Source organism: Homo sapiens, chromosome 13, assembly GCF_000001405.40.
Source record: "Homo sapiens chromosome 13, GRCh38.p14 Primary Assembly".
NCBI classification, from domain to species: domain Eukaryota; kingdom Metazoa; phylum Chordata; class Mammalia; order Primates; family Hominidae; genus Homo; species Homo sapiens.
This window is the reverse complement of record NC_000013.11, coordinates 108411681-109565113: the sequence shown is the minus strand read 5'-3', so window position 1 is coordinate 109565113 and position 1153433 is coordinate 108411681. Positions and strand designations below refer to the sequence as shown.

General features: G+C 39.1%; 1 protein-coding gene, 11 long non-coding RNA genes and 1 pseudogene across 25 annotated transcripts in view, besides 30 other annotated features; 7 read left to right on the top strand and 6 right to left on the bottom strand.

Annotated features, from left to right (window-relative positions):
* Positions 1–11191, top strand: part of LOC107984602 (uncharacterized) — a 17482-nt gene extending 6291 nt beyond the window's left edge. Inside the window, exons 3-4 of one of the 2 annotated variants that reach the window (XR_001750018.1) lie at positions 4624–4713; positions 10668–11191. This is a non-coding gene — a long non-coding RNA (uncharacterized LOC107984602). Of the gene's footprint in view, positions 1–4623; positions 5382–10667 lie in introns of those variants that run through there. The other variant, XR_007063871.1, reaches the window with a different exon arrangement.
* Positions 50464–51663: an enhancer, noted in NCBI's record as "CDK7 strongly-dependent group 2 enhancer chr13:110165798-110166997 (GRCh37/hg19 assembly coordinates)". NCBI's record gives its function as "activates an origin of replication core promoter dependent on BRD2, BRD4, P300/CBP, MED14 and CDK7 cofactors, with strong dependence on CDK7, by STARR-seq in HCT116 cells {active_cell/tissue: HCT116}" and the evidence as "EXISTENCE:reporter gene assay evidence [ECO:0000049][PMID:35650434]".
* Positions 75772–75887: a silencer, noted in NCBI's record as "fragment chr13:110141574-110141689 (GRCh37/hg19 assembly coordinates)". NCBI's record gives its function as "represses an EF-1alpha promoter that drives an FKBP-Casp9 reporter gene in an ReSE screen in K562 erythroleukemia cells {active_cell/tissue: K562}" and the evidence as "EXISTENCE:reporter gene assay evidence [ECO:0000049][PMID:32094911]".
* Positions 110186–110461: an enhancer, noted in NCBI's record as "heart enhancer 14". NCBI's record gives its function as "activates a minimal c-fos promoter by transgenic reporter assays in zebrafish embryonic heart {active_cell/tissue: heart(embryonic)}" and the evidence as "EXISTENCE:transgenic organism evidence [ECO:0001131][PMID:20075146]".
* Positions 140624–141147: an enhancer, noted in NCBI's record as "OCT4-NANOG hESC enhancer chr13:110076314-110076837 (GRCh37/hg19 assembly coordinates)". NCBI's record gives its function as "activates a minimal SCP1, AML or CMV promoter by ChIP-STARR-seq in primed H9 embryonic stem cells {active_cell/tissue: H9 hESC(primed)}" and the evidence as "EXISTENCE:reporter gene assay evidence [ECO:0000049][PMID:30033119]".
* On the top strand, positions 160810–166681 carry LOC105370359 (uncharacterized). Its single transcript, XR_001750017.3, has 3 exons — positions 160810–162163; positions 162573–163083; positions 164225–166681. It is a non-coding gene; the product is annotated as an uncharacterized LOC105370359 (long non-coding RNA).
* On the bottom strand, positions 163473–164418 carry LINC00399 (long intergenic non-protein coding RNA 399). The gene is made up of 2 exons (NR_126361.1): positions 164306–164418; positions 163473–163773 (listed from the first exon to the last, which is right to left on the bottom strand). It is a non-coding gene; the product is annotated as a long intergenic non-protein coding RNA 399 (long non-coding RNA).
* Positions 194715–195712: an enhancer, noted in NCBI's record as "H3K27ac-H3K4me1 hESC enhancer chr13:110021749-110022746 (GRCh37/hg19 assembly coordinates)". NCBI's record gives its function as "activates a minimal SCP1, AML or CMV promoter by ChIP-STARR-seq in naive H9 embryonic stem cells {active_cell/tissue: H9 hESC(naive)}" and the evidence as "EXISTENCE:reporter gene assay evidence [ECO:0000049][PMID:30033119]".
* Positions 215132–216331: an enhancer, noted in NCBI's record as "BRD4-independent group 4 enhancer chr13:110001130-110002329 (GRCh37/hg19 assembly coordinates)". NCBI's record gives its function as "activates an origin of replication core promoter dependent on BRD2, P300/CBP, MED14 and CDK7 cofactors, and independent of BRD4, by STARR-seq in HCT116 cells {active_cell/tissue: HCT116}" and the evidence as "EXISTENCE:reporter gene assay evidence [ECO:0000049][PMID:35650434]".
* Positions 231490–231991: an enhancer, noted in NCBI's record as "H3K4me1 hESC enhancer chr13:109985471-109985971 (GRCh37/hg19 assembly coordinates)". NCBI's record gives its function as "activates a minimal SCP1, AML or CMV promoter by ChIP-STARR-seq in naive H9 embryonic stem cells {active_cell/tissue: H9 hESC(naive)}" and the evidence as "EXISTENCE:reporter gene assay evidence [ECO:0000049][PMID:30033119]".
* LINC00370 (long intergenic non-protein coding RNA 370) lies at positions 267427–283141 on the bottom strand. Of its 3 annotated transcripts, NR_170228.1 has the most exons (5): positions 282837–283141; positions 278697–278757; positions 277599–277773; positions 277316–277411; positions 267427–267936 (listed from the first exon to the last, which is right to left on the bottom strand). It is a non-coding gene; the product is annotated as a long intergenic non-protein coding RNA 370 (long non-coding RNA). The 3 variants fall into 3 exon arrangements; NR_170229.1 differs by lacking the exon at positions 278697–278757; NR_170230.1 differs by lacking the exons at positions 277316–277411; positions 278697–278757.
* A 3460-nt stretch (positions 283142–286601) lies between these two features.
* Positions 286602–292911, bottom strand: LOC130494219 (uncharacterized). The gene is made up of 2 exons (NR_185888.1): positions 292695–292911; positions 286602–287483 (listed from the first exon to the last, which is right to left on the bottom strand). It is a non-coding gene; the product is annotated as an uncharacterized LOC130494219 (long non-coding RNA).
* Positions 293639–294367: an enhancer, noted in NCBI's record as "NANOG-H3K27ac hESC enhancer chr13:109923095-109923823 (GRCh37/hg19 assembly coordinates)". NCBI's record gives its function as "activates a minimal SCP1, AML or CMV promoter by ChIP-STARR-seq in naive H9 embryonic stem cells {active_cell/tissue: H9 hESC(naive)}" and the evidence as "EXISTENCE:reporter gene assay evidence [ECO:0000049][PMID:30033119]".
* On the bottom strand, positions 294039–299627 carry LINC03061 (long intergenic non-protein coding RNA 3061). The gene is made up of 2 exons (NR_185883.1): positions 299447–299627; positions 294039–297503 (listed from the first exon to the last, which is right to left on the bottom strand). It is a non-coding gene; the product is annotated as a long intergenic non-protein coding RNA 3061 (long non-coding RNA).
* Positions 296885–297843: an enhancer, noted in NCBI's record as "H3K27ac-H3K4me1 hESC enhancer chr13:109919619-109920577 (GRCh37/hg19 assembly coordinates)". NCBI's record gives its function as "activates a minimal SCP1, AML or CMV promoter by ChIP-STARR-seq in primed H9 embryonic stem cells {active_cell/tissue: H9 hESC(primed)}" and the evidence as "EXISTENCE:reporter gene assay evidence [ECO:0000049][PMID:30033119]".
* Positions 352798–353997: an enhancer, noted in NCBI's record as "MED14-independent group 3 enhancer chr13:109863465-109864664 (GRCh37/hg19 assembly coordinates)". NCBI's record gives its function as "activates an origin of replication core promoter dependent on BRD2, BRD4, P300/CBP and CDK7 cofactors, and independent of MED14, by STARR-seq in HCT116 cells {active_cell/tissue: HCT116}" and the evidence as "EXISTENCE:reporter gene assay evidence [ECO:0000049][PMID:35650434]".
* Positions 357109–1069398, bottom strand: MYO16 (myosin XVI). Of its 7 annotated transcripts, none has more exons than XM_011521062.2 (35): positions 1069190–1069398; positions 898965–899228; positions 852383–852453; positions 837531–837674; positions 779371–779479; positions 771474–771598; positions 758310–758435; positions 744702–744777; positions 741836–741989; positions 720621–720771; positions 709561–709671; positions 698872–698937; positions 681928–682055; positions 676637–676742; positions 666981–667098; positions 654964–655111; positions 607315–607426; positions 603458–603575; positions 602619–602690; positions 600212–600353; positions 572666–572738; positions 556065–556217; positions 545203–545403; positions 518123–518198; positions 512639–512814; positions 509988–510068; positions 509519–509724; positions 464227–464329; positions 444648–444744; positions 439756–440002; positions 437564–437832; positions 423738–424850; positions 400055–400213; positions 385481–385572; positions 357109–358505 (listed from the first exon to the last, which is right to left on the bottom strand). In XM_011521062.2, the coding sequence occupies exons 2-35, from the start codon at positions 899188–899190 to the stop codon at positions 358278–358280; spliced, it is 5577 nt and encodes a 1858-aa protein (XP_011519364.1). In that variant the 5' UTR covers positions 899191–899228; positions 1069190–1069398; the 3' UTR covers positions 357109–358277. The 7 variants fall into 7 exon arrangements, with proteins under 7 accessions (XP_011519364.1, XP_047286139.1, NP_055826.1 ...); XM_047430183.1 differs by having other exon boundaries at positions 720621–720768; NM_015011.3 differs by lacking the exon at positions 1069190–1069398 and adding an exon at positions 968875–969209.
* LOC124903207 (uncharacterized) lies at positions 358494–383325 on the top strand. The gene is made up of 2 exons (XR_007063864.1): positions 358494–363700; positions 375619–383325. It is a non-coding gene; the product is annotated as an uncharacterized LOC124903207 (long non-coding RNA).
* Positions 375682–376181: an enhancer, noted in NCBI's record as "H3K27ac hESC enhancer chr13:109841281-109841780 (GRCh37/hg19 assembly coordinates)". NCBI's record gives its function as "activates a minimal SCP1, AML or CMV promoter by ChIP-STARR-seq in primed H9 embryonic stem cells {active_cell/tissue: H9 hESC(primed)}" and the evidence as "EXISTENCE:reporter gene assay evidence [ECO:0000049][PMID:30033119]".
* Positions 397811–401209, top strand: MYO16-AS1 (MYO16 antisense RNA 1). Its single transcript, NR_047700.1, has 3 exons — positions 397811–398095; positions 398404–398478; positions 401023–401209. It is a non-coding gene; the product is annotated as an MYO16 antisense RNA 1 (long non-coding RNA).
* Positions 402791–402850: a silencer, noted in NCBI's record as "silent region_5497". NCBI's record gives its function as "represses an Ori minimal core promoter by ATAC-STARR-seq in GM12878 lymphoblastoid cells {active_cell/tissue: GM12878}" and the evidence as "EXISTENCE:reporter gene assay evidence [ECO:0000049][PMID:35858748]".
* Positions 404754–405259: an enhancer, noted in NCBI's record as "H3K4me1 hESC enhancer chr13:109812203-109812708 (GRCh37/hg19 assembly coordinates)". NCBI's record gives its function as "activates a minimal SCP1, AML or CMV promoter by ChIP-STARR-seq in primed H9 embryonic stem cells {active_cell/tissue: H9 hESC(primed)}" and the evidence as "EXISTENCE:reporter gene assay evidence [ECO:0000049][PMID:30033119]".
* Positions 405260–405765: an enhancer, noted in NCBI's record as "H3K4me1 hESC enhancer chr13:109811697-109812202 (GRCh37/hg19 assembly coordinates)". NCBI's record gives its function as "activates a minimal SCP1, AML or CMV promoter by ChIP-STARR-seq in primed H9 embryonic stem cells {active_cell/tissue: H9 hESC(primed)}" and the evidence as "EXISTENCE:reporter gene assay evidence [ECO:0000049][PMID:30033119]".
* On the top strand, positions 405326–418157 carry LOC105370356 (uncharacterized). 5 transcript variants are annotated; one of them, XR_001750008.2, is made up of 6 exons: positions 405326–405422; positions 413032–413260; positions 415195–415346; positions 415969–416066; positions 416353–416532; positions 417945–418157. It is a non-coding gene; the product is annotated as an uncharacterized LOC105370356 (long non-coding RNA). The 5 variants fall into 5 exon arrangements; XR_001750006.2 differs by having other exon boundaries at positions 413032–414013; XR_001750007.2 differs by having other exon boundaries at positions 413032–415332.
* Positions 407756–408305: an enhancer, noted in NCBI's record as "H3K4me1 hESC enhancer chr13:109809157-109809706 (GRCh37/hg19 assembly coordinates)". NCBI's record gives its function as "activates a minimal SCP1, AML or CMV promoter by ChIP-STARR-seq in naive H9 embryonic stem cells {active_cell/tissue: H9 hESC(naive)}" and the evidence as "EXISTENCE:reporter gene assay evidence [ECO:0000049][PMID:30033119]".
* Positions 407756–409463: a biological region, named in NCBI's record as "P300/CBP strongly-dependent group 1 enhancer GRCh37_chr13:109807999-109809198".
* Positions 408264–409463: an enhancer, noted in NCBI's record as "P300/CBP strongly-dependent group 1 enhancer chr13:109807999-109809198 (GRCh37/hg19 assembly coordinates)". NCBI's record gives its function as "activates an origin of replication core promoter dependent on BRD2, BRD4, P300/CBP, MED14 and CDK7 cofactors, with strong dependence on P300/CBP, by STARR-seq in HCT116 cells {active_cell/tissue: HCT116}" and the evidence as "EXISTENCE:reporter gene assay evidence [ECO:0000049][PMID:35650434]".
* Positions 408306–408856: an enhancer, noted in NCBI's record as "H3K4me1 hESC enhancer chr13:109808606-109809156 (GRCh37/hg19 assembly coordinates)". NCBI's record gives its function as "activates a minimal SCP1, AML or CMV promoter by ChIP-STARR-seq in naive H9 embryonic stem cells {active_cell/tissue: H9 hESC(naive)}" and the evidence as "EXISTENCE:reporter gene assay evidence [ECO:0000049][PMID:30033119]".
* Positions 424766–425557, top strand: LOC124903208 (uncharacterized). Its single transcript, XR_007063865.1, has 2 exons — positions 424766–424870; positions 424995–425557. It is a non-coding gene; the product is annotated as an uncharacterized LOC124903208 (long non-coding RNA).
* On the top strand, positions 463156–464559 carry MYO16-AS2 (MYO16 antisense RNA 2). The gene is made up of 3 exons (NR_046538.1): positions 463156–463571; positions 463757–463916; positions 464305–464559. It is a non-coding gene; the product is annotated as an MYO16 antisense RNA 2 (long non-coding RNA).
* Positions 463465–464664: an enhancer, noted in NCBI's record as "MED14-independent group 3 enhancer chr13:109752798-109753997 (GRCh37/hg19 assembly coordinates)". NCBI's record gives its function as "activates an origin of replication core promoter dependent on BRD2, BRD4, P300/CBP and CDK7 cofactors, and independent of MED14, by STARR-seq in HCT116 cells {active_cell/tissue: HCT116}" and the evidence as "EXISTENCE:reporter gene assay evidence [ECO:0000049][PMID:35650434]".
* Positions 553605–554256: an enhancer, noted in NCBI's record as "NANOG-H3K27ac hESC enhancer chr13:109663206-109663857 (GRCh37/hg19 assembly coordinates)". NCBI's record gives its function as "activates a minimal SCP1, AML or CMV promoter by ChIP-STARR-seq in naive H9 embryonic stem cells {active_cell/tissue: H9 hESC(naive)}" and the evidence as "EXISTENCE:reporter gene assay evidence [ECO:0000049][PMID:30033119]".
* Positions 572998–574197: an enhancer, noted in NCBI's record as "BRD4-independent group 4 enhancer chr13:109643265-109644464 (GRCh37/hg19 assembly coordinates)". NCBI's record gives its function as "activates an origin of replication core promoter dependent on BRD2, P300/CBP, MED14 and CDK7 cofactors, and independent of BRD4, by STARR-seq in HCT116 cells {active_cell/tissue: HCT116}" and the evidence as "EXISTENCE:reporter gene assay evidence [ECO:0000049][PMID:35650434]".
* Positions 645791–645960: an enhancer, noted in NCBI's record as "experimental_32390 CRE fragment used in MPRA reporter constructs". NCBI's record gives its function as "activates a minimal promoter by MPRAs in K562 erythroleukemia cells, with activity observed for both the introgressed and non-introgressed 13:109571587 variant alleles {active_cell/tissue: K562}" and the evidence as "EXISTENCE:reporter gene assay evidence [ECO:0000049][PMID:34662402]".
* Positions 649179–649308: an enhancer, noted in NCBI's record as "active region_7989". NCBI's record gives its function as "activates an Ori minimal core promoter by ATAC-STARR-seq in GM12878 lymphoblastoid cells {active_cell/tissue: GM12878}" and the evidence as "EXISTENCE:reporter gene assay evidence [ECO:0000049][PMID:35858748]".
* Positions 729590–730121: an enhancer, noted in NCBI's record as "OCT4-NANOG hESC enhancer chr13:109487341-109487872 (GRCh37/hg19 assembly coordinates)". NCBI's record gives its function as "activates a minimal SCP1, AML or CMV promoter by ChIP-STARR-seq in primed H9 embryonic stem cells {active_cell/tissue: H9 hESC(primed)}" and the evidence as "EXISTENCE:reporter gene assay evidence [ECO:0000049][PMID:30033119]".
* Positions 777586–777755: an enhancer, noted in NCBI's record as "experimental_32357 CRE fragment used in MPRA reporter constructs". NCBI's record gives its function as "activates a minimal promoter by MPRAs in K562 erythroleukemia cells, with activity observed for the introgressed 13:109439792 variant allele {active_cell/tissue: K562}" and the evidence as "EXISTENCE:reporter gene assay evidence [ECO:0000049][PMID:34662402]".
* Positions 912915–913108: a silencer, noted in NCBI's record as "fragment chr13:109304354-109304547 (GRCh37/hg19 assembly coordinates)". NCBI's record gives its function as "represses an EF-1alpha promoter that drives an FKBP-Casp9 reporter gene in an ReSE screen in K562 erythroleukemia cells {active_cell/tissue: K562}" and the evidence as "EXISTENCE:reporter gene assay evidence [ECO:0000049][PMID:32094911]".
* Positions 946494–946995: an enhancer, noted in NCBI's record as "NANOG hESC enhancer chr13:109270467-109270968 (GRCh37/hg19 assembly coordinates)". NCBI's record gives its function as "activates a minimal SCP1, AML or CMV promoter by ChIP-STARR-seq in naive H9 embryonic stem cells {active_cell/tissue: H9 hESC(naive)}" and the evidence as "EXISTENCE:reporter gene assay evidence [ECO:0000049][PMID:30033119]".
* Positions 971454–971623: an enhancer, noted in NCBI's record as "experimental_32298 CRE fragment used in MPRA reporter constructs". NCBI's record gives its function as "activates a minimal promoter by MPRAs in K562 erythroleukemia cells, with activity observed for both the introgressed and non-introgressed 13:109245924 variant alleles {active_cell/tissue: K562}" and the evidence as "EXISTENCE:reporter gene assay evidence [ECO:0000049][PMID:34662402]".
* Positions 1003421–1003590: an enhancer, noted in NCBI's record as "experimental_32288 CRE fragment used in MPRA reporter constructs". NCBI's record gives its function as "activates a minimal promoter by MPRAs in K562 erythroleukemia cells, with activity observed for both the introgressed and non-introgressed 13:109213957 variant alleles {active_cell/tissue: K562}" and the evidence as "EXISTENCE:reporter gene assay evidence [ECO:0000049][PMID:34662402]".
* Positions 1038899–1039193: a silencer, noted in NCBI's record as "tiled region #13714; HepG2 Repressive non-DNase unmatched - State 24:Quies". NCBI's record gives its function as "represses a minimal TATA promoter and a strong SV40 promoter by Sharpr-MPRA in HepG2 cells {active_cell/tissue: HepG2}" and the evidence as "EXISTENCE:reporter gene assay evidence [ECO:0000049][PMID:27701403]".
* On the bottom strand, positions 1083338–1084852 carry HCFC2P1 (host cell factor C2 pseudogene 1; annotated as a pseudogene).

Sequence of the window (1153433 nt, the reverse complement as noted above, 5' to 3'; positions counted from 1 at the left end):
CTGAGCTTAGATTGTACCACTGCACTCCAGCCTGGGTGATAGAGTGAGACCCTATCTCAAAAAAAAAAAAAAAAAAAAAGGAGTTGCCATTGCCCTCATTGTGTGTGACCTCAGCTGTCATTCTAGGTCATGTTGGGGCAATGGGAACCCCTCAGCATTTCAGGCAACAAAACACTTAAGGAATTAAAAACTAAGATGTTTCATTATAAGAAGGGGGTTAGCTTATGCACCTAATGGAGCTTATAAATACATGGAACAAGGACTGAGAACTGATAGAGATGCAAAGAGAATAGAAAACTCCACAAATTCAGAGATTTCAATGCCTGTCTCTTAATAATTGATAGAAAAAATAGATAGAAAATTGTTAAGAATATAGAAGATCTGAACAGCATCACCCACCAATTTGACCTAGTTGACTTTTATAGACCAATCAAAGCACACAGTGTTTCAAATGCACACAGAAAGACTATATATTTGGCCATAAAATAAAAGAAATAAAGACACATGTCCACACAAGTACATATATAAAAGTGTTTATTGTATGTTACTCTGTAATATTCAAAACCTGGAAACAACCCAAAATGCCATCAAAGGTGAGTGGATAAACATACTGTGATACAGCCACACAATGGAACACTACACAGCAAAGAATTAAATAAGCCGTTGATAAACATGAAAACATGGGTGAATCCCAAAATAACTGTGTGTCGTGAAAGAAGTCAGACCCAAAAAGAAATTTGTACAATGGTATAAAATTAAATAACATTTTGGTAAATGAAAATTGTTCGAGAGAGACAAATCAGAGAAGTATTTGCCTTTGAACAAGAGTGTAGGTTGAAAGGAAGGATGTCAGGGAGGAATTACAAAAGGGCATGAGAGAACATTTGGATTGGGAGGTGGTGGACAGATTCCCTTCTTAGATTGTGGTGCTAGCTTCACAGGTATGCCCATATGTAAAACGTATCAAAGCTTTTAAGATATGCAGTTTATCATGTGTCAATCATGCCTCATAAAGATATTAAACCTCTCAATAAGTACAAATTAGAAATTTGAAATGAGAAGAACATTTTATAGCATTGTTTATTTGGCAGTGCTTTTCTTCCTTCGTGGCACATAGAACAATAGCTCACCCTATGATGAATGGCCGGGGTGTTCAATCTTTTGGCTTCCCTGGGCCACATTGGAAGAAGAATTGTCTTGGGCCACACATAAAATACAACACTAATGATAGCTGATGAGGGTAAAAAAATCACACACAAAAAAGTCTCATAAAGTTTTAAGAAAGTTTATGAATTTTTTTGGGCCACATTCAAAGCCATCCTGGGCCACATGTGGTCCGTGGGCCATGGGCTGGACAAGCTTAATTAATGGTGTCTGGGATTCACTACACCACAGGTGTACTTTGATGCCCTTATAGATCCTCAGGAATCAGTGTCTAAGGAGACAAGGAACATCACACTAATTGATCATGGAACTCATTTTTAAGTAATTGTTGGCAGTTTCTATGTGCACAGAAAGAAGAATCTAGACAATCCTGATTACAAAATAGAACTTTCTTTTAAAGACACACAGGTATTAACTCATCCTAACTTCTGCTCGTTCATCTTCCTTGAGGACAGTAACTCTCTGAATGGAATACCAAGGCCTTGATGTGTCCAATATTTACTCAGGAGCTTCACTACAGTAGCAGAGAGGTTATTTGATTTTCCTAAGCTCTGGAACTTGAAGAGATTCTGCAGCTGGAAGTTTAGATTGAGACCCACCAGCATACAGAGGCAGTTAGAGCCACAGGAGGGAATAAGCCCACCGATGTAGAAAGGTAGAGATTAGAAGAGAGACAAGGTCAGAACTCCAAGGTGGACTATTTTTCACAAAACAATCAGGCTAGTTTCCTTCATTAGATGCAAGAAAATGATAGAAGAGAGTAAAGAGAAAACAATGACCTTGTCTTGGTGGATCAACCTCCTACATGATGAGGGTTGGGTGGCCAAGCCTGCACTCATATGCACATGGATTGTTTGCAATTAGCAGCAATGACTATTATCACTAGTAGAGCATATTAACAATATATGATGAAGTAGCCCTCAATGATTTTGCATTTATTATAATAACACTTCAACTTTTAAAGAATGTACATCTTTCCTTTTTCCAAAAGGGAGGAGTTAAGTCATCATATAAAGAACAATAACAAAAAAGATAAAACAAAAAGAATACCTCACCAAATGAAAAATTCAGATAAATTGGAACCAAGCAGGATGAAGAAGCTAAGTGCACATTAGACACCCAGCTTTAAGCTTTGTGGCAGCCACAGGAAAGCAGTAGATACAGCACTATACAAACTCCATTGTAAAAGCTTGGGCACACACAGCAACCCTCAAGAGAGAACTTTCCTCTTCCCATTCCCCTGACTGACCTGGCAGACTCAGATGGCTAAGATGCGCACTCTTACCCCAACCATTTCACGGCAAACATAGAAATAGTATTCATCCGCGTACAGCTCTAAGCAACCTTTCATGAAAGTCAGATATGATATGGAGGTATTATTTTATTAAAATGTTAATTTCATCTAGTCTTTGATTTGGTCCAAAGATGGAACTTAGACTCTTTAGATTGTAGCATCCTTTAGATTATCTTGCTCAAGTGTTGTTTGATGGAAATCAACCTTTGGCAAGCCGCTGAATGGCAGGAGATAACAATTATATTAATTCGTTGGAATACGGATTGCTTTAATTGCTGATTAGGGACAGAACATAGACCTTGGCAACCAGATAAGCAGGGGTAGAGTCATTCTTTCCTTTAAAAAATCAGGGAACCCAATAGGAAGTCTACCCTATGGAACACAGAGGTGGGGTGGAGGGGTAGCTAAAGGCAAAGCCAGAATTGTTCTCCAAAAGCAGGGTGGGGTCTGTTGTAGAATATGAACATATATTAATTCTGCTAAGGACTCAGAGCTTGCCACCACAGAGCAGTGCTTCTCTGTGTTGTCCCCTGACCATCTCTACCCTATTTTCTGCAGTACTTGTGAGTAATGCAGGCTCCTGGGTCCTACCCCAGACCTGCTGAGTAGGAATATTGACAGGGAGATGACTGAAGGATTCAGGAATACGTAGTTTAATGTGTTCCCCAGTTATTCTTAGACATTTTGAAATTTGGTAACTAACTGCACAAAAAGGGTTTCACTTGGAAAAAAAAAATCTCAGAGCTGGTGTTGCCAGTTACACTGGGAAGAATTATTCCTTCCTTCGATTCCTTATTTCTCTTCCTGTCCTCTTTTCCTCATTTCTTCCTTTCTTCCTTGTGCATTTATTGAGTGGCTACTATATTGAGGGCCCCATGTAAAGTACTGAGGCTACAGAAATGCATAAGGTAGTCATCTGCCCCAAGCCACATGACTTCCAATATGACTGATGAGAAGAATTAACTACAATAGAGATCTTTTAAAATGAATTGAAATAGCCTGCTCTGCAGGATTATTTGATGTTTATCATTTTGCTATTGCAGAAAATCCACAATGCATATCTCTGCTTGATTGGTGAATGTTCAGCCCATCTTTTTGGTATTAGATATAAACGAGGCTCACTTGTTTCTTGTAATCATTCCTAGTACCTGACAGGTGGGAGTGTAAATTAGTTCGACCATTGTGGAAGACAGTGTGGTGATTTTTCAAGGATGTAGAAGCAGAATACCATTTGACCCAGCAATCCCATTACTGGGTATATACCCAAAGGATTATAAATCATTCTACTATAAAGACACATACACATGTATGTTTACTGCAGCACTATTCACAATAGCAAAGACTTGGAACCAACCCAAATGCCCATCAGTGATAGACTGAATAAATGTGGCACATATGCACTATGGAATACTATGCAGCCATAAAAAATGATGAGTTCATGTCCTTTGTAGGGACATGGATGAAGCTGGAAACCATGATTCACAGCAAACTAACATAGGAAAAGAAAACCAAACACCACATGTTCTCACTCATAATTGGGAGTTGAACAATGAGAACACATGGACACAGGGAGGGGAACATCACAAAATGGGGCCTGTTGGGGTTGGGGGGCTAGGGGAGGGATAGCATTAGGAGAAATACCTAATGTAGATGATGGGTTGATGGGTGTAGCAAACCACCAAGGCACGTGTATACATAGGTAACAAACCTGCACGTTCTGTACATGTATCCCAGATACATGTACAGATACATGTATCCCAGATACATGTACAGATACATGTATCCCAGATACATGTACAGATACATGTATCCTAGATACATGTACAGATACATGTACATCAGGATATATATATATATCCTGAACTGATTCAAGTTCCTGTTTAAAGACCCTCACTTAATATACATTGCATCAAAACTTAAAATTCAAATGCTTTCTTCTTAAACTGTAGTATAGAATCAGTGCTTGGGAAAGATAAATCTCACTAAATGAGTCTTTCTGAAACTACCCCCATTTGGCACAAAAAGAGGAGGGGGGTTACATAACTTAAGCGCCAAGGTGAGGTGTTTGTCATGAGAGTTTAATGCTGAATTCTTGTAATATGCCACTTATAGACTGCAGAGATTCAGTCAACAGCGGCATTTTTCGCACGCCCATTATTTTCCAGACACAATGTGAACCCTGGGAATTCAAGGCTGAATAGTACGAAGTCCTTTCCTCACAGAGTTCAGGACCCAGGAGTGGAGGCCAGATAAGGGTAAGCTGAACAGGTGCATCCATTGCTCCTCCAGAATTTCTCTGTAGGTTGTGATCACATTTTAGAGTTTATTTTCTGTTTTTCCATATCAAGTTCTTTTTCTTTCAGTTTTTTTTAGAGGGTCAGGTGAAACTTAACATTTGTCTTTTTCCAGTCTTACTCTTTTTCTTTATTAAAAATTGTATGTGCTTATAGTGTACAACATGTTGTTTTAATATATGTATACATTGTGGAATGGCGAAATCAAGCTATTTACATACGCATTACATCACACACACTTTTTTTATAGTGAGAATACTTAAAATCTGTCATAGCATTTTTCAGATATACAATATGTTGTTTTTAACTGTAGTCACCGTGTTATACAATAGAGATCTGGAATTTATTCCTTCTGTCTACCTGAAATTTTGTATCCTTTGACAAACATCTCCTCAATTGCTCCACTCCTCAGCTTCTGGTAACAAGCATTTTACTGTTTCTATGAGTTTGACTTTTTTTTAGATTTCACATATAAGCGAGATCATGTGGTCTTTGTCTTTCTGTGACAGGCTTACTTCATCTAACACATTGTCTTCCAGGTTTATCTGTGTTGTCACAAACGACAGAATTTCCTTCTTTTTGAAAAACCAAATAGTATTACATTGTCTCTATAAAAAAATACAAAAAATTGCCAGGCACATGGTGGTGCATGTCTGTAGTCCCAGCCCCTCAGGAGGCTGAGGTGGGAAGGTTGCTTGAGCCTGGGAGGTTGAGGCTGCAGTGAGCCATGATCACACCACTGCACTCTAGCCTGGGCAACAGAGCAAGACCGTGTCTCAAAAGAAAAAAAAAGATAAAGATTATAGTACTTTATCGTGTATACATACCACATTTTCTTTATCCCTTCACCTACTGATGACCAATTAGGTTGCTTCCATATCTTGGCTATTGTAAATAGTGATAAACTAAACATGGGAGTGCTGATATCAATTCCTTTGGATACATGCCCAGAAGTGAAATTGTTGGATCATGTGGGAATTCTGTCTTTAGTTTTTTGAGGTGTCACCAAACTATTTTCCAAAATGGCTATACTAATTTACATTCCCATCAACAGTACACAAGAGTTCCCTGTTCTCCACATTTTTACCAATACTTATCATTCATCTTTTTGATAATAGCCATTCTAACAGGTGTCAGATGTTATCTCATTGTTTTAATTAGCATTTCCCTGATGATTAGAGACACTGACTTTTTAAATACATCTGTTGGCTATTCATATCTCTTCTTTTGAGAAATATCCCTTAAGATTCTTTTCCCATTTTTAAGTTGGGTGTTTTTTTGTCATTGAGTTGTTTGAGTTCCTTATATATTTTGGATATTAGCCCCTTATCTGATGTATGGTTTACAAATATTCTCTCTTATTTCATGGGCTATCTCTTCACTCTCTTCATTGTTTACTTTGCGCACAGAAGCTTCTTATTTTCATGTAATCCCATTTGTCCATTGTTGTTTTCATTGTTGTACTTTTGGAGTCCGATCCAAGAAATAATTGCCCAGACCAATGTCATGTTTTCCTTATGTTTTCTTCTAGCATAGCAGCTTTACAGTGTCAGGTCTTATATTTAAGTTGTTTATCTGTTTTGAGTTGACTTTTCTATATGGTATGAAATAAACATCCAATTTCATGCTTCTACATGTAGATACTCAGTTTTCCTAATACCGTTTATTGAAGGGACAACTCTTTCCCCATCATGTATCCTTGGAACCTTTGTTGAAATTAATCGACTATACAGGTGGAGATTTATTTTTGTGTTCTCTATTCTGTTTCACTGGTCTGTATGCCTGTTTTTACACCAATACCATGCTCTTTTGATTATGATAGCTTTATCATATATTTGGAAGTCAGGTGGTGTGATACCTCTGGCTTTGTTCTTTTTGCTCAATTGGTTTTGCTATTGAAAGTCTGTTGAGGCACCATACAGATTTTATGATTTTTTCCTATTTCTGTGAAAAATGTCATTGTTATTTTGATAGAGATTGCATTAAATCTGTAAATTGCTCACATTTTGTTAAAATGTGAACATTTTAACAAAATAATCCTTCTGGTTCATGAACACAGGATATCTTTCATTTTATTTTTGTCTTCAGTTTCTTTCATCAGCATTTTATAGTTGCAGTGTACAAGTCTTTTACCTCTTTGGCTACATTTATTCCTCTTTGTTTGTTTGCTGCTATTATGAATGGGATATTTTCTTAATCTTTTTTCTGAATAGTTTGTTGTTAGGGTATAGAATCCACTACTAAAAAAATAGAATGCTACTAATTTTTGTATATTGATTTTGTATCCTGCAACTACACTGAATTTGTTTATTACTTTTATCAGTTTTTTTGGTAGAGTCCTTAGAGTTTTCCACATATAAGGTCATGTCATATGAAAACAGAAACTTTAACTTATTCTTTTCCAATTTTGATGCTTTTTAATTCTTGTTCTTGCTTAGTCGCTCTGGCTAGGACTTCCAGTACTATGTTGAAGCAAAATGGCAAGAGTGGAAATTCTTTTTTTGTTCCTGATCTCATGGGAAAAGATTTCAACTTTTTACTGTTGAGCATGATATTAGTTATTGGGTTGGTATATATGGCCTTTATTGTGTTGAAGTACATTTTTTTTTCTGTTTCTAATTTGTTGAGAGTTTGTGTCATAATAGGAGGTTGAATTTTGTTGGATGACTTTTCTGCATCTGTTGAAGTGATCATGTGATTTTTGTCCTTCATTCTGTTAATGAGGTGCATTGCATTTATTGATTTGCATATCTTGAGCCACCCTTGCATCCTAGGAACAAATTTCACGTGGACATGGTGAATGATTCTTCATGTGCATTGAATTAGGTTTGCTAGTATTTTGTTGTGGATTTTTGCATGTAAGTTCTTCATGGTTATTGGTCTGTAATTTTCTTTTCTTCTGGTTTTCTTGTCATTGATTGGTATAATTGTAATGCTGGCCTTGTAAAATGAGTTTGGAGGTATTCCCTTTTATTTATTTTTTTGGGAGAGTGTGAGAAGGATTGGTACTAGTTTTTCTTTCAGTGTTTGGTAGAATTCAGCAACCAAGCCATCAGGTTCTGAACTTTTCTTTGATGGGATATTTTATTATAGATTTAATTTTTTATGTGTTATTAGTCTGTTCAGATTGTTGATTGCTTCATGATTCAATCTTGGTAGGTTAGATGGGTCTAGGAAATTATCTGTTTCTTCTAGGTTATCCAACACATTGATGAATAACTGTTCATAGTAGTTTCTTATGGTCCCTTGCATTTCTGTGTATCAACTGTAGTGTCTTCTCTTTTGGTTCTAATTTTATTTATTTCAGTCTTCTCTCTTTTTTTTCTTGGTTAGTCTAGATAATGGTTTGTCAATTTTGTTCATCTTTTCAAGAAACCAACACTTAGTTTTGTTCATCTTTACTGTTGTTTATCTAGTCTCTGTTTAATTTATTTGTGCTCTGAGCATTATTGTTTTTCTTTCTTTATTCACTTTGGGCTTAGTTTGTTCATCTTTTTCTAGTTCCTTGAGGTGAACTTTAGGTTTTTTATTTGAGATATTTTTTTCTTTTTTGATGTAGATGTTTATTGCTATAAACTTCCCTCTTAGATCTGCTTTTGCTGCATTTCATAAGTTTGGTATGTTGTATTACCATTTTCTTTTATGTCAAGATATTTTAAATTTTGTCTTTAAATTTCTTATTTGATCTTTTGTATAGAAACATGTTTAATTTCCACATATTAGTGAATTTTCCAAAATTCTTGTTATTGATTTCTAATTTCATATTCTTGTCATCAGAAAAGATATGTGCTATGATTTCAGTCTTTTAAAGTGTGTTATGATGTTTTTTGTGGCCTAACATATGACCTATCTTGGAGAATATTCTGTGTGCATTTGAAGATAATTTGTATTTTGGTGCAGTTGGATGGAATGTTCTGTGTATGTCTATTAGGTCCATTTGGTCAAAGGCTCAGTTGAAGTCCAGTGTTTCGTTACTGATTTTCTGTCTGGATCATTGTCCATGGTAGAAAGTGGGTATATTTAAGTCCCTTATTATTATTGCATTGCAGTCTCTCTCTAATTGCTTTGTATTTTTAGGTGCTCCTATATTGGGTGCATATGTATTAATTGTTATTATAGCTTCTTGATTCATTGATACATTTATTGTTATTTAAGGACTTTCTCTGTCTATTTTTATAGTTTTTGACTGAAAATCTGTTTTATCTGATATAGGTGTAGCTATTCCTGCTTTTTGTTCCATTTGTTTGGAATATCTTTTTCTATCCCATCACTTTTTAGTCCATCTGTATCCTTCAAAATAAGATGGGTCTCTTGTAATATGGTTGGGTCTTCATTTTTTATCCATTCACCCACTCTATGATTCTTAATAAAATATTTAATCTATTTGCATTCAAGGTAATTATTCATAGGGAAAGACTATTCCCATTTTGTTAATTATTTTGTTGTTTTGTAAATGTTTTTGTTCTTCCCCTTTTGCTGCCTTTTTCTGTGATTAGATTATTTTCTCTAGTGGTATGCTTTAATTCCTTACTTTTAATTTTCTGTGTATCTAATATAGTTTTTTGCTTTGTGGTTACTATAAGGCTTATCTAAAACTTCTAACAGCCTATTTTAAGCTGATAACAACTTAAATTTGATTGTACTAAATAGTTATACTTTTACCACCCTCAGTCTCACACTTTATGCTTTTGATGTCACAATTTACATAATTTTCTGTTGAAAATACCCTAATTTATTAGGGCTACATATTTTAATAGTTTTCCTTTAACCTTGATACTAAAGATATAAGGGATTTACATACCACCAACACATTATTAGAGTATTCTGAATTTGACGCTGTACTTGCTCTTACCAATGGGTTTTACATTTTTATTTGTTTTTGTGTTACTAATTAGTGTTCTTGTATTCCAGCTTGAAGAACTTTCCTTAGCATTTATTGTAAGATAGGTCTAGTGATGGTGAACTCCTTCAGTGTTTCTATGTCTGGGAAGGTCTTTATCCTTCTTTCACTTTTCCCCTGAAGGCCAACTTTGCTGTGTACACTATCCTTGGCAGTTTTTTCCCTCAACGCTTTGAATATATCCTCCCAGTCTCTCATGACCTGTAAGTTCTCTGCCAAGAAACATGCTACTAGCCTTATTGGAACTCCTTTATATGTTTTTTGCTTATTTTCTCTTGTTGCTTTCAGAATCCTCTCTGTCTTTGATTTTTGTAGTATGATTATAATATATCTTGTGTAGGTTTCTTTGGATTGAATCTTATTCCAACCTCTGACTTTCTATAACTGGGTATTTATATTTTCCCCATATTTGAAATGTTTCTGTTATTATTTTTAAAAATAATCATTGCACTCTTTTGTTTGTCTCTTCTCCTCCTTTAACTCCTGCAACTCACACATTTGCTCTTTTGATTTTATTTCACAAATCTCATAAAATTTCTTCATTCATCCTCATTCTTTCTCCTTTGACTGTACATTTTCAAATAAGCTGTCTTCAGGTTTATAAATTATTTCTTCTGCTTGATCATTTCTACTCTTGACACTTTCTATTGCATTTTTTTCTTTCTTTCATTATATGTTTAAGTTCCAGGAATTTTGTTTGATTTTTTTTATGATTTAAATCAGTTAAATTTCTTGTTTTGGTCATTTATTATTTTTCTAATTTTGTTGAATTGTTTCTGCTGAGCTTCCTTAAACCAATTATTTTGAATTCTTTGTCACACAGTTTGCATATCTCCATTTCTTTGGAGTCAGCTACTGAAAGATTATTGTGGGGTTTTTTGGTGATGTTATGTCTCTTTATTATTTTTTTTAATGTTTCTTGTTGCCTTACATTGATTTCTGCACATTTGGTGAAGAGATCACCTCTTGCAGACTTTATGGGCTAATTTTGCTGTGTAAATTTATTTTCCTATAGGTTTGAGAGTGTTTGCTGTGGTGTGCAAGAGTTCTGCCACTGATGAGGGCACAGCTGTGTATTCTCTGAGCAGTTCTGTCAGCTGAGGTCAGTGTTGATGAAGGTTACAGGGATTCTCAGGGACTAATGTTGTGGGTGGTCATAGTGGTGGTGAGAGTTGATGAGATCTTCAGTGGCAATGGCTGCTAATGTCCTCCAGATCTCTTTTTCTCTCACTAATGAAGTTGTGGCTGAGGGGATCCCTGTTGGTACTGGGTCTGGCTTGTGGGCTTCCCTGTGGTAGTGGTGGCATGAGTGTCTGATGAGTGCCACCTCTGTAGCGGCCATGGAGCTGAGGCCTGAAGCATGGGTGTACATGGAAGGACTCTGGCTTCGGGGGGCAGTAATGTTATTGGTGCTCAGGGTGCAGGCAGCTCTTCTGCTACTGCGTTGGTAATGTTTGTGAGAGATGAATGTCTGTGAAACAGCTGGGAAACTGAGAATAAGAGCACAGGTATATGCAAAGTTACGGTGGCTCTGGGATTGGGATGAGGCCTAGTTATCTATGGCAGCTGAGCCAGGTCTTGGAGTATAGGTATAAGCATCAAGGGCTTGGCTCTAGGGCCAGAGTGCCAGCTAGCTCACTGTGGTGATACCTGTGGTGTCTGACACATGGGCAGGCCCACCACTGCCACAGAGCTTGGGTCTGGAATATGGGCACTTGTGGGAAAGTGAGGCTCCAGTACTAGGGCATGGGAGAACTTGGGAAAGGTCGTGGCTCCTTTCTTGAAGCAGCTCATCATCAGCTGCTTCTTGGCGGAGGAGGGATATGCAGGCACACCTTCCTTTCTGGGGTTCCTTGGTGGAAATGGCTACTGGTTACTTTAGTGGCAAAAGATGTTGGTGTCCTCTGTGGAGCAGGACACTGGGGACCATTGTGATTTCCGCTGTGTCTGATGCCAATAGCCTCTGCCTTTCTTCTTTGCTCTTCACCATCTCCTGGTATCTCAGGGATGCTGATCTCACCAATGATCTTTTCTATTTGAGTATTCTTTCTTTTTTGTTTTTCCTTCATGGTGTTGCTGAAGATTCTTTAATGGTCCCTTGAACCCTGTCTGGGCTGGTTTGGTTTGTGAATAGCTATCTAGTTTTGCTTGTTTGTGGGGAGATGAAGGCTGGTATTTTCATACTCTGCCATCTTGGTCTTTCTTACTCTCAATTTAGTTTCTTGAGCTTATTTTTCCTTCTGTTCTATGGCCCCACCTCTCCCCCTTCAAAGTTATGGTATAAGTGCAGAGGCATTGGCTGCATTTGCAGCCTAGAATGGGCTCCAGGCTCAAGGCAATTGGCTTGTTCTGGGGTATTATGACTAGAATGATGCTTGCTTGATTTCAGCTGGGCTTGGAAATACCAAAAGGACAGACCTGGCTGTATTCTGATATTTCTGTTTGGGTTGCAAGGAAGTATTGGGGTTTCAGAAGTAAAACTTCAAACTGTTAACCAAACACTTAAAAGTTGACAATTGTCCTAATCATACAGTGTGTATATATATATATATATATATAGAGAGAGAGAGAGAGAGAGGGAGAGAGAGAGTGATAGGAGGCCAGGGGTGAGCTTGGGACTGCTCAGGTTTGTATATCTCTGTATTAAAACACACCTGATGATCAGGTCTGTAGAGGAAAATTCTTCTTTGGCAGTAATGATACTGCCAAATGATACTTATTCCTTTCTACTTATACCCAATTTCAATATACTTCCTTCAAACTGTAACATAATTATTGATACACCTGGGTGTTTTCATGATGGACACAACATCCTCTTTTCATTTATTCTGTCTTCATTCGTTTTTTATTAATTTATTTAATAAATATTGTGGTTGCCTTGTAGGTGCCAGGCAAATGCATTATTCCACTGGCACATGATTGTACGGTTGTACTAGTTGTAAAATAGCCCCTACTTTGAGTTTTCCAGGTCCACCTTCTGCTCAGCTTCTATGGAGGTTGTTAGCACTTTCCAATGCAACCCATAACTCCAAATATCTCACCATAATAGCACCACATAGATTCCCAGAAATACATTTCCCACATCTACTGCTGTGTCCTTGACATAAAGGAAACTAAATGCATGAAGGTTTGGGGTTGTGCTGCTGCCAACACCAAAGATAGATGCTGCTTTTCAGGGCAGAGGGGATATGAGGCAGAAACACTTAGATAAAAGAAACGACAAATTAATTAGCTTGTCAAATTCTTCTTTTCAGAGAGCACAGATGCAATAGACTCTTGCATAATGAAGTATCATTCCTCAGCAACACTGAGCACCTAGGTTCCTCCTTCTCTTCATATACTAAATTTTGTTCAGAAGGTATTTGTGAATTAGCACACATTTCACAACAGTTGTATGAGATGGCCTGAGAAACATTTTCTAACATTAAATACGTCAAATTGCTCTTAAATTTTTATATATACATATGTATTTCCAAATATTTAATTTTGAAGCACGTAACCAATTTTTTTTTACATGGGAACTCGATGGATATTGAACACAAAATTGTGAATTTTGAGAATAAAAGTATTTAATAAGAGTTCTATTAAATTTTCAAAAGGGCATTGTAGCTTGCTTACATATTTTTGTGTAAAATTTTGTTACTCATTATCATGATTTGAATTTTGCATGACTATAATAAAGAAGATTCATATGCAAATGATCTTCAAATGGATTTCTATATAGACTGTTCTGACCATGAACAACATACTTCTATTTTTGGTTTAATTTAAAATTCTCTTGCAGTGAAAAATTTGAAAGAAGAATTTTAAAAATACTTTGTGAATCTAGTTACTCATTTAGCCAAAAACTGCTTTGTAAATTGTAGTCATTTATATGATAAAATTAAAATGTTTTCACATTTTCTACAATGACAATGATTCATCCTATACAACCTTATTACAATGTTTGAATGCTAGATGTAAAGCTCACGGCTTATTTTCAAATCTACAAATTACTTTGTGAATTTTATTAATAATACCAGTGTCTATTGCTTCAGCAGTGTGATGTTATTCCAATCTAAAATAACAAAAAACTTCCTGCAAAAATTTAAAAGCTATGGTGATCCCCCAAAATTGCTTACTTTGTGTCAGTAGAACACAAATTATGCAGAAGAATCTTTATTATAGCCCCCTAATTAGTGAATTTTCTAAAATAATGATAAGAAAAAATTGTATGAGATATAACTTATGAATTTTGTATGTAATTATTTTGTTACTTATCTAAACCTCTCCAGACTAGGGAGACATTTAGGTCTATGCACATTCAATTAATTTTATAATTATAAGGATATATTTATCCAGTTAGAAGGCAGGTGATATTTTATTCAGTAGTTTGCTAGTTTGGTTTGCACCTTTTAAATGTGGAAACGCAGGCCTCGATTAGTACTCTCGTACCTGTCTCTGTGGTATTACACAGTGGTGGAATGAACACGCAGCCTACCTTAGCATTGACGTTTGTCTCAGGTTCTTTGACTTGTTTGAGGGAATTGTTGGGGAGAATATTTGAAGAATCAGTTGTCTGTTGAGCTTTCCAGTGAAAATAATTCTGCTGTTGAAAGGACCACGAGGCCTCCCACAATTTTTCTTGTAGCTTTTTGGTTCAGTTGCCAGCTTTTTGGTTCAGTTGGTTCAGTTGCCAGTTTGGTTCAGTAGCTTTTTGGTTCAGGCTACCGGTGTTTGAATAGATAAGGAAGCCAAGATAGAGTTAATCTAGAGAGATAATAATCCACCCAGAAGTGGTGTCAACATTCCAAGCATCCTCTTTTATTTCCCATTTTCATAGAAAGAAAACAGATTGTCAAAGGCAAAAAACAAAACAAAACAAAAAACAACAAACACACTAATTAGGACTCAGAAATTTGACATTGGGAAATAAGGTGGAGGGAGAAATCAATTTCCTCTGTCAGTGAGGCACCCTTCAGAGGTACCAGTACTATCAGAGAGCACAGTACCTGACACGTAATAGGTGTTCAGTGAATGTACTCATTAATCAACGAGTAACAGAACGAGTGAAATGTAATTCTTATGCATGTGAATAACCACATGGAATAACTAAAATAATTAAATCCTGAAAAGGGCCTGAAATTATCTTGATGCTAAAGATGAAGCGAGAAACTGTGTAGCTCAGGCAATTTGGCATCTGTCAAGGTAACCAGCTCTATGTGACAAGTGTTTTATTAGGACCAGGGTTGAAGAATACAACCTTTGGTTCTCAGTGGTCACTGCTCCTGGGAGACTCCTAAACTCCTAAAATAGGGGAGAAGGTAGGTAATGTATCGAAACATATTTTCTTTCCTTTTTCTGCATCTTCTTATTTAGTTGTCATTACTATGTATTTGGCCACTTTTACATACTGCCTTGATTTAATAAGCAGCATCTTCCAGAATTCAAAGGCACAAACTTGAGGGAGCCCCATCTTCCTATCTGATCCTCTTCATTTGAGAGCAGTGAATACAGAGAAAAATGAGATTTTCCAGTTACTATGATGTTTCCAGGGCTGAGGAATGCTCTCTAGAAAGCCTCCTTTATCAGGTTTCAGAACATAGTGGTTTTACTTACCACCCTAGCTTGTAAGTTACACCATAATTACAAACTTAACTCACAAATCATCAGTAGACTGGGAATAAGACGAATTCCAATTTTATTTTTAAAAATCGCCAAAATAGGCATGCTTATACGACTAGTGCCGTTAATGTTTAAAAAAAAAGGAGCAAGTTGATAAACTTTAAAAAGGCTGAGGTCAGTTGAGCCATGTGGGGCTGCCTATGTGACCATGGCCCATGATTTTAAAAATCAAAAGCAGCCTTAGGTCACACTGGATTCTATGAGTGGGCAGCTCTTCTGGCTTCATCATGTGCCCATGGAGCATGGCCCTGCCTGAACTCTGGTTTCCTTATGCTGGTGGTTCCTTTGCCTAACTCATCGAAAGTTCTAGAGCAATTTTGGCAAGTCCCTCCATTTAAGAAGATCATGGGCCGGACGCGGCGGCTCACATCTGTAATCCCAGCACTTTGGGAGGCCGAGGCAGGCGGATCATGAGGTCAGGAGATGGAGACCATCCTGGCTAACACGGTGAAACCCCGACTCTACTGAAAATACAAAAATTTAACCGGGCGTGGTGGCGGGCGCCTGTAGTCCCAGCTACTCAGGAGGCTGAGGCAGGAGAATGGCGTGAACCCGGGAGGCGGAGCTTGCAGTGAGCCGAGATCGCGCCACTGCACTCCAGCCTGGGCGACAGAGCGAGACTCCGTCTCAAAAAAACGGTCATAGTGTGGCATTTCCAAATCATATGAAAAAAGTTCCAGAATAAAAAATATATCAATAAAAAGACTGGAAATCCAGGAAATCTTATGAGAGTATCAGCAACCAGATTCCAAGTGCTTTTATGAGTTCCAAGCAGTCTTGCATTTCATTTTGTGTGCACTCATTTACTACTGAATCTTCCCTAATTCTTTAACATAAAACTAGTGCACCGCCAGGTCTAAAGCCACCATGAACATTTACTAATGCGTCTATATCCCAAAAAGTAGATTTAAAAATTTAATCTTGACTGACTTTTAAATGTAACCCATCCTAAAAAGAGCCACTATTAGAAAAATCTAAAGCATTATGTAGTCTTGGTAGAGGCAGAGAAAGTGCTGATTCCATATGCAATTATGAGCTCCCATTCCCTCCTCTTTGGAGAATTAACATATTATGTAAATTATTTTACAAATATGGTGCAGTTGTCATTAATAAAACATGAAAGTGGGATCTGTGATGCCAATTAGCATTTTCATTGTATTTCCTGTCCAGTCACAGCTTACAGCGTATGCTGCTCTGTGAAAAACTGTTACTGTCATCAGAAACCTCTGTTTAGTAGTTACAGCATGAAGAGTGTCTGTGCTGACGTTGGTTGGGGAGGTCTGATGGAGGGTCAGGAGGAGGACAGAGGGTGGTTGGTTGGGTTAACGTCAGTGTCACCACAGCCTATCCTAGTGCCACATACCAATTCCACTTTGTTTTTTGAGTGATGACATTATGAGCTTGTTTATGGATGCTTGCTAAGCAGAAGGTCAAATTTAGATATGGTACAGTTTACGTTCTTCTATGAGGTTGAAATATTGTTAGGTTATGGGATTCAGAATTGTCACTGCAGCATAGTTTGACCTTGAGGCATTCATTCTTTGGTGTTTGTTTTTGAGGAGCAGGTGCAAGTTTTCTCAGTTCTAGCCGGGAGGTTTCTTGTAGGCCGTTGTAGAATACTCCTGAGTTGCTCTTATTGTGGACATTTAAAATGAAAGCTATTTACTTCAAAGTAACCACATCTCTCAGTCCATATGCAAATACTGTTTCAAAGAAAAAGAAGTTCGTCTGTTTTTAGCATCAGTAGTGTAGTAATTGTTGTCAACCTTAACAAATTCTCACGCTGATAGATGAGCAACGTTGATAAATTGCAATGGAAACCCTTGGATGAATATTACCCTGAAAGTTATGTCCCAAGCATGCATCATAAAATTAATTTCTCAGTCTAGTAGAAACAATACTCCTAATAATTAAAAGGCGTCTGCTATCAAGGGGCCAAACGAGAGAGGAATGTAAGTCTCTTGGCTCAGATCAACTCAGATAAAATTATGTAGATTATTCAGCAGAGAAGGGCCCCTGCTGTTGCCTCACTTAACCAGATTACTGGGGGTAATGTGATGGTGACCAGGGATGGGGGTGAGTGAACAAAGGCCAGAGGGTGGTCTGGTAACTCAGCCAGATTGTCCGTGCTGACTATGGCCAATGACTGTTAGCTCTCCCTTTCTCTGAGCCCAGTGGACCTAGGTAGCCAATCAGTGCACACCTCCTCTTATGTTTTGAGGTTCTCATTTTTGTGGTAACCCTTTGTAATGTCATTAGCAGCTCAGAGGTGACAAGGTGCATGCAGAAAGCTCAATTGTCCAGCAGGTAATATCCAAGAGAAGAAAGTGACTAGCCCAGGGCCAGCAGGCGTGCCAGTTACCATGTTTGACAAAACGCTAGCAAGAGGCAGCACCCTCAGAGCTGGGGCATGGCTGTGCCCTCTCTGAGGTTTGAGCTGGTATTTAGTTTTCAAATATTTAACTTTAACCCATTTAATATTTAGTAAGGCTAAAGGAATAAAAGATGAATTATTGAGGATATTAATGTTTTAAAAAACCAAAAAAAAAGTCACAGCCATGCAGCTTTGTATCAAAAACTCATTTCACAGGCATTAATTTTTTAATAACATGCTGATTGTATGGTGAAGTACAATGTTTGCTAATAAGCTCCAGTATTCAGCGGGAAGGCTTTATTATTTTGGGGGCACTAAATAAAATATTTGTTGAATGCTTTCTCATGTCAGTTTCAGAAACTGTTGAAAGAAATTTGAATAGTTAAACTCTGATTTTTTTCTTCTGATTTGTAACCTGAGTGGACTTTGGAAACCCTCTGCCATTGGAAACCTTCCCCATGAGGGGAGAACCTGCTTTTTCAGGACATAACTCAGCAGACAAAGGGATCACTATTAGAAATCATGTTTTCTGGGGGCGAAAGAAGAGGGAGGGGAGCTTGGGTGGGTGAATTAAAGCAGAATCAATAGGTGGGGCTTTGTTAATCAAGAAACCCAGTGCAGGAGTCAGTACAGATGGCAGAGTTGGGGAGGGGCAGGTATCTGGGAGAAGGAAGAGAAAGGCCTGTGGTTAATCCCCTCTTTTTTGTCATAGATGTAATCTGCAATATCATCTTGTATTTATCTTTTATATCTGCATTTGAGAAAAGGGAGGATCTGTCCTTCTATCATTACAACCCCCAGAACCTCTGTAATGCTTCCTCGACAGATATTTGCAATGGTATATGGAAGTGATAATGCTAGAAAACCCTCAGTGGCATATTGTTTTAAAATGAATATGGTAGATAAGATGTAAAAAGAATGTAGGTGAATGAGCTGCAATTTGGAGAACATTGACAGGATGTAGACTAGCAAACATTGTCACTGGGAGAAAATTTTAAGGTTATAAAATCAAATTGAAAAAGAGAGAGAGAATCTTGGCTTTCTGAAACAAAAAGCTTAAATTGTTTTAAGGGGAAAAAGAGAAAAGAGTTAGTTCTTGAGGCAAGCGCTGTGCGATTTACTTTTTGCATAGCGTCAGTGTATGGGGATTTATGCTTGCCCCTCTGCAGGGATGCGATTCTAATGCATATTTATAAGTCTTCCTGAAGCCTCTGCAGCCAAGAAGTGTGGCATGTGAGGACCCTGATCAGGAAGTGAATCCTGTGCCCTGGGCTGAGAGAGACTCCAATTATCACAGACGAGAGACCCTCTGTTCTCTTGGGAGAGACCAAAGCTTGTGTCACTTTTAAAGATCTTTGAGACTCTCCAAGAGCCATGTGGCCTGTTCCAAAAGATGGCATGGGGTTGCAGGCAGGGAACATTGCATTGGTGACAGAGAAAAAAAGAGAGCTCCAAACTAAATGGGAAACGACTCTCTAGAGATTCTCTTTCAACAAGCTGGATGCATTCCTTTTGTGTTTATTCTTTTGAGGGAATGGAAATTAGGTCCTGAGGTGAAGGGCAGTTGTAGTTGTGACAGAAACACACACTCCTGTACTTAGCTTTTCATTGGAGAAAATGCAAGAGAGTGAAAACACCTTTTTAAAAAACATCATTACCTTCCATTTATGGAGCTCGTAAAAATGGTTTGAAGTCGAAAGCAATAATGGTCAATGCTTTAAAACTCTACACATGCAAAATAAACTTACAAAGATCTTTTAAACATGAGGTCACAGGCCCAGAAATGTACATCTAAGTCAACCATCTCAATTTTGTTTTGTACCCATGGAGGGAGGTATTTAAAATGACCCTGGAAAGCAATTTTTATGGCCAACTCTCACAGCCTGGTTTGACCTAACCTACATGTTTGCTTAAGAGATTTCTAGAGAATTCTCAGATGATTTCTTTGGTAGCTTGTGTATTTTTCTGAGATACAACTCGTATTTCAGAGAAAGAAAAGTCTCTCAGGGTAGGCATTAGAGTCATGAAAAACCTTTCATTGCAAATGTTTGTGCCTGGATGGATTTAGAATTGCAGAAAGGTTTTTAATCAGTATCATTTTATTTGAAAATTATCAAAATTTTCAATGAAATAAATCTTTTCCCTTGGGCCTTTTTTTTTTTTTTTGGAGGGGGTGGATGGGAAGCTTGAGGGGTTATCTTACAAAGCCCTGTTACAATACACACACACACATGCACACACGCACACACACACATGCACATACACGCAACTTTGTATAAAATAGTTTATTTTTTAGATCTTTGGGAAGTCTTGGTGTGCACGATGAGGTTTGTCTGACTGGATTGTGTAAATTTGCTTCACACACACACTGCGTCAAGGACCGAGACTCATGAGGCAGAGCCCTGAGCATCTGAGGACTCCCTATCGGTGTCCTCACAAGAGGACACACCAAATGTTTCCCCATTCCTCAGGTTCTCCACCCAAGCCCCAATAACTCTCAACAGATGGCCTTCTCTACAAGCTAAGTAAGGTCAAGATGTCAGGTTACCCGATCTCTCTTTTCCTCCCGCTGATTATGGCCTTTCGTGTTTCATCTCCCATTCTACTTCTTCCCTCATTCTTTCTTTCCCAGATAGGAATATACTCTCTGCAGCAGTGTTCCTCCCCTTGCCATCATCCAGGCTATTCCAGACCTCCCCTTCAAGGCCAAGTGTGTGCAAAAGCAACTCTCCCTTCATCACCACTCCCAATCATTGACTATGTGCAGCTGGCCCTCTAGCCCTCCCACGTGATTGAAACTATTTGTGAAAATCATTCATACACTTAAAATCCTCTGGGGCATTCTTCCCCTTTCCTCCCTCTCTTCTTTCATCCTCCCGTCTGACTCTCCATTTTACTTTCCACAATCCACCACATCCAACTTGCCAATCCACTGTTGCATTGAAACTTTTCATGGAAGTGGATCCTATAGACTCTTCCCAACCCGAAGTTTCCGGACCTGGAGGTGGGTGAGCAAGCATCTGCTAATCCTGCTTGAGACAGTCCCTAATGCTGACACCATGTCCTCCCTCTGTCTACATGACTCGAATGCCTTTTTTCCTATCTGTCTCTTGGACAATGTTCTCCATTTATTTTGCTCAGTCTTCTTTTCCTACCTGAACACACATGTTAGCACTCCTGAGGTTACATCTTCATTCTTCAAGCTGCAAGTTCTCATCCAGCCTTTCCCTCTGGAATTAATCATGGCAGCTACAGGGCACCTGCGCATGGTCTTGGAGTTGTTTCTGCACATGTTATGACGTCTCTGCCTCCGAGAGACAGATAGACAAGAAAAACAAGAAAATTGTCATTTACACTGCAGTGAGATATAAATGTTAGAGAAGGGGCACACAGAGCATCACGGGAACACATCAGAGGAAGCTGGGCAGAGAAATGCTGACAGGAAGAGGAAGGAAAGGGTAATTTCTTGTCTCTTACAAAGAGACAAAAAAGAGCACTATCTTCCAAAATCTGCAGGTAGCTCAGCATGGCTGGAAAACAGTAAAAAAGGAAGATTAAAGTGGTACTAGGCAGGAGATGGGGATGTGAACAGGATTATGATGCATTTTACAAACCATTTTAAAGGAGTTGGTGCTTTAGCATGAGTCACTTAAATATTTCCAGCAAAATAATAAATATAGTCAGCTCTTTTGTGAGTTCCACATCTACGGATTCAACCAACCGGATAGAAAATATTCAGAAAAAAATTGCAACTGTACTGAACATGTACAGACTTTTTCTTGTTATTATTTCCTAAGCAATACAGTATGACAGCTATTCACATAGCATTTATGTTGTATTAGGATTATAAGTAATCTAGAAGTGATTTAAAGTGTATGGAAGGATGTTCATTGGCCATATACCAATACTATGAGATTTTATATCAGGGACGTGAGTATCCTCAGATTTTGGTATCCAAGGGAGATCCTGGAATCAATCTTCTGAAAATACTGATGGATGACTATGATCATCTTTGTACTTTAGAAGCTAGACTCTGACAGCTGAGTAGAAAACAGACCAGAGCAAGCATACATGAGGAAGCAGAAAAATCAATTACGGGTCCAAGAGACAAGGTGAAAACAGTTGAGTAAAGTAGGCAGAGAGAATAGTTGCATGAATTAGCATCATGGCAGCTAGGATGGGCAGATAAAGAGCTTCTTGGCAGGTGGGAAGCCAAGAATTCTTAACTCACTGCTAGTTTAGTATTGCCTGTAAAGTTGGTCAGTGTTTACTGACAGCTTTGGTAGGAAAGTCCTTGGTCAGGCGGTCAGGCTTTGATTGGCCACATCGGTTCTGTGGTGTGGAATGGCGTGGGGTTCTTTGACTAAACAGCCAAGGTTGGCTGGCCTGGGCTGAGGGGCAACACAGCGACCCTATCACAGGAAGAGTATTCCTGGTGAGAAGAAGAAAGGGAGGGTAAGAAATGTAAAACAAAGTATTTCTGTGGCATATAGCTCAGCATTTTTTTTCCTCCAATTTAAAGCACCTCTCCTGCATTTCTGGCTGCATTAGGAAATAAATGTAAATAAAGGAATCTATTTTAAAAAATGAAATTACAGGCTGGGCATGGTGGCTCATGCCTATAATCCCAGTATTTGGGGAGGCCAAGGCGGGTGGATCACTTGAGGCCAGGAGTTTGAGACCAGCCTGGCAACATAGCAAAACCCCATCTCTAATTTAAAAAAAGAAAAAAATTATCTGGGCGTGGTGGTGCATGCCAGCTCTTGGGAGGTACTAGGGAGCTGGGTGGTAATCCCAGCTCTTGGGAGGCTGAGGCACAAGAATTGCTTGAACTTGGGAGGCAGAGGTTGCAGTGAGTGGAGATTGTGCCACTACACTCCAGCCTGGGCGTTTATCACATAGCTAAATAATTAAATGCGCCCACGTTAGATTTGAATGTGTCCCCTCTCAAATTCAGGTGTTGCCAATGTGATGGTATTAAAACGTGGCGCCTTTAGGTTGTGATTAGGCTATGAGGGCTCCTCCTTGTGACAGGGATTAGGTACCCTGATAGAGGGCTTCACTGAGGGAGCTCTTCTCCTTCTGCCCTCTTGCCTTCTCCCTGCGAGGACACGATGTTGAAGGCCGGAATGAGAAGCAGAGAGCAGCCCTCACCACACAGCCGAACCTCACTGTGCCTGACTCTTAGACTCCCAGCCTCCAGAACTATGAGAAAGAGATGCCTGTTGCTTATCAATCTCCCCATCTGTCATATTTTGTTACAGCAGCATGGACAGACTAAGACACTGCATTGCAGCACACAGCTCAGTAATCGTGTGCACAGCTCTGTCTTCAAATAGAAAAGATAAGATGCTTTTATTGTTCAGAGCAGAACGTTTCTAACTCATGAGCACTTTCCAGAAGCAAAGCCACCCTTGTCTGCAGAACCCCTCTGTCCCTGGAATCACATCTGTCACCATCAGTGCTCATCCATCCCCTTCTGTTTTGTGCTTTGCTCGGTGAATTTCCAAAGTTGCATGTGGGATAGCATCAGAAAGGAAGGAGGAAGAGTGAAAGGAAGGAAGAAGAGAATCGGTCTTCAATAGTCAGCATTATCAGATAGTGCACAGTTTATATAATATGGTGGTCACAGCAGGGAGCATGAGGTTTATCTTTGTTCTGCCAATAATATGTGTGCCCCTCGTCTGTCGCAGAGCTCTGCTAGGGCTACAAATGCAGAAATGAGTCAAATCATCTTCGGTCGTGAAATTCACTTCTAGGAAGATGACTCTGCAATCCCAGCTACGGTGCAATAGAGTGAGTGCTGTAATAGAGCACCAAGAGAAAAAGTCTATGCAAAAGGTTTCTAATCCCAAGCATCTGTTTATTAAAAAATAAAAGAAGTTATACAAAATAAAAATAATTTCAAGATATCTTATGTTACATGATTTGCAAATTACATTAAAGCCGAAGGATCTCATTTAGGAGGTGCATGTGTGGATACGGACAGCCTCAGTGGCCCTCACTCCCTGTACTTCTGACAGAGAGACAGATGCTGGGATTGTGGAAATGCACCATCAGAGAGAGAAAGACCCACTCACCCAATCCCAGTGTGGTGTGTGGTTCAGAAGCCTTAACAGGATGTGCAGATGTGTGTGTCCCATCAAGGGACAAGCCTTTGCTCACAGTCATGGAGAGATCATTGTAGTGGAATCTGACCTTCAAGCATTGGCGAGTGTTTATCAGTCAAACATTCTGTCCTTCCTCAAGTGGGAGGAAACACAAGGCAAAACCAGAAAACAAAGCAGAAGCTCCCTTTAAAAGGAACTCAGTGGGTGAGGAGTCTCTGGAGATGAATAGCTCTAAATGCGTTTGTTGAAAGTGTGCTATTTATTATTATTATTACTGCAAAAAATGCATCACATGAGACCCACCCTCTGAACACGTTTTTGAGTGTGCAGCACAGCAGCATTGACTCCAGGGACAGTGCTGTGCAGCAGATTTCCAGAACTTTCCATCTTGTGAGACGGAAACTCCGTTCCTGTGGACCTCTGCATCGCTGCTCTTTCTACCTTCCCCAGACCCCAGCAGCCACCGTTCTATTTAGAGAATGTGCTATTTTTTGATATTCCTTATTTTAGGACAGATCTTCTTATGAATAATATTTATGAGATATAAGATTGCAGTGATTTGGGGTGGGTTTTGGGATCGGAATTCCTCCTTGTTCCTTCTGTTCTCTGAAGATCCCTGCTGAGCTTGCCATGCACACAAATGTCTACAGCTGAGAGTGAAGCGGAATGCGACTTTCCAGACAGTGGGGCCAGCCCCTGATGCTCCCTGATATCTGGTGAATGCTGAATTCAACAATTTGGGTTAATGATTCAGCAAAGTTAAGAGCTGGTACGCAAGGCTTTTTGCTTCTTAGTCTTTCCCTGAAGTCAGACTCCATTTAGCCATGTAACTGCAGAGGGTATCAAGGTAGGCTAGGGATGAGGGGCCACACTCCGCCCACTTACTGTGGATCTCATCTGCAAAATGCCAACAGATCTGGCCACTTACCAAAGTAACCTCATCGAAGAGTGTTTTTTTTCCATGAGGCAGCAATCCTACCCACTACTAATGCCTGGCCCAAGAGTCTACCTCATAGAATTAGAATTTCCTCCAATGTGGCATAGGGTAGGTGGCTCAGCAGAAGGTGTATGTGTGTATCACGCTCATAGCTCCAGAGAAATGGAGAGAAACAGAGAGAGAACTTTGAGCCCAAATCCCTTCTTTCTTTGGGCAGACCTAGAGCAAGAAGAGAAGTGAGTCCCTGCCTTAAATCTCATTAGGCATGAGGATGAAGGGGATGAAGAGGATACACGTAAGAGCCAGATTTCTCTGACTACATTATTCTGCCCTCAGGGAGCTTAGAGTCTAGACAACAGTGACACTGATTAAACAAAGTGATAATTGATCATGCAAATTAGCCTTATACATGAGTAATGTTACACAAGTTCAAGAGCGAGGATGCTAATATGGTGTAGTCAGGGAAGGTCTCGTATTGGAGGCAGGATTTTAATTAAACTTTGAGTGATGAATTTCATTTCAATAAAAAAGAGAGAGAAAGTTATTTTAGATGGGTCAACCTAAAGCAATATTAACTCTTATGTTTCTTATCTGGTCTTTTAAGAAGCCCTCAGATATTAGGGTTTGGAAGTTGTGACAATGACCAAGTAGCCTCACAATTTCATATAAACATTTCCATTTGTTTTTTAGAAAGAAATGTAGTTTTTGTAGAAGCAATCAAGAAACAGGCCTTCACCAAATGTCACCCCTCTTCCATTTAATGGCTATTCATTATACAGTCCATGGCACAGGACTTCACCAAATGTCACCCCTCTTCCATTTAGTGGCTATTCATTATACAGTCCATGGCAGTAGTGTAAGCAATTGCCCAGATAATTAATAGTTTTCTTGTCATTAACCACTTTAGTGATGGTAAAGCTAGAACTGGAAATGTTAAAATAAAGATTCCCCAAGCATTAGAGGAATTGAAGTGGAAAACGTTTGCTATTTGAAGTTGTATCTCCTCGCTCTATGTCCAGACGAGGATGCGGTTGGTGCCTTCGAGCCTTGGTGTATTGGGTTGTATGGCCAGAGTGTTGCTACAGCCACACCCCCGGGCAGGAAGTCTGTCATAAGCATTCCAGTCATGGCTTTGGGCGTATGGGCTTTGGGCATTGCCCTAATCTGAGATAAAGGTGCGTGGAATTAAGGAAGCTGGCCTTCCTCAAGGTTCTCCAGCATCCCACCGTGCATCACTGTTAGTATTTTCATTTTTCAGATGATGAGAAACCTAAGGCTTCTTGGAGATTCACCTGGATAGAAGCTGGGTGCATTCTTCACACTCCATCTTTCCAAGTCCAGCTCCCAGTGCCAGGACTCAGGATGTGGCACCTGAAGGCAAAGTCAGTCTCATTTCACTCTCACCACACATGCCTTATAAACTGCATCTCCCTCCAGACTCAGGAACCCAGATATTTTAGACCAAGACATTTACATCGGCATGGAAAGTTGGAAAGATCACCTTTTCAGAATCCAGTTGTTAATTAAACAACCTTCCAGAAATGACTAGAGGTCTCTCAGCCTCAGTTTCTCCCTCTGTAAACATCAGGAATGATGATCTTGATCCCACATAGAATTATGATAATGTGTAGGTAATTTTATTATATGAATTTTTAAATTAAATGCATTTGTTTATTAATCAAACCCTATTTGTCAAGCGCCTAATATGGGCCATGAATGATGCTAGCCAAGGTGTAAGAGAGGTGAATACAGCGGATTCACTTCCTCTCTCATGGAGCTTACAAGTACATAGAAGAGGCAGGTAGTACATTTAAATACATAAACAAATGTGTATAAATAGGTGCTTTGAGGGAGGTTAGCATGAGAGTCCAGTTGGCTTTTCAGAACCAGGGTAACTGTCTTTGAGAAAGTTACATTGAAGCTGACATCTGAGGAATGGTTGGGTAAATCCAGCAGAGAAGAAGACAGCACATTCCAGACGGATGGGAGCAGCGTGGGGAGAGTCCTGGAGTGAGAATGACCGTGGTGAGGGTGTGAATGGAGGCCATTGTGCCGGGCTCGGTGGCTCACACCTGTAATCCCAGTACGTTGGGAGGCTGAGGCGGGTGGATCACCTGAGGTCAGGAGTTTAAGACCAGCTTGGCCAACATGGCAAAAAAACGTCTCTACTAAAAATACAAAAATTAGTCACGCGTGGTGGTGCATGCCTGTAATCTCAGCTTCTCGGGAGGCTGAGGAAGGAGAATCACTTGAACCTGGGAGGTGGAGGTTGCAGTGAGCTGAGATGGCACCACTGCACTCCAGCCTGTGCAACAGGAGTGAGACTCCATCTCAAAAAAAAAAAAAAAAAAAAAAAAAAAGAAAGGAGGCCACTGTGGTTCAAGCACACCGCACCAAGCAGGTGAGAGGTGCCCAAGGCGTCTGGAGACGTGGCACGTTTCACGCCCTGGAGGTCCCACAGAGAACGGGGCTACGATCAAAGCAAGGGAAGCCCCTCAGTGCCTCTGCCGTCCACACCTTGTCCCTCCCACTGGATGATAAACTCCGTGAAGCTGGAAACCAAATGAACGTGCTCTTGCCTCTCCCATAGCAGCAGATACGCTGATTTGTTTGCTAAATATTTGCTAACTAGCATGTCCCAAGTTACATACATAGGAACAGTACTTTATGAAGTATTTTTCTCAGGCTTTACCTCAGCGTAAAAGGACCTTGAACTGCATGAAGAATGGAATGTTAATTTTGTTCCATTAAACTAGGTACGTTGTAAAATTAGAGGCAAATACTTCACCTAGTGTAGTGTATATGTATATTTGAGTAACGACGAATAGCTCCACATATTACATTTCCTTCCTTTTGAAGTGTTTCAGATTTGTTATTCCTAGTTCCCTTTGGGTTTTCTAGGATATTACAATGATGCTGGTGAATGTTTCACGTAGCTCTTGGCTGTCATTTCACAGAAAGGAAAACAAATAGAAAGATCTCAGGGTAATTGTCTATATGTTCTGGACAGGGATCAGTAGCCATTCTGTAAGCTTGTATTCCTTGTCTAGCAGACATCAAACCCAGCAGTGGATGTTTTATTTTATTGCTTATAATGTGAACAATGGGGGCTTCCTCTCTGTGGACTTCATAATAGTCCTATTATCATTCCTTCTGCTACCTTTATTTATTGCTCTTAACACTAGAGAATGATAATTTGATACCTCCCTCCGCAAAAGGTTTTGAAGAAATAGAAAAGCTCAAATTCTAATTATGTTTTATATGTGTTCTCAAGGTATTTCTTGATGAATACATCCTTTTGTAAATTTATCATTAAAACAATTAGGCATAAAAATGGATTTGATGCAAATTCTCTAAGTGGTTGATCACACAGTTGGATCCCTTTTTCTCTATTTTGAGTAAAAAAATGCTGAGGGATTTGCTTTGCTTTCACTTAAGCCATCATTGCCATGTGAAAAATATTTTATTATAAAACTTTTTTAGTGTTATCATTTGAGGAAAGTGAGTGTTTGAGGGAAGGATAAATGGTAGGGTGGTACAAAAGGAAAGTAAACTTTGTATATACTGAGAATTCAGTGGTTACATAAAGCTTTTTGTGTTATGAAGTTGAAAATATTAAATTAATAAATATGAATTGAATGGCAATGAAGATATAGTAGTGACCAAACAATGTCACTTCCTTTTCTTTTTTTTTTTTTAGATGGAGTTTTGCTCTTGTTACCCAGGCTGGAGTGCGATGGTGCAATCTCAGCTCACTGCAACCTCCACCTTCCGGGTTCAAGCAATTCTCCTGCCTCAACCTCCCGAGTAGCTGGGATTACGGGCATGTGCCACCACACCCGGCTAATTTGGTATTTTTAGTAGACACAGGGTTTCTCTATGTTGATCAGGCTGGTCTCAAACTCCCAACCTCAGGTGATCCGCCCGCCTCGGCCTCCCAAAGTGCTGGGATTACAGGTGTGAGCCACCGCACCCGGCCAACCTTTTCAATTCTCAAGAGCAGCGGTCTTGACCCTCTTCTCTTCTGGATCACTGCTTATTCTCCTGGTAATTTTTGTCCAGTCCCTGGGATGTAAAAGACATCAGTGTCCTGAAGCCCCCACAGGCCTCTTTCCCAAGCCCCAGTGCTGTTTAACCAGCTGGCATCTCAGCATCTCCCTTTGACTGTCTCACGGACACCAGGAACTCAGCACGTCCAAGACTGACTTCTGATCTGTCCCATGTAAGTTGCCCCGTCTGCAGCCCTCCCCTCTCTAAGCGAGGCAGCAAGTTTTCCTATTGCTCAGGCCACCAAACCATCTATTGGAAAATCCTTTTGGTTTTGCCCTCCAAATACTCTGCATTTAAAACCAAACACTTTTCACTCCTCCACTGTGGCCCCTCTGCTCCAAGCCCTCAAACACTCTTGCCTGGACTGCTCCAATCACCTCCTCATTGGTCTGCCTTCTTTTACTCTTCCTTGCTTCTTTTCTATTTTGACACGATAACTAGAGTGAACCCTTTAATCAGAACCCCGCAGAGGCTCACCTTTTCAACTGGAATAACTGCCAGAGTTTTTAAAAGGACTACAAGGCCCTATCTGGTCTGACCTTGTTGGTGGCAACACTCTCCCTCTCTCACCCACTCTGCTTCAGCCACCCTCGCTTCCTCCCTGTTCTTTAAACAAATGAAGAATGTGCTGGCCTCAGGGCCTTTGCACTACCTGGCTCCTCTGCCAGAACACTCTTTCCCCAGACAGCCTTCAGGTCATTGTCCAAGTCTTCTCACTGAAGTATATCCAGGCAACCCTGTTTAAAACGATGACCTTCCGCTGTCACTTCCGGCTCTCTTTAGTCTGATATAACTTCTGTTTTTCTGTATCACGTAGCATTTTCTAACATGTTCTGTAATTAATTGTCTATTATGCCCAGTATTTATTATCTACCCTCCTTCTGATAGAATGACAACCTATGAAGGAAGGCAGTTGGGTCTATTTTGTTCAGTTGTGTTTATCCAAGAACTTAGAACAGTGCCTGGCACACAGAAGATAAACCAGTCATTGGCATTAGAATGCCCACTGAAGAAAAGATAAATGTTCAAATGTTGAAATAGAGGGGTTTCTACTCACATCAGCATTATGATGGCATGCAGATAACCGTGATAAAAAATTGAGGAAAACTATTCTTCGATGGTGGTGGAGAAGAAACGCCTTGGAAGGAGGTTTTGGGGCTCAGCAATTTAAGTTAAGGAGATAAACTGAGGGGTTCAGAACCGAGAAGTGACAAGTAGCCCTTGGGCAAGAAGAAGGCGCTGCAACTCTTGAGAGTTTAAGAGCGAAACTGAAGCCAGAGGTGAAGGTGGGCTTGATAGAGGCTGGTGCATGTTCTGGAAACTGATAGATGTAAATCAGGCATTAGTTTCTAGGATGAGTGAATTTGTCCTTCTCTACCTAATTTTCCCAATTTGTGGAGTGGGAATGATCTTGCTTTCTCAGTGCTTTCAAGTGATATCAAGTGCAAAAGAGAAGGGCAGGGAGCAGCCCAGTAGATCAGTATTCCCCAGGATAAAGAGCTCTATAAATATAAGGTTTAGCTGTGATGGTTCAGCAAGTCTACAGAGGCACAGCTGGTTCATACCTGCGTTGCAGGCCTACTTTCAATATGACCTACCAAAACATGTGATTGTCAGCAAAACATTTTCTATCGCCTTGCTTTTGCTGATTTGCATCGTATAATATTTATGGTCCCTCTGACAACAAAACTGCCCAGTGATTAGAAAGGTTAATATGAAAAAATGACTGATGCAGTGAAGACTGGCTTTAGTTCAGAAAGCTCCTGAGAATTTTATATTCCAGAAGAATCTTGAGGATAAAACTGAATAAAGTATGTTTCTTCCTATTAGGAAGAAAGGGCAGATATTTCCTTAGCTTTTTAGTATTGATACTTTAGGAACTATGTCAAATTACATAAAATGCTACCCCACTTCAGAAGGATTGCATATTTGTAAATCTCTAAGTACTATACCTTTTCAGTTTTAAAAAAATTTTTGCCACCTGATTGTCAATAGTTATCTATTGAAGTTTTTATCCTCCAATTAGATGTAAAAGTGCCAGCAGAAAATTCTCTTTAGCACAGAGTTTTATATACTGTTAGAGAGATATAAAATTATTCCTCAATGTTTGTCTCCTGTGTTAATTCCACAAATTGTTATGATTAAAAATCTATGGGCAAAGTATTTCCTTAATGTCTGGGTCAATTGGACAAGTACAAGTCAGTACCTCTAATCTTGGAGGATTTAATTCAATTGCTGAAACCACATTGGGGAAAATTAGAGAAAGGGCATAGGCTACTGGACAGAAAGAACACCTCACAGATGAGGGAGACAGCCATTGAATTTTAGATCTGAAGAATGTCAGTCCAAACGTGTCCCCTCAAGTATGAAAAAATGGAAGTAGGGAGAAGTTAAAGGATTTATGTAGAATGCAGGTTGAGTGAAAATGGAATAGCATCCTTAGCTGACCAGCAAATATGTCAGTGCTTCTTTAATGACACTGGAAACTAGAGATGGAGAACATTGATAGGTACAAATAAAAGGACTGGAGACATAATCACCAGCCAACAGTCTGAGTTAGGTTACCAAAGACCCAATGGTCAGGTCAGGTGCCTGGTCTGAAGTGGGTGGAGGCTGGGTCTCACAGAGCCAGCTCACAAGAGCGGAGGGTTTGAGCTGGTGTCACGGCAATAGGATGGCACTGCCTCACCTTCCAGCACAGACGGGAGGCCTCACTGTCTTGTTCTTCCCATTGGTTCTTGCCACCGTCGTCCTCTGGGCCCTTTGGATTTTCCTTCACTCCATCATTCCCATCCCGCCCCTGATGGTTCTGCTCACTCTCGCAGCTCCTAACCAGGCCCCTTGGGCGCTCTGTAGGCTGAATGCAGCCAGCCTTCCTCGCATGCGTGTAAGTGTTGATGGGATTACGTTGGTTAGTGTTTTGCTCTTTCTGAGTATTTTTTCCCTAATTGACTTGAAATTGTTTGATAATTCCTTTGTTTTATATCCACCATTCTCAACTTTATCAAATTGCTATTACCAAACATAGTTTTAATCAGGACATTCTCCAGCTCAACAAACAGCAATAACAACAACAACACACACACACACAAACACACACAGCTCTAAAGATTTATAATGTCAGCAATAAATTTCAACTCTCTTTGCTAGTCGTTCAAGAGCCCTACAATTTAGTATCAAATACCATTTCTTCCTTATCTAGTCATCTTCCTGGTGTGATTTTCTTTTCTGTGGAGGGTGAAAAGATGAGTCTTGGCTGATTATTTTAGGCAACCTTCTATTTGTGCTTTTGCTCCAGCCATTTGCCTACCTGGATTACCTTTTCTCTTACTGATTTCTGTCAACATTGTTCCATGCTTTCAACCCCCACAAGTGCACCAGTTTTTTTTATGGAATCTCTCTGAATCCCTGTCCTCCTGAACCACTATACATGATACTCATACCCATATTCTACTTAAATCAGTAGCCATAATCTTCCTTGTGTTGGAATTACTTAAGCATTCATACAGGAAAGTGTCTGTCTATGAATCACGTCAAAGTGTAAAACCTTACTGATATGGTTTGGCTCTGTGTCCCCACCCAAATCTCATCTTGAATTACAATTCCTACATATTGAGGGAGGGACCTGGTGGGAAATGATTGGCTCATGGGGGTGGTTTCCCCTGTGATTTTCTCATAATAGTGAGTGAGCTCCCAGGAGATCTCATGGTTTAAAAGTTCTTGGCACTTCCCTCCTCACTCTCTCTCTCTCCTGCCGCCTTGTGAAGAAGGTGCCCGCTTCCCCTTCACCTTCCACCCTGATTGTAAGTTTCCTGAGACCTCCCCAGCCATGCAGAACTGTGATTCAATTAAACCTCTTCTCTTTATAAATTACCTAGTCCCAGGTAGTTCTTTATAGCAGTGTGAAAATGGACTAATACACTTACATGCTGGATGTAGCCAAACAAAAAATAAAAAGTTTTCAAGGCTGACTGACTAAATGAATTTTTAAAATTCCCCTTGTATGATCCCTGTCACAGTTCCCTGCACATGGGTTAAGCATCATTTCCACTGGGATATGATCATCTAAGAGTCATTCTGTATTGCTGTCTTGCATGCATTTAGATGTATAATTTTTGAGTAGATTTCAATGATGTCGTAATAGATTATTTTTTTTTAAATTTTTTAAAAATGTATATCCAGATGGATAAAAACCCTTTTAACTGACTTTTTAAAAGACAATCTTTCTAAAGACTGTGTCAAGAGGTTAAATTATAGTATGGAGAAACAGCATTAAAAGAACTCTTGGTAACCTAAGTTAATACTCCTGGTTTTCAGGCCCACCATTTGAAAGCTGGTTTCAGCAATTTTCTTGCTCTTATAACTTGATGGTAAATAACACTAGAAAACATACTGAAAAGGAACCAAATGTTCAGTCACTGAAATAACCTTTACCATGAAAAAATAAAATAAAAGCTTAAGGGTAAATTTATTTCTCATCTCAGGATTCAGAAATCCAGCTTCAAATATATACAATAGTTTCAAGCTTTACTGAGCCAGAGCTATGCCATTAGTTATGGATGACATTATGTTTTAAACAAACACAAATTGTATTGCCCTCACCTTTAGAAGCTCCTGAAGCAAATGTTTTATTCGCAGTGAGAATCATTTTGCATAGCTTATATCCTTCAATTACCAGAAGAGCCATGGTAGTATCATACCACCCCAAAATACAATGTTGTCTTGTGGATACCCGATTTTCCTTTGTAATATGTTCTGTAATTTAATGGATAGGAAGAATATAGTTCTCTATCCAGTTCCACAGATAACTCCATAGATGGGATGGTGAGGGGAGACTTCATCTCCAGGACAAGGATTGCTCATATTCGGACATTTCCCCCTCTCCTGGGCTCAAAGTAACTATCACTGATGGGTGAATGCTTTTCCTCTCAGTGCAGACGCAGCTTAAGAATTTGCTAAGATGGGCTGGGTGCGGTGGCTCATGCCTGTAATCCCAGTGCTTTGAGAGGCCGAGGCAGGTGGATCACTTGAGGCCAGGAGTTCGAGACCAGCCTGGCCAACATGGTGAAACCCTGTCTCTACTAAAAATACAAAAATTAGCCAGGCTTGGTGGTGGTGCACACCTGTAGTCCTAGCTACTCGAGAGGCTGAGGCAGGAGAATGACTTGAACTCAAGAAGTGGAGGTTGCAGTGAGCCGAGATTTTACCACGGCACTTCAGCCTGGGTGTTGCCGCGAGTGTCCGTCTCAAAAAATAATAATAATAATAATAATAATAATAATAATAATAATAATAATAAAGAATTTGCTAAGATGTAGTACTCCAGTGAGACACTAGCAATGATGGAAGAGGCTCACCTAGTATCTCAGTGATTGCTGAGATCACAATTAGTAAGTCTTTCTTTGGGGTTACCTTGGACTTGAGTGGGTTGGTCTGGGTTATTTTATTCTACTCTTTTCCATTCTATTTTATTCTCCCCTGAAAGTTCAAAGTGCTTTGAAAATTCATTCAACCCTTCCTTTGCTGGACTTGTGAGTGGTGTTTGGACAGCAAGGCCATGAGCCCTGCCCTTTCCTACAGCCCAGCAGTCACTTTTCCAGTGGGCTGATTGTCCATTTCACCTTTGCAGTCCAGCCTCCCAGATGGTGCGTGGTGAGAAGGAAGGGGCTTCTCTGCAGGAATGAACCACCTCAGTCATTGTTCACACGAGAAGTCAAAACACCGACAGGAAAGCTCACTTTGGATGCAGGGTTTGGTCATCTATCGACGGCCTGTCCTGACATCAGCTGCCATGGTATCCAGTTCACAGCTTCAGGTCTTCTCCACGTGGCTCACAAATCTCTCAACCACCTGCCAACAGAGATGGTAGTTTAATTAAAAGGGATACTGGATCTGGAGTCAAAAGGGCTACATTCAGACCCAGTGTTTTATCATTTATCTTTTTGACAAACATCTGTTGAGAACTTATTATGTTTTGGATACTTTTGCATTTGTTGTCTCACTTAACTTCACAACGGCCTTTAAGCAGGTTCACTTGTTATCCACATTTGCTGTTATGGAAATTAAGGCAGAGATGCTAAGTAGAATGGTACACAGGGAACATGCAGAAGCTGCCATCTGAACCCGCCTCCAGCCAGCCCCAGAGAGGATGCTCTCCATGAAGATGCTGAGTCGCCCCCTTGCCAGCTGCACAACTTTGGGCAAATGACACAGCATCCACCCTTAGACTCCCATCAGAGTTTCAGTTTTCTTGTGTGAAAAATTGAGGATGAAGGCAATAACTCCCTCGGGGGATTTTAGTGTTTGTTAAAAGAGATGTGAACATTCTTTACAAGCATTACGGGTTTATAAAAAATGAAGGAAGAAAGAGAGCACAGTTAGGAAGAGGGGAACTGGTGAGAGGTAACCAGGCCATGAGTGCACTGTACCTGTCCTCAGAACGTCCATGCTTCCTGCATATGAGAGGCAGCAGAGCTCACATTTTCTCTCTAGTCCTGGGCTTTATGAATATCAGACCGCTGACAGAATAGCAATGGTACATAAAATTGGTTGGGCATGGAGGCTCATGCCTGTAATCTCAGCACTTTGGGAGGCCAAGGCAGATAGATCACTTGAGGTCAGGGGTTTGAAACCAGCCTGGGAAACATCATGAAACCCCATCTCTACTAAAAATACAAAAGTTAGCTGGGTGTGGTGGTGGGCACCTGTAATCCCTGCTACTCGGGAGGCTGAGCCACAAGAATCACTTGAGCCTGGGAGGTGGAGGTTGCAGTGAGCTGAGATCGCACCACTACACTCCAACCTGGGTGACAGAGCAAGGCTCTGTCTTTAAAAAACAAACAAACCTATAAAATTGATATTAGGGCCGAGCACAGTGGCTCATGCCTGTAATCCCAGTGCTTTGGGGAGCTGAGGTGGGAGCATGACTTTAGCCCAGGAGTTTGAGACCAGCCTAGATAGCATAAAGAGACCTCATCTCTAAAAATTAAAAACAAAATTAGCTGGGTACAGTGGCACATGCCTGTGATCCCAGCTACTCAGGAGGCTGGCAGGAGGATCAGGAGGTCGAGGTCGCAGTGAGCTGTAATTGCACCACTGCACTTCAGCCTTAGTGACAGAGCCAGACCCCGTCTCAAAAAAATTGATATTAAAACAGAAGCATTTATATCACATATAAATAAATTCATGGAAAATAGAGAAATAGAAAATGAAAGAAAGGAAGAAACGTTCTCCGTTCCATTAAGTAAAAGATTATAATCATAATGGTAATAGGTTTTTTGAGTATCAAGACTTCAAGGAAAATTTTTATCAGCTCCTTATTGACTGTGATGATTGGGAACAGCAGTGAAAATCTAGGCTTCAAAAATTTATCTTTTGCTTTTTTTTTTTTTTTTTGCTGTCAGTCCCTGGGGTAGAAAAACTATTTCATCTATTTTAAAAAAGGAAGGTTTACAAAATACTTATAAGACAAAAAAGATAAAATCAATAGGTAAGGCGATCTGGGCAAGAAGAAAATATAACAAGTCAGGCAGGACCCAGGATGACCCCTGTGGCCAAACAGGTGGAGGGGCAGGCAACACCTTTTTCTCCAGGTCTTTCTGGCAATCAAGTCAAAGATGGATACATGATTTCCAGTATGATAAGATTAAACAGACAGCAAACGAGCAGCCAGGCAGGAAGAGCACGTCTTCTTCTAATACTTACATACAAGTGGGGTTTTTCCCATGGGTCCTCAAATACTGAACATGTGAAATCATGGGGACTTCCATATTAAATAACTTTAATACATTTCAGGAGGATGGTTCTTAAAATGTCCTTCAATGCAGTTCTGTGAAAAGGCGAAGCAATGTGATCCAGGTATAGAGTCTTCTGATGGTCTAACCTGGTCCTGGTGGAAAATAAACCTACAGTTTTCCTAACATTTCAGAGAAGCCAGTCAAGGGGATCATTGTTCCTTTCCACCTGGTGGATGAGAAATCGGGAAACAGAGAGTAAGCGCAGACTACCAGACTTAGAGCCAGGAGGCACAGGGCTCAGAGTCACTGACAGAGCTCATACCCTGACCCACAAGTTGCAAAAATGATCCACTGACTGATGTGGTGCCACTTTGCTGGATTACACTCACTCCGTAGAGGCCAGCGTGAGATGGATGTGAAAATTGAGAGCTGATTTCAGGCACAAAGGAAGCTGAAGCTCAACAAAGATCAAGTTCCTTCAGCAAAGGCTGCCAGCCATTCCTACAGTCTTCAACAGTCTGTGGGCTAATTAGACTCTCTAAGTAATCAACTACTCATGGAACTATTCCATGAATTTTTATTATGTCTACTTTATCCTAGGAACCATGCTAAGCACTTGTGTATGAGATCATTCCTGACTTCATGGAGCTTATCCTTATACCCAGAAAATTGACACAGTGCATAGTCCTCTAAGATAAGGAAGTCAGGGATGTCATGGGAGCAGAGGGCTGAGGAAGGGTCTCTCAGGGCAAAATCATTCAACGTGAGAATCAAGGATGAATAAGAACTAGCCAAGTGAAGGCAGTGACAATAGACAGATGAGGTATGTGCCAGACAGGCAGCTGGAAGGACTGGGCCACATTTGTGGAAGGGAAAGAATTCGACTATGCCTGCAAGGTGCAGGTGTTAGAAAAATGGTGAACAGCACAAAGAAAGTCAGGAATGAACAGGAAGAAAGAAGAGTATAAGAAAGGAAACAGAAAACAAAATGTTTGACACATTGGTGTTAGTCCTTTTTTAAAAAAATTCATTGGGAGTGGCTTAAAATATTAAAAGATAACACTCTCAGACTAGATATCCAAAAATGCAAAAGCCAACCATATGTCACTAAATTTAAAAATACATGAAGAAGATGTACCTGAAAAAATGCAGCGAAGAAGGCAGGACAGCAGGAAGAAAGGCAGGAAGAGAGGGAAAAAAGAAGGAAAAGGGAAAACCGAAGTGGGTATAAATATAATCAGGGAAGGTATAATTCATGACCCTGATTAAAAAGAAAACGTAGATTTGAAAAATGCAAATGTAACATGGAAATAAAATGTCATTGAATTTTCAAATATGAGGAACATTTGCTTTTTTCCTCTAGTCCTGCCAGGCAAGATAGAGTATGGGTTGTAGCAAGCAACTCCAGCACCATTTGAAAATCAGATATGCTTTTAGCTCTGGTGTTGGTGTGCTGCTGTTCCGACTGCCTGTAATTGTGGTCATTACAACTTGGTGTATTTCTGTGCAAGGTGGGTCCACTTTCACACAGGGAAGATAATCCTTGGCAGAGATGAGTGAAGATGCTTTTAAAGAGTGTAATTAAGTCAAAGGCCCCCTTTGTCTCATTCCAACAACAGAAGTTTGAAACGTTTAGGTGAAATGTTTGGGGGACTAAAATGAGGGGCAGTGCAAATTGGTTTTAGGGGCACCATATCTTTCTGCAGGAGTTCTCTTGGGGATTCTTTCATCATTGCAGATTTAGTCAATAAACTGACAGCCAATGCAACAACTTTGAAATCCCATGGACGCAGGGTGGAAAGTTTCTAACAGAAAGATGGATGTTTGAGTCAAGTTGAGATGATTGACAGTGGGAGAACAGAGATGACCCTGTGCCAGGGGAAAAGTGACGTGGCTCAGTAGCAAAGGGTGAAAGGTAGACACAGTGTGGGTGGGACTGGTTTTTCACTCACACTCCAGCCCATGGTGTTCCAGCCAGACACGTTTGCACACACAGCACCCAAGGATGATTCCTGCCTTGCTGACATGAAGTAGAGCTCAGGACAGTCAAGGCATTGCATTGATTTTCCCTACAGAAAGAGGTTGTCTGGTGGAATAGACAGTGAATAACTAAGTTAAGCAATTAAATTAAGGTGGATTAATTTCATTCCTCCAAGCATAAACCTGGAATGTAAGGTAGTGGTAGGAAGAAGTAGTAGGCAAACGTCCAGACTTGGCTTCGTATCCAGCATCTGGCACTACGTTGCGGTGACCCTGGTCTCGGATTCTCTATGTGTCTGTGGGGGTGTGACAGATGGTCCTGTAGTCTAGCTTTAACTCCATGCTACACTGCAACTGCAGATACGGGGCAAGGTGTCCACTCTGGTCCTTTTGTGAGTAAGGTAGGAGATTATGCTCCTACCATCAAATGGTAGTTATTTGCCATTTAAGGATTTCTGGCCAGGAGATAGAAGGGGTAAAATGCTGGACTGGAGTGCGTTTACAGAGGGCACAGGAAGGGGACATACAAACTGACAATCTTGGCAGTGGGTATTAATAGTTAGTGCCACAATGAATCATACCATTGCATGCCATCTTTTATCATTTCACATGGACACAAGCTAACATCCTAACTAGGTTCTTAAAGTGAATATGCACATTTGTTACACTATGGGTCATCCTTGTGCACCTGTTTTATCTACCATTTCAGCAGCCGTGTGCTTCTCCCAGAAAAGACAATTCGTGTGTGTGTGTGTGTGTGTGTGTGTGTGTGTGATTTTTGTATCTAATTATGTTGTGCATAGATACTTGATAGTACACATACTTGATATTACATATACACATAAATACATACATATAATTTACATATATGTAAACAATTTATACTACATAAAGCAAATAAAAATTTTGTTGTGGTGATTTCCAGACCAAATGACAGAAGGTGAGAGAACCAGATGCATTACCACAGACACCTGTTGGGAGAGGACGCTTGAGACTGTTTTGACAAGAAGCAAAAACTCAGAGAACTCTGTGAAGTCTCTAAGAAAAGGCCAGGAGAGCACCAGCAAGGGGTTGGTGGCAGCTTTAAAGATGCCCCTATGTGACTGCCAGGACCCTCTTTCCGGGATGCCACACGAGGCTTTGAAGACAGGTCTAATTCTATCCTGACAGTATCACCCTAGTCATTCCAACATCCCTTTTAGTTCTAACGCCTTAAGAAATCCAGCAACCCCCTTTGCAGTCCCCAAGCTGAGGCCTTCTAAAATGCCCCTGAGGCTGGTGGCTGAGGACTCAGGGCTCAGCGGAGGATGGGGTCTGGGTGTCCCCCTGGACAAGTTTCCCACTAGCTGAGATGCAGGCTGAAGCACAAGAAAAGGGGAAGAACAGAGGAGTTCTGAGCTGGCCTGGGGCATAAAGCACTTGGAGGTATAAAACAATGACTTCTTCTTGGTGCTGCTTGCTGCGTCCTTCTTGAGTGTAATGAGCCCTGAGTATTCCTGGTCACCTTTCCTGGTGCTGTGGTGAGTGCTCATTCCTCCGGCATGGAGGGTGCCAGGGACTTGGGCTGCCTGTGCCATGCTATCGATTTTCTTCCCTAACCCCCACACTTATGCTGATCATTCTGTTAGTACTCCACACAAGGCTGTGAGGTGTTGGTTGTTGCTGTTGTGTTATTTCTTTAGAACTCTGAAAGGACATGCTCACTCCAATGTCCCCACGGGTCTGAGCTGAAGGACCCTGCAGTGTCCTGCTCCATCAAACATCACTGAGTTCATCTCCTTGGAAGAGGAAGCTGCCACTTCCAAGTCAGACCTGACCGTCACAGCCTCTGTAATCACCTGTGGTAGGCAGAAATCTGACCCCCGCCCCCCGCAACCCCCCGCCAATTGTACAAGCCCGAATCCCCAGAACCTGGGACTCTGTCACCTTACATGACAAAAGAGACCATGCAAATGTGAATAGTCAAGAATTTAAAATAGGGACATGATCCTGCGTTATCTGGACAAACCGAAGGTAATCACAAGGTTCTCAGAAATGAAGAGGAGAGGTAGGAGACTCCACATAAACATGTCCTCCAAAATCAGAACACTTGTCTCACCTTTGCAGGCTTTGAAAAGGGGGAACGCACCTCCAGCCTCACAACGCAGGTGCCTCTGGAAGCTGGAAAAGGCAAGGGAACGATTCTCCCCTGGGTCTCCAGGAGGAATGAGGCTCTGCAGGCAGCTCCATCTTAACATGCTGAACCTTATTTTGGACTTCCAACCTTCACAACTGCAAGATAATACATTTTTGTTGTTTTAAGCCACTAAGTTTGTGGTCATTTGTGACAGCAGCAACACAAAACCAATGCATTGCTTCATCTTCAAATGCTACATTTCTAGTGGCATTTTAAAAGGTTTATAAAGTGTACAGATATATGATACAGATATAATGATATAATTTATCATGCAAATAAGGACCCATTCTTGGGAGTGAAAGAGGTGTCATTAATAATTACACAGAAACAGGCACAGTGGCTCAACCTGTAATCCCAGCACTTCGGAAGGCCAAGACAGGTGGATCACTTGATGCCAGGTGTTCCAGACCAGCCTGGCCAACTTGGCTAAACCCCATCTCTACAAAAAATACAAAAAGTAGTTGGAAGTGGTGGTGTGCACCTATAATCCCAGGTACTCGGGAGGCTGAGGCATGAGAATCACTTGAACCCGGAAGGTGGAGGTTGCAGTGAGCCGAGACTGCACTCCAGACTGGGTGATGGAGTGAGACCCTGTCTCAAAAAAAAAAACAGAAAAACCCACAAAATTCCATGGAAACAATAGGCATGACTGAGAGTATCTGGCTCCAACTGTGAAGTACCATCACCCTATGGAACATGACAGACACGTCTCCAGTTCTGTTGTTTCTGGCGCAGCTGTGCATGTTTGCGTTTTGCTTATGTGGAGCACCGTGGGTGAGAGGAGCAGTCAGGTAAGAAGCAGGTGCAAGTGAGGTTTTTTTTCTTCATTTCCCAGCCATCTTTCTTCAATATGATGGACTAGGGTCATGTCTGCTCCTAAGATGAGACTTCCCCTTCCTCTCCACTTGTTTTTCGTCTGCCACCCTCATTCCTGAATACTTTTACTCAGATGCTCAAGGTGCCAGTATATATGTTTGGTGGGAGGAGGAGGATGTTTCTTCACAGGTCCAACACTGCAATATCTTATCCCTCATCATCTTTGAGTGCCATCATGCTAGAATTCCACATTTTCTCTTTCCTGTTACTCCTATCAATAATTTAAACAGGAAAATAAAGCATCAATAGACTCCTCAGAGGATAAGATGGGTGACTAACTTTGGACTCTGGTGGTTTTGTCTCTGAATTTATCCCAGGCCATAGCAAAAAAGTAAGAAAGTTGATGGAAATCTAAACAGAAAGCTGTGACTATTTTCTAGGGAATCAGAGCTCTTTGAGCTCTCATTGAATATGTGCTCACAGAAAAGAACAGCCACAAGCCATCTATCCAGTACCACCCCATAAAAGAAAGACCACATGCTGAGAAACTTTTAGCAGGGGGAGTATAATTACTGGAAAATACAGAAATCAATTTAAATGAACAATAATTGCTAGTATTTATTATGTTTCAAGCACTGTTCTAAGCAACTTACCTACTTTGTTTCTTTTGCTCTTTTCAGTAGCTCTATGACATAGGCACTTATTTCTGTTTCGCAGATGAATAAACTCAAGCAAGGAGGAGCTAAGAATCTTTCTAAAACTTACACAGCTAATAAGAGACAGAATTTCAGTTAGGACCAGGAAGTCTAGGCACAGGGCCCGCAGACTGGAACTCAAAGAGACCCTAACAGAACATATGGGAAATATGAGCTAGGATCAGGCTGTCACCAGGTAAAGGAAATGAAAATATTTTTTATGAAAAATACAATTGCTTAGACAAAAAACACAAGGGCTAAATATTAAGTTGGTGTAAAGGTAATGGCGTTTTTTTTGCCGTTACTTCTAATTGCAAAAACTGCCATTACTTTTACACCACCCTAATAGCAAAATGACTGTAGTCACAGTAGGCAGAAGTGAGCTGGAAAAATCAGGAGAGGAGGTCTCCAAATAATTCCATTAGTGATAAATGGATGGAAAAATTTAAAAAGAAAGTTAAGAGGAATGGAAGAAAGAAGTTGAAGTATTGAAAGTCCTAATATGAGTGACTAAGTAGAAAAAAAAACCAGATGATATATTTTGTTAAATAATGACAGAGAGCCTTCCAGTATTAAAGAAAGTCGGAAGGCCTAGGATGGAAAAGTGTAGAGTGCCAAGCAGAAGAGATGGGGAGACCCGCATTTGGCTATGTTGCGGTGGCTCGCGCCTGTAATCCCAGCACTTTGGGAGACCGAGGCTGGCGGATCACGAGGTCAAGAGATCGAGACCATCCTGGCCAACACAGTGAAACCCTGTCTCTACTAAAAATACAGGTGCGTGCCTGTAATCCCAGCTACTCGGGAGGCTGAGGCAGGAGAATCGCTTGAACCCGGGAGGCGGAGTTTGCAGTGAGCTGAGATCGCTCCACTGCACTTCAGCTTGGGCAACAGAGTGAGACTCCGTCTCAAAAAAGAATGTCAGACACAAAGAAAACTGTGAGGTGCTCCGGGGCCCTGCGAAGCGAAGACTCCCGCAGCAAAGGGAGGAGGAACCCAAAGCGCCAAGGGAGCGGCGGCCGCGGAGCCCACGCCGGGGCCCGAGATCCGAGCGCACCACGAGGATGGCAGAAAGGAATTCCCTAGTACAAAGGACCACAGAATGTTGACCACAAGATTCCTCTTCCAAAAGATACTTGAGAGATGCCATCCTATGAGGAGATACAAACTGAGGAGCACACGGGGATACATGGAAAGCAAGGTTCAGTAAATAAACGGGCGCGTTTGATTGTATTCTCAGTAAGCAGTGACTAAAACCAAAATCACATCAACAAAACAAAGAGAAGCACAGGAATCCAGAACCCAAACTCCAGTGACAAGGCCCCGTTGGAGTGCAGAGCCCGACGGCAGCAGAGGCGGAGGCGTGGCTGACAGAATATCAGAATATGAGACCATGAGAAGCAGGTGAATATTGTATCTTGTTTCCAGGAAAGATGGAAATTAGGAGGAAAAGTTAAATTATAGGTCTTTATAAAATAAAGACAAGTCTAAGAAAATTAAAATTAAATAGCTTTTTAAAGCAGTAGAAGAAAATATACCTAATTATAAATAACAAGAAAAGAAAAAGAAATAAAATGAAGTTTAGTAAATAAAGCACAATATGAGGTATCAGAAATATCAGTAACTGCAAAGAAGCTAAACTTCCCAAAGGACAGATCTCAGATTTGCTTGATGAAGAAAATGAACAAATCCAGCAGTTAGTTGTCATGAAAAGACACACTGAAAACAATATGTACTGACTTTTTTTTTATAAAGGATTTAAGAAAGATATGCTACCAAATACAAGCCAATAATAAAGTTAAGATGGTGAGTTTGTTACCAGGCAACACAGGATTTAGAGCAAAATAGTCCTAAAGAACACAGAGGGGACACTACTGATAATATGACACATTCAACAAAGTGGATAACGGTGACAATAGGCACACATGTTCCCCATCAGTGGAAAATGCACTTTGTTGAAGACACAGGAAGCCGTCATGAGCATCTTCTGTGTTAGAGTATCAAGAAAACCTCAGTAAATTCTAAATCACAAACTAGCTCTGAACAATATTATCTGACCACAATCCAATAAAACCATAAGCAAAAGAATTATTTTAAAATTTCATATAGGAGGAAAGAAACAAATCTATATTAAATGTGTTAAAAATGGGAAATACTTAGAACTGAATAATAGTGAAAGCACTACACGTTAAACTTTGTTGGAAACTGCTAAAGTTGTACTTCAGAAAGAAATTTGTAACTGTGACAATACTAATTAAAAATAAGAAAAATAAAAAAGCAAAAGAACTCAGCATGCAACCCTGAAAGTGAGGGGAAAAAAAGAGTAAACACAAAGAAATGGAAGGGAACAAAATACGTTTTTTAAAAAATCAGCAAAATTCAGGAAAAAACCCTGATAAATAATAAAATCTGCTTCTCTGAAATGTTAGTAAGAAAAACAATCTCTGGCGAAGAAAATTTAAAAACTATTGAAAGGAAACGGAAAAATAACTGCAGATTTAACTGATTTTAAAAGAAAAAAGAGTATTAGAAACAATGACAATACATTCTAAAACCAATTGATAGGGCAAATTTCTGGGGAAAAAAATAAAATACCAAAGAGGGTCAGAAAAAGTCACAGAAAAAATAAACAGATGACCATTAAAAAATTAATAGAAAGAGAAGACTTCTATGAGCAAAAAGGGCCCATGCTTTTTTACAAGTGAAAAAATTAATAGGAAGAGAAGACCTCTATGAGCAAAAAAGGCCCATGCTTTTTTACAAGCAGATTCTATTAAAATCTGAAGACCAGCTATATTGTCCAGAGGACAAGGTCAAGAGACCTGAGAGAGAGACTGGCCCCACCACGAGAAGAGTCTAGGATGGTACTTACACACTCTCCCCTGGTCCTATCCCTCTCCTTACTGCACCATGAGAAGAGTCTAGGATGATATTCACACTCCACTGGCCCTGTCTCTCACCTTACTACACAAAGTCACCTTCAAGGTCAACAATCCAGCTTTGTCATTACCAACAAATACCATTGCACCTCGAATTCAGACGCGTGAATCTTGCACTCTGGCTACCACCTCCCATCTTTCCAGCTCCCTTCCCCTGTTTCCCTGACTCTCAACCATCCTTTGGTTCCACCTCGAGCCACAATCCATGGATCACCTCAAGCTTTCGTTGTCGCTCTGTCCACGGAAGTCCTCTCTTCTCACCACCCATTGTGACTGCCACGGCCATTCATCATGATGCCCTTGAACACACACAGCTCCCTTCCCCGCTGTTGCTTCCTGATCCTCACCCATGGAAACCACAGCTTGGCTGTCGCTCTCCATCTAATCCCTGTGTGCATCAATTCAGCCTGAATTTCGCTGGAGAAAAGCCGAGCACTATACGGGTCTCACGTTAACTTAACAACCATGAACCTCAATGGGGCTTTGGTGCTGCTGGTATTTACACTACTCGTCCCTGCTCCAATTGTTTCTTCCCTCATCTACATGAGTATCTTCCACTTGCCCCTCTCTCCTGAAGCCCCCAACAAATCTCCCCTCCTCACTCACAGGCTTGGAGTCATCCAATGAGCTCGTTCACTTAATTCCCTTCATTGCTTCTACCCACATCTAAACATCAGGAATGGAACGCTGTGCCTTCCCCCCACTAGCAGAGGGGAACTGTTTGTACCACCATGTAAGGCGAGCCTCTCCATATTTGCAGGCCTCAAGCCCTCTTGCCTACTCCACGATACTGAACTAGCAATTCTTTCTTCCCTCTGATGCCATCAGTTTTCCCTGTTCTGAATCACTTCCATTATGACATCTTTACATTATAAGATTTCCTATCTTAAAAAAATCCCAAACTGCGATCTGTCTCTGTCTTGCTACTGCCCCCATATAATTCTCTGCTTCCCTTTAAAAGCAAAACTATTCAAAAATGTTGTCTGTGTTCACTCTTTCTTCGTCAAACCCAATCCAAAATAGATGCTTACCACACCTCTCCAATTCCCTTCCCCAACTCACTGATAGTGTTTTCCTCAAGAATTCTGGCTTTTAATTATCATTCTTGTACTTGACCTTCCAAATGTATTTGGCAAAGCATATCCCTCTTCACTCATTGATACAGCTTCTTCTTTTGCCTTCTGGGACTATGCGCTCCACTGGTTTTCCTTCTGTCTCATTGGTTGCTCCTTGTAGACTATCCCCCCCTTGTCTCCAGCCTCACCAAGTTGGAATAGACAAGGGCTTAGGATTTGTCCCTCTTTTCTTCCCTGGCTGCATGCTTTTCCTATGGGATTTCACCCAGCATTGTGGTTCTAAACGCCATCTGTATGCAACTGATTGTTGAATTGCTGTCTCTAGCACAGGTATCTCTCATGAAGTTCGGACTGTATATCCTATTGCCTATTCCATATTTCCTTGTGGATCTCTAATTAAACACCCAAACTCAACATATCCAAGACAACTCCTGACCTTTTCTTCTCACTCCCAAAAGCTGGACCTTGGGCAGCCCTCATCTCAGTTGATGAGAATTCCAGTTACTAAGTGCCAGGTACTTGGTGTTTCCTTCACTCCTTTCTTTGTCTCATATCCCATATTGATTTCACCAGAAAATCTTTTGGAACCTACTTTCAAAATATACCCATAATCTTTTTCTCACCACTCCTACTGCTGCTACTTGGTCCAACCTTAGACCATCTTGGTTCAAATAGCTGTGAAATTGAAAAGGGCACCCTTATTCCTTGTGGGAAGAGGAATCAGACACAGTCACCCTGCAGAGAATTCTGTGGCATTTATTAAAGGCAAGCATGCATCTATTCAGGGAATCAGAGAGACTTATCTGGTTCATAAGAGATATGCACAGCACTGTTTGTGGGAGGAGAGAGTTAGAAGAAACCTAGGTGTCCATCGCTAGGTGAACATGTAGGTACCATGTAGTGAAAACACATTGTTGAATTCCATACCACAGTGAGAAACACAATTTAGCAACATGGAGAGATCTCGAAAACAGCACTGAGTGGGAAAACAGGATCTGTAACACAAAAGTGTGTGGCTTAAGATCACATATATATGGTATATCTTTCAAGGATACATTTGTATCCAAGGACATTTAATAAACACAATTGAGTTGATGCTTTGGTAAGGGAAGGATTGGGTCATTGATGGACAATGAAGGGAAAAATAATGAAATGAAATAAGAGAGTCCTTGACAGACCAGTAATAGCACTGTGCTACATGACTCATCCAACTCTCTTCACTGGTGAGAAAGAAAGAGAGCATACTAAAGCTAAAAGAAGTCTTAGCAATTATTTTAACCCAATCTCTGCCTTAAAACACACACATTCTATTATATCTAGCACCAACTCTGCTTCAGTCATTTTATAGAAGAACATCAGCTATACATTTAAGGAAATCCAATAGTCAAAAAACCCCTTTTATAGAAGAACAGAGCTTTTCTAGGAAATCTGCTGATGGAAGAGGGGTAGATCAGGTTTTCTAAAATGGCATCATGGTGGATAAGTTATTTTAAAGTGTCTGTTGCTCAACACACACACACACACACACACACACAATCACACACACCAGAACTCTTTAAAAGCTGGAAAAAAAATGTGAATAAAATAAAACCAGAGCTGGGTGAAGGCAATCATAGAAGCCAGTGTGCCAAAATTTGCATACAAAAGTCAAAACTGGCAACATAGTTTTGGGAATTATTGTGGCCACTTAGGGGAATGAGAGATTGGGCTCTGAATCTGCTTGCCAATTTGCATAGTTGAATTAAAACCTCCTACACAAAGGCAGGACAATTGGAGGAACTCTAGCTTCAGAGAAATGGTGGGTGAAAAAAAAAATCTGACTGCCTGCAAGAGAACCAAGGAAGAACATCTTGAGCTCTGTCCTTTTTCCAAATGGAAAAAATATCGTCTCCCTGAGAATATAGGAGCAAAGCTTGGTCTTGTGCACCTGGAGTCCAAATGTGCACCCCCACACCATGCTCAAGGAGCCCCAGGCTGAGGCATTAAACATTTCCAGGCAGGCAGCACCCATTATATTTTCAGGTAAATCTCTGGAGAAAATCATCCTGAATCTTGGTTCCTGGGGATTCTCACATATTATATTTGGCTAAATATTAGTGCCTGCACATGTGCGCGCACACACACACACACACACACACAACCATGCAATGAAAAAAGTCACTGAGTGAGAATAAGTGGAAGCCACAAGTAATCTATTTCCATTCTCAAAGACTTCAGTCACTGTAAAGATTAAATACCAAATAAAAATAGCCAAGAAAATTGAAAGAATATAAGTGAGAGAACAAGGAAGATATAACTGATAAGTTTTCAGAACTGATGAAAATAAAGGAAACCAAAGAGACACACCAGGAGAAAGTGGAATGGTATCTTTAAAAAAACTAGAAAAACAAATGCAATCCAAATTGCTGTACATGATCAAGTGATCTCCCAAGGTCAAGAGTGGGATAATAATATTTTTCAGAAAAGCAAAAACTGAAAGCACTTACAACGAGAGTCGTACCTAGAGAAACTTTGGCAGGATCAACCTCAGAAAGAATGCAAAGCATCCCAAGAGAAGACGTGATAATTGAGGGAACTGAGAGCAAGCGGGAAAGTCTAAACCAACATTGGCTTATAGAACACCAATGGAAATGTCTAATTTCTGGGGCTAAAGTTAAAAATATGAAATTATATGTACAATGATAGCAGATTAGTCAGATGGAGGATGATAAAAAAAATCCTAAGGTCTTTGTTCTATTCACGAAAAGGGTAGATATGTTAAATTCACTTTAGATTTATTATTTTAATTGGATATATACAGGGAGAGCCAATACAGTAAGTAAATGCAAGAAATAAGAAAAAAGCATGATACAGGAAACAGAAAAATAGAAAGCACAAAAATGAGATGGTGGAAATAAACCCAAATGCACTAGTCATCACAAGGAATGGATTAGGTAAAAAGACAAAGATTTCCAGATGAGAATTAAAAAATTAAGTTATATGCTTTTTGCAAGAGATATGCCTAAAGCCTAAGAATATAGGAATAGAATACTTAGGTAATTAATTGAAAAATGTATGCCAGGCAGATAACAACTCAAAGAAATCTGGCATAGTACTATTAATATCAGAGGAAAAGCCTAAAAGGCAAAAACCATTATTACAGATGAAGAGGGTCATTATATTTTTATTTAAGTTTAAGTTGCCCATGAGGTTATAAAGATCTAAATATTTATGGATGTAATAAAATGCCACAAAATATAAGAAAAATTGACAGAATTACATGGAGATATAGGCAAATTCATTAATACCCTTGAATATATTCATATAACTTAGTTAGAAAGTGATAGGCCAGGCTGAAAATATTTAGTACCGATAGAAATATTTGAACCAGACAATTAACAAGCTGGATTTAGTGGGCATATAATGAAAACTGCTTAACAATTTGAGAGCCATTATTTTCATTACTACAGAGAAAATCTACACAAATATCATGTGCCCTGTCACAAAAGAAGTCTAAATGAATTTCAAAGATTATATTAAAGCAGGCCACATTCTCTGATTAGACAGCAATCAAGTTGTAAATCAGTAAGAGACAGACAACATTAAAAATGCACATATTCTGACATTTTATAGCTTTCTAATTCCAATGTCAACCATCAATTTAAAAAATTCAAAATGCAAACGAAAAGAAGGCACCTCAACAACAATAAAAATTCCACATCAAAATATGTGAGGGACAGTTCAAGTAAGGCCTAAAAGGAAGTGTAGAAGATTATGTGAGGAGAGAAAATTAGTAAAGCATTAACAGGTTAATCTTTCTATTTCAGAAGTTAGAAAAAGCATAACAGTGGAAGCCTAGAAAGTAGAAAAAAGGAGATAATAACAAACAGAGATTCAACAGGGAGGGCCAACGATGTCAAAACTGGTTCTTTGAAAAGATTAAAAATAAACCTCTGACCAAGAAATGTAGGGAGGAGTCACAAATACTCAATATTTGACCTGCAGAGGAGATCATAGGTAGATTTCAAAGGTTGTTAAGAATTTTAAAATTTTAAACAAATTCCTAGAAGTATACCAAAACTAGCTTCAAAAAATCTGAGATTAGCTGTATTTAAATTAGAAAGCCTGAATAATCTCATAAGTATTAAACAAACTGAATGAATATTTTAAAATCCTTCCACAAAGAGAACACCAGACTCATACAGTTTTACAGGTGAATTCTGCCAAATCTTTAAGGAAAAAACAGTTTTAAAGTGATACAAACTTGTCTCAAAAATAGAAAAAGAGAGAGAAAACTCCCCCGGCCATTCTTTGAGTCTTGTATAACCTTGATATTAAAATCAAACAAAGTATAGACAACTGAAAATCATGAGCTGATCTCATTCAGGAACAGATAGATGTAAGATGCTTAGACCTGTGATAATAATAAGAACAATAACAGTAGCAGTAACTATTGGCTAAACCAATTTACGCGTGGCTTCTTGGTTGCAGCGAGTTGGCCTTCATACCTGTGCTTCCTGGTCCCTGGTCGTCACCTTTTTCCCCGAACACCTGTGAGGTGTGTTGAAGAGTGAAGGGAGAAGATCTAGCCGACTTAGGAGGGCTCCCTGTGAGCCGACTTAGGGCCTCCCGGTGAGGTGGAGGGATGTGAGGAAGGCAGACAGGCGGGGCCGGTCCACAGGGATTCAGTTGGCCACGGGCATAGGCTCGGTGCTGTGGGTCCCTGCCTTTGTCTTCCGGGCTGTGAGTCTTTGCTCAGCACCAGCCAGCGCAGGCTTGGTTTGCAACGATCATGATTCAGGGCAGAAGGTCTTGGTCCCTGTCCTTGAGAAGCTTCCAGTCTCCTGAGAAAGATACACATTCATCCAAAAATTAAACAAATAAATGCAAATGTGCAACCTGTGATAAGAAGGAAGGACATGAAGTTCTGTGGAGCTCTGAGAGACTGTAATGGGGATGCAGGCTTTTCTGATGATGAGAAGGCTGCTCTGAGGAAACACCATTTGATCTGAGTTTAAAGACACATGAAGAGTGAGCCGGTCAAAGAAAGAAAGAGAAGACAGATCTGGGCAGGGGCGACAGCAAGTAAGTCCACTGGCCCCGCGTGGGAGGGAACCCCTCCTACTGAGGAACTGGTGCCCAGTGAGGATGCAGGGAGAAGCTCAGAGGGAGGTTAGAAGTCACCCAGGCCCTGAGCCCACAGGAGGAGTGGACTTGAACGGAGAATCAGTCACCCAGGCCCTGAGCCCACAGGAGGAGTGGACTTGAACGGAGAATCAGTCACCCAGGCCCTGAGCCCACAGGAGGAGTGGACTTGAATGGAGAATCAGTCACCCAGGCCCTGAGCCCACAGGTGGAGTGGACTTGAATGGAGAATCAGTCACCCAGGCCCTGAGCCCACAGGAGGAGTGGAGTTGAATGGAGAAGGCCATTGAATGGCTTTAAAAAAGGAACGATGCAGCCAAGATAGTCATTATCTAAAACTCTTTCTGACTGTGGTGTAAAGAATAGAACAGAGCAGGAGACCTTTGCATCAGTCCAGGTGAGAGATGACTGTAGCTTAGACAAGGGCGGTGGTGGAGTTGGAGATATATGGGGGAGTGTTGGTGAGACTTATGAAGAAAAAGGACAGAGCTTGATGATTAAATATGAGATGTAAGGGAAACAAATCAAAGATGGGCTATCAGACAGATGGAGAGGCCATTCACAAATAGGAACTAGTGGAGAAAGGCCAAATTAGGGGTGAAGTGAAGAGAAGATAAAACTCTATTCAACATTATCTGCCTCTGAGACAATCAGATGGAGATCTTTTTAAAAATACAACATTTATTTCTTACAGTTCTAGAAGCTGAGAAGTCCAGATCAAATTGCCAGCAGATTTATTGTTGTCTGCTGAGGGCCTGCTTCTTCATTTGCAGGAGGTTGCCTTCTTTCTATATCCTCATGTAGTGAAGAGAATGATATGTCATGTCTCTTCTTTTTACAAGGGCATAAATAACATCATAAGAGCCTAACCCGGATGGAGATTTTGAGTGGGAAACACAAATCTGGAGCTCAGAGATGAGTTCCATGTTCAAGATACAAATTTAGAAGTCCTCTGTGCATAGCTGAAAATGTCTTTCTTTTCTTTTTTTTCCTTAGGCAGAGTCTCACTCTGTTGCCCAGGCTGAGTGCAGTGGCACGATCTTGGCTCACTGCAACCTCTACCTCCCCGGTTCAAGAGATCTCGTGCCTCAGCCTCCCAAGTAGCTGGGATTACAAGCATGCACCACCATGCCCAGCTAACTTTTGTTTTTTTTAGTAGAGACAGGGTTTCGCCATGTTGGCCAGGCTGGTCTCAAACTCCTGGCCTCATGTGATCTGCCCACCTCGGCCTCCCAAAGTGCTGGGATTATAGGCATGAGCCACCACGCCTGGCCTCATAGCTGAAAATTTTAATCACATCAATTGTAGATGTTGACAAATAGGAAGAGACTACAGAGAAAGCAGAGAAAAGAGTTTAAGATTAACCTTTGAGGAACTCCAACACTTGGAATTTGGATGGAAGACTGTAGAAATAGAAGGAAAACCAGAAGAAGGTGGTGTCATGGAGAACAAAGGGAAGAACGTGCTTCAAGAAGGAAGCTGTGGTCACCGGGGTTAGATGCTATTATTGGGTGAAGTAATTAGAGAACTGAAGCATTCCCGCTGCACCTAGTGCTCCGTGTGACAGTGATGTTAACTGGGTCTATTCTGGAGCCAGGTTGGAGTGGGGCAGGAAAACGTAGATTGAGGGAAATTGGAGAGTCCTTTGGCCAACCCTGATATTGGTGCCATTGAGGCCACATGCCACTTCCCACTGCATGTGCCAATGCATTTACCCTTCCAGGCAAGAGAATTGGTCCCCTGGACAAAAAGGGAACCACTCATTTCTTGCCTCTTTTGCACATAGTTTCTTTGCTTTCAGTTGAGAAGGAAATTAAGGGTTGAAGACAAACCTGTACCACTGAATGCATGGTGCCAGCCACCATGCTACAGAAAATCTATAATGAGCTAGTCAAGTGAATAAATCATTGGGGTTTTATCCACTTTGGTTTTAAAACAAGAAAGCTTTATACCATCACTACACTACTTGCCTCCAGTGATCAGAGATGGGTTCTCAGACATAGTATCATCTTCTGTGCTGGCATTGTCATTGTTTCAATTTAGTCTCATAAACATTATACCCTAGCTTTTTTTATGCTGTAGTTTTCCTGTGGTATAATTAATATTCAGTCACTTGTTCAGTGAGCATCAGAATTATTAAAAATGTGTTAAAATGCACTTTCCCAGTTCGTAAGCCTTTAAATTCTCATTTATTGGTTGTTTGGTCTAACTCTGAACCATTTCTCCAAGCTTTGCCAATGTAGCTGGTCCAGGGATCACACTTTGAAAAAACACTGCTCTATATGTGATACTATAATATTTGAGGGTCAGAATAATTAAGGTCATTATATGAATATTCGGCATTAAGCAAGAAACTCAATCATATTCATCTTTTTTTTTTTTTTTTTTTTTGCTTATTACAATAGTGCACATTTTAGAGAGATTTTCACCAAAGGCTGAGAAAAAAAGATATATCTTGCTAGGTTTCAGCTGGCCAGTAAACAAATGTGACTGCATCTCTCTGTGTACTGAAGAGTTCACTGCCTCTCTGGAGGCTGTTCCCACCTGGGGTTAGGGATATCCTTTGGGAAGCAGGGGGTCCTTGCCCCTCTTTTCAGAGCGGCCCCAGCAGAAGGTTGTCACTTCTTTCTCCTAGGTAACCCTGCAAGGGCTGCCCTTTAAGAGTAATCACAAGTAATAGCCATAAACCAAGGGCCCAGAATTGAGTTTATATTCTTAAGGGGTCAAAGAAGAAAGAGATAAAGAACCAAGATGCTTTGTAATTTAGATTTTTTGTTTCCTCAGATCTTTGAGATTCCGGGCCAAATGATAGTTGAGAAAAATGAAAAGGGAAAAAAGGGGCGTGCATGCTCAAAATTCTATATTTAAGTTGTTCATAATGTGATTACTTTTGCTGGTTCTATTAATCTTCAGAAGAGTAGCTAAATGCAAATGTAAGCATTTTAAGGCATTAAAATTATGCAGAAAAATCTGAGTAGAATTCTAAGAATATGTATGTATATGTAATATTTAAATTATAATTTAAGAACCTTTCCAAGAACATTTGCTTAATAAATAGAAATGAGAACAGAAAATTTTGCAATGCTAATTATTATACTACTATCTCTCTCCAGATCTTACAAGATGCTAGGAGATATGTTACAGGTGTTCATTTGAAAAAGAAATAGTTTTAACTTCTCTTTTATGAGAATAATGGAAGATTAAAGAAAGCCAAAGTGAGTGGTTCAGAAAGGGTGTTCCAGAATATTGTAATTATTAACGAGTGCTTGTGTATTGATGGAAAGAAAACATCTTTACTCAAAAGCAATAAAGATCTTCATAGTCCAAGTCCAGGCAATGAGGCGGAATAAGCCCATGCATCAGTTTAAAAATAGAAGATAGAGAGGCATGGTTTCAACCAGGATTGCCTAAACTACCTTTTCATTAGGGAAGAGTTTATGATAATAGAAGCGCAGGTTTACTAAGTTATCTCTAAAGTATTTACACTAATAGACTAATAAAGTTCTCAAGTGATATTCTGGCATGCACTGGCCTCAGGTCAGCTCCTCAGCATGTACAGAGGTCAGGTAGGAGCTCAGGAATGCAAGCGACAGTCTCACTCCCTCCAAATCTGCACAGTCTGTACCATCCCAGAGTCCCTTCAATTACTGTCTTCAATCCTCTTCTTTCTCCAGGCAAAGGCAGGTTTCAGCCACTTCCATAGCCAACGGTCAAAACCTTGGAAAACAATCATCAATGGTTCAGAACCAGAAATAAAAACCAAACTTCCTGAATGATGCTGGGTGTTGCTAGGGAAAAGTGGATAAATGTCTCTCCTAGATAAAAATATTTACTATTTACCCTCAATTTGTTCCTCTTTCTTGTTGCCATTCTTTTGTGCTGGACTTGGAGTTTCATGGTGTTGAACACATAGATGTACCCAGTCAATTCTAAGTAACTGGAATATGAGCTATGAAAACTCCAAACATGGGCCCAGTGTTACCGTCTAGCAAGGATGCTGTTTGCCCTGAAAATCCTGTGTAGGTAGAAAGGACTGGTTTTTCCACATTGCATACTGGGACACGATGTACCTAGCAACATTGCATACTGGGACACGATGTACCTAGCAACTGAATTGCTTATTTGAACCTGCCCCAAGAAGCAGCTATCACTCAAGAGTGTTGTCCTGGGATATGGCTGCAATGATACAGGGTACCCATTGCATAAAACTTGCGCAAAGTTCAGCTCTGTGAAGCAAAGGTATCACAAACACAAGCAAATCCTGACTCCAGTCTTATAAGTCTTGTTTTCCTTCAAAGGTAGTAGACTATACCAAGCTTTATTTAAATGGGAAATGAAATGAAAAATGATTATTTAGGCACATACCCTAATCATCCTAGTGAAGATGAAGAACTACTCTATGAGTCACAGCTGGGAAGCAGCCCTAATGTCTGTGGTCAGATTCTGAGACACCATCACAGATTCACAGATGTTTTACTGGGGGAAGAGTACTCAGCTTTGGTTTAACAAGGATAAAAATGCTTCAGGCTTTCCTGAAGGTGCTGCATCTCTTTTTGTTTGAAACTATGGATATGGGTTTACAATCACCAGTGGTTGTGCATTTAGTAGGGAGTGTGCATTCATCAGTGCCATTAAAGTGGCCTAAATTGAAGCTGAATCAAAAAGTAGCCAATTTATTTTTTATTTTTCTTTCTTCTATGTTGCTTTTCCCTCCTCTTTCTTTCCTTCCTTTTCTCCTTGGGCCACTTGAGGCCTCCCCACAACCTGAGAACAATCAGAGATTACTGGGGTAATGTCAGAAAGATGCAAGTCAACTTGAATAAATTCCCCTTGGCCAATGGTCAATATGAACATCAACAATAATAACTGCACTGAAATACGTAAGATCCATTTAAATCCATTGGTGCATGATGACATTGAAAAACAAAAGGATACCTCATTTGCCTTCTTGTTCTTTGGGAAGATGTGAGAGAAACAACTAATTATTTGTAACTGGTAAAGAAAGGAAAAGAAGCCGGGCACAGTGACTCACGCCTATTATCACAGCTCATTGGGAGGCCAAGGTGGGCAGATCACCTGAGGTCAGGAGTTTGAGACCAGCCTGCCCAAGATGGTGAAACCCCATCTCTACTAAAAATACAAAAAATTAGCTGGGCTTTATGGTGGGTGCCTGTAATTCCAGCTACTCAGGAGGCTGAGGCAGGACAATTGCTTGAACCTGGGAGGTAGAGGTTGCAGTGAGCCAAGATCACGCCATTGCACTCCAGCCTGGGTGACAAGAGTGAAACTGTCTCAAAAAAACAAAAACAAAAACAAAAACAAAAAAAAACAGTGGGGGGATTCTGTTCCAAGATGGCTGAATAGGAACAGCTCCAGTCTGCAGCTCCCAGCATGATCGACACAGAAGATGGGTGATTTCTGCATTTCCAGCTGAGGTACCTGGTTCATCTCATTGGGACTGGTTGGACACTGGGTGCAGCCCATGGAGGGTGAGCCAAAGCAGGGCGGGGGGCATTGCATCACCCAGGAAGCGCAAGGGGTCGGGGGATTTCCCTTTCCTAGCCAAGGGAAGCCATGACAGATGGTACCTGGAAAAACGGGACACTCCCACCCAAATACTGTGCTTTTCAAAGGGTCTTAGCAAACGGCCCACCAGGAGACCACATCCTGTGCCTGGCTCGGTGGGTCACACACCCACAGAGCCTTGCTCACTGCTAGCGCATCAGTCTGAGATTGACCTGCAAGACAGCAGCCTGGCTTGGGGAGGGGTATCTGCCATTGCTGAGGCTTGAGTAGGTAAACAAAGCAGCCGGGAAGCTCAAACTGGGTGGAGTCCACTGCAGCTCAGCAAGGCCTGCTGCCTCTGTAAACTCCACCTCTGGGGGCAGGGCATAGCTGAACAAAAGGCACCAGAAACTTCTGCAGACTTAAACGTCCCTGTCTGACAGCTCTGAAGAGAGCAGTGGTTCTCCCAGCGTGGTGTTTGAGCTCTGAGAATGGACAGACTGCCTCCTCAAGTGGGTCCCTGACCCTCATGTAGCATAACTGGGAGACACCTCACAGTAGGGGCCGACTGACACTTCATACAGGCGGGTGCCCCTCCGGGATGAAGCTTCCAGAGGAAGGATCAGGCAGCAATATTTGCCGTTCTGCAATACTTGCTATTCTGCAGCCTCCGCTGGTGATACCCAGGAAAACAGGGTCTGGAGTGGACCTTCAGCAAACTCCAACAGACCTGCAGCTGGGGGCCTGACTGTTAAAAGGAAAACTAACAAGCAGAAAAGAATAGCATCGACATCAACAAAAAGGACATCCACACCAAAACCCCATCTGTAAGTCACCAATGTCAAAGACCAAAGCCAGATAAAACCACAAAGATGGGGAGAAACCAGAGCAGAAAAGCTGAAAATTCTAAAAACCAGAGCGCCTCTTCTCCCCCAAAGGATTGCCACTCCTCACCAGCAATGGAACAAAGCTGGACAGAGAATGACTTTGATGAGCTGACAGAAGTAGCCTTCAGAAGGTCAGTAATAACAAACTTCTCTGAGCTAAAGGAGGATGTTTGAACCCATTGCAAGGAAGCTAAAAACCTTGAAAAAAGATTAGATGAATGGCTAACTAGAAAGAACAGTGTAGAGAAGACCTTAAACGACCTGATGGAGCTGAAAACCATGGCATGAGAACTACGTGACACATGCACAAGCTTCAATAGCCAATTCAATCAAGTGGAAGAAAGAGTATCAGTGATTGAAGATCAAATTAATGAAATAAAATGAGAAGAGAAGTTTAGAGAAAAAAGAGTAAAAAGAAATGAACAAAGCCTCCAAGAAATATGGGACTATGTGAAAAGACCAAATCTACGTTTGATTGATGTGCCTGAAAGTAACGAGGAGAATGGAACCAAGTTGGAAAACACTCTTCGGGATATTATCCAGGAGAAACTTCCCCAATCTAGCAAGGCAGGCCAACATTCAAATTCAGGAAATACAGAGAACACCACAAAGATAGTCCTCGAGAAGACCAACCCCAAGACACATAATTCTCAGATTCACCAAGGTTGAAATGAAGGAAAAAATGTTAAGGGCAGCCAGAGAGAAAGCTCGAGTTACCCACAAAGGGAAGCCCATTAGACGAATAGCAGATCTCTCGGCAGAAACTCTGCAAGCTAGAAGAGAGTGGGGGCCGATATTCAACATTCTTAAAGAAAAGAATTTTCAACCCAGAATTTCATATCCAGCCAAACTAAGCTTCATAAGTGAAGGAGAAATAAAATACTTTACAGACAAGCAAATGCTGAGAGATTTGGTCATGACCAGGCCTGCCTTACAAGAGCTCCTGAAGGAAGCACTAAACATGGAAAGGAACAACTGGTACCAGCCACTGCACAAACATGCCAAATTGTAAAGACCATTGATGCTAGGAAGAAACTGCATCAACTAACGGGCAAAATAACCAGCTAACATCATAATGACAGGATCAAATTCACACATAACAATATTAACCTTAAATGTAAATGGGCTAAATGCTCCAATTAAAAGACACAGGCTGGCAAATTTGATAAAGAGTCAAGACCCATTAGTGTGCTGTATTCAGGAGACCCATCTCATGTGCAGAGACACACATAGGCTCAAAATAAAGGGATGGAGGAAGAGCTACCAAGCAAATGGAAAGGAAAAAAAGCAGGGGTTGCAATCCTAGTCTCTGATAAAACAGACTTTCAACCAAAAAAGATCAAAAGAGACAAAGAAGGCCATTACATAATGGTAAAGGGATCAATTCAACAAGAAGAGCTAACTATCCTAAATATATATGCACCCAATTCAGGTGCACCCAGACTCATAAAGCAAGTCTTTAGAGACTTACAAAGAGACTTAGACTCCACACAATAATAACGTGAGACTTTAACACCCCACTGTCAATATTAGGCAGATCAACGAGACAGAAGGTTAACAAGGATATCCAGGACTTGAACTCAGCTCTGCACCAAGCAGACCTAATAGACATCTACAGAGCTCTCCACCCTAAATCAACAGAATATACATTCTTCTCAGCAACACATCACACTTATTCCAAAATTGACCACAGAGTTGGAAGTAAAGCACTCCTCAGCAAATGTAAAATAACAGAAATCACAGCAAACTGTCTCTCAGACCACACTGCAATCAAATTAGAACTCAGGATTAAGAAACTCAGTCAGAAACCACACAACTACATGGAAACTGAACAACCTGCTCTGAAATGACTACTGGGTAAATAATAAAATGAACTCAGAAATAAAGATGTTCTTTGAAACCAATGAGAACAAAGACACAACATACCAGAATCTCTGGGACACATTTAAAGCAGTGTGTAGAGGAAAATTTGTAGGACTAAATGTCCACAAGAGAAAGCAGGAAAGATCTAAAAATCGACATCCTAACATCACAATTAAAAGAACTAGAAAAGCAAGAGCAAACAAATTCAAAAGCTAGCAGAAGGGAAGAAATAACTAATATCAGAGCAGAACTCAAGGAGATAGAGATGCAAAAAACCCTTCCAAATATCAGTGAATCTAGGAGCTGGTTTTTTGAAAAGATCAACAAAATTGATAGACTTGCTAGCAAGACTAATAAAGAAGAAAACAGAAAAGAATCAAATACATACAATAAAAAGTGATAAAGGGGATATCACCACCGATCCCACAGAAATACAAACCACCATCAGAGAATACTATAAACACTGCTAAGCAAATCAGCTAGACAATTTAGAAGAAATGGATAAATTCCTGGACACATGCACTCTCCCAAGACTAAACCAGGAAGAAGTTGAATCTCTAAATAGACCAATAACATGCTCTGAAATTGAGGCAATAATTAATAGCCTATCAACCAAAAAAAGTCCAGGACCAGATGGATTTACAGCCAAATTCTACCAGAGGTACAAAGAGGAGCTGGTACCATTCCTTCTGAAACTATTCCAATCAATAGAAAAAGAGGGAATCCTCCCTAACTCATTTTATGAGGCCAGCATCATCCTGATACCAAAGCCTGGCAGAGACACAACAAAAAAAGAGAATTTTAGACCAATATCCCTGATGAACATTGATGCAAAAATCCTCAATAAAATACTGGCAAACTGAATCCAGCAGCACATCAAAAAGCTTATCCAGCACGATCAATTCAGCTTCATCCCTGGGATGCAAGGCTGGTTCAACATATGCAAATCAATAAACATAATCCATCACATAAACAGAACCACCAACAAAAATCACATGATTATCTCAATAGATGCAGAAAAGGCTTTGACAAAATTCAACAGCCCTTCATGCTAAAAACTCTCAATAAACTAGGTATTGATGGGAAGTATCTCAAAATAATAACAGCTATTTATGACAAACCCACAGCCAATATCATACTGAATGGACAAAAACTGGAAGCATTCCCTTTGAAAACTGACACAAGACAGGGATGCCATCTCTTACCACTCCTGTTCAACATAGGGTTGGAAGTTCTGGCCAGGGCAATCAGGCAAGAGAAAGAAATCAAGGGTAGTCAATTAGGAAAAGAGGAAGTCAAATTGTCCCTGTTTGCAGATGACATGATTGTATATTTAGAAAACCCCATCATCTCAGCCCAAAGTCTCCTTAAGCTGATAAGCAACTTCAGCAAAGTCTCAGGATACAAAATCAATGTGCAAAAATCACAAGCATTCCTATGCACGAAGAACAGACAACAGAGAGCCAAATCATGAGTGAACTCTGATTCACAATTGCTACCAAGAGAATAAAATGCCTAGGAATCCAACTTAGAAGGGATGTGAAGGACCTCTTCAAGGAGAACTACAAACCACTGCTCAACAAAACAAAAGAGGACACAAACAAATGGAAGAACATTACATGCTCATGGATAGGAAGAATCAATATTGTGAAAATGGCCATACTGCCCAAGGTAATTTATAGATTCAATGCCATCCCCATCAAGCTACCAATGACTTTCTTCACAGAATTGGAAGAGCCCACATTGCCAAGTCAATCCTAAGCAAAAAGAACAAAGCTGGAGGCATCGTGCTACCTGACTTCAAACTATACTACAAGGCTATCGTAACCAAAACAGCATGGTACTGGTACCAAAACAGAGATATAGACCAGTGGAACAGGGAAGAAGCTGCAGAAATGACACCACACATCTATAACCATCTGATCTTTGACAAACCTGACAAAAACAAGAAATGGGGAAAGAATTCCCTAATTAATAAATGGTGCTGGGAAAACTGGCTAGCCAAATGTAGAAGGCTGAAACTGGATCCCTTCCTTACACCTTATACAAAAATTAATTCAAGATGGATTAAAGACTTAAATGTTAGACCTAAAACCATGAAAACCCTAGAAGAAAACCTAGGCAATACCATTCAGGATGTAGGCATGGGCAAGGACTTCATGACTAAAACACCAAAAGCAATGGCAACAAAAGCCAAAATAGACAAATGGGATCTAATTAAACTAAAGAGCTTCTGCACAGCAAAAGAAACTACCATCAGAGTGAACAGGCAACCTACAGAATGGGAGAAAATTTTTACAATCTACCCATCTGACAAAGGGCTAATATCCAGAATCTACAAAGAAACTTAAACAAATTTACAAGAAAAAAACAAATGACCCCATCAAAAAGTGGGCAAAGGATATGAACAGACATTTCTCACAAGAAGACATTTATGCAGCCAACAGGCACATGAACAAATGCTCATCATCACTAGTCATCAGAGAAATGCAAATCAAAACCACAATGAGATACTATCTCACACCAGTTAGAATGGCAATCATTAAAAAGTCAGGAAACAACAGGTGCTGGAGAGGATGTGGAGAAAGAGGAACACTTTTACACTGTTGGTGGGACTGTAAACTAGTTCAACCATTGTGGAAGTCAGTGTGGCGATTCCTCAAGGATCTAGAGCTAGAAATACCATTTGACCCAGCAATCCCTGTTACTGGGTATATACCCAAAGGATTATAAGTCATGCTACTATAAAGCCACATATACACGTATGCTTATTGTGGTACTATTCACAATAGCAAAGACTTGGAACCAACCCAAATGTCTATCAATGATAGACTGGATTAAGAAAATGTGGTACATATATACCATGGAATACTATGCAGCCATAAAAAAGGATGAGTTCATGTCCTTTGAAGGGACATGAAGGAAGCTGGAAACCATCATTCTGAGCAAACTATCGCAAGGATGGAAAACCAAACACCACATGTTCTCACTCGTAGGTGGGAAGTGAACTATGAGAACACTTAGACACAGGGTAGGGTACATCACACACCGGGGCCTGTGGTAGGGTTGCGGCCTGGGGGAGGGATAGCATTAGGAGAAATACCTAACGTAAATGATGAGTTAATGGGGGCAGCAAACCAACATGGCACATGTATAGCTATGTAACAAACCTGCACGTTGTTCACATGTTCCCTAAAACTTAAAGTATAATAATTAAAAAATAAGGGAAAGACTCAAAGACTCAAGCATTTATTTTGCCTTTCCTAAAGGGACACAATGTAATCAGAGTTGATGAGGTGAAGTTTCATTTTATAAAAGTTTTCTGGCTTAGCAATGAAAAAAATAATGATAGAATTAGAATATCACCATTTTATCACCCATAATGAAATAATGGATTAGTTAACATCACAGTTAACATCAGCTTTTAGCAAATGTAAGTGTCAGAAAAACATGTTAAACATTACCATAGAAATGCAATCAGCAAAATTCTTCCAACAATAAATAGCAGAAAAGGGGGGAGGCAGATCATCTAAAATTTAAAAGAGCCTTAGAAGATATAATCAAACATCGCAATATCTGTTTTATTTTAAATTCTGATTTAAGAGAACCAACATAGATAGATAGACAGTAGGTAGGTAGGTAGGTAGGTAGGTAGGTAGATATAGATAGACAGATAGATAGATAGATAGATAGATAGATAGATAGATAGATAGATAGATAATTAAGGACATTTAAGCATTGACTGATATTTAATAAAATAAGAAATTACTATTTTGATTTTTTGGACTGTGATAATTAAATTGTGATGATTTGATTTTTAAGAGCCATTATCTTTTAGTCATTTTAATAAAACAGTTACAAATGAAGTGATATGAATACTTCCAAATAATTTCCTGATGGCAGTGGGGGTGGGCGAGCATAGACCGGGATATAAATGGAGTAAGATTGGCCATGAGTTGATATTTATTAAAGCTGAGTAAATGGCTGCATTTGAGTTCATTATACTATTATGTTCACTTGGCATATATTACAAATTTTTTGTAATAAAACTTTTTTAAACATTTGGGACATATTTTCTTTTTCTATTCATAAATATATGCATGTAGGTATACTCTACATAACATAACAGACATCTCATTCTTTTATTATTTATATTTTTCTTTTTAATCTACATTTTTCTGTGTTATTAAACACAACATGACATAATGACAGTTTGTGAAGATGTCATAATTCTTGGACATTTAAATTATTTCCAGTTTTTCAGTGTTATAAAGAGGACTGCTCCAATTACCATGGTAGATAAATCTTTGTGCAGATCCCTGTTTATTTTATTAAGAAAATTTTCTAGAAATATGATTGCTGGATATGATATGCACCAATTTCTAGTATTTTAATACTGACTGCCAAAATACCCTTCACAAAGTCTCTACATTGTTAACAGCTATTTCAAAGTGGACCCTCACCAATATAGGTTGCATAGTTTTTCATTTTGCCATTTTGATAGACAGACATTGATATCTCATTTTTACTCATACATATTTCCTGTGGCTTCTGGTCACAGGCCTATATGGAGAACAATCAGGACTCCAAACCTGGAATCTTCAAAAACAATTTAGGACTGAATGCATAGTTTTAAAGAAAAGGTCCAGTCTCATGATATAAGGTATTTTGTCACTTTCATATCTGTAAGAATATATGTCTTTGTATATAATATCCCTGTTAATGGTCTGTATCCAAGTAAAATAATTGATGTAATTTCTGAAATCCTGTTTTTTAAAAAATGACAAAACTAAAAGGATAAACGCATGGAAAAGAAACACAATTCATTAATTTATCTCATTGACTCCTCCATACATTTATTGCACATACATGTTATGTATCCTTCTTAATAGTAATATGTTTGAAAATATCAATAGCAGTAGTCTCCTCCTTTCTGGTGATGCATGCCCTCCAGTGACGAAGCTGTTTACTTTCGTTTGATCCTGACATATCCATAAACCTTCTTTTTCTAAAAGCAAAGACTCTGATGTTCCCCCAACACAAGTCCAGGTCAAATCTTCTTTGTCAGGCAGTTCCTGGGGATAATCAGGGCAAGTCCAGTCTTCCCTGCCTTGCAGCTGTCTCTGCTTCTGTCTCACAGCTCACAGTTCACAACTCACAGCTCACACTCCCACTCCCCTGCCCCTGGTGGCTGCTTGCCTAGAACGATGGAGAGTTATCTGCCTGGTGCTGCCTGGCTTCGTGGCTGTCCTTCCTCCTATCCCCATCCTGCTTCTGTCCACAAACTGTGCTGCTGTGTGCGGACACTGACTTGACCTGGTGAATCAGTCTTGAGAGCACCACCCCTAGGGTCTCTATGTTTCTTACAACTGCCTTCTTTAATGCTTATGTAAAAAGTCCTGCAGAAGCAAAGTGTGCTTGTGAGGCCTTGGGAAGACACCTGGACTTTTCCTCTTATTTGGGATAAGCAATTGATCACACTGTGAATAAGAAAACCCCAATGGATTATTTTAGATGACTTGATTAAGAAAGTTTGAATGATTCCCCTTTAATCCTTTCAGTCACTGAAGTTCTGAACATTATTACCTTATTCCACCTTGTAAATGTTACTGATTTCCATAACAGCAATCTGAATCCAACAGAGGGGACTTCCTTTCCCAAATGCACCATCCTCCTGCTTTCCTGCTCTTTGAGATCTGTTTTGAGAAATTCTATCTGCAGGGATTTAAGAACTCAAATTCAAGATGATCCTAAATGCAGATTGTAGAGTAAGCAAAAAACAATAATTAAAAAGTAAAATATGACCTTTCTCATTCTTCCAAAGTACACAGCACCTTACCAGCTGTTAACCTCCATGCCAGAAGTTTATGTTTTCTTCACTCAAGGCCTTTGCAGCTTCTGTTGATTTTCCCTAGCCTAGAGCCACCCTTCTTCAATATATTAATTTCTTTTCCACTTTAAGTCCATTTCAGAGAAGTCGTTCCAGACTCTACTTCCAGCCGACCCACTGTGTTCTGGACTTTCAGTGTCCTGCCTTACCTAATTTATGATTGTTAATAGACAAGCTGAACCTGTGTCAATTGAAAGCTCCCTGCAGGCAGGATTGGGGTCATCTTGTTCACAGTTCTATGTCCAGCACCTGCCCCTCCTGCCCATGTATAGCAGAGGTTCGTGCCGTTTTGCTGAAGCGAATCGAGTTAAATTCTCCATCCCAAATACCCATCAAATCTTCTCTGCATCCTTGTTTCCCAGCCATCAAGGTACCTGAACAGGGAGGTCCTGCCTTCCTACCACACTTCTTGGAGCCAGCAGCACCTGGCCTCAGTGGGCGTTTCTCCCTGACCTCTCCAAACATCACATACTGAGCAGAGGCAGGATACTCTGAAGCTGTGGGTCTGGACAGGTCACACCTCGCTTTCCAGAACCCCCTCATGGGCACGCACTGCCCTCCTGCACAGGATGGATGGGACGGGAGGGCACTCCTGGGGCATGAGGCCAGCCCTTTGCTGTTGCTGCCATGGCTGTCTCTGTGCTGACGTCTCAGAACCACCAGCTCTGACCCACCTAGTCTTGAGGCCACTCTTTTGAGAAGCGCATATGAGTCCCAAATCTGATATTAAATATGGTATATAGAGTCATGGAATCCTAGATTCTAACCTAAAGGAGGGTAGAGATTTTATCTTCTCCTTCTCTGTTACCTCTCATAGCACCTCCCGAATGACTACAAGTACTGTCGTTGTTTAATTAATATTTGAAGAATAATGGACAAAGTGATCCAAAACTTTTGTGCCTTTTGCCATTTGTGACGAAACATGTTACTGAAATCAGGCAAATCTTGCGGAAACTACTTTTTTTAATGGTTTCAATTTGTTTCCTTCACCAATACACAGATTAACTAATAACTAGGGACATTGAGTGTGATTCCATCACCCCACAAGACTTCCTAGTAACTTAGGTGGAAACAACCTCTTTCAACGCTGTGTGGCCATTCCCAGGCGTTTATGAACTCTGCCCATTAGAGCATATGGGTTGAGTGTTACATACAGTTGATTCTCATTACTCGTGGATTCTGTATTTGTGAATTTGCCTACTCACCAAAGTTTATTTGTAAACACCCAAATGAATACTCTTGGTGCTTTTGTAGTTCTTCATGGCGAAAAAGAAAGTAGCCCACACTTGGAGACCCCCAGCCTGCACATTCCCAGCTGTAGTACACAGGGGCTCAGCTTTCTTGTTTCAGCCCGTACTGTGAACCGACGTCCTTGCCATGGTCTACTGGGTGCCTTGTGTTTCACATTTGCATGCTTTTTGTTGGTGATTTTGCTGTTTAAAATGGCCTCTGTGCACTGTGCTGAATTGCTACTGAATGTTCAGAAGAGCAAGGAGGCTGCAACGCATCTGACAGAGAGAATCGGCCTGTGAGACGAACTGTGCCAGGGCGTGAGTGACGGTGCTGTTTGGCGTGATCCAGTGCTAATGAGCCAACAACATATACTAAGTGAGGTGTCTTTAAACAGGCACACACAGAAAACCAGGTTATGTATTGATCAGTTGATAAAAACGTGACCAGAGGCTCACAGAAACCTAACCCTGTACTTACTCAGGAGCAAAGCTTCGGTGTCCACTAACTCTGCCTTTGCCTGACTCTGTAGAATGTGGCTACTGTGAAAAACAAGAATGGATTGGGCCTTATGTTTGACTCTCCCATTCCCACGACTGCTTTATAATAGTTGTATTTGTGTTCCTAGATTCAAATGGCTTTAATGGGACAACCAAGATAAATTCATAGCAGCTGTTATCCAACCTGGAGGGGCAAGACCCTGAGCCTGAACTGCCCCAATGTAGAGACAGAGAAGAAGCTGTCACTGACTCGGTGGCACTCTCCACCAAGCCCTGTGTTCAGGAACCACATGTGCAATACTCCCTACGTGCTCACAAAGACCTTATATGGTGGAAACCTCTCTCCTGCTGATTTGTGTTTGTAGACACCAAAGCTTTGCAGGATAAACTAACTTGTCCAGGTTGACACAGTGAGGAAGAATCAAAGTTGGGTTTTAAACCTTGATCTGTGTGACTTCAAAGCCTGCACCCTAAACCACTCATACTCCTCTCCAAGAGCTAAAGAATTAGAACAGTTTTTCTCTTGGGAATATTAACACCACCATGCCACCAGCTCCAACTTGAAAAACTAGAAACATTTCATATAGTTATTATTTCAACCATTTTCAGCTTGCTTAATGGCTTGAAGCCTGTTAATAAGGTTGTGTGTGTGTGTGTGTGTGTGTGTGTGTGTGTGTGAGAGAGAGAGAGAGAGAGAGAGACACAGAGACAGAGGCAGAAAACGAGATGTTTTCTCCTTTCCCTCTCACCTTCTCTGCTTTCATTTTTATCCTCATTTATTTTAAAAATGTATACAAATTATCCACATTTATTTTCTGTCAGATTTTGGGTACCGAATAAGCCAAGAGGGCATACTGCTTACTGTGCCACCTCACATCCAGACTCAGGTTGATAGGAATTCATGTGACACACTCTCCACAGGTCCCTAGACAGGTGGTTCTTTAATAAGTCAGCCCTAGGTGGACCACTCTTGGGTTTTTCTCTTTCTGAACATCTTCCTGCCTCCAGTGGAGCTCTCTTTACTTCAATCCAAAAGCATGGAATAAATACCCACCAAGGTTTAATTACTAAAGCAGGAACAATAAAATCGAGACTTTTCCCTGAAACACTGAAGACATAATTGAAACCAACTGTGCCCTAGAAGCTTAGGTAACTTTCACAATGCATTCCTTATATGATGTGTAGAAAGAAAACTTTTTGTCTTTTATCTTTTTTCAAAGGCAGAGACAGAACAAAGATATTATGCTCACAAAATCAACTTCTGTGAGTGGGGTACTTCATGTTTTTATCGTGGATCTAGTGTTACCATTTAGAAAGTTCAAATGGTAGAGGACAAGCCTGCAGTTGTAAACGTGTGCTTCCAAGAAACCCACCAGGATGCGGTCAGGAGAGGAAGAGCGTTTTTGTGAAGCACATTCTAAAAGCTTATAGCCAGTCCAAGCCATGACACCCTTTGCCATGTGAGCATGGCCACATCAGTGTTACGCTGTATTGTCCTCTTCCGAGTCCTCGCCGCTCTTTGAATTTACCCTGGGGATTATTCACTCATTTATTTTTTGGAGAGGCAACACCCTTCCTTTCATGGCCAAGTGGAATGTAAGCTCTAGGAGAACTTGATTCTTACTACATTTCTGCTTCTCTCTAATGTTTGGGACATAATAGATGCTCCTTAAGTAAATGCTGAATGAATGATGAGCAGAAACAATTTGAGTGCTGGGGTCCTTTAGAGCACACACTAGAACAAATAACAAAGTCCAGCTTGCCAATCAGCTTGCTATTAAACCACCACGAGTCCATTAATTTCTGTAAGCTGCAGACCGTCTGAACATAAAATAACTCATTTCATAATTTAGCCCCAAATACCTCAAAAGAGAAGTATGAGAAAAATGTAATTGGTCTGGAAACTTACCTGCGGGAAATTCAGTTCATTTATTGCAATGGCTGGGGTGAGAAATTCTGGAAAATTGGTGCATAATTTTAAACCAATTCACCCATGTTTAATTCAAACTCACATAATCTCATGAAGAAATATGAGGGAAAATAGATTAAACTATCATCAGCCAATGAATTGGCTTAATTATATTATTATATATTAATCATATTAGTTATTATAGTATATATGGAGAATAATTAATGAGAAGCAGTGACTTCTTTAGAGGGAACAACGCTCCATAATCCATTGTGTACTTTGTTATTGCCCTGGTTAGATACTCTTTTAAAATAAATCATACATATTAAATTATTTTATAAGGCCAGCATTAAAATGAGAAGCATTTATTACATTCAAACATTGGTAACATTATTCTGCTTTGCAATGTGTGCTACATTATTTGCCTCCTCTCCCCACACAGCATGAGTAAAGACAAGTGGAAGGACAAAGATAAAATCACCTCAGATTCTATGCTGTCCCCTTTACCCCACAGGAAAAGTCTAAGTTCTCAAAATGAATGTTTCTCCAATAAAATAACATTTTTTGCAAGGTGAGCAGACATCGCTAATGCACTATGAACACCCCATTGGCAATATATTAGTTTTATGCTAGCTTTTAATGTTTGTGGCTAAAATCAAGTTGATATTTCTTCACAAATACAGCACTTTATATCCTCAGCTTTATGAGCTAACTGACGTCAATCTACTGTGATTAATAGCCGGAGATTAAAAATAAATTGTTTTTGAATAGTGTGCCATTATAGCATCTAAAATATCCCCAGAAATCATAAACAGGGGCGGCCAGGGCCAGTCTCTGTCTGCATCTGCGATGAGACATCCCTTTGTCACCCTTTCCGGTCTGTAAAGCCTTCTAGAAAACACAACTTCTGTGAAATCTAGGTTGTCAGCATGAAAAGCAAATTGGCAGAACACAGGGTTCTGTTGCTAAGCGATCCCTGGCAAATACGATACGTGTACATTATAGCACTTGATGACACCATCAGGAGAGAAGAGAGGTCTCCAGCTTGATGGAAATGTACAGTTTCCGAGAGATGAGGGGCAGCAGGGAGAGCGGGGTGGGAGGGTCAGCCCCGCTTGCCTGAGAGGCCAGGTCTGGGGCTGCTGTGGTTCTATTTTGTGAGTGGTCACCTTAATTGGGAAATAGGTGGACATTGTATTTAATCTTCAGGGTGTCAGTATTCTCTGCTTGTGTCTAGGCTTGCCTCATTTTTGAAAGGAAGAGAGTGATGATTCTGCTGTTTCCATTCATTAGTGCGTCAGAGGGGCGATTTAGTCATAGCCATGTGCCCAGGTGAGCAGCAGTTTACAGGGATTCTTGAGAGCAAAAGAAAAGGGGAAACATGTATTTAATAATACTGCATGTGCTGGAGGAAGCATCTGGTAAAATGCCGGGGATGTGGTGAATTTCAATCCCAAATTCTATCCAATTAAAGAGCTGCAAGAGGCTCTGAGATCAGCTGGCCCAATCTCCTCAATTTGCAGGTGGGGAAACCAAGGGGCAGAGAGGTTAAATGGTGGCCCAAGGTCACACAGATGACCCATGGTCCACTGCCACCCTAGTCCAGCCTTATTTATTTATTTATTTATTTATTTATTTATTTTTGAGATGGAGTCTCGCTCTGTCGCCCAGGCTGGAGTGCAGCAAGGCGATCTCGGCTCGCTGTAAGCTCCGCCTCTTGGGTTCACGCCATTCTCCTGCCTCAGCCTCCCGAGTAGCTGGGACCACAGGCGCCCGCCACCATGCCCGGCTAATTTTTTTGTAATTTTTTGTATTTTTTAGTAGAGACGGGGTTTCACCGTGTTAGCCAGGATGGTCTCGATCTCCTGACCTCGTGATGCGCCCGCCTCGGCCTCCCAAAGTGCTGGGATTACAGGCGTGAGCCACCGCGCCAGGCCAAGTCCAGGCTTTAAGTCTTTCCAGGGCATCCTGGGTGACGCGGTGATGTCTCTGTGAATAAGCTACACAATAGAATAGACACAGTGACCTTCAAGAATTGTAGAACCTTCATTTATCATCTCTTTAATGTCAAGTAAGGTTACCCTTAGTGATACAGCACAGACACAAATTAAGAGAAATTAAGACAAAATCAAATGAAAGATTTGACTGCAGTATTGCCAGCTGTGATTAGGTGGAGTTGTCTCAACCCTTTCGTGTGCTCTCTTCTCTCCACTGGCTTGGTTGTGGATATTATCCCTTGCTTTTAACTAAATCAGTCATATTTTCTGGGCCATAATTCCAAATTAGAATGCACACCTTCATCCAGGTATTGCAATGCTTCAACCTGACAGGTATGCCCATTATGGCAGTAGGTCTCTTTCTCCATTTTTACTTATTAACTTTACATTCTTAGTTATGTCTGCCTCTGTGTAACTGTCGAATGATCATGCCATGAGAAGTTCCCCAGGATGGTCAGTAGTTAGGAAATTTGACAAGAATAATCAGAAACTTACAATACTGATGGAGAAAACATTTCAGAACAATATATTATTCTGAAATCGAGACATTCTGTAGTATAACAACAGGGGCCTGACAGTTAAAAAGTGTGTCCAACATCCATATCATTTCAATGAGGAATACTTCACCAGATTTAAAAAAAACCCCAGCATGTTAGAAAGCCTCATATAGTTCTTAATACTCCATAATTGACACTTAAAATTGTCTTGTGAAATGACTTACTATGTTTAAAGTGCTTAGTAAAATAAATATTTCTTATTTCTTCATCTGTAAAATTAGGATAATAAGAATAACTACCTCCAAGGGTAGTTGTGATAATGAAATGAAATCTGTAGGTAAAGTGAATATGCACAGTAATTATTAGCTAATATGATGCTGATGCTCATAATGGCCTTTCATTTAGTGAACTAAGAGGGATTTTGGAGTCTATATTAATATCAGATAAATCATCAATCACCCTATCCTCACTAGTTTCCTGTTATCCAGATTATCCCTTTTATTAAAAAAAGAGAAGATTTCTGGAAGAAAAGTGTGCCTAACTTGCAGATATATATTCAGCAGACTCCAGCCTGGGGCCTTCTGTTCCTTCCTGAGTACCTCAGACCTGTTTCTTCATCAGTCACATTTGACCTAAATCTCTGTGACCATATCACATAGTTATACATTTTATGTCAATAAAAAAGTTTGTCATAGCCTAATAGCATTTTCTATCTCCTATGGGCAGGTAAATAGGAACCATTGCACACTTTAGTTTTCAAGTCAAATAGTTTATGCCAGCAATGGAAAACTGTAATGGGATCAATGAATTTGCCACTATTTTCAATTTACCTATAATGTGCATTATCAAATCTCATAAAGACTGTTTGGCTGTAATCACAGTCTTCAACTGAAAAAACTAGCTTCTACCATCACAAAAATCACTGGCTTGGTGTTTCTGTGCACAGGAGCCAGTTACAAGTTTAAGCCTCAGTTATCACTGCTGATTTAAAATTTCATGGCTAAGATTTGAAAAACCATCAGAATTTAGCGGAGTTAATATTTGTAAATAATAATTATTATTTTCTTTACTTTGTACAAAGACCTCATAAAAAGGAGTTTCTCTGCTTGAAAGTGCTATTGGTTTAGGATAATTGTATAAATGTTTACTCACAAGGTGTGAGGAAGACAGACAAGATGAGAGCAAGAGGGAGGTGCGGCCTTAGGAGAGGAAGTCACGTTTAGCCATTAACTTTTTCAGAACTGTCGAGTGACAGATTTTCTTTGTTGCCCTTGTCACAAGGGAATTAAGTCTGAAATTAATTTTAAAGATAGAAAACAAACAAAACCATGACTGCATATAATTACCTGTATTTATCAGAAAACAAACAAAACCAAAACAAAAATCTCAACCCTAGGATAAAATCAAAACCAAAATGTTATAATATATGGAAAATAGCGATACTAGGAGACTCTACATCAGAATCTGTGCCACACAGCAAAAACAACACGCAAAGGGTGATTAGTAGCCTTAAGTATTTACATAAGTAAGAGTAAAAACCAAGGTAGTAAACACACAAATAAATTGAAAAAGAACAAGAAATATCACCTAACACAGCAATAGAAGGTACTAATAAAAAGAGAAATATGTGAATCAGAAAAGAAAAAAATTCTATATGTGATTTTTAAGAAACAAGAATCTTAACAGAAACAGAAAGACAAAAAATGGATGAATTATATGAGATTATTTTGCTTAACCCTGTGCACATAAATTTGAGAATCAGGATAAATAAGTGGTTTGGTAACATTAACAAAATTGATCCCAGACGAGAATAAACAAAGCAGACAAATTATTGGAGCAAGAAATAACAAAAGTTGACTAAGTGCTAATTCCCACAATGCAGCAGGCTTAAAGAGGTTCATAGGGAGGCCGAGGCAAGTGGATCATGAGGTCAGGAGATCGAGACCATCCTGGCTAACACGGTGAAACCCCGTCTCTACTAAAAATACAAAAAAATTAGCCGGGCACGGTGGCGGGCACCTGTAGTCCCAGCTACTTGGGAGGCTGAGGCAGGAGAATGGTGTGAACCCGGGAGGCGGAGCTTGCAGTGAGCCGAGATAGCACCACTGCACTCCGGCCTGGGTGAAAGAGCGAGACTCTGTCTCAAAAAAAAAAAAAAAAAAAAAAAAGAGGTTCATAGGTGAAGCCCAGCAATCTTACAATATTCAGGTAACTTCATTGCTATCTAAACTGCTTGAAAGTGCAGAAAAAGAATTGCAAATTCTGTTTTTAATTCTTGCATAGACAGTTAAAAGGAAAAGAAATCAAAGTTACAGATCAATCTTATTTATGAATAATGGTGCAAAAATGCTAAATAAAATATTATTTTATGAAATCCAAACTTCTATTATAATAAACACCCTATGAAGAAGTAGGGTGGTCTACTTTTAGAATACAAAGATGACTCAATATTAGAAAATTCTTTAATTTTTATATGAAAATAGTAAAAGAAATCACAAGCTTGTCTCTATTGAAGCTGAAAACTTAGCATCTGTTTATTTAAATTAAGCATCTATTTCCAATTTAACAAAATAATTACCAAAATAGGAATTAGTAGATAGTAGCAAAATACAAATATTTCTATGTATCAACTCAAAATCCAATATTATATCATGCTTAAAAGGCAAACATGAGGAAGTTTTCCTGGTAAGATCAGCCACAGGCAATGGTGTTTACTATCATCACCATATGTGATGTTTCAGAGAGGCTATCCGCACTGTTAGGTAAGAGGAAAGGAATAGGGATGCAAATTTAGAAAATAAGAGAAAAAATAAATAATTCAGGAACATAATTATCGCATACAAGAGTTCTGTATGTGATAAAGATGGCATTTATAAGTATTTGAGAAAAATGGTTTGATTATTTAATAAATCATGTTGGAACAATTGCAAATGACTGTCATCTGCAGAAAAAAAATAATGAAGTGAGATTCCCTTCCTCTTGGCCAACACCAAAATAACTTCAGCTGAATTAAACACTTAAATGTTAAAAAGAACAACAAAAATAACCCCGACAAACATACAGATAATGCAGGTTTTCATGAGGACTTGTTTCTTGATAACTTAGATGGGAGAAAGCTTTTCTAATAATGCTCAAAAATCAGAAAACTTAAAAGGACTGATGTATTTATCACATTATACTTATTCAAACCATTAATAAAAACACCAAAAAAAAAAATGACAGATTCGGAAAAAAAAATATTTAAAACACAAATTCCAGTGCTGTAAATGGAAAACATTAGTCTAGTTAACCTTTAAAATTCCTACAGGCTCTAAATTTCCATTAACTTAATGTATTTAATAATTCACATTTATTGAGCCATACACACTAGACTTACCCTAAGCGAACATAAAACAGAAGATTTGTGTTAAATTCCTCACTCCTAAAAGAATCCAGGATGTGGCTCAGGCAGCGAGATAAATCTATGAGCTAATTAGAAGATTTTGAAAAATGAGCACCAGGAGTTCTAAAAGGATGGTGTTGGTGGTGCCAGCATAGTTTTGGACGTTCCTGAATCCCTCTATAAAAACAGCCATTAGATTTTTCTCTCCCTCCAAAAAAAGTCAATCAACAACATCAACATTTTCAATAAAATAAAACAGTAAGATATCCCCTGAAAGATCACTTACAAGTCTCTGGAGCAAGCCAGCAATGCCCACCAGGTCATGTGTTGCCAGCACCTATATGGAGAGGAATGTCAGAGAGCACTAGGTATGTAGACACAAGGACCCCCGGGGATGTAGACATGACACAAGGACCCCCAGGGAGGTGGACACAAGGGTCCCCAAAGAGCCAATAGACAGAGAAAGGGAGATGTGCCAATTTGGAGGTAGCAACTCAAACAGGATTTTTCTGAGTCTGCATGCAAGGGGTCTGTGGTAAGTCCAGAGAGGCTGGGTCTGGACCTTATTAACTCCTGAAACTAGTCTTCCAGGGCATCCTTCCAGGGTAGAGTGCTGAACTGAGGAAAATTGCTTAGAGCAGCAGTCCCCAAACTTTTTGGCATCAGGGGCCAGTTTCGTGGAGGGGATGGTTTCAGGATGAAGCTATTCCACCTCAGATCATCAGGCCTTAGATTCTCATAAGGAGCAGAAAACCTCGAATGCACAGTTTACAACAGGGTTCCTGCTTCTATAAGAATTGAATGCCCACTGATCTGACAGGAGGCGGAGCTCAGGCGGTCATGCTGTCTGGGATCTGACAGGAGGCGGAGCTCAGGCGGTCATGCTGTCTGGGATCTGACAGGAGGCGGAGCTCAGGCGGTCATGCTGTCTGGGATCTGACAGGAGGCGGAGCTCAGGCGGTCATGCTGTCTGGGATCTGACAGGAGGCGGAGCTCAGGCGGTCATGCTGTCTGGGATCTGACAGGAGGCGGAGCTCAGGCGGTCATGCTGTCTGGGATCTGACAGGAGGCGGAGCTCAGGCGGTCATGCTCTCTGGGATCTGACAGGAGGCGGAGCTCAGGCGGTCATGCTGTCTGGGATCTGACAGGAGGCGGAGCTCAGGCGGTCATGCTCTCTGGCCCGACGCTCACCTCCTGCTGTGTGCCCAGTTCCTAGCAGGACACAGACCATACCAGTCCGCCGCCTGGGGATCGGGGACCCCAGCTTAGAGGATTATAACTGAGCGAGAAAATGACCATGGAAAAGAAAGAAAGAGAAAGTGGAGGAGAGGAATAGGGACATGACATGTCAAAAAGCAAGCTGCTGTATTTTTAAAAATGATACAAAACAACATAAAAGGGAGTTCTTTACAAGATAATAAAAAAGCTATTTGAAACAAGCCTCTTTCTAAAAATCCAGGAAAATTAAATTTACGTAAAAGCAACAGGAAAGCATGGAGGTCAAATTCCATACAAAGTTACTTTAAGAAAAAAGAGAATAAGAAGTAGAATAACATCTTGGTAAACAACGAAAACAAGATAAAAAGACATCCTGAGAAAACAGCAAAATTGTAAAGTATAATTTCAGAATAAGATAAGAGGTTTAAAAAAAGATATGAGACATAAAAGAACATAAATCATAATTGCCAACATTTCAGCAATGAGGTGAAAATTTTAAGAAATAATATAAATACAAAATGAAAATTTTAGAAATACAGACTTAAAAAAAAGGTTGAATGGACACAACTTATATTGCCTTAGGAGAAGCAGAAGTTAAAAAAGGAAAAAAATTAAAAAGACAATGAAGATAAGTGAAAGCATGAAAGTGACAAACACTTAAAACAGATAAAGACAACTGAATAGGAGATTGATGTGTGCAGTCAAAACAACAGATAATGACAAATACTAAAATTTGTGATCAATAACTTTCAATTAAGAAATAGATTTGAAACAATAAATCAAAATAACTCATTATAAACCAGGGAATATCAAGTGAAACAACTAAACTAAGACATATACTAGTAAAATTACTAAATTTTACAGAAAAAGAACAATAATAATTTGATGACTATCTAGGCAAAATAAGACATGGCTTATATAGAAAAGAAAATTAGATTATCATCAGCTTTTTTTTTTTTTTTAAGACACCAATGTTTTATGCCAGAAGAAAATGGAGTAACATGTTTAAAATACCCACGGTAAAGAAAAATGTGAGCCAAGGATTTTATAACTAGCAAAACTGGCCTTCGAGTACACAAACCCCAGACAAACAATTGTCAACGTTTAATAATCTAGGGAATTTTCTTTCCTGACTTCTTCCTACAGAATCACCTAGAGAGTAAACTTCAGAAAGCCAAAATGACTGCAGATAAATTGACATTATTCTAAGTAGAGAGAAATAAGTGTATACTTACTGGTGGAACTAATACTAAATGGATAAAAGAGACAGCATAGTATGAAATGGTTACAAGACATGACAATGTAGAAAAGTACAAGATAAAAATTGGAGAGACAATGAGCATACATACTTATATTTAAACTATTTTTAATAATCAAACTCAGTGGTAGTAGCCTAGTACTGTTATTCTGAGGCTTATTTGTGCAATGTGGGAAAGCAGTGAACCCTTTGGGGATATTGTAAATTAACCTCTGTGTCTTTGAGAGCCAGGATTCTTGGTATTAAAGAATGAAGTTAGATATTTAATTAGAAGAGGAGAAATATGAATGCTTTGACTTGAAGTTTAAATCAAAAACATTGGTAGGTCCTCAAGAAGTATTTTATCTTTAAATAGATAATTAAGTTACATATCTACCTGTCTATTATTCCTAGCTTTTTCTATTGAAAAGGCCTAACAATAATGACTAACCAGACAGCAATGAATGTCCTTAATGCCAAGACTGTGGCCTTGAATTGTCATTTTCCATTAAAAGAACAGAGTCGGAACATCTTGACATACCAGATAATAAGGAAGCTATCAAAGATTTGTAGACTCACTTCAAAGACTCAGGAGTTTATTTTAAAAGGCCCCTTTGACCAAATATGGGACAATTTGAGCTTCGAAAGGGATAAAAATTTTAATGAACTGAAACCCAACAGATAGGTTTAAATTCATAAGTTCTTAATGATATTAAAAATTAACAACTAGTCGCATTTTGAAGATGACAGGGAAAAATTCATTGTCTTGAAAACTAGGTAAATGCAAGAAAAGAATCAGGCACTTGTACTTGCTTTTAAAATGCTAAATGTAGCATTAGATAATAAAAAAAAGAGAAGAAATTTTTTTTAAAAATCATTCCAGATAGTTTTAAAAAAGATAGAATTAGGATATCATTCTTTTGCAACCCTTGTGAAAGAATAGGTGTAGGCTTTGACCATAAACAGCACTACCACCAAAAATGAATGAAATGTCAATATTTTTTGCTTTCTGATGAAACAATAGAGTGGCACCCATACTCTTGCCGAAGAGATCAAACCTGAGTCTCATCAAGTCTCTGGATACTGCTGTCAATCTGCAGGAAAAACAAAAGGTAGAGAGGTGAATTGAGTTGCACAAGGAACGTACAATCAGCAAAAAACAGGCTGAAGGAGATGGTACTGTCAGATACTATGTCCAGAATTCTCAGCAGATAAATTATAAGGCAAATAAAGGGCTGTGGAAGGTAACGTGAAAGAGACTTAAAGGACAAGTCTAGTGTATTAGTTCATTCTCACATTGCTATAAAGAGCAAACTGAAACTGGGTAATTTATGAAGAAAAGAGATTTAATTGACTCACAGTTCTGAAGTCTGTACAAGAAGCATGGCTGGAAGGCCTCAGGAAACTTACAATCATGGCAGAAGGCGAAGGAGAAGAGGGTATGTCCTACATGGCTGGAGCAGGAGGAATAGAAAGCAGGGGGAGGTGCTAGACACTTCTAGACAATCAGATCTCGTGAGAACTCACTCACTATCACAGGAACAGCAAGGGGGAAGTCTGTCCCCATGATCCAGTCATCTCCCAGCCGCTCCCTCCTCCGACATTGCACATTACCATTCAACATGAGGTTTGGGTGGGTACACAGAGCCAAATCATATCATCTAGTTTTTAAAAACATTTTTAGTGAGCAATCTTAAACAGTAGCTTGTAGGGGTCCATGCTTGGGTGATTAAACCATAAAGAAATGCAAGGAAGTGACTACCACAAAAATGAGGATGCAGAAGAGGTCTTTGGGAAGTTTCAAAAGGCCCCATGGCAGCGCTTCTGAGGGCTCTACCAAAGTTCTGTCTCCACACCCTGATGGGGAATATCCCCCTTGCGATGTTTCACTCAGCCATACCTTTGTGCTGGGTGTTGTTCTGTATGTATGTTTTATGTTACCATAAAAATCTATAATGTAAACAATAAAAAAGGTTATTATCAAAAATAATTTATGTTAATCTGTGTGTGTATTTGGCAAATATATACTGAGCAGTTAGGATGTGCTGGGCCCTGGCTCTATGCCAGGCAGAGCTGGACTCTGCCCACCTGATAGAATGTCAGAGGGAGCCAGAAGGTGAAGAAGGAGATAAGTGTTCGGGAAATTTCAGGGACCTGGGATCTCGTCCAGTTAAAGAATTTTCTGAACCTTGTTCATTATTCCAACCAATTTGAAAATGAGAGAAGATGCTCAAAAGTGTTTATCTCTGAAGCAAAGACCTGAGTGTAAGTGTTGCTATTGCAAGGGTAACGAAACACATCCTGAGCGCGCTCCATCACCTGTGAGGCAGAGAACGGGGCAGGGGCGGCGGGCGGGGGGCACTCTGTTGTCTCACGTGGCATAGGTTTTTGGCCAGTCAAAGCTCAAGTCAAAATTTAAAAACGAAAAGATGGAAACTGGCTGAAAGTTTAGCTAGGACGTTTCCTAACAGCAATGGCAAAAAAGAAAACTTTATAAGAGAGCCTTGAATCAAATCTAGATGCTTCAAACTTGTATCATAAATTAGAAAGCAAAATGGCTTGCAGTGTTTTTAAGGCAAATAACAAAAGTAAAATCTCTGCATGGTTATAGCTTGCATCCATGACATAAGACAAAAGATTATCTTTCAGAACAGATTTTAAAGGACATGTAACCGTTGGCAAAGGATTTGGGCATTGGGAAGATATCTTTAGTTAGCAGCACTTGATCTCTTTGTTTGAAGCTATTTTATATTGCATTTGTGTGTGAGGAAGGAAAGTTTCTAAGTGACTGTATTATGTGCCGACTGTCTAATCCCAGTAAAATCAGAGTGTTTTTTTTCCTTCAGAAAAAGGACACATAGCTATTTCTTATAAACGGAATCATTTAAGTGTATGTTGCCTGGTTATCACACTGTTTTGAAATTGATAATATTTTTGACATCAAAGTTTCCAGGTGAGAGCAAAAATAAAGACAAACAGAGTAACAGACAGAGACTAGATAGTTTTCTCCTTGCCCGCAAAGAAAATGCCTCCAGCTTATTCCCATTTAATCTTTAACATTGCTGACAAATAGAAAAATCAGGCGGGTTTTCTGCTTCACTCAACACTCTGCTTGATGGTGGTAAACTTATCGAGCTTATGGTCTCCAGTGGCAATGACTGACTTGGACCTGTGCAACCCGTGTCTCCAGCAGAGAAGAGGTTTTCTTAAAACAAGCAGTACAGCCAATGTCTGTCATTTTCCCTACATTCCTTAATGAACAAAGCAATATTCTTAAGCCTTTCACTGAAGCTGGCTTTACCCTTTGGCTTGGGGAGTTAATTTAGATTATTGTTTGTGTGTTTTCCTATGTTCTGTACCTGAAGGATAGTGTCTAGTTGTTTTTGATATAACAGTATTTAATTCATTATATTATGCTTATAAAGCAACATTCTGGGACAATAATTATAGGACCAATACTCAACAGTGGCTCTTTTCGTAGCTCCTTAGAGCTCCTTAAATGCTGACAGGATGTATTTTGTAGCTAAGCAAGCGGGCTGGCAGCCACGTGGGATTCACATCTCGAACCTGCCACTCGCTGCTTGTGTTTATGGGCAAGGTTGTTAGCCTCTTTGTCTCTTCATTTTTTTCCTTACAAAATGGAGCTAATAGCATCTATCTCAAATTGTGACGCAAATTTATGGGAAATTCTGTGCTTAGCACAACAGCTTTGCCACAAAATAGATATTTATATCAAATCAATAGTGTGCTGAGGGTTTTATTTCTAGAGTTCCCTTACTTTTATATACGCAAAGGCTAGCGAATTCAAGCATGTCTAATCTCTATTTCGGAATCAGTCTTTAATCTTATCAAAGTATTTTTTGGGGTCATCTACTTTGAGAAAAATTTAGAGAATAAAAAATCTTAGGCCCCTACTTCTTTTTTTGTGGGTGACTTGATTATATTTTTTGTGGCCAGTGATACGGAAAAATTAGTTTGTATTTGGTATGGACAAAAACGATCTCTACTTTGCATCTGCACGCAGTGGAGAGAGAGCAGCTCTGTCCTGAGCAGAGCAGGAAGTGAGGGGAACTTTGCTTTTTGTCAACATCCTTTCCCAGGCTGGCCCTGCGTCACTTCACTCTTCTCTCAACAGCACCTTCTCCACCAGGAGGGGAAGTAGCCAAGGAGATACCAGGACAGAATACTAAATAGAAAACGGCCAAGGGATTCAACTCTGGGTTCACTGCCAGGTCAGCTGGAAGTGGGGACAGAGAAAAAGAATCCAAGAGAATAATGAAGCTGGAAAATGTGGGACCCAGAGCACAGATAGCCCTTCCATGGCCATGTGCCAGAGCCTCGTGTGCCCTTGTGCATGTGTGAGCTCCCAGGAGAAGGGCTGAGAGTAGAGTTCTCACTGCCGTCGAGTGCCCCCTGCAGAACGCATGGCTGTGAAGCTCCCCCTGGGATGCTGTCCTTCATCTTCACGTACGTCAGTGTTTTGAACTTTGGCAGAGCAACATGTAGTCTTGGGGAGACCGAAGGAAAGGCCTCCTTTAGTACCTATTATGCACCCATGAAATGCACAGTGCAGGTGTTGCACATCTTCTCCTTGGACAGAGGAGGAGCGGGGAAGGGGATGGGAGTGAGCAGGAAGGAGACATGCGTCTGACCTAGAAAAGGAGGGGAAGAAGCTCCAAGGCCCAACCCCATCCTTCACTTGCTCTAGCTCAGTCTTGAGTCCTGAGAGGAGCGGAGTGACCTAACCCTCCTTGGAGAACCCTGGAGTATTGCCATGTCTTCCGCCTTTGCCTGGAGCACAAGGGAAAGCACAGCAGAGCAAGGTCTGCAAAGTTCATGAGGGCAGAGCGAAGGCGAGAGAAATGTAGGGAAGGAGAGAAAGCATGTCCTGCCTGCTCAGCCACTCGGCCCCAGGGCGGCCCTCTTGCCTGCCCCCTCCACCAGAATCACTCCATCCTTGGGTGGTCCTGCCCTTGGCGTCAGTTAATACCGATGGACTGAAGTGGAAGCTCTCGCAGGAAGAGAATCTTGGGTTTGGGGATTCCTATTGACCGTGTCCTCTCAGCTGCAGAATTGGAACCTGGAATCCCTTGTGGGGTCCAGGTCTTCCCACTGACCCGGCCCCCTGCTTCCCTCTCCCTCTTCCCCTTTTCTTCCCTCACCAATACCCTGAGTTCCTGGATCTGAAATCCCCTCTGGGGCCGCCTCTGCTCCTGAGGACTGAGGCCCCCCACACCCAGTTCCTCTCCAGTAAAGGCCCAGGGCTGGAAGGGCTTGCAAGCTCCAGGCACCGTATCGGCTGCATGTGTGTTCAGCACTGCTTGAAACCCAGTGTGTGGTTGTGGAATCGCTTCAGTTGGTCATCACCATTAGGTTTTTAATCGAATTAAATAGAACAGAAAAGAGATGTTGATCACATTTGGTAAATACAGGTGTTCCTTAATGAAATTTTGTTCCAGTGGGGTGTGTGCGTTTGTGTATGTGTGTGCCCACATATGATTTTGTAGTGGAAAATGCATCTCTTATAAGAGATCATTGTCCAAAATGTAGGAAATTACAGAGATAGAGTAGATGCTCCATGAGGCCAGGGGCTGCCTGTGTGGGACTCCTCCCGTGGACCCGTGACTTGGACAGATGAGAGATTGAATGGTTTAAACAACACAATATAACTTTGCCCACCACTCTCCTTAAATAAGTCACCAATGGCTTCAGATACAGCAAATTCAGTGCCCTTTCTTCAATTCTCATTTTATTTTGTTCAATACTTGATAAACTCCTTATTTCTGATTCTTTTCTCTTGGCTTCCCTACTTGGTATGGGCCATTCCTTGTGTCCTTTGGTTGTTGTTGCCGATCCCATCAACTGAATCATTTTCCAGGTGAAGGCCCTTGGGGAGCCCTTTCTCTCATAGCAATCCGGAACGTGATTACACATGGGATCAGACTCACTGTGAGATGTTTTGTTTGTTTATAGTGCTACATTTTGATTATGTTGTTATAGTCTTCTCTTATTTAGTATGGCCTGCTGGCAATATAACTAGTGGACACATTGTATGTGGCTATGTAGTATATATAACGTATCTGTGTACTACATACAGAGAGAGTATGTATGTGTCAGAGACGGAGAGAGAGAGGGGCGGAGAGAGAGAGGGGCAGAGAGAGAGAGGTGGGGGGTGCAGTTCCTGATGTTCTTATCAGTTTTAAAAAAATTGTATTGTAAACCACTTTGCATATACACAGTTATGTGCTGATGCACTATTCGTGATTATCTATAATAACAGTGAAGTTACAGCAGCAATAATGGTTGGCCTTCAGTACAGAGTCCCATCTCCAGTCAGGGAAAGCTCTGAACCAGTGGAAATTGCTGGAATGGGTGGTGAGTCAGCCTGAAGCTCTGCCCCAGTGGGCTGATGCTCTCTGCAAGGGGACTTCCGAATGCATCGATGTAGTCTTATGCAACGGCCGTGGAGGTCAATGAAAACATCTCCATGCTGCGTGCCCTGTTTTCAAAATGATCCATAACATGACGTCCTCTCTAAGTCAGCCCTTCCTGTAGATTTCATTCAGTAATTTTCTATGCAGCTTGTTGTTCCTAATCCCATAGCTAAATTGATCTTCAGCATCACATTTGAAAGAGAGAAATGAAGCTTTTAAACTTGCTGCCAATTCAGAGAGCTCCTCTCCTGGGTGTTGTCTATGGTCTCAGCAATTATATTTTTTTATCGAAGACATTTTTATGTGAATAAAATAATCTCAATTTCTTAAATGAGACAATTAAACTCCATTTTACCTGGCTTCCCCAGGGCTGTGAGGTCTTTAAACTGAAAGAACATCTTTGTTCAATCCTCTGACAGAATGGCTTTCATTCTTTTATTGACTGACATCTGTGTTCTGAATTTCTCACACTTGTGTTACACGGACAGGACAAGGTGGGGTTGAGCTGCCACCCTGGGGATGCCAGTCGGAATCACTTAGACTTGCATGCTATTTGCCCATCAGAAACTGAGGGTCTCACTCCATTTTTACATGGTGATAAGGTCTTTGGTGTCAGTAGCTCTTTTACTCCAGCCTGTACCCTGCTGGGGACAGCAATAACTTAGCTGCTCCAGTGGCAATTCTTGTAATCCAGGACACACTCTAACATTTCCTTCTATGTGCAAGGCCACATCGTTTGCAACTCTGCTTATCACTGCAAGGCCCCAAGGCTGAGTAGTTAAAGTCACATGTGAAGTCTGTTGCAATGGGGAAATTCCTTACTCCTCATGGTAGATTTTATTATTGCTTTAGATTCTTATCCTCCTTCCCTAGAGGATATCAGTCTTGGCCATGGGGCTGCAATATCCTTCCCGATGGGAGAATTAGGAGGTCCCCCTAAGCCGAGCACCCACTTTGCTGAGTGGCATGCCACTTGTGTGTCCAGCGTAATATGAGAAGGAATAACCTGCGTCATCTTTGAGCAGAAGTGTCAATAGCTGGCTCATGAGTCCCCTTATCTTGCCTTGCTTTGAAGACTGGCAGTGTCCCAGATAGTGACTCCATCAGACTTGCTCATAAATTGAACAGAATGTTGAGCAGAACCAAACCCCAGACAGACCTGTAACACGAGGGAGACGGAAATGTGTGCCGCCATAGCCTCTGCAATTTGATGGATGTTTGTTAGTGAACAGTGTACTCTTGACTGCCTGGCTGATATTTTCTCACCTCTGAGTGTTTCCTAATGTGTCACCATTAATTGGCACCTGGAGCTTCTCTAGCTCTTTTGTCCCTCAAATTATAGGATCTTGGTTCTATTTCTCCTTCTTAGGAAATGCTGTGCTGTATACATTTTTGTTACAAAAGTTGCACAGTGGGCTCTTCAAGAAAGGCCTCTGGTCCAGGGATGTTGCCCCAGGTGATGGAGGACACATGACGGAGGAGGGTGGCAGGGATAACCTGGAGGAGGTGCAAGACTGAGAAGGGCCTGGCCTACCCTGGGCGAAGGCTGCACACTGTAGGCACAGGTGCTATGTTAGTTCAGAGCACCAGCAGAGGCATTGTGGGATCCTCAAACATGAAAGCCACAAAGAGCTTGCCCCTGTACATCCTTCCACAAGCTTATATCCCATGTGCTACTATGGCCTGTACACATTTATATCAAATCTTAAAAGATAGGGAATGGTAAAGGAAATTCACCTGTACCATTATACTGGTATGATATGGCTTTCACAGGTCCTGTGCAACAGTGCCAGAGATGGATGGTGAGAAAGTTGGATGGGTGAATTTCAATCATTTAAGAACTTATCCCTACTTGAAATTCATGGGTAGATGAGGTGTATCTATGTGTTTTTATAGTGGAGTATGTTCATTTTGACAGGTTCATTGAGCACAGACATATTAGAAAATAACAAAGGAAAGAGGATACTTTTTGGCGGTGGTATTGTCTAAAACATGAGAACACTTCAAGACCAAGACCAAGATGGGGGTGTCTGGCTTATGGTCTTCAGAGAAGGAGAAAGTCGTGTGCGTGCAGAGGCTGAGGGCCACACAGCAAGCTGTGATTTCATAGCAGTACAGAGTTGTGTTTGTTCCAGACTGCGCTGGCCTTGAGGAAAAGACAAGGATGTGTCCAATAATTATGATGAGACTGAATATCTAACAAAGCTAGTAGGGGTTTATTTTAATGTCCTTCCTTAAGGTTCCTGTAGCTTCTGTTTTGTTCTGAGTAGCTTTTGAAGTTTCTCTGCTCTGTGACAGTCCCATCTCTAAATCCATCTCTAAACCCAACGTAACTGACCTGGGTCCGCTCCCAGCTCTGGAAAATTACATTTTCTTGGACAATTCACTTAATTTCTTTCTTACATTGTTAAAAAAAATCTATGCGGTGAGGGTTTTGAAAGTACGTACTTCAAAGAATTATTTAGAGTAATAAGTAAAATAATTCATATGCTTAGAATACTGCCAGGTACTCTGAAGCCATTAATAAATATTAGCCACTCTTCTGGTTGTTTTATGTTATTTAATTTGTCATTATTGGATGCGGTTTGTGACCAATTCTCTGCTCCATCTAGCTTCACTTCTCCTTGCACTTACCTAAGGGTCTTTAATAAGTTTAGAAAAGTAGATCTTGGTTATTTCTTCTTCTTACCAATATAAAGTTACAGTGAATGGATTTCCCTCCTACCTGAAACAGCTAAAGACACAGTCAGAACGTGAAACAGGGGTTTTCTGACACTGGGCATCAGCCAGTACAGGACAATGACCGTCGGAGGTGGGAAACAGCATCAGCTCTGGAAGCACCGCTACCTCCTGCCGGGAGAGCGTGTTCAGGCTGCTGTGCAGCGGGGGTTCCCCAGGAGGACCTGGCTCATCCTTGTACTGAGGAGGTGGGGCTGAGAACCCGTAGAGGCCAAGTGGATAGAGCATCCCAGGAGGGTACCCAGGAGGAGAGAGCTGCACAGAGAGAGGGAGCTCTGAAACTCGCAGAGGCCTCCCTCAAGCCTTTAGCTGAACTACATCATGGGAGCACCAGGAAACTACCCTAGGCTGGGGAAAGAACCACTCAAAAAAACCTGGAGGAATAGCCCTGGAGCTCACACAAGGCCATGAACATCATGTATTCCCACCAACCAGGGAGAAAAGTGCTTGTAATTCATGGGACATCATCAGGGCACACAGAAGGGTATTGCCTCAGCAGGAGGCACATGCAGCCCTAAACTAAGGCTGTTTCGGCCCCACCTAACAAACAAAAAATCAATCTATCTGTCTGTCTGTCTGTCTGTCTATCTGTCTATCTATCTATCTATCTATCTATCTATCTATCTATCTATCTATCTATCTATCTATTTTAAAAAGAAGGAGATAAACAGATCTCCCAAGACAGATCTAAATATATAGACATAGATGATAGAATTAGTAAATAAGGACATTATAATGGGAATTGTAGCTGTATTCCATATGATCAAAAAACTGCAGAAAGAAAATGAGCCTGTTATCAGCAGAGACTTAGAAAATATAAAGATAAATCAAACATCTAGTGTTGAAAGTGACAGTGGCAAAGGTGAAAAATATAAGTGAGGTCATTAGCAGATTAGACCTTGCAGAGGAAAAGATTAGTGAACTTGTAAACATAGAAAGCTATCCAAAATGAAACACACAGAGAACAAAAGACAAGAAATGAACAGTGTGGTGATTTGTGGCACAAGTGCAAGTGGCCTCATGTATGTATAATTAGAGTTTCTAAAGGAGAGAAGAAAGGAGAAGCAGAAGAGATATATTTGAAAACTGATGTCCCCAAATGTCTCAAATTAATGAAAAATATACACTTGCTGATCCCAGCAGCTCAACCACTCCAAGCATGTGCATGCACATGCACACACCACCACACACACACACACACACACACGCTAAGACAAAGATGTTGAGGCATGTCATAATCAAGTTGCACAAAGAAGCCCTCTTCGCCTAACTTTCAAAAGTTTGGCATGGAAGCAGGTGTTTTAATTTTGCTCCCAAAAGGCACCTGGCTCTCTTTGTTTGTTCCAGCCCACTGAGAGGACTGTGGGGCAGACGGCCAGGACTTGGTCTGGAGGGTCACCATATGACACCACCTTGCATGGCTTATTGCCCTTGCTCCTCTTTGGGCTGAACACAAACTGCTGCCCGCAACTTGTCTCCAGGCACTTCAGGTCTCTGCCCACTTTATCTGGAGCTCTGGGTCTCCCTAGGCCACACCATCTTCTTTATCTTCTTTGGCTTTCCTCCCCCTGCCTGGACACCCTCGTTATGGTCTCAGTTTGGATGCCCACTACAAACAGAATCTCTAAGGACCTGCTTTAATATTCTATGTGCTTGTGCTGGGCAAAGTGTACACACCAACCCTTCCTGTCTGCCCCCGTAGAAATTTAATTGTTGCTTTCACTTTACTGTTCCTGACTGACACCTAATTCTCATGGCCATTCATGGACATAATCATTGTTAAACCTGTAGTCTGTAGCCAACTTAACTGTACTCCACGTAGGGGCTGTAGAGATCACGATTATCCCCGTGGACATGATATGTTTTATTTCATGAGAAGACTTTGCACTTGCTTTTCCCTCACCTGGAAACATTTCCCTTTGCACTTCACCAGGCTTCGGGCTTTCCACTCCGCATGTCTCAGTCCAAATGCTCTCACAATATCACATAGATTTCACTGCTGTTTCCTAGTGCAGCACCATTTCTTTCCATTGAAAACTTGATCACATCTCATAGTGGAGCTCATTTTGATACAGTGCTCTCTTTCTCTTTCTCTCTGATTCATAAAAATGGTAGGGGCATCAGGAAGATAGGGAAGAAGATACTTTAGTCATGAACCCAGAATGCTGCGTCTCAGTGCACGGATTCACGCTGTCCACCAACATTGCCCCACTGGCCCTGCGAGGGAAAGCTGAAAAAACTGCCTTCCTCACACCTTCTGAAGCATAAAATGGAAACCTCCAGTTGATTACACAGCTCACTGTCAAACCTCTACCTCATATTTTACCCTAGACACAAACTTGGTTAATATTTTATGTATTGCTCATCAGTATGCACAGCAATAAGGGCTGTGGCAGAAGGCTGAGGCTGTCGCTTGTGCCCTTTTGAGGATTTTATAAGTAAATAAAGTTGCTTGAAAAATAAAAAAAGCATAATTGCTTGCAGGGTATGCCATATATAGAATGAACGCGTTTGTGAGTGAAATGGAAGAGACATAATATTCTTGGATAAGAATGGGGTGTGTTTAAGAAAGGAGAATATACCCTTGTCACGGTGTCATAAATAAATTAAGTTTTGGCCTGACTGATAAAGATACATAAATTTTAGTCTTGCTGAACATACAGAAAAAATATGAGAATTGGTAAACTTACAAAAATACTGTCAGTGAAAGACATTTTCGTATACTTATGATTTTAAAATACAATAAAGAATGATTTGGTTATGAGATGCAAGTAATTTGGAAGTTATAGAACGTGTTAGGTGGGTGATTTATTTTGCATTAATTAGAAGTTAGGGATAATAAAAAGATTATTATAAACAAAGTATTATTTAAAATAGCTCAGTCGTATAATTTAGTACTTAACTACAGTTTAGGAAGTATTTTCACTGCACTTATGTGTTCCTGTACACAGATAGCGGATATATTTTTGGCTTCATGAATTTTATTGGAATATTTTGTTCATCAATTCTGTTTTTCTTCAACATATACAAATACATTGAAGACTCTTTATATATTCAAACAGTCTGCTATTAGACGTTACATCTTCTGTGAGGAACATTTAAATGTGTTTTCTCTCCTTCCTTCCTTCAATTTCTCTCTCAAGCAAATTTGCCCTCCTCTGTATTGAAGTAATATGAAATACTTAGATAATTTAAAAAACATACAAACACTGTATTTTGGAAGGGGGCATATGAAAACACCATCTTCCCTATGCTGAGGAATTCTTTGGAATAGAAAATACAATTCCAAGAGTGAAAGGGGATCTTTATAACAACAAATTTAATCAAGAATAAAGATCCATGGTGGTGAATATAATAAAGGACAAAGAACTTGTTGGTTACAATTTACAAAACTACAACAGATGAAGCATATTAATAAGTCTGCTAGAAAAATAACACTGAAAAACCATGAAAGAGACTTTCAAATCCTTTGAAATCCCTAATTGGTTAATCCCTGGGAGTTTAGGGTTATTTTCCCCATTTATATAGATGAGGAAATTGAGGGATTCTATGGCTTAAGACCATGAAATGAGCAAATAAAAGAGTAAGGCTGGAAATCAACAGCTCTGCGTTCATGCCACAGAGAAGAGACAGCTCCCAGTTTACAGAAAACAAAATGAAGTGGATCCATTCCTGTTTACTGAATAACGGGTTCCGTTGACGTATATACGGATTTGCAACAGACAAAATCTGTTTTTTCTCACTCTAGTTTCCCCTACACAAAGCACAGTGCTTGGTACAATAAACCTTTGTTAAATAAATGGATGTTAAAAAAAAAAAAGCAGATAGACAGGCTTCTGAGACAATGCCCACGGTGTGTCATATAATCTCTGTTATCAAATGTTCTACCACTATGTTTCCAAAGTGAACCTGATCACGCAGGCAACATTGATGAGCACCATGGCCCATTCAAATGGCCACTTTTGACACTAGCCCAGAAGTGGCCAGGGATTACTTTGGAAAGGCAGCGTGCCTGTGAAGCCATGAGCAAAGGGTTGACTCTGGGCTTCTCAGTCTCGTCCCACCCTAGTTACTAAAAGGTCATTTTATTTGTGTTTTTGGACTGGACAACATACTGTTTCAGAGCTAACATTTCCCATGTACGTCTTCTTTTCAACTTCTTGAAATGGTACTGGCAGCAGTTACTCACTGCTTGGACCTCTGGGTTTTTAATTGAAATTGTGATCCATGAAAATGTATGTGAACAGCAAAAGCTTAATCATTGAATGTGCTGCTCCCCTGTCCCCTTTGCCTGACCTTCCTGTTGACTACGTAACGTGGCCAACTACCCTGACTGCTAGCATTTCATACAAAATTATTTTGTCAACTTAACAATGGATTCAGAAGGGACAGTGCCTAGGTCCCCACATCTCTGTCTTCATATACTATGGTAAATCTGACCAACTCCATCTTGTGTTCGTTCTTCAAGTAGAATTAGCTGCTGAATTAGAATTGAATAAAGCCAGATGAAATGCGACCGAACAGAGGTGTGCCAGATGTAACAACTGACAGAATGGTTTAGCCTCAGAGGAGTGAGGCCAAGCAATTGCTGGAAGAGCATTTTCCCCTTCAGCATCTCAGCATGAAATACTTTGGATAAGGAGGCCCGTCTGGTTGGTTCCAAGTTAGAAAATATATACAGACATTAACAGAAAAGCAAATAGCAGGCCATAGAAATTATGAAACAGTGTCAGAAAGCTGCCAAAAATGGATATCCACCAGTAAGACCAGAAAACCTCCCGTGCCAGGGTTGTCTTCTGGAAAGACGGACAAAGAGAAACACACTTCAGTCAAGGTAATGCTTTTATTGACAGTTACCAGAGGCTGGGAGGAGTGAAGAGAGGTTGGTTAATGGGTAGAAACATAGAATTAGATGGAAAAAATAAGTTCCAGTGTTTGATAACACAGTAGGGCGACTATAGTCAACAATAATTTATCATATATTTCAAAATAGAGGAAAATATTTTAAATGTTCCCAGCACAAAGAAATGATAAATGTTTTAGGTGATTGTTTAGGTGATAATTACCCTGATTTGGTCATTACACATTGTATGTGAACATCCAGATATCACACTTTCCCCATCAACAGGTTCAGTTATGTATCAATACAAATTTTAAAATAAGTACAAAGCTACTGATGAGTGTTTAGCTTTATTTACAAAATTTTTCAAATGTGGGTAAAGATTTTTCAGCCTACCAGCTAAATTCTTTTTATATTTATTCACAGCAGCATTAAATTGGTACATTAGTGATTTCCATTCTTGCTTTGTGACAGAAAAGTACATTTGTAATTATATTTATATAAACATTTCAATCTATTATCAACAAAATGTATTTTAATGCACTTTAATTTAAAAAACAAATCCACTCAGCCATGGTGAAAAAGGTTTATGCAAGGAAGGGAGAATGCTGCAGAGCTAAACACTTGAGAATGAAACACAACTCCAAAAGGCAAGACAATTACAGCCCGGAATCCTCCTCCTGAAGCTTCCTTCAGTCTTTTTCCTTCACTCATTGGCCCCTGTCCTCAGAAACATGCCATCAGCAATGACAAGAACAGCTTAAAAACTTGTTTAGATTTTCAGCCTCCCTCCAAGTTATCCCAGCATTTCTCCTTTATGACTCCATATACAAGACCGGGCTCCCGTTTCTTGAGTTCATTTGGTGAACTGAGCCAGCTCCAGCACAGCACAAGGCTGCCTGTCAGGGCTTAACAAGCATTTGGTCTCACTACACCTCCTTTAGATGGAGCTAAGCATGGTAGCCTCCATTTCATGTCGGGTGTCACATTTGGCAAACACGGGTTTGAGTTTTGATTCTCAGTTCTTTCCTAGCTTCAGACAAATTCCATCTACTACTAGTGATCATTGGGCGTACCTCAGCCCACTGTCTTCCGGTCCCTCGCTTTTCCAGGCAGGGGGTGTCTGAAGCTTCTGTCTTTCTGCGTCTCTGAACAGGCACTGGCTGTCTTCATCCCCTGCTTGTCAGGCACATTGCCGAGGACTGTGTCCTATTTCTGATCATACCCCTCATATTAGAGAGTGTCATGGGCAAATGGAAGTCTAACAAGGTGCTCCTTTCCCCTTCTTCTTCTTCTTTTTTTTCTTCTGTCCTGACCACCTAAGCATGAAATTGGATTCAGGTCTGACTTTCTGCCTTGGATCTGTGCCTTAGAGATTTGTGGCCCTCCTTGGATCCACAGAGGGAAAGGCTACCATTCCTACCAGGGACTCCCTGAAGGCCAGCGGTCCTCCCCTTCCCTGGTCTTGCCCTTGTGGGAATCCATCATGACTCTAGATGTGTGGTTTTTGAGCAAAGTATTCACAAGTGTAAAAAATATAATCTCAATGGTGGCTGCAATAATTGAATTTGGATAACACGTGTGAATAGGCCTAGGACAGGCCTGGTAAACACACAACAATGGTTTTCTTATTTTCTTTCTGAGGATAAATTGTTTAATCTTTAAAATACTTAAATGCTAGACATGACAGCGTTTGGCTTGTAGATACTAGATTATCAAAGGTGATTTTTTTTTTTAAAGAATGCTTGTCTCAGCCTAAACCATGACTTGAAGGACCAGAAGTACAATATATTTTCTCCCTTTTATAGAAATATAGAGGGCACCATGTGTCAAGAGCCTCAGCCACAGCCCAGCTTAACTGGATCGTAAACATTACAAAGTTTTCTGTAAACAGCCATGGTCTCAGGATATCTTTAACCTGGTTTCAGTTGTATGCACTATTAAAATTCTTTCAAAACCAGGCTGAAAGGAAAGGAAATAAGAGATACTAGTATACCCTGGGCTACAGAAACAGAACATTGGATGGATATATAAGACAGATCCCATCTGGGTATTCAACGCATAGGCTCAGGAATTTCTGTCTGTTTTGTTTGATGCTGTAATGCCAACATCTATCATGGTAACTAGCATAATAGATAAAGATGCGCCGAGTGACTGATTTGCATTTGAGAAGGGGGCAACTAAAACTTGAAGGACATTTTTTAAAAGCAGGATTCAATATTGCCTGAGTTTGATATTCCAGTTACAATGCATTCGTTATTCAAAAACATTCTTAAATCTTAAATACAAGCAAACAGAAACTGATATTTCAATTTTCTTTTTACAGTTTTTATTTTCATTTTCCATTTTAGCTTTTGTAACATTATTTGAATGAAGTCACCATCATATTTAAAGTACAAGGTCAGCTGAGCCGAGAAAATAGAACAAAGAAAACAGAACAATTTTTTTTAGAAGGAAATGGCGGTATTCATATTCATAAAAGCAAATTTTAATCCAACAGCGAAAAAGGGAGTTAGAAATACAATGGATATATGTTGGGCAGTGAAGAATTCTTATTGCCATTCTTTGCTGAAAAAATTCATGGATGCATTCATCATTTTCTTCTCTCAAAAATGAAAGCAGTAAAACAAATGAGAGACCTAATTTTTAGTTCAAATAAATGAAAAGAAATGGGCCAAGATCCACTTCATTCCCTGAGAAAAAGAAAGAATACAAATGAGGTTTATTATGAGGCATTTGGAAACTAATGATCTCAAGTCAGCTGCAGGAATGCGCTTTTTGACAGCACATGGTTTATCAGTGTCGTTAGCAGAAAGCTCAGACTTGTGTTGAAGCTCAACTTCATCTAAAAGGATGTACTTTTGGTGCATGAAGTTTCAGCTACATGTGGCCTAACCTGGCCCCCATTCGCGTCTGTTTCTAAAGCATAACTTTGCAAACAGCTCTGAGCCACCATTTTGGTGCAGTCAGCTCAGCCGTGAATGAAGTTCGACATTCCCTTGGGTCAGGCGTGTGTACTTCCGTAAGCACAGACTACACCCTGGGTATCATTCACCTTATTTTAAATACATGCATGTCCTCACAGGGTCATGTGTGTAAGAGTCTGGGCAGGGTGTGTAAGAATCTAGGAAGGGTACCAGCAAATATAAATAAATTAACAAATGATACGACTTAAGAATGTCAGACTACTGTTGTCATCTTTGACTTCCATCTAGAGTCCAGATGAGAAGTGAGATGTGTGTTTTCATGCTTACAATTTCACTTCTCTCTAGCCTCCCCTCTGTATGACCAGACGGAGATTTATCTAACAGTGGCTGTGGGGAAATCTTGCTGTTAAACATTAGATTCCTTCCTAGATACGATTTTGTAGAATGATCATGTTGTGTACAAGGAGAAACTGTCCCAGATTCCTGTGTCATTCATATGGAGACAATGTTTATTTGAAGGACATCATACAAAAAGGGACCCTAGAGGCCCACAGGTAGCCGCAAATACAACATAATCCACGAGAAGACTGTGCGCTCACCTTGCTAGATTCCCAGGTATCACTTGACAGGGGCTGATCTCACTGTGCCCCCGTCCTGTTCATGATACTATTTTACACACACAACACCTCAGTACTTTGGATGAGCTATAATAATTCTGAATTAGAAGGAGCTGGACTAAAGTTTATCCTTAACTAGATATGTTTAAAATGTTATTATGTAGCAAAGAGGAATGGAGAGAAAATTATTTAAATCCATAGTATATATCATATGTCAAAAGAAAATTTGGCTAAAAACTAAAAAAAAAAAAAAACCCTAAAAATTCTTGAAAAACAAGGAACAACATTTTAAAAAGGATTTCTCACAATGTTGGGAGAAGTATGCCAAACACGTAATGAAATTACGGAAAAAAATTTCTCAGTCAGTTCAGCCTACTGTAACAAATTGCTACAGACTGGGTTGCTTCAACAACAAACACTTATTGCTCACAGTTCTGGAGGCTGGAAAGTCCAAGATCCAGGCCCCAGCAAATCTGGTGTCTGGCTTCCTGGTATACAGATGGCCACCTTCTCATTGTGTCCTCATGTGGCAGAAAGCAGAGGGATAAAGCTCTCACGTCTCTCCTTATAAAGCCACTAATCCCATTCAGAGGGCTGCACCCTCAGGACCTAATCATCTCCCAAAGGCTTCACCTCCTAACACCATCACCCTATGGATTAGGATTTCTGCACATGAATTTTGGGAAACACACTTAGTCCGTAACACAAATGGTTGACAGATCTTTTACCATAAAATGTTAACCATATAGAATGTGAAAAACAATAGAAATGAAATGAGTAAGAAAACAATAATAAAGAAGACATTTGCATCCCATATATGAGATAGAGGATTAATACCTATTATAAATAAATGTATTTGCAGATGTGAGAACATTACTAAGATCACAATAAATGAAAGAGCTCAGGAAATGAATGGAAAATTCACAATGGGATATAAATAGTAAAGAGAAATGTCTACCTTCCTAGCTACCAAAGAAATGCAAATTAAAGCAAGACCAGAAACCACTTTATTCCTGGTAAAATGTTTTAAAAAGGATAAAATTCCATACTGTTGAATATTATATGGAACATATAGTATTTCATAATAATTGGTAGAATAAACTGATAATGTTCTTTCTCAGTTAAAGCAATTGGATAATGTTTCAATGCCAACAGTTTTCATTCAACCTCTCTTCCATTCAAGAATTATTTGTTGAGCATCTACAACTTGTCAATGACTCTACCCTATGCTGGGAATTCAATGATGAACAAGATAAACATAGTGCCTTCATGATTCTTACTGTTGCTCTAAGGAAACATATATTAACAAATAAGATAATACATATTTTAAATAGTTGAGATGATATCTATGAGGCACAAATACTATTTTAAATATTTGGGATAATTCCTGTAAAGCACAAATACAGAATATATTATTATGAGGCTTCTGGAAACTGAAGTGGATTATATATTCTGTGCCTACATTTTGCACCTCCAAGTGGGTTACAGGTTGGGACCAGAAGCCTTAGTTTAGCAAAGAAGGGGCAGTAAGCAGACTACTGGTGGACACCTGGACAGCCCAGACAAACCAGGACACATGGTCACCTTTGTTATAGAAGATTTACTCTCTCTGATTTGGGAAAGTTTCCCAAGAAAGTAAAATTCTAGCTGATGTGCTGAAGTTTGATTAGAGCACAGCTGAGTGAAGGGAATGGAAAGAGGGGAGGTCATTCCAGAAGGAGGGCAGTGAGAGGGAGGTGCTGGGAAGAAGGGAAAGAGCTGCAGTCCATGACGCCCCGCCCTGGTGAGTGCAGGAGGCTGCAGAGCCCAGAGCGCTGGACCATGCAAGGCCCGTGCATCCTGCTGGGAAGCAGCTTCTGTCTCCTAAGATCCCTGGGAAGTCGCCTTGAGAAAATTATCAAAGAGGCATGATTTCAGTTTATAAAAGGTCACTGGCCACAGTAACCATAACATTGGAGCTAAAGAGGTGGCATGGAAAAGTGCACACCAGAATTCCAGTAAGGATAAAGCCATGATATTCTAAGTGTGAATGGATGATGAGCGGGGGGAGTCTTAAGCTGAAGTAGAAATACCCTTGCAGGTACATAGGGCTTGCCTGTGGTATTGGGGGAAATGGGTGGCTTTAAGAAAATTTATTTCAAGATCCTTGAATTCCTTAAGTAATCCTTCTTAAAATGGACCAGACTGAAGACAAACCTATGGTAACCTGGTTCCCCTTTATTACCACCCACTCAGCCAATACCATTTCTGAGAAGAACTTGGCTGGGAAAACTCCTGGCAGGTGGGGAAATGAGTGCCTCCATCTTGAAGGGAGAGCCTGAGGACACGCTGCACCCACTGCAGTCTCCTCCCTGCACCACTCAGATCTGCTTTCTTAGTCTTAACTCATTTACCCTACTGGGAACAGCTCCTCCAAGATGCTGTTTGGTCTTTGCCCTGGGAATCCATTGAGTGTAAAGTCAGTGTTACAAAATACAGAACAAAATACAGAACACAACAGCTGGTCATAGGGCTTCAAATGGTGCGTATCATCTCCTTTTTCTACTGCCCATTCTAGATGCCTCCTAATCTTGGCTAGCATCTCTGCCAATCTGTGTAGCTTACTGGTGCACCCAGACCATCATCCCTAAGGGACTCAAGCTTCTGATCATTGTTCCTTTTACAGGCTGTGCATTTGTTTAGTCATCATGAAAATCAGATAGGGGTGTATAAATGGATGCCCTAGTGGATCACCTGGGTGTCAAATACGTTTTTTTTACCAGTTCCCATTTGTGATAAGATCCCTGGTTTCTCTTCATGATCATGGTTAATTCACTTAGCTAGGATGGGTAGCTCTTCTCCTTGCTGCTGCTCTCTTGGCACAAGGAGCTTGAAGTGACTGAACGAGAGGCATAATTGAAAGTTAATGGGACTCTTGCTGTGTATCATTGTGGATATATTTTGCCTATAGATCCACAGAGTCTCAAATTTTAGCTACAAGAAAAATACATTTTCCAGGTGAATCACTGGGGGATTGGCAGAGCCACTCCAGTTTCCACACCATTATTCATGGCCCCAAGCATTCTACCTATTGAGGGCACAGCAAACAGCTCTGAGCCACCATTTTGGTGCAGTCAGCTCAGCGATGAATGAAGTTTGACCTTCCTGCCTAGTGGTGTTTGATTTGGGGTACATAACATATAGTGGAGGATGGCATCCATTGTCACATGGTATCACAAGCTTGCACCTTAGGTCTGCCTTCAAAGGGCCACCCTGTTGCTCTGTCAGGCCAGCAGCCTTGTGGGAGCTGTGGTATGTGAGAGAGCCCATGAATCCCACAGTCACATGGTCGCTGCCTCTGCAGCTATGCTGTAATGTGGGTCATTTGGTTCAACACAATGTACATGAAGAAATGCCAGGTGAGATAACTCAACTTCTGTAAGTCCTTTGAGAATGGTGTGGGCTAACATTTTACAAGATAGGAGAGGTAACCTGATGGCCAGAATATATGTCAATTCTAGGCAAGACAAATTACTGTTACTTCCAAGAAACCGACTTCCCACCACGTAGCTAGCTGACCCCCTCAAAGGTTGGTGCCATTTTGGGGAGCTCACCCTTGGTCCTCATTGCTCGCAGGTCAAATATTCTGCAGTAGCAGTACTCAAACAGCCATGGAAAAGGGAAGACCTTGCTTTTGGGGCTCCAGACACTCTTGATTCTTGACAGGATGGTAACTCTTCTGAGGTGCTCATTGTGCCAGAGCTAGGGTAGCCAGTGAAGAGGCTGGCTGGTGTCACCTGGCCAAGCCTTTCTGTCTACATGGTATCTCTGTATTTCCTCCACGGTAAATAATATCTGATGGACATTAATGTGCAATAAGAAGATTTGCTTACTAGTGACTGTCCCCATAGATATATCTTTGCGTCTTCCCTGGACATTTTATATGTAATATACAGTAGCCAAGCCATTGGCCACTACCAATGAGTCACTTTAAATTCTTACCTTGCCACTTTTTTTCTACACAATGTGGATAAACAGGTGAAAACTCTGAAACTCTGCCCACTGGGAAAGTTTCTCCTCACCATTGATTCCAGTGGCATCCTGATGGAGCTACAGTACAGTAGCAGTTCATTTGCAGCTTAGACCCACATATAGAGTTGGCCCATTTTCCTCCCAAAGAAGTGATATAATACATGCTTTCAATATTTACTTATTAAAGGTACTTTGTTGGCCAATTCCTTGTTACTTTAATTATGGTGTGTTTATTGGACTATGATAAAATTTCATTTCTTGAAAATTCTATAATTCATATTTTGAACATAAGTTAGTTTTTATTATTCATCAGAGACCTTGCATTCTATTCAGATGTGATGTCTTTTGATGAACTTATGGGAAGCAAAGCGAGTTCCCACAGATCTGTCTATATGCAGATTCCAAGACAGGATTAGACGAGAGATTGATTGGGGTGGGTGCAGAACCCAGTGCAGAGTTCATTCAGACCATGACACAGGCCTATACCTATGAAACGAGAGAAGAAAGGAAAATGGATTCAATAGCGAGAGTCTCACACTACAGCACAGTTTTAAGTGAGGCTTAGCCAGTCCAGTGAAGGGTCCTTGGATGAAAGTGACTCAGCAGAGTCTTACATCTTTATAGGAACTACCTGTCATGTTTAGTTGTTGGCTGGGAACAGCTTGTGAGGAGCATCACTGCTGAGTAATTGTGATGGTGGGTCCAGAGTGGCAGTGCCTACAGCATCAGCTATTTATGATCCCTGCAGAAGGATAGCTGAGTGATGCAATTCATGGCAACCACACCCACCTTCTTGCGCTTTTCTGCAGCATGCACATGGAGAAACAGCTGTACTGAAGTCAGGAATCAAAATCAGATAAGCCAAGGCTTCGTAACTGACAGTAATACTCTCTTCTTCTCACCAAAACATTGAACAAAGTGCTGTAAAATTTTACTTTAATCAATTTAAGACTCCAGGAACAATTTTTGCAAAATCGTGTGATAAGAACATGGTACCATACATTCTAGGTAATTATAGGCAACATCAGCATAAACTTTTAATTTATGGCAGAATTCCAGCTTTCATGCATTATTTGTGTAAACCCACATCTGCTGTAAATAAATAAAGAATTTGCTGGCCTTTGCAATGTCCAGTCCCAGATTCTCTTTCTGACAGCTGATCAAAGCATCCTAGGATTGGAGGAAGTGGATGTTCTGCTTGTTGTTGACTGCGATAGGGTACGATTTTACTCTAATCACTGTGATGTCTGTTAAAGGTTCACTGTAAGAAAACATTCATAAATTTACCTATGTGTAAAAGTTGCCATTTTTAGCCTAAACTGAGTTTATATTATTTTCTCCTCTTTTTCGTTTTCTTTTCTTTATTCCTTCTTTCCTTCCTTCCCTCTTTCCTTCCTTTATTCTTTCTTTCTGTCTCTCTCTTTCTCTTTCTTTCCTTTTTTGGGAATATAAACTTTTCCACTCTGCTACACACATTTTAAGCATAAAAATGATTTTGTAATCAATTATTTATTTAGAAAAGGGCAGGATTTCTCATGGACTTATTTGGGTCATTTGAAGCTTCATATGTTTTGCTTTAAGGCATCTGTTTTGTGCTTATAAAGTCTGCTATTGCTTTGCTCACAGTCTTTTAGTTGATGTTAATGGGAAGTCTTCCTATATTTGAAGTGGAGACTAAGTGCTTCCTCTGAATGATAATCACAGTGTAGATTGGAAGGAAGAATTTATACTCACAATAAAACAGTAATAAGCCACAGGAACTATTTGCCGTTGCTCTTTTCAAGCTATTTTTTTTTTTGTATCAAATACCTAGAGACAAGGGTACACATTTTAAGCTTGAATTACAAATAATAATAAAACTACAGTTTTATAAAAGTATTTAGGAAAATCAGCATAAATTCAAACATATTTAGAAAAGTCAGCAAAAATTCAAATCCAAGAATAAGCAGAACACAAAAATGAACAGATAAACTAGCCCCAAACTGAGGTTTCCTTATTCAAAGTTTTAACATCTAGCTGAAATAGTACATTTGGTAAATGCTAAAAAAAATTAGCTGTGGAATGAAAATCCTGGCACTTTTCTAATTTTTCTTAGGAATTGTAACCAACACTTAAAATAGTAATACATTCTCATAGAGAATCACAGGTAGACTAAATAGTGAAGGTCTTATTCTTGTCAGAGAATACATATAAAAGCCAGAAAAGATGGCTTTCTCTTGCAAATGTGCAAACATAAATGCAAGAAAATAAGGATTACAAAGACTTGGGAAATTATGACATTTCCGGAAAAAAAAAAAAAAAAAAAAAAAACACAGCTCCAACAATGGGCCCTAAAAAAGAAAGATCTATGAATGACAGAAAAACAAATTCAGAAAAATTATCTTATAAAAGTTCAGTAAACTTTAACCTACTTGTTTAAATAAATAATTTAATAAAATTTGGGAAACAATGCACAAACAAAATAAGAAATTTGACAAAGAAATAAAAACAGTAAAAAAATAAAAGTAAATCCTAGAGATAAAGAGTACAATGACTGAACTAAAAAATGCAGCAGAAAACATCAATAGCAGGCTTTATTAACCTGAAGAAAGACTCAATGAGCTTGAATACAGAACATTTAAAATTAACCAATTAGGGAAGCAACAAGAAAAAAATAATTAAAAAATAAAGACAGTCTGCAGTAATCATGAACACTATTAAGAGACCTAACCTACACATAATGGGAATTCAAGGAGAAGAAAGAGAAAAAAGGCCAGAAAATCCTTAGAAAACAATCGCTGGAAACTTTCTAATCTGAGCAAACAAGCCAGTATCTAGGTACAGGAAGCACAGATGTCTCAAATTAAATTCAACCCAAAGAAGAGTTTGCCATGATACATAATAATAAAACTATCAAAATTCAAAGACAGAAAAAATTCTGAGAACAGTAAGAGATAAGAAATATGTCACAAAACAAAAAGTCCCAATATAAGTATCAGCATATTTCTCAGAAGAAACTCTGAAGGTCAGCCAAAAGTGGGATGATATATTAAAAATGCTGAAGAGCAAAGAACCCTGATAATTAAGAATAATTTATCAGCAAACCTGTATTTCAGAAATGGGAGAAAAGTAAAATCTTCCTCAGACAAACAAAAGCTAAGGAAGTACATTACCACTAGGCCTGCTTTACAGGAACTGGTAAAGAAGCAATTTAAACTAAAACTAAAGGCTGATAATCAATAACATAAAACTTAGAAACCACAAAATGTGTAAGTAATAGGTAAGTAATACAGAGCAATATATAGAATACTCTAGGAGTATAATGGTGGTGTGTAAAGTTATTTTATTCCTAGTATGAGGGTGAAAGGATGGAATTATTAATAGCAGCTATAGCTAAATAAGCTGTGAAGGGATACATATTACAAAATGAGGTAAGTTCAGACATCAGAAACACACACAGTGTGGGGGAAATAAAGTTGTAGAGTTGTATGCAATCAAAGTTAAGTTTTTATCAGCTGTTATAAGAGTGAGATATTTAATGTGATCTTTATTAATCATAAGCAAAAATCTATAGGAGACACACACACACACACACACACACAAAGGTTTGAAACATACCGCACTATGAAAAACTACGTTAGGCCACAAAACAAGTCATAACTTATTTTAAAAGACTGATATTACATCAAGTATCTTTTCCAACCACAAAGAGAGTAGCAATCAATAATAAGAATTTTGAAACATTCACAAATATGTGGAAATTAAACATGTTTCTGCATAAACAAAGGATATAGGAAGAAATTAAAAGACAGATTTTAAAATGTCTTGAAATAAATAAAAATGGTAATACAATATACCAAACTTATAAAATGCACCAAAAGCAGGTCTAAGAGGGAAGTTTATAGCAATAAATACCTACATCAAACAAGAAGAAAGATCCCAAATAAACAACCTATGTTACACCTTAAGGAACTAGCAAAAGGAGAACAAACTAAGTAAAAGAAAGAAAACAATAAAGATCAGAGCACAAATAAATGTAGCAGAGCCAAGCTAAGCAGTAGAAAAGATGAACAAAACTAAGAGTTTGTTTTTTGGAAAGATAAACAAAATTGACTATTATGTAGACTAAGAAAAAAATGAGAGAAGATTCAGATTAATAAAATCAGAACTGAAAGAGGAGATACTATAACTGATATTACAGAAATGTGAGTAATCATGAGACTACTATGTACAATTATTCATCAACAAGTTGAATAACCTAGATGAAATGGGTAAATTCCTAAATCCATACAATCTACCAAAATTAAATCATGAAGAAATAGAAAACCTGAACATATTAATAAGGCATAAAGAAATTAAATCCATAATAAAATATCTCTCATCAAAGAAAAGCTCAGGACCTGATGGCTTAGCTACTGAATTCTACCAAACACTGAAAGAAGAACTATTAATAATACCAGTTCTCAATTAACTTTTCCAAAAAGTCAAAGATGAGGGGATACTTTCAAACTCCTTCAATAAGCCCAGCATTCCGCTAATATGAAAGCCTTAGTAGGACATCAAAAAGAAAAGAAAACTATCGGCTATTATGCTTGATGACCATAGATGAAAAAATTCTCAAAAAAATTGTAGCAGAATAAATTTGACAACACATGAAAAGGATTACTCACTATGATCAAGTGGGATTTATCACTGCGATGCAAGGATGGTTCAACATTTGAAAATCAGTAAATGTGATATACAGTTAATACATTAACAGAATGAAAGACAAAAATCATATCATCTCATTAGATACAGAAGAAATATTTGACAAAATGTAACATTATTTTGTCATGAAACATTCAACAGATCAGGTATACAAGTAAGGAAGTTCTACACAATAAAGGTAATAAAGGCCATATATAATAAGCCCACTGTAAATATTACACTCAATAGTAAAAGAATTGGAACCCTTTAAAAAGGGCCCCTTGTAAGAGCTGGAACAATACAAGGATGCCTACTCTCATCACTTTAATTCAGTATAGTATTGGAAGTGCTTGCTAGACCAATAAGGCAAGAGAAAGAAATAAAGGCATCCAAGTGTGACAGAAAGAAGTGAAACTGTTACTGTGTGTGGATGATATGACATTATATATAGAAAACCATAAAGATTTGACCAAAAAACTGTAAAACTGATAAATTTAATAAAATTGCAGGATACAAAATTAAAACAAAAAATCAGTAATGTTTCATTACACTAACAACAGGCCATCTGATAAATAAATTAAAATAATCCCATTCATAATTGCTACAGAAAATATACTTAGGAAAAAAATAACCAAAAGATGAGAGACCCTACACTTAAAACTGTAAAATATTAATGAAAGAAGACACAAATAAATAGACAGGTATGCTGTTTTCATAGACTGGAATAAATAATATTATTAAAATGTATATGCTACCCAAAGTGATCTACAGGTTCCATGCAATTTCTATCAAAATTTTAATGTCATATTTCATTAATATAGAAAAATTTCCTAAAATTTATATGGACCTATAAAAAATCCTGAATAACCAAAGCAATCATGATCAAAAAGAACAAAGCTAGAGACATTACACTACCTGATTTTAAACTATACTACAAAGTGATAGTAATTAAAATGGCATAGTACTGACATAAAAATAGACACAGAAGGATAAGGACAGTGTCTTCAGTAAGTGGTACTGGAAAACCTGAATATTTATATGCAAAAGAATGAAATTAGACCCATATCTCACACCATATAAGAAAATCCATTCAAAATGGATTAAGACTTACATGTAAGACATGAAATTGTAAAACTACTGGAAAAAGATATATGAAAAAAACTGCATCACATCAGTCTATGCAATGATGTTTTTAGATTTGACCCCAAAAGCATAGGTGTCAAAAGCAAAAATAGACAAATGAGATTAAATCAAAATAAAACCCTCTGCATAACAAAAGAAGCAATTAACACAGTGAAGAGACACTGTGTGTGGACTGGGAGAAAATATTTGCAAGCCTTATATCTGATAAAGGATAAATATCCAAAATATATGAGGAACTGAAACAACTCTACAGAAAGAAAAATAATCTGATTAAGAAATTGGCGAGAGACTTGAATAGATATCTCAAAAAAATGACATGTGAATGGCTAACAGGTACATTTAAAAATGCTCAACATCACTAATCACTGGGGAGATGCAAAGTAAAACTCCAATGAGTTAACACCTCATACTTCTTAGAACAAGACTGTTATCAAAAAGACAAAAGATAACAACTATTGGCAAAGATGTGGAGAAAAGAGAATTCTTGTGCACTGTAAGAATGTAAATTAGCACAACCATTGTGGAAAATAGTTTGGAGCTTCCTCAAAAAACTAAAAATAGAATTATCGTATGATCCAGCAATTCCATCCCTGGGTAATTACCTGGAGGGCTTGATATCAGTACATGGAAGAGATGTTTGCACTCCCACGTTTACTGCAGCACTATTCACAATAGCCAAGTGAAGGAATCAACTTAAATGTCCATCAATGGATGAATTGATAAGGAAAATGTGGTGTATGTACACAATAGAATCCTATTCAGCCTTTAAAAAGGGAGATACTCTGTCATTTTTAGCAAATGGATGAAATTTGTAATTATGCTAAGTGAAAAATCCAGGCACAGAAAGACAAAAACTGCTTGTTCTCAGTTATGTGTGGAATCTAAAACAATTGCTTTCATAGCATCAGAGAGTTGAATGGTGGTTACCAGAGGTTGCTGTGAGAAGGGGTAGAGGAAAGACAAAGGGCACAAAACCCCAATTAGATAAAAGGAATAACTGTTTTTTTGTTTGTTTGTTTGTTTTCGAGATCTATTGCACAACATGGTGAAAATAGCTAATAATTGAATACTGTGCACTTTAAATTTGCTAAGAGAGTACATTTCAAATGTTCTTATCACAAAAATATTAAATATTTGAGGTGATGAGTATGTTAATTAGCTTAATTTAATTATTCCGTATTGTATTTAAAAATTATGTCATCACTTGTATCCCATAAATACATATAACTGTAGTTTGACAATATATAATAAAAATGTTTAAAAGCCCTAAATTCTTTTTTTTTAACTTTAAGTTCTGGGATACATGTGCAGAACATGCAGGTTTGTTACATAGGTATACATGTGGCATGGTGGTTTGCTGCACCTATTGACCTGTCCTCTAATTTCTCTCCCCTCGCCCCTCATCCCCCAACAGGCCATGGTGTGTGTTATTCCCCTCCCTGTGTCCATGTGTTCTCATTGTTCAGCTCCCACTTATGAGTGAGAATGTGCTGTGTTTGGTTTGGTGATAGTTTGCTGAGGATGATGGCTTCCAGCTTCATCCATGTCCCTGTAAAGGATTTGATCTCATCAAAAAGTGGGCCAAGGGTATGAACAGACACTTCTCAACAGAAGACATTTACGTGGCCAACAAACATATGAAAAAAAGCTCAACATCACTTATCATTAGAGAAATGCCAATCAAAATCACAATGAGATACCATCTCATGCCAGTCAGAATGGCGATTATTAAAAAGTCAAGAAACAATAGATGCTGGCAAGGCTGTGGAGAAATAGGAACACTTTTACACTGTTGGTGGGAATGTGAATTAGTTCAACCATTGTGGAAAACAGCATGGCAATTCCTCAAGGATCTAGAACCAGAAATACCATTTGACCCAGCAATCCCATTACTGGGTATATACCCAAAGGCATATAATTCATTCTACTATAAAGACACATGCACATGTATGTTTATTGCAGCACTGTTTACAATAGCAAAGTCATGGAACCAACCCAAATGCCCATCAGTAATAGACTGGATAAAGAAAATGTATATATACACTATGGAACAGTATGCAGGCATAAAAATGAATAACCCTAAATTCTGGTGGATGTTGTGCCATTCAAGTACAAAGGAGGCCACCTTTAATCATCTAGACAGAGAAGTTGGTGTGATGAAAGGATCAACTCATCTTTTTCTAAGGGGCTAAAGTATTCTTTCAGTTGTTTCTTATCTATATTATAACTTATGAAATCCTTTGTGCCAGAAACTGTGGGTTGCCTGCCTTTTAGCCACAGCCAGTTCTACAAAGAAAGTAAAAGTTCTCTTTCATGTAGCCACAGCTTTAGGGCAACCAGGGTCCAGCTGCAGTTGTTGGGTGAGCCTGCCTTAGCTTAAGTCCATCCTGGAGGCTGATTCTCCTCTTTAGAATTGGGTTTAGGTAAAGGCACATGGTCCAATTGTTACTAGTTACCTGTTACAGAACAGGTTTGCTGGGAGATTTGGGAAATATTTCTTTGCTCTTACAAAAATCCCTAAAGGAAGTCAAAGATAATGATTGTCATGCCTGTGATGCTTGAAATCATGTCAGTTACCTGGTACTATGAGGTATAGTGAAAAGTGCAAGAAAGAAATGCAACAGTAGGGATAGGACCTGGGTTCTTCTTGACCTTGAAGAACTTATTAGACTGTTGAGCTATGGCTTTCATAGCAGGAATGAGAACCAACAGTATAGACCAATGAGCTGGATTTGAATCATTCCCACTTCAGAAGACTCCAGAAGACCCCACAGATCACTCCCCCGGTGGGGAGGCACCACTAAATCCTGATGGTAGAACATACTGAGGGGAACCCCAAGATCCTGTTAGGGATTTTGAGAGTTCAGAACTACTTCCATAATAATATTGAGGCGTCATTTGCCTTTTCACTTTCTTTGTCTCATGAGAGCACAGATGGAGCTTCCCAAGACTGTATGACTTGTGATAGCAAAACACATGAAATATAGAATCAGGTCTAAGAATTCAGCTTTCTTCTATTCAGCCAGACATCTAAGCGATTTTGGAAGTTGCCCGATATCTGGCTGAATTTCCCTCGCTATCAGACAATGCCATTCTGTTGTAAATGTTTTTGGTTTTGAGTTATTTCTTAATAAATATGTTATTTGTGTTACCATGTGATGGGTTTGTTATCAACTGTAAATAAGTTAATAACTATTTAAAATTTTTTTCTAAGCCCTAATTTCTAATACAATAAATGTCAGTAGATATAGCCTACATGAACAAAAGCTTTGTGGAGTCCTCAATAATTTTTTAAGAAGGTAAAGGGATCCTGAGATCAAATTACTTGAGAACTGCAGACAAAGACATATACTTTTTAAATGAAAAAAAAATCTTAGAGGTGATTGATAACAGCTCAAAACCTTCATTTAACAAAAAATTCAGCACCACAATGAAGGCATTGGTACAAGTTCCCATGGCCACTACTGCTGTGTGGGATCCCAGCTGTCTGCTGCAAATTTCCATTCTCTCTTCCTCCATGTCCCCTTCCTGTTTGTTGCAAAGGCATTGGCTTTTGTAGTCTGCTGTAGTCTGGGGTGGCACTGGCAGAATTTTGTCGAATATTCTGAGCATTTCTGGAATCTGCTATGTCTTTGCCCTGACATGTAAGGATCATTGCTGTTTCTAATGACCTTGAAATCTACAGGGATGCTGATAATTGACTTGATTTCCCTTGCATTCTCAGAATTTGATGATGATGGTCTTTTCACTAAACTTTAGCTTCTAGATCTGACCCAGTTCTATTTCAAACATTTGAGGATGCTTCAAAGATGACAGCTTTGAAAAGAAAGGAAGGCATGTAATTGCTAGTCATGGCTTCTTTCTGGAACTAAAATTGACCTGCAACTAGCATCATTACAAAATTTGTATTAATTTGTTTCTAGTACATTGAGCTGTAATTTGGATAATGAGTTGCCTGCTATTAACTAAACTAATTAATGTGATTATTATATTTAGTCAAAAATACCTTTTAATTTCATAACACTGTGATTTCCTATAGATTTGGAAGAAAAGAAAGAAGAAAATGAGTAACACATAGAAAAAGCATTAGAAGGGAAAATGCTAGGCCCCAAACACCAGTCCTTTGATTCCTTTACTAGACTTATGCATAGATACCCTGGTAACCCTCCATTCTCCTTCTAATCATCTGTTCAGCACTGTATCAAGAATATAGTAGATATTCAAGAAATATTTTTGAGAGAATAAACAAATGCTTGTGGCAGGCAGAATAATGGTCCCCCTCTCCAAAGAGGTCCACATCCTGATCTCCAGAACTTGTGTATGTTCTACCTTAGTGGCAAATGGATTTTACTGATGTGATTAAGTTAAAAGCTAAAGATCTTGAGATGGAGAGAGTATCCTCGGTTATCCAGGTGGAACCAAGGTCACCACAAGGGTCATCATCGGAGGGAGAAGAAGGCAGGAGGTGAGAGTCTGGGGGAGACTTGGGATGGAAGAGGTCACGGTGATGTGATCACAGAATGTGAATTAAGCAATGTGAGGAGGACTCCATTTGCTGTTGCTGGCTTTCAAGATGGAGAAAGGGACCATAGCCATTCTCAAATTTCATGTTTCAGAGTATGGACAAGAGATAGGATTTGATTCAAGATTCAGAAAGAAGAAAATGTTTCAATTATGAGACCATTGCATGCAAGTCTAAGAAACATTATACATCAACTTCTTTGAAGTATCTCCTGGAACAGTGTTTGGAAAAGACAAAATACTAGACAGGACATAAAAATTATTGTATTTCCATTGCTCTAATTTTTTTTGAACTGTCATTTCTGCAGCACACTAAAATGTGATTTAGACACCATTTAGTAGCTTTTCTTTTTTGTAATGTATTCCTTCAGAATCTTCACTCCTCTTTCTTGGATTGTAACTCTTTGACTAGGTAAACTTGTGCTTCCGAGAGTTCTTTATGAAGGGCCAGGGACAGTGGCTCAGTCCTGTAATTCCAGCACTTTGGGAGGCCAAGATGGGAGGATCGCTTGAGACCAGGAGTTCAAGACTAACCTTGCCAACACAGCAAGACCCTATCATGTCTATTAAAAAAAATAAGAAAGAGTTCTTTATGAAACATAATGATTTCCTTTAATAAGAAATACTTTGTAAAGTAGAAGGCATAAAAGTCTTCCCAATTTATGTGTTTAAAAAATTATTAAAGGACACTATATCTTTTTATTTCCAAGATAATTTGTATAGATCAAATTCTATACATGATTTTGGAGACTCCATTTAATTGTGAAATCTGTATTATTGTAAATGCTCCCTTTAAATTGCCAAGGACAGTATATTACTAAAACCCCCCTTTTTTTCCTTATAGTCATATAGATGTGCTGCTCTATAACTAGATTTGGAAAAATGTTACAATTCTTCCTCTTCTGGAAAAAAAGTATTTTCCTTTATTATCCTTTAGTGTCTAAAAATAGGCTGGAATTAAATGTCATGTACCTTTGGAATTCATTTTATAAATACACTTGGTAACTAGGAAACTCACATTGTCATTATTTATAATCTAGGAATTCTTTCCATGGTAACTGTTAGAAGGTCACAATTATTGAGTCACAACAGTGGCTAAGAGGCTATTTAAGAATTCACCAAAATAAGGCGATTGACAGGAGGAGGTAATGTCTGCTTTTCTGATCACCCAAATTAACGAGGTGAGGTCTTACGTTGAAGCAGTGGCTGCATCTTCAGTTCAGTTACATCTTTCCTGCCATGGCCCTTCTTTCAGCCAAGCAATCATGCCAGCATTACCAACCTTTTCTCTCACAGCCCTTGGAGACTCAGTGCCATGAACTTGGATACCATTTATAGTGTTTTCTCTGTCTTGTGACATCATGTGTAGGTTGATTATATTGGCACACAATAGGGTTTCCAAAGCCCAGGATTCAGCTGAGAAGTGGGAGGCAGCCTCTGTCTGGGACTGAGTCTCACACAAGCTCACAGAAAGCTCTCACCGTGTCCCAGAGCCATGCTTGGGGGAGCCTGGGAACAGGCTTGCAGGAGCAGGTCCTTGGTAGCCACCTCTTACTAAGTCTCACAGCAGTGGAGGTTGGCTCTTAAGCAGCCACATAAATATACTTGAAACACCTTCATTTGTTCATTATAATAAACAAGACCTCCTGTCACTAAGCCGGACATCTTATTAATACGTACAGTGCCAGCCTCTGCCCTAACACCTCCAAGACATTGAGAGAATGTTGAATGGACTATGTGGTAATAGAGACAGCAGCTTAATGGAGGCCAGATACCCAAACATGAGCTAAGAGTTTGGCTTTACTCATTATCAGATCTGTGAAACAGGATGTGACCCCAGATTTTAAAGAGTATTTTGCAGTAGTATGCAGAAACATTGGTGTAATCAAACATACACACATATGTAATGTGAATTAAGCATTTTGAGAGTAAAAGTCGTTAAACCTGTAATCAATGCCAAAAAAACCCGTACAACTTCAGAAACATTTCTTGGGGTGAATTACATGGCCCATGAGCTTCTTGCTTAGATTAACTCACCATAATTCAATAGCATCAGCAGTAGCTACCAGGCCCAGCTTGACCCCACTACAGTTTATTATTTAAAGGATACGAATAAGCAGTTCAAACATACACCAATATGAAGAAAAAGAAAGAAGCATAATCTCATGCATAATTAAATCACAAATCGAAATGAGATGCTATTTTTTAAAACCTATCAGATTGGCAAAGATTGGAAAGTTGATCTTTCACACTGTGCACAGGATGTGGGCCAACAGATGGTCTCATTTGCTGTTGGTGTGAGTGTAAGTTGGTGGAATCTCTTTGGAGAGCATTTTTCCAATGTCTGTCAAAATGCAATGCATATTTACTTTGGTCTTCCAATTTTACTTTGGGAAATTTACCTTACAGGTATATTACTATGTCTACATGAAGGCCTGCACCGAATTTTCCTTGTAGCATTATTTAAAATACTGAAAGAAACTGAAAACAGCATAAATGTCCATCAATAGGTGTACTAATCTGTTTTCATGCTGCTGACAAAGACATGCCCAAGAGTGGGAAGAACAATAGGTGTAATGGACTTACAGTTCCACGTGGCTGGGGAGGTCTCACAATCATGGCAGAAGGTAAAAGGCACTTCTTACATGGTGGCGGCAAGAAAGAATGAGAGCTTGTGCAGGGAAACTCCCGTTTTTAAAACCATCAGATCTTGTGAGACTTATTCACTATCATGAGAACAGTTGGGAAAGACCTGACCCCATGATTCAATTACCTCATGCTGGGTCCCTCCCACAACAAATGGGAATTCAATATGAGATTTCAGTGGGGACACAACCAAACCATATCAATGGGAAACTTATTAATTAAATTATGGTGCATGTAGAAAGAATAATTTATAGGTTTTTTTAAAATGTGATAGCTACATTTGTGCTAATATAAAAATTTATTCAGTATATTTTGTTACTTTTTAAAAATTGCACAAGAATGCAAAAATATATTTCCATTTGTATGAAAAAAAAGCAGAAAAACTGCACATTTGAATGTTTAGAACTAGAAAATTTTGAAACATACAGAAGAAAACTATTAATTTTTTTTCTTTCTAAAGATGATGAGTATTGATCCAGAAGAAAAATTTCTGTTTCATTATAGTTCTGCTTTACTCCTTGGGAAAAAATGTACAGTTTACATGTATTTATTTTCATTATAATTAGAAAGTAATTATTAAAAATTGCCTATTTACTGTTGAAGCAAGCCAGGGTATAACTGAAAGACTAGCACAAATAGGAGACAAATTTCAAAAACTGTACATCTTGACTCAGCATTATTACTTTCAATAGATAAAGAAAATTATTTGAGGTGTCTGTAGAGATACAGCTATAGAGCTATATGTATGTCCACTGAAGATTTACTTTTTATGACAAATTCATTTTACAAAAAAACAAGAAGATAACTTTTGAATGTGATAAAGTAACTGGTACCAGACTAGCCCCCTTGGTGTAAGTAACTACAAAACTACACAAAATATAGGAAGCAACTATTTTCAGGTGTCAGACAAGAAGCAGAGGATTGTGTTCCTGGAGAGAAGAGAAATGCACACAGTTTGCCCCATAATCCTCCCGGTGTTCTGCTATAGGCCCTTTGTGGACCAAGAGGCAGGAATGTGGAGCCCAAGTGAGGCAGGATTGGAGGCTTCTGGAGTGGCTGGAATTCTAGTGCAGCACGCTGGAGAGGAGAAAGCTGTGCAGTGAAGAGACAAAAAAAAAAATGTGCAGGGTTTTCTCAAGTCTTTAGCCAAGTGCTAAGCTGTGCATGTGTAGGTAGGGTGGAATCCCTGGGGCCTGGAAAAGCACAGCTCTGGGAAGTTGTAAGCTGCAGGGGATGCTGGCACCACAGGGTGCTGGAAGACGGAAATTCCAGCCAGCCAGAGAGAAGATACCTCCCAGAATATCCAGGGCATTTAATCACAACCCAAGAGAGACCACATTTTAGGAGATGGGCTACTCTAGTTCTACCCAAACAAATTTCAGAGCAAAGAGTAAAAGGACAAAGGCACTAGGAAATATCAAAAATTAGGGATTTGGCTGCACCAGTTATGGTTATTCATATAACATATTACTAGAAAAACATTAAAAAATTATACTAAATAAATGTGTGTGTGTGTGGAGAGAGAAAGATCTAGAAAGATATAATCTGAAATGCTAATAATATTTATATACATATTTTCTATACAATCACATATAAGAAATTTCAAAAAACACTCCTTTTTTGCTTTAGGGTCTTCAAAAATGTTATTATTTCTTCTTGGAATGTTGTGTCCTCATTAGTTATTAGCAAATGCACATTCAAACCATAATGAGATACAACTCCACAACCACTAAAGTAGCTAAAGTTGAAAAGACCATTAACAGTGAATGACTGTGAGACTGTTGATTCCCCCAAATGCTCATGCACGCCTGGCAAGAGCATCAAAGGGTATAGCCACTGTGGAAAGTGGTTTGGTAGCTGCTTAACAGGTCGAACACACACCTACTCTGTGATCCAACCATTGCACTCCCAAAAGCAATGAAATACATGGTCACAACGAGATATATGAAAAGATGTTTGTAGAAGCTTGACTCAGTAGCACAAACGTAGAAACAATGCAAATATCCAATGATAAGAGAATGGATAACAAATGGCTGTATACTCAAATAATAAGACATCGCTTATCATTAAATAAAAGTATGTTAATTAGATGACACAGATGAATCCCACAGGAAAACCCAACATTGTACTGAATAAAGCCGGACCAAAAAAAAATTACATTCTCTGTGTTTCCGTATATTTGACATGCTAGAACAGGTAAAACTAATCTGTGGTGAAAGAAATCAGAATAGTGACAATTTTTGGGAAATGAGTAGGAACTTTCTGGGATGATGAAAATGGTCTGTGTCTTGACAAGAGTGTGGGTTCCATGTGTGTGAAATTTGTAAAACTCCATGAACAGGAACCCTCAGATCTGAGTATTTCATTGTATGTAAAATATATCTAAATAAAAATATTTAAAAGGCAAAACAGGAACACCTTAAATATTCAATAATAAGAGATGGGCTAAATGAATGATGGTACAGCTATGGAAATGGAATACTCTGTCCCCATTAAAAACAAATTGATAAATCCGTATGGGCTGATATAAAAAGGTCATTAGGTAAAAATATGAAGATATATATTGATTTCTAAAATATCTGATTTATGTAAAAAAATGCACACACATGCACATGTTTGTGTACACATAAAACATTTATGGAGAAACATACCAGAAATTGCCTCCAGGAGGGAGACACTGAGCCTGGGAGTGCTGGGGGCAGAAGGCAAGAAGGAAACTTACCTTTTTTGAGCTATTAGAATTATTTACTACATGCACATACTTAATTTGAAATTATTCAACTAAATAGAAGTTTTGGTCGGGCGTGGTGATTAACGCTTGTCATCCCAGCACTTTGGGAGGCTGAGGTGGGTGGATCACTCGAGGTTAGGAGTTTGAGACCAGCCTGGCCAACATGGTGAAACAGTCTGTACCAAAAGTACAAAATTTATCCAGTTGTGGTGGCGGGCACCTGTGGTCTCAGCTACTTGGGAGGCTGAGGCATGAGAATCACTCAAGCCTGGGGAGGTGGAGGTTCAGTAAGCCAAGATCATGCCACTGCACTTGAGTGTGGGCAACAGAGCAAGACTCTGTCTCACATATATATACATATTTTTATATATATATATATTTCTGTCTCAAATATATATATAAATATATATAATATATAAATATATATAAATATATATAATATATAAATATATATAAATATATATAAATATATATAATATATAAATATATAAAAATATATATATATAAATATATATAAATATATATAATATATATCATATATAAATATATATAAATATATATAATATATATACATATATAAATATATAAAAATATATATAATATATATAAATATATAAAAATATATAATATATATAAATATATAAATATATAAATATAAATATATATAAAAATATAAATATATAAATATAAATATATATAAATATATAAATATATATAAATATATATAAATATATAAATATATATATAAATACATAAATATATATTATATAAATATATATTATATATACACTATATATTATATATAATATATACACTATTATATATAATATATACACTATTATATATAATATATACACCATATATTATATATAATATATACACTATATATAAATATATAATATATAAATATATACACTATATATAAATATATAATATATAAATATATACACTATATATAAATATATAATATATAAATATATATTATATATATAAATATATATACATATATAATATATAAATGTATAAATATATATACAAATATATATTTATATATATCCCACAATATCACAATATGATGAAACATGCCAGCGTTCAAGTAGGAGGAATTTTACAATTTTATATTAAATACTAGGTTTCAAAGCCAATGTTGGATTCTCCTTGCATCAGCCAATTCACGTTTAGAAATTTATTTGAAGGAAATGAGAATGTTCTGTAGGGAGCTATTTATAATAGCAAAAGAGTAGAGGTGATTTAAATATCCAAAAATAGGAGTTTGTATCAATCATAGCATATTCATACAAGTATTGCCACAGCCATTAACATAATGTAGAAGAAAATGTAACAACACAAAACAGTATCCACCGAATAATTTTAAACAAAATGTGTGCGTGTGGAGCGAGGGAGGGGGCCTGGAAGATTATATCATGAAATGCTAATAATGTCTACGTTTTCATCTTCTGTAAGAAAATGTAAGAATTTTCCAAAAAGCCTCCCTCGTGTCTGCCTTAGTGTGTTCTCCTTGGAGAGCTGTATGTTTATCACTCTTCCCAGAACGGGCTCCTCTGCATTCTCCAAGTCGCAGCCTCCTTCCTCCGCAGCCAGATCTTTTCTGGAATGGTCCCACCCTGCACTGTCCCCAACATTATCCTCAGTCTCAGCACTGTGACTTTTACGCACACTACTTCTCTCCATTTCTAATTCTGCAATTGGTGATTTAATGTTATATTTCCTCCACACTCTCTGTAGACTGACAGTAGTGATGGTGTCTATTTTGATCACCACTCGTATATCCAAGTGGACACGTAATTAAAATATAGCATGTACTTGTCCACGGTGAATGAAGATACAAAAAGCTGTGTTGGCTCATTTCTGTAATCCCAGCAATTTGGGAGGCTGAGACAGGAGGATCACTTGAGCCCAGAAGTTTGAGACCAGCCTGGGCAACATAGAGAGATCCCATCTCTAATATATATACATAACTTTTTTTTAAAGTGGAGTTAGGGGTGGGTGGTCACACAGTTACCCACACTGACACTCAAATATGTAAAAAAAACAACAAAAAAGCAAAACCTCATTATTTTATTTGTAGACAATCTGTCTTTCTCATACGTTCTTAAAATTTTGGATAGAAGGAGAGATAATTGCAATCAGATTTGTCATCCTCAGTGTGATCTTACCATTTGAACAGCGTCTTTAGGTTGCCCAGGGTAGGCACCTAAAATGGTGCCTAACACACTCAGTGAATGTTTGTTGAAGAACTGAAATTCATCTGCTTTGAGGTTTCCTCCTCTTGCCCTTGTTAAATTCCCAGACGATGATGTGGTGAGTGAGGTGGTGGCTATGAGGCTGGCAGTGTTTGGTGATGGGTGGGGGGCATAGGTCTTGGCACTATCTCCTGTCTACAGTGGCGTCCCTTGTCCCCATGGGTGATGGGCATCCACTGAAACCTGTGACTGGCAGTTCCTGATTCAGCCTCTGGCAGTGCTGGAGCCAGGCCTTGCATGATGATGTATCCCATAGTGACCCTTGCTAGGTCCCCAGCCTCCTTGAGGACCTATAATGTCCTGCGTGGAGTTGCAGGCTGGGAAACCTTATGGCTTCAGGCTTATCTCCCTTCAGGGAAGCAGGGAAGCCCATTGAGTCTGCCCATCATTTCCAACATCGCCTGGGAGTAACTCGGGAGTTCTGGTCCCTTCCTTTCTTGGGATTGCTTGTCCAGTCTCAGTCTCTGGCAACCACATTAGCACAGGGGTACCCAGCAGCCTCATCTTCTCATTGTGTGCCATGCCTCTGCCCAGTGGCCTTTCCCCAGTCCCCAGATGTATAACTGGGATTGATGTGTTTACTAGTTTGCAGAATCCCACCTTGGGTCCTTGTCCTGCAGGATGAGGACTATCACAGTTGGGACAATCCCGTACAAGCCTCTGAAAATGTCTCCCTGGCCAGTGATACCACCACCAGGCAGGCTACGGGAGAACTTAAGGATAAGGATCCACTGTATCCACATTCAATTTGCCAGACTGACTCCCCAAAAAAATCCCACATGGATCCTGAAGGATGTCAGTGAACTCAATCATGTCTTAGCCACAGCTGCAGCTGCTATTTCAGACAAGGTAGCCTGGCCTCAGGTGCATGGCCTGCAGGGTGTCAGGCAGCACACATAGTGCATGATCACCAGCTTAGCCTGATATGGTTTGGATTTGTGTCCCTACCCGAATCTCATGTCGAATTATAATCCCCAATGTTGAAGGAGGGGCATGGTGGGAGGTGAGTGCATCATGGGGTGGACTTCCCCTTTGCTGTTCTCATTAGAGTGAGTGAGTTCTCCTGAGATCTGTCCGTTTAAAAGTGTGTAGCACCTCCCCTGTCTTTCCTCCTGCTCTTGCCATGTAAGATATGCCTGCTTCCCATTTGCCTTACGTCATGATTGTAAGTTTCCTGATTCCTCCACAGCCATGCTTCCTGTAAAGCCTGCAGACCTGTGAGTCAATTAAGCCTCTTTTCTTTATAAATTACCCAGTTTTAGGTAGTTCTTTATAACAATGTGAGAACAGACTAACACAGCCTCCACACCACATCTGTCAGATGAGGGGTACTGTACAGAGGCCCACTGTGGCAACCATGGGATTCACTGGTCGTGCCACGTAAGGCTCCACCTGGAATTCACCAGCTGAATGGAGGGTTGGAACACCCTGTGTAAGGTACAGTCAGAGCTCCGGCTTGGGGGAGATGCTATCCGAGAATGCAGCACTATCGTCCGAGGCACTGTGCACATCCAACCAAGCACCTTTGGAGGGTACTGCATCTCACACAGGAAGAATACCTGGGCCTGGGAAAGGAAGGTTGTGTGTGATCTCAATTGTCATGCTTCTGAACAAACAACTGAGAGGATTTATGGTGCTGGTCACCCTAATCCTGGGCTCAGCAAAGTTAAAGTCCCAAGTCCCCAGAGGAGGCTCCCTTCAATCAGGGGACCCAGCAAGGGTTCTATCGCATTACATGCTCTGGCTGCTGCTGGGACACTTTGGACTCCTTGTGTTCAAAGACAAACAGGTAAGAAGACAACTCCCCATCTTGGCAGAGGGAATTGCATCTGCTCCTTAGGAGGGGTAGGGCTGGTGTTAGACAGCATGGACAGGGAGGAACACAGACCCCCACTGGCATGCTCCTACACAATGTTTTCAGCCAGTGGGAGAGTGCACACTTTCTGGAGAAGGGAATCATGACCAGGGGGTCAGAGCCTTCAAGGATGAGGATGCAGCTCATGCCACTGGGCAAACCACAATGCCCAGCAGGGGTGGAGGCTGAGGTAAGGGGAGTCTAGAACAGACAATGGAAAAGGAGGACGATTCATACCAGCTGTGGCCTTGAGGCCAGCTGTGGGGATGAGGCCTGTAGTTTTTCCTTCCAACCTTCTTCCGCACATTTCCCTAAAGAAAAAGGGCTCTCCCAACTCCAAGACACACAATTGTCAGATTCACCAAAGATGAAATGAAGGAAAAAATGTTAAGGGCAGCCAGACAGAAAGCTCGGGTTACCCACAAAGGGAAGCCCATCAGACTAACAGCGGATCTCTCAGCAGAAACTCTACAAGCCAGAAGACAGTGGGGACCAATATTCAACATTCTTAAAGAAAACAATTTTCAACCCAGAATTTCATATCCAGCCAAACTAAACTTCATAAGTGAAGGAGAAATAAAATCCATTACAGACAAACAAATGCTGAGAGATTTTGTCACCACCAATCCTGCCTTACAATAGCTCCTGAAGGAGGCACTAAACATGGAAAGGAACAACCGGTACCAGTCACTGCAAAAACATGCCAAATTGTAAAGACCATCAATGCTAGGAAGAAACTGCATCAACTAATGAGCAAAATAACCAGATAACATCATAATGACAGACCAGATTCACACATAACAATATTAACCTTAAATGTAAATGGGCTAAATGCTCCAATTAAAAGACACAGACTGGCAAATTGGATAAAGAGTCAAGACCCATTAGTGTGCTGTATTCAGGAGAGCGATCTCACATGCAGAGACACATATAGGCTCAAAATAAAGGGATGGAGGAAGATCTGCCAAGAAATGGCAAGCAAAAAAAGTAGGGGTTGTAATCCTAGTCTCTGATAAAACAGACTTTCAACCAAAAAAGATCAAAAGAGACAAAAAAGGCCATTACATAATGGTAGAGGGATCAATTCAACAAGAAGAGCTAACCTAAATATATATGCACCCAATACAAGGGCACCCAGTTTCATAAAGCAAGTCCTTAGAGACCTACAAAGAGACTTAGACTCCCACACAATAATAATGGCAGACTTTAACACCCCATTGTCAACATTAGAGAGATCAACGAGACAAAAAGTTAACAAGGATATCCAGGAATTGAACTCAGCTCTGCACCAAGTGGACCTAATAGACATCTACAGAACTCTCCACCCTAAATCAACAGAATATACATTCTTCTCAGCACCATATCACACTTATTCCAAAACTGACCACATAGTTAGAAGTAAAGCACTCCTCAGCAAATGTAAAATAACAGAAATTATAACAAACTGTCTCTCAGACCACAGTGCAATCAAATTAGAACTCAGGATTAAGAAACTCACTCAAAACCGCTCAATGACATGGAAACTAGACAAACTGCTCCTCAATGACTACTGGGTAAATAACAAAATGAAGGCAGAAATAAAGATGTTCTTTGAAACCTATGAGAACAAAGACACAACATACCAGAATCTCTGGAACACATTTAAAGCAGTGTGTAGAGGGAAATTTATAGCACTAAATAAAGCAGGAAAGATCTAAAATTGACACCCTAACATCACAATTAAAAGAACTAGAGAAGCAAGAGCAAATACATTCAAAAGCTATCAGAAGGCAAGAAATAATTAAGATCAGAGCAGAACTGAAGGAGATAGAGACATAAAAAACCCTTCAAAAAAATCAATGAATCTAGGAGCTGGTTTTTTGAAAAGATCAACAAAATTGATAGACCGCTACCAAGACTGATAAGAAGAGAGAAGAATCAAATGGACACAATAAAAAATGATAAAGGGGATATCACCACTGATCCCACAGAAATACAAACTACCATCAGAGAATACTATAAACACCTCTACGCAAATAAACTAGAAAATCTAGAAGAAATGGATAAATTCCTGGACACATGCACTCTCCCAAGACTAAACCAGGAAGAATTTGAATCCCTGAATAGAACAGTAACAGGTTCTGAAATTGAGGCAATAATTAATAGCCTACCAACCAAAAAAAGTCCAGGACCACATGGATTCACAGCCGAATTCTACCAGAGATACAAAGAGGAGCTGGTACCATTCCTTCTGAACTGTTCCAATCAATAGAAAAAGAGAAAATCCTCCCTAATTCATTTTATGAGGCCAACATCATCCTGATACCAAAGCCCTGCAGAGACACAATAAAAAAAGAGAATTTTAGACCAATATCCCTGATGAACATTGATGCAAAAATCCTCAATAAAATACTGGCAAACCGAATCCAGCAGCACATCAAAAAGCTTATCCACCATGATCGAGTTGGCTTCATCCCTGGGATGCAAGGCTGGTTCAACATACGCAAATCAATAAACGTAATCCATCATATAAACAGAATCAAAGACAAAAACCACATGATTATCTCAATAGATGCAGAAAAGGTCCTCGACAAAATTCAACAGCGCTTCGTGCTAAAAACTCTCAATAAACTAGGTACTGATGGGAAGTATCTCAAAATAATAACAGCTATTTATGACAAACCCACAGCCAATATCATACTGAATCAAAAACTGGAAGCATTCCCTTTGAAAACTGGCATAAAACAGGGATGCCCTCTCTCACCACTCTTATTCAACATAGTGTTGGAAGTTCTGGCCAGGGCAATCAGGCAAGAGAAAGAAATAAACGGTATTCAATTAGGAAAGAGGAAGTCACATTGTCCCTGTTTGCAGGTGACATGATTGTATATCTAGAAAACCCCATCGTCTCAGCCCAAAATCTCCTTAAGCTGATAAGCAACTTTAGCAAGGTCTCAGGATACAAAATCAATGTGCAAAAATCGCAAGCATTCCTATACACTAATAACAGACAAACAGAGAGCCAAATCATGAGTGAACTCCCATTCACAATTGCTTCAAAGAGAATAAAATACCTAGGAATCGAACGTACAAGGGATGTGAAGGACCTCTTCAAGAACTACAAACCACTGCTCAATGAAATAAAAGAGGACACAAACAAATGGAAGAACATTCCATGCTCATGGATAGGAAGAATCAATATTGTGAAAATGGCCATACTGCCCAAGGTAATTTATAGATTCAATGCCATCCCCATCAACCTACCAATGACTTTCTTCACAGAATTGGAAAAAACTACCTTAAAGTTCATATGGAACCATAAAAGAGCCTGCATTGCCAAGACAATCCTAAGCCAAAAGAACAAAGCTGGAGGCATCACGCTACCTGACTTCAAACTATATTATAAGGCTACAGTAACCAAAACAGCAAGGTACTGGTACCAAAACAGAGATATAGACCAATGGAACAGAATAGAGCCCTCGGAAATAATACCACACATCTACAACCATCTGGTCTTTGACAAACCTGCCAAAAACAGGAAATGGGGAAAGGATTCCCTGTTTAATAAATGGTGCTGGGAAAACTGGCTAGCCATATGTAGAAAGCTGAAACTGGATCCCTTCCTTACACTTTATACAAAAATTAATTCAAAATGGATTAAAGACTTAAATGTTAGACCTAAAACCATGAAAACCCTAGAAGAAAACCTAGGCATTACCATTCAGGACATAGGCATGGGCAAGGACTTGATGACTAAAGCACCAAAATCAATGGCAACAAAAGCCAAAATAGACAAGTGGGATCTAACTAAACTAAAGAGCTTCTGCACAGCAAAAGAAACTACCATCAGAGTGAACAGGCAGCCTACAGAATGGGAGAAAATTTTTGCAATCTACCCATCTGAAAAAGGGCTAATATCCAGAATCTACAAAGAACTTAAACAAATTTACAAGAAAAAATCAAACAACCCCATCAAAAATGGGCAAAGGATATGAACAGACACTTCTCAAAAGAAGACATTTATGCAGCCAGCAGACACATTGAAAAAATGCTCGTCATCACTGGCCATCAGAGAAATGCAAATCAAAACCACAATGAGATACCATCTCACACCAGTTAGAATGGCAATCATTAAAAAGGAAACAACAGGTGCTGGAGAGGACATGGAGAAATAGGAATGCTTTTACACTGTTGGTGGGACTGTAAACTAGTTCAACCATTGTGGAAGACAGTGTGGCAATTCCTCAAGGATCTAGAACTAGGAATACCATTTGACCCAGCCATCCCATTACTGGGCATTTACCCAAAGGATTATAAATCATGCTGCTATAAAGACACATACACATGTACGTTTATTGCAGCACTATTCACAATAGCAAAGACTTGGAACCAACCCGAATGTCCATCAGTGGTAGACTGGATTAGGAAAATGTGGCACGTATACACCATGGAATACTATGCAGCCATAAAAAAGGATGAGTTCATGTCCTTTGTAGGGACATGGATGAAGCTGGAAACCATCATTCTGAGCAAACTATCACAAGGACAGAAAACCAAACACTGCATGTTCTCACTCATAGGTGGGAATTGAACAATGAGAACACTTGGACACAGGAAGGGGAACGTCACACACTGGGGCCTGTTCTGGGGTGGGGGGAGAGGGGAGGGATAGCATTAGGAGACATACGTAAAGTAAACGATGAGTTAACTGGTGCAGCACACCAACATGGCACATGTATACATATGTAACAAACCTGCATGTTGTGCACATGTACCCTACAACTTAAAGTATAATAGTAAAGAAAAAAGAAAAAAAGGAAAAGGGCTCTCCAGGATCCTGGAGTCACTGCTTAACAAACTTACAGGGAAAAGAGGACCCAAGGGACACAGGGGTAGACTGTGGGGAATGCAGCAGGGACCTTTCTAGTTCCCCATTCAAGGAAGAACTTGTTGCCACAGCAGCTGGGAATGTGGTCAGCAGACAATCCTAGCTCCCAGTTGTCAGCCCCTGCCCAGTGTGCCTCAGCTCCAGAGCTGCCACACCTAAGAGCCCACCTCTCTTAGGACAATGGACATCCATTGGTTGAGTGCAGCAGGGGAATAACTGCCTGGCTAGTTTGGCTCAATCCCGGAAGATGCCAACATGCCATCTACATCTCGGTTCCCTGTGAGGTTGGCTGATGCCTTGCTGGTCCTGTTCTGAAGTTCAACATCTCTCTGTCCAGTTCTGCTTCTCCTTGACTCTTCCACAGTTGTTGATCTCTAATAAATATCTTGCATCCCAAATTCCATCTCAGCATCTGCTTCTAGAGAACCCAAATTATAAACCTCAGTCAGGAAGTAAGGAAAATGGCATCTGCTTCCAACTTCCTTTGCCCCATCCCCTCTATCCTGAGGCTCCAGAGAGGTTGGGACACCAGCGTCTTGTCACCTACTTTCCTTATCTGTTGACTCCTTTCTTCCTTCATCCCCTGGGAATCTTTCAGAGATCAGTTCCCCTCGCTCTGCCTGTGCCTCTGATACATCCTCTGGGCCATATCTTCCCTCTTTCTGAAGCGACATTAGCCACCTTCTCCTTCCTCTGATGCTGTCCCATGCCTCTGCCCAGTGGCCTTTCCCTGGTCCCCAGTGGAAATACCGTCAGGAAAAAAGTGATTTAGAAAGAATGATTATTCACTAAATATTTTGAAAATGTGATGCCTGTTATACAAAAGATTAGAAGGGAATGAAGAATGCCCCTATGACAGACTGTTCTTTGTGAGCCTCTCATTCTTCTGTGCATTGTATGACAGAGCCACTCGTAGCTCTGTTCTGAACTCTCTTCACGGATGTTTCCATAGCAAAAAGCCTTCGAAGAGAGAGATGTTATTTCCTTGCAGAGAAAAGAGGAGGTTTGCTAACAGCCTTGCAAAACAGTGAGAATGTCTCTTTGGAGCAGAGTGCAGAGTGGCTTAATGTCCATAAAATAGATGTGGATTTTTCTCCTGTAAGGCAACCTGCTGCATGTGCCCATCTGTGTTGCCCTGTGGGACTTGATGGCCAAGGACATTGATGCAAATAGGCGAATGCTTAGCTGCTTGCTGCGCTATGAATAATAAAGTCTTGTTTTTGTTTTTTTGAGACAGGGTCTGTCGCTGTCATCCAGGCTGGGGTGCACTCATGTAATCTGGACTCGATGCAACCTCCGCCTCCTGGGCTCAAGTGACCCTCCCACCCCAACCTCCCAAGTAGCTGAAATCACAGACATGTGCCATCACACCCAGCTAATTTTTGTATTTTTGTGCAGAGGCGGGGTTTCGCCATGGTGTCCAGTCTGGTCTTGAACTCCTGGGCTCTCAAGTGATCCACAGGCCTCGGCCTCCCAAAATGCTGGGATTACAGGTGTGAGCCTCTGCATCTAGCTAATAAAGTCTTTGGTTTCTGTCCCAGGAATCTTGTGTCTTCTGCTACCATCCATGCAACTGTGACAGTTTAACTTGTCAGCTTGGATGTAGGGTAGGATCTTAGAGCCCTCACAGTTCTGGACAACCCTGATGGATGCCCAGATTCTCAGAATTTTTGGACATAAGCACTGAGCACCTGCTTCACTAAGTGTGGACACACTGTTCTTCTCAATTTCTTCAGTCTTGCACTTCATTCTATTGATTATGCTTCTACTTAACCCTTCACTTGACTGTGCAGTCATCATTTTATGGCATCTGGTACTGAATGTTGGTCTCTATTTTCTCTCTCTTAGCTCAAGGAGTCTTCATATTTGTTAGGGGCAAACTCCCATTCCAGGATGGACATCACTTGTGCCTGACTCTTGCAGGCAGCACTCCACCTGAGGGCTTCAGCCAAATAGTAGCATTTCAGAGGAGGATTATGCTGAGGGGAAACAATGGCAGCTCTGTCAGCTCCTTGATCCAGTAATAAATCCAACAGTGTTTTCAGGACTCTGCCAGCGTTGGTCAAAAGGAGAATATCTCAAAAGGATGTAGAGTCTAGGAGGATTTGTCTGAATCTCATGATTAGAACATGCTCACTAAGAAGTTACTGAATTAATAAATGTACCAAAGCCAAGTATTGGTCTTTAGAAATAAAACAATTATAGTCTCAACAATTTCCTAGTGTATGAACGGAAAAGAATAAAGGCAGTTCTAAAGGAAAATCAAACTTCAGTCTAAAGGAGTGTGTAAATTGACAAATGATCAATGAACTCTAGGATAACTGTAAGGGAAAATAAAGATACAACTAATCTGTGGTGTCTCATAAAGCACTAAAAAGTTATAACAACACCTGGGCTGCCATTGGTTTCTGCTTCTTTATTCCCTTGTATTTCTTTAATCATATTGAAAATTGTATCATTTTTATTTTATGTTAACACTAGTAGTTTGACTTTTAATGACATGTCTTTTAAATAATCAAAAATGATCATAAATTAATGGATTATATGGATGTTTCTGAATATTTTTGTAGTGAGAAGTTTTTATTAAGTTGTGGGATCAGACTGGCTAGTGAAAGAACTGTGTATAGAAATCAGCTTTAAAAAATAAATACAATGAAGGAAGAATAGGAATGGTTATTATATTTTACTTAAAAATGAACTATTATATAAACTTTCTAGCATGAAGTGTATTGTTAATGATACAATTGGGACCTAATTACCTTATCTGTGACTGAATAGTTTTCTCTTGTAAACCTTTCCTGCTTAACAGCTTTTCCAAAGGCTGTTTCTCTGAGAACACTCCTTAGACAGAGGGTGTGTTTTTCCCAGTCCCTGGCTAAAGGTTTATAGTGTTTTAGAAGATAAAATCCCCCACAGTAATCCATATTCAACGTAGAAAGGAGAAGAGATGCAATAGATGCATTGTACGAAGGAGAAACAGATGTTAGAACATTTACTTTACTTTTTCATTAAGTTATGTGTTCAAACACAGGTTAGAAGTCACACGTGCAGTACCAATTCTCATGGCATGAGAGCTAGGATAGGTCAAGTCTTTATCTCCAGGCACCTCTGCGTAGCTTAGTTTCCCTTGGATAAACTGAGTGGAAGAAGAGCTGAACTGTGTGTGTGAGTCTATGAGAGTGCTGTGGTGTGGAGGGATCTTCCCCACAGTTACGAAACCAGAGGAAGGACTCTTTCATATGATCATTTTTTAAAGCATTCTTCTGTGAAGAAATGAAGGGGCACATCTTTCAAAATCACCAGAGTACAAAATACCAAACAGCAGAAAAATGAAAGTTATCCAACAGGCAAGCCACTATTGTCAAAAAGTAAAATAGTAATAATAATAATAACAATAATAAAAGGTCAAAAAAGATCAATTAGCATGGATCTCACAAATGAACCCAAATTCTAATTACATTTAAGAATTTAACATATAATAGGTCAAAATTCTTGAAAAATTAAAGTAGGTATGGTGCTGCCATTCAGAGGTGCGTGGCTGCTTTATTTAATCAAGTTATCAAATGAAAGTGAAGAACTATGGAACACAGAGGTGATGGAAGCCCTGGTGGTCAGCCAAGCAAGGAGACCTTCCCATGTGCTCTTGGGCATGAAGTCCAGCTCCCTCCCACATGGTCCAAGCAGCCTGATTTCCCACAGCCACGTCTGCTTGCTGGGCTGAATAAGTTAGACAGGGAGGATGTGTATGCAAGGCCAGAACAAAAGTAAAAGATAGTAGTGTTTCTTATGTTGTCTCTTCTATACTTTCATTGGTAGCTTATCTCTCTCTCCCCCACCTCTCAATAGGTAAACATGCACACACATGCATATGTGTGTATGTATGTATATAGGTATGCACACAGATTTATAGTAATGTAGTATCTATACTATATATAAATATTGTATACCTGGGCTTTTCAGTTACAAAATATTTTCACATGCTTAAAAACTATATTTCTGCAGATACTTGATTGGGAAAATAATTCAGATCCTAGTTTATTTGCTATTTATAATTTGCCTGCTAATAAGAGCAAAAAACACACGAGCATGTTACACAGCATAAAATACTTTGCAGTAAGTCTGAAAATAATAAGACGGAATGAAAGGAAGAGGAAAATTTGTATCAGATAAACAGGACTGGGGATGTGAAAAGGACTGAGTACAAAATTTAATTGCCAAGTATTCTAAGGTTTTAAAATTCTCAGTGCCTAATGAAAGGAAATCATAGGAAATAATTGGTTTTGATTTCCAGACAGAGAACTGAGACACAGGATGATTAAGAGATATTTTAAGATCACATGACCAGAAGGTATGTGACTCAACTCAAATGTGGGTCTCCAGATTGCTAAATTTGTGCCTTTTCCACCATAGCTCGGTAAGACAGTACTCAATGCTAAACAACTAACTACTAGTTTAGATGAGTCTAGTCCACTAAAAAGAGCAACCAGCTCAGTTTAGCACAATCATTCCAGTAAATTAGAATACCTTCTAGCTCAAAGACAATCTTTATACAATCAAGTCGGCCAGAGTAATTGGTATTGATTATAACAGTGGCCAAAATAGTGATTGGGTTGGCACAGCCACATTCTGATACGGGATTGATGAATAAACAAAGACAATATGTCTACACTGAGGAACATTTAAATGTTGTTTAATGTCAAGAAATGCTTCACCTCTCAGCTTTGCAGATGACCAGGCATCTACTGAAACATTCATTAGCAGGAAAGGCCAGCAAACTACACCCACCTGCCTAGTAAACAGATGATTGTCTCCCAAGAGCGCCACTAAATATGGTTAGCACAGGATAGATGCACTGGCGTACCCATGCATAGAGAACACCTCTATTGTGGCATGCAAGTCCATTTTGCTGAGATTGTTAAACTATGAGTGATAGGCACCTGCCGGTGCCAAAAACATCAGGATGCCACTTGGGCATGGCCTGACATGCTTTGGCTTGGAAAACCAAAGCACAGGAGACTTAACTCATTTGCCCAACGGCCAAAAACATTTTTTCTGAGATGAACAACACAAAGGTAGGCTTCAGGCTCATTCTCCTCTACTCCAGTCACTGCATAAACCACACACTCTCTCCATAGCTCGTGACAGCTTTCCATCAGGGATGATTTATCACTGACAACACTCATTCTCCAGTTGTCAAAGTACTTCCCAAAGCTTGTAACAGACAACCAACTTCCTATTCGTACTCGTAACTCAACTATCTTTCTGTGTCTCTCCATATCTTTCAGTTAACTCTAGCTGCACTCCTCCCAGAGGAACTGACTTAAACTGATGGGGGAGAGAACCATTTTTTACCTTAAAGTACGTGTTTATTCCCAGCTCACTAGAAGTCAATTCTTATTTGGTTTATTATTTTGTTTAGCACAGACTGGAAGGAGTCCTTGCATGTATGAAACCAATTTCTCCTGGACGTGGAAACCATCCTTTTTAAGTGGCGGCTAGCATAAAGAGTTTCAGCCGCCATCATTATTCTGACTGGGAGTTCAGTTTGTTTTAAAATATACTTCTTTTCATCTTTTCGGAATTTCACGATTTTTATAATCTACAGGAATACTTTGACTCATTCATTGTGCCCTTTTTTATTGATGTTATTTATAATACGGAAAGTCAAATTCTATTCCTCTTTTATCTTAAAAATAATTCATATTTATTTTTTCAGTATATATAAAATACTGAAAAATGTTTATTTTAATACATGAAGGGTTTACTTCAATATGCTATTTATATTTTAAAATAGTAATAGTTTATTTAATCTTGTGTTAACTTTATTAAAAAATAAACTCCATGTCCCTGCAAAGGACATGAATTCATCCTTTTTTATGTCTGCATTCTATTCCATGGTGTATATGTGCCACATTTTCTTTATCCAGACTATCATTGATGGGCATTTGGGTTGGCGCCAAGTCTTTGCTATTGTGAATAGTGCTGCAATAAACATATGTGTGCAAATGTCTTTATAGTATAATGGTTTATAATCCTTTGGGTATATATCCAGTAATGGGATAGCTGGGTCAAATGGTATTTCTGGTTCTAGATCCTTGAGGAATCGCCACACTGTCTTCCACAATGGTTGAACTAATTTATACTCCCACCAACAATGTAAAAGCATTCCTATTTCTTTACATCTCCAGAATCTATTGTTTCCTGACTTTTTAATGATCACCATTGTAACTGGCATGAGATGGTATCTCACTGTGGTTTTGATTTGCATTTCTGTAATGACCAGTGATGATGAGCTTTTTTTCATATGTTTGTTGGCACATAAGTGTCTTCTTTTGAGAAGTGTCTGTTCATATTGTTCGCCTACTTTCTGATGGGGTTGCTTTTTTTTTTTCTTGTAAATTTGTTTAAGTTCCTTGTAGATGCTGGATATTAGCCCTTTGTCAGATGGATAGATTGCAAACATTTTCTCCATGGATGAAGCTGGAAACCATCATTCCCAGCAAACTAACACAGAAACAGAAAACCAAACACCACATGTTCTCACTCATAAGTGGAAGTTGAACAACGAGAATACATGGACACAGAGAGCAGAACATCACACAATGGGGCCTGTCAGGGGGTGGGGGGCTAGGGGAGGGATAACATTAGGAGAAATACCTAATGTAGATGACGGGTTGATGGGTGCAACAAACCACCATGGCACATGTATACCTATGTAACAAGCCTGCATGTTCTGCACATGTATTCCAGAACTTAAAGTATAATAATAAAAAAATTCTATTGTTAAAGTATTTATACCTATTTACCCAATAGTTCCTTCTCTCTCTTTCTCTCTCAATATGCCTTTACTTCTCTCTCCTAATCTGTCTCTCTCAATCCCTCTCTTCCTGTCTCTTCCAATCTCTCTCTGCCTGTCTTTCCCTCTCTCTTCCTGCCTCAGTCTCTCTCTCTTTCTCTCTCAATACATCTTTGTCTCTCTTAATGTATCCTCAATCTTTCTATCTCTTTCGGTATTTCTCTCTCTGTATTTCTCTCTCCTCTCTCTGTCTCCCTGTTCTCTATTTCCAGAGCAATATTGAGTTTCCAGCACAGAGAAGCACGTTTGCAAGTTCTCTCTTGTCAGGTCTAGAGGTTGTAGTTGTGGGCATTGTTCCTGGAAGTTTTGGCTCCAAGCTTCATCTTAAAGCTATTTCAGTGATTCTGAAAACTCCGTAATACTATTTTAATAAATGTATTTATTTTGCAGAAGTCAGCCAGAATCAGCATCTATTGCTTGCCAATAAGGACTCTAACCAGTAATTCCTTCTTTAGGGAAGAGGTTTCTAAACTCTCTGACCCTTAGTGCCTCAGCTGTTTTTTTTTCCTCTAGCATGCCCAGGCCAAAACAACTACCTAACAGTATATGTTTATTAAATACTTATTTATACTTAATACTTGATGTAGTTTGACTGTGTATCACTCAAATCTCATCTTGAATTGTAGCCCCCATAATTCCCATGTGTTGTGGGAGGGACCTGGTGGGAGGTAATTGAATTGTGGGGATGGGTCTTTCCTGTTCTGTTCTCATGATAGTGAATAAGTCTCACAAGATCTGATGGTTTTATAAAGGAAAGTTCCCCTACACATGCCCTCTTGCCTGCTGCCAGATAAGATGTGCCTTTGCTCTTCCTTTGTCTTTTGACATGATTGTGAGACCTCACCAGTCATGTGGAGCTGTGAGTCCATTAAAACGCTTTCCTTTATAAATTACCCAGTCTTGGGTATGTCTTTATTAGCAGCATGAGAACGGACTAATACAGTAAATTGCTACCAGATGGTGGGATACTGCTATAAAGATACCTGAAAATGTGGAAGCAACTTTGAAACTGGGTAACAGACAGTGGTTGGAACAGTTTGGAGGGCTCAGAAGAAGACAGGAAAATGTGGGAAAGTTTGGAACTTCCTAGAGACTTGTTGAATGGCTTTGATCAAAATGGTGATAGTGATATGGACAATAAGATCCAGGCTGAGGTGGTCTGAGATGGAGAAGAGAAACTTGTTGGGAACTGGAGTGAAGGTCACTCTTGCTATGGAAAGAGACTGGTGGCATTTTGCCCCTGCCCTAGACATCTGTGGAACTTTGAACTTGAGAGAGATAATTTAAGGTATCTAGGGGAAGAAATTTCTAAGCAGCGAGGCATTCAAGAAGAAGCAGAGCATAAAAGTTTGGAAAATTTTCAGCCTAATGATGTAATATAAAAGAAAAACCCACTTCTGGAGAAAAATTTAAGCTGGCTGCAGAAATTTGCATAAGTAACAAGGAGCTGAATGTTAATCACCAAGATAATGGGGAGAATATTTCCAGGGCATGTAAGAGACCTTCACAGCATCCCTTCCCATCATGGGCCTAGAGGTCCAAGATGAAAAAATGATATCCTAGGCTGGGCTCAGGGCCCCCTTGCAATGTGCAGCCTAAGGACTTCCAGCCCTGTGTCCCACCTGCTCCAGCCATGGCTAAAAAGGGCAAAGGTACAGCTCGGGCTATGGCTTCAGAGGGTGCAAGCTCCAAGCCTTGGCAGCTTCCATGTGCTGTTGAGCTTGTGGGTGCACAGAAGTCAAGAAATGAGGTTTGGGAACCTCCACCTAGATTGCAGAGGAGGTATGGAAACACCTGGATGTCCAGGCAGAGGTATGCTGCAGGAGTGGAGCCCTCATGAAAAACCTCTGCTAGGACATGCAGAAGGAAAATGTGGGGTCAGAGCCCCCGTATGGAGTCCCTACTGAGGCACTGCTTAGTGAAGCTGTGAGAAGAGGGCTACCGTCCTCCAGACCCCAAAATGGTAGATCCACTGACAGCTTGTACCATGTGTCTGGAAAAGCCACAGACCACACCAGCCTATGAAAGCATCCAGGAGGAGGGCTGTACTCTGCAAAGCCACAGGGGCGGAGCTGCCCAAGGCCATGGAAGCCCACCTCTTGCATCAGCATGACTTGGATGTGAGACATGGAGTCAAAGGGAATCATTCTGGACCCTTAGGATTTGACTGCCCCATTGGATTTTGGGCTTTCACGGGGCCTGTAGCCCCTTCATTTTGGCCAATTTCTTTCATTTGGAATGGGTGTATTTACCCAATGCCTGTATCCCCATTGTATCTAAGAAGTAACTAACTTGCTTTTGTTTTTACAAGCTCATAGGCAGAAGGGACTTGCCTTGTCTCAAATGAGACTTTGGACTGTGAACTTTGAAGTTAATACTGAAATGAGTTAAGACTTTGTTGGACTGTTAGGAAGTCATGATTGGTTTTGAAATGTGGGCACATGAGATTTGGGAGGGGCCAGCGTGGAATGATATGGTTTGGCTCTGACCCCACCCAAATCTCATCATGAATTGTAGCTCCCATAATTTTTACATAATTCTCACGTGTCATGGGAGGGACCCAATGGGAAGTAATTTAATCATGGGGGTGGGTCTTTCCCATGCTGTTCTCATGATAGTGAATAAATCTCACGAGATCTGATGATTTTATAAAGGGGAGTTTCCCTACACATGCCCTCTTGCCTGCCACTATGTAAGACATCCCTTTACCCTTCCTTCATCTTCTGCCTTGATTGCGAGGCCCCCCAGCCATCTAGAACTGTGAGTCCATTAAGCCTCTTTCCTTTATAAATTACTCAGTCCTAGATATGTCTTTATTAGCAGCATGAGAACTGGCTAATACAATACTTACTAAGCAGTTAGGTTTAAACATCTTAATAAGTGCTTATATCCTAAAATGTGGTAGTCATTTAAAAAATAATATAGATATATTGAATGAAAAAATATTTATTTCACTTTTAAATAATTAGTAAGATCATATGTATATCTGTTGGGAACTTCATAATCGGACAAATCTTGGATCAGATTGAACACAACACCTTTAATTCCTATTCACACTGTCGTTCATGTGGGACTTGCTTTTCATCACAGTAATAGTAAAAAATCCAGTTTTTTACCAAGATATGATGTCATCAAATGAAGTGTCACATGACCTAATATTGAGACTGTGGATTACCTGGAACTGGTTCATGGGATGGCCAACAGATGTTGAATGTGGTTGTATTTCCCTTAAGTATACAAAATATTCCATGGTCCCCTGCATGTCCTCTGTGACCCCTTGGGGCACTTCATCACACAGTTTGATAACAATAGCTTTAGGGTAATACAAGGTTTCATGGACATCCATGAAACAAGACAATATACAAAGTAAGGTTCATTTGGGTATTTGGCAGGCACTTATGAGTTCTGCTCCATGCTCAGTGCTGTACTGGTAGCCCAGGATGTAAAGGTACATTGTTCTGAAAACAAACTTGTAAAGAACCTAAGATGCAGTCCATTTTCCTCATGGAATTAAATATGTATGTTTATGGAGGTAGGAACAATGTATAGAAGCATGGAAAAGGAGAACCAAGCTCTATGTGAGAATCAGGAAAGGATTTATCCAACAGTTAACACCTGAGGTGATCCATGAAGGATGCAGTTATTTACCTGGTGGAAAGATGTAGCGAGAGCATTTAGGACAGACAGAAAAGACGCACACAAGCCAGAAGTCACTGGAAGCTGATCTGACTGTATCCTGGATCATAGCATGAGTTGGAGGAGGGAGAGACAGAAGCAGAGGCTGAATGGCTGAGCAAGGGCCCCAGCTGGTCACGTGAGCGGTTTCAGAACATTATCCATTGTTGACAGGTGCAATGGGAAACTGTGGGTAGGATGATGCTATCATGATTTCATGATTCAGTGATGATTAGAGATGTTTTGATATCTGGGAGTTAGACTGGGGAAAAAGGAACATAGGGAGCTGATACCAAAGCCAAGACACTACTAAGAAGGCATGAGGTGGACAAATAACAAAAAAGATGGAGATGGAGCTCACTCTTATTAATGTGGAAGGAGAGACAGACACTAAGCCAATTAAAGAGGCAAAATACATCAGGTGGTGATAATGTTAGGGATCTAAATAAAGGTGATCAATGAGAAGGAGTGGCCAGATGGAGGTAGAGCAGAGGTGTGGTACGAACTGTAATCTTAATAAGACGGCCAAGTGTGGCCCTACCAATTCAGGGACATTTGAGCAAAGACCAGAGGCAGGTGAGTGAACAAAACATGCATGAATTTCATGAAGAGCTTTGCAGTTGTTCTTATATGGGGATGTTTTACCTCCTAGGGGACTTTTGGCAGTATCTGGGGCACTGCAGTGGTTCTTAACTGGGGATATTTTACCTCCTAGGGGACTTTGGCAGTATCTGGAGACATTTTTGGCTGTCACAGTGGGGGAGGCAGTTGCTGCTGCTATCTAGTAGATAGATCTTAGGGATGTTGCTAAACATTCTACAATGCACAGGGCACTTTCCACAAAACAAAGAATTATCCATCCCCACATGTCAACAATGCCAAGGTTGAGGAACTCTACAGGGTGAATCCGAAACTGACCCAATTATCTCATAGAACTGATGTTTATGGTTTCTTTGAATAAACATAGAAACTGATCCTCCCATCTTAAAACTTGAGAAGGATACATTTTTCTTATCTGAGTTCTTTTCTCAAAAAACAACCATCAGGGCTCCCAGGTAGTATCAGGAGCTGAAACTCACCAGATCACCACATCTGGACAATGAGATTCCAGACCCCTCATCATCACGATCATAATAGCCAAACTGATTGCCTGCCACCTGTTGACCAACTCCTCTTCCTCACTCCTCCCTACTTCCTGTTTTACTACACAAGGTTACATTTCTTCTCTTCTATATAAACCCCTAATTTTAGTCAGTCAGGGAAAGGGATTTGAGACTGATCTCCCATCTTCTTGGCTGCAGCACCCAATTAAAGCCTTCTTCTCTGGCAGTACTCATCATCTCAGTGATTGGCTTTCTGTGCAGCAAGCAGCAGGACCAAGACTGAACCCCTAGTGTTTCAGCAGCAAAATGAGTTTCAATTCCTGAGTCATGGCAATGATTGAGAGAGGACACATGTCTGAATTGAAAACATGACAATAGAGATAAAGAGTAATGGCTGAATTTTCAAAAATGTTTAAGGGGTGGACTCTACAGAATTTGGAACCTATTAGGCATGAGCTACAGAGCAAACGTTTCTGAAAAGACCAACTGGGTGAATGGTGGCACCTCTTTGGGGGCCCCAGACCCCATTACTCTCATGTGCTGGCTCTCCTTCCTTGGTTGTGCTGCCTCTCGGCCTGATACTTCCTGCTCATCACCTGCAGGAGCTCCTCTCAGAGGTTCCTGAGCCCCTGTTGCAGTTTCCCATATTGTCATAGCACCTGGCATGCAGTAGGTGCACAAAAAGGAATTGCTAAACTGAAAGTAGTGGTGGGCAGAGAACCCACATTCGTTTAGGAATGACTCAGAGGGAAGGAATTTGAGAAAGCAAAAGTGAACTCTTCTTTCTGAAAGTGTGATTATTTAAGAAAATAAAAATGTAAAGATACCAATTTTCCAAAATATGTTACTATACAGTGCATACTTTGTCATCTGTTCCTCAGAGGTAAGTGTATTAGTCCATTCTCACGCTGCCATGAAGAAGGACCCAAGACTGGGTCATTTATAAAGAAAAGAGGTTTAATTGACTCACAGTTCCACATGGCTGGGAAGGCCTCAGCAAACTTACAATCACAGCAGAAGGCACTTCTTCACAGGGTGGAAGGAGAGAGAATGAGTGCCAGCAGGGAAAATGCCAGACACTTATAAAACCATCAGATCTTGTGACAACTCACTCACTATCACGGGAACAGCATGGGAGAAACTAACCCCATGATTCAATTACCTCCACCTGGTCCCTCCCTTGACAAGTGGGGATTATTACAATTCAAGGTGAGATTTGGATGGAGACACAGAGCCAAACCATATCAATAAGTATCCAGAAATCTTATAAAAGTGGCTTACTCAATTCCAGATATTATCATAGCAGCAATCAAGCTAATACTCACTAAGCACTTTCCATGTGCCAAAACATAAGCTCCATAGCATGACCTAATTCAGTCCTCACCACAGCCTTGAGTTGGCACCCTCATTACATGCGTGGAAGAAGACATTGCTGGATTTGTGTACTGTTGTAATCTCAGCATCCGGTGGAGGGCCTGGCACGTAGTAGATGCTTAGTATTTCTTGAAAGAAAAAATAAATAACTTTTACAAATGAAACAACTGTGGCTTTAGAGAGATCAAATAATTGCCAAAGATCATGCAGCTGGTAAGTCAAAGAGCATCTCAACCTTCCCTCTGCATAGCTGCTGGTAAAAACATCTTTGACTTAGCTTCTCCGTGTTGGTTGTGGGCCACCCACTTGACTTATTCCAAGCTTTCAAGGTCACAGCTTCCATTTTTAGGGCTGACTACCCCTTTTATGAGGTGTTTTAGGATTTCACCTACAGTCTCGCCCCCACCTCCATGTATTGTAGAAGATCGTGCACTCTCCCTGTAAGTGACATTAGGGCAATTGATCCAGAACCAAAAGTGTATTTGAACCTGCTGAGTCAAGTGCTGCCATCTTCAGGAAGAGAGGCCAAACCCACCTGTCTCCCCTCTTCCTCTTTTGTTCTTTGTTAAGAATTCTGGGAACAATAATTCAAGGAAATCATTTCTTATTTTTTACTGATTTTAGCCTTTTCACAGATAACAGATTATTTCCTTGGACTATCGATTGCAAGATTCTTGAAAAAAGAGCAAATATTCACATGTACCTGAGAGTGCCGTTGGGTAATATTTGTGAAATGACTGTGTTGAGGGACGTTTCATGTGTACTTGAAAACATAAACACGTGGACAACCCTGCTTTCCGTACATGTCTTGCAAACATTAACTCCTTGTTAAAATGTTCACTGCTAAGATTAAAGATTCCTTATTATTTAAAAGAATTACAGCCCCGTTCCACCCAGATAATGAAAGCACATCATCTCATAAGCCTGTTAAAAATGATATAGACAAAGTATTGAAAATGCTTTGCAGGGAACGGCCTTATGCTGGCCCCTTTAGGGATGATTGAGATGAACTAATAGGTTTCTTTTATGTCTAATTTATATGATTCTAATTATGGCCTCCTTTTCATTCCTGTGGTTGTTCTCATCTGCCCACACAAATGTGCTGCACTTGTGACCCAGCATCTCTTCCTTCACTCCACCATAGCAACTTTCTCTTGGGACTTTTCTCAGTGTTTGATGTCAACCCTTTCAGGAAACTACTTGTAAACTGCAGACTTCTCTGAAGCACCATTGTACATTTAACAGAGAAGGAAGAAATCCCAGGTAGAACTCATTTTCTGTGATGTACATTTAAACCCTTATTATGGGTAAATAGAGGGAAATGATACAGAACCTAGGGCCAAAGGAATGTGTTGATTTCTCCATGGAATCCATGATTCTCTTCATTGGTCCTGACTGGATGTGGTATATCACATTCACGTGAATGTTTATGAAATCATCTATTGTTATTGCAGCAAGGATGGAATATATTCTGGACCTAAGACATTTGGTGGCCTTTGCCTCCTATTGAAATTCAAGAAACTTCAAAATGATTTGAATAATGGTGCCAGAAAGAACCATGCAAACCACAGTGTTCTCTGGCTTGTGCTTGGATTGGGGTGAGTGTGTGGGGAAATCATGTGCAAATTTGAAATTCTCTTAGAGTAGATAAGCTTAGCCCAAGATACCACACTTGGAAGAGAACTTCTCAAGCATGGGCACTTATTTCTTCACTTCTCTGTAATCAAACAGCAAGAAGAGAACAGAGCGGACAGATAAAATAGCTGACATCAGGTTGCAGACTCCCCAGGTGTGCAGTGTCCTAGAGACCAGATCCCTGGAAATGTGTTTCTCTGCGCTCTCCAGGGCCTTGTGGGAAAGCCATGATGTGGGGGGAAGGAAGGAAGGAAGGAAGGAAGGAAGGAAGGAAGGAAGCAAGGAAGGAAGGAAGGAAGGAAGGAAGGAAGGAAGGAAGGAAGGAAGGAGGAGGGAGGGAGGGAGGGAAGGAAGGAAGGAAGGAAGGAAGGGGCAGGGGCTGAGTGAGGTGGTGGACATTCTAGCAGTGGGTTCACCTTGTCATTGTCCCATGTTTAACTCAGTGGAGTTTTAAAATCCATTGTTAAGTTGACTACGTGTATCTTTTACCTGCACTGTCTTTGTTTTTATTTATCCTGTATAGTTCTGTTTCCTTTATTTTCTCCTCAGATATTCCATCGTGTCTTACTGCATTTGATTTTCTCCAAAGATTTGAGTAGTGAGGGTGGAGGTGGTGGGCTGGCAGTAATAAGTATACAGCCTTGAAAATCCACACTAATCAAACAATTTTCCTATGTTGTTTGCCTTTTTTGGTTAATAGCAGATGAAATTGACTCAGGAAATACATCTTTACATACACTATTTCATCACTGAAGATTTTTAAAATACTCTCCTGAATGGTGTACACTTTATTACATAAGAACGCTACATCCAAATGGATATTTTTGTGTAAAGCATACCCTGACTTACTGAAACAAGAAAGGAAACAAAACACTCCTGCAAAATATTAAGTGTGTTTTAAGTGTGGCCTGGTTCCTTTGCCCATTAAAGCAGTCTGTCTCAGCAACAAAAGATGGAATCAACACAGAATAGAATTGGAATTATGCATGTCATTTATAATGAACCTCATTATACAAGGAGGTTTAATTCTATTATGAAGTGCTGCAGTTTGCAATCTTATTGCTATTCAGCTTTGAACAATGACAAAGAAAAAAAATCCCCACCCCATGTCAGAGCTAATCTTTTTTAATGCCCACCATTTTGTATTGTTTATATATTTTCCTTAAAGAGAATTTTCCTGCCATGTTCATTCCAGTCAGCAGTGTGCCCCCTTCACCTTACCCATGTGTAGAGTCTCATTTTCAGCTTTCTTAAGAAAAACTAAAGGATTCCATACATGGTTTTGCTTCTGAGAAGTAATGACACGATGGCTACCACCACAGTTTAATCTGACATTATATTTATAAACAAGAAGGTACATTTACCATCCAGTATAAGCCTCTAATTCCATCAGGGGTGTTTATGTGTCCCTTCTTGACAGAATTACAGCTCAATGGGCATTATTTGGCCCAATGCTCCATCGTAGCTGTGTGCATGGCTCCTAGGTTTAATAAGACTATTTACCATCAAATCCTTTTTCTACACATTTTTATTACTCAACAATAAATACAGAGGTGAGGTTCTGTTTGGTGTGTGCATATTTTGAGGCATTTTGGGGCCATTATTTTTAAGCACCAACTCATAAATTCCAGAATATTGTTTTAAATGCTTGAGCATTTCACCCTGGTGTGGCTGTCATTTCCAATATAACACCCTGGAGACTACACATGTCTACTCGGAATGGTTTACCTTGGGTGTTTGTCAACATCATTTATTTATCTGCACCAAGAAGAGTGTTATATTAGGGCTTGTGAAGACATTGAAGAGAAATAGAAAAAATAACCTTTGCTATAGAAGCTAAATTTGTCGGTTGTGTGCTTAAGGAGACAAAGTACTTGCATGTAAATCTAATGCAAGAAGACTTAAAAAACCACAGTTACCTGGAGGTTAATACATGAACAGTGGACCAGATTTCTCCTGTTCTTTCTCTCACCTTTTCTTCCCTTCTCGCCTTCTCCCTTTTTTTCTTCCTCCTGCAAAGTCTGTGAGATACGGGTTGAGATTCCAGCTCCATCATTTACTAGCTGTGTTTGACTTTGGGCAAGGTATTTAAAATCTCTAAGCTTCATTTTCTTCAGCTGTGGAATAAAGACAGTAATAGTTCCTACTCCCTGTGTATGTTGTTACAATTTCATTTATATGAGTTGTGTATATAAATCACAGTGCTTGGTGCATAGTAACCACTCAATAAATGTTAGCTATTATTTACATTACCTCTTTTTCAACCTATTTTCATTTTAATGAAGTAAATAAAAGTATTGAATTGAATCCTGTGTTTCTGGTAAACAAAAAAAGGGAAACAATGTGTTAGAGAGTTTGTATCTGAACCATTTTGCAACAGTCAACAGAGACCTGAGTTGTAAAAAACTCCAGTTGATACAAAATAAACTACGAAAGTGGCTTTAACATATCTGAACACACAATAGCTAAGACCCAAACTGGGATTAGATACCCCACTATGCTTAGCCCTAAACCTCAACAGTTAAATCAACAAAACTGCTCGCCAGAACACTACGAGCCACAGCTTAAAACTCAAAGGACCTGGCGGTGCTTCATATCCCTCTAGAGGAGCCTGTTCTGTAATCGATAAACCCCGATCAACCTCAAATTAGAGACCAATTTGGAGGCTAGCCAGCAATAGCTGATCTGCTGTAACCTTTGCAACCACCTCCCCACTGAAAAATTTATAACAGCACTGGAGTATATCAGGTAATAAAATGGAATGAATTACGAACACATGCCACAACATGTGTGAACCTTGAACACATTATGTTGAGCGAAAGAAGCCAGTCACAAAAGGTCACATATTGTATGATCTCATTTATGTGAAATGCCTAGAATAGGCAAATCCACAGGCAGAAAGTAGATTCTTGGTTGCCAAGGGATGAGGGAGAGGGGATTTGCAGAGTGACCGGTAGGGGTACGGATTTTATTGATGTGGTGATGAAAATTAGACAGTTGTGATGGTTACATGACTCTGAATATACTAGGAATCACAAATTGTGCACTTAAAAAGTGGATTTTGTGGCATGTGAATTATATCTCAATAAAGTTGTTATAGAAAATATATATCAGACAGAACAGGGTCAAGTTCAGAATTCTGAGGCTCTCACTAGAGATTTTACCATGGTTGGATAACTAATGAATTATTTAATGCTATTTTGTCAGATTTATTCAACAGAAATAAATCCAAATAAGCATCCAACACAAACACACATGCATGCACAAAGACTCACAAGGATATGTGATGTGGTGATATTTCTGAAAATGCAGAATGTATCTGATGACCCAAGGCTGATGTCACTGGAGTAGAGCAGTGAACTCAGCTGAGGAGTGGCGAATGATTCCTGCTCACCCTTCTCTCAGAAACTACCTTTCACCTGCGTTTGCTAGTGAAAAGCTCCCTGTAAAGCAAGTCATCTAAATATAATTACAATCATGATGGTTTAGTGCATTTTGAGATGTAAATTATCATGGGAAAGTGCTGAGGATGGTGGCAAATGAGAAGAAGAAGCAAAGGTACCTATGAGCCCCACTTCTGAAAAACGTACTGGTTAGCACCATAGGAAAAAAGGAAATTAAGGTCAAATAAAATTGGAAAGAAAAGAGCAACATTGGCCAGGCACGGGGGCTCACGCCTGTAATACCAGCACTTTGGGAGGCCAAGGCGGGCAGATCACTTGAAGTCAGGAGTTCGAGACCAGCCTAGTCAACATGGTGAAACCCCGACTCTACTAAAAACGCAAAAATTAGCTGGGCGTAGTGGTGCATGCCTGTAATCCCAGCTACTCGGGAGGCTGAGGCAGAAGAATCTCTTGAACCCAGGAGGTAGAGGTTGCAGTGAGCTGAGATTGTGCCACTGCACTGTAGCCTGGGTGATAGAGTGAGACTCCAAAAAAAAAAAAAAAACAACATTATCATGATTGACAAATGATATGAATATCTACACAGAAAATCCTTAATAAATATAAAAGCTTTTCAGATTCATGAGAGAGTCTACAAGTTTCCCAGGTATAATTTCAAAATACAGCAACACCAAAATTCTACAAAATGAAATTTAAAAGGATGTTTTAAATTACACCCAGAATATAAATTATTTAGTCATGGGCTGAATGGTGTCCCTAGAAAAATTCCCATATGGAAGACCTAAATCCAGTATCTCAGCATGTGACTTTATTTAGAGATAAGGTCTTTAGAGAGGTCATTCAGTTAGAGTGAAGGTTATTAGCATGGCCCCTAATGCAATACAACTGGTGTCCTTACAAGAAGAGGAAATTGTAGCACACCCAGACAGAGGGAAGAGGACGTGAAGACACAGAGAAAACAGAGTCACCCGCAAGCCAAGGGGAGAGGCCCGAAACAGATCCTTCCCTCAGCCTCAGAAGGAACCAGTTCTGCTGACACCTTGATCTTTCAGCCTCCAGCACTGTGAGATGATCAGTGTCTGTGGTTGAGGCCTCCTGGTCTATGTGGTTTTGTTATGGCAGCTCTAGCAAACGAATACATTAAGAAAAAAACTTAAATGTGCAAGTCCTTTTTGCAGAAAATAATATTTTCTTAAAACATGTAAGAATATACCATGATCATAGAGAGGACTTTTAAAGATATTGAGACACTGATACTAAAATGTACAGTTCATTAAAAGGTTGAAAACTAGCAAGAATGCAGGAAGGGCTCACAGGTGGGGTGTTTTCATCTATAAAAACACTTTAAAAACCCAGGAAGAATTGGTGACAATATTTAAATAATTGTAAACATTCCTTTTAAATATAATGAACATAAATATTCTAGATTGCAAAAAAAATTTTAAAAGACATTTATTTAATAATGAAATGTTATCACAAACATCTGCTGATAGTGTATAAAAACCTGAACAGCCCAGGACGTCTTTTGATGGCACAAGAATCAACATAAATAATTTGCATTTGTTAAGGAAAAGCAATGACTGTTTTCAACAACAAAATAATGTGGTATAAATATTGAATGCAAATGTTGTTCACAACTTTTATCATTAAAAGTGGGACATGCCAAATTTTTATTTATTTCTTCATAACAGTCACATACAATTTATTTTTATGGTTCAAATAAAGAAAACTTACTATAATCAATAAGGTGAAAATTAAGATAACATTATGAATCATTTAGTTCTTATAAAGCATTTGAAAAACAAAAACTCTTGAAAACCAAAAAGGGTGCTGATAAAGCAAAAGAAAATACTTAGAATGTGCCACCATAATTGTAAACACTATTCAACATTTAGAAAATATTGAGCATTTTATAACGGACAGTGGGAGCAATGAGGCGGGCCAGGGGGCTGAGGGTTGGGAAATTTCATATTGGATACAGTGTTCAATATTTGAGTGATGGGTACACCGGAGACCAGTCCCTACCATCATGCAAAATACCTGTGCAACAAATATGCAAAGGTACCCCTGAATCTACAATACAAATAAATAAATAAACAAGAAAATATTGAGCATTTTGGACACTAAATATTAAATAGAACTTTAAAAAGATTAACATCAGAATAGATATTATTTTGAAAATTAGATTTTTGAGTATTTATCACAAGAATTTTATCCAAATAAAATAGTAACTTTTTGAAAAAACTTAAAAATCAGGGCACTAAAATTTCAATTGCTATTTTTGATAAGTATTTCACATCAAGCTGTTTTAACAATTTACTGAAAAGGTAAAATGCCATTTTTCTGAAGTTAGTAATGTATTTTGATGATCTCAGGGAGCTGAAAGGAATGTCATCTAAAAAACATTAGACCTTATTTTTGGTACATGAGAAAAATATTTTATTTTATTTTTTATTCTATTTTAAACTTGGGGGATTATATAGTAGGTGAATATATTTAGAGAAAAATATTTTAAAGAGATTCACAATAAAATCTGATTAGATTTTGTACAGATTACATTAGGATATATCTATGGAGAAAGTCTGAAGTTTTAGTCAAAATGTAGAAACATTTGTACATATTTAAACGTGGCAACATCTAAGTCATGATACCCATCTATGGGTGTGCTATAAACAATATAAATTGAATAAATCACTTTACCACTAGTTTCGATAAATCTCATGTTTTAACTACATGCCAAATAAATACTAAAGAAAATTAAACCATATGTCTGAAGTGATAGAGTTGAAATAAGAAAAACCAGAGGAATATGGAAGTGTCGATAGTGGCATAGTAGTATAGGACAAGAGTGCCAGGGCAGCAAGAAAAGTTTAAAAATTATATCAAAATGTACAATAGTAATTCAGTGGGGAAACAGGCATGAGAAAATAATTCTTTTGGAAATTTTATTTTAATGAAACTCATTCTGAGAAAAAACAATAGAGACCTGTTTTCTGTGATTCAGGTTGGTCCCATTCTTGCAAATCTCCTTGGATTCAAAATGACCTAATGAATAAAGCTAAGTCAACAGAGGAATCGAACATGCCAATAAGCAACATTTGTGACTTTGATAACAGAGATATTTAGTATATATGAATCTCAGATTGTATACTGAGGCTAGCAAATATTTTGAGTATAATATCTTTGTGCAAAAGAACGTGAGAGAGCAATCAGCAGCATGATGGATGACATCGATGACACACCTTTTCTGCTTAAACTACAAGTTATCTCATGTCCACCCATTCAATGAGTCGTCTTGGGAAGACTTTGATGCAGTTCCCTCAGTCAAATCATTACACTCACTGCATTTAGCTGGTGAGAGTAGTGACAAACAAATGACAAAAACAGTTTTTCATTTATAAACAAATAATTTGGAATTGATGATTTTAGAGAAAATGGTGCTAAATGTATCACATGGTAAGCACTTAAATATATATATATAGTTTAATTCAGTCAGTTAATGGATAAAGGAGGGTATATTTTACTTTCGAGGCATATATTTAATTAATTTGTATGAAAATATATTAATATAGTTTATTATCATACCAGTTGTCAAAAATTTTAGTGTCACAAAACTACCGTTTTTCCCAAAAGGACATCAAGAAAACTTAAATAAAGGAAAGCTGAAAATACAGCAAATCGATTATTACAAGGATCTTATTTCCTTTCAAACTTAGCCAATACTGTAGGCTTAGTGCAATTTCAATCAAAATGCTCGGGAAATTTGGAAGGTGGAGGTTATTGGCACAGGAATTCCACCAAAGTTTGCCAGGAAGATCAATCATATGAAATTAAAGGGCAACATTTTGAGAAAGAAGAGAAACAAGGGCCATTTTTGTCCAGACATAAAACTTCAATGGGCAGATCACTTTGGGTCTGGTGAATGGATCGATGTATTAAATAAATGAATTAGAAACACACTATCATACTTTGGAAACAATAAATGATAAGAGCAGTGTCACAAAATTGTGAAAACAGAAGGATTACGAGTTACATTTTTTTTTCCTGAAACAACGTATTATCCTTTGAGAAAAAAAAAAGAACATTACATATGGTGGAAAATTCAGAGGGAATATTTTTCTCTTCTCAAGAATGTTGAAAAATTATATAGTCACAGAAATAATGGAAGAGAGAATAATGGAAACAATCAGTGCAGTCAACTACATAGAAAGCTTCTTTATTTCTTAAGTCGGCATAAGGAATATTAAAAGGGAAAAAACCACCTAGGGAAAACTGCAACAAACATGACAAAAAATAGATGAATGTACTTCATGCATAAAAACAGAGTATAAGTCAGTTGGTGAAACCGTGAAAGACCTAAGAGAAATGTTTGCAAAGAATGATAAGGGACAATTTATTAAAAAAAGAAAAAAACATGTAACTAGCATATATGGTAAATATATCTTTCTCTCTTTTCAAATTAAACAACTTTTTTATCATGCTAATGGCTTCTCCCCACTGAGGATGCTTATAAAATATATCATGGTGTTTGCTAAGTTTTTTGCTGTAAAGTTACTATTTCCCCTTTGTAATTAATACATATCATGTAGAGAGATACTTTGAGGTTGTACATGCCTTGTTTCTCACATTTCGGGTGCTACTTTAAGCATCCAGTGATGATTTTTGCTTGAAACAATAATTACTGTGGAGTTTGCCAAATTGTATTTTCTATTTTTTATCATTCTTTCTATGTTTATTAGTTGGAATTCTACTGAAGATTCAGACTTCTCTCTTGATGGGGATGACCTGCAGACACCACCACCTATGGTGTCTACCAAATGATTTTCTATTTCTATCATTCCTTCTCCACATTTTAATTAGAATTACATTGTAAAGGCAGATTTCCTGACCATTAGAAAAACAAGCCAAAAACTACATTAATCAAATGATCTAAAAAGTTAACATCACCAGTGCAATGTGTCAAGAATACATCTCTTTTGTCACCAATATAATACTGAAATTCAGTCATGAGGAAATGTGAGGCAAGCTGAAATAGGGAACATTATATAAAATAACTGGCCAGCAGTCCTCAAAAGCATAAAGTCTTGAAAGACAGACTGAGGAAATACCCAGATTAAAGATTATTGTGAAGTGGAAACTACATGCAATCAACATGTGATTTTGCATTATATCCTGGACCAAAAAAATGCACATTAATGGAACAACTGGTGAGACTGACATGAAGTGTGTGGATTAGATAACAGTATTGTACCAATGTTATTTTTTTCTAATGCTTCTATCTTTACTGTGGCTATTTAAGTTGTTATCACTGGGAGAATTGAGGTGAAGGTGAAGATTCTTTGTACTATTTTTGCAACTTTTTAAAAGTCAGTAATTACTTTAAAATTAAAAATTAAACACAAAAATTTAGAGTGGAAAAAAGTGTGCATTGTGAGTGTGGTGGGACTCTACAATCATATGCTCCTTTTGGAGACAGCTTATTGATATACCCCCAAGAAACTTAACAGTGTTCACCATTTTTTCTATGTCACACTTCTGGATGATGAAAGAAATAATCAGAGTTGTATGCAAAAATATATATTATAAAAATTTTCAGAACAGCATTTTAATTTACGTATAAGTGCAGTATATTTATATAAAGCCTGCAGTACAAGCAACAAAAAAATTGTATATTTATTATATATTATTTGATGATATGATATTGAAAAGCCAGCTTGGGCTTTATATACAGGACAAGCCCAAACTAGACCAAAAGCCCAAAAAGGACAATAAGTTTAAAGTGCTTAAATATACGTTGTTATTAAGTATGTTACTGTTAAGTTGATGTGTTTGATGAGTCTTGTAACTTTAATAGGTATCACACACCTAGAAAAGAGAAAAGACAGTTGATCCAACCTCATAGCATCTATTTGGAGCTTTCAGAACATTGGGGGCTTCTCTGAATTTTCTAAGAATTGTTTTTTGTTTTTAGAGCTCTCTATCCCCCGCTTCTAAGCAAAGTAATTGTGTATGCTAATAAGGCTGTGAGCTTGGTCATCACTATGCTGTTCAACAAATTAAAACTGAGCTAGTTCACAGCCATTATACAAGAAAAAGTTTCATAACTTGTGGTGAAAAAATAGAAATCAAAGTTTTATAGCAATATGGTTACAATATACACGATACTTAAATATTTTGTGTTGATGGAGAGAAAGATAAAGTATAGATAATTAGACAGAGGATGGATCGATAGATGATGGAAGGATAGACAGAGGATAGCTAGATAATAGATATGTAGATGATAAATAGAAAGGTAGATAGAAAATAGATATGATAGACAAGAGATGGATAGGTAATAGATAGATAGATAGATAGATAGATAGATAGATAATAGATGGAGAGATCGATTGACAGATGAACAGATGATAGGTGGAGAGAAAGAGATAGACATGATAGATGGATAGATGATAGCTGGAAAGATGAACAGATTATGGCTAGATGAGTGATAAAAAGAGACATGATGGAGAGATAAACAGATGATAGATGGATAGATGAGACATAGACAGATGATGGATAGATGATAGATGGATAGCTAATAGATGGAGGGATAGAAGACAGATGGATAGATGTCAATGGAGAGATAAACAAATTAACAGATGGATAGATAGATAGACAGACAGACAGATGACAGATGGAGAGACGGACAGACAGACAGAGCCACACCACACTGCCCTGGGAGTTGAGGAGCCAGGAGAGCTGAGAGTGAAAGTTGATTCCCTGGTGGCCTGAGTCCAGTCCTTTGATTTCTTCACTAGGTCAAGTTGACTTTGCACACAGATTTCTCCCAAAAGGTTCACTCAGGAAGGTGGACTAGTGTCTTCTTTCTGCCTTTGGTGTCCCCTCACTTTTCTATTCCACTGCCCTGTCTTAGGGGTTTGCATTTTGTAGGGGAAATTGGGACTTGCATGTCACTCTGTGTCAGCCAAGATCGCCCCCAGAAAACAAACGGCTTACTCACAAACTACCGAAATGTGGAAAGTGGGTCTGGGGCTAGCAATTGCAGAATGCCTCCGTGGACCCTGGATGGGCGGGTGAAGAGGAGGGGGTGGCTTCCAGCACCTGAGGAGGGCAACTCTCTAGAGCCTGAGAGGAGCCCAGGTCTGCAGTAAAGGCCAACTCTAAGTGGCAGGCGAGGAGCCAGGAACACCTCCTCCAGCCTCGCTCCGCCCTCGGTCTCCTGATCCTCATTGGCTGATTCAATGGACAAGGACATTTTGACCTGTGAAAGGAAGAGATGGTGGAATTTACAAAACCCTTTCCCAGCTCAAAACAATTACGAAAATGTTCCGTGAACCGAGAAGTGTGAATGACTGACACTTCTGAGCCTGAGATCCAAACAAACCAAATCCTTGTCTTTTGCAGCAGTGTCTTCTGGGGGAAAAATGCCCATTTTGAATGTCAGAAGCGGAATATTTCTCTGGGTATCTCTGAGATAAAATCTTAATTTCCTCTAGACAGTTGTGTATTTGAGATGACTACGGAGGCCATCTCATAAATGAAAATGAAAGAAACGCAACACATCTGTATTCATGTATTTTTCAATATATTTCTCCTATTTCCCTTGCAGAGGAAAAAACGGAGCTAGAAATAAATAAGACAAATTAACATCAGTTTCATCCAGGTAATGGTGTTGTGGGGAGTTCTTAGTTTTGTCTTTCATATTTTTTTTTCTTTCTAAAATGTTCACAATAGTTATTATTTGCTTTTATAATAAGGAAAAAAAAAATACCCTTTTCCCGAAGTTATTATAGTCATATGGGGTGAAAGAAAACTAGAGTTGGAGAAGTTATACTTGGGAAAAATGAGGTAAGCCTAAGAGGCACGTTACCCATCACTACCCTAGATACTCGGAGTTTTTTTCCTTGATACATTTTTATCTTCAGACGCACATAATTATATTAGATTAGCTTTTTGCAGAATCACATTTTTAAAATTCCGTTATAGCCTTACCTTTTATTGAATGTTGTTACTCTTAGACAATTTATGAGACTTCACATGCGTATGTTAAAAGATACCTTATAAAATAAAATTGTTCTTTTCTTAGAACATCTGTCTCCCTTATGTGGCAGTTATTGGGCAATTTCCTGGGAAATTTTTTATTAAAACAGGGGGAAGAAAAGAAATCTCAAGATAAACTATGGAAATTATGGTGTATAAGGCATGATTAAGAGATAGTGTCCCCTTTAACACGGAGATTCTGAAATGACTTTTTCTTTAAGTTTCCATGCCTTTATGCAAATAACTAGAGCCCACTTTTTGCCTCAGTTTCTCGGGATGTGAGATTAAGTTGAGTACAACATGTTCTAAGACAGTCATGAGCATGAGCTAATATTTGGAAATTTTAAAACATTATGATATCCACTTTCCTTCAAAAACTGTCAGTTAAATTGATATTTTCTTCAAGACAGCATAAGAGGTGCCAAATTGAAAGTCAGTTTCTGCAAGGAACGGCTCTGGATCCTCCAGCTTTCATGTTATTTGACGGGAATTAACGCAGAGACCCAGAAGCTCAGCATTTGGGAGAACTGAGTGGCCTGGGCTGCAGTTGTGGTTAAATATTCTTTCTTTTTCTCATTTTTCCCCCAGCATCCTACTTTTTTTTTTTTTTAACTTTTATTTTAAGTTCAGGGATACAAGTACAGGTTTGTTACACAGAAAAACTCGTGTCATGGGGGTTTGTTGTACAGATTATTGCATCACCCAGCTATTAAGCCCAGTACCCATTAGTTATTTTTCCTGATTCTCTCCCTCCTCCCACCCCAGCAGACACATAGACCAATGGAACAGAATAGACAACCCAGAAATAAGACTGCACACCTACAACCATCTGATCTTCAATAAACCTGACAAAAACAAGCAATGGGGAAAGGATTCCCTATTTAATAAATGGTGCTGGGAGAACTGGCTAGCCACATGCAGAAGGCTGAAACTGGAACCCTTCCTTACACTATATACAAAATTAACTCAAGATGGATTAAAGGCTGAAATGTAAAACCCAAAACTATAAAAACCCTGGAAGACAACCTAGGGCAATACCATTCAGGACATAGACACAGGCAAATATTTCATCACAAAGATGCCAAGAGCAATTGCAACAAAAGCAAAAATTGACAAATGGGATCTAATTAAACTGAAGAGTTTGTTCTCATTCTTTTTGTCTTTTTTTCTCTTCCTCTTGCTTTATTTTTTATTTATTATTACAATTTAATGACATCAAAGTGCAAAATAATTATAGTACTTAATATGCCTATTTTTCCGATTTGTTAGAAACAAAGATGCTTAATAAGTTTAGGGTATGAACAAAGCAAAATTTTTTCCTTTTTATTCCTAACATGCTACATGATCTTGAGTACTAGCCATATCTTCTCCGTAGTAATATTATTAGTAGGAGGAGTGGGAGGAGGAGGAGTATTTTAATCAGTCAGACAGAAGCCAAAAAATCAGATGACTTCACTTTAATGTCTGTAAGGATCAAATATTTAATAAACCTAGAATATTTTATCAAACCTCTGGTGACTCAATGTATGTGCAGGGGACAAGCTGAGATGAGAAAACTGGCAGGATCAGCAGCAGGAGGACTTCCTACTACTGAGAAGCGCGTGGGGTATTAAAACATATCCGCATGAACCCCGAACGGGGTTAGTATCAGTCTGAATTTTCCAAATTAGTTTTGCAAATGTAGAAGAGAAATTCAATGCACTAGAACAGACTGCACCCAGCTTTTTCTATTTTCCTGACATAAAACGATATTGTTGCCTTCTTTTTCTTAAATATAAGACGATTCTTTAAGATGTATTTTTTGAGAAAAGAAATGAGTTCTATGCGTCGGGGTTTTAGTTCAGTACGAGCTATAGTAAGACTCGTTTACAAACAAACGCAAAATATCTCTTCAAAGCATACCTTTTGGGGAATAGTAGTTCTATGACAAAGAAACTTAGGACAAGTTCAAAGTGAACAGGCTACTTCTTCCTTTTACTGATAGGTCCTTTAAAATGTCTCAGAAATGGAGTTCTGGATTTTTGTCTGAGTACAATGAAAAACAAAATAAAACCCCTTTCACTAGGTACAATCAAAAGTGCAAAAGTTATTTGTCCCATGGTGTCTGATCTGTAAAATCTGTTAGCCACGGGGCATTTTAGTTCTTTGAAGATTTCATTATGGCAAGTAGAATAACACATAATGTAAAGAATGCATGTACAATATGGAAAACATGCAGCATATAAACTTTTATTGAACTAATTCCCTTCATTAAATATAAGGAGTACCTTTGAACTACTGGGCTAACACCTGCATAGTAATAAGCTTTGTGTGGATTATGATATTTCTATTTGATGTTTAATATTTCTTGGAATCGCCCTGCACATCTAAGCTTTTGCCTTTGGAGGTTAAAGCCTGTGCATTTACAGCCAGCCTAATTGGGAGCTGTGAACTGCTGAGCTCCTCTAAACCAGCAGCGTTTTAAACCCAGCTCTGCCTGTCTGCGTGGCCAGGCTCACTCCCCTTCCCAACCAGGCAGAATTGTGTTCATCGTTTGCAAGCAAGACGGCCCTCGTGCACAGATAACTGCAGCGGCTGCAGCCACTCGCCACGGGGGAGGGCAGACTGTTCTGCAGAATCAAGGAAGAGACGCAATGCTGTTGAATCAGGGTTTGACCTTCCAGGGTTTCTGCAACAAGCGCTTCTGGAATTAAAAATTTTTTAAAAGGAGTCTCAGCAAAGGGTTGTAGAGAGGTGCTTTTGGTGTTGATAATAACAACCAAAACATATGGTCCCTCCCTGTCTAGACAGAATGGTACTGTCCCAGACAGAAAGGTCTCCACAGGCCAGACAGTCCATGTAGCACACCACGCTGCTGAGGGCTCCAAGACACCCCAGTGTGAGGGAGGGGAAGAGGGAAAAACTGCAAGGGTCAGGGATAATTAACAGGACGGATGAGCCAGTAGTGTCTGCTGTGTGTGTGTGTATGTGTGTGTGCGTGTGCACCCTTGAGCATGCATGTATTTGTGTGCACACAAGTGTGCAGTTCTCTGTATGAGACGAATGAGGCTTAGGTTCTTGACCTCAAATTTAAACGCAAGTTCAATACAACAACATGCCACCTAGATTTTTTAATGACACAACTGCAAATAGTAAATTATTTTGAGTCTGACATTGCTTGTCATGGAAGGCAAAATTCTGTTTTGATATTTTATTTTAAAATCAGTTTTCAACCTCAGAATTCAAAAATGCAAAAACTCAGAATTTAAACAATTATGTAGGCCACACCTAAGTTTCCATGGATTTTGTGTTCCAAAGAAAGCATATAAAATGTTATCAGGAGGGTGCAGGTTTTTAAAACTTGACTTGGTAAATTTGACACTTTTAAAACATTTCTCTTCATTTTTCAACCTGAGTTCACAGCTACAAAAGATGGTGATGTGGCTTCCCTGCTCAGGGTGCCTGGCTCTCCTTCTACCTTGTCTGACAGGAGAACACATTTGTTGTTCTAAATAGCTGTTGGTTGTTATTGGTTGCAAAACTACAGCCTGTGTTAATTTTGGGTGCAAGAATCCTAATTTGCTCCTGGATACATCCCTTGTTGAAGACTGCAGGGAAGGTAATATTGTGCCTTTTCTGGTATGATTTATTCTGCACCAAGTGACATAGCAAAATGTACCTGGCTAAGAACAACTTGTACCATGTGCTGATTTGCACATGGAGAAAAAAAAGGCTTCATGTATCTCAGGGTTCATTCCAGTTGGTGCCTATTAAAGAATGAAAATTGTTTCCTCTGCTTACAGACTAGTGCAATTAATTGCCTTTGTCTAGAGATGACACAGATTTGAGAAACACTGTCTGAGATACGGCTATGGAATTTAGCCAGAATCTTGAAGATGTTCACTGCTTCACTCAAAACATTGCAGCATTTTAAAATATGAGAATGTGGCTATTTCTGCCACGGTCATTTCAAGGTGCAATTAAAAAACTTAACGGGTACGGGAGTTTTCTGAAAGATACCGCATAGGAAATTTTTCAGAACTTGTCCGTACTTAAAAGTTATACCGCTGGCGAAGAAGGTGTGAGCAGCAGTAGAGGTGGGCATTATGCCATTCTGCTGCCCAGTTCTTCAGTCTACGGAAACAAGACAGAGTCATGTTCTGTGGGCAGGTGATCTCCACCCTCTCGACAGTCTTGGAGTCTGCCGATGAACTCGTCTTCAGACACATGGAGGCAACGCGGCACTAAACACGGAGGAGCTGGCAGGAGTTGGAAAGTCAAGTTGGGCCTACCTTTATCTTTGGTCCTGGTCCTGCTCCCCTGTCCTTATAGAGCCCGGCCAAGGAAAAGTCAAAGGTTTGCTCGCACGCAGCCAAACACACCAAAGGTTGCCCGAGCTGCAGATGGCCATGCACAGCACACCTATTTTAGTCTATTTTTGTAGACTCTGGACATATGGGCCAGTACTTGGTTTTATGCCTGACATATTACCTAAAATTGTCTTTAATCAGAAGCCTAGAGATAAGTCACTAGAATGGAGAAAATGTGAAAACAAAATATTCAAAACATTGAAAGACCCCAAATAATAGGTACTTTGCACAAAGCACAGGAAAAAACAATTGTACTGAAATGGGTCCTTCAAATACTGGTGAGAGTGGTATAAACCTTCTGAGTTAAAAAAGCTAAAAAATTGTTTCCTTTGGATTTTGGACTAGAATAATTTTAAACTACATTTTTCGGTGTTTATATATTTAAGAATTTAAAACATATTTATAGAAATCCATCATAAAAACTATTTCCCTACAGAAAGAAAATAAAATTCATTTACCACGTAGTCCCATGGAAAAGTTTATTGCTCCTTTATCTTCAACATCAGAATAATCAGTGAATTTTTCTCAAAAAGCTAAAAGTGGATATCATTGTACATAAAAGTACAAAAGTCAACTGCAGAAAAACTAAAAAAGCAATTATTTCTCAACTTTGATCTTCTAGTATTTTTTTCAAGGTACTAAGGTAAAAGCAGTATAAAGGCATATAATTGAAAGACGTGTGAAAAGTGGTTATTTTGCAGGGATAGAATTATGGAAAAATTATATTTTCTTATGAGGTTTTCCATTGTCTAGGTTTTAACCAATAAACCCACACTAATTTTTAAATAATGAAAATACCAGCCGGGCGCAGTGGCTTACACCTGTAATCCCAGCACTTTTGGAGGCTGAGACAGTTGGATCACCTGAGGCCAGGAGTTCAAGACCAGCCTGGCCAACATGGCGAAACACCATCTCTACTAAAAAATACAAAAATTAGCCAGGCGTGGTTGCGGGCGCCTGTAATCCCAGCTACTCCTGAGGCTGAGGCAGGAGAATCGCTTGAACCCAGGAGGCAGAGGTTGCAGTGAGCCAAGATTGCACCACTGCACTCCAGTCTGACGGAGTGACAGAATGAGACTCCGTCTCAACAACAACAACAACAAAATACGGTAAGTAAACGGGGAGATGATGTGCTGATGGGCTGGAGAGACACGGCCCCCCTGCCTGGCTCATTCCCTTGGTTTCTGGGGCTAGAGCTGCTCCAATCCTCCCTGGAGCTCCTTCTCAAATTCCCTCTCAGGCTCTGTTTTCTTGCTGCTCAGGTGTTTCCAGTTCTCTGAGTCCATTTGGGGGCTCTTCGCTTTGTGGCTGTCCCCCGCATACGCTGGCACATGTGGCTTGCTGTCTACACTCTCCTGACCGCCACAATTGAGTCCTCAGCCTGGCCTCCTGCACAGTCAGCCTGTTTGTGGAATCACCTGAGGCATTTCACACAAGCACCTTAAACATAACTTCCCAAGCTGAATCCATCTACCCACCAACCTTCTTTTTCTCCTGGATTCCCAGTCTTCCCACACTGAGGTTTCAATCTGTTAAAAGAAAAACTTCAGCCAAATTAAATGTAAGGGCATTTAATTGAGCAAAGAATGATTGGCAAATTGGGCAGTCTTCTGGCAGCACAGCCACTGGGTGGAAGAAGATTTATGGACAGAACTCGGAAGTGAGGTGCAGAAACGGCCAGATGGCTACAGCTCCGCGTTCCCTTTATTTGAAAAGATTTGAAAAGTTGGCCACCTTTGATAGGCCAACACTTGGTGATTGGCACAAGAGTAGGCTACAGTCTGTTTACAGCTCTATTTAGGTTATAGTTCACGACGTACCAAGAAACCTTTTGGCCGAATGTCACACATGGAAGGAGGCAGCTTGAGGCTAACCTTGCTTTAACACACCCAGTGGAGACTTCAACAAGAAACTCGTGACTTTCCGTGATTCCACCTCTGCCCTCACCCTGTGTCATCAGGCATCAGCCACGGCTGGTCTGCTGGTTCCAGCCTGTACAATGTCTGCGCCGTGCCTCTCACTTTGCCATGGCTGAGAACCTCGTGACTGGTTTCCCTGGACCTCATTCTTATCCTCATTCCCTTCCCATTTATCTCCTTTCAAAGCAGCCAGAGTAATTTATTTTAAAAAGCCAAATGTGAGTATGTTATTCCTCTGCTTCAGACCTGTCAGTGGCTCCCTATTACCCTGAGTTAAATTGAACTTCATAGCTTGGCCAGCAAATTTCACAATCTGCAATCTTTCCCAATCTTCTAATACTACACCTCTGAACTGCTGGACTGAAAAAAGACTGATTTCTTTAGTGAGTCCCACGTTTTCAAGCCTTTCTGAGGTCAACATCCAGTCCTTGCTTCCCAGACTACCCAGACAAAACTCCTACCTGTCACATAAAACTCAGATCTGTGTTCACCTGCCCCCCAAAAAACTCCCTTGAGCACCCCCAACTGAGTTATGAGCCAATCCAGGGTGAATGCCATTTCCTTTAGCCACTGCTTTCTGCTCTACTTCTTGAACTCTCATAGGCAGGCATGATTTTCACCCATTCTGGTATTCCCAGTGCTCTGCATGGCACCTGGCACGTAGTAGATGCTTAAAAAATGTTTGTTAAGAGAATGAATGGATAGGGGCCCCTCCATTAAAGTTTATGACTGTGTATAAACAGATTTTTGAACCATTGAGGTACCAAAAATAATTCCTCCTTGTGACATTTAGGATATGCTATATTTTTTGTAATGTTTTGCTTTCTAAGAAGGTGTACCCTATTTAAAGAGGCTCAGGCCTAAGAAAATAAATGATTTAAAAAATGCAAATAAATTTAGATGGAATTGTTGGACAGGGAAGTCCTCCCATGAATGGGAATGAGCAGGTCTTGAGAGTGACACAGCCTGGACCCAAGTTACAGCCTTGACTGACTCAATGACGTCAATCAGATCATTCTCTCAGCCTCAATTTCTTTATCCAAGACACGTGCTTGTAAGGTTTATCTATCAAAAGCCTACCTTAGCCGGGCATGGTGGCTCACACCTGTAATCCCAGCACTTTGGGAGGCCAAGGCAGGTGGATCACCTGAGGTCAGGAGTTCCAGACCAGCCTGGCCAACATGGCAAAACACTGACTATTGAAAATACAAAAATTAGCCAGGCGTGGTGGCCAGCACCTGTAATCCCAGCTACTCAGGATGCTGATGTAGGAAAATCGCTGGAACCTGGGAGGCGGAGGTTGCAGTGAGCCGAGATCTGTCACTGCACTCCAGCCTGGGCGACACAGCAAGCCTCCATCTCAAAAAAAAAAAAAAAAAAAGTCTACCTTATATGGCCATCTCTTTGGGTGGGGGTGTGGGGTGCTTTAAAGAAGTCAGCATCTGATTGTAGCTATTCTCAGCATTGAAATTTCTCCTTTTGAACCAGTATTAATTCTTTGGGTCTCGACTTCCTTTCCAGATTCTCAATTTCACCAAACATGTTTTGTTGGGTGTTATTGTTCGAACAGCAAAGCACATTTTCGTCGTCTTACCTTTTCTCAGTTACTAAATCTGGCATAGTTTTAGATTGTTACAGTATTTCATTTTGTTCACTTAATATTAATGATCTGTGGTGCCTAAATAAACATTGTGAAACTAAATCAGCGTTTAGAGCAGTAACCAAGAATATTGAACCAGTGTCCATCTCTTCGCATCTTACTATTCACTGAAATGGTCACAATATATATGCAAGGTCTCGATCTACTATATATAGATTTAATTACCAGTAAGTGCCCACCAGGTATACTATTATAACAAATAAATATCAATAATTAGTAATTGTGTAAGACAGTTTAACTTTTTTCTTTGCAGAGATTTATTTCTAATTGTTTCTCTAGTGTGTAGCGGTTGAAATATTAGATAATGGATTTTTATTGATTTTTAGCTGAACATTGAAGATGTAAAAAATACATTTCCATAACTTTGATGGTCATGAGTTTCAGAATGTATTGATTGGATTGGTGTATACCTTTGTTTTTTTAGAATATTAACGTCATGAGAGGAGCAAATGTATTCCAGCAGGTAGATGTGAGGTGCTGAAGAACTGCCTGAGCTCTAATGCCAGCTATCAGCCTGATTTCCAGTGTGGTTCAAGGAAACACTCATGCCCTGTACCATGTGCCATGAGCCTCTTTGCACCCAGCTTGCCTCGTGCAATGCTGAGCTGCCCCAGCTTTCTTCCCTCTTAAATGCGTTAGACCATAAAGTAGCAATTGCCTCCTAATGTGTTTGTGGAAAGAGGGCATAGAAAAACACAAGATAAAGCTTTCATTTTCACAACAATTAGGCAAGTGATGCTTTTTCATCAGGGTCACTTTCAGAGAAATTATTCTTTGCAGTGTGTTGCAAAAGGGGTCCCAGAGGCTGGGTTATGTATGGGATCTTCTTTTCTTGCGGAGATGTCTGAGAAGTTCATTCAAATGCAAATGGTGTTAGTGACAAATGCAGTGTTAATTTATTTATCAGAGAGACATTTCAGGCTAGATAATCCATTCCTAGGGACTGTCTTTATATCTGAAATAACTGGACCACAGCAGAATCAATCCAGTTACTGTAGCCATTTTAGGAAATAGATTGGATATATTCCATCCATTCAGTTGCCTGCCTATTGATCTGGAGGATTGGAAGCACAAAATTAATGGTGCCCGGCCAGTGGGACTGCAAGTGATAGTCTTAGAGAAAGTAGGTTTGGAACTGAATCCTAGTGAATAATCATTACCTGTTTTCCTTGCTACGTGCGTGTGGAATAGTGAAAGGACATTGCTGTTGGAGTGAGATAAGATGGGAATTTGAATCCTGTCTCTGCCATTTACAAACTGTATGACCATGGGCAAATTGCTTTATTTCTGTTATTATCATTTTATTATTTTCATCTATAAAATGGGAATACAAAGACACAGCTCACAGGATATATAAGTACATACATATCTATATCTATATAGAAAGATGTATGTGAAAACATATATGACTGCTGTCCAATACCTGATGGCTTCTGCCTCCTTCTTTCCTAATCAGGGACTCTTCTTTGGTTTGCTATTATACACTATTTTTTCAGGAAGGGCCATTGTCTTTTGAGGGGGGGAGTGCTGTATAGAATTTAAAAATTATTTTTAGGTAATTAATTTGGAAGACTTGAAAAGTGAACAAACATATCATGACCCATACATCACATTATAGATAAATATCAATTCCTGATGGATAATATATCATAATGTAAAAGGTGAAACAAAGCACTTTTTAGAGTAAAACAGAATATCTTTATGACTTTGAGTAGAAAACTATTTATTAAATAGGATCCCCAAAACATGAATCTTTTACAAAAATGATAAATTGGACTGCATTAAAATGAATAAATTCAGTTCATCAAAATAGACCAGTAAGAGGGTGAAATGGCAATCAACAGAGCAGAACAAGATATTTGCAATTACCCATATTATACAAAAGACTTGTATCTGGAAGATATAAACAAGATCTACAAATCAGTAAGACATAGACAATTAAGTCAATGGAAAGATTGGTTTTAAAAAAAAACCATCAAGTCACATTACAAAAGATAATATCCACATAGCCATTAACCATATTGTTATGGGATGTTTGGGGTGTCGATTTTTCTGGCCAGAAACCTCTGTGGCCACAGCACCTTTACCCAAGCTCTTGTCCTGTGTCCAGGAAGAAGGAGTTATGCAGACAAGTGAAGGGTGCACAAGATGAAGATGAACTTTATTGAGTGTTAGAATAGCTCAGAGGAGACTTGCAGTGGGTAGCTCCTCTCTGCAGGCAGGCCATCTGTTGAGTGTTCAGTTCTCAGCAGAGAGGAGGCCCTGGAGAGGGTAGCTCCTCTCAACTAGTCCTCCAGATGTCTGCAGCTCTCAGCGGAGAGGAGGCCCTGGAGAGGGTGGCTTATCTCTGCCCACAGCAGTTCTCATCAGAGATGGTAGCTGCTCTCTGCAACTGGTTGTCACATCATCTCCAACTATCAGCAGAGAGGGTACTCCTCTCTGCAGCTGGTTGTCTCCTCTTCTTTCTGCCCTCTTGGTCCTCTGGCCATCCTCTGCCCTGCTCTGGCTGAGCCCAGGGCTTTTATGGACCTCAGAGGGGTGGAAATGCGTGCTGATTGGTCCATGGGCAGCCATGGGTGGGGCTGGAAGAGGCACCATGAGTCCCCACTCCAGCCTTCAGGCCCTCCCTAGCCTGAAGGGGGGCCTTCATGGGGACCTGCCCATTTCCATTCAGGAATCAATCTGCCTCCCACTGCCATTCATGGCCCTTGGGGCTTGGCCCCAATCCCTACTCTGAGATGGGAGCAGGCTCGTGGCACAAAGAGAGGCCAGGCAGTGGGGGAAGATACTCCTGAGACTGCAGGGACATGGGGGGTTCCTTCCTGAGGACCCCATGGGTACAGGCTGCAGAGATGCCTGGGTCCTGTGCCTGGGCTGCACCCAGGAGCTCCCTACCCCCACTGACTCTAAAGGGGCAGGGTTCCTGCTTGTTCCCAGCTCCTGCCTACTCTGTAGAGCAGGAGGCCTGGGTCTGCAGCTGCAGTTTGGGTGGCTGCAACAGCACCCAGGGAGTTCCCGCCCCAACTCAGAAGGGGCAGGGTCCACTGGCCCCATGGAGTGTGCAGCCCTAGCTGCGCCTCCCTGCTGCAACTGCTGTGATGGCCGCTGCCATCAATATGAAAAGGTGCATAACTTCATTTGTCATGAAGAAATTGCAAATTGAAATCACACTACAATCCCATTAGATACCCACCAGAAAGAGCAAAATGAACACAGGTGTCTGTAAAAATGTGGAGCAACTAGTACTCACCTGCATGGTTAGCAAGGGTGTAATGTGGTAGAATCATTTTGGAAAACTCTGAAAATCTTATTAAAGTGGAGCACTTGCATTAACTGGGCCCAGCTAGTCATGGCGGGAACAATCTCAATGCAGCATGTTCATACAGTGGAGCATGATGTAGCAAAGAGAAGGAAACATGATTGCCGCTTGCAGGAACACAGGAGAATCCTCATAAGCACAGTGTTGATGTAAATCAGCTACATGCCAAAGGGTACACACTGCACTGCACTCCACTTATATAAACTTCAGAAACAGGCAAACTATTTGTGGCATCAGAATTTATCTTTGCAGAGCCTGAAGCTTCTGGAAAGGGTGGTAATATTCTCCTCCTAGGTAGACCTGGGCACCGGCTACATCATGGGCTGACTCTGGGGCCTTGTCAAGCTGTAAAATTTTCATTTGTGCACTTTTTAAATGCATATTTCAATAAAAAGGCTTTTTCTTAAGTTTCTGGTGACAACTTCTTGGAGAAAAAATATTCCTGAATATACAAAACAGTGCGTGTTTATCATAAAAAAATGTGGAAAATAGAAGAAAGCTAAAATCATGTATAAGTCTGCCACTCTGTATTTTGATATAATCTTTTCCTGTGTTTTTCTATTTATACATTGGGTGTGTACATGTGAAACACAATGTCCACTATACAGCATATCAATTTTATAGCCTTCTTTAAAAACCACACAATGTGTCCAAAGCACTCTCTCTTGCCATTAACTATTCTTCAACACACTTCAAAAGGCTGTCTTCTCCAGACACAGCCCACTGCTGCATTTAGCTCACGGCCTCGGCCATATGTACTTTCATCTTACACCGCCTCAACGACACATCTGCTGAAGCCTGGAGCTGAAACTGAGCCATTAAAAAACAGATCAATTTAGACCTAACAGGATCTTACCAACGTATTTTGCAATGGGTGGCCCTGAACCCAGTGTTACTTAATGTTTTCATTGTTGGCCTGGGTTAGGAAACCCTACCAGCATCACCCACACAGAGAAGCAGCAGCCTTGCTTACATGCAGATGAGGGGCCATGCCCTGGTCTCAGTCTACCTGCCCGCTGGCAGTGTAGCATGACGGCAGTTGTGTGCACAAGACTCCAGGCTCAGGGGACCCAAGTCAAGGCACCAGCTCTGCAGCTGCCACATGTGTGGCTCTGGGCAAGGGCCCAAGAGGTAGGGACTCAGTTTCTCAGCAGTAAAATGAGAATAATAAGCCCCAGTGTGCAGCTCAATGTATGGGAAGTATTTACAATAGTACTGGGCAGAGTAGTCACCCTGTAATGATAGAGACCTTTGCAGAAGTAAATGGTAGGTGACTTCCTTGCTCACAAACCTTAGAGTGATCTCCTGCACATGGCTGGGGAGGAGTCTCCATGCCTGTGTGTCTAGCCCCATCTCTTACTGGTCTATAACTTCATACCTGTGCCCCGTCCACACACAACAGTTTGTAGATTCTTGAGGACAAAATGGCTCACACCTGTTTTCTACCTGGAAGCCACTTCTTCCTCATTGCGTAGCCCTGGTCTCTCATCCTCATTCATTTACCTGACTAATTTACACTCTTCTGTGTGCTTTCATCCAGATACGCTGTCTCTTCATAGAAACTTTCTCCAGTGCTCGCCTGCCCACAGACCTGGTTAGAGGCCCCGCTTTTTATGGCCCCCCGGACTTAACCACGTCACAGAAATCATCACATTGTGTTGAGCCTCCTGGGTTTCTTTGGACTGGAAGCTCCCTGAGGGCAGGGTTATCTTGTTCGTCCTTTCATCCCCAGGGCCTGGCATAAGACCTGGCGAAGAGCTGCTGCATGCTAAAGCTTTGCTAATTGAATGACTGTGTGTTATTTCTTAAATTCAATGAGAAATCACTCTACAAAGTCCAGGAGAATGAAAGTCTCAATAACCGAGCTTTCTCTCCCCTGAGCACCTACACAGGAAACTCAATTACAGTTGCAAGAGGCCTCGAAGACCTGCAGGATTTAGAAGAATCCAGGCATCTCCGGGCCCCTGGCTGGGGCTTCTGCATCTGACAATAGAGATGGCTTTGCTCAGGGGAAGAATACTTTGGGCTCTGACTCACTCCATGAGCACTGGGTAAGCAACGTCCACCTTGGTGGCTCTTGCTATAATTTGTCTGTGTGTTCAGACCCAGTCCTTCCCTCCCAAACTGCTGACAGCGGTTTTCTTCGGTTATGCTAATATCCCCCACTATGTTCAAGTTGAGTTTTGTAGACATGCCAGCTGCTCTGTTTCTTTACGTTGATTTTCTCGCTCTGCCCTAATATGTGCTCATTTCATAGGTGGACTCTCTACAATCAATCTTTTAATTTTTTAAATGTTCAAGTTATTGAGGGACACCTTCCTGAGAGGCGTCCATTGTAAACGACAGCTTATCACTGATATTATCATATGAAAGCTATTGTTGTAGGACTTTCTCTTTAGGGCCCATGTCACATGGCCATGAGAGATTAGGGTCACAGAGATTTTGAAGGGTGAGAAAAATGGAATTTATCGGGCCAAAAGGAAAAAAAGGGAAACAGGGACTCTCAGCAAAGCAACAGTCCTGCTAGCGGGTTTTCCCGCCTCAGCGATTGAATCTCAGGTACTATCCAGGATCAGGAGAGGCCAGGCTCCTCCCCTCTGCAAAGCGCGTGAACTTCCGTGGCTCCACCCCATTCTCCCAGGGCGCAGGCCGGTTGGGGTTTCCCCAGGGACCCTTTATACTTGGCTGTTCATTGTGGTGATATGGTTCCAAGCCTGAAGAACTTGCAATCTGATTAAGATCTGAATGCATGAATTAAAAAAAAAAAATTATGGTAATTTAACATAAGAAATAGTCTTGAAGCAAGGGGTTATCACAAGGGTGCTTATGACAGCGTTAGTTGTATTAGTAAAATATAGAAATAACCAATACTAGAATTTTTAAATTACAGTGAATTCTTTTGCTGCTACTGAAATTATGCTTTCAAAGATAATTAATGTTTCTAAGGATAGTTCATTTAGAGGGGAAAGTACAGAGCTCAAATTCCAAATAAAAGGTCATGATTTGAAATTACCGTGGGAGAAAATGATATAGATATGGGAAAAGAAAGTGTTTTCAAGGCAGCAAAGCTTTGTTTAAAGCTAATCACAGATAACTTCTACTTTTATTATCCTTATCAGGATTTATCTTGTATCATGAATAGTGAGCATTTGCCTCGCCTATTATATCTAATTCTGAGTTCTGTGGCTTAAGGTAGCGTCAAGCATTTGGAATGGATTCAGATAAGGGCCAGCCCGGCTGGTGCCAGAGCAGGGCACAGAGCCTGTTTCCTACCGATCCTGGATCCTGACAGTGCGACTCCGCGTGCGGCTTCTCCCTGCCATGGTCTTAGATTTCAACCTGTCTCAGTGTATGAAGAGCGAGAAGGATTCATTCCAGGTCTGTTTGTGAATCTTTTCTAAGAAGTGTTTCCTAGGCAACTTCTAGAAGGCATTAAACAATAATGGGTTTTAGTTTTTCAAGAAACCTTGGAGATCTAGGACATCCTGTCTTTACCAACGGAGACACCAAGGCACAGAGATTCCAGGGGATGTGACGGCAGAACCATTTCCTTGTTCTTGTCGGCTCGCCTTCTGCTGGCTGTGGCTTCCTTTGTGTCTAGCATGTAACCCTGCATGCCTATTCAGGATTAAGGGAGGCCAAGTTCTGCCTCCTGGCTGGTGAATGCCGGGAGGCCCAGGAGGAAGCAGTAGCTGGTGAGGGAAACGCGCAGCAGATTGACAGCTGGGCGGAGCAGGGCAGGCCTCCCGGAGCACATTTCTGCACAGAGAACTAGGAAGCAATAAAACAAACTTCACGGAAAGTGGATCTTATCCTAAAAATAGCAGGTTTAATGCTGACATGCCTACCTTTTGATGACTTACGTTTGTTTTTGCATAATTATGATTACTAATTTGAAAGCAGCTAGGAAATAATCTAATAAGGATGAAAATAATAAAAATACATTTAGAAACGTAAATTGACATAATATTATCATGTTTTAGTCAATTCAAATGAATATTTCCAAGGAATTCAGTTTATAATTACATTTAGGAAATAATAGTGCCCTAAACTTTTTTTTTTCTTTTCTTTTCTTTTTTTTTTTTTTTGAGACTGGGTCTCACTTTGTCACCCAGGCTGGGATGGAATGACATAATCATAGCTCACTGCAGCCTCGAATTCTGGGCCTCAAGAGAAACCCTCACCTCAGTCCCCTACCCCCAGTCCCCTACCCTCACTCCCCTACCTCCAGTCCCCTACCCCCAAGTAGCCAGACTACAGGCGCAGGCCATCACACCCTTCAATTTTTTTTTTTTTTTTTTTTTGAGACAGCGTTTTGCCATGTTCCCAGGCTGGTCTAAAACTCCTGAGATCAAGCAATTTGCCAGCCTCAGCCTCCCAAAATGCTGGAATTACAGGAGTGAGCTACCATATCTGGTACCCTAAACGTTTTTGATTGGCTAGGGGAGATAATACTGAGAGGTGAAGCCAGCTGGACTTCCTGGGTCGAGTAGGGGCTTGGAGAACTTTTCTGTCTAGCTAAAGGATTGTTAACACACCAATCAGCACTCTGTAAAATGGACCAATCAGCAGGACGTGGGTAGGGCCAAATAAGGGAATAAAAGCTGGCCACCAGAGCCACCAATGACCACCCGCGGGGGTCCCCTTCCACGCTGTGGAAGCTTTGTTCTTTCGCTCTTCACAATAAATCTTGCTGCTCTTTGGCTCTGCACCACCCTTAAGAGCTTTAACACTCACTGCGAAGGTCTGTGGCTTCACTCCTGAAGTCAGCAAGACCACGAACCCACCAGAAGGAAGAAACTCTGGACACATTTGAACATCTAAAGGAACAAACTCCAGACACACCATCTTTAAGAACTGTAACACTCACCACGAGGGTCTGCGGCTTCATTCTTGAAGTCAGCGAGACCAAGAACCCACTGGAAGGAACCAATTCAGGACACAATATGATGAATGGTTTTTAGTTGTTGTTGTTGTTGTTTAGTGATTTTTAAAATTATTATTGTAGTTTAAATTCTGGTATATATGTGCAGAACGTGCAGGTTTGATACATAGGTATACACATGCCATGGTGGTTTGCTGCACCTATCAACCTGTCATCTACATTAGGTATTTCTCCTAATGCTATTCTTCCCCTCAACAGGCCCAGGTGTGTGATGTCCCCCTCCCTGTTTCTATGTGTTCTCATTGTTCAACTCCCATTTATGAGTGAGAACATGCAGTGTTTGGTTTTCTGTTCCTGTGTTAGTTTGCTGAGAATGATGGTTTCCAGCTTCATCCATGTCCCTGCAAAAGACATAAACTCATCCGTTTTTATGGCTGCATAGTATTCCATGGTGTTAAAGACTTAAACATAAGACCTCAAACCACCATAAAAAGCCTAGAAGAAAACCTAGGCAATATCTTTCAGGACATAGGCATGGGCAAAGACTTCATGATTAAAACACCAAAAGTAATGGCAACAAAAGCCAAAATTGACAAGTGGGATCTAATTAAACTAAAGAGCTTCTGCACAGCAAAAAGAACTATTGTCAGAGTGAACAGGCAACCTACAGAATGGGAGAAAATTTGTGCAATCTATCCATCTAACAAACGGCTAATATCCAGAATCTACAAGGAACTTAAACAAATTTACAAGAAAAAAAAAAACAACCCCATCAAAAAGTGGACAAAGGATATGAACAGACACTTCTCTAAAGAAGACATTTATGTGGCCAACAAACATGAAAAAAAGCTCTTCATCACTGGTCGTTAGAGAAATGCAAATCAAAACCACAATGAGATACCGTCTCACCAGTTAGAATGGCGCAAGTTAGAATGGCGATCATTAAAAAGTCAGGAAACAACAGATGCTGGAAAGGATGTGGAGAAATAGGAACGTGTTGATGCTGTTGGTGGGAATGTAAATTAGTTCAACCATTGTGGAAGACAGTATGATGATTGTTAAGACAATTCTACTAAAGGAAAACTATCTCTGCTTTGCATTAAATATCTTGCATTTGCTGTTTTTCCTTAAGATTTCTTAAATCAAATTGTACATCATAAAACAGGTCTAATAATCGGCTGGGCGGGGTGGCTCACACTGTAATCCCAGCAGCACTTTGGGAGGCCAAGGTGGGCTGATCAGCTGAGGTCAGACCAGCTTAGCCAACATGGTGAAACCGCACCTCTACTAAAAACACAAAAAAATTAGCCAGTGTGGTGGTGCATGCCTGTAATCCCAGCTACTCAGGAGACTGAGGCAGGAGAATAGCTTGAACCCAGGAGGCAGAGGTTGCAGTGAGCTGAGATTGCACCATTGCACTCCAGCCTGGGCAACAGACTGAGACTCAGTCTAAAAAACAAAACAGAACAAAACAAAAAAACCAGGCATAATAGTACTCTCCCACATTCCCCGTATTCTTTGACTGCTGACAAAATAAAACACACTGTCAGTTCTCTGACCTTCAAAAGTCAGGTGTGGATATTGGGTGAAATTGAATGTCACGTTACTTGTGGGAGAAAATTGCTATTTTCTTAAAGGAAACTTGGCCAGGGCCTCTGTCCTGTCCTTCCCTGACTCAGCTGATTGCAGCTTGCAGGACTCCTCCCCGCAGTGCTTCTACCAGGACAATGACACCAGGTACCTTGTTGCTCACTTCCCTTTCTCCACACTTGTTTTTGAGGAGTTCAGGTGACCAATATTTCCCAGGGCTCCAAGAAAGCAATACAGGTGTAACTTCACCTTTGCCATTGCCGTGAAAGGACTATGTGCTCACCTGCATATCAAGTGGAATGGGCCCATATGGATTTAGCTTAGCCCATCCAGATTTTTAAAAATACCTGTTAAGTGTTTGCCTTTCTTCTATTTTCATATTTAAGGAGCCGAAGAATCAATAGAGCTGAGGGCAGCAAGATGGAATTATAACTCATCCACCCCCCTTTACTGTACTCAAGATATAATATTCCTTGACCCCTCTACATCTGCTTTGCAATTTTCTATCCTTGATCATCAATGCCTTCTTTAGGTGGCTTCCCCTCCTGTCACTCTATGATCCTTATCTTTGTAAACTGTCTGTTGTTTTATAACTGAGTTGACTTTAGTGAATAATCAGAAAACAAGTTGCCGGTTAATATATTCTTAGGATAAACTGAAGATTATGCCTGGAGAGGCTTGTCCATGGTGCAGCTGAGACGTCTCCTATCTTCTTTTCTGTCTTTTTTTTTTTTTTTTTTTTTTTTGAGACAGAGTCTCGCTGTGTCACCCAGGCTGGAGTGCAGTGGTGCGATCTTGGCTCACTGCAAGCTCTGCCTCCCAGGTTCACGCCATTCTCCTGCCTCAGCCTGCCGAATAGCTGGGACTATAGGCACCTGCCACCACGCCCGGCTAATTTTTTGTATTTTTTTTTAGTAGAGACGGGGTTTCACCGTGTTAGCCAGGATGGTCTCGATCTCCTGACCTCATGATACACCCGCCTCGGCCTCCCAAAGTGCTGGGATTACATACAGGCCTGAGCCACCGCGCCTGGCCGTCTCCTATCTTCTTGTCTGTGTATATGTGTGAATCCTTCACGCCGAGACAGAGTTGTATGAATGAATCATTCTGAACCTGATGTTCTTTCTACAATGTGGATACATGCAATTGTTTGTTTGCCCTCCTGCCCTGTGGTCACAGCAGTGGCCTATTTACAGGGATGTTTACTGTTCTAGAGACTGGCTGTTTCCTACGCTTATGTTTTTACTCCATCTTTTTCAGTGAGCTTAAGTTTGTTTACTACATACTAGTATGTTCCTCTACTAGTCATTGTGACAGTGTTTCAAAATGTTTCAGCATATCCTTGTGTCTTTCTTTTCTCTGTTCATCTTGTTTCTAATTTCCTTTCCAGAACTTTCCATGGTGTCCAGGACAATCCTGGTTTTCTATCTGTTGTCCTGTTGTCATTATCAATAGTAGCCAATTTCACCCTGAAAGTAACTGTGTTGAAATGAAAATTATATTTGCCTATTTACCCATAAAGTAATCACTGCTCTAAGATTTTATACCCACTTTCTGAGAAACTTTATTCCAGGAAAAGACTAATTAGATAGGTCAATTAATGTAGATCAACTTGCTCCTGTCATGTTTGAAATCATAAAACAAGGCCTAAGTCCATTTGGGTGCTATAACAAAATCCCATAAGCTGGGTCGTTTCTAACAACAGAAATTGGTTCCTCACAGCTCTGGAGTTTGGGAAATCCAGGAGAAAATCACCGACAGACTCGGTGTCTGGTGAGAGCCCGCTTCCTGGTTCCTAGAGGGCCGTCTTCTCACTGTGTCTTTACATGGTGGAAGAGGCAAGTGAGCTCTGTTGGGCCTCTTTCATAAGCTCATGAACCCCATTCATGAGACCTCCTCCCTCATGGCCTAATCACTTTCCACAGGTGCCACCTCCAAGTAACATCACCTGGAGGATGGCATTTCAACATAGGAGATTTCATGACGTGTTTGCTTCTGCAGCACGTGTTCTAAAATTGGAATGAGATTTCATTAGCCCTCCTCCCTCATGACCTAATCACCCCCCACAGGCTCCACCTCCATATAACATCACCTTGGGGATGGGGTTTGGGGCAGGGGAACATGAGCATTGAGCCCATTGCAGGGACAGACCCTAAGCATAACACCAACCAGTAAGTGAGTCCTAACAGGATGAATCTAAATGACAGATAGGGTGGGAGAGACATTTAAAAGTCCTCTAAACTTTTCTGGTCATTGGTATTTACTCAGAATCTGTGGCTAATTCTGCACTTGCCAGCAATGATCACTGTCCTTGTTATTGTCCTCATTTGTCCAGCACATATTGCACACGTTTGCACATGCTGCGTACCAAGCACGGTGCTGTGTGCAAGGCTGCTCAGCGAGCACATCAGATAAACTCCTGCCACATTAGTGCTTACCCTGGGGAGGTGGGGGGAGGCAGACTCACAAAAGGGAAAATTAAATAAACAAAAAACCAGATAATGTCGAGTCTTGTTGAAAGAAAAGTGGTGTGACAAAACCTGAGTTTTTACAAAGTAACTTAGAATGAAAGACCAGGAACATCCTCTCAAAGGAGGAGACATTTGTGAAAAGAAGTAAATGATAAAGTCAGTCCCAGTCATGCAGGATGTATGGAAAAGACATCTCAGGTAGAGGAACGATGAAAGCAAGCATCCTAAGGAGAAGGAAACATGGCACGTTCGAGGCACGGAAAGAAGGGAAGTGAGTATGGTTGTCATGGGAAAGAGGACAAGTCAATATGCAAAGTTCAGAGAGATGGACAGGGCCAGGTCATCAGGAGTGGTGGACAGGGCCAAGGGTTCAGACAGGCCTGTAAGTGGGGTGTGCGGCACGGGATACTGACATGCAGTGATGTACATTAAAAAATATCCTCGCTATGATGTGCAGAAAACAGCAAGAAAGGCAAATAAAAAAGCAAAAAGCAGAGCCCACTTAGATGTCTCTTACACGTGCCAAGAGTAAAATGGTAGAGGCTGTGGCTGGGTAGATACAGCAGAGAGGGAGAAGGGAAAGTCTCTGGGATGTCTTTTGGATGTAGTCATTATGACTTGCCAATGAACTGGGTGGAGAAGGTCAGTAAAGACACTGAATTGAGGATCTGTCTGAAGAACTGGCTGGAACACTTGGGGAGACTGTAGGGTCAACTAACAGGCAGATAATGTTGGGGGAGAAATGAAAAGTTTTGTGTTGTCAGGTTAAGTTTAGAAGCCCATTAGATTTCCAAGGGGAAATGACAAATGAAGAGCTGCATGTTTGGTGTACAAGCCAGGAATTCAGGGTAGAGGTCACAGCTAGAGATATGAACAAGAGGGTCATTGGTATATAGACTGTGTTTAAAGCCGCTGGATAAAAATGGACAATCTAGAACATATAGCAGAGGAATCCCATCCAGACTCACCATTTAGGGTTCAGTAAAGGAGACTGTGAGGTAGAAAAAGCATGAGCGTGAGGTCCATGGAAGCTGAGAGAAAACGTGTCCTGGGAGGTGGTGTGTATCCACGCATGCTAAGAGCTACTGGGAGGACTGGAGAGGCCAGAGGGAGGTGAGATCTGGGTCTGGTAGCCACTTTCCAAGTGAGGTGGAAAAGAACGGCTTTGGCTTCTGGGGAATGAAGTGGAAAGAGCCTGGTGAGAGACAGTGAGAGACATAGCAAGAGGGGAGAATGCAGAGGCTGTGGCTTCAGATGCTTTCAAGAACTTCTGTCATCCAGAGGAACAAAGAAACAAGGCATTTATTGCATAGAAATAGGAAATCAAGGCTGGGCATGGTGGCTCACCCCTGTAACCCTAGCACTTTGGGAGGCTGAGGAGGGTGGATTGCCTGAGCTCAGGAGTTCCAGACCAGCCTGGGCAACATGGTGAAACCCCGTCTCTACTAAAAATACAAAAATTAGCTGGGCGTGGCGGCATGCGCCTGTAGTCCCAGCTACTCAGGAGGTTGAGGCAGGAGAATTGCTTGAACCCGGGAGGCGGAGGTTGCAGTGAGCTGAGGTTGCATCGCTGCACTCCAGCCTGGGTGATAGAGGCAGGAGAATTGCTTAAACCCAGGAGGCAGAGGTTGCAGTGAGCTGAGATCATGCCACTGCACTCCAGCCTGGGTGACAGCGCAAGACTCCATCTCCAGAAAAAAAAAAAAAAGAAAAAGAAAAGAAAAGAAAAAAAGAAATAGGAAATCAAAACAGCAACATTTTTTAAGAAAACAAAAGTGTACTCCAGAGCATGTTTGTATGCAGATAGAAATGGCCCAGTAGAGGGAGAGGGTGGTGTGGAAGACAGGGGTAATGACTGAGGAGAGAGGTGATAGGAGCAGAGCAGAAATGCTTGGTTGACCTTTGATAGGACAAAGGACATGCCATCCTCTGAAACCTCAGGCAAAGCCGAGATCTAGGAAAGCCCCACAGCTGTTAGGCTGGTAGAGCTGGTGGCAGTAAGATGAGTTCCTCTCTCTTTCTTTCTGTTTTCTTAACCTGGGATGAGGCAGGATGAACAGATGCAATGGTTAGGAGGTGCTGTGTGGTAACGTGGTGGACCCTCCACAGGGACTATTTTGATCTGGCTGTGATCTGCACATCCTAAGATGTCTATATTCCAGGACTGATGGGACAACTGGCCCTGCGTGCTGTGCTCTCATCATCAGAACCCCTGATGGTCACTGAGCTTAGTGGTGCTTTGCCCAGATGTTGGTGTGCTCACTAAATTATGCTCTGCAGTTTCGGCCCCATCTACAATTCTGACATTGTCTCATATTTCTCCACTTTGCCCTTCCTTCCTTCCTTCCCTTCTCTCCTTCCTTCCTTCCTTCTCTTCTCTCCTTCCTTCCTTCCCTTCTCTCCTTCCTTCCTTCCCTTCTCTTCCTTCCTTCCCTTCTCTTCCTTCCTTCCCTTCTCTCCTTCCTTCCTTCCTTCCTTCCTTCCCTTCTCTCCTTCCTTCCTTCCTTCATTCCTTTCTCTCTCTCTCTCTTTCTCTCTTTCTTGACACGGTCTCGCTCTGTCACCCAGGCTGGAGTACAGTGGTGTGATCTCAGCTTACTGCAACCTCTGCCTCCTGGATTCAAAAGACTCTCCTGCCTCAGCCTCCCAAGTTGCTGGGATTACAGGTGTGCATCACCACACTCAGCTAGTTTTTGTATTTTTAGTAGAGACGGGGTTTCACCATGTTAGCCAAGTTGGTCTCAAACTCCTGACCTCAAGTGATCTGCCTGCTCCCGTCTGACAAAGTGTTGGGATTACAGGCGTGAGCCACAGCGCCTGGCCCGCCATGGCTTTCTTCCTGCTCTCCAGTCTTCTCTGGAGCTTCACTCTTTCTGGGCCAGTGCTCACAACATTTTCCTGGCAGGAATATTCACATCCCACTTCCACAAGGGAAATAAGCCAATTTTTTTCACCCAGTTCAAATTATACCTTTAAAATGACACATTTCTGATGACCTCCTTCACCTCCCTCCATTCGGAATGTTCTCTCTAGGGATACCCATGAAACATTGATTCATTCATTCATCCACTTGGTTATTCAACAGGTGTTTATAAATTATCTACAATGTGCTGGGAGTAGGCATGTAGTTTCCAGGAATACAGTGGTGAGCAAATTGACGTGGGCCTTGCCTACAAGCAGTCACCACCTAGAAAAAGCACTGTGGCAGAGACAGTACTTCCAGTAGTAACTCCAGTCTCTTCATCCCACTATTTTTAGCTGGACAATGACCACCTATCATAGACGACATTTTTCGACTTTTTTTGCAGCTAGATGTGGCATGTGATTAAGTTTTAACCAACAGCTCGTGAGTTGAAATGTCGTGTACAGCTTATGAGATGTAGTCTTGAAGTGAGGAGAAATGCCTTAAAATTTTTTTTTTTCAATTTCCTTATCCTGCCATTTGGAATGTAGCTTTCACTGCTGGATGGAGCTGAATTAGTCATTGGGGACAGTGCAGTGGAAGCCAAATTTAAGTCTGATTCAAGTGAGATCCTAGAAGGACCCTGGGTTCCTGGCACCTTCCGAGCCCATGTGGCTCTACTCAGCCCTGCTCTTTTTAAATAAGAAAGTAGAGCCTTGTTGTTTTAAGCCACTGGTATTTCAAGTATCCTGTTATGCACGTTTGGTCTAACTAAAATAAAGGCTACCAATCGAAAAATGTAGGGGTCTCTAAGAACATGCAATACGATTCAGTCAAGGGACTTAGAGGAGGTTTTCCAGAGTAGCAGACTTCAAGTTTAGATCATAGAGAAGGTTTGGAGTTCAATAAAGTGATAGAAGGAGGGAACAGTAAAGTGCAGGTGGAGGGAACGGTATTTCAAAGACCCTAAAACAGGAGAATGTGGCACTTCAAAGGTCCCAAGACTGTGGCTTCAGCAGAGTAAAGTAGGAAAAGAGTGGCCCAGCATACGTCTAGAGATGCAGGCAGGGGCCAGATTACCTATGACACTGTAGACCAGGGTGGGAATGTTGTTCTTTATTCTACAAAAAACTAGAGGTGGATACAGTAGCTCACACCTGTAATCCCAACAGTTTGGGAGGCTGAGATGGGCAGATCCTTGAGGTTGGGAGTTCGAGACAAGCCTGGCTAACATGGTGAAAGCCTGTTTCTATCAAAAATACAAAAATTAGCTGCGTGTAGTGGCAGGCGCCTGTAGTCCCAGCTACTCAGGAGGTTGAGGCAGGAGAATTGCTTGAACCTGGGAGGTGGAGGTTGCAGTGAGCTAAGATCGTGCCACTGCACTCCAGCCTGGGTGACAGAGTGAAATTCTGTCTCAAAAAAAAGTAACAATAATAATATAAAAATAAAAATAAATGGAAAGCGATTGAAGAGTTTTATGCAGGTATTTCAGTGATCAGGTCTGGACTTTTAAAACATCTTGCTTATTGCAGTAGGGAGAACTTACTGCAGGTGGACAAGAGTAGATACAGGAAGGCTATCAAGGAGGTTAGCCAAGGTTAGCCCAGTGCCATTTGCTCCAGCAGGGAGGAGGAATGTCAAGAAGTAGGCAAGCTTGAAATCTACCTGGGAGGTGAAGCCTGCCTTTCCTGCTTTGAGTTCTGCATGGAGGATAAGGGAGGGTGGGGCTTCTGGTTTCATTTAGATTTGCTTAGAAGTAATTTACCTTCTCCTATATTTTTTATATACTTGCATCCATAATTTACCTTCTGTACTACAGTTAAACGCCAAAGCAGTAGGACTGTGTTTTACTCATCATTGTGTCTTCTTCCCCACCCAACACAGCACCTTGCTCACAGTTGGTGCTCGATACATATTCATTGATTTGGTTAACGGGGTAGATGGATAAACAACAGTTGCATAATTCTTCCCAAAGGAATCCAGTGATGCTAGCAGAACTTGCTGGAAGGCTCCTTTGAGAATTGTTTATTTGCTGACTTCGTTGATATTTGTAGCGATGGCAGCGTAGGCCGGAAGGGTAGGTCTGATTTTGCAAATTCATTTGCCTATGAAAACAGCCCATATTATGGAGTTACAAGTATGAGCAACAGGAATGGTGCAATCTATGTTCTCTGGCAAATATAGTGTCTGAAAAAAAAATTACGACTTTCACCCACTTGCTCTTTTGCAATCGTGTAGCAATAACTGTCAAAGGGTAGTGGGTTTTTCTCCTGTGTCATAATGCAGGTTTGAGTAACATGTTTTGAGTAACAAATGATTTCACTTTGTTTGGTTAATTATTGTGGGTGGTTTATCAATTGATTTAGTGCTCTTTATAAGTATCAGGAAATGAATATAGACACAGAAAAACAACTCCATTACAAATTATGGGAATGGATAGTGGCTAGTCAAATCAGATGTTTTATGCTTAACTAAGTAATAACTGAGGAGTGGACTCAATTCCAGGTGACACATTCCATGGTGGTTCGGAAGCCCCGGGGAAGAGAGGTCTATAGTCAGAAAACCACATGGCTCCACTGTCTGCAAGGCCTGTGTGACAAACGAAATAAAAATGCATTCAGGCCACCATAAATGGGCTGCTGGGAACAGTGTTCCCTAAAGAATTCATAATTTATTCCTGATTTCAAGTGCTCATTCAGCATTTTGAATAGTGACATTCTCAGGAACAAAAGCCACCTTCATCAAGCGATGAAGAAGGCCCACAAGCTCGCTACAGGTCTACAGTGAACATGAAATTATGAATCAGTTGTAGTACGCAGAGTCAGTGGACTTTAAAGATACAGGAGGTGGTCTCCTGAGAGGTGTGGAAGGATGCCATTTTATTCCAGTAGGTCGCTTTATTTTTCACTTACATATGACTGTTGATAGCCCATCACAAATCAATTTGCCTTAAAAGTTTCCTGGAACATGGTAAAATACATGATTTTAAAAACACATAAATGTATGCATTCTCCCTCTCTCTCCCCTCTCCCCAACCCTACCCTTTCAACAGATGAATTTTGGAAAGCCAAAACTCTTTTGCCATTAAGTTCCTGTTTACTAATCAGCAAATTTAAGTAACTCAACAATTATCAGAATAACTGTGTCATTCAATAAAATGAGTAACAACTACTTCTGTGAAAAATAGGTCGATTTAGAGGTGATATTATATTCCACCTCCCCACATGATTACTTTATTTTTCCATCTCATTTTGTGGATGCCAGGATTAACTATTTGCTATTTTAAGAAAAGTTGTGACAATTTTTTTTTTTTTTTTGACATGGAGTTTCACTCTTATTGCCCAGACTGGAGTGCAATGGCACAATCTCAGCTCACTGCAACCTCCGCCTCCAGGGTTCAAGCAATTCTCCTGCCTCAGCCTCCCGAGTAGCTTGGATTACAGGCATGTGCCACCACGCCCAACTAATTTTGTATTTTTAGTAGAGACAGGGTTTCACCATGTTGGTCAGGCTGGTCCCAAACTCCTGACCTCAGATGATCCGCCCACCCCGGCCTCCCAAAGTGCTGGGATTACAGGAGTGCGCCACTGCGCCTGGCCTAAGTTGTGACTATTCAGATATCAGTTTCCCTCCTATCTGTAAATAAGTTTGTTTCAATTAATAATGCATCCTAAACTCACTGCAGAAAATTTAGAATATGCATAAGGATATGCAAATAAATTTACCCGAAATACTATATGAAAATTTTGTTTCATATTCTGGATTTTTTCTTATGCACAGATGTATATTATTTGAAATAATAGCACTGACTGAACACCCTGTACTGGCACTGTGGTATATACTGAAATTTCATTATCTGATTTGTACATTTAATTCTCATGACAACTTTACATTAACTATGCAATTTTTTATTGTTATCCTTTAGCATCTTACTGTATGTTCTTCTCCATATCATTAAAATTCTTAGTAAATGTTAATGCCTGCATATTTTGTGGGAGGGATGTAGCATTTCAGGTTTATGTAACTCATAAACAATTGGATGTTTCCAATTTTTCATTAGTACAAATAATGTAAATATTTTCACTTTGTCTTACAAATACTGTTATAATTACGAAATTATAAACAGCTACATCTTTTATATGAATCCTTATATGTGTTTTTGGTTGTAGAGTTAAAATACATTCTCAGAAGTGAAATGTAGGGATAAAGCCTAGGAACATTTTATGTAGACAGTATTTTCTGAAGAATTTTCATAGCAAAAGATATTTTACTTAGACCAGATTTGCCTTTCTTTAACTTGCATTCATGGACATGCAAGTTAAGAACTAAAATTAGTTCATTATATAGACTTCTCCCCAAACAGGCAAGCTGAGTGATGTGGAGCCCTTAGTCAATTGGATATTTGCCTCTAGTCAAATTTAAGTTCCTTCTGGAAAGTGGAAAAGACTACCGAGAGGGTGCATCATTCTGGCCATCTCTGATACCCAAGGCTGACCAAGGCTGTCTCTTGCCCTGTGGAGTGGGAAGGCAGTGGGCTGAGTCTTCCTCGGTCAGTGACCGTTTTGGTGGTGCCAATGCCGCAGCAAGTTTCATCAGATCCCTGCAGAGAGGAAGCTGTGCACAAACCCTGCATGGGTGTCTGGAAGCCATGCTGGGGCTGCTGAGTGCCTGAAAACGCTGCACTCACCACCCAGGAGGACAGTTTTCCCAGGCCAATTCCCATTAGAGCGACCAACACTGGCAGCGTTCAGTCAACATCTGAGAGAATCTCTCTGACTCGAGAGTGCCTTCAACATAAGGAGAGCTGGTTTGGGGGCCACATATAAAGTCCCTGACTTAGTAGGTTGCTAACAACATTGTCTTCCTTCTCTTTCTTGAAGGTAGGCACCTGAGTGTTTAATATAGGAAGGTGTTATAAACTTAACTACATGCTATAACGAAGCCTTCATTTGAGAAACCAAAAAGAAGGAAATTAGACTTCATGAGAAAACTTAGAAAACAGTCTTTATCATTTTATCCCAGTTCATACTTATGAGAAGTACCTAAAATATTGAGTAAACTTGAGGATATATCACTGAATCCTGAATTAAGCATTTGCAACATCAGTGAAGAAAAACTGGTTCAATGACGTGAACCCATGAAAGGGCACAAGGAGAAGTAGGAGAAAATTCACTCTGATCTGAAAGTGAAGTGGTAGGAAAAAATCTTGGCAAGATTTTAGGTTTGGTAAACTATTTTTAAACCGTTTCATCGAGGTTTGATTGACATGGAAAGCTGTATATATTTAATATATACAACTCTCTGAGTTTGGGGATAACTAACCATCTGTGAGGCTAATTTGGCAAAATATTTTGAATATTTGGAGAAATATTCAAACCATGAGTGTATGTCGACACCCAACCCACTCTATGAGAAGAAAAATATAGATTTACTCTTTAACAGGTTGATTGAAATATGAATCACGTATAATAAATGGCACATAACTAGGGTGTGCAAGTGGATAAGCTTTGGCATATGTGCACACCAATAGGCCCTTCTGCACTGAAGGAAATGCATAACCCAGTCCCCCAGCTGTTCCTCTCACCCCTTTGTAATCTCTCCTGCCCTGCCTCTGCTCAACCCCTTCCCCAGGCAACTACTGTTCAGCTTTCTGTCACCACTGATTACTTTGCATGTTCTGGAATTATATATAAATGGAGTAATGTCATGCATGGTCGTTTTTGCCTGGCTGCTTTTTCCCCACAGAATTATTTTAAGATCCATTCATGTTTTGGTGGCAAACATTCATTCCCTGTCATTGCTGAGTAGTATTCCACCAAAGCGATTAATTTTTAAACAGATATTGTGTCTCTTAAATTCATATTTATTAAGGCTCCATAAGAGAAAAAAAATGATTCCTGTAACAGTATGAGCTCTTTTCTCCCTCCACCAAGTCAATGAATTTTTCTGTGACATCGTTGCTTCTTATGATTTGAAGAAGCGCTGTTTACCGCATGTCTTACTCTTAACGCTGAGATGCTACGAGGAAGGCAAAACACAAGCACTAATCCACCTTTAGCTGGCCTTTAATTTACGCTACTTTCCACGATGTACACAGTTTATCCCAGGCTGAGCCTCTGTCTCTTCCCTTGCGGGGCCAGCAAGAAATGCGTTAACACTATGGGTGAGGCGCTGGCATCATTATAACCACAGGAGGATGTGAAACGTGTCTTAGCCAGAATTAATAGCAGCAACAGCCAATTCAAATATGGAAGAATGTTTATGGCTAGGAAATGGTAAGATAATAAGAGTTGGTCTTTATTAAACCGTATGTGTCTGGTATTACGCTATCTAATTTGTTTGCAGTCATTATTTTTCACTCAATTCTCCCAACACTGTACATACAACTTCCAAGTTTACATCAGGGTTATTTCCCTTAACATAGAGTGTGCGCATTTTCAGTGTCACTAACAAATTCTTAGTAATCATTATTTATAATAGAGACAACACTTATAGCCAGGAAAAAGAAAAGGACAAATTAATAGAATTTTGGTTTCTATAAAATCCCCTGTGACATACCTTATAAAGCCAAGTAAAAACCAAGCAACCATTCTGGGGAGATCTGACCCAGGGAAGCTGAGCCAGGGAACGCAGAAGGCCACATACATTAGAGGAGCCCACTCTGGTCCTTGACCGAGGCGGTGCGTGTGATCTGTGTATTTGCAACAGTTACAGGGTCCAGAGCAGTAAAGAGAGTACAGGAGCTGCCAACCACCATTATACCCTGTGTGGTTCCCCAGCATCCTGGGAACTTGGCCAACTCATAGCAATTGCTCACCCCGAATGAGACCATGAGGCCCCCACTTCCCCTGGCCTGAATAGTTCAGGCTGCCTTGGGTTTGTGGGCGTCCGCATCAGGAAGATATCTGGTCCTCCTGTATTGTGTCATTAAACACTCCCAGGAACTGAAGGAATGCTATTGATTTGGATCATCTATTCCCCGCAGGAGTTTTAAAACTTCCTATGAGGCCACAAAGGAATCCATATAAAAGTTTATTTTGTGAGAAGAGAGACAGTGTCTTTTCATTCTGCCTTGAGGATGTGCATGGTGCTAGCACAGCAGAGGCATTGCAGACTTGTTAGAAAACTTCAAAAGCTGGGTGTGGTGGCTCACGCTTGTAATTCCAGCACTTTAGGAGGCCGAGGTGGGCGGATCACCTGAGGTCAGGAGTTCAAGACCAGCCTGGCCAACATGGTGAAACCCCCTCTCTAGTAAAAATAAACCTGGCACCTGGTACCTTTAGTCCCAGCTACTTAGGAGGCTGAGGCAGGAGAATCACTTGAACCTGGGAGGCAGAGGTTGCAGTGAGCCGAGATTGCAACATTGCATTCCAGCCTGAGTGAGAGAGTGAAACTCTGTCTCAAAGAAAAAAAAAAAAAAAAAACAGAACAGAAAAGAAAACTTCAGACAAGTTAAATTTGATAGAGTTTAATTGAGAAAAAAAAAAAAGAAATGATTCACGAATCAGGCAGCCTCCAGAATCACAACAGATGTGGAGAGACTCCAGCAGTGCCTTGTGGTCAGAACAAATTCATAGACAAAAAAAGTAAAGTGACGTACAGGAATTGGCAGTGAGGTACAGAAACTGTGAGTTTGGTTGCACCTTGGCATTTGCCTTATTTGAAGACAGTTTGAACACTCAGCAGTCTGTGAGTGGTTGAAGTATAGCCGCTGGGATTGGCCAACACTCAGCTATTGTTACAGGTGCATACTATTATGTTTGGTTTTCAATCTTGTCTGCCTATTAAGCTAGGTTACTGTTCCGTCATGAGGACTCAAATATAGAGGTAGGAGTCCTTCTCAGGCCATCTTCAGTTTGCTTTAACAAGACAAATCCTCACATGGACTGGAGTCTGCAAATGGCAGCAGGCACCTCCGAGGCCCAGGTCAGGCTTCCATCAAAAGGGAAAAAGTCTCAGGTCTACTCTATGCCGATATGTGCTACAAGGAAATAATAATACTCCAAGCTGTATCCAAGGCTTCAATTGCCTCTACCTCTTCCTTGCAAATTATTTAAACTGCTTATCTTAATCCCTGAATGGTGAATTTACTAGCTCTGATAACAGATCGCTTACACATTTAGAGAGTTGAGTTTAGCCCCCAAGGTCCTTGCTGTAGTTGTACTTATTTGTTTGTTTTTGTTTTGTTTTATCTCTAGCTAGAATCTACCTGCCTAGAATTGACACCCATTGGTCTAGGTTTCATGCCTTTGGGTTGTATAAAATGTGTGTGGTCTAACTTCTTGCTTCATTATTAGGCTATGCATTCTGGGTCTCATTTCCCACTGCCACAGTTCTGTTTCCTTTCAGTATATGAGTCACTTCTCCCTGAAATCGCCTGGGGTTTTCTAACATATCTTTGGAATGTGATGTCCTGCATTGTATGCTCCAGCAGGGAGGGCTGCCCCCCTGTTACTGCCCAGGTGAGAAATGGGTGCATTCCAGGGTCTGCAGTAAGACTCATCCTATGAGACAGGTACTTCCCACCATCATCTACCCAGTCCTCCCAACCATCCTATGAGATAGGTACTTCCCACCATCATCTACCCAATCCTCCCAACCATCCTATGAGACAGGTACTTCCCACCATCATCTACCCAATCCTCCCAACCATCCTATGAGACAGGTACTTCCCACCATCATCTACCCAATCCTCCCAACCATCCTATGAGACAGGTACTTCCCACCATCTACCCAATCCTCCCAACCATCCTATGAGACAGGTACTTCCCACCATCATCTACCCAATCCTCCCAACCATCCTATGAGATAGGTACTTCCCACCATCATCTACCCAATCCTCCCAACCATCCTATGAGATAGGTACTTCCCACCATCATCTACCCAATCCTCCCAACCATCCTATGAGATAGGTACTTCCCACCATCATCTACCCAATCCTCCCAACCATCCTATGAGATAGGTACTTCCCACCATCATCTACCCAATCCTCCCAACCATCCTATGAGATAGGTACTTCCCACCATCATCTACCCAATCCTCCCAACCATCCTATGAGATAGGTACTGTCATTTTTTCTTTAGCAACAGTGATGCTGAGGCCACGTGACTTAAGTGGAACAGTGTTGAGCCTGGCTTTCTGATTCTTCAACCTCTCTTACAATTCTTCTCTTCCTTAATATCCTTTTTCTTGTATTTTCTCCTTTCTAATGGATTCTTTGCTCAGCTCTCCACTTTTAGTCACGTTTTGTTAACAATCATCTTCTCCACTCTTTTTTCTTTCTGGTCTCACAGAAATATGAAAAGATGTTCATTTTTCACAGCTCTACTCCACAGTCCATGGTGATAACCCACCATATATATATATATATATATATATATATGTGTGTGTGTGTGTGTGTGTGTGTGTGTGTGTGTGTATATATATGTGTATATATATATGTGTATATATATATGTGTGTATATATATATGTGTATATATATATGTGTATATATATATGTGTATATATATATGTGTATATATATATGTGTATGTGTGTGTGTGTGTATATATATATATATATATATATATATATATATATTTAGAGTCTCACTCTGTCACCAGGCTGGAGTGCAGTGGCGCAATCTTGGCTGACTGCAACCTCCGCCTCTTGGGTCCAAGTGATTCTTCTGCCTCAGCCTCCTAAGTAGCTGAGACTACAGGTGTGCACCACCACACCCAGGTAATTTTTGTATTTTTAGTAGAGATGGGGTTTCACCATATTGGCCAGGATGGTCTCGATCTCTTGACCTCGTTATCCACCCGCCTCGGCCTCGCAAAATGCTGGGATTACAGGTGTGAGCCACCAGCCTATACTTTTTAGCAGTGAACGGAACCTTTAGCTGACTCAGGCACCGCCCTGTTTGTCTCAGCAAACTTACAGGAGTTTGCATTGGGGTTGCTTAGGCCAAGGGATGGGGAAGAGCTGCAGGGAGTGAAGAGCAGAGTCAGATGTTATGGGCTTTTGGGGGCAGAAAAAAGGATATTATGTACCTAAAGAGGGGTGCCTTTTCCTGGGACAGGGAGCGGTTTTTGATTTACAGAGGGAAATGTTGAACAAAGACTGCATTCTTCTGGTTGCATAGGAATACTTTAAAGCCCACATTCAGTTCTTACCACAGCCACCCAAGCAATCTGGAATCTCACACAAACGTGCCTTCTAGACAGGAAGTTTTTATGAACATTTTAGAGAAGACAACAAAAACAAGAACAAAAACGAGAACGGCTGGCTGAGTCAGAATCTCAAAAATCTCAAGATTCTCATGCATTTTGAGAACTTGTTAAACAATATGAATATTCTCCTTGGTAAGTCAGTTAGAAAAACTCACTCTTTTGAACAATAATGCTCTGTTTTTCTCCAGTTGGGGAACTGAAATAATGGAGAAAGTCTCTGCTCTTAATTTCTCTAACCAGATGGAATTTAAAAAGCATGTGGTTCGAGTCATCATTGGGAAAACATGACAAAGATTATGGAACACACATGAATTCCAACTTGCTGGGCACCCACACATTTTCCTTCATTCTTTGAAGAATTGCTAAAATCAGCCATCAAGAACAGTAAACACCAATACTTTGCCTTGAGAGGAATTAGGGGTTTGAGCTAAAATATCTAAAAGACTTGAAATCTGTAATTAAACATAGACTTGGTTTTAAGTTTCCTAATCCTCTCTTTATCATCAACATTCTGCAATAAATTCTTTCTAAACTTCCCCACCTCAGTTTACTAGTTTAGCTCTCTGATGCAATAATCTCCACAAACAATCGTTTTTGCTCAGTTACTTTTCATTAATTTATGGTTTTTCCAGTTTTAGTCTTAACTGGAATAAATGAACATATGACTTTAATTTAACCTATATTTCCTTGCACTTAGAAACAAAAGTGAATAATATTATGTATGCATGTATGTATGCATTTATTTATTCTCAATCCCAAAGACCTCACCAATTTGATGAGGGAGGTTAAGCAAAATGAAACAAAAACATTCTCACCCTTTTACTGTACCTAAACTCAATAGTCCAACAAAATAAAATGAAGAAATGATATTTTAGATAGTATTGTCTTTACTGAAAAGCCAGTTGTAGTCATATTTTGCAGAAAGAGAGTTTAAAATATATAAAAGTAGACGGAGTTGACAATATATACATAATTGATCAAAAGTTTTATAGTATAAATGATTCTTATTATTAGGCGTAGTTATGTTTTATAAAGGCAACACAAACCCAGAATTAGCAAATACTGAAGCATTTCTTCTAGGGGAAAGCCAGAGTTCGTTTCCTTCAAGACTCTGGTCACAATATTTTTGTCAGCTGATCAACATGTAGACTTGTTTTATGTGTGTTTCTGTTTAAAGACACCTTGTTTAATATATATTGTTATTCATCAACGCTGAAGTCACAGGCAGTAGCATTCTAACTGGTGCCTGAATGAAGCCTCTCTAACAGGTGTATTTTCTGTCTCGGACACATCACAGCCTTCCTGCATTTAGACACATTCGACAACACTTTTGCACTAGCTTGGGAGCCATTTTAAATAGCAAGATCATCAATAAAAATCACAGAAGTGGACAATGTGCCCCTAAATGGACCAAAAGAAGGACACTTGTTTACATTATGAGAGCTGAAACAAGAAGGCAAAATGTCGCCTTGTTCAGCCTCAGCTGCTGACTCGAATTTTGGCCACTCTGCACATGTCCGTGAATGACCTTGAAAGCACGATGAGTATTGACTTGGGGGCTACAAATACATTTTAATGAGGAGGCAAGTTTGCAGATACAGGATCTGTGAATAATAAAGATTGATTGCACTTCTGAAAGGATCATTGAAAGCATTTCTATCCTGTACTAAAATATTATTTTGCCAATACCGATACTGTCACTTCTGAATATTCTCAGTCTTGCTTATGTAACTTTCTCTTTTTAGAAAAATCCTTTGAAATGTATAAAAGTTTTTCTTGGTTGATACTCTTTGTACTCACCCTTGAATTCACAAAGGATCACATGCGTTGCTGCTGTTAACATGTAAATTAAGCAATGGAAAAGAAGCTGTAGCAGACACTATCTGTACCCTGCCCACCTTCGCCCAACCCACCCTCAATAGAACTTGCAGACATGCTTGAAGCTTTCTTTGTTTTTTGGCCTGAAAACATTCTCTGTTCAAAAGAATATGCTAGACACACCAGGGCAGACAAGAAGCGAGCCCAACTTAATGCATGAAGAGTAATTGAGTACTCCAGCTCATACCCCACAGTGGGAAATTCTGAAGCAGGTTCCGTGTAGTCTCCTAGAAGACCCAGTAGGATTGTACCTTATTGCCCACAACAGGCGTCTGCTCAGTCCTGCTCCACTATTGATTACCAACTTTCCTGCCTCAAAACCCTACTCTACAGATTGCCTCTCACATGCACTCTTTTTATTCAAATCATTGAATCAAGCTCTGCTTTTTTGTTCTTTACTTTAAGTTCCAGGATACATGTACAGTTCTGCACATGTATCCTGGACCTTAAAGTAAAATAAACATGTGCAGATTTGTTACATAGGTATACAGGTGCCATGGTGGTTTGCTGAACCTATCAATCCATCATCTAGGTTTTAAGCCCCGCATGCATTAGGTATTTGTCCTAATGCTCTCCCTCTCCTTGTCCCCCAACCCCCAACAGGCCCCAGAGTGTAATGTTCCCTTCCCTGTGTCCATGTGTTCTCATTGTTCACCTCCCACTTACGAGTGAGAACATGCGGTGTTTGGTTTTCTGTTCCTGTGTTAGTTTGCTGGGAATGATGGCTTCCAGCTTCATCCATGTCCCTGCAAAGGACATGATTTTTTTCTGGCTAAGATGGATTAAAGACTTAATGTAAATGTAAATGTAAAACCCCAAACCATAAAAACCCTAGAAGAAAACCTAGGCAATATCTTTCAGGACATAGGCATGGGCAAGGACTTCATGACTAAAGCACCAAAAGCAATTGCAACAAAAGCCAAAATTGACAAATGGGATCTAATTAAACTAAAGAGCTTCTGCACAGCAAAAGAAACTATCATGAGAGTGAACAGGCAACCTACAGAATGGAAGAAAATTTTTGCAATCTATCCATCTGACAACGGGCTGGCTAATATCCAGAATCTACAGGAAAAAAACAAACAATCCCATCAAAAAGTGGGCGAAGGATATAAACAGACACTTCTCAAATTCTGCTTTTATGGTAACTCAAACTAAAGTGGAAATAATTTTCTCTGGGAATCCTACTGCAACAACTTGGAATTCTAGAGACTTGTTTGAGCTTCCAGCTTAGAGACACAATAGGGTGGACTGAAAAGGAGTCCCCCACTGGATTCCAGCCTCTGTTCTGCCATCACTTGATTCCTAGGTGCCTGTCTTAGTTCCCTTTGGATGTTAGAACAAATTACTGCAACTGAGTTGCTTAAAACAATGAAAATTTATTCTTTCACAGTTCCGAAGGCAGAGGTCTGAAATTCAGGTGAGAGCAGAGCGGTGCTCTCTCTGAAGGCTCTGAGAGAGATTTTGTTCTTAGCCTCTGGCGTGGCCACCATGCCTTGGTATTCCTGGGCTTGTAGATGCGCCACTCTAATCTCTGTCTCTGACATTACCTGGCACTCTTCCTGTGTGTCAGCACCTTTGGAGCTGAGTGCCTTTTTGCCTCCACCTTTTTTTTTTTTTGAGACGGAGTCTTGCTCTGATGCCCATGCTGGAGTGCAGTGGCACAATCTCGGCTCACTGCAAGCTCCGCCTGCTGGGTTCACACCATTCTCCTGCCTCAGCCTCCCGAGTAGCTGGGACTACAGGTGCCTGCCACCATGCCCAGCTGATTTTTCGTATTTTTAGTAGAGACGGGGGTTTAGTAGAGATCGAGATCAGGATGGTCTCGATCTCCTGACCTCGTGATCTGCCCACCACAGCCTCCCAAAGTGCTGGGATTGCAGGCCTGAGCCACTACGCCCGGCTTGCCTCCACTTTTAAAGACAACAGTTGTTGGATTCGGGCCGACCCTATGACCTCATCTTACCTCAATAACAAATTCGAAGACTCTACTTCCTATATAGGAACATCACATACACAGGGAGTTAGGACTTGAATGTATCATTTTGGGGACAGGATTCAACCAATAATGGTGCCTTATGTCCTTGTCTACAAAATGTTAATGTTTGACAAAGAAGATGATCTCTGAGGCCCCTTTTAGCTCTGTGGTTCTATAATTCAGACTTTAAAGATGAGTGTTACTTTCATTGCTGTTCTTTTCCTTCTTACTCTTATCTTCCTATTATCACCACAGAATAAATCCAATTATGGTTTGTCTAAAGGGAAATACACATAGCACTGCATGTTAAAACATAGAGAAAATAAACATGAATGAAATTGATGTCTCTTAAAATAATTATATTTTCAACCCTAAGCATTTAACTTTCCAATCCAAAATAACATACTCATTCGGCATGTATAAGATATTTTTAAATCACTGAGTAAAAGTAATAATTACCAAAGACATGAATTTCCTGGAGGACAATCATGTTGCTGAAGACACATTGCTCAGGTACAATCAAAGAAAATGTTAATGTAAGATTTTATCTGCCCAAGATTCTTCATGGGTTTTCAAAGTTCAGGGTACCTTCCGCATGGTTTAATTTGTGTTCCCTACCAGGGAACGTGTATGGATGGGGCTGATGGTATTTTATTTTTCTTTAAGCTATAATGTATTCTGCATCATTACAATACTGTTGACTGGAAATGAAAACAACGGATATAAATAATGTCACTCACTCTGAGGATCAAGGCTTTAGAAAGACTGCTTTCCTTCAAGGCTGTCTTCTTTCTGATTGTTTATTTTGTAAGAGTTTTATTTATTAAAAAATATTCCATGTATGCTCCAACAGCCAATGGAAATAAAGCAAGTGACCCTGAGAAAGAGGTAAACAAGTTGTTTACAGTGCTGGGCAGCAGGACTCCGGGTGTGTCTGCTGAGGCAAGAGGGACCTGGCTTCTAAGTTGCTGAGGGCAATGGGGCTGGCCCGGCTGAGCCCTGGCCCCTGCAAAGCCTCTGGGCTTCAGTCGCAGGAAGTCGCCTACATGTGGTGTCGTTTTCAGCTGCGGATTGAGACAGATGCACCCAGATCAATATCCCTGTCTAGTATCAAAGACGTATTGTTATCTCACCGGGCATTTTCCACCAGGGCGAGAGCAAAACTCTTTTCTTCCATCAGTACATGGAGGAGCCTCTAGAGTCCTTCCTCTTTTCCTGATCAAAGGGGTAAGATGAAGGCTTAGCAGGTGATTGGGATTTTATATTTGGAAACTTCCTTCAGCTAAAAGATTATATATTATATTATATTATATTATATTATATTATATTATATTATATTATATTATATTATGGCTATTTGGATCTGATTCTATTGCTGGTACTTATTGGTTTCAGTGGAGAGGCTATTAATGAGCTAATGACAGCAATAACTCTCCTGACCTTTTCTGCCTTTAAAGAAGAGTGAAATTGTTGATCTGTTTTAAGTACTGTTAGGGAAGCCTATCAGCTTCCTACCTGTAGCATTCGTGTGCAATTTCAAAATGTCCATTATGCTTTTTCTGAGGATGGACAGCTAAGTATTACTGCTCTCCGAGCTGGGAATAAGGAAATTCACCCAGGCACGGTCAAGTTGAGAGTTAAGGTGAACCACTCTAAAAGGAAAATTTTGGGGAAAATTTTAGGAAAATTAAGAGAAAATATTTTTCCCCTTTTGCATTAACAAGATAAAAGGCCTTATTTTCCAATGCACTCTGTGGGAAAATACACAGTTAGACACCTTTCACAGGAAACCTGTCCTTGGCTTTAGTATTTTTCACTGGGCACATTCACCAACTGGCCGTATGGCATCTTTAAACAATCCAACAGGGGTGTAAGAGCCTTTCTGGTGCCTCGGATTTCATTTCCTACAGGCATTTCAGCAGGTGGTTGGAAAAGGTCTTATTGCTACATGCTTGGAAAGTGAAAAAGTAGCAAAAAAAAAAAAATCTTAAAATCTAGAGATTAGGTTAGGCTTGCTGGCCCACACATATAATCCCAGCACTTTGGGAGGCCAAGGAGGGAGGATCAACTGACTTCAGGAGTTTAAAAGATTAGCCTGGGCAACATAGTAAGACCCTGTATCTACTAAAAAAAAAAATAATAATAATAATAAAATACCTGAGCATGGTAGTGTGTGTCTGTAGTCCTAGCTACTCAGGAGGGAAGCTAAGGCAGGAGGATCACTTGAGCCTGGGAGGTTGAGGCTGCAGTGAGCCCTGATAGCACATTTGCAATCCAGCCAAGGTAACGCAGAATGAGACCCTGTCTCTAAATAAATAAATAAATAAATGCTGGAAATGAAATGAGGTTGCTGGGGTTATCCAAGGGGAAAAGAGTGGAGAGTATTTGCTCAGTCCCGAGTTCACACTGCAAACCAAAAAGTTAGTGTCATGACTCAACTAAATGCAGACAGAGGGCAGCTCGCTCCTGGAGTAACTGGCTCCCAGAATAAAAAAGAGACAAGTTTTTTTCCTTATGCAATTGAAAACTTCTCAGTCACTCACATTAAGTTCCTTAATATATATCTTTTCATTACCCACACTGTTGGCTTGTTTTAGTGAGAACAAATTCAGAAGGGTGAAAATAGGCGGGAAACACTCCGAGAATCATCCTCTGTGTGCTGTGATAATGGCTGTTAGTGCCTTTCTCCTCGTACTGTCACTAAGCACAGAGGGCTCATTATCATAAAGTTTTCATTTTCTTATAAGAAGACCTTTTCGTAAGAGAAAACAGGCCAACAACTTATGTAATTAGTGATAAAAATACGTTCTTAAGGACTTAGTTTGAGTAGTTCAAGGTTTCCAACTTAAACTATAAATCGGGCACCTGCTTGTAATATTCCCAAAATCTAAAGCTCTACTGAACAGATATGCGCAGGACATACATTTGGGTGCCCATTAAAATATTTTAATTTCCCCAAATCTGGAGTTTAATCATTTACACATTCTGGTATCACATCGTCTGCCCAGTGATTTCTTCTTCAGAGAGTCTTTTAAATGTTAATTAATTAGATAATGTGATCACGCTGTACCTTTAAGTCCAATTCACAATTGGAGCTGGCATATGGTGCCGAAGGAATCTGTCCCAAGACGCTGCTGAAAGGCACAGAGCACCTCGGAAGAAGCCTTCCCACGTGGTCCGATTCCCTGCAGCAAATCAGTAGAAACGCACAACGGGAAACTATCCACAAACGATAGATGCTGAAAGTGGCTCTAAGCTCAGGAGAGATTTTACAAGAGGAGAACACATGTTTTTCGTCTTTCATCATTAGCCTTTGTAAATATGGAAGGTGTTGTATTTTGCTTGAAAATCATGTTGTTAAATTGGTTCATTCACTTACTCTTAAAACAAACATAAATTGAATTGAACCAGGGCCAAGGATTTTGCTGGCAGCTGAGGGGGTTGTGGTAAGTAAGACCTGACCTCTGCCTTCCAGGAGCACAGAGTTCACTGAGAAAGACAGAAAAAGGGGTCCTGTAAATAGAACAGGGGTTTATTTTAGGATAGCTTATATGACTAGATGTAGAAGAGATGGCCACCGTGGTATGCAGCCCAAATCCCCTCTCCAGGACAGGAGCTCATTTCCCCGCTCCCCAGAGCACTGGCTGTTGCAGCATTACCGCAGAGTCCCTCTCTGGGACCTGCCTGAGCTGAAGGGAGCTGCCATGGGCAAGACTTTATCCCTCCTCACGGTAGCCCCATCCGGTGACTGGTTGATGTAGGCACATAAAAACCGAGCCCTTGCCTTAATTCCAGCTCCATGCTCCCAGTGAAATCAGCGGAAGCCTCTGACTTACCGGCATTACAGTTCAACAGCTTCTGTGTAGTCCTGCTTCCTGACTCCCAAGAGGTGCTGTTCCAGCTACGGTCCCCAGTGTCCTTTCTGTATGCAGATGTACATCTCACAGTCTGCTTCCTGTGGAACTTGACCTAAAAGACCTACTGCCAAGGCAGCCGGCAGAAGCAGCCAGTGGTCTAGCTGTGAGAACCATCACTCATGCTACTCAGAGAATAGATGGCCTCTGGAATGCCATAGTGTTGCAACTGTCAAAACTTCCAGGTGACCTGGGCTGAGAGGGGAGTGGAAGGGAACCCACAGGCACAGGCATTATCTGGGTGTTGCCAGTGTTGCTTTCTAAAGGCTGTTGATGCAATAGAGCAATGGTTCTCATCAAAGGTGCATTGTGCTCCTCGGGATATATGGCAATGTCTGGGGACATTTTGGTTATGACAGTTGAGAGGGGAGTTGCTACTGGCATCTGGTGGGTAGAGAGCAGGGATTCTGCTAAACACCTTACAGTGCACAGGACAGCCCCTCAAACAAAGAATGTTCAGGCTCCAATACCCATAGTGCCATAATTGAGAAACCTTGCACTGGGGAGAGAAAATGAAAGCTGAGAGTGTTTAATTTCAGGCAAATTGGGACCTCTATTAGGGACTGAATGTTTGTGTCCTCACCCCGCACCCCTCCACACACAATTTATATGTTGAAGCCCTGACCCTCAATATGATGGTATTGGGAGGAGGGGCCTTTGGGAGGCGACTAGGTTTAGATGAGGTCATGAAGGTAGAGACTGTGTGATGGGCAGTGCCCTGATAAAGAAGAGGAGGAAACACCAGAGCGTTCTCTCTCTCTCTCTCTCTCTCTCTCTGTCTCTCTCTCTTTCAACAGTGTAAGAACACAGCAGGAAGGTGGCTGCCCCCCACCCCCAACCAAGAAGATGGCCGTCACCAGGAAACAAACTGGCTTCCACCTTGATCCTGGACTTCATCTGTTGTTGAAGCCGCCCAGCTTACAGCAATGTGTTACGGTGGCCTGAGCTGACTAAGACACCCTACTTGGCAAAATCTCAGGATTATTCTCTACTTTGACTGGAGGACAGAAGAAGCTGAGAAGTGGAGGTACTACTTTCTTGTCAGGGTCGTGGGGCCCCAGAGAAGACTGAATTCATAACCTCAGCAAATCTGCCATGGCAAGCTCAGGTCTCTGAACACCAGGGCCAGGATACCGGGGCCAGTGAACATGGAAATCTTGACTCCCTAGATGCCTCCAACCCTCTGAGCCTACAGGAGTGGCCTGTGTGTCCCATTAAGGGCTAACATTTGCATTGCTTGAGACCTTGCAAGGTATGCCCTCCACGTACACGCAGAATCCATCCCCCAACTCCTCCAGGTCATAACAGGCCTCAATTACGAAAGGACAGCATCTGCAAAGGGAGGCAGAGACTTTACACTGAGGGAGAGACAGGACTAGCCAATCTTCGCAGCAGGAGCCAGGAGGCTGGAGGTGGGGTTGGATTCCAAGGGTGTTCAAATATATGGGGGCCAGACACTGGGTAAGAGAGGGAAGTCCACTGATATGGGAGGCTCCTGTTGTACAAAGTTAATGCCTTAGCAAGGACCCCGGGAAACGGTGCTGAGGCTGTCAGGGCTTGTGGATGCCTAGAGAAGATGAGGGGTCTCACTCAGTGAACTGAAAATGCTGGAACTGCCATGGCAGAGGAAAAGAGAAGAACAAAGCTTCAGAAGAGTGATGTGCTGTGGAGAGCCAGCCAATGATGATCTGGGAACCAAGTGTCAGAAGTAGGAGTGGCCCCTCATCACCCTCTTCACTGACCTGGGGAGCTACGTTCCAGTCCTGTGGCTTGGGCTCTGGAGGTCCGGAGACTCTAGGCTCAGAGGGCTGTTTCCACCGGAAGAGGCTCTCGCTCCTTCTGAAGTCATGGATTTCCCCCCCCAGTGCCTCATGCCAAGATTCCAGGAGGAAAGGAATCGTGACCCCGCGGGGGACCTGGCCCCAGTGTTTAGCTACAGAGGCCCTGACAGAGAGGCGTGCTGGGCAACTGCCACCAGAGAGGGGTCACTCCAGACTGGAGACTGGGGGTCCTGGGGTGGGGTGGCCACCTGGACAAGGCAATGCAGGTGTAAAATCATTCCATTGTTTAAAAGCATGCGGGCCTTTTGGTGGGGACAGAGGCACAGGTTACACAGCAAGTGAAAATTGGCAAATACTTGAAAAGATATTTAAGTTTATATGTCAAATAAATGAAGATAAACAATGAAGGGCTATTTTTTCCACTTTTCAAATATCCAAATTTTAAAAATAATAATACTTAACACAGACGAGAGTTCTGTGAAATAGGCCTCCCTCCCATTCATGGGAGCCTGGGTTGGTATAATCTTTTAGGTGGCAATTTAGTAGCACCATTCTTTGATTTATTATTACTTTTCTGGAAATGCATCCTAATGTAATGTATCTAAATATGAAGAAAAAAGCCTGATGAAGAAATACGTTGAACAAAATTATTTACAAAAGGAAAAAGAAAAGTAGTAGAGGGACTATTATAGCCACATTTGTCTATTTATTCAGCAGAATACCAAGCTAGCTGTTTAATGATTGTGGAAACTTTGTAATTATATGGAAATATTCGTAGAAAATACTATTGAAATAATATGGTAAATGCTTTAAATACAATGTCAAATATAAAACTTAATACAACGTGGAGAGAATGAGTACAAGCTTGTAAAATGTTTGCTTAAAAATGGAAGGCTGTGTCAATCAATGTAGACACAGCTCTTCTGTTACACTAGAAGCTGGAACTGTTTTAAGTGCCGCATAGTTTAATATTTCCCTGTGTACAATTGGCTCCATCAAACATGGTTTCTGAAATATTTTTCTGAATAAAGTATGAGTGTAAATTACTAAGTGTGCTACACCCTTACTATGATATATATGATATATATATCACAGTCATGTGCCCTGCACAAACACTTCCAGGCTGAGATGTCTTTAGGGCTCAAATCCAGCGCCGAGGGACAGCCCTGTTTCCATTTCCTCCTGCCCAGAGGGGTGAATTTTCCAAAGGGCAGATGGGCACAGCTTCCCTGGGGAGGAGTGCAGGGGTTTCAGCGGGTTGTGCACTGCAGGGGCCGCCGGTGTTAATTTGTTTTACAGAAGTATTTCACAGAAGAAGTGACATGAACCCGACCCACAGAGGGCTTGAGAGTCAGACAGGTCGGCCTCTCCTGGAGCTGCAGCCTCCGGTAGCTTAACTTCTGAGTTAGCGCAGGGCTGAGGGCGCTTTTCCCCGCAAGCCCTTTCCCCACTAAAGGCACTTCTGGTGGGTCCTCTCTGTGGCTCCTTGTCCCCGGTATCAGCAAGTGTCCTGCTTTTCACGTCCAGTTCATGGGTGAATGTGAACAAGCTCTGGGTGAAAATGCTGGGGGCAGGTGCTGGGAGGCTGGCAGCATGGATTCAGCAAGCATGACCCCAGAGGACAGGACAGGAAGATGACAAAGGAAAGGAGAGTGCGATGCGTGGCGTGAGAGTGCATCAGCCTGCTGGGGTTGGAAGGAGAGGGTGTGCCGGAGCTGGTCTGACCATATTTGCAGTTAGTGAGGACTGGCTTGAACACAGCCAGTGCTCTGGAAGGCCTTTGTGAGGCACAGCTGTGATGCGGTCACAGAACACCCTGTCCCTGAGTCATGGTGAAGATTGGAGAAAGGCACACGTGGCCGGTGACAGGTGCCTGGCACCTTGCAGGTGTGCGACCTGTGTGAGTTTCCTTCCCCGCCACCCTTCCTATGAGATGAAGGTGGAGAGGAATGAGGGGAACGTGGGTGGGCTACTGCTGGATCGGGAGACTGAGGGGGTGTGGAATCGAGGCAGTGTTCCCTTGGCCTCCCATCATCCTGGGAAGTGATTTTTGGAAAACAGTGGGGTGAGCACAGGAGAAAAGTGTGCACATTGCAATAGCAGCACCAGGAACTGGGAAACGCTTCTGGCTGAGGACAAGCTAAGTACAGCGGGAGACACTGTCCCTTCCCTCCGGTGACTTCCTGGATTTCCCCCAGTGTTGGGGGCACACGAATAACACCACTTGGAGCAGCGTGTTGGTTTCTGTCTGTGCATTGCACTCGTAGCTGCTTCTCCACTGCTCTACAGGAGCTTTCTCCCTCATGAGATGACGAAGGGAGTCCTGGGCCTCCTCAGGAAACTCAGATTTCTGTGCCTTTGGCCTGCAAGCTGAGGCATCACTTCAGCAGAGGGTGGCATGGTGAGGACCGAGTGCCATTCACGCTCAGGACACTGCTGGAGGCTCACGGGCTTGCAAAGTCAAGCAGGGAGAGCACAAAAAAGGGAGAACTTTTCCCTCTGGATTTTCAAAGGGCTGGGAATCCCCAGGAAGCTCTTTTCTGGGCCAGCAAGTGATGCGCGTCATGGGCTCCTCTCCCTCTTGGGTGCAGGTGCCTGGCAGAGATAGGAGCCCTCGTGCCTGATAAGGCGGCACACTCATTACCCTGCTTAGATCCCCAGGGCCCTGGGAAGTCTGCAGAATGAACAAGCAGGGAAAGAGTGAGTGAGCTTCCATCAGGATGGTGGCAAGGCACAGTGGCCGAACCAAGGGGAACCCACTGGGCACAGGTGCCCAGCTTCCCACTCGGGAGGTGGAGGGCGGGGAGGGTGTGGAGCTTTGTTGAATCCCTCCTTTCTGCCTGCTCCCATTTGGGAATTCTGAGACTGGTGACCCACATGCTTTGAATGGATTTTTCTATTTTTGCCACTGCCTCTGCTGCCGCCGACAGATTCTGGCATTTTCTACTCTTTACAGCGCTTGCTGCCTGGATGGAGACAAAAACAACACACACTGGGCCAAGGCTGTGAAAAATCAGGGCACCAGAGAAACTGGAACAAAGGAGAGACACAGTATCCCTCTGCAGCGTGCTATCTGCTCTCTGCCAGCCCGTGGCTCTTTGTCATGCCACTGGCAGGGGCTTCTTTACTATAAATTAGCATTCTGGTAACTTATTGCTATAACAAAGATCTTAAAAAATCAGCCTGCTCTTGCCCTAAAACTTCAGTTGCAGAAGTTTTACAAAAGGGACAAGTATATGAGGACAGACACACACATGCAAACACACACAGAGGCCTTTTTATTTATTTGTTTTAATTGACAAATCAAATTGTATATCCTGTATTTATGGTATACAACATGATGTCTGGAAATATGTGCCCATGAGGAAATGGCTAAATCAAGCTAATTAACATATGTATCATCTCACATAGGTTTTGTGGTGAAAACACTCAAAATCTGCCTTGGTAGCAATTTTCAAATATGCAACACATTGTTATTAACTATAGTCTTTTTTGATGGCAACTTTTAATAGGCACTAAAATTGATTTAAGAAGTTAGGGTGATGATAGATGTTGATGCTTTATAGCAAAGCTTAAAGCACACCGGGGAGTAGAAAACTGAGAAATGTCCGATGAGTTTAAGCAAGGTAGATGATGAGTGAAGGTAATTTTTCAGTAGGCGAGGTACTGGTTTTGCTGGAATTATCTGTCATGAGGTCTGGGCTCCACTTCCTTCAGCGAATGCAGGTCGGCTCCCAGCATCCAAGCAACCCTGGATCCCTGAAGGAGACCCAGCGTCTTCTTGGTGTCCCAGGGCAGCTGCTCTGGAGCAGAAGCCTTTACAAATTAAATGATTGAAGAGGCAAAAGACAAATCAGAAATACTCAACTGAGAATATTCCAATTTTCTTCCTATCTTCAATACCTAGTACAATATCTGGTCAAAAATTTTTGCTAAAACTATGCTTATACAGTGAGTGAATCAATCAATCAATACATTTCTTTGTTTTTTCTTATCTTTTTCTTGCTTTTTTTTTTTAAGAGAAGTCTTCTTTGTTTCAGTCTGTTATGACATCATTGCAAACATTTGCATGAGGTTTTCTTTTTCTCATTTAATCTTTATTTCACTTAGGGCATGTTTAGAAGGACTTCGCGTTAGTATAAATTCCTTCATGTGGGGTCATCCTAACACTAAACGGCAGCCTAAGTAAGAACCTGCAAGCAATATTAGACAAGCGTGAAGGAAAAAAAAAAAAGAGGCCCATTCAAAGGCCAAATCCTTGAAGATTTACTCTCCTTAATTCTAGGAATGAAACCACATAATGAAATGGAGGCCTACAGCAGGGTTCTGCAGATGGGGTCTGTGAGGGATTTAATAAAAAAGGGAGGAGTCAAAGGGCTAAAGAGATTGTCCCAAAGTAACTGCAGCCCTCAATTCCAGAGTCACGCCCAGTGGCTGAAAGCAGAGGTGCTGATGCTCCCTGGGCTGCTGCAGGCAAAGTGCTACCTGAGGGGCCTGAGCCATGGAAGCGATTGCCTCCCAGCTCCAGGGGGCAAAAGTCCAAGAGCAAGGGGCTACAGGAAGCATCCGTTCCGCTCCCCTCCCCAGCCTCTGGGGGTCTGCCGGCCATCTGTGGGCTCCTTGGCTCAGGGAAGCATCACCCTGAGCTGCACCTCTGTCTCCACATGCCATTCTCCCTGTGTGCATTTAGGTTCAAATTGCTCCTTCTAGATACTCTAGTCACGAGGCGTTAGAGCCCATCCTCATGGCCTCATCTGTACTTGATCCCCTCTGCAAAGACTATTTCCAAATAAGGCCACATTCTGAGGTCGTGGGGGTTAGGACTCCAGCATGCATTTGGCGGACACAAGCTACCCCACAACAGGTATTGAAGAAAGCTCTGCTCTGCCAAATCAGGCTTTACCTGGGTGACATGTTCTGTGGAACTTGTTTATTGTCAGGGGCTCCTAAGACCCCTGGACACAGCTTCCTGTGTAATCAGAGAAAGCTCACAAACAGCATTAAAATTAAATGTTTATCCTGATCTTTCATAACCCTACTTACACGAGGGACAGTTATTGTGATGCTAGTAGCTTTACCAGCATATAGTTCTTGGCAATAAAAGATGTTGTAGATAGAAAAGAACAATTCTGGTAAATATTAGATATTTCATAACAAATGTTTAATAACTCAAACTAACTACATAGCGTTCTTGGCCACAGAATCTACAACCCTGGGCTCAGAGTGTGCCTCTGTTAGAAAGGACACTCTGGGCAAGCGTGTGCCTGTCACTTTAATCTTAAACGGAGCAAGCCGACCTCTGGCCCTTTGCAGCTAAGCCTGCAGGGAACCCCCTACCCCCTAAGAGGCTCCTTTCTAAGCATCCCTACAGCCTGCTGCTGGAGCTTGCTCACACACACCCGAAAGGAGGAATGACGCACTTGCCACTTCAAACAGGTGGCAGGTGTGAGTGCTGCCGGTGCAGACCTAATCATGATTCCCAGCTTCACTCAGGGCTCCTGAGATGGGGGCAATGTGTTCTGTCAAAAGTCTAATCTCTCAGAAACATTCTCTAAGAAAGTACCTTGTACATGTTTACCTGCGACACAAATGGAACTGTCATGCCAACATCATCATCATCACCTGTTTCAACACTGCAAGCAGGGCCTCCTTGTTTTGTGTGTAGTCTCATCCCCAGGCCAGGAGGGGCCAATGTTTGTGGTGGGTGGCATTCCACAGTGAGTCCCAGGGATTCCCATCTCTGGCTTTCATGGTCTTACATAATCCTCTTCCCACCAGTGTGGGCTGGAGCTAGTGACTTGCTTCTGAGGAATAGAGTATGTGCGGCAGGAGGGATGGATTCACTTCTGAGATCATGTCACAGAGGACTGGGACTTCTGTGTTGCTAGCTTGCCTGCCCCCTGCCTCTCTTCTCTCTTTCTGTTTCTCTATCTCAGTCCTCCCCTCCACTTATCTCTTCCGAAATGCTTGCCTTGACAGATGCAGCTAGAAAGCTCACATGACAAAAGGCTGAGGGCAGCCTCCAGCCAGTCCCCAACTAAGACCCTCAGCTCAATGCCCTCAAGAAAGTGAAGCCTGACGAAGCTACATTAGTGAGCCCAGAGGTGGCCCTCTCCAGTGGAGCACTGAGGTGACACCAGCCTGGATGACAACCTGGTCCCAGCCTGGGAAAGGCTCTGAGCCCAAGGACCACCTAAGTCATGGCCAGATTTCTGATCCATGAGAACTGGGGTAATATGTGTTGTTCGAGCCACTTTACACACTGAATTGTGTCCCCCCTGAATTCCTATGTGAAAGACCTACCCCTCAATGGGACTGTATTTGAGATAGTGTGTTTAAGGAGGTAGTTAAGGTTAAATGCAGTCATGAGGGTGGAGCCCTGATGCAGTGGAGCTGGTGTCTTTATAAGAAGAAGGGATTACGGTACGGATCTGTACACAGAGCCCATGTGAGGACACAGCCAGAAGGCAGCTGTCTGTAAGCCAAGGAGAGAGTCCTCAGGAGAAGCCAAACCTGCTAACCCCTTATCTTGGACTTTCAGCCTCAAAAACTGCCAGAAAATTAATTCCTATTGTTTAAGCCACATAATCAGTGGTATTTTGTTGTGGTAGCTCTATCAGACTAATACAAGTCTTAGTCTGCTAAGTTTTGGGATAATTTGTTACACAGCTATAGATAGCTGATACAGTCATCAACATGCATCAATTTTCCATTTACCCTGAGCTGGGGACAAGACAAAGTCTCTGGTCTTTAAGAATCTTACACTCAGCAGAGCATGATGGCTGACACCTGTAATCATAGCACTTTGGGAGGCTGAGACAGGTGGATCACTTCAGGCCACAAGTTTGAGACCAGCCTAGGCCACATGGCAAAACCCCATCTCTACAAAAAAGGACACAAAAATTTGTTGGTCCTGGTGGCGTGCATCTGTAGTTCCAGATACTCGGGAGGCTGAGGTGGGAGGATCCCTTGAGCCTTGGAGGTCAAGGCTGTAGTCAGCCAAGATCACACCACTGCATTCCAGCCTGGGCAACAGAGCAAGACTCTATATCAGAAGAAAGAATATTACAGTCTATGGAAGAAAATCACCAAATATAATAAAGTAATGGAACTCAAAAACAATAAAATAATCATGTTACTAGAGAGATGGACAAAATGCCATTGAAGACTTGGGGAGAGGGCAGTTCACTCAGTTCTATGGTGGGAGAAAGAGGAAGCTAGCCCCATTTCTCTGAGGAACAGTGACTGAGGGGACGTTTAAAGATGAGTTGAAGTTCTACAAGCTGAACAGAGAGGAGACGGCAGTCCAAATACCACCTGTACCCCAATAACTTACGGAATTTTTTTTTTCCAAAAGAAGAGCTGCTCTTTCAAAGGCACAAATGCAAGTGATAGCTGCACGCTACCTCCTTGCTGTCCATGTGCTGTGTGATGTGCTAAGCAGTGTGCAGACATTGCCTTATTTGATCCTCATAACAGTCCACTGAAGCTGATGCCATAATCGTCTCCATTTTGTCATTGAATACATAGAGGCTGAAGGAGGGAAAGCGAGTTCCCCAAGGTCATACAGCTCATAGGTTGCCAGGATTTCACTCCCAGGCCAGCAAGTTGAAAAGAGAAAATGTCCTTAGAAGACACAGGCTTCTAAGAAGTCAAACACAAAGGCCTAGGAGAGAAACTGAGAAGGATCAGTGTGAGAGATAAGAGGAAAATTAATGTGATCCCAGATCAAAAGGAAGCATCTTGCTGGGTGAGAATGGTGTTGGCTGCCAAAGGCAGTAGAGCATCTGGTAGACGATGGACTTTTGGGAGATCTCCAGCGAGGAGCTCCCATGGTTTAACAAGAACAGAAACAAGATTCCCGCCAAGTGAGTGAGGGTAGTGACAATCAAGAAATAGGTTCATAAAATGAAACTGAGAATGGGACAATGGCTAGGTCATCTTGTGGTAAGCTTGATGTGTAGAATCCTTCCTTACTTCAGCCCTTCCCTGTTTGATGCTAGAAGTTTCTTCAAGTCAATTGGGTTTTAACGGTGCACACATCTGCATACTGCTGTGATTGAGCCTTCACCTTCTCTTCCTTTTTAATGGGCCTAGAGTATTCTGGTGAAGCACGCCACCATGCTTCAGACTTTGACCGGCCTACGGGTGGGAGAAGTGGAGAACGAATGCTTTCCTTTTTGGCTAAGGCTCAGCAGGGGACATTGGGAGGCCCGATGTCAGTGGACTTGCATGTAGAGGACAAACTTCAAGGCAAAGGAGCCCACTAGTAAGGTCCTCCCAGCACCACCCAACCCTGGAATGTGGGGTAATTGAACTCATGTGCCAAGGAGAAGGTTGAATTGGAAAACACAGATGAAAATTTCTTGCCATTTTGATTTCTACAAAGCCCTGTCAAGGCCTGTCTCTGAGTCAGTCCTGGCCCAGGAGACTGCTTACTTTCCATGCTGTGGAGAACACCCATGAACGTGGCACACTTTCCTAGGGATCTTTGAGCTAACATTGTCTTTGTTTTTAACTGACCTTAGCTTGACACCCCAGAGGGTCGTGTTTAGAAGGGGCAATGCTTTCTGGAAAGTTTTGTGCCCACAGACACACACACACACACACAGAACATACCAGACAGTGAAGGGTTGACTCTGTCTCTGAGAGTGGAGCAATCACAGAGGCAGGGTCTTGGATTATAGGTCCTGTTTCATGTCCCTTCTGTAAAGGACATGCAGGTTTAGGGCATGTTGAGTTCAGATGTTAATTTTCAGTCATGTAACACGAAAACCCAGCAACATCCCACGTGGAGTCCACACCTCCCACGATAGAATGTGCTTGGTGGAACTGGGTGGAGCACAAGCGCAGCACAGCCGTGGGCGGGTCCTGTGGGCTGTGGAGAGGGGGTCACAGTGGAACTCTGAGCAATAGGATATGTGGAATTTTGTAACTAAAGGTATGTGGGATCTGCAATTTGTAAATTGTGACAATGCAAAACTAGCAAATGGGCCAGAGAAACTTAAAGAGAGGCTGTGTGTACCATCCAGTGTGGAAAGCTGCAAACCTCAACCAAATCAGTCATGCTGGGATGCCCACGCTATAGCAGCTGCCAGACTGACCGCATTGTATGAGGTTAGTCTTTTCTCTACATAGTACTTAACATGGACTTATACTTCTCTTGTTAATTTGCGTTGTTATTTATTGTCTGATGGACTGATCACTTGCTTTGCTTCTCTCCATCCTCCACAAAATAGAACCTCCATGACATTAGGACCAGCATCCTCTCACTCACTGTTGTCTCTGCCACAATTGCAACAGTGCCTGGTGTTTTGGAAGCGGCTGCTCCCATGCAGAAATGCATGAGAGTATCCACCCTCTCCTGCCCTCCTTCCTTTTCTTCAAATATTTTTTCTGCTGTGCCTGTAAGGGGAGTGGGAATACTGAAGTGCAAGATCACAATCATGTCATTAAATTTCCTGGTTCTTTTAGGTAAGTGCTATGGGTTGAATTGTGTCTTTCCCAAAGAGATAGGCTGAGGTCCTAACCACCCCCCACCCCATGCCTCAGAAAGTGACCATATTTGGAATTGGGTTGTTGCAGATGTCATTAGTTAAGATGAGGTCATACTGGAGCAGGATGGGTCCCTAATGCAGGATAACTGGAGTCCTTTGAAGAAGACAGCCATGTGATGACAGACAGCCACAGGGAAAGCACCAAGGGATGCTGAGAGCACAGGTCAGAGGGATGCAGAGATTGGCATCAAGCCAAGGAATGCCTGGGCCTCCCGGAAGGTGGACAAGGTGAAGAAGGATTTTCCTACGGATTTTAGTGGGAATATGCCCTGTAGACACCTTGATTTCAGACTTCCAGCCTCTGGAACTGTGAGAGAATAGGTTTCTGTAGTTTTAAGCCACCCAGCTTGCAGGACTTTGTTATGGCAGCGCGAGAACTGATATACTGCAGTTCTTGTGAGTTCTCCAAGCCCTAGATCCTCATCTAAAAATGAGAATAATCGGTCCTACTTAAAAACCTTTAACAAAAGTTAAAAGCAAACCCTCCTTAAATTAATATGTATTCTGCCCTATGTTTCCTCTTCTAAGCACAGGCAATTTGTTTAGTAAAACAGCAATAGATTGGTGTTTGTGTCCATTTTGCAACTAACTTGTTCCTACTTTTCTCTTTATTAAAACTAGCACAGGGGCACTCACTGACTGTACTCACCTCCATTCACCCACTAAAAGCCAACAGTTCTTACATATCTCATTTATTTTTGATTGATATCCCATCTACATTCAGCATGGATTTGAGGCAGCTTAACATCAACACATGGATGCAAGTTTTATGCATTCCGCATATGATAGCACTGCAAAGACAAGACAGTAAAATACATGATAATATACGGTTATGTGGTGTGCTGCAAGCTGAAAGGGCAATCAATTTTTGTGACTGCATGTATGAAGATGTATCTTTCTAATACTGTGTGACTCGGGTTATTTCATTTATTTATTTCATCAATTTTGTTCTTTTGTTTTCCTAGAGATTTCTAGGAATGACAAACTGATCATGGTTTAATACAAACTGTGAATCTTGTCCTCTCCTGTGTGTGACTTACGGGGTAATGAATGGCGGGGGTGGGGTAATATTTTGCAGACACTCTCCGGCTTTCTGTCTTCAGGCAGTGTTCTGTTTGATGGATCAGCTGCAGGTCACACATCCATTTCCGTTTAGTGGTGCAGACGGCCTGCGTAGTTCCGTGTCTGTGGGTCTACTCTCTGGCACTGCTCTGTTAAGTAACACAGAAAAAGGCCCGTAATTGAAAGTTGGCCAAAAGGGTTAGGGTTTCCCTCTTTTTATTTCCCTTTTTTTTCCTACCAATTCCTTCAAGGCCAAGTTCTAGTCAAATCTCACTTATGATTCCCCCTTTTTTTTTTTTGGCTTTGCTGATCAATATTAACAAGTGTTATATTCTATTAGTGGAATAGTTTATAGATTATAAATTACTTGGTTTAAATGTAATTATCTTTCTTGTGGTTGATTATTTCAGCTACCTGGTGAGAAAGGTAGAACTGGAATCATGATTTTAACTTTCTAAGAAGTTTTAAGGAGACCTCTGGCCTTTCCCAGGCTGCTCTTGCAAGAGGTACTTTTCCAGGATATGAGGTACCTGCAGGCAGATCCTAAGGGCCCATCATAATGCTCACTCCAGCAGACACTCAGTGCACACGTGTTTGCTCCTCTAATCAGGGTTGTGGATAGTGTGGGGGCAAGAATGCAAAATGGAGATCTGGGCTATGCTGATTGCTCATTAGCTCCAGAGGACAACTCTGTTGATATCCCTAAAGTGGAAAACTGCACCACAACGAGCCATAATTTCATCAGTAAGATGTTAGAAACATCACAAATGCTTTCTAAGAAGAGGCAACAGAAGGAAACCCCAGAAAGCTTTCTAAGAAGAGACAACAGAAGGAAACCCCAGAAAGCAGAGTGTTTGTCATGGAGAAAGACTGCCATGTGAGGAACTTTGGTGGCATAAGGGGAGACAATCACCTGTTGCAGAGGACAAGAACAAGACCATGTAAGTGCTGGCTGACATTCTTCACTTGGATGGAAGTTACAAGACACGTGATTTGATCATTCCTTCCCTTTTTTCCCAAAATCAACAGAGATTTCAGCTTGTTTGCTCTCAGTTGATGCTACTAAGTGGAATGCATAGATTAAAAGTTTAAAAAGGCAAGGGATGCTGTGGCCTGCCTTCACGTTGCAACACCTTTGATTTCTCCTTTCTGCCTTGAACTCCCTACCAACCGGTGGATATCTTAGCGGATAGTTTCTTGGTCTCTTGAAGGAAGTGCTAGGCATGCATTCCCATTTCAGGCTGTGAGTGGCATTAATCTTGCTGCCACAGGCCTTGGGTCTGTGCTTGGGGTAAACATGGATGCTGACGTGTCCTTGTAGCATGAGTCCCATCCTTACCACTTTGTGTGAAATATTGACTTAATGGGTCTGAGCAGAAATAGGAGTCCAGGGCCAGGTGAGCAAAAAATTGAAACAGGGATCAGGGACAAGGCCACAGGGAAATTAGACTTAATAAGTATGTGACAATATAGCAGATATTTTATGATAAATCCAAAACTTAAATTCCATCTATCATTACAGCACATCAAAATTTTTTTTTTTTCTGTGAGTATGTCTATATGTCATCTGGAAGTACAGAGGGCTACCCCCAATGGCTGGGATAACTGCATTAGCTCTAATTTGCTTTTCATATGTTCATTAAACTAGTTCTTTTCAACTGGGTAAGTGCCTGGCACCTGGAATATGAGGATCTGAACACTATGAAGTCTGTACCTTAAGTAATAACTTGCCTGCTGGGCATGGCTTTAGTTATTTCTTACAGTAGTTCAGGTTAGAGCTACAAATACAGGGAAAGATTCTGATGGATCTGGGTCATGTTGATTATGTAGAAAGCAGAGTCTAAAGCTTCTGTTTGAAAGTGTTAGAATTTTGCAGCCAAGTATGTAGCCTGCATTGGAGTATTATGAGCAGGCAATGGCAAGACAGTCAATAATGAAAACTGAATTAAAGAACCGGTGGCCTCTTGTAATGATGAAGAATTATGTAAAGTAGAAATGTAAGAAGGATTATGGAAGTAATTGAATTTCTCTTTTTTAGTTTTTTTTGACATATCTGTATTATATGGTCATTGCACTGTTCCCCATTTATCTACCTATGAGTAGACAGAGAGATCTGGATATACCTAAATACAGTAGCAGTATAGATATATTAACAACCTATCCATTGGCAGCTAGTGAGTGAGCCATATTTCACAGCTCTAATGCAATCAGAGGCTACGAAATTTAATCAAGGGCTACAATATTTCATGCCTGTGAGGCTGTTACCGTGAAAGATTGTTTTTTTTCTTTTCTTTTTTTTTTTTTTAACACAAGGAAGGACGAGTACTTACATTGGATTTTAAACCAGTACTATTGAAATATTCAAAAGAACTTAGATGAATCTTAAAATATTAGGCTCGTGTGATTGGAAATCTTCATCTTAAACCTGAAAGTATTTTTCGTGTGGCAAATGAAGAGCAAAGTTGTCAACTGTTTATTTTCTCTACTTTCTCAAATAGATCACTAGTGAACAACAAAGACATAGGGCAGTGCCAAGTACAAAGAGAGAGAACTATGATAATGATAATTTTATGTTTTGAACACTTTTTTTTCTGAATTGTTTTTAAAGCCAACATATTGAATTCTAGATTTAGTATGAGTACTGAAGGATGGCGATAGGGTGCAACACCCTTGTATCCAGTTCAGTTTGCAGCCGTCTTCCAACTTAAGGCCTAAAGACTTCTTGTCTTTATGTGAGACTATACGAAGGGGTTCCATGATGAAATAATTTGGGAAAATACTACGTAGTATGTCTTATTTGCTTGTTGGAAAGTTAAAAACTGATAATTCCTATAGTAAAGAGACATTTAAAATGGAATCAGTGTAATTGAATACCATCATATAAAAGACCAAAACTATCCAGCTATTGATCTATGTATCTATCTATGGATCTATCTGTCTATGTCTTTGTTCTGAAACTTGAACTGGTACACAAACTATTGAACCTCATTATAAAAGGAAAGAAACTATCGTAAGAGCTTTCGGAAAATGATACCTATGTTCTCATATAGAGTAGAACTAAGTAATTTGTACATATTGAAAACAATCTTTGAAACAGCTTCATCACAACGTTTAAGTCTCAGAAATGACCTGAAATTGCTTTTCAAACTATTTCTCTGGTTTGTCATAAAAAACAGAATTCCTAGGTATCCCATTTCCATGGAATATGGTTTGGCACCCTTCAAATTGGCTTAATTTTCTTTGTTGTGATAGAGATGAAAAAGCAGCACCCTTTAAACACGTGGATACCAATGCACCAATTATCTTTTCTTCCTGACTCATCAGAGACCCCAGTGAGCACAGAATGAAAGCAGGTTAGACCAATGCCTCACGTCAGGCCGAGGCTGCTCTCCGTTCATGACACTCTCAAGGGGAGTGAAGGAGAAGGTGGTGTGTAGAGAAGACACCTACACACATTTTATGTTCCTTGGCTTCATAAATAGTAGCAGCCTTGTGGGTCTCATCGTGTCCCCCAAAAATGTCTGCTCACTCCTAAGCTGTGAATACATCCTTCTTTCTAAGTACGAGGTCATTGCCGATGTAATCAAGATGAGGTCATCAGGCAGGGCTTAATCCAATATTACCAATGTCCTTACAGAAGAGGAAAGTGCCCTGTGAAAGTATGGACACGTGGTGATCACCAAATGGTGACGGAGGCGGAGAGTGGAGTGACGCAACCACAAGCCCCAAACAACAAGGTCTCTGGTGAGCACCAGGAGCGCGGAGACAGCCTGAGCCTGCAGCACCTTGACTTTGGACTTGTGGCTTCAGGAACTGAGAGGGAGTAAATTCCTGTTTTTCAAGCCATCCGGTTTGTGGTCCTTTGTTTTGGCAGCGCTAGGAAACTGATACAAATAGCTGGTGGTTATTCACTTATTTATTTTATCTGGCACTGTGCTGGAGGCTTTACATACCTTATTCCTGACAACCACTCTACCAGGAGGGATAGGTTCTCCCATTTTACGAAAGACAGAGTTTCCATTGTCCCACGCCAGCGGCATTAGCATCAACTGGGAAATTTCCAGAAATTCGAATTCTCAGACCCTCCCCAGACCTAGTGAATCAGAAACTCTGCAGGTGGGCCCAACGATTGTAGTGTAACAAGCCCTCCTGGAGGGGCTAACACAGCATGAAGTGTGATCTCTGAGGATCTAGACAGACCTAGTGGGGATGGAGTTATGATGTGGATTCATATCCCTCTGAATCAAAAGCTGGGTACACGCACATACTCACACACAAACAGACTCACATCTGAACACGTGTTTTTTTAATAAAAGAAAGGAAGGAAGCATTTTGAGATAGGCAAGGGGCAGCTTTGGGCACTGTTGCTCTCCTCATCCAAAAGCAGAAGGCCCAGGGAAGCCCTGCGAGGATCTATTACCCTCTGCAGAGCCAGGCCTTCTTTCATTGCTTTGGAAGAATTTGCAGTAATAACCATTGTCTCTCCTTCCATAGATGTCAAGGCCAAATGCAAAATGACAAAGGCCAAGTCCCTTCTTCATTCAGAAAGAATATGAATACATGTGTTTATAATCATGTGTTTGTCTTCCTCTGCTAAGTTCAAGGATCTTTATTCATATGTGGACTTTATTTTGCCTAATACAGGCTTTCTTTCAGAATATTTTCACCTGTGACCATATGGAGTATTTCATGATCCTGATTCTGACCTGCGAAATTTAAAGCATTTTCAATACAAACAGGTCTCATTTTCTAAAGATTTAGTATCGAGGCCAAGCAATCTATTTCAGTTGCTGATCTGGAAATGGAATTGCAAGGTGGAGCACAATTTGTGACTCATATGAGCTCCCTCTCTCTCTCTCTTTTCTTTTTTTCTGTGCTGGGCATTAGCTAAGAGTTTCAACTTATATATTAAAGGTTTTGATATACAGAATATTGATAATATAATAATTACATCTAAAAAGCCGGTTTTCTATGTTGCAAAAAGTCCTGAGTGTACCAACTCTGGGATTTTCATACCATGAGATTATTGAGAGCAACCAGGGACCCAGGGCAGCCCCAAATTTCTCTGATTTACAGGATTTTACGTCATCTCTGCTTAGAGTTATTTATTGTCAGAAGTGAAACATTTTAATAACTCCTCTGTTATATGTTTCAGTCTTTAATGTTTTATAATCTGTTCCCTCAATCAGGAGATTTTGAATACTGGGAGTTACACTTTCCTGGCTTTTAGCCTTGCCAAAATCTTACCCAGCCAATCCCCTACTGAAGAACTCAATTTATTTGCTTAATTTATTAGGGAGGATTCAGAAGAATTTTTTATGGGAAATGTTTTTTTGTAGAGACTGTCTTTGACACCTACATTGACCCACCTAAAGCATAAAAAAAAAAAAAACTTTTGATGCTGAAGTTGAATCAAAACTACGCCTGTCCCCTCCACCTCGGGGCTGTCTTCTGCAGAGACTGACGTGGTTTCCAGCAGCAGGTCCGTGTAAGTGCAGAGAACAACTGCCTTTAGCTGCTGATCTTCGTATCATTAATTTCCTGCTCTGAAAACCGAAATGCCTTGTAATTATCCAGCTGTAGGAACACATAAGACAGTACTAAATTTTGCTTAAGTACAGCCTATTGCCAAAACGGAAGCCAAAATATATAATTAGGTAGGCATTAACATTCGAGAGCCGTGCGGTTTCGGAGCAGCACAATGGCAGGGACACGCGTGAAGGGCAGGCTTCCTGGGTAATGTAGCAGAAACCCTTCTCTAGTACCGTGCCCTCCCGTGCGCTCTCCCGTGCCCCGCCATGGTGCCAGCATGCCCGTCCTGTTACTGGTCTGTGGATACGGAAGGGTTCCACCTTGCGAGGTCCCTGCCAAAAGATTCAGCTTCTCCTGCCTCAGAAGCAAATGTCTGCATTTTTAAAGCAAGCAAAGAGTAATTAGATTGCAGTGTTCCAGGCTGAACCTAGTGCAAGAAAACAGTCCGTCTTGTCCATTTACATTCATACACATCCCACCATTTTTACGCAGCATTGTTCCCAGGGCAGGGGTCATGATGTTCCATAATGAATTCCAAGAGAGCTCCTCAGACAAGCAAAGAGAAGTGCCTGCTTTGACCTATCACCTGCCTGTGACCGTGATGAAAAGTCACTGGTGATTTTGTGACAAGTATGCTTTTCCATTCCCAGTCATGACTTTAGACAACCTGCAATATGCCCATGTCTGGCCAATGTGGACACTCGGGCAAGAAGAAAATCAACACTTTCTGAGTAAAAGTTGCTTAAATATATGACATAGTTTTAAGAAACAAAATGATGTTGCCAGTTCTTAGGGACTATAGAGCATTTAAGCTCTTTTGACCTATAAAAGGGAAGGGATCGACCGTGGTAGCTTGGGAGAAAAGAAAAATTCTAATTACTATTAATGAGATTCATTATAATATAGGGTCTCCCAGCAATGAATTTTAAATGTCCCCTGTCAGTTTTCTATCAACATGGCACAGAAGGAAACATCTGCTCTGGAGTGCCCATGGAGGCGCATTCTTATGAGCTGATCTGTTTCCTCTATTAACTATCACTCTTGTTGTGTTGGTGGACAAGGGATCAATCTTTCCCCGAAATCAGTTTTTCTGCCCAAAGCTGAAAGCCTTGGTGTTTGTGGGTATGTTTTAAAAATCATATATTAAAAGTAATTTAAAGGTTAAACCCTAATTACTTTTTTCCTTCTTTTTCTATTTTTTTTTTCCTGTTCGAACTAATATAAATCATTCTTGTTTCTTGTTATGAGATGGAGGGAAACCTTGCGCTAGTACATTTCAGCAAAAATCGAGTTCTTTTGTGACCAACGTAATTCTAACATTTTGTTGGGGGATTAATGAAATCGTCCTAGAAGTTCCTGCCTTGAGCAGCATTGTGCAGGACAAACAGAAGGTGAGACGGACATGTAATTTTAAGTTTTCTAATAGCTACATTTTTAAAAGTAAAGATAAATTAGTTCTAATAATATGTTTCAAGCCAGATGCGGTGGCTCAAGCCTGAAATCCCAGCACTTTGGGAGGCCGAGGCGGGAGGTCAGGAGTTCGAGACCAGCCTGACCCACCTGGTGAAACCCTGTCTCTACTAAAAATACAAAAGAATTAGCCGGGCGTGGTGGTGGGTGCCTGTAATCCCAGCTACTCAGGAGGCTGAGGCAGGAGAATCGCTTGAACCTGAGAGGCAGAGGTTGCAGCGAGCTGAGATCACACTACTGCACTCCAGCCTAGGTGACAGAGCAAGATTCCATCTCAAATATTTATGTATGTTTCAGTTAAACCAGTATATCCAAATAATACTCTATGAACATATAATCAACATAAATATTATTAATGACCTATTTTACTTTCTCCTTTTGTGTTTTCCACTTGCAACTCTTCACTACCCACATTTCAAGGACTCAGTGGACTGATGGGCTCTCGGCTTCCACCCTGGATGGCGCTGAACGTGGGGAAGTTCTTTACTTCCATTCTCACGTGAGAAACTGTAAGGCAATGATTTAAAAAAATGCAATTCTGCTTCTTTAGGTAAACTGTTGTTTACCATTATACTTCTCTAAAATAGGTTAAATATTTTACTGCTTTTGAGCCTTGATTTTCTAAAGTTTGAATTAGTTGTCAGTGCTAAAATATAAACTTTTTTTTAAAAAAAGAATAAGATGTATCTGAATGCATTAGGGATGAATTTCACTGATGAAAAGGATTTCAGCACAATAGAAATACCTATATCTAGCCGAAGGTTTCCACAGATGTAAGACAATTTAGATTTTCCATATGGAAGGATAAAGTATTTTTCACTATTTATTTCTGTTGCTTATGGAAATTAAGCAACCTAGAGCAGTAAAATGAAGTTTTATTCACAGTACCTTTAATTAGTCAAACATCTGGAAATATTTTTTGTATGTAATATGACTAAATTATAAAAGATATAATTTGTTTTTACTACTCTGTGTTTCCATCTAAATCTAATATAATTTTTTAGTATTACATGAGTACGCTGCCCAGAAACCTCCTTTCTCCTGGTTTACCTGGCAATTTCACTATACCTAGTTCCTGTCGGTGACTGCCAAAGGAAATCTTTTCAATCAGTATTAAAACATTGGCTACTTTGTATATGCTGCCTGCTTCACCTAGCTCTGTGGAGTCAAGAGTATGTCCTACATAAAGAAATACAAGACCATCAACCTGGAGATATGAGAAATATGAAAAGTTGCTTTTGATGGCAGAGGCACACAATTAGTGCTGCCTTATTTTAGAGAAGAGCGCCGTCTTTTCCTACCAAGATCATTGAAAAAGATGTTTTGGAGGAAATGGGATTCTATGATGGTTAGGATTTGGCAACTTGGAGAGGAAGACAACATTCCAAGAAAGACAGCTATCTGAGAAAAACACCTGCAAAATCAAATGAAGATAAAATAGTGATTGGCATATAATTCTAATAAAAAGACAAACAGTATGAAAAGAGGGTACATTTATTAAGATACAGATTCATGAAAAAATTCTATGTAGTTATTTAAGCAGCTATTTAAGCTACTGGTTTCAGGATATAGTAGGGTGCTCTTTGGAAGGATGATGTGGCATAGAAAGAGTGATAAAGAGAGAGAAAGAGAAAAGGAGTTGCAAAACCTGAAAATCCTTCTTCAGGCTATTTCTTTAAAACGGGTCTTTTACTTGGCATTTATCTGTGAACTCTCGAAGTTCAAGACAAATATTCAATAACTCCTAGGCATTATTTTTAATCGTCAACATCACCACTATTTTTATTTTTTATCATTATTTTTGTTTGTTTCTTCTGTTTTTGAGACAGGGTTTGCTCTGTTGCCCAGCCTGGAGTGCAGTGGTGTGATCAGAGCTCAATGCAGCCTTGACTTCTCAGGTTCAAGCCTCCTGAATAGCTGTGACCACGGGTGCACACCACCATGCCCAGCAATTTTTTAAATTTTTTTGTAGAGATGAGGTCTCATTATGTTGCCCAGATTGGTCTTGAACTCCTGGGCTCAAGCGATCCTCCTCCCTCAGCCTCCCAAAGTGCCGGGGTTACAAGTGTGAACCACTGCCCTCAGCCTATCTCCATTACTTTTAAAACAAACACATAAGGAAAGGGTATAGTGATATAGATATTTTTAGATTGGTGTATTAGTCTGTTCTCATGCTGCTAGTAAAGACATATCCAACACTGGGTAATTTATAAAGAAAAGTTTAATTGACTCACAGTTCCACATGGCTGAGGAAGCCTCACAATCATGGTAGAAGGCGAAGGAGGAGCAAAGCCACATCTTACATGGGGGCAGGCAAGAGGGTGTGTGCGAGGGAACTATCTTTTATAAAATCATCAGATATCGTGAGGCTTACTCACTATCACGAGAACAGTATGGGAAAGACCCACCCCCATGATTTAATTACTTCCCACCAGCTCCCTCCCATGACACATGGGAATTACAGGAGCTACAATTCAAGATGAGATTTGGGTGGGGACACAGCCAAACCATATCAATGGGAATAGATGTCTTTTCTTACTTTATACAGACCAGTGTGAGCTCTGCAGCTGGCTGTGCCAGTTTGAATCTTAACTTTACCAAGTGCTTGTTGTGTGAACCCAGGGAAGATGCTGGGCATTCCCCTGCCTCATTTTACTCATCTGTAAAATGGAGATGGTGAGAGTAACTTCTTATGATGTGTTTTGGTTTTAAATTGACTTTATTTTTTTTAGAGCAGCTTTATGTTCTCAGCAAAACTGAGCAAAAGGTACAGAGATTTCCATACACCTCCCCACCCTCTCACCTCCACACACACACACTGCCTCCCTCATCATTATCCCCATCCCTTGCCAGGGGGTACATTTGTTACAATCAATTAACCTAAATTGACTCATCATCATCACCCAAATGTCACAGTTTACATTAGAGTTCACTCCTGGTGTTGCCCATTCGATGGGTTTTGGTAAATGTATACAGGTTTGTTTTTAAGGTGAAAAGAAAATACTCAAAAAGCTTAGAAGAGTATATGGCATAGATGAAAAACTCAAAATGTTACCTACTATCATTGATATTATTATTGATTATAGTGGTATGTTTTAAAATAATCTTTTGAAACACTTTTTCTTTTCTTTAAATTATAGTGGCATGTCCGTAACTTACATATGTGATATATGTTGTATATTTATGTAATTTGTAATAATTATATACTACCATGTATAGTAGTATATATTACATATACTATATAATATGGTATGTATACTATGTAATATATACTTATTCTTTATTATACATAACACAATATATTACATATATATACTATATATGAAGACATACATATATAGTGTATATACTAAATTATTAGGTTGGTGCAAAAGTAATTGCAGTGTTTGCCATTACCTTCAACAGTAAAAACCGCAATAACTTTTGCACCAACCTATAATACATGTCTTCAAAAACTGATGAGCAGAATCTCTGAACTCAGCCAAACACAGAAGGATCCTAGGGTATGGGTGATTGTTGAAATACATGCTGCAAAATATTCCTCTTAAAAGCCTCACTCTGTAATCTGAAACTTCTAATATTCTGGCTGTCTTTGAGTGTGGTAAGCTCATATTTTGAGGTCAATAATTCGTATTCCCTTTAAATAACACCAGTTGTTTGCCTCTGGACAATGATAATCTTTAACGTGGGAAGATTTAATCCTAATTGCAAGAGGTCTTACAGACAGAAGTGACTTCCAAAAACACAGACCAATATTTCCTGGAATAAAATTCCAGATATTAACAGGCTTTATTATGGCGGCCTACATCAGTGTGTCAATGCATAAGAACATAAGCTGAAAAAAAAAATTGGCTCAGATCATAAAAATAAAGCTTAACAGTTGGATTCAACATCTCTTATCATCTACCACTCCCCACAGACATCTCATCTCTGAATCCCGATCCGTTATTCTTGAGCTAGGTACACACATTCAATACTCTGTAGCCCAAGGCAATGCCTACAATCTAAGTTCTAGGGCAGAGACTACCATATTCAGTTTTTTTATTGTTTCTCCAAGTCAATTATTTCTTAGAAATGTATTAAATTTTCTCATGCCAGATTTTATGTGATTTAATTATGGAACACTAGAGAAAATCAGGGATTTAAAAGAATTTTTCATGCCTCTCAGCCATGATCCAAGGTGACTGGTTGTACGTGGTAAAGGATAGCATCTACTCAGTCCCCGCGATTTGAAGACATATGTAACCAGCACTTGCCACCTTATCATTATACTCTAGAAGGCCATCAACCAAGACTTCATTCCGGATGTCCTAGCTCTCAGAGAACATCCCTTTCGACCCAATTGTATTGTCTGTTCATACTCTATTATTACAGTAAATGTGAGTGAACAGCAGTGTATTGACTTTTAATTATGTATAGTATATTTTTAAAATTTGTAATTACTATTCCTTTATACGTCTCTAAAAATCTTGTAATTATGATGCTAAACACTATCACACCATTGGAAATGGCAGAACTGTTCAGATTTGCCAATATCTGGGTGATTACTCTTGCTTGCAAAGGTTTTTAGAGAAGTAATAATTATGTGCTTAGCATTTAAGCTATTTCTCCAAGTTTACAATTATTATTCTTTCTTTCTGCAGAGAGCACTGTGACTTACAAAGAGTAAGAAAACTAGAAACTTTTGTTTGGTTTGCCAATGTATTGGCAGCATGATTGGGACAGAATCCAGGTCGTGCCCCAGGAGAAAGCTATTCGTGACACCATCTCTTCGCACCCTGAAAACATATTTATTAATTCAGTGTTTGACGTGTGTTTGTAATTACTGATGTGTATTTATGGGTTTCAGGTGATTTTTTTAAATCTTAGAATCTCTGCCCCTTATTGAGGGTGGTCTTAAGGTAATAGGACATTTACTGAAACAACCTTCTGTACCAAACATGATGCCTTCTTTTACCTCCGTGGCTTCCAGCTTCAACCTGTACTCCATGTTCCTTCCAGACTCTGTGCTCCATCCACAGCAAACATTGCAGCTTGCTAAGCAGCCTGTGCTGTTGCTTCTGGGCCTTTGCATCGGATGTGGTCCCTGCTTAACAGACCTTCCCTAGCTCTTTGCCTGCACACAATATTCAGCTCACCCTTCAATTCAACGCAGCTAACTCACCTTTTCTTCTCTAACAGCCTCATCCCCTCCCCTAGAGACTTATCCACTTCTCTTTGTGCTACACTGGTATACTAGGCATTTCTGTCATTTTTTTTCCTGTATAACATCCTCTGAATGTAGCATCTATTTAGTAATTATCCTATTTGAGGATGGAACTGTCTTTAAAAGAATCTTCAAGATATATACAACCAAAAATGGCAAACAGAGTAACACCTACACAAGTTTGGTACAGTGCCAGAAACACATGCTTTATTTTTCTGGACAAATTAAAGAAATTCACCTTTGGTCACGTCCACTTCTATATTTGGACATTTTCATGTGGTTTCTGGGTACTTCTCTCTTCTTCATTCCTCTTGTTTTTTTTCCTGGCTTATTTTTACATTAGTAGTTCAATTTTTAAAGTTCCTGAAACAAATGCAAAAAGTTGGTATGGTATTATTCAAAGTATAAGATCAATTTGTAGATCTTAGGAAATTCTAATTCTATGAGTCACTTTACTTCTTCTGTATGGGTCTCCTTTTATTCACTTAAACTGTTAATGTAACAAGAATTTATCTACTGAGTGATTGCACCAAGCACCCTGTCCTTATTCCTTGCAGGGAAATAGTAGGAGTGAAGAATCTCCTTAGTCATTATTTTAAAGTATTTTTTTCAAGTCAGTGAAACTACAACAGTAATGACAAAGTTAAAAGCATTTAGATTACAACTTCAAACAGTGATTATATCTCAAACATGTGCTATTAAAAAATCTTCGGGAGTTAGAATGTGATAAGATTTGTCATTCATTTTCACAGATATTTGGAAGATATTTCAAATAATAAATTTTGCTACTAAGTGGTAATTTAATTGTGCATTTAGACTCAAATTTCTCTGGACAAACATCCTACTTAAATTTTTCTTACCCATAGTAGATTTTATTCGAACGAGAGTAAACACTTTAAAAGCTTTGATGGAAGAATTAGTAAGTACCAATGACTCATAGTTCATCTAGCATTTTTCTTCCCTCATGCATTTTGATGACCATTTAATGGGTTACACCACCAAAACAGCTCCATTAAAAATTTTCAAGCCAGAATAAGAAGGTAAAATTAACCCACAGTTTTTCAGGTAGATCCATGAATTAAGACAACTACAGGAAACATCAATGGGTAAAAAAAAATGTATTCTCTTTTTATAAGTTTATAATAATTATTTATTAGGATCACTGTCCTTCAAAGTTCTAAATTTAATTGAAGAAAACTTGTTAATGCTTATAGAAGAGTCACTTTGTTAAATTTATCATGTTTGTATATTAATTGCTGATACGTGAGATAAATCTAAACATGATATAATCAGTCATAATATTTGATTTTTAAATTGGCAATTACATTTCTTGATTATTGATTTAGAAGAATTTTCTTTTTTTCTTTCTTTCTTTCTTCTTTCTTTCTTTCTTTTTCTTTCCTTCCTTCCTTCCTTCTTTCTTTCTTTCTTTTTCTTTCTTTCTCTTTCTTTCTTTCTCTTTCTTTCTTTCTTTCTTTCTTTCTTTCTTTCTTTCTTTCTTTCTTTCTTTCCCTTCCTTCCTTCCTTCCTTCTTTCTTTTCTTTTCTTTTCTTTTCTTTTCTTTTCTTTTCTTTTCTTTTCTTTTCTTTTCTTTTCTTTTCTTTTCTTTCTTTTCGGATCTCACTCTGTTGCCCAAGCTGGAATGCAGTGGCACAGTCATGGCTCATTGCAGCCTTGACCTCTCAGACTAAACTGGCCCTCCCACCTCAACCTCCCAAGTAGCTGAGACTACAGGCATGAGCCACCAGGCCCAGCTATTTTTTTAATTATTATTATTTGTAGGAGTGAGGTCTCACTATGTTGCCCAGGCTGGTCTTGAACTTTTGGGTTCAAGCAATCCGCCCGCTGCAGTCTCCCAAAGAGCTGAGATTATAGGCATGAGCCACCATGCCTGACCTAGAAAAATTTTCAATATGTTACAGAATGTTTATCAATCTGGTAGTGCTATTAAAATAGGGTCTTGGAAATACCCTTCTGGCAGCAGAGAGCAGATCTGGTGGCAGGGAATATGACCAACTCACAGAAAGGGCACAAGCAAGGAAACAGTGTGAGGTGGTAGCAAGAGTGATGAAGAGAACAAGGCAGATTCAACAAGTGCATGGAAGTAAAATCAGCAGAACTTGATAGATCTGTTAGCTATGCAGAAGAAGAGAAAAGAAAGAAAGTGAAAGATGGCTTGGTCAATTCTATCCCAGGTCTTTCCAGAAAGGAATTCAGGGAGGACCTGGTTTGGGAAAGGCCAAAGGTGGGAGCAATGATGAAACGGGTGTAATCCATGGTCAGAGACTCTGAAAGAGGGCATCACTTTAAAACACATAAGTAATTTTTAAAAATCCTAATTATTATATCACCAGTGAACTTGGTGAAAAAAAGAATTGGGAAGGCTGATAATAAAATGCTTTTTCTAAAGGGATCTCTCTGAAGAATTCAGTTTTATTATTTCAATAGGTTTTGGTGAAACAGGTGGTGTTTGGTTACATGAATAAGTTCTTTAGTGTTGATTTCTGAAATTTTGGTGCACCCATCACCCTAGCAGTGTACACTGTACCCAATGTGTAGTCTTTTATCCCTCATCCCCCTCCAACCCTTTCCCCTGAGTCCCCAAAGTCCATTGTAAAATTCTTATGCCTTTGCATCTTTATAGCTTAGCTCCCACTTATGAGTGGGAACATATGATGTTTAGTTTTCCATTCCTGAGTTACTTCACTTAGAATAATGGTCTCCAATTCCACCCAGGTTGCTGCGAATGCCATTATCTCATTCCTTTTCAAGGCTGAGTAGTATTCCATGTGTCTATGTGTATGTGTATATATATATATATACACACACATATAGATATAGATATATATACATGTGATATATAGGTATATATCAGATTTTCTTTATCCACTCATTGATTAGTGGGCATCTGGCTGGTTGTATATTTTTGCAATTTCAAATTGTGCTGCTATAAACTTGCACGTGCAGGTATCTTTTTCACACAATGACTTCTTTTCCTCCGGGTAGATACACAAGAGTATGGGATTGCTGGATCAAATGATAGATCTACTTTTAGTTCTTTAAGGAATCTCCACACTGTTTTCCATAGTTGTTGTATTATGTTGGTGCAAAAGTAATTGCAGCTTTTGCCATTAAAAGTAATGAGTAATGAGCCTACCCTTTAATCTGCCATGGAGAATGATGATCACAATAAGAGACTTAATATTTATTCTGTGCTTCCCAGGTGTCAGGCATTATATGCTGTTCTATGTCTTATCTCAGCCATTGAGAAGTCCTATCAGGCAGGGCTGATTGTCCCCACTTACAAAAGGGTGAGATCTAGCTCCGAGAGGATTCATGATATGCCACAGGACTGACAGCCAGGAGTAACTTTCAGGACTGCTCTGAACAGGCAACCCTAGGGAGAACTGCATGAGCCCACAATCTGGGATCAATGAGCAGATAAGAGAGATGAGAGAGGACAAAGCTGCTCCTCTGCTCCTTTTTCCCCCCAACTTTCTCCTTTAAGATCCATCTTTAGGGGCAGCAGGGAGAACAAATGGGTGCAATGGGAAGTGGGGTCCCGGAGCTCAGAGGCAATAAGAGCAGCTGACGTGCATGGGGCTGAGGTTCCAGGTAGAGCTGGATTTTACTCCAAAGTGTGCAGAACCCAATTTCAACTATCTTTGAAGAATCACAAAGAAAGTGAAAGGGCAAAGCCACGAGTCCTGGAAACCTCAAATAGTCATACTTGATGGTATTTTCTGGTAAACCTGTGGAATGGACTATTGTGCTACAGACTTATAAGCCCTTTAGAAAAAGCAGTCATGATTTTCAGGAGTCAGCATGGCTTCACTAACAGCGAGTCACACCTCATTTGCTTTCTGACATTTGACTGGACTGGCAGCTTGGAAGATGACATAGATGTGGGGTAGCTGGGTTCCATCAAAGCATGTGACAGAGTTCTGTTTAATATGTTCACGGAAGCACAGCAGGATGACATGAATGGACTGATAGCAAAATCGGATGCAACGTAAAGCAGTGAATAACTATTTTTTTAAAAAGTGGTGATTAATGTACTGATATCAGCCTGAAAGGAAGTCATTAGCAGTAAGCCAAAAGGTTCTGATACGATTAAATCCAGTCAAATGCTTTTATCATTCACTTACTTGAAGGCATGGAAAACATGCTTCTCAAATAAGTGGGTAATCTAATGATTGTGGGAATGTCTACTACAGCAAATGACTGTATCAAGATTTAAATAATCTAGGGATGCCAGTATGAAGCACAAAAGAAGGTGTTGGAAATTTCTTTCTGAGAAATCCTTTGAAACAAGATAGATCCCTCATCAAGCCAGAGCTGGTAAGAATTTCTGCTTTTGACTTGTATTTAATTTTGAATTGAATTTGGTGAATAAAATTTGGCTTCTTTTCCTCCTCCTGTAGAAACTAACTCCAAAATAAGAAGCAAAACAAACAAATGAACTTCATCTTTAATTTTTAAAAAAGAAAAATAAAAATGAAGGAAAGAAAGAATAAAACAGAAGCCTAGCCTCTCAAAAGCAGTGACAATCAAACATGGAAACCCTCGAGGGTGGACACCTATGGTCCCAGACCTCAGAAAAGGCCATCAAAGTCCACTTGTTCAAGGTAGATGGCAGCCATGCAGGTTAGATCTAAACTCGGGTCACAGGATGGGGATGAGTTCTGCCCGGCCCTGAGAGCGTCCCCAGAGTTCGTCTGGCTCTGAGAGAAAGTTGAGGAAAAGTGGCTGAGAGAGCACCGTGCCAAAGTGTCTTCAGAAGGTTGTCCTTGGTGACAACATGAGGCAGGTGGTGAGGCAAGGAGAAGTTCCACTGGGAGTCCCCCGAATGTTGATCCTGCTTGGATGAAAGGAAATGAGAGTCCAGAAGCTCATCTGCACTCCATAGTCCTGAGTCATTCTGAGAATTCCTAACATCCTGAAGCACACGCTGCCCCAGGTCCCACATGGACTTCCTACAGATAGTCAATATGTGGAGAGCTTGTCTTGTTCAAACATGAGAAATATTCGAGAAATAATTTAAAAGGAATAAGCAAAATATACAAAGATTGTACAATTCTACAAATGGGAAGAAAGAACAGAGAAATTAATTTCTAATGCAGACAAAAACCTGCATTAGAAAAACGCTACCACAAAGAGAGATTATGATCCAACCTATCTTCACAAATTACCAACAAAATGAAACCATCATCTGTATAAACAAAACACGCAGCAGAAACACATTAGTTCATGGGTGATATATTGGGACCTCAGAAGAATGTGCTATGTGAGCTGGTGTAGCTCAGGAAAAAATGTGAAAAATATAAATGCACAGGAAAAAATGATAGCTAAATGGGAAGCAGCACTAAGGAGAAATACTATGAAAATACAGCTCTGCACATAATGGACTGTACTGAGAAAAACACTCAAAATATAAAGAAAATGAGCAAAGAGTTAATGGGATTACAGTGAAAAACAGTAGTTATGGAACAAGGCAAGTAAAATCTAGAAAGTGTGATGGATTTACCTAAGTAGGGTGTATTAGTCAGGGTTCTCTAGAAGGACAGAACTAATAGGATATATATATATACACACACACTATATATATACACATACACATATATATGTGTGTATATACATATATACATATAAATACATATACATATACACACATATATAGTATAGGATATATATATATAGTGTGTATATATATATATACTTATAGGATATATATATATAGTGTGTATATATATATACTAATAGGATATATATATACACTAATAGGATATATATATACACTAATGGGATACATAATATATATACTAATAGGATATATACTATATATATACTAATAGGATATATACTATATATATACTAATAGGATATATATAATATATATACTAATAGGATATATATTATATATATACTAATAGGATATATATTATATATATACTAATAGGATATATATTATATATATACTAATAGGATATATACTATATACTAATAGGATATATACTATATATATACTAATAGGATATATACTATATATATACTAATAGGATATATACTATATGCTAATAGGATATATACTATATATATACTAATAGGATATATACTATATATATACTAATAGGATATATACTATATATATACTAATAGGATATATATTATATATATACTATTAGGATATATATATATATACTAATAGGATATATATATACTAATAGGATATATATATATATTAATAGGATATATATTATATATATACTAATAGGATATATATTATATATATACTAATAGGATATATATATATACTGATAGGATATATATATATACTATTAGGAGATATCTATATCTATATCTATATCTATATATATATGTAGTGGAGTTTATTAAGTATTAACTCACATGATCACAAGGTCTCACAATAGGCCGTCTACAAGCTGAGGAGCAAGGAAGCCCAGTCTGAGTCCCCAAACTGAAGAACTTGAGAGTTCTGTGTTAGAGGGCAGGAAGCATCCAGCACAGCAGAAAGATGTAGGCTGGGAGCCTAGGCCAGGAGCCTAGGCCAATCTAGCCTTTTTGCATTTTTCTGACTGCTTAATATCCTGCCCATGCTGGCAGCTGATTAGATGGTGCCCACCCAGATTAAGGGTGGGTCTGACTTTCCCAGCCCATTGACTCAAATGTTCATTTCTTTTTTTTTTTTTTTTATTTTTTTTTTTGAGACGGAGTCTCGCTCTGTCGCCCAGGCTGGAGTGCAGTGGCGGGATCTCGGCTCACTGCAAGCTGCGCCTCCCGGGTTCACGCCATTCTCCTGCCTCAGCCTCCCAAGTAGCTGGGACTACAGGCGCCCGCCACTACGCCCGGCTAATTTTTTGTATTTTTAGTAGAGACGGGGTTTCACCGTTTTAGCCGGGATGGTCTCGATCTCCTGACCTCGTGATCCGCCCGCCTCGGCCTCCCAAAGTGCTGGGATTACAGGCGTGAGCCACCGCGCCCGGCCTCAAATGTTCATTTCTTTTGGCAACATCCTCACAGACACACCCAGGATCAATACTTTGCATCCTTCAGTCCATTCAAATTGACACTCAGTATTAACCATCACATAGGGTATCAAAATAACAAAAGAGTAAAATATTCAAAAAACATTATTTTAAAAAACTTCAAAAAACAAATATTTACATTTCCAGTTTGAGAGGGTATCTTATGTCCCGAGGAAAATCCATGTAGAAAAGACAACCATAAGACATAGCTAGTAAACTTTCTGAACCTTAAAGGACCCTGAGGTTAGAAGATGTATTTGTTTGCCATTGCTACTGTAGAAAAATACACAAACTTAGTAACTGAAAATACTGCAAATTTATGATCTCACAGTTCTGGAGATTGGCAGTCCAATTAGTCTTCTGGGGCTGAAATCAGGGTGCTGACACACTTGCATTCCTCCTGCAGGCTCTAGAGGGGATCCACCTCCTCACCTTGCCCAGCACCTATACTTCCTTCCTCACGGCTCCTCCCTCCACCTTTAAAACCAGCCTCATGGCATCTGCAAATCTGTCTGACCTCTGCTTCTGTCCTCACAGCTCTTTTTCTGCCTCTAGTGCTCCTGCCTTTTTCTTACCAAGGCCCTTAAACACACCCGGATAATTCATAATCATCTTCCCACTCCAATATCAGTAAATTAATCCCATCTGTAGAGTCCCTTGCTACCATTTTAAGGTAGCATATCCACAGTTTTCAGGGATTAGGTGAAGCACATCTTGGAGAGAGGGTGGCATTATTCTGCCAACCATAAAAGGCAAATGAAAAGTTCGTCTAGAAGGTAGAAGGAAAGAAAAACTAAACTTCTGTAGATTTTTCCACAGTGGCAGGGAAATAATGGAAAATATTTGTATTCATTATTTGTTGCTGCCTAACAAATTACTCAAAAACTTAGTGTCAACAACACACCAAAAACGACATATTATCCATATCTTTTCTGCAGATGAAGAATTTGGGAGCAGTTTAAGGGCAGTTCTGGCTCAGGGTGCCTAGTGAGGTTGCCATCAGAATGGCAGCTGGGACTCCAGGCATCTGAGGCTGCCTGGGCCAGAGGGTCTGTGTCCAAGGTGCCTTCTCACAGGATGGAAGGCAGTGCCGGCATCGGTGAGGCTGCTTGGGCGTCTTCTACAGTCGCAGTACGGCAATTGGCTTCCTCCAGAATGAGACCCAAGAGAACAAGAGGCAGGCCTTGAAACTCATGTCATCATTTCTGTCCTGCCCTGTTTGTTAGAAGTGAGGCTCAATGGACCTCACACTGCATTTGTATCAAATGCCCACAAGAGGCAAATCTATAGATGCAGAAAGTAGATTTGTGGGTAGCTTAAGGCTGGAGAGGGGACTGGCAGGGCTGAGAGATGACAGAAGGTGTGGGTTTCTTTGGGGATAATGAAAATGTTCTGAGTGTGGTCATGGTGGTACATTTCTGTAAATATATAAATTTGAAAAACAGTGAATGTGCACTGTAAATTTTATGGTATATGTAGTGTATATGAACTCTATCTCAATAAGGCTGTTACCAAAAATACATACGTATTTAATGAAGTATACTATATAAAGTTACAGGTAAAGTTAGTCTGAAAACTAAAAAAAAAATTCAGATCAACAGAAAAAATAAATAGAAGACATGTAGTGAAATATTATGTAGTGTAAGATTTATAATAGCAAAAAATATACATAAAACGCTAGAACACAAAGAAAGCTTTCCATGTAAAAGTGATCAATATATCTGACATCCTCTTAACTAGTAAAGGAAAAAGACTCAGCTTGATTGGGAGAATCACTTCAGGATGTGTACACGTATCAAGTCATCATGTTGTGCACCTTAAATATATGCCATGTTTATTTGTCAATCACGCCCCAATAAAACTGGGAAAAAAACAAAGCAAGAAATCGGCACATATATATTTAAGAGACAAACTAAAAAGTTGTAATTCAGAAATATTTAAGTTAACATGATGAGAATGGCATACTATGAAAATGCCAAGAATGTAAAGGGTCAGAATCTTAATATCAGATAGGGTTGCATTCTGGAAAATAAACAAACAAACAAAAAACACCAAAAAAAAAAAGACAAAGGCATTTTATATGTTAATTGTTGCTATCCACAGTGAAGACTGAAGGCATGAAATTTTATGCATAAAATAACATTATTAACATAGGAAAGCAAATCTTCTAGATAAAAATGAAATCATGAGAATTATAGACAAAAACAAGTATAGAATTCTTTCAGCCTATGATAGGTTTTCGAAATAACTAATTATATAGAATATCTCCATAGACCAATATTAGAAATTAAATTTCATTTTAGTAAGTGATACATAATTAATAAATAGCAAAGACATAAATGCTTAAAACCATACTGAGATTCCGGTCTGGCAATTCTTATCACATTTTATAACACAATGTATTAACAAGGGTATCATGAAGCAGATGTTTTCAGGCTTTTCTTGGGGGAGAGTAGATGTGAATAACTTTTAAGGTGAGCAATCTGATCATTTATCAAAATTTAAAATGTATATAATCTTTGATTCAATAATTCCACTTCCAGAAATTTATTCTACTAATATACATACATGTTGACAAGATGATATGAGAAACAAAATACTTAAAGTGTTGTCAGATTATAACCCAAATTTAAAATACATACCAATTTTTCTATGCTGATACAAATGACTGACTGGATAAAGAAATAGAGAGAATAGACAAATCTCCCATGCAGAAGAACTCCAAATAATGTATGCAGATGCTTCACTCTCAAGGAGAGGGAGCATAACTCCCCACTCGCTAAGTGTAGTATGCAAACAGTGACGTCCTTCTGATTGTACAGGACCAGAGGAAAGGAGCAAATTTATGGTGGAGAAACCTGACCAAGACTCCCTTAACCAGGTGATCAAGGTCACCATCTGCAGAAAGAAGTAATGTTGACAGTATGCACCCGGGATATAATGTGATAGAAATGACACTTTATCTTTGTGATTTTCATTCTGAAAAGCCATAAGCCCACTCTAATCATGAGCAGTTCCATAGAGAGGCCTTCTCCGAAAGACCTGAGCAGTTGTCCTCAAAACTGTCCAGAGTCATCAAAAACAAGGACTGAGAAACTCCAAAAGCCAAGAGGAGACTAAGGAGACATGGTGACTAAATGTAACATGGGATCCTGGATGGGATCCTAGAACAGAAAAATACATGAGGTAAAATAAGACAATTTGAAGAACTATGGGCATAGTTAATAATGATGAATCAACATTGGATCATCATTGTAACAAGTGCACCACACACAATATTACAGGTGTTGATAAAGGAACTTGTTGTGTGGTGTATGGGAACTCTCTCTAGTATCTTTTCAATATTCATGTATTTCTAGCACTGTTCCAAAAATAAAATTTACTAAAATTAAGGGGATGGGAAAAAATGAAAATCACAACATACCAAAACCCCTGGGATGCAGCTGAAGCAATGCTTAGGAGGAAATTTTTTAGCTTTAAATGATTACATAAGAAGGGAAGGAAGATTCAAAAGCAGTTATCTAAACTTCCATCCTAAGAAGATAAAAAGAAGATCAAATCAAAACCAAAATAGGAGAAATGGTAGCAATAAGGAATTAAGAGAGAATGGAAATTAATAAAATACAGAATGAACTAACAAATGATTTTTTCTCATTGTGTATTTTATTTTCATTTATTAAAATTAATATTTTATTTTAGTAAAATACAAAATGAGAAAAAATTATTGAAAGAAAAGCTAGCTTTTTGAAAAGATAAAATTTGGCAAGCCTCTAGCAAGAGAGAGAGGGAGATCTGAGAGGTCTGTTCATGTCTTTTTCATACTTACCTATAATATTTTGCCTTTGTCTCTGAATTTTAATATGTTTTTCTATATTTGAGATATCAGCCACTTTTCCGAGGTATTTGTTGAGAATATTTTCTCTTAGTTTTCAATTGCCTTTTGATTTTGCTATGAGGAGATTTTATCATGTAAAATTTGAAGAGGTATATTTTTTATTTAGTAAAATGTATTAATCTTTTGTTTTATTGCCTACGAAGTTTGAGTCATAGTTAGAAAGCTTTTCTCTACACCAATGTTAGGGAGAATTTATACATTTTCTTCTACTAATTGTTTGATTTCTTTAATATATTTATTTCTAATCAATTTAGAGTATATTCTTAGATACAAGACATGAATCTAATTTTACCTGTTTCCAAATGGCTATTCATTTGTCCTAGCCAAACTTATTAAAACGTCCACCATTATTTCAGTGATTTGAGATGCCATCTTTGTAATATACTACATTTCCTTATGTACTTGGGTCTAATTTTAGACTTTACACAGTTTTTCTTCCACTTGTCTACTTGTCTATTCATGTTTCAGCCTCACGCTGTTTTAATTATACAGGACATATTACATGTTTTAATACCTGTAAAAGCAACTCCCCCTTCTTCGATTTTTTGGGTTTTAGTGTTTTTCCAAGTATATTTGCATGCTAGTTTTTCCATATGAACTTTATAATCAAGTTGTCTAATACTATAAAGTAGCTCATTGGCATTTTTATTGGGATTGCATTGATTTTGTAAATCAACCTGGGGGAAGATACATCTTTAAAATGCTGAGTCTTCCTGACCCCAAAACTAGACTGACTTTCCATTTATTTGGTCATGTCTACTTTTACAATTTTCACAAGTTCCAAATTTTCCTTATAGAAGTTTTGCACATTTTCTGTCACATTTATTTCTAAGTAGTATTTCTTATGCTATTGTAAGTGAAAATTTCTCTAACTGCTTATTGTTTTTATGTATGAACTCTGTTGATATTTATGTGTTAGTTTTATATCTTATTACATCACTGCATTCTTTCATTGAATTAATTTTATCATTCATTCTCTGGAGATTTACAAGTATACTATCATATTATCTACAAGTAGAGGAACTTTTAAAATCCATTCTCATGTCTCTAGCTGATTTTTCTTATACAATTGCATTAGCTAGTACCTCTGTTAGAATATGCACAGGTTGCACAGACAGTGAGAATCTTTGCCTTTTTCCTATCTTACTGGAAATGTCTTTAGTATCTGTAATGTTTCTCTATGGAATAACATGGTAAATTTAGGGATATATATATGTATGTGTGTATACGCATATATATGTATACGCATATATATAGATAGATAGATACGCGTATACACACATAGATAGATAGACACATCTATTTATGTGTGTGGTAAGCACATCCTTGCTAAGAAAACAACTCTCAGTTACTATTCCCTTGAGTGGTTTTAATCATGAATGGATGTTGAATTTTGTTAAAGGCTTTTTTAGCGTCTATGGAGACTGCAAAGAAAAATGAGTTAAAATTCTAAACAACTTTTTAAACTAAAGGTATTTCACATATTTTAATTGAAAAAGAATCATTAAGACAATATAACAAATGGTCTTTCCTCATTTAAGAAATTTTTTTTCAAAAGTGATCTTCCAGAACTTGTGTTCCAATGGACACACTTTAAGAAACAATGAGCCTGTTGACTCCACTCTTCCTCCTGTATTTTATATGTGAATAGAGGTATTTCTGCAAAGGTTAACACAAATGTTTGTTTGGGTTACAGTCAGAAAGAAAGCCTGTACTTCATGGCCCTTGTTCACGGCCAGCTACCTCTCAAAGTCATTTCAGGAATTTTATGATGAGATTCCCTTAACAGAGTTCTCACATAACAAGCCAAGCTCATTACTCAACTGGAGACTTAAAAAAAAATGGTAAAGATATCTTCAAAATCTAACTATTTGGAGAAGTCAGTCAATCATTATGGAGATACTGGGCATGAGCAAATGCTCACATGAAAGAAAGATTTGGCAATAAAGAGTACTGAGATTTTGTCAAATTATCTTGCGTGTGTTTTCTTTATTTCTTGTGAATTACCAAGGTTTACAGAAATTAGAATATATTTGACAGATAAACTATATGGTTTGTTTTTCTTTATTTTTCTTTTCTCCATTAGTAAAGGAGGCAGTATGGAGGATGAAAAGTTCCTTTTCATGAATTGAATTCTAATAACAGAATCACTGCAACTGAAATTGATAAAACCAGAGTGAGCACAGACAAAGCAAGTGGCTCATGTTAATACTTTCACCTGGTTCTTAGCCCATGGTTGGCTCGTCTTCAAGGCTAACTTTGCACAGGCTTAAATTCAACCGGTGCATTAAACCTGCAAGCACCATGACTTGCTTTTTCACTGTGAGGATTTGATTATATTGCCTTCACTCTTCAAATAGGCATAGACATTTTTATTCATGAAACCAAAATCCAGTTTTTCTCATTATCTAGTAATATGTCTCAGCTTTTACCAATTGTCTAAGAAAACACCAATAAAAAGTGCCAGACAAGGTATGCAGTAACAGGCAATCCAGAAAGAAGGCAAGGCATCCCAAATGTGATATTTTTGTTTTCTTCCTGTGTCATTGACCTTGTATTTTTATGAACATACAAATAAATGTAGTCCAAATTTGATTTTCATCTATTCACAATAGCACCAGGATTTTAATAATAATAATGAACAAGTATGCACAAGACCATGTTTTACACAGGCATAAAGAAAACACATGTACCCTGTTATGGCACAGAAATTGTGCCATAACTGTGTTATTGTGGGATTTGTTACTTTTTATTTTTTATTGTGGGCTTTGTTTTATATATTTTATGTATTTTATGTTGTGGGCTTTGTTACTTTTTATTGCAGAAAAATTAAGCATTTTGTTAAGTGTCTACCTCTGTCTTCAAGGTGCAGCTCCTTACCACCTCTTTTTGGACCCATGGACAACTGCCTGTGGTCACAGAGCATTTTGCAATTGACTTAAGGTCCCACATTTCCCCCAGAAGCCTTGGACCTCGAGCTCCAATGTAGTCTCGCAGTCCTGACACACTTCATCTTTTCAGTCCCTTTGGGTTGACTTTGACTCTTCTGTCTGCTGGCAGATTTGTTTTAACCTTTAGGTTTAAATGCATTTTCTCAGAAAAAATAAGCCATAACATTGCATTAATGAAGCTTATTCATTTAGGTTGTGCAGGGATCTTTTCCTTTGATGTGCATATTTAGTTCCCATTAATGGTAATAAGAGTGAATTATGTGGACATATTGACATAAGAATAGATCCCTTGGGCTCTATGTGTAGAGTACATTTTGTTAATTGGGAAGTACTTTAAAAGAAACCAAACAAATATACCCAGGAAATCAGAAAAATAAAATAAAATTACTTTGAAAAAAGAGAGGAAAAATATTTTGCTGACCTAGGGAAGGATCTGGTTTGAGAGGATGCCAAACTATAGTTCCCAAGTATGATGGAATGCTTCTCCCAGTGAGAGACATTCGGAAAGAGTCCTGTCATTAGCTTTCCTTGCCATAGTCTCGCCATCTAAAGTCGTTCTCTTTGTAGCTGCACTGCCTGTGATGGAAAGGAGAGTGTCATGTACTGGCTATACAGTACCCTCCTAGGGACACAAATGTGACTAGCTATGGTCTCATGTCCACGGAGTCTCTTCAGTCAGAAGACTTCCCTTTGTGGCCTTGAATTGACTCTGGAGACTTTTCCAAGTGTCTTGACTAATTGAAGATGCCCTTCTTCAGTGGTTCCTAAAATTTATTAGATCTCAGCAGATCAAGCCTCCAGACTTCCTCTGGACAGCTTATTATCCCGCCCCGTTCTGTCTCCTATGACGAACTTGAACTTGTGAATGATAATTTCATAATTTCACATAGCACCATCTACAGAACACAGCATCAGTTTCTGACCAGCATCCACTTGGGCTCATCCCGTTCCTTGTATGGCACATTATGTCACCTTGCACTTCACTTGCATTTCATGAACTCTTAGGTTTGACTAAAACACACGAGCAGCTTCCTTCATAAAGTGGATAAGCACCGCGGAAGAACCAGCTTGCTTTCAGAATGTGCTCTTGTCCCGGAGTCTTCCTCAGATTAGACAACCTGAACAGATGGTGTTGGCAGCTGGGGGAACCAGGTGTGGACTTGGACCGGCGTCAGCAGAGGTCTACCATATTGTCCTGCTGCTACACTCCCTCTCCAGAGAGGGGCAGGGGAAGAAGGAGGAATGCAGGAGTGCCAGCCGTGCCTCTGGTCTGCTGTGTCGGCACATCCTGTTGTGACCTTCATGTCACCTACACAAAAGACTGGCTCGGTGAGCGTCTCTTCCAGCCACGAGGTGTCACAGGAGCTGTGCAAAAGTTAAATGCTCATCAGAAGCACATGAAATAGTAAGCAAGCTCTCTCCTCCCCACTCTCTGCCCCAGATTCAATTAGAGATGTAAATATATTCAAATGTTCTGCCTGATACCACCCTAGGGTGCTGCTGGGATTTTTCTGCTCTAGGCAAGATGGGGAAAAGAAGCCACAATCCCCCACTGCCCCCTCACAGCTTACAGACCCTCCCATAATAGTGTCACTAAAACATTTTACTGCCCTAGGCAACCACCTGCTCTTTCTGCCTGTAAAATCTGTCCCTGGCACAACTTAATTCATCTCTGCTGGGTGAATCCATATCACAAGTAGACAATCTAAGGTCAGGGTGGAAAAACGGTTCAAATGAATTCTAATATAAAACAGAACATTTTTACCACCCCTCCCTCCCAAACTATACCACCTTTATGTTCTGGTTCAACCATGGATATTTAGTTCTTTGCATTGCTGTCATGTTTTCTGTGGCATTACCAATTGTAGATAACTCATTAGGAAGAAGGAAAGAGGGATGCTTAAATGGGATATTTTTTACCCGGAGCAAATTTTTGTTATTTTTACCTCCATTCTGAGTTCTTTCCAGATTTTCTTATTATTGTGGGTGTCGTGTGTCCATTCAGAGGTTACCTGGTCAATCACTATAAAAATCCTTTTGAATTTTCAATAAGCAAATTGAAGGGTTTCATATGTGATAGTCCCTTGATGTTCATGTGCATCCTATGTTATATACGATGCATGTATTATATGTGTAAAGTCTGCCCCTGACACTTGCAAAGGCTTATTGAACAACACAAATGGAGCCTTCGTAACATCTGTAGAAATATTATAAAGTAATTATCCAGCCAGAAAACGGTTAAACATGATATATTCTGTCTACCTACCTTGACACACATATCCAGATACTGACCTAAAAGGCCAGATTGGAATGGACAATTCTCAGACTCTTCCAATTTCCAAGCTAGAATGTGGAGAGGCAAGGAGTGTTGACTCTGCTTGCCTGGCCCGCCTTCCCACGCTGGGCCCTGGGTGTGTGCAGGTGTGTCCTGGCCCTTGAATCTGGTTTCTATTCACTCCCCGACAAACCTCCACCCCTTGGCTACCTAGGACTCTGGAGTCCTCCTCAGCAAGGTAGATGGGGAATGCGCGCCTGCAGGCATCGGATGTAAACTGGAGACTGTTTCCTTGGGACGTCCAGGTTCCGGGCCTGCAGCCAGGGGACTGGAAAAGGAAGCATGAGCTCTAGGGGGCAATGTCCCCTTGATCGTTAAAAGTGCAAGGCCAGAGGAGGACCGGAAATGGGGGCCTCTATAGCATATAGGCCAGGACAGGACCCTCCCTGACCTAGGGCAAGGAGTGAGCCCCACGTGGCCAGCTCTCTCGTGGGAGGATCGTGTAGCTCTAAGAACAACCCTGGCTGCAAGTTTGCACCTTCATCTTTCTCTTCTCGTTTCCTCCTTACAAACCCTGCAAGGTGGGTGTCATTCCGAGCAAAGAAAGAGACTTGGAGGAGATAAGCAGTGTGTCCCCGCTGGTGCGGTGAGTAAGTGGCAGAGCGAGGGTTCCCAGCAGCCGCACGTGAGAACAGCCCACTCCCTCCTGCTCTCTGCTACACCCGGCAGGTCCGGTGGACTTAGTAAAAATGAAGCGAAAGCGGAAGGGGTGTGACTGGAAGCCTGCTGTTGATTCTGCCAACAGTCTACAAAGGAAGGTACAGTATGGGAGAGTCAGGATTCCCGGCGGGCATCTTCTTAGAACAGTTAAGCCACCTTGGCCAGAATGAAAATGGTGCTCAGGCTTCCCTTTTAGGTGCTGTTCTGCAAGACCACCAAGCTCTTCTCAAAGGGCTGCTGCATCAGCAAAGGGTGGGGGCTCCGCTTCACCAGACCTGTTTGCTGTTTCCAAACTCCTCTGGCCTAGGCTATCAAGAGGTTTTGAAAGTAGAGGTCAGACACCTGTTTTTACAAATTATGACTGATACAGAAAATGTTTTTCATGGCCTCTGTAATGAGCTGATTTATGCAAGAGGTTTCGAGTCCTATCTGGAAACGTAACACCCTGCAGCTCCATGCTTTCTGAAAAGCTAAATGTCTTGTATTGTGATAGGTCAGTTTAGAGTCGTATTCCAAACCCTGAACGTCAGGGGCTGCAAAGACAACATTTCCCGGTCCACAAGCCTCCTCCCCTACGTTGGTTTGGTTAGCGTTGCTATAGTAACCTCTAGCCTGTTTTATGACATGCTGGTGATTACCGAGCCCATGATAGTGAAGAAAATATCAGGTTACAAGGGCAGATGCCACTGTAAAACATCCTGTGTGACGAACATCCAATTTCCCAGCAGAGAGTGTGGTTTCTGCCACTCGGGAAGGTGGGGTGGAGAAACATCACGTCACAAACAACACCGGTTTGCAAATATTGATCTCAAACATCATCAAACAATTGTGTTGGAATTGTGCTTTTGTCTCCCCGAGGTGTGGAATCAATTCCATATTCTCCACAACTATCATCCTTAATGGTAGATGTTGGAAATAAAAAAAGTACAATCTGTGAAATTATTCTTTTGTATATAAATGGAAAAATAGATATCGTGGTTGAAAACCACCGCCTTCATTTTCCATCTGCTTCTTTGCATGGCAGTTTCTAGCATACAGCCTGAAGCAGCTAAAGTCGCATCAGTTGTCCAGCTGCTGGCATGGCTTGCAATTCCAGGGAGGTGCAGGGAGGAAAAGTCAACCGGAGAAAGGGGTGCTGAGCTGCATCGATGGTCTCCACATGGCACTTTAATGGCCACACTGATATTTAGATCAAAGCAAAAGTTATGCACTACTTCTTTGAAAATTAAATTGACTCAGAAATTAAGAGCATTACACTTATGGTTGAGCCATCCAGTATAAAAATAGATCCAGTCTTTTACTCTAAAGGATCATACGTATCCTGTCCTTGATACATAATATGTATTCTTGTTGATTTGTAAGATAAAAGGAGGAAAGCATCCTAATTAAATTTAACAAGAAAATGATGACCTGTTGGTCCATTGCTTACATCAATATTACGTCAAAGGTTTTTTCATCTTGCAAGGTGAACCATTTTTCTATGTATATTTTTAAACATCTAAGATCATTGTGAAAGCGAAGAGATTGTGAATTCAGAGTTGAAGCAATAACAGAGATGCCTGCTTGTGACTCATCCAGGTCAAAAACAGATTATGAATCTTGAAACTATGCATTGATTATTTGATTTTGTGTGATAATGCAGCACATGGGGTTCCACCAATGCCACACAGACAGTTCACTGTGCTTGAGTGCATGCTGACTGGCTTTGGGTTTTGGGCCACTCAGCCTCCCAGGGCCTCCTTGTGCACATCAGTGAAATGATGGGTTTAACATCAGTGATTTTCAACCTCCACTGTACATTAGAACCACCTGGCAAGTATTTTTTAAAACATGATGCTGGGGTCCCATCTCAAACAAATTGAATTATTAGTTTGGTGCAAAAGTTATGGTGGTTTTTGCCATTAAAAGTAACAGAACTTCTGGGAGTGAGCCCCAAGCATCTGTGCATTTTAATAAATGTGCCAGGGCTGGGTGTGGTGACCCACATCTGTAATCCCAGTACTTTGGGGGGCCAAGGCAAGAGGATGGCTTGAGGCCAGGATTTCAAGACCAGCCAAGGCAATTTAAAAAAAAAATTACCTGGGCATGGTGGTGTGCCTCTGTAGCCTCGATTACTTTGAAGATTGAGGCAGGAGGATCCCTTGAGCCCATGAGTATGAGGCTGCAGTGAGCTATGATCACACCACTGTGCTCCAGCCTGGGCGACAGAGCAAGAGCATGTCTCTAAAAATGTTTTTAAAATAAAAATAATAAATGCTCCAGATGTTTCTAATTGCACCCAGGATTGATAATTACTGCACTGGATGACCTCTTAAGATTTCCTTTAATCCTAAAATAGCGTGTTCTAGGGCAGTGGTTATCACACTTGAGCGTGCATGGGAATCACCTGGAGTACTTGTTGAACCACAGATTGCTCAGCTCCGGCCTTTCAGAGTTTCTGATTCTGTAGGCCTGGGTCTGGACCTGAATACCTGCATTCCTAACAAGTTCTTGAGTTGTGCTAATGCTGCTATCCAGGGACTAGACGTTGAGAACCACTTCACTATGGTAGGTTTGTACAAAAATACACATCTTAATGTAAAACACAAATCAATTATATAATTTAATAACATGAGAGTTTGGTATTGCAATTTTACAACCCAGTGAATTTCCACTACAGACCCCCAAATCAAATGATTGCATGTCTGTAATTGGCTGATGGTGACACAGCCCAGTTGGTAATAAGGTGTTGTGAGTTCTCTCTGGAGGTATCTGGAGGGTAGCCCTTAAGCCTCACTGTTCTACCTTTAATTTCTGGTCAACTCTGAAACATACCCATTGAGTAGTAATGTTATTCCATCTATGCTTGGAATAGTTTGAGCCATACTGAGATGATTTAGACGCTGTAAATAAACCATTGTTAGCACTGTTTCATTGTTCTGAGTTTGTGTCCAAGGCTGAAATGATGGATTCAGGGCACTGGAATCATTTTCTCTCCCCTAGTGCTATTTAGCTGACAGCATCACCGGAAAGAGGAATTATCCACAATTGCAGAATCTGTGGATCTTTTCTACAATGCCCATGACCTGTCCACTGAGGCCCTGAGTTATCACTGCCCACGTCATAGCAAGAACTGGCAGAGACATTTGGTTTTCTTGCCATGGTTCCCACTCTTGTCCCTGGTTCATCTTTTAGCCTACAGCACCAGCTTTGAGGCTAGGAGAAACATTCTAAAGGAAAATGATACAGCCTCATCTGTGCTGTTTGCTGAATCTTCCTATTCTCCCCACATCTGAGTACCTGGAAGGATCACAATTCCTGATTCCCATCATGGAGCAGTGCCATGCGACCAGCTCTAGCCAGTGAGATATGGCCCACATGTCCTTATCGGATTGAATATTCCACTGATGTTAGGAAACTCCCCCCAGAACACACCTCTGTTCTGCACCTTCGTAAGCCACTGTCTTGCTCTCTGTGTTTCCATCATGGACGGGGATGATCTGTGAGTGCAGAGCCCCAGATGGTTGGTGATGCAAGGTCAGTGGAGCCAGAAAGAAACCCTGATGCTTTTAAGGCTCAGAGGCTTTGGGGGTGTTTGTTACTGCAGCATAACTGAGTATACACTGCCTGATGCAGATTCTATGGTGGTCTTAGAGTATATACCAGCCAACTATCAACTATTCCAGTCTTACAAAAGTCTAGTGCATTATCAATATCTCTGCTCTCATTTCTATTTTTGGCGTGAATTTCTGCACTTTTTAACTAAGAGTTTGATATATGCTACTCTAAAAAGCTAAATACAAATTGGAGTTTTTTTAATTTTAAGAGTATTTGATGCCAACAAAAACAAAACAAAACAAAACAAAAAACAAAAACAAAAAAATGTGGAGTCCATGTACTGGTTTCTTAGTTTTCACCAGTAATTTTTCTGCAAGAAAGTGTCACATAATAATAAATGCAGAAGAGACCTTAAGATGATTGGTGGCCTTTGATGTTAAAGGTCTGCAAAAGTTTCAGTGGATTTTCAGGTCCCAATTAACCCACAATCAGTACAACTCATGCTTCCTGGCATGTGGATGTGAGTATTCCCTTGCTATTCTCTCACCTGCAGTTCCTTTCTATAAGGCCGCATTCCCTACTGCAGCTGCTTCTCTGAGGAACTAGATTGGGAGGAAGAAGTGTTTTTGTCAATGCATCAAGTAGAAAACATGTACATTTTATAATGAGTTTATCCAAATATACTGATGTAATCAGAGTTAACATTCTCCGAGTGTCTCCTATGTGGTGGGCACTGAATGGAGAGCTTCCCATGAGCTATGGAACCCTCACAATAGGCTGTGAGGCAGGAGTCAGTATCGATCTCATTTCACAGATGAGGAAACTGGGCCTCAGCGGGGCCAGCAAGTTGCCCAGGGTTCTACTGCAGGCAAATAGGAGTGGTGGGTTTGGAATCCAGATCCACTTGAACACAATCAGTTCCTGTTCTAAGGACCCATGTAGGAACCTGACACTTCACAGATGTGGGAAGGGGAGCTCCATCTGGAAGTCCCAACCTTCCCAAGAGTTTCTGTAGTTACCCAAAGTTACTACTAGTATCCTTCTCTCCAAGCTTTGTTACCGGAGAATTTAATTCAGCAATAATGGCAGAAGGACGTGACTGAGTGGGAAGGAGAAAGTTTATCCAATTGCTTTTGTATTCAAAATGGTTTATTATATTAATAGACAATTGGTTATGGGAGTGTGCTGAATAGACCAACTACTCTATGAGGCAGACAGAATTGGTTCCTTTAAAGCATAGATGCTGAACCAAAACCTACACCATTCTTCTCTGTTTCTGAATTTGAAGGTGCACATGCATAGCTGATATTCAAGCCACATTCTTATTTTTTTCTTTCACCAAGAGTGTCGTGTTTTACAGTGTTCCCCATGAATTTACAAATAAATGGAGAATTCTTATCAAGTGATAAAATCTAATTTTTGCAAGAGGTTATATATGTGCAAAATATGGTTCTGGGCATAGGAACTTCATGTTCTTTCCAAAAGCTGGAATAATTTTAGACTCACCGGACGCCATTCTCAAAAATGATAGCCCATATGACTATACTTGTTAGTGACCATCAGTGGCATATTATTTTCTCTGAAGTCATTCTGTCTAATTCACTTGAGGCATCAGTAATGGGCACTTTCAACCTGTAGCCCAAATGGCAGTGGTGTTCCTCTAAGCCAAGCGGTAGCCGGAACAGAACAGAGCAGCTGCCTGAAGCACAACAGCGATCTCAGCCCCTCCCTGATCCAAGGCTGATTTTCAGGGTCACGTGTCTATTTTCATTGTCTCCTGAGATAATCTCATAAGAATAAATGTCTACACTGGAGGAAAATTCTACAGTGGAGGGTGCGGAGGCCTCCAGCCCCCATCAGCTCTTGGCCCAGCTGTGCCCTGAGGATTGCTATGGAGTCGAACGCTCCATATCCGGGCTCTGCTCTCCTGAGCCCCCAATTCCTACAAAGGGGAGAATGAAGCCTGAACACTCTCTACCTCACCCCCATGCTAAATAGAGGATGCCCAGCCAATTACCAGCTGCCGTGGGACTAATTCATTAGAGAAACAGAATGAATACGAACTATACTTGTGAAATTTGGGAGGCAGTTTTGTTAGGTCTATGAGGACTTGCTCATCAATATAGTTTATTGAGGGAAGGGAGTCATTTTTCAAGCTTGTGCTCCATCTCACAGTCTTCAGTGAGAGAACAACATTCATTTGTGTGCCACCAATGGTAACAATTGGCATTCAGTGCTTTGAAAGAGAGAAAACTGATCACTTTACTGAGTCTCTCCTTGACTAACCAGAGGTTACGTTGAGGATATACCATATTTTTCTCACGAAAATATGTTTCAATTGAAAATTATGTTTAGTGATGCAGAAGTGGGACTCAAATCAGTCTGAGCCCGGCGGCTCATGGATGAAGCATGGGGAGCCGAACACACTTCTAGGGGCCACGTGTCAGGTTGTCACGCATGGCTATTTCTGCTAAATGCTATATTCTTTTTGACTGACTACCTCACCCAAGCAGAGTGATAGAAACTAAGCTGCCTTGCATCAAGCTCAGCGAGGGAGATGACGTTTATGAATGATAATTTAGGTCACTTTAGACACCTAAACAGCTTAGAACCAGCTTCTACCCAACACATACTTTTTGCTCTATTTTTCAAAACGATGATAGTCTCCAAATTTCAGAAAGAGGAGTTCTCTACCTTCTACTAACAGAATATGCAATGTAGATGTACCTCAATTTTACACATTTTGCCCTCCCCTAGGTAAAGTATGTGACGACTAAGTGTATCACAATTTTCCTTTGCTTTCAAATATTTCAAAGCCAGTATTTTCTCCTATCTCGACGTAACATAAAGAATAAGATACACACCTATCAATAACGACCTCTTGCCATTTCCTCATCTCTCACTGGAAAACACATACAGCTATCTCCAGCTTATCAGAATCTGGGTGGGGTAAAGGGGCAGAGTTTAAGAATATTTTAGATGATTTTGACATTCCATCCTCCTCTACCGTAGATAATGCCTAATTTCCTAAGAACTGGTTTCTACAAGAATAGCTCCCTGCTACATGAAACATCACCTGATTAAATGTTCAATGTTTCTCCCTGTCTCTCTCTTCATGTTGGTAATGAATGAGGCACTTCTGGGGACCAGGCAGTGCACCAGGTTAATCTGCATGACAGCAAACACATTTTTGGCATCTCTGTATAGACAAACAATGGTGTTCTGACATAGAATGCATTGGTGTCTTTTGATTTCACCCAAAATTCCACCTTGTTTTCTGAACATTGGCTTCTACCAAATAGAAAAGTTTTGGTGTTTTTAATTGTCTTTATTAGCCATTGTTGTATAGCACAGGTATAATTTTTTTTATCATCTTGATTACCTCTGTCTGGTCATCCCAGAGGCCTTCCTCAGTTACAGATAGATATGAAGAGCACCTAAGAACACTGGCTGTGTCTACAAAAGCTGGAAACAATGAAACGTGTCTTCACTCTGGTGGCCGCTTGACTCAACGTGACTCTAAACAACTGATGTGATCTATTATTGTCCCACATTTACTAGATTTCTTCCTAAATTAGACAAAAGGTTTTAGTATTCCACAGAGAACCTATTCACTGTATGACCGAGAAATTAATATCCTTAATTAATTAATACTTATTAATTAATGTGCTCCCTTTTACTCAAGAAGCATAGGCAACTTATTAGTCATTCTGAACTTTTAAAATCACAGAATAGCTATTTGACTAACTCTCTGGAAATGACATTAAATTTAGTTGTAGTCTGAATTCAATCTGTTGACAAGATGGCTATTATATTTAAGGGGCCACAGCATAATATTAAGTAGAATTTATTTAATACTAAGACATTATTTTCCTCTCTTTATTAGTCAAGGTTTTCCAGAGAAACCAAACCAAAAGAATGTGTGTGTGTGTGAGTGTGTGTGCGTAGGCACACATATATTTGTGGGGAGAGAGAGAAAAAGAGAGGAGAGATATAAAGAGAGAGGATATTTAGAGGAGGATATATCAGAACCAGCAGGCAGGTAGAGTCCCTGTGAACAGATGGGAGGAGAATTAGCATCGTCTAGAATCCACCAAGCACCTCTGTCTATCCTTCACTTACAGAGCAACATCTGTGGCTTCACTTTGCCTCCCAATCTTGCCAAGTCCACTTATGGCCAACTCTAGTGCAGGGCCATGCGAGGAAAGGGATTCTGAGGGCCAAAGTTCCCAGCTTGACAAAGCTGATGATAAATAACCCAGATAGTGCAAGCCTTGTCCACTTGTCCACATCCACCTACGTGAATATTGGATATTTGTCCGAACAAAGATACTTTAAAAACTGTCAGACTGATGTGATGCAACTGTGTATCACACAGCCAAAAGCATGCTAGTCTTCTCCCCAAAGTCGGATTCAAAAACCTCATTTTTTAATTTAAAATTTTTTGTTGTCTTCATTTCTTTTCTTGCTGTCATACTCCTCTATTGATATTTTATAAAATAAACACTAAGATAATAGCTTAACTTCTAATATCACATCTTATGTTAGATAGTATGGGAATGGGAAAAGGGAAAGAAGAAAACTGGTATAGAGATTGTTCTAAATATAGATACACACAAATATATTTATATAAAGTTAAGGAGAAAATGCTCGCAAGGATGACAATCCTCTTTCTGCATCTAGACACAGAGTCAAAACTTGTATTTATACATTGGTTTCCCCAATACCCAGTTCATATTTCTTTAATCTCAGCAAGAACTTCAGCTCATCATGGTTCCTTGTCTGGTGGGGTAACCTGGACATTCATTTCTAAAGGGCTTGGGACATTAACAGCCCTATGTGTATGAGATGGTTGTAGCTTTCCATTAACTTTCCTGACAGGACATAGGAGAATTAAGAGATATCCAAGTCACCCTCTTCCCTGCCCTTATTGTGGAGTAGAAGCCCGATTTCTCCTTAATAATCAGAATTGATTGCCCCAGTCAGTAGAGTCACCCCATTCTTTGCCTATTGACCCACTGGTATGAGAAGCAGAGGTGTTCACTCTCACCTTCCCATTTAATGGAACCAGTAAATGTGGGCTTGGATGAAAGCATTCCTCCCTTGGGAACAAAAACCTATCAATCAACAGAGTCCAAAATTGCAAGAACAAGAAGATAAACTTGTATCTCTAGGGTATTAGTGAGAGGAAGGGAATTAGGGAATGAATTCCACCTGGATTCTCAGGTCTGAAGCTGGGTTAAACGAGAAGCATCACTACATCTTCATTGCCATCTCAGAGAGCATCATAGCCCGTAAGACGTGAGCCCAGTACCATAATGTGTTGTCTCCATGGTTGCACTGTAACTATCCATTCACAAGCTGTGTATCTGTCTTATCAGTTCAGCTGCTTCAAGATGATGAGGTACATGCTAAGATGAATACATCCATGAGCAAGAGATAATTGCTGTGCTTCATTCATAGCAAAACGTATTTCCTAATCAGAAGCAATGACGGATGTTATACCACAATAGTGAATGATGCGTTTGATAAACTCACAGACAGTGACTTTGGCAAAGCATTTCAGGTAATGAGAACAAAGTGACTTCCTTTCATGAAGGAAGCTTCTTATTTTAATCAACTTTCCAGAAAGTGGATTGTGCCATATTGGAGACTCAGGATTGGAGTGCTGGCAGGGCGGGCACTCAGCAGTGGTTGGAATCAGATTAACATTCCTGTGTGAAAGCTCATGTACTGAGCACGTGCATAGCCTCAACCCCTGCCATAAGTTCTTTAGTGGTAGCCTGTGAGATTTTGGTGCACCCATCACTCAAGCAGTATACATTGCACCCTATTTGTAGTCTTTTATCCCTCATCCCCCTCCCCTTCTTCCCCCAAGTCCCCAAAGTCCATTGTATCATTCTATGCATTTGCATCCTCATAGCTTAGCTCCCACATATCATTGAGAATATATGATGTTTGGTTTTCCATTCCTGAGTTATTTCACTTACAGTAATAGTCTCCAATCTCATCCAGGTCGCTGCAAATGAAGTTAATTCATTCCTTTTTTTTTTTTTTTTTTTTTTTTTTTTGAGACGGAGTTTCACTCTTGTCGCCCAGGATGGAGTGCAATGGTGTGATCTCGGCTCACCACAACCTCCGCCTCCCCAGTTCAAGCAATTCTCCTGCCTCAGCCTCCCGAGTAGCTGGGATTACAGGCATGCATCACCATGCCCGGCTAATTTTGTATTTTTAGAAGAGACAGGGTTTCTCTATGTTAGTCAGGCTGGTCTCAAACCCCTCACCTCAGGTGATCCGCCTGCGTCTGCCTCCCAAAGTTCTAGGATTACAGGTGTGAGCCACCTCGCCTGGCAATTCATTCCTTTTTATGGCTGAGTAGTATTCTAGTATTCCATATATATCTCACAGTTTCTTTATCCACTTGTTGATTGATGGGCATTTGGGTGGTTTCACCATTTTGCAATTGTGAATTGTGCTGCTATAAACATGCACGTGCTTGTATCCTTTTCATATAATGACTTCTTTTGCTCTGGGTAGAGACCCAGTAGTGGGATTGCTGGGTCAAATGGTAGTTCTACTTTTAGTTCTTTAAGGAATCTCCACACTGTTTTCCACAGTGGCTATACTAGTTTCCATTCCCACCAGAAGTGAAGAAGTGTTCCCTGAGAACAACATCCATGCCAACATCTACTATTTCTTGATTTTTTTATTATGGCCATTCTTGCAGGAGTGAGTTGGTATTGCATTGCAGTTTTGATTTGCATTTCCCTGACCATTAGTGATGTTGAGCATTTTTTCATATGTTTGTTGGCCATTTGTGTATCTTCTTTTGAGAATTGTCTGTTCATGTCCTTAGCCCACTTTTTGATGGGATTTTTTTTTCCTACTGATTTGTTTGAGTTTGTTGTAGATTCTGAATATTAGTCCTTTGTCTGATGTATATAGATTGTGAAGATTGTCTCCCATTCTGTGGGTTGTCTGTTTACTCTGCTGACTGTTCCTTTTGCTGTGCAAAAGCTCTTTAGTTTAATTAAGTCCCAACTAGTTATATTTGTTTTTATTGCATTTGCTTTGGGGTTATTGGTCATGAAATCCTTGCCTAGGCCAATGTCTAGAAGGGGTTGTCCAATGTTATCTTCTAGAATTTTTGTAGTTTCACCTCTTAGATTTAAGTCCTTAATCCATCTGGAGTTGATTTTTGTATGAGGTGAGAGACGAGGATTCAGTTTCATTCTCCTACATGTAGCTAGCCAATTATCCCAGTACCATTTGCTGAAAAGGGTGTCCTTTTCCCACTTTATGTTTTTGTTTGCTTTGTCAAAGATCAGTTAGCTGTAAGTATTTGGGTTTATTTCTGGGTTTTCTATTCTGTTCCATTGGTCTATATGCCTATTTTTATACCAGCACCATGGTGTCTTGATGACTATGGCCTTATAGTATAGTTTGAAATCATGTAGTGTGATGTCTCCAGATTTGTTCATTTTGCTTCGTCTTGCTTTGGCTATGCAGGCTCTTTTTTGGTTCCACATGAATTTTAGAATTGTTTTTTCACTAATTCTGTGAAGAATTATGGTGGTATTTTGATGAAGATTGCATTGAATTTGTAGATTGCTTTTGGCATTATGTTCATTTGCACAATGTTGATTCTACCCATCCGTGAGTATGGGATGTGTTTCCATTTGTTTGTGTCGCCTGAGATTTCTTTCAGCAGTGTTTTGTAGGTTTCTTTGTAGAGGTCTTTTGCTTCCTTGGTTAGGTATATTCCTAAGTAGTTTAATTTATTTACTTATTTATTTATTTTGCAACTATTGTAAAAAGGATTGAGTTCTTGATTTGATTCTCTGCTTGGTTGCTGTTGGTGTCTAGAAGAACTACTGATTTGTGTAACTTAATCTTGTATCCAGAAACTTTGCTGAATTATGTCATCAGTTCTAGGAGCTTTCCGGAGAAGTCTTTAGGGTCTTTTAGGTAAACAACCATATTGTCAGCAAACAGTGATAGTTTGACTTCCTCTTTACCGACTTGGAGGCCCTTTATTTCTTTCTCTGGTCTGATTGTTCTGGCTAGGAATTCCAGTACTATGTTGAAGAGGAGTGCTGAGAGTGTGCATCATTGTCTTGTTCCAGTTCCCAGAGAGAATGCTTTAAACTTTTCCCCATTCAGAATTGTGTTGGCTGTGGGTTTGTCATAGATGGCTTTCATTACATTAAGGTATGTCCCTTGTACGCCAATTTTGCTGAGAGTTTTAATCATAAAGCAATGCTGGATTTTGTCGAATGCTTTTTTTGCATTTATTGGGATGATGATGCAATTTTTGTTTTTAATTCTGCTTATGTGGTGTATCACATTTATTGACTTGTGTATGTTAAACCATCCCTGCATCCCTGGTATGAAACCCACTTGATTATGGTGGATAATCTTTTTGATATGTTGTTGGATTCAGTTAGATAGTATTTTGGTAAGGATTCTAGTATCTATGTTCATCAAGAATATTGGTCTGTAGTTTTCTTTTTTTGTAATGTTCTTTCCTGGTTTTGGTATAAGGGTGATGCTGGCTTCATAGAATGAATTAGGGAGGGTTTCCTCTTTCCCTATCTTGTGGAATAGTATCAAAAAGATTGGTACCAATTCTCCTTTGAATATCTGGTAGAATTCTGCTGTAAATCCATCTGGTCCTGAACTTTTTTTGTTGGTAATTTTTAAATTACCATTTCAATCTCGCTGCTTCAGGAAAACCAATTAATCTTAGGTTTGGTTGTTTACATAATCCCAGATTTATTGGCGGCTTTGTTCATATTTTCTTATTCTTTTTTTCTTCGTCTTTGTTGGATTGAGTTATTTCAAAGACCTTGTCTTTGAGCTCTGAATTTCTTTCTTCTACTTGTTCAATTATAATTGCTGAGACTTTCCAGATCATTTTGCATTTCTATAAGTGTATCCAATGTTTCCTGAAGTTTTGATTTTTTTTCCTTTATGATCTCTGTTTCCTTGATTATTTCTCTCTTTACTTCTTGTATCATTTTTTGGATTTCCTTGCATTTAGCTTTGCCTTTCTCTGGTGCCTCCCTGATTAGCTTAATAGCTAACCTCCTGAATTCTTTTTCAGGTAAACCAGAGATCTCTTCTTGGTTTGGATCCATTGCTGGTGAGCTAGTGTGACTTTTTTGAGGTGTTAAAGAGCCTTGTCTTGCCATATTACCAGAGTTGTTTTTCTGGTTCCTTCTCATTTGGGTAGGCTCTGTCAGAGGGGAAGTCTAGGGCTGAAGGCTTTTATTCAGATTATTTTGTCCCACAGAGTGTTCCATTGTTATAATACTCTCCCCCTTTTCCTATGGATGTGGCTTCCTGTAAGCCGAGCTCAATGATTGCTATCTATCTTCTGGGTATAGCCACCCAGCAAGTCTACCCTGCTCCGGGCTGGTACTGGGGGTTATCTGCACAGAGTCCTGTGATGTGAACGGTCTGTGGGTCTCTCAGTCATGGATACCAGCACCTGTTCTGGTGGAAGTGGCAGGATGGTGAAATGGACTCTGTAAGTGTTCTTAGATTTGGTGGTTTAATGTTCTATTTTATGCTGGCTGGCCTCCTGCTGGGAGGTGACGCTGAGAGGTGACAATGTGCTAGCAGCCCTTGCTCACTCTCAGTGCCTCCTCAGCCTCAGTGTCCACTCTGGCCATGCTTGAGGAGCCTTTCAGCCTGCCTCTGCACTGTGGGTCCCCTTCTCTGGGCTGGCCGAGGCCGGAGCCAGCTCCCTCTGCTTGCAGGGAAGTGTGGAGGGAGAGGCGTGGGTGGGAACCAGGGCTGCGCACGGCGCTTGCAGGCCAGCACGAGAGAGTTCCAGGAGGGCGTGGGCTCAGCAGGCCCCACACTCGGAGCGGCCTGCCAGCGGGCTGGCCACAGGCAGTGAAGGGCTTGGCACCTGGGCCAGCAGCTGCGGAGGGTGTGCTGGGTCCCCCAGCACTGCTGGCCCATCCGCACTGCACTCAAATTCTCGCAGGGACTCAGCCGCCTCCCCATGGGACAAAGCTCGGCACCTGCAGCCTGCTATGCCCAATCACCCACCTCCCCCTCCCCAATGGGCTCCCTCGTGGCCCAAGCCTCCCCGAGGGAGACCGCCCCATGTCCCACAGCGCTCAGTCCCATCGACTGCCCAAGAGCTGAGGAGTGCAGGTGGTGGCATGGGACTGGCAGGCAGCTTCCCCCACGGCCCCAGCATGGGATCTATTAGGCGAAGCCAGCTGGGCTCCTGAGTCAGGTGGGGACTTGCAGAACTTTTATGTCTAGCTGGAGGATTGTAAATGCACCAATCAGCACTCTGTGTCTAGCTTGGGGTTTGTGGCTGCACCAATCAGCACTCTGTATCTAGCTAATCTGGTGGGGACTTGGAGAACTGTTATGTCTAGCTAGAGGATTGTAACTGCACCAATCAGCACTCTGTGTTTAACTCGGGGATTGTAAACTCACCAATCAGCACCTGTCAAAATGGACCAATCAGCTCTCTGTAAAATGGACCAATCAGCTCTCTGTAAAATGGGCCAATCAGCTCTCTGTAAAATGGACCAATCAACAGGATATGGGTGGGGCCAGATAATGGTATAAAAGCAGGCTGCCCGAGCCAGCAGCAGCAACTGGCTCGGGTCTCTTTCCACTTTGCAGAAGCTTTGATCTTTCGCTCTTCCGCTCTTCAAAATAAATCTTACTGTTGCTCGCTCTTTGGGTCCATGCTGCCTTTATGAGCTGTAACACTCACTGTGAAGGTTTGCAGCTTCATTCCTGAAGCCAGCAAGACCACGAACCCACTGGAAGGAACGAACAACTCCAGACGTGCCACCTTAAGAGCTGTAACACTGACCGCGAGGGTCTGCAGCTTCACTCCTGAAGTCAGCGAGACCACGAACCCACCGGAAGGAAGAAACTCTGGACACATCTGAACCTCTGAAGGAATAAACTTTGGACACACCATCTTTAAGAACTGTAACACTCACTGCGAGGGTCTGTGGCTTCATTCTTGAAGTCAGCGAGACCAAGAATCCACCAATTCTGGACACAGTGCTTTCCAGAATGCATCAGCTGTGGTTGTGTGGAGAGGAACCGGTGGTGGGCAGAGTGCTAGAACTCCCAAAATATATGACCTTTGTCTTCAGCTACCAGGGTGGATAGGGAAGGCTCATGGGGGTGGGGGGGTGGGGTGGGCCGGGGGGTGAGGGGGTGGGTCAGGGTGGGGGTAGGGCTAGGCATGTCTAAGCTCAGACTCTCCTGGGGTGGGTCTTGCTGTGGCTGCTGTGGAGGACGAAGGTGATATTCCCAGGTCAATGGAATTGTGTACCTAGGAGGATTATGGCTGCCTCTGCTGAGTTATGCAGGTTGTCAGGGAAGTGGGGGAAAGCTGGAAGTCACAGGACTTATCCAGCTCCTACATAATCCAAAGGGCCGATCTCACTCCCACTGTGCACCCCCAACAACCCTGAATCTCTTTCCAGGCAGTGGGTGAGCAGGGCTTGAGAACTTGCCTCAGGCTCCCCCCGCCCAGCAGCAAAAGAAAAGGGCTTGGTTTTTCACCCACCTGTGGAGTCTGCACACTGGATTAGCACCCTCTCCTGAGTTCTAGTCAGGAGAATTCTTGCCCAATTCATATTCTTACAAAGTTCAGTTGGAGACTTCCTTCTCCCTGTGGTGATTTCCCCTGTGCTTCTAGCCACCCTCCAGATGGATCCCTGTGGTGCCAGGCAGGAATGGTCTGCTTGGGGACCTAGAGAGCTCCCAGGGCCTTTCCAGCTCCTTCCTCTACCCCTGTATTTCCCTCAGCTCTCTAAACTGACACAGCTCCAGGTAAGGCTGGAAACTTCTCCCGCAAACTAGACCTTCAGTTTCCCCAGTGGGGGTGTGTGTTTGGGAGTGGAGGGTCTCCCTTTCCCACTTCCGCAGTTGGGGCACTCATAGTATTTGGGGTGTCTCCCAGGTCCTGCAGGAGCAGTCCACTGCCTTGAGAGGGTCTGTGGGTCCTCTTGGGATTCCTGCTTTGTTCTTGCAATAATTCTGGAACTAAAATTCACTGTGTGAGCTTCTGCATGCTGCTTTGTCCTTCCAAGTCAGAGCTGCAATCTATTCTTTCCCCCTGTCCACCATGATCATCTGTTCTGTTGGCCGCATTTTGGATAGTTAAATAAATGGGCTGGAGTAAGATGAAGGTTAATTTTATGTGTCAACTTGATTGGGCTAAGGGATGCACAATTGCTCATAAAACATTTCTGGCTGTCCCTGTGAAAGTGTTTCCAGGAGAGTGTAGCATTTGACTGTGTAGACGGAGTAAACATGTGGCCCTCCCCAGTGTGGGTGGGCATCATCTGATCCACTGAGAGCCTGGATGGAACAGGAAGGTGCAGAAAGGTCAAATTTGCTCTCCCTTTTAGAGCTGGGACACCCATCTTCTCCTATCCTTGAACATTGGAGCCCCAGATTCTTAGGTCTTAGGACCCTGAGACTTAAACCAGGGCCCCTCTGGTTCTCAGGACTTCCGACTCAGGCTGAATTATAGTACCAGTTTCTTTGGTTTTTCAGCTTGTAGATGGAATGCTGTGGGGCTTCTTGGCCTCTGATATGGTTTGGCTGTGTCCCTACCCCAATCTCATCTTGAATTTTAGTTCCCACAATCCCCACATGTCATGGGAAGGACCAGGTGAAGATAATTGAATCATAGGTGTGGTTTTCCCCATCCTATTCTCATGATAGTGAGTTAGTTCTCACAAAATCACATGGTTTTATAAGGGGCTTCCCCGTTCACTGGGCACTCATTCTTCCCTCTCCCATTGCCATGTGAAGGAGGATGTATTTGCTTCACCTTCCATCATTATTGTAAGTTTCCTGAGGACTCCGCAACCCTGCAGAACTGTGAGTCAATTAAATCTCTTTTCTTTATAAATTACTCAGTCTTGGGTATGACTTTATTAGCAGCATGAGAATGGACTAATACAGCTTTCATAACTGAGTGAGCCAATTCACATTATAAAGCTTCTCTTACACATCTCTGTATATCCTATTGGTTCTGTTTCTCTGGAGAACCTTGACTAACACAAGCACTATGTCCAAATTAGGTATATGATACCTCAAAATTCCAAAGAGAGTTACTAGGCATTGCTTCATTCTCTTAGTGGTAAAAAGGGGTCAGGCACATCCACTCGTCCTTCACCTTGGAAGGGAAGGAGACTTCATCTAGATGGCCCTGGAGATTTCATCTAGATGGCAGGTCCCTAAATTTCTCAGGCTGTCTCACCCAGACATCTAGGAGAATGGCTTTTCCTCCTCACCAGTCAGTATCGTGAGTGTCCACTGTGAAATCCTGGGGAGTGGAGAAGTGAACAAGGACCCTGATGACCAGAATATGATGGATCCTGAGGGATGACAGGGAGGGCTGATTGCCACCACTGCCTCCTGAAAACAAGCAGCCTCTGTGGTCCTTATCTACAGGTCTAGAGAGGAAAAGTGCACTTACATGAATAGCTATATACTGAGTGCGGGGCAGTGGGGAGGGGAGTGCTGACATGCTTCAAAAATTAAAGCATATCTGCAACAGCAGTCAGTCACCAGGGGAGTCCCTGTTTCACTAAGTCTGTGTTGCTCTCCCATCATTTACCGAGACGTGCACAGACCAAAGAGCAAGTTGAATAAGGATGTGGAGGGAGCTGCCACACTTGCAACCCTTACGTTCTGGATCATGGCACCAACTCTGACACTGCTCCAGAAATGTGACATCACACTGTCTCCTAGTTTATTTAGTAGACGAAGAGATCTTGTAGATGAAGAGATCTACTAAAGAGATTTAGTAGATGAAGAGGTCACCATATTGAAATTTGTCTTCCAGGGTTTAAAGTGTGGCTGCTTGAAAGGTCCATTTTTAGGAATATTGGTTTCCTTCATAAAATATTTCTTTTTTGGCATTTTTCAGTTTTTCAACAAAATGTTCATCTCTCCTCAAGTCTGGAAGCGTTTTCTATGATTATTCCCTCAAATATTTCTTCCCCCCAGTATTCTCTACATCTGCTTTTGCAAAGTAGATTTTCCCTGCTTATGTCCTTTTGTCTCCCCTCTGTTTGTACAACCTGAACTGTATCTTCTCAAAAATTCTCAGCCAGGCCAGGCATGGTGGCTCATGCCCATAATCCCAGCACTCTGGGAGGCTGAGGATTTGGGTGGATCACCTGATGTCACGAGTTTGAGACCAGCCTGGCCAACATGGTGAAACCCCACCTCCACTAAAAATACAAAAATTAGCTGGGCATGGTGGCAGGCATCTGTAATCCCAGCTACCAAGGAGGCTGAGGCAGGAGAATCACTTTGAACCCAGGAGGCGGAGGTTGCAGTGAGCCAAGATCACACCACTGCACTCCAGCCTGGGCAACAAAGTGACTCCATATCAATTAAAAAAAAAAAAAATCGGGCTGGGCGCGGTGGCTCACGCCTGTAATCCCAGCACTTTGGGAGACCAAGGCGGGCGGATCACAAGGTCAGGAGATGGAGACCATTCTGACTAACATGGTGAAACCCCATCTCTACTAAAAATACAAAAAATTAGCTGGGCATGGTGGTGGGAGCCTGTAGTCCCAGGTACTCAGGAGGCTGAGGCAGGAGAATGGCGTGAACCCGGGAGGCAGAGCTTGTAGTGAGCCAAGAGTGCGCCACTGCACTCCAGCGGGGCGACAGAGCGAGACTCCGTCTCAAAAAAAAAAAAAAAAAAGAAAATTCTCAGCCAAATTCCAGGTTTTCCACACTACCTGCAATGCCACCTACTTCTCATTCTTTCACAGCCACTGCCTATTTTCCTCTAAAGCATAAACCATATCACGTTTCTATCTGCAGTATCAGGTGACTAAGGCTATGTCAGCCCCAGTTCACCCTCCCAGAAGACATTCCCGCCATGGCTTCCCACAGAATGCTTGTTTCTGCTCCTGGTGCTGCTTGGCCCTAATTCTCACATGGCCTTGAAGCCTCAGCAACCCGTGCTCAGGCCCAGGCTGCTTCCCACGAGCCCCATCGCTGCAGGGCCTGCACTCCACTCTCTCTTTCTGATGCTGGGAGATTTTGCTCTTGTTTTAAAGCAGAGATATCTATATATTGTATATTTCCTTTATTCTTATATTTGAAGAGAAACTGGGTAAATGACCAAAAGTGTCATTTTCTGTCCAGTTTTTACTTATTTTGAATCAAATTGATGCCAAACCAAATAAAGTGAATGATATAGGCAACTGACTCTAGGTGACTTTTACTCCAGAGGGTGAGGTCAATTAATTAATTTATTTATTTATCTGGCTTTTTTTTTTTTTTTTTTTTTTTTTTTAGTATCCTTAGTGATCCAGACACTTCCTAGGCTTTGGGTAGCAACATTTTAAAATACTGTAATCAAAAACCACAAGTCAAACTAACTTGAGCAAAAATGGAAATATTCTATTTACATTACTAAAAAGTTACATTGGTAAAGTGTTCTAGAACAGGTGAATCCAGAAGCTCAACTAAAGGCACCCAGTCTCTGGGTCTCGGGTTTTCAAGTTGGCTTTATTCTTGGTAGACATTCTCAACATAGCAGAAAAATGTCCTGGGAATTCTAGAATCACACGGCTTTCTTGTTTCTATCTCAGCAAAAGAAGAGATAGTCCCTCTCCCATAACAGTCACTGTCTTCAGGGGTGTGCAGTGCTCAAGCATCTGCTTAGACTAGGGCATGCTGATGGGGGAAATTGTCCCTCCCATGATTAAGATTCTTGTATCATGTGTCAGGTGGAACAAAACCCTTCATTATTATACTCCATTGATGTCACTCTCTTCTTTGTTCTTCTTAACAATGACCTTTCCTTTAAAATACATTTCTGCAACTCCTTTCACACAGACAGACAGACAGACAGATAGACAAATGGATGGATGGATGGATGGATGGATGGATTTGCCTAGTTTATTGTACTATGCATATTTTTTAAATGTATATTTGAACCTCTTTTCAAATATGTATTTTATTTTGTTTCCAGTTTTTTTCTGTGTTCCAAAATGTACACTTGAATAACTTATAAAGTGCATATTATCATGTTGGTTTACTTTTGAGTATAAGCGTCTTCCTTTCCTATGAACCCACAGTAATTCCTGGAAATGTGAGAGCCGGTGGAGGGCTAGTGGTAGGGTCTTAGGCTGTATTTAAGCATATAAAGAACTTGGAAACCCAATGTGTAAAGAAGATGTGAGAATCTCCTATCTGGGCTGGTGGTCAGTCCCCCTCACTTTTCCCTGCATGCAGGTAAATAAACAACAAAAGCCACAATTCCACATTTCTGAGCTGGGGGTCTTATCTTTACAATTATGAAACAATCACATGATGCATAGATCTTTACAGAACATGGCCTATATCTATATCTGTCTGCCATCTGTCTATCTGTCTGTCTGTCTGTATATCTATCTGCATATCTATCTATCTGTCTATATATCTGCTATCTATCTATATATCTTTCTGTCATTTATCTATCATCTGTCAGTCTATTTATATGTCTGTCAGTCTGTCTATTTATCTGTCATCTGTCAGTTTGTCTATCTGCATATCTGTCATCTATCTATGTATCTATCTGTCTGTCTATCCATCTATCTGTCACCCTGTCAATCTATCTATTTATCTGTCTAACTATCTATCAATCAATCAATCATCTATCTCTCTGCCTATCTGCATGTCTATTATCTATATATCTATATGCCTATCTGTCCATCTATATATATCTACCTATCTGTCTATCTATCTATCTATCTATCTATCTATGATCTATGTAATCTATGGCAATTCTTTTTCTTTTTTCTTTTTTTTTTTAGTATTTATTGATCATTCTTGGGTGTTTCTCAGAGAGGGGGATTTGGCAGGGTCATAGGACAATAGTGGAGGGAAGGTCAGCAGATAAACATGTGAACAAGGGTCTCTGGTTTTCCTAGGCAGAGGGCCCTGCTGCCTTCCGCAGCGTTTGTGTCCCTGGGTACTTGAGATTAGGGAGTGATGATGACTCTTAAGGAGCATGCTGCCTTCAAGCATCTGTTTAACAAAGCACATCTTGCACCGCCCTTAATCCATTTAACCCTGAGTGGACACAGCACATGTTTCAGAGAGCATGGGGTTGGGGGTAAGGTTATAGATTAACAGCATCCCAAGGCAGAAGAATTTTTCTTAGTACAGAACAAAATGGAGTCTCCTATGTCTACTTCTTTCTACACAGACACAGTAACAATCTGATCTCTCTTTCTTTTCCCCACATTTCCCCCTTTTCTATTTGACAAAACCGCCATCGTCGTCATGGCCCGTTCTCAATGAGCTGTTGGGTACACCTCCCAGACGGGGTGGCGGTAGGGCAGAGGGGCTCCTCACTTCCCAGACGGGGCGGCCGGGCGGGGGCTGCCCCCCACCTCCCTCCCGGATGGGGCAGCTGGCCGGGCGAGGGCTGCCCCCCACCTCCTGGACGGGGCGGCTGCCGGGCGGAGACGCTCCTCACTTCCCAGACGATGGGTGACCAGGCAGAGACGCTCCTCACTTCCCAGACGGGGTGGCTGCTGGGCGGAGGGGCTCCTCACTTCTGGGACAGGGTGGCCGGGCAGAGACACTCCTCACCTCCCAGACGGGGTGGCAGTTGGGCAGAGGCACTCCTCACATCCCAGACGGGGCGGCCGGGCAGAGGCACTCCTCACATCCCAGACGGGGTGGCGGGGCAGAGGTGCTCCCCACATCTCAGACGATGGGCAGCCGGGCAGAGACGCTCCTCACTTCCTAGACGGGATGGCGGCCGGGAAGAGGTGCTCCTCACTTCCCAGACTGGGCGGCCGGGCAGAGGGGCTCCTCACGTCCCAGACGATGGGCGGCCAGGCAGAGACGCTCCTCACTTCCCAGACGGGATGGCGGCCGGGCAGAGGCTGCAATCTGGGCACTTTGGGAGGCCAAGGCAGGCGGCTGGGAGGTGGAGGTTTTAGCGAGCCGAGATCACGCCACTGCACTCCAGCCTGGGCAACATTGAGCACTGAGTGAGCGAGACTCCGTCTGCAATCCCGGCACCTCGGGAGGCCCAGGCGGGCAGATCACTTGCGGTCAGGAGCTGGAGACCAGCCCGACCAACATGGGGAAACCCCGTCTCCACCAAAAAAATACAAAAACCAGTCAGGCGTGGCGGCGTGTGCCTGCAATCCCAGGCACTCGGCAGGCTGAGGCAGGAGAATCAGGCAGGGAGGTTGCAGTGAGCCGAGATGGCGGCAGTACAGTCCAGCCTCAGCTGGGCATCAGAGGGAGACCGTGGAAAGTGGGAGACGAGGGAGAGGGCGGGGGAGAGGGAGGGGGAGGGGGCAATTCTTGAAGGAGAGTCTCCAGGCAGACTTAAAAAGTAACATCTGACTCTCAAAAAGATGCAATCATCTGTCTCCTGGAGTTTGAATTATAATGATGAAAGACAAATAATTACAGTTCAGGGTAGAAGTATGGTCACAGATGCATTCAGTGCATGAGGAGGGTGACAGGGCCATGAAATGTCCCAAGAGGGGCAGCCTGTCTGATCCATGGAACATCCCAGGAGACTTCTTGGTGCAGGAGGCATTTGACCTGTTACATATTCTCTCAGGACTTTTATGTTTGTGATTGTTTTGAGAAGTAAAATGTAAGCTATTTGTAAAGGGCAGGACAGGCCTTGCAGACTGTATGTCCTCAAATAATGGTTGTCATTATTAATTAAATATTCTTTAAACCGTTGGGGACACTTTTGGTACTAAGGTGAAAAATTTCCCACACTTCATCCTGAATATGATCCAGGGCTTTACTGTAACATGGAATCAGGCCTATTTGTACTTAGTTTGCTCTCAGCAGCCTTGTGTTGTGAGGAGGGGAGGTTTGCTTAATGAGAGAGGTGTGTACAGTTTGGGCTGGCGGTTAAACATACCCTGCAGTGGTGCTCATTCCAAAGTTAACAATTATCTTAACACAATATTTACCTTATCAGAGGAAGTTGCGCTGTTTGCCTGTTCCTTCAGTGAGATCTCCTACTGAGCTGAATTCAAAACAGTTAAGATAAACGTTAGCTCTTTAGAGCACACCGCTAGGGCTGGAAAATGATGGGAACCAAGGTCGTCTCGTGCAGCGTTTTGGATCTGTACAATGACGTCATCTCACCAAGGTCCTTCAGCTGTGAGTCTGATTGATCGTTCTGCATAGGTTGCTAACTACACCTGCACACTTTCTTCCAAATTATGCTAGGCAATATGGCAAAGCCAATTATTTTCTTCCGCTAAGAACAAATTAAATTTTCTGACAATATTACCAAGTAGTGACTGTATTAAGTATAGTTATTGATCATATTGTGCAAGTATTTGCCCAACTGCTGCTTAATTTAGCACAATGTAAACACAGCTCTACAACATGGGGCATGTGGTAGATAATAACACAGGTTTGACACTACCAGAAAAAGTGATTGACCAAAACACAGACAGCCACAGTTGTGTCTTTAATGTTGTCCGGATAAGCAGGGTTTTATAGCTGTCATACTAAAGCAACTAGGACCTCTAGCTTTTCACCTAAAACTTATAAATTATTTTAAAACGAAGGAGGCCAATCATCAAATTGCTGCCATCTTTTCCTAAAATGGTGTCTTTTTCTAAAATGAGATACTTTATTTGGATGCAATATGCTGAATTACAGACTGGAAATCTTAGGTAGATCTACAACCTGTCAGACTCCTCACTGGCCCCCAGGAAAGAGGGTGCCCCCCTCCCTCAGTGAGGGCCTGGTCATGGAGAACTCAAGAAAAATATGATGGCGTCATGCTTCTCTAATAGAACTTATAACCTGAACAAGAAGATTTGTGGGCAAGAAGTAATTAGAGAATAATACAATTTAGTAGTCAAGTACTTAACTGAGTATAAATATGACCAGATTTATGAAAGGAGGAGTTTAATGAGTGTTGAATAAAATAATAGCCTTTTTGAAAAAAAACCATAAAAATTGAATTGGATTTGAAATACTTTTATTCTGTATCTATATGGGTAGCTCTGCCAAAATTATTTATGTACAAAATGCAACTGAATATAACATATAAAACAGTATCATGCAAGGTATTCCATTATAGACGCACATAAATACACACACACACACACACCACCACCACCACGTGCTTCACTACTAAACTATTTTAGTTCTCAAAAAATGCTCTGTTGCTTCAGAGTTTTGTTATACCGATCCTCAACCTTGACAACACAGACAAATCATTGAGAGCTTTAACAATTACCAACGTGGGCAGGTGCAGTGGCTCACACCTCTAATCCAAGCACTTTGGGAGGCTGAGGTGGGCGGACCATGAGGTCAGGAGATCAAGACCATCCTGGCTAACATGGTGAAACCCCATCTCTACTAAAAATACATAAAAAGTTAGCTGGTGTGGTGGCACATTCCTGTAGTCCCAGCTACTTGGGAGACTGAAGGAGGAGAATCACTTGAACCCAGGAGGCAGAGGTTGCAGTGAACTGAGATCACGCCACTGCTCTCCAGCTTGGACAACAGAGTGAGACTCTGTCTCAAAGAAAAAAAAATTACCAATGTGTAAAGTAATCAGTCTTAGATTTTGATGGCAGGGCTCAGGGTCTACATTTTTAGGGCTTCCCATGTGATCCTAAGGTGCAGTCAGGCTTGAAACCGATCATTTTGGATAAGCACATGCTCTGCTCTGTCCCTGAAATTCCGTCCCCACAATTTTTGTCTTTTATAGCCCCGGTTAATCCTACAAAACCCAACACAGGGTTAACCTTTGCAATAAAGGCTCTGCTCCCCCCGCCTCCCAAGCTGCTGGTGAAGGGGGTCACTCTTCCCCCTGCATCTTGAGCTGGAGAAGGCAATACAGCATTCAGCTGCCACACCATTACCTCCCAACCAGAATAGGTGACATCCTGAAGAACTTTCTGTGCAAGACCTGGGAAAACCCAGAGGCATAGTTTGTCCTCCCAAGTCTCCCAAAGGAAGCAACCTTCGGCATCACTCCCCTGCCTGCCTGCCTTCCCATCTCTGTCCTGTTCTCTCCCTGCCTCACAAGACCCCATGGAAACATGCCCTTAATAAATCAAGTGCATCCAAATCATAGACTCAGGGTCCACCCTGCAAAATCCTGCCCTGCGACATGCAATCATGATAAATACTAGTTATTTCAGGGTATGCTGGAGACAGCTTTGACCAGCTCACAAAAGCTAGTTGTGCACATCATGTCTTAACCCTCTTCAGTGAGGGGTATCATCTTGGTAGCTGGAAAACAGCCATGATGTGATCAGTTACACCATAGAAATTGGCGACTGCTGCTAATCAGGGCTTCTTTATTTTCCTGGACAGCTGTTTGCCAAACATTTATCAACACACCACGGGTTATTGCTATGAATTTATTACCAAGGAATAACCAAATAAATAAAGCACATTTGAACTTGGCTTCCCCAACTTTTTCTTGCCCTTTTCTCTTTTTGATAAATAACCATCTTGCTGTACATCAAATTCTTGAAGCGTTCCTGCTTTCCAAGCTTGTTCGTTTCACTTTCCTTGTAGATTCTATTTCTCCATCTCCTGCACATCCATTAACGTCTCTGGGCTCTGGAATCTAGCCTCTGTTCATCCACGTTGCTCCTCAGGAAAGAAAAACAGTATTAGTTTAACACTCCAGAGTATCTAGAACTAAGTTATGCTTTGAGGAGGTCTGAGCAGTTGATGAGCAGTTCAGGCTGTGAAGGAGCTTGCAGGTGTTCCCAGGGCCGCTTGGGCAGTGCCTCCCACACTGCCCATGGGAGTCTGTAGAGCACCAGAGGACAATGAGGGAGTCCTGAAAGGCCCCACTCCCCGCCGGCCCAGTGCAAACATTTCAACCAGCACGACAGCAACCCAGCCGTAAGGAGGCCAGTCAGCTCCTCCTCAGATTTGCTACATCTGTGAGCTAACGACTGGGTCCCTAAGAGGTGAGTGTGCTCCTTTGAGTGTAGGATTGTGGTGGACTGTGCATGACAGAGGGTGGATGAAAATGCTGTGAATGTGTCTGAAAAGTCAGCTGCATTCAAAAAGCAAAGGGTTGAGGGCCTCAGACCTTGGGAAGACCTGACAGGAGGGAGTGGCATATTTGTGTCTAGATAATAGTCATATGCAGTCTCCTGCTGGTAAAACTTTCCAGCACCCGCAACACATCCTAGGTTAGAGAGCTTCCAGACCATGGGTTGTGAATGGTTGTGTGAATGGTGCAGAGAGAGTGAAGGGTCTACAGAAATAATAGGAGAAGTAGCCATGGGAGTAGGTATTTGGTCAACAAATTTTATGAATAATTTTAAGATAATTTAGTATCAGTGAAATAAGGGGTTTGGTCCCACTTCTGGCTATAGAGGCAGGAGTAGAAATGCTCTCTGAGAACTCAGAAAATTAACTGGTGATCCCACTTTTGAGATTGAAGGCCTAGCACAGAAGATCAAGACCAGAGCTGGAGAGAACTTGCATTGCAGGGAGACTCAGACTTTTCAAGATGCTTAAGGGCTTAGTCAAAGGTGGCAAGTGACCTATTAAGGGTAAAACCCAGTTCATCCCATAGGACCTTCCTATGGCTAATTAGAAGTTTGTTCTTCTCCATCGTCCGCTCTCGTTCTCCGCGGAATCATTCTTATCACCATCTAAATGTGCAGTTATTTTCTGCATCCCATTGCTCCGACTGCTTGCTCATTTCTCTTCTCCCTCGACGGCAAAGCTCCCTACACTTTCTCTTCTGTTATCTCCCATTCCCCTCCATCCTGTCTCACACTTTCTTCCGCTCTCACTCTCCCTTCTGCTGAAGCCACTCTGGACCGGTGCTGATGGCTTCCATGTTGCTGCTCACAATGAGCAATTCGAAGCCTTCCTCTCTTTGAGTTTTCAGCAGTGCCTCACATATTTAATTTGTAAATCCATGAAAAACCAAAAAGACTTTCTGTGTTTTCTTCTGCTTCTCAGTTGCTGCATCTTGGTCTCCTTCGATGATTCCTCCACATCACTACCAACTTCCCAGCACTGGAGCATGCCAGGATTCTGGGCCTGGTTCCCTTCTTTATCCTCATGAATTCCCCTGGTGACTTCAGGCACTCCTTTAAATAACACCCCTATTCTGAGGACTCCCAAATGCCTATCTTCAGTTCAAAACTCCCCCTAAACCACAGATGCATATTTCCTTCAATATTTACACTTGAACGTCTAAGAAGTACCTCCAGTGCAGCATGTGCAAAACAGAACCACTGCCTCTTAACATGAGCACACACACACACACACACACACAGGCACAGGCACACAAATGCACACATGTCCTTTCCTTGCTTTGGTGTTTTCTATCATCTTTCTAGTTTCTCTAACAATAATTCTTGGAGTCATCTATGACTTTTTTTTTTGTCACATCATCTTTCTAATCCACCAGGAAGTTGTTGTGGCTCTGTCTTCAAAACGTATTCAGAATCTGACTTTACCAATTCCATTGGCTGGTCTCGGCCACCATCAGGGCACACAGAGATTATTGCACTCGCCTTCTAACTGGCTCCCAGCATTAATTCTCATGTTCCTACAGTACCTTTTCAACACAGTGATCCCTCTAAATACTTGTCCGCACACTTTCACCATTTCTTTGCTCAAAACCCTTCAATGAGTCTTCATTCGTCTCTGAAACCAAAATTCCTACAAAGGTCTTCAAAGCTTTCCTGATCTGAGCTCAGCTACTTCTCTGATATCTTCTGTCTCCTCTTGTCCTAAACTTCCTGGCTGCCTTGCAGTGCTTCAAGCCCAGCAGAAGTCTCCCTCTCCTAAATGATTGCACCTGCTTCTCTCTCTGCTTGGAACTCCTCCCTAGTATCACCTTTTCACTGTGGCCATGCACACTATTTACAGCTGCAGCTCTCCCCTCCCTGCCATGACTATCACTATCACCCCCTGCCACATCGTTTCACTTTTCTCTATGGCATTTATCACCATCTGAAAACCATCTGAAAAACCGTGAGTTTCCTTCACATCTCAGTTCTATTTGATTCCTGAGTTGGGATACCGAGTTTGAGTAGAAGGCGATAATACATTATCCGAATTTGCTTGGTGCTGGAATTTTGGACAGCAAGTAACAAGAATTTGGATAACAAGAGATTTATTCAAACGTGTACGTGTATGTGTTTAGTTCCCAAGTTTGAAGAGCTGGAGATACTTTAAAAACTTTGCGTATTTTTTAAAATTTCTCTCCCCAGATCTGAAAAACACATGCATGGATGATGCCTCTTTTACTTCCTGCAATGTCCTTTAGAACAGGCTTGCAGAAAGTAATCATTCAATAGGTATTTATTGGTGGACCAAAGGAAGAAAGAGAAAAAATAAGAGAGATAAACTGAACATCGATGGAAGCAGAGGCTGGAGGTGAAGAGGAATCATATTCAGAATAAATAATATCTTCTATCCTTTACAACCCTGAAGTGCTGAGATGCAATCATTCCAGCTCTATTATTTCCGAAAGCAAATCGATCAGATTTCTTTTGTTTCCGCTGTGTGGCCCCCAGATCAGTAGAAAGCACCACTGTCTGTGGCCGCAAGTCATCCTTTGAACAGCACCACACTCAGATAGGCTCTTGTATCACGAATCCTGTCTCCAGAAGGTACACGAGTTCTTCTGCTGTCCCCTTGAAGCCGTGGTGTCTACATGCCCTCGGTCCTCCATAAGAGATAACTGCTCTTGGTTTTGCAATACTCAAAGAAAGCGTGAAGCCTCTGCAGGGGTCTCTCCTTCTCTGGGTGATGATAGAGGCTGCAGTCCCAGCTACCAGATGTGCTGGCATTGGCAGCAGCTGCAGAAATGGAGTTTCTGTGATGTGGCTCACAGCATCATTGGAAGAAGCTTAGCCGCTGTCCTCTTAAGGCAGCCCTAGTGATGATCTCTTGAGCTACCTAATTTTCTTTAATAAAGTTTTTTTTTTTTTTTGTATAAAATAGCCAGAGGAGATTTCGGTCTTACTTTCCTACTTGCAGTTTAATATCCTATCTTGAAGGGAGAATTTTTGTCCCTGGGTTGCTTCTTCTTTCCTCTGGTGGAAAGAAAGAGGGACAGCGTTCCTGGAAGTTAGGTATTTCCATTCTGCTTTGAAACTTTCAAAGTTGAAATGCTTTAATTCCTTTGTGAATTATTGAACTGCAAAACAAGTAATCTAAATGAGGCTTTCTCCACCTCGGTGTTATTGACATCTTAGGCAAATGATTCCTTGTGGTGGGCTGCGCTGTGCCTAGCAGGTGTTGGGCAGCATCCCTGGACTCTACCTGCTGGATGCGATGAGCACCCTCCCCATCTATGACAACCAAAAATGTCCCCAGATGCTCCCAAACCCCCCCCAGTGGACAACATCACTCCTAGTTGAGAAACACTGATCTAGAGATGGTTGAACGTGTTCTACTGGGCATTTTATTGTCAGGACAGCAACTCAGAGTAAAGAGACTGTACCAAGTGGTTTGTTCCTTAAATATGAAATTCCCAAAGCATACTCCAACACATTATTTTTGCCATATTAAAAGTAAAACAAAATACTTGCTTTGAATCATAAGAATCCTAAATTTTTTCATTGTTTAGTTAGTCACCCCTCTGTTAAAAGGGATGCCCCACTTTAAGATTATACGTCATTTCTCGAAATGACTTAGTAGGTTGTCTAAAGCTAAAATCTGTAGTAATATATTTGGAAAATAAATAACTGGAATAGGCAGTTATAGTTTAGTTTTCCCACCTTCCCCAAATTAAATTCAATTATGTGGCTTTCTATCAACATATTCTTACTGGGGCCATAACACTCTGCTATTTTCACGTTTATGTTGTGCTTCTTGATATTGATCCCTCCACATTTCACATTCACTACAAGTTTTACTAAAGCCATTTATTTTTAATAACAAGGTAGATGAGCTATTTATAGCAGTCTTATTTTTGAGAATACAATACACACATATTACAAATATAGTAGACCATAACCAGAATTTTGATTCATGGAAAACCTGTCATTAACAGAATAGAATTACTAATTTACGACGTGGCTGATGAGACAGGCGATGGCCACCAGCAATTTTTGAAGGTAAAAAACTTAATAAAACTATTGTTAATATTATAAATAATTGATTATCATTTATTACAAAATAATTATCTTTAAACAATGATCACTGTTAACAAGTGATTGCTTTAGGATTATTGCTTAATTAGTATTAAACAGCATAGTACATATGGCATATGATATTCATTGTCTATTATTATTTTTACAAGCACAGATGGCTTAGTACAATCAGGAAGAATAATGGAGAGTAATCTTTTTTTAATGTAATTACCACATGAATATGTTGAATGATTGTTTTGTTTTGCTAACATTATAATATTATTTTAATTAAGATGCCAAGGACTGTAATTTTTCCCACCTAACTAGACCAAAAGGAAAAGAAACAGATATATTCAAGATGTCTTTAAAGCTTTATTATAAAAATATTTCTGTTTTATAAATATTTGTCACAGTAGTATATCTAACCTTGCTTAAATCTTAGCTCTACAAATGCATTTAAAAACTCTTACTATTCAATGACAGTTCAGTGTCTCATAAAACTTTAATGGTTTGTAGCAAAATGATAAAACTATGTATTCTAGATGTGTGTATAGTTTTGGAAGTAATGGTTCTATGAAAGAGGGTAGCTGTGATGACTGACTATGTAGAAGATAATTTAGATTTCTGTAGGTCTTTATTAAACTAATATTGATTACTCACAAAGATAACATGATTCCACATTGTCTTTACAAATACAGCACTTATAATGTAGAAATACAGTTGTTTTATTTTTTTACAGGAGAATTTCTTTACCATTGATACCTCCCTTTCATATCCCCTGAAACCCATCTTTGATTTTCAGTGCTAAAGCCCAATATGAGCTTTGTCTAGATCCAAGCAAAAACACATGTGAGCAGACAATAAACCTGTGCAGGCTTGGAGTCTGGGACTCTTAGGAGAAATCAAGACTCCCAGGAGAGCTGACTCAAAGCCAAGCCCCTGCTGAGGCCAGGGGGACTGAGGGACTTACTTCAACAATCCAGGGTAGATCAGTGCCATCTTTCACTCAAAGTGGCCTTATGCAAAACACAAATGGTCGGCAGACTTCCTGAGGTTGGTAGGAGGGTTCATTTGATCAAAACAGAGTAGCTGGCTGGAAGTCTGGCCCTTACGTCTGGTCAGAATTATATTGTTTTTGGCCACAGATGGTTGCAAGATGGTGGCACATATGGTGATTTCCGAGTCTAGCACCACGAGTATTGTCATCTCCTAATAGGAGGCTCAGATCGCAAGCAAGCCTTTCATGGCTCCCAGAGCAGGTTCTGAACAGATGCCAGGAGCTCTCCTGGGGGAGGCACATGATACCAATCCCAGTCACACAGGAGAGGGGCTGCTCAGCAGGAGCCTGCAGTCCCAAGACAGCTGCTGCTGGAACCCAGAGTCTGATTTCCAGTGCACAGTTGCATTCTTAACACAGATTTTGGAGCTTTTTTACCCTATGTGTGCACATGCACTTACTAAGGCAAAGCCCAGTTGCCAATGACCCATATTCTCTGGAGGAATCTCTCATTCTCTATTAGAGGCAAGTACATATGTCACCTTCAAAAGAGGGGAGAACGCAGGGTTGTGGTGATCCTCGTGGCCTGTTACCAGCATGTTAACACCTGCACAACTCACTGCCAGTTCCCTGGAGCTAGCCACCAGCTCACCATCAATCCAGCTCCCCAGAGGCGGGGGGCCAGAGATCCTACAAGAATCACGTCTCTCTCACCTGAGCTGAGATGGTCAAGGCTCAGCTTTTAAAACAAGGTGGAGCTCACTTCTTTTCCAAATTATAGCTTCTTCTGTCCAGATTTATTTAAATTATCTCATGACTTTAGTTCAGTTTCTTGACAATAACTATAGACAAGCCACCAGAATTCACCTGCTCCTGTTCCTTCGTCTGCACTACCATGAGAATAAACTTTCAAAAGTACACCTCAAAAGGCATCATGATCTTGCCCACAGTTCTCTAGTGGATCTCTATCCTATTCCACAGTGACTCTCAATCCTGGCTGCACATTCAAATCATCCAGGGGCCTTTGAAAAACTACCTACATGCGGATCACATGCACATTCTCACATATGTAAGGAGAGGACGACTTTCATTCTGTCCAGCATTAAGCCCTACAACATATTCAGAAGATCCCACTAAATAAATAAAACTTTGTAAATCTACAACTGTCTATCAGAGAAATGAAGAAGTAACCCATTTTCTTTTTCTGATTCAAGAAATCAAAAATAAAGAAGGAAGGAGGGAATCAAGAAAGAAAAAAGGAAGAAGAAAAAGCAAGACAGAAGGAAAGAAAAAAGCAGGAAAGAAAGAACAAAGAAAAGAAAGAAAAAGAACGAAAGAAAAAAAGAAAGGAAGGAAGGAAGGGAGAGAAAGAAAAGAAAAGAAAAAAGAAAAAAAAAAGAAAAGAAAAAAAAGAAAGGAAAAAGTAAGCCTACTGATGACTATAGTGTTTGTTAGACTAGTCTGCCAGGGTTCATTCATTTCAATTAAGAAACTTTACTATATTCCAAAAGAAAATTACAAATTCTTAATTTCAATAATGCAAAAAGGCCTTCAAATGACTGTCTTTTTGGTTATGAGAAAAGATTATTCCCATATATCAGACCTCACCAGGCTTTGACTTTAAAATGAGAGTATATATTCTTTTCTATCCAAGTTTTTTTCTTTATTTTTTTTTTATGTCTCGCTCTGCCGCCCAGGCTGGAGTGCAGTGGCGCAATCTCGGCTCACTGCAAGCTCCGCCTCCCCGGGTTCACGCCATTCTCCTGCCTCAGCCTCCCGAGTAGCTGGGACTACAGGCGCCTGCCACCATGCCTGGCTAATTTTTGTATTTTTAGTAGAGATGGGGTTTCACTGTGTTAGCCAGGATGGTCTCGATCTCCTGACCTCGTGATCTGCCCACCTCGGCCTCCCAAAGTGCTGGGATTACAGGCGTGAGCCACCGCACCCGGCTTTTTTTTTTTTTTTTTTAATTTTAAGAGTTGAGGTCTCACTCTATCACCTTCCCAGTCTGGTGTGATTACAGCTTATTGCTCACTGCTCACTCCTGGGCTCAGGTGATCCCCTACCTCAGCCTCCCAAGTAGCTGGGACTGCATGTGGTCACAGCATCTGGCAGTTACATCCAAGTTTTTGTAGTATGCAATATAAGCTATTCACTTGATAGATATTAGCTTGCCTCAAACTGTTTCCCAGGTACTTTTGCAAGTTTTTGAGAAGTTGTTGTCATCCAGAAAGCATTCTGCATGTTCTTCCCTTCCAGGCTTTCCTCTTGTCAGTAGCTGCTGCCTCAACAGCTGGTGACTCTCTGAGATTGCTGGTCTGCTGTGTGTGGCTGCATGGGCTGGGAACCAGTGTTGTCCCGCTGGACCACATAAAGGGTATACTACTAATTTTGGTGACCAATGTGCATCCTTATTGCCAATATTGATTGCAGTAATACATTTCCAACTCAGATGTGTCCAATTAAGGCCAAAAGTCTCCACAAGTGTTGTCTTGGATATTGGCTGTCGTAGAAGATGCTGAGTTCACAGAACTGCCTTTAGAGGCTGGAGCTAGTGTCAATCACAATGGCACTGGATTTAGCACTTGCTCCTGGTCTGAATTCACAAGTTCAGGGCAAAACACACTCTCATTGTTGGAATCACTCGATGCTGCTCTATATTGTACGGTCTGGGCCCAAATCATAGGTCCCAATGAGAAGAGGAATTTCCTTTATTCTCATTCAACAACCTCCCTCATTACCTACCAAAAAATCATCAAATTTCTAGAGCCATTAAGCCAGATTTATCAACTCCAAACAATTACAGTATATCATTTGTTTGAAAAGCATTAACTTATATGTTTTCCAAAGTGTACTGAGCATTACTGGGTAGACTTGCCTGTGATAATGGGAATATCCAATATCTGTAGTTGCAACTAGCCCCAGCTGGCTGTTCAGCACTTGAAATGTGGCTATTCTGCTGGAGGACCCTTTTTTATCTTTTTAAATTTTAGTTTATTTGAATTTCAGTAGCCTCATTGACTAGTGACTATTGTATTGACAGCATAGGTCTAAGTTATTTATCTTTTGCAAAATCAGAACTATCAAATCAACCTATTATCCAAACATGTGCCATAACTATCTTTCTAAAACATGGATCTGATTATCATCCACCCATCCTAACAGTCGTTCTCAAAGTACTCCCCGGCCCTCATCTGTGAAGTTCAATTTCATCAGCTACACGTCAAGTGTCATGGTGGGCCCAACCCCACCTCACCCACCTCACTTCCAAGGATTCATCAAATCAACATAATCAGCTTGAGCACAATATGACCCTAACTTAAATTACTTATTAGCTGAATTGACCCTGAAATAACAAAATAAAGTACTTTTTCACCCATTTATTGAGAGTAAAATAATATTTATTGCACTATTTCTTCATGCCAGACATTGTATTGGCAATTTTACATATTTTACCTTGTAATTGCCATTGTAACTCTATAAATAACGTACTAGTACACCCTACTACTGAGGAAATAGGTTTTCTGAGAAATACCTTTCCTGTAGTTTCTAATATTAGTTGATAGGACTGTTGGAATGTAAGGTCTCTGAGAGTGGAGGGTCCTGCCTTGTGCACTCTTTGATCCTCATCACCTAGACTGGTACCTAGCACAGAGTGGACATTTCCATAATATTCATTCATTGAACACACAGACCAGGTTTTATATCCAGGTCCATCTACCTCTAGAGAACACACATGTTCTTGGGGACACTGCTGCAAAGTCAAATTTTAAATAATCATTTGGAATCTAGGCAGAAACTTCTGTCTAGGGCAGGGATTGACAAAATGTTTCTGTCAAGGGCTCTGTAGTAAATATGTTAAGCCGGTTTCTGTGGCAACTACTCAATTCTGCCATTGTGGTGTGAAAGCAGTTATAAACAATAGGTAAATGAATGAGGATAACTGCATTTCAGCAAAAACAATGGCTAGAAACACCGACTGCAGTTTGCTGAGCCTTGCCAAAGATCAGTAACTGTTAAACTTCCAGGGTTTATTCAACATAAAGCTGGTCGCATCCTTTGCAAAATCACATCCAATAACCTCACATGGCAACCTCAGCCTAAACTTTCTCTCCTTTTTGTCATCAAAATGTCAGTATTATTTTGCATTATTTCTTTTTCATTCAGATTGCTAGAGTAAGATCTTCTGTTTTCCTGAGCAATTTCCATGCAATCCTGTTAGTCATAAAACCCCCAAAGGCCTGGTTGAAAAGTCACATCCACTAATAAGGGCAATCATGTCTAATAGGAGCTCTGATTCATTTCCCAGATGCAAGAACACAAACCACAGTTCTGCTTATTCCAGATCTCAGATGCAAACACTCAATAGCTGAGATGTGTTTTGCCACTGGGTGGAATAAAACATTTCCAGACTTTAGAAATGCAGAGAATCCAAAGATGACTTTAATGTTCGTTGGAAAACGAATAACAACCAAGACTTCACACTGGATACACAAGGAAACCTATTTATCAGTATCATTCAGTGTTGAGATTCTGTCAGCTGGGCCTAAATACGTAGTGCAGTCATTTCGTTTTGTTTGTTCTTTTTTTCATTTTCTTTCCATTACTGGATTCATTTTGTTGAGGTTAACCTTGAACTGATGAGAACTGAGTTCAGTCTTGAAAATAAATTCCATTGTTTACCTAGTATTGTTTTAGCTCAATGAACTCTATTGAGGCCAGTCTACATCTCTGAGTATAGGTACAGACATTGTCTACATGTGTGAATCATAAACTCCCAGGAGTTGTAGAATTCCCATTGGAAGGATCTCAGGTTTGGAGATAATGCTATTCCCGTCACTTATGATGGTAAGCTCCAATGTTCATTCCTGTCACTTATGATGGTAAGCTCCAACGTTCTTGCCAGGGTAGAGAATAGAAATGAAAGATTGAACCTGTTGTTTGATGAACAGCAATGAAAGAATGGTGAGAAACAGCAATGGTCTTAGTGTCTGGAAAAAGGAAGCAGTGGAGTCTGTGACAAATGGCAGGCCCCTTCTTCAGACAGAGTCAGTTGAGACTCAGCTTTGCCTATCATTGCTCTGAAGAAATGCCAGGGTTTTCAGATCATCTAATGTTCTAGTGTTGTTGTGAACTTTTCCAATTTGTAAATATCAGTAACTTCGACTTGTTTTTCCCTCCATAAAAAAAGGGCCAGACTTCATACATATGACAGCTGCATCTGGTCTAATGGTCATCTGCTCTGTTTAGCTCTATGAGGGCTATGTTTGAGAGCTCTTCTTTCAATTATAAAGAAAATAATCTTAGGGGGAAATAAAGACATATCAACAACTATCTTAATGTAAGAGCAAGTTGAAAGGTTCTAGCAGCAAACACTGCAAACAGAGAAGTGGGAATGCTCTGCTTATAAAAGTCACCATCATCACAGATGGGCCTTGCAGATACAGGGCAAAAGTAGCAGTGAGGGCCCACATATTGTACATTTAATAATTTCAGGTTATGTACCAAAATTTCATTGAGTAAAAAATATTCTATATCCCATTCCCTCACAAATATATTTTCATAATTACAAAGTAAACAGCATATGCAAATCTATAATATTAATGATGTCAGCAAGCTACTGAAGACAAAGTAATTTCTTTAGCACTGTGAGCGTCTGGTTGTTTGATATGCTTTGGCTGTGTCCCCCGCCGTCAAAATGTCATCTTGAATTGTAGCTCTCATAATTCCTATGTGTTGTGGGAAGGACCCAGTGGGAGGTAATTGAATCAAGGGGACAGGTCTTTCCCATGCTGTTCTCGTGTTAGTGAATAAGTCTCACGAGATCTGATGGTTTTTTAAGTAGGAGTTCCCCTACACAAGCTATCTTGCCTGCTGCCATGTAAGACATGCCTTTGCTCCTCCTTTGCCTTCCACCATGATTGTGAGTCCTCCCCAGCCATGTGGAATTGTGAGTCCATTAAACCTCTTTCCTTTATAAATTACCCAGTCTTGGGTGTGTCTTTATTAACAGCATGAGAACAAACTAATACAGTGTTCTCTTCATGGACAGCAATATTTAGATGACTAAAAATTAAAAATGCATAGCATATAAATTGAATAGTAACATGAATTTTTTTAGTATTGCAAACTATTTTTCCTCTGCAGCTGTCCTCTGCAGCTGCTGGGAAGACTGGGCAAGGGTTTGAGGTCCTTTAGACCCACAAAATGGAGCAGCAGGAAGAAAGTCAGCACTCTTGGAGAAGAAGACTCCACTATGCAGGTCTGCAGCAACCTTGCAGCAGCCAGGTGTGGCTGGCTAATTTGTCATTTCTCTCATTCAAGGGCCACTTAAATCATGCTGCACATCTAAGCAAGACCCGTGTCTGACATGACAGGGACACAACACAAATTTTTTCTTCATCTGGACATGATCTCTTCTTGTTTAGAGGGCATTAGGGAAAGAGATGTGGGCAAGAGTTGAATTTTGTCTGTGCAGCCTTTGTCATGAGAATGGATGTGGAAGGTCACAGGCAGCACTGCCCCAGCACAGAATGTTGGGTTTTCAGGGGCAGGGGTGCTCATGTTCTCAGGTATAACTTTGTGTGAATGTGTTTGTGTGTAGGGGTGTGCCTGTAGGGTTGTGTGTGTGTAGGGTTGTGGGGCGGGGGCTGTGCATTTGTGTAGGTGATAGGGTTTGGGCATGTCCCCACCCAAATCTCATCTTCAATTCCCTTGTGTTGTGACAGGGACCTGGTGGGAGGCAATTGAATCATGGGGGCAGGTCTTTCCCATGCTATTCTTGTGGTAGTGAATAAGTCTCACAAGATTTGATGGTTTTATAAGGGGGAATTTCCCTGCACAAGCCCTCTCTCTTTGCCTGCTGCCAACCATGTAAGACATGATTTGCTCCTCCTGGGGGCAGGTCTTTCCTGTGCTGTTCTCATGATAGTGAATAAGTCTCATGAGATCTGATGGTTTTATAAAGAGGAGTTTCCCTGCACAAGCTCTCTCTCTGCCTGCTGCCATCCATGTAAGACGTGACTTAACTCCTCCTTGCCTTCCACCATGATTGTGGGGCCTCCCCAGCCACATGAAACTGTAAGATCATTAAACCTATCTTTCTTTTTTAAATTGCCCAGTCTCAGGTATGCCTTTATCAGCAGCGTGAAAACAGACTGATACAGTAGGTGTGTATGTATGTAGACGTGCTTGCGTAGGTATGTGTGTGTAGATGTGTATGTGTGTAGATGAGTATGTATTAGGGATGTATGTGTGTATGGTTGTGTATTGGGGTGTGTGTGTAGGGGGTTGTGCTTGTATGGGTGTGTGTATAGGGTTGTGTGTGCAGGTGGGTATGTGTGTAGGAGTGTGTATGTATGTAAATGTATGTAGGTAGGTGTGTGTAAGGGTGTGTGTATGTATGTAGATATGTGTGTAGGGGTGTGTGTAAAGTTGTGTGAGTAGGGGAGTGTGTAGGTGTGTATGTATGTAGATATGTTTGTGTAGGGGTGTGTATAGGTGTCTGTGTGTAGGGAGGTGTGTTAGGGAAGTTGTGTAGGTGTGTGTATAGGTGTGTGTGTTGGGGTGTGTGTTGGGGTGTGTGCATAGGGTATGTGTTAGGGAAGTGTGTGTAGGGGTGTGTATGTGTGGTGTGTGTGTACAGGTGTGTGTAAGGGGACAGTGTCTGTAGGGCTATGTGTGTGTGTAAGTGTGTGTATGAGCATGTGTGAGTGTAGGGGTGTGTGTGCATAGGGTATTTGTTAGGGAAGTGTGTGTGTAGGGTTGTGTGTGTGTGTAGGGTGTGTGTTAGGGGAGTGTGTGTGTAGGGGTGTATGTGTAGAGGTGTTTGTGTGGTGTGTGTTAGAGTGTGAGTGTAGGGCTATGTGTGTGTGTAGGTGTGTGTATAGGCATGTGTGCATAGGGTGTGTGTTAGGGGAGTGTGTGTGTTGGTGTGTGTGTAGGGTGTGTGTTAGGGTGTGTGTATAGGGGTGTGTGTGTAGGTGTGTGTGTGTAGGTGTGTGTATGGGTGTGTGTGTAGGTGTGTGTATGGGTGTGTGTGTGTAGGGGTGTGTGGGCATAGGGTGTATGTTAGGGGACTGTGTTGGTATGTGTGTAGGGTGTGCGTTAGGGTATATGTGTAGGGGATTGTGTGTGTAGGTGTGTGTGTGTAGGGGTGTGTGTAGCGGTGTGTGTGTAGGATGTGTGTTAGGGGAGTGTGTATGTGTAGGGGTATCTGTGTGTGTGTAGATGTGTGTATAGGGGTGTGGGTGTGTGTGTAGGGGTGTGTGGGTAGGGCATGTGGTTAGGGAGTGTGTGTAGGGGTGTGTGTGTGGATAGGTGTATGTATAGGTGTGTGTGTTGGGGTGTGCGTGCATAGGGTGTGTGTTAGGAGTGTGTGTGTAGGGTGTGTGTAGATGTGTGTATGTAGAATGTGTGTGTGTGAGGTTGTGTGTGTGTAGGTATGTGTATAGGGGTGTGGGTGTGTGCATAGAGGTGTGCGTGTAGGGTGTGTGGTTAGGGAGTGTGTGTAGGGGTGTGTGTGTGTATAGATGTATGTATAGGTGTATGTGTTTGGGTGTGTGTGCATAGGGTGTGTGTTAGGAGAGTGTGTGTAGGGTTGTGTAGATGTGTGTGTGTAGGGTGTGTGTGTAAGGGTATGTGTGTGTGTAGGTATGTTCATGGGGTGTGGGTGTGTGTGTAGGGGTGTGTGTGTAGGTTATGTGGTTAGGGAGTGTGTGTAGGGGTGTGTGTGTGTTGGGGTGTGTGTGCATCGGGTGTGTGTTAGGGGAGTGTGTGTAGGGTGTGTGTAGATGTGTGTGTGTAGGGTGTGTGTTAGGGTGCGTGTGTAGGTGTGTGTATAGGGGTGTGCATGTGTGTGATATGAGTCACTCTACAGTGCAGAACCCCAGACAGACCTCCCCTTGCTTGCCTGAAAGAGGGGCGCTGCTGCAGGAGAATTCTAAGGGCATTTCTTGACTCAGTGAACATTTGTCCTAGGGCCCCTGGAGTATCTCACCCCATTCCCAGGGATAGGGGAATGTAAGGACCCAGCACACCCTGTGTCCTTGGCTTAGGGTATGAAGTTCTTCCAACAGAGATGCCAGGAGATGTGGCACCAGCGCTTCACTGCTAATGGGAACTTGCAGGCAATGTCCACCCTGGGTTGTGTAGGGGTGGGATGCCGTCTTAACAAGCTCCTTCTAATCATAAACACTGTTAGTTAAAGGTGGGTTTGCAACAATATTCTAAATACAGCAGTTCATATTCTCATACAAAATAGTTTAATCTTTAAAACTTTTTTTTTCCAAATTAATTGTTGATGAGACAACAGGAAATACTAAGGAGAAAACTCTAGAACTACCTTTTCTGAATTAAATTGTTTCACAGGAGTTAATAAATTTTTACTCTGACTTAACCAAAATAGGAAGAAACAGACCATTTATAATTTGTCATCTGTGTGTTAATGCAAGAAATATTATGGCAAGGTCCAGCTAGTGCAACCATTAGTGAAAACTTCAATGTAAATGAATATACATTTATATGTTTTAATGAGTCTGAACAAAATAAGATATGTACAAATCATTTGTGTAATTATCTGCAGTGATTTTTTTTTCCTAAGATGGAGTTTCGCTCTTGTTGCCCAAGCTGGAGTGCAATGGCAAGATCTCGGCTCACTGCAACCTCTGCCTCCCGGGTTCAAGTTCTTCTCCTGCCTCAGCCTCCCGAGTAGCTGGGATTACAGGGGCTACAGGCGTGTGCCACCACGCCCGGCTAATTTTTTGTATTTTTAGTAGAAATGGAGTTTTACCATGTTAGCCAGGCTGGTCTCGAACTCCTGACCTCAGGCGATCCGCCCTCCTCGGCCTCCCAAAGTACCGGGATCACAGGCGTGAGCCACCGCGCCCGGCCGACAGTAAGATTTTTATTGATCGCCTTTAATATGCATAGCGAGCATGAAATAAGAGAAAGTTTAACTAGTTGGCGTCAGATGTTGAAGGGCATGAACGTCACGTACCTATAGAAAACCACATTCTTTCCCCGAACGAGGCTTGGGTGCAACGGGTCTGTGTTTGCCTTTTCACTTTGCTTTAACTACTCTCTACTTCTTTCTCTTTTTAAAAGACACATTGTTTCTTTAATAAGCTAATTCCTTCAGTTCAGGTTTGCTGTGGTCAGGGAGACCTTCCATTATCCTAAAGTAATTTTGCCTTAATTCTGCTCTGATCTATTAAGTTGGCTTCTGGATTTACTCTCAAAAGGCAATCTCGACCTCACTCCTGTATTGGATTCTTAGAGATGATACCTCAGCATAACTTTTTTGTGTATCCCAGGTTTCAATGCATGCAGTGATATGTAGCGCATCAGGAAATCAATGTAAAGATATTCTCTAGATTGACTTTCCTGTATATTTGACCTCTTTTTCTAGCCATTTTTAAAAATTAATATGACAACCATCTTAATCTTTAAAGCCACTATTATGTAAGTTTTCATCCCTAACCAGAGATCTTGGAAGACTTAGGGGTCTTGGAAGACTCAGGCACGTCGTGTGATGCTGTACGTTAAAACAAGAAAATGAAAAGAAAAGAAGTAGAACTGGCCGGGCACGGTGGCTCACACCTGTAATCTCAGCATTTTGGGATATTGAGGTGCACGGATCACCTGAGGTCAGGAGATCAAGACCAGTCTGGCCAACATGGTGAAACCCCATCTCTACAAAAATACAAAAATTAGCTGGGCATGATGACGGGTACCTATAATCCCAGCTACATGGGAGGCTGAGGCAGGAGAATTGCTCAAACCCGGGAGGTGGAGGTTACAGTGAGCCGAGATCACGTCACTGCACACCAGCTTGGGTGACAGGGCGAGACTCCACCTCAAAAAAAAAAAAAAAAAAAAAAAAAAAAGAAGAAGAAGAAAAAGAAAAAAAAAAAGGAAAGAAAAGAAACAGAACTGCAGCAACGAAACAACTCTCTTGTTCTCATCAAGAGAGTTGTTTCATTGCTGAACATATAAAGAGGTCTCATTGCGTGGAAACTCTTCTGTGTTGTCCGGGGCGAATCCGATGGGAAGTCAGAGCCCAGGTGCAAAGCCAATGCTTCCACTTCGTGTCAGTTTTACTTGAGTGAGTTTCATCTGATCTCTGTGAAAATTGACATTTTGACCCGTAAAACAGAAAAATCATTAGGAAATTTCCCTGCAGGATTATTGTACATGTTTATAAAGCATGCAAAGGTTTTAGTGTATGAGGGACGTGTCACACAGCAAACCATCAATAACTGTTTCCTATTAGCACTGCCATCATTGTTAAGACTCTATTTACTATCACTACTATTAGATTGGGGTGAACAAGTAATTGCTGTTTTGCCAAAACCGCTAGAGTGCAGTGGCACCATCTCAGCTCACTGCAACCTCCGCCTTCTGGATTCAAGAGATTCTCCTGCCGCAGCCTCCCGAGTAGCTGGGATTACAAACGCATGCCACCATGCCTGGGTAATTTTCTTATTTTTGGTAGAGATGGGTTTTCACCATGTTGACCAGGCCGGTCTCAGACTCCTGACCTCAAGTGATCTGCCCGCCTCGGCCTCCCAAAGTTCTGGGATTACAGACCCATGAATTTTAACACTGGATTTTACCTCAGTCTTGTGCTTTCGGGAAAACAGCACCAGTGAGAACTTCCACCACTTCTGTGTGCCGGGAAATGGCTCACCATATATTCCAAATGTCCCCCTCCTGTACCTCTCCTCAGTGACAGGTCCCTGGTCCATTCTTCCTCCAGATTCCCACAGGACTCACGTCTACCTGCTTGTGTGGGATCTCAGGCTCCTTTCTTTCCTTTGAGCTATTTCTGAGTCATTCTCCTGATTTCAATCACCAGAATAAAATCACCACCTTTCTCGTGTGGAGCATGTGTCTTTCACATCTGTCTATGAATTTCCACATCTGTAGAAGGTACTGCTACTAGGACTATGACCTTCTTTATGGGTTTGTTGTGGATTTTAGACGCACTTCAAGTGCTTAGCAAAATTCTTGACACTCAGTAAGGACTCGTTGGAGACATCTAGCAGCAACGCATGTGCATAGTGATTAATGCTGCATGAGACAATGCTGGAGCTCACTTTAGTTTAATCACTGCAACAATTATTCTTGAGACAGGGATTACTTATTCCCATTTTGCAGATTGGAAAACTGAGAAAGATACTCTGGCCTGCTCAAAGCACTCATCTAGCCGGGTAAAGCTGAAATTTGAACCCGGACAGTTCTCATCCATGCTGTAGCTTAGAGATAGCTCATCTAGCTGTAGTGATGGCTCTGAGCAGCAGGGAGTGTGAGCTTTGGGGAGAAGATAGGATCTGATACTGGTTTCCCATCTTCCCTCTCCCACAGCATCTTAATATGGGTTTGTCCTCCCAGGAGGGGACTGTGGGAGCTGGTCATTCCACCTCGGACAACAGAATAATCTTAAAGTATCACAACAGCTGAGTTGAGGCATAATCTTTCTAGGCCAATGGAACTAGCCCTCCAAGCGTTCTCCTAATTGATATGCCCAGAGCGAATCCGATTGGAACAGGAAATCGGCCTGCCTGTGCAAAACTGACCCATCCAATCCTGGCATGTTGACGGCCACTTACTCCAGCCTTAGAAATATGCCTGGCATGTAGATTTAGTGACAGAAATAATTAGCTATCAGAATGGATCAAAAACTTCTTTTTATGAAACTAATTCATTTAAAGTGCTTATTTATAAGCGTGTCTATATTAGCATTCTTTTAAACCATGATATCAATTTTAGTCTATTGTTAACCTAATGAGCACTAAAGAATCTGCTGAATTCAGCAGACATTTATTGACTATTTTACTCCCTGCCAGGCACTGTGCTAGGTGCCGCATAGAATGACGTGATGCATTTTCTTTTTATTTATTTATTTTTGAGATGGAGTCTCACTCTGTCACCCAGGCTGGAGTGCAATGGTGTGGTCTCGGCTCACTGCATCCTCCACCTCCTGGGTTCAAGCGATTCTCCTGCCTCAGCCTCCCCAGTAGCTGGGACTACAGGCACCCACCACCACACCCGGCTACTTTGTATTTTTAGTGGAGATGGGGTTTCGCTATGTTGGCCAGGCTGATCTCAAACTCCTGACCTCGTGATCTGCCTGCCTCGGCCTCCCAAAGTGTTGGGATTACAGGCGTGAGCCACTGCACCCAGCCAACGTGATGCATTTTCAGAAAGCAAGCAATCTAGTGTGGATGGCGGAGGAAATATAATTGGATAAATACACAAATCCTTTCCTTCTCCCCTTCCTCTTTTCTTCCTTTCCTCCTTCCTCCCTCCCTTCCTCCTTCCTTTCCTCTTTCCTTCAACTCTTGTTTAGTATTTACTCTGTGGCAGACACTGAGTCTATATTGGAGAATATATCAGCCATATTTTCTGTTTTCTAGAATTTATAATCTGATGGAGAAGAAAAACAATAAAAAGTGAGAAACGCTTTGAAGTGCAATTTCAGAGTATTTTACTTAAGGAGGAGAGTGAGTGCCCGCAGAATGGTTGTTCTATCCAGAATCGTTCTGCGTGGCCACGGCGGGAAGTCACTTCATGTCTCCTTCACCTTTGTGAAGCAGCCTCAGATTCCTTTGCAGCCTGAGGCTTTGGCCAGGCACAAGGGTTCATTGATATGGTTTAGTTGGCACTTACTCTTACACATTCTGTTGCTTCAAACAGAAACACTAGTATCTTTCTCACCCCTTTCAGAGAGAGTTTTTTTTTTTTTTCTTTTCATCTAACCTTCCAAAGAATTCTATTCTGTGCAGATGTTGGTGGCAGGATGTTAGAAAATTCCCTGGCAAAAGACTGAGTCTGTCTTTCTGACAAAAATAAACAAACAGCCAAATGTGTAGGAAGGACAGAGTTGAAATAGCTGGAGATAGTAGGCTATTTAGTTTTTCATAGAATCCTGGCCTTTCTGTCAAGGTGGAGTTGTCATTTTTCCATGCTGGGATATAGGTAGAAAGTGGGTTTTCTTTCAGCTGTCATAGATTTGGGGGAAGAACAACTTTTTTTTTTAGAACACCCTGTCTTCAGGGCCTCTCAGTTGCCTATCAGCAGTATGAGACAGAAATGGGCAAAATCTGAGAAAAAAAAAACCATCCTACATTTTAGATTCTACAAGGCTTTTCTTTTGGGACTTTTTTCTCCAAGTGATAATAACAACCCTACAAAACACAGGAACACAGAAACCAATCCAGAATAGATTTTGCAAACTGTTTAAAACAAGTCTGCCAGAAATCAATCACCCCTTTCCACTTAAACAAGAAAGAGTGACACTCACAGTCTTACCTTCAGAAAATTGTACTGACTAATGAGATTCTAAGTTGTATTGGGAATGATCTGTATCTTAAATTATATAAATTGAGGAAACCATCTGTCCATCACCTGTAATCACACATGAAAAGAACAATAATCATATCTGGTACTCATCAACTACAGTATATTTGTCAATGTTTTCATATATAGTATTTTATAATATGCTTTGAGACAATAGTTTCACATGTCAAGTTGGTGATATATATCAACAATTTGAATTCACATCATTTAACAAGAAAAGTGGGCTGAATCTTACCAGACAATAGTTTCCTTTTCTTGGGGACAATTTTCTCCCTCCCTCTCTTCCTTTCTCATCCTCCTTTCCTTGCTCTTTCTAACAATGGGGTGACCAGCGTGAGTGAAATAATACTGTTGAACCAGGCAAGGCTTAGGGGCCTGAGACTGATGCAGCCTCTCTGGACCACATAAAACTGGGAGATAAGTAAAGAGAAAACACAGTGAAGACAGACTTTACACTTTCCCAAATTAAAATAGTTTAGTTTATTATAAAAGTGATAATATGACCATTTAAAAAAAGCAGACAATACTGTGAATTATAAAGAAGAAAAAAATCACTTAGTAATCTCTTAGAGACCAACTCCGCTACATTTTGAAATCTGTTTCCAGAATTTACTCCATGTTTACATATTTGTGTATATAATTCTGAAAAGGACAATCTGTAATAATTCAAAACAAAAAATATCTTAACATTAAAAAAATTTATACCAATATAGACCTGTTTTATCATTTTTTATTTTATTTTGAAATTTTATTTATTTATTTAATGTTTGAGATGGAGTCTCTGTTGCCCAGGTTGGAGTGCAGTGGCATCATCTCGGCTCACTGCAACCTTCACCTCTCAGTTCAAATGATTTTCCTATCTCAGCCTTCACAGTAGCTGGGACTACAAGCATGTGCCACCACACCTAGCTAATTTTTGTATTTTTAGTAGAGACACGGTTTCACTATGTACGCCAGGCTGGTCTCGAACTCCTGACCTCAAGAGATCCACCCACCTGGGCCTCCCAAAGTGCTGGGATCACAAGCATGCGCCAACCACCATGCCTGGCCTTTTTTCATTGTTTTAAAATGACACATAATGGTCTTTGCATAAATCTACAATAATTTAATAACACCCCTATCAGTGGTTAATTCAGCTTTTGATATCTTTTATTCAGCAGCGATGCTATGGAAAGTTGAACTCAGAAGTAGAGAGTAGAATGGTGGTTAGGAGGGGCTGGGATAGGGGTGGGGATTGGGGAGAGTTTGGTAGAAGGATATAAAATGTCAGTCAAGTGGCTAAGTACAAGAGATCTATTGTACAACATGGCGACTAGAGATAATAACAACGTACCGTATTCTTGAAACTTGCCAAGAGAGTAGATTTTAGGTGTTCTCACCACAAAAAAAGATGTCTGTGGAGTAATGCATGTGTTAATTAGCTCAGTTGAGCCATTTCACAATCTATACATATTTCAAAACAACCTGTTGTACATGATAAATATATACAATTTTAATTTGTTAATTGAAATAAATAAGTAAATAATGTTAAAAAAAATAAAAGCAATGCTCTGAACATTCTTACATACACACTCCTGCACTTGTCTTTTTCTTTCTTTAAATCAGTTTCTGCCTGTGCAGTTGCTGGATCAAAAGTTGTCGACATTTGAATTTTGATTCATTTTGCCAGATGGCCATCTAGAGAGGTTGAAAAATTTGTAGTTCCATAAAGAAGAGCGTGCCTGATGTTAATCCCAGGCAGATGGGAGAAGAGAGCATTTAAAATTTTATACATGGTGGGGATCTTGAGCCTCTTGAGTGTGCTTTGGATGCACTGACCCTTCTGAGCTCTCAAGAATATCTCTGCCTTTTCCAGAGGTTTCACCCATGGAGGAAGTATGCAATAAGTGCACCTAACTTTCTCCAGATTTCATCCTTATCAGGAGGAGGAAGCCATGAGGGCAGAAGCCTGGGAGACTGGGTAGTTTTGCCACTGGCCAGGTGAGATTTTGTCCTGGTTTTGTGTGACATTGCTCGTGACAGCTTAAACATCTTGCACAATCACTGTTTTACTCAGTGCATACTACTTGCTTGTAAAAGTATCGCAAAAATAGTTTGGGAAGATTCATACTAAATAAACAATGATTTTGGAGGGTGACATTGGAAGGGCAAAGGTAATTTTGTGTTTAATTTTTTAAAGTGCTATTTAAGTATTTTAAAGTGTATTTGGGATGTTGTGATTTTTATATATTAAATGAAGTATTTGTTGATTGAATGGACTGGATTTTTGATGGTGGAGTTATTGTAGGTTGATGGTAGGGAAACTTCTTGTTGGAAAAACAGAAATACAAACAAGAGAATCTCTTATTGAAAAATCAGGAATAAAAATTAGTCACACGGGTAGGGATGATCATACTGTATTCATTTTCCCTCATAAACTCCACACTAAACAAATATATAGGCCGGGTGCGGTGGCTCACGCCTGTAATCCCAGCACTTTGGGAGGTCGAGGTGGGCGGATCATGAGGTCAGGAGATCGAGACCATCCTGGCTAACACGGTGAAAACCCATCTCTACTAAAAATACAAGAGATTAGCCGGGTGTGGTGGTGGGCGCCTGTCATCCCAGCTACTCGGGAGGCTGAGGCAGCAGAATGGCGTGAACCCGGGAAGCGGAGCTTGCAGTGAGCCAAGATTGAGCCACTGCACTCCAGCCTGGGCAACAGAGCAAGACTCTGTCTCAAAAAAAGTAAGGATAGGACAGACATCTAAGAACTAGGGATACAGGAGAATAAAATAGATGCAGTTCTTGCATGGTCTATTGAGAAAGATCAGATATTGTTCAATTCATTTCATGTCCCTGAATACTACAAAAGGCAATAATTATAATTAACATTTAGTGAGCAATTGCTGCATGCCAGACATTATTGTTTAAGGTACTTTATGTATAACATATTTCTTTAATTACCATAACTACCCTGAGATCTGGGTATTACCAGATTGTACAATTTAGTAAGAACTTAGGCAGTGAAAGATTAAGTAATTTGCCTAAGGTTACATGATATAATCAATCAAATCTGAGCTATTATCAACTATAAGATATATGTACTATTAAAATGCTGCCTATTAGCAATATAAAATGCCTCTTACTGAAAGACTAACTTCAGAGATATTAGCATGTAAAAAAAGTCCATATTTTGTTCAGTGAAATATGGTAGTTAGCAAGTGTTTACACCTGTAATGTGAACACTATGTCTGTCTCTCCCAAAAATACACTTCTGAAACTATGCGGTTATGTTATTGACCATTAATCAACATTGTATGCGTGATGCTTGCTTCTATTGGAGTCCCTAGCTAATGTTATTCTACAGAAACTTCAAGGAAAACTGGGAATTGTGGACCAAGTTAGCTAAGCACTTTTACAGAGATTCATCATTAATCTAAAACCCAAAGAGTTAATAAAAGTAAGCCAAGAAGATAAATTAACAGCATTCTCTGTATGCACAAGAATACCATGTATTAGAAGAAGCAGAAAGAATCCTGACTGACGGATGTTGGGAAGTGGGGTGGAAGAGGGGTGAATATGAGAATGATGAGGTCGGGGACTCAGGGGGCCCAAGGAAGATACGTTTTTTAATGAGAGAGACTTGGAGATACTTAAATGAAGATAGAAAGAATCCAGGAGTAAGGAAAATGTTGACTACACAAGACAGAGAACAGACACTCATACTCTATGATGACTGAGCAGGTGAGAAGACCTGAGATGGAAGCACACAGGAAAGCGGTGGCTTTCAATTCAGTAGAATATTTCTTCCAGGCAACAAGAGCAAAGGAAGAGAGCACATGAAGTGCTGGGAACAGTCCACATAGACTAACAATAAATTATGAATATTTCTGAGGGTGCACCAGCGCTGGATGGCATCAATGTCACCCACACGGTTCTGCACAGATGGGAGGTTATGCATCATTTTAAGCTTTAGGTGATAAAGGCCTGGACCCAGTGACGATGGCGCAGACAGAGAAGAAGAATGGATGGTTTTTTAAAAAATTAGCTTTATGCCCTAGTTTCTTCAGTTTCATTCCCTCCTAAAAATCAACCAAAATACAACATTCATTGCTTTGTCTTTTCACTACGACTTCTGAGCATCAGCCTTGCCCTATTTTTGTAGGTCCTGAGTCCTTCCAGTTTCAGCTCAGATGCTATATGCCTTCTCTGTTTCTTCTCTGCTACCCTTGGAAGTAAACATGCCCTCCTGTGAGGTCCCTCACATTAGTAAGAATGTTTTATGTTACTTCTTTTGTGTCCTCTTATTTCCTATCTCAGTTGATAATGATTCATGTTCCAGTTATCTCCTTCATGACTTTACAAAACCGTGATCTCTGGGGCCATCTTTCTTCCTCCATCTTTGCACCTGCCCCATCATAGCTGGATGTGGTACTGCTAGGTTAGCACTTGTTCAACCAACTGGACATGGGCACAAGAAGGAGAGAGATTATCAGTGATGATTATTAGGTTTTGATGCCTCCTTTGGAAGCATCTTCTTTGATTCTTCCTTTGGAAGACTAGAAGGCAGATGATTGTCACTGGCAACAGCAGAAGAATTTGGAATAATGGTTTATGGAGGGAAGGTATACATTTATTTTTGGCTTATGGTTGCATTTGGGAAGACTTTGACACTAAGATGGGAACTGGATTTCTGATACTACATTGGAAGACTGCAGGCAAGGGGACCTGTGCCTCTGCAGACAGAGCATCTGGTACAGTCACACAGCTCACCTGCACACCCAGGAGAGGCCAGGCTAATCCCTCAACCTCTCCCAGTCTGATCTCCCTCACTCTTCCAATGGAGGTGATGAGGATGTTAAGAAAAAAAAAACAAAAGCCCACCTTATCTCAGAAGTAGTAATAAAGAGGAAAGAAGGTGAGTTCGTAAAAACACCTTTAAAAGCTTTATAAGACTTAATATGTCAATAGTTATTACTATGAAATGTCCAAAAAATGATTTCCCTTGAGGAACAGAGTGAGCTTTGAAGCCAGATGCCATGGTAGTCCCTACCTCCAGAAGTAAGTATGTTAGTAAGTGTGAATTCCTCAAGACAGTATCTGGAAGTGGATGAGCACTCAATAAATAAGAATAAAACACTTCCTACTATGCTCATTGTTATTTATATATGGATCTGCAAATTGGATGAGAGTATAGTAGGAGCATCATTGTATAAAGTCTTGCTGATTAAAAGAGACAAGAAACAAGATCTAATTGGGGAAATTTCCTCAATTGGGTTATGTGAGAAGAAGCAGCTCTCACGCACATGGTGTGTTTTCTTAGAGCCAGCTCTAATTAGAGCTCAAAATCACCCACTTTCCTCATATGGCTCGGGGAAATATGGCCCTGTTTTCTCCCTCTGGAGGCTAAGGGAGATGTTTTTCTCAATCTACAGAAGAGACAAATAAACACAACCTGGGTGTGGCAGAAGCACCCCCTGCTTGGGCTTACCTTCCTCAGTCCCCATCCAGGACAGAACTCAGAGGACAGGGCCTTGCTTTCTGATTTCTCATTCTGTTCTCCAGAGTTGCTTCCTTTTACACTAGGCAGGTTTCTAGGGAACTGGGCAGCAGGTGTAGGTGGATGACTAGAGGGAAGCTGTGGGAAACAGGCAGGCGAAGCCAGCAGTGGGACCGGCCGCGCTTCTCTGACTCTCGACCCAGGGTGGGTGGCATATCACCCATAGGAAGGACCTCCGAGGCCCAGCGAGGTTTCCCCAGATGCTGTCAGCATGGAACCTCTTGTCATGAAGCAGTAAATGAAGACCCGCTGGGAGCTTGCTGTCCCCGTGAGCTCTCACCTTCAAACAGGGAAGCTGGCTGACAATTGTTCTGCTAAATTTAGCCGTAGACTGGGAGTCCAGGCAAGTGCCTATGTGGCCAAATGAGTAAGCGTTGGCCATACGACTTGTTTTGTCTACAGTGATCTAGAGACACTTCGAATTCTGCTTGGCTTCAGCAAGCTAAGCCCTTTCAAATTCACTATTTCTCTCACAGCCATTCTGTTGTGAGCAGGAGATAAAACAAATAGTAACCTTCACTTCCTTTCATCCAAGGATCAATGTTTTAAAAAAGGAAAAAAAGCAAAGCAAAACAAAGCATCTCTAGGCAACCGGTTCAAAAAAGAAAAAAGGTTCCCGTTAGCAAGGCATATGCCCAGAGCACTTGTGCTGTTGCAGTATATGTGTTTGCTGTTTTGCTTTATGATTTAACACGTCCTTCTGTGATGAGATTCCCGTGAATATGTTGTTAATTGCTTCAAATTCACCAGATTAGGGAAGCCAGCTGTCTTCCCTAATGTGTTAGTTATTTTTATGTGTCAACTTGGCTAGGCCACAGTACCCAGATAGTTGGTCAAATGATGTTTCTGTGAAGGTATTTTTAAAATTTAAGTTCCATTAAATTACATTTTAATTTTAAAATTTAAATCAGCAGACTTTGAGTAAAGCAGAATACCCTGTATGGTGTGGGTGGGCCTCATCCAATCAGTAGAAGGCCTGAATAGAAAAAGCCTGAATGCCATGAGAAGCGGGAATTCTGCCAGCTGACTGCCTTTGACTGTGAGCTGCAACGTCAACAATTCCCTGGTCTTCAGCCTGCCGGTACACTCTGAAAATTTTGGACTTAACAGTCCCCATAATTGCATGAGCCAATCCTTCAAATAAATCTCTCTCTCTCTCTCCCCCCACTCTTGTTTTTTGTTTTTCTCTCTCTCTCTCTGTCTTTCTCTCTCGCTACACACACACACGTGCATGCACACACAGTGTATTCACCCTGTTTATTCTGTTTCTCTAAAGAACCCTAATACACCTGCCACCTTATAATCTGCCATTTCTTGCTTTTCTTTTTAGAGACTCCAGGTAGACATCTTGGATAGAGTGGTCATACCAGATTTAGCAAATACAAATACAGGATGCCGAGTTAAGTTTGAATTTCAGATATACAAGAAATACTTTAGTATAAGTAAATCACATGCAGTATTTGGGATATACTTATACTGAAAAAAATATTCATTGTTTATCTGAAATTCAAACTGAACTGAGCATCCTGTATTTTATTTGGCAATCCTAATGCCAGTATCACTATGGAAGGAGAGGTTAGTTTTGTTCTTCTCTGTGATTCAGACAATACCTAAACTCAGCTCTTTTCTCCAATCTTTGGTCTTCTTCTTCTTTAGGTTCCAGCCCTGGCTAGCATGAAGCCATGACCCTTACTGTTGTTATACCTTCAACACCCTGTCCCATGTTCTCTCATCACCTCAGAAGAAAGATACTCTGAAACTGTTCATTATCTATTCTATAGATTCTGTCCTTTGCAAGATTAGGACCACTTACCTTCTGACGTGATTGTGGATACATTGTCACCATAGCCCTAAATTTGGGGAATCCCTTTCTGATTTCAATAGCCCTCAGTTGTTATCATCTTGCCTTTGTTTCTTTCCCTTTTTTTATATATTTTATTTTGAGATGAAGTCTTGCTCCGTCAGCCAGGCTAGACTGCAATGGCATGATCTCGGCTCACTGCAACCTCCACCTCCCGGGTTCAAGTGATTCTCCTGTCTCAGCCTCCCAAGTAGCTGGATTATAGGTGTATGCCACCATGCCCATCTATTTTTATTTTTTTAAGTAGAGATGGGGTTTCACCATGTTGGCCTGACCTCAAGTGATCCACCCACCTCAGCCTCCCAAAGTGTTGGGATTACAGGTGTGAGCCACTGCGCCCAGCCCGCCTTTTGTTTCTGAATGCCTCAGTTCTGGCCCCTGTGACTGACGGCTCCTTTTCCTAACTCCTAGGAATGTCAATGGTGTTCCCCTGGGTTTCAAAACACTGTAGTATCAAAATCACGATAAAGGAGGAATTAGGATTAAGATCTACCACTGTAGGTCATCCCTTCTCATCCTAGCCACTCAATAACTATTTGTGGAATAACATACAAATGGCATTATTTAATATTGTAGATAAAAATCTTCATACAACCTTAGGGTTAAACAATCCTAGAAAGTCTGTATTATGGCCACTTGTCTCATGTTCAGAACTCTCCCTTCCTCCCATCCAAGTAGGATGTGAGTCGTGGATGATATTTAATAATGATGATAGTTAATGTCTCTTCGTCCTTACTGTGTTTGAGGCACATAGACTTTAGGAAGGAGATACCAGTGTCATCATAATTGTACAGGTGACCAAACTGAGGTGCACATGGCTAAAGGCTTTTTCAAGGTCATTTGGCAAGATAATGGCATTGGGACCCAGGCCCCTTTAAATCCAAGTTACCATCAGGCTTCTACAGGTCATGTGCCTGAGCACTTCTTGATAAGAGACTTACATATTAACAGGCATCATTTTTGTTTTTAAAGTTCTTCCTGCAAAGCAATTCCCAAGTGTTCCTTGATGTATGGAGCAGAGATTGAAGAGCTGGTGAAGAGTTTTCTTAGTCGTGTGCACGTAGTCATGTGCACAGATACAGGGTCTGTGGTATTGGCTAGTCCTGGGGCACTGAATTTACTAAGGGTCATGTTACCTGCTTAGATCTGAGATGGGGGTGGGATTAGAAAGTGCATGCCTGCTTCCATGCCATAAAGAACCTACATTTGATAGAAAATGATTTTTACTATTCTGACCATTCAAAGTAATTATTGAGTATGCATGATGTAGCATCCATCAGCTAAACTCTCGAGCTCTGGACCCAACTCTCTTGCACTTGAGTCTTGGCTCGGCCACATACTAGCAGTGTGCATAAGGGTTTTATGCGCACCCTCTGTTATTCAGTTCTCTCATCTGTCAATGGGGTAATAATTATACTTACTTCAGCCAGGTGTGGTGGCTCACGCCTATAATCCCAGCACTCTGGGATGCCAAGGTGGGCAGATCACCTGAGGTCAGGAGTTTGAGACTAGCCTGGCGAACATGGTGAAACCCTGTCTCTACTAAAAATACAAAAAAATTAGCCAGATGTGGTGGTGCACCCCTGTAGTCCCAGCTACTTGGGAGGCTGAGGCAGGAAAATCACTTCAACCAGGGAGGGGGAGATTGCAGTGAGCCAAGATCATGCCACTGCACTCCAGCCTGGGGGACAAGAGTGAGACTTTGTCTCAAAAAAAAAAAAAAAAAAAGGAAAGAAAGAATTATACTCACCTCATCAGATTATTGTGGGGATTAAATTAATAAAATAAAGAAAGCTTTTAGAATGGTGTGCTCCAACATAGGTGCCATGCAAACATTTGTGGTTAATTGTGTTCTTGTTTTCCATGCAGATATAGACAATGGGGACACATTTTGTTTACAATATAAACAAAGTACAGGCCGTCATGGGATATATCTATCACTAGGATCATGAGAAAATTACTAAATAACTATGTAAGTTAATTTAAGTTAATGATAAATGCTATGAAGACAAATTAAGCAAGGTGGAGGTTGAAAGGGTGATGGGCAGGGTCTTCTTTAAAAAAGGTGATGAGCAAACACAGTGACTTAACATGAAGCCCTGGAGTCAAAAATACAAATGGCCAAGAAATTCCATGCTGAGGGAGTTCCCTGGGTCATGGCAATGTCAGTGAAGGTCTTTGGGGAAGGATTTCAGTAGGGAGACAGGACGGGTCTGATCCCTTGGGAAATGCAAGCCACTCGCTGGGCGACATTCAGGCAGGTGCATCAGGGCGTGATCATGGGGAAGACGATGCACTGCCAAGCCCAAGTGGCCCCAGTGGGTTTGGGGAAATATTGGGAAATGCTTACGAATAGGCAGGGCAGAGCTATGTTATGAGAAATCTGGAAAGCCAAGTACATATGTTGTAGGTTTGTTGTGGTAGGACATAGTCAAAGTGTTGGAGGATTTTGCATGACACAGTGATGCTGTTCTTTAGAGAAGACAAGACTGGGCTGCAGTTACAGGGCCAGCCAGTGGACACTGCTGGGGAGCCCAGAGCTTCCCATGGAGAGACTGGAGCCGAGAGAGGGCAGGGTTCCTTCTGAAGAACAGGCTTCGTGCTGCCTTGGGTGTGTGGGAGCTGGCTTCCCTTTCCATTGTGTTTGTGATGATAAATCCTGCACTTGGGATCTTTCCCCAGGTTACTCCCCTTAGACAACCAAGGCTCCTGCAAGGCTGGAAGAGAAAGGCCCCCCTTACTTTAAAGAAAAATGGTTGCCCCTTACCCTGCCCCTAACAACTGGCAGGGTTTGTCAGCCCAAGCCACAGAAATTCCAAGACCAGAGAGAAAGCAACCTTAAACCCCAGCTCAGTGTTCTTAATGTCAGAGATAGTAATCTTGAAAAATGAGTCTTTTCTCTCTGGAGGGCACTTAGGTCTAGATACAGAATATCCATGTTGTGCAGAGCATAGTGTCAGGCCCACCGTCGGCTTTTCCAGACATTAATCCATTTCAAGACCATACTGTGTGTCTTCAAGCCATGAGAATTAAGTGGAAATAATGGATGCCCATCTAGAAGGTAGCTACTGCCCTGTGACTAGAACTCGACACTTCAATAAGTATTCCAATACTTTGTGCAAGCCAGTGGAATGGGCAGAAAGGGGGCCTAGAGGAGAAAAGATTACGCTTTTCAGCCATGGAGGTGCCTGGCTGAGACTCACTATATCAGAAGACAGATGCACAAGAAGAAAGCACATACATGTATTCAATGTAAGTTTTATGTAACATGGGAGCCTTCAGAAATGAAGACCCAAGGAAACAGGGAAATCTATGGATGTTTAGGTTTGATGAAGACTTGGACAGTCATGCAGAAATATGATTGGACAAAGTGGGTGTGACCTAATGGTTATAAAATGAGGGGAACTTAGCAAGGCCTTTGTTCAGATTCGTCTTGGTGTTTTTTTGTCTTCATTCCTTTCCCCCCAATATAAGGAACAGTCTTCTGTAATGAGAGTCTTATGACTTATTTTAGAGAAAGGCCAGAGAATTCTTTCATGGCCTGCTTCAGGGGAGAATGGTGGAAGAAGGTCAGAGAGACCTTCCTGCTTCTGCTGTCTCCTTAAATGCCAGCATGTCATATTCTAGGGTAGCGTGTTCTGGTCCCTGTTACTCATCTTGTATTGTCCTTCAAGCGGCATCTTCCTGCTTCATTTCTTAGTCCTGCTTTATTTACGGCTTGCTCTTATCTTTCTCCCTCTTTCCTTTCTTCTTTACAAAGTAGATTCTCCTGGCAAGGTAGAATTGCAGTGCTCTTTCAAGGACTGAATGGCTGTTGCAATACGTGTGGCTTTTCATGCCTGTCATCTATATAGAGCCATATTCAAATAGGACGACCGGGGCTGGTTAGAGATGTCAGGATTTTAGTGCACCTACTGAAATGCACACTCTGGCCTCCACCAAGAGAGGGACATGGAAACAGGCCTAGGGAATGTAGTACTTTTGATCTTTATCCATACTCCTCCCTCCCTCTTACAACTCTCACAAAATTTGCCCTCAAAAGACACCTTTCATAAAAAGTCAAACATCTCACTTCCTTCTATAACTTCCCTGACTGGTTTGTATTCATTTGAGCTTCTCTTGCAAAGCTGAGCCTCGCTTTGAAAACTCTGGGATCTATTTCATTCTATATGCTGTGCACTTCACATGAGTTCCTTCTGTGCAAGCTGGAGACTCCTCTGGGCTCCTTCCCTGAGTGTTACGCTGGCTTCTTCCTAGACTTCTCATTCAGCTCGGTGTGTGTGTGTGCGTGTGTGTGTGTGTGTGCACGCATGTGAGCATTCACCCCCTAGCTGCAGGTGTAAGGGATGCAGGGATGGAACTCTTCCATCAGAGGATCACTAAAGGCATACTAATTAACTTGTTCTCTTTTTTTTCTCTGAAATAATTTTTCTCTTGGACATATTGAGAAGTAAAAGATTTCATTTTTCACTGAAAAATAAAATGTTCATGCTACCAACAGCCTGCTTTGGATTTCTGAAAGATATCTGCAAGGCCAGGAAGCACACTGCAGCTAGGCTTAATGCTGAAGGGCCCAATCCTCCTTTGAACAAAGGAGCCCTCGATTTACGCCTCTATGGCCCATTTTAGCAAGTTCAATCTTTCCATTAACCCCTGGTAACCATAATGACTTCCTAATACCAGTAAATTAACAAATACCGGGGTGCCACCAAATGCATCCCTGAAGTGCCTTTGGTGTGGTCCCCGGCCTGCTGAAACGAAGCGTGGGCCCCGCCTTTGTTCTTCCCCAGGACTTTTCTTGTGGGCTCACAGCACTTTGAATCTCAAATGAGCTGCCTAATTAATCTCCACAACTATCCTGTGAGACTTGTCCATTATCTTCACTTTGCAGATAGTAACAATTTATAGGACTTGGCTGAGGTCACAGGAAAATTAGCATCAGAGCCAGAATAAAATTCTGAGTTCCTAAACCCCTTTCCTCTTATCCTGTTCCCTAGACAACATCATTTCATCCTCTTGGTATAAAATTAGTAAGTGTGGCGGGGCCGTATTGCATCGTAATGAACTACTGTTTGGTACATGTGACCTAGAGGCTAAGGGCTTTTTTTTTTTTTAAATGCACAGTCTGAAAAGGTACTAAAACAATTATTTTTGGAATATGTCTTACAGAATGGCTTTTAGACGCCATGTGCCCATTCGTCTCCATGAAAGGAATGTCATTTACACAACCCACTGAACATCTCCGTGGTTCAGGTAGTCCTGTGCCAGGACCTGGAGAAGACGCTGACCCTCAGGTGTTTTCTTTTTTGCTGATAAAGTGTGGGTGAAATGTGTTGGACTTGGTGCATGCTGCAATAATTGCAAATGAGATGATCTGCACATGAATTTTCTTGGTGTGATTTTGTTTGATCTTTCTCGGTGTGGTTCTGTAATGGCAAGAGACATCTTCCTCTGCATCAGAGTATGAAACATCTTAAAAGGCATTGCATGGCTGAAGTGCAGGTCTGTATTTTTTAGAACTAGCTATTTGACAGGAAAGGGTGTAAATCCACATTGTGTTCATTCAATTCCACAAGCATTCATTGAACACCATCTCATGACAAGCCAGTGCCAGGGGCCGTGAATGGGGCTGGAGGCAGACACATTCCCAGGGTGACTTTAGAGTGGCCTCTCCTGTGTGCTCATTTGGAAAATCAGAAGGAAGATGACGCAGGCTTGATTCTGTCCGGCTCAGATGTTCAAGAACATTGTGATCACTTCAGATAATGTTTATCTTATTTATGATGTTGCACAGATGTTCAAGAACATTGTGATCACTTCAGATAATGTTTATCTTATTTATGATGTTGCACTGACACAGACTGTCAAGGCTGAATTCCTACCCTGCCTGTCAACAAGTAAACAAGTCCTTAAGCGGATTATGGGAACTAACTAAGGAGTAATTAGAAGCATTTTGTCAAGTCACTAGAATGGAATCCCAGGGTGGACCCTTTAGGAGAGGGAGAGTTCTTTGATAATGCAAACACATTCTTTAGATTCCAGGTTCCAGTGTGGCTTCTGGGTGGCAAAGTGAGAGGAGCTTGCTTTGGAGAAGTGGAGCTGGCCTTAGGAAGGCGTGTTTGACTCTGTTGACAATTATCAGTCAGGAGCTAGATCTGGGTAGGACAGTTAGAAACACTGACATAATTCTTACTTTGTTTTGTTGGCCTTAAGAATAAAAATTTTAAAATACAGATGATTATTCTATACTTTCAGGTTTATTATCAACCTGTAGCACTCAAAAGCTTTCAATTATTGTTAATATATTTGAGTTAAATATCAAAGTAATAGGCATTACTTACTTTTAGAAAATTGCAACCAATAAGAGGCATTTCATTTGTCGTGCATTTAACTTTTGAGACATAATGAATAGTTTCCTAAAACTTTTCAAAGCTGAATGTTATGGAAGAAACATTCTCACCATAACTCTTAAAAATTGCATATCCTTACAAGTGAATACCATATCAAAATATGAAAATCATTTCAGATATTTATTAACTACTTAAAACTGACAAATGGTAAACAGAAATGTCATTTCTTTCATTAGTACAGAGAAAGCTCCCTCACTCCTCCCAAATATCTATTGTGATGAATTGGTTGATTATTTTAAACAATGTAGTTGCACAAATAGACATTAATGTGAATGATGATAGCATGTCACTTCTGAGGAATTGCATTTAGGAGGTACGTGTATGACAGCTTATGTGTAATCTTCAGGCTTGTATTTATGCCACAAGAAAATAGACTTTCTTCAATGATTCACTTCATCACAGGTGGCCTACCTACCTGAAAGACATCTTCATGCCAAAGTTGGCTGACTTTCTCATGCACAACGAACCCATATTCCCGTAGGAATTGAAGGATATGACTAATCAGTTGAAAACAGTTCTTTCATTTGTTTAACATGTCAAACTCAGGAACAAGCCCCAAGGTTCAAGTTTTACTGAAAGACTTTTACCATAGTGCTTTTTTGACATAGAAAAGAAAAACAGAACAATAAAAAAAAGAAAGTCAACAATTTTTTCAGTGAAGAGACTCACAGAGATTGAAGGTTCTCCGAAAACATTCAGGCCAATGCATCATTTTACATATGAGAAAACTGAAGTCCAGAGGTGACAAAATTTGACAAATCTACATAGCTAAAATGAAACCAAACAGACTCGTAATCCTACTTGGTGCTGGAGGGAGGCTGCAATCTGGGGAACTTGTTATCCAGACATCCCAGCTGGTAGAGTGTGCTACTACATAGATAAAGTCACTGTGGTTAGTGTCTAGCCTCAGCTTTAAAGTTCTGGAAAATCAAATTTGTCAATATTCCCATGGTTATTTAGAGTTAGGGGAACTAATATAAATTCCAAAATATAAATTTATAAAAGAAAATATTGTGACTTTTCTTGTTCTCTATGTAGAACATGCCCATAATCTTCCATAATCATCCTTATGACATGCAGCATCCTTACAATGACTGAGAAGTGGTAAATTTGGAAGCTTCTTAGGTGAGTGTCGAGAGGGCCGAGGAACAGAATAGTCTCGGGACATCTAGTCATCCCAATTTTACAATTGAGCTATAGGCTGATAATACCACTGTCTCTGTTCTCTAAATAAGCATGGCAAAATTGTGGTTTTCTGAATGTCGTTCATCAATAATCCAAGCTGGCTTTTTCACAGTTAGTGTCTAGATAAGGTTCAACAACATACATGTGGTTTCTCATGGTTGTATTTTATTTACATTCTATTCCCCCTTTCAGACCAATCAATCACCTTGATTGAAGTTCTGACTGTGGTCTTGCTAAGAATTCTTCTGGAATATGATCCCTTTTGCTTGTCTCTTCAGCTTGCTTGGCAACTTTCTACCCACTTTCCTCAAAATTCCGAGACATCAGACTCACCTCCAGTTCATCTCCAGTTCATGTGACAGCTGCTGTCCCTGCTGGTGAAGTGGCTGTGCTGTCTGGGGTATACACCCTGGGGTTCATCGTCACACACCAAGAATTCAGGACACAATCACATGTGGGTGGGTTAGGGAGTGGAAAATTTAATAGATAGAAGAAAGGAGAGAGGAGAGCAGCTCTTAGAGAGAGAGAGAGAGAGAGACATCTGAAAAGTGGGGAGGCAGTGGACCAAAACAGATATAATAAGTTGGAGAAGGCGGTGTCTGATTTACATAGGGCTCACAGACTGGTTCCATCAGGTATGACGTCTACATAGTGTGCGGGGGAAGGCTGGTTGCCCCACCCTAATCTAATTATGCAAATAGGCTTTCCAGTTGATCAGAGCCATCTTCTCTGCTCCTTACAATACACTTGGCTGGCAGGGAAGGGAAGATGGAGCCACCAGTTTGAAAATGTCTAGTCCTTAGTTCCTGCTGGCATTCACCTATGCAAGCTCCCAGCTTGCAGGCTGCTCTTTGTTAGAAAATGACTTGGGGCTGCTTTTCATTAAAAAGAAAAGCCTTACCCAGGACTCCCATGCCCTTGCTATCTGCCTAAGCAATTCCTTCTTAACTCCTATATCCCTGGGGAGATGGTAGGAGTGCTGCCCCTGTCTCCTTGCTTGAGAGGGGAACTGCCCCAGGGAACCACCGCCATCTTTCTCTATTGCCTGTGTGACTGCAGCATGGTGAGGTTCTAAGTCCCTGTACCCCTTTTGACTAAGGATGTTTTCCTTCTTCCCCATGATTTTGCTGGAGAATGAGAGGCAGAATTAAAACGTGCTGCATTTGTATTCAGATGTAAAGTTTGTGTCTCTGCAGAAAGCATTGCTTGTGTAGAGAAGGAAAGCATATTGTTTTAGTCCACAGGGGAGCTAGAAATGTGATCAGTCATCAGAATAAGGCAGATGTGTGCTAAATATTTCAGTCACTTATTAGCAGATAATTTATTGGCTTATTATCAAATGTAGCAAATATTTGCCATGTCTGCTTTGGGTTACTTTTTTTGGGAAGCCTTAGGCCGATTTTTGGCAACAGGGATTGAAAACATTTTACCACTTCCCTTACTGAAAAGGCCTTGTTGCCTGGGTGGGTGCCCAAGTCGTTGGTCTCACAGCTGAGGAAATCGACGATGCAGACACACCAAGGACGAGGTCAGAGCAGAAGCAGAAGTTTAACAGGTGAAAGAAAGAGAACAGTTCTCTGCTGCAGAGAGGGGTCCCAGAAAGGGTTGCCGTCCCACAGTAAAATGAAAGGGTTTTTTTCATGCGCGTCCGTGTGAAGAGACACCAAACAGGCTTTGTGTGAGCAACATGGCTGTTTATTTCACCTGGGGGCAGGCGGGCTGAGTCCGAAAAGAGAGTCAGCGAAGGGAGATAGGGGTGGGGCCGTTTTATAGGATTTGGGAAGGTAATGGAAAATTACAGTCAAAGGGGGTTGTTCTCTGGTGGGCAGGGGCGGGGGTCACAAGGTGCTCAGTGGGGGAGCTTCTGAGCCAGGAGAAGGAAATTCACAGGGTTAATCACTCAGTTAAGGTGGGGCAAGAACAAATCACCATGGTGGAATGTCATCAGTTAAGGCGGGGCAGGGCCTTTTCAGTTCTTTTGTGATTCTTCAGTTACTTCAGGCCATCTGGGCGTATACGTGCAAGTCACAGGGGATGCGATGGCTTGGCTTGGGCTCAGAGGCCTGACATTCCTGCCTTCTTATATTAATAAGAAAAATAAAACAAAATTGTGTTGAAGTGTTGGGGCGGTGAAAATTTTTGGGGGGTGGTATGGAGAGAGAATGGGCGATGTTTCTCAGGGCTGCTTCAAGCGGGATTAGGGGCGGCGTGGGAACCTAGAGTGGGAGAGATTAAGCTGAAGGGAGGTCTTGTGGTAAGGGGTGACATTGAGGGGGTTGTTAGAAGAAACATTTGTCATACAGAAAGATTGGTGATGGCCTGGATACGGTTTTGTATGAACTGAAAAACTAAATGGAATAAGAGAAGGAGAAAAACAGGTATAAAAGGACTAAGAATTGGGAGGATCTAGGACATCTAATTAGAGAATGCCTAAGGAGGTTCAGCATAGTCCTTCCAGCGAAGATTATTTATTTACTTCAAGAGTTAAGAGTGGCAGTTTGGGGATAGCATGAGGAGATATCAGCCATGATGGCTTGGAGAAACAGTGTAAACTGGCAGTGTAAACAAGAGCAGGGCATGTATGAGTAGTTGAGAACGGAGAATAGGAGTATGACTAGACGGAAAATAGTAGGGATGACAAGTTTTTTTGGGGGCACAGTCTAAGTTGGTCTGGTGTCTGGGATGAGACTGGGGCCTAATAAAAAGGAGCTTAAATGGACTGTACCTTGTAGCATTCTGAGGACAGGTCTGACTTCTGAGAAGGGAAAGTGGTAAAAGTATTGTCCAGTTCTTTTTAAGTTGGTGGCTGAGCTTGGTGAGGTGTGTTTTTAAAAGACCTTTAGTCCGTTCTACTTTTCTTGAAGACAGAGGACTATAAGGGATATAAACTGAAAAACTGCTTGGCTAATTTGACTAATAAAGCCTGGTCTGTTATCAGACTGTATAGAGGTGGGAAGGCTAAACTGAGGAATTATGTCTGACAGAAGGGAAGAAATGACTGCGGTGGCCTTCTCAGACCCTGTAGGAAAGGCCTCTACCTATCTAGTGAAAATGTCTACTTAGACTAAGAGGTATTTTAGTTTTTGTGACTCGGGGCATGTGGAGTAAAGCTAATTTGCCAGTCCTGGGCGGGGGCAAATCCTCGAGCTTGATGTGTAGGGAAGGGAGGGGCCTGAATGATCCTTGAGGAGTAGCAGAATAGCAGATAGAATAGCAGATGGAACACTGAGAAGTTATTTCCTTGAGGATAGATTTCTACAATGGAAAGGAAATGAGAGGTTCTAAGAGATGGGCTAGTGGCTTGTAATATGGGGAAATGGGGTGAATGTCAGGTGGATCAGAGAGATGCAGTCATGGGGATCAGGTGTGGTATCAGGAATAATGTGGGAGGCCAGATTGAAGTCTGGGCCAGGAACAATGGTAATTGTGGGACTTAACAAAGAATGAGTACAGCTGAAGGAGCCGGGGAGCAGAAAGTATATGCGTCAGGTATGAGGAAGAAAATAGATTTTGGAAGTTATGAGAAATGTAGAGAGTGAGTTGAACATAGTTTGTGATTTTTAGGGCCTCTAAAATTATTAAAGCAGCGGCAGCTGCTGCATGCAGACATGAGGGCTAGGCTAAAACAGTAAGGTCAAGTTGTTTGGACAGAAAGGCTACAGGGTGGGGTCCTGGCTCTTGTGTAAGAATTCTGACCGCACTAACCATGCCTAGGAAGGAAAGGAGTTGTTGTTTTGTAAGGGATTGAGGTTTGGGAGATTAATCAGACACCATCAGCAGGGAGAGCACCTGTGTTTTTGTGAAGAATTATGCCGAGGTAGGTAACGGATGGAGAAGAAATTTGAGCTTTGGAGGGGGATACCCGATATCCTTTGGAGAATAAATGCTGAAGGAGCAGAAGTATGTCTTGTTGAGAAGATTCAAAGGAGGGGCTACAAAGAAGAAGGTCATCAATATATTGAATAAGGTGAGAAGTGGAGGGGTGGAAAGAAAGTAGATCATGAGAAAGAGCTTGGCTGAAGTAATGAGGGCTGTCCCTGGAACCTTGCGGCAGCACAGCCCAGGTAAGCTGCTGAGCCTAATGGGTGTCAGGGTCAGTCTAAGTGAAGGCAAAGAGAGGCTGAGATGAAGAGTGCAAAGGAATAGTAAAGAAAGCATGTTTGAGATCCAGAACAGAATAATGGGTAGTAGAGGGAGGTATTGAGGATAGGAGAGTATATGGGTTTGGCACCACGGGGTGGATAGGCAAAACAATTTGGTTGATAAGGCACAGATTCTGAACTAAGTTGTAAGCCTTGTCTGGTTTTAGGACAGGTAAAACGGGGGAATTGTAAGGAGAGTTTATAGGCTTTAAAAGGCCATGCTGTAGCAGGTGAGTGATAACAGGCTTTAATCCTTTCAAAGCATGCTGTGGGATGGGATATTGGCATTGAGTCGGGTAAGCGTGATTAGGTTTTAATGAGATGGTAAGGGGTGCATGATCGGTCGCCAAGGAGGGAGTAGAGGTATCTTATACTTGTGGGTTAAGGTGGGGGAATACAAGAGGAGGACGCAAAGGAGGCTTTGGATTGGGAAGAAGGGCAGCAATGAGATGCAGCTGTAGTCCAGGAATAGTCAGGGAAGCAGATAATTTGGTTAAAATATCTCGGCCTGATAAGGGAACTGGGCAGGTGGAGATAACTAAAAAAGAGTGCATAAAAGAGTGTTGTTCAAGTTGGCACCAGAGTTGGGGAGTTTTAAGAGGTTTAGAAGCCTGGCTGTCAATACCCACAACAGTTATGGAGGCAAGGGAAACAGGCCCTTGAAAAGAAGGTAATGTGGAGTGGGTAGCCTCCATATTGATTAAGAAGGGGACAGACTTACCCTCCACTGTGAGAGTTACCTAAAGCTCGGTGTCCATGGTGGTCTACAGGGCTTCTGAGGCGATCAGGCAGCGTCAGTCTTCAGCCACTAAGCCAAGAAGGAGTCAGTCAGAGAGCCTTGGGCCAGAGTTCCAGGGGCGCTGGGAGTGGCTGCCAGGTGAGTTGAACAGTCCGATTTCCAGTGGGGTCCCGCACAGATGGGACATGGCTTAGGAGGAATCCCTGGGCTGCAGGCATTCCTTGCCCTGGTGGTCAGATTTCTGGCACTTGCAGCAAGCTCCTGGGGGAGGAGGTTCTGGAGGAATGTCTGGCCACTGCGGTTCAGGCATTTGGAAGTTGTTGTGTGCTGGAGATGTGGCTGGGGTTTGTCTCACAGTGGAGGCAAGGAATTGCAACTTCCTTTTTTTTATTATTGTACACCTTGAAGGTGAGGTTAATTAAGTCCTGTTGTGGGGTTTGAGGGCCAGATTCTAATTTTTGGAGTTTTATTTAATGTCGGGAGCAGATTGGGTAATAAAATGTGTATTGAGAATAAGATGGCCTTTTGACCTTTTAGGGTCTAGGGCTGTAAAGCATCTCAGGGTTGCTGCCGAACGAGACATGAACTGGGCTGGGTTTTTATATTTGATGAAAAAGAGCCTAAACGCTTCTGATTTGGGATAAAGAAAAAGGAGCATTAACCTTGACTATGCCTTTGGCTCCAGCCACCTTTTTAAGAGTAAATTGCTGGGCAGGTGGGGGAGGGCTAGTCACAGAACGAAACTGTAAGCCAGACCAGGTGTGAGGAGGGGAGGCGATAAAAAGATTACAGGGTGGAGGAGCGGAGGCTGAGGAAGAATTGGGACCTAGCTTGGCCTGGCAAGGAGGGGAGAGGTCAGATGGGTCTGTAGAAAAGGAAGATTAGAAAGACTCAGTGACGCTTGGGGTTGGGACTGAGGGGACAGGCGGGAGGGAAAGAAGGAAGATTCAGAATGAGTTGCACTGGGCACAGAGACTAGGAAGGGACTGATGTGTAAAAGAATGCCTGGATGTCAGGCACCTCAGACCATTTGCCCATTTTATGACAAGAATTATTTAGATCTTGTAGGATGGAAAAATTGAAAGTGCCGTTTTCCGGCTATTTGGAACTACTGTAGAGTTTGTATTGGGGTCAAGAGGCATTGCAGAAGAAAATGAGACACTTAGATTTTAGGTCAGGTGAGAGTTGAAGAGGTTTTAAGTTCTTAAGAATACAGGCTAAGGGAGAAGAAGGAGGAATGGAAGGTGGAAGCTTGCCCATAGTGAAGGAGGCAAGCCCAGAGAAAAGAGTAGAGACACGGAGAAGGGGTGGGGGTTTCTTGCCCTCCAGAAAAGCAGAGAAAGGGTTGGGGCACAGAAATAAGGGATTGGGGCACAGAGATAAGAGGTCAGGGTGTGGAAATAAGGGATTGGGGGTTCTTGCCCCCTAGAAAAGTGGGAAGGGGGGTTGGGGCATGGAAATAAGGGATTGGGGCACAGAGATAAGAGGTTGGGGTGTGGAAATAAGGGATTGGGTCACAGAAATAAGAGGTCGGGGTGTGGAAATAAGGGATTGGGGGTTCTTGCCCCCTAGAAAAGCGGGACTTGCCACTAAGGGTGAAGGAGAAGGGGTTGAGGGGTACTTTCCCCTCCCCCAGAAAAGTGGGACTTGCCACTAAGGGTGAAGGAGAAGGGGTTGAGGGGTTCTTGCCCCTGCCCCAGAAAATCAGAGAAGGGGTAGAGACAAGAAGAGAAGGGGTTGGGGTACTTGCCCCTTCCCCAGAAAAGCAGGGAAGGGGTAGAGACACAGAGAGAAGGGGTTGGGGTACTTGCCCCTTCCCCAGAAAAGCAGAGAACGGGTAGAGACACAGAGAGAAGGGGTTGGGGTACTTTCCCCTTCCCCAGAAAAGCGGGACTTGCCGCTAAGGGTGAAGGACCAAGGCAGGCATCCCTGCATGGTCTGACACCCTTGAAACGTGGGTGAATAATCAGAGAGGTGTCCCTGCAATGATTAAACAGCAAGGGAAGGCTGCCTTCCCAGTCCGTGACCAGCGCTGGAGTTTTGGGTCCACAGATAAAACGTGTCTCCTTTGTCTCTACCAGAAAATGAAAGGAATTGAAACTAAGAGAAGGGAGAGATTGAAGTGTGGCGCCAAGATTGAAAGGAGAAAGAGGTTGAGGGATAGTGAGGGAGGTTGGAGAAGAGAGTAAAAAGAGGCGGCTTACTGGATTTAAAATTGGTGAGATGTTTCTTGGGCTGGTTGGTCTGAGGACCTAAGGTCGTAGGTGGATCTTTCTCATGGAGCAAAGAGCAGGAGGACGGGGGATTGATCTCCTAAGGGAGGTCCCCCGATCCGAGCCACGGCATCAAAGTTCACTCGAGTCCATGTGAAGAGACACCAAACAGGCTTTGTGTGAGCAACATGGCTGTTTATTTCACCTGGGGGCAGGCGGGCTGAGTCCGAAAAGAGAGTCAGCGAAGGGAGATGGGGTGGGGCCGTTTTATAGGATTTGGGAAGGTAATGGAAAATTACAGTCAAAGGGGGTTGTTCTCTGGTGGGCAGGGGCGGGGGTCACAAGGTGCTCAGTGGGGGAGCTGCTGAGCCAGGAGAAGGAAATTCACAGGGTTAATCACTCAGTTAAGGTGGGGCAAGAACAAATCACCATGGTGGAATGTCATCAGTTAAGGCGGGGCAGGGCCTTTTCAGTTCTTTTGTGATTCTTCAGTTACTTCAGGCCATCTGGGCGTATACGTGCAAGTCACAGGGGATGCGATGGCTTGGCTTGGGCTCAGAGGCCTGACAGTTTTTATAAGTGACCTAGTGGGGAGGCAGTATTTTACCTACATAGGGTGTGAAAAAACAGTTAAGACCAGGTGTACCATCAGCATAGAGTGCGAATCTCTGGCAGCCCCCATCCCAGCCTTTTATTATGGAGGCGGGTCCTTTGCCTGAGCTACTCCATGTTGCTTTCCTACTGTGCAGGTGCAAAAAAAAGAAAAAGAAAAAAAAAAGTGGGAGGCGGAGCCCTCATGGTGCACATGACTGGCCCCAGGTACCCCTTTCTAGTGCGGCAGCTCCCAGCTGCAAGCTTCCAGCTTCCTTATCTATGTTTGCAGCACAATCTTCCAGGCTGCTCTTTGTTAGGAGACACGTGTTTTCTTGGGCTGCTTTTTGTGAGAAAGGAAGTTCTACTGAGGAATTTTGACCTAGCTATCTGCCTAGCTATTCTCTTTTTACTTCCTCGCTCACTATGGGGTCCAGCCAAATCCAGTGGCATTGGGAATGGAAAGGAAGCAAGAATGGCAGATTATGTGGGAAGGTTTCCAATCAGCTAATTGGACTTAAGGGACAAGGGAGAAGTCAAAATAATGATGGAAATGATGGCCAAGGGAAGGGTCTTATTGTTAAAGAAAGCTCTGGGAAGGGAGATAATAGGTGTTTATAGCTATTTCCTGAGCAATCTCTGTTAGCAGGAAAATTCTCTGAAGCCATGTGAAGGGAGGCAGTTGCCAGTGAGGGGAGTTGGTGAGAAATGCCAAAGCCCCCTGGATTAGATGAAGAAATTGTATTCTCCACAAGTTATCTTTGAAAGATGACTTAGTGTACATGATTGGGAATTATATCTTGATAAGCCCCTTGGTTGGTTCTGGGAGTGATTCCTTCAAGGGGAACGCTTGGGAAATAATATATAATAGTTAAATATTCTGGTAACTTCATGGGCTTTATTCAGCTGAGTGGGCATATGAGTGTGGGGATATCAAGGGTTTAGGACAATAAGGTGATCAAAGCACTGACTCGGTGGTCTTTTAATTCCTCCATTCTGTTCTTCCCTGTTCAGTGCTTAGCTTCTCTTAATATACATTTCACAAATATATTTATTCTGAGGAACTAAATTATTAGCCTGACTAGGTGTTCAAATGTTTCCATATAGGCCTTTCTGTTCCTTTATCTGGGATTACAGGCATGAGCCACAACACACAGCTTAACCCCTGTGTGACTATCTAGTCCATAGAACTTCAGAAAGTACAACCAAATAGGGTGAAAGTTCAAGTCTTGCGTCCTCTATAATCCTATCTTGCACCCTGTCCCTCACCAAATATTTTGAAGCAAATCCCAGACATCATATCATTTCCTCCATAAATATTTCAATATACATCTCTGAAAGTTTAGACCTCTTTCAAAAGGTTAATTTCCATATGATTATCATACTTAAAAATTAAAAATTATTCCTTAGGCAGGGCACAGTGGCTCATGCCTGTAATCCCAGCACTTTGGGAGGCCAAGGCAGGTGGATCATGAGGTCAGGCATTTGAGACCAGCCTGGCCAACATAATGATACCCCACTCTACTAAAAATACAAAAAATTAGCCAGGTGTGGTGGTGGGTGCCTGTAATTCCCGTTACTAGGGAGGCTGAGGCAAGAGAATCGCTTGGACCAGGAAGGCAGAGGTTGCAGTGAGCTGAGATCTTGCCACTGCATGACAGTCTGGGCGACAGTGCAAGACTCTGTCTCAAAAAAAAAAAAAAAATTATTACTTAATACTATTTTTTTTTAAAGTTGAAGTCTTGCTTTGTTGCCCAAGTTAGAGTGCAGTGGGGGCACTCTTGGCTCACTGCAACCTCTGCTTCCCAGGTTCAAGTGATTCTCCTGTCTCAGCCTCCCAAGTAGATAGGATTATAGGTGTGCACCACACGGTTGGCTAATTTTTGTATTTTTGGTAGAAATGGGGTTTCACTATGTTGCTCAGGCTGGTTTTGAACTCCTGACCTCAAGTGATCCGCCTGCCTTGGCCTCCCAAAATGCTGCGATTACAGGCATGAACCACTAAGCCCAGCCCCTTAATACTATTACATATCTACTAAGTGTTCTAATTTTCCTGATTCTCTTTTCTTCTTTTACAATTTGCCTGACTCAGAAGTCCCAAAGAGATCTATACCTTGCAGTTGATTGATTTATCTTTTAAACCTCTTTTTTTTTTTTTTTTTTGAGATGGAGTCTCGCTCTGTTGCCCAGGCTGGAGTGCAGTGGCGCGATCTTGGCTCACTGCAAGCTCCACCTCCCGGGTTCACACCATTCTCCTGCCTCAGCCTCCCAAGTAGCTGGGACTACAGGTGCCTGCCACCACACCTGGCTAATTTTTTGTATTTTTAGTAGAGATGAGTTTTCACCATGTTAGCCAGGATGGTCTCGATCTCCTGAACTTGTGATCCACCTGCCTCTGCCTCCCAAAGTGCTGTGATTACAGGCATGAGCCACCGTGCCTGGCCTAAACCTCTTTTAAGATATAGAACTTGTTGGCTTTTTCCTTGCATTTTATTGGTCGAAGAAACAGGTTGTTTGTCCTAAAGAAATTTTTACAGTCCAGATTGTGTTGTGTAATTCCTTTGAAACCTGAATTTCTTATAAACTAGTAAACCTAAACTTTTAGTAGGATTTGGGTTTTATTTACTGTATTTTACTCTGTATTCAAAAATACTTGTAGGCAGAATTATATTTGTTATTAGGAGGTGTACATTGTCTAGCCATCTCTTTTCTTTGTAAAGGTAGATGACTAATCTGACTAAATACATAAAAAAAAGAGAGTTACAAAATGGTGATGTCTTAATGTGATCATTTCTTTTAAATTTATTGTCTGTAGTGTATCTACAAACAATGCCTTTCCATTGTATATTATATGTTTACTTTGAGGTAGAATTATTATAGGAAAAGCAATGTAAGTTCTTGGTTATATCCTCTTATCCACTAGTTTTCAAAACAATAAATTGTTTTCCTTTCACTCTCTGAAGATGATCACTGAAATTTGACTTAAGTATTTGATATGGTTTGGCTCTGTGTCACCAACCAAATCTTATCTTGAATTATAATAATCCCCACACATTGTGGGAGTGACCTTGTGGGAGTTAATTGAATCTTGGGGGCAAGTTTTTCCCATGCTCTTCTAGTGATAGTAAGTCTCATGACATCTGATGGTTTTATAAAGGGGAGTTCCCCTGCACATGCCCTCTTGCCTGCCACCAGGTAAGACGTGCCTTTGCTTCTCCTTTGCCTTCTGCCATGATTGTGAGGCCTTCTCAGCCATGTGCAACTGTGAGTCCATTAAACCTCTCTTCTTTATAAATAACCTCATCTTGGGTATGTCTTTATTAGGAGCATGAGAACAGACTATTACAGTATTATTATAAACACATGAATTTACATGCTTAATGTAATTTATTTCATTTGTTAATCTTATTTGTGGCCAAATTTGCCCTCCATTGGCTAATGAAAAACTCTTGAATGTGGCTGTTGAATTATTTGCTCACGATTTCAATAGACTTTGTTAGCTTCTTACTGTCTGGGAAGAACAGACATTTCAGACTCATCTTTAACATTTTCTTTCTCAAGCTGAAAGCAATTATTTCACCAAGGAATTCTGGTTCCTTGCAGTGGGAAATCATATTTAGAGACCATGATCTTTGTGCTAGAGGTGCTAATTGCTACCGAGTTAGTCACTGTTTCTAGACTTTTCTAGAGGACAAAGCTAAGAAACACACACGCACATGCCCACACACAATGTATTCATAAAGATGATATACAATGTGAATTCATATTGATTACTAATTTTAAATACAATTTAAGACTACAGGTTATTATTCATCTCATCAACCTTACATCCGTATCTCATTCCTTTCATGGTGAAAACGCCAATCCTCAATGATAATAGTTCATTTGATTTATCTCACGATAATTACTCATTACATACAGAAAATAATGACATATTCTCAGAATAGTTATATCACTTCTGTCACAAATAATGTGATTATTGAAAAGAGTTGAAGATTGTTCTTCAGGTCTTTAGTATCTAACCCAATAGGGGGTATAGTAAATCAATATTCTTTAAAGTTACTTGAAATTTTTGTCTTTTTGTGAATATGCTACTAACCTGATAAACAGGTTCATTATTTTTTATTTGCTTTTGATTTTAAGAATGGCCTTTGTAATTTTAATTTTATTTAATATAATGTTAAGCATTTACATGAGTTATTTGTCAAATGTACAAAACAATGTATACTCAGGGAAGACTTGCTTCTATTCCTTTCTCTTGTATGTATTTAACCCTCTGTAGGTACAAATTTTTTAAGTTATTAAAATAAAACATGTTTTCTGTAGATATATATGTATATATACACACATACTCTTCTTAGTTAAATATTCTACACATTGAAGCTTCTAGAAGTATTCATCTTTTATTTGTACAGCTCTATAGTACTCTGTTGTGAGGACATAGCATAGTTTATTGAAATATTGGAAAACATTGTTCTTGCACCCTTTCTATTAGTCATAATGCTGCAAGGAATATAGTTGCACACCTCTATTTTTCATATTTTTGCCATGTACTTTTAGGATAGATCTCTGGAAATGAGATTGCTGGGTCAAAGATAAATGCTTAAGTCATCCTGTTACACATTTCCAAATTCCCTTTTTATAAGATAAGGTCATTTTGTATTTCTATCAATGTATGAGATTGTCTGTTTTTCTCCAGCTATTTTGCTTTAGTTTCCTCTTATTTTGCTAGTGTAGAGGAGGAATATGGCATCACAAAATTAGGGAGAATAAGTATCACAATATGTTGAATTGAGAAAACTTCTCATTCTAACAGAACCTATAAATCCTCAATTGTCTCTTGAGAAGAAGACAATACGTGCAGAAAGCATCACTAAAGATTTTAACTTTTTCATCGTCAGACTCTGAAAGTCACTCGTTAGAAGTCTGATCTAGCAATATCTCACGTGATTAATTAGTAATCTGGTATCAGCCAGTAAAGGCAAAAGCTACTTGCCTTCACTTACAAAATATGTCTTGCAGGTAAAAACATTTTAGTTATTTTGTATGCTAAGTCTGAATTCATTTTTTCTCATGTATGTTGTTAAGATGCCTGGAACAGTCATTTGTTGAGGTTATGTTTGGCCAGGTAGAGCTATTCATTTATTTTAAGATGTGTTTCTGAAGTATGGCTGTCATCTGATTGGTGTACCTACTCAAATTTCTCATAATGCAAACTGTTCCTTCCTGGTTGGCATTCCTCAAAGTTCACAAAATGACAACCAATTTCGCAAAAGGGTCATGTTCTAGATTCAAGTAGGACACATTCCACTAGAAAACAAAGTAAATTGTTTTTAAAGGAGGCTTGATAAAGAAATAAAATTTCCAGGTAATATGACATACAAGTGTTATATTCACATAACATTACACTTTTAAGCATTTGGAAAATGGAGACTGGTTCTTCCAGTCATTCATTCATTTATTTGTTATTTATTTATTTATTCAGCAAGTATTTTTTTAAGTATTTTTAAGTCCCAGTTATGGGCCAGTGTTATGGGAATTGTGTTAACTGAAGATACAAGACTAACCAAAGTAGACACAGTTATTAGCCACATAGAGTCAAACATTAAGAAATACTATTGAGATTAAGTCATAAATAACAAAATAGCAATAATTTGGATGAAGATCTCTGCACAAGTCACTGTTCAGTCTACCTCTGTCCCTTTGTTGAAGAGTTGCTTATATGTGCTGGCTCATTACTTTCTTTCATTTATGCCTAAATCCACTCAAAATTCTTTTCCTAAGATCTCCAGTGGGCTTCTGGTTCTGGCTAAAATGTAGTAACTGGTACTGAACTAGTCCTCCGGACATAAAGAGCTAGAGAAACTGAAAAAGAAATGGTTTTTAGACATTAAACAAAAGGCAGCATAGGAATATAATCCATGGCAGGAAAAAACTAATGTGGTGGGCCCTGGATGCCTTGGCTTTCTGCCTGGATAGTGCTTCTGGACCAAGGCCCCTGAAGAGGCAGCCTAAGCAGAACTTGGAGTCTCACTGAGATGAGGTGATAGAGATCAAAGTTCAGAAAGACTGAGAATAAAGGTACTTGCACAGGAAATGCACAGTTGAAATTTTTGGGGCAGGGTACTAGAGAGGAAGGGCCAAGCAGAGAAGGAGCTTCAGAATCTACTCAGAGTTTTCCCTGAGTCTTTGTCTGAATAGTAACCTGAACTTGTGTAGGGTACAGAACAACTATCAAGAAAAGATAACTGTCATGGAACTACAAACACAAACCACTGGAGCTCATGTAGAGCTGGGAGACATTTGGGCTCCAGCTAGCCTGAATGGAAAGACCAGGGCATTCAGTAGAGGCTCCACAAAGGCCACATCTTAAGTGCAGGGCTCACCTAGCCCCAGAGCAAAAGCTATTCTAAACCTTCTCTAACAAAGCTTAAAAACATCCTAAGAAAGACTGTAAAGGTCAAACATCCTCAAAGAGATTAATCTCCTTCCAGAACAAAGTACAGAGTATTTTAAAGGAAGACAGGAATCCAGACATTGAACAACAGTGGTGATGTCAAATATCCAATTAAAATTACTAGACATGTGGGGAAGCAAGCAAATGTGACCCTACCAAGAAAAAAAATCAGTTGATAGAAACAGAGCAGTGACTTTCTAGTTACCAAAGCTAATGATTTTAATTTAGTTGTGATCATCCTATTTGATCCATTTGGGAGGTACTTTGCTGATGATTACTCTTCCCCTCTCTTGGCATCTGTAACACAGAACATCCCTAGTTCCCTGACATTTCTACAAACCCACCTTCTCACTTCTTTATTGGCTCTTGTGTCTGCCTTATTTCTTTTTTTCTTTTTTTGAGATGAAGTCTCATTCTGTCACCCAGGCTGGAGTGCGGTGGTGTGATCTCGGCTCACTGCAAGCTCCACCTCCTGGGTTCACACCATTCTCCTGCCTCAGCTTCCTGAGTAGCCAGGACTACAGGTGCCTGCCACCACGCCTGGCTAATTTTTTGTATTTTTAGTAGAGATGGGGTTTCACTGTGTTAGCCAGGTTGGTCTCGATCTCCTGAACCTCATGATCCACCCACCTCGGCCTCCCAAAGTGCTGGGGTTACAGGTGTGACCCACTGCGCCCGGCCGTCTGCCTTATTTCTAAGTATTAGTGTTCCTCATGGCTTTTCTTTTCTTTTACTTCTTTCTGACTTATATTACAAGTTCTCTGAAGAGTCTCATTTATTCCCATGACTTGAATTAAACATTTTCTTTTTATAAGTTTTTGCTTGTATAATAAAAATATTTTAGTAATTATTATGGTTATTGTGTCCATATGCATTACACTTTATCAAATATTGTTATAGACTTTCTTTTGATTCCTGTGCAACCTGTGTGTGATGAAAAATTCAGGAACTCTTACTACTATTTTTAACAAAAAAGAAAAAAAAAGTTTAGCAAGATGAAGGTACTTGTCCAAGGTCACCTGTCTGGGAAGTGGTTTGGCATGGTCTAGAATCTGGGATTTCTGACTCTTAGTGCCAATGCTGTCACCAAATCTGCAGTTTTCTACAATGTGTCCTTTGTAATCCACAAGGATTGAATACACTGTGGATTATCACATATTCAATAATCATGATAACTGCTGTGAAAAAATTGTCTGAGGTTCTTATTTAATTTTGAAATAGAAACGTCTCCTTGTTGGGCAGTGATGTGTAGATGAGTTTCTTTGAATAATGTCTTTAAATGGACCGAGGCAAATTCTGTCAGGTGATTCATGCCTCACATTGACATTCCAAAGAGTCAGATTGCACAATGTGCTTTTGACTTTCTCCCTCTGAGCAATTTGAACTATTTGTGCTCACATGTCCTATCATGGAGCTAGCTGCCAGTGTGGATGTTCAGTTTCATCATGACTAGGATTCCTATCTGTGTGGACACAGGCAGGAAAGTCCAGGATAACTTCAGTATAGGGCTGTGGGTGGCTTACATTCTGAATTCATGGGTATTGTCTTCCTTTACAGGGAGGCTAGTGCCTAACATAACAAATATTTGTCAATGGTGATGATAGCTTTCCTTATATAGTTCATACTCCATCACTCTAGTTAGGAATGTTACACACTTTTTTCTCCTTAACCCAGGAATCCCTACTATGCCCTTTGATGTAATCCCATAGTTTTTGTTTTGGTATGTGACTTGAGAAGTCAAACGGTTGGACACAATTTTGAATTTTCTCAGTTTGCCTTAGCACATTCAAATAAAAGTCAGAAAATGCAGAGGTCCTCAGGAAACAAATATCCCCAGCCTCACCCCCAAACACACAACAACAACTGAAACAAAAGCAAACACATGAATTAACAAACAAACAACACCTTGAAAAACCTAAACTTTTATTAATGGTCTTTTCTGTACATATCTGTTTTCTCATTTACAATTTAAAAGTATTAAGGAAAGCTTATTTTAAAGTAATTGAATAGCGATATTTTGAATTACAGCCTCTGTTATGTTTGGGACTGCACCAGGCATCTTTATTTAAACTATTATTTTAAGTTCAGGGGTACAAGTGCAGGTTTGTTACATAAGTAAATTTGTGTCATAGGGTTTTGTTTTACAGATTATTTAATCATCCAGGTATTAAGCCTAGTAGCCATTAATTATTTTCTGGATCCTCTCCTTCCTCCCAGTCTCCCCTCTGATAGGCCCCTGTGTGTGTTGTTCCCCTCTAGTGTCCATGTGTTCTCATCATTTGGCTCCCACTTATAAGTGAGAATATGTGGTATTTGGTTTTCTGTTCCTGTGTTAGTTTGCTAAGAATAATGACCTCCAGCTCCATCCATGTCCCTGCAGAGAACATGATTTTGTTCTTTTTTATGGCTGCATAGTATTCCATGGTGTATATGTACCACATTTTGCTTTATCCAGTTGACCATTGATGGGCATTTAGGTTGATTCCATGTCTTTGCTATTGCGAATAGTAGCACTTATCATTTACACTCTTCAGAGTAGCGCTCATAATTGCTCGTTAAAATTCTGCTTAATAACATGATTAAACCTGTGTTGTTTTCAAAGGAAAAACAAATTTCATTTGCATATGCAAATTTCATATTCATATGCTGTAACCTGTGTGTATCATTGCCCTTTATATATACTATTGATTTTAGTAGGGGTGAAATAATCTTTTATAACTGTGTTTTTCTTTCTATGTAAAAAATGTATGCTTGTTACTAGAAGGTGAAAGTAAGGGTTAAATGACTTAGAGTAAGAAAAAGAGTAAGTTTGTTGTGTCATTTCTGAATTCCTTTTGCCCTTGTGCCAATTTCATACCAATGTTTCACTGCAATGAGAGTGTTCATTTTTCCTGGTGTTTGAGTTCTGTGTTTCCTTTCTCTCACACTTCATCATACCAGGGTGTGTTTAGTGCTACACAATTTTAAATGGTTCTGTTTTCACAGCGAACAACCACATACCACATCAATAGAATGTTCATGATGACAGGCTGTATTGCCTTTTGCAAATAGCCTAAACAAATAAAGTTCTATATGTTTCTTGCCACCTTGAAGCAATTAGGGTTTAAAATGGAGTCTTAGAGGTAGTTGTGGCAATTAGGTTGGCATGAAAGCAAGATATGATTTTGTAGACTTGTGTTCCTTAAAAATATACAGTGTTGATTTCACTAGAAAACATATTTATGTCAGTGGTATACTAAATAGGTTACTGTGGGTTTGTTTGCCAGGATGCTCAAAATTGAAAGTTGAAACTTGTAATAAATTTAGCAACGACATGTGTCCCCAAATCTTAAATTGAGATTTTCCAAGATCTTTGGTAACACAAGGCACACACATATGCCTCACTGAGTGCAAGCTCCACTGCCTTATGGTGCCTCCCTGATGCCGAGGACTTGGTAACCGTGGCACTAATTCTGTGTGGGGGTATTATTTTCCCCATTTTACAAATGAGGAATCTGAGGTTCATACAGTGTAAGCAATTTTTCCAAGGTTAGAACAATAGCGATAAGATTAGAACAAAACTTTCAAAACCCATTCTCTCCATTTTAATAATCTGCCTCTCACTAGGTCATTCTACATTTTTTTAAAAAGGTGGTTTTGGCCAGGTGCAGTGGCTCACGTCTGTAATCCCAGCGCTTTAGTAGGCTGAGGCAGGCATTCAAGACCATCCTGGCTAACATGGTGAAACCCTGTCTCTACTAAAAATACAAAAATTAGCTGGGCGTGATGGCGCATGCCTATAGTCCCAGCTACTCAGGAGGCTGAGGCAGGAGAATCGTTTGAACCTGTGAGGCAGAGGTTGCAGTCGAGATTGCACCACTTCACTTCAGCCTGGGCAACAGGGTAAGACTGTGCCTCAAAAAAAAAAAAAAAAAAATGTGGTTTCTTATGTCTGTCAGTGAAAAGAGTATTTATTCCAAGTCCCAAGAATCTTCCAGTCAGGTTTGTAATAAGTCAGTTTATTTAGCATATGTAAGTTGTATTAAAGTGAGGCTCCATTAAAGGGACAGGAAAAGGGTTCAGAAGCAGGAGTCAGGAAACTGGATCTAGCTGCCTGTGTCTATCACGGCCTGACTGCATTCTGTCCTTGGATAAGCCCCTTAGGCTTTCTGTGGCATAGGTTCTTTGTCTGTGTAATAAAGGAATTAGGTCACATGATCTCTATGACTTCCCATGCTAAACTCCTGTGAACCTATGCTGTTTCATTTGGATAAAATGCTTATTATCTTTTCATCTCTATTGCCTGTCTACTTGACCATCAACAAGATAGGATAAGAACAGGTTTGGTTAAATAACATAGTGGGATTTATGGAGATTGACCTGTGGTGGGCATAAGAATGGACTTTTAAGGAGTGGCCCAGAGGGCACTCCTGGTGTCTCAGAAAATCCCTTCAGGTGACAGAGAGGCCCTGGGTTATATGGGCATGGACTCAAAATTCTACCACCATCAATGACTCCTACACTTTTTCTTTCTGGCTTTTTGAAAGAACTTCCGTTGAAAAGTAGGTTCTGGCTGTCTTTTTCAAAGTAGTAGATTATTTGGCCAAAAACTCCTCTCAATGCTGAAAAATAATTGCGTTCAAATGAAACATTTAGCTAAGATGTTTTCCTCTATGCTGAGCTGATATTAAACTGAAGGACTGGTCGCTCCTACTTCCAGTATCCATTTTATTCCCTTTCAATATATTGACGTCAAATAAGCATTTAGATTTTAAAGTAAATGTGATGAAAATATTTAAGTATTTTACTATGTTTAAAAAACAAAATAAATTTAAAAAAACCAACTCTATAGCCTATATATGTATTGTCTATTTTCAATCTCTGTTTTGGCTCATTTAAGTCCAAATGAGACTTACATGGAGAGTCTTACTCAAATAGAAGTTTGGAAGTGTTCTCAACCAGACTGGAAATGATGCAGTCTCTATTTCAGTCTAACAGTCTTAGTATTGGTTGAGATAGATGAGGCTGGACTATGCTGTGGTAACAATCCCCAGACTCAACTACTGCAGCACAGAGCTTTACATCTCACTCCTGTTCCAGTCTGATGTGGGTCAGGCAGCTGCCTTCCTAGTGTGTATTAAAGACACTGATCTTACTGTCTTAACCATGTGGGAGCCAGACTGCTGGCAAATGTGCAGAGGCTTTTATAGCCAGGCTAGGACATGGCTTCTGCCCACACCCAGTGGCCAGGAGCTGGTCATATGGCATCACGTTAGAATGGAGGCTAGATATTGTAGACCTTGTGTGCCCATGGAGGGAAAAATGGGATGGAGTTTCATGAAAACATAGCATTGTGTCTGCCACAATACCTTATTTAAATTTAGCATGATACTCCGTGGCAGTAACTCTCAAGAGATAATTGACAACTATATGATTTTCTTCATGGGTCACAAAATTGACCAAAAACAAAATAATTGAGATGATCTAACAAGATAGCAGGAATGTTGTAAAAATAATTATTCAATGACAAATAAAATTTCTCTTAATACCATTAGTGAACTCAAAATCGAGCGGGCACCTAAAATTCAACAGTGGGCATTGATATGACTTCTTGGATGTACTACTTTAAAAAAATGTCATGTTTCAGACCAAGAAAACTTTAGGAGGTACACAACTTGGTTCCTTCAAAATATAATTTACAAGAAAAAACTAATGGAGGGAAGAGACCTACTACATTATAAAACGTTTAATTGACTTATCAACTAATTGTAATTGTTGATCTTATTTAGATTCTCACTTAAACTTAAAACATATGACATTTATGAGACATTTGGAAATTTGAACAGTAATTTAGTATTTGATGATATAAGGAATTACCAACTTTTAGATGTGACAATTATATTATGGTCATTTCTTTTTCATAAGCTTTTACTCATTTAAGAAATACTGAAATATTTACAACTGAAATGATATGCTGACTAGGATTTTCTTCAAAATAGTAAAGGAAAGTAGTGGGTGGGGTGGGAACAAAACCAGACTCACCTTGAGTTGGTAATTTTTGAAGCTAGGGTATAGGTGTATGAGGCTTTGTTTTACTATCCTCTTATTTATATTTGTCATTTTGCGTAATAAAAAATTTAAAACAAAAATGTATGCTATCTTATTATCATGGAATTATTTTTATTTTTACTCTGAATTCATTGTCTCCTTTTTAATACCTATATTTTGTTTCCTGCTTATTTTACTTTCTTATAAAAAGTTTCAGCTTTTCACATCAGATACTGTTTCATCAAACTTATCCTCAATAATTTTGGTACAGATCAAAGATGTTGTGTCAAAACGAGTGTATGCAGCAGAACATAGAGGTTTTACCCATGTTGGAGCCCACCAATGTAAAGAATCACTAATGTCCTGAGAATCTTGGGATGTGAAATTGACGTTCAATGGATTGCCAGAACAGAAAGTGGTTCACTAAACAAACATCCCCATTCATCACTTCTGGAATTCCTTCCTGGAATTTTCATGCTTCTTCAAAAAACATAAAGTTCCCTAATAACAAACAGCCATTTCCTGGAAAAAGTATTAAATGATTTAGCTTAGCAAACTTAACAGAACCTCCATATGTAAGAAAAATTTCTTTTAACCCTAACTTAGAAAATTGTGCTAATCCAATTATGGGTGATATTCTTCTCACAGCATTTTGAGTCTTGTTGCCAGTTCTGAAGCTCTTGAGACTTAGCCACAAAAGATTATCTAGAAAATTCTCGGTGCAGACATTGTGATCTCCTTGACAGTAAGCTCCGTAGTCCCAATTAGAAGCTATTGACTTTCTGAAGAAAAAAACGTTGCTATTTTTGTCTTCAGAAATCTTTATCAAAGGAATACAGCTTTGTTTTTGGCACTTTGGGTAAAGGAGAAAAAAGATTTATAAAGTTACAGTTCATAGTTTTAATCAGACCAAAAGCTACCAGTTTTCCTTTCCAAACTGAATTTGTCTCTCCCATCCCCCACCTTTTAAAATTTGATCAGTTTCCTAATAAGCAGCACTTGGTCATTGCATCATATTTCAGGCCCTCTAACTGAAAAGCATATTATGCATTTAATATGAGAAAAACTATTTTGAATATGTTTCAGTAGAGGGAATACATATTTCAATATACTGTGATTCTTTCCAACTGGATATTCATTGTATCATGAATATGATTTAAAAAAAAAACTAATGTTAGAGAAGAAAATACAATGTCATCTGGTCATTCTGACTTTTCAGGTGTTTCTTGTTACATCTCTTCACTCATTTAAATGACCTCTCATGTGTTGCACTTACCCTATGTCTTGTAATGAGCTCATAAAATGCCCTTGTGAAGTATTAAAACTGGAATTTTAGTTGAAAAATAATAGCAGCATTAATTCAAGGAGCTTAGAAGAAACCAATTAGCTTCCTCAAATCAACCTATTTTCAAGTGGTATTCCACGGATTCTTGACATTGAACACTTAGCAATATTGATCCAGAAAACTCCCAATATTACTTTGAATGAATCTCATTGGCTTCACAGATAGGGGAGTCAAACTAAATTTGGCAACTGCTCAAACAGTAATAGGAAATAAGGCTGCTCTGTAGACCCAATACACTCTTTAGAGCCTTTAGTCAATCAGTCAGACGAAAAGTGTCTATTGGGCTTTCACTCTTTAAATAAATATCCCAAACAAAAGGCAGGTTTTGGGCCCACAGAACTATAAGCATTACTGTGTAGCATATAAAAATTACAAACTCATACTGTGCCTGGACGCTTATATGCTAAAGGAGCCTTAGAACTAAACTTCGAGAGAGTGGAAAATAATGATTGATAAGAAAAGCAGTTGAGTAAAAGATCAATGTTGGATAATAATGAGATAGACAAGGTGCTAACTAAATGAATGCATTTTTTTTTTTTTTGAGATGGGGTCTCACTCACTGTGTCACCCAGGCTGGAGTGCAGTGGTGCGATATTTGCTCAATCTCTGCCTCCCGGGTTCAAGTGATTCTCCTGCCTAAGCCTCCTGAGTAGCTGGGACTACAGGTGCCCGCCACCACGCTAATTTTTGTATTTTTAGTAGAGATGGAATTTCACCATATTGGCCGGGCTGGTCTCGAACTCCTGACTTTGTGATCAGCCCACCTCAGCCTCCCAAGGTGCTGGGATTAAAGGCATGAGCCACCACGCCCAGCCAATGAACACATTTTTTAAAACTTTACAAGTGAAACAAGGAATGTGTGATTAAGACCATTGTCATTACCTTTCTTTTCTTCTCCATGACAAAGGAATTACTTTCTCCTGAAAGACATCTCTATCATTCAGGGTGGAGGATTAGGGGCAGTGAGAAATTGGAGGTTTTTGTGGAGTCCACTCATCCTGGGTGTTTCCTGTTGGTCTTGTCTTCCCCACTCCACCTATGTTTTCCTTTCTCGACTGTCTACCTGCTGACTTCAACCTGCAGCACCAGAAATCTGAGAAATGGTCTCTTAATAAACATTTAACCACCCCTACAGTTACCCAAGATTAAATACCTAAATCAAATTCTTTTTCATAGGGAGGGGTTCATTATATTCTAGTGGCTCTGCTTCTTTGATATAAAGCTGACTCATTCAATCTCTAGGTCTCTTCTACAACCCTGCATTCACTTTCTGTCTGGTGTTATCTCAGGACCTTGGATACCACCCAGAGATTAAGCATTGGTTTCTTTGGTCAACCAGTCAGTTAGAAGAATTAATGGAACAATTATCATGTGACAAAATGGATAGTCTAACATTTGTTTATTGTTTGACTTTTGATGGACATTTAAACAGTTTTCAGTTTTAGGCAGGTACAAATAAAGCCACTCTGAACTCTGCTAGGCCCAGAGATACAAAGATGAATGTTTTGGAAGCTTTACTAACAAGATAGACATATATGTAAACAGAAATGTTTATTATTAAGCTTCTAAAATTTAAGTTCTATGCCTTGTCACCTGCAATAGCTCTTTCCTGAGCCCTGTAATTAATCTTTCCCTTTCTTTTTCCAAGAGCATTAATTAAATATAATTGACATGTAATAAAGTGCATATATTTAAAGTATATCATTTGATATGTTTTGACATGTGTACATGCCTATAAAACTACCAAAACAATCAAAGGAGAAAGCACATTCATCAGCCCCCAAGTTTCCTCAGGTCCCATTGTAATTCAATCCACCCCTTCCCTGTCCTCAGGCTACCACTGTTCCAATGTATGTCGTTATAGATTAGTTTGCAATTTCTAAAAATGAATATAAATGGAATAATAGAGTCTGTACTGTTTCAGGTCTATTTTTCTTCCCACAGCCTCGTTATTTTGAGAGTCACCACGTGGTAGTGTGTATCAATGGTTCATTCATTTTTATTGCTGAGTAGCTCTCCATTATATGGATGGACAGCCATTTGTTTATTCATTTACCTTTTGATGGACATTTAAATTGTTTTCAGTTTTGGGCTATTACCAAAAAAAGCCACTATTAACATTCACTTACAACTCTTTGTATAGACATCTGCTTTCATTTTTCTTGGGTAAATATGAAGGAGAGGGATGGTTGGATCACTTGACAGATGTATGTTTACATTTTTCAGAAATTTCTAAATTGTTTTCCAAAGTAATTTATCATTTCACACAGCTAACACCAGTGTATGAACATTTAAGTTCTTCACATTCTCACCAATAATTGATATTAACAATCTGTAATTTTACTCATTCAAATGGATGTATAGTGGCATCAGATTGGGGTTCTAATTTTTCTTTTCCTAAGGGCTATTGATGAGTATCTTTTTGTGTGTTTATTTGCAACTTACATATCTTCTGCGGTGAAGTATCTGCTCAAATCTTTTTTCCAGTTTTTTAATTGGGCTGTTTGATTTCTTATTACTGAGTTTGAGTTCCACACATATTCTGGATGCATGTCCTTGTTAAATTAAATTTAGCCTGAAGTTGCCTCCTTACATATTTTAACTTTGGCACCAAAGCTTGCACGTAGTAAGCTGCAACCTAACTGGATGTGTAAACAGACTGTAACCTACTCTTGTACAATCGCAGAGTTTCAGCCACTCACAGGCAGCCAGCTGTTCAAACCATATTCAAACAAGCAAATGTTAGGAGCTGTAACCAATCCAGTTGTTTCTGGACTGTCCTTCTGTTTTCTGTACATCACTTTTCTTTTGTCTGTAAATATTATCTGACTATGTGGCTACCCTGGAGTTGCTCTGAACCTATTCTGGTTTGGGTAGTGCCCAATCGTGAACTGTTCTTTGCTCACTTAGACTGTTAATTTGTCTAAAGTTTTCCTTTTAACACCTTTGTCAGTATGTAATTTGTAGCTTTGTATATTTATAATCTCTATTGCTATGTGCATAAAGTTTTATGAATATTATTTATTCTTAATGAATTGAGCCTTTGATTAAATGACTTTCTTTATCCTTGATATTCTTTGCTCTGAAATCTACATTATCTGATACTAATGCCATCACTCCAGTTTTATTTTTATTGGTTATAGTATAATGTATATTTTATACTTTACTTTTAAACTTTTTAGTGTCTATGTTTAATGTGTGTTTGTTTTATGCAGCATAGAGTTGGGTCTTGGTTTTTTGCCTAATCTGATCATTTCCATCTTTTAATTGGGATATTTAGAGCATTTACATTTAGTGTGATTATTGGCATGGTTAGGTTTAAACTAACCATCTTGCTACTTGTTTCTACTTGTCCCATCTGTTCTTTTTTAATTTTCATTTTTCTCCTGCCTTCTTTTAGATTGAGCATTTTTTTATAATTCTACTTTATCTGGTATGTTACATAGATATAATAATGTTATATATATAATGGCATGCGATAATATGTGTAATGTTATATAAATATAACATTTTATTTATTTTACTGGTATATTTAGGGTGTATGGTATGCATTTTAATGTATCACAGTCTAACATCCATGATATGATGGCACTTTACACATACCAAGAGAATCTTACCATAGTATATTTCCATTTTTCCTCTCCAGGCCTGTGCTATTATTTTCATACATTATACTTACACAGGTGTTATAAATCCCACAATACCACAGCATTTTAAAAAATTCAATTTTCTTTTAAAGATATTTTTGAAATAAAAATATCTTCTAGATTTTTCCATGTAGTTATTTCCAGTGATCTTCATCTAGTTGTGTAGATTCACATAGCAATTTTGTATTATTTATCTTCTGCCTGAAGGACTTCCTTTAACATTCTGCTAGTGACAAATTCTTTCACATTCTGTATGTCTGGAAAAGTATTTCTGCTTCCTTTTGAAAGGTATTTTGCTGGTTACAGAATTCTAAATTGACTTTTTTTTCAGTACTTTGAAGATGTTTCCCAGCTCTTTTGTCACTTGCATTGCTTCTTATGAGAAATCTGCAATCATCTTTATCTCTGTTCCTCTACATGGAATCTTTTTCCTTTGGTTGCTATTAATTTTTTTTCTTTATCACTGTTTTTGCACAATTTGATTCTGATTTGCCTTAGTACAGTTTTCATCATGATTCTTATGCTTTGAGTATGTCGAGTGTCTTGTACCTGCAAGTTTCTCATTTTCATCAAATGTAGAGAATTTTCAGGTATTCTATCTTCCAGTATGTCCCCCTTCCTCCCTTTTAGGGGGTTAAATTTCATGTGTTTTAAGCTGCTTGAAGTTTTCTCAGAGCTCATTGGTACTCTTTAACATACTTAAAAAAAATTATATTCTATATTTCATATTGAATGGTTTGTATTCCTATTTCTTAAAACTCACTAACTTTTCTTCTAAATACATAACTGCTATTAATTTCATTCAGTGTATTTTTCATCCTACATATTGCAGCTTTCATTTGTAGAATTAGGAACTGGTTCTTTTTTTTATGTCTCCCATATATCTGCTTAACTTTTTGAATGTATAGTTATAATAACTGTATTAATATTCTTGCCTGCTAATTCTTACATCTGTGTCATTTCTGGATCAGTATCAGTTGACTGATTTTTCTATTCTTTAATGATTATATTTTCTGCATGGTAATTTTTGATTGATTGTCAGACATTATGAATTATATCTTTTTGGGTGCTATAAACTTGTGTATTTATATAAATATTCTTCATTTTGGTTCTAGTATACAGTTAATTATCTAGGAAACTGATTCTTCCTGTTAAGAATTGTTGGGAGGGGTTGGAGTAGTCCTCAGTTTAGGCTAATTATCCCCCTTCACTCAGACAAGACACTTCTATGCACTCTACCCAGTGCCCTGAGAATCAGGACATTGTCAAGTCTAGCTCAAGGGAAGAGGCATTGTTCTCTGACCTTTGTGAGTGTCAGATAATGTTACCACTAATCCTTTGGGTGATTATTTCCCAGCCTTGGGTGGCTTTCTCACATGCAGAAACATGTCCTTAATCATCTGAGGACCCCAGGGTGCCCTCTGCAACCCTGAAGAGCCCCCTCCTTGCAGCCCTCTCCTGTGAACTGTAGTCACTGTGGTCTTCCAGCTCCTCCTACTCAACTCAGAGGGACCACCAGTACACACCTCAGCTCCCCTTTCCTGATCTGTGGTTTGTAAAATTCTCAAGGCCGGAACCTGGACAAGTCTTTGGAGCTTATTTCATTTGTTTTCTCTCTCGCAAGGACAGATGCCTCATATCCTGTGTCTTGAAAACCTTTGTTGTATATATTTTGTCATTTTTTTAAATTCATGCAAGAGGATAAATCCAGTCTTTCTACTCCATCTTGGAGAGAAGCAGAAATCTCTGTCATATATCAAATTTTGCATTAACAATTTTGTATTCCTTTTCTTAAAAATGCCCCTCCATCTTGATTGTATAATCCAGTGTTACAACACCTCCACTCACCAAAATACAAAACAAATGAATAGATTGTAATCTCACATGCTAAGTGCAATAATTGATACATATTGATGTACCTCACATGGTCTAGAGGTGGGGAAAAGATATGTGTTGGAAAATCACCAGAGAAGGAGACAGTCAAATTGTTTTTAAATAGTAAACAAAATCAAATATAGGTGAGGAAGAGGTGGTAAGAAGCAAAGTGCAAAACTAGGGAGAACCTGATACCACCCTCCAATAGATGGTTTTCTAAGAGAGAAAAGAATTTATTTAAAATCCATGAACATAAGAAAATAAAGAGAGTCACACATGGCCTTATATTATTGTCAGGTAAAAAGGATGATAGGAGACATAGTTCACATTAATTCAAAGTGACATTTCCTATTTGAAATAAGAAAGATCATTTTGAATTAATGATATTATGCAGCAGACGATGGCTACTTGTATGGGCAGTTAGGAAGAAGAAGAAAGGGAAGGGAACGGAGGAAGAGAAGTGGGAGAAAGATGAAGAAAGAAAATGAGAAGGGGGAGGCAGTAAACTCAGCTCAATTTCAATCAGAACAATGAAACTATTTCATAATTATAAGAACTGTTTTCCATGAGAGTGAACTTTCCCACAGACCCTTCTCCAATCCATGTGGCGACATTGAGTTTGCTCTCCGTAGCCTTGCCCGTCTACAGACTCATTCCCCAAATACCACCTGCCATGTGTTAGGCTGTCAGGTAAGTGTTACCTACTCACTCCATCATGCTTCTGCTTCTTTAAGACTTTGCAGATTTTCCCTTAGCACAGAGCTGGACCCTCTGCAATAAAATAAGTTCCCATTTATTGCCAACATTCTTCTCCTTACTCACTTTGCTATAACCATTCGTAACCGTAACAGATTTTCTCTTTCTTCTTGACAGATGAATTCTTTTTGCTTTTCTGATGTTGGTTTATATGACGGTTGTTGTGTGCTTACTCCTTTTATAGAAGCGGGAACAGAAGGGAGCAGGGGAAAGCGTTGTAGGAAAGAAACCCCCAAGAGTGCATAATAACCCGCCAACCTTCCCTTTCTCTCCCTCCTCTTTTAATGGTCCTGGTCTCCTGGCATCTACAGCCCAGAGAAAATGCAAACACATGACACTGGGCCTTACTGACTTACAAAAAATCCCAGGGAGTCGCAGTGCAATAATAGGTCTTATTATTCCTTAACATTTAATAAAGCCTGCAGTGATAGATGCTGAAAATAAAATAAGCTGGTGTGGTATCTGCTTTTTGAAAAGCTGAAATTCAAAAGACAGACCAGTGTAGGCAAATCATACAGATGGACAAAGAATTGAAGAAAATAGGAAGGAAGGGGATAGAGACAGATGGCTGACTCCATGGATTTTTTTTTTCCCCTCCAAGATAATTCTCCTGGCTAAGGACCCCAGGACACTCCAGAAAGATTTTTTTCTTTTCATTTTTCTTTTCTTTTTTGTTTCATTTGCTTGTTTGTATTTAATCAAGGTTTGCTGTAAACAGTGAAGCCAAGCTTCTCTTAATCACGCTTGCCATTAAGGGCTTTAAATACAAAACTCCTACTTAAAATTACAATTATACTTTGATGAAAAAATTTCCCAGCCCACTCCATTTTACATTTTTCCCATTGGTTTTCTAAAATAGGACTGGAAAGTGCTAATAGAGTGTTTTGGAACTCAGAGTTCTTTGTGGTTTCATAGTCTCAAAAAAACCGGTCCTCCTTATTGCCTTATCACCACTAATCAGGGCTTATGTGTGACTTGAAAATTAGAACTTTCACACATGGCAGGCAGGAGACACAGAGGCACAGTCTCATGAAGAGATACCTAAGCATTGATGTGACTGCTAAGGACAGCATATTCCCCTGAACCCGTGTGGTTCTGGAAGCCCTCCAAGTTATTAATAGCGACAGTGACAGGGCTGTACATTCTATTGTTTCCTCATCGACGAGAACGGAATGTTAGGTGGTGGGGATTGTGGCATGGAAAGTATGTGAGCTGGCTGTGTTGCATTTCATTTTCTCCTTTCGAGGGCTTTCTGTCCTTTGTGCTTTTTACTGCTGCTCGTGGCAAACGCCTTAGTGGATGATGAACAAGAAATGACCTCATGGAAACAGTGTGGTGGTGACCCACAGCTGATTTAAAATAAGGTGGACAGATTTTGATCACCCTCCCAATGTATACAGCAGGAAAGAGAGACCTGGTTTCACTAGAGTTGGGTTGATCCAGTCCTCCTATGCTGAGTCATTGGATTAAAATGCATGTCATGTCCTAGGCTAGCCTCGGATTTCCATCTGGTCAAAAAGAAAGCATTTTTGTTGCTACTGGGTTTGGGATTAGTGCAAAAAGGGGAGTTCAGATCTGGATGAACCAGGCCCACTTGTCCTCTCAGATAAAGCCAGGGGAGGAGCACAGAAACACACTTGGTACCCTGAGATGAGATTAAATGCGGAGGTGGATGAAAACCACCAAAGGTAGCTTAAAAAACATCTGAGCTCGCACAAAATAATTCACTCCTTCATTAGTTGTTAATGCATTTCTCTAATTGCTTATTCAAAAGGACATTATTTCTTCTTTGGTGTCCCGCATACACAGTTTTAAAATGCTTGCAGACGTTTTACCTGGCTCTTTGCATTAAATTATCTCATCAGTCGTAATTGATCTTCACTTCTCCGAAGTTTTCATGGCACATGGCAAACTGGGATGTACCCTTCCTCCTCCTCTGTGTTCTATCAGTTATTTAATCTCATCTCCAAGCAACATGTTCTCGTAATGGCTAGATTTTGGTCTAGAACAATAGCCTTACTGCTATTATTCTTTTACTCAACAGTCCAGATTGTTACGTACCCATGATCTGGAGCTCTGGACTTCTTGGTTTTGTGAACCGCAGGACTCTTGCAAGTCTACTGTGTTAGTCCGTTTTCACACTGTATTATAAATAAATACCTGAGACTGGGTAATTTATAAAGAAAAGAGGTTTAATTGACTCAGAATTTCACACTGTTGGAGAAGCCTCAGGAAACTTACAATTGCGGAGGAAGGTGAGAGAGGAGCAAAGGCACGTCTTACATGGTAGCAGGTGAGAGAGAGAGACAGCAAATGAGTAAAGGGAGAAGAGCTGCTTATAAGACCATCAGATCTCATGAGAACTCACTCAGTATCATGAAAATAGCATGGGGGAACTGCCCCCATGATCCAATCACCACCTGCCCACCAGGTCTCTCCCTCAACACATGGGGATTATGGGGATTACAATTTGAGATGATGTTTGGGTGGGGACACAGAGCCAAACTATATAATCTACCATGTCATAAGTGCTCAAAATATGGATTAATTGATTGCAACAAGAAGCCACGTTTTTCCTTTGCAATTTATCAGTTAGCAACTCATTCACTTTGAATATTTTTTTTTCTTTTCTCAGAATAATCAGAGGGAAAAGGTCATTATAGATGAAACAAGTACATAACAAATAAACTTGAAAAAAGTGACACTATCTGTCTAATTAGAATGGCTTTAATGGCAGTCTGTATTTAAAATGTGCAATGCAGCAGCATCTAAGGGCCTTTTTAATTGATTTGATTTCATGATTTTCCTAGATTTTATAAAGACTCATAAACCAATGTCTTAAATTTCATTTTACAGTTATTGCCTTAATTTTAGATTTCAAAGTATCTTTTGACACCTTCACTGGTGTGCTCTATCCTGGAAGAAATATGCATTCACAGATTCCATACCTCCCCCTTAATTCCCCACTTGGTCAGATTAGATGTTCATTTCTATTATATCATCTTTTAAGCCTTACTTACATTTTTAAGAAGATACTATTTTGACTTTGATAAATTCTGGCACTCTGAATTCATTGTGTTTCTTTGTCTTTTTCCTTAGGCTTGCCCTAGGCAAGGTCTAACACTGTCAAATCATTAGAGGGAGGGCTTTATTCCCAATTTCAAATCATTTTTATTGTCATCATTCAAAAAGAAATGGCTGTCTAGGGGATAAGTGTCAGTGCGTACTTTGAAGATGATGGGCATATGTTTCTATCTCAGCTGATTCTTGAAGTCACTTTTCTGGTATTTTTTTCTGTAAACTTATGTATATATTCATAAAATTTACTATTTTACTTTGAGTAAGTTTCATTCTTCCCTCTGATTAGAGACTTGTCTTCTCTATCTTTTATACTTTCTGATTGGGACAAAACAATCTTTTGGCTATTCTATCTCATTTTTTCAAAAGCATCAATTATCCTCTTATGATCCCCTTATGATAAGATCATAACATTTTAAAGCTATTGTTTAGAAATGTACTACACAGCCTTTCACCTCCTTGTCCCCAACTGTCTCTCTTACTCTTTCTCTCTTTCCAAAAATAGCAAGCTAACTACTAAGCCAAAAGCCACATCCAGATTCCTATGGCTCCTGTCCACGTTCACTATGGATGAATGCGTATCAGACTTCTTTGCTCATCATGATGACTGGCCTATTAATTTTATCTTTTCCTGAAGTAAAATAGGAGAGCAAATGGGATGCATATTTATTCTTTTGTCTTCTTTACCTCAGGGCTGTCTTAAATCACTTAAGAAAAGCAAAAGTTAAGTATTTTGCTATTAGAGAGCCATAAATAGTTAAGTAACAAAGTAGTAGTAACTCTAGATAGAATAATGATAATTAATGTTTGCACAGTTTGCTACTTTCACCTGTACCATTTCATTTACTATGCATTTTTACTTCCTATGGCAGATATAAATATTACCCTTCATTTATTGTTGGGCATACTGAGGGTCATGTCAGTGCAATAAATATTTCATGCGCAAACACTCAGCATATGGGAAGGAAATTATACCATGTTCTGACGTAAAATTCTATTTCAGATGTTTGTTTTCTCCTTTCCCTTTTCTTCCTTCTTTTTAAAATACAATTTAAGTTTCACCACCTTTTCATAAGTGAGTATCTACTCACATTTACTATGATTTCTTGTGTGTTCGAAGAATTCTGGTATCCTCCCTTTTAATCAACATTGCTCCTAAATTGCCTACTCATGTTTTAATTCCTGCCTCTTTGTTATTTAGTTGGATTAGATTTTCAGTTTTTAATTTTTTTCTCTACTTGCTTGAAATGTAAACTGTCAATATCAGTTATTTTGTGTTCCTCATAAAAATTTAATATGAAGAGTCCTCGGTTTGGCCAATGGGAGCCGTTTCAAGCCAGCTCCTGTTTTCTGATGTCATGACTACTTCCTTGCTTTCTGATTCAACAAGCTATTCCAGGCTTACCACATATTCTTTCTGCTCCAGAGGTGAAATCCACCATTTAGCAACCTAGCTCTGTGTGCGAGGTGCATGCACTGCTGCTGGGGTTTGTGATTTCCAGGTGCGTTCAGAGGCTAGAGCAAGGGATGTTTTTATGCCTTATTCTGAAACCTTCAAATCAAATCTGAAACCACGGGCTTCTTCCTCATCTTTCCTCATTCTATATTTGTATCTCCCTTCTCCTACAGTGAGAATGGAGATACCTAACATCAACATAGAAACTCATTTGTTCAACCCTGAAATAGATACAAAATAGCTTCAGAATAATTTTAATAATACCATGGTGTCAACAGAGTGGCTAAGTTCAAGATTTCTTTAAACTATATTCTAGTAAAGATGTATAGTTAGAATACTTGTTCAAAAGCTACTTGAATTAATTTTTTTATTATATGTGATATGGTTAGTAATTTGATTTAAATCTTGGTTCACTTCCATCAGTTTTTATTTAGTTTTAGAGTTTACTTATTATTTTGATTAACTTGTACTTTTTAATATATAAGGCATTTAGATGCATCAAAAGTCAAAAATTATGTAAGAAAAGATACTCAGATTTCTTATTCCCAATTCTATTACTTCCACCCCATTTTCACTGATCGTCTATAATATTTCATGAGGTTTGAATATATAGTCTTTTTAGTTTTCCTTTTTTCTGACATAAAGTATAGCATATGTCATATATTCTTTTCCAATTTCCTTTTTTTCAATAAACAATGGATGTTTGAAATCACTCCCTATCAAGCTGTAGGATCTTCCTTTCTTCTTTTTAAACAGATGCATGTAGTACAACACTGTGTGGAGATATCATAGTTTATTCCATCAGTTTCCTATTATTGAATATTGTCACCAATATTTTGCTGTTGCAGATAATGCTGCAATGGTTGACCATGTGCATATGTTGTTTTAGATTTGAAAAGGTGCCCTTCAACATAAATGAGTAGAAATGAGATTGCAGGGTCAAGGGCACATGTAATTTTGTTAGATGTGACGAAATTGCCTTACATAGTATTTGTAGCATTTTGTGTTGGCCATCAGAACATGTTAGTGAACTTTTGAATGTTTATAAATCTGAAAGGTAAGAAATTGGTGTCTTTTATATTCTTAAATTTGAAGCAACGGTAGTAACAACAGCACGTTCCTGTCTAGAGACCAATTCTCTCTTTCTTCAGAAAGTAGACCCAGCATTTCATGAGCCTTGTAGTGTACCTGCAGATGGCTTTTATTCTTCTTCCATTTAAATCACAACATGATTCAATATCCTACAACCTATGAATTTGATTGTAAATATTACTGACACTTAGACTTACTATACATCTACATAAAAGGAGTACAGGAAAGAAAATAGAAAAAATAAGGAAAACTGTAGTTTTCCAATTTGTGTTCCAGTATTTATTCATCTATCTACTAGTCATCATCTATCTTTCAGTCCTCTATTTTATCCTCCTATATGTTTTGCTCTGTATTCCTCCTTATGTGCATATATGTACACACAAATAGTAAAACAAGCAAACTATATGGATAGCAGCTTCCGTTCTTGTTTTGAGCTAATGTGGCACTTCTGCACTGGTGTTTATGACTTGCTTTTTCCATGATCTCTTCCATGTTCCTTTGCTCTGGGCAAAGAGGATTCTTCCCTTGTGAAGCACCCCAACCTAAATTATTGCAGACCTACTGTACTCTGTTATTTAATTTACACTACAGGACATGTGTTTAGTAGGATATAAACTATAGAATCCCTTTAATTCAAGCCATATGTATTCCTCCTACATTGCATTTTCCCTTGACCATAAAGACAAATGACTCTTTACACAGAATCCACTGTTGGTCTAGGGTTATGGGGGACCCACCATGAACATGTGACCTGGGTGTCAATGGAAGGACTTCTTCCTTGGATCTCAAGCCATTATATTCGTAGAGTCCAATGTTGAAATCACATAGATTGTGTGAGCATGCTACTCAGTGTGAGAATGAGCTGTTCTTCTCATTTCCCGTCCTTGGATCCCTTACCCATCTGTGCTGGCTATGGAAGAATCAGTACCATATATTGTCTCTGTTTGAGGAAGTAAACTTCAATTTATTGGACAACACACCTTCTTTACACGGTGTTGAATACCAGCTGGTGCTATAACTAGGTCTTCAGTGGGCCATGTCATCATTTTTCAAGGCCAAAATGCTCCTGAGTAATGAAAGCCAGTGGATACCATGAGCATCAGACATCAGCATACTTACTTCTCTATAAAATGAGGCTTTAGGTCAGAAGAATTTTATGTGATACTAAGATGGTTGTAAGGCATTCTGTGACTTTATGGATGGTATTGCTGGAAAAAGCTTGGCAAGAAGAGATGACAAATTCACCACCAGAATGTATCACTACAAGCAAGGATTCATCTTCTCCTCCATGATTGCAGAGGTTCATTTTCATTAACCCATCATGGTCAATTAAACATTATAGGCTGGTGCCTATGGGTTATAACAGGTATAACCCTGAGGTCATAACAGGTATTCATTATTGGTCTCATCTTTTGGAAGATTGGGCATTTAGAAGTTTCAGCAACCTCATAAGACCTTCTGAGCAGCAGTATGTATGTTAAGCCATGCTTGATCTTCATCACCTTTGCTATGGCCACTTTGTTCAAGTCTTTTTGAGAATGTCTTTGGGGTAGCTAAAAAATGAGGCTGACTGACATCCACAGAGTGGGCTTGGTTTGCACAACATCCTCCAAAATGAGTTCTTTTGGAGAATATTCACGTGACTCAATTTTGAAAGCTCCAGTCTCATAATTATTTCACAAACATCTTCCTTTCACCAGTCTTCCGATTTTGTTTTTTCCAAGTCTCAGACTATCTAGACAAAGCATTAGCCTTTGTTTGTGAATTCACCTACCTCCCTACTTCTATCTTACATAGGAGAGTAAACAAAATTTGTTTGCTCACTAGGATGGATTCGGCAACCCCAGTAGAATATATCTTATATTCTACCATAGAAACATAGAAGATGTACTAGAAAAGCAAGCACAAAAATATATGTCAGATGGCTATAAATGTCACAGAGAAAACAATGCACAGAAGGTAAATAGGCAGTGTGGAAAAATTGTAATTATGCTTAGTTTGGCCCAAGAAGGCTATTAAGGGAAGGTAGTAAGAAATAGCAGTTGGTAGAGGATGACGTAGGATCCACTGAACCCCCTCACAACAAGGATTCTCAATTTTGGCTGCATCTTGTAATTACCTGTGGAACTATACAAATGCTGATGTCTGGGTTTCACATTCAGAGATTCTAACTTGATTAGTCTGAGATGTAGTTTGGGCACTAGAATTTTTGAAAGATCCCAGGTGATTTTAATCTGCTGCCAAGGCCAAGCAGCTCTGCAGTCCTGGGAAATTCACTGAGATGAGTTAATTCTATGGTCTTTAGATAAGGCAGGAATAGGACCACGAGAAAAGAAAGAAAGAGCATCTCTCGGTGGCTGGAGAAGTTCAAGGTTTTGGAGATCTTTAGGTATTCAGAGTAATTAAATTTGCCCACTAGTCCCTGCCCCAGTTCTTTGGGCTCCAAATTTTTGCAACAAATGTGTTTTTTTTTTTTTTTTTTTAAGTTTTGCTCTTGTTGCCCAGGCTGGAGTGCAGTAGAGCAATCTCAGCTCACTGCAAGCTCCACCTCCCGGGTTCAAGTGATTCTCCTGCCTCAGCCTCATGAGTATCTGGGATTACAGGCACCCGCCACCATGCCTGGCTAATTTTTGTATATTTAGTAGAGAGGGGGTTCCACCATGTTGACCAGGCTGGTCTTGAACTTCTCACCTCAGGGTGACCCACCTGCCTTGGCCTCCCAAAGTGCTGGGGTTACAGGCATGAGCCACCACGCCCAGCCCTTTGGCAACCAATGTCTTAATCTTAAAAGCCCTGTGAGTCTGCAAACTCCACACTTAGAATCAGATGCTGATTTTTTTTATTTTTATTTTTATGCTTGCCTCATAGCTATGAGAGATAAGATAGCCTTAAAGCCACAAATGTTACCTGGTCCACTGACTACGTCATAAGCTGAGAATGAAAAGTCCTGAGTGTTTCATTTTCTGACTTTAAGATTTTGAACACAGTTGAATACAGCCAGACATACTCCATAGTCATTGTGCTTCTCATTTTTGCCATACTTGCCCTCGACAGTAGACATGTAGCCTGCCAAAGCCTTCCTTCAATGGGCACTTTATTTCCCACAAGCACAGGGTATAATTTAAGTATCTCTTTCACCACCAGATACTGTGGACTGCCAGTGTCTCATCCTTCAATGCTGGCAGAAACTTTACTGCCTTCAAATCTAACCAGTTCAGACGCGTTTCAGATTCCCGTTTCCCTGACAGTCTATTGTCTCCAGCTACCTCAGGTACCAATTACTGTATCGAGGGAAGTCCAGGTGAAGAAACAGTCAACTGTAGCTAGTTTAGCCACTTTTTTTTTACAGGATATTCAATGACTTACAGAGTCTTTAAGTGGGGCTGAAGAACAGTCTCCAGACTGAGCGTGATGGAAAGATCCCTGTACTACAAGCCCAGACTGCCACAAGAGATGTTGAATTGGACAAAATCAGGAAGGTGCCTGCAGAACAAGGAAGCCAGCTCCAGGGCCAGCTCCTCCCCTGCCAAACTGGAAAGCTGTCATCAAAATTAGTGACCACATGCTGTGTCAACAGTGTTCTGCTGCTCTAATGATGATGTTCTTTGGGCAGAATTTCATGCTTGTGTTGAAGTTATTGTCTTTTTTTTTTTTTTTCCCTCCAGTACCTGGTGACCCTTGCTGGTGCTTTCATGTTTTGTGCCGAGGCAATTAGACTTTGTGCTGAATTTGTTTGTGCTGCCACCTCAGGGAAGGGGTGGAATGTGCAGCGTGGTTTCCATTTGACATTGTTTTCCCTGAGAGATGGGAGGGCTGAACGTTACCTCTTGACAAGTCTTAGTGGACAGAGGGGCCCGGATACCCAAGCGCCTTAGTTCTTAGGGCTGGGTATTAGTTCATTTTCACACTGCTGATAAAGACATACTCGATACTGGGAAGAAAAAGAGGTTTAATTGGACTCCCACATGGCTGGGGAGGTCTCAGAATCACTGCAGGAGGTAAAAGGCACTTCTTACATGGCGGCAGCAAGAGAAAATGAGAAAGATGCAAAAGCGGAAACCCCTGATAAAGCCAACAGATATTGTGAGACTTATTCAGTACGACGAGAACAGTATCGGAAACCCCTGATAAAGCCAACAGATATGGTGAGACTTATTCACTACCACAAGAACAGTATGGGGGAAACCGCCCCCATGATTCAAATTATCTCCCACCAGGTCCCTCCCACAACACATGGGAATTATGGGAGTGCAACTGAAGATGAGATTTGGGTGAGGACACAGAGCCAAACCATATCAGGCTGCTATAACAAAATACCATAGACTGGGCAATTTATAAGCCACACAAATGTATTGCTCAGCTCTAGAGGCTGAGAAGTCCCAGATCAAGGCACCAGCAGGTTTGGTGTCTTATGAGAGCTCTCTGCTTTGAAGACGGTGCATTCTCACTGCATCCTCAAGTGTCAGGAAGGGCAAGGGACCTCACGCACACCCCCTTTTTAAGGGCACTAATCTCATTCATGAGGGTGGAGCCCTCATGACTTACTCAGTTCCCAAAGGTCCCATGTTTTAATATGATATTAGGTTTCAACATATGGTTTTCGTGGGACACCAACATTCAGAACATAGCACTGGGGTCCTGCCATTCTCTCTGACTGAGCCTTTTGACATGTGCTAAGCCTATATATTCTGCTTGGCTAATAGTGGAAAAGGGGAGATGTCTGTGTTGCACACCTGGCTTCTCCTATGAGGGTATCCCAGCTAAGTATCTTCAGGGAGTCCTGGTGCCCCTTTGTGTCCATGGAGTGCTGTGGGATCTGCCCCCCATTGGCCATGGCCCTCCTGCATGCATGTTATGCTGTGATTTCCTTTGCAATTCTATTGCCACTACATTCCACATTTAAGGGATTTTCCCCCACATTTTCTGATCCATCAAAAGTCCTGTGTAATGATTTACATGTTAAACCAATATTTGTTACATTGTTTTTAGAAATTTGGGATGATGCGGATATCATAAGTGATACCATAAGTGTCACAGCCTGATATCTTGAAAACTCTTTAACCGGTTCTCATTCATTCATTTATGCACCCTTTAGTTTATTCATCCATTAATAGTATATTGCTGTTCTCTGTGTGCCAAGGACTGTTCTGGAATCTGAGACATACGAAGATTTCTTACATCCCCACAGTTGAGTGAGAATGACAGAAATCATGACACCAGCTGGCAGGTGCTGCAGTGAAGGTGTATGCAGAGGAGTTTTGAGAACTTAGAAGGGAAGAGTCATTTAGTAGAAGAGAGTACATCTGAGCTTCCCATTTCTGGGACTCTCTATGTCCAGCATGGTAATGGAGTCTTACATTCATCTCCTTTTTCACCTGCCAGTTTTCACTGATTCTTATGTCTCAGTATAAATTCCACTTTGGAAAATACTTTCATGACTCCTTTAAGCAAACCTGATTTATTCTTTAAATTTTTATTATGCCTTGTACTTTTGCCTTCATAGTGCTTGACAACACCACTTTTCAAATGGTTATATGTGGAATTATTCTGTTTTTCTGCCTACTGTAACATCAATACGTATTCCATGCCAAATGTGCAGAGGAGGAGTTTCAGAAATCTATGTTTAAATGTGAATAAATGAACTTGCTCTAGGTGATCCATACATAAAGGATAAGGATATGCACAGAGAAAATTTCAGTGGGATTCTCTGTGAATTTCATACCAAAGTATCAGACCTATTTCTCAGTTGAAAATGCAAGGAGAATGCATGCACTAACTTAGTCTCATTCTCACACAAATGACTAATCCACGGTGAGAGTGAAACTGCATTTCTTTTCGCTGCTCTCTCTTTGCCCTCTTCATCTGGCTGAAGAGAGGAACAAGTAGTCCCGGCCACATCCCAGCTCCACCAGCTTCTGGCAGGCCCACCACAGATAGCCATTCAACAAGGGGGTAGGGACCCTTTCGTTCAACAGCTACCCAGTGCTGGGGTGTCATTTCTCATCCAATGAATGATCCGGGTCACAGTTCTGAGTGAGCAAACATTTTTCGATGTGTGAACAGTCCTCTTGTAACTGCCATAAAAAGGAGAGGATATAAAGAGGCCGTGAATAGAGGTAAAGTAAAAAACAAAAAAAAACAAAAAACCCCAAAAAAACCCAACAACTACAACAACAAAAACACCCAACAATAAACCACAGGAAGCAAGAAAGCATCCAAAAAGTAAACGTGGGTCTGATAGCTGAAAGCAAAGTACTACATTTTGGAATATTCTTTTCTTTGATTTATTTTCCAGTGGTATGCTTCTCAAGGTAATATATCACCATATGTTTTCTTATTTAGAGATTACAGTGAAAGCATGGGCCACATGTCAACTGAATTCATTGGTAGCACATTTTTTTTTACTTCATTTCACCTGGCATTAATGGCTTGACAGGAGCTGTGGGAAGGTTTATTCTTGATTAAGGCATGGAAATTCAAACCAAGTCAACATTAGGTATAACATAAAAACTTCTAAACAAATTTTAGATTGAAATTTTGAACCAGGAATAGTTACATATGAAAATATCAGTATGACTTGAGACTAACATAGAACAAACTATTACTGAAATTCCGCAAGTTGTGCAGAAAACAAAAAAAAAGACATGAATTTTATCTGCACAATTTCTAACCTGTATTAGTGTCACAACCCCCAAAATTAGAGTGAAAATGCAAGCCCAGGGAGAAGAGAAATCAATGACCTTTAGAATTCACAGCATTTTTTCTAGTGTCGTTTTTAACTTATTTTCCCAAATGGATTCTCAACAAAATAAGGCAAAAGTAAAACAAATGAATAACCCTTATCCCATTTATCCCTTTGAGATGGATGAGAACTTGTTTTGTTTCATTTTGCTTTTTTACCTTTGTCCTTAGGTGAGACCACTCCAAGTTATTTCAAGCAAGTGGGATTTGGTATCATGTTAAGGGACATGGGGGAATTTTCACACCAGTCTTTGTAACCTGTTCCAATGTGCATATGCTCTGCAGTCTACAAAAGATGAGTTGCCTCTCAGAAGGGAGCCATGGGAGGCCACACTCAGGATGCTTTTGGAGTCTCATTCCATGGCTGGTTATTCCTACCTTCTAGAATGCCGAAATCCTGTGAACAGTTGATTCCTTCTAGAGGTTGTCTCAACTGTCTTTTCTCCATTAGCATGATTCACCAAATAGTAATTTCTTTAGGAAACATAGAAATCATATAGATGTGCTATTTTCAGAGAGGCTGCCAAACCTCCATGCACAGATAGTGCTGTGAGTGCTGCCTGTGGGGCAGAGGTTTGGCAGCTGGTCTTTATACAGAGAAGTGGAAAGTTTGGAAACAGAGAGCCCTAGATCAAACTTCATGCTGGGTGACCTCTGCCTTGTCCTTTCTTAGCCTCAATTTGCTCAACTATAGAAGAAGGATTAACGCATTATGTTTGAGGGGAATAAATGAGATAAATTCAATAAAAAAAACAATTTTCCTGCTTTTGGCCAGACAAAAGCATATTAGGGTGCAAGTGTAGGGTGGTTGGATGCAAAGCAGTGCCCCATGCACACTAAGCCTCAGATCTGCTGCATCCAGTGACCCTCCAAACTACCCTTATGTGCATCCCACTGAGTTTATCATTTAGAAGGACATGCATGTTCATTTACTCCATCTTACAGATTTTGATAAGAAAGTTAATATGGAGAAAGTTTAAAAAACTTTGCTTGTTGGTTAGAATACTTAAAGCTGAAAGAAATGTTGAGGTAGTAAAACTGTTCATTTTATTAAGGCAGCAGAAAGGTGCAGTGACTTGTCTAAGGTCAGAAGGCTTATTGGTGACACACATGCACATGGAACTCGGCCTCCTCACTTTAAGGTTTACAGTGTTTGCTTTACTATGTTAACATTGTTCTGTGTGTGTTTCAGGCACATTAATGGAACCTGCATCTGCTGGCTGTTGTATTGCTACCCTTTCTTCTGCAAAAATCTTCCTTTACATGCTCAATTGCAAGACTATCTTTTTTGCTCCTTCAAGTCATGATGTAAACGTTTATTAACTAAATGATTAGAAAAATGGCTTTTTAGGGCCGGGCACAGTGGCTCACGCTTGTAATCCCAGCACTTTGGGAGGCTGAGGTGGGCAGATCACGAGATCAGTAGTTCAAGACCAGCCTCACCAACATGGTGACACCCCATCTCTACTAAAAATACAAAAATTAGCCTGGCATGGTGGTGCATGCCTATAATCCCAGCTACACAGGAGGCTGAGCCAGGAGAATCACTTGGACCTGGCAGGAGGAGGTTGCAGTGAGCTGAGATTGCGCCATTGGACTCCAGCCTGGGCAACAGAGCAAGACTCTGTCAAAAAACAAACAAACAAAAAAACAAAAAAAAAGAGGCCCAAAAGTATTTTTACATACACTGCATTGGTTTTATCAGAAAAATAAAATGGGAAGAGTCACATCTCCCTCAGCTAAGAAGATAGATTACTTGTCTGGTCCCCCTTTCAAAAGACTTGAAGGTACTAAGATTTCCTAGGTCCTTCACCTTATGACTGTGTGCCAATTTGCAGGCACTAGTTGGGACCTCTGTTCATGAGTCAGCTTCATGGGGATGGTTTTCTAGCTTGTTCCTTCACCACATTTGCAGGTTGGATCCCATTTCCCTCTCTTCAGCCTTGTCTTGGAGACACAGTTCTGTATGACTGATGCACATCAGACCCTGCCTTCATTTCTGTTTTGCTTCCATCCTGCTCATATTTCCAATCCCCTCTTCCATCCCATCCAAGTCTCCATCACTTACCATATCTTCCTTCAGGACACAGGAGTCAATAGGCCACACCTGGAAACCATCTGATGCTCAGGACTCATTTGTGCTTGCCCAAAATATACTACCCTCTGTTGCATGTTGCTGCTTCTGTTTTATTTTCTCCCTGAAACCTTGCTAGCTTTTCTAATTTGGCCATCTAGTTACCTCAGTTTGAGTCTCCATTCCTTCACTCCACTCAATTCAAGAGTATCCCATCTGATATGGTTTGGCTCCGTGTCCTCACCAAATTTCATGTTGAATTGTAATTCTCGATGGTGGAGACAGGGCCTGGTGGAAGGTGGTTGGATCATGGGGGTGGTTTCAAATGATTTAGCACCATTCCCCTAGTGCTCTCTCATGATACAGTTTTCATGAGATCTGGTTGTTTCAAAGTGTGTGGCACCTCCCCCAACCCCCACTCTCCTGCTGGCCATGTGAAGATGTACTTGCTTTCCCTTCGCCTTCCACGACAATTGTAAGTTTCCTGAAGCCTTCCCAGAAGCAGAAGCCTGTACAGCCCGCAGAACCATGAGCTGATTAAACCCCTCTTCTTTATAGATTACCCAGTCTCGGGTGTGTCTTTATAGCAGTGCAAGAATGGACGAATACATAAAGTTGGTACCAGAGAGGTGGAGCATTGCTATAAAATACCTGAAAATGTAGAAGCAACTTTGGAACTGGGTAACAGACAGAGGTTGGAACAGTTTGGAGGGCTCAGAACATGAAAGGAAGATGAAGGAAAGTTTGGAACTTTGTAGAGACTTGTTAAATTGTTGTGACCAAAATGCTGATAGTGATATGGATAATGAAGTCCAGGCTGAGGCAGTCTCAGCTGGAGATGAGGAATGTATTGGGAGCTTGAGCAAAGGTCACTCTTGCTATGCTTTAGCAAAGAGACTGGCAGCATTCTGCCCCACTCTAGGGACCTGTGGAAATTTGCACTTGACAGAGATGATTTAGGGTATTTGGTGGAAGAAATTTCTAAGCAACAAAGCATTCAAGATGTACCCTGGCTGCTTTTAAAAGCCAACGCTCATCTGCACAAACAAAGAGATGATCTAAAACTGGAACTTTATTGAAAAAGAAAGCAGAGCATAAAAGTTTGGAAAATTTGCAGCCTAGTGATGTGGTAGAAAAGAAAAACCTATTTTCTGGGGAGGGATTCAAGCTGGCTGCAGAAATTTGCGTAAGTAAAGAGGAGCCAAATATTAATAGCCAAGACAATGAGGAAAATGCCCCCAAGGCATGTCAGAGCTCTTCGTGGTAGCCCCTCCCTTCACAGACCCAGGGGCCTAGGAGAAAAGAATGTTTTCATGGGCCTTACCCAGGGCCCCACTGCCCTGCACAACCTCCAGAAAAGGCACCCTGCATCAGGGCCACTCCAGCTCCAGCTCCAGCCACGGCTAAAAGGGGCCAAAGAACAGCTCAGGATGTTGTTTCAGAAGGTGCAAGCCCCAAGCCTTGGTGGCTTCCATGTGGTGTTAAGCCTGTGGATGTGCAGAGGGCAAGAATTGAGGCTTAGTAGCCTCCGCTTAGATTTCAGCGGAAGTATAGAAACACCTGGATGTACAGGCAGAAGTCTGGTGCAGGGGCAGAAACCTCACAGATTACCTCTACTAGAGTAGGGTGGAGGGGAAATGTGGTGTTAAGAGTCCCCAAGTAGAGACCTACCTCACTGGGGAACTGTCTAGTGGAGCTGTGAGAACAGGGCCACCGTCCTCCAAACCCCACAATGGTAGTTCTACCAACAGCTTACACCATGTGCCAAAGCCACAGGCACTCAATCCCAGCCCATGAAAGCAGCAGTGGGGGCTGTTCCCTGAAAAGCAACATGGGTGGAGCTTCCCAAGGCCTTGGAAGCTCACCCCTTCCATCACTGTAGCCTGGATGTGATACATGGGGTCAAAGGATATTCTTTCGAAGCTTTAAAATTTAATGACTGCCCTGCTGGGTTTCAGATTTGCATGGGGCCTGTAACCCCTTTGTTTCAGCTGATTTCTCCCACTTGGAATGAATGCATTTACTCAATGCCTATACCCCTATAGTATCCTGGAAGTAACTAACTTTCGATTTTACAGGCTCATAGGCCAAAGGGAATTGACTTTCTCAGATGAGACTTTGGACTTGGACTTTTGAGTTAATGCTGGAATGAGTTAAGACTTTGAGGGACTGTTGGAAAGGCATAATTGTGTTTTGAAATGTGCAATAGACATGAGATTTGGGAGGGGCCAGGGGCAGAATGATATGGTTTGGCTCTGTCCCCACCCAAATCGCATGTTGAATTGTAATTCCCCATGTTGGAGGTGAGGCCTGGTGGGAGGTGACTGGATCATGGGGGTGGTCTCTAATGACTTAGCACCATCCCCATAGTGCTGTCCAATGATAGAGTTCTCATGAGATCTGGTTGTTTGAAAGTGTGTGGCACCTCCTCACCTACTCCTGCTGGCCGTGTGAAGACAGTGCCTGCTTCTCCTTATCCTTCTGCTATGATTGTAAGTTTCCTAAGGCCTCCCCAGAGGCAGAAGCCTGTACAGTCTGCAGAACAATGAACTGATTAAACCTCTCTTCTTTATAAATTACCCAGTCTTAGGTATGTCTTTATAGCAGTGTGAGAACAGACTAATACACCATCTCTGCACTGGCAAGCACCGTCAGTAGACAGAAACAGAAATGGAATTTCTGCATCCTCTCTGACATTCAACTGAGAAAACTTCAATGGATTTATGAGCTCACTGAAACAGAAGTCACTCCAGGGTGTGGGAATTGGAGTTAGCTGCTGCAAGGACTTTCTATTTATAGCGGTTGCTTTACCACGACCCCACTAGGGCCTCAGATGGTTCCCAATAATTACTACCTCTTCATCCAGGACCTGTGTCTCCTCTCCTTGAATGTGGGGTGGAACTGGTTACTTGTTTCTGACAAATATAACATGGCAGTATTAATAGAATGCCCTTCACTATCCTGCTCTGTGGTGCTTCTCACTCGCTCCCTTAGAGGGAAGCCAGTGGCCATGTTGCAAGCTGCCCTGTGGAGAAGCCCGTGTGGAGAGAACTGAGGGTGCTTCCAGCCAGCAGCCAACAAGGAATTGAGGCCCCCAAAATCCAACAACCCAAAAGGAATGCAATCCTGCCAGCAGCTGCATGAGTGAGCCTGGAAGTAGATCTCCCCAAGCCTGACCTTGAAATGACTGCTTCTCCTTCTCCTTCTGCCATGATTGTAAGTTTCCTGAATGACATCTTGCTTGCAACCTTGGGAGAGATCTGGAACCAGAGACCCTAGCAAAGCCACTCCCACAATCTTGACCCATAGAAAGTATGAGATACTACCTGCTTCTTCAAGCAGTTAAGTGTTGGAATAAGTTGTTACACAGCAATAGATAACCAGTACATCTCACTTCATCATCTACTTAACATCTGGAAGAAGGGGCATCATACTGGTCTTTTGAACAGAACAATTATTTTTAGATAACATAATTGGTAAAAGTATTTTTTTCCCTGAATATTTCACTAAATCATTTTCTAGAAAAAAAGTGCTTGCAGAAGTTCCCAAAGTCTTCTAATTATCTGTGGCTCCTGGTTTTCAAAATGCATGTGAGCAACTTCAAAAGTTTAGATGTAGGGATGCCTATCTGCTGACCACAGCAAGTTATGAGAAATAAGAGGTTTGGCTTTATTCTGGTGATTTCGCTGCCACTGCTTAATGATATCCAGCAGAGTTGTTAAAACTCTGGTACTGCTGCCAAGGAAGGTTGAGTTATCCTTGGCTGAATGTCTCTATCTACAGCTTGGACCTCTTTCTAGAATACAAGATCCATATTTTCAACAACCTTTAGATAGTTTCACTCAGTACCTCTCAATACTTCAACATCATTTTCCAAAGGGAAATCATTCATTTGAGGTATTTTCCTCTTTCTGTATTCTCCTGGTTCAAGACTGATTTTTCACCAGCTGCCAGGTCTAGACCTCCACAAAACAATGCTGCCAAACTCTCCCGTCTCAGCCTACAATCATGATAGGGGTAGAATTCCATTTGTTTCCTAATGTTGTGACAGAGAATGGCTCCCTTTAGCCAATGCCATTTTCTTTTTTCCTGGGCTGTCTTGTCTGACCCATTTTTCTCAGTCTCCCTTCCTGTTATTCGTGGTCCCGGGACTTAGCTGTCACCAATGAAATGACAAACTTACTGCCCACTGTTTGCAGGTCTGGCCCATAAAAACCTCCCATATGTGCTTCCCAGGGCTCCTCACATTCCTCTGACTGGGAAGTGAAAGTCATGCTGGCATGGGGGCCTTGTGCCCAAGGAGCCTGATCTCTGTATGGGGGCTGTGTGCCCAAGGAGCCTGAGTTCTGTATGGGGGCCATGTGTCGAAGGGGCCTGCACTCCATTAGGCTGGACCCCTCTGAGTGACTGCCTGGAATGCTTTCATGCTGTCAAATTATAACTGTTCAGCGATAATCTTACTTAAGCAGGAATTTTACATTACTAGTATTCTATTGGTTCCACTCCTCTGGGGAACCCTAAAACACTGGTGTAAAGCAATGGTCATTTATTACCATCACCCCCCCGCCCTCTGAGTTCTAGGGGAGGCTGGCCTCAGCTAGACAGTTTGTGTTCATGGCCTCTTATGCAGTTGCATTCAGATGGTGACCAAGGCTGGTGTCACAGCAAAGCTTCCTCACATGCCTGGCTGGCAGTTGATGTAGGATATTAACTAGGACTTCAGTGGGGACTGTTGACAGAAGCACCTCCATGTATCCTCTCCATGTGGCTAGGAGTTCTTTCCACCATAGTATCTGGATTCCAGAGATGAGCATCTCAAGAGGGCCGAATGGAAGCAGTGTCACCTTTTATGACCCAACCTCAGAAGTCAGGCAGCATCAATATGTTATTAGCAAGTCACTAAGATAAGGCTATATTCAAAAGAAGCAGACTGTACTCCATCTCTCAACAGAAAGTATGTTAAGGCCAGGTGTGGTGGTTCACACCTGTAATCCTGCATTTTGGGAGGCTAAGGAGGGCATGTCACCTGAGGTCAGGATTTTGAGACCAGCCTAGCCAACATGGAGAAACTCTGTGTGATGGTTAATACTGAGTGTCAACTTGATTGGAATGAAGGATACAAAGCATTGATACTGGGTGTGTCTGTAAGGATGTTGCCAAAGGGGATTAACATTTGGTCAGTAAGCTGGGAAAGGCAGACCTACCCTTAAGCTGAATGGGCACAATCTAATCAGCTGCCAATGCAGCTAGAATATAGGCAGGCAGAAAAACATGAAAAGAGAGACTGACTTAGCCTCCCAGCCTACATCTTTCTCCAGTTCTGAATGCTTCTGGACCTCAAACATTGGACTCCAAGTTCTTCAGTTTTGGAACTTGGACTGGTTCTCTTTGCTCCTCAGCCTGCAGACAGCTTATTATGGGGCCTTGTGATCATGTGAGTTAATACTTTAAAATCTCCCCTATACATATATATATATATATATATATATATATATATATATATATATATATATATTAGTTCTGTCCCTCTAGAGAACCCTGACTAATACAGATTTTGGTACCAGGAGTTGTTCTAGAGGAAGAGAATATTAAGGATGGGGTTCTTTTGTTGGTTTTGGGTTTTCTGGAGTTGGCTTCTTAATATGATTAGACCCAAAAATGCTAGGGACTCTACTTCTAATAGTATGGAGAACACTGATAGTCCTTGGCATGAATTGCTCAGAGAGTTATGCAAAATAAATGCATTTTACACTTCCGATTCATTGCTCATAAGGGGCAATGAGTTTAGTGACTCTATACATAATACCTTTGACCATATATGGAGAACCAAGGAATATAATGAAGCTGGTTGGTTGCTCCTAAGTTCAATGGACAAAGTGATTAAAGAAAATTATGAATTCAGTGATTCTGTCTCCTGGCTTCAGAAGCAGATACTGAGCTTCAACTCTGTTAAGACTGCCCTGAGTGAGAGTCTTATCTCTTGCAGAGAAAGAGCTGAAATTGTGGAAAAACAGACATAAACTCTTATCATGTGAGTGGCTGACCTGCAACAAAAGGTGCATGCACAGCCTTGCCAGGTGTCTACTGATAAAATGAGGGCATTGATTGGAAAAGAATGGGACGCTGCAACTTGGAATGGGAATGTATGGGAGGACCATGATGAAGCTGGGGACACTGAGTTTGTAAACTCTGATGAACCCTTTTTGCCAGAAGAAACAGCTTCCCTATCGTCAGTAGTGGCAACATTCCCCCCTCACCCGACTCATGCTGCCATCAGCTTCTCCACCTTTGTCTGAGGAGATAAACCCTGCGCTGCCTGAGGCAACAGTGATGGCCTCCCCTGAGGCAGCTGTCAGGCAAGATAATGAATCTCCTCAGGAGCCACCCCCAATACCCTTTTTGCTTCTAGACCTATAACTAGTCTAAAGTCCCAGTGGGCTCCAAGAGGTGAGGTTGAGAGTGTGACCCATGAGGGAGGTGTGCTATACTCAAAAAGAACTGCTTGAGTTTTCTAATTTATATAAACAGAAATCTGGAGAACAGGTATGGGAGTGGATATTAAGGGTGTGGGATAGTGGTGGAAAAAACAGAGTTGGATGAGGCTGAATTTATTGATTTGTGCCCACTATGTAGGAACTCTACATTTAATGCTGCAGCTTGGGGAGTTAGAAAAGGTTCTAATAGTTTATTTGCTTGGTTAGCTGAAATATGCATTATAATATGGCCCACTGTGAGTGAGATGGAAATGTCTGATCTCCCTTGGTTTAATGTTGAGGAAGGGGTCCAAAGGCTTAGGGGCATTGGGATGGTGGATTGGATTAGTCACTTTAGATCTACTCACACCAGCTGAGAGGGTCCAGAAGATATACTCTTGACCAATGTCTTCTGAAATAGATTTGTGAGGGCAGCACCTACATCTTTGAAAAGCCCTGTAATTGCTCTTTTCTGTATGTTAGATCTAACAGTGGGAACTACAGTCACTCAACTACAAAATTTAAATACAATGGGAATAATTGGATCCCGAGGGGCAGGGGCCAAGTAGCGGCACTTAACCATCAAAGGTAAGGTGGGCATAGCTACCATAAGAGACAGCAGAAGCAAAGCAGCAATCAGAATAGTCTGATCCATGTAGAGCTCTGGCATTGGCTAATCAATCACGGTGTTCCTAGAAGTGAAATTTATAAGAAGCCTACTGCATTCCTATTTAATTTATATAAGCAGAAACCTTCTAGGTCGAAAGGACAAAAGATTAATTTGAATTATAAAGACAGAAAATCACAGCCCCTCAATCAATTTCCAGACTTGAGCCAGTTTACAGACCAAGAACCCCTTGAATGAAGGGGAAGCTGGGTCCCCTTGAGGAAAGACCCCACTACGTTTCTGACAATTTATGCAGTGAATGTTTCTCCCATCCTTCCCCAAGGAAACCTCTGGCCTTTTAAGGACAGGGTAACTGTGGATTAGGGAAAGGGAAATGATCAGACCTTTTGGGGACTGCTGGACACTGGCTCTGAGCTGATGGTGATTCCAGGTGACCCAAAACATCATTATGGTCCTCCAGTTAAAGTAGGGACTTATGGAGGTCAAGTTATTAATGGAGTTTTAGCTCAGGTCTGACTTAAGTGGGTCCAGTGGGCCCCCAGATTCATCCTATGGTCATTTGCCCAGTGCCAGAAAGTATAACTGGCATAGACATAATTAGCAGCTGGCAGAACCCCCACCTTGGCTCCCTGACTGGTAGGGTGAGGGCTACTATGGTAGGAAAGGCCAAATGGAAGCCATTAGAGCTGCCTCTACCTAGAAAAAATAGTAAATAAAAAACAATATCACATCCCCGGTGGGATTGTGGAGATTAGTGCCACCATAAATGATTTGAAAGATGCAGGGGTGGTGATTCCCACCATATCCCATTCAACTCTCCCATTTGGCCTGGGCAGAAGACAGACAGATCTTGGAGAATGACAGTGGATTATTGTAAGCTTAACCAAGTGGTGACTCCAATTGCAGCTGCTGTACCAGATGTGGTTTCATTGCTTGACCAAATTAACACATCTCCTGGTACTGTTATGCAGCCATTGACCTAGCAAATGCCTTTTTCTTCATTCCTGTCCATAAGGCCCAGCAGAAGCAATTTGCCTTCAGCTGGCAAAGCCAGCAATATACCTTTACTGTCCTACCTTAAAGGTATATCAACTTTCCAGATTTGTGTCATAATCTTATTCAGAGGATCTTGATCACTTTTCACTTCTGCAAGATATCACACTGGTCCATTACATTGATGACATTATGCTGATTGGATTCAGTAAGCAAGAGGTAGCAAACACACTGGACTTATTGGTGAGACATTCGCATGCCAGAGGATGTGAAATAAATCCAACTAAAATTTGGGGAACTTCTACTTCAGTAAAATTTCTAGAGGTCCAGTGGTGTGGAGCCTGTCGAGATAGTCCTTCTAAGGTGAAGAATAAGTTGCTGCATTTGGCCCCTGCTACAACCAAGAAAGAGGTACGATGCCTATTGGGCTGATTTGGATTTTGGAGGCAACACAGTCCTCATTTAGGTGTGTTTCTCTGGCCCATTTATCAAGTGACCCAAAAGACTGTCAGTTTTGAGTGGGGTCCAGAACAGGAGAAGGTTCTGCAACGGGTCCAGGCTGCTGTGCAATCTGCTCTGCCACTTGGGCCATATAACCCAGCAGATCCAAAGATGCTTGAGGTATCAGTGGCAGATAGGGATGCTGTTTGGAGCCTTTGGCAGGCCCCCATAGGTGAATCACAGCGGAGGCCTCTAGGATTTTGGGGCAAGGCCCTGCCATCTTCTGCAGATAACGACTCTCCTTTGGAGAGACAGCTCTTGACCTATTACTGGGCTTTAGTGGAAACTGAATGTTTGACTATGGGTCATCAAGTCACCATGTGACCTGAACAGCTTATCATGAACTGGGTGCTTTCTGACCCATCTAGCCATAAAGTGGGTCATGCACAGCAGCTTCCCATCATCAAATGGAAGTGATGTATATGTGATGAGGCTCAAGCAGGTCCTGAAGGCACAAGTAAGTTGTATGAAGAAGTGGCTCAAATGCCCATGGTCTCCACTTGTGCCACCCTGCCTTCTCTCCCCCAGCCTGTACCAATGGCCTCTTGAGGAGTTCCCTATGATCAGTTGACAGAGGAGGAGAAGACTTGGACCTGGTTCACAGATGGTTCTGCACAATATGCAGGCACCACCCAAAAGTGGAGGGCTGCAGCACTACAGCCCCTTTCTAGGACATGCCTGAAGGACAGAGGTGAAGGGAAATCTTTCCAGTGGGCAGAACTTCCAGGAGTGCACCCTGTTGTGTACCTTGCATGGCAGGAGAAATGGCCAGATGTGCAATGATATACTGATTCATGGGCTGCAGCCAGTGGTTTGGCTGGATGGTCAGGGACTTGGAATAAGCATGACTGGAAAAAGAAATTTGGGGAAGAAGTATGTGGATGGACCTCTCTGAGTGGTCAAAAACTGAAGATATTTGTATCCCATGTGAGTGCTTGCCAATGGGTGATCTCAGCTGAGGAGGATTTTAATAATCAAGTGGATAGGATGACCCATTCTATGGACACCACTCAGCCTCTTTCCCCAGCTACCCCTATGATCGCCCAATGGGCCCATGAACAAAGTGGCTATGGTGGCAAGGATGGAGGTTATGCATGGGCTCAGAAATATGGGCTTCCACTCACCAAGGCTGACGTGGCTGTGGCCACTGCTGAGTGTCCAATTTGCCAGTAGCAGAGAACAATACTGAACCCTCGATATGGCACCATTCTTCAGGGTGATCAGCCAGCTACCTGGTAGCTGGCTGATTATATTGGACCACTTCCATCATGGAAAGGACAGAAGTTTGTCCTCACTGGAATAGACACTTAATCTGGATATGGGTTTGCGTATCCTGCATGCAATGCGTCTGCCAAGACTACCATCTTTGGACTCACAGAATGCCTTATCCACCATCATGGTATTACCCACAGCATTGCCTCTGACTAAGGCACTCACTTGATGTCTAAAGCAGTGCATCAGTGGGCTCGTGCTCATGGAATTCACTGGTCTCACCATGTTCCCCATCAGCCTGAAGCAGTGGATTGATAGAATGATGGAATGGCCTTTTGAAGTCACAATTCCAAGGCCAACTAAGTGACAATACTTTGCAAGCCTGGGGCAGAGTTCTTCAGAAGGCCATGTGTTCTCTCAGTCGGTGTCCAATGTATGGTACTGTTTCTCCCAAAGCTAAGATTCATGGGTCCAGAAATCAAGGGATGGAAGTGGAAGTGGCACCAGTCACCATCACCCATAGTGATCCACTAGCAAAATTTTTGCTTCTTGTTCCCACAACACTATGTTCTGCTGGTCTAGAGGTCTTAGTTCCAGAGGGAGGAATGCTGCCACCAGGAGTCACAGCAATGGTTCCATTAAACTAGAAGTTAAAATTGCCATGTGGACTCTTCGGGCTTCTACTACTTTTAAGTCAACTAAGAAGGGAGTTACGGTGTTGACTGGGGTGACTGACCCGGACTATCAAGGTGAAATCAGTCTGCTACTCCACAATGGAGGTAATGAAGAGTATCCATGGAGTACAGGAGCTCCATTAGGGTGTCTCTTAGTATTACCATGACCTGTGATTAAGGTCACTAGGAAACTACAACAGCCCAATCTAAGAGGGACTACAAATGACCCAGACCCTTCAGGAATAAAGGTTTGGGGTCACTCCACCACGAAAAAATAAAAAACGTGACCTGCTGAGGGGCTTGCTGGAGGCAAGGGGAATACAGAATGGGTAGTAGAAGACGGTAGTCATCAATACCAGCTACCACCACATGACCAGCTGCAGAAACAAGGACTGTAATTGTCATGAGTATTTCCTCCTTCTTTTGTTAAAAACATGTTTGTGCATGTATACACTTTTACTAAGAAAATATCTTCAATTTATTTCCTTTCTCCTTTATCATGTGACATAAGATTTATTGACTTCACATCAGCATTTAAGTATTGTTAACTTTATGTGGTAGTATTTGGGTTGGGGATTGGTGTGTTTCTGGTTGTAAGAAGGATACTTGTATTATGTTAGGCATAATTATTACCTTATTACTGGCTTTATTTGAAGATTATGTATGATCTCAGGAGATGTGTATGGGTTCAAGTTGACAAGGAGTGGACTTTTAATACTCAGTGTCAATTTGATTGGATTGAAGGATGCAAAGAATTGATCCTGGGTGTGTCTGTAAGGGTGTTGCCAAAGGAGATTAACATTTGAGTCAGTAGGCTGGGAAAGGCAGACCCACCCTTAAGGTGGGTGGGCAAAATCTAATCAGCTGCCAGTGCAGCTAGAATATAAGCAGGCAGAAAAATATGAAAAGAGAGACTAACTTAGCCTCCCAGCTTACATCTTTCTACCTCGCTGGAAGCTTCCTGCCCTCGAACATTGGACTCCAAGTTCTTCAGTTTTGGAACTCAGACTGGCTCTCCTTGCTCCTCAGCCTGCAGACAGACTATTGTGGGACCTTGTGATTGTGTAGGTTAATACTTAATAAACTGCCCTTTATGTATATTATATATATACAATATATATATAAAGTTACATATATAATATATATTATATATTCATAGATATATAATATATATGTTAATTATTATGTTATTAGTATATATTATATTAATTAATATATATTATATATAATATATATGTTATAATAGTATATATTATATATAATATATATAATATATATTTTTATATATATTATATATAATTATATATTACATAATATATATATTATATTATAGAATATCTATAATTATATATAATATAAAAATATTAAATATATAATTAAATATATATAAATATTTAATTATATATAATTAAATATATAACTATGTATAATTAATATATATTATATATTATATATTATACATATTATATATAATATATCATATATAATATATATAATATACATATATAATATATAATATATAATATAATATATATTATATAATATATATAATATACATATTATATATGATATATCATATATCGTATATAATATAATATATATTATATATCATATATATGATATATGATATATTATATATCATATATAATGTATAATATATAGTACATATAATATATAATTATATATAATTATATATTTAATATTTTTATATTATTTAAAATTATATATATTCTATAATATAATATATATTATATTATGCAATATATATAATTATATATTATTATATATAAAAATATATATTATGATATAAATAATACATAATTATATATATAATAATATATAATATATAATTATATATAATATATAGTAATATATTATAATATATAATATATAGTAATATATTATAATATATAATATATCTATCATAAATATATATAAGATTATATACTATATATTAATATATATAAAAATATAATTAATAATTAATAAATATATAATATATAATTATATATTATATATGTAATTATATAATATATAATTATAATTATATATAATATATAATTATAATTATATATTATATATAATTATATATTATATATTACATATTATATATATTATATATTACATATTATATATATTACATATTATATATTACATATAATACATATTATATATATTACATATTATATATTATATATATAATATATCTAAATATATATAATACATAATACATGTATAACTTAATATATATAATATATATATACACATAAAGGGCAGTTTATTAAGTATTAACCTACACGATCACAAGGTCCCACAATAGTCCATCTGCAGGCTGAGGAGCAAGGAGAGCCAGTCTGAGTTCCAAAACTGAAGAACTTGGAGTCCAATATTTGAGGGCAGGAAGCTTCCAGCGAGGTAGAAAGATGTAAGGTGAGAGGCTAAGTCAGTCTCTTTTTTCATATTTTTCTGCCTGCTTATATTCTAGCTGCACTGGCAGCTGATTAGATTTTGCCCACCCAGCTTAATATATATATATATATATATATATGAAAAAATATATATGTAATTATATATAATATATATTATATATTTATAATAGATATATATTATGTATATAATATATATTTTATTATATATCATCATTATATATAATTATATAATATATATTATTATATATAATTATATATAATATATATTATATAATTATATATAATATATATTATTATATATCATTATTATATATAATTATATATAATATATATTTTATATATCATTATATATAATTATATATAATATATATTTTATTATATGTATCATTATTATATATAATTATATATAATATATATATTATATCTGTTATATTACATATTATATATACTATATATCTATTATATATTATATATACTATATATCTATTATATATTATATATCTGTTATATATTATATATTATATGTAATATATAAATATAATATATATTATATATAATATATAAATATAATATATATTATATATAATATATAAATATAATATATATTATATATAATAAATAAATAAATATATATTATATTTATTTATTATATAAAAATATAAAATATATAATTATATATATGAAAATATATATAAATATATAATATATAAAATATAATATATATAATATATATTATGTACATTAAGTTAATACTTGATAAACTGCCCTTTATATATATATATAATTGAGTATATGTATTCAATTAGTTTGCCCTTTATTCAATTAGTTTGCCCTTTGTATATATATATATAGTATATATATATAATTGAATATATAAGTATTCAATTAGTTCTGTCCCTCTAGAGAACCCTGAGTAATACACTCATCTCTACTAAAAATAAAAAAATTACCCAGGCATGGTGGTGCCGCCTGTAGTCCCAGCTACTCGGGAGGCTGAGGCAGGAGAATCCCTTGAACCTGGGAGGCAGAGGCTGCAGTTAACTGAGATCACCCCATTGCACTCCAGCCTGGGTGACAGAGAGAGACTATCTCCAAAAAAAAAAAAGTATTAACTGTTAAGAGACTTGCAGACATATTCTCAAGCCATCACTTACAGCCACAATAATAGAACATATTTCATACATTTCCTTTAAGATTGAATGAGTTAAATGCAGACCATGTAAATATGTGAGGAGCTCCTAGCAAAATTCTTCGCACATGGTAAGCACTGAGTAAATTTTAGCTATCATATTCACCAATATTATCATCTTTCTTGCCGGGGCAACACTGGCGTCAGCAGTAATAATTGCATAGAAAAGAACCTGTGTCTTTAGGAAATTGTTTTCATCTTTGAGATCCCATGGCTGACATTGGTCCTCTGTAGAAACGTTTCCAGGCTCTTTTTAGCCAGAAAACTAAGGTGAAGAGTGGCAAGAACCTTTGACTTCATCAGATACTGCATCTGCCTAGAGGAGCAATCTATCCGATTCACAGGTTTGTGATGATATTCAGGAAAGTATGGTTTCTCTGCCACACACTGCAACACGGTAGGTCTTCATGTAATACTCAACTCAACAAATAGTTGATTTGTATATTGACATATGTTTCTGTCATTGGAACTTAACTATGTCTTTTTTCAGTGTATTGGCAGCAAAATGAAAATAGAAATCTACACGTTGTATTTTAATAAATATCAATAATTAATTAAATAGAATCACATACACATGCTTAGCTAAGCAGAAGAACACATGTCATTTCCATGGTGGCTACTCTGGAGGCACATCCTGAGACTCTGGGAGGGAGGAGACCTAGAATCACAGCAGAGGAGCTGCTATTTTCCTCTAAGCCCAACCGCATCGTAGAGCCCTCTTCTCCCCTAAAAGGAAGGCAGTGAGTCAGAAATCTAATTTCTCATTCTTTGATATGGAAAGAAAGAAGGTCTCATGTCTCTCAGAGATCACAAACTGCCCCTGTGAGCAGGAGGAGGGTGCAGGGAGCCTGAGACTGCCCTGTACTGCCTGCTGGGGCTTAGCTGGGATAAGCCAGTCCTGAGACCCTTTAGCTTATGTCCTGCCCCTCTCATCTTCCTATCATTACCTCACCTTCCTTCTCAGGGAGGATGCCAACACCTCATTCTGCTTAGCCCTTTGTAGATTCCCAAGAGTTTTCCCACACTTAATTTTATTTTGATATTTCTAACAACCCAATGAGAGTGGTGACACCATGGGTGACATGATTGCATCTTATCTACAAGGAGACAGACTAACTGAAATTATTCATGAGGACAGCTCAATGGGTGCAATGTTTAAGCTAAACCCCGTCTACAGGTTTTCCAGCCTTTGCTCCCCAATCCCAAGTCACTACAAGGAGTTGAAACAAAAGGAGGAACTGCCCTGAATGAAAGCTCTCTGGTCTCTAATTAGAGTGGTGCTGGCTGGCATCTAGAGTATCAAATGTGACCATGTCCCTTGATTGCATGGTAGTCGATTCTTAATTTCTGATATGATTGGAATTTGTGCCCCCACCCAAATCTCATGTCAAATTGCAATCCCCAGCATTGGAGGAGAGGCCTGCTGGGAGCTGACTGGATCACGGAGGCCGGCTTCCCCCTTGTTCTCACGATACTAAGTTCTCAGGAGATCTGGGTGTTGAAAAGTGTGTGGCACCTCCCGCCTCTCTCTTCCTCCTGCTCTGGCCATGTGAGAAATCCCCCCTTCCTCTTCACCTTCCACCATGATTGTAAGTTTCCTGAGGCTCCCCCAGCCATGTTTCCTATACGACCTACAGAACCATAAGCCAATTAAACCTCTTTTTAAAAAAATAAATTACCCAGTCTCACATAGTTCTTTATAGCAGTGTTTGAACAGACTAATACAATTTCTCAACCTTTTCTCTGGAAGTTCTCTGTCGGGCACAACGTCATCAACATTTTTTGCCCAAGCTATTTGTCTAGCACTAGGAATGGACTCAGAGAAATCCTCTCATCAGTAAGTTTTCATCTTAGTAGTAACATTCTGCCAGCAAAGTGTAGAAGATGGATTCAAACCTGAGTCATGCTTTCTTTAGCTGCAGAGTGATAAAAGCAGAAAATCCTTAAAGAGGCATGTTCACTGCCATTGACAGCAACTTTTTTTCAAGCTGTGTTATTAGAGTAAGGCCTGTGTGAATTAGTGAAGAATTATGGGACTTTGAAATAAATTTCATAGTTTATATACTTTCCAGGATATAGTTATAACAGGATATCAGATTGAGACTCTTTTTGCCTCAATTTCCACTGATTTCTAAATGATGGTGATTGGGATACCAAGGGAGTATCAGACAGGTGGCCCTGCATATGTCAGATGCATACTTTACAAGGGAGAGGAAGGAAACCTGCTCCTATCTCTTGGGCCTTTCAGCAGGATTAAAGGTACAAAAAGTAGTCAGAGAGAGGACTGGGAAAAATTGATGAAAATATTTATTTGGTCAACTGTAAGTTCCATCCTGCCCTTTCAGGAGGGGTTTGGAGAGTGCATTTGCTCTTAGTGCTGAGCCTAATGAGGGTGCTCCCCCAAAGCCCCCAGGGAGCACTGGAAAATGTGCTTACTGCACTGGGGAGATCCCAAGAACTAGTACCTGGCCCATGACGAAGACTGCTGACTCGCTTTGGAGGCGGGGCTGAGTGCTCCTGCTCCTGCTCCGGCTCAGCCTGCTCTGCTGGGTAAGCGCTGCTTGAGGGTGCTCCCAACAACTGCATGTGAGCTGCTTGGTGGGTGCCACTTGGGGACCTCCAGAGCAGGGTTTCTCAAATGTCCATGTGCACATGGCTCACCTGCAGATTCTAACTTTGCAGGTCTAGGATTGGGATGATGAGTTTCCCAGGCAATACCATTGCTGCTGGCCACTGGACCACGCTTTGAAGGGCACAGAGTACTGTGTGTGGGAGAGACTGAAGAGACTTCAGAGAAGGAGGACAAAGATTCCTCCTGATGTCCACGAATTCAGGAAAGAGCCTCAGGAGCTCTAGGAACAGAGAGATGTCTGTCTGCCTAGGGCTTGTGTGAGAGAGGACCCAATAGATAGTCTGCAGAGCCCACTGCATCTTCCCAGAGAAGAGTCAGCTTGCTCCTCCACGAGGCCCTCCCAGTGCTCCCTGCTTGAACTGCTGCCAGGCCTGGAGAGGGGAAGCTTTCCAGGGAAGTGAGGGACTCCCTATATCCCCCCTCTCCTCCCACTCATCCTTACCTCGTTACCCTCCAGCACTGGGTACAGGAAGACTTACAAGGGCCCATTGGGAAGGTGGGCTGGCGGCTGCTGATGTAGGGAATTTTCTGCATCTCATGGTTGGCAGAAGGCTAGTGGCTCTGTGCACCTTCTGAGCCCAGAAGGAAATATAAAATTGCTTTTAGGTAGTTATAGTTAGGACTTCCCTGCCTCACATAGTGTGGTATATACAGGCGGATCATCAACCAAGTCGCATCCCTTTCCCCCTAGTCAAAGAGTAGGTCTACATGTCCCAGGCCCCTCCTGCCAGGTGCAGCTCCATGACTGAGTTCTGGCCCATGGAATGTGGAGGCACGTTAAGCCATTTTTAGGCAGGCCATGAATTCCTCCTGGGTCTGTTCCCTGTGCTCTAATCCTCATCTACTGGCTAAGCAAGGAGCACCCGCAAAGGCCTAGAGGAGGCTGAGCCATGAGACGGACGGACCCTTGATCTTTGAATGACTGTGTCAACTGTGACTTAAGAGAGAATACTAAAATAGAAGGACAGCTTTATTGTGTGAAACCACTAGAGCCTGTGGTTGTTAAAACAACCAACTTGAGTAACAAACATAGATAGGGGTGGGAAGTCAAGACAAATAAGAAAACTGCCCACAAGTGCCACCTACCAACTGTCAGGAGCAAAACTGGGAGGTAGAGTGACTTGTACCTTTAATGAATTTTTCTCATTGAGTCTTTGTGGGCAAACTTTTGGCTTCTGAAGACTGTGGGCAGCAAGTATTATGTCTTTGTAGGGTTTGCCTTTCCTTCTGAGGCTGAAAAATAAGAGTTCTTGGTACGGGATAAAAACACGTCAGTAATGAGACAGTGTCACCTCTGATTTCCTAATTCCTTACCATTGACACCCTGAGCATCCGAGGCCATGACTCGGTGGATTTCTTGTGGCCTCTTTTTCTCTTTTGCTGGGAAAATTTTCTTGCTTTTAAAAATATAGACGGTCATCCTTTTATGTAACAGTTTCTAAGCCCAAGGGAATGACAATAGTTCTCCAACCACAAAATGCAGTTATAATTGTCTGAAGAACTAGTTCCCCTACAAAACAGGTGTATATAGATGACCTATTTGTATTAAAAAGTGTCCAAAACACTAGCTTTGTGATATTAAATGTAATTATCTTATTCAACAATAATATTGATGAAGAATAATAGGGAGTGGTCGGGTGGCTATGCTCTTCTTATTGCCACACAAAAGTCTAATGCAATTTATCATAAACATTAAGTTCGGAAAGAAAACCTCTCTTCAAATATGACAGAATGTATACATTTTTCAATTAATTGTTTTAGATCATGGCCCTCCAACCCTTTTGTTTGTTGAAATCTTAAAAGATCAAAAACTCAAATTGAATTTGGTTTTATTCCATTTTTCTTTAGAGCTTTGATCCCCCCCTCCCTTGGAATTTATCAATAGTTTCATTCTCTTTCATTTTCTTTAGACTTCAGAAGCCAAATGGTGACATCAGGAAAATGTCATCTGAGCAGGCTCGCTGGCCTTCCTTTGAAGCAGCGCTTGTTCCCTGGGGCTACAGGGAAAGGCAAGCTGGCAGATATGCAGGGTGTCTGTCCCATGACTAATTCAAAGGAAAGAAAAGACACATTTGATACATTCCTATTATAAAACAACAATAGAAATGAATGCATAGATTTATTCACCTTTAATTATTTTCTTATGAGAGGACATCAACATTTTCTTCTGCCATTATAATGATCCGGTAAACTACATAAAATTCAGATTATATTATGCTGATGTTGAAGCACACAAGAATGATATTTAAAGTATAAGCACATTTCAAAAAGCCTGGAAAATGATCTGAGAAATTAGAACAGGTGATAGAGATGAATTATAGGCACCTATTAAGACATACCCTTTGAAAAATAACATCTTTAAAGTTTATAAAGCATCCTGGATTTTAGAGAAACTTACTGAAACCACAATAATAGAACATCGCAGGGGTTTGGAGTATTTAGGTAAAGTGAAAAAAACTACAAAGATTATTCTTCCCAGTCTGTAACTCAGCATGCTACAACCTTTTGCTATCTAATGGGTATCTTTGTAACTCACGTGGACGCCTTGCAGCACAGAACATCGTTGGTAGTAGAATTTGTTTTATGAAGTCATTGCTTATGAATAAGATGTAAAGGAAGAAAAATGGGGGTGGAGATGATATTTTTAGTTTTTTGAAAGCAGTGCTACTGTTTTGGGATCCCATGAGTATCACACAGAACTCACTATTCCACAGTAAATAGAAATTTAATTGCTTTCGTCTTCATTATATGGATTTTTATGTGCAGCTAAAAACAATTTGAAAAATGTAATAAAATTACACTAAATGTTTACTTGGAACAGAGTTTTTTTTTCCTCCAGCTAATTTAAGAATCTTTTTTATTGAAACTTTCCTGATGAGAAATAGAAATCAATTCCATTCATTTCTCATCAAAAACTACATTTAAATGATTAGGAAAAAATGAGCAGTTCCAAGTGACGGTCAATGGGTGAAACGTGTCCTATTGAAGAACGTTATTATTTAATACCCTCATGCCCTTTATTGTGATACGAGTTGAGTTTGATGTCTGGCTGGAAACTGACAGCAATAGAATTTTGACAAAAGTTCATCCATCCTTTCAGACTCTGGAATTCATAATATACCTTTTGTCCAAGTTGTGTAATGTTTATTTGTGAAGTCCATTCATAAATCTTAGATTTTAATTGGTTGTTGCTTTTATTGAGCAGATTTATATAAGCATAATTCTAACTAAATTAGATACCACTATTTAAGAATAGTGATGATATATTTTTCCATCCTGGGAAATACATTTTAAATCATTTTAACTCATTGTAAACATTTGGATAGTGGTTTTTAGAGAGCTCTCATAAATAATTTTTTTAAAAAAGCAATAGAAGTGGGCAGTGTTTGAACATAGGGTAATAATTCATACCAATTATATTGCTGAACATAAGTTTGAAGCCTCAATAATACATCCTAATTCATACCTTATGGTCTGATGGCAATTAAAATACCACCATTAAATATTTTGCAAACACACATAAAAGCTGAAATCTTGCTTATGTAGAATAATATTCAGTACTTTATTACCCAGAATATTACCTCTTTATTTTCTTGACAAAGTATAATCATTAGAGAGCCATTCTGAGAGTAACTTTAATCCACACGAAGGCTTGGACTTCGTATTATTGTGACTGTTAATACTGTTACTACTGTCATGGCTATTGATGCTTTTGAGCCTCTGCTGATTTTCATATCATGTAATTAGAACAGGCACAATCAGATGGTCCTAATGTAGTGATTAACACACACCTGCAATCTCTTTCCACAGCGGAGAATCCAAACAACTAAACACAAAAGGGCTTACTTACTGATTAAGGAGATTGTGTTTAAAGGGTCTGTCCACATTGATTTAGAAGATTGTGTTTAAACAATCTATCTACAAGCGGGTTGGCTTCTAGTGTCTGAAGGTCAACAAACCTTAAATGAGGCAGAGGGACTACTGAGAGGTTAAATATTTCATGTTCATGATGCTCATAGTACCCTAATAGGTGACTGTAATGTTTACCTAGTGATGACACAGGCCCCAGTGCTTCAACTTGGGTTAATAGGGAGTTGTGTGGTTTGGACACACATGTGGCTTGTGACTTCCTTACTTCACGTAAGGTCTCCCTACAATGGTCATGCATCATCATTTCAGGTGTCTTTTCATAAAGTAAGTTGGCAATTTCTGTATATCAAATTAAAATGGCATGGACATTGGAATCATAAAGATGAGAGTTTATATCTGATGGGCTGCTTAAAGCTATAAGCTTCAATTTCAGTATCAATACAAAAATGATAAAAATTACCTTGTAGGCATATGTCAGTGCTGTGGACTGAACTATGTCCTCCCAGAATTCCTATGCTGAAACGCTGATCCCCAGTATGATGAAATTTGGAGGCAGGGTCTTTGGGATATGATTAGGTCATGAGGGCAGAGGCCTCGTGATGGAATTCATGCCCTTATAAGAAGAGACACCGGAGAGGGTGCTTCCTCCCCTTCTTCTCTGAACATGCGAGGGTACGATGAGAAGATGGCCATCTGCAATCCAGGAAGCAGGCCCTCACCAGACACGGGATCTGTGGAAATTTTCATCTTGGACTTCCTAGGCTTCAGAACTGTGGGAATACATGCTTGTTGTTGAAGCCACCCTGCTGATGGCCATTTGTTACAGCAGCCCTAACCAAAATAGCCAGTTTAGGAATCACATGGGCTGAGCACCTCGCACAGTCAGCACAATGCTCAGTGAACATTTGAAGCAAGTTCTTGCAATGTGCAATGCTTAAACAGTTTATTTTTCACCCTGGCCTAAATATATTGTGGGGAGGAGAATGCAATTCAAAGTTTTAATTCAACTAAGATCATTAAGTGCCTATTATGTCCATAGCATGGCCCAAGAAGCCATGTATCAAGGGAAAGTTGGCTTCTTCCATTGCTTCTTCGCGGGGGTGGAAGTCAGAAGGGAAAAACATGAGAGAAATAGGCAGGGAATGGGACTCGGCTGTCGTCAGGCTGGAGGTCAGGCAGAACACTTCCTTGTGGTTGCTGGGTGGCTGCAGTAACATTGCAGTAACTACATATTGACCATGTGCTTTTATTTGCTGTGTTCTGATGCTTTGGCATCTGGGGCCCTGCTGACCTTGGAGGAATTGCCATTTCCAGGGTTAGCCACGTCCAAAAGATAATGATGACTCACCCCAGAACATGATTTTCAAAGACAAGTCAACCAATCTAGAGCCCACATCCCTAGTAAGTCTCCCCTGTGGGCTCTCATAGGGCTGTCATTCCAGGCCACTCTCCACCCACCCTAATCACCTCAAGGCTAGGTCCCAGACAGGTAGGGATGGCTCCGCTAACCCAGAACCCACCGATATTTCTCAAAGCAGTCAGTTCTATGCCTGCTGATCCTGCCTTGTCCTTTCCTAGTGTTGTGCAAACTAAAATAAAAGGCTCCCCCTATGCCCTCTGCTTCCTGGCTGACCTTGGTGTGGCCCTCTGATGGCACTATGTGTCCTCTTCTCTGAGCTTTCTGAGGATGACAAGCCGTCTTTTCAATGGGACTCCCTTCCAGACCTGTTGGTCTCACCATACTGGAATCATCATAAAGCCTGTATTGTAAAACATCATTGGTGTCTAAAGTTTGCACAATGCTATGGCCCCCACATTAAGGGAGTCTGGGTGAGATCACTTCATTGTCCCTACTTCTCTGACCAGAAAACACAAGAGTTCATGGGAGACAATAATAACAACAACAAAAACAATAGAAGAACACAGTTGTACCTCTTTATTGGCACAGTAACTTTTCAAAGGCTGGTATGAATAAAAAGTTCCAAGTAGCAAGACAAGGTGGTCTGGAGCCACTGCTCAGAACTTTCCGACAGCCGACGAAAGCACATCAATGAACAAGGCCTTGCATTATGGGAGGGTTGAGGATATACAGTGAGGGAATCATGCAGTGTAAGTCCCGGGGGACGAGCGCTGTGCGATGCAGCCCCTACTGCTCAAACCAGTACATGGCAGCGTGCTCATTTGTACTGTGTAGGCCTTTGAATGAATATGATCATTTTACACCACCGGCTATGGATTTGAAGCCATACGTGTTTAACCGTGTGCCATGTGATTTCCTGTGATCTATGCTGAAGTCGGGAGGTGAAATTTAACTAAAGGGTACACAATCCACTTATCCAGAAATACAGGGCATAGGAAAGAACAGCCTCCTCATCCATGAGTAACACCTAAAACATGGGGCTCAATTCATAGTTTTGCAAGGGGTGACACTGGCGAAGCTAAAACAACAATGTAGTTTCAAGATTTAGGTGCGTTAGGTGAAAAAAAAGGACTGTGGAGGAAAAAAATAATCTAGAAATGATTTTTTAAAATCTGTATTTTGAAGAAAGGAAGCACCACCAATTGCATAAATTTATAAAATTACAGTAATAAACATGTAAATAATTATCAGGTTTATAATACCAATAAAACACAAGTAGCTACAAAGAAATAAAATATATGTCCCGTATACTGTATTATAATAAAACCATTGGAAGTACAATAAACAGACTGTTGAACCGTAGAAAAACAACTGTACAGAGTGTGCATGGATTGCTCCTTTCCTCCGCTACTCTCTCGCTCTGGCCACGTCCACACTTTTCCCAGCCTCTCTCTTGCTACCTAGGGGTAGCACAGAGCCGTAAATGAGGAGCTTGAAAATCAGAGTGTATCACCACGAGATGGATAAGAAAGAACCCACACACACACACACAAACACACACACACACACACGGGATCTCATATATTTAGTGTCTGTGTCCTGTGCTTTTTTTGTCTAAATGCGTGGAGAGAAGCCCCAGCGCATGTCAGAAGGCAGCCTTCTGTTGTTGCAGCCCGGAATCAGTAGGCAGTTCTATTTTGTAAGTCTGCAGTTCAGGCCACATCAAATGGTGGTGTCCCAGAGCTCAGACGGCAGCCTGTTGCAGGAGGCCCCTTCCGGCTTCTTCAGAAGGCTGGGCTTCTTGCAAGGTGGTGGGGGAGGCACCCTGGGCTCAGCGTGGTGCAGGATCTGCTGCCAGTCTTGTCCTTCCTCACAGAGCTTTCTCCTCCAGTCCAAGAGTTCCTGCAGGGCCACACTTTCATTCTCTGAGAGCCTCAGCTGATGGATTACCTGTGGGAGGAAGAGGGGCAGAAAAAACAGGTAGCACCAAATATTGTGAATGAGTATGAAGTGTGATAGCAACACCTGGATACAAAGGGGCAGGACTGGTGCTGAAAGAGGCAGCCTCTTTCCTCAATCTCCATGCACTGCTGCCTCTGGAAACAGCACTGGGCTAGAGAGGCTGTGAATTGCTGAGTTAAGGCAATGACTGCAACAAAACATTGGGAACTAGGTAGAGTGTTAAGGTGTGCTGCACCTCCAGAGGCTACAAGAAAGAATCAAATGTCTGCTTGACCTATGCCCTCGATTACTGTGTACATTCTTATGGCATCTTGTACTTTCTCTTCATTTAATTTCTATCCATAATAGATGTTCTCCTATTAACAGAGCTTCCTCAAGCGTCACTCCATCCTCGGAGCTGCTCCTCCATCTGTCCACATAGTTAATAGTCAAACATGACTATTAGGGTTACATGACCTCACTTCCGACCATAAGGCATGGACCCAAAGATGGACCCCTACTCATGAGGGTCCGTTCATAGACAATACACAATCACACCACACTCATGTAGAAAATGTTTTCAAGCATTAGGTGTTCCAAAAGGCAGTCACTAAAATATCCAATGAGCTCATTCAAGGCGGGCTAGCTGTGCTTGAGAATATTTGAAGCCTCTTTGGTGTATCTACCTGCCTGCTCTATTTGGTGGCAGTGAGACAAAGCAATGAGCTAAATTAGCAACTGTGTACTCTCAGACGCTGAGCCCTCAAAGATGGGAACATTATGGGCCTTTGCAGGAAAGCATCAAAACATGTAACTGTATTGGCTACATCATCTTGTGTCACTATGGCCCCTGAAGAGAGACACCCTGCAGACCAAGCTTACCCCCTGACTTCAGCTAGGGCACAAGACAAGCTGGCTATGTAGCTGGGGTCACCCTTCTTCTGCCAGCCGCCAGAAGTCTGTAGTAGCTGGACATTGCAGATATCAATTTTTCTGGCAATTCTAAGGAAGTATACTGGTTTAAAAAAAAAATGAGATTCTGGAAATCCGAATAGGAATACTGGGGAGAATTCAGAGGAAATGAGATGACTCATCCTACCTCCAAAGCACTAACTACTTTGTTCCAGCACTTCTTCTATCTCATCACAACCCTCTCCATTAAAATGAGAGAAAATAAAACAAAACAGAACACAAGTGGTTATGCACTTATGTAGAAAACAGTCACTTGAAAGCAGCAAAGGGAGTGAGTGTTCCATCCAGGCCCAATTCTAACACCAACACCTGAGCCTACTGTTTCCCCCAGAAAGAGGATTTTAAAGGCTGGGATCAAGGAGATGATGTTTACAGCATGAAGGTCAAACCCATATTCAGAGTCTGTAACTAGAGTTCTGGAGCTGGTTATTAGTAAAAGGAGCCTCCCCAGTTGAATTTACAGACAACCAGAGGAAAGAAGAGCTTAAGGGTAGAAAAGAGGACTATGGTTACTCAGTCCCTAAAGCAATTTCTAGACATAACAGAGAGTGAGCTGCAGAGCAGAGTGGGCCTCTTAAAAGGGTATTTTTTTTTTATTCTTTAGGGCTGCATCAGAATGGCCTGGAAATGAGAAATTCTGTTGGGCAGATGCTTGTGGAAGCCAGATTGCTTCTACTCTCAGCAGAGTGAGCCAAGAAAGCAGGGTGGTGGGAGCTTGCATGAAATCAGGTTATTTAGTGAACACTTTGGCTACACGTGTGCTAGGTGCTTTCGTAAGCACCTTCCAGGCATTAACTCGTCAGCTCTTAAGAGCCCTGTAAAGTGGGTACTTCTATGTTGCAGATCAGGAAACAGGAACAGGGCAGTCAGGTAATCTGGCCAAAGCCACATGGAAAATGACAGATCCTGGCAGCCTGGCCCAAGAGTCCATGGGATGTGTTTCCATTTGTTCGCATCATCTATAATTTCTTTCAAAGTGGGCTAAGGACATGAGTAGACAATTCTCAAAAGAAGATATGCTTTTAGCTGTGAGTCTACTGTGCTTAACCCAACTATTGTGGTCTAGGATCTGATACAGGCTAAGGATCAGAGTCCCCTGTACCATGTTCCTCTTCCCTTCTTTTTCTGAATGGGACCACAGTCATCTATGTTTGTCCAGGAGTGTGTGCCAGCTCCTCCGTCATCCTCCACCAGTGTGTGCTGTGCTGGTTACATTCCCTTCAGTCTCATTAGTGTGGACATGGAACATTCATATTTATGTTCCTTGGCACACACTCAGCATACAGTAGTGATCTCTGAAAACAATGTCACCAGATCAGGAAACAACATTTAACTGATGGAAGAATATCGCTACCATGTCAACTGATTATTTTCCCCAAGTTTTCTTAAGACACCATGTTTCCTAAATGACACAACTTCATATTCATTTATTTAGAAAACAAACTGAGGAACGTTCACTTCTGGAGAGCTATAGCATGTTATTGTTCCTGTTGTAAAAATTTCAAAAAAGAGTCATTTTTCTAAAACATCAGGAAATTCTGACAAATGGAGAGAATTCCAGATGGAGTGAAGCTTTTTGAGGTGAACAGATAATTACCAGCTGCTTTTTTCCTCCCGGGGACATTTGCCAATTCTGAGCATTTCCCCAGATCCAGAGAGTTTTTTCTGGAAGGAAGATAAACCACATGATATTTTGGAGTTTCATGGGACTAAAGAAACAAATTGGAAACTTATAGGTCCTCAAATGCACAGCCATCGTCCACAGGGGACACTCATTTAGCTGTTCACCTGCATGGGTGATGGGCGCCCTAGGCCAAAGTTTATAGAAAGCAGAATGAAACCTCCTACAGTGACAGAGGTGCTTCAGAAGTAAAACCCTGGCAGGGGTGATGATGGCCTCTAGCATGTGACCAGTCTCATCTTAAAACATTTTCTGGATTTTGAAAGTGTGTGGGGCACAAGGCTGCAGAGTCAGGCTGGGAGCTCTGAAACACAGGGCTAGATTTGCTGTCATCTTTCAGGGCTGAGGAACAAAGACCTCGCAATGAAAGGCAAAGGCGGATCAAGCCTGAGGATTAGGAGAGAACCAGGGGTAGACTGGTTCTCCAGCACAGCCCAGCGAGGAACTACAGTAAGAGTGAAAGCTGATGTCTTCATGGAAACACTGGAAGCCAGAAGCCAACATGTTCCTGGTTAAATTACTGAGAGAAAAAAAAAAAAAGTCAACATAAAATTCTACACTGAATAAAAAATACCCCTCGAAAATGAAAGTGATAAGATTGTTTGGCTTTTTTCTTGCTAATTTGTTTGAGCTCCTTGTAGATTCTGAATATTTGTCCTTTGTCAGATGTATAGATTGTGAAGATTTTCTCCCACACTGTGGGTTGTCTGTTTATGCTGCTGACTATTCCTTTTGCCATACAAAAGTTCTTCAGTTTAATTAAGTCCCACCTGTTTGTGTTTGTTTTTGTTGTATTTGTTCTTGGGTTCTTGGTCATAAAGTCTTTGCCTAAGCTAATGTCTAGAACAGTTTTTCTGATGTGATCTTTTAGAATTTTTATAATTTCAGGTCTTAGATTTAAGTCCTTGATCTATCTGGAGTTGATTTTTGAATAAGGTGAGAGGTGAGGATCCAGTTTCATTCTCCTATATGTGGCTTGCCAGTTATCCAAGCACCATTTGTTGAATAGGGTGTCTTTCCCCACTTTATGTTTTTGTTTGCTTTGTTGAAAATCAGTTGGCTGTAAGTATTTGGGTGTATTTCTGGGTTCTTTATTCTGTTCCATTAGTCTATCTGCCTGTTTTATACTAGCACCATGTTGTTTGACTATGGCCTTATAGTATAGTTTGAAATCAGATAATGTGATGTCTCCAGATTTTTTCTTGCTGCTTAGTCTTGCTTTGGCTATGTGGGCTTTTTGGTTCCATATGAGTTTTAGGATTGCTTTTTCTAGTTCTGTGAAGAATGATAGTGGTATTTTGATGGGAATTACATTGAATTTGTAGATTGCTTTTGGCAGTATGGTCATTTTCACAATGTTGATTCTACCCATCAAAGAGCATGGGATGTGTTTCCATTTGTTCGCATCATCTATAATTTCTTTCGAAGTGGGCTAAGGACTTGAGTAGACACTTCTCGAAAGAAGATACACAAATGCCCAACAAACATATGAAAAAATGCTCAACATCACTACTGGTGAGGGAAATGCTAATCAAAACCAGAATGTGATACCACCTTTCTCCCACAAGAATAGCCATTATCAAAAAATCAGAAAATAATAAATGTTGGCATAGATGCAGTGAAAAGGGAGCACTTCTACACTGCTGGTGGGAATGTAAACTAGTAAAACCACTATGGAAAACAGCATGGAGATTCCATAAGGAACTAAAAGTAGAATTACCATTTGACTCAGCAATCCCACTACTGAGTATCTACCCAGAGGAAAGTAAGTCATTATACAAAAAAAATACGTGCACATGCATGTTTATAGCAGCACAATTCGCAATTGCAAAAATGTGGAACCAGCCCAAATGCCCATCAATCAATGAGTGGATAAAGAAGCTGTGGTATATGATGATGTATGTGATATATATATACCCCATATATGATCATATGTATGATCATATATATGATATGTATGATGTATAGATATATGATGTGTGTGTGTGTGTACATATATATATATATGATGGAATACTACTCTGGCATAAAAAGTAATTAATGGCATTTGCAGCAACCTGGATGGGATTGGAGACTATTGTTCCAAGTGAACTAACTCAGGAATGGGAAACCAGACATTGTATGTTCTCACTTATAAGTGGGAGCTAAGCTATGAGGATGCAAAGGCATAAGAATGACAGAATGGACTTTGGGACTGGAAGGAAAGGGTGGGAGGGCATGATGGATAAAAGACTACAAATTGGGTTCAGTGTACACTGCTTGGGTGATGGGTGCATCAAAATCTCACAAATCACCACTAAAGAACTTACTCATGTAACCAAATACCACCTGCTCACCAAAAACCTATGGAAATAAAAGAAATTTAAAAAGAAAGTGAAATAAAGACGTTCTTGGACAAACAAAAATGAGGGAATTTGTCATCAAACCTCTTACATTAATAGAAAGAATAAGATTTTTTTTTTTTTTTTTTTTTGTAGAAGACGATGATTCCAGATGGAAAAAATGGAAATGTAAGAGGGAATTAACAACACTGGAATTAGTAAACCCATGGGTAACTATAAATTATATGCTTGAAATGTTTATAGACTTTAAATTACATGAATAACACAAGTGCATGCCATCAATAGCTGCAAAACCTTGTTATTGGGATTAAGTAGAGTTTCGAGGTCTTAAGGTTCTAGCAGTATTAGAAAGTGGTCAAAGTGATCAAATCTGTTAGGAAGCAATGAGTAAAGGATGCATGTTGTCTTCTCTTGTGAAATTACTAAAAGAATAATATAATATTTAATCAAAGTTAATGTAACAGTGAAATAATAAATATCCAATTAATCTAAAAGAACGCAAGAACTGTAGAGAAAAGGATATGAAAATAGAGACCAATTCCTAACAAGACAAAGTAAAGCATAAAAACTAGACAAACAAACAGAATCCAAATCTCTACCCAGCAGTTGGTGTTACTCTTCCATCTCCTTATGGCATATGCTGTATTTATCTCAATGCTAGTGTTTGATAGACCATACAACTCTGTGCTTACACCAAGCACAAAATACATCCACTCCAGATTTCCTCTAAATCCTAAACTCTTTTCAGCAGTGTTTCATAGTGACCAAAATATACTAGATGTGACCCTCTGCTTAACCTTCATAACAGGAACAGACTTAAAGATTTGAGTCACTCTATAGAAGCATAGCAGCAGTGCCAATCTGCTGAGAGTGACTTTCAGTGGCTGCTCATCTGAATTAGGCTTGTCGGGAAGGATTTTGACAAAAAAAAAAAAAAAAGTCCCAGATCCCCTGAGTCATTGCTTCTCTTTTTGGAAAAAAATGCTGTCTTACCCTTTCAAAGCTTCTCAGTGTTTACTAAAAATATCTGAATTCCCAAGTACCTTATAAAAGGTGAAACTTACACACATAAACCCTTTGAAAGCCCTTTCTTAATGAGGGTATTGATGTATTGAATAATGTAGTGAGTACAGGACACCATATTTGAATCAACAAACAAGAACTTTGCATAGTTCTTTGATAAGCAAAAATTTGACTGATGTTTGCAATAACCAATTAACATTCAGAATAAACCCCTTTATTGAGGGATTTCATGGAAATTTTCTTCTTTTCTATTACAGACATTAATAGCTATTGAGTAAAATCTACTAGGTATATAAGAATTGCCAGAATGGCTGAAATAAGATGCTAACATCTTATTTTATTGATCTTGATTTAAAATAAAACCAAAGAATTTTCATAGGTTACGTTATAATGAAGGTTATAATTCTATGTAAGACTATGATAGGCCACTACCTTCAACCTACCTGAGAGGGCATTTTAAAATCATCATCTGTGAGCCAAGAAATAGAAGATCAGAAGAGGAGGCCAGTACTCCTTAACAATATTTAATCTGCTTTATTTCCATCTATTTATTAGATTCTGAAACACAAGAATTACTCTTCTCATAGAGAAAAAGCTTTAAAATTTTAGAATAGCAAACAAATACAATCATGAATGCTATCTAAATGGCAGTCCAGTACTATATAAACAATACAAAGCATTTAAAATAGTCAGTGCTGTAAAATCATGTAAATCAGTGTTTATCCATTCTTTAAACTTTATGTACTACTGGTAACAACAAAAACACTCATGGCTTCCTTTACCATTATTTGATATTCACAGTAAATTAAATATTATCATTAAAAAAGCAATAGTGATTTTGTAACAAAAAGCTTTAGTTTTGATACCATTTCTTTTTGGAAAGAGAAAAACTGCCTCTGGGGATTAAGGATGCTGCTGGCAGCGTGAGTTTGGAGTCAGCTGGCTTCACACTGAGTATAATTTATCCTGATTTGTTTGTACAATATAAAGGATGCCATAGTGGTATCTTTTAACTTAAAGCTCATTTTCCATTGCTTTAAAAGATTTATTATCTTCACCCCATATCACCACTTCAGATAATGAGTCACTTATTTATTTTCTTTTCTGGAACTTTTTATAATAGTCTTTGTACACAGAATCATTATCTTTTAGAACCAGAAGGCAAGTGTTATGACTGGGAAAGTACAAAGGACTCCACATCTGCAAACCTTCACGCTTGCATCGTATGCCTCTGCTCTAGGAGCTCCCTGCTTCATGAATGGGACAACTGAGCTGCTTTTCAAGGAGCTTTTAGACAAACAAAACACGTGTCTTAAAGTGTTACCCAGGGCACAGAGATGGAGCGAGGCAAAATGACGGTATATATATATATATATATATATATATATATATATATATATATATATACCTTTTTTATTAAACCATTTACTTGAGAAAGGAAGCTTTATGGAGGAAAGTCTGAGGAGGCTTCACAAGTTAATTAACCTTTGATCTGAATATTGAGAAGTGAGATGGGCACCTAACCAGTTAGAACAGGGGAGAAGAACATGCGAGGAGAAGGGTTTCCACAGGATTTGACGTAGACAAGTGACAGGAATGACATTAAACTTCATTTTCTATGATGAAATGACAAACCCATGTGGAATTGGAGGATGGTTTTGAGCACAGTCAGTGTGGCTGAAAAACCTGGCCTCTGGAGCCGGAATGCCTGGGATGGAACCCAACTATGCAAGCTACTTGTGCAATGCTGAACAAGCATTCGCTGGCTTCATCACCTGTAAAGTGGGACCACAAGAAATTACCTACCTTGTAACAACTTGATGTGGATTATATGAGTCACATATGCAGGTGTCTTAAAAGAAAGCCTCACAAAAGTAGTGAGTGCTGTTTAAATATGAGCTGTTACAGTTGTACCATGGTTAGCTCCTTGACTTGAACAAAATCCTTAAACACTGCTGAATTATGATTATCCTGATGACTCAGTTAAGTAATGCTAAATAGGTGCACTTCTCACGATTTATGGCCTTTTATAAATATAACATAATATATTCTTTTATTACTAAAAAGCAACCCAGAAAATACTGAGCAACACATTAGATTTAAAACATAACTATGATTTATATATGACTCAAAACTAAATAAAGTTCTACAGGAAGAAAATTAGAAAACTCTTACAGCTTTTTTGAATTTTAGGGGTAAGATAACAAAGAGTATGAAGAGATTTTAGTGACCTATTTAAACAGTTGTTAAATGCAATGCTTCTGAAGTTAGGGTTTGTATTTTCAGGAGTCCTCAAATTCCTTCAACAATTTAAAATTTATTTGCGTTTATATATTCATGATATCTTTTTAAAGTAATTGTACTTTGTATCATCTTGAATATCTATATTTCAAGCTAGTACTCAATGAGATTTTTTTATGTCTTTGTATTTTATTTATGAGTAGGATGACAGAAGTAATATTATTTATACTGTTGTAGGTTAATGAGAAAAGAGCAGATGGATTTAATATGTAATAGATTTTCTTTTTCCTGCAAGAAAAGCTATGTGATATTGCAAAGCAGGGTAAGTTCAAAAGCTGGCTGTCATTTCAAATAGAAATAGTGGTAGGGGCTTGGTTAGCCAGTGGCATAAAGTGGGAAAAACACACAAAGCTTGACGGAACTTGATGAATAGAATAGTCAGCGCACGTTTCCAACAGTCATGTCATTTCAGCTAAACAAAATCTCATGCCTAACATCAATGTTGTGAATTTTACCTTTATTTTGCTTTTGTAGACTTTTATTCTACTCAAGTGGTCAATTTGCCTTGGTTTTATAGCTGAAATGAAAGCTCAAAGAGTAAAGAGATTATTTGTAACACTGTATGTCTATACATTTAATTAACATTGTAAAATAATTTAAGAAACTTTAAGGGTCAAGGGGATGTTTTTCTTTCATTTAAAAAGTATCATGTATATTACAAGAGTTGGAGTAATGTTGATCTATTGCATGTGGGTAGAATTAGTTACTGCCTCACAAGACTATGGTGTCCTTGGAGCCTAAAATGAGTAAATTAATCTCTACCCAGCACAAAGTATCCAGTGTACTTGCTTAGAGAGTTTAAAGGGAGTAAGCGTATGAATGCATGGCCCACGTTTGAGAGAAGGGAGAAACATTATCACACAGTATTAAATGTGTGGGTCCATTTAAAAAAAAACCTTGGGGGTAAATGGGCAACTCAGCTCCATCAAGTCCAGGAAATAGAACAGAAGAGAGTGCCTTCAAGCAACGCCAGGCTTCCCCTGAACGCATTCTTACACGTGAGTTGTATTTCACATTCACAGATTCAGCGAAGGGTTTTTCAAACACTAGAAAGCTCTGGGAACTTATTAAAAATGCTCGGCTGCTCTGAAATCACATGGGGTGTGGGTGGTCCCATGCTCGTTTCTTGCTGTGAATTCAACATGCCTAAATAGATCTGAATGGCTAGTGGGCGGAGCCGCTGAAGGAGAGGGGGACAGTCACCACAGACTCCTGGTGGCCAAAGAATGCAGTGCCTTAGGGTTAAGGGATCAAATAAACTTACATGTCCAAAATTATTATTTTGGGATGGCACGGAAAAAATTGTACTGTTCTATAATAGGTACAAAATCCAGGCATTTAGAAAAGTGCACAGGCTCTCTGACAGTTTAATGTCTTTAAAAACAAAATTGTTTGGTGAATAAGCTAATAAGACACTTGCTAGTTATTCTGTAATTTTTATTTTTAAAGTTGACATTCAAAAGAGAGCTGAAAGCTTCAAAGTTTGGGGGCCACTTGCAGTTCTGTAATGAGAGAGCAAAGTCACGGTTTATACGGAGCTAGGAAAACCTGACGTCCAAAGAAATTGACAAAGGGATCCATTCCACAAACATTTGTGGCCAAGGCAGTATTACTGGAGCCCTTAGGGTGGGGCCAGCATTTCTCATAAACAAGCTCCTGTCAGTTTGGACCACCTAAAATGTGGCCTGGGTTAAACCTCTAACACCCCTATGTTCTTTCTGCTCTTAAGACAGGATTATGTAAGGTAAAAGCTAAGTCATTTACATTCAATGAATGTCTGTGCCTCTGAACACCAGAAAAGCATTTCAAGCTCCTAGGATATGCAAACAGATATATAAATGATCATGGTCCAGACCCATTTCCCTATGGGTTGGGATACTCACCCTCAAACAAATTCCCTTCTATTTATTAGGTTTTCAACAAGAAGATTCCTTCATAGAAATGGTAATTCTTAGAAAATTACAATGCTACTTAAGATACTGGTGATTACTAACTCGACAACTCAGTACGGGGATTTAAAAAATGATTTTATTCTGTTATTGAGAAAACCTTGGTGATTTGAAATTTAGACATTCAAGACATGAATCTACTTTCCATTTCTGTACTTTACTGTAAAGAATCTTGTGTCTCTCAACATCTAGGAGACATCAATTAGATAAGAAGATGGAGTTTGATAAAGTGATGTAAAAACGGAGGTGATGCCAGTGTTTTCTCTAAAGTGAGACACTTGTAATTAGTTCACTTATTTTCAGGCATTACAAAACACTAAATCTCTCACAACCTGGGTGAAAATACAACGTGATCTAAAGGCTTAATGAGGTTTATTGATTATTTATATATTTACTAATTTTCAATAATTTCCTATTGGACAATTATGAGGTCTAGGGCATGAACCAATTAAACATAAGATATAAAATTTCTTCAATTTCTATGGATATGCATTCCTGTGGATCATATTAATAAATGTAAATTAATAATTTGCTACCGATTTTTAACTTAAGTCTTTCCCTTCAAGGATAAAAATAGTCTTTGTTAAATAATTCATATGTAAAATCATGTTGCTGTTCATTTGTCACAGAATTGATTTTTCTATTGACTATTCACCCAAAGGTGAAAAGAGGCATTTACTGACATTTATGGAAATTAAAAGAAGGAAATGTCTTGGCTGACTGAATAGTGAATATTAGTGTTTCAAATGCAAATCGCATTTCTACTTGGAGCTAACAAGATGTTGAAGAATAAAAAATGTTGAAAAATGAAATTTGAAAAAACAGAGTCTATAAAACCGAAGTCTACTTAAATAAATCCTAAAGATATAGCATAAAGTGTGATTTTTAAAAAGTCTTTGATTAAAAGCTTACATATATCTACACTTCTAAAGAACCAAGAAAAATATCTGAAAGTCAAAATAGCACTTGTGGTGTTTTAAAAGAGTTGGTCCTTCCTAATTCAGAAATATTCATTTATATAGCAATACAATTAAATTCATTCTTGGGATTTTGTTTCTTTGTTGCTTAAGGTTTAAACAAAGGGGAAAATATCCTTTAAAAGGCACGTTAAAAGTTTTATTGGAAACAAGAGGAGCTATATCTGGACAATAGTGAGGGAAGGAAGCAAGAGAGAGGATTTGCATTTTTTACCTTATCTGGATGCTTTAATTTCTTAAAAAAAATCAACAACTATTCTTTACTTTTATAATAAGTAACATTATACTGGAACACACTTAGTATAATTTAAGTACCTTTTTTTTTTGCATTTGGCAGCTGATTTTAACCTCTCCACACATAGTTATGAGTAAAAATGGACTCTGATGAGTGAATGTATATGTTATACATTATACATTTATAACTGAAAGTTATAAAATAGAAACTTAAAAATTTTACTACAAATCATGCAATATAGTTAATTTGTGACATTTAGGATAAGGATCTTGTATGAACTCTGTTCTCTTGCCACTTTCTTTAGAGAGAAAAAAATCTGTCTATATAATTTGCTTGCTCAAAAATCTTTAATGCCACTGCCTTCCCCTAGCCTAAAGAAAGAATCAAGCCCATATGCTTTGAGAAAGTTCTGTATTTTCTGGCCACACTGAATTATTCTAGCCTCGTCATCATCCATTCTGACACAGTCTCTATATTTCAACCCAACCAGATATATGTGGAACACACCCTGGAATTCTACTTTTCTTCCCTACAGTCATCCTGGTTTGTACGTCCGAATTAAAATTCCCTGCCTGATAGATGCCCCCTCAAGGTTTCTAAAGCCCATTTCTAGTATCATCTTCATGATATCATTTATATCCTTAAAACATTTTCACGTTAGTACTCTAGTCGACACTCACAACCGTGTGAAATATGCAGGTTCAATATCATTATCTTCATTTCACAGATGCAGAAAGTCACCTTTCAAGCCTAAAGTCACTTGGCTAGAAAGTGGTAGAGTCAAAATGCCATTTCAGGTACAATTGAGTTTAGTCAGTTTTTATATGTATTAATTACATTGCCTTCCAAAAAAGTTTTCCGTGTCAATCAATTAATAAATGTGCTTCATATGTTTATGAAAATGCAAGGAACTGTGGTGGGTTCTATAGGACTAAGCCAGATGCACACAATCTGACCACCTCCATCGAGGGGCTTTCATTCAAATTGGGTAACAAGACATAAGTGCATAAAAATTATATGAATAAAGATGCTTAGACAAGACACAAGTACAAAAATTTCACGAGGCAGGATAGCATTAATTGATTAATAACTTATGCATGTCATTACTGCTGTTGGAATACAGAAGAGAAACAACACATTTAAAGGCAGTATGGCCACTGGGATATGTGATTTGATCTGGATTGAAAGGATGACTAGGACACAACAAGAAGAAAGGCTAATTGAGTTGAGTGGTATAACAAATGGTATTCATATTTTGCTTACATGTATATAATTATTATAAAACCAAGAGAGAGAAAAGCTCTGTGAGATACGGGTATAGGATTTGACAGTTGGCTTTGGAGTAACAATAGAGTCGTGAATAACTAGGAAAGGAGGTAAGGCCTAGGAATAAAGGTGAGGAAAACAAGCGTCAAAATCATGGTAGCATGGCACACATAGCCTTCAGAGGAGAGAGGACTCAAGTAGAAGGATACTTTCCCCAACCTGTTACATTAGCCAGTGTCTTAATTTACATTGTTTTGCAGGACACAGTTTAACTATTAATTTAGTAATTTCTCAAATTTTTTTTTCCAGAAATAATCATGTTATTTAATCGTGTGTAACAGTATTAAATAGAATCAAATATGAATGAAGAAAATAATTTTAAGAAGCTGGATTGTAACAGAACCCAATCCAACTAGATTTTAAAACATCAGCTATAATTGGAAAGGGGCACAGATTAGCAAATCAATGGGATCCATTAGCAACTCCAAAATGCAGTGACCTGTTAGAGTCACCCACTTGAGAACTGGAGGTAAGAGAGGCACTTCTGTATCATTAATAAATGCACTCAGAAAATGCTGAACCTATTAAAATATTTCTATTTCTCAGGGTGCCCAATTTATTACAGGGAATTGACTTTTCCTTCAGCAAAATTAAGTTCATTTATTTTTAAAGAATTTTTAGGAGTTACAAACTTTATATACACTATTCTCTATACACTGTGTGTGTGTGAGAGAGAGAGAGAAAGAGAGAGGGAGAGAGAGAGAGAGAGTATGTATGAAGTGTGGCTTGGTGGAGCACCAACTGATCATTATTTTGTACTATAGCTTCTTATTAGCAATATTCCTACAATTCTGTCATTGGAAGACATGAAGAGGCATGATTTTGGCTATCTTAAAGAATAAAGATTATTGAATAATGGAAGCTAAACTTAGGTGCTATAAATGTTAATGCCTAACAGCAACAATAAAATATTAAGCAAATAAATGATGAAGAGGTCCCAGTTAGGTTACCCAGGATGTCATAACAGATAAATCATAAATATCAGTGGCTTTGCACAAAAGAAGGATATTTCTTGCTCATATTGAGGCCAGAATCTGATGAGTGGATGACCTTTCATGTCACCATAAGTAAACCTGAGTCTTGGAGGATTCTGAGTCTTGGAGGATTCTGTATCCAGCTTTGGGTTGAGAAAGGTCATAGAAGATAGTCAAGGTTGGGTTGCATGGGCTATGCTTGTAAGTGGTGCCCCTCACAATGGTTCTCATTCCATTGGCTAGTTTCAGTCAGATGACTACCCCTAACCACAAGGGATACTGGGACACATAGTTTAGCTTTGTGATTAAGAAAAAGAAGGCATGAATTTGGCAGGCACAGCATCTGCCACTGTGACTCTGGGCTCAATTACAGTGCCCTTAAGATAATGTCAGAACAAATAATGTGGGTACAAATGCTAGAGAAAAGAAAAACAGATGTCAGGAAGGATTAGGAGGGAAAAGAGGCAAGACCCTGCTAAAGTAGGCAAAATATAAAAGCAAATATTTTAAATTAATAGTCCTTTCCAGAAACAGATAGTAAAAATCACCTGCAAGTGTATAAAATTAATTTAAATCCACTTGGGCTTCAAAACCTAGGCTTTTTATATCATTGACTGCATGACACTTCTTTCCAATATCACAGCTCATCTGTTTTAGAAACAGAGTCAGAAATACAAAATGACAGTTTCAAATAATAATGCAATCATAAAAATCAGAGAAAAATCAGGTCTACTAGGTCTGCTGAGGACATAAAATACATACCTTCATCAGTGTTAGCTGACTCTATTTCAGCATAATGGAAATCCTTCTATTATTTTAGCCTGAATTTCGCTTTCAAAATTATCAGAAATATGGGGTCCAGATTCCCTGGAGTCTCTCTCCAACTCTCTGATATCTTGAGCAGAAACAGAACTATATGTCTAATATTTTCCACTTACAAAAAAAGGCAAACATTTAACCTTTACTTATACTCTGAACAGATTAAAGTTTCCAAACCGAGTAAAATGATTTTAAAGAAGGTTGTAATATGATATAGTCATAATTGGTATTTTATATTTAGCCTCTTGCCGTAGTTCATAACTGGAAAGTATCCCTTTCCTAGAATTAACACTTATAGTAATTTCAACCCCACTTGAACATCTAGTGACAAGTAGAGTAATCTCACTGCAGCCACACCAGCCTTTTTGCAATGCAGGCATGCTCCTACCTCAGGGCCTTGGCTGCTCCCTTTGCCTAGAACACTCTGCCCTGACGTCAGCACTGGTCTCTCCCTGACTTCCATATCTTTGCTCAGGAGGCTTTTTTTGATCCCTGATTTACAATTGCAACTCAGCCCAACCTTCTTCCTCACCACTCTCCAGTCTGACCCTCCCAACCCTGCTTACCCTGTTGAACGTTTTCTTTTTTCCATATGATTTTTTCCTTTTAGTGTATTACATATTTTACTTAAATATTGCCTATTTTTCCATGCTAGAATTTAACTTCTATGAGGGCAAGCAAGTTTGCTTTGTAGACAAAGTATCCCACGTGCCTAGACTTGTGCCTAGTACAAGCAGAACCTCAATAAACATCTTTTGATCAATGAATGAGCCTTTGAAAATTCAATTTTTTTTTTTTCGAGACAGAGTTTCGCTCTTGTCCCCCAGGCTGGAGTGCAGTGGCGCGATCTTGGCTCACCGCAACCTCTGCCTCTGGGGTTCAAGTGATTCTCCTGCCTCAGCCTCCCGTGTAGCTGGGATTACAAGCGCCTGCCACGATGCCCGGCTAATTTTTGTATTTTTAGTAGAGGCAGGGTTTCTCCATTTTGGCTAGGCTTGTCTCGAACTCTTGACCACAGATGATCCGCCCGCCTCAGCCTCCCAAAGTGCTGGGATTACAGACATGAGCCACTGCACCCAGCCTGAAAATTCAATTTTATGCAATCCACTCACTCGGAACTCAAAATGCTAAATATATATTATTATATGCTTTAAGTTGCTTTATGCATTGCTTATACATGGATGCATATAATTGAATGGAGTTACAAACCTTGCATATTATTCTTGATAGGTAATGTAAGGATGTTCCAGAGTGGTTTTCATCATATGTCACTTTCAAATTACATAATTTTAGAAGCCAATCACTGAATAAAATGTGACTTCACTTTAATTTCCTCCAACCAGTGAAACAACTGCCTGTGATCCTAATTAACAAGTTTATTGATACATTTTTAACATGGGATTAAATTTAAAATATCTAATAAAGTTAGGGAATAATATATCAGTCAGCTTCTCTTAATTCTTCTGGGGCTGCTACTGGTTAACAATTACACTGAGCTGACAAATTATTGTGCTTTGTGTTTGGAATTCAAAAGTGATTAAGATGCATTTAATGCACTCTCTATAAGCTCACAGGTCTATCAAGGTGCACATACACACACACACAAATGATTATATTACACTGACTGATTATATGTCACTGAGGTGACATACTCAGTGTTAGGAGGAAGCAGAAGCATGGCCTATGTTGCAAAAAGTGTGGAACAATTGTTATCCGTACAGAAAAAATGTAAAATTACATTGCTAACTCACACCATTCTCAAAAACAAAGTCCAGGTAGCTTAAATCCCTAAATGTAAAAAACAAACCTAAACTTTACAAAAATATAATAGGATAATATCTTTATGGCAGATAGCAGTAAAATAATTTTTTTTTCCTTAAAAATGTAGAAAGATTTTCTTAAACAGAACAACAAAAGTACAAACCCTAAAGGTAAGGATTAATCAATTTGACTATAATAACATTAAAACTTTACGTGGGATAAACACATAAACGGGTAAGCCTACTATAGTCTAATTCTCTCACTGATTACAACTAAAACTTTGTATAAAATACAAAACATCTATCTGAGGAATTGGGAAAGTTGAAAAAAAAACAACAACAAAACACAAATCGTGGTAGGGAATCAAAACGTAGAGAATGAAGGCAGAATAATGGCATGCTCAGGTAAAGAAAACTAAGATTTCTTGGGCCTACTCTAAATGAAATGCTAAATGGAGATCTTTAAGCTGACGTAAAATGATACCAGAAGGAAACTCAGAACTTCAGAAATGAAGGAGAGCAACAGAAATTGTAAATATTGAGTTAGCATAAAAGACGATTTTTTTTCCCCACTATTTTTTCCCTGTATGACTGTTGAAAGAAGAAGTTACAACATGGCCTGGGGGGTTTCAATGTACACAGATGTAGCACATGGTTCAACTGCTAAGTAAAGATGGGTGATAGAGGGTGAAGGGACCAAGACGGTTGACCAGGGTAGACTGAAATTAGATGTTCATATATTACAATTTTAATTTACCAATAGGTAATGTAAAATGGAATTTTAAAAATATCCAAATAATCTGAAAGAAGTCATCATAAGGAAACAGAAGAATGAAAACAGCAGGGACAATCAGAAAAACACGTAATAAAACTAATATACCTTGTAATGGTGAATATTGAGTGTCAACTTGGTTGGATTGAAGGATGCAAAGTATTGTTCCTGGGTGTGTCTGTGAGGGTGTTGCCAAAAGAGATTAACATTTGAGTCAGTGGACTGGGAGAGGCAGACCCACCCTTGATCTGGGTGGGCACCATCTAATCAGCTGCCAGCACTGCTAGAATAAAGCAGAGGGAAGAACATGGAAGGACTTGACTTGCTGAATCTTTTGGCCTTCATCTTTCTTCTATGCTGGATGTGTCCTTCTTTTTTTTTTTCATTTTTTTTAGACAGAATTTTGCTCTTGTTGCCCAGGCTGAAGTACAATTACACTGTCTCTGCTCACTGCAACCTTCGCCTCCCTGGTTCAAGCAATTCTCCTGCCTCAGCCTCCCGAGTAGCTGGGGTTACAGGCATGCACCACCACGCCCAGCTAACTTTTGTATTTTTAGTAGAGACAGGTTTTCTCCAGGTTGGCCAGGGTGGTCTCGAACTCCTGACCTCAGGTGATCCACCCAAGTCGGCCTCCCAAAGTGCTGGGATTACAGGCATGAGCCACTGCGCCTGGCCCTGCTTCCTTCTCTTGAACATTGGATTCCAACTTCTTCAGCTTTTGGACTCTTGGACTTACATCAGTGGTTTGCCAGGGGCTCTTGGGCCTTTGGTCACGGATTAAAGACTGCACTGTTGGCTTCCCTGCTTTTGAGGTTTTGGGACTCGGACTGGCTTCTTTGCTCCTCAGCTTGCAGATGGACTATTGTGGGACTTCACTTTGTGATGGTGTTGAGTCAATTCTCCCTAACAAACTCCCCTTTATATATTCATCTATCGTGTTAGTTCTGTCGCTCTAGAGAATCTATCTAATACATACCTAAATCTAACCATATCAATAATTACATTAATAGAAATGGTCTCATGAAAGGTTGTCAGATTGGATAAAAATAAATAAGACTCATCTGTTATGTTGCCTACAGAAATCTCATGTCAAATATAGAAAGATGAATACATTAAAGTGAAGGGGTGAATTTTTTGTGGGGAGGAGGCAAAAAGTTCTAAAATTACATTGTAGAGATAGTTGCACAACATTAAGAAGTTACGAAGAAACACTGAATTTTCATAACTTAAAGGCACGGGTTGTGTGGTATGTGAATTATATCTTGATAAAGCTATTTTTAAAAAGTAAAGGATGAAAAAATATACCTTGCAGACAATGAACAAAATAATGGAGTGGCTATATTAATTTCAGACAAAGTAGACTTAAGACAAAGAAATACAAATAAAAAATGAAATTGTATAATGATGAATAGATCTTCACCAAAAAAGATGCAATAATTTTAAAAGTCTTTGTATCTCAAATATAGCTTCCAAATGCATGAGGCAAAAACTGATGAAACCGAAAGGTGTGGACAAAGCCACAGTATAGTTGGAGACTTCTGTGCTCTTCTCTCAGGAATAGATGAAAAATGAACACAGAAAGCCAGCAGAGACATGGATGTGGACACAAGTAACCAACCAGACCTAATCCACACTTCCAGAAGACTCCACCCAATGGAAGCAGAATACATATTTTTGTTGAAGTGCCCAAGGAAATTTCAGCCAGACAGGTCATATCCTGGGCCATAAAAACATTTTAGTACATTTAAGAGAACTGAAATCATACAAGGCATACCCTCAGATCATAGGGGAATTAAACTAGAATTCAGCAGCAGAAAGGTACCTGGAAAACCCCAAATACTTGGAAAGCATCAGTATTAGCCAAAGAGAAAGTCCCATGGGAAATTAGAAAATATTTTGAACTGAATGAAAATGGAAACAAAACAAATTAAGATTTGTGGGATGCAGCTATTACAGTGTTGAGATGGAAATTTACAACTCTATTAAATGCTTTTATTAGGAAGAAAAGAAACACTTCAAGTCAGTGATCTATGCTACCTATTTAAGAAAGCAGAAATAGAGAAAATTAAGCCCAAAGCAAGCAAAAGAAAAGAAAATAAAAAACAACAGGAATCAATAAAACAGTAAAACAATAGAGAAAATCAATGAAATCAAAAGCTACTTTAAAAAAATCAATAGAATTGATAGACTTCTAGCTAAACCGACCAAGAAAACACAATAAGCAAAATGTTTGCCATGCATGAAACTGGCAAGGAATATTATCCAGAATATGTGGAAAATTCCTAACATCATCAAGAAAATCATGCAAACAAGTTGGGAAATAAGAAAAGGATGTATTTGGATTAACAAGTCTGAGAATATGTGAAAATACTGCTTGGCAACCAGGAAATAAAATAAAACCACAATAAGATCCATTTTACATTTATCATATTGGCAAAAATTAAATGAATAATTAAACCAAGTGTTTACCAGGAGAGATGGAAAACTTTACTCCCTTTTAGAAGTACATACATTGGTTTAACCTTTTAGGGGAGTAATTTGGTAATAACCACTACAGTTGAAAATGTCCATGAGCAGAAACTTAGCACTTCCATTTCTAGGGGAATCTTGGGCAATTTTTTTGTTTCCCCCAGTTGTAAGTTAGAGGCATTTTCAGTGATGTTAATTGTAGCATGGCTTGTAACATTGATAACTTGGAAATGATTTTGATGTAAGTTTTCCACTCACTTTGGTCAAACTGTAAACATGTTCTTAAGAAATGCCATGACCACATTTATATGGAACTTGTTTCTCAGAAAAGTTTCCAATGAAGGAGGCATGTTTGCACCTAAAAAGCAATATGATTGTGTGTGTTTGTGTGTGTGTGTGTGTGTGTGTTGAAAAGCTTATAGAGGCACTGGCCAGAATGTATGCTCACTTCCTTGGGTGCTGTAACTTCTAGCCCTCTAGTGAAGTTGTAAACTACAATATGACCTGCATATTGGCACTGAGCACAGAGCATCATCGATCTCCCTGCACCTTTCATGGAGATCACTGAATTAGGTTTTCTGTGGACCACAACACAACAGACCAGAGGAAAACACCATCTGCCTTGTGCTCATCTGTCCCCCTGAGGCACCACAGCACCCTAGGGCCAGCAGCAGCAGGTCGTGTGACACCTGCCCTTCAGTCCCTAATGCTTTCCTCTCCTCCTGAGCTTGCTCCCTGCCATGCTTGTTGAAGGAATATGAGTATAATTTTGCACTAAGTATGTGTCGGTCATCAATAGTTTCTTATTGTATCGATACCTCAGCCCTAAAGTTGTTTTTTAATTTAATTTTTTTTTGAGACACGGTCTCTGTTGCTTAGGCTGGAATGCAATGGTGTGAAGACAGCTCACTGCAGCCTCAGTCTCCTGAGCTCAAGTGATCCTCTTGCCTCAGCCTCCCAAGTAGCGGGGACTACAGTTGTTAACCCTAAAGTCTGTACATTTCACCTGGAGCTAATTCTTAGAATAAAATAACAAGTGGGAGATGCATGTATCAAAATGGAAAAAAAAGTCCCACCACAGCAAAAACAAGAAGCTGTTTGCAGAATAATCTGTAGAAAGTGAGATTTTTTTTTACACTTTGAAAGCATGAATAGCATTGGTTATTACTTGTGAATATTATATGATTTATGAGTACACCTATGCTCAGTAAAGGTGCAAACATGGATGAAGGGCTACGTGCAAACTTCATTGTGATGATTCACTTCTGGTGTGGTAGGCAGGGATGAGATTGAGAGCTAGGATACATGTTTTTCCAAAAATGTAGCTCTAAAGTAAATAATGCAAAATGTTAAGACTTATTAAAGGTGATGTTTCATTAATCACTGTTTTTTAAGTTTATACTATTCCATAATAAATCATATTTTAAAAATCACACATATAATAGATTTGACCAAAATCCCAGAAAAATATTGGGTTCTCTTGATCCAATCTAATCTCCTCCATATTTTGGATAGCATCTACAATGTTAAAATCAGAACTGGTTTTCAGAATATTGACCCTGCAAAGAAAGGAATACCATAATAACAAGAGCAAGTAAGCTTTTAGCTTTTTTTTTTTTAAGCACCTACAGTATTCCAGGCAGCATCATGCTAGGCATGTTACATATATTTTCTCTAATTGACCCCCAAAATTACTTTTTTGTGCACTTACATGATGAATGATGAATCTGGGATTCTTATCTAGTTCTTTTCTTATTTTCTTCACTTTAAAAACCAATTAAATTAATATTGAAATTGTTGTTACCTAGAATTTATAGTTAGCCAAATGTTTCTAATTACTTTGTTACTCCTCCACTATACAATAATATTGCTAACTGCAGGTTTCCCATCTAGAAGGTGAGCTTGCAGAAATATCACAAGACTTTTTCCTCTTTAAAAATGTAGTCACAGCCAGGTGCGGTGGCTCACTCCTGTAATAACACTTTGGGAGGGAGGGGGGCAAATCATTTGAGGTCAGGAGTTTGAGACCAGCCTGACCAACATGGTGAAACCCCGTCTCTACTGAAAAAAGTATATAAAAAATTAGCCGAGCATGATGGCATGTGCCTGTAGCCCCAGCTACTCAGGAGGCTGAGGCAGGAGAATCGCTTGAACCTGGGAGGTGCAGGTTGCAGTGAGCTGAGATTGTGCCACTGCACTCCAGCCCGGGCAACAGAGTGAGGCTCCATCCATTTCAAAAAAAAAAAGAAAAAAATTAGCCAAGTGTGGTGGCACGCGCCTGTAATCCCAACTACTTGGGAGGCTGAGGCAGAAGAATCACTTGAACCTGGGAGGTGGAGGTTGCAGTGAGCCGAGATTGCGCCACTGAACTCCAGCCTGGGACAGAGGGAGACTATCTCAAACACACACACAAACAAAAAAAAACATAGTCACTACTCTGACTTCTTATTTTCTCAAAATTTATGGCAATTAAATCCTCCTCACTGATAATAAATAGTGTCTTAATCAGAAAAAACTGTGCATTTATATACACTTATGTTGCATTAATAAATACAGTGCAATTTTATGATGGAAAAATACAAAATATAGGATATGTTTTTGTTTTTTATTTTCTAAATTTCTATTTATCTCTACTGGACATGACCTTTCCCTGTTGAAAATGCTGCCATTTCACACATCAACTTAATTTACTACCTTCATTTTTTGCACATAATCTGTAAGTCACGAGTGGTGAGTACGGATTCCCTGAACCTTGGCTGTGTGAAAGAGCTTTGTGTGCTAGATCTCCTTCTCTTTGTAGCTCATATATGGTTATATAAAATATATATTTATATATGTTTCCTTTTGAAAGGGTTATCTTACTTACGTTCCCTGACATATCTTTAGAATTATCGTTTAATGATTAAACTAAATATTTCCACATTTCATTATTTTATCTAACACACAATTTGTTTTAATTCCATGCTATAATATATTTCAGTCTATATAACAAATACAATGAATATAGAAAGAAGGCATTGGATTTATTTAGTGCTCTGCAACTCTTAACTTTGTTTTTATATGACATTACAAAAAGGTTTATTTGATCATTCAGTAAAGCAAACCACATAACAATTTGCTTTTTGATGTGAATCAATTGCATATTGATCTTATTATGGCTTTCATCGGCAGCTATGGCAGGAGTGAGCTGGATATTTATTAAGATCTTGGGTCCCAGATTGCCATTAGTTTATCAAAGACCATGAATGGTTTCTTACGATGAATACCTGAATATGATCAATATGCATAATAACTTTTTATGTTCTTTACAAAAACAAAAGAATATTTTTAAAAACTTGGCAAGAAATATGATAAATGCCCATAATGAAAATAAAAGAACATAAAGCACATGATATTACTGTGGAGAGCAGACTGCTGAGAAGAAGAATAAGGCATGAAGAAAAGGTGGTAGAGTTAAAATAGTAACATAAATAGAGATAGCCTATGCTTAATGAAACAATTAAACAGCTCATTTCTCAATGTCAAGTGTGGACCCCTAAACAGATGTGTAACTAGAAATTTTTATGCCAAGGGCAAGTACCAAGCATTTTTGTTTCTGCGTCCCCTTCTGCCATCATTCTGCCTTCAGGCCATCCTCCCACCTCCCTGTGACTTTCATGCTTTTGCTCTATTTATAAATCGTGGGCTTCCTGTGTCAGGTTACCTGGCCCTCTGAGTCGGCAGAGGATTGCCATCATGGCAAAAAATGCGAAGAAGTCATTCTTGGCTGGCTGATGCTGTCAGCATTCCCCCCCACCGCCGCTTAGCTTCTCACCACCGAGTTACTTCTAAAGGATTGCATCACGCCAAATAGCATAAACTTTTAAAAAAAGTAAAATCTCATAAAATGGTAAGTAGATAAATGTCATATTCTTTTCATAAATGCTGTTTAATTCCAAAGCTACTATAAAATACTATAACCTACGAAATTCTAGATTTGAGTCCTGGGAACTGCCACAAAGCTCCCTCAAGGGCCAGTGTGTGGAATTCCATGATGTCGTATCTCACAGCCAGTTTTATTCATGCCCAGTGCTTGGGAAGTGCAAAGGAACACAGCCCCATGCACAGCGCAGCAAATGTCCCAGCTTTTGCTAGTTTCAAACATTTTATGTAAAATTAATTTTCACTACTTTTATATAAAGCCATTATAGTTTTCAAATTAATAAAGTTATAATGCAGTACAACATCAACTATATTTTCTATATTTTTTTTACATAAACAACCACCGTATATTAAGGCTCCAGCCCTATCAGAAAATGTTTTGCATCTATTTTGAGAACAAATGAAGAGTTTGTACACTTAGTGAAAAAAATACTTGTTTGGATGTAAAACTTTATAGATAGTAACAATAAAATTAAATGTGTATATTAGTCAAAATTCTGATTTCTAAGCAAAGAAAACTAACCTTGGACATCTCAGGCAGGTAGAGGCTTCATTGGAAGGCTAAGGAAGGACATGAACTTCGACAAAAAGGTCTGGCGAGTGGGTGAGGTGGATTCAGGGGCTGATGGCTGGCGTGCTCTGAGCAAAGTTCTTCTCCGACTAATATTCTTCTGCTGGTGCTGCATGGAGCCACTACTGCCCAATGTCACCCCATGGAGCCAGGTCAATTGTTGTCCCTTCCATTATATGTCCCTCACTCTGCATCCATCGTAGGTAGGTTAACTGAGCCCATCTTACATGTGTTTGTCCAGCTGTCAAAGCAGGGGAGGAAGAGGGAGTCCCTTCCCTTGTATTTTCATCGTGGTAGGTGCGAAACTGAAATGTGAGACTGGCAGGAAAAAGCCAAATCACAAATGTCCATTATGGCTACTGAAGACTTTTATTTTTGAACCAAAAATTCTTTATGTTTTATGAAACAGGCCAGGTGCAGTGGCTCCCGCCTGTAATCCCAGCACTTTGGGAGGCCGAGGCGGACGGATCACTGAGGTCAGGAGTTTGAGACCAGCCTGACCAACATGATGAAACTCCATCTCTACTAAAAATACAAAATTAGCTGGGTGTGGTGGTGCACACCTGTAATCCCAGCTACTTGGGAGGCTGAGATAGGAGAATCACTTGAACCGGGAGGTGGAGGTTGCAGTGAGCTGAGATCATCCCATTGCACTCCAGCCTGGGCAACAAGAGTTAAACTCTGTCTCAAAAAAAAAAATAAAATAAAATAAATAAATAAATAAATTTTATGAAACAGTTGAATGACTCCTGCATTTCTTTTAATGGGTTATGATAAGTTCATTCTCAGAAACGGAACATATGATCTTGATTTCCATTCAAACTGTGGACTCAGTGAATTTTCCATATGATCTTTGGCAAATCACTGACTCTATTTTCTCTTTTCTTTATCTACCATAACGCCCAGACATTTTATCTTCCTTGAAGGGAGTTTATTAAAACTGCTGATGAGGCTAATGAAAATATAGACATCCTTAAAGAGAAATTTCATTTTTGGTCACCATTTAATTTTACTGCTACGTGCCCAATCTGTCCAGGACTGGATTTTATAGAATTTCTATTTAATTGCATTAGTAGAAAAGCTAAAAAGCTGGTTCCCTGCATGTGTCCATACTTCTTGTATAAATGTCACATGAGCAATAAATTCTGAAAGCCATTCAACACATAGTTTCACATAACTCTTACAGCTTCTCACCAGTAAGGAATCTGTCTCATCACGTGAGTGCCCACAATTTGCATGGAAGAAAATAAGCATGGTTTTCAGTTTCCTTGAGAAAAAGAATGTGCCCCAAGATGACTGGCAGTTCCTGCCTCATCAGGGATGTCTGCATTTGAAAACAAGGCCTCTTTGAAATCTGAGAATGGAAAATGATTCCCGATGACCTTTCTCATCTCTCTTTGATTCTTAGCCAAACACAGAGGAAAAGTCACAAAGCACCCTACTATATACACCGTCTTTCAAATGACTCCCTTTGTCTAAGAACCACATTGCAGGGGCAGGCCTGGAAAGGATGTCAGATGGCCTAGCATTGTGTTGTAATGTACAGGGGGCAGGCCTGGAAAGGATGTCAGATGGCCCAGCGTTGTGTTGTAATGTACAGGAGTCAGGCCTCCAATACAAAAATCAAACCAGTGTTCATGACCAGGAGGTTCCCCTGTGCATGATCTCAGAGGAAGCATCTGTGATGCTTACAAGGTAAAGTAGATGCATCTCTAAGGAATAGAGGGAAGATTAGGACAATCTATTATTGCAACCAATCAGCATTTTCTTTCTATTTCAGTGCCTGGATATCAGTGCAAGTGATTTCAGAAGATTGCCTACTGTAAGATTTATTCTTAAGATTCAAACTATTGATTTTTCTCACTACCTCATCAGTGTTATTTAGAAAAATCTCAGCTGATAATATGGCCATGCCTCTATAATGCTAAATATTCCAAGGAAAGCTGATCATTAGCTGTATAGTTGATTTCGTGGAAACATCTGGATACTTGGCTGAGGTTATTTTAGACTTTTATGTAGATGTTTGACATAAAAATTGTGCTGTAACTTTAGATAAAATGAGAATCCTGTTGCTAAAGCAATAGTCTGTTAATATATTGATAACAAAGTCTCTCTAATGGGTGGTTTGTGCATCACCTTGAATGCAACATTATATATTTTAAAGACAATTATTTAAAGTATATTTTAAAATTCAACATAAAAGGAAAATAAAACAGTACATTCTATAATATAAATTCTTTCACTTTCTAGAAGCACAAATGGGTTCTTTTTTTCTTCTTCTTGAAGTGATAATCTTGTTTATTTTGGTGAAATTGTTAGGAAGAGACACATAAAACATTTACATGCAATCAGTAATGCACCTCCAAACAGTTTTGTGGACTGCAATCTCATTTTGATTTTACCATGTTCTCATCATATGTCATATTTTAAATGAATGTGAATTACATGGAAATGAATGTCATAACTGAGATAAGATGCATGCCATGAAACCACAGGTGGTTCAAGCATTTTATTCCCAGGTGTGGTCACTAAGAGTCATCCTATTTTAGCCAAGGTCAAATGCATAGCAACTTCATTCAGCAGATTTAATATCATCTTCACCCGAGAATAATTTTAAAGTACCACAATATAAATTAAATCTACAATATTTCATTTAAAACTATTATGTTTTAGTTGTTTTGGACATTATTCCTTATTTTGGAAACAAGCAGAAAATTGCAGTCAGCTGAGGTGGAGAGAGAAGACCATTCAGCTGAAGGAGTGCAGGGCAGAGGTGAGAACAGCTGAGCCCTCCAGTCCACACAGAGCATCTATTGGTAACAAGTTAATGAATGCCTTGTCATAACTTAATTCCATTTGTCACTGCACATGTGAACAGACAGACATCATTACCTGAGTGGTGTGACTGTCCCTGTGTCTTTGAAATGTCGAAGTCCCTGTGCCACTTATAGACAACCGTGAGTATCCATCTTCTTCAGGTAAACCTATTGAGGTCAACACAAATCGGGAGTTAAGCAGTGTCTCCTTGTTCCAAATAAAGTAAGTCATGCACTCATTACAATAAACTAGAATTGTTATCTTTTATGAATTGAAATGATGATCCTTAAACACAAACTAAATACTAAATTTTGCAATGAAACATGGGCATGCACAGTATTGTGGCAGCTTCATTTAGGAAAAGAGGGCATATCCTGCCAAAGGAGATACAATGATAATAAGGAGATATGTGATAATAGCACAAAAGTGAGCAGATAAGTATTGGAGGGGAGAAGGGAAACTTCTAGAGACTGAAAAGGTTTGAAGAAGCATACGGGGTCAGTGACGGGCCCACTGAGTCACTAGGGTGACTGCAGACAGCAGAATGTGGCTGCCATTCATAGGATTGCAGGGAGACGAGGAAGGGATTGAAAATCAGAGCATAACTAAGCCTGTGTGTCTGATGAATTCCACTGGCTGTAGTTCATTTTGTGCACAAGGAAGCAAAGAGATTGGCTGAATTTCCATGAGGAAAAGGTGGGGAGAGCTGCCGATTCACAACACACCAATTCATGAGCAACCATGCAGAGTAACTTGTAGGTTTATGAAACTTTACATGTCCCTCAACAACGCGAAGTTACTATGAGGCACCAAATGATTTGATTAATTATCCTTTATGATCAAAGCAGTTTCCCAGCCTCTGCACTATTGGAATTTTGGCCTGTATAATTCTTTGCAGTGGGGTCTGCCCCATGCATCCCTGACCTCCACCCACTAGATGCCAGCAGCACCCCCATTTGTGGCACCCAGAAATGTTCCCAGACATTGCCAAAAGTTCCTTGGAGGGCAAAGTCATCCCCTCCTACACGGGCTGAGAATCACTGTGATACAGGCGCAATGCATCACCGCAAGTGACTTCGATTAATAAACATGAATAGACAAAAAGAGAAATAAGAACCCAACAAAATGAATTCAACTCAGAGAACTTTAAATACTGAAGTGATTACTACTCTCCTCTGAAAGCATAATTAACTAGCACAGGTAATTGATTAAACATATACATAATTCCTAAATTAAAAATCATTAGACAATCAGTGCACGCTTTTCCAATTATAGGAGAGAGTTCCTCAGGGAAGTCGACACAATCCTGTCAACACACAACAAGGCCTTCCAGGTGATCTTGTTACATGTCCAGATACCTTGGTATGGAAAAGCTAACTTCATGAAGACTGGGCGGACAATGGCTAGTGGGTGGGGGGGGTCTCTTGCTGGAGAACAGATCTCGGCCACAGGCAGCAGCAGTAGCCTCAGGTGCTACGTGGCAATAGTGTCCTTAGACACTGTGGTGGCAGGACACAGGAAAGGCTCCAATCACAGTGAGTGTCAGAGCAGCCTGAAATTCACACAGGCGGAAGGGAGTGTGTCAATCCAAGATCAGGCACAATATGAAATTTCAGGAAACTAGATAAAGCAGATAGTTGGAAAAAAAATGTGTTTCCGGGTAGTAGGGCACAACAAAGGGCTTGGGATTCATGTGAAGGACCACCTCTTAGAGGGGAATAAAGGATGGGGTGCTGGGAGGAAGGGGCTGATTGATAAGCAAGATAAACCTTCACTTCTATAGGAACCATAAAGAAACCAGTTCACCAGATGTCTTACTAAGACAGGGGATCTGTGGCAGGAGAAGACAAATGTGATCCATTTTTCAAACCTAAATTATAAATTAGAAGTCGGGGCTGGGTGCACTGGCTCACGCCTGTAATCCCAGTACTTTGGGAGGCTAAGGTGGCGGATCACCTGAGGTCAGGAGATCGAGACCAGCCCAGCCAACACGGTGAAATCCCATCTCTACTAAAAATACAAAATTACCCGGGCACGGTGGTGCACACCTGTAGTCTCAGCTACTCAGGAGGCTGAGGCAGGAGAATCGCTTGAACCTGGGAGGGAGAGTTGCAGTGAGCCAAGGTTGCTCCATTGCACCCCAGCCTGGGTGACAGAGTGAGACTCCATCTCAACATAAATAAATAAATAATAAATAAATAAATAAATACATAAAATTAGAAGTTGGATCTCAGAATCAAAACAGAAACTCAGTTGAAAGGGTATAAGCTCAGAGCGGAATCGATAGCCTGCTGAGCACTGCATAGAGTCAATTAAATTAAGGTTAAAAACATTTATGAGCAACCGCTGCATAAGGCGCTGAGAAATACAAGGAAGAACGAAGAAAAGTCCCCACCCTTGAGAAAGTCAATTCAGTGAGAATGGCACTGAGGCCAAACACACAGCAGCATGATTTCAGGATTAAGAGGAGTACAGGTCACGTTGAACAGGGTCTTGGAGAAGGTAAGGATGCATTCTGATGGAACGGACTAGAGTAAACTTCATGGTGGTGTTGCTAAAGGACCTGGGCCTTCGAGGAGGAGGAGAATTGTGGAGGGCGAACAAAGTCGAGAAGGACATGCCTGGCTGAGAGCACAAATGTGATAAGGCAACAAAACACAAGGACGCTTCGCGGAAATGTGACCACACTTTGGAGACGATAGGTAGCACTGCAGACTTCCCAGAAGAGAAGTGACACCATTTTATCTAAGTAATGAGTTCAAAGGTATTTCATTCATAACTGTTGACTAAAGAAAGAATGGGTCCCAGAACCTGTGTCAGGGCTCCACAGACAGGGACATATGGCAGCTTGGGCAGGTGGTCGCATGCAGGTGGAGGGCCAGGTGAGGACAGCGGGGAGGGAGGCAGGTGAGTGGGTGCTGGGGGAGACGGGCATGTGGAGGAGGGGGTGGGACAAGCGACTGGGCCCGAGAAGTCAGAGGGAAGGGGATTTTTTGAAGGTTGTAGCAAACAGGCCAAGGGTCCTCATCACGGCCAACGCAGTAACATTTTGAGAACTGGAAGGGACAAAGTGACGGCCAGGAAGCGCCAAAGGTGCAAAGGAGGTCTTTTTTTTTTTTTTTTTTTTTTTTACCAGCACAATATTTTATTTAGCTGCCGTATTAGAAGCAGTACCTTTTTAAGGCAAATTATTTTAAAATGACACCAAACGCACAAACCATGAATAAAAAAAAAGAAAACGGATTCATGTCTCTCTATAAACATTAAAAATAAACATATTGACAATGCCCTAAAAATAAAATGTGTATTTTAAAAGAACAATGTAGAACATTGAAATATATTAAATAAGAGGCTTTTTTAATTCTTCAAACATCCTACAGATCCCAGATATTAAAAAATGGACAAAGAATAAAAGTTTAGAAAATAAAGGAGAAAAAATATGAAAATATGAATGGCTAATAAGTAATACACATATTCAATTTCATTAAGAATTCCAAGTAATGGATATGAGACTACGTAACATTCATTCTATCTATCAAAATAACACAGTTTTAAAACTTTTTATTACAAACATTTCAGACATAAAGAGAATATGCAGTGAAACTCCATGCACCCATTCCAAGCCTTGGGGCTGTCAATTTTATCCATTTTTATCCATTTTTTATTCATTTTTCACTTAAATCCCAGAAATCATGTCATTTCAGCTGTAAATGTTTGTACATGTGTCCTTAACTGACAAGAACTTTTTTTTTTTTAACATAGCAAGGATTTTCTCACGCAGCTAAAGGGAACATTGCTAAGCAAAGGCCTCCAGAAAAGTCCCACAGTCCTGCGTGGGTAGAGAATCCCACGGCGCATTTTAACCAGGGTGAAGACTCCAATCGTGTTGGAGGAACATTTAAAGTGAAGATGGAGCTCTTTATCTGTGCCTTCATTAAAAGGTGGAATTCTGTCTGAGAAGGAGCTTCTGCACATTCTGAGAAGCCCCCACTGCTCCTCTTACTGTAGCAGCCTTCTCCCCAGACCAGGCTTGGAGTTAACAATTCCCAGCTTAGAGATTCATGTGTCCCTTGCTGAACACATTCTTTCCAGGGCAATAGTGTGCTTCAAAAAGTTGAGCTTTTGGTCCATTATGATACCAAACTATTTCAAAAAGCCATTCTTGCCCAAATGACAGCAAATCAAGGTCTTCTGAAACTGCGTCCACCCTACTCTACCCTCCAGATAGCCAGCTCTTCTGCTCAAAGAAAACATGCAGATGTTCAGGGGAAGGAATTCCCCAAAGCTGATCTCCATGGCATAATGGATATGCTGTGGACACTCCATAGAACCTGCTGCTGCTCCTTCAAACTTGGGTGGGCAAAAGTCGAAAAGGCTTTGGCCTTGATTGAAGGTTTAGCAGGAAGAAGCAGCCTCTGTTCTCCCTCTCCTCCTGAATTGGAGGCTGCTCAGAGCACTGAAAGTTAAACCTTCCTGCAGGACACAAAGAGGAATGGCTTTTAGGACATCCTCCTCATCACTGTGGTGTAGACCTGGTCCCTGGAGTTCTGTGTGATTTTTAAAGAAGTAATTTTGAAAAGTGGCAGACTCTGGGGCCATGAGGTCTACATGCAGAGCGTAGTGGGTTCATGTAAATTCTTATAAAAAGAAAAGAATGAGGGCTGGGTGCAGTGGCTCACGCCTGTAATACCAGCACTTTGAGAGGCTGAGGCGGGCAGATCACGAGGTCAGCAGATCAAGACCATTCTGGCTAACACGGTGAAACCCTGCCTCTACTAAAAAAAATACAAAAAAAAAAATGTGGTGGCATGCGCCTGTAGTCCCAGCTACTCGGGAGGCTGAGGCTGAAGAATCACTTGAACCTGGGAGGCGGAGTTTGCAGTGAGTTGAGATTGTGCCACTGCACTCCAGCCTGGGCGACAGAGCAAGACTCCATCTCAAAAAAAAAAAAAAAAAAAAAGACAAGACAAGAATGAGAAAGAGACTTTCAAGGGGGGTATGGCACTGAATTTTACATGGCTGACCGGTTAGAATCTATTAGTCAAATCTGTCATTTTGTAGGGACCCAAACTTGTTTAGTCAATGGCAAGAGGGTTTGAATTCTCTTTTTACATCTGTCCAGCTTTCCAAGTATTCCATCACCTTTAAATCCACTACCCTCTTGATTTCCATGAAATTGGACATCTGTCTTCTATCTCTTGAGCACCTATTGTATGTCTCCATTTCCCCCCTTCTCAATGTAAATTTCTCAAACTTTGGCATTCTGAGTGGTTTAGTGGTCATATTTCTTTTCTTATTTCTCTTTATGATTGTTCCTCTGATGCTATAAATAACCACCATGTCTCCAGCTTCTTTAAAAATTCTGGCTTTTCTCTTTCTATCCTGGAACCCTGGCCTAAACTCCAAACCTGTCATCATCATTTATGGAAAAATCATCCATAATCAGAAGTCCTTTTCTCTTGAGCTCCAAATCCGCTTATAGAATTAACCTCCTTTGGGAATTGCCCTTCCCTTCTTAAGAGTGCTGTATTCTCCCATCATTTGCCTCAAATTCTTGGAGTCGTTCTTGACACCTTCCTCTTCTTGACTCCTACACCAATACAGTCTTTAATACTCTTGCTTCATGTACAAAACCTGCCAAGGCTTAAGTAGTGAATGAATTCAAAACTGGCACCCCCAAACTCAGTTTCCAATTCTATTGTTCACCCTGGATAGTACAATCAGGTACACTTTTCCAAAACAGCAGAGAGTACCCCCCCCCATCAAAACAAGGACAACCCTTTCAGAGATACTCTTTTTTTTTTTTTTTTTTTTTTTTTTTGAGATGGAGTCTCGCTCTGTCACCCAGGCTGGAGCGCAGTGGCGCGATCTCGGCTCACTGCAAGCTCTGCCTCCCAGGTTCACTCCTGCCTCAGCCTCCCAAGTAGCTGGGACTACAGGCGCCCACCACCACGCCCGGCTAATTTTTTGCATTTTTAGTAGAGACGGGGTTTCACCGTGTTAGCCAGGATGGTCTCGATCGCCTGACCTTGTAATCCGCCTGCCTCAGCCTCCCAAAGTGCTGGGGTTACAGGCGTGAGCCACCGCGCCCGGCCGAGACACTCTTTAAATTGGCATTCATGGCTCTGTAGACTCCTACATAATTGTTTCTTTCCTCTGTTATTTACTCACCTATTCTATCAGAGAAGCTGATTCACATTTCTGCCACAATACATTGTGCAGCAAATTCATGGAAATGTGCTCCTTTCTTTTCTGAATTAAACTCAATTTGAAAATCCCAACCTTCTCTATGAAGCATCCTTAGCAATCCCAGCCCACCAGACTCATCTCTTTTATCTATGTGGAAAGTAACAGAGTAATCATTATTTATGGGATTCATTTGACATTATTGCTGACTGCCTTATTTTGCAGTCTCCTTGGTATGTATTTTCAATGTGCTCCGTATTTTCACTGTTCACACACAGAGGTCATCTTGTGTTGCTTAGGTAGTAGCATAGGGCTCCCATGCATAACACAATGCCTACATGTGACAGGTGCACTTGGTAAGTGTTTTGATTGACTAATGTGCACCTCTCTCTTCACTGGGTTTCCTCTTGCCATCCTGCCCTTCATATTATTTTGAATCCTCCAACCTAGATATTAAATAGACCCTTCCCCTGAACTCCACCCAGATATTCCTGCTTCTATTCATCCCAGAGATTCCAAATTGTAATGTCTGTCTTTGCCCTGAATACCAGCACAAGCCATCAAAGTAATATTGTGTATTTGGCTGTACACGTGGGCATTTGTGTCTAAGAAAATATCATAAAGCACTGATCTACTATTACAGCCTCCATGGTTTCAGAGAAACGAATTCACTGCCTTGCACCTCCATCTACCTCATTCATGTAATTGTTGTTTCTGTTGGATAAACCCTCATGACTCTTCTAGCTCTAAAACACATAATATTTTATGAATAACTGTGTATAGGTAATATTTCTTGAGTATTAACTTTCTGCTAAATTTCATCATATAAAATACAGCAGTCCATGAAGTAGGTGCTCTTATTATTCCCATTTTTAAGATTAGAAAATTGAAAAAGAGAGGTTAAGTAACTTGCCCATGGTCGGGGAGTTAATAAGCATCAGAGGTGAGCTTCAAACCCAGGCAGAATGATGCCTTAAGCACTGGGAACACTATTCCACTGCAAGGAAATACCAGACTGAGCATTTCAATCTATTCCTTTTCAATACTGACTTCTCAACTGCAGTGGAGAAAATGTAATTAAATAATATCCAAATTAGAAATTATTTAATGTGACTTTAAAATGCTTTTAACTAGAAGGATGAGTGGGGCAGGGCTTACTCGATGCCCCAGGAGTTTTCTTTCTTTGCAAAGGTAACTTCTGTTGCTTAAAATAGATGATTGCAACATATTCCAGATTGTCAAGTGAGGCTTGCTTCCTTTTCTCTGGCTGTTAGGCTTTCAGTCAGACAAGGGTATGCGTTCCAAAGAAGGTGTACAATCTCCATAAAGAAAGTGATGTTGTAAAATACATATTAAAGATATTTATGGGTTCCAACCAAAGGCTCCTTGGCTGGTGGTTTGGATTGATTTCGAGGTGCGGCTGATGGAAGCCCTTCTTAGATGTTCCCAGAACTGGTGTGGTTTGGCGCCCTAATGGCCTAAGTTCAACAAGGCACCGGAGTCAGAGCACAGAATGCAGATTTCCTGGTCCTGCAAATGATGGCCCCCAACCTTTTGCCTTAGGAAGCCTTTATTCAACACAAATAACCCTTATTGTGCATTGAGGATGAACATAATGCAAATTAAAAATAGACAACGTATACAGAATGATAAATGTAAATGCAAACGCAATGTCTGTATTCTTTAATTGCAATTTTTCCTGATACCCAGCCATATTATGTGTATTCACTGAATAGCAAGAAAGAAAATAATACTGAACATAAAATGCCCTAGTTGGAATTTTTTATATCTGTGTGTCCCCACAAAATAAACATCTTTATGTTCACAATATTTTGTTTGATAAAGCTAAAATGTTCTAACACTAAAAACTGCTCTCTAATCTAATGATAAATAACCACAAGTCCAGGGAATAATTAAATATACAAAAAAAAGATCCAAGTCTGCGCTCGCATCAGTAAAAGGATGGCAATTAAAGTAAGTGATAGCTATAATTACGCACACATAACTATATTTCAACAAATGAACAAACAGATAATTATTTCTGGGAAGCAGAGGTAGCATGCAGATACTGGCATTCAAAAGAGAAATGTTTCCTAGAAAATAACACTGTTTCTGATTCAATTAGAACTTTAAGTTATTTTAAACATTTATTTTCATCTTGTGCCCTTATTTAGAAAGTGCATTGGCTGCACTTTGTAAGTTATGAACCTGTACTAATAATTGCTTTAAGAGTTATCATGCTCATGTATACATCACATTCTGCACATGTGTAATGTTTGTTCAATTTCTATAATACTGACGAGGCAGTTTTTCTGACTCTGCCCTCTGTATGGGATTTACTGGTTCCTCCGTAACAAACAACATTGTTTCAATCAGCAAATGCTTACTCAGGGCCTAAGTATAAAGGGTATTGTGCTGGATGTTTTAAAAATCATGGGGAAAGTTCCAGGCCCCCAGAAATTCATGGCGCTCACAAGAGTAGATCAGCATAAATGTGTCAAGTTGCTTTGAAAGATTGAATTTCCAATTGAAATAATTTTCCTTTTGCACGCATAACTCTTGAGATTTTCAAGTGGTTTTTACTTAATGACAGCATAGAACCAACTTTATTTTAAAAATTGTAAGTGTGTTAAGGGAGAACACAGAAATCTGTGTTGCAGGCTTTGGCCGTACACACTATGTGTTACATGCTGAAGTTTAGAACCCTGATACTCCTAAAGAATTTATATTATTAATTTCATGGATCCTATTTCACAAACATCTCCATTTTGGTCTAGAGGGTTTCTGCTTGTTTCCTTGGTTTTTGGTTATGTTTTGATATTTAGAGTATGACTTGCCGTTTTTATTATTATTATTATTAAGTTTTTTAGGATCATTTCCGAAGCTGTAGTTTTTGCCTTTTGCCTCAAAACACAGAAAACTTAAATATTTTGGTGAAGAGAAGTTCCCTTTCTCCATCTCTTTCTTCCTCCTTTTTTTTTTAAATTGCAGAATTGTAACAACCACACAAATAAAATAAAGAAATAGAACACTGGCAGCTCTGCGGAAGCTCCTGTAGTCATCTCTCCAAATCGCTACTGGCCTTCCCCTCCAAATGAAATTGCCATCCTCACTTTGTGGCAGTCCGTTCTCCGAGCACCTCTTCCTTTTCAGGCGGGTCTGTAATTCTAGAGTGTGTGTAGTAGTATTGCCCTGGAGTCTTCAGTTACATTTCTCTAGTTACTAATGAGGTTGGACTCCATTAAAATTGTTTTTCTAAGTGGTATTCACATATTCTGTCCAATTTTCTTTTCAGCTGTCTTTTGTTTTTAATTTAAATAAACGTTGAATATTAGCCTTTGTTGGGTAAATGTGTTAAAAATATTTTCTCCCTATTTATGTTTTTTTTTTTCTTTTTTCTTTATGGTTAAAACTTTTGTGTCTTGCTTAACAAGCCCTTCTTTCCTTTTATGAAGTAAGAAAGATACTCTCCTATTGTTTCTTCTATCCATTTTATGATTTGACATTTGACATACAGATCTATAATCTATCAGGAATTGTTGTGTGTATAGCATTAGGCAGAGTCGAGTTTCACTGTTTGCTCCACATGGATAGCAATCAATTATTCTTCCCCAGTGCTCTCACATGCCAATTTTGTCATAAATTAAGTGGCTAATTATGCAAGCTGGAGTAATATTATTTTCTTTCTCCTTCCTTCCTATTCTCTGAAAGCGTGTACGTGACATTGGAGTTATTTAATCCTTAGAATTTTGGAAACATTTAGTGGAGAAACCATCTGATTCTGGAATTTTCCTTGTAGGAAGGCATTCAATTACAAATTCCATTAATTTAACATTTACGGTGTTATTTAGCTTTCCTACTTCTTTTGTCCATTTTCGTTAGTTCTTTTTTTTTTAAGAATGTATTTGTTTATGTAAATTTGTAAATTTATCTTGGTGTAAAACTGTTTGTAATATTCTCTTACTATTTTTAATTTCAGCCAGATCTGTATTGATGTCCCCTTTTCAATCTAAAATCTGTTATTTGTGCCAATTTTCTCTATTTCTCTATCCCCTTGCAAGAAAATTTTCAATCTTATTGTTTTCAAAGATAATTTTTTAAAAGATAAACAACTTTCTCTTTCCTTCCTTTCTATCCCTTCACATTATTTTATTTGTTTTATATTTCAATAACTTATGTTCTTATTATCACTATCATATCTTTCCTTCCATTTTCATAGTATTTAGTTTTTGTTCTGTTTCTAATTTCTAGACCCTTTTAACACTCATCGTATTTGTTCTCTTGTGATGCAAAGGTTTGAAGCCATACATTTCCATTTCTTAAGAGATCTTTTGCAGTAACATGGATGGAACTGGAGGCCATTATCTTAGGTGAAATAACTAAGACACAGAAAGAAAAATGCTACATGTTCTCACTTATAAGTGGGAGCTAAATAACGTGTACACTTGGGCACAGAGTGTGGAATAATAGACACTGGAGACTCAGAAGGGTGGCAAGGTGGGAGGATGGGATGGAATGAAGCATATGAAACGACTTAATCAGGACAATATATACTATTCAGTTGATGTGGACACTAAAAGCCCAGCCATGGCCACGATGCCATACAGCCACATATTGACCATACCGACACTGTACCCGAGCCCCTTCCACTCATACACAAAAGACATTAGACATGTCCTAAAAGTTCTGTTGTCATATTTGCATTGTCATTAGTTAAAATATTTTGCTTTTTAATTTATTTTGTGATTTCTTCTTGAATACATTGATTACTTAGAGATTTTATTTTATCTTATTTTTTTAGACAAAGTCTGGCTCTGTCACCCAGGCTGGAGTGCAGTGGCGCGATCAGGGCTCACTGCAAACTCCGCCTCCTGGGTTCAAGCAATTCTCCTACCTCAGCTTTCCGAGTCGCCGGGATTAAAGGCATATACCACCAAGCCCAGCTGATTTTTGTATTTTTAGTAGAGATGGGGGTTTCACCATGTTGGCCAGGCTGGTCTCGAACTCCTGACCTCAGGTGATCTGCCTGCCTCGGCCTCCCAAAGTGCTGGGATTGCAGGCGTGAGCCACCGCGCCTGGCCTAGAGATGTAATTTTTGACGTTCAAATATATGAGCACTGTTTTTGCTGCTTTTTAATATTTGCACATTGTATCTTTTTCTTTTCTATCCCTTTACATTTACTCTTTCAGAATCCTTATGTTTTACTGTTTTCAGAAAACTTAGTTTTTAAAATATTCTGCTAATCATTTTTCATATAAGTTTACATTAAATAAGCCTTTTAAAGTTTATTATAATTAAATAAAGTTTATTTTCACATGTGTTTTCATATCTACTGTCTCAGAACTTTCTCCTTGCCCTATTTTTCCTATTTTATCCCCTTTTTGCATCTTTTGAGTTGACTTTTTATGATTTTATTTTTCTCTCTTTACTAGTTTGGATATTATCTACCCCACTAATATTCTTTCAGGGGTTACCTTTGAGGTTACAACTGGCAAGGTAGGTTTATCAGTGTATAATATTAAATATTATTTTACCCCTCCAAATTTTACTGCCTTTTTAGTTATTCTTTATTCTTTCCTTTATCTCTAAGCATTCTGAGTCTGTCAGTGTTTAATTCCTTTCATTTTTATTTTTTTTCCTAAAAATATCCTTAACTCCCTTTCATTATTACAGGAATTTTTGGGGGGCAGTTATTTTATTTGAGCATGTTAACTATGTTATTTCATTGTCTTTGGACTTCAGTTGCTACTTTTCGAAGATAGTACATATTTTTACCTCTAACTGCTTTTAAAATTAATTCTCGGTCTTTATTTTATAGGTGTTTTACTATGATACACCTAGGAAAGTTTTATGTATCCTACTTAGGCTTTGCAAAGGTTTCTGTTTCATTTTTACAAACGTTGGATTGATTATGGTGTAATTTAGAGACAGTGAGATTCACCTTTTTTAGACATACACATCTGTGCATCTGCAGACATGAGCACTCCAGGTTGTCTATAACACCACATGTCCTTCTGAACTTCATCTCCTGCCATTACGCCCAGCCTCCAGCAACCACTCAGCTGTTTTCTGTCTCCAGCTTTGCTTTTCCCCAAATGTTACATAAGCAGGATCACACTTAGTCTTTTGATTTTTTTTTTTTAACCTCAACACAATGCTTTAGCCATCCCTTTTTTTTATGATGCTCATTATAGTTGATCACTCTTATTTATTGCAGGCTTCATCCATGTGCTAGTTCAGCCTGTGAGATGCTGGTGAGCCCACCTCCAGGCACTCACGGACTCCCCACCCATTGAGTGTGGCCTGGATTTAGTGACTCAATCAAACGTGACAGAGTGCTGGGGTGTCATTTTCAAGACTGGGTTATGTGAAGACTGCAGCCTCCATCTGGGGTGCTCTCTCTTGGATTGCTTGCTCAGGGATGTGGGGAGAGCTGCTGTGCTGGGAGGCTGCCCATGTGAGTTGACTTGGATGTGAACCTTCTGTGGCCTGCCAATAGCCACGTGAGTGACCTTGAAAATGGATCAGCCTTCACTCAAGTCTCAAGATGACTGTGGTCTTGGCTGACAGCTTGATTGCTGTCTCATGGGGGACCTTAAACCAAAGGCACCCTGCTAAGCCACACACAGCTTCCTGGCCCACAGAAACTATGAAATAATAACCATTTCTTATATAAGCCTCCAAGTTTTGGGAGTAATATTTTGCACAGTGATGGATCACTAATACAAGCCAGTCATCAGTTGAAAGACACTGAATTTATTTCCAGTTTTATGTGATTATGAATAATGTCACCATATGCATTTGCATACAGGTGTTTGTGTGGACACTGCTGTCATTTCTCTTGGGAAGATACTGAGGAGTCAGATTGCTGGATCCCGTGAAGAATGTATGTTGAATGTTATAAAAATCTGCCAACTTAAATCTGTTTCCTGGTGCTCTTTCGTCAGCATTGGGAGATGCTCTAACATTTCTCACCAAGTCTTTCTTCTGCTCATGCGCTCCCTCTTCTTTCCCTAAGACTTCAATCATCCTCCTCATTGCCCTTTATATCTCTAAACCATTGTCTGGAGTTTCCATTCTTCCCTTTTGCTTCAATCTGTTTCATTCTGGGGATTTTCTGAGTTATCTTCCACTTCTCCAGTTATTTTTTATTTGTTTTGTTTTTAAACAACTATATCTAATTAAATTTAACTTTATCCTCTGTTGTACTCAATTTTATTACTGCATTTTCCAATTTCAGAATTTCCATTTGACGATTTCCTTATAGTTTCCTATTTCTGCTGAAATTCTCGTTGTTTTATTTCGTGGGGGGCTGAGTAAACATACTTATTTTAAGGCATGTGTCTTTGAATTCCAACCTTTTGAATCCCTGTGGACATATTGCAATTGGCTGCCGTCTCTGCTTTTAATTTTTTATCTTATTTTGTGTGCTCCTATGCCTGGTTATTTCTAACTGTGTTGGACTTTGCATTTGAAAAATGGTTTCTATGAATGTTTTGAAGCCTAGGATGCTATTACTGCCCTTTGGGGAAAATGTACACGTGTTTCTCCCAGGTACCTGTAGGCCTGGTTACATCTGGGCAACTCAACATGGTTCTTGGTTCTGGTTCACTCTGACTCTTGGGAAGAACACTTGAAGGCCCCACCCCAAGGCCTTGGTGGGGCCACGACTCAGTTTCTTGCCCTGTAATTTGAGAAGGCAGTCAGAAGCACAACTTGACTTCTTAGCTGCCTTCTCTGAACAATGTGGGTACCCTTATGTCCCCATGAGCCAAGCTTCAAGTGTGGGCTTCCTTGCTTCGGCTCACCTTGCACCCCACTCCCAGGTCTTCAACTGCTTCCCAGCATTTCAGCATCATGATGGTTCTCCCACGCCTCTAATTAGACTAAACAAACATGCTTTTCCCAGCCCTGCGGGAGGCCCTCAGGAATAGTTGGTCTGAGTCTTCCCATCAGTTATTCCCAGACGCCTTTGTCTTCTTTTATTTGTGAGAGAAAATACTTGCGTGATCCTCAGCTTTTGTACCTGCAATCAAGCCACTTTCTAAATGTGGCACTCATTGATGTACTTAAAATACCTGAAGCCAGTCTGGCACTTATCATTTCTTTAATATTATTTTCCTTCACATTTCTTAGTTTCCAGAATAATTTTTTAATTAAAAATATTGGTAGAGAATCTATTGCCTTCTTCTGCTCAGTATAAGACTAATTTTGGACCAGTTCTTTTAGATTAACACTCCATAAAATTTCGGAAAAGTCAACAAGGAGTGAATAGAATTCCAATTCTTTAACTGAAGCAATCATATGCTGACAATAATACTTGCAGGGGAGTTTCATGGTTTATATTCTATTTTCCAGTTCTTAACCCTACTTCATTTTCATATTTTAAATCCATTCCTCCCAGAAAGTTGATACAGCCTAAAACTTTTGTACATTTACTTCTGAGTTTAAAAAGTGCTTACCATTTGAGATGGAATTTCCATTTTCAGCAGTTATAGCACTAGATAGTGAATTAGATAACTGAATTCCATGGTTATTTGCATTTCTGTCTTGAGTCTCGGAAGTAATTTCTGACGTACTAGGGTCATCTCGGCTACTTATGTTCATGTTAGTTTCAAAACCTAAAATAAATTTTAGAAAACATAATTATTTTCTGATAACATGTACTGAATATACTGAATAAAACATTTGGAGAAAATAATAAAACATCAAATCAAACATTCATGACATTTAAAATAATAATAATCTTTAATAAAATTTGTAGCCTATATAATATTCACCAAATTTTGCCACAACAATGTCAAACAAAAAGGAAAATGTCAAGTGGTAACAATAATTTGTTGCATTCAAACATATTTATAAAGAATTTTTGATGTCATAGATCAAATAACTTGTCATTATAGTATTGCCTGTCATGAGAAAGCAATGAGTTCATGTTTCAGGAGTTTTCTGAATGATTACATTTAAATAAATTAAGGCAATCTTACAGCTTTGGAAAAAATAAGAAACACTTGAGTGATAAGAAACACTATAGTGATATTTTCAACATCACTATAAACACTTTTAGTGTCCATGTTGGAATACTGAACTTCAATACTCGACTTCCGCATTCTGCACACTAAGATAATTACTTAAATATGTAATGCTTGTCCTATGTTAAGTGTTTTGAGAGGTACGAACACGAAAGCCACTGTCCAAATTCCACTGAAGGGCCTGATGAAGACTTTTTAAAGTGATGTAATATTAATAAAGTGAAACACAGCAAATGCTTCTATTTGGAAAAATGTCCAATGGAGGTAGGTTTCCCCATGGTCACTGCATTACCCTTAGGCACAAAATCAGACTTTGCAAATCAGGCACAACTGCCATCAAGGGGCCAGACATCCCCCCATCACCACCTCTGCCAAGTTCCCTTTCTCTGACTTCACAGGTGCACCTGGGATTGGCTCTTGCTTCCTAAGGAACCTCAAAAAAGCTGCAACCTATTGGAGACTTTTGATTCAGCATCAAGGATATGCGTGAGACTTTGGTTCTTTTCTGTTGGGACACAGTTGATTCTGACTGTCTTAAAGTTAGGCTTTTCTAAAGATTTAGACTAATAAATTATTTGAATGGGACAACACACATCATTTGCTTTATTATACTTTAAATATGGCAGAACGGTGTATTACCACCCCAATCCCAATCACCGGTACCTCCATAGGCAGAGATGTTATCCTTATTTTGCTGAAGAAGGAATTAGGGTTACTCAGAGTCATGCAGTTGGAAAGAGATAGAATGGAACTTTAACCTGTATGTTCTGATTATTATTCAGTCTTTATTTTTCATTAAAAGACAAATTGGATTATGTCATTTCCATGCTGAAAAGTTTTGGATAAACTGCTGTTGGTTGCAATCTACAGAAAGAAGGTAGGAAGGAGACAGGGAGGGAAGGAGGGAGGAAGACAGGAAAACAATGAAAGAAAGCAAAAAAGGAAAGAAAGGGAGGGAGGGAAGGAGGGAGGTGGGAGGGAGGGAGGGAAGGAGGGAGTGGGGAGGGATGGAGGGAAGGAAGGAAGGAAGGAAGGGAAGGTTCCATCTCCCCAGAGCTTATCTCTCAAGGCTGGTCTTGACTTGGTCCCTCTTAACTCCTACCTTGACATTATCTCCTCTTGCCTCTCGAGACATACCCTCAAATAGCACTACAAGCAATGCATGTTTATCCAAATTCTCCATATTGACTCCTGTTTTCTTGCTTTGGTGCACTCAAGCCCTCTCCCGCATCAACCCCAAGTCTTCCTACCCACCAGTCAGGACCTTGGTCAGATCACCCGCAGGGACCTCTCCTTTACAGCACAGAGCACAGCCTGTTCTGCCCAGAAAGGAAAGCAGGTCAAGATTTATGAGCAGGAAACGCTGGATAGATGGAATAAAGGCAAAACTATCGGCATTTTGAAAACTAGGCAGAAGAGTTTAAATTTAAATGATCCAGCGAGCCACTGTGGCTCCTGACTCCATTATACATAAAAAACAAAGACCTTCAGTCAAGTTAGCATGTACAAGAATGGCAACAAAAGTGAAAGTCAGGTGATCTTAACTGTTTTAGCTCTTGACAATGAGCAATTATTGAATGGGCTGAAACTGAAAGAATACTTATTCAATGTGGTCAACTCTAGTTTGGCTTTTTTTTATTTCTGTTAAGCTTCCGAATGCCAGTAAAACAGGTTCTGTTTTAAAACTGGCTCAAGATGTACTCACCTGCTTTTATGTTGCTTTCACCTATTTTATTTTTGCACTCTTTAATTCAGTTATTTATTGGGTGCCTACTATGTGCCAGATACTCACTGAGTGCGGGAGATACATAATGAATACCACTGCCTGGTACCTGGGAGCTTCTCTCCCAAAAAGGTGATTGGCAATAAACAAGCAGATACACAAGCAGATAATTAAACGTGGTGGACTCACAGCTACGTGGAAAACCTAGTAAGTGGAAAACACTGGTGGGCAGCCAGGCAAGGTGGGTGAGGTCCATGAGGTTGCATTTCAGCTCGTGATTTTAGAAAGGCAACCTCCACACCATGTGTAAATACCCCAAAGCAGGAAAGAGCTCACCATGTTCAAGAAACCAGGTACTAATGAGTCAGGGCCTGGGAAACCACCAAAGAGGAACTGAGAGGTTTTATTCTCAGCGCAGTGAGGGCTTCCCCAAGGCTTTGAATGAGCACAGTCCTCTTACACCTGGTGGCAATAAACGAATCCTCTAAGGCACTTGCTGACTCTCAGTCTGAGTACTTCAGGCTGGCCTCCCTCACAACTGATTTCTATCTCATCAACTGATGTATTTAAATTGCAGCCAAAATTCTCATTTTTGCAATTAAAGTTTAAACGTATTTCTATTTTTCAATTGGCAGGTTAAACTATAGCCAAGACATGTTTTTTGGGCTTTGTTTTGTTTTTTGAGGCAGAGTCTCTCACTCTGTTGCCCAGGCTGGAGGGCAGTGGCACGATCTCAGCTCCCTGCAACCTCTGCCTCCTGGGAGATTCTCCTGCCTCAGCCTCCAGAGTAGCTGTGATTACAGGTGCATGCCACCATGCCCGGCTAATTTTTGTATTTTTTAGGAGAGTGAGGGTTTCATCATGTTGGTCAGGTTGGTCTCAAACTTCAAGTGATCTGCCTTCCTTGGCCTCCCATAGTGCTGGGATTTCAGACATGAGCCACTGTGCTCGGCCACCATGACATGCTTTTAAACGGTCACACAGGTTAGGCTGAAATCCTTAAATTATCTGCTAAATTTTAGTTTTTTAAATCTTAATTTATAATTAAATTTTAATTTTTTAAATCTTAAAAACATTTATCTACTTAAGCCTGGCTCTGGATGGGAATAAGGGAAAAGGCCCTTCTTAACGTAAGGCATAAGAACTAATGGTCAGCATGATACTTCCTCACATTGCTCTTACAATAGTTACCATCACCCAGGTGTATATTAGGTGCCAATTCCCTGCTAGATGTGGTGCTTGGTTTAGCTCTGTTCTCATGACAATTCTGGAGAGTTGTCACTATTACACCTATTTTCGAGATGAGATCATTGAGGCTTGGGGAAGTTAATCTCTGTGTAAACATTTCACAACTCATGGCAAGGCAGCCAGATTCAGACTGAGGCCCAGAGGGCTCAGCAGTCCCCACACAGTCATTCTTTTACTCTTGGCTCCTCTATGTAAAGTTTTCCTTCACTGTTTCATTTGTTGATGTAAAGGATAGGATATGGGAGCTTCTTTCCTGTGACGAGTTTACCACCCAGGCCTCAGTGGTAATGAACTGAAAACTGTAGGTTGCAAAGCTGCACTCTGGCAGCTGCAATAGTGCTGCGGCTTCAGTATCGACATCCCCACTTTGGGGTTCTCCTCTGCTTGTAGTAGCCGCGGCATTCTACTGAATTATGCATCAGCCTCCGCTCATAAACACCCTTCTCCCAGTTAGATCCAAACACGTGAAAGCAGCCGTGCCCTGACTTGTTAATTTCTAGATTCAACACACTGAGGATTGAATGCAGAAACTCTGGATGGTTGGGTTCTCCCGTAAAGTGGTAGCTTAGCACACAACATTCCTTGTCAAAAGCATTCCCACTACCCAGCACTTCAGCAGTGAGGGAATTACAACAATCAGAAATCAAGAGGACAATGGCATTAAGTCTGAAGAGGTCTTTGTTAAAAGTGCATATACATGATGCATGCTTTCAGGAGAATTTTAGAAATAATACAGTGCAAACAAAGTCATCAAGACTTTTCATGCCTTCAAGCAGTGGCCAGCAGGGTTCTGAGAATGAAGAAAAGTCACATCAAAAGAAAATATTTGAAACTCTCAGTGAATTTAGTTAAACAACTAAGGAAGTGAATACTGTACATCCTGTATAATATTTAAAGGTGTGTCTGAGACATTTTTGTGCCTCTGTATCTAGTGAAGTAAGGGGTTGTGTAGTTCAGTGGCATCCTGTGGTTGGGTCCATGGAAACACGGGTTGGTTTGGACACCTGCAGTGTTTTCTTTTGGCCTATTAACAAGATTTCTCTGTGACCTCGGGCTCGGTGCTATTTTTACAGGTACGAGAGAATTGAATCACATCAGGATCTGACTCAAAAATAAAGTCTTGGCCTTTGCATTAAGATATGATTATTAATTACAAGTTTGCAGTGTAGGTACATTTAAGGTGAATTTTAATCTAGCGAGAGCAAATCTCTAAATGTTGATACAAAAAATTCGGTTGTCTTGTGCTAGTTTTTATATAACTGAAATATCACTCCCAGTCAATGTGATTCTGTTTTAAATCATGGCTCTTGATAGGAGGTGCTTTCTGACCCCCAGGGGACATTCAGCAATGTCTGGAGACATTTTTAGTTGTCACAACCGGGCGATGGGGTGTGCTACTGACGTCTGGTGAGCAGAGGCCAGAAATGCTGCAAAACATCCTATAACACACAGGACGGTCCCCCAACCTAGAATTATAGTATCCAGCTCAGAATGTCCATTGTACTGAGGCCGAGAAACCTCGCTTTAAAACATAAGTCGGATCATGTCATTCCCGACTCCAGCCTCTCTGCTGCTTTCTGAGTTGATTCACATTAAGATCCAAAGGCTTCCTGAGGCTGAGAGGACCTTGCATGCCCTGACTCCTGCTGGCCTTGGGCCCCAGCCCCCCTTACACGCCTTAGGCCTTGGCCTCGGTCTTGCCTTCCCGGCCCTGTCAGCCTCCCAGCCTCTCTCTCCTTCTCCAGCGTCCAGCAGGGCATGGCAGCTGCACTGTGTTCAGGCCTTCTGGATGACCTTCTGAAAAACAGCACCTGTCTTCCTCGCCAGGTCAGTTCCTGTCCCCACTCCTTGCTTTAGTTTTCTACACAGTCCTTCTCACTGCATGGCACAGAACAGCCCAATTGTTTGTTTTGTGTCTCCTTCCTCTGGAATGTGGGCAAATACAATGTGCGTTGTATTTTCAGTGCCTAGAATAGAGCCCGGCTCACAGATGGCACTCAATTAATATTTGTTGAAAAAGAAAAAAGATGAATGAACAATAAATTAGTTTTAATAATGTTGCTATAGAAATTCTCTTTCTGAAAGGAGCTACACTTTCCATACCTGTAAAATAGCTTGCACATTTACTAAATGAAAATTTTATGCAAATAAGTACAGTAAAGCCACGCACCACAATGATCATTTTTCCCCATTCACACAAGATTGACAACTTACGGAAGCACTTTCAGTGTTAATCCACCTTTGAGTGCTGATCTTTACTTATTTAAAATTATAAGATAAGGAAAATATCTCATTGCATGAGGTGAATATTTTCTTTTATGCAATGGAGTGGAGCTGTTTGTTTTCTACCTAAGCTTGTTAACTTATGAGAGAAAGGACCTATGGTTGTTTGAAACTGATTCCTGACCCATGGTTTGAGAATTCAAAGACACAAGGTCCATACATAGTTTTTTAAAATTGTACTTTACATTGCTTTACAATCTGTAATATCAGGAGATAAAAATCAATTTGATGAATGTTGGCATGCTTTGGCTGTGCTGAGTGTGACTCTGGAATCCTGGTGACTGGAGTGGGCACAGTGGGTTGACCCGTAGTTACGTGAAGGGGCTTCCATGCACCCCTATCTTCCCCAGGCCTCTTCCAAGGCCGAGGGAGGGACTCAAGCAATGTACAAACAGTTAACATTTGTAATACTTTGTAAACGTATACTTTGATTTATTTTCTCATTTTGAATAAATGTCCACTTAACTCTCTAAATGTTCATTTTTCATCTTTATTATTATTTTTTTAAAAAAGCTCACCTTTCCCCAATTGCATATGCTTCAATCTCTGGACAAAAACCAAAATGGGTCTCAGGCATAGAGCCTCTAGCCATAATCTACATGATGAAATCTTTACCTTTGAGTAATTCACAGGCGGGAGGAGAAATAGGTGTGAGGTCACTGGATGAGACTACAAAGGCAACGTCACCTCCGGCTCACCTTGGAAATGTTTTATGGGAAAAGTCCAACTCCTCAGACAGTAACAAGACTGTTTTATAAGTTTGCCATGACAGGAGAGGTATGAATAAGTTAACATCAGGGATGTGTCTGGGAGAGGAGACACAGGAAGGATTTTGTGGAGGGAGGGGGAGGTAGGATGGAAGGCGAGAAGAGGAACTTCTCTTAAGGAAGAATGCAAAAACTCTGCAAGAGTGGAGAGACGTTTCTTAGTGGGGAGAGAGAAATGTCCTTGAATAATTCTGGGAGAGCTGGAGAAAGACAGGGAGCATAATGGGAGTTAAGATGAGTCCTTGCTCCAAACCAAGAGTGACAAGAAACCTGGCAGAACGGACAGCACGTGGTTCAGCCCTGGGAAGGCAAAGAGATGCCCTGGAGCGCAGTGGCCACTCTGGGGAACATGAGAGCTGAATGAAGAAGAAAGGAAGAGGGGTGGACCATGAGCAAACTATATTCCTCCCCCAAGCTAGGGAGCTCTCCACTGATTCAACAGGTATTCACGTCCTACAAGGTCCAAACCTGGTGCTAAGATTTACTTTAGAACTTAAAGAAATATTCGTCCGAAAGAAACAATCCATTGAGTGCTCACATTTTAGAGGGGTTATGGAGCACGGCAGATGACAAGAATTTATGACGACCGGGTAAGTGCAAGAAGAAAAGGGACTACATCTATCCTGAGGGGTATAGAAGAATGAAGAATCTGACGCATCACTGTGGGACTCGCATCCTGCTCAGCTGAGCTAATTTTGACGGTTTTATTCACTTGTTAAAGCCTTTGACACTTATAATGCCAACCCATGTGACAGGGACATCCAGGGTGCATTCTAAGGGGTGCTTTTCCCCAGGCTTCTCTGTGGTGACTCAGCTCTAAGGGGGACTGTCTTCAAGGTGCCTTCAAGGCATGTGTTAAGGTTGCAAAGGGCCAGGGGGCTGGGATGGGAGCTCTGCAAAATGCTCTAGGAATTCTTAGGAGAGGTCAGAGTGGGCTGGAGCAGCCAGGTGAGCCTTTGTTGTGTAGGCAGGAGGAAGAAGCAGTGGATTTTGAGTTGAGGACGGAATGTGGAGAGGGGGAGGGAAAAGGAAGGGAATGCCGCAGAGGCAGAGCTGACTGCACTCGTGAGGGAGGGGAGGCTGGCTCTGCCCACACCTCCGCACCGGGAAGTGGGAGCAGAGAGCTTTGGAGTCTATGAGCATCACAGGACTGGGTTCCAGCAAGTATTTTGAGCAAGGGCATGCTGTGAAGAATAAGGTTTTTTTTTTTTTTTTTTTTTTTTTTTGTAAATACTAATCTAGCAAAGAAAGTATACAGCTGAATGGACCTTGAGGAGAGATTAGAAGTAGAAAGAGAGTCAGGGGAGAGGCTGGGGAAGCAGAAGGAGGAGTGGAAAGGCAGGAGGAAGCTGAGTTCAATCCCACTGAGCGGGAGAACTGGGACCTGATGGGGACCACAGCTGGGGCGTGGTTCAGAGCAGCAGCTCCCACCTGAAGAGCAGGGTGCATCTGGGGTTGTACTTGTTGACTTTGAAGTGACAGCCGCAGGCCTGAGGATTAAATTGAGTGGCAATTTTTTGAAGAAGAGAATTTATTAGGACTGGAAAGGAAACAGCTAGGAGAGACTTAAAAATCTCTCAGGAAGGAGAAATTTTCAAGGAAGAGACACTCTCGAGTGTGAGGAGGTAGCAGGAGGGGACGCCCAGGTGACTGCCGTGCAGGAGGGCAGATGTGGGCGTGCAGGAGGGCAGATGTGGGCTTGCAGGAGGGGCTGCAGGCCAGGAGCCTTGGCAGAGGGCAGGACTGTGTGGCACGCAGGGCGGCTGACAGCGTCAGTGCTGGGGAAAGGCCAGGAAGCAGGGGAGAGAAAGGAGCCATGGAATGTTTCCCCAACAAGATGCTGAAAACACCACTTTTCTCTTAGGTACCTGCGCTAGAGATCAGATTAGAGTGTATTTTAGAATCCTATGAGATGGGATCCGGGTTTCAGTAACGCAGGAGAAAAACAAACTATAGCTGTTTGGCTGACTTAATACTGAGAGTGCTATGTAAGGCATAAAAAATGTGAAAATACATTTTAAACTCATTACTCATACTGGCTATAACTCATTCTGAAACTCTATAGGAAAATTCCTCTTCAGAAAGGCTATTGCATGAAGGGAATGTGCTTGTTTTTTCCTACTTGGCATTAAGGAAAAGTACAAATGCAGAGAGAGGTGCCTGGCAGGCTCCCACCACTTCTCAAGTTCTCGTTTGTAAAATTTAGAAGTCGCAGCTCGACAGCGCTTGCAGATACACATAGATGGTGCGTAATTAAATTTGGATACAAGCACTTCGACCTGAAATTGGCGTCTAGCTTGTGTTAAACCAAATCTAGTTTGTGTTACACAGGGCAACTCCTTTTAAATCTCTAAAATATAGATTTCTCTGAAACCCTGTATTACTGCACATGAGGAAGAAATGCAAACAGGGCTTTGACACCCCTCTCAAGTCGACCTGCATCCTACTTTATAAGCTTCTAGGAAGTGATTTGTTTTCTTTTACATAATATGTTTTTTCTTTTACATGATAGAATTTTCTTTCCTTTCCATGATAGCATAATCCAAATATTTGTGTTATTGCCTCTCAGAAAGACGAATTTCAGATGTAAAGAACCACAGAGGCTAATCTGAAACTCAAGAAGAGAGAGTTCAGTGGAGATGGGTGGATGTGAGGAGAGTGGAGACTGCTACAGGGGAAATGTGTTAAACTCATGGAGGTGACACACTGCAATTATGCATGTTTTGAACAGCACAATTCTAATTGCCTTTTGAAAACGTGCAACAGATTTTATCATCCCTTTGTGAATGCTTGCAGAAATATATCAAGAGAGGGCGTCTGAGTCTAGTGGTGATGGAGATCTGGGAAGAGAACTGGGTTCCCAGGCAGTTACTCTTGTGACACAGCTGTTACCCACACTATGTGGACAGGTCATATTTCTATAAGCATTGATTACTTAAGAAACAGAAAAATACATCACTGCAGACCTTGGAAAGGTTGCGTGTGCTGAGAAACTGGATTTGCCCGGCCCTCTACTGACTTTAAATGTCTCGGGCTGGGCTCCCGACATTCCTTCCTACTTGTTAATAACCCCTTATGAAATCACCACCCTGGAGTAGATCGAAATTCCTCTTGAACTTATGTTTTAAGCATTCTTCTCTGGTAGCGAGTGCCGCAGATACTTATCCTCCAGGTTAAGCGGGGAGGAATGGAAATGTCTGCTCCTCCTTCACTCCTAACTCTTGTCACCCACCCCCCCGCCAAGTCGAAGGAGATGGTTTGTGCTAGAAAACACCAACTGAAGTAGGAAACAGAGCGATGTCTTCAACAACATATGTGCTGAGCAAGGGAAGAATGCATTGATAGTAAAGCTAAAAAATGACTGTCAGTATAAATAAGGTTTTCAGTACCCAAAAATGCACAGAAAATTAAGTTGTGCCAATTTCCTTTTAAATTTAACTAACTGAATCCTTTTTTGCCCATTTATTCTGTCCCTGCCATAAAGGGGAAAAAATCACTTCAATCCCTTTCCTTTTCTTGTACTTGGGTAGCTTTTTTTTTTTTTTTTTTTTTTTTTTCATAATTAGCCGAGTATGCAATACCTAAACAACATGCCTGCTTGGCCCAGAGCCCCATTCCTCATGCATACTTTTATAGGTCATGAGGTTATTTATATTGCTGTTATTTTTACATTTCCTCAATGCCAGGTGGTAACGTAAATCCAGGAGTCCTGAGCCACGATGTGTGGCCAAGTACGCGGTCGGTGTCAGCAACATATGTTTTCCTGGAGGGAAATGGTTCCTCCTCACTTTCCCCAGAAGGCAAAGGTGAGAAGATAACGTCCCTGCTCTTCTGTTGGGAGTGTTTCGTGTTGGTGACACCTACAGCCTGGATGGTAAGCTAGTGGTGCCTGTCCTCTGCTAAAAAAGAAACAGCAAAAATTAAAGAAAACAGAAAGAAAGAAAAAGAAAAATTACAGCAGTGGTGGATGTGAGGTCTTTTCAAATCCCTTGCTCAGAACTCATTACCAATTTACCCATCTAAAGTACTTAATAACAAAAAAAGACACAGACCAGGGCCCATCGGAACGAGCATGAGTCATCGACCTTGAGCATTTTGCTGTGTCAACATTTCACCAAGGAGAAACGTGGCAGGCCCGGGCCAGGCCACCCAAGGCGGTGGGATGGACGTGGGGACCTTGAGAGCTCAGGGCAGCAGCCCTGCACCAGCTGGCATCAAGACATTTCCATATTTTAATAAGAGTGTGGCAGCACCTGTGGACACCAGCTGAAGCATAGCCCACCTGCCCACACTCACTGGCTCCCAGCCAGGAGCTCGGAGGCCTTGAAAAATAAATTTAAAATATCTATGGAGATTCAAATTCTTCTCGAAATTCTGGAAGAGCTACATGGACCGTGTCTTTGATAGCCGTAGCGGTTGCATCTCTTTCTGGTGGTAGATTGGCTGGAGTGACTAATTCTTTACGTGCTCACGTGACCCAATTTCCCCTGATGGGCCACAGGGCAGGTGCCAGTCACTCAGGAAGGACAAATGACTGGGACGCAGTAGAGAAAGGCTGAGCCTAAGCTTCCAGTGGATTCACACTTCACCAGGGACCACAGGAAGACACCATGAGGTGGCCAGGCAGGTCGGTGGTGGGGTTTCCCTTCTCCTAGCCTAGCTGTTAATTTCTTAAGTAATTAATCAGCCCAGATTAATCACTTTTTTTTTGAGACAGAGTCTCGCCCTGTCGCCCAGGCTGGAGTGCAGTGCTGCAGTCTCGGCTCACTGCAACCTCCACCTCCAGGGTTCAAGTGATTCTCCTGCCTTAGCCTCCCAAGTAGCTGGGACTACAGGCCCACACCACCATGCCCGGCTACTTTTTGTGCTTTTAGTAGAGATGGGGTTTGACCATGTCGGCCAGGCTGATCACAAACTCCTGACCTCAGGTGATCGGACGGTCTTGGCTTCCCAAAGTGTTGAGATGAGCCACCTCGCCCAGCCAGATTAATCATTTCTAAAGTACGTAGGTTCACATGTAAATGAACATAGAAATAGCAAGAAAAAAATCTATCCTTTCTATATCTATATATCTATAGCTATTCTGATACAGTTACTCCAAAACATAATTTGATCACGCCCTTTGAAAAATCCTTTTACTGTGCAGGATAAGGCACACAGTGGCTTCTAGCACACAAGAGGACAACCTCCTCTTGTTCTGATGCTTTCTCTTTGGAGATTTTGTTTCCTATTTGCCCGTATAAATCCTCCCCTGTAGACCAGTGTTTCAGAGGACATATTTGTGAGCTGAGAAATCAATTTAGTGGGTCATGACACGCACTTTAAAATGAAAGAGAACAGAATACCATGAGTAAAAATGCAGTGTTGAACGAGCGTCATGGATACGTCGTGTTTTGTGAATCCCGAGTAGTATCTCTATGTAAAATGTGAGTCTCGTCCCCTGGATGCGTCGGAGTTTTCAAGTTTCCTTGCCATGGTCTGCTTAAGAGAGAGCCCACATTTCATTTTAAAAATCCATACAATTCCATGCAATGTCTGGCACCAAATAGATTCCTTGGAATAAATGAATGAAGTGTGCCCTTCGTATTTAGTGATTTTTCCGAAACCTTTTTGAAATTTTGAAGCAAACTGCAGATAGTAATAGGAAATACTACTGCTAGTTTTATCATTTTGCCTGAAGTTAACCTCTGATATTTTGTAGCCTAGGAAGAACTACATATCCGGAGGCATGCCATAGGGTAGTTTTCTCACCTGATAAAAGGAACGTTTGTTTCTAAAGCTATTGCAGAGGGTTCCGAAGACATGCTCAATCCCCGCAGAAATGGAAATGTATTCCGATTAGCAGCTGTGCCACATCACCGGGTGTTTTAATGATCATCAGATTAAAAAGACGTTTTTATGATCCCACATCTCCAGATATAAAGCACAGAGCCTCTTTCCTGTGTCACTGTCCCTAACCTCTAAATTAGAGATAACTTCAAGCCTGGGTAAGTGAATGGTGGCGACCCCCTACTAAGCTGCAACTACATCAGTGAAATTAATGTTCACGATTAGAGTTTTACTGTCTGGAATGACATGTAAGTGATTCAACCAGATCTCTAGTTGTGCTAATGTTTATGTGGTGCAAATAGGGTGTGATTAGAAGGAACTAGAACAACACCAAGAGTGTGCTCCTATCTCCGAAATCAAGGTCCCGTAGCTTCTCTTTCCTTAAAGACTGAAATAGTTACTCGAAAGGCAATTTAGCAATTAAAAATCTAAGGGGACTTTGTTACTAAGGGGGCTTTATTACTGGTAATATATACAAAGGTAGTTAAATACCAAGAGACAGAGTCAATCAAATTCTCATAAAAAATTTTAAAAATGTATGCTATTTTGCCTTATAGGATCTGCTGCTGGGCACTGGTTATTTACTTAAGAAAGGATCTGTGAACTGGCAGAAGTACGATGGAGGCCACCTACTTTAAGTTGGTTGTTTGCACTCCTGTATGTCCCCTCCATCCTGCTGTTAAAGCCAGTCTGACCCCCTCCAGCACGTCATCTCGCCTGAGAGCTGAAGTTAAGGGAATGTAACGTCACCAAACGGATGTGGCCTCAGCAAGTAACTTCATAGCTGTGAGCTTTGGTTTGCTTTTTAGTGACATGGAAAGGCCTGTATGGTGAAAGTTTTCACTCATTGCTTTGCCTAAGTCTTCTCATTTTCACTTACTTCTTCCCAGTTTATCCAGCTTTTCACATAAAAGGAAAATAATAAAGCCAAAATCCAAAACATACATATTTTTCAGGGACACACCCTCATGTACCAATTGTGCATATATCACTTCTTCCTGCTTAAAAATGGAGATTTCTTTTGAAGGGTTATGTTTGATTTTGAGCCAGAGTTTTCAGTATGAAGAAGCTCTTTTTGGGCTTTTAGGACTTCAGGTAATGCACAAATTCTCAGGTGTCTCTCGCAGTCAGTGTTCTGCTGTAAATCAGTGCAAGTCTCGGATCTAGTTCATGTCTGACCTTGTTTGGGCTCTGCATAGTTTAGAACTTAGTCATTTGCGTGGAGGAGAGAAATGAATCATATTGTTTATTGTCATAATTAACATGTGTTATTAAATTTGCAAATGGCCACTAATTGCCCATGTACAGGGTCTAAGTATGAAAACTGAAGATTTCAAGGAGAAACCAGGATGGAGTCAGTAAAGGCCTGAGAAGCTCTGCACAGAGTACATGGTGGACGGCTGTGTTGATTCATGGAATGAAGCACTGGGTGAAGTGATATTGAATATAGCTCACTCTCGATGGCGTGAAATTTTGTAGGCTAATCTGGGGATTAATCATAAAAATGACTGAAGTCAGGCATAAGGAGCCTAAACACTGGTAGGTAATTGGGAAATAGGTTTTTCTCTTCCAATACTCTTCAGGAGAGAAAGAGCATGGCACCTGCCCAGTCTCTCTTTAGGACAATATTCCATGCACCATGTTGCTTCTAAGCATTTCTTCACAAAAGGAAGAAAACCCCAGGATATTGTATTATGTGGCAATAATGAGATGCAGATAGTCAGGAAGGTCTTTATTAACTTGCTTAAGGAGAGCTGCTGAGTGGCTTAGAGGATAAAGGGCTGGATTTCTCTTTAGAGCCCCCAGTGGGAGTTTAATTTGCAATCCAGTGTAGAGACACAATATACAATAGCTGCTTGCTTTAGTGGGTTGATAGTATGAAAAATATTTACTGGTTATGAAAGAGAATCCACTTCTGAGAAGTCTGCCTTATTTTCAGAATTTCAGGTGCAATAGATCCTTTCCCCACTGACGGTGCATTATAGAGCATCCCGGTTGTAAAGGCTTCTTTGTTGCATTTGGTTAATCTAAAAAATGATAACCTCTTTACGCTAGATACGTATCTCTGGTCTGACTGACATGCTAGCTGCCGCAGATTTACAGCTAATATGTTAAGGTAATTTCTCAGGACAGTTCATGCAATTCATAGGGTACCTTTTTGATCAGATTGATCTAAATATTTAATAGTCATAACCTTCTGCTTGGTTTTGCTCCTCGGTTTCAAAGAATAATGAAGTGGCATGACCTAGCGGGAACAGCATAGTCACGAGAGCAATGAGCTTTATATTTTCCCAACAAATATTTATTGAGGGGCTGTGAGTATAGCCCTGGCTTTATTTAGTCATGTTTCTCACTTTGCTGTTACCGATGTCGGTTTCTACGTACACATAATTGAGAAAGGAATGGATTTTTGCCTGTTTAAAGAAAGTTGCTGTAGAGACAAACGATGAAGACTTTTTGATTGTCTGTCTTTCCCCTGTTCCAATCATGGTCGCTATTGAGAATCACTGCTGATCATCTGTCTGTACAGTTCTTAGCATGGTTCCTGGTGCTAGGTGAGGGCCCACCACCCATTTAATTTCTGGTGGGTCTGGGGCAGGCATCTGACACCCCACTTATGAGGTTGAAGTCCACATCCCCAGCAAGTCATATGTGTCCTACAAAAAATATGCTGGGCTACTCTGCAAGTGAGTACAATTTCAGTGTGAATTTCTTTTCAGTAATTAGGAACTCAGTCCCAAGTAAAACTTTAAAGAGGCCAAGAAAAAGAGAAACGGAAAGTGAGGAGACACGAGTTTTGGATGTGAGGAATAATCCTAGTCTATCACGTGTGCTGTGCATCCCTGGTACTGCAGAAGGTATTTTATGGCAGGTGGGTAGAAAGGATTTTCCAGGAAAGGGGAGAAAAAGAGGAGGAGAAGGCAGGGGGCACACGAAGAACATGCTCTGTTTCAAAAGTGATGTCTGGTGGGACATTGACAATGGGCAAAACAGTTTTATCTGTCCGCCTCCCACATGTTTTCCTGGCAATGAGTTTGTGTTTAACTTCAGAGGGGAATTCCTTTCTCAAACAGAGACCTTGTATCATTATTTTAATTTTATTGTTTTCAGAGACTATGAAGGGCATAATAGAAAGAATCCAGGGTTTGGAGAAAGGAGATGTGTTTGATTCCTGACTTTGAGACTGATTAGTTTTTGTGATTATGGGAAAATCACTTAATCCCTCAAAGTCTCAGATTGCTCATTAATAAATAGGGATGGTAACACCTGCTTTACCCGCCTCACTGAGACGCAAGGGTCCAGGGGGAGAAAGGAGACGTCAATGTGCTTGGTCAACAGGAGAGAGCCACTTACAAATAGCTGTTTATATTATGACCAGGATGCCATTAACACGTCACAGTGTATATCTGAGTATTTCCCATTATACGTATGCACCTAGAAGCGCTGCTATGGTTTTTGTTCATTTTCTTCCTCTGGCTCTTTGCACTTTGTAGGAAAGATCCTAAGAGTTAATGCTGAATTCCTATGTGACAGAAGAGAAACAATGGAGATAATTCAGAGCCTTGTCATCAAGCTAACAAGGAGCTTCCAGGTACAAAGCCTATCAGGCTCTGATTCCATGCAAGGAAAGTCATTTTCTCCTCCTTCTTCCTCAAAAATGCATGGCTATATTCTAAAGGAACCACACACCCTGAAGTTTCATGTCTCAACCTATATTCATCCATTGGCCTGCAGTGTCTATTACCCTGACTTCTGCACCTAGAGAGCTCCATCCACCCATCATCCGCCTCTAACATTCCTCTTGCCCTTCTGCCAGCTCTGGTTGCAAGGCCCTCAGATTCTCTCAGGCATTTACCTCTTTCTTCTTCTGGCTGCAGAAAATGCCGTGTGTGCACATCTCCTGCAGCGGCTCCTCACTTTTCCCACGTCACTGACATTTTGGGAGGATCCGATAAAGCTTATGAAGCCTCTGCCCAAACAAGTGGCATGTATACCATGGGGGCTCATGGGCCACTTGGAGCTCAACTACGAATCCACGAGTGGTTTATGGCCCTCAGGTTAGAAATTCTCTCCTCTTTGGAATTTCTTTCACTGAAAGTGGATGCACCTTCTGTCTCTTATATGGTCTGTGAGAGGGCAGAGGCAATGCCAGATTTGTTTATCAGTGTTTTGGATTTCCAGTAGCAATCCCTGTGCTTACATTAAGTACATGCTTATTGGATGACTGTAAGGGAATTAGCTCCACAAGTTAGTGCAAGTCTGGTTTATAGGCCTCCTGCTTGCACAATTTCCCTGTATGAATTATTGGGCATTTATATAGAGAAAGCGCTACAAGTTGTGAGAAAAATGTCACAAACATTCACAACAAATCCTTAGGCATTAAAAATATATATTTCTAATTAATATAGGGAACAAAGAGCTTTGTGCTCTTAACATAGATAAATTTGGTTACTGATACATTTATTAACATTGAAAGTTCATTTCGAAGTGTAGATGAACACAGTATTATTTCTACTAGACATTTAGGGGATTAAAAACAATGAAATATATAGCTGCAAGTCTCAGGCACAAGCACTCTTGGCTACTACAGAGAGGCAAAGAAATTAGAAAAAAAATCCTTTTCTTCCAAAGAGACATATTCTCTTCTTGTCAAGCCCAGGTCTATTAACATGGCAAAGGAAGAAACTTCACACAGCTCCTGCTTGCTTAATGTCCACTTAGTGATAAATGGAGACCCCCCTTCTCTGGGGGTGTTAATCTAGTTTCCCCAAAGGACTTACTCGTTTGGAAAATGAGGAAAATTATGCATTGATTTAAAATGGTTCTGGAATGCAGAGGAGCGCCCCACTTTGTATGAGACAAGAATTCAGACAGTCACAGATCATCAGCAGAAGAGCACCTCAGTAAATTATCTTCCACACTTTTTCTAATTTTCATGAGCACTCCCACCCCCAACTCCCCACACACAAATAAATCACTGTGGGGAGAAATCATCAAGGGGAGTGAAAAAGATTTAACTGCTTCAGACAGGATAAAACACTACAAGACCCGCACATAGGCAAGAAGCCTGGGGGATGCTAAGCTCTGCATCCCATTATGGGATGTCAAGATTTGCATAAGGCAGACTAATGTCTCATACTTCAGTCTCGTTTCGATGTGTCAGAGAATAAATGACGATAATGTTGGAACTTCTGTTTCAAACATCAGGAGCAGAGAATAGCAATTTGCACACACCGTCCTGGAGCACATCCCAGGTTTCCATGAGTAATTCAGGGGCATTTGAGTCATTGTAAAGCATCCTGCATCTTGTCGCTAAACAATGAATGGGTAACTGCACTTGATTTGGCATAGAAACATCTGAAACCCATATGATATTGACTTAGGATGCAATTGCGTGTCTTTGAATTTTGATCTTTCATAGTTAGTTCTACCTGATATAATATTTAGAATCTTTTTTTTTTTTCTGTAGTAGAAGGGGCTGTCTGCAAGTGTTCCCTTGGAGAAATTTGCAGAGTCACATTGCTTGGTGGAATGCTAGCCCAAGAATTATTTTGTTTGTGTCGTGAAAAATGACGCCCTGGCTTCGAGAATCAGGCTTTTGTCATGAATAGCAGCTTCATGCTCGTGAAGACTGAAATGGATTGATTGGTTTGAGTACTTATTAAAATGCCTTAAGAATAAATGTTTTTTTCTTCTTAAAGAACATCTATGATAAAATATTTATAAATATTTAAATATATATTATTTAAATGGTTTGACATTGGTTTTCTTTTTTCTCTTTCTTTTTTTCTTTCTCTTTTTCTCTTTCTCTCTTTCTTTCTTTCTCTCTTCTTTCTTTCTTTCTGGGCAGTGTATTGCTCTGTGGTCTAACCTGGAGTGTAGTGGAGCAACCACGGCCACTGTAGCCTCCACTTCCCAGGCTCAAGCGATCTGCCCACCTCAGCCTCTCAAGTAGCTGGGACCGCAGGCACATGCCACCATGCCTGGCTATTTTATTATCATTATTGTTTTTTTTGTAGAGACAAGGCCTGGTTAGCTACTTTGCCAGGGCTAGTCCTGAACACCTGGGCTCAAGCGATCCTTCCACCTCAACCTCCCAAAGGGCTTGGATTATAGGCATGAACCACCATGCCTGGCTGATTTGACATTGGGATGCACTTAAAAATGATCCAGTGCCAGAGGAGGGAAATGGGCAGGAGTAGAGATGAAATAGGATGGGCCACAGAGAAGGTTCATTAATCTATTCTTTATACTTTTGTCTATGTTTGAAATTTTCCATAAGGAAAACTTGAAAAACAATTATTTTGTAAACAAATGGCCCTATGGAATAAAAGTATATTGTAAAAAAATTGTTTATAAAATACTCTCACTCCAAACTCATAATGTTCTTATTCAGAATATTTATGTAATCAAATAAAATATTTGAAATTAATAGTGACTTCCATTTAGCTTATGTGATCCTTATTAAGTAAAAATGCCACAAGAGCTAGTTCTATCAAATAGATTTGTATGTCAAACTGCTCTTTTATAGGTAAATTTTACCTCAAACAACTATTTAATAGCCACCTACTATATGCAAAGAAATACTGTACATTACAGCTTTTTTGTTGACATCATTTTTAGTACCTGTTTATAACTTATAAGCTAAGGATGCACTGTATCAGAATGTAATAAAACTGAATTTTTAAAAAATATTTTGAGTCTGATTTTCGTTAATTCGGCCTGGCTGTCTTCCACTTTCTTCTCCAGATTTCTGAGATGTACTGCATTTTTTGTCAAGACCCTGTCTTCCTGATCTTTTTCAGTGAGTAGAGAATAACATGCTCATGTGATTTCACTTTATTCTGGATAAACTCAACCAGACGCTGAGATGCCATTCAGAGCAATGGAGCACCCTAGTGGCCTAAAGGAGCCAAGGACTCTCATTCACCATTTGAATCGGGTCTCATAGTTTTTGAAACCAAGCAACTAGAAATAATTAGCATAATAATATTAGCCACATCATCACATGAGATGGAAAAAAATGTTGTGAATTAATGGGATCTTTATGTCTAGAATGGAACAGACAATTAAACATTTAGTCAATATTAATTTTAAGGGCCAAGTAGCCTAGACACTGTATCCCAGAATTATACATACCCATCATCAGTATAAAGTTCATTTGGCATTCTTGAGTTTATGGGAAAATTCTCTTCAACTAAACTCTTATGACTATTACTCGTTGCCCCTCAGTGAACAAATATTAATTTTAAAAGACTTTTTTTTTTTCTGTCTCTTTTTCTCTTGCTGTCTGAGCAGCATTGCATAGGTAGCTAGGGGAAGAGACTCTAGAGACAGAGTTACTGCACTCAAGTCATTCTCTGTCCCGCACGAGCACAGCAGCTTTGAGCAAGTAGATTAATCTCCCTGTGCCCCAGTTTTTCCACCTGTAAAATGGAGATAAGTGGAGAAGATGCCTTATAGTGTTGTGAGAATTAGATGACTCAGACAATGCCTGGCACAGTAAGCACTACAATTCCTTGCTGCAAATATTTCTTCTCAGACTGCAGTCACATCCATCATCTGCACAATCATATCTTTCTTATATGTGTGTCCACCACTCTTAGAATCTGCATGGTTTTGTATACTTCAAATTGCATATCCAAGAATCTATAGAAAATGAACTGGTTTGGGCAACATAGAATTTGTGAAATCCTACATATAAGGCTATGGAATAGTAATGGAGTAGAATTACGCAAGAAACAACCTTGCTTCCTATACACAACTCACTGTACATTATAGCACATTATATTTCAACCAGAAATAACTAAAGCAGTGAATTACTGAGCAGTTTAATCTCCTCGATGTCATTGTTCCAAACAGCCAAGGAGAACATTTTGAACCTTTCTGCAAAATTTGTGCAATAATTTTCTCCTATGAAAATTGAACAAAAAATGAACTTTAGTTAATTTAAGGACCCTGAAGGGTAAATTAGCCACACACTGTATTATTTGGTAAGAAAGCTATTTCACGGTGAAAATAAAAATGTCTTTAAGCATAAAGAAGGTAAAGTAAAAGATTTAAAACTTGAAAGAAATTCCATAAAAGTCATTGAATTCATTCAGAAGAAAATGGATTACTAACCTCAGGATCAAACTGTGTAAACTTTAATAGTCATATAACCAGCCCCAGTGCTGAGCACCAGCACTGAATGCTTTTCCTTCCATAGCTTATGTTTAACCTCTCCTACATTCTAAAAGAATGGCCTGAACTATCCATGAGAACATGATATCCGAACTTGTAAACTTATTTCCCTCATCACAGCCCATAAAGAATTATACATTTGGCCGGGCATGGTGGTTCACGTCTGTAATCCCAGCACTTTGGGAGGCTGAGGCGGGCAGATCACCTGAGGTCAGGAGTTCAAGACCAGCCTGGCTAACATGGTGAAACCCCATCCCTACTAAAAATACAAAAATTAGCCAGGCATGGTAGTGGGCGCTTGTAATTCCAGGTACTCGAGAGGCTGAGGCAGAACAATTGCTTGAACTTGGAAGGCAGAGGCTGCAGTCAGCCAAGATTGTGCCATTGCCCTCCAACAAGAGCAAAACTCCGTCAAAAAAAAAAAAAAAAGAATTATTATACACTTCTCAACTGTATAGTTAGGACTCCCATAATCTAACTACAGGGAGTTAGATTATGTACAGGGATGACCTGGTCTGGTATTGCTAAGTTTTCTATTACTACAGCAACTATGCCAAAGGCCAAAGTTGTCAATTCATGTATTTTTGAGAAAGTCATAAGTGGCTCAATCCAATCTTTTCAAATGATTGGATTTCAGAAAAGCCCACAATAAGAAAATAGAGTCTTATAATTATAGTTGAACTATGTTGTACTTGAGATTTTGATGTGTGTTCCCAAATACTGGTTAATACCACCACAGGGAAATAAAATTAGCAAATTTACACACTATGCCTGGAGGGCTCACTATAATTCTCACTATCCTCTAAGGAGTAGACTTTGGGATTTCCAAATGATGAGGTCTGTCTAGAAATTCATTAACTTCACTTCCTTGAATAGAGTCAAGAAGAACTCACCTTGTTCCTTTCTCTAGTAAAATGAGGTTCATGAGGTTTTAATAAACTTTTAGTTCTAAAAGCAAATATTAATTTGTTCATTTAATGATTTTCTCTTATCCATTTTGTTCCTTGGAATGAAACACGGTGTGTGAAATTCAAACATTCTGCTATTTAGAAGTACAATTTCATTTATTAATGGCCTATAATTAAGAAGAATCTGTTAGCTAAACAAACAATTAGCTTATTTGTCTGAAGAATAAATAGGGAGAAGGTTATTCATTCATTTTTAAAGTTTCTTAGCCTTGACCTACTTTTCACTTGTTCAGATTGCTTTCTAGATGTTCTAGTTTTTGTACCTAAAGTAATTTCGCTAATCAAATGATGAATGCTTACACATTTATGTATTTTCTTTTGGTGAAGGAGCAGGTTAATGCATGCATAAAGTGTTACTACACTGTAGGTCAAAGTTTACTTCCAATCCTACCACTTAACCCTAAGGAAGATATTTAACCTCTCCACCGTGAAGTTTTCCAAGTATGAAATGAGAATGCCCACAGTTGCCATCTACCCTGTGTTACCAGTAGAGGGTCTTGACTACAAGTTGTCCAGGTTCTTGGCGTTTTGAACAAAGAATCGGAAAAAACACCCAGCAAAGTAAAGAAAGAATGAAGCAACGAAAGAATGAAAGCAGGGATTTAACGACAACAAAAGTACACTCCACAGTGTGGGATTGGGCTGGGCAGCAGCTCAGGGGCGCAGATACAGAATCTTCTCGGGTCCAAATACCCCCTAGAGGTTTCCCATTGGCCACTTCATGCTCACCTCATGTAAATAAAGTGGTGGCCTCCAATCAGAGGCTGAAGTGAAGTTAAAAGATCACACTCCTGTGCAAACATCTGATTGGTTGCAAAAAGCAATGGAACAGAGGCTAAGGTGAAGTTATAGAGTTGCATTTGTACACAAAGGAAGACTCTGCCTGCAGTAAGTCTGACTGGTTGCGGACAGCCAATTTCCCATCTGTGGTGCAGAAAAGGTGGGGGTTTGCAGAGGGAGTAGCCTTGGGTCCTTTTGTTACTTAGGCATGGAAAATTATGATTTTCCTTTCAATTTAGTTCTAGGGAGTCGACATGAAAGGGCCTTAGGTTCCCTGCCTCCAGACCCTATCCTCCTGCCTCACCTGGAGGCGAGTGGGGGATCCAGTGCCATCATGATGGAAGAGACTGGTTATAATTTTCCTTAAGGAGAAGATCCTTTTCATCAATGAACTTCTTCCCCAAAATACACACCATTGAGAAAACATTTTGGTTTTGTATACAAACCTTAACATGTCTTTTGGAAGAGGAAGACATTCTTTGTGATTAAAGGAATCTGTGCAAAAGCAGTGCCTTTGGCACTGAGGTCGTGTCATCTGAAGGAAGAGCCATGTGGTTAGCCAGTTACAAAAGACTGGCAAAAAACGTCGTCATGAAAATCTTATTTTGCCAGGTACATTCTTCTACAGGGACACAAAATAAATGTTTTTGAATGCAGGCAACAGCCTGTCATGGAGCTCACTTGAGTGGACTGATTTCCACCTGCAAACCCCACTGTGGGCTGAGTCGCTGGATGAGAAAACACAGATAACGGGGCTGCGTTAGAGTGCTCCTTGGATGGCATACGACCAGAAGAAAAGCAGTTCATCCCAAACAGCCCACAGCCGAGTGGCATTAAGCGCAGGGTAGTAACTGGCTAGGTCAACATCCCAGACACCGCCAGGCAAAGCTAGATGGATGGCAAACCGCACGCTCGGGGATTAGCTGTGAACTGTACATCAAACGGAAATCGGCGATAGAAACATACACAAAATACCACTTTCACGTTATAAGGAAAAAATATTTTTTTAAAAAAAGAAATTAGTAGCTAACATTTAACCTTGCTCTGTCGAACATTTATCAAGTTATAATTTATTAAATCCAGTTGCGGTCTGCGTCTTTCTATATCACGAGCCTTTCCTATCATATTCTGCAATATGGAAATATTAATTCCTACCTATTTGGTCACAGTGGGTGTATACGATTTTTTTTTAAAGCTGATATCTGCTCTGAACGACCACGGCCATCACCTGAAACTTTACTATTTCACATCTGCGCAGACACGGATGTACACAGGTGCACGCAAGCACAGCGTCCATGCAAAAGGAGTGGGGGGATGTCTGCTCCGCTTACCTTCTGCTTCCCTGATTTTTCTTCCCGCCGCGGATTTCCGAAGCACACTCCTCCCCGAGTTGAAGAGGCTGGCGAGCTCGTCCAGGGGGCTGCTGAGAGGCCTGGAGCTGGGAGGGCTGTAGGGCGCGGGGGGCGAGGCACTGGAGCCGGCCTTCCTGGCGTCCGCCCTGGTGGCCTTCACGGGGGAATATGGGATCTTGGGGAAGGAGCTGCAGGGCCCGGCCACGGGGGCAGAGTTTGGCTTTGGGTGAACCTTGGGCGCCTCTGCGCTCGGCCCCGCTTTCCCCGCGTTCACCGGGGCGGGCTCCGGCGGGAAGGCCAAGTGCGCGCAGGGCCTGTAGGGCGCGGGGGGCGGCCCGGGCGGGGGCGGGGGCGGGGGCGGCGTGGACGGCGGGGAGGCTCGGCCGGACCCGTTGAACAGCGCCAGGCCGGGGGACGCGGGCCTGTCGCCGTCGCCCTTCTGGCTCTTGGAGTACTGCGGGGACAGCGGGCTCGACCCCTCCGGCTGCACGGGGTACTTGAGGTTGGTCTCCAGGACTGGCAGCTTCTTCACCTCCAGGGGTGTCAGGGGCGACTCGTCGGAGGCGGGGGAGCAGGTGACGGGGGTCGGGGGGAACACCAGCAGGGGCGGCCGGTGCGGCAGCAGGTTGGGGAAGGGCGGCGGGATGTCGCACGCGTCCCCTGGGGGCCCCGCCGCCTCGTCCTCCGGCGCGCGGTGGAGCAGGGGCGGCGATGCGCCGTGGAGCAGGAAGGAGCCCGCGCCCGGGCCGCCGTCGTCGGGCAGGCAACACTTCATCTCCTCGTACACGGACTCCCCGGGGTCCGGGCTATCGGGCCTGGCCGCGTGCCCCAGCATCTCGATGTACACAGGCTCGCTGTCGTCCTCGTCACCCGGAGGCGCCGCCGGGGGCAGCGCGCACTGCGGAGTCCCGGGGGTCAGAACGCGCGCTGCTGCCCCCGGGGCGCCCGCGGGCCTCGCGTCCCCGGGCCGGGACCCCGATATCTCCTCGTAGGAGCCGCTGAGCTTGGTGTTGGGGCTGCGCTTGGGCTTTCGAGGAGGAATCTTCTTCATGGTGCTGTAGTCGTCGCTGTGCGGTCTGGGCCGGGCCAGAGCTGCGGCAGGAAAGGACGCGGTCAGTGGGTGCCAGGCCAGGCCCACGGGTGCCCACCAAGCCCGGGGCTCGACTCGGAGGGAGCCACGGCCCCGTGCCCCGAGAATCCCAAGGGACCGGGCCTGCATGTTCCTCCACCCACTAGGCTCCCTGGCTGAACCCGAACTCCTGAGACCACCCCCAAGAAAAGAGAGTTTTGATCTTGGAGATGGAAGAAGACTCCCACCCTCTGAGGAGGTTGTCCAGTGGAACGTCAAGGGGTTCCAGTGAGGAAGGAGACCACCACTTCTGCTGCTACCCACCCACCCCCCTTGCCTAGTTTATAAGACAGGAGAAAAAGGAGAAAGCAAAAAGTTAAAAAGAAACAAAAGTAAAATAAATAGCCAGACGACCTTGGTGCCACCACCCGGCTCTGGTGGTTAAAATAATAATAATAATAATATCAACCCCCGACCTAAACTACTTGTGTTATCTGTAAATTCCAGACTTTGTATGAAGAAGCATTGTAAAATTTTCTGTTCTGTTAGCTGATGCATGTAACCCCAGTCACGTTCCCCACCCTTGCTCTATCTATTACGACCCTTTCACGTAGACCCCTTAAACTTGTAAGCCCTTAAAAGGGCCAAGAATTTCTTTTTCGGAGAGCTCAGCTCTTAAGACGCAAGTCTGCAGAAGCTCCCGGCCGAATAAAGCCACTTCCTTCTTTAACCTGGTGTCTGAGGAGTTTTGTCTGTGGCTGGTCCTGCTACACCAGGATGTCAGCCACCCATGGAGGCTGCGGAGGTGCGGTCCCTGGAGATGCAGTGGGGAAGTGACACTCAGGGATCAGGTGGTGGAACACACTTAGGTGTGGATTCTTAGGACCTAACAGGTGTGACATAAGGTATGGGTTGAACTGGTCCTTATGATTTGAAACCCAGGAGACCTGGCCAATTAACTATTAATAGTTAGTGGCATATGAAAGCTTACTGTCGGAAATGGGTAAGCGTGATTATTTAAATGATGTGAAATGGGCTGGGTGCAGTGGCTCACACCTGTAATCCCAGCTCTTTGGGAAGCCGAGGTAGTCGGATCATGAGGTCAAAAGATAGAGACCATCCTGGCCAACATGGTGAAACCCTGTCTCCACCAAAAATACAAAAATTAGCCGGGAGTGGTGGCGGGCACTTGTAGTCCCAGCACTTTGGGAGGCTGAGGTGGGCAGATCACTTGAGGTCAGGAGTTTGAGACCAGCCTGGCTAACATGGTGAAACCCAATTTCTACTAAAAATACAAAAAATTAGCTGGGCGAGGTGGCACGCGCCTGTAGTCCCAGCTACTCGGGAGGCTGAGGTTAGGAGAATTGCTTGAACCCAGGAGGCAGAGGATGCAGTGAACTGAGATTGCACCACTGCACTCCAGCCTGGCGACAGAGTGAGACTTGGTCTCAAATTAAATAAATAAATAAATAAATTAAATTAAATTAAATAAATGATGTAAAATGGACAAAACAAAAACACTTGTGTGGATGGAGAGACTTTAAAAAAGGACTTTGTTCAAATGTCAGGGAGGACAGGTTTTACAATCAGTACATTTCAATCCTTAACAAAAACACATACTCAACAGGGAAACCAAGAGAATAACATTTCCCTAAGAACTTTTCAAGGGGAAACTTCTGACGTTGAAAAAAGAAGCCATACTCAGAAAAACAAATGAGCATAATATTATTACAAGAGTGAATTTCAAAAGAGATGGAACAAAACTACTTAAATATAAGTTTAAAACAATTGAAAATTAAGTCAAAAAAGAAATTCCACAAGACTTCTTTTTCTAATGCTTTTACTGTAAATTATAATAATGTTTTATTAAATAAATATAATTTCACTGATAACAGAGATGTTAATTTTAGAAAAATTACCTCCAGTCTTAGAAATACCCAAACTCCCAAATCTTCAATTATTTTACTAAGTTGGTATTTTCTGTATCTGCAGGAATTCTTGATAGGGGCACATCTGCCTTTGTTGAGTTCTTGAGTTATTTAACTGAGGCAGCTGTATTCTTCCCTCTCTATGACTGCACATTTTGACATCAGTCTCTGTACCCAGTTTCTGGGAGACAATGAAGTCTAATGGTTAAAATTAAAGCTTTGGAATCAGAGGGATCTGGGCTCAAATCTCAGCATGACCTTTTATTCATTCATTCAGTCATATGCATTCAACCAGTATTTACTGAGATAAATTCATGAATAAAGAGAAGTTCCCTGCCCTCCTCTACCCTAGTGGGAACAGTCATACAACAACAAAAAAGGAAATACACCAAATGAGTGAGTTCTACAGTATGTTAGAATGTGATGCAGGCCTTGAAGATGAGAACCAACAGGCCAGGGTGAGGGTCACAGAACTGTGTGTGTTTGTGCTGGGCTTGGTAGGGCAGGGTTGTAATTTGAGAAGAGCTCCTGGGCAAAGCTCTCTGAGCCTTAGGGTTTTCATGCACAAAATGGTGATATGAGTATGTATCTCGAAGGAATAAAATAGATATTGTAGGGAAAGTGCTTCGCTCAGTTCTCAACACACTGTAACCAGAAAACAATGGGAATCATTCAAATGGGAATGGAAAAGAACAAAGGTAATTTTTGAACTCAATGGACATCTTTCTAAGTCAGTACTATACAGGGTTCCCCAAAGCAGCCAACTTTTAAGAATAGAAAGTACCCAAAGTGTGCAGTTCTCTAATTAATAAGCATTATTCCAGTTACTTTCAATGGGCTAAAACATAGCAGCCCCTGAGCTTCTAGAAAGTGAATGAAGCAACCCAATTTTTAACATTAAGATTACAGAGTTGCTCTGAAGATATGAATAATTTAAAGGATTTGTAAGAGATTGTATTTTCCAAAGCTGGCTTCAATAATATTTTCAGCGCCACATGCTCTTCCAGAATCTGGAATCGGGGAGGGTCTCTGTCTCTGCCCCAGTGAATACAATGATTAGAAGATGATGTTGCCTGCTTTCTAGGGCTGGGACAATGACAATACAGCCTCTGCCTGGCCCCCTCCTTCCCTTGGGACACATGTCTAGGTAGCCCTGACTTCCATGTACAGGCCTGTACACCCTGAAGCAGCCATGCTGTGGGCACTGTAGAGAGGCTACGTGGAGGTGAGGGAGAGCCAGAGGACTCCTATCTGCTCCAGCCCTCAGCTGTCTGGTTTCCCATCCCAGACACCAGAGATGTAATTGACTATGACTTCCAGTGATCACTATCTGACTGCAGTGATGAGAGAGGCTCCTTGAGAACTGCTCAGCAGAGCCCAGCGAAATACTAGAACCATGAGAGATATAATAACCTTTTCTTTGGTGTCTTAAGCTACTAAGTTGGAGAGGTTTGTTACATAACAATAGACAAGTCATAAAAACATTGGTACCTGGAAGTGGACTGCTGCTGTACAAACAAAAACAAAAACAAAAAAACCTTAAACTCTTTGAAGTTGCTTTGGGACATGGGAGGAGCTTTGAAGGGACCATCAGGGAAGCGTGGTGGCCTCAAGAAAGCTCTTGATGAGGCCTAAAGAACAGTGAGGAAGATGCTGGAAGCTGAAGGGAACACAACACTTCAGCCACAGTACAAAGTTTAGCAATAGTATCTCACCTACAGTCATGTGGAAAATAGAAAACAGAAAATGAACAGGGTGACATAGCTAAGGAGATTTCCAGGCAGTGTTAAAGTTGCCTCCTGGATTCTTCTAGCTGCCTAGAGTAAATCATGAGGATACAGAGATAAAGTAAAGAAAGAACTATTCACTATAAAGGAACAAGAACCTTCTGAGTTTAAAAATAAAATGGTCCTCACTGCCAGGCTCTTCAGATGGCAAATAATTTGAATGTTAAGAAATGACTTCCAGGCAGGCACAGTGACTCATGCCTGCAATCCCATCACTTTGGGAGGCCGAGGCGGGCAGATCACAAGGTCAGGAGTTCAAGACCAGCCTTTCAACAATATGTTGAAAACTGTCTCTACTAAAAATACACAAATTAGCCAGGTATGGTGGCACGTGCTTGTGGTCTCAGCTACTTGGGAGGCTGAGGCAGGAGAATCACTTGATCCTGGGAGGTGGAGGTTGCGGAGAACCAAGATTGCGCCACTGCATTCCAGCCTGGGCAACAGAGTGAGACTCCATCTCAAAAACAAAAAAAGGAAGGAAGGAAGGAAGGAAAGAAGGAAGGAAGGAAGGAAGGAGAAAGAAAGAAAAGAAATGACTTCCAAGCAGAAATAAAATTCAGGGAATTTTCAGAAAAACATGATCTAAAGATGAAGTCAAGCACACACTTATGAGACCCTTCATGAAGTACACAGAAAAAATCAAGGAGGGGCTTCATAGGTCTTTTCAAGGAAGCAAAACCACAGGTCTTCTAAGAATATCAAGGGCACTGACCCACGGAAGTACTCAGTGAGCTTCCAGATAGAGAAGAGATTATCTCAGAAAGATTTGTGGGTGTGGCTTTTGACTAATCAGGTGGATTATGAATTGATTCACAAGAAAGTCACAAAGCTTTTAAATGAATGTTATCAGTTTACACTGAAAGGAGCAGCCTGAACACAAAAATGAAGAAACTTTGGTCTCTCAAAATTTTGGCGAGGTGCAATGTGAGCCTGCAGTCCCAATTGCTCCAGAAGCTGAACAAGAGAATCACTTCAGGCTAGGAGCTCAAGGCTGCAGTGCGTTATGCTCATACCTGTGAATAGCCACTGCACTCCAGCTTGGACAACATAGCAAGACCTCACCTCTAAACAACAGCAACAACACAACCCTGATAAGGAAGAAGCAGGCTGAAAAAACTACTAGCCCCAAACATAAGTCACCTCTTGTGGATTGGGAATTATTAGTCAAAAAGTGGGGAACCAAGATTCCAGAACATAGACCTAAGAGCTACGGAAAATTATTTCCAGCCTGGGAACTGGACTAAATCCTCATGAAGGCATAAGCAACATGCATCCAGCTCTTGTTCATCCTCATGAAGGCATAAGCAACATGCATCCAGCTCTTGTTCACAACTGCTACCCACCAATGACCACTGTGTGTCGCCTGATCTCCCTCCTGTGTCTGAGCAGAAGCATGCATCAGTTATTCTCTACCTGTCCCTCTGATGCATTTTGCTTGTGTGGGGGGATCAGGCAACTTGTCTTTTTAGGCCACAAGTCTTCAGTTAGAAGAGGACACACTTGAGGCGCTGTCTCTCTCAGGAATCGTACCGGAGGCACCGGCACATGTGGATCTGGTTTAGACGATGCGATCTGGCCCTTGAACCTGAGCCAGATGAGATGATGAAGGAGGCTTTGGGGAGTCTGGGGTAGGGGTGAGTATAGTTTGTATGACAGAGGGATACAAATTGTTTTGTCCAGAGGGTGGACTGATACAGATGGTACTTTCCAACACCTTGGCCACCACAGTATATCCTTTCCAGAGGTAGAATCTGTTTCTCCTTTCCTAAACCTGGTTTGGTGTTTGGGACTGAGGTGATGGAAGGAACGTGGCAGAAGGGAGTTTGCTCACCTCCCAAAACTGGCTCCCTGAAAGCGATGCTGCATCTACTGCTTTCTCTCTCCCAAAGCACATGCCCCTGAAGCACTGACTCTCCCTGTAAGAAGTTGGATACCCTGAAGCTGTCATGCTGCCCAGGCAATGCAGAGAGACCACACAGACAGAGAGAGACACCCAAGGAGTCACAGTCCTCAGATGGCTGAGGCACCAGACATGCCCGTGACCAGCTTTCAGATGATTCCAGCCACCTTGCTGCATGAAGGACCGAGAGTGACAACTGCTCCAGTGATCTCTGTTGACACCCAGAGCCTGAGAGGGATAGTAAAACAATCACTACTTTATGTAAACCTGTAAGTTCTGGGTGGGTTGTTATGCAAAAACACATAACTGGTACAGTATTCCCTCAAAGTTTGATTCAGATGCGGTGAAGAGCCTTTTTGCATTAAACAATTATAAATAAAAGTAGCATGTTTGTTGGGAGGCTGTTGAGAACCTGACTCAAGGGTCCAAACTTGCCTATGTGACACAGGACAAGTTACACCATTGATCAGTGACTTAATGCCCTTCTCTACATAGGGTCATGATGACAGTCCTACTAGGTAGGGCTATTCTACAGATGAAAGATACTTAGCTTAATGCCTGCACATGATAAACATCACTAAGTATCCATCATGATCGACATTATCACCGCTACACAACCAGAAACTTACTGTGAGAGATAGAACTGTTCCTTAAAGTGTGGTCTGGGGTTCAGTAACATCAGATGACTAGAGTGCATTATCCTGTTCTACTCCATAACAATTAAAATGGAACCTCTGGGGGTCAGAACTGGAAATATTCATTCTTTATAAACTGAAATTAGAAAACCACAGTTAACAAATTAAAGTCTAATTTGGTTTGTGGCTACTTCCGGGTGTGTGTGCATGTGTACACGTGCTAAAAGTTCATTTGCAAATACTGGTTAGAGGGTTATTAAAAATGAATTTACATCAAGAGTTTTCTTATTTTTTTGTTCTAATATTGATGCATAAAATGTTTGCAACTACTTGATAAAGTCAATGAGATGAAGTAGGGAAGACAGTCCATGATCACAGAATACTTTTAGGGCAGGTTCTGGGATCCTAACAGTAGCTTAGGAGTTAGACTACATTCTGAAGCCATCTCATTACATCATAAAGTTGCCTCTTATCTGAACTGCTGCAGAATGATACGGACATGTGTGTCACGTTAGGAGATCAACATTTTCTCCTACAAAGTATTTTCCATTTGGTATTTTTGCTAAGGCATGTCGGTGACTTTTAAGTCATCTTCTGTGCATAAGTTATTTGGTCCCATTCTCACAAGAACAAAATACCTGCATAGTTAATCTATGAGAAAAAGGAGGAATGAGATGCTTGTTCATCCAAAATAAACAGTGTCTGCGTGTGTAACTCTCCTCCATTTTCCAACACTTCTAGTGTGGTTGTGCTAGTTTCAGAGCGAAAGCAAACATAGCACAGAGCACAGGACCTAGGACAAAAAAGATGCTTAATTAAGTGCCTGCTAGCTGACTGCTGAGGCTGCGTACATGAGTGGATGTAGGATAGATTTACAACCAGCTGCAAAATGGACAGAAAGGACTTCTACTGAGCTGTCATATGTCGCAACTTTGTTATAACTTTTCTTTCCTGGTGGGAGGAGCGGTTCAGGCAATACCATTGCCTTCCATGCCCCCATCTTTTACCCTCTTGACTGCACTACTGCACTCGATGCTGTTGGCATGCCCTTCCTGAGCCTTTCGCAGTTTCCACGGAGGGCAAGGCACTCTGTGGCCCAGTGTGCACCCATCACGTCCTCACTGCTGTGGTTGTGCTTCCCCTATAATTTGTTTGACCACTTATCTCTCCTACTGGTCTGTCAGATCCTCGGGGAGAATCCAGGCTCATGGAAGACACTTAATTACTATTTGTTGGATGTACAACTGCGTCATAGGTGGTGAACTGTGCAATTGTGTTCTGTTATTCCCAGTAACACATTTCTCAGAAGAGCAACACAGAAGACCTAATTTCTGTCCATTTAAAATTTTTTTAAAGGGCTTCTGTTAAAAATATGCAGACAAATCTAGCCTTGACACATTTCAAGGGTACTTCTCGAACCTTGCCAAATTGTGCTCCCTCTCATATACCGATAGGAAGCAAATTCTCTTTTAATGAAGAGAGTGTAGAGAAATAGATTTCTGTAACATGTATTCACTTGGTAAGTATTTGATGAGTGCTTACTATGTGACACATGTTGTTCTAGAATGAAGACAGAAACAAGAGAGTAAAGAAAAGACATATTATTTCCAAATTAAGCCACAGAGCTGAGCCATGATTGTGTCTACACATGTAAACTGTGTTTTGTGGAGAATGCAGTTGTACAGCAATTTTGGAAAAAACAATTATGGTTTCATTAAGGTATGATCCCCAAGGAGGGGACAGCTGGAGTCTGAAGGGAGGGTGAGTGTGGAAGCATCAACATAGAACGGTGAACAGTGAGGACTAGAGCTGCCTGAGAAAAGCTTGCTTCTGCAATTTCACCTTGAGCAACCGTCACTCCAAGCCAGGCACAGCACCACTGACATCATGACTTAATTGCAAGTCCCACATCTTAGGATTTAGTATCCATTTCACAGATGAGGAAACTGACTGTCAGAGGCTTCATTAACAACAAAGTTATATGCATGTAACTTTGCTGTGCGCTTGCTACGTCCTGGGCAATGAGGCTTTACAGTCCTTTGCTTCTTAACTCCCCAGAAATAGCCCTTGCCATGTCTCGGCTGTTGCTGCTACTTGACATACATGGGCTTGGAAAGACTGAGTCACTTCTTCAAAGTCACACGCATGAAATGCAGGCTTATATTTAACTTCAGTCAGGAGACAATTCGAGAGAATGTTAACCGTCTTTGGGAGAAAGGCTGCACCCGGTGTGTGAGGAATGAACTCTGCAGAACAGCACTCCAGCTGGGAGGCCCCAGCCAAGAGGAAGTGAAAACGAGGCCCTATCTTTCCTTTCCTAGCCACTATTTGCAAAGAGCAACTGCAGGCTTTTATTCAATGGCAAAAACCACAATTCCTTTTGCACTGACCTAACAAAAACATAGTACTTTTAAAAAGTTGTCTCAGCAACATGGCACATGCATACATATGTAACAAACCTGCACGTTGTGCACATGTACCCTAAAACTTAAAGTATAATAAAAAAAAAAGTTGTCTCTAGCTTGCTGGTAGTTTGCAAAGAAGTGTTAACATTTATTGGCCTGCAAAATTGTTTCACGCTTTTGAGGCACAAAGGAAATGAGAAAAAATTGCTCTCTGTACTGTTTTCCTTCACCACAACCATTTTTATTGGGTGAAGACCTACCAGGAAAGACATATGCTAGTAAGAACAAGAATAAATACAAAGACAACTTTGAAGTGACCGTGGTGCTGGTCACCCTACAATCCTTGGCCCTTGGTCTCCGATCAGATCTCCTTTCACTCTGTAACCATCTGAATTGATTCGCAGCTTTATTTGTAAAGGAAAAGAACTTGAACTTGATTTTTTAACATGCCAAAAAGGATGGCTCAGGTACAAAACCAACTTCAGCCGTAGTCCTTGATCCTGCGAAACCAAGGTTCACCAAACATTTTAGAATAGTGATCAAATGGTCTTCCTATCTTTTGACAGAAAGGAGAATAATTTTGTGACACGTTACTAGATGCAAAAAATTCAGTATCACCGCTTGGTAGACACACAAAGCATTTAGAATCAGGGTTGTCTAAGAGAAGCTTCGGTGATGATGGAAAAATTCTACCCCTGTGGCTACTGAGTACTTGGAAAGTGACTGATGATGGAGGAATGAAATTTAAAATTGTATTTAATTTTATTTACTCTAAACTTAATTGGCTACGTGTGCCTAGTGGCTACTGCATTGAACAACAAAGACTTAGATTATACTCGGATTGTGTTGGACTGAGGGAGATGTCTAACATGCTAGGATCAATTTCATCACTGTCCTAACTCAACCACCTTCAGCTCCTGACATAATGGCACAGAAGGGACCAGAACCCTGTCTGACAGCTGGCTTATCACGTGTGGGTGGAGCTACCTTTGCGATCATGGATTACAAACCCAGACCACTGACAGACTGAGTGGCTAAGCTCCTGCGCTTGCCCTCTCTGACTCCCTAATGCTGTAAAAACTAATCAGCAAGCATGCTCAAGCAGCTTAAGCTGGTTAATTGTCTTATTCTTAAAAATATACAGTATTGAGAGCACATGCCAGAATGCAGAAATACATCTCTAGTTGCAGGAGATCAAAGACTTTCTTTTTGTGGTGGTGGTTGTAAAGTAACCAGCATGAAGAATTATGTACTGTAAGAAAGAACAGATAATGTAGATGGTAAAAAGGAAACAATGCATACACTTGCCCTTTGACAAGCTTCTGAAAGGTCTGCTCACCAGGGTGCGACACAGTGGACCAAACGCATCTCTAAGTACCTTATAGTCACATATGAGACAAAATTAGGATCCAAGAAACTAAATTTTACATAAATATCTTGCATGCCTAATGCTATCACATGATGTATTTTGATAGCATGTAATAAGGAATTTAAGAGTTATGATAGCTGTCTTCTTTATTAATCTTTTTTGGGGTCACTTTGCTTTCATATTATGTGTGTGTATAGATATATACATATGTGTGTGTGTGTGTGTATATATATCTCCTATGGTTCCTAACTTTTATTTTAATTGACTTTTTTTTTTTTTTTGCTGCCCATAGGAGAGAGCTCTCTGAGGTCAGCTTCTTCCTATTTGATCCCCCTTCATAACATGTGACAAAGTGGTCCCCTCATTACTCCAGGGCAGTGGTGTTTTAAGGTGCACACAAACCTTTAGCTTTTTCTAGATGTTACAAGGTATTCTGAAGCCTATTTATGCAACTTTCTAGAGCCTGTTTGCAGGGTTCAAGCTCGGATGGGGCTCCATTCTGTACTTGCTGCAATTTTCAATCACATTTCATTACTGTTTTTTCAATGTCTGGTACTATCTGGAGTCTTAATTTCGTACCCTCTCCATCTTATCGGTCTTAGCATTTTAGATACCATCTTCCTCACGCAAGCTGCCAAAAATCTTTCTTGTTATTCTAATCACACCTTTTTGAGATATGGGCCGCAAATCTAACATGGAGGCCTGAAAGTAGGAACAGTGGCAACGGGACACTCCCCGCTTTCTCAGGGAGGGTGCTGGTGGCTCCCTCAGATCCTGGGCTTCTCCTGGTATATGTGGCACCGGGGGAGAATGCCTCATATCTTTGGAGGTCCTGTTCTAATTTATATCTAAGCCCACGTCAATGTCCACTTTGAAGACTTTCCTATGGACGATCTCATCTAATGTCGTTTTACAGATTTTCTTGTTGTCCTTATCACCAGGACTCTAAAGACAAACATTTGGACTCTCCTCCCCATAGTCTTAGGAATTTCTCCTCTGCTTTGATCTAAGCATTGTTGAAACATGGCTGATATACTAAGACAGTAACTTTTTGTAAGTGAAAAATATCCTAAAGGTCTATTCTTTCTTAATGCCACTAATAAAAAGCACTTTGAAGAGTGTACAGCATGGTGACAATAGTTAATGACAATATATTGTATTCTTAAAAAATGCTAAAAAAAAAAAAAAAAAGGCCTGGCGCAGTGGCTCATGCCTGTAATCTCAGCACTTTGGGAGGCCAAGGCAGGCAGATCACTTGAGGTCAGGAGTTCAAGACCAGCCTGGCCAACATGGTGAGACCCTGTCTCTACTAAAAATACAAAAATTAGCTGGGCGTGGTGGCAGGCACCTGTAGTCCCAGGTACTCCGGAGGCTGAGGCAGGAGAATCACTTGAACCCCAGAGGCGGAGGTTGCAGTGAGCTGAGATTGTGCCATTGCACTCCAGCCTAAGCAACAAGAGTGAAAGTCCGTCTCAAAAAAAAAAAAAAAAAAAACTAAAAAAGTGGACACTAAGTGCTCTCAGCACAGAAATGATAGCTGTGTGAGGCATGGATTTGTTAATTTGCTAGATTTAACCATTCCACAATGTACATATACTTCAAAACAACATGTTGTTCATGACAAAAACATACAATTTTATGTCAATTAAAAATAAATTTGAAAAAAAAAAAGAAGTTGGCTAGGATGGACTTACTGCTTCAGTCCTCTGCCCCATGTCTTCCTATTATCTTCTTGGTGTCAGTCATCCCAACGTTTGAGCTTATGGATTTGCTGTGTTTTTGTATTTGGGGTCATTTATTTACTGAAGGAACTGTGTTTCATCTTATGTTCTCAGATATTATTTTCTAGCGAGTTCTACCCAGCCGTTTCATTTAGAATCTCAACCTCTCTTCCATCCTGTACTACTACCCTGGGTCTATGTATTTCTCTCAGCAGCAACAATCCAGTTCTAAAGTATTTACTGTTGTATTATGTTTACCATCTGTTTTGCCGCACTAGAATGTAAACTCCATGAAGAAAGAGACAGACATGCCTAGAATAGAGCCTGATGCATAGCGGGTGATCAATAGAATCTGTTAAATTCTAAGTGTTCCGCTAAGAAGCACTTCCTTTATTTTTCACCATTCTTAAAATTAATATTTAAACAGTAATTGTCTCATTACTGATCTATGAGATCTGGCTGAGAAGAAACTGCTATGTTCCCTTTTGAGCATCCCTGTTTCTAGACAATGGATGCAGAAACTTTTATAATCTAGTCTCAAAAGTTTTCCTAACAGAAGTTTCCTGCACGATGACTCTCCTATGGGTAAATAATTTCACTTATCATATGATGAAGCAGTCTTAATTTTTTATTAGATTGTGATAACTGGAATGCCTGAAGCAGTTTTTTTTTTTTTTTTTTTACTTTCTCATTGGTGAACCTTTACATGGAATAGCTGCCGACTTTCTGAATTGATTTGATACTGCTCTTTGGAGGCAGGGTGGGGATGGGAGTTAAGGAAATGCCATGTAAGTAGCTTTTCCCTAAGAGGCTTAGAGATTTGAATAAATATTATTTATATTTAATGATTAAGAGCTGCTGGCAAGCCAACAATTGGATTTATTTCTATTAAGAATACATTAGGGCGACAGTACTGCCATGGGCGCCCCAAGGCGAAGTCAGAGCATGCGCGAGCCCGGAACACGAGGCTGGGTCCCTCCCCAGGGCTGACCTTCGTTGGCCGCTTCCCTGGCCGCGGAGAGGCAGGCGCTCACAGCCTCATAGGAAGCACTCAGCCGGGTGTTGGGGTCCCTCTTTGGCTTGGGCGGGGGCTGTTTCCGTGGAGACGGGAGGCTGCTGCTGTCATCCATGCTGAACACCGAGTGCAGCGAAGGAGACCAGATGGACGGGCCAACGAGGCACTGGCCCAGGCCATCCACGGCCGCGCAGACTGACATGGAGCTGGGGTGGAAATGCCTGGGTCCACTCTTGTCATCGGTTCTTAGGGGGAAACAAAACACAAACAGCACCACGCCAGAGAGGCCCAGATGCATTATTCCGGTAACAAGGAACCTGCTCAAGCAGACATAATGACGGCTTTTTGGCAAGCAGCCCTTCCTGCTGTGGCTGGAGGACGTGTGCAGCCCTCTGGTGACCAGTTGGTCCAGAGAAGGCCACCCGTCCTCTGGCTCCGGCTTTGTGATGAAAAGCACATGAGCCCGCGGGATATCCATCATGATTACTTTTTAAACATTCTCACACAAACGCAACACTACTTAAGGGCCTTCGCATTTTCCATCAGGCACTCACTGAATGAATTCTTCACACTCTGATTATTAAGCAAATCAAAAAACCAGAATTTCAATCTGAATGATAATTTCTGGCAAATCCATCTTAATAGAGAGTTACTGATGCATCAAATGCTGGGAGTTCATCACCATTTCCCCTCGCAAGAGGATAGACTCTACTTAAAACTCTCAGAAATTTACATTTCAGTGTTCTCCTTCTCCCCATTACTCTCTTTCTTGCCTCTTAAATTCTACCAGAAATTATTTAATTATGTGCAGAGCTATTATTTCTCCTCCTTGACTCCATATGGTTGTCCAGTGCCAAGTAAACTGCTGGTATTCAGTAAATAAACAGACAAATACTTCTTCACTTAATTTTGTATCAGGAAAATACATACATAATCAAATTGAGAAATTGGGGTGGCCGTTTAGTTCCAGCAGAGAAAATAATAAATATTATTTTGGAAGTCATATAAAATTAATAGTTATCTTGCTTAAAAAAACTTCTTCTGGCTTCGCATGTCAACGTAATCATGTGCTAGCAAGATGCCAATGCATTCATTCTACAAGGAGTTTCCAAGCGTTTGTTTTTATAATTATATCTTTCTGTGGCAGAACACCAACAGGGCTAGAATCTACCACAAGGCAGAGCCAGCCGCCCATGTAGAAAATGAAATAGCTGAAGATGAAAGCATGGCACTCAGTGGATAATTTGTTTTTCCTGTAATGTTTAATTACAGTCTTTTTTTCTGTACAAAGGGGATTTTTTTCAGTATTTAATCACTGAGATATTTGAAGCTAATTAACAAGATACACATTGCCATTTCCACTTTAATAAAAAAAAATTGACATCGGCAGAAATGGGAAAGGAGAGTCATTTTCAGTGAGAAACAACAAGATATTACCAAGTTTCTATAGCAAAACAAACATCTCCCTGACGATGAATTAAGGTCCAAAGGAAGCAGCTCCTTGCCCTCCCTCTTAGGGGTGTTGTGATTCACGGGTGTCTTCATCATTCACAGAGAGAGGAGAGTGATCAAATGGAGAGGGACCAGGTGATCGTCACATTTCTGTTTTAAGCTAAGCCTCTAAAGTGAACTTTTAAATACAAAGCTTTCCCCAAAGCTTGCTTTATTGGTAAAGAGAGACGTGACAGTTTACACAGGGATATATAATACACTTACAATCTATCTATTGAGTTCACTTCTTCCATGTTTTCAGAGTGGTATCTCCATTTTTTGGGTCAGATTTCCAGAAGTTTCTATAAGCCAGCCTTATATCCGTAACGCTTGTGTAAAAATGTCAACAGCCAAGCTATATATTTTTGCTAATACAGAAACAGTAAATGCTTTAGAACTAGAGTGTGCTTGAGGTAGTTAAGTGACACAAGCATGGCAGGAGAGGCAGTCATCATCACATATGAATGAAGGAACACAGAAAGCCTTGAACTCGTGAGAAGACAGCACAGGAAAGCATCTTTTTAGACTGCTGCCATTTCGAATAACAAACCACGCATGCCTGTTCCTGCAACTCCTGTCATATTTGATTGAACTCTGCATTAAGGGCTATTTGAATTTTCATGACTCCACTGAACCAATCACAAAGGTAATTAAAATTGCATGCTCTCTGCCTTTACCTTTTGCTTCCTTCCTCTTGCATGTTCCTGACCTCTAACTTCTCTTTATGGTAGGGAGCGTTCATTTCACTACGGAGCCGGTCATTTTCCCGGGCAATGTCTGAAGCATTCTGAATGACCAGGGCATCGTAGGTTTTCAGCCCCATGTCCTCTGTGTTCTGCAGAAAGCTATTGATAGAAGTCACCTCTTGTTGTCTGATGCTTATTCTCTGAAGCAGGTGCTGGCGTGCTAAAAATCCTCTGATAACTTTTATAGAAGGATCATGGGTTAGTAAATGGAGGAAAAGTGAAAAACTCAGACATGCACAAACAAAAATCATAATATACTTATCTCTGAGCAGTTGTAGAATAAGGTACATTTAACCCAGAATAAGACTTTATCTAAATCAGCAGTGATAACACTAAAGGCAAAGCTCTTTGACTTGAATGAGATCTTGCAGGCAATATATTGATGATAAAGGCCTCCACATTGTTTTTGGTAACACAAGCTGGACTTTGATGGACTGGAGTTAAATCAGTGGGAAAGAACTAGGTCTAAATCCCACAGAATTTTGGGGTGTGCCTCCAACTGCAGCATTTTGGGATGTGCGGATCATCTTTCATTACATCACATTATTACATAAACACCTAAGGCTTATGGGGTTTGTCTTTGGAAATATCATGCATATATTGTTTCTAAGATTATGATTTAATTCTTAGAGAAATTAACACTATATTTAAGACTCTGGAAAAAGATTGTGTATAAATATAGGACATCCATCCTGCTCTCTGGGAAAGGACGGCTAGAAAAATGTGTAAAAGTTGGGGGAAATGAGTGAAAATGCTTTGAAATCAATATGTCAGTAACAAATACAAGAATTAAAAATAAAAGACCACCATTTAAAGGGACCTCTGTAAGACACTCTATTGCGTCATTCAATTCTGAAACTCAATGACAAAATATACCGCTATCTCAATTTCAGACACAATGGCACTTCTCTTAGTAAAACTAAGAAAGTTCCTCCAGGTCAACACAACCAAGGAATAGTAGAGCCCGGGCTCATATGTCCCCAAGCTTAGGAGGTCAAACTACATTTCCTTAGCCTGCAGTTACACAGACATAATCTCTCACTCTCCAGGGGGCAGATCAGCAACCAAGAAAGTCACAGGGAAGCATATTTGCAATCAGTGTTAGAAAGAACTTTCTAACAATTAGCACAGGGTGGAAGTGGATCAGGCTGCCTCATGAAAGAGTTGCTTCCTGGGCCCTGAGTGTGTACAAGGCCAGCACAGTGACGCCTTCTCATGGGTGAAGTGGACAAGTGCAGGTAGAGGAATTCTGATTAGAGTCTTTTCAAACTTTGTGATTCTGTCTCTCCCAATTTTAAAAGTTTCTAGGATTACAAGGAGTTGATTAAGATTATAGAAGAGTTATAATTTCAGGAAAGCCAATGTCTGCAGCAAAGACACTTTATTTTTGCCCTTGGGAAAGGAGGAAGCCTATAAAATATTAAGTGCTTTAAAATAGTTCATGGTTATAAAATAATAAATATGAGGGGTACCTATGATATTAACTTTGATGTGTTTACTTGAGTAGCTGGTAGAAAGCTGAACAGAACGTTCTACTATGATGGCTGAACAGGAAAATAATATGTGGATATCTGAAATGCTGAAAGCGTTTTTTTCAGATGGCACTACTAAAGGTTTAGTTATGTTGGAATGCAGTTGCATTAAGTTAACTGTAAAACAGTCATTCTGAAGTAACCTAAAGGAAAAATGTTAAACAGTATGAGGCACAGTCAGACTTCCAGGAATATAAAATGTGGAGTAAAGTGGAGACGTATGAACCATGTGATGGGCACCTTGAGCGCGAAAAAGGCAGAAGACTTGAAATTGGCCTGTTCACTCGTTCTTTCTTGTTACACTAAAAAAAAAGGGAGACATTGGCTTTCGGAAGGGTGAAAGAGAGAGTATTTTCAAGATGTTTAATCTCTTGGAATAAAGAGAAGATTAATGTGGATGTGCCAGACTTCTCCTGACCTCCCACTACAGCACAGCTATTCACTGGATTCACTTTCACCCGGAGTCTATTGTCCCGCCTCCGGAAGACCTCATTTTCTCACACTTCATCCCAATAGCCTTTTAAAATTCTTTAAAAATGTTACACCAGTTGCTAAATATTGATATCTTCAATAAGGGGCAACTGGTAAAAATAAAATTGCCACTAATGGATGTTGATGTTTGTTGTCTTTCAGACAAATTCAGAAGACTGCTTCTAAGATACCGCCCATGTAAGGTCTTAATTTACAGATATTTTTCATCCAGGATAAAATGAGCATATAGAGTCAGAGAAAAAACTTCTGGTAGGAATAATTTTAAATTAAAATGATTAAATTTAAAACTAAAAGTTACAGCTTTCTTTCCCCTGGACATTTTTAAAGAAAAATATAGAATTCTTAAAACAACAACTGGAAATGGTTCCAGATTATATAAATTTTGAGTAAATTTAATATTAGCAAAAAGCATTGAGGGAACTGTTTTAAGAGCTATGAAAATAAAAATCAATAATTAATGCTTTGCATTTACAAGCCTGTAATTAAAAAATACTCATATCCATTATTTCATTTATGCAATATGAGATTATGGTTTCTATCTTGATGTAATTTTTTAAGACCATTTTTTTTTTTTTTTTTGAGACAGAGTTTCACTCTTGTTGCCAGGCTGGAGTGCAATGGCATGATCTCCACGATCTTGGCTCACCGCAACCTCTGCCTCCTGGGTTCAAGTGGTTCTCCTGCCTTAGCCTCCCGAGTAGCTGGGATTACAGGCATGCGCTACCATGCCCGGCTAATTTTGTATTTTTAGTAGAGACGGGGTTTCACTATGTTGGCCAGGCTGGTCTCAAACTCCTAACCACAGGTGATCCGCCTGCCTCGGCCTCCCAAAGTGCTGAGAATACAGGCGTGAGCCACTGCGCCCGACCTTTTAAGACCATTCTTAATTTTTATCTTTAGAAAAGTGAACAAGTAATTACAGTTCTGTTCATTTTTTCTGTTCCAGGTCAATAGGGTATAGAAATTTAATCTTTGTTAAATAGAACAGAAATTTCTAATGGGGCAAAATTTCTTATCATTATATTTAAGGGAAGTTTTCAGGAGAATTTGTGATACCCTGTTCTGTCTTTAGCGTTAGATTAAATGAGACTCTCCCTGTCCCAGTTTCAGCTAAGGCTGCAGATAAAGCTCTGGATGCCACAGGTCCTGGGTGGGGCCTGAGGCATTGCTGTGCTAGCCAGATCCCTGGCGATGTTGGTGTCGCTGGTGTTCCAGGGACACATGGGTTGGGGCAGGGCCAAACATGCAAATAGGACTTGCAAGGGGATGATCCAAAACAGCCCTGTAGCCCGCCCTCTCCCCTGCACTGATGAAGGTTGAAGTTAAGAAGGCCAGGTCATCACACACTAGAAAGACGATGCCTCCTTTACCAAGAGTTAGCAGCCAGGTCATCACACACTAGAAAGATGATGCCTCCTTTACCAAGAGGTAGCAGTTGGCCCTCTCTTGTCCAAGGCTTCCCCTTGCCTCAGCCTGGTGAAAGTGGTTTCAGGAGGCCACCCAGAGATCTTGGTATGTGGCTCCTGGGGGTTTGGGGCCACTGTGCACTGTGATATCTCTGAGGCCAGGGCTGTGGCAATGGCTCCTGCCAGGCCCCTGCATGGAAACACAGGCTCTGTTAGAGAAAAGCTGCACCTAGGAAGCCATCTAAGAGTTTGTTTCTTGGGCACCAGATGTGGTTTTCACAAAGAATGTGTACTGAGAGAACAATGAGACTCCAACAGAGGGTCTGCAAGGTGCCCAGGGGCTGAGGGGTGAGTTACAAATGACCGGCCAAAGGAGGATGTTGCCAGTTAGAGAAGGAAGTCCCTGAAGTGCTCCTGAATATGTGGAGAGCTGTTGAAGTCTGCCCCAGCTGGAGGAGACCAGCGCCATAGTACACCTGTGTCATCAGAACACCTGCCATAAGCAGGTCTTTTTATCGTTAGAAGACTTTTTACCTTCATCAGAAGACACCTCCTTACCTCTTCCCCTCCTCATTAACCCTGGAAGACCCAGAGGCAACCTGAGTAGGTAGGGATCAGTCCCATGCCCAGTAAGGATGGGACAGGCCTGGAACAGCCAAGAAGGATGTTTTAACTTAGAATGAAGTTCAGAATTTTGATCATTATTTGAGCTGGATGTGTTAAAATCTGAACAGAGACTGTTCAAGGGACTAGCATGTAACAGGGCTTCTTATTTTATTTATTTTTCTAAATTTTGATTTTTTTTCTTTTAGAGGTGGGATCTCGCTCTGGCACCCAGGTTGCTGTGCAGTGGTAGAAACACGGCTCACTGCAGGCTGGAACTCCTGACCTCAAGGAATTCTTCACTTCAGTCTCCTGAGTAGCTGGGACTATTGTTGCGTCCCACCATGCTTGACTAATTAAGACATTTTTTGAGAGATGGGGATCTCACTATGTTGCCCAGGCTGGTCTTGAACTCCTGGCCTCAAGGGATCCTCCTGCCTCAGCCTCCTGAGTAACTGGGATTACAGGTGGACTTTTTATTATCAGAAAATGAAAAGACCCATTAGAGATTCACATAGGGGCATATCCAAATGAGCCCCACAGAAAAAGGATGTCTAATTAAAACATGAACAATGTCTGCAAATGTTGATTTTGAGATGGTTGCATAGCAAACTAAGCCACAATGCTTCCTAAACACCCAAAAACTATTTGCCTGAAGATAGCATCCAGGAATCGAGAGAGTGGTCCACTAGGGTGCAGACCCCATCGACATTTAAACTTGGGGATGCACTAAAAGATTTTGCATTTCACAACTCAAATAAATTCAGAAATGTTGGCATATAAATGTTACCTTTTTGGCAGGTTATAATTTTTCTCTGCAACTGTAGGCACAAATCATTGAGTTGGTCAGCATGCCAGTATTTTAGAAACACTTTTCGGACTCCCATCTAAAATGCAAACAGCAGGGAAACATTTAACAGCATGAAGATACCAAAATGATGATGGAAAAATAATCAGACAAAATATTTTTCCAGCAGAGGATTAGAAGAAACAAACTCAGAAAATTAGAGTACATGTCTCTGATTCTTAAACACTATTACATTTAATCAAAATCCCAAAGGCTTTGTTGTAATAAGTATGTTTACTGCATGTGTCAACATTGTTTTCAAATGGTTACACACTACTGATGTGGGTTGTACCATGTGGTGCAAAAGAGAAACACTGGCCTTGACTATCAGTCAGAAGATAAGAGCATCCCCATGAATGGATTCTCCCATTCTAGAGAGAGAATCTTTCCTTCCTCTTCTCATAGCAGGGAGTTTGAGTTTACAAAAAGAAAAACAAATACTCAAAAGACCAAACGAAACATAAAGCTGATGCATAAAATTGTTTTGCTTCTATAATTTTTCCCACTATGCCACATATTATTATAAATCAAATGTTTGTACAACTGCAATTATAGAACTTCAGAACTAAAGTTTAAAAGTCTCAAGAAAGATGAGAAAGTCATCTTTGAGCAACAATCTTCTGGATGTTTGCACAAACAGTAGTAGGGATGAACATACTTTTCCAGAATTTTTAAAAAGAAATTTTAGCATGACATGAAATCAGTTTATATGACAAGCTCTAGTGGCATGAGAACTTATCCAAACGTACTGATATTGATAAAGACAGCTGCCAAAGAAAATTCTTAACACATAGCTGTAAGCCACATTCATACACTTTTTAAGTAATTCTCTTGTGTGTTGTGCTTATTTGAAGAATTCACAGAACCGAGGTAGGTGTGAGGAATACCCCTCACATAGAAGGCACTCATAGTCTCTTAGGAGAAGCAGACATAAGTAATTGCAGGAGAGCCTGGTGGATCCTAATGTGGTGTGCCAAGGAAGCTCTGAGATGATATTCTGTTAGATAAAGGGAAAGTATTACTTGCAATAAGTTTATAATCAGATTCTTAGCACTTGAGACAAACACCATTAAAGTGAGAAGTCTAACATGTGTGCTCTCAAGCATGAACTGGGGACATTAAAATGATAACACCCCCTAGCCTATGCCATACATCACAGTACCACCAGACGCTGGCACGTGTGTACACATCATCAGGTACGGGAAAGGTTTATAGGTCAGACTTGTCTTCAGAATGGTTGGCCAGAGATGTTTTATGAGCCATTTCATATGAAAATGGAGTTTATTCCAAACACACTTTGTCACTTTGCCCCTTTCCACCTAACTCTTCCCTTACATGATCTGTTGTCTTAATAAAACACAGTTTTGCCAAAGATTTTGACTGAATCATGCATTATGACAGTCAGGCTAATTAGTTAGATCAATGGGGAAAGCTCTTAACTACTGGTCTACTTCAAAGCCTTCTGGTTGACTAGATGTTCTTCTTCATTTAGTTTAGTTTCTTTTAGTTGGTTGAAATTTGAGACAGTAACATGAGTGGGTGGCTACTGAGATTGTTACTTTTTTTTTTCATTGTATTGCCATTTTATCTTCCCAGTTATTTTCCATAATTCATAGTCTTTTTTTTCTCCTTCCCAACTGCTGACTTATTTTGGCAGTCGACAGGAAGAACAGTTGGTCCTGTCTGTGAGCTCTGCAGAACAAATCTGTGAGACAGGCATTGGAAAGGAGGGAACATGTCACCTCTCTGTTCATCATTGATTGTGGGATGTAACTCATTGTGGGAGACTAACTCCCAAAGACAAAATTCATCCAAACCTGGGTTCCAAAACAAAACTCCAAAGGAATGATGGCTGGTGATGCTCCACAATGGATGGGATCAATAATGATCATTAGGGGAATTAACATGGAAGGAGAGCAACATGCCTAAAAGACCTGTGGAAGGGAAACAGGAGAACAGGATTCTAGTTCCCCTCTCTTAATTCAGTGGAGACCCTCAGCAGGAGAGGAGGTGGACAAAATGAGTATGATCTCTTACAGTGGCATTTCTAACAGCCATTCAAAAACCCAAAGGAGGTTTATCTTGAGCATTGTGCTAGATCTGGGGATATGAAGGAGGCCTCTGTCCTCATGGAGCACATAGTGTACTGGGGAAGGTCAGCAGTGAGCAGATTCTGGCAATTGTCCATGCTCAGGACATAGAGTTATGTCCAAGAAACAGCTTTAGAGAAAAAAGAGTGATCAAGGTGTGATCAGGCAGGGTTCAGTAAGAAGCATGTTTTCTAAGCCATTTGGTCTTGAGGGATAAGCAGGAATTTCCCAGGGCATCTTGAGATGATGGGTGTGAGACAGAGAAACTAGCATGTGAAAGGCAAGAACCAGAAGACAGCAAACCATCTGAGGGTACAGTTATGTGGACACAGATGAGGGAAGAGGCTACATCTGTAATTGGTGGCTACATCATGAAGAGTACTATAGGAAAAACATGGAAATTCTCCTGGGAGCAATTTGGATATGCTGGGAAATATAAAGAGGACCAGATCTAAATTTAAAAAAAATATTTCTTGAAATTTGTCTTGAATTCTGAAAACTGTCTAAGAATGGATTATTGAGCTGGTCATTGGCAAGGCAGGGCAAAATACTCCAATTAATCATTTAGGTTTGGAAGATTCTGCAACTGCTGCTTCTCTGTTGACCAACTCCTCTTTATCCTTTACAACTGAAATCAAACCTCATCTCCATTACTAGAGTTTTGATATCCACCTTTCCACTTCCTTTAGGGCTTTGACACCTTCTATTTGTGTTCCCAGAGCACCCTATAAATGATTATTTATCCTATTATAGTGCTTTGTACATATTTACCATTATATATATATGTGTGTGTATATATATATACATACATATATACATATATATTACATATATATACATATACATACATATATACACATACATATATATACATATATATACATATATATACACATATACATATATACACATATATATATACATATATACACACGCATATATTATATATATTTGCATATTATATATATTTGCATCTCCTGAAGAATATGGACATATATTCTTGAAATGCACAAGTGGCAGGGATGTGGGCAGGATGAATTCAGATTAGAAAAAAAGAACAGAAGATAAAGAATTGTGAAGCCCTTGCATAAAGTGAGTCACAGAGACAGATGATAGCTTCTAGGGTGAAAATGAGATAAGATGACAAATGAAAACTTAAGTCAGACCCTAGAGTCATTCAGCAATCCAGAATAAGTCACAGAAGGTGGCAGGTGATAGAATAAGTCATGGAGGAAATAAAAGGAAAAAGAAACATGGGGTGAAACTGGCCTACCAGTTTGTATTGTGACTTCAGATCTCCAACCTCCATCAAGTGAATCTGAAGCCCAGAAGCCCATTGTAACTTATAAAGCCCTTGGTTGTACCTCAGCAGTGCAGATTTGCTTAGGCATCACTACATCAAAAACCCACCAGGGGACTGGAGAACAGGTCCACCCTTCCAACTCCTACCATTGCAAGTGTCTGCCTTCCTCTCATTTGTGCTTCAGTTGCCAACCCTGCTCCTTCCCAGCCATTATCCCCATTATCTCAACCCATGGCTAGGTGCAGCCATAGGCTGGGGAACCAGGAACTAGCTGACCCTGTCATCTCCTCCTCTCAGACAAAGGAAGTAGGGAAAAGGGGAAGCTCAGGATAGAGTATATTCAGGAAATACTTTTGGTTCAGATATGGAGGGTAAATTATAGGAAGAGTAGACACAGAGGTTGAAGTGAACTTTTCTTGGAATGTACTAGATACTTCAGGAAGTTCTTGATGGTCGGTAGTTGAGAAGTGGATTGATGGTTTCACAGGGCAGATCTGCATGTCAGGCCAGGTTTGGAGGTGGAGAAAAGGACTTCTTTCTGGGAGCCACGGATTGGGATAATGGCTGGGAAGGAGCAGCGTTGCAATCGAAGCACAAATGAGAGGAAGGCAGACATGCGCAATGGTAGGAGTTGGAAGGGTGGATCTGTCCTCCAATCCCCTGGTGGGTTTTTCATGTAGCCTATGCAAATCTGCACTGCTGAGGTACAACCAAGGGCTTTGTAAGGTATGAGGGGCTTCTGGGCTTCGGATTCACTCGGTGGAGGTTGGAGATCTGAAGTCACAATACAAGCATCCTATCAAGACATGGCTAAACACTTTGTTGCAATGCCTGGGTATTGTGCTTGCTGCTATTACATTCAGATTATTTTGTAAAAAATTCTTCAATCAACTACTTGGGCATATTTTATGGGTATCCAATGGACCATTTTATTTCATATAGTTTTGTACTATATAATTTATTTGTGGGTTGGCAATATTTGGAGATACTCATTGGATGTTTTAGCATTTGTTTGACTTTGCTGTTTTTTGTTTGTTTGTTTGTTTGTTTTTTTGAGATGCTATACTTGTAGTAAATGTTTGGTCTTTCTGAAAGCAATGAAATTAGCAGTTAAGTAATATTTTGCAGTTCTTCCTCAGAAACCATTCTGAATGCAGTCTTTACAGTTCTCTACTTTCACTGATGCTAGGGATTAATGAAGATACAAATTTAAGAATCCTTCTTTAGCAGGAAACAAAGATAAGATCACATATATTCTGAATTTTCATGGATTTACATTGTCTATTAATGACATTGACCGAAAGAAAATTATTGACCATTTTTGATTTTTTTTTCCTGTGGAATGAATGTTACTGTATAATCAGTCTTACAGTGTTATATCAAATCCAATAAATTAAGATTCATTAAAATTAGACCAAAGGTTCAGATCACCTACGTTTTTCATTTTGGTGGCATTCTCACATCAAAGAATGTTTCTCACTAGCAGAGAAAAGGAGAGGTTAAAATGTTCTCCAACTGAGCCCTCTCCCTGTGCACTGCTAGATGCAGAGTGTTCCTAGCTGAGATTAAAATGTTAATGTCATTCTGACTCCTGTAAAAGTAAACCATCTGTGAATTACAGTCATCGCTATTTTTATTAGAAAACCATTAGGTTTTTTTTCTTGTTAGGTGACAGATTTTAAAAGATTAAACAAAATTGTCATTGATGACTTCCAAAGCTCCAATTACTGTTACAATTTTTAGGTGTTTTTTTTTTTTTTTTTTTTTTTTTTTTGAGAGGTGTAGGCTGTGGAGGTACAGACAAATGCTGGAACGGTGGTTGTGCTAGAGTGTAGGTGGCACGGAAGCTGTGTTAGTAGAGACTTCAAGGGAACCTGTAGAGCACTTCTTTTTTTTTAAAAGACAATTTTTAGGAGTGCTGAGTGTTTCTGGCAGTACTTTTGAAATAGCATTTACAAAGGAAAAATATAGCTATTATCCTTTGATATTTTTCTATGATGCACATTTCTCTCTATATTAATGAAATTGAGAAAAACATCTAATGTAGAACTCTTCTTACATATTGGTAGTTTAGAAAAATAGTGACGCCTCTCATTTTGTTATATCTATGCATTCTTTGGGAGTTGAAGAGGCATATATTATTTGTATTGTATGTGTCACTTAATTTAGTTTACTCATTTACTGCTACTAAAAAATACAATCAGTAATTGTTTCCCATGCAGGTAAAGTAAAGGAGAAAGCTCAGGTCACATGGTTCTGCTTTGACAGAAGAAGGACACGTCAATTAAAACAACATAAAACACTTCAGTTACTTATGGAGACATAGAAAATTGGATAGAATTTATTTCGGAATAATAGTACAATTTCCTCTAAGGAAATGTGCACTTGTGATATCCACAATAGACTACACTAGTAGGATTAATAATCTACAAAGGAGGTGCAAAGAAACAGAGTGCCCATAACCCACACTGTTCTAGTTAGATCTCAGAAATCATCTTGATCAACCTCTTCAGTTTTCAAGAGAAAAAGGTATGTTTTAGAGAGGACGTATGACATTCACACAGTCCACACAGAAAGTTAGTGCCAGAGATAAGATGAATCGGAGCTCTCTAGGCTCCAGACTAAAAGAAGCACACACCCTTGATCCTATAAAGTCTCAAACTGAAAAATGCATATTAATCGCTTGGGATCTTGTCAAAATGTAGATTCTGTTCCAGTGGGTTGGGATGGGGCCAGTGATTCATTCTGCATTTCTAACACATTCCTAAATGATGTCGGTGACGGTGGTCTGTGGACCACATTTTCAGGAGTAAGACCCTGGGTCACTCTCTTTTCTTGAAGCTTAACTTCTTTGACAAGCTCACCTGGTCCCCTGCTCTGTGTGTCTGTCATCTCTGTTCCAATGTTTGTCCAAAGCTGCTATGTTGCTGCTCCCCAGTGAAAAGTTAGCTATCCTCAGAGTTCTTCACTGAATTCTCCTCTTACTTTTCATCATCTTCCTGGTAAGTTCATTATTCCAAAAGCTTTCAATACAGACTGCTCGTGAGAGCTCATCTTATCCCCGAGTCCATACCTATGGAGCCCATCTCCTTGTGCACACATTTATGTCGATGTTTCATAGGCACCCTAGCCTCACTCATATGTTTCCATCTTATCCTGGATTCTCTAGCTCAGTGACCAAAAGGACCATCTACCTGGGTGTTCCCTGAGCACCTCAAGCCCTAAAGATTTCCACAGGTCATTTCTCCCACACTTTCCCATCTCATCCATCCCTACCCACTCTTGCCTTTCTAGGCTAATGGAGTCGTCATCACCTCATCACCCAAGCCAGAACCCCAAGCATCACCTAAGTATGTTTACAGCTTTTCTCCCAGTCCCCATTTAGTCATAAGTTCTATTGAGGTTTCTAGAACCCACTTCCTGTTTACTTCTATGAATAATTTCAGTAGCTCCATAAATTATCATGGGTCTACATGCGTCCATTTTTTAAACTATATTCAGCGTGATCTTTCTAAATATCAATCTCATTATGTTCCTTTCTTGTCTAAAATTATTTAGTGGCCTGTAATGATTTTCAGGATGATGTTCAAATGCCTTTGAAAGGTTTATTAGACTTTTTTATTGTATGGCCCTTTTAGTCTCCTCCCTCCCTTCCTCCCTCTCTTCCTTCCTTCTTTTCCTTCCTTCCTCCCTTCCTTCTTCCTCTCTCCATCCCTCCCTCCCTCACCTTCCCTCTAAAATTTGCGGTAAGAACACTTAGCCTGATATCTAGCCTCTTAATAAAATTTTAAGCATATAATGCAGTGTTGTTAAATAGCAGTGAAATGTTGTATAGTAGGCTTCTAGAACTTATTCAATACATTCAAGCTTACTTACTCTCCAACTATATCATATTGCTTTCTGATCCAAAGTGGGAATTCATTTTTCTCCTGTTTAGTGTGTATCTTATAATAATAAATCAATTACAGTAGTACATCCATGTCACTAGTGTACCTTGTATACATCTCTACAGTAGCACTGAAGTCCTGGTTTTCTTCTTATTTGTGTATCTGTCTGACTATTCAACTTAACTGTGAGATATTTATAAGCTCAGATAATGTTGGAAAAGTATAAAGCTCATAATTCACATGTATTAAGGTGAAGGAAATGAAAGTAAATGGATGTGTACAATGGAGAAGGCAGAATTTTAAAAAATGCTTTGAATAAGCACTTGCTATAACATGACCTCAGATATTTAAAATTTCATTTGTCTACAAAAATTATTTTTTTTTTGGCAGAGTTTCGCCCAGGCTGGAGTGCAATGGCATGATCTCGGCTCACCACAACCTCCTTCTCCCAGGTTCAAGCAATTCTCCTGCTTCAGCCTCCTGAGTAGCTGGGATTACAGGCATGCGCCACCGTGCCTGGCTAATTTTGTATTTTTAGTGGAAACAGGGTTTCTCCATGTTGGTCAGGCTGGTCTCGAACTCCTGACCCCAGGTGAACCACCTGCCTCGGCCTCCCAAAGTGCTAGGATTATAGGCATGAGCCACCATGCCCGGCCATCAAAAATTAAATCTTAAATATTTTCAACTTATTTAAACTATTTGATTTATTTTATTAAAATACATCTAATAGGATTAAAGAAACAAAGATGCTGAGTTTCATATTTCCAGTGCCATCACCTCTGATATAGGATTATTACCGACTAAAATCTAGAATTTAACTCATCATCTCTCCTTTATCTGCTTTTTAACTCACCTTGCACACTGACTTCAATTTATTGGTCTTCTAGAAACTTCAATGATTTTATGTTGCCTATAAAGCCCTCCATAATATGAGCTAACCCTTTTTTATTTCTCTAAAAGAGATGCTATTTACTATTATTTTAGCTTCCCGTATACTCTCCTGAAGCAGAAAACCAATGTGAACCTTCTTTATATATTGTACAGGGCCCATAGCATTCTTATGAATGGAGTTTTCACTGAATAATATCATTACTGTTGTCAGGATTGGGTTAGATGCTATCCCTTTATTTTTAAGTCTACAATCGGCCGGGCATGGAGGCTCATGCCTGTAATCCCAGCACTTTGGGAGGCCGAGGTGGGTGGATCATGAGGTCAGGAGATTGAGACCATCCTGGCTAACATGGTGAAACCCTGTCTCTACTAAAAATACAAAAAATTAGCCGGGCGTGGTGGCACGTGCCTGTAGTCCCAGCTACTTGGGAGGCTGAGGCAGGAGAATTGCTTGAACCTGGGAGGCGGAGGTTGCAGTGAGCTGAGATTGTGCCACTGCACTCCAGCCTGGGCAACAGAGCAAGACTCCGTCTCAAAAAAAAAAAAAAGTCTACAATCATTGGAATATTTTATTAACATAGATTATATTTTAATGAGAAAGGTCTTACTGTGAATGCTAGCTTCTTTTCTGCAATTAAAATGCTTCATTTTCATACAAAATTAATCTTTAAAAATGTTAACCCCTCTTGCTCTAAAAACAGCCCTAGTCTAGTAAATACTTCCAGCTTTTTCAAAGGATATGTACTATCGTAGTTGCATCAAAAGTAGTCACATCTTTCACATATCAGTATTCTGGAAAAATGCCCTAGTATTTTTTAAAGTGCCCAGCAATGTAAATCTGTTCCCAGTTTGTTAAGAATAGCTTTATTGATGGTGATATGAACAACACAATCTTTTCATGTGTTCTGATGTCTGCAGAGTTCTCCCCTCAGATTTGCTTTCCTTCCTGCTGATCTCAGAATGTCATTGTGCTCCTTCACAACCCTGTTCTATTTTTGCTATGTGAAACAGTTTCTGTGCCTACCAGGTCATCTCTTCCAAGGGAAACAAATCTCAAAATCCCAACATTTCTACATGTGTGCCATGAAAAGGCCTTTACCTATAATTCATTCCTGGATCAATATCATTTTCTCATAACACTCAGTTGCATTATATTTATATTTTTCCTGATGTTCCTTTTCTCACATTTGTTCATCCGTCATCCTACCATCTGTCTGCTCTGAACATCCATTCACTCATTAGTTCATTCATTCATTCACCTTCATTCATTCATTCATGTATCCATTCGTAAATCAAATGTTTGCCAAGCACCTTCTTCATACCAGCAGGGCACAGATGCTGGGACCACAAGGATGAGTAGAATATTGTCTATCCTTTCAACAAGCTCAGTAAAGAAACCATTGAACTAAAGGCATCCTCTCCAGGCTGAATTCACATTTCCCCCATTTCATTCGTTAAATTTCTAAGAATGACCATTACTTTTTTGTGTGTGAATATTTTACTATTAATACCTCCACACTCTACATTTTCATGGTTGCTTTGAAAAGCTACTAAATAGAAAAATTCTAATGTTCAGCCTGGCTCTGAATGTCTGAATGTACTTTTAAACGTTCTCAAAGGATACATTTATATGAAAATACATGTTCTCTTTGTTATAAATAGACTATTCCTGAAGTTTAACTTCAACACAGAAAAGATAATTACAGCCACACACATCTAATAGAGCACTGTATCTTCTGGTATTTGAAGAAGGTGGTTTGGCTTGAATTACATATAATTATAGTTTAAGAAAAATTAATTATTCTTACCTAGAACAGTATGACCTGCATAGCAGGCAGTGATGAATAAAAGTTACTATTTTGAGCTTACTAGTGAATGACTCACTATGTAATTCTATACGTTATTTCATTATGGAAATCATATTGATATGGTCAAGAGTGCTTAAAGAAAATCACTTCTCCCAAAGAGACACATTGTGAAAAAGCTTACCAAAGCCACACCCAAACAAAGGTAATTAGCTTCAAAAGCACAGAGGAAAATGTATTTGATAAGTTAATATATTCAGTCAGAGCACACATTTGATCTTTCTTTTTAACAAAATGGCCTACATCATGTCAATAATGGTTTGCCCCATGGGACTGTATGTCATAAATGGCCAAACAGTAACACAAACATGGTCATGGCCTTTGGCACTCCCTGGGGTGTGGGAGCCCTTGTCCTATTGTCATCTGCCAAGTTGATGGCATTTACATATTTTGATGTGTGCTTTTCTTCTAAAAACATGATACCATGGTTTTTTATCCTGCACATCTGATCTTATGTAGTGCATCTTTAGGACTATTTGTAGCTATTCAGAAGTTCTGGCATTGCTTTCCTAATTCTGCATATGTCTGTCCTGTGGTGTGCTCACGTTTGCTTTGAGAATCCCATCTAATTTTGTGAACTGTCTTCTGTTTTCAGCCCTAAAGGGCCGAGTCTTTTCCATCATCTAGAGCTCCAAACATATTTTATGGAGCAAGTTCGTTTTTTAAAAGAGCTTGAGTATATTCCTGATCTACATTAATATTTTGGTTTTAAAAGAGATTCCACCTTCAGGTCAATGTAACTTAACAAGCACCTTCATTGTTGCCACGGTGAGGTCCTCTCCCCTCCCTTCGTGTTCTCGGCTTCCTCCCTTGTCCCATCCACCATGGCTCTCTCTTGCTTGAGCTGCCACATTGGCTTGGGAACTCGTTTCCCAGCTCTGTTCTTGCTCTCTAATACCACTTTTTTACATTTAAAGCATAAATCAGGTCATGTTCTACCCTCTCTAAAACTTATCAGTAGCATGCATTGAACCTAAAATAGAATGCTGCACTTTGACACATAAAGTCCCACTGGTTCCGAACCATTTAGCTCTAAACACACCTTCTCCTTGTGGTGATCCTGTCCAGTGGGTACAACTGGTTCTTGAGAAGAAAAACGTGTTAGTAATTACAAGGCTTCTGGCATATAATACGTGCTCAGTAAATGCTTATCGAATGACTAAATAATCTTGAAGTTGGGGAAATTTATATTGACATAGAAGATATGGAGTTGGATCTCTCAGTAGGAACAGACACAAACACCCCTCTTTCAGTAGTTGTTAGGGGCCTCATATTATCCAGCAGGACTGAGCTTTGAAGGTCAGAAACTGTTGTAATAGCAAAGTTATTTTTGCCTCCCCAGAACTCAATTCTTTATTAATTCTCTCAGTTTTTCTCCTTAGTGGGGCAATAATGAAAACATAAAGGTTGAGAAACATGGCTTTGTAGCATCCCTGTCTCCCGTTCTCATCTGGTTCTGTCCCCAGCCCTCCTACTCTCCTGTCAGTTCTCCCAGGATGTCCTCACCTCGGGGGCTCAGCACACTCGGGCCCCTCACCCTGGGCCCCTTGGTCCTGCCTCAGCACGTCCCCAGCTCCTTCTCACCCTTCAGATCTGGGCCTGCATGTGACCCTCCCAGAAATGCCCTGCATGACAACTGCCCTGTCTAGGTCAGGAACCCTCCAGTTCACTACTGCAGTGTCCCATTTGCTCTCTTTGCACCTGGATCCTAACCTGTGATTATTTATTAGTTTAAAGCTGACTGTTTCTCCCCCAGCAGACTGTGAGCCATCGCAATTGCCTTGCCTAATTTGGGGGAACTCATATGGTGATCAGTAAATGCTTGTTGAATCAGTCAATCAATAAACTTGAAGTAGAGGAAAACAGATGGATTTCTAAGCAATCAAAGTTGGATTAGGCATAGGCCTAGTCAGTTTTAATCAGCAATTAGTAGGTGCCAGATAGTACTCTAAGATATTACTCTTCATGCATAATGAAGCTGAGTGAAAAAATGTAAAATTACTCTAAAGGCAGAAACTATCACACATATCACCCAAACGCACTGCAGATACCTTCATTTGCAAAGGGAAGATGTGGTCATCAGTAGGAGGTTCATTTATTCATTCATTCATTCAACAAACACAAGTTTCATACACACTATGTGCCAGACCCTGTAAGAGATGTCATAGTGAAACACACACATGTGCACACATGTAAAAATACAAAAGAACACGGCGACATGACACCTGTCCTCAGGAAGTTAAGTGTGGAAAGAGAGAAAGACACACTGAGTAAGGATCAAATACATGTAATATCATTTTTAAAAACAAAGTGAATGAATACGCACCAAATATTTTCAGTAGTTATCTTTAGGTAGTTCAATTCTGGTAGATTGTATTTTCTTCCTCAGTTTTTTTCTTTTTCAAATTTCCTATCAAGGATACATACTACTTTTATAACAAAAATGTGTCATATATGTATATGGCGTGTGTGTATGCATGTGTTTGGCACAAAAGAAGAAAGGAAATACACACACACAGACACACACACATATAATATAATATAATATAATATAATATAATATGAATATATATGGTGATTCCAAACAGAATGTACATAGTTTCAAGGTGTACTCTTAGGTTCCTAATGCTTATTATTTTCAACATTTATAATTCCAGAGAAGGAGAAAGGATACAGAAGAAAGAATCATTTTATAGGCTATTTTCTAGCTTGTAATTATAGTTGATTTATGAAGTGTTCCCTGAGTAGTAAAACAAAGGTTATAAACCATTAATTTATCGTACTAATAAGAAGTAAGGGCCCTAATACAATTGTCTCATCATAGAGAATGTAAAAAAAGTGAGAGGTAGTTAAAACTTTAACAGTTCCTTGCTCTTCTATTTTATTTTCTCTACTGTACTACTGCAGATTAATGAAATAATAAAACCTTCATCCAACTGATTTTATGTAATGTTATGGTAAAATGTTAATGTTGCAGTTCTTGGCAATATAAGAGCAAATCCTTCAAAGATCATAACTTAATTTAACTCATTTTCAAACTATGACTTATTTCAAACTATTTGGGTAATAAAATCTAGACTATTCCGTAAACATTACATTAGAAGATTGTGATAAAAACAAAGATTGTGAATTTCTTTGTTCACAAGTAAACACAAATAGGAAAAGTATATCTCATTACAATTTGGAGTATGTTTTTTGTTGAGTACCCTTTGTTATTTCTTTCAGAGCCTCTCTCTCTGTCTCTTTTACATACACGCATGCACACACACTAGAGTAAGTATCGTATCATGCCGGTACTTGGGATGAAGTTGGTGTTCTAATTTTGTTTCTTTCTTCCTGTCTGTATTATAATCTTGAGTAAGCCACCAGAAGGATCTGTGTGTCTGACTCCTCATCCTTAAAATCATAGACGATATGTTATCTCTAAGGTTAAGATCTCAACTTCTCCTTCCACAATTTCCAGAAACAGGTATCACAAGTTCCTGCCTCAAACGGGACACACAGGCCACTCTTCTTTGCCTACCCACAAAACTTCTTTCACCCCGAAGTTCTCGACATCTTCTTGAACTATCAGTGAAAAGTACCACTGGGAAAGCCTTTCTGCACAGAGCCACATCGGTGCAGTGCCCCTCTCGACTCTCCCAGTGCTGTGTGAGTGCCTGTGTTCCGAAGCAGCACCCCTGGTATCACATGGACCGACTCTGACAGATTTGTTTCTTCATTCGTCATCCCTCCAGATGGCTTTAAAATGAATATAGCATTCAAATAACTACACAGAAGAAATCATCCTATAACCAGTTGATGCATATAAAATGTGTGAAAATCAGATTATACCACTTATTTTTCCACTTAGAATTAGCTTCAGAGGTTTTCATTTTACATAAATGATATAACATGAAAAACAAGCATGTTCCACAGGGGCCTAACTGCTGTCCAGTCACTCTTCTGTGGCTTGGAGAAATTCGGGCAAATAGTCTTTGATTAACTATACACAGTTCCAGAGGGATCCTTTCCAAGTTACCTTAAGATAGCACTGAATTTAAAATGCATATGTTCAGATAAGGAAAATACCTGAATAATAACAATAATGAAACAAATAGCAGATGGTTAATAACTACTGGCTTAATTTAACTTGTTTTCAAACCAGGAATTAATTCAAACTATTTGGATATTTTTCCATAGTGAGGTAATCCATGAACTCTTCGTTTCATAAAGAAAACTATATCTGCTGCGACAGAAAACAGCACTAGAAGTTAGTCATGCAGGTCTTACTCAAATCATTTCAAAATACTTCCATTCCTTTTTGCAAACAAGTTACATAAATCCCACTTTGCAAATAAGGACGTGGCTCTGACTAGTCCACCATGTTTTTAAAATATGTCATTTCACTGTAAACATAAGAAGCCACCAACGTGAAAGATTCCCTTCTAGCCACCACTACATCCTGATTTTCCTTTCTTCAAAATCAAACCACATTATGTAAAAGTAGCAATTTTGAGTATGTTAAGGAAACAGCAACATGTATGACTTTGCCAAAACTTATGGTGACCAGTTCAAATTCTATGAAAAAGGGCACAAGATTCCTTTGAGAAGTACAGTCTAGTGGTATAAAAGACACAACAGAAATTATATATTGGAACACAAAAATGTTTTGGTGCAAAATGCAGTGTGACTTACAGCTTTCTCACAAATGTTTAAAATAATTAATTTGACCCTATATAGTATTCTATGCTAAAATTACATTTATGTAGTAGTTTCAAAATTTTAAAATTATTTTTAATTATAGAATTAATGCATTAATACATGTATCTTATACACGTAGATATAAAGCTAAAAATCCATTGGATTCTTATTTCATTTCAAAACAATAAATTTTAAAAAGTTTTTTGTTTGTTTGTTTTGAGATGGAGTTTCACTCTTGTTGTCCAGGCTGGAGTGCAATGGCACAATCTCTGCTCACTACAACGTCCACCTCCCAGGTTCAAGTAATTCTCCTGCCTCAGCCTACCAAGTAGCTGGAATTACAGGCGCCCACGACCATCCCTGGCTATTTTTTTGTATTTTTAGTAGAGACAGGGTTTCACCATGTTGGCCAGACTGGTCTTGAACTCCTGATCCCAGGTGATACACTCGCCTCAGCCTCTCAAAGTGCTGGTATTATAGGCATGAGCCACTGCGCCCAGCCTGTAAAAATTCTTACATGTCTTTGCATCCACATCAAGTGTACTGTATTGTTTGGTAGTTTCTTATTTACAGAAACTCATTTCTTGGCCCAGCATCCAGGCACAGAGTGTCTGTCCTGTGTCTTTCTCTGGCTTCTATGCTGGGGATGCAGCAGTAAGCTGCAGACACAAAGCCCTCGTGATGGAGTTCCCACGCTATGGAGGAAAGGTGGTGAACAGCATGTTAAGGACTGCAATCTGAAGCGTAACAGAAGGTCCCAGGCACCATGGAGGAGAACAAAGCAGAGAAGAGGATGAGAAGATGCAGTACGAAGGTCGAGGATAGTGAGAATTTAAAATCTAGTAGCCAGGGAATGTCTCGCTGAGAATTGGCACGTGAGCAAAACTCGGTATACTGTAAACTGTGTGGATCTGCGGAATAGCCTAATAAACTGTTTTCAAACTGCCTTTGCTCTAGCTGCGAAGGTGCAGCGATGCTCCTTTGACATGCATTTCCACCAGCACCGCCTATGAGTTGCCCCCACCCCTGTCCTTTCCTCTGGATGGCCTGAGTCACATCTAGGTCTTAACCCTCAGAATTAGAATTGACATCAAATGCTTCCTGAGACTCTTCACTTGATTCCAGTTCTTCTCCTTCTCTATCGTCTCCTTTCCTTACTCCTCCTTTTCCTTCTCCTCTTGTTTCCAAGATGTAGTTGGGAATGAGGGTGCAAAGGCATTGTGCTATTTCAGGGTCAGTTTGATTGACAGTTTGGGTTGAAAAGGATTCTGATCAGAGTCACCCTGTAATGGGAAGTAGTCTGCTTGTTTTTCCTTCATTTGCTGGGTGAATTATAAACATAAAAAAGACACTGTACAAGGGGCAGGCTGCTCAGATGAATAAACGGTATAAGTGCCTTTGATCAAAGCTTGTACTGTGATGCATAATCTACCCCTTCCAAGTCCTGTAATATGAGCAAAATGACTTCAGATAGTTATATTAGAAGATACAGATTGAGTTAAATGCAGTGGAAAGAACATGACATAGGAAAAGCTAGACGTTGGTCTCAGCAAAGTGGCACTCCCACTGAAACTGAATATTAACTGCACCTAGTATTTTGATCAGTACACTGATCTCTAATTAAGACAAGGGCTCTCTGTGACGTTCCATTACCTCAAATCTAAAATAAGGTCACTCCTGTACGTGCTGTCTACTTTCCTTTTCTGCATAGAGTTATTAGGCTCAAATAAAATAAAATAAAAACTATGAATAGTTGTAATATACTCTGTAGATGAGAGGAATTATTTTTTATTAAATACTAAAAATTCCAGTACCTCATGTGCGACTACAAACCTGTGACTACCTAAAGCATGAAAAGCAGACACAGGTGCATAGATCGGCATACAAAAGTAATAGTACTGAAGATACCACATCTCTATCCTCATCTGAAACAGAAGGAAATCAAATGTGCACCAAGGCTTACTGAATTGCTACAATGTTGGAGAGTATAAGAATTACAGAGTTACCATCTCATATTGATGATTCAAGGCTTTCCTTCTACAGGGTCTGATTAAAGTTAAAGAGAGAAGAGAAAACCTGCCAGATCTCCAAGACGCATTAGAATGACAACGAAATTACTATTTTCAGTTAAAAGAAATGAATTTCTAGCTAACACTGTATACCACTTAACACAGCAAAATATAATTCTAATCACTTCTGTCCTCCAGCACTGCTTTTAAAAATATGGAAAAGAGTAACCATTCATTTCATGCTAACCACTCAGGACTAAAGGATGAACTGACTGGTTAATGAAAACACACATTATAACTCTTAGCAATTTGGAAATAATGCTACAGATAGAATAACCATCCGATACAACCTTGTTGTCCCTGCAGCCTAACAGCTTCTGATTGAATCCCTGTATTAATTAAAAACAGAATTGACTAGGAGGAATTCTTTCTGTAATTAGCAACACATATCTAAAAAATGCTTTGCTTTTGAAACTGAGGAGTCTAACTTTCCAGGTTAGGAATGAGTGTTTTTTGTTTTATTTATTTATTTTTTAACAAAATCTTTTTTTCCTTTGTCAGACCAATATAAAAGTGAAGTATGAATATGCTTCATTTCTGTGAAGTTGATTATTTGTCTGGTAGTATAAAGTATATCATAGGTTACATCGTGAAGAAGCTGAAGAAATACTGTCTTTTCTGACTAGACAACAGGGAACTCATAAGCAAATATACTCAGTGAATGAGCACATTTATTTCTCTTTCCTTTTAATTTTTTTGTCTTGTGTTTTCAGCTTCTTTTAGGCAGGTGAAAAGTGTGGAGAAAATAGATTAGTGCCATGAAATGGGATCCCTTTCCCATTTAAAATAAATTTTAATGCTCTTGTTGAAAGTCCCAATGTATGTTTCAATTTAATGCTATCCTCAGCTGCAATCCTAGCAAAAGCACCAATATAGAAGAAATGATGGCTGGCAGGGCTTACCAATTTGTCTTCTGGTCTCCTCTCATATTTGACCTGTACTTTACAGTGGTCTATCAGAGGGACCACTGCTCAGATATTGTGGTTACTGCCAATCACTCTCTTAGTGAAATAATTATTACAGATTCCCTTGCTTTCTTCTACAAATAAAAATTCTCCCTCTCTCTCTCCCTCATACACATACATCTATCTCACAGATATATATATATATATACACACACACACACATATACATATATACACATACATATACATATATGTATATCATTATCTGTAAGTAGTCTTTAAAAGCAAAATAATACAATAAGAATATCTTAGTGTTACATCATCCGTGGACTACTACTATATAATTACTTATTCAAAATCTCAGTAATGATTCCATTGAACTGACTTCAGTTACCTATAGACAGAATAAATGCTGATATATGTGAATCCCACCCCTATGTCACTGACTCTGGAGGGGTTGGCAGACATCACTTTTGGTTAGTAATTCCTCCTTCTTCCTCCTTCCCTTTTTATCCAATCTTTTGGCACTGATGTGCATCACTGACAACTTCAGACTGAGTAAGCTTCCTCCTTCAGATTGTTATTTAAAGTTCAAATTTCATTATTAGTTAAAAAAAAAAGAAAAGGAAAAAAGATAACAAAGAAAAAGATTGGGTGGCACAGACAATTAAATCATTACTCATCAATGCCAAAATTCTAGGTTCTTTGTTCTTTGTCATAGACAGATGAGTGTGCGAGTGTCAATCCAGTCTTCCCTCCCTGTTTTACTTAGACTGGGCCACTTTTGGACCTATTCAGCAATTCTGAATCATCAGCTCATGTCATTTCTAAAGCCAAGTCCCCATCCTTTGACTCATCAATTATCATATATTTTTACTCATAGATATTCTCCCTATCACTTTTTAAAGATGCAATTTATGTCTACTTTCCAGTAATCGTCATATTTTTATCAAAGCTTTTAGCTACCATTTGTTTTTGCCACCTATGCACTTTTGGTGGTTTTACAGCAAGAAACTTCCAAATAATTTCTGGTGTCATGGACTGCGTGGTTTCCCATTGTTGCTCTAATCTGCCCTTCTCACTTCAAACCTCTACTTCCTAAAATGAGTCAAGGATGGACTCTGATGTTGTTGAAGGTATTTACAAAATCTGGAACCATCTTCTCCTGTTTCTGGTAAACATTTGCCTGTAATTTTGTCTCAGGTTATTTTCTTTTTCTGCAAGTCTAGCTGTAGCTTTCATTGGCCCCTAGGGTCTACCATTCAAATGGATCACAGACTATAATAAAGTGTTTCCAATTATGAAGCTTTTGCCAACAAATGGGCTTCAAAGGATGGTGACATTTTCACTGTATGGCAGGTGAGAAGCAGGGCAAAGAGAAACAGAAAAAAAGGGGAGCTGACTGAGACGTGAACGAGCTGGGGAAGTCCAGGTTGAACATGCACTTATGAGAGACCAACTCTGCACAAAGAAATCAACCTTAGTTCTTCAATTTTGGCTCCTCTGACTCCTGCTATGGGTAAATATGACAAAATGCTTTACTGACAAGGTATGAATCTGACACACGGGCAAACAGAATGGGGCTCATAAGCTTCTGTCATGTTGTAAAGGGAGCCTGTTAGATTTCCTCTCATGTTGGCTGCAAGATGTTAAAATCGGTAAGTCATAAAGAATGACAAATTTCCAGGGAATACACTTAATGTCACGCCTTGCCAAACACATCAAAGGAATTTGTTTTTGCCAGGAAGATTCTGGTGGCTCCCTGCAATGACTCAGCTCATTTATTTAAAATCCTAAAATGTTATTTTCATAGCTTGTAGGTCACCAACCTGCCAGCCTTGTAATTTACACTGCTGGAGAACAAGTCGACATCGCTCGGCAGCTGACTGTTCCTTCTTCTCACGCAGGAATGTATCAGCCAGTGGCTTATACCTGTGAAAAGCAGCAGAGACAGAAAGCAATGACTGCATTTGCCAAGCACATGATCACATTCAACAGGGCTGTCTTTGTTACATCGTTTCCCAAAAGTTTCCCCGTCTTTCTTTATCCCAGGAACAGCCAAATACCTGTCCATTGTGCATTTACTAGGGAACTGGAAAGAATCCTTATCTTTTATAAGGGAAATGGTTTTTACAACGCGTCAAATATATTTTTCAGTCCTCTAATATATGTTTAGCACTGTCATGAAGCACTTCAAACCATTTAACCAAAGGAAATTTGAAAGGAATGAAAATTAATCCAGTAGCCATTTTTAAACATTTGGCATGCTCTTTAAAAACATACCTCTTAAGAAATTTGAGCATTCTTTATGGCCACTTAAGCGTGAATTCAGATGTAACTAGAGTCCATAATAATGGAATACCAAAACGTCCATTCAGAATACTTATTTGAGAGGTAGAATCGCTTCTTCCCCATATATTATATATCGAATATTTCAAATATTCTGGGACATTTTTATTTTGTAAAGTATCAGTGAGCAATTGACTTTCATTCCCTAGCTGAAATTCATGGCAATATAATAGTTTCCTACAGGTTTTTCAAAAATGACTTTTAAAATTACATCATCCATTTAAAAAAAATCTATGTAAAATTCCCTTTGCACTTACAGTGGTTAACCTGAGATACAGGCAAGGTTGCAATGGAGGAGGAGGAAGAGGAGAAAACCAGAAAGGAAATGAGCAAAGATCTATGCAGTTGCATCCTGTTGCCTTCTGTGTTTATGATTCTCATGTTCGGCTGTTCCGCAAGCCGAAGGAAACGCAATGCCAAAGCTGAAGTCATCAGTTTTCTGTTATTTTCTGTTTAATACCTTAGTGTTTCATCTAAAGTTCACTGCAGTAAATTTGGTATCTTCTAAAATGAGTTTATTCAGTTTCCTTAGTGCAATTAAGGGAGGGAGTGTTTTGCCTACACATCTTTATTTACTTGCTTTCCTCAGAGCAAGTAGTGGGAGTATGGGACATGTCTCATGGACAGCCACATGGGAATCACACGTGTGTCTTATTTTGGCAGGTACTGTGGGTAAACGAGGGCTCACATGTGCGGCAGTACAGTCTGGTGTGTAACATAGGCTGGGAAACACACCTGCCATGGATAGAATGTATCTCAAGGTCCCTACGTTCAAATCCTAACCCCCAATATGATGATATTAAGAGGTGGGGCCTTTGACAGGTGATTAAGTCATGAGGGTGGAGCTTTCATGAATGGGATTAGTGCGCTTAGAGGAGGCTGAAGAGAACAGACTTATTCCTTCCTATTAGGTCAGTGTAAATGTAATTGTGGTTTTCGCATTGTTGAAATTTGCCGTTTGATATTGGAATACATTCTTAAATAAATGTGGTTATGCTATACATCATGTTAGTGTGCATTTCTTGCTTTATGTTTTTTGCGAATGACTTATTACTTGCTGTTTATTTTATATTTATTTTAGCCTATGAGAATAATGTTAGATAAAAAGCAAATTTGAGCGATTTTCTTATTTGGGTTCCAAATGGGTCACAAAAGAGCAGAGGCAACTCACAACACCAACAATGCATTTGGCTCAGGAGCTGCTAATGAACATACAGTGCAGTGGTGGTTCAAGACGTTTTGCTAAAGAGACGAGAGCCTTGAAGATGAGGAGTGCAGTGGCTGACCATTGGAAGTTGACAATGACCAACTGAGAGCAGTCATCGAAGCTGATCGTCTTACAACTACATGAGAAGTTGCCAAAGAACTCAAGGTCGAACATTCTAGGGTCGTTTGACATTTGAAGAAAATTGGAATGGTGAAAAAGCTTGATAAGTGGGTGACTCATGAACTAAGTGAGAATTAAAAAAATGTAGTTTCAAAGTATTATTTTCTCTTATTCTATGCAACAACAATGAACCGTTTCTGGATCAGATTATGATGTATGACAAAAGTGGATTTTATATGACAACCAGTGATGACCAGCTCAGTGGTTGGACCAAGAAGCAGCTCCAAAGCACTTCCTAAAGCCAAATTTGCACCAAAAAAGAGGTCATGTCACTGTTTGATGATCTGCTGCTGGTCTGATCCACTACAGCTTTCTGAATCCCAGCGAAACCATTACATCTGAGAAGTATGCTCAGCAAATCGATGAGATGCACGGAAAACTACAACGCCTGCAGCCGGTATTGGTCAACAGGAAGGGCCCAATTCTTCTCCATGACAACGCCCAACAACACGTCACACAACCAAAGTGGAAAGACTTGGGCTATGAAGTTTTGCCTCATCCACCATATTCACCTGACCCCTTGCCAACCATCTACCACCTCTTTAAGCACCTCGACAACTTTTTGCAGGGAAAATGCTTCTGCAAGTGGCGGGATGCAGAAAATGCTATCCAAGAGTTTGTCGATTCTCAAAGCACAGAATTTTACACTACAGGGATAAACAAAACTTACTTCTCATTGGCAAAAATGTGTTCATTGTAATGGTTCCTATTTTGATTAATAAAGATGTGTTTGATTCTAGTTATAATGATTTAATATTCACGCCTGAACCGCAATTACTTTTGCACTAACCTAACACCATGTGAGAACACAGTTCATAGAGAGAACAAGAAGGTTCTCTCTCCAAACCAGGAGGCGAGCTTCCACTGAATACTGAATTTGCTGACAATTTGATCTCGGACTTTCCACCCTCCAGGACTATGAGAACTTTCTGTTGCTCATGAGCCACACAGTCTATGGTAATTTGGGAAAGCAGATTGAACTGACCAAGACAGTACCCAGTTACCTTCTCAGCTGAAGACATTTCTTATTTCCTTTCTTAAATCCTCAGCATTCTCACTGAAAAGTCAGTGTATGACTTTTCCTGGATTGAGAATCCTCATCATCTTGCTAGCCAAAAACCAGAATGAATTTATCAGTATCAGCAACCACCCTTTCTTCTCATAGATGGATTTTTGCTCATGTTTCAAACTTAGTGTATAGGAAAGCATAAAAATACAAAAAATGGTAAGTAACAGAGACTGAGGCTGAAGTAACTGAGACTGAATTTGCAGTGCCAGAGGCAAGGATATGAAAAAGGTGGCTCATTATTTTACTCACACTAAATGGACTTCAGTGATTTGTTGATGGGTGAAGTATTCAGGAATTGTTTTGCTTTTGATAGGTGACAAGAATGTGATTTCTTACACGCCGTGTACTGAAGTTGGTAGCTGTGTGTTTTATTTTATTTTACTTTATTAATTTTTATTGGGGTTTCTGCAGAAGAAGAAAGGGAATTTCCCCTGTACAACAGAGCAGGGCAAATGGGTATGATGGGGGATATGTAGAGGGTTGGGAACCGGGAGTAAGCTGTGCAAAGGGCAGTGCATGTGGACCACCCAGAAGGTTATGGGCATCCCCTAATGATTCTCTCACATGATATCAGTACCTCAGTGAACAGAGTTTCACTCTTGTTGCCCAGGCTGGAGTGCAATGGTGTGATCTCGGCTGACCGCAACCTCTGCCTCCTGGGTTCAAACAATTTTCCTGCCTCAGCCTCCTGAGTAGATGGGATTAATGGTGCCCGCCACCACGCCCAACTAATTTCTGTATTTTTAGTAGAGACAGGGTTTCACATGTTGGCCAGGCTAGTCTCGAACTGCTGACCTCAGGTGATCCACCCGCCTTGGCCTCCCAAAGTGCTGGGATTACAGGTGTGAGCCACTGTGCCCAGCTGACATCAGTACCTCTTATGAACAAACATGGGTTAGGTTTGATAATGTCTGAGTGGTTAAAAGGTGACAAGTGATATAACTGTACAATGTGTTCAAATGGGAAAGAAACTGAATTGGGAATCTGAAAACTGAGATTTAGGTCCCACTTTGTAACCAGTTTGCTATGATGCCCTTGGCAAGTCACCTAACAAGCAACGCTCTACCCTCCCTCAGAGCTGCCTGTTTGCGTTTCTCCGGACAAGACATAAATTCTATTCTGTGTTACAAACTCTGACCTCTCCTCAAAGTGTGTGAGCTCGCCCAGAGTAAGGGGACATCTTTGTACATTTTATGGTGTCTCCTAGCTTGCCTTCGAATGTAGCAAGTTTAAATAACTGATAGCCAAGAAATGGGGCTGTGGAGCAGGAGATGGTAAGTCGCATTTCTTGAGCCCTGAATGAATGCAAAGGGCTTTTCATATCACCTCACATCCTCCTCACAGACACAGGCCTGGATGACAATCGTCTTTTGATAGTGAGACAGATAATGGTTGTAGACATTCATTCACTTACACAAGTTCACAGGGATGCTGTTATGGGCTGAACTGTGTCCCCCCGCCAAAGATAAGTGAATGTGATGTTTAGGGTCTTTGGAGAGTACTCAAGTTAAGGCGAGATCATTAGGGTAGGGCCTAATCCAATATGACTCATGTCCTGAAAAGAAAAGGGAAACGCCACGGGAGACACAGAGCAGAGGGCCACGTGATGCAGGCAGAGGTGTCAGTGACACAGCTGCAAGCCAAGGAACACTGAGGATCTATGGCTGCCACCAGAGACCAGGAAGAGGCAAGAGCGGATGCCACCCAGAGTTTCAGAGGAAGCCCTGCTGAGACTCAGTGTTGAACTTCTCACTTCCAGAGCTGGGAGAGGAAATGCCTACTGCTTTAAGCCATGGAGTTTGTAGTACTTGGTTACAGCAGCTCTGGGAAGCTGACACAGATGAGGAAAGTGGCTGAGCTGGAATTGAACCCAGGACAATCTAACTCCAGGGCCAAGCTCTTCATCGCCGTTGCTACAGTTTTGATGACAACTAACAAGTCCTAATCCTAGATGGTTCTAGAGTGGAAAAGGATAAGATTTACCCTTAAAAACTGAAAAAGTAAAACTCAACAGTAACCACTATGATATTGGACATGTAGGAATAAGAAGTCTTGGTTTGTTGGCCTTCGGTGCCTGCAGGCTCTTTAACAGTGAACTCATTCATGCCCTCAGGAAAGCCATGTGTTTCTAACATTTAGCCAGAGTAATACACTGAAATGAAATCACTCAAGTTATTTTTTTAATTCTCTCTCATAATTGTCTCATTCTGGAAATTTGTTAATTATAACCAAGAATTTAATTGATATAATTCGAGCATCTGAATATAGTATTAACAAGTCAGAATGAAAAATCATGCACCTGATGCTTTTTTCTCATTTTAAATATTTTTTTGACACTTAAAATGGTATAATTCTGACATTTCAACTAAAGAAAAAGATCACCTCAGACAGGATGACATACTCTATGTTAGTGTTATGTAAAACATCTTGTCTTTTGGAATATGAGTGTTTTCTATAGGTGGTGTCACAGGATAGAAAAACAGGGTCACATTCCATTCCTGAGCTAAAACACGTTCCCCCAGTAACTTTGATCTGAGGCCACACGGTTTGCAAGCCTGGAGCAGGACGTGAGTCCGGAGCACAGGAGCAACTGGAGAGGGACTTATCCACTCTCACTCCCCACACTGTCCCAGCGTCTGTCATCCAAGACACACAGGTCGCCTCAATCCACTGAAGACACCTATATTTAGGCTTCACTTGCTCTGTGTCTGAGGCAAACCAATGGACTGTAAAAAGTAAACATGAGCCTTTCCAGACAGCCTGCTCTTCCTGTCTTATCCTGGTTTGGGATGAGGGGAACAACTGTTATCTACTTTCATATCTAGAATCAGGGTTTGTGGTTCACTTACTCAGGATCAATCAATCAATTCACCAGTATTGACTGAGCACAAAGTCTGTGCTGGGGATGCTCCTAGGTGCTGGGAATGTAGCAGGGAATAGCAGCCAAAGCCCTTTATGGTAGAGAGAGCTAGAATTAAAAAGCAATCTTGGAACCAACCCAAATGCCCATCAGTGATAGTCTGAATAAAGAAAATGTGGCACATATACACCATGGAATACTATGCAGCCGTAACAAAAGCATGAATTCATGTCCTTTGCAGGGACATGGATGAAGCTGGAAACCATCATTCTCAGCAAACTAACAAAGGAACAGAAAACCAAACACCACATGTTCTCACTCATAAGTAGGAGTTGAACAATGAGAACACACTGGGGCCTGTCAAGGGGTTGGGGGCTAGGGGAGGGATAGCATTAGAAGAAATACCTAATGTAGATGACAGGTTGATAGGTGCAACAAACAACCATGGCATGTGTATACCTACGTAACAAACCTGTACGTTTTGTACATGTATCCCAGAGCTTAAAGTATAATAATAATAATTTAAAGAAAAGTAAATAAGGGCTGGGAACAGTGGCTCACGCCTGTTGTCCTAGCAACTTGGGAGGTTAAGGCAGGAGGATGGCTTGAGGCCAAGAGTATGAGACCAATCTGAGGAACACAGCAAGACCCCATCTCTACAAAAATTTTAAAAATTAAGCAGACATGGTGGCACAAACCTATATTGCCAGCCACTCAGGAGGCTGAGGCAGGAGGATGGATTGAGCCCAGGAAGTTGAGGTTGCAGTGAGCTATGATCACACCATTGTACTCCAGCCTGGATGACAGAAACCCCAACTCTTAAAAAAATAAAGTAAATAAGGAAGTGTGTCAAATAAAATGAGAAATGTGGAGAAAGATAAAGCAGGAAAGCTTTCACTGTGAGCAGACACCTGACAATGAGGGAGGAAGCTGTGGCTTCTCTGGGGGAACTGTAGTCCCGGTGGAGTGGGGGTGGTGCATGGCTGCTCTGGGAATATCAAGGAGTCGAGTGTGGCTGGAGAAGAGGAAGGGAGAGGAAAGTTGTAGGAGATGAGTTTCGAAAGGTTAGTGCAATGGGGTAAGGCTCAGAATCCTGTAGGTGACTGTCAGGACCTCAGCTCAGACCCTGATTCCTGGGTGTGAGGTTCCAGCCCAGGAGCTCTGTTCCTTGACTGTGAAGAAAATCATCATCGATACTGTGAGGCTGAGTGCGGCTGGAGAGGGGCAGGAAAGAGTCAGGGCTGCCATCTGGAGGACCTTCCTATAGTCCAGGTGAGAGGCATTGGTCCAAGGCAATGGCGACGGAAGAGGTAAAAACGTGCTGGGCTCTCTACATATTTGGGTAGGCCCAGCCGGATTTTCTGGTGAATGGATCAACGTGGCTACGACAGGAAGAGAGGATGACTTCAAGGTTTTTGACCTAACAAACTGGAGGCTGTGGCTGACGTTTCCCACAGTGTAGTAGACAGGGAAGAGCATTTATTCCCCAGACTAATGCTATTTAACAGGAGGGAAATACTGTGACTGAGAAGCAAAAAGGAGAAATTTGGGTGGAGCTTCGGAAGGAGACATTGACCAAACGTCAGCCAGTCCCCCACACTAGATTTATTACCTTGCTGGTTGCCAATTACTTATCTGTGGCTGGTCTCTTTACTGCCATACACCTCTGTCTGACTGGACAGGGCAGTACTGAGCATTTGGGAAATGGATGCAGCTTCTGTGATGGTGCGGAATGCTCATGCCCTCATGGGGTTCCAACCTCAAGCTGTGTTATGTTAGACGCTCCATTTGCCTCACTTTTCTTGTGATGGGTTTCTGACCACTTTCAACTTCCCCTTCTTCTTGTCAGTCTGCATCCTAAGTTGGCAGTGTATACTAAGTGTGGGGTTTCAAAAAAGTTCTATCATAGTTAAATGAAAATTTATCTAACATGAGTCCCATTCGTCAAGTACATTCTCAACATCAAGGACTCAAGCATAAAAACACGCTTCCATACATTCACGTATTGTGACTATAACACTAAAAAAAACAGAAATCATAGTATCTTACAAAATTATAAGTGAAAGAGCCACATCATAGATAGTCTTCATTTTGGAGTCTGTATTTTTAAAAGAACAGGCTGAAATTGAAGAGGCAGAGAATATCTAACTAGTAAAAGGTGTAAAGAACCCAAGGAAAGTGATGAAATAGTGTTCTCTCTTCAAAAGTGATTGTTCCTTCCAGTATAAAGCAGAACTTTGACATCCTATGTATCATGGACCTAGAGATAAAAACAGCTTATGCAGTCACCACAGGATTCAGATTAAAATGGTGACTTTTTTTAACTTTTATTTTAGATTTGGGGGTACATGTGAAGGTTTGTTACATAGGTAAACATGTGTCAGGGGGTTTGTTGTACCTATTATTTCATCACCCAGCTATTAAGCCCAGTACCCAATAGTTATCTTTTCTGTTCCTCTCCCTCTTCCCACCTTTCTCCCTCAAGTGTCTGTGGTTCCCTTCTCTGTGTTCATGAGTTCTTATCATTTAACTCCCACTTATAAGTGAGAACACGCAGTATTTGGTTTTCTGTTCCTCTGTTGGTTTGCTAAGGATAACGGCTTCCAGCTCCATCCATGTTCCACAAACGACATGACCTCATTCTTTTTTATGGCTGCATAGTATTCCATGGCATATATGTACCACATTTTCTTTATCCAATCTGTCACTGATGGGCATTTAGGTTGATTTTAAAACATAGTGAATTTTAATTGACTACTTAAAAAAAGACTATCAGGAAGTAGGAGAATCATTTTCTTAGAAAATATACTGTATGTTTTTCAAGCTAATGTTTATTAACCTCAGATGCACTTTCTCTGAAAATGTCTTTGTTTGTTAAATATTGGCTTTACCGCTTCATTCTCAAGGAAAATTTTGTTATGAAAGTAAAACTTATGTTGTTTCAGTGTCCTGAAACCCCTTAGAAATTTAATTCTACTTGAGAAGTATTTATTGAACACTTACTAAGAGAAACATAATCTGCCAAGAAATGCCAAGATCACTAAGATGTGTAAAGCAATATTCTAATTTTACCGCACATGGTCAAATATAAAGCAAGACTTTTTTGGACCAAAATTATACCTCAGAAAAGATGCGGTTTTCTTATTTCAAGATATTATACTATTTATCTTATTACGGTTATATTCCAATTACTTCATTGTGAACAACAAAATAATATTTGGGGAGAACCATTAACCTCGTGCTCTTCCAGAAAGACTGAATAATCAATAAAAAGAGAAAAACTAAAGGAGAAAAATGGAATATCGTAGGAGTTACCTATTGGAGGATTGGCAGAGAAAGAGAGTGGTGAAGGGGAGAGGAAAGGAGGACCAGGAAAGAAAGGACTGGATGGGAGCCGTCCAATTTTGGAGCAGCCAAGGGAAGGCAAAGTTGGAAATGCGGTCGCCAGTGCTGAGCACTGCAGAGGAAGAGAAGCAGATGCCCACTGAGGTGGCTGTGGGATTTGGTGACTGTGGCGTCAATGGCAACGTCAGACACGGGAGACACTAGATTACGATGGCATCAAGATGCTAGCAGCTGGTGGTTCTTAACATCAATCAAAGAAAAGACCAATAGCTGGAGGGTGAAATAGAATCAATGAGTGCTTTTTGTTTTTCAGAGGCAAGGGAAAACCGATTAAGCTTGCAGGCAGCAACATTTGTAGAAATACACACAATGTCTACATTCTATTCATATTTATTTTTGTATATTTCCATTTTCCACCAGATCATCTTATTTAGCAATTTTAGCTCTGATAGAATGAGGATGTCCCCTTTCTTCTAGAACCACTCCTGGGCATTTTCCCTGAGGCACTGCATGGTGTCTGTACCTGCCATGCACACCAAAAACGTGGCTGTCTGCCCATGGCTACATATGGATGCATTTCCCCCATTCTATGAACTTATATTCATATTCCAGCTCTCACAGTAAACACAAAGCAGGTGCGGAAGGGTGATTTTCAAGCTATTTGGGGCTAATTTCCAGCATTCAGAAGGCTGCATGGTGGGTTGAACATAACAGCTGCCTAGCAACAAGACTGACATACATCAAGAAAACAGAGAGAAGTATGAAGAAAAAGGAGCACAAGTGGGCTTGAGAGAGATATAAAACCTGCTTCAATGTGGAGAGCCGGGAAGGATAAGAAAGAGAAATGGGACGGGGAGGGGCGGGGATTGCAGAAGTGCTTTTCCCCTAAGGAGGGAGTACTAGTTATTTTTTCTTTTAAGGAAAAGGATATGAAAGCAGAGACAAAGTTGTCAAAAACGTTCTAGTTCACACAGAAATCTATTTTGTTCTCTACACGTGCACATTTTTTCCCTCCTTCCCATGATTCTGACAGGAAATATCCACCCATCATTGCAGTTTAGTTCTGTCTGTCCTGCTGTGGGTCTCCTCTGCTGTCCTGCAGCCTCCGCACGCCCACACTGCAGGGCAGGGCCCCCTTTCACCATGCACTCCTGCCCACCCCTTCTTGCATTCTGCCCCTTCCTGAGGGTCCTCTGCATCAGGACCAGTCACGTCACCTCCCATCTCCCCACAATCCCTGGCACTTGCCGTGCCCTTGAACTGGAGCCTGTCAGCAGACATGTGGACGCACAGCCATAGAGCTCACCAGTCTTCTCCCTCAGTTCCCATGACCCCGCCCTGCGTATTTACAAGAAAGATGGAAAGGGGACTTCAGCTATATCTTGCGATGGCTTTTGCACCTCCTGAGTGCTGAGGCTTCGAATTTGGTCTTGAGTTTATTTTCACATCTACAGGGACCCGTATGAGGCTTCTCAGTTCTCACCATGGTCTGCACATGGCTCTGCTAAGGGAGGAAGAAGTCTTCGCATTATCACTATGACAATTCCAGGGCTACTGCTTCTAGGGCTGGCCAACACGGATTTCCCTTCTACTTCCAAACTAAGGAGAACAGGCTGCTATCGTCTTTTAGGAACACAAATGCACCACTCAAACGAAGACATTGTGACACTTCACATTGCTGCAAACGTCTTTCCCATGCAATTCTTGGCTCAAGAGCCTCCTTGGAACCATAGGGAAGGGCTGCCTCGCAGCCCCAGGAGGTCTCTCTTGCAGTCTGGGGCACTGGTATGGTAAGGGACTTCCCTAAATTCTACATGCAGCTTTCTGCAGTTGAAAATGGAGCGTGAGGGAAAAACAGAAGGGAGGGAGGGACAGGGAAACAGGAAAACAAAGGAAGATTTATAGAGTGCCCATAAATTCCAGGTGTGATATGAGACGATTCCACATCATCACTGACTTCTCACAACAACTCCAGAATGACATTTTAAGGCATTATGTCATAAGACAGTCAGTTTATTGCAAAGCTAGCATCTTAATCTGGACTGTAGGATCTTGAGTCAAATGTAGTTTCTAAATCAATATGGGAGATGGGATGATAGATGTTCCTCCCTATTGTTTTAGTGTTTGAAAAGATAAAGACAACCAACATACAGAATAATGTACAAATGAAGCATATTAGTAATACAGAAAACAGCCAGGTGCGGTGGCTCATGTCTGTAATCCCAGCACTTTGGGAGGCTGAGGCGGGTGGATCACCTTAGGTCAGGAATTCGAGACCAGCTTGGCCCAAAATGGCGAAACCCCGTCTCTACTAAAAATACAAAAATTAGCTGGGCATGGTGGCGGGCACCTGTAATTCCAGCTACTCAGGAGGCTGAGTCAGGAGAATCGCTGGAACCCAGGAGGTGGAGGCTGCAGTGAGTCAAGATCATGCCACTGCACTCCAGCCTGGGGGACAGGGCGAGACTCCATCTCAAATAATAATAATGACAATAATAATAATAATAATAATAATAATGCAGAAAACAAAAAAGGCAAGACTCTATGCTATTCTCTTAAATTCTATGATTGCTTTTGCCTTAAATTCCAAGTCTTCTAAATCAGGGTCATATTCCCCCTCTCCCCCACCCTCTCTCATTGTGGCGGTGGTTGTTTTTGTTACTAGTATTTTAATGTCCTTATGGCCAAATTTATTAGGAATTAATCTCTTAAGATTCTAAGACAGCATCTGAAACGGGACTCAGTTTCTGACTCTCACAACGCCGTTGGCAGAAACCCAGAGGAAGGGAAAGGAGCGGGCCTGGAGGAGTGAGGGGCTGCCCGCCCTCCTGAGCGGTTGCGGGACCACCTGAGGCCCTCGGCGGGGCTGTTCACCATCGTCTGGCCATGGCCAGGCTGCTGTGGCCTCTCCTCCTCTGTGTGCTTCTGTCTAAAGGCGCTGTGTCTTCTTCTCGCGCGATGCGGAAGGGCAGCCTGTGGCGGTGCCGAGCATGAAGGACTGCGGCCCGCTGAGCTCACTTCACCGCAACCGCCGCCTCTCAGGCACCGCATCCGCAGCACCGTCTTAATCCCAGGGATTCATTCATGTACTTTATGTCATTAAGCCAGGGGGTCTCTCCTCCCAGACAATATGGGAGCTGAATAATAAAAAAAAAAGAATGCTGAATTATGCTTCAGCTCCTGGGATTAGGCAATACCAGGAAGCAGATAAAAAATGAATTCAGAGCATCTGCTAAGAATTTACATGACAATACTCTCGAGTTCTCTTACTCAAAGCTGGTCCCACCGTTTCATTTTAGTTGTGCCATATAACAACATTGTATTTATTCAAGAAATGGATGAAAGTGAAACACTAAATTAGAAGTGTCTCAGCATGAAACATACACCAAGCTCCATCTCCTGAGCAGCCTTTCCCACACGTAATGTTTATTTTAGCCAGGTTTGTACTTGCTTCCCATACAGCCCTAGGATATTTTTCAACACAGACTCCGCACCCGTGCATACCTAATACTCAGAACCATCTACCAAAGGGGACATTGAATTTAAAACTGTGCCCTCTTGGAGAACCCAGACTGCGATGGAGCTGAAATAATGGTCGCAGGCAGAGGAACCAACCACACTGTTCTCTGATTTGATCACGCATGCTCAGGAGGACACTGAGCCCAGCCTGTTTTGTACATTCAAATCGATATCTTTATCCTTCATGCATTTTATAATTCACTGGCTGAGCCATGGCTTGTATTTATCAGGTACAAGAACAGCTTGTTTCGTTAAACTGAAAAGAACAGATGTTCATTTGTTGTTTAAGCCTAAATAAAAGACCTGTTTAAGCTCTGAGGTTTAAGTAAAATTATCCCATTCCTAAAGCAATTTGCTCCTTAATCAAATATTCACCAAGGTCAGTCTGACCTCCTATCTTTCAGGAGGGACAGAAAATTAAACAGGTAGATTTAGTTGTTGGAGATATTTGTTATTCCAGTGTTTTTCTCCTCTTACTGAAGAGAGAAGGCTGTTCTTGAAAATGGCTAAAGAGCGTTGTGGAGTTTTTAGTTCGTTTGTTTGAGACAGACCACACTTTTGTCACCCAGGCTGGAGTGCAGTGGCACAATCTCGGCTCACTGCAACCTCCACCTCCTGGGTTCAGGTGATTCTCCTGCCTCAGCTTCCCAAGTAGCTGGGATTACAGGCACCCGCCACTACGCCCAGCTAATTTTTGTATTTTTAGTAGAGACAGGGTTTCATCATGTTGGCCAGGCTGGTCTCAAACTCCTGACCTCAGCTGATCAGCCCACCTCGGCCTTCCAAAGTGCTGGGATTACAGGCGTGAGCCACTGCACCTGGCTGGTGTTGTGAGTTTTGTGGCTAATGCCAATAATTTTAGTATTTAAACAAGTTTATGCCTATTTCAGATATTGAGTTACTCACTACCATATGAATCTACTGTTCAGAATATCATTGCCAGTGCAATTGATTAGCACATCACTGAGAAGTTAAGAATGAAATAACAATGATCTCCAAAGGAGCAGCCTGGTGCTGAGACCACATGGCTGGTTTTACAGCAAGGCACTTTCCTCTGCACACCTCCTTCGGAAAGTGTGGCAAGGGTTGAATTAAGAGCTAGAGTTTGGCATCTGAACTGAATTATGTTTGCTAATTTGGAAAAATATTACTTTAAAAATACAGCCAATCAATATTTATTATAAAGACAAAATAAACATTTGGCCCGTGAGATATTAAACATTAGTAGCAGTGAATTTTAATGTCATTTAACTCTATTATGCCACATTGAGCCATGAAATGCAACAGATATGTACATTTTCAGAACATATCAGAATGATCAATTTAATACAAATAATGGACTTCCTATTTCTTTTCAGTGAGACGCTTTAAATATAGATCTGTTGCCTTTGAGTAATATAACAAAGATGACTGGATAATAGTGAGGGGTAATTAGCAACATTAAGAATCAGAGTCCCAGACACATATTCTGAGGGAAAATAATTTGTGCACCAAATTGTCATATTGTATCTTGATGACTTACTTTCACTATTTGTAAATATTGGATGGATAGGTCCAAATGATAAGAAAAGATGCATGACATTTGAAATGTCATGGAAATTAAGGTATATTATCATTCACTGATAGGCACTAATAATGGTAATGAAGATCAAAATTCAAAAACAGTCATGATTAAAATTGGCATTAGCTAGAACCCTAAAGAAATTAATATTGTATAAGATGGTTCATCTCTTAATATCCACTAATATATCACATGCCTTTGACACAACACATATCTCAAAGGCTGGATCCTATCTAAGCTTTCTACCTGGAAGTTACCTCTTTTGATAACTACCCATTGAGACAAACACAAATACAACATCGTGCTTGGTACTGGGGAAACCACAGTGAAGCAGAGAATACTGTCTGGGAGTATGCTTTGAACAGAATGCTGGGCATTGTCCAGTGGGCCCTCTGGTAATTACCTAATTCTACAGAAGTGTGACCTTCGATTGCTTGTGAGAAGGTTATTTTATAGCTCTGTGGATATAGAAAACTTCTAGCAATGCAAATAATTCCTTTCCAAAGCAGCACAAATGATGTCTATCTTGGGCAGCACAGATAAATTTTGTCAGTAGAGAATACAAATCTCTATAAATCTATTTTTCATTTGAACTTGTTTTAACATATTTTCTCTAGTCTCTGCTGCAAACAGAGACTGGAGTTTTGGGCACCCCACTTTATCAAAGCATCCCATATCAAGACAGCTAACATGTTATAGGTCAAATTTAATAACGATATTTCAAAGTTTCTCTCCGTCACACATTTCTGTTTCCATAGTGTATGGATCTGTTGACTTCTCCCTCATTGAAATCGCCTTATCACTGACTATCATCCACACTTGGTTGTTCCCTGTTACCTGCCTTACACATCGTCAGTGTCCCTTATAGACCCTGGTCTGTCCACACTCCCACTAAGCGTATGTGCTCCTCAGCATCTGCTTCTTGGCTCTCCCAGCATGTCTTTCTTTAGCGATCACAAACACATTCAAGGTTAAAACTATCATTTAGGAATGAATGACTTAAAAATGTTATGTACTCAAATGCAATCCTCCCTTTCTTGACCTTCACACCTATGTATTGAATTTCCTTCTGGATAGCACAGCTTCGATCTCCCAAGGAGACCTCAAGACAAGTTGCTGTCTCCATCCATCCTCTCACATCCCCAGTCATTCGCTCCCATTCCACTGGGTCCGCCCTCTCTCCGCCTCCCTACCTGCAGACCTGGGCTCTGTCAAGACTGGTTCATCAACTTGTGGTCCTTCCACATCCTAAACATCTCGAAAGTTTATGTCGTTTTCTTCAGCTCAATGAAGTTTTCTCTCTACAACTTCAACTAAATCTTCCTCAATTACTCTCATCAATAGTCTCCAAAATACAACTCTCATGCCCTATCTAGTTAATTTGTTGCGTGGTCTTGCTTACTATCCTGCAGTGACTCCTCACCTCCTGCATCCAGTCCTAGCTTTTAGTTTGGCACCAGGACCCTTCATGTGGCAGTCCTTGCTGTGTCTTTCCCTAGTTCAACGTCTCCCTGGCCATCGGGATCTGCTCTCCCCCAGGCTGAACCTGCTGAACTCACATGCTCCCTCAGTGCTGCACTTCTGCACCTGCTTGTGTGTACACCCCTTTCGGGCTCATTTTAAGTGGTCTTAAAGACTCAACTCCATGTCAGCTACTGCAAGATGTCCTATAAAGCTCTACCCATAAACCCACACTGACTGGTCTAGATGCTTCCTTTCTGGGCTCCTTCTACTTTATCACTCCAAATGGTCATTTTTCTGTTTTCTCTGGCTTTGAAGATAGGGGCTTTTTTGTGCATTCCATATTTTTATCCCCAAAGTGTCCCACACTTTGGGACACTTTAGTGTCCAGACATTCACAAACTATTGCTGCATGAATAAAAAAAAAGGAAGGAAGGGAAGGAAGGAGAAATGAGAAGAGGTGGGAGAAAAAATTTTAATAATTACTTAAATATTATTTCTTAACATAATTAATATACAATGTTTACTTATATGTATACTTAATAAAGTGAGTAAACTTAAGTATTATTTAATATGATTCTAATAATGATTCACGGATGTGATGATGCTAGTGACCATCCCCTTAAACAAATACATATACACGAGTGATGTATGGCATACAGCCTGTTTCATTAGCTGTCAAGGTAAAAGTGCAATTTCATAGCCATTCATTTCTTATTTTCATTTCTAATTATATTAAAGGGTATCGACAATGTAACTTTAATTGGCACCTGGTCACCATCTCTGAGGTCAAAGTCATCATCAAGTCATCAACCTGCTCTTTCACACGGAGGAGGCGGCAGTTGTGTTGGTGCCATCAATTCCATGTATAGGGAACAGATGCAGTCATTAGGATGAATTGGCAATGCTATCATTGCTTCTCTAGGCTACTGCACCCTACATGATTGTTATCTAATCGTTCTCTTTTCCTCTTATTCATCTGGATTATTTTAAAAATTTATAAGTACCCAGGTTTTCTTTAGATGTGTCTTCTTCTACACTTTTAGATTGGATGGTATTAAAAGAAGACTATGACAATTTGCTTAACATCAATTTTAAACATCTAAAATACATTTAGAAACAGGAACTGCTGAGTGGATTAACTTCAGTAAAAATGACAAAATGGATCAACTTTAAGCCTGTCTTTATACATAATGCATTATATATGTGTTGCAATAGAAAGATACATACTGCATACGACCACAGATCTATATTACAGAATAGAAATAGATGCAAGCTATGACTTCACAAAAGCTTCATTCCTAGACACTCCATCTCTTTGACAGACTGTTGCAAATATTTGGTATGATGCTGGTGCCCTTGAAAACTCTCTCATGCTGTCCTGATTGCCACCCACCAAGTGCAATTATCTGCACACTTGAGAGATTTACAAGGAACCTGCCCTTATAAACATTGAAACACTGTGTCTTGCTCACCTATAGGATTATTGGAAACGTATCCAGCCAGCATTAAGTATGACTCCCACTTAGAGTAAATGTTAGAGGTCATGGAGCTTTTGATTCTTGGTATTTTACCTTCTTTTTGTCTTTTTCTCATTATGTTTCGTAAGTTCTTGACTATCATTCATGCCTCAATCTATATCATCTTTCTTCTACCCAGCACCCTCAGTACACCTTTCCCTAACTCACAGACCCAATGGACAATTCATAATAACCCTTGCTTTTTGATCGTCTCTACTGCAGAAGCTTTTTTTTTTTTTTTTTTTTTTTTTTTTTTTTTTTTGAGACGGAGTTTCCCTCTTTTTGCCCAGGCTGGAGTACAGTGGTGCAATCTCAGGCTACTGCAAACTCTGCCTCCCAGGTTCAAGTGATTATCCAGCCTCAGCCTCCCGAGTAGCTGGGATTACAGGCGCCCACCACCACGTCCAGCTAATTTTTGTATTTTTAGTAGAGACAGGGTTTCGCCATGTTGGCCAGGCTGGTCTCAAACTCCTGACTTCCAGTGATCCACCTGCCTCAGCCTCCCAAAGGGCTGGGATTACAGGTGTGAGCTACCTCGCCCGATCTGCAGAACCTCTTGATTCTCATTTGCATAAGCTTTATATTCCCTTGCTTAGCCTTTTTAACACTGCAATCTGGTTTTCATTTATTACCCTGGTTTTAAATACTAGCCATATTCTGGTGATATTCAAATATATATCTTCTGCCAGAATTGTCTTATAGATATGTGAATATATATTCTTATATTCATACGCATATAATCTTAGAGCCCCTCTGCCTTAGCATCTCACAGGTACCTTGAACCCGCTTCATCTAAAGCTAAACCCATTATCTTCTGCTTGGTACCTGCTTTTTTTTCTTTTTCTTTTTCTTTTTTGAGATGGAGTTACTGCAACCTCCGCCTCCCAGGTTCAAGTGATTCTCCTGCCTCAGCCTTCCAAGTAGCTGGGATTACAGGCGAGGGCCACCAGGCCCAGCTAATTTTCATATTTTTAGTAGAGACGGGGTTTTGCCATGTTGGCCAGGCTGGTCTCGAACTCCTGGTCTCAAGTGATCCACTCGCCTTAGTCTCCCAAAGTGCTGGGATTAAAGGCATGAGCCACTGCACCTAGCCTGCTTTTTTCCATTATTATTTATCTCAGTGAAGGGCATCATTACTCTTCCTGTAACCTAAGCTAGACCTTCAGAAGTTATCTTCAATTTTCACCTTTGTTAAGCCCCATATTTATAATTGTTATATTTTTAGATTCAAAATATATTTTTTCACAACTAGCCCTTCAGTTCATTAAAATTACCACTGTTTTAACTTCAGCTACCATCGTAAACTAAACTCTACTTAGCTGCTAAAAGTGTTTCTTAAAGAGGAGTGATGTTACCTTCCTCAAGGGCATCTGGCAGTGTCTGGAGAGGTTTTTGTTCTCATGATGGGGAACGGGGTGCTCCTCCTGCATTCAGTGAATAGAGACTAGGTATGCTGATAATATTCTATAAATCACTGGTCAGTCTACGACGATGGTGAATTATCAGGCCACAAATATCAAATGCCAAGTTGAGAAGCTCTGTGCACAGCAATCCAGCTCAGAAGTCAGCATTTTCTCTAAAGAGCCAGATAGCAACTGCTTCAGGCTTTGTGGGCCTACAGTCTGTATTGCAACACTCAACTCTGCTTTGAAAATGATATGAAAACAAATGGGTATGGACGTGTAACAATGAAACTTTATTTAAAAAACAGGCTGCTGAGTGGATTTGGCCCGTCAGCTGAAGTTTGCCAACCCCTGATCTAGCTTAAAGAAAAATACAATCACGTTATTAGCATTGCAGGAAATGTTCAATGCCTATTAGTTACAGCATAAAGTCCAAGTTTTATACCCTAAAATACAAAGGTTCTACCTTTCTCTCATTTTCTCGTCTTTTCCACCTGTTCTTATGCCACTGCAATGGTGGCATCTTTTCCTGTACACCTTAAGATGCTGCTCATGCCCATCCCTTTTTTCATATTAAACTCAACTACCCTTACGCTCAGGTCCAGTTCTAAGTCTGGGAGCTCCTCTTTTGCATTTTTGGATGTGTCCATCTCTCATCGTTGCTCAAGGCCCCTGCGGGAGCACTTAAGTACTCTTTTCTCTGGAGGTATCATGCTATTCTCCTAGGCTCTGCTGACCCCCACCACAGTGCGGGGTGTCTGTCACCCCAACTTTCCCTTGAGATAGTGGGTTTAAGCATGACCTACTCATCTTTGTATCCTCAACATGTAGAATAACATCAGGTAGTTTGTGGGACTCAATATTCACCCTAATGCATAACTTTCATGGAGGTGTCTTTGAGTTTTCAAGCTTTTAGGTCTTCAGAGAACATTTTGGCAATAAATAAATATCTAGAATAAAGGCACCATGCAGTATTTTACTTTGTTAGATTTTATTTGAGATGACTTCTTAATTTTAAATATTTCAATGAATTATGTTGAGAAAGTATATCTGTAGCTTCATATGAAGAATTTATAGTTTTAACCAAGTGAATAAATAACGTATGAGAATTCTGAGGACAGAATGTATAAGACTCACATATATATGTCTATGTATGTGTGTTTATCTATAATATATAAATAAAATATGTGTTTACATATGACTTATAACTTTCAAGTCTGTCAATACGTTTTTGTTTGCTTGAAATAGATAAATATTGTTAGTATGATATTATGTATAATTTCTCTGATCACTGAAATTGAATGGTAAGAGCACATAATAAAGGCCAGAGGCATTTGCTAAAATCCTAATTTTTTAAGCCTCATTCCTGACCTGATAAATGGTCACACAGTACTTACAAGTAATGGTTGCTGCAAAAACTCTTGAGATAATATATGAGAAATGTAAGTGAAAGGTAATTTTTAAAAAGCGTATCCCTCTATGCTCATTATTTATAAATTCTTAAATATCTTAAGAATTTTTTTTCATGTCTCAGAGTTCTCCGGGTTAAAGCACTGGTAGATCATCAATAAAAGAATGGAGGATTTCCTGCTAACTCCTACATTCTATTGTGGACAAAGAAGGTGGCAGTTTGTCCTGAGCCAAAGCATTTTTTTTTTTTTTTGAAGAGGGGCACAGAATGTTCAGAATTCTGTTCAGAACTCTACAGAAACAAATGCATTTTTGACCATGTGGTCATTAAAGCTCCTAACCCAAGATATTCCTAAGAAAAAGAATAAAAGTCATCAGCTTCCTGGACAATTTCTAGTATGCTTAATTTTAACTTAATTAAAATCCATGCACATTCAAACAAATATAGGACTCGCCTCCACTTCCTATCCAAAACTCACGTCTAGCATCATCATTTTATGAAATACCAGCTGCTCTATGTTAATTTTTGTACAGAGATATGTCTGTTTAGGAAAAGGTGGTATACATAATCTAAATAATCAAAGCAGGAAAACAGCTATCCATATAGAAAAATATTATCCACATTATCAAAAATTATCTTAAGAAATACAAGTGTTCAGGCTGGACATGGTGGCTCATGCCTGTAATCCCAGCACTTTGGGAGGCTGAGGTGGGTGGATCACGAGGTCAGGAGTTTTGAGACCAGCCTGACCAACATGGTGAAACCCCATCTCTACTAAAAACACAAAAATTTGCTGGCTGTGGTGGCAGGCACCTGTAATCCTAGCTACTCAGGAGGCTAAGGCAGGAGAATCGCTTGAACCCGGGAGGTGGAGGTTGCAGTGAGCTGAGATCACACCACTGCACTCCAGTCTGGGTGACAGAGTGAGACTCCAACTCAAAAAAAAAAAAAAGAAATAAAGAAATAAAAGTGTTCAAACAAAACCATCATTGCAGAAAGTTCTCCATAATAAGAACTGTAGGTGCTCACAAGACACCCCAGGGGCAATTTATTTTATTCAATTTTACTTTATTTTAACTTTCATTTTAGATACAAGGGTACATGTGCAGGTTTGTGACATGGGTATACTGTGTGATGCTGAGGTTTGGGGTATGGATCCTGTCCCTCAGATAGTGAGCATACTACATGATAGGTAGTTTTTCCACTCATGCCCCGTGTCCCTAGCCTGCGGTGCTTGTTGTTCCCATATTTATGTCCATGTGTGCTCAATGTTTAGCTTCCGCTTATAAGCGGTAACACATGGTATTTGGTTTTCTGTTCCTGCATGAATTCGCTTAGGATAATGACCTCCAGCTGCATCCACGTTGCCACAAAGGACATTATTTCATTCAATTTTATGGCTGCATAGTGTTCCAGGAGCAATTTAATAGTTAAAAAAAAAAAACCCATACAGTAGGTAACTCATATAGAAAATAAATAAATCCCAGATTTCTGCTTGCAGCCATGATGGAGCAATAGTCTCCGATTTGCCCTCCCTCCTGAGACAACTGAAAATGGACAATCAATAGGAGGCAATGGCTCTCAGGTTATCTGACACCAGACAATGAAGTCAGTGACCTCTGAGAGACAGAAAACAAATGAATTAATCCCTAACTCTGCCCCAGCTGACTTCATGGAAGTTTCTGGGCTTTGACACAGAGAGGGGAACCAAAGTGAAATCTGGAGATCTCTCTGAGTGGAAGAGATGAGAGATGAGGGATACCAACCAGTTAAGAGTTTCGGGGCAGAGAATCAAAAAGGAGACAGCTGCACAGATAGGAATTTCTGGAGATTTTCAGAGGCTCCCTCTCAAGTCATAAGCAGAACACAGATCAGTACGTGCATATGAATAGACTACCTAAGTCCCAGAAAAGGACGACCAGAGTGGATTAGAGGGAACCATCCCCAGGGCAGGGACAAAAGGAAGAAGGGCTGTTCCCATCTGCCAGAGTAAAAAACTGTGTAATTCATGGGCACTGCGTACAAAACTCGATTGTTTTGCATCAGTACTAAGATATAATTGGCCCTTGGTTAAATTCTTCTCTGGCTCCAAGTGACAAAGCTGAAAAGCAAAACCCCCAAACAATAAACTGTTTCCAAGGGACTTACTTGTATCCCAAATCAAACTCTAGAATATTAATAGAAGTATAAAAATGTACATCACTGGACAAATTAAAACTCTGGTACTATTCAAAAATTACCAGGCATGCAAAGAAGTGGAAATATACAATCTATAATAAAGACAAAAATTAATCAATTAACACTGACCCAGAAATTACACAGATAATGGAATTAGTATACTAATAGATACTAGAAGAAAAACTAAATATGTTAAAGACATGCAGAATTTTTTTTAAAGAGTTTTGCTCTGTTGCCCAGACCGGAGCACAGTGGCATGAGATCTCAGCTCACTGCAACCTCTACCTCCTGGGTTCAAGCCATACTCCTGCCTCAGCCTCCTGAATAGCTGGTACTACAGGTGTGCGCCACCATGCCTAGTAATTTTTTTTTTTTTTTTTTGTATTTTTAGTAGAGATGGGGTTTTGCCATGCTGCCCAGGCTGGTCTCAAACTCAGCTCAGGCAATTTGCCTGCCCTGACCTTCCAAAATGCTAGGATTACAGGCGTGAGCCACTGCACCTAGCCTAAAGACATGCAGAATTTTAAGGGATCCAAATTAAACTTCTAGAAACAAAAACTACAATAACTTAAACCAAAAAATGCATTGAATTGGATGAACAGAAGATTAAACACTGCAGAAGAAAAGATTAGTGGACCTGAAGAGATAGTAATAGAAACTACTCCCAAATGAACATAGAGAAAAAAGACTAAGAAATATCAACAGAGCATTGTGATATGTGAGAGGACTTCAAATACCTAATACACAGGAAATTATAATTTCTAAAGGAGAAACAATAGAAAAAAGAATAGAAAAAATATTTGAAAAATTTTCCAAATTTTACAAAAGCTGTAAACTCAAAGATCCAAGAAGCCTGATGAAGCTTAAGCACAAGAAGCATGAAGGAACTACACCAAAGTGCTTACTCAAACATAGTAACATACAGAAAATCTTAAAAGCATATGGAAATAAAGACATACTGTGTACGGAAGAACAAAGTTAAGATGGACAGCAGCTTTCTTCTTGGAAAAAGTGCAAGACAGAAGAGTAAAACCTTAAAAATACTAAAAGAAAAATATGTTGACCTAAAATGCCTTTCTCATAAAAATGCCTTCCACAAATGACGTGAGAGTGTACAGCACCAGGAGTAAATGCTCATGCAAACCACAGATTCTGTGTGATAATAATGTGTCAATGCAAATTCGTCAATTATAGTAAACCTAACCCTCTGGTAGGGGATTTTTGAGAGCAGTGGAGGCTGTGAGTTTGAGGGAAAGGGAAGGTCTAGGAGAAATCTCTGTACCTTCAGCTCAGTCCTGTTATGTACCTGCAATTGCTCTAAAAATGTCTATACAGGCTGGGCACAGTGGCTCACACCTGTAATCACAGCATTTTGGGAAGCCAAGGCAGGAAAATCACTTGAGTTCAAGAGTTCAAGACCATCCTGGCCAACATCGCAAAATCCCGTCTCTACTAAAAATACAAAAATTAGCTGGGCATGGTTGTGCATGTCTGTAGTCTCAGCTAGTTGGGAGGCTGAGGCAGGAGAATCATTTGCACCCAGGAGATGGAGGCTGCAGTGAGCCGAGATTGTGCCACCATATTTCAGCCTGGGTGACAAAGCAAGACTACTTCAGCCTGGGCGACAGAGCGAGACTCCATCTCCAAAAAAAAAAAAAAGTGTAAACAAATAAATAAATTGAGCTGAAAAGAATGTAGGTAAAATAATATAAGATCCAGCCACTGCAGCTTGGAGGCAAGCCTATGAGTTTGTTAAAATATATAGAGAGAATCAGTTTCCACAGCGTCTTCTTTTTCCCAGTCTTACTTTTAGATTCTCCTCTTTTCTGCCTTCCAGCCTGAAATCTGGGCTTCATTTTCCATCTCTGCTGTGCACTCATCCAGACTGCATGTACATCTGGCGTCATGCTGCAGGCTCACTGGAAGAGGAAAACAGCCCCAGAGGTCCACCCCACTCTCTTAGGACCATTTCCCTGCTGATGGAAGAGGAAGGTTCTACTCTTGCGGAGTGTTAGGTGTCTCTGGGCCCTCTGCTATGGGATTTCTTGAGATGGAGCATGGAAGAATGTAGAAAATAAGAAATGGTATTCCCATACACTGGGAGCGTCAGGAGTTTCATGTCCTTCCCCTTGAGCCTGAAGTAGAGGCTTCTCCTGGAGCTGTTTCTGTTTGCATTAATGCCCACTTCTGGGTGCAAAGCTGCCTGGACTCCAGGCCATGGTGAACACACCATCAACTCTGTGTTGTTTCAACAAACAGAGGGAAGTTTACATTAAATGTTTATATTAGAAGAAAGATTTCCTATCACTAATCTAAGCTTCTACTTTTAGACTAGGAAAGAAAAGAACTAAATAAACCTAAGAAGAAGAAGAAGGAAGGAAATAAGATAAGAGCTGAAATTAATGAAATCGATTTACTAATTGTTTGAACAGAAAACAACAGAGAAAATACATCAAAAGCTTTTTCTTTCAATAAATAAATAACATAATACAACTCTACCAAGACTGGCAAAGAAAAAAAGACAGAGAACAGAGAAGAGGCTGTCACTGGAGACCCTGCAGACACTGAAAGGATAATAAGGGAGTACTGGTACCCACTCACAGAAATTCACAACTTAAGATGAAATAGACCAATTCCTCAGAAACTACAAACTACAAATAGATAATTAAAGATACTGAGTTCATGTTCACAACCTTCCAGATAAGACATCTTCATACCCAAGTGGCTTCTCTGATAAATTCTATCAAACAGTTAAGAAAAAATTAATACCAATTCTGCACAGTCTTCTTCACAAGGAGAAGACAGGACACTGACTTGGAGAAAACGTTTGCCAATTGAATATCCAATACACATGTGTCTTCAGAATATATAAAGAACTCGAAAAAGCAATCAACATGATACTATTTATGCAACATACCTGAACAGAAAATTCACTAAAGAAGATGTAAGGATGGCAAATAAGCCCATAAAAAGATTTTCAGGCCAGGTGCGGTGGCTCATGCCTGTAATCCTAGCACTTTGGGAGGGTTGGGCAGGCAGATCACGAGGTCAGGAGTTCGAGACCAGCCTGGCCAACATAGTGAAACCCCGTCTCTACTAAAAATACAAAAATTAGCCACACCTGTAGTACCAGCTACTTGGGAGGCTGAGGCGGGAGAATCGCTTGAACCCAGGAGGTGGAGGTTGCAGTGAGCCAAGACCATGCCATTGTACTCCAGCCTGGGTGACAGAGTGAGACTCCATCTCAAAAGAAAAAGAAAAAGAAAAAAAAAGGAAATGCTGGTATAAATTCATTTTAATGCCAGAAATGTAAAAGACTGATCAAACCACGTGTTGGACAGGAGACGGGAAGACAAAAGGGAACAACCAATTTGGAAAACAGTTTGGCAGTTTTTAAAAACCATAACCATACACTAACGCTATGCCTTAGCCATTCTACTCCTATAATTTTCCCACTCCCTCAAAAAGTGAGAACATGTCTATATAAACACTTGTACATCAGTGGTTCATAGAAGCTCTACTTGTAATAACCCAAAACTGAGAAAACCCAAATATCTATCAATGGGTGTGTAAATATACAAAATTAAGACAACTCAGCAATAAAAAAGAACGGACTATAACAATATAGATGAATGTCAAAATTATGATGCTGAGTGAAGGAAACCAGACGCAAGAGTAAACAATTTATGGTGCCATTTATTTAAAAAATAGAAAATGAAATTAATTTATAGGAGGTGACATGGTTTGGCTCTGTGCTCCCACCCAAATCTCATGTTGAATTGTAATCCCTACATGTTGGGGAAGGGACCTGGTTGAAAGTGTTTGGATCATGGGGTGGTTCCCCCGTGCTGTTCTCCTGATGGTGAGTTCTCATGAGATCTGATAGCGTAAGTGTAGCAGTTCCCCCATGCTGTTTTTGTGATAGTGAGTTCTCATGAGATCTGATGGTGTAAGTGTGCTGGTTCCCCCACGCTGTTCTCCTGATGGTGAGTTTTCATGAGATCTGATGGTGTAAGTGTGGATGTTCCCCATGCTGTTCCCCTGATGTTGAGTTCTCACGAGATCTAAGGGTGTAAGTGTGGATGTTCCCCCATGCTGTTCTCGTGATAGAGAGTTCTCACAAGATCTGAGGGCTTAAGTGTGGCACTTCCCCCCTTGCTCTCTGTCTCCTGCCACCACATAAGACATGCCTGCTTCTCCTTTGCCTTCTACCGTGACTGTAAGTTTCCTGAGGCCTCCCAAGCCATGCAGAACTGAGAGTCAATTAAACTTACTTTCTTTACAAATTGTCCATTCTCAGGTAGTTCTTTATAGCAGTGTGAAAACGGACTAATACAGGAGGCAAAAGCATATCAATGCTTGTCTGGGGATGAGAACTTGGTGACAGGTAAGAAAGTGACACTATAAAAGGGCTGGAAGCATTTTTGGGGGGTGATAGATGTTACCATCTTGGGCTCATGGGTGTATGTTTATGTAAAAACACAATTTTTTTCTTTACCAAAAACAAGGTGAAGGTAGGTCAATTACATTTCAATAAAACTGTTAAAATTGTTAAAAATAAATAAATGTCCATTCATGAAAATAATTCAGAGAAACTTAAAAAATCTGTCCTGGATGACTACCATCAAAACCAAAATGGTTTCTCCTTCTGATGTATAGTTTGCACAAAAGTAAACACTGAAGGAGTACCTTCCCGTGGTGCAAAAAGCAAAGAAAATGGACTCAGGTGAACCGAGCTTGAGATCTTGACAGGAATCACAGCGTAGCTCACCAAACTGCTAGGCAGATGAGATTACATAATGCACGCTTTCACAGTGTCTGGCCAACAGCAAAACTACTCATATTAGTCACTTGTATTGGATAAGTGCTACATTCTGGATGTTACAGTTATGAATATATTTAACCGGTGAGGATTAGTCTCACTAGGATATGCTGAAGAGCAGAAGAACATCTGTTATTTGGTCAATGTATATAACATTTTCAGAAAAAATTGATAATACATAGCATAGGCAGTCAGTGGCCTAATAAATTCACACACCAAATCACCCTATTTCTACATCAGCAGGTACTTGTCTATTGGTTAAAAGCATGTATTTCTGTATGTGTTTTAGGCTTAGATACCCCTTATTTCTAAATAATGGGACAAAGATGAAAATGTACACTAAATGAAGGAATTCATTTTTTCTTCATGCTTTTTAATAATTTGAATGCAGATCACCTGTGGAATATAAAGATATTCCACAGGCCGTGTGCAGTGGCTCATGCCTGTAATCACACAACTTCGGGAGGCCAAGGTGGGTGGATCATGAGGTCAGGAGTTCGAGACCAACCTGGCCAACATGGTGAAACTCTGTCTCTACTAAAAAGATACAAAAAAAAAAAAAATTAGCCAGGAGTGGTCTCATGTGCCTGTAATCCTAGCTACTCGGGATGCTGAGGCAGGAGAATCGCTTGAACCCAGGAGGAGGAGGTTCCAGTGAGCTGAGATTGCGCCACTACACTGCAGCCTGGGTGACAGGACGAGACTCCATCTCAAAAAAAAAAAGATATTCCATAATTTCACTCTATACTCAATATTTAACAATAATTAACATAAATCAAATAGAAAATTGAAATGTATCTTATAAAATAATGGATTTGAATATCCTAATGTAGTCTATAAGAACTGCAAGGGCACTCAATTAGCTGTTGTAGTTAAGAATTCCTTGTACGTAGCAGACAATCCATAAATATTTGTTGAAGGAAGAAAGGAAAGAAGATGAGAGTAAAGGATGGAAGGAAACAAAAGACAAAGGAGTGAGGAATGCTTCAAATTCTCAACCAGGAAATGTCACGGCATCCTTAAGACATAATCTTGTTTTTTTAGTCTTTGACATTTGTTGTTTATCTGAAATATTCTATGTCTTATCACAACCTTACCTACTGCACAGGCCCAACTCCGCCATCCATGTTGCAAAATGCCCTGGTATGTCTAGTGAGCAGCCGTGGTTGAGAGGCACTGATTTAAATAATTTGGTCTGAAGAATGCTTGGGTTGTGTGAGAGTGTGTGAGTGTGTGTGTGTGTGTGTGTGTGTGTGTTTAATGCCACAGATTTTATAACCATTAGGAGTAGCAAAAGAAAAAGAGGATTCCCTGGAAAATTTCCAATTATAAGTTGAAATCTGTATTAATTATTTCAAGAGCAAAATGATAATTAATGAGGAAGTAACCTTGTACCAGGCCCAGGGAAAGGTGAGGGGACACAATGTAAAATGGGATGCTTGTAAATATCACTCAGCTTGCATCTAGATAAGATTGTGAGAAGATATTATGGGATAGTGGGAAGAGCAAATCTTTATTCCAAATATTTTCTATTCCAATGACAAAGATCCAGAATGGGAAAAGACATTGCTACCATTGCATCTCCAAGTTACTTTATAACATCGATCGTAAAAATTGAAAGTGAACATGCGCCTTGAGAGATTTACCAAGAGGACCTAACCTGGATTGTGAAGCTGATGAGCGTCTGAAACAAGAAACACAGCTAGAGCACAGAAGCTGTTTTGAGATGAACCTTCAATCAAGGTCTGTATTTTCTCAACACCCAGCACACTGGTGATAACATTTCTTGTTATCAGAATGTGTATGCTTTATTGGCAGCATAACCATAGTACAATAAAGAACTAAAGCCAACTATAAAATATGAAATTCAGTGCTGAAGTTTTTCATTCAAGTGTGGGAAGGTGATTATGGCATTAACATTGGTCTTAGCCAGGCAGTGTGTTGGGCATAGAAAATGGATTACCTGAGTGTATACTTGCCTCAAATGTATCTTTCACTAGGACAAGACCAATAGATATTTTACTAGTTCCTGTGATGATTCCTCTTTAAAGTCTCTTCTTGGTAATTCTAGGAAAGACAATCTTTAAATAATGTGTAGGTCATCGTTAATTAAAAAAAAGTATAGGTATAATTTTCATGTTTTACTCTATTGTTAAATAATCACTGATTTACCAAATCTAATGTATAAATGGTTAACTTATATTTCTTAGCCTTGTAGAGACTTAATAGAAGAAGTTCTTTCAAAACAGAGAACATAATTTTGATGAATGCCACATGTTGTATTCTGATTTGTGAATGGGACTCTGATTTTTAGTGTCATAATGATCAGAGCTGGAAAAAGGTCACATTGCCCCTGTCTCTCATCATTCATCAGTGATTGAGGTGGCTCACATATTTCCTATTAAAGTATTTTCCTCATTCCCTCACTATACGCACTGCTAATTTTCAGGACACTTTGTAATAGCATTCATTCTTCTGCAAATTTCATTGTTTTGAATATATAAAAAGTTTCTTTCTAATATAAAGTTATCCAAGTTTTGACAACTGTAGAGACAGTAGTTGGGAACTTATAAAAAATAGATGTTTTGTCATAAATGCGAAAATATTTATAAGAATACTATTTTAAAGTTGAAAAAATATTGTCATCATCCTTTTCATTCTTTAGCAAATGACGTGTTTTTTAAAAAAATATGGATTTCTAGACAATAAAACAAATTATTTTTATTCCAGAATAGATTCTGATAAAAATGGACATCTTTATGTCATATAATATAAGTATTTAGTACTTAAGTTGCCACAAAACTAAGTTTTCAAGTTCAAGTGCTAGGGTCTCACAATGATGTAGTTGGTAGTAGAGCATGCCATGAGTATTCTGTGGAAATACTGTAAAGTGGGTCAGCTCTAACTGAATTTTTCTCAGTTAAAAATAGCTTCTCACCTAAACATGAGATCACCAATACAGTGTCTACTGTGATTTGATGTTTTTATCCCTAAACATATTTCCGTGTATAAATTGATGCTTCACCTTAGGAATATTACAAAGAATGCTGTCAGTTAACAAAGCATTTCAAAGACCTAAGAAAGAACAATGAAAGGTAACCTTTAAAAGATAAAACAGAAGTACTAATCTATTCCTCATTTCATAGTTACTACATGGGTAGATATTTCAGAAAATGACTCAGGGTGCTTTTTTGGGGAGAAAGACTATTATTAACCCACCCAATGTCAAAACCTGGGATCATTATCTCACTCTAAAGAGTAAATGGCTACCCTAAAATGGAAACATTTACTCATAGTTAAACCAAACTCTTTAAGCTGGTAAGATAATAACAACTGTTTAGGTCTATTGATATGTCTTGTATGGGATATCAATAAACATTACACCTAAGACACAAAATTTAGAGCTCAACTATAAAACTATACAGAAAACTAAAACATTAATCATTTGTGTGTTAGTCCATTCAACAAATACCTGTTGGTCACCCACTAGTGCCAGGCGATGGGCATACAGTGGAAGGCCTTCCTTAATGGAGCTTAGAGTCTATTGGGAATTACAGAATACAGAATCCTGGTGATGAAATCCAATGAGACTTATGGGAAGATGGAGCAGTATAAAGATAGGATGACTGTATGTCCTGCTTTGTCAGGACAGTCCCAGTTTAATACCTATATTCCTGGTAAAATTATTAATTGTTCCTTGTTTTACTATGAAATATGTCTTGGTTTGGTCCATACACTATAAAATCACCATTGTCTTTAGCCACATACAGTATTAGATTCTAGAATAATTCTGCTGGCAATACACTGCTCTGAAGACTAGAGACAGATTTCTAAATTAATTGTGTGTGAGATTAGTGCCCTAATAGTTGTGCCTGCTATTTATTCACTGGACTCTCAATGTAAAGATCATGAGAGACTTGGCACTGAATTAAGACAAGTGAGGCCCTGGATTAGCCACATCTATTGAGATAAGTGTTATGGACTGAATGCTTGTGACCTCTTAAAATTCATATGTTGAAGTCTCCAAATCCCCAATGTAACTGGATTTGGAGATAGATCCCTTGAGAAGTAATTAAGGCTAAATTAGGTCATAAGGGTGGGGCCCTGATTCAATAGGATTAGTGTCCTTATAAGAAGAGACATGAGAAAGCTAGCACTCCCCCGACCTCCTTCTTGACTTCCCATGGCATGTATGTACCAAAGAAAAGCCATGAGGTCATATGAGCACACAGTGTAGAGCCCCTCTACAACTGAGGGGCAAGCACACACTAGATGCCAGCTTGCTTTCTGGTGCCTTAATCTTGGACTTTTAGCCTCCAGACTGTGAAAAAATGAATGTTTTTTAAGCCATCTAGTCTGTTATTTTGATATGGCAGCCCAAGCAGGCTAATACAATGATTGACAGCTCAGACTACAATGCTGAAGTGTCTCAGCTCTACCAAGATGTCTGGAACCTCTTTAGCTAAGACTGAGTAAAATAAGAAAATGCAAAGGATGATTTGGGGACAATAATTTAACTTATGCATACAAAATTTTGGACATTTAACTCAGAAAGGCAAGATAATCAGATTTGGGATTTCAATTCCATTGGAACTGAATATCTCTGGACTTTAATTTACAAAGCATATTGATCTTTGAACTTTCCTTTCTCACTGGGAACTTAATAATGGAAGCAGACTTCCAGTCAAATATGGAGGGATATCGAGGCTATTGGGATTTTATTATTAGAACTGCTCTTTTGTTTTATTTTAACACTTTCATTTATTCTGGTTACAGGATCCCTGATGAACTACATTGGACAATGTGTCAGGGCAAGGTTTGGGATGGGAAATAGAATGAATTCACAGCCTTGAATGTAGAGTGGCCTGGAGATCGATAAAGTAACACATTGTTGACTATTGACCCATTTCAGTTTCTTTGGGTACAAAATTTACATTGCTGGGCTGGGCACGGTGGCTCTCACCTGTAATTCCAGCACTTTGGGAGGCCAAGGTGGGCGGATCACCTGAGGTCAGGAGTTTGAGACCAGCCTGACCAACATGGTGAAACCCCTTCTCTACTAAAAATACAAAATTAGCTGAGCATGGTGGCACATGCCTGTAATCCCGGCTATTCCGGAGGCTGAGGCAGGAGAATAGCTTGAACTCGGGAGGTGGAGGTTGCAGTGAGCCAAGACTGTGCCATTGCACTCCAGCTTGGGCAAGAAAGAGCGAAACTCCACCTCAAAAAAAAAAAAAAAAAATTCATGGCTTATCAGTGGTCCCAGAAGGATACACAATGAAGAAGTGGTGTGCTCATGAAGATGAGAGAAAGAATATTCTTAAAGACTAAATATCACCCCAGGCGTATAGCCATGCCCATTATTATAAGTTTACTGGATGAGACCAGCAGTTCCAGAAAGTAAAACATGGCAGAACGCTACACAGAGAAACTTCTAGTCTGATGCTTCCTTGGAGATGGAGGCAGAGTGACCTGCTGGGCCACTCTCTAACCTTTCCCACTTCCTAAAGGAAGGTGAAGTGGTAGACTAATTTAATCGTTAATCTAGGGAAGAAAACTTGTGAACAAACTGCTTGCAAAGAAACAGTTGTTTCCCTCTGCTTCTTCAAGCTCCAAGATTCAAAATCTGATATTGCATTTTTTAATAAAAATATTCAGAATTCTGGGACTGAATTTTTTTATGGACCTCACAATTGTATTAAAAGTATATTGCAACTCTCAAAATATTGAATTAGGGTTGCAAATAGATCTCTGTTTATTTTCCTGGAATAATCACCTTCGTTTCATTTGTGTGGTATTGAATGTTGGCTCAGTGGAATTATATATTCGTTTTAAATCATTTGGGCTGGTCAGCTTTGCGTATTTGTTTCAGAGGTCGTTAGGTTGTTAGGAAGTTATTAAAGACTTTTTATTTTCATTTTCACATTGTTTTAAGCGAAAATGTACAATCCTTCATTTGTAGACATCGCTTTTCTTATTGTTCTTTGAGCTGATTTTCCAAAGGTTGTGACTGATTCAGCCTCATTTCATACCCAGCTGCCTTACGCCACGAACGAGTCTGTGGGATGGCTGGTGAGAGGTATGGGACTGGCTGCAGTCCAGGAAACTCTACAAAATTAACTGGGTTGTTTTTCAGGAAGCCGACCAAAGGCAATCCAGAGTGTAAGGCCCACAGCTGAATTTTAGAACTCTCCAAGGCCTTCTTTTCACCTGATGTCACAGTGCCGTCCTGATGTGCCTGTGCAATTGAGGGTGGATGCTAATGACAGTCAAGCCTCAGAAACAGCACGCCATTGTGGAAGAATTGGAACCAACAACTACTTTGGAACAGGGCCAATATCAGTACAAATCTCATGTCCTGTAGTGGTTAGAGACACCCTTAGGGATGAGATGTGAGACTTTGAACCTACCTCCTGGGAACTGTTTTCTCAGCTGTAAAATAGGAATGATGGCAATAATCAACTTTACACGAGTGCTATGAGGATTAAATGAGATGATGCTTGTGAAGGGCTTAGCGCAGTGCCCATTGCCTAGTAAATACTGATAAATGTTATTTGGAAAAACATTAAATCAAAGCTATGGCAAATATTAATTACATAATAACAAATGTCTACATAATGAGAGTAGTTACTCTAAATGGTTATTATAAGGAGAAGGATAGTGAGTATACAGTGAAGAGTGTGGAGTCCGACTCCCAGCAGGTACACAGCGGTGACCCATGATGATGACTGTGATGCTGCATTCATGCAGACTCCTAAGTTACACTGACGTTCTGATTTAGTAAACTGCTTGTATGAAATAAGAGTGAGCAAATAAGGAATGAAGAAATGAATGATGAACGAATGAGTGGATGCTGTTATGGGGGATCATACCACTTGGTAGAGTAGAAATTAGGATCCGAGCCAGATTATGAAACGAAACAGCCAAGTTGCCTTTCAAATCGTCCGTTTTTCTAAAAAATCTTCCCCAACTATATTAGAAAGAAGCTGAGTGCGAGTAGATCAAGGTTTAGTTGCCCTTGAGCCAAAACCAGCCACCTCCTGTTTTTGTCGGTTTACTGGAACACCACTTGACCCATTAGTTTAAATACTGTCAACCGCTGCTTTCTGCTGGAGAGGCCCAGTTGAGCAGCTGGATCAGAGACCACATGGCCATAAAGTCTACAATACGTACTATTTGGTCCTTTATACAAAAAGTGTGCAGATCCTTGAAGAATAATATGGGAAATCTTATGATCCATAATGTACTGAGCAGCATAACAAATTCTCAGTAAAGATATACTTTATTACATTTAAGCTAAAGTGACTTCTGGAAGCGTTGTTTAAGCTCCTCTGTCATCTTTTACATTTCATTGAAAAGTTACAGGTCCTCTTTCCTCTCAAACTTCGTTAAACCTTAAACAAGCAGCCAACACTCAAGAACAGTTTCAGCAGAAAGAAAATGGTTAGATTTGGCAAAATTACCTTGGAGAAAGTTTATCGTCTGCTAATTCAAGCTGTTAAGAATATTTAACATCTCCTGACCTTATTAATTCACACTTCTCTAAAGGATGCATTGACAGTAGTTGGCATCTCCAACATGTAACAAGGCAGACTTTTAAAAGACTCCAGCACAGGCTGTTTCTCTAGCGAGGGTCTGCCTCATTGGGTAGCCACTGTCCGTTAGCTTTAATCCAATAGATGGAAGTGTGTCTTCTTTCATCCCTCTCCGAACACCCAATTTAACATCATGGCTGTGTCCTTTCATAGTGAGGCTTTTCAGCAACAACTGTGTCATTTAGGCAAGCTAAATGGTTCGGGCTATTTCTGAGAGGGATTTCATCCAGTAACAATCTAAAAACACAGCTCACGGTCCCTCACCATGCCAAGCATAATAGCCAACCCTCTGGTGCTTTCATTGACAAGTCCTTCTGTCTTTTCCAAATAAGTTCTCCTCATTAAATAGTAAACTTCTCCATTTAGTTACCCTACTCTTCTCTGCCAACCATAAATAATCCTTTAAATGACTGATGGATGTGACCTATGCAAGTTTGCTACCCCGGATCTGGAGTTAAGACTCCGATGTTTGTTCCTCATAAGCCGGGATGAAGATGGAGAGGAGTGACACCTTGAGAGAGAGCCATAGGACCACAATTCTGCCACAGCCCTTCATGACCATTGGAAACAAAGATGTATGGATGAGAATTCCACAAGCATACAGGGTGATAAAGGCAGCTTTGGGAAAGGTGGCTGAGACCATATAAAACATCTCCTGTAGGGACTTTTCAAAGCAGTTTTTTAAATTTTCTTTTTCTTTTTTTTTTTTTCAGCATGGCCTCCTATTACCCTTTCTTTCAATTCTACAATTTTGAAAAAAATAAATGGTTTTATATTATTCAACACATTAAACTAACATATACATATCGGGGAGAGATGAAAATAATAATTAATATGTATAGACATGGCTGTGGAAGGGTTTTTATTCTTTCCCATCACTTGCAAGTCCTGTCTTTTAAAGGATAGTAGCTTGTCTCAAATTGGGGCTATACATGGATGCTCCCCATTGAACATATCTGGGTTGGTTTCAAGTGCTTTGATGAATAGAATACAGCGAGAGTGATGCTGTGCCAAGTCCAGGCCTAGCTTTTAAGAAGGCTGCAAGCTTCTTTCCTTGTCCATGGAAACTTGACCCAGTGGGTAAAAAGTCTGGGCTATTCTGCCAGAGAGAGAGTCACCTGGAGGAACAGAGGCACCAGGCATAGGAGTGAAGGGACCATCGTGTGCATCCCCCAGCCCAGCCAGGCCTTAGCTAACACCCACTTCTTCAGCCATATGGCTGCAACTGGGGAAGAGGCCCCAAGCAAGCATTGCCCACTAATCCCAGTTAGCTCACAGCAGTGAGAGAAAAAAATATATGGCTGTTTTATGCCACTGAGTTTGGGGATGGTCCAATACACAATAACAGATAATTCAGCCAGAAGTTGATGCATTTCCAACCCTTTGTTATGTGTTTTGCAGTACATCCCTATGAGGAGGGCACTTCTCCACCCTATCTATGTTGGTCTTGGCCAAGTGACTGGTTTTAACCAATGGGATACTTGGGAATGACACAGGCCACACTTCAGTAGCCTCTGTAACACTCATTCAGCCTTTTTTTTGTTCCTCCCTATGACTCAGGAAGAGCATATCCTAGATCTGGGCTAGTCTTTAAACCTGAATCCCATTAAAAACAAAAACAATAATAATAACAACAAAGATTGGAGCTGGTTTGAGCTTAGGTATGCTACTTCTAAACCACACTCAAATGCAATGCAAGAGAGAAATAAACATTTGCTGTTGCAAGCCACTGATTTAGGATTTTTTGTTCTACAGAACATATTGGTGGAACTTGGCTTTTACAGTGCCATCAGTAAAAGATCTGATAAACTGAAGAATGAGACCAACATTAGAGAACATTATTGAGATCTACTGAAGAGTAGATCAGACTTTTTCCTTCAGTTGCACAGAGTTTGGATGCAGAGGCAGGAAGGGTGACCAGCCTCTTGCTGGAAGCCAGGCAAACCCCTTTTATGGTCTAAGGCAGAGATAAGCAAACTTTTCCTGTAAAGGGCCAGAGAGTAAATATTTTAGGCTTTGCATGCTAAGAGGCAAAACTGAGGATATTATATAGGTACTTATATAACCGTTTAAATGTAACCATTTAAAAATGTAAAAAAATATTCTTAGCTCTCAGGCCACATGAAAGCAGATGGCAGGCCAGATTTGGCTCAGTGGCTGTCATTTTCTAACCTCTGGTCTGGTGGTTGAAATGAATACATACATGGATATTTCCAGCATGATCTAATAGGCATATGATAATTGTATTATACAACACAGTTTGAACCTTAGAGATACCAACTTATCTGGTATTTTATAAAATGTCTTCCAAAGGAGAGGATGCCTGAGTGAACCTTGAATAGCAGTGAAGGAAACAAGGTAGAAAAGATGATGGGATTGACACATACGATGCCTCAAAATCTTTGAAACCACATGGTATGTTCAGGTAAGCCATATTTCCTTCTATCAGCATAAGTATCAAGTAACATAAACTTAATTCCAAAATTCCAAACACAATATATATAACTTTGCTGCCTATTGACACCAAATGAACACACAAACACGGCTGTTTTAGTTGGGGTGGGCTGCTATAACAACATACTGTAGATTGAGCAGCTTAAAAAACAGAAATCTATTTCTCACAGTTCTGGAGGCTGAGAAGGCCAAGATCAAGGTGCCAGCCACATTCTTGTGCCAGTCACATTCCTATGCCCTCATTCAACTTTAATTACCTTCTTAGAGGTTCCACCTCCAAATGAAGTCACATATGAATTTACAGGAGGACACAGTAAGTCCACAGCTGTAGGCAATCCAATTATGTACCATAATTTGCACATAATTTTCCTGCTGCTTCTTTTATTGTTCCTCCTGTCTCCAAACTAGTGAAGTCTCTTGCCATTGAAGACAGAGTCCTTAAGTCTTTATAATCCCGCTCTGAAGCTGTATTACACAAGTAATAAACAGAAAAAAATATTGACAAGCATACTTTTCTATATTTAATCAAAATAGTATCCTCTCAACTAAAGCGATCCTCCAGTTTCAATTAGAAAGACTCAGAATGATGGACAGTTATTACAGCCAAGATACCATGATGCAAATTTACAACCTCATGTCCACCTACAAAGTCCAACAAATGTCCATTATCCACATTTATTGTCATGTCAGACTTCAGAAACAATAAATCCCATTCAAAGCAGTGGTTGCTTACTTCCCAACGGCAAAACTGGACATTTTGTTGTTGTTGTTCAAGATTTTTGTGGTAATCATATTCTTTCTTGTATACTTAATGAAGTCATTTTGATAGATTTTTATTCTCTGACAGTTAAGACAAGGTGATATAAATACAAAATAAATATTTTGCATAGGGATAATACATTCTTTACCTGAAAATTTGGTAACCAAACAAACAACCAAAAATTTCTATTAAATTACACCTCAAGGCTTTGTTTTTTATAATGATGTTTCCATTGCCTGGAGGCATTTCAAAGACTTGATGAGCTTCTTGAATACTCAAGAAATACTAAAATATGCTATTTCTTGATGTAACAGTATTTTGATTGTATGTTACTTAAATTCTTCAGTTTCTACAGAAACTGATAATCTCTCTATGAATCAATATTTTTTGTAATATTATTTCAGACTGGCATCCTAAATGCCAGAGAGATAGGGGCAGATTTCCTCTAAAATAAATTCATAATTCCATTTCCACTGATATGCCATTACAGATAAAGATAAGAAAGAGAAATCACATCTTACTTCAAATAAAGGAATGCTAAAAGAAATGCAAAGAATTACCTAAAAGTACCATTTCTCATCCTCACTATTCCTTTTTACTCACTGTACTTTTTACAGTATGCCTATGGTCTCTGTTATGCAGAAATATTACTTTAAAATGAACGACCACTTAATCTCCAATGCCAAGTTCATTTTGAAAACATTTGTTAAACACCGACAATGCACAAGCATTGTGAATGAATACGATACGATCCTCATTTAGAAGAAGTTATAGTCTATTGCATACATATAAAAATTATACTCAATTTTTAAGTATTAATTGCATTTACTATTTTAGCAAAAGCGTAATCCTAACAGAGTGTATATAAAACTGACTTGGAAATATACAAAAGCAAAGGTAAAAATAATTTTCTAATTTTATGATATCTCTCTCTCTCTCTTTCTCCCTCCACTCTCTTCTGGGGAAATAGAGCAATTTGGATAACTGTTGGAATAATGGTTAGAAATATTCACGTAGCTAACAAAGGTTACGCTGGACAACCACTAAGGTCCCTTTAATGAAGAGAATCTTTGATGTCACAGATCTAAGGAACTCTAATAACATTAAGGAAACAGAAAAAAAATACACTAAATGCACTTTTCTATTATTGGCTGAGTGAGATAAATCCCATTTCGCATCCTGCACAGGTGCACCTCATTTTGTTGTGGTGTTGCAGACATTGCATTTTTCACAAATTGAAGCATAGTTTTTCCAACACGTTCACACTTCACTTCTCTGCTTTGCATTGGGTAATGCCTGTCATATTTAAAACCTTTTCATTAATATTATATCTGTTATGGTGACCTGTGGTCAGCAATCATTGCTGTGACTATTATAATTGTTTTGGCGTGCCACAAACCACACCGATATAAGAAAACAAACTTCATCAATACGTGTCATGTGTGTTCTCACTGTTCAACCTACCAAGTGTTCCCCCACCTCTCTCTCCCTCTTCTTGGACCTCCCTATTCACTGAAACACAGAATTATTAAAATCAGACTAATTAATAAACTTGCAATGGTCACGAAGTTTTTACATAAAAGGAAGAGATGCACATCTCTCACTTTTAATCAGAAGCTGGAAATGATTAAGCTTAGGAGGGAAAGCATGTCAAAAGTCAAGACGGGCCAAGAGCTAGATCTCTTGCACCAAACAGCCAAGCTGTGAATGCAAAAGAAAAGTTATTGAAGGAAACTCAAAGTGCTATTCTTGTGGGCACACGAATGTAAGAAGGTGAAACTGCCTTATTGCCGATATGGAGAAGGTCTGAGTGGTCTGGACAGAAGATAAGATCAGCCACAATATTCCCTTAAGCCAAAGCCTAATCCAGAGAAAGGCCCTAACTCTTCAATTTTATGAAGGCTGAGAGAGGTGAGGAAACTGCAGGAAAAATGCTGGAAGATAACAGAGGTTGATTCATGAGATTTGAGGAAACAAACTGTCTCCGTAACATGAAGGGGTGAGGAGAAACAGCACATTTGATGTAAAGCTGCAGCAAGTTATCTAGAACAGCTAACTAAAATAATTGATAAAGGTGGCCACAGCAAACAACAGATTTTCTATGTAGGTGAAATAGCCTTTGATTGGAAGAAGATGCCACCTAGGAATTTCACAGCTAGAGATGGGACAATACCTGGCTTCAAAGCTTCGAAGGCCAGGCTGACTCTCTTGTGAGGGGCTAATACAGCTGGTAATTTTAAGTTGAAGCCAATTATCATTTGCAATTCCAAAAATCCTAGGGCCTTCAAGAATTATGCTAAGTCTACCCTCCCTTTGCTATATAAATGGAATAACAAAGCATGGATGACAGCACATCCATTTCTAAAAAACAATTTTACTTCAAGTTCTGGGATACATGTGCAGAATATGCAGGTTTGTTACATAGGTATACATGTGTCATGGTGGTTTGCTGCACCTATCAACCCGTCATCTAGGTTTTAAGCCCCACATGCATTAGGTATTTGCCCTAATGGTCTCCGTCCCCTTGCCCCCCAGCCCCCGACAGGCCCCAGTGTGTGATGCTCCCCTCCCTGTGTCCATGTGATTTCATTGTTCAACTCTCACTTATGAGTGAGAACATGCAGTGTTTGGTTTTCTGCTCCTGTGTCAGTTTGCTGATAATGATGGGTTCCAGCTTCATCCATGTCCCTGCAAAGGACATGAGCTCATTCTTTTTATGGCTGCATAGTATTCCACGGTGTATATGTGTCACAATTTCTTTATCCAGTCTATCATTGATGGGCATTTGGGTTGGTTCCAGTCTTTGCTATTGCAAATAGTGCTGAAATAAACATACATGTGAATGTGTCTTTATAGCAGCATGATTTATAATCCTTTGAGTATATACCCAGTAATGTGATTGCTGGGTCAAATGGTATTTCTGGTTCTAGATCCTTGAGGAATTGCCATATTGTCTTCCACAATGGTTGAACTAATTTACACTGCCACCAACAGTGTAAGAGCATTCCTATTTCTCCACATCCTCTCCAGCATCTGTTGTTTTCCGACTTTTTAATGATCACCATTCTAACTGACATGGTATCTCATTGTGGTTTTGACTCAAGATGGATTAAAGACTTAAACATAAAAGCCAAACCCATAAAAACCCTAGAAGAAAACCTAGGCAATACCACTCAGGACACAGGCATGGGCAAGGACTTCATGACTAAAACACCAAAAGTAATTGCAACAGAAGCCAAAATTGATAGATGGGATCTAAATAAACTAAAGAGCTTCTGCAGAGCAAAAGAAACCATCATCAGAGTGAACAAGCAACCTACAGAGTGGGGCAAAATTTTTGCAATCCATCCGTCTCACAAAGGTCTAACATCCAGAATCTACAAGGAACTTAAACAAATTTACAAGAAAAAAGCAACCCCATCAAAAAGTGGGTGAATCATATGAACAGATACTTCTCAAAAGAAGACATTTATGCGGCCAACAAACATATGAAAAAAAGCACATCAATTTACAGCATGGTTTACTAAATATTTGAAGTTCACTGTTGAGAACTACTGCTCAGAAAAAAATTCTTGCAAAATACTGGTGCTTATTGACAATGCACCTGGTCACCCAAAAACTGCTGAAGGAATTGAATGTTGTTTTCATGCCTGCTAACACAGTATCCATTCAGCAGCCCATGGATCAAGGAGGAATTATGTAAGAATAGATTCTCTAAGGATATAGGTGCCACAGGTAGTGATTTTTCTGATGAATTTGGGCAAAGCAAACTGGAAACCTTCTGGAAAGTATTCACCATTCTAAATGCTCCTAAGAATATTTGTGATTTATGGTAGGTAAAAATATCAACATGAATGGGATTTGGAAGCAATTGATTCCCATCTTCATGAATGACTTTGAGGGGTTCAATACGCCAGTGGAGAAAGCAACTGCAGATGTGGTGGAAACAACAATAGAACCAAAATTAGAAGTGGAGCCTGGAGATGTGACTGAACTGCGGCAACCTCATGATCAAATATTAATGGATGAGGAGTTGCTGCTTATGGATGAACAAAGTGTTTTCTTGAGATGGAATCTACTACTGGTGAAGATGCTGTGAACATTGTTGAAATGACAACAAAGGATTTAGAAATTCCATAAACTCAGTTGATAAAGCAGTGGTAAGAGTTCAGAAGATTGACTCGAATTTTGAAAGACGTTCTACTCTGGGTAAAATGCTGTTGCAGCTTCGCATGCTACAGAGACATTTTTCATGAAAGGGAGTCAATGGATGTAGCAAGCTTGATTGTTTCATTTTAAGAGATTACTACAGCCACCCTAGCCTTCAGCAACCATCAGCCTGATGGGTCAGCAGCCAGCAACATCAAGGCAAAATCCTCCACCAGCAAAAAGATTATGACTTGCCAAAGACTCAGACCATTGTTAGCATTAGTTAGCAAAAAATATTTTAAAATTAAGGTATCATATTGTGTTTTAGATGTAATGCTATTGCACAGAACAGATTATAGGATAGTGCAAATATAACTTTTATATGCAGCGGGAAACCAAAAACTTTATGTGATTTGCTTTATTATGGTATTAGCTTTATTATGGTAGTCCATCACTGAACCTACTACGTCTCCAAGGTCTGCCTGGATAGTGCTTCTGAAACTTCAACTGCATACCAGTCACTGAGGAATTCTGATGAATTTGCAGATTTTGATTGAGTGAACCTGGGGTGAGGCTGGAGATTATACATTCCCCACAAGTTTGCTTTGATCACCAAGGCACCGGCACCCTTTCAACATTTGGCTGGGGGGAAGCAAAACAAAACAAAAACATTGTCCCCAGATGACTAGAGATTCCATGCCAGGGGTTCTCAAAGTGCCGTTCACATGGCAACAATGTTAACATCAGCTGGAAACTTTTTAAAAATGCAAATTCACAGGCCTCCGCTAGACCTACTGAATCTGAACTTGGGGTGGGGAGCCCAGGAATCCATATTTTAAGAAGCCTCCAGGTGATTTTGATGTGCACTCATGTCAGAGAACTGCTGTTTTGGGTAACACTAAAGAGGGAGTTACTACAGTTAAACAAATTGTAACGTCTCAAGGCTCATCACCCTCTGAGGCCCCCGCGGATCACTTCCTGAGACCTCAGCCTTAGGACTGACACTCTCCATTCTATTTCATATTGAATCATCTCTGGAGCTACAAACCAGGGGGAGCCCGGTCCCTACTCCCTGTTGATACTGATTCAGAAAGTTTGGGATAAATTTGGGGAATCTATTGTTTTAAACTTACACAAGAGCATTTTTAAACTCGAACCAAAGGCCATCTACACTTAAGAAGGTGGGAGGGCTGACCTTTAATACACACACTATAAAATGTAAGAAATATCAGCTCTTAACAGGTTCGGCATCTCTGAAGACTATGAAGGGATATCCACCGAGGGACCAGAAAGAGACGAGTCAGGAGCCGTCCTTCCCAAAGCCCTGCAACAGTCAGTGATAGCTACTATGACTCCTGTCCAAAACAACCCCCAGAAGTATTATATCCAGCTTTGATTTATTTCTGTGTAAGCCCAACTTTGTAGTTATTCCTTATAAATTAAGAGACAACATGTCTATTATCTCATTTACAAGCACCTTTTAAATTTTAAACACAAATATCTTGTCTATCTGAAATACATATTCTACAGTTTAAATACATCCATCCCCATGTGGTTCTGCTTATCTTCTATCTTCTAAACATATTCTACTACCCCTTTAAAATGGAAGGCTCAAGCTGAACTCATATGTTGTTTATTTTCTTCTATGTGTCTTTATAAAATTTACCAAAATGCACAATAAGTAAATGCGGCTTATTTCCTCTGGGAAAACAAATGTTATAAAAATTAAACACAGAATTTTAGTCATCGTTTAAATATTATTCCCTTTGTTCTGAATTAAATATTTCAAATGTAGTTATTTAAGTTTGTTGGCTTGCTTATTTTGTTTTTGTTTCACAGCTTCCTCAAAATAGTGGCTCACATTGAACTAGTCAACAAAAGTCTCAAAATCTCTCTTTTTTGGATGAATGGTTTATCAAACAGACTTTTTCATACTGTAGTTGTATAGTTAATTTTTAAACATAAATGCGAGATTTCACACTTGCAATACTTATATTAGTTTACATCAGTATTATTTTAAGATCTCATTTATTTTATATAGAATTACCAAATGTCTTCTGATTTCCTTTTTGCCCACCCCTGTTTTATTGTTTGAATGCTTAAAAACAGATAGTCTCATTATTTTCACCAGGATTGTAATATCTTTCAAATATCTTTGAAAGCTATCTCTGATCCCAAATTACCTTCTTACTATGCTTCTGTAACACTTTGTAATATTCCAACCCATGTAATATTCCAACCCTTTGTAATATTACAAGCACTGAATGGCCATTATTTGCGTATGCATTTACCTGTCTAAACTGGGACATTCATCAAGCTAGAGTGTATAGCACAACAATGTACCTAAAGATGAGGCCTGGAATAGTGCTTAGTAGCATATATCTGTAAATTAAGTTACTACCCATCAACCAATTTACTTAAAATGGATTCATCAGTGAGGATTATAATTTACTTAAAATCAGACTAAAGTTTCTGATCAAATAAAATACAAATGAACAAATATGTAGCCTGAGGGGATGATGTTGCTTTTGGTGAGTTTAGGTGCTTCTTGCAAATGGCTGGGATAAGGCTACCATGGGAGAAGGGCTAATACAGACATGAAGATGAGGACACGTGACAAGAGCTTATCCTAGGAATGAGTGCACTGTCTTGTGCACAGTGTATTTTTCAGCTGAATTTACTGAAAACAGAGGTCAACAAACTTCTGTTCTAAAGGGGCAGATAAGAAACATTTTACAAATATTTTACACCATGGCACACTGTCTATCTCTATTGCAGTGCAAAAGTGGTTACAGACAATATGCAAAGAAATGATTGTGGCCATGTTCCAATAAAACTTTATTTACAAAAACAGGTGGTAGGCTGGATTTGGCTGGCCCATGAGTGTAGTTTGCCAACCACTGATCTAAATAATATTTTGTTCATATATAAAAGGGGAAATAATCACTTACATACATTCTCCTTTTAAATAATAAATAGTAAATATCACATGCAATCATTTTACAAAACTTTAATCCAAGGAAAGCCACACTTTGAAAGGAACATGAGAATGGTTTCCAAGATACTGTCCTCAGTACAGTTTAATTATTTTTTATGTGAGCTTTGTCAGTGTATTTCATTGTTTCCCAGAATATTTTGTTTATTGGAGATAGAAAAAAGTAAACAACAAAAGCAGTGCCAAAAAAGACAACAGAAGACCCTTGCTACAATAGTGTCAGTGTCAGTACACTGCACTGAACAGCAGCGAGAACGACGATTTTAAGAGCAGAAGAATTTACCTTGACAGGAAATCCGAGAAGGAAAGGCGAACAGGGTATCCATATCGGAAGATCTTCACCATCTCCAGGACCCCAATATATTGTAGCTGAGCAGACACGTAAAAATTATCAAAAGTATCTGGCAGCTTTGAGTTATTGGGCCTGATGCAATGAATGAAGTGTGGAGTGCACTTCTGAAGTTTTCCAATAATATCCATTAGTGATTTCTAAGGAGAGAAGTAGAACCCAACTGATTCTCCAAAGGAGACACTAGCTAAAAATATAAAGCAGTTTTTAAATAAAAAGTCTTTACGTCTTTAAATCTCATTATGCATTTACTCTGTGTGTGTGTGTGTGTGTGTGTGTGTGTATGTTTACTTTTTTTGTGAAGATATTTAAGTTGTCAAAAATGGAAAAAAAAGTCTACATAAACCCTCTTTAGTTGCTATAAACATACATTAAGTTTTTGAAATCTGAAAACGTCACTAACCCTGAGTTGTGATGCTATGGTGACTGGATCTCCTCGTTCCAATCTTTGAAGAAATGTAGAAGTTCCTTTCTTTTTTAATAACTGTAATAAAAAGAAAGACAAGAAGGACAGGAGAAAAGAAAGGAAAGGAAAGGAAAGGAAGAAGGAGGAAAAGGAGGGAGGAAGGGGAAGGGAAGGGAGGGAGAAAGGAAAAAAGAGAAAGAAGGAAGGAAGAAGAAAAGAAGGAGGAAGAAAGGAAGGAAAGAAGACAGAATGGAGAAAAAGAAAAAGTGAGCAAATTTATTTTACTAAATTTCAGTTCAGAAGAGCAAAATATTAAGTCTCACATCCATGTACATTCACTTACAGGCAAATGTGGATTTAAAACACAGTTCGTACAAATCAGTGCCAAGTGATTTTTGTAATGGTGTATAAGTTGAGGAAATGGGCAACTATTTGTAAAATAACAACTGTTACTGCCAACCTTTCAAGTACAGGGCTGTTGTGTAAATCAGATCTATCACCATCCTGCACTCATTTTAGTGTGAAAATAAACATAGATCCTCATTTGCTTGGTGGTACAATAAACTCACGATCATATCCTGGTTATGCTACTAACTGTTCATATTTATCATGAAATGTAGTTTACTCTGGGGCAAAATGATGGTGTTTTATGTTACAAAGATTTTATGTGTCAATTATCATTGGTTTGTTCCCTTAAATTTAACTACACTCAGGAGTTGAATGAATGAATGGTCTGATGCTTTCTTACCATGTTTTTCTTCCCTTTCCTCCTCTTCCTCGTTTTATAACTACTAAGAAAAGGTTACTAAATTACCTATCTGTAAAAAATGGTAGTAGACTCTATTTTTTTTCAAATAAGCAAATATGTGCAGCCCTGAAAAGAAAAAGATCATATGTAGAAAAGATTACATGATGATAGAGACATAAAATCAGTGAAAATGAGGCCAAAACGAAATAAAGGGCAGAAATAAAGGGCGGAAGGTAATTAATTAAATTCCACCCAGGGTTAAAAGGAACCTCAGCCACTAACCTACTATTACATTTCACAAAATTATATATTAGACTAATGGACTTATTGATCTAAAATCGTTTTTCTTAAAAAAGGTCTTGATACAAGAAGGAAATCTGAGATAACATTCTTGTGGATTTAGTGCTTTTGCTATTATGACAATAGCTCATTTTCTTCTGTTAAGATGTACTGTCAATCTAAAGTGATTCATTGGTACTGACAAGTGAACGTAAAATGAAGTGATTGGGCCAAGATCAACCCGTTTTCTACAAACACAATACAACGTGTCATGCTCAGTTAAAGAGTAGGGAAAATCCTATTTTCCTGGCCACAGGGGTGGCTGTGCATGGATGAAGGCAGTTTGAAGGGAAGTGAGAAATAGAACATTTAAGGAATAATCATAATAAATAGCTGTCTGTCCCTTGAAATGGAACACTCCAGTTCCCTTTCTGGGTGGAGGAACTACTGTGAGTTACCTCCCTTCTGCAGTCCTTTAGGGAAAAGAGTAATGGCACCTAGGCTTCGTAATGTTTAATAATTGAGGTTAGCAGTGTGTGATGGTTTTTGCTCTTGATTTTTAGGATGATTGAGAAAAGAGGGGCCAGAAGGTTCAGGAAGACCTCCAGTCATAGAGATCTTTCTTATAAGGATAAGCTTGGGTTCTTTTTTTTTAATGTAAAAAATGCCATTTTCTATGTGGCAGAGACTAATTCTCATGATCATTTAGTTCTAAACAACTACATCAAAGGATCTTTTATTCTAGAAGCCACTGGCTGGAGCACACACTCACACTCACTCACACTCATATTACACATTTTGGCCACTCTTCTAAAATAGAATTGAATTTAATTATGCTTTTATTTTAATTGGTAAGTTAAAATGTATTCCAGAAGCTGCAACAATTGCATTTCTAAAATTGATTGTCCTGAACACCTTCCCAAATATATTCCTCATCTTTTATAGTTTTGGTAGACATAAGCAAAACACTCTGGAATACCATCTGGCACTGGATTCTGAAGAAACCTAAAACATTCCATACATGTTTCCTATCAGTTTGAAACAACTCTTCACTGAGTTTTTAGTTCTCTTTTGGCACATAGAATCTTGAGTTTGTGTATACAACCAAACTTTTGCGAGACAAATATACATTACAAATTAGTATAATACAATAAAATTAAACATCTACAAACATGCAGTAAAAACATCCTAGCACCTGAACAACACCCTACGTCTATAAGAGAAACAACAATTTATCATTTAGAGACCTCAGTTATCTGAAGTGATTAATATCAACAGAATAAGATAGCTAAGTTTACTCCCTCTAAGCCTACAGTATCTGAAGTTACCTTCTATTCATCAAAAAGGCAGTCAGAGATGAAACAGAACTGGGATGTTGCACAGACAACCAATAAAATGACTCGGACTATACTTACTATTAAAATTGTCACTCTGCTGCACCTTCCTCTACTCTTCCTTCATTCTGATGGTTATACATCAGATAGGCATTCTTTTCCTTAATACTTTCTATTAGAATATCTATTTCCTTGGTATTTAAAATTGTGCTTTTTTTTAAAAAAAAAGAAGCAAATATACTTATCAAAATTAAAAATAATCCAACAATAATCATAAAAACTCCTACCTTACTAAGTTCTAGATAATTCTTGTTTTCTCCAATAATTGAAGAAGCTGTCATTTTCTTACTGAGCAGGGCAGACTTATGTCCTCGGAATTTAAAGGAAGGATAGGCAGATACGAGGGATCCTGTTTGTGACAATTTCGACTGGAACAAATGATTGATCACGACATTTTCACTAGCTAGGAAATAAATAAATGAATATCGTAAGTGGCACTAAAATTATTACTTAAGCATTGAACTTATTCTTCATACAAGAGCTCTAGCCACTGATACATTCTGGGTGCAAGACGTCATTCGTTCAGCAGATTGAGGAGTCTACCTTTTCCTGTATCCTTATTTTATTTCCTCCACTATTTAATATCATTGACAAATTCTGACATTCACTACCCTTGACCAGGAGTCTTGATCCCAACTGGGCCTTGCTCTCTAACTGAGTAACACTTCTATCCTAGTTTTCAGAACCAAATCTTACCTGCTCAGACCTAAGGGGCTTTTGTGCACTTGTCAAATCATGAAGACTTATGGTCTCTATTAGAAACGCCCCATTCCAGGAAAATAACTACTCAGGAAAATGTTTCCCCAGGACCTAACTCACCTGTCTCAGAGCCGTCTGTAAGTACCTGTGAGAGGACCTGCCTTACTTGGTGCACCAGTTGCTAGGTGAAAGAAGGGAAAAGAAGTGTCCTTTTATTTAAAAAACAAAACAAAACAAAACAAATAACAAAAAACACAGTTAAGCTGAAAAGGTAAAAGCAAAATGATATATTTTCATGTTTAAGTTATAAAAATCAAATAATTCTGAGTCCATGAGTCCATATTCCTTTCTTGACACCTCAGGAAGAAATTAGAGCTCAGTTGAGTGGATTTTGGATTACAAATTTAAAAATCACAGGGAAAACAATGTATGTGGCGGTTAAGGGTCAAAAGGAATGTTTCTTGTGTTACTTATATCTGAATGTAGGTGGTTTTTAAGCCTAAGTGTCCTTTCCTATAAAATAATGATGACAGTACCTACTTTGAGAATCACTGCAAAATTAAAATGTGAAATAATGAACATAAATCACTAGGATCACGCTTAGCCAATCAGACAGTTGGCAACGTTTTGTGGCAAAGTGTTTAGTTTCTGCCTTTGCCATACTCAAATTATTTTGCCTGCCCAGGTGCAAAATGCGGGTGACATAATATATATCTGTAATGCTTTCCATTAAAAAAATCCCTACATTAGGTAATAAACGAACAGGGAAGCAGGAAGAACTGTCAGGAAAAGGAGATACAATTATGCAATGCAAAAGGGGCCCTGTGATGTTGGGATGAAATTAGAGATAGCAAGAGAAATCCATGATTCTTAATACAGAGTTACAGATCTATACACCTATATGTTATCTATACTTACATCTTAAATGTTCAGATTCCAAAAGGTCCTAAAAGCAATCATACACCAGTAGCAATGAGCTCACCCAGCCTCCAGATCTTGGAGTTTCTGAATACCATTCTTTTCTAAGATAAATCAAAGCTTCCTGAACAAATGTCTGATTCTAGATTTGAGGCAAGGTAAATGATTCTGGAACATTTTTGGAAGGCCAGAATGTAAGGCAGTGTTAAAAAAAAAAAAAGTCAAGAGACTATGTCAAAAAGAAATAGGAGCTAGCTTTGAAGGGGTTCTTACTGGTCAAGTCTCAAACAATTTTAGCATCAGTATAATCATAGTAATTAATCATTATTCATTGAATAACATAAGAATCCATGAGTGTACACTCATAAATAAATAATTAATAAAGCAGTGGGAATTATTATAGCAGAATGCCACTGTTTATTGAAAGATGGGGTAAGAAAATCAAAATTTTGCAATCATAAGAAATAACTGATTTAGGCAAGAATCATGAACGCATGTAAAACTAATGGGTAAAAGTTTGATGAGGAACAGAATATTTACATAGTTTCAAAGTACTTTCTCACAAATTACTCATTAATAACAAAGGGAAAACAGCAAGCTTTATGTTAGAAAAAGCTGAAGAGCACCGCCTTATCACAGTGCTCATGGTGAACCTGTTTCAAACCGTGACTGCCTCCGAATGTGATGTGCCGAGAAGGATACCCCACTACCTCTTGGGACTCCTGGCCAAAAATTCATAACCTGCTTCTAAAATAAAGAAATAGCAAATAAACTCAAACAGAGCGATTTCTACGAATTAACTGGCATTAAAAAAAGTCATGAAAGAGAGAGAAAAGCTGAAGAACTGTCTCAGATTTAAAGGAAAAATGATAACTAAATGCAATCAATGATCCTGAATTAGGAGAAAATGACCATAAAAGACTAATATTAGTGGGACAATTGGTAAAACTTTATATGAATTCTGGATTAGATATGAGTAGTACATCCCTGTTGAATATTCTGATAATTTACTGAAGTTATGTAAGATAATGTCCCGTCTCAGGGTGGGCACCAAACTATTTAGACAAGAAGAGGCAAGCAACTTACTTTCAAATGATTCAGAAAGTAAACACACACACACACACACACACACACACACACACACACACACACACACACAGGACAAAGGAAGGAAAGAGGAGAACAAAAGATGGAAAGAGATAGAAAGAAAGATAGCAAGAGGGTAAAAGAAAGGTAATGAAAAAAATGAATCTGGGAAGAGGATACCTGGGAGTACTTTATAATGATTTCGTCACTTTAAGTTTAAAACCACTTCAAAATAAAAAGTTAAATGATAAATACATAATAGTATAGCCAACTTAAATAATTATTTATAGTTATAGCAGGTCTATGTATAAGTGAACCCACAGATAAGCAATGCAACATTTTATTCTTATAATTGAGAAAATGCCTCTAATAAAACTGAAAACATTACTGAGAAGGTGGGTAGTACAAAAAAAAATTTAAAAAGAAAAATAAAAGATTTAAAAAACTGAAAACATGAGACATAAATATGGTCCAAAATATGTAACTGACCCAGTTTTGTATTTTCCCTGAATCATGTGGTCAGGCTGCATGAAGATATAGCAAGATCCATGTCATCCTATGGGCACAGGGAGATGCCATCACGCTTTGGGCCCTAACGGGAGAGCCCTGACCACAGCTGAGCACATGGCAGGAGACAGCAAGTTCCTCCAGGACTTTAAAGAGAACTCTACTATCCATTTGCCTCTTAAAACCGAGCAAAGGAACTCCTGGTGAAGAGGCATATTTCTCTCACTGGGATTACAAGGAGTCACTGACCACAAACCATTTTCTTCATGTCACTCTATATAAATACTGAGAGCGGAAGTGTCCCTCACTGGGATCTACAATCATTGTACAAGGTCTTTCTACCTGTAAAGAGGGATAACCTAACTTATAAGCAAGTGTACAGAGACACACAGCAAAAAAAAAAAAAAAAAGACTCAATAATTATTAACATAATTGACAGTAAATCCTAAATTTTCCTAAATCCTAAAATTTTCTATTCCTGTGAGCAGAATTAAAAGTCTGGAGTTCGGCTTTTTTTTTTTTTTTTTTCTGCCTCCTTTTGAGTGAAGTAGACTTTACTTCTAATCTTAGGCACTAATGAGTGTATTTGCTGTGTGTCTCTATGAGCTGTCTCCAAGCTCCCTGACTGTACCTGGTTAGTGGTCTCAGAGACTCAGCTCTGCTTGTGTACATTCTACAACAGACCTCACCATCTTCCTCAACTGGGAGCTTTTTGATGCTACGAAAATTGAATTAGATACTATAAGCAAAGTACCTGCAAATAAAAATTATTATTTATGAATTACACTTGCTTTTAATAAATATGTACAAGCATCAAAGTATTTCACAGATTCATAAAACATGATGGCAACCACAAATATTTTGCTTTTATGATAGAGTGAGTGAGCAATCATGGCTCCTGAGCCAAACATGGCCCACTGCCTGTTTTTGTAAATAAAATTTTATCAGAATACAGTCACATCCATTTGTATTGTCTACAGCTGTTTTTCACATTATAACAGCAGAGGTGAGTAACTGCAACAAGGATCTTATGGTGCACAAGGTCTAAAATATTTATTCTCTAGCCCTTTACAAAAAAAAAAATCTGACACCTCCTGTATAAATACAAAAGGGTACATTGTAAATTCTGTCCTTTTGCTCAGAAGCACCTTCCTCCTAAAGAATAAAAAAAAAGACTGAATTGTTTTTTCCTGGAACTTTTTTTTGTACAAATTTACATAAAAGAATGATTTTAAAATACAGGGACTCTATTAAGATAAGCAGACTAGCCATCATATTTTCATTCTAAATACACACACACACACACACACACACACACACACACACACACACACACACATATCCTATTAACATGAAATACAAAAGTAAAAAAAGCATTGTGTAAACTTTTAAATACATGCTATATATTAGATCTCCATAAAAGAGAAGTGCATTATAAATAAAAGTGCAAATAATAGCACACTAAAAGGAAGATTTTCCAATGATAATAAATAAGACCAATTCTTTTCCGTCTTCATAATGTTATTCTTTGTTTTTTTTGTTAGTTTTAGCTAAGAGAACTCACAATAAACATAAGTTCTGAGAAGCAAGCAGAATAATCTTCAGTGAAAAACAGTGTATTACAGCTGTGCTGCTGTAATTTGAGGCAAATATGTTTCTCAAACCAGAAGTGATATAGATTTCTTATTTTCAATGCTAGAGCATTCAACTATTTCACGAAAAAGCTATCCTGTGCTTCTTTTAAAGATGAATGACTATTTCATTTATAGCAACTTAAAGCATACAAGATGCAATGTTTTAATTCACTATAAAGGTTATTAGAAAAATGTGAATCACTGCAGAACTGCTGTTAAGAAAATAATTACTAGAGGCAGAATTATGTATATATGTATGAATATACATTTAATTATCACATATATACATTTTGTATACAGTCTTGTATATAGTGTAGAATTATAGTAGATATATGCATATAAAGTATTAATGCTCATTAAGTAGAAGGGTCCTATACATTTAAACTTACTTGTGTATACATATATATACTCCTTCTATTTCTACTCCTCCTACATAGTGAGCATGAATATTTTATAACTGAAAGTACATAAGAATAAAATACCACCCTTAGTTGTGCTCCAGAGTCATCTTAAGTAATGAAATTCTCCCTGTTGTGGCTTAAATAACGTTGGAAGCCATACTCATCTTCATTAGTCTTCACAGAAAAGCTTTTCTATATTCAACCCACTAAAGTAGTAAGGGTATTTTACATTTCTATCTGCTAAAAGCTTAGTTAAATTATGGTTTCCATTGGACTCCAAATTACATTGTAGCCAACATATAGTGCAGCAAGACCCATTTCTCATTAGTCTGGGCATTAGAATGCAAAAGGCATTTCAATTATGCTTTAGCTGGTAGCATATTTTCTAGGAAAATATTCAGAGATAAAGAAATAACGGATGCATGGCATTTTAACCAGTGTAGGGCAGGAAAAAAAATCAACTTACTTTTCATTACAAATAGAAGATTCTGTGAAAGGGAGTCTTTATTTTTTTCAATCGCCCCAACAACATCATACATTACCTAGAATAAAAGAAAGCAGCATAATTACTAATGATTCAACATGACTGTGAAAATAAATTCCTTTAAAGGATAACTTGACCCAGCTGAAGTTTTCAAATATTCATAAAAGAAGTGTCTTCAGGTCTTACAGTTCACGTTACATGCAAGTTCCAAGCTATAATCTGCCTGTTCTCATTCTGTACATTAAACAAGGGAACCCTCTTCTGTTCTATTTTGTGAAGGTCTCCTTTGATTGCCAAGTTTAAGAGCAAATAGTGACGGTTCACATTCATGTAGTTTCCTTTATTCTTAAGGACTCTAACTTGCTCAGAAAACTCACTAAACCAAGTAAACACACTTGCGAAACTTTTGGAATGAAGTGTGATTTCAGTTTGAGAAATTTAATAGTCTCCTAATTTAAAAAGTTCTGCTTGAATACTTAAAGAATTAGTACTCTTAAGTCTTTACAATTAAGAACACATAGGAAACAATTAATTCTGGATTTCTAAAGGGCAATCTTCTTCACCATAGGTGATTTATGAATCAATTAGAAGGATGTTATAATTTTATCAGCCTACTAGTAGAGGCTGAGAAACTTGATCTTTGAAGACTGAAATAGTTTGTTGTCTCTCTTAGTGTCAACTAAGTGTGAAATCTCAGTGGTCATGGGAAGCTGATCAGCCATACATTCTTTAAAAGGCTTACCTTTGAAAATATACCTTGGGGCACAGACCACGGTCAGTGTGTCATAGTCTGTTCTCTGCCCAGTGTGGACCGGTAGTGGATAATGGGAGACACAAAACCAGTGAGGCCTCTTTACTCCTGAGCAAGAGTGAGCAACAACCAAGAAAGGGGGTGAGCATCAGCCATGAGGGAGGGCGAGGATCCGCCATGAGGGAGGGCGAGGATCCGCCATGAGGGAGGGCGAGCATCCGCCGTGAGGGAGAATTTGCCTCCTCGCCTGAGGGAGAGTGTGCCTCGGCCATGCGGGAGTATAAGAGTTATGCCTGTGGACATTTGAGTGTCACCCATGAGGTAGTATGGATGGCTAACCTGAGTTCTTTGGGAATTTTGTCTAGAGAGCCCAGAGAGGACTGGATTCTTTGCAGTGAATGGATATTAGAGACAGCAGAAGAAACTATGAAGAAAGGGCTGTGCAGACTGTGGAAGGACCTGGAAAAGGTGGGTGATCCCTGATGCAACTTCCTTTCTATAGGCTTTTATATTTGCATCTGCCACAATGGGTGCCTGATTATCTCCACCTTTCCCATAAAGGCTGAGTTTTTATTCTTTGCTGTTACAAGGTCCTAAATAAAACAGAAGTAATAAGGCATCCCACACATTCCCAGGTTTTCCAATAAATTTGGGTCAGAAGATCAGTTGAGCTGGGGGACAATGCCAAAATCTTAAACTACTTTCAGGTACAAGTAAACCATTACCTAATTATCCAGTTTGCACTTGTGCCACCACATGGCTTAGTGATACTGAAATGTGAGCTACATATGATGTGACACACCATACGTTGTTAAATGTGAACAATTTATACAACCTAGAGCAATGGTTCTCAATCATAGCCTCCAGGGGACACTTGGTCGTTTCTGGAGACATTTTTCCTGTCACAACTGGGGGTGATAGTTGGGCAGAGATGTTGCTACACATCCGTGTGTGCACAGAGAAGCTCCCACAGCGTGGAGTTATCTGGCTATAAATGTTCATAGTGCTGAGGTCAAGAAACCTCCATCTAGAGGCTTGGCTTCCCTATGCCTTCCTGAGTTAGGAGCAGCAGTGCCCAGCAAAACCATGGAGAAGTCAACACATCTTCAAAGCTATGTGGAATTAGGCAAGTCATTCAATGTTCCAGTGCTGCAGTTTCTTACTTGGTAAAATGAGAGTAAAAATGCATTACCACACTGTTAATATTGTGATGTAATATACATGAAAGTTCTTAGGGCCGAGTGCGGTGGCTCACGCTTGTAATCCCAGCACTTTGGGAGGCCAAGGTGGACAGATCACGAGGTCAGGAGTTTGAGACCAGCCTGACCAATACAGTGAAACCCCATCTCTACTAAAAATACAAAAATTAGCTGGGTGTGGTGACAGACGCCTGTAATCCCAGGTACTTGGGAGGCTGAGGCAGGAGAATTGCTTGAACCTGGGAGGCGGAAGCTGCAGTGAGCTGAGATTCTGCCATTGCTTTGTAGACCAAAAACAAGTTATTTGAAGTATAAGGGGTTACAAATAGTGTGGGTAATCTCTACAAAGTCCTACTGTGTTGTGCTCTTACCCAACCATGCTCACATGACTTTAGTAGTTATTCCAATTCACTTCTAGAAAATTAATGGAAGTTGAGATAATTTCTTCTGGCATACTATATAACAGGTATGATCATCAAATTCTGTGAGTATCAGTGATTCATTTTTCACTTTATTCCTAGCTTCCTCAAATGTCATTTCAGTTACATCAAAAAGGACTATGGATTTACTAAAGATCTCATCCAAATGCCTCCAATCATATCCTTCTCCATGACTTTGAGTATTTCTGGTGCAAATATTTGGAAGTACCCTACCTCCAAGATATTCAAATCCTGACTCTCATCTCTAATAGCCTATTAACGTTATTCTCTTCCACTTTCTAAACATGCTTTTCATTCCCACTGGCATCTCCCCTCCTTCAATTCATCCATAGTTTCTAAAGCAACGGCCTATTTTGACTTCTTTCAGGTCTCAAGAAAACCTGAAACTTAGGGCTTAGCATTTAAGTAGCAAAAGCCACTGATAAGCTGCCACCATTTTTTTTTTCATCATAGTCAGTCATTCCTAATTGTAGTGAATGACATGGTCAATCATTGGATCTGACTGTAATTCGGTATCATTTGCATCTGCCACAAATTCATTCTGACATCTCAGATGGACCCTGTCTGGCTGCTAAGAAGTTCCCCAATTCACCTCTTGATAATGCCACATTACAATCCTCACAGTAACTGTTAGAAATCTTTTTGCCTCTTTTCAAGCTTCCAGCCCCAGCCCAGATTGGCTCATTCTCAGAAGATGGCCATATTTCTTACTTAAAAATTCAATACTCTCTCACTTGAAATCTCTGAATCATTCATTCGTCCTTCTCTCCTTCCTCATGTTCACTGCTGCACGTTATGTAGATTAGAAACCAGGGTGCCATCTGGGATCCCCTCCCCCAGGACGGCTCCCTGTCATCTGCCAATGGCTGCAGCTTTCCCCTCATTTTCCCTTCAATCCCTGCTTTTTTATATTTACTACCTTCACACTAGTAAAAACCATCACTTATTATTTTGACAGACAAATAGTCAAAAAGGCTAAGTACTGGCCTTTTTACATCCTCACTTTAATGCAACACTGCTATTTGATGCATACATTAAACTGAGAATGTCATTTCTCCTGTTCAGAACCTCTGACTCTGTCATATAGAGTCTTCCTCTATATAGCCACAATCTACAATTCTAGCTTAGTCTCTGCATGGAAATCCGATGATTTCAAATGAAACACACACGCACACACATGCACACACACGCACAACTGGACCATCAGAGTTTCATTAAATACATTTCTTGCCTATCTTTGTTCATGCTATGGGCTTGTTTTTTGATAGTGCTTCCAAACTTCCCTGGTAAAACTGCTACCAAGTGTCTTCAGGGCGATGACTACGCATTTCTCAGTTCTGTCTCTGCAGCAGCCAGCACAATGCCTTGTCTATTGGATGCAATCAATAATCATTTAGTGAAATGGATAGCAAGTTTTGGTTATACTGTAACTAAATACAGCATAACATTGTGCTGTCATTTTTATTTAATATAATGCTAACTAATCTTTCATCAGCACAAGATAATGTTCTTTGGAAAGTTCTCATACATGGCACCCGGTTTACGTGGATATCTAGAGAAAATGCTGAAGGTCTTCCATTCAAACTAAAGTAAAAAAACTCCCATTTGGAGACTTCAATTCACTGTTACCTGGGAAAATGCATTTAACATCCACATACAACGACAAACATTTGCTGATGGCAGTTTGATTTTTGTAGGAAGCATAGTGTTTAGTAACTCTTTTTTTATTGCTAAAAGGACATTTGTATGAAGTTAACGAATTGTGAAGCAGGTGAGCTTAATTATTTTTGTGATATCAGACAAGCTCTTTACATTCTTTGAGTCTTTCTTAATGTGTTAAATAATATTACCTAAGGGCCCTCCAACTTTAAAAGCCTTTGACCCTATTCATAAGATATAGATGACCAGTACTGACAGGATTTGAGTTGACAGATGAACACAAGTATTAGAGACTATGCAAATAGCTTATACATTTTTTCATAATAATGCAAACAATTGATAACATGTTACATAAAATTGGCATTCGTGGATTGTTAACACATGGTTGCAAACAGTGTTTTGTTGTTGTTGTTGTTGTTGCTGTCTTTTCCTGGTGCTAAATTTGGAATCAAGTATTCCCTCCGGGACATCTTGCAAATTTTTGTGAAGAGAAATGACATGGAGACCATCTGAACTGTAAGGATTCACAATAGCACATTGTGTGATTGAGTACTGGATCAACCAATGTTTCTAGGTATTTCTAGTGGACACAGCCAAGTAATTTAAATACACAACATAAACATGCACACACAAGCATGCACAAATACTTTTCTTTTCCATTTAAAGATAAAATACTACTCGATTCCAAATTAGGTCTTTTAACCGTGATACTTTCCTTGATCAGTGAAGTTTCACATTGGCCTTGTCAAAGGCAATTTGAGGGCCCAGCCCAGTGGCTCATGCCTGTAATCTCAACACTTTTGGAGGCCGAGGCGGGTGGATCACTTGAGGTCAAGAGTTCGAGATCAGCCTGGTCAACATGGCAAAACCTGTCTCTACTAAAAATACAAAAACTAGCCAGGTGTGGTGGTATACGCCTGCAATCCCAGCTACTCGGGAGGCTGAGGCAGGAGAATCGCTTGAACCCAGGAGGTGGAGATTGCAGTGAGCCGAGATCACGCCACCACTGCACTCCAGCCTGGGCAACAGAGTGACACTCTAGTCTCGGAAAAAAAAAAAAAAAGGCAATTTGAAAATCAAAATAAATGATGTCCATTTATGCCCTTTATTGTGTCTACATGTATCCTGTTTCTATTACCATTAAATATTTTTAAAGTTTTAATTTTGAAATAAGTTTAGATTTGTATACAGTTGTAAGAAATGATACAGATAAATCTTGTGTACTCTTTACTTAATTTCTTTCAATAGTAACATCCTGCAAAACTATCACAACCAGGATATTGACATTAATGCAGTGAAAATATAGAATATTTACATCACCACACGGATCCCGCATGTTGCCAATTTATAAACAATTTCACTTCCCCAAAATCAGTTGAGTCCCTTTGTGTGGTTCTATTTCTGTGTCCTTATTCCGTTCCATTAACCTATGTGTAACATGCTTTAAGGACGTTAAATGGAGAAGGTGAATTCCTCCCACTTCATTCTTCTTTATAAACATTGTTTTAGCTATTCTATCTTCTTTACCTTTCAATGTAAATTTTAGAATGGTATCATCTATACCTTTATATCTATAAAAATTTTACTGTGATTTGGATAGGAATGCATTAGCCTATATGTCAATCTGGGGAGAACTGATTACTATGATGATTACTATTAAATTGACACTATATTGTCTTCAAATCTATAAACATGAAATGTCTTTCTTTTTATCTAGATCTTTAATTTATTTTATCAGAATTTTGTGGTTTTCGCCACACAAGTTCCCTACATATTTTGTTAGATTTACACCTAAGTATTGCATTTTTATGAGCAATTGTAAATGTAATTGTATGGTTCACTTCAATGCCCATTGCTAGTATACAGAAATACAATTGATTTTTTGAATGTTTATCTTGTGTCTTGTGACCTTGCTAAACTCACTTATTAGTTCTTTGAGTCTTTCCTTTCTTTTTTTATGGTAGATTTCTTGGGATTTTACACAAAGGCAATTAAATAAGCACAGGTTTATTTCCTCCTTTCCAATCTGTTTGCCTTTTATGTCCTTTCTTGCTTTATTACACTTGCTAGAACTTCCAGCAGCCTATGTTAAGAGTGGTGAGAGCAGACATCCTTGTCTTGTTTCTGATCACAGAAGTAAAACATCCAGATTTCACCCTTAAATATAATATTGGCTGTAGGATTTTTGTAGAAACTCTTTATCAAGTTCAGGTTATCTTTTCCATTCCTATTTGTCTGGGAGTTGATTTTTATCATGACTGGATGTTAAATTTTATCAAATGCTTTTTCTTCATCCTGTGATATAATCATGTATTTTTTTCTTCTTTGACCTGTTGATGTGATTGATTACCTTGATAGATTTTGAGATATTGAATCAGCTGTGCATCCCCAGAAAAAGAAAACAAAAACCAAAACCGTTCTTTTTATATATTGCTAAGTTCTATCTGCTAATATATTAAACATATTTTTTCACCTATATTCATGAGGGATGTTTTTTGTTTTTAATTTTCTCTCTCTCTCTCTCTCTCTCTCTCTCTCTGTGTGTGTGTGTGTGTGTGTGTGTATGCTACTGTCTGTGTGGTTTTGGTGTTAGGATAATACTTGCTTTATCAAATGAATTAGAGAGTATTCTTTTCTATTTTCTAGAAAAGATTGTGTAAAGTTGGCTTTAATTTTCCTTAAAACATTTGGTAGAATTCTCCAGTGAAACAATCTGGAATAGGAAGCTTTTTTGAGAGACTTTAAATTACAAATTCATTTCTTAAAAGTTATGGTGCTATTCAAATTGTCTATTTCATATTGGGTGAATTGAAGTAGCTTGTGTTTTTTGAGGAATTGATCCATTCATCGAAGTCATAGAATTTATGTGTGAGAGCTGTTTGTAATATTCCCTTTGTATCTTTTTGATGTCTACAGGGCCTATAATGATTTTCCTTGTTTTATTACTGATATTGGCTATTTATGTATTTTCTATTTTCTCTTTGTCACTCATATTATAGGTTTATAATTTTTATTGGTGTTTTCAAAGAACCAGCTCTTTGTTTCATTGATTTTCTCCTTTTTTTCTAATTCCATTGATTTCTGCTTTTTTGTCATCGGTTTCCATTTGCTTACTGTGGTTTATTTTGCTCCTACGTTCCTGAGATGGGAGCTTAGATTATTGGTTTGAGATTTTCCCTATTTTCTAACGTACGCATTTAGTGATATACATTTCTCATTCAATACTATTTTAGCTGTGCCACACAAGTTTGACATGTTGTACTTTCATTTTCATTAGGTTCAGCATATTATTTTTAATTCTGTCACGATTTCCCCTTTTATCCATGGATTATTTGGAAGGGCACTGTTAAGTTTCCAAGTATACAGAGATTTGGCTGTTTTCTTCCCGTTATTGATTTCTGGGTTGATTCCATTGTGGTAGGCAAACCTACTCTGTATAATTTCAATTCTTTTGAGTTTGCTTAGTTTTGCTTTACGGCCGAGCAGATAGTCCATCTGGACACATGTCCCATGGGTACTCGAAAAGAATATGAGTTCTGCTTTTGCTGGTGGATGTGTTTATAAATATTGACTAGATCCTATTGGTGATGGTGTTGTTCAGTTCTCCTGCACCCTTGCCGATTGCCTATGTCATTGTTTTACCAATTGTTGAGAGGAGGGTGTTGAAGTTTCCAGCATCACTTTCTGTCTAGCTGGCTCCTTCCAGCACTTGGCAAGAGAAGGAAGGCACAGCCTCACTACTGCCTTGTCAGAGTAGATGTCTAGGTCCCTACCCAGCCTCCTCTGATATGCAAGAAGAATGAATCCTCATTATTTCTGGGTGAAGATAAAGGCTCTACCTCTCCACTAAGCCTCCAGTCATTCTTCCCTGGCTGTGGGATGAGCAGTGGAATGGGCTGAAACACTTCTTTACTGCTTCCTACATAGCCTTCATAAATTGGGTAGTGGGGTATTATCTCTGCACAGTGCTGGAAGTCCTAACCCCCTACCAAGCCTCCTTTGATATCATCACAGTGGCAGGGAGCTAGGAGAAAAATATCCATTTAGAATCTTAGCACAGTAATAAGATCCTAAATAAACCTATGCATTGAAAAATTGTGCACACTAAAAGGAAAACTGTAATTTCAATAAATATAACTAAAAAGATTCTTTAAAATTTTGATTTAAAAAATATAACAAATTTGATTCTAAAAAAAAAGTATAATCTGGACTAAGACAGCCCGAATGTTTTCTTTTTGTCTTAAATGAATACAAAAGCTTTGTATTCATCAGGGTTCTCCAAATGAATAGAACCAGTAGTATAGTATAATATATATAGTCTGAGTTATTGGCTCACATAATTATGGGGGCTGAGAAGTCCCACAATCTGCCATCTGCAAGCTGGAGACCCAGGAAAGTCGACAAGGTAGTTCGAAAGCCTGACAGCCAGAGAGCCAATAGTGTAGATTCCAGTCTAAGTCAGAGGGCCCGAAATCCAGGAGTACCAAGGGCAGGAGATTGATATTGTAGCTCAAGCAGTCAAGCAGAGAGATTTCAACCTTCCTCTCTTTTGCACTATTCAGGCCCTCAAGGGATTAGGTGGTGCCCACCCACCCACTTGAAGCTAGCGAGGGCAACAGCTTAATCAGTCTACTGATCAAATGCTAATCTCTTCCCAAAACACCTCGAAGACACCCTCAGAAATGATGTTCAAGCAGCCATCTGGGCATCCCATGGCCCAGTGAAACCGACACATAAGTTAATCATCACAACCTGGGAGTTAATTCTGAAGAAAAGAGGGAAATGGAAAAAAAATATCTAACTTGATGATCGATCATGTTGGATCCCTGATAAATCCTCACTGTCTACAGAAATATGTACATTTTGCCTAATTAAATCCTTCGCTTTACAGCATTTTCCCATTTTCCCCATTGTACTCCCTACTTTCCTCTACCCTACTCACAGATTCCTCCCTTGCCATCACTGCTGCTTTTCCTTTCAATAAACTCCTTTCCAGCTTCTCCAGCAACCAAGGCCAACTCTGCCTTTCTAGGCCCAAGTCTCTGAGAGGCATCAAGCTGTTGTCAAAAGTGCATTGGCCTTGCTCAGTGACATACCTTCTGGAGTCCAGCTTCAACAAGCCCCAGGGCCTGGATAACCAGGGCAAGTTACTGAGTTTCCAAGGCTTCTCATCTACAACACATAGGCAGTAATGCTGACCTCTCTCTCTAGCTCTTTCTTCCTATCTCTCCCATTCTTTCTCTCTCTCTCTCTGTGTGTCTCTCGGTGGCTTTGGAGATAAATAAAAAGGCTTGTTCCTACCTACCTTTGCATAGTTTTTACTATAGTTTTCTCATGAATATCCCTAATTGATGTTTCTAATGCTCACCTGTACCTTCTTCTTTGCCGTTTTCCAGAGTTTTATACATGACTTACTTGAGAAGGACTCATGGCATTACCTAGGTAATCTGTCTTGAGGCTGCTAAATAGGCTGCCTCCCAATAAAAAGCTTCTCATTCTAGACCCATAATTGTCTCAGGTGAAATTCACTGATTGACAACTTATGAAGGAAATGCTTCCTAAGAAAAGAAGTCTCCCTAGAAAGGAGAGCCCATTAAACTCATCAGCATCTATACGCAGCACCTGGACTTCACTGAGGGCCGCCGCCTCCAGCTCCAGGAAGGGGCAATAACTTCGCATAGAGAAGAAACAAAGAAAAGCTGCACAACAGTGCAGACAAGGCCAGTGGCCTCCCGGGCAATTCAAAGGAAAGTGAGCCTCAGAGCCTAGTGAGATGGAAGCATTTCTAGGAAAGAAAAAGCACTAAGGAGAAACTCAGCCTGTATTAGAATTCACCTAGAGCTTTTTGAGTCTGGAGTGTCAGGTCTGCTGACACACAAAGGTCTGCTCTCTGCTGTGCCACTGGGGAGAGCAGGTTGGTGCTGCTGGAGCAGCAGAGAGAAGATTTTAGGTCGAAGGCTCTCCAGGGTCACTCAGGGCAGCTGCTTGGCTCAGGGCCTTGCTCATCTTTTTTGGTTTATTATTTGTGGGATGAAAGGAGAAAAGCATGAAAGTAGCCAAAGATAGAGGCTGGGTTTATGCCTTCCTTTTCCCCACTCTCTTTACATAACTGATCTTCAGGCTTTATGTATTTATTTTTCCTTCTCAAGATTGGAAGACAGGATTCATGCAGTACATGGCAGCGTCTCTCATGCATGTAATAGAGAAATTTATATTCATGCGACTCAATATGGATCTTTAAGGAAATTGTCATGTATTCAAAATTTCCTTTGGAATGATTCTGTTCAATAAAATAACTCAAAAGAAAACTTAGCATTTTGCTTATGCTGCGGCAGTTAGCGATCCTCATTTAAATGCTCCAGTGTGGATGCCAAATGAGGGGTGCAATATAAACTTGAGAGCAGTGACAGTATGCGGCTTTTTTGGAAGTACTTGCTGTAACACTCCAGCACTGCAATAAATACAATTAAAAGATAAATTATGTCATCTATATATGAAAAAAGGGGTATAAAACTTTCACCATGTCTGTGACTCAAAATTCATCAAGACACTGAGTTTCCTGGCTCCACAAAGAGAACAAAAGTTACAAAGTGCCAAACCACATGGATTTTCTTCCTAACTGAAGGGTGTCAGGCTCATGCTTGGCTAATCACCAAGGAAACTGAAATCCAAAGGCAAGAGAACGCCACAGAAATAGCTCTATCCACCAACACTGGATTTTAATTCCCTGAACTGAAAGCAAGAGCAATTGGCTTACTTCACCTTGTTAAAGAAGGTCCAGGGGTTGGCTGGAGCTGGGGAATAGTGAGTTCTTTATGTCTGCAGCCTCCTTTCTCGCTGTGCCTTGTACCGAGTGAGAGAATAATGCAAAACTGTGAAATGTGAGCACCTACTATGTGGCTAATAATTTTAGTGTCTGTCAAAATGTGCTTTCCAGATTCCCTAAAGGAGAATGTCCTCTGGTGTTTAATAAAAATGCAAATGCTTTCAACTTCACCCCAGACCTCTTTAGTCATTATTTATTGGAGAGAAATCCAGGAAGCTGCATTTTAAACTTGCTCCCCAGTTAAGTTGGATGCACGTTACGTATGAGAATCACAGCTCCAGCTACTAGGAGCTTAGGATGCTCTGTTAACTCAGTCCTTCTATGTGGTGCTGGCAGGTGAGAAAGGAGCAAGGGAGCAGGGTTTGCAGGAAGTAACTGTACACAGTGCATTTTATTTTATTTAATTAATTTTTTTGAAGCAGAGTCTCACTTTGTCACCCGCGCTGGAGTGCAGTAGCATGATCTCTGCTCACTGCAACCTCTGCCTCCCAGGTTCAGGCGATTCTCCTGCCTCAGCCTCCTGAGTAGCTGGGATTGCAGGCATACACCACCACGCCCGGCTAATTTTTGTATTTTTAGTAGAAACAGGGTTTTGCCATGTTGGCCAGGCTGAACTTGAACTCCTGACTTCAAGTGATTCATCTGCTTCAGCCTCCCAAAGTGTTGGGATTACAGGAATAAGCCACCATGCCCGGCCTACAGTGCATTTTAAATAAAGAAACACAGTCCTTCTGAGAACAGCCATTAGAGCAGATATTGACGTATTTTTAAATTGCTGATAGGTTTAAGATGAGATTGGACTATAAGTATACTCAGGGCTAAGCTATTTTCTTAGGGGAGTTAGCATTTTTTGAAAAGTTCTTGTAGAGGGAAAAAAAAAACTTTCAAATACTTTCATCTAAGAGGGTGGCAATAAAGTGCAGGATTTTTCAAAAATCCCTGGTTATTGTGGTACGCTATATATGCCATATATGGTGTTGGAATTTTGGAGAAAATGATATAAAAATGAGAGCGTGGTAAAGTAGAAGGAACAATAGACCAAGGGTTAAGAAGAAGGGATTCTCAATCTATTATAGTTTCTGCTTCTCAACCTATAGAAACACTCATGGGCCATGTGCTGGGATAATTAATTGTGGGAACATGATAGTCAGCTTCTCTGAACCACAGTTTCTTATCTATTTAATTGAGTTTTGATCTCTGGCCACTTCACACTGAATTTTAATGATTTTATCGATTAGCATAATCCATCAACAAAACTATTATTTTAGGGGGCTAGGAATGGCTTATATGTAAATTTAGTAAATGGGCATCTATTTAGATTTTCAGATTGCCTTTGATATGGCTAATATCAAAGGTTATTAAAATATCATCCTTGGATTGAGGAGGTTATCAGGGTTAAAAGACTAAATTTTTAATAAGCCAAGGAAAACAGCAGGGACTAACCTTTTAAAAATATTTTGTAAAATATGTTACATGTTGTATTCGTCTGTTTTCACACAGCTGTAAAGAACTATCTGAGACTGAGTAATTTATAAAGGAAAGAGGCTTAATTGCCTCACAGTTCAGCATGGCTAGGGAGGCCTCAGGGAACTTACAATCATGGCGGAAGGCAAACAGGAAGCAAGGTGCCTTCTTCACAAGGCTGCAGGAAGGAGAAGTGCTGAGCGAAGGGGAAAGAGCTCCTTATAAAACCATCAGATCTTGTTAGAACTCACTGTCACAAGACCAGCACAGGGCAAACCACCCCCATGATTCAATCACCTCCACCTGGTCTCTCCTTTGGGGATTATGGAGATTACAATTCAAGATGAGATTTGGGTGGGGACATAAAGCCTAAGCATATCATATACATTTGTAAAATTTGGAATGTACTAAAAGTAACAAAATTAAAAATTATCTCTAATTCCTTTTTCCAAGGGTAGCCAGCCTTAACTTATATGTCTGTATCTATCAACTCTAACTTTGTCTAGGTATGCACTTTCAAGAGACCTGGACTCTGCCACAAATTGTGCTTTGTGATGTCTTTTTTCTTCAAGGTACGCCCATTTGCTCTCGAATGAATCTGTGCCCTTTTCTGCCCTAAGATGCATTGAGGCAGTGGGGTTCTCAGCCTGGCCTTCCAGATAGGGCTACAACCCTAAAAGCACTGCAGAAAATGACAAGGCAGGAGGAGGGTCCAAGTTTTGGTAATTATCTTCCTCTCCTACAAGGGCTGAATTTCCTCCCTGATTCCATTTTTGTCTTGCAGCCCACTTTTCATAGCCCAATTCTTCCAGAGTAGTGGCCTTGTAGAAACATGTGGCTTCCACCTCCTGCCCTCAGCTCCTGGGGTCCAGAGGTAACTTCTCCTCCCATGATCCTTTAACCTTAGGTAATGCAGCTACTTTCTGCTGTGGATAACCTCTAGATCACTTCAGCATCCCTTGTCTGTCTGCTTAACTTTTCCTGGGGAATCTATTCCCTGTAATCATTTTCTGCTCTTTGAAAATTTAGTACAGTTTATTCCTGAGATGGAATCCTGATGGACCTCAATAATTTTCCATTTTCTTGTTTTGTCTACTCTGTCTTGTTGCTGACAGCTGAGAAACTCCTTCCTGCTACGTAGCTCAGGAAAAGACAGGGATAGATGCTGCACAGCACTGTTTAGGACTCCTAAAGAAAGATAATGGAGCTCTTGAAGGTATAAAGGAAAGCAAAGAGAATAATGTGGGACGACGAAGTCTGACAGATCGAGGCAAAGGGATGAGAATCGTCCACTGTAGGAGAACTGTATGTGAAAGGAGAAGCCGTCTGAGCTGCAAAATGAGTATTGTGCACAGAGCCTAATGGGTCTCAGCATGCTTGTCAGTGGTGCACTGCCTCACAGGCTACAGAACAGAGAGACGAGAGGAAACGGAGCCCTGGGCAAAGGGTGAAAACATGGATGTTGCCACTCTTCAACTCCCTGTAGTTCAGTAAGTGCACACACCAATGCCTCTGAATAGCAAAACCATGGTGTTATGTCCCTAGGTGGGCCTTTAGGGGCATTGTGTAGAGATTCACTACTTAGTTCTCTTATAAATACGCCTTAATTTTCCTTCCCTATTACTCTTACCTAGCTAAGATTATCCATAATTTACATGTAAATTAGAGAATTATATGTAATTCTCTGCATTAAAATTAGAGACTTTTCTGAAGCTTGCACAGGCTACCTTGTTAGGTATGCTAAGGTCAAATCAAATGCTAATTACAGTATCTCACATATATCTTCAATATATTTCTGATATTGAAATCTACATTTCCATGTAGTTAAAGTGCTAAAAGTTAAAGTTCCTCTAACAAAGCTACCCTCAGGTTAGACATGTAGGAATATCCAAGACTACAGCATGGCTAATATGCATGTGTGTCTGTCAGTAGTGGTATTTGATTTATGTGTGTGCCTGCCCATCTATCTAGCTCTCTACTGTATTTACTTCATACACCAAAGTCTACATCTATCAATCTATTGATCTTGTGCTCAATTTGAGTACACAATAGCGATTGCTTTATTGCTTTAATAACATCCAAATGTGGACATAAGTGCATTTCCACGGTTTCTTCCTTTGTCCTCTAAGTCAAGAGAAGGGAGGCTTCATGGGAACCTTCTTACACCTTTGCCTTGTCTCACTGGCTAGGAAGATACTGTGCACTGGCCTTTGGCCCTGGGAAGAAGCACAAAGGATGGGGATATGTGCGACGATGTGGGAGGGATAATGGCTTCTGCTGCAGCGGCCTGAGCTGTTCTGAGCCAGCACATGAAAACAAAGACCACACCACAGATGGAGGTTTTGATAGCGAAGGATATGGTGGTAGGGCTTCATCTGGTACACAAGCCAGAGCTGTGTTAAATCCTGCCAAGAGACACATGGGAAGTTGGAAATCATGGAGTCCAGTAGAGAGGGTCTATGTGGAATCAACCCCAAAACCAGGGTCGAGGGGGAGCAGCCAGCCAAAGATGAGCATCACCCACACCTGGGAAAGTCGGTCCCCCTAAGACGCCCAGAAAAGCACCTGAGTGAGTGTTAGCTTTGCACACGTGAAGCACAGTGTGCAGGAAACCACAGTGAAACAATGCACATCAGTAGAGGCAAAGCATGGCATGAAAAGGAAGAAAAAGGCACTTTCTAGGCCACCGTACAATGTCTAGGCAGTATCTGAGGCATGAGGAGACTTCACTTTCCATTAAATCTGTTGTTTTGACGATTACAGTTCTTAGTTACTGAATTGGGTCTGTGAGTGCCAAGTAAAGCAAATAAATGACATTGTATGACTAGACAGAGACCAGAAATATCACTGGAGCTGCCCAAATTTTTATCTGGTTACAAGGAAAAAACTAATCTTGCCGAATATATTTTAAAAAGCAATATAAGCCCAAAATATTAAGGAATCTCAATTACATCTTCTGAATTGTGTCTGTTCTACTACCAGGTAGGTGAAAAACAAAAATGTGAAAATAATTTGGAAGTTCTGGTTCTGAAGAGAGAAAGCAAAATTTATTCTTCAACTATGAGAAATAAGCTTGGGGACAGAAATGTTTAAAAGGTATCATTTATGCCCAACTGGTAAGTAGAGCATCCATCAGTGCCAATAGTTTAGGTCTATTATTAACAAATCAAATCAAAGTAATCACATTTAACTTTGAAGAGAGTTATCAGAGAAACAAAAAAACTAAATGAATTTGAGGCAGTTAATATTCCTTTAAGTAAAAATATTCATTCACTAGCAGTTTGGGAGGCCAAGGCAGGTGGATCACCTGAGATCAGGAGTTTAAGACCAACCTGGCCAATATGGTGAAACCCCATCCCTATTAAAACTACAAAAATCAGCCGGGTGTGGTGGTGGGCGCCTGTGGTTCCAGCTACTCAGGAGGCTGAGGCTGAAGAATCGCTTGAATCTGGGAGGCAGAGGTTTCAGTGAGCCGAGATCGCGCCGTTGCACTCCAGCCTGGGCAACAATGAGACTTCATCTCAAAAATCAAATCAAAACAAAACAAAATTCATTCATTCCTTTATTCTTTAATGATAATTAGTACTCATTCCATCAATTAGTGTTGAGGAACTACTGAAGTAGTCCAGAGAACAAGGAGGGTGATGTGAACCAGGGTACTGAGATAAGAAGTGGAGTATTTGGATTGAGAGTTAAATAAGAAAGACAGTAGCTTGTACTTGGTAATTAATTGGGTGTCTGGTTTTGCCATTAATTGAAAGGGGGGACAAATACAAAAAATCAGCTTTATTTATTTTCTTTTTTACTTTTTTGAGGTGAGTTGAGAGAGAAAGAGTGGGAGTGGGAGATGGGTAGGGAGTTTAGTTGACTTTGCTTCTGTTGAATTTAAGATGCTATACTAATAGAGATATTAAAAAGTCAATATGCAGCCCACAGCAGAAATAGAGTGGAGATCTGGGAATCATCGTGTATGTGCAACTGAATCTTGAGAGTCGATAAGCTCCCTGCTCTGAGAAACATCATCAATATTCACAAAATGAAAGTAAATTCATACATCCATCAAATTTATAATCCCTTTCTCATGTTATTTATATGATGCAAAAGATAATCCTTAGGAAATAAGTGGTTGGAATTAAATTTTTAATTAAACCACTTTTCTGGTGTTGGAAGTGGTGATAATTTAAAATGCAAAGTTTTGAGATAAACCCTTGAATTCAATATATCACAGAATATATGTGAAGATTGGATTTTAGCAAAATAAATAAGTGATCATTTGCAGCAAATATAAATGTGTCCAATTATTTTCCCTGCCTGGTTTCAGCTTTCTATCTGAGGTTTGCTGAAAAGAGTCTCAATTTCTTCTGTAGTGGTAAACTGATGTCTGTATATCATCAATATTTATAAGCAAGAGCTTCTATTCTTTTACTTTCCCATTAAGTGATTCTATCCGCTAGTTTTTTTTTTTTGCTTTCCTTCTGATTCACTTTAAATTGATGAATACTAATTAACAAAGAAGGTTATTAGGAACCTATAGTAATGTTGTTAAGAGTCCCATCTAGATATCTAGAAATCTGTATATGGATAGTCCCTTGAAATTGACACAGCTGAAATTTATGAATGTGCCTCATTGATTCCTTTATGAAAAAATATACCAACTAGCCATAAACTATCAATATTCTGAACAATCTAAAGTTTTATAACTTTCTGTCAGCTCATGAAATAAAAGAATATATTAAATATGTGAAGAAGCAGAAGATTCTCTAAATGAGGTATTACATTTTGTCTTAACAAAACCTAGGTAAGAAAAGGTGGATCATGCCTCCCACACAATACTGCCAAAGGGGAAATTCGTGTCAGCAGTGGAACACCAGGAGCCTAGTAGAGCTACTTTTTATTTTTCAAAACGCCTGCTCAAGAGGTGAACAAATACAGATGTAAATTAACTTCTTTCTGTGCAGGTCAAAATACCTTTGTCAAATAGCTTTTAAGAGTATCAGTTTGGCTTAGACCAGACTGATTTGATTGTTATGTCTGGGGATTCTGCCTGGAGAAAAGGAGAGAAACAAATGAAAACTGCCCTGTTGATTAGTTCATGTTTTTTGTTTTTTAATTTAAAAGTTCAATCTCAGAGTCTTCTTGGGTACAATGTGTCCCCCACAAATCTCCAGGGAGGTAAAGGACACGTTATGAAAGGTGTTCCTGACACAGGTGGAACTGAGAAGCTCAACAGACAGAGATCCCGCAAGCATGTTATATAAAAATGTTTAAGGTGGGAGGCCGAGGAGAGTGGATCACCTGAGGTCAGGAGTTCAAGACCATGGTGAAACCCTGTCTCTACTAAAAATACAAAAAATTAGCTGGGCATGATGGTGGACGCCTATAATCCCAGCTACTTGGGAAGCTGAGGCAGGAGAATCACTTGAACCTGGGAGGCGGAGGTTGCAGTGAGCCGAGATTGTGTCTTTGCACTCCAGCCTGGGCAACAAGAGCAAAACTCCATCTCAAAAAAAAAAAAAAAAAAAGAAAAGAAAAAATGTTTAAAGGCAAAGAGGTTGGCTTTCATCACTAGATCATCTAGAATCGACTGCAGCATTGCAGCATCAATGAGACAAAGATCTCTACTCGGGGACCTGCATAACAGCATAAATCTAAACAATAGGAACATTTCAAACTTAGTTTATTCAAAGATAGAGATACGCTATTTTTAAACAGAAGAAAAAAATCTACGTATTTTACAGACGGGCTACAAATCAGTGACTTCATTCTTTTCCTCACGTCATTCCCATCAGCAACGTTTTAGTGATGTGATTCCCGTAAAGGTCTGTGGAAATCAGTGACATGAACAGTAATGATCAGGGCCTACGTGTCTGAGATTACAATTTTATCTGTAGGGTTGTGGTTTAGAGCTACAACGAAGGAATCCTGACAAATACAATCAAAATCCACCACAGAAAGATGTATTTGCAAGCACACTAGATAAGGTGGCTGTAAGTTTTTATGCCATCATAAAATTACAACTCAAAATATGTATATAAATTGTAGAGAATGTTTTAATTTTATAAGGGGAAATCATATGGAAAGGATCTTTTAAAATGTGCAGTAACATTTCACACAACTGTATGCCTGATTAAAGTATTAGTTATAAAACTAAATGGTAAAGAATATATATTTTTTTTACAAAATTCCCTTCAAAGGGAGCTACTCATCACAAAGCATCCCAAATATTCTGTGAAAAACAAAATGTTACATTAACATAAACTAAAACATTTTGTTTTCTGTTTTCTCTTTTAATATTGTAGTTGAGAAATATCTCAATTTTCTGTATTTAATACTATATTTAGAGAATTTAATGTTATATTATACAATATTTTTATATATTTTTTATATTATATGTTTATATATTTAATTTAATACTATAGTTAGAGAAATATCTCAATTTTCTGCACATACCTTCCACTGAAGTCAAGTGTCATAAGAAGGGCCAGAAAATACTGTAATATAATGGGAGTGGTTGTACCTTTCCTATCATCTACTAAAGTGATACCAGTAACCGCATGTATATAAAAATACACATTCTAACATGACTTTCAAAATATTACTTTATATAATGTGAGCACTTTTATAAGATAAAAGAATTGACTCTGTTTTTTTTAAACAAGTCAAGGACACTTTACCACTTACTTTATTTGAGCAACTCAATGGGGCCACCAATATTCTCCTCTGAATATATGGCAAAAGTTGACTCGATAACTCCTGCAATATTTTCTGGTCTTCAATATCTGTGACTGATGAGTTCAAAATGTTACGAAGTACTGTTGTATTCCTGCACTGAAGACCTTCAGCCATTGTTGGGGAAATAGATGACTCACATACTTGAAAAAATGAGTAAAAATAATTGTATCTGCATTTATTGCTTGTCCTGTACTTAAGCTTCAGGACAAATTTATGAGGCTCATAATTATATTTTCTTTAATGATAAATATCATGGTGTGGCAACTGAGGGTCCTTATCCTCCTCAAAGGCACAGAGTAATGGAGCTGGAAATCAAACCCTGGCCAGCTGGGCCCCAGGCAGGGATCCTGCCCTTTCCACCCTCCTTCCACTATGCCACATGAATTCTATGAGTACAGACAATAAACACATTAGGAATGTCACCCCACGATGTGGTGAAGAGAGAAAAGCACAGTGAACTTGGGGGAAAATAAGACACAGTGTTGTCACTGCTAGCCTGTAGTGGCTTGTATAGTGTACCCTAAAATTCACGTCCACCCAGATCAACAGAATATGACCTTATTTGGCAATAGGGTCTTTGTAGATGAAATCAGCTAAATTAAGATGCGGTCCGGCTGGATTAAATCTTTGTGAGAAGAGGAGAGAACACACAGAGGGACAGGGCCATGTGATGGAGGCACAGATTGGGGTGATAGGTTTGCAAGCCAGGAACTGGGGTCTGTAAGGCAGGAATGCCAATGGCTGGCTACCACCACAAGCTGGGAGAGAGGCTTGGAACAGCCTCTCCCTCAGAGTCTCCAGAAGTAACCAACCCTGCCAACACTTGACTTTGAACTTCTATCCTCCAGCACTGTGAAAAAATAAATCTGTTGTTTTAAGCCACTCAGTCTACGGTACTTGGTTTTGGCAGGCCTAGGAAATTAATATGCTGCTGTACAATCTTTGATGAATCACTGAACTTCACCAAGGCTTATTTACCTGGAAAACGGAAATAGTAATATTTACATCCAAGAATGTGGTGACAATGTCACAGAAGTACTTTGTAAACTGGAAAATGTCATGCAAGCTTCAGGAATCATTATTGAGTAGGGCAAAATGAGATCAAGGAAATTCAGATCAGGCCAAGAACTTGATCTGAGGGAAGATGGATAAGATTTGGAAAGACAAAGAAAAGGGATGTTCCAGGTAAGGAAAACCACGTGCAAAAACCTGGGTTAGAGAAGTGTAGGAATCACTTAAAAACGAATCAAATGTGGCAAGGAAATTCTACAATGTTATCTGATAAAACTACTACTCTTATCATCTGTCAAGATGAACCAATAAATACTTTATGGTTTCCTAGGATGGCTGCAACAAATAACAAGTTAGGTGGCTCAAAACAAGAGAAAAGTGTTCCCTCTCACCACTGGAGGCCAGCACTCTGGAATCTGGCCCACCCACACCAGGCTCAACGGGTGGATCCTTCCTGCCTCTTCCAACTTCTGGGAGTTCCAGGTGTTCCTTGGCTCCTGGCTGCTTCAATACCTCCCCCCGTGGTCACATGGCCTCCTTCTTTTCTCTCAAATCTCTCTCTGCCTAACTTTTAGAGTAGGTTTTGGACGTAGAGACCACCCAGATAAGCCAGAATCATCTCCTCATCTCAAGATCTGTAACTTAATTATATAAATGAAGACCCTTTTTCCAAATAAGATCATATTCACAGTCTCCATGAATAGGGGCCTGAAAATATTTTCGGAGGGCTCCCGTTCAGCCCATTATAATGCATAAGCATTTGTGGGGAGAAGGAGCTGAAACAGGGATGCATCATCTTAGGTGTAAGAACACATCACCAATTTGTTGCCTATAAACCATTCAGGCCAATCACAATGGGATGCTTATCTGAGATCCAAAGAGATTCACTTCATGCTAATATAAATTTTCATAAAAAACAACTTTCAGACAAAGATCCTATGAGCAGACAACAAACAAGGCTCATATAGGTAGGTGTCATATATTGTATAACTATTACTTTTGACCTACATTTTCATTAATGCAATTTTTATTACTTAATGTTGTTTTACTATCTCCTAATCTATTTGCTCATCTCACATCAAAATTTAGGAACTTAAAAATACTATTTCTTACTAGAGTTAGTTTAGAATCATCTTAATGGAAATTTAACTTTCCTAAGAGCCAATGTCTTTCTCCAACCCATAATTCTTTCTTCTTTCAAGATTCTTAATTTTAATAGCCAATAAAATTAGACACATTCTGAATTTAATGCTTATCCATCATGTAAATCATCAGACTTTTAAGAGAAGCCCCTATAAGTGATAATCCCATATATGATTTAATATTTGCTAAAACAAATATCTAGCCAAAAAACCCTACAAGCCTTCTTTAATTCAGATTCATGCTCATTAATGAGACTGTGTTAATATTTCATGTACGGCCTCTTCCCATTTACTTTAAAATATTTCTGTAATGGTGATTGGAAAATATATTGTGCTCCTATGAGTAATGAAAAATTCAAATGTGTTTAGAAAAGATCTTCAGCTATAATTTAAATAATGTTGCTTAAACATTTCTAAAAGCACCTCAGAGCCTCTGTTCCAAACAAGACTCTGAAGCGTGGCCGGTCTTCCTGGTCAGAGCTTTCAGGATAGGCGAGTCCCTCCAGGTGGGGCTGGATGCCAATATCATCCAGGAGTAATAATTATCCTTCCTATGAAATGTAATGAATTTCCAGTAAAAAGACCAGGTAATCCCATCGTGGAGGAGCAAGTGGTGATGAAGGAGATACATTCTACCCCATCGGTCTGGCCAAAACAGTGGCAATAAAGCCAAGAACCCCAGGGCCATTGAGCTCTCGCTTGGGCCCAACTTTACTATCATAGAGCTATTTAGCAATGTTCCTCCTATTGTCCAAACTAGACCTTGCATGTTGATTTCAAATCAGTTAACTTTTTCTACGTGTCTTGATTTATAAAATTCAGAATGTGTTGCTGCTTTTTTTGAAACTGCAGTAGCTCAAAATTTAAGTGTATGTGTCTACATTTGATTATTCAAATGGCATATGGCTTGACATATTGCCACAAATTACATATAATCTACACTGAACATGTGAATGAGTCCTCAGGGAGTCTTTTGGCTAAGACTCATTAGTACATCTCAGTACAATAAAAGATTTTTATAAAACCACAAAACTGACTCCCATGAGAAAAATCTTGCTTAAAAAATTAAGGTGATTTAACAGGAACATTCATGTTTCCACAGGGGTTTAGGCTGTGCACCAACTAATCAATTGGTTTTCTCTGTTTTGCTTTATTTCTATCAGAATTCAGCAAAATAATTACATTGACTTAAACTTAGTTGATTTCCCAAAAATTTTCTAAAAATATTTGAAACTAAAACTGGAAATTTTAAGTGAATGTACAATTTTTTAAACTGAACATAAAATGATTTAAAAACTATTATTCCAAAGCACATTTCCACTGACTTTAATGCAATTAGCATTTATTGAACATCTAGTGCATCTCCAATACACAGTACAAACAGACTCAGAAGGCACATCAAGTACATATCCGCTTACAGTCACTTCCATGAAACCTTAGGAAAAGTAATTTCCTGAAATCATCATACCTCATTGTAAATTGTAAAATACTCCCTATGAATTCAACAAATATTAACTATGAAGAAAATATAGCCTGAAAAATTGAAATACAAGTCTAAGATTGCTGTTTTCCTAAAGAATTTGTAATAGTGAAATCTCTCAAATTCAAAGAACATGAATTATATTTAATTATATTTAAAATGTATACATTTTTATAGTTTATGTATATAAATTTATATTTAAATAAATATATGAGAATTTATATATAAATATAAATATATACATACACATTGTATATATAATATTTCTATATATACATATAGAAATATATACATATAGAAATATATAGTATATATTTATATACATATATTCATATTTTATATTTATGTATTTTATACTTATATATGTATTGATTAAATATATAAGTATTTAATAAAATTTAATAAATTTTATATTTATTGAATATAAATATCTAATAAATGCAAATATAAAATATAAATATATGTATATAAATGTAGAATATGCATATAATATGTATATAAAAACATATTTGTATACATATACGTATATATGTATATATGCATATATACATATATTTGTATATATACATATATACATATATATGTATATATACATATATTTGCATATATACATATATACATATATTTGTATATATATTTGTCTATATATTTGTATATATAAATATGTACATTTATATTTGTATATATAAATATATACATGTATTTGTATATATAATAAATATATACCTATATATTGTATATATAATTATAAATATATATATTTATATCTGTATAATATATAAATATATATTTATATCTGTATAATATATAAATATATATTTATATCTGTATAATATATAAATATATATTTATATCTGTATAATATATAAATATATATTTATATCTGTATAATATATAAATATATATTTATATCTGTATAATATATAAATATATATTTATATCTGTATAATATATAAATATATATATTTATATCTGTATAATATATAAATATATATATTTATATCTGTATAATATATAAATATATATATTTATATCTGTATAATATATAAATATATACATAAATTTATATTCATATATAATATATAAATATATACATAAATTTGTATTTGTATATATAATACATAAACATATACATAAATTTATATATTGTTATATGTATATACAATATATAAACATATTTACATGTGTATATATAATATATAAATATAAACATATACTTACATGTGTGTATTAATATATAAATATATACATACATTTACATGTGTATATATAATATATAAATATATACCTATATTTACGTGTATATATAATATATAAATGTATACATATATTTACATGTGTATATAATATATAAATGTATACATATATTTACATGTGTATATATAATAAATATATACATGTTTATATATTGAGTATAATATATAAATATATACTATGTTTATATATTGAGTATAATATATAAATATATACATATGTTTACATAGTGTATATATAATATATAAATATATACATGTGTTTATATGCATATATATAATATATACATATGTTTATATGCGTATATATAATATATAAATATATACATGTTTATATGTGTATATATAATATATAAATATATACATATGTTTATATGCATATATATAATATATATACATATGTTTATATGCGTATATAGAATATAGAAATATATACATATGTTTATATGTGTATGTAGAATATAGAAATATATACATATGTTTATATTGTATATATAACAAATATATACATATGTTTATATTGTATATATAACATAAATATATACATATGTTTATATTGTATATATAACATAAATATATACATATGTTTATATTTGTATATACAATATATACATATATACATATATGTATATTTGTATATATAATACATACATATATACATATATATTTGTATATAATATATAAATATATATTTGTATATAATATATAAATATATATTTGTATATTATATTTGTATATATAAATATGTATATGTATATATATTTGTATATATAAATATATACATATATATAATATATAAATATAAAAATTATAAATACATTATAAATATATAATATATAAATATATATTTGTATATATAAATTTGTATATATAAATATATATATGTATATATATTTGTATATATAAATATGTTTTATATGTATATATTATACATACATATACATATACATTTTATATACATAAAAATCCTCCATGGATTTCCTTCTGACGTGCCACTCACCACCCCAGCCTTCTGAGGCCTTGCCACTCTAATGCCTCTCAAAGCTCCTGTTTAGCCTAACTACCATATCACCCAGGTACATTTCCTATTGACCCCTTTTCTTCATTTCTCTTGGTTTCTATGATACCAATATCTCCTGTATCAGGCCCTCTGCTTTTTTGTTTTTATTGCTTCATCTTCCTACTTTGTCTAAAAATACTTCGTGAGTTAACAGTGTTAAGAGGACAAAGCCCTTGGTTGTACATGCATATTTACTCATGATTTGGCCCCACCCAATCTTTTTAGACATGTCACCTACCGCCCTTTCTACCCTGCACTGAACTTCTGACACAACTTCCCAAATACTAGGTAGGTGCTGTGTTGGAATGGCATCGCCCATGCATCCTGGTTGCTGCCTGTACCGCCAAGGCTGAAAAGGAGAAGCCTGCCTTCCACATATCCTTGCACTGGGATCCAGTTGCTCTTTAGCTTCCACCAGTCTGTTATGATGGCACAAGACTCAGAAGTAGATGCAGTGAAAACCACACTGCTGCTGCTTCTGCTGTGTTAGCTGGTGAGCCTCCGTGAAGATGATTTTCCCTTGCAGTGGGAATCTCCAGGTCTAGTCCCTCACTCCTTTGATGTTGAGTGCTAGGGTTTGCACACGCTACTTGTGCAGGTGGGAGCAGTAGCAGTAGCTGTAGCAGCAGCTTCTTAATTTGGCTAGAGGCTTCCTGATCTAAGATAAGGCTGTAACTGTCTTAGTAACTCTTTTCTGTGGTGTGCTTTTAATGTCATTCCTGAAAGTTCAATTTAGAGTCTCCCAATGATTATTTTCTCAAACTATATTATTTCCTACTTAAATAGGTAGAATGGATTCTCTCCTATACAACTGAATCCTGAATCAAAATTCTATGTCTTTCCAAGAATGTCCCCCCTTCTCTTTTATAATTAGTGAGCTCTCAATCACCTTTGAAGGTCTGGGTTTGGAAAGCATCTACACATTTTTTAAGCCACGCATTGCTTCCTTCCCTATCGTAATATATACATTTGTTGATATTATTATATCAATGTAATACATTATTCATATTAATATTTGTTCATTTGCCTTTCCCTATTCGAAGCTGAGATATTTGAAGGCAAGGAATAGGCTTCGTTCATCTTTGATTCTCAAATGCTCCTTCTTTGTCATAAGGCAGAGTCTAGAAACACTGGTCGAAATGAACTGAAATACACTGTAAGACAGCGGTGAGAGATTTTACCCTCTAGCACGCCATCTGTACTAAGTGGGGTCAAAGGAGTTAAGAGTAGGAGACAGAGAGCTGTACATGCAAAAGTGGAAGACATTAACTACAGCTGGGATTTGGACTGAGGATAAACAAACATGGATTTAATACTGAAAGTTGGATAAAATTTGATCTTGTTAAGAAGACAAGGAAGATATATCAAGCTTAATGTAATGGAGTTTAAGGGAGGCTGAAAATGCAGAAACACTGAGTGGTTGAGAAAAATAACCTGAACAGAGATCTTGCACAGGGGAGTTCTGGCAGGTTAAGATATGGAAAAAAATTATGATCAGCTTGGAGAAACCTGATATTAGCCTGGACTAAGGAGAATGATCATTTTTATACAAGTAAGAGGAAGTCCTTGAAGGTGTTGAAGTAAGAAGCATGTTTTACAAACCTGGTTAGAGAATTGGGAAAGATATGAGAGAGTGGCTTTCTTTCTTCCTTAAGTTGACATGCTTTAATAAAAAATACTTTAATACTAAAAACTATATTCAAGGCAAGAAAACTCAGATGTCCAATGTTCATCTGTATTATGAATAATATTCCAAAGTTTATAGCAGAGCTCTTTGTATTAAACCCAGGGATCCTTTGCTCATATAAAGTTATAATTCTAGAAACATTATGAGAAGGCCCACACAGTGTGCGTCATCATTCTGAAGATGTTAATTCCTCATCAGGCTAAAAGAAAATCACTTAGAAAAGTACATGTTGTGGGTTGTTCATCCAGCTTCCATTTATCCAAATAACACACCTTAAAATATCAATAACTCTAGAGCTTGTCCCAAGGACCTTTGATCATTAGTGCACATGAAAAATTATGCAGTTCTGGCCACTTACCCTTCCTGCGTAGTGCATGATGGTGAAGGCTGTACCGTGGTCTTTGAGGGCAACATTCCCATTCCCATCCTTCATGGGGGAGTACACCGCATTTGTGTTTGAGGATTCTAGGAGACTTTGTAGTTTTTTTGGAAAATTTGATTCCACTGACCAAATCATTTGACTTTCTTCATCCAATAAGGTGAGAAATCCAGATGGCTTCTGAGAGTTAAGAAGAGATGGGGAGTTGTTTTGTCTATTACTTAGTTTGATATTTTTGTTATTATTCAAGCATGCTTGCTTATATTTTTGTTAGATTCATATAGACACTCAGAAAATGAATCAGTCTTTACCTTAATATATTTCTATTTCTACCCCACCACCTAGCAGGGCTCTGATGTAAAGTAGGTCCCCAATAATATTTATCAAATTAATGAACAAATAAGTAAAAAACGTATTGTAATGTCATTAAAATACTGTAGTTATTTAAAAAGTACATTTTCATCTTAATAAGAAAAATGAAATTCAGACTACAGGAAAATTATCATTTTTCTTGACCTATAATCCATATAAAATATTCCATACCAATGATGAGACAAGAAACTTATCAAAAAATAAAGCTTATCGTGATGTTAAGTCATAAAAATTATGGCAAAGCTGGTTGCAGTGGCTTAGGCCTATAATCCAAGCCCTTTGGGAGGCCAACGCAGCCAGGTCATTGAGCTCAGGAGTTTGAGACCAGCCTGGGAAACATGGTAAGACCTCATCTCTATTTAAAAATAATAATAATACAGAAATTAGCTGGGCATGGTGATGTGTGCCTGTAGTCCCAGTTTCTCAGGACGCTGAGGTGAGAGGATCACTAGACCCCAAGAGGTGGAGGTTGCAGTGAGCCACGATCATGCCACTGCACTCCATCCTGGACAACAGACGCAACCCTGCCTCAAAAAAAAAAAAACAAAAAAAAAAACAGAGTATGTCCAAGATGGCCGAATAGGAACAGCTCTGGCCTGCAGCTCCCAATGTGATTGACACAGAAGACAGGTGATTTCTGCATTTCCAACTGAGGTAGCTGGTTCATCTCACTGGAACTGGTTGGACAGTGGGTGCAGCCCATGGAGGGTGAGCTGAAGCAGAGCGGGGCATCGCATCACCCAGGAAGTGCAAGGGGTCGGGGGATTTCCCTTTCCTAGCCAAGGGAAGCCGTGACAGACTGTACCAGGAAAATCGGGGTACTCCCGCCCAAATATTGTGCTTTTCCAACGGTCTTAGCAAATGGCACACCAGGAGATTATATCCCATGCTTCGCTCAACGGATCCAATGCCTACAGAGCCTTGCTCACTGCTAGTCCGAGATGGAACTGCAAGGCGGCAGAAACTTCTGCAGACTTAAACGTCCCTGTCTGACAGCTCTGAAGAGAGCAGTGGTTCTCCCAGCACGTTGTCTGAGCTCTGAGAATGGACACGCCACCTCCTCAAGTGGGTCCCTGACCCCCATGTAGACTAACTTGGAGACACCTCCCAGTAGGGGCCGACTGACACCTCATACAGCTGGGTACCCCTCTGAGACAAAGCTTCCAGAGGAAGGATCAGGCAGCAATATTTGCTGTTCTGCAATATTTGCTGTTCTGCAGCTGCTGCTGGTGATACCCAGGCAAACAGGGTCTGGAGTGGACCTCCAACAAACTCCAACAGACCTGCAGCTGAGAGACCTGACAGTTAGAAGGAAAACTAACAAACAGAGAGTAACTGTATCAACATCAACAAAAAGGGCATCCACACCAAAACTCCATCTGTAGGTCACCATCATCAAAGACCAAAGGTAGATAAAACCACAAAGATGGGGAGAAACCAGAGCAGAAAAGCTGAAAATTCTAAAAACCAGAGCACCCCTTCTTCTCCAAAGGATCACAGCTCCTCACCAGCAACAGAACAAAGCAGGACGGAGAATGACTTTGATGAGCTGAAAGAAGTAGGCTTCAGAAAGTTGGTGTTAACAAACTTCTCCGGGCTAACAGAGGATGTTCAAACCCATCACAAAGAAGCTAAAAACCTTGAAAAAAGATTAGACGAATGGCTAACTAGAATAACCAGTGTAGAGAAGACCTTAAATGACCTGATGGAGCTGAAAACCATGGCATGAAAACTACGTGACGCATGCACAAGCTTCAACAGCTGATTCAATCAACTGGAAGAAAGGGTGTCAGTGATTGAAGATCAAATTAAGGAAATGAAGTGAGAAGAGAAGTTTAGAGAAAAAAAGAGTAAAAAGAAATGAACAAAGCCTCCAAAAAATATGGGACTATGTGACAAGACCAAATCTACGTTTGATTGGTGTACCTGAAAGTGACAGGGAGAAGGGAACCAAGTTGGAAAACACTCTTCAGGATATCCAGGAGAACTTCCCCAACCGAGCAAGGCAGGCCAACATTCAAATTCAGGAAATACAGAGAACACCATAAAGATACTCCTCAAGAAAAGCAACCCCAAGACACATAATTGTCAGATTCACCAAGGTTGAAATGAAGGAAAAAATTCTAAGGGTAGCCAGAGAGAAAGGTCGGGTTACCCACAAAGGGAAGCCCATCAGACTAACAGTGGATCTCTCGGCAGAAACCGTAAAAGCCAGAAGAGAGTGGGGGTCAATATTCAACATTCTTAAAGAAAAGAATTTTCAACCCAGAATTTCACATCCAGCCAAACTAAGCTTCATAAATGAAGGAGAAATAAAATCCTTTATAGACAAGCAAATGCTGAGAGATTTTGTCATCACCAGGCCTGCCTTACAAGAGCTGATGAAGGAAGCACTAAACATGGAAAGGAAGAACCAGTACCAGCCACTGCTAAAACATGCCAAATTGTAAAGACCATCAATGCTAGGAAGAAACTGCATCAACTAATGGGCAAAATAACCAGCTAACAGCATAATGACAGGATCAAATTCACACATGACAATATTAACCTTAAATGTAAATGGGCTAAATGCCCCAATTAAAAGACACAGACTGGCAAACAGGATAAAGAGTCAAGACCCATCAGTGTGCTGTATTCAGGAGACCCATCTCACATGCAGAGACATATATAGGCTCAAAATAAAGAGATGGAGGAAGATCTACCAAGCAAATGGAAAACAACAACAAAAAAAGCAGCATTTGCAATACTTGTGTCTCATAAAACAGACTTTAAACCAACAAAGATGAAAAGAGACAAAGAAGGCCATTACATAATGGTAAAGAGATCAATTCAACAAGAAGAGCTGACTATCCTAAATATATATGCACCCACTACAAGAGCACCTAGATTCATAAAGCAAGTCCTTAGAGACCTACAAAGAGATTTAGACTCCCACACAATAATAACGGGAGACTTTAACACCCCATTGTCAATATTAGATCAACAAGACAGAAAGTTAACAAGGATATCCAGGACTTGAACTCAGCTCTGCACCAAGCAGAACTAATAGACATCTACAGAACTCTCCACCCCAAATCAACAGAATACACATTCTTCTTAGCACCACATCACACTTATTCCAAAATTGACCACATAATTGGAAGTAAAGCACTCCTCAGCAAATGTAAAAGAACAGTAATCACAACAAACTGTCTCTCAGACCACAGTACAATCAAATTAGAACTCAGGATTAAGAAACTCACTCAAAACCGCTCAACTACATGGAAACTGAACAACCTGCTCCTCAATGACTACTGGGTAAATCACGAAATGAAGGGAGAAATAAAGATGTTCTTTGAAACCAATGAGAACAAAGACACAATATACCAGAATCTCTGGGACATATTTAAATCAGTGTGTAGAGGGAAATTTATAGCAATAAATGCCCACAAGAGAAAGCAGGAAAGATCAAAAATCGACATCCTAACATCATAATGAAAAGAACTAGAGAAGCGAGAGCAAAGAAATTCAAAAGCTATCAGAAGGCAAGAAATAACTAAGATCAGAGCAGAAGTCAAGGAGATACAAACACAAAAAACCCTTCAAAAAAATCAGTGAATCCAGGAGCTGGTTTTCTGAAAAGATCAACAAAATTGATAGACCACTAGCAAGACTAATAAAGAAAAAAAGAGAGAAGAATAGAATAGACACAATAAAAAATGATAAAGGGGATATTACCACTTATCCCACAGAAATACAAACTACCATCAGAGAATACTATAAACAACTCTGTGCAAATAAACTAGAAAATCTAGAAGAAATGGATAAATTCCTGGACACATACACCCTCCCAAGACTAAACCAGGAAGAAGCTGAATCACTGAATAGACCAATAGCAGGCACTGAAATTGAGGCAACAATTAATAGCCTACAAACCAAAAAAGTCCAGGACCAGATGGATTCACAGCCAAATTCTACCAGAGGTACAGAGAGGAGCTGGTACCATTCCTTCTAAAACTATTCCAATCAATAGAAAAAGAGGGAATCCACCATAACTCATTTGATGAGGCCAGCATCATCCTGATACCAAAGCCTGGCAGAGACACAACAAAAAAGGGCAATTTTAGACCAATAGCCCTGATGAACATCGATGCGAAAATCCTCAATAAAATACTGGCAAACCTAATCCAGCAGCACATCAAAGAGCTTATCCACCATGATCAAATGGGCTTCATCCCTGGGATGCAAGACTGGTTCAACATACACAAATCGATAAACGTAATCCATCACATAAACAGAGCCAAAGACAAAAACCACATGATTATCTCAATAGATGCAGAAAATGCCTTCAACAAAATTCAACAGCCCTTCATGCTAAAAACTCTCAATAAACTAGGTATTGATGGAACGTATCTCAAAATAATGAGAGCTATTTATGACAAACCCAAAGCCAGTATCATACTGAATGGGCAATAACTGGAAGCGTTCCCTTTGCAAACTGGCACGAGACAGGGATGCCCTCTGTCATCACTCCTATTCAACATATTGTTGGAAGTTCTGCCAGGGCAATCAGGCAAGGGAAATAAATAAAGGATATTCAATTAGGAAAAGAGGAAGTCAAAGTGTCCCTGTTTGCAGATGACATGATTGTATATTTGAAAACCCCATCATCTCAGCCAAAAATCTCCTTAAGCTGATAAGCAATTTCAGCAAAGCCTCAGGATACAAAATCAATGTGCAAACATCACAAGCATTCTTATACACCAATAACAAACAGAGAGCCAAATCATGAGTGAACTCCCATTCACAATTGCTACAAAGAGAATAAAATACCTAGGAATCCAACTTATAAGGGATGTGAAGGATCTCTTCAAGGAGAACTACAAACCACTGCTCAATGAAATAAAAGAGGACACAAACAAATGGAAGAACATTCCAATGCTCATGGATAGGAAGAATCAATATCGTGAAAATGGCCATACTGCCCAAGGTAATTTATAGATTCAATGCCATCCCCATCAAGCTACCAATGACTTTCTTCACAGAATTGGAAAAAACTACTTTAAAGTTCATATGGAACCAAAAAAGAGCCCGCATTGCCAAGACAACCCTAAGCAAAAAGAACAAAGCTGGAGGCATCATGCTACCTGACTTCAAAGTATACTACAAGGCTACAGTAACCAAAACAGCATGGTACTGGTACCAAAACAGAGAGATAGACCAATGGAACAGAACAGAGGCTCAGAAATAACACCACACATTTACAACCATCTGATCTTTGACAAATGTGGCAAAAACAAGAAATGGGGAAAGGATTCCCTATTTAATAAATGGTGCTGGGAAAACTGGCTAGCCATATGTAGAAAGCTGAAACTGGATCCCTTCCTTACACCTTATACAAAATTTAATTCAAGATGGATTAAAGACTTAAATGATAGACCTAAAACCATAAAAACCCTAGAAGAAAACTTAGGCAATACCATTCAGGACATAGGCATGGGCAAAGACTTTATGAGTAAAACACCAAAAGCAATGGCAACAAAAGCCAAAATAGACAAATGGGATCTAATTAAACTAAAGAGTTTCTGCACAGTAAAAGAAACTACCGTCAGAGTGAACAGATAACCTAGAGAATGGGAGAAAATTTTTGCAATCTACCCATCTGACAAAGGGCTAATATCCGGAATCTACAAAGAACTTAAACAAATTTACAAGAAAAAATCAAACAACCCCATCAAAAAGTGGACAAAGGATATGAACAGACACTTTTCAAAAGAAGATATTTATGCAGCCAAAAGACACATGAAAAAATGCTCATCACCACTGGTCATCAGAGAAATGCAAATCAAAACCACAATGAGATACCATCTCACACCAGTTAGAATGGCAATCATTAAAAAGTCAGGAAACAACAGGTGCTGGAGAGGACGTGGAGAAATAGGAATGCTTTTGCACTGTTGGTGGGAGTGTAAACTAGTTCAACCATTGTGGAAGACAGTGTGGTGATCCCTCAAAGATCTAGAACTAGAAATACCATTTGAACCAGCGATCCCATTACTGGGTATATACCCAAAGGATTATAAACCATGCTAGTATAAAGACACATGCACACGTATGTTTATTGTGGCACTATTCACAATACAAAGACTTGGAACCAACCCAAATGTCCATCAATGATAGACTGGATTAAGAAAATGTGGCACATATACACCATGGAATACTATGCAGCCATAAAAAAGGATGAGTTCATGTCCTTTGTAGTGACATGGATGAATCTGGAAACCATCACTCTGAGCAAACTATCGCAAGGACAGAAAACCAAACACCGCATGTTCTCACTCATAGGTGGGAACTCAACAATGAGAATACTTGGACACAGGAAGGGGAACATCACACACTGGGGCCTGTGGTGGGGTGGGGGGGGGTGGGGGAGGGGTAGCATTAGGAGAAATACCTAATGTAAATGATGAGTTAATGGGTGCAGCAAACCAACACGGCACATGTATACATATGTAACAAACCTGCATGTTGTGCACATGTACCCTAGAACTTAAAGTATAAAAAGCAAAAACAAAAACAAAAAAAAAACAAGGTGGCAAAATCCTACTCAACAGGAAGGAGAAGTGACTGTGATATTCCAATTTTTAGACCTAGAAGAAAGTTTGAAGCTATGACTTATAAAACTTAAATTAGAAGTCTGACAGTTTATAACTACTGAACAATAAAACTAAAATCATATACATATATATATATATATATACACACACACATATAACAACAATTTGAAATAAATCTCATCTGAGAGCAAAGGCTGCTTAAATCACTTCCCAACCTCTAATCTTCCATCCCCCACATATGGAATACCTTCTGACCACATGGTTTAGACTAGAGGGCCCCAACCTTTTTGACAAGAGGGAACGGTTTTGTGGAAGACAATTTTTCCACGGACCAGGGGTGGGGGGGATGGTTTCAGGATGATTCAAGTGCATTACATTTATTGTGCCCTTTATTTCTGTGATTATTACATTGTAATATATAATGAAACAATGATACAGTCACCATAATGTAGAATCAGGCATTCGATTCTCATAAGGAGTGTGCAGCTAGATCCCTCTCATAGGTTCCTGCTCCTATGAGAACCTAATGCTGCCACTGATTTGACAGGAGCTGGAGCTCAGGCGGTGAGATGCCAGTGACGGGGAGTGGCTGTCAATACAGATGAAGCTTTGCTCCCTCACCTGCTGCTCACCCCCTGCTGTGAAGCCTTTTTCCTCACAGGCCGTGGACCAGTACTGGTCTGTGCCCCAGGGGTTGGGGACCCCTGGTTTAGACGACTATTGAATAACTTCTTCCCTAGTGCTGTTTATCTTTTCTTTCTATTATGTCCCCTAGGAAAGTTTAGTTTTTGTTGACATTTCAAATCTACCTTTCACAATAAGGTAATTTATGAAACTTCTTCACATTAATCCCTAATATATCTTAATCGTTCTCACTGTGCTTTTAAATGTGTAGATACTCTGATAATAATTCTTCTCAGGAAGTAAAGAGACATATATTGACCCCTATTGTGAATTCAGTTTGTATTTTGACCTGAGGTTACCAAACCATACCACTACAGGCAACTCAAAATGTTATTTATTTGGCTAATAAAGGCCATTTCTTTGTGTCTTAAATATTTTAATTGTTTTAGGCCTTTCAGAGTCTCCTGCTCCTATTAAAGAAAATCCAGGCCAGGCACGGTGGCTCACACCTGTAATCCCAGCACTTTGGGAGGTGAGGCAGGCGGATTACGAGGTCAGGAGATCCAGACCATCCTGGCCAACATGGTGAAACCCTGTCTCTACTAAAACTACAAAAATTAGCCAGGTGTGGTGGCACACACCTGTAGTTCCAGCTACTCAGGTGGCTGAGGCAGGAGAATCGCTTGAACCCAGGAGGCAGAGGCTGCAGTGAGCCGAGATCGCGCCACTGCATTCCAACCTGGGTGACAGAGCGAGACTCTGTCTCAAACAAACAAACAAATAACAACAAAAAAAAAAAAGAAAGGAAGAAAAAAAAAAAAGCAAAAAGAAAAATAAAATCCAAAGACTGCAATTGCCTGAGAGCTGCAATGGTGAGATCACTCCCTTGCCAGCCAAAGGGAATGAAAGCTAATAATGCCAGCCATGAGACACGCACACCCCTGGTGGGGCTCACACAGCAGAGCGTGCTTCTTGAAGATACTCAGCAATAATGACAGCCACCTTCTTTGAGAAGCCACATAACCTCCCTGGGAAGGAAAGAAAGAGAAGAAGACCTAATGCAGAGGAGAATGCCACTAGGAAGGAAGTAGGAATGCCTGCAAAAGCAAGCTAACCCACCTCAGCAAGTTATCTGAGGTCAGCAATGCCTGGTGAGACTGCTGTTGCCACACAAAAGTGTTTTTAGATAAAGGAATTTGAAGAAGAAAGCCCCTTACTGGGAGTGCTGGCTCAACAGGAAGTTCCATAGAGTACACTGCAAGAAGCTCAGAGTGGCCGGGGGCCCCCATGAGGAGTCCTCTGAAGAGGCTGGAGGTGAAGAAATATATATATATATATATAATATTATATGTAATATATATAATAGAGAGCAGCCCTAGAAGAAAACGGTCTATGTGAGAAGCTTGCCAAGGACTGGTTCCATCTGTGATGTTTTCAAAATCAAACAATTCTTTATTTCAACTAATAGCAAGCTATTTACTGAAGAGTAAGTAAAGTGTTGATATTACAATATTATCCATCATTGCTTCATCTATTGATCTGTGAGCATCAGGTCACCACACTTCTGTAAATGCTGTTACAGGTTCACATACAAACTTACACAAGACACACAGCAGAAGGACAAATGAGCCATTGCAAGGTTGTCTGCAAGTCTGTTTCTGTTTCAAGGGCAGTGACAGACCTCTTCTCTGGGGTGAAAATATTCACTTGTTTGGTAAAGCTGTCAATGGATATTGCAGTAACTCAAAGACAGGGCCCCAAATCAGTATAAAGGAGATAGACATTCAGAGAGCTAACTGATTCTGCTCCAAAAATCAAGATGATATTCTCCATGGATAAGGTGGTTGATTACTAGCAACATTTTTTAAGCATTATTATTTGTATTGTCTTCAAATTAAAAACAAAATCTTGTGTGTTATGTTTTCTGGATGTCTGAAATAAAGCAATAAAAGAATGGGGCAATTAACCTTTTAGACTTTGAAAACTTGTGGAAGTGCCTAAAGACAAAAATAGAACCTAGGGAAATAAGCCATAAGAAAGGGATTAATGACCTCCAATTCCTTTAGTAGTAACGGCTTAGAAGAGATTGCATGGCTCTACTCCATGTGAAAGGTTGTCATAGTTTCACCTTCATCAAATACTACACAGTGCAACAAAATGTACTAGACACTTGGAGTATTTGGTAAAAATCTGGATCAACCCCTCCCCTCAGGGCCAGGGACAAATAGGTAATCCTTGAAATATAAATATGGCCCATGCAAGTTTTTATTCTGATGACCCCTGGTTAGCAGTGGAAGAGAACATGGCAAGCTAGAGAGAAGGTGCTAGATGCCTGAGGCGTCCCGTATACAATTAAGTATACAGTCCTGCCGGTTTGAAGACATTTTTAAACCTTAAATAATTATAGGTTATGTATGTCACTACGAGGGCTTTCTGGAGGAAGAGGGCTGTAATTTTAGAAAAAGAAGAATGCTGACAAGTTAGAAGCAAGAACAAGAATGTGTTAATCAGAAAAATTCATAAAATAAAATAATTTAGAAATCTATCTTTATGGAAAGAGAGTAAAGAATGACATATTCTCCAAATAGCTGAATTGTGTCTGTTTTCAACAATGTCCATGTATCTTGGAGATATTGTGAGTAAATCCATATAATGTTTTCTTATATTAGTACATCGCAATTGCTGTTTATGTGATAGATTTTGGCTTATATGATAGAGACACAGAGTCAAATTGTTTTTCATTGTAAAGTAGAAAAACTAAAACTATAAACACCTGCAGATGCTGTGAGACTCTTAATTTAACCGACATTATATATGTGTTTATATGTTTTTCCTGCCAGTTTTTCCAAATTTAAATCTTAGAAACTTTGAAGATAAATTAACAAAAAAGATTCCATTGAACTTGTTTTATGGTATGATTAATCTTAGGTATTATTTTATAAAAAGTCTGTTTTTTTACAATAGGCACTTATAATTGCCAAAAGGAGAGTTTTAGTGATGTTGAATAAACAGTGTTGAATATTTCTATATCAAAATGATATTTTCTTGTCCTTTTAATGAATTGGTGATCCTTCAAATGTCCTTTCATAAAAAGATAACTTGTGCACCTCAATACATTTTGAAAAATTATTGCAGAATCTCACATATAAAGATATCTCAAAAATAAGGCGTCCTGAAAGAAAATTCTTTGTCTCCAGTATATTTAAACCCATATATCCTGTTAAGTATCTAATTATATTATATGAATACCTGGAAAAAAAAGTCCAAAACTCCATTCTGGTTACCAGGAGAATATGCTGTTTCCATGGTAACTCCCTCTTGTACACATTCCACTTGCTCGTGGAGAAAAAGCACTTCATTGATATAGTGGTGCATCTTCTCATTGGTCATGTTGACACAAAGCTGTTGTGGAGAAAACAAGAAAACATTTCACCAGATAGTACAGTAGTGCATACACAAGATAGATAGTACAGTAGTGCATACACAAGATAGTACAGTAGTGCATACACAAGATAGATAGTACAGTAGTGCATACACAAGATAGTACAGTAGTGCATACACAAGATAGATAGTACAGTAGTGCATACACAAGATAGACAGTACAGTAGTGCATACACAAGATAGTACAGTAGTGCATACACAAGATAGACAGTACAGTAGTGCATACACAAGATAGATAGTACAGTAGTGCATACACAAGATAGTACAGTAGTGCATACACAAGATAGATAGTACAGTAGTGCATACACAAGATAGTACAGTAGTGCATACACAAGATAGTACAGTAGTGCATACACAAGATAGATAGTACAGTAGTGCATACACAAGATAGTACAGTAGTGCATACACAAGATAGTACAGTAGTGCATACACAAGATAGATAGTACAGTAGTGCATACACAAGATAGTACAGTAGTGCATACACAAGATAGATAGTACAGTAGTGCATACACAAGATAGTACAGTAGTGCATACACAAGATATAGTACAGTAGTGCATACACAAGATAGTACAGCAGTGCATATTCAGTTGTTCAATGACACAGTTTCAGATTGGGAAAGTATTGACTCAGGGAGTTTCCAACCAATTAGTCTACCAAAATAAAGCATGACAACGTTGCCTGGGAAGTCAGAGTTTCAACTGAAGTCTAGGAATGGACTTGCACATATTTCACAGATCAAGTATATCTGATACCATATCATCTAACTATTCAAAGTATGCTAAAAACAACGAAAAGTATGATTCCAATATTACAAACGTTGAGTCTCAAATATATTTGAGCATTTAAAATATTTCCAAAAGGAAAATATATTTGAGCTCTCATCAGGAAATGAAGATAAAGCTGGGTTTACCATGAGATCCCAGAGAAAAGAGAAGCATTTCATGAGGGCCTCATTTCTGATTGCGTATTAGTGATGGGCAAGAATGAATGTGGGGGTTCTTTCAGAAATAGTAATCAACAGTCAAATCATTATATTGAAGAAATTATTTTCTTTATCAGAAAATTTTCCACATTCCTCCAACTGTCAATTTTTCTCTTTCCACAAGACATTCCCATCAGGAAACAAATATGTTATTTCTTAATCTTAAAGAAAAACCTTTATTTATCTTAAAGTATTTAAAAAACTATACCATAACTCAAATCTAACCAGCGCAAAATCCGACTTCCCCTCTAGGCTACTCTTCTACTTCTGTGCTTCCTTTCCTATCAACACACACACACACACACACACACACACACACACACACACACACACACGGCTGATTTCTACTTATTATCTCAAATTCTTATCTTTCCATTCCCTCTTGAAACCACTCTAATAAAACTTTTGACACCATGGCGCCATCAAACTTGCTTTTGTAGAAGTCATCAGCAATGTGCACATTTCTTTTTTTTTTTTCTTTTTTTTTGAGACGGAGTCTCGCCCTGTCGCCCAGGCTGGAGTGCAGTGGCGCCATCTCGGCTCACTGCAAGCTCCGCCTCACGGGTTCACACCATTATCCTGCCTCAGCCTCCCGAGTAGCTGGGACTACAGGCGCCCGCCACCTCACCCAGCTAATTTTTTGTATTTTTAGTAGAGATGGGGTTTCACCATGTTAGACAGGTTGGTCTAGATCTCCTGACCTCGTGATCCACCCGCCTTGGCCTCCCAAAGTGCTGGGATTACAGGCATGAGCCACCGCCCCTGGCTAGCAGTGTGCACATTTCTAAATCCAATGTTCAACTCTCACATTTGTTTCTCTTGACCCATCCCCACCCCGGCGTTATTTGACTGAGTCGGTTTCTCTTCTTCCATGGAGCACTTTCTCCCCTCTCCTCCGGGACACCACACTCTCTTGGCTTTCTAGCTCACTGGCTGCTTCCTCCCCATCTCCTTTCCCGACTCTTCGTGGACTCCTGGCCTGCTCATATTGGAGTGTCCAGGGGCTCTGCCTGTGGACCTTGTCTCTTCTCTGCCTATACCCACTTCTTTTGTGAGCTTACTCAGTTTTACAGACCTTTATGTTCCCTCATCTGCACCCTAAACCACTATGTTATACTAGACAAAACTTAAAGCCGGTTAGAAATATTTACTGCTCAGTAACTAAAAATAATTACAGATCAATATTTATATAGCTGGAAACAATTGATAAAACATTTGAAAGAAAATTAGATCTCATCTGCAAGGGGAATAATATCTAAGATAATATTTAATGAGAAATATCCTGTATTAATATAAAGAAATGCGAAAGCTTTTGTTAAAAAATAACAAAATATTAGCCAGGTGCAGTGGCTCACACCTGTAACCCCAGCACTTTGGGAGGCTGAGGTGGGTGGATCACCTGAGGTCAGGAGTTCGAGACCAGTCTGACCAATATGGTGAAATCCCGTCTATACTAAAAATACAAAAATTATCCTGGTGTGGTGGTGGGTGCCTATAGTCCTAGCTACTCAGGAGGCTGAGACAGGAGAATCGCTTGAACCTGGGAGGCGAAGGTTGCAGTTAGCTGAGATCACGCCACTGCATTCCAGCCTGGGTGACAGAGCAAGACTCCGTCTCAAATAAATAAATAAAATAAATAAGAAAGACTGGAAAGAAGAGCCCAGAAAAGAAAGAACTTCCTGGGTTCCTCTTTTCCACATATCCCAAATCTTCTCCAAGTCTGATGTCATCACAACACCTGGGAAGTAGGAGCTCCTTCTAGATGTTCTGGTCCTGCTAATGGGCATTCATGTCCTCCTTCTAGCCCATATAAGGACAGCTTCCAATGAGCAAGACAAATTACCTTCTCAAGTGACCAGCACGAGGTCACTCCATATCCTCCCAAAGGGAGCTCCCACTTACCCTTAAGGGTGTGGCTAGTAATGACTTGAGAATTACATGCACCTAGATGGAAAAGGACATTTTCTCAAAAATCCAGTTACTTGGGAGAATGGAAATTTATGACATTGTAGGGCATGAAGAAGTCTCAGGGGGAAATTTCTTCAGAGAAGAAACAAACATATGAAAGAGCAGAACATTGGTGTGAACACAGAAGGGAGTGTGGCGTGGGACTGGGTGGACTTGCTGTAAAGTTCTAGTCTTCTTGCCAGGGTTAGAATGTTGTGCGTAGGTGTAGCTAGCTCAAACATCTTCAGAAACGGGGTGATTAGAGCATGAGAGGGTGGCAGGCAAGGGGGTCCTTGACTGAAGCAGAGGTAGGAGAGCTCAAAGTGCAGAGGTTCTTACAACCTGATGGAGTTATTTTAATGATGAATGCACATGGTCTTTATTATTATTAATATGACAGGTGGAGAATAACAGTATAGTAGACATATACCAAACAAAATATTAAAGTAATAACCATATTAAAATAAGATCTGAATATCACATATTGACATTCAAATAGTAACAAAAATAATTCTTAGATTCAGGTCAAAAAATGGTGCTCCATGACTACCACCCTTCCCAATGGGTTTTCTTGTCTCTCTGCCTTCATGGTAAAAGATGGTTTCTTAAATTCAGTGATAAATTAATTTCTGTAGATAGAAGAAGTTTCCCTAAAACATTCTATTACAACATGAAATCTAAATTAAAAATTAAAGAAGAACTTGCCATGTTGTGGTTGTCATAGAAGTCATTTTAAACCTAAAGAACTTGAGAGGATTTGTATAAACCAGGAGACTCTCCTGGTATCGTCTTCTTCCCCCAGCATTCCCTCTGTGGTTACTGGATTTTCTTCCTTGTACATTATTTGCACAGTAAGTAACTAGAACTTTTCCTCTCTGTCTTCTGACAACTAGATTTCAAGAGAAATGCACAAAGCTGGAAGTTCTTTACCTTTTAAACCTTTAAGTGTTTCTTAGGTAAACTCACACTGCTGTGATCATCTCTTAATTAAAACAGTTGCTTCGGATGAGAACATACCATATAAAACATTTAATTTTAAAGGCGTTGTTGTTAAGGCAAATACGATTTGAATATGGACACAGACCAACAAATTCTGCACATTATAGCTGGCAGAGGGAGGAGTGGCATTCAGTATCTAAATATCATATGAAAAATATTTTCTTTCTTGTAACTGATACAGTCTAGCACATTTATCCTCTTGAATTATTCCATCAAAACCAAGTGATGCCAGGCAATCCAGATCTTCATGATCAGTTTCTATGTTTATCTTATCCTACAGGGCATAAATCTCCAGTAATGGTTTTGGAAAGAAAAACTACTTTCCATGCAACTATGTAGCATCTGTCCACAATGGCATCCCTACTGTTCAAGCAGTACATCTACTTGTCACTTTCATTTCAATCATAAATAAAAAATAAAAATTGTTAAAAAGAAATAAAAACTGTTTAAACTATTTCACTTTGCTTCAGAAATAATATTTTGATGCATTCCTTTAATAATTTGTTAAACTCCAATAATAAGGTAATTTTGTTATAAAGGAATAATAAATGCTATACAATTATTAAAGTTTGGGGTGAAATATTTACTGAAAATGTACAGAAACTAATGACTTCTCTTATGGAATGAAACCACTGGAAAATATCTTCTTTGACTATATGATATATACAACTGTAACTTCTCAAGTTTTTTATTATTAAAAATACATTGAATCATTTAAAAATTAACACAAATAGGTCATTTACTGCAACAATTTGACTTAAAACTGTTTATGGATAGTGTGGTTAAGTGGAATACATTTTAGGGAACAAATTGCTGAGAAACAATGTTGAATCCATGAAATAAGGTAATGTCTATTACTGTGCGAAATGATAAGAAGTTCGATAAACAGGATTCCAAATTTTAAAAACTCAGTGGCTGATTATTTACAAGACATACCCACATTATATGACATTTTCTTTTCCTCTCCTTTTGAGCTTCTCTAATTGAAAATACTTGGACATTGATGACTCTAACATATCTAATACAATTCTTTTGTTATTTTGCATTCAGAATAGGTTGCAGCTCTGTAGGTACAAAAACTGCTTTCGATCACAATCTGATTGCATCCTCCTGGCCTTGACTGCCTTACAGAACACAACCTCTGTCTTGTTTTGACTGACCTGAGGCTTCTGATAATAGAAAACAGATACTGTAATTGTTTTTTTCGTACTAATATTTTACTGAATTGAATATTGGCTTCACTGAATTGATCCCCTGGTTTAATCAAAGCAGTGAAACCAAGTATGAATGTAGATGAAACCGTGGCAAACACAAGGACGGGAAGAAGCCAGGTCTCAGCTTTCTTCCTTTTTTCCACAAACGTCTAAAGCAATCTACCAAACTTTGGATAACAGAAATGGATGTGGCCTGTGTCTCTGGATAGAGCAACCCAATTTATTCCTCTCTTGGTCAATCAAAATGATTGATAAAACCTACAGCGTCTCTGCTGGACTTCTAGCATTATTAAGCTGCAGCGTCAGTGGCGAGTTCTTTTTGTGGCATAGGGTGATCTTTGCAATACACCTGAACCTTTTATTGAACATCATGTTCTTTGTGTTCTGGGGGAAAAAATTTTAAAGTAAATTATTAAAATCCCGTAGAGAAATTTCCAGCTTCATGTGTAAAACCAAGTAGCCTGTGGACTGATTTCCAATTTGTACCTTTTATTATGAAGGTGCCTTCTGGAACTAAATCTATATTTGTGTTTCCAACAGTGGAGAGTGATGTGGAGTGGTAGTGAGTCACTGGAAACATATGTAGTTTAAAGTAGAATGTTTTTTTTCAAAATAATTTTGGTGTAATGTGTCCATTAAAATGTTTTACTTAAAGTTTGCCTTTATTCTAAACTGTTCAAAGCACTCATTGTTTGAACCAAAGTTAAAATATAGACGTACTGTGGCATGAAATTCAAAACCACTAGAACATGTAGCTAAGGTTAACAATAGGAACATATCATTCAATATCGGATACCTCATTGAAACTTTAAAAAAATGTACCCCACAAACCAAATGGTTTTGCCAAAGTCATGGACAGAACCTTATTCTTGATTTATTTTCACTAAACTCTGTATGTGTATGTGAATGTGCATATGTGGGCGTGTGTTCAACACAATCAGAGAAAGATAGAGTGAAGATTTTTACAGGCAAATTAGTTCGTATACCTAGAAGCATAAATCTGCATCAATCATTGGCATCATTGGCTTCAATGGAAAACAACCATTACTTTTTCAAATCTACCTACTGTAGAGTTGTTTTGGGGTTCAATTAGATCTCCGGGTATTCCTCAGAGTAGACGTGAATGTGGGTGAAAGGTGAGTATTCATAAATGCTCATGAATAATTATCAAGTAGCTGCTTAGATAGTATTTGCTCTTCTCTAATTAAAATACAGCTTTGTACATGAAGTGCCACTGCTAAGTGGTTTACTAATAAAAACTATGCACCCCTGGAACACACTCTTTAGGAACGGAAACTTATTGCTTATCCAGATGGCTCATCATTTGTATTAATGACAAACAATTTCTTGAGTAAATTTCCACCAACTGCTCTCCCTTTACTTTCATTACTCAGTGAAACATATCTGAAACAAAAATATAATAGAGCATGGCATACACATCACAGAATTAAAGTAGGAGATTAATTAAAGCTGACTCCAGCTGAAGGCAGAGCCCTGGGCAGTGACTCTCAAGCCTATCTGCACATTGGAATTAATTGAGGAGTTTTTTAAGAAAGGCTAATGTCTGGGCCTGACCCCAAACCAATTAAATTGGAGTGGGGTGCAGGCATTGAAATATTTAAAAAGCTTTCCAGGTGATTCTAATGGGTAGACATGGTTGAACACACTGAGATAGATCATAGAACTGAGAATGCACTATGCATCAACTAATTTGCTCATTAGTTAATATATATGTGTATATATAAGATATTAATGTGTGTGTGTTCACATGAGACAGACACACAGAGAGAGAGAGAAGGAATAGTGTTAGATTTTAGACACTGAGCATTGCTGAAATATGTTCAGCAGAACACTAATTGTGTGAGACTTTAATAGCTGTTGTCTAAAAACCCTACCTAAGCAGAAGCCCATTGGGGAAATATGGAGTTAAGTTAGGCTTCTCTGCAGGACTTCTTTGGGACTTGAACACTTCAAGCATACTATAAACTTCAACTATTTGAAGATTACCTTGGGGCTCACCAGACTGCTCCAAGTGGTTCTCCGACAAATCAGTTATCCCTGATTTCCATATATTGCCTATGAAACGGCAGGTACAGGAGGTTGGTGAGGGGATAGCATCTCTCTTGTTTACTTCAGTTTTAAAAGTCTAGTTTATTTTGTCTTCTCAGAATCTATAATTGTAGAGGCCTTTCTTTCCTACCATTCTTGTTTGGGAAAGGTCATGTTTACTCTTTTGCTAGCACCATGACTGACTCTTACCTTGATAGAGGATACTACCTCTGCCGATAAGCTAATCTTATTTTAAAAATAGAGGACTTGGGTGCTTGGTAGCCACAGCAGAGAAGGGTTGCTTTCCTTACCAGAGCCCCACATTGGGACCCGCAGTCAGCACCCAGGAAGTGGACTGGGCACACATTCGCTACCACCCACAGCTACCACCTGGCCCAGGCTGCCGTATTTGTTTTTGTTTGTATTTCTTTTTTCACCCTTCTATTTCCCAATCCCCTTCTCTTCCTTTTCTTTTTTTTTTTTTAAATTTTTTATTCTGTTACTATTTCTTAAAGGAATCAATCATCTTTCCTTCTCTGGCTTCCTTAGATATTTTAAAATTAAAGTATATATAACAAATTTTAAGTAAATATAAATTTCAGCTACTTCACATGTATAAAGACATTGTTTTACACAAATGAAAAACACTTTCTCTTTTTACAACTTTTATTTTATTCTGTTACTCAGAACAAAAAAATCTAGTATTTTGATGGGTTTAATTCATGACTATATTCTCCTTTAATGTAAATAATTACTACTTTGGGATTTGAAGAATTGGTCTTCAAAAAGGAGTCTATCGACTACAAACTAACTGGCTAAATTTATTGACAAATCTTATATAATAATATGCTAAGATCAGGATTGAAAAACACATATTAAAAAAATTATTTTTAGTATTTTGTATGATACCTTGTACATAAAATATATTCCTCAATTTAAATAGAAGCCATGCCCAAGAGTTAGAAACATAACCTCTGGTTAAAATGCTCTTATTTTAGAGCTTCAGTCACTCTATCAAATTGTTCAATATTTTTCAAAAAAAAGTTTGTTTTCTTGTTTAGTAATAAACTTCTAATCAATATGCTTTCTTTTTTCATATAAAATTATTCATATAGTCCAAAACCAATGATTAATGTATAATTTCTACCAAAATAATAAGCCTTTTTCAAATAGTTGTAATGATTCAGAATGAAATGCAAAGTTTAGAGGTTCTGACAAACTGACAGCATGGCCTGTGCTGGAGCAGCTCCTGCGGCCTCACACATCTGCCTCTGAATTCCCACTGGGCCTCATAAAACTTGTGGGGACTTTAACTCTTAATTTTCTGAAAAAGCTGTTGTAAGAGTTAAAAATTATATAGAAAAATAATCTGACTAATAGTAGGAGCTCAAGAAATTGTAGCCATTATCAATTATTAGCACAAAACTACATGAAAGCATTTTCCTAGTTTACGTATCTGGGATTGGAGCTTTATAGCTGGACAGCCACAATGATTAACTTAAGCCTTTTCCTGGTCATTAAAATTACTCAATTCACTCTTCTCTAAAGTAATCTGATAGATGGTTTCAAATGCATTAATTCTCCTTACTAAGCTTTGTAACATTTCCTTTTAATCATCCTGGTACTCTACAATGAAAAAGATACACCTCCATTATGAAACTTATTTATATTAAACGGATTTGGTGATAAATTCCACTATGGAAAAAACAATGGCACATAAAATTTACGAAGAGTTTATTGTTTCTAAACATAATAGAATAAATAATATTGAGTCCTAAGAGAAATACAAACAAAAGGGGCATCAAGTGAAGTTTAGAAAATATATACTAATAAAATTTTATGTTTAGCTTTCTAAGAACCTTTGGAACTGAAAATAGCTTGTTATTAAACCTGAATTCAGACCTTGGTTTTGTGTGAACTTCTATGAGCTACTTAAATTATTTAAGCTCAGAGGTGATATTACTTAACTTACAGAGATTTTGAGGGAAAAGTCATTAAATGTATAGTTTATATGCTCAAAATTCTTAATTATGTTGCCACTCCCCATTTTATTTCCCCAAAACAGGTTTTTGAAGACTGTTATTTAAAGAAGACCAATAATCATGCTATCTATAAACACAGAATCCAATATGATTGTAAGAGGTATATTATACTAGCATCTCATTATTTAATGATTCTATTTGTTTTTCTGTAGAAACCTGAATAGCATTATGCTAGAGTTCTGACACGTAGCGAAAATAAATGCATTTCCTTGTTCAAATTTTTAAAAATATCAGATCAACAGCTGGTAAGTCCCTGAAATGATTTTGGAAAGTTCAACATCATTGTGAAAAGGAGATACACAGGGTAGAAGATGCTTTAAGATAGAGGTAGATATTTAACACATGTATGATTTTGAAATCTATGTGTGAAACAACTGAAAATAATATTTTATCATATTTGTGTATCAATTGATCAGCAGACAAATCAATATTGATATCTAATAGCTATCACATGATACAGTGTGAGTGAAATTACATGGATCCTGTCCCATACTTAGACTAATATAGCAACCATTACCCATTTAAACATCCCCAGTCCTTTTCCCATGATGTCCAATTAAAACTGGTCCTTCACCATCAAGAGGTAGACTCAATTTACCCACCTCTCTGAACCTGGGCATGCTTGTGATTGCTCCAACCTACAGAGGAAGTAATACTATGTGACCTCTGAAGCTAGGTTATCAAAAAAAGCATCCAGCTTCCGCATGTGTTTCTCCTTTGGGGAAGCCACTCTAGAAAAATCATCCAACAAACTGCGAGAAAGCCCCAACTAGCATGTACATAGAAGCCATAGGGAGAGACCAACATGGAGAGACCAACGTGGAGAGACTCATGCAAAGAGGAACTGAGGCCCCCAGCCAACAGCCAGTGTCACCCTCTAGATTCGCGATTGATGGAAGCTTCACATGGCATTGGCCTCCGACACTCCAGTTATCTAGCTAAGGCCCCAGATATGATGGACCAGAGACAATCTGTCTCCGTATGCCCTGTTCAAATACTTGACCCAAAGAATTGGTGAGCATAATAAATGTTTATGTGTGTCATTAAGTTTTCAGGTAATTCATTATATAATCATAAATGCTGGAACACTAAAAAATATGTAGGACTGGAAAAGAGAAGAATTGGTGCAGAAGTGGGAACATATTATCTGGCCAGAGAAAATCTAATTTATAAAAAAGGAATTTGCCCTTTTAACATTTGTACCTTACCTGCCATACCATAATGTCTATGTAAACTTTAGTGCCTAGAACAGGGTCTGGAACTTGGGGCATATACAATATATGTTTATTGAATGAATGAATCCTAGATTACTGATGCAACTAAGCCAGAAAAATGAATCCTACTAGGTACTGCTACCATGCACTTACAAAGCACAGAGTATAGCAGTCTCAATTTTCTCATCTGTGAAATGTGATAACGCATGTGAAGAGTATGTGGAAAAGTCCAATTAAGAAAAGTTAATTTACTATTCCATTTTTCTTTCTATCATCTCTAGCATCATGATTTCACAATGAAGGGCATTAAAATATTTCTTGAGGTTGAGACTGCCAAATTATATCATATCATTTCATAAAACTTTAGAAGTCAAAGTATCTCAATTTTTCCAAACTCTGACCACATAGCCCAAGCCCAGGTCATCTGAAGTGTCCAGTAAATTTCAGTTGTTAGAAAACAGTCTGTAAGCAGGGAAATGATTTGAATTCTTGACAAGTCTGATGAAATCAATTTAGATAAAGCCTGGCTTGAAGATAAATTACGTATCACAATTCTTTTTTCTTCTTTTTTGAGATGGACTTTCACTCTTGTTGCCCAGGCTGGAGTACGGTGGTGCGATCTCCGCTCACTGCAACCTCCGCCTTCTGGTTTCAAGCGATTCTCCTGCCTCACCCTCCCGAGTAGCTGGGAATAGAGGCACCCACCACCACGCTGGCTAATTTTTGTATTTTTAGTAGAGATGGGGTTTCACCATGTTGGCCAGGCTGGTCTTGAACTCCTGACTTCAAGTGATCCGACCGCCTTGACCTCCCAATGTGCTGGGATTACAGGTGTGAGCCACTGGGCCCGGCCTATGTATCACAATTCTATCTTCTGCAAAGGGAGCTTTTATTTTGAACAAATGTGTTCTGTCTCCAATTCTTCAATTCTCTAAGTTCTTCCAGCATTTTTCCCTTTCCTTTCCTTTCCTTTCCTTTCCTTTCCTTTCCTTTCCTTTCCTCCCACTCTCCCTCCCTCCCTCTCTCTCTCTCTCTCTCTCTCTCTCTCTCTCTCTCTCTCTCTCTCTCTCTTTCTTTCTTTCTTTCTTTCTTTCTTTCTTTCTTTCTTTCTTTCTTTCTGCATGGTCTTGTTCTGTCACCCAGATGGGAGTGCAGTAGCGCAATCCCATCTCACTGCAGCAGCCTCAACCTCCCAGGTTTAAACGATATTCATGTCTCATTCTCCTGAGTGGCTGGGACTACAGGCATGTGCCACCATGTGTGGGTAATTTTTGTATTTTTAGTGGAGACAGGGTTTCACCATGTTGGCCAGGCTGGTCTCAAACTCCTGGCCTCAAGTGATCCACCTGCCTTGGCTTCCCAAAGTGCTGGGATTACAGACAGGAGCCAATGCACCTGTCATTCCAGCATATTGTTAACATGTAATTTTACTAGACATCATGGCTTTAAGAGATTCACTACATGCCTTTGCATGTATGTGTTTAGTGGGAGAATGTAGGGAAATTATTTGTAGGTTAAATGATTTGTTTCCATGACTTTGCTCATTGGTGCAGATCTGCAGAGCTCTATAATAACATGTTTAGAGAGAAAAAATTCTATCATTTATTATAGTAACACTTATATAATCTTAAATTTTTCTCATTGATTAAAAATGGCACATGATGAACTATTTTAAACATATTCAATCATGAAGGGAATAATGTAATAACCTCCATCAGCCACCAACTGACTTCAACAATCATCAGTAAGTACCAACCTATGGCCACTTCTGCTTTTTCCATTTCCTTATTGTCCTCAAAGGTGGACTCATTTGAAGCAATTTGCAGATGGTATGTCCTTAAACAGGTAACTACTTTAGTATAATTCTCTGAGATACAAGAACTTAGAGAAACACATTTTTTAGTATCTTTATCACACATAATCCAATAAATAATAATTTTTAAAAATTTCATCAACTGTCCAGATTGCACATTACTTTAATTATAGCTTTTATACATAATTTAGCACATTAGGGCCCAAGAATGCCCACACATTCAGCTGTTGTACATGTCTTTAGATAGGTTTTAATCTACAGGTGCCCTCCTTTCACAATTTTTCTCTGCATTTTATATGTTGAAGAAGTCAGTTGTTTGTCCTGTACAGTTTTCCACACACTGAAAAGTACCACTGGAAGTACCAAATTACTGCTGAGCTATGTGAACTATATTTTTTACACTAGTATTGTACTTATTATAAGAAATAATTTTGCTATTGTGAATAGTGCCGCAATAAACATACATGTGCATGTGTCTTTATAGCAGCATGATTTATAATCCTTTGGGTATATACCCAGTAATGGGATGGCTGGGTCAAACTGTATTTCTAGTTCAAGATCCCTGAGGAATCGCCACACTGACTTCCACAATGGTTGAACTAGTTTACAGTCCCACCAACAGTGTAAAAGTGTTCCTATTTCTCCACATCCTCTCCAGCACCTGTTGCTTCCTGATTTTTAATGATCGCCATTCTAACTGGTGTGAGATGCACTATTCACAATAGCAAAGACTTGGAACAAACCCAAATGTCCATCAATGATAGACTGGATTAAGAAAATGTGGTACATATACACCATGGAATACTATGCAGCCATAAAAAATGATGAGTTCATGTCCTTTGTAGGGACATGGATGAAGCTGGAAACCATCATTCTCAGCAAACCATCGCAAGGACAAAAAACGAAACACCGCATGTTCTCACTCATAGGTGGGAATTGAACAATGAGAACACATGGGCACAGGAAGGGGAACATCACACACCAGGGCCTGTTGTGGAGTGGGGAGAGGGGGGAGGGATAGCATTTGGAGATATACCTAATGTTAAATGACGAGTTGATGGGGGCAGCACACCAACATGGCACATGTATACCTATGTAACTAACCTGCATGTTGTGCACATGTACCCTAAAACTTAAAGTATAATAATAAAAAAAAGAAATACTTTTGAATAGAAATGATTCGTTAATTCTGCTATGGTCTGAATGTGTTCCTCCACAATTTGCCAAAGTGATGGGATTAGAAGGTGGGGCCTTTGGGAGGCGATTTAGGTCATAATGGCGCCACCATCCCGAGTGAGATTAGTGCCCTTAATAAAGGAAGCCCCAGAGAGCTGCCTTGATCCTCCCTCATGAGTGGATGTGGCAAGAAGGCAGCATCTATGAAGCAGAGAGCCCTCACCAGACACCAAGTCCACTGCCATCTTGATCTTACATTTCCTGGCCTCCAGAACTGTGAGCGATAAATTTCTGCTGTTTGTCAATTACCTCCTCTAAGGTATTTTGTTCTAGCTGCCTGAACTGACTAAGATAAAGTCAGAGAAAATGCGATCAGAATTTCCTATTAGCTGTAGTATCTCATCTTTTAGATGAGAATCCATTTAATCTTTTGGAGCTACTGGAGGAGACTGAGGTTGGAGATGCTGAAGTTTTGGAGTGTTTCTTAACATCTCCTCAAATGTGTCCCTACTCTAAACAATTGTCAAGCTTCCTGTGGAGGAACAATTGTCATTTATTCCTGAACAAGAAGAACCACTATGAAATCCACTATGAAGACTTTTTTCTTAGGAGTTTATTCTTCTTTAAACTTCAATTGAAAACATGTTCGTTGAACTTTTATTATATACAAAGCACAGACACAATTTCAACTCTGCAGGAGTTGACGTTCGAGTGAAGAACTGATGGATGGGTCAATAAGCGCAAAACAGAATAAAAAACATATTATAAAAGCACTAATATTCTTCTAGGTTTGATTCTGAATACAGCATTGATTTGTTAAGCATTTTGTTGCAAGTTTGTAGTGGAATAAAAGACAAAAAGTCCAGCTTCTGTTAGCAACACAGAAATCTAAAATGTATCGCTCAAACCAATGGTCTTAAAAAAAATTACATGCAAATTTGCACTCGTCAAAAGATGAGATTTGTACTTATCATAAGATGAGATTTGCACTCATCACAATGGAAATAATTTTATTCTTCTAAATGACTCCTAGTTGCTTTTGTACACAATAGCAAAGCAAACCTGTTAAAAATTATATATATATATGTGTGTGTGTGTGTGTGTATTTCAAATTTTTTTCAAAATTTAAGTCCCAGAATTGTTCTTGAGATTTTTACCCATAAATGCCTAAAGCTAGCTTTTGGCATTTAATAGAGACTGGCTCTTTAGATGTGAAAAAAATGCCATTACTATTATACAGAAATCTCAGGCTGTAAATGTATTCCAAAATAAATCATAAAAATATTTAGCAAAAGAAGGACTAATAAGGGATTTATATAATTGTAGTAAAATAAATATGTTTCAGTAAGAAAATAACTTAAAAGTTTTGCACGTATTCATCATTAGGACACTCTATTGACAATTATGTCTGGGTGTGGAGTTGCAGCTTGTGAGGCAAGTCCCCTAGCAGACTTTAGAGGACATCATTCCATCTGTAATTTCTACATGTCGCTTACCAGGAGATGGATAAACCAGTGACTCTCATTGCAGACATGAAAGCTTGCCTGTTTTCTAAGATAATAACATAAGGAATCTCTACTGATGCCAGACAGCTTCAAACCCTTGAGCTGAGAGATGCACCTTCTTAAGCACCCTGCAGACCCACATATATTGTCATATATTCTATTGGTCACACTCAACTGCTTTCTTCCTTATGTTCATCATTACTTTTCTCACAGTAAGCAATAAAAATAAACACATGAAGTATCTCCTTTTCTATTAATCCACAGAAAACTATGAAAGGAGAAGAGATCTATTGCCTCTATAGTTCTAGTTCAAACTAGACATTTTGTGAAGTTTTGTAAGGAACGTGGTTCGTGCTGACTCACCCTGGATTAGGTAAGTCAGCGTAATTAACATCTAAACACAGGATGATGCAGAGCTTTTCTAAAAATAAAATTGGCCAATTTTTAAGTTATTAAAGTGCTCCCATTTGCAACAGTAACGGGTAGGTATCCATCATTTCTTAATCATATACAGTATGAGAGTAACTGACACGAGAACCTGTTTAATTATGTTTAATCTCAGAACTCTGTAAGTCTATTAACCTGATTTTACAAACAAGAAAACCAAAGTTCACTATAGAGTCTTCATCTTGGCCAAGAAATCGACGCTACTAAAAGTCACAGACTTGCATCTCAAACACATTCTATTTAATTGTTTATCCTACCACACCACCTTAAGAAAATAAAGCTAAACAAATTACGTAACTATGAAAATTCCTCCCAAATGCTATGGAGTTGTAATTCTTCCCGTACTATAATGTAGCTTGGTTTTCTATTTTTTCATGTTTACCTTCCTACAGGTTGACTTTTCTCCTCTGTTTGATAAGGAGAGTTGTATTTCTACTGTCTTTATTAACACTTAGTTTTTAGGTATACTTAATAAAACTATTCATGCAGTGCTATTAAGATGACTACATAATTTAATACTTTTAAAATGCCCCAAATTATAGATGGATTAAAAACAACCCATGCCTCTCTAATGTATTTTTATGATTTTCCAATAGTCCTATGTATGAATGTCATATGGAGATGAATCTACAAATAACAGCATGTAGCATAACAGAGCATTTTCATTCTGATGTTTAGCCAAGGTTTTTGAAAGCCTTTGCCTTATTTCAAATATTCATGTTCTCCCTTCTCTCTGACCTAGTTGAAATAGCATTTCCATTAGCACAACTCTGGTCTTCATCTTGCATTGTCTTTTAAAACAAGTGATTCTGCTTTCAATGTGTGACTATGCCAGTTGTTTACAAGACCACATAAAATGGTTAATATATTGATAAACCAGAGATATTAATTTTAAAACATTAGAGTACTTATTTTAATTCCATATTTGTAAGTAGTTACACTGTCTTTACAGAATTAAAAAAAGAACTTAGTTTCAAAAGCCATTCAAGTTCACACAATTTTAAAAGAAAGACTACTTACTTGTTCAAATTCATTCTTTTGAAACTCTTCAAAACCAAAAATGTCCAATATTCCAATATCCAATGTCTGCATGCTGAAACAAAACAATACACCAGGATAAATGGGCATCCTTAAAACTCCTTCATGACCCTCTTTTCATTATTCAGGTCAGAAGAATCCAGCCACTTAGCACATTGCTGCCAATTTGGACTAAAAATGTGAAATAATTATTTTAGAGTCTCATTAAAAAAAACTCTGAAAGTTAGCCCCCCCAAAACTGTTATTTTAATGCTTTGATTCAAACACATGCACATTTATAAAAACACATCGTCTTGTAAATCTGTTTTAAGTTCCTTATAGATGCTGGATATTAGACCTTTGTCCAATGCATAGTTTGCAAAAATTTTCTCCCATTCAGTAGGTTGTCTATTTACTCTGTTGATAGTGTCTTTTAATAATCTGTACAACAAACTCCCATGATGCAAGTTTACCTATGTAACAAACCTGTACATGCACCCTTAAACTTAAAAATTTTAAAAAACAAGAATTTGAGGCCAAAAAAACCAAAAACCAAATTGATTTTAAATTAAAAATGTAACACTATGTGGGTGATTTAATATTTGCTTCTCTGAAATAGTTCTCGTGGCTATCTCCTTAGGTTGGACTTCTTTTCCCTTAAGGAACTGAGCCTACATGTCAAGTGGTCCTCACTAGCTATACTTGTGTCTTCTCATGCTATGCAAGCAGTGAGTCAGGTGGTCCTCACTAGCTATACTTGTGTCTTCTCATGCTATGCAAGCAGTGAGTCAGGTGGTCCTCACTAGCTATACTTGTGTCTTCTCATGCTATGCGAGCAGTGAGTCAGGTGGTCCTCACTAGCTATACTTGTGTCTTCTCATGCTATGCAAGCAGTGAGTCAGAACTTTCTCGTCACACCCAAGTGCGATGTAAGGTAAAACACAATTAAGTCACATGCATGTTCTTTGATGGATCAAATTTAGTCACTTTAAAAGTTCTTCCAGAAGTAATTCTTTTAAAAGAAGAATGAAAAAAGCAGAACTTTTGAAGGATAATTTAAAGAAATCAATCTTTTTTTTCAATGTGAACTATCACTCTTGGAAATAGAATTTACTACAGTTACAGATGATAAAAATCTCAAATGTCTGAGCCCACTTGGTAAGCAAGGAAAGATGTAAGACAGGCCCAAGTCAATGACAGCCACTCTAGCAATGGTGATCAGGTGAAGAGGGTTACATGGAAGGCAGGGAAGGGTAGCATGGGGACGTCGGCATGAACTTGCTTCTTGCAAGGAAGCCCAGAGATAATTCTGGAATTTCTGGGAGGGGCACGTACCCCACCTCTTCCACATCATTGACGTATAGTATGAATGGGACAACTGCTGTCGTAATTTTCTGCCAATGGGTACGCTATGGGTACACTGTTCTGTTATTATTATAGTTCTTATAGGATCAATATCCATTATTTGATTGGTCGTTAAATTGTTATTTCCTTGCTTTTTCCAAACGGCAGAACAAAACTGGCAACCACCTCAGTCTTTGCACTGTATTTTGTTTTTCACGTACAGTACATAATTATAATCCATGAGGGTCTATAATACATCACTTCAATGACCATTTTTTCTCTAAAAATGTAGTCATAATTCTGTAATATCCTGTCTGTAATATTTTTTGTTATATATGGTAGAATATAAGCTTCATAAGTAGGAGGGAGAGAATTTTTTAAAAGCCTTCGTACAAATTTCACGGTAAAGAATATAATACAGTGAGAGAAAAAAAGAAATCATTCAATATATTTTCCTAATTGACTTAGTTTATAAGAAGAAAGAATAAAAATAGCTTTATAACTCATAGTGTGTACAAATAAACTCTACATGGATTAAATGTTAGAACAAGAAATTAAAATGGTATAAGAAAACAAATGCAATTTTTTTTTCTGATTTCAGTTTTGGGAAACCTCAAAATAAGTGTTTTAAACTATTGAACACTTTTTCAACTATTAAACTCCTTTGCAGGATAAGTAATATAAATAAAACTGTTTCTGTTATAGGTAAGTGTTATGTAAAAATGTATTGTGTCATTCGTTTTGATCACTATTTTTCAATCTGCTGATATGTCTCTCCAGTTTTCTGTTCACCATCCAGCATCCATGCATCCTCCTCTCCATCCTGCCCTCCTTATGATATGCACAAAGAGATGTCTGGAATGATGTTCATTCAGTGCTAACAATGATGCTGAGGCTTAGCGTGATTTTTTGTTTGTTTTGGTCGTGTGTGTGTGTGTGTGTGTGTGTGTGTGTGTGTGTATTGTCTGTGTGATGAGCTGCATCATTTTTCTTAAAGCAGTTTGGTGATAAAGTTTGTCAGACTTTGGAGATGTTCAGTCTTGGGGTAGGTTTAAATACTTTTGGGTTGGTTAACTTTAGACAAGTTACTTAAATATTTTGAACTGGAGTTTCATCATGTATACAAATAGGAGACCAAGTAAAATTTGTCCAGCTAGATCATTGCTAGAATTAGAGGTGATGCAAAGTTCTAAAACAAATAGCTGTTATATAGTGTTTCCAAAAAGTTGCCTCTTTTTTAAAAAATAAGTTTTTTAAAAGTATCAATCTTATTAAAATTACAAAGAAATACAATCTGAAAAAAATTAGAATGAGAAAGATATTTTCCTATATACTTTTTCTGACAGTTTAAATCGGTAGAGCCTTCCTCAAAAACAATTTAGTTATAAAGCTTTGCAATATTCATATCATTTGAACCAGTACTTCCATATATAGGAACCTATTCCAAGAAGACTATGAGAAATGCTTTTAAAGACTTATCAACAAGGATGTTCATTGTTATCTTAATTACTATAACTACAAAAAGAAACATTTATTTATATCCCACACTAAAAACACAATTAATTAAATAGCATGAACCCTATGATAAATTAAGAAAGCAATATATAAATTCTGTATAAAGAATAACCCCAATTATATATCCAGAAGGCCTGGAAAGAAATAGAGTGAGCCTTGAAAGAGGAAATGGAGATATTGCTTTGTTTACTTCTTTTAACTATTCCCCACTTTCTAAGGTTTCTATATTGAAACATATATTTTTATAACCAGCAAATATTTCATTGATGTGTATATAAAGGTAATATGAAAACATAGGAAATGTTCATGAACAACATTAATCCCAAAACAAAAGCCAGAAACAAAATGTATACCTTTAGTATTCTTAAAGTATAATTTGAACTATGTCAAATAAACCTAAGCCACAGGAAAAATAAAATCTATGTTAACAGTACCTGTAATAAGATGGTAGACCTGGAGGTGATTTCTTAATTTCTTAAATGTTCTATACTAGTATTATAAGAATATTTATCTTTAACCTCATTTAAAAAATATATTTGGGCATTTTCTAATTTTGTAGAGAAAATTGACACCAATAACCTTAAGGGCAGAGAGGGGATACTAGAGCCCCATCGTGGTAGGAGAAAAGTGTCTGGTTTTGCCAGTGGTAAGAGATGCTGCCGATGCAGGGACAACTTCAGGAATAAGGAGAAAAAGCACTGGGTCTCTCCCCTGAAGGCCGGGTGCTGGTCCCGAGCACAGATGCCTCTCTATCCACTGACATCAGGGTCCCTATGTCAGGCTCTCAGGTCCGATTACCCTCCTTGCTTCCCAGTTGACCTTGGCAGAAGAGACCCTATAATCATGGCATATTGTTTTGATAGAATTTAGGGAAAAGAGCAGCAGAGATCAGTGACACCATGTCACTTCATACCTACCTCCCTCCCTTACAAGGATGGCAAATTGCATCAACACACAGAGAAGAGATTATTTGGCCACTGTGGCATGTGTGGGTGGGCAAAATCATTAAAGGATGGGTTCACATTGGGGAAAGTGAATTATTAATTGGTAATTTAGAGTGGCATACATTTGATTGGAAGGGTATTCCTCCTAAATGCTTTTTTTCACATTTTATAGATACTGAATCCAAACATATTTGGTTTTAAAAAAAAAAGAAAATTCCATTGTCAGGAGAAAAACTAAATGCAAGTTTAAAGCATTTTAAGGACGACTTTTGCAATTACTGACAGGCATAACATGATCATTTAAAATAATTTATTTCATCATTTATGACTGAAATATGCGTCTGTTACTGCAATAGCAACATTGGCAGGATAGTAATAAAAACTTTCAGCCAGCAAAACGCCCATACTACGTAGCAGTTGACCTGACTGTCATTCCCCTTATTGATATCTGACTCCTATTCCACAGGCATTTAACTTAACATTCAATTTCTGACAACTGGGAGCAGAGAGGTCATGTGATCCAGCCAAGACTCAATCCTATAGGCAAAATTAACATATGAATTAGATGATCTGTTTCAGTTCAAATTCTGCCTTAGAATTCTCCCGAGAGCTTTCTTGATAGTTAACAAAACTGTCAGCTTGCATTGACATATTAGTAAAATGCAACACCCTTTACATCAGACAAAATATTAAACGCCAAGACATCAGTCTGGTTTTCATTTTACCTTTTATGTAGATAGATATAGAGTGGAGAAAGGACTGAATTAAAGAGAATGCCTATCTTAGAACACGGGTAAACTCACTTCATCTGAGCAGAACAATCTGATGGTGTGTACAAGGCAGCTTTTGTCCTCAATTATCCTCAGGCAAGGAGATTCCCTAGAGAGTTCTCCAAGTAGTCAGTTTAGGAAGTAGCTTAACCCTGCTTGGCACAAAAACCCTTAGACTGAGTTAGACCAGTAGGACCCCAGATGGGGCAAGAATTAAATATAAACACATTCCAGACGTGAGCAATCTTGTCCAGACTTACTGCCCTTGGGATCAGCTGCACGTACATAGAGGCTAGTGCCAGAAAGTCCCTGGAGATGCCGAGCTATGCTATGGCATTCACCAACTGCCCTGTCAATATGCTGATTTATTCATTTACAAAAAGTTTTGCTTTCCTTAATTGGCCTGATGCCTCGCTGTGGAGGTGAACCCTGCTTAAATCTTACCTTATTTCAACCTCTCAGGGTGTTTTTTAGTCTATGAGAGAAACTTGGGGGGAAGAAGTGGGACTCTAGGATTGCATACTTTTGGGGGTTCCTCTCTTTTATTCTTTGAAGAAAGTACTTGAGACTTCTCACTTTCTGCAACCATGCCAGAAATTATGGAAAGCCTTTGCAATTCTGACAGTTGCACTAGAGGCTGGGAGTAACCAGAGAGGCCGTCCGGCCTTCTCTATTCTATATGGTATTGTACAAACTAGCATCTTCCTAGATGCAGTCATTCCCTGCACCTTTCCCCACAGAAATATATGTTAGGAAGTACAGAACTGCGGACCCCTTGCGAGGAACATTGCAGTTAATTAGACTTAGAGAAAATCCAGGATGTAGGTCAACACTGGAGTCCCGTGCACAAAGCACTGTTAGGAGCATTTAAAAATGCCTCTCCTCATTTAATCCTAGGGAATACTGAGATACAGAATGGTGAAGTAAGCTGCCCCCAAACACAGATGAGTATTAGATAGACCAAGCATTTGAACTTGGCCATCTAGCTGTAGGGCCTGTGTCTGTAAGTTCTATGAAGCTCTGCAGAAAACTATTTCCAATTGGTGGTCTTACACCCGAGTCTAATTCTGTTCTCCTCAGAAACCAAAAAGGGCACTGTCTGCATTTGAGATAAGAAAGTGAGCAGTTCATCAATAACTGTAGTAGTGAGAAGAGTATACATAATAACAGATCAATTATATCCTTCATATTAGTGAAAGCCACACTCAGACTTTAAAAGCCTGAATACTATCTTTTTTTTTTTTTTTTTTTTTTTTGAGACGGAGTTTCGCTCTTGTTGCCCAGGCTGGAGTGCAATAGCACCATCTCGGCTCACCACAACCTCCGCCTCCCGGGTTCAAGTGATTTTCCTGCCTCAGCCTCCTGAGTAGCTGGGATTAAAAGCATGTGCCACCACACACAGCTAATTTTGTTTTTTTAGTAGAGACAGAGTTTCTCCATGTTGGCCAGGCTGGTCTCAAACTCCTGACCTCAGGTGATCCATCCACCTCAGCCTCCCTTAAGTGCTGGGATTACAGCCATGAGCCACCATGCCCAGACTACATCTTAGTCTTTATGGAGATTACATGTATAAAAATATACTGAACTTTACACATAACGTGCACTGTAGCTATGTTCTACCTTGATATGGTTTGGCTGTGTTCCCACCCAAATCTCATCTTGAACTGTAGCTCCCATAATCCCCATGTGTCATGGGAAGGACCCCTTGGGAGGTAATCGAATCATGGGGACAGATTTTTCTCACGATAATCTCATGATAGTGAATAAGTCTCACGAGATCTGATGGTTTTATAAAAGGTGGTTCCTTTTGCACACGCTCTCTTGCCTGCTGCCATGTAAGATGTGCCTCTGCTCCTCCTTCGCCTTCTGCCATGATTGTGAGGCCTCCCTAGCCATGTGGAACTGTGAGTCCATTAAACCTCTTTTTCTTAATAAATTACCCAGTCTCGGGTATGTCTTTATCAGCAGCGTGAAAACAGACTAATACATACGTCAATAAAACAGTAGAAAACAAACAAACAAAATGTATGCTCACTTGGATCACAACTATGCACTGTGATAGATTATTAGATAAATATTTGTTAAATGAGAAGCACTTAAATGCAGATTCATTTTGGCAATGCCAAATCAAACACGATGTTAGAATAGTGAAATTATTACGGTTGGCTCTGGCTACTACAAGAAGCTCAAGCATCATCTATCAGTAGAAAGATATCAGCAAGGAAGCAAATTACCAGCAAGATGTTTGAGTGGCCCAGAACTTCAGGAAGAACTGAAAATACATTCTTCATGAAGTTAAATACACTGACCGCCGTATTTTTCCCACTAGTGTTTTCACTGATCGTTAAGAGTTATATCTGGTCTCCTCCCACGTCTGCTGACACGTCAGCTACATGCTACGCTGTCAAAGCGGAGGTCCACTTCTTGGGGGTATCTTCAGTATAATGACTTTACTCCTTCCCACAAAAACGATAAATACTTCCTTGTGTTCAACCAATTATGTGGATGTGAGTCAGCGAGACAAACTAGAGGGAGGCTGCTTGCTGCTGATGTATGTTGTCAAGGAGGGATGGATTTCCTGACCATGCACGTCAATTAAAGAAACACAGCATGAATAAAAGCTTTAAAAAACCCAAACAACAGCAGCACGTGAAGTCAACTCAGCTGTCCACTACGTGTGGTTTGTACTTGCTATCTCAAAGTCAGTGACCAACTCTATTATTCTGCATCCCATACAATAACACAGAGTGGTTATATCTACATTCTTTTAAAAAAATGAGTCTGTATCATTGTATTTGAACAACTTTTGGTAGAAAGGTGAAGTCAAAATGAAAACTTATATGAAGATGCAGGAAATCTGCAGCTTATTTGTCTTTTCAAGGAAATATTAATGTCAGTATTATATCAATAAGAGACTTCTTTCCTTACTGTCTGTCTGTGTCAGTTTGTAGATGACTGTGGGACAAGGTTCAGCATCAGGATTCAGGACTCGGAATCAAGTTAGCCCAGTGATCTTTAAGAGATCTCATGCCACAAAAGGATCCACGCACATTAACATAAGGATAGGCTTGAAAGGAGACTGAGCCGTGAGGTGTATTTGAAGTTTATGTGTTGGTTTTTGACAAACCTGAGGGTCACAGAGAAGATGGTGAGTCAGAGGATATGACCAAGGTCTGTCAAGGAGTGCTCAGGAAAATTGTAAGGAAACTCAAAAAGCACGAAACCCAAGTACATGGGTCTGGTTTAGAGGCCAGCAATTCAGGATGACAGAGACAAAGTTGGGACCCCAGCAGGACTAATCTGGATAGGTGGGGTGGAAGATTTCTGTGATTGTCAAAGAAAAGGTATGATTACCAACCACTGAAAAGAGAGTTTTCCCTATGTCTGAATCCCTTGTGTGAATGAATGAACAAGTTCTAGCAGGCACATGCTACCCTGCAAGAGAAAGCCACGGCAAATGTATGCGGATGGTGACTGCAGGAAAGGCAGGAATCCAGGCTCTCCATGGAGTTCTAGTGCTTCTCTGGGACTTGGGCTTGTTAAGGTCGATGCACTGGGAGAGGCAAGCTAATCCAGGTCATGGGTATGAGGATTTCTAAGAGTGATCTTCTGATTTGCAGGCTTCAAAATTCACCCATTAATAGTGGTCCTACCAGTTCTCCTAAGACCTCAGGACCCATGGAATTGGATGCATTTTTAGCATAATTTGGGTTGAGGAAGGCCAATTCAGAGGTCATTCATTATGGCAGAAAGTAGTGAGAATCCATTTGCAGAAAGAAAGTTTTGTGATAGAGCAGAGTGAAGACTTTGTACAGCTGCTGGCTGAGCCTTAAGGGTGGCTTATTGAGCTCTGTGAATATTTTAGAAGCATTCACAGAATAACTAGTTCTTCTCAGGGATGAAAACCTTTCCAGGCTGATAAATTCTATTTTGCCTTTTCCTGATGTTAGATCAGTATAGTAGGAGTGCTATAGGTAGTTGGGTCAACTTTTACTAATGAGAGGTGAGGGAGGACTCAACATAACTGTTTTGCAAATGGAAGGAGAAGACTGTGGGCACTTCCTCACAATTTCAACCTGTCAATTAGAAAGTCCTGTAAAGCCTCACCATGCCCTTCAGTCTTAACAATTAAGAATGGAAGGCATGGAACCTATTCCTCAGGCAGCGTTTAGTCTATTTGGAGAGCAACAAGCTGGGAGAGGTCATCTTCACTTTTATTAACATTGAATTGCTTGCCTGCTTCCGCTCACAGAAAGCAGCAGTCTCCGAAGGCACATAGCATTTTGGGCTCCAATGTTCCTAAATATTTTTAAATAGGCTATTGAAGAGTTTTTCAAGTGTGTCCTCAGTTCTATGGCCAACCAAACCTGGCTACTCTTTATCTTACGTTCAAAGCTTTTCAGTCCATTGGACTTTGTGCTGTTTCAAGAGAATGTGCAACTCTTTTTTGGACAACAGGCACTCCCTTTCTTGAATTTTAAAATTTGTTTCACGGAAATCTTGGATGAATATCCCACAGAATGTTCTCTGGGAAACACTGTCCTGGGGCTGATCACTTTCTTCCTCCCACGGTTCTCACGTGAGATTCAGATGGAGAAATGCATTGGTAAGAGAGAAGGAGGAAGACAGGAGAGAGAAAGAGGAGAATGGAGAGATGAAATCAATGGTACAGATGGTATTTGTTTCCAGAAATATAATTTTGATTTTACTTTGCATGGTATATTTATTTTGTACTTCAAACCAATTAGAGAATTACAATCTACCTTTCTTGTTTTGATTTAGTCTTTGGCCTTAGAGCTCACACATATTATCAATAAAATGTTCAAATATTACTGGCAGTCGGGAGACGGATATCAATTGAAAAGGTTTTTTTTTCTTAATTAAAAATGAAAGAAAGTGTGGCACTAAATCATTCCAATTTTAGCCATCCCAATCAGAAAACTGACGGTGTCTTGGAGTGCTATAATGTATGGATTGGTCTGATGTATCCAAAATGTATTTTAAGAGCATAGGATATTTGAGTGTTACTGACAATTTCAAACTTATCCTAACTAGGAATTATAGACTCATAGGTCTTAAGATCAAAAACAAGCCAAAGAGATATGTAGGCTAAACCTCCATCTGTAGGCAGATGGGATATGATTATCACAATTTTAGGGATGAAGAAAATTAAGATTCACAAGACATAAATGTTTAACTAAAGATTTCATTAATGTTAAGTAGTAGGCTCAGAATAGGAATCCAGATCTTTTGCTTCCTATTACCCTTTAAAAAATTAAAACCCAATTAAAAGATAAAATTACTGTATATGCATGTAGACAAAATTTGAAAGCTGCATGCCATTTCAACCCAGTAGCTAAGGGCTACAGTAAAAGTGCTGTTTACTTTTTTTTAACTTATTATGCTTTTATTAGTACAGTTCCTTTTCTCCCTTAATTATCTTCCAGCCCAAACGCTCCTTTTTTATTTTTTATTTGGGTTTTTTAAAAAATAAGTTGTATGTTAAAGTAAAAATAAAGTGTATGTTAAAGTAGATAATATGATGCTATGAGATACACATATATAGTAAATGGTTATTAGAGTGAAAGTAATTAACATGTCCATCACCACACATAGTTAGCCACGCCCCTGCCTCATGGCAAGAGCAGGTATAATCTACTCATTGAGCAAAATTCCTGAATACAACACGCTGGTATTAACCATAGTCCTCATGTCCTATATTAGTCCTTTCACTTGTTCATCATACATATTTGCTACTTTGTATCCTTCTATCTCCATCTCCTTATTTCATTTCCTCCAGGGGCTTCTGGCTACTAAGTATTTTACAAAGCACTTCTGGATCTTTCTGCAATCTAGTACAAGTACTAAAAACCAACAGTCTTCATTACCTGAAGGTTTGGGATTTTAATGGCCCAGAAGATGACAGACCAAAGAGTCTGAAAACACTGGGAAGGCAGATAATCTCAGAATCTCCCAAATCACTCATAAAATGGAGAGCTGTCTTTTCAATAATGACCTTCAAATGTACATACAAAAAATGTGTGGTTCCAAGTAACAGCTATGAACATTGAATTAGAGACTTGTAGCAAGTCAATGTTTCTAGATAACCAAGCACCACAAAACTCAGTGACTTAAAACAGTAAGTAGTTATTATTGTTCATAATCGTGTGTGTCACCTTGGGCCGCCTGGCAGACATTAGCAGGTTCAGGATGACCTAACCCAGCGGCCCCGCAATTGGCCAGCTGAAGGCTGGAGCAACACGAGTGTCTGTCTCATCTTCCAGCAGGCCAGCCTGGCCTTATTCACATGGCAGTGACAGGGGTCAGAGGAAGCAGAATCAGGCAAGGCTTCGGAATTGGCACACCATCATTGCAGTTGTATTCTGTTGGCTAAAGCAAGTCACAAGGCCAGCTCGAATTCAAAGGGAAAGGAAAAAGAATTAACCTCTTATAAGAGAAGCATCAAACTTATATTGTACATGGCATGGATGCACAGACTAATAAAAATTGGGATCACTTTTTTGCAGTTTACCACATGACACTTCTCTTGATGATGGCATTTAAGCTAGGCTTTATTTAACTATTGTATGAGTTCATTTATCATTTCAATAAATGCATATTGAGCACCTTGATTGGGAAAGCACTGTGCTGCATGCTGGAGATCCAGAGAGAAAGGAATACAGGATAACCTCGCCTGCGGGGCATGTCCATATTCACATAAATTTAACTTTCAAAACAATTTCATTTGAAATAAAGAAATTACCTATATTTTAAAGGGTTATTTAGAAAACATTTGAGCTTTAAAACTAATCTTTTTTATCACTATTTTGATGGTCATCAACATGGGAGGCATTTTTGCAAAAACTCAGGCTTTTAAGTCTGGCATACTGGGGTTCATATCCCTAGCCCATCATTTTCTGGCTGTGTGATTTGGGCCATGTACTTAATCTCTCTGAGTTCCATTTTCTTTATCTGTAAAAGGGAGACAAGAATGCCAACCTCATAGCTAATGTCAATGTAAACTGTAATAATCAGCAGCTCCAAGACTATCTCATTTACAGGTAATATTCAAAAAATAATAACCACAATAATCGTAGCTTCACAACTTCTCACACCTCCACACATAAAGATGCCAGGCTTGGAAAATGTATTTTCCACTAGACAGTATGTGAAGAGAGAATAGTTCAAAGTTTGAGGCTGACAAAAACTGAAAATGTCCTTTGTTGCAAAGCACATCCTCCTCAATTAGAAAATTACATTCGAAAAAGGCAAACGATATTTAACTAGTGGTACTGACATTTCCTTCCTGGTGTTTTTTTCGGGGACAGACAGGGTCATGGAGAGCCAAAAAGGGACATTCTGCTCTCCTTTCTGTACGGCACTGCAGTGTTATTTATTCTGGCAGAACTGCCACTATGCTCAAATGACAGGCACAGAGAGCATAATAAACAAAGATTCGGCTAACTCTATTGAGCAGGACAGTTAACAGGGGTTGAAAAGAGGCCAAATGCATTTCCCCAGTTAGAAATGAAACAAGAGCAGGAATAGCTAACAGTGCAATGAATTTTTTCCTTTATATAAAATATACAAGCTTTAGCCTCTGCACTCTTGGCTCAAGAAAGAGCTAGCAAAACAAAATGCTAAATGGATTTTTTGGCCTTTTAAATCATTGCATTTCGTATACATTTTATTATTAAAACTATGTGGCTCTCAATATTTGTAATAACATATTAGTCATTAACAGAAAGAAAACACTAATGTTTAATATAAAAAATGACATATTCTCCTAGATCTGATAAATCTATTTTCCTCTCCATCTCCTGAAAACATGTACTTAAGGCAAAATACATAGTTCTTTATTGGGTCAATAAGCTACACTATTGTTGAAGCAATTTATCATAGATATCATGATTAATATTTAAATTTAACCACTATTTTGTCTATAGCATACTTTTTTAAAAATAATGAGTGGCAAAATTTTAACTATTATGTTGTATTTATTATCTGATAATTTAAAGTTATTTTTAAGTATTATAATCTGTATGATACTTTGGTAAAACCCCAATACTTTTTTGTTCCTCTATATTCTTCTTTTTGAAAATAAAAATGGTCTCACAAAGTAATGAAAAAACAAATGCACAATTGCAGAGAAAAGGTTTTTAGCTCTTGAGGAAATCATTATACATATGGGTATTTTGGTAAGGAAATGGAGCAGAAGGGGGATTATTTAGAAAGCAGGTTTGTCTCCGATATTTGCTAAATTGTGTAGTTTGGGTTGTCATGGTAATAAGCAACATGATTTAAATAAGTCTACACAGAAATAGAAGTCACTCATACTATATTCATAAGAATCAAAGAAATCTCATTATTTAATGGTAAAAAAATCCCCAGTTTGGATGAAGAAGGGAAAAACATGGTGTGTCAAATTTATTTTTCTGACAAACTGCTTGTTATTTTATCTCTGAAAGAACATAAAGACAAAATATTTAGAACTAAACAACAAAGGAAGCACTACAGATAAAACTTCTGGAATATACTAAGAGGTATTTAGGAGATGATACTTTATAGACTCAGGAAAAAACATCATTGGAAACTATGAAACAAATATTCAGCTCATGAATTCAGGAAAAAAAAATCACCCAAAAAGTCAAAATTCAAAGAAAGGAAAAAGAAGGATATAATAAAACTACAGAAAATATATTTTTGAAACTTCAGAAATTAATTAAAATAATATAAATGTGAAAGTGACTAAATGAAAATATGATTCTTGAAAATAATTTGCATAGGCAGATTCTTGAGCAATAATTATCAATGATCTTGGGGACAATGCATAAAGAAACAGTATCAGGAATGTAAATGTCAAACTACAGTTGAAATAGAGATTAAAAGATTACTAAACAAAGCTAGCTATGATTTAGCTGGTGAATAAATTAAAAATATCAAAGTGGATGAAATTCCAGAAAATATATGTGAGTCAAAAAAGAAAGAAAATAATCTGAATCTATAATATACATTTTAAAATAATCAGTATCCAAAAGCCAACTCTCCTTTCAAATGCTCAGAAGATTTTAGGGCGATTTCACCAGACATTAAAGGAGTATATGATCTTCATTTAGTACAAACTGTTTTGGAGAGAAAAAACAGAGGAAGAAAAGAGAAAGCTACCCAACCTACTTTTAATGTAAATTTGATAGCAACAGATTGTATAAGACAAAAACAAAAGAATCTCATCTCACTAATGAAAATAAATGCGAACATAAATAAAGACTAGAAAACAGAATCTAGTATATCATGAGCAAACAGGGTTTGCAGTATAAATGAAGAATGATTCAACATCAAAAAATAAACATCAATGCAATGTCTCACAAGAGCAAAGGAAAGAAGGAAATTGCTATGATCTTCCTAATAAAGAAAGAAAACCATTAGAAAATATTTGTATCCATCCATGATTGAAAACACTAGGCAGAGGTTATTTACTGGAATGCTAAGTAAATGTATTACTTAATGGCAAATATTTAGTTGCCATTATTTTGTAAACTAAACAATAAGATCCATTATCATCACAAATTTCCCACATGTATTGGCAGTGCTAGCCAATGCAATAAAATAAGAAGAAGTAAGATACATAAAGACAAAAAGATAATTACGATCATTTACATAAGAAAGTAGTAAGCCATTTCACAGGAAATTTATTAGAACTAATAAGAAAAGTCAGCAGGATTTCTACATATGAGATCAACATAAGAAACTCAAGGTTCAGTATTCCAATAAATTAATGTATAATAGAATAGAACTCATTATAGCCACACAAAAAAAAGATTCATAGAAAAAGAAATAAAATAAAGGTGTGCATGAAATTGATAGAAAAAAATCAAATATTATTTAAGGAATACAATAATAAATGTTGAAATATATTTGCGGAAGAAAAAAATCAATAGCCTAAATGGTATAATTTTTCCCATATTAATCTATAAATTAATTTGTAGTCAACATCCCAGAAGAATTGTTTTATGGATAGAGTCAAACTGATTATAAAATTAATATGTGAAAATAAAGACCCCAAAATAACCAAAACACATAAGAAAAATAGAACTTATGAGAAGTAATTAAAGCAATATATCATTGATACAGTTTTAGTAAAATAGATTAAAAATCTAGAGAGGGGTAAAGAAACATTGCTAACAAACAGGGAAGGGATCATCGAATATTCAACTAAAAATTAAACTATCAACTCCTCACATACACAATAATTTTCCTGCTGTGCTGAAAATTTAAAGGTTTTTTTTAAAAAAATATAAGATGACCTTGCGGTAGGAACAGAATGTCTATGATAAGGCCTGAAGTTGGAGCATGGTATATGATTGCATAAAGCCCAGTGAACATCCGTGGGCATGTGCCAGGATGCAGGGCACAACTTGTCTTGCCAGAAGACGTCGACTTCGCTTGCAATCAAGAAAATGCAAATAATCGTTCTCCTTGCAATTCTGCCACTAAATATACACCTCGGGAAAATTCTAAACATATATCTCAAGAGACAAGTATGAGGATACAGCGCTGTTTGTAACTGAGAAAAAAAATGAAAAGAGACTTCAGTGTCCACCAATAGTGAACTAGGTGAGTATACTGAGATTTCTTTATCCACAAGTAGTGCAGCAGTTAAAAAGAATAAACTAGGTCTTGAGGTATCAATATAGTTAAATTTCAAAAACCATATGAACTTAGCAAAGGATGTACAGAATAAAATACACCATAGGATAGCGTTTCTGTAATTCTTAGTTATTCACAATGTTATATATTTGTTATGAAAAACCAGTGGCTAGAGAAAATTAAAAAATGTGGAAGATTACATGTATTCGATAATATTGTTGTCTCTGGGGAGGGAAGGGGAAAAATGTATCTCTACAGGAAAACAAAAGGAATCTTGGCTTTTAGTTGTAATCATCTACGTCTTTTATGATAACGAAAACCTGAGGCAAAAGTTGAAAAATGTCAATAGTATTAATTCAAGGTAGTAGGTAAATGGGTTGCTTGCCTGGATTCCTTTTGTACTCTTCTTGACTACTGAATTTTTCCCAAAAAAGATAGCATATAAAAAGAGAGGCTTTTATGCATGAAATGGACAAAGAAAAGTCGGGATAAGCGTATTTTTATTTTCTCACAAATGCACAGGAAATGTTATTATTCTATAATGCATTTGAAAATTATAAACATAAATTCATTTATTACGAATTAAGTACTTTCATTATAATTGATACAGTAATGCATAAAATGTATTTTATACCAACACTCAATTACTCATAAATGGATGGTCTAGATTTTGGGATTCTCATCTTTCTTACACATATCCTTTGGTTTGTAATTCCCACCAAAGAGTTTGAATCTTGATAATCATTTCAATAAAATAACTGATACAAGGAAAGTGGAAACATACATAAAAAACGTTTGGTTTTAATCAGATTCATTTATCTGTGTTCAATCCCTGCTTCAGAAGCAAGTTTCAATTTTTTTCCCAGTTTTTGTCCCTGTTAAATGAAAATAGATTATATCTCCTGTCCTTTTCCAAATGTTTAACAGCAATTGATAAAACATACATCACATCAGAGAGAGAGAGAGATAAAACTTCACTTAGGAGATGTTAAATATGTCATATGGTCAGATATTTTCCTGGGAACATTAATTTCCAATATTATCATCAAAAAGTGAAAAAAGTTTAATTTCTGGAAGTTTTCTTATTATTCTGCAGTTTCTAGATGTTTTCTTATTGCTCTGCTTTTCTATCATCTAGTCTACCATTTAGATTAAGTTTTTAAACTTATTTCATCCTCAGAAAACTGAGAAACATTGCATATTCTCTCTTACCATGATTCCTGGAATGTTAAGGGTGAATTGCATGTGGGTTGACAAAAAATACTTAATTTTAATATGTCTCTGCTTTGTAATGAATAGCCACTGATCCCACCTCACTCCATACTACTAACAATCATTATAGATCATCTAGTTAATGACATGGATAGTCCCAAAGGGCAGAAAACACTTAAATGTGAAGTTAGGTGATGCTTATTATACAAGTTCCATTTCACATGGAGGGTGGAAGGCATATACATTCTAAAAAATCATGCTGCTTTTTTTCATTAAAATATTTCCCAACCACCTGCCTCAAAAAGGAGGGTGTACTCTCCACTTTAGGCTCCTGGTAGAGAGAATAATGGCAAGCCTTCATGTAAAGCAAAGGAGACGTGTCTATAAGGAAGCATGGCTGGGAAAATGAGGTGTTTACACCCTTTTGAGATTTTCCAAAACAAAAAATTCCCTCATCATACCTGAGATGCTCCTGATGGCTGCGTCCCTTGAAAGAGATTAATCTTCAAAGTTTTAACTCAAAGATTTAACCTGCCCAAGTTGACCTCAATTACTTGCAAACTACTATTTATGCTTTATAAGAACAATTAATTGCTCATATGGCTACATTCCAGTCCTTTTAAAAAGTCATAAATTGCATCTGATTTATTTTATAAAAAACCTCTTTGTTGAATAATTTGAGAATAAAATAATCACAAGCATTTACACATAGAGCCCCAAGCACACACACACCTGACTGGAATTGGGGGCCTATGCTTAATCCAGCAAAACATGAGAAAATTGTGAACCCTGAAGACCGCAATAGTGGCCTTTTTAATAAAAAAAAAAACAAAAACAGTATCCCAAAGCTTAAAGCATACTGATATATCTCCAAATGCTATTGTACTTAGCAAGCATACCAAGGATTTTACAGTAAAGATGGGTAATTTTTCTGCAGAAGTAATGGCAACCCACCCTGCATAGAAAGCAAATAAATAAATACATGAATAAACCTATGAGATGAAATTTGAAAACAGTCATGAGATGCTAGGTAAAGTCTTCATAAGTGATCTGTACAAATAGTATAGATGTAAACTGTAATTCAAAAGGTATTTTAATAGCTTGCCTACAGTGCAGCTGAAAGATGTTCCCTCCTTAGCTCCATCTTCAGGCTCAGAGAATATTTTATAAACAAAGTTCTGGTTTACTGTCCCTAATGACCAAGATCCTTGAGAAATACTCTCTTAGAGCTGAAAATCAAATCCATTAAAAATAATCTTATAAAATAGGCTTAACATGCTTAGTGTCATTTTACTGTTTTAAAAATTATGTTATCCATCTATTAGGAGGTATCTCAGAATATGTTTTTAAAATCACAAATTTTACCTAAAATACAAAAATAGAATTCTTCAATTTACAAAGTCAATGACAAAATCATTATACAAAAGACTTAGCCTTAAAAATCCTCAAGAACTAAAAGGAGACTATGAACAACATTGAGGATATTAATTCAGAATGTATTAGTTTTCTAATCAATAAACTAAGAAATTATTATAACCCAATTTTATGGATTTTTGGGGGAGGAGGAACAATGAATCCCCAGAAGTTATATGGAAAACTGTATTTATGTGTGTGTGCGTGTTTGTGTGTGTATGTTTATGGTATTCACTGAATTCCCACATTAGACCTTGACCTAGAAGAGGTTGAGATACACTATAAAGTTTCATAAGTATATTAAGTGCTACCTGATTGTATCAATCAGAGACATATGAAATCATAGAAAATTCTATCACTTAATATGAACAGCAAAAAATATTCTCTTATATTTGAAATCCTTGGATACCCGAAAAGCACATTAAGATACACCTATACATATTAAAAACTAATAGTATACAAACTGAATTCTTAGTAGAACAAAATCAAAGTGCAGAATTAGGAAATGAGAACGTAAGCCAATTTAACTTAATCCACTTAAACCGATTAATTCACCTCACTTTCAGAGCATCAAGGTAAAGATCAGCCTTTTCTGTCATTTGGTTAGACAGTCTTCAGACCAAACATGGATTATCCAAAATGCCACTGGGAGTTTTTTTTTTTAACCAGCCAGCAGAATTCTTCAAAGCTATAATTATGTTTTCTCTATATGGAATATTTTTCCCTCTAATTAAGTAAAGATAACAAGTCTCACCTAATGAAGAAGTACAATTTTTCTGAAGAATATTAAATTGCTTGTTACAATCTTATTAGTGCCGATTCTCTATGTTCATTTAGACACTAACATTCTCTTAAGTGCTGTCAGATGCTAGGGATGAATGTACTCACCTAATACACTGATATCACCTTTAATTTACATCCTACTGGATGTGTTCTTTTTTCTCTTTTCTGAGTGGAGTCACTAGTTTTGAGACCCTAGGAAGCTGTGATTCACTGTCAATATTGCCACCTTCTACAGATCACCTCAGTCGGACTTGGGGACACAGGGGCAACGTTGTGAATGTGCTGATGAAAATCTGGATCTCTAGGAAATCTCACATTGGCTTAAAAATAATTTCCCTTATTATCAAAATATGTGAATTTAGAAATGTGGTAAGATGCAAAAATTATCCTGCTGATGATTTCAGGAATTGAATCATTGGATTAACATGTGAATTAAACAAATAATAACCTTAAGAGAAAATGACTTCCACCTCTCTTTGAAACATTCTCTCTTTTTTCATTGGTATAGGATCTGTTCAATACTTCCTTCTGTTATTTAAACCCATAATACAATTATACTGGGTAGCAAAGAGAAGATTTAATAGTTTGAGAAATTTCACAAGTGATATATTGTCAAAAGCCTTCATTTTTTCCCTCCATAATCAGTTTCGACTTGTGAAACAAAAAAACTAAGGCTCCAGACAGATACTGGAATGGGAACCCCTTGCTTCTCGGTGAAAGACATTGCTACTTTTATACTTAAATCCTTGAGCTTTCATTCCTGTTTCACTTCATTCTCCCACCTGCTCCCAGATGCTCCATGGGATCCCCATCTCTACAGAGCACCTGTCCGCTGTTCCCAATATCTTCCCCATCTCAGCATGCCAGTTCCTTCGTTCAGGCACTGCGTGAGCCCCTGTCCACTGGCAGGACCTTGTGTCATTCCGTATCTTATTTTTCTTAAAAGAAAAAAACCAAAAAACAAAAAAAGAAAACCCACAAAAAATCCCTACCGTTTAGGAAATATCATTGTTTCTAACCCATGTGGACCTTATTTTTGCAATACTAAAAAACCACAAACCACTCTGGACCCTAGACAGGCATGTTACAAACATGTCAGACCTGTGCCCTAAGAGAAAGAGTGGCAGTTGAGCAATGCAAATCGATGATCCTCGCTTACTACAAGTCACACCCGAGCAAAACACTAAAAAACAATGCCCCTATCTCTAATAGTGTTCTGTGAATCCTGATATATCTATTTCCCAAGAACAAAATATCTCCCTTATCTGCTACTCTGTGAAACAAAAAGATCACGAGTGAAATGTAAAAGGAAGACTGGGCTGCATCTTGGGTGTCCACCATGTGAGTCATCTGCATTGTTTTCTACAACTCTCCCCTTCCCCATAAATAAGCTAATATAAACTAAGATGCTTTCTTACCAGCCACTATATATATATATATATATATATATATATATATATATATATATATATGGCTATATATATATATATATAGATGGCTATATATATACACACATACATATAGTGATGGCTGTGGCTGGTAAATATATATATATATATATATATATATATATAGAGAGAGAGAGAGAGAGAGAGAGAGAGAGAGAGAGAGAGAGAGACAGGGTCTCAGTCTGTCATCCAGGCTGGAGTGGAGTGGTGCAATCATGACTCACTGCAGACTCACCGTCCTGGGCTGAAGCAATTCTCCCACCTCAGCAGTTCCCAAGTAGCTGGGACCACAGGTATGTACCATCACACCTGGCTAACTTTTTTGTATTTTTTTGGGGGGTGGGGTAGAGATGGGGTTTCACCATGTTGCCTAACATGGTCTCAAACACCTAAGTGATCCACCCACCTCAGCCTTCCAAAATGCTGGGATTACAGGCATGAGCCACCACGCCTAGCCCCATCACTATTATCATTACAGCCACCATTCCCATTGTGTCAGATACTCTCCTAACAACTTAATATGCACCACCTCATTTAACCTTCAAATAACCCTGAAAAATAAACAAGTTTTTGTAACCTGGGTGTCAAAGAAACAGGCTTGGATAACCAAATAACTAACTCATGAGAAATCAATGCGATTAATCATAATATTTTTAAATGTTTATGTTTAGGTCAACTAAAATACTATAAGAATGTAATATAAGAATTCATAAGAAACCAAAGGCTTAGTGAAAAAATGATCTCCATATATATGTTAGAAACTCAACTTATTTTAATGTATTAATATACATAATATTTAACATTATTAATAATATATTAGTCCAGTTATGCTGCCCAAAAAAGTGGATGTCATATCAAGTTGACAAGAATGAATGAATGAATAAAAGTATACTCAAATAACCCTCTATAGGATTACTGTAGACTAGATAGATAGAGAGATGACTGATAGATAGATAGACAGATATAGATAATATATCCACATACATGTAGATTATATGTGTATATATATATATATATATATATATAATCAACACACACACACCATTTTATTCAGAACTGATGTTGAAATAAATGATAGGTTTTGATGTTTGAAGGCATTTGGAGAACACTCCAAAGTTTCTATAACCCTGTACTTGCCCAAACTTCTATGTGCTTGCAAAACCCTGAAGAAGGATTCAAATGAGGAAAAACAATAATTTTAAATTTAACATTGAATTTAACATTTGCTAATTCAATCTTGGGGATGTAAGTGCTGCGTTATAAAATAGGCCCAATTTTAGAGCTTGCAAAAATTATTGATCTTTTTTTAAAACAGTTATTTTTCATTATACTTTAGTAGCTCCAATCATGTATCTCATTTCAGAATCCTATGGATGATATCCTTTATAAAAATTAAATACACTTTAGATCATGGACTTTGTTTATAAAAAGTGAGCAACTGGAGTGTGTACAACTCCTCAAGACACTTTCCCATTCTTTAGCCCCTCTCTACCTTCAACCCCAAGAATTCTTGTCTAAGAGGCACACTTGGGAAAGTGTGGGGCCTCAACCTATTAGCCAGGTGAACCTGAGTCTGAAGGGTTGCCCTGGACTATCGGAGGGGGTGGGAGCAACCAGCACACACACATGCATTTCACACGTCTTGAGGATTGCAGGGAAAGGAATCCCAGTGATGACAATTTATGAGGATTTGAAGAGAAAGGGTCAGTGACAGCCATGTTCGTGGCCAGGAAAGCCTTAAGATGTCAATCAGCAAGTCCAGAAATCCCTCACCTCCTTGTTCCTGTCCCTATTTTACCTCGACACTGGGGTGCGGCAGCCCAGGAGCATGACAGCTGCCCCCGCAGGCCTTGCCTGTGGGAGAGGGAGGGGAACTCTCACCTTTGAACATACTTAATTTCTGCTCCAATGCTGGCTATTTCAGGATTAAAGCGTCCATAGAACTGTGATTTATTTAAAAGTGACCAGAAAAGTCTCGGGACCTGATTAAGTTTTATCTCAGAGTCAGAAAAATATTACCCCCATTGAATAAATGTGAAAAGGAGGTGGGACATTAGAAAACATGTTTTCATTATACCACAAGTCATGCTTTTTTAATAGCGTTACACCAAAACAAGTGAGAATGGTTTCATATAATGGTTAATTTGGTTACACTGAAATAAGTATAAGGCAACTCAGTTTGAAAAGTTGTGAACAATTCTGCCTATAATGTTGACCACCATAAAACAGACACATTTCTGGCAGCCACCATAATATTATCCATAATGCTGCCCTTTCAGATCAACAGTAATTTTAACGTGTTCCCCCAGCTATCTGGTTCAAAGGTTTGCAATTTTCTTAAGCAAAAGAATGGCAAATACTTAATGGAAGCCTTTCAATATTACATTAGAAACAGCCAGCTAGTATCACAAAATGGAAAAGGGTTTCTTCAGTAATGAGGCAAAACAGACCATGAAAGAGGAGAAGTGTTAAGAAAATTCTACACCAAATCCTCTCTGTCTCACAAGGTGTGTTCTTAAGATGATGCTCTAAATCACAGTGGTGAAACCCTGGGTAGAAACCTATTCAGAGCTATAGAAAAAAAAATATTTAACAATCCGCAGTTCTCGATGTGATTGCTGTAGTCGGGCAGAGAGGTGATTGAGCTCATTTGGGAAGCCCTACAATGGTGCTGTTTGCCTCTCAAACGTGCTAACACTGTAAAAGAAGCCCTGGCAACCTCACAATTCCTAAAAAGAATGAGCAGAGCATGGCTTTGGTCTGGGTGGAATTCATGAAACACCCGAGTGGAGGTGATGCCTCCTTGGGGAGAATGGCTGTTATCTGTGGGAAGAGAGGGCCACACGCCTTTGGATCCACTGGGGGAAAAGTGGACAGTGAAGAGAGTGGAATGGAAGATCCATGGCATCCCTGTTCATCAGTGGGTGCCAATTTTCTATATGTGAAATTATGGGAATCTATGTATGGGTTCTCCAAATGGTTTAAACAAGGACTTTGTTAATACCTTCGGTGGTCATTGGGTGTCAGCTGACAATTCACAGAGATGCAGAGGCTAAACAATTTTAGAAAAGTCAAAACAAACTTAACAACTTTATTAGTTTTTCTTTAGAAATAATTTGATGTAATTTAAGATTATATTTTCATTGCTAAATGTGATCAATTTAATGTGAACTGATGGCAAGTTATGAATAAACTACATGGGTCTTCCATATGCCTAGTGGCCAGACAAGTTCAGGGCTATACTCTCGAAAACACTAGAGAACAACAACAAAAAAAGATCCAACTCACTCAAAATGGGAGTCTCAAAGCCCACATACCTTTGTGCATTAGACTGTCCCTCAATCTTTCAAGTTCATGGACTCACATGTGCTAGGTGGAGATGCTTATTCACAGTCTTGAGGTTTTCTTACAGGAAAAGGAAGCCCCTTTAGCTGTAAGTCTCTTGGCTTCTGGAAGACCAACTTATTCCCTCAGAGTCTAGGAGGAAGCCTGGACAAGGAGGGCTCAGGGCAGTCTTCCTGCGTTCGTGGGGAGCACGTCATGGCCTCTGCTCCTCCAAGCTCTAAGAGGGCACTGGCCACTTCAGGGCTTACTGGAACTGGTGGTGATGTCGATCTGAGTCAGGGGCGCAGCAGGCAGGAGCAACTGGTTCATGGTGTAAATGGCATCTTCTCATGTCTGCTGTGTCACTCATCAAATTGCTATTTTGACTCCCAAATGCCTTACTCCATTGTCTTTTTTTTTCTTTTGAGATGGAATTTTGCTCTTGTTGCCCAGGTGGGACTACAGTGGCACGATCTCGGCTTACTGCAACCTCCGCCTCCCAGGTTCAAGTGATTCTCCTGCCTCAGCCTCCCGAGTAGCTGGGTCTACAGGGATGCACCACCACGCCTGGCTAATTTTTTGTATTTTTGTATTTTGTATTTTTAGTAGAGATGGGGTTTCGCCATGTTGTTCAGCCTGGTCTTGAATTTCTGACCTCAGGTGATCCACCCGCGTTGGCCTCCCAAAGTGCTGGGATTACAGGCATGAGCCACTGTGCCTGGCCTCTTACTACATTGTCTTATTCCTCAATCAATTAAGAATCAGAGATGGAAATGGGTGCTATTAAGTAATCCCCCCCTCATCGAAAGACCATGATAGCACTGAGCAAAGTTGAGCACATGAGTGTCTGATGCAGCAGGAGCATACGAGAGGTGAAGACACGGTGAGGAGAGCACAGGTACTGCCGTGAGAGGCTGACGCTCTGTCTGTGTGCGGGAGACCAAGGTGGAGTGGATGGAGCGAAACTGTGCTTGCGTTACTGGAGACTGTAATCATGAGTTTTGTAATAATGACATTCGCATACAAATGTAAATGATATGCAATATCCTTTATTTTAGAAGTCATAAAATTATAGTTTAGAAAAAGAAATGCCTCAGAAAATGATGAAAATAGTAAGCCTTTGGTTTTTACATGAGTTTCTCCACAGGAAGGGCATTGGGAGGAGATGTGAGGAAGCAGACTGTAGTCACAACTGTGAGCAGTGCTTCCCATTTTCCTAGAGTCATCGTTTTAACAATAAACTGTGTCATTTTTAGCTATTTAACAACATTTCTTCCCCAGGTAATTTACATGTACATGCTTGGTGAACAACAAAGTTTTAAGCAAATATACGGCATTATATTATTGCTATTTTTTTATTACTGTTATTATTTTACCTGTTTGGACCAAATCATTTTCAGCTAAGCCTAATAAATAAAATTTCAGTGTGTTTCAATATTTAAAGTGCCACTACGTGTGGCCCTCAGTGGTCCCCAGCCCGCAGGGTCCGGGCCAAGCACTGCACAGCAGTCAGGCTCACAGAGGACAACACCCCAGTAGGCAGCCACACATTACTTGTAGACTGGATTCTGATCCAGCAAACGTGGCAAACACTTCTGCTCATTTTAATTAATCGCATCAACCTCACCTGCAAGATACCCAGGGTTTTTGTTTAGAAGCAAAACCTATTTGGATCCAGGTAGAGAAAGTAGAATTATTTTAAAATGCTATATGATTAATATTGGGCCTATTTTACTGTAATCCAAGAAATGAATCCATCGTGTAACAAATAGACATTCACCTGCTTCAATTTCACTCATTTTCCCTTTATAACTTGTTAGAGTAAATTGTAGTGATATTTATTCTCTCTTGCCAAATTTACAAATACATACACACACACACACACACACACACACATATATATAGTCAGTATACATGTCTGTATACTATATGTATATACATGTCTGGATGAAAAGTATGTCTATTCTATCGCAAGGTATATTTACTGTGTGTATATATATATACAGTAATAAATACATATATACTGTGAAAAATATGTCTATTCTATCACAATCAATGTGCTCTACAACTTTGACCATAAGGATATTATTTATTTATATAATCTTTTTTGACACGATTACAACATTTCAAAAACACAGGATTGGTAAACAACAAGAGCCTATTCTAAGGTTATCCAAATTTTTGAGACTTTTCTGTGACTTAGGAAATGGGCCTATAAATCTGCAAAACCATAAGCTTTCCATGAATTTAAATGAATTAGAAATACTGCAAATATAACCTTTTCTTGCATTATCTGGGGATTTAAATTCAGGTTTGGGTGACTCATGGGAGAAATAGAGAAGAAAATATGGGAGTTACGACAGAAATGAGAATACTGTCTCTTATAAGTCAAACTTCTAATGTGTTGATTCACCTCTAATTTCCCATTAATCTCTATTCTCATTCATATGCTTAGTAATAAGTTTTAAAAGATAAGACCATCCTTATGAATTTACACATTGCCACAGTGGCAATATTCCCATGCAAAGACAAATAATGTGTTTTCCACGGTTTATGTTTGTAGTTTTTCTCTGGGTGTGTGTTTGTAGCAAAAACTGTAGACCATTATATAAGTATTTCCAATTATATAAATTTAAGGCTCTGTAAAATTTAAATGTCAAATGAAAATTTTCTAGAAGTTTCTATGTACAGCTGGACTTATATATTCATTTTTTCAGTGTCAACTTCAGCAGAGCTGTCAATAATTTTATACATAGCTAATTTGGTAGATTTAGCATATTAGTATCATTCTGTGAATCATCTTTATACTTATAGGAAATTAACAAATTAACTGATAACAATAAACAATAGCAAAATCAAGAGTCCTCATCATAGTAAATACTACAATATTTCTGCTGAAATATGGATTATACCATAGCTACTCTCAAATCACAGACTATTGAATATGTTGATCAATGTTCAGTGGGATTTGAGATGTGTACATTTTAATAAGAATTTCAGTGTCCTCTTGTCTTTGAAATCTTCTGAGATGTCTATATTTATTTAAGAACTTTCCCATTAATATATATTAGTTCTAATGTTTTCCAAGAAACCTCTAAAGGCATCAATTTTCAGGAATTTAATTTAAATTTAAGAAGTCTATACGGATGACTAAGAAATTCTCAGGTTTCATTCGAAGACAAGTACGTGAAGACTTGTGAATATGACTGTGCTCTCAATTGTCTGCTCAAGGTCACTATTAGTGACAAGAATAACAAGAAAGTTTTCCACTGATAATATGTAATGGAGAGATATAATTTTTAGATGATGAAATAGCCCTGAAAATCTACTGTTTAAGATGTTTAGGGGCCGGGCGCAGTGGCTCATGCCTGTAATCCCAGCACTTTGGGAGGCCGAGGCAGGCGGATCACCTGAGGTCAGGAGTTCAAGACCAGCCTGACCAACATGGAGAAACCCCATCTCTACTAAAAATACAAAATTAGCCGGGTGTGGTGGCGCATGCCTGTAATCCCAGCTACTTGGGAGGCTGAGGTAGGAGAATCACTTGAACCCGGGAGGCAGAGGTTGCAGTGAGTCCAGATTGTGCCCGTGCACTCCCGCCTGGGCAACAAGAGTGAAACTCCGTCTCAGAAAAAGAAAAATAAAAAAAAGATTAGGGATATGAACCAAAATGATTACCATAGAGACCCTCTATCCATAATCCACGAAATAAGTGAAGAAATAAGATGAAGAATTACTGATCCAAAACCCATCATGAAATAGGTTCCGAAGGAGGCATGAGTTACTCCACAAATTCCAGTGCCTTACCTGTTCTTAGAGTGTCTTCTTCCTGGATTTATAAAATTTTTAGATTTATTGGTGCACAAAAGGCCACATCTACCTTCAGTCCATAAAGAATGCATTTGCATATCTATGCATAGGAAATTATTAATTCATCAGTGTAAACGGGAGGGTACCCCAGGGAGAGGGTTTCACTTCCTAAAGAATAATCATTAAAACCCATCAAGTCAGATTACCTTGTTAAAATAAAATATATTAATGAAGTTTAACTTATTGGTTACCCTGTAATATGAAGCTGCTTTTGGAGTTGAGCCTTTAAGTTATTTATTACAGTAATGACAACAGAACCGAACATCCATCAACTCCTACCTTTTCTGTTCATCTTGACTGTGGAGGCAAGAATTCATGGTATTCACCAAAAAGCTAAACAAACGACTGTACAGGGACTTGGCCAAGAGGTCTCGGAAAAACTCAGCAATCTGTATGGTATGTCGTCGTATTATCATATCCCCTAAAATGGTAGAAAGAAAAGGAGGAGTGAGCACAAGGGTTCCCTCATTTAGAAGCCAACCAAAACTCCACATATCCTATTAATTCCCCACACATCCACAAGACAAGTGATGTATAAAAATTATACGGATTCTCATAAATGAGGTCTCCGTCAGTTATTATGCAAAATGTTTCCTAAAGCAGAAGTCATGTACATTGCAATCTTCTTTGTTAGAATTGTTGACCACAGCGTTCCACCTTTATTGTAGGTTGTGTAATTTCACCTCAGTTAGGGAAACAGTTCTTCACAGGGTCCCTCCTGGCAAGGCTTTTGATAACAACTCACTGGTTTGGATACTGAATCATCCTAAGGCATGTGGAAACGGGCTTTCTGGAAAATCAGATATATTTTAAATATTTTCAAAGGCATGATCTCATCAACAAGAATGTGGTTCTGGAGTTTGGAAAGAAGATTGGGCCTTAGGTAGGAATTTCTATGTCATTCTCAAAGAGACAGTGATTGAACTCTTGAGTGATAGGTTTGGGGAAGGGACTAGAATAGAGGTGGGCCCAAGGAAAAAAGAGCAAGGGTGGTTTGGCATTGAGCCTATCCCATCACTGTTGCAGGAGGGCTGAGTGTGAATGGGAGCCTAGAATTCATATTCTATGGCCTTGGCCAAACTTGCTGACCATTGCGTCTCAGGCAGAGCAGGAGACTAGGAACAGGGCGGGGTCCACGTGCAATGCGGGTTGAGGTGTTTCCAATCTGTTAGAAGCACGGGTGAGGAAGGATACCTACTGATACTGGCGGAAAATGTAGTCAGAGAGCTGCAAGTTCAAGGCCATCGAGATGGAACAACACAAGGGGAAGGGGCAGTGAAAGTGGGTGTGGCCATTTATGACATTGTGAAATTGACGTTCCTAGAGCCATGTGACTGAGGAGGGCAGGTGGGTCACCCACAGGGTGGTGGTAGCAAGTGAGGGTGGTGTAAGCAGAGGAAATCATAGATACTAATAGTGAGCTCAATGTTTCTCAAAAGAAGGTGCGAAGAAGAACAATGTCTTCAAGATGCTTAGTGTGGCTGGAGGCAAGGGTGCCAGTGGGGCCTCCTAAGCCATCTAAAGTGATGAGCTGGTGTATCTTTGAAAGACTGTTGGCCTTATTCCTGAAATGCCTATTGCATTTCAGAAAGATTATTTCAGAAGTAGTGTGGAAGGAGGGCAAGTTGAGATAAGGTGAGATAAAAGAGGAACCAGGAGTGTCTTGCTGTAAGGCAGGGAAAGAATGATAAATTCAGCAGTGCTGATGAAAATGAAGGGAAGGCAGTAGGAATGGGAGATATTTATGGCGTGTGTCTGACCTATGCATGGAGGAGGTAGAAGAGAAAGAGCTATCAAGTATAACTTTTGGGCAACTGAGTGAACAATGGGGAGATTCATTACGTTTGGGGATATTCTGAGAGTAGAAGTGAGGCAGGAATAATGACTCACCTACCTAAATACATGCACATAGGCCCAAAAGGCCATAGAGAAAGAATAGTAGCGATTTAGAGAAAAAAGATTAGATGAATGGTGAGTTCTCACAATCACAATAAAGAGGAAAATAGTAAGGCCATCATTTAGAGTGAGTACTTGAAGATCATGTGGGAAAACCACTCTCTTTGTTCACTGAGTAGAGATGCATGTAGCATAGAGATTAAGCATGTCATCTGGGAGTCAGACAGCGCTAGATTCTAATTCCAAACATGTCACTTACTAGTGATTTGAGGTTCAAAGTTATTTAACTTATTTGAATTTTAGTTTTCCCCTCTGTTAAAATGGAAATAGTAATGCCCACATCAGAGCAATCTGTGAGAATTCAAACACTACAATTTTTATAGGACTTGGCACAATGCCTATCAGTTTATATATGTCCAATAAATGACAGCTGTTCTAACCAATGAGGTAGCAGGAAAAGGTTGGTCCTTCATTGAAGAGTGCAGCATGGCACCACACATGCAAATGGATCCAATATTTTCTTTGAAGAAACCCTCTTGGATTGATGGTTTTGTTTTTCTAAGGTGACAGATTATCTAGAAAGGGTGACCAGTTAGGCAAAATGGTCTCTCAGGAGCATAAAGAGTCTACACTATAGTCATGTCAAATGACCAAACAGGCTCAGAATGCTTTCCTCATTTGGCATTCAATTCATAGAAATAGTTTCACTAAGTGGGGACAAGTCAAACTGTATTTAATTTTCATATTTGATTCTAAATTGCACAAAGATGTTAGAGCATAAAAAAATTACCTTTAAAATATTGAATATCAGTTGTTAAGGCAGATGCCAATTCATCTGTTGATACTTGTAACATTCCAGCCACTAAAATTAAATCAGCATTATAAACATAAAGTTAGTATATTTTTTGATACCAAGAACATTGAATTTTATGGCCATAATTGATAAGTTTTATATAGGCACATTACAAAACATGAGTATTTTAAAAAGTCATTACCACTGTAATTGTCAAATTCAACTAGAGAAACATCTTACAGTAATCAAAATATTAATGAGTTCTTACAGTTCTGTGCATTAAATCACAGCGGATGTTTTTCCTCCCTGTCCTCACAGATGGTATGGAATTGTTTTTTTCCAGGTACCTGGTTAAATCTCTTTGATATAGGTGAAGATATGTTGTTTCCTGACAATCTGTGGTTTTAAGGTATTTTTTAAAAATCTGGGAGCGACTAACGAGGCAACTTCAAAGAGAGAGATTTTTGGCAAGATCTTTGAAAGGGAATTAATTACATTCTGTTTAAAATGTTGAGCTAATAACATGCTCCCAAAATACACTGGGTAGTGGGGTGAAGGGTACTTAGAACAATATAAATAAACAACAAGTATGTGCTAAAGAATCAGTGTTGCTAATGTGGTGCACAGAATGAGAACATAAAAGTACATCTTGCTACTCATTTCCACAACAGATTTTAAGAAAAAACAAAGTAGACAATTTCCCCCCCTCACTGAATTCTACTATAGAGGAAAGGGTTTAAGCCAACTGGCTTTTCTGTACTATGTCGCCATCTACTGGTAGATCTACAAAATTGCACATCAATGTGGTTAATGTCAGAAGGTCATGTTCCACTGACCTTGTTCCAGGAGCTGGAGGTCAGAAACGAAGGCGGAGTTCCCCTCATTCAGGGCAGTAAACCGAATGTCTCCAAGGTGCAATATTGCTGCTAGAATTACGAACAGATTCTCCACCTCCTATGCATTTTACAAACAGAGAGAATGAATAGGGTGCTTAGAAGAAAGATTAAAAGGCAAAATTTTTAAATATCTAAAAGTAAGTTACAAAAATGATGACCCTATTAATGAGGTTGGGAGTTTGCAGATCCCAAATGTTCGATATGGCAAGAAAACTACCAGTCTCTACCTCAACATCAAAACCTCATAATTCAAAACATATTTTCTCTAAATCAATGTTCCTGTTCCTGAAATATAAGAGAGTCAGGAAATAATATTCTGATATAAATTAACAGCTTGTAGATAATTGTAATAACAAAAATGAATAATTGTGTGCTTAGGGTTTGACTGGCTGGGCTTCACTTGTAAGGTTAGACTTCACTCCCCCTCCTCTCCAGGCTCACGTTGGACGCTATTTAGACTTTGCAGTTGCTGTGGCCGCTTCATTCAAGAACCTACATCATGGTGTTCATTTCTTCGCTATCTCTCTTATGAGATAAATTAACACGATGATTACAGAATTGTTTACTTCTCCTGGAAAAACTAAAGGAGGCCTAATGAAAACAACTGTGCCTAGACTCAAAAAATGCTAATTGTTTTTTAAGGTATTTTAAGGAAAACAGAAAAAAATGGATGTTGGCAAGAGCTATCTTTGAGCAGAGGGTAGCAGGAAGTAAGAGAATGCTGAAAGAGAATCTGGAACGCTGCATAAAAAAAATGAGACCTTAAATTTGATTTTGGATAGTCATTTTTTGGCAAGAATGAAAAATCAAGAAAAAGCTGCAAGTTAAACTGTACTTTTCTAGAATGTCAAATATTTAGCATGATGATATCAACAGTAAAACAGGTTGAGCCCCGTGAAGGGCAAGTGGCATAGCCTGTTCTGTTCTCAGTCTCCTAATCTGTAATTTGAGAACAAAAACTCCTTCCCTAACTACTGTGGAAGCGGTTCTAAGAACAATGCTGATGTGCTTTATAAATACACAGTGGAAACAATACACTTCTTGAGACTTCCGTGATTTTCCCCAGAGCTTGTAGTTTTCATAATAAGGTATGATTTTACCAATTTTAAAGTGAGAGCATTGAAAAGAATGATCTCTAATTTTCAGGTATAATAATATTTTATGAAAGTGATATACATATAAAAATGTTTTTGGTTAACCCCTAAATCATAAATTTGTTTTTCAAATTTAATTTACTTATGCTGTATAAAATGGCATTATTCAAGCCTCTCAAATTTCTTAACTACTTGTCAACTTATTTTTTTTCCTTTTTTTTTTTTTTTGAGACAGGGTTTCACTCTGTTGCCCAGGCTGGAGTGTAGTGGCGCAATCATAACTTACTACGGCCTTGACCTCCCGGGCTCAAGTGATCCTCCCACTTCAGCCTCTTGAGTAGCTGGGACTACAGGCAAAAAATAGTGTCCAGCTAATGTTTTTGAAAAAAATTGTAGAGATGGAGGTCTCACTATGCTGTTCAGGTTGGTCTCGAACTCCTGGCCTCAAGCAATCCGCTCATCTTGGTCTCCCAAAGTGCTGGGATTACAGGCGTGCACCACCATGCCCAGCTTTTTTTTTTTTTTTCCTTTAAATCAATTAGTCTTCATGAAAGGTTCCGGTACCTACAAGATAGGCACCTCTGGATAGACAGCCGAAGACTCTGTGCTGTCCTCAAGAACCTCACAATTTACAGAGCTGTGAAAATAGCTATAATGTGCATTACAGTGTGGTGGACCCTATGACAAAAGTAAAAATAAACTCCTTCCTGAGCAGAAAGGAGGCTGTGCTTCTGCGTCTCTGTGTAGTGAGCAGCCATCCCTGCCGCCCGGCTAGACGGGAGAGCTGGAGGCACTGTTACGAACAGATCTGTCAGGACCACAATCACCAGTGTTGATTCAAGGACTTCACTGGCCCAGAAATACCTTCCTTTGAATCTTACTGGACATAATCTATCCCTCTAAAGTGGACTCAACTCACCATTCAAGTCACTCCCAGGGTCAGGATGAAGAAATTAATTTCATGTTTTTTGCTAGGGTGTGCATACTTCTTTTACCAAGAAGGCTATGAGTCTCCCTGGGTTACCTTAGTCAGAAAGTGTACTTTGCTTGCCCTGCCTTTGAGGATCAGTCATGAATTTTCAAAGCCCTGTTTCCAGGCAACTGATATTTTGGCAGAATGGTTTCTATCCATATCTCTAGCTTCACTTCCTATGAGGAAGCAGACATTTCAGGCATGGAAGGAGGGAAAAAAATCAAAACAAAAAAGTACCACAGCAGCAAGTGCAAAGACAGAACAGTGCCAGTGGGTAGGACTCAGTAAAGGAGAAAAACTAAAGGAGAAAAACAGAGGCCGGGTAATCAGAGCCAAAAAGAATGAGATGCCATGTGATTGCAGGCTCCTCGAGTTCCAGTCTCTCAAAACAGCAAGGGTGGGTGCAGCAAGGTGCCCCTGCATTCACTCATTTAGGGTGGGCCTCACTTCCTTCCCCTTCCTCCTGTGGACCTCTCCACCCTCCCCACCTACTCACTGCCCCGTCAGCCATAACGGTGTGGGCAGGGAAATAAACACAGACCCAAATCCATCCATGTATTGGCTTCAGAAAAATAAATAGAAGAGATTTAAATCTGTGACCTAATCTGGGCTTGTGAACTACTGGCATGTCCAAGTTATCCCTGTGATATTATATTAAATATTCTTGAGGAATTGGCCGTAAATTGACCATAATCCAAAACACCACCATGTTGAATGGAGGCAGAGATAATGCCTCTGGGAAATAGAGATTGAAGGGAATTCTGAGAGGTTTCTCTCAAGTCTTAGACCATTTCTTATGTCTTATTCACTGGCTGGGTGCTGTTTGATTCAGTAACCACTAACCACACATGGCTATGTCAATTTACATTAATTAAAATAAAGAAATATTAAACATTTATTTCTTCAGCCCACTAGCCACACTTCAAGCATCCAGGAGCCACACGTGGCTGGAAACTACCCTGTGGTACAGCACCATGCAGGTCACTAACTTTTCCATCATCATAGATGTTTCTACGGCACGGCCATGATCTAAAAGTTTTAAAGTGTAATTTTTCAGCTTCATAATGCTTGCAGGTACTTGGCCATTCTGTGCAATTAAATATGACAATATTAAAACATTTATATTGTTCAAGAAGATGTTTTAACAAGGTGATTATGTTAATTTTCAAGTGATTCTTTACATGAACAGTTACTTCAGGTTTACCAGTTTTTTCATGAGTTGATCAAGTATAAAGTTATTTGATCTGTTTTGGATACATATATAAAATATATATGTTGAATATTATATATATTTAAATATATTAAATTATATTTTATAAATATAATTTATAAAGTTTATGATTAAAATATATTTTAAATATTTTAAAATGATATATTATAAATATATATTTAAAAATATATATAATGTATATATTATATTCATTTTGGGAAAGGGCTCCTTGTCCACCCTCTTGGAAACTGCACCCTCTCCTCTTGCCACTCTCTGCTGACTGCTCTGTTTTCTTCCTAGTTCCTTTCTTCCTCAACATGTGGATGAAGTCCTGCCCCCTGCCTCCACTAGCATGTCAGCTCTAGGAGGCAGGGATTGGGGCTTGTTGTCTGCCGAATCATCAGTGTCCTCGGCAACATCTGGAATGTCATAGGGGCTCAGTAAATGCTTTTGAATGAATAACTTTTATAAATTAGTAGAAGGTTGATTTTCTCAGTGAAATATTTATGACATGACTCACCAAGCTGCTGAAGCCAACTACATTCAGGGCTCGTTTCAAAACAGCCAATTTCTCCCTGTTCAGAGAACGCTCCCCTGTGGATGCATCATCCTGTATGGTCTGGTTCAAATACCTGTTAGGAGACAAGGCACGTAACGTTATCGCCTGGCTTCCGGTCAGACTTCTGTGGTTAAAAGTCACTTCTGCCGTATTTGATCTCTAAAATGATGGGAATCACCTGGACATGGTGTCCCCACGTGTTTTCAAAGCATTTGGTGCATCACAGCACATGATATCTCAGGAAAGGAAAACATTAGTTCTTGTTGTACCAGGACATATTTACATTGCTTTACTCGGTTTTCATCTTAGCTGCACCTTTCCTTGTGACAGGAGAAGGTCACAAGTGATTCATGTTTTTGTTTTTTTTTTTTTTTTTTGAGATGGAGTTTCACTCTTGTCATCCAGGCTGGAGCACAGTGCACAGTCTTGGCTCACTGCAACCTCCACCTCCCAGGTTCAAGCGTTTCTCCTGCCTCAACCTCTTGACTAGCTGGGATTACAGGTGCGTGCCACCACGCCCGGCTAATTTTTGTATTTTTAGTAGAGACGGGGTTTCACCATGTTGTTCAGGCTGGTCTCAAACTCCTGACCTTGTGATCCACCCACCTCGGCCTCCCAAAGTGCTGGGATTACAGGCGTGAGCCACCGCACCTGGCCGTGACTCATGAATTTCATACAAAAATTCAACAGGTTCTATCATATGGTTTGTAATTAATATTTGAACTAAAGATGCCTAGTTTATAGTAAGTTATTATTTTTCCTTGTTGGTACTTTTCAATAATGAGATGGTTGATTATGCCATTGATTTACTCCTTTCCCTCAACAAACATGTACGAATCACCTATCTAATACAGGCAATACCAAGCAGCTGAGAATGTGAAGGAAAAGGACTCAACAACAGCAAAATAAACTATCCAGGGGCACAGATAAGGGAGGTAAAATCAGAGAGATAGAGTCTAGGTATAAGTGTGCAGGAAGGGGCTGCAACCAGAAGTAGGCAATGAGGAAACACAGTGGCGAAAGGCAGGCTGTGATTCCAAGAATTTGCCAAGCAACTCCCAGGCTTTCAGGTTATCCCTGGAATAATTAGAATATGTACAAAGCAGAAAGAATTGGTCAAGCATGATGCATACGGGGAAAATATATCCATGTGTGCAAAATTGGAGCCTACGGTGAGATGAGCAAAGATTGATGAGATTGGAGAAGTAGCCAGGGCTTTGTATAGCTTGGAAAAAAAAAGAGTTTGTCATGTCTTGGAAGTGACAGGCAGCTCTGAGGGCCTTGCAACAAAGAAGTGGCATGATCATGTTGGCGCCTTGGAAAGAATATCCTGGTAGCCCAGGGCAAGATTACCTGCAAAGAGGTAAGGCAAGTAAGGGGAGTGTGTGGCCCAGTGAGAGGCCAGCAGTGGTGAAGAAGAGGACGGATGGGGAGAGGGGAAGGGAGGAGAGAGAGCTGGCAGTACAAGGGGGTGAACTGGGCACGGGGAGGTGGAAAGCAGGGAGCTCATGATGAGTAGCAAGTCTCTGTCTGGGAAAACAGGGTGGATTGCGGGCCCATTCAACTGGAAAACATTCTCAAGAGGAGGAATAGGTTTCTGGAGAGATAAAGTCTTATATTTGATATTAGACATATTGACTTTAAATTACTTGTTAAAGTTTAAATGTAGTCCCAAGAAATAATAGCTATAAAGATCTGGAATTCAGAAAAACACTAGAGAATAGGATCTGGAAGTCATCAATACGCAGAAGGCTAAAACCATGGGAGTGGGTGAGCTCACTCAAAATGAGACGCTGGAATTAGGGCTGAGGAAAGAATGGCGTGTCCAGGACAGAGTAAGAATGTTACAAAAAATCTGAGTCATTAAAACAAAAGGAGAAGGTGTTTTTTGTTTTGTTTTGTTTTGTTTTGAGATAGAATCTCCCTCTGTTGCCCAGGCTGGAGTGCAGTGGGGCAATCTTGGCTCACTGCAACCTTCACCTCCCGGGTTCAAGCAATTCCGCTGCCTCAGCCTCCTGGGTAGCTGGGATTACAGGCGCCTGCCACCGTGCCCGGCTAATTTTTGTATTTTTAGTAGAGACGAGTTTTCACCATCTTGGCCAGGCTGGTTGAACTCCTTACCTCGTGATCCACCCGCCTTGGCCTTCCAAAATGCTGGGTTTACAGGCATGAGCCACCGCGCCTGGCTGGAGAAGGTGACTTTAAGACTGAATGATAGTGATGGAAAAGAGACCACAGAAACCAGGAAATTGTGCCCTTGACAAAGGGAATGTTTCCTGGAATTGGAAGGGAGAAGCAGACCATGGTGGCCATGTGAGCTGGATCTGTGAGAACTTCTTTTTCCCCAATCTCGGCTGATGGTGGAAGAACAATCTAGGGGCTGGAGTGGGGTGTGGGAGAGACTTTGGAATATGAATCTGCTGAGATAGAAGCACCAAAAAACCACATAAAAGACTTCAAGAAAAGGAGCTGCGGAAAATCCTGAAGAGGGGGACATGGATGAGGTAAGGAGAGGGTGTGGAGTTGGTGCACAGGGAAGGTCTGCCTCTCGCTGCAGAAATGACCTGACTTTCTAGGACGACACAGGTAAGGTGACAAACATGACCCTGAAGGCTGGTGCCATCTCAGGGGAGCAGGGCAACCAATGGTTGTGGCTTTGGTTTTTCCAGGAGAGAAAGAGGTTGGAGGTTTCGATGACTAGGTGAAGGTCGTGGGAACCTAAGACATTTGCTGCGGAGAAGGGACACAGCTGCGGAGCAGAGAGCAGCAGGAGCTCAGCTGATGCCGCAGGATGCCGTGCCCAGGTGGCAGTGGCGACCAGCTCCTGGGGTGGTGTTACTTCTTCTAGGGCTCCTCAAATGCCTGATGGAGGGTGAGCAAGCTGGGGTTTGGAGCAGTGGAACAGGAAAAGGTCAAGGACAATGATATCAGTAAGAAACTGGCTTACCATGGTCAGAGGGTCTTTCTGTCTGCAATCTATAAACCTTTAGCAATAAATGTTTATTATTATTATTACTATTATTATACAGGGTCTTGCTCTGTCTCCAGGCTGGAGGGCATGGTGTGACCTCAACTCAGTGCAGCTCTGCCTCCCAGGCACAAGTGACCCTCCCACCTCAGCCTCCCGAATAGCTGGGATCACAGGCACATGTCGCCACGCCTGGCTAATTCTTTGTATTTTTAGTAGAGACAGGGTCTTGCCATGTTGCCCAGGCTGGTCTTGAACTCCTGATCCCAAGCAGTCTGCATGCCTTGGCCTCCCAAAGTGCTGGAATTACAGGTGTGAGCCACCACACGCTGGCCCTAGTGATAAACCTTAATGATAAAAAACTGTAACCCCTCTCCATACTTCTGGTCCTCGCAGCAGGTTTCTATGCATCTTCCTGACATTCTCTTTTTTTCTGACTTACTTGATCATTGCACAGGTTAATAATCCATTGAGGGGCCACTTGTTTTGCAAATAACAATTGGCTCCTGTTTTCATTAGAGTCAAAGGGGCAAAAAAAAATTTCTTTTACAATTCTTGATAAGTAATTAATTAGTAAGCTCCCTGCAGCCCTGCACCAGCTAGCTTAAGTATTTCTTTAAACCTCCCCATCCTCCATTTTATTTTACTTTTTAGCCTAGAATTTACAGCAGCTATGACCTGCTCCATGAGAAAGTGCGAATACAGCGGCATGTTTATTTCAGTTAATTCTGGGTAGACGAAGCCCTGTGAAGAAATCCCGGTAGTTGCAGACAGGTCTGTTAACTACGTAATGGGTCAGGTGGGAACCAATTCAAAACAGACAATCTGAAAGGGCAGTTTGCCTGATGGCAGGAAAGATGGCTTCAGCTTGGTTGTGAGCATTTTCCTCTGTAGCCAGAAAACTTGTCATAAAGACGAAGAAAAAAACACAATGCCTTTTATACAATGCTTAAACTTCTCCCACTATTCAAAAGCATCTAGGATGATTTCACTAGAAATGAGGTTCTTAATTATCAGCAAAACTATATCTTAAAATGGGAATTAAAAAAACTACATGTTTATTTTTTGGAGATTAAAAATACTAATTTTCCCTTTGACATCACTCCATCACGAAATCTCACATAAGGGCAAAAAAACTTGGAAAATATGCATGGTAAAATATGGAAACCAAGAATCTGGAGACATATTTAAGTAATATTTGACAATTTCTAAAAAAAAAAAAACAAAACTCAAAACATTTAAATCTTTATTATCGGTAAAACAGAGTAAAAATATATTAAAAATAGGTTTAAAAATTCTCCATTTCTAGTTCACAGTGATTTTGTGAATGACAAATGAGATATTGCATGTGGTATGCCTCCTACACTCAGGTTGCAATGCATGTACAGAATGTGAGTATTTCCCAGAATGACTACATCTTGCCTATGCAGGCAACTTTTAGTCAATGTACTCTGTCATTAATGAAGCTCTTAATCAAATAAATAACTGTGCCGAGTAAAATAAACATTTTGAAAAATTTTAATCATCTTAAACCATAAAATATGCTTTTCTATACTCCTCAGACAGATAAAAGTAACAAATAGGTAAAAGGAAAAGATCGTAGTTTACACTTGGCTGTTGTATACTGACGTGAATCACCTGAAAGTTGACAATCATTGATGCAATGTTACAATGGCATTCCCAGACTTTTTTTGTTTTTTAACAGTTTGAAATAGGTAAGAATAATGGTGGGTAATGGGTCATGGACTTCCCAGTGGCCAGTGGACTCGCTTCAGCTCCACAGATGTTATCCCACTAATCTCAACACAGTGGTTGAGAAACATCCTAGATAAATCAAAGCAAGAGTTTCATCTGAGAGTTTCCAATTTTGCCCCATTATTGATTCATGGTCACATAACCTCTAGCGTTCATACCCTTTAACTTAATATTCAGTATCTTCTATATTATTCTTCTATGAGTCAAAATTGCATATCTATAGCTTAAGCCTATTTTCTTATCCTCTTTGGAACTTGGAACACTGGCAGTATCTAGATATCTCCATGTGCAGAGTCAGAAATTTCAGAGAGCATTTGTGAAGAGTAATTGCTGTTTTGTTTTTAAAAGATTGGCAGATCAAGGGAATATTCTGGCTGTTGTTTCTATCATGGGGTAGAAGACTGTTAACATTGGTGCTATAGAGGAATAAAAACTACAGATGGATTAATACTGTTTAATTCCACTCAAAGGGAAAGGCGATGGGAACTAGTATTTCTTGATACTGATGGGCCAAATTCTCCACTGGGTGTTTTTGAGGCACTTCCTCCATTAGTCTCCACAACAATTCACAAAAGAAGCCATTATTTTACATATTTCAGAAATAAGGGCACTGAAGTTTGTTTAAAGTTGTGAAGCTAGTCATTGGCGAACCAACACACCCCGTCTTGCCCCTGAGCCCAGTGTCTCTCAAGCTTAGGAGTTTCCTGCAAGGCGGATGGGACGCACTGAAGGTCTTTCTGTTCCACCTCTCCTGAAAGTCAGCAATTCCTAAAGCCTCCTACATTTCATTTACAGAAAAAGGATAAAAACACTGTAGAAATTTGGTAGTCCAATTCCATAGAAATTTTAATAACACTGATATCAACTATATATCGTTTTATTTATTTATTTATTTATTTATTTATTTATTTATTTATTTATTTATTGAGATGGAGTCTCACTCGTTTTTCCCAGGCTGGAGTGCAATGGCATGATCTCAGCTCACTGCAACCTCCGCCTCCCAGGTTCAAGCAATTCTCCTGTCTCAGTCTCCTGAGTGGAGTGGCTGGGACTACAGGCGCCCACCACCACGTCTGGCGAATTTTTGTGTTTTTTTAGTAGTGATGGCATTTCGCCATGTTGGCAAGGCTAGTCTCAAACTCCTGACCTCAGGTGATCTGGCCTGCCTCAGCCTCCCAAAGTGCTGGGATTACAGGCATGCGCCACCACGCCAGGCCGATAGTTGTATTTTTTAAGCAGTGAAGAGGTGTCTTGATCTTAAGTGCTGGGTTGAGTTGGCAACTGAAGGAGACTAGTTAATATCTTTCCTCACCAGAAATCTGTCTACATCGCCATTGTTTATTAATTTATATACTGTTCATTTCTTCACTCCAAATTTTAACCAATTATTATTTGGTTAAATAATAATTGCATGGTTATTTCTCCTTACAGCAAATTCTAGGAAAAATAAACTTCTATGTTCTTAAAGTGTCAAATCACATAAAAGTCATAATTGCTGTGAAAAGTGCCACTTAATAACATAATTTCAACAGGTATTTAATTGGCAGGGATATCCTGGGGAACATACAGGCCCTGGGGAAGGCGTCCAGCCAACCCCACAGCCTTTGCCCTCACAGTGTTCATCATCAGACGCCCACTCCTCCCAGCTCTCCACGGCCTCTAGGTTGATGCATAATTCACTTTCCATTGATTAACTTCATATCATGAGGTTTTGGCATTTTTTCTGTCTCCCTATGAGCTAGTCACAAAAGTCCCAAGAAAACCAAGTGCAACTAAAAGGAAGGAATAGACAGCAGCTGGAAGAATCTGAGCACCCATCTACAGGGGTTTCTCCAAGACAGGTGTTCGTGGTGCATACCAATCGTTTTCTTCTTTTTTTGTTCTTTTCCATATTCCCCAGTCTTTCTAAATATCAAAAAGTATTACGCGTAATCATAAGAAAAAGAAGCTCTGCACATGTATCCCAGAACTTAAAGTAAAAAACAAAAACAAAAAAACGTTTTGAGGAAGGTAATGCTTTTAAATCATCCCTACATCTGTTATCAAGTTTATAAAGTTCTCAATACAAATTTTTCGAAAGGGAAAAATAAAGAAGCTCTACCAAACTATGAATCAAAAACTGGGAGCACAGTTTTCTGTGGATTCATGCTGTGTACGGCTAAACTGTTCCACTCTGCTGCCGAGCAGTATTCCAGTGTTAACACACAGCAGTGTGTCTAGCCACTTACCCGTCTGAGAAACATCTAGAGTGTTCCTAGTGGGGCTCTTATGAATAAGGCTACTATGAACATTTACATAGAGGTGTTTATGTAAACATACACCTTCACTTCTCTTGGTCGGATGCTGAGAAGTGCAATATCTGGGTCATACGGTAGTTGCATCTATAGTTTTATAAGAAACTGTCACACTCTTTTCTAGCACGGCTGTACACTATTTTACATTCCCACCAGCAATGCAGGGGGCAGTGAGTTTCTTCACATCCTCACCAGCATTTGATGCTGTCACAATGTTTTTTCATGAGCTGTTCTGATAGGTATGTGGTGGTATCTTATCAGGGTTTTAATGTGTGTTTATCTAGTGGTTAATAACACTCAACACCTTTCCACATGCTTATGTGCTATCCGTATATTCATATTTGGTGAAATATCCCTTCATGTCTTTTGCCCATTTCTAATTGGACTAGAACAATTTTTATTTTCCTACTGTTAATTTGGAGTGCTGTTTATATATTCTAAATATTAGTCCTTTGTTGGATATGAAGGTTGCAATATTTTCTCCCAGCCTGAACCTTGTCTGATATTTTTAATGAAGTCTTCTGAATAAGAGTTTTAAATTTTGATGTCATATAATTTATCAATTTTTCCTAATGTGGATTATGATTTTGATGTCAAGCTTAAGTTCTTTTTGCTTAGTCATGGATCCCAAATATTTCCTTCTTTTGTTCCCTAAAAATTGTATTGCTTTATGCTTTACATTTAGGTCTCTGATCATCTTGATTTTTTCCATAATATGTGAGATTTTGGCTTTGCTTTACTATTTTTTTTTTTTGCTTGTTTTGCCTATGGATGCCCAGTTGTCCAGCACCTTTTGTTGAAGTTGATCTTTCCTCCACTCGATTGTTTTGTATGTTCATCAAAAAATCACCTTTTGGTGTGTGAGTATATTTGTGTGAGTCTATTTCTGTATTCTCCCTTCTCTTCCTTTGATCTTTGTGTCTGTCTGTCTACCAATACCATAATGTCTGGATTACTCTAGCTGCATGGTAGGCCTTAATATGGGTAGAGTAGTTCCTCTGATTTTATTCTTCTTTTGCATTATTTTTTTTAGCTATTAGAAGTTCTGTGCCTTTACATACAAATTTTAGAATAAGCTTCCATACGTGTCTTAATATTGTTAAGATTTTAACAGGAATTACACTAAACCTATAAATCACCTTAGGGATGATTGGCATTTTTACTATATTGAATCTTCCAATAAATGAACATTATAAGTCTCTTTTTCTTTCATTGGTATTTTTTTTTCATTTTCAGCCTCCAGATTCTGTACATGTTTTGTTAAGTGTATACTTAAGTATTTAATTTTCCTGGAGAAATTGGAAAGGGTGTTATGTTTTAAATTGCAGTTTTCACACGTTCACTGTTAATACATAATGATTAATATATGTGATTGATTTTGCGCACTGATCTCATATCCTGTCAATCGCTGAACTCACTAGTTTTAGGAGATCTTTTGCTTTTTAAGCTCCTTGGTTCTTCGCACTCCCCTTTTTCACAAAGCCTGATGGTGCCTTCTTTAGACTAAGTTTCTAAATTAAAATTTTATCAATCAGTATGAAAAAAGCACACCTTCTCCAGCAATACAGTTATCTTCGTTCTTACAGAAGAAACAGTGGCAAACCAGATGAATATGTGTTACAATTGTATAAAATTCGACTTGTGCTTTGGACAAGAAATGGTTTTCATTACAAGTTAAATTTATTGAAAATAAGTCTGTAACAACAACTGTTGACTATGTGCTATTTCTAATTAACTCATCCATTTAACCAACTTGTTTATTGTCCTGACAACAAAGAGCAGGCTGATGCTATGTCTTCCAAAGTGAGTCCATAACATAGCCAAAATAATTTGTGTATATATGTGAGGTGTGAGGTGTGAGTGTGGGTGTGTGTGCTAATACTTTTGCTTTGAGGCAAAGTAAAACTAGTTCTGGAATAAGTTTCTTGTGTCACCTGAGAACGCATAAGTAAGATTAAGCCATGGACTAAATCACAGGAGGGTTTTCCTTTTGAACAGAGGAGTCCACACTGGAGATTTCTTTCAAGAAGTGCTATGTGGAGGCACAGACAAAAAATGTTCCCATCCAGCATGAAGCATCACTCTAAGGAGTGGGAATAGATATGATTCAAAGATCAAATACAAACATTGACTGTTTGCCAAAAACATCCCCATGGAACTTCAAAGGCCTGTGTGCTCTCCCTGAGGCCGCACCTACTGTGTCTCCAGGGTGCAGGTGTGGCCCCACTCAGCAGGCGCAGAGATCAGCGCGCATGAAACAATCCTTGTGTGCCTACTTGTGTACCCAAGGCATGCTGGGATTGAAGGTTCAAGTATAAATAAAAATGTTACTACTTAAAGACAAACTTGTTTAGTCCATTCACCAAGTCAGAGACTCGCAGAGTACAAACACAATGTGTTGCTCAGTTTTTTTATCTGCTGTGCGAATACAAAGGAACAGTGTCTTCTCTATTGTGCGCAGAGCTATTTTTTACTTGGTGATGTTTAATATATAAACAGAAGCCAAATAAGGCAAAATTAAACAGTTGGTATCAATAAAGACAGCACACTTTGCTAATGACGATGGCCAAGTGCTGCTTTTTGCCCATGCACCCTCACTTTGCTCCTAAAACAGAAATTCTTTTCTGTATTGTTTTCGAACTATCTGAAACATATTAACTAATTTTAAATTTTAAGTCTCCCCCTCCTCAAGGAATATGAGTACAACTTTTTATTAACCATGCGTTCAGATACACAAGTCTCCACCTGGAAAGTATTAATATATGAGTCACAAACTGTTTTGTTTGGAAAGAGAAAATCTTGTCAGTGGTCTCCAGGAAAAGAACAGAATCTAATAAATTCAGGAAAAGAACAGAATCCTTTTAACAAATTACACATTCAGAAAGTCTTCGGGTCTTGTGACATTCCCAGAATAGTTCATCCATATTTTTCTAATCAGTTGAAATATTTCAAAACATCTGGTGAAACAAATTCAAAACTCTTGACACCTTACACATAGTGAATGATCGTATGGCCAATTATTTGTTTCTTGGAAACGTCTAGTTGGGAGAGCCGGGGGGTGGAGACAGACAGGGTGGCTGTGTCTTGCACAGAAGGCCCTGGACAACGGTTAAGGGGCTGACCGCAGCCTGAACTCATCCCCGAGCCTTGTGTCCAGCATAAACACAGCCAGAAACACACACCCAGAACTGCTGATATTTCAGTGAGTGAAGCTGTGAAATGGAGAGAAAAATACCTTTTTGCTCAGAAAGTGTGGGTTGGCCTGGCCTCGAAGATGGTAGGATTAGTTTAACAACTCAAGGCCTGGGGAGCTGCATCTGACTGGAGGGAGAGGTGGGCAGAACTTTCTCTAACTCACACCAAGACATCCTCAGCCTAGGGAGGGTTCTGTACAGGAAGAGGGCAGCGCGCATGCACACAGAAATATGCCGCAGGCGAGGCTGAACAGGTGCTGAAGTCCTCCTCAGGGGAGAAGGTGACCAGAAAGCATGTGTAAGGCCATGTCCACAGCACCAACAGGAAGGATAAACTTCAACCCAACCCTGTGTCTTAAATACCGACTAACATAGGCATCTTCACCAAAACTTTAGTAATATGCAAATATTATAGTTTATTTGATTCAGACACATGACCATGTACAGATAGTTACTACTGACAAAGGTATTCTTAGGCAGGTTCATCCAGGCCCACCCCTGACCTTCATCAAATGCTGATAAAGTATGGTGTGAACAACATCGCGCTGAATGTAACCCACAAATGTATTAAGCAACCTCTTTCAGCTTAGCAGGACTAAAAGAAAATTTTAATTACCCAGTCTCTACAAGAAATACAAAAATTAGCTGGGCATAGTGGCCTGTAACTGTAGTCCCTGCTATTTGGGAGGCTGAAGTGGGAGGATCACTTGGGCTTAGGAGGCTGGGGCTGCAGTGAGCTGTGATCCTGCCACTGCACTCAAGCCTGGGTGACAGAGCGAGACTATATCTCAATAAAAAAAAAAATCCATCTCTATCTCTGTATAGATCCATACCCTCTTGGCTATTGGCTCTGTTTTTCTGGAGAACCCTGACCAATACACTCTCTTCTCCGCATTTCACTTATTCATACATTTAAATATTTAATAACTCCTATTTAACAAAAAATTAAATGTCATGAACTTGTTTACAGATAAAGATCATGTCTTAAAATTCCTGGTGGATTCTCATAAAATTTAAATTAATATTGGGTGTACAGAAGGTTTACACATACCTGGAAGTTTCCATATGTATTTCAAAGTTTCCATATGTATACCTAGTTGGTTACATTTTTACCCAATAGGTTCCCAGTATATCTGGAAGTGCCATACATAGCTGGCTGATAAGTCCATAGTGAACACCAGCTCTACTCGTTTCCTTTGGTCAAAGGTTGTCAAAATAAGTGAAAAATTTATGCCATAAAAGTCAAACCCCCTTTTTTTTTTGCCAAAATCAAAAGAAACAAATACTCTAACAAAGAACGTATTAGGAAAAGTTATCTAGTAAAGAGAGTTTAGTATAAGAAACAAACATACAAATATTGATCAGAGATGCTCTGGAAGGAAGTATGACAAAATGGGGAGGAGGGAAGGGATGGAGATACAATAAAATACTGACAAACAGAAATTTAAATACTCCACTTACTTAGTCTGATTGCCTTCACTGATAAGATAATTAGACAAACAGCAAATTTTATCTTCAAAAAATGGCATGTCTACCCCCAGGCACACAGACGCACCTTCCAGGTACACAGCTCAGAAGTCTGGCTTCAGGATATCATGGGGGAAGCATGCTAAACACCTTTCTGACATGTTAATTAGAAACATCAGCACCTCCAGCTTTAAAGATTCATTAAAATTGAGATTTTAATGAAGAACTTAAAATGAGTAAAACGTGTACACTCTACAGGCAATCTTTAAAAGTAAAATTCAGGAAGATTTTTTTTCAACCACAAAAACGTATTCAAATATAGGCTGTACCTACTGAGGTAAACTTATCCAAAACAATGTATGTAACTAAATGACATCAGTAATAGGATATTGGATCTGGCTATTTCAGAATAGACTCATAAAGTAAATAAAACTAAATAATCTAAATTTTCTTTTCTGCTAAATGTAAAAGCTGAGTAAAAATGCCTAGTTAATTATAATTAATCCTAATAAGTCAAGATAAAAAAAGAATAGAAATGTGGGTTCCATTTTGACACCTAATGTTCTATTGCATAGGATTTGGCTCCTATTTTAAAAATAATTTCTAGTCAAGGATGTGTTTCAGAACCATTGTTGTGATTACTTATATGCTACATATTTTCAATAAGAAACGCTAGTTATGAAATAACAAAGTTCAAATAATGAATAACCCTCCAAATAAGTGGTCCCTGGCCATGAATTGTGCTTTCAGGTCACAATCACTTCTACATTAAAGAAATTTTCCAGAAAGACCCAATCACATTGTCTAAATGTCATCATACATTTACATTAAAAAATTAATGGAAAGTGAAAAATTCTGAAACTAATTGTCAGTAAAGTTTGGACTGATGTGCTTCAGCTCCAGTTGTAATATTCTAATTTAGAGATGTTAGTGTGAGAAATCGAAGTAAGTTACACAAGAATATTGTGAAGCAATCAGTTACATAGAAAGATACTGAATCAATACAAAATATTTAAAACCTGTTTTACAAAAGATGGATTCTGGAAACTTCGAGACAAGCACGCATACTGGGCTTAATATGTTTGTTGACTCAGAGAAATAATTAGCATTCTGTTATATCTTTCTCACGCACTTAGGAAATGAAGCAATATTATGACCTAGCAAAAACTGGGTTACTCATTTACTATTACTACTGCCATTTTGCAATATTGTTCCTATTTAGAAAATAACTCTACAGTTGTCTAAACCAATTACACCCATTAAAAATACTAATAAAAGTGTTATAAGGAAAATATGATTAAACTCAGGTGCTTCATCTCTGACAAATATATCTTCAATTTTAAAACATGCAAAGTATATATTTCTTTAGAAATAAATTGAAATGGAATTATGATATTGTAGGCTCTTTAGACATTATTCTTTAGTAATCGCTCTCATACTATCTTTCCACCCAATTTTCTGCTTTTAATGCCTTAACTTCAATAATTACATTTAAGGTATCAAATACTTCAAACAGTTAACAACAAATCTCAACATTTACGAAAATAAAAACTAAATTAGCAAGATTTATATCAGTAGACATTTACTTCTGATTTGTTAGGGAATTAAAAACTTTAAGTGGGGGGTGGAAATTAAATTACACAAATGAACCAATAAAGTGAAAAAGTAGTCTTAATGTTGTCATTATCAAATGCAGTTGAGAGTGCCCTTCCCTTTTTCCCTTTTCCTCTTCAATCTTAACAGGTGATCCTAAAAAGTTTTATTTAAGAATAAGGTGGGCTACTTTCTTTAATTACTATTAGGTTGGTACAAAAGTAATTAAAAGTAATGACAAAAACTGCAATTGCTTTTGCTCTAACCTAATATTATTTTTTTTTTATCTCCCAGAAGAATGTTCTTACAACAAGCACTGCTCAAAAGCATTAACTCTATATGTGGTCACAGCAGAGAAAGAAGAAATCTAGACGAGACAGAGTCAGAAGTACAATACCCTGTAGTACAGTTCAGCCTCATGTGCTGTGCTGTGTTCGGATTATTTGGGGCTGGAACCCTGATCAGCTGATTTGCTAACGCAACTGTTCTAAATGTCCTTCTCACTTCCCACTAAGTTCCATTTTCAGAGAGGACATCTCTTCCTGCGGAAACTGAAATCACCACTAACTGGAATCAATGACATATTTTAGCTAAAGAAGAAACAAAGCCGGTGGCGGTGGCTCTCGCCTGTAATCCCAGCACTCTGGGAGGCCGAGGCGGGCGGATCACGAGGTCAGGAGATTGAGACCATTCTGGCCAACATGGTGAAACCCCATCTCTACTAAAAATACAAAAAATTAGCCAGGCGTGGTGGCTCACACCTATAATCCCAGCACTTTGGGAGGCCGAGGCAGGTGGATCACTTGAGGTCAGGAGTTCGAGACCAGCCTGGCCAACATGGTGAAACCTCATCTCTACTAAAAATACTAAATTAGCTGGGTGTGGTGACTCACGCCTGTAATCCCAGCGACTTGGGAGGCAGGAGAATCGCTTAAACCCAGGAGGCAGAGGTTGCAGTGAGCCGAGATCGTGTCACTGCACTCCAGCCTGGGCGACAAAGTGAGACTCCGTCTCAAAAAAAATAAAAAAAATAAAAAAAAGAGGAAACAAGGTTCATTTGACATTTTAAAAATGTTGATGATATCACCCTTAAACAAAAGTACTACATCTATATAATGATCTAGATCAGGAACTCGTCGTAGGGTCTAATGAAATGTTACATAACTCATTTTGCATTTCAGCAACAACTGTATATAATAAGGATGTGGTCCTGGTAAACAATGTTCTTGTAGTTAAAGCAGCAAGTTAAAGGCACCAGTTTATCAACCACCAATTAATTTTCCTAGTGTGGACAGGTAAAAATACAGTGTTTATGTTTGGGCAATGGGTACTTCCAGAAATGTTTCATACCTTTCCTCTTTTGGGCCAGAATACTCATTTCTTTCGTTAGATGGACATTCTTATCATCACGGCAAATTCAACTGTTTCTCATTCACCAATTGATATCCTTTTAAATGTTTAATTTGATACTAATCATGCTTCCTTACTGGAGTCATAGACCTGAATAAAGCAAGGTTCCTACCCTCCTGTTACTCACAGAAGATGTTAAATTTTAGACTGGAAATTGCCAGAATAGAGGTAATGGCTGTAGTACTCCAAGCTGCTTGGGGGAAGCAGATTAGCTTTATAAAGATCGACTTGAACAAATTGTATACTTGTGACAGACAGTGTTTTGTGGTTTTGTTATTATAAACTGCTGATTTAAGATAGTAAGTCCTCAGTCAAGGAAACAAAAATACTGGGTTTCTACACGTGCCAAGAACTGAGATTATTGGGGAATTAAAAGAGGAATGAGACTCAGTGCTTATCCAGAGACATCAAACAAATCAGCCAAGGGAACAGATCTGTAAAGACGAAATTACAGTAAGATATACATATACCACATTTTATTATATATTATACAGAATAGTGATATGCACAATATCAATGATCATTTAATTATTAATTCAGAGAAGGCAAACTAATATTTAAAATATGAGTTTTTTTTAAACACTGAAAGCTGCTGCCTGTTCTAAAAACAATTGACTTGATCAGAAACTCTCTGTGTGCATTCCAATTAGTAATGGAGTAAAACGTTAACAATTCTGCAAATGCACTTACTCTCATCAGCACATTTTCTAAGGGGCTTTATGATCTTGGGAATTCTTCAAACATTATTAACACAATCCCTTGTCTAAGGGAAGTCCATTTAGAAGTAACACAGATGCTTAGAGTAAATGTGCTTGTAATAATAATTATATTATGTAATATGGAGAAAAAATAGTCAAACAATAGGATTGCTGTTGGAAACAATGGATGAAGGATTAAAAAGCAAGTCTTTAATCACAGAAGAGTTAAATGAAGCACCAGCTGCACTGTCACAATCAACTATCAAATGCAGGCCTGTTAGCCTCTCTGGTATTCTCTGGAAGTGCAGAATTGTATATACTATACTGCAAATACAATTATATTTGTGCCAATTAATCCACAAAATAGTTTACTGTATGTATGCATAATTAAATTAACTCTTAGGCATTTAAGAAAATTCAAAGTCAATTAAACAAAACAAAATTTGCTTTGAGTCAAGGAGTATAATGTGTCTGTAGTAACCAAAGCAGCAAAATATGTTAATTTTTAATTAATTTGAACTTTCATTGCTGCAGTGAGGTTTTCACACCAACAACAAACACGAAAGAGCATTTCTCTTGTTTGAATCAATGTTTCAGGAAAACTCTTTAAGAAAACAAATGAGAAAATGGACATCCATAGCCATTTTCTGGCCCCTTCATGCACTTTCTTTTTTTTTTCTTTTACCTTTTTTTTTTTTTTTTTTTGAGACTGAGTCTTGCTCTGTCGCCTAGGCTGGAGTGCAGTGGTGCGATTTTGGCTCACTACAAACTCTGCCTCCCAGGTTCAAATGATTCTTGTGCCTCAGCCTCCCAATTAGCTGGGATTACAGGTGCACACCACCATGCCCAGCTAATTTTTGTATTTTTAGTAGACACGGGGTTTCACCATGTTGGCCAGGCTGGTCTTGAACTCCTGACCTCAAATGGTCCACCCGCCTCGGCCTCCCAAAGTTCTTCATGCACTTTAATAGCTCATTCTTGTCGGGGTGATTTTATTCCATGGGCAGTCTTCGCTCCAGAATGCTTTGGGGCATGGCAGGAAGTAGGCCCCTCGTAGAAGGCTAATGTCAGTGTCAGCATCCCCTCGATCTGTCTCCTGAAACTGACTCCCAGTGACCTCTCCTGTCTGGCTGCTTCTTACTGGAAATGGATTCATGCTCTTTCAGATTCTACCAAAACCACTCATCAGGCACAGAAGGCCTTGCCCAGAGCAGCTTCTCCCTGGGAAGCTGGGGCATGCTGAGCCTTTCCAGCCTGTGTCTCACTCGTTTTTGTTTCCAGCCTGTGTCTCACTCATTTTTGTTTCCAGCCTGTGGCTCACTGGTTTTTGTTGTTGGTGTGAAAACCTCACTGCAGCAATGAAAGTTCAAATTAATTAAAAATTAACATATTTTGCTGCTTTGGTTACTACAGACACATTATACTCCTTGACTCAAAGCAAATTTTGTTTTGTTTAATTGACTTTGAATTTTCTTAAATGCTTAAGAGTTAATTTAATTATGCATACATACAGTAAACTATTTTGTGGATTAACTGGCACAAATATAATTGTATTTGCAGTATAGTATATACAATTCTGCACTTCCAGAGAATACCAGAGAGGCTAACAGGCCTGCATTTGATAGTTGATTGTGGCAGTGCAGCTGGTGCTTCATTTAACTCTTCTGTGATTAAAGACTTGCTTTTTAATCCTTCATCCATTGTTTCAAATAGTAATCCTATTGTTTGACTATTTTTCTCCATATTACATAATATAATTATTATTACAAGCACATTTACTCTAAGCGTCTGTGTTACTTCTAAATGGACTTCCCTTAGACATGGGATTGTGCTAATAATGTTTGAAGAATTCCCAAGATCATAAAGCCCCTTAGAAAATGTGCTGATGGGAGTAAGTGCATTTGCAGAATTGTTAACATTTTACTCCATTACTAATTGGAATGCACATAGAGAGTTTCTGATCAAGTCAATTGTTATTAGAACAGGGGACCCAGGGAGGTTCCCTGTCACAGAAGCGTGACAGGGAAGTGGCCCACATTTGGCAGAACATAGTACAAATAATCTTCCTTATGAGAAATAGGAAGCATCCTATTGGGCAACATAGGCCAAAATACCGGAATTTTATCTTATCTCCCAGGGCTCACTGAAGAGCTACTCAATGTGATATCTGAATCTTGTCCCCTTAACTTCTCAATTACTCCTAAGTGTTCTCTGCTGTTCTTTGTGTTTAGGGTGTCTTTAAATTTTTATTTTTCTAAGATTATCAGCAAGCAGAAATTTCATGGGAAGAGTTTACAGGTACAATATGTGAATTATTTTACCATGGTAATGTATTTGGTGTAAGAGACAATTAAGAAAAATAATCAGTCATTATTGCATGTTGTTCTGTTTACCAAGAAATATTTAACCAGGTGAGATACTGCAACATGCCTAGGACAAATTCTCCTCTACTTAGATATCACACACACAGATACAGTAAAGCTAATATATGATATGAAGTGTGTGTGTATATATACATATACATATTATATATATGACGCATCACGTATGATAGTATGACAACACTATAGGTAGTACCACACAGTGTCTTATATTGATATTGATGTTTTCTGTACTTTTCTCTGATAAATGTGTTAATCTGTTTAATAGCTAAAACTCTGAATTAGAGACATTAGGAATATGTTTTGTTATTATTATCTCCAATAATATTCTCAAATAAGAAGAAAAGTGGTTAGAATCTATCAGAATATTTAGCTATAATGAAATTTAGATTTTTATTTCCAAGATGACACATTAGAGGCATTCAGTGTGCCTCAGCCACCTGGAAATAGCAAGATAGTACAGAAGGATCAACCCAATTAAAACCCCATTTTAATTCAGTAAGGAAAACAGGAATCTAGCAGAATTGTGAAGACACCCCAAATCCTGGAGAGGAGGATACCAGCAAACAGCCTCAATGATGGCATGTGACTAATAAAAGTGAGCGAAGCCCCAGTGCATGAGAGAGGCAGAAAATATCCCTCTGTGACTCCCCTTTCCCCCGGGGACCCCAGCAACCCTGGCAGAGGGAGAGCACTTTGTTTTTCCCAAGCCCTGAAGTTAACTCGGGGAGTTACCTGGCGGAGAGGCTTGGAAAGATGCTCTGAGAAAAAGATGCTGGGAAAAACTCAGACATTCCCCAGACCCAGGACTGGGAACAGGATGCCGTTTTTAATCCAGGCACCTACAAAGGCAGCCATTCTTTAACAACCTTGCACTGTGGCTGTGCAGGCATATTAGTCTTGGGCCTGAGATTGGAGAGCCTGCTCTGGAGTGGGGTAAAGGCCTCCACAGCCAGAACTGTGAAAGTACCTCAGCAGTAGATGCTTTGTGCTCTCTCCACAGGCCTGGGGCAAGAGGGGAGCTGCTACAGGTGAAGTTTCTCCTGAGCGGTGAGTCTTGCAGCCATGGCCAGCCTGGTGACCTGGATCTGATCTGTGTGTGCCATTGATGGGTTCACCAGCCTACTCCCCTGAGATTGTGGTGCAGCAAGGCTCTCTCTGCTCTATGCACAGGCAGATCTCTGGACATTTGGAACACTCATTCACCTGGTTCAGCAGTCTGAGCTGTCGCACCTTACCTGAACATAGATGGTGGTGCAGTGAGATCCTCTCTGCTCCATGCCTAGGCTGATCTTTAGGCATTCACAGCACCTGCTTGCCTGGAGAATGCCTGTTCAGAGAACTTCGTGCAGGGGGTCCCTCTCTGCTCCATGCCCAGGCAGATCTCCAGGCATCTGGAGCACCCACTCTCCTGGAGTAGGAGGTTAGGCCACCCCCACATCTCTCTGCAGAGAACTTGGGGGCTAGGTGGTTTCCCAGCTCCATTTCTAGGCACTGAGCGCTTGGTGGCCATCCACTGGATTCTCCCTTAGCATTGGGGTTTGTGCCTGCCAAGAGGGGACCTGTGGGTGGAACTGCCCAGTCCAGCCCTTCCTGGCTCCTGACCCCCAGGGCTGAGCAGTGAGCTCAGACCACTGTGCATTCCATGGATCAGCCCAGTGCCTGAGGCAACAGAGAGATTCAGCCAGCAAACAATAAGCAAGTATATATGAATGTTGGCCTCAGACAGCTCTTAGCTATAAGCACCAGCTACAGGCTTATAGGATGAACTGCAAAGTTCAGCATAAAACCTGCCAAAAAAAAGTACATAGGTGTACACAGGCAAAGCCAAAATACTGTACCCAACATTCTCTACAGTCACACCCCTAGAGAGGGGGAAAAGGGAGAGGAAAAGAAAACACAATAATAATAATAATAATTAACAACAACAACATTATAGGGAAAGAAAGAAAAAAAACACATGCATAAAAATAATTACAAAAATTAGAAGTGCCAATTTCTCCACATCAGAAGAAACCACTGCAATAATTCTGCTACCACAACAAATCTGAATGTAGTGACACCACCAAAGGATTGCATTAGCTCTCCATCAATGGTCCCTAACAAAAATGGAAAGTCAGAAATGACAGGTAAAGCATTCAAAGCATGGATTGCAAGGAAGCTTATTGAGATCCAAGACAAGGTTGAAAATCAACACAAAGAAAGTTCCAAAACAATCAAGGAAATGAAAGAAGAGATAAACATCTTAAAGAAATCAATCAGAGATTCTAAAATCAATCAGAGTATCAGAGGTTCTGAAATTTAAAAGCTTACTTAAGGAAAGTCAAAATACAACTGAAAGCTTTATCAATAGATTGAAGCAAGCAGAATAATTTCAGAGCTTGAAAGCCAGTCTTTTGAGCTAACACAGCTGGCAAAAATTAAAAAAGAATTTTAAAAAATGAGCAACGCCTTTGAGAAATATGGGATTATGTAAACCAACCAAACCTATGAATTACTGGCATTTCTGAAAGAAAAGAATATAAAGTAAACAAGTCGAAAAATATATTTGAAGGAATAATTCAAGAAAAATTCCTTAATTTGGCTAGAGAGGTGGACATCCAGATACAAGAAATCTAGAGAAAACCTGTGAGATATTATATAAAATGAACAACACCGAGGTATATAGTTACCAGACTAACCAAAATCAATACTAAAGAAAAAAAAATCTGAAAGCCAGCTAGAGAGAGAGAGAGAGAGAGAAAAGCAGATCATATACAAAGGGGGAACCCCATCAGGCTAATGGCAGACTTCTCAGCAGAAACTTTACAAGCCAGGAAAAATTGGGGGTCTGTTTTCAGTATTTTTAAAGAAAAGAAATTCCAACCAAAAATTTCGTATCCTGCTCAATTAAGCTTCATTAGCAAAGGGGAAATAAAATATTTTCCAGGCAAGCAAGCATTAAGGGAATTCATTACACATAGGCCAGCCTTATAAGAGACCCTTAAGGGAGTTCTAAACATGCAGACAAAAGAACAATACCTGATACCAAAAAAACACACTTAAGTACATAGTACACAGACACTATAAAGCAAGAACACAATAGAAATGGCAAAGCATAGAGCTAACAGCTTCATGACAGGATTAAAACCTCACATATCAATATTAACCTTGAATGTAAATAGTCTAAACACAATTTACACTCTTAAATGTAAGAATTTAAAAGGCACAGAGTGGCAAGTTGTATAAAAACAGAAGACCCATCCAACTACTGTCTTTAAGAGATCCACCTCACATGTAACAACAGCTATAGAATCAAAGTAAAGGGTGGGAGAAAGATCTACCAGGCAAATGGAAAATAAAGCAAAACAAAACAAAAAGCAGGGATCACTATTCTTATATTAGATAAAATATATTTTAAATCAGTAACAGTAAAAAAAGGACAAAGAAGGCATTATAACCACTCCTACAGAAATACAAATGATCCTCACAGACTGTTATAAATAGCTCTATGTGCACAAACTAGAAAATCTAAAGGAAATAGAAAAATTCTTGGAAACATAGAATCACCCAACATTGAATCAGGGAGAAACTGAAACACTGAACAGACCAATACCAACTTCTGAAATTAAATCTATAATAAAAAACCTACCAACCAAAAAAAGCTCTGGACCAGACTGATTCACAGCAAATTTTTACCATACAAAATACAAAGAAGAGCTGGTATCAATTCTAATGAAACTATAGAAAAAATTGGTGAGGAAGGACTTCTTTCTAATTCATTCTACAAAGTCAGCAGCACCCTGATAACAAAAGCTGGCAAAGACAGAATTTTAGAAAGAAAGAAAGAGAAAGAGAGAGAAAGGAAGGAAAGAAGGAAGGAAGGAAGGAAGGAAGGAAGGAAGGAAGGAAGGAAGGAAGGAAGGAAGGAAGGAAACTATAGCCAATATCCCTGATGAACATAGACACAAAAATCTCAACGAAATACTAGCAAAACAAATTCAATAGTACATCAAAAAGTTAAGTCACCATGATCAAATAAGCTTCATTCCTGGGATGAAAATTTGGTTCAATATACACAAATCAATAAATGTGGCTCACCACATAAACAGAATTAAAAACAAAAATTACATAATCATCTCAATAGATGTGAAAAAAAGTTTCTGATAAAATCCAACATCCCTTCATGATAAAAAAAAAAACCCTCAAGAAACTAGGCATCAAAGGAATACACTTCAAAATAATAAGAGCCATCTATGATAAACCTACAGCCAACATCGTACTGAACAGGCAAAAGTTGGAAGCATTCCTGTTGAGAACTGGAACAAGCCAATGATGCCGACTCTCAACACTTCTATTCACTAGGACTTCATAGTACCAGAAGTCATAGCCAGAGAAATCAGGGAAGAGAAAGAAAAGGCATTCAAGTTGGAAAAGAAGAAGTCAAACTATCTCTCTTTATTGACAATTTGATTCTATGCCTTGAAAACCCTGAAGACTCCACCAAAAGGCTCCTGAAGCTGATAAATGATAGACTTTAGCAAAGTTTCAGGATATGAAAGTTATGTAGAAAAATCTGTAGCATTTCTATACACCAATAATGTTCAAGCGGAGAGCCAAATCAAGAGTGCAATCCCTTTTACAAATGCCACATGCAAATACCTAGGAATATGTATAACCAAGGAGGTGAAAGATCTCTCCAAGGGTAACTACAAAACACTGCTAAAAGGAATTACAGATGACACAAACAAATGGGAAAACATTCCATGCTCATGGATTAGAAGAATCAATATCACTAATATGACCATACTGCCCCAAACAACCAACAGATTCAATTCTATTCCTATTAAACGACCAATGTCACTTTTTACAGAATTGGAAAAAACTGTTTAAAATTCATATGAAACAAAAAAAGAGCACGAATAGCCAAAGCAATGCTAACAAAAAGAACAAAGCCAGAAGCATCACATTACCCAAGTTCATACTATACTCTAAGGCTAGAGTAACCCAAACATGATGGTACTGGTACAAAAACAGACACATAGACCAATGGAACAGAATAGAGAGCCCAGAAATATAGCCACTTAACCACCGTCATCTAATCTCAACAAAGTCAGCAAAAGTAAACAATGGAGAAAGGACTCCCAATTCAATAAATAGTGTGGGGATAGCTATCTAGCCATATTCAGAAAAATTACAATGGACCCCTATCTTTCACCATATATAAAAATTAACTGAAAATGAATTAAAGATTCATTTTATAATACCTGGTAATTCATAAATGTAATACCTGCAGCAATAAGAATCCTAGATGAAAACCTAGGAAATGCCATTCTGGGCATGGACCTTGAGATAGAATTTATGATTAAATCCTCAAAAGCAACTGCAACAAAAACAAAAATTGACAAGTGAGAGAGACCTATTAAACTAAAGAGCTTCTGAACAACGAAAAAAACTATCAACAGAGTAAACAGGCAACCTACAGAATGGAAGAATATATTTACAAACTATGCATTTGACAAAAGTCTAATATTCAGAATCTATAAGGAACTTAAACAATTGAACAAGCAAAAAACAAATAACCCCTGTGAAAAATGAGCAAAAGACATCAACGGACACTTCACAAACGATGACACCCAAGCAGCCAACAATCATAAGAAAAAATGCTTTTCATCATTAATCATCAGAGAAATGTAAATGAAAATCTCAATTAGCTACCATTTCATACCAATCAGAATGGCTATTATTAAAAAGTCAAAAAACAATAGACATTGGTGAGGATGAGGAGAAAAGGGCTTGCTTATACACTGTTGGTGGGAATATAAATTAGTTCAGCCACTGTGGAAAGCAGTTTGGAGAGTTCTCAAGAAACTCAGAACACCATTCACCACTGATAACACCATTTCCTTTGTTATCCAAAGGAAAAGAAATCATTCTACCAAAAAGGCACATGCACTCACATGTTCTTTGCAGCATTATTCTCAATAGCAAAGACCTGAAATCAACCTAGGTGCCCATCAACAGTGAGTTCAATAAAGAAAATGTGGTACATATACACCATGGAATACTACACAGCCATAAAAAAGAATGAAATCATGGCCTTTGCAGCAACATGAATGTAGCTGGAGGACATTATCCTAAGTGAAATAAGTCAGAAACAGAAAAGCAAATATCACACATTGTTACTTATAAGAGGGAACTGAACACTGGGCTCATGGAAATAAAAATGGCAATGGTAGACACTAGGGACTACCAGAGGTGGGAGGAAGGTATAGGGGAAAGAGCTGAAAAAATAACTGTTGCGTACTATGCTCAGTACCTGGGTAAAGGGATCATTCGTACCACAAACCTCAGCATCACATAATATACTCAGATAAAAAAACCTGCACAGGTACTCCACAAATCTAAAACAAAAGTTGAAAAATAAAAATAAAATAAAATTTAGTAAGATCTATTTCCTGGGGTTATTGCAGGGATGCTTTTAATCTCATACACACACACATACACACACACACACACACACATCCAAATAATCGATCTTACATTATCGATATCTAATATATCTTAAAATAACCTAAGTCCACTGTATACTCTGGACTTACAATGAAGAGAAACAAAGAGCTTCTTCATTTCTTCAAGTAGGAAATATATTATTAGGAAAGAACAACTTGTTTAGTCCACTTCTGAGACCATGTGGATCAGATCAGCTGAAAGCATGCTCTCAGGCATTCCTGTCTGCATAACAATTCTTTATTTCTATCTCTGTCTATTCTCATTGAAGTTAATCTCCTACCAATTCCCAGAAGTCTTCTGTCCTCCAATAGCAATGCACTCCATGCATCTTGCCACACACAGTTAGTGAATGAAAGACAGAAGGAATGCCTTGGTATACTCTTTCTTTTGCTTGGATTTTCCTGCTCCACCAAGAGAACATTCTCATTCTGAAAATTCATCATGAGGACCTTCTGTTATTTGTAGCTCCCCCTGATGCCTTTCTCTGTCGTTCGCAGGCACATCCTCCACCTTCTGAATGCCAACATCCTCCAAGGGTATCTCTACCGTGGAATTCATCATGGGGTAGATATTGTCAGCTCAAAAGGAGAGCTGACATCTCAGGAAGTAAGGGACAGTCCATGGGCCCCCCACAGACTGCCACCTGATTCTCAGTGTCTGTGGGAACTTTGGCTTATTTTATTAATCAAGAGGTTCTGCTTCAAAGGACCAGTGCGGAAAGGGGGCACATTATTGGCCCTAGAAACTATGTAAGCCTGACGATCAAAAAGTCACTATCTCAGTGGGAAGGTATACCATGAAATCTCTGCCCACAGATGCACAGCCAGACAACAAGGAAACTTATCTTGGGTAGATACTGGGTGGGAAAATAAATGTCTATCCCTGGAGAAATCATGGCCACAGCCAGCCCTCTCTTGGTTTGAGAGGTTTCAACATAGACTGCACACGTCACCTGATCATTTTAATGAAGGAATTTAATGAATGTATTTATGGAATTAACATAAAAATAGTCCTTGGTTGGTAACACTCCGGAGGCCTTGACCAATGCCAAAGCAATCTCTAGAGAGCTAACCCTTGACCTAGGCCACACAAGACCTTCTCAGCCAAGCCAATGAGGAATACCAAGTCACACCCCAAACCACAAAACATGGAGAAATAATCTCACTGAGCAACCATCGGCAGGCAGAATAAGCAGCAGTAGGAGAAGCTCAATTACTTCACATATACGATGATTGCTTATAGATTATGTAATAAGCAGGTTTTAACAAAACAACTATGGATATAAAAAGAACTAGAAATATGAGAAAAGAACAAGAAACAGTATTTGAGAAAAAGACAGATTTGAAAAAGAACAAAGTGGAACTCTTAGAAGTGAACAAAAGTCATTGAAATTAAAATGCAATGCATGAGTTAAACTTCACATTAATCACCGTTCACAAAGGAATGAAGTGTAAGAAAGCACTGCAGAAATTATCCGGAATGAAGCACAGAGTGATACAGAAATGGAAAATGTAAAACAGAAATTAGAGGAGCAGAGAGAATCAGAAAGGACAGCATGTTTCTAAAAGGAATCTCAAAAGAAAGGAAGAAAAAAATGAAGAAGGGGGAACATTCACAAGGATCATGGCCAACAATTTTTCGAACTGGTAAAGTAAATGCATCAGATGATTTGCAAATCAGAAGAAGCCTTAAGCAGGATTAATTTTTAAAAACTAATATCTGGGGTTCCTGTGGTAAAACTAGAAATATAAGCCCACCCACCCCCATGTACACAGATGCACAGAGCAACATTTATTCACTCATTTTATCACATACCTATTATGTGTGAATGATGGTGCCAGGACTTATGGGCATAATGTTTCTTAAGTCAGGGTCCCAAATCTTATAATTTGTGCTTTATTGGGGATACCAGGAATGTAACGAATAATATACACCCCTGATGAATTCCACAGTACAGATACACACAGAGGATGCTGACATTCAGAAGTGGGGTGCGGGGACTACCTGTGCCTACAAATGACAAGGAAAGGCGTTGGAGAGAGCTACAAATAGCAGAAGGTCCTCAAGATGAGTTTTCAGAATGAGAATGTTTTCTTGGAGGAGGAGGAGAATCCAAGCAAAAGAAAGAGTATACCAAGGCATTCCTTCTGTCCTTCATTCACAGACATGTTTGGCGAGATGCATGGAGTGCATTGCTATTGGAGGGCAGAAGGCTTCTGGGAACTGGTAGGGGATTAACTTGAATGAGAATAGACAGAGATAGACACAAAGAATTGTTAGGCAGACAGGAATGCCTGAGAGCAGTGGTTTTAGAATTTTTTCCATCATAAAAACTTTAAATATGAATCATATGAATTCTAACATATAAAACAGGTGAAACAGCTGTTCAGATGGAAGAGCAGGTGTGTGAGTGTACACAAGTGTGTAAGGGTGTATTTACAGGGGAGCCCAGCGATTCAGACATCCTCCTCTCATGACTGCAGTTTCTCTGGGAGTGTCTTCATTGGATTCATTTTCATTCACAGATATTTTATACTTCAGCAGTATCTTAAAAAGAACTATTTCCATTTATCTATTTAATCTAAACTGTTACGGCTCACATATATGTGATATTTTCAATTTTGCATATGTTTACTTTATAACTCAAACTTTACTAAAATACAGTATAGAGCAAATGCTTTCCCATTGGTTTATTTATATTTGATTTTTCTAGGTGGACAAACATATTATTTACAAATAGTGGTATTTATAGTCTTAACTTTCTTGGTAATTTTTATTCATTTCATTTCTTTTCTTATGTTGATTAAAACTTGAGGATCAATGCTAAAAAGATACAGGGTTTACTTCACAATTAAGGGTGGTATCTCCTTGGGAACTTAGCATAATTTTTTTGTGTGTGAAATACTCCTTTTACTTCTAATTTAAAATAAGATTTGGGAAGTGACGTTTATCATCCTTTTGGCACCTTTTGAAATGGCCAATTGACTTTTCTTTTTTTACTTATGGATGTAATATATACTAAGACTTAAATTTCCTATGATTGATCATTGAGTATTTAATGGACTGCTAGATTATATTTGCTGCTGTTTTAATTATGTCTCTATCTTTGTAAGTCAAATAACCATCTATTATTGATATATCTCTTCATTTCATGGTGTCATAGATATGCTGGATTTTTTAATTAAAAAATTGATAATGAGAACAATTTAAAAATACAGAGAACTATAAAGACAGCCAATGTCATTCTCCAATAGTGTGAAAATAGCAACACTGAGCCATATTTACTTCAGTTTTGCTTTTTACAAATAAACTTCACAGATAAAGTTAACAATCCATCTATACACAATTATCCCCTTATTTGGTGAAGTAAGAATGATCAATTTTGCAATATGCTTTCAGTCTATTCAAACTGTTTTCACATTATATGTGTACATACCTATAAAATAAATAAGATTATGGGCATTTAAAATTATGAAAATGTTATTTATAGTGCATGCATCATTCAGCAAATTGCTTTTTGTTGACTTTAGGTTTATAGATCTATTCTTATTCATGCATATAGCTTAGGTTCATTTATTTAAACTATTTTAAAGTGCCACAATTATAATCAGATTAATTTATTCATTTCCCTAGTTATGATGGTTTACTTTCTTTTCCCTTTACTTGCATGTTCAGGAGACACATCAGTGAATAGCTAAGTACATTTTTTTTTAATGCATGTGTGGGTTTCTCTGTGCCAGGATTTCTCAAACACTGGGCAGCTGCCATGTGAGGTCGGATAGCTCTTTGCAGTCGGGTCCTCCCATGGAAGGCAGGACCTTGTGCTCCACCCACTAGATTCTGGAATTTGACTCCACCCACTAGGTTCCAGAATCCCCTCTCCTGAGTTGTGACAGCCAAAAAAAATCTCCAGATATTGCCAGGTGTGCTCCGTGGAGTAAGATCAACTATCATATGTATGATGGTGTGTTATGCACATTTCCAACTTTACCAAATATTGTGCACTGTTCTTCAAATTAGTTGTACTAATTTAAACCCTCATTAGGAGTGTGTGTGTCTATTTTCATATTACCTGCTTTTTGTTATTATTGAAAATGTTTTCATTGTGAAATGGTACCTCATTATTCTTTCAATTTCCAAATCCTTCATTACTTGTGGGAATATGCATCTTTCCACATATGTATTGGAACTTCAGCTTTTCACTTGTGCATATGCTGCCTTCTGGAAAAGGAACCATGGATTTCTTCATCTTTAATTTTTGTAATGGTTTAAACAATTTTGTATTCTTTGAAGATTTAAAAGTTCATGTTTAGGAACTTCCTGAGTTTGGCTCCTTCAGGATGGAAACAGTCTTGGTTTCTTCTATGTTATTCACATAATTTGATTTTTTAAAAATTTCATTTACAGTTAATTTTAGATCTGCACAAAGCATTTTTATTTATTTAGTATCACTGTATATGTGACTATACCTTTTGTTTTCATTACCAATTATCAACATTTAGTTTTCTAGTGACTTTGTTTACCTTTACTTCTGTATTTAGTTTCTAATTTTATTACATTATGGAGGGAAAATATGCCCTGTACAATTTCTGATTTTGTAAATTTATTAAGCTATAATCCATGACCTGAATATGGCCATTTTTAAAATAACTGTACTGCACGTGTCTGAAATATAGTTTGATATGAAAAGTACAGATTTTGGTATGAAGCTATCATTGGCTTACCTGTCATATCTTTGCTCATTATTTTACTTTTAGGCATTTTAAGCTGAAAAGAAAATACAGCTTTAGGTCCATTCCCTTTCTATGAATTTTTATTTTATAGTATTGGGTGTGGTCCTTGACATAAATTGTAAATGTACACAGGAGTTCACACACACTCCTTTTACCTAACAAACGACTCCATTCTTTTCTCTTTCAGTCATTTGTATATTTACTTCTTTATGTGTATCAGAAGTTAGTCTTTGCTTATACGTTGACATCCACTGGACATGACTTATTCAAATGCAAGAATTCCATGTTGCTCTTCAGAGATAAAACACATGGCATTATGAATATTAATTACCATTTTATTATATGTAATTATACATCCTATGCCATAACATATAATATTCTATATAACATTGCTGTAGATCCCTAGCTAATAGACTACATCATGTAATATAATGACACAGTGCCGTAACCATATTGCCAGTAGCTGAATGGACGCCTGCATTTACCGGACACGTGATGGGGCGTCTGGCACTTGCATTGGCCTTTCTGCCCCTCTGTCGTCGGTACACACTTCCTCACCTCCAGGCTGGTCCCATCATCTCTGCCCATCTCTCCCTGTGGCCCAGCTTCCTCTCTTTCATGGAAGCTGCTCCCATCCCTCTCTCCTTGTAGAGAAAGGAGAAAAGCCCCAGAAGGCAAGCGCATCGGCATCTGTTGGAAGATGTGACTGTGAAACGCAGAGCAAAGAAGGAGACAGGCTGGAGATGGAAGGGTAGAAGGTTCTAGAAACCTTACCCTAGTGCTTCAGGCAGAGCCATTGCTGGGCAATTCCTGGCCCCTTTACTGAACTGGTGGAAATCAGTGTGGTGGCGCGAGATGGTGCAGCCTAGAGCGCATGCTCAGGCTCCAGGCCAGGTGCACGCGTTGGCCCGGTGACCTCGGGCACTCCGGAGTGCAGATCTCTCTGCCTTGCATTTATTTCCTTATCCGTGGAGAGGGCAGGAAACGCCTGCCTCGTGGAACTGTCATGATGGCTCGGGTTAGTTGAATTCCTGTGCAGGGCTCCACACCTCCAGGGCATGCGCAAGGACAGAGCCATGTCTGTCCGTCCGCTTGGCATTTTCACACGCTGCAGAGCATGTGGCATGTCTCCTCCCTCATCTCAGAGAAAATTTCATGAAATTTCAAAAATCATGTAAAATATAAATATACTTCCATGTCAGAAAGCCTTATTTGAAAATCAATCCAGAAATCTTGGGATGTCTTTGGGTGTTCTGGGAAGCTCTAGAAGGGTGGCTCCCACTGCACCTAATTGGCCTGCAGCAGGGGTCCTCAGCAGGGCATGTGAGAATCAAGGATGGCAAGTCCCAGTGCCTGGCTCATGCCCCAGGCCCATTATACCAGAGGCATCAGGAAGTCAAAGGCCTCAGAGGTATGACACTCGCCAAGGGATGTTGAAAAATCACTCATTTAGAAAGATCATCCTTGTTGTTGGGTGGAGGAAGGCAAATAGGAGAAAAGATTCTAAATGCCGAAAATGCAAATATAATGCATTATTTACCACCATCTCACTTAGGAGAATCACTGGCATTTGGGGCTGGCACACTCATTTTCTCTAAGTGTGTTTTTTCCTGTGCTATATCTTCATCTGGGACAGTCTCTCTCTCTCTCTCTCTCTCTTCAGTTGTTGACAGATGGCTTCACCTCTGTTCACTCGGGAGTCATGCTATCCAAGACATGGCTCTTGACTGAGGGCCACGTGTGTACCTTGTTGTCATGCTACACTCTGAGATATGCACCGTGCCAGGGGCCTTTCCCATACCGGGACTCTAGAAATTCATTTTAGTATTTATCACAGTTGACAGTGCCTGTAGCCTAAACAGAACTACGTGCAATCTGAAAATAAATTATTTCTGTGGTATGTTTTTTTTAAAAGATGTTGTTTAACACCGTCTATTCAAAAGGAGCATTGATTGTGAATTGGATCAACTTCATCAGTGCTTTCACTGTTGATGATTTATTCTTCCAGTAAGGAAAGAGCCTTTCTGGGATGAGGCCACCACCCCTGGTGAATGTCGATGGCACTGCTCTTACTTCTCTCCAAAAACTGCTTGAGAAAACATCACTCCTATTTCTCCTTTTCCATGTTAGCCTGCTGGTCTCTAGATGACAGGTTCCACTCACGCCCTCCTGTTCCTGGTGACTTTTTCATGAAGCCCTCGGGAGAGTCCTGTGTGTTCGTTTCTCTCTGGCTGGCTCCCGACCCCTGCTTTTCACTTCTCCTGCGCCTGAGCACGATGCCTCCTTGAGTGCACCCGAGATTCTTCAGTTATATGTTGGGGATGTTTCTCACATTGCAATTTGATGCCTATATGCTATGACTTAGACTTTGAACAATTTGACTTTAAGCAACTTTAGAGCAGGGACCATCTCTTATTTTTTCATCTTCAGAAAGGAGCATTGTACTTCAAATACAATAGATAATAGCTACTCTTTGAATCGGAGATAGAAAGAGTGAAGACTGCGACTCTGTGCAACAGACTCCTTGGTATTGGTCGCCTCTGCAGCCTCTTGGATGGCTGGTCTTCTAGACACCTCCCTTTCTCTGGTCAGTACACACGCTGAAACACGTCAGTGTATTTCATTCTGGGAAGGCCTCTGTCAACACAGGATGTCTGAGTAGAGATCTGAAAATTAAGGAGGTTTCCAAATGGAGGTCTGGAGGACGAGCCATGGAGCACGCGGCTCTGAGTCTTTGTGCGGTCAGAACAAGGTGGCTGCAGTGGCATCCTGGTGACAGTGGCAGAGACTGGAAGGGAGGCTGCAAGGGCCCAGGGGAGGAGGATGAATTCTGTTCTACTGTCCAAGGGAAACACTGGAAGCCTTTAATGGGGGCAGGAAGGGGTCAGTGAGAGGATCAGACTTCTACTTTAGAAAGCACACTCTGAACCACTCAGTGGGGCATGACTTTTCATGGGGGCCAGTCAGTGTCAGGGAGTCCAACAGAAAGGCTTGAAGACTTTCAGGTGGGAGATGATGGGAGCGAAGTCCTGTACTGCAGCAGAGAGATGGAGAGACGTAGACGGGTTTGTTACATGTTCAGGAGGCAGAGCCAGAAGGACTTGCCGATGGGCTGGTGTGAGAGGAAGGATGAGAGCCAAGAATAACATTCCAGATTTTAGCGTGAGTGGAGATGCCATTTACTGGGACAGGGAAGACTTGGTGGGGGAACCAGGTTCTTTAGGTGAGAAAGTCAAAATGTTCAACCCAAAGCCATTAAAGATTTGCAATAAAATATTATACTACCACTATTTAATTACTTGCACTTATAAATCATATTATACTTACTTATCTCTGGCCCCACCGTCAATAATTTAAGACCATCCATACTACCTCTACCAACAAGTAAGTAAAAGGTGAGGTTCAGAGAGAGCCTGCAATGTGCTCAGCAGCACAGGAAGAGGAGTGGCGGAGCTCGGTTTAACTCTAGTTCATCTCTGTGACACTCGCCCCAATTGCCCCATTGTCACTCCTGAAAGCAAACACACCACAATGACTTCATTGTTTTAAAAGATAAGTTAAACATCTTAAAGGATGCCCACAGAGAGATGCCGGGACCAGTGAGAGAGTGCCGCCCTTTCAGAATCAAGGACACCCAAGTCACTCCACCTTCAACTTCCCTTGGCTCTGGGTGCCTCTGGATGATGCTCAGCAAAATCCAAAAAATGACTCTGTGTACTTAATTCTGAACAACACAGTGGCAGGAAAACACATGGGCCCATGAACTCCCACCTTCTATTCCCAGAAAGACAAGTACGGCCCTTTCCTATGTTGAAAACGGGTTTGTTTTAGCCACCAAAATATATTTAAGAAGAGATGACACATTCAGAGCAACAAAATTCAGAAATCATTTATTCGCTGCTATGAATTAACGTGAAAAGGTTAAACTGAATACGTCAGGGTGCGGCAACAGACGTTAAGCTGAACAAAACCCTCTAGCCTGACTGATAGCAGAAGACGTGACGTCAGGAGTGAGTCGCCATGCCATGCTGTGTTGCTGGGAAGACCCCTGTGGGTGTGCACAGGCAACTGCCACTGTCTTCCTTTGTATAACAAGGAAGTGCCCTAGCTAGCAATACAGAGACTAAAGTAATGAAAAACAACACAGCACTTATAAATCAGTAAGCAGGGTACGTCTGGGAACATGGTTCTACTGAATCTGGATCTAAGCGATTCCATTCGTACTCAGGAATCATGTATTCAAGTACCTGACTTGAATAATGATCATTTCTTCCTATTGAAGTTCAAGCATCATCGACCATTCTGACAACACGGGGTGAGGGTGGCTCCCTGGAGCACCTTATTAGGATGATTGCTCAGCAGGTTGTACTTGCAAAGGGGAAGATACTCTGTAGAGTTGGAAGGTGGGAAGCACAGTTAATGACTTTCCCGTGACTCAGAAAAGCAGGAGCTCAGCTCTAAGCTGTTTTGGAAGCTTCGTTTAGATTGGAGTCCCAGGAAGAATGGTCTGACACACATTCACATGACTGCATCACATCACTATTTACATGGCTACAATATCTCGTGACACTTTGCACATATTCTGTTGTGTCCAGCTGGGCAAAATGATAGGGCCAAGTATCCTACTCAAATGAATTTTTAATGTATATAAACATAGAGATTACTGGGCATATTTTAACATATCTTTGGACTTTATGGCCCTAAACTGATGGTGGAAGATGGCAGAAACCCTTTTCTGTCTCTAAGATTTTATGAGGAAGCTTCATGGCCCAAAGAGTTCAATAGTAAAAAGATACCAATGTCAAAACGGAAAAAGTTAACAACATGAAATGTAACGGCCTATACAACAATGCCAATATGTCAGTTCCAAAATCACAGTATGCAAATGCTGGCTGGGAAAAAATGCTGATCTAAGAATAATTCATGTAAAATGCAAAATCTACGTATGCTTGTTGATGAGGTTTACTATGAAGTCACGGTGTGGCAGAATCACACAAACAAGCCAAAGACAGAAAAGCCAAAAGTGCTCAGCCTGAATTCTGAGAATCCTGAATCTGCAAGGAAAAGGAGACACTAAGAAGCAGAGGGGGAAGAGAGGTCTGCAGGCTGAGGGCTCCGGACCCAAACACCCCGGCCGCATTGGGGCAGTGAAAGCAGGAAGGCGAGGGCCCCACACCGAGGTGGGTAGTGAGGCGCTGGCCAGCGGGTTGGCCATACCAGCCCGAGCTGGTGTTCCCTCTCCTTTCTCCTTCCTCGCTGTCCAGGCAGCGCCTGCTGTGTGGGAAACCCCACTGCCCTTACCAGTCTGCCTGGACGGATCCCTCCACTGCTCCAAACAGTGCTGGCTTCACCTGTCCCCCTCCTCTGAAATAACTCTCCTAGTGTCAGTAACTGCTAGCAAAAGCAATGACTGAGCTGTACTGCCTTCACCTTATTACAAGTTCCTGTAATTGCTCCCTTCTCTCCTGTGTCTGAATTTCCCATTCCTATCTGTTTTCAACCGTGTTCTGAGGTCATCCCGCATCTTGCGAGAGTGACACCTTGGACTGGGGCACAAGATGGATACACGCAGCCCCCAGGTCTTCAGGGGCTCAGGCCTCTCCTTCCCTGTGAGTGGCCCTTACTCTAGGTGCTCCTGTCCTTTTGTGGGTCATTGCAAATACCGCCACAAAATCTTTCACCTGTTTTTACGAATCAGGGTTTGAAAGGCAAATTGTGAAGTGCGTAAGAGAAGCCCAAACAAAACCGTGGCTCTCACGCTCCTAGCATGTGACTGGGAGGTTCATGGAACCTCTCTTTGTGTTTGCTTTTTCATGAGTAGCAAGGGGAGCAACCTGCTTCTAGACTGGGCTGTGGATAGGGGGAGATAACATATGTCAAGGTTTTCGTATAGTCTCCCTCCTAAACTCAGTGCTGAACAAATGTTGGTTATTGTCATTTTAATTACATGATTTAAAGTATTAGATTCAAAGTGCTAATTCCTATTATGGCATAGAAGGTCATTTCAGATTCCTGTGCACACACATAAACACACATTTTGTTTTTATCATAGGATTCTACCTAAATATCCACAATATGTCATCAACTCCAAAACCACCCATAACTCCTACGACGTATGTCTGGTTTGAACCTGATAGGCTCCACCTGAAGAGTTTGACAGATGACAGCAAATCGCACATTCCAAATCTTATTGACTTCGCCATCTCTGATTACATAAGCACCGGATTTTAGACGTGAAGAAAGTCTCTCTTTTTTCCTCCTCTAGCTGGTACAGAAAATCAAAGCATTTTAAGCCATGAGAATGGAATTTTTTTTGTACCAGGGAAGACGTGAAAGAGGGAGTTTTACAGAAGTGTTCGATTGCTGCCTTTTTAAAGATCTCTCTCAGCAGCGTGGCCCTCTCTGTCCCTGTGCCATGAGGGACACACAGAAGCTGAGCCTTGCGCTGGCATGTAACCAGGTTCTGGCTGCCCCACCCAACAGGCCTCCCAGGGCTCTGCAGTCCTCTTTCCTCCTCTTTCCTCTCCTTGTCCATTCTCAGCCACCCTCACTTCAAAATGCTGGGTTGATTTTCATCATTAGGTTTTAAATCATTTAAATTCGTAATTCCTCACAGCTACATGATGAATCCAAGTCCAGACCCCAGTTGATGTCCAACAAGAGAGGGTGGACACAGCTCTGGACAGAGCCGCACAGAGGCAGAGACGTACGCTAGGAGCAAGACCAGACCCCACTTATTCCACGTATTATAAACCTCTAACTCCAAATCATAACTTTTGCATAACAATTATTATTTCAGTTATTCTCACATGACTCCAATGGGAAGGAGCCTTCTACACTAATAGTGACAATACTAGCCAACGCTTCCACTGCACTCACTCCGTCACTCACAACCATACTCTGAGGCTACTCCTGGCCTACAGATGAGCAAAGGGAAGCACAGAGAGGTTGCATGATTTTCCCAAACCCCCCAGCCAGGGAGATGTAGATCCTGGATTAAGTAAACTCTGTGCCTTCAACTAATAAGCCTGCTGCTTTTAACAGTTCAAGCATAGTTATCAATGAATACTCACAAATTGCAAAAGACAGTCAGTCACCCTGTATTGAGGATATAATCTCTCTAAATGGCTGCAGTCATGGAAGATTCGATTTTATAGGCCTACACACCTAAAAGCTATGATTTTGCTAACAGCTATTGATGTATATCAATTGATTTTTGCAATGTCCTATATCAATAGGACAAAGAAAAGCATTTTATCTTCAACTGTGCCACATGTATACTATATGTCCTGCAAGCTACAAAGGAAACTTCAAAGATGGGGAGTGCATATGGAACACACTGATAAGAGAGCATTTTATGTATCATGTGTAAGAATGGTCACCAATGGTCACTGTGTCAGCAAGGGGACAAGGCCAGGCTGGAGTAGATTTGGACTGGGACATGGACCATGATCCACCCAGGTTCCTAGGAGCTCAGGCCAACCCACCCAGCAGGTCTGTCAGAAAGAGGTGGTCACTCCAGACCCAGAGGAAGGCCCGGTGGACAAGGTGGCTTGGGGTTGCCCGGTACAAGCGGCAGGATGTCCTATGAGGTGGGAAGAGACTGGCAGGAGAGGTTGAGAGAAAAAGAAACACCGACTATATCAGCTGAACAGTGACTACACTGGTGAGGCAGACGGGCTTGGTCCAGTGTGTGATGCTGTTTGCTACAGCCACATGGGCAGGTTTTGGAAAGAAGGAGACAGGTTCACACACACATGTGGAACTGTGCAGGTGTCCCTCTCAAATGGCAGTGGGGTCTCCAAGCAGACATTTGGGCCACGCTCTGCAAACTGCATTGGTCTATGAGGGCCACACCTCCAGTGACCAGCCACATCACAATCACTGGCAAAGTCAAGCAAGTGTCCTCTAAAATCTGAGCCTCTTTCACATCTCCATATGGTTCATTATTTAAGATACGAAAATAAATATCTCTTATTTATACGGAATAAACAATGTTAAAGAGACAGAGACAGATGGCTGGGCATAGTGGCTCACGCCTGTAATCTCAGCACTTTGGGAGGCCAAGGTGGGCAGATCACCAGAGGTAAGGAGTTTGAGACCAGCCTGGCCAACATGGTGAAACCCCGTCTCTACTAATAATACAAAAATTAGCCGGGCGTGGTGGCAGGCACCTGTAATCCCAGCTACTCGGGAGGCTGAGGCTGGAGAATCGCTTGAACCTGAGAGGTGGAGATTGCAGTGAGCTGAGATGGCACCATTGCATTCCAGCCTGGGTGATAATAGTGAAACTCTGTTTTTGTTTTTAAAAAGAAAGAGAGACAGAGACAGAAAGAGATGACAGGGAAGGAAAGAAAGAAAGAGAGAGAGAAGGAAGGAAGGAAGGAGAGAGAGAGAAGGAAAGAAAGAGAGAAAGAAAGAAAAAAGAAAGAAAAAGAAGGGAGGGAAAGAAGGAAGGAAGGAGAAAGAGAAAGAGAAAGAAAGAGAAAGAGAAAAAAAGGAGTGGAACAAAAGGCAGAGGTCTATTTTGGAAGCGAATTCAGAGCCTCCTTGTCCAGACACAGAAGCAGGTTTATCAACCATTTTTAGCAAACATCTGCGTCGTGGTCCTTCAACGTAAGGTAAGTCCTTAACTTGGTGAGAAACATAATGACTGCCATGTTTTCAGTCCTCAACAAGCTGGATTACACAGTTCACAGCCCCTTCTCCTAAACTTCTGAAGACAAATATGTTCTGAAATCCAGATTTTAAAAAAGTGAATGTAGTGTTTATATCCTTGGTAGGTTTGAAGCAGTGTCCCCAGTCAAATATTTTAATTTGGGGAGAACCCCATATGAATATTCACAGTCAGAGAAATATGTAAGAATTATAAATACACTTACATCAATCAAGTTTAGATTTTGTTGCTAAGTAAGTTCAGGTTGGGTCATGTTTTTTATGAGCACATGAGTCATACGTGAATGTTTGGTTTTCAGAACTTTTGGGAATTTGAAATTAAAAGTAAGCAATCAAGGACGTAGACCAACATGCCTTAAATTCATAATTTTATTTACTCATAACAACCCTGAGAATGTTTGTGACATTTAACTGACTGACTGCAGAAGTGAGGCTGGAGTGTTTGACTCTCTCTCAACACAAGAAGGACTTTCCCTTTTATACCCTGAAGGTAAATACACTGCTTGCACATCTAGCATCAAGCAAACATCTTTACTCAGCCAAGAACTGTGTCACCTCAATGATAACCAACTCCACCCCTAAAGGAGAAGATGTCAAAGAACCGGTTAACGACAATCGCTCACGCCAAATTCCCCAAGGCCCAGCCATCTCTGTCGCCTTGCGTCATCAAGCAGACTGCATTGGATGTGACAGAAAAGCAATATTTATTAAAGATTTTTGAGTTAGGAGGTTTTATAGTTAAATTGAAATTCAAAATATGTTAATCTGACCTGAGATTAAAGGGTGAGATTGAAGAGGCACCAAGGTAAGATGCTGTGCAGTGAGGGAAGGTGGGGCAGGAAGGGCCCAGCCAGGGCCATGGGACTGCATGGCAATATGCCAGCACCTGCCCTGCCTCAGGAGAAAAAGACATGATAGCCACAATGCTCGTGGCACCTCTTTTTTATACACATGACTGGGAAGACGGCCTCGCTCAAATAGGAAGTACAAGGGCCAGAAACAAAACTCTGAAAAGAGCCTGAGTATCTGGAGAAAAAGTCTATTTCCAGCTGTTTTCCCCAAATCGTGACTATCTGGACATTGGCCTCAGGTTTTTATGTCAAAACAGAGTATAAGTTTGAGTGTAAGTTTTTTTTTTTTTTTTTGTTCTGTTTTCTGAGACAGAGTCTCGCTCTTGTTGCCCAGGCTGGAGTGCAGTGGTGTGATCTTGGCTCACTGCAACCCCCACCTCCTCCCAGGTTCCCGCGATTCTCTTGCCTCAGCCTCCCAAGTAGCTGGGACTGCAGGCACCTGCCTCCAAGTCTGGCTAATTTTTGTATTTTTAGTAGAGATGGGGTTTCACCATGTTGGCCAGGTTGGTCTCGAACTCCGGACCTCTGGTGATCTGCCCGCCTCGGCCTCCCAAAGTGCTGCGATTACAGGCGTGAGCCATAGCATCAGACCAAGTTTCTAAACAACACAGCTGGCCGTCACCTCCTCAAGGACAAACAGCATTAGCAGTCAGTGGCCAGGACTGCTGGAGATAGGCCCTCCCTCTCTGCTGAGAGATGGGCCACTGGGCACCATCTCTGGCCTCCTGCCTTGCCTGACCTTGAGCAGGCTGCTACTTAACCTCTAGGACTCAGTGTCCTCATTCATCAAATAGGGACAATATTAGTAACAGTCTCATAGAGTTATTAGAAGAATTAAGTGAGAATTAATTACTGAGTGTTGTGCCTGACACTCAAAATTTTAGTGAAGGTAGTTTCTTGCGCAATTTTATATGCATGTGCAGTTGTGTGCACACGTTTATTTATGTGTTTATTATGTGAATACACCATCTTAATGACGTTGTATTTGGTATATTTATATTTGGCTTAATGATGGTCTATTTTCATAATAAAAATCATAATTATGCTACTATCATCCAAAATATGAAAAAGAAAGGAGAAGGGTTAAGATGCTGATTTTAGCAAATAGTTCTCTTGCTGAAGCAGAGGCAGTTAAATTTATCTGTGATGCAAATTCCTTTACTATATGGAATCATTTGAAAACCATTCACAAAAATAATTGAGAATCGAACAGGTTGAAGTTCAAACATCAACTCTGCCCCATGCTGGTTAGTTAACAAAGCAACCGCAGTTCTCAGTCACTTCGTCTGCAACACGGGGAAATCAATTATAATCTTCCACAATTATCATGAGTAGACAAAGAGAAAATCTATGAGAAGTGCTCAATGACAGCTGTTATTAGCTTCAGAAGTATCACAAGGGTGACAACAAAACCAACACAGCAGCCAAAACAATGTGTCATCACATAATAAATTTGACCATTTAAAAGTAATGTAGAAGTCTGAATTTTTGAGATATATTCAGACCACAAATATAGGGCCTCTGGCCAAAATTCTCTTATGCTAACTATTTAATGACATTGTGGCTTAGGCAGATCATGCTGCTGTCTTAACCTCATACAATATTTTTTGAAAACATCCATACGAATCAAAGTCATGTGGAAATACATTGCAATATTCATCTATAGGCTTCATGCAATAGATCTACACTATTGATGGTCCTGTATGAGTAGCTGGAAATCAAGGTGATAAGTTTGGCCAGAGTTACTAATAGAGAGTGCTGAATAACTGGTACCCAGACTTACTGACACTTGCATTCTGACCTTCACCTGCCGGGCTGGGAGTCTTTCAGGTAGTTGGAGTGCCATGCAGGGGAAAGCACAGGGCCTCATGTTGCTCCTTGCTCATTAGTGCTCAGCTCTCCCTTCCCCTTCCTCCTGTTAAATAGCTCCCATCCCTACGCAGGAGCCAAATGTATTTCTTCCTTCTGTCCTTAACTTAGGGGCCCGGGATGGGCCTAAGACCTGGGCTGAGCCACCAAGATGGCCTTTTGGCAGAGAGACGAGTTGCTCTTAAGTTAGGGGGCCTAGGGCAGCACGTGGTCACGTTCTCTTCTGTGTTAGAAAACACATACAAAGTAAAACTGATGTGTGTGTGTGCGTGCGTGCATGTGCCATGTGCATGAGTGTGACAGAGAGAAGCCGCATTTGAGTTTCTGCATCTCACATTCGAGTTTCTGCATCTCACATTCCTGGGGCAAACATAACCTCCGCTCTCTTCAGCTACGCCCTCATCTCAACACTCCCCCTTTTTCTTTTTTCTTTAAATGTGTTAGAGTTGGGAATCTAACACTACCAATCAAGAAGTTCCAATGAACAGAAATTTGAAACCAAACGTACCTTAGTTTGAAATCCACCTCTGTCATTTACCAAATATTCCAGCTAAATATCCTTGAACAAGTGACATATCTGGCTTCTGATTTATTATATATAACATCAAGAACAGAAGGCAGGACGGAAGCCACTGACCCAATTCCTCTCATTCTCATTTCAAAGTGAAATGTCCTTGCTAACTTACACAGGTAGTCTAACACTCATATAATGGCTACACTGTCCACCTAGGGTAACAAAAGCTCTGTTAGTTCTAAAATTTTTATGATCTTCTAGATTAAAATAAAGACCTAGCGTAGTTTGTTTTTATAGTCATTAGAGGTGGCAATCCCTAGAACGTCGTAAGTTAGTTTTGCTTCAGCAATGCAAAATAAAGACAGACATGCAGACTTTGACTTTGTGCTTTCTCTTTCATTTGCCTTAAAATCTCAGTGACACGAGGAGATAAAGACAGTATTGCCATTTTGTAGGCAGCATTGTTGTGGAGACAATTTAGGCATAAATTCAGCAGGGCCTGGATTCAGATCTTGGCTACTGGGTGACATCTCACTATACAATACAGACACAGCCTTGCACCCTCTGCTTAGCTGCGGGTGAGGATTCAGTGAGTGAACAAACACTTCAGAGAGTGCCTGGCACATGGGAAGTGCCCCATGAACTGTGCTGATCATGACTGTGACTGTCACTTAGGTTATTAATAATGGAGTCTGTGAGAATCTGGTGAAAGCACCTCCTGTCTTGAACTTTTGTCTTGGGAGCACCTTCAAGCTACTTACTAAGTAAACAGCTTATTATAGCACATAATTATGAAGACTCACCTCCAAATAGTATTTAAGTTTTCCCTTACCTCTTTTTAAACATTATGTGACACTCTCAGATTAGGTTCCCTGTTCATAATAAGCCCTTAGCAGAAACCAAACCTTCACGGGAGCTGCTTGCCGTGGCTTCCCCGTGACAGGTACGGCTCCCAGCAGGATCACAAGTTCAAGCGCGCGGTGACTCAGCTTTTCCTTTCATGGCCACATGGGTTAGAAACAGGTCACATGCTCTGAGTCAAACACTGCTTGTTTTCAACTTAGCATTCAAAATTTGACCTTTACTCACAAATGTTATCCTGCAGCACCACAATCATTTCCACCATTAATCAATACAAAAAGAGATTCAGAATAACTTTTTGGATTTAGGAACCTAGCTTTTCTGGGACTAAACCCATCTAAGCTATTTAAAGTATGCTGAAGATAAACAATGAATGACTATTTCTGGCTTTCATTAAATCTCAATTCCCAAAAGCAGAAATTACATTCGTTCCCCAAATGTAACGTTTGTATAATATACAAAGGGTAAGAAAAATTGAAATAGCCCTTGTAAAACAAACAGCTGCTGGTGAGGGGGTTAGGGGGAAGCAGTCAATATAGGAAGAACCGTAAGTGAAAAAGAAACTTTTGGTAACAAGCATTTGTGTTTGTGTTTCTTCATTTTTCTGTTTTTATTTTAATTTCTTGGTTTGGATTTTTGTTTTGTTTTGTTTTTCTCGTCTGACTTTATGGAGAGCTCGCCATCTTGTGGAATTCCAGATCCGTGCAGTCTTACTGCCACAGCTCAAAATATAGAAACCTACAGACTTTTTTTCTTGTTGTTTTAATAATCTGTGGAGGAAGATGCTTATGCAAAGTGTTATAAATACTGTTTTCATGCAGCTAAGCCTTAGGAGGTGATGTCTATATCTGTATCACTTATATTCTAAAGTTAGGCACACGTCCTATCTGCTGTTTCTAGATATCATTCCTATGTTACAAACAGGAAAGTAGTTTTACATTCATTTTATGCTGAAATAAACCTCCATAAATTTTCATGTGATACTTTCAACATTTTTAGTTCTAAAAACAGAGTCAAAGCTAAACAGCACTTTTGTAGCTTTAATGATAAAACCAAATTACAGGTCGGGCGCAGTGGTTCATGCTTGTGATCCCAGCACTTTGGGAGGCTGAAGCAGGTGGATCACTTGAGGTCAGGAGTTCAAGACCAGCCTGGCCAACATGGTGAAACCCCGTCCCTACTAAAAATACAAAAATCAGCCAGATGGGGTGTCATGTACCTGTAATCCCAGCTATTCAGGAGGCCGATACAGGAGAATCGCTTGAGCCAGGGAGGCAGAGGTTGCAGTGAGCCAAGATAGCACCACTGCACTCCAGCCTGGGCGACAGAGCAAATAAAAGAAAAAAAAGGGAATTACAGCAATGTTTTCTTCTCTCTGGAGGTCTAATCACATAAGATACGATAAGTATTGAATATGCCTTTAGCTCACAGTTACTGATGCATGTATATTTTATTTTGATTCATGTATCTAGTGAGTTGCTATGAAGGAAGAAGAGAGAGAATGAATTTGAAGGAAGAAGGCTTGTAAGTTTTGTAGTGTTTGCTTTAGGACTTAGTGTACTTCATCCAAATTCCACTAAAAGCTACACTGTGGGATAAGTGAGTGAGCAAAGAGATGCTGTGTTCATGTGGTCACATGTAGGCTGGTTTATTCTACATCATAGGAATAGCAATATTATTTTGAAAAACATCAGACAAGAAGATGTGACAATAATAATGCCATTCTTAATAATAGTAGATATACTACATATAATATAGTAAATATAATACATATATTAACAATAGTAGATACAGTAATTATTAACAATAGTAGATATAATTATCTACTTAATAATAGTAGATATACTACATATAATATAGTATATATAATACATATATTAACAATAGTAAATACACTAATTATTAACAATAGTAGATATAATTATCTACTTAATAATAGTAGATATACTACATATATGTAGAATCAGGCAGCCCCCAGAATCACAGCAGATTCAGAGAGACTCCAGGGATGCCTCGTGGTCAGAACAAATTTATAGACAAAAAAAGGGAAGTGCCATAAAGAAATCGGCAGTGAGGTATAGAAACAGCTGGATTGGTTACAGGTTGGTGTTTGCTCTATTTGAACAACTGAACACTCAGCAGTCTATCAGTGGTTGAAGTATGGCCGCTGGGATTGGCCAAGACTCAGCTATTGTTACAGGCACATACACCTAAGTTGGGTTTTCAGTCTTGTCTGCCTATTAAGCTAGGTTATAGTTCGTCCACAAGGACTCAAATACAGAAGCACGGAGTCCTCCTCCAGCCATATTTAGTTTGCTTTAACATATGGTATTGAGCATTTTACAAATAGCAATATCCTTTACCTATGGGTACCAATTTTAAGGAAGGGATTCAGAAGACCATCAGTTTGTGAAAGGTTAGAAAGCTCGCAAATTCAGGTTTACATTTCTAATTGTGAACAAGCCAAACAGTTTCCAAAACTATGGAACTTAATACTCATAATTACCAAATAAAGATTAGATACCAACCTAAATTTAAACATTAAACAAATATGAACTTCTCAAACCCAACCGACATTGCAAAAGTGAGAAGATCCACCAACATTATAAATGTGAGAAGACCTGTATAACATAAACAACAAAAAATACTGTATACATACTATGTTATAACTTGAAAAACAGCTTGCTTTACCGTTAAAGTTTTCCTGTGAAATTGTCATTGTACAAATGCTCCAACTGATGTATTCATGAATCTGGAGGGTGGTGGGTGGTGAATATTTTCATGGAAAATGTTGTTTTGCACCCATTAGATACTTATGATACATTTCAATAAAATAACTGCTTTGTCCAAGAGAACTGAATTATTCACGATCTTCCTAAGTTCTTTCCTGTTGGAACTCCTCATAAAGTCACCCCTGACTGTTTGACTTTCTAAATAGCCTAAGTGACTCCAAACTCTTTTTTGCAAAGAGAAATGAATGTCAGAATTGAAGCTCAATACAGAAATCCTTGTTTTCTCCCACACACTCACACACTTCAACAGACTCATCCAAACCACAGATCAAGAAGTTAAATTGTTTATTTAAATTATAGGTTACATTATTCCTTTTTCTTCATCAGTGGCCATACGTCTGCAATGCCAAGCACATACCCACGTGCACACACACAGACACACACACATAGACACAGATGCACTCTAAGCTACGTATCTGCTTGAGGCTTTGAGCTGTTGCTCGTTAGAAGGATTGGGAGCAGAGAAACCCAAAACTCTTCTCTTCCTCACAGGCTATCTCTCAACATGCAATCCCCAGAATCCAGTTAGGTGCTTCCTCCCAGGGTCAACATGTTCAATTAGCGATGTTCAAGGTAGAAAATCACAAAGTTAATCTCAGGTGGTGGGTTTTGTCAATACTGCTGCTGCATAAAAGGTATTCACTTGAGTACAAGCTTCTTCATGTCTCTGGCTTTGATTTCCTCCTTTATAATATAAAGGGATTTGATTTAAAATATTTCTAATGTCCTAGAAGCTTGGAATTTTTATATTTCTATCACTTTTGCCTGGGTTACCATACTTTAATATTAGCTTTTTCTTCTAAACTTCTATTGTATTTTGGGAACAGAAAACCCTAAAACAGTCTTTCTTTGTAAATAAAACACAATTTTGATAAGGCCTTTTACACTTCCTGACTACTTTCTACCTACACAACATGACAAACCATATCCATAGCCCTGGATGTCTTCACTGAAATTTAATGATAATAATTAGTAATGTGATTGTAAATTAGGCCAATTCATTCTCTTCCTCTGAGCCCACCTGCACTATCACTCACCCCTCACAGCAGTGGCGGGACAGAGGTTGTCCTGTAATTTCTCCAAGCAGTTCTAGGAGTTCAGCCTCACATTGGCTCCATCACACTGGAAAGTCCCTCCTCTCTCCAGTACCCTGCTGACACTCCTGCATCTCCACCTTGCTGTCTTAAAACCAGCAGGACTGGTTCTCTGGCCACTCTTCTCCTCCCCAGCACCCTGGTTCCCTCCTAGCCTTGTCACGAGGTAAATGGCACAATAACACCATGTGTTGCTCAGGCCACAGCCACAGGAATCATTCTTGATCTCTTTACCTCATATCCCTTGTTCAGTGCATCCTTCAATCCTGACCTTCCTACCTTCAGAGCATAACCCATGTTTTCCCATTCCTCATCGCCTGCACCACCATTACCATGAGTGCTAACACCACCTCCCCACTACCATACCAGGAATTTAGCTCTCTGGTTCCAGCTGGGAATACCATAGGGACATCTCCACAGATGCAAATCACCTTCGAAGTGAAAACCAATTCTCTTGCATACTCAAAACCCCCAATCACTTCCAGACAACTCTGAAGGAAATCTAAATTTCTGACCATGGCTGTTCTTTTCATGTTGTCTCTATTACCCTCCCTCTTTCCCATACAACTCTAATCTGAGATCCTGGCCTTCATGTTGTCCCTCAAACATTGAGTATGTTTCCTCAGGCCCCTTGTACACTTCCATCTCCCTTGGACACCACATCAGATCTGTGAACGGCCCTCTCTGGTGTCTCTACCACAGGTACTACCTGGTAGGAGGCTCTCGATTAACGTATCTAAAAGCAGGACACCCACCTGCTCCTCTGTTCCCCAACCCTCATTTATTTTTCATCATATCACCTCAACTATTACCAACCTGTTTATTAATATCTCCCCAACCAGAATATAATGGCTTCAGATGGGGAAATAGCACAGCAAAGCAGAGAGAACTGGAGATATTTTTTTGCAGGCTTAAAGCAGCCTATGTGTGTACTCAAGAGGAGGGCTTGCTGGGGAAGTTGCCCCCCGCCAATTTGTTCTCTCAATAAGCACTTGGCCTTAACCACTGTCTTGACTACATGAAGGTGAGTGAAGCAACCCTTCTCTCTCTCTGTGTGTGTGTGTGTGTGTGTGTGTGTGTGTGTTTTCTCCTATAGCATCCTTTTTCTCACAAAAGTTCTCCTAAAATTGTGCAAACTCACACTGTTCCCCTAGATCTAATAATAAACACCCAATAAGCCATAAATCAGGTATCAGCAGGTATCTGAAGTCAATCCACATGTCCTCAGAGTCTAGTTCCCACCACCGCCCCCCACCGCCACTGAATTGAGTTTGGATCAGAATCCAATTCTCTCTTGTGCTCTTTTCCCACCAACTTCTCTTCAGAACAGGATTCATTTCCCATATTGTTTCTTGTTCTCATCCTAATGCAAATCTGGACCCATCCCTGTGGCAGAGACACACTAAACCAGGCAGTTAGCAGAAGTGCAAACATTGAGAATACATTCTTCACTCACTGTCTATACAGCCTGTCACTCCCATCATTCTCCTATGACCAAGGCATCCTAATTTTAACACAAGTGCTTTCTGCCTCCATTAAAGGAAATCAGCCCCTGAGGTTATGTGTGCTGTGCATCTTAATCCATGATGTACCTTCATCCAACACCAATGAATAATCATACTTACTCAAATAACATTGCCCATTATCTCAAAACAGGGCCATGGATTAGGAGTGCATAACTCATGTTATAGCCAAAATACTTAAAAGGAGTATAGGAGTTTATATCTGCACAAGTTTTTTCTGATCTGAAAACTAGTAAAATATAAGTTTGTTCACACACATACAACTTCACCCATTCAAGAAACAGTGGGAACCTTGTTATGTGGATGGTTTCAACCTAACAGTATCCAACAGTTATCTTTTACTCACCATTTTGTCTCTGAAAAGTAAGAAGATAATTTAAGACTACCAAATTGCAATCACAATTTGAAGGCATAGCTTTTAGATACAAAATACTTAGTCACTCACCGGTGTGCACATAAATTATTAAGATGAAGTCCATATTTTTCTTCAGCAGATAACCCATCCATCAACAAGTAGAAAATGAGAAAATTGCTCTGGCCAAGAGGTTGTGAAACAAGTCTGGATTTCTCTAGCAAATATGTATAAATTCTGGCTGGTTGGGAAAAGAAAAGTGATTCTGTTAAATGGCAGTATTCATTTCATTTCCATAAATTAACACATATTAATTAATTACAAGAGATACAAGGACTGTTGAGTTCTCCCTTTCCCATCTATTTACATTTTATTTTATTGTCTTTTTGCATTAGCTAGGACTTTCAATACGATGCTGAAAAGACATGGTTTAAGGGGACATCCTTCCTTGTCCCATATCCAACAAAGAACTTGGTGCACAAATGTAATTTGAAACAAGATTTGCTCTTGTCTGTAACAAAGGCTTTGAAATAAGCTTTGGAATTTTCCTCATTAATATCCCACTGTTTGAGAGTCCCGGCCATGTTGGTATGATGGATATTAACTTACACTGTTCAAAAAGTGCCCCACTAAAGGCACTGATAAGCATTCCCAGCAACTAGATCAGAATTATATATGGCTGCACTATGAAGGCCCAGGGAGACAGACCATGGTCCCTCACTGCCAGAAACACTGGAGGAAACCCACTGCAGCAAAGGAAAATGCAATTTGAATTCACACAGATATAGTTTAATACACATAATGTATTTGAGGATGAGGTAGATGAGGTGTCTATTAAGTAACACATGTCCAGTGTGAACAGTGTGTAGTCATCTTCTTTTATTCTCACCACACATGTGCGGTAATAGGACTACTAGCTGATGTTTATTTAGTCCTCTGTTTTCAAAACTTTACAAAATAAAATAAAATATAACCCAATGCATAAATACAAGGTGTTGAAATTTATTTGATAGTAGTTGATCAACAACGCCAAAAAGATGCAATATGGTAATCACAGCCTCAATTTTGCTTTACATATGAAGATCAGCAATTCAGAAGCTAGCGTTGGTCAAAATTATGACTGTATGTTTGGCATGCTGAAAATTTCATTGTTTCTGGAGCATTTGAAATATTAATATAGGTTTATTTTTATCATTATGAATAATCAGATTATGTATTTCAATTATATTTTTATTTATTTATTTATTTATTTATTTTATTTTATTTTTTTTGAGACACAGTCTCACTCTATTGCCCAGGCTGGAGTGCAGTGGCACGATCTTGGCTCACTGTAACCTCTGCCTCTCCGGTTCAAGTGATTCTCCTGCCTCAGCCTCCTCAGTAGCTGGGACCACAGGTGTGTGTCACCACACCAGCTAATTTTTGTATTTTTAGTAGAGACAGGCTTTTGCCATATTGGCCAGGCTGGTATTGAACTCCTAACCTCAAGTGATCTGCCCACCTCGGCCTCCCAAAGTGCCAGGATTACAGGGGTGAGCCATCACGCCAGACCTGCATTTCAATTTTAAATGCAAATGTGAATTATTACAGTTTTCCTCTTTGAAGTAAGAATCCATTGTCAATATTATTTGGGTGAGGGGTGTTAAAGAATGGCAGTTCTTAGAAAGGCAAATAAATGGTTATAATTATCTCATACATTTGAACTTTAAAAAAACTCATGTAATGAATTTGCTAAGAATTATTCTAAAGTCCAGCACTAAAAGCAAAAATGTGATGTCTCCCAATTTAATTGTCTACAGCAAATCTGTTCTAACAACTAGAACCACTATTTACAATGCCTTCCAATGCATTTAGTAAGTGGTCAATTTAGCTAATCAGATATCACAGTTTTTAAAAATTTCAAAATTAATATCCCTTAGTAAGAAAAGTTGTATAAAGAGACAACTTTGGGAAAAGTTGCCAGGAGTGCATAAAGAAAAGGTCTTTCAAAATATTCCTTTCATTGGTGACAGTAAAGCCCAAAGGTGATGGTAAAATTAGAATGGGGGTGGTGTGGAGCCCTGAATTAGCAGTAAACCTCAGTGGATGAGCATGTGTGCTTGAATGTGTGTGCACAGGTCTCTATGAGAATCAATTAGGTGGCAATTTCAAGTTAAGTTTTAAATATTTTTTTCTTTTTTCCCCCTTAAATTCTTTGCTGAAAACATTTTCTGTTTAATATTAATAATATTCATCTTGAATTAATTTACTACTTAAGAGGATATTTTTTAAAAACCTAAAGACATTTTAAATGAAATTATCTTCCATTTTTTCTAGCCTTTAGGCATGAAATATCAGATGAGAAGGGAGAATGAATAGTCATCTTGTTCTTGGAGAAATGGTTGGCTAACCCCCATCTATCCCAGCCAATATGCAAGCCCTGATTGAAGCAGTATTCAAAACTAATCAAATTCCACATCATGGAGTCACTTCAATACATTTCATCTAAATTCAAAAACAGTGTAATTATTAATCAACCTGGTTAGCTCATCTCCAGCAGTGAATAAAATTGCTGTGGATTAGTGGAATTCTGATCAGCAGGGTTTCAAAATATGTATACATCTTGAGTGAGCTTTTAGATGGAAGCAAACACAAGACAGCCCAAAATTCAAATTGCCATGAAACTCTAATATTCTTTCAAATGGAGAAATGCAGATCTTTCTGTTGTGTCTGAAGTGAAACGGTAAAAATGGAAGGAGTATGATGGGCTTCTAAGTTAAAAAGGTTTCAGGACGCATTCATGTAAGTGTTCATACATAAAAAGAAACATTCTACTAACTGAGCTCCTGACTTCTCAAGACTTGTATGTTTTAAAAGCTCTTTTATGTCAGAAATACTTTTGACTAGAAACATGCTTATAATTCTCTACAAGTGTCCATATATTCATATATGCGTTCCAAAAAGTTTTGGTGTTGAAAAATATATATGTTTGCAGATTACATGTAACATAAAATGCAATAAAGTATTTCATAGGGCTATACAGCTTTTGTTCATTATATAAAAAAAAAGTGGTGGAAATAAACTTTGCTCTTTCAAGAAAGAAAAATTCCTGCCTTTGTTCTTCCCATTGACTTCCAGAAATTTCCAACACCCACTCTCACCATGTCTCACCCATCTAGTTATGGGTACACGACCACTTAGGGCCTGTTTCCAGAAAGTATTGTCATGCCTTCAATTAGCAAGCACCAAAAACATACTATCAACGAATTCGGATAGCCAAATATTTTCTCTTTCACAACTATGCATTTCTTTCCATCTCATTATTCATGATCAAGGTGGTCATCACTTTGGTGGTATAACCTAAGTGAAAGTGCCTCCCACAGGAGTCAAATGACGGATCCTACTCTGGAGTCTGATGCTGCCAATCCCTGCAGCCCTCTGGGCTTCATTTTTCCTATCAGTAACATGAAGAAGAAAAGACGCAAGTGTCCCAAGGCCCCTCTGGACTCCAAGAGGAAGATGCTACCACTTAAAGCACCTACCGTGTACCATACACTATTCTAGTGTCCTTCTAACATTGCCTCATTTAAATTCTGTTGCAGGCCTTTTCACATTTAAGCCCAACTGTCTTGTCTCCTAAGCCCAGGCTGTTTGCAATAAAGGATGCTGCTCTTCACATAAGATCAACTAAAGCATTTCAAAACTTTTAAAAGAATGTCCTGCTAAGTATATAATTCTAAGACTAATTGATGATGGTAACAAAGATGATTATTCATCTGTTATTACACCTCTAGTTTATTTAACATCAGGATTTGGGGAAAAAAACACAAAGCAAAGGCCTTAATATATTTTCCATTTCATTTGCAGTAATTTTAAGGTTTAAATTTCCTAAATAGAACACATAGCCTGGCTATATTTACTGGAAGATATTTTTTATTGTTAGTAAATTTCAATTTCAACTTAAATACCCTTGGATACCTTCAGGGCACAAACATCAAAAGGCAAGTATTCTCGACATTCCTCAGGGGGACTCTGGACATCCCTCCCTTTTGAGTTCCTCCCACTTATTTCTGGGAATGGGAGAACCTAAGACTTGAAATAAAAGTGAAAGAAAAAGAAAACAGTGAGTGATTTAAAGAGCAATGTTAACATACTGAATATTCATGGGAACGCTAAGAGTTTGGGGTGATGGTTATCCCCCTTGGACAGAAGAAGAAAATGAGGCATGGAAGATCCAGTGAGCTGCCCAAGGCCAGCGGGCACAAAGTAAATGAGCCAGGACTCAACCCCAGGCCTTGTGGCTCGTAAGGACTACAGAGGGAAATCAGAGCTTCGAGTCAAGCAAATATCTGCCTTTTGAGCTTGCCGAATGCTTGCTGATGGTGATGAATTTGGCCCTCTGCACATTCTGGGTGCAGTTAAAAGCATGGCCTTATGGACTCTCTATGTCTTCCAGTCCTTTACAAGTAAGCTCTTGAGGAAAGTTTAAGAAAAGTAAGCTCCTGAGGAAAGTGTAAGAAAAGGAAACAATATCATCAAAAGAAACCATCCCCTAACCCACAGTAGCCATATGAGACCATAAAATACTGTATTTCCTGGTGACCTTCTAAAAGTCCTTCAACCTGTTTTTGGTGAACAGAATTCTCTTCAATAATCAATATTCCAGAAGAGGAGATCATTTTCTTGTCTGAGAACTTATCTGGTCAATAGCTAAGATTTACCTTGGATAAACAGAATGACTCCATTTTGAATATCTAGCTGCTAAGTGAGATTTGGGACATGGCTGGTCCTATGCTCTTTTCACAATCCCCCTCAGCCAAATAAGATTCATGAAGATGCACCGAGGCCAGTGTTCTTGGCAACCCTTTATTAGCACTGGCTCCTTTGCAGAGGCAGCCCGATTAAACCATTAATAGCTCCATCATGATACTAGAAATAGTCAACTTCAAAAGTGGTTTATTTCCAATTACCTGAAAAGCAGCTGAAAGGAACACAGGAGACCATGGAGTCTGGTCCCCTAGTTTTATAACAGGGTAAAGAGAATCAGTGACATTCACCTATTCACCTGAGTTTACAAACCGATGGCCAACCTGCAGTTCGATCTAGAAGGCCCTTTTCCATGTGCCCAGCTACCCTGTATGAAGATGGTTTTACAACTTGATTTGTTGCTCCCAGAAAACAGGTGACTTGCGAGTAAATTAGAAAAAGAAAGAGCTAATTAAAAATCTTGCTATCACATATTTTTGAAGATCGAAAAAAATAAAGTGATTATTTGATAAGAATGAAGACAGTATATTATTTTACTTTATCTGCGTATGTTTGGTGAGACAGTTTTGTGTACTATATAAAAAACTGCGTACACTCTAAAGTGAATGAAAACTTTATAGTACCCTTAAAAGACAAGGAACGATCTTGTGTAGAAGAGAAAGAATTGTCATTCCCTTTCCAGGAACAGGCCCTAAGTGGTCATGTATCCATAAGGGGATGGATGCAACAGGATGAGAGTGGGTGTTGGAAGTTTCTGGAAGTCAATGGGAAAGACAAGGGCAGGAACTTTTTTTTTCTTGAAGGAGAAGAAAGTTTATTTCCCCACTTTTTTTCATAATGAACAAAAACCGTATAGCCCTACAAAATACTTTATTGCATGTTATGTTACATATAATCTGTAAACACATATTTTCAGGACCAAAACTTTTTGGAAAACATACATGAATATGCCATTAATATCATAAACTGACTTGTATGTCACACAATGTAAACCTCTTTGCATGCTCAGATGAAAAATACAAATTTGTAGGGATTCAGGCAATGTATTAGCAAATTACCTCGAGTCTCAAATAAAAGGTACTGTATGGCTAAAACTAAGTCATTGTTGGCAAAGTTTTCCTTTTACTTATACAGTAACTTTTTATAAACTTGTCTGTGTGATGATAGTACGATGTTTTATAAGTCACTCAATCCTGAGGGAGAGTGGCACTTGCACCAGTGAACCTAAATAATTATATTCTAAAATAAATAATCAGATCAGGGAAAATACTGGACTAGAAGCCAGACTAGAATGCTATTTATAAATTACATTTTCCCCCAAACAAGAAAGTCCTTACTTATATACAGCTCATGTTTCATAAAGCTGAGCCTGGTATTTTTTATACTATGATCTGTGGTTACATTGCTGATGAAAGATTGACATTAAATTATAAAAGTGTAACTAATAGTAACAATGAAAGTAACAGCACCTATCAACCTTCAAATTAGTATGATGATACTCCCTGTCCAATAAAATGGTAACAACTATTTCCTAAATGCTGATAATTTAAAGAAAAACAATCCACCATAAAGTATAAACTCAATCTGTAATCAACACTTATTTGACCTGGTTTGAGATAGAGCAGCCTCACTCCAATTTGATTAACTATTTTAGTGAACATTTACAATTCAGAATGCTTTTACAGGGGACTGACTTAAATGACTCAGCTCTCTTTAAAATGTATGTTAAGTAGTTAAAGTTAATGTGTTTTTTCATTTTTCTTTCATAAGAGTCTTGGCAGCAGATGGAATTATTTAAAAGTATCACTAACGTATAACAAAAGTATTTACTGATAGCTTCTTAAAGTGTTCAGTGCCTATTTTTTTGAGCAGTGATGATTTCATTCTTAAACTGAAAATCATTTTAAAGTAAAAATTCATACAATAGATCTCTGTTACTCTTTGTTGCAGGATGGATTTTGCCCTACAAAAAATACATATACATATTGAAGTCTTCATCCTCAATACCTTGGAATGTAACCTTCTTTGGGAATAGCATCAATACAGAGATACAGTAGTCACCCTTTACCTTCAGTGGATACATTCTAAGATCCCCAGTGGACCCCTGAAAACTGAGGATAGTACCAAACCCTGTATACATGATGTTTTTCCTATACATACACATCTATGATAAAATTTAATTTATAAATTAGGCACAGCAAGAAATTAACACAGCAACTAATAATGCAACAGAATAATTATAACAATATGCTGTTCGCAATTCCAGGGGTAGGAGATTGTTTCCTACCATGGATCTTAGCAACCTCAGCATACAATTTGTTTTCTTTCCTTATTAAGTTGAGAACTTTCACCTTTTCATTAAAAGGAAGCTGAGGCCATTATTAAGTAAAATAAGAGTTACTTGAACACAAGCCAGGAAACTGGCACCATCTGATAACTGAGAGAGCTTCTAAGTGATTAACAGGTGGGTAGCGGAGACATCGTGGATACACTGAACAAAGGGGTGATTCACTTTCCAGGCTGGATGGAGCCAGAGGGCAGGAGATTTCATCACGTTACTCAGAATAACATGCAATTGAAAACTTATGAACTGTTTGTTTTGAGAATTTTCTATTTAAAATTTTTGGACCACAGTTGAACTCCGGTAACTGAAACCATAGAAAGCAAAACCTTAGTTTAGGGTGAAACTACTGTACTCAAGTTACAATAAGGTCATACTGGAGTAGGGTGTGTCCTAATCCAATGTGACCAGTGTCCTTTGGAGAAGAGAAGAGGCACAGGGAGAAGGTCATGAGTCAATAGAGGCAGAGACTGGAGCAATGCATCTCCAAGCCAAGGAACACTAAAGATCAGCAGCAACCATCAGAGCTAGGAATGGGCAGGGGAGGTCCCCCCAGAGAGGTCAAGAGCTCGTGCGTCTACAGACACCTGAATTCCAGACTTCTAACCTCCAGAACTGTGAGACAATTAATTTATGTTGTTTCCAGCCACCACACTGGTGTTCATTTGCTACTGCAGCTTTTGAACACTGACATAATCTAACACATTCTAATATCAACCCCGTTCAGTCTATGCTAACAGGCACAGGAGACAAGTACATGCTATTAAGCTACTCTGGGAGACATGGGAACATCAGATCCACAGCTAAAAGAGTGCTTTCATTTTTGGACTTAAACAATGTTGAGCACTAGGCAGCATCTGTAAAATTATCTGGTCCAGCTGGTGTCTGCCCCTTCCTCTTGCTTAGACACAGCCAGCGTTGGCATGAGAGAGTGCGTGGCAGACGTGAGGATGTTCCATGGCAGCTTCTGATGACTGAGTGAAGATGTTCCTTCTCGGAAACATCGACCTGCTCTTTATAGTACGCATAATATACCTTTGTACTCAACACCCTTTCCACGTGGTAAGGGATACTTGAACAAATTTGTCCTATTTCTCTTGAGTTATTTCTTTTTCAGTGTAAATATTTTTAGTTTTGTCAACACTTTACTCCAAAAACATGACATTGGAACTTTCACTCTCCTGATAAACATTTTCTGAACATATTCCTTTTATTTCTCTTCTTAAAACCAGGAAACAACTGATTCCCAGTCTCACCCCTTCAGGGCACTGTGGGTCCTACCACGTTTATGATCTAGGTGGTAGACTTCTACGAATGCAATCTCAGCACTAGCTTTGTTACTTTGTTTTATAGCAGTTTATTACTCTTAAATAAAAAACATAAAAAACGATCACCAAATCATTTGGCCAGAGTTTTAAAAGAACACAGCAGGAAGCTATGAAACAAACAAATACAAGTGATAAGAACTAAATTAAGGATGTTAATTAGGGGAACAAAATGAGTAGAAAGGCCATACGGAAAGTGGAGAAAGGTGGAGCATGCCTGTCATAGATGCCCTGATTGCCATTTCCATAAGAGAAAAATAAACCCTACGCAAGTCTGAAATTATATTGAATTTACGGTCACAGTTCCTTAATGATTCAGAGAACTTTTCTGGGCCTTGAACTATCAGGTGAAATTCACCCCCGATATTTCACGTAGGTTCTTTTCTAATTTCCCTAAGAGTCGGCCGGTCTGAGAAATAAAGGGACAGAGTACAAAAGAGAGAAAATTTAAAGCTGGGTGTCTGGGGGAGACATCACATGTCAGCAGGTTCTGTGATGCCCCCTGAGCCGTAAAACCAGCAAGTTTTTATTAGTGATTTTCAAAAGGGGAGGGAGTGTACAAATAGGGTGTGGGTCACAGAAATCACATGTTTCACAAGGTAATAAAATATCACAAGGTAAATGGAGGCAGGGCGAGATCACAGGACCACAGGACTGGGGCGAAATTAAAATTGCTAATGAAGTTTTGGGCACCCATTGTCATTGATAACATCTTATCAGGAAACAGGGTTTGAGAGCAGACAACCGGTCTGACCAAAATTTATTAGGCGGGAATTTCCTCGTCCTAATAAGCCTGGGAGTGCTGTGGGAGACCGGGGCTTATTTCATCCCTCTGCTACAACCGTAAAAGACAGCCATCCCCAAAGCGGCCATTTCAGAGGCCTCCCCTCAGGGACACATTCTCTTTCTCAGGGATGTTCCTTGCTGAGAAAAAGAATTCAGCGATATTTCTCCCATTTGCTTTTGAAAGAAGAGAAATATGGCTCCACCTGGCTCACTGGCAGTCAGAGTTTAAGGTTATCTCTCTTGTTCCCTGAACATTGCTGTTATCCTGTTCTTTTTTCAAGGTGCCCAGATTTCATATTGTTCAAACACACATGCTCTACAAACAATTCGTACAGTTAACGCAACCATCACAGGGTCCTGAGGCAACCTACATCCTCCTCGAAGATGTAGGGATTAAGAGGTTAAAGTAAAGACAGGCATAGGAAATCACAAGGGTATTGATTGGGGAAGTGATAAGTGTCCATGAAATCTTCACAATTTATGTTCAGAGACTGCAGTAAAGACAGGCGTAAGAAATTATAAAAGTATTAATTTGGGGAACTAATAAATGTCCATGAAATCTTCACAATTTATGTTCTTCCACCATGGCTTCAGCTGGTCCCTCCGTTCGGGGTCCCTGACTTCCTGCAACATTGAACTGCTCCAGGCCCATCATTATGAATATGTATCACCTCTGGGTCTCAATGCTGCCTGGACAAGCTGCCTGAGAGGTATATGTGGGGCTAATTATGCTAAAGATGTGAGGGACCAAGTGTTCATAGAGATTGTTGATTAACAGAAGGCTCAGTTAATCAGTGTTTACAACAAAGTTTTCTAGTTCTTTTTAATATGTGTACATAATTATTTTCTAAATCAACATTCCTAAAGAAAAGGACCCTCTAAACTCTATCCAGAAAAATAAAAAAGAGGAAAAAAAATGTTAGTAATGGATGACACCTTCAGAAGCCAGTTATTTTCTCTCCCTCTTGCTAAAGGAAACATGAAATTGAGAAGAAAAAGTCATGCTGGTGACACCCCAGATGAGCTTCTCCTCCTTGCACTAGTTGTGCATAAACACGAATGGCCTGCTTTCAGCTCTCAGAGCTCTCAGACACTCACGTCCCATGAATCACCTGGAATCTTGTTAAACTGCAGTCTCCATCAGCCAGTCTGGAGTATGGCCTCAGATTCTGCATCTATAACAAACTCCCAAGTGATGACGCAGTGCTCATCCTTGGGCCACACATTTGAGTGGCAAGGGGCTGGAACACGGAGCTTTCAATGTTTCAGCTTCCTACTTTTGGAGAACTTCTATCCACTTAGAGAACATCGCCACAGCCCACCAGTCACTGAGAGCTCAGGGGGAAAACTGTGCTCAGTATTACAGAAGTAAATCCGGCCCCTTCCCTTGGAGGAGCACACCCAGCCAGGTGTTAGGAAACTGAGACTTGAAAACCAGAGCTTGAGGCTCACGACAGTTCTCCGATGAGGTCTTCATAAAATGGCAGACCTTCAGAACTCTAAGCCATGGGTTTAAAAAACCAATAAATGATTGAATAGCTTTCCTTTTGTATAAGTTAACCTTCTAACTTCAACATCTAAACATCTAAAAGCATCTTTTCTTTCTTTCTTTTTTTTTTTTTGAGATGGAGTTTGGCTCTCGTTGCCCAGGCTGGAGTGCAATGGTGTGATATCTGCTTACTGCAACCTCCGCCTCCTGGGTTCAAGTGATTCTCCTGTCTCAGCCTCCCAAGTAGCTGGGATTACAGGCATGCGCCACCACACCTGGATAATTTTGTATTTTTAGTAGAGACGGGGTTTCTCCATGTTAGTCAGGCTGGTCTCAAACTCCTGACCTCAGGAAATCCACCCGCCTCGGCCTCCCAAAGTGCTGGGATTTCAGGCGTGAGCCACTGCACCAGGCTCATACTGTTTTTATGCATGTTATTTATCACATTTTATTAGTAGAAAACTGATTCTGACATAGACTTGCTGCAAAATACAATGTTTTTGTTTCTAGATTATGGTCAAAACTAACTTTTTTTTTCCTGAAGGGAAAATAGGGTAACTTTAAAAAGCCAAGTAAAATTAAACTCTTTCAGAAATCATTTATAATAATTGGCAAATGTTTATGTGCTGACAGCTGTTGTAAAAGTTTTTTAAAAATATCTGATTACTTCAAGTATATCAAAATTCTACCTACAATTGTATTTATATTATTAATTTGCATTAATAATCTGTTTTAATTGGAAAGATGTAAAATTCTAGGTGAATTCTAAATTAGTTGAATTTTAAATAAGGAGTTTTTATAAAATATACTTTAAGTATTTAAATCAAATACGAAACAGTGTCTGCTTGGGTTTAGTTTGGCAATTATTTTGATGTTTAGATTTAATTCAGTCATTTAACTATATGGATTCAGTTTTATTTCAAATAGATTTCAATGTGTATTATGTGAAGAAATTATATATAATACTAAGGTATTATTTATTTAATTAAAGTATTTGAGTTTGTTTCTATGTTCAGCAAGGATAATTCAGCTACGTTTGGTCTGGGTTTGGTTTCTCATTATATAGCCCATACAATAATCATTTTGAAAAGGTTCAGCTTGCATTTGAGAATATTTTTTAATTCACAATAACTTCAGCACTTATCACCTGACATCCTAGGTATGTATACACACACACACACACACACACACACACACACACACACTCACACACCCTCAACTGAGTGCCTGAGTATTGATCCTTGTTCTAATGTAATACAAACTTTCCAGAAGTATCTTAAGCTGTTTCCAGACACGGTCATGAAGAATAGGTTTTCTCTCCCAGCATTGATTCATACACAGTGTGTCCATAGCGTGCCTGTGTGTGACGTGGTCGCATGCTGGCTCGGCACAGGAAATCCACGTTGTCAAATACTGCACTTACCTCCGGTTAGCTGTTGTTTCCTCTCACAGAACTGCAGTTCAAAATACTTGATGAAGCAACTGGACAAATCATTAAGTGTGGTCTTGGCATGTCCAAAGGCTTCTAAGATGCACACGACCTGTGGGAGAGGAGAACATTTTACTGAACTGCTCATATTTTAAGAAATAAAATTGATGAGTAATAGCGACGATGCAGTGAATAATACTTCTTGGTCTGAAAGTTTCTATCCTGCTCATAGAATGCTATATTGAATTTTTAAGACCCCTTTTTCCTCAAAGGCAAGCCACTAGCATCCTATGTCTCAAATTGTGGCTACTGTTCATGAAGCAATAATAGACAGATTGCTTGACGACACTGCACTCTCCTGCACATAAAAGAAGGAAAGCCATTCTCTACACACACAGCCCCAAGCTTAACAAATGTTATCAAGATTTCAAACCTGAATAGAACAGTAAAATAGCGTTTGCATTTTGGAAGGGAAGGAGTCATCTGAATTAATATAGGCAAAAGTCAGAATTCATTTTACAATAATACATTTATTTAAACATTGGCATAGAACATTCCTTTGAATCCTTATTTACTTTCCACTCATACTCTTTTTCAACCCTGACCCCCATTTATCCTCCCTGTACCGTGCTTTTGCCTCACACCAACTATTCTCTTCCACAGGGCAGCGGTGAAACTCCCAGCTGAGCTGCCATGCCGCCTTCTCTCGCTGCCCTGTGCTTTGTTGCAGACTGGCAAGTTTGTGGCTTTGCAACGCTATGATAAAGCTCCTCAGGCCAACCCTGGGGGCTGAAATTCTTCCTTGACATGTTTCCTTAAGCATTCACAGTAGAATAAAAGCCACTGCTTCTTCATCAATTGACTCTGCCTGTGAAGGTGATGGGGACCAAGCAATTCTCCAAAATGTATGAAAATCTGGAGGGTTCAAGGGTATCTCTTGCATGATAGTTATGTTCCATGCGGTTTCTGCATCAGCCACAGGAGGGAGTACAATAACACCTTATTGATACACGGACTAGTTTTCCTGTTCCCTAGTGTTTCTAATAGTGTTTTTTTGAGAACACTATCCTACTTTTTTTTAAGTGCTTTGATCCCACTTTTTTTAAAAAATTTACTTTTTATTTTATTTTTTGAGACAGAGTCTCACTCTGTCATCCAGGCTGGAGTGCAGTGATGTGATCTCGGCTCACTGCAGTGGTGTGATCTCGGCTTACTGCAACCTCTGCCTCCTGGATTCAAGCAATTCTCCTGCCTCAGCCTCTGGAGTAGCTGGGATTACAAGGGCATGCCGTTACACCAGGCCAATTTTTGTAGTTTTAGTAGTAGAGACAGGGTTTCGCCATGTTGGCCAGGCTGGTCTCAAACTCCTGACCTCAGGTGATCCGCCCACCTCGGCCTCCCAAAAAGTGCTGGCATTACAGGCATGAGCCACCACGCGCGGCTGCTTTGATCCCACTTTTAAATTTCCTGGCATCTGCTACATTAAGGTGTTGAATTAACCTGGAAGTATTTTATACTGTGAAAGATTATAAAATAGTTTGACGCTAACCACAAATTAAAAAATGCTACAAGTTGTGATAATAGTGAAGTATGTTAAAACTTCTGTGTTTGAAGTTTGAATTTTGGAGACAAACATATATTAATTCCTTACAAAAACTTTATGGTTTAGGTCTGTATATAATAATCTAATTTTAAAGATGATAAAAGTAAATTGATAGCAGTGATGATAGCAATGTTTTCTGGGAAAAAAATGAAATAGTACTTAGTAACTCTTCGTTTTTGTATCTTTTCCTATAATCTAATATGAAATATGTAGTTATATACATACGGTGAAAATAAGAGGGTAATGATAGCACATTTTAAATATTAATAATATTACATTAAACAATTATTTTTAAAGTCATAAAAATAGGATAATCTTTAAAAATATTTTGCTTCTAGTTATTCTGGTGTTGTGTCTGATAAGTAATGTTTTGATTATTCTTGGAAAAAGGACATTACAGGTAATTAATAACTTGTTCCCCTAACAGTCAATATAGGGAAATGGTTAAATGCATGTGCCTGGGAGTGAGAAGGAGCTACCCCCACACCCCAACACTGCTAATGAGAAATTATGTAACGCTGAGGAGGTCCTCTGAATTCCTCAAACCTCATTTTCCTTAATTCTCACGCTGGAATAACTCCTTCAGTGTTTGTCAGTGTCCGCTGTGTAAAGCACTCAGCTTTACGTCTGGCACAGAGAAAACATTCAGCAAATAACAACAGTGAATTTTACTTTTGTGAATAGCAATAGACAATGTTCCCGTCCTGCTCACTATGTACCAGGCAGTGTTCTAACGGGTGATGTGTCTGTGCATGTGTGTTCTCTGTTAACTCTCGGAACCAGTGTATATTTTACACTGCTTTACAGAAAAAAGGACATAGACCAATTAGTTTTCCCAAGGCTCAAAGGTTGTCAACAATGAAGCTGGGAGTTGAACCCAGGTGAGTTGGCTTTCAGAATCACACACTTAACCACTGCACTATGCAGTAATTACTGCTGAAATACCAATAAAGACATAGAAGGCATGAAACGAATATAAAACTACAACTACTTAACAAAATGTAAATACCCCATGGCATTCTTTCACTGTACGTTGTCATCCATGAGTCAAGATTAAAATGCTAAATAAACTATGCAATAACCAGTTTTTTATCTTTAATTAGCCACTTGGCCGATAGGTGGCACTAAATAAATGTATTAAGAGAAATACTGAGCTAAACAAAACTGGCATTATTCCGCTGCTCACCTTGATTTCAAAAACAACAATGACAACGTTGCACAGTAACAAAATTTAAATAAAAATATAAATGAAGAAAATTAAATATATATATTTTCCTCAATATTTACTTATTCAAATTTTATTGACTTTTTTTTTGTATTTATAATGTATGGTATTTTTTCTATAAATTTATGTCCCTATATAAGTCATGGACTATTATGGTAGGAGTTAATCTACTGTATTTTCTGAAAGTAAAGACTTGTGGCATCCTCTATAAAAAATATTAACTCAATCGATATCAACCCATCAGTCTGCTCTCTGAAAGCTATTGCATAGTGAATGCTTATTTAAGTGATTTCAATGGAATTGAATATTCTTAAAGTTGAAATTCATTTGGACCAGAGTTGGTGAAGGTTCCAGGTAGTTTCTTCCTGAAACATGACTTTTCTGTTCCAATAAATTTAATGTCATGGAAAATGCCCTGCTTCCAATGTTTGAAATTCAAATGCAGGGGTTAGAAACAAAACAGCCCTTCCTAACTGCTCTTAGCTGCTCTGAAACTTTGTGGGGGAACAAAGCCATGTCTGTGGTGATCGGGTTCCATCCGTCCATCTACCCAGTGGGTAAAGTGCACTTGAAGCCCAGGACAAAGGCAGGTGAGCTCATGCAGGCTTTTAAGATGGGCCAAATGAGGTGTAAGACTGACAGAAAGATTTCAGTCACTTCTCGTAAGAATAAGTGTTTGACCTGCATATAATCACCAAAAGTCATTTCTGGACCTCAATGCTGCACTCTCTCACTTACTAGATGTTACCAACTGAATCTTCCTCCTTCTCTCTCTTCTCCCAAAACCTCCTTCAGGGAGAGTACTGTGTGTTGTGACAGTGTGAACTTCTAGTTTCCACCCAAACCCTTTCATTTTGGGTTCTCTGGCTTCCCATACTCCACTGAGATGGCAATCTTTAATTTTAACAATGATGCCATTATTATCAACCACAGGAAGAGTTTCTCTACTCCTCAGTGTCTGCACAATACTACAATGAAGACCACCCCAATACATCCTCACTGATATGGTTTGGCTCTGTTTCCCCACCCAAATCTCGAGTCGAATTGTAATCCCCACATGTCAAAGGAGAGACCCGGTGGGGGGTGATTGAGTCATGGGGGCAGTTTTCCCCATGCTGCTCTCATGATCGTGAAGGCATTCGCATGAGATCTATGGTTTAAAACTGGCAGTTTCCCCTGCGCATGCTCTCTCTCCTGCCATCATGTAAGATGTGCCTTGCTTCTTTCTTCTTCACCTCCTGCCATGACTGTAAATTTCCTGAGGCTTCCCCAGCCATGCAGAACTGTGAGTCAATTAAACCTCCTTTTTTTAAAAAATAAATTTCCTAGTCTCAGGTGGTATCTTTATGGCAGTATGAGAACAGACTAGTACACTGACTTTTCTTTCTCTATCATTCTTTTACTACACATTATTTGGCAACTGCTGATCCAAATGACCCCCAATGAGTATTTTCCTAGGATTTGAGGCAAAATTGTCTCCTTTAGAATGAACCAGGCTCTCTCAGTGGAATGTACAGTTTGTGTGCTTGCTACACACCTGATCCCGCCTGCCAGCACTCCCCATGATGGCCTGTGTGATATTCCAGAATGCAGTCTCACAACCAAATATGGCTAAACCGTGTCTCTAATCAGCACATTGTCCTCTCCTCTTAGGGCCACCTAGTGAACTTTCCTTTCATCTTATCCTGACCCTCAAACTTTCTACTAGATAGCTCCATAAATCAAGGCTGTTCAAGGATGTTCTTTTCTACTCATTTCCTTAATCAGATTTTCCTTTCAGGAAGTATAGGAAGTGCTCACTTAGTATCATCAATAGGTTCTTGGAAATTTCTACTTTAAGCAAAACAACGTACCTTCTAATGCAACCAATTTTATCACAGACTAATTAATATAAACAAGAGTTAAATTCTTACAGCAGACAGGAAATAGTTTTGCTTAAAGTCACAGTTTCCAAGAACCCATCAATGACATTGTGAAGATTTATTGTACTGGTTCATCTCTTAAATATACTTAATTTCACTAAACCCTCTAATTTTATAAAGATTTATGGTAAATTAAAAAATGTATTCAATGCTTGTATTTAATTCCTGTACATATACTCGGATGATTTACAGATATAATGACTGATGATTTTCATGAACATCTTGGACACTGAATGATATTCATGTGGATAATGATCTAAAGGGAAACAATAAAACCACAGCTGACATGGAATTTAAGCCATGCTCAAACCTGGGCAATATTTTTTCATGAGACTAGAAGTCATTTATTTATGAATCTTTTATGTGTCATGAGGAGTGAATAAAACACACAAGTTAACTAGAATTAGTTTTACTTGAAATATGCACTGATATTATAATCTGGACTCCCAGATGCTAACTGATTTGGGAGGGTTATATCTACCTGATCCAAAGGAATGCACTTTAGAATGTATTTGTTTGAACTAAAATTTAAAGCCAATTTACATAAGGTAATAGAGAATGCATTACAGAAATTATACAGCCTGCTGTCTCCCAGATGATCATTTTAATAGATGATTGTATATAATTTAGAGGGGAAACTATTGTTCCTTTTCATTATGAGTAAGTCATCAGTTTCTGTTATTTCCGTTAGTTAACTTGAGGCTATTTTATAACCATGTTGTTTTACACGTACTCTAACTCTTAAGTGTCAGTTGTCAGGATATTAACATATTTGAACAAAGAAGATAGGTTATGCTATTCTCCCAAATTGACTCTCAATATTAAATTATTTTGACCGGCCAGGTGCAGTGGCTCATGTCCGTAATCCCAGCACTTTGGGAGGCTGAGGTGGGTAGATCACTTGAGGTCAGGAGTTCAAGACCAGCCTGGCCAACATGGTGCAACCCCATCTCTACTAAAAACTACAAAAATTAGGCAGGTGTGGTGGCACACGCCTGTAATCCCAGCTGCTTGGGAGGCTGAGGCAGGAGAATTGCTTGAACCTGGGAAATGGAGTGAGCAAAGATTGTGCCACTATACTCCAGCCTGGGTGACAGAGCAAGACTCCATTTCAAAAAAAAAATTATTTTGAGCTTGTTGTAGAATTATGCAGGTGCTCAATATGGTATGAGCTTAATAAATGGTTATAAATTAAAGTCATTAATGAACACACATGATACCACAGATATTCAAAAAACTAATTATGCATTCTTTTTAAAGAGAAAAGTCTACAGAATCAGACATAAGCTTGGGGATCTATTAGAGAAGAATAAATTTTAAAATTACTTATAATTCACAAGTATAAAATATGCAAAATAATACTAATTTATTAATTAAAAATCAGTTATTCTCATTTCTAAATAAGGAATCAGATACTATAAATTTAAAGAACATGCCAACTAACCGCCACCATGGTAGAAATCACTCTAAACTGTAGCAGCCAGATAAAAAAGCAGGTGCCACAGAAACAAACACAAATAGCACAATATTCATTGTGCAGTATATTTCCGTATTTTTAACTTTTGAACCTTTAGATGGCATTGATTTAGGAAACGATATAAGTGCAGCTGTCTTGCATGAATATAATCAGACACTTTTAAATATAAAATTATGACTGAAATGCAGGCATCTTTCTGTAAATGTGTGTACGGCCAGACACATGTCAGCATCAGAGGCACCTCCGTGGAAATTTCACACTGCAGCAATATCGCACTTTGAAATCAGTGCCAATAGAAAGTTTTATACTATTGTAACATGGCCTATGATGTGTACATGCATTATTTTTTGTCAAGGCAATGATATAGCACATATGTACATTATTTCTTGAATGTTACACATAGAATATTGATTTATCTATAGAAAATCTTATGTTCTGTTAGTGTATATGTGGAATTGAACACGATTTTCCATATATGCATTTAGTGGTCTCTTGACCTGCGAGATAAGACATTTTTTAACAAATGTGTCTTCCCTACACTGGAATGAAAAACAAAAGGTTGTATAAAAAGGAAGAGAGGTAGAAAAATCCCACTATCTAACAAAAGCAGGGCAGGTAAGACAAATTGAAGAAAATGTCAATGTTAGTTCTATAAATCACATATAAGGAAACACACACAGGCCAAATGTACAGCCTCCTGATGACATACAAATGGGTTGTCCACATTAAATGTATTTGATAATGTAAAGTTAACTAAGGAACTTAACTTAGGAAACTGGGGGTAATGAAATGTTTCTCCTATACGGTCACGATACTTATTTTAGTATATTCATTTATTCCCCACATAGAAACTGAGCTCCTACCATGCTGTTGGGACAGCAGCTCTGAATTCCAGGGACAGGCACTGGGTAGCCCTTTGTTAATAGATGCTTGTGGAGTGAGAAAGCAAATGAATGAGACTGCACGGGCCAGGCTGAGAGAGATACATGCTCAAAGGTGGCTTCAGCAGAGAGTAAGAGGAAGGGGATATAGTGTTCTAAGATCAGAGAAGAAAATAAAAACCACAACAAATGTAACATTGCCAGAAAGAATGCCAGGCCATGCTGATTTATTGGACTTGATGTAAAGGGAACAGAGACTCACTCAAGGGCTTTGAGCAAAGGAGTCTCTGGTGATACAGGCTGATGGCAGTTCACCAGCATCAACTCTCCTCTTCTTCCATTTACTAGTTGAAGTTGAATACATGGCTGCCTAGTTATCAATGAGTCCGAACTAGATAGCAGCATGACTAAGTTCAAGCCCATAACTGTGATGAGAAGACAGGTAGCCCCTCTGCATATGATGAGCCTTCTGCCTGGACTGGGGTTTGCTGCTCCCTTCCTCTGAGCAGGTGAGAAAGTGTCTGGGGAGCGACAGGGCCTGGGCCCTACCTGACCCTGGGGAGCAGAGCTATCAACCACGGCCTGCCACAGGGACATGCACTGGAGGATGGCCAAGGATGGAAAAAGAAAGAGAGCAACTTAGAACAGTCTCAAAGATAATGCCATGTGAGAAGATGACTCCACAGCAGCAATGACTGTGGACCTGAAGGAAACTGGACAGACTAAAGAGCTAGGAGTAATAGGATATTCAGAATGTGTTGGAAATAGAGAAACTTAGTACGATGCAGTGGTTCACGCCTGTAATCCTAGCACTTTGGGAGGCTGAGGCAGGTGGATCACTTGAGCCCAGGAGTTCGAGACCAGCTTGGGAAACACAGGAGACCCAGTCTCCACAAAAAAAAAAAAAAAAAAAAATACAAAAATTAGCTAGGCAGAGACACATGCCTGTGGTCCCAGCTACTTGGAAGGATGAGGTGGGAGGATCACTTGAGCCCAGGAAGTTGAGGCTGCGGTGAATGGTGATCGTATCACTGTACTCCAGCCTGTGTGACAGAGCAAGACCCTGTCTCAAAAATAAATAACAATAATAGTAAATAAATAAGTGAAAATAAAAAAGAAAGACTTCAATTTTGGCCACGTGTTTGCAGTACACTGTGGCATGTCCAGGAAATTCGTTGGACAGGCAGGTCTGCATCTTAAGAATGAGAGGCAGTATGGAGATTAGGATCCAGAGCTGCTGGTGTACCCATGGCACTGAGTCATGATCATCAGCATAAGCAAGGGTGGAGTATCCTCTAAAATAATATTTTATTTCAACCTTAGGAAAATCATCATGAACTTCCAGGCATCTGGAGTGATTTCCAAAAGAAATATAGAAATGGAGAGGGTTCCATCTCTAGGTAGAGGCCCCTAGAGAGCAGACTGTTGATTTCCATTCTTTTGGATTGGTTATTGGTTCCTGTCCTGTCTGTTCCCCCCACTGTTAGCCATTCCTTCCAGTGGCCTTTCAATGTCTTCTTCTGATCTGCTATGGTCTGAACAAACCTTTTAACAAAACTTGCTAGAACTATGTATAAACAACAGAATCAGTCTATGGATAAGCACCTGTGGTGGCCTCCTTGAGTAAAATTTCTGAGTTTGATTATGTGGGATGTTTTTAGCTTTATCTTAGCTGCTAACAGGTCTTTTTGCTTCCTCCTTGAATCACGGTCATATTTTAGAATGATGAATTAGCGGGACAGTTAACACTGCAAATGTTTCCAAATAGTTTAAAATCTGTTTTGGCCCCAAAGGTGCATGGCCTGCCCATCGAAGTCTTTAAGGATAACTATTGCCAATTCTTTCAGATACACCAAAGATTTATTATCAGGCCCCAGTGATCCCTCACAATAATTTCTTTTCTGGCCAGCTCCCCAAAATGTCCTAACACACCAAAGTGCACTTTCTTTTTCTTTTCTTTTTTTTTTTGAGACAGAGTTTTGCTCTTGTCCAGCTGGAATGCAACAGCATGATCTCAGCTCACCGCAACCTCTGCCTCCCGGCTTCAAGCAATTCTCCTGCCTCAGCCTCCTGAGTAGCTGGGATTACAGGCACCAGCCACCACTCCTGGCTAATTTTTGTATTTTTAGTAGAGACGAGGTTTCACAATGTTGGCCAGGCCGATCTCGAACTCCTGACCTCAGGTGATTCACATGCCTCGGCCTCCCAGAGTGCTGGGATTATAGTCGTGAGCCCCTGCGCTCAGCCTCAAAGTGCACTTTCTTTGTGAACAACAACATCTACCTATATTACGTGTTTTAGATCCAACTATTCGGAGCAAATACAAAAAGAAAGTATGTACAAAATATTTTAAATATGTAAAATAAATAAATGTTCACTCGAACAGTATTTATTTGAACCCAAGCTCAATAATTTTTTATTCTTTATTTCCACAAATTTTGAACCCCCTTGTATCTATTATGATGTCCCCTCCCCTATTTGTAAATGACAACTGGCTGAACATCTTCATTCACATATTTGCCAACCCAAACAAAAAACTTACATGTTTGAATCTGGAATCCAGTGTGGCCCTGCTGGCGCCAGCCCTGCAGGTGAGGTGTCTTATGATTTGTTTGCTGGCTTCAGACTTTCCTGATCCCCTTTCTCCACTAAGGAAAACAGAGAGGAAAAACATAAGTTTGAAGGAACTTTGCTTCAAAGCTTGTTCCTTTGTTCCTTTGAAACTACTTTGAAGGAACAAGTAAAAAAATTAACTGGAGATATTTCTCAGACACAGAAATGAGGAGGGAATGGCACATCTACTTGCAATGAGTTTGTGGTCTCCGTTCACACTTCAATTTGATTCATTTGTCTGAAATACCCAGTATATGTTGACTGTGTCATGTCCCTGATGGTGTTTCAGATGCTGGCATTACAAATGAATATGACACAAGTTCTGCCATTCAGTATCTCACAGGGTAGAACCACCTAGTGTAGGTGAATTATGCCAGAAAGGTGTCAGGCTGAGAAGAAGACATAACCAACTTGACTCAGCTTAGCAAGTCAACATAAAGTGAGGCGATCCCGAGACAGCATGCTGTGTTGAGACATGCAGGCTCACACATGGCCTTGGGAAAACTGTTCATGCTTCATGGGCCTTACAGGAGAGACGTTACCTCTTCTGTGGAAAAGCTGTGACATCTTTCTGAGCATTCCTTCTCTGTTCTTTGAAATGAACATAAAGTGCCTAGCTACAAAAACTAAGGCAGTAAGGTCTTCAGATGTGGATCTGTCATTCCGCAGATCCTACTAAACCTGACCTGCTTAGGTTTCCTTTTCCGCTTGCTTTCAGTTCTGATGTTCTCTAGTTTGCATTTTTCTTTAATCTAGGAAAGATCACTGAACTTTTATTTATAAGGGCATCACTTTTAATACATCCCAGGCATACTTCATTAACTCACCCAATTTTTAAAAATGGTAAATATTATATTCCTGACACTATATGATATAGGATTGACATAAAATTCCCACAAAATAATTATTATTTCAAAGTGATGTGATCTACAATAAAGTTATTACTTCATCCAGATGAAAAATTCATAAAAACAGCCTTTACTTATTTGGTAACCAGAAAAACTTTTTAAAGCCCTTTTAGGAGAGCTTCCTTGGTTTTCTGCCTGGAAACATCTATTTTAACAAAGTTAATTAACAGTGTTTGCCAGAAAAGAAGTAAGTTGAAATTTAATTATTTGTTTAAAGTGTCGAGTCGTTAATGGATGCTTCCACTCACTTGTGCAGACTTTTGAACTACTGGGGCCTAAGAGTATCAACAAATGAGGTATTAAGTTAATATTAGAAAACAAAATGAAATTTTTTCTGGTCTGGTACTGAGTTTTGGGACATCCATTCCAGGACTACTTGCGTTTTGATTGCTAAATCTTAAATTACCCTTTGTAAGTGCTCGTTCTGGGACACAACTGACACTCAATAATGATCCGTTAACAACTTATTAAGTTGAATTTCAAATGGCTAATTTTATCATATTCGTAAAAATGGAGAAAGCATGTATCTTAGCCCACACAATCAAGGATGTGGCAAAGCTGTATGAAAGCACACACAATTTTGAAAGAAGAAAGAGAATCACTAAAACAGTAAGTCCTAGTAACCAGAGATTTGCTCTTCCATTCTGTATATCAGGACTAGCGATACCGAAAGGAGTTCTCCAGCTTGCTTCAGGCAGACAGTCAGGGAAGGGTCCCCCGAGAAGCTCCGACCCGCCCCACGAGTGCTTACGTCAGATGTTTTGTGCCGATAAGGGAACTTGCACAGGGGGCTTTGCCTAAACAAGCCTGCGGTGGAAGAGTCCGTTCCTTAGCACACGTGCAGCAAGGGAAATCAATCAATATGGAGCAGCTCGGCCTCAGCATGCGCACTGGAAGGACGGGGGGTGGAGCCGCCAGCAGTTTGCGCCCTAAGCTCTGGTGGTATTCAACTGAGAAGGGGGCACCAGGCACCCTGCTTCAGGACCCCTCTCTGCTGAGAGCTTCCCTTTCGCATAATAAATTCTACTCCACTTACTCTCTCGTGTCCGCACGCCTCATTTTTCCAGGTCGTGAGGCAAGAACCTGGACGTAGCCGAGCTAAGGAGCAAAATCCTGCATCAACACCTTCTTGAAACTTGAATGAAGAGGTATTTTTTCAAAATAAGGGGTTGGTACAGGGAATCATTAACTTTAAAAAATGACCCAAAGGAGGGCCGGGCGCGGTGGCTCACGCCTGTAATCCCAGCACTTTGAGAGGCTGTGGTGGGCGGATCACAAGGTCAGGAGATCGAGACCATCCTGGCTAACACGGTGAAACCTCGTCTCTACTAAAAATACAAAAAATTAGCCGGGCGTGATGGCGGGCGCCTGTAGTCCCAGCTATTCGGGAGGCTGAGGCAGGAGAATGACGTCAACCCGGGAGGCGGAGCTTGCAGTGAGCCCAGATCGCGCCACTGCACTCCAGCCTGGGCGACAGAGCGAGACTCAAGACTCCATATCAAAAAAAAAAAGACCCAAAGCAAAACTAGTTCTGCAGAATATATACTGGATAAAAAGTTCCATGAGCAAATACCTGTCAAAACTGTTGGGTTAAACTAAGATAAACGGGGTTCTTCATAAGAAAACTTGCTGGCCGCTGTGTGCCATCTCCCGGGCGGACTCCCAAAGCGCATGGGCCTGCTGCTCCTCCTTTTCTCCCCTTAGAGCCTTGCTCAGGACCCACGCTTTCAAAAACTGACCTATAACAGCTGCAATGATCATCCTAGAATTAAGTGGGAGCACTCAAAAGTTATGTAAATTCTAAAGAAATAAATAATACATAGAAATAATCTAGTCAAGGGTCTGGCAGCCAGTAAATTCTCAATAAACATTAGTTGTTATTGTCAACAGTGTTAAACTCTCCCTGTCTCACCAATTGACAGTGTTTTTTCTAAGCAACTTTTAAAAAGTTTTCCCTATTTATCAAAGGAAGACCAGGAAACTGGACAGACAAAGCAGATAAAAATAGGGTTGCCTGAGTCTAGAACGGGTGGAAGCCCCCATCTCTGCGCCTTTCTCATCCTTGAGTCCAGAATGAGTGGCCAGGTACAGTAGCTCACACCTGTAATCCCAGCACTTTGGCAGGCCGAGGCAGGTGGATCACCTGAGCTCAGGAGTTCGAGACCAGCCTGACCAACGTGGTGACACCCCCGACTCTACTAAAAATACAAAATTAGCCGGGCGTGGTGGCACATGCCTGTAATTCCAGCTACTCAGGAGGCTGAAGCAGGAGAATCACTTGAACCCAGGAGGCAGAGGTAGCGGTGAGCTGAGATTGTGCCATTGCACTCCAGCCTGGGCAACAAGAACGAAACTCCGTATCAAAAGAAAGAATGGGTGGAAGCCCCTGCCTTGGTGCCTTTCTCATCCTTGAGTCTAGAATGGGTTGGAGCCCCCACCTCAGTGCCTTTCTCATCCTCGTGTCTAGAATTGGTGAGAGCCCGTCTCAGCGTCTTTCTCTTCCTTTGAGTTTAGAATGGATGAGAGCCCCTGTCTCAGCATCTTTATCACCCTCGTGTCTAGAATGGGTGAGAGCCCCTGTCTCAGTGCCTTTCTCATCCTTGTGTCTAGAATGGATGAGAGCCCCTGTCTCAGAGCCTTTCTCATCCTCATGTCTAGAATGGGTGAGAGCCCCTGTCTCAGCGCCTTTCTCATCCTTGAGTTTAGAATGGGTTGGAGCCCCCGCCTCAGTGCCTTTCTCATCCTTGTGTCTAGAATGGGTGAGAGCCCGTGTCTCAGAGCCTTTCTCATCATTGAGTTTAGAATGGGTGGAAGCCCCTGCCTCGGTGCCTTTCTCATCCTTGTGTCTAGAATGGGTTGGAGCCCCCACCTTGACGCCCTTCTCATCCTTGTGTCTAGAATGGGTGAGAGCCCCTGTCTCGGCGTCTTTCTCATCCTTGAGCCTAGAATGGGCAGAAGCCCCTGCCTCAGTGCTTTTCTCATCCTTGAGTCTACAATGGGTGGAATTCCCTGCCTCAGCGCCTTTCTCATTTTTGAGTCTAGAATGGGTGGAATCCCATGCCTCAGTGCCTTTCTTATCCTAGAGTTTAGAATGTGTCGAAGCCCCTGCCTCAGCACCTTCCTCATCCTTGGGATGCATCTGAACCCAGCACGAAAACAACCGCTAGCATGCTGCTTTGAAAACTAGAAAACTAAAGTGTGCGCCCATCAGTCTGTCCCTCCACCCTCCATAGAATTTTTGATGAAATGCATATAAACATATAAGCTCTCATTTTAATATTTAAATAAGCCTTTTGAATTCTATCCAGGTTCTAACTTTATACCATTTTCATTTCACTTTGACTCGAGTTGTGTGCTACTGTACTTATCCGTTGAGTTCCAACCAGCACTACTGACAACAACTAAGGCGCTACCGTGAGTGAGTATTTATAGAGCTTTCCCTCCCTTGTAGAGGTTTGGCTGAATATAAAATATAGGTCTCTGATGCAGATTTTAACATTTAAATGTTTCTTTAATTTTCTATTAATTGGTGAGTTAAATCTAGCATTACATTTCAAATTCAAAAAATATTCTGGGCCAAATGCAGTGGCCCATGTCTGTAATCCCAGCACTTTGAGAGGCTGTGACAAGAGGATCGCTTGAGCCCAGGAGTTTGAGACCAGCCTGGGCAATATAGTGAGATCTCATCTCTACAAAAATTAAAAAATTAGCCAAGTGTGGTGGCATGTGCCTGTAGTCCCAGCTACTTGGGAGGCTGAGGTGGGAGGATCACTTGAGCCTTGGCTGCAGTGACTGGTGATCATGCCACTAAATTCCAGCCTGGGTGACAGAGCAAGACCCTGTCTCAAAAAAAAAAAAAAAGTTTAGGAAGTAGAGTACAGTGAATTGTGAGCAAAGGTAAATAACAAGAAACAGGCTGAGAAAACATACCTTTGGAAAGAAATAAAATGATATTTGGGGCAGCCCTGGATTTTGAAGAACAGTGGCTTAGGTTCCGTAATATTGGTAGTTTTTCTTTCTCCATGTTTTCTTAGGTTCAAAAGCAAAAACTTTTTATCTAAGCTTTAAATCTTCAAAAGGAAATGAGTTTCAGGTTAAGTTTATTAATATTGATCCAGCTACACTTGGGGCTACTCCTAACAGCCAAGATGTTTCTCCTTTGTAACGAGTCAAATGTACTTATTGCAAAGATATACTGGACCTCAAGGTGCTGAGAAAGTAAATAAAGGTAAACCATAGGAAATGAGTACATCTTTACTGCCAAGCCCCGTGGCAAACCTGAGCCTGGCAGACAAGGTTGAGGAGGACTCACCTGAGGATGAAACACTGAGGCCGCTGTTCCCGGAAGAGCTGGTGAAAGGCTCTCTCCACACAGGAGAAGAGGTGAGGAGGCAGCGAGGAACACAGCTTCCCTGAGGAGCTGAAATACAGCTGGGACACCTGGAAAACAGGGCAGCAGCAAGGGGAAAACCTCAGTGAAAAGGCGCCAGTATTCCTCATCCCATAATGAGAGTGACTTCTGTCCAAGATACAGAAGTGAATGAATCCCTAATTCTGAATCTCATTGGTATGTAAAAACATTTGTAAAATTACACCCTTCTCAGCACATTTTCAGCATGCATAATGACAAAATGGAGGCTTATACTTTATCCTTCATTACTTGGTCCACAGGCTTTAATTATTCTGCTGTCTTTAAGAAGAGCAACTCACAAAATATGTTCTTTAATAGATATCTGTGCAGTAAGCTGAAACTGTGGTAATTTACAACAAATACAATTTCTCTCAGCAGTATTTAATTTCAATACCATAAGATAGCCAAGGTTTTAAACTTGAATGTGAGAGGCAGTTGCAGCTGAAATGCATATAAGTTTACAAATTTCTCAGAAAAACAAAAATTAATTAATTTTAGAGAAACGGTGATTTATAATTATTGCCATAATGATTCATTTCCAGTAGTTTTAGTCCTTTTAAATTTCTAGTAAATTTTATTACTTTAGAATAAAAACTCAAGAGTAGGAAGACTTCTTAGTTGTGAAGAAATCAAAGTTATTTTTATTGTACAAAATAACTGGCCTGTATCTTCAAAGATGTCAAGGTCAGAAAAGTCAAAAGAAGACTGCAGAACTGGTCCATACTGAAGGAGAGTCAAGGGCATGGTGGTTCAAAATGCAACGTGCAGCGCTGGCCTGAATCTCTAGCTCTATGGGCATTACTGAGACAATGGGAAATCCTGAACGAGGTCTCTTGATTCAGTGACACCAGTGCATCAGTAATAATTTTCCCATTTTGATGACTGTAGGGAGGTTACACAGGAGAATACCTTTGTTTAAATACACAGTAAACATATTTAAGGTTGATGGGACCACATGCCAGAAAAGTATTTTAAAATGCTTGATGCTCAGGGATCTGCTATTAGTCTGATGGGCTTCTCTTTGTGGGCAAACTGACCTTTCTCTCTGGCTGCCCTTTACAGTTTTTCCTTCATTTCAACTTTGGTGAATCTGACAATTATGTGTCTTGGAGTTGCTCTTCTCAAGGAGTATCTTTGTGGCATTCTTTGTATTTCCAGAATTTGAATGTTGGCCTGACTCGCTATGTTGGGGAAGTTCTCCTGGATAATATCCTGAACAGTGTTTTCCAACTTGGTTCCATTCTCCTCGTCACTTTCAGGTACACCAGTCAGACATAGATTTGGTCTTTTCACATAGTCCCATATTTCTTGGAGGCTTTGTTCATTTCTTTTTACTCTTTTTTCTCTAAACTTCTCTTCTCACTTCATTTCATTCATTTGATCTTCAATCACTGATACCCTTTCTTCCACTTGATCAAATCGGCTACTGAAGCTTGTGCATGAGTCACGTAGTTCTCGTGCCATGGTTTTCAGCTCCATCAGGTCATTTAAGACCTTGTCTATGCTTTTTATTCTGGTTAGCCATTTGTCTAATCTTTTTTCGAGGTTTTTAGCTTCTTTGCAATGGGTTCCAACATCCTCCTTTAGCTCGGAGAAGTTTGTTATTACCTATCATCTGAAGCCTTCTTCTCTCAACTCGTCAAAGTCATTCTCCATCCAGCTTTGTTCCATTGCTGGCGAGGAGCTGCGTTCCTTTGGAAGAGAAGAAGCGCTCTGATTTTTAGAATTTTCAGCTTTTCTGCTCTGGTTTCTCCCCATCTTGGTGGTTTTATCTACCTTTGGTCATTGATGATAGTGATGTACAGATGGGGTTTTGGTGTGGATGTCCTTTCTGTTTGTTAGTTTCCTTCTAACAGTCAGGACCCTCAGCTGCAGGTCTGTTGAAATTTGCTGGAGGTCCACTCCAGACCCTGTTTGCCTGGATATCACCAGCAGAGGCTGCAGAAAAGCAAATATTACAGAATGGCAAATGTTGCTGCCTGATCCTTCCTCTGGAAGCTTCGTCTCAGAGGGACACCTGGCTGTATGACGTGTCAGTCATCCGCTACTGGGAGGTGTCTCCCAATTAGGCTACTCAGGGGTCAGGGACCCACTTGGGGAGTCAGTCTGTCCGTTCTCAGATCTCAAACTCCATGCCCAAGGTAATTTATAGATTCAATGCCATCTTCATCAAGCTACCAATGACTTTCTTCACAGAATTGGAAAAAACTACTTTAAAGTTCATATGGAACCAAGAAAGAGCCTACATTGCCAAGACAATCCTAAACCAAAAGAACAAAGCGGGAGGCATCATGCTACCTGACTTCAAACTATACTACAAGGCTACAGTAACCAAAACAGCATGGTACTGGTCCCAAAACAGAGATATAGACCAATGGAACAGAATAGAGCCCCCGGAAATAATACCACACATCTACAACCATCTGATCTTTGACAAACCTGACAAAAACAAGAAATGGGGAAAGGATTCCCTATTTAATAAATGGTGCTGGGAAAACTGGCTAGCCATATGTAGAAAGCTGAAACTGGATCCCTTCCTTACACCTTATACAAAAATTAATTCCAGATGGATTAAAGACTTAAATGTTAGACCTAAAACCATAAAAACCCTAGAAGAAAACCTAGGCAATACCATTTAGGTCATAGGCATGGGCAAAGACTTCATGACTAAAACACCAAAAGCAATGGCAACAAAAGTCAAAATTGACAAATGGGATCTAATTAAACTAAAGAGCTTCTGCACAGCAAAAGAAACTACCATCAGAGTGAACAGGCAACCTACAGAATGGGAGAAAATTTTTGCAATCTACCCAACTGACAAAGGGCTAATATCCAGAATCTACAAAGAATTCAAACAAATTTACAAGAAAAAATCAAATAACCCCATCAAAAAGTGGCCAAAGGATATGAACAGACACTTCCCAAAAGAAGACATTTATGCAGCCAACAGACACATGAACAAATGCTCATCATCACTGGCCATCAGAGAAATGCAAATCAAAACCGCAATGAGATACCATCTCACACCAGTTAGAATGGCGATCATTAAAAAGTCAGGAAACAACAGGTGCTGGAGAGGATGTGGAGAAATAGGAACACTTTTACACTGTTTGTGGGACTGTAAACTAGTTCAACCATTGTGGAAGACAGTGTGGCCATTCCACAAGGATCTAGAACTAGAAATACCATTTGACCCAGCCATCCCATTACTGGGCATATACCCAAAGGATTATAAATCATACTGCTATAAAGTTACGTGCACATGTATGTTTATTGCGGCACTACTCACAATGGCAAAGACTTGGAATCAACCCAAATGTCCATCAATGATAGACTGAATTAAGAAAATGTGGCACATACACACCATGGAATACTATGCAGCCATAAAAAAGGATGAGTTCATGTCCTTTGTAGGGACATAGATGAAGCTGGAAACCATCATTCTGAGCAAACTATTGCAAGGACAGAAAACCAAACACCTCATGTTCTCACTCATAGGTGGGAATTGAACAGTGAGAACGCTTGGACACAGGGTGGGGAACATCACACACTGGGGCCTGTCTGGGGTTGGGGGAGTGGGGAGGGATAGCATTAGGAGATATACCTAATGTAAATGATGAATTAACGGGTGCAGCACACCAACATGGCACATATATACATATGTAATAAACCTGCACATTGTGCACATGTACCCTAGAACTTAAAGTATAATAATAAAAAAAAGGTTGATGTTAAAAGTTGCCTGTACAATTTATCTACACATTTTACACACATTTAAAATTATAGCAAAAATAATTTTTAAAGTAGAATACATGATCCACAATGAGAGTTAACTGGATGAATCTCACAATGTTGAGTGTGAGATACATAAAAGAACACACTGTATGTCTTCACTTACATCAAGTACAAACACAGGTAACCAATCCTTGCTGTTAGAAGTCAAATTGGCAGTAGCAGGGGAAGTGCTAATGTTTAAGGGACTTCTGGAGTGTTGATAATGTTCTGGAGCTGAGTACCACCCACCTGCATGCTTAGCAACATAAGCACTTTCCTACAAACATTACACCTCAACCAAAACTACAAAAAACTGAAGTCATCACACAGTGTGGTGCTGGTGCAAAGACTAGATAAATGGATCACAGATCACTTGAAACAGACTAGATAATTCAGTGCAACCCTACATGTTGGTGAAGATGAAATGGGAGAGTTCCCTAATCCTGCTCGCAGGATGTGTGACGGGGTGTGGCTCATCTGTTTGGCCACTGTGTGTGCTCAAACCCCTTATGGGAGGGGGAGCATGCAGATGGGCAGGTACAGGAGCCTGGGCCAGCACCTTTGGGCTTTGGCCCCATAGTAGCGTCTAGGGGTGGGTGCCTGCAACTTCTGAAGCCCAAGTGGGCATGTGTTACAGTGTACTCTTTTAGCTTTGCTGTCCATGGACAGCTTAAGTGTTAAACAGTTCAATGGACCTTCTGCCTTTTTTGCAAGGGCAGAGGGCCAGTGTGACAGCTTTCTGTATCCTAAGCTCTTGTCTGGCATCCAGGAAAAATCAGATCACACACGGACTTGAAGGATGGTGAATGCAGGGGTTTTATTGAGTGGTGGAGGTGGCTCTCAGTGGGATGGATGGGGAGCTGGAAAGGGGATAGAGTGGGAAGATGATCTTCCCTGGAGTTTGGCCATCCAGTGGCCTATCTCCTCTCCAACCATCCCTAGCTGAACTCCTCTCAACATTCAGATGCTCCTTCTCTTCTCTCCTTCTCTGCCACTCTTCTGCTCTTCTGTTCATCTGCTTGTGGAGTCTGGTGTTTGGGGGTACAGGATGGGGTCATGGTGGGCCAAAGGCAACTTTTTGGCACGAAAACAGGAATATCTGTTCCCATTTAGGGCTGTGGGTTACCAGGCTTGAGGGTGGGGCCTTTGCCGGGGAACTGCTCTCTTCTACCCAGTGTCTCCCTGCCTCCTGTCCTTATCAAAGATACAGTGTATGACCAACCAGGCTGCACCACCTATCAGTGGTAAAGGGTGCTGCTGAGAGGACTAATCATCTATTTAGGTAAAGAAAACAAGTGTTGATCTCTATTCTGTAGCATGTTTAAAAATTACTTACAAGTGAATTTAAATCCCAGATATGAGCAGCAAAGTTTAAAGCATTTAGACAAGCATATAGAATGGTACTCTCATGATTTGTATGTAAACAAGGAAATAGGATTCAAAAATATAAATTATAATGAGAATGATGGAGCGATCTTACTACATTAAATTTAACAAGCACTGGTCAACCATATAATAATAGAAAATAAGCAAAGACAGAGAAGTGTATAAGCTGTGCATGTAATCAATAGATCAGCAGCAATTTAAAACATATTCCTACAAATCAATTTAAAAATGGAACTATAATACAAATTCGGGCAAAAATATAAACTAAAAAGATGGAAAATAAATATGAGAAAGGTTGGAAAGCTCTCTCGTGCTATTTCAAACTATAAGATGCTATATTACACACAAAATCCTAGCAGAATTAATCATAGTTTAGTCATAATGACAATAATAGCTTACAGGCACTCTGTGCATGGTGCTGTCCTCAGCACCTCACAGGCACTCACTCATGCAGTCCTCCAGAACCTATGACTGGAGTCAGAGAAGTATTTCTATGTTTACAGGCAAGAGAATTGGTGCCAACAGAAGTCAGTGACAGGCCCAAGGGGACAGGGCTAGTTGGTGGCAGAGCTTGATTTCCAAATGAAGTTGTCTCTTGGGCTGGGAAAACAAGTCTATACTACTGAGTCTTGTAGTTTTAACTAATTGGAAGAATCATCTGGCAATATCTTCTAAATTTGAAGATTCATGTTCAACTGGGAATATCTCTGTTGAAACTCTCAAACATGAGCAAAAAGAGCATTTATAAAACAATTCTTAGGACTCTTTGTAAGAGCAGAAAATACAGAAATAAGTTAAAAGTCTATAATAAAGATTAATAGACAAATATAACCGGTTGTGTGTCGTTACAAGAAAATTCTAGAGGGACTTTAGAATAAATTAGGTCTCAAATTTTCAAGATGGAAAATTTTTGAAAGCGTGAGGGCTGATCAACAGCTTTTTTGTAAAAGAATACAGTTAATGGCTGGGCGCGGTGACTCACGCCTGTAATCCCAGCACTTTGGGGGACTGAGGTGAGCAGATCATGAGGTCAGGAGATTGAGACCATCCCGGCTAACTTGGGAAAACCCCATCTCTACTAAAACTATAAAAAATTAGGTGGGTGTGGTGGCACACGCCTGTACTATCAGCTACTTGGGAGGCTGAGGCAGGAGAATCGCTTGAACCTGGGAGGCAGAGGTTGCAGTGAGCCAAGATTGTGCCACTGCACTCCAGCCTGGGCAATAGACTAAGATCTCATCTCAAAAAAAAAAAAAAAGAGAGAGAATATAGTTACTATGTTATGAGTTAATTAAAATATAAAAAATAGTGGTATACCCACTTTTTGAATGTATATATGTGTTCATGTATATAGTAAACATATAAAACACTGGATGGAAGGATAACTTCAAGATAACCATTATCACTGCTTACGAAAATAAGTAGGTTGAAGTTGAAGTGGTACTTACCCTATGTTTATAGAACAATATGTCATCTATCTAAGACATCATATAATTAAAACATACTGTTATTTTTTGTACCACTCAGAAAATAAATGTTACAGTTAAATTAGGACACAGTGTTTTCTTACCATACCCTTAAAGATGCATCCCAATCACAAAAGTACATGTGAAAAAAAAATACAGCACTTTTAATTTTAAATGTTTTTAAAAGAGATATGAAACCAATATGGGTGGTGGGCACACAACTGTCTGTTGCATTCTGCTTGAACTTTTTTCATTTTTAATTATTCCAGAAGTTGCAATGAATATTAAGAATAATTAAATGATAGTGATATACACATTATAATTCATAAAACTGAGGAGTTTTAGTCCAGCTTGTCCAGCAGATCTAATTTCTGTTCTTGTTTGAAAACTTGTACTAACACTGTTTCACTCCTCCCCAAGTCCAACATAGACTTAGACTCTCATGTGACAAAATGTTTTTCAACTCTCTATTTTGTAAATGAGAATTTCATTAGATGTTCAACAGACACAAGAGACAGCCTGGATTATGCATCCATCTGTGTGTACATGGGATTCATTTCTCTAACATTTTTTCGTTTTCATTTTTTTGAGACAGGGTCTCGCTCAGCTGCCCAGGCTGGAGTGCAGTGGCCCAAGTACAGATCACTGCAGACTCCACCCCCTGGGGTCAAGCGATCCTCCTGCCTTAACCTCCCAAGTAGCTAGGACTACAGGTGGCTAGGGTTTTCAATTTAAAAACCCTAGGCCACAGCTGGCTAGGGTTTTTAAATTTTATTTATTTAAATCTATTTGGGCTTAGATATTCTCTTTATGCCAAATTTTACTAGAGAGTAGATGTGGGTGATGAGCCTTGAGTGTCTAAAGAAAGTTATTTCCTGATAAACTCATAACCTCTCTCAGCTCCCCTTTCTTGTAAGTCTCTTTCCCATGCAGTGTTACAGTTCATGTTGTGGAATAGTCCATTACTACCACCTGGCAACACATTACCTGATGCCAATTCTATGCTTTATACATAATATAATTATGGAAATAATAATGACAGTGTAATTCTATAAAACTTTGAGGATTTCCACTTATGCAGTCCCTGTTTTCTGAGTGACTGACAAGCCATCTAACTTTTTTATTGGTTACCCTTCTCATAGTTAAAATTGCACTTTCTCATTGGGTCCAGCGAATATCATCAGGGCCAGACACTTCCTTCCCCACCTGTCTTTTCTCTTCACTTCACTGTCTTCTTTCCTTATTTGTATCAATTGAAACAAGAGGATTCTTGGTCAGGGGATATTTTAAACACTCCATTTTAGCTCATAGGTGAGATGACAAGCACTCAGTCTTGCTAATCTTAGATGGACTCTAGTTCCAGATAACAGGTTCCTTCCTTCTTAATGGATAAAGTCCCTCCTTTTCTTCACTGGTCATTATATTTCTCCATAAACCACTAGCAGATTGCAGAATCCTGCCATGTTAATTTCTAAAGCCACCAATGCTTCCACAGCTTATGAGACAGCCACTGAGCCACTGGCCTCCATCTCTGGCGAGCCTAGAAACTTTGTGGAACCTCCCAGATGCCAGAGGCTCCAAGTGCCCTGGGCTGCTGGTTTCGCACTATGCTATGAACATCTCACTCTGTAGGCCTGGGTAGGTGTCCTATTTGTGAACTGTATACCTATGTATAGGTGACATGTTTTGAGAAAGTATGTGTTTGTGTTTACAAAAGATCACATATAATAATAATAATAATAATAATAATAATAATAATAATAATGATGATGATGAAACTGTCTGCCTCTGGGCGCAGCACTTGTGCTGCTGAGAGAAGCCTGCCAAGCATTCGCTCTGGAGCTGCATGACCTGGACTTTAATGCTAGCTCTGCCACTCATGGGAAGACTTTAGAAAATCTGTTTAACCTCAAGTCTCAGCTTATTCAACTGCAGAATAGAAATAACAATTCTTATACTGATTTGCTTGCCTTTTGAGATGTGACAATAAATGTAAAGCCATTTGAGGCAGTTCTGCCATGTAATAAGCACTAAACAATGGCAGCTGTTTTCATTTCCTAGAATTTCAAATATTATAATTTTTTTAACTTCTTGCTCATATCAAATTGCATGGCGTATTTCTCTAAATAGTCCTATATATTTTTTAAACCCCATAATGTGGCTCTAGTCCATTCTTCTGCTCATCAGAATCTTACTAATTTTTTAAGATTTGCCCCGATCACATTTCTTTTTTTATTGTGATGCTTTTTAAAAAAAAACCTGATAGGATTTACTCCCTTCTAACCTCTTGACTTGCCAATTAGGGTTACACACCCTCAATACAGCTATTTAATTGTTGTTCTCAGCTAGAAGTGAAGTATGTGATTTTTTCATTGTTATTTGTGTTTTGTCTCTAGCATGTCTACACAGTGCTCAAGGATGAGGACACTGTAAGTACCTAAGGCAATGTATTTCCTTATAGAGTCAACAGATGTTTGTTGGCTTGATGATGCATTTTTGTTTCTGATTTTAAGGTTGCTTTTTTGTAAAGCCCATGCAGGAACATCTGGCTTTCTATTTTCTCTTTCTCCCCTACATGTAACATGTTTAAAATGAATGATATTACGTGTCTCCAACATAAATAGGCAGCACAATCATGGACCCTGTCCTGGTTGGTTGGCATGGACCCTGTCCTGGTTGGTTGGCATGGACCCTGTCCTGGTTGGTTGGGATGGACCCTGTCCTGGTGGTTGGCATGGGCCCTGTCCTGGTTGGTTGGCATGGACCCTGTCCTGTTGGTTGGCATGGACCCTGTCCTGGTTGGTTGGCATGGACCCTGTCCTGGTTGGTTGGCCTGGACCCTGTCCTGGTGGTTGGCATGGACCCTGTCCCGGTTGGTGGAACGGCCTGCTGACTCGCCCGCTGTGACCCGCATCTCGGCAGTGGTGGTTGTTAGTGTCAGATCAGCACTGCTGTGGCAGCAAGCAATCTAACTGGGAGGGCTGCCTGCCGCCTTGTGTAGACATCAGTCTCGAAATGAAGTTTGCCTCAAGAGTGTTCTCCGTCCATGATTAATAACTTGCTAGAAATAAAAATGAATGTTATGCAAAGGCTTAATATAACAGAGTTAATGATAATGAAATAAAACTAAAATGCAGATGTTATATGTGAATTTCTTTTTAAATATGAAATGGAGAAGTCATTCTCCTCGTCTTTATAATCTTTACAGATATAATCATATTTAATGTTTTATTTTTTTCTTGTAAAGTAATTGACATGGGAAGAAACCCAAATATTTGAACAAAATTTGTCATTTAAAACAACAGACATAATACAATGATAATAACTAGAAACAAAAAGAAATAAATTTTTGTTGTGTGGCCTGAGGACAACAAGATCGTTTTAATGAATATCTGATAGGTGACTACTTGATATTATTTACTAGGCACTAATATTGCTACAGGGAATAACCACTAATTCAATGTAAAATGTATGTCCTTGCAGCAACCTAATATCTACAATTTTATGGGTTGTTACCTGTAGGCAAGGAGAGCACAAACTATTTGATTCTACATAATGGATGTCAAGTCCAGAAGGACTAGACACTTTCACCTTTTCTCATGACCTATAAAAAGCAGGTAATTTTATTGTAAGCTTTATATCAGTGCATCTTTTACCTGATATATTTTTTGTATTTATTTTCCATTTTTATTTTATGACATTTAGAAATGATGAATATAAAAGGTGGTGTGTGTGTGTATATATACATATGCAAATTCATTTTATAAAATCATAATACTTATATATTAAATACTTAATTCATATATATTGAAACATATATAGATTTTATTTATATAATTACATAAATTATAAGTTGCATTAGCCATTTTCAGTTTTAATAAACTATTCTGGTAATGATCTCAATGTATTGTATCTTATTCTTACATTAATAAACAAATATGTCTCTTAATGTGTTTCTCCTTTTCTCTATGAATGTGTATTTCTGAAAAAACTGCAAATACAACGTATTATCTGAAGCCCTAATACTACTATAGTGTCAGTACTTTAAAAACAAACATACCACAAGTTAACAGTTTTTTTCCCATCACAAGATACAATATAGTATGACAAACTGTGTCATACTATAAAAAATATTATGTTAAAGTTTGGCTAATACTCAAAACTTTACCTCTAGATCCATAGAAGCATCCAAATAAGAGTCATTTTTTAACGTTTCATTCAATTATTCAAAGCTGACTTTTGTCTCACTGTTAATTCTTGTTAACTCTACAATCAACTGTTACCATAAACATAAGCCAGAAATAATATTATCAATAGTAACTTTAAATTGGGTGCGTTTCTCTCTCTCTTTCCCCTCCCACCCCTTGGTGCATACAGAATTAAAAAATTAGAGGCATGAAATGCCAAACTAATCTAGGTATCTGAGGGCAAATAATCTTCTGACACCAATGCAATAAAAACAGATGTAGTCTCCTTTACCCTATAGCTGTAATGAAGCAGCTAGTATCAGTCAAATTCTCCTAACCATGAACAATTACAAAGACTGGATAAAATACAAATCAAGCATCTAATGGCAGGGATAGTAAAATCACCAAAGCAGCAATGTCTTAGGGAGCTAAGATCTTGAAGAAAATCAGGATGCACCGGGCCACACGGGATCTTTTCCATCCCCTCCTCCCAGCACACAGTGCCGCTGTGCTGAGTGTCTCTCAGCAGCATCACAGAAAGTCACCCTAAGTGTCTCACACTCAGCAGAGATTTGAGCAGCCTCACACAGTACTGGGGAGACAAAAATCCAAGTTCAGGGTTCAGAAACAGAGGAAAGCCAAATGAATATCAGCCCAACTTTCCACCTGAGACCCGTAAGGGGGCTCAACTTTTTGAAGGGAGCAAATAAAAAAATTAAACGAGACTTCACAAGGTCAAGGCGGTTTGTCTACAACTTATGTGCCTGCTAGGAGGAAAAGTCAAATCTTCTTGGAAGGAAGATAATGTCTTCCTGGGCCCTATGGTTTTTTTATATGGAAAGTTCAATACTCCATCAAAAATCTCCGTGGATGTCAGTAAATATATCCATATATGTAAAACCAACACACAGACACACACACACACACACACACACACACACACACACACACAAAGTCACATAGTAGAAACAGACCTCAATATTAGAGTCATAAGACACAGGATTAAAAATGACATGTTCAAGAAAATAAGTGGCATGATGAAGACGAAGAATTTCACCAGAAAACTGGAAACCCTAAGAGTTTAAAATAAAAATGTTAGCATTGAAAAAAATCATATAACAGACATCTGCATTTTAAGGAATGATTTTATCAGCAGATTCAAAACAGCAGAAAAGAGAATTTAAAATATGGCCAAGCAATTATCCAGACTGTGGTCAAAGAGAAACAAAAGTAGAAAACGAAGATTAATTCGGTTTATATTTCTACAGACTTTCTACATATATACATATATATTTTTTATAGAAAGAAATCACAAATAGAAACAGATAATACCTTAAACTAATTGATAATGAATTTATAAAATAGCAAACATGTAGAATTCAGTAAAGCTACATTTAAAGTAAAATTTAAAACCCCCAAATACTTATTTTAGGAAAGGCAGGAAATCAAGGATATATCTATACAACATAAACAATAATCAAATTATACCCAAATAAATTAGAAAGAAGGAAATTTTAAAAACTCAGAAAAGTCACAAATTACCAACATATGGAATAAAAAGAAGGCACTCAAAATTCTACAAATTTTAAAAAGATAAATAGAACTATGAATAATTCTATGCCAAAAACTTTTGAAGATTAAATATAACATAATTTTTTAAAAATGCAATCATTAAAAACTAGCACAGAAAGAATATGAACTGTCCTATGTATGTCAAAGAAATTAAATCCAGAACTAAAACCTTCTTGCAAAGAAAATACCAGGCCTTAATGGTTTCAGTTGTGAATTCTTCCAAACATTTAAGAGAGAAACACCACCAAATTTACAAACTCTTTCAGAGACTAGAAAACAGAGTACACCTTCCAATTCTCTTTATGAAACTAGCATAATTTTGACATAGAAGATTTTTTTAATAAAAAAAAGAAAAATTGGAGGCTTATCTTTTTCATGAACATAGATGCCCTCAGCAAAATATTATTTAATAGACGTCAGTAATATAAAGAAAAGGATAAAACATCAAAATGTAAGGTAGGTTTAATATTTCAAAATCAGGAATTATAATTCACAAACAAAATAAAGGAGAAAAATATTCATATCAACAATTGGTACAGAAAAAATACTTACATTTGATAAAATTCAATACGTTTTCTATGAAAAAGACTTCTTAAAACAGCAATAAAATGAAATTTCCTTAATCTGATAACTGGTATCTATGTAAAATTTATAATGATTTTTATTCTTAAGGTTTAATTACTAAAGATTTCTCCTGAGATAAGAAATATATATATATTTTTAAATGAAATTATTAATAGTATCTGACATTATTCTGGTGATCCAATCCAATAACATAAGAACAGATTAATAATAGGATTTTAAAGAAAGAAAGAAAATTATTATTGTTTCAGGCAATAAGATTGTGTACACAGAGTATTTTTAAAACACACTAGATAATTTTATAGCTAATAAATTTTACAAACTTGCTAGTTTAAGGTAAGATTTTTTATGTGTGGTTTCTTTTTTTTTTTTTTTTTTTTTTTTTTTTTAGAAACGGAGTCTCGCTCTGTCGCCCAGGCTGGAGTGCAGTGGCACGATCTCGGCTCACTGCAACCTCCGCCTCCCGGGTTCACGCCATTCTGCTGCCTCAGCCTCCCGAGTAGCTGGGACTACAGACGCCCGCCACGACGCCCGGCTAACTTTTTTTTTTTTGTATTTTTAGTAGAGACGGGGTTTCATCGTGTTAGCCAGGATGGTCTCGATCTCCTGACCTCGTGATTCGCCCGCCTCGGCCTCCCAAAGTGCTGGGATTACAGGAGTGAGCCACCGCGCCCGGCCAAGGTAAGATTTTTTAAACTGTTTTTATACATACATGGAGAACACACCAGTGGAAAATAACATTTTTAAATGATTATTTATAACAGCATTTAAAAACATTTAATGAACACTATGCAATATATCCTCCAGAAGAGCACACGGGATGATACACTGAGAGGAATTTCACATTTTAAAGACCTTAATAAATGAATATAGTTAAAAGACTCAGTACTACTAACATTTTTTGTCTGTTTCTAAATTGAACTGTAAATATAATGCAATCAAATTCAAAATCCTAGGGGGAGTCCCCTCAGCGCCCCAAAATTGACAAGCTGATTCTAAACCTTAAAGGAAAAGGCCAGTAATTAATTGCTAGGGCAAATTTGAAGACCAAAGGTGGATGACTTAAGAGTACGAGGCATAAAAATGTATTTTAACAGACCAATCAAACTGAATGGAAATTCTATATCCATTTATGTATAGTTACTAGTTTTATGCAAAAGTGCCAACATAATGTCCCAGAGAAAGGATTTTTTTTTTTTTTTTGACAGAGTCTCACTCTGTTGCCCAGCCTGGAGTGCAGTGGCACGATCTCGGCTCACTGCAACCTCTGCCACCCGGGTTCAAGCGATTCTCCTGCCTCAGCCTCCCAAGTAGCTGGGTTTACGTCACCTGCCACCATGCTCGGCTAATTTTTGTATTTTTAGTAGAGATGGGGTTTCATCTTCTTGGCCAGGCTGGTCTTGAACTCCTGACCTCATGATCCACCTGCCTTGGCTTCTCAAAGTGCTGAGATTACAGGCGTGAGCCACCGAGCCCAGCTGAAAGATGGTCTTTTTAATAAACAGTACGGTTTCAGGTTAATATACATTTTTTAAAAATGAATCTTGACCCCTACTTCTTGCAAGATGTTTTCAATATGCATTGAGAATCCAGAATGCTTAAAGATCTTTCAAGTCAATAAAAAAGGTAGATGAACCAATTTTAAAGTTTTTAATTTTTAAGCAGGATAAAATCCTGAAATACACGCATCACGAAACAGGATATAACTGTACAGTAATTATGTGAAAATGTGGTTAATCTCATTGTCTGTCAGAGAAACACAAATTAGAGCAATAAGATTCCACTATATATACCCAGTAGAATGATAAGTAAACAAATGAAATATGACCAAGGAAGAGAAGCAACTAGAATTTCTGTATTAAGTTGTAGATATACCTTAGTACAACCACGCAGAAAATTGTCGATATTTATCAAAACTGATTGTATGTATACACTTTGATGTACCAATTCCACTCTTTCCAACAAAAGAAATACATATGTTATCAAAAAAAAATTGTGAGGATGTTCATAGCAGTAATATTCTTGCTTCAAAAGACAAAATCTCTGTCAATAGTTAATTAAACTGCCATATATCCACAAAAGGAAATTTTATACAGCCATACAAAATACAATAACCTATTGTACTTATTGTATTGCTACACACAAAAACATGGGTGAATCTACCTTCCCTAATATTGAAAGGAAGCAGCCAGGTACAGAGAAAGATAGTCTGCAAGATTTCACCCATATAAAGTTCAACCATGCAAAGCGGAGGGCGAGAGTAGTTGGAATTGTACTGTCTTTTGGGGAGGTATGTCACGTTTGACACAGGGCATGGGAGACATCTATGATCCTGCTAATGCTCTATTTCTTCATCTGCATGATGGTTTTTAGAGTGTCATGACTTTTATAAATTAGTTGAACAGAAGATTTAATATTTGTATGCTATGCAATATTTATATTATACGTCAATACACATATTCACAGAAATATTAATTAGGACTCACAAAGTGAAAGATACAGAACTGAGCTTTTTCTCAAAACCATTTAATAACCACATGTCAGATTAATTTCAGTCCTTGGATGAAACTCCTGAAATGATCATGGGTGATTCCCTTGCCCTAGCGTCTCATGCTCACACACACCCTTAGATTGCACAGGGTGAGGTTGGCATAGGATTGGGAGGAATGAGGAGGGTAGGCAGGTTTCAACACAGCTTTAAAGTAACCATGGCACTGACTTTTTAATTTAATTTAATTTTACTTTATTCTATTTAGAGACGGGATCTCAATCTGTCTCCCAGGCTGGAGTGCAGTAATACAATCACAGCTCCCTGTAGCTTCAACTTCTTGGGCCCAAGTGATCCTCCTGCCTCAGCCTCCTGAGTAGCTGTAACCACAGGCACACACCACCACAGCTGGCTAATTGTTTTTGTTTTGTTTTGTTTTGTTTTGTTTTTTGCAGAGATGGGTCTCTCATTATGTTGCCCAGGATGGTCTCAAACTCCTGGCCTCAAGTGATCCACCAGCCTTGGTCCTCCAAAGTGCTAGAATTACAGGCATGAACCACCGAGTCCAGCCAGAATTGACTTTTGATAAGATGGGTGGAGGGTGGGGTGGTGGATGCTCTCTTGTTCTCATGAACTATTTCTGTGAAAATACATATTTGATTTCCTAGGAAGTTGGAGGAATTTCTCTTTTTTTCTCTCCTCTCTCTGTCCTCCTCCCTGCCCGCCACATCTTATGAGTGAGCCCCGGCTTCAGGAACATATACCCACTCCCTGCCTCCTGGTTTCAGGCAGCCTCCTGTTCTGTATTAGCGGAACCAGCCTTGTTGTTACACAAAAAATAGCTCCTATGATATAGTATTTTTGACCCATTTCTACTCAAAAATCATACTGCATTTTCAATTGACTGGAATAATTTTCTACAAGTAATTTCTCTTTTAATTTTTAGGGCCTCATAATTACACTTGGCAAGTCATTTGGGAAAACGTAAACATGCAATATTACCCTTTTTTATTCCCATTGCTTTAACATTATAGAACTCTTCAGAAATAAGTCACGTGTCCAAATAAGGGCTCTAAGCCAAATGATCTTGAGTTAGTGAAAAATGTATGGAAAATATACTTACATATTATTTAATTTTAGAAGTCTGTCTAATGGCTATAGTCATAAACAAATTACACATTTTAAGTGCAAAGAAACATTTTGATAAAATAACTTCGATTTTCAAGGTTGCTCAAAATGAATTAAAGTCACTGCTACACAATCATTCAATTCAGAATTTAAAAATGTTTTTTAGAAGTTTGCCTGTTTTTTTTAGTCATTTGATACAAACATGTATGACTAGAAAGTATTACTCTACATTATTCAATGATATTTAAAATTTTGTGCTCACCATGGAAGAATAAATTGGAAGCTCCTTGTATGGGTTAACAAGCAAAAGAATGTCTCCAATGAATGTCTGTGAAAAAAGGGATGCAAACAGTTCATGAGTCATATAAATAGCATCTTTAAACAATAAAAATCATACAATTTAAAAACCAGTGTATGAAATATAAATAATAAGAAAAAATCTACTTTAGTATTTTGCTATTTTTTAATATTTTGCAATTTTTTTAAAGTTTGGAATTTAAAATATTAAATGAATTAAATAATTCAAATTAAATAAAACAGGCTTTATTTCACTGAACATAAGAGAAATGAAATAGTTAAATTCTAAGAATTTCTTTTCTTAAAAGATTCTGTGAGAATGAAACAATGAAAAAATATAGACTTAAAACATATGACAAAATGCCTACGAAAAAGTCAATGGAGTAACAAATTCTGTTATTCTGCTACAGAATAATAAACTGCATAAGTGAGAAGTTAGTAAAGCACAATAATCAAATAAAATACTTTGTTTCAATTAAAAAGTGACAATGAGATACAAAGGCACAAAGTACAGATGGAACAAATAAAAATAATAAAATGATAGATTTAAACCCAAACACCAGCAACAACATCAGTTGTAAAGGTACCAAATACTCCAATTAAAATACAAAGATTATAAATTGTATTAAAATATGAAAGATGACTACTTTAAAGAGAAACATCCTAAACATATAGACTAAAAAAAAAGGGAAAAGGATGAAGCAAGGTATGCATGCAAACAATAATAACAGCAAAGAAGGTGACTATGGAAATAATTAATTTATAGAAAATGTGCTTTTGGAAGCAGTACCAGAAATAAAAAGAAACATTTCAGAGTAAAATGATAAATCAATCAGGAAGAAACAACATTTCTAAATTTCTAGAAGACTAAAATCTAGCATCACATATATAAAGAAATAACATATAAGGAGAAAAATATGAGTTCACAATTATAGTGGAACATTTTAACCATTTTTCTTAGTAATTCATGGAACAAGCAGACAAAATTTTAAAGTAGTAATTACCACATTGATCAATTTATTTATATAAAACACTGTTACTGACAAGTTGAACACTGGCTTGTTTCATTAAACTTAAAAGATTTGAGTCACACAGAGTATGTTCTATTACGGTAGAATTAGGATAGAATATTGTCTTCTGAACTCTGTGTGAAGGGCCTTAATGTCACCCACCAGAAAACTAAATCCGAATAAATGCTTTCCCTTTTTTTAAAAAAAAGAATATTATACTGGTGTTAAAAATTAGCTAAGAGAGTAGAGTTTTGGTGCTCTTACTACAAAAGAAAAAGATAACTATGTGAGGTGATGGATATGTTAATGTGCTGCACTGTAGAACTCATTTCACTAAGTGTATGTACATCAAGGCATCATGGGCAGGTGCAGTGGCTCAGGCCTATAATCCCAGCACTTTGGGAGGATGAGGCAGGAGGATAGGAGGATTGTTTGAGCCCTGGAGTTCAAGATTAGCCTGGGTAACATGGTGAGATGCTATCTCTACAATTTTTTTTTTTAATTATCTGGGCATGGTGGTGCATGCCTGTCATCCCAGCTACTCAGGAAGCTGAGGCAGGAGGATCACTTGATCCTGGAAGGTTGAGGCTGCAGTAAGCTGATATCTCACCAATGTATTCCAGCCTGGGTGAAAGAGTGAGATCCTGTCTCAAAAACACAAAAACAAAAACAAAAATCCAAACAAAACTCATGTTGTATCCCTTAAAAATATACAATTTTAAAATAGGTTATTTTAATTAAAAAGATACTGAAGTCACTAGTAGGTACCTAGAAAATCACCAAACATTTTGAAATTTTACAATATATCTGCAAATAACTAATGAGTTAAAAAGGAATTAAAATGCAAATAAGACTATTTCTATTATATCATAACTTGTGGGATGCAACTAAAGGTCTACTTAAGATAAAAATTATAGCCTAGAATACTTGTTAGAAAAGGAAAAAAGGAGTGATAATTAATGATCTAAGTATCAACTTCAAGGAGTTTAAAAAATTACATCAATTATAAAGAAATAAATGAGTAAAATGAATGAAATAATATCAAAGCAGAAATCAATGGAATAGGGTGAAAAAAGCCAAAAGGTGATCCTTTGAAAAATGTACAATTTACCCCAGCAAAACTCATTCAGAAAACAAGAGGAAATGCACCAACTACCAATAGCAATCAGTAATATGACATCAAGACAGATTGTATGGATGTAAAAACAGATGAAGATGGTATTATGAACCATAGTGTAGCCACTAAATTTAGAAATTAAGGTCAAGTAGACAACAATCCTAGGAAAATACATCATACCAAAGCTAACACAATAAGAAACAGAAATTCTAATTAGTTATTTCCCTATAAAGTGAGCTGAATCTATGTCTAAAATAGTTTTCCACAAAGAAAACTTAGGCTTCACTGGTGAATTCTTCCCAACATTGATGTACAAAATAAACAAACATTCTACAGATTATTTCAGAAGATAACAGAAAAAGGAACACTTCCCATTTTAAGAACAACACACAAAATTGACATTAGACTCTAATAGGAATATTGCAATAAAGGAAAATTACAGGCTGAACTCTCTCATTAAAATACATGTAAAAATCCTAAGCAAAATATTAACAAATTGAATCCAGCAATTTAGTAATAATGATAATACACCTCAAATAGCTTTATTCTAGAAATGCAAGGTTGGTTTCTAATTGAAGATCAATAATTGTAACTAATAATATTTTAAAAAACTTAAAAAGACATATGATCATCTGCATAAACAGAGATAAAGCATTTAATAATATCCAATGCTCATTATTGATTAAAAAATAACTTTGAAAATCATGAATATAATGGGACTTCCTTAATCTAATGAAAAGTAATGATACCTATGGCATAGCTACCACAAATTTCTTCATGATGAAACACTCAAAGCTTTTTTCTGGGATTGGCAATGGATAGGGCACTTATTATCGACACTTCCAGTCTTTTTAGTGAAGTTCTATCTCATGAAGTAATGCAAGAAAAAAAGGTATGACTTTTTCAAAAAAAGAAATAAAAGTCATCATTTGCAGACTATATGGCATTGATGCAGAAAACCAATGGACTGTTTATGTAAATTAATACTGACATATAACTTTAGCAAGTTTGATGGATAAAAAATGAATATGAAAAAATCAAAATTGTATTCTCTATATATTACCCGTGAACAATTAGAAAATAATTTTTTCTTCTTATTTTCCATAAAACAAACAAGCAAACATTTATTATGTCCTCAAAATATGAAGAACGCCAATAAGCAAATTTAATAATATGGGAAAGACTTCTATACCAAAAAATCAAAATTGCTCCAGAGAAATTAAAGATGGCCAATAAAAGGGCTATAACATTTTGTGAAATGAAAAATCAAATATTGTAAAACTCTCAATTATTTCCACTTAATCTATATATTCAATGCAATACCAATACAAATCCAATTGAAATTGTTAAATTAACTTTAAAGTATACATGAACCAAAGGTCATGATTAGCTAACACATGTTTAAGAACAAACTTAGGGGACTTTCTATTTGTCAGGATTGACTATATAGCTGTAATGATCAAGATATTTGGTGATTTGTTTAGGAACACACGGACCAATACAAAAGAAAACAGATCCTAGAAATGCACCCACTCCCTGGGGTCACCTGTTTAGGACAAAGGTGCTGTGATCATGCAGCAGGGAGACACATGTGGGAACAGTTTTAATCTGGATCCTCCTCCTTCACAATTGTGAAATCTTTTCCACATGGGTAATATGGTAGCCTTGGGTTTGGGCCATAATCCCAAAAGACACCACCCTAAACAACATAATCCTGGATGCTGAAATCCCAAGAGAGTGAAATACCTAAAGTCCAAAATCCTGCAAGTCAAAATCATGATGCAACTCTTCTGCATACAACCAAAACCACAATAATCCTTTCCCTAGAATTCAGCTTTCAGGATTTTAACATTCAGAATTTTATTCTTTCAGGATTGTGATTTGCAGGATTATAGATGTTTGGCATTTCAGACTTTGGGGATTTTGATTTTTGAGGATTTCGATCTTTTGAGATTTCAACATTCTAAATTATGGCATTGGGGATTGTGTCTTTCAGGATTATGATCAGCACCAAAATATCTTAACTGTAAATGCTAAAATAATAAAATGTTATAAAGAAAATGTAGGAAAACATTTTCATAACTAATGCCAAGCTTTCTTAAACAGGTCACAAAAAGTATGAACCCTAAAGAATCTGTAAAATTGTACACTTTGCTTCTTTTAAATACGCTATTTGAAGAGTACAATACAAGCCATAAACTGGAAGAAAATGCAATATGTATGTTTCACAACAAAAAGAATATCGTGAATACATAAAAACTCCTATATATCAAGAAGAAGAAAGAAAACCCAATTTTAATGGCACTATAACTGAACAGGCAGTTCACAAAAGAAGATAATCAAATGAACAACAAACACATATTAATATTTTCATTTGTTAAATCAGAGAAATAGAAATTAGAAACACAATAAGCTACCACTCTACAACTGCCAGAATAGCTGGAATTTGAAAAACTCTTAGTGAAACAAAAACACCATTTATGTCAAAAGCAATTGGGTTGTATCTACCAAAGCTGAACATATTTTATGATGCTGGCATTCCACTCCTAGGTAAAGACCCCATAGAAGTACTTATGTGGGCCAAAAAATAAAAAGGTGCAAAACTGTTTATATTATTCGTAATTACTAAAAAAGTGGAAACAACTCAAAGTTTCCTCAAGTATAGAGTGGATAAATTAGAATATACTCATATAGTAGTTTATTGTACATAAACAAAAATTAGTAAATGCTTTTACAAGCAACAGTATAGCTGAATATTAGAAACATAATAATGAGAGGAATACTACAAAACAGATTGCATTTATATAAAGTTAAAAAACACAGACAAAACCAATCTATAGCTGTAAATGTCAGAATATTTTGTAATGACTAAGTGTGGATTGGGAGAGGACTTCTCTCTTCTATTACATTATGAAGCTGCAGGTTACGTGGGTGTGTTCATGAAGTAAAAGTTCATTAAGCCATATATTAATGAGTTGTATATTACCTTGTTTGTTTGTCGTTATTTAATACAACATTTATGGGAAAAAATGATTGCTCAGTATTCTATACCCAAGTAAATAAGAAAATAAATAAAAGTGAAATAATACATCTGCAAGGACCTTACTAATGTAGTATCTGAAAACTCCTGTTAAATTCCAGAGAAGAAAAATTGAGCTAGAAAGCAGATTGTGAGTGAATTTAGAAATCTGTTGATTAAGAAAGATGTCCAGAATGGTACTGCCTAGGTTGTCTTCCTGGGTTTTTATAGTTTTGGGTTTTACATTTATGTCTTCAATCCATCTTGAGTTAATTTTTGTATATGGGGCAAGGAAGGGGTCTAGCTTCACTCTTCTGCTTATGGTTAGCCGGTTGTCCCAGCACCATTTATTGAAGAGGGAATCTTTTCCTCATTGCTTGTTTTTATCAGCTCTGTCCAAGAACAGATGGTCACAGATGTGCAGCAGTACACTGTTGTTGGGAGTGTAAATTAGTTCAAACATTCTGGAAAGCAGTACTGTGATACCTCAAAGAGCTAAAAGCAGAATTACTATTCAACCCAGCAATCCCATTACCGGGTATATACCCAAAGAATTATAAATCACTCTACCATAAACATACATGCACACGAATGTTCATGGCAGCACTATTCACAATAGCAAAGACATAGAATCAATTTCAATGCCCATAAATGACAGATTGGATAAAGAAAGAATGGTACATGTGCATCATAGAGGACTATGCAGCCATAAAAAAGAACAAGATCATGTCTTTTATGGAAACATGGATGGAGCTGGAGGCTATTATCCTTAGCAAACTAACACAGGAACAGAAAACCAAACTCATGTTCTCCTTATAAATGGGAGGTAAATGATAGGAACTTATGAATGCAAAGAAGGAAACGGTAGTCACCAGGGCCTACTTGGCCAAGGAGGCTGGAATGGGGGAGAGGAGCAGAAAATATAACTATTGGGTACTGGACTTAATACCTGGGTTATAAAATAATCTGTACAACAAACCTCTATGACACGTGTTTACCTGTATAACAAACCTTTACAACCCAAACCTAAAATAAAAGTTAAAAAAAAAAAGAGGCTCTGCTACATTAACCTGGGTCACCCGGAGTGGCATGTTAAGTGGCTGAAATGAGTGAGGCTGTGTACTAGGAGCTGTCATGCGATGCTTTATTGCTCTGGTTTGCTTTTATCCAATTACAATATATTTGTTTCAGAATTCTCTTGGCTAACCAGATGTTACAGGAGGTCTTGTGTTTACTTTGTGGGGTTTTTTTTATGAGTCTCAAGTCCCACTAATGTGCTTGTAAAATAAATACTTCCAGCAAACTTCTTTGCTGTCCATAAAGGAATTTGACTGCATATTCTGTTCTCTCTGGGGCTGCTGGCAGTAAGTATTCAGAGAATGCAACGCTTGTATTCTGTGCATTTCCTGGCGAGCATGTGTCTCATCACACGCATTTCATTTTCTGTTTGAAGGTTGGAGAACTCCCTAATACTGCAGACTGTGGAAACTCCCTAATCTAACGTCCAAATAGAAGGTTATATACTTAGTAAAAAGGCAATTTACAATCTGTTTTGAAAGATCATACTATAAAAAAAATCGGACTGTAGCAAAAAGAGATGAAAATCCTGGTCAAATGATTAAGTCAGCTAAAATATTTTATCTTGGCTCTGAAAACAAATCATTGCTCAACCCTCAGTTATTTGGTATGGATGAGTAAATATTAACTTCTTTCTCTCGTCTAAAATTAGGGTTTTGGTTGAGGAAGTCTACTTATTTATTCAATATTTATTGGGAACCTATTATGGGTCATACATAGCAGTGAACAAAACAAGAATTATTTTCCTTATAGAACTTGCATTCTAGTGGGTATGGGCATGATAGAAAGAGAGAGACAGACAGTCTGTGTTTGTAGGGAGAATCAGCACATGGTATTTATAAGAATCTAAATAAGAAAAATATACAGTATGTTAGAGAGTGGTAAGTTTGTGGAGGAAAACATATGAAGGCAGAAGGATAGGAAGTGCATTTTGCGATTTCAAATAGACTGGGGGCTGGCCTCCAGAAGCAATGACATTGATATGAAGACCTGAAGGGAGGGAGGAATGGGCATATGGTGGTCAAATTACTCAGGCAAAGCCCTGCACCGAAGTGCTGCCCATACTCATGAGACACCAAGGCCAGCAATGTGGCCAGGGTAGAGGCACCCAGGGTAGGGTGCCAGCATCTGACGTCAGAAATTCAAAAGGTAGGGGGAAAGCGTTGCGGCTTTATGAGCCTTTCCTCAGACTCTGGCTTTACTGAGTGAATTGGGCATCTTTTTAGCAGAGAAGTGTCATAATGCAATGTGCATTCTAACACTGTTACTCTGAATTTTTGTGTTGAGAATAGACAGAGGGGAGGTCAAGAGAAGCCCAGACACTTATTTGCAGGATAAAATGCAAGTGCAAAATGCAATTGCTGTAGGAAGATATGTACCTGGAGGCAGCAGTGGGGGTGGCCTTCTGTGTATAACTTGAAGGTAGGGCCGGTGACATTTGCAGGGAAATCAGATGTGGGGTGTGGAAGGAAAACCAGCATCAACAGTCTCACCAAATGCATTGGCCCAAGAAGTGACAAGAGTGGGGCTGCCATGAGCCAGGGAGGAAAGGCCATGAGACGTGCAGGTTGGAAGAGCTCAAATGACCAAATTCGGGTATTTGAATTTTGAGATTTCTGTTAAACTAGTGATTTTCTATTTGTGGGGAAGGATCACTTGTTTTTAGTCCCAATTAATCATGGACTGATACCTTTGTAAAACATAATAAAAAGAATTACTAAAAAATGTGATTAAAAGACATACGAAGTTCAAACTCTGATTCTTATTAACTCCAACAGATAGGGATTAAACCAACAAACTGCTGGAAGAGTTTCTGTAAAAACACTTATTTTCACTACACACTGGTCATAAAATATTCATATATCTACTAGTCCACAGACAACACATTGGGAAGCACATATTGTCATTTAATCCATAATGTTTAAATTGCTTGTCTACCCATTAGAGGGGATTTCAGACACCATAATGTAAAGCATTCCTATTACAAAATTGATCCTAATCGATTGAGCTTTTCTGTATTTTAGGAATTGAGCAGAAGAAACCCGTGCCTCGCACAGTGGCAAATTTATGTTATATGAACATTCGGAAAGCAGAGAGTAGTATTAATAGTTCAGGTGATCAAGAAAGAGAGAGAAACTGACTAGAAAAAAATTATTTAAGAAGATAGTCCACTGTGTGGAGGAGCTAGAGGCAGGAGTTTGATAAAAACATAGGAAGTATTTGCTGTTTAAGAGGGAAACAGCAGAAAAACTCACATAACGAACTCCATTTTGTTAAGCTGCTTTACCTATTCTTGCACATGGGCTAGGATCATCTTAAAGCACTGAGATAATAATGCAAAAATAGCAATTGTGTAGTTTTTACTCTGGGATTAAAGGAGAAGTGCATAAACAACTATGTTTTGTCAAAGATTTCTAGGAAAGTTGTAGCCTGACAAGGACAAAGTTCCCAAGTCCTTAGACCCTCCCTGGTCCCCAGATGTCTATAGTCCTTATTCACCATTTGATACCAACACCCTCCTCTTCTGCATATGTCCCTCCCATAAACACCCTCTGGCCAGCCTGAAAAATTGGAGAAGGTACGTTAGAACACTAGTGTACCATCTTTTCAGTTTTGCTGGCTTTCCAAATAAACCTGCTTTTCCTCCCATCAACCTTGTCTCTGGTGTTTGGCTTTTGAGCAGCCCAGGAACCAGATGTTAACAAACTACCAATGAGTTACAGAATAACCAACTGTGATAAATTCTCTAAAGGCAGATAGTCCATGATGATGTAATCTAGAAGCTCTGGGAAGGTTTACTTAAAGAGTGGGATTATTTGAGTGGGAGTTTATAAAGCTAACTATTTTGTGGAGCAGAAAGATAACTCTAGGAGAAACAAACAAACAAAAAAACAGTCTAAGGAAAGTCCTTGATGCAGGAAGGCAGGCGATAATCAGGTAATTTAGATATAAGTGAGGAAGAGTCCTCAGTGACTGTTCAGGGCATATCATGAGGATTCTAGCCTCTGGAAGAAGGGTTGCGCTCTTTGTTCCATGAAAAGTGGTGGGCCATAGAGAAGATTCAAGACTGGGAGTTTTGAGATTACATTTGTGCTTTATAAAACTTACTCTAGTTCATTGTGAGATTGGATTGAAAAAGAATGATGAAGCCTCCCCTAGAAAGTTAGGAGGTTGTTAGAGAAGGGAAGGTAATGGCTTTGATGAGGGTGCTTACCACCGGGGTGGAGAGAACCAGATTAAATGCATATTTAGATGAAATGTCACTTTAAAGGCACAAATGGGTAAAGAAAGACAAAAGAAATTAGGCAATGGTCTTCCAGGCTTCTATAATTAAGACAAAAAAAATCAACACAATACTGGGAAAAAAGATGAAAAAATGTTATAAAAATACACACTTTACAAAAGTAACAGGGTGATAACAGAGACCAAAGTAATCAGCTCTCACCACTTTATGCCAATGACATGATTTCATTAATTTTAACAGAAGTACTTAATTTTAAGTGTATTTACAGTGGCAGGCAATTTTTCTAAGCATTAAGATGCTACATTGCATTTTCATAGGCTAATTAGCATTTGACAATTTATTACTTGTAAGGAAATCTCAGACTTCACATTTACATGAAAATTACTTAATCAGTTCCTCAGTAGACTAGAAAAAAAACAAGTGTTATCAAAAAGGGATAGCTGGTATATGCATAATCAGATTTCTTTATAGACATTCTGATTGAATTACTCTGTGCTCTGTGTAGAATATAACAAAATCAGAGAGTGGAAGAGAAAAAGAAAGAGAAAGAGAAAGAGATTGATTTTGATGTTACAAGGTGCCTAAACTGTTATCAGTGCTGGGAAAGTAACATACAAATAACGATAGAACCGCAGTAAATAAATTCTCCATGCTGTCATTTGAGTAATATTTTCGGATTCTACTATCAGGAATCTGTGTATAAATTATTTACTTTACAAAGACATTTCCTGGTAATTCTGAGCCACAACAGTTTCTCTTCTTATGCAAATAGAGATGCAGTCTTACCTGCATAGTCAATGTATGCTCTTTCGCTTCCTGTTCCTGATCTAGCAGGTTCAAGAAAAGTAGAGGAGACAGACAGCAATTTTATAAGTCATGTGCAGATCCTGCTGGTTCTAGCAAGATCTTCCACAGCAATCATGACAACAGGAAAGTTTAATAGCAGTACTTGTGTCTGTCCACAGGGTATTAGTTCATACTCAGCTCCAGAATTTGGAACTGTGCTGAATTTGCCTTATAACTGAGCCAGAATGAAGCTAAACTCACCTTAAGAAATTCAACTTCAGCTATCACCACTACCAGAAGCTCCAATGAGCCCTTTACTTGCAACATTTGAAGCACTGAAGGGTGATAAAAATATGCAGCAAGAGAAAAACAGTGCAAAAGGCAATTTCCAGGGCACTCACATAGATCTGATTGTTCCCAAAGCGCTTCTGAATCTCATAGAGCAGGCTGCCATCATTGAGCTCGCTGAGCGTTGCCAGGTCATCGTTTGGGGCAGGAGGCATTAGCTTGACCTGGGGAAGAACCGAAAGTATGATCAATTCTAATTGCTTTCCAATCAACTTTCTTCACAGTTGGATGTTCCACTTTCAATTACCTGTCAAACATTTGAAGACAACCTGAGTTAGGAACTGTTATTAAGAGATGAAATGGTTCAATGAAAAAGAAAAAAAAAAAAAACTCTAAAGCCACAGAGCAATGTATTCAGATGAGAATTTTTGTGCTATACTCCCCAGTGTGCAGGTGCACACACCCTGTCTGTTAGCCCAGGCATTAGGTCTGTCAAGATGAGTTCAGCATGTTGACTTTTCTTATTCCCTACTGATAATTTAGACAGCTCTGTACTGTTCTCAGTTCTCTGGAAGATAAGCAGTGGAACACCTCATATATCCGTAGTGTTCCCTAAGCTAAAGCAAAACTTTTCATGTTACCATTGTTGGCATGGTAAGGAAGAAATGTGTACGGAATTTAGATTCTGCATTCATGTAGGATGAGGCCAGGTTTTAAAGGTAGACTTCAGATCTTTCTATTCTGCTCTACATTACTTTTAAGATTAAGGTAGCTATGAGATTAAATAACTGTCATAAAGAAAAAATACTTTCCTATTCAATTTAATATGCCATGAATGTTTAAAGACTGCAACATTTCAAATAAAAAAGATAAATTTGGATTCTTCAATTAAATGAAAATCCATTATTTTCAAATTAGAAATGGGCAATTTTAATTTTATATACCCAGAACATGCTCAGAAAAGTAGTCATTTGATGTAATATGGTAGTAGTGTTTTTTTAATATCACACACAGAGGAGCAAAAGAATAAGAATATTCTTATCAATGTGAGTTCTTTGATACTCCTAGTAAATTTTTAATAATTATCATTTGTATTCATGTTTGTAGTCTATATTTGCATTTTGTATTTGTATCTGTATTATATATTATTAACAGCATATGCCATTGTTAAATAATTTGAACATAAATATTTCTGCTTATCATGTCTATGTAGTGTAAAAAATACTAAACATCTTTAATAAAACTAAATTTAGGACTATTTTTTCTGATATTAGTGGATATTTCGCAAAGTAAAATCTTTCCCATGAGTTCATAAAGTGGGCTTATTTTCTCCCCAGGCTTTCTAAACCTAATGCATTAATAATAGAAACACAGGCCGGTGTGGTGGCTTACACCTGTAATCCCAGCACAGGGAGACTGTGGTGGGTGGATCACTTGAGGTCAGGAGTTTGAGACCAGCCTGACCAACGCGGCGAAACCTCACCTCTACTAAAAATACAAAAAAAATTAGCCGGGCATGGTGGCACATGCCTGTAATCTCAGCTACTCAGGAAGCTGAGGCACGAGAATTGCTTGAACCCAGGAGGTACAGGTTGCAGTGAGCCGAAATCCAGCCACTGCACTCCAGCCTGGACAACAGAGCAAGACTCCGTCTCAAAAGCAAACAAACAAACAAAAATACACACACACACACACACACACACACACACACAATAATAGAAACACAAATTGAGTAGTGGGCATGTTGAAAGGTCAGAACATTTTTTTTATGAACTCTAGTTAGAATGGTGGCAGGCAGCAAGCTTTATGGCACTGGAGTTCAAACCATTTCTATAAGCAGGAAACACAATATTCCAATAGATGAATGCTTATTAAAAACTAATTTGTAAAATATTCCATTAGCTGGGCATGGTGATGTGCACTGTAGTCCCAGCTACTTGGAAGGCTGAGGGGTTTGGGTTATTTAAACCTAGGGGTTTGGGTTTGAGGCTGCCGTGAGTCATGATAGTGCCACTACACTCCAGCCTGGGTGACAGAGCTAGGCCCTGTCTCAAAAAAAAAAAAAAAAAATCTAGATCTCAGAAATATCAACAACAAGCCTGTACCCTTCCCCACCAAGATGCACAAACTCAAACACCCTGAGTTCATTATTTTAACTACTTTGCAACATTTAAAGGAAACGTATTTCCAAATATCTTTCAGCATTAACCTACACCAAGCATATAATATAGTTTTCCTAAAATTAGTTATTTAATGTTGGGTTAGGGGCATAGCTTTAAGGCTTTGATGCTGTCAGAATTATCTACTTGAATCGTTCAGGAGTTGCAGCCAAAAACTGGTACTTTTTGTTGATAAAAATAGAAGTCATAATGTTCCAGCTATGCCAGTGTTTCCTGGGTTGTCAAAACAATTTTGAAATTGTTTGATATCAACTTTTTCACATTATACACTGAGTTCCACTTTGCGGAGTCTCATAGGCACCGAGCGCTACCTAGACTGACAGCTCTCAGAGAGAGGCGCGACCATAGAAGTGATGCTGCCTTCGGCGTAGCCCTTAGGCGAAGGAACTGGTGGTCTTGATCCAGGCAGTTTTTAATTCTGCTTTCATCGGTCACACAAATTCAGGTCAATATCTTAGACATGAATTTGAGCTTCCCTACTTCAAATGTTAGAAAATGCGAGCTCATCTACCTCTGAAACATCAATTATTTGTATTCAGCTGTATGAACAACAGTGTTTAAACCCCAGTTGTACATCTTCCAATCTGTGAGTTCTTGAATATTTTTCTACCTTAACATCATGAAGCTGCTTTTCATTCTCTATGTGATGAAACATAGTCTATACTTCATAAAGTGGTTGAGGGAATTAAATATATGAGGAAAATTTGGCCCAGTGCCTCCTCTGCAGCTAAGTGTGCCTCATTAGTGCCCTTAGTAACACATGTAGGGGCCACGGAGACCATGTAACTTCCTACCAGCTTCCCTTGGAGCTGTTGGCGGGAGGGATGCGGGTGAGTGTGGAGGGCCCTGGGTCTGTCCGCGCTGTTCTCAGCAAAGATGCTCAGCTTTCCTTTGCTTTAGGAATCAGAGTTCTCGTTCACGTATTTCTTTCTGAGGAAGGTTCTTCTGCTGAATAACATTTTTTTAAAATTTTGGCATTCATTGTTATAGCATCCTTATTTAAAGGATGAAGAACTTAAGGCCCAGAGAGGACATGTAGTTTTTCTAGGGTCACACAGCTGATAAGTCAGAAGCAAAACTGGCATGATAACCACTGGGGAACAGGCGGAATTCCAGTGGATAATGGAAACATCTGATGACATCTATTCAATAATGGGCCAAATTTCCCTTGCTTACCTTCTTTGTTGGCCATTGTGCTAGAGGTTTAGCACAAAGAGGAAAAAAGGAATGATGTTTGTGACTTCCCCTACTGGGGGGCTGGGGGGAGAAGTTAGGACAGAAATAAGAAATGACAAGTACAAAATGTACGTGAAGGGAAAAACAGGATGCTTTGAAAAGAGAAAAATTTCACTTTAGATTATCTGAGAAGTCGTCTTTGAAGAGGTCACGTTGACACTGAAATTGGACATAATTTTAAAAGGCAGTACTGTGGGATGTGGGGAGAGATGTCTCTGGGAGAGGGAAGGACATGGTGAGGGCTGTAAGGTCGGGAGGAGATGGGTGTGTGGGAGGCCCTAGAACATGCCCTGGCGTGGAGGAGGTGGGAGGAGGCAGCAGCAGGGGATATTGAAGGAGCTGGAAAAGCTTCCTGGGCCCTGAGGAAGAGCTGCTACATTCCAGGAATTAGTGAAAGTCATGGAGGGGACTGAGCATGGGGACCACAAGACCAGTTTCACGGTGCTAAGATGACACCCTGGCAGCTACAGCAGAGAAAAGGCGGGAGTGGTGAGACCAGCTAGCAAGCTCTAGAAAAAGGTGGCCCAAGGAAGAGGTCAAAGAGGAGGAGGAATGGATTGGACTTTGATTAATTTAAGAAAAAGAGGAGCTGCCATATGCAACTGTATGCAACTAAGTTGCACTTGATTTCCTAACTAGAATTGATTTAGACAAGATTGAAGGTTTTCTTATAGAGATGGATAATTTTTACGCAGTCCAGGATCACAGACTGGAATGCTTGCCTTTGGATATAAAAGGAATCTAGAAAACATGTGCAATTAGGTAAGAATGTATTTTCTAGAGGAGAAATCACTTGTGGCAAAAGTCATTATGTAGAGAGACACATGAAAGGGAGCTTTCACCATCAATTTAGGGATGGATGTAAATATATTTTCTTTTTAATATCTTTGCAACATTTCTGCAAAGTACATAAACTTACACACACATATAGACAACCCCCAAAACTATGTAGGCATGCACGTATGCATGTACAAAAATTAATCCATATGCATATTCATACATGTACATAATTTGATGTAAATCAATAAATGATTGCAGTAACTTTGAGTAATGCAAAAAGAAGGCAAAACTCTCCAGCAAGTTAGCATACATCTTTAACTCCTAAAGAAATCATAAAAAGAGGAAAATCAAGAGTAAGATTTGTGTTTTCTTCAGGAGTAATGATTTATGCTAAGATAATAAGATCCTTCTTACAGTCACGATGCTAACAATTTCAATGCAAATTTCTGTGTGCACATTTAGCAAAAACATGAATAGTACTAACAGAAGTTCTGCATTTGTTCCAGCAAGCCTGGAACAGCTATCACAGACATCTCATTGGTATTCCTGTGGATTCTCGTTTTCAGTGGCACAGCTGTTACATGGGTCAGAGAAAGTACTAGGCTGACACTAAAAATGTGACTACTCCCTAGCCTGTTTATAGTTACACAGTGGGGCAGAGCCAGTGTGAGAGCAGATCAAGGGAAGAGTTCCTTGCATTTCTCACGTCAAGATTCCAAAATGACCTGAAAGGAAGCTTTGATAATCAATCTTAAGCGAGGCTATCAAAGGAGCAGATTCTTTATAGATTTCAAAAGCATTGTGACAGCTGACAAGTAGAAAGAAAAGTAAAAAATATGTCTGTGAATGTTTTTATGTTGCAGTTGTAGGCTGAAAAGTGGGCACCACCAATGTCTACCAAACAATTATAACAATAATTACCAGATAAGTACAAAAGATTGCCTGTCCTCTCCAAAATTGACCATTATGGTTTTTATTCTATATATTTCTAAAAGGAGAGATCTAAAACACAAGATAGGCATAATTTAGAAGACAAGGAAGAATTCAGGGGAAACACCTTGAGAAATGTTTTGCGATCCAAAGCTAATTTAAGTTTTGAAAGTATTCTGAATTTGCTGATCCCTCGTCTCCATTGTGTGGACGCTGTTTTGAGTACCATGGGCTTTACCATGTTGTCTTGCGTTTGCTTGTTTGTGATTTCTCTCTGGGAGGTTGGTAGCACATGTCCAGGGAGTAGAAGCCCAGGGGGCAACAGAGATGGTCTGACCTGTGGGATCAGGGCAACAGGATTTGGAGGAAGGCAGTCTAGGCGCAAATAACCCAGTATGGATAAGTTACACACACAAAAAGAGGAAATTCAACAGGATTTGGAGGAAGGCAGTCTAGGCGCAAATAACCCAGTATGGATAAGTTACACACACAAAAAAAGAGGAAATTCAACAGGATTTGGAGGAAGGCAGTCTAGGCACAAATAACCCAGTATGGATAAGTTACACACACAAAAAAAGAGGAAATTCAACAGGATTTGGAGGAAGGCAGTCTAGGCGCAAATAACCCAGTATGGATGAGTTAAAAAAAAAAAAAGAGGAAATTCAACAGGATTTGGAGGAAGGCAGTCTAGGTGCAAATAATCCAGTATGGATAAGTTACACACACAAAAAAAGAGGAAATTCAACAGGATTTGGAGGAAGGCAGTCTAGGGGCAAATAACCCAGTATGGATGAGTTAAAAAAAAAAAAAGAGGAAATTCAACAGGATTTGGAAGAAGGCAGTCTAGGCACAAATAACCCAGTATGGATAAGTTACACACACACACACACACACACACACACACACACACACACACACACAAAAGAGGAAATTCAACAGGATTTGGAGGAAGGCAGTCTAGGGGCAAATAACCCAGTATGGATAAGTTACACACACACACACACACACACACACAAAGGAGGAAATTAAAAAAAAAAAAGACTGTGTGTTAGATGGGCACAGTGGCTCATGCCTGTAATCCCAGCACTTTGGGAGGCAGAGGCAGGCAGATCACCTGAGGTCAGGAGTTCTAGACCAGCCTGACTAACGTGGTGAAACCCTGTCTCTACTAAAAATACAAAAATTAGCTGGGCGTGGTGGCAGGCACCTATAATCCCAGCTACTTGGAAGGCTCAGGCAGGAGAATCGCTTGAACCCGGGAGGCGGAGGTTGCAGTGAGCTGAGATGGCACCATTGTACTCCAGTCTGGGCGACAGAGTAAGACGTCATCTCAGAAAAACAAAAACAAAAACAAAAACAAAAAAACAGAAAAAAACTTCGTGTTGACCGGAATGACCAGATTAGGAAAGGGTGATCATGTGACACATACTTTACTTCGCTTCCCAAGGCTTCCACCCATGCCATGCCTGGACAGTCGTGTGTAGTTTTGCCCTCCTTTTGTTATTCTGCCAAGTGTTTCTTAAATAGTGAAGTCTACCAGGCCCTTTCCCTTTCCCTGGCTGCAGATCTGTGTGCTCGTGCACACATGTGCTTGTGTCTCTGTGGACTACAGGAAGAAAGTTTTAGCGGATCTTAGAAACCTGCTGTGGTGCCCCCAAAAGAGCACTGGATACAAAATAAAAGAAACATTTGTGATTCTAGACAATTTGCTTAACTTTTTTTCGTCAAGACAGGCTCGCACTTTATAGTACATGCTGGAGTGCAGTGATGACGTCCTAGCTCACCGCAGCCTCCAACTTCTGAACTCAAGCAATCCTCCCACCTCAGTCTCTTGAGTTGGTGGGACCACCGGTGTGTGCCACCAGGCCCTGCGCCACCAAACCCTGCTACGTTTTAAATATTTTGTAGAGATGGGGTTTTGCTATGTTGCCGGGCTGGTCTTGAACTGCTGGCCTCAAGCAATCCTCCCACCTTGGCCTCTAGTGCTGGGATCATTGGAGTAAGCCACCACTCCCAGCCTGCTTAACTTTCTTGAGTTTAAGTTTGGTCAGCTTGAAATTCAGTTTGAAACTTGAGTTTTAGTTATGTAGTGAAAGCAGAAAATAACCTGCTCACAGTGACATTTTGAGGATTAAGATAGTGCAGGTGAACGCATTTCTAAGCTTTGAAATGTTAACCAACATAACACATTATTTTGCATTATTATTTTCTAAAATAATCTACATTTACATTGAAAAGTATAAAGTCCTGTGGATATGTTGAGTGGAACTACATGAATTTAGAACAGATCCGGGCAGGGAGTAGAAGACTACTGCTCTGGCAAAACCGGAGTATGCAATTCCAGTCAGTCACATACAGTCAGTCTATATAATAATGATAGTACAAATAATACATCCATCTCCTGTCATCTTCCTAACAACCATACAAGCCCAGTCCTATGTACCCATTTTGCACATGAGGCTCAGTAAGGCTATGGGACTTCCATAGAGCTCCAGAGCTGCAGACCTGAACCACGGCAAAGCTGCACGCCTCTTTCCCGCTCTCTCTCTACTCCAGGCTGTCATAACTTCACCAAACGGAATGAAGACTTGACTTCAATTTCAACCTTAAACCTAATTTAAATAAAAATGTCTGAAGGGAGAAAGAGAGGAAAGAGGGAAAATAAGAAGTTAGGGAACCAAGAAAAAAATGAAAAAACCCAGGAGGTCGGGGAGGGATGGGATGGGAAAGGAAACCAGGAGGGAAAGGGAAGAGAAGGAAGTCTTGCACATTATAATCAATTTAAGAAACATTCTGTGTTCTCAGAGATATTATAAAAACAAATGTTAATTTTAGTGGTTCTCGGAAATTAAAAAAAATAAAATGTCAAATCAAGCCTTTAGTATTCATTTACACAGTTACCATTTGATAAGACCTACACTTTATAAAAATCTGGAAAGAGAGATGCAAAGTAGTTTTTATTTTAATTTTTTAAAATTTTCCACATGATGTATTTATCTCTAAAATGTTAATTAGAGCTTTATGGCTTTGAAAAGTGTTTTGGAAAGCTTTCCTATGAAATGTGAATATATAATCCACTCAGTTTACCACGCTGCTCTTCCCTGGAGAGAACCATACAGCTAGCACCTTGTGGGCAAGAACATATGAGAACATGATGGATACCATGCGGCATATTACTGGGTGAATATTAGGACATAAATACACAGGAGCATAAAGCCTGTGTAGCTGCCACTTCCTCTCTAATAATGCATAAATAGAGCATGGTTACAATTACTTTTTATGTCTAGGATACAATTATAAAAAGTCTACATCAAAACAGAAAAGTTATCCTGTGAAGATTACACTTGATATTTTTATGTCGTGAATGTCTTATATTTGAAGAACACTTTATGTCTTTTAGAAACGTCTTATTAAATTACCACTTAAAAAGCAATCAATCTGCTAATCAGAAATTGTTTTAACTCCACAGAGGGAGAAATCTCAGTACCTTGATGAAATGGTTGACCTAGTTTGCTCTTCTTTAATTAAATAAATGATTATCATTGTACTTACTACTGCTAAACTCAAACACCTAATTAATACAGCTTGAAAGCAAATTAATAGAAATGTACAATAATTTCACATATACACATTGACTAAAAGTCATGCCATATCAATAATTGCATTCAAAAGTTTTTGAATGTTAGTTAATTTGAACAGTAGGAAATCAATTAGCCTGAGATTTCCCACAATTTATATAAATGAATTAAGAAAAAATACTTCAAAACAATGCCAGTAAAAACAAAAATACATTTTAAAGTTATCTTTAATTTCTCTAGGTTATGTAATAAATAACATTAATATTCCCATTCTTAATAACAAATTAAAATATGAGGAAAATAACTCCATAAGTTTAAAAATAGTGTTCAATTGTCAGTCACACTCAATTTCTTTGCTCACATAACTATTCTAATAGAATCCTACAATGTAATATTTTAATCAATAAACAAATTATTAAAAATAAAATATTCCCCCCCAAAGGATATATGTATATACACACATGTATGTGTGTGTATATATATGTATGTATATATATATAATGATATTATTTTGTAAAAGCTAAAGGTGAGCAGTAATGGGTTTATATATAACAAGAGAAAGCACCCATAAGACTTTATTCAAAGTGGCTTCCCATGAAAACAATTAGGAAACAGAACTCATTCTTGAGTTTCAACTGTTGTAAAATAACTCAGAAATTTGTTTCCTCAACACTCACTGCAAACTAATTTGAGTCTTAAATATCTGTAATGAAAACAAAAACCAAACTTTTAAATTACTAAATTTATGGGCATAAGTGTTAAAATGTATGAGGAGTAAGAGGGTGCTAGACACTAGTTAATTAATAGTCATTTTTCCTCTATACAGGATAGTATTAAATCATAACCAGAAATGGAAAGTTATGCCAGACACTAAAGTACACAAATTATATGGCTCAGAAACACTTGGAATGTCAACAGAAGTTAATAGGATCCTTAAGAAAGTTAAGAATATTTTGCCAGGTGTGGTGGCTCACACCTATAATCCAAGCACTTTGGGAGGCTAAGGTGGGAGGATCACCTGAGCCCAGGAACTCAAGATCAACCTGGGCAACATAGTGAGACCCTATCTCTTAAAAAAAAAAATGGCAGAGAATGGTGGCACACACCCTAGTCCTAGCTCTCTGAAGCTGAGGCAGAAGCATCACTAGAGCCTGTGAGGTTGAGGCTGCAATGAGCCATGATTGTGACACTGCACTACAGCCTGAGTGACACAGCAATCTTCTGTCTCAAAAAATATATACATATTTTCTCTTAAATTTTACCTAACCTTTGATTTGTCTAGAACTGTGGACTAATTGTATTTCTCCAAACTCATATGTGGAAGCCCCCATCCCTAATGCAACTGTATTTGGAGATAGAGCCTATAAGGAAGTGATTTAGGTTAAATGAAATCATAAGGGTGGGATCCTAAGCCTACAAGATTGCTCCAGAGAGTGCCCTCTCCCTGCTCCTCCCTGCCTCTTCCTCCTTCCCATTTTCCCTGCCTCCTGCTGTCCGCCCTGCAAGGACACAGCAGTGGGAAGGCACCCTGCACCTTCAGTCAACCTGCACCTTGACCTTGGACCCTCAGAATCCAGATGCCTCCACGACTGTGAGAAATGCATTTCTGTTGTCCAAGCCACCCAGACTGTGGTGTTTTGTCATGGCAGCTTGAGCAGATGAATACACCTGCTAAAATTTAAAAGTGTTTCAGATGTTTTGTTTATCTGCTTTAGTTACTTGAAATAACAAAAATTAATAAAGTTAAAATTAAATTTTAAGAAGAAGATCTTTAGAAAACCTGGCTAAAATATCTATAAAATATTAAAAATTAGATACACTGAAGAAAGCTATTTTCAAGGATGCAAGTTATTCTGCCACTTATAAAACAGAAATATACAAAATCATTTATTTCTGTGGCCATAATAAAATACATTAATTGCCATAACTCCAAGCTCATTCCCCTCTCCCCCTTCAAATCCAAAATTACCTCCCATAACTTAGGCACCAGACAAGTACACATATGCACACACACACACGCAACATAAACACACAGACACGTACAGATACACATGCAATGCATGACCACAGTTACTTTTAAGAATAAATGATTCAGTGACTGGTTTGCCCTTCTTGTTCATAAATATTTGGGTCATTGAAATAAACCAAGAAAACACAGAATACATAAAAATCAAAATAATGACAAATGACTCAACTGGAAATATTCAAGAACTAATGCGCTGGCTGAGCTTATATTCCTGGTTATAAGTCAAAACCAAAATTCAAATTGTAAAGCACAATAGCAATTATGTTTGTTGATCAGCAGAATGCACTAATTGTTTATGAAAACTGCAAGCAAAATATTAATCTATGCATTAATTGTCTTTGAATGCAAATTAGTGCGCATTTGTTTTTGAAATATGTTGGATTTTATAATACATTACTTGATATGAAAAAGTACTGGTAGACACACAGTGAAAGCATGATTACCTGCTCGGGTTTGGTGGAACCGCTCATCATGGGGTTTTCAGGGATGCTGTCCTGAGACTGCTGCTTACACAGACCTTTTGTTGCATCTTTGAACATAATGTCTTTTTCCAACAAACTGTCTTGCTTGGCAATTGGTAACACCAGGGGACTGCTACAGGAAAAAAAATCAATACTACAATTAGTCTCTTTCTAATGTTTTATCAATCGAAAATTACCAATACAGGATAGTTGGACTATGACGGTGGTTTTATTCAGATAAGAAATATTTCTTATAAACTGCAGGAAAAAAATTAGTAAGAAATCTGTAAACTTTTAAAAAATTAATTCCAAACTTTATTCAACTTTAATTTTAAAAGAAAAAAGTATATACTTATTTGAACTCCAGAAGAAAATGTTTACACATGTATATCTGACTATAATAGATGAATCAATAAACAACTTAAGAGCTGGGATTGAAATGCATGGCTGAACTAGACAAGATTTAACATGTAAATGCAAAAATGGATTGCAAACAACTGAATAAAGGCATAATTGTATAATTAGTTTAAAAATTACTCATTTAGGATTTAAAATACAAAATCATGGGCAAAACTTCAAGTTTGCGATGGAATAATAATATGAGAATTAAAAATAATAATATCTTTAAGGACTGCAATATTACAAGCAGAGTAACTTTTGTTAATTCTATACAGCTCAAACAAAGCCAAAAAATAAAAGATACTTAACTTTTTATTTTTCTATTGACTTTATTCCCAAAATACAGCCATTATTTTTATAATGTTCATTAAAAATAAATAGAAAATAAATGATAAATGTTGCATTGTATCACTAAGATTTAAAAATGTGCCTCCTAAATTGTTACCTTATAAGCAGAAATGCACGTGTATTTAATCAAGTGCAATCTATGTAAACATAATTATTTCATGTAGTCTACCATAGTCACTGGGATTCTAATAAGAGCTAAGTGCAATTTTTTTTTTGCCTCTTTTAAACTTCTATTTGTTTGAGGTCTAGTTTACATACAGTAAAATTCACCCTTTGTTGTTTAGTTCAGTGAGATTGGACTGATATACATAGTTGCATAGGCAAAATAACCAGCAATGTATAGAATACTTTATCACCTCCAAGAGACCCTTTGTGCTCCTTGGAGTCAATTATTATTAGATGTGTTAGTGGCTTCTCACACTGTGATTTTTATTTGAATTTCATTTTCTTATTTTAAAATACTTATTAAATAAAAATGGAATATATTTAAGGTGTATAATGTGATTAGATATACATTTTGTAAAGGCAACTACAATTCTATTAATTAACATGTCACACTAGATCTCCAAAATTTGCTCATCTTATGACTCCAAGTGTGTGCTCTGTGACTGACACCTTCCCTTGCTCCCACTCTCCAATAACTGGCAGCCACGGTTCTACTCTCTGCTTCTGTGATTTTCAGGTTTTTAAGAGTCCACACATAAGCAAGATCATGTAATATTTGTCGGTCTGTGTCTGGCTTACTTCACTTGGCCTAATGTCTTCCATGTTGATCCACTGCAAATGATAGAATTTCTTTTTATTTTTTGGTAGCTGAATAATATTCTGTAGATATGTACCACAATTTCTTTACCCTTTCATCTGTTCGTGGGCCTTAGATTGTTTCCATTATTACTATCGTGAATAATGCTGAAATGAACATGGGACAGTACATACCTCTTTGAGATCTTGATTTCATTTCTTTTGAATAAAATATCCAGAATTGTAATACTGGATCATGTGGTAGTTCTATTTTTTAATTTTTTGAGGAAACTCCATACTTGTTTCCGTAGCAACTATACCACTTTGCATCCCCACAAACAGTGTTCAAGGGGTCCCTTTTCTACACACCCTCACCAACACTAGTTATCTCTTGTCTTTTTGATAATTGTCTTCCTTACAGGTGTGAGGTGGTATTTTGTTGTGCTTTAAATTTAAATTTCTCTGATGTTGAGTACCTTTTCATATACCTGTTGGACAAAATTGTATATCTTCTTTGGAAAAATGTCTGTTCAGGTTCTTTGCTCATATTAAAAACTTAGAGGTTTTTTTTTACAGTGAGCTGTGTGAGTTCATTACATACTTTAGATATTTACCCCTTATCATATATATTTGCACATACATATGCACATATATGTATATATACCTAAGTATATGGTTTGCAATTATTTTCTCCCATTCAACATGCTACTTTTTCATTTTGTTGATTTTATTGTTTTCTTTGCTGTGCAGAAGCCTTATAGTCTGATGTAACTGACTTATTTTTTCTTTTGTCATCTGTGCTTTTTTCTTCTGGTGTCATATCCATAAAACTCACTGCCACAAAAGTTGTTGAGGAGCTTCTTGATTTTTTTTGAGGTTTATGGTTTTTATATTTAAGTCTTTCATCCATTTTGACTTAATTTTTCTACATGGTGTAAGAAAAGGGTCCAATTTCATTCTTTTGTATGTGAATATCCAGTTTTCCTAGTACCAATTATTAAAGTAACTTTCTTTTCCCTATTGGGTCTTGGCAGTCCTGTCAAAGATCAGTTGACAATATATGCTTGGGTTTATTTCTGCACTTTCCATTCTGTTCCAATGGTCTATGTGTCTGTTTTATTGCCACTATCATACTATTTTGATTACTATAGCTTTGTAATATAGTTTGAAATCAGGGGATGTGATGCTTTCAACTTTGCTCCTTCTGAAATAAATAGCTTTTGCTATTTAGAGTTTTTGTAGTTCCATACAAAGTTTCTCTTCTTTGGTAAAATGTGGGCTCAAATCTTTTGACTATTTATATTGGTTTCTTTGTTTTCAGATTATTGACTTTATATATTCTGTATCCAACTCATTTATCAGATAAGCTCTTGGCAAATATTCTCTCCCACTCAGCATCTTTGTAGTTTTATTTGCATAATTGTGTTTCAAAGAAAAAAATTCTCTTACAGTTTGTGCTTCTGTGACTTATCTAAGTTCCTTTCATAACCCAATGTTACCAAAAATTTCTCCTGGGTTTTACTCTAGGATTTGTACAATTTTAAGCTTTACACTTTGACCTACGATCCATTGTGAGTTGCTTTTTGTATACAGTGCTGTATATGAGTTGAAGTACATTATTTTCTCATATGGATGTCCAAATGTTTCAGCATTGTTTTTTAAAAAATGACTTTCACTTTCATTTAGCGGGACATATTTGTGAAAAATCAATTGACCATATCTGTGTGGGTTTACTTTGGGACTCTCTAGTGTGTTTCATTGATATAATCATTCATTATCATTCATTGATGTAATCATTCATTCTTAAATCAACACTACACTGTCTTGATTCATGTATCTCCTCATTTAGCCTTGAAACCAGTCATGTGAGTCATCCAACTTTGTTTTCACTTTGAAAATTATCTGGCAATTAGAGATCTTTAGCATTTTCATATACATTTTGAATTTGTTTGTGAATTTTTACAAAAATACCTGTTGTGATTTTGATTAGCATTGCATTCAATTGATAAATCAGTTTGGTGAGGATTGAAATACTGACAATCTCAACTTGTGTCATGCATGAAAACAAGTACCTTTATTTTGATCTTTGTCAATTTCCTTCATCAATATGTTTTAGCTTTCAGAATGAAAATCTTCCAAATAATTTTTAGATTTATTCTGTTTTATGGTTTTAAGAATGTATTTTAAAATGCCGAGGCTGACTGTAGAAGGATTGCTTAAGTCTAGGAGACTGAGACCAGCCTGGGCAACATAGTGAGCCCCTTCTCTACAAAAAGTAAAAAGTTAGCCAGCTGTGGTGGTGCATGCCTGTAGTCCCAGCTACTCAGGAGGCTGAGGTGGGAGGATCACTTGGGCCTATGAGGTCGAGGCTGCAGTGAACTGTGATTGCATCAGTATGCTCCAGCCTGAGTGACAGAGTGATACCTGGTCTCAAAAAATAATGAAACAAATGAATAAATAAGAATAAAATTCCAATTTCCATTTATTGAATTTTAGTATATAAATACACAAATGATTTTGTATATTAACCTTGACATAGCAAGAAGAGAGTAAATTGAAGGGTTGCTTTCAGTAACCACCACAGTCTCACCACTTTGCAGCCCATCTCTATGCCCTGCCTTCCAACTGAACCATAGAACCTAGGAAAGCATGAATAAAAAAAGAGACTACCAAATAGGTCAGGCCTGATGGAAAGTCGGGAATATTAAGAAATAAATTTACAGAAATGCAAGGTGAGTTTTCCTTAGTTTGAACTCTGGATAATGATGTTTTATAGTGTTTTAGCCAATGAAAATACTTGCAAGTAGGTGAGGGGACAGAGGATCATATATTAACATGAGATAGCATGGTACAGTACAGATGTATGGGCATGCATTTTCAAGTCAGTAAAACTACCATGTTTGATGTCTGGTTCTACCAGTTTGGGTGAGTTATGTAGCCATTCTGCAAAACCAAATTGCAAAAGGACTATAGTGAAGGATTAATAACATAATGCACATAAAGAGATTAGCATCATGACTATGGCCATAAGCAGGGAATAAATCAGCTGCTGTTTTTATGTGTCTAGAACTGTCATGCTTCTGAGATTTCACCCTATTTACAATCTAATAAGTTAGCTTGTTACTATTCCATGGTTAGTTGCAGAAGACAAGAGTTCCCTGGAGGAGAGATAAAAGACTTTATTACTCATGGAAGACACAGAGCTTTATGTTTATATCAGTTCTCCTTTATCTTCTGTTCCATGTAGTGAGGAGGAGGAAGTAGGAAGAACACAAAACAGTTGGATCTTAATGGATGCCAACACTAGAGAAAGTGCTGTTACAGGAGAGAAAGCCAGCTAGATATCAAGTATCTTTTGAGCAAGCAACAAACATTGTATCAAGGAGCAAATAAGTCAGTCCCCTCTTTTTGGGAGTGAATGATATGATTCTTTAAATTTACTCAGTTGTCTATGTAGCTATCTACATATGCCTTGCAGTCTGACAAACTGAGCAAGAATGTGAAGGATGCTCATGGACCAAGGTAGACTGTTCTTCTCAATAGTATAGTTATTAATTGAAAAAAAAATTACTATGAAAAGAAAAGGCTTATAATGCTCATAAAAATTTCATAGCCAGATCTGCTTGATACTGCTGTGATTTGAATATTTGTCCCCAGTGTGGCAGTATTGAGAGGTGGAACTTTTAGGAGGCGATTAGGTAATGAGGCCTTTGCCCCCATGAATAAGTTAATCCATTCATGGATTAATAGATTATTGGGTTAATGGATTAATGGGAGTGGGACTGATGGCTTTATAAGAAGAGGAAGAGAGGCATGAGCTAGCACTCTGAGCCCCTCATCATGAGATATGCTGTGCCACCTCAGGACTCTGCAGAGTCCCCTCAGCAAGGAGGCACTCATGAGATGTCATCCCTCAACCTTGGACTTCTCAGCCTCCAGAACCATAAGAAATACCTTTCATTTCTTATAAATTATCCAGTTTTAGGTATCCTGTTATAGGTAACAAAAAATGAACTAAGACAAATACCATCAAATGATAAAATATTACTTCCAAAGAGACCTTCTTCCTTCCACAAGCACCACTGGGACAATGCCTGTCTGCTGTAACTTCATTCATCATTCATAGAGTTCCCAAGAATATGTTCTACGCTTCTTTGAAATAAAACCCCTTCACGTATTTTAAAATAGTTGTTATGGTGTGTGTGTGTGTGTGTGTGCATTTGTGTGTGTGTGTATATATATATAGTGTATATATATAGTGTGCGTGTATATGTATAGTGTGTGTGTGTGTGTGTGTATATATATATATTTTTTTTTTTTTTGAGACAGTCTCACTCTGTCACCCAGGCTGGAGTGCAGTGGTGTGATCTTGGCTCACTGCAACCTCTGCCTCCCAGGTTCAAGTGATTCTCCTGCCTCAGCCTCCTGAATAGCTGGGACTACAGGCATGAACCACCATGCCAAGCTTTTTTTTTTTTTTTAATTTTTACTAGAGACAGGGTTTCATTATGAAATTCTGAGGCCAGGCTGGTCTCAAACTCCTGTCCTCAAGTGATCCACCTGCCTTGGCCTCCCAAAGTGCTGGGATTACAGGCGTAAGCCACCGTTCATGGCCTTTCCCTATTTTTTTTATAATTTGAGTGAACTATCTGCAAAATGTTATATTAATTATATGACATTTAACATGTGATAGTCTTCTGTTCTAAACACGCTGCATGTATTAAATTTTTTTTTCATTTTCACAACAACATTATAAAGTGTTCATTATTTTATAATGTCTGTTTGTTTTATGAATGAGTAAACTGAGGGCACAGAGGAGAAGAACTTGCTCTGGACACACAGCAGGTGCTACTGGAGCTGAGGTTTGAATCTGTCAGTTCTAAGCTCCAGAACCTGTGTGCTTACCCATGTGCCACACTGTCTACATCTACTCTCATATAAAAATATTTTCTGTATTTTTCTTCATCTATCAATCATATTTTTTTCTTCTTTATCAGAGAGTTTTATAAACTAAAGACAGGGTTTGCATATACCAAATTTTTTGAGTCTAGGGTGATTAATAAAAGAGTAGATTGGTCAAGCTACGAACAAAGAAGATAGTTTATGAAGTACAAAAAAAATCACCAAGTAGAAAGATTTCTTTAGAATAAATACTTTTCTTTAGAAGAAGTACTGAGTTTAGTAAAATAGTTGAAATATTCCTTTCATATCTCAAATCTAAGTGCAGTATCACTGGCAGACTCCATGAGAGCTATAGTTGGAAAAAAGATTGGCTTAAGACTATGGAGACATCATTTTAAATCAGATTTAAATCAGATTTTACCTCAAGTTGGTTCAAGTTGGCTACCACCTGAACCTTTAAGCCCTTTGAAATCTCTGGGTCACAGTTTCACCTTTGCAAAATGCAAGAGTTAAACTAGGTAATATCTAAGTATGTATCAAGCCCTACAGTTTTGTATTCTTAATAAATCATCTCTCATAGAACTTTTCACCTGCATCTCAAAAATAAGTCACTAACTCACTCAATTATATCATAGCTTATATAAGATATACCACTAACAATAATCGCAAATAAATAGTCACAAAGACTCTCTGTATTAGTCCATTTGCATGCTGCTATAAGGACACACTTGAGACTGAGTATTTATAAAGGAAAGAGGTTTAATTCACTCACAGTTCCACATGGCTGGGGAGGCCTCAGGAAACTTACAATCATGGCAGAAGGCACCTCTTCACAGGGTGGCAGGAGGAAGAACAAGTGCCAACAGGGGAAAAGCCAGATGCTTATAAAACCAGCAGATCTCATGAGCACTCCACTCACTATCATGAGAACAGCATGGGGGAAACCACCCTGATCATTCAATTACCTCCCACTGGATCCCTCCCACCACACGTGGGGATTATGGGAACTACAATTCAAGATGATGTTTGGGTGGTGACACAGGTAAACCATATCATTTCACCCCGGCCCCTCCCAAATCTCATGTTCTCACATTTCAAACATCATGCCTTTTCAACAGTCCCCCAAAGTCTTAACTCATTCCAGCATTAACGCAAAAGTCCAAGTCCAAAGTCTCATCTGAGTCAAGGTAAGTCCCCACCATCTATGAGCCTGTAAATTTGAAAGCAAGTTAGTTACTTCCTAGATACACTAGGGGTACAGGCATTGGGTAAATAACCCCATTCCAAATGGGAGAAATTTGCCAAAAGAAAGGGGTACAGGCCCCATGCAAGTCCAAAATACAACAGGGCAGTCATTAAACCTTAACGTTCCATAACGATTCTCTTTTGACTCCACGTCTCACATCCAGGTTACACTGATGCAAGAGGTGGGCTCCCATGGCCTTGGGTAGCTCTGTCCCTGTGGTTTTGCTGGGTATGGCCCTGCACCCGGCTGCTTTCATGGGCTGGCATTGAGGGTCTGCAGCTTTTCCAGGTGCATGGTGCAAGCTTTCAGTGGTTCTACCATTCTGGGGTCTGGAGGAACATGGCCCACTTCTCATAGCTCCATTAAGCAGTGCCCAAGTGGGGACTCTGTGTGGAGGCTCCAACCCCACATTTCCCTTCCACACTGCCCTAGCAGGGCTTCTCCAATGAGGGCTCTGCTCCTGCAGCAAACTTCTGCCTGGAAATTCAGATGTTTCCATACATCCTCTGAAGTCTAGGCTAAGTTTCCCAAATCCCAATTCTTGACTTCTGAGCACCCACAGGCCCAACACCACATGTATTCCACCAAGGCTTGGGGCTTGCACCCTCCGAAGCAAGGCCCAAGCTATACTTTGGCCCCTTTGAGCTGCAGCTGAGGCTGAAGTTGCTGGGGTGCAGGACATCAAGTCCCTCAGCAGCACACAGCAGTGAGGTCCTGGGCTCAGCTCACAAAACACAAAACCATTTTTGCCTCCCAGACTTCCTGGCCTGTGATGAGAGGGGCTGCTGTGAAGGTCTCTGACATGCCCTGGAGACATTTTCCCCATTGTCTTGGTGACTAGCACTTGGCTCCTTGTTACTTATGCAAATTTCTGCAGGAGGCTTGAATTTTTCCCCAAGAAATAGATTTTTCTTTTCTACTGCATCATCAGGCTGCAAATTTTCCAAACTTTTATGCTCTGTTTCCTTTTGAACGCTTTGCTGCTTAGAAATTTATTCTGCCAGATACCCTAAATCATCTCTCTCAAGTTCAAAGTTTCACAGTTCTTTAGGGCGTGGCAAAATGCTGCCAGTTTCTTTGCTAAAGCATAGCAAGTGTCACCTTTGTTCCAGTTCCCAACAAGTTCCTCATCTCCATCTGAGACCACCTCAGCCTGGACTTCATTGTCCATATCACTATCTGCATTTTGGTCAAAGCTATTCAACAAGTCTCTCAGAAGTTCCAAACTTTCCCTCATCTTCCTGTCTTCTTCTCAGCCCTTCAAACTGTTCCAGCCTCTGCCTGTTACCCGGTTACAAAGTTGCTTACACACTTTTGGGAATCTTTACAGCAGCACCCCACTCCCAGTACATATTTACTGTATTAGTCTGTTCTCATGCTGCTATAAGGACGTACCTGAGACTGGGTAATTTATAAAGGAAAGAGGTTTAATTGATTTGCAGTTCCACATGGCTGAAGAGGCCTCAGGAAAATTACAATAATTGCAGGAGGAATCTCTTCACAAGGTGACAGGAGAGAGAATGAGTGCCAGCAGGGGGAAATGCCAGATGCTTATAAAACCATCAGATCTTGTGAGAACTCGTTCACTATCAAGGGAACAGCATGGGGGAAACTGTCCTCATGATTCAATTACCTCCCACCAGGTCCCTCCCAGGGAATGCGGGGATTATGGGAACTATAATTCAAGATGAGATTTGGGTGGGGACACATCTAAACCATATTACTCTCTTATTCATATAAGAAAAAAAAAATTCTAAGTAATATACTTGTTTTGAAAGGCAGTATATTAATTAGTTATGCGTTATTTTCTACAAGAAAAGTGCAAATTGTACAGCTAGGCTGATGGCATACAATATTTTACATTTCCATAGAACAATTGTTTAGGTTTCTCTCTTTCTTTAACAATAAAACATTTTTATCTATAATCACTGTGATTAATAATAGCATTCAGAAAATTTAACTTCAATATATTTAAATTTTCATTTACTATGCATTTGTAGAATTTAAGGACACACATAGTAAAATGCTATTTGTTAAAAAAAAGAAATAATTTTAATCACTGGTATTTTCTTAATACACATTAAATGTTCATTGATTGGAAAAACATTTATCAGATTATGTTTTAAAATAGGATGTGAATATATATATATATTCACATATATATATGTGTGAGAGAGAGAGAGAGAGAGAGAGAGAGAGAGTACAAGACTGAATAAAACAGGAAACATAAAGGGCAAAAGGAAAAATTCCAAGTTAATAGCAGTTTCATCACAAAGGTGGGGTAGTGACCCAGAAGGCCTTAACCTTCTTCTCTCAGCTCAACTTTGGACTATCTCTAGTCCTCTGAACTCCCTTTTCTTGGAGCAATGTCTTTAGAAAACTGAACTGCAATTTTTTTCTCTGCCCCTTTGAGATGTATATCTTCTCCCAGCCTCTGGCCAGTTTTACAACCCAGGAATGTCTTTATGACCTGGGAGTCATCCCTTTGAAATCTAAACAGGGAAGAACATAGCCCACATATTTCCCAGTTTTTGTGGAGCACAGGAGCCTATAAAGGACAATTAGCAAATGCCCATGGCTTAATCACCTTGATGAAAGTCCCTCCTAAAGTGCTACGTACTTTCCCCCTAGCTCACCCCAGCACTTAGAAACTCTCCTACTTTTTGTTCAGTAGAATTGAGCTCAATCATTCTCCCTTGGTGCAATAGTTTTTAGTAAAGTCTTTCTTTCCTGTATAACTTCTCTGGTGCAGTTTTTCTTTGAAGCAAATGAGTCATTTTTTTCATGTTTCTATATGTTTTTCTGCACTTTCCAAATTTTATTCAACAAGAAATTGTTATTCTGATTATGAAAAATAAATTATTAGTAATAGAACTTTATTTGGTGAGAAAAAATGGAAATGAGAGAGTATATTTTCTATTGGTAAGACAGATCCCATAAACATTTTAAAAAAGAAAATCAGTACCATCCAAGGGTAGCTTAGATTAATACAGTAGAGACAGATTTAACTCTGACTGTGAAAAAAAATAGATGAGAATATACCAGCAGACAACCAATTTCTGAACTCTACTGGATTTATGCCAGACTTACTTATTTTGACAAACATCAAAGTAACTTCATGCAGAGAAAATGTGCCTGTAGGAAATAGGATTTTATTTCTGAAAATGGAAACAGGAATGTAATAAAATGAAACTAACAAAGGCAACAATTATCGCCCATTATAACTAAAGCAATCTTAGAAAACCATAGAGATGAAATAAAATGGAATCTATTGAGATACATGAGGACAACAACAACAAAAACTAACAGAAACAGATGTAAAGATATGGCATGTGTGACTTGGTTATTTTGGTGCTTAAAATAATTGACTGAATAGACAGTTCTCAACGTTACTCCTACAAACATAGCTACATCAATTTTTCACCGTAGAAAATTCAATTACATTTTTGTTTTTTTTCTGCTTCTATAAAATAAGATAAAGATCCAAATATTAATATTAAATGAAAGAGCTCTTGGAGAGATTTGAATTAATTGCTGTATGTTTGGTCCTTCCAAAAATTCATTTTTGTAAGTTTTTTTTTTTTACAATTTAAAGACCATTATGGTAAAATATTACCTGTGTCTAAAAAGCAAATAAAACTTTCAATGTGTCATTGGCTGAACTGGAGTTTGTATTGTTTTTGAGACATATTAATCTAACAGCTCTCAACAGATATATGCAAAAAAATTTTTAATAGCTTGTTTAAGGGAAAATCTGGAAATTAAGTATAATTTAGTAGTTTTATGTATATATGAAGGAAGATTCTGAAAGTTCCAAGTGTTAGCTTTGCTAGGAATGCTCCCTGAATGTATCATTCTGTCCCTGTATTCTATGACATTTCTCTTTGTGCACTACTGGACTTCAGAATACCTAAGTGAAAATAATTAAGGAACTTATTGACAGGTTTATCAATATTTTGTAAACACATTCTGTAGAATTTAACAATGTAGTTGTAATATTTGATTAAAAAGGCTTGATGTTTTATAGATTACTAAATAAAAAAATTACACATACATATCAAATGACTTATTTGATATAAAAGTCATTTGTAATCTAAAAGACTATATACAAATATGATTTATTATTGCTTAAATACTATGCATTAATATTCTTTAATATATTAATGTGAAGTGAAACTATACAAGAAATTTTATGCCACAGTTTTCTGATTCTGCGAAAGTAGAACTTAAGGTGCCAACTGGGACATTTTAATACTGAAAGAGGATTTTATTCATCATCATGCTGGGGAAACAAGCAGAAACCAGACTGGACCAAATGGGCACCTATGGCCACTCTAGTTATGAGAAATTTCTTCTGCTTGTGAAAAAGAGGTATTCAGGACATACAAATCCACATGGGGCTGGGCACGGTGGCTCACGCCTGTAATCCTAGCACTTTGGGAGGCTGAGGCGGGTGGATCACCTGAGGTCAGGAGTTCAAGACCAGCCTGGCCAACATGGTGAAACCCTGTTCTACTAAAAATACAAAAATTAGCTGGGCACGGTGGTGCACACCTATAATCCCAGCTACTCAAGAGGCTGAGGCAGGAGAATCTCTTGAGCCCAGGAGGCGGAGGTTGCAGTAAGCCAAGATTGTGCCATTGCCCTCCAGCCTGGGCGATAGAGCGAGACTCTGTCTCAAAAAAAAAAAAAAAATCCATACGGAACATTGAAATACACTGGAAAGTCAAAGTAGTATCATTTCCACAACTTCTAAATCTTTGGAGTCCTAAAACTTTGGCACAAGAAGCAAGATACCCCAAGAGCATGATACCCCAAAGTTACAGCAGCTGTAGCACCAGCCAATATTCCTTTAGGCTGCCCACCTCAGAAACTAAGAATAGTATCTTAAGGAAATGGACATTGATTTTTCTCACATAACAAGAAAAGCAGAAATAGGCAGCCCAGGGATGGTAACCTTCTCCAGATCTTCTGGGCCTTTGATTTGTTCTAGCTTCCTGCTCTGTTATTCTTAGAAAGTAACTTTCAGCTGGGCATGGTGGCTTACGCCTGTAATCTCAGCACTTTGGAATGCCAAAGCGGGTGGATGACCTGAGGTCAGGAGTTCGAGACCAGCCTGGCCAAGGTGGTAAAACCCTGTCTCTAGTAAAATTACAAAAATTAGCTGGGTGTGGTGGTGGATGCCTGTAATCCCAGCTACTTGGGAAGGTGAGGCCAGAGAATCGCTTGAACCCAGGAAGCAGAGGTTGCAGTGAGCTGAGATTGTGCCATGGCACTCCAGCCTGGGCAACAAGAGCGAAACTCTGTCTGGAAAAAAGAAAGTAACTTTCATTTTTTGGTTGCAAGATTACTTGGCATTACCAGATCACACACTTCTGTACCAAGAAGGAAGGCAATAGAAGGAAAGAAACAATGATGCTTACCAGAGAAATCTGTCCTTTTTAATTCCTTGAAGCCCTATCCTGTTAAAGGCTTGCTAGATTTAGCAAATAAAAAATCTTTGACAATTACAAATAATAAATGATTTTTTAAATTACAAATTCAAATTTAGCTGCATTTCTTGCATTTTACCTGGCAACTCTATGCCCGGTAGACTTCTGCATGTGTTTTAGTGGCCAGGACAGTGGCTGGTATGTTGTGTGGCCCCTACATTTATCTATTGAAACCCAATCCTCAAAGTGATAGCATTAAGAAGTAGGGGTTTTACGAGGTGACTAAGTCATGAGGGTGGAACTCTCAGGAGGATTAAAGCCTCTATAAAACTGCCCCGAGATCACTGTGTCCCTCTTCCACCATGTGAGGACACTGTGAAGGCACTGTTCATGAGAAATGGGTCCAGCTGAATTTGAATTTGTAATAAAAATATTATTACTAACAGAAACAGATGTAAAGATATGGCATATGTGATTTGGTTATTTTGGCACTTAAAATAATGGACTGAATAGACAGTTCTCAATGTTACCCCTAGAAACATAGCTACATAAATTGTTCACTGTAGAAAATACAATGAACTTTTTTTCCTGCTTTTATAAAATAAGATAAAGATCCAAAGATTAATATTAATATCTGACGTTTTATTATTATACTTTAAGTTTTAGGGTACCTGTGCACAATGGGCCGGTTAGTTACATATGTATACATGTGCCATGCTGGTGCGCTGCACCCACTAACTCGTCATCTAGCATTAGGTATATCTCCCAATACTATCCCTCCCCCCTCCCCCCACCCCACAACAGTCCCCAGACTGTGATGTTCCCCTTCCTGTGTCCATGTGTTCTCATTGTTCAATTCCCACCTATGAGTGAGAATATGCGGTGTTTGGTTTTCTGTTCTTGCGATAGTTTACTGAGAATGATGATTTCCAATTTCATCCATGTCCCTACAAAGGACATGAACTCATCCTTTTTTATGGCTGCACAGTATTCCATCGTGTATATGTGCCACATTTTGTTAATCCAGTCTATCATTGTTGGACATTTGGGTTGGTTCCAGGTCTTTGCTATTGTGAATAGTGCCACAATAAACATACGTGTGCATGTGTCTTTATAGCAGCATGATTTATAGTCCTTTGGGTATATACCCAGTAATGGGATGGCTGGGTCAAATGGTATTTCTAGTTCTAGATCCCTGAGGAATCGCCACACTGACTTCCACAATGGTTGAACTAGTTTACAGTCCCACCAGCAGTGTAAAAGTGTTCCTATTTCTCCACATCCTCTCCAGCATCTGTTGTTTCCTGACTTTTTAATGATTGCCATTCTAACTGGTGTGAGATGGTATCTCATTGTGGTTTTGATTTGCATTTCTCTGATGGCCAGTGATGGTGAGCATTTTTTCATGTGTTTTTTGGCTGCATAAATGTCTTCTTTTGAGAAGTGTCTGTTCATGTCCTTTGCCCACTTTTTGATGGGGTTGTTTGTTTTTTTCTTGTAAATTTGTTTGAGTTCATTGTAGATTCTGGATATTAGCCCTTTGTCAGATGAGTAGGTTGTGATTTTTCAGAGCTTTCCCAAATCTATTGTGAGTCTTATCCTTTTATTAAGGTCAAAAGGGGCACACTGCCTTATATATTATTTCATTCAAAAATCCCCATGGGGTATTTCTCCTCCCCAAGAGTCACTTGGCTGAGGCCACCCTGGGATCAACTCCAAGCAGTCCCTTTTCCTGTGGCCCTCAGCCCTGCTTAGGTCCCCTCCTCATAGTCTTTTCTCATCCCTAGGAAAGTGGCATTTCTTCTCTATCCCAGGTCACAGATGACTCAGAAACTCTGGCGACTCAGCCCCCACACAACCTCATCAGAGTATTCACCCAACCAAAGCTGGTTTTTTATGATATTAGATGTTCTTTCCAGCTGCTTAGAAAATAAGATTTTCTCCATATGGTTATAATCAGTTTAAAAGCACCCAGCGGAAGGCCTACCACTATTTTTGTCTCAGCCTACAGCTACAAAGCCATTCTTCTTTAGATGCTTTTGCTGCCAGTTCAAAGATAAGTGAAGAACATCTTTTTCTGGTCATTTCTTAAGCAATTATTTAGTACTTACAATGAGGCAGATATTGCTCTAAATGCTCTATAAATATTAACTCAGTTATGAAGAACAACCCTAAGATACAGTTATTATTACTATCATCATCAAACTCTGATGTCCTGCAGTACAATTATGCTAACCGCCAAGGGTTAGACCAGAGCCTACAGGTTAAGGGCACAGTCCTCATCAAGACTGCCCCCATTTTAGATTCCAGCCAAAAGTTTGGGGGTCCCCAGGCCACTTGAACTTTTGAGCAACGAGCTACAAATTCTGAGATTCTCACAAGCCCCTGAGGTTTGACAAACTACTAGAATGGCTTACAAAACTCACCAAAGTACTAATACAGCTTTATCATAAAGGATACAAATTAAGACAAGACTGGCAAACAAATACATATGAAAAAGTCTGAGAGGGTCCCAAATGCAGAGCTTCTGAGCCCCCTCCCCAAGGATGCAGGGTACATCAAACTCCAGCCCACTGATGTGCTCACCAATTCGGAGTCTCCACGGAGCTTCAATGTCCACAGTTTTTATTGGTGTCTCGTCACATAGGCATCAATGATGCCATCATTGGCCACATGTTTGAACTCCATCTCGAGCCTGTCCTGCTCCTCCTGGAGGTTGGGCTGGTTTTAATCACATGGTTGGTCTTTAATCACATTGTTGGTTTTTCTGGCATGACTAGGCCCCTACCCTGCGTCATCTCACCTGGTAGGATAAACTCAGATGCGATCCAAAGGGCTCATGAGTAACAAAGGCACTGTTATTCCATGGGAAATTCCAAGGATTTGGTTCCCACCCAGAAATCAAGGATAAAAATCAGCCAGATTCTTTACAAAACAACACCCACATTTTGTACTTCAGTAAAAATGTCACAAAGAGGTTGACTGAATTGCTCAAGGTCATAGAGCCAGTAAATGGCAGAGCCAGGATCTGAAACTGGATAGTGGCTCTGGAGTCTCTGCCCATAAGCACCACACCACCGGGCCTCACCAGGAACACTCAGAGAGGGAGTTCAGGCACTATCAATTTCCTTTTTAAAGCCAAATTGATAAGCTTTGGAATTACAAATAAAAATGACCTCCTCGCTGAAACAATAACAGAGTTAGCACACGCCTGGCATGAGTCATGTTCTTGAAGCTCCAAGCCTCAGCTAGGTGTGTATCAAATGGTTAAGTAACAGGACATGCGTCCAGGTGTTGTTCTGAGAGTTAAATGAAATAATCCAAACTAGTTTGCTCAAGATTCAACACCTGGTAACTGTAGTAAAAAATATCAGTTGTCAAAACTGTTGTTATTATTACAAATAATAAGTAAAAAAAACCCTTTCATCAATGAACTACTCCACTTAGGCAACATGTAGAATTTCTGTGGGCTTTATCTCACGGGCTCCATGAACTAGAATATTAGAGATGCAAGTTGGCACATATCCAAACTGCTCAGTGATGAAAAACCCTGGGTGAGCACGTCCATGCTCAGACGCTAAAGGGCATATTCAGCAGCAGCTGTTTCATTAGTGGCAATAACAGCAAGTGAGGCACTTAAATACATCTGAAGACAGAAAGGCAACACAGAGAGGAGGCGCCCAGTCAGAAGGAACTGAGGAGCAGAGTGAAGAGCAGTCAAGTATGGAAGGAAGACAAAGCAGGCTTACAGGGATCTGTCCTTACAGATACAGAATGTTACAGGTGGAAGGGCCTTTGAAATTAAAGCTGCACATTTTTAGACATGAGCTTGAAAGTCAGGCAACATGGGGAAAACTTAGGAATGCTGATTGGATAGGAGACACCTTAGAAAACGTGAAATATGGGATAATCAAATAGCATAGGCATTTCCAATTCATCAAATATTTAAAGACAGGCAGTGTTTACTGACAGCAGGCCATAGTGGAAGTGATGTCCTTAACCTTACTAAATCATGATTTACTGCACAAAATGCTCACTGAAACAATAAATATGAGTTTACTGTAAAGCAGAAATTTGGCTTGTATCCTGAGATAGCAGAAAAATGAACTATTCCATTCTTTCTTGCAATTGTAGCAAAATATATTCTGGGGGAAAAAAAAACAAATCACCTTTAGAATGCAAAGGAATAGGAAGCTGGGGTTAAGACTGACAAAGAAAAATGAGCAGCCATGATTCAGATGACGGAATACATGGTGAAGTCATGGACAGTTGTTCCCCCTTTTTTATTGTTCTTATATATAAAACTCCTATGAATATTTATGTACAGGTTTTTGTGTAGACATATATTTTCATTATCTGGGAGATAAACAATGCCCCTAGGAGAAGAATTTATGGGTCACGTGGTAAACCTACGTTCAACTGTTTGAGAACTGCCAGATTGTTTTTCATCACTGCCTCACCATTTGACATTCCCACTACCACCATACGAGAGTGGCAGTTCCTCCACATCCTTGCCAACACTGATTTACCTTTATTTTTTTGTTCTTTATTAATGGCCATTCTAGGAAGTATAAAGTGGTATCTCATGGTGGTTTCCATTTGGCTTTTCCTGATAAATAATGTAGAGTATTTTTGTGTGTGCTTGTGGGCTATGATTGTATCTTCTTTGAAGAAACATATATCCAAATGCATTGCCCATTTTTAAGGGAGTTATTTGTCTTTTTATTGTTCAGTTGTAAGCATCCCTTTACATTTTGTTAGATATAGCACTGAAGAAATTTTCTCCCATTGTGTGTCTTTTTTTTCACTTTCTTATTACTGTCTTTGAAACCACTAAAATCTTTAGTTTATCTATTTTTGCTTTTATTGCTTATCTTTCGGTGTCATATCTAAGAAACCATTGCCTCATCCAAAGTCAGAAAGATTTACATTTTTTAAAGAGAGTTTTATAGTTTTAGCTCTTACATTAGGTCAATGATCCATTTTGAGTTAATTTTTATGTATGACATAAAGTTCAGGTCCAACTCATTATTTTGCATGTGAATATCCAGTTGTCTCAGTACTGTTTATTGTAAAAGGCTATTCTTTCCCATAGAATCATCTTGGCATTCTTTGCAAAAATCAGTTAACCAGAAATGTAAGGGGTTCTTTTTGGATTCTCAGTTCTATTCTGTTGATATATTTCCATCCTATGCCAGTATCACAATGTCTTAGTTACTATAGATTTTAAGTAAGTTTTGAAATAGGGTTGTGTGAGTTCTCCAACTTTGTTCTTTTTTCACATAATTATTTTAGGGATTCTGGGTCCTTGAATTGTTATGTGATTTTAAATATTGGCCTATCAATTTTTGCAAAAAGTCATCTGGTATTTTTATAGAGATTGTGTTAACAATATTAAGTCTTCTAATCCATGAATTTAATATTTCTTTCCATATATTTAGGCTCTTTAATCTCTTTCAGTGATGTTTTGTAGTTTTCAGTGTAAAAACTTGCCGTTCTTTTCTTAAATTTTCTTGTATTTTGTTTTTCTTATGTTGTTGTAAATTATTTTTAATTTTTCCTTTTTTTTCTAACCTACTGGGTAAGCATGTTTTCAATCTCATTTTTGAATTATGAATTGCTGTGTATAGAAATACAGATTGTTTCTGTGCCTTGATCATGGGTATTGCCATCCTCTTGAACTATATTCTTAGTTCAAATAAGATATTTTTGTAAATTCCTTAGAATTTTCTATACACAAGATTATGTCATCTGAACATAGAGATAGTTTTACTTCTTCATTTCCAGTTTGGATACTATTCATTTATTTATTTATTTATTTATTTATTTTCTTGCTAGGTTGCTCAAGCTAAAACCGCAATACAATGTTGAACTGAGCTGGTGACAGCAGACACTCTTGCCTTTGTCCTCATCTTATGGGGTAACTGATCAGTCACCATTGAGTATGACGTTAGCCCTGTTTTGTTTTTGTTTTGTTTCTTTTTTTTATTTTTTGGTACTTGCCCCTTATCAGGTTGAGAAAATTTCCTGCCATTCTTAGTTTATTTACTTTTTTCTCATAAAAGGGTGTTGGGCTTTGTCAAATGCTTTTTCTGCATATATTGAGATAATCATGTGATTTTGTTCTTTATTCTATTAACATGATATACCATATTTTCTGATTTTTGAATGCTCAGCCTTGCTTTCTTGTCATAAATCTCACAAAGACATATTGTGAAGTCCTTTTTATATGTGGCTCAACCTGATTTGCTGGTGTTTTATTTAGGTGTCTTAAAGCTATATTCATAAGGTTGTTGTTTTCTTTTTATCTGATATTTTTATCTGATTTTTGTATCCGGGTAATTCTGACCTGATAGAATGAGTCAAAAACAATTCCCTGCTCTTCTGTTTTTGAAAGTGTTTGTGACAGATTGGCGTTAATTCTTTAAACATTTGGAAGAATTCAGCCTCGAAGCCATGTGGATATTAGCTTTTCTCTGTGAGAAGTTTTTGATGACTAATTCAATCTCTTTACTTGCTGTAGGTCTATTCCAATGTTCTCTTTCTTCTTGAGTTAGTTTTGTTTCTTGGTGTTTCCTTGGAATTCATCAATTTCATCTAGGTTATCTAATATTTTGGTATACAATTGTTCATAATATTTCCTTTTAATTATTTTTGTTTCTGTAAATCCAGGAGTAATGTTCCTCTTTCATTTCTGATTTTAGTAAAAGAATGTTCCATGTTCAATTGAAAAGAATATGTATTCCACTATTTCTGGATGAAGTGCTCTAAATATGTCTGTTAGATCTGGTTGTTTATAGTGCTATTTAAGTCTTCTATTCCCTTGTTGATATTTTGCCCACTTGTTCTATTTGTTTTTGAAAGTTGGGCATTAACATCTTTAACCATTCAAACTAAATATTAGCCATAAGGCAAAGCTCTTTCCAGCAACCACAACACTACCTCTGAAGAATATGAATATATAAATTCATAGAGATCTGTTTTAGAGGGGTTGTATTAGAATATCCAGATTTTCATATATTTGCTTTTTGTACATTTTCACCATGGGTATTTCTATGCTTTTCAATGAACTTGTATATCATGTTAAAACACTTCATAAAGTTTTCCATGTTTGTCTTACATCTTTTAATGCATATTTTAGCAGTAGCATTCTGGAGGTAACAAGCTTTCCAATGTTTAATAATTTATCTTTCAGTAATTTTACAGGTGCTATCAATTTTTTATAATATTGCTCTGGGTACACAATTTCTTTACCTGACTGCTGTTCATGAAGGCCTTTAAAATGATGTGACAGATTTTACAAGGTCCCACACGTTACATGCAATGTTATTTATTCATACAGATTTACTTATTGATTTAGATATTCACAGTCCATCTCTACCTGACAATGTTTGCTATCTGTTTTATTATACATTCCAAGCCCCACAGTCAGTAGATTCCGAACAAATATTTCAGATATTTGAAAATGAATGAATATGTAAGCATACCTAAGTTATATACATAACACCTGTGTTTGTATATCCATATGCTGGCAAAGAGAAACTCTGGAAAATAAGCATTATCTTATGAGTTAAATGAACACTTATTCTTCAGTAAATTTAACATGAATTTGAATGTAAGTTGTTATTTGTCATTCTTATTAATCACACTTTGTGTCCCTTTTTCAGACCTTGAAAATGATGTCAATCCATTTGATATTTTCAATGCAACAGGAAGTTATTTTTAGGAGATAACACACACAACAATAAATGATTAGTTTTATGCTTATGAGAGAAAGAAACATATATCAGTATTTTCTATTTCAGGAAAGTCAGCCATAATGATAATCACTGGAAACTTCACTATCAGTTTAGCTAAAATCTTGGAATGTGTTTAAAATATTATTTGGTCTCATGGCACATGAAATTGATTTAATAACTGATATAGTAAGATTGTTTTTAAATCAGAGGGTTTTTATAAAATAAAATTATGTTTAACTCATCACTGTAAACAAGTATTCTTTGGTATATACATTGATAAACCATTTTAATTGTTCTAACTCTTTGGCTGAGAGTCAGACTTAATATGGGCTCTAAAATGACCAGCAGGTAGAGAAGATGGCAAAAGAGAATAAGCAGGAAGACACTTACAGCTTACTCGACAGTACGGGAAGATCGTGAATGATCTCTTCATAGGGCTCTTCTTGAGCTAAGGTAGAAGCAGATAAAGGCTCTTTCATTTTTTCTTCCCAGGCAATTTCGGCTTTCAGCAGCATTTCCTCAATAAACTCAGAGGCAGCAATATCTACAAGAAAAAAATAAGAAAAATCAGAAAAATGATGGGTGGTGATAGCACATAAATCTATTTACTTTCAATAATTCCGATATGCTTAAAATGCTAAAAATTTATCAATGTATGAATCAAAACAAAAAACCTTAAAAGTTTACGGCTGGGATAAAATTGAAGTACTGTCATTTTAAAAGACTATTTTGTTTTACATCAGTGACACATTTAATTATAAATGAAATAGAAAATAGTATAGACTGGATGGTGATATGTAAAATAAAAAATCATTGAGAATCTAAGCTTGAGCAAACTTAATGTCATTTCATTTTCAGTAAAACTTGTCCTGCATCTTGGCGACTATGAACCAAAATTACAGAAAGAGTTACACTTTCCCATCAACTGGGTTATAAAGCATGTAACTGGCCTCCTATAAACATTCTACTAAATGGGTAGTTGTACAAGTAAATACTCAGTTGTATTATTTAAACAAGGGGTCTGCCCTCTAGCCATAATATTTTTACCTTTATCAATTGCAAATATAAATAAATATATTTCCTTACAAATTACACATAACAGTAACATCTGAACACGTTTGGGCAGCAACATAGTTATGTATCAATCAAGTTTATACTAACAACAATTACTGATATAGAAATTGATACAGATCATGAGGAAAAAATCAACATTCATATCAATTAAGAACCTACTGGAGGCAGCTGCTTCTTCTCAATCGTCAGGACCAGACTGTGTGACCACCTATGTCTATCAATTAGAGTTATGTGGCCTTCTGGGATGGTCACAGTAATGTAGCTGCCACAAGAAGATATTTATGTAAAGATTTTATCATTATTTGCCTCAGATTAAATTATATACATGTAAAAAGTAGGTGAGTGCTCAGCTTTCTTACTTTGGGAGATTAAATTTATGTCCCACTTAACAAATTGTTTTTCCCACAGATTTTTTTCATAAATCTATTCCAAATTCAAGAAACATAAAATAACAGCAATATACTATAGTACTGATGACGACTTTCATTTGCTCAGTTATAGCATGGGTTTCTGGTTTACTGTTCTCTGCTCTATTCTTGCATCTGGTTTTATCTAGTTTTATCTTCTTGCTGCCTAGATTATTGGCATATCTGCTTTAGTTGAAACCTTTCACTGCATTATAACTCTTTGCGTTTTGCATGTGATAAAAGTATTTTTATTCAAGTAGCAAATCTTTACTGAGGATCTATTATGGGCCCAGCACTGTGTCTCATATTGCCAACAGGCCATGAATAAGGTACTAGGTTGCTGGTCGACTTTGCATGACCAATGTGGTAAAAGTTGCCTGAGAGAGTCCTCATGCACTGTGCTGAGATGACCAGTGCTGAGTCTAGACCAGAAGTGCATTCATTGCCTCCGTTCCTAAGATTGTCAACTGCCATGCCTGGACATCTGTTTGAAATGACACTAGACCTAAATGGTGAGAGTATGCCATGGGAGTCCATGTAGTCAAAGGTCAGTCATATCCTCCCTTGTCTGGGAAATAAGCCAGGAATACGAACTTGAAAAGTGTGAGCTACTGTTAGAACCAGACTAGAGTTAGCCGAGGATGTGACTTGTACTCACAGTAAACACGTTTTTAAAAAGAAAATATCTAAAAATGTCTATTTGTTCTTTTGATATTTATCATTAGCATACTAATATAGTTAATGTTAAGATTACTAGACTATAAGTAATATTAGCTTGATTCTCAAGTTTGTGACTATTAAGCTGTGTAAAATTTCTGTTTGGTAAATATTCAGTTTAACAGAGAAGATGAAGTAATAAACATTAGACAATGATACTTAATTCCAATAAATAACAAATAGAGAAAAATCCCTTCTTCTGGCTTTAACTGGAGATTTATTAGAAATTCATACTCCTGAAAGTATATCAAATGACAAATCTCAAAAGTAAAGTACATTTAAGTCAGCAGAGGTATAGCAAGAGGAATAATGTATTTATAAAGTTATTCAGATCAATTACTGTCTTCAATATTTTGATGTTATGGTATTACCTATGCTAGATTTTTCTCTTTGTTATTCAGAACTCTTTTTACTATTGCAAAAATAATTATGAATAGTAACTTTCTGTTAAATTTTGAAAGCCACAAAATTAATGTAGCATCCATTTATTAAATAAGTATATGAATATACAAAAGGTCAGTGACTAAAATAATTTTAGAAATCTTCAAAAATATATTTATTAAAAAATAAGTAACATTAAGTCAAGATTTTCAAAGTTTTAAATTTGCATAAGAATGTCAGCCTCTGTATTTTTCTTGTAGTTTAAATATCTGCACAGATAATAACGCTATTATTTTTCAAAAATACCTTAACGGATAAGCATGTATTTGGTAGGATGAGATATTAGTTAAATAACAGTAAAAATGTATTTTAAAGTACGTTACACTGAATGAATCACTATCCTGAAAGTTTAAAACATGAAAGGCAAAATACAACAAAGTACAACAGTACAGTGTAGATTAAACTGTGAATAGCCTCTTGCAATGGAGGCTATTCACATCGCCTATATCATCGTACATAGGCGATGATGAATTGTGCTTGAACTGGGCTGGTTGTTACACAGCTTCACAGGCATGTCCAGCTCTCACTTTGTAGCTGTGCTGAAGATGGATGGCTACTCCAATATGAAAGGAAGAAAACAGTACCTGCTCAATGGTCCAAGGATGCTCCTAACCTACCTGACGCCTTCTCCTCATTACAGTTCACGAGGTGTGGGTTTGCCTGATGCATCAGGAGAAGTTTCACCAGATTTGTCTGAAATATTAAAGATAATTGAAATGGGAACCACCATGGCAGAAGCTAGGATACATCAGTAAGTCATACACTGTGCTGTCCAACTAACAGCCGGCATGAGACAGTATCAGCATTCCCACTCAGAAGTCCTTCCTGTCCCCTTTCCCAGTGCCTTTTCTAAAAATGTCAGATACTCAAATTATTTCAGCCCTTTCTGGATTCAGAACAAAAATTATTTATCCAATAAGGATTTAATCACTGAAGATTTGAAAAGGACACTTTATAACTTTCAGGTTTATATTATACGTATTTTTAGGATGAGAAACTAGTTACATAACAGTAAAAATGTATTTTAAAGTAAGTTACACTGAATGAATCACTACACTGAAACTTTAAAACGTGAAAGGCAAAATACAACAAAGTACAACAGGACAGTGTAGACTATATGCCATAATATAACCCGAAAGTACATAAGCTATACTCCTTATGTGAGGAATTATATGGTATAGTGTGTTTTGTTCTGTTTTAATTGAGCAATTCATCGAAGTCTAACTTGTTGGCATTGTTGCTCTATGACAGCAACATGGGCAGCAGGAACCTAAAGTCACATTGGACCATTAGAAAAATGCAGTCTCAAGTTCTAAGAGTTAAGTGACTTGATAAATTAACATATATTTTAAATTATTATAATATATCACACATATAAAGGGTATATATAATATACATGTGTTATTGAAAGGGCAATAATGAAATAAATTTCTGTATACTCCACTTTTAAAAATATGTACTCAACATTTTTTTTAATGACATCTTCATGTGTTTCTCCCCAAAACTATGTTTCTCTCTATTTCCCAGAGTTGGCCACTATCGTGACTTTTCGGCTAACCATTAATATCTTCTCTATATGCTTAGCACACACATATGAAAGTATCCCTAAGCAACATATTGCTTAACCTGTTTGTGACATTCATAGAAATGAAATCCTATCGTATAGATTCTTGCGGGCCTTGTTTTCATGGCTTACCGCGAAATTTTTGAGTCATCAGACTTGATGGGTTTAACCAAGGCTCATTCTTTTGGCTGCATGGAATAGTATTGTACAAATATATCACAATTGATCCACCTTTCTCCCAGTGAGTATTCAAGCCATTTGCAGTCATTTATTTGTTTTTACAAATAATGTTCCCATAAGTATTCTCATTTATATCTCTTGGTGCACACATACAATACTTTCTTCAGGATATATGTACTTAGAAATGAAATTGCTGGGATATCAGTTTGGACAGCATCAAAGTGACTAGATAGTGCTAATATATTTTTTTCCAAGAGATTGCTCAGATTTACACTCCTACTCCTAACAAGGCTTTCTGCTGCTCTACGTTCTACTTAATAGCTTTATTACCAGGCATTTACTTGTTGTTAAATTCTTGGGTGTAAAAGAATAGAGCATTGTGGTTTATGGCACATTGCTTTGAAAATGGAGCAGGCTTCTCCTGGATTTCTTTTTGGTATGATTTTATATTATGCTTTTTAAAGTTATTACTTTCTAGGGATTTGCCAGTTTTGCCTAAGTTTCCAAATGTGCTGGCATGATGTTGTTGGTTATATCTTCTTATTGTGCTTTTCCTTTTATTCTCTTTTTAATAGCTGTGCTGTTTGTGTAGTTATGTTTCCATTTGCATGCACACTATCAGTCATTTTATGCATGCCCTATCCATCTTTCTGACCAATATTTCCAAAACTTGGTTCATCTCATTAATGCTTACAAGAACCAATTTGAGGTATTGTTGATTTTTTCTATGGTATTTTTGCTTAACAGTTCAATCACTTTGACTTTTATCTGTTTTATATTCTCATTTATGCATTCTGTGTTTGTTTTATTAATCTCTCTCTTTTTTATTTTTATTTATTATTGTGTTTGTTTTATTAATCTCTCTCTTTTTTATTTTTATTTATTATTATTATTTTTTTTTTGAGACGTTGTTTCACTTTCTCACCCAGGCTGGAGTGCAGTGGCGCCATCTTGGCTCACCGCAACCGCCTTCTCCCAGGTTCAAGCGATTCTCATGTCTCAGCCTCCAGAGTAGCTGGGATTGCCGGCATGCACCACCGCACCTAGATAATTTTTATATTTTTAATAGAGTTGGGGTTTTGTCATGTTGGCCAGGATGGTCTTGAACTCCTAACCTCAAGTGATCAGCCCGACTTGGTCTCCCAAATTGCTGAGATTACACGCGTGAGCCACCGAGCCTGGCCTGTTTTACTAACGTCTTAAAAACTTTGTAAGTTGTAACATTATTTTTCAAACTTGTCTTTTACAATATAGACATTTAAGGTTGCTATGCAACCTTAAAGGCTGTAAATTTTCATCAAGTGAAAATTACCACCACTTTCTTTATGTCTCAAATAGGGACAGAGAAAAAGCAATTTTTTATTATGATTCTGTTCCAGATATTTTAAAATGGTCATTGTATGTCTTTTTGATTTATAGAGAATAGTAAGTCCTGAAATAATGTGTGTTTCTGTAATACAAAGTAGCTCATACTCAATTGATAAACGTTGGTGGTACTATTTTTTCCTAGGCAAGAGGAGTCAAAACAACGGAAGTCAAATCATAAAATTAAAAGACCTCAACTGTGTTGTGCTGGACACTGAAGCCGTCTTAGCTGTATTTCTACGAATATTCTTTTTTTAAACAATGAAGTAATTTAAAGGCAATAAAATGGACACTAATAAGCGCACAGTTATAAAATTTGGGCAAATGTGTGTACCTGTGTAATCAGCACCACAAATAAGATATAGAACATTTCTCATCACCAACAGTTCCCCCCGTCCCACTGTGGTCAGTGTTCATCCCATACAAGAAAACACAGTGTGATTTATAGCACCCCAGATTAGTTTTGTCTATTCTTAAACTTCAGATAAATAAAACACAGAAATGTATATGTTTGCCCAATATAATATTCTTGAGATTCGTCCATGCTTGTGCATGCATTGACACTTTCTCTCTTCATTGTTGAGTTGTAGTCCACTGTACAACTACATTACAATATGTTCATCATTTTCTTCTTGAGAGTTGAGCCATTTGTTTCTGGCTCTTTGAATAAGGCTACTATAGACATATGTCATTTCAGTCAATGTAGTTTTTCATTTTTCTCTTTTGAACATTCTAAAATAGAATTCTGGGTAATCTGGTAAGTGTATACTTAACTTTATAAGAAATTGCCAGAAAAGTTTACCAAGTGGTTTTACTATTTTTTTTTTATCCTCACTGGCAATTTTGCCACATGCTCTCCAACACTTGATATTGTCATAGTAAAACAATTTTAGCCACTGAAGTACTATCTCACCGTAGGTTAATTTACATTTCCCTGATGACTAGTGACATTGAACACTTTCATGTGCTTAATGACCATCTTTTGTGAATTGTCTACTCAATAATTTCTTGTCCATTTATTACTGCATTGTTTAACTTTTTACTATTAGTCTATCTGCATTTTTATATGATCTGGATGAATTTTTCGGATATATGTATTGTAGTGGGAAATCAGCGACTGGAGAGACCAAGTGGTGTTCAGGAGGGCATATTTTAGGTGTACACTGGCTCAGCGGACAGGCATCCTGAAAGTCTGAGCAGCAAACAAAGAAAACAAACACCTTTTATGCACCTTGAGGCGGGAATTACATGATGCAGGAAGCTGGCTTACAAAAGCGAGAACAAAGTAGTTAATTATCAGGTGACATTCTTAGGACTCAGCTGACATATTGGGAAACTTATCTTGCAACTCATGCTTATGGATCGTGTGACCTTGCGGTTGCACAGCAAGAAAAACAGCTTACAGAACTTACAAAATATGTGGGGGAGAGATATGGTTAATGCTGCACAGACCTTACAGAGAAGCAGTTAATATTTTTTCTTAACTCTTACTTGGGGTGGGTGGGGGGCGCTACTTCATGCCCATTCTAGCGTAAACTTAAACGGTAAACTTAATTTCTTTTAATTTTTCAAGTTTAGTATTACATATATTTCATCCCATTCTGTGGCTTGCCTCGTCATATTCTAAAAAAATGTCTTTTGATGAGCAGAAAGACACTTTTATTTATTTTCTTTTAAGTACAATATCTGTACCTATTTTTATCTACTCAAAGTTCATCATAATATTATACTATAGTTTCTTCTGAAAGCTTTATAATTTTAACTTTTATATTTGTGGTACATTTCAAGTGAGTTTTTGTGAATGCCATGTAAAGGCCCGGACGGTCCAGCACCATTTGTTTTTCAGCAACATTTTTGGAGAAGACCATTTTTTCTTATTGAATTGCCTTGAGACTTTCATAGGAAATCAACTGGCTTGTTATGTTCATTTGTAGCCACTATATTTTAGGTTCCATTGATCTACTGGTGTACCCTTGCTGTATTACCTAACAACTTTATGTGTATAGATTTATAGCAAGTTTTGAAATCTTACAAGTGGAAGACTTATAGTAAGTCTTGAAAATAGTCTGTGTCTTATTCCTTCAAGAACATTTTGTCTATTATAGGTACTTTGCATTCCATAATTTTTAGGATGAATTTTCCAATTTCTATAAAAAATACTGCCAGGCTTTAGGTTGGGATTGTTTTAAATAGGTAGCTACTATATTAGTTTGACATGCTTTAACAAATCACCACAAGGTTCGTGGCTTAAACAATAAAAATGTATTGCCTTACAATTCTGTAGGTCAGAAGTCTGACACAGGTATCACTGGGCTGACACCAGGGCTCTGGTTACATGTTCCTTTCTGGCTATAAGGGAGAATTTGTTTCTGGCTTCTCCAGTTTTGAGGTCACCCACATTCCTTGGTTAATGGTCCCTCCCCTTCCACCATCTTCAAAGCAGCAATATTGCATGTCTCTGACCATTTTTCCACAGTCACACTCCCTCTGTCTCTCAGCCAAGAACAAGGCTCTGCTTCTAAGGTCCCATGTGATTACACTGGGCCCATCTAGAGAATCCAGGAAAATCTTTCCAGCTGATGATCCTTAGCTTAGTTACAATGCAAAGTTCTTTATTTAGCCTTGTAATATATTGACAGGTTCTGCGGATTAGGACATGGACATCGTTGGGGGCACTATTCTGCCTTCCCAGATACCTTAACAATATTCAGTGTCTCAATGACAACTGCATATCAATGAGTGTGGCTTACCTCTCTATTTGCATAAGTTTTCAATTGTCACTGCAACATTTTGTAGTGTGAAGTGTACAAATATTGCACATTATTTGTTAAACATATTACTATCTATGTTATGCTTGTAACACTACTGTAAAAAAATTGATAAATTCACTTAACAGTTCTAATTTTTAAAGTTTTTTGGAGATTCTTTGCTATTTTCATTATCCTTTCTCCTTTCCTAACCTTGCCTTTCATTTTCATTTCTTGCATTATTTTACTTGTTAGAATGACAATGGTTTCTTCAATCTGCGGTGGGGTTTGTTTGTTTGCGTTTGTAACATTTTCTGTGGCATTTTTCATTCATGCTGAGCATTTTGCCCAGGCATTCCAAGAGATCTCCTTAAATAATTATGGCTCTTGCCAGTGTTCTCACTATAAAAATAATTAGGTTTTCAATAGTATGCCCTATTGCTAGATTCCCTACAGGCCCATTCAAAATTAGTGTTTGGTTTTGCAGAACACAAATTATTTCAATAGTACTTATTCATGTTATAGCAGGGTGCTTATACTTAGAAGTTATTTTGACTTCCAAATATATCATTTGCTAAAGAAAGAGAAGCTATCTTTAAATCTGAAAGATAAAATATATATTGTAGGTTCCCAGGACATTAAAATAGTTGCAAAAATGAGTATTGCTTTATATTAAAGATTCGAGGCATTTTCTTGCTTTTATATCATATGTCAGAAATGAAGGAAGGAAGGAAAGAAGAAAATGAAAGAACAAAAAAATAAAATATGGAGTAAGGTAGGGAAAAATTAAGGCAGGAGGAAGGAAGGGAAAGAGAAATTCAGAAAGAAAAGAAAAACAATGAAAGTCAAAAATTAGTTAAGATTGCCTTTGTTTTCCACAAATTTGAAAGAATGGCAATAATGCTAAAGCTTTTATATCTTTGCAAAAAGGTTAGAGTATCAGAGAGTCTAATAATTATGTTGCATTACTAAATTCAATTTGCTGTTTATAGAACTCCAAATAAAATCATGTGCAATCTCCCAACAAACTACTGTTCTCTACAGCTTCAACTGCGGAAAGCATTTAAATCATAAAAGTAAATGTTTCCCACAAGAAAATCTTTAACACTAAAAGTAATTCCATTTTATTTCAGGCCTGTAAAAATAAACATTCATGTGTGAAATAAGGAAGTTTCTCCTACTAGGGGAATTCCTTTCTTTTCGTAAAGTCAATATTTCCTATGTGCTTCCAATTAGAAATCACTGAGGCACTTCACAAAACTGAATTAAGCAGGCCAGGGCTAATTCCAATTACTCTACTCTGGAACATCTGTTTTAACCTCACAAAACATCTTTAGGTAAATTACTTAAAATGTGAGCAGGTAGAGTGTGCTGTTCAACTGCAACTCATCTTTGCTATTAAAAGAATTTCATAATCAGCAAAGTTATCAGAGGTTAAGGTGACTAATATTCAGAGAGAAAGAGAGAGAGTGTGTATGTGTTGTGTGTCTGTATAAAAGGAAACACTAAGTGGCTAACAAAGAAAGTGTATTTAAGCTGAAATTTGAATTAATATTAGTTACTGGATATAGACTTTACTTATTCTTCAAATAGTTGTATTTCAGTGTGGCTAAATTTATCAAGATTAATTTCTTGAGAGTGAAAGTATCTCTTTAAAAAGTTAAAATATAGCAGTGAGTATTTGGAGCCAGCACTCATTCCTTCCTAGTTCAGAAGCTAAAAATGATTGATTTAATTTAATAAAGAGGAAAATATAATGTTAAAGTCTCTCAGAAACTCAGTACTTGCATACCCCACTTGAATTACATATACCTAAGCTCAATGGTGCATACTCTACATTGCAATGAGTAAATGTCTCTAACTCTGAGAACCATGTGAACTATTTCAGATCTAATACTTTAGAAAGTCTAATACATTACTACTTTTAATGATTCAACTATGATTTCTTATTAACCAAACAGTTCTGCCCTCATACCACAAAATAAATACTTTCTAATCACTGCAGTTTTCCATGTAATTGTCCTTGTATTTCTTTTCTGAAACACTCCTCTTTTATTTCCATTCGCAAATCTCATAATCCTCCTCTGCCCGTGTCCAACCCCTCCTCAGTCTCCTTTTATGGAACTTTCCTTTTATACAGTTGTCATAGTTGTATTTGTGTAGCTATAATGGAATATCTGAGACTGGGTAATTTATAATGAACAGAAATTTATTGCTCACAGTTCTGGAGGTTAGGAAGTCTAAGATCAAAGCACCAGCAGGCCTTAGTCTCTCTTCTTTCAAGATGCCCCATTAAATGTTGCACCCTCCAGAGGGAAAGATCATTATATCCTCACATGGTGGAAAAGCAGGAGAGAGAAACACTCCTGCAATTTCTTTTTATAGTCGTATTAATCCTTTCATGAGGGTGAAACCCTCATGACCTAAACACCCCTCATTAGGCCTCACGTCCTAATTTTGCTGCACTGGGGATTAATTTTGAAACACACAAATTTTGGGGAGACACATAGCAACCATTAAATACGGTGTTGCTCACAAGATATTGCCTTTGGTTGAAATCCCTTTCATTTGTGCATGATTTCTTTTAGTAATACATCCCAAATGCAAATTATTTCCAGTGCTACCAAAGCCCTTGCATGTGCCTGGGTTTCTCATGGAAATCTCCAGGATGATTTCCTGCAAGAACCAGTCTCAAGGGGCGTGCGCACTCACCTACTGCTCACACATTTATTCAGTGATCATTAGGGCATTTATTGATTCTCTCATTAAATAAATAGTAACTTAGCCAGTATTCTGTGTTGGCTCCTGTCTGAGATATGATGATATTTTGACAAGCCAAACAAATGTTCCTGCATTCACTTCTTACAGACTAAAAGGTGATACAGATGAATGAACTGACAACTACCGCAAGTTGTGGTAAGGCTGTGTTTATGATACGGGATATGCAGGGTGCTTGTACAGGGACAGGAGAGGAACCATCATATGCAAATTCCGAGCATTAGGAAAGACGGCCAGTGAAGTGACATCTCAATGTAGCCGTGCAAGGTAAAATTTAACAATTTCAGGAAGAGCAAAGAATAGGCTATATGTGGTGGTGCATTCTAGAAATGAAGATACATTCAGTATAGCTTTAACCTCACATATGGTGGGGTGAGGCTGGAGAAATAAAACACGAGACCTAAGCAGGGCCTCTGACACATGGGGACTTATAAATGGTGCTAAGGAATAAGTATTTTATTTCAACAGCAATGGAAAGGATACTGTGTTGACACAGTATGACTATGTCTGCATGTAGAATGATTACTGTAGCCTCGTCATTGACAGAAGAGTGGGGGAGGGGGATAAAAACCTGTTAGAGGCTGATGGGTTAACCCAGATGTAGAGATGCTAGTGTCCTGGATGAGGGGAGAGGCAGTGAGGAGGCACAGATTGACTGGTGGTGATTATAGCTTAAGTATCTCGACACAGTCCACTGGGTAGGAGTTTGTAGGCTCAGTGTTCTGTTAGGCATGAGAGAGGAGAGAGAAGTAGGAAAATGGCAAAGGATTAGTTTTGTGGTGAACAAATGACAAAACAGAAGAGCAACAGATGGGGATGGGAAAGAGAAGATGATGGTTTTTTTTTTTTTAAACAGGTGGTGTTAGAGGACAGAAAAAAAGAGACAGCCCCTGGGTATACACAGATGCAGAATTTGGGAGAGGAACAGAGAGGAGGCTTGGGTAGCCATGAGCATGTAGACAGCATTTGAAGCTGAGGGTGTGAGAATATTTCTCAAAGACATGGCAAACATCAAAAAGGAGCCTAGGATGGCACATGAAGCTTGTTAATACTCCCTGGTCAGAGGGGTAGGGGCATAACCAGACTGTTTTCCCCAAAGCAAAGAAGAAATAAATCACAAAAAAATTAAAGTTCTGAATATAGCTTAATTTTTATACACTTGGGTAAAAATGTATTTGAGAATAAAAATGGGTTTTTAAACATTAAGATGTATGAGTTATGTCATACAAAATACTTTGGGAAACAAAAATACTTAGATTCCAGCATTTGTACAAATATTTTTTTATCTTTGGGTGTAGTATTGCCAATTCTGTTGTAAATACTAAATATAGTAAATACATACAAGACTAGAATGAAATTTTACTTCACGTACAACTCACGAAAGAGTTGTAAAACCAAAAGACTTATTGCTCACATAATTTATTCAGTTCCTAGTTTTTGAAAGAACAAGCATCTCTTTTGTTTTCCATTGCAAAAGTTAATATATTTATAAAAGGCAGTTTTAAAATATGTACATCATCCCACTATAAATGTAAATAATAAGTACAGTTATAGATTGTGAGCTACCTCCTTCTCCATAAAGGTATTTACATTTATAAGGTCTTTATAAGAGTGAAATTACTGTGAATGTCTCTAAAAATGCCATTAGTCTCTCTAAAATGTTCACATTTCTAACGCTTTTTCCCCTAAACACAGATACAATATATTTACAGCAAATTTCTTCAGAGAGAGTTATAAATCTTCCATGCATATAAATTGATATTCAAATAAACCTGTTTCTAAAATATAATTTCCGAAGTGCATACTAAATGACATCTTTTTGAGAGAACAATTTTTTAGAATAATTCTAGATGTCATATACTATTTTTCTTGGTGAAATAATTGAGATGCAATTTACTGAAAATCTTCTATTATCATAAATCTCCAGTTGTTTTTTCAGTCTGAGTAAAAGAAGAGTATCTTGGTTTTGATGCCTTATATTCTGAAACAAAAGCCTCATCTACACTCAATATTTCCAGTTTTGCACCTGATTCTGTGTTGGTTGCCTTTGTCTTTCGGTCACTGTGCTGGACAATGGGCTAGCACAGTGGAGAACTCAAAGTCTGTCATTCTGAAGCGTGCATTCCAGTGGAGACACTACTTGAGTAGGCTTAATGGAACAAAGTAGTAAAGACATACGATCTTCAGACACTTTCCTCAGTACTAAAATGTATCAGAAGTTAGAAAATTAAAGGCAAGTCTAGCGAAGCAGAGGATAAAAATAATGTGTTTTAAAAACCTGCCTCATCTGCACATTGTAAATGGCCATTTCTGGAAACCTTTGAGTAAGATATCTGTCTGTACCAATCAAGCAACCATCAATGGATCAGGACACGTGCTGACTGATGATCCATACACACACGAGGCATTCATCTTCATGATTCGCAAAAATCTGCTGAACTAAGTAAAAGTCTCCCCTTTCTATAGATGTTTATGGTTCTCAATAATTGGTGGCCCCAAGGTTGGGCTCTGTGGAAAAAGAACAATCAAGGCTTGTTGAGTCCACAGTCAGTGAGTGGTGGGGCTGGTACCCAGCGCTGGCCCTTTCTATTCCAGTGAGAAGGCCATGGAGGCCTCACAACAAAGCTGGCATAATGCCTGATATAGTTTGGATGTTTGTCTGCACCAAATCTCATGTTGAATTGCAAGCCCCAGTGTTGGAAGCGTGGCCTGGTTGGGGGTGATTGGGTCATGGGGCAGATGTCTCATGGTTCAGTGCTGTCCTCACGATAATGAGTGAGTTCTCAAAAGATCTCATTGTTTAAGTGTGTGGCATCTGCTGCCCGCCCGAAGCATACATCCCCCAACTCTCTTTCTGCTCCTGCTTCCACCGTGTGATGTGCCTGTTCCCGCTTCACATTCTGCAATGAGTCAAAGCTCCCTGAGGCCTCCCCAGAAGCCCAGCAGATGCCAGAGCCATGCTTGTACAGTCTGCAGACTGTGAGCCAATTAAACCTGCTTTCTTTATAAATTACCCAGTCTCAGGAAGTTATAACAATGCAAAAACTGCCTAATGCAATCCCTTAAATAAGCAGAATCAAATGCGTGAGAAAATAGAAGGAAGTATATGAAAGCTACGGTGTGCTTAAATTTTCAGGTCAAATGTTTTGTAGCTGGTTTTGAAGAAATGAAGTAGTTGGGAAGTGTTTCTTAACTGACTTATCACGAATAAATGATGAATGTTGGAAACCTAGTAGGCACACTGGAGAGGGAGTAATAAAAACAATCTTAATTCCTTTGCATCTGACAAAGTCAACATGGCTTCTGCAGCATAGTTGTCATGTGAGTTCATGACTGTGTTTCTCTAATTTGAAAGAACAGATTTTAAAAAGTTTGGGAAGTTTTTGGAATGTGACAGGTAAAGGCAGGTAATAACACTGATAGCCACTAATTCTCTGCCTTATCATTTGGTGATTCCTGTGTCTTATGACTTTTGAGGGACAGGATTCTCTAGGAAGGTTTCTGAAAGAAGTGACAATTAGATTGGGCTTATGTTTCCTCTACCACTGACGCATGGCATGTATCATGTGTGGCATATATGTTAATCATTAAAGGGTTTTTTTAATTGTTAAATCTAACTATATAAATTAACATTTAAAAATCCATTTTCATCACTCAAACTAATTACAGATTTTTTTTTACCACATAACACAAATTTTATCTGGCTGATCTTGTCTCTCAATTCTTACTATATAGTATAGCTTTACTAGAAGCATAATTTCCTGGATAGAAGCTTCCATTTCTGGCAGGGCATGGTGGCTCACGCCTGTAAACCCAGCACTTTGGGAGGGTGAGGCAGGTGGATCACCTGAGGTCAGGAGTTCGAGACCAGCCTGGGCAACATAGCGAAACCCTGTCTCCACTAAAAATAGAAAAAATTAGCCAGGCGTGGTGGTGAGCGCCTGTAGTCCCAGCTACTTGGGAGGCTGAGGCACAAGAACTGCTTGAACTCAGGAGGCGGAGGTTGCAGTGATCTGAGATCACACCACTGCACTATAGCCTGGGCAAAAAAAAAGAAGGTTCTATTAAAAAAAGAAGGTTCATTAAAAAAAAAAAGCAAAGAAGAAGGTTCTATTTCTGTAGGTTTCTTATGGGCCTCTGGAAGGTCTATGCCTAGTTTTCATAGAGGACTCAACCTCTGAAATTGTAGGGATACTTTTTGTGTCTATGCATTTCTGAGAAAAAGGTCAGTAGCTTCATCTGATGGCTTGAGGGATAAAATTTCTGATTCTAATCAGAATTTTGGATTCTAATCAGAATCTAATTTTTTCTGCCTTGGTCATTACTGCTTCCAGGATGTGGAAAATAAATATCTAGATTCTCCTTATGAGTCAGGAAAAACTGATTTCATTTAGTCACCCTCAACATGCAGAGCCAAAGATTGCAATAGACACTTTACAATAGAACAGTTGCAGAAATGTATACTCATTTCCCTGCTTTTCAGGTGGGTTTCATGTGAAAATAATGATAAATTAATTTTCTTTTATCATTCTTTACCAAGCTTAACAAGACTTTAAGAAATTAGTATTTTTAGAAGAAGAAACAGCTGCTTTAAAATTCACCAACTTAGACTTTTCTTTCTGCTCCTCCCCATTAATTATGACAATAACCCTGGGAAGAGCAAGCAACTCAAAAAGAACTGGTGGAGGAGACAGTACAATGGACGGCTCAGAAATTTAAAAGCATCATGATGGAATATTATGAGCAAATATATTGAACCAATGGGATAGCCTCGAAGAAACTGACACATTCCTAAAAACATACAATCCATCAAGACTCAATCAAGGAGAAATAAAAAGCTGGAACAGACCAGCAACAAATAAGGAGACTGAATCACCATAGAAGCACAATTCAGGGATATTTAGCAGATCCTTAAATATATTTATTGAATAAATAGATCTTTTTTTACAGGAGGTGCTGTCAAAACAAACAATGTTCTTGTTTGTTTGAAAGAACTTCCCCACGCAATATGATTTTTTTTCTAAAATACGTGAAATGCAAACTCTTTCCATTCTTTTGATAGTTACACTACTGAAATTTATGATAGATTATTTTACATAATGATTAGTCTCTTAAAGATCTAACTTACTACAAATTTACTAGATGTGATTGTTACCCCAAAGTAATGTTCTGAAATGAACACATTAACTTAAATCTCCATATAGTGTAAAACTAAGTTACTTTTCCTACTATTGCGATGAATAAAATATTTGCCGTAGAAAACACATAATTATTACAGATTCATGAGACTGCAAGCATATGAAGTCTATATAATATGAAAAACATTTTAAATCCGTATTATGACAAATGTTTACAGATTTTGATTATTTCTTCAATGACTTGACTACAATATTCAGATACATAAGGAACATGTGCTCTTGTATAAGCATTTTCCTTTAACCATAAAAATATTTGTTCAGTAAGAAGACACTATTAAAAGTCAAATTACAATAATGATTAGTACGTAATTTAAAATCAAATCAAAATTGAATATGAAATTATTCATTAATTATATAAAATTATTTTTTAAAGAATTCAGCAAATCACTCTACCTGGCCATATTTGGCTGCCAAGTGGAGGGGAGTCCAGTACTGATCATCTACTATGTTGAGGTCTCCACCATGTTCCAGGATAAGAGACACCACCTCCTTGTAGCCACTCGCACACGCCATGTGTAACTGCAGCGAAGAGACATCTTATTATTCATTTTTTTAAAGTAGTGATATTCATGCAGTTCACTCAGTGGTTTAAAGAGAGCTACTTAATGAAATGGTGGATCTAAAATACAGAGACCATAAAAACAAAAGAACATACATGCAATTTTATTTATTTGGTATAAATGGGTGTAATTATCAGTCTTTGAAAGTACGCTTATGTTTATTAATTTTCCTTCCAACTTTGATAGTGTGCACTTTTTCATGTAACTCCCATCCCCCTCCGAGTTCCATTTCAATGCAATCTGAATATTTTAAAATACAGAATATAATAATTGAAAAGCTTACCACTTCTTGCCCAAAGGTAAAATATTTGCTGATTAGCTCTATATTCCAGGCATTGTATTAGTGCTATAGAAAGTGATTCAAAGAATAACTAAAAGCAGGAAATGTGGTCATTGTGATGCTTCTGTATGTGTAAAAGGCACAGAAACACTGAAAAGGATTAACTAATCCCGGCGGCTTAAAAATGATTGTGTAGCTACCATTGTAACATTCTCCCAGTTTTAGTTTCTTTTTTAATTATATTTTTGAGACAGGGTCTCTCTCTGTCACCTAGGCTGGAGTGCAGTGGTGGAATCATGTCTTACTGCAGCCTTAATCTCCAGGGCTCAAGTGATCCTGCCACCTCTCCCTACTAAGTAGCTGGGAATACAGGTACGTGCCACTAAACCCAGCTAATTTTATTTATTTATTTATTTATTTATTTATTTATTTTGGTAGAGACTAGTTTTAACCATGTTGTGTGTTACCTAGACTAGTCTTGAACTCCTGGGGTCAAGCAATCCATCTGGCTTGGCTTCCCAAAGTGCTGGGGTTACAGGCATGATCCACCATGTCCAGCCCCAGATTAGTTTTTTAATGGAATCTTAAGTTTAGAAATAAGGCCTTTGGAACAATAATGATGAGATCGGGGTTTGGAGAATGTTTTACATTTTTCAGGTGAGGGAATTCCTGTTTCTAAGGTAGCAGCCTGTATTTCTATATAAACTATCATCACACTCAAATGACATTACTAAGCAACTACATGATGTATTTTATAAACATAAGAATTAGGAAGAAGAAACTATCAGAAAAGAAAGAAAAAAAAACCTTAAAAGTAGTAAAATCAATGCCATCTTCTAGGTTTGATAGCACGGAATTTTGTAGCTCTGTTCCATTGTGTTTTTATTACAAAGACAAAATTAAAGTCAAAAAGGCTTATTCAATGTGTACATTTTGATAAAATCTAACAAAAACATTTATTTTTATAGCTTTGGACCTAATTAGGCTCTTCAATCTACGGAGTGTAAATATATGTTTATTTCTTGTAACTCAGCTACATTAGAATAAATATATTCATCTAAATGAAGACACTGTTTCACATACATTTTCCCATGCTTGCTACATACAGAATTAATCTTATTAATATTCTAGGAAACAGTCCCCAAAATGATATATCCATAAGTATTTTAGAAAATATAATTTTACATACTTGCTCTCCTAGAGAATTGATCTATTCATCTGCTTCTAAATTGATTCTACGTTATCTGAATAATCAGTAAATGATTGGCAGTTACTCTGTGCTATATGCAATAATCTGAATCTCAGAAGATACTAATTTTTAGCATAAAGCAGAGTCTACAAATGGAATCAAGAATGAATCAATTTTCTGGTTAGCAATTGATACTAACGATGTCAAGTTCACAGGGCCAATCCCTGCAGGATTAGATTTGCTTTCCATACAGCAAAAATTGGCTCTCACCATTTAGAACTTAGTCCAACCCTGGGCCACTTACCACAAGCACAGCTGGGAAGGAAGACTAGAAGTCCTGGCTCACTCACTAGAGACTCTATCCAAAGTGTTACTACCAGTGACCTTTGTGGAGGCTGGCAAGTTTACTTCTAGGTAATCCCAAAACCAAAATAAACAAACAAATGAAAACCCTAATTGAATACTTCTACTTAATCACATGAGATAACCAACTTTTCAATTATCATAATACAATAGCAGGAGTTAAGAGCATTATTTTGAGTCTACTGGCAATCAACCTCTGAATCCATAAGCAAACAGCTAGCCTCTGTGGGATATAGTTTCTCATCACTAAGAACATGTTAGACCTAGAGTTAAAAGATTAAAAACAACAACAACAACAACAAAAATGTCTATTTATGAAATGGAATTTATACTCCTACTACTTGTCCTGACTATGACTAGAGGATATCAGGTGCCCAACTGCAACAGTGTTGATCCCTGTGGTGTCTCAGAACATTCCTCTCCTGCTACTTTAAGGGCCCTGTGAGAAACACAGAGGTGGTTATCATTTCTGCTGTGAACTAGCAGCAGCATATTAGCAAACACAGTTCCCACGAAAAATTACAATTTGGAAATCACCTATCTAGCTACAAAGCAGGACAGGTGGTCAGAGTGGCTTCTAAAACATTAGGTATAAAAGCCGTGAATTATTTCTTCTAATCTTTACCATCTGTGACATGATTGTTGCCCTTATTTTGCAGATGGAGAAGCAGTGGTTTAGAGTTTAGGTAACTGGCCCAAGGAAGAAGCATGGTTACTGAGATCCGAAGCCACGCTCTGCAGCCTCCAGCACTCAGATTTGAAATAGCACAGAAGAGTGGACACACAGTGAGGTCAAGCCACAAGGATAACACTAACATACTGAGGCTCCTAATACATCTTGCATTCATACCATCATTTTTGTATGTTAATATAATTTTTTTCTTATTTCTGTAAACCACTTCTATGTCCCTCACCCTTCCACATACTAATTTTATATTAACATTTTAGTCTCTGGATGATACACAATATCTATATGCTTGCTTTGGCCTTCCCATGGCTCTCCATCAGTGCAGGCAGTCTTGTTTGGTAAATGTGGCATATTGCCTCCTGGTATGCTTTGCAAAACCATCACCAAGTCTTAGTGTTTTTCAGCTATGAAAGCACAGGAGCATCCCAGGCTCCACATTTGGGAGTCTGAGTCTACTCTAGAAGGGATCTCCTGTAAAACTGCACCCTAACACACACATATCCAGTGTGATGTAGGCCTGGGTAAAAACAGACAACAGGGTCATTTGGTCATTAGAACATCTTCTCTTCTTATGATCCCATATAAGGATCAGTTTTCATTGCATCCGGTCAAAGCCCCCAACACTGTGCCCATTTCATATTATAGCATCTCAGTCTTTGACAGCCTGTTCGTTTCATTTACTGATAGTGTTAATTGCTAGAAAACATACTGTGGACTACCAATTATTTCTGAAGTTTGAGATTTTCATTTTCCCAAATAAAAGATAGTTCTAATATTTGAAAAACAGTACCTCAACCCAATATTTATAGAAATTAAAATAAGTAGCACTATCATTGTTTTCAATGTTGGTTCTCAGCTGGATCAATTGCTCTGGACAGGGTTTAAGGCAGCACAGAGCAAATGTCCACAGATGAATACCAAGATGGCCCCGCCTGGTTTCAACAGCAAAACACTCTTGGGCCCTTTCAAGCATGTATTCAGGTAAAATCCAGAAAGGTTTTTCTAACTTTAAATTACTTTGTATTTATTTTTAAGAGTTTAAGATATGTAAAATATAAAAAGACACTAAAGATACTGACAATTGGACTTTCTAGATAAATGCTTCGCTTCTCAGATTCTGGTCATTTATTTCTATTTAACGATGCCACTCCCTTGATAAAAGTAGGCCCCTCAAACAGCTGAATAACAAGAAAACAAATAACCCAATTTAAAAATGGCCAAAGGACTTGAACAGACATTTATCAAAAGAAGATATACAATTGGCTAATGGGCTCAAGAAAAAATGCTCATCATTACTAATCATTAGGGTGCTGCAAATTAAAACTACAATGAAATATCACCACATGCCTGTTTGGATGGCTGTTCAAAAAGATGACAAGTAAGTGCTGGCAAGGACACAGAGAAAGGGGAATATCTGTATGTTACTGGTAGAAATGTAAGTTAGCACAGCCATTATGGAAAATGGTATAGATATTCCTCAAAAAACTAAAAATACAGCTACCTTATGATCCACAAACCCCACTCTGGTATATATCCTAAGGAATGGAAGTTGCTATGTCATAGGGATATTCATACTCCCATGCTCACTGCAGCACTATTCATAATAGCCAAGTTCACTGTTCATCAACAGGAAAATACGTGAAGAAAATGTAGCATATATACATAATGGAATACTAGTCACCCTTAAAAAAGAAAGAAACCCTGTCATTTGCAACAACATGGATGAAACTGAAGGACATTATGTTAAGTGAAATAAGTCAGGCACAGAAAGACAAATACTGCATGATCTCGCTTCTAAGTGAAATCTAAATCAGTAAAACTCATAAAAGTAGAGAGAAGAATGATGGTTGCCAGGGACTCGGGGAGGGGAAGAGAGAAAATGAAGAGTTGTTGGTCGAAGGGTTCGAAGTTTCAACTAGACAGCAGAAATATGTTTTGAGATCCGTTGCAAAGCAGGATGACTATTGTCAACAAAAAATGTATTATACATGTTAAAATAACAAAGAATACATTTCCAGTGTCTCAACACAAAAATGGTAAGAAAAGTGGTGGATAGGTTAACTTAGTGTGATTTAATCATTTCACAGTGTATACATATATCGAAAATTCACACTGTACCCCATAAATGCATATAAGTATTATTTGTCAATTTAAAATAATATTAAATAAAATTAGAATCACTGTGTACCTAGCAATTTATTTTATTCAAATACAGTTAATATTTTCCATGCCGTTGAATGTTTGGATCACTTAAAGGCTAACTTTGATCGAGAGCTCACTGTGTACTAACTAGACAATAAGCTGAGTGATTTACATGCACGGTCTCTTTGGGCCTGGTTATCTTATAATGTGGCACTCTTATTATTCCAGTTTAAAAGATGAGAAGATGATAACTCAGAGTTTAAGGAGCCAGCACAAGTCACAGCTTGGAAGTGATGGAGGCTTCCAGGATGAGCACCGACTTGGGTCTATCTGGCCTCTTCATCATGGTGCTATTGGGCTTCTAAACCCTAGATTTTTAGGAAAGCATAGTATACAATTATACAGACACATTTTCATTGACTGGGCTAATTCCTAATTGTGGGATATTTATGTAGTTACCATTTTTGATATTGATTTTAAAAATGTTTTGTTGGTGATTATCATATATGTCCGTAGTGATTTCCATTTGATACATCCTGATTCTAAAATAATGAGCATTTTTTCAAGTTCCTGTGGCATGCTGCCATGCAGAGTTCTAGAATGTACCAATTCACCTACAGTCCAGCAGTGTATGAAAGAATGTATTTGCACAGACCCTTAGCTTTTCTGATCTTCACTATTATTTATTTCTAAAATGATTTCAAATAATTTGCATTTACTTAATTCCCAACAGTGGTCCTCATTTCATATACATAGGCTAGTTGGATATTTTTCTTTTGTGAATTGACTCTTGTTATTGTTTATTTTCTAGTAAGAGGTGGTTTTTTAAATTAATTTCTATGAACTCGGCATATTTTGAAGATATTAAAATTTTGGGAAACCTGTTGCAAATATTAGTCTCAGCAAATTACCTGTTGCCCCTTAATTTTGCTCACTCTTTAATGCAAAATGTTAATTATAATTTCTGACATAATCAACGATATTAACATTTCTGTGTTTTTTTCATATTTTTACATTGTAAGGGTCTTTGCCAGAGGCTTTTTTCCACATGTATAACTTGGAAAATATCTGTTAATTGTTTTTAATTATCTTACCCTTGTATTTGTGCATCTGATTTTTTACTAATCTGTATGTAAAATGTTAAATATTATGATATATTCCCACTGGATCTGTTCTTACTGAAGCTTTGTGACCCCTGCCACTCTGAAGCTAGAAGATCATGCTGAGGCTAATGCTATATTTTAATAAAAACTATGTTATGAAGAAATGAAAACTAATCTTGAGGACCATTCAAATACCTCTTAGGTTCAGTCAGGATTGTTGACCAATAATTTCAGGTCTTCTTCATGTATTTCATCATAACACTAACACAGGATTTTTACTATCTCAGCTTTGACAGAAGTATGAAAATACTATAAATCATATCCCAAAGTGAGACTATATATGTAAATTGGAAAATAGTTGCCCTAAAACTGCTCAGATGACTTTTGAACTCTACCTCGAGACTGAGGGCACACTAGGTCAGAAATTAAAGACAAAAGGAGAAAAAGTGTTGAACAATTTTTAAAGAGCACTCTTAGTGTGTTAGGAGTCCACTTTCCCTTCCCACTGTGTGTAGGTATCAAGGTGGATGAGAGTTCCTCCCAATTTTATGGCAAAGAGAGGCTGTAGAGACCACTCTGAGAAGCTACATATCCTGAGTAGTTTGGTGGACACAGAATAAACTGGTTTTGATTCTTGCATGCACAAAGTAAACGGCAAGAGATGGGCTTTTACCCATGAAGCTGTGGTCATTTCTGGTTCTATTTTAGGGGGTGCCTCATGGAGCAAGCACAGCTTAGCAGAGAAAATCTGGAGTGTCCTCAAACTCCCAAAAGCTGAGTGAGCATAAAGGACCATTTGGAAGAGCGCATCACCCAGACCTGGTACAGGCTAAGGCTTCCCCATGATGATGGCGGGCGGGTGGGATCCAAAACACCCCCAAATTCTCACAAAAAGACTCAAATTCTTGGTCAGAGAGCTAGATACCATCTAAAGAGGGCTCAGTTAAAAACCTTGCTCTTATTGCCTCTCCTCTTCCCTATCTGCTCCCTCCTCCCTTCTTCTTCCTCTTAACTTCAGTGGAGTTTAGTAAGGGAATGATGGATGAAGAAAAGCGCCAAGAGGAAAAATAGTAACCCATGTCCACCTTCCCTTCTACGGACTTCCCAACCTGGTACAGCACTAAGTTGGGAATGGATTTAACATTTAACTAAACTCACAGCCCTTAACACCTGGGCCCACTGACCTCTGCAGGATTTGTGGATAAAATTCGGGGGCTGGGGGTGAAAACTTGGGTGAGAAAATAGCTTTATTTTCTTCGACTCCTTAATTGAAGTTTAGCAAATTCTTCAACAATGAGCACAAAAAGCAAAGCCGTGATGTCATCATCAATAAAAGTCCTGACATTTTCATATCACTGTTCGGTTGCAGCAAATACCTCAAGATAGCATTCATGGTCAATGCCACCTTAAAATCATGGTAATTACTAGATCTGTTGCTTAGTGGAATGATATAGAAGCACATGCATTATATATCACACATTTACTTTTAATATTATGATGACTGTATTTCAACATAATTTATTTTCTAGGCACCATTTTTATTGCATTTTAAACATTATTTTGAAAGGTGATCCATGGGTTCCACCCAAGGGTCACTGGGAAGTATGGCACAAAACTTCTACAACTCCTGACTTGAGAGTTTTAATTATAATATGGGATTGGACACTTTAATTTGAGGTTGGTTTGTGACATAAAGTGATCACAGAAGTTGTATTCTTTAAAAATGACCATAAAATCAATGGCTGTCTCCATCCATAACTAAGGGATGAACCAGCATTACTGAAATAAAGGTGAAAAAAATAAAATTGCTTGATACTTGCCTCTCCTGAATAATTCTTTCCTAACAAACCAAATAAATAAGCCTCGGGGGCCGGGCGCGGTGGCTCACGCCTGTAATCCCAGCACTTTGGGAGGCCGAGGCGGGTGGATCATGAGGTCGGGAGATCGAGACCATCCCGGCTAACAAGGTGAAACCCCGTCTCTACTAAAAATACAAAAAATTAGCCGGGCGCGGTGGCGGGCGCCTGTAGTCCCAGCTACTCGGGAGGCTGAGGCAGGAGAATGGCGTGAACCCGGGAGGCGGAGCTTGCAGTGAGCCGAGATTCCGCCACTGCAGTCCGCAGTCCGGCCTGGGCGACAGAGCGAGACTCCATCTCAAAAAAAAAAAAAAAAAAAAAAAAAAAATAAGCCTCGGGGCCAGATGTGATATATCAAATTATGTGCTAACACAGTAAATAATAAAACAACAATGTCTTCATAATATATATGCCAGTTATCGCATTAATATTTTCAAAGACTATATTCTCAAACTGATGAATTCACCTTCATATACTCTGTAACATGGTGTTTATTAAAATTGTATCATTTTCTGAGGCCCCTATTTAACAAGAAGATAATGTAAACTAAAAGATCCCTTTTAAAAAGAGATATGTTATATTTAGTTATTTTGTTGCAATTCTAATAAAGAAGGTAAAGGCAACTCCAAACCCGTCTTATTAGAATTTTATTCCCATTGAGCCTTTTGTTGTTAGTTTCCTCTCTTTTGCACATAACAATTTAACACTGTGAAAATTTATGCCTAATTTTGAACCACAACTGGCATTCCATCGCAGGTATGGAAATCAATCTGAACAAAACTGTCTTCTTCTCCTTATCTCCACAATAGATAAATACACTATATACCTTACAGAACAGAAAACACAAGGAAATGACAGTCATTAACATATACAGACTAACCAATTCAGACATGTGAATCAAACCAAACCACTGGCTGTTAAATGCTGTAATCTTCAAGGGACAGCATCCTAGCCTTTTGTTCATTGTTACTTTCTTGTTAAAAGCTCAAAGATAATGACCACAAGATTTGGTTATTTTAGAACAATTATTTGCAATATTTATGCTCTCTGTTCAATAAAAAGAAGGTCACAAGGAAAGTAAAAACTGAAAATGATTGAAAATGATAGCTATTTATTGCTCTGTATTGATTACTTCAATAGCTTCTCTACTGAAGTGTGTATGCTCTTTTATTTAGCAGTGGTTGAAGTATGCATTTTGTTTTTACTTAGCAGTATTTTTTTAAAGAACTATGAAGTTGTAATATATTCTACCATACAAAGAAACAAAGGCTCTATTGCGTTTCTATTATGTGTTAGGCATTAATTCATTATGTGTAATAAATGAATTAATTAAATAACTCAATCCAATCAGATTTTTGACCCTACTAGTCCACTGAAACTGTCCTCCAAGAGAAAGTCAATGACCTCCAAGTTACTAAGTCCAATAACCAATTCACAATTCCCATTTAACTGACCACTCAGCAGTATTTGGTAGTCTATCATTCCTCCTGCTTCCTCAAAGTTTTCACTTGGTTCCGAGGACATTTCGTCCTCTTGGTTTTCCTCCTTCCTCAGTGCTTGCTCCTTCTCATCCCATTTCTGGAGCCTCCTCTTCTTCATCTCCATGGCTTGGTCCCAAATTTCTTTCCTTCTGCATACAAGTAGTGACTTCATCCAGTATCAAAGCTTTCAACATCACATATATGCTAATGTTCCTCAAATTCTTTCTTTCATCTAGAGATCTGAGTTCCAGACTCCAATGTCCAACCACAAATCCAACAGTTCCATTAAGATGGCTAAGAGACACTTCAAACTTAATATCTCCAGAACTGATGTGGTCTTTCCTGCTTTAGGTTTGTGTCTTCTTCAGCCTCATCTCATTTGATGCCATCTCCATCACACTGGTAGTTTAAGCTAAAAATGCTTGGAGTCATTCTAATCACACAACACATTTATTAGGAGGTCCAATTGCACTACCATTCTACCCCTGTTGTCTGAGCCACATTACTGATTGCCTAGATTACTGGAAAAGCCTCCTAAACAAACTCTCCGGTTTACCCCTGTCCTTTTCAGTCAGTTCTTTTTTTTTAATTTTAATTTTAATTTTAATTTTTTTAAATTATACTTTAAGTTTTAGGGTACATGTGCACAACGTGCAGGTTTGTTACATGTATATATACATGTGCCATGTTGGTGTGCTGCACCCATTAACTCGTCATTTTACATTAGGTATATCTCCTAATGCTATCCCTCCCCGCTCCCCCCACCCCACAACAGGCCCCAGTGTGTGATGTTCCCCTTCCTGTGTCCATGTGTTCTCATTATTCAATTCCCACCTATGAGTGAGAACATGTGGTGTTTAGTTTTTTGTCCTTGCGATAGTTTGCTGAAAATGATGGTTTCCAGCTTCATCCATGTCCCTACAAAGGACATGAACTCATCATTTTTTATGGATGCATAGTATTCCATGGTGTACATGTGCCACATTTTCTTAATCCAGTCTATCATTGTTGGATATTTGGATTGGTTCCAAGTCTTTGCCATTGTGAATAGTGCCACAATAAACATACCTGTGCATGTGTCTTTATAGCAGCATGATTTATAATCCTTTGGGTATACACCCAGTAATGGGATGACTGGGTCAAATGGTATTTCTAGTTCTAGATCCCTGAGGAATTGCCACACTGACTTCCACAATGGTTGAACTAGTTTACAGTCCCACCAACAGTGTAAGAGTGTTCCTATTTCTCCACATCTTATCCAGCACCTGTTGTTTCCTGTTCAGTCAGTTCTTAACACAACAGCCAGGGTAGGTGATCCTTTTAAAACGGAGCAGGCTCATGCCCCTCCTCTCTTCTGAACTTCCCACTGTCTTCCCATCCCATGCAGAGTCATAGCCGTGGTCCTCATATAGGCCCATAAAAGCTTGTGTGATCTGGTCCCAGCGCCTCTCCCTCCCTGCTGACACTGCTTCAGCCATATGGGCTCCTTGCTGTTTCCCAAGCACACCACACTCGCCCCTGACACTGTAGGAGTTTGTGGTTTGCACTTCTGACTCTCAGCCTGGAATGCTTTCCCTTCACAGCCCCACTGTGCTGTCTCTTCTTTGAAGTCATTATTCAAAACACCCTTGTTGGTTAGATCTTTCCTCTCTATCTATCCAAAATGGCAACAATATGACCAACATGTCCCTGTGTTGTTTTTTCCCTTGCATTTATTACTAGGATACTATATATTTAGCTTATTTATAGTGTATATTACCCACTTTCCCAACTGAAATGTGGATCCATGACAAAAGAATTTTGGTCACTATTATTTTGTTCATAGCATGTGGCCAATTATATTTCTTCATTAATTTAGAATGCTTTTGCCATTTGAATGTGTTATTTTTCAAAACACTCTAAATATGCTTTGCTTTCTTTTCTTATGACAGAGTTACGTTGTTATAGTCTTCTAAAGTTTACAAATTTATAAATATCGATTTTGGAAGACAAAATTTAGGAAAGTATGATTTAAAAATTTTAGAAGCTGGCCAGGCGCGGTAACTCACACCTGTAATCCCAGCACTTTGGGAGGCCAAGGCGGGCGGATCACGAGGTCAGAAGATCGAGACCAGCCTGGCTAACATGGTGAAACCCCGTCTCTAATAAAAATACAAAAAATTAGCTGGGCGTGGTGACATGCGCCTGTAGTCCCAGCTACTCGGGAGGCTGAGGTAGGAAAATCACTTGGACACGAGAATCACTTGAACCTGGGAGGTGGAGGTTGCAGTGAGCCAAGACCATGCCATTGCACTCCAGCCTGGGTGACAGGGAAAGATTCCATTTAAAAAAAAAAAGAAAGTAAGAAAAGGGAAATTTTAGAAGCCTATACAACTATAACATTTTGAAGTTAGACTTTTCTAAATTTTATCTTCCAGAATAAATATTTATAAATTTATAAACTTTAGGAGACTATAACAACGTAACTCTAAGTCATAAGAAAACAACACATTTTTAGAATGTGACCCTCTAGAGGTCACAGGCACTTAATAAATGCAAAAATTTAATAAATGTAAAAATATATTTACATTTATTACTCAAGGAAACTTTTCAGACAACAAAACTTTTACCTATTTAGTTAAATCACTTTCCTTATCAACTGTCTTCAACCTCACACCATGTTTTTTTCATGGGAGTAATGAATCACTGATTTGAAGCATTTCAATTCAATTCACACTTCAGAACTCCAAATTCCCTTCTCCTATTCTAGTTTACTTTCTCTCAAATTTTTTTCCCCTGGGTCTTACATTTCTTTCTGTCATTATTAATTTTAACTCACACTAACCCAGGTAAGTTTTATGGGTCAGTAGGGCAAAATGTTCTTATTTCGGTGATTAGACATCAAATATATACAAATTAATCCAAATTTTGTTGATCTTTTAATAATTTACTGCAACAGTGCTTGAGAGCCATAAAAAGTAATGACAGGAGTTTGCTTGAATTTAGAAATTCACTCACCAAAGTCATCCATAGTTTGTTTTACTGAACACTAAAATGAAAGCATGCTCCTATAAGTTACATTTCAAAAACTACATGGACTAAGTACTGCATAAAAATTATTTTAAATTCTTAGGAAAAACATACATAGGAGGAAGGCTTGAAGAAAATATATCAACCTAGAGATATTGGGTAGTGGCATAAGCATTTTGCATTTTTTCCTTCCAAATTTTATTTTAGGCTCAGTGGGATGCAGGTGTATGTTGTTACATGGGTAAATTGTGTGTTTTAGTGGCTTGATGTACAGATTATTTCATTACGCAGGTAACAAGCATAGTACCCCTTAGGGGTTTGTCATTCTCACCCTCCTCCCACCCTCCACCCTTAAGTGGGCCCTGGTGTCTCGTCTCCTTCTTTGTGTCCATGTGGACTCAGTGTTTAGCTCCCACTTATGAGTAAGAAAATGTGATATTTGGTTTTCTGTTCTTATGGTAATTCTCTTAGGTAATGGCCTTCAGCTGCATCCATGTGGCTATGAAGGACATGGTTTTGTTCTTTTCACAGCTGTGTAGTATTCCATGGTGTATATGGATGATGTTTTCTTTATCCCGTCCACCTTGACGGACATCTAGGTTGATTCCATGTCTTTGCTATTATAAACGGCACTGGGATGAACATACGCATGCGTGTGTCTATGGTAGAATGATATATATTCCTTGGGTAGACACCCAATAATGGGACTGCCGGGTCTGCATTTTCTTCTTTGCTTACTTAGGTGTTTTCCAAAACTTCTACAATTGACATGTATTACTTTATGATCACAACAATTATTTAAAGGTTAATTTAATGAATTCTATGTTTTATAGATCAACTTAAATTCTCTATTCAAATAGTTTCTGAGTCAAATATATGAACTTACCAGGGTTACTCCTTCATCGTTTTTCTCATTGACATTTCCTCCAGATGATAAGAAGTGTTTGACATCTGTTAACATACTCATTGGTCTCTGAAGCTTCATCTGGCGCAGTGAGGTCAAATCCACTCCTGTGGGGAGAAAGAGCCTTTCAACCAGAATGGAGAGATACTTCTCAGTTCCTGGGGGTCAAAGCCTAGCTTTATAACCTATTCTTTCAATGTGTTTTTCTTTGAAGCTTCTCTTCCACTTTGAACACTCATTCAAAGAATTGATTATCTTTGTACATATTCTATTTCCAACTATAGTCTTTAAAAAATATAAAATTATCTCTTGTTATGTTTTTTTTTTTTTTTTTTTTGAGACAGAGTCTTGCTCTGTTGCCCAGGCTGGAGTGCAGTGGTGCGATCGCTGCTCACCGCAAGCTCCACCTCCCGGGTTCACGCCATTCTCCTGCCTCAGCCTTCTGAGTAGCTGGGACTACAGGCGCCCGCCACTGCGCCCGGCTAATTTTTTTTTGTATTTTTAGTAGAGATGGGGTTTCACGGTGTTAGCCAGGATGGTCTCGATATCCTGACCTCGTGATCCTCCCACCTCGGCTTCCCAAAGTGCTGGGATGTTATGTTCTAAAGTATGATATGATGCCTTATAATGGCAGGTTTTCAATTAATATCTGTTTTAGTATAAATCATCAACATACATTACTCAAAGTATTTTAAAGTACTTAAATGGAAACAAATAACAAAGATACAGTTTTTGATCTCTTTGATTTTTCTGGCCAAAATAGTTGCTCCTAAAAGCAATCTAGTATCCTGGAATAGAAGAAAAGACTTTAGGCTGGGCACTGTGGGTCACACCTGTAATCCCAGCATTTTAGGAGGCCAAGGTGGGCAGATCACCTGAGGGCAAGAGCTGAAGACCAGCCTGGCCAACATAGCAAAACCCCATCTCTAATAAAAGTACAAACATTAGCTGGTTGTGGTGGCAAGTGTCTATAATCCCAGCTACTCGAGAGGCTGAGGCAGAAGAATTGCTTGAACCCAGGAGGCAGAGGTTGCAGTGAGCCAAGATTGCACCACTGCACTCCAGCCTGGGCACCAAGAGCAAAACTCCATCTCAAAAAAAAAAAAAAAAGACATTAGTATAAAAACTGGAAAACTATGAATAAAGTCTGTAGTTTAGTACAGTTAATATTGTCCCAATGTTAACTTTTTAGTTTTGATAAGTGTACCATGGCTATGCGAGTGTTAACATTAGGGGAAGCTCTGTGGAGGGCATTTGGGAACTCTGCGCTGTCTTTAGACTTTCTTGTAATCTAAAATGATTTTAAAATAAGTTTTTAAAAATGATGCATCAGTTGAACATTTCATGACTACTAATGTTAATAAAGATAACTAATATTGAGTGCGGAATCCACAGTCTGACTTCACCCAGGTGGGTAGGTGGTGCACAGAAGGCTCAGGTCTATACCTCTACTCAGCATATATTTTAACCTGAAGTTTCATGATGTTTCATCTGTGGCTGTGTCTCTTCATTGATGTGTCCCCTATTCCTAGCATTGGTTCCTGAACAAAATATGTATTTACTAAGGAGAATTAATTCATCTTCTTCCAAGGGAAAAATGATAATGATGGTGATACCTCCCTCACAGCAAGTGTTTGCTATGAACCAGCCACTCTTCTGAGCACTTTGTCTCTTATCTGATTTCATCCTGGCAGCAAACATCAAGAGAAAGCCTAGCACAGCGGACCCAAGAATACACTCTGGATTGATGCTCCTGAACATGACTGTCTGTAGTTTCCTTCCTCAGGTTGACTCTGCGAAAGTTATTTAAACTGTGTGGGCTTCAATGTGCTTAGTCCCTCAGATAATAGTTCATACTTTTAAGATGTAGCTCTATAGCAGAAACCACATCAAGCGTGTTGCATATCTGGTATCTTTTCTCCCCATGGGGCACTTCAACTCTGCCTCGTGCCACAGCTCCTTCTCCGAGCCTGGATGAGCAATAGAGAAGAGGAGCTCTGGACTCAACCTGCTTGGGTGTTAGTGCTGTGTGTATCAATGACTACTTGTGCCAATGTGGGCAAGTAACTTATCCTCTGCCTCTGTTTCTTCAACTGCAAAATGGTGTTGATAGTATTTGATTTGTCCGTTGCTTGATAGTAAGTTAAAACACATAAAACATATAATATGTATTTAGCTTTCAGTAAGCACTAAATAAAAGTGATCTGTGATTAGTCAGCTTTCTAACATGTGTTTTTCATGCCTCTCATTTAGGTGTGTCATATACTATTATTTGGTCATTTAGGAGGCATGGAGTAACCAAACAAAATAAAGCAAAATGCAGTATTTGAATAATGTATCTTGTTTCAAATATTCTGTTCAAACTAGTCCATTTTAGTAGAAACATGAAATAGAAACACCCGTGACCATTCCTCAGCTTCTGAATCATGGACATGCCATTTTAGAACTAACATTTCCCTTATAGAGTCATTTGAGGTCTGTTATGAACCAGCTAAAACTGTCACTTATTCTGACTTTTAGGATTATGAAATTTCATGTGTGATTTTATTTTGGCAAATATCATTTCTCAGATGTCAGCCTTCAATTTTGCATGCTAAAGTAGCACAAGAATCTGATAGTCACTCTTAAGTTATTTTGTTAACTTTTAGGATGTTACAACGTCTACTAAAGTTGTATGTATCTTTTATATAATTATGTATTTAAAATGGAGTGATAAAAACACAACAAGATTAAAAACAAGTAACAAATTAAAACAGAGATAAGACATCACTCACTGCAGACTCATTTTATTAAGAAAATATATCTATTTCTGGTCCCTGTTGTGAAGACATCACAGGGGAATATTATTACATTGTATCCTAATATTTGAAAACTTAATTTTGAATTAGATATGATGCCAATTAAAATGTGAATTTTAGATTTTTTTAAAATATATATTCAGGAAAGTAGCCCAAATCACTTTTGGTTAATACAACACAACAGAAACTCCCTCTCTTCGTTGTCAAACAAATTTCTTTAATGCTCCTGGATAAAACCAACCAAGATGGATATAGCCCATAAGTCTACGTTGTAACGGATAATGGGTCCATTCTCATTTATGTACAAAATATAGATTTTCGTATTGTTTTTTGAAAACAAATTAATGGAAGGTCCATTTAGATTTATTATTTTGAAAGAAATTTAGTAATTTATTTTAATATAAGAATTAAGAAACAAAATAATTTACCTGAAATCCACACATTATTACTTGTGATATTATTACTGCCTGGTTTAATCTGATAATATCAGTGGATACTTGGGCAAAACTGAAATTACGTCAACTCCCGAAGTCAATCTGAACCCTAACTTAACTTCCCTTAACCGTCCCTCTTAAGGTAATATTGTTTTTGTAAGAATTCAACTTTTCCTTTTCTCTGATGATATTAGGGCTACTCTTTGCCGCTATTGTGATGGTTTTATGACCATGCTGAGCTGCACAGCTGCGCGCTCTCCCGAGTTGTGGGAGGATCTGCGCCACCTCTCTTCCGTGGCTTTTCCAACCTTCTTGCCTTTGCTTATGCTACTCCCTATGCCTGGGTCAGACCACCACGGTTGGTTTCCCTAGGGTAACCCAGCCCCTCACCTTCAGCTTAGTGTAGGTGACACTTCTGTGATGCCTTCTGTGGTACTTGTAAGGAAAATCATATCCTTCCTCCTTGGTGTTTTTATAAGATCCGCATATGCCTTATTTTTATTCATTATCATATGCCATTGTATCATCATTTGGTCATACATAAAACATCATTTTTGCCCTCAAAAAGGAAACAAAGCTAAACAGGCATTTGCAATTCACTATAATATGACCTATCCCATGATTTTAGCATGGGATCCTCTGTGCTCATAGAACTGCCACTAACCCAAATTTTTATCTTCATAATAAGTGTTCTAAGAGATGCACAGAAGTAAAAGAGCTGAGCAGGCAAATAAAGTAGTTCCAGCAAACAGAAATAAACAGGAAGGGTGCAGCTACCCTCTACCCATTGCTTTCTCCCAACCCTAACAGCAGGCACGACTTGCGACCATCTTATGTAGTCATGCAGACTGTAACCCCAACTATGTATGATTTTGAAGAGGCTGGTGCAGGGACAGCATTTCAAATAAACTGCCTTAAACAAAAGAAAAACACATGACATTCATGAACTGATTCACCTGGGAGTCCTCTGAAAAATGAAGGGGGAGGGCTAATACTGGGGGCAAGAAGACCAGTTTTGGAAGCTACTGTAGTAATGTAAAATAGAAAGACCAGCATGTTAATTAAGGCAGTGACAGCATGATTTGTGATCTGGGTGGACATATTAGAAGGATATCAAATAAGGAGAATCTGTAAGAATTGGCAACAATCAGACATGACGATATGGGAGAAGAAAAGTGATGTTCCTGGTGATAATGGGAAAATATGAAATACACACAGTGAAAGGACAATAACACATTCCACAGAGACATGTTGTTTCAAACTATCTGACACTCAAGTCGAGATACTTAATAAAACTGCGTATGCAGGAGTGAAGGTCTGGAAAGATAATTAAGCTACAAGGATATTCTTGAGAACCAGCAAGTGGTAACAACACAAGCAAAAGGGTGAGACAACCCAGCAACAGCATGGAGGGACATGGAAGATTCTCAAAGACAAAGCCCCAGGAGGGACCAACATTTAGCAATTTGGACAGACACGGGAAGCATTCGAAGGAAACCTAAGTAGAAGCTCAAAGAGAGGAAGGAAAACTGTGGGAAGATGGCAGGAGAGAGACTGTTCCTAAGAGAGTGTCACAAAGGTCATCGAATGTCAAAGAGAGATAAGGTAATAAAAAAGGAAAGAAAGCTATCACTGGATAGAAAACTAAGGAAGGTAATAGCAATTGTTGCAAGGGCATTTCCAATGGGTTTGTAGGTTTAGAAACTGAACTTCAGTGGGCTGAACCACAGGATACTAGGAACTCAATAAAATAAATGTGAGCTATGACTGTTAGAAGAATGGGTTTGAAAGAAGAAACGACAGTGAATGGTGGTGTATGCAGAGCCAACTAAAGCTTTTGGTGTCTTTCAGGGACATGAATATTTCTGTATGTGTGTGTATAATGTATCCATTATGCTGATCTTTTGTCCTGGGTGCTCCTTGGGCTCTCCTGTCAGTGCTTTCTTTCCATGCTGGCTCACTTTCTAATCGACTGCCTTCCTTGCATGCCAGCTGGTTCTCCTTGCACTAGAGATCTAATATTCATCAAATGCTCCATCAGCTCTCCGTGGTTGTCTCATTTCACAGCCTGGCAGGCTCAGGCAGTGAGCCGAGGTTAATTGCTGTCCCCGAGTTTACAGTGTAAGTCGGTGGTGACAGCACAATTAGGACTTGTGACCAGCGAGTTTCCATGTAATCAACTTGTTCAAGACGTTGCAGCCTCTTCTGCCACGTGCATCCTGATGTGACAGGTGATAAGTACTCGGATGCGAAACTGCACAACGCAAAATGAAAATTCTAAGATTGCAACCACCTGGTTATAAAAAGGCGATGCTGAAATACCCAGAGCCAAATAATAATAAAAATCTCATCTTGAAATAGTAGGAATTTCTAAAGACATCAGCCCATGCTGTCACAATAGATAACTGTAAAAGTACACCAAGCAGAGGGCCAGAGAATAAATCGAATTAGACAGTATTTACTGGGAATGGCGGCAGATGATGGAGATAGTGGGAGGAAGACCAACATAAGCAGAAGCAGATTGTGAATGAGCTGAGGGAAGGGCAGATGGATGTGAAGGCATGGGCCAGAGCGACTGCAGTGACAAATGGCAAACAGAATTAAAAATTTAAGAGATATTAAATTGAGTTTGTTCCAGCAAACATGTATTTAACAAGCTGACTGTGACAGCCATAGTAGTGACAGATTTTCTACCAGCCATTTAAGAGTTAGTACTTTCCTCTTGTTTTGTTTTGTTTTGTTTTGTTTTTGCATACTCCTTTTTAATATCAGCCTCTCAAAGGAACACATTTATTTTTATTCTTTACATAGGATATAAAACACTGATCTTGCAATACTAAAATTTCCTATCAAACGAAATGCTGTAATGAGTTGGAGAGGTTTATAAGCAATGTGAATGCATTTGCAAATAAATGTCGTTTTATTTTCTAAAAGAAACATTTATTACTGTAGCTTTTAAAAATTCAGAACAACAGAAAAAGCAGGAAATAATAACATAGAACTGGCACAGCTAAACAAAACATGGTCAAGTACTTTTTAAAAATTTGACATCACTGGTTTTATTTTTTTAAACCATTCATTGCAGTATGACCAACATACCAAAGCTGTACATATTTATTGTATACAGCTTGATGTTTGTAAGTATACATCCCTGAAACCATCACCACATTATATGCCATAAATATATCCATCACCTTCAAATTTCCTCCCACACTCTTTATTTACTGTTATTTTTACTATTATTTGGTGATAACACTTAACATACAAACTATGATCTCAGCAAATTTCAAAGTATGCAATACAGTATCATTAACTATAGGCACCATTGCGCCAAGTTTTTCATGTCAATTCACAATTGCAGGCCACATGCGAAGTCTGGCAAGGATCCAAATAATTAACTTCCCAACTAAGAAGTCTGTATAACTTCAAGCTTCATTCCCTTTAGAAGTAATGGAATCTGCCTCCTACGAGGCACAGCTAACAAGACTTGGAGAAAGTGAGTGAGCGTTCCCACAGGTGACAGTGCCCAGGCACGACTGAGCTGCAGAGTGGTCAACTGAATGCACTGCTAACCCAACCCAGCTTGCTTCTGCCTGAGACCCCCACTTGGTGACGATGTGAGCAGCACGGCAATGCTCACATCATCCCCTGTCGTGGTAACCACACCTACCTTGCTTTCACAGAGAATAAGACTATTTTATCTGCGAACTCATTGCTGCTAAGTGCTAATTATTATTATTCTAAGCCATCCTCGGAATAAACCTTTTTCATAAAAGCAATCTGGAGGAGGCAGAGAGCACAAGGGAACAATGAGGCAGATGTGAGGTTTTCTTAGAGGCAAAAAGAGTATCTGCATAAGCTCCGTGTGGCTCTTAAAAACTGTAAACTTTTCTCTGGCCAAGGGTCATTTTGAAGGGATTGGAATTTCTTTATTGTTATTTATACCTAAACAGCAGGGGAAAAAAGGAGGGGCATAATTCTTTAGTTTAATACTATATTGTGCTCAGGGATTCTCATACCTCCCACTTTCCCAAGGCTGCACTTACTGATGAAATTATATGCTGGACCTGTATAATTAAACATCCTTTGTCGGTGAATGCATTTAGGGGCTCAGCCTCATCTTTTCAGGCTAGCATCATGGCCATAGGGCTTTCTTCTGATGACCTTTGTGTTCTAAAGTGTCACAAAGGGTCGATTTGCAGACAAGTGTCCTTGACTTAAGCCCTCACTTCCTTGCCTCTAATTCCAGCTAGGACCACCTGCTTCTAAGAGAATACACTTCAGATGACCTTGTTCTCATTAGCTCAAAATTCAATTGTGTTGGTTGACTTCCCTTCCCCTCCCAGGGGAGAACAGATTATAATTACAAACCCAGTCCCACTAATTATGGACTTTAGATGCCTGTTAAAATGTCCCTTCATTGTTGGCCTCTAGATTTCTGCTGGCTTGCAAAAAAACCAGCATTGACTAAACCACAATGCAGTGCAGTGAGAGCAATGGAAAGCTGAAGGGAAAAAATACCATCTTCTACACCACGTGCGGAAACTACATCCATCGGAAATCATGTAAGCAAACCTGTGAAAATGAATACACACTTACAATTCTCCCAATCTATTTTTTTCTATGGTTTTAAAAGTTTTTGCCTACCATTTTCATCCAGATAGGTCAACAGGATAGAGCTGGATTCTGTCCCTTCTACAGCATAATCTAATGGGATATTTCCATTCACATCCTGGAGAAGGACATTGGCTCCAGCCTAGATAAAAAGAAAAAAATATAACATCATATATACTGTTTAAATTAAAAGCAGATTAGGAGTTGTACTTCAATCTTAGTTGGGAAACAGATGCAGAAATAGTCTACGGTAGATATCACCCTGAAGAATCGGGTAGGAAGCTCGAATTATTTTTTAAGACAAATATATTAAATGACTTGTGGAGACTCTAACGTTCTGAAAACCTTCCACTGACTCTTGCAAAACTTTGGCCCCAGCTGCCTCTCCTCACCCCTTTGCTAAACCCAGCATCTCTAGTGTGTGGCTGCAAACCCATGCCTCTGTGCTGGCTGCCCTATATCCTGTCTTGTTTCTAATATAATAGAGGTGTCTGATGCCTTCAAAGATTCTGAAAGAACTCTTCAAGGAGCAAGCTGAACTTTGGCCAAAGTTCCCCAATCTGTCCTATCAAATCTTTAACCTCCTTTTTCTCCACAGAAACTCATCTGGGAGCTCTTCTCACACTACGACATTTTAATCAAGGCCTGTGTTAATGACTACAGGCTGATTTTTCTCTTTCCAGCAACTATCTTCTAACAAAAGGCATGATCTGTAAATCTCAATGGGCTGACTGTATTAAATATGGCCATTCCATGTTTTAGCTTCCAAGGTCCCTTCATCAGCCCAGCACCTCTGGGCACTCTGTTTCACCCCTTGCCCCTCTCAGCTTCAATACAATGGTAGATTTGCTTGCACTCTTCAGGAATCACTCACATGAACTGTCTCCATTGCCCCACATTCCCTAATGAGCTCCATAAAAATGTATCAGGCATGGCTAACATCACTTCTTTTAGGGCATGGCGTGAACATATGCCCATTGTCCAAGATTTCCCACACACCTCCCAGTAACATGTCATTAAACTCAGGCCAGACAAAGGAAAGTTTTCCCCGTTCCTTTTACAAAATAGTATTCTGTGTTGCAATACTAGCATAGTTCTTATATACCAATTTATAACTTTACATAAAATATGATTCACATTTAAAATTTTATGTGTTAATATTTAGAGTTTTTTCTATTATTCTTTATTTGCAAAGAGATTTTCTATACTTTAGCAAGTCTGCACAGATTTCCAAAGAACGGCTCTAAATATATTATTTTTAAAAACCCAAAACAAACAAAAAAGTAGCTTAACGTGGTAAAATATTCCGTATCTTAACATTTTCCCCCAAGATAAGTTGAGTTTCTTATCTCACTATATTGAGTGTACTATGCTATATTTTCTATAACCATGTAAAGATATTACTTTATCTGAACAAAGCAAGTCATATATTTCAGATGTTTTACTTATCTAAGGACCTTTATAATTTTAAGGTCCTCAAGATTCAAATTATCTTGTTAGTGCATTTAGTTTTATTTTAATTATTCAGAGTTTGAAAAAAAAAACCCTGACTTCAGGGATATTCTTCAGTAGACTTTGCTAATGATTCTTTTCCTTTAGTCTCCAAGCTGCAAGAATAAGATTTTGTGTTCCTGTAACGAACACGGCAGTGCTTTGGTCAAGGATAGGCAGGCCGAGGTAAACATCCAGAGTGACTCAGTGAGTTTAGAGCACAGCACAGGCATATAACTCTGCTTGTTATCACAGCCATGTAGCCATAACATGGGAAGGCCATGCCTTGGCCCTACATCACTATTGTCTGTAGAACATATGGTTGCCTGCTGACACTGTACAGGCGCTGTATTGGTTCATTTTCACACTGCTGTTAGAGACATACCCAAAACTGGGAACAAAAGGAGGTTTAATTGGACTCACAGTTTCACAAGCCTGGGGAGGCCTCAGAATCATGGCAGGAGGCGAAAGGCACTTCTTACAAGGCGTCAGTAAAATGAGGAGGAAGCAAAAGCAGAAGTTCCTGATAAACCCATCAGATCTCATGAGACTTATTCACTATCACGAGAATAGCATGGGAAAGACCGACCCCCATGATTCAATGACCTCTCCCTGGGTCTGTCCCACAACACGTGGGAATTCTGGGAGATACAATTCAAGTTGAGATTTGGGTGAGGACACAGCCAAACTACATCATTCTGCCCCTGGTCCCTACAAATCTCATGTCCTCACATTTCAAAACCAATGATGCCTTCTCAACAGTCCCCCAAAGTCTTAACTCAATTCAGCATTAACCCAAAAGTTCACAGTCCAAAGTTTCATCTGAGACAAGGCAAGTCCCTTCTGCCTATGAGCCTGTAAAATCAAAAGCAAGCTACTTACTTCTTAGATATAATGCTGGTACAGGCATTGTGTAAATACAACCATTCGAAATGGGAGAAATTGGTCAAAACAAAGGGGTTACAGGGCCCAAGCAAGTCTGAAATTTAGTAGGGCAGTCACATTTTAAAGCTCCAAAATGATCTCCTTTTACTCCAAGTCTCACATCCAGGTCATGCTGATCTAAAATGTGGGTTTCCATGGTCTTGGGCAGCTCCACCCTGTGGCTTTGCAGGGTTCAGCCTCCCTCCTGGCTGCTTTCACGAGCTAGTGTTGAGTGTCTGTGGCTTTTCCAGGCTCATGGTGCAAGCTGTCAGTGGACCTACCATTCTGGGGTCTGGAGGATGATGGCCATCTTCTCACAGCTCCACTAGGCAGTGGCCCAGTAGAGACTCTGTGTGGGGGCTCCAGCCCCACATTTCCCTTTTGCACTGCTGTAGAGGTTCTCCATGAGGGCCTCGCCCCTGCAGCAAACTTTTGCTTGGGAATCCAGGTGTTTCCATACACCTTCTGAAATCTAGGCTGAGATTCCTAAACCTCAATTCTTGACTTCTGTCTACCTGCAGGCTCAATACCACATGGAAGCTGCCAAGGCTTGGGGCTTCCACCCTCTGAAGCCATGGCCCAAGCTCTACATTGGCCCCATTCAACCATGGCTGGAGCAGCTGGGACACATGGCACCAAGTCCCCAGGCTGCAAACAGCACGGGGACCCTGTGCCTGGCCCATGAAACCACTTTTTCCTCCTGGGCCTCTGGGCCTGTGATGGGAGGGACTGCCATGAAGGTCTCTGACATGGCCTGGAGAAATTTTCCCCATTGTCTTGGGGATTAACATTAGGCTCCTTGCCACTTATGCAAATTTCTGCAGCCAGCTTGAATTTCTCCTCAAAAAATGGGTTTTTCTTTTCTACCACATCGTCAGGCTGCAAATTTTCTGAACTTTTATGCTGTTTCCCTTTTAAAAAGGAATGCTTTTAACAACACCCAAGTCACCTCTTGAATGCTTTGAAGCTTAGACATTTCTTCTGCCAGATACCCGAAATCATCTCTCTCAAGTTCAAAGTTCCACAAATTTCTAGGGCAGGGGCAAAATGCCACCAGTCTCTTTGCTAAAACGTAACAAGAGTCACCTTCACTCCAGTTCCCAATAAATTCCTCAACTCCATCTGAGGCCACCTCAGTCTGGAACTTATTGTTCATATCACTATCAGCATTTTTGTCAAAGCCATTCAACAAGTCTCTAGGAAGTTCCAAACTTTCCCACATTTTCCTGTCTTCTTCTGAGCCCTCCAAATTGCTCCAACCTCTGCCTGTTACCCAGTTCCAAAGTTGCTTCCACATTTTTGGGTATCTTTTCAGCAATGCCCCACTCTACTGGTACCAATTTACTGTATCAGTTCGTTTTTACACTGCTAATAAAGCCATACCTGAAACTGGGAACAAAAGGAGGTTTAATTGGACTTACAGTTCCACATGGCTGGGGAGGCGTCAGAATCATGGCAGGAGGTAAAAGGCTCTTCTTACATGGCAGTGGTAAGAGAAAATGAGGATGAAGCAAAAAGGGAAATCCCTGATAAACCCATCAAATCTCATGAGACTTCTTCACTATCATGAGACCAGCACAGGAAAGACCGGCCCCCAGGATTCAATTACCTCCCCCTGGGTCCCTCCCACAAGAAGTGGGAATTCTGTGTGAGATACAATTCAAATTGAGATTTGGGTGGGGACACAGGCAAACCATATCAGGCATGCTTGCTCCCAGAGAAAGACAGTAAAAGAGCCAGAGCTCTCTGTCTTTGGAGATGAACAGAGGGGAGCCAGGGCCAAGCTTGGCTCGCTAATGCCCAGAGAGAGAAAGAGTTAAGCTACTGACCCCGAAGGCAATGGAGAACCGGCCGTGCAGCTGTGCATGGGAGTTGGCTGGACCAAGCAGCTGAGACAGAGCAAACTGTAAGAGAGCTGCTGCTGAGAGAGCTGCTGAATAAAGCCATATTTCACCTACCTATGCCACCCCACCTCCCTAGTGTTCTTTCAGCTATCTGCCATTCATCTACCCACTGCCCTCAGACCTCAGCATAGGCTGGAACCTGGACTTAAACCTGACAGTTTCTGTTCAAATATCGACTGCTAAACAATCAATTAACAACAGACAGAACTGCAGGGATGCCATTACTGTTTTCAATAATTAATTGTAAAATCTACCGCACTCCACTTATCAGTGGTAGAGAATCCTTCCCAATTCATAAATGTTCCCAGTGAAATACTATATATGCGAAACACCTGGGCACAGGTGATAGTGAATACAATTAGGAGTCATGTATTCTTAATTACAACAAAACAAATAGAAAAGGAACTTGGCATTGAAAGAGATGTACACTTAGAAAGAATATTGTCTGTGCTTAAAGAAGTCATCAGGCTCTTTTAGAGAAATTCTGCACCTGAAGCGTGGGGCTGAATAATTTAGCTGGGGTCATTTACTGAAGTTTCAACTTATGAGTCACTCATTCTTCTGTGCTGCTAAGTTACCTGGTATTATTCCCAATATAGAAGCCGGCCTTATTACCTGGTATTATTCCCAATACAGAAGCCGGCCTTTCTGAGAGTTGCTAACTTTCTTGCTCACAGATCTTGTTTTCATCTCCTTTCTGTTCCCAACACCTACCATAGTGCCTGGTGCATGTGAAGTGCTAGAAAAGATTTATTGAAACGTATTCATAATAGTCAAAAACTGAACTTAAACTAATCATTAAAAATTAAGGCAAAGAATTATAATTTGTACGGCAATTCTTTTTAACTAAATTTTCTGACCTTCCTTTTCAAGGGTTTATATAGTTACAAAATCACTATACTCCTACTTACCTTACCTACCTTCAATCATTCCAGATAGATATTTGTGAGAGACTCCTTCTTTCCTTCTCTCCCTCCCTTCCTTCCTTCCTCTCTTTCTTTTTCTTCTTCCCTTTTCTTTTTCCCTCTCTTTGTTTAATTGAAGAGATGCAAAAAGCCTAATGAATGAGTCGGTCACTGGGCAGTTTTTTTTTTTTTTAAATCAGACGTCAGTAATTTTATGACTAACATACCTGAGAGCTCATGGTCTTCAATCTTCCATGATTACTAACTTTCCCAACATTTGAAAAAAATGCCTTGCTTTCATTCTTTAAACTACACAAATTCATTCTAATATATCTTCATTTTTCTTCTAAATTTTAAGCCCAGGGAGTTGTTTCTCATACTGCCTTTGTGATGGCACAAACTTTGGCTAAACAAAAAATGAAAAATAATGTTGCTACTGTTTCTTTGAGCTGCCACACATGACACTTAACCAAAAGGAAAGGACGCTTTGCTCTTCTTACCCCACCATGGTAATCCGTGGTCAATGAAGCATTTCTGCAATTTATGGCTAGGTGCTTTGCCTCTGTCAGAAAGCCTGAAACTTGAAAATGAAATAAATGATTTCAGGCTCCATGTTGTGCCCATCATCAATTAAGGATCAACTCCAGGTCGACCCATGTTTTGCTCTGTTTTCTTGATCCTGGGGCTGGGCCTCCGGAGGGTCCTCCTTTACCAGCTGGAACGGTGTTGGGTCTGTCAGTAGAGGGCCCTGGAGGGACACAGCAGGAAGAAGGGGCTTCTTGTGGTTCTTGCCAGAGAGCCCCAGGTCTCCTTGTCACTGGCGTGTGGGAGACCCAGGGGCGCACGTCCCTGGGCGAGTTTCCCTAGCAGCCCAATGGCAAGTTTCTCTTGTATCCTAGCAAATGGCCCACCCATTTATATTAGCCTCCCAGCGAGAAGCTTCCTAGCATATTTTGCTGGTACCTGTTCCCTGCTTGCAGCCTAGGCCTGAGCCACCTCCCTGAAGCTTCTGGCCACCCTGTGGTCACAGCTGCACCCTCTCCAATGAGGTCTGACTCTCAGCCTTGGGGGAGGGGTCACTTCCAAGAAGGCTCCTCCCCAAAGTTGTCTCCTTCAGCCCCAGAAGCAGTATCTGCTCCCTGAATCTGCTATTCCTGCATTCTTCAGTTATCTTGATCACATTAAATAGTTTTGTTTGTTTTTTTACTAGTTAGTAGTTATTTATCATCAATCTTTCTTTTTCAAATGATTGGTGGTAATTCTGGATCCTGGCTGGATGCTAACAAGACACCTTTCAAGAATGGGGTGGTCCCAGGCCCTCAATGATAGGATTTGGTGAGGGGTGTCGTTAGCCTAGTGTGAGTACACTGCTGAGGCGCATGCCAGTGGGAAACAGGATCTTAGGAAACCCCCGCTTGGATTACTAAAATAATCAAGGTAATCAAGCTGTTACCTGTGGTTGACTGTCCTGAAGGGTAAACTGAAGCAAGTGTCTTGGGAGTTATTTCTGCCATAGTGGCCAAGACTCTGGCACTCGGCCATTATGGCAGAAATAATGATGACAAGGACTGTGGTGTGTCATGGCATCCCCCCACGAGTGCAGTGGAAGTCTTACAAACAAACAAACAAACAAACAACAGATAAGCCAAGGCCAAGTCCTTTAACCATAAGCTCAAGTCATAATAGGAGAACCAGAGAGGTTCTATGCCAGCCTTGGAAGAATTTTTCATATTGAGAGTTCATATTGCTGACTGTTCAATACAAAATTTAATGTAATTGTGTAGGTTGCTGAAGTACCATGTCCAGTGAATTCACTGTCTTATCAAATTATTTTCTGAAAGTTCTTGTTAATTGCGATGGACTAGTGTCCTGAGACCTGAAATGGCAATATCTGGTTAGACTCCAGTGAAACAGAAAAAAAATATATATTTTTTTAGATGGAGTCTCGCCCTGTCACTCAGGCTGGAGTGCAGTGGCGCGATCTTGGCTGATTGCAACCTTCGCCTCCCGGGTTCAAGCGATTCTCCTGCCTCAGCCTCCCAGGTAGCTGGGACTATAGGTGTGTACCACTACGCCCAGCTAATTTTTGTATTTTTAGTAGAGACGGGGTTTCGCCATGTTGGCCAGGCTGGTCTTGAACTCCTGACCTCAAGTGATCCACTTGCCTTGGCCTCCCAAAGTGTTGGGATCACAGGCATGAGCCACTGCACCCAACTGTGAAACAGACAATCTTGAGCCCTGAAGTCACCCTGAGTCTTCCTCGCCAGGGGAAGCAGCTTGACCTCCTGTGACTGAGGAGATGTCCCATTGTTCACTGAAAAACTGTGATGACTTCACCGGGAAAAAATGCCTTGAAAGAGGATACTTATTTTCTTCTAGTCCCACCGTAACTACCCCCTGTTTCTGCTAGATTCATGCCTAGAGTGAAATCCCAGTATCGTCTGGGGAAAGTAAATATTAGGACTCTGCAGGAGGCCGCTGACTCATCAAGAGAACTGAAAGATTTTACATTTATATGACATATATCTTTCTCTAGGAGCCAGAATTTCCACCAATAATTTTAACAAGAGAGACTGGATATGAATAATTAACGAGTAAAAAGGAAATAACTACTGAATGTAATCTGGAGAACTCTGAAGAATATGGGAATAGCAGATGCAGGGTGCAGATATTACTTCTGTGGCTGAAGGAGACATTCCCCAGGTATGAAGGTATGTATGCAAAAATGTTAACATACCTACATACCTGGGGAACACAGGTAAACGTGGATTCTTACAACATTAGACAAACAAGGGCAGAATATTAATTCACTGACATTGGACCACTTAGAAGAGATTTCAGATTTACAGTGGTGGCTCTGGCAGTTGAGGGAGGAGAGGCACTGCAGGAGGAACAGGCTCCTCTCACTGGCCCAGGATGTTCCTTCTTGTTCTTGCCCACTGTGGTGGGTACCCAGTGGTGCACACCCTCCAGCCAGGTTTGCTGCCACTTAGCCAATAGCTTCCTGATTGCCAGAACCAGCCTCCGTGAATTTCCCCACCATGCAGAGGCCACTGCCACATCCTCTCTAAAAGGGTCTACATTTCAATCCCTGAGGGTCCTCTTCCAGATACTCTCCCCGATGTGGGGAACAGTGGCTGCTTCCTATATCTGTTGTTCTGTTAGTTTTCAGCATTATCTTTACCCCCCGCCTTTGTAATTAATCTACCTTTATTAGATAATATTAATATTAAATGCATCCTATTCAAACTACCTTCTTTGGTGGACTTTTTGTCTTCTACTGGACGCTGGCTAGTACCTATGTCGTGCCTTTCTATTAGAAAGTGAGTATTGCACAGTAATACAGAGTTAATGGTTTGAGATTCAATCCCGGTGCCCCTCCTCATGAACTTTACGGCCTAGGGCAAATTCTTAAGGGTTTTATGCCCCAGTTTCCTCGGAGGTAAAAGCAGGCTATACTAATTATAAGCACCACTTGGAAAGGTGGCATGCAGGAGACTCATGGCACTTTGCATGTATGCTTCTAGGTACACACAGCCTATCTTAGCTATTGCATTTAACAAATGTGTTAAGCCACAGACACAGACTCTGTGTCTGTGATGCTCTCAAGGCATACACCCACTGTTCTCCACCCAGAGGCAGCATAGCTGAGCGTTTAAGGACACAAATCCAGTTCAAATCTCTGCTCAAAACTTAACAGTCACGTGACCTTGGAGAAACTGCTTGCCCTCTCTGTCTTTAATTCTCCCAGAGTTGTTGTGAAGATAAAACGGGTTAATGCTGGTAAAGTATAAAAAATCTTGATAATATATTACTGGTGCAAGGATAGCTCTGTATCAGGCTTTAGATAATAGGCTATAGTGCAACCTGCAAAATGGCCAGTGTGTCTTTTTAAAAATATCCAGTTTTCCTGATATTAAAACTCAGGAGGGCATTGTAGGTGCCTATTTGAAGCAGTTTTATTGGAGTGCTACAGATAAGGATACACGCATGTACAGACAGACACCCATTGGCATAATACTCCATTAAGGAATATAGGAAATAATCGAAATGCTTACTGTGCCTATGGCAAAGCTTGAGCCGCCATCCGCCATTCATTAGGTAGCTAACTATACCAAGGAGGTGTGAACTGAGGTCAAAAGGTCTAGAGCTTGTGGAATGGTGTTAACAGTGGGCCTCTGGAATCTTCTAGACTAGGCCAGTGGTGTCTCTCTGTATCCACCTCTCTATGTAATCTATGCCTTAGTTTCCCATGCTTTTTTCTGGATGCCCCTGACTTCCCAATTCATGCTATGTGCAGAGTCCTCTGTCTCGCCTCCATGAATAAAAACAGATTCTTCCCATGCCCTGTTGTGAAAAAGGTAAGTGTCCTTAGGAAAGCTGGCCATGATATTTCCCACAATTGTGTAAAATATTTGCATTTGGAGATAACACCTTGATACAAAGGGGATTCTTTGAAGCTGGGAATGTAGATTCCTTGGCAGGCTAGAGTAAAATATTTTACCAAGTGAAGCTTTTGCTGTTTCTCAGGTTATAACAATTCATGGAAGTTGTATAGGCAAAACCCGCCCCTTTGAGACTCAGGGATTTCAAACCCATTTTTGCACTGGACGAAGGCATGATAGAGGACAAAGCTAAGGTGACGTGCTTCGAATACTCCAAAGAGCCCCAGAAAACTTGATTAATGTCTCACCCTCGCACATGTGCAAACACCATAATTCTTCCCGTTGAATGAATTAATTGCATTTCAGGTTCCTTACTTGTACTGCACATTGAGATTACTGTGTGCACCGCTCAGAAGACCCACAGCTGATTTTTGGCATCACTCTAGCTAACTTAGAAGTAAATGCGCAATTTTAGCTGGTAATGGGTCCCACTGGAACTAAGGAGCTGATGAGTTGCAAAGCAAGACTTCATCCAAATGTCAGAAAACCTCAGAAAATCTAGTTTTCAGCATATCAAAGGTGATATGACCCACGAGGTTAGGAATCAGTAGCATTTATAAGGTATTATGTTAGCTTTTATTTAAAAAAAACCAAAACTCCATTTTGAACCACTCAGGCATAGCAAATCTATCTACTAAATTTTGTGAAATGAAAACAATCAGATTCAATAATTTCTTTTGACATTGCCCATTTATAATGAGAATTAAAAAATCTATGTGTTCTACAATATAATTTTTCTCTTCCAAAATACAAACTTGATATTTTAAAATATCTTTTAAAAATGTTCTTTTTACATTTCAAATTTCATTCCTCTGAAGAAAGACTCCAGTATATAATTTTTCAGCTGTGAATAAAAAAACTGAGAGAAAAATGATTCTGAATCACTGTCCATATTGATTCCTTGAGTAAATGGATCAATATTTTCTGTACAGAATGAAGAGCCACACTAAACATTCACGCTGATGTTAATTTCATGTATTGGTGTGTGTATTTGACCATACACATGGTTGTTTTATTTCAGAGGATGAGAAGCAGGGGGAGTTGAGGGTTTCAGAGAAGATTTTCAATATAAAACAAATATCCAAGCCTAAACTTACTTCATAATACAGGAACAATAGCATTAGCAATCACTCTACATTTTCTAAATCTTAAGTAATATTTTTAAACGACTGAATGCTGTACTTTATAAGAACATATGGATTAGGAAGTGGGTGTGTGAAAAGGATACTGAAAGTGAGAATAAATGAAAAACATATATACTTTCTCATGATGTAAGAGAACATATTGATATTTGGTGCCTACTAACAGCCTAAACCTTAAGGGTTTGTGCACATGTGTGTGCACGTACATGTAATATCTTCATAATATATATTCTTACATCTAATCACTAGATGTGAAATTTCTCATACTGACAGTACTTGTTAGCCTTTGTCTTAGTGAAAGAAGTAATTCCAAATTTAGAAAAACCTTATGCAGCTCAATAAAAAAATGCTGTATTTGTACAACATAGACTGTAAGGCACGTCTCTAAGTTTGGCTCCGAAAAAAAAAATCAATCACATCATAATTGATTTTCATCAGAGAAATAAAATTAATCAATGTTATATGTGCAAAATCAATGCAACCCCTCAAATACTTTCTGCAGCTGAAGACTGCATAGTTCCTATAGGGAGCCCTGAGCAAATTTCTTGTCTAATTATTGAAACTGGAAGACTGCTTAACTTCCAATTTGTCCTAAACTATGTTTCTGGAGTGTTGGAGATGAAACTCAAATATATCATTCCCCACATGAAACTCAAATATATCATTCCCTACAAATGGAAATTTAATTTACCACATGCCATATGGCATATGAACCAAGAGGTGTATATTTCCCCAAGAATTTATTGGTTTATGTTATATAACAATTTAATCTCCAAGAATATACTTGTCAATTGTTTCATTTAGTTATAGTTCTCTAACACATTAATACTCACATTTTATTTTATTTTATTTTATTGTTATTTATTTTCATTTTTGAGACAGAGTCTCGCTCTGTCACTCAGACTGGAGTGCAGTGGCGCAATCTCGGGTCACTGCAACCTCCTCCTCCCAGGTGAAAGCGATTCTCCTGCCACAGACTCCCAAGGGCTTGGATTACAGGCACTCACCACCATGCCCAGCTAATTTTTGTATTTTTTAGTAGAGACAGGGTTTTGCTATGTTGGCCAGGCTGGAATAATCACATTTTAAGTGTGAATTATCTATCTAATGGCATTTTAGGAAACAAAGGCCACTTTTTTTTTTACATGCTAACACATTTTGGTAACTTTTTAAAATATAATTTCAAATTTATGGAAAGTTGCAAGAGTAATGCAAAGAACCCCTATGTACCTGTTATGGTTTGAACTGAAAGATATATTTAAGCCTTACCCCCAAGTACCTGTGAATGTGGCTTTATTTGGAAATAGGATCACTGCAGATGTAATTAGTTAAGATGAGTCACACTGGAGTAGGATGGGCCTTAATCCAATCTGACTAGTATCCTTGTAAGAAGAGAGAAATTTGAAAATGGACACACACGCAGAGGGAAGGCAGCCACGTGAGGATGAAGGCAGAGATTGGGGTGATGCTGTCACAAGCTGAGGAAGACCTGGGGCTACCAGGATCTTGAAGATGTGAGAGAGGGAGTCCCCCTAGAGATTTTAGAGGAATCACAGTGCTGACATCTTGATTTCAGACTTCTAGCCTCCAAAACTATACGAGAATAAATTTCTATTGTTTGAAGCCATCTAGTTTGTGGTATTCTATTATGGCAACCTTAAGAAACTATCACAATACTCTTTATCTAATACAACGGACTATATGTTTACATGTATAGAGATACTGCCCCAAATTTATATGCTAACATTTTAACTTCCAGGATTATGATGTCAGAAGGTGGGGCCTTTGGAAGATGGTCAAGTCATGAGGGTGAAGCTCTCAGGATTGGGATTGGTGCCTTTATAAAAGAGACCCTAAACGGCTCCCTCGCCTTTTCTACCATGTAAGGATACAGTACGAAGATAGCCAACTATGAAGACTAGGAAGTGGGCTTTCACCAAACATCAAATCTGGCACTTGATCTTGGATTTCCCAGCCTTCAGAACTGTGAGAAATAAGGTTCTGTTGTTTATAAGCCACCCAGTTTATAGTGTTTTGTTATAACAGCCCAAACAGACTAAGACATCCAAACTCACCCATCATTTATATTTTCCCCTATTTTTGTTCATGCTCTCTCTCCTCCTCCCTTTTCTTTTTTATCCTCCCCCGACACACATGCACAATTTTTGAACTGCTTGAAAGCGGGTTACAGGCATCATGCTTCTTTATCCCTAAATATTTTAGTATGTATTTTATAAGAACAAGGATATTCTCTTACACAACAGTGATCAAAACCAGAAAATTCAACATCAACATGTTGAATTACTTAAACCACAGTTAACATTCAAATTTCATTATTTTTTTCCAAGTATGCACTTGATCGCATTTTTTTTTTCCAAGGCTTAGGATGTAATTCAGGATCACCCATTGCATTTGAGGTCCTTTCTCTTTAGTCTCCTTCAACACCACATACCTATTAACATGGCCAAAACGTAGAACACTGATGCACCAAATGCTTGTGAGAATGTGGAGCAACAGACACTCTTTTTCATTGCTTGTGGGAATGCAAAATGGTACAGGCACTTTGGAAGACAGTTTGGTGATTTCTTTTCTTTTCTTTTCTTTTTTCTTTCTTTTGAGACAGGGTCTTGCTCTGTTGCCCAGGCTGGAGTGCAGTGGTGCTATCATGGTTCACTGCAGGCTAAACCTCCCAGGCTCTCCTGCCTCAGCCTCCCAAGTAGCTGGGACCACAGGTGTGCACCACCATGCTCGGCTATTTCTTTCTATGTAATATTTTTTTTGCAGAAACTGGGTCTCACCATGTTGCCCCGGCTTGTCTCTAATTTGTGGGCTCAAGCAATCCCTTCCTCATCTTCCCAAAGTGCTGGACTACAGGCATGAGCCACCCCACCAGCCTGGTTATCTCTTACAAAGTAAACCTACTCTTACTACATGACCCAGAAATCATGCCCCTTGGTATTTGCCCAAAGGAGTTGAAAACTTACATCCACACAAACACCTACACACAGATGTCTGTGTCAGCTTTATTTATAACTGCCAAAACTTAGAAGCAACCAAGATATCCTTTAGTAGCTAAATGAATAAAACTGTGGTACATCCAGACATTGGAATAGTAGTCACAGTTATACAAAAATGAGCTATGAAGCCATGAAAAGACATGGAGAAACCTTAAATGCATATTACCAAGTGAAAAAAAAGCCAGTCTGAAAAGTCTAAACATTGTATGATTTCAAGTATACAGCATTCTGGAAAAGATAAAACTATGGAGACAACAGAAAGATCGCTTGGTAATTGTCAGGAGATGGGTCGGGTGGTGATCAACGGACAGAGCACAGAGGGTTGTTAGGGCAGTAAAAACACTCCGCAAATTTCTGTACGGGTGGATCCATGTCACTGCATTTGTCCAAATCCATAGACTATGCACCACCAAGAATGAACCCTAATGTTAACTATGAACTTAGGGTGCTAACGATAGGTCAAGGTAGGTTCATCAGTTGTAACAAATGAACTACTCTGGTGGGGATGCTGGAAAGAGGCGAGGCTTTGCGTGTGTGGGGTCAGGGAGCACGTGTGAAATTTCTCTCAAATTTTGCTGTGAACCTAAAACTGCTCTAAAAAAAGTCTAAATAAATGATGGCATCTCACATAAAAGGAAAAGTAGAAAATAAGCTCTATGAGTGGATGTTTTATGCTTACATAGTTTTTCTCTCTCCGTAGCAAATTTTGTATTCATGCGCTAATAGAAAAAAGTGAGGACTACCCTCTCCCCCCGTGTATATATCTATATAGACATAGACTGATAAAGTGAGAACTATCCTCTACGCCCTACCTCTCCCCACTGAGAGGACAGTCCTCTGTTTTTATAGTCCTCCCCTTTATAGTCCTAAATATATACACTTTAGATCAGAAAATACGCCATTAGCATTTTGCAAGCTTTTATGTTAATAACACAGGGAATTGCATTGTGATACTAGAGGTTTACAAGTATCCACTTCATCTGGACCCAACTCTTTCCAACCTCATCATTTCCACTAGCCTATAGCTCACTCCATTTTAGAAAACTTGTTTTGTAACCAGTGAGAGTGTTCTTTGGTTAGTGGATGACCTAGACTTGTTGTCTAGGTAGGGGCTGATCTCACCACATTCGAATGTGTAGTCGTTGTCATTATGTGAGAAAAGTTCTTTATGTTGGAATTTATATTGGAAATGGTTCTTATTTTCTCACCTGGGCTCTCCTGGATTGCAAGATCTGTGAGAGAATATCCTTTGGGTGCTTAGGAAATAACTGTAAGTGAATAAATACATTATTTCCTCAGTGGCTTCATTTTCCTATGTACATGCCCCCAAAGAGAGTTATGAGGTGGTAACTTTGAGCTTTAAGATATGAACTGGAAAAGGCAAGCAGCCATGATCAGAGAGGCTAATGTGACAGTTTGGGAGATATTGCTGAGGAGGAGTTCACAGATTTTTTAAAAGGCACGAATGCCTCATAATTTTAAAACATCCCGATGAGGAAATTGTGTATTTAATATATATTTTACAGAAAGTTTAGAAAAGTTACCAGTTTATATAATTTGCTTTTATAAAATATTGCTTTTTTAAAGCTTTTAAAATTATTACATTAATACAGTTATCTGAAAATTTAAAGACAGTAAAAATAAAATAAAACAAATTTCTAATCTCTCCAAAGGTAAATACTATTAATATTTCAATGAGTTTATTTTTTATGTGTTCAGAGACATGCTGTAAGCATTCAATGCATATTCATTTATTGAAAATATTTATTGAGTGCATTTATTGAAAATAAATTGAGAATATTACATGCCTATAGTTTTATATAATCATTTTTTAGTAGTTTATCATCAAAATTTTCTTTCCCGTGTCACTAGGCAGTACCTAAATTACTACGCCACATTCCATTACATTTATATACCAATTCACTTAGCCATTTTATTTTTACACATTGATTTTTATACATCATTACTATAAATAACATTATTATACATATATCTAGGCAACATTTCCCTTTACCACATTTAAAGCGTTTCCATCACTAGAATTACTATTATACCAAATCATATAAAATTATTAGGGTGCTTAATACATTCTGCTTAAGTGCTCAGTGCCTCCGCCTCACTGACTTTTTAACCACCTAGTTACTTAGCCCCAGATAAGGAAATTCTTGATTTCTCTCTCTTGCCATACTTGTCAAATCAATCGGCGAGTTTGGCCTCCTCTTTCCTTCCTGATGAATCATACCTGACCATTCTCACCAACTGTCTTTCTAATCTGTTATTCCAGAACCACCCGGTCTTGCTCAGATTGCTCTAGCGGTTGCTTAACAGGTTTACTTGCTTCTAGTTTATCAAAACCACAGCCCCACCTCAAAACCTTTTGCAGAGTTAATTTTTCACAGAATAGCCAGAGGGATGTTTAAAAGACACTTTTCATTGCCTCCCCCTCTCAGTCAAAATCCACCATGATCCCCAGAATGAAAGCTCCCCTTTCCCTTGGTTTTCAAGTGTCTCTGTGGATTCAGCCTTCTGCTCCCAACCCTCTCTCTGAACTTCACACTTCCACCAGCCTCTAGCGTGCTCCATTCTGGCCACACAGATCTTCTCCTGTCCCTCACACACGTGGCTCCCACTGACTTTGTCCCTTCTGCCCCAACCTCTCTGGCCCATCCTGGTGCCACCAAGGGTGTCTTGGAATTGCTTGTTCCTTTACAGCTTCTTCCTAGAGCCACTCGTCCAAGGGCTTCTTTCCCTCACACCTCACTTCATATTCCCTTACCGTTCTCATTTCCTCCCAGCGATGGTTACTATTCAATGTTTTAAACACACATATGTTTACTAACTGATAGTATACCCTCCTGGATTGCAAGATCTGTGAGAGAATATCCTTTGGGTGCTGAGGAAATAACTGTAAGTGAATAAATACATTATTAATAATATTAACTAACATATTTATATTACTGATAATATATTAGAACAGTTTTTAGTTAGCATCTTTAATTCCAGGAAAAGCTACCTATTTCTTCACATGTTCATGGCCATTTGATTTCTTCTTTCATAAATTATCTGTTCAAGGGTTTTGGCTATTTATTTAAATATTAGGGTTGTGCTTGTTACTAATATTAAAAAGTACTTGTCAATTTTAAGCCCAAGCTGTTTGGAATGGCTGAGTGTTCAGACATTATAAACCATAAGACGAATATAATTTAACTTCATTTTCATTATGTTTTCCTCAAATATGCTCATCAAATGCATCACATTAATTGTTTTATTAAAACTCACTTCAAAGACGTATATTGGAAAATATTTTACACTATGTCTGTGTCCTATAAGGTTTTGGGGCATGTTAGCATATTAAGATCTTGGAAAAGCCCTGAACTTACAAAAGTAGTTTAAGATCTTTTCAAATATTATATTTTCAAATTAATTTGACCAAAATTATTCTATGTTTTGGAAATTCAACAATATTCACTGCTCAGCTATTCATGCAGTCTCATTAATTAAACAACAAAAGTTGCCATTCTAGAAGAAATGCAGATCCCAAAGAAAGAAACAGCTATTTAGAAGAGAACAAGAAGTCTAAGTGAGGCTTCCTACATGGAAACAGCTCATAACAGTTTCATCTTGTATTTTCTACTACCTTGCATTCATCAAGGCAGTAGGCTGATGAAACTATTAGAAAATGGAATATGGAAACTCCAAGAGCTGAGTAATAGGAACACAAAGGAGCCGAGGAGTGCTGGAGCCAGGGGCGGTAGGAAAAGATTCAAACGGACAGAGAGGAAAAGAGGGAGAAGATGACACATGGCATAGTGAAAAGGAATAAGGCTTGGAGTCTGAGAAGCCTGGGCTGGAATCTCAGGTTTATTACTCGCTGGTTCTGCAATCGGAGCAGATCACTTCACTCTATGCTTCCATTTGCAAACTACAGACAACTGTTAGTATTTAATGCACATTGCAGTAAATGGTCAGTATAAGCCCATGAAATACCCAGCCCATTACTTGGCAATACAGTATGCAGCTAACAAATTGTTGCTACATGAATAAAACAGTGGTAAGGGAAAGAATACCATATTAAAGTGTATTTTTGCAAAGACAATCATGAACCAATATATCAAACCACACATTCCTCTCTGACTGCACACTTTGGGGCTAAGTGTAAAAATTCATATTCTGAAAAACATGTATTGGAATAAAATAGGAAGGGAGACTGGAAAATGCTCAGCCTAGGGCTCCAGGAAATGTTGAAGGCAGTAGATTTGGTTTGATTACCTGCCTTCTTCCCTTCACTCTTACCATCAATGTATTTAACAAAACTGGCAATGGGGAAATAACATAATTTCAATTAAAGGCAAGAAATGCTTGCAAATGGTATTCCCAGAATACTGAGACCCAACCATGTTAACAATTTCTAGTGCAGTGTTTACAGCAGACCAGAACAAATAACAAAATGCCCTCTATAACTACCTTTATTGAAAAAAATGTACCATGTCCTGAGATGTATAAAAGAGCCCTTTATAAATGTGTTTCTTAAAAAAATACCCAGATACAGCCAGGCGCAGTGGCTCATGCCTGTAATCCCAGCACTTTGGGAGGCTGAGGCGGATGGATCACGAGGTCAGGAGATCGAGACCGTCCTGGCTAACATGGTGAAACCTTGTCTCCACTAAAAATACAAAATATTAACCGGGCATGGTGGCGGGCGCCTGTAGTCCCAGCTACTAGGGAGACTGAGGCAGGAGAATGGCGTGAACCCGGGAGGCGGAGCTTGCAGTGAGCCGAGATCGCACCACTGCACTCCAGCCTGGGCGACAGAGAGAGACTCCCTGTCTCAAAACAAAACAAAACAAAACAAACAAACAAACAAAAACCCAGATACAACAAGAACAAAAATATATTTATGGAAGTTCAAGTAGAAACCTGCAGGTACCTCTGAAAGACATCTTCAAAACATGTATTCAATTTATCTATTTCCAGGCAATTCCCTACTTAGTTTTTAAAGTGTGTATCCCAGCTACTCACCCAGAAAACCACTGCAGAGCTTTCTCTATTGCTTACAACCAAATCTGTGAGAATGAAAAGAGCATTTTTCACAGCTCTGCCCTTTATCTTCAAGGACAAACTCCAAAGAGCTGTTAAACCTTCAAATGAATCAGGCCAAAGCCAGCAAACTGTTTTCATAAAAAGACAAGCAAACCTATGAGTCTTTAAAAGAAAAACCCTGAAAATGACTGAAAATGAATATTAGACAAAGACCCCAAAAGGCAACCAAATGCAGTCAGTAATAACAGACGCACATCTTGTTGGGCGCTATTTACCCGCTCTGCCTTGTAAAATGTTACATTCTTTACTGTTGTTGATGCAGGCAATTGGTATGAAGGCGATTTTATAAGGGTCATTCCAAAAGCAACCCCCCTTGCTCTGAAATTTAAGCCACTAATTGGAACTGGTAAAGAAATGCTTAAACCTCTCTACCCAAAGCCATTGAACTGCTATCTCTTTTCCCAAAGCTCAGATGACACATGTCACAGTTGAAGGCCCCATGGCAGTCAGGGGAGAGGCTGCCAGGTAGCATGTGCACCTGCAGAAAATAAACGAGGGAATTATTCTTGATAACCAGCAGCAAATGAACATCTCAGGACAGGCTATCTCTATCGTACTTGAGTCAAATCAACCAGATAACTGCTGAGCTTCCATCTGTTCGTGATCAAGAAGCAAAGGGGAATGAGCAGAGTCATGCCTCTCTGGTCTCCAACAGAGACTTCCCACAGGTTCCCACTGTTTTCACAGAGAAAAAACTAGAAGCACACAGTATCCCTTTAGGTTCTAGATTTTTGGCAGATAATGTAGGAGGTTATATGGTGGGGAGTCCATTTATTCATTAAGGAACTATGTACCAAGCCCTAATAAATAATAATTTTATCCATAATAAATGGCTAAAATATTCTTTGAGATGTTTGTGATGACACATTTTTATGGTCATAAAAATGTAAAACCTTTATTACAGCCATTTAAAATCTTATAGCAGTTGAATTATATATTGAACACATTCCTAAAGCTCCCTTTGTAAACTGCCGGAGGTCAGTACTTATGACCTCAGGAAACATAAATAGTGATGTAGAACACGCTGCCACACGAAATAACAAAACTAAATGTGTAAGAAAGAAAAGGTAACAAAAGGGAATAATCCTAAGTGAGTAGGATGCAAAAAGGATTTACAGTCATACTCAGAAGTCCCCACATATTGACAGTAAAACGTTTGCCATGGTGAAAAGGGGAGGATGGGTCCCCGGGCAAAGCGTGTGTATCTGATGGGGATGAGATGTGTGAACAGAGCCATCCCATCCTCCATACTGCAGACAGAAAGTCATGGTGTAGCAACAGAAGCATAATTATTTAGTGTAAAATGAGTAAAAAACCCAGGAGAACCATCTAAAAGAGTTGAAAGTTACTGTATCTAGAAACAAAATTCAGAAGGGAAGCACTGAAGGGAATATTGTTATTTTCCAACAAGCTCTGGGGATGACCTGACTTTTAGAACATGGGTATGTATGACAGATAAAAATCTGAAGTGAAAAGCAATAACACCATGTGTGAAAATAGTTTTGTCATAATAGAATAGTGTAATATCATTAGAAAAAAGTAGTAAAAATGTATATAAAAGTAGTGAAAAATTATTAATTAACAATACTTAATGATATTTATATAATGCAACTGCATACCATTAAAAATCATGTTGAGAAGAAAATCTTAAGGTCTGGAGAAGTGCAGAAAATGCATATGAAAGGATAGGCTATACAGATATGCATGACACCTACTTTTTGTATGATTTACCTATGTGTGTGGAAGAGGGAGAGTGGAGAGAGACTGATTAAGAAATACATCAAAAGATTCAATGATTATCTCTATGTGATGAAATTATGTGTGATTCTGAATTGTATTATTTACATGTTTAGGTATTTTTCAATTTTCTGCAATAAACATGTTATATTTATTGAGAAAATATTTCTCAAAATGAACAAAACTGTGAAACAAGATGAAAGTGTATGACTGTTCTGTTGTGTCCATAGTTTCAAGTTTCAAATCTACTAAATTCAGAGGTGAGGAGTAAAACTTTAGGCAAGCGAACGATTTTCTGGGGAGCCAGCTTGAGTGACATTTGAATCAATTAATGGCCAGAATATAATTAAAGGTCAACCATCCAATTAAAAGATACAATTTCACAAGGAAGTCTACTGAGTAAGTGCTTCTGAGAAAAAGCTAAGAAAAGAAATCATGGGTTCCAGGGCTAGTAAAGAGCCCCATATGGTTAGGCTAAATTCAACATAATTTTGAGTCATTTATATTGCATTTCCTACTAAGCCAGTCATCTCCCCTGATACGTACCACAGGTAAGTATTTGGTATTTATTTATTTATTGACTAAAGCCTTGAATGAAACCAGCCGGTGCCCACTTACCTCATTAATAATTCATTTAATTATTCTTCAATAGCAGTCTGTTTACTCTGCTTTTTACAAAGCATATTTTTCTAATATGAACACTCTATATCTGCTCTGAGGATATACAGCCCTTTCCAGGTCTGTTTACCAACAAATTAAAAATATGAGCAGTTGCTATTTTCTGTCTCTCAATGTGTCGCATTGATGTCCCGAATGTGTACTTCATCTCTACCACATTATGGCACCAACACCTATATTTCTTTTGCTTTCTTTAGTCTAAAACATTCTTTTCCTATTATAATGTTTCACACAGTAAAATGTATGTACATAGGAGGGAGAAAGCTCACAAAGTTGAATCTGTCTTCATGTTTGTGCTGAGGCTGCAGTTCGCAACTTTATTTCAGAGTTTGTGTCTCTGTGCTGGAATGGCTAGCTTCTCCTGGAATGATATCACTCCCATTTCCACAAAAAAACTCTCAATTTATTTTTCTCTTGACTTTCATGACCATACAAACATCTGGCTTTCCTTTTGAATCGAGTTTATCGGTCTTTTTTGTAGCCTTTTTCTCGAAAAATCTCTTAATTGGTTTACTTTGGACTATGTCAAATTTTCTTTCTTATTTCAGATTACACATTTCCATGGGTTAATCTGATTTACTCCAGGACTTCTGTCACTATACATACACGACACACACACACACACACACACACACACACACACACAACTCCTTTTCTCTCTCCCCTGAGTTCCAGGACCAGCTGTCTCTTAGACTTCTCAAAGTGGATGTCTTCTAGGGACCCTGACCCTAACACATCCTAAAAGGAACTCGTGGCCCTCTCACACAAAAAGATTTCGTTAACTGGTGTTTGCTTTCATGGTAAACTGCACCATCCCTCCCATCTGGAAGTCATTCTTAAACTCGCCCTCCATCTTCTTTAACATCTGTATTAAAATATCAATATTACTATTGGTTTCAACGCCAAATTCTACCATGAATATTTTCTTCATTTCCTTCATCACCATTCTGAACACCACAATCACTTTCCAGGATTTTATGCAGTGTTCTTGCAAGGACGGAACCTGCAGATTTCCCCTGCAATCTTACTCTACACTGCTCTCAGGGTCCATTAGACTAGGTGGGGCATCCCCCATGTGAGTTTCTATAGTATTGTTTACTTACTCCATCACAGAACTCACTGAAAGCTAAGATTTTATGCATGACATGCATAAAAATATTTGTAGAAATGCATTAGTGAGTATATACCATTCCATGAACTAGTATACCACATAAGTATATCAATGTTTAAGACAGGCACCTTGTTCCCTTGTTACTCCTGTACTCTCAAGAGCAAGCGTCATTCCTGGCTCATAGTAGACCCTCAATAAAGAATATGTGATGTTAAAAGAATGAACAAATTAAAGAATTCATATCATAATTTCACTGGAGTTATTTGGGAAAATAATATTTCCAGTATTGTCCTGAATTTGAGAGAAAGATTAGAGACTTTCTTACAATGCATTGTGGACTAATTTCTTATTCTAAAATATTAATTGGTGTTTATGTTAATCCAGAAGTTGGGACTTTTGAAAAGCAGGTAAATTTGACTGCCATGGGGAAAAGGTAAACCCCTCAGAATGCAAAGACCACATCTATCAATGGTGTTCTCGTAGGTTAAGACGTAGGCTCTTCTCCAAACCTAGCCCCTAAACATTGTTTTAACTGGGACAGTTCAAGTCTCTCTTTAAATGAGGTAACAGGACAAGATCCCTGCCAAATTCTAAAATTCCAGAATGTAGTTGCATTTTTTGAGGTTTTCTTCCACATTTTATTATCAGCTGTTTTCAAATGAGAATGCAAATGTGGTATAAGAACTGTAAGTCGAAGATGCCACCTTCGAGATATTTTCAGTTTTAAATGCCCAACATCACTAATCATCAGAGAAATGCAAGTCAAAACCACAAAGAGATATCATCTTACTCCTGTCAGAATGGCTATTGTTAAAAAAAAATGTTGGTGAAGATGCAGAGATAAGGGAACTTTACACCTTGTTGGCGGGAAGGTAACTTAGTACAACTTTTATGGAAAACAGTATGGATATTTCTCAAAGAACTAAAAACAGAACTACGATTTGATCCAAAAATCCCACTACTTGGTATCTTCCCAAAGGAAAATAAATCATTATATCAAAAAGATGCCTGCCCTCATGTGTTTATTGCAGCACCATTCACAATAGCAAAGACATGGAATCAACCTGAGTGTCCACCCCTGGACTACTGGATAAAGAAAATGTGGTATTTATAGACGATGGAATACTACTTAGCCACAAAAAGAATGAAATCGTGTCTTTTGCGGCAACACGGATGGAACTGGAGGCCACTATCTTAAGTGAAACAAATCAGAAACAAAGTCAAAAACCACAAGTTCTCACTTATAAATGGGAGCTAATTCATGTGTACATATGGACATACAGCACAGAATGATAGACATTGGAGGCTTGTAAAGGTATGGACTAGGTGATAGGAAAGTACTTAACGAATAACAACTTAAACTATTTAGGTGATGGATACCCTAAAAGCCACAACTTCACCACTATGAAATCAATGTATGTAGCAAAACTGTACTTGTACTCCATAAATGTATACAATTAAAAAATGTTTACAGCTTACCAGAAGAGTCTAGTTAAATTTACAAAATAATCCCCATCAGTATCAACCAGCAAAAGGAAGGCAACAGAAACAGAGAGAAGGTGGAGGTGGGGACAAACAGACCTTTGGAAATAGACGATCCCTCAGTGAATCCCAGCCCTCAGATTTTACTACCTGTGTAAACTTGGGTAATAATGTTCAGGTCAAATGTCATTTCACTTTGAGATGAGACTCAAGCGGATGCCTTCTTGAAATCTGTTTTTGTGAAGATTTTCCTTTTATTGGTGACCTTCCATATCATTTTTCCCAATCTCAGATTGAAAGTCTCCAACATGCTGCCCTCCTATACTTTCGCTACCTATTAAACCCTGTGCATAGATGGTAACAGAAATGATAACAGGTGTTCCTTCTCCCCCCTCGGCTTCACTAATAAGTTTTCTCAGCTTTTATCTGCATTTTATGGCACACCATCTTTGTAAGAGAGCTTTTTTTTCTTTTTCTTTTTTAGTGTCCATGATCAAATCTGTTTGCGGAATCTTGTGTACTCTAGGTCCCTCTTAGGACGGCATAAGACATCAGAGCACTGCCGCATCTCTGTATTTTGGGAAGGGTCAAGGTCAGATGAGCTTATCCAAATGCTCTGGGCAACGCTGGGCTCAGCAGGCAAGTTCTAGGCACAGTCTGTAAAGGTCACTATAAAATGCACTTGGCTTGGAGCCCTGAAACCCTTTACTATCTCTCTCATTTATTGGTTTCCTTATTTAGGTATCCATCAACAGATAAACGGCAAAAAAAGGTGTGTGTGATGCATGTGTGCACACGTGCACAATGGAATATTATTCAACCACAAAAAAGAATGAAACCTTGTCATTTGCAGTAACATGGATGGAAATACAGGTCATTATATTAGGTGAAATTATTAGGTGAAATAAGCCAGACACAGAAAGACAAATATCACATGTTCTCACTCATATGCGGGAGCTAAAAACGTTGATCTTATGGAGGTAGAGAGTAGAATAGTGGCTACCAGAGGCTGGGAAGGGTGGGAGAGAAGATAAAAAGCGATTGATTAACAGGTACAAACAAACAGTTCTCATGCCACCTCCTCCTTCCTCTTCCCCTTCCCAGCCTCTGTGAACCACCAATCTACTGTCTGCCTCCAGGAGTTTCACTTTTTTAGTCCCCACATATGAGTGAGAACATATGGCATTGAAAGTACTTATACTTCTTTCTGTAATGGCTAAAGGACTTTAAAAACTTTAGGTTAAAACTTCAAAGATTATATGTCAGGTGGAAATGAACACATAAATAAAGAATATTTCTAGTAAAAATATTTTTACTGCCCCAGCAAGTAAATGAAATTTAAAAAGCCAAAATGATAAAAAAAAAAACCCTAAGTTATCATTAAGGATTTACTGTCAGCCAAGAAGAAGCAGATATGGAATAGATTTATAAGTTTTCTAAAAGTAACAGAAGCAAGAGGCATGTGATGGTGTTGTCAATGTGACTATAAGGTTAGTGGTAGAAATAAGATAACTCTGCCAGGAAACACAAGACAAAGGAGATAAAATACCTGTAAGAGTGCCCATAGAGCTCTCTTAAGGAGCTGTGAGAAATAGGTCCAGCCTAAATTGCTGCTGTTTCACCCTTTAACTGTTTCTCAGAACCAACAGATTTGGGTACAAAAATACAGTTAGGTAGAAGGAGTACATTCTAGTATTCGATAGTGTGGTAGGGAAATTATAGTTAGCAATGCTTTACTGTATATTTCAAAATAGCTAGAAAAGAAGAATTTCAATCTCCCCCACACAATAAAAGATAAATGTTTGAGGTGACAGATACCCCAGTTACCCTGATCTGATCATTACACATTGTATACATGAATCAAAATATCACATGCATCCCCAGAATAAGAACTACTATATGTCAATAAAAAAGTATAAGCCCTTTTGTCTACCAAATTATTTCCATACTGTTTACTTTTATATTCCATATCCCTAGAGCAGTCCAATTAAATTGAATTCAGATTTTTTTTTTTTTTTTTTGAGACGGAGTCTCGCTGTGTCGCCCAGGCTGGAGTGCAGTGGCGCGATCTCGGCTCACTGCAACTCCGCCTCCTGGGTTCACGCCATTCTCCTGCCTTAGCCTCCGGAGTAGCTGGGACTATAGGCGCCTGCCCCCACGCCTGGCTAATTTTTTGTATTTTTAGTAGAGACGGGGTTTCACCGTGTTAGCCAGGATGGTCTCAATCTCCTGACCTCGTGATCCGCCCACCTCGGCCTCCCAAAGTGCTGGGATTACAGGCGTGAGCCACCACGCCCGGCCCAAATATGTTCTTTATCATACTTTGTTCACCTCATTTCTTTCATATAATACTCTCTCATTTCCTATCTCAAAGAAGATAGGAATTGCTACGTTTCTCCTGAGTCACGTCTTAACTTGCCAATGATTTAACAAACAGTACATAATAACACATGCCAACAAGACAAAATACCAAAAGTACAGGAATAGTATTATAAATACAGCAGAATGATGTGTGTGTTTTGTAAAACAGCAATTCCTCTCGTATCTACATAAACACAACTGGTAACTATTCACACTTCAACATAGAATTCCATAATTCTGTTGAAACATCTGCTCTAGTTATACAGTTCTTAAAGTAGAAATCTTTAGAAGGTTTAGATGTTACTTTTTTTTTTTAACAGACTACAATGATTAAAAGAAGATAGTCCACAAAATCTTTGTCAAAGAGTGATTTTCATTTGGCAAGTCCTTTCATTTGGCTCAGGCTTTCTAACATAAATTACTGAAAAGTTCAGATTTCATAATATCTTCATTGAAAATGATAAAAAGCTAAAAAATAAATTACCTAACATTTCTATTAATATTAAAGTACCAAAATGCAGCAGTTGTAATAGATACAATATTTTAAAAGAAATAAGGATGTCAAGAATTCTGAAAGAAGAAAAAGATATTACACTAAATCATACATCAGGAATGTCCACTATTCTGTATCACGTATTTTTCCGAGTCCTCAAAATGTAATATTCTGATATTATAACATGCTTTTCGAATATGGCTTTAAGATGACATGATTCTTTAAGTTTAAATGTGTATGAACATCGTATTTTGTGGAGCTTGATCTATTAACAAACATGCCACTCAGCTCCCCAGGATGAGTTCTAAATTGAATAAAACATACACTGTCATCTACATCTAACAGCTAGTGTGACGGTCATGTCTGTTCTTCTAATGGAGTCAAAAGATAAAGGAGAGATAATTGATGACTGAAATTGAAAGACCAGCATTTCTCCATCTGCCTGTGCACATGGGAATGACTTGCTCCTTTTCTCTTCCCTTTAGCTGAAAAGAATGTGTGAAAATCAAGCAATAGTAGAACTGAACAGTCCTGATAGTCCTGATAACAGTGATCTCTTACAGATATGTTTCAATAAAAAGTCACTGGTGGCAAAATATTCTCTGAAAAAAATCTACCTAGGGGACACATACCTCGGGCAAATCCACACATGGCACCGGTTACTGACTTATAGGAAACAAAAATTTAAAAAATACAATTTGAACCAAAAAAATCCCAATAGTCAAGTGTTTTAGTTTATTCAGACTACTATAGCAAAATACCTTAGACTGGGTGGCTTATAAACAACAGAAATTTATTTCTCACAGTTCTGGAGACTGGATGTCCGAGACCAAGTCGCCTGAAGATTTGGTGTCTGGTGAGGGCTTTCTGGTTCACAGATAGCACCTTTTTGCTGCATCTTCGCATGGCAGAAGGGGCCAGCTAGCTCTCTGTAGTCTCTGTATGAGGGGACTAATCTCAATTAGAAGGCCTCTATCCTCACGACTATCACCTCCCAAGAGGCTCTCCTAATACCATCACCTTGGAGCTTAGAATTGCAACCTATGAATTTTTAGGGACACAAACATTCAGACCATAGCATCCAGGCATTGTGTCGCATACATATCCACAGGACTCCGTTTGTAGCATTGCCCTCATATGAAGTAGCTACATGGTCTGACGGTGCAGTGAATGTGTTACTATAACTAAATGAAACACTGAAAAATAATCAAACTTTAAAACTAGCTCAGCAAACTGTCGCAAGGACAAAAAACCAAACACCGCATGTTCTCACTCATAGGTGGGAATTGAACAATGAGAACACTTGGACACAGGAAGGGGAACATCACACACTGGGGCCTGTTGTGGGGTGGGGAGAAGGGGGAGGGATAGCATTAGGAGATATACCTAATGTTAAATGACGAGTTACTGGGTGCAGCACACCAACATGGCACATGTATACATATGTAACTAACCTGCACGTTGTGTACATGTACCCTAAAACTTAAAGTATAATTAAAAAAAACCCCAAAAAACTAGCTTGGTCATAAAAACAACTTTAAGTATGACTGTAAGTCTTTGGATGAAAGGTATTTCTGACCTGTCTCTACCTTCAAACCATCAAGGATATGTTAGAGACTCCTGTTATAAATGATTCTCCCGCATTAGGAATAAAATATTCCGTAGACAACTCAAAGATCAAAACTTCAAAGCGCTCCTCTCATGGTGAATTCATCACAGACATAATGTGCTCAGAAGTGAATAAATACATTTCTCTCAGAATTTTCCTGCAATAAATATCCTCTTAAAATGCTTTTATGAACCATGCTAAAATGTTCATTTTTGTTCAATAGGTAGAATTTGCCTTTTGCACTCTAGGTTCCTGAGAAATTTTGAAGTTAGTATTAAAAGTTAAATGTATTATTATATTTGTAATCATCATTGTTTTAGAAATTTGCAAAAATATCAAAAGCAATCATGGCATTCTATTTCAACATCTTCATTGTGATTTAAAGAACAGATACACCAAGGGCTATTGAATAAATTTTAGTACAGCAAGTTGTCGTATTAAGCCATCCCATAGACTGTGTTGTAAAACAGTATAGGTACCATATATAAACTCCATAAAATTATCCATAGAATATATGATGGTTAATTACGTGTCAACTTGACTGGGCTATGGATGCCAAGAGAGTTGGTAAAACATTGTTTCTGGTTGTGTCTATGAGAGTAATTCTGGGGAGATTAGCATTCAAATCCATAGACTGAGTACAGAATACCCTCATCCTTTCATTTTCCTTTGTTTTTTTCTATATTTTGCAATGCTTTTAAAATAAATGTGAATTCCTTCTGTAGTTAGGAAAGTAAAACATCTTACAAAAAGAACTTTCAAAAATTAAATATAAGTGCTTTACAATATTAACATAAATGATTCAAATTTTAAAATTTCCTCTAATAAAATATAAATGAAAAATATTATCTTGAAAAGCACTTTTTAAGAAGGAATATAATTTATTAAAGATAAAAGCATAAATAAATGAACAGAGTAAATCACAGAAAGTTTTTCTTAGACCTTGGGCATAGATGGTACAGATGTGTTTCTCAAAGTTATGAAACCCAGGTAAAAATGTCATTTGCCCACATTTGTGTTGGATGCCCATGAAATGCTGCAATGTTGACATTTCTCATACATATATAATTCAAAGGATTTTATATAAAATTATAGAAACTTCATAAAGTACATCTTTTTGAATTGTATGCTCTTATATTTAAAGAGCATTTTTTTCTACTGAAAAATAAGTCTAGAAAAGAAAATCTTAACCATAAATATTGAAAGTCTTTAAAAATGTGAACAGTGTTATAATAAATTAACTCATATGCTATGTGAAAATACAAGCCTTTTATTTTCATGTGTAAACACCTTATACTGAGCAGAAAAATAAAATTAGAGAACTCAGTGACAATAAAAAATCATGGACAAAATAAGACAATTTTCCTTGTAAAGGACTGTGACTATAATGCTAAGTTTTGTGCCACAATATAACACAGAAGTAACGGAAGCACTTCAAAATGTATTACTATCCTAACATTGGCAACCATGATTAAGAAAATTCCTGAATATTTAATACATCTTTACAAGATGGTTTATTTGAAGTTTTTATCCCATAGCACTTTAAGAACATCTAGAGTTCACTGCTGAGTCTCTACTGAGTGCACTGACGTGTCATTAGCCACAAACCACTTCACATAGTAACTTAAGTAAAAATATGTTGGCAATCATAATAAATGATCAAAAAAGCAGATTTGAAGAATATAAAATCCAGCCATTCTTTAAAATTACTTCATTTTTTTGAAGTTAAATATAGTGTCACTACATTTGAACGAAACACCAATCATAAATATTACTAAAATAATTATATTTTTTAGGATCTATGCCTTTGATTTTTTTTTTTTTGCAATTTGAAGAGAAAAATCACAGACTAGCAAGACATCTATTTGATGTTAATAATTATGTTAAAGTTAAGATAAAATGATGTGTTTTCTTACTCAAAAATATACTGGTAGTAAGGTGAAAGGATCTAATATTGTATTGAGAATTATCTCATAAAAATGAAACCTTTTAGTAGTTGTAGAATGATTTGCACTATGTTCAATGCTGCACATTTACTTATTCAGCAAAATTTCAGTCTGTGTCTGCTCTAGATCATGTGTGGTGCATGAGTCCCCTGGGCTCAGCTTGTAAACTCATTTCCTCTCCCTAAGCAATCTCTCACATATTCTCTGCTTGTTCTGCATGCTACACCACAGAGTGCTGTGACAGCAGCAGTTCTACTAGAACACAATGACTGCTTTACCAGAAATCACTGTTGATCTCTTCACTTAAATTATGAGTCCCCTCTCTCCCAGTCTATGTCTGCTCCAGATCATTTGTGTGCATGGGTCCCCTCTCTCCTGAATGCTGTCTCACATTTATTGTCATCAAAACTTTATACTTTTTATAACTTTTTATGACATTAACCACATGTTCTCTCTCTCTGTCTCTCTCTCTATATATTCATCATACTTATTACGTATTTACAGTGTATATGGTCCTGCTGTGTTTTCCTAACACAGGAATGTTCTTTATATTTTTTATTCTTCACTAAAATTGCAGAGTGTAATGCCAAACTAATACCATGTACACTGTAAATGCTTCTTGAGGAAAGGGATAGAGGAGTTCATGTGACATTCCACTGCTGGAGGATGCAGGGGCAGAACCAGGCAGACAAGAAAGTTCTTGATTTTTTGAAGTTTATTTGTGAGAACATAATTTACCAAAGCCACACAGCTAGGAAGAGGATGATTTGGGATTTATACTAAGGAGTATACAACTCTAGAATCTTTGCCATTTGCCACAATGTTTTATTTCCACCTTAAGGTCAAGAAACCATTTTTAAATCTATTTCTTTTACTTTAAGACTTTATAATTTTTATTACACACACACACACACACGCCAAAACCTGTAACTAGCAGTTTTATTCATGCTCAAAAATGTTGTTCAGTATGTCAATATAGTTTTCTGTCAGAGAGCTATGTATGTCAATAATCTGTGCATTAATTTATTCCTTACCATTGGCTGGGCTCAGCTTGTAAACACTCATTTCCTCTCCCTAAGCAATCTCTTAGATATTCTCTGCTTGTTCTGCATGCTACAGCTTGTCCTGCATGCTACAGCTTGTTCTTCATGCTACAGCTTGTCTTTCATGCTACTGCTTGTCCTGCATGCTACAGCTTGTCCTGCATGCTACAGCTTGTCTTGCATGCTACAGCTTGTCCTGCATGCTACAGTTTGTTCTGCATGCTACAACTTGTCCTGCATGCTACAGCTTGTCCTGCATGCTACAGTTTGTTCTGCATGCTACAACTTGTCCTGCATGCTACAGCTTGTTCTGCATGCTATAGCTGAGTGCTGTGACAGCAACATTTCTACTAGAACGCAATGACTGCTTTACCAGAAATCACTGTTGATCTCTTCACTTATTTATTATATAAATGCAGGTGACGTGATAAGGTGATATGAAATCTATTGTAATATCAACACACACACATTGTCAACTGTCTGAGATCAGCCAAATCCTCAAAGTATAGCCTCTTTTTAAATATATGTTTTGTAGTGACCATTTATTTAGGTAGCAGAATTTGAAAGGTGCTGACTCCTACTTTGTGCAAGTTAATGTAGGTCTTGATTCTTTTCCAGCTAATTGTCATTTTATAAGTTCATTCTGATGGCCCAGAAAGAATTTATTTTTAGAAATGCACCTTAAGAGCACCTCCAGGAGCGCCTCAGTAGCAGACTTAAACACACCATATACTTTCTATATTTTCTTAGAATTTAAAAAGTAAATACATTTTAATTAATACCTAGGTCAAAATCAATTTTGCTTCCTTGAGTGCATATGATTTGATGTTATTACTGAGATCATATCTCTTGTAGAATCCTCTTAATGTTTTTGGTTACGGAATGAGTCAATAAAGCCATTCCCAAAAAGAAATAACTCATAAAGAGACAGACTCCTTTTAACGAATACAAAAAACATATAATCCTTCCAAGAAACAGGGTTATATTTTATTGTTTTTTTTTTTTTTTTTTTTTTTTTGTCACAGAGTTTTGCTCTTATTGCCCAGGCTGGAGTGCAGTGGAACAATCTTGACTCACTGCAACCTCCACCTTCCAGTTTCAAGCGATTCTCCTGCCTCAGCCTCCCAAGTCGCTGGGATTACAGGCGCCCGCCAACACACCCGGCTAATTTTTTTGTATTCTTAGTAGAGACAGGGTTTCACTGTGTTGGTCAGGCTGGTCTCGAACTGCTGACCTCGTGATCCACCCACCTCGGCCTCCCAAAATGCTGGGATTACAGGTATGAGCCACCATGCCTGGATTATTTTATTGCTACTAAATTTTCATTATTATCTTTTTGAGTAGAAATATTGGTGTAATGTCTCATCTATCCTATCTCTTACATCAACCTGATTAACATATTTAATACATTTCTGATATACAAAAACTTAATAGTGTTTTACATAATCATTTTCATCTATAAGTTAAGGCCATATGCAGGTGGATCACGAAGTCAGGAGTTCGAGACCAGCCTGACCAACATGGTTTTTTAGTAGAGACCAACACTGTCTCTACTAAAAAAAAAAAAAAAAAAAAAAAAATTAGCTGGGCACGGTGGCAGGTGTCTGTAATCCCAGCTATTCAGGAGGCTGAGGCAGGAGAATCACTTGAACCCCGGCGGCAGAGGTTGCAGTGAGCTGAGATCATACCACTGCACTCCAGCCTGGGCAGCAGAGTGAGACTCCGTCTCAAAAAAAAAAAAGAAAAGAAAAAAAAAAGTAAAGGCCATATAATCTTTCAAAACAAAAAGGAAATCTCCAGTCTCATAAAAGTTTAATGGCATAAGCTTTCTTAATGTCAATGAGCAGTGGGTTAATGAAATGTCTCTTAGGATTTCTGCCAGTGACGAATGACTATAACATTTGCACTTACAGAGTTATCCCGGGAATTTTAATAGTCCTGTCTTTATAGCTGCTTCATGAAATTAAGTATAACCTTTGTACGAATCTGTGCCCCTTACTAACAAATAGATATAAACATATGTAATGGCTTGTAGGTGACTGTTTATATAGGGAAACCTAGTACAGATATTTTCATAGAAATCTGTAATTTCATAAATTACAGATGTTGACTTCTATAATATTTTCCTCAAGTCACAATGAGACTTGGTCTTTCTTGGTCTCCTGAAACATAAAATTATGTATAATTTTTGTTGGAAAACCCACATTTAAAAATACATTTTAAATTAATATTTTATTTGAAGACAGTTTTAAACTTGAAAAGAAATTGTGAAGATACCACAGAGCATTCCTATATACCTCATACCAGTGTCCTCAATTCCCAATTCTCACATTAGTATGGTATAACTATTATAATTAATGAACTACTACAGATACATGATCATGAACTGAAGTGTTCACTACATGCAAATCCCTCTAGGTTTACATCTTATATCTGTCCCAGGATCTCATCAGGATACTACATTACATCTCTTAGTCCTATCTCCTTGGGTTCCTTTAGGCTGTGACAGTTTCTCAGACTGACCTTGTTTTTTATGACATTGACAGTTTTGAAGAGCCCTAGTGATGAATTTTGAAGACTGACCCTCAGTTGGGGTATTCATGACACTTTCTTACAGTCAGACTGTGCCTGTGTGATTTTGGAGGTGTCTCACAGAGGTAGAAAGCCATTCCCATGACATCACATGAAGGGTGTGTAATATCGGTATGGCTTGCCACTCTTGAGACTTGACTGACGTAGTCTTTATCAAGTCTCTCCCCTGAAAAGTCACTTGTTTTTCTCCCGTTCCATACTGTAAACTCTGCAAAGAAGTCACTTGGAGCAGCCCAAATTTCAGGAGTGGGGGTTTATGCTAAAATTCTCTGAGGATGTAGAAGCTACATACTTATTTGGAAATCTTCAGCACAGTTGATTTGTGTATTCTACCGCATTTCTTTATATTATTTATGGATTAATATTTATTTCATATTTAAGTAATAATCCAATACTACTGTTTTATCATGTTGCTTAAATCGTTCCAGTGTGAGCCATTGGTCTTTCAATTGGCTCTGAATTTCTTTGATGTACTCCTTAAAAAAAAATCACCTCCCAAGTTTCAAGCACTACAAGCTGATGCAGGCTTTTCTTGTAAATTTCATGCAAGACCTAGATTCAGTCGTTTCTCCAAAAATCCCTGTTTTTGTTTGTTTGTTTTTTAATTGGAGAATTATATGGGGAACCAAGATTTTGGAGGTCAGTGTGCTCATGGCTATGAAAGTGTCATGGATTTGGGTTCTCTCAACTGACAGGGGAGGGAAATGTATGTGTGTGTGTGTGTGTGTGTGTGTGAACACACATATATATATATTTATACACATACATATTTCTATGCATAAGCATCTGTAACCCTATTAAGCTAAACATGAGTTCATACTGATATTGTCAACTCTAATCCATCACCGCATGAGTCACTCTAGCCTCCTCCCCTTGCTTATTTGCAAATTCCCACTGCATCAATGAGAAAGCTGGCTCCCAACATCCATTTATGTAATTGTCCGCTTCCAGTGTACATGTGTGGCAGTATCAGAATTTTTTTTGTTGTTTGAGATGGAGTCTTGCTCTGTCACCCAGGCTGGAGTGCAGTGGCATGATCTCAGCTCACTGCAACCTCTGCTTCCTAGGTTCAAACGATTCCCCCGCCTCAGCCTCCTAAGTAGCTGGGATTATAGGTGCACGCCACCACGCTTGGCTAATTTTCTTTTTTTCTTTTCTTTCTTTCTTTTTTTTTTTTTTTCTGTAGTTTTAGTAGAGATGGCATATCACCATGTTGGCCAGGCCAGTCTCGAACTCCTGACCTCAACTGATCAGCCCACCTCGGCCTCCCAAAGTGCTGGGAATATAAGTGTGAGCCACTGTGCCCTGCCCAGAATTGTTAACTCATACCTCCACCAGAAGTAACTTTGTGGTTTGAAGTAGAATACTACGTAAAGATGTTTGGCTTTAGCCTTACAGAGCCCTCTCATTATCGGCACCTTACTTTTTTCCATCCTCTTCAGCAAAATTGTTTCATAGGTTTGCAATACATTTAAATTATCTTGTCAAATTCTGTATTCCATCTTTGGATCCCAGGACAGCCTAAATGATTGTTTTTGTTTACATACATTAAGGTTCACATTTTGTGCTATAAGTTTCTTTTTTGTTCACAAAGGCAGGGTGTCATGTATCCGCTGTCACAATATCGTACAGACTAGTTTTACTGCCCTAAAAAATCCCCTAAGCTTCATTCACCTATTCGCCTTTCCTCTTCGATCTCCAAATCCCTGGCAAACACTGACATTTTTTTATTCTCTCTATAGCTTTTGCCTTTTCCAGAAGCCTTTTAAAACTGGCTTCTTTCATTTGGATGGCATATGCATTTAAGATCTATCCATGTCTGCTCATGGCTTGTTAGCCAGTCCTGTTTTATTGCTGACTCCTGTTCCATTACATGGATGATCCACAGTTTGTGTATCCACTTGTTTACAGAAGGACATCTTGGCTGCTTCCAAGTTTTGGCAATTATGAATAAAGCTGCTATAAATATTTGAGTATAGGCTTTTAAATGGCCATAAGTTTTCAACTCATTTGTGTAAAAACCCGGGAACATGATTGCTGGGTTGTATTGTAAGACTATATTTAACTTTGTTAAGAACTGCCAAGTGTCTCCAAAGTGGCTGTGCCATTTTGTTCCCACCAGCAGTGAATGAGAGCTCCTGTTGCTCCACATCGTTACCTCTGAATGTCTCACTAGGTTTGGTTTGGCCTTGTTTTGTCTTTTAGCCACTGGAATGAGTATACGGTGGTACTGGATCTTGTTTTAATTTACAACTGTCTAATAACAAATGCTACTGAGCATCTTTTGGTATGCTTATTTGCCATCGTATATCTTCTTTGGTTGAGGTGTCTGTTAAGATCTTTTGCCCATTCTTATTTGGGTTGTTTGTTTTCTTATTGTTGAGGTTTACGAGTTCTTTGTATATTTCAGCTATAAGTTCTTTCTGAGATAAATTCATAGGAACAGAGAGTAAAGTAGTGGTTATTAGAGGCTGAGAGTTGGGGGAATTGAGATGTTGGTCAAAGGACAAAACACTTTAGCCAGATAGGCGGAATAAATTCAAGAGATTGATTACATATCATAGTGACTATATATTGCTAATAACAATATATTGTATAGTTGAGGATTGCTAATATTTTCAGTGTTCTCACTGCAAAAAATAATAAGTTTGTGAGGTAATGCATATGTTAATTAGCTTGATTTAGCCATTCCATAGTGTATACATATATCAAAACGTCATGTTGTACACTATAAATATATACAATTTTAGATGTCAAAAAAACCCTGCCAAACTGAAAAAAGAGTATTATCAGATACTTGTTTTACATATCATAGTCCAACTTATCAATTTTTCATTCATGGGCTACAATTTTGATATTAGCATATACATAAAAACCTATCACCAAATCAGAGGTCACCTAGATTCTGCATGTAATTTCTTCTGGAAGTTTTAAAGTGTTACATTTTATGCTTAAGTCCATGACCCATTTTGAATTAATTTTGTGAAAGGTTTAAGATGTGTTTCCAGGTTCATTCTTTTGCATAGACAACACTAATTGTTTCAGGACTGTTTATTTAAAAATCTACTTTTTCTCTTTTGCATTGCTGTTCTTCATCAATGATCACTGGACTATATTTATATCGGTCTGCTTGTGGGCTTTCTCCCTTGTTTCATTGATCTCTATGAAAGCCTTCTATTCTTTCAGGAAAACCTGTGTTGATTACTGTAGTCTTATAATAAGCATTTTTAATGTAGCTTGTGGTTTCATTGATTTAATGTCTTTATTTTTTCCTATTTTTAGTTTATTTATGCTCCAATTATTATTATTTCTTCTGTTTGATTTAGGCTTTAATTGCTCTTCTTTCTCTAGTTTCCAAAGGGGAAAGCTTAGATTATTGCTTTTATATCTGTCTTCTTCTCTAATACACGTATTTAATGCTATAAATTTCTCTCTAAGCTTTGATGTTGCTGCATCCCATACATTTTGATAAGTTGTACTTCTGTTTTTATTTAGCTGAAAATATATTTTAAATAATCCTGAGACTTTTTTGGGCTACATATAATTTTTAAGTGTGCTGTTTAATCTCCAAATATTTGACAATTTTCCAGAAACCTTTCTATTACTGATTTCTAGTTAACTTCATTGGGGTCTGATAACATATTTTGTATGTTTGTTCTACTTTAAAATTTTTAAGGTCTGTTTTATTGCTCAGGAGACAGTCTATCTCGACATGAATTATTCATGTGAGATTGAGAAGAATGTGTGTTTTGCTGCAGTTGGCTGGAACATTCTGTAAATGTTAATTCAGTAGAGTTGACTTCTGCTATTGTTCATGAAAGTGGACATTTACTCACTTTTTGCCTGTTTGATCTATCAATTCCTGAAAAAAGGGTAATGAAGTCTATAATAGTGGGTTTGACTATTTCTCCTAAAATTAATATAGCTACTCTGTCTTTTGATTAATATTGGCATCATAGATCTTTTTTCATTTACATTTATCCTGTCTGCATCTTTATATTCAATGTGGTTTTCAAGTAGACGACCTAGAGTTGGATCATATATATGTATCAGTACCAATGATCTGTTTCTTTTAATTGGTGTGTTTAGACTACTCAATTTGAAGCAATTGTTGACATAGTTGTGTTAATCTGTGTGTTTGTAACTATTTCCATGTATTACATTTGCTCTTCGTTTCTATTTTCTCTTCTTCTTTTGCCACCATTGATTTAATTGAGCATATTATATGATTCCATTTTATATCCTGTCTTAGCACGACAATTATACTTTTGAAAAATTTTTACTGGTTGTTCTAAAGTTTCCAATATACATTTTTAACTAATCCAAATCTACCTTCAAATGACACTATATAAATTCACATGTAGTACAGGTATCTTATAAGACAGCATTCCCACACCCTTCTCTGTACCCGCTATGATATTACAGTCATTCGTTTTACTTATCCTTACGCTATAATAACCCAATATATTGTTATCATTACTTTAAATAGACATTTTTAGATGAATTTCGAATAAGAAAAACGAAAGTCATGTGGAGTTAATTTTGTCTTTATTTCTTCTTCAATGTTCTCTATTCTTCATGTAGTCAAAGATTCTGACCTATACAATTTTCCTGTTTATGTTGTTTAACAACTTATTTTAACATTTCTTGCAAGGCTGGAGGTCTGCTGGCAATGTGTTGGCTCAACTTTTGTTTGTCTGAGAAACTTTATTCTTTTTCACAGGATAATTGAAGGATAATTTTGCTGGAAATAAAATTCTATGTTGGCAGTGTTTCTTTTTAGCATTTTAAGTATTTCACTCCACTCTTCTTGCTTTCATAATTTCTAGAGAGAAGCCCATTGTGATTCTTATCTTTTTTCTTCTATAAATAAGGTATCTTTCCTGCCTAGCTTTTTCAAGATTTTCCCTTTTTGTTTGGTATTCAGCATTTCAAATATGCTATACTTAAGTAAAGCTGTTTTTTGGGTTTTCATCGTTTGTTTTTTATGTTTATCTTGCCTGGTGTTCTCTGAGCATCTCGGATCTGTGTGGCTTGGTGTCTGTCATGAATTTCAGAAAGCGTTTGGCCATTGTTAAACCAAATATGTCTTCCGCCCTTTTCTTTTTGTTTTTAAATTTTATTTTTTAAATTGATACAAAATAGATGTACATATTTTGGGAGTATATGTGACAATTTAATAAATTTATATAATATGTAAGGATCATATCAGTATATTGGGAAATCCATCATAATAAATGTCGCCTTTTCTTTATGCTAGAAACATTCTAATTCTTATCTTCTAGCCATTTTGATATATATAATAGATTACTGTAAATTACAGTCACCCTACTAATCTATTAAATTCTACATCTTATTTCTTCTATGAAAGTGTATACTTACTCTCTTCCTCTTCTGGTACTCCCATTACACATGTCAAACCTTTTGAAATTACTGTTTCTTGCCACCTTGTTCTTTTTGCATTTCAGTTTAGAAAGTCCTGCTGGCTGTCAGAGGTGGCTCACTGTTCCTTGCCTATGTCCAGTCTACTGAGGAGCCCATCAAAGGCATTCTTCATTTTTATTTTATTTTTTATTTTTTATTTATCTTTTATTTTATTTCTTTGAGATGGAGTCTCGCTCCGTAGCCCAGGCTGGAGTGCAGTGGCACAATCTCGGCTCACTGCAAGCCCCACCTCCCGGGTTCATGCCATTCTCCTGCCTCAGCCTCCCGAGTAGCTGGGACTACAGGCGCCTGCCACCACTCCTGGCTAATTTTTTTTTTGTATTTTTTTAGTAGAGATGGGGTTTCACTGTGTTAGCCAGGATGGTCTCGTTCTCCTGACCTCGTGATCTGCCCGCCTCGGCCTCCCAAAGTGCTGGGATTACAGGCGTGAGCCACCGCGCCCGGCTGCATTCTTCATTTTTGTTGCAGTGCTTTTGATTTATAGAGTTCCTTTGGTTTCTTTAGTAGAGTTTCCATCTCTCTGCTTACATCGTCCATCTCTTTTGTAAGTTGTCTACTTTTTCTCATTAGAATCCTCTGTATATTAATAATAGTTCTTTTAAATCTCCTGTCTGATAATTTTAATATCTGTCATATCTGTGACTGGTTCTGATGTTTTTTTTATATCTTCAAACTGTGTTTTCCTTGCCTTTTGACATGTCTTTTAATTTTTCATTGAAAGCCAGATATTAGGTATTAGTAACTGAGGTCATTAGGTCTAGGAAGTGAGAGTCTATTTTGATCTGGCTAGTAGCTGGGCTGTGTTTAATGTTTGCTGTAACTCTAGAAGCCAGACTCTTCCAATATTTCTTTGTTTTTGTCTCTCTCTTGACTTTGTGCTTCCAGGTACTTCTCTGCAAAACATCTGTTTTATGGATAAAATCCTTTTATACATAAAAGGACCTCTCTCCAATCTTCCTTGTGGGAACCTGGTGAGTTCCTTGCGAGAACCTCTATCGTTTTACCTAGAGGTAAAACCCAGGAAAATGTGGGGCCCCCTAAGACTGTGGCCCCCAGGGTTTCCTCACTCCATACTAGTCTGCACTCAGCCTCTGGCAAGTCAACACATTGCCATTTAAATATTCCTACCAGTATAGGGCTCCTGTGCTTCCGCTCCAGACCATCTTCATCCCCTCAGATTCTAGAGTTGATAGGCTTTTTCTTACAAACTTAGTTCTCTGATAGGTCCAAGAAACATCACCGATTTTCAATCAGTTCAGATTTGTTCTTGTTGTTAAGACAGGAGTGACAATTAGAAGCTGATTTGAAATTAGAAATCTTACAGATTTATTTTTTTCAGTGACACTTTATTGCTTGTCTTCTAAAATCTAATATTATGGTTCTAATCACTGTTAATATTAAGTAAGCATTTTTACCAAAGATAGAATAATTTTCCACTATAGATTCTAGTGATGGTAAGGTTTAAGTAGTAGCTGATTTATAAAATCAAAAACTAAAAACCAAAAGGCTCTTGTCTTCAAAGGCCACTAACAGCATAGGAGGCTGAATAGCCTCTTTCAAATTTTTACTGTTCATGCCAAAATATATGAACGTGGGTAAAAAATGGGACATTTGCCCAGTTTCCTTCTATGGTCAACTTGCCTTAAGATCAAGTGAGATATATGAAGTAAGATAAACAATGAAATGAAGATGCAGTCACTGATTTCACCACAAAAGTATCAAAAGTGTCCATGGCCAAGGCCATTTGAAGGGCTCCAGTGGGCTGAAGTCAGATTGTCTGGATTGAGAACTGTCTGGGAGCTGCTAACCTGGGTCAGCAGAATCATACTGTTCTTCAGAGAAGCTTCAGTGTAAACGTGAGAGGAACAATAAAGCAACAACTAAAGAAACAAGTTTGATTATTTTTTTCTTTTTTTAACTTAATGAAAGATACTGGGACATAAATATGAATTTGAAGAAAAAGGCTTATAGAATGACTGAAAACAAGGGAGGAATAAGGAGAAATCCTTGGAGAGGTGACTATGAGTAGAATTTAGCAAGTATGTGAAAAGATTCAGCTTAAAAGGATAATAAACACCTCTTTAAGAATGGAAAAAAGGCAGCAAATAAATAGGAAAAAATCAATCGTTTCTTAGTAGGAAGTTGAAGTCATTCAAGCCTGAAAACTTCAATTTTCTCAGTGCAGTCAAAGGCAAGATCAACTGATGAGAAAGATATTAAATATTGTATGTGTGGTCATTTACATGAAAAGTTGATATTCAGGTGCTTGGCCGGGATTTTCTACCACAGTTCACAGGAAAATTAGACTTACCTTGAACCATTTAAATGTATACTTATTCTCTACGAAAGGGTATCACCTGACATAGCAAGGGCAGCTTGTGTCTTGATATGTAAGAAATTGAAGTGATGAAAAGGGTAATTTATAACCAAACTGTAAACAATTTTATGTAGTAGTATTTAACCTAGGAATTGTCTAAACAACTAATGAGTCAAGTTTTGGAATGATTGGATTTTGATCTATCAATGTAAGCCGCTTCATGTAAAGTAAGCCATATGTGTACGAAATGTTTAGCTATGACAGAATGCTTTGGTTCCAGCAGTTGCCTGCAGCACCCATTAAGATGATCTAGTTCCACTTTGTCCATTACTTACAGAACAGGGCACACTCCACCGTACAGGCAAAGACGTTACTAATATCAGATGTTCAAACACAAAAGGCCAAGGATTAAGAAAATGTTCCCTGCAATTTCCAGTAATCAATCCATTGTTACTGAAGTAAAAGAGTGATAATGTCACTGCTGAGCCTCACTCAGCAGATGACTATACATTGGCTAATATTTCCTCCTACAACTTCTTATTTCAAGCAGCGAAAAAATCTTTAAAGAGCTCCTCATTGTATGTAATGGTAAGAATTCAGTAATCTGATATTCCCTATCACCCTTTTCAAAAACAAAACTACTTAAAATAATATTTTGTCCTTTAGTTCTCTAGTATCAATTTCTTGAAATTATGTATGATGGATTTTTATAGAAAAATTTAGTGAATGACTCCAGGACACAGGAAGTATCAAATTACTTCCACCCCAAATGTTTTTTTCAATAAGAAAAAGGCAAAGGCCTGAGAAGATGAGTCAGTAACATTGGTGACCATTTTCCTAAATACAAGCATCATAAGGTGGTTTACACAATTTAAAGAAATTAATACCCCTTTAAAGTAATTAATACCAATGTAAAAGTATTTTGTTTCTTATGGTTTGAAATGCAACTATTAAAATGTGCATATTTGTCACAGCTTTAGAATTGCTAACTGTACCGAATAGCTTAGCAACTGTGGCCACTTTGTCAAATTAAATGTGAAAATTTAGATCTGGCATGCTGAAGACAAAATGGAAACCTTTTATCTAAAATCGTATCAGAAAAGAAGTGAGAATTGAGCAGTGCTATTCAGAGACCATTCCCTATAAAAACCACATGATCCAAAATAGCAAAGAAAAGTCCATTGTTCCTCTCTCAGCAAGCAAGTGACTGAGCAGATTCTGAGGATATTTTACAAGCATTTAACTCAGGGCATAGCTGCATTGATTCAACATCTTAGAAATAATACATGTAAATATGTACATGCTGAAATAAACATGAAGTCAAGATTTTTAAGAGAATAAATCACTTTTAGCTTTGTGAATTTAATATTGAGTAACAAAAAGGCTTCTCAATCTGAGAATAAGTAAAATACCTTGGAATTGTTTTTTTAAAAACTAGAAGAACACATTCGAGTTATAGAGCATTGGTGCTTGGATGTGGTACAAGTTGGAGAATATTTTAAAAATTAAATTATATAAACTGTAAAATAAAACATATTTGAGATGCTCAAATAATAAAAATGTAAGTGAAAAAATTCTTAGTGGACAAATTTTATATAATTATATAATCATATAACTGAGTACATATAAAAATTATCATGCATTAAAGTATTCTTTTGGGGGAGCCAAAACATTTGTATTTGGGATTTCACACCACTGCCAACCTCTCTGATATTAGATTTTTTATAACAATAAGGATTAGGGCCGGGTGTGGTGGCAAACATCTGTAATCCCAGCACTTTGGGAGGCTGAGTTGGCTGGGTTACATGAGGTCAGGAGTTCAAGACCAGCCTGGCCAACATGGTGAAAACCCGTCTCTACTAAAAATACAAAAAACTAGCTGGGCGTGGTGACATGCGCCTGTAGTCTCAGCTCTTCAGGCAGCTGAGACCCAAAAATTGCTTGTACCCTGGGGACGGAGGTTGCAGTCAGCCAAGATCATGCTACTGCACTCCAGCTTAGCAACAAAGTAAGATTCTGTCTCAAAAACAAACAGACAAGGAAACAATAAGGATTATAAGTTTATTGCTTATGGCACAGAAGCATTCTTCATACCCAGTGAGATAATATAGCTAGGAATCTGCAAAGCCCTATTCAACAATATGATGTAAATTATGATGAGGCCCTCTTTTGCTCAAATTGTGAAAATGTATTGCAGAAACCCATCATTTTTTGGCCCACTCCAATTCCTAAAGTATACTGGGCTTCAATGACTTCTATTTCATACTTAAAACTCAGAAAAGTGTCAATAGTTTTGTTTAATAATAAATACAGTTGATTCTCATTCTTCATGCATTCCATATTTGCAGATTTACTTACTTGGTAATATTTATTTGTAACCCCAAAATAATTTCTCATGGCACTTTTGTGGTAATTTGTAAGCCTGAACAGAATGATGAAAAATTTTATTCAACCAGGGTTCACATTCACAGCTGAGATCAAATAATACACCTTTTTTGAGGTTAAAAAACTGCCTGTTGTTTCAGCTCTCATAGAATAAACAAGTCCTTTCTGTGGTCTTTGTAGTGCCATTTTTTCCACATTTTTGAGCTTTTAAAGGTGGCCCCCAAGTGTACTGCTAAGGTGCTATCCAGTGTTCCTAATTGAGAAGGCTTTGATGTGCTTTAATGAAGAAACTATATGTGTTAGTCTTCATTCGGAGTGAGTCATAGCACTCACTTAATGAGTTCAATGTTAAAAAAGCAATATTATAGGGGGTGGTTCCAAGATGGCCAAATAGGAACAGCTCCAGTCTACAGCTCCCAGCGTGAGCGACGCAGAAGATGGGTGATTTCTGCATTTCCAACTGAGGTACCGAGTTCATCTCACTGGGGCGTGTCGGATGGTGGGTGCAGGACAGTGGGTGAAGCCCACCGAGTAAGAGCTGAAGCAGGGCGAGGCATTGCTTCACCTGGGAAGCACAAGGGGTCAGGGAATTCCCTTTCCTAGCCAAGGGAAGCCATGACAGACAGCACCTGGAAAATCGGGTCACTCCCACCCTAATACTGCACTTTTCCAAGGGTCTTAGCAAACGGCACACCAGGAGATTATATCCCCAACATGGCTCAGAGGGTCCCACGCCCACAGAGCCTCACTCATTGCTAGCACAGCAGCCTGAGATATAACTGCAAGGTGGCAGTGAGGCTGGGGGAGGGGTGCCTGCCATTGCTGAGGCTTGAGTAGGTAAACAAATGGCCGGGAAGCTTGAACTGGGTGGAGCTCACCACAGCTCAAGGAGGCCTGCCTGCCTTTGTAGACTCCACCTCTGGGGGCAGGACATAGCTGAACAAAAGGCAGCAGAAACCTCTGCAGATTTAAATGTCCCTGTCTGACAGCTTTGAAGAGAGTAGTGGTTCTCCCAGCACGGAGTTTGAGATCTGAGAACGGACAGACTGCCTCCACAAGTGAGTCCCTGACCCTCGAGTAGCCTAACTGGGAGGAACCCCTCAGTAGGGGCAGACTGACATCTCACAAGGCTGGGTACCCCTCTGAGATGAAGCTTCCAGAGGAATGATCAGGCAGCAACATTTGCTGTTCAGCAATATTCACTGTTCTGCGGCCTCCACTGCTGATACCCAGGCAAATAGGGTCTGGAGTGAACCTCCAGCAAACTCCAACAGACCTGCAACTGAGAGTCCTGACTGTTAGAAGGAAAACTAGCAAACAGAAAGCACATCCACACCAAAACCCCATCTGTACGTCACCATCATCAAAGACCAAAGGTAGACAAAACACAAAGATGGGGAAAAAACAGAGCCAAAAAGCTGAAAATTCTACAAATCAGAGCACCTCTCCCCCTCCAAAGGAACACAGCTCCTTGCCAACAATGGAACAAAGCTGGACAGAGAATGACTGTGACGAGTTGAGAGAAGAGGGCTTCAGACAACCAAACTTCTCTGAGCTAAAGGAGGAAGTTCCAACCCATCACAAAGAAGCTAAAAACCTCTAAAAAAGATTAGACGAATGGCTAACTAGAATAACCAGTGTACAGAAGTCCTTAAATGACCTGATGGAGCTGAAAACCATGGCACGAGAACCACGTGATGAATGCACAAGCTTCAGTAACCGATTTGATCAACTGGAAGAAAGGGTATCAGTGACTGAAGATCAAATGAATGAAATGAAGTGAGAAGAGAAGTTTAGAGAAAAAAGTGTAAAAAGAAATGAACAAAGCCTCCAAGAAATATGGGACTATGTGAAAAGACCAAATCTATGTCTGACTGGTGTACCTGAAAGTGATGGGGAGAATGGAACCAAGTTGGAAAACACCCTGCAGGATATTATCCAGAAGAACTTCCCCAACCTAGCAAGGCAGGCCAACATTCAAATTCAGGAAATACAGAGAATGCCACAGAGATACTCCTCGAGAAGAGCAACTCCAAGACACATAATTGGCAGATTCACCAAAGATGAAATGAAGGGAAAATGTTAAGGGCAGCCAGAGAGAAAGGTCGGGTTACTCACAAAGGGAAGCCTATCAGACTATCAGCACATCTCTCGGCAGAAACTCTACAAGTCAGAAGAGAGTGGGGGCCAATATTCAACATTCTTAAAGAGAAGAATTCTCAACCCAGAATTTCATATCCAGCCAAACTAAGCTTCATAAGTGAAGGAGAAATAAAATCCTTTACAGATAAGCAAACACTGAGAGATTTTGTCACCACCAGGTCTGCCCTACAAGAGCTCCTGAAGGAAACACTAAACATGGAAAGGAACAACTGGTACCAGCCACTGAAAAAAACATGCCAAAATGTAAAGACCATCGATGCTAGGAAGAAACTGCATCAACTAATGAGCAAAATAACCAGCTAACATCATAATGACAGGATCAAATTCACACATAACAATATTAACCTTAAATGTAAATGGACTAAATGCTCCAATTAAAAGACACAGACTGGCAAATTGGATAGAGTCAAGACCCATCAGTGTGCTGTATACAGGAGACCCATCTCACCTGCAGAGATGCACATAGGCTCAAAACAAAGGGATGGAGGAAGATCTACCAAGAAAATGGAAAACAAAAAAAGGCAGGGGTTGCAATCCTAGTCTCTGATAAAACAGACCTTAAACCAACAAAGATCAAAAGAGACAAAGAAGGCCATTACATAACAGTAAAGGGATCAATTCAACAAGAAGAGCTAACTATCCTAAATATATATGCACCCAATACAGGAGCACCCAGATTCATAAAGCAAGTCCTTAGAGACTTATAAAGAGACTTAGACTTGCACACAATAATAATGGGAGATTTTAATACCCCACTGTCAATATTACACAGATCAACGAGACAGAAAGTTAACAAGGATATCCAGGATTTGAACTCAGCTCTGCACCAAGTGGACCTAATAGACATCTACAGAACTCTTCACCCCGAATCAACAGAATATACATTCTTCTCAGCACCACATCAGACTTATTCCAAAATTGACCACATAGTTGGAAGTAAAGCACTCCTCAGCAAATGTAAAAGAACAGGAATTGTAACAAACTGTCTCTCAGACCACAGTGCAATCAAACTAGAACTCAGGATTGAGAAACTCACTCAAAACCGCTCAACTACATGGAAACTGAACACAACCTGCTCCTGAATGACTACTGGGTACATAACGAAATGAAGGCAGAAATAAAGATGTTCTTTGAAACCAATGAGAACAAAGACACAGTATACCAGAATCTCTGGGACACATTTAAAGCAGCGTGTAGAGGGAAATTTATAGCACTAAATGCCCACAAGAGAAAGCAGGAAAGATCTAAAATTGACACCCTAACATCTCAATTAAAAGAACTAGAGAAGCAAGAGAAAAACATTCAAAAGCTAGCAGAACGCAAGAGATAACTAAGATCAGAGCAGAACTGAAGGAGATAGAAACACAAAAAAAATCCTTCAAAATATCAATGAATCCAGGAGCTGGTTTTCTGAAAAGATCAACAAAATTGATAGACCACTAGCAAGACTAATAAAGAAGAAGAGAGAAGAATCAAATAGACACAATAAAAATTATAAAGGGGATATCACAACCACTCCCACAGAAATACAAACTACCATCAGAGAATATTATAAACACCTCTACACAAATAAACTAGAAAATCTAGAAGAAATGGATAAATTCCTGGACACATACACTCTCCCAAAACTAAACCAGGAAGAAGTTGAATCTCTGAATAGACCAATAACAGGCTCTGAAATTGAGGCAATAATTAATAGCCTACCAACCAAAAAAGGTCCAGGACTAGAAGGATTCACAGCTGAATTCTACCAGAGGTACAAGGAGGAGCTGGTACCATTCTGTCTGAAACTATTCCAATCAATAGAAAAAGAGGGAATCCTCCCTAACTCATTTTATGAGGCCAACATCATCCTGATACCAAAGCCTGGCAGAGACACAACAAAAAAAGAATTTTAGACCAATATCCTTGATGAACATTGATGCAAAAATCCTCAATAAAATACTGGCAAACCGAATCCAGCAGCACATCAAAAAGCTTATCCACCATGATCAAGTGGGCTTCATCCCTGGGATGCAAGGCTGATTCAACATACACAAATCATTAAATGTAATCCAGAATATAAACAGAACCAAAGACAAAAACCACATGATTATCTCAATAGATGCAGAAAAGGCCTTTGAAAAAATTCAACAGCCCTTCATGCTAAAAACTCTCAATAAATTAGGTATTGATGGGATGTAGCTCAAAATAATAACAGCTATTTATGACAAGCCCACAGCCAATATCATACTGAATGGGCAAAAACTAGAAGCATTCCCTTTAAAAACTGGCACAAGACAGGGATGCCCTCTCTCACCCCTCCTATTCAACATAGTGTTGGAAGTTCTGTCCAGGGCAATCAGGCAGGAGAAAGAAATAAAGGGTATTCAATTAGGAAAAGAGGAAGTCAAATTGTCCCTGTTTGCAGATGACATGACTGTATATCTAGAAAACCCCATTGTCTCAGCCCAAAATCTCCTTAAGCTGATAAGCAACTTCAGCAAAATCTCAGGATACAAAATCAATGTGCAAAAATCTCAAGCATTCTTATACACGAATAACAGACAAACAGCCAAATCATGAGGGATCTCTCATTCACAATTGCTTCAAAGAGAATAAAATACCTAGGAATCCAACTTACAAGGGATGTGAAGGATCTCTTCAAGGAGAACTACAAACCACTGCTCAATGAAATAAGAGGACACAAACAAATGGAAGAACATTCCATGCTCATGGATAGGAAGAATCAATATTGTGAAAATGGCCATACTGCCCAAGGTAATTTATAGATTCAATGCCATCCCCATCAAGCTACCAATGACTCTCTTCAGAGAATTGGGAAAAACTACTTTAAAGTTCATATGGAACCAAAAAACAGCCCGCATTGCCAAGACAATCCTAAGCAAAAAGAACAAAGCTGGAGGCATCACGCTACCTGACTTCAAACTATACTACAAGGTTATAGTAACCAAAACAGCATGGTACTGGTACCAAAACAGAGATATAGACCAATGGAACGAACAGAGGCCTCAGAAATAACACCACACATCTACAACCATCTGATCTTTGACAAACCTGACAAAAACAAGAAATGGGGAAAGGATTCCCTATTTAATAAATGGTGCTGGGAAAACTGGCTAGCCATACATAGAAAGCTGAAACTGGATCCCTTCTTACACCTTATACAAAAATTAATTCGAGATGGATTAAAGACTTCAATGTTAGACCTAAAACCATAAAAACCCTAGAAGAAAACCTAGGCAGTACCATTCAGGACATAGGCATGGGCAAGGACTTCATGTATAAAACATCAAAAGCAACAGCAACAAAAGCCAAAATTGACAAATGGGATCTAATTAAACAAAAGAGCTCCTGCACAGCAAAAGAAACTACCATCAGAGTGAACGGGCAACCTACAGAATGGGAGAAAATTTTTGCAACCTACTCATCTGACAAAGGGCTAATATCCAGGATCTACAAAGAACTCAAACAAATTTACAAGAAAAAAAACAAACAACCCCATCAAAAAGTGGGCAAAGGACATGAACAGACACTTCTCAAAAGAAGACATTTATGCAGCTAACAGACACATGAACAAATGCTCATCATCACTGGCCATCAGAGAAATGCAAATCAAAACCACAATGAGATACCATCTCACACCAGTTAGAATGGTGATCATTAAAAAGTCAGGAAACAACAGGTGCTGGAGAGGATGTGGAGAAATAGGAACATTTTTACACTGTTGGTGGGACTGTAAACTAGTTCAACCATTGTGGAAGTCAGTGTGGCGATTCCTCAGGGATCTAGAACTAGAAATACCATTTGACCCAGCCATACCATTACTGGGTATATACCCAAAGGACTATAAATCATGCTGCTATAAAGACACATGCACACGTATGTTTATTGCAGCACTATTCACAATAGCAAAGACTTGGAACCAACCCAAATGTCCATCAATGATAGACTGGATTAAGAAAATGTGGCACATTTCTTGGTGTATACCATGGAATACACATGGTATATACCATGGAATACTATGCAGCCATAAAAACGGATGAGTTCATGTCCTTTGTAGGGACATGGATGAAGCTGGAAATGATCATTCTGAGCAAATTATCACAAGGACAGAAAACCAAACACCACATGTTCTCACTCATAGGTGGGAATTGAACAATGAGAACACATGGACACAGGAAGGGGAACATCACACACCAGGGCCGGTTGTGGGGTGGGGGCGGGAGGGGGGATAGCATTAGGAGATATACCTAATGTAAATGACGAGTTAATGGGTGCAGCACACCAACATGTCACATGTATACATATGTAACAAACCTGCAGGTTGTGCACATGTACCCTAGAACTTAAAGTATAATAAAAAATAAATAAAAAGAACTTATAAGATGCTTTCTCTCTCTATACATCTTGGCTCTCAAGACTATTGTCCTGCTAGGGACACAAGAACACATTAATCCAAAAAGTCACAGCTGAGTGGTGGCGTGGGGTTCTAGCTAATAACTACCTTTCTCCTACCATGTGTGCAGTTTGTAGCCAACTTCCTTCTCACTGGACTTTCTAGGAGGCTAGAAACTACATTTCCCAGGCTCCATTGCAGACAGAATTCCACATGCGACCTAGTGGCCACCAAGCTGACACGCTGGAAAATGAAGTGAAGAGCAAGAGGCCCTGCCCACACCATGGGACATGATACCTTCCAGAAAGCTTGATAGCAAAAGCAATTGACTCTTCTCAGCAGCTGAGATGAAATTCTGAGTGCCCTGGTGCCATGCTGCCAAGCAGTGGGTGGCGGCAGCATTGATATTTTGCTAGAACAGTTCTGTGTATGCTTGGGCTATTTTCTTGGCTGTGTGGCAGCCAAGTTCATTCCCTGGTTTCCCTGGAGATCCTGTAAGCAAACTAATATGATTTTTAAATTCCCTTTCCGATTATTCTAACTAGTATGGATTTTGTTGCCTACTAGTAAAAACTCTGTCCAACATAGGTGGGGAGCCCATGGCATGAAGAGTTCCTAGAGATGAAAATATGTTGAAAATATGATTATCTTTAAACATGTTCTATAAGCAAACCAAGGGAATTTACAAGCATCTTGCTGAAATTGTGAGGAAGCGATATCAATTTTTCTAGAGAAGAAGGGATGGTAAATAGAAATTAATTGCACACTTCCTGCTATTACAAATGTATGATATATAACAGGGCAATGCTTTTGTCTTTATTTAGTATGCTGCCTTTGTTTTATTGCATCAAAGATTTTTTAATAATATATGTATAAGTGCTAAAAAAAAAAAGCAATATTATATATTAAATAAGGTGCCTGCAAACAGACACATAAAATTTGGTGATATGCTGATCTGTTTATGAAAATATCATGACCAGAGATTTGAAGGAACCTAACCTTGTATTTCCTCTAGGAGCGAAGCTCAGTATTTGCTAAGTATCTGTGTTCATAATGACTCTATAGAACACACTACCTTAAATAAGAAGAATCTACTGTGTTATTTATTTATTTTTTTTTGAGACGGAGTCTCATTCTGTCGCCCAGGCTGGAGTGCAATGGCGCGATCTCGGCTCACTGCAGGCTCCGCCTCCCATGTTCACACCATTCTCCTGCCTCAGCCTCCCGAGTAGCTGGGACTACAGGTGCCTGCCACCATGCCCAGCTAATTTTTCGTATTTTTAGTAGAGACGGGGTTTCACCATGTTAGCCAGGATGGTGGATGGTCTCGATCTCCTGACCTCATAATCTGCCCACCTCGGCCTCCCAAAGTGCTGGGATTACATGTGTGATCCACCACGCCCGGCCCTCTACTGTGTAATATTTCTTAATATTCTTCCCCAATTTTAAATAATCAAGTTAAAAAGCTGTGTTTTAAAAATAAATGTATGATAATATTACAGTGAAAATCATGATATTATTAGCCCACTTAGGGACTCTTAGCTCTGAATGAATTATAAGCAATATAGCACCAGATCAGAGTGGTCAGGGGTCCAAGTTCTGATGCTGGCCTTTATGGGATCAAATCTTGTGCCTATGACTAATACTATCTGGACTTCAGCATGTAGATTTGCCTCGTTCTTGAATCAGTAGCCTCAGCTACATAAAGCAGAAAACGCTGGCACTTTCATAATAGAATTCTGTGAGAATCAAGGGAGTTACTAATTGTAAAGCATGTGAAAAATGCCTGCTGCATAGGGAGGGCTGCATAAAAGTTAATTGTTAGTATCTGCTAGAGTTTTCATTCACAGTAGCTGAGCCTCCTCCAAAACAAAACACATTTGTGGTTCAATTCAAGTAGCACTGTTCCAGTGCTGTTAGGTAGACGATGCCCCCTCTACACACACACTCACATGTCTCTGCTTAGCAACTCAGAATAAATCACCTCACAAATCAATAAAATTATTTTTATGGATGACTTCCTGAAGAACTTGAAAAATGTGGCTTGAATATATCCTTCATTCATTTTTACACCCAATCTTCTGCCATTCACTCTATTCTAACTTTCTCTATCTCAGCAAACAAAAATTACAACGTCAACTTTTCAGGTTTCAGGCTAAAAAAGTGGAAGTCATCTGTGACTCCTTTCTCTCCACCCTAAATCCAATCACACAAAATACAGACAACTCTGCCTTCAAAATCCTGTATATCCAGATGTCAACCACTTCTTGCCACCTCCACCACTTCTAGTCTGGACAATAGATACCTAAATGTTCCCTGTTCTTCTCAGTTGTAGAATTTCAACAGAGCAGCAAACGTGATCCTCTTAAACTGAAGCCATCACGTCACTTCTTTCCATACCTCCTTCTTCCCAGGGCTTCCCTAATCACCTAGTTGAAAGCAGATTCTCAAGTCCTTGCAAAGGCTTGACCTCACCATGCCATTCTGAGTACATCTATCCCCTGACCCCTGTCACTTCACTGCAGCTGTGCTGGTCTCCTTGCTGTCCCTCCAATACACAGACCCTGCCACATAGCTTTCTATGTACCGTCCCCTCTGGCTGGCACACTTGCACCCACGTATCCACGTAGCTCCCGGCTCACATGTCACCTTTTTCATGAAGCCATCCTTAATACTCTGTTCCTTTCTTCCTGACCTTTCCAAAACCTCTTACTAGTTGATATACTATAAATTTTAGTCATTTGTGTGTTTTATCTGCTTTTCCTTAATAGAATGTAAGCTCTAAAAGGCAGGGCTTTTTCTGCTTGTGCTCACTGCTGACTCCCTTGAGTACACACAGACGGCTACCACAGATTTAATAAATGAATCAATGCTGCACAGTCTCTCTGGCCCATCATCAAGCTCTGGAAAATGGAAAGAAGATGGAGCATACAGTCTTCCACATTGGACAATAGCGTTTCATCTGGCAAGTAAAATACATTTATCTTTTGAGGTTATTGGCAGGAATGTATTTTTACAATAATTAGAATTTTTATGACAACATATTTTATCAACATTTATTCAGAGTAAATTGCTTCTGTGGATGGATACTTAGGCTGGCTATAACACGGTATGAATACAGCTACTCAGATTTGCTTAATCCATTAATCAAATTTCCCAGGGGTTCATTTGATTAATTGCATTGTTTGTTTTCACCATTAGAGTATAAAATATCTTCTCATTCACTGTGCAGCATCTCAAACATAGTAGTCATTCAATAAATATTTAGTAAATGAATGAATGAATAAACAAACTGTAATTTCCCTCAGGGCAGGCCTTATGTTCACACATAATCGGTGATAATTTATATTAATTAAGTGAATGAAGATGATGATTGGTTAGTAGAAGTCATTGAATGAGAGCAACTAATAGATATATTACTTTGTATATTAGGTTGGATTATTCTGCACTGTGAGAAACAGGACATTGCTGAGCCATGAAAATATTGCTAATAATTTGAAAATTATACATTTAACTCTATGATCATCCATGAAACACAACTAGTTTTTTTCCCCCTCAATTCTGTTTGGTAAGGAAAAGCAAACTCATCAGATATTGAGATGATTTGTGTGCTAAAGCAAGCACTTGTAATACAAGTGTAGAACACGTGAGGTAAAGAAGTCTAGAATATGTAAAAGGATGGATGTGGTTATACGGCAGCTTTTATTACCTATGAGTTAATATTGTCAATATTTTTCAGGCTGAATTCCAAAAACTGGCCTGCTTTCTTTCATTCATTTGTTGATTCATATATGTAGCTTGAGAGATGATATTCAAGCATACACTAAGCATCTATCAAGTGCTAGGCACCGTTTTAACAAACAGCAATGCATGCATGTGCTAACTACTTCTGTGACTTGCTAGAAGCTAATTATTTATTAAATGCCTAACCTGAAGCTGGTGTTAGTTAGACAAAGAATTACTGAATATACATCAAATTTTTCCAGGCAGAAGAGACGTTTATTTTAAAGGCAACTGGCCATTAATGTGATTGAGTTGTTGCCATGGGAACAAATAGGAGTTACAGAAACTGTATCTCATAAGAACAAAGAGAAAAAGAAGTCATTATTTAAACAAGTATAATATTCGTAATGGGATGAAATATCAAGGAACACAGATAATGTACTGGTAATCTTAATAGTAAATGCGGGCATGTATCAAAGAATAGGAAGATAAAATAAAAGTACAGAGAAGGAGTGTCTAGAACTCTCCACATCCTAATGAACTTAGCGCTGAGTCTGACAATGATGTGAGGGTATTCCTAGTTAGGACAACAATATAACACTTCTCCAAATTGTTACCCTTTTTCTAAACATTCATTTAGGAGACCAGGATTGGTGCCATTTTTTAATCAAATTTCCTTTGGAAGATGCTGCTTAGCCTCAACATGAAGAAGGCTAATGTCTATTACCTCAGTTACACAAGGAGTCATAGGAAAGGTCTGAATAACTTGCCAGTATATCTAATTTATTTTTATAATTATGTTGTTACGCCAGATACCAGTCCTGATGGCCTGCCCCAATCCTAGCTCTGGTTATAAACATGCCTCCTTCTTGTGCTCAAGGTGGTCTAAGTGTTTTGCTACCTCTAGACTATAAATGTTAGTTCTGACAATTATGCTGTATTAGCCTGTTCTCACGCTGCTATGAAGAAATACCCTAGACTGGGTAATTTATAAAGAAAAGAGGTTTAACTGACTCACACTTCTGCATGGCTGGGGAGGCCTCAGGAAACTTACAATCATGGTGGAAGACACCTCTTCATAGGGCAGCAGGAGAAATAATGAGAGCCCAGTGAAGGAGAAAGCCCCTTATGAAACCATAGGATCTCATGAGAACTTACCGTCATGAGAATAGCATGGGGGAAACCACGCCTATGATTCAGTTACCTCTTATGACATGTGGGGATTATGGGAACTCCAAGATGAGATTGGAGTGGGGACATGGCCGAACCTTATCATATGCTACCTGTGATACCAGTCTCCTAGATGCTGAAGGGGAGTCATTTCATGTACTTATAGATACTGCACCTGAGTCACTACACTGTTATTTTATGAGCTATTTTGCTTGAAATGTAACTCAGATCTGACTCTTCTTTTCTTTGTCATAATTTGGTTCATCAATTCAGGGCTGTTCCTGCAATATTTAATTGTGAGTATCATGTGAGATACCACGATCTAGACTCAGTAGAGACTACAGAAAGAAGGCAAGTCCTCTTGCTCTTTCCGATCAGAAATAAGAAACTGCTACATTCAGAATGGAGGAAGGGAATCCTGGCTGGCAGTGAAACTGAGATCTCACAAACCTTTCTGAACTCAAGAAACTGAAGCCTGTGTCCAGACATTTGCATTGAGGAAATGGAAGCAGGATTTAAAAATTTTAAGCACAACCATATGAATATTCATTTGTGAGAATAAGTATGGCCATTTTGCATGCAGGAAGAAAGAGCTTCTTTTGGCACGGCTTAATTTAATTAATAATAATTAGTCAGAGAAAAGAAATAAGGATGGGCTTTGAAAAAAATTAAAACAAGTATTTAGAAAAAAAGAAATCAGAACATAGAAAAACTGCAAAAGCCATGAATCAAGCCTATCTCATTCTTTTATAATTAAAGCAGCTAGTTGAACTATCAAAAAATGTATCAAACAACTACTATGAACGTAGTTCCTCCTTAAATGACCCAGCTGCGTGCTCTATGAGTTGTTAGCATTCTAAAGATGTCTAAAGTTGATCAGGTCACAGCATTACTCGAAAGGCGATTTGGTTCCTTTCTGTAATATATTTTATAGTTTTTTTCAATTCTGGAGAAATTCTATGGCCTTTATGGTGAACCGGCAATTTAGTGCCTCTTAGGCTCTGTATCTACAAAACAAAAATCTTGTTTTATAAATGAGTCAGGTAGATTTTCATGCTTTTTTATATACAGTACTAGCCCTCTAAAAATTTATATTTCAGCTAAATAATCTTTATTTCCTTTGTCTTTCCTTAATATACCCTCCATCTTCCAGAATTTGAAAGAAATACACTTTTAGTGACATATATTTCTACTGTAAAAAAAAAAAAAGAAAGTGTACATATTCTTGAAGGACAAATCAGAGAAAACTAGACAAAATTAAACCTCCTACAAGATTAAGACAGTCCCAATATACAGCCTTTAATCCCAAAATATTTTTGTTCAGAATTTTAAGAGGGGGGGAAGAGGGGCAGTATGGTGTATTTAAAATGTTTTCCAGAAAAAAGCTATGCTCCCTAGTAGTGTAGATGCGATCTTATTGGGGAATAAGGTCTTTGGAGATGTGATCAAGTTAAATGAGGCCACCTGCCTTAGGGCGGGCCCTAAATCCTATGACTGGTATCTTCTGAAAGGAAAGAATGAGAGATTTGGACACACTGACACAGAAGAAAGTCATGTGCTGATGGAGGCAGAGACTGGAGTGATGCTGCTATAATCTAAGGAACATCAGGGACTGCAGGGGTCACTGTAACTAGGAAGCACCAAGGAAAGTTTCATCACTAGGGCCTACAGGGGGAGCACGGCCCTGTCCACACCTTGACTTCAGACTCCTAACCTCCGCAAGGGTGCTTGTGTTCAGCCACCAACTAGGCGGTAATTGGTATGGCAGGCATGGGAAACCAACATTGGTAGCACGGCTCAGTGACAAAAAATGGACTTCTGACAATGAACTTGAGTTCTTAGCTATAGTTTGCTTTTGGCTTACGGCAAGTTGTTTAATATATTCGAGCATCAGTTTGCTTTTGTGTAAATTCTTGAGAGTCTACATAAAAAAATGTGAAAATCCAGTTGCATAATAGCAAGGCATTAAGAAGTTAATTTTTTAAATAAATAAAATAAAAGCAAATCATTCTTGCTCATATATTCCAGTGTGTTTTCTAAAAATTGTAAATAGTTTCTTGAAATACTTTCTAGAGATCACTATTCCAAAATAAAGTATGTGTGAGGATCAACGTCTGGATGTAAGATTAACTGAAAATAACAACCAAAACAACAAACTCCAATGCTTTTTATATTTAAAGTTCCCGTTTTCATGTAAACAAACATTGTAGACACTTCTTTACTAGATGTAACCAAGAAAAAAAAAGATTCAATATAAACCATATCTCCTTATAATGTTATGCCTCTTTGGCTAAAAATTTAAAAATGAGAATGAATTGAAAAGCAAAATTATCAAACCATTTTAGTTGAAACTGACTTGTATCAAGGCATATAATTCCCAAGGAAAGGCAAGAGAAGTTGCATTTGGCATAGTATCTGCACAAATTGTTTTATAAACTATGTGACCCACAACCTTAGTCTCTAATTATCTTGTGTTCTAGGGAGATACATGATAACATATGCAGATTTTTCTCAACCAAAATATTACATATTGTAAAATAGCATTAGTTAAATATATAGCCTTTTACATGCCATCAAATCTTCAAATGGTAAACTGAATTGCTTTACTTACTAATACAAGAAGCAGGACAATATCAGGGTTATCGCAGGCACAGGCAATGTGCATGGGCGTCCAGAAGTCTTCATCCTGGTGGTTGACGTTGACTCCTCTGTCAATCAGAATTTCTGCAATGAAGGCATTATCATACCGAGCACACTAAAAGAAAGAATACAAGGAAATATCAAATTATTACAAACTGTGATATGGCTTATTCCAAATGTCCACAGATTTAAAAAAAAACTTCAATACCAATTTTGGGAGTTGAGAGGTGAAGCTAACCTGGGAAAAGATGTATTTCCCCAACTAACCAACAAGGAAAAGAACATACGCAAGACTTCTGGGGAACTGGGTCAAGGAACAGCAGACAGAAAGAAGAAAATCAGGGTAGATAGTAGGAAGGTCGAAAAAAGTACTTCACTTACTGGTTTTTATTTCATTTGTAGATAGGATTATTTAAAAAAAACTTGAACCATTCACAATAATTATCTTTCTAAAAATACAGAGTTGATCATAATACCCTTCTACTCTAAAACATGCATCCTTTGTCACTGTCAAAAGAATAAAGTGTAACTATTTAATGGCATCCAAGATAGACAAGGCCCTTCAGAATCCCTCTAACTTAATCCCTCAACATTCCCATCTGTAACCTTCACCCTAGTCACGTTTCACAGCATGTCATATTGTAAGAGTTAACAGCTGAAATTTAAGAGTCTCCTAAAATGAATTTTAATGATTTTATAATGTTGCATTTTATATATGTTCAATAATTTACTAAATCAAACCATCCAGCAACTTAACTTTATTTACTATTTATAGTTCAAACTCAGGTAAATATTGTATATATAAGTCAGGGCTGGCATCACGGGTGTACAATCTATGCAACTGCACTTAGATGAGTCCTGTACCTTGATGTTCTGCCTTTACCATCTTGAATGTTCAATTTTGAAAAGTCCCAGATATTTATTTGCATTGGCCTCTTCAAATCATCCAGTCCTTTTATGAGTATTTTTCTTTTTCTTTTTCTTTTTTTTTTTTTTTGAAACAGAGTCTCACTTTGTCACCAGAATGGAGTGCAGTGGCGCGATCTCAGCTCACTGCAACCTCCACTTCCCAGGTTCAAGTAATTCTCCTGCCTCAGCCTCCTGAGTAGCTGGGACTAGAGGTGCATGCCACCACACCCAGCTAATTTTTGTATTTTTAGTAGAGATGGGGTTTCACCATGTTGGCCAGGATGGTCTCAATCTCTTGACATCGTGATCCGCCCACCTCGGCCTCCCAAAGTGCTGGGATTACAGGCGAGAACCACCACACCCAGCCTTACGAGTATCTTTCATATTTACATCTATAAGTTACATAATGCTAAATGCATATTAGTACAATTAGTTTTTAAAAACCTATTATTAAATAGGTCAGCAAAATTTCTGGGTTATGAGATACATACTTTTTCTGTGATGTGTATGCATAGAACAGATTTCTCTCCCCAAAGGAATGTCAATCAATATCCCACTGGAAGCACTGGCACACAAATTTACCCACCAATTTACTGGATAGTACCATTAAAAACAAATCATTGTAGAATTTCTGCTTCCCTGTAACAGAGACCAGATGTACCTTCCTGCTTGAATCAACTAAAAAAGAAAAACAAAATATATGACCTCTGAATGATGGGCAGCAAACAAAATAAGCCCTACTACTGTTCCAGCCTCCTACCTTGAGAGAGTTCCCAAGCTACAGCACAGGGAGAAGAACCTGGCTTGACCAGGGCTGGCTCTTGAAATGTCTTGAGAGACCAGGGTGGCTAAATTTCAGAGCAGAGTAGCAGAGAGGACAAAGCTGCACAGAGAAAAACTTTAAAGTTTTAAAGAATGCCTCCCTCAAGTGCTCAGCTGAATAATGATCAGCACTTGCACTCTAGGAAACTGCCCAAGGTCAGGCAAAGAACTGCCTGAAAAGAAAGAGGACTCAGGGCTCATAAGTTGCAAGAAACGGTGCCTGTTCCTGCCAACCAGACTGAAAACCGTGTAACTGACAGAGCACTGGGTAGAGTACTAGATGTGTTTTGCTTCAGTGGAGGGAAATATGAGTCCTAAACTAAATGCTGTTCTGTTCCCAACTAAAAAATTTCAAATTCAGGCCCTGAAAAGATGAAACTGTTTCCAAATAACTTAGTAGCCCCCAAAGAGTTCAGGATTATTTACAAAAATATTGAATACCCAACAAGGCAAAATTTACTCTGTCTAGAATCCACCAAAAAAATTGCCAAGTATACAAAAAAGCAGGAAAATAGGATCCACAATGAACAGAAAAATTGATAATGGAAACAAATGAAGAAGAGATACACCTGTTAGAATGAGCAAATCAGGTGTTAAAACCGTATTTATAACTATATTCCCTATGTTCAGAAAGTGAGGGGATCTATTGAAGATGTTAAGTACATAAATGAAAGATATTAAAAAGACTCAAATTTAACTTTCAGAGATGAGAACTTTAATGGCTTAGATGGGATCAACAGCAGACTAGATATTTCAGAAGAAAAGATGAATGAAATCCAAAGCAGCAACATAAATTAAACAAAATATGACAAGGAAAGAAAAATGATTTTTTAAAAATGGCAGAGCATCAGTGATCTGTGAGAGATCTTTTTAAAAGATTATATCAAAATGAAGAGCACTGAGAATTGTGACTGTGAGTTATATATATTTTTTCATTTAGTATACTTAAAATATAATTGTTTAAAAATCACAAGAGAGTATAAGGCTTATAATCTATACAGATTAAAATATATCACAGCAATAAAACAAAGGCGGGAAGGGGAGAAATGAAAACATAATATTGTAAGGAATGTTTTTATGCTACATGTGAATGGGTAGGATGCCACCTGAAACAAGGGAGGGTTATGTCAAATATGTATCCTAAAAATACTAAAGCAACCACCAAAATAACATGCACCGTGCGTAATACCGCTAAAGAGTTAAAATTGAATCACGAAAAATACTCAAACCTAAAGAAGGCAGAAAAAGAGGAAAGAAAAACAAATGACACAAGTACTAAAAAAAAGGAAGATGGTAGATTTCAACCAAACATATAAGTAACCATATAAGTAAGTGCAAATATTCTAAATGACACAGTTAAAAGGCAGGGAGTATTAGACTGGATAACAAAGCAAGAGCTAATAATTGTCTCCAAGAAAACTTCCACCCCTTCCACTGAAACCAGGAAGATGACAAGCATGTTCACTTTTACCACTTCCCTTCAACATTCCACTGGCAGTACTAGCCATGGCAAAAAGGAATGAATAAGAAGCCAAATTAATCTAGATTGAAAAGCAAATATTAAAACTGCCATTATTCGCATATGACATGATCATCTATGTAGAAAATATAATGGAATATACAAAGTTATTAGAACCAATAATTAAGATAGCAAATTTGAAAGATACAAGATCACTATACAAAAAACAAAGATATTTCTATATGCTAGTGGTAAGCCTTTGAAAAATAATTTTTAAATTAAGATAGCATTAAGAATATTGAAATACTTAGGGACAAATCTGACAAAATATCAGTAAGACCTGCACACCAAAATCAACAAAACGTTAGTGAGATAATTTTTTAAACCTAAATAAATGGAAATTTAGTGTGTTCTTGGGTCAGAAGATGCAATATTGTTAAGAAACCAGTCCTTCCCAAATTGATCTGTAGATTCAATCCAAATGTGTCATAATTCCAGAAGGGTTTTTTTTTATAGATATTGAAAAGCTGAATCTAAAATTCATAAGTTAATGCAAAGGACCTAAAATTGCCCAAAGAACTTTAGGGTGGTGGAACCCAAAATTCATGGACTAAAGCTAACTAATTTCAAGACTTGTTATGAAGTTATAGCAATCAAAGCAGTGTGGTGTTGGCATAAAATGAAATTAATCAATGAAACATAATAGAGAATTTAGAAATAGATCAATTCATGTATAGACAACTAATTTTCAAGAAACTGGCAAGGGCAATTCAGTGAAGAAAGAATGTTCTTTCAGTCAATTATACTGAAACAATTGGGTACACACATGTATAAAAATACTTTTGACCTATATTTTGTCCTATATAAAAATATTACTCATAATGTAAAATTGCAAAAAATGTAAAACCAAAAGTTACAAAAGTTCTAAAAAGAACATAACAGAAAATCTTAGTATGATACTAAAAATGCAGCCTATCAGGGGAAATATTAGCAAATTGAATTTAATTAAAACAAAAATCCTCTACCCTTCAGAAGATACTTCTCAGTGAATAAAAAGACAAGCCATAACCTAAGACAAAATATTCACAAAACACCCATCTGTTAAAGACATTTATCAAGAATATACAAAGAACTCTCAAAATTCAGTATTTCAAAAGAAACAAACAGCTTCAAAGATAAGGCAAAATATTTAATCTCTCACTTCACCAAAAAAATGGGTGTTCAAATTACAGTTCACAATCATGATACACTAACTGAATACTCATACCATCCCCTATTATCAGATCGTCTCAAGAGTGTACAACAACCACCGTGAAAAAGCATGGTGTGAGGTCGCTGAAGAGTATGGAGGAATGTATTAGCAGACACCATTATTAGGATTCAAGTAAGCAATAGGTGCAATGACAAATGCGAATTCTTACAGAATAATTTTGGTTTTGAACTAAGGTCTTTCTGTATCTGATGTTCTGGGTGATGTGTAGCAATAAAAAAACTGTCACTAGACTCAGTGCCTTGACCGTATGAACTGAGGCCCCATCCCCTGGAGCTTCAGGTTTGGGTACAAGGACACAGAAGGTGAGTGGCACAGTATGAAAGTTCAATAAATTTGATGTTAGAATGTGAGGCCCGGATCTACTTCATTTTAGGAAATTCATATGCAAGTAATTCCTTTTCTGCTCTCTTTAGCTTTGTGATAGCTCAGCGTATAATCAATAAAGATGTGACCTCCTCCTTCTGTGCCTGTCAAGATATCCTCGACCTGCACCTCAGGAATCTACATTTATATTCAGATACCTGAAGCTTGGATTTTCACTGTCTTTCACCAAACAGAGTTAATTAGATCCAGTGTTGAAAGTGATATCAGCCCCTCTCAAGTGATATAATTTTGGGAATCACATTTCAGAGGATTATGAATAATAATTTGACAGCAATAAATACTTTCTAGTCACTCTTGTCTGAAAAGAGTGTGATGGTGGAACATTCCTGTTACAATGTTCTTATAATATTGTTATGTAGTAAATCTACTTCCCTAGAAAGAATTTTCTTCAAGCCAGGAAATATTCCTCCCAATTCAGGTTGTTCTTCCTTATGTCAGCCACTTTCTGGTGACACTTTATGGCACCAAGAAAGTGACTGAACCCACATTCTGTCATGCCCAGCAGAACTCCAACACCACCAGGTCCTCCACCTGCAGCCTGGAGCCAGGTCCCCAAGCTCCTGCTGTCACCTTCATTTACCTCTCAAAATGCCAAGAAGAGCTAGTTAAGGTGGGACCCAGTGCAAAATGAAAATTCATGGCTTCCAGTTTTAAAATTATTGACGATTTCAAGATAGTGATATCAGAGGGTGAAATCAAGCATGGTACCTTTCTAAAAAGAAGGCCCCGTGTGACTATATGGGTAACCTGCCTGTGATGCCTGCCCTGAATTACCAAGCCCTTTAATCAACTAAGCTCCTAGATTCCTTCATGGCCACAGATTACTCCCCTCCATGGAATGATGCGAACCCAGCCCAATTTCCACTTCTGGAAATGTCCAGAGAACCTAAATGGAAGTCAGCCTCTCTGAAAACACCATCTCTCCTGCAGCCTTGTCCAGTGTAGGGAAACTTATTCTTCCACAGAGCACTAAAAAAGCTTGGATATCTTCTGAGCTTATCATTGATTCTTCTGGAATCACTGAACGCTTACATTGATGTGCTTCTTTCTAAGATTTACCCAATCCTTATGTACTACCTCATCTCCCAACCTGGTCACTCTTCTCTGTCATGGAAGACTTGGGGACCATGATGACATCCTTCTCTCCACTTAGAACACCATCAACAGAGGAAGCATTAATGATATCACTTACTCCACATAAGATCCCCAAAATGTCATCCCTCCTGAACACTATCAACAGAGGAAGCGTTAACAATACCACTTACTCCACATAAGAACCCCAAAATGTCATCCCTCCTGGACTCCACCAATCTTTATCCACACCTCTGGTTTGTATTAGCAAGACTGGCTTCACTCTGAAATATTAAATTCTGGCATCCCAATCTATGACTACAATACCTCATTCTGCCTCCTAAGACAAACTGAGAGAGCAAAGTGACGAGAGAGCAAGGCCTTCCTCAAAGGTTGTCCAAAGCTTTGACCGTGTGGTTAGAATGTGTCAACAAATCTTTTCAACACAGCATCAGCAGTTCACAGCTTCTCTTGTACTGCACTATTTCATTTGTAACTTTCTAAACAAAGGTAATATGTCTTAATATACAAACTCAACACAATGCACATTATTGATTCATCTGAAAGTACTGAAAATCATAGGAACCAAATGACAAGCAAAGGGAACTTCGAACTTAAAATGCATTGTCAATTTTTTTTTTCTGCTGTCTTGGTGTAAGGGGTGGTTTCTGGATCCTGGCCCTTCTGATTGGCTAATGAACATATCATGAATGACCCTGAAATCTATCACTCAGTAAATCAGAAAATCATTACAAATATTTACAAATCACACATCAAGTCTGAAGATTCAAATCAAATTCTGTGGTTCATACATAAGAGTTATCTTTCACCAATTTTTAAAATGAGCGTTGGATCTATTTTAACATGACTTTTCACAAGTCTACATGTTTTACAATGCAAGCTTCCCCTTCTCTTCTCTGTAGTGGTTACGGAGCAGTCATGGCAGAGGAGACTAGAGAAATAATTACTAGGAAACATCCAGTTTGATCCAGGGTTGTCTTCGTGAATGTCATGTGCCAGGCACAGTTCTACCAGTAAATTAAAAAACAACAACAACAACAAAACTCTGAACTTTTAGGTAGCTATGGGGGAAGAAGAAGTGACGTGAGGTGCACAATTTGAGTGAGATATAGTCCATGTTTTTGTCCTATGTTTATGAGTTCTCAGTAGTTCAAAGAACATTTCTACAGTGAAAGTCAGAAACAGTGACAGAGAGAGAAGAAAAGTAGCGGACAAAATAGATAAATTTATATCAGTAGCAAAATAAATTTAAATTTATTGCAATTTCTCAAAATCTAACATGATTCTGGAACTTCCATACGCTTGTTTTTATTCAACAGCAATACCGCAGACCGGCCCTTTCAGCCTGTGCTTGAATCTTTGCAAACTCTCGTCCACTTCTCTGCCACCATGTCACATTGAAGGATCATATTCACTGTAGTGTTATCTTGAACATACTTATTTTTGCTTTTCATGATCTTCTCTCTGGCAAATATTATACTCCAGATTATCTTGCCATAGATAAACTACCCAGAATGCTGTGAGTTGAATCATATTTATTATTTCTATTTGCACTGCAGAGAGCCGCAGCTTCCAGCCAATTGAACCAGACTCTAAACACCGAACCACATCCAGAAATTTTAAAATCCTAAAAACCTGTTATCCTTTTGGGTGAATGTAAACCAATCTCCTTCATCAGCAGCACTGGTTTGCTGCATTTTAAATTCTCTAGATTTTATTAGGCAACACTATATTCCAGCTGTACTTGGCAAGGTATATATAAAGGTGAATTACGTAGTAACTACTCTTAAGAAATAGTGCTGTTTGATATTGTGAGGTTTATGATAAAAGGTATACATAGCATTCTATGGAGTCACAGCAGAAGGTACCTAATAGCCTGATAGGAATTGGATAATTGAATACGGGAACACAGGAGCTTGTCTTGAAGGATCAAGAGGCAGTGAACAAGTGGGTGCGGCCTGGGGTGAGACATTCATATATCTGTTAGTTAAACGTACATATTCACTGAGGAACTACTATGCCCCCAGTGCTGTGCTAAGCCAGAGGGCTATTATAAACAAGAACTCACCTCAGGACCAACAACCTACAACTGGGGGATGACGCAGGCAGAAAGCTGAGATGGGACCGTGGTGAGCTGCTGGCCCGTCTCGGTAGAGCTCCCCAAAGTAAGAAACAGCCTGAGTGATATTGAGGAGGAATGGGATCAGCCATTTGTGGAATTATAAGCAGTTTGGTACATCTAGAGAGTAATGTAAATTATTAGGGTTGCTTAAAGAAAGACTTTCTAAGTAGGTGAGTTTCAGGCTGATAAGTAAGGAAACCCTTTCTTGCTACAAAACTCTAGTTTCTCCAGGAAAGATTTTGTTACCAGTGGCTTTGAAGGTGAATGTCTGCAAGTTTCCTTAGGGGAGCTATAATTCTATAAGAAGTCTGTGGAAAATGCCTTGTTATCTGCCTTCACCCTGTCAGGAAAGAGTTCTGATTCTTAATAATTTGGGGTCCTTATTACAAAGATATAAAAACAAAACGAAACACAAAATCTAGTTGCTATCTTCACTGGGGCCTTTCTTAGATCATCTGATGCAGAGCAAATCAGGCCCGTGTGGTGTATTCCTAAAAAATGGAAAACTCATCCATTGGGTTTCCAGTAGCATTTAAAGCATCATCACAATGTGCTCTTCTGTTGCCCTTTTGTCCCCTAAGCCATGCATGCAGGGAGTCATGATAAAAATACATCCGCAGGCAGGTCAAGGTTACGATTCTCTTCCAAGATTCAGCTGGATATCTCACTAATGATCTAAAATTCTGAACTAGGGACTTTCCAGTTATGGATGTGATGGTTCTCAAGGACCCAAAAGACAATGAATTTGAAAAAAGCCACATCCAGCCAGGATTTTGAATCTTGAATTGCACCCCTGGGGTTATGTGAAGAGTCTCTTGTTCACAGTCCGTGGCCCCTCCATTGCCTGTTTGCCAGCGACAGGCAGCACCCTGCAGCGCTCACCCTCAGACATCAGTATCACCCAACTTGCCTGGCTGTGCCCGCTCTCTTTCCTGCCCCTTGCCTGCCTTCTGCTTCCTGCTGCTGCATCCTCCATGGGGCCCCCATTCCACATCCTCCAAGGAACATGCAGGAACAGCCCCTGTGAGGTCCTTGGAGGATGTGGAGTGGGGGCCCCGTGTGGAATACCTTCCTGTGCAGAGGGGATATTGTCTTCTGCTGTGATTGATGTTCTTGCTAGAGTCTGCCCTTGTAGCTCTTGCTCTTTTTCTTCTAGGAAAGCAAAAAAGGGGCTTGGAGTTCAATGGCCAATGTCCAGGTGGGTGGGCAGGGTTACTGGTGGACAACTTCCACACAGCAACTATTTTTGTTCTTTAATACCTAGACATTTTTAAAAATAAGATATTTCTCTAGGCATTTTCTCTAGAATCCTGATATTCTGCCTCTTTACAAAATACATTATTTTCTGCTAGACTTTGAAGATATTAGGCTGTTGAACCACCCCTACTGTAGTAAGGTGCTAATTATCTCTGCTTCTTATAGCATGCAAGCCTTTAGAGAAACTGATGGTGAAGAGCAAAGAGCAGCTCGGTTTTGGGCAGCACATTTTCTTGTTTGAGTAGCCAAATTATTAAATTATTCAAAATTTAAACTTTGAATAAAAACAGTCTTAACTAATTTTATATGTTGGTTTTATTATATGAAACACGCATGTTTCTTATTTAAAATGTTCAAGTCATTTGTAAAAGGAAACAGAAAATAATTACAAAACCTGGTCCCCTTTTCCCCAACCTGAGTCACTGTTGAAAATTTCTTATCTGGTCTTCAAGATCCTCCGTTGGCTGTTAAAAGGATTCTCTCTTTCTCTCTCATATATCCGATTGTGCTATATGCACTATTCTGTAACCCGCTTTGGGCATGTATAATATGTTTTGGACATAGTTTCAGATACATTATGGCTCAATTTTTTTTTTTTTTTTTTTTTGAGATGGAGTCTTGCTCTGTCACCCAGGCTGGAGTGCAGTGGCGTGATCTCAGCTCACTGCAAGCTCCACCTCCCAGGTTCACAACATTCTCCTTCCTCAGCCTCCCAAGTAGCTGGGATTACAGGCGCCCACCACCACGCCCGGCTAATTTTTTGTATTTTTAGTAGAGACAGGGTTTCGTCATGTTAGCCAGGGTGGTCTCGATCTCCTGACCTCGTGTCTGCCCGCCTCGGCCTCCCAAAGTGCTTGAGATTACAGGGCGTGAGTCACCATGCCTGGCCAGCTGAATATTTTTAACAGCTACATGAATTCCACTGTTTAAATTCCTATATCCATGTTACAACTAGAATTCACTTGATCAAAGAAAGAGTAGTTCTTATTTCTAATATATTTCACCTGAGCTTGGCTATAGTCTGAGGTGGAGGGTTCAGTTACCATTGGGAGCGCCTTCTCAATTGCTCATCGAATAAAGGTAATAACAAAACCCTGGACAACATTTTAGCAAAACGTATGTAATACTGTTTTTTACTTCATAAACATAATTTTTTTTTTTGTAAAGAGTTAAATCTAAGGTTTCTTCTATACTGGCCTCATGAGACCAACTGCCTGGGATACAGACATTGTTACTTTTTGCAATTATTCCCCTTCTGTCTGTCAGAGTACCTGATACCTGCCATATGTTTAACACATGCATTCAATAAATGGTGGGGTAAAAAGATTAATTCAGATGTATTTGTTGAAATTTTATTAAAAATAAGATAAAACTAAAGATGCTATATGGCCAAAACATTAAAATATGTTTCTCAAATATCTACCTTTAATAGCAATTGAGTTAAACACAACTAAGTAATTTCTGCAGCTGATTCTTGATGCCCACACTCGCATTCTCTCTTTCCCTCAAAGTCGCTGATCGTCTATAATTAGAGCTCAGTGCTGATGAAGCATCAGGCTCTGTAATGTGGGACGCCCAAAAGGTGAGGCCAACAGCACAGATACTCACACTTGACATTTTAGATGGCTACATTGCCTTTTTCAGTACCTAAGACATTTTGAAACCCTGTAATTTCATCTCTCCAGCAACCTGCAATTTTTCATTTGTTTTTATTTATTTGGTAACCCCAGGAAAAGGAGACTTTAGCACTGAGCACCTCCTCCTTCAGCTGCCACGAGGTTTCCTTATCCGTCCTCCAGATTCATCCTCCACTTTGTCTTAGTCTCACAACCTTTGCATAACAACATAAAAATACAATATCCTTGCACTGGGTTGGGAGTTAATAAAGTGGCTTCCATCTACTTCATCAGTTTAACCTTCTCATTTCCTTTTCCTTCAGATGCTACCATTTATGAATCTTTATACTTTGTCACCTAGGCTTAGATTATACTCTGTATACTGTTACCTAGGTCTTCACCCAAAGAGACCCTTATATCCTTAGAGCTCATTCATTCATTCGTTGACTATGCATTGAAAATTCACTATGCATCACATGCTAAGAACAGAAAAGTATCCAAGACAGCCACAGTTTTTGAGATTTCAGTCTAGCAGAGAGAAAAAACCACATATTCCATTAATTATAATCTATTGTGACAAGATCTACGGAGAAGCAAGGAGTGTATGTTATGAGACCTTGGACAAGTATTCACTATGCATCACTTGCTAAGAAAAGTATCCAAGACAGTCACAGTTTTTGAGATTTCAGTCTAGCAGAGAGAAAAAGCCACATATTCCATTAATTATACCCCATTGTGGCAATATCTACAGAGAAGCAAGGAGTGTATGTTATGAGAGCTTGGACAAATGGGTTATTAAGCCGGACCAGGAGAGTGAGAAAAGCCTTTGTAACTGATGCCCAGAAGCAGCCACAACAAAATAATTGTGGCCCCATTGTTTGCCTCCTTCGCTATCATCTGCTTATCCCTCTCCAGTCCACTGCAATCAGTGGTTTATTTTTCTGTCTCCCTCAGATGACACAGTATATGCATTTTGCATCTTTTCACCCCAATATCTATCACAGTGTCAGATATTAATTAAGTAGTAACATTAATTAATTAGCTTATCTCCTTAACAAATCTACTGAGCATCTCCGAGTATCAGGCACTCTCCTGGGCATTATAATATTCATGAAAATATGACAAGTCCTATCTCTCATGGAGCTAACATTCTAGGAAATAGAAAATAGTCACATGAACCTATGATGGGTTTGGTGACAAGTGTGCTATAAAAGATGGGAAAGAACAAGATAAAGGAATGGAAGTGGAGTTGCTTGTGAGGCGTCAGTGGTGAGTTACTATACCCCATAGGGCAAGCCAGGGAGGGCTGCTCCTTTAGATCACGTTGAGCAGAGACCCACAGCAAGTCAGCAAGCGAGCCGTGTACATCTGAGAGGCATGTGCTGGGTGGAAACCCGGCAAGAGCACACGGAGCAGGAGCACGGGCCAGCGCTGAAGGAGCAGCAAGGTGGCCGGTGTCAGCAGAGCAGAGCGCAGAGGGAAAGTGACTGGAGAAGTTGCAACGGCTGTGGGCTGGGGCTTGAGACAGATCATGGTGTGGCCATAAGCAGGACTTTGGCTTTTACTTATGAGAGAAGGAAAGCTGTTGGAGCATTTCAGATACAGAAGTGACACGACCCGGCTGTGAATGGGAAACAGTATAGTGCAGGCAAAGATGGAACCTGGGAGAAGAGGAAGAAAGCTGTGTACCCAGAAAAGAGGGATGGTGGTTTAAAACCGACTGGCAGCTGTCGAGGGGATGAGAGATGGTGGTGGTGTGGCTTTATTTCAAAGATCAAGAAAGCAACTGCTGATTTGTTGATTGGGAGCATAGTGATATATGTGTTCATTAAAAGTCAGATACTATCTATATCATCTATATATAGAAAAATATTTGTTAGGGACAAAAATAAAGTAAAAGTCAACAAGTATTTGATTTGGTGGTCTTTACAACTAATTTAAAGATAGGAACTTAATTTTGAAAAATATAAAAATTAACATATCTAATCTCTCTCTCTCTATATATATACACACACACACACACACACAGACACACACACGTGAAGAAGTGACAGTCTCTCCCTGTCCCCTGTGCTCCTTGTTTCCCTTCCAACTCCTCTTCCTTCTCCTTTCCTTCCTCTTTCTCTCTCACACATAAATACACAGAAATAACACTTTCCTAGTAACAGCAACAATGACTTGCACTGATATGTTCATGGAAGAGGTCTGTTTTCTACTGGGACGTGCAAACATGCTGATAACTAGACCTCCCGAAAAACAGGCTTATGGGCGGGCACGGTGGCTCACGCCTGTAATCCCAGCACTTCGGGAGGCCAAGGCGGGTGGATCACGAGGTCAGGAGATCCAGACTATCCTAGCGAACATGGTGAAACCCCATCTCTACTAAAAATACAAAAAATTCGCTGGGCGTGATGGCGGGTGCCTGTAGTCCCAGCTACTCAGGCGGCTGAGGCAGGAGAATGGCGTGAACCAGGAGACGGAGCTTGCAGTGAGCCGAGATTGCACCACTGCACTCCAGCCTGGGCGACAGAGTGAGACTCTGTCTCAACAACAACAACAACAAAAACAAACAAAAAAACAGGCTTACGATATTTGCCATGAAGAGAATATTAATCTATGGAAGACTCTTAGCAGAATGTGCCTAGTCTAGGCTTGCTTAAAATTAAACCTAGGATCTAGGGACTAATGAGACATGGCTCCTTGAAAATATCATGGAAGCCATATGAGGATCTGAGTGTAAAACAGAGACGTTTCATAACCAAAACATTCCAGAGAAGGAAAACGTTACCTTGAAATCTCTCTTTGTATCTATTTCCAGTGCTAGAGAGAAAACGCCTATATTCTTTGGCAAACTGTCTTCTATCACAATATTCTCTGTTCTTTTTCTGTTCTGCTGACTGTATAATAACTTGCATTCCAGATCTCTTGAGCCTTTGGTATACACCAGTTTCTCTTTCATGCAGTTTTTCCCCAATGTTGGCCATAAATTAGAATAACCTGGGAAGTCTTAACAACTCCCAGCGGTCAAGCTACATCCCAGAAAAAATAAGTAAGAATCTTTGTGGGCTCAACTCAGGTTGGGAGTCAGGTGTCAGTATTTTAATAACACCCACATGATCCCCAGGTGCAATCAAGGTTGAAAATTTATGTGATGTTAAGGAGCTTCTGGAAGTTAAGGGCATGACCCCCTCTACTACAGTTTGCTATAATGTGAAGAAATATAGCATTACTTTTTGTCTTGAGAGACAATCATAAATTAGATTGATATCTTACATTAATTTCTATATTTTTCAAAATTAAGTTTCTATCTTTAAATTAGTTGTAAAGACCACCAAATCGAATACTTGTTGACTTTTACCTCATTTTTGCCCTGAACAGAACCAGCAACAATTTCTTGCACACGAATCTAATATATTTTAAATGCAGTTATTTATAATATAATATTTTTAAATGTAGTTATTTATTTGTTTATTCACTTACCCCCTACTTTGTTTCTAAAATACTACAAGGCAGGCTGTATTTGCCTTTATAAGAGCTGGATCACGAGCAAAGTATAGTAAAATTTCATTAGAGGAATAAGGACAACTTGTAGGAAAAAAGAAAGGATGATTGCCTAATACTGTATAATTGATACAATATTATTTTACTTATTTTGAATGCTATTAGTTTTTAAAAGTGATTTCTTTAGGGTAGAAACTCTAGATTATTTACAAACTTCAATACAGTAATTAATAATAATTGCAGCTTATCATCCAAGCCTGTTAATTAGAAACACATCATCTTTCTGATCATCATCTGTGAGATGTACATTTCGTTCCTGGGTTTGAACCTGTAATGTACTCTCCCCCGGGTGTCCCCATGCACTGGCACTGACTGTCGCGGTTCTTACCAGATGGAGCAGGGACCCTCCCGAGGAGACGAGGGTGTGGGGGTCTGCCCCCTCCTTCAGGAGCCGAAGCACTGAAAACAACAGAGAGGAGAATGGAGTTACAGAGAGTCCTTCTTCCACGTGTGGAACCAAATGTGTAGGCTTTCGTTAATATCTAAAATGCAAACAGCTGTGAAAACCAAAGACTACGGCTTCTGTGCCATCTGACCCTATTTATTATGATGATTGGTGGTGTTTCTTGTCATCTTCAAACTTATTCCATGGTTGGGCAACATAATTTCGTATTACAATCATGCAAATGAATGAGAAAGTGAAACAGATTTTTTAAAGTTTACTGTTTCAAAGTGTCTTGTGTATTCATCCATTGTAGAACAGAAAAGCAAAATGATAGAAATTACTTCACTAGGTTCACACGGGCATTAGGTCACTGAATTTTTATTTTTATTTTTTAATTCATTAAGGCCCATTGGCTTAAAGCAATAAAAGTTTACTTTTGCACATTAACCTTCCACTGGTGCCATTAGCCCTTGGCAATGTTTCCACCATTCTCACAAAGCACGTCAGAACAAAGCCACATATATCCAAATTAGTTAAGTCAAATACATCAAACTATATACCAATTACTCGAATAAATTCACAGTTGAAAGGTGACCTGTATTTCCATTTGAACAGCAAAGGTGAATTCATTAGTACACAGAATGCCACAGAGTATTAAGAGATTGATTGATTGTGTTCCATTCTCTGCTACTTAAAATGAAGCTATAAGACAAGCCCCATAGAAAGGTTCTTCAATCCCCCAAGGCACTATAATTGTTTCCACTACTAACAGCAATATCATACTTTTAATAAAATACCATGAATGCATTTTCCACACACACAAAATTAAAGCAACAATTACTCTTTTATTTCATTATTACACACAACTGGACAAAATGGCTCAGGTTCAAACTCATTCCTCACTGAGGCATACTGTCTTCCCATTAACTTTATCTGTAACTTGAAATGTTGCCTGAAGGGGCCTTCTTTCCTATGGCACTCCAATTCTTTTATGTGTTCCAATGTCTAGTCTCTGACTATCTTCCCCAAATCTCACTGCATATCACAGAAGGCAGCATGAGTCTTGGCAGACATCGTGACTATGCAAAGCTTCCTCTCCAGGAAGGCCAAGCTCTTTGACGGTGGGTGCAGTGGGTGTGATGAGGGAGACAGGCCTCCGCCTGTGAGCCAGGTCAGCCTGCCCTGCCCCGTGCATCCTGGCCACGCTTTCCTTACATCAGCGCACCCTTGGAGCACATCCAGAAGAAGTTCCTAAATAGAAGCATGTTCACATCTACTCATTGCCAAGGGACTTTCCTTTGATGATGTTCTTTCTGCAATCAAGGATTTAATTATTTTCATAACCTAGAATCTGCTAACATTGAGTAGTGTGTTACAAAAACATTCTCAAAGGTGGCAAACTTGTAGTATCAGCTGTAACCTGACAGCTCGTGTCGTATTCATTTGCCAACTGGGTTATCTTCTTTCTCTGCTGTTACAAGAAGTTGAGGAGGCCAAGGCCATCTTTCTCTTGTTCTTCACTGTATTTCTAAGAACCGTCCTGTTTCGTGGTATGGAGATGCTCTTCCCCCCACCCTTTCTCTGCCTCCCTTTCTCTCTATATATATATAGAATAAATGAAGGCACCTCTTGCAAACTCATGTACTCACTACTCTTAGTGTTTAAAATCCCTTTCATGAGAATAGAAAGTTCATTTCATACATTTGCCAATGGTTTCCTCAGATGATAGACAGCACTTTTACTCTAGTATTTATTCTTTTAGCAAATGAAATTATCCATCATGAATTAACTAATATTGACTTTTTATATTCTGCAAAGAAATAGCATAAGTGTGATCTCACTACAAAGATAGTGTGAAGTAGATTGTATCATGTTATAATATTAGTAAAATGCAATCAGATTTTTATGCAGAGTCCATTATGCAGACACACAGTGAATTATACATAATAGAAATCAGTGATCCATATTCTTTGGGTTTAGGGTTACACAGGTTTCAGCATGAGACCTGGAAAGCTACTGAACTTTATGTCTCAGTTTTTTGTCAGTAGAACAATGGACAGTTGTACTCATTTCATGGGGGTTTGTGAGAATTAAATGAGACAACATATGTAGCATGCTTCAGGCACTTCTTAAGGATCAATAAATGACTGGAATGACTACGTGCAATAAAACCCCATAATAATATATCATAGAATCCACACTTTAAGATCTATTCTGAATGTTTTCCAAACTTTCTGGTTACTAAATGTTGAATTTAAGTGCAGAACATACGTGAGGCAAATTTAGCATATTAACCTGGAGGATGAGTGTATAATTTATCAAACAAAAGTAGAACAAAGGGGGAAATATACAAGGCAAAGGAGAATGCTGAGCATGGAGAAAGTGAATCTTTATTACCTTTGCTTTAAATACAATCTACTGCATTGTAAGTTCGTGTCATTTAATTATTAATATAGGTAGTATTTAACTGTTTCACAACCAACTCACAAAATTCCTGGAATTTTACCAGTCAGCTTTCAGAAGCTGGCAAGGGAGAGCTCCAGATCACTACAGTGGGCAATCATGAAACTCATAAAGAACATTGCACAGGAATGCCCAGGAATGAGAGCAGGGCTACACTCAAGCTCTTTGAAGGTCCTTTTCATCACAGAGAAACAGGCTAGGAAGAAAGGCTTCTTCCTCCATCCAGCCCGGCATCATCCTAGTGAGAAAAGGGCAATCTGAGTTTTGTTTGTCCTAGATAGGACAGTTTTTTTGAGAGGGCTGTTTGCATGATCAAGATGGAACCATATTAGAACCACAGACTCGATATTAACTGGCTTGCCCATCATTACCATGAGTAAGGACTCAAGAATAAGACAAAGTCGACTACTGGCCAAATAGAGAAATAGGTTATTCTTCGCATATAAAGATAGTAGTGTGAACTAAATTCTATGGCTCTGCTAAGGGTTAAAAACTGGAATTGTAAGAGACCTAAATGTGAAGATACAATGAAGAAAATATCATTTGTGTAATAATTAGTTTATAATAATTTTGAGAAGAAAATTATGAAACGAATACATGTTGAACATCTTTGGTATAACCCTGTACTGAGTACCTTACGTGTAAGAATTACTTTAATTCCCTCCACACCTCTATAATACAGACACTATAATCGTCACTCTTTCTTTTACTAATAAGGAAGCTGAGGCTCTGTTACATTACGTGGTTCCCTGAAGCTGTAGGTACATGATGGAGCTAGAACTCAAGTGTAGCAACAGGACTCCAGTGATTGTGCCCTTAACCCCAAACGGCATCAGAGAGTAAAACTTCAAAATCACAGCCAGGATCAAGATCCATTTTATTGGCCTCAGAATTACTAATTGTGTGGGAAATTACCCAAATTTCTGTTAAAATACTTTATCCAAAAAGGTACGGGTTCATAGCAACTTTGTAATAACATGATTGGAGCGGCCAGTCAAGTGAAACGGCAGCACCACTCTGAATCTTTCTGTTATGACAAAATCGGCAAGGAAACAGCCTAAGGAAAACAGCCATCTGGGGACCAAATAGAATAACGAAGCGCAGGCTTCCTTTTATAGTGTTGCCGCTTGGAAGGGATTCAGCATTTATTGTATATTTGTGGCTTCATCATCAAGCTGCAGCAGAACTCCATCGAGATGCCTGTGGGAGGGGGTGGGGGGGCATGATTTGATATTTAAAAAGAAACATTCATTCTCCAAATTTTCAGCTATTAGGGTAAAAAATGGACTAAAATATATCATAAAATTTGCTAAGTAGCTTTAATAGACTACACAGCTGCTTCCCACCATCACCAACAATAACCAATCACAATAGTCCACCTGGTTGTCAGCATTTATTTTGTGTTTCTAGATACTGTATTGCCACCATTTATCTGTAAGGTCTTTGGAGACCCCATTAGCTAGTGTGGACATGTGACTGCATAGCAATCTATACCTCCTCTCACACAATCTCCACCACAGTGGCTCTTGAATTCACAAAGGTGTTACATTTAACATCAACAGAGGAAAGGAAGATAAAACTAAGCATACCTGCGTTCTCAATTCTGTTCCTGTTATAAGCCCTGCAGAAGACAGTTTCCAGACAGAGGGAAGGACAATCACAGGTGATAAGAAGTTAGCAATTGGTAAACCTGGTTAGAGGGGATATGGGAGTTCTTGTGTTACCTGGGAAAGTTTTCTGTAAGTTTGATTTTATTTCTAAATAAAGAAGTTACAATGAATAACAACAAAGTATCAAGCCAGTGTCATTTTTTTCCTCCTGAAATGATAATGAAAACATCAATGTGAAGACTTCTAAAAAAGTATGCCTGAGAATTTCCATACAGTTGATAGTCCTTTGAGAAAGCCTTTGAAAATTGTATCTTATCTCATTAACATGTCAATCAAGAAGAGAAGCAAGAAGCAGGAATATAGAAATTATGTTATCAACACCACAGAAATGTCTATTTGCACAGCAATGCTGCTGAAATACAGATTTCCTTTCCTAAGTAGAGCTCAAACTTTAGGATGTATAAGAATAACTTGAGGATTTTATTAAGATGAATGTTGCTAGTTCCGGGCTTCTCAATCTGTTTTTTATTATCACCCCCTCACCCTCTGTGAAATTGTAATAATACACACAGGCTGGGATATCTGATTACGGAATGTGACCGGATGGAGGGTCACAAAACCATTGCTTTAGCTGAGTTTTTGTCCTCCAAAATCCCATTTTTGCACCTTTGGGAGCTATTTCTGCCCCCATTAGAATCAGGCCCTAGTCCCATCTCTTCAATCCTTTGATTTAGGAGCTTTGTTGTGGGATCTAAAATTGTGTGTTTAAAAAAACACATGCACACACACTGCAGGAGATTCTGGTGCAGATGGTCCCTTTAAGACATTCTGAGAAAAACTGCTAAGATTTTACAATCTCAGGAAATTACCTCTGAACGCCTCATTTGGAAGAGACAGAATTAGTAAGTGGCAAAGACTTGATAGAAGATCCTTTCCCATTAATTTGCCATTGAGACTTTGGCCCCTAGTACCACATGTCCCACAGGATCCCTCAGGACACACAGTATTCTCAATACATGCATATTAAGCTAGACCTCCCTTACATGGATCCGGAATAATCAGGGTGAGCTCACAGGAGGTGCTCATGCTGCAGTGGATGGGGAGGCCTGCAATCAAAGACTGAGTCTGGGCAATGACCCTCGACCCTCACTATGCTTAAGATCCTTACCCAAACTTCGTAAAGATACAAATTGTTCTGTCACCAGGTTATTAAATTCAGGCAGTCAAAGATGTGTCCATTGATCCCTATGTTCCTTGACGTCATTGATTGATCCCTATGTCATTGATCCCTATGTTCCATTGATCCCTATATTCCATTGATCCCTATGTTCCTATAATACTGAGAAGCATAGACAGCCATGGGAATCAGCATCCAAGGACTGTTTAGCTTGTTTCCGTCCAGCCTGGAAACAACAGGGTCATGATAAGAGGGTCTAGCCAGGTTGTTGGAGCTTTGGTGTGCTCTGCCTGAAGTCTTTATTCAAGTGAGCTGCTCAATCACACCTTATGTGATTGCTTCTGATTTGATTCAGATCCACATGCACTCACAGGATGCTCAAGACTGTTACCAGCCACCCTCCTGGACAAGGAGACCCATGAGGGCTGGGCATGAAGTCAAGGCTGCATTAGGTTCCAGCCTTGGCAAGGGAATTTGGGCCAATTAGCTTGAAGCACCCCGGAATCAAGCACTAGCCGAGACCCACCTTAGCCCCAGAGACCTCACAGTCTTCAACCAGTTAAAATTCATTTCATGTCACTTTGGCCATGGCTTTCAGACTTCTTTTTTCCCACTCAACTTGATCAAAACTGGACCTGACTAAATCCTGAAGACTGTAAGCCAAGTCCAAGGTCTTCGTGGCCAGGTTGACCCAGATTCTCCAATCCCAATCCAGTGTGCAGTTATGACAAATGAAACAAATTTTTAGTGAGCATCCTTTATGTACTAATAGTTAGCACTATCCCAAGAGGTGCAGATGTACAGAGAAGAAATAGAAAACAATCTTACCTTCATAGAGTGTATAATCTAGTTGGCACTGGTACTGGAGAAGACGGAGGACAAAAGGGATCACAATTACATATTAGAAGGATTTGCAGTGCTTCTTGAATCACTGGCTAAATATCTTGAATTTGTTCTGAAAACCGAATTACCATTTTTCCCTTCAAATGTTACTTGTAACCCATTTCATTCCTTCTCCTCCTCAAGGATCACACTGAGATATATGTTCAGCATTATCATCATGTTCCTTATATCTCTTAGGCCTTTCTTTGCTTTCTCTCAATATATTACCCTGGATATTTTCTACTGCCCTGCCACAATATGAAATCCTTTTCAGCCACGTACAATCAACTGTTCAGCCCATCAATTCAATTTTAATTTGTCACATTATTTTTTAGTCCTACACTTTCCATTTGATACTTTCATATAGATTTTAATTACCTGGTAGAAGGTTTTATCATTATTTCTTGTACATGTTGGTTGGAGTTATTACGAAATCAAATCTGATAACTATATCATGTGCATCAGCTATGAGTCAGTTTCAATTTACTATGGTTTCTCTTGATCTTATATTTCAGTATGCCTGTAGTTACTGATATTATTATTATTTGATTGGTCATATAGAGTGTGTTAGGCTGTATTCCTTCCTGTTCATATTTTTAAAAGCATTTATGAAAACTAGTATTAATTCTTCTTTAAGCATTTGGAAGAAATCCTCCATGAAGCCATGTGTGCCTGGGTTTTCCTTTGTGGAAAGATTTTATTAATTAAATCTATTCGATATAAGCCTATCATGATTTGTGTCTTTCTAGGAATTTTTTCGTTTCATGTGGTTTATCTAACTTTTTGGCATATAATTTTACTAGTATTACCTTTTAACCCATTTTAAGTTTGATTCTAATATACAGTATACTTCCCTTTTCTCTGGGGGATACAGTCCAAGATCTCCAGTGTATGCTTGAAACTGCAGATAGAACAAAATTGTATATATGCTATGATTTTCCTATACACACACACTTATAAAATTTAATTCATAAATTAGGCACAGCAAAAGATTAATGACAATAATACAATAGAACAATTATAACAATATACTGTAATAAAAGTTATATGAATGTGGTCTCCTTCTCTCTTCAAAATATCTTACTGTATTTTGCTCACTCTTATTCTTCTTGTGATGATGAGAGATAATAAAATGCCTGTGTGACAAGATGACATAGACACCGCGATGTTGCATTAGGCTACAACTGACCTTCTGATGATAGGTCAGAAAAGGCTCCTGTGTTCCAGGTGATCCCGGATCACTGAGCCATGATGATGTCAATGGTTAGATAACAAGAGCAGACGATGTTGATGATTAACATGTAGGTAGTGTACACAGTGTATATGCTGGACAAAGAGTTGATTCATGTCCCAGATGGAATGGAGTGAGATGGCACAGGGTTTCACTATGCTATTCAGAATGTTGTGCAATTTAAACTTTCTGGAATTATTTATTTCTGGAATTTTCTATTTTTTATTTTTGGATCAGGATTGATCATAGGTACCTAAAACCATGGAAATCAAAATCATGGGTAAGGGGGCACTATTGTATCTTCTTTCATTCCTGATTTTAGTAATTTTTGTTTTGGTTTGGTTTGGTCAGGTTTTTTTTTGTTTTTTTTTTTGTCAGTTTAGCTAAGGTTTTTCATTGTGTTGATATTTTCAAAGAGCCAAGTTTTGGTTTTATTGATTTCTCTATTGTTTTCCTCTATATTTCTTTTATTTCTACTCAAACCTTTATTGTAACATTCCTTTTATTGGCATTGGATATTGTTCACTACTTTTTTTCATTTTTGAATATAAAAAGTTAGGTTAATTTAAGATACTTTTATGTATTTAAATATAGGCATTTATTACTATGGACTTTGGGTGATTAGGTTGTGTCAATGTAGGTTTATCAATTGTAAAACGTGTACCATTCAGGTGGGGGAGATTAATAACAGGGGAGGCTACCCATGTGTCAGAGCAGGGGCTATATGGAAAATCTCTGTATCTTCCCCTTAATTTTGCTGTGAATCTAAAGATTTTCTTAAAAATGAAATTCTTTTTTAAAATATATTTTTATTATATTTTAAGTTCTTGGGTACATGTGCACAACATGCAGGTTTGTTACATAGGTATACATGTGCCATGTTGGTGTGCTGCACCCATTAACTCATCATGGAAACCATCATTCCCAGCAAAAACGAAATTCTTAAAGAAAGATGAGTGTTTATAGCTATAAAATTCTCTTTAAGAACTGCTTTAGTTATACCTTACATCTTTTAGTATGTAGTATTTTCATTTCATTTATCTAGCATTATTTTATAATATCTATTGTGATTCATTTTTTGATACATTGGTTATTTAGGAGTATTCTGGTTAATGTAGTAGTTTGCTAGGGCTATCATAACAAGATACCTCGGATGGCTAGTTTACACAATGGAAATTTATTTTCTCATAGTTCTGGAAACTAGAAGTCCAAGATCAAGGTGTTGGCAGTTTGATTTCCTCTGAGGCCTCTCTTCTTGGCTTGTGGATGGCTGCCTTCTCACTGTGTCATCACTGTGTCCTCACATGTGACTCTCTGATGGCACACACTGTGCGTGTCCAAACTTGTTCTTCTTAAAACACCAGTCATATTAGATTTGAGCCCACCTTAATGACCTCTTTTTAACTTATTGGCCTCCTTAAATGCCCTGTTCCCAAATACAGTCACATTCTGATTTACTGGGGGCTAAGGGTATAACATATGAATTGAGGGGAGGGGACAGGGAAGGACAAAATTTAGCCCATAATAGATAATTTTTGTGTATTTGTGAATTTTATAACATTCCATCTAGTAAGTATTTTTATTTTCATTCCATTATGGTGAGAGAACATACTTTGTAATATTTTAATTCTTTTAAAATTTATTGGCACTTGTTTTATGGCTTTGCATGTGGTCTGTCCTGGAGAATGTTTCATGCACCCTTCAGAAGAAGGAGTGTTCTGCTGTTGTGGAAGAGTATGTTTGATAAATTTCTGCTGTATATGGTTGTTCAAGTCTTCTTTTTCCTGTTGAACTTTTGTCTAGCTCCATCCATTGCTGTGAAAGGTACTGAAATATTCAAATATCTATGAATGCTCTATTTTTCCTTTTAATTCTCTCAGTTTTGCTTCATGTATTTTGGAACCCTGTTGTTAGGCACATATATATTTACAATTTGTATGACTTCATGATGGAATAATTCCTTTATCACTATATAATGTCCTTATTTTTTCTTTAATAACAATTTTTACATTAAAGTTGAGTTACCTGATATTTACATATGTATTCTAGCTCTTTTTGGGTTACTTTTTGAATGGTATATGATTTCCCACGTTTGACTTTCAACAAATTTGTGTCTTTGAATCCAATAGATGTCTCTTACAGGCAAAATATAGCTGGATGACTTTTTAATCATTCTGCTAATCTCTGCCTTTTGAGTATTAAATCCATTTATATTAATGCAATTACTGATAAAGTAGGATTTATGCCTACCATTTTGCTTTTGTTTGTTATGTGTATTATACCTGTTTCATTCTTCTATGCCCCCATTGCTGCCTTCTTTTGTGTAAACAGGTACTAATTTACATGTCATTTTGATTCTCAAGCATTTATTTTCATATATTATTTATTTTCTCATAATTTCCCTAGGGATTACAATTAATATATTAATTTATAATAATTTAGTTCAAATTAATGTCAACTAAATTTCAAGAGTGTACAAAAACTTTGCTGTTATATAGTCAGCTGTCCCCTCTACCACTACTACCCTTCTAACTTTGGGTCATTATGTTTAAACAAATTACATCTTTATGCATTGTGTGCTCATTTATAACAGACTTATATTCATTTATTTCTGTAATTATGTTTTAAATATAATTAAAAATTAGAGTAACAAAAATAGGCAATACTGTTTTTTTATATTTACTTATGTGTTTAACTTCCAAGTGCTGTTTATCTTTTATGCAAATTCAAGTCTAATGTCTTTCATTTCAGCCTGAAAGTTTCCCTTTGCTATTTCATGAAGGGCAGACCTGTTAGTAAAAAATTCTCTTAGTTTTTGTTTGCAATGAATGTCCTAATATTCCTCCATTTTTGAAAAGTCATTTTCATGGATATAGAATTCTTGGCTGGCAGTCTTCCTTTTTAGCACTTTGAATTTGTCATTTTCTGCATTTTGGCTTCCATGGTTTCTGATTAGAAGTCAGCTGTTAATCTTCTGGAGGAACCCTTGTACATGAAGCATAACTTCTGTATTTATGCTTTCAAGATAATTTTTGCCTTTGGCTTTTCACAGTTTATGTTGTGTCTAGGTATGGATCTGTTTCAGTTTATCTGACCTGGAATTTGAGAAGCTTCTTAGATGTGTAGATTAATATTTTCCACCAAATTCAGCAAGTTTTCACCAATTAGTACCTCCAATATTCTTTCTGCCTTGTCTTTCTCCTCTCATCTGTGACTCCATTATGTACATTGGTACACTTGGTGGTGCTCTACAGGCCCCTTAGGCTGTGCTCATTTTTCTTCATTTTTTTTTTCTTCTCTACCTCAGACTGGATCATCTTAATTGATCTATCTTTAAATTCACTGCTTGTTTTGCCAGCTTAAATACACTTTATTTCTGCTAATGTATATTTAATTTTAGTTACTGTGCTTTTCAACTTCAGAATTTCTATTTGTTTGTTTTTATAATTGTTCTTCTCTATGTGGGGAGATACCACTTTCATACTTTCCTTTAGCGATTTAGACATAATTTTCTTTAGTTATTTGAACATTTTTATGATCGTTTATTCAAAATCCCTCTCTAGTAAATCTAATATCTGGGCTCTCTCAGACACAGATTCTGTTGACTACTTTTTTCTCTCTCTGTGGAACACACTTTCTTGTTTATTTGAATATCTCATAATTTTTTGTTGACAACTATGTTTTTTAGTTTGGTTTGTGCTGCTATAACAGAATGCACAGACTGGTTAATTTATTTTTAAAAATGGTAGTTTATTTTCTAACTGTTCTATATCCTGAGAAGTCCAAAATCAAGGGGCCAGCATATTGTGAGAACTTTCTTGCTGGGTCATCCAATGGTGTAAGGTAGGAAGAAGGGGAGGGCAAAAGGGACCAAACTTATCCTTTTAAAAGGGGGCCACTCCCACGATAACAAACCTACTCCAGTGATAACAGCATTAAACCACTCATGAGGGCAGAGTCCTCATGGCCTAATCACCTCTTATTACTATTACAATGGCAATTAAATTTTAACATGAGTTTGCAGGGGGGTGACAAACATTCCAAACATAGCACTAAACATGATGAATAATAAAATGTGGAGACTTTGAAAATCCGATTCCCTCTCCGCTCCTGGGTAGATTGCTGTTTCTGCTTGTAATTGTTGTTTGGTTGTTTGTTTCATTATTTTTCGTAACTAAATCTGCAATGTCTATATTACGTATCATGTGTAGCCACTGAAATCTCTGCTCATTTATCGTAGTAGTCAATGAGTAAACATATTTCCTTAAATGGCTTGAAACAATAAACCTCTCAGCCTTCGCTTAGGATCTGGGCTTCTATGCTGGGGCATTCCTGTGGTGCTCTTGGAGACAGTTTACATCTTTTCCTTAGTCTGCACTTCCTATTTGTGCAAAGCCTTAAGGTCAGTCCTAGGAGAGAAATTGGGGTCTTCCCAGGTATCTTATGAGCATACCCACAGCTCTGAACATGTGCATAGCCTTCTAGTTCCTGAGGAACACATTGCAGTTTTTCGAAGTACTCTATGGACCTCTCATTTTCCAGGTTTTCCTTCTAAGTGTTTTTGGCCAGCTTCCTGTTTGTACCAATTGTTGCAATACTAAAGGGTTCCTGCTGGTTGTTTTCTACAAATGCCCCAGGGAAAAGGTTTGTAGTGAGCTTTTTCTGAGTCACTTTATATAAAAACAAATCTTGTGAGTGGAAGTTGCCAGATATGTCAAATGATAATTCTCCTAAGAATGGTGTTTTTGGAGGAGATCCAAACCCAGTCTGCAGCCACCAGTGGCTCCGAGGCTGCTGGTTTTCGTGGCTGCCAAGATTGCAAGGCTGCTGGGTTTTAGGGCTATTATAGAGCCGGGGAAGAGAGGATGTGGCTACAATCGTCAAAGGACCACAAAACACTGCTCTTGCCGAAGTTCAACCATTTGTTCCTGAATAAATCCTTCTTCTTCTTCTTCTTCTTCTTTTTTTTTTTTTTTTTTGAGACAGAGTTTCGCTGTTGTTGCCCAAGCTGCAGTGCAATGGCTCAATCTCAGCTCACTGCAACCTCTGCCTCCCAGGTTCAAGAGATTCTCCTGCCTCAGCCTCTGAGTAGCTGGGATTACAGGAGTCTGCCACCACACCCGGCTAATTTTTGTATTTTTAGTAGAGAAAGGGTTTCACCCTGTTGGCCAGGCTGGTCTCAAACTCCTGGCCTCAAGTGATCCACCCACCTCAGCCTCCCAAAGTGCTGGGATTATAGGCATGAACCACCATGCCCAGCCTATAAATGCTTCTTAGATTGTTGGAAGCCTTTGATTAATCTCCAAAGTCCTGAAAAAGTTGATAGTGCCAGTGTTCTCAGTGCTTTATGAAGGACAAATTTTTCAGTGGTCGTCTCTCTGTAACTCCAGGAGCAGTCTCCCCCATTATCTTAAAAACTGACAGAAGAGTCCCTAAAAATATGTATCTCTCATTGAGAAGAAGAAATTAGCTAACATTAGATTGATAGTAATAATTATTATTTTTTGCTGAAGATGAAATTTCCAAGTTTCTGTAAGATGGAAAAAATATTCAAAAGGCTATTGTCAAACTTACATGTTCTACAGAACTTTTAACATATCCAATTGTGGTACAAATTGTCTGGCGGGAATCAGGAATGGTCTGCTTACCGAAACCAGTCATATAAATCATTGACTCTATATATTCCAGGACAGATGTAAAGTGACAGTATTATAACATCATAAACTTGATGGCATATTTCCTTAGCTCTTGATGTAGAAGTAGTAAATCCAGGATGCATGCAATATAAATACATGCTTCCCTTCTTATTTTCTCTCTATATAATGCTCTGACAATTTATGTTATGTAAGTTTAAAATGCTCTTTTTTATGCCAAATTTTAGAAATAAACAGTTTCAAAAAATGACTCACTTTTACAAATAAACAAAAAGAACTGACATAACTACTAATCTGGAATTTTGTTTGTATCTTGAGATAATAAAAACAAAAATAAAGAACACCATGCCAATATCTGTGGAAGTTATTAAAATGTGAGTAAAATGTTATTTGTAATGGCTATATATACATACGTAATAACTATATATACATAAATACATATATGTGTATATATGTAATAACTATATATACATGTGTGTATATAGTATATATGGTATACATATGCATATATGTAATAACTATATATATGTGTATATACACACACACATATATATATATATAGAGAGAGAGAGAGAGAGAGACAGAGAGAGACAGTCTTTTAAAAGTAAGTCAAGTGGGAGAGAAATATCTCAGTATGTCACTGCCCACTCCTTAAGGCTAACCTGGGAATCAAAAGGACTGTATCACAGTGCTGTTTGTGGCACTTACTATGCTCTTTGAGTTTTTGGGTGGGCCTCAGTTCCCTCATTTGTAAAACTGTGATGAAAGTATGATATTATTGTGAGAAATAAGGTACCATATAAATATTATGGATGATTATTGCTTAGTCAATTTTGGGGACAGGACGAAAGCTTAAAGGAGGCAGTAGAGACTCTTTGAGAAAGCTTTTCAAAAAGGCGAGAATTATTGAGCATGTGGCTTTAGAAGCAAAGCTTCTGTGGTAGAAATCTCAAATAGAACTTGCAGGTTAAACTGGTTGTTTCTCACTCTCCTTTCCATTCAAACATGTCTTTTAGTCCTATCTGAAAAATGTCATTATGGAACTGAGGTCACACCCCACCCTGCAGTTTCATCATGCATTTCCTTTTATCTTAGATAATTCTATGACATCCTTATCTTGTCAGGTTTTAATTAATCAGGGAGTCTTAGTGCTCATATAGCCTTTGTGTGTTTGTCTGATGTGAGATTTGAGAAAAATCCACAGGATCACAAGATTTCCCAAACCCTCAGGAATAAGATACAATCACCATGTGAAATATCAAAGGATACATTTCAAATTGGGAACGGAAATCACATCTCAAGTTTTATTTATCTCATTTATTCTCTAATAACCACTGTACATATCTGTCCACACTCCTTTTCTGAACATTACCTCCTTTAGCTGTTCAGAAAGGGGTCCTCCTGCATATCTAGCATCTTTATTCTCTGAATACCACTGAGTGGACCTGGACATCTGACCCCAGTTGGGCGTGATGGATTCTCCAGCTGGAAATTTGGAATTGGGACACAGAGACTAGTTACTTAATTATCGGTGCTGGACATGGAAGGTGACCTAAGTGCCATAATAGCTTACATGCAAATAAGAGCACAATCTGCAGAGGAGGAATGAAGGCAGAGGGAGAAAGAAGAGAGCGAGGTCGGGCACGGTGGCTCACACCTGTAATCCCAGCACTTTGGGAGGCCAAGGCGGGTGGATCACTTGAGGCCAGGAGTTCAAGACCAGCCTTGGCAACATAGCAAAACCCTGTTTGTACTAAAAATACAAAAATTAGCCAGGTGTGGTGGTGCACGCCTGTAGCCCCAGCTACTGGGGAGGCTGAGGCAGGAGAATTGCTTGAACCCTGGAGGCAGAGGTTGCAGTTAGCTGGGATCACACCACTGCACTCCAGCCTGGGTGACAAAGTGAGGTTCTGTCTCAAAAAAAAGAAAAAAGAAAAAGAAAGAAAAAGAGTAATACACATCCCTTTGTAAATAAAGTTCAATATAACTGATCATAAATCAGACACTAAAAGTAAAATCATACAAATTGATACTTAAAAATACTCTTATTTTTCTTTTTATTTCATCAGCAGCAGTGATAGGCATAAATTTAAATCAGAACTTCTATGCAGTTTTCATGTGAGCTAATGCCTTTGTTCTACATTAGATCCTTGTGTCACAATCAATGACACAATTGAACTTCAATTCAAGATGCAACTGGAATTCCTGGAAAAGAAATGTCCTCCCGTGCTGAGTAATCTCTAGACCTCTTTTGGGTGGAATTCTGCAGATAGCTGGGGATAGGACTTTAGCCAACTTCGTGATCACAGTGGAAGGTAAACAGAAGCACTGTCGAGGGGAGTGGGTGGTCCCGGAAGTAAAGAAAGGGCATCTAGCAGCAAGAGAGAATGAAGGGAGGAGAGCCACATGGATAGTGTACTGAACATTCATGGATTTATTGTTGTTGGAGTACTTCTTGTCTGGTTTACTTTTCTTTTATTGTTGTCCTCAAGTCTTTCTCACCAGGTAAATGGACAGACACAACACTGAGTATAGGATACATCACAGATATTCACTCATTTAAATTCATTTTAAAACTGAAATTTCACAGGAGCAAAGTTTGCCCTGCCAGACTACATGCTTTGTGTCAACTGATTCATGGAAGATGAGTAGAAGGGCAGGGTATTTTTTTTTTTTTTTTAATGCTTGAATTCATCCGTGAGTTAAAAATAGAGCAAAGTATTACATGGCCAGAAATCAGATTTATTAGAAAGCTACAGCAATTGAAACCTTTGAGCACTGATCCAAGAACAGACAACTAGAAGAAAGAAACAATAAGGTCCAGAATGAGGCCCACACAGGTAGGGTCTTCTGACTTCCTGCAACTATGCAGTTCCATGTAGTCGAAAAGTAGTCTTTTGTTTTTCAATTGGGGTACAGTGTAATTTATACTTAGTAAAATGTACGAATCTTAATATGCATCTAATTAATGTTTACCTGTATATACACCTGTGTAACTATCATTCAGCTCAAGATAAAAGGAAATCTCCATCATCCCAGGAAGTTCCCTCCTGGTCCTTCCCCGCAGGTATCCCCAGGGACAACCCGTTATTCTGAAGAAATCCACCATCAATGATAATAGTTTTGCCTACACTGGAATTTCATTTAAAGAGAAAAATGCAGCATGTCCTCTTTGGGGTGTCTGGCCTCTTTCAGTCTTGTGTTTGTGAAATCTATCCATATTGTTCTGTGTAGCAATGGTTTGTCTTCCTCTTTTGGCTGTGTAGGATTCCATTATATAAGTATACCATACTTTGTGCATCCAATTCCCCATTGGTAGACATTTGTGTTGTTTCTATTTTTTGTCTATTCTAAATAAAGCTGCTATTAACATTCTTGCACAAGTCTTTTTGTAAAATCATGCAATCATTTGTATAGACACATTCTTAGAGGTGGAATTGCTGGAACATAGGCATAAATTAAAATGTATTAGAAACTGCCAAACAGCTTTCCAAAGTGGCCATATTGTCTTATACTCCCACCAGCAATACAAGAGAATTTCAGCTGCTACACGTTCACAGCAATGCTATCGTCCATGGATTATTGATTATTTAATGAAACCATACTTATTTTTTAAATTCAAACAATTGAAAAAACCACTCTGTGTCTTTAACATGCAGTTAAATATTTTGTGATACATTTTAGCAGTGGTTTCTCTTCTGATTTTTAGAAGTTCTGCATCAGTTGCATATGGTTGTTCCTCCTTTATGTGGTTAACATAGAAAATCACATTAGTTTTCAACTGTTAAATCAACCTTTCATTCCAAGGATCCTGGCAGTGTTCTACTTTGTTTCCTCAGTGGTGGTTATATGATGTTCACTTTCTGGTAAATCATAGTTACACATTTTTGGTGAATTTTTGATGTGTTTTATTTATACCAAGTGAATATAAAATTTTTTGCTATATTACTGTTAAAATAATGAGTACTAACATTTTAGTAAGTAACTGCTTACTAAGTAATATCATTTTTTGGTAAATTGACCTACAATAACTAATATATTTTGCTTACCATGAAAAAAGCCATGATCCACCCTATCGAAATCCCCAAAACTTTTTTTTTTTGCAGAAATTAAAAAGCTGACCCTAAAATTCATATGAGATTGCAAGGGAAGCTGAATAACCAAAACAATCTTGAAAAAGACAAACAGAGTTAAGGACTTACTTGTCATGATTTCAAAACTTATTGTAAAGCTACATTAATGAAAACAGTGTGGTACTGAAATAGAATAAACCTATAGACCAATGAAATGGAATCAGGAATTCAGAACTGATACACCCATACATCAATGTTCAACAGATTTTCAACAAGGGTTCCAAGATCATTCAATGAGGAAGGAAGTGTGTCTTCAACAAGTGGTGCTGGGACAACTGGATATCCACATGCAAAATAATGAAGGTGGTATGTTACCTCACAACATATATAAAACTAATAACTCAAAGAGGATGAAGGACATAAATATAACACCTTAAACTCTAATACTCTGTTTTTAGTTTGTTTGTTTTTTGAAACGGAGTTTCACTCTTGTTGCCCAGGCTGGAGTGCAATGGTGCGATCTCAGCTCACTGCAACCTCTGCCTCCCGGGTTCAAGAGATTCTCCTGCCTCAGCCTCCTGAGTAGCTGGGACTACAGAAATGTGCCACCACACCCGGCTAATTTTGTATTTTTAGTAGAGACGGGGTTTCTCCATGTTGGTCAGGCTGGTCTCGAACTCCCGACCTCAGGTGATCCACCCGCCTCAGCCTCCCAAAGTGCTGGGATTATAGGTGTAAGCCATGGCACCTGGCCAACTCTAATACTCTTAGAAGGAAATCCTCATGGCCTTGAGTTTGGTAATTGTTTCTCAGATATGATACCAACAACACAAGCACAAAAGAACAAAAATGTATAAATTGGACTTCATCAAAACTTTTTAAAAAATGTGCATTAAAGGACATTATCAAAAGAATGTTAAAAACCCACAGAATGAGATAAAATATTTGCAAAGCATATATTTGATAGAGGTCTAGTATATAAAATGTGTATACCAAGAACTCTTAGAACTGCAGAACAAAAAGTCAAACAAAAATAGACAAAATACTTTTCTCTAAAGAAGAGATAAAAACGACCAACAAGACATGAAAGATGCTTGGGAAATGGGATGATTATAATAAATAAATTTTTTAAAGGAACATTAAGTGTTGGTGAGGATGTGAAGAAATTGGAACCTTCTTATATTGCAGGAGAGAATGTAAAATGGTTTCGCCACTGTAGAAAACAGTTTAGTAGTTATTAAAAACATTAAACATGCAATTACATATGAATAAGAAATCCCACTTTTGGCTATAAACTGAAAATAATTAAAAACTGGCAGTCAACAATGAGATGCCATCTCACACCACTCAGTATGGCTATTATTAAAAAGTCAAAAAATATCAGGTGCTAGTGAGGTTGGGGAGAAAAAGGAACATTTTCATTGCAGCACTATTCACAATAGCAAAGATATAGATTCAACCTAAATGCTCATCAATGGTAGAATAGTTTGAGAAAATATGGTACATGTACACCATGAAATACTATGTGGCCATAAAAATGGATGAGATTGTATCCTTTGCAGGGACATGGATGGAGCTGAAGGCCATTATTCTTAGCAAACTAACACAGGAACAGAAAACCAAATACCACATATTCTCACTTATAACTGGGAGCTAAATGATGAGAACACATGGACACATAGTGGGGAAAAACAGACACTGGGGCCAACTGGAGGGTGAAAGGTGGCAAGAGGGACAGAATCAAAAAAACAGCTACTAGGTACTAGGCTTTATACCTGGATGGTGAAATAATCTGTATAACAAACTCCCATGACATGAGTTCACCTATATAACAAACCTGAACATGGACCACTGAACTTAAAAGTTAAGAAAACCAGGTAGTCCAACAAAGACTTACATTTATAGAAGCCCTATCAACAGCAGCCCAAAGTGGAAACAAACCAAATTCTCATGAACTGATCAATGCATCAACCAAGTTTTTTATATCTATGCAATGGAATGTTATTATAAGAAAACAATGAAGTACCAATGCAGGCTCCAACATGAATGAACCTTAAAAATATGCTGAGTGAAATAAGCCAGATACAAAGGTTATATATGGTGTAATTTCTCTTACATAAAATATCAAAAGTAGGGAAATTCACAGAGACAGGAAGCAGATCAGTGGTTGTCAAAAGCTAGAGGAAGTGGGGAGATGAAAAATGACTAATTAATGGGCACAATATTTCTACTTGGGGCTATGAAAATGTCCTGGGGCCAGATAGTGGTGATGGACGCACAACATTCTCCATGTAGTAATGCCACTGAATTATACACTTCAAAATGGTCAAAATGATGAGTTTTATGTTAGGTGTCTTTTACCACCATAAAGAGCCACAATTCCCTGACAATGGTGTTCTTAAACTTTATAAACTTCTTAAGTCATATATTATTTATTATCATTGTAATTTATAAGACTATCTGTATAGAAAATCTAGTGTTAAATAATTTTATTTGCATAAATCCTGTTCAGGTTTTTCAGTAATTCTGAGGTATAAAGACAGCAACTTTGGGGATAATTAAGCCTTCTTATCTGTATAATATTCATCTGGAATTTTTTTCTGACATGCAAGATATATGTACATGTAGTCGTGAGAGTGGCTTTAAGTTCATTGTTATGGTTTCTGATCACCTTAGAATGACTCCATGGAGACGGAGCTAGTTCAAGTCCCATCCACAGTGTGGACATCAGCTTTTAACGGTCTCTACTCAGAGTCAGATAAGTCACATGCTCAGAAGTTGACAATTTACCCAGTTATTTCCCAGGTTCCTAGTTCAATCACTACCCTTCTTTTTGTACTTCATTAATAAGCACATTTTTCTTTTAACCCTCAGACATATGCCCCATTAAGCATTCATAACTGTTGTCCCCAGAGAAGCTCATGTAGAAAGATATGCGCCGTGTGACACATTAAGGAAGAGAGATAAATGCTGGCCCTTAGGACATTATCAATTCCAATCGCAACGTTTGCCAGAGGCTTCAGGATTTGACAAAACTGCCAAAGCCTACTCCTTCCCAGGCTGCTCAAGACCACGGAAGCTGCAGGAGCAATCTATCTGTCAGAGTTAGGCCTTCACAGGAGAGAACTGCCCCACAAAGGCAAAATCAACAGTATTTGATGTCCTCGCATGAAGAGCATTTTATTTTAATTTACTCACTTTCAGTTTTTACCTGAAACATTTCTTAAAATCCCATTTTGTGTGAACCAGCTAGGTTATACTGATGAATACCAAATACCTCAGTCAGTTTCAAAAGTGCTGAGGACATTTCTGTTTCATGAAAAATCAAGGAAATAGAAAGCTCACATGATGAAGATCATTCTTTAAGGAGCAAGTGCTGGCTCAAGAGCAGTATTTTCCTGGTGCCCAAGTCTGATTAGCTTAAATATACTGAAGATTTTCATTTGATTCATGATGTCTTTTTCTAAAGTTCATTATTAAATGTAAACAGTAAGTCAAAAACTTTAGAGGGAATGAGTCAGACTTTAGGAAGATTTCAAAATATTGTTATTGGAAGTGATGTCTTTCAGTCAACTTAGGGACAGTAAAAATGCATCTGCTTTGTTGGGAAAGGGGGCGCTTCCTGTGTTGTCACTGAGTTGTGACCTCTAAACCAAGGACTTGCCCCATATAGAGAATTGTTTCCTAAAGATTCAGAAATATGACCATTTTAATAGTCCCAGCTATTTTCCCGGCTTACCTCTGTTCATCAAATATATCATCAACTTAGTTTGGACTGCAAAAGTCACCTTGCTTTAAACCCAAAAGAATTGGTTGAGCTAGAAATCAGAGTGACTAAGAAAGTGACAAGTATTACTGAATAAGTACATCCTGTATCCCCTTGAATTCAGACGAAGTGAATCCTTATTTTACAAATCAACATGAGAGGCTGAGGCGGGAGGCTCGCTTGAGCCCAGGAGTTCAAGGTGGCAGTAAGCTATGATCCGTAACTGTACTCCAGGCTGGGCAGGACGGTGAGACCCTGTCTCTAAAGAAAACAACAAAACAAAACATAAAAGCAAGTAAACAGTACATTTGTGCTAGGAAATAATTGTTTCTAGTACAAATATCTCACTCTTTCTCTCTCTCTTTCTCCTCTTAATATTTCTCTCTCTCTATCTCTCTCTCTCACAAACACACACACAGACACACACCCCTACACCTCTAATTTATCTACAGGACTCAGATGACCCTGGTTTTCTGGGTTTCCTTCCGTTATTTAAAATACAATCTAATAGGCAAAAACCTGGCAGATTGCTCACAAATAAATCCTTTGTGTAAAGAATAAGTGAAGTAAATGAAGTGGCACCGAGACACTTTCATGAGCCTCATACTTACTTAGGCTACATAAGCATATATTCCATTCAATAAAAAAACAGACCTTTGGGCAATGCCTTGCAACTGTACATGCTGTGAAGATTTGAGGCTGATTCTAACTGGGACACATGAAAGAGCAAATTGAAAAGCCCATATCAATAATAATTTGTTAATCTCTTGCTGTGTTAAAATTAATCAAAACCTACATCTACCATAAGAATCATAATTTTTAAAACAGGAGAGAATGGTGACTCAGAACATGAAGAAGCTTAGTTACATCACAGTTAGGTATGATCCTTAGCAATCTGAGGAATTAATATACTTGAACTGAAACTCTTCCCCTACCCGCCACCTCCACAAATTTCATACCTTTTGGAATGTGTCTTGTGGGGCTATGATACTATTTTTAAAATAGTATTTTATTTTAGAAACAAAATAATTACAAGAAAATTCTTATACTTTTTTCAGTAACATTGTCTATTATCAATATTTGTCATTGACACACAAGTGGAATGAGGTGACATTTGGCCACACTGATGTTTATTACCCAAAAAAGTGCTGGAGACAAATGGTTGCATAAATATTAGATTCACTGCCAACTTTAAAACAGAAATTTAAGTAAAATAAATAAATGGCATTTATTCAATTTTATTTAGGAAGATTTTGCCCTTCTGGAAGTCAGTTAGACATCTATATTTAAAAGTCCTTTTCATGTTAAACTTATGAATACAGCTGCAACTTAATTAAGGCCATAGCATGACAGAAAATGTTGTTCCCAATGTTTCTGCTCCAAAGCACCCCCATAGCTCGTGGTGGCAGCACGACGTTGAGTACCGCAAGACCAAGGAGACTTCCCATTCTTAAGTAGGAAATGAGTTGGGCAGTTAAGATGAAAAAATGGAAATAACGTGCAAAAGAAAATAGCAGGAATTTTAATTTTGTGCAAAGGAAAATAAAGAAAAGAAAGAAAAGGTGAGAAAAGAATAAAGGATGGCTGTTCAGTTGTTGATGGTTGCAGCTCCCAAACCCTCCCACTGAAGTCCAAAGGATTCACAAATCTTGTACAAGTGCATTTTTGTTTTGTTTTGCATGGTATCCACCTTCTGAATCACTGAGTTCGACCTTCATGGTAAACAGAATTTGAGAGTATCTGGTGGAAGGCATTGGGCTTACTTATGTGAGAAATGAGGAATTTTATACAATAAGTGGGAAAAGTAGTGGGACATCAGATGAGAGCTGGTTCATATATACATTTGGCAAAATAACTTAGGTACATATACAACTCATTATATTATACAAAAAGCAAGTGACATGCTACAGTTCCCACTACAAATTGTTAGATGTAGAATCTTGTTTTGAATACTATTTTTATAACATATCATTCCTTGATTAATCGATTATTTTCTGCTGGAAATGAAACAACTAGAAAAATGTAGGCTGTGGTGGAGTTTAAAAGTCTGGTTTGGTATTGTTTGAGCTTTTCGGCTTTAACTTCTTTGCTGCTATTTTTTTTTTTATCTTTTATATTTCAGAGACTCTGTATTTGTACATTCATTACCTTTCTACAAAATGGCAGTTAATAAAATTAGGCAAGGAAATAGATTATTTGTCTGAGTTCAGCATAGCTAAGTTTTGACAATGAAAGTTAATTGAATTCTTACTAAATATGATAATTGCAAAGATAATAAAAATCTCTATTATTCACTTAGAAATCCTTATGGGTCACTCAAGTAAAATGATTTAACTATTATAATACAATATCATAATAAAGTGGGTTCCTTTACAATTATTAGTTTAATTAGCAAGTATGATTAAAAATGTCTGTATATGTATTTAAAGGCAAACATGGACATAGATAACTAAATGTACAGTTATTTAATGTAGCTAAATAATTATACTATTTAATGTATTTTAATGTCCACAATGCATTTTTGAAGGTTCTTTGTGATAAAAATAATGGCATATTAAAAAATTGGAAAATTCAAAATACAAACTATTTCTTAGGATTAGCAGATTTGAAATGCATTTGAACTACGAAAATAAAATTCAATTTGAAAAGCAAATTGTTGTCATATCAACAATGTATGTTATTAAAGATTATCAACTAAAGTTTTAAAATTGTCACAGTATTTTACAGCAATAGTTTAATCATCTCTTCTTCCTTGTAATAATTATAATTTGTATTAAATATAAAGACAATACATACTTACAGTGATCCCTTGACAGTTTATTCATAAGAAAGCTACCATTTAACAATTATTTAGCTGTTGTCAAATCTTTATAACAAGCTCATGAGCCAGTACTAACTCCACTTGGTTAGTAAGGAAACCGAGGCTCAAAGACATTAACTTGACTTGCATCATGCCATTAGGGTACATAAAAACACTGTGTGACTTTTGTAACTCACACATCACTGCTTCCAAAATTGACGGTCTTTCTAAAATATATTTTCATGAAGCACTTTAATAAATTTATACAACTGTGTATTCTTTAACCCATGGCCCTTCAAATGCCCACCTGCATAAAAAGTTCAGGAGAAAAGAAGGAAGAATTCACAGGAAGTCTGTTTTCTGCCTAAATTAACGCCTACTTTGGCACTGAAAATAACATCTATTTATGAAGAAACCTATGGGAAGTCTGTTCCTGACAGACTCAGGAATTGTGGAGCAGCTCTAGCTCAACCTGCAGTTCCAGTGCAAGCATGTAATCATTTGAGTATAAAGAACCTGGAGAATAGGGTGGCGATAATAGCGGGTGAAATTTTAAAGATGAACTAATTCAGTTATGTACAAAATAATAAAATAATAATGAGAATTGTAACTTCTAGTTTTAAAGCCTCAAATTCGTATTCATATGATCTACCACATCGGTACTATTCCTACCGATGAGAAAGTTTAGAAAGTTTAGTTAACGTTTCCGACTTGTTCATGACCTCCTAGGGCATCCTGTTTTCTATGTGTAAATCTGTTTCCTTGCATGGAGCTACATTCTGTTTCTCTTGTAATTTTTTACATGGGGAAAAAAATTACAAGGCTCTTGTAATTAAGGCCCTTGTAATTAGGGTCTTGTAATTTCCTATTTTTTTACAAGAGAAAGAATTACAAAGGCCTTCTTTTACCCAGCTCCAATACTGAACAAACTAAGTCACAATAAGAAGAATAAGCTCTAAGAGTAAACTCTACATGGCAAATGCTTCAGATACTCAAAGTTATTTTGCTTTGAGCTTTTCTCTTCTTTGAGTGAAAAACCTATAGTCACTCTGCCTCTTCCTCATGTAATATGGTTTTAGGCTCCTCATCGTTCTCACAGTCCAAATATCCTTTGTCCCAGAATCTCCTTTCTATAGCTAGATGCACCAAGGCTCTCAAATTATATTTTATTATCCCAGTCCTTCTGCCTCCCTCGTTTTAGATAATGTACTTCTACCAATGCAAACTTTGGATTTATTTATTGGGAAAGGGTAGCACTAATATTACACTGTTCCCAAAAAATCACACTTTATAAATTATTTAACTAATCAGTATTTTGGAATTTACATTCGCCCTTGTTCATTTTTCTATTGTGGGTTAAGTGCGTTGTTCAAATACATCAAGTTCTTTTTAGATTCTCCTTCTACATTCAATGTGTTTTCCACTTCTTCCAGCTACAGACTTAGAAAATGTATATAGCCCAGAAATGAGTGGTTTAAAATGAATGCAGAGCAGAACCCAGGAAGCTACAGGAATTTTGAATCTTAAAGTAAAATTTGTGCAACTATGAGAGGCTGTGATTTTTCTGCAGTTGGTAGATCAGCTCTGGAGGGAGAAGTGACAAGCCTGGTCTGGTTTAAGGTGAAGAAAACATCAGCCTGGAACACACAGGAGGGACTGTGTGATTATAATTATGTAGGATACTGAAAATCACAAGGCCAGAACCAGGGGCTTATCCATACCACTTCTGCCAATGTTATTTATCAAACCCCTGGCGAGAAGACACTGCACTGCAATTAGTCTACTAATCTACAGAGAAGTGAGATTTATATTCTAATTATACTTTGCTATGCATATATTTATGCTTAACATAAATCCATATTTAATAACTGCATAATCTTCTTCCATTGTGTGGAATCAGTCATTATATGTGAATCCTTGTTATCTGAAAACAATGCAAAGTTATATAGCTCCCTTTTAAATTTTAGAATAGGCAGCCAAACCAAAGCAGAACCATTTGAACTTGATAATTATTCTTGACCATGGTGGAATCGTAGGGGACTGATGGGGTAAGCAGCCGTTGTTCCAGGACCCTGTCAAGCCTGGGCTGCTGCTGTTGGCTGTACCACCCATGACCCATGCCTTCCCCTGCCTTCACAGCAAATAAACTACTTTCCAGGAAGCATTTCACTCCCCAGTTACACACCACCCCTCTTCCCACTGCTGCGGCATTGTCCTCAGGCCGCTGAACATCCAGATCGACCAGGAAAATTGTTGTCTTTTCTCTTCGTCATGATTTCCAGCACCAATTTTGTAACATTTCAGGAAGTTAGAACTTCCTATGAGTAAAAATAAAAAATTTAGGGAATTATTTTGGTTCAGACATTCGCTCCTCTGGTTTAAGCCCTCAACTAGTTTTAGGAACGATCATTGCCTGTCTCTTTTTGTGACTCTGAATCAGAGTATTCAGAGCTGACGTGTGATCACCTCCATATCCCCTGGCTGGGACCCTGACCCTGTTCTGGCCTGGTGTCATCACAGCTTCCTTCGCTGGATGTGCCGATTGCAGTTCCTGCCCTTATATTCCTACCTGGATCTCAGTTCTCAGTGTAAATATTACAGGCCTTTGTCTTTAAAATACTTAGATATTTTAATACGTGTGATATCTTTAAAGTATTTTTAAAATATGACAAAAAGGATTGCACTGCACATGGAAAGGCCTACTTAAATCTCCTGTAGCAAAAAGTCTGAGTGGCCCAGGCCCCAGCTGCTGTGCGAATCACACATTGACCACACATCACCAGCTGCTCCCAGCCCACTCGACTGAGTATGACAGGGATGCTCATCAAGGCGGCTCCACTCCTGCCAGGTGTGGGATCCTCCCATAGCCAACTCTGCCTGGATGAGGACTACCCCTCAGCCTACTGGAGAATTCTTAGAGCTCTGCTACGTCCTGAAACATTTCCTACCAGGTCTGCTGCTTTCTTCTCTCCTGCTCTGGGTCTATGGGCTGACCTGTGTCTCCCAAAATTCCTGCACTGAAGCAACTTCAGAAAGTGACCGTTTATTCAAAGAGAAGGTCTTTAAGGAGGTTCATGAAAATTCACTGAGGTCATTAGGGTGGGCTCTAATCCAATCAATATACCTGGTGCCCTCACAAATAAGGAGGTTAGGACCCAGACACACAAGGACAGAGGATGAACATGTGAAGACAGAGTGAGAAGACCACTGCCTGTAAGCCAAGGACACAGGTCTCAGAAGAAACCAAACTTCCTGACATGGCACCTAGATCTTGGACTTCTTGCCTTCAGAACTGTTAGAAAATAAATGCCTGCTGTATAAGCTGCCCAGGCTGTGGTATTTTGTGATAGCAGTCTGGGCAGCCATATAGACCGTCAGCAGGATCACACCAGAACGGGATATTTGAAGGCCCTCCCAGCCTCATCTGGGACCTTCCTTGTATAACAAGAACAAACAACTGGTTTTCCTTCTACTACACCTGAAACACTCAACACAAACACTTCTGTGATCACATGCGTAGGTGTTGTGTCCACACCAAGCAATCAGCCAGTGGACACCAGCAATTCCATTCAATTTAACACAGGTAAATACACAGGTAAGGGCTCAGTCCCACAAGACTCCTCCCATTTCAGATGCCAGTTCTGAGCCCCAGGTTGTAGCCAGTACTTCTGACCAACCAGCTACAAATTGGGGTTCTCGGCTGGGTGCAGTGGCTCACACCTGTAATCCCAGCACTTTGGGAGGCCGAGGCAGGTGGATCATGAGGTCAAGAGATCGAAACCATCCTGGCCTGCATGGTGAAACCCCATCTCTACTAAAAATACAAAAATTAGCTGGGCATGGTGGCATGCGCCTGTAGTCCCAGCTACTCAGGAGGCTGAGGCAGGAGAATGGCTTGAACCCGGAAGGTGGAGGTTGCAGTGAGCCGAGATCGTGTCACTGCACTCCAGCCTGGCAACAGACCGAGACTCTATCTCAAAAAAAAAAAAAAAATTGGGGTGGTTCCCATGACCCTCTTCTTGGGTTCAATAATTTGTTAGGACAACTCCCAGAACTCAGGGAAACACTTGACTTACGTTTACCATTTACTATAAAGGGTACTAAAACACAGAGTGATGAACAGCTGGCAAAGAGGCACATAAGGCGGGTCTGGGGCCAGGCATGGAGCTTCCAGGCTCACCAGGCGGCCCTCACAGCTCCCCAGTGTGTTCAGTAATCCGGGAACTCTCTAAACCCCATAGTTCAGAGGTTTTTATGGAGTCTTCGTTACATAGGCATGTTCGCTTATTAACTCAACATCCAACTTCTCTTCCTCCTCCAAAGTTTAGGGGTTGGGGCTGAGAATTCCAAGCTCATAATCATGGCTGGGTGACCAACCCCCAGCCAGAAGCCACCAGGGGCTCCCTTATTAGAACAAAACATGTCCCTATCACCCAGGAAATTCCAAGGGATTAGGAGCTCTGCCTCAGATAGGAACTCTGTGTCAGAAACTAAGGTCAGAGATCAAATATATATACAGATCCACAGATCCACAAATAGACACAGATACAGATATATACACACACAATAAGAGATATATATCTTGTTCTATCACAATAGCACATACCCCCTTTCCTCTTGCTGGTGTTGCCCTCACAGATCTCTTGTATATCTAACCTCCTCTTTGTGTTCACTTCTCAGTGGATCCAAACTAACCCAGGCTTGCTAAAAGGAGACACAAGCCAAAACACACCTTTCATGCTTGAAACAATCTCATAAGATGAAAAGAGAATGCCCTAGGGGTTGCCCCTGCTTGGAATCCAGCCTGCACACCCCTCCTGTGGCATCTAAGAAGGCAACACATCTGACTAGGCGCGGTGGCTCACGCCTGTAATCCCAGCACTTCGGGAGGCCGAGGCGGGCGGATCACGAGGTCAGGAGATCGAGGCCATCTTGGCCAACATGGTGAAACCCCGTCTCTACTAAAAATACAAAAATTATCTGGGTGTGGTGGCACATGTCTGTAATCCCAGCTACTCAGGAGGCTGAGGTAGGATAATCACTTAAACCCGGGAGGCGGAGGTTGCTGTGAGCCGAGATCGCGCCACTGCACTCCAGCCTGGCGACAGAGCGAGACTGTTTCTAAAAACGAAAAGAAGGCAACACATCTTACTCCTTCAGAATCGCCAGAGGCATAAAGCATGTTTCTTCCTATCATCTGTCCCACTCAAAAAAGAAGTTCAGGGGACACACACCAGGGCCCCAGATTCTCAGGCTTAATGCTAAACCTTATCTTTCTACAATTCAAATGGGATGTAAAATTGTGTTTGTGATCTTTATTTTTATTAGAACAAGAAGGTAATTCTTTTTCTTTATAGAATAATTTTCAATTGAGAAGGAAACAGAGGCAGTTGTCAAATCTATGTTGTCCCAGGGTATTCAAAAATGGCTTCCACAATCACGCGGCAGTGCTTAGCCCAGTTAGAGCTTCTCAGATAACACACCAATTCTGCATAAAGCAGCTCATTTATCAGACACAGATTTCCCGCTTGTAAATGCTTCCCATGAGAGTTAGGTCATGGACTATAAGGTTTGGGTATTTTTCTTTCTTTCTTTCTTTTTTTTGGCAAATTGCTAAATTAATCAGTAATTCTTACTGTCTGTCGTCAAAGGCTACTATAGAACAGGAGGAAGGAAGGAAAGGGAAGCTTCTCCTGTGAGCCTGTCACAAGCCAGCAACTCTGCTTGGGATTGTAAATGATTGAGGACATAATCTCACATCTGAGTTGCTTAAAGTGGGAAGGATAAGGCACTTATATCGAGAATTGAATCATAATTGTATAAATAAGTGAATTATAGATCCACAGATAAAATGCCTGTAGGCGTACAGAAGAGAAATACAACTCCTTCAGCTGAGGAAACCAGGGGAGATTTCTGAAGGAGATACTATTTAATTCAGGCATTAAGATGAATAGAATTTAGATATTTTGAGATGGGGGTAAGGATGAGAAACAGAAAGAGGAAACACACAGAGGCCATTTATACAGCACCCTTGACATTAGTGGCTCCATCTTAGAAAAAGACTCTATCTTACATTTCATAAGGCACGTTGCCAGCAGGGATCAGATATTTTGCCTGATCAATAAAGATGCATCCAGCCAGATAAAGACATGACCAAGCACATTCTTCCACTATCAGTCCTAACCAGGGGACTCTTGCCCATAAAAAGAGCAAGACTTCAGCAGCTCGAAACGGCCTCTTAACAGACACTATCTTACTGTCCCTTGTGATAAGCACCCAGAATCTACCACCGAAGGCTCTGCCCACATCACTGACCCTTCCATGCACGACTCATGGTCTGCCCAGGCCAGACCAGGATATTCTTTTTGTCTACATCTCTCTCCCTGGACTGGTTCCTTAACCCTTTTTCTTTCCCCTTGATGTTAAATGTCACTTTGTTTGTTGTGGAATATTTAATCTATAGCATTTATCTATTGATTACATATACTAGTATATATGGTTTGCAATCTTGATTGATGTGTGGAGTGGCTTGAGCCTGTGTGCCCGCGGCTCTGACTACAAGTGAATGGGAAGCACCACCGAGAATTGTCTCCCTGGGAATTCCATGCAGCCCGTGATTGAAGTAACGTCAGTAAAAGCCTGACATTGTGGGAAGACACAAACCTGGGCCTCTTGTTATCTCTGACATTGCACTGCTCACAATAGGCAGAAAATGAACCACTGTATTCAAGGAACGGCAAGGTCCCTATTAGATCATATTCATCATGTTTCTCAACAGAGATGATTGAGGCATTTGGAATGGGACAGGCATTTTTCTGTTTAGCACTGTGCCATAGACTGCACAATGTTTAGCATGTCTATCCCCTGAACGGATAATATCAGTGGTATCCAAGAGTAATTTAGCAAATATGTGAAGTTGAAAACCACTAGAATCTAACTCAAATTGGAGCGTGGTGGGGGTTACTGAAACAGATTCCTGGCCCCACCCTCCAGTTTCTGATTTAGCAGGTCTGTGATGGGGCCTGATCATTTACATTTCTAACAAGTTCTCAGATGAGGAGGATGCCGCTGTCCTGGGAACGGTCTTGGGGCACCATTGTTTATGGAGTATAACATAGAGAAATGGAAAGTCATATTGGAATAATGAGATTGTGGAGGACCATGAATAGCAATGTAGTTATACGGATAAAGAGTCTCTGAAGTCAAATGCCTAACTACATTTCTACATTCCATTCAAGACTTAGAGAGAAACATAAAAGAGAAACATGGATGGCTTTAGAAATCTCTTAGGAGAGAAACAAAACTCTGGCTCTCTCTCTCTTTATTTACCACCCCCACCCCCATAGCTGTGGAACAGCACTACTAGCAGAGTAATAACAAGGAGCACATGTTCACCTTCTTGATGGAAAAAAAAAGAAAGATGAGGAAGATGAGAAAAACAAGACCAATGGGACGGGTATTTATTCTGGACCATAAGCTCCACGAATCAAGAACCTCACCTGCCTTGGCTCAGTACAACCTCCCACACAGAACACAATTCTGGGCACATATATGCCACAGAAAACATATTTGGCAAACAAATGAATGAATGAGAGCTGAAACAACATTGGAAATGAATAGTAGGCAATGGAGAAGGATGATGTAAAAGTTACAAGCATCACTTTAGGCACCGAGTCACATGCAGGGTGAAGAGCAAAGCCTTTTACTGAAACTCCTTAGTGGAGTCTGGAAGGGAGACGTGAAAGACCCATGGTCAGTTTATACAGAGAATATCAAATATAACTATTAGATTTCAGACTGAAGTTTCTAGAAAAAAATAGCCATATTATTGACACACACACACATGTGGGAAAGAGAAGCATATTTTTGTGAGGAAGCAAGAGTGGGTGTGTGGAAAAACACATTCACGTTAGACATAAATGGTTTTACATGCTTGCATGGTTTTTGATTAAAAATGCAAGAGGAAATTTTAGAGCAGTGACCAGACTTTGGAAAAATAAAATTTGGATATGATCCCATGAAAGAGACCAAGACCATGAGAAGGACATTTGACATGTTTGACTCAAAAATCATATTGGCAAGAATTTGTTAATGGCCATTGAGATTTTAATAAAGTCACTATATATGTATAAGAAGTCACTACACAAATGCAAAATATAAGCTACAACACCATTGTTCATGCATGAAATCTGGGACCCTAATAAAGCCCTGAACCTCTCCCATACACTCCCTCATCTCCCCATCTGTAGGCTGGATCCACTGGGGGTCCACAATGGTGAGAGGAGATATGCAATGAAGAAATTTGGGTTCTTACCAACCTTATGCCTCCTTGTCCTATGGCATAGTAGTAAGACCAATTTCTCCATGTGTATAATAACTAGAAACATAAGCTATGGATTAAAAAGTGCCTCAAGGTGTTTTAAAAAGTGGCATTCTTGATTGTGCTCATAGAGCTAATTTTGCTTCTCTCTCTATGTGGATGATTTTTAAAACATGCCAAACTCTATGCAAAGCCTGCATTATAGAGTTTTGGAGAGGTTAATCCAGACACCATGTATTAACCTTGGATATGTGGGCAAATAATAGACTAGACAGCTGGCAATCTGACATTCAATAAGATGAATGGAAAAAACTCATTTATTTTGCATTGTAGAAACAGTTGCTAGCTATCTAGAAATTGACATCTTATGTTAATTTGCAAAACAAATATGCAAAAAATAACATGGACAGTAATTGAAACATCTGTAATATGTGAGAAACTACACTCTGCCAGGCACTGGGATCCAGCCACTTGGATGAGAGCCAGAGCCTGCTCTCATGGAGCCCGCTGTGAGTTCTGGATCCAATGAAGCAAATATTCAATGCCCTGATACACTCTGTGACATCTGCTGGGATTGGAGCAGCTCCAGGCACTGTGGGACCAAACTGGGAGGCAGCAAAGCCTTCTCTGAAGAAGTGCTCTAGGTTCAGAGCTCAGACAGAAACTGGGATCTAAGTGATGAATGGGGATGATCTACACAGAAAGAGCTGCAAGTATTGGGACTAGAACATACAAAGTTCTAGATAGGGGATGGCAGAAGAGGCTTGAGGAGCTGAATGAGCCTAGGTACAGTGGGAAGTGCTGGTGTGAGAGGTGGGCTGGGTGTGAAATGGGAAGGGTGAAGTCTGGTTATGTCAACAATCATTCTGGAAAGATTAAAGATCAACAAGGACTACTCTCTTGAAAAGAAGTTTGGAAACTAAGCATTATTACAAGATTTTTTATTTATTTTTATTTATTATTATTATTATTATTATTTTTTTTTTTGCAGAACCAAGAACAGTACATTTAGGATTATCTTCATTAGAGAGAGAAGAATGGATCTAAGGGAGGACAAGACTGAAGATAATGTGATCAGTTTAGGGGCAGTTGCAATAAACCAGATGCAAAATTATGATGGCCACAACCAGGTCATGACAGTGGGGACTGAGGGTCCCCGTATAATAAAGATGCTTAGGAAGAGGCTCCCTTTACTTATTTGCTCACTGAGCAAATATTATTGATCACCTACTTTGTGCAAGTCGTTGTTCTAGAAGCCAGGGAACAGTATAAACTAAGCAAAGAAAGCTCTTACTCATGTAAACCTACAGTCTCCTGGGAGAGGATAGACAATAAAAAATCAAGGAAATAAAGAATTTGCTTCAAGGTTATAAGTGCAATGAAAAAGAAGGAAGCGGGTGAGTGGAGACAGTGAGAGGGTTGGGTTGATGTAGGTCAGTAGTACAAGCCTCACTGATTAGGCAACATTTGAGTGGAGAGCTGACAGATGCAAATGGTGATCCATGCAGAATCTGGGTCAGCAAGTACAAAGACCCCAAGGCAGGAGCAGGCTAGAGGTATTTAAAGAAAATATTCTTATGTTGAAGCCCAATTCCCAATGTGATGGTACTAGGAGGTGGGGTCTCTGGGAGGTGATTACCTGGGGTTTTCTGTGGGTAGATTGCTCATCAATGGGATTCATGCTTTTATAAAAGAGACCACAGAATGCTCCTTGCCCTTTCCACCCTGTGAGTACCTAGTAAGAAGCTGCCATTGATGAACTGGAAAGCAGACCCTCACCAGACATCAAACTTGCCAGACCCCCGACCTTGGACTTCCCAGCCTGCAGCCCTTTGAGAGCATGAATTGCTATTGTTTAAGCCACTGGGCCTGTGGTATTTTGTTACGTCAGCCCTAGCAAACCAATACAGGTACCATCTCTAGAATTTGCAGAGGGGAAGAGTAACCTGCATGGGAGACTGAGAAGGAAGGATCAGTGAAGCAGATGAAAAACCAAGGAGAGAAAGTCAACTGAAGAAAACAGAGTGAAAGAAGTCAGTGGAAAAGGAAGAAATAATGGAGTCAATGATGCTTGTAGATGAATATGACAAGGTCTAAAAATGTACCCTCTGAGCCTGGCAACAAAGAGATCATTGCTACAGGCAGGTTTGGTGGAATCACTGGGAAAAAGCCTGGTAGGGGTGTTTTCAAGAGACAATGGAAGAGAGAAGTTCGAACTCATGAGTACAGACACCTTCCGAGACGTGTTGGTTATGAGGGAAACTGAAATGAAGGGGAGGTGGTTTGGTTTTCTTTTCTTTCTACTTTGGGAAACATTAAAATTCTTTTCCCCTTCTGTGAATATGATTCTGTTCTGTGGATCATGAAAGGCTGAAAGAGTAATGATCTTGAGAAGGTCAGAGGCACTGGCTCCAGTGGGGCAGTTTTAACACTGTTTGCAAATGCTGCTTTATGAAGCAGTGTTTATGCATGTCCAGTTTTAGAAATTCTCTGTGTATTGAAAAGGCTCAGAGAAAAACCCAGAAAATATATTCTGTTCTGTCCATTCTTGCACTCAGTAAGTGATTTCTCTGATCTTATAAATGGCACGTCTACATCTTCCCTGTAGAACATTTTACTTCTGTGTGTACTATGGTGGCACTGTCAGAGGCAGTGATCATCTACAGATTGTTTTCCAGCTGCACTTGTACACTAAGCAGCAGTCTGGGCTGCTGACAGATTGTGCCTTTTTCCTATGAAAATCACCAGCCAGTTCTTCTTCTTTCTCATAGACTGTTGTGAGCACAATAAATCAGAAAACTCTAGGTTTATACCAGCTATGGCAATACTGTCTAAAACTCGATGGATCGGAGACCTGAGCTGTAGCATTCATTCAGCTAACTAAAATGTTTGCTTTTTTTCAGTTTCAATTTAATCAAAACTTGATGGTGAAGAGACAGAAATGACAGATTTCATGTTTTGCCATTAATCCTTATTAGACATCTGGCTTATGAGAAGGGAGCAGCTCTAAGAAATAACATTGTATGGCGCGAGAAATTGACACAGAGGAAGTGACACTACAAAATCAGGAGACAATTTTTTAATTATAAAGAGCAGAACCCATTATTCATTCCTTCCTTCCCCCTTCCCTAAAATATACAAAAATACTGGGTTAAAATAAATATATATGTGCATGTATAAATACACACAGGTATATGTAAGTATATATACATATATATCATATATACATAGGTACATATATGTACATGTGTATCTGTACCTATATATACACACATATACCTGAATATATATGTATACACTGTATATATACCTGTATATATATATGCATATATATATATATATGCATATATATATATATATATACACACACACACACACACACACATGCATGTGCACCTTATGGGTTCTAGTTCTCTGGAGAACTCTGACTCATACACAGTCTCTGTGCTAGGAATAGAGATAGAAATATCATGAAGTTCATTAGGGCAGGAAAGAAAAATTCTTTCTCACTGTTCCTTTGCTCAAGCTTTTCTTGCTTCCCTGAATCCCCTCCTCCTTCTGCACATCCCCAGCACTTAGAACAGTACATGGAAGATGACAAGGATTCAATAAACATTTGCTACATGAATGAATGAATGAATAATTAAGGAATCCTGATCCTCTTCTTTGCATAACACACATTTTAGTGAAAGATATGGGCTCGCAAACAGAGATTACACTTCAAGGAATTCGTGTTGGCAATGCTGCAGGGGAAGGGCTTCGTGTGTTTCACCTGAGGATGTCGGGGAGGGCTCCGCAGGGGAGAGGAGAGGTACATCTGCAAGGAATGGAGGAAGGGTGTTCCTGGCGGGTTGGGGAATCCCTGGAGCAAAGACACAGTAGACACAGCAGAAAGCAAGTACATTTCCCATTCTGGGAACTGCTGACCCTGGGACTACCAGAGTAACAAACCACGCCTCTCCTCTGGCTTCTGGGGCTGCTGAGGTTTGTCCCGTAACTTGCAGCAGTGTCACTCACTCCACATGGGCTTTGGTCCATATTCTCATGCTGCCCTCCCTCTGTGTGTGCCCACACTCTCCCCTTCTTTTCAATGGACGCAAGTCCTTGGATGGGGACCCACCCTGATCCTGATGACTTATCTGAACTTGATTACATCTGCAAACACTCCATTTCCAAGTCACATCATAGAAGTTCTCAGTAGACATAAATTTTTAACCCAGTACAGTACCTCATAGGATTCTTTTCAGATTAAATGAGACAATATGTATAAAGTGTTTAGAGAGATGGCTGGCACACACACACACACACACACACACACACACACACGCGTACATATAATCACACATTAGCAGAAAACAATGAATAAAAATATTGCTCAGCGCTCCTTAATAATGTAAATTTTTCCCTTTTAATACATTTCCAAAGGTGCTATCAAATTCCTGTTTCTCATTATCTTGTTTACATCAGTGCCCTTAGCTTATGTGTCTATCTTCAGCCTTTTTCCATTTTATCATAATTTAAAATATGATTGCCTAAAACGTTCCTAAAGCTATGCTGTTATTCCTATAATTTACACTCACGGTGACGATCACTGATTATATAACAATGTCATTATTTAGCAACTTTACGACTCTGATAATATCTCTTAATTCAAATCATAATAGTAGCTAACATTTATTATGCATGTGGCAATACATGGCAGATTTCCTTTGCAGGTATTTGCATGTATTATCTAACCAACTAACCTTCACGAGCACTTACCTCGTAACCTTATCTGCAGAAATATGAGGTGCAGAAAGTGCCCTGGCCGGGGACAGACAGCTCTTAAGTATCAGAGTACAGATCAACCCCCAGACTGAACTCCAGAGTTAGATCCTTGATGCTAAACCTAAGTAATGCTGCTTCTATCATGATGTTCTCATATCAGAAATCTGCTTTCTTCCGGCTCCATCGCTGCTCTCACGCTATTGATTACAGCCAAAAAGTCCCTTTCTCTCTTCCTACCAAACTCATAAAATGTTGAAGAGAGCACGGTTTCAGATTCGTGTCATCCTACCTCACCCCAGTGAATGCCCACAGCAACTCCCTTTTAATGAATGGTGCATCTTTCCATCTAGGTATATTTTTTTCCTCTTTTTTCAATTATTCTCACAACACCTATGAAAGTTGTGACTATATAGCAGACAATTAAAATAATATTTCTTAGAAATATGAATTTGTGTTCATGAAATATTAAGCCATACATTCACTTCATACAGGATCCTTCAGAATTTAAATGCAATTAATTTGCAAGCTTTTGTAATTTTATATCTGATTTGGAAATGGGCATCTTTAATTACCTAGCAGCTGTTCCCTATTAATTGAAGGCATCATAATGCACTGAATGTATCTATGTGAAATTCTAACCTGCCCCGGAGGGCTAGAGTCAGCATGTGCCTGCGCTCTACATATTTAACCATACAAATCTCTGATGTAGGTATGTATGTGGAGTTGGAAAACTCACCCTTTTTGTCTAAAATCCAGAAGTCATTCTTTTGTACCTTGTAGCTGCCCCAGCAAACATCTTATCTGAGCTACTTCTTCCTGCATCCTTCCCCTCCTGTGCTAAGTTAAGAGGAAAGGATGAATCCACAGCTTCACATTCAGAGGGCGGTATGTTCCCATCCTATTGAGCAGTTAATGAAATGGGAGTGACGCTGATGAAGCTGCCACTTCCCTCTCTCTGCTAGGCTTGGTGCCACTCTGGAACAGGGAAGATGCAGACAGCACCATGTTGTCAATGTGTTTTTGCTGGGAATGTTGCCTCCCCATTTCTTCCTTAGGACAGGCTGATATTTTATATTTGCTCTACAATCCGAAGTATCTAATATAGGAGACATTCGTAGTGGTTAAATCTGACTCTTTTGGGGAGAGTCTACATACATTCCATGTCAAATACACTCCTAATTTTGAGTTGGAGAAATAGTCATCCTTGCAGAGTACTTAACATACATCACATCCAGTAATGTTCATTTAAAAATGCGTATATGGATCCAGGCTTGGTCATGTTCCTAGTAGATTTGACGGATTCTAAAGGTGGCAGGGTTCTGATTTCAATTTCCGAGGTGTCAGCTTAAATCCGCTTATAGAGCATCGCATTTTCAAACTGCCAATTTATGTAGCTGGTTGTGGGAGGTCAGGGAGAGAGGATAAAGCTGCATCCAATAAAACGCCATCACCACCCCTGTGGAAACAGTGCCAGCCCAGATGGGTCACACTCATAAAAACAGCACTCACTAAATGCTAGTTGTGAAAATTATAACAGGCTCCTTCTATCTTTATACCCTAGATACTAGGAGATAATTTTTTTTTAAATAAGCTTACTTGATAACCAACTACTGTGGAATTTTAACTTCTGAGACAATCTAGTAAATACAAGGAAACAGCTGGACTAAATAATCACAATTAAATGGGCAGTCTTATTTCACTTTTTTATGTGTAAAACACTTAAGGCATATATGAAATTTGTTCTTTGACCTCAGCCTACACTTTTGGGAATGGGGTACATAGGGGAGAGAAAGCTTGGTCCTAATGATTTACCTATGAACTTCTAAATGAAGAGATGTCCAGCCTATCAATGAATACATCATTCAATGTATATTGATCATCGACATATTTTAGGCATCTATTTAGAGGGCTCTGAATGACACGCAGACAGTTGATATGTCCTGTAGATTATTCAGAAGAGGTAAAGCCATCAATACTTTACAAAATTGCACCAAAAATCAAAGTGACTTCAAGGTTTCTGTCCTGGAAGACCAGGGGAGTGATGGCACATCAATGGAGAATCACAGAGGAAGTTTTGGTTTGGGAAGAAGATGAGGGTGGTTATATTCAGCTTTGAACACGACAATTAATAAAGGCAACATCATCAGAAAAGTTAAGACTGGAACTCAGGAAAAAAGTCTCGATACAGATTTAAGATAATTAGAGTGGGTGAGGTCGATGCAGTGGGGGAAAATGAGATCTTCCAGGGAAGATAGGTAGAAACAGAGTTAGAATCAGAGTCTGAGATCAATAGAAGAGGTAACCAACTAAGGAAGCTGGTACAAGGATCTGAGGAGTAGGAGAAGAAAACAGAGGTATCCCAGTGTTACATTTTGATATTTTTCAATTTTCCTAATAGATTACTTAGAATTTTGTGATAAAATGGAGATATAAATAAAGTATGATATTATAGTTCTGTAAATATGCTTACAAGTTCTTTGTGTGACTGGACTGAAACAGGCCCTTAGTAAACATTTGGCATATTAAGTAGTAAATAAATAACATTGCTTTTGAAAAAAAAAAAAAAGGAAGAAGAACGGGGAGGGATTGATCAGGGAAAGAAGATGAAAAACCCCAAAGCATAAAGAATACTTCTCCTGGCCTTTGGACATTCCCTTGACAGCAGGCAGAGAGCTCCACTAGAAAGCAGGAATAAAGAATTTCAAATGGCAAGGAAGGTAAATCAACCTGTGAAGATAAGTTTCTCTAACTATACCACATAAATCACTTTTGCAGTATGACGTTGTCTATAAAAACATGGTCTCTCAACTCAGGAAGCCCTGAGGTAGCAGTTTCTTCTTCAAAGGCTGCATTGCTTCACCCACCAAGTGGGGTGCATGACCTACCTACTTTCAATAACATATGTACCTACTACATATGTTATTGAAAGGAGTAAGTCAAGGCATGTAGAGCTCAGAGAGTGCAGAACATACCTGCAAGGCACCAGATAATAACATCAGCAGTTACTTTTAATGGAAACACATTGTGGACTAATTAGTACGAAGCAATATTTGGGAGTGGCAATTCCAATAGGGGAATTCACATTCCTTCTTAAATTTTCCCTATGTACTTCCTCTCTGATTTTTAAGTCACCCACTCACTCTATTTCTCTATCTCTCTCTCCCTCAGACTTCCCTTTTCTTTCATGTGGCGTAACTCAAATAGAGTTGAATTTACAGCCTTAAAAGAAAATTTAGGACAGTTTTCCTTTTAGAGGGAAAAAGAGTTGTTGAACACATTTTAGATTGATGCAGCATATTAAAATGACAAATTACACACTGAAATATCACCAACTCCCAGAACAATAAAAACATCAAAGACACTAAATTTACACTGACAAAAAAATACATTTATAAAGCAAAAAAAATCCTGAATTACTTTTAAATGACATACTATAAACCTTAACATGAAAAAAACCACAGACATATTGTCCTTTGAAAAAGTATATTTGATTCTTTATACTCAGCCAGCCAATAAAAGTACTTGGAAATAAGAGATAAAATTTCATACAAATATACAATCTGCAAGTTTAAACAATAATTTAAATGGAAACTTTTTTCTTATGGCAATTTTTTTTTACTTTCTCAATTGCATAAACAAGTGCATTTGACTATTTCAATAGCTTAAAGATAAATAAAAATATCACCACTATGAAGTGAAAACTTTTTCTTATGTGCATTTTTGGGAGAAGTAATACATATGCTAGAGACGTTATACTGTTTCTAAAGAGATTACTTTCATTTGCAATCCAAATTTCTTAAATTGTAAGAAATTCATATTTTTCCCCTAGCACAGTGAGGTATATGAGTACTCACGAGGGTATTTCCAAGGTAGATGAGAAACTCAAGGGAAGTAATATATGTATATCCATTATTTTATACTTGGGTCAGCTCCAAGTACCAAATAAATATGCCCTATTACAGATTAAATGTTCCTTTCCCTCAAAAATCATATGTAGAAGCCCTAACCCTCATGTGATGGTATTAGGAGTTGTAGCCTTTGGGAGGGAATTAGGTTCGATGAGTTTATGAGATGAAGTCCCATGATAAGATTAGTGCTCTTAAAAGAAGAGAAATCAGAGCTTCCTCTTCACCATGTGAGGACACAGCAAGAAGGTGGCTGTCAGCAAGCCAGGTACCTTGATCTTGGACTTCCCTGTCTTCAGAACTGTGAGAAATAAATGTCTGCTGTGTAAGCCGTTTAGTCTGTGATATTTTGATATAGCAGACTGAGCTGAACAGACACCCTCTAGAGCCAAATATTTTAATTTTTACATTGCAATAATGCATTTGAAATTATAATAATTGTTACAAATTCAGACTCTTTCATTGAGTTCTAGGAGTCAACTATTTCTTCATCATTTGATGCTGAAGATGACCTTCACTATAGTCCATCACTTCTGCTTCCATTAGTAATGGAAACTATTCACTAAAAGAGATGAAATTATATAGGTTGCCTTGCTGAGGATATTTCCCTCCGATATCTTCAGAAATTTTTGTGTTATTTCTCTCACAAGGCATTAACAATATAGCATATAGGAAGGGTGTATACAGTTTGCTGTGTACACAGAGAAAGCATGCAAAACACATTGTGTGTGTGCACATGTGTATGTTTGTGTGTGGGTGATTGTTTTTGTCTGCTTCCTGTTGTTCCTATCACTTTGAGCACCTTAACATAATCATTACACCATGCAAAATGTGAGACTTTTCTATCCAGTCCTTTCTCTTCTTTGCCATTCAAAAAAGAAACACACAAAAGAGCAATTTCTTAAATAAAATAAAACACAACTAAAAGTTAATCATGTATTAATTCAAATAAAAATTTACTCTCTGCTTCTTTTGAATTGAAAAATCAGATCTGACTGCTTGCTTAGATTTTAGTGTCTTTATACCAATATTCATAATATAAACAAACTGCTATACATAATACACTTATCCATTTATTACACTTAAAAATACATGTTAAGAAAGCCTTGCCAGGCGTCTGTGGTTATCAACAGATTTTAATTATGTAACAAATATTGACTGCCTATTGATAAGATTATATTATATTCCACCAAAATGGCATCCATATATACATGTGAAATAATTTCTGGGAAGACAAATTAAGGACAGATGTATTCTAAAAACTATAGAAAGTTTCAGGATGGGAAACTCTTCATGTCCTAAGAATAAGGACAAAGGAGCAGTGAGTCCATGCCGAACCATTACTGAAATTCTTGAATCACATTTGATCCTTCTTTGTAGTTCTTATTTTTTATATCTTTTTTTCTATAGGTCCCATTTAAAAATATACAGTATTTGCCTTGGTCCATTTGTTCTCCCATACTTGCATGTTCCCTTCTTTGCTTTACTTTCAGTTCATTTTCCACACCCTCACTGTTAGCCAAGGGCCATGGTTCTTTCATTGATTAGTATCAAAACCAGGAGGAGAATAACCACAGGTTCATACCACATCTGCCATTCTCTAGATCAGAAGTTCTCAGTTCTCTCTGTACTCCATAGTCTCCTAGGCACCATTAAAAACCATCCTGGCCCCATATAAGACTCATTACATCAGCATCTTTATGGGCAGTTCTTAGACATGGAAATTAAAAAATAAAATCTTCCCAGGTGATTCTGTTATACAGCCAGGATTGAGAATGACTGCTAGAGGTGATCCCAGCTGAAGCCAAGCCCATCCAGTGGGCAGCTGAACTCATCACAGTATGCATGTGCACAGGCTTGCTCCATCAATTGCCTTCTCTTACTCTAGTGTCACCAGATTTTCCCTCTCACATGAATTATTTTTATTTTATTTTTAATTTTACTTCAAGTTCTGGGATACATGTGCAGAAAGTGCACGTTTGTTACATAGGTATACATATGCCATGGTGGTTTGCTGCACCTATCAACCCATCATCTAGGTTTTAAGCCCCATGTACATTAGGTGTTTGTCCTAATGCTCTCCCTCCCGTTACCACCCATCCCCCGACAGGCCCCAGTGTGTGATGTTCCCCTCCCTGTGTCCGTGTGTTCTCATTGTTCAACTCCCACTTATGAGTGACAACATGTGGTGTTTGGTTTTCTGTTCCTGTGTTAGTTTGCTGAGAATGATGGTTTCCAGCTTTATCCATGTCCCTGCAAAGGACATGAACTCATTCTATTTTCTGGCTGCATAGTATTCCATGGTGTATATGTACCACATTTAATATCCAGAATCTACAAGGAACTTAAACAAATTTACAATAAAAAAACAACCCCATCAACAAATGGGTGAGGGATATGAACAGACACTTCTCAATAGAAGACATTTATGTGGCCTACAAAGCTCATCATCACTGGTCATTAGAGAAATGCAAATGAATTATTTTTATCAGCACATACACTTGCTGTTAATTCTCCCATCATTAAAAAAAGCTCTTAACGTCTGTTCCCTCTTCAGTAATCTTTCCATTTCTCTCCTCTTTACAGAAACCTCCTTTAAAGAGCTCTTTATACTTTCTGTGTCCATTCCTGTTTTCCTACTCTGTACAGAACCTAATCCATTAAAATTCTTGCTCCCAACAAGTCAAGAAAACTAATCACCTCCATACTCCTAAATGCAATGGTCAGTTCTCAGGCTTCCTCCTGCTTGATCAATAAAAATTTCTCCTCCTTGAAAACTCATCTTGGCTCCCAAGAAAGCACCCTCCCTCATTTTCATCCTTTCTTCCTGGTCATTCCTTGTGATTGGACCTCATTTCACTGAATTATTAATATTGGAATTCCTTGGGACTCAGTTCTTAGACTTCGTATCGTTTTACCTAAACTCTTTCTCTACGTCACTTCAACCACTTTTGGGGTTTTCGGTATCATCTATATGCTCATGAGTTTTCAATTTACGTCTCCAGCCAGGATGCCACCCCATCTCATTCACAACTCCTAGAGGCACTCCTACTGTGGCTAATGGCATTTCATTCTTCTAGTTGTCAAGGCCCCAAAAGCTTGATGTTATCCTGGAATTCTCACTCCCTGTAGTAGGGAGCATTTTGGCTGTCCCGATTTCACCCTCTGGAGTTACATCTGCGGCTATGCAAGATGATCTGGAGAAAGGGATGCATGGTTACTAGTGAGCTGCCTCTGGAACAGGAGATGAACCTGCATAGCCCAGGAGAGCCCAGTGTCATCACATAGGCCCCTAAAGGTGCAAGAGGGAGGCAGAAGATTCAGTCAGATACAAGGATGGACAAAGAAACAGGCAAACTGAAGCGTGAGAAGGAGCACTGTCCCTGCCCCGTATCCATCACTGTTGATGTTGGAGACGGAGGAGGGGGCTCTGATCCAAGGAAGGCAGGTGGCCTCCGGAAGCTGGAATTGTTGAACCAGTGCTGATGACACCTTGTTTTCATCTCACCGAAGCCCATACCTCACCTCAGACCTACAGAACTGTAAGGTAATACTTACGCTGTTTGTCACTATTAAATTCGTGATAATTTGTTTTGGTAGCAATAGAAAATCAATACACTCCCTATAGCCAGGTAATCAGCATTTCCTGTCAGCTCTATCCTAAAAATAAATCCTAAAATTGACTATTTCTCACCACACCCTAGCTCCGCTTGGGTCCAAGCCACCATCATCTCTTGCCTAGCTTGCCACCAGAAACTAGGTTGCATAGTTTCACACCTACAACATCTGCTTAGAAAGCATTAATTCAGATTGTATGACATGAATGTTTGGGGAAACGTAACTTATATAATAACTGCTTCTTGGCTTTTTAGTTAGTAATTTACTACTATGAGTTTTCTTTTAACCCTAACCTAAACACAATGGTGCACTGTAGATATTTGGTACAAGAAATTTTAAAACATTTCCAATACATTAAAAGAAGTGTTTTTGAGACAGGGTCTTGCTCTGTTGCACAGATTGGAGTGCAGGTCACCATCATGGCTCATTATATCCTTAATCCCCAGGCTCAAACAATCCTCTCACCTCAACTCCTTGAGTAGCTGGGCATGCACCACCAGGTCCAGCTAATTTTAAAAAATATTTTGTAGAGATGGGGTCTTGCTATGTTGCCCAGGCTTGTCTCAAACTCCTGGCCTCAGGAGAGTCTTCCACCTATGCCTCCCAAAGTGTTGGGATTATAGGTATGAGCCACCATACCTGGCACCAATTATTTTTTGTGTTTTGTTACTTTTAAATCAAAATAGGGCTTAAATTTTAAGATCTGCTTTCTTATTTAAGTTTGTTGTAACAACTACTGTGTGTTGAACAAGAACCAATCACTTTACTCTCTTTTGCTCAATGCTGCTGGAAGGTATGAGATGGGCAGGAGGGAGCAATGACCCTAATGGGCATTCTCCCTACCTTCGATGTGCTCACAGACTCACAGAGGAGATGGCCATTCAATGAACAGCCATAGGTGAGAAGAGAATAATAAAATGAAAGATCAGAGTGCTCCAGACAGCTTTCCAGAAAATATGATACAATGGCTGAATTTCAGTTCCTTCATGGGTAAAGTAAGTGGATCACACCAAATGTTTTTAGGTACTTTCCAGCTCAAAGATTCACTGTTACTGTCATTGCAGTTTAAGACAAAAAAAAAAAAAAAACAAAACAGAAATTCTCAGAATATTACAGTTTAACTAGAAAAAGCCCATACAAAACCATGAAAAAAATGACTTGAGTCTTCTTACCATGTATAACTATTATTGTATATAATGTGCTATAGGTTTTCTTAGCTATAGATCCACAATCCCCATTTGAAAGCCTTCAAAGCACATATGTTATTGAATTTATTATTTTTCCAAACTGAACAGGTTATAAACCATAAGTAGGTCAGTGAAAGTTTTGCCACTAAATGAGCTATCAAAATAACGGCTTCGGAGCTTTTTGGATTCCAAATTGTGAGTAATGAATTGTGAAGATGCTCATTTTAGATTCATCCAAATACTGATTTGAGAGCCAGTCAAGGTAAATTGATTTATATCTGTTTCTTTGAAGCCTTGTACAATTACAACAATTACATCCAGAGCTGGAACATTTATCTCACATTTGAACTTGGGAAAGTGGGTTCTATATAGGAAAACAGAAAAATTCACATACAAGAGTATATAAAAAGTGAAAAAATTTAACAGTCTTGTGAAGACAATTGAGATTTGCATTGGGTAATCTTAGAAAAACATGATACCACAAGCCAAACAACTTTAAGGGAGAAAAGAAATTGACTCCTGAGAGTCGGGGAAAGTGACATTACTGCTGCATCTATCAAAGCATGAGCTAAGGATGAACAAATTCCATAGCCCCAAATCATCATCAGGAAAAACAATTCTCTGTAATTCCTGCACTCTGGGAGGCTGAGACTGGAGGACTGCTCGAGCTCTGGAGTTCGAGACCAGCCTGGTCAACATAGTGGGACCCTGTCTCTATAAAAATTTTCTAAATAGAAAAAAAAATTCATTGATAAAAAGTTTCCCTAACAATTAGAATTAAACAATTGGAAAGGAACTCACTTGCTTTACTGATAGCTAATTCTTTAAAAAAAAAAATACAATCTCACCACAATTTTTACATTTTTTTATCTTACTAGGTGGTAGGACTTTTAATGATGTTCTTTGCAAAGAGCATTTTTTTCTTGAATAATACAAACAGTTAAAAGATAGTAGCCTCCAATATTTAAAAGGACTTTTCTGCCCCATCTCTCCATCAAAAAAACAACAAACCAACAAAAATCAATCATGAAAAATCACATCAGAAAACGGGTCCTTCTTTCTTATCATGTACCTTCTTTGTCATTGTGGTGGATAATCGCGTCCTGTAGCATGTCCGTGAGGTTGAAGTGAACTTTCGGATTCTTCGCATGCTTCAGCCTTTTCAGGAACCCTTCCTGCTTCTGAAAAGCCTTCTCGCGCTCATAGTAGGCTTTGATTTGCTCACAGCGCATGCGCTTCACTAGACGCTGCCGTTGGCCAAGGGGAAGGGACTCTAGCAAGCACTGGTCGATTTCCATCTCATGGGATCGAAAAACGTTACATAGCTGAAAGCAACCTGGAAGAAATGCAAGGGGAGCGTCACCAGACCTATTATTATAACCACTATAAGTGTGCACCACAGCACACTTGATTTTATATTGTCCATTGCACAGGTCATAAATGCAACAATTCTCCTTGCACTTGATATTGCAAATCCAAAGCCCTTTTTATAGATTGGGGAAAAATAGTTCGTGTGTTTCTCAAGATTCTGTGGTAATAAAACAAATGATGGAATTAGACATGCATATGTAGTTAAGCTCAACACAATTACTAACCATCCATCTCTTCCTGTTTCTTTCAATCCATCCCAAAAGCCTCCAGATTTCATCACTGTGTCAAGTTCCTTCTAATTGAGTAATACTAATTTTGCATGTTAAATGTTGGCATAAAATCATTCCAAACTTTTTCAGAACAACCTAATAGATTTGCTTTTGCGTATCATGATGACTAATCATGACGCTGTTAATTTAAGGTAATAGAATATATATGCTGCCAAGTATAATGGCTGAAGCCTGTAATCCCAGTGATTTGAGAGGCTGAGACAGGAGGATCACTTGAAGCCAGGAGTTTAAGACTTGCCTGGGCAACAATAGGAAGACCCCCATCTCTCCAAAAATAAATAAATAAATAAATAATAAATAAACTTTTAAGATAGCTAGGCATGGTGGCATGTGGCTATAGTCCCGACTGCTTGGAGGCTGAGGTGGGGGATCGCATAAGCCCAGGAGTTTAAGGTTGCAGTGAGCTAGGATTGCACCACTGCACTCCAGTCTGGGCAACAGAGTGGGGAAAACAGGAGAATATATGTGCTATCAACTCCTTATATGATACAGTGGACATTTTTCATTAATTTATTGCTAAACTCTTTTTCTCATCATCAGTGACATTCATTTCCAAGAAACCTGTGGTTAAGTATAAAGACTGAGGGTTGGCACAGAGATATTTCTCAAAATTGTGGAGAGAATTTTGGCTGCTACGGTTCTTGTTTTATTTATATAGTGATTAACAAAGTGAATTCCCATTTCTGAAACTTAAAATATCCCCCTTGTTTCAAAAGGCTACTTCCTATAAACACCAGTCAAAGCACCTGTAATGGAATTGTATAAACACTTATATTTACCACTAGGTTAAAATTTTACTATTGGCAGAAAATCAATGTTAAAGCATTAAAAATTCTAGAAGCTGGCTTGCAAACACAGATTCAGATGTGTTTATATATTCTTAAGCTATTTATGATATCAGGTCTCAAGGAGGTTAAAGTAACTATGCATGCACAAAATGTGGTTGATCATATGCCATATCCAAGAAGATTATATACTAAGGGTATAGTTCATCTTTGGAAAGATGCCCTGGTCCTTTGAAGGAACAACAAGTCATGACAACACTATTTCCACTTCTGTTTCTTGTGACACTTTCCAAGTCTTTATTCTCACAGCCGCCAGGTGCACCAGCATAAACATCCCTGTTTAGCATATAAAGAAAACCAAGTTGAGAGAGGTTGTGACTTGTCTAAGGTTAAAGAGGCAATTAGACAAACAGAATAAAAAATGCTCCATAGAGAAGAAACAAACCAAAGCACCATGATTCTCTAATGCCAGGTATTGAATATATAAGTACTTTTACATAGGATGTAGGAAGAAAAAGAAGCCATGTTGGGGGATTTTGTGTTCATTTATTTGCATTTGACAGAAGCTATACGTTTTAGTATCATATGTTTTCATAAGACTCTTCATAAGTATTCATAAAAGTGATGTGAGAAATATCAACTAACTATACATAAAATATTCCCTGTCCAGTAACCTAAACGCAAATAGACAACAGTGGTTCTGAAACGATGACAAATTGCTCTGGAGTACACTTATTTGATAAAAGCTATGATCACTGCCAGAAACAGATTGTATGAGAAAGCTCATTAATAAAGAACCATAACTGTCTTCTGCTTTCACATCTGTGTAGAAAACTGCACAGGGCTTGATTGATTGACTTTGATACTTGTGACACTTTGACTTCTGTGACTTTTCTGGCTTGTCATTAGGTGCCCAGGGGATCAACAGGGCCACAAAAAAAAGCCTAAAGAATTAAAACAAATAACATCACAGAGTGCCATGTGTTGATTAGCCAGCAGTTGATGGCTGAGGATAATTGAATAAACATAGCAGTCCTCTAGTTTGTAACTCTTAAGAAGCGTCTCTTGGTGAAATTTTCAATTAACTTTTAAAAAATCCACAGTGACAGATCATGATTCATTGAGTTTTCCCTCACAGGCTGTCAAGAGGGAATGTAGAGGGTGGCTCTTAAATCAATTTTCTTATTTTCCTTTATGATTTGGAAAACTCAAAGACCATAATTGTTAAATTTTAAGTCCATTCATGTCTCAAATCTTGATTTTTAATGTATTTTTGCTAAATAATTCCCCATGTTTTGATCTAAAACATTAGTTTATAAATTGATTCTTTTGTAATCTGAAAATTTATTGCGCATTTTGACTTTCTTTTAATCTAAGTCCAAGTGGGTCAGCTGTGTCATGTACGTATATGTCTATGAATCGATAAGATATATAATATGACCAGTTGATCTCAAAAAAAAAATAAAGAAAGAATCTATAAGATAACACAGGGATTCAGGGGATCATGGTGGACAGGAGGCAGGACTGGATTGCAGCTGCGGACAGAGCAGCATGTAGAGGCTTGCATTGTGAATTTTAGCTCCAGATTGACTTCAAGAAGAAACCAGCAATCCCGAGAGGACCCACAGATCCTCTGAAAGAAGAGGACTGCTCCTGCAGGACCTGGGAGAAACCTCAAATACTATGAGTGCCCCAACTGCAGAAGAGGGAAAGAGAGACCCTCCTTTCCCAGACACACACCCCCACTGGAGAAGGTGAAGGTCTGTCTGTGGGAGAAGTTTCCAACTTTACCTGGGGCTGAGTCAAGTTAGAGGGCTGAGCAAAATACATGGGTAGAGGAAGCAGCAGAAAGGTCCTGGGAGCTCACTGTGTCCCCAAGCAGCCCATTCCTGCCTGGCACCACAGGGATTCATTGGGAGGGTGGCCAGAGGGAGAAGGAATTCTCTAGCTGAACTTTGTAACATTTTTTAACAGGATGAGAAGCATCCTGGCCAGAACTCGGGGGAGGGTGTGAATCAGGCATGCAGACTTCACAGGCAGGGAAAGAACTAAAGCCCTTTTCTCTTGCAGCTGGAAGTTGGATAGCCTCGGGCAAGTTTTCAAACCCATCTTGCCCTCCACCTGGGAACAGACTCAGGGCTGTTGGTTTGTGGGGCACGGTGGGAGTGAGATCAGCCCTTAGGTTTGCCTGGCCCGTGACTGCCGGCTTTCCCCCAGTTCCCTGACAACCTGCATGACTCAACAGAGGCAGCCATAATCCTCCTAGGTACACAACTCCAGTGACCTGGGAATCTCACCACCATCCCCCAAAGCAGCCACAGCAAGACCCAACCAAGGAGAGTCTAAGCTCAGTCACACCTAGCCTTGTTCCCACTTAATGGTCCTTCCCTATCCACCCTGGTAGTGGCAAACAAAGGGCATTAATCTTGGAAGTTCTAGGGTTCCGTCCACTGCCAGTCCCTCTCCACACTACTACAGCTGATGCTTTCTGGAAAATGCCACCTCCTGGCAGGAGGCCAACCAGCACAAAAATAGAATATTAAACCACCAAAGCCAAGGACACTTATGCAGTCCACTGCAGCCTTCACCACCTCCACCAGAACAGGTACTGTTATCCACGGCTGAGAGACACATAGACAATTTATGTAACAGGACTCTGTGCAGACAACCCCCAGTACCAGCCTGGAGCTGGGTAGACTCACTGGGTGGCTAGACCCAGAAGAGAGACAACAATCACTGCAGTTTGGCTCACAGGAAGTCACATCCATAGGAAAATGGGGAGAGTACTACATCAAAGGAACACCCCATAGGACAGAAGAATCTGAACAACAGCCTTCAGCCCTAGACCTTTCCTCTGACAGAGGAACCCAAATGAGAAGGAACCAGAAAACCAACCCTGGTAATATGACAAAACAAGGCTCTTCAACATCCCAAAAAAATCACGTTAGTTCATCAGCAATGGATCCAAACCAAGATGAAGTCTCTGATTTACCTGAAAAAGAAATCAGAAGGATAGTTATTAAGCTAATCAGGGAGAGACCAGAGAAAGTGAAAGCCCAATGCAAGGAAATCCAAAAACTGATATGAGAAATGAAAGGGGAAATATTCATGAAAATGGATAGCTTAAAGAAAAAACAATCAAACATTTGGGAAACTTTGGACATGCTTTTAGAAATGCAAAATGCTCAGGAAAGTCTCGGCAATAGAAGTGAACAAGTAGAAGAAAGAAATTTAGAGCTTGAAGACAAAGTCTTCAAATTAACCCAATCCAACAAAGACAAAGAAAACAGAATAAGAAAATATGAACAAAGCCTCCAAGAAGTCTGGGATTATGTTAAATGACCAAACCTAAGAATAATCAGTGTACTTGAGGAAGAAGAAAATTCTGAAAAACTGGAAAACATATATGGAGGAATAATTGATGAAAATTTCCCCAGCCTTGAGAGAGACCTAGACATCTAAATAGAAGAAGCACAAAGAGCACCTGGGAAATTCATCACAAAAAAGATCACCTAGGCACATTGTCATCAGGTTATCTAAAGTTAAGATGAAGTAAAGAATCTTAAGAGCTCTGAGACAGAAGCACCAGGTAACCTAAGAAAGAAAACCTATCAGATTAACAGCAGATTTCTCAGCAGAAACCCTACAAGCTACAAGGGCTTGGGGACCTATCTTCAGCCTCCTCAAGCAAAACAATTATCAGCCAAGAATTTTGTATCCAGAGAAACCAAGCATCATACATGAAGGAAGGATACAGTTGTTTTCAGACAAACAAATGCTAACAGAATTTGCCATAACCAAACCACCACTGTAAGAACTGCTAAAAGGAGATTTAAATCATGGAAACACATCAAAACAGGACCTCTTTAAAGCATAAAGCACACAGGATCCATAAAACAAAAATACAAGTTAAAAAGCAAAAACAAAAAACAAAACCAAAGTACACAGGCAACAACAAGCATGATGTAAGCAATGATACCTCACATTTCAAAATTAACATTGAATGTAAATGGCCTAATTGCTCCACTTAAAAGACACAGAACTACAGAATGTAGAATAACTCACCAACCAGCTATCTGCTGCCTTCAAGAGACTCACCTAACACATAAGGACTCACATAAACTTAAAGTAAAGGGGTGGAAAAAGGCATTTCATGCAAATGGACACCAAAAGGAAGCAGGGGTGGCTATTCTTATATCCGAAAAAAACAAACTTTAAAGCAACAGTAGTTAAAAGAGACAAAGAGAGACATTATATAATGGTAAAAGGCCTTGCCCAACAGGAAAATATCACAATCCTAAATATATATGTACCTAACACTGGAGTTTCCAAATTTATAAAATAATTACTAATAGACCTAAGAAATTAGACAGCAACACAATGATAGTGGGGGACTCCAATACTCCATTGACAGCACTAGACAGGTCATCAAGACAGAAAGTCAACAAAGAAACAATGGATTTAAACTATACGTTGGAACAAGTGGACTTCTGACAGCTAAAGACTGGTCAACAGATACCCTTCCTCATGGGGGTCACTCAAAATTCCCTTTTAACAAGGCAAATGTCCCCTGAAAAACACTTCAATTCCTATTGCTTGCTTTATTTTTCTCCTTAGTATTTATCACTCTTATACTTCTACAATAGCTACCTATCTAATTATTTATTTATTTTAGAGATGGGGTCTTGCTCTGTTGCCCAGGCTAGAGTGCAGTGGCATAATCATAGCTCACTGCAGCTTCAAACTCCTGGCCTCAAGTGATTCTCCCACTTCAGCCTCCCAAGTAGCTGGGACTGCAGGCATTTACCACCACACACGGCTCTCCTACAATATCAATTACTATCCTTCAACCGTACATTATACTAATATCTATACTAATCGATTTCCTAAAATACAATTCTATATATTTTCTTATTGCTTTAGTAAGCCCCATAAAGGCAGGAACTTGGGCTGTTTCTTCCCCTGCTTACTTTCAGCCTCTGGAACAGGAGGTAGTCAATAGTTTTGCTGTTGTTGTTGAATGAAATTGCAGAACGGACAATTATGTTGATGGAAGAAATATCACACTCTTTATTAGGACCTAATCCAGCACTTAACATGTGGCAGATAAATGCTTAGTCCTGCTCTTACAGAAATGCAAGATGACACCGTGTTCCCATCTAACTGCTTTTCCTTACAAAATTATCTGGCCTGAGGCAGTGTCATGAAGCTCATCTTTGTAATGGATTTCTTATCTCCAGTGTTACACTTTTTTAGGGGGGCAAGGGAGGTGGCAGGGATTCTACATATATGGTTATCCTGCAATTCCAGATAAAAGTTTATGGCCAGAAGCCCCTGCTCAGCGAGTGCGTACCTCTGTAGGACTAAACTTGAAAGCCAGGAAATATCTGACATCTAGTTATATATCTATACCTAGACATCTAAATAGATGTGTTTGTGTATGTGTGTGTATATATGTGTATTATATATGTATATAATATGATATATATGTATACTATCATATATATGATATATATATATCATATATATCATATATAGCATATATATATCATATATATATACACACACACACACACATATATATACACACATGGTTTCCATGCACCTTGGTTTGGAGGACCCTATGCACTGTGTCATGATGTCGAGACATTATGTTATAACTAACTAGAAATATAAAGAGTAAAGTGAAGAGGAAAATGAACTAAAAAAAAAAAGAATATGTAAATTTATTCTGCTGTACAACTACCGGAAATGCCCCATGTCATCTAGAATAAAAATCTTCCTGTGGCCATGGTACTCTCAGTGTTCAAGATTTTTAAGCAAATCTCTCTGTGATTGCTAAAGAGGCAAAACATTACTAAGAGCACAGAAAATTTGATCTAAGTACATTTATAGAAACTTGCAGACAATTTGCAGGAAACATTCTTTTCCAAGAATTCATAGATGATTTATGATATTAACTGTCTCTTAGGCCATAAAGCAAAGCAAATCTCAATAAATTCTGAGGAACCAAAATTACACAGGCGTTTTCTTAACATAATTGAAAATGGAATATCAACTAAAGAAATGAAACCATACCTCCCCATATGTTCAGAAACTTACAAAGCCAATTCTACATAAAGCATGGTTCAGAGAAGAAAACATCACAGAAATAATACATTTTTAGAATTAACCATTGATGAAAGGAGATCCATCACAATTTTGTGGATAAAACTAAAGCAATTCATAGAAATAAATTATTAACTTTAAATACATTTTAGAAAAGAATATAGTTTTAAAGTCAATAAGCGAAGTATCTGGCACATGAATTTAGAAAACACACACACACACACACACACACACACACACAAAGTTGAAACAAAAAAAAGAAGGAAGAAAATAAAATGATGCTATTAATTAATAGACATGAAACAAGAAAAGAGGAAAGGTGAAGAAAGACGTGAGAAATTGACAATTTCTAGAACAATATAACTTACAAAAAGTGACTCAAGAAGAAGTGGAAAATGAACCAATTTATGCAATCATTGTATAAATTAAATCAGTTTTTAAAAATCTATAGACCAGAAATAAAAACAAACAAACAAAATGACCCAAATGATTTAACCTGTCTTTAAGGCAGAGATAACCTGCATTTTCATCCAGTTCTTTCGTACAATAGAAAAAGAAGAAAATTACCTCAGTTCATTTTCTGAGACAAGCATAAGCTCGATACCAAAATGAGGCCATCCCAAAAAGGAGATTACAGGTCAATCTCTTGTATAAACACATGCAAATAGCCTACGTGCATACATATTAGCAAAATGAACCCATGAATGTATAGTTTGTCAGCAGAATGAAAGGGTGGCTTATTTTAAAACATTAAATTGTGTTTAAAATTTAGAAAAAGAAGGCCCTTTATTGCTGCTTTTATTCTACCTCAAAATGAAGGTCTTAGCATAGAAAAAAATAGAAAAATATATAAGGAGCATAAAATGTGGGTAGGAAGAGGAAAAAAGTCAGTTATTATTGTAAATACTGTTAGCTACATAGAGAAACCAACACACCCTATGAGTCAGCTATTAGGAGTGATAGTCCGGAACTTTGCTGAATGCAAGTCAAAATACACACAGAAGAAGAGAGCTACATTTTCAAACCTAACAAAAGATGTTCCACCTTATTAACATATAGGAAAATGTAAGAAGATAAAAAAACATTGATTAAGTTTACAAATGTCATTACAATTAAAAAGCAAACTGGAAATATTTAATAAAATGTAGAATCATCTTTCCTACAACCAAGATATATATTTCTTCCACCTCTCGAAATATGCTGCAGATAAAATTAAACAAACACAAAATAGTATAGCATTCATTAAAAAAATTACAGGTAATAAAAATAAACCTTTCATAACTTCTCCTCTATTTTTGGAGGATATAAATCTATTAGGTCACCTTCTCTCTTCGACATTTCCTAACTGTGGCTTTGGTAGAGGAATAGACACTTAGACCAGTGGAACAGAACACAGAACAAAGCAAAAGCTCTACACAAACACAGCCACCTGATTGGTGACAGAGGTCCAAAGAGCTAGACAATGGAGGGAGCATATTCAGATTATGATTACAATTAAAATATTACAGCTATTGAGAAAAATATTTTGGCAATTTCTGTAGCTACAGTATGTAGTAACATTTCTAGATGAAATTATGTGGTTCATTAAGACCGTTCAAGATGATATTCAACATAGGAGGCCTGGAAGCTTCAGCTGCAGCAGGCGTATGTGCCTTCTTAGGTGAGCCTCTTAGAGGGATGTGTGGTGGACACTGGCAGCCTGCTGTCTGGTGCTGAGTCAGCTGTCTCCATAGAGCACCAAGGAAACGGGACAATTAGGATGGAGTACCTGTTTTCACTGATTGCTTTTTCTTTAACTTTTGTACTGGATTTATTGGTTATTATTCACCCTTTATGAGTAGAACTCAAAAAGCTGAGAATGAAGCGGATTCTGGTGAAAGGTTCAGTATGAATCTATTATGGGCATGAATGGAAATAAACTGCTTATTGCCCTACTTTTTTTCCAAAAGGAAAATGAATCAACAGAAGGAAATAAAATAATTGTTGGAATATTTTCTGTAAAGGAAAACAAAATTGACTTTATCATTTATGAGTAAGAATGTATATTTATTTATCTGATGTGGATGAATTATGTTTCAATCACTTCTCCTTATATTTTCAATTTAGGAGATGCTTTATATCGAAGATCTCAGACATTTGGAATATGGAAGTGGGCACTATTGATGTCCTGCCCAATGCCCTTTACCCATCCCCCGCTGACCTGGTATATTAGTCCATTTTCATGTTGCTGATAAAGACATACACAAGACTGAGAAGAAAAAGAGGTTTAATTGGACTTACAGTTCCCTATGGTTGGAGAGGCCTCAGAATCATGGCAGGAGGCAAAAGGCACTTCTTAACATGGCAGTGGCGAGAGAAAATGAGGAAGATGCAAAAATGGAAACCCCTGATAAAACCATCAGATCTCCTGAGATTAATCCCTACCACGAGAGTAGTATGGGGGAAACTGCTCCCATGATTCAAATTATCTCCAACTGGGTGCCTCCCACAACATGTGGGAGTTATGGGAGAATAATTCAAGATGAGATTTGGGTGGGGACACAGCCAAACCATATCATTCTGCCCCTAGCCCCTCCAAATCTCATGTCCTCACATTTCAAAACAAATCATGCCTTCCCAACAATCCCCCAAAGTCTTAATTCATTTCAGCATTAACCCAAAGGTCCACAGTCCAAAGTCTCATCTGAAACAAGGCAAGTCCCTTATGCCTATGAGCCTGTAAAATCGAAAGCAAGCTAGTTACTTCCTAGATACAATGCTAGTACAGGTATTGGGTAAATACAGCCATTCCAAATGAGAGAAACTGGCCAAAACAAAGGGGTTACAGAACCCATGCAAGTCTAAAATACAGTGGGGCAGTCACATTTTAAAGCTCCAAAATGATCTCCTTTGACTCCAGGTCTCACATCCAGGTCACATTGATGCAAGAGGTAGGTTCCCATAGTCTTGGGCAGCTCCACCCCTGTGGCTTTGCAGGGTATAGCCCCGGCTCCTGGCTGCTTTCATGGGCTGGCATTGAGTGCCTGCGACTTTTCCAGGTGTGTGGTGCAAGCTGTCGATGGATCTACCATTCTGGGGTCTGGAAGATGGTGGCTCTCTTCCCAAAGCTCCACTAGGCAGTGCCCCAGTGGAGGCTCTGACCCCACATTTCCCTTCCACACTGCCCTAGCTGAGGTCCTCCATGAGGGCCACGCCGCTGCCGCAGACTTTTGCCTGGGCATCCAGGCATTTCCATACATCTTCTCAAATATAGGTGGAGGTTCCCAAACTCCAATTTTTGACTTCTGTGTACCTGCAGGCTCAACATCATGTGGAAGCTGCCAAGGTTTGTGGCTTGCACTCCCTGACACCATGGGCCCAGCTGGACCTTGGCCCCTTTTAGCAATAGCTGGAGAGGCTGGGACGCAGGACACTAAGTCCCTAGGCTGCACACAACATAGGGACCCTGGGCCTGGCCCATGAAACCTTTGTTTTTTCCTATGCTTCTGGGTCTGTGAGGAGAGCGGCTATCATAAAGACCTATGACATGCCTTGGAGACATTTTCTCCATTGTCTTGGGGATTAACATTCGGCTGCTTGTTACTTATGCAAATTTCTGCAGTCAGCTTGAATTTCTTCTCAGAAAATGGGTTTTTCTTTTCTACGCATCATCAGGCTGCACATTTTCTGAACTCTTATGCTCTGTTTCCCTTTTAAAATGGAATGCTTTTAACAGCACCCAGGTCACCTCTTAAATACTTTGCTGCTTAGAAATTTCTTCCACCAGATGGGCTAAATCATCTCTATCAAGTTCAAAGTTCCACAATTCTCTAGTGTAGGGGCAAAATGCCACCATTCTCTTTGCTAAAACGTAGCAAGAGTCACCTTTGCTCCAGTTCCCAACAAGTTTCTCATCTCCATCTGAGACCACCTCAGCCTGGACCTTATTGTTCATATCACTATCAGCATTTTTGTCAAAGCCATTCAACAAATCTCTAGGAAGTTCCAAACTTTCCTACATTTTCCTGTTTTCTTCTGAGCCCTCCAAACTGTTCAAACCTCTGCCTGTTATGCAGTTCCAAAGTTACTTCCACATTTTCGGGTATGTTTTCAGCAACACCCCACTCTACTGATACCAGTTTACTGTATTAGTCAATTTTCGTGCTGCTGATAAAGACATATCCAAGACTGGGAAGGAAAAGAGGTTTAATTGGACATACAATTCCACATGGCTGGGGACGCCTCAGAATCATGGCGGAAGGCAAAAGGCACTTCTTACATGGCAGCAGCAAGAGAAAATGAGGAAGATGCAGAAATGCAAACCCCTGATAAAACCATCAGATCTCGTGAGACTTCCTAGCACGAGAACAGTATGGGGGAAACCGCCCCCGTGATTCAAATTATCTCCCACTGGGTTCCTCCCACAACATGTGGGAATTATGGGAATGCAATTCAAGATGAGAACTGGGTGGGAACACAGAGCCAAAGCGTGTCACCTTGGTACTGGCTGGAAGGATTCACAGCTGTCCCCTCCTCTAGACAATTGCCCTGTCAGCCTCAGCCTCCTAGGGAATGGAATACCCTAACCCCATCCCATAAGCCATAGTCACTGAGAGACCTACACAAGGATACAAAAACATGTCCCCTTGACTCAAGCAGAGACACTCCATGCTGTGACTTGTACCCTAAAGCAAAGTGGATTGGAATGATAATAGACTCTGCCAAAGACTACATAGTTTTTCTGCTCTTTTCTGTTCTATGCCCTGCTTCCTTCACTCCCTTATGGGTTTTCTCTGTTGAGCTGTCTCAATACATAGGAATGTGCACCTGACTCTTCATTCTCTGCTTCTAGGGGACACAGTCTATATAAGAATATATATATATATACACACATATATATATATGTATATATATGCATGTGTGTGTGTGCATATAAGCATATATATCCTCTTCCATTTTCTAACAACATTCATGTTTTACACCGGGGGAAGAATATATTTTAATACAAACAAATGTTATCAAAGATTGAACATACTAAATGATACCAGTTTTCAAAACTGAAAAATAATAATAAAAGAACAAAAATAACATACATGCAAAAAAATAAAATTGGACTTATTTTACATTATATACAAAATTAATTCAAAATGGATTGAAGACCTAAAATTGTAAAACTCTTAGAAAAAAACACAGGGAAAAAATCTTTATGACATTTATGACATTGGACTTGGCAATGAATTCTAGCTATGACACCAAAAGCACAGACAGAAAAAGCAAAAATAGACGAATGAGACTACATCAAACTTAAAAACTTCTGTGCATAAAAGTACATAAGCATCACAGTGAAAAGGCAGCTTACAGAATGGGAGAAAATATTTACCCTTATACACCTAATAGGAGATTAATATCTAGAACACATAAAGAACTCTTAGAACTCAGCAACAAAAAATCAAATAATCTGATTAAAAATGGGAAAAGGACTTGAATAGATATTTTTCCAAAGATGATATACAAATTCCCAACAAGCATATAAAGATATGCTCAACATCATTGATCATCAGAGAAATGCAAGTCAAAACCACAACAGGTTATGACCTCATATCTGAGAGAATAGCTACTATCAAAGAAACAGAAAATACAAAGCATTGGTGAGGATGTAGAGAAATTGTAACACTTGTTCACTGTTGGGATTGTAAAGTGGTGCAGCCATTGTGAAAAACAGTTTGGAGTATTCTCAAAAAATGAAAACTTCAACTATCATATGATCTGACAATGCTACTTCTGGGTATACATCAAAATAATTGAAAGCAGGGTGTTGGAGAGATATTTGTATACCCACGTTTACAAAAGCTCTATTCAAAATTGCCAAGAAGTGGAAGCAGATGTCCATAGATGAATGGATAAACAAAACATGGTATACATGTATAATGGAATATTATTCAGCCTACAGTGGAAGAGGTTCTTGTACATGCCACAACATGGATGGATATTGAAGACACTTTTTAAGTGAAATAAACTGATCACTAAAAGATAAATACTGTAGGATTCCACTTATATGAGGCTTCTAAAGAGGTCAAACTCAGAAGCAGAAAGTAGAATGATGGTTGCCAGGGACTGAGGCAAGATGAGAGTTGACGTTGAATGGGTACAGAGCTTCAGAATGACAAAATGAAATGTTCAGGAAATCTGTTTCATAACAATGAGAATATACTTAACATTCCTGAACTGTACACTTAAAAATGGTTGCAATGGTACATTTTATGTTATGTGTTCTTACCACTATAGGAACATGAAAGAAAGTGATAAGACACAAGCAGCTAGATTATGGGGCTTTAAAAACATATATACATAGCTGAAGTATTTCACAAATAATGTAGTCACAAACTTATTGTTTACCCTATTTTACAAAAGTATTTGCTAGGAATTCTGAGAGGCCAAAAGATAGTTGTTCAGGAATTAGCATGCTTACATGCAGGTGCTGTAGACACACAGACACATTCACACACACACACGCGCACACATGCGCGCGCGCGCACACACACACACATTGGTATCTGTGCTCCTAACAACTCCTCTAGCAGAAGTTTTATTCTCAGAATCCATTGTTATAACACTCTTCCAAAGACTTTTTTTTTACTGCATATACAATGACGATGAAACAAAGGAACAATGTGGATTCTCAAAGACAAGAGTATAATCAATTTCAACCTACTCCCCCAGAGCCTAAAAAAAATAACCCCTCCTTAAGCACTGAAGTCTTTAAAATGTGTTGGATTTTACCATCCTTGTAATCAAGCTGCAGGTCTATATCCCTCTTTATAGAGCAATAAATAGTTGAAAGAAATTACATGTGTGCAACATATAGACGCTATGCCCTAAAATATTTGAGGATTTAGTTCTACACATAATCCTGCACCTAAACACTTCTCTGAAAGACAGAGAAATAAACCTAAATAATTTAAATTCTTCTCAAGAAAGTCAACAATATTTTTCATTTCACTAGTTTACAGCTATCTCTTAATTCTTTAAATTATGTATCAATAGGCCATTTCTTGTGTTTCCATCCAATTATTTGGGCATGTTTATCTGGTAAGAGAATGTAGTAAGTATTTTCTCTTTAAAATGGAAATAACACCAATACACATGACATAAAAATTACTGTATAATGTAAGGTATATTTACTTTTTGCACATCCATCTATGCTTTCTGACACTTACTATTTCCCTTACCATATTTCGTAAACAACAAGTGATTTGGTCATGATCAAAAGCTTTCAGTGGATATAGATTTACAGTCATAATTCTTTCTAGGGTTCGTTTCAGGGTAATAATAAAACTGAAGTTTCTCCTCATGATGTGATGTTTCTGCTTCATTATCCCAGTAGACCCAGCTGTCCAGTCAAACCTATGGCTGACAGAGTGTACTATGCCCTGCAGGTTGTGCCACAGACAGCTCCAAAGTCATATCCAAGTGCTAAGGCCCCAGCGCACAGAGTGCTGCAGGGCACCCACCGGCCAGGTTCCCTGCAGAGACCAGCCAGCTACATCCAGGCTCTGGAGAGCCTGCTGATTTGAAGCCCTGCCCTGGGAACCAACTGCACAGTGCCAAATCTTCACTCAACCGTTTATTGCTTGTGTGACTTTGGGCAGATTCCTTTTCCTCTCTGTGTCTCGTGTCTACCTCACAGGGATGATCCAATGATAAAATGCATGTGAAGCATCAGCCAAGGGTCTGGCACATCCCATCGTAGCTACTGACTTATCAGATGACAATTTCTCTAAAAAATCTGGCCCTTTAAGATCAGAACTGCCTCCTATGGCTGTTTCCAGATGCCTTCAGATGAAGCGTCATATGCTGCACACCAGAACCTGTCTTTTCCTAAATGCCCCTGCCATTCTAAACACCATGCCTCCACTACTGAGCGTCTTCAAGATGTAAGAGCTCAAATTGTTGCTCTATTTCTTCCAAGAGAGGATGATGCTTTGGAATTAAGACAGTCTCAGACAAGCTTGGATTCCTGGCCCAAACAGGCTATATCCCAAAAGAGAAGTTCTCTTTGGTTTTATACTCAGTAAAATAAATTTAGATGCTCTACCCTAAATATACATTTTTGAACCCTCAAATGTTGAACGATCTTTCTGCTCTGAATCCATATCTACATATTTCATCTTTGATCAACATCTTCAATTCCGGTTGGAAGAGACTCAGCTCACTGTTCCTGCCAGAAAGGTATTTAATAGGCAAATTCTCTGGTGCTCAGACAGTCTCAGACAGGATTCCCTCCTATAGAAACAGAAGCCCTTGCTGGCTCCATTCAGGCAGCTTCCTGGATGCCTTTAGTCTGAGTCTGAAGCAACATTGCAAAATGAACATTACACATTTTAGATACAAGACTAACGAGCATATACTTTATATTAATGATTTCTCTTAAATTTCTTTGTTTTTAATTTAAAAGTATGTATGTATGTGTGTAACTTAAATTTCATGATTGCAAGTAAAACTGAAAAAAATGCATGATTTTCATGTGTCTTGACAATAATTTTATTTAAAATATTATTTTGATATAAAATATTTGCTATTTAATTTTTTGATATAAAACATTTTCAGTACTAAAAGGCCTGAGACAAAACTAAAGTTCACATTTAATATTAAATTTTGGCTTTACAATGCCTGTTTTATTTTTCTTTTCACTGTAAATACATTTGGGAAAAATAAGATGCTAAAATCTCTATTGTCATTTTTAGGTTTTACATATATTTTATAGTTTTTCATGATTTTCATTCCGCTTTTTATTAATTTCTAAGACACATTCAGATGAAAGAAATTCTGCAAGGTCAATTTAAAGATCAATGCAAGAACACAGAAACCAATTCACAGATAAGTTTCTCTGTGTCCAACATAAGAACCCTCCTCATTGCAAGTCTTAATTATTGCATTAAACACCCTTGGCTTTATTCTCTCACCACTTCACTCTACTATGTAGACTTTAAAAACAAGTTTGTTATTATACCAATTCAGAATAATGGTATACAAATAATGGTATAGAAATGGTATAGAAATAGTCAATGGTTCTACCTTGCTTATTGAAGGTTAATACTAATTTGTATTCAAAATAAAGTCAGCTTTTTCCATATATCTTCCATCCTTATTCCTATTTTCCTGCTACTCCATTATACAGATTCTGCCATTTTCATTAACCATCTAGAGTGTTCCATTATTTTTTCTGGGAGCATCCTTCCCCTGGAGAAGCACCTCATATCTGTCACTCCATGTGGTCCTGAAAGTTAGTAGAAACATTGTCCAAGTCAACTGCCCACGGGACTGGAAATCTGAACTGGGCTGAGCCCACCATAATGGCTCTGACACTGACAATCAATGACTGATTCCAGTGTAGGACCTGGCCCTAGTGGGACAATTCAGGATCTTTCCTTTAAGTTTGATAAATGGACACTGGAATTTTTTTTATTATACTTTAAGTTTTAGGGGACATGTGCACAACGTGCAGGTTAGTTACATACGTATCCATGCGCCATATTGGTGTGCTGCACCCATTAACTCATCATTTAACATTAGGTATAGCTCCTAATGCTATCCCTCCCCCCTCCCCCCATCCCACAACAGGCCCTGGTGTGTGATGTTCCCCTTCCTGGGACACTGGAATATTTTTTTAATGCCCTCTCTGTTGTTTAAATATCAGCCCATGAGGATATCATGGCTGTCAATGTCAATCTCTTCTGAGACAGAAAAAGAGAGAGAAAGAGATGCAGAGAGAGAGAGAGAGAGAGAATTAGAATGGAAAATATCAGTCAAATCCCCTGACCCCTGATCCAGCAATACATGAAGCCACTGGCATTCAGATTTTCTGAGTATAAGGGCCATTTTCCAAATATAAAAGCCAATACATTCCCTTTTGTATTTAAACCATTATGAGTTGATTTCTGCCAGTGGCAACCAAGTGACTCGTGTAATATAAAAATCCATAAAGATCGATTTCTTTGTGCCAAAGGACATATGTCTTTGGCATAACTAGTTCTGCCCTCTTTTGAATGTATAGCTTATTTCAACAAGTAGGACAAGAGTTTATATTTTGTATTATATAGAATATTTATTATATATTATTTATTTTTAAATAATACATTTTCTGATATCAGAAAGCTTCATATTTTGTGTTCAGTATGTGCTGTGCTTATAATGAGAACAACAATTCCCTTCAGTCAGTCAATTCTTCATAAACAAGGAATTCATTGAATGTCCTCTCTGCACTTGGCTGTGAACTAAGACATAAAAAGGTAGAAGATAAAATCCCTGGTCATGAAGACATAGCCATGGGGTTGAGTGTGCACACATGTAAGAAAGAGTTGAGAGGCAGTGAAAATCAGTATTCAGTGCTTCTCCTCCTGGGATATGGAGACACCACTGACCATGCCCAGGGAATATTAAAGCCAGAGAAGGACCAGGGAGCATATTACTGGATCATGTAAGTTAAGTTTGACCATCTTTGTCCCATTATGGCCCATTGAGCCCAATTCTTGCACTGTACTCTTTTTAATATCTGAATGTATCTGAAAAGTTGATGTAAAGCAGTTGGCTCACCACATAATTATGCTCTTATGATGAAAGGGAGACTTTAATCAGTATTCTTCCTTTCCCTCTGCCCTATAGACCATAAACTTCATGAATACAGGGGCCATCTCTGTTTTGGTTACAGTTGCATTTACAGAGCATATCAAGGGTCCTGTCATGTTAAAGGAACTCATTCATTCATTCATCTGCTAATGTATCCAATCATTCATTCATCTGCTAATGTATTCAATCATTCAAATCTATTATTTGGAATTTGCTATATGCAAAGCTTTGTATTTAGACATTTGATGGTTACAAGTTTAATAAGTTACTTTGCATTGATACTGTTTACCAAGTAGGATAAAGAAGATAGTCACTGAAATATACCTATATCTAAAAAAGAGGAATGGACAAAGTGCTAAGTTAACTCATACATAAAGAGAATTTAGTACTTAGAGATTCTGTGCCTTTTGATCTGAAATTTAATCACAGCTAAAAATTTTAAATTCAAAGATGAGAAAAAATTTCTCAATTTTAAGTTGAGAAAAAAATGGAAAAAAGGCAGAAGTTATAGGATAATTTCAAGCACTTATCAGTTTGGCAGAAGCAAAGATACATAAGGGTGAAAAGTTGAAAATAAAGCTAAAACAAGAATTGGAATCTCCACATTTCTGAGAGAGTAAAAATAGTTTCATCATTTTCAGTTCTGCCACAGGAACCATTAAAGATTTGCAAACAGCATTACAAAAAAATAGTGGAGTCCATCAAAAATCTGGAGGCTTCTAGAGCAGCTCATAGAGAGACATGGTAGGGAGCATCTTCCCGAAGCATATGCACTAATTCTGGGTGAAAGTTAGGAGAGTCTGAGTTCGAACAAAAAAAATGCAATGCCGGGGTAAATGATAGGGATTATGAAGAGAAAGAACCTTTGAGAGATGGTGAATTGCCCTACTGGGTGACAAGGGAGAAAGTGGAGTCAGAAGGTAGAGAAAGAAAAGTCTCTGAACTTTCAAACTGCAGTGACAAGAATAAAGGTAAAACCATCAATCACAAGGGAAAATGCCATGGATTTAGAAGAGGGGCAAATATATGCATGCATATGACTGTGATACAAATGTATCAATTATCAATTCATATGTATCAGAGTACATATATATAGTGTTCGCTGACAATGCTTCAAGTAGGAAATGTCCATCAAGCAACTGGAATAGTTTACAGATATTAGCTGCATACAGTTTCTTTAAACTAGCTGTAAGTTTATATACACAAGCAGAAGTTTCATCCTATTATATATTTTAAAGCTGTAAAAATGAGAAAATATTGCAATATGTGATTTTCAAAGGGGTGCATTTAATTATTTCTAAATAATGTCAAAATTACCAATATTGTCTCTTTTTGACAGATTAGTCACAGAATACTTTCATAGCACAATGGCCTAAATATACCTATATCTAAAGGAGAGGACTAGATATAGTGCTCAGTTCACTCAGATGGAAGGAGAATTTAGTGCTTGGAGAAGGTCAAGTTAGATTTCATGCCTTTTGATCTGAAATTTGATAAAGGCTAAAATTTTGAAATTCAAAGATGAAGGCTTAATGCCAATTTACAAATTCTACAGAATGACATAAATTGCTTAATCATGAGTTGAAGAGAGACACGAGGAATTCCCTTAATGCATAACAGATTTTTTTCCATAACTTTGATTACTACCCTTTAATACAACAATTTCATAGCTGAGTTTGAATTGAGTCAACTAAAATATTTTTCTGAATATATTAATAAAATGGGGTTATGTGGTTCATCTGTGTGCCTCTAAAATCTTTGGTCATGTGTTAAAAATTAATTGAAGAACACAGAAAGAAAAGCATGCTAAAAACTACATCATGGATGATATAATCCAGATACATTAAGAAAATTTTAACAAGGGAAAAAAAGAAAATCAAACTAACAAACAAGAAAAGCCCTCCTTTTTCTTACTTTCCTTTCATGGGAGCTACCACTTTCTCCTCATGCAGACATGTGATCACAAACTAAGGAACCAGGAAAAATGTAGTGCCCCAGAGGACAGGGGTCACCTACAGTCAGCCTGAAACTTGGGCAGGGCTGAGGCAGGGCTGGGAGTAAGTGCATACCTTGTAAGCACTTCTAAGAGGGTTTCCCACCTGGCTCTTGAGTCCCCACCTTCCTGCACCCTGGGGCAGGACTACTTATGCTCTGTTCAGTCTGAGCTGGGAAACTTGGAGGTACTGATTCCGCTTCCTCTGTGGATCCAGCGTCAAGTCTTTGGCATAGGGAAAGGTGGAGAATGTACAAGGTAGATGTGGAAGATAAAACAGGTGGGATAGGCAGTGTTGGGTGGTAATGCCACCTGAGGCCATTATGCATTCCTTTCAGACACTCATAGCCTCCTCCTGATCTATCACCCTCCATGTAATTCCAGTCAACATTGATCCATCATCTTCTGCAACTCAGTATGTTTCCTCAGCAAAGTCACAGCTGGTAAGGGGAAAACCACTGGCGATCTTTTCCCCAGAATCCTTGTAGATGAACGAGACCATACTCCTTATTTTGTGGGAGGTGGAAGGAGGTTGGTGGAAGGAGGTTGGTGGAAGGAGATCGGGGCACAGAGTAGGCAAGTTTGAGTTCTCTGAATGTTAGGAATCACATTGAGAGCCTTTTTAAAGCTACAGGAGACAGCGTACATACCAAACTTACAAGGTGTAGAGGTCATTTTCGACACTGCAAACTATCGTAGACACTGGGGAATCAAGAAAAGAACTGCTGAAACATGACTTCATTAAAGAACATTTATGACCGTCTTTTATGTGTACTGATTACTATTGATGACTCAATCTCTTTTACCAAATACTATTGTAAGTAGCATGAAAATGTGTCAGATCTTATCAATGTAAGTTTGGTTTTAACTCCAAACCAGCTTTATTATATGATCAGTCTTGGCCTGATGTTCCAGACCTAGCTTAGATCTGGTCCAAAGTAAGCCCTCATCATGAGTAAGGAAGACTCAGGAGACCTGTCATGGCCACTGCCTCTTGTCTTGTCCCCACCCCTGATGTCTCTGCTACTGTTTCCTGGGGGTGCAGGGATAAGGCACAGAACTGCTAGAAACCAGCCCAAAACAACACTCTGCAACTTCTAAATTTTCATAAAACCAGTAAAGAATGCTGCTGGTATTATCCTACTTATACTCTTGGAATAAAATTGCCACTATTAACTTCATCAAACACTCTTAACCAAACATCCTAAAAATATTTTCAGACTATACTCCAGACTATATTTTTAAACCAGTGTCTTCTGGCCTGTTCATGGGTGTGAGGGTTGAACACAGATTTGTCTTTCTATGGCCTTCATTGACACTACCGAAAGCTAATTATTTAAATATACTTTTGAAATGTCATTTATGCTTGAATCAATGATGAAGATAAGGGAATGTTAGATAAGAAAATGAGAAAAAAAAAGATGTTAAATGCTATGCATTTTAGAGACTGTTAATTAAAATTTGGAGCTTGAGTTCATTAAGAATTTCTTCTTTACAAAGCAGTTTGAAATGTAAACAGACTATGGGTCTTCCATTAAAAAACACCATTGCTACTAATTATTTAAAGAGCAAATCTTTCCCATTGTGTTAACAGAGTTAAAGAGGATTAAGGTTTATTATTTCAGCTCATGGGTTGCAGTAATTTAAACAGATGATAGATAGATAGATAGATAGATAGATAGATAGATAGATAGATAGATAGATAGACAGACAGACAGATAGATGGTAGAATAAATGCTCCAACCATTTTAGACCAGGTACCTGGAAAGGGAGTGGAGTGGTGGGAGTGTAAGAACCCTGGAAATCAGAAACTGGAAGACATCAAAAGTGACACTGTGGGAGCATCCCTGGGCTGACACTGCTAGACCACATAGCCATGGAAACCAGAAGCCTATTATGTAAGCAGAATGAGCTCAGGAATTTCTCCCCGTCTCAGAGCTGAGGATCCGAAACTCAAGAGCCAGGTAAAGAAAGAGGAACCCCAGGCTGGACCCAGGAAACTGGGCCCAGGACATAATGGACACAGTGGAAGGAGAAAGCCCAGAAATATTCTGTGTTGAACTTGCCCAGTTGAGATTTTTTGAAAGTAGAATGGTTTACCTAATATTTCCCATCCCATGGCTTAATAATTAAATCACAATGGTTTGAGTACAGCACTTTTATGATTTCTGCTAGTGAAATCCTCCATGGCAGGCCAAGAATTTCAGTGTCTCAAGATACAAGGGAAATCCCAGTCCTAAGTATTTAAGTGTTTACCTGAGGCAAATAAAACCACGCGCCCATGCAAAACAAACAAACTTGTCTTTGAATATTTATAAAGGCTCTACTCATAATAGCCCCAAACTGGAAACAAATAAATGCCCACAAACTAGTGAATGGGGTGCACACACTGTGATATATCCATCAAAGAGAATCCTACTCAACAATAAAAATGAATAAACCTGTGATATATGCATCAACATGGATGATTGCCAGATGCATCATGCTGAAGAATGAAAGCCAATCTTTTTAAACAACTAAACACACTTGCCATACCCAGCAATTGCACTCTTGAACATTTACTAAAGGAAATGAAAACTTACATCCACACAAGAACCAGTACAGGATTCTTCATAGTAACTTTACTTGTAATAGACAAAAGCTACAATCAACCGGAATGTCTTTCAATAGGTGAATAGTTCAACAAACCATGGCGCATCCACACCACCGAACACCACTCAGTAATTAAAAGGAAGAAGCATTGGTAGACAACAACTTGGCTGGATCTCAAGGGCATGATGTTGAATTTTAAAAGCCAATCTCAGAAGATCACATATTGTACAACTTCATTTACATGACATTCTGGAAAAGGCAAAGCTATAAAAACAGAAATCAGATCTGTGATTGACAGAGGCTAGTGATTATGGAAGGAGATTGACTATAAAGGACACAAGGGAACTCTTTGGAGTGAGAAAAATATTCTATATGTTCATTGTGGGTCCCTTACATGGTGGGTCCCTCATTTGTCAAATTTTTTTTTAACTATACACCTAAAAATAAGTTCTGTATGTAAATTATACCTCCATAAACCTGACTTAACAAAATAGACCAAAACAATAATGGAAGAGTTACATCTAGAACCAGACTTTCAGAAAGTTAAGAGGCAAAGTGTTGAAATAAATCTACAAAATACTGAGGGGATTCAGTTATGTGCTGTCATAATGAACATTTTTAATAAGACAAAATTTGGGGGGGTAGGATTAGTAAATAAAACTAATTATTTTTTAAATGATAGAAAAGAAGTCTTGTGAACAGATGCCAGCCTCTGTCACTTACTATAAATCAGAGGGGTCAGATAAAAGAAACACCCAAAGGCCGGGCACGGTGGCTCACACCTGTAATCCCAGCACTTTGGGAGGCCTAGGCGAGCAGATCACCTGAGGTCAGGAGTTTGAGACCAGCCTGGCCAACATGGTGAAACCCTGTCTCTACTAAAAATACAAAAATTAGCTGGGCGTGGTGGTGCATGCCTGTAGTCTCAGCTACTCGGGAGGCTGAGGCATGACAATCGCTTGAACCAAGGTCACGCCACTCCACTCCAGTCTGGGTGACAGAGCGAGACTTCATCTCCAAAAACAAACAAACAAAAACACCCAAAGTTACCAACGTGTCTGATTAAAGTGGGGAAGAGCATAGTAACTCCATTCCTGCCCTAGTCTCTCAATCTGCATGGTGCATCACACATTTCCAAGAGCTTTCACATGTTGTTACTAGACTGCAGACTGGGGTTCAGTCAAAAAATACGTCCTTTCACGTCCACAGTCTCATGCCACGGGCAGTGCCTGTACCTGCACTGTCTCCTGCAGTGGCTCAGTAAGAGCTGATTGTATAGTTGGGTGACTGCAAAATGGATAAAGGAAAGAATAACGGTAAGGAGAAGTTATTAATAAATTGATTGACTTTCACAGCTACCTAGGAAATGAATTGGGATGGTATCATTGGCCTCATTTTTCAAATGAGGAAATTAAGTACCAAGCCCTAGAAGAGTTAAGTGATGATAAAAATTGCAAAGTAGCTAAGAGACCCTAGGATTGACCCTGTGGTCCCATAAGTAGCAGTGGAGTCTCCCCTAATGATCATGGAGGGATGTGCTGCCTCCCTGTCCAACCTACATGACTGTGTTTGTTATCACAGCTCACACTGGCCAAGTATGCCAGGCCATGATTTACTGAATTTCACTTGAACTGATTTTGTGGGTACATCACAGGTGATGTGCTTTAGGTATCACTGTGAGATGAAAGGGAAATTAAGACTTGTTTAGGATTCCCTAAGAATGGAAAAGGTGAAGCAAAATGTTGCCCTGCATAAATTCAGCTCATGAGTGCTGTGTGGAAGGGGTTCAATCTCAACTCGGTTCTCCAAAGATAAACCTAATAAGTAAAGTTGTTCAGAGTAGAGAATAATGAACTAGACATGTAGGAAATAATTTAACCTTTGAATGGCATTTTTCCCCCAATAATACTTTGCAGCAATGACTTTAATATAGTTAAAATAGGAGGCAGCAGGAGGAATGTCTTTCCTTAATCTTATATTTGTTGCTGGCCCACTTCAACGACTCTCTTCCTCTTTTTCTACTAACAACTTGAATGAAGGAGAATGGCCAATTGATTTCCACAAAAGCATTCGTTAATTTGTGCCTGCCTTTCCTGTCACTTCTCATTTCTAGATAATCAATAACTCAAGTCTCTTTCATCTTTCCTTATTCAGAAGACCCTGAAGCTATTTGCCTTTAGTTATCCTTCTCTCAACCCCTTTCTATTAGCAAAAGACTGTGTTAAGCTGAACTAACCAAAATGGTAGAGTAGTTAGAATGCAGCATTGATTCACACAAGGTTGTCTCAAATTTCCGTTTGCATTCTTATCTTGTTTTAAAGTATCGAGAAGCGTCCAATAAGCTTTTGCAACCACAAATATATGTGGAGATGACATATTGACTGAAATTTCAACAGTGACCTCTTGAGCATTTTCTGAATGCACAAGTCAATTTGAAACTCCAGTTTAAGAATTATTTCAATGGACTCCACAGTATGAAGCTTTCTCCTTAGAAAGCAAAGCATCACTGAACTGTGGTTTGGAACAGGTTTTCATAGTACTGCCAAGAAGGCTCATTTTGACAGAACAGTCACTCTTAAACCATGATGTTGTGTGTTCTATTCTAGCATTAATTTATGAAAATTAGTGAAAAACAAAGTTTCCTTTATGTCAAACCTCAACCAAACCTGTCTTGTTGCTCTTATGGTTGTCGTTACCGTTATCCCAGTTTCTCAAACCATTGTAGGATGCCAAAAGTTTTAAAAACAAAACCCAGGCCCAACACATGGCCTTTGATGATTTTTGGTTCACTCTGTAAATACAGGACAAATTGTTGAGGGCTTTGGACCACCGGCAGAGGGTGAATGTGAAAGGATAGATGGGTTTCACTTTCCAAAGATGAGGAAGAAGATGCACATATCAGCACATGTGACCTACTTTTGCTGCAGTAAATTTAACACTGCTCATGTGTTTCCTCTCCAAAAAAATGAAGCATTTTGGAGTGGCACAACCTCCTCCACCAACTGCCCTGTGTGTATTTTTCCTTTTAGTAGCCAAAGCTCATATGTGTTCTGTACTCTTCATTCCCTTCCAATTGCAGCTCAAGTCATTGCAAGAACTCCTCCCTCCTCTCCCCTGGCCCTGCTCTACGTCTACATCACTAATGGCCTCCTCATCGATTACTCCAGAGGATGCTGGTCCTGCCTGCACTGTGATCTTCTCACTTCATGCCAGCCTGCTTAGCAGACACTGCCTCTTGAAACAGTGTTACCCGAGCTGTTGATTGAAGACATCTTAACTCCTTTGCAAACCACTCATCCTTTATCTGCCCTTCTAAAATTTCTGACCTGAGCCATCTGTTTCCTTGTCACCTATTTCCTTTCCTCCTGTGGCTTAAATGAAACCAGTATGCTAACAACTCCCATGCCTATTTCAAATAGGCATCTCTCACCTGAGCTGCAGCTGTGTGTCTATGGCTACATACTGGACAGCTCTTCTTGCATACCGTGGGACTTGGCATGCCCAAGCCTGCTCTTCCCATCTGAAACTTAGTAACACCATACACATAGCTGTTCACACACAAACCTAAGTGCCTTGAATATTCCATTTATCGTATACTCCACAATGCCGAAGTCGTCCCAAGGCCTTAAGGTCCTGGTACTGAAGTCTTTTTCAAATTCATCCAGTTTTCTCCATGCTCAGGTCAATCACCAACACAAACTCTTCACCCATGTGGGTCATCCTAAGAGCCACCTACCTGGCCTCCCAGACTGTGCCACTGCTCCCTCCCATTTGTTCTCTATAGTCAATCTTTCTAACACAAATCTTTACTTTCCACTTTTAGGAATTCCTAAGAATTCCATCTTAGTGGATTCCAGTTGCTTTCAGAAAAAGTCCTTAGAAAATTCTAAACCTGACCTATGGCTCCTATGTCATTCAGGGTTGAGACATTCAGGTTTAGGAAGGAAGAGCATAGATTCAGTCTGGACAGTGCAGGTTTGAAGTGCTGATAAGATACAGGGTCTGCTTGGGTTTGAATAGCGCAAATCAGGAGATCCCAATGAAGGGCACAGCCTGGTAGATTTTCCTGGAACCCAGCCACAGAGATGTTGGAGATGAAATAATTACCCTACGTAGGATATGCATGTTTTTAAAAGAGCAAAGCAACACAGAATTTTTCACTAATCAGACAATAAATTCTGTTAATTCCACCTTATAAATACCTCTCTAGTCAGACCACGCCTCCCCTTCCCTGTCCCCACCCTCCTGATTTAAGCTGTCACCTGGGCTATTTCAAGGCTTCTCCCATTTTCAGTCTCTCCTTTAATCCACACTCTACAGTACCATCAGAATGACAGATCTAAAATGCAAAGCTGATCACATCACTCGCTCTTGAAAATCATTCAAGGAACTCCCTCCCTTGCATAATGAGTAACACAGAAACACATCAGACTTGTCCAACTACTGCACATTGTTCTTCTTTCTCCATCTCTTTGCTTTGAACGCACTACGCAGTCACAACATGGTGCTTTGTGCAGGCCTTCTTCCCTCCCTGGGCTCCTCATCCATTGATCTTCAGTAAATGCCTCCTCATCCTGAAATGCCTTCTGCCTACTCTGATGAGCTTGCCCCAGCTCCGCACACACCTTCCTCATGGAACAACTGGGTGCCTTTCCCTGTCTTGTCTCATAATACTGACTTACAGATGGAAATTGAAAATTCGTTATTCATTTTCAATTTTTCCTCGATTGTGAATTTCTTGTAGAAAAAAATTCTATTTATACATATAAACTGAGTGCATAGCAGAATGTCTGGCGTGAGTGAATGATTAAAAAACTTAAAATATGGGCATAGGTGGGAAAAGTGAGAGGGGCAGAAACAAGTCAGTGTTACAAGGACAATTATTTTCAGAAAAGCAAGCAGCGAGAGGTTAAGAAGTTAGAGGTGGTCACTGAGTGAAAATGTGCAAATAATTTGAGATAAACTGGAACCAAAAAGAGAGTTTGATGTTTCAGTACAGTAACAGTGTGGGAGATGAAATGCTATATTTGAGTGGAAAGGTATTTGAGGAGCATGAAGCAATGAATTTTTTAAAAAGTTTGGAAGTAAAGGTAAGTGGAGCCCAGGGCTATTAGCTTGAGTAAGTAACTCCGAAATAAAAAGTAGTATTGACCTATTAGTTTGGGAGGAATTAACAAAAAGTGAAACAAAAAACCTAACTTTTGACAGCCTAGATTCTCTGGCTTAACAATGTGGAACATGCTCATTCCTGCCTCAGGGTCTTCGAACTTGCTGTTCCCTCTGTGTGGCACACTGTTCCCACAGGTCTTCACGTTGCTGACTCACTCACTCCTTTCAGTAACTTAGAGACCACTTCTTGAGAGTGATTTTCCCTTAACAACCTATTTAAAATTACCCCTCAAGTCCACTCTGCTTCCAGGTCACTCAGTAGTTCGTTAAACACCTTTATTTTTCTCACATTAGTTGATGCCATCAAAAGTTCTTATAACATCTCTTTACTTACTTACTCTGTCTCACACACTGGTATGGTGATTTCAAGAGAGTAGGAATGTTAGCTTGCTTGTTCGTCTTTGTATCTTTATTTTTAATTAATTAATTAATTAATTAATCTATTTATTTGTGTTGCCCAGGCTCGAGTGCAATGGTGTGATCTCAGCTCACTGCCACATTTACCTCCTGGGTTCAAGCGATTCTCCTGCCTCAGCCTCCCAAGTGGCTGGGATTACAGGCATGTGCCACAACCTCCAGCTAATTTATATATTTTTGGTAGAGATGGGGTTTTGCCATGTTGGTCAGGCTGGTCTCAAACTCCTGGCCTCAAGTGATCTGCCCGCCTTGGCCTCCCAAAGTGCTGGGATTACAAGCGTGAGCCACTGTGCCCAGCCATCTTTATATCTTTAGCCCTTAGATTACTCCTTGAAAAGGACCAGGAGTTAAATAATATTTCTTGAAGTCATGAATAATAAATACATGAATTAAATACTGAATAAATGAATAAAATAAAAGGAAACTAAAATTGACTTAATCTATCCAGGTCTATCAGTTAAGTTACTGTGGCATGTTTATATCTTTAATGTGATACTGAGTCTGGGCCAACCATTGAAAGCATAAGGAATCCTTTCCCATCCACCAAACAACCTAAAAGGAAGGGTACCCAAGTAGAACAACAGATGCCAAGTAAGGATGTTAGTGTGAAACCCTCCAGATATAATGGCAAGCCTTAAATAATGCAACGTCAACACGGAGCAAAACACAAAGATATATCATTAGGTCATCAGTACACCAGCAGCCCATGATGTTCTTGGAAGTCTGTATAAAAGTCAAATGTATAAAGGCTGAACAAGAGACATATACTATAAGTTTACGATTTTATATATCATATGTGTGTATATATGCATACATATATAGAGAGGGAGGCATAGAACAGATCTGGATATGGACACAGATATGGATATCTGAGGTTAAAGATTTCCCTTAGCAGCATATTTGATGATTTCTATCTTTCTCTTAATTGCATTATGTTTACACATCCTAGACTTCACACTAGTATGAGGACATCATTTATTTGAACACTATTATAAAATAGTGTGGGTAAAAGTAATATAAGATTCCTATAATTAGAGATACAGTGTCATAAAGATTAGTCTCAGTTTGAAGTCATCACACTATGTATTGAAACTAATTTATTTAGTAGAATATAGGTACTATAAAGCTCTAGATCTTATTATAATACATTTTTAAATTTGAAACGCTGGGTGCATTTGTAAAAACAAAACAAAACAAAAATAAAAACAACTTGGGGCCAGGCACAGTGGCTCACGCCTGTAATCCCAGCACTTTGGGAGGCCAAGGCGGGCAGATCAAGAGGTCAAGAGATCGAGACCATCCTGGCCAATATGGTGAAACCCTGTCTCTACTAAAAATACAAAAATTAGCTCGGTGTTGTGGTATGCACTTGTAGTCCCAGCTACTTGGGAGGCTGAGGCAGGAGAATTGCTCGAACCTGGGCGGTGGAGGTTGCAGTGAGCTGAGATTGTGCCACTGCATTCCAGCCTGGCGACAGAGCAAGACACACACACACACACACACACACACACACACACACACAAAAAAAAAAAAAAAAAAAAAAAAGGGAAATATTTTTTCATTTAAGACTAGTTGAAATTATTTTAATATTGAAGAGAAAAGTAAATATTTGAGAATATCTAAGACTGTCATGAACACTAATCAGGAGAGATTTACCTTATCATATCTCAAAAGTTATCAAAAGCTAAGATAATGAATACAGTGTAACCTTAAACTAAATCAATGGATCAATGTAACAAAAACATAAACCAGAAATGGATGCAAATATATTTAGAAATTTAGAATGCGACAAAAGCAAATTTCAATTCAGTAGGTATTGTGCATGCAGAAATGAAACAGGGAAAGAAGTAACTCTTACCTTAAATCACACACACACACCTTAATTCCACATGAATTAAAATTTCAAATACAAAAATGAAAGTTTAGATTAAGATGTAGAAAACTAATTTAGCTTTAGAATAAATAGGCTACCCAAAGCAATAAATGAAACCAAAAATCCATAGAACAGAGACATATTTTTCTACACAATTAGTAAAAAATCAGATGCCATCCAACACCCAAAACAAAGGCAAAAGTCAAAAACAGGAAAACTGGCTGGGCACGGTGGCTCATACCTGTAATCCCAGCACTTTGGGAGGCTGAGGCGGGTGGATCCCCTGAGGTCAGAAGTTCGAGACCAGCCTGACCAACATGGTGAAAACCCATCTCTACTAAAAATAAAAAATTAGCCGAGTGTGGTGGCACGCACCCGTAGTCCCAGCTACTTGGGAGGCTGAGGCAGGAGAATCACTTGAACCAGGGAGGCAGAGGTTGCAGTGAGCCAAGATCATGCCACTGCACTCCAGCCTGGGTGACAGAGTGAGACTCCCTCAAAAAAAAAAAAATAAATAGGTAAACCATCTACACCACATTCATATCAAGAGAAACATTAATATTTCCTTACATAAAGGTTTACATGAAATTGATAAGTAAAAGGATTAAAAACCCAGTGTAAATAATGAAAACACATATGAAGAAATTTGACTAGTTAAAAGTGGTGGAACACCCTTAACTATTTATTATATAAAATGGAGAGCCCCACAGGAAACCATATTTCGACGATGGAGTTGACATCCTTTTGGGAGGAAGGCACGTTTCCGGGTTGGCTGAGGTGCAGTGATGCGAGTCCTTTGATTGCTGGTTGTGGTAATCTGAAGTGCTACTCCTCACTGAAAGAAATCTAGCAGTTTCTACAAAACCTTAAACTACACATACCATTTGATTCAATGTTACTGCTCTTGTGAATCAATATTCCTATAAGCCAAAATACTTAAACAGAATGTCTTAATGCCTGTCAAAAAAGAAGAGTTTAATAAATAGATGGTTTAATAAATGCTATAGACTATTACACTACTTAGCTATCAAGAAACAATGCCTAGATATATAATTTGCCAGAAAAGATGTCCATGTTGTTAAGAGACAGAAGGGAGGGCTGCCTAAGGGGACATCTGGGCTAAAGGTTCATATGTGGGAAAATATAGATGATGCTTAAAGCCATGAGAATGGATGAGGTTGTCAAAAGAAAGTTAGGGCCACGCCCGAAGAAGAAGAGAAAGCCAGCAACTGGGGTGGAGGAAAAGCTGCTAGTGAATTAGGAGAAAACCCCCAAGAGCTGCAGAAGAAGACGTGGTAATCACATCAGAAATTAAGGAACATGAGGCAGGTCTAGTGTCCATTGGATTTTGCCACATAAAGGTGGTTTAAGTAAAGTGGATTCCACTGAGTGGTAAAGGAAAGCAGCGGGATGCAGTCATGGAAGAGGAGACAAGGAGGTGAGGGTCGAAGGCCACGGGCATGGGCAATCGTTTCAAGGTATGACCTGCAAACAAGGAAATGGGGTGGTGGCCCGAGGGAAGAGAGAACAAGGGGGGACTTTTGCTTAATTGGAAGATGGATGGATTGGCCACATATTCACTCTGTTGGAAGCTGATGCAGGAGAGAAAGGGGAGAGCTGAAGGGAAATGCAAGCTTGCAGGAGGCAGAAGGAGACAGAATTGCAAGCGCACTGGCCTTGGACACACAGGAGGAAATTCAGGACTGCAGGTGAGAAGTGGGCAAAGAGGAATACATGCGCAGACACTCTGCAGATTTAATGGTGGGAGGGTAGGTTTGTAACTCCTCAGCCTGGGAGATTGGAGTTAGAAGAAGGGGTCTCTAGGCATGAGCAGTCGTGCCTACCGTAGAAACAAGACGAGGGTACAGGAGAGTGCTGCCTGCCTGGGTGAGATGTTTGATCATGATGTTAAATGAAATCAGTCTGCTTTTGCTCTGATGTCCTCCTTCAAGGGTCATCCAGCTCCTCTGGGGCAAGGACAGACATGCTGGAAAGGGGGGTTCCACCTTGGGTAGGTATTCGTCACTCGAGTGGAACAGAGGGAGGTGAGGGCAAGGAGTGAAGTGGCTTCAGCAATGGACTATGGGCGCTGGACCAGGCGGAGAGCAGGATATGGGAGAGTGAGGACATGGAGGGAGCAGCTTCTGGGTGTGTTAGTGCATTGCAGAAACACTGCAGTGAAAGTTCTTGAATGAGCGAACAGTGTGTGCGATAGCTAGAAAAGTGAGGAAAGCATTTTACTGGAGGTGGTGTTCATCAGCATGAGTGGCTTGAGGAAAAAAATGGGTTTTAACCTTGGTATCATAAAACATGTTTAATATGTGTGATCATTAATACTCAGTGTCAACTTGGTTGGATTGAAGGATGCAAAGTATTGTTCCTGGGTGTGTCTGCAAGGGTGATGTCAAAGGAGATTAACATTCAAGTCAGTGGACTGGGAGAGGCAGACCCACCCTCGATCTGGATGGACACCATCTGATCAGCTGCCAGTGCAGCTAGGATAAAAGCAGGCAGAGGAACATGGAAGAACCAGGCTGGCTGAGTCTTCCAGCCTACATCTTTCTCTCATGCTGGATGCTTCCTGCCCTTGAACATCAGACTCCAAGTTCTTCCGCTTTTGGACTCTTGGACCTTTGACCACAGACTAAAGGCTGCACTGTCAGCTTTCCTACTTTTGATATTTTGGGACTCTGACTGGCTTCCTTGCTCCTTAGCTTGCAGATGGCCTATTGTGGGACCTCACCTTGTGATTGTGTGAGTTAATTCTCCTTAATAAACTCCCCTTTATATATACATCTATCTTATTAGTTCTGCCCCTCAAGAAAGCCCTGACTAATACAACATATAAAGTAACAGATTTTCTGATACAATTCGTTCTTAGGTGTTGTAAATGAATTCTCAGCTCTGGAGAATATTCATTTTAAATAACTTTAACCTTCCTCCTGCTGCAAACAATGCTGCCCCAAACCCGTATGCTTAGAGAAGAGCTGAACCAGGAGAGAAATAGGTCAGGTGTAGTTATTGCAATGCTTCACCCCCAGAGGCACGTGAAGGGAACTCCACAGGTAGACCTCAAGCCTCCGCTTCAGTTCATTAAAACAAAAGTAGTTTCAAGTCTCACATGGCCTTAAAGTTCTGTGAGCCCATGACTCCCTTGAGTTCCATTTCTCATTTCTGCTTGCGCCTCAGCTGGGGCCTGGTCATGTTCATGTGTTACCTCTCAACAGGCATGGGGCTCTGAGACTGGCTCTCACTGCAGATCTGTCTAAAGCTACTTCTCAGCTACCAAGATACATGAAATGGCCACACTTTTTGCTGTGGTGTTCCTACACTTTCCTGCTATATCCTGCTTCCACAGTAAATTTTTACACTCTAGTTTTTAACCCTTCTCTAAAATAAAGTAAAAATGTTTTACAAAGTAACAGATATTATCATAAACTGGAGATAACAACTGTTAGATTAAGTTTCGACCTTGAAGCGTATAATTTTTTCACCTTAGATGATGAGTATTTTCCCAGGTGACTAACAGTTCCTTGCGAGCATTAGCTATTGGTCACCCAGCATCCCACCTGAAGGCTTCCTGTGATTCACTAGGAGCACATGGGATGCTAATGTTGCACATTTCAGAAGGTCCTGCTCCTGCCCTGGAATTCATCCACTTCCTGCATTGCTGTCTGGCTTGAAAGTGAACGTGCTATGGTGATAAATCTGGCTCAGAATGAAAGACAGATATGTGGTAGAAATGCAGGACAGGCGAAGAAGGAATGGAGTGTGACGAAGGCCGATGAACCTCGCCAGCAGATCAGCCCAATATGGGAGACAACAATTTGGGAAAATCTTACGCATCAGGAACAACCATTAAACCATGAATTATGATCCTTATCAATAAACCCTTAGGATACCATGAGGGCATTCACTCTTTTTTTTTTTTTTTTTTTTTGAGTTGGGGTTTTGCTCTTGTCACCCAGGCTGGAGTGCAATGGCGCGATCTCAGCTCACCGCAAGCTCCGCCTCCCGGGTTCAAGCAATTCTCCTGCCTCAACCTCCCAAGTAGCTGGGATTACAGGCTCCCACCACCACACCCAGCAAAATTTTGTATTTTTAGTAGAGACAGGGTTTCACTATGTTGGCCAGACTGGTCTTAAACTCCTGACCTCAGGTGATCCGCCTGCTTTGGCCTCCCAATGTTCTGGGATTACAAGCGTGAGCCATCACGCCCGGCCTTCTTCTATATTTTGTTCATCCTTCCAAGATATAGCTCAAGATGCATTTTTTTCATAAAACACCCTTCACTAGTTCAGCACAGAATGCAGTATAATTTCTGAACTCCTTAACACATCGCACCATTTCTCCAGTAAAGTTAGCATTTCATAATATTCATGCTTCCTTTCCATTTTATAGACTGTCACACTCAAAGCTTAGAAAGCAGTCAGATCTTTAGTAAGTAGTTGCTAATTACTTTCAGAAATGCATCAGGAATGTTTAAATTCATTAATTTTAGATTTCATCTCTTATACTAGCATGCTAAAAGAAATATCTCACAGGCTCCAATTGACATCACCAATTTTCTGAAATGTCTACAATTTTCCGAAATTCTACAATCAAATAATTCAACTAAAACAGAACAAAAGGCAGGAAAGGGCAGACTCATATTGTGTTTGGTGACCAACTGCTCCCTGAATCTCTCACGTCCATGTCACTGTCCCTTTGTGCTTCCACCCATGCTCCATGGCTGCCCTCCACCAGGTGTGTTCAATGTGTCTAATGAGCATCCAGGTTCCTTGTAGGAAAGATGCAGAGTTTTTCCTCTGCAGAGGCACAGCAAGGAAAATAATGACATTCTGCTAGTGCAGTAAAACACGAGAGGCAATACAAAAACCAGTCAGAGTATTGCCCTGTGTCTATTTCTCCAAGAAAATAACCCCAAGAGTTAACAGATTAAAGCAGAAGACTATTCTCAAAATTCTTAAATACGCTGCATGCCTCTAATTCTTATTAGTTAAAGAGCTAATCTGCAAACTTACGAGATGACCAGTGAATCCTTTTGGGAATTGAAATTGTTCTGCAACATGAAAGCATGACATTCTTGGCAATGCTTAAGAGTAAGGCATTTTTATTTCCATTAATCATAGTTTTAATTCCTGTATACATTCTCTACCAAAAATAAGAGAAAGGTAAATATTTTCACCTTCTCAATCATCATTATTTTTTTAGTCTCCTTTAGTGCAAAGCTCAAGATTCATTCAACACATGTGTTCCCTTAATATGCTGCTTCAATTTAACATTGTGATGTCCTTTGGCAGCAAAACCTTAAGCTTAAAAGAAAACCATTTTCTGCAAATGTCATCTGTCACTTTAAGATCATGATATATATGTACAGAAGTTTTCAGAAGTGCTGCAGGGGACAAAAATGTATATCCAGCAAGCCATTTTTGGATAAATATGTCTTCCTCTTCATTATTACCATCCAGAATTGGTTTAGATGGAAGTATTCTCTAGCTCAGAAAATTCTGCCAAAATTTCAGACGCTAAAGAAACCCTTGATAAGCCCAAAAGAGAACCTGGTGACAAACTAAATTTCACCATATGAACATCAGTGGAGAGCATTTGGTACAGAGTCCCTGGAGTCCCTAAGCACCGCAAGGTGAATGATACAAGGACAAAAGTTTACAGTCAAGGATAACCCTAAAGATCACACTTACAAAAAGCATTGAATAGAGGCTTAAGCAGTAAAACTTGAGACTAAAATACTAGCTAAATGACCTCAGCCATATATTAATAAACTTAGTTTTTATGTACTTTATTAACATGTGCCAATGAGCAAAAATATGCTTTTGTAATTTCTTTCCATGTGTTTCTGGTGTTTTTTTTTTTTTCTGGTTGCTGTGTCTATGAATCATTTTTTTTAAAAAGCTGAAGTTTTAAAGATCTCTGTGCTATTAGCATTTGGATCACACTGGAATTATTTCACAATCTAAAATTAAAAGGAAATATATCCAGCCTGTAAAATATTCTTCTAAGTCACCAGTCTATGTCACTCATCTGAATGTGGTATACCAGGAGAACTGCCTTAATTTTGGCATCTGCACAAAATAATACTTCAACAAGACAAATAACCACATGAGCAAGATATCAAGCTTACTTACAGCACTTGATAAAATGATAGTGAGACATCTTTCCATCTCAGACAGGAATCTTGCTACGGGTTCCAGCATTCTCTTCTGTCACAACTGTCGTTCCCAGGAAATGCATTACTTAAAGCCCTTACTCAGGTAACAGTTTACCTCAGGATGCACTATTGCATGGAGGCTCTGTTCCATGATCCTGCAAAAAGCTTCAAACTCATTCTCATTCGGCAGCTGGAGTTAAGATAAGCCTCTCCCCGGTGGGTCTTGAGGCACCACTGGTGCACGTGCTATTGTAGCACCCTTGATTGACACAGCCCCGAGTACCACAATCCCGGGAATAGTCAGCTCTAATTGGTGTTCACATGCAGCCACATTCTGCTGCACGGAGGTGTGCTGCAGTGCGGCTCTCCCGGTCCTGCCTGTTAATGGCTTTTCAATAGCTTTCAAATGGCAGCAAACTAAGCTGATGAGTGGGCTGGAGAGAAGCCACGGATAGAAGGATCCTAAATCTTCTTCGTGCACACTGTCCATCAGCCACATATGACCAGATTCTTAGCTGGTAGTAAAGCGGATTATTTTTAGTTGCCACCAGTTGCTGTGTGTGAATAGGAAATTGATAGCAGGAGCTTAAAATAGCCACCTCTTAGAATCAGAGATCTTTGATCTGTCCTTAGTAATGAAAAACTTGCATTATATTTCAAAACACATCTTTCTGCTTTTCTGAGCAGAATGTAAAACTTAAATTATCCACAAAAAGCTTTTGGTTTGCATAGCTTTAAAATTTAGGATTCTCCTACCTCTGCAGACTGCAATGAATTTAACTGTACAACCCAACTGGATGAAGTAAATCTGACTGAATTGGAATCAGAAAGAAATATATGGTCTGCTAGGGTTTATTGTTATAAAAGTGAATATCATACTCATAATGAAATAGCCATGGTAGCAAACCAAAAGGTTATATTTTAAGTTGTTTACAAATTCAAAGTGATACATTTTTTTTGCAAATTGATACATTTTTATGATGATCTTCTCCAAAGACAAGTTGACATAGTCTAGAATTTATGTTTCAGGTTTGAGGTTATAGGAAAGGTAAACATGAACAATATGTTAAGTGCACCCATCCTTCTGTGGCAGTAACATAATTTTGTATTCCTTACTGAACAAAACTCAAAGAGCAGTGCTTTTATTAAACTAGAAGATTATGAAATTCAAATCTATACAACAAGGGGTCATGACTATTACATTTTCACTGAATAATATTCTAACACATTTTAGTAGCGTGATGTAAAATAATAAGTTGAAGATTTCGCACAGAACAGCCTGATGTCAAATCCAGCTTCTACCACTTACCAGAGTATCAATGTAAACACATTATTTAACCTGCTAAAGCCTCAGTTTCCTCATCTATGCATGTGAAATATAATTCCTAATCTTTATTCTGAAGGTTAGAAATAATGCACATAAAATTTCTGGTTTCTGTTGTTGGTGTTCATTGAAAAGTTGTCATTAACATTAACAAGGAAAAAAACTTATGTATGTACCAAATGATGATTATGGACGCTTTAACTTGGCTTTTCCAAAAATTAGAATGAGGATTTGCAGCCTTCATCAGGAATGCTGATTCCTCATTTATTCGTTGATTCCACAATTAATTATTGAGAGTCACTGTCACAAAAGTCACCATTTTGGGTGCTTTTCAGGAATAAAATATGTCTAAAACAGAGCCTTTATATACCAGGAATCTATAATGTATTTTTAAAGGGTTTCTTGGATGTTTTGTAATGTTTCAATAAAACTGTAAGACACAACTATATCTGTTTCCAACACGGGAAGTAAAGCTCTCTCCTCTTTAAATCAATACAAATCTTTACATGTGCATAAAATAACTGTGAATTTATGTGAATGTTATCTAATGTATCTTCGGGTAAGGTTGTATCCATGTAGATGTCCCTACCCCCTTCTCTTAATACAATGCCGGATAAATAGTATGTTGCCTATATACCTTCCTTAAATGTCTGAATGTCTTAATTTTCTGCAAATTGCATGCCTCTGCATGTATACAAACTCAGCAAACATCTTAAGACAATTGAGTTTAATGATACCATTCACTCTTTAAACTGAAAAAAAGCATAACACTCAGAGGGGCATGTTGTGCACTTGACAAAGAAAATATGTTATTAAAAATATAATTGATTTGAGCCCTACTTTTTTCAATAACTTAAGGCATTTCTTATAAGAACTTTAACCAAGGTACCCCGTGAGAATTAACATCTCATCTCCAGGGGCTCATTATCAAATGTGTTTATTTTTCATCGACTCATGTATTCCATAAACATTTGGCAACTCTTTGTGCTATAAGAGAAACTTGACTCCCTGACCTCAAAGTGCTTATCGTCAGATGAAATAGAGACAATCAAGATAGCACAGTGTTGTGTGCTAGAAACTGTAAGACTACAAATGTAGACCTCTAAAACAACAAGAGCCAACATCTAATCCACTTTGAGGAGTTGAAGGAGGATACACTGAGAAATGTATTCACAGATTTCTTAAACTACTTAGAATGTGCTTTCTATGTATAAACTGTATCTACATATAATTTCCCCAGATTAAGAAGCCCTTTTATCTTTTTGTCTTTGAAACCACATACTCATGCTCTAAACATTGGTAGAACTATGTTTAAACCTATTTACATATTTCATCACTACAAAACAAAAATTAATTTCTAATGCAGGCATTAATACTGAGGAAAATAATTTTGGTTCCATTAACTTTACTTCCTTCATAAAATTTTTTAAAAATGGTAACTTGAAGTTGATTAAAATTTCCTCCTCTATATCCATCCCTGAGAAACTCAACTCACTGTTGGGTGGTCAGAACAATAATTTCAGGACTCCTTCAATCATATATATATATAATATATAATATATATATTATATACAATATATATTTTTATATATATTATATATAGCTATATATAATATATATAATATACATATATACATAAAATATACATATATACATGTATAATATACATATATATATATACACACACATATATATTTTTCTTTTCTTTTATTTTCTCTTTTGAGATGGAGTTTCTCTCTGTCACCCAGGCTGCAGTGCAATGGCGCGATCTTGGCTCACTGCAACCCTCTGCCTCCCGGTTTCAAGCAATTCTCCTGTTTCAGCCTCCCAAGTAGCTGGAATTACAGGCACCCACTACCATGCCCAGCTAATTTTTGTAGTTTTAGTAGACATGAGATTTCACCATGTTAGTCAGGCTGGTCAGGCTTGACCTCAGGTGAGCCACCTGCCTTGGCTTCCCAAAGTGCTGGGATTACAGGCATGAGCCACCATGCCCGGCTAAATCTTATATTTTAAATATGGTATCAGAGTTGATGACAGTAGCAAGAAATGACCAAGGCTAAATTAAATATATGGTTAGCAATTTATCTATTTTGCAGAATATGGTCATTAAGTACAAAATTAAATCCATGCGTTCGAAAGAGGGTATTGTTTTGCATTTCCAGAAAATTTTCAAACGCATAAAGCACAATTATTTTATTATTTTTCAGTATTATTACAATGAACTATTGTTCTTTCCAAATACGAATGCATAATATTTCAAACTCATTTTTGAATAATCAAGAAACCCCTTTTTCTCTTTTATACACCATACAGCTGCTCATTATTCACACTATTTCTGATATGAACACATGATTTTTTTTCTCTTAAATGTTAGCATTATTATACACCAGATTTTTTCAAATAAGGCTAAATTATTTCCCAGCCAAAAACAAAAAAAGAAACTGCAATGATTCTAATGAGAGATAAGCATTCAAAAGTTAGAAATTGCTTAGTAAATATCTTTTAAAATGGGATACATGAGACACAGCTCCAAAAAGGCCCCAGGTGAGATACTACTTAATGTTTTCATTTAAAACCTATTTGGACAATGTAAAACATGTAGTTTCATAATGCCAGTCTGCTGACAGATAATTCCTAATCTAATAGTGCCTGCATTGACATGCTTTATTAAATGAAGAAATTAAAACTAAAGTTTGCAAACATCACCAATTTGGGAAAGGTACGTATTAACAGTAGGTCATGACAAAAATTCTAAATGAAGATATAAATCACACACAACAGTTTTTTGTTATGCAAATTTAAGCTCTGTGATGGGGCATCATTGCCTCTGCCCTGTGAATAGGTTGGGGCTTATAAATATTAGCCTTTGATGAAGTAAATTACACACATTTAGAGACCTTGAGCCACAGGTGTCTCACACACAATGGCTGACAGCTAAATTTATAATTTCCTCTATCACAAATATTGACTGCTTCTGGGTGAATGGAGTCAAGACCTCTCCTGGGAACATAACTCCGGTCTAATAACTTAGGGTCCTTTGAGGCTGAAGCCTACAGAGGAGAAAATATCTGAGTTGTCAAAAAATAAGGCATAAATACACTCAGCTCTTGCTATAGAATCAGCCTCTGGTCAACCCCTGGTGCCTCAGGACCAGGATCAAGCCTACCTTGAATGACTGAACATCCTTGACTCTCTCATAAAGTCCCTGATCTCAGTCTAGTGACTGTGGAGGTTGTTCCTGATTTTGGCCTGCCTGTGAAACCACTAGCTCTCGGATTCAGGACTCCACAGGGCTGTGTGTTCACTTCAGCTTCACGTAGTCTCACATTTCTCCAACCAGAACAAACGGACATTCAAGTTAGATGTGGGCAATTGTGAAGTAAATGAGAAGAAATTTACAATACAGACTTGCACAGTTGGAAAGAAGTAGGGGTTAATAGGAACTGCCCTCTCCATGTCAGAGGGCAGTGAGGGCTAACCCAGCTGAGCCCTGCTTTAGTGACTAAAAGTGAATTTGTCATATAACGGCTAGAAAATATCCCTGGTTATTCAAATACTTTCATAGAGTACTGATGTAGAAAAGAAATGCAATTTTAAAAACTGCTTCAAAAAGACTGAAAATTACTCTCTGTAATACAATATAGATTAATATAATAGCAAATACATGCATGTGCATTGATATGGATATATGAAGATACACACACACACACACACACACACACACACACACACACACACTCAGGCTATATGGGATGTTCTAATTGCTCCTTAAGGGCATTTGGCCACCCACTTCCTTTGGTGATTTTTTTCCCTAATCAAAATGAAATGTTTTAAATTCTAGTGAGGACCAGTTAAACTGGGTATCTAAAGCAGGACATTTGTAAAGCATTTGTAAGGTTTTTCACTTGAATCCGAACAACCACTTTGAAATCTTTCCAGCATATGCGTTACAACTATCTAGGAAGACTTTTCCATTTCAGGTGTTTGACCTTGGACAAAAGTTTGCATATCTTAATGGTGAATAAGAAACAGACCGTTTTGTTTTATGTCTGTATGACTCTACCTAGGTTTATGTGCACATGTGTGATATGGATGAATATGAGCACATGAATAATTAAGTATTCTTTGCCTTGTTCTTCAATCAGTTTGAGGGAATAAATAGTATACTGCAACCAGTTACCAGGAATAGGCAGATAAAAAAAAATTTATTGATGACGAAGCAAGTTTAGCGATTACTGTTGGCCTAAATAAGACAGCTGGGACACCAGGCTGAAATGTTTGAACAGATCTCTATACATTTGTCATTTAGAAGACAATATCTGAAAGTTTTTTGATGATCTAAAAGATATTCTTAATTTTCCCAAAAAGGATGAAAGGAATTGTGAGGCAATTAAATAAGAAGCCTCTCCTTCATACTTTTCCCATTGATATACATGGATTTTTTAAACAAAATATGCCTCTTTAGTTGAATCATGCTCTTATTTACAATTTAATCACACTAAGTTACCTATTCAAATTCCATGCATTCTTCAAATTTACTTCAAGCCCATTTAATCTACAAACTGTTCTTGATTTTTTTATTGCTTAAATTATTCCTGACCTTCTCTAAAGCTTATATTCATTTTTTTCATGTACCAGTCAATCCAGCATTTATAATGCAATGCTTTGCATTTTTCTTAACTAGTTATCATAGGGAAGGCTCTTCCTAGGTAGGTAACTCGTTATTTGAGTCTCAGACCTTCTACTTTTCCTATTTCCTATGAAGTCCAAAACATTAGTGAACATTCAGAGATCAACAAAGGGAGAGCCAGAGAATTAGAATTGCTCTAAAGCATTTTCTGGTGCATGACATATAATGTCTTGAGGAATATTTTATTAAAGGCAGGATTATTGAACACTTAAGTAAACATAACTTACCATACATGACAGGAGAAGAAGAAAGAAATGAAGTGGAGTATAGCCCCTTCTTCATTCAAGCATGTAGGTACAAGTAGACTGAGTGTATATTGTTTTTCAATATCCCCCATGAAGGCGCCATTAAAACGGATCATAGGGAGATCTGGCTGCAAGTTTGACTTTCTTCTTCTAAATGAATTCCCTTGTTGCTAATTTTCTTTGAGTGACAATGGATACAATATAGTCACTAGAGAGGTTCCCAAAATTTAACAATATTTTAAGGTGTTCTAGAAAAAGAATGTACACTGAAATATCCAAATTCACAAATGACATTAAATTATTTCTCCAAACTGAAGTCTCAGGCCTTTTGGATAAGTTTAAGTAGCCCTCATTGTTACGATATTGTTCTCCATAAATATTTTCTCCTATCTGCACAGTTTGGGCTGTCAGAGGAAAGAGCATTGGCAGCCTTGGTTAAATGGTGATTACATAAAAGCATACCTTGGAAGCTGGACGTCGTGTGTGTAGCTCTGAAGCAATTTGGAGAATTACCTCCCAGGCCCATGGGCTTATATTTCAGGGTGATAAGCCTGGAGACTTTCTCTTTTCTTCTCCAAGAGAAAATTTGTTTCCTTTTCTCTCTCTCACTCTTTCTCTCAAATGGGCATATGTGCAGCTTATAAAAGCTTAGAGTCCTTGAACTCTTTGGTTCCTCTCCTGTGTTACAATTCCACTGCCCTTGCAGGATGATATCAGGCTTTCCGTCCATTGCTTTTTGAATAGTGGGGCTTTGGAAACCAGTGCCAGGATGCTCTGTGAGTGTGGTCCGTGCTCTGATCCATGTCTCTGATTCATGATCCACGACTTCATGTTTCCCATCAGAATCTCTCTTAGCCTATTTTGGCCTCTCCTCTTACCTCCTCTTCCTCTCGTCCATCCCCCACCATCCCTCTCTTTTCCATCCCCCACCAACATCTGCCTTCCCCCCTCCTCCTTTTCTCTTCCTCCTCTCCCTGTCTCTCTCTCCATACTTCACACTCCCATAAATAACTGGAAGGACTTCTCAGAGTAAAGCAACAGACACAGATAAATTCTGGCCACAGTGCATGAGGCTAATGAAACCGTAGAAGACTGGGACATCCTTTCCCTGACCAAGGCTCCTCTAGTGGGTTGTCCCTCCTTACTTCTATTTCAGTAAACTTCCTTGGATATGAATCCTGTATCTGTCACTCCCTAAAGGTCAGGTCACCTGGTTGAGGTTCAAATTCCTGTGATAAGAAATGGCAGCTGTAATGCCAAGCGCCCAGGGTTCTTCTGTACAAGCTAGGTGCTCAACAAGTACAATTCCAACCATCACGATGTGACTATTTCACACACCCCTGATGTTGTATTGATCTAATGCTATCTTTATATTCATGAAAATATTTATTATGTGATTTGCCTTGAAGACATCACTGCCTTTCCTAGAGTCTTGCAGGTATCAATGACTAGTAGAAACCCCTTCACAGTAATTATGCCATGTTTACCCATGAACCAGGTACTAAACAAGTAAACTTTATACAGTATCCTCCCAATCTGTGGGGGACACTTTCCAAGATCCCCAGTGGATGCCTGAAACCACAGATAATATGGAGCCCTATATACACTGTTTTTTTTTCTATACATTTCTATACTATTCCTATGATAAAGTTTAGTTTATAAATTAGGCACAGTCTAATTTAGAGATTAAGAGCAACAATGATAAAACAGGACAATTATAGCAAAATACTATAATAAAAGTTAGGTGAATGTGCTGTCTCTCATTGTCTCTCTCTCACAATATCTTACTGTACTGTACTCACTCTTCTTCTTGTGATGATGTGAGATGATAAAATGCCTACTGATGCCTGATGTGAGGGGAATGACGTAGGCATTGGTATGGAGCAGGCTACTATTGACCTAACACCGCAGCCAAGAGAGGATCATCTGCTTCAGATGGCCCAGGATCACTGAGCCACGACAATGTCGATGACTGGATGTCAGGAGTAGACGACGTGGATGATTAACGAGCAGGAAGCATGTAGTGCTTATACAATGGACAAAAGGATGATTCATGTCCAGAAAGAAATGAAGCTGGATGGCATGAGACTTCATCATGTTACTCCATGCATGGAACAGCATGCAATTTAAAATTAATGAATTTCTAGAAATAGAATACAAATATTAAATGGAAATTTCTAGATATTTCCATTTAATATTTCAGACTGCAGTTGGCGGTGGTTAACTGAAACTGCAGAGAGCAAAACGGCAAATAAGTGGGGGGACTACCATAGAATTCTATCAGCCCTGGAAGTCTTTGTTGAGCACTCAACATGCAACAGTCATGAATCAGACCTAGACCCTACCCTGTGGAGCTTACAAAGATTATACACTGGGAAACAGAATTACAGAGACTACACTAGAAAATGCATGGCATTATGGAGCAGGCACCCGAAGCTTGAGGGTTTGCAGTGTGTTTCTGAAGATGTGGTGCCTAGCACACACCAGAGGATGAGTAGGAAGAGATTAGGCAAAGCAGGTGGGCAGAAGAGAGGTGTGTGGTATCTTCATGACATGTTCAAGAAATAAACAGAAATGTTTGGCAAGGCTAAAGGATAGTACCTGGCACAGCCAGCTGAGGGGTGAGTTAGAGAGGTAAGTAGAGGCCAGGCTGCGGGGTGGGGATGGGAGGCTCTGTTCCTTCTCATGAGTCATATAGAGACAAGGAAGCTTTTAATGCAGAGGAGTGGGATGTTTAGATCTGAAATGCATAAATATCATAGGAAATTATTGGAGCAGGAGAAATAAAGAGGATAGTGTGTTTGGGAAGTGGAGGCCACTCAAGGCCCCCAAGGGCGAGGAACTGGGGACAGAGCAGAGGCAGTGACAAGTGGGAAGTGGACAGCACATCCCATCATCGACCAAAAGGTGAGTCCTCCTCTTCCTGTCTTGAAATCTCCATCCCTATCTCTGCTTCCTTCTTTCCACAGTTTCCTCATAAAGGCGGACTTGATCTGACCCAATGAAATATTTCCTTAATTTATCTAATGTTGCCAATACTGGAAACCTCTCATCCCTAGAAGCCCAAAATCCAGAAGTTCCACCCACAGACTTTGCATCAAGAGAATGAGTCTGGGATGCCTGAAAACAGTAACATGAATGCATGCTCTTAGTACGGTTCATCCCTGCTTCCTCTCTTCTTCAGTGTGGCTTCAACATCAAACATCAGAGCAGCCCTAAAACTCAGGTAGTCAAAAAATAAATACGTTAGTGTTATTCCCTTTAGCATTTCCAGAATAAATATTCAGATTTATTATTCAAAAAGTAAGAAAGTTATAAATAAGCTTCTAAGTGAATATTTCTAGGAAATGACCTCCATTTTTTAAGGCTTCAACTTATATAGCAAACAATTAAAAAGTGCTTATTATGTGGTAAGCATTATTCTAATATCTTCATAGGCATCGATTCATTTAAGAATCAGAACAATGTAGTGGGTACTAATACTTTTTTAACAGATGAGGAAATTGAGGCACAAAGACTAAGCAAGATGTCCAAGATCATTCAGCCATAAAGGAGCATGACTCTGTTGACCAAGTCATTCAGGCTACAGAGTCCACCATACCTTTCATCATGGGGCAATACCCCTCCTGCTAGGTGGTTTAGGCTTAGGTTTCCAGTATGCCATTTGCCTTCAACTCCTAGCACAGGCCTTTCTTCTGTCTGTCACATTTTTTCTACCTTCCTCACCGCGCATCGTCCCTTGCCTGATGAACTTCAACCCTACATGTTGGTGTTGTGTATATAGGGAGAGAGAGGGAGAGGGGAGGACACACATAGGAGAGACATCTGGAGAGGAGAAGGTGGAGAAGGGAAGGGGTTGTGTAAAATGAGTAGAAAATAAGTGTTCAAGGGTCACAGCGGGCAAACTGCCTCCCGATCAGTCCCTTCCCCTTTCTTCTTGGCCAGGTTAGCTGCACTGATGTATCGCTGTGATACCTCCTGATGCTACATCCTATTACTGCTAATTTACATCCTGCGTGGGCTTTCTCTCAAAATGCTGACATGATGCTGCTACATTGATGTTTACTTTTACACCCTCGAGTATCTATCAAGGCAGACATTTCAACATACAGACCCAGTCAACCAAAAGTGTCAAGAGAAGGAAAGTGTCAAGAAAAGATACAGATCGGAAGTAAGATTTTATCAAGGGAAGAGGTATATATGTTTATATTTGAAATTTAAGAGTATAGCAGGGAACCGAATTTTAGAGTCTCGTGAAGTAGCTAAGCTGTAGCAAATTTAGTAGACATTTAATAATTTTTTAACATATCATGAATACTGGCAATTACATCTAAGGTGCTAATATGATAAGAATTATCTCCAGACCACAGAAGATATTGATATACATCTCTAAAGCCAAATATGTAAGTGTTAGTTGAGTGGATTAAGGTAAGTTGTAGTGCGATGGTTGTGGAGAAGTATCACCAAAATAAAAGTCTTACATGAATCTGATGGGGGATATTTTGAGAGTGTCAAATTTATGACTCTGTTTATTTACATAAAATCCAAAAACAGGAAAAAATTATGATAATAGAAATCAGGCAAATGGGCTATTGATAGGAAAAGGGCTCTAGGGAACTTTCTAGAACAAATGGAAATGTTTCATATTTTGATCTCGTGGTGGTTGCACACGTATAAATATAGAGAGATACATTAAGATTGGTTGAATTGTACATGTAGTATATATGTGTTTTACTGCATGCAAATTATAATCTATTGTTTAAGTGTTGTAAATAGTGACAGAGTTCCTAACATAGCAGCAACAGACACAGTGAGAAAAGGATTTCTAAGGGTGTAAAACTAAGGTAACTCAGAAGCATTGGTTCATTCTACATTCACTCATTCAACAACTATTGACTGACAGGCTACTGTACTTTTGCATATGGATACAAATAAGGGGCAGTCACTGCCCTTAAAGTGATTTCCCAGCACAGCAAATCAGCCACTATAACACAGTGTGGAAAATGCAAACGTAAGCTTAGACAAAGCAAGATGGAGGCATGGAAGAGGTGGTGGCTGGCCCAGGCAATGGCTCCTTCATACCATATACAATGTCCTCTGTGAGGTGCTCCTGTCTGTCTCTACAGGCTCAACTCTAGCAGCTTCTCATCTGCAATGCAAATGTTCTAGGACAGCCACTGCCACCACAGTCTTAATGCACAATGCCTTGCAGGAGGTGTCTCCTGCTGGGAAGTCTTTTCTCCTCTTTTTTGCAGGTGCTCTTCTGTCCTGAATTACATGCATCTCTTCCATAGAATCTTGGGAGAGAGTCTGTAGTTACTCAAAGGGATCCCTGACCTGAAAAATGAAGACCACTCTTGCAGCAGATGGGGAGTGGATAGCAGATTTTTAACAGAGGAGTTAAATCGTGATGCTCTGTGAAGAACAGATTTGAGGGAGACAAGATGGACAGCAAGGAAACTTATTTAAAAAGCTCCTATAATAGTCCAGGGGAGAGAGCATGAGGGCTTGAAATTGAGTCATGGTAGTGAAGACAGAGCAGACTGGGTAAATTCTCAGGAAGCAATAGCTTGAAGACTGGCAGGATTGGGAAGTGAGAGAGAAGACCAGCTTTCTAGGTGCTTGGGTGTTTGGTGAGGCCATCTGCCTATCTGGTGAGGGAAAGGAGAGTGGAGGAAGAAGAAGCAGAGTGGAAAAGGAAGGGGATGGTGTAAGGGAAAGACAATCGATTATCTGGGTATGATATATCTAGGAAACATCAATAGAATAAATAAGTACATCTATTGGGTACTCAGTAAGTCTTGTCCTTGGCTCCCTGTAAAACCATCCCTTGTTATGTGTGCAGGGCTTCTGCTATGCACAGCGTTTGCTGGTATTAGAGAAAACACAAGATGGACTGAACATGGATCCTAGTCTCTATTTATTTCTTCTTTATTTTCCTTTAGTAATTTTGTTTATGGAGACTGTACTATCAGGCAGGCACTAGGCCCTGAGAGACAACCATGGCACAGATGAAAGCCCGTACCTGTGAAGAGCTTACCATTTCAATGACATTATTTAGGCATTTACAACAACAGGTTGTTCAGTGCTATAGTGAGGAGGAGTAAAACTACTCAGGTATACACAGAAAAGCCTCTGCCCAACTGCTAGGGATCAAATAAGATTGGCTGAAATGAGCTATCATAGCTGAAATCTGCAGAATGCATAGAAGGAATGAGGGAATGAGGGCGTATGAAAGAGTGATGCAGTCCTGTGGTTTTAACCGTGGCCCCTGGACCAGCAGCAGCATCCCCAGAGAACTTGTTTGAAATGCAGATTCTGTGCTCCCATCAAACAGGGCTGCATCCAAATCTCTGGGGTGGGTCCAGCGCTCTTGGGGATCTCACAGGCCCTCCAGATGGCTCTCTGCTAAACACTAAGTCTGAGAATCACTGCTCTAGGAAAACAAAAACCTGAAGAAAATGGCACACTCGGTGGCAAGAAAGAATGGAAAACAGCTTCCTTTTGTGTAAATGAAGATGTTCAGGGATGGCTGGAGTCTGGAGTTAAGGATGAGCAAACAGATGAGAGAGGACACTGAGATGGAATCAGAGATCAGGTCACAAAATGGTTTGGAGCAATTTGAACTTTATCTTGGGGATACTGGGGAAGGAGCCATTCGCAGGTTTCAAGCCCCAGAATGAAAGGAAATTTCAAGCAGATCACTTTTGTTACAGTGTGGACAATGTACACAATACTTTATCTTTCCTCTGACCTTTTCCTCTTTTCATATTCAATTAAGACGTAGGGAGATAAATGAATAGGTCCTAACAATTCCTTTCTTTCTACACTTTTGTACTGCTTTGACTTACTGATGGATTCTAACAACCTTCTTAAAACAATAAGTAGTTTCTAAAATACTGCAACATTTAATGCACTTAGAGCAGTAAGGAAGGAATTCAAATTCCAGACCAAGAATGCCTTAATTCCCTAGGAGCACATTTCAAGGGCACAGAGAGAAATCTTCAGCTTAATTCACCGGCAGCGTGGTTTATACACGAACAAGGGAAAAAGGATTACTGCCCATGGTTCAGTTCCCAAGTCATCATCATATGACCCATCACTAAACGGCCGAGGAAGAGCTAAAAGAGAATATGGAGTTGATACCATCCACAGTTCTCTCGATGATTTCAAGCATAGACTACGATGGTGAAGGAATTCGAATCCCCAGGAAAACCGGGGATTGCGCTTACTCAGAACATTGCATTTCGCTCTGAAAGAGTCTTAACTTGTTTTGTACTTAGGCACAAAATACAAAGAAAGTGAACATGTTTTCTCCTTAATGTCTACTGTATATACATTTTTACTTGAAAATGCTACTCTTCAAATATTCAATTTAAAAACTAGTTATAGAAAGACTAGTGTGTACAAAATGTTTTCATAAAAGTTGACTTGGATAAGATAATGAAGAAAAATGCATGTGTCCCACTCTCAAGTAACTTATAGTTTCCTGGAGGAAGGAGGGCACTTGTGAAAATCATCAGCCACATGTAAACATAAGTGTTTATGCCAAATCAAAGTGTTTATGCAGTGCCATGGGAGCAGTGAAGACAGAGTGATGTGTTCTACTTCAGGATATAAGGGACTGCATTTGTGCAGAGAAAGGAAGGTGGGTAAGAAAATTCACAATACAGAATGGTATAAACAGGTCAGGAAAGAAAAATATGCGTATTTCACTTTTATACTAATGGATTGTTTAGTATGGAGGTAGACAGTTGTAGATGAGCTAGTTTGGAAACAAAACCCAGAACAATCTGAAGGCCTCTGGAAATCATTAATCTGCTTTCTGTTTCTGGGATTTACCAATTCTGGACATTTCGTACAAATGAGGTTATACCATATGTGGCCTTTTGTGTCTAACTTTTTTCACTTAGCATATTTTCATGGTTTATATATCTGACAGCATGGATCAATATGTCCTTCCTTTTTATATTGAATAATACTCAATTGCAATGGGTATACCACATTTTGTTTGTTTCTTTCAGTAGATGGACACTTAGGTTGTTTCTAGCTCTTTTGCTATTGTGAAGAATGCTATGAATATTCATTCATGTTCAGGTTTTTGTGTGGACATATGTTTTCAGTTCTCCTGGGTCTATACATAGGAGTAGAATTCTGGATCACGTGATAACACTACATTAAAAATTTCGCAGAACTGCCAAATTTTTCCAAAGAGGGCATACTATTTTACAATTCTACTACCAGTGTATTAGGGTTTCAATTTCTTCATATCCTTGTCAGCACTTGTTATTGTCTGATTGACGTTTTATTTTAGCCAGTTATGGGTATGAAGTTTATCTCATTGTAGGTTTGATTTGCATTTTCTTAATTACTAATGATTTGGATCATCTTTTTCTCTCCTTATTGATCAATTGTTTATGTTGTTTGGAAACATATGATTCACGTCCTTTACCCTTTATTATTGGGTTGTCTTTTTATTGTTATATTGCAAGAGTCACTTTAAATATTTTAGAAAAAAGTCCTATATCAGATATAAAATTTTTGAATGTTTTCTCCCATTCTATGTGTTGTGTTTTCACTGCTCTGATGATGACCTATAAAACATAATAATTATCAATTTTAATGTAGCTCAAATTACCATTTTTGTCACTGTGATTTTGGCATGATATCTAAGAAACCATTGCCTAATCCAAGGTCACAAAAATTTACTCCTGTGTTTTAAGAATTTAAAAACTGTAGCCACTGCATTTAGTTCCATGGTCTATTTTTTTGTTAATTTGTGTATATGGTATGAAGTATGGGTCCAAGTTCATTCTTTTGCATATGGATATTCCGTTGTTTCAGCAACATTTGTTGAATAGACTCTTCCCATAGAATAGTCTTGGCACTGTTGTCAAAATTGATTGATCATAAATATAAGTGTTTATTTCTGGACTCTTAATTATATCTCATTGATTTATATATCCAGCCTTATGCCAGTATCACATTGTTTTGATTATTTTGTAGCTTTGTAGTAATTTTGTAATTGGGATATGTCAGTCTTATAATTTTGTTTTCATTTTAAAGATAGTTTTTAGTTATCTGGATATCTTGCATTTATGTGTTAATTCTAAGGTCAGATTGTCAATTTCTGCAAAAAGTCCAGCTATAGTTTTAATAGGGATTGCATTTTATCTGTAGGCCACTTTGGGGGAGCATTGCCATCTTTCCAATATAATGTCTTTCAATCCATGGAAAAGAATGCCTTTCCCTTTGAGGGCTTCTTTAATTTCTCTCAACAATAGTTCATAGTTTTAAATGTACAAATCATGCACTTGTTCTGTTAATTTATCCCTAAGCACTTTGTTCTTTTTGATGCTATTTGTATTTAGAATTGTTTTTGTAAGTTCATTTTTAAGTTGTTCATTGCTGGTTTGTAGAAACACAATGGATTTTTGTTTGTGGATATTGTATCCTGTAAACATTCAGAACTCATTTATTGGTTCTACATTTTATATGGATTTCTTACAATTTTCTATATGCAAGATCATGTTGTCTAAGAATAGATAATTTTGCTTCTCATTTTTTAATCTGAATTACTTTTATTTCATTTTGTTATGTAAGTGCCCTGGCTAGAACATTCAGTACATTATGGAATTGAAGTGTTGAGAGCAGAGAGTATTGTCTTGTTCCTCATCTTAGGAATAAACTTCTATTAGGTTCAGGAAGCATCTTTCTGTTTCTCATTTACTGAGTGTTTTTATCATAAAAGGGAGTTATATTTTGTCAAGTGATTTTTCTGAGTCTACTGTGACGATCATTTGGCTTTTGTGTTACTTTACCTATTAATTTGTCTTTTGTAATACTTTGCCTGTTAATATGATATATTATATTCAGTGATTTTCATGTCTTGGACCAACCTGATACTCCTGGGATAAGTCCAACTTGGTCATAGTGAATAAATCTTTCTATATGTTTCTGCATAGGGTTTGCTAGCATTTTGTTGAATACTTTGCTTTTTATATTCATAAGGGACTTTTGTCTGGAGTTTCTATGGAATGTCTTTGGTTTGGGGATAAGGGCATTCTGGCTGCATAGAGTGATTGGGAAGTGTTCCTTCTTCATCTATTATGACACTAAGTTTTGAAGGTGGCTTCTTACACATAAAAGGATAACTTCCATGAACATAACCAGGAGGGCATGTTACCTAACTAGATATCAAGAAATAAAAAGAGGAGACAAGTAAAGATAAATTTTAGAATGTCTTCAGCATATCCAGAATTGAGGACACATTTAGACACAATCAGTCATTTACATATTTCCAATGTTTTTACAGGCAGACAGAATGTCAAATCCAGAAAGATTATGTAGATTTCCCAGACACACAAATGAGCCCTACCATATTCAGAAAATGCTGAAATCAATTCTTTTTTATATTTTAATCAAATTTAATTAAACTTTAGCCCTCTTAAGACAACGTGCCCAATTTGTTTTCTTGACCTTAAAGTGTTGCCATAATCAATCCCATCTTTCCAAGCCATAAACTTTATTTTACAAGTACACTTAGCTTTACTTTTTGTCTCTCTCATCTCAGCTCCACTCCCTAAACACTATATCGTCTTCAAACATGAAGTGCTATTTCTTGTTTCAGAGTCTTTGTGTTGGAATAACCCCTTCTTCTTAACCTGGCTACATCTCCCCGAGTTGCATACTGGTTTAATTTCAAGACCTAGTTCTTGAAATAATTTTCTTGGTTTATTTTCTCATTTAGCAGGGAAGGCAGGCTCTATTAACAGGGTAGCAAGAATGTAAACTAGGTATCACTCTTGAAGAGTTACCTTTCTCACGGTCTGAAAGGAGGTAATGGGAATGGGTTGTCAAAAGTCAGAGCCTACCCCTCCCAACCCCACCCTGATAGATGGTGCCCCTTCCTCTGAGCCTCCCTTTGTGTAGTGCAGGGACTATCTCAGCACCTGTCACTTTATAGTCCATTTATTTATTTCCTCGAGTGTTTCCTGTGAACTCCATTTGGGCAAGGACCATGTCTTGTTTGACATTTTAACCCAGTCAGAGTACTTGGCACATGTTAAATGTTAAATCAATAAACAGTTAGTGATTTAGTATTTTTAAACCTGAAGGCATTTCTGTCAAGACTGTGCAGACAGTAGCTGGATTTGTCTTATTAGTGTCTACCACCTAAGCATCCTGTCTCCTGTAGAATCTTATATTTTCTTAAAATGATTAGCTTTGGTAAAACTTTGATTCAATGATATTATTACTTTTTTTCTAGTATTAGCATCTTGTCTCTCTTTTTCCTTTTTCCTTGTTAAGGATTCCTTTCCTTAAGCATTCACTAACTCATTAAGCAGGCAACATGCAAGACACAGGACTGTAAAGGCACATATGTTACAGTGTATGTCCAGAGGAGCTGCAGAAGAGTCAACTAAATGGGCAAATAAAATGTTCATATCTTATCCATAAAGTAAAGCCAACAAGCGATTCAAGTCTCTACAAATATGCACATGCATGCATATATATGTGAAGAAAGTAAAGAGTCTACTTTATCAGAATATTACCTGCCTTCCAGCCTGGGCGACAGAGCGAGACTCCGTCTCAAAAAAAAAAAAAAAAAAAAAGAAAAAAAAAAAAAGAATATTACCTGCCTTCTATCTAGCTCATCTCAATACACAACTGGAACACAAGCATTTTGCAGAAATAAGTTGTTTCTGTTTCATGCTCCTTGCCTATTTTTAAAAATAAGTATTATGCCTAAATCCAACAGTTTAGAGCCATAGCTTCAATTCCATTTTTTTTTTCAATTTACAAGTTGGAGGAGCACAGTACCCTAGCTTATCTTCTCTGAGTCTCAACTTGCTTACCTACCCTGGGTCAGAAGACCATTAAACTGGACTACTGTGGGACTGTGTAGAGGGCAGAAGTTCAAATGGAATATCTGAGCCCATGATATGACAGATGTGACTTATCTTTTTAGTAATCACTAATTACTAACTCTATTTATGGACAAGAACCAACATTATTTATTCTGGTTTTATATTCATCAAATGGTCTTTAAAAAGCTTTCCTCATATGTGAATCTCTAAAGACTGTAGTGTTCAAATTTTATAAGGCTCTTGGTGAGGCAGATGGTAAAACATAAAAGTTGTTCTGATTTGAAATTGAATTGAATCCAATACTGGCTACATGTTATTTTTCTAGTAGTTCCAAATTAATTCCTTTTTCATTTGTTTCAGTGTGACTTCCAATTTAGAACTTTTTAAAATGATTAATTTGATTCATTTTTTAAGGTCCTTTTTTTCTCTTTTTATTGTGATGTAACACAACTGAAAACAATAGAGCAGATCCACCACCCAGGTCTTTAAAACTAAAAGGCTGTAAGATCTTACTATGCCATTGTCTCTTTATATTTTATGTTGATTTACTCTTATTTATGGAAAGCTAAATTACGTGGACTCAAATCTTTGAAGTGATACCTCACCTCTTTCAAATTTAGGCAGAATACACATCATTTTCAAAATGATATATGTGATACCTAATGGATATCTTTAATTTTTAAAGTTCATATAAGAATTCATCATTCAAATCATGATGGCTTTTGCACCCACTGAAGACTTTCCTGTCATCTCTTTTATTACTATGAGTCAACTTAATTTTTTACTGAAGCATCTGGAAATGAACTTCCGGTAGACTTATCTATCCAGAGGAAAAAGAGCACTAACACAGACAAGCTGAAAGTAAAGGCAAAAGCTCCTTTTTTTTCTTTTCAACCATTCTGCAATTCTATCTACTTGTTTCTCTCAGCTCTCCTCCTCTCTTCTGCCTCAAGGTCACCTCTTCCTTGTCAAGATAGCTCTTGGCCATTTGCTTATCAGAGTCTCTGCCAGATCCAGCAATACTGCAGCCAAGAATAAAGCAAATATAAGAAGGAGGATTTACTATAAATGGCAGCGTGAATGTGGCTGAACTTAAAATGCTTGTATAACTTCGACATCGCACGCTTCCATCAGCACCTATGCATGCAATTTGAAATGATTTTAGAGTAGCACTGTGCTCTATGCTTCTTCATAAACAAGGGCAGGGGCCTTGTCTTTCTATTTCTCCAGATGAACCAACACACAGGAGGATTTCAACAATAAGAGAAGAGTACTTTTGCCCACAAAGCGCTCCAGGTCCCAAATATTTTGAAGTACAGTACAAGAAAAAATGTCTAGTGCAGCGTAATCATTAAAAAAGAGCCCAAGAGAGGAAATGGCTGAGGCAGGCAAATATTAGTAAACTTAATCAATTTCATGGAAAGGCATCGACGGAGCACACACAGTACATTCTGACTATGTGTGTGCTGGTCCAGTCCCTGTGTTAGTCCTTATGTGCACTCTCTCCTTTAATCCTTGCCACCTCCTCATCCTACAAACTCTGTACTACTGTTAGTCCATTTTACAGATGGACAAACAATGTCTAGAGAGGGGATTGTCAAGGTTGAAGAAAGAGTAAGCCTGGATACCCGTTTCAGGTGTAACACTCAGTCAGTCCCAGAGCTTCACATGAACTTTATTCTGTTTGTTCCTAAATAATTTCCTGTTTCTCTTATATACTTTATGAAATTGTCAGGACGGTCTGACAATTTCCTTTTGGGCCCAGTGTTTTCCTCCCCAGCACTCTTTCAAGTGTCCATGATTCATCCTTTCAGATGACTGTAGTGGTGTTCCTTCTAGCCAATCTCTTTATGCAGGGCCATTCCATGAGGCTTTTACTCAAATAACTATCGTTTTAGAATGTCTATCTACAGTCTTAACATTATTCTACAAATGGTAGGGCCATCATGACCTATATTAAAAACAGAAAGGATTAGTGTCGGATTCAGTTCAGATAAATAAATAAATAAATCTCTGTATAAAATTCACTTTTATTTTATTTTTAAAATTTTTTAAATTGAAGACAAAGAAGCAGAAATGAAATTTCCACGCTATCAAATGCGGCTGAATCTTGGCTTCTGCTGTGCTCATGTTGCTGAAGTCCTTCTCTGATCTCCCTCTAGTGTCTTTTGTTCAGTACTACATTTACTCATCAGCTTAATGACTTCAAAATTGTTCCTTCATTCATTCACTTGGCTGATAGCATTGAGCACCTGTTTGGGGCCAGGCACCTCGCTGGTGTATGTGCCGTGAGCAGAACAGACCTGGGCCCTGCCCTCATGGGATTCACAGTCTAGAGAAAGGCTAAGCGTTAAGGAACCGTGGTGGCCCAGAGCACTCCCACTGTCTTCCCTTTTTCCGAAGCCCCCTTTGTCTTTGCACCCATTTCTAGCCCTTTCTCCCCAGTGCAAAGCCTGCAGCCCCAGCTGTGTGTGATACAGAATAAGAAGAAGGGCTGGGCAGATCAAGGAGAAAGCACAGGAGAAGGCCATGAGAAGAATGAGGAGGAAACTTCCAGGGACTCCATCGTTTCCTGGGCTGGCCTGCAGACAGGCTTGAGTTGTCGGCCAGTGAGAGGAGCTGAACCTGCCTATGGAAAATAAGGCAGTGAGGAAGAGAGATTGTGAAGAGTGTTGCTGGGGTCACCATTGAGTACCTTTCAATGTCCTTCAAAAAATAAAGATTAAAAAATTTTTTTACATTGATTTTGGTTACAAGGATTTACTTTCAAAAATCTCATCGTGGGGTAGCTCACACCTATAATCCCTGCACTTTGGGAGGCTGAGGCAGGTGGATCCCCTGAGGTCGGGTGTTTGGGACCAACCTGGCCAACATGGTGAAACCCTGTCTTTACTAAAAACACAAAAAATTAGCTGGGCATGGTGGTGCATGCCTGTAATTCTAGCTATTCGGGAGGCCAAGGCAGGAGAATCACTTTAACCCTGGAGGCGGAGGTTGCAGTGAGCTGAGATCGTGCCACCACACTCTAGCCTGGGTGACAGAGCAGGACTGTCTCAAAAAAAAAATCATTTGTGGGTAAGTGGGTTCAGATATTTGTTTCTGCACTGATATATATGTATTTATGTATGTGTATATGTATGCGTGTGTGTATTTATTATGTTTAACATACATATAGCAATTGTGAAAAATACCATGAAAGTCAGGAATAGGTTAAGATGAAAGAGAAGAACAGGAATGGTGTAATTTAGCTGTGGGGTGCAAGGAAGGGTTCTGGCTAGGTCCGATGAGAAAGCTTTAAGACAAGGTGTGCATGATGAATCAGCATTAGTTGGGGAAGGCTCCTAGGCAGAGCGTGCAGCATGGGTCACTCGTATATAATGGCAAATTATTAGCAGAGGAACCAAGAAAACACCCACATAGCTACAGGGGAGCAGGGCAAAGGCAGAAGCCATGCCACCAGGAGCTACAAAGGCTGGATAACAGGCCCTGATGCATGCAGTAAAGGTCACATTTAGATGCCGCCCTAGGCCTATGTGCACGACTAAAATGATCATGTGAAGCTTCCAAAACAGTGACGGAAACTAAAATCAGAGTTTCCAGAAATCTGCAAAACTGAAAGTGATAATTATCGATCGTTAGAATTACAAAGTGCTGTAGGAAAGAGATCCCAACTAGCTGAGAAAATCAAGGGAAGCTTGATGATGTTTACACTGCCTATTTTTAAAATGGGCAGTTTTTAGACATGCTGAGATTGAGCTGAGAGAGAGCACTGTAGGATCAGAGAACAGGAACAAGAGAGAAGAGAGGGGTGAAACCCTAAGAGAACAACCAGTAGTTAAGGTTTAGCAGAAGCATGGCAGCTGGAAGGACTGTAGAGGGTGACAGGGCACGTAGCTCCCTTGTGTTATTGGCTGGCTTTGGAGAAAGTGTGAGCACATTGAGTTCAGTCCCAAAAAGCTCCACAAGAGGCAGTGGAGGTGTCGGGGTTCCATTCTTTCTATACCAACACTACCCCTCTAAGAGTCTGGGAGCAAGTACATGTATTAGTTTGTTATTTACTGTATTAGTTTATTTTCCTGCTGCTATGAAGACATACCCAAGACTGGGTAATTTATAAAGGAAAGAGGTTTAATTGACACAGAGTTGTGCATGGCTAGGGAGGCCTCAGGAAATGTACAATGATGGCAGAAGGGGAAGGAAACATGTCCTTCTTCATATGGCACAGGAGAAGTGCTAAAAGAAGCAGGAAAAGCCCCTTATAAAATCATCAGATCTCATAATTCACTCACTGTCATGAGAACTGCATAGGGGAACCACCCCCATGATCTAATCACCTCCCACATGGTCCCTCCCCCAACACGTAGGGATTACAATCCAGGTTAAAATTCAAGATGAGATTTGGGTGGGGACACATAGCCAGACCATATGATTCCACTCCTGGCTCCTCCCAAATCTCATATTTCTCACGTTTCAAAACACAGTTATGCTTTCCCAACAGTTCCCCAAAGTTTAAACTGTTTCCAGCATTAACCCAAAGTCCAAGTCCACAGTCTTATCCAAGACAAGGCAAGTCCCTTCCTCCTATGAGCCTGTAAAACCAAAAGCAAGTTAATTACTTCCTAGATACCATGGGGATACAGGCATTGGGTAAGTACACCAGTTCCAATGGAAGAAGTTGGCCAAAACAAAGGGGTTACAGACCCCATGAAAGTCCAAAGTCCAACAGGGTAATCATTAAACTTTAAAGTTACAAAACGATCTCCTTTGACTCCATGTCTCACATGCAGGTCATGCTTATGCAAGAGATAGGCTTCCATGGCCTTGGGCTGCTCCACCCCTGTAGCTTTGCAGGGTACAGCTCCCTTCACCCCTTCCACTCCCTGCTTTCATGGGCTGGCACTGAGTGTCTGTTGCTTTTTCAGGTGCACAGTGCAAGCTGTAGGTGGATCTACCATTCTGGGGTCTGGAGTATGGTGGCCCTCTTCTCATAGCTCCACTAGACAGTGCCCCAATGGGGACTCTGTGTGGGGACTCCAACCCCATATTTCCCTTCCGCACTGCCCTAGCAGAGGTTCTCTGAGGGCTCCACCCCTGCAGCAGACTTCTACCTGGATATCCAGGCATTTCCATACATCCTCTGAAAGCAAGGTGGAGGTTCCCAAACCTCAATTCTTGACTTCCGTGTACCCAGAGGACAAATATCATGCAGAAGCTGTCAAGGCTTGGGACTTCCACCCTCTAAAACAAAGGCCCAAGCTGTACCTTGGTCTTTACCCATGGCTGGAGCTGAAGCAGCTGGGACACCTAGTGCCATGTCCTGAGACTGCACAGAGAAAGGGGGCCCTGAGGCTGACACACAAAACCATTTTTCCCTCCTAGGCCTCTGGGCCTATAATGAGAACGGCTGAGAAGGTCTCTGACATGCCTTGGAGACAAATTCCCCATTGTCTTGGTGATTAACATTTGATTCCTCATTACCTATGCAACTTTATGCAGAAGACTTGAATTTCTCTCCAGAAAATTGATTTTTCTTTTCTATCACAACATTAGGCTGCAAATTTTCCAAACTTTTATGCTCTGCTTCCCTTTTAAACATAAGTGCCAATTTCAGACAATCTCTCTCAAGTTCAAGTTCCACAGATCTCTAGGGCAGGGGAAAAATGCCATCAGTCTCCTTGCTAAAGCATAGCAAGAGTGACCTTTGCTCCAGTTCCCAAGAAGTTCCTCATCTGCATCTAAGACTACCTCAGCCTGGACTTCATTGTCCATATCACTATCAGAATTTTGGTCAGAACAATTCAGCTAGTCTCTAGGAAGTTCCAAACTTTTCCACATCTTCCAGTATTTTTCTGAGCCCTCACAACTGTTTCAACCTTTGTCTATTACCCAGTTCCAAAGTCACTTCCACATTTTCAGGTAACTTTATAGCAGCGCCCCACTACCCTGGTACCAATTTACTGTATTAGTTCATTTTCATGATACAATGAAGAAATACCCCAAACTGGGAAATTTATAAAGGAAAGAGGTTTAATTAACTCACAGTTCTGCATGGCTGGGGAGGCCTCAGGAAACTTACCATCATGGCAGAAGGGGAAGCAAACAAGTCCTTCTTCACATGATGGCATGTGAGAAAAGTGTAAAGTGAAGGAGAAATAGCCCCTTATAAAACCATCAGTCTCATGAGAACTCACCCACTATCATGAGAACAGCATGGGGGAACCGCCCTCATGATCCAATCACTTCCCACGTGGACCCTCACCCAACATGTGGGGATTATAATTTGGATTCCAATGCAAGATGAGATTTGGGTGGGGACACAGAGCCAGACCATATCAGTACCCTGCAACATTGCAGGATACTTGGACATTGGAAGGGATTTTTTTTCACATGGAGCAAATCAGATGATGAGTATTCCTGTAAGATAAACAAAGATAGATTACTAAGATGGGCTCCTTAAAAGCAGTGCTAATTACATTTTTGGCACTCATGGCTATATTTAGCTTTCAAATATAGTTCTTTCACAGGAGTCCACATTATGTCTAAGAGTCAGTCCTTTAAGAAATGATCATATAAAACTGAACAAGCATATAACTGTGATACAGGACTATGATAAAGGATACAAGGGCTTTGCTTATTATCAGAACCCATTGCCACTACCGATATGGTTTGTTTCCCACAGAACACTCCACTGATAATTCCTGAAAAAGTAGAAATGTTTACACATGGATAGAATATTTCAAAAGTGGATCATCCTGCTGGGACATTCCAAATCCATTAATCCAGCTAGACAACCACCAATCCATCCATCCAACTATGCATCCAGCCATTTACTCAATAATATGGTACCCATTACCATGAACTGTGCAGAGGTATACAAGTGGAAAAACAGACATTGTACCTGCTCTCTAAGGCTGACAACGTAGTGAGGAAAACAGAAACACAGTTGCAATTAAGTTGGTAAGTGCTTATTTAAAACCCTTCCGTAAAATAAATATCAGCTAAAGGAATATTCATCAAAATAAAAAAAGTCAAGGATTACACTAACATTTATGATAGAAAAGTTCAGAATCCAGGACCTGAATTTATATATTAAAGATGACTTCAACAATTCAAAACTTTAAATCAACTTCAATGTTAATATTTGAGCTAGTGTTGTCAAGAATTTCTCCACTAGCATTTCAACTTTGGTTTGGTCATTCTGCTAGTTCTTTTGTGCTATCACCATTGCAATAAATGGCCCCATTCACTCACTATGATTTTCATCTATACTTCTCTAAATGTTACTTCATTTCCTTGGTGTTACTACTGCATTCTTTTTTCAAATACTACATTCAGTATTTTAGTCCTTGCCTGGCCTTCCCAAAAGGAAGTTTCAGATTTAGTTACTTGGTGCAGGGATGTCTTTTTCACCAAAATATCCTAGTATGCCTCATTAGGTTATACACAATATAGGCACTGATACAGTCTGGCTCTGTATCCCTACCCAAATCTCATCTTAAATTGCAATCCAAATTGTTCCCCACTCTTGGGGGAGGGACCTCATGGGGGGTGATTAATCATGGGGGTAGTTTCCCCATGCTGTTCTTGTGAGAGTGAGTGAGTTCTTACAAGATCTGATGGTTTTAGAAGGGGCTTTTCCTCCTTAGCTTTGCATTTCTCTCACCTGCCGCCTTGTGAAGAAGGACATATTTGCTTCCCCTTATGCCATGATTATAAATTTCCTGAGGCCTCCCTAGCCAAGCAGAACTGTGAGTCAATTAAATCTTTCTTTATATATTACCTGGTCTCAGCTATTTATTTGTAGCAGTGTAATAGCAGACTAATACAGGCACTCAATATATTTATTGAATGTATTTGTTATTGATCAAGGATAATTAGTGTTTAAGAAAAAAAGATTTGGAAAAGAGTAATCTATTAAAGCTTGACTGAGAGACAGGCAAATAGCATAAGCATATGTGTCAGCTGTAACAGGATGATTTATTGAACTGCCTTTGTTCATTTAACCTGGTACAATCATAGCCACCAAACTGCTAAATATAGCAAAATATAGATAGTGCTATAAGTGACAAAATAAGCCATTCAAATGAACTCAGAGTAGGAGAAAATTAACAAGTTCATCCGAAGAAGTTAATCACATGAATTGAAAGAAAAAAAAGTAGCTTAAATTTAAAATGTAAAGACAATGAACTATCCAAACATCAAACGTTATCATTAGATAATATAAATATTATTTCAAAGATTCAACATCTAAAATCATAAAAAACCAAAGTTGTATATGAAATTGATGAATAACATATTTCATATTAAGTCCATGAATTTTTCCCAACTTTGGTTCAATTTAGAAATAAACTATAACTAATTTTAGAGCCAATTAACAATTCAGAACACATGCACTATCTCTATTAGGAAAAGTAGTCAATTTAATGCCTCCAAGATTGATCAAAACATTGTAAGATGATGTAAACATGTCCAGGATTTTCCTAATTAGCAAAACTGACCATTCCCTCTGTCTCTTCATCTCCAACACAATCATGACACACATCAAATCTAATTCTCAGTTGGTTTTTAGGCGAGATGTGTGTTTCATGATATCTCAAAATATTCCTTTGGAATATATTTTTTAAAACAAAGAGCAAATCCCTCATAATTCATTTTAGATTTTGAGTCTAAATACTCATTTATTACATACTTTTCAATAGGCTCATTATTTCACTTCCAAACCACATACTGCTTAACCAGGGCTTAAATGGAAACTGGACATTTTTCCAGGTTCTTTCTCCAGGAATGTTCCCTCAATTCAGGATATGCTTTTCCATACCTGTTCCACTACTTCATAGCAAGTGTTATATTTTCTCTAGTTTTGCCTCAAATTCATTAGAAACTTTTTAGTCAATAAGAGAAAGCTGCAGGAGTAGAGATGGAAAATGGATTCCATTGGTGGTAGTTTAAAAATGAAGATTCTTCTACAAATATGGAACTATTTTCTGGAGTGAAAATATTCCTCAGTATTGTCCAGAATATTGCAGGACCAAACCACCCACTTCCAACATAGCCTTTATTTAATATTTCAAAGTCAAGACAGATTGATTTCTCAAAAGCAAGACTCTAGGCCACAGTTGCAACATACCATGTGATTTTTTTCCCCATATTTGGTTACATTTTAATGTTTTCATTTATTAGTGACATATTCTATGACTATGTTGATTTTCAAAAAATTCCCTTGGAAGAAGAAATTAAATTACTGTCAAAACATCTTCAAAACTCCTACCAATATCTTAAAAATCTACACATGTTCAAGATCGCAATTACGTAGAAAATGACTAGCAAAGAGTGCATCAGAGAGGCAAGAGTTAAGGAAAGGAAAAACAGCCTACAAAGAACCAAAGGTGCAAGAGGTCTACATCTTATAAAAACTGATGAAATGCTGTATGCTTGTGTGGGTGGTGCCTCAGTCCATTCAGGGTCCTAAAAGAGAATGCCTGAGGCCACATGGCTTAAATCACAGACATGTACTTCTCAGAGTTGTGAGGCTGGGAAGTCCCGGATCAAGGCACTGGCAGACCTGGTGTCCAGTGATGGAATTCTTCCTGGGCTGTTTTTTTTTTTTTTTTTTTTTCATCATATCCTCACATAACAATGAGAGAGAGAGAAAACTCTAGTGTGTCTTCTTATAAGGGCACTAATCTCATCATGAGGGCCCCACCATTATGACTTCCTCACCACCCCGTGGCCCAGCCTCCTAATATGACCACACTGGGGATTTCGGTTCAACATATGAATTTGGTTGCGTCACAAACATTCAGTCCACAGCAGGTTGAAAGAATTGAGAGCACCAATTTCAAAGTCACACTCTCCCAAATTGAGAGGCCTGAGGAAATGTAGGCTCCTGAACGTCTTGGTGAACTGCCTCAGGATAACATAAAGGTCACATAACCAAACACTCAGCAGTGTTCACCCACTGCCTACCTTGCCTTATTCTAAATACAAGGACTAGAAATATGAAGGACTAGGCTCAGGGCAGGGTTGGAAGTTGGGACAAAGGTCTGGGATGCAGGTGAATGTGCATAGCCTCTGGGTCCCTAGGATTATCTTATAACTTCTCTGGACACAGCCTCCTCATATACCCTGCATGGAAGAATTTAGAATCATCTTGACACTTGAAAAAAATTACTATATTGTCATATTTAAAAAGAAATAAACTGTCTAGTCCCCAATCGGATTTTAGATGACCATATAATTCATAGTTCTTTAAGTAGAGAAGAACTAATTTGGTTTTCCCCTTTGTTTCGTCTGCATATAATTTATATATATGTGATTTAAAATTATGTTCCTTCTCATTTTTTAAAAATATCTATTGGGATGGAACCTACTGAAAGTTCAAATAATTACTCTGCTGGTGGTGTACAGCTAAAATAAATAACAGGAAATTCTCTAACAGGTTTCAGGGAGCTCTCTAATTTTCCACTTTCTCACAACACAGTCCAAATTCATCAAATACTAGATGTTACTTTTGAAAGCTTAAAATTCAGTTGCGGTGCTCCATGGGACACACATCTGCAAAGGGAAACGATGCACTGAATGAAGCACACATCCACAGTGATCTCTGTCTACCTCGCAAAAAAAGTGGTCCCTTTGTAAGGCTTTTATATGGGTCAAAACACCCTACCTGCTGAGTTCAAAGCCACACAAGAAGCCCTCAAGTAAAAAGGACCTGGGATTACTTTTTTCTCTCTCTCTTCATATTTCTTTCTGTAAAATTAAAAAAAAATCTTCATGAGGATAAGTGGCATAAAAATAAGCCCATTTTCAATAAGACCTGCTGGAAAATATAAAGTTGGAAAAGCTTATTTACTTTTAAAAAACCGTAGTAAAATAAATACAGGTTGGCATTTAAGGCAAGACCGTTATCACTAACAGGTCTGTTAGGGGCTGCATTTACTACATTTTGCAAAAGCAACCATAAAATGAAAGAAAAAATAGTGTTCTTGTTCATACCATGGTTGCTAAGTTTCAAAGTATTTTCACTTCAAAGTCCTAGAATTTCTAACAGAAAGTAAAATAGTTCAGCCATGACACTAGCTCTAGGGTATGGTTTTCCCCACCATTTACCTTTTGTTTTTTAGTTTTGCTTCTCTCCTAGGGAACTATTTTTAAATGTAGTAAATTCTATAGTAGTAAAAATTTCTAAAGATGATTGATGGAACTTAAAGTCTTCTGAATGTATAACGGTCAACAGTAGCAGCGTTAATAATACAATGTTAACAAAGGAAAGTTATTGGCTTCTCACAAGGTACTGGACACTATGCTAAGCACCTTTGATGCATTGTGTTATTTCAATGCTCACAGCTCTATGTAGTAGGTAAAATGTTATAATTACCCACATTTCATACAAAAAGACTGCAGCTTAGAGAGAAGTTCAGCAAATTAAGCAATGCCAATGATCAGCAAATATCAGAGCCAAAGTACAAAAGCAGTTTTGTCTGACATAATCAGAAACTCTTGAACAACCTTTGTTCATCAATTTCCCCCTACCCTTACACTCTCTCAGGGCAGTGTTGGCAAAAGTTTTGCATCAGAATCAGAGTCCAAGAAAATGTAATCTTAAAAAGTCAAGGATTAGGTAAATAGGAGTAATTAGAGAAGTACTGCTGACTTTTTTTCAGCTGAATAATTTTGTTTGTACAAATAAGTCCTGGGGGTGTGTCTAAAAATACAATGGATGACTGTGCAAATAGATGGCCAAATTACTGGACGTGGAATTGAAGAAAATTTTCCCAAACTTTACATAAAATCTGCTATGCTCACAAATGGCCTTTGTGAATGGATTTTCTGTTGTTTACTTTTCTTTCCATGCCTGTACAAGGCTACAAAGAAAGGACCTCATTTCATGTCCGAACTCTCTCAACCCAAAACTGGGAAAGCATGTGAGTTTTGTGAGACAGACAGAAAATTATAGTAATTGGTGGAGGAGTAATTTAGAGCCAAAAGGAATCATAAAAATTTTCAGCTCCCTGGGAATTCACAGAAACCTCACAGCGGGCATTTGATATTTTTTTTAATGCATTTGAGATAGCTCTACTTCTTCACTGATTCCAAACATACGGATGGAGGGCTATGATCTAGATGCTCTTCTATATGGTACGTATCCTTCTTAGCTATAAGCTGACTGTGACCTATGACTGATACTTGAATTACAAAGTAACAGCCTAGAGTGAACACAACCCTTGTTTTCCCAAGGTATTTATGAAAAAGAATACCACAAGTGGGACGGTAAACTAGTTCAACCATTGTGGAAGTCAGTGTGGCGATTCCTCAGGGATCTAGAACTAGAAACACCATTCGACCCAGCCATCCCATTACTGGGTATATACCCAAAGGACTATAAATCATGCTGCTATAAAGACACATGCACATGTATGTTTATTGCGGCACTATTCACAATAGCAAAGACTTGGAACCAACCCAAATGTCCAACAATGATAGACTGGATTAAGAAAATGTGGCACATATACACCATGGAATACTATGCAGCCATAAAAAATGATGAGTTCATATCCTTTGTAGGGACATGGATGAAATTGGAAATCATCATTCTCAGTAAACTATCGCAAGGACAAAAAACCAAACAACACATGTTCTCACTCATAGATTGGAATTGAACAATGAGAACACACGGACACAGGAAGGGGAACTTCACACTCTGGGGATGGGGTGGGGGGAGGGGGGAGGGATAGCATTAGGAGATATACCTAATGCTAAATGACGAGTTAATGGGTGCAGCACACCAGCATGGCACATGTATACATATGTAACTAACTGGCACATTGTGCACATGTACCCTAAAACTTAAAGTATAATAAAAAAAAAAGAAAAAAAGAAAAAGAATACCTACACAAGGAGAAATAAACCACAGGTAATTTTGTTCAGCACTCCAGTTGTTCATACACATGGATTTCTTGCACTTGATATCAATTGAAGCAGTTTTATGTTCCAATGAATAAAAATGGTGCGAGAGGAGATCATACTCATCCTTACAAATCACATAAGAATTCAACACGTACTTATTCATTCCTGCCTATTTCACCATTGAAACAATTTTTTCTATGAAGTAGCAAGTCCAGGAACAGAAAGTGGACACTTTCAACTCATATTTGTCAGTAGCAGCTAAAATACAAACAAAACAAAAAGTGTCAACCTATCACTTGAATAACAACCTTTAAAAATATTGTTCTACCATGGAAAGACAATTTGCTTTTGGTTTGTTATATGCATTTGAATTTAATTCTTAAAAATATGGAAATAAAAAATCTTCCAGATCACTTAACACAAATAAGAATTTTATTATTTCTGTATTAGAGGTGAGAAGTTTAGTGTTGTCTCTCTGTCTGTCTGTCTGTCTCTCTCTCTCTCTATCACTACAATGTTTATTTATGGAAAGCCACACACAAATTACTACCACTAGAGTGTCAGCGACTTGAAGGCCGGAATCAGATTCACTGTGTGATTCATTCTGTGCCCTGTTGCACAATCTCTGGCTCATGGCAGTGCTCAATAAATATTTGTGGAATAAACAAATGAAAGTAACGCTGATATTGATCTCTGCCCCCTTTCCCACATGTCTCACTAAAGCGGCTATCTCCAAGGTGCTGGTGATTCACCTTTTCAGTACTAATGGTATTTTCAGCAGTGGAGCAGCCGTGGATAGGGAATGGTGGACTACTCAAAAGCAGAATTATTCTAAGGCAACTTCTCACTTGCAATAAGGGCTGGTAAAGTAGGAAAAGTTATCTTTTTCTATTATGTATCCCTGTTTCTAAACATACATATAGAGTTACAAGATTATAAATAATATGAATTGGTTTTCCATCTTGAAACCATCCCACAGATATAGAAGACCTTACAATGGTTATGAAACACAACCTAATGTTCTTTACCTTGACCATGACCGCATGAAACCACCGGTAATCACACACAGGCAATTTTGTATGTTTCAAGCTGATCAAAAGCAAACCATGGCTGACTGAAATTAGAAAGTGGAGGGGAACGGCAGGGCAGGAGAGGGCAGGAGAACTACCAATTGCATTTTATAAAATGAGTTGAGAAATACTGTCTATAGTTGATAGAACAACAAATATAGGCTTAAGGGTTTTTGAAGTTACCAAGGTGACTGACAGGAGAAAAACTAAAAGTTACATGTATATATTAAACACAATGGGGTGATAGGAGATGGAGAGTGGTGTAGGATGAGCTGAATCCCTATCCATAATAGCAGGATATCAATAAGACAACATCTAAAAAAAATTTCAGACTTGACATATTATTTAGGAATCTGGAGATAAATCCTCCCAAAGCTAACATAAATAGTTAAATGTTTTGCTCTGGGGTGCAAAACTAGGTAAGAATAGCTACAGGGAGATTGTAGGTTTTCCTTATGAACCTTCAGTATCATTTGGTTTATTTTCACCATGTGTATTTATCACTTTGCTATAAATATATATCTTAAGAGAGTAACAAAAATGTCTAACTCATGAGTTTGTTGTAAGCATGTAGTGAAATAACGCATATGAAGAACTAACATCTGAGTAAAGGAAGCATTCATAAATGATGGCTGTTATTTTTTAACTTAAACAATTTGTATTGATGCATAATAGATGTATATAGTTTCAGGGTACATGTGATAATTTAGTACATTCATCTAACTTTTACAAACCAAATCAGCGTACTTAGGATCCATCACTTTAAGAATTTGTCTTTTCTGTATGCTAGAAACATTTAATTATGCTCTTCTGTTTTGAAATGTACAGATTGTTGTAACCTTAGTCACCCTGCTGATCTAGCTAACACTAGGTTTTATTTCTTCTATCAAATGGTAGTGATTGTTTCGTAGAAATAAAGTGTCAAGGCTGAAAAATTCAGACAACCTAGATACACTGTTTTTACCAAAAGTACATTATGTTTTGTGAAAATATGACATATGCAAAACACATCACATATTGTAAAAAAAAGGTGTCAGTTTTAATTGTATGACACATACCATACAGGCATTTAAAATGAATGTGTATGTGCTCTTGAATAAGAAAAAATACTATTTTCTATTATGAGCTTCAATCTTAAATTGTACACAAGACTTTGCTAAAGCATTTATACCTGAAAAAAATCACTTTTTTTGTCTGTCTTTCAAAACTTTTCAATATTTCCTCTTCACTCACGAAGACTTTCAGAATTTGGACTTTTTTTTTTAGCTTTAATTAGAGTTAAAATTTTAAAGAGAATGATTGAATTAGGCTGAGCTGAATCTAGCTATCAGAAAGCAGAAACAAAAACCAAAGCAAAGAAAAATGTTTTGATACTGACATATGCACATTTTAAAGTTAAAACAAGGGAACTGAAATTCACTTGTGGAAAATGCAGAGTTAATCCTGCATGGATTTCTCCTGTTCTTCTAAAAGGAAGAGTGAACCAGAGCTGACCCACTTACCACAATGTGGATGAGAGGCTCCAACCAGAAGGAAAATACAACCTTTGGAAATCTCTCCTCTGCTTTCACTGAAAGTCTCCGAGCGCAGTTCTGGTCCACGCTCAGAGTCTGACACATCCCTCCCCCGTCCCCACCTCTCAACACACACAGCTGATGAGGCCGATTCCTGTAGATCGACTTCAAAAAAGAAAAAGTCATTCCAGAAAACACATCAGCTCAGGCTGACTCAAAGGCAGCCCCAAATTCAGCCCACAGCGGTTGGCTGCTGTCCTTTTATGACTGGAGAGCTGGAGTGCAGCTCTTTAATTAAAAGGGAAGCCTTAGCCTGCTCAAGGTAAAAAAAAAAAAAAAAAAAAAAGGACTTAATTTCTGAATTTGCATTGAACTCTGACACGTGCACTCCTTTTTTTCTGTAAAACCACTCAAAGTAGCCACCACAATGAACATTAAAATCCATACAATAAAAAAAGTTAAAGGTTTACACAGAAGGACTGGAGTTGAAGCTGGGCAGACAGAAGAGGAGGCGTGAAGATCAGCAGCGTTATTTATTGGAAGGATCAGAGGCTGCTTAGGGCCAAGTCCTTGCTTTCTGTCAAAACACTCCCAGCAGGTGGAGAGGGGGCTGACTGTCTAGTGATTAGAGAGCCAAGAGGGACTTGAGCATCTGCAGGGGAGCGACTGCCTGGGGTATTAGAGACCTGATTAACCTTCCACTAAAAGAACGGAACTACCTTCACTGCGCTAGTTAATCAATCACTTAGGGATGTAACCTTATATAATATGCAAAATTGTTTTTGAACTTTTTTTTTAACTCAAGAGCAAGCTGTAAGTCAGGCTCTTTATAAAACATATCAGAGTCAGACCCTTCCAGCCATGTGGGGTGGGGAGATTTGACCTGATTCCATTAATCCATTCAATTTTGTGGAATGAATTAAACAAGCCTACTAGTACTAAGACAACTGGAGCAAAACTAATAAAGCCAATATGAACTGTGAATTTCCAATCTGGATATTCCAGGCTTCTGTGACTGGTCCCTGAAAGAAATCCATATGTATCTATAAAACAATTAGAGCTAATTTAAGAAGAGAGATGCCATGTACTCACCACAGAAGTCAAGATTTTGACATTTTCACTTTAGAGTTCAGAGAGTCAAAATACCCATGCAGTATGTAGACTGAATGTATTTAAGAATTTAAAGTCAGGAAAGGAATAAATTCGCTTTTGATCTGTGTGAGCCAGAATTCACTGTGTCTTAACCCTTCAGCAAAAGTTATCCATAACTGATGATAAAGAGGCAAAAAATTATTCCTCTCCCTCAGCCTCTGTGAATCATATCATCAGAGAAACTTCTGTTTAGAAGAGTGCTGCTGAAGACTGGTTCACACTCATTTCCCAATGCAGAGATCCAACAAATGTATGACTGAATATTTCTAAGAATGTCACATATCAAGCAGGCAATGGTACAAGACCTGTCATTCGCTCAGCAACACTGGGCTGGTGGGGGCTACAAGAACAGACTCAGCTCCAGGAATTGCAACAAAGGATGCAAAGAAGTGTCCCTGCATAGTGCTTCCAGGATGTCTGAAATTATCCAGCACCGAAGTGCCGCATCAGGGGAATTGAGGAATTCCAGTGCAGGTCAGTTGAGGCCAATCCTCCAGTATATGGTTTCCAAAATATTTGTTAAAAGATGGCCATGTAATAATCACCTGGCTAGGGAGGAGAGCAGCTGGCAAGAGCTAGAATAACCAGCTGGGATTCAAGAAAGACTTATTAGGGAAAGAATGAGGGAAGCAGGCATTGTGAAGGAGGGAAAGAGTGCCAGTGCTCTCCACCACGACCTGCGACCTGCAGGGACACCTGAGGCTAAACCAATTAGGGTTACCATGGCTGCAATGAGGGAGAATGCAGGCAGTGAGGCATCGTGGGGCATCTCAGCAAGAGGGACTTACAGGATGTAGACTTGTGTTAGGTAATTTTAGAGGGTGTTCAAGGAAGTGGGATATTCTGTGGGTTGGATGCTGTCAGGACATGGATTAGTTCTATGATTGGCCTCATGGTAAATCTTATCTCTAAGGAGTGAGGACAAGAGCCAGGCTAAGGCTGTAATTGGTCAAGAAGCAGCATCACTCAGATTAGCCAGCAAGGGTGTCTTGGGTAGCCCGTGTTTGAGTGGCCTGAATAATAATCACGTTTGTCTGTGTTCATATGTTACAGAGGGGTCTTGTTCCATCATGAGCACAGAGACACCTGGTCTGAGACTTGAGGTTTGGAAAAATTGTTTATGTTCAGTGGAACACCATGGGCCAGCTGTGTCTGCCAGCTGCACCCTCCTGGGTGTCAGAGGCTGTTCTGTGCTTCTCAGAGGAGGACAGCAGGTGAGGTATTATTGCTGGGACAGAGGGCGTGACATGCTAACAGGGCTTGGGAGCGACATAGGAGCCCGACAGACTCTAAGTGCGACTTCATCACGGGTATCTGAGCTGGAGTGTTGACCTCGGCTTTGGAGAAAGGTGTGTTTAGTGGATTCATGGGTGAAGCTCTGAAAAAGGCAGAGCCTGGGGCTAAATGTATCCATATCCTCAGTAGCTAGTCACACCTGTTCATGTCTAGTTTTACAGGTAACAACTTCCTAATGTCATGGGTTAAGATACACCACTATGTAAACCATAGTCTTTATTTCCCACTTTCAAAATTCACAGGAAAACAATTCGTCCGTGGGGCTTCATACTCTGAAGCACAGACTGCACCGTCCTGCCGTGGGTGGTGTCTCAGGTGCGTCCAGGTGAAGGAAACACTGCGGTCTTGAGAGCAGCTCCTGCCCCTGCCGGCAGCTCCCTCCGGGAACTGATTCCCAGAATCCGTTGCCAGAAACCTCTGTTCTGTTGGATTGACCCAACTCCAGCCTGCCTTGTGCACCTTTTATACAGCTTAACTCACAGGAACATGGAAGCTTACGTTTCCATCTTAAACTCCTCTTCGAAGACCCACTTGAGCATTTTCGTTTATTTTAATGCTGCTATGTGTTCACACTAAATTACTGCTAATAAATTTTCCATTTCTGAAGCATGATATTCACCCCCGCTTCACTACTCTTCATTTACTCATCGCTTTCAAGAGAGAAAAGAGGCCCCTCACAGATGACATTGAAATGACAGTGCAAGCGTTCATTTCCTGGTGACCCCAGGCCAGCGAGGTGCTTCCACCTGCGCTCACAGGGACGAACACTAGGGAGGCGTTCACCAAACTGTGTGGTGGCAGAGGGAATTTTATTTGGAAGGAAGCGTGATTGCAATTTTCTCTGGAGAAGAGTACAATGTCGTACAAATTTTAACAAACAATTACATCAAAAATTTATTTCAGGAGTTGCATACAATGTTTTTTTAATTAGAAAGCAATAATTGTCATCATGTACTGTTGAGAATGGCCCTGTGCTCGTATCAAAGCTTCTAAGAGAGAATGAATGCCAGGTCCCTAACCATACACATACACACACACACACACACACACAGCCACCCTCACACACACCACACGTACCCCACAAACCCCACACAGCCTCCCACAGCCCCACCCCACTCCACACTCCCTCTTACACAGCTCCACACACAACACACACAGCCCCTCCACACCCCTACATACCACACCTTACCCACTCCACTCCACAGCCTCCACCTCACTCCATACCCCACACCCCCACATTTCCCCCACCCACCATCCCCTATACAACCCCCACACCCCACAGCCCCCACACACCCACCCCTAAAGCCCCATACACCGCACCCCCACACCCTCATACCCCCAACATACCCCCCTCCACACACACACCACACACATCCTCATAACCCCACACACCACACACAGCCGCCTACACCCCCTACAACCCCACACACACATCCCACACACAGTCCCCAACATGCCCCACACCCCCTACAACTCCCGGACACACTCCACACACAGCCCCCCACACACCCACACGTACCTCACACAACCCACACTCCCACACACACAGCTCCCCCCACCCCAACACTCCCCCATAACCCCCCACACCCCTCCATACCCCACACACCCCTCCATACCCCAAACACACTCCACACACAGCCCTCCAAACTCACTCCCATACATACCCCAAATCCTCCCCACAGCCCCCTGCACCTCCACCCCCACCCCCCACACATCCCACACACAATATAATTAAATTTTTTTAATCTTATGTCTTTAAAAGGAGATAAACATCCTCTATTTTGTATCTTTTTATCCAAATGCTTCTATTCATAGAGTGCAAATATTGGCAAGTTAGTTGCTTAGTCTCCACGCTAGAAAAGTTCTCCTGAGCATACCAGGAAAAAGAGACAAGTCAGGGTAAGCTCTTTCTTTTCTTCTCTACACTCAGCCATGTTATACTCAAAGTCAGGACCTTTTCCAAATTTGCTAGAAAAAGAATCAAGAGCCAAATAAAAGCCTATTTAACTTCTTTTTATTTGAAACTTCAAAGTAGGTCATTTTCACAGTGAAAAGGACAAGGAAGAAAAGAGAGAAAACAGTTAACATAAAAATGAAGGCTCAACAACATTAAAACCCCATTTCAAATACTTTTTTTTTCTAAAGCACATTGTCCAATATTGTTAGGAAAAATAAGTCATGAAATTGATTTTTGTTATGTTTCCTTCCAATCATTATGAAAAGCCATTGACTGTAAGCTAAAAATGGAAAAGAAAGAAGAAAAGAACCAAAGCCTGGCACTCAAAATGAAAGGATGGAGACATTAACCATTTATGAGCCTGACTTTTTTTTTTTATTTTAAAGAGCAAGTGAATTAATATTTTGTGTTGAACTCAATTTTCAACTAGATTTTCAAAGAAGCACTGAATGCTCCTCTTTTATGTTTAGGAAAAACTTGTGTTTTTAACAACTAACTCCATTTCTGGGAGACTGAAGCTCTTACACATTTTACAAATTATTTTCTTGGCTACAGCAAACAAGCTCACCCCTGGAGCACCTCCTGATGCCCCAGAGACAGGGCTTCTCAGACTGCAGGACAGACTCCTGGGACTCTCCTGGTGATCTTTTTCGAATGCAGGTAAGAGTCAGGAGATGAGGTGAGGGACCTGGGACTTCTTCTAAGGATGCAAGGCTGGGGACCACAAGGGCCTACAGAGCTGCAGGAAATTTCAGCAGCCCATCCATGACCTACTCCCAGAAACTCAGTTAAGTCTGTGTGTCACAAGGACTGAACTTCTTTGTCTTTTGTATATTCAACAAAGGATGATAATGCACTGTATTAATTTCCTAGGACTGCCATGACCAAGTAGCACAAACATGGTGGCTTACAACAGCAGAAATATATTCTCTCATAGTACTGGAGGCTGCATCTCTGAAATCAAGGGGGTGAGGTTGTGCTCCTTCTGAAGGCTGTAAGGAAAAATTCTTCCTCTCCTCTTCCAGTTTCTGGATTGCCAGTGGTGGCTGGCAATCTTTGGTGGTCTACGACTTGTGGATGCATCACTCCGATCTCCACCTCTGTCTTCACAAGGCCTTCTCTCTTTTATGTCTTCTGTACCCTTGTGTCTTCGCATGGTGTTTTCTGTGCGTGTCTGTGTCCAAACTCCCCTCCTCTCATAAGAACATCAGTCATTGGCTCAGGGCCCACCCTACTCCAGTATGACTTGATCTTAACTAGATTACATCTGCAAAGCCCTGTTTCCAAATAAGGTCACATTTGCAGGTCTCATTGATTACAGGTTCAACATATCCTTCTGGGGGACACAGTTCAACACAAAATGTGCACAGCAAAGTCTGGGGTCCACTGAGACAGTAGTTCTTCATACTGACTATTCTTTAGAATCACCAGAGGAAGTCAAAATTATATCAATACTCGGCTACAATCAATGAAACCCGATTCTAGGGTTAAACTCAGGCATTACTACTCTTTAAAACTTCCCAAACAATTATAGTGCATACCAAGGTTTGAGAACCACTGCATAAGACTCAGATTTTACAGACCTTTGTGAATATGTGTAGTACTTCCAAATGGAATGTCTGCTTTCTTAGTATACAAATATACTGGCAATTTAATCTGTGCTGGAAATATGCTGTTTAGAAAACAGGATTTTGATAATGGTTTTCAAGAAAACAAAAGTTTCTTCTCATTGAGGTGATTATTAAAAATTTGATTTTTTAAAAAAGCAGTATAATATGGATTATGAAATATTTATTCCTATATATATCACTGCACACATTTAGAAATAAAGGCAAAGGGTTAAAGAGGAAAGTACATATGAAAGAATTAAACTGAGGAAATTTGAGCCAGGAAAGTTAATCAGAATAAATTAATGACATCTTAACACCTTTCTTAAGACTTGCCCATGGTGATATATGTGTAATTTTGCTCCGAAGGAACTAGAAAATCGAACTGTTTTTGAACTATTCTTGCTGATTGCCACCAATTTTCCAGACACACAATTCCAGGAAACATTTGCTAATGGTCTCTAAATTTTCAAATAGATTGATGCCACTACTTGCTTGAGAGAGAGAGAGACAGACAGACAGCGAGAGGGAGAGAGAGAAGACAATAATGTTCAATATATATATGGTCATACCCGGAGCCCTAAACAAGACTTTCGAAAAGGTAAAATAAGTAATATTGGGGCATCAGATGTCATTTTCTTTTTTGGATTGAAGACAGTTCTGCACTGGTATTTGCTTTTTTGTGACAGTGATTACTGACTAAACAGTAATAACAATTTCATGAAACAATAAATTTCACTGTGTTTATTACCAGGTAGTGTAAAGTAGGGAGCGAAATAAATACTGGTATTTTATAATCCAGGGGAAAGGAAAACACATTAATGAAAACATCAAGGGCTATACTGGGAAATGTAGCACAATAAAATATGAGAAGTTAAATTGTAATATGAAAATATACCAAAACACAGCAATCAGGTTAACAATGATAATTAGATCATAAAATCTGTTCGGTAGGAAAAGGTAAGGATAAAGAAGTCAACATGTGGTTTATGTAAAACTAAGACATAATTTATCATCCAAACCAGGGCCCTTGAGAAAAAATAAGTTGGTATTAAAAATTATTCCAGCACAACAAGTGTAAGCAGAGACTGTTCCCAGCCACTGTGAATTTAGTCCGCCTCACCACTGCTCTCAGCTCACCTTTGCCTGTGCCATTGCTTTAGTCCTTGAAATACCATTCTAATGTCTATTCCACGATCACATAGAAAGGAGTACTCATTTATTCAACACCGATTCCAATGTGTTGTACACACAGTCCACAAATACTCAATTATTATCAAGAGTAAAAACAGGCTAAACTATACAGCAGTAAAAATCAGCCCCCAAATCTCGGTGGCTGAAAAGAAAGTATATTTATCTCTCAGGTTACCTGCCCATCGTGGTTAGGCAGGGGTCTCTGTTCAGCCTAGCCTTGAACTTTGGCAATCATGCAACCTGAGGAAAATGAAAGGATGTCCAAGGCCTCTCACTAACAGTGTATGTCACGCCTTGGCAATGACACATAACACATTCTTTCATATCCAATTCACCATAACTAATCACACAGTACTACTCAACCATGAATGACTCCCAAATGCAATCCCACCTAAGTTCTGAAAGGGGTAAGTGGAAATATTTGCAAGTATAATGAATGTTTACCATAAAAATAACTTCATAACTCAATGTCTTCTGGAACCTGGCTCTTAATAAATACCTTCCTTGGTATTTTTCCTTTTCTATTTTCAGGAGGGGAAGTATATTAAAAACTGTTTCTAAATCTGCTCTTGGTTTCAAAGATGCTGCAGAGGAAACGATGTTTTATGTATGCCCCACTTTCCATACTACCCTCTCTACCTAGCGCTGAGCCAGTAATGATGCAGGTCCTTGGCACAGTCTCTGTGACCAGTACAGCCTAGGAAATAGCCACATTTGTCAAAGTACAAATAAGGGAAACTTCCCTTTCCCACATAGGCAGCGTTGATTGTGACATACAGATATAGTTTCTTTCAAGACACAGGAATACCAGTAGATTGCATTTAATACTCTGACAAGTAGAGGGCACACACAAAATTCAATATATTGGATGATCTCTACAACATTAACTGAATATGTGTTTATAATAATAAAAAGCTCGGAAAAAATATTTTAAAGGGTGTTATTCCTAAGAAATGGTATTAATAAAATACCATTAATAAAAACATATTTCCTTATTTAGATATTTTATTTGTTTTCCAGATACTCTGCAGTAAACTTGCATTACATTTGCAAACAGAAAAAAATATTATTTTGGAGAAAAGGATCTAAGTGCTTCATGTAATGGCTATATTCAGATATATTTGTCTTTTCTGAGAAGGTAACTTATGACCCAGATGATAGCTTCTGCTCACGGATGTATTATAACTTTAGGTTGCTCTTAGAATGCCACCTGATTGTATGGCTATAATAAGCTGGTGTTTAAAAGTAGAGTTTGATGGCTTGGGCGGTCATTCCCCTTCTTGAGGAGAATCTTCATGTGAAAAATGTTGGTTATATATGTATAATGTTGTGTGGTGGAAAAATATTACATATGAATTTTTATTCTCAGTGGTGCCAAAAATGAGCAGATGCTAACTTCATCCTATACTCTTTCATAAAATATACCTTGTCAATCTCAATTAAAATCATATTCCTAATTTATAGAATATCAAAATTTGTTGCTAAAACTTGCTGTTGAATTTAAAACGTGAATAACATTTCTGACATAACATTGTTTGGTAGTTTAAAGTGGTGAAATATCATATGGCCCCTGATGATGAAACTAGCTCAATTGTCTAATAGAACTGATGTTTATGGTTCATTTGAAATAAACATAGAAATTGACACTCCTAGCCTTAAAACTTGAAAAAATTACAGTTGTCTTATCTGAATTCTTTTCTCAGAAAGCCAGCAGTCCACTCAGATAATATCAAGAAGCTGAAACCCACCAAATCACTGCATCTGGACAATGAGATGCCAGACTCCTCACAGTCATGGTCATAATTGCTTAACTGACCACTTGCTTCCTGTTGACCAACTCCTCTTCCTTACCGCTCCCTAATTCCTGTTTTCCCACACAAGGTTACATTTCTTCCCTGCTACATAAACCCCTAATTTCAGTCAGTCAGGAAGATGGATTTGAGGCTGATCTCCCATCTCCTCAGCTGCAGCACCCAATAAAGCCTTTGTCCTTAGCAACACTTGCTGTCTCAGTGATTGGCTTTCTGTGCAGCAAGCTGCAGAATCTAGAGTGAACCGCTGGTGTTTTTGGTAACAAAGAAAACTCCTGCCTTCAAATTCCCTGGGGATCTCATTGGAAAGATAGGAAAATAGGCGCTTTTCAGAATATTGTGGAACAATAATGCAATCACAGGGTATAAAGGGTCCTTATAGAAATTGAAAGTAACTCCAGACTGAGGGGTTAAGGACAGACAAGCTGGAGAAGAAGCTGTTGTCTGCTCTGAGATTCAGCATAAGAATCCCACCACTTGTTATATCATAATAACCAGTATCTCTTACCTGAATTTGGCAGTTGCTTTACTCCACCATTTTCTAAACTACCTGACCCATTTTTCACCTACATGACATTTGATGCTTAAAAGGATTACCTTGAATGGACAAATACAGCCCCTTAAGAGTGACCACTTTGCATCTGCCCTGCAGTGACCTGCCTTCATCTCCAGGGAAGGAGTTGAGATTCAGTTAGCAGCAATAAAAATCTCTAGATGCTCTTTTTCTTTGGATACACTACTTAGCATATCTGAACCTCAGCCTACCAAATGGACCTTCAGTAGTACCCAGCCCATTATAAATATTTTTTTTGAATTTAATATAGTATAAAGATGAGGGAAGGTTCTGAAAAAATATATTTTTTAAAAAAATAGTCAAATAAGGATATTTCATACATAAAGGTGATTTCTCCATATTCAGTGTAAAATTATCATTTATAAACTTTATTTGTTAATATTAATTCAGCTAAAATCTGTGTATTTTTCTTGTATTCATTTATTTTAAGTTAGTATGTTTTTCTAATGATCTCTTCTTTTTTTATCTGGGATACATGTGTGTATGTGTGTGTGTTATGTGTAAATTACATGAATGTATACAACATATGCATCTCATAAATATAATATCATTTAAAATTATTAATGCTAATTGAATGCCTACTCTGTGTCAAGATCTATTCTAAAAACATTTATATGGTAACTTATTGAAACTTCTAGTAATTCATCCATCTTAGTTTACAGATCAAGTCTTAAAATATTTTGCTAAAGATTGAACATTGTAATAAATAGCAAACGAGTTATTTCTCCATCCTTCAATTTCTTATAACTTTGGAAAACCATTATTTATATTTTTATCTACATATAAATTGAGGACTAAGCTCGGATTTTTTATCTTGCCCAAATTCCTACCTAAGGGGTCTAGGGAGTCATGTCATATAAACCACAAATTCTCATCAGATGGGTTTCATTTGACCCTATATATTGTGACTTACTTTTCAATCTGACTCTGGCATGACATTATGAAACAAGGAAAAAAATACTTAACCCCAAAATATATTCCCTTGCCATATCTTGAAATTGCCCTGCAAAGTCTCTTGTGGGAAAAATCCACATTCTATAGAGAATCCCCTTCTCCCTTTGTTTTCCTTCCTTTCTTTCCAGATCCAGGAGATAATCAACTAAGAGCCAGGCACCCGTTTAAGTCTGATAAGAAACAATTTACAACCTGCTCTCTCTGAGGTCTGCTGAGAGCTCCCTCTGCACAATAAAACTTGGTTTCCACAATCCTTTATCTTCACCCTGAGCATTCCTTTCTATGGATCCCAGATCTTTAGACAAACCCAATCAATGTCAACCAGAAAATGTTTAAATTTACCTATAGCCTAGAAGCTGCCTCTTTGAGTTGTCTCGCCTTTCTGAACCAAACTAATGTATTTCTTAAATGTATTTGATTGATGTCTCATGCCTTGCTAAAATACATAAGAACAAGCTGTACCCCAGCCACCTTGGGTGCATGTTCTCAGGACCTCCTGAGGGCTGTGTCACGGGCCATGGTCACTCGTATTTGGCTCAGAATAAATCTCTGAAAATATTTTACAGAGTTTGACTCTTTCGTCAACAAAATCTAAGAGTTAATAAATATAATGAATGATAGTACTTAGAATATCTTCCCAATGATTCACTATTACTCTCAGTTAACTGCAAAAGAAAATAAGATCTTGCTCATAACTAAATTACACTTTTGTTATGGGCCTAAAAAGAGGAAAGCCATTAAATTTCTAACTTTGTCTTAATCATATTGATAAATTATACCTCTATTGGGCCAACTCTAAGATCAGATTTCAATTTATAATTATTCTGTAAAAATACAATTTTAAAAGTATTAAATCTAATTATGTGTAATGGTAATCATTGTTGCACATCAAAATATTTGGTCCAAAGTTGCTCTAACAGACATGTACCTGATTTTATAAACCAGGCACAGAAAAACAGATATCTCATGTTCTCACTCATATGTGGGAGCTAAAAAAGGGTAACTCATGGAGGTAGAGAGTAGAATGTTGGATCCTGGAAGCTGACAGGGGTGCAAGGGAAGGGGATAAACAGAGGCTGGTTACTCTGCACAAACACACAGCAAGATGGAGGGAATGAGTTCTGGTGTTCTATAGCACAGTAGGGTAACTATAATTAATAAAAAAATTGTATATTTCAAAATAATTATAAGAAAGATTTGGAAGTTTCCCAACACAAAGAAAGATAAATGTTTGAGGTAATGGATATTCCATTTACTCTGATTACACATTGCATGCATGTATCAAAACATCACATGTACTCCATAGATATGTGCAATTTTTATGTACCAATAAAAAATACTTGATTTCAATAGCATTTGACCAGAAATCATAGACAATGCAAATAACTTTATCCAATTACATATATTAAAATTGGTTCAAAGACTACTTTAGGCTGGGTGCGGTGCCTCATGCCTGTAATCCAGCATTTTGGGAGGCTGAGGCAGGTGGATCATGAGGTCAGGAGATTGAGACCATCCTGGCTAACCCGGTGAAAACTCGTCTCTACTAAAAATACAAAAAATTAGCTGGGCGTGGTGGTGGGCACCTGTAGTCCCAGATACTTGGGAGGCTGAGGCTGGAGAATGGCATGAACCTGGGAGGCAGAGCTTGCAGTGAGCCAAGATCGTGCCACTGCACTCCAGCCTGGGTGACAGAGCGAGACTCCGTATCAAAAACAAAAAACAAAAAACTACTTTAACGGGTAAATCTCAAAGATACACTCCTTGCTTTGGATTCTTTATTTTTAATCTTTTGATAATGTCTTTTCAAAACAGTTTTAAAAGACTGCATGGGTAGGCACTGGAAAGTTAGGAGTTACTGTTTTCTTCCCGATGATATTGAAGGTGGATTTAATTCCTTCGTTTTGCTTATCTTGCTTTCCAAATATTCTACCTTGTGCCACAATCAGCTTTGTAACTTAGAAAAATCACTGAGTAATACAAAATTCAAAAATGAGCAAATTATTATCATTCGTCATTCCAGCACTTCGTCAATGGATGCATTGAAATCCCCTTCCAGAATTACCCATATAAATGCAATAATACATGCTATGATTTCATTTTAAATAATTCTAAAATTATTAAAAAATAGTATATCACTGGATTATAATATTCCAAGTCCTCTATGCATACTTGTGGTATTCCTACTATTGAAATATGAGGTTTAGCAATGTACTAAAATACTCCATGTTAGCAACCCAAAAGCATATTAGAATCACGTATGAGGGAAGCTTTTCTGCCTAAGTAAAGTCTCTTCTAGCACCCTTTGCATCCAAATGCAGGAATTCTGCGTGGATAATGCCATCAACTCTGTCAACTTGATGCATGAGTCTTTATTCCATCTCCAGCATGATTTACGGATATGTTCCAAAAAGTAGTTTTTATATCACAACCTGAGTGCCTTCGTTAATCAAAAATATAAAGAAAATAAATGTGTGCAAAAGAATTCTACATAGCTGATTTTTTTAAGTAGAAATGAAAACAAGCTAATCATTCTTGCTCCTATGATTTTATATAAACTGTAACAGCCAAAATGCACACGATGTAATTTTATAAATCTACAAATATTATTTCTCTTTGATAGAATCTATTTTTAAATATTCTAATATTTATTCATAAACTTTATCTGTTGCATTCTCTGAATCTAAAATATCAATGCTAAAGTTGAATATTATAATAATATTACAATTTTGTGACTTTAAATTGATTTTCCATTCATAACTCCAATTTGGGGTGAATGACCTTATAATCCTAAGAGGTCAGCAAAGAAGATAATACTTTTATCATTCTCCACCTTCCAGGAGTACTCGGAAACTTTTAAATAATAACCCAGCCCGTGTGCCTTAACACTTCCTAACTGTAATAGTTTGCCTTCGTTTTGTGAGAGAGGGTCTTCATCTTCATCCTAAACCCCACCCCATCTCCAAAACACACACCCACAGCCTCTATCTGTCCAATCCCTACTCATATATCCAGTCTTCTCAAGATTCAACTCAATCTTCACCTAACATGGAAGCCATTTCCAAAACAGACACAAGACCATTTGGTAATTGTCCTGTTTTCTCTTCCTGCAGCACTGCTTCCGGGAACTTACACTATGAATTCGAATACTCTGCTTAGATATCTTTCTGGTTCCCCTGGCTGGGTTTGGGTGAGCTGGGTGCTCAGTTGGGTTGTGCCACCTGCCACTCTTGGTCAGAATATCCTCTCTTTAAAGATCTCAGGTTTAGAAGTGTGTGTATTTTTACTTTGTATTTCCATTACCTGAGAGAGTGTCATATGGAACGGACTGAACTCATACATGTGGAACTGGGTAGACTTGTACCAAATCAAGATGCAAAGTCAAGAGGAAAAACTAAATGACTCGGTGGTGTTTCAACATCCAGCTCAATATACTTTCACAGAACTCTCATTACCTCTGCAAACCTGAAACAGTCACAAACGGTCAAGAGAAGGTCCCAAAAATCAAACAAACATGATGAAAAGTACTGGGGAATCTGAACTAATTTACATAAAAATATTTTCAAATTAGGAAAATCTTTTCTTCATATTTCTGCAAAATGGCTTTCATGATACATAGAAAATACATTATTGAATGTACCTAAATAATACACAGTCTCTCAAATGAAGCAATGAATATACATTAGCTCAATAAACACACTGGGAATGCTGTAAAAATCCAAATTGTTTCACTGGTTTCTAACAGTGCTGACAAACTTCCCCTACTTTTTCTTTTTCTTTTTTTTTTTTCTTTTTTTTTTTTCGAGACAGCGTTTCGCTTCTGTTGCCCAGGCTGGAGTGCAACGGCATGATCTCAGCTCACTGCAACCTCCTGGGTTCAAGTGATTCTCCTGCCTCAGTCTCCCGAGTAGCTGGAATACAGGTGCCCACCACCATGCCTGGCTAATTTTTGTATTTTTAGTAGAGGTGGGGTTTCACCATGTTGCCCAGGCTGGTCTCAAACTTTTGACCTCAGGTGATCCACCTGCCTCCACCTCCCAAAGTGCTGGGATTACAGGCATGAACCATTGCACCTGTCCACTTCCCCTACTTTGTAACATTGCCTAGGGCTATCCAATGAGAGAGAGTAGGAATAGAGTAAACCCTAATGGAACCACAATGAAGAGAAATACAGGCAAGATACAAACAAAAAAAAAGGCAAGAAGAAGGGCGAGAGATATAAGTAGAAAAAAAGATACCTCAATTATTGGCGAACATCCTTGAAAAAGAATTAGACAGTAATAGAGTTTGGATGTTCAATGTAGCTTGCATATTATATGTCTATATCATCTGGGTATGATTTAAGATTCTGACAGTCAAAAACGATTTCCACCTGGAATCTCTAATCATATTCACATTACCAGGATATGGTTCTACATTTAGAAATTCTGTATTAGGTAACATACTTTGTTCTTTTTGCTATATGACTTTAGTGAATGATAAATCATCTTAATAAGTTCTTATATCGCTTTTCACTTTTCTAAAATGGGTACTCAAAAATAATATCCTAAAATGTTTATATGTACTGTATTCATCATATGCACACAGGTGGCAGCGTGTATTCATTCAATGTATTTGAAGTTAATGTAATTAAATCACCATTCACATCTTCTTCCATACAGAAGAAAAAAACTTAATTTTACATTTCATTATAGAAAGAAACATGCTTGCTGAAGGCTTATAAAACAATTAATGCACTTTCATTTTTCTCAGTATTCTTAGACTGTCTATTCAGTCTAAGTGTTACATGTATTTATATATGTTATTTTCTGAATTGCTAAATTATGCAAAACAAGCAGCTACTCTGGAAGTTTTCAACTGACTTCTATTTACTGACTATCCTCCAGTCCCACTGTAAAGTACTCTGAACTGTGTGAGTGACATCCCCAGCACAGACAGCCACTGGGATCATCTCCAGGCAAATGGGGCATTCCACTTCCACCTGTAGAGATGTGAGCTTACCAAGAGTGCACTCTCCTGTAGTCCCAAACATGGATATGCCAGTTTTACTTGTTATAGTTTAAATTTAACTAAATAAACAGATAAACTGAGTGCACAAAGACAGAGTTGTTACTAGGAACAAACGTGTATATGTCAGTTTTACTTGTTATAGTTTAAATTTAACCAAATAAACAGATAAATTGAGCGCAAAAAGAGAGAGTTGTTACTAGGAACACTAAAATTAATGCTTTGTAAACACTAAGTGGCTTAAAAGAACTGTCCAGCTAGTAGGAGGATAAACAACTTTAGATGTTTGAGGTTGGTAAATCGAGAAAAACCTAGCATGATTCTGCCCTCAAATTGTCGCACATGTATCTTTTGGTTCTAGGTTAACCTGAAGAATTTTAAGCATAGAAATCTCAAGGTCTGCATTATGGGTATGATTTAGTAAAGAGAGACACTGGACCTCTAATCTGTAGATGCTGTATAGGAAAATGTTTATCCAGGGATGCAGTATAGCAAAATGTTCCTGTTTAAGTGTTTCAGTATGTGCAAACCATGACATTAATTAGAACTCTTTTATTGACTTTATTTTTTAAATTTATTTTTATCATCTATATTTTTAAGTATCAAACATTGATTTATTACGTATTTGAATTATATTATTTGCCACTCAGGAAAATGCAGTCAATTAGTCAATGTCATTGGAATCCCTGGATCTATAAATTATCATGAATTTCAAAACACCTGATCACAAATCACCTAAACTCCAAATGGTTTCTTACTTAACAAATAGCAGTCATTGTAATAGCAGTTTGAAATATTATTTAGGAAGTGGCCAGCTATATGCATTAATTAAAATGCCCAAACAATAGGCATGGCTCTTTATTTTTCTACAGAATTATCTTAATTTGGAGATATCAAAAACAAAACAAAACAAAAAACAAAAAAAGAAAGCTTGCCTTGGCCATCCATGGTGGCTCACACCTGTATCGCAGCACTTTGGGAGGCCGAGGCAGGTGGATCACGAGGTCAGGAGTTTGAGACCAGCCTGGCCAACATGGTGAAACACCGTTTCTACTGAAAATACAAAAATTAGCCGGATGTGATGGAGGGCGCCTGTAATCCCAGCTACTTAGGAGGCTGAGGCAGGAGAATTGCTTGAACCCGGAAGGCAGAGGTTGCAGTGAGCAGAGATCGCGCCACTGCACTCTAATCTGGGTGACAGAGTGAGACTCCATCTCAAAAAAAAAAAAAAAAATTCTTGCCTTTAGCATTTATAGAAATTCAATGATCAGCATTAATCCTTCAGACCTAAATGCATTCAAACGGATTTCTCTTCCAGGCTCTAACTCAGTCATCTTTGAGATGATCCTTCTAGATACTAAATTTCTAACAGCTTTTCATTTAGTTACTGAGGTTATTGCAAGGCAATGGTGACTCATGGGAAAACTGCAAGAGACTCAGTCAAAAGACACAAGTTACTTCCACATTGGTAAGGACACACAACCGTAACTGCAAATAACTACACAGGGCATGGGCCACCACTCTGTCCAAGTTTCCACAAGAGGCCAAGCAGCCTTTGAAGATGCCATTGGTCTTTCTACCCTAACATCCCCTACAAAGGAAAAAATCATATTATTAACCCCTTTCAAATTTTCCATGGTCCTAAATATAATAAGACTTTAAAGATATAATTTCACAGCCATTATATTTACAGTGTTCTGACGCTCGCATATAACTGTATATGTAAAATAAATATGTATTTATTATATAATAAATATATGTAATAATACATAAATACATAATACATATAATTATAATGTATAATAAATATATATGTGAGCTGAAAATGTATTCCCAATAATTGTTGTGATCCACATGCAGTCCATAGTTATGAACACACCACAAGACCAATTAGAAAGTAAAGGACCTGGGGATGTGAAAATGTCGCAATGCTCTTAGTGATGTGTATCTCGACGAATAGTACCCATATTCTGAAGTTGAACACGAGAAATGTATGGGCACCAGGATGCCAGGTTGTTTTTCCAGCCAGACATCCCAGTGGGGAAGATGAGGCAAGGAGGGAAGAGTGGGACCCCTGGCAAGGACACTGGCAGCTTTCTTCAAAAGGAGAGTCTTTATAAGTACACAGCACCCACCAAACAAAAAGGGATATGGAATCCTGGGCCAGATGCTTGTTTATAACATGCCTTTTCTAAGTGGTCATTTCCAGTCTTAAAGTCCTCAAATGGACATCTGGCACTGCCATTACCTCGATATTTAATTTTGCATAATTGCTCCCATTTGGGTTTAAAATAGGAACTGTGAAATGGATTGCAATGAGATATTTTGTTATATAAACACGTTTCTCATTATCTGGTTTTCACTCTTCAAATGGCAGTTTACATAACATTTTTAGTATTTTAATTATTGAATTAAACATGGGAAAACCCTACACAGATTTCCCAGCTTTACTAGGTCATTTCAGACAAATGCACAAATCCTGGCAACTGACGGCAGCTTTTTATGTGTCGAATAAATATGAAGTCAAATACTTACCTTAAAGCCAAGCTTGATATTGGTAACTGCTTCTCAAGCCAGGTAAAAAACAAAGAAATAGAAGTAATTTAATCCTGAAAACTTCATTTTCCAGATCTTCTTAAAAACTAATTTTTTGATCAAAACATAAAGAGGAGCACACAATATATACTTGCGTAGTAAAGGGATAAAAGATCCCTGATGGGGCTATTTTGTCTCTTATATTAAGCTACTCAAATACAACTCCTCAAGTGGAATGAAAATAGAATTAGATGATCAGGAGGAGATATCGGGGTGGGGTAAAAGGGGCAAGTTTAGGGATTTTTATAAATATATGGATACATAGTTTTCTTGTTAATTAGTCATTTAAAATACCTTGTCAATAAAAGACTTCTCGATCACCTTTCCTAGCATCAAAATGATTACAATGTAAATGGGACTATAAGTATGTCTTGTAGTCAGTGCAAAGTGTCTGACAACTTTAATACCAAGTGATGGAGAGAAAACACTATTTCAGGAATAGATATTAAAAGTGATCATATAACACACAGTGGATTGGAAGCATTCCAGGAAGAATGGGACATGAGTGAGGCCTTGAAGGGTAGAGCAGAATTGATGCTGGCAGGAAGAGTTGGATGTGGTGTTCCAGATGGAGGAGAGAGACAGAAATTAAAGCCATGAAGTCAGGAAGATAATAAACTAGACCACGCTGTGCTGGTGCCCGGTGCTGGAGCACAGAGAGAGCTTCTATTATGTGTATTATATGCACACAACAACATGGTAAGGAGATCTCTCATTATCCTCATCCTATATATGAGACATTGAGGCTCTCTAATAGCCAGATTTGGCTATCTGCCTCGAGAATCCAGCCTTTAGCCATTCCCTCCTCTAAGTCACTACTCTCCTGAAGGCACACTCCAAGGACAGGTTAATTACATCAATGTGGCATTTCTCATTCATTTTTGTATAGCTCTTAAAAGTTAGTGAAATGTCATATTGCATTAAACAAAAAATGACCAAACACCTCATGAAAAGGACAACTCAAGAAAACTGTATGGTGGGGAATTTTAGAAAAATTGAATCAAATGGAAAGGTACTGCAAGCTGGGCACAGTGGCTGTCGCCTGTAATCCCAACACCTTGGGAGGCTGAGGCAGGAGGAGCGCTTGAGGTCAGGAGTGCAAGACCAGCCTAGGCAACATAGCAAGGCCCTGTCTCTATATAAAATTTTAAAATTAGCCAGATGTGGTGGCGTATGCCTGTAGTCCCAGCTACTCAGGAGGCTGAGGTGGAAGGATCACTTGAGTCCAGGAGTTGGGGCTGCAGTGAACCGTGATTGCACCACTGCACTCCAGCCTGGGCAACACAGCGAGATCCTGTCTCAAAAAAAAAGAAAAGAAAGAAAGAAAAGAAAAACACTGCAAAGTTCACTGGGAATTCAACTTAAAGCTGAAATGCCCCTAAAATTATTAAAAATATGTTACAGTCAATTTTGCCAAAAGGACAATAACTTTTATATTCATAATTCAATGGATTATTTGAATAAAATCACTCATAACTAAGAGCAGTTACTTTCAAAATGAAAAAGAATTAGTTAAAGATGTTATTTTTCAGATAGCATAGATTCTTACATTTTGTGTGTCGAATAAATAACAATGCTTTATATAATTACTATTGTTTTCCATCCCACATTTTACTCTTCCATTTCACTCCTTCAGTTCATAGCAGAAGACAATATTACCAGCTGGTTGTTCCTCAGTATGACAGTGGCCAATGCACTAACTCTCAGGCTTCAGTACTTCCCAAAAGAACTTTACAACGTGGAAGTCCCAAGGTCATCCCTCCAGGGATGTACAGAGCCTGTGTTTAAAAGACTGCGGTGGCTAAGTGAGGATTCCTCCTTCTAGGAGCCAGGATTCATTCTAGGTCCAATATGCAGAATTTCCACATCTGACCTGTCTCTAGTGCTACATCTGCCACCTGTTTCATTATCTTGCACTCTCATATGTGTAAGTCCTTTCTGTAGTTTTGGAACTTCAGCTTACCAGCTTCTCTGAGCATGACTTACGTGTTCAAATCTGGTCTCCAGATTTGCCTTTTTCTTTAGTCTTAGGGTGCTAGCCCTGAGCGCTTGACAATCAGCTTTTTGGCCTGGCCTTTCTCTATCCCTTCCAGCCCCAGCTAGATTTGGTATTAAACATTATCTCATAGGCCCTCAGTTGCCGAGACTTGAAAGGGTCTACCTAGAAGGATTTAAACTCTATGGCATATCCATTCACCTGCTGGAAATTAGGTTGGAATCTTTCTGCAACACCTGCACTTCCTAAGGTATTATTAGCCTTGCCAGGTACAGGGCTGGGAAAGACAGAATTAACCAGAGCGTAGGCACCACACCATGGCCAGAAACACGGAACAGAGAGAAGAAATGTATACGCGGGCGGGCAGGGGACCATTGCATACATTTGTAACCAAAGTGAAAGCAGAATACCAATAACTGGTAAAACTCACATCAAAAGGACATAGGGCGGTATTGGCAGGGGAGGGAAAATTTCAGTAGAGAGTTTATTAGGGGAAATCCGCTAGTGTGCTATGGGTCTGTGCCTCTCTCCCCCAAGGGAGAAAGGTTCAAAGGGCTTTTGTGGGACTGAGAGCTTGTTGTATTTCACACAGTTAATGGGTGCTGGGGCTCAGGCTTGGCTTTTCCTTCAGCCATCTAGAGTGCAAAAAAGGACTAGCTGTCCCTTTGGCAGCAGAGCAAGGGCCTGAGGTCTGCAACACTGAGACCTATCAGCCTCCCTAGAGGTGTGCAGGCAAAGGATGTATGATGTCGTCCTAGGACCCATACAGGTCAAGAAGGAAACATAGCTGGCGGGTTGGTCATCTTGAATCTCATTCTCTGTGCAATCTGGAGAGATGTACAAGCTCTAAGCAGATGAAAAGCTAGGACTGGAATCACCAGATTCTTGGGGCTGCAGAAGTGAACCCAGGAATAGAGACTGTTCAATATGTCTAAGGATTCAAAGGTCATCATAGGATAGAGGGCATCTGATAAACCCATGAACACTTGAGGTGTGACAGGGTTAGCTCTACACACTGGAATGTGTGAGTACACCTTATACTAGAACTAGTCACACTGGAGTGTGTGAGTACACCTTATACTAGAACTAGTCACACTGGAGTATGTGAGTACACCTTATACTAGAATTAGTCACACTGGAGTGTGTCAGTACACCTTATACTAGAACTAGTCACACTGGAGTGTGTCAGTACACCTTATAATAGAACTAGTCAAGTGAGAACTTCCCCATCTAGTTTTCCTTTTTTTCCTAACCAAACTTTGACCCTGTTGTGATTAACAACTGTGTTTAACAAACTGAGGGAGAGGAAATGCTTGGTAGGATAAAAAAGAATCTCTTATTCTGTCACTCATACATATACAAATACACACAAGCGCACACACACACACACACACACACACACACACACACACACAAATTGTTATTGGTAGGCCCCCTGCTGTGGAAAGGGAGAAGATTTTAACTTTAAATCGTATTAGAAAGATTGAGGATTTTCAGACACTGAACATTTTAAGTTACTGAGTTGAAGCTTTATTGAGAATTAAAGAGATAAGAGTTCTTCCTGTTACATAAAAGTTAGTGCTGCCTTCACTGAGCATGTTTAATGGGTTCTATGAGAGATAAAGTTTATTTTAAAATTTATTTCATGATTTTCTATCAAGAAACCCATATACCAATAGACTCTTGATACCACAGTTATGCTTGTCTCTTGCAACTAGAAAAAGCTCACTGAAAGGAAAGGTAATAGATCTTCATCCCATTTCCTTGCTTCATATAACCATGGAGCTTTTAGACAGTTTCCTGACTTTCCCCTAGAACTACAGAAAGCTGGATGCCAACAAGAGACATAAGTCATGAAGGACGTCATTAGCAAGCCCAGCCAGCTGTTGATGTATTCAGGACAAATCCAAGCAAGAGAAGCTTGACCAATTAGGCTGGGCGCAGTGGCTCATGCCTGTAATCGCAGCACTTTAGGAGGCTGAGGCAGGAGGATGGCTTGAACCCAGAAGTTTGAGACCAGCCTGGGTAACATAGGGAGACCCCATCTTTACAAAAATAATAGAAAAATTAGCCAGGTGTGCTGACATGTGCCTGTGGTCCCAGCTACTTGGGAGGCTGAGGTGGGAGGATCGCTTGAGCCCAGGAGGTCCAGGCTACAGTGAGTCATGATTGTGCCACTGGACTCCAGCCTGGGCAATGGAGTGAGACCCTGCCTTAAACATAAATAAATAAACAAGAAATCCAACCATCAGGGCTCATGAAATATACTGAACCTGACCTTCTAAGACTGTAAATGACTGTATTTATTAGTTTGACTTTTAAAAAGGAAAACAGTGCATCTGGATGAGGAGCAGAATATGAAAGTCTGAGAGGCTGCTACACTATCTCTGAGCCCGTGAAGTCTGGTGAGGAGATCAAACTGCTCAGTGTTATCTCTGACCTGCTTCTACTCCCAGACTACAATGGAGAAAACTGACCTCCTTATCCTACTTTCTTTCTTGTTCAGAATCTATCACCAGTCTATCCCTGGTCTCTCTGATTCCCATTTCCTACCATGATAATTTTGCTATGCAGTGAATAATTCAGTTAATAAGCTAGAAGTATCAAAACAGTATAAATGTTGCATATGCAAATTATACACAATTAATTTTTAAATATACAGACATTTGAGCTTAAGTAGCATTTTTAAAAGTCCTACATTTTTAAAATTTTATTTTTTAAAAAATGACATTATATTCCAACTTCTAAAGTAACCTATATTTACCACAAAAATGTTAATAAAACTGAAAAGGTGAGAAAAGAAAAATCGCCTATAATCCGCATCTAAGATAACCACTGCACTGGGTGAAAGCAAACAACCATCCCTCCCACTTGTTGCTGGTTTCTGCATCTGTATCTTCTCTCCTGGACCTCTGCTTCAACAAGTACAGGCGTTTTACACTTGGCCGTGTCATTTGCTTTGACTCATGGAATGTGGGTGGGACAAAAAGCATGCCAGTTACAGCCAGAGAAGCGAGGAGGCATTGAGAGATTCTGCATGTTCGCTTAGACTTGTGTCTCATCCTGGGAAGAGTGGCTCCAGATATTACCTCCTCCTTCTGCCTGAGTCACAGAATGAAAGACCCATGAGGCTGAACCAGTTTATCTGCAGCGGACACCCACAGTCCTCATGCAAGGTCATCAAGCAATTAGCACTTGTTGTGGTTGGACAGAAGATTCTTGTGTTGCCTGTTGCTACAGCAAAAACTTGTTAACAAAACCACTATTAACATGCTCCCCTCCCCATTTAATTTAACGGTATTTTCAAATATACCGATAGATCTAGTGTTTAAAGCATACCATTAAGTGGAGGTCACCAAGTTGAAATCATGAGGAATATAATCAGAAGAGTAACATTTTCAGTAACCTATGTCACAAAAAAACGATAAAGGAACTTGACATTTTTAAAATGGAGAGGGAAGGACCTAAAGCAAGGCAACAGTTATGGCTGCAAAAATATAGAACGCACTGTCTTCCTAGACTGTGATCTACCGAAATAAGATGCATTCACCTGGGGACTAGATGACCACTTTTTATTACAAGCATTCACTCATTGTTGGGAAGGCTGGAGCAGATAATCTTGATGGTCCTCCACATCCCAGGTTTCCATGCTTTACTTATTATAATAACTGAACATTAGAAATTGTATTTTTTTCCAAATAAAACAAGAACCACTTGTATTTTAAGTTATTTAAATGATAAAGATTATACCCAAAGGTTAGTGGGAGAGGGCTATAGACAATAGGCCTTAGTAAAACTTCAGTGTTTGTAAAGCTCAATGCCAGCATTAAGAAAAAAGGTAGTAAAATAAATGGAGGGGGCCAGATGTGATGGCTCACACCTGTAATCCCAGCAGTTTGGGAGGCCAAGGCAGGAGAGTCACTTGAGGGCAGGAGTTTGAGATCAGCCTGGGCAACATAGCCAGACCCCAACTCTACAATATATATATTTTTTAATAATCAGCTGGGCATGGTGGCATGCACCTGTAGTCCCAGCTACTCAGGAGGCTGAGGCAGGAAGATTGCTTGAGCCTGGGAGGTCAAGGCTGCAGTGAGGGTGACTGCACCTCTGAACTCCAGCCTGGGCAATAGAGTAAGACCCTGTTTAAAAAAAAAAAAAGAAAAAACAGCACAAAAAACAACAACGAAACTTGATGTGGGGGTTGTGTCAGTGATTGCTTTCATGGAAACTTTTCTCCAGTCAATTCCAGGAAGAGTTACATACAAGACACACATGGGAACTCACAGTCAGCCAACTTTTTTTTTTTTTTCAAATATAGAAAAGCCCTTGACCCATTACTTGGTTTTGTTTTGAACTATTCAGACACACACACACATATATGCAAGGTCATGCACACACAGGGGCAATGCTAGCATCCTGCAACACCATTTGCAGCCAGAGAACCCACAAGACCTGCAGACCTCCTGCTCACATGGCTTCTTTCACTCAAAGAGAGTGGCTCCAGGTAGCAGCGACTGCACTCTCATTTCGTTTTCCACATTTGCCACATTTGACATTTTAAAAAATACATTTTAATATTGGTATACAACTAATGAAAAGCTTACATTAGAATTCTCTGCAATACTCATGATTAGCCTCTTAAGATTTTAGAAATTTCTAAAATCAGTTATCAACATCATGACATAAACACCTGTAGTCCTTGCCAAATTCAGCACCACTTGTATTATTTTTTCTATTCTCAAAGGTTCACAAATCTTGACAATTTTGTCTTTTTTTTTTTTTTCATCCCAGGGCTAATCCTCAGTCCTGAGCCATCCTCTGATCCCTGCTTTTATCTTCACTGTATCCTCTTATCCTTAACCAGTGAACCAATTCCTAGGTTTCCACAGTTCACAGAGATTCAGTCATCAAAAAGGTATTTTCTTAAGAGTCCAAAGAAAAAAATAATAATGGCAACTGCAGAACAAACTGCTTGACTTCTGCTATCTTTTTTTTCTTTTTCTTCTGTAATATCAAAACCTACTAATCTGATCTATATTTACTCAAACTTACCTATACCAAAAACCCAAAATTATAATAACCTGTGAGTCTTACTTTACACTTTCTTAAGATGTTTTTGATAATTACTTGTCCTTAAAGCTAATTTTCAGTAAGTGCCTAATAGACCCAAGAGATGTTTTAATTCAAAATAATGGCCATCCCAAAGGCAAGCATTAATCTCTCTACAGAACCACTAAACAGCATAGCATGGCCAGCAAAGAGGCAAGGCTTTTGGCTACCACCATGGCATTCATAATCATGAACTGATTTGCTCAATCTCAATGTAGTCTTTTAAATTTGTATAAAGTTCTGAATAAAAAGACTTCCTGAATTACTATCTTAGAAATATGCATGGATTTAGTAGAAAGTACAAGGTATTTCAGACACTTGTACCCAAAGTAAGCAAACAGGTAAGAAACGCTACTTTTAAATGTTTGCTTCTCAGGCCCAGATGGCTGGCTTCATTGGTGTGTTATCACAAACATTTAAGAAATAGACTGGACATGATGGCTTACATCTATAATTTCAGCACTTTGAGAGGCAAAGGTGGGAGGAATGCTTGAGGTCAGGAGTTTTAGATCAGGCTGGGCAAAATAGTAGGAACCCCATCTCTATGAAAAATTTAAAAATTAGCCAGCTATGGTGGTGCACACTTGTAGTCTCAGCTACAAGGGAGGCTGAGGCAGGAGGATCACTTGAGCCCAGGGGTTTGAGTCTGCAGTGAGCTATGATTGTACCACTGCACTCCAGCCTGGGTGATAGAACAAGATTTAAGAAAAGGATAAAGAAAGAAAGAAAAAAGGAAAAGGAAGAACAGAAGGAAAGAAGGAAAGCAAAAACCAAGCAAGCAAGACCAGCCCTTCACAAACACTTCCAAAGTGTAGAATAAAATAAAACACACCCTAAGTAATTATTTGAGGCAAGTATTTCCAAAATCAGGCAGAGATCATAATAATACTATGTATAGATAATTTCCATGACTAGAAAAGCAAAAATCTTCAATAAAATACAAGGATATGAAATCCGGGAACATTTGAGAAGTATTATACACCATGGCCAATTAGGATTTATTCTAGGAATGTGAAATTTGTTTAATATATGAAAATCAATCAACAATTAATTTATGAAAATCAAACATACCATATTTATAGTATTAAGGACAGAATACACACAATTATTTCAGTAGACAATAATAGCGCATGTTAAAAACACCCAATAAACTGGAAAGAGAATTTTCTCAACCCAATAAAGGACATCTACACAAAACCCAGAGCTAATATACTACTTAATAGTGAAAGCCTAAAAATATTATCGTTAAAATCAGAACAAGATAAGGACATCTGCTTTTACCACATCTATTCAACATTTGAAGGGCGTTTCCAGCCAGGACGATTAGATAATATAAAGAATAAAGGGTATCTGGAGGAAAGGGAGAAGTAAAATTATCTCTATTCAAAGAAGACATACTCTTGTACATAGAAAATCCTAGAAATTTATACACCATAAATCTATCAGAACTAATAATTAAGCAAGTTTGTAAATTACCAGCTCAATATTAAAAAATCAATTGTATTTTTATATGCTAACAATAAAAAGTAAAATTAAAAAAGCAATTCCATTGGCAACAGCATCAGAACTAATGAAACATTTAAGAATAAATTTAACAAAAGAAGTAGAAAATTTGTATCCTAAAACCAAAAAAACATTGTTAAAAGAAATTCAATATCAAAGTAAATAAAAGGCATTACACATTCATGGACTGGAAGCCTCAAAAGTGTGAAGAAGGCAGTACTCTTCAGATTGATTTACAAACGTAATACAAACCCTATCAAAATTCCAGCTGACTTTTGTGATAAATTTGGCAAGCTGATCATAAAATTTATATGAAAATGCAAGGAATCAAAACTAGCCAAAATAATCTTGAAAGTAACAACAATGTTGGAGCACAGCTCACATTTTAATTTCAAAACTTACTGCATGCTACAATAATCAAAACAGTGAGATGCTGGCATAAAATCAGACATATAGATCAAAAGAATAGAATTTAAATTCCAAAAATAAACACATTTATGGTCAATTAAACTTGAAAAAAAATATAACTAGGAAAATAATAGGTTTTCAGGAATTAGTGCTGGAACAACTGGGTACCCATATGTACAAGGAGAAAGTTGGACAGAAAAATTATGTCAAAATAGATCCCAGACCCAATTCTAAAGGACAAAACCGCAAAACTCTTTGAAGAAAATGTAGGAGTAAATCTCTGTGGCCTTGGATTAGGAAACGGTTTTTTAGATATGACATCAAAAGAACAAGTAGCAAAAAATAATAATAATAATAAAGTAGATAAACTGAACTATATCCAAATTTAAAACTTTTGTCATGGAGTTGATAAAACCAATAAAGTGGGAAGACAACCCACACCATGGAAGAAAATATTTTCAAAGCATTTCTTATAAGGGTCTGCTATCCAGGACATATAAAGAACTTTCACAACTCAACAATCAGACAACCCAAGTAAATAATGGTCAAGGAATTTGGGTAGATCATTCTCCAAAGAAGATATACAAACAGCCAATAAGCACATAAAAAATGCTGAATATATAGTTATTAGGAAAATGTGAAGTACAACCACAATGAGATACTTTACACTCACTAGGAGGGCTATAATCAAAACTCAGACAATTATAAGTGTTAATGAAGATAAGAAGAAATTAGAACACTTATGCATTGCTGGTGGAATTTAAAATATCACTGTCACTTGGAAAAGTTTGATAGCTTCTCAAAATGTTAAAATTGGAGTTATCATGTGACCCAGCAATTGCACTCATAGATGCAAAATAAATGAAAACCTACATTTATAAAAAACTTATACATGAATGCTCACAACATTATTCATTATAACCAAAAAGTAGAAATAACACAAATGTCCATCAACTGATAAATGGAAAATAAAATATGGTTTATCTCTACAATGGAATACTGAATACAGTGTTAAAAACAAATGAAGTACTGATCCATTCCACAACATGGATGAACCTTGAAAACATTATACTAAGTGAACAAAGCCAGACACAAAAGGACACACATGTATAATTCTATTTACATTAAATGTTCAGTATAGGTGAGGAAATCTAAAGAGACCGAAAAATGTATTCATGGTTGCCAGAAGCTGGTGGAGCAGGTGAGTTGAAATAGGAAGTAACTGTTAATGAGTACAGAGAGTTTTTTCAGGGGGGTGGGTAGTGGGGTGATGATTGTGGTGATTGTTGCACAACTCTGAATGTACTAAAAATTATTGAATTGTATGCTTTAATAAGGGGAATTTTATAGTTTGTGAACTGTATCTCAATAAAGATGTTAAAACAGAAGCTGACTTTGCCATGCTCATTCACATTTTAATGTGCTGCATGACATTGTTTCAAAAACATCATTATATCACCAAGTTCTCTTCATTTCATTACACAAAGCAAAGAGATGCCATGAGTATCCTCTTTGTGGTTCTGTTAGTAATTTTCAGGTAATCGCAATGTATCTTTGAATTCTTTCTCCACTCCCACATTTCCTCATGTTTTCAACTGTCTGTTGGCCATTTTTATTTGCTGTATCTCAATTCGGGTATAATTAAATCTTATCACCCGGGCTAACAAAGTCATTCTCCCTTATCAACTTCGATTATCAGTCAAGAAATCCTCTTTTCTCCAAGGGTCTGTGCTCCAAGCTCTAAAGTTAGTATCTATATTTCTCTCTCCCTTCATAACCAGTCATCAAGTTTTGTTCATTCTTTTGACACTTCCCTTAACTGCTCTTCCCTTCCTATTTCTACTTCCATCATCCTGATTATTTACTTCGTTATCTCCGAGGCTAAACTACTTCAATATCCTCCAAACCTTTTATCCTGCCTACAGTTCTTCCTCTCTCCAACTTATATGGCAAACAAATTCCTACAGTTTGTTGTTTTCTGTGGAATGTTTCAGCTCAAAGATATTCAATACATCTTCACCTCCTACAAGATTATATTCAATCTTTTGACATTTAAAAATCTCCATCTACTGGCCACATTCCCACATTTGTCCATGTTACTTTCAAGTACTCCACATTCATTATGCTTCTATCCTAGTCAAATTGTTCTAATTGTCAACCCAAAACACAGCCGATAGCCTGTAGAAAACATTTTGCTTCCACTTGGAAGTTTATTTTTCCTTGTTATCACCTACTTACTTATCAAAAGTTAAACACCCACTCAATTAAGTACCTCTTTCCTTCCTTCCTTCCTTCCTTCCTTCCTTCCTTCCTTCCTTCCTTCCTTCCTCCCTTCCTTCCTTCCTTCCTCCTTTCCTTTCTCTCTCTCTCTCTCTTTCCCTTCCTTCCTTCCTTCCTTCTTTCCTTCTTTCTTTTCTTTTCTTTTCTTTCTTTCTTACACAGTCTCACTCTATTACCCAGGCTGGAGTGCAACGGCATGATCTCTGCTCACTGCAACCTCTGCCTCCTGGGCTTTAGCAATTCTCCTGCCTCAGTCTCCTGAGTAGCTGGGATTATAGGCACCCACCACCATGCCTGGCTAAAAAAAAAAAGTTGGCTATTTGAAAAGATAAATAAAATTGATAAACCATTAGCCAAACTAAGAAAAAAAGAGAAAAAACTCAAATAAAGAAAATCAGAGATTAAAACAGAGACATTAAAACTGATACTGCAGAAATTCAAAGGAACATTAGTGGCTACTATCAGAAACTATATACCAATAGATTAGAACATTTAGAATAAACAAATAAATTTCTAAATACATACAATCTACCAATATTCAACCATGAAGAAATCTGTTATCTGAACAGACCAATGACAAGCAATGAGATTGAAGCCATAATAAAAACTCTCCAAGTAAAGAAAAGCCCAGGACCTGATGGCTTCACTGCTGAATTCTAGCAAATATTTAAAGAACTAATACTAATCATACTCAAACTTTCTCAAAAGATAGAGGAGGGAATACTTTCAAACTCATTCTATGAAGCCAGTATTACTCTGATAACAAAACTAGTCAAAGACACATTAAAAAAAAAAAGCTACAGGCCAATATCTCTGACAAATATTGATGCAAAAATCCTCAACAAAGCATTAGCAAACCAAATTCAACAATACATTTGATAAAGTTCCACGTCCCTTCATGATAAAAACCATCAGAAAACTGGGTATAGAAGGAACATAACCTCAACGTAATAAAAGCTGTACATGACAGACCCACAGCTAATATTATACCGAATGGGGGAAAACTAAAAGCCTTTTCTCTTCAATCTGAAATATAACAGGATGCCAACTGTCACCACTGTTATTCAATTTAATACTGGAAGGTCTAGCTAGAGCAATCAGACACGAGAAAAGATATAAAGCGTATCAAAATTGAAAAGGAAAAATTCAGGTTATCCCTGTTTGCAGATAATATGATCTGACATTTGAAAACACCTAAAGAACTCCATCAAAAAAACCTACCAGAACTGATAAACAAATTCAGTAAAGATGCAGGATTCAAAATCAACATACAAAAATCAGTTACATTTCTATATGCCAAGAGTCAGAAATTTGAAAAAGAAATAAAAAAGTAATCCCATTTGCAATAACCACAAATATAATTAAATATCCAGGAATAAACTTAACCAATGAATGAAATATCTCTGCAATGAAAACTATAAAACACTGATGAAAAAACTGAAGAGGACAAAAAAATTAAAAGATATTCCATGTTCATGGATTGCAATAATTAATATTGTTAAAATGTCCCTACTACTGAAAGTAACCAATAGATTCAATGTAATATTTGTCAAAATACCAATGACATTCTTCAAAGAAAAAGAAGAATCTAAATAGAAGATCCTTGGAAGAATTAGAAGATTCTAAAACTTATATGGAGTTACAAAATATAGAGAATAGGTAAGAAAATCCTGAGGAAAAAGAATAAAGCTGGAGTAATCATATTACGTGACTTCAAATTATACTACAATGGCATCATAACCAAAACAGCATGGTAGTGGCATAAAAACAGACACATAGACCAATGGAAGAGCATAGAGAATGCAGAAACAAATCTAGACACCTAGAGTGAACTCATTTTCAACAAAGGTGCAAAGAACATACATTGGGGAAAAGACAGTCTCTTCAAAAGTGGTGCTGGGAAAACTGGATATCCATACGAATGAAGAATGAAACTTGACCCCCATCTTTGCCTTATACAAAAATCAAAACAAAACAGATTAAAGACTTAAATATAAGACCTCAGACTATGAAACTACCAAAATAAAACACTGGGGAAACTCTCTAGGACATTGTTCTGGGCAAAAATTTCTTGAGTAATATTCTACAAGCGTAAGCAACCAAAGCAAAAATGGGCAAATAGGATCACATCAAGCTAAAAAGCCTTTTGCACAGCAAGGAAAACAATCAGCAAAGTGGAGAGACAACCCATAGAATGAGAAAAAATATTTTCAAACTACCCATCTGACAAGAGATAAATAACCAGAATACATAAAGAGCTCAAACAACTCTATAGAAAAACAAATCTAATCATCTGATTTTAAAATGGGCAATAGGGACCGGGTGCAGTGGCTCACACCTGTAATCCCAGAACTTCAGGAGGCCGAGATGGGCAGATCATGAGGTCAGGAGTTGGAAACCAGACTGACCAGCATGGCGAAACCGCGTCTCTACTAAAAATACAAAAATTAGCCAGGTATGGTGGCGGACGCCTTTAATCCCAGCTACTTGGGATGCTGAAGCAGGAGAATCACTTGAACCTGGGACATGGAGGTTGTGGTGAGCCAAGATGGTGCCACTGCATTCCAGCCTGGGCAAGAGAGCGAGACCCTCTCAAAAAAAAAAAAAAAAAAGAAGGCAATAGATTTGAATAAACATTTCTGAAAAGAAGACAGACAAATGAAACGGGCATATGAAAGATTGCTCAACATTATTGATCATTAGAGATGTAAATGAAAACTACATTGAGATATCATCTCACCCCAGTTAAAATGGCTTTCATCCAAAAGACAGGTAATAACAAATGCTGGCAAGAATGTGGAGAAAAGAGAACCCTAGTACACTGTTGGTGGGAATGTAAGTTAGTACAAATACTATGGAGAGCAGTTTGGAGCTTCTTCAGAAAACTAAAAGTAGAACTACCATATGATTCAGCAATCCCACTGCTGGGTATATACCCCAAAAGAAAGGAAATCAGTATATTGAAAAGATATCTGCACTCCCATGTTTGTTATAGCACTGCTCATAATAGCCAGAATTTGGAAGCAACCTAAGTGTCCATCAACAGATGAATGGGTAAAGAAAATGTGGTACTTATAAACAATGGAGTACTCTTCAAGCCATAAATAAGAATGAAATCCTGTCATTTGCAACAACATGGATGGAAGTGGAGATCATTATGTTAAGTGAAATAAGCCAGATACAGACAGACAAGCATCAAATGTTCTAACTGATTTGTGGAATCTAAAAATCAAAACAATTGAACTTATGGACATAGAAATTAGAAGAATGGTTATCAGAGGCTGGGAAGGGTGGTGGGAGAGTGTGTTGGGGGGAGGTTGTGATAGTTAGTGGGTACAAAAAATTAGTTAGAAAGAATGAATAAGACATAGTATTTAATCACCTAATAGGGGGACTACAGTCAATAATAATTTCATCATACATTTTAAAATAACTAAAATAGTATAATTGGATTGTTTGAAACACAAAGGATAAGTGCTTGAGGGGATGGAGACCTAACTTTCCATGACATGATTATATGCATTGCATGCCTGTATCAAAACCCCATAAATAGACACACCTACTATGTACCCACAAAATTAAAAATAAACAATTTTTAAAATACTTATATTGTTATAAAATATTTCACATTAAAAAATTAAGATTTTTTAAAACTCCAATAACAAAACGCAGAAAGCATTTCCCTTATCTGGTCCATGCCAATGAAATGAGTTTCCTAGTAAGGCAATTGGATGTCACAGCAATGTCAGATTGGTCTAAATACTTCTGGATACATCCTGTCAATGCCTGTACTCTTTAGAGATTAATAACAAAATTTCACAGACCAACACTGGTTCATATACATATTTATACATATGTATACATATGGATATCACAAACACAGTCCGTTAACAATGAGGATACATTCTGAAAACGTGTCATTAAACACTTACACAAACCTAAATGTGACAGCCTCCTACACACCCAAGCCATATGGTATAGCCTATTGCTCCTAGGCTACAAACCTGTGCAACATGCACTATACTAAATACTTTAGGCAACTGTAACACAATGAAAAGTGTTTGTATTTCTAAACATATAAAAGGTACAGTAAAAATATGGTATTATAATCTCATGGGACCACCATTGTTGACCAGAACATCATTATGTGGCATGTGACTGTATCTATGCCAAAATCATATCACAATTGTGATATGAAGCCATTTTAAATGGAAATACCCTAAGCAGTTTGCATAGTAAGTTTCCCAGAAGTGGGACGCTGTTATATAAATATGCCATCCTTAAAACCTGCATCCAATGGTGGACCAGTGTGCATGTCACAGTGATTCTAAAATGAATCATCCCTTTTTCTACTCTTCCTACATTTTCTTATATTCTCTGACAGCTGGGATTCTGCAAAGGACTAAATATTCGTACCCCCTAAAAAATTCATATGTTGAAATACTAACCCCAATGTGATGGTATTTGGAGGTGGAGCCTTGGGGAAGTGATTAAGTCATGAAGGTAGAACCCTCATGAATGGGATTAGGGCCCTTCTAAAAAGAGACTCCAGAATGCTTTATTTGTCATGTGAGATGACATTGAGGAGGTGGTTGGCTGCAGCCCTGAAGAGGACCCTCACCAGAAATGGACTATGCTGGCATCTGATCTCAGATTCCAATCTCCAGAACCATGAGAAATGAATTTTTATTTTGTATTGACTATAAAGTCCATAAACAAAATCTACAATACATTGTTGAGCAGCCCAAGATAAGACAGATACCTTCTGTGAAAAAGCTTACTTGGGAAAGTAAAATTCGAAGGTTTAATTGATTCCAGAGTGCAGGCTCACAAATGCCTACATGTATTGATGGAATGATGTCCTTATAAACATTCTCCTTGTCTCCTGAGATTCCATTTTGAATAGGCTTACTAATGTCATACAATAGACCATTACTTCTAGAAAGACTTTGTAGCAAGAGAATTTATTTGATTTACTCACTTGAGAAGCTCATCTCATTTATGGTTTTGAATATGCATTTTTTCCCTTAAGAATGGTTTACAAATAAGAAATAATGGGCTTACAAATAAGAATACATAATAGCATCTGCTACAAGTAGATATCTGCGTGATTGAATAGAAAGTCTGATTTAATCTATAGCATCAGTTTAATGTGCTAGTGCCTTAAAATAAACATTAATGTAAAACCACAGTTTTAGGTTAAGGCACAGAATGGAACACACTTTATAATACCTAACCTCAGTTTCAGTTAAAAACATTTGTACCTTTTATAAGAAAAAAACCAAGGTTTTCACATGTAACTATTAGAAAGTTATAAAAATATTCAAGCAGCATTGCTTCAGTTTAGAGAGTTCCATTTAATTACCCAAGAAGAAATGCATTGTCAGCAAGGGTTTTGCCAGGATCTGGCAAACGTTGCCCTTGGAAGTCTATGCCAAGAGAATAAAAGAGAGTAAATATTGGTTTCTGTTACGTAAACAAGTCATGCTCTTCTGTTCTACAAGTTGAACTAATGGGAAAGAGACAGTCCATAGTATGTAAGGGTCTCCTGAGATTAGTCATCTCCTAATTTCAAACTGATTATACCTGATCAATGTATTTTGTTAATATAAACTGCATTTAATATCTGAGAGAGGCATTTCAGTAATTGACACATCACAGACAGACCCGTCCCTGTTCAGTGTTTTCAGCAACCTTATGGGACAGACAAAGCCTTGTATATGCATCATGAGTAAGAAAAGACAGGAAGCAAATAACATCTATTGTATCAAGTAGCTCAAAATAAAAATGTATCATAAAAGATTATGGTGACCAAGTTCAAGACTTACTTAATATCTAATAACTCTATAACAATGGAGTGCTAAAAATAAGTTCTGAAAACAATAAAATATCATGTGAATACATTATTTTTGTAAAGCCTAACCATAGGCTCCTAAAGTCCTAAAATGTTAAAACTTGGTTATTTTTATCTGATTTGAACTACTTATAATATTTATACTATTCAATGCAAAATGTAATTTATAAATGTCATCTAAAAATAAATGATATGCATAACTTTTGTTTGTATTTCCTAAAAAGTCATTTCCCTAAGCACATTAATATAAAATAAGCAAATAACACCAGTTTAACTTCAAAGACACATAACTGAAAATATTAATGTAAAGTGTAAAATTCTTCTTTAGATATCCAAATTTAAATGAGTGGAAAAATCAGTGTTATCTGAAATAAGTGCAAAGTAGACAGTACATTGAAAAGCATAAAATTAGCATAGTACACTTAATTTTCAAGTACCCTTTTACTGGAATATCCAAAGCAAATATTTAATATCATATTTATAATGTCTATTTTAAAATGCAGTTTCCTACCAGAAATTTTATCTTGACAAATTTGGCTTGAGCGTATCCCTGTGTACAACTGAATCAATTTCACACTTGCTCACCACCCTGTCTCTGGGAGGTGGCCCATTCATTGGTTTGATATTGCCATGGCAACTCTGCAACATGGTAACACGCCAGCGAAGCTCTGCTGCTCAAGTCCCAGTGTATGGTGAACTGCATCATATGAATAGACAGCAGTGTGCCTTCATAGATAGGAGTTCTTTCATCTTAGCTTACTCTTAGCCTGAAATATTAATTGCAAGCAATGATAATTCAACATTAGAAAAGAAAATCTCTGGTTAATTCTTGTTGTTGAAGAGAACACTGCAGGTGCATATCTAACATTTTCTAAAAGCCCTAAAGAAAAGAACATGAGCCCACTTGCAGGACCATTAGGAAGGGTGTTAGAGGGGCTTTAGTCTACCATAACAATTTTTAAGTAACTAATTTCCAGGTTGAATATCTGGTCATAGTGCTGTAATTTTAAATACAGGGAAGTTGTCTAAAATTAAAGCTTTTGATTTCTAGGTATGGAAAATTTAGTGTTCCTGCACCTTGTTTTTCTTATAGAATCTTTACTGGCACAGTGATTGTGCACTTGCATGAGTTTTTAGGGCTGCCACAGAAAAGCACCTCAAGGCCGGGCGCTGTGGCTCACACCTGTAATCCCAGCACTTTGGGAGGCTGAGGTGGGCGGATCACGAGGTCAGGAGATCGAGACCATCCGGGCTGACGTGAAACCCCGTCTCTACTAAAAATACAAAAAATTAGCCGGGCGTGGTGGCGGGTGCCTGTAGTCCCAGCTACTCGGGAGGCTGTGGCAGGAGAATGACATGAACCCAGAAGGTGGAGCTTGCAGTGAGCCCAGATCACGCCACTGCACTCCAGCCTGGCGACAGAGCAAGACTCCGTCTCAAAAAAAAAAAAAAAAAAAAAAGAAAAGAAAAAGAAAAAAAGAAAAGCACCACAAACTGGGTCGCTTAAAACGCAGAAATGTAATCTTCCACAGTCCTGGGGGCCGGAAATGCAAGTCAAGGTGTTGGCAGGGCATGCCCTCTCTGCAGATTCTAGGGGAAAACCTGCTCCATGCATTTGTTTCTGGGGCTCCCAGCAATCCTTGGCATATAGATATGTCACTCTAGTCTCTGCCTCTGTGGTCACGCAGAGTGCTCCCTATGTGTCTTCACACACTCTTCCCTCTCTGTGTACGTCTCTGTGTCTCTTCTGGTAGGGACAATGGTCATATGGGATTAGGACTCACCCTAATGAACTCAACTTGATTACATCTGTAAAGGTCTAATTTCAAATAAAGTCACATTCACAGGTACAGCGGTTAGGACTTCAACATTTTCCAGAGACACAATTCAACCCATTACAGTGCTATTGAGGAAATGTATCTACAAAACTTAAAAAAAAAAAAAAATCAACATCTCATCAGCTCACTGCTTCATTGATCTGTGTGAAGAGGCAACCACAAATATTGAGCTGTGCTCACCAATACATGAGCGAATGACAAAAATAGTGGGTTTTTGAAATGAATTTTGAAATGAAAATAATACAAAAGGTCAATGTCTCTCCACACAGATACCCAAGGATGGGATATTACACCTGCCTAGAGTTTGAACTGTTTTCTTGCAGATCCTTGAATCCCAAGGTCATAACCCTGGACTTTCTGTGGCAGGTGCTCACGTGTAAGTTACAGGAGGCAGCAGGAGCAAGGGCAGACAGCTCTGCCAGCTGGTGTTGGAAAAATTTCCAGGGTGTGCCTGGGTTTATAATCCATTCGTGGGAGCTGAGGTGAGTGGAGGAGGCTTCTGCTGCGAGACAGCAAAGGCCTCATCCTCTCCTCACTTCCCTCAGGGAGATTTTATCTTCAAGTACCTGATAGAACCCTACACTGTATGCTCATCGCCACAGTTGCAAATCTTTTGTGAAAAGACACAGTCGAGGTGCCCACACTCAGGACACTCAACTGTCAGTCATCAATGTCTTACCCTTTGATTCAAAGCAGACCTAAGGAAGCATGGCAAAGATGATGCCTCTTGATGTGCCAAGCCCTCCTGGAAACATGAGAGGCAAAAGGACAAGGAGACATTTCCCAAGGCAAAATTCAGTGGAAATGGGGAAGCCAGCAGGAATCACCAAAGCCAATTCGACTTCCATGTAAAGCAGGCCACACTTTGGCACAGTGAATACGTTGTATAAAAAGGGGAGAATCTGCATGTGTCTGAAGCTCTGGCACCTTTATCTTTGCTAGGAGAGAAATTCAAGCACTGTTTGTGGAAAATTGATATTTAATTTTGTTTTTCATTTTACTGTAAGGCTCCTAAAATTTTTAATCTTTCTTTAAGAAAATTGAAAATAAAATTTTCATAAAGGATTACCTTAATTATTCTCAGGGCTGCTTGATAATGGTTGCTTAATTCCAATTATTATGTAGCCTCACTATGTGATAACATATATGTGTATGTGTGTGTATCTATCACCTATCTATCTATATGTGTATAATGATATACACTTTGTATAACTATAGGACAATAAAATTTAATAAAAAAGGAAATGCATATGTAATGCTCATTTTTATTTGCATAACCCCTTTTTGCCTTTAAAAGATCTAGTGCTAAAATGAGTATTTCAATTCTTTCTTTTGAACTAAATATTGACCTCTTTTCATTCATTATATTTATATAATTAAAAGTTTTCTTTTCTTTTAAGGTTTTATAATACACATACCATTTCCTATGTTGAGGAACGAAATAAATGCCAATTGTCTTCAACTTCAAGTAAACCACAGCAATTCTGTTCAAACTGTGGTTCAAGGACCCAGTTCAGAGGATAACAACTAGCATTGTTTTTAGGCTTAAAAGTATCAAAGTCTATCTCATACAATAAGACAAATATTGTTTTGTGAAACTTTTGTTTCAGTTATATGTTATACTGTTTTTTCAGTTACAAGTATGTGTATGTTTACATGGTTTGTGCACACAAACAAAATGTTTGATGCCCTGTTAAATGTATTACTTAATGTGCATTATGATCTAAAAACCTAAAATTTAACCAAATAGATGAAAGACCTGTGCATTGAAAATGTAAAATTTTGATAAAAGAAATTGAAAAAGACACAAATAAATAAAAAGAATCCTATGTTTATGGATTGGAAAAATTAATATTGTTAAGTTGTTCATACTACTGAAAGTAATCTACATATTCAATGCAATCCCTATCAAAATTCCAATATTTTTCATAGAAATAGAAAACACAATCCTAAAATTTTTGTGAAACTGCAGAAGACCCCAAATTGCCAAAGCAATCCTGGTCAAATAAAACAAAGCTGGAGGCATCACACTACTTGACTTCACAAAATAATAGGCGGCTATGGTAATTAAAATACCACGGTACCAGCATAAAAACAGATGCATAGGCTAATGGAACAAAATAAAGAACCCAGAAATAAATCCACACAATAACAGTCAATTGATTATTGACAAAGGCGCCAACACACAATGGAGAAAGAAGAGTCCTGTCAGTAGGTGGTGTTGGGACAACTGAATATCCATATGCAGAAGAATGAAGCTATATCTTTACCAAACAACACATACAAAAAGAAAAAAACTCAAAATGGATGAAATAATTCAATTCAAGATCTGAAACTATAAAGCAACTAGAAGAAAATATAGAGGAAAGCACCATGACATTGATATGGGCAATGATTTTTAAATATGAACCCAAACTCAGAGGCCAGAAAGGCAAAACTAGACAAATGGGATTGTGTCAAATTAAAATACTTCTTCATAGAAAAGGAAACAATCAATAGAGTGAAGAGACAACCTATGGAATGGGAGAATATATTAGCAACCCATATATCTGATGAGAGATTATTATCCAAAATACATAAGGAACTCAAACAATTCAATAGCAAGAAAACAAATAACCTGGTTTAAAATGGGCAAAGGATCTGAAGAGACATTTCTCAAAAGAATTCATACAAATGGCCAACGGGTATACAAAAAAAAGGCTCAAACTCACTAATCATCAGGTTCAAATTAAAACCATAATGAGATATTACCTCATACCCATTAAAATGGCTATTAGCCAAAGAGTGACAAAGTGTTGCAAGGATGTGGAGAAAAGGGAAGTCTTGCACACTGTTGGTGGGAATACAAATTAGTACACCCATTATTGAAAACAGTGTGAAAGTTCCTGAAAATATTAAAAATAGAACCACCATATGATCCGGCAGTCTTACTACCAGATATATATCCAAAGGAAATAAAGTCAGTGTGTCAAAGAGAGATCTGCACTAACACATTCATTGCATCATTATTCATAATAGCCAAGATATATTATCACCTAAGTATCCATTAGCATTATTCACAATAGCCAGAATATAGATCAACCTAAGTGTCCATCCACAGATGAATGGATACAAGAAAATATGATATATCTACACGATGGGATACTATTCAACAACAAAGAAGGAAATTCTGTCATTTGCAACGACATGAATGAACTTGGACCACATTATGGTAAGTGAAATATACCAGGAACAAAATGACAAATACCACATGATCTCACTTATATGTGGAATCAAAAAAAGTTGAATTTACTGAAGTAGAGAGTAGAATAATGACCAGTGGAAGGTGTGGTAAGGGGAGGAGGAGGAGGGAGTTGGGAGGATGTCAGTCAAAACATGTGAAACTTCAGTTAGATAGAATATGTTCAACAGATCTATTACACAACATGGTAATTACAGTTAATGACAAATTCTTGTATTCTTGAAAATTGCTAAGACAGTAGACTTAGTGTTCTCAACACACACAAAAAAAGATAACTATGTGAGGCAATGCTTATGTTAATTAGCTCGATTTAGCCATTTCACAATGCATATTTTTCTTGTGCTTTTCTCATCAACGAAAAACAGAAATCCAAGGTCAGCACTGGCCTCTCAATCTTTTCTATAAATACCTGTTAAAGAGTGTTCATACATTCATTTCCCTTGAATTACTACCTTTATGATGTTGGCTCCAAATTCTATTTCAAAACATCATATTGTACACAATGAACACATTCAATTTTTATTTGTCAATTTAGAAAATAAATTTTAAAAAATGTTTTAAAAATCGGAAAGCCAGTGGCCTTCAGGGATCTATCACATCTCACATATACACTGGCAGATATCATCCGAGTTCAGCTTACCTGTGTGCCTGTGACGCTTTACTTTCTGTCCTTTGCCCAACTCACAATGAGCACCTAATAAAACCTTGTTAACTGATTAGATAAAATGATAAATAATTGCTTTAAAGAAGACACACAGCCCCAAATATTTAATAATTCTCTTTTGAGACTAGCCGATTAATGACTACTTATTAAATACCTGCTAGATTTCCAATGTTAGCAGGTAAAATAGAATAAATAAATAAATAAGGTTTCTGTATAATTTGAGAAGTTTGCATTGGTTAGATTATATCCAGATCTCTTCCAAGTTTATGGAAGACCACTACCAAAAGATAGGTAGAGACAGATGATTTTCTTTCTTTTTTTTTTTTTTTTTTTTTTTTTAGTCAGAGTCTCTCTCTGTCGCCCAGGCTGGAGTGCAGTGGCTCGATCTCAGCTCACTGCAAGCTCTGCTTCCCGGGTTCACGTCATTCTCCTGCCTCAGCCTCCCGAGTAGCTGGGACTACAGGCGCCCGCCACCACTCCTGGCTAATTTTTTTGTATTTTTAGCAGAGACGGGGTTTCACCGTGTTAGCCAGGATGGTCTTGATCTCCTGACATCGTGATCCGCCCGCCTCGGCCTCCCAAAGTGCTGGGATTACAGGCGTGAGCCACCACGCCCGGCTGAGACAGATGGTTTTCAAATAAAATATTATAAATGTGGATTTGAGAAATTCATGGAACCAGGCAAACATCAAAACTTCTGTGCATAAGTGGACAAGAATAAGAACATGGCCAGTGCTTGAATGAGATGGCAAAGCTAAGGGTTTAAGCATTTGGAGCCAACATCATAAAGGTAGTAATTCAAGGGAAATGAATGTATGAACACTCTCAAACAGGTATTTATAGAAAAGATTGGGAGGCCAGTGCTGACCTTGGATTTCTGTTTTTTGTTGATGATAAAAGCACAAGAAAAAGACCCAGGGAAGGAAGCCTTTTTTTTTTTCTTTTTTTAAGGCAGAGCAACACAGAATTCAGACTAGAAAAATTTCAGGAAGAAAAGCAATTCCACAGTGTACAATTTCTGTAATTTGTCGTCAAGTTAAGGCAGAATTAACTTGGTCCATGAAACAGAGTATAAAATAAAGACAGAGTATTTGCCCTAAATATCAGAGAACCCAAGGTGCTATGTATGGCACATCAAGGAACACACACGGTTTAGCAACATGGAGGCAGCGCATGGCTTTGGACCATCAGAGTGCATTGGTGAGGATGCGTCCTGCCTTCAGAAGGAGCACAGGGGGAGACAGGCTACAGAACAGGCACATGCTTCCAACACACTTTTCTCTTCTCGCTTGGGGCACTCGCATCGGCAGCAGAAGATGACATGAGGAGGTAAGGGAAGAGAAGAAGTTTGATGACTGACCCCAGGTGGGAGCTGAGAAGGCTGTGCTAAGAAGACACGTGAAACATCCACTTGAGATTTCTTAAAATATCGGGGGAAGACACAGTCTTGAAGTGACACCAGAATATTTGCAATCCAAAGTGAAGGCAAAACTGGAAATATACTATTTGTTGTCAACATCATAACCTCATATTCCAACCGTGGGAATAACTCAGCCTGGGATAACTAAGAGTAACAACACATAAAAGATTCTACTAAAATTTCCACTCAAAGCTGTTCCCAGTGTAATGTGAGAGAATGAAATGGTAAACATGAAGTTACAGTAAAGTATGATTAAATACCATGACAGATGTAGACAAAATAAACATTATCTCTGGGGCTTCTCATCCAGACTGGTAGGGTCAAGGAAGTTTCCCAGGGATGCGAGAATTGGGTCTTGAAGGGTAAATATAAAAGAGCCTGTCAAAGGGAAGGCTGATGATAGATGCTGCTTTGGTTTGAATGTTTGTCCCCTGTAAAACTCACGTTGAAGCTTAATTGTCATTGTAAGAGTATTAACGCCAGGCGCGGTGGCTCACACCTGTAATCCCAGCACTTTGGGAGGTTGAAGCAGGGGGATCATGAGGTCAGGAATTCTAGACCAGCCTTGAACTTAACCAAAAATTAGTTGGGCGTGGTGGCACACACCTGTAATCCCAGCTACTCAGGAGGCTGAGGCAGGAGAAGCAGTTGAACCTGGGAGGCAGAGGTTGCAATGAGTTGACATTGGGCCACTGCACTCCAGCCTGGGTGACAGAGCAAGACTCTGTCTCAAAAAAAAAAAAAAAAAAAAAAAAAAAAAAAGAGTATTAAAGAGTACTAAGAGTTGGGACCTTTCAGAGAGGATTAGACCGAGGGCTCCACCCTCATAAGTGGGATTTGTGCTGCTCTAAAAGGGGCAAGTTCAGTCCCCTGTAGCTCTCTCTCATCCTTTCTTATTCTACCATGTGATGGTACAGCAAGAAGGCCCTCCACAGATGCATCACCTTGACCTTGGGCTTCCTGGCCCCCAGAACTGTGATCCAGTAAATTTCTGGGACAGAGTACCCAGTCTCAGGTATTCTGTTACAGTTACACAGAACAGACTGAGACAGATATAACAGGAGGAAGGAGTGAAGTCATGGGGTATATCACAGCACATAACTGTAACACACGTATAAATTTGATGATACTCATCTGAGAATGTATTTGAGAATATTTAATTCTGCTTAAAGGCAAGATACACAAACAGGTTGGATGCACTCATAAAAAGGGTTGAACATAAGCTGTAGGTAAGCTGGTAGTTTGCAAGATATAGGGAAAATGTTCAGTATGGATGATGTGTAAACAGGAAGCTCCTGCACCTCAGGCAGAGCCGAGAAGAGAGTGAGTGAGCTGTAAGACATGCCAAGGAGAGACGGAATAAATAAAATAAAACACGTTTCAACAAAAAGAGAAATGTTTATAGACAGAAAGGACAGAAGCACCAAATCATGATCTTGCCACCTCCAAGTTGACAGCTCTGTCACCCAAATTTAGCCATCCACTGGTAACACTCAGCATATTCTCCATTTTGGTCCCACATATACACAATCCAAGAAAAGTACATGAAAACCATGGCTGTCCAGGAGGCTAAGGTGCAAGAGACGCCTGTAGCCAGATGACCTTGCTCTCCCATAGAGGAAGCATGTATCTTTGGCCCAAAACACCTTCTATCCATGGACCCCTCCCTCAAACCTCAGTCAGGGTCCTCATAACCATATCATCATCATCAGTGTCCCTAGACTCAGGGAGATATGGGCCCTCCGCCAGCCTGAAGCCTGCTCTGTAGAAGTTAACTTGCCCATTTCTTTCCCATTGCTTCTTCCTATGTGTTTAAGTTAGTGGATAGAGTGACTCATTCGTTTTAATTTGGTGTGTGATATTTTCTGTCTTTCAACATCTGGAACAGCCTGACTGGTAGTGTATTTGGAAGCTACCATTGCCTCAGGATTATTTCCCAGACAACAGTTACCATGAGAAAACCACAGGAACTTTAGTATGCCTAGAACATTAGATGTTAGTTGTGAAGTGATAAGAGACAAGTTGAGAGAAATAGCTATGGATTAAATCATGAAAGGCCTTTCCTACAAATCTTGGGGGTGAAAATTTATCCCCTGGGCAACGCAGAATCCTTGTAAGATTTTTGTGGAGCAAAAAAATATGATCATGTTTGGAATAATTCTGGAATTACTGCGATAATGAATTGGAGAGGAGGCATTCTAGAGATACATAGATAGGACAGTTAAGATAGGACTGCACAATTCAAGTAACAAATAGAAGAAGGCTAAACCAGAGGCTTCACTGTAGGACTGGTGAGATGGAAACAGGTTCAAGAAATGGCAAATGGACAAGTCAAGGTAATGTGAGAAATAAAGATGAGGCTTAGAGAGATAGCCAGGCAGGACCAGTCACTTGTGTGCAGACTGAAGAAGCAGCCTCAGTTTTGGGAGCCAGTTCAACTTTAGACTTAGGGAGCAAGCTACAGGAGGAGGGACTCTTCAGCTGTGTGGATACATCTGAAACTCGGGAGAAAGACCTGGGCTGAAGGTGTAAATAAGGAAGTTACTAGGTATACTTGAAAGATGTAGCCAACGGCACAAGAAGGAATTACTGAGGGAGATTGTATAGTATGAAAACAAATGGAGATAGAACAGATGGAGTTTTTTAGAACCCCCCTATTTAAGAAAAGTACAGATTAAAATGTGCATGTGAAGGAAAGCAAGGAGGACATGATATATTAGAGGCAACAATGTTGTTTCGGTATCATAAAAACAAAGGAAGAAGTTTCTATAAAAAGGCACAAGGGGTAATACCAAGTGCCGCAAAATATTGATTTCCTGACCTTAATATTTATCAAATGTGTAAAATGTTAGGTGCATTTTTAATCATGCATTATGCCTGTGGATATTTCTTTTTAAGACACACTGTCAAGGAGCAAGTTACCATTGCTGGCAAAGATGAAAAAATAAAATAATATAATGCTTTTCTCCCAAATGCAATAATTCAGTTCCAAAATATTAGCAGGGATTCAATACATGCTTTGTTTTGTTTTTTCCAAAAGAGAGGGATAGCTTTGGTAGGTCTAAGAAAATAAAAGACAAATGATAATCATTACTTTTCTTTTTCAATTTAGTTTATTTCTATTACAGATTCACAGACATTATAACTTAAATCAGTCTCAAAGTGCTACAAATCATTCCATATTATTTGCCTTAGTTAAAAATCACCAAGGAATACAAACCAGAATACAAACATCACCAGCTTGCTTCTCTATTTGTAATTTTGTTTGTACTCCTGCAGGTGAAAAAGAAACTACTTTCATACTTTCTTTAAGGAACAAAAGACTCTAGATTCAAGTCCAAGGTGTTAAATCTAAGTAAAGCATCAACACTACTTGGAGGCTCAGTTTCTGACATGACTTGAGCATGCTTGTCCTTTGTTTTACCCACAAGTGATATTCAAGTTAAAAGCTCAGGGGTACAGCATGGCTAGGACTACCAGACAATTGCAAAGGTTGTCGTTCTTTCCAAGACTCTGTGCTCAGCTGCCAAATGGCTGACGCCATGGCAGTAGCACCCCCAGCAGCTGTGTCGAAGAGCAGATGGGTGAGGAATCATGTCGCCAGTGGCTGAAGTGTCTCTGAGGCCCAGTGTCTCTCTGCATTGCTCAGATGCTTCACTTCTTGTCCATCTGCAATCCAGGCCACGGGTCCACAAAGGCAGTTGTGTGATCTGCCAGCCAGCTGGCCCTATCAACATTATGGAGATGAAATAGAGCTGGATTCAGTGCCAGCCACATGGCAGATCATGGAGGACAGAAATCCAAAGTATCTTGCCCATGCAGGGGCCAGAAAGTCTGCACCAAAGTTCAGTTCAGACAATTTGAATTCATTATGACTCCTTCTGCTTTGCATTATTATCAAAATTAGCTTCCATTTTAAGTGAAACATATTAGGGTCTTTTAAACTTTTAATCACTTTTTAATGTCTTCTAGTGCAGGAGGAGCTGGGTATTTATTTTTCTTTTTCTCATTATTTATATTATTACCATAATCTGAAAGTTGTTCATCTCAAATAGCTACCAGGACCACTCTCCCCACTCCCATTAACCCACCAAATATAACTGTCTTTCCATCCCCAAAGGATTGACTTTCACACATGCATTTAACATAAAATCTAATAAGCTTCATTCTATCTTTCATTTACTTACACATTAGGTATTTACTAACTCCTTACTCTATTTATGTTGCATTGGTTTTCCATTGTTACTGTAACAAATTATCACAAACAGTGCCTTAAGACAACACAGATTTATTATTTTACAGTTACAGTGGTCAGAAGTCCAAAATAGGCGTTACTGGAAAAAAAAAAAATACAGAAACGGTGTCAGCAGCACTGTGCTCCTTTGAGAAGATCCAGAGGAACCTCTGTTCTCCAGCCTTTTCCAGCTTCTGGATGTGCCTGCATTTGTTGGCTTGTAGCCCCTTTTTCCCCTTCAAAACCAGCTGTGTGGTATCTTATAATCTCTCTCTTGTAGGATCATATGGGATCACCCAGATGACCCAAAATAATCTCACCATCTCAAGATTCCTAACTTAATCTCATTTGCAAAGTCACCTTTGCAATGTGAAGTAATATACTCAAAGTTTCTGGGGATCAAGACATGGACATCTTCAAGAAGCATTATTCTGCCTACAACATATGGGAATCTAACAATCAGTAAGATTCTCTCCAAATCCCTGCCCTCGTGTATGTTCAGTGCAATCTGAACACAGTGCTGTGGGAATTCTCTCTTCTCTTTATCGATCTGTATATCTATAGATAGATCTATCCATTAGATATAGATATATCTATCCATCCTCCCCAAAATGGAGAAAAAGAACTCATTAATTGTGCACAAGGAGAAATGTCTGTGTTGGCATTCATTGAGTTTTCTCATTTTACTGATTCTTACTAGTAAGGCTAGTTACAATAATTAATGAATTCTTAGCAAACCCTATTTGCTAATCTTGAACCTAAAATACTGAAGTGAGCAGCTGAAGTGAGTGTATTTATTGATATATCTATAATCATCACCATTCATCATCATAATCATCATCATTACCACCATCAAGACTGCCTTCATCAAAACCACCACACCATCACACTAACATAATCACCCTATCATCATCATCCACACCATTATCTTCACTATCACCACCACCACCACCATCATTATTATCCTCCTCAACCCTATCCTATCACTGTCATCATCATCCTCACCACCATTATCATCCTCACCTTTATTACCAACACAACTACCACCAGCATCATCATCGTCTTCACCACCAAGACCACCACCACCATTCTCACCATCACAACCATCATCATCCTCCTCACCACCACTATCATCCTCACCATTATTGCCACCACCGACTGCTACCACCATCATCATCGTCAGCGTCATCATTCTCATCACCACCACCACAACAACAATCATCACCATTTTTATCATCCTAACCACCACCAGCATCATCATCCTAACTCTCATTCCCACCACCACTGCCACCACCACCACCACCACCACCACCACCATCATCATCATTATCATATGCAGCAGCAGTAATACACCATGGTACACTTGTAAACTAATTTTTACCTTTTGAATACATCATTTATCCTCAAAACAAACGAGCTAAGTAGATCAAAAGATTTTAAAAGATTATCTCATATATTTCATATAAGAAGAAAACATGGACTCAGATATGTTAGGGCATTTAGGAGACTTTCCCAACACCTTGTATTAGAAGGTAACACATTGGCTCTTAAACCTAGAACTTTTTGATGAATCACTGCTTTTTCCAACAAACCACACTGTCTTTTGGAAAGTATACATAATGTTGTATCTTAACTAGAGGGAAGGGAGACAAATTCAAAAGAATGATCCATATTAGAATAAGAGAATAGGGACTGCCTTCATTAATCAGTATGCACACTGAAGATTTTCTTTATTTACATACTATTAGGCAAAGCCCTACTCATCCAGTCTTAAGTGATCTTACCCACTTGGCATTTCTATGGCGATTGTTATTCAACCAATGCCTAACAGCATCTCATCCACCATTTTTATTTGTAAGCTCTTAGATAAATGGCCTATAGCCTATTTCTTTATAACTGCCATAGTACATTATGTTGCACTTAGAAATAGCCTAATAATGATCCAATAAATTTTAACTAAATATCCAAGAAGATGTGCTTAATAGTATACAGAGTGGTGTGCGCTGGCTGTCAAAACCCAATGGTACACATCTCTCCCAACTCTGTTCAGTGACATCATGTTGGTAGCTTGAAATCAGCCATGATGGGCATGTTCACACTCGAGACACCAGGAAATGTCACAATCAGGGGCCCCCCACCCAACCTCACGAAAGCCAATGTTAAACATTATTTGTGCACACTGCTTGTGGGTACCAGTGAATTGACAGTGGGCTCAGTGCTCAACAGTCCGGAGTTTTATCCTTCTTTTTTTTTTTTTTTTTTGAGACAGAGTCTTGCTCTGTTGGCCAGGCTGGAGTGCAGTGGCACGATCTCAGCTCACTGTAAGCTCCATCTCCCAGGTTCATGCCATGCTCCTGCCTCAGCCTCCCGAGTAGCTGGGACTACAGGTGCCCGCCATGATGCCCAGCTAATTTTTTGTATTTTTAGTAGAGATGGGGTTTCACTGTGTTAGCCAGGATGATCTCGATCTCCTGACCTCGTGATCCACCCACGTCGGCCTCCCAAAGTGCTGGGATTACAGGGGTGAGCCACCGTACCCGGCCCTGAGTTTTATTCTTAGAGCTGATACAAGTTGATTCTGAGACAACTTTGATTCTGTTCTATGCCTTTCTCCTGGAGGAAGGATAATGGTTACCATTCACCACTTATCAACCTCATATGATTTTCTCTGCAGTGATTTGAAGATCTGTTCTGAAATATGTTGTGCAAATACAAAATGTTATTATTTTGACTACACTGACAAACAAGAATGAAGCGAGAAGAGGAAACACAAGGTTTCCATGCCCCACTTTGGGGTTCTGTGTTGCATCCATGCTGTGATGGGAAGAGTGAGGACCATGGCATTCTGTATAATGACGCACTCTGGAACTCAGGTATCCGTGAAATGCTATTGTAGTGAGTATTTTCTCTGCAAAAAAAATTCAGAAAGTGAATGAGGACAATAAACATTCAGAGAGCAACTGTGGAAATTTAACATAAAGTGCCAGACAAGCTTTGTCATAAGCTATATGTATATAATATATTGTGGAGGGTGTGTGTCATGGGGAGAGAGAAATAGATTCTCTAAAGATAAATCTCTTCTCCAGAGATATTGCATTGCCACATTACACACTTTAAACTGCCAACATGCACCTTCAGGGTCCTCTTGATCTTGTTTCAACACCCTTAAAACCAACTGCCCTAGAAGAGCCTATTTTCAGAAAAGCTCCCTAGTTTCAGTTCACTTATAACAAAATGGATGGCAGCCTTCTGGAAATGATGCGCTCAGAACGCAACCCTAAGGGCCTCTGGCAGAAGCAGCTATTGACGTCTCTGGAAACCCCAGTCATCCAAGGCCACTTCTAGGCTGTGCTACGTAGCCCCTGACCTCACTTTTGTCTGTCTCTCCTGTATCATAGACTGTCAAAACACACTGAGAACTGGGGGCCTTATACCCATGAGGGTCTGCACTCACGCAGAACAGTGCCGCACAGGCCAGCTATAACGGAAGCTGGACCACATGGCCAAAGGTCACTGACCCAACATGATGGCAAATGTACCAGCAAGTCACTAGAATAGACTGAGAGATTGCGATGTGGCAGACCCTAACCACAATCTTCAAATGTGGTCCTCACAGAAACTATGAGTTAGGTATCTCCATTTCACTAAAGACAGGAGAGGTTGTCCAAGCACACAGTAAGTATTAAAAGCAGAAACTAAGCCTTGTTCTGACTCCAACATGCCAAGGTCTTCATTGCTACCAAATACTCCCTAAAGGTGTAAGTCAAACTCCATCCCTCTTCCCTGCTCCTTTGATTTAACATCAAGGCTACAGTGATGTGCCATCTCACACCAGCCGGAATGGTTATTATTAAAAAGTAAAAAAAAATAACAGATGCTGGTGAGGTTGTGAAGAGAAGAAAATGCATGTACACTGCTGGTGGGAATGCAAATTAGTTCAGCCATTGTGGAAAGCAGTTTGGCAATGTGTGAACTTCAAATAGAAGTACCATTTAAGTCAGCAATCCAATTACTGGGTGTATGCCCAAAGAAATAGAAATCATTCTACCATAAAGGCACATGTACTCGTATGTTCATCACAGCACTATTCACAATAGCAAAGACATGGAATCAACCTAAATCCCCACCAATGGTAGACTGGATAAATAAAATACAGTACATATACACCATGGAATACTATGCCGCCATAAAAAAGCAAGATTATGTCCTATGCAGCAACGTGGATGGAACTGAAGGCGATTATTGTAGGCAAACTAACAAAGGAACGAAAAACAAAATACTTTCCATTTTCACTTATAAATGGAAGCTAAACATCCAGTACATATGGACACAAAGAAGGGAACAACAGACACGGGGCCTCCCTGAGGGTAGAGGATGGGAGGCAGGTGAGCGTTGAAAAAACATGAATCAGGTAGTAGGCATATTACCTGGGGGACAAAATAATCTGCACACCAAACCCTTGTGACACATAATTTACCTGTATCAGAAACCTGTACATGTACCCCTGAACCTAAAATAAAAAGTAAAATTAAAAAAAAAAGAAAAGAAAATGTGGTACTTATACACAATGGAGTACTATTCAGCCATTAAAAACGAGTGAGATTCTATCATTTGCAGCAGCATTGATGGAACTGGAGGTCATTATGTTAAGTGGAATAAGCCAGGTACAGAAAGACGAACATTGCATGGCATGTTCTCTCTTAACTGTGAAATCTAAAAATCATAACAACTGAACCCATGGAGATAGAGAGCAGAAAGATGGCTCCCAGAGTCTAGGAAGAATGCTGGTGGGGTAGGTGGGAGTTAGCAATGGTTAATGGGTATCAAAAATTTTAAAGAATAAATAAGTCCTAGTAACTGATAGTATAATGGGGATCTAAAATCAATCATAATTTAATTGTATATTTAAGCTCTTTATATAGGTATAGAAAGTTAGATAGGTATAACTATATAACCTTTTATAACTATGTAACTCTTTTAATAACTGAAAGAGTATAATTGGATTGTTTGTGACACAAAGGACAAATGCTTGAAGGGATGAATACCCCACTTCCACGGTGTGATTATTAATGCACTGCATGCCTGAACAAAATCTCTCATATAGCCCATAAATATATACCCCTCACATGTGCTCACGAAAATTAAAAATTTAAAAAGTTAAACAAATTAGTGAATACAAAAGTAAAATATGGCTCAGTGAATTCTTTCACTTCTCATCTCATATCTAAGGTTTTACGTGATTGGACAACATCTGGTGATTGTTCCTGATTAAAGGAAGATCAATTGAGAGTGAGAACTGATGGCTACATTCCACCTAGAATAAATTAGGTCACAACTTGGAATATTAATTTAAACATATTAATACATGAGAGCTTAAAAACAGTAAATATCTAACATCGTATAGTATGGGATATAAATAAAAAACAAAATAAATTATCATGCTCTTTTTTTTTTTTTTTTTTTTTTTGGAGACGGAGTTTCCCTCTTGTTGCCCAGACTGGAGTGCAATGGTGCGATCTCGGCTCACTGCAACCTCCGCCTCCCAAGTTCAAGCGATTCTTCTGCCTCAGCCTCCCGTATAGCTGGGATTACAAGCATGCACCACCACACCCAGCTAATTTTGTATTTTTAGTAGAGAGGGGGTTTCTCCATGTTGGCCGGGCTGGTCTCGAACTCCTGACCTCAGGTGATCCACCCACCCCGGCCTCCCAAAGTGCTGGGATTACAAGTGTGAGCCACCATGCCCAGCCTTATCATGCTCTTTAAGTGTGTGATTAAAAAAAAAAAAAAAAAGAAAAAAAGGAAGGGAAAGTAATTGATTTGCCTAGTACCTTAACTTTGGTCAAATAAAATATTCTGGGATTTTTTTCTTTTTTTTTTTTTTTTTTTCTTGAGAGGGAGGCTCGCTCTGTCGCCCAGGCTGGAGTGCAGTGGCACAATCTCGGTTCACTGCAAGCTCCGCCTCCTGGGTTCACGCCATTCTCCTTCCTCAGCCTCCGGAGTAGCTGGGACTACAGGCGCCCGCCACCACGCCCGGCTAAGTTTTTATTTTTTGTAGAGACGGGGTTTCACCGTGTTAGCCAGGATGGTCTCGATCTCCCAACCTCGTGATCCATCCGCCTCGGCCTTCCAAAGTGCTGGGATTACAGGCGTGAGCCACTGAGCCCGGCCTGGGATTCTTTTTTACCAAAATAAAATCTTGTTTCATGAAGGTATATTATCCTTAAAATATGTGAAATTACCTATTGGATATTACTGTGCATTTTACAATCATAGTAAACATAAATTATTGCAATTAAACTTTAATACTTGGAAATATCTCTTTTTCAAACAAACCATCAAAGAATTATTCTTTATTTTACTCACTTAAAAATTACATTCCTTATCCCTCCCAAATATTTATTTGATACTTTCTTTAGCGAAAGACTTGTTATATTTGATATTGAAAATGTGTTTTATTAAAATAAATACACAGAATATTTTGAGATGAAATCAAATACCTAATTTCTGTGGAATACAAAACTATGTTTTCTCCGTTTGTATTCAGCTTCAGGTTGATGTTGACATATTCATTTAAAAAACCATAACTGTGTAGCATAATAATAAAATCATATTATTATAAATAATCACATTATTATAAAATAAATTACTATAAATAAATATAAACTATAAATGAACATGGTTTATTTAAAATTAATAATAGAATAAAATGCAGATGGGCTTTCTCACATTTTCCCTGATTCATGGCTTTATTCCAGTTACAGAAAACTCTGTTTCTCAAGAACACTCTTCAAAACTATAGGGAAAATCAATTTTCTTCTGTTATTATGGAAAATCCTCCAGTACCTAGTCCATACATCAATAGCCACATTTATATAAATGCCAGTGAATTTATTACTTCCTGAGAATTTGTATGTAAGATTTCAAAATAAAGGCTAATCTCAAGGATAAATTTGCATGTTTAACTCATTTCAATAAATACCATAGGATTTGAGACACCAAAGAAAGTCACAAAACCAAAAACCCCAGTAACTATTTATTTTTAAAAAATATTTTAACTTTTATTTTAGGTTCAGGGGTACAGATGCAGGTTTGTTACAAAGGTAAACTTGTGACGGGGGTTGGGGGTTGGTTTACAGATTATTTCATCACGCAGATACTAAGCATATTACCTGACAGTTTTTTTTTCTAAACTTCTCTCTCCTCCCAAATTCTTCCCTTAAGTAAGCCCCAGTTTTTTCTGTTCCCCTTTCTGTCCCTGTGTTCTCATTATTTAGTTCTCACTTGTGAGACCATGAGATTTTTTGTTTGTTTGTTTCTGTGTTAGTTTGTTAAGGATGATGGCCTCCAGTTCCATCCACATTCCTGCAAATGGCATGATCTCATTCTTTCTTATGGCTATATAGTATTCCATGGTCCATGATGTATATGTACCACATTTTCTTTATCCAGTCTAGTGTTGATGAGAATTTAGGTTGATTCCATGTCTTTGCTATTGTCAATAGTGCTGCAATGAACATAAGCATGCATGTGTGTTTATAATAAGATGATTTGTATTCCTTTGAGTAAATACCCAGCAGTGGGATTGCCGAGTCAAATGGTAGCTCTGTTTTTTGTCCTTTGAGGAATCACCAAACTGCTTTCCACAATGGCTGAACTAATTTACATTCCTACCAGCAATGTATAAGAGTTCTCATTTCTCCACAAGCTCGCCAGCATCTGTTATTTTTTGACTTTTTAATAACAGCCATTTGACTGTTGAGAGATGGTATCTTATTGTGGTTTTGACTTGCATGTCTCTAATGATTAGTGATATTGAGCATTTTTATATGCTTGTTTTGGCCACATGTAGGTCTTCTTTTGAATAAATATTGTTGAATCTAGAGTATCTGAAGGTTTATCCTGCTATTATATTAAATTTTCAGTATAATGAAAACTTTTTATGGTAAAATGTTTAAAAGAAAGATGAAAAGAAATGCTGGACCCATAATCTTTAAAGCACAAAAACTAAAGAGTGAAATATAATAGCCTGTAAGGTAAAATCAATTATCTATTCAATATTATAGTGTATCAAAAAGTGTATTTCTTATAGAATATTGTGAATACATGTTTTATTTTAATATTTATAAAATACAAAAATTAATGTATATATAAAACAAATATATAAATTAATAGATGCATAATTATACATATATCTATGAATTAATACATGTATCTATATAATATAGATGTTATATAGACACATTTATACATAATTTAGATGTATAATGTAATATATAAGTTATATGTCTGTAAAGTCACTTACAGAAAATATGTAAATTTTTACTTCAATTTCCCCATATTGATTTGAAAAAATATTGTCACAAATAGTCAATATTAAGGGGTCATCCAGGGCTACTGAGGCATATTGAGTAATAAGCATTCAGTAACAGCCAACTGCCCTATGAAACTGTTGTGGTCTTCCTGCAAGGAAAGTCTCAGGTCATGTCAAATGAAAACAACGTTCATTCCGTCCCAATATTTATGTCACCTAAGAGTATTTCCTAATCTTTAAATCAACACTTCGCATGTGCATTCTGATCAATATAATAAAGTTTTATAATTTTCAACATCTTAGAAATTAAAATTTTGCTATATATTTGTGAATAAGACAGGACTTTCTCTTTCTTGGCTGACATTGAGGTTACTGTCTCAAAATAGTTCTGCCTGTAGAAAAACATGAAGCTTTGCACTTCTGATCCAACTAAGCTCTTCAAACTGTGCCTTGTGAGAGTGGCTCTTCAGAAATGGGCTCTTTGCAGCACTCATGTTATGGTGAATATGGAAGCAGTTGAAGAAATTGGTGTGCTGTATTCCTACCTAAGGAACTTATACTCCAGCAAAAATTATTCATATTATTTGTTTATTTTCTGGGAGTGGCAAAGAGATCTCTAATGTTCCAGGCTTTAACAGACTGAACCTATGAAATTTGTTATGTATAATCACACAAGTTCTAAATAGTTTCTTCCTTGTGAAAAGGCAATATCAGTTACACCATACAATCACTCAGTGTGTTCCTCAGTCATACCAGATTCACTTCTTTTGGATGGCATCTTAAAGTGTCACTGTGAGTAAAACAAAGGCTTGATCCACATGGGCCAAAAAAAGTTTTTCCAATATTCTCATTTGACACAAGAGCCACTGTTCTTTTACAGTTCTACAAAATACAACCTTTGTGACAAAGTAAAACCTATAACAATAAGTCATTTAAAATTCATATGGCATAGCCTTTGACATTTCTACCATTTACATTGCTCATGGCATGAATATGCATATATGACTATAATAACAAATATTTTCCTACCAGTGTCCTTCATTACAGTGTAGTTTGTTCAGGCTCTCATTCAATAGTTGCACAAGAAAAGTGAGAAGCTAGTCATGTAATTACAGAAATCAAGCTGATCATCCCTAAAAATCTTGAATCATTCATTTGCTGATAATATACTTCTCCCATTACATTATTACTTTTAATTTTAGTGACAAACATTGGTTGCATAACCTTGGCATGTAACTGTCATTTGCAATGACACTAATAATTTAATACTCTTTTTCCAACTCACATTTCTGAGCTCCTTGAAAATTGTGCCAGTGTAGAGCCAAGGAAAAAGTAAGGAAAAGAGAAGTGCATTTCCTCCCATTAGATAACCAGTAACAAAGACAAAATGAAATATTGATCTACTCTTTTGGCTGAGCTTTCTCAGGTTTGCAACCATCTTCTCCTCAGCTGTGGACAGAGCAAAATCAGAAATTGATTATCTCTCACTTGTAGACCTAAGCTCCATGGATCTTCAATGGTTGACTAGTTAATTAAATACAGTAACAGAATCCCAGATTAGCGCTTTCTCCATAAGCATGCCATTAATCAACCCATTTTTCAATGCGAGAAATATCTGCACACAACTACTGTAATATTACTTCTTAGCCATAGCCTTCTATCTACTATTTAGCAGATCGTAAGTTATTTGTCCCACAGGGAGGTTCATCATCAATTCACACCTTCTTCTCCTGGTTTCCTAGACAAACTATGAAGTTTAATAGATGTTTTAGATCTTTCATCATTCATTTGCTCAAAGAATGAAATGCCAGCTCCCTAAGAACTGAAAACTGAATGGAGAGGGTGTCCATGCAGATTGATATTTGACCAATACCAGTGAAATGTGGGCCCTGTCCTGCCTTGCAATGTACAGTGGTGAGGAGTTCTTGAGTTTATAAAAGCAGCTTACTCTTCTGCAAAGCAGATATTGAATATTATGTGTCTGAGCATTAAATTATTAACGTTAAAAAGGACATTTTCTTCAAAAGAATTTTTGGCAAATACTGATAAAAACCATCCCTCTTAACTCAGGTACAGGACATGAAACACTGGAAAGCAATTTTTTCCGATAAATAACAACTCAGGCAGTCTATTTTTTAAATCTGGTGCTGTAGCTAGTAAGCTGCAGGTGATGCATCTCACAGGGAAAAGCACCAGGTAAAGGCAGAGGTGAACAGGATGGAGAAAAATGCAATAGATTAGACTGAGTGGTACACACTATTCAGTTGGGAGAACTCAAAAAGGGAAGATTTAAAACTTCCATTGCTTCTTTTCAAACCTAAGTTGAATATTCTTACAGACACCAGTGGCCAGATCCAAGTTTGCAACTGGTGACTGGCATGGTACAAAAACTAACTTTATGTTAGAGTGCCATGTGAGAATTTTTTGTTCATTCCACAAAAAGATTTTGAGTTTTCTAGCCATAGTGCTAAACACTAGGGACACAGAAATAAATAAAAAGAGCATCTGTTGTCTAATATTTCAGAGTGAAGTTGGAGGGAGGCAAGGATACTGTATCAGTAGGGATCAATCTTAGCAGCTACCTCTCCAGAATGATAAGCCTCCCTGAAAAAATCACCCATAGGTTCCTCTACCTCTTGACTTTCATTCCATTCAGAGCTAAGCTTTGGTGAGGAATAATCAGTATTTGCTGTCTTCACTTTGTCACCCCAACATTCACTCTCAGACCCACTGTGTTCTGGATTTGATCCCTCTGTCCCATACCCACACAACCACTAGTGGAATTTCTCTTGATGAAGTCACTAATAATCCATTAATTTCTAAAGTGAAAAATCTTGCTCACTTACCTTGTTTAACATTGGTTTTCCTTCTCACGATATTATACTTCCTCAGTGATCTTTCTAGTCTCTGATTACTTCTCCTATCTGCACAGTTTTTCTACTCTCTGTATCCTTTAAATATTCTTATTTGTTCTGATCCCACCTTGAACCTTTCTTTCTGTGACATTCTCTTTATTAGTCTATCTACTTTCATGGATTAAATTATCTCCCATACATAAATATATTTTGTGCTAATAGAAAAAGAAAGTGCTCATTCTAGAAGGAAACCTAGAAAAAACTCTTCTGGACATTGGCCTCAGCAAAGAACTTACTACTAAGATCTCCAAAGCAAAGGCAACAAGAACAAAAATAGACAAATGGGCTTAAACTAAAGTGCTTCTGCACAGCAAAAGAAACAAGCAACAGAATGAACAGACAGACTACAGAATGGGAGAAAATATTTTCAAACTATGCATCTGACAAAGGATTAATACCCACAGTCTACTAAGAATTTAAACAACTCAACAAGAAAAATAAATAAATAAATAATCCCATTAAAAAGTGGGCAAAGGACATGAACAGACATTTCTCAAAAAAAGACATACAAGTGGAAAACACAGGAAAAAAATTATCAGCATCACTAATCATCAAAGAAATACAAATTAAAATCACAATGAGATACTATCTCACACCAGTCACAATGGCTATTATTAAACATCAAAAACAAAAAACAAAAAAACAAATGTTGGTGAGGATTCAGAGAAAAGGAAATGCTTACCCACTGTTAGTGTTAATGTAAATTAGTACAACCTCTATGGAAAACAGTATGGAGATTTCTCAAGAAACTAAACATAAAACTACTTCTCAACCCAGTAATCCTTCTATTGGATGTCTACCCAAAGAAAAGGATTGTTATATCAAAAAGACACCTATAGTCATATGTTTATCACAGCGTTATCCACAATAGCAAAGTCATGGAATCAACCTAAGTGTCCATCAACTGATGATTGAATAAAGAAACTGTGGAAAATATACATCATGGAATACTATGCAGCCATAAAAAGGAAATAAAATCATGTCATTTGCAGCATCATGAATGGAGCTGGAGGCCATTATCGTAAGTGAAATAACTCAGAAACAAAAAATCAAATACCACTTGTTTTCACTTATAAGTGGGAACTAAATGATGGGTACACACGGAAATAAAAATGGGAATAACAGATACTGGGAACTCCAAAATGCAGAGGTGGGTGAGGGTTGAAAAATAACCTATTCTGTTCATTATTAGGTACATTGTTCATTATTCATCTGGTACACTATTCATTATTCAGTTCATGGGTACACTGGAAGCCCAAACTTCACCATTTTCCAATGTATCCATGTAAGAAAACTGCACATGTGCACTCCTTCATCTATAAAAATAAAGAAAGAGCATAATACTTGACATCAGAAACCCCAAACATTAGTTCCAGGAATCTCAACAACACTATTTGTGATGATGGACTTAAGGTTGGATTTATTTGGTATCCTGTTCCGTCTCCTTAGTAAAATGACAGGTTTAGATTTTAAATATTTCTTACTTCCTCCATTTTTATAATAATATATTAAGACATTCAACTGTTGAATGTCTTATTGTATAGACATATCTTATTTCTCACACAGAAAAGGTGAGAAATAAGAAAAGTCTTCAAATCTGGTTTATACTAAAAGTTTCAGGTATTCCTTCATTAACATTTCCAAAGTTATTGTCAAGTCATTAAATTGACTGATTCACTTCTGAGAGTTTCATTATTAAGTGATGAGTGAACAATACATTCATTTTCCCTATATGTGGATGAGAAAACTAAGATATAGACAGGTTATGTAACTTGTCCAAGGTTACAGAGCTTGTTACTGTTATTGTTAAAATTCAACCCCCACCCCCACCCTGACTCCTGAATACATGAAATACAGCTCCAAGAAACAAGGATTCCATGTATTTCATAACTTAAACTGTTTGCTCTCTCTTGCAACATTATTTTCAACTTGTCCCCTCCCCAGCTTTAATAATCTAATAAACTTATTCCACTGTGAATGTCCAGGGTAGTCACTGCAAAACTAAATCCCTGAGAAGGAGTCAGTTGTAAATCTGTAGCTCTCTGACTACTGGTCCTAAAGAGATTACATCAAAACTGAAATTGTTTCTCTCTTCTCCAAGTGACTCAGTTAAGGCTGAGCTGAAGCAGATCACTAGGGAATTAATAAATACTCTCACTTAGCCTACACTATATATTCCAATGGCATTGATTTTTAAAAATTACCGCATCTAGCAATGTTCCTGTATCCAACCAAAGTAAGCACACTCACACACGTGCACACACACATGCACACACACATGCACACACACGTATGCGCATATACACACAGACATAAAACACAGAAAGGCTAAACATGTGGAGTTCCACAAAAGTGAAGTTTTCTTTTATCAGCTGGACATCTCCTAAAATATCCCCACTCCAAATTTTCAGAAGAAAGGGTATTAAGACAAATAAAATGATCAACATTAAGTAAAATATTGAAAAGTACTTAGTATTTTGGAAGCAGCTGGGTCTATAGTTAAAGCACAAGGCATGGTTCTAGCCTATTGACACTACAGTGAAGTAATACCACTCTTGAATTCTGGTTTGACCTGAGGACACCTAAGAAAAAAGACTACATATTCCATTACTTTTTGTAGCTAAGTAAAGCCATAGAGTAAATTCCATTCTACGGGGCTCAAGGGAAAGTGATGAATGAAATTTTCCACAGATTCCCTAACAGGGAATTATTATATTAAACACTATTCTCTGAAAGGGAAATGGCATATTTTGTTATTTTTCAAATAATATTTTTCAAATAATAGTGTTTAATAGTGTTAATAGTGTTAACCTTGAAAGTTAAAATGTGAGAATGTTCATTGGAGCTGCAGCTACCATATTGAACTATGGGAAGCCACCAGATAGAAGGATTCTGGTCCGGAATGATCATGGGACCACCATGCCAGCCCCAGGCTGTGCATGTCAGTCAACAGATAGGAAAGAAAAATAAGCATCTATATTATTGAGACAATTGGTATTTTAGATGTTGTTTTTTTGTTTGTTTGTTTGTCACATTATCCAAGCCTGTACTTAAGTAATACAAGTGAATAGAACTGAGAGCTGTTGATGTTTGGCAGATTATTTCCCCATTCAAAGAGTTTCCTCTTTGCTAAAAAAATTTTTAAAAAGAGAAGAGCAAGAAAGAACAAGAGGAAGAGGAGGAAGAAAAAGGAGGAGGAGAAGGAGGGAAGGAAGAGGAAGAGGGGAAGAAGAAGAGGAAGAAGAACAAGAGGAGGAAGAAGAAGAGGAAGGAGGAGAAGGAGAGGAGGAAGAGGAAAGAAGAGGAAGGAAGGAAGGAGAGAAGAAAGAGGAGAAGAAAGAAGAAAAAAGGAGGAAGAAGAAAGAAGAGAGGAAGAAGGAAGAGAGGAAGGAGAAGAAGAAGGAGAAGAAGAAAGAGGAGAAGAAGAAGAAGGAGAAGAAGGAGGAGGAAGAGGATGAGGAGGAGAAGAAGAAGAGGAAGAAGAGGAGGAGGAGGAAGGAAGGAAGAAGAAGAAGAAAGAAGGAGGAAGAAGAAGGAAGAAGAGGAGGAGGAGGAGGAGTTGTAGTAGCAGTAGTAAGGAACTGTCAGGTATTACTTTTCACCTATAGAGATTAGTTGGCTACAGAGTCAACAAAATGAGCCAATGAAGAGCAGAGATTCCTCTTTGAGGGTTTTTTTTTAATGTAGAAGCAGAGTGAGTAGAGACTCCGTGTTTCCCACTTTCACCCTTCCTGGGTAGAATTGGAAAAAAAAAACTGCAATTTTTTCGTAAAAGGTTTAGTATCTTATGTGTGGACATTCAGGAAAAATGCCAGGAGTCAGCTACTTTGACAGCAGCATGACCCATTTTTCTTGCTGTGTCTACCAAACCTAAGAACAATCAAGTAAATTTGGGATTCTCTGAGCACTGGGTTTCTTCTGGGGCTAATGAATATTATGTCAAAACTAAAGACAGCTTTCCCTAGAAGCTTTAGGATAGTGAAGATGAAACTTCCCACTTTCAATAACAATATGTAGAAATGGTGGTCCAAGGGAGGGAAATGGTTTCTAAGAATGATCCTAAAAGATGACTAAAATAATATTCTTGTTTGAAGGCTTTCTTCTGAATTTCCCATTAATATAGCTGATGCAATAAAAACAATTTTTAGACACAAGTACAATTAAAGGATAAACAAAATGTTAAACCAGAACTTGAAAGCAAGAAAATAACCTCTTAGAACCAGAACAAGCACCGTTTCAATTCTTGCGTAATGATTATAGTAATTAGCTTGAGTTGTAACACTTCCAGTAATATCCAGCCTATCTGAGCAAACATAAAAAAAATCTGCTTTCACAACTATGCAAAACTAAGGGGGCAGAGGAAGGTGATATAAAATTTCCAGTAAGGAAAAATGTTCCAGTATTAAAATCAGAGAACCATTTGCAGGGTGCTATATATGTTCAATTGAATATATGCAGATGAAATCACTAAAAAAGAACATCTGCATTTTTTCCTTCAAGGCCATTTTAATTCATTTAATAATAGTTTATTTATATGGAAAATAGAATGTCATCCCGAATGGAAATCTTTATTTTTTCCTGACTAAATACATATTTGCTGTGCTTATTTCAAGGAAAGCATACAAATTAGAACCAGAAAAAGTGATAAATACATATGACAGAGTCTGGGAGAATTCCAGTGCAGAGCTTCTATTGTCCTCAAAGACACTGCACTCCCAGCATCAATGTGTGGCATACACACAAAGAGCACTGCCAATCCAGAAAGTTCACCCAAGCTTCAGTGTCCAAAATTTCTACTGAGGCTTCACTAAAAAAGCATGATTGATGATGCATTGCCCACATGGCTGAACTCAGTCTTTAGGTCAAATTATATCATGTAACCTAATCATATGATGGTCATTCTGGCATGGACAACTCCCACCCCTAGATTATGTGGTTGGGCCAGCCCCACCCTGAGTCATCTCATTAGCCTTAAACTATCAGGTGTGGTCCCAGAGGCATACCATGCACAACAAAGACACTTCTATCACCTCAAAAAGTCCAACACTTAAATAGTTACCTCTCGGGAGGTAACTTCTCTTTGGATGAGGCCAAATCCTTGACTACACAGGTTGCTACTAGCTATGTAAACCCCCTTACCCTGACATGAATGGTCCTCTCTATGACACAATGTGGTCTCCCCTCACCACCATTCCAAATCAGTTTCACCAGTAACCATGCTTCATAATTTGAAAGGAAAACAGAAGTCATCAGATGGGAATCCACCCATCTTTCCATCAACAAACCATACCTTTTCTTCCTTCCATCTAAATGAAGCAGGTATCTCTTCTCACAGTGGAGGCCAGCTGGCTTTTGCTCTTCTGGGTGCCATTCTCTTCCATTTTGTTAGGGACCTCACTTTCTAAGGTAGGGGCCTCTTTCTCTTGCATTGTCATGCAATCCTTCACACTAGATGTGTCCTCTCATATACAAACCTTCTCTAAAACATTGTATTTTGTAATATTTATTTATTTTGATACAGGGCCTTGCTCTATCATCCAGTCTGGAGTGCAGTGATGCAATCATAGTTCACTGCAGTCTCGACCTCCCAGGTTTAAGTGATGCTCCTGCCCCAGCCTCCTAAGTAGCTGGAACCACAGACACGTGCCACCATGCCCAGATAATTTTTAATTGTGTAGAGATGGGGGTCTCACTATGTTGCCCAAGCTGGTTTTCAATTCCTGGGTTCAAGCAATCCTCCCACCTCAGCATCCCAAGTCCTGGGATTACAGGCATGAGCCATGACACCCAGCCTCTTTTGTTTTAAAAACATTCATTTCTCCCATCTCTTTCAGTTACCACACTCTCTCTTCTCAAAAACAAGCAGAAGATGGTTATTTTCTCACTCCTCATCCCTCTTTTTCTCCTGATATCACTACTCTGTTCAAACAGCTCCTTTGAAGATAACCAATAAATTCCATGTTGTTAATACTGTTACCCATTTGACTTAAACACATAGTGGGATCTTACACAGCTAATTACCCCTCTTCTTGAAGTAGTTGCTTCTTCTGCTCTTATTTTTCATTTATTTATTTTTATTTTATTTATTTATTTATTTTTGAGACAGAGTCTCACTCTGTCACCCAGGCTAGAGTGCACTGGCACAATCTCGGCTCACGGCAACCTCTGTCTCCTGGGTTCAAGCGATTCTCCTGCCTCAGCCTCCCAAGTAGCTGGGATTACAGGTGTGCACCACTACGCCTGGCTAATTTTTGTATTTTCAGTAAGACAGGGTTTCACCATGTTGACCAGGCTGGTCTCGAACCCCTAACCTCAAGTGATCTGCCCTTCTTGGCCTCCCAAAGTGCTAGGATTACAGGCGTGAGCCACCAGGCCGGGCCTTCTGCTTTTGATGACCTCATACTCTTTTACATATCCCTTGACTCTTCTGGCCTAATTGTGCTGTTAGTTTGATCTTTAAATGTAGGGGTTCTTCAATGTCTAGAACCAGTCTTTCTCTTCTCATTCTTCTATATCCCTAAGTGAGCCCATCCATATTTATATTCATTAATTGTTAGCCAGTGACTTCTAATATTTTATTTACAGGCCCTGTGCCTTGTGTGAGCTTTGTAAAGCATATGTCAACTGTCTGACTCACATTTCATTTGAGTATCTCATAGTTTTCTCAAAAAAAAAAAAATTAGAAAGCATGTTCTAGGCTTAGCTGTATCTTCTTTCATGTTTCCTGTCTCAGTAACGAGTACGTCCACCCATCAGCTGCTCATATCAGAAACAGGGTCATCCTCCTTCCTATCTTCCTCTTCTCCCGAAGCCCACTTTAAACCTATCTCAAGTCCAAATCTACCTCTAAAATAGATCTCTGAAATGCATCCACTTCTCTCCACTTCTGCCACCTAGTCAGCAAAGCACTCACTTCCGTAGAAACTGCTAAGACCATCTTCATTGCACACTGTCCTTGTTCTGCTTCCTCCCGATGTTCTTCCTCCTCCTCCAGAGTGGTCTTTACATTGCTCTTATTGTCTTATGTGTAAAACCCTTCAAGGGCTACACATTTCTCTAAGAACAAAGACACTAATCCTTAATACAGCTTCAAAGCCCTGCATACTCTGACCTCGGACTAACTTTGCCAACCTCACCTTAAACTATCTTCTCCACTGTGAATTTCAGTCTCACTGACTTTCTTTTACTTCCTGGAAACCACCTCACCAGGCCAACTCCACGTTTGCACAAATGCTATTCTCTCTACCAGCAAGGCTGATCTTTGTATGACTGAATACTTTCTAAACCTAAATGCAGTGAAAAAAAGTCATGAAAGAAAAGATCCATAACTATGAAGGTAACAAAATTAAATTGTCTCCATTTGAAAAAAAACCATAAACAAACGCAAGAAAAACTTAGAAAACATTGACAAGATTTCTCACGATAGAGTTGATAGCATCATGTGAATCAATAAAAAAATTTTAAGACCCAACTATATAAATGGGTAAAGATAATTATCCCAAATAGGAAATATAGTGATAATACTCATTAACAATATCAAACCTCAATAGTAATTAAAAGTATAACATAACATTATATTGTATATATGATACATTTTGTTATATTTTGAACATAAACACAAGTAAAACTTAAGTTTTTACCATAAGCTAGGCACTTAGCTAAATGTGAATATGGCAGTGATCAAAACAGACATATTCTGTCTCCACAGAGCCTGTATTTTAGCAAAGCAATATCCATTAACCAAATAATCACATGGAATTAATATGTTAGTAACATAATGAAACTAAAGAGCTGGCTTTTTAATTGCAGTGCCATTATTAAAGGAAGTAACCTAGGTGAACGTTTGATCTATTCAAATCTATCTTCTCTGAAAGAAATAATTCTAGAAGTCAACAACTGGTGTTATCCTGTCACACCAAACATTGAAATATCATCATCCCATTCTTCTTTGCAGCTTTTAGTCCTGTTTATCCTTTTAGTCTCTCATTTTTTCAGCATCCTTAATGCTACATCTCCTCTTTTGCTTTTGGTTCCCAGTAATTCGTCCTTCGACTGACTCTGATACATGGCTGTTGGTAGAGTGGACTCTCACCCTCCCAGTTCTTCTCTCTCTAGATTTCCCCCATATAACTTAGAAGTGACTTGGAAGTAGCAGAAATGGAAGGATCCACAGAAGTGTCTAGAAAGTCTGAGCAGCAGGAAATGCAGAGAGACATCAGCACTGAGCTCACTTGGGAGCAGAAGGAATTGGGAATGCACACGGACCCACCTGTCCAGGTGGGAGGCTTACTGTGGGGATGGCAGGAAATTGTTGGGAACTACTTGGGGTTCTAGAAAACCTTAGTGAGAGAGAAATCAAATAAATATTCTTCAATCAAATCCCCCACTCTGCCCCTGTGCTGTAACAGAGTGGATCAAAGGCAATCGCAGTGGCACCCAAGTGGGTTACCAGATCAACTTAGCTGAAGTCACAATAAAATTGGTTCTGTTGCACCAGGGATGATCATAAGAGGTGTTCAGTATTCCCAAGGATTTGTAAATGAGAACCCTTGTGGTTAATCAAATCAGCATGAATTAAAGAAACACTCTTCAAGATGAGGCTGTAATTTTGGGAAAGATCATTGTAACTTACCCTGCCATCCAGTTATGCACTTCACAATTAACTGTCAGGTTCAAGGTGAATTGATCCTGAAGATAACCCAGACTCAGGTCCCCAGTCTGCCTCTGATTATGTTTTTCATTTTATGTTACCCAACATTTTTAGTTCATGTGCACGGCGAACATCAGTAGCTCTAGTGAAGCTTGCCCTGGTGGGGTTTTAATAGAGAAAACACAAATCCAAAACACTGGAAGACCTGTGTGCTTTCAAAAGAGACCACTTTAGTAAGATTAAAAAAAAATGGCTTTAAAGTATGAATACATGGTATCCAGATTGGCAGTTCAGCAAATGAAGAAGTGTGCAAGGAAGAGTATACTCTCCTCAAGGCTCATGCTAGTTTCTGGAGTGAGAAAAGGGTGCACGTAACTCTACCTGCTCTGAATGCCCTAGTGATCCTCATGCTCCAGCAGAGAGATGAGAATCAAAGATCAGAAAAAAATACGTAAGAAAATATTTATGCTAACAATAAAAAATATAAGGAAATATATAGTTAAACCATAAGGACAATTGGTGGTTAGTACTGGTGTTTGGAAGGCAGGAGATTATTCCAAGTTGGGGTGAATTAGTAAGAAAGTCTTTCTGGAGGAAATGATATTTAGGTTATGTTCTGAAAGATTTGGAAATGTAAAGAGAGAGATGAAAGGGAATGTTAAAAGGAGTATGCAGTTTTCTGGGACCTGAAATGTTGCCATCGAGTCGTCACTTCCAACCTGGGGAAAGTTAAACCCTACACTGGTCTAAACCTTTACCTTGTTTCCTTCCCACCCCTTCATTTGCTTAAGTTATTGTCAGTTTCTCTTCCTCTCACATCGTCAAAAGCTGAAAACTTCATTTTTAGAAAAAAGAGAGAGAAGAGAGAAGAGGGAGGAGACAGGAGGGGAGAGGGGAGGCAAAGGGGAGGTGAGGGGAGGTGAAGGGAAGGGAGGTGACGTGACGGGAGAGGAGGGGAAAGGAGAGGAGACGAGAGGAGAGGAGAGGGGAGGGAAGAGGAGGGAAGGGAAGGGGAGAGGAGGGGAGGGGGAGAGGGGAGGGGAGGAGAGGAGAGGGGAGAGGAGGGGAAAGGGGAGGGGAGGGGAGAGGAGAGGAGAGGAGAGGAGAGACAAAATAAAATGAAGCTACTCTCATGTTTCAAGTACAATTTGGGGAACTAATATTTTCTAGTTAATACATGAACTAGCATTTTAAATCATGCTATATTAACTTAGAACAGATAGCTCCATGTCTCCTCACTGTATTAGTTTCCTGTCCTATTCTTGGCATCAGACCTAACGTTTGTCATCCCAAATTCTATCCTCACAGCCAGATAAATAGCCCTAAGTTATGCCATCTGGCCAAAAGGTAAACTGTTAATGGGGTCTGCCCCTTTTTGAGATTTTGTCCTTCAGCTAATTCACAATGCTTTGGTTTAAAATGCCATATAAACAAAAGGCTGTCGGATATGGTAAATACAAGTGCTAATCTGTTTTCATGAAGCATTCATCCCACTTAATTGCTTAAAGCTTCACCTCTGTAGATGCCTGTCACTATTTTCTGTATTTATCTTATTTTCCATAATCTTACTTCCTCATGTTTCAGTAAATGCCTGGAGATCCTGTAGTTACCAATTTTCCAGTGTCAAAATGAATGGAATCAGGTTTCAGAGAGTGAACTGTCACTGAAGTGACATGTTTACACCAGAGATACACAGATACCAGATCATAAAGCAAGGGGCACATTTGGAAAGTCCTTGTTAAACAGAAAACTAACACCCTCACTTTCAAAGAATCCTTTCATTGGCATACTGCTAACTTAGAAATGTTAGAAAGGCCAATTGGAAAAAAAATGCACTTTCAAAAATAAGGTAGGCAAAACAAACAGAGTTATTACTGAACTGAAATTCCTACATTAATAATCCTTACAAATTAAATAAATAAGTTATGAAACTAACCTGTTATTTTCAAAGAATCCTTTTATTGGCATATACCATTACCACAGAGATTTTAGAAAGGCAGCTGTATACAAAATGATCACTCATATTATTCAAATTACCAAACAATTTTGAGCAGCTACAGGAATCCTTGCAAAATGATTTCTTTAATGAGTATGCATAGAAAGAGAAAATTATAAGCCTCATATTCTTTGACTCAGCCATTACAATAAACTATAACTGAAGCCAGAGGTTACAAACCTTAATTAACAGTTTAATAAGGAGTCATGCAAATAATTTGGAGGCTGTTGATATGGGGAATTTGTTAAATCAAGGTATGCACTTAACCATTACATCTTATTAAAAAACAAGAAAAATTTTGGCAATATTTACTTAGTAGATATGATCAAACTTGACTACAGTTAATCTGCAGCTTGTCATCATGAACTTGGGTTTCTAAATGAAATCCCTTTGCTAAGAGAAAAAAAAACCCTTCCTATAAATATTGAAAAATCTGTTTTAATAATGTATAAGTTCCAGGGACTGTGTTTATGATTGTTCATTGCAAAAAGCTACATTTGTTAGAAATTTGTCTTAGAAAGCCGTGCTTGTTCACTTGGAGTTATGAACCATTTTGTCATAGAAAGTTGATTTTATCCACCAACCTCATGATAATTAACTCACCATCTGTGATCACACAGTATTTTGTAACTTCATCCAAATTTAATGACTTGACCTTATTTGTTAGTGAAAGAAAAAGATAGCAGACTCTATTGCCTTTCCACAAGATCAGCCTATTGCAGAACTAAGATTCAAACCTAGGCAGTTTGTCTAAAAGTCTGTGCTTGTTATAACCCTGACAGTACTCTGCTTCTGCATAAAAAGTAAGTAATAGACTAGAGAGAAATATTAGCAGTAGAATCAGCAGATGTAGTGACCAACAGAAAAAGGCAGAAATAACAGAATATTCACAGGAAGATACAATGTATTTATTAATGACATACTTTGACAAAAGTTCAAATTTGGTAGGTTGAGGAATAAATGGAAAGTGAGAAATTGGATAAAATATGTAAATTGTATTTTTGAGATTATTAAAATTCTTCTTTTTAACTATAATTTAAATTAAAATGATTTCGTTTGTAAAGATTCTAGCACTATTCGTTCAGTAATAATCTTGTTTGTTTTGCCCAAGCATTTCCTGAAAGGCTCTATTTCAACGCGCTTAAACCATTAACAAATCAGCATTTGGGGAAAAAAGATGCCCCCACAAAACTGCTGCCATGGAAACAACAAATCTTAAAGATCACTTAAATATTGTTGAGGTCATTATTTTTCAAATACAATATAAAAAATCATTTTTTACCTCTCTGAAAGTTTTCTTCTCTTAAGGCATATATGGTGACTTCTAAGGTAGCCTTTTTATGAAATGTATTTATTCATTTTTGTCTCACAAACATTCAAGTTCTACCAAAAAGTTAGTAAATTAATAAGTTTTATAATTGATTTTGGAAGCAAATGCATGCGTAGTCTAAATTTTTCATCAGATATAGTATCTGTAACAAACCTTCTACTCTTCCAAATTCCCCAAAATTGCAACATATGCTTCCAAGAAAAAGAATAGAGTATCTGTCCAGTTACTAGTAATCTTAAAAGGGCAGGAACAGCTGCCAAAGTCACTAGAGGTTGGTCATCCATGTATGTGTTTTTTGAGGGAAACAATCTGTAATTAATTCTGCATTCACCAGCTGGTGTCTTTCTCATCTCTCCTCCCTATCCCCTCCCCAGAAAAAAAAAAAAATCAGACCTAGGAAGATGAAGAGCAGCATCTGTTGCCACACTTAAAACAAGAAAAAAAAGGATCATTTGCTCAAGCACACACAATGTGTAAAATGAGTAAAAGTTAATGAATTCTTGATCATTGGAGTTAAGTGCAATACATTCATTAAAGAAATCCAAAATGTGTGGGTTTTATTTTTAGGATTCTCGTGAAACCCTCTTCAAGCTCATACACCTACCTGGCATGCTAGGCCACCAGAGAGTGGTCCACTGAGGAAGTGTCCACAAAGAGTTCAGTCACTTGGTTAAACGAAAAGTAGATTATGGAGTTGGTGCTATCAAGATCAGCGGTTTTTAACTTCAGGTGATTTTGCCCCCTAAACATTGTAACGATGTCTGAAGACATTTTTAGTCATCAAAACTGGGGGGTAGTGTGTGCTTCTATCATCTAGGGTAAAGGCCAGATGCACAGGGTCATCCCCACAGCAAATAAATGCACATTCAAGTGAAATAATAAAACACAGCAACCTCCCCACATGGCTCGAGGACTGTGAGCAGAGCACAGCACTCACAATGCTTAGGGAATGGTATCCGTCATTTCATTAATTCAATTATTTTCATTAGGTGCCTAACACCTGACGTGCACTTCAAACTGGGGAGAGCTAAATAATTTAGCTATGGATTTTATTGCATCCTAGTCTATACATAAAACAAAATTATTTTTGAGGCAATAATGCACTACTATAAAATGTATTTTTTGAGGTAAGTGAGTTTGGTTTCCCCTGTAAGCACTCATCACACGTTATCTCGTGGTGTCCTAGGTGATTTTGAATGGTCGTTCTCGCTGGGAACCAGAGGTAAAGTCTGTGTGTTGAGTGGACTCTAGTCCTCACACTCCCAGACACTTCACTCTCTTATTTCAGTTCTGAATATGAACTATTATTTTACAAGTTTGATTTTTTTAAAAAAGTTTTAAAAATATAAATTATAGGGCAATCATTTTAACTTGAAATCAGAAACAATATTAAACAAGCAAATGATTTTAAAAGCCCATCTTTATATTTTCAAAAATAAATTTTATGTAAAATATCCAACCCTTCAAAACAAACCTGCATATCCAAATTCCATTTGTTTTTTTCTCTTATTTCTATTATCGTCTCACTCTTAATCATTTATCTCATATATGTCATTACCCCTGTCATCACACACAATCCCAATCCATGCTCCAGAGGTTATAATCATTTTTCATAGTGGAGAATGATGGGGGTAAAATCCACTGGTGAGGTAAGGCAAAGGTGAAGGTGTTTCAAAGAGGATCATGGCACAAAGAAAGACACAGAAATGAGAAAGCACACGCACACACTTGTATTAAGCTGTTCTTACAGTTCTTACATTGCTATAAAGAAATATCTGAGACTGGATAATTTATTTTTAAAAAGAAGATGTTTAACTGGCTCACAGTTATACAGGGTTTACAAGAAGCAAGGTGCTGGCATCTGCTCAGCTTCTGGTGAAGCTTCAAGGAGCTTTCAATCATGGTGCAAGGTGAAGGGGAAGCAGGTAATTCACATGGCGAAAACAGAAGAGAGAGGGAGAGAGTCAGGGGAAGTGCCACACACTTTATTTTTTATTATTTATTTATTTATTTATTTTTTTTTGGAGACGGAGTCTTGCCCTGTTGCCGAGGCTGGAGTGGAGTGCAGTGGCGCAATCTCGGCTCACTGCAACCTCTGCTTCCCAGGTTCAAGCTATTCTCCTGCCTCAGCCTCCTGAGTAGCTGGGACTACAGGCGCACACTGCCACCCCAGGCTAATTTTTTTTGTATTTTTAGTAGAGATGGGGTTTCACTGTGTTGCCCAGGCTGGTTTCCAGCTGAGCTCAGACAATCCACCCACCTCGGCCTCCCAAAGTGCTAGGATTACAGGCGTGAGCCTCCGCACCCGGCCAGTGCCACACACTTATAAATGACCAGATCTTGCAAGAACTCATTCGCTATCATGAGGACAGCACCAAAAGGATGGTGCTAAACCATTCATGAGAAATCCACGCCTAGGATCCAATCTACCTCCCAACAGGCCTCACCTCTAATACTGGAAATTACAATTCAATGTGAGATTTGGGTGGGGACAGATATCTACACTATATCAACACTTGAAATGTCATGCACACAGGTCAGTGGGGTAACGAGGTAAAGTTCCTGGAACAGGAGGCAGAAATAAGACACGCACACTTGGCTGGGATGTTGTAGGGTTCATGCATGTGGTGCAGGGTTAAACCAGATGACCTCTAAAGTCTTCCAGAGCTGAGACCCTTTAACTTTACTGAATGCTGACATGAGAAAGGGAGGCTCAGGCCAGGTTTTGAAAAGATTTGACTGCTGGGGTCAAGAGCTTGAATAAGATTGAATAAGATGGGAAGGTGGTGGGAAGACATTGAAGGTTTGTGGTCTGCAGAATAATGAACAAACTGGTGCTAAGGAGATGAATCAGGTAGTGATGTGCAGGAAGCATGATAAAGGGAAGATGCTACTGCCAGAAACGTCATGGGAGACTGCCGGCCAGGGCACTGGCATCTGAAAGTAAGGCCCGAAGCTGGGCAGCGGCAATGGAAACAGATACGATGGAGGAGGGCAGACTCAGTTTCCATTGGCTCCAGGAAATTCAGGAAAAGTGCAAGTTTATTCAGAAATCTGAGTTTCCTCTTAGATATGTTGGAGTTGAGCTTCTTGCTCACTGGACCAAGGTCCACATGCTCTTCAACTCTCAAGATGTCTCCTCCCTGGTAGGTCCCTGGGAACCCTGATTTGCATCAAGCAGATGCGTCTGTTTCACTGTCACTGGGGCCACTGCACATGAGACCTCATCCACCCCAGCATTCATTTCACTAAGTCCCTGTAATGTCTATTTCCATATTTAATGTTATCCTCTGTCTAAATTGCTCTATGTAGAAAGGATTGAGGCTTTTCTATGGCATTTTTTGTTATGGATTGAAGTGTGTGCCCCTGCCCCAAGTTCATATATTGAAGACCTAACTCCAAGTACCTCAGAATATGACCCTATTTGGAATTATTTCCAAGTAGGGTCATTGCAGATATACCTCATTAAGATGAGGTTATGAGAGTAGGCTTTTGTCCTTATGAAATGCAGAAATTTAGACATTGAGACAGACAGACACACAGACACACACACACACACACAAACACACACACCCCACATGGTAAGGATCCTGTGAAGACAAAGCAGAGATCTACAAGCCGAGGAACACCAAAGATTGCCAGGCAGTCACCAGAAGGTAGGAAAGAGGCATGGGGTAGATTCTACCTCACCACCCTCAGGAGGACTCAACCCTGCTCACATCTTGATCTTGGACTTCTAGACACCAAGATTTATGGGAGTCAATAAATCTCCAAATTTATTGGAGTCAATTTATTATGAGACAGTAAATTTATGTTGTTAAAGCCACCCAGTTTGGGGGATTTTGTCATGCTAGCCCTAGGAAGATTATACACTCATGAAAAGTGAGATATTGCTATGTTCTTAGAAATTACAGGATTCAAGAACTGGACTCTTCGCTGAAATACAATTGTAAATCCATGTGGGAAAAAAAGGAACATGTTAAATGTAATTTAGTTATATAGCTATTTGTTCATTATTCAGTAAACAAATAGCAATAGACTTGCCAGATTTTCTTTTTAGCATATTAGTTGAATCTTATAATTCATAGAAGTCATTGCTTTCTGAACAGGGAAGAATTTGGGGGTCTCCAAGATTCTGGCCCAGTTCTGGGCTACATCAAAGCAGGGTAAGAAGATTCCTTTCCAAGACATGAACAATAGCTGTGCAAAACAGTCTTTGTACTTAAATTTGTTTTCCTCTTCCCTTCCTGACCTTCAATTTGTTTTCACATTTGGAAGATAATTAATAACTATTTATTGGGAAACCTGTGTACACAATACTAGAAATATTCTATTGAGAAGAAAGACTGGGGGAAATGCAAAGTCAACAAATTCAGTCTGCCTCCAACCAATGTTTAGATAAATTCAAGTCATATTTATATCATTGCAGATTAATAATGATGAAACTGTACTTAATGTACATCTAGAGAAAGTATAAAACGTATACAAAATAGGAACTTTTTCTGAAATCTCTAATGCTCCATTTCTTCTGTTATTTTTTTTCCACATTCAGATTTTGTTGACTAGTCACAGGAAAGAAAAGCCATTCTATTTACAAAACAGATCATTATATATAATTACATTTACAAGCAAAGCTACTTAAGGTCCCAAATGTCAGGTTCAGAGGTAGATTATCAGACATAAAGAGCACACTTATCAGTTTGAATAGTGCCATTTACCAGGTAGCTGCACAAAAGGTGACCGCAGTAAGTAGTATGCAGGCACCTAATACATTTATATTACAGGCAATTATGTTTGAGATCAAAAGAATTAAAAAACAAGACTCTTCCCCTCTAACAGATAGCTGTTTTGGAAATAGACTTTGTAGATAATTAAAATAAGTTGGAATTCATTTTTAAAGTTTCCATTGTTTGCTCTCCTTGCTAGTCAGTGCTGACTTGCAAAATAATATTTAATAAACCATAAAATCTTATATAGTCTGTATTGATTACTTATATCACTTAATTGTATCTGTCTTTCAGGCACCCTTTAAGAAGTACAACACCCTCGTGAAGTCTCCTTATCTATTCTAGTCTCACTAATCTGCTTCTTCCTAAATTTCTCTAACACTTTCTGTTGTCTCCCCCTCCTGAGATAGGCTGTCACACATGTTTATTTCCAGCCTCCCCAGTTTGACTGTAGAAGGTTGGAGAATATAGCTTGTGCTGCTTTCATCTCATACCTAGCAAAATAGACCTATATACATTTTGGATAAAAGGAAGAAGAAAGGAAAGAAAGGAAATGGAGGAAGTGACAGAAGAAGAGCAAAGGAGGGAAAGAGGGAGAAAGGAAGGAAGGAAAGAAGGAAAAAGAGAGATGGGGACGTGGGAGGAAAGAACACGTGGAAGATGGGAATCACCCATTGCACAGACTCATTTGAGGCCCCTTAGCCCAAATTGTAATTAATTCCAATCCTCTACTGACTCAGAAGAGAAGCATCAGCAACATCCACTGCGAGTTATCATTGGAAGAGAAAGCTTACTGTCTATACATAGGGAATTTAGTTCAATGTGATCACTGCACACTTTGATTCTATTATAATCTCATTTGTCTTCTATGCTTTTAAATTGTATGCATCCATACTACAGGGTGTGTTAAAAGTTTATTGGCTTGAATGTATCTGAGACTGATGAACATTTCAATGTATTAATAAATTGTAAAAATGTATCGGATTGTCAATAGATTTTTACTAACCGATTTTCTCCTTGACAAATAGCAATTTTGTTTAATGTGCCATATTTTATTAATGCAATGAATCAAGATTAATAATTCCCCAAATGAGTAGTTATTTGCAAATTGCTAAACTGAGAGATTAAAATTCACAACAAAGAGATAAAATATTCTCTAATATCTAAAAACCAGATATGGTCTGATTATATCTTTAATCACACATAAATTGGATTTTTTTCAAATAAAATGATATGGGGTTTCATTGCCATTTCAGTTGCATATTTTACCTTCAGAGATACATAATTGTGTATGCATCTATTACAATGTGCATATTATCGTTTTGTAAATAATTTCACATGCATAATTTGATTCTCACTAAAACTGAAGCATACCAGACAGATCTTACGACATATAATTTATAAATTAGAACACCATGATGGTGATATTAAATGACTTGCCCAGGTCACATAGAAGGAGAGAGAAAAAGGAGAGGAGAGAGGGAAGGAGACAAGAAAGCATAACTACGGAAAATGAATGTTAAATGTTTTATCTTCACATTTATTATTTTCTCAGCGAAAATGCACTCAAAAATAATTCTAGTAAGTTGCTATCTTGTAAACTGATGGCCCCAGGGTTATAGTCTCAGGGTCAAAAAATACGCTTCCTCTAGATATGGTATATTAAAACAATTTTTTATTTAAAACACGAACAGTATTCAAGTGTACAAGTACTCATCTTCTCAAAACTTATGTTTTCAGTTTTTTTATATAATGTCACTAATTTCAATTCCTTTTCCTAAGGCAAACAAGACATAAAGGATTCATTCCCGGGTACATTTACTTTGACTCCTACAAATGGTCTTCCTAGCATTATTTTTGCATAATGCTTAGATAGCCTTTGTAAACTCTTAAAAATGTCTGGACTTAGTGTAAAAGTTTGATTTTTTTCTGGTGGGGTGTGTGTGTGTGTGGGTGTGTGTGTGTGTGTGTGTGTATTTTGCATATTGTTTATTTTGGCCAAGCAAATCTTGTGTTTGTTTCCATTATTTCCAGTGTTCAAATTTATGTATGATATCTATACAAGTTTCCAATTGGCTTATACATGCAGTACTTTTACAGAATCAAGAGAACAGAACCACTAAATGCAGTCAAATCCGCAGATTAGAAGGCAGAAATAGAAAAAAGGAAGAAACAAACAGAGAAAGAAATAGAAAAAACAGAGGGGTGGGAGTACAAAGAAAGAGAGAAAAGGGAACTTTGAGTTCCACCATGCAGAAAAAGTCACCAGCCTGTTTTACTTTATAAAGCAGGCTGCACTCTGTGGAGAGAGCTGGCTTTCCTACACCATCATTGGCATGTTACAAATCATTATTGGCCACTGACCTGGAGCCATCTGCGATGCAAGATTAAACTATTCAGTGCTCACCTGTGTGAAATTTGGACTTCTTGCCTCTGGTAAGATGACCAAGATGCAGACTCAAGAAATGTGTTTATGCTACTGATCTTTTAAAATTATGGAAATATCCACATAATACAATTTCTTTTTTTTTCTATTTTCAACACTTTTAAAGCAGCATCTATTCCAAGATGCTTAAAGTTGGTGTCTCTATTCTTTTGAAAAAGTGTGTTAATCTGAGATCACATTACTAAATTTATGTGCATCCTTTGGCATGATAGAGATGTATAATTCCATTAAGTTATCTTAGAAAATTAAAATAATCATGAATTTCTAAAGCATTTTTATTTCTGATATTCTTTTTTTCTCAGTAAGTACCCCTCCACACTGTATTTCTTTCTACTCGTTAAAATTGTCCTAATGAGGTAATCTAGAACTATACAGCAGACCACACTAAGAGTTATTCACTATGGCATGTGATTTTGCCCAACATTTTTTTTAAATATCTGTCCTTAGAGGTTACTTTTTCCGTTGTTTTGACTTTATCACTTCTTCAAGTAGTAATTATTTGTATGGAAAACTGGTGTAATTGTCTAAGTCACATTACGCATGGTGAATGGAAGCTCTAATTTAGGACTAAGAAACACCTCTCTGTTCAAAAAGTTTAAAAATGCTTCCAGTGGGATATTTTAAAGGTTACCCAGGATTTTGCTATTTGAGGCTGTAAATTCTTCCTGCCTTCCTGGAAAAGGAGACATATTTAGAAGACCCTAAAAAATCATCAACTAAACTCAGGACATCTTAGACATCTCAGGCAGATGCTATTCCTGTTTCTGTTGGAACATCTTCTTGATGTATCAAAATGTGTTGTAAGATCTCATTTTCCTTTTCTTGGAATTATTAGAATCCAATTTATGTTAAATTATGAGTCGTATTAAGGATGCCTTAATGCAACCATCTCCAACACCACCCATTGGTCAGAGGTCAACTGTATAGACAACAAATTATGCATAATCATTTTTCTATGTGAAAGCTACTATATTTTTCTACCCTTTTACCCGGTAAACCTTCCCAGGATAAACTTTTCACATTATTCTTTCTGGGCATTAGCCATTCTAGTTTATTTCCTCTGTATAGACTTGTTACAGTCTGAATGTTGGTGTCCCCCCAGAATTCATATGCTGGCTTATAATACCCAACAGGATAACATTAGGAGGTGAGGCCTTTGGGAAGTGATTAAGTCATGAGGGTTCCACCCTCATGAAGAGGTTTAGTGCCTCATAACAGAGGCTGGAGCGAGTTCCCTTGCCCCTTGTACCAGTGACACAGTAACAAGGCACAACGTATGAAGCAGAGAGCCCCCACCAGACACCAAATCTGCTGGTGCCTTTTCTTGGGCTTCCCAGCCTCCAGAGCTAAAGTTATGTTGTCTATAAATTAGCAAGTCTAAGGTATTCTGGTTACAGCAGCCAGCAAACAATAATAACAAACAAAATACTGAGCAGCAAACAAAACACTGAGGCAGTATTCCAGTTTATAAAATTCTTAACTACAGGTGGCTCCCTGACATGAATATATTATTCTAAAAGTAAAATCATGAACTTGGGATATTAGACATTGTATTTCAATTTCAATAGTATATCTACATTAATTGTGGTGAGGCTGCTCTTGTTATGGTGAATATTAGTTAACTAATACCCACATATTTTTCCAAGTGTCTGTTGTAAAGACAGGTCCTTGACATTCTGAACATGCACCATTGATATTTTGAATTCACCAGCAGGGCGTACAACTCTCCCTAATAAATTTCCTCTTGTTATTCTTGGCCTGAAATGTTAACCTGTCAGGATTTTTAGAACCAAGATTTACATTCTAGGATATTCATTTATATGATTTCACCCTCCCTTTCTAGGCACACTCCTTACAGACACATGTACACATACGTATCCAGGGGGCATTCCAGGATACCACATAACAGCCTTATTCACAACACGCAGCCAGGCGCAGTGGCTCATGTGTGTAATCCCAGCACTTTGGAAGGCCAAGATGAGAGAATCACTTGAAGCCAGAAGTTTAAGACCAGTCTGAGAAATATAGTGAAATCTCATCTTTCCAAAAATATTTTTAAATAACTGGACATAGTGGTGCATGCCTACAGTCCCAGCTGCTCAGAAGGTAAGGTGGGAGGACCGCTTGAACCCACGAATTTGAAGCTACAATAAGCTACAATTACACCGCTGCACTACAGCCTGGGAAACAGAGTGAGACCCTGTCTCTAAAAACAAAACAAAACAAAACAAAACATAATTACTCAAATGGCAGAAAAAAAAGAAAACAAAATCCCAGTAACAGAATGATTAAATACATTCTGGTATACTCACAAGAATAAATGTACCCAGCAGCAAAACTGAATAACCTGCAGACTATACAGCAAAAATGAATAATTCTATTCACATAAAGTTCACAATCACACAAAACAAAATGATAGCATTTAGACATGTGTACTTAGGTGACAAAACAACAGAGAAAAGCAAAATAAATAAATAAATGCTATGAAAGTAAGGGTGCTGGATGGTGGAATGGTTTATAATAGTCTATTTCTTGATACATGTTTACCTTATACTAATTTGTTACGTGTGCCTGTATATCACCTGCATTTTTCTCTGTGTGTGTTATAGTTCTCAATCAAAAGACTAAGATCAATTTTCAAAAATTAACTATCACTTCCCGAGCCAAGATGGCCGAATAGGAACAGCTCCGGTCTACAGCTCCCAGCGTGAGCGACGCAGAAGACGGGTGATTTCTGCATTTCCATCTGAGGTACTGGGTTCATCTCACTAGGGAGTGCCAGACAGTGGGCGCAGGCCAGTGTGTGCGCGCACCGTGCGCGAGCCGAAGCAGGGCGAGGCATTGCCTCACCTGGGAAGCGCAAGGGGTCAGGAAGTTCCCTTTCCGAGTCAAAGAAAGGGGTGACGGACGCGCCTGGAAAATCGGGTCACTCCCACCCGAATATTGCGCTTTTCAGACCGGCTTAAAAAATGGCGCACCACGAGACTATATCCCACACCTGGCTCAGAGGGTCCTACGCCCACGGAATCGCGCTGATTGCTAGCACAGCAGTCTGAGATCAAACTGCAAGGCGGCAACGAGGCTGGGGGAGGGGCGCCCGCCATTGCCCAGGCTTGCTTAGGTAAACAAAGCAGCTGGGAAGCTCGAACTGGGTGGAGCCCACCATAGCTCAAGGAGGCCTGCCTGCCTCTGTAGGCTCCACCTCTGGGGGCAGGGCACAGACAAACAAAAAGACAGCAGTAACCTCTGCAGACTTAAGTGTCCCTGTCTGACAGCTTTGAAGAGAGCAGTGGTTCTCCCAGCACGCAGCTGGAGATCTGAGAACGGGCAGACTGCCTCCTCAAGTGGGTCCCTGACCCCTGACCCCCGAGCAGCCTAACTGGGAGGCACCCCCCAGCAGGGGCACACTGACACCTCACACGGCAGGGTATTCCAACAGACCTGCAGCTGAGAGTCCTGTCTGTTAGAAGGAAAACTAACAACCAGAAAGGACATCTACACCGAAAACCCATCTGTACATCACCATCATCAAAGACCAAAAGTAGATAAAACCACAAAGATGGGGAAAAAACAGAACAGAAAAACTGGAAACTCTAAAACGCAGAGCGCCTCTCCTCCTCCAAAGGAACGCAGTTCCTCACCAGCAACGGAACAAAGCTGGATGGAGAATGATTTTGACGAGCTGAGAGAAGAAGGCTTCAGACGATCAAATTACTCTGAGCTACGGGAGGACATTCAAACCAAAGGCAAAGAAGTTGAAAACTTTGAAAAAAATTTAGAAGAATGTATAACTAGAATAACCAATACAGAGAAGTGCTTAAAGGAGCTGATGGAGCTGAAAACCAAGGCTCGAGAACTACGTGAAGAATGCAGAAGCCTCAGGAGCCGATGCGATCAACTGGAAGAAAGGGTATCAGCAATGGAAGATGAAATGAATGAAATGAAGCGAGAAGGGAAGTTTAGAGAAAAAAGAATAAAAAGAAATGAGCAAAGCCTCCAAGAAATATGGGACTATGTGAAAAGACCAAATCTACGTCTGATTGGTGTACCTGAAAGTGATGTGGAGAATGGAACCAAGTTGGAAAACACTCTGCAGGATATTATCCAGGAGAACTTCCCCAATCTAGCAAGGCAGGCCAACGTTCAGATTCAGGAAATACAGAGAACGCCACAAAGATACTCCTCGAGAAGAGCAACTCCAAGACACATAATTGTCAGATTCACCAAAGTTGAAATGAAGGAAAAAATGTTAAGGGCAGCCAGAGAGAAAGGTCGGGTTACCCTCAAAGGAAAGCCCATCAGACTAACAGCGGATCTCTCGGCAGAAACCCTACAAGCCAGAAGAGAGTGGGGGCCAATATTCAACATTCTTAAAGAAAAGAATTTTCAACCCAGAATTTCATATCCAGCCAAACTAAGCTTCATAAGTGAAGGAGAAATAAAATACTTTATAGACAAGCAAATGCTGAGAGATTTTGTCACCACCAGGCCTGCCCTAAAAGAGCTCCTGAAGGAAGCGCTAAACATGGAAAGGAACAACCGGTACCAGCTGCTGCAAAATCATGCCAAAATGTAAAGACCATCGAGACTAGGAAGAAACTGCATCAACTAATGAGCAAAATCACCAGCTAACATCATAATGACAGGATCAAATTCACACATAACAATATTAACTTTAAATATAAATGGACTAAATTCTGCAATTAAAAGACACAGACTGGCAAGTTGGATAAAGAATCAAGACCCATCAGTGTGCTGTATTCAGGAAACCCATCTCACGTGCAGAGACACACATAGGCTCAAAATAAAAGGATGGAGGAAGATCTACCAAGCCAATGGAAAACAAAAAAAGGCAGGGGTTGCAATCCTAGTCTCTGATAAAACAGACTTTAAACCAACAAAGATCAAAAGAGACAAAGAAGGCCATTACATAATGGTAAAGGGATCAATTCAACAAGAGGAGCTAACTATCCTAAATATTTATGCACCCAATACAGGAGCACCCAGATTCATAAAGCAAGTCCTGAGTGACCTACAAAGAGACTTAGACTCCCACACATTAATAATGGGAGACTTTAACACCCCACTGTCAACATTAGACAGATCAACGAGACAGAAAGTCAACAAGGATACCCAGGAATTGAACTCAGCTCTGCACCAAGCGGACCTAATAGACATCTACAGAACTCTCCACCCCAAATCAACAGAATATACATTTTTTTCAGCACCACACCACACCTATTCCAAAATTGACCACATAGTTGGAAGTAAAGCTCTCCTCAGCAAATGTAAAAGAACAGAAATTATAACAAACTATCTCTCAGACCACAGTGCAATCAAACTAGAACTCAGGATTAAGAATCTCACTCAAAGCCGCTCAACTACATGGAAACTGAACAACCTGCTCCTGAATGACTACTGGGTACATAACGAAATGAAGGCAGAAATAAAGATGTTCTTTGAAACCAACGAGAACAAAGACACCACATACCAGAATCTCTGGGACGCATTCAAAGCAGTGTGTAGAGGGAAATTTATAGCACTAAATGCCTACAAGAGAAAGCAGGAAAGATCCAAAATTGACACCCTAACATCACAATTAAAAGAACTAGAAAAGCAAGAGCAAACACATTCAAAAGCTAGCAGAAGGCAAGAAATAACTAAAATCAGAGCAGAACTGAAGGAAATAGAGACACAAAAAACCCTTCAAAAAATCAATGAATCCAGGAGCTGGTTTTTTGAAAGGATCAACAAAATTGATAGACCGCTAGCAAGACTAATAAAGAAAAAAAGAGAGAAGAATCAAATAGACACAATAAAAAATGATAAAGGGGATATCACCACCGATCCCACAGAAATACAAACTACCATCAGAGAATACTACAAACACCTCTATGCAAATAAACTAGAAAATCTAGAAGAAATGGATACATTCCTCGACACATACACTCTCCCAAGACTAAACCAGGAAGAAGTTGAATCTCTGAATAGACCAATAACAGGAGCTGAAATTGGGCAATAATCAATAGTTTACCAACCAAAAAGAGTCCAGGACCAGATGGATTCACAGCCGAATTCTACCAGAGGTACAAGGAGGAACTGGTACCATTCCTTCTGAAACTATTCCAATCAATAGAAAAAGAGGGAATCCTCCCTAACTCATTTTATGAGGCCAGCATCATTCTGATACCAAAGCCAGGCAGAGACACAACCAAAAAAGAGAATTTTAGACCAATATCCTTGATGAACATTGATGCAAAAATCCTCAATAAAATACTGGCAAACCGAATCCAGCAGCACATCAAAAAGCTTATCCACCATGATCAAGTGGGCTTCATCCCTGGGATGCAAGGCTGGTTCAATATACGCAAATCAATAAATGTAATCCAGCATATAAACAGAGCCAAAGACAAAAACCACATGATTATCTCAATAGATGCAGAAAAAGCCTTTGACAAAATTCAACAACCCTTCATGCTAAAAACTCTCAATAAATTAGGTATTGATGGGACGTATTTCAAAATAATAAGAGCTATCTATGACAAACCCACAGCCAATATCATACTGAATGGGCAAAAACTGGAAGCATTCCCTTTGAAAACTGGCACAAGACAGGGATGCCCTCTCTCACCGCTCCTATTCAACATAGTGTTGGAAGTTCTGGCCAGGGCAATCAGGCAGGAGAAGGAAATAAAGGGTATTCAATTAGGAAAAGAGGAAGTCAAATTGTCCCTGTTTGCAGACGACATGATTGTTTATCTAGAAAACCCCATCGTCTCAGCCCAAAATCTCCTTAAGCTGATAAGCAACTTCAGCAAAGTCTCAGGATACAAAATCAATGTACAAAAATCACAAGCATTCTTATACACCAACAACAGACAAACAGAGAGCCAAATCATGAGTGAACTCCCATTCACAATTGCTTCAAAGAGAATAAAATACCTAGGAATCCAACTTACAAGGGATGTGAAGGACCTCTTCAAGGAGAACTACAAACCACTGCTCAAGGAAATAAAAGAGGACACAAACAAATGGAAGAACATTCCATGCTCATGGGTAGGAAGAATCAATATCGTGAAAATGGCCATACTGCCCAAGGTAATTTACAGATTCAATGCCATCCCCATCAAGCTACCAATGACTTTCTTCACAGAATTGGAAAAAACTACTTTAAAGTTCATATGGAACCAAAAAAGAGCCCGCATCGCCAAGTCAATCCTAAGCCAAAAGAACAAAGCTGGAGGCATCACACTACCTGACTTCAAACTATACTACAAGGCTACAGTAACCAAAACAGCATGGTACTGGTACCAAAACAGAGATATAGATCAATGGAACAGAACAGAGCCCTCAGAAATAATGCCGCATATCTACAACTATCTGATCTTTGACAAACCTGAGAAAAACAAGCAATGGGGAAAGGATTCCCTATTTAATAAATGGTGCTGGGAAAACTGGCTAGCCATATGTAGAAAGCTGAAACTGGATCCCTTCCTTACACCTTATACAAAAATCAATTCAAGATGGATTAAAGATTTAAACGTTAGACCTAAAACCATAAAAACCCTAGAAGAAAACCTAGGCATTACCATTCAGGACATAGGCGTGGGCAAGGACTTCATGTCCAAAACACCAAAAGCAATGGCAACAAAAGCCAAAATTGACAAATGGGATCTAATTAAACTAAAGAGCTTCTGCACAGCAAAAGAAACTACCATCAGAGTGAACAGGCAACCTACAACATGGGAGAAAATTTTCGCAACCTACTCATCTGACAAAGGGCTAATATCCAGAATCTACAATGAACTCAAACAAATTTACAAGAAAAAAACAAACAACCCCATCAAAAAGTGGGCGAAGGACATGAACAGACACTTCTCAAAAGAAGACATTTATGCAGCCAAAAAACACACGAAGAAAGCTCATCATCACTGGCCATCAGAGAAATGCAAATCAAAACCACTATGAGATATCATCTCACACCAGTTAGAATGGCAATCATTAAAAAGTCAGGAAACAACAGGTGCTGGAGAGGATGTGGAGAAATAGGAACACTTTTACACTGTTGGTGGGACTGTAAACTAGTTCAACCATTGTGGAAGTCAGTGTGGCGATTCCTCAGGAATCTAGAACTAGAAATACCATTTGACCCAGCCATCCCATTACTGGGTATATACCCAAATGACTATAAATCATGCTGCTATAAAGACACATGCACACGTATGTTTATTGCGGCATTATTCACAATAGCAAAGACTTGGAACCAACCCAAATGTCCAACAATGATAGACTGGATTAAGAAAATGTGGCACATATACACCATGGAATACTATGCAGCCATAAAAAATGATGAGTTCATGTCCTTTGTAGGGACATGGATGAAATTGGAAACCATCATTCTCAGTAAACTATCACAAGAACAAAAAACCAAACACCGCATATTCTCACTCATAGGTGGGAATTGAACAATGAGATCACATGGACACAGGAAGGGGAATATCACACTCTGGGGACTGTGGTGGGGTCGGGGGAGGGGGGAGGGATAGCATTGGGAGATATACCTAATGCTAGATGACACGTTAGTGGGTGCAGTGCACCAGCATGGCACATGTATACATATGTAACTAACCTGCACAATGTGCACATGTACCCTAAAACTTAAAGTACAATAAAAAAAAAAAAAAAAAAAAAAAACAGCTATCAATGTTAAATATAAAAAAAAAAAAAAAATTAACTATCTACCGGGCATGGTGGCTCACGCCTGTAATCCCAGCACTTTGGGACGCCAAGGAGGATGGATCACAAGGTCAGGAGATCGAGACCATCCTGCCTAACACGGTGAAACCCCATCTCTACTAAAAACACAAAAAAATTAGCCGGGCGTGATGGCGGGCACCTGTAGTCCCAGCTACTCGGGAGGCTGAGGCTGGAGAATGGCGTGAACCCGGGAGGCAGAGCTTGCAGTGAGCCGAGATAGCGCCATTGCACTCCAGCCTGGGCGACAGGGCGAGACTCTGTCTCGAAAAACAAAAAACGAAAACAAACAAACAAAAAATAAAAATTAACTATCATGACTATCCTTCTGCAATCCACAAGCATTCTAGGGCAGAACTAATATTGGGGATTATTTCAGGTGTTACTTGACCATGGCTTTAGCCCCTTGCTCTTCTCACTCAACGTACTCAACTTCTGCTGTATCTTGTAGCAAAGTTAGTAATAAAAGGGCTTCTGGGATGACAGCACCATGACTGTAGCAAAACAATGTTGGGGTTGGGCGGGGGAAGAAAAAGAGAGAGTCCATGATGCAAGAAAAGTCCTGGGCCACACTCAGTTGGGTCATATTCCTTTTTTTATTATTATTATACTTTAAGTTTTAGGGTACATGTGCATAATGTGCAGGTTTTTTACATATGTATACATGTGCCATATTGGTATGCTGCACCCATTAACTCGTCATTTAACATTAGGTATATCTTCTAATGCTATTCTTAAACTTGAAAAGTGACCAAAGGTAAAATAAAGTCATCAGAGCAAGCAAGATTATGCTGATCAACTGAAGCCAATCATAGCCCACTTTTAGAGCTTGAGTTGGACCAATCTCATTCAAACCATGTGGTTACTACATTATGAGGAAAGAGTGGAATTAATGCTAACTTGTATATTCTCATATGTACACATACATGTATACACAATCCGACAGTCAACCTTAGGGAAAGATGTACAGCAAAGTGTAAAGTGTAGCTTTCCATAGAGTAGTAGGATTATGAATTCTTTCATTTTTTTCTTTTGAATTATTTGTACTTTGTAATGTTTCTATTAACAACCAAAAACCCTTTCTCTAGTTTCTGTAGGAGAGAAATCGTCACTTAAAAATACTCTTCAGGTTGTGCAAGTATCATACTGTGCAAGTTGATATTTATCTGGGATTCCAATTCCGTTTCTGTTGGTCTTTCATTATTTGACCTTGATCAGTCCTCTACTTATATTACTCCCTGAAGGTTTCAGATCTCTCTACCTGTTCTTTTAACTATCTTTTACTAAAATTTATCTTTGATGGTCTAAGGCTAACACTGGTTTATTAAACATTTTACTTTAAAGCAACCTGGTTTAGCTCAGCGTTTCTCACCTTACTCAGTTTCTCCTGTCCACAAATAGGAATGACAGCTAATGAGAGCAATGGTGTCCTCTGGAAAATCCAGGAAAGTTTGCAGAACATCTGGTTAAAATTAAACTAAACTCCAGTCTATGGGATGGTAACAGGATAACTGAATAGTAAGTCCCATCCCTCACTCTCCCAAAAAGACACTGTCTAAAAAGCAACATATGAACCAAACACCTTTACGAGAACTTCAGAAACCAATGAAGAAGCTGCAGTACCCTCAGGGAATGCAACTTCAAGAATATCTGCACTGAAATGGATAAGAAAAGCCTTTACATTCTACCGTCCCTCCCTCTACCCCAAGCTGGCAGAGCTCAGCACAGCTGGGAGAAAACTCTCAACTCATAGCTTCTCTCTCAGGAGGGAAAGAGAAGGAGGAAAAAATGCATCCAATGTTAGGGCTTTCAGGAGATAGCAAGACACTGATTTCTCTTCAACCTGATTTAGAATACTGACAAAACTTGCATACTTTAGATCCCTGGGAGCCACTGAGAACAAAAGAGAACGGTTGGCTTGCTGAAGCAGCAACAAAGATAAACACCAGAGGGAGCAGGAGATTACAAACTCCAAGAAAAGAAACAAGCAAACCTCTCTGGAAAATTACACATACTAGCCAGAGAAAGTGCATCCCCAAAAAAGCTTTGAGAGGCCTCCAGAACCTCTAGCTGGGCTGACTAGTGAAAGTCTTCCTCAGTATAAAGCTAGTCCATAAAGACTAAGAAAGATAGCTTTTTTTTTTTTTTCAAATGCCCAAGTTTCAGCAAAAAACTACAAGGCATACAGAGAAAGAGGGAAACTTGGCCCAATCAAAAGAACAAAATAAATATCCAGAATTCAACCTGAAAGAAGTCGAGATCTATGAATTATGTAACAAATAATTTGAAATAGCTATCTTATAGCAGCTTAATGAGTTTAAATAAGACACAGATAGACAAATAAGAAAAAAATCCAGAAACCTATGTGTGAACAAAAAGAGAATATTAACAAAGAGATAGGAATTACACATTAAAAAAAAATTTCTGGACTTTAAGTATATAATAACTGAGCTGAAAAATTCACTATAAATGTTCAACAGACTTGGCCAAGCAAAAGAAAAAAAAATGCTGAATTTGAGGATAAGTCATTTGAAGTCATCTAATCAGAAGGTAGATAATAATATAAGTGATATTATTTTCTATAATACCAATCAGATAGAAATGAAGAAATCATAAGATACTTATGAGACATCACTGACTGGGCCAACATATGCATTATGAGAGACCCAGAAGAAAAGAAAAAGAGAAAGAGGCAGAGAACTTATCTGAATAAATAATGGCTGGAAACTTCTCTAATCTGAGGATGAAAATAGACATCCAAATTTAAGAAGTTAAACATACTACAACTCTGATAAATCCAAAATGACACAAAGACACATTATCATCAAACTGGCAAAAGTCAAAGACAGAAAGAATCTTGAAAGCAGAAAGAAAATGTGACTTGGTACATCAAAGGGAGCTCCCATAAGATTATCAGTGGTTTTCTCAGCAGAAATCTTACAGGCCAGAAGAGAGTGGAATGACATATTCAAAGTTTTTCTTTAAAAAAAACCTAGCAAGCAAGAATATTATATGTGGCAAAACTGCCCTTCAAAAATGAGGAAGAAATAAAAACTTTCTATAACAGAAAGCTAAAGGAGTTCATCACCACCAGACCGCCTTAAGAGAAACATTAAAGGGAGCCCCTTTAAGTTGAAATGCAAAGGTGTTAGATAGCAATACGAAAGCCTGTAAAAATATAAAGATCTCTGGCAAAGTTAAATACACAGATGCTCCTTGGTTTATGACAGTCCCATAAACCCATTGTAAGTTGAAAATATTTTAAGTCAAGGATACATGGCTAAGAACTGTGGCTCACTGCTGCTGCCCAACATGACAAGAGAAGAATGGTTAGGGTTAGGATTAGGTCATACACCATGACCAAGTGGGATTAATTCCTGTAATGTAAGGATGGTTCAACATACAAACATAAATCAGTGTAAAACATCACATTATCAGAATGACATATAAAAAATTACACGATCTCAATTGATAAAGAAAAAGCATTTGGCAAAATTCAACATATTTTCATGGTAAAAAAAATTCAACAAACTAGAAAGGAAATTACCTCAACATAATAAAGGTCATATATGAAAAGGCTTCAGCTAACATCATACTCCATGGAGAAAACAGTGAAAAACTGAATGTGTTTTCTTTGAGATCAGGAACAAGGCAAGATGCCCACTCTTGCCACTTCTATTCAACATAGTTCTAGAAGTCCTAACCAGAGAAACTAGACAAGAAAAAGAAACTAAAGACATTCAAATTGTGAAGGAAGAAGTAAACTTATCTCCGTTAACATGTAATTCTGTATGTAGAAAATTCTGGACTATGCACACACACACACACATACACACATACATGTGCAAACTGTTAGAACTAATAAATGAAATCACTAAAGTTGCAGGATCCAGAATTGACATGCAAAAAGAAGTTGCTTTTTATATATTAACAATGAAGAATCCAAAAATGAAATTTAAAAAATGATGCCACTTACAATAGCATCAAAAAAGAATAAAATGCTTAGGAATAAACTAAACCAGAGAGGTAAAAGACCTATACACTAAAATCTACAAAACATTGCTGAAAGAAATTTATGAAGACAGAAATAAATGGAAAGATATCCTGTATTCATGGATTGGAAGACTTAATATTGTTAAAATACAAGTAATATCCAAAGTAAGACACAAATTCAACATAATCCTATTAGAATTCCAAAGGCATTTTTTGGCAAAAATTGAAAAGAAATTCTGAAATTTATATGGGATCTCAAAGGACCCCAAAGATTCCAAACAATACTGAGAAAAAAAGAATAAAGCTGGAGGCCTTATACCTTCTGTTTTTAAAACATGTTAAAAGCTGCAGTAGTCAAGACAGTATGGCACTGGCATAAAAACAGACATAAAGACCAATGGAAGAGAATAGAGAGCCCAGAATAAATTCTTGTGTATAAAGTTAAATGATCCTCAACAAAAGTGCCAAGACTACACAATGGGGAAAGAATAGTATCTTCAACAAATGGTGTTGGAAAACTAGATATCCACTTGCAAGACAATGACATTTGATCTTTACCTTATGCAGCAAAAGAAACAACTCAAAATGGATTAAAGACAAAATGTAGGATCTGAAACCATATACATCTAGAAAAAAACATATGATGAAAACCTTGTGACTTTGATTTGGCAATGATTTCTTGATGACACCAAAAGCACAGGCAACAAAAGCAAAAATTGACAAATAGGACTACATCAAACCAAAAATCTGTGCAGCAAAGGAGATGATCAAAAGACTAAAAAAAGCATATAGAATGGGAGAAAGTATTTTCAAACCATATATCTGACAAAAATTTAATATCCAGTATATGTAAAGAGCTCTCACAACTCAGTAACAAAAAAATAAAATGACCTGATTAAAAAACGAACAAAGGATTTGCATAACCTTTCTCTAAAGAAGATATACAAACGAACAAAAAGTTTATGAAAAGATGCTTGACATCATTAATCATCAGGAAAATGCAAATTAAAACCACAATGACATATGACCTTACACTTGTTAGGATGGCCACTATCAAACAAACAAGCAAACAAAAAAACAGAAAATAACAAGTGCTGGTGAGGATATGGAGAAACTTGAACTCTTGTGCACTTTTAGTGGGGAGGTAAAATGGTGCAGCCACTATGGAAAACAGTTTAGGGGTTCCTCAAAACATTAAAAGTAGAATTACCATATGATCCAGGAATCCTACTTCTTTGGGTTTTAATCCAAAAGAATTGAAAACAGGATCTTGAAGAGATACTTGCACACCCATGTCCATCACAGGATTATTCACAAAAGCCAAGATGAAAGCAACTTAAATTTCTATCAACAAACAAGTGGATGAAGAAAATGTGGCCTACCCATAACAATGGAGTATTATTCAGCCTTAAAAGTAAAGGAAATCTAGTCATAGACTAGAACATAGATGAATCTTGAGAACATTATGCTAAATGAAAAAAATAGTTACAAAATATCAAATACTGCATTATTCCACTTACATGAAGTACCTAGAAGAGTCAACTCATAGAAACAGCAAATAGAATGTGGTTATTGGCAGGGCGTGGTGGCTCATGCCTGTAATCCCAGCACTTTGGGAGGCCGAGGTGGGTGGATCACAAGGTCAAGAGATCGAGACCATCCTGGCCAACATGGTGAAACCCCCGTCTCTACTAAAAATACAAAAATTAGCTGGGCATGGTGGTGTGTGCCGGTAGTCCCAGCTACTTGGGAGGCTGAGGCAGGAGAATTGCTTGAACCCAGGAGGCAGAGGTTGCAGTGAGCCAAGATCATGCCACTGCACTCCAGCCCTGGCAACAGAGAGAGACTCCATCTCAAAGTAAAAAAAGGAAAGAGAGAGAGAGAATGTGGTTACCAGGGGCTGAGTTATAAGGGAAATACAGAGTTGTTGTTCAATGGGTGTAGAGTTTCGGCTTTGCAAGATTAACACTCCTAGAGATCTGGGCTGGGCGTGGTGGCTCACGCCTATAATCCCAGCACTTTGGGAGGCTGAGGTGGGTGGATCACCTGAGGTCAGGGGTTCAAGACCAGCCTGGCCAACTTGGCAAAACCCCATCTCTAGTCTACTAAAAATACAAAAATTAGCTGGGCATGGTAGCATGTGCCTGTAGTCCCAGCTACTCGTGAGGCTGAGGCAGGAGAATCACTTAAACCCCGGAGGCGAAGGTTGCAGTGAGCTGAGATCGTGCCACTGCACTCCAGTCTGGGTGATAGAGCAAGGCTCCATCACAAAAAACAAAACAAAACAAAACAAAACAAAAATCTAGAGATCTGTAGCTCAACAATGCCCACATAGTTAACATTACTGTACTGTGCACTTAGAAATGATTAAAATGATACATTTTGTTGTGTTTTTTACCACAATTTAAAAAAACTGACACCAAGTAAAGGCAAAAAAAATAATAATAAAACCTATGATAAATTCTTAGAACACAGGAACCCTGGAAATTAATTAGTCCACATCCCTAATGTTATAGATAAGCAAACTCTCATATTAATTTTATCTGGCTTTTTTTAAATACTAGGTCATCAGGTTACTTTGCAATGATTTACTATTGTGATATATTCTAGCTCCTCATGTTTTAAAGGTTTAAAAAGTATTTGTGATGTGTGCATATATATTACATATATAATTTATTTTTGATGTAATCCTATGTAACACCTCATATCATTGAGGATGCTTCTTTATGCAGCTCATCTGACCTACCCCGTTTTCTGGCATTTCTATAATTCTCCATCATGTCCCAAAGATTACAAGTAGCACCTGCAAAGGCACATTTGCAATTCTTTCAGTCTCCTGGCATGGGATTAACTTGAGCCTCACTTGAATGATCTTCAAAGAGCTAAATGAATTTTTGTTTTAATTTCCTCACCTGTCTTTGGCTTTAATCCAAGATTCTGACCTTTTATTTAAAAAAAAAAAACTTTTTTGAGCTTCTTCTCCTTGATGAAGAAAATTGGGGCCAAAATTATGAAGAACAGGTCTGCTTTGAAATCATCTCTATGGTCTATATATCGTCGGCTCCCGGCAGAGGCTGGCCCCTGCCTTGCAGCTCTTGTTGCCTGCGCTGTGCCTGTACCATTTCACAGGTGAGGCCTAGGGGGGTTTTCCACATATTCACCATCTCAGAGAATTGACATGCAGAACAGGAATCTTCTCCACCTCAAGTTTACTTTCTTATTGACCATATTATACTATATTGTAATTTCCTGCCTCAATGTCTGTTTTATATTATATATTAGGGAAACCCCATATATCATCCTGATCTGAATGCTTATATATCTATAGCTTTAGCAAACTCCCTTCCTTAGAAATAACATATCTTAGCTTCACTCCAGAAAACTTGTTTCTACACGCTATAAAATGAAAATAGCAAGCTACACTCAATATAAAAATATATTCTCAGTATTCTGTTCTACTAAGTTTCTTTATTTCTTAGGCCGAATTTCATTTGTCTTGCTCTTGCATATAGATTTAAATCTCTGAAATGAATGTAAAGTTAATGATTCTCTGTTCCAAATAATAAAGATAAAAGGTATATTAATAGACTTTTCAAAAGAAGATTTGAGAGCTCATGAAATGATTTCAACCCAGGGACTCCAACCACATATTACTCAGCTGCTTATAACCAATAATCTAAATTAGAAAAACATTAGTAAGCTTGAATAAGACTTTATCATTCTTAAAGAAATTATTTAATATTTCAAATGTGTTCGTTAAAGGCACACAGTACCACATGCTACAGTTTTTAGCCTCCTGGGTTTATTTTTAAAATATCAACTAATTTCAGTAATAAAAAAGACATTAAAATGTTTTCAACATTTTGGTTATAGAGAAAGAGGATATTCAAATATCAATTTTTATGTATAATTCAATTCAGCTTATGATAATTTGAACATCAAACTCACTGTTTTCTACATCTTCAAGCATTTTTAACCAAAAATACCCAGAATGACTTCATGAGGAATTAACTTTACTTACATTACTTAAAATTATGTCGATCATGCTAAATAGTTGTAGATAAATAATAAGCATCAAAAATAAGAAACAAATATGACATCAAGTATTTAAATATACTGTGGGTTTTCCCTTCATTTTTTTCTTAAAATTCAATAAATCTACAATTTATTTTATTTTTTATTGCTTTTTGTTTTTTGAGATGGAGTCTCATTCTGTCACCCAGGCTGGAATGTAGTGGCTTAATCTCGGCTCACTGCAACCTCCACCTCCTGGGTTCAAGCAATTCTCCTGTCTTAGCCTCCTGAGTAGCTGGGACTACAGACACGTGCCACCACACCCAGCTAATTTTTTGTATTTTTAGTAGAGACGGGGTTTCACCGGGTTAGCCAGGATGGTCTCGATCTCCTGACCTCGTGATCCGCCCGCCTCGGCCTCCCAAAGTGCTGGGATTACAACTTATTTTTATATGTCCAGTCTTTTCTGGCATCACAATTATTTGCCAAAGTCAACTACCTCATAAATTATACTAAACATCATGTTCAGATCTCATTATTCCAATGATCAGGGTTCAGCAAACATTTTCTGTAAAAGGCCAAAGAGTAAATACGTTAGGCTGTATGCGCTGCAGAGTCTCAGTCGGTCACACATTCTTTATTCGTTTTGGGTTTTCTCCATACTTTAAACGTGCAAAGGACATGTTTAGCTTACAGGCTGTACACAGCAGGCCAAGGTTGGAACTGGCCCACTGGTGGTGGTGGCTTCTTGTTTCCAGCTATAGATGGTTTTCTATATGGCGCTTGTTTAAAAAGCCAGTTTTCTTCTTTTAAAAGGTGCTAAGAGCACAGGGAAAATAATCAGACCTTTTTGCAAGTCTGGATCTCCGCTAAGCTAGCAGTGTAACTCTGAATAAATGATTCAGTCTCTCTGAGTTTTCTTTTCCTCATCTGTAGAAGGAGCAGATGTCTTTTATGGAAGGGAGAAGCAGATGAGAGAGAGTCAGAGGATGAATAAGGTGGGACCCGGGGTTACCGGCAGAGGAGAGATACGATAACAGGTGAGATAGAGGGTCCCTAAGCAGAGCTCAGGGAGCTGTTGAAGCTAGAATCTCCCCCAGGCACTCTTGCCTCTAGGGAAGCTCGCTTTTATCTTCTGCTGTGCTCATATCCACTCGTGTAACACCAACCCAATCCAGACACACAGAGATGAGTAAGAAGCAGTAACCACAGTGCCAGGGAAAGTCCGGCGTTTCAATAAGCGCGATACACTAAGGGTTAACAGCGAAGATGGGCAGGCAGCAGAAGAGGGACCTCTATGAAGTGGGGTATTTGGGGGAAGATGATCTGGATTTGATTCCAGCTGAACAAAGCTAGAAGCAGCTCATGCCCAGTGTACAGGGGGATGAATAAAGTCAGTGTATTCAGAAACGCTAAGTTCCACGTAGAGAACAAGCACCTCGGTGTTGTAAAATGCAGGGATGTGAGTCGGGAGAGGTGTCAGAGGAGGCTGGAGCTGGGCAGGGAGCGGGTCAAGAAGGTGTCTGTCATGGGGAGGAGCAGGCACTTTATGCTGCAGATGATAGAAAATCATTCAAGTCTTTTAAGCCACAGGTTTCATGGCTAAATTTGCATTTAAGATAAATCACTCTGGCAACTGTAAGACTGGAGCACGAAGATGAATTAGGGCCTGGTCCCTTAGCCCTGGCAGGGCATGATGAAGATTGGATCCGGGGCAGTCCTAAAAGGTCAGAATAAAGAAGACTCATCTCAGTCATATTTATAAGACACATTGTAAAGACTTGATAACTAATGGAAAATGGGATGTGGGGGAGGGAAAGGAAGAAGGAGAAAAACAGCAGGAAATAAACCAACGAACAGTAATCAAGTCCGGGCGTGGTGGCTCATGCTTGTAATCCCAGCACTTTGGGAGGCCGAGGCGAGTGGATCACGATGTCAGGAGTTCAAGACCAGCCTGGCCCACACAGTGAAACCCCATCTCTACTAAAAATACAAAAATTAGCCGGGCGTGGTGGCAGGCGCCTGTAATCGCAGCTACTCGGGAGGCTGAGGCAGGAGAATCGCTTGAACCCGGGAGGCAGAGGTTGCAGTGAGATGAGATTGTGCCACTGCACTCCAGCCAGGGTGACAGACTCCGTCTCAAAAAAAAAAAACAAAAAAAACAAAAAAAAAACAAAAAAAAAAAAAACAGGAATCAACGGGAATAACAGAGGCCAGCCTAGAGAGAACAATCAAGATTAGGATTCCAGTGTGGATGTGAGGAGTCAGGTGTGGTATGGAACCTCCAGGTCAGGACTGGAGATGCAGACGTGGAGGCCAGGCACATGCACCCACCAAGAGGTGCAGGAGAGACTTGAGACCACAGGAAAGAAAGGAAGAGAGGGGCCAAAGCGAGGGCACAGAGGGCCCGCCGGAGCAGAGGGAGAGAGGGGCCGTGCCAGGGAGGGGGTCAGAGAAGCCAGGCTGAGGAGAGCTCAGGAATGGACTTCCATGAAGTGGAGGGAGGGAACGGAGACGCTTCTGCCCAGGCTTTTTCTCTGGCCACAGAAATAAGCACATCACAGAAATTACAAAGAACAAGTCACTTAACATAATTATTTTTAGAAACATAATTATATACAAAGAATTGTAATCCTGTGTGGGATATATAAGAAATGAGTTGATTTGATCCTACCACTTAAAGTTTACCAATATTTCATCCATGTTTACTTTTAGTCACAGTTGAGAGTGTAAACCTAAACTTCCTTGGAATTAATGGCCTGGTTTATTGTCATGTCTTCCTAGTTATTATAATAACATAAAACTAACCAAGTAAGAAAATCTTTGCAGATTCCTATATAAGTGGGAAAGAGAAGTGGCTCTAGCTAGATGGGGGGTTGGGGGTGCGCCCAGTGTACATTTTTGAAAGACCATCCACTGTGTTCTCAAACGCAGTGTGCTCCTGTAAATGACTCAGCAGAAGGTTGTGGTCCCAGCCCCAGATTCTGATTCCGCAGGCCTGGAACAGGCCAGGGAATCTACTTCTTATTGGGCACCTCCAGAAAATCTAGAGTTAGCATCCCAAGGAGCACACCTCGCCAGTCCTTAGAAATTTACAATCTTCAAAGTCAAGGTCCTGCATACTTGAATGACTACTCATTTTCAGGAAATGTCACTATAGAATTGTTAATAAATTTTTATAATTTTGCGTTGTCTGAAAATTATTTAGCACATTCTCTTGAAAAAAAGTCCATGCTTAAAACAGGCAAGTTGAGTATAAATGTTTGATCTCAATTAACTCATGAGTCAACCATGTTCTGAAAGCACTGACTGAATCCTTACTGAATAGCACATCCAGGGCAGGCTATTAGGATACAAAGATGAAAATAGACTTAAATTAAGACAATAGATGTTACAGGGTGCTAATCACCCACATGTATCCTTGCCCCAGAGGAACCCCTAATTTTGCCTGGGGACATCTGTGAGAAGGAGAAGGACCAGAATTCAGTCATAGGAAATTGGCAATGTGGAATGGGTGTGCCTCCCTACATCTAGACAGGGCACTTGTGAGGATCAAATGAGATACTAAATGGAAAAGCAACTTTGGGACAGATAAGGTGTTGTTACTGTGAGCTTTTCAGTTTCTGAGAGTGATGATGACATTTCTCCCTCTAGGACTGTGTCCTTCCTTGCCTCAGTGGAATTCAGGTGAAAATCATCTGCTTTTACGGCCTGGCTTTTTAAATTTTTAAAGTCCACCTGGTTAAATTGTATGCATTTTAATCTCAGTAAGTTTTTTCTTGATCTCTTCACATGCTCACTCTTTGCTCTCTGGAAATCTCAAAGAACAATGAGTTATTTCTAGTACAGAGCAGAATGTAGAAGAAAGGTTGGTGGGCAGAGAATCACACAGGAAGGGAGTAAGGAGAGGAGAGAGAGGCATTACGTCTGTGGTAGGTTTCACTGGCCAGCCCTTTTCTCAGGAGAAAGTAATCAAATCACTCTCTCTCCCTCCACATCTACCACTCCATTCTGGTGGAGACAGCAAGACCCAACATCCTTGCCAATATCTAGCTGTGTGATCTTGAAAAAAAAATTACCTAAGTCTTCTGGACCTCTTCGCCTTCACTTGGGGTAGAGCAAGCTTGAACAGAACATTTTGAAAGTACCGTTCTACCCCAGCATTTTCTCGTTCTATGAACATGTGTTTTTATTGGCCTGGATTTGCCCTGGTGATGAGATCCGGAAAGGGCAAACACATTTTTGAGGTGCTCAACTGAGCACAGGCTTAAAGTATCATTTTCAAATATCACAGTTCCAATGCCGTATCTCTTCTCACTTATGCAAATGTTTTAACACATTTAAGATCTGCAAGTTATGTACACACATAGAGATACACACATATACATATATATTTGGATCATATATGATTCTATGTATGATTGTGGCTTCACCCAACAGATTTTATTTTCTGATTTCTCAAGGAGAAGGCAATATTTCTATTTTTATTCAGTCTCCTTCAAGAACACTGGGGTTCTGCAGCCAACTTGTATTCAGTATACACTCTCCTTTATCCACAGGCAACTAACTTACTCACAGATTACATTCATGACCCAGCACAGCAGCAGGTGGGGCTTGTATCTTCAAGCATTCTCAGGCCAGGGGGGTGGAGGAGAGGGGCAGAAACCTTCATAGTATTAATTACACGTGCAAAATATTTGAGCTATTTTAATGTATACAAAACAAATCATTTTACTTTATTAAATTTCCCCTCCCAATTCTCATAGTACACAGATAAACCCAACCATAGCATTCTGCCCTCTAGATGAAATTGTATTGGTTAAATACATTTTTCCTTCAGTAAATAAATATCACACTCTGGGTGATGTCTATAGCAAGTAGTATAGTCCCTGGAACATATGCTGTCTATAATGCATTGCTGTATATACTGTTTTCAAAACATCCATCAAATGTAAACCTCATATGCTTACAAAAGTTAATCACATGTCATAGTGTTAAGTAAATGTCACATATGCTTGTTTAATATTAACAAACTAAAATAACTTCAAAAAGACCAATAGACAGGTTTTAGAGCACCCTTAATCCACAGATGACAAATTACCTTCGAGGCTTCTACAAATTAAAAATACTAAGAGGAAAATGTAATTTAATCTGGTAGCTATGCAATAATCCCAAAAGAAAGAAGCTGGTTGTCCCAGTGGATCTGTGGTTGGCCCCTCCTCAATCATGTGGCTTTGATCTCAGGATCTCATTGACGACTTTGGGATCCCTTGTTCTTCCTCTAGATTCTAAGTGAAAAGCACTGGGAGATGCATGGATAGACCGCAGGAGCGTCAGAAATAGTCCCAAGAACACATGACAAACGCGTGTTGTAAATGCTTTAACCTTCATCCCAACACAGACTCCAGAGACCGCATGAGATTCGCAGAGAAAGCCACTAACTCAGAAGAGGCTCCGGGCTTCCCCTGTGCTTCTGCCTTTGGAAGACGCAGGTCAGCCCTCTGCTCATTTACTCCTCTGGCCAATTCAGAGCAGCCAAGTTTCACTTAACCCCGCTTAGCAAGAGAAACCGCTCCTCCTCCAATGGCTAATAATTCTTCTGAGTGGCAAACGGTTAACACCCAATTTTAATGCCCTGGCTCACAACCCCCACACAGACATCTGAGCCACATGTGAGTAGCTACTGCTTTTCTGTAAATGACAGAAATACTAAGAGAACTTGACGGAAATCGTCTCCATTTCCTTTCGGGGGCGTACTAGGGACCAATTAAACGGAGCACTTCCACCGGCCTAGTGGTTTTCTGCAGCCAGGGAAGACGGGGCGATGCGCTGAGGCTCGACGCCCCCCGGGTGAGACTGGTCCCTCACTTGGCCGCCGGCCTCTGAGACAATGGAGCTGACACTGCCCAGCTGGGGTCGCGCAGAGGGGTCAGCAGAATCCGCGCAAGAGGCAACAGCTGGGGAGCCCTCCTTCACTCTACATCTTTGTTCTGCTCTCTTTTCCATCCCCAAAGAAACAGAGGAGGAGGAAGCAGAGCCCCCATCGCGCCTGGGAGCGGTTGTGTAGGTGACCACGCCGCTTCCCCCATCTCCCCTAGCAACGGGGCTTCCGCGTCCCTCGAAATGGCCAGTTTCGCCCCCTCCTTCTGGGGTAGGTCCAGAGTTCAGAAGGCTTCTACTCCCAGCCTCGGCTTACGCGTCCTAGCGGTTGGGAAGTCCCCGCGATTCCTTTCCCAGGAAGGGACCGACAAGCCTCCTCTCCACGCCCCCCAGACGCGTCCAACCCTCACCGTGCGGGAACTCTGGGTGGGGACCCAGCGCCGCAAGTCCGACCCGGGGCACCCTCCCGGCGTCCCCAGCCCGGCGGTGCAGAACAGCCTCTGCGCCCCGCGTACCTCCAGACTCGGAGAGGCTGCCCCGCCGCGTTCCCCGCGCTTGGACCGCGCGCAGCGCCCCGCCGACGCCCCTACCTGCCGGAGAAGGGTCCGCCGGAGCCGGGCGCCAGGCGACGCGGCGATGGCCGGGACTCGGCTCGGAAACCAGCCCCGCGCGGCGGGTGAGAGGGGTCGGCAGTTGCCCCTGTGCCCGGGGCCGGCGCGGTTGCGCGCAGCCAGGCCGGCTGGAGGCTGGGGACTGCTCCGCCACCCGCTCGGCGGCGGCTCTCTCTGCCCGCCTCTGCGACCCGCAGCCGCGGCGTCGGCGGCGACACAGTCCCCGCCGGCCCCGCCTCTCCCCTCCCCGCGCGCCCCCCGCGTGGTGCCCGCCGCAGCGCGGGTCGTGGGGCTGAGCTCCAGCTCCCGGGGCGCCGCGCCTCGCTCTGCGGGTCACTTTCCTGCGGCGCCCAGGACGCTGAACCCGCCTCGCTTCTAATCCCCGCCGGGGCAGCCCTCCGGGTCTCCCGCGCCCTCCTTTCCACGTTCCCCCGCGCGTTCCAGGAGACCGCGCCTCTCTCCACTCCTGCCCTCCGATCCTCTGCTCTCTCCCTCCTCTCTCTCTGCTACAATTCTAAGAACGCAGCTCACTCCTGAAACTTTTCCTTCCGTCTCCACTTTAGCAAGATCCTGGGAGCAGGAGGAGAAGGGAGTGCCCAGAGCTGTGACCTGGAGCCGAGGTCCCCCTGGGGAGTCCTAACAGAACAAAGGCCATCGCGGGGACTGTGGCAGTGGTTACCAGATGAAATGAGTGACCCCTTTTAAAGCTACAGAGGCCGTAACAGTCCTTCGCCCTCTCTGGTCATTCAAGAGCCTTCTGAATAGGGCTCCAAAAATCAACTTCAGCCTTGGACCAGAGAACATGTGCCAGAACAAGCCTGTCTCCAGGGGACTGCTCCGTCACAGCTGTCAGACGATTCCAGTGCATTCAGTGTGATAAAATGGAAGGCTTACCCCCGCCCCCAATTTTGTCCTTGGGTGGCTGTGTAAACGCGTTCCCTGTCCACATTTCGCCAGGAGGGCTATTTGCTGTATTAATAATGGGGTTAATGAAGACACGCCGTCATACGTTGCTTTACCAGAGGGGTGCGCTCTGAGAAATGAGGGGTACTCTCTGAGAAATGTGTCCTTAGGCGATTGTGTGGCTGTGCGAGCAACATAGGGTGCACGGACTTACACAGAGCTCAGTGGTGTAGCCTACTCCACACCTAGGACATGTGCTACAGGCGGGGCGCGGTGGCTCACATCTGTAATCCCAGCACTTTGGGTGGCCAAAGCGGGGGGATCTCCTGAGCTCAGGAGTTCGAGACCAGCCTGGGCAACGTGGCGAGACCCCGTCTCTACCAAAAATACAAAAAAATTAACTGGGTGTGGTGGCACGACCTGTGGTCCCAGCTACTCAGGAGGCTGAGGTGGGAGAATCACTTGAACCCTGGAGGCGGAGGTTGCAGTGAATCGAAATCCGAGATTGCGCCACCGCACTCCAGCCCCGGTGACAGGAGGCCCCTGCCACACACACACACACACACACACGACATATGGTACATAACCTATTGCTCTTAGGCTACAAACCTGTAAAGCATGTTCGTGTGACAAATGCCATAGGCAATTATCACACAATGGTAAGTATTTGTATATCTAAACTTATGTAGACGTAAAAAAGGTACAATAGAAACATGGTATTATAATCTTATGGGACCACCTTCCTACATGCGGTCAGTTGTTGACCCAAACATCCTTATGCAGTGAATGACTGTATAGATGATTATATATATACATATTGTACACATTAATATATATTATAATCTATGTAATGTATATATAAAATATAATATATAATGTGATTATATAATGTATGTATATACTGTAATTCTATATTATGTATAATATGTGATTATATATAATCACATAATATGTGCGTATGTATACATATACATATACATCATAGCAGAGGGTCTTGAACATAGTACACAGTAACTTTCTTCAAATGAGTTTACTACCATATTAATTATTGGATATGTCTGGATAAATTGTATGATACATGAATATATGAAAAACAGAGACTCTACAGTTAGTTTTCTGCATGAAATTCAAACTTCATACTTAGGTGACATTATAAGGCTGCATTTTCAAGTATGGATTAAATAATGACTTGAGATACCGCTTTTTAATTGCAATTTATATTTCTTTTTAATTGCCATTTATATTACATCTTAGGTGATTTGAAATGTATTCTGTGATTTTTAAGATGGGCTTAATTAAACTAATTAATTGAGCTTAAATATGAAACTATATGATGATGTTTTCCATATATAATGTAATGGAGTCTAAGTCAGAGTTAGTTTTTATTAAAATAATTTACAAAATCATAATAAAATAATGAAAGCTAACAAGATTGACTATGAATTAAAAGTAAAATAATCATTTCAGCACCTTACTGTCTTCCTGGCATTTTATGCATTTAATGCCAGACAAATATAAATGTGTATAAATGTGATATGAGGAATATTACCCTTTTTTTTTTTTTTTGAGACAGATTCTTGCTCTGTCGCCCAGAATGGAGTGCAGTGGCATGATCTTGGCTCACTGCAACCTCCGCCTCCTGGGTTCAAGCGATTCTCCTGCCTCAGCCTCCCGAGTAGCTGAGATTACAGGTGCCCACCACCATGCCTGGCTAATTTTGTATTTTTAGTAGAGATGGAGTTTTGCAGCGTTGGTCAGGCTGGTCTTCAACTCCTGACCTCAGGTGATCCACCCACCTCGGCTTCCCAAAGTGCTGGGATTACCGGCGTGAGCCACTGCGCCCAGCCATATTACCCATTTTTATGTTTATTGTGTTGCTTAATACTTGAAATCATTCTGTTTCTCTTTATATTGTAAGACTTGTATAGAAGAAGCAGCTTGCACATATTTAGCTCACCAGAAGTTAAGCTCTGGTAACCAATCTTTAAAGCTCTACAGACATCAAACGGTAGAGGTGCCTGATAAAATCCTAATGTGGTCAGCAGGAGAGTTCAGGCTTTGTATTGCTACAGTGCATGTTTCTCAAATATGGGTTATATATTGGATATATGTTCATATCATATATCTAAGTTTCTGTATTAGCAGGTGACAGTATAAGACGAAACATGTAAAGAAAATAGCAAAAGTCATAAGTAGAAAATCATGTTTGCATTCTAGCTTTTCCGTTACATTCTGCATCAGGTAGTGATTACAGTGGGCTGAAATACACAATTGTAATTGATAAGGTTTGAAAAAATCACATGCAACTTAAGCATATGGGTAATGTATTATTGAGAATGTCAATATTGGTTCAGTTCCCAAAGGTAATTTTTCTTTTTAAAGTGAGATATGAATGCTCGTTTGTCATTGGTAATTTCTCTGTTTACATGGAGACAACAAATTCTGTAATAGTAATTTTTTTACTAGGACAGAAGCATGTATTATCCAGCTTTGGCAGCCATATCAGGTATATTCTGGTAAAAGAGGATTACCTAAAATAGAAACCTCAAAGAAGATGGCTATAACAACATTCTGAATTAAAGTTTTTATCACTTTTAGAAACAAAGTATTAAGTTCATCTAATGGAAACGTGTAAAGTGAATTATTTCTATATATTTTATTACACTCATAATCTATTCTGCATATATATATCTATTCTGCATATACATATATAATCTATTCTGTATCTATATTATATATATACAGGTTTCTTCTACATTTTCAGGAATCTTTACAGAAGTGCCCCACTGTACCGATACCAATTTACTGTATTAGTTCCTTCTCACAGCTGCTATGAAGAAATACCCAAGACTGGATAAGTTATAAAGAAAAGAGACTTAAAAGAGGTTTAATTGGCTCACAGTTCCACATGGCTGGGGAGGCCTCAAGAAACTTATAGTTACGGCAGAAGGCACCTCTTCAAAGGGCGGCAGGAGAGAGAATGAGGGCGGAGGAAATGAGGAGGCCCCTTGTAAAACTATGAGATTTTGTGTGAACTCACTATCATGAGAAAGCCATGGCAGAAACCACCCCCATGATTCAATTATCTCCACCTTGTCCTTTGACACGCCGGGATTATTACAATTCAAGGTGAGATTTGGGTGGGGACACAAAGCCAAACCATATGACAAATGCACTTGAAGAAAATGCACATTCTGCTGTTTATAGCTGGAGTTACTATAAGTGTTAATTATGTTGATGGTTGATAGAGTTATTAAAGTCTTTTATATACCTATTGTCGATTTTATCAATTAGAAATGAAAATGGGGTGTTGAAATCTCCAGCTGTAATTGTGAATTTTTATATTCTTCCTTGTAATGCTATCAGTTTTTACTTTTGTATTGAAAATTTCCCTTTTCATTCCATAAATATTTTAAATTGTTACATACTTCCTTTGTAAATTTTAAATTTAATATTTAATTTTGTGGATACATAGGTGTATATATTTATGGGGTACATGAGTTACTTTGATACAGGCATGCAATGTGTAATAATCACATCATGAAAATAGGGTATTCATCCCTTCAAGCATTGATCATTTATGTTACAAACAATCCTATTATACTTTTTAAGTTATTTTAAAATGTACAATTAAATTATTACTGACTTTAGTCACCTTATTGTTCTATCAAATACTAGATCTTATTCATTCTTTCTAATTATTGTTTTGTACACATTAACCACCTCCTCACAACTTGCCTACTATCTTTCCCAGCCTCTTGTAATCACCCTTCTACTCTCTATCTGCATGAGTTCAGTTGTTTTGGTTTTTAGCTTCCCACTTTGATAAAAGGGAAGATCCAAAGTTTGTCTTTGCCTGATGTATTTCACTTAATATAATGAACTCCAGTTCCATTCGTGTTGCTGCAAATGACAGGATCACATTCTTTTTTATGGCTGAATAGTACTCCTTTGTGTATATGCACCATTTTCTTTATCCGTTCATCTGTTGAAGGCTCCTTAGGTTGCTTCCAAATCTTGGCTATTGTGAACAGTGATGCCACAAACATGAGAGTGCAGACATCTCTTTGATACACTCCTTTTCTTTCTTTCGGGTATATACCCAGCAGTGGGGTTGCTGGATCATATGGTAGCATTATTTTTAGTTTTTGGAGGAATCTCCAAACTGTTCTCCATGGTGGTTGTACTAATTTACATTCCCACCAACAGTGTATGAAAGTTCCCCTTTCTCCATCTCCTTGTAGCGTTTGCTACTGCCTGTCTTTGGGATGAAAGCCATTTTAACTGGGGTGAGATGACATCTCATGACATTTTTTTTTTTTTTTGAGACAGAGTCTTGTGCTCTTGCCCAGGCTGGAGTGTAGTGGTGTGATTGTTCTGATTTGTATTTCTTTGATGATCAATGATGCAAAGTCCTTTTTCATATGCCTGTTTGCCATTTGTGTGTCTTCTTTTGAGAAATGTCTATTCAAATCTTTTGCCCATTTTTAATTCAGACTATTATTCTTCTCCTATATAGTTGATTGAGCTCTTCATATATTCTGGTTATTAATTCCTTGTCAGGTAGTTTGCAAATATTTTATTTCATTCTGTTGGTAATCTCTTTATTTGTTGATTGTTTCCTTTGGTTTGCAGAAGCTTTTTAACATGATGTCATCCCATTTGTCCATTTTTTGCTTTGGTTGCCTGTGCTTGTGGGCATTACTCAAAAAATCTTTGCCCAGTCCAATGTCCTGGAGATTTTCCCCAATGTTTTCTTGTATTAGTTTCATAGTTTGAGGTCTTAGATTTAAGCCATTAACCCATTTTGATTTTTGTGTATGGTGAGAGATAGAGGTCTAGTTTCATTCTTCTGCATATGGATATCCAGTTTTTCCAGCACCATTTATTGAAGAGACTGTCCTTTCCCCAGTGCATGTTCTTGGCAACTTTCTCAAAAATGTGCTCACTGTAGATGTATGGATTTATTTCTGGGTTCTCTATTCTGTTCCATTGATCTATGTGTCTTTTTATGCCAGTACCATGCTGCTTTGGTTCTATAGCTCTGTAGTATAATTTGAAGTCCAGTAATGTGATTTCTCCAATTTTGTTCTTTTTGCTTAGGATAGCTTTTTTGGCTAATCCCAGTCTTTTGAAGTTATCTATAAATTTTAGGATGGTTTTTGTCTTTCTGTGAAGAATGTCATTGATATTTTGATAGGATTGCATTGAATCTATAGATTGTGTTCAGTAGTATTGACATTTTAACAATATTGATTCTTCCAATGCCTGAGTATGGAATATCTTTCCATTTTTGTGTCCTCTTCAATTTCTTTCATCAGTGTGTTATAGCTTTCATTGAAGAGATCTTCAGATTCTCCGATGAAGTTAATCCCTAGGTACTCAATTCTATATGTGGCTATTGTAAATAGGATGACTTTTGGATTTTTTTTCCAGAACTGTTCACTGTTGACATATAGAAATGCTACTGATTTTTGTATGTTGATTTTGTATCCTGAAACTTTACTGAATTTGTTTATTAGTTCTAATAGTTTTCTTGTGGAGTCTTTAAATTTCTCCAAATATAAGATTATAGAATCTGCAAACAGGGATAATTCAAATTTTTCCTTTCCAATTTAGAGGTCCTTTATATTTTTTCTCTTGTCTTATTGCCCTAGCTAAGACTTCCAGTACTATGTTGAATAACAGCGATGAAACTGAGTATCCTTGATGTGCTTCAGATCTTAAAGGAAAGGCTTTTAGATTTTCTCCATTCAGTGGATACTAGCTGTGTGTCTGTCACATACGACTTTTATTGTGTTGACGTATGTTCCTTCTATATCCAGGTTTTTTTTTTTAGAGGTTTTTTTTTTTTTATTGTGAAGGGATGTTGACCTTTATCAAATGCTTTTTCAGCACCTGAAATGATTGCCTGGTTTTGTCCTTCATTCTGTTGATACAATTGATCACATTGATTGGTTGTTTTTTGGTCTTCTCTTTCTTCTTTCCTGTCTTGCTTTTAGGGAAGGCGATTTTCTTTGGTGATATGGTTCAGTTTCTTGCTTTTTATTTTTTGTGTATCTGTTGTATGATTTTCAATTTGAGATTACCATGAGGCTTGCAAAGACTACCTTATAACCCATTATTTTAAACTTAACAACTTAACACTGATTGCATAAACAAACAAGGAAAATGAAAACTAACAAACACTATACACTTTAATTTTGTCCTCCTCTTTTTTTTTTTTTTTTTTGATGGAGTCTTGCTCTGTCACCTAGGCTGGAGTGCAGTAGCATGATCTCAGCTCACTGCAACCTCTGCCTCTCAGGTTCAAGTGATTCTCCTGCCTCAGCCTCCTGAGTAGCTGGGATTACAGGCACCTGCCACCACAACTGGCTAATTTTTGTGTTTTTAGTAGAGACGGGGTTTCACCATGTTGGTCAGGCTCAGGCTAGTCTCGGACTCCTGACCTCAAGTGATCCACCTGCCTCAGCCTCCCAAAGTGCTGGGATTACAGGTGTGAGCCACTGTGCCCAGTCGTCCCCCTGCTTTTTAAGCTCTTATTGTTTCTATTTATGTCTTATTATACTGTCTATGTCTTGAAAAGTTATTATTTTTTATTGGTTCATCATTTAGTCTTTTTACTTGAGTAGTTTACACACCACCGTTACAGAGCTGTAATATTTTATATTTTCTGTGTGCTATTACCAGTGAGTTTTGTACCTTAAGATGATTTCTTCTTGCTCATTACCATTCTTTTCTTTCAGATTGCAGAATTCCCTTCAGCATTTCTTGTAGGACAGGACTGGGGTTGATAAAAAATCCCTCAGCCTTGTTTCTTTCTTTTTTTTTTTTTTGTTTTTTGGTCTGGATATACTTTTCTAGGGTAAAAGGTTATCTACTTCAGCACTTTACTTATTTATTTATTTATTTTTATTTTTTGAGATGGAGTTTCACTCTTGTCACCCAGGCTGGAGTGCAATGGCATGATCTCAGCTCACTGCAACTTCCACCTCCTGGGTTCAAGCAATTCTCCTGCCTCAGCCTCCTGAGTAGCTGGCATTACAGGCGTGCACCACCAAGCCCAGCTAAATTTTGTATCATTAGTAGAGATGGGACTTCACCATGTTGACCAGGCTGGTCTCAAACTCCTGACCTCAGGTGATCCGCCCACCTCAGCCTCCCAAAGTGCTGGAATTACAGGTGTGAGGCACCATGCCTGGCCTCCTTCGGCACTTTAAATGTCATGCAACTTTCTCCTGGCCTGTAAGATTTCCACTGAAAGTCAGCTGCCAGATGAAGTGATGAAGTGACACTCCATTGTATGTTATTTGTTTCTTTTCTCTTGCTGCCTTTAGAATCCTTTATCTTTAGCCTCTGGTAATTTGATTATTAAAGGACATGAGGTTGTCTTCTTTGGGTTAAATCTGCTTGGTATTCTATAATTTTCTCATCTTGAATATTGACATATTTCTCCAGATTTGGAGTGTTCTCTGATTATTATTCCTTTGAATAAACTTTCTACCCCTATCTCTTTCTCTTCTTTCCTTTTAAGGCCAATAACTCTTAGATTTGCCCTTTTGAGGCTGTTTTCTAGATTGTGTAATGTGCTTTCTTCTTTTTTTCTTTATCTCCTCTGTGTATTTTCAGATAGATGGTCTTCCAGCTCACTAATTCTTTCTTCTGCATGATCAGTTCTTCTATTAAGAGACTCTGATGCCTTCTTCTGTAGGTCACTTGCATTTTTATTATTTTTATTTTTCCATAAGTTATTGGGGTACAGGAGGCATTTGGTTACATGAGTAGCTTTAGTGGTGATTTGTGAGATGCTGGTGCACCCATCACCTGAGCACCATCCATCTTGGGAAGGCTTTCCAGGTATTCAAAGGGGCTTGGGTCCCACACCCAATAACACTATGCTTCTTGGAGACTCATAGAGGTACTGTCTTGGTGGTCTTGGATAAGATCCAGAAGAATTTTCTGGATTACCAGGCATTGACTCTTATTCTTTTCCCTTACTTTCTCCCAGACTAATGGAGTCTCTTTTTCCGTGCTGAGCCACCTAGAACTTGGGGTGAGGGGGGACATAAACAGCCCTGTGGCCACCACCATGGGGACTGCACTGGTTTAGATCTAAAGCCAGCACAGCACTTGGTCTTGCCCTTGGCCCATTGTAACCACTAGCTGTCTACCACCTATGTTTCCACACTCAAACCACAAGACAAAGTCATTACTGCTTTTCCCTCCCCTTTCTGCAAGCAGAAGAGCCTCCCATTTTGGCCACTACCATCACCACCCCATAGGGTATTCTGCCAGGACACTACCAATGTTCACTTAAAGTCCAAGGGCTATTCAGTCAGTTTGTGGTGAATGCTGCCAGGCTTAGGACTCACCCTTCAGGTCAATGGAACTCCCCCTGTCCAAAGGCAGGTCCAGATTTGCTGTTCAAGAACCTAGTCACGGAATCAGGGACCCCAGGAGCCTGCTTGTTGCTCTACCCAGCTGTGGTCAAGCTGGTATCTAGGGTGCAAGGCAAAATCCCCTTTACATTTCCCTCTGCTTTTCTCAAGCAGAAGGAGTCTTTTAGCATAGTCACCATAGCTGTGAATGTGCTTGGTCACTCTTGAAGCCAGCATGTCTCAGAGCCCAAGGCCCATGATCACCTTGGGCTGAATAATCACCTTGGTATCACTGGTGATTATTCAGGGCCCAAGGGCTCTTTAGTCAGCAGGTGATGAATCCTGCCAGGATTAGGCTCTTCACTAAAAGGCAGCAGATTCTCTTTTGGCTGCCTTGAACAAAGGCAACCATAAAATGTTGTAATGAGCTAAGAATATCATCCATGAGCTAAGGCCTAGAACAGAGATCTCATGACTCTACCCATTGCCCTATCCTACTGTGGCTGAACTAGTATTCAAGATACAAGACAAAGTCCTCTTCACTTTGCTTTTCTCTCCTCAAGCAGAAGGAAGGAGTCACTTTTGTCACTGTGAGCTGCACTGCCTGGGATTGGGGAGGGGTTGGCTCAAGCACTCCCTTAGTTGCCCCAGCTGGTGTCTTAGTATGTCACTTGCCATCCTAGTCCACTGGCTCTAACTCTAGCCTAACACTAGAAGTTGCCTAGGAATTTCAGACCTTGTGTCCTAGACTACCTTTTAAGTTTACCTAGGATCCCAGGGCTCCTTGGCCTGTGGTGGCAAAGCCTGCCAAGAAACTCAAGTTCCGACCTCTTGGATGGGTGATTCTCCTCCGGCAAGAGTTGTTCAAATGTCCCCTTTGTGTATGGACACTGGCCCAGCCCAGCATGGCTCTGCTCTCTTCTTTGACACAGCAGTACTGAGTTCAATGCAAAGTTCCCCAGTTTCTGTACTCCCTCTCCCCTAAGTGCACAGATTCCCCATATCACATGTCTGCTGCTGGGGAATGGGGGAGGGGTGGCATTGGCAATTCAAGACTGTCTTTCCTACCCTCCCCCGTGGCTCTTTTAGTGATATGAAGTTAAAACCAGGTACTGTGATCACTCACCTTATTTTTGGTTCTTGTGATGGCGCATTTTTGTGTGTAGCTCATTGTTAAAATTTGGTGTTCTTGCAGGGGGCACATAGGATGGTGTTGGCTTCTATTTCACCATCTTGCTCTGACCCCCAGAAATGTCATGTACTTTTAATGAGTTAATCACTTTATCACTAAGTGATCCTCTTATTCCTAATAATATTCCTTGGTAAAACAATCTACTTTTGTTTCTCACATTTATCTAGCCACTCAGCTTTTTTTTAAATTAGTGTTAGCATATGTCTTAGCCAGTTTGGGCTACTATAACACAATACCATAGACCAGGTGGCTTAAACAACAAATATTTTTCACAGTGCTGGAAGCTGGAAAGTCCAGGAACAAGGCACTCACAGATTTGGGTCTGGTGGGAACATTCTTCTCGGTTTGTAGATAACCATCTATTTGTAACCTCACATCGCAGAGAAAAACAAACATCCTGTCTATTTTTTTATAAGGATAATAATCCTATCATTAGAAGTCTATCTTCATGATTTAATGTACCTTAATTACCTCCCAAAGACCCCCACCTCCATATACCATCACACTGGGGATTAGGGTTTAAATGTATGATTTTTGTGGGGGGAGGGGGCAGTGAGCATAAACATTTAGTTCATAATAGCATGATACCTTATATCTTCTTATTCTTACTTTTAAATGATTTAGGTCTGTATATTTAAAGTGCACTTATTGTAAAAAATATATTATTGGGTCTTGCTTTTTTAGTCATTTTTACAATCTCTGCCTTCTAATAGAAATGTTTAGACCATTTACATTTATCTCATGTATATGTAAAGTTTAGGAATATTACAACAGCAGACTTTCATATTCTATACCTTGGCTAAAGTCACAGAGCACACGATGACATAAAGGTTTGCTACATCTGATTTGCTCATCCAATTTGGAAGAAGAAAGTAATTTAACTCAATATAATTCTTCTTATGGGAAATTCTATCTGTATCATATGCCTCTTTGTTACAAAAAAGGATCTTTATTAGAAAAATATGTAAATCAGGAGAAGCTAATTGATCTTCTCTATTTGCGCCAGACCATCTGTTTAACAATGGCAAAGCCACAAAGATGTCTCAATAATATCTTTAAGTCACTAGTCATTTCTGCAAGAAATAAGTGTGATTGGTGGTTAACACACAAAAGCCAGAAAATGAACAAGAGTTGGCTAATTCTCAAACTGAAAATATTTGTTTATTTAGTTTAGCAGGTTCCTTGCTATAGAAATGCCAACCTTCTGCCTGAAAAGTTGAGCCATTGGTTAGTCAGTTTCATGTTCACCTCCTGCTCTGCAACTGCAGGGGAATTTAAACTATGTAAATCAACCACTTGAAAGTATGAAACGAGTACAAATGTGTGCATTCCTACACATATTCTATACTTTGCTTAAAGTCAAATAATGTCTTCTTGTTAAGAGAAATGCTTCAAGAAGAAAATTGCTAAGAATGTTGAGAATAAGCTATTACATATTCAGTCTTTCTCCAGTAAAAATAGGTGGCAAAATCATTGTTCTTCAAACATATACTTACTACAACTTTACATTCATATTTTTAATCTAAATTCACCTATGCACCTGACAAGGGTTAGCATGTAGTATGTACAAACTTGATTGCCATTTATTTTAAATTTAACTTTGGTGAAGTGTTTGTTTAGTATATGTCAGTGTATTTACATAGACACATTTGATTAAGTGTGTTGGCATATGTCTTAGTTATTAGTTTATTAGTTTGATTAAATGTGTCTACGTAAATGATTTTAAAACATAATAATGAAGTAAGTTAAAATTTTATCAGTTAGAAAAACAGTCATAAGCCGAAGGCAAAACATATGAGTTCAACAAATGCAGAATGCAGGACTCACTCAGAGATGCTGCTGGAGCAAGCCAACAATACTCTTTGTCAACGCTGCATGTAAAGTGCACATTCAAAGCTCTAGGATTGATATAACCACAGAAAGGTGTTCTAATCATACCGTGGCAGTGCACTTGGAGTTCGGAAAACATTCATTATGCACCTAAGCATTTGCATGTTTTCTTCAAAAGAATTAATAAAACATATTAATGACAAATACTGTGGTATAAAAATATAATTTCTTTACAAAAACTATATATGAGCCATACTATATATCTTAAATTAGTAACTACAACACCTGTACATATCAACCCTGCACAAACAAATTCACCTTTGTTTCACTTTTGTACATGAATTATGGGAACACAGCTACTCAGTTAAACTAAATTGGCAAAAGGGTATGTGTGTAAAAAATAGAGACCTGAGCCTATGAAACTACTGCAGCTCTTAGTTCTAAATGTCTATTCTGCAATTATTGTTCTGCACATTCAGTCCAGATTTGAATAGGCAGAAAAATTACAGCATTTCTAATAGATTTAAAAGTAATCTGTAGTGCATGCTGATGTCTCTCTACATCTTCAAGGTTGTAATGGAGCTTCAGTAAGTTGTACAGTATTTATATTTTGGAAGTAAGCTTATATAATTTTGAAGTAAATTCTGTGAAAATGAAACATTTAAAACATTTACAAAGTCTTACAAGTAATTAAAGCACTATTTTAAAACTTGTATCCTGTTAAAATGCTTCTTTTTGCAATAGTATAACATATGCTTTAATTTTGAATTTTAACTTATGAAGAATTCAATTTAATAGCTCATGAAAATTTTCATATTTCACAAAAATACAGAGTTATAATTCTGAAAATGTATAAATGTAAGGTATTTTATTAATGAAGAGACTGAGGGCCACATAAATCACATGAATTGACTATAAATTTATTCAAATATATTGGTCTGGCAAGAATCAATAAGATTTATTACTAATTTGTATTTTGCTATGATTCTTAGAAAATCATAGCAACTCAAAAGCAAAACTTCTGAACTTTCTTCTTTTAAAATATTTCTTAAGCTCTGTACTAACTAGAAATAATTTTAAAAGGAATAAAATCAGGTGGCCAATAAAACTAGTATAACATATATTATCCAATAAAAATTGGCTGCAGAGACCACTGTTTATATGAAACAAGGTTAGAGAAAGTACTTAAACATTGAACTTTTATTTTTTATTTTTATTTTATTTATTTATTTATTTATTTTTTGGGACGGAGTCTCACTCTGTCGCCCAGGCTGGAGTGCAGTGGCGCGATCTCGGCTCACTGCAAGCTCCACCTCCGGGTTCACGCCATTCTCCTGCCTCAGCCTCCCGAGTAGCTGGGAGTACAGGCGCCCGCCACGAGGCCCGGCTAATTTTATTTTCTTTTTTTTTTCTTTTCTTTTTTTTTTTTTTGGATTTTTAGTAGAAACAGGGTTTCACTGTGGTCTCGATCTCCTGACTTCGTGATCCGCCCGCCTCGATCTCCTGACCTCGTGATCCACCCGCCTCGGCCTCCCAAAGTGCTGGGATTACAGGCGTGAGCCACTGCGCCCGGCCAACATTGAACTTTTAAAATATGGAGAATATATACTGTAGCTTGGAGCAAAAATAATTGCAGTTTTGCCATTACATTCAATGGCAAAAATTCTAAATTTAATTATATTGAAAGTAATGGCAAAACCGCAGTTACTTCTTCACAATTACTTTTGCCCCAACCCAGTACGTGAGAGACAACAGTGAACCACAACCAGTTACTAGAATCATGATCTACTGGATTTCCATCATTTGTTTGCTCAAAACAGTGCTGGGTACAGAAGTTTCTTAAGCTCAGGCAACTATTTAGTTCATCTACTTTTGTTGAAGTAGAGTGAATTTCAATTTCCCTTAGCGTATTCATCTTATAACTGCCATGATTAAAAGCATTAGTCACCAAATAAAAATGAAATGGTTTCTGCCCATATATGGAGATCTAATTTGTTGTCTACTGAATTTCCCCTCACAGCTATATGTCCAGTTTTTTTCACGGTTTACTATATTATTGGAATTTTAAATTATTTAAACAGAGAAACTTGAATCCTTTGGGGTATAATGTTATTACCGCCTGGCTGTGAGCATGCATTCTGAATCTTTTCCTAAATGGTGATGCTGGAGAATCTAATGATGCAATTTAGTACAGCATATACATATCTAACTGCGAAAGCTACGGACACTTTATGCCACTTGACGTAAGTGTTGGTAGTAGCTTTAATCTGTAGAATTTGTGATGGTGCTAGTGGTTTCTTAGTAGCAAAGTAACAAAGATCTTTGCTGCATATGTGACTACTCCCAATTTTTTTGTAGCTATCACTTCCACCCCAAAAAGACAATTGAGCACCTGTACCACCTGCAATAGCACATGGTGAGCTGTTGTTCTTATATCTTGATTACTTATTTAATGGTTCCAAGAATCTGATACTAGCGTGGCCTACCTTATTGTATCCAGATTCAGGTAAGAAAATGAACTGTTATATTGCCATTCATAATCATAAAGCAAGTATTTATTATTTTTCCCTTTATGTGGATCCCATCCACCAAAAATATGCATCTTCTTTTCTCTAAAAAGGCTATGTAAAACTTCATTGCAGTGGCACTGTTCCTTTCATTTGTGGTTTTAAGTATCATATAGACTTAATATCAAATTGCCATAGATCATCCAGCTAAGCATCACATATTTCATCAGTAATATATATTTCAGTACTTCTGGAATCTTTCTTGCCACAGAATTTTTCTTGCTACAATCTAGAATGGCCACATGTCTCAGAGAAGGCACAATCCATTGAGCCATTGGACTGTTACAATCAAAAGCTCCAGAAGCATCCTGTGGCTCCAATTCATACAAGTTATTTAAATATCTGGGAATATTATTTTTGACTCTTCACCTTTATTTTCTGACCACAAGATGAATAGCCATTGTTACCATTAGAGAAAATTTATATTAATTTAAATACAAACAGATACATAAAAAGATAGGGGATGGGATTTTCCTTTTTTTCCCATAATAAACAACTTGCTTATAACTCACAGAACTTGTATCTTGCATCTTCAACTCTTCCTCCAAATACAAATACTCTGGTACTATCACAAATGAATCCATGGATGGTAAGCCCTGGATGGATATCTTCTCTAACATTCAGTAGAATCCACTGACACATAACAGTGTTGTAGAGATTTGCAGCTCTTCCACAATGCCTCTTTGTCCTTTCTAAAAGTGATCATCAGCTCCCAGAGGACCAGAGTCTGGTGTCCACACCAAGCATGGAGGATGGGCCCCTTATAACTACTGGTGTATACTTGTCTACAAACTCTATCATCTTGGTTGGATTCAATTGATTGATTGTCTTCTGATTATGGGCATCTTTTTTGTTTCTTTGCATGCTTGGTTGTTTTTGATTGAATGCTAGATATTGTGATTTTCCTTTATGATTGCTGGATGTTCCTATAAATATTCTTAAGCTTTGTTTTATGACACACTTAGGTTTCTTAAAAATAGATTAATCTTTTGGGGTCTTGCTTTTGAGATGTGAGTTTGAAAAAGAAAAATGTTTAGTCTCGGTCTAACTTATCCACATTTGAACTAAAACTCCTGGGATTACTCTACTTAGTACCCCAATAATTAAAAGATTTCCCACTCTGGCTTGTGGAAACAGACATTATTCCTAGCTCTGTGTGAATTTCACTGAGTTTTCACTATAATTTGTGTAGTTATTTTCCCAGCCTCAGACATTTTCCTCATATGCATAGGTTGATTGGATTTCATGTGAGGGCTTGAGGAAGATCATCTGCAGATATCCGAAGTTGTCTCTCTGTGCAGCTGTCTCATCTCTGGCACTCAGCCTGTGAACTCCAGCTGAGTTGGCATTCTCAGATTCTTAGCCAATCTCTTCATTTCCGTAGTCGACCCACATCCACCTGAGTTCCCCTTCCCTGTACTGCTGCATCTGGAAATTTTCCCTGGGCAGTAATCCTAGCAACATGGTTTAGCTGTGTCCCCACCCAAATCTCATCTTGAACTGTAGTTCCCATAATTCCTACAAGTTGTGGGAGGGGCCCGGTGGGAAGTGATTGAATCATGGGGTTAGTTACCTCCATGCTCTGTTCTCATGATAGTGAGTAAGTTCTCATGAGACCTGATGGTTTTATAAGGGGCATTTCCCCCACTTCGCTCTGCACTTCTCCTTGCAGCCACCATGTGAAGAAGGAGGTGTTTGCTTGCCCTTGTGCCATGATTGTAAGTTTTCTGAGGCCTACCCAGCCCTGCAAAACTGTAAGTCAATTAAACCTTTTTCATAAATTACCCAATCTCAGGTATGTCTTTATCAGCAGTGTGAGAACAAAGTATACACTGGTTAATCTGGGTAATTGTAGGACTGACCTTGTTTGTTCCTCACCTCTCAGGGATCACTGCATTTCACTGCTGATGTTCACCATCTTGAAAACAGCCGATATATACATTTTGTCTGGCTTTTTAGTACTTTAGGCAATGAGTAAATTTGCTCTGTATAACTCTTTCTTGACCAGAAGTGAAAATCTTTGCTTACGTATTCTTTAATACTATCATCAAATTACTTGTAAGAATTTATTTAAAAAATCACTAACCACCCATGGCTATTTCAAAGATATTAAGGGAAATAAGGGAAATTGATTCAAATGTGAAAACTTTGTATAAAGCAAAATGAGCGAAGAAATTCATATATATATATACATATATGTAATTTAAAAAGAATTACTTCAAGTGTATCTCATAGGAAAATACCCAGAGTAAATTATAAGATTTTCAACAATCATCTTATAAATAATCAGTTAAGAGGCATTCTAAATTTCAGTTCAAACTAATCTGAAATTAATATTTTCCTTCATAGTAGACAATCACCCAAAGTTTAGACAATTTTGAATTTTTTTAATAAGTCATTTCAAAGACTGTGCCATATATGAGTAGGAGATAAAAAGATGCTTTCAAATTCTCTGAACCCCAAGGTTCAACATTTGTAAAGTTTCCATTTTCTCCTAAATTATAAAAATTTATCTTCGCTTCTTCACAAAAGTACTGGGTACTACTTTACAGGCTTTATAGTAAGATACATGTTTTTTCACCTTTTCAGTTTCACTCTGATTTTAAGCTATTCACCTCTTTAATTTGTCTGGTTACCATGGATACACTAATGTCATTTGTATATGCCAAGCTTATGGACAAGTAAGATGTGGTTTAGAAAACTTTAAATATTGTGCAGCAGTTATTGAGTCCACATATGTAGTGTGAAATCTATTTATAAATCTATGAGTTTTTCATGTTTACAATTTTAAAAGCATAAGAATGATCTGGAACATTTTCAGTTTTAAAATATTCTTACTTTCTAGAGCATAATTGCTTCACTTTGAATATGTTTTATCTTTAATGTAATTACCAATTATCATTGTTCACTCACTCATATCAGTTTCTAATATCAGTATAAAGCAATGACTAATGGTCTTGAAAACCCCTGAAGGAAAGAAGATTATGAATGTGCCATGCACTCCAGCCTTGGAGACAGGGAAAGACTGTCTCTGAAAAAAAAGAAAGAATGGAATGGAACAGAACAGAACGGAAAGGAAAGGAAAAAGAAAAGGAAAGAAAAGAAAAGAAAAAAGGGAAACATATTTCTGCTAAATTCTATTGTCGGAAGAATGTAATTTAGCAGTGCTACAAAATGTGGAATACTTTTACATAAAAATAAAAACTACTTCAGCTGTATCAAAGGATTAATGACTGAGCAGCTCGTCACTTTATCAAACAAATGTCAGGTTACTTTCCTAGTGTGAGCATCAAACTTTTACAGCCATGATATCCCCACGGTACTTTTATTACAGGAGCTCTGAAGTTAGGATGCGTTTCACACAAGCAGCACTGGCTGCTTTTCCTCCCTGGATCCTTGTTGTGTTCCACGTAGGAGTCTCCTGGGTCTTATTACTTTAGGCTTAGTCCCACGTAGGCTTTATGGCTATGTGGACTTTGATTCCAGTTTAATTACTCTCCCAGTTATCAGTAACTTTTCATAAAAGTAGAATTTTTACACCCTGATTTAAAATGAAATTCATTTCCCAAGCCTAAGTCTCTGAGCCCTGTCTTCATTTGTAGTAAAACTTCCTCCCTAGATCAATCCATCATATTGAAACTGATTCTGTCTCCAACATTATTCTTTCTGCTTAAGTTCTAACTCTCTGTGTCATTTCTGCTCTGACACTAGCACCTTGACTGTTATTCTATTGCCAGCCTACACTAGACAGCAAGATGCTTTTCCATTTCTCATTAGTGCTAGCTACATATTTTTACAGGTATGGTTAGAAAACTAGGATAAGTGAGCACGCAGCTCTATTACAATTTCACAATTCTTGAGGATTGATATATGGTATATTGACTTTGTTATTGCAATGAACACCTTCAGCCAGCTGAATCTGATGTATCTAATGATTTATGTAATTAGTATTATGCTTTGTACTAATTAGATCAGAAAGGTAAGTCATTGTTTTACATTGTTGTCATTAACAGTGTTTTCTAACAACCAAAGCAGTTTTAATTTTTCTGTTTTAAAAAAAATCTTATATTTATAAACGAGTTAAATAGGATATATTTTTTATAATAGCTACAGTCTTGTATTTAAAATTATCACCACTAGACATTAAAAAAAAGGTTTTAGATATTCTTTTTTTTTTTTTTTTTGAGATGAAGTTTCACTCTCATTGCTCAGGCTGGAGTGCAATGGTATGATATTGGCTCACTGCAACCTCCACCTCCTGGGTTCAAGTGATTCTCCTGCCTCAGCCTCCTGAGCAGCTGGAATTACAGGCACCTGCCATAACACCCGGCTAATTTTTTGTACTTTTTTTTAGTAGAGACGGGGTTTCACCATTTTAGCCAGGTTGGTCTCAAACTCCTGACCTCAGCTGATCCACCCACCTCGGCCTCCCAATGTGCTGGGATTACAGGCGTGAGCCACTGTGCCCAGCCAAAAGACAGATTAATAGGAGGAAAGGCATATAAATTAGATTTTATGTTATTTATTGATTGATTGATTGAGACAGAGTCTTGCTCTGTCACCCAGGCTGTAGTGCAGTGGCACGATCTTGGCCCACTTCAACCTCTGCCTCCCGGGTTCAAGCGATTCTCCTGCCTCAGCCTCCACAGTAGCTGGGACTACAGGCACCTGCCACCACACCCGGCTGATATTTATTCTTTTTTTTTTTTTGAGACGGAGTCTTGCTCTGTTGCCCAGGCTGGAGCGCAGTGGCACGATCTCAGCTCACTGCAACCTCCGCCTCCCAGGTTCAAGCGATTCTCCTGCCTCAGCCGCCCAAGTTGCTGAACTACGAGTGCACGCCACCACGCCTGGCTAATTTTTATACTTTTAGTAGAGCCAGGGTTTCACCATGTTGGCCAGACTGGTCTTGATCTCTTGACCTTGTAATCCGCCTGCCTTGTCCCCGCAAAGTGCTGGGATTACAGGTGTGAACCACACCGGCCCTATTTATTCTTCAATATCATGTCTTCTCCTGTCCCAAACCTACCTCTATCTTGATCTTAGAGTCTTAGATGATCATAGATACTGATCTGCAAGCGTCTACACAATCTTCTCTCAAGACCCCCCAAACAGTGATAGATACTTAAGCTATTGTTCCTGGTCTCTGTGGCCATGTCATGTATCTCAGAAACTGTGGGCACCAAGAGGGCAGAAATAGCATGCTGGGAAATGACAGCATAATTGCCACATGGCACAGATGGGATGCTAAGGCTCCAGATAAAGGAAAGGCCACTCTGAGAACTGATTCTGAAACTAAGTATTTGAGGAGGGTCTGGGAGAACTGAAGTGAGTGGATCATTTCAAGGCAGAAGAAGGAGAAGTAAAGCCCCAGGCCTGTTGTGGCCAGTTGCACACCGTTTTGATTCTGCTTTCCCCTTATGGAGCCATGAAAATAAAGAAGCAGGTTCAATGTCGGGCCAGGGCTTAAGTATATCTTAAGTAAGAATATCATCCTCTTTCTATTAGGAAAAAAATCTAACTTTTATATTATCTGAAATTTTTAGCAACAAATTCTTTCTTTATAGACATGGAAATATTTAAAAATAAAAATATCTGAGAGAGGTGGAGCTGACCTAGGACAGAGAATGCGTTTTTAGTCTGTTGAAATGATGATACAGCATATTTTCCATTTGCTAGAAAGTCATGAGATACACTTATGGGTTATGGAAGAGACAAGATACAATGCCAGGATGGAAGGAAGCCAAATAAAGAATGGAGATTCCCCACACCAGCCTTTCTGATTTTGTAATTTACTAGTTTATTCTCAGTCAAGAGAATAGGGTAAATAGATGCTCCTCATGGAAGCACTTCCACCCCTATGAATCTTGGAGAGCCACCTTCTGCCTGAAGACCGAGGCACTAGAAGGTGAATTACCAATGAAGATCAGATCCCTCTTCAGTCAGTCTACATCTTAAATGCGAATGCCAGTTTGCCACTTTGACTCCATTTATCTCAAGTTGAAATCTCTGCAATTAATCTTTTTGCCTTGTTTCAAATCAGCTTCCTAAATGCATCACCTCTGGGCATTTTAGAAATTTCTTTGTACCAGAATATATTTGCCTAAAAAAATGAGTTGCCATTTCAAATAAACCTCTAGAGGCCAAAGTGGTTTATGTTAGCCATTAAATTTTCAGGTGGTTGTTCTTATTCCTGTATTTTAAAAAATTACTAAGAGTAAAAACAAAAATATCATTGGTCTCTGAAAACACAATGTTCAAAACTGCAATTTTTAAAAATGACATCTTGTCTTTCTAACAATACCGAGTACAATTGTTATATGTGATTGTTACTTAACATTCTTAAATTTGGTTCCACCATAAAATGCATTTTTAAATCTTAAAATATAAATTATACATATACATATATATCATGTATATACAGGTATATAATGTACATTTCAAACAGAATTTGCTTCTGAACAGCATTCCACAGTATCTATTTTTAATTCTTTTCTTTCTGAAAGAATATAAGACAGCTTACGAGGAGAAATATAAAGTGCAGTTGTCCTTTGTTATACACAGAATTGGTTCCAGGATCCCTGAGTACACCAAGATCTGTCCATACGCAAGTCCCCACGTCAGCCATGTGAAACCTGTGTATCTGAAGAGTCTGCCCTTGGTATAGGCAGGTTTTGTATCCCATGAATACTGTATTTTCAAGCTTCATTTGATTGCAAACAATCTGTATATAAGTTGACCTACACAGTTCAAAACTTTTGTTGTTCAAAGAGCAGCTGTAGAAAGAGGTGCATAGGTATGGAAATGAAAGCAAAAGACAAATAGAGGAGGCAGAACATTAAGATGAGAGAATTAATTGATACATAGCATATGTATTGCAGTCTTACAAAATGGCATCTATAATAAATGACTGATTTAAAATATAATAAGCATAGATGGCCACTAAATTTGGACCTCACAGTTGTTTTAGAAATGATCAACAGTAAAAGTGAATGTAAGCATATATCTCAACATTTGCATCTTTCACAAGATAAATGTGTGCTACTTGCTGTGGCAATGGCACACTTTCTTTTCTTGTTATTTTGGTCTGTGAAAAATATTTTCCAATGAAGCATTTTATTTATAGGCACACATAACCAGGTTGTCAAAGTGGCAGTGTTTACAGAAGGATTGTAGCTAATTTTACCTGTCATGATACTCTGGTGTAGAAGATGTTAAACCTTTTAAGAAACAATTAAACAGAAATAATTAACATTTGTAAATTGCTATATAGCTTAAAATAACTTCTATATAAAATAGTTCTTGTAATCTTAAAGTTCTTGGAAACCATTAATTTCATTACTTCAATTTAATGTTTGAGATTACTGAACATAGCTCTTTCCCAAATCCGGTGAGGAAAACATTTAGGACTCAAATTCAGATTTCATGATTGCATATAATGTTTTCATTTAACTCTCCTGAATTTGGGATGTTATATTTTTATCCTGAGCATGTCATTTATGTTTTTAGTTTACATTGAAAAAATTTTCTTCTGAATTTTGATCAGAGGTAAGTAGGTCTTAGTGCATTGAGACAAATAACTAGTATATTTGTCCATTTTCACACTGCTATAAAGAACTTCCCTGAGACTGGGTAATTTATAAAGGAAAGAGGTTTAATCAGCTCACAGCTCCACATGGCTTGGGAGTGCCCAGGAAACTTACAATCCTGGCAGAAGGGGAAGCAGCCACCTTCTTCACAAGGCAACGAGAGAGAGAGAGAAGAGCAAAGAAGAACTTCCAAACACTTATAAAACCATCAGATCTCATGAAAACTCACTAGAACAGCATGGGGGAAACTGCCCCCATGATCCAATCACCTCCATCCCTCTACATGTGGGGATTACAGGTCCCCTCTCGACATGTGAGGATTAGAATTCGAGATGAGGTTTGGGTGACAACACAGAACCAAACCATGTCATTCTGCCCTGAACCCTCCCAAATCTCATGTCTTTTCACATTTGAAAACCAATCATCCCTTCTTAACAGTCTCCTCAAAGTCTTAACTCATTTCAGCATTAACTCAAAAGTCCATAGTCTAAAGTCTCATCAGAGACAAGGCAAGTCCCTTCCACCTATGAGCGTGTAAAATCAAAAGCAAGTTAGTTACTTCCTAGATGCAATGGGGGTGCAGGCATTGGTTAAATGCTCCCATCCCAAATGGGAGAAATTTGCCAAAACAAAGAGGCTACAGGCCCCATGTAGGAGCAAAATCCAGTGACAGTCATTAAATCTTAAAGCTCCAAAATAATCTCCTTTGACTCCATGTCTCACATCCCAGGCATGCCGATGCAAGGAGCGGATGCCCATGGCCTTGGGCAGCTCCTTCACAGGCTGGCATTGAGTGCTTGTGGCTTTTCCAGGCAGTGCACGCTATTGGTGGATCTACCATTCTGGGTTCTGGAGGATGGTGGCCCTCTTCTCATAGCTCCGCTAAGCAGTGGCCCAGTAGGGACTCTGTGTGGGGGCCCCAGCCTCACATTTCCCTTCCACACTTCCCTAGCAGAGGTTCTGCATAAGGGCTCTACCCCTGCAACAGACTTCTGCCTAGACATCTAGGTGTTTCCATACATCCTATGAAATCTAGATGGAGGTTCCCAAACCTCAGTTCTTGACTTCTGTGCACCTGCAGGCTCAACACCATGTGGAAGCTGCCAAGTCTTGTGGCTTGCAGCTTCTGAAGCAATGGCTTGAGCTGTACATTGTCCCCTTTTAGCCATGGCTGGAGTTGGAGTGACTGGGATGCAGGGCACCAAGTCCCAAGGCTGCACACAGCAGCAGGGCCCTGGGCCTGGCCCATGAAACCATTTTTTCCTCCTAGGCCTCAGGCCTATGATGGGAGGGGCTGCTACCAAGATCTCTGACATGCCCTGGAGACATTTTCTCCATTGTCTTGGCTAGTAACATTCGGCTCCTCGTTACTTATGCAAATTTCTGCAGCCTCCTTGAATTTCTCCCCAGAAATTTTTTTTCTATCGTTATCATTAGGCTGCAAATTTTCCAAATGTTTATGCTCTGCTTCCCTTTTAAACATAAGTTGCCATTTCAGATCAGCTTTCTTGAGTTCAAAGTTCTGTAGATCTCTAGGACAGGGGCAAAATGTCATCAGTCTCTTTGCTCAAGCGAAGCAAGAGTAATCTTTGCTCCAGTTCCCAAGACGCTCCTTATCTCCATCTGAGACCATCTCAGCCTGAATTTTTTTGTTTACATCATTATCATCATTTTGGTCAAAGCCATTCAACAAGTCTCTAGGAAGTTCCAAGCTTTCCCACGTCTGTCTGTCTTCTTCTGAGCCCTCCAAGTTGTTCCAACCTCTGCCTGTTACCCAGTTCCAAAGTTGCTCCCACATTTTCAGGTTATCTTTATAGCAGTGCCCCACTCCTGGTACAAATTTATTGTATTAGTCCATTTTCACACTGCTATAAAGAATTTTCCTGAGACTAGTAATTTACAAAGGAAAGAGGTTTAATTGAGTCACAGTTCCACATGGCTGGGGAGGTCTCAGGAAACTTAAAATCATGGTGGAACAGAAAGGAGCCACCTTCATCACAAGGCATCAGGAGAGAGAAGAGCAAAGGAGGAACTTCCAAATACTTATAAAAACATCAGATCTTGTAAGAAGATCTTGTAAGGAAAAACAGCATGGGGGAAACTGCTCCTATGATCCAATCACCTCCCTCCTTCAACATGTGGGGATTACTGGTCCCTTCCTCGACACGTGGAATTACAATTTGAGATGAGGTTTGGGTGAGGACACAGAGCCAAACCATTTCAACTAGTACATAAACTTTACTTAAGGAGTTCCCTTGAGTATGAAAAGTAAGTTGAGTTTCTTGCATTCACCAACGTGACTTAAAAGATCATTTCTTATCCTTTCATGTGCATATGAATCACCCGGGGATTTTGTTAGATACAGATTCTGATTTGGCAGCTGGGGGGTGGTGCCAGGCACCAGCATCTCTCATTGCATTTTCCACAATGCCAAGTTGATCTCTGGAGCTTCCCTCTCCATAGGCTTGCGTAGTTCCCAACTTCTTTTCAATTTACAGATTTCAGTATCAAATGTTACCTTGGAGAATTTCACAGCAACCTTGTTTAGTGTGTGAGCTATGAATTGCTATTATTGATCTCATTTTACCGATAAAACCAAGTCTTTCAAAGAGGTCAGTGAGTACTCAGAACAATTCAGCTGCTAGAAAGGCAATTACAAATTCACATTAATGGCTGTTTTTCTGATTTGAAAGCTCTTTCCACCATCTCACCACTGCCTTAGAAAAAGTGCTATGATACTTCGTCTTGCACTATTATACCAGGACACTGTGCATCAGCAAATGCAGGAGTTGGCAAAGTGGTGCAGTTGTAACCCAAAAAGGTTCAGAAGCATCTGCTAACTCCTGCTACACAAGCTCCAGTTCATTTCCCTGCAAGACAAACCTGCAATGGCACCACCTGGCTGGGTGCTGCTTTCTGGTTATGTTCTCCCTTGGCAGCCCAAGAGTAAGTTAGATTTGTGCTAGGTCTTGGCTCATTGCTCTGAGCCCACGTCCCAATTGATGGCTGGAGGAGCAGCTGCTCTTCACTCATTGCATGCATTTCTCTCCTGTCACTCTTCATTTAGACTTCATTCAACTTCATCTGTTTCCTGGCTGCCATTTAACTACAATCTCAGTCCTTCCTTATCTTTTAATCTAACTTTGATTTCACCTCCTTTTTCCTGTATTAAAGTTATATAAGAGGAGAATTTTCTATATGGTTAGAAGAGTGGTAGAAAATATATAATTATGTGTAGTTTCTTTTCTTTTTGAGAGAAATGCAATTTGTCAGGGTTTTAAAAAATGTGTTTGTTCTTTAATCTCCTGTTTTAAATTTTACCACAGCGGTCATTTTTGTTTTTAGAAAATTGCCTTCATCATGGTAGGAAGAATATTTTATATTTGGCTGATTGACTCTTCAGCCAAAAACTGTCCTTCAAGGTGCCATCTTCACATTGCGTATCCATAAATGTTGAAAGATGGTAATGACGGTGAAAGTATTATTTCATGATAAGCTGAAAAGGTGTGACTGGCAACTGTCAGCAGAAGAATCACTGTAAATCTTAGTGAGAAAAACTGCAATGGTATTCAATGATAGCAAGGTGGTATTTCAGTGCAGAGCAGTAAGCTCTTCTCATACACCCACACTGTAAATCTGGTGAGTATCACTTGATGTCCATAAGTAATGTAATTAAAGAAACACAGCTTACAAACAAGGTCTGTCCTCATCAAAGAAGATTTATACAGAAATATCATGTGCTACAAAAACTGTCTTTTATTTCCTCAGCTATTTGTTCATCTGATCAGAAAGTATAATGGGCGTTGAAGGTACAAAAAAAATAACAAAATTCCCTGTCCAAAATATAATTTTATTAAAATTACAAGCAACTATATAGTTTATAAATATATATACACATACACACATATTGACTTGGTTTGGATATTTGTCCCCTCCAAATCTCAGGTTGAAATATCATCCTCACTGTTGGAAGTGGGGCTGGGTGGGATGTGTTTGGGTCACAGGTGCAGATCATTCATGAATGGTTTGGCGTCCTCACCACAGTAATGAGTTCACATAACAGCTAGTTGTTTAAAGAGCCTGATATCTCTCTTGCTCCCTCTTTTTTCATGGGATGTGCCTGCTCTCTCTTCACATTCCACCATGACTGGAAGCTTCCCAAGGTCCTCAGCAGAAGCCAATGCTGGCACCATGTTTCTTGTACAGCCTGAAGAATTGTGAGCCAAATAAACCTCATTTCTTTAAAAATTTGTCTTAGTTGTTCCTGGATAGCAATGCAAATGAACTAACACAGAACATTGCTACCAAAAAGTGAGGTATTGCTCTGAAGATACCTGAAGATGTGGACATGGTTTGGAACTGGGTAACATGAAGAGTTTGGAAGAGTTTTCAGGTCTCAGAAGAAAACAGGAAGATGAAGGAAAGTTTGTAATTTCTTAGAGACTAGTTAAATGGTTGTGATCAAAATACTTTCCTTTAGCCACTTTCTCCCTTTTGGAATGTAAATTTTTACTCAACGCCTGTACCATCATTGTATCTCCTGAGAAAGGCAGTCTTTCCAGGTCAGCAGAGCCCCAAGATGCCAAAGAATTAAAAATATAGAAAATAAGAAGGCATGAATAATACAGTATAGATAAATGAAAGCATTTATGTGAAAGGTTCTTTTATTGTATATAACCACAATAACGTGTTTCAAAATTATAATTACAAAGCATTTTCACAAATAACTTTTCTCTTGATCAATGCAAATTCCTACAAGGAAGATAGAGATGTGTAATCCTCATTTTACAAAATAAAGAAAAAACATCTTTTTTTTAATGTAATTCGCCTCATGTTTACTATATTAATCCATTTTCATGCTGCTGATAAAGACATACCTGAGACTGGACAATTTATGCAAGAAAGAGGTTTATTGGACTTATAGTTCCACGTGGCTGGGGAGGCCTCACAATAATGGCGGAAGATGAAAGGCACGTCTGACGTGGCAGCAGACAAGAGAAGAGCTTGTGCAGGGAAATTCCCATTTTTAAAACCATCAGATCTCATGAGACTTATTCACTATCATGAAAACAGCACAGGAAAGACCCAACCCCATGATTCAATTACCTGCCAACAGGTTCCTCCCACAACACATGGGAATTCAAGATGAGATTTAGGTGGGGACTCAGCCAAACCATATCACAATAGTACATGGCAAATGGGTTAAACATTCAACTGATAAAATTAAACAATAACATAACTAGGATAACATAGAGGGTAACTTTCTACATAATACTTGGTTGAAAGGCTTAGGATAACCACTGTTTCAGTTATCTATTGATGTATAACAAATTGCTTCCAAATTTAGCAGCATAAAATAATAAATATGTATTATCTGTTTCTATAGGTCAGGACCTGGGAAGGGCTTAGCTTGGTGGTTCTTACTGGTGTTCCTCAGGGTCCTCTTGAAAGCTTCCTACCACACCTCAAAGGCAGAAGCATAAAGGAAATGTGAACTTCTCAAAGTGCTACTTAGAACACTTATGCATCTGCAGGTTTTAAAACTGTAGGATACTTAGCAGACGAAAAAAATAAAATAGTTGATGAGGAACTGGTTAGTACTCTAAATATGCAAAGAGCCCTTAAAATCAATTTAAGAAAAATAATTAAATTTTTAAAAAGAGCTTCCAGGAGACTAAGGGCCAATTGAGAAAAAAAGAAATTCACATTTCTTCCAATCACACAGAAAAAATATTCAACTATACTAGCAGTTGAAGAAATGCAAATTAGAAAGTGAGAATATATGTTCAAATATCATGTAGATAAAAATTAAAAAGAATTATAGGCACCAGAGAAGACAAAGGTGTCCACGTACACTGCTAATAGGAATAAAAATTGGTATAGCTTTTCTAGAAACAAGTTGCCAATAAGTATGACACGCTTTAGAAAATGTCCAGACTTCAGAAATTGTCATTCTAGACATCTAGAACAAGACATCAAATATAGATGTAAATTTAGCCACAAAGATATTTATCACAGAATTATTAAATAAATTATTGTATTATTAAATTGTTTTATTTATCATAGATTTATATCAGCAAAAATGGAAACATTGAAAATATCAAACATTAGAGGAATTATAGGATATCCCTCTGTAAATGGAAAAATGTCAGTCTCTCCACCTCTTACCCCATGGTAACTAAGAGGAGAAAATGGAAAATTTCTCTTCTAAGAGAATCAAAGAGCCAGAACTCAGCTGAAGGACAGACACTACTGAAAGCCACACTGTTTTCTAAAAGTAAAAGAACAATGAGAACACATGGACACAGGAAGGGGAACATCACACACCAGGGCCTGTTGTGGGGTGGGGGGAGGGGGGAGGGATAGCATTAGGAGATATACCTAATGTTAAATGAAGAGTTAATGGGTGCAGCACACCAACATGGCACATGCATACACACGTAACAAACCTGCACATTGTGCACATGTACCCTAAAACTTAAAGTATAATAAATAAAAATAATAATTCAGTTTAGCTCTGGAGAAAAAAGGGGCAGAAAAGTGAACAAACATGCAGGAAAGGAAGAGCAGGGGAAAGAGGGAGACACGTGCTGAGAACAAAGTATAAAATAGAAGCCTCTAAAAAATTCCTCAACCAAAAAATGGATTGAGTGATGTCTAATGCTAGTTTTCAGATTATTTGCATTGCAGCAAAGTAAACCCCTTCTTCTCGCCAAACCTTCAGTCACACACACAAATGTCTTCTGTGATGTTTATTAAGGAAAATACCCAAAATTCATATCTAGGTCAGTCTGGTACAGACAAGGAAATTTTATGTGAGATAGTAAGAAGATTCTAAGAGAAAACTAATTTAATGGAAGCCTGAACAGAGAGCCAGGATTGACGGTGAGAAAAAGAACATCTCCAGTAATTTATAGAAATCCTAGTGAGGGCATTGAACTTTCTACAGTCTATTATATGTGCGATTTTGAGCCAATCTTATCTACAGCTTAGGAAGTAGGGTGACCCCGGTTGCTATTTCAATTGTCCAAATCATAGAATTCTACGCAGCCCTTATCAATTAAGTTTGCAAAGAATGTGTAATGGCAGGGAAGGTTGGAAAAGCTTATACTGTTTAGTGAAAAAGCAAATGTAGAATTGTATAGCTAGTATTGAAATTTAATCATATGCATATTTTTATACATTTAAAAGATTTATAGTGCATACAACAATGCTAATAGTAGCTATCTGTGGTGGTGAGTGCAAAAGTGAATTTTTATCATCTTTATTTCATACAAGAAAAATCAGTGCTTTATTTCCCCATTTCTTGTTTTTGTCAGGTTTGTCAAAGATCAGATAGTTGTAGATATGTGACATTATTTCTGAGGGCTCTGTTCTGTTCCATTGGTCTATATCTCTGTTTTGGTACCAGTACCATGCTGTTTTGGTTACTGTAGCCTTGTAGTATAGTTTGAAGCGAGGTAGCATGATGCCTCCAGCTTTGTTCTTTTGGCTTAGGATTGACTTGGCAATGCGGGCTCTTTTTTGGTTCCATATGAACAATAACCACATGATTGTCTCAATAGATGCAGAAAAGGCCTTTGACAAAATTCAACAACGCTTCATGCTAAAAACTCTCAATAAATTAGGTACTGATGGGATGTGTCTCAAAATAATAAGAGCTATCTATGACAAACCCACAGCCAATATCATACTGAATGGACAAAAACTAGAACATTCCCTTTGAAAACTGGCACAAGACATGGATGCCCTCTCTCACCACTCCTATTCAACATAGTGTTGGAAGTTCTGGCCAGGGCAATCAGGCAGGAGAAGGAAATAAAGGGTATTCAATTAGGAAAAGAGGAAGTCAAATTGTCCCTGTTTGCAGATGACATGATTGTGTATCTAGAAAACCCCATTGTCTCAGCCCAAAATCTCCTTAAGCTGATAAGCAACTTCAGCAAAGTCTCAGGATACAAAATCAATGTGCAAAAATCACAAGCATTCTCATACACCAATAACAGACAAACAGCCAAATCATTAGTGAACTACCATTCACAATTGCTTCAAAGAGAATAAAATACATAGGAACACAATTTACAAGGGATGTGAAGGATCTCTTCAAGGAGAACCACAAACCACTGCTCAATGAAATAAAAAAGGACACAAAGAAATGGAAGAACATTCCATGCTCATGGGTAGGAAGAATCAATATCGTGAAAATGGCCATACTGCCCAAGGTAATTTATAGATTCAATGCCATCCCCATCAAGCTACCAATGACTTTCTTCACAGAATTGGAAAAAACCTCCACAACTTGATGTGAGTTCTGGTGGCTAAATATGGCAGATGCCTCTTGAGAATGCTCCTACCCTTTTTTCAAATTTAATTTTATTTTGGATTCAGGGGGTAATTGTGCATATTCATGACATGGGTATATTGCATACTGATGGGGACTGGGCTTCTATTGTACACATTATTCAAATAGTAAACATTTTACCTGATAGGTTATTTATCAACTCTCACCCCCCACATCTTACCCTCCCTGTTTCTAGAGGCCCTAGTGTCTATTATTTTCATCTTTATGTCCATGTGTACACACTGTTTAGCTCCCACTTATAAGAGAAAAAAATGTGGTATTTAGTTTTCGTTTCTGACTTATTTTACTTAAGATAATGTCCTCCACCTGCATCCATCTGCTGAAAAAGACATGATTTTATTGTTCTTGTGGCTGCATTGTATTTGTGGTGTATAGACATCACGTTTTCTTCCTCCAGTCAACCATTGATAGACGTGTAGGCTTGTTCTATGATTTTGCTATTATGTATAGTGCTGTGATGAACACACAGGTGCAGGTGTCTTTTTTCATATAGTGATTTATTTTCCTTTGGCTGGATACCCAGTAATGGAATTGCTGGCTTAAATGGTAGTTCTGATTTCAGTTCTTTGAGAACTCTGCATATTGCCTTTACATCCTGTGCCTTTCTGAGACTGTTACCTCATTCTTTACTGGAGAATCTGTTCCATCCTGCCTTCACTGTGACCTTGCTCCATGAAGGCCTCTGTCTCTTCTACTTCTTTTCTATGTGCTATTTTCTGTCTGCCTATAAATATGCTCCAATATGTCCCATGAAATTGTGTTCCAGTCTCTGGCCACCACTCCTAAGTTATCATTGTATGCCATTTTTACTCATTGGAAATTAAACTCTGTATATCTCTTACCTCATTTTCTGTGCATTCCTCAAGCAATTGAAATATGGTTTCATGTCTACTACATTATTAAAATGTCACTTTCCAAGGTCACCAATAATCTCTAAATTGCCAAATCCAATAAATGCTTTTTCTGCTTATTTTACGTGATGTTCAACAGACCAGTGAGCCCTTCCTCCTCTGAAGATTTCTTTCTACTTGTTCTTGATAACAGCTCCATTTCCTGGTTCCCATGTTAGGGCACAGTGAGAAGGTAGCTGTTTGCAAACCAGGGAAGAGAGCCCCACCGGGAACCAAGTTTTCCAGAACCTTAATCTTAGACTTTTCACTTCCAGAACTGAACTGTGATAAAATAAGTTTCTGTTACTTAAGCCACATAGTCTGTGATATTTTGTTATGGCAGCCCTAGCAGATGAATACAATGAGGCAAAAATACTGAGCAAAGTAAGCTATGATTTAACAGTGACTCTTGCTAAATAACCATCTTGAGTACAGAAAGCATTCTAAGCTGTTCTCGGTAATGCTCTCAGTGGACATCTGGGGACTCCATGGGGTGAAAGGGTTAAGTAATGTTTAACCGGTATGTATACTTAGTTCTTTTTATCATTGAGACTTATTAGCACACTGAGTATCAATCCACTAAGAATGAATAATACCTAGAATGACATCAGCTTCCGCCAACATGTAAGAGGTTACTATGGTAATGGAGAAAGTTTTTCAGAGCACAAAACAAGTACCATGCTTGATATATTAGTCAGCCAGGGAAAGCAGTCACATATAAGCTACAGCATTCATTCAATGAATAGTCATTTATACAGCATGCATGTTAGCAATTCCACTGTGTTTTTCTGAAAATCAAAACTTTGGCAGTTGTATTGAGATTCTTGGCAGTTTTACAAAAGTGTTAGCACTCATTTTCAGAGCTTAGCTTTTTTGTCTTTTTATTCTTTATTTCTTGGAACCCATATTTTCAACAGGTTCACAGGATTTCTTAGCCTAAACACCAAAGTGAAAGTTCCCTACTAGGGTTCAATTCCACTTCATGTTCATTTTCACTGAAAAATCAGCACATTTTCTTTTCTGATAATTTATAAATTTGTTAGTTATTAATTATATTTGGCTGAAAAGCACAATGTTTTATTGCCCAGCCACTTTCTCTACATATTTTTTAAAGATTTTAAATGTACACAATTAAAATGATTTGGCTCCCACAAATTATTAAGTTGTTTATCACCACTCCTTTTCAAAAGCTACTGTGAAACAAAATAACAAAAGACTATTAAAAATAAAATGACCAATCTGGTCTTATATGGTGAGATGTAGACTTTATCTCAGTATGGAGAAGAAGATCAATTACTTCCCTCTGAGCAAATTATTTGAAAATGGAAATAACTGCTGGGAACCGGAATTAAAATAGGTTCTCTAAAATCAAAGTAACCCAAACTGGGATAGTTCCTCTCTTCATAATGGGATAAGGATAGTGTAGACCTAGTTTCTCCAAAATCAAGGTAACCCAAACTGGGATAGGTCCTCTCTTCATAATGGGATAAGGAGAGTGTAGACCTAGGTTCTCTAAAATCAAGGTAACCCAAACTGGGATAGTTCCTCTCTTCATAAAGTGATAAGTATAGTGTAGACCTAGGTTCTCCAAAATCAAGGTAACCCAAACGGAGATAAATCCTCTCTTCATAATGTGATAAGGATAGTGTAGACATAGGTTCTCTAAAATCAAGGTAACCCAAACTCGGGTTAGTTCCTTTCTTTATAATGTGATAAGGATAGTGTTGACCAAACCATATAACGTGTCTCCATTTTTTCAAGGTATTTTTTCAGCAAACTTTTAAGTCTCTCATAAGAGTTTTATGAATGAAACTCCCAAGTCCTAGTCTAGGTAGGAATTTCTGTCTCTGTGATGCTTGCAGCAAGTTAAGCCCACGTTTTTCAGGAAGCCCGCCACACATTCGGTCTCTAGTAAGCAGAACAGAGTGTTGATAATGCCAACAATATTGGCAGTAATACCTGTTGATACCTGATGGGTGGCAACAGACAAGCAGATCTGCAGAACCCAAGTAGGACCTACTCAAAGTTTTCTGATTCCCCTAGAAGGCCCCGATGTCTGGAAGGTGTCACTCTATTCCCATTCCATATCATTGCTCTGGACTTGGCAATGACTCAAAACTTGAGAGAATGTAGAATCTTCTATTTTTCCACCACACTCTGGCTAATGGTTCAGTGAAGGAAAGTGAAGTAGAAAACCACAAATCAATGCTTCTGAGTGGTTTCAGAAGTATCTCTATTAATATGGATATTACTGGATTAGAAGAGAGGATCACACATCATACTGTCTTTAGAAATTTATTCAGGTTGCAGCCTGGCATGGCGGCTCATGCCTGTAATCCCAGCACTTTTGGGAGGCCGAGGCGGGTGGATCACCTGAGATCAGGAGTTTGAGACCAGTCTGGCCAATATGGTGAGACCCCATCTCTACTAAAAATACAAAAATTAGCTAGGCATGGTGATGCACACCTAATCCCAGCTACTCAGGGGGCTGAGACAGGAGAATTGCTTGAACCCCGGAGGTGGAGTTTGCAGCGAGCCGAGATCACACCACTTCATTCGAGCCTGGGCAACAGAGAAAGTCTCCTTCTCAAAAAAAAAAATTGTTCAGTTTACAATTAACCAATTGAAACATTTTTGTGAGGAATGAGGAAAAGCCCTAATCTTTACACTTTAGTCACATACACACACACACCTCTACACCCCCCCACACACACATAGAGTATATTTAATGTAAGAACTCATACAACTCCATATTTGGAGTTATCCATTTTAAAAAAAATCAAAATGTAATGCCTCTTCTAACCTTAAGATCAACTTGCTGGACTAGTCAGGCGCCATCTTCTCTCCAGATAATATGGTACAATTCAATGCAGTTTTACACTTAATGATCATTTAATTTTAATGTGGAACAATTTAAAAGGGCTTCAGTGACCCAGTTACAATGATTCTAGTTTCACAATGATAGAGCTTCATTATTTGACATTTGTACACAACCATCATTTGGGGGAGTGTGCGATTTGTTTTACTTGATGAAAACAAATTCGTTTCAGTAATATTTTAAGGAGATAATCAATAATGTGTGATAAAGACCTGCCATATATATTTTTTACCTTTCAAAACACTTAACTATATTCAGCTTAGAGTGAAAATAAGTAGTAATGCCTTTGAACAAAGCCAAACCACAAAGCCAAGTTTCAGCTCAAGGACCGATGGGAAAACTCAAACTTGGCTAGTGTCACTTCCACTTAGTATCATAATCAAATGTGTTAATTCACAGTGCAAAGGACCCCGGGAGATCTCGAATATATGGTGCCATGTGTGGGCTTCCCCGTGGCTCCCTCCTTCCTGACAAATGCCTTCCTGATGCATTGAGGAATCCCCCAGTCCTGAGTGAGGTGGGTACTGCAGGTGCCACTGCTTTTTAGCCAGGGGCATTTAGGACAGATGGCAGTTAGTCTAGCACCCACTGCCTTCCTGCTCGCCACATTGGCACAACCTGGTTACTTCAGAGTTTCCTTCCTTACTGTGTCTTCAGTCCTTTTTTCATTGTCAGAGAAAAGAGTCTGGGTGCGGCCTGTGATAGGCATAACGCTCAAAAGAAATACTTCAAACCACTATTAATTTAAAACCGAGAAATAAGCTAAACTACTAGTCATGAAGCTGTCAGAATACATCTAAAAGGCAGACACTGCACAAAATAAATTGAGAGACAGAGGAAAAGCATTGCATGAGATTTCCAACTTTCTTTGGGAAGAAGAGTAAGGTAGCACAAGTGTTCGGTAAATGTCATAATGCTCCTGAGATAGTTTAAGCAGATAAATATCCCAAATTAGCACATTTTAAAGTTTTTGTAAGTACGTGCCTTTGGCTGCAATGTACTGGTTACGGACATGCTCTGTGGCTCCGCAGTTATGGTACCAAAGGTCAGTGTACTCTGCTGAAGTGGCTTAAATCACCTGTGCCTCAGTTTGCTTATCTGTAAAATGGGCAAAATAATAGCAACTTAATATTTTGTAAATTTGTTAAGAGAGTCAAATGAATTAATGAATGTAAAGCCCTCAGAGCATGCCTGTGAAGGTTAAATATGGAAACTGGTATTATGTTATGATTATTGCAGGATTCTTAGACATTACAAAATGATCCTTTAACCTCCATAAATTCATGCTAAATTCTACTGCTGTTTATCCATTACAGAAAACATTGTGATTGTCAATGAGATAGTTTCACTCTTGTTAGCTCTTTCTTTTTGAAATACACATTAAGTGAAAACAACTCACTTAGTCTCCTCACAGTGAGTCTTGGCTGCTGTAATGTCTAGCGGGAGAAGAGGTAACATGACTGAGTAGTTACAGGTTTGGGAACGTTCTGATGCAAGAGAATGGAAAGCAGCAATGAGTTGGGAAATCCTAAAAGCAAGTGCTAAGAACAGGTCCTAAGGATAGCTCAGCTCATGTGCTCTTTGACCATCTAGTCAGCTCTCAAGGTCAATGGTGGCTTCCTAGACCATTAAATAATGTTAATGGTAATAATAACTGTAGCAGGAGCAGTGTTGCCATGTAACTGGCATAGTTCTAACTATACCAACAAATGTACTCCACACTTAATCAAAATATTAGGTTGGTGCAATAGTATTGGCAGTTTTTGCCATTGAAAGTAATAGTAGCAGGCACTATTGCTAATTCTCATATTATAGTTGAAACTTACATAGAAATTGCTCAAGGTCACACAGCTTCCAGCTGGAGGAATGTGACATGAAGTTCACCTTAAACGATACCACAAACTCACTCTCAGTAAGTACTTGGAATTGAGAGACACAGCAGGAATTTTAATCAAAATCCTAGAGTCACTGATGGAGAAACAAATCTCATGACACAGTGCTTCTGTGCACACAGTGCTTAGCCTTCTAACGAAAGTAAAATTTGAAGGTATGTTTAAGTCATATTCAGAAGCAACAATTTCACTGTCATGCCTTGGTACTTGTTTCATAAAAAGAAAAGAATCAGAGTTTAGAATAGACTATGTTTCAAAGTAAAAAATAATGTAATTGCACACATCTACTTCCTTCGTCATTATCACTTCTAAAATATATCATAGGAAGTAATATTACATTCAGTAGTATAAGAGAAGCTGTCCATTTTGGATCATAAACAATCCCCCAGCACTTAATTTTAAACCCCACTTAAAGAAAAATGCAATGTCTTTTGTCTGAGATTGTCATGAAAAAAATGAAATAAGTTTATTACTGTCCAATCGCATACTTCAAAACCAGTTTTTTCTTGTTATTGAAAATAATCCAGTTATACATGTAATTATCTGAACAGACTTTAAATATTGCTCACTGCATAACCCAATTATTCATTCATGTCTTCATTCATTGAACAGATACATAATCAGTACCTATGAGGTAGAGAAGCTGCTTTTATGAAGGAACATCTTGGGAGGGGGAGAGAGAGCAAGCAAGTGAGCAGGAGAGTGTAAGAGAGCAAGAGGAAGGATGGAAGGAAGGGAGGGAGGGAGGGAGGAAGGAAGGGAGGGAAAGAAAGAGCGAGGGAGGGAGCATGGGTGTGAGAGGGCGCGAGAGTGGGAAGGGGGAAAGAGAGGGAAGGGGTGAGAGAGGGAGGGGAGAGAGGGAAGGGGGAGAGAGGGAAGCGGGGAGAGAGGGAGGGAGGGAGGAAGAAAGAAAGCAATGAAAGGAAAGAAGGAAGGGAGAAAGAGAGCAATAAAGGAAGGAAGGGAGAGAGAAAGAGTGAGAAAGAGAAAGAGTAGGGTGATGAAAGAAAGAAACTGAACATTATCAACACAGACCTGCTTTGGATAGGTTGGTTGGGGAAGGCCAGCTCTATTTGCAATTGGATTATGAAATATATCTTACATTTCTAATGAGAAGGATAAATTTCATTTCTATGGTCTAGTTTTGATTTACAGAAATAGTTTTCAAACATCAGTAATTCCCAGATAGTCTCCAAAACAGGATCAAAACACGCTTTAAAATAGGTCTTTGTTTTGCCTTTTTCTGCCCAGAATCCTTCATTAAAAGATATCTAAAAGAAACCCCATCCACCCACTTAAATCCTAAAGAAGCACTGACTTACTCTGTGTTGGTGATGTGTTGTGCATAGTATTCATGAGAACAGCTTTGATTCAACATTAAGTACTTTTCTGGTTTCTTGTATTTAAATAAAAGATTTAACAACCCTAACCTGGGCCCGTAGTTATAACCTTACCTGTCAATAATTTGGGTCCCTGCATTAGTTGGTTTGCAATGCTATAAATCCCAGAGGATGGGTAATTTGTAAAGAGAAGAGGTTTATTGGGCTTACACTTCTGCAAACTGTACAAGAGACATGGTGCTTGCATCTGCTTCTGGTGAGGGCCTCAGGAAGCTTCCAATCATGGTGAAAGGTGAAGGGAGGTGATATGGTTTGGCTGTGCCTCCACCCAAATCTCATCTTGAGTTCCCACTTGTTGTGGGAGGAACCCAGTGGGAGGTAATTGAATCATGGGGGCAGGTCTTTCCTGTGCTGTTCTCATGAGAGTAAGTCTCATGAGATCTGATGGTTATTATAAGGGGGAGTTTTCCTGCACAAGCTCTCTTTCCTGCTGCCATCCATGTAAGACATGACTTGCTCCTATTTGCCTTCCACCATGATTGTGAGGCTTCCCCAGCCACGTGGAACTGTAAGTTCAATTAAACCTCTTTTCTTTGCAAATTGCCCAGTCTTGGGTATCTTTTTATCAGCAGTATGAAAATGGACTAATACAGAGGGCATAGCCCATAGTGAGAAGGAGCAAGAGAGAAGGAAGGAGGCGTCAGTCTCTTTTAAACCACCAGATCTCTCTTGAACTAACAGAGTGAGAACTCACTCATTATTGCAAGAACAGCAACAAGTCACCCCCATGATCCACCCCCATGATCTAAACACCTCCCATTAAGACCCCACCTTCAATACTGGGGATCACAATTCAACATGAGATTTGAAGGGGACAAATATCCAAGCCATATGAATGTCTGAATACTTTCTATGGACATATTAGAGAAGCTTGTCCAGCTAATGATAAAGGAGGATAGCAGCTGCATTTCTCCTGCTTCTAAGGAAGTACATCTGCTTTCTTATAAACATGAGTCCAGAAATGTTCTATTTATTTGGCATACTTTCTGTTAACAATTAAATGTGTGTGTGAGGAATAATTTTGGAAGTTAAAATATTTGATCACTGCTTGAGATCCAGAAAATTTTAAAAATTTATATTCTGGAACAAAAGTAGCACCAGGCTGCTTTTCAGATACTTTTATATGGTGAGATGTATGCCCAGGCTACTTCCTAAATTGGGATTCTTTATCTCCCATGTAGTATATAAATGTTTATCATTTCTTTCTCTATTATTATAAAGGCAATGCATGCATAATATGGAGAATTTGAAGGAAAAAAGATTAAAAATATAAGTTATCTGTATCTCTACCACCCAGAAATCATCATTATAAACATTTTGGCATGTATTTTGCAAATGATTCTCTCACAAAATTAAAGACATATTGCTCCTACTAGATATGTTTTTTTATACTACAAAATATAATCATAAGAATTTTCCTGTGTCTTTAAATATTCTCCAAGAAAATCACTTTTAATGGTTTAATATTTTTAGAGTAAAAAAATGGATGTAGAATATTCCATCACATAAATGTACCAAAACTCACATTTAACCACTGCTCTATTATTTAACATTGTTGCTGTTTTCAAGTTTTGTAAATAGAACTGGGATTGACGTCATTGCACATAAAGCCTTTTGTGTATCACTAATGATCTCCTTAGGATAAACTAGAAGTTTGATTATTGAGTTAAAACACATGAAAATTTTAAACGCATTTTATATGTCTAGCCAACATTTTTTATAAACAAAGTTTTTCTCAAGTCACGCTCCCACTGGCATAGACTAAAAATATTTACCATTATGTCTTTCATACGAACTGGTTTTACTGTGATGACATTTGGAAGCTGTATAGTCTTTATAGTAGGAGAGGAAAATACATATATTTGGCTATATGGCAGTAATTTAAGATGTGGGTAAGACAGTACTCAGGTCAAATACATGAAACTAAATATTTATGTCACTAAAAAAAGAATGAATTAAATTAAACAAACGTATATCCTGGGAATTTAGTGAAAGCATGTCAAAATAAAAAAAAGGAGAAGAAAAGAAGTAATGATATAAAGCCAAAATAAATAAGTCAAAATTCGAAGTTAAAATGGGGCATAAGGCATATCAGAGAAGTAAAGTTAAAAATTGATTCTCTGACAACCCTGATAGATTGCCTCCTGTCTACCCCAGTGGTGTCACCATCATGTTCTAAAGCCTTGTTTCCTGGTGGGCACGGTGGCTGGTGCCTGTAATTCCTGAACTTTGGGAGGCCAAGGCAGGGGGATCACTTGAAGTCAGGAGTTCAAGACCAGCCTGGCCAACATAGTGAAACCCCCATCTCTATTAAAAATACAAGAATTAGATGGGTGTTGTGGCAGGTGCCCATAATCCCAGCTACTCCCATGGCGGAAGCATGACAATCGCTTGAACCCAGGAGGCAGAGGCTGTAGTGGGCTGAGACCATGCCATTGCACCCCCAGTCTGGGGGACAGAGTGAGACTCCATTTCATAAATAAATAAATAAATAAATAAATAAATAAATAAATAAATAATTCTTGTCTCCACTGCAGAAAGAATATGAAAGCTACATTTTCCAAGATACTCTCCTAAATATGATTTCAGATTTTAGAGCCTACCAGTAAGAGGGTCTCACTCTAGATTTGAAAGGAAGGAGAGAGGTTGGGAGCATGTAGGAGATGGACAGGGTATGGAGGGGGGCAATTTTTTTCTATTGTAAATTGGCAGCCATACCAGAGCAAAGTAAGGTCTGAATAAGCCTCAAGATAGCATAAAAAAGGAAACACATCAAATTTTGATTCTTTTGCAAAACAAAATAGAACCCAACACACATTAAAAAAATAACAGCCTACACAAAAACAGATTCATTACAGGAATGCAATTATAGTTAAAGATTAGGTAAACTATAAATTTAAATAAAACAAAAATATTATCATTTCATTTCATGAAGAAATAACATTTGAAAAATCTCAATACACTTCCTGAAAACAGAAAAAAAAACAGTTGTATAAAATAGGAACAGTTAAATATTTTACTTGATTAAAAAAATGGTAAAATCAAGCCACGTATCATACTTGGAGGAGAAATGCTCAGAGTGGTTCTGTGTAGCCCAGATCAAGGTAGGAAGGCTCACTGCTAGCATCAGCACTTAGAAGTCTTTTCAGAAGGACTTGCCAGAGCAAGCAGACAAGAAAAAAAGAAAGAAAGAAAGAAATTGTAAAATGGGAAATGACATGGAAAAATTATCATTTGTAGGTGAAATAATTCTGTACCTAAATCCAACAAAATCAAATAAAAAATACAAATACACCAAATACAATAAAAACCATTAAATACAAATCAGAAAGGGATTGGTTCTACTAATACAGCCACATAGAAGCAATTCTTACTCTTTTTATCTTTAATTAAAAGAAAATACCTGATGTATAATATCCCCAAAAAGGGAAGTTACAATATCTTGATAGTATGTCAAAGAGATATCTGTACCCCCATGTTTATTGCAGTGCTATTCACAATAACCAAGATGTGGAATCCACGTTCAGTGTTCATTGTAAGAATAGATAATGAATATGTGGTATATATCTACAGTAGAATACTAGTCAACCATAGAAAAGGAGATCCTGTCATTTATTGCCAACATGGATGAACACGAACTTGGAGGATGTTATGTTAAGTGAAATAAGTGCTACCAGAGGGTGGTATGGTTTGAAGAAGAAGTAGTTGGGGTTGATGTTGGTCAAAGAATATGTAAGTACAGTTAGAGAAGAAGGATAAGTTCAAGAGATCTATTGTACAACATGGTGAGTAGTTTATGACAATAGATTGTATCCATGAAAAATGCTGGGAGTAGGTATTAAGTGTTCTTGTTACAAAAAATAACTATGTGAGGTAATGCATTTGTTAGACATAACCATTTGAAGTATACATACCTCAAAACATTATGCTGTACATGATAAATATGTATATTTTTACTTTATTATTGATACCTAATAGTTTACATATATTTGGTTACATGTGATACCTTGATACATGTGTACAATGTGTAATGAGCAAATCAGGTTAATTGGGATATTCTTCATCTCAAACTTTTATCTTTATGTTAGAAGCATTCAAACTTTTTTCTCCTAGCTATTTTGAAACATGCCATAAATTATTGTTAACTATAGCAGTAGTTATAGTTAGATAACTATTCATCCAACTGAACTACCTAACACTAAATCTTAACCCTTCTAACAGTATTATTTTACTCATTAACCAACCTCTCTTCACCCCCTGCCCCACTTTCCTCTTTCCTCACCTCTGGTAACCACTAAACTACTCTCTACCACCATGAGATCCACCTTTTCAGCTCCCATATTTGAGTGAGAAGGTGCCATACTTGTCTTTCTGTGCCTGGCTTATTTCACTTAACATAATGACCATCAGTTCTATCCACACTGCTGCAAATGACAGGATTTCCTTCTTTTTTATGGCTGAATAATTTTCCATTGTGTATATACACCACTTTTGTTTATCCTTTCATCTGTTGATAAACACATACAACTTTACACATCTATTTAATAAATAAATATGGAAAAAATTGATAAATTTAACTATACTTACATAGAGTAAAAGATGAAAAGGACAAAAACAAATACTTGCAGCTAATATGAGAGAAAATGGCCTTTTTTTTTTTTCAAGATGAGATCTCACTCTCACTGAGGCTGGAGTGCAGTGGTGTGATCTCAGATCACTGCAACCTCTGCCTCCCAGGCTCAAGCGATCCTCTTATCTCAGCCTCCCAAGTAGCTGGGACTACAGGCACACACCACCACATCCAGCTAATTTTTTTTTTTTTTCGTAGAGACAGAGTTTCACCATGTTGCCCAGGTTGTTCTTGAACTCCTGGGCTCGAGAAATCCACCTGCCTTGGCCTTCCAAAGTGCAGGATTACAGGGGTGAGCCCTGGGCCAGGCCTGGGACTCTTCTTAAAATAAAATTTAAAAAAAAGTATTTACAAATTGACTGTGTGCATGTATGCATTTTTATATATACACAACACAATATAAACTAGCAAAGTATATGAACATATAACACATAGAAAATTAAAATTCTGGTTAATATGTAGAAAAAAATGCCTCTGATATGAACGACCCCTCCTTTCTTACTTTCATCTAATTCTTAGTCATCCCGCACAATCGGGCCCTCACTTCACCTCTTCCAGAAACTCTGCCACTCTCCTCCTCACTCCCCCTCCCACAGTGTGAGCTGTATCACCCTCCTAGGAGCTCTCGGGGCTCCAGGGCAGCCGCTGCTTCATGCCACTATAACAGCCCGTTAAGTCAACTTTCCCCCTCCATCTACTCACACTTCCTGAGAACTCAGTGTGAATCTTACTTGCTTTGCGTTCTAAGTCCTACTTGCAGCTCCTGGCAAATAGTAAGCACAATATAAATGTTAACTAAATGAATGAAGAAATGGTGTTTGGATTCATTTACTATGGTCAATATTCAGTATTAATGAAGACATTATGCAATCATAATGTTTACCCTTAAATAACCATAATCTTGTAAGGTCTTGTATTTAATATAGTTGTGTAATTATATGTGAATTACATAATGTGAATTATAATAATGTCATATAATACATTTCTCTGACATTTCAGTAGGTTATTGAACTATAAATGCACCTTGATTTTTCCAGCTTCCTTAAATCTGCTTAGTATTCTTCTGCCTGGAATCCTTTCACTATTCAAAATCCCCCTTTTCCCTGCAAGAAACCTCAAAGCCCCACCTCCTCTCAGATGACCACCCTCATTTCTGTCTAGTTCCATAGGTTTTTGTTTCCTTACATTATTTCGTTATATGCTTTTCCACATAGGTGACAGCAACCTCTATTGGTTTATAAGTTCCTTTAAAAGCAAAGTGTATATGGCTTTCATTTTTATATCCCTCCAGAATCTGGTAGAATTTTTTGCATGGAGGAGATACTTAATCTTTTCAAAATTAAAGATTGGGACTTCCAACCTCAGAACTAACAAGTTAATAGAAGATTCTTAATTACAACGGTGATTTTCAGTGCAATGTTTTGGGAATTATGCTAAGCTTTTTACATGCATTAACTTATTTAATTCTCAAAATAACCATCTGCATGAGTATAATTAATATCACCATGTTTTAGACTGCCATATGAGAATCAGAAAGAAAAGTAACTTGTCAAAATATATACAACTGATAGTGTCATCTTAACTACTATGCTATCTACTTATGGAAGTTATATATTGGCAATAGATTTGTCCCTAATTTCATTAATCTGCTTTCTTTTTTAAAAATGAGAAAGAAAAAATTCCATACTTTCCTTTAGGTAATTCAGTTCAGTCAGTTCAGTTTATTTACCCAATTATTAAAAGATATTTATAAGAATCATGGGTTAATTTGATTGAATTTACATACAGAGAGAGAAAAAATGAATCTCTGAATAAACTAAATTTTTTTAAGCAGTAGAAAATATGCAATGTGGCTGTGATGGATAATTACACTACTGAATAGTTGCAACTGAGGTGCTTATTCTCCTTCAAGGGTGGATGTGGTTTTGATTCTAGGAGAGGGCAGGCACTACCTTTGCTCTCCCTTCACAGATAATTAGTCAGCTTAGCCTCTTTCCAGATGACAAAAGACCCATCTGCGATTCCACGGCCCTGTCACTCTCTATCTCATGTGAGCTAATTGTGGTATCTGCAGACCGACAATAAAGGGCTCCCTCCTTTCCAGGAGACCCATTTAGTGTGGTGTTGTCATGGCAGTGGTCTTTTCTTGGTTGCAGAGAAGCGGCTGCACTGATTCTCCTAGGGTGGCAAGGATCTGTTTCTTACCAGTGCCCTGCATGATTCAAAGATAATGTGGGATAAGTCAATGATGGGGACCCTCGGAAGCTGTGGCAGGGTCCTTTCTGTCCACTGCTCCATCCCACTTGCCCAGTAAAAGCCCTTGCTCCGCCGCTTGTGATATGCAGCTGAGTTCAATCATGTGGCAAAGGGTTAAGTCCGCACAAAACAGTAGATTATCAGAACTTCCAGGAAGACACTTCAGCTTAAACGATACATCCTAGGCTTTGCCGAATAAAGAATGAACACTTTAGACCCTGTATCAGTCCGTTCTCGCATTGCTATAAACAACTACTTGAGACTGGGTAATTTATAAAGAAAAGAGGTTTAATTGACTCACAGTTCTGCAGGCTGTACAGGAAGCATGGCTGGGAGGCCTCAGGAACTTAGAATCATGGCAGAAGGTAAAAGGGAAGCAAACACGTCTTACCACGGTGGAGCAGGAGAGAGAGAGTGCGCAAAAGGGGAATTGCCACACACTTTTAAACAATCAGATCTCGTGAGAACTCTATCACAAGAATAACAAGGGGGAAACCCACCCCCATGATCCAATCACCTCCCACCAGGTCCCTCCCCCAACACTGAGGATTACAATTCAGCATGAGATTTGGGTGGGGACACAGAGCCAAACCATTTCGGGTTTTAGACCTGTATCTGTTTTGTTGGGAAATTTTGAAGTCTTATTCGTTGATAGTGTAAACGAAAATGCCTCTTCATTCTGGGAGCTGATGAGAGAAACAAGACAGTGGCCTGCTGTCTCCCAGGATGGTGGGGTACCCTGATTGCTTCAATGGCCCAATTTAATACCCTTTGCCATATAACTTTGTAGGGTCCTCCCACTCTCACTCTTGGCTTGGCCACATGTCCTGGCTGATGGTGTTTAGCAAAGTGGTGCAAACAGAGGCTTGAAAAGCTCAGTGTGTGGAATCTTTCTCACTTCTGCCATCGCCATGGCAGACTACACACCTAGGCTAGGTCACTGGAGAATAAGAGACACATGGAGTCAATCCAAATAAGGCCACCGTGTATCAGCCATAGATGTGAGCGAGACAAGCTGAGATCAGAAGTACCACCAGCTGAAACCAGTCTAAACCACCAATCTACAGGCTCATGAGCTAAATGCATACTAATTAAAGTCAGTAAGTTTCAGAGTCAATTATCACTCAGCAATTATTATAGCATAGATAACTGATATAACTAAGAACGCCTTTAGGGCAAACATTTTCTCTTATCAATCTATCTCAAGTTCAGTATAATTTCTCAATACATTATTTTGCATGGAAATTGTGAATCTCCTTGTACATCTCACTAGACTGGAAACTCTTTAAAGACACAGACTTCATCCAAGTCACCACTGTAGCCTAAGTGGCTGGCATTTATTATCTGTTTAACAGATTTTTGGTAAACAAATGAATTTATGAGTGAATGAGAAAAGGGATATTTTTTACAAACTGGAAATAGGAAGAAAAATGTCTGCTCTCAAGGTGCAGACATAAGTTTTAGTTCTCCTTAAGTTGTAGGTCAAGAAGCAGGAAATTGCCTGTCCCTTTCTTAGCCTTTGAAACACAGGGAACCCTTCCCTATTGTGCTCCAAATGTCCCAGAGCTACTTAGAAGTCAGTGCCGGAGGCTGTCAACAATCCAACCTCAAGTCCCAGGCTACTCTTCTATTTAACAGTAACCCACTCCCCCAACTGCCCAGTCCCATGACTCTCTATTCCAACTGTCTCTATTGGTTTCTGCTTCTCTATATCCCCAGATCTGTTTTTCTCCAAATGTGCCTTTTTATTTTCACAATTGATTTGGACATTGTCTCTGATGGATTGACTTTTGTTCTGCTTTCCTTTTACCCTGCTTTTACTAGTCCTGTCATCAATATAAGAAACAACCCCATCAGTATTAGTGATGTTTCTAAACCTTCTGCTGAAGCCTGAACAGTCTAAAAGATTATTATCAAATGGAAGCTGATAGGAGAGGGAATGTACAGCAGAAACAAGAACACATCCAGGACAGGTACATGGCTATAGGAAGGAAGAGTACACTAAGACTCAAGTCCAAAGGCAGAGGGCAGGCAGAGACAGGAACATGACCAGGTGGACAAGCCTTGGCACATGATATCAGCCACAGGTGAGGGTGTGCCTGTCAGAGGATTCTGAATGTCAGCCTCTGAGGAGATCCAGGGGCAATGGAGGCAGAGGCTTCACAATGATCTATCAGTAAAGTATGGTTTTCCTTTGACAAGGGGATAGTGAATTAAGATCCTAAAAATTTGGATTGACTTTTCCTAGATCAATTTTTATTCATATAGCTAATGAGAAACTTTAAAGGGAGTGTTCCGTAAATGGATTACACATGTGCCTTAAAATAGTGATACCTTTAGCCCTCTGGGTAGCCTGATGGAGGTGTTTAGCAGAAGTCAACAAGTGAATTACATCTAGGTTGAAAAAACTTGGCATGGGCCCCTCTCTTTGGTGAAACAGAATACCAAGAACTGAGTGCAGCTAGGGAGGAACTCTTACCTCCACATTCCACTCCATCTATTTCAGCAGTGGATCCTAGAAAACACTGCTGCCTTTCGCAGATAAACAACAGTGGGACTGCCAGACATGTTTGTATTCCTGGCTTTCAAGATGTGAAACAGGCAGCCCAATGAGTTTTGAAGACAAGAGGGAGATGAGGAGGGGGCTTTGGTCTTTAAATCAGACACTGCTGCTGATTTACAGGTAATGAGCCCATTTAGTAGTATCCAAGCTAGGTTGTGCTTTCTATAAACAAATTCTTCATTATTTCAAAGTACTTTATTTGAAAGTTTTCTTGAATTTTAAATACATTTCCATTTCTACAATGTAATTTTAACACTTGGACATTTTTAAATGGCTATAATACATTATTTTGAAAAGTCTGCCATTGACTTGCACGAACAAAGTTTCTTGTTGAAAGTGACAAGAATGTCAGGTGATCAAAATTAAACTGCTTTCACCAGAAATTGAAACGTGGACATTTTCAGCAAAAATCTTGATATAAAATTTAAGTGCACAGGACCAAGTTTATCATCAAAAGTTTTGAAAGGTTATTTGAAAGGTTAACATAAATTCATTACTTATCATTTCTAATATTTGCATCTTAATATTTGTCATAAGCACTGTCAAGAACTGTAAAGACTCTGAGATTTTATTACATTTGCAAGCAAACAAGTTAGCCTGCCCATTTTATGGATAGTGGCAGAAGGCATGAGATTCATGGGTCAAAGACAAAAGAAAGTTTTTTACTCACAGCAGTAGCAGTATCCAGAGTAATGTTATTATTTTTGTATCATTTCCCAAGTCCCACAGGGTGGCATAAACAGAGCCAGCAACATCCATACATGCACTGGGTTGTACTGTGGAAGAGCAACCCTGAGCTTAGAGAATTCATATATTTTACACTGGACAGTAAGCACGTTGGCCTTTTGCTACAGGGGATGACAGTATCTTCCACAAATATCAATATTTATGTTTATAAGACATGCAATATTGTGGAAGACTCATGGATAATTTTATTTCAACAATTATACAATGTAAAGAAAATACAATGATTTATTTTCACAATGCTCCATATGACCACACTGGCAAAATTTCTCAAATTTTCCCCAGAGTGCAGCAAAGTGCTCACCTAGTGTGCTGAGCATCTTTACTCACTGGCAGCCGTATGCTTTTCCTAGGGTTGCCATAACAAAATACCATAAACCAGGTGGCTTGAAACAACAAAAATTTATTCTCTCACAGTTCTAGGCCAGAAGTCTGAAATCAGGATGTTTTTAGGTTCATGCATTCTTTGAAGGCTCCGGGGGAGGACCCATCCTTGCCTCCTCCTGGCTTCTGTGGATTAATGGCAATCTTTGGCTTTCCTGGTGGGTAGATATACCACTCCAATCTCTACCTCTCCCTTTGTGTCTCTGGGTTTCTGCATCTTGATCTTCCCGAATCCAGCACGACATCATCTTAAATTGGTTACATCTGCAAAGATCCTATTTCTAAATAAGGTCACATGCACATGTGCTTGGTCTTAGGACTTAAATATATATTCTTGGAGGACACAATTCAACCCACAAAAGACACGTAGATTTAAACCCCAGGTTAAAAATTGTATGTAACTTGGCAAGGCAAGAAGGTAGAGTCAAAGCCCTTTCCTTTCAACAATCTTAATATCTAGAGACCTTTTGAAAAGATAATTAGTGCACTACACACTATATCTCTTACTTTACCTACAGGAATTGGTCATAAAACCAGCCAGAAACTGGAAAGCAATTTTTGTTTGAAAAGTTAAACCAAGAAAAACATCACCAATAACCACTCATTTGTTTTCTTTGTCTCTGTCTCAGAAAAAAAAAAAAAAATCTCCTAAATGTATACCTGTGTTTACAGTTGCAGGATTACTTAAATTTCTGAGTTAACATCAAAGGAGGTATCATATCAATAGTTGAAAATCTGGCATATTAGGAATCCAATCACTCCAGAAGACTGACAATAGGACTCTTGTGTTAAAACACCTCTTCCCTCAGGGGCCATTCTCAACAGCATTCAACCTGGTGGGGAGTCCTGCTCTCCTTTGCCATAGCTATCAGTATTGGTTAAGCACCTGCCAATCTTGCTCCATTTTTCATTCCAAACAGTTGCCCTTCCCCAATATCCACCTTTGTTATCCTCCCCACCTCTAGCCAACTTTACATTTTGAAGCTGAATCTGTTCCCTTAATCTGAAGTGTTGGATTTTGTCATCTACAGATGGATTTCTCACCAATTCATCACAGCTAAGTGGTTTGCTCCCTGCTGTGTCTTACCTGTATGAACGACCATCCAAGGGTAAAGTCAGAGATGGCGGTCCTTGCCCAGGTATTGCTGCCTGGGTTCCACTGTGTCCTCTATCCAGAGCCCTATTCTTTGTCCATAACAGTTGCCCCAGCTTGTAACTACTTTTGCTGTGTGGTTTGTATTTTTCTTTAGCCCTGTCCTCTTTCCAGCCAACTCAACACACTTAAGTTTTCACTAAGAGCTTAATTCTCTGAGAAGGATACTAGTTTCCTCAAGAGACATGCTTTATTATTGGAGAAAATGCTCATAATATAGTCTAGCTAGTAGATAAATCCTTCTCAGGCCCCAAGTTCCCCTCCTTGCCTCAGCAACAAAGTAGGACTTGTATCATTTCTATGAATTTGTGTCCACCAGGAAATTTGTACTGAACTTGTCAAATATCGAAGTCAGCAACTGCATAGACAACTTTTGGAGAGTTTATTTATTTATTTGAGCAGGGTCTTACTCTGTCACCCAGGCTGGAGTGCAGTGGTACAATCTCAGCTCACTGCAATCTCTACTTCCTGGATTCAAGCAATTCTCCCACCTCAGCCTCCCAAGCAGCTGGGACTATGGGCATGCACCACCATACCCGGCTAATTTTTGTATTTTTTGGTAGACATGGGGTTTTACCATGTTGGCCAGGTTGGTCTCAAACTCCTGACTTCAAGTGATCCACCTGTCTTAGCCTCCCAAAGTGCTGGGATTACAGACAGGAGCCACCACACCCAGCCCAATTTTTTGGAGAGTTTTAAAAATTATTTTCTGCTTAGAAAAAAAACACTCTTATTTAAAAAATACACAACAACAAAATAAATTCCACATATTCATCATCCAATTTGAGCATTAATTCATCCACTTCCCCACATTGAAGCAAATGCCAGACACCATGTCATTTAATTTCTCATAACCTCGCCATCTTCTTAATGTTCCAAATACAATTACTTCTTATAAATCCATGTGAGAATGATGAGTAGTGTTAAGGAGCAAAATGGAAGATGTGAGGTAAATCATGTTACATGTGCATTTTGTTTTTTCTGACACGGAGTCTTGCTCTACTGCTCAGGCTGGAGTGCAGCGGCACGATCTCGGCTCACCGCAACCTCCGCCTCCTGGGTTCAAGCGATTCTCCTGTCTCAGCCTCCTGAGTAGCTGGGATTACAGGCTCGTGTCACCACGCCAGCTAATTTTTGTATTTTTAGTAAAGATGGGGTTTCACCATGTTGGTCAGGCTGGTCTCGAATTCCTGACTTTGTGATCCGCCCACCTCGGCCTCCCAAAGTGCTGGGATCACAGACAATGAGCCACCACGACTGGCCTGTGTACATTTTCTAGGTGAAAAAAGTGCACACAGGTGATACGTCTTTACCTTTACTGTCCTTAGAGATAACTGAAGTACTGCAGCATGTGTTTATCTTAAATCTTATTCATTCATTATAATGAACAAAGCAGTTAATGAGGTTGTATGCTTGGCCCTACCTGACTTGATTAACTATTTTGAAAGATTTACAAGGTGAAACTGTTTAACATAAAGTCAAGACCATAAAATAAAGGAAAACACACTCAAAAACCTTTATTTGTGAAAAGCAACGTGCTGAGTTTGCTGGAGACCTACACAATGGGTCAGAGTCCCAGACTCCCGTCCCAGCCCTGCTCATCAACAATGAGGCCCTCGACCCCATGACTTCATCTCTATGGCAATATAGATTAGGTCGCTAGGGCTGCTACAGCAAAGTACCACAAACCACGGGGCTTCAACAACAGAAATTTCTTGTCTCACAGTTCTGGAGGCTGGAATCTGAGATGCAGATGCCGGCAGGGTGTGTTTCTCTGAGGCCTCTTCCTTTGGCTTGTGGATGGCCACTTTCTTGGTGGGTCCTCACCTGGTCTTTCTCTGAGTACATTTGTGTCCTAATCTCCTCTTATTAAAAGGAAAGCAGTCATATTGGATTAGAACCCACTATATGACCTCATTTAAACTTCATTATCTTTCTAAAGATGCTATGTATATCCTATTTCCAAATACAGTACAGTCACATTCTGTGGTACTGGGGATTAGGGTTTTAATATATGAATTGGGGGAGCCCAATTTAGCTCATAACAATGTCCTAGACACATTAATTTATTTGAGAGTTAAATTAGATAGTGTTTGTGAAAGCTGTTGATAAATTATTATGCACTATATGGTATAACTTTTTTGTTAATAATAATGTCTCTATCAATTCATCAGAATTTTATTATGTCAATAAAATAAATTCAGTGCTGAGCTAGCTGGTCTTGGAATCCTTGTATTTTAGAAATCCATCATCTTAAAAAGGAAGCAAAATATATATTAAATAAATGGCATATAAACTAGCCAGATTTGAAACAAGTACAATATTTAGTAATTCAGTCAAAAGAAGGGAGCCCCAACTAAGGTGGGCAAGATGACATCAGAACAGTGCATTAAAGGAGAATTCAAATTTTATACCAGGGGAACAAAGAAGTGAGAACATTATATCACAAACAGTAGTCCCCCTTATCTGTGGCTTCCCTTGCTGGGGTGTCAGTAACCCATGGCTCAGTACAATAAGATATTTAGAAAGAGAGAGAGAGAGAGACCACAGTCAAGTAACTTTTGCCACTGTATACTGTTAGAGTTGTTCTACTTTATTATTAGCTGTTGTCATTCATCTCTTCCTGTCCCTAATTTATAAATTAAACATAATTTTAAGCATGTATGCATAGGAAAAATAGAGTATACATAGGATTCAGTCCTATCTGAAGTTTCAGGCATCTGCTGGCAGTCCTGAAACACATCCCCTGTGGAGAAGGGGGATGACCGCATTGTCTTCCTGGTATAGAATGAAGCCAGGCTAGACCCTAGATTCTGCTAAAAAGTGGTAGAAAATAAGGTTAAACAGGTAAGACAGGACCAGATTTGAAAAGACCTTAAAATCCTAGCAGATGAGTTTTGCTGTAATGAAGAAAATGATATCTAAGCCATATATGTAATTATCTCTACATCAATTTGTTTATTCTTGATTTATATATTTTCTAATAATAAAAATTAACCATCCTAAATAAGGAACATGAAATAAAATTATTGGTTGTGGTATTTATATCTAGCTATGATGTTATTCTCTTTAGTTTCTATGTATAATCATATTGGGCCAGTGTATTAGTGAGCTATTGATATGTAACAAATTAGCCCTGACACTGAGCAGTTTAAAACAACAAACATTTATTATCTCACATAGTATCTGAGAGTTGGGAATCGCTCAGGAGGCTGCAGTCATCTCATGGCTCATTCATCTCATGGGCTGGAGGATCTGCTTGTAAACTCCTAACATGGTGTGAGGAGGCCCTTGTCCCTCTCCTGCTTTGGCTGGAGATCTCTGTTCTTGCCATGGGAGCCTCACCATAGTCTGCCAGCGTGTGCAGCAAGATAGCCACTGGCTTCCACCACAGGAAGTGAGGTGGGAGAGAGAGAGAGTACACTCTGCCATGTACCACCTAGTCTGTGGGTCACACTCACCTGTATTTTATTCTAATATTAGGAAGAAGTCAATAAATTCAGCCCATACTCAACAGGAGGATATGGACAACAGAAGAGTGTTCTGCAGACCAACTGGAGCCCATCTTGGAAGCTGACTGACACAGTGCTGTAGTTTGAATGTTTGTTTCTCCTAAAACTCATGCTGAAATTGTACTGCCATGTGGTGGTGTTAAGAGGTGAGACCTTTTGGAGGAAATTCAGCCATGAGGGCTTCATCCTTACAAGTAGGAATAATGCCATTATAAGAGGGCAAGTTCAGTCATTTCACCTTCTGTTATGTGAGGATGCAGCAAGAAGGTCCTCACCAGATGCCATCACCTTGATCTTCCCAGCCTCTAGAACTGTGAGAAATAAATTTCTGTTTTTTATAAATTAACCTGTCTCAAGTATTCTATTATAGCAGCAACAAGGGACTAAGACATATAGCCAACCATAAAGATATGTTTCTTCTTTAAAAATGTTAGCTTTTGTCAATATTAAACTGAAATTTGTCCTTTATATTATCAAGGTGAACATAATTCATCTGTCTCTTTTCAGTATAAAAATAGCTCAAGGTTAAATTAACTTGGGAGTTTTGTATGTTGTTTAAATAGCTTCTTTTGTGGAATTAATTTTGAGTTGAGTGTTTGAAATATCTTGAAGTTTGTCAAGTAAAATGAGCTACTTTTTTAATTCTCTAAGTGAAATTTTAGGACCAGAATAAATATGAGGAGTAGTTCATATAAGTATGAAAATTAAAAGTATCCGCAGGCAAGAACCCAGTTTTAGCATTCTACTATAGTAGGGGAAAGTGAAGGAAAGATTGGAAAAATACTATTCATTTTTTCACTTTGACAGAATAAGGTATAAAACATTGTTTAAAGCCTATTTGACATATAAATTCTCTAAGCAAATCCAAGCGTAAACACACCCTTAGAAGGCAGGTGAAATTTCTTATTTGTAGTACTGAAGACAGGAGCAATTAAGCTGGGTGATAAATGCTTAGGGTTATACTTCCTAGAATCTGAGTTTAAGGGGACAGATGGAGAATTCATGATTCAATGAAATGACATGGAAAGTGAAGAGTCTGGTTCAATTTTCACTTTTAACTTTCTGGATGTGAGGTCTGAATTAGATGTCAGGCACAAACAGTACCTTTCAATATAAATAGACATTTTTCATGAGAAACATTATAAATTGCATTTATCAAAATATACAACTATCAGTTCCCTGTCACTAATGTTCCTGAAAAGGATGAACTGTTGAAAGCTCTGGAACAAAGGATTTGTGGGCTTAATTCTTTGGGGACTTACCAGCACTGGTGATTTTTTACTGTCATACTCCTTGGGAAGGTGCATGTCTTCATACTTAGGGAAAGAAGCCGCAGATTCATTTTGATAATGACAATCTACACTGAGAAAAGTGATTATGTTTGTGAGTGTGCACACAGAGAAAGGATCAACCAAGGTAATTTCAAGGTTGCATAGGGATTAAGGATATAACTTACCTGTGAAGCCAAATTTTATCTAAATGAATAAAACTAGTTGAAGTATCTGTTGATTCAGGAAATGCAGACCCTCTTTTCTCCTGAGTTAATGACAGTTATGGGGTCAGGTAAGAAAGTGCTCACCACCACAAAATCACTGAATGTAAGAGGGTCTTACCCTCTGTCAACATCTTCATCTTCTAGCTGAAGAAACTGAAGCGTATGGGCAGAGCTGGCTTCATGGGGGAGAGAGCTACTCTGTTGTACAGGGCACACTTAGAAGGACTCCATGCTTAACTTAATGCTTTGCTATCACTGCCGCAAAATTCTTGGTAAGTTTTGAACAGGGGCCCTTCATTTCATTTTGCACTGGGCCCTGCAAATTTTGCAGCCAATTCTGCGTAGAGGGCTCCCACAAAATGTAATGATCAATAAAGAGGGGCCTGGGTGAATGTTCTTTCTGTGGTTGTTTTAGCAGAGGGGTTAAGAGCTCCACTGGCTGTACCACCTTCTGCCTGTGTGGTTTGCGTATGTTTCTTAGCTTCTCTGGGCCTCTGCCTCATCATCTCTAAAATGGGGTGGTGATAGAGCCTGCTTCACTGGATTTCGATACACTGAAGTGTGCAGAGTGCTGATCCCAGAGCCGGCACACGATAACCACGGCATAAGTGTTAGCTACTGTTATTGTTGTTGTTGCTGTTATTGTTGAACTGTTAGGGAAAATTAATCCAGTCTAAGCTGCCAACAACCCTGTCACCAACACTCCTCACTCACCAAGCTGCACATGTGAAAGTGACAAAATTAATCAAAGACTGGAGGTTACCTTTTACATTTTCAATGAAATGACTGATTTGACCAGTTGGTTGAATACTTCCTAGATAAATCACATACACACATATTAATATTTAAGGCAGTGAAAACTTGAAATTTATGATATCAGTGGAATGTAGATAGATGTTCATTTTGCCATTAATCCAACAACAGACTCTCCTGAAAGCAGAAAGGAATCAACTCTGGGGTCTTTGGAGTAAGGGTGAGGCAGGTGACAGGGGAATGGGAAAGTACACTTGACAAAAGCAGACAGTGCCGTGGAGACTGCGCTGCTCTCTCTAACTTTCAATAGTAACGTTTTTGTTCAATGAATCCATGGACCTGCAATCCTATTAAATATCCCCATGTGAGTAATCTACGTAGTCCTCATTTCCTTTGTCTCTCAAATGCAAGAAGATACATGAGAAGGAGTAAATATGTTAAGAAGAAACTACTTTTTGCTTATGTTTGATGCGTAACACACATTTAAATTTCATCTTCTCCAAACACATTAATTTTCAAGGTGCAGTTCAGTTAAAATTAATAGAGCAATTAGGTACACTGTAAACCAATGTGAAGGAAATTGTGAGTCCAATTATTATACGAGACTTAAAAAATATATTAACCAATGTGAATCACAACATTAGCCGATTTTCACACCCCTAATGTGATTCTTCCCTGGTAGAAAATAACAACCAACCAACCTAATGGAAACGTTGCATATAATGAAATTCGAGGAGGGTCATGAGTCCCTTGGGTGACAGGTGTTATTAAAATCTGAAAGGACGTTATTGTTAGAGTTGGGCAGGGAATTTCGAATATTGGCATTGCAGGCCATTAGGGCCATCTGTCTTGCACTCTGCTCCTCTTGATATTAAAGGGGAATGGGAACAAGCTGCTATATATTTGAAATGATGCAGGATGCTAAAACCATGTATCCCAAAACATACAATCTCAATATGTCGCCATTTCTGAATTTCAAACTGATTCTGCCTGTATGTCTTTGAATCAACCCTTTTTCCTCCTTCCTGTTGACATCGTTCCAATATTTCCAAGTAGAAGCCTCACATCTAGAGACAGGAATTGAAATTGCTTGTGCTCTGAGTCTGTCTCTATTATTTGCATGCAATTACATGATTCACGTAATATGCATTTGTATAAACATACCCCCCAAAAATCACTATTTTCACTATTTTTTAATCACACATAAAGCATGAGGCTAGAATATTCATACAGATTCCTATTAGTTTAAAATATTTTCGGAAAAAATTATTTTTTCCTCTAATACTTTCTTGTATCCTCTCAAATTTTATCATGTCTTCATGTCATTGAGGTGCACTGAATGTCACAGAGTTCATTCTTTGCACTTAGAATTTTCCAGCTTCGTTGGTATGACAGATGGAAAGATTATACCTCAGGGTATGATGATTCCTTGGTTATAGCTGAAGTCACTCTGGATTTGCCTATCTCCTATTGCAAACTGTATCTGTTTTGTAATCTAAAAGGTTCTTTTTGAGCACTAACATTGATGGCTTTCTCCCGGTTGACTGGCTGTGCTCAGGATTGCTAGTCTCTAGATCTATTACCTCAAATTATCCAGGCTAAACATTACTTTGTTATTTCCCATGTGCATTTTAAGCTTGGTGATGTTTACAACAATTTCTAAATTGGAAATGGTTCAGAAATAATGAAGGAATTGCCGTTTGTCCTCATTTTCCAAGCCAAAAATAAATATGCATAATAAATTCAGTTTAGTGTTTCCCTGTGGGTCTTCAATAGTAAGCTATCCTGAAATCAGAACACCACAACTCCATTGAATTTTTCAGGTTTTGGCTCTTCAATACTAAGTAATTGTGAACCAATTTCACTTATTTAATCTATCTTCTTACATAAAATGTACCTAACATTGATGAAATATTTGGAAAATAAGAATTTTGTTTTTACCTTGAATTATACTTTGTACCACGTTTCCATGAGATAGTAAAATAATGAGTTCAAAGTGAACTTTCTCTGTAAGTTAGCAAAGAGTTTATGAGAAAACTTCCATGCCAAAAAGCACTAGCTTTATTGGGCTTTGTGTTTATTTTTAGTGTTTTGCCAAGAAAATAGGTGCTGCGAAGGTATGTAGTTAAGAAAAATCCTGAATGCTGCATTGAAGGAGTGTCAGCATAATTATTGCTCAGGGAGTTGTGATCTAAACCACTCATATTACATGTGAAGTCTGCCGTGTATCCAAAGGCAGGGAGACCAGCTGCTGAAGGAACTGAAAGGGGGTCTTTACTAGGAAGAGCTGAAGGAAGCAGGGAATTCTGAACTTGAAGTGGGAATTGAGAGAAACAATCGCCTCACATATGATGGCGGAGCATGTTGTGGACAAGGGATCATGTTTAATTACGGGTCATTTCAGGGTCCAGAAGTAGAAACCTATGAGTTTCCACAAAAAGTGTTGGGGGGGGGGCATCTAATAATTAAAGACAACCAAACTGGAATGGACTTCCTTGTCAGGCTGTTAACTGTTGTCCACGGATAACCAAACAGAGGCATATGGAGGTCCCTGAGCTCCTGTTCACATTGGGTGGTTAAGGTGTGGGGGTCATGCTATCTCTGGAATGATTCATTATTGCTTTGTCTCTGATTTGAAGTTTAGAAAATTATAAAAAGACCTGGAGTTCATGTACATAGAAACACTGATAGTAACAAGCACTGGAAAAGGACAGAAGGAAAAGGAGTTGGTATGTCCTAGATTTGCAATTTTCCATGAATTGCTGTGTCATGCTCTTGGCATCCACACTTCAAGTGTGGAGAACCCTGAAGCAACTTTGTAGGGGCTAGTGTGTCATAAACCAAACATATGCCCATCTCTGCTCAGCTCCTTCCCCTGACAACTAGTCCACGGTTTTAGATGAGTTGGGAAATGAAGCAAAGACTAGCTGAATGCATTGGTGGAGCCAACACTGGATCATGATTATCAGCAACTATACAAATTGCAAACCACTGTGCAGACCTGTGGTGGTGACGAATGCATCTGCAACTCTGAGAAAAGATTCGTGAGTCAGAAGTAACTACTTCTTGAAACAAAGATGCAAACATGAATTTTGATCTTACGTACTATTCATCTGGCCATAACAAAATGATTTGGTTATAAGAAAAAAAAATTGCTTAAAGACAGTTTCTGAAGATAGTGGCCACCATTGTCTCCTCCCCAGCCAACAGTTCTATCTCAGGGATGTGTGGGTCACCAGGGTGGCAGCACCTAATAACATTTTTCGAGTTTCAGAACACAAAGGGACACCTATAGTTAATTAACCATTGCCTGAAATGGTCCTGAAGCTCAGCTCATCATAGAGACAGGAACGATGATGATCAGATGTCTTTTGGCAAAGCTTGGATGGGGACAACCTCAGAAGGTTTATTCTGTTTCTAGACTGGTTCAGTTGCTTGGTTGGAACCCTCTAACTTTGTAGCCCGAACGCCACCACAGATATGTAAACAAGTGAGCATGGCTGCATACTAATAAAGCTTTAGTTATGAACATTGAAACTTGAATTTCACATAATTTTTATGTATCATAAACTGCTGTTCTTCTTTTGATTTTCTTCTGACCATTTTAACATGTAAAAAGCATTCAGAGCTCATATACAAAATAAGGCTATATGAAATAGGCATTGAGATTTGGCTTATGGGTTACAGTTTGCTGACTCCCAATCTAGTATGTTAAGAAACTGCTGCCTTAATTAAAAATAGTTTTTGGATATTACATGACTGTTCTCAATATTCAAAGCTAATAAATAATTTTCAGTGATTAGAATATCCAATGCACATGCTGCTGAAAAGGGGAGCTGGAAACCATCATTCTAGCAAACTATTGCAGGGACAGGAAGCCAAGCACCGCATGTTCTCACTCACGGGTGGGAGTTGAACGATGAGAACCCATGGACACAGGAGAGGGAACATCACACACCGGGGACTGTTGTGGGGTGGGGGAGAAGGAAGGGATAGCATTGGGAGATATATCTAATGCTAAATGAAGGGTTAATGGGTGCAGCACACCAACATGGCACATGTATACATATGTAACAAACCTGCACGTTGTGCACATGTACCCTAAAACTTAAAGTATAATAATAATAAAAGAAAAAAAAGACACATCCCCAGAGCTGATTGAGGATGGCCATGATTTTCATTAACTGCTCTGACTTAACATAGGCTTCAGCCTCTTGTTCACAGCCTACATGTCTATCATGCCACTGCCTTGGCTCCTAGAGCTGCTGGGTTGAGTGTTAGCATCTGTGCTGTGCAGTTAGGAAAATCATAATTTCATTAGAGTGAACGAAAATTTTAAATTTTCCAACTTCAGATTAATTAGAAGAGTGGATTCCAACCTATCTGACAACAAAGAAGACTGGTTATTTTTGGTCCCACAGAAAATCCGAGAATAGCTTATCAATCTTGTTTAAATAGAATCTGTTAACTGCTGAAGGCAATGTGATAATGGCACAATTTGGTATAGATACTGTGTTTATTTCTCTGACATTGACATAATCCAGGAAGGACAATGGGAGCTTTCACTTATTCATAACTGTTTAGAATTAGGTAATGAGAAGCGACAAGGTTATCTCAGTACAAATTCAATGTGGGCTTAATCTCATTCCCTTGTAATAGAAATTTCAGCCAGGAGCTGATCTACTCCGAAAGACACCTTCTTCTAGGGCTGTGGCTTCCACTCCCATCTATAATTCAGATATAAGATAGACAGAAACTAATAAGTAGCTAGATCCACAATAATATACAATTATGTTTACAAAACAAATGTGCTAGTTTTTTTTTTTTTTTAAAAAAGGCAGAAACTTGGCAAAAATAGAGAGTTGCTAGCATTGCCAAGCAATACAGAAAATCTTGCAATATACTTGAAAGACAAACAGAACAAGTAGGTCATGTGCTGACAAATCAGTTTTGTTCATCAAAGCCTCGGGATGAGGATGAGAACTGAATCCACTCATTGACAATTTATTCCACAGAAACTTAGGGCTGAGCCAATGTCATTCTATCTCAAACTGTTCCAGTCTTCTCTATCAATGGCAGAAGTTCAAGCTGGGTGATGTCCCACTCCCAATCACGCAGCATCATGGTTGAGATAGATTCTTATTAGTTTTGCTCCAGGATGCTTACATTCTTGGCTTTTCTAAATTCTTCCCAGTATCTATTGGTACCGTTACGTACTAACAGCATTCCTTTTATTAAATTCTTATATTTCATGCATCTGTCCTATTTTCAATTAAAGCAAAATAGAAACATATGAGTTCTACTGATATGGAAAATATAAATATTTCTTCGTTATGGGAAGGTACCCAATTTGAGAGTCAGGGAGGGGATGGTTGAATAAGACAGAAAGGGGAATATGATTCTAGCGGCAGTTCTCTATCGTCTGATGACAGTCATTGAGAGATGCTGATATAAATAGAGTATTCGGATTGAAATCACATGCCCTGCTTTTTTTGGTAAGAAAAATAGTTGTTCACCTTCGACTGAGTCCAGTTTTAAGTTTGAATAATGGCAAAAATCCTAACGTACATTTCTATCTTAGGCCGTTGACTTAGTTTGTTGTGAGCATCAGGTGGTGTGATTGGTTTACACATGGACCACATTTCCCATTTTTTTGGAGTTCTATTGGTTAAAAAGTCTGTTTTATATTCTAATATAGATAATTTTTGTATTTTGTCACTGTATTCGTCTGTTTCCAGGTTGCTATGAAGAAATATCTGAGACTGGGTAATTTATAAAGGAAAGAGGTCTAATTGACTCCAGTTTAGCATGACTGGGAAGGCCTCTAGAAACTTACAATCATGGTGGAAGGGGAAGCAAACATGTCTTTCTTCACATAGTAGTAGCAAGGATAAGAGTGAGAGCTGAGCGAAGGGGAAAGCCCATTACAAAACTATCAAATCTCATGAGAACTTATGATCACAAGACTAGCATAGGGGAAACCACCCCCATGATTCAATTTCCTCCCACTGGGTCCCTCTCATGACACATGAGGATTATGGGAACTACAATTTAAGATGAGATTTGGGCAGGGCACAGCCAAACCATATTAGTCACTCATAAAATTAATCAAATTTTGAAACTTATATAACAACATTTTAAGAAACAGGACCATAGTTTTTGGCTTAGAAGGCATCCATTTTATTCACGAGTGTGGAAAACTATGGTGTGACATTTTCTCCAAGGTTCTTCCAAGGTATGGGATGTTTTTCTAGTCTAGGCTGTAAACAGTTGCATTATGGAACATCTCTAGATCATGAGGGTTGTTTTCATAGTAGTGAAACACCCTTCATCCCCGCCTCTCAAGATTCCATCAAGAGGTGGAAATCATGTAGCAACATGTCAAATGCTGCATTGTTAGAATTCACATGCATCCCAGCTTATTAAATGCCTTTGGTTTCCCCAAGAGACAACTCTTGCAGAAGTTTAGGTTTTCCGTGTTTTCTCTCTTGTCACCTGGTGTCCCCAGGGTCTCCTTAGACAATGTTGTAACTTGCTAAAGCTTCATAGCCAATAAAGCCAGAAGGGTGTCTGGAACTTGCCTACATGTTTCCATTTCTAGAATTTTGTCTTTTAATCTCAGAAGCTGTGTATTTTCGACTTCTCGTTCCCAACAAAAATCAGTGTCGTAGTGCTAAAAAATATGGGGTGGAGGAGAGGTATGGATAGTGAGCAGATTACTAGCATTCATCATTGTAATATATAATATTTGAAATAAGGAGATGTTACATTATACATAGGAATAGTTGCTACCTGTAAAACCCAAAGAATCTAATTAAACATGCATAAAGTAATGCCTGAGTTCAGTAAGGAGACTAGTGAAAAATGTATATACATATAATCAGTAGTTTTACTTATACCAACAATACACATATTCAGCACAAGAGGCTCAGTTAGAATAGAAAAAAATATATGAATTTAAATATATATATACACACTATATATAAATTAACCATAAACAATATTAACATAAAAATGTCTGACTAATACTGTGTGACTGATTACATTTTTGTATGAGAATTTATTAGGCATAAAAGAATATTAAAAATAAAGGATACCTCTATAAACCTTAATAAAACATATACATTTCCCATAATTCCAATAAAAATACCAGTGTCATTTTTTTTAGAAATGATTCTAAAGATTTTCTAAAACAACACACATGAGAAAAGATAAAAATAAATAAATAAGATGAATAACCTATAAGACAACAAAATATATTATGGTATGCTATAATTAAAACCTGGACTAGATAACACACTGGATTACTGGAACAGAGATGATATTCAAAAGTGGCTTTGAGCAAGTTGAAAAATTTAGTATATAATAAAAGTGTCACTTCAAATCCATAGGGAAAAGATGGATTGTAAACAGAGTTGTCAAAACCAGCTGGCAATTTGGAGGGAAATTGGCTATATATATCATCATCTTTATACCAAAATTACTACAAAATTGTTTGAAAAAAATAGGTTGATATTTATATACTATTTTGGAAAGAAAAAAGGCCATTTAAACACTGCACAAGGTTGACAGACTTTAACACTTAAACATTTAAACTCCTTTTTCTTTGTCTCTCATTGCAAAGAAAACCAATAATAAGCAAATAAAAACATATTTACATCATATGTAAGAAAAAGTTAATTAATAATAAAGTTAAAGCTCTTTCAATTCATTAAAAGATAGAAAATGAACAAAAATCATCTATATCCAATTAGCTAAATAAAGTATTCAAATAACCAGAAAAGAATATAGATATAGTGCTATATTTGAAAGCACCATTTCTTCAGTAAATTTTGGGGGGAGTCTACTCTGTGTTAGGCATGCTTCTAGATATCCTGAGTAAACCTATGTATGTGATATGTAGAGGTACAGATATATAGGTATATGATTCTTCTCTTTGTGTTATAAGATGGTTCTTGTATTTCTTTGCTTTACTATATATATTACATATGGTAAAAAGCTAGTTTACTTTTAGGACAGTTTTGTGTGTGTGTGCGTATGTATGTATCTGCATGTATATGTGTAGCTTTAAAATTATTCAGTGTTTCAACCAGCAATTTATTTCAATTCTAGAAATGGATCCTAAGGAAACTATCATATACTTTTTACAGGAATGTTCATCGAAGCATTACTCATCAAGGAAAAATTGGAAATAACGTAAGTAACTAATGCTTTGAACCTCTTCAAAATCCACATCCCTTTAAGAGAAACCCAAGTAGTGTTTTGCTGTACCTGATCCTAGCCCCTCAGCCCATTAGGAAGCAAGAGGCCATTTCATGCTCCACTAGCTGAAGTCAGCTGTAGCCCTTCAGCTTCTACAACCAAAGAGATGCCAAGGAGTTTTTTGTTTGTTTGTTTGTTTGTTTGTTTGTTTTTTGAGACGGAGTCTCGCTCTGTCGCCCAGGCTGGAGTGCAGTGGCGGGATCTCGGCTCACTGCAAGCTCCGCCTCCCGGGTTCACACCATTCTCCTGCCTCAGCCTCCCGAGTAGCTGGGACTACAGGCGCCCGCCACTACGCCCGGCTAATTTTTTGTATTTTTAGTAGAGACGGGGTTTCACCGTTTTTAGCCGGGATGGTCTCGATCTCCTGACCTCGTGATCCGCCCGCCTCGGCCTCCCAAAGTGCTGGGATTACAGGCGTGAGCCACCGCGCCCGGCCACCAAGGAGTTTTTTGAGGAGCAATCAAATTGGAACTGAAAGCTCCATATTTCTTAATTTGTCCTGCTACTTAAAACTGCTCAATAGGTCTTGCTTCTCCTCTTTCTCTTCCTCCTCCCTATCCTTCCTGTGCTGAATAACTCAAGCCTAATTCTACCCCACTGTGAGCTACAGCAAGGCAGGCGCCTGTTCTGACAGCGGAGAACGGGCAGCTGTGGGAGCCCGAGGTTGGGGGAAGCTCACCCGGGAGGGCCTTGCTGTCACAGTGTCAGAGAGAGCCCCAGCAGTGGGAAGAAATTATCCTCCGAGGGGTGGCCTGCCCAGAGGTTGAAGCCGCAGCAGTTTGGTGTAGGGAAGCAGGTGGCCGTGGAGTTGAGAAGTTGATTATATACAGAGGGAATAATAAAAAAAGGTAAATATCTTAAGGATGATTCAAAGTAGGTTTTTTTAATGTCACAGAAAAGTAATAGAAAAAAATGGGAAAGGAGAAGATGAGAATAAACTTCATGTGATGTTGGATTGGAGTTGGATGTACTGGTGCGAACTGGTGGTTTTCAGAGTATGTGGATAGATACAGACATAAATATAAGTGTAAATGTGTGTGTACATATGCATTCCACTAGCTCTGTCTACTGAGAGAGACTGAGGGTATGACATCCTCAAAGAAATAAGCAGACTTAGCAGCTATTTTCTACTAAAGAACCAATGCTCCTTGGAAAAAGCTTCAAGACTGGGGTTGGGGTGCAGGGGGTGTGAGTCTGAAACATCTTGTTTTGCCAGAAGACAAAGTGCTCCAAGTATGATGGAAATGTCAAAAGAACTCATAAGTCAGTTTGAACAAGAGCACTGGTTAACTCAAAGACAACTGGAGCATCAAAGTAAATAATAAGAGTAATAGATTATGACCCATTGACTAGAAAATGAAATCCTGAGTTCATACAGATGAAAATAAATTAATAATTTGAAGGCATGATGAGAAACAGGATATTTACATAGTTTCAGAATATAGCTCCACAAAATATGTATTAATTATAAAGCAGAAAATATAGCCTTGCCATGTAAAATCCTGGAAGACAACACCTTCATCCATGATCATCAGTGTGGACAAACCAACAACACATACCACCCGAAGATGGATGAGAAAAAAACAGTGCAACTTCTGTGACACTTCTGCCAAAGATGCATAATCTTAACCACATCATGTAAGCAGCATAAAAGTCCAAACTGAGAAATACCCTACTTCCTACTCAAAGGCATCAAGATCATGACATACAAGGGAGGGGGACACCGAGGGATTCTTCGAGACTGAAAAAGGCTGAAGAGACCAACTGCAATGCTTACCTCTGACCCTTTGATATAAAAGATATCATAGATACAAGTGGCAAAGTTGTATGGGGTCTGAGGACTATAAGGTAGTCATCTATCCATATTAATTCCTGATTTTGACAGCTGTGTTTTGCCTTGTATTTTCCTTATTAGAACACTAAAGTATTCGGTGTTCATGGGTAATGGACTGGCTACTGATACTCAAGTAGTTCTGAAAAAAAATTAATTTTGTGCTTCAATTCCAACTCTTTTGTAAAGTTGCAATTGTTAGAAAAGTAAGAAAAGAAATACTGTTTGATACCTGTCAAAGTTTTCTAACTTCTCTTAACTTTGGATTCTCTTTTTGTATAGGGTAAAGTAAGACACAAATAGGATAATACATAGGAAACAATTTGCAAACTGCAAAGCATTATTGAACATAAGCTTTTGGTTTAAATAATAATAATATACTGCATTAAGAAAGCCATTCACCCATTATTTTTCTATCTATCCAACAAACAATATGTAAACACATAATTGGCATCAGATATTGTGCTGAAATGTAATTTCAAGCAAAACATACAAGAGTGTGAAGTACAGTAAGGAAGAGAAAATAAGTAAGTCAGCTCTCCTGGCCAAGTATGATAAGGGCTTTGATACAGTAAACTGCAGATTATGAGGGGAGGACTAAGGCAGATCACATAAATTAGAACGTGGTGCCAGGAGAAGAGCTTATGAAATAGTGATGCTTAACCTGAGTTTTGTAGGACAAAATATAATTTGGAGAAGGAGATACCATTTTAGATAATGCCAGCAGAAGATATGATGCCTCAGAGTGATGAAAAACGGTATCCTTGGGGGATCCCTTCGTAGTTCAGCATGGCTGTACAATGCCTATCACAGAGTGTAGATGCCTATGGTTCAAGCAGGAGGAGAGTTTACATGAGACAGCTGTGTAGAAATTTGGCATGAAGGGTACCATGTCCTGGGCTGAAACGCAGGTGATACATTAAAAAGAATGTGTATGAACTCATTTCTTTTAGCAGGACAATGGCCTTGCAGTGGTATGCAAGATAACTCTGGTGAGTTTCATGAGGCTGGAGGTGGAAACACCAGTAGGTGCAATGGAGCAACCCCTGCTGGCTTGGGATATGGTCCCGTTTGCCGAGACAGGGATTTCAAAAGGAGGATAAGATTAGATAATGAAGAGCTCAGTCCTGGGAATCCTGATGTTGAATTTTCTGTGGAACTCTTGAAATGAAGATTTGAAGTGTTAAACCACTTTATGGAACATGCTGGATCCCAAAGGCTGGAAGCAGAAAGCCGCTCTACTCTCTCACCCCTCCCCGTTAATTCACCCAGCAGAACCATTCTCCCGGGCTACCAGGAAAAATTTCAGGAAGGCTTTCTAGCTTTTCCAGTTTCTTTTGGTCACAAGTGCAGCCTCATTTCAGCTTTTAAAGAGCTCTCCCTAGTATACAATCAGAATCCCAAGTTCTGGTCCAATGTAAACTGCTCCCTGCCCCAGTTCTGTCCTGCTTCAGGAAGTCTGTAGAGGAGGAAGGCGGGATGGCCCCCTTCTTTCTTCACAGTTTTCTCTTTCCTGGTCTTCTGATTTCCACTTTTGACTGCCCCAGGATGAGGCCCAGATGGGGAACAGCTTGAGGGGCATGGCACCATCTTATGCAGTCAGGAGTTGTGACCTTGCTCAGCAAGCACTAGGGATGTTTCCGCAGCTCACCCTCTCTTTCTTTGGCTGCCCTTCACTGGCTGTGCTACCTTTAGCTGGGATCCTCCCACTGCAGTTAGTTTGGCACAAGCTTCTATTACTGATTGCTTCCGACTCACCTTTTAGCCTCTGGGCAGTCCATCCTTCTGTGGGGGTCTCTTTGTTCCACCTATCGTGAGTGGAATCCCTTTTAAGCAAACTTCAAGCCAGCCTCCATCAGAAGGGTCATACTTGGTTCCCCCAAAACTCAAACATTTCCTCTCACTGTGAAGTGTAGCTGGTCCCCACATAGCCACTTTGCTTTGCTTTTCAAGCATTCAGGTGGCAGCTCTGGTCTTAGCTGCTTGCCTTTAGACTTTTAACTGTGGGTCAAATATCGGTCTCCATGTCTCTCAGTCTAGGGACATGTGCCAAGCCCTCTGAAGACACTCTTAGAGCCCCTTCTCATTTGCTTGCTGGGAGGAAACCCCCCCTCCCCCTTTCACACGAGTAAAGGCAGAAACACCATAACAGTCTCACAATTTTATTGCTTTCTTGTACCTTCCAGTTCAATTTCTTATCTACAAAGTGGGTGATGGGCTGGCGGAACAATTTTTCATCTCTAGCATTGCTATTAGGATATGCATGTTTTTACCACCATTGTTCTTACATTATGCTTGGAGTTTAGAGCCCCTGCCAAAACCCAGAAACCACCTGCTGCAAATACAGTGACCTGCTGCAAATACACTGGGGTAACACACAAAGTTGGGGGTTAAGAATTTAAAAGAAAAATCTTTGATTCTGAGAAATCACTATGACCTATCATTACCAGCTAAAGAGTTGTCTTTTGTCCAGGAGGCCTAGAAAAGCTGTTTAAGCTCTTTTCCTTACACTGTCTTCATCTCTGGTTAGCTACTATCAGGCAACAACTGGTTGTTAACCAGATTAAGGTGACATCTAACCAAATTGCCTATACAGTTAGCAAGAGCACACCAGAAAGATATAGGAAGAGCATTACCCAGATACACTCACTCACACATGTTTTGCATAGTAGGGATCTACACTATTTTATTTAGCTTCACTTTATCTAAAAACTAAAGACTTTTTGATCAATTTCACCAATCATGCAAGAACTAAATAAAGGCTGTGTCTGTCTCTGCTGGTACATAAAGCATAAAGAAGCCTTGGATCCCCTGCAGCAGTTGCCAGCTTCCCGCCTCTCTCCTGTGCATGGGCAGATGTGTCATGTTGGTGACACTCACACATTGACTCAGCAAACTGTGAACTCAGCTCCCTCGGTGAGGATTCTGTGACTTGCTTTTCATACCATGGAAAAAGAGGATAAGGCAATTTTTCCAATTTTTTATTTTGGTTTTATTTTGAAATCGTTTTATACTTTTAGGAAAATTAGAAAACAGTGTAAAGAACCTCCAAATCATCTTTAGCCGGATCCACCATTTTTTTAAACATTTGCCACAATTTGTTTTTGCTTCTTCAGAACTCCTTGAGGGTAGGTTGGATATATCATTCTCCTTGATCCTTTAATACATCAATGTGTATTTCATAAGAGTGAGACATTCCCATTATTTTATGTGACCACAGTACAGTTATCAAAATCAGAAGGTTTACCCTTGGTATGATACTTTAACATCCGCATTCCAAATGTGTCAGATATCTCAACAATGTTCTTTGCAGAACCTTTTTATTTTGTTTGGTTTGCCCTTCAGTCAAGAGTGCAGTCCTAAATTTGTCCAGTGGGAGCCCCTTCAGGCTGCCTGCTGAGTCCTTTTGACATGCCCCAGTTTTCTGTTTGTTTGTTTTGAGTACTTTCTTGCTTTGTGGTTACAGTATTCTAAATACCCTGGCTCTTTAAACTTCTTTGGGAGTACTTATCCTTAAGCATGCTTACTGTCCTTTTGACTTTTCTTTGAGAGTCTCAAAATAGCCTATGGATGTTCCCTGATTAACATTCCACACATCTGGATTGCCAATACCATAAACAAGGTGACAACACAGACCACCGTCGTCAAGTTATTGCAATGTACAACTTAGGTGAACATGCATAGTGTTTCATCATTTAATTGAGAGAATGAACAAATACATCAAAGAAAGCAAAACTATCATCAGAAATATATTGATTCAATAGTTAGCCCATAATATCACATGAACCAGCAAAAGTTCACAATTAGAGTTTTGTGTAATACCTAAGATTATTTATTCTCTTTAAAATCTTGCCACGATTTACTGTGTTAAAGATAAAATAATATAAAAATCAGACTACTAGTTATCAGTTAGTGAACACACTAGTCTGGAAAACATCATGTAATTGGAATCAAAGAGGAACAGGATGATCAGTCAATCCACAAGGCAGAAAAATACATTTCTTAACTGAAAATATCAATTAAATTCCTGATTGAATGTGGCACCTAGAATGTAGATTAGATATCATAATAGCACTTACATTAGAAGACAACTTTTCTTAGGTTAATGTGACTACTAATATGGAGGCCTAATCTTGCTAGGTCATGTTAGAACCCTTATTCTCTGTCCCTGCTGTTCTTACTGTGAACAGGAGTACTGTGTGGTTCAAGGGGAAGGAACCACTGATTGTTTATCTTGAAGGCCCGTTGCAGTAGGTTTGTACCTGGTGTACACTCACTGTATAACTGAGGAATTAATGAATATTTTTGCTACCGCAAAGCCCTGAGGGGTGAAAAGGTGCTATGGTCTGCATGTTTGTGTCCCCCCACCAAATTCCTATGTTGAAATCCTAACTCCCAAGATGATGGTATTAGGAGTATGAGGACTTTGGGAGGTGATTGGGTCATGAGGGTGGATCTCTCATGGCTGAGATTAGTGCTCTTATAAGAAAGACCCCCCAGCTAGGCATGGTGGCTCACACCTGTAATCCTAGTACTTTGGGAGGCTGAGGCTGGTGGATCACCTGAGATCAGGAATTCAAGACCAGCCTGGTCAACAAAGTGAAACCCCATCTCTACTAAAAATACAAAAATTAGCTGGGCGTGGTGGCACGTGCCTGTAATCCCAGATACTCAGGACACTGAGGCAGGAGAATCACTTGAACCTGGGAGGCAGAGGTTGCAGTGAGCCAAGATCACGCCACTGTACTCCAACCTAGGCAAGAGCAAGACTCTCTCTCAAAAATAATAATAATAATAATAATAGAGATCCCAAAGAACTCCCTTGCTCCTTACACTATGTGAGGGAATGCCTAGAAAGTGCCCCCTATGAACCAGAAAGTGGGCCCTCCTCACCAGAAACTAAACCTCCTGGCACCATGATCTTGGACTTCCCAGCTTCCAGAACTGTGATAAATAAATTCCTTTAGATTACTAGCTACCCAGTCTATGGTATTTTGTTATATTAGCCTGAATGGACAAAGAAAAAGGTAGGTAACTTTTGAGGAAATGTGGGGCTTGGTATTTAATGTGACTGTTTGTTTCAGCTCTTCATTATTTCACCGTTAGTTATGTCTCTGGAATGAGAGCTTGGCTCTTGACAGGCAGTGACATATGACACATCACACAGCAAGGAGGAAATCTAAAGGGAGACCGCACTTCAAGGTCTCTGGAGTGATGGCCCCCGATAACTAGCAATCAAGCGTCAGGCATCAAGTGTGAGTTCCTGGTATCAAAATGCATGGAATGCAGACAGAATTCAGAGGGCAATATACAGCTTCTAAAACATTTATCAGGAAATAAACTCATCCTGAACTCAGAAGCAAGAAAAATGTCAACAGATTAAACATAAAGAAACAAACCAAGAAAGAAAATACTAAAGAGAAGACAAAAATGAAATACAATAGAAATAAAGTAAATTTAATTACCAAACTGGAAAAAAAAGTTTCTTTTAGAAGACTAATGATATAGGAAAAAATATTCTACATACTGATTTTTAAATTTTATGCAAATAAGCAGGAAACAGATTTTATAGGGTAAAATTATCAAAATGACTCAAAAATTTAAAGATTCAAAATATAGTCTAAAATTTCTGTACAATGATACCCCCAATGAATTTGAAAACCTAAATTACATGGTTAAATTTTTCAAAAACATTATAAAATATAAAACAGCATAATGAGAAATAATGTGGCATGGTCAATAATAATTTATAATTTTATAATGCTATTCGAAATATTTTATTTTTATTTTTATTTTATTTGTGTGTGTGTGTGTGTGTGTGTGTGTGTGTGTGTGTGTGTGTGAGAGAGAGAGAGATTTTTATTTATTTATTTATTTATTTTAGATGGAGTTTCGCTTTTGTTGCCCAGGCTGGAGTGCAATGGCACCGTCTCGGCTCATGCAATCTCTGCCCCCTGGGTTCAAGTGATTCTCCTGCCTCAGCCTCCCGAGTACCTGGGATTACAGCCACCCACCACCACGCCCAGCTAATTTTTGTATTTTTAGTAGAGACAGGGTTTCATTATTTTGGCCAGGCTGGTCTCGAACTCCTGACCTCTGGTCATCCCCCAGCCTGGGCCTTCCAAAGTGCTGGGACTACAGGCGTGAGCCACTGTGCCCCGCCAATCTTTTCCTTTTAAAAGCCTGCACACATCAACATGCATGCATCTCTCTCTCTCTCTCACATACACGCTCACGTGTGTGCATGACAGTTACAGGCATATGTGTTTTTACAAATGAATTCTGCCAAAGTTTTAAGAAATTCCTATATTATACAAGTGGCTACAGAATATGGCAAAGAAGATAAAATGGTCCAGAGAATAGAAAATGAGGGAAAAGACTTAGAATGCCAACATCAAAAATAAACAAGGGTGGTAAAAAGTAAAGGAAATCCTAGTTGATGTTGATATATTTGTATAGGTGAAACAATTTTACATAAAATATTAGCTACCAAAAATATATTTGATACCCAAAAGCAAATGTATACTCTAGCAAAAATGATATTATAATCAAATAGGGTGTTTGCTGGAAATGAAAGATGGTTTCACATTGTACGTATATCAATAATGAATTGAAACAGAAAAAAATTACCATCTTGATATTGTCAAAAAGGAATTTGATAATCTTCACTTCATGATTAAAGTGGGAAACAAAGTGTTTTTAGGGTGTCAAATATAGAACTCCCTCTAAACTTGTTATAGGATATATAAACATTTCAAAACATAAAGCAAACATCACATTGAATGAAAACACTGGATAAATATTAAATCCTCCCCCTAAGCCTGAAGGAAAGTAAACACTCCTCTTACAGGTGAATAATGTGCAACACATTATAAGAAAATGAAGGAAGAGACTGACGCCCTTAAAGGAAAGAGATTAAACTCCCGTCATATATGCAGATGGTATCATGTAAATATTTACCTTGAAAACCCAGAAGCATTAATGAACAAACCTCTGGAACTATTATCAAACTTGAGCAAGATTGCCAGAGGCATGAACAACATTCGAAACAAGCTGTGGTTCACTAAAGCAGCCATAATCAATTAGAAAATAAAATAGGAACTCAGAGGACATTTGGAGTAGCTTCAGAAACTTGAAAATGTCTAGGAATGAATCTACCGAACCCTGAAGAAATCCTTTATGAAGATAACCCTAAAATTAGACTAAAGGACAAAAAATAAAACCTGAACAGATGAAGGGGTTTTCCACTTCGTAGGAGGAAGTGTGGTAAAGATGTGAATTCTTCCGTAATTAAGGCCTCAGTGCAATGCAAATCCTAACAAATTTTTCAAAGGCAATGGACAAACTGTTTCTAAAATTTTACTTCCAGCAATATGGAGGCCTGGATATTCTAAAATTCAATCCCACTGTCTAACTGGAAATGTGGGATACATTGAAGTAAATCTTTAAATACATACCTACGGCTCCTAAGAAAGTGGACAAAATTGCCAGAGGTGAAAAAGAAAAAAAAAGTAACGAAGTTAGGATATCAAGTTTGTCCCTGATTCCAAAGCTACAGACATCCTTTGGGCATTTTTAACAGGTAGGGATGTAGACACGTGTAGTCACTCCAGAGAACAATCTGACACCTATAATGAAATTGAGTTGCGGTACTCCATGAACCAGGAACCTCACTCCTGGGGAGATGTGAGAGAGGAACCCTGCTCCTTTTGTGATCATAAATGTTGAGGCAACTTGATGTTCACTACTGTAATAGATAAGCAAAATTTAAGAGATGGATAGAAGGGGTTACTATAAGTAAAACATTCATGAGTACTTAGATGGAAACACGGAGAGCAATCAGATATAGTATAAATGAAAAGAAAAAACCATGAGATTTATAGTCAATACTATTTATGTAAATTATAAATGTAAACACATAATATAACACTATATATAATTTCCTTTTTTTTTTTTTTTGAGACGGAGTCCCATTCTGTCACCCAGGCTGGAGTGCAGTGGCATGATCTCAGCTCACTGCAAGTTCCGCCTCCTAGGTTCACGCCATTCTCCTGCCTCAGCCTCCCGAGTAGCTGGGACTACAGACGCCTGCCACCACGCCCGGCTAATTTTTTGTATTTTTAGTAGAGACAGGGTTTCACCCTGTTAGCCAGGATGGTCCTGACCTCGTGATCCGCCTGCCTTGGCCTCCCAAAGTGCTGGGATTACAGGCGTGAGCCACCGCGCCCAGCCACTATATATAATTTTCTAAATCATACACTACATATAATTTTCTAAATCAACTGTTTCTCATGTGGCATGAGAGACAGTTGGACTGACACTGGGAGGAGAAAGCATAAATACATATGTGAGTTAGAAAACTATATAGTATTATGTGTTTATATTTATAATTTACATAATGTCTAATGTAACTAGTCTAATCTTAATGTCTAATCTAACTAGACATTAGGATTATCAAAGCATAAAACAATGTACTCAGGACCAACATACTAAGAGACAGCTCTAAGTCATCCAGGAGTGGACACAGGCATTGATATTTTTCTTAAGGTCTCTAGGTGACCTAATCGATAGCCAAGGTCGAGAATCACCAGTCTAAATAGATGTTGTGCCATATATTCAAGTGTATGTAAAGACGATTAAAGATTATTAAGAGCAGTCAATTCTGCTGTAACATTTGTTGAGAAAAACTCAAGTTTGTTCCTATATTGACTGATGTATTTCAAAACAGTTTGTGCTTAATGTGAATTTTGTTTTGTTTATGCCTGACTTTGTCTGCAAGAAATATTAGATGTATGTGAAAAACTGCACCCAGATACAGAGCCCTATAGAAATACACAAAATGCACACACTTCATAAATCTACCAGCAACCTCCGTTTGTCTTATGTGATGAGCCGCACCTATCTCATCTGTTGTTACAACTTTCTTCCAGTTTCAAATAACCCCATACTGCAATGACTTCACAATATCTCACAAGCTGAGGTGGTTTCTACACCCCTTCCACAAGCAACCTGGGGTCTTTTCCAATTTAATGTGTCATACTTGTTGTGTTAGTCCTGACCATTTAACATGTGAAAATTGTGCTTTCATTCTTGTTAGGCTCTTATATTTTTTTTCTTTACTGTGTCACTGACAAAGTTTTTGAGTGTTGTATCCCTAACCTAATTTTTCCCCCTAGCCCTGTGGTTTTTACCATGCAATTTTGCATACTGTGGTTCTCTTAAGGATTACATATGTCATGTTGTGGCATGAGAGACAGTTGGATTGATACCGGGAGAAGAAAGCATAAAATAAAACATCAGGCTTATTTTTCTAGGGGCAAACGACATCATTGAGTTCCAGCATCTGCAAGTAACTGAAGAGTGGGATAGACCCCAGAGCAGGCAAGGGAAACTAGCACGCTGAAGTTCCAAGGAAAGAATTCCTCTTGAAGCAAGGAGGAATCCTTCCTCATCTACTCCCAGAGGAATGGAAATCTCCGTTGCTTCTGGTGAGCCTTTTGTCAATCAGAGCTTTATGATCTTGGTCACATTTACCAGATGGTATGTTTAAAAGTATTCTGGGGTTTAAGGCTGGTCGCAGTGGCTCACGTTTGTAATCCCAGCGCTTAGGGAGGCTGAGGCAGGCAGATCACCTGAGGTCAGGAGTTCAAGACTAGCCTGGCCAACATGGTGAAACCCTGTCTCTACTGAAAATACAAAAATTAGCCAGGCATGGTGGCGTGTGCCTGTAGTCCCAGCTACTTGGGAGGCTGAGGCACGAGAGTCACTTGAACCCAGGAAGCAGAGGTTGCAGAGGTTGCAGGGAGCCGAGATGGCACCACTGCACTCCAGCTGGTAACAGAGTGAGATTCCTTCTCAAAAAAAAAAAAAAAAAGTATTCTGGGGATCAAGAGACGGCAGATAAGGAGGAATGTAGACATACTGTTGTTTAGACATATTGTTGGTCACGTGCTAGTAAAGGTTTAACAACCAACTCTCAGGGAGAGGGGAGAAAGCAGTGATTTATGTTTCCACTGTGGTTGATTTCTGTCAGTTTGACACCAGTGAACACCAAGTTGGGATGAACACTGATAATCGCTTCTAGTGAGCCACCCAAGCCAGCTCCAATAACCATCGTCTACCACTGTGAGAAGGCCCCTTGACATTAACTTGAGCAGGAGAATCCCAGACGGCAGCCAGGAAAAGTGTCACGATAGTGTGTTTATAGGTGATAACCACTGTCAGAGGAACTCAGGCACACATGCTGGGAGATGTCCAGTTGTTCTTGGCGAGGCTGCAGGAAGGACATCAGCTGCAGGCGTTAACTGAACACTTCAGCAGGGAGGGGACCAGCCTTAGGTCAGGCTGATGGCAGTGGTGGGCTCTGCCGGCTACATGGGAAACCCAGCCCCATCACCATGGCCTCAGGCTCCTCATGACTGGGCTGCCCATTGTTTCTCTGGCCCATCTGCTCACCACTTCCTCGCTCACTTCACTCTAGCTCTTGCCCGACTTCCTGTTCCTAAAACACATCAGCCTCATCGTCACCCCATGGCCTTCACTCTTGCAGTTTCTTCTGCCTGGAATGCTTTTCCCCCAGATACCTGCAGGGATCCATCCCTCCCTTTCTTCGATTTCTGCTCAAATGACACTTTGTCAGAGAGTCTTTTCCTGGACACTCATATGAAATAGCATCCCCATCTCCATCACTCCACCTTCCTCCTCCCTACCTTATGGTGTTTCTCCCTTTCTGACACATCACCTATTTATTTCTTGTCTGGCTCTGCACAACTGAAGGCAGTTCCCTGGCAGGAGGGACTGTTCTATGTCTTTCACTGCCACACAGACAGCCTCTCAACTGTTTTCAACTGAATAACTGAATCAATCTCAATCTTTTGCTCTGTTCAAATGAATTTGTTTATCAATGCACTCATGTGTCAATTTAACAAGTCTATCAATTGTCTACAACGATCCAGGGACTAAAGATCCAGCAAAGCATAAGATGCATGACCCATAGCTTCTACCTTCATCCCTCCCAGAGTTCCATAAGACTGCGTTGTCTTCTTCACTATGATGTCACCATTGTATCAGTGTGATGGCTAGCACAGACATTCAAATATTTCTAAATGAATGAATAGCCATAGTCACAAATATGAGTGTATTAACCATATTTAGAAAACTGATTTGAGCATGTCATTCCACTTGGAAAAGACTAAGGCTTGGGAAATGGAGAACGATATTGGAGATTGGATGTGGGCAAGAATGGCTTGGTACACAAAGCAAGAAGTTCAGATTCAAACTTGGAGCAGCATTCTCTTATGTTTAGCATTCTCTCATCCTTGTTGCTATGAAATTCAGCCATGGCACATGTCACAATCACGATTTCCTTTTCCTTTTATTGCTGAAGAGCCTTCCGTTGCATCACATCCCACAAGTTTTTATCCATTCTCCCAATGATGCACACTGGGCTAGTTTCCATTTTGGGGCTATTAGAAATAAGGATGCTTTGAACATTTGTATGCAATCTTTTAATAGACACATGAACTAATTTCTCTCAGCAAAGTCATATTGACAGCAGAGTTTGTCTCTGGGATGGGAGAGAATAGAGATCTTTGCAATGTAAGCAGCCCTAGAGTTGCAAATTGCTCTTGTCTAAAGGCGTGGGGCAGACAGGAGTTGTTAAAATTACTTACAGTCCAACCTTGAGTGAGAAGGAAAAGTGTTTCTTCCTGCTCTTCTCTCTTTCATGTTGCATTTGGAAGTAATTCTTCTAAACTGTTATGTTTCTAAATGGATGGTGTTTGTTTATTTGCAACCTATCAATTTCATATGTTAATTTTTCAACCAGTCAGCTTATTAAGCTTCCTTATCTTTTCATTTCATTAAATGAATTCAGTTCATTCTCTTGGATTTTTCCTCATTATTTTCAAATGATCTTGTGTGCTCCTGCTTTAAAAATTATTGCACTTTTTTCCAGCCTCTGCGATACTTTAGCTAGTTGTCTCAAACCATGATAAAGAACAATTGGTGCTCTTGATTATTGTCTGACTTTAATAAAAATGGCTCTTGTCTTTTACCATTAATCATTATGCTAGGTTTTGATTCAATGTAAGTACTCGTAAATTCCTAATTTGTTAATAACTTTTTTCATGAATGAAGTAGAATTTTAACAATTAGATTTTCAGCTTCTATCAAGATATTGCTTTTTCTCCTTTGAAATATTAATAGTTACAATGTATTTGTTTACTTCTGAAAGAAAGCTATTTGTGGTACATATACACCATGGAATACTACACAGCCATAAGAAAGAAGAAAATCATGTCCTTTGCAGGAACACAGATGGAGCTGGAGGCCATTTTCCTAAACAAACTAATGCAGAACAAAAAAGCAAATACTATATGCTCTCACTCCCAAATGGGAGCTGAACATTGAGCACATGTGGACACAAAGAAAGGTACAACAGACACTGGGACCTACTTGAGGGTGGAGGGTGGGTGGAGCATAAGCAACAAGAAGCTACCTATCAGGTACTATGCTTATTGCCTTCACTCAATGCCGAAGTATGCCAGGTGATTAAATCGTCTGTACAGCAAACCTGTGTGACACAGAACTGCATAGCAAACCTGCATAGCAAACCTGCACAGGTAGCCCTGAACCTAAAATAAAAGTTCAAAACATTTTTGGTAGTTTCTTTTTTAGATTTTTAATATTTTATTTCTTCTTATTATTTTTAGTTCTGGGTACATGTGCAGGATGTGCAGGTTTGTTAAATAGGTAAATGTGTGCCACAGTGGTTTACTGCACTATCAATCCATCACCTAAGTATTAAGCCCCACATGCATTAGGCATCCTTTCTAATACTCTCACTCCCCCACCACCCCCCCGACAGGCCCCAGTGTGTGTTGTTCCCCTCCCCGTGTCTATGTAATCCTATCGTTCAGCTCCCACTTATATGTGAGAACATGCAGTGTTTGCTTTTCTATTCCTGTGTTAGTTTGCTGAGGATAATGGCTTCCAGCTTCATCCATGTCCCTGCAAAGGACATAATCTAATTCCTTTTTTATGGCTACATAATGTTCTGTGGTGTCTAAGCAAAAAGAACAAAGCTGAAGGAATCACCCTACTGGACTTCAAACTACACTATAAGGCTATAATAACCAAAAGAGCATGGTACTTGTACAAAAACAGACACATAGACCAATGGAACAGAATAAAGAACTCAGAAATATGATTGCACATCCACAACCATCTGAACTTCAACAAACCTGACAAAAACAAGCAATGGGGAAAGGATTTCCTATTCAACAAATGGTACTGGGATAACTGGCTATACATTTGCAGAAAATTGAAACTGGACCCCTTCATCACACTTTATACAAAAATTTACTCAAGATGGATTAAAGACTTAAATGTAAAACACAAAACAATAAAAACCCTAGAAGAAAATCTAGGCAATACCATTCAGGACATAGGAACAGGCAAAAATTTCATGATGAAATCTCCAACAGCAATTGTGACAAAAGCAGAAATTGACAAATGGGATCTAATTAAACTAAAGAGCTTCTGCACAGGAAAAGAAACTATCATCAGAGTGAACAGAAAACATAGAGAGTGGGAGAAAATCTTTGCAATCCATTCATTGGACAAAAGTCTAATATCCAGAATCTACAAGGAACTCAAATTTACAAGAAAAAAGCAAATAACCCCATTAAAAACTGGGCAAAGGACATAAACAGACATTTCTCATAAGAAGACACTCATGCAGCCAGCAAACATATGAAAAAAAGCTCAACATCACTGACACAGATTGGTTGTGTCTCCACCCAAATATCATCTTGAATTGTACTCCTGTAATTCCCACATGTTATGGAAGGGACCAGGTGGAAGATCATTGAATCATGGGGGTGGTTTTTACATACTGTGCTTGTGGTAGTGAATAAGTCTCACAAGATCTGATGGTTTTAAAAAGAGGAGTTCCCCTGCACAAACTCTCTTTGCCTGCTGCCATCTATGTAAGATGTGATTTGCTCCTCCTTGCCTTCTGCCATGATTGTGAGGCTTCCCCAGCTAAATGGAACTGTAAGTCCAATTAAATATCTTTTCTTTGTAAATTGCCCAGTCTTGGGTATGTCTTTATCGGCGTGAAAATTGACTAATACAATCACTTATCATTAGAGAAATGCAAATCGAAGCCACAATGAGCTATCATCTTATGGCAGTCAGAATGGCCATTATTAAAAAGTCAAGAAACAACAGATGCTGGCAAGATTGAGGAGAAATGGGAATGCTTTTACACTGTTGGTGGGAATGAAAATTAGCTCAACCATTGTGGAAGATGGTGTGACGATTCCTCAAAGAGCGAGAACCAGAAATACCATTTGACTCAGCAATCCCATTACTGGGTATATACCCAAAGGAATATAAATCATTCTCTTACAAAGATACATGCACATGTATGTTCATTGCAGCACTATTCACAATAGCAGGAACATGGCATCAACCCAAAGGCCCATCAATGATAGACTGTATAGATTTTAAATATTTTCAAGATCAATTTTAGACATTTAATCTTCCCTAATAAGTATCATTTAATCTGATTTTCAAATTATTAGCTTAGTGTTTAGCAATGTAATCACATATAACTATTTTCATTTATTTTTGTATTTATTTGCCATTGTTTTTATTTTATGTATTTTTCTCATCTATTGTGTTTAAGCTAATTACTTAATTGTAGCTACACAAATGACCAATTATTAAATTGTATGTTACAGAGTTTGGTAATTAATTGAAGCTTTTATATTTGCCTCTTTGTCTTGAATTCTGTGGAGTTACTTAATTGTTTGAATAAGGGGCTCATTCTACAGTTGGGATTTCTGCTGCTTTCACTCAAATTGTATTTTATTCCTTGCATGTTTCCTGATATTTTTCCTCAAGCTCATATTCAACTTTTTCTGTGAAAATCCTTTTAGGCCTGTTTTAGAGTTGTATTCCTTGAAGAGGAATGGTATTTGTTTTGCCAGGCTCCAAGGATTACTACTTCCTTGAGACTACTTTAAGTTAAATTGTTTGCATAGGTTTTTCACAGACATGCAGATAATGTGAATTTGTGTTGAAAAAGTGGCTTAAGAACTGTACTGTGGTTATGAATTCTCAGACTATTTCTGTTCCTATCCCAGACTTTGTTGTAGTGCAATTATAAGAAGTGTGTCTTTCCCTTCAAAAATGTCCCAGTTTGGAGGATAAATTATGTGGTCACTCAATGCTGAAGTTATGACAAGTGAGTTTCCTTCCTGCACCCTTTGCAGCAGGTTTATTTATTGCTTTCCTGTACAAAGAGTAGTGCTAACTCTTTGGGACCAGCTCTGTTCAAGGAGTTCTCATGAGACTTCCAACCTAGGATGGCCCTAGGTTAAGTCTCCTGTCTTCTGTCTCTCTCACTGTACGCAGTACCCAAAATAAAATCTCACATGTATCAGAGCCCACAGCACAACACTTGAAAGAGACGTTTTCTTGGAATTCAGTGTACAACATGTACAATATTGGTGGCACTGGATTCATGATGGTTGTAAATCTTTATCTTATATTGAACATTCATCAACATAAAGTATCTCTTTATGTCTTTTAGTATTTTTGCCTTGTATTTAACCATGCATGACTTAATCTTACAATACCTGAATTCATTTTGTATACGTTTATCTGTTAATTCTTTTTCTTTCCTTTTATCCTCAGTATTTATTTATAAGTATGTTCTAGAATTCATTGTTTTGTGTGCAAATGTTTGGCTTCTGTATTTGATAAAGTCAGAAAAGTTTTCCTTTAATTTTTTTGTTTTATCTCATCTACATTTATGGATATGACAAGTGACTTTGATCTCAGCTTTGTCTTCTTTGCTGTATATTTTTTACATTTCCTATTTTTGTTTCTTTCTTTTTTTTTCTTAGACAGAGTCTTGCTCTGTCATCCAGGATAGAATGCAGTGGCACCATCACATCTCACCGCAGCCTCAAACTCCTGGGCTCAAGTGATCCTCCTGCCTCAGTCTCCCAAGTAGTTGGCACTGCAGGTAGGGCTACCACACCTCCCTAATTTCTTTCTTAATTTTTTGTAGAGACAGGGTCTTGCTATGTTGCCCAGGTTGCTCTTGAACTCCTGGCCTCAAGTGATCCTCTGCCCTCAGGCTCCCAAAGCCATTTCCTTTTTATTAATTATTCAAATTTTTCTCTTTTTCTCCATTTTTCTCTATGTTTTTAATTTGGGGCTTGTGTGTGTGCCTTGCTTCTATGTGTTTAGAAGGAATATAGTCTAGGTTTATTTTGTCTTAAAAATTTCTTTTTAAATGTTAATAATATGTGTGCAATACTTTTAAAAAATCCAGAATCTATAAGGAACTTAAACAAATTTACAAGAAAAAAAATTAATAACCCCATCAAAAAGTGGGTGAAGGATATGAACAGACACTTCTCAAAAGAAGACATTTATGTGGCCAACAAATATATGAAAAAAAGCTCATCATCACTGGTCATTACAGAAATGCAAAACAAAACCATAATGAGATATCATCTCACACCAGTTAGAATGGCGATTATTTAAAAGTCAGGAAACAACAGATGCTGGCGAGGCTGTGGAGAAATAGAAACGCTTTTACATTGTTAGTGGGAGTGTAAATTAGTTCAACCATTGTGGAAGACAGTGTGGCGATTCTTCCAGGGTCTAGAACCAGAAATACCATTTGATCCAGCAATCCCATTACTGAGAATATATCCAAAGGATTATAAATCATTCTATACAGACACTGCACACCTATGTTTATTGCCGCACTATTTACAATAGCAAAGACTTAGAAACAACCCAAATGCCCATCAGTGACAGACTGCATGAAGAAAATGCGGCACATATACACCATGGAATATTATGCAGCCATAAAAAAGAATGAGTTCATGTTCTTTGTGGGGACATAGATGAAGCTGAAAGCCATCATTCTCAGCAAACTAACACAGGAACAGGAAACTAAACACTGCTCTCACTCATAAGTGCGAGTTGAACAATGAGAACACATGGACACAGGGAGGGGAACATCACACACAGGGGCCTGTTGGGAGGTGGGGGGCAAGGGGAGGAAGAGCGTTAGGACAAATACCTAAGGCATATGAGGCTTAAAACCTACATGACGGGTTGATAGGTGCAGCAAACCACCATGGTACATGTATACCTATGTAACAAACCTGCACATTCTGCACAAGTATCCCAGAACTTAAAGTAAAAAAACAACAACAACAAAAAAAAAAAACAGCGGTGGACACTGGTGAACAATAGTAAGAACTAAAGATATATTCACCTCTGCTTTTCTTTAAGTTCCAGATGAAGTTATTAAAAAATCATAAATTATTCTTTTTTCCTTTCATCTTCCCTATATCAGTAATATATTTGATTATGTTATTACAATTTGTTTTTTAATTTATTTATGCTCTTAAACTTCAATTAAGTTATTATCTTTAGGTGATTCTTTTGACTCCTCACAATTAGAGATACAAATATTTACACTTCTCTCTTCCACTCCTCTTCTCTTTCCTACTGCCGCCTGAGTTGATTTGGTGTTATGTTATTTACACCATTTATTTCCTGCTCCATACCTTTCTTTAATACTGGATTCAACATGTACCATTAATCCCGTAAGCCGAGCATCTTCATTCATCTCTTAAATAGCTGATTTTATTATCAAGTGCTCTTTTTTCAATAAGACTGTGTGGTCCCTAAAAGCATGAGTTCTTGAAAGTATTCTTTATTTTGATTCTTGAATGACACTTAAGTGGATAAAGCAGGCACTACATATTGCCTGGTCAAGGCATTTCAGAGCTCCTGCCCTCTGTCTTCCTCCTTTGCAGCTAGATGTGGCCTTATGAGACCTTTATGAGTAATGAAGTATAGGCAGGACACTGCTGGGAAATGGGATGTGGTATCAGGGAAAGACAAATGACAGTTGGGACTTCACTGGGCCTTGCACTTTCATCTTGCCTTGGACACAGAGGTGATGCCTGGAGTTGGAGGCAATTGTCTCTCAATCAGTTAATGATGAATGTGTTTGATGACTGGATTGGCTCTTTGAAACTCCATTCCAAACTTCTTTTTAGAAAGGTAAGAAGGCTAAAATCACATTTTCCAGAATCCCTTGAAAGTGTGTCCTGCATGCAAATTTGCCTCCACCAACTACACTAGTACTTAATACAGTGCACTAATGCTGAATTAAGAAATGTTAAACGTCTAGTACTCAGTAGGGTGCACTAAGCCTGAATTATGAAATATTAAAAGTTTAGTACTTAGTAGAGTACACTAAGGCTGAATTAGGAAATATTAAAAGTCAGCATAATCAGAACCAATGAACCATAAATATCCCCAAGTCAAATGGCCATTTGAATGCAACTAGTATTAAATGGTATTTAACTGCATACATCTTTAATATGCTTCTGCAACCAGAATTATCTTTAAAAGGGTTAACCATCCATTTATTTTTAAATAAATAGAAAAAATCACTTTATTCAATAGTTCCAAAAGGTGAATAGATACCACAGCAGAAACGTGGTTTTGACTTCCTGTTGATTTCCCATAAACACAAATAAAACCACATACTGGAGTGGCAAAAAGAGTTGTTTTTGTAAAAAAAAGATTAGGTTAAAAACACCTCAAAACAACATGGTTTTAGTAGTATTAGCCCCCAAATTGGAAAACTATGGGTAATCATTAGGCAACTGCTTTTTCCTGTGTCTTAGCAATCATAAAACCACT

What these genes read in the sequence shown, in the direction of transcription:
- MYO16 (NM_001198950.3), bottom strand. Translation starts at nt 935,269, where the DNA reads ATGTCTCACTATCATTTTATCAAGTGCT. An exon ending in TAGTTGGCTTCAGCAGCTTG is followed by an intron (nt 603,576 to 607,314) that starts GTGAGTCATGTC and finishes TAAAATGCATAG; the next exon opens with GAGGTGGAGAATCTGTTCGT. An exon ending in AAAAGAATGAATTTGAACAA is followed by an intron (nt 556,218 to 572,665) that starts GTAAGTAGTCTT and finishes TCTCCACAACAG; the next exon opens with CTTTGTGTCAACATGACCAA.